The sequence below is a fragment of the Gorilla gorilla genome, chromosome 5, assembly GCF_029281585.2.
Source record: "Gorilla gorilla gorilla isolate KB3781 chromosome 5, NHGRI_mGorGor1-v2.1_pri, whole genome shotgun sequence".
Classification (NCBI taxonomy): domain Eukaryota; kingdom Metazoa; phylum Chordata; class Mammalia; order Primates; family Hominidae; genus Gorilla; species Gorilla gorilla.
In genome coordinates this window covers 95539506-96514680 of record NC_073229.2, presented here as the reverse complement: position 1 = coordinate 96514680, position 975175 = coordinate 95539506, and the positions used below count along the sequence as shown (strand labels likewise).

Sequence of the window (975175 nt, the reverse complement as noted above, 5' to 3'; positions counted from 1 at the left end):
AAATTACTAGACTCGTGATTTTAAAGACCAAGGGCCAAAGAAATGAATGGGAGTTGGGGAAAAGGTGACCTGTTACTACTCCACCTAAATTACCTAGAAAAATCTGTGTTTTGTTGAATCGTGATACAGAGCACACTGTTTTTCATACCAAATACAGAAATTGAGGCCAGAGATAAAATGATTAGAGGGGAAGATGCCAGTGCATAGCACTTAACAATGTCCAAACAGAAAATGCAGAACCAGGGAAAGGCCTGGGCTTGCTTAGTGACAAGAGATGAAACTGAGAAATGGACCCACTTGATGTCATTCTTATTTTAAAAGGCTTTTACATCAGTTTACATATAGCTCCTATCTTGTATTGATTAAGACAAATAGCATTTTATAAAATGGTTGTTTAGAAATTTCATTTTATAGGGGTGTGTGTGTGTGTGTGTGTGTGTGTATATATATATATATGTATATTCCTTCTTAAATTCTACCTTTCAGCCATGAGTCTAAAACCACTTGGCTGTAGGGTTGGCAGAGGTTCTTTTCAGTGCCATCTGGATGGGGATGTTCAGTTGACTCTGGAGATCACAGGATGAGGTGAAGCGTGTGCATTCCCTTCACCCTCCTGGTGATGTGTTAGAAGGTACTTGGCACAAAGGATGGATTTACATGGAAGCGAAAATATAAGGTGAGAAATGAGAGACCATTAAAGACCAGCTCTTTGCTTTCAGACTCTGCTCAACAGAGCGTGCAGGGGCTGCTCCAGGGACCCAGGCAGGGGAGCGCCTGCAGTGGGAGTGTTTTCACCCACTCAATCGCCGAAGTCAGTCCATGTATTTAAAAAAATCTCTTTTTCATGTTCATCTTCTTATTTGCAAATAATAATAATAATAATGATAGTAGTAATGTTATTAATCATGATGTTTAATACCCCAATATGGTTCATCTCTCCCACGTCCTAGGTGAGGAGAGCTGTTCTGGGTGGGTAAATGACTCGGCCAAGCTTGTGGCGGGGCCCAGATAGAGATCCAGGCCTCCTGACCACCCTCAGACCATGGGCAGTTCTGCGGACTCGGCTCCTCCCCAGGGATCCTGCTGCCCTGAACACCCGCCTTCCATTCCTCTTGCAATGCAGAGACCCACAAGAGCTGCACCCTCTGAGGCGAGCAGGCGGCTGTGTTAGTCATTCTTCCTTCATGCTGTCTTAATCCCTCTGAATGTCAGCAAAAGCCAGGAATAAGCAACAGAGTCACTTCCAAACTAATCTCTCCCATGTGCTCTCTTTTTTGCCTTGCTTCCTTTGTGGATCTGTCACTGAATAATTCTCCTGAGCCTGCTCAGATTACACTGAATCCCTGTGCCTGTATCAAGGAAAAACAAGAGAGCAAAGCTACCTCTGTGCACACGGATATGTGGCTTTGGCGTTTTGACATTACACAAATGGATTCAAATTGAGATCTTTCCAGTTGAGGAGTGAACTCCAGAGGTGGAGAAGAGGGAATTGTAAAACAGTTCAGGATTCTTCTATTTCACTTACTAGGTCCTTATATAGAAATCAATACAACATGTGTGCCAATCAAATGAGATAATGTCTGTGAACAGTTTGAACCATTTATTAACTCTAATGGGCAAACAAAAACGAGTCTCTAAGACACTAGTGGGGGTGGTACTGGGCTTCATGATAAATGGGTTCTAGTGCTGGCTCTGTCACCAGTGAGGAGCTTAAAAGGTTATTTTACCTGTCTAGACCTAGTTACTTCCTCTATAAAATGAGTAGTTCCTTCCAGCTTTAACATTTTAGGATTCACTCACATTTCAGGAGTTAAAATGAATTTCTGGCACTACTATTTTGGAAGGTTGATTTTGACCTAAGCATATGCAATGCTAAATATAATGCTTTAACTGCATTTCTGTCTCTGTTTATGGCTTCTTTTTCTAAGCCAAGATAAGCCTGTTTGGTTCAAAGCTAGACAGCCCGAGTGTGCTGAGCACGTTCAGACTGTACTGCTTATAATTGCAGCCTTTCTGGAATTGTCTATGGAAAGCAGCAAGAATCTCAAGCAGGGCTGTCGTCTTAATAACTGGATAACTGCAAAGGTAGAGGTTTCATTAACTGAGTAAAATTAATGAATATTTGAGCTGAAGTATCTCTATTTACACAGATCCCACCAGCTACAGAACATTTGGGAGGAAAGGAAATTCAGCTAGATAAACACCATAGGAGAAAAGTTAACAGGCTCTGGAACTGTGGCTTGCTTTTTTTCTTTTTTTTTAATTAAACTACACACTGTATTTACATTTCACCAGTTATACAACTAATGTATTTTTCTGTCCCCAGGTGCAACTCAGGATCTCACATTGCCTTTAGTTGTCACTTCTCTTTGTTCTCTTTTAATCTGTGACAGGCCTTCAATCTTTCCTTGTCTTTCATGACCTTGAAAGTTTTGGAGAGTGTGCATCAGTTATTATATTATTTTCTATTGCTGCATGAAACTACCAAAAATTTAGAGGCTGAAAACAACACAAATTTAGTATCTCACAGCTTTCATGGAACTGTGGCTTTCAAGAAGCTATTAGGAGGAAGTAGGTCATCCCTAGACTGGATAAATTGTGTTCTGTGGATGTTATCAAGATGTCCAATTAAAATGAACACTGACGCAGCATCCACAAGACCATGGTCTTACGACAGCCGAAAAACACAGTAACTCGAGAACTGTTACTGCCACATATGCCTGTTAAACAATAAGATCCGGGAAAGCTCATCTGAAGAGGACAGAGAGCTTTGGCAGCAAATACTACAAATTGGCAATCAGGAGGCTCCCGCCCCTCAGAGCACCTGCTGATTGGCTCTAACTGTGGTCTCCAGCAACTGGTGGTTGTGAAGTAACTACAACATATGCCTCCTGGGCTGTCAGATGACTTGAGGATAGCTTTTCCAGGCCATAGAGAGTCTTCTACCTATAAAGACATGTCAGCATATTTACAGAATTAGAAAAGCCACCAAGAAATAGAAAGTGCAGACCTCATCCTTGAAATGTTGTTATTTAATCATGAGTTTAATGGAAAGAATACACGTTTCTCTCCTCTCTTTATCCCTGACGAGCTAGTGGCCATGGGCAGCAGAGGGGTGGGGAGAGTGTGGCTAGGTAAGGAGACCCAAAGGCATCCCAACCTGTCTTAAAAAGGGAAGAAAAACTGAAATGTTTTTGTGAATTTTAGTTGACAAGCAGAGAGTAAGAACCTCTGTATGGTTCTTTGTAGTTTTCAAACTATCCTTCACTTTTACTACCTTCTTTAACAGTTGTGGCAATGACGTCAAATGACTTATGCAAACCTCACAATGGATTGTTGGCAGTTTGTGATGAGAATGTCAACCGACCAGACAGAATCCTTTCTTCTCTTGGGTAACATCTTCCCAGCTTCTTTAACCTTTTAAAGGAGGTGGTTTTGCAATGATATTCAAATTATGCTTAAATTTGGGCAGCTCCTTAGGCTTTTAAGCGACACACTTTATATAATGAAAATAACACCTATAATGAGCATGATAGTATTGATAGTAAAGATGATGGTGATAATTCATTAGGCATTATGTGTTGGGAGCTGTACTATGCACATTTGCAAATACTGTTTTAAAATTCTTACAATTTTTCCTTCTAAGAAAATGATATTAACTTGCCTCAACTTGGAGATGAGGGATCTGAAGAACAAAGTATTTTCATTCCTTTCAAAAGACTACAAAGCTAGTAATTTCTGGAGCTTGGATTTGACCCCCAGCATACCTTTTCTCTGTTATTGTGCTGTTATCATTATGCACACATCTTAGGTCCCAGCTGAATCCCATCCAACCTGTTATCTTACCTTATGCCTTTTCACCAAGGACAGTTCTATCATTGCAAGGGGTTTGTGTCCTTCAACTCTGGGGAACACCATATGCAGGGCTCTACATGATTCATTAGAAGGCTCTGAGATAGCCTGACATGATGGCTAAGAACACTGCTTTGCAATCAGATAGACCTGGATGCAAATACTGGCTCAGTAACTGACTAGTTGTGATACCTGCAAAGTCACTTACTTAACCTTTCTGGGGTACACTGTCTTTTCCTGTAAGTGTGGGCAATGCTACGTACCTTATAGCTTTAGCAGGAATACGAAAATTAGATGCAATAACTATGTAAACTACTGGCAATTAGTAAGTCTTTCATGTAATGATTGTGTTGTTTCTGCTTCATTGAGGTTTTCTGAAAAAGTCATTGTTGTGTCTGCTCAACCTTCACTCAGCCTACACTAAGGGCGGGCAATTCACTCAAATAATTATTGACGACCTGCTATGTTAGATACTGTGCCAGGCACTTGTAATAGAGCAATAAACATAATCTTTGACTTTAAGCAAATTACTTGACAGGTAAAAGGAGTAGATCCCTCTCCACCCCCCGACAAATTGTAGTAGAATGTGATAATAAAGACTTGAATATTGTACTATGGGAACACAGAGGAATAGCTGATGCTACCTGGGAGGCAGTCAAGAAAAGTTCACAGATGTGCAGTGAGCAAGATCAACAAATGCCACATACAAATTCTGTCTCCCCTCTAAGAGAAGATGGCAAGACAGCATTTCTCTGCTGTCCTTAATCAGTGGTGTGCCAACATATGGCAAGGATGTGATCTGAGGCTGACCTAGTCATTACATTCCCAGGTTTGCCTAAAAGAGGATGATAAAACTCCTGTGCCCAGCTAAGGCAATGGCTCCCCATAGAGCACATAAGTTTGAGCTGGAGATTTCTAAGTCCTATTTATTGCTCCTGAGAAGGCTACTTCTTCATTGCTAAGAGTTTCTATCCAAATGAACTCTGTTGGAGAAGATGGATGTGATTCCTTCTAGTAGCCATTATTTACTTTTGCTCTGGTCACTGAAAATACGTATTTCTTATATAAAATGCTGCTCTCAGCTCCACCAATCAACCAAGAACCCAGACAGTCTCAATCTCTTCTGCAGCAGTTTCCTTGGCAACCAGGACCCAGCCAGGGAGCTCGCCAACCCACAGTGGGACCAAGTGAAACCCTGCAGCACTGTCAGGCACTCTCTGCTTTTAAATAGTAAGCGACCACACAAATGCCAACCCAGCTGCCATCATTCTCTATTTGTAAAGCACCTTCCATCTGGGCACCTCAAAGCGGAATGCTTTCACAACAGGGGACTTACCTGATTGAGATGAATGTTATCATTATTCACGTTGTTCCTATAAGGAATCAGGGGTGAGAAAAATCAAAGGATTCTCCAATGGGCTCTTTTGTCTTTCTTATCTTTTAAAATTTTCCCTTTCCTTTTTTTTTTTTTAAACCAATGTTTCTGGCATGCCCTTGCAGTTACTTTTTCAGTTGTCTTGGAAAATGCCACATTAAAAGGCCAGAGTCAAGATCACAGTACTTACTCTTCCTCAATCAGGGCAGCCCCATTGATCTTTCATAGTCATAAAAGGTGAACCCAACTGATGTCTAAGTCAGGCATTGCTCCTGAGGTTCATAATCTGGTTTGCTGGGGAAGGAGGGTGGATTGTCAGCAAAGGAGGACCACATACTGGGTAAAAGTGCCTTCTTTCTCTCCCTGTGCCAACCACTGCTCACACCTGATTGTTCCTATGGAGCTAATTATGAGAAAAATATTTAGGACTCCCATTTTAGTGAATAAAACTTACCAAACGAGATCATTTAGAGCAGGGCTTCTCAAACTTTAGTATCTCTATGAATCACTCAGGGATTTTGTTAAACAGCAGAGTCTGATTCAGTCAGTTCGGGGCGGGACCTGAGGGTCTGTATTTCCGACAAGCTCCCAGCTGTTGCTGGTGCTACTGGTCAGAGGACTGGACTTTGAGTCGCACGGGATGAGGTTCAGTGTTTGTTGTTTACACATACACACGCCTGTATGTGCTGCAGAAGTGGACGAGAAAGAAAAGCACATCTTTCATTCTTAGAGGGTTTTATATATTTAAAAACACTCTGATAGACATTTCTCTTAGGCAAGCAGGGTAGGTAGCATTATCAGAATTTTTTCTGCCCAATGGTATATAGTTATATAATCTCATTAACTATGAGGTTATAGATCCAATTGTTCATACCCGTTATCACAAAAGACTAATTGAATTAGAATATGTTTGTATTATAGTATTTTTGTTAATATTATGGTATTTGTACACAAATTAGAGTGTCGTTATTAGATTGTTATTAATCACACACATTTTGAAATGCTGTAAATCCTAGTGGGTTCAAGTTACTAGGGAGTTATTTCACAGATTCCACAGAGGGGTTCAAAGAGACATCTCTGGGGAGAGAGGGTGCCTTTGCCAATGATGCATCTCTAGAAACTCCCACATTTATAGTCAGGTGAACTTTGCTGCTTTGTCCTGATGTTTACTGGCTTTTGTCCACATCGATTGAAATTCCATAATCATGGTGAGAATAATTAGAGTGGTGTCAAGGAATCTCCTACCTCCCACCTGTAGTGGGTTGAATGATGACCCCATCCCAAAATAAAAGTCCACTCAGAACATCTGAATGTGATCTTATTTGGAAGAAAGGTCTTTGCAGATATAATTAAGGTAAGGATATTGAGATGAGAAGGCCTTGACTTAGGGTGGGCCCCAAGTCCAACGACAAACGTCCTTATAAGAGATCAAAAAAGAAGAGAGGGGGCACCTGGAGGCCATGTGAGGATGGAGGTAGAGACTGCAGTTCTACTGCCACAAGTCAAGGAGTGCCAGTAGGCCCCAGGAGCTGGGAGTGGGCAGGAAGCATTCTTCCCTGAGGCCTTTGGAGGGAGTGTGGGTCTGCTGGCACCTTGATTTCAGATTTCTGGCCTCCAGAACGGTAAAATAAGTTCTTGTTTTAAAAAGAAGTTCTTGTCGTTTTAAGCCACAAGCTTTGGGTACTTTGTTGTGGCAGCTCCCAGAAAGAGTGCGCAGCCCCTTACGCACCTTCCAGTGGTGGCTCATGGTCCAGCCCTGAGAAGTTCTCTCCCTGCTGCTCATGCCTCCTCTCTGCCCCTCGTCCCGGGTACTTGGCCTTGGCGTGGCCCGTCCACACATGGCTGTGCTTGAGCATGGTGGCATTGGTCCCAGGGACAGGGCAACTTTATTCCATAAGTGGAAACGACAGAGATTCTCTGGCCACACACTCCTGGGGACTGGAAATGAACCTATAATCTCGAGGGAGGTGAGTCAAAACTCAGAATTCATTCACCAAAACAAAACCTCTTGATTGATTCTTGGTGGAGATAAAGATGAAAAAGATTTGAGTATGCATATAATTATAAAATACTTATACTGTATTCTCAAGCAGATATTTTTACACCATATAAAAGGCAGTTGCCCCACAAGATTTGTCCTTAACCTTAAGGTTTAGTCAGTCCTAGTTAAATTTTCCCTACTGAAGGCTAGCGCATCAGCATTGACTCTCAAAAGATCCCTCTGCGTTCAGCGTCTTCTCGGACCTGCACGAAGCACTGCTGCCATCTTGTGGCTGAGATGCGCCACCACACCCGCTTATTTTATGAGGTTCTAGCTCTCACCAACAGAGGGCAGGGTTGAGGCCCCCGCCTACAGACTGAAACCCTTGTTCATAATTTTGAGCCAAATGCTAGTGTGGCAGAGTGAGATTTCTTTTTAAACTAAATTTTGAGAAGAACCAGGTAATACAACTGCTATTTGCCTGTTAATAAAGCAGGGGAAATTCACAAATATTTCACAGCCTCCTAGGAGGTGAGAACATGCCACTAGATACACTATTTTGAATTTCCTATTTTCCTACTTCCTATCCATCTGATGCCCTAATGGTAGCTAACAGGCAGGAGTCCAGCGTGGGAAAGTGAGGAGGGTTGGGATTGCAGGAGGTCAGGTGATACCCTGACACTGGGCTTCCTGTTACCTTTGGAACTGAGAGGCAATCCAACCCTAAAGTGGTAGAACTTTGTTTAACTCTCCAACAACTAGGGTTCTGATAGCCTAATTTCCTAGGAAAGAGGATTTATGTAGCTCAGAGTTATATTTGGTTTGTGGTTGCTATTAGAGTAAAAGAATCAGGCCTGGTGTGGTGCCTCACACCTGTAATCGCAGCCCTTTGGGAGGGCAAGGCAGGAAGACTGCTTGAGGCCAGGAGTTTGAGACCAGGCAGGCCCACATAGTCCGACCCCCATCTCTAAAAAAAACTTAAAAATTAGCCATGTGTGGTGGTGCATGCCTTTTGTTCCGGCTACCGAGGAGGCTGAGGCTGAGCCTAGAAGTTTGGGGCTTCAGTAAGCCATGATTGCACCACTGCATTCTAGCTTGGGTGACGGAGCGAGATATTGTCTCAAAAAAAAAAAAAAAAGAGAGAGAGAGAGAGAGGGAGAGAATCTATCTTTCTTAGTCTCCATCTATCTTTTCACAAAAGCGAAATTTGCCTGACTGACCCGCATCAACATCCCCCTTCACCTACCCCCAATAAAATCATCAAACAGAGCAAAGCTCAGAGCAAGAGTGAAGGTTCTGGGGCCTTCCCATTTGTCCTGCCTCCTTCCTCTTCCATCATTGTCTAAAGAAAGGCTCAAATAATGTTTCTTAATTCCTTATAATTGGAAAGCTTTCATCAAGAGTGTTTTAAAGAAAAAGAAGTGCATTTCTGGAGCATTACTCTAGGGTCACCAACTTATCAATTTTAATCGATGAATCAGAGATCTAGACTGAAAAATCATGAGTGGTTTTGCTGGTTTTACTTAGTAGATAGGCCAGTGGAAAGTGTGGCCAGTCACAAGGCTCTGCTTTCCAGGCCTGGGCATTCAATCTTTCTGTGCAAACTGAGCTCTTCCAACCCCTGCATCACTTGGAGGTGGGACCGGCTTCATAGGCCTGGGTCCTGGGCAGTCACACCAGGCCTCGCACTCAGGAGGCCTGCTCTTGGCTTCATGCTCTGCTGTTGCTATCTTGAAAATCTTAAGAATTTTTTAGCATGGGGGCTCACATTTTTATTTTGTACTAGACCTCGTAAATGACATAATAGGTCCTGCCTGGGAGTGTGTTAGAGATGCATTATCTGAGGCCTCATCTTGGACTTCTAAAATTGAATGTATATTTTAACAGGATCCCAAGGTAAATGGTTGCAACTTTAAAATTTGAGCACTGATCTTAGCTGCCTATGACGTTGTGGTGGCAGAACACAGATGAGTGAGCAGCGGGTGAGTCCTTGGCAGAGAATGCAGGGGAAGATCTGCCTTCTCCTCTTCAGAATGGAAGAATCAAAAAGCAGAGAGCCTGGGGGTGGGGGGCACTTGGGAGATGATGAAATTCAGGGAGAGAGAGGAGAGTAAGTGGAAATTGTTTTACAGTACAGGAACCAGCTCTCCTAAACCATTTCCTTTGTAACTTGGTGACCTGTCATAAATTTTTGAAAAACTTAGTTCTAACATTGGAGCACAAAAGTGAAATTGAACCATGACTGACCACTGTTTCTCTGGCTTTAGGATATAGCCTGACCATTGTTGAGCTGTTGCTCTACTATGGAATGAGACAGGATTCCCCATTGATCCAAGTTGCCCTTTATCCCTCCACTGTTTCTAGATGTTTTCCCCTCTGTTACCCTTCTAGCTCTCAAATCTCCAACCCTTCCAAACTCAACATGCACACTTTGCTTTATGTCATCAGGGGGTTACACATTTACAAAAGAACATCTTGGAAAATACTTTTACTTCAGCCTGTAGCTGCTTTCAGAAGGATAAGAAAACCCCAAGGAAAAGGGGACTCCAATAGTTTAACTGCCAGAAATAAAGGTGGTGGATTTATAAAGTCAAAATTAATTTGTAATTTTAAAATTTACTGTTGCTATGATTTAGAAAAAAAAACCCTTCAAATAGGAGTTTTTTTTTTTTAATTTGTGTGTCATAGAGCACTTCATATTGGTTACTTGCAATTTTATTGAGCCCAATTATTATACTTCCAGTGTAGAAGTCTCCACCTTAGTGTACATGGTTGAGAAATCAAACAATATATTTGATATAATACCACGTTAGGTCATTCTTGCATTCCTATAAAGAAATACCTGAGACTGGGTAATTTATAAAGAAAAGACATTTAATTGGCTCATGGTTCGGCAGACTGTACAGGCAGCATGGTGCAGGCATCTGCTTGCTTCTTGGGAGGCCTCAGGGAGCTTTTACTCATGGTGGGAGGCAAAGTGGGAGCTGGTACTTCGTATGGGGAAAACAGGAGCAAGGGCAGGGGGAGGTGCCCCACACTTTTAAAGGACCAGATCTCCTGAGAACTCACTCTTTGTGGTGGGGAAGTCACTAAGCCAGGAGGGATCCATCCCCATGACCCAAGCAGCTCCCTGCAGGCCCCACCTCCTACACTGGGGATTACATCTCAACATGAGATTTGGAGGGGACATCCAAACTATGTCAGATGGTGAAATTGGACCAAAGAAAAGCAGAATCCACACAAAACAAAAGTGTTGTTTTTAGAATACAAGCTAGCATGCAAGAAAATCCTGGCTAGGGGCAACAAAAAACATAGACTTTATTTTGATTCTCAACTGAAGAAATAGCTATGGATCCCTTTAGCATTATAACTGTAGCTGTTTTGGGAGTTGGACGTGAAACTTTGGGATTTATGAAAAGGAGATTGAGTTTTTATAGACTGAGAAGCAGTGATCCAGAACAATGTGGAGTCCTCAGTTTCTGTGTTGTGCATTCATTCTACCATCTTGTGTTAGTGTACAGTCTCTGTGCCATACACTGAGCTACTTGTTTATGTCATTATTTTTAACTTGAATTATTTCAAAGGGATTTACAGTTTCAAGAAGCCGTTTCATAATAACATTATTGGAATAAATCATAAAAAGAAAAAATATATACTAGCTGTGAATTCTTTTATGATTGATGTGAGAGTATAATTGTTTTACAAAGTCTTGGAGAGACAGGGTAAATGAAGCTCATATAATGGGTTATTATACTATTCCTGCAATAGTCCCAGGCAGGAGTTCAGGAAGTCTGTGAACTAAAAGAGAAAAAAATGCATCTTTACTTTTTTCTAATCTCTAATTGTAATTTAAAATTTCTTTCATTTATCACTGTAGGTAAGAAACCACAATAGCATAGTAGTACCTGTGACCTTGCTGTCAGTACAGAATCACACATATTCATAATATCAACTAGTATTTATGCTCATCACAGCTTCAAAAACACTGTAGTTATTGGACCTGTCACTAGATTTCTTTTAATACCTCAGTAAAGAAGTCACATGTATTGCTAGATGACAAATTTTTATTTTGTTTTTTGAGACAGGGTCTCACTGTCACTCAGACTGGAATGCAGTGGTGTGACAAAGGCTCACTGCAGCCTCTCCCTTCCAGGCTCAATCTGCAAGCCTCAGCCTCTCAAGTAGCTAGGACTACAGGTGTGTGCCATCGTGCCTGGCTTTTTAAAAATTATTTATTTATTTATTTATTTTGTAGAGATGGGTTTTTGCCATATTGCCCAGGCTGGTCTCTCAAAACTCCTGGGCTCAAGTATCCGCCTGCTTCAGCCTCCCTAAGTGTTGGGATTACAGGTGTGAGCCACCACGCCAGACCACAAATTTGTTGTTAAAATGTTTTTAACTCTTTCAATATAATTGGCTTCATTTTCCTCCTATGTACTTTTTAAAGGAGTTTAACTTCATTATTCTGAGAAGGAGTCTATAGGTATCACCAGGCACCAAAGGGAACCAAAGCATATGAAAAGTTAAGTGCCCTATGGTAGAAGCAATCCCACTCCTCGGTATATACCCAAGGGAAAAGAATTCATTCTATCAAAACAGACACATCCACCCATATGTTCATTGCAGCACTATTCAAAATAGCAAGGACAATGGAATCAACCTAAGTGCCCATCAGCAGTGGATTGGATAAAGAAAATGTGGTACATATACACCATGGAATACTATGCAGCCATAAAACAGAATGAAATCATGCTCTTTGCAGCAATATGGATGGAGCTGGAAGCCATTATCCTAAGTGACCTAAGGCAAGAACAGAAAACCAAATACTGCATGTTCTCGCTTATAAGTGGGAACTAAACACTGAATACACATGAACATAAAGATGGGAACAATAGACACTGAGATCACTAGTGAGGGGAGGGAGGGGCCATGGGCTGAAAAGCCATTTGTTGGGTGCTATGTTTACAGCCTGGGTAATGAGATTGCTGACACCTCAAGCCTCAGTGTCATGCAGTTTATCCATGTAATAAACCTGCACATGTACCCTTTAACTTATAAAAAAAGTTGGAATAAAAAAAGAAACATGAGAAGCCTCTAAAATTACACTTGATCCCATTCCATACTTTTTAATAGACTGAAAATGCCTGTTCTATGATAAAAATAAAGAATAGTATATTTTGTCTTAAAAAAGAACTCTATAGTAGAAGAAAACACAACCACTCAGTAGAAAAAAATTCTTTTTTCAGACACTAAATAATAAAATGTAAAACAAACATACAAAAATATTTGCAAAAAGTATTCAGTGACATACTGGAAAAAATAGTTGACAGAAATGCATAACCAATGCAAGAAGCATCTTTAATAAACACTCAATGAAAACCAAAGGCAAAACATTAGGAAAAAACATGAATTTAGGGTGGAGTGAACATGATGGCAGGAACAAGCTAGAGTGATGTAGGCGTGTGGTTTCTGATGATTTTATGTATTGATAGAACTTGGAAAATGCAGAGGAATGAATAGATAAGATAACACACATAATCAGAAAAGCCGCAGTTGCATGTTGCGGGACATAAATAGGGAAAGGAGTGATAGAATGAAAGTACATGCAAAGGAGGATGAAAGAGATGATCCAGCATCTGAAGAGAGAACCTAGACTGAGTATACAGAAAAGGAGAAAGAAAAAGGTGGTAATTTCAGTGAAACGACTCAGTTCCTCTGCTCCTGGAGAAATTGGGGAGAATTCAGTGATATGGGAGCAGATTTGCAGGTAGAGAATAGGTTGGGAACCTTGCATTGCAGAAGGCAGTTAGAGAACCTTGAGAGGCTGAGAATTTCTGGAACAGAAAGATTGTGAGGCTTGCTAACGAAATCATCCAGGAAATGGCACTGAAAATGGTGGTTAGAAAGCACATTTTCTAAAGCTAGACTCGTTCTGTTGGGCTGGGTCAGAGAGGGTGTTCTCTGTCTGCTTCTAAGAGGTGGTGCTCACTAAATGCAAAGGTTGGTCTAGAAAAGGAAGGAACAACCAGCCCTACTGAAGATGCACAGAATGGCCTGAAGACAGCATTATATGATATGGGCTATTGAAATTAGCACTCGTATCACCTGAACAGAGGACAAATCCTCCTCTGTTTTTATCTGCCAGTACTGGAAAGGGACATTGTATCAGTGGTGGTGGATCAGATAAATGATCAGGAAATGAAGGCCAGATTTGCCCAAGAGTTTTGTGTTCATATGAAGTCTTCACAAGGTTAACTTAGACTTCACAAAGTTAGGTTTATGCATAATGGTTATAGGTGCTAACATTTATTAAGCCACTTACTATGAATTCAGGTTTTGTCCTAAAAATGTAATATTTACTATTTACTTTAATCCTCAAAATAATTGTATGAGGTAGGTGTTATTATTATTCCATTTAACAGATATGTTGTAGTGTATTTTATGTTAGCCGTATGTCTTCCTGCGTGCAATAGATATAATTATAATGCCATATTCCTCAAAATATCAGTCTGGAGTCTTAGAAATATTTAAGGCACCAGATGAGTGGCTCCATAATTTGGAAGAGAGGAGAAGATGAGTGTCATCAGAGTGAGTGTGGTTGGGTGTGGCCAATCTTGAGAATTTTTGTCCCACCTTTCCTAGGTCTTGAGAGAAGAGAAAACATGGATCTAGAGCAGACACAACTTTCCCAACATGTCCTTCTCTAAGGCAGAAGCATTCTCTTTCTTCTAGTAGCATCCATATTGCCTTGGGAGAACTACCCTAACTTTTCTATGTGGTTTGGGTGCAACTGCCTGGATTTCCTAGATCCAGGGCTGGACTCTCGACACAAGCCTGTCTATCAAGGTATTTCATTTTTCTGGTCAGAGATATTTGTTCAGCATTAGGCATGGATCAAGATGATCCGAAGGAGATTCTGCTGGGATGATGGGACAATTGTGGGTTTTTTTAATCCAACTAATACGTTTACATTTACAAAAACCAATTGACCACCAAGTATGTGATAAGATAGGTATATACTTTAATTAAAGGAGTTCTGTGGTAAGAGCTATAGAGCAGCAGTCACCAACCTTTTTGGCACCAGGGGCTGGTTTTGTGGAAGACAGTTTTTTCCACAGACCCGGGGGGAGAATGGCTTCAGGATGATTCAAGTGCGTTACATTTATTGTGCACTTTATTTCTATTATTACATTATAATACGTAATGAAATAATTATATAACTCACCATAATGTAGAATCAGTGAAGCCCTGAGCTTGTTTTCCTGCAACTAGATGGTCCCATCTAGGGGTGATGGGAGACAGTGACAGATCATCAGGCATTAGAATCTCATAAGGAGCACGCGCTACCTAGACCCCTCCCATGTACAGTTCATAACAGGGTTCACACACCTATGAGAATCTATTGCTGCTGCCACCTGACAGGAGGCAGAGCTCACTTGCCTGGCTCACCTCTGGCTGTGTGACCCAGTTCCTAACAGGCCACAGACCAGTACCAGTCCGTGGCCCAAGGATTGGAGACCCCTGTTTTATTGGGTCTGACAACCTAGACTGGGGTTATTAATGAGCAGCAGGTGGGGTAATCGGAGGAGGCAGGGTAGACGAAACTACTTTTGAAAATTTAAAGAATAATTCTTTCTTTGTTCTATCTCCTTTACTCAAACTGTTCCTGAAGTCTGCATATTATGTATTCATGAAGTTTGATAGTGCAAATGGTGAGTGGTCAGGGGAGGGGGGAGAGAGAGCAGGGAGAGGGAGGAAGAGAGAGAGAGAGAGACAGAGAGAGAGAGAGAGAGGCTTAGAAAGAGGTTTCAGGGAATGGAGAAAAGCCCACCTGCCTCCTTTTCCTATCCCCCACCCTCATCGTAAAGCAGAGTCGTTCAGGCAACTTGTGGGAGACCAAGCTGGCCAGGAGCTGCCTCGTCACAGAGAAATAGCTTAGGATTTTTTCTCACCTCATGAACTCTTCATTCTTTAATATCTAGCTTAACTGTCAGCAGTTAGTAGAGGACAAAGAGCACTTAGCATGGCAGGATCCCGAGTTGGTCAGACTTTGGTTCATCTCTCAGCATATGTGACCTTAGCTTGTTGCTTCACTTGTCTAAGCTGCAGAGCCTCCTATGAGAAATAGGGGTCCTATACTTACCTCATAGGACTGCTGTGAGGGAGTAAATATAATCCCATAGCCTTTGTATACAAATCAAATACAGTAAGTCCTAACTTGGACTAACTTAACCACCTGTTCTTGGAAACTGTGATTTTAAGTGAAACAATGTACAGCAGGTCCTCAATAACATTGACAGAGGGAAAAAAAAAGTTTTTAATATGTCATTTTACTTAAAGTCACAGTTTCTCAGAACTTAATGACATTGAGGATTTACTGTATGCTATCATAATTATTTCTTTATATATATATAATGATCTCTTTCAATACACAGGGAGCTACTTTAATACAGGGCTACTTTATATTCTAAGTACTTAATACCTAGTACTTAACAAAATCCTTAATAATGTTGGTTAAGTATAATCAGATAATATATTATCTGGGATACATATGGGGCTGGGATTTCAAGAAATAAGTTGTCAGAGTCAGCAAGAAACCATGAAGACTTAGCAAAATTGCCTTTCCTCAGGTTCATTCCTCCCATGACTGTAGGCTCTGAAATCCCAACACCGGGTAGCTTTATATGGTTTGAAGCGAGATTACTGCTCTTCTCCTTCTGTCTAGACAATAATTCTTAAGCCCACTCTCATCACCTGTTTCAGTGGCAGACTTTTCTCCTGGCCTCACCCAGCTCTGAGCTTTCTTAATGCACATGCATCAAACAGCTTTACTCTGACTGTTTTAAATTGAACTGACCAGTTGTTTTTGCCTCTTACTGACCCAGCCTAACAGATAATCTTGTGTCTTGTAGACCAAACAAATGGATGATTTAATAGGGTAAAATTCAGTCAACTGTTTAAAAACTATAAATAACTGATGCATTCATGTCTCCAATCTCTTTATTGCCTCAAATTTGATGTTGATGTAACTGTGTTTACTTTGCTTTACAAGTTAAAGCCAGCGTGGTCTATAAAAAGTTAAGAGCTCTTAGAAAGACAAGACTAGATCACAAAAGTTATTTTACTACAATGCAAGATGAAAGTAGTGCTTACCAAGTGTTTCATGAGAAGCAATGATTATTAAATATATGAGCACACTTTCAGGTAAGAAAAAATAATAAAATAACCTAAAAAGTTAATAATGTCTCTTTGAATATATTATTTTGGATATCTATCTATATTTGAAGATACTTTTATTACCTAAGATTGTATTAAAGATAATTCAGTGTAAATGTATTGCTTATTTTTTTGTTAAATTGGTCTCCTCTAAACCAAAGTTATACAAATTAGTCATGGGTTCAGAAGAAAAAGATGGAAAGAGGAAATATACTATGACGAGAGACGCAGGAATCAATTTTTTGATATGTCACGTAACTTGAAATAATTTGGCAATTGGACAATAGAGTTGTCTCTTTTATTAGCACATTCAAACAGCAGCAGAAAACAACCTTCCATTTGATTCTTACTGAGATTTATTATTTTTAATAATGCCACTTTTCAGAAGTATAGTCATGTGCTCACTTAGACAGGCTGACGAAGTGAAAACTTGTATGTGATGCAAAGTACCCTTTGGGCCATCGATTAAGACATAATATAGTGCAGTGACAAGTCAAGTCAAATGCCCGCAGCAGACAACAAACCCCAGCCTCCCCTTCCCATGGCCTGGCTCCCATTTTGCACCATAGAACCCACAATGGAAATCTGGCAAGACATAGAACACATATGGCTACTGACTGACATGAAAAGTAAATTTTATTAAACATGTTTACATACATGAATTGGAATTTCATTTAAAAGCACAGGGGAGTGTTAAGACAAGTGGTCAAAATAGAAAGATGCTACCCAATTATAATCAGTTGATTGTTGGCCACTAAGACAGAACGGAATCTAGTAGAAGTGCACCAATGCTTCAGTTCCTCCTGCTCAGCATGGTGAGCAGTGGTCAATCTGTGCCCTGTGGAATGATGGGCAGATAATTCTGGCATGTGTAAATAATAATAAATAATTCACTTGGTGCAGGCAGTATGTCTATGAATTAAAACCTAGTGTGTACACAGTGTCTACATGTGTTACAGCCCCACAGTAGGAATCTACACCAAAATATTTATTAGAAGGAATTTGGTCCGTACTACATCACGTTTTCCGGAGGGTAAAAAATAAAGTCCATCTATAGACATTTCACCACAGACCCAGAGACTGAGTCTGGCTAAAACCTGCAAAATGTCTATAACAAAAATGGATGGCTTAGATTTCTTGGTTATTTCGGTATAGTAATTAACAAGCAAACTGTACAAGTACATGCAACATACAAGCTGGCCTATGTGGAACTAACATACATTATTAAATAACCTTTTGTTTCTTTTCTTTTTAAAATTTTTTTTTTACAAAATGTGCATGCAGCTCTGAACAGTTCCAAGTCATGCTGCTCTATTTGTGTAATCACAAAAGTGGAGTGACTCATAAAAGGAGGGAGAACATATCAATGCACCTGCAGAGACTGCAGTTTGTAGCACATGTACAGAATGTCACAAGGGAAATTCAAGGCCAAGAGAAACTAAATGAAAATGCAAATTGAAAGTTCATTTTGTTTATTTTCCCCCCAAAAAGTAAAATACTTTGCATTAAAAAATCAAGCTTTGTGCTTGCATCAATCTCAAAGAAATGTAAACTAAAATTCAATAAAAACAATAGTTTAGTGCAGAATATTTCAACTGGAATTTCCAGTGGAATATTGAACAGCTCATACCATGCTCTTTCCAGGGCAGATGGGTGTGTCTACACTGAGGCATGGCTGAGAAGCCTGGGCGTAGCTCAAAGTGTCTTAGGCTCAAATCCATTCCTAGTCACCATTTTTGGGAAGTCAAAGTATGGTTTATACACATGAGCATTTTTTTAATATCAGGAAGAAAAAGGCATTACAAGGAGTGTTTTCAGAGTACAATTATGCAGTTAGTTTTAGTCCCCAGCATTAGTTGCAGATTGACTTCTTTAAAAGTCTTCCATGCAAAACAATGGAAACCATAAATTAATTTTCTAGAATGCAAACAGATAGGCTCTTCATTAAAAAAGTACTTCTGTGATTATTTATTTTGGAAGATAACTTTTTGTCTCTTGGGTATCCACACATAAGACTTTAAATAATTATAAAATGAAAGCTAGTGAAACCCTTCCTTGGCTTCACCTTATGTAGCTGTTTAACACTTTGGGGAGATGCTACAGAGACCACTTCAGCACTTTTTTTGGTGCTTTTGGAAAAAAGAAGGGAAGAATCTCTGTTAGCATCAAGAGGCCTGTCATGACACAGCCAAAAAAAAAACTAGTGGAAATAACAGATGTGGTGAAAACAAAACAAAAACTCAAGAAACGAAAACCAACAAACAACACACAAATAAACAAAACACACAAAAGAACAAAACAACTCAAACATCAGGGAAATAACACTGCTTGTGGTCTGTGCAGAAACGTGTAGAATACAACTTTTCACAGAGTGAGAGTTTCCAGTTTGTTCAATTTGGTGTGTGTGTGTGTGCATGTGTGTGTGTATGTGTATGCGTGGATTTAAAGTTTCCTCTTTTTCTATTTGTTAGAAGCATCAGTGACTCTCACCAGCATGTTGATTCTTCCTGTAAATTTGATAGATTGCCTTGTTCTGTCATATGAAGCCATGTTTTAAATAACAATTGGGACATATTATTGAAAAACTACTACAGGCAAAACACAAGTTGATTGTCTGTCTCCAACAATGATTTCGATCATGAAATATCTGGTTCAGATTATTATCCTGAAAAGTAGAGTTTTATTGGAATGACTCTGGTATGAGTTCACTATGATCGAATACAGGGAGGCCCAGTTGAACTTTCCAGAGATGACTGGGAAGCCCGCCGGGTGAGGGGAGTGAGTGTGGGATCCACCAGTGAGGACGGTGGGAACAATTTGTACCATCCGATCACCATGCTGGACAGGTCGAGTTCTTCCAACAAGATCTGAGCCACACCCATAAAGCATTTGTGGTCCATTCTGCCATAGTCTCCCCAGACAATCACCTGCAGAGATAGAGAAATGCAACATTACCTGGACTTCTCTCTGTTTCACATTCGAAGGGCTCAAAGCAACTATGCTGTAAAAGTGGGCCAGTCAGTGAAGCAGAGGAAAAGAATAATGAATACAACTATCACCAAGGAGAAGGCACAGATAAGAAGATACACTAACCTTAAGGTGCTCATAGACACTTCACAATAATTTTAGTCTGATGGAATGAAGGATTGTGTGTTCCTAGTCAATGAGGAGTATTATCTACATAAGCCATGTTAAAGAAATAAATACATAAGATTATTTTTATATGAATGCAACACCTTTCTTGTGTAACTACTATCTAATTAGCGACGTGCAGGACCATAAAAATATAAAAATTAAAATTTGTGCAATTTAGGAGGGCAAGATGAGCAATCCAACTCAGTATACCATGGAATGTATGTACCAGAAAGTATGTACAAAGAATGAGAGTATTCATTTGATTTCTTTCGTATTATGGTCTTTTTAGTGAAGGGGTAGGTCAAAAAATAATTGTGAGCTGGTACCTTTTGAGGACTTGCCTGCCAATTTTGATTTAGATGATTAATATTTCAATTAGATCATTAAAAATTACCACAATCTAGGTCAACTTCTATTGGCTACTAGTGTCAGACAAGCCTTCCATTTCACATACTCCCAGGTTCTGTTTTCTAATACTTCAGTTGTCTGTAAAGGTTCTCAACTGAACTCATTCACCTGTTTTACACAAGCAGAGTTGGTGGTGAATCACGTCTTTAAAATTTACTGAGTAACTTTGTGAAATTACTTTACCTCTTGGATCTCAGACATTATCTTTAAAATGGGGATAATGATACTTATTGCACATGTTAGTTACAAAATTAAAATAATGTATATAAGCACCTAGAAATGCATCTGGCACTCCACCAGGGCTCAATATTTGCTGGTGTCTGCACACTTCTCTTTTCCTCTCCCTCTTCCTCTTTGTACCCCGTGTTTGGTATATAGCAATGCTCAACCAACTATTATTAACATTGTTGTGTTTGCTATATCTGTATCTATCTATCATCTATCTATCTAGTGAGGATATATCTCTATCTATCTATTTATCATCTATCTATCTCGTGAGGAGTGAGGAGGGCTGGGAACAGGGCAAAGCTAGAAGGAGAGGATAGAGAGAGAAAAGACAAGAAGAGAGAAAGAGAGATAAAATAAAATTGTTCTCTATTAGATCCACCAAATATTTTTAATATTATATATTATTTATATTATAAACTAACCATTTGAATTTTGTCTACTCAAGAATATTATCCCACATTTATATTTACCAAATTTTATTCTCTTTGTGTTTGACCATCTCTTCGATGTATGGATAAAACAGACATTTCAATGTAAAAAGCCAAACAAACTATTACTGACCTGAAGAACTTTACCCTGTGGACTTTCATCAAAAACCAGAGACTGCTGATACAAAGGATCAAGGGTTTTTCGTGCAATTCTTGTCTTCTTCTTGGCTATACAGGCCCCATTTTCCAAAAGATATACTTTGACATATGGAGCTAAACAAAGGTATATTAACATACAAGAAATTATTCCTTAAATTCAACTATTTTTTTAATTAGAGAATTCCCTATTAGAGAATTAGAGATGCTTACTGAAAGTTTCCCATTGACTGTTTAAATTACTTAAAATTTCCATTGCTCCATAAATTCTGTTCCTTAAATCTATATGTTACCATTACTGCCATTTTCCTCATTTTGACTCAATGTATACAAAGTTATTTGAAGACTTTGACTTACTTGGGTTACAATGCAGGTTTATATCTTAAAGCTCATTGTTCCCTTTTTTATGATTAGAACTATATTCTTTTTTTCTTTTGCCTTTCTAAGTGTGCAAAAAGAAAATAATTGACACAAGCTAAGAAACGACCATAACTAAACTTTAAAAAAATATTATAACATACTTCCTAACACCTTCTGAAAGAATAACTGTGCAAGGAAAACCCAAATCCATTTTAATAACATCAAAGAACACAGAAACACTGCTTTTTTAATCAATCAGATGATGCAAAACAGAGCATATGAAATTCAAATGCAGTAAATGTTTTTATTTGTTTGCCTATTAAATAGTCCCTTCACCAAATTCAGGAATACTTCTCCTTACCAGGTGTAGATTTGGAACCAGGCTTTTGTGTGAGGCTTCGTGCTCTAATGACTTCCACTTCTAATTGGCCCTTTTTGTCCTCCATTCCAATTTGTATATCACCTGCAAATGGAAAGGAGCAAGATGTGTTTCAGCTTCTTTGCAGTTATGTGCAGTTAAAACAAAAAGGAGAGCCCGTAACAGACTACAGATTTTATCTTCATGATTTTGATAAGAAACTAATATTTAGACCCCTCACTGCACAATCCACTTTTCTTTCTCAGTTTCCAAATCAAATTTGGAAACCATTCTCTTATTTTTTCTGGTATTAATACCTCTTATGAGATTTGCAAATTAGTTAATAAATGACTATAACAACACTAAAGTATTTCTATAATTCTTGTACTTAATAAGATTTCTTACTCTTATTTCATCCAGTATATAATAAAAAATTGTAACCATATGTATTTTCATTATCCAGAGAAAGCCACCATTAATATTTGGTGAATATCCTAGCATTCTTATACTTCTATCAATCTCTCTGCCTATCTATCTATCTATCTACTTATCTATCTATCAGCAATCATGATCATACACCATCATTTTATTGACTGTATGGACTACTGCATGGACATGTCATTACCTATTAAATCAGACTCCTATTGATGGAAATAAAGGTTATTTACATAAACTACTTTATAGTGCAGTGTATGTAAATAGTGTATGTAAAACTGTAAATAATGAACAGTTTTATAAGAATTCTTGTATGCATTCTTGCATCAGTTATTTTTTGAACATAAAATTCCAAGATTTTAAATTTTCATATCTAACAGTATGGACATCCAAAAATTCCATGCATACTGCCAACTCCTCCAGAAAGGTTGCACCAGTTTGCACTATCACCAGAAATATCGCTCTTCCTGCTTCCCACACTCTAACATTGGTATTAGCAATATGTCTAATATCAGTATCAAAAATATGCTTAATTTTTGCCAATCTGGTTAAAACGATATTTTAATTTGCATTTCTTTGATTATTAAGGAGCATTATGTAGCCCATGTATAGTTTGATACAAAATTAGATTAGCAACTAGAATGAGTCTCTTCCTTTTTATTTCATGAAAATATTTGTTTCATAATTTTCATGTCTCTTGAGTTCATATTTATTAGAACTCATCTGTGAAAATATCTGGGTGTATTCTCCCCATTTTTTGGTAAGTAGAATGTTAAATACTGGTAGTTATAGTTCTACTCAGGTTTTTTCAGCTTTCTATTTACTCTTAAATTCTTCGTGGTAGGTTGTATTTTTTAACAACTGTCCATCTTAAATAAATTTCCAAGTTTTAAGCTTTGTTTATTTATTTATTTATTTATTTATTTGAGACAGAGGCTTGCTCTGTCGTCCAGGTTGGAGTGCAGTGGTTTGATCTTGGCTCACTGTAACCTCCATCTCCTGGGCTCAAGCGATTCTCCTGCCTCAGTCTCCTGAGTAGCTGGGACTACAGGCATGTGCCACCATGCCTGGCTATATTTTGTATTTTTAGTGGAGACAGGGTTTTGCCATGTTGGTCAGGCTGGTCTCAAACTCCTGACCTCCGGTGATCTGCCTGCCTTGGCCTCCCAAAGTGCTGGGATTACAGGTGTGAGCCACCGTGTCCAGCCTAAGCATTTGTGTAAGTGGTATCATTCAGCAATTTTCCTTCTTCACTTAGTAATATTTTCTTAGATATCCATCCAAGTTGATGTGTTGAGATCTGGGACATTCCCTTTAATTTCTCTATAATATTCCATTACATGAATGTCATATTTATTTATCTACTCTCCAATTAGGGGTCTTGGTTTTCCTATTTGGTCCTGCTACAAAAAAATGCTGCAAAGAGTTTCTTGAGGATATGTAAATTAGAAGTTGTATTGCTGGGTCACAGCACATCTACATTTTTATTTTTACTAGATGCTGCCATATTATTCCAATTGGTGACTGCACCAAATTATGCTTCTAATAGTAGTGTATCAGAATGCATATTTCTGAATGTCTTTGCTACTTATATTGAAAGATTTAAACAATTTGGACGATCTGATGTGCAAATACACAAATACACACACACATACACACGTGTGTTTTGTAGAAACGTTAACAGATAAGTAAACTCCACTCTATTTTCAGTTTGATAATTTTCTATCATAAATTAAAACTGAATTTTATCAAACTTTTTTTGCATACTTAAGATGGTCATTTTTTCTTTTTTATTACAGCAATGTGATCAATTATATTAGTTTTCAAATATTAAACCAACCATGTGTTCATGAAAAAAAATCCCATTTGTGATAATATTATTTTTAGCATTGCTGAATTTGCTTTTCTTGGGGTTCATGAGGGTCTCTGGAAAGTATGACTATATTTATTTTCAGTTCTGAAAATTTTTCAATTATATATATAATTTTTATTGTTACATTTTATTGTCTTTATTTTCCATTTTACTTTTTATTTATTGATACATAATATGTACATAATATATGTACATATTTTTGAGGTATGTGTGATAATTTAATACATTCATATACTTTGTTATGATCAAACCAGTGTAATTGGGATATCATTACCTTAAATATTTGTTTTTTCTTTTATGCTAGAAACATGTGAATAATTCTCACTCAACCATTATATTTTCAATGGCTTCTGGCTTATACTGCTTCTTTCCCTATTCTGGGACTAATTAGACATATATTAGACCTCACTTTTCTGCTCGGTCTTATAACTTCTTATTCATATTTTCCATTATTTTATGTGTCCAATTAATTCTGGATACCTTCTTATGGCTCTGTCCTCCAATTAACCATTAACCAATTCTCTCCTCAACTCTGTCTAAACTGCTGGTAACTCATCCATTGAATTCTTAAGTTTAGTTTATTTTTCAATTCTATAATTTCTATTGGGCTCTTAAAGGTTTGAGTTTTCTGATGAAATTCTCCATCATGTTTTTTATTTTAGGTAATCTTCTTTTTCTTCTTCATGACTTGAGATGATGTCCTGAAATTGCATGAAGAAGATTTTCCTTGTTTGTTTGTTTTGTACAGATTGTTCAGTCCACCACTCAGTGTGCTCTTTCAATCTCTCAGGTTTTTGTTTTTCTTAAAACAGTTCAGGCATCATTATTTTTCTCCAAAAACTGTCTCTCTATTCTCTTTTTAGGCTCCTATTAGAGTAAGTTTGAGCTTTTTGGTTTATTCTTCCTACATCCTGAATTCTCCTCTCTTACAAAAGATTTTTTTTTAATTTAAATAAGCCATGTTATTGGTGGTATTCTATAGTTCTTGTAGTTAATTATATCTTAAGCTTTGTTCAGTATACTATTTAGCTCATCCAGAGTTTTAAATTTTAAGTCACTATATTTCCCATTCTCTAACTTTCTTTCTTAAAAATATATACTTCTTTTTTGTTTAATAATCTCTTGGTGTTTTTCTCTGTGGATTATATGATACTTTATCTCTGAAAATTTCTAAGTTATTTTTACTTAGTTGAATCATTTCCATTTTCTCAGGCATGGATTCTCTTTATTTGTCTGGTCAGTTGATCAACTTTGTTGTTCTAGACATTCATTAGTTTTATAATTCTGTTTTAGACCTCAGTTCCTAGAAGTCTTTTGTTCTCTTTTTGTCCTTTTAATGTTTCTTAAAGATTTCCTTTTAAATCACACACATATCCCCAACTGTTCTATAAAACCTGTTATGTTGATGCATAACTAACTTCTACCTGTCTCTCAACTTCTTGTCTTCCAAAAATTATTGCTTCCAAAATTTTCAATATTTTTATCTGATTTACTTTCTGGAATTTGCCTCCTTATTTCTAAGCACTATACTTATATTTTCCTTTTTGCAGTTTTAGGTATTATTATTGACTTCAATTTTGATCTCTTTCACTGCCTTCCTACCCCTACTACATACTTGACAATTTCTGTCATCCCATTCTCCCAATATTAATATTTATATTATTTTGACTATGTAACCTTATGCATAACTTTGTGAACTAGAATAACTACTTCTTATTTCTTAGACAGACCTTCTTTTTCCCTACACTTAATTAGTATCTTTTAAAAAAGCATTTGCTTACATTTTTATGAAGACCTCACTAGTTGAAATCTTAGTTTCTCCTGGTTGTTTATCTCTTCCATAAAAATCAAACCCATCAGGTATTCTACAGATTTTATCTCATGAAGTCTGACACGACGCAATTTGAACGCTGCTTTGAAACCTAGCTGCAGCTATCTTTAGTTCTTCCTTTGCTATCATCCTGGGTATCCCAATCATATTTACCTTGTGAGGAAGCATTTATTTTTTGGTTCCATCTTTTTTTTTTTTTTTTAGTTCATAATTTTGAAAAGTCGTTTAGTTCATTTGGTCAAAATAAATCTTCAAGTAGCTTTCTGAGAAATGTTAGAAATGAGGAAAATGATTTGAGGCCTTGCTTGGGGCCGAGTATGTACCTACTCTAGCCTCAAAATTACTTGATAGTTTGGCTGGCTTTTGTATTCTAGGTTGGAAATCTCTTGTTACTCCGAATTCTGAAGGTAATGCTAACAGTCTTCTGGCTTCCAGTATATTGAAGAATCCAATGAAAATACGAAGAGCTCAATGAGAATCTGATTTTTTTTTTTTTTTTCTTGGAGACGGAGTCTCACTCTGTCGCCCAGGCTGGAGTGCAGTGCCCTGATCTGGGCTCACTGCAAGCTCCACCTCCCGGGTTCACGCCATTCTCCGGCCTCAGCCTCCCGAGTAGCTGGGACTACAGGCGCCCACCACTATGCCCGGCTAATTTTTTTTGTATTTTTAGTAGAGACGGGGGTTTCACCGTGTTAGCCAGGATGGTCTCGGTCTCCTGACCTCGTGATCCGCCTGTCTTGGCCTCCCAAAGTGCTGGGATTACAGGCGTGAGCCACAGCGCCCGGCGAGAATCTGATTTTTGATAGTTTTTTTGTAAAATTATTTTTCCTCTTAGGAAGCTTGCATGATTTTCTATCAAGCCTCAGTATTGTGAAATTCCACTATGTTGTGTCTTCAAGCTGATCTATTTTCATGCATTTTGCTGAAGTTCTTTCCCACTGCAAGATTAGAGACAGATTAACTTAAGTGTTCTCCAGTACTTTTTAGTGTTTTTCTCCACCTTCCCTTTTCTTTTTTATAGTTGAATCTAAAATATTAACTTTTTTGGTAAGTTGTGTAGGCGTGAGGGAATTCCATTAATTTTTTCACACAGGTAAATAGTTATGTTACTATACTTTACTGAACAGTCGTTTTTTTTTTTTTTCCATGCTGTGAAATGCCACCCTTGTCCTACATTTACATCTATTATATCAGGGTTTCTGGTAATTCAAATATTTATGGCTAATTTTACTTCCTTTTTCATAATATCTCAAATTAGAAAAATGCACTTGAAATTAGAATAGTTGTTTGCAAACAGTAACTCTGTAGCTAAAATGTTGCTTCTCACTTGTATTGCTATTACACAATTTTAAATATTTTAAATGACTTTGTCAAACACAAAACATCAATTTTCCTGTAGAAAAAAAAAATGATTCTTACCCATTGCAGGGGTGGCAAGGGTTTGGCGGCCAACAAGCTGGGCTGGTCCCAATCCATCAAGAAAATCACTGAATTGACTGTCAGCTCCCAGTCGCACTCCAGGAAATATTAAACTATCAGCAAAAGGATAAAAACCAAAGGAAAAAACCCATGAAATCTTCTAGAATTCTTTTCACTAGTTTCCACTTGACTAATTATGATCATGAAACATAAATATTACTTAGACAATCTGTTTTTTTAATTGATTCTTTGCATTGCCTTTGAGCCAAGCATATGAGGCTTAACATTGACTGAGGAAAGGTGTAAACTCTCAGTTTAACACCTAATGCTCTATTCAAGAGGGCTCAGTTATAGTTTTTAATATACCAAGTTCCAAATCCTTATATAAATGTGTTGCTGACAAAAAAACATAAGATGCAAATTTTTATATCATAAACTTCACACAGATACTTGCTCATGAACATTAGGTAACATTCATGCTAAATTTTTAAAGTGGCCAATAATTTCTTGAATAAATGTTATAACATAGTTCAAGTTCTTATTTATAAACATTTAATTGATTCAAAGATGAATTATTTGAGACTTTTATTTGGTTGCAATGGAAATTAATTGGTTAAAAAATCTGTATTTCTTCCTATAATACAACTTCCTGATAGCCCCAGGATGTAAGCTGCCCAAGGGCAGTGCCTGTTCTCTTCTTGTTGACTGATGTAGTTATCACTGGGTAATGACAACTATGCTCATTATGTGGTAGGCATTCAATAAGCATTTTTTGAATGAGCATATTTCTATAGAGACTTACTCTTTCCATTGTGCTTTCACATCTATTATTTCTTTTAACCAAGGGAATTAAATGGGACACAGATTATAATCCCATCCAGAGACCATGAAAATAAATCCAAGAGATTAAGTGGTTTATGATGGAGGCAAATTTTATTTGTTACTTTTTTATATCAGAAAATGATGTGTTCAAGTCTCATTTGTATATTACTTTATGCTACTTCATCAAATATGGGTATTTTGTCAGTAAGTTTATCTCCGTAACTTTCATACCTGCTGATTTTTGTTCTTATATTCCTTACTGGAAACATGCATAACAAGCCAATCATTTGACCAACTAAACAGAGACCAACTAGTTTCAGGAATGGGAAAGAATATCACAAACAGTAACTTGGCATAATTCTGTTAAATTTCCTAAACAATATAGAAAAATTCCAGTAAAGACAAGAAATTAGAAATATCAAATTGGTATATGAGTAATGTGAATGGTAATGAACAAATAATTATGGAAAATTTATATGTGGTGATCCATGTAATCCAAAACAACACATTAATTACTTATTTGTAAGATCCACTACCTCAATAAAAATTCAGTTTTACCAGAAATATTCTCAAGCATAGGAAGAAGCAGGTTTTGTGCAGGATCCATATGAAATGGTAAAAAAAAAAAAAAAAAAAGAAAAAAAATCGAACAGAGTAAATTTTTAAAAATCATATTCTATTTTTTCAGAATTAACTAAAACATTTTAGTCAAAAAAATAATGAAGCTGATAGACCCTGGATTATTTCCTAAGGTAAAAATGAGTCAGCAATGTTTTAAAAACAAGAAAATGTAACTTACATATATGACAGTGTTAGACTTAGAAAAGCTTAGGGTCCAAAATAGCTTGGAGAAAATTAAGAAAATGGGAAATCAGTTCCTTACTTATAAATTTTAATTTGGACTTTGGTGACAGGGACAGACTATGAGTTTCCCATATGAAAGAGTCCATTACCTGTGGCATTTGTACACTAAACATCCAGTAAGGAACTAGTCTGGGCTTTCCTAGATGCAGGAAATCAATTTGTTCATGTGGACTCAGAATTTCTTCACCCTTTGAAAGGTATGAACGACCAGGTGTAGAGGTGTGTCCATGTGTACTTACTTATAAGCCATCAGGGTGGTTTAAAATGGATGGCTGAACTTCTGATTAAATAGAGAAGCTGCACAGTAACACTCAGTGGCTTTGTTATCTTACTGATTAGTACACAATTCATGGTTCCACAGCCATGCAGACGTGCTGACAGCACTTACTTGCCCTCAGAGCTGTAACTGTTGATGCTGCCATCAGTAGACTCTCGGCTCGGCTGCCTTACCATCTTTCTCATTTCAGCTGCCATGCCTGTTTCTGTGCTTCTCTGGATGGTACTTTTTAACTTTTTGTGGCCCGACTCTGACAGGAGAGAGTAAAAGAAACTCTAAGTTTTATTTAGACAGTTTACTCCTGAATATCAATTGATCCTGCAAATACAATAGTTAATTTTACACATAATTACAAATTTAATCAGAAAAATAGTAACCTAAGGGAGCACTTTGCTTGATTCAGGCTCCTTGCCAAAGTATGCTTGGCTAAGGGGAGTACTACTGGATGCTATGCCATGGCCACAGTTTCAGTGACTGCCTAAATCTCAATCAGCCAAAATGAAATCATTGTGTTATTGATGGTGACAACTTCAATGAAAATCTGAATTTGGCACCCAACTGTTATGTGGAAAGATAATGGTGAACAATCTAATAGGTTTCTCCTAATACGGAATTCACTAAATGTGTATGAACAGTCCCAAAGGACAGGTCGTGTTCTTTTAAGGAGAAGGTGCATTTGGAACCCAGTATGAAAAATACCACAGTTTTACTGTCACGTATCAGCAATCCTCATAAAGAGAAACTAGTATTTTAATTGATGATTTTTGCAGCACTTTAACGTACACTATATAATATTTATACTTATTTATACTCCATATAGATTATGGAGTTAGGTGTAACAGGTTTTATCTTAATTCAAAGACTACACAGCTATCTCATGGCCTTTTGACTCAGCTGCATGAGTTCTGACTGGCAGTTTGGGGTGTACACCTCCATTTGTACTGGGAATTACATACATTTGCATTTCAGTTCTTGATAAGCTCAGAGGAATTTTCTTGAGCCACTCTGAAATGCACTAACCAGCATTCTATTCATAGCATGGAAATAAATTCTAAAATATTTACTTGCTTACATGTATAAGCAGTATCAATAGGTTAGGAAAACTGTTAGACTTTATTCCATCTATACGTCCTATATAAATTTCTGGTTTTCGCTTTAGTTTCTTTATAGTATCATATAATACCCATTAATAATACATGAAAAATGCTCTATATACATAATTACATACATAACTACTATATAAACACATTAACTTTTCAATCCACATAAAACCTTTACAAAGCAGGTACCTAAATACACTCTTAGATAAGCCATTTGAAACACTGCATTTTTTCCCTCTCATTTTTGGTCACTGGATTCCTTTTGTAAATTGTCTAATCAAAGATATAATAGGTTATGCTATACAAACTTAATGCTGATCCTTCCTACACATTTAGTATGTTCATTAAAATTTTTATTTTTTATTGTTCTTAACCTTTTTATTGCTATTTTTGCTTACAAAGACAATATATGTATATTACAAAATACTTAAATGTTACAGAAATTGCCAACATTGAATGCCCCCTATAATTTCACCACTCAAGGAAGACAATGGTTAGTAATTTGGGAACTATTTTTTCTTTATACCTATACAAGCTTCTTCACTTGGCTACTGTGATCCACATTCTCTGTTTTTCCTTCTTTGACATTGGTTGTTACTTCTCAGTCTCTTCTGCTGGATTTTTCCTCTTTGAGATTTTTAGAAATAGACAATCCCTAGACCTCAGGCCTCAGACCTTTTGCTTTCTTCTACACTTACTTCCTAGGTGATCTCTAACATAGCTTTAACATAGCTAACAAAGCCACCTATGCCCTTGTGCCTCCCAAATATACATCAAGGTCTTAACCTTTCCCATAAATGCTGAAGTCATTAATCCAACTGCCTAGTAGCTCCATTTACAGATCTGATAGGCACTTCAACATTAACATATCCAAGACAGAACTCTTCCCCACCTCCACCACACTACCACCTCCCACTACTAAATCCTCCTCCCACAGTAAATGGTACTACAATTCACTTGGGTGATAAGGCCTAAATCCTTGTAATCATCTTTGATTCCTCTAACACACCCCACACCCAATCCATCAGCGAATCCTCTTGGATTTGCCTTCAAAATGCATCACAAATCTGGTCATTCTTCTTCCTCTCCACAGCTCCAACCCTATGTCCAGACACTATCATCACTCAAAAGAGCAGTGCCATACCCGTACAGCTAGTGTCACTGCTTCTATTCCTTTCCTCCTCAGAATATTCTTGACATAACAGCCATGGTGAGTCTTTAAAAATGTAAATCTGAATATATCATTCCCATGCTCAAGATCTTATAATGATTAATCACCAAAGTAAAATGAAAATCCAAAATTGTTATCGTGGCCCAGGAAATGCCATATCATCTGGTCCTTGGACACCTCACATCTCATCTTCTGCCCCTCATTCCATATGATCAATGCTCTCCAGTCACACTGTCTTCCCTGCATTTCCTCAAGCCTGCAAGCATGCTGCTTCTGGGCCTTTTTTACTTCTGTTTGTCTCTTCTGACTTTCTTGCCTTGCTCCTTATTCAGATTTCTGCTTCAAGACAGGCTGTCTCCTCAGGGAGGCTTTGTATAGTATCCCTTTGCTGTGCTTTATTTTTCTTCACAGCACTGCTTCATCTGCCATTAAACCTTTATCTGTTTGTGGTCTGTTTTCCAATTAGAATTTAATTTCTATGCGAGCAGGGTCATTGTGAGTATTGTTCACTGTTATTCCTCGTATCTAGAACAGGGGTATAAACTGTTGATAGTGAAATCACACCACATATACTAATGTGCAATTTTCACATTCCATTTAATATAATGTAACACAAACAGGTATATATTTATTCTTTTTAAAGATTGCACTATTCCATTTTATGACTATGTGGTTCATCATTAAACCATCTCTTTATTGATGGGCTATTGGATATTTCCAGTTGTTATAGGAGAGCTTCTACAGAATGAATTACTAGAAGTTGAAATGCTACTGAAAGGGTAGGAATCTGTTTAATTTAAATAGCTATTTATAAATTCCCCTTTAGAAACATTGTAGTGATTTATACTCCTACCAAGAGTCACATGGATGTTCCCACTTACCTACCTATGGCTCAAGAATTCTCTACCTATCCCCTTTTTGGACTCTGTCTTGTCCACTTGACTTGTCATTGTGGAACGTGCACACTTACCGAAGGCAGGGACTTCATCTATGGCCATTGTAAATGCTGTTTAGTTTAGTTTTGGCATTTATTCGTTTATATGTTGATTCCTTTCTAGAGGTAATTCATTTGTGAAGTCACTATGGTAGAGCAGTGGCCACTCATGGCCACATACTGACCAGATCTCACTTAAAGGACAGGGGTAAGCCCCAGGGGTATATTACCAAAGTATTGAGCCAAGATGAATTACAAGTGTTTATCCAAGACAGCATGAGATAATAAAATCTGGGTAGAACACCAGTTATTGAAAATCACGAGGATCATGGCTAGAGAAATTGCAGGAACTTTAAATCTAAACGGTGAGGTGCTGCTGAAAACTGGAGGAGAAACAGTTAAGAGGATCAACAATATGGTGGGTTCAGGTTAGAGTGTTAGTTCATTCTGTTTTTTGTTCATTCATCTATCCTACAAATATTTATGGAGCATGTATTATGTATCATACACTGCTCGAGGTGCTGGAGATATATGGATGGATGAGAAATTTCCTGCTTTAAAGGAGCGTAGATTCTAGTTTGCGTGTGTATACAAGAAAGACAGCGAATAGGCCGAGCGTGGTGGCTCACGCCTGTAATCCCAGCACTTTGGGAGGCCGAGGAGGGTGGATCACGAGGTCAGGAGATCGAGACCATCCTGGCTAACATGGTGAAACCCTGTCTCTACTAAAAATACAAAAAAATTAGCCGGGTTTGGTGGCGGGCGCCTGTAGTCCCAGCTACTCGGGAGGCTGAGGCAGGAGAATGGCGTGAACCTGGAAGGCGGAGCTTGCAGTGAGCGGAGATTGCGCCACTGCACTCCAGCCTGGGCGACTGATCAAGACTCCATCTCAAAAAAAAAAAAAAAAAAAAAAAGACAGTGAAACGAAGATACAATATCGCTGATAGGGAAAAAATTAGGCAGGATGAGAGGGGTAGAGAGTGATGAGGTAGCGCGGGAATTATTTTGTTTGAAAAGGAGCCAGGGTCTGATTAAGCAGGGCAGGGGGAAGTGACGACACAAGCTATGAGGAAAGAGGGAAGCAGTACACTGCGGGGATCAGTCCTGCTGACGGGAGGCTGTGAGTAATGGTGGCTGTGGCAGAGGGGAAGGGGAGGTCTTGCAAGTAGTGCACAGGTCCCCAGGCTTCCTCTCCAGTCTTTGTAATGTCGATGTTGACTCCAACCCAGAGGCTCTGTCACCAGTGATCTCGGGCTCTGTGTGTTGCTGGCAGTCCAGATGACGGTGAAGTGCAGACTGTCAATAACTGATTTATCTTGCATTATCTAACACAGGTTTCACATGATTGTTGTTCATTACATATTTGGTGACATATGAAAACCGAAAAGAAAAACTTTAAAAGTGAATAATCTTTATTCATTTGTATATTTTAGTTGGGATATCAAGTTTTCTTAAAGAAGGGTATATCTACAGGGTGTCTCAAAATTCTTACAGCAGTTTTAAACTTTAATAGCTTCCACGGTGTAAAGGACACAAATGCTTGAAAAACATCATTTGAGGGGTTAGTTATTGAATTTTCTTTTATATTTACTTGATTTTGTGAATTTGAATATTTTTAATATTAAAGTTTTTGTTTTAGTCCTGCTGAATGAAGATGGCAGATGAACTGACATCTAACTGTTGTCTTATTCATATTAATAAATATTCATGAAAAGAGCTTCAATTGATTAAGCAATATAAAGGTCCAGGCAGAAGCTCAATAAACAGTTCTAGTTTCAAATTTGCCTTATTTAAATTCATAAGGGCCCCAATATTAATTTGGAATGTGAGGATTAGAAGAAACATTGTTTTATAGATGTGGAAACAGTAAATCTGGAGAAACAGAATTCATGCAACAAATTCGTTTGGCCCTTACTCTGGGTCCAATCTTTTCCAGATGCTGGTAATACAGCAATGAGCACAACAGACAAAATCCCTGCCCCAATGGAGGTTACATTCTAGTGGATATAATGACTTGCTTAACATCACATTAGTTAGCAGCAAAAGCTGAATTAGAAACCTGTCTTTCTAAATCTTAGTCTTGCAATCATTCCGTTATACAACATTTTAGGAAAATGTGAAGTCTGGTCTTATTTATTTTGCAAATAGAACAATGGTTATCTACACAGGTATTTTTATGTATACATTCACATATGGCTTTACAAGTTAGTTTGTAAAAGTTTGTTAAAAAGCACATATATTCTATACAAGCACAAATGTATAATTATCTGCATCTATGTACATATACTGTAATTATAACAAATATGTGTTACATCTATGTAATATGTTTAATGTCAATATAGTCCATTAAAATATATACAATATTAGAAAATGCTTTTATGCTTTTAGGAATGCCATCGTTATTAATTATTTGTATCCATTGAAGAATCATTAACCTTATAAAGACATAAAGTCTACTACAAATTATGACATGAAACCTTTGATTTGTGAACACCATCTGAAGTATTCTATTAAGAATAAAAAAGATTAGAAAAGTAGTGCATTTTAATATTCTCTAGTCACATGAAAAATTACTAAAATCCAAAATGTCTGGGGGCAATATTTCACCCGTGTTCTGGAAGGGCAAACTTTCTCTCAAAGAGTATTCCAAAAGGTGTCATATTTACAGGTGAACTCTTTCTCTCTTTGCTTATTTAGAGATATGTGTTATATTTAGAAACATCCACTGACTTATTAATTCATTCTATAAATACTCATTAAACACCAAGAACCTATGATATAGGCATTGTTCTAGGTGCTTCAGATACAACAGTAATAAGATAGAATAGGGAATACAATAAACATGTATTTTTAAGTTAGGACCATGAGAAACAGGTCAAGGCTAGAAAGATAGAGAGATAGAATATATTGACATGCAGATACAATTAAAATCTATGCTGCTAAATATAAGAACTTGGGGAGGAAATACACATAAAGAGTAAAGAGAATGGAGCTTGGAATATTCCCACAGTTAGAGGTACAGAAGAAAATCAGGACTGTCAAGGAGGCTGAATAGGAGGACCTTTTAAGGTGGGGGAAAAGCAGTAAGTGCAATGGTACAGAAATCAGAAGAAGTAAGTGTGTCAAGAACTAAAAAAAAATGTTGATTACTACTTAAGAGGTTTTGTAAGAAAAAAATATAGACGTGACCACAGTGCTTGGCTTCATGGAGATAACTGACTGAGAGGAGTAGATTCAGTGAAGCAGTAAGGTTAGGTGCCTGAAAGGAGTGGCCAGTTAGAAGAGGGAATGAGAGGTGAGTAAATAGAGACAGCTCCTATGACTATTTTGTAAAGGTTTGTTGTGATTGAGAGGTAGTATTTGGAAAGTTACACAGTATTAGGGGAGGTTGTCCTTTTCTTTAAGATGTGTGGTAGTAGAGCTTGTTTCTATGTAGATTGGAATAATTAGATGAACAGGGAAAAACACATTGTTAGACTTAACATTATCGGCTGGAGAGATGTATAAAGATAGATAACATCAGATAAATCATTTTCCAATCAAAGCAGTCTCTGAGGCCAAAGCAGTCTCTGATAGAACTGGATACACTATCCAACTCCATCAATTAATTGGAAAAATCAATAAAAGAGTATCACCTGATTAAGCAATTTAGGTCCAAAATAAATGCAATAATGGTTTGTTAACTCACAAAAACAAAGTATCAAGTAAGTATAACCTTTTTGGTTATTCTGAAATAATATATTTTTTTTATTTTTGAGGTGACAAATTCAGTTATTTTGTAAAAATTAATTTTTTTTAAGAGACAGGGTCTTGCTAGGTCTCAGTAACAAGATCACAGTAAGCTATGATTATGCCATCACTAGGCTGGAGTGCAGTGGTGTGATCACAGCTTACTGTTACCTTAAACTCCTGGGCTCAAGCGATCCTCTCCTCTCAGCCTTCTGAACAGCCAGGACTACAGGCACATGCCACCACACCTGACTAATTGTTTTACTTTTTTTTTTTTTTTTAGAGATGGGGTCTTGCTATGTTGCCCAGGCTGGTCTTCAACCCCTGGCCTCAAGTGATCCTCCCATCTCAGCTTCCCAAAGTGCTGGGATTACAGGCATGAGCCACTGTGCCTGGCCAAAATTCAGTTGTTTTTTTCTTTCTTTTTGTGGAACCGCAGTGAGAACTTGAAAATTCAGTTTAAAAAAAATTGTTGTGGTTAGTATATTATACTTGTTCATTTTGTCCTTTAGTCATTCAACAAACTATTTCCTTAGTGCTTTGTGCCCCAATACTGTATATGTAAGTGTGAAAAGGAAAGAAACCCATCAACCATTTCATAGTCTAGAAGGAGACATAGACAAGTAAAAGTCTCATTGTGATGTGGTATAAGTGCTGTGCAGTGGATTTTATATGTATTTAACTTTATGTATTTATGTTATGTAAATTCAATGATATGAAGAGAAGAAGAGAAGGGGAGAGAATAATTCAAGCAGTGAGTGTGAATCGCAGCTTGCAATGCCACTTAATGAGCATGTAAACTGGAGAGATCATGAGCTGAGAAATGCAAATCTTCTTCTTTGTTTCAGTTCCTCAAGATAATTCTTGTGTTTATGAAGATTTCTAAAAAAAGGCTGCCTAAAAGCAAGCCAATGGCTTTATCTGGATTCAAACAAAACAGCACCAATGTAGTCAAACTGTGTAAAAGCAGACAGTATTGGACTTATTGAGAGACTGCAGATTGCTATTCAAGAGATTTTCACAGGAAATTTTAACTCTGTGTAGAGGTAGAGGATGGATGGAGGCAGGGTGGAAGGGAATTGTATAGTTGTATTTCAAGCCAGGAGAGCAGCATAGGTAAAGGTCCTGAAGAGAAAGAGTATGGTCCCTCGAGATAACTACATTTCCTGAATCACCAGAGTTAATTTAATGGTGAGTGAAGATAGTGAGGTGTGAAGCCAGAGAAGTAAACACTGGAGGGTCTTTTATCTAAGGCCCTCAGGGTGCACAGTGACATATCATTTGAACTGATGTTGTACTGTTATTAATGCTATCCTTAATAATCTCAAGGTCCTGGTCTTCCTTATACAATTTTACCCATATACAATTGTGTGTAGTTTGTATTACATGCAATATAATATAGTAATATTGTCATCTATCTCCAACAATTATTATTTAAAAGAAAATATGCAGCAGCTCTCCTTTGTTGATGTCAGATGCTTCCAATGCGTGGTAACCATATAGTTGGAATTTTTTATTAGTCTTCCCTAATAGTGCCATCATTTTCTTTAGTATTTAAGCAAACAAACACCAAATGTTCCTTTTGTGTTGTGCCAAGGTTTTTGAATATATTTTATCCTAAGCCAGATAAGTACAACTTGTAAAAATTTCATAGGTTGGAGGATTATTCTTAGAAAATGGCACAAGAGTTCTTTGGCTTTCATTGTTTTCCTCATTTTCTCTCACTTATTCTCCAGGTTAATCCTATCAGTCATAAACTCCACTATTTTCCTTCCATTTTCCCATTTTCCAAAGATATTTCTAATGAAAGAATACAGTGGTCAAGAAACTAAAAACTGTATCATTCTGAGTATTTTTGTGAGATAGATGGAATCATTCTTTTGATGATATTTTCCTTCAAGAGAATATTTCAAATCTTTCCTAGTGACGTACTTACCCACTTTTATTGCATTTCCCTAACCCAAAAGATATAAAATGTTTTATTTTGTTACAATGTACTTTAAGTTATTTACAGATACTACTTCAGAAAAGGATTCATCTGTTTGAACATTGACCTTTATTTTTATTTTCAGCTCTTCCGTGGCTAATAGCTATTCTTTCATTAAAAACCTGGTATTGCTATGATTGACTATAAAGCCTTGCCTGTCAGATCTACTTAAATCACTCAGTTACACTTACATTTTCAGCAAAACGTTAGCTAACATAACTTTGATTTTTCCATTCGCTGAGCTATTGAAAGTATAAACAATAGCAAGTTCAACATGGCTTTTCATATGTTTTAAATAATCTTCATATTAAACTTAATAAGGCTGCCCAAAAATATTTAAGTAAAGAGATTTGTATACACTGAAACATACCATCTGTACTACCTCTTATTTTGGCTAAAGCCAGATAAGAGAGCGGGAAACATCCAAATGCTGAACTTCTCACTCGTGTAAATTGTTTGATTTCACAGCTTCAATGTTTCCAAAGTATTCCTAGTGTTAGGAGCTAAATTATGTCCCTCTAAAACACATGTTGAAGCCCTAACCACTGTACCTCAGAATGTGACTGTAGTTGTAGAAAAGGCCTTTTAAAGCAGTGATTAAGTTAGAACAAGATCATTAAAGTTGACCCTAATCCAATTTGACTGGTGTTCTTATAAGAGATGGAGATCAGGCCTCACAGAGACACAAGGGGCCACCGGCACAAGAGGGACCACCCTAGGAAGACGCAACAAAATGGTGGCCAACAGCAAGCCAAGGAGAGAGCCTCAGAAGAAACCAAACCTGCTGACACGTCGATCATGAACTTTTGACCTCTCGAATGTTAAGAAAATAAATATCTGCTCTTTAAGCCATCCAGTCTATGGCATTTTGTTACAGCAGCCCCAGTAAATAAACACATTTAGGGAGTGGATTTTATTATTTTATCATGTTATTTAATAATTGTGATGATTTAGATACTTTAAGCATGTGGGGATAAATAATCACCTAAACTGTCTGAGGATGAGATTAAGCCCCAAATACTGGAATGGACTTGTTTTTCAGGTTGCCTTAAATAAGAAGTGGTCTGAAGGCCAGGCATGGTGGCTTATGCCTGTAATCCCAGCACTCTGGAAGGCTGACGTGGGAGGATTGCTTGAGTCTAGGAGTTCAAGACCAGTCTGGGCAACACAGCGAGACCCTATCTCAATTAAAAAAAAAGTAATCTGAAGTATTACATGAGTATACTGAAATCATTTATTAACAACTCTTGACAACAGGAAGATAAAGGCTCAGATTTTATTTGCTCAGTAGTAGTAAAAATAGCACATTTACTTCACATTCGTTTTCTTTACTCTTCTTTGGTCTAAGTTAATACCTCAGATGAAGCTGGATTTCATTTACTAAGCATAAACCTAGAATATCTCCTTACTCTCTACCACCCTGACTATAATAATAAAGTAATACTTCAGGTTGAAGCCTAGAAAGAAGCAAATGCTTTATTGCATTGTTTCATATATATATATTATACTTTAAGTTCTAGGGTACATGTACACAACATGCAGGTTTGTTACATATGTATACATGTGCCATGTTGGTGTGCTGCACCCATTAACTCATCATTTACATTAGGTATTCCTCCTAATGCTATCCCTCCCCCATCCTCCCACCCCACGACAAACCCCGGTGTGTGATGTTCCCCACCCTGTGTCCAAGTGTTCCCATTGTTCAATTCCCACCTATGAGTGAGAACATGCGGTGTTTGGTTTTCTATCCTTGCGATAGTTTGCTTAGAATGATGGTTTCCAGCTTCATCCATGTCCCTACAAAGGACATGAACTCATCCTTTTATATGGCTGCAAGTATTCCATGGTGTATATGTGCCATATTTTCTTAATCCAGTCTATCACTGATGGGCATTTGGGTTGGTTCCAAGTCTTTGCTATTGTGAATATATATTTTTAAAAACTTTTATTTAAACTCAAGGTTTTGGGGAATCTTTCCTCCTATCCAATCTCAACAGGCAGACTAATATTCCAAGTGGAGCCTGGACGAGAAGTGGTTTGAGGGGCAACTCTGGACTCAGAATGCCTGGATTCAAGTACCAGCTCTACCACTTACTAGTTCTGTGCCTGCAGGCAGCCTACTGAGCCTTTTACACCTTAGTTTCCTCATCTGTGAAATGGGGGAATCAAAATACCTAGCTCATAGAGTTGAGTATTAAATGAGATAATTCATGTAAAGCACTCAGGAAAGTGCCTGGAACCTATTTAAAGTTATCTATTGTTACAGAATAAGATCTCAAAGTATTCTGCACAGATTACGTCTTCAAGTAGAATAATGCCAATTCTCCTTGCTCCATTCAAAGCACATGTTCTTTCCAGGCCTCACATTTAATTCCAAATGCTATTTAGAATGCTGTAAAATTAAGCTGCAACATGTCACAGATAATTACATGTGCCCCCAATATCTATTCATTCTCACCATTTGTTTTACTGGTAAACTTCCTATCCTCTAAGTTAAGGACTGACCACATTTCCCTTCCCTCCTCTGCTCTTGAAGGCATGGGGACATGATGGTGGGAGCTAGAGCAGCTACTTTGGGTCTAGGATAGGAGAATTTGATGAAGCTGGCGAAGCCTAGTCCTCTGACATAAAGGAGTCGCCATAACAGCCCAGACTGGGATGACCACTGGGACTATTATGTAAGAGTCTTGATTAAACACTATCTGTGGGTGCCTTGTTACAGCACCCTATCGTGTACCACAGAAGATAATATTCTAAATCAAACCCAGTGTAGATTTTTGAAATAATAAAATTAGTTTTAGGAATAATAAAGAATACTCTCAGTTCTGTAGCTTCAGATAGAACATTTTAGTCCTCTACAGTTTCATGTTTGGAAGAATAAGGCTCCTCTTCTAATAAGAGAGTTAATGGAAATTTTTCTTCCCCACAAAGTCTCAGAGAATGTTGGGTTAGAGGGGAAGATTCTAGCAATAAACACCATTTATTAAATACTCTCATGGCACCCCACAGGGTACAATAAACAGAGGTGTCCTTTTCTTTTTCTTTTCTTGTCTTTTGAGATGGCATCTCACTCTGTCGCCCAGGCTGGAGTGAAGTGGCATGATCTCGGCTCACTGCAACCTCCATCCCCCAGGTTTAAGCGATTCTCCTGCCTCAGCCTCCTGAATAGCTGGGATTATAGGCACCTGCCACCACGCCTGGCTAATTACTATTATTATTATTATTTTAGTAGAGACAGAATTTTGCCATGTTGGCCAGGCTGGTCGTGAACTCCTGACCTCAGGTGATCCACCCGCCTTGGCCTCCCAAAGTGCTGGGATTACAGGCATAAGCCACCACACCTGCCCTGAGGTGTCCTTTTCTAATAGTTTAATATCCTGAAACAAACACACATGTATGAAGTTCTTAATTATTGTGTGGCAATGACTGTACTGCACAAGTTATAGATAGAAGAGAGGGTTTTAGGTCACAAAGAAAATTAAGAAAAAGTGTTTTCTATATTCTGTAAAATGGAATAGATTCTCTGTACTTCTTACCACATTCCATAAAATGAATTAGATGGATTTTCATCAAAATTGGGGTGGTTTGATTTAGAATAGAAGCTATGCAGTATTGTGAAATTCCTGTTGGGAGACCCAGCAGGGCAACTTAAAGAGATAGGCAGCAATTCTTGAGAAAACCTGAAACAGAAGTACAATTGATCTAGGAGAGATGTGGCATATGTAATTAGTTACCACTAAAGAAGCCCCCACACTGAAACTCAAAATCACAGCATCAGGTACTCTAAATGGTAGGGTGATAAAGGATAATTGGGCAGTTTCCTGTTGGGGGACTCAATGTACCTCGAAACAACAGCAGAGCAGGTATTTATTTATTCTTGAGTGCTTATGATTTTCCCAATTCACAATGGAGAGGCAGACAGCATGTGTAAGTATACTTTTGTAAGAATGGGTGAGGTAAACACTTAGAACAACTTACACGACCATTACTGAGAAGTCAACATTAATATTGTTCATATGATGTAGTTAAATGTTACAAGGAAAGAATAAAATATGTTTGATGATCTCCTAAAGGCAAAGTTTGTGTAAAGAGGAATTTTGATTCCTTTACATCTTTTAGTTGTATACATTGATCATATCAGGATTGGCCATGATTTCCTAAGAAACAAGATGAATATATGTCTGTATATAAAATAAAAATTCACAAAGATGAAATCAGTGAGTTAGTTAATCAATACGGGCAGTTTATAAGAATATATTATGTTCAAGACACTATGAAAAGATAGTATCAGTTTGGCCTTCAAACCTCTGCTTGGGGCCCTACTCTGTTCGTGCTTTAAAGGGTCTTGCTCTGCCCTCTTCTTATCTTACCTCTTCACATAGCATATAGCCTTCCCTGTCCCATAGACCAAGAGGGGGCCAAGAGGATGTGCCCACCCAGAGTCCATGCCCACTCAGAGCCCATGTTCCCTTCTGAACTAACCTTCAGATCCATGGGATCCTAGAATTTCCTGCCTCAATGGCCCTGCATCCAATCCCAGAGCTAGCCCAGATGTCTTTCGAGGGTTTACTCTCCTGAGGATGGATAGTATCAGCAGTGTGCACACCCTAAATTCCAAGTGGCAGTGGACACAGCTTGAACACGTGCGCAAGGACACTCAAGGTACAGGACGGAGCCAAGGTTTGGGAACAGAAGAAGGTGGGTGACAGGTTTCAGCAGGAGGTGGGGTAAGCCAAGCCCAAGCACAGAACTCTGGAGAGCCTGAGAATTCTAAATTGAAATGTGACCTCCTTGGTCATTAAAAAAGATATTTTTGTCAAGGAAGGAGACTAAAAGACCTTTTATTTAGCATTTTGTTAGTTTGGTTTATAACTTTTAAATGGCATATATGTATGTGTACTTCCATTTATTGCTCAGGGCCTCCAGTAAGCCTAGAATCTCTCAAGCGTAAAACTGTCCCATGCTTCATAAACAATGAATCCTTTATTTTGATCCATTTGAAGGAACTATCATTAGAACAAGTCTGTTGCATAATTTTGTTTGGAGTTTTGGTCAGACTCTGAAAAACCTGTGATAAATTTCTGTGATTAAAAACCCAGGGAAATCTTATATGAGTAGCAAAATCTGATTGTCTCTTTTTTTTTTTTTTTTTTTTGAGACAGAGTCTCTCTCTGTCACCCAGGCTGGAGTGCAATGGTGCGATTTTGGCTCACTGCAACCTCTGCCTCCTGGGCTCTAGTCATCCTTCCACCTTAGTCTCCCAAGTAGCTGGGACTACAGGCATGCACCACTACGCCCAGCTAATTTTTGTATGATTTTGTAGAGACAGGGTTTCATCATGTTGCCCAGGCTGGTCTTGAGCTCCCAATATCTGCCTGCCTCGGCCTCCCCCAGTGCTGGGATTACAGGAATGAGCCACGGAGCCCAGCCCTTCTTCTTTTTTATAGAGTTTTTTTCTCTCCTTAGTTCAGAAGACTTGGGGGCCTATAAGGAAAGGAGCAGATGTGGAAGAGTAACAGCTCTTACTGGAGACTCAATTCTCACATTAACACACCGGGGACTGGGAAATCTATAGACCCAGACAAAATATTCCTCATGGAAGTGAGGCAGGATGACAGCAGGGTAGTCAGAGGTTTAGGGTAGCAAAACTTACACTTCACAGACTAAAACAAGGATATGCTAGCACATATTGTAATGACTGGTTTACGATCCTCACATAATTGGGTGAATATTTCTCTATACATTTTTAATAGAATGTGAAAGCATTATTTACAAAGATTTGATTTAAGAAAAGATTAAAAGAAAATTGGTGTGCTAGGGTCAGTCCCTCCAAAACTTATTGGAAATCATATAGTCTTTTTTTCTAACTTCAGAATTTTCATGAAAAAGTAAATTCAGATGTACCAGAAACCATCTCTTTTCTCTTGCATTTATAAAACCAAGAGGCAAGAATGTGGTCAGAGATATTTACCATTGCTAACTTAAAAATATTCCATTTCCATTTTATTAAAAGGGAAATTTGGAATTTTATTGGCAGATAATTCAGTAGGCAAAGATTACAAACATTTTCACCAGTAAGCTCCCAAGGAGCAAGCCAGCAAAAACTGCAGAGATCCCCTACAGGCCATATCTTAGTTACAAAGCAATCCAAATCCAATCCAGGTTTGGGTCACTTGTGTACCCAAACCTTGCCCCACTCCCTCCAGCAGTACCTGCATACAACTCTAGGAGATTTTAGTCATCATAGAAAAAGCAAATTCAACTGTGAAAAGCAATAACTACTCAAGGTAGCTGCACTCTCCCAAAATATTATCATCTAGAAATGTTTCACTCTGTTTAGTTATATCATAATTGGAGGCTTATTTGGATTTACGATAACTAACTACATGTGGCTGGTACAAGTTAGTTCATCAGTGTAATTTCTAACATCCAGCTGACATACCTCTTCTACAGGAAATGTAATGAAAACTTAAAAAAAAGTTATATATTTACTGAGTGATCAGAAAGGTAATTTATGCTTTTAGAGGAGAAAAAAAGCATCAAGATTATTTAGTAGGTATAGAACGAGTTATTAGTAAATACAGGAGAAATTCTGTAAAATGTAAGAAGAGAGATAAAAATCAATTAATTAGAGAGAGAGGCCAAGAGAAAATCAGAAACGCTAAACTTGATGAGGCAAAGAGCTCATGAGAGTGAGGGTGGCCATCAGCACAATGTGATTCTGACTGGCTAGTCCTTTTAAAGCAGGGGTCCCCAACCTCTGGGTCATGGACTGGTACCAGTCTGTGGCCTGTTGGGAACCAGGCTGCACAGCAGGAGGTGAGTAGTGGGCGAAGCTTCATCTGTATTTACAGCTGCTCCCCATTGTTTGCATTACTGCCTGAGCTCCGCCTCCTGACAGCTCAGAGGCAGCATTAGATTCTCATAAGAGAATGAACCCTATTGTGAACTGTGCATCTGAGGCATCTAGGTTGTGCATTCTTTTTGAGAATCTAATACCTGATCTGTCACTCTCTCCCATCACCCCCAGATGGGACTGTTTAGTTGTAGGAAAACAAGCTCAGGACTCCCACTGATTCTACATTATGGTGAGTTGTATAATTATTTCATTATATATTGCAATGTAATAATAATAGAAATAAAGGGCATAATAAAAGTAATGCACTTTAATCATCCTGAAATCATCCTCCCCCTTTACCCCCTGGTCCATGGAAAAATTGTCTTCCACAAAACCGGTCCCTGGTTTTGTGCCAAAAAGGTTGCTGACTGCTGTTTTAATGCAAAATACTCTGACCACTTCATTTCAGACTGGCACTGAGATCTACTCTAGCTCAAAGTATGGATATGACAAGAGAGAAAATAGGCAAATAATGTAAATTGTGCTAATTTGAGGCCTGGCCACACAGGACTTGGTAGTAATTTGAGGGCAGGTTGTGTGACACCAATGAAGAATCATTCCATGACTGGGAAGAATATAACTTATGCATAAAAACTTAATTAAAGCCTGTGTGCCCTAAGGGTTTTGGGAAACTGCTGACTGGTTGCTTTTCCACTGACTGTGGTTAGAATAGGTACTAAATAACAAAACATAGTTGCGTATCTGAAGACCAAAAGAAAACTCTTAGGACATAAAAAGAAATGGTTTGGTGGTGAGAACTGGTACAATGAAGTATTAAAAACATTAGGTCTTTAGGGCCGGGCGCAGTGGCTCACGCCTGTAATCCCAGCACTATGGGAGGCCGAGGCAGGCGGATCACGAGGTCAAGAGATTGAGACCATCCTGGCCAACACGCTGAAACCCCATGTCTACTAAAAATACAAAAATTAGCTGGGTGTGGTGGTGCGTACTTGTAGTCACAGCTACTTGGGAGGCTGAGGCAGAAGAATCGCTTGAACCTGGGAGGCAGAGGTTGCAGTGAGCCGAGATCCCGCCACTGCACTCCAGCCTGGTGACAGAGTGAGACTTCAACTCAAAAAAAATAAATAAATAAATAATAAAATTAGGTCTTTAGTTTTCATCTCACTACTCATCTTTTAAAAATTAGATGAACATGAACTTGAAATATGCAATAGAATAAAAAGTATACTGGTGAAGAAAAAATCTGGTGGATTAAGGTTTACCAATCTTCAGAACTGCATTACTGTATCTTAAGGAATTGACTAAATTACTTCAAGTACAGTATTTAATGATTCTGTGGGAGAAAAAAAATGTGCCTAAGCAGATGTCTAAGCTTTAATGAATGAAAATGTTAACAAAATGTGAGATAAGAATGATAACATATTACTGACTCTAATTTAATTTGACATCCTTAGCAGAATCAATTACTTTCTGCCTCTCTTCTTTCCAGTTTGCTTATTACTCTCAAGGCATTGTCCTAAATTGACTATAAACAATGACAATCCTGATAATTTGAGGAGTAGGAGGTGTGTTCAGTGTTAATCACACACAAAAATGTTTGATTCTGGTTCAGCCACACTTCAATAAGTGGGAATGAATGAACATGGCCATGAATGTGGAATTGATAACTCTTCCTGAGAAGGAAAACACTGTAATTCACAAGGTAAAAACAAACCTGATACTTTTTCATTAGAGCAGGAGTATATTTATAAGAATATTAAATACTGGCTTATGCAATACTAAAGCAGTATTAAAAATAAGCACTGAGCTGAAAACCCTGAAATTCAAATTATAGGTGGGTTAAATTGATCCATTTTAGAATAGAACAGATCAGAAACTTAGCATTGAAACCTTAAAAATAAATGACGGAATCCAAAGTGTGATCAAAGAATCCAAGGTGCAGTAAGGTTAAACCCTTAGCCTGTGGTTACTTAGCTCCTTACCAACACAATGAAAATTAGAGCCTTAATTATTCCACTTCTAAGTCTTTGACCTTTACTGTAGATAAAACTTTAATTTTAATTTTCTTTAAAAAAGAATTGTCTTATTATGAAAGCAGTAGACTGTGTCCTTTATTCCCAGGATTGTTTCAGAAATAACACACATTGTTACACTCCATTTGTTCACACTCTTAACAGGCCAAGTCCAACCTCCAGTGATTTTAGCATCTCCCTGCTTCAATAAATTGTTATGTAACAGGTCATGCAACCTGGCGGCAGCCATATATAGTTTCCCAACAATGAATAGCAAACCAATCGCTGAAGATTAGACACAGTACAGAGAAACCACTTTTAGTTCTTTCCGATGTTCTTAGAAACAGGGAGATTTTGTTTGCAAACCTAATTCTTAAGTATGCTCCTTCAAATTGCCCCTACAAAGGTACAAAAGGGAGAAAAGTACTGTATGTCCCTGTTTACTCTAAATTCTTGGTAAATTGATTTTGGCTGTATTTCTCTGTACAATAAGTTCACATTTTTTGGAAAGAAAATAAGCAGTCAAGTTCTAAATCAATCTCAGGAAAAAAGAGCATTTTTGTAGATTTTAATGTTTCACCTACCATTTGCTAAGTTAAACACATAAAAAAATCTTTAAAACATTAAAAAGACGGAACCCTAGAAAGCATGGCAAAAATAATTATCTCAGGAGTACATTAACAATTTTGATGAGAAATGATGGGTAATTTTGTAAAGGTTAAATGCCATGGAAATATATATCATCAATCTCAATTGTTGAATGAGATACTTTTACCTTTTATTTTCCTTTCAAGAAACCACACAAAATATAATATTGACATGAAAATTCATGATTCTCACCAACACACGTTTATGGCCTGTCCAACACAGATTATGAGGTCTGATTCTGATCCAGAAATTTCAAATAGGCTTCTAGAACCACAGGCCCAGAATCCTTGGCCCAGGTATTTTAGATTCTTGTTTTGAAACAGCCGTTAAGATTGTTGCCTTTATTCTAATACTCCACATTCTGACTTGCTGTGAGCCCAAGATGATCTAGACTGTCTCCTGGTTAGACTGCAACCCAGAGTAGAATAATTATATTCAAAAAGAATTCCACTATTTGATAAATATTTTCAGTTTTTTGGATGAGGAAACCAAGGATGAGAGAGGTTAAATTATTTTGCCGAATCATCGCCAGTAAATGGCAGAATTAGAACTCCCATTCAGGGCTTCTAGCTCCAAGTTACCAAAAGCTTTGCCCCTTAAAAGGCACCAGGTGAACTATGGCTAAGGAGCTCGTCTATCTACACAGGGACTGGTTGGGTCCTGCCCATTGCCTCGTAACTTCCTCTTGAATGCTGGCCAGCACTTCAGGACATGACTTAACAAACTACATTTCTGTCTTTCTAACTCTGGCCTTCAACTGATTCCTGATTCCTTCTACCTTTCTGGTGTCCTTGGGAGAGAAGTTAGTCAACTTTTCAGGGTATACTTCACACTTCAACTACATATGCAAATAAACATAAAACTGTAAAATTCAAATATGGACAAAGTTTCAAGTCTTAATTAAAGTTGTCTCTTTTAAGTAGAGCACTTTAAAGTAGTGCTCTACTAGAAAGAAAAACAGGATGACAGTTTGCTTACACATCTTAGCATTTGCAGAAATCATGTTTCTCCAGGAGAGTACTGTTATTTTACCAGAGTAATAATCCAAGAATTTTTTTCAAAGACACATATTTTGACTTACTAGCGCTTGTAATTAATCCTATGATAGCATATGGCTGGGGGGATGTCACACATAAGTGAAATATCAATTAAATAAATTTGCATAAGAACCACCCATAATAGACCCTCCAGACCACACATGTGCACACACAGCACACACACACATACATACACATACAGACACAGACACACAGAGGTATGAGATAAAAGGAATAGCTTTCATTGTTATAAATACTTTAAATGCTTTTGATCAGAGTTGACAAATATAATTTTAAAATTTCAAGTTTTTCATATAAAAAATTCATATTTTTAGGAGACGGCAGATTTTCTCATATCCGTTTGTCTTTAACTTTCATGGGAAGACAAATTTCTCCCATACTTCCTCCCAACTACATTCTTCTCTACATCAAACCTCTCCTCCTTTTCTGTACTGGGAGAAGGTATCCCTCCTCTTCCTCTGCAGCATTGCTATCATATAGTTCCTTTCCTCCTTTTTCTTCTCTACTTTATTCTCTTTATTTGCACTCTTTAAGCCCCAGTACTCCCCAAATTTCTTTTTTCACAAGCTGCTTATAAATATTTATGTCTGCTTTCTAAATGCTATCCATACATGTACAAATATTCATACCTTCACTCCCCAAATATATATGCAGCACTTAAATGGTATTGTTATAAGCACTGTAGATTAAAAATTAAAAGACACTTACAACCTGGTGGGGGAGGAAGGAAACCACATAAGCAATTCTATTTCAGTAGAATCAGAAGTAAAAAATATTCGTAAGTGAGAGATGAGACAGGGGATCAAGTTAGCATCTCTCCTGGGGTAAGTTAAAGAACTTCCTGCTGAGGAGGAGATACTTGAACTATAATTTGAAAGTTAAATATAACTTGCTAGACAGATGAGAAAGGCAAAGGGCATTCATGACTGTGGGGGCAAAGGTCCCGAATGGTCTTTTCACTAAGTAATCATAACAGTTGTACCTCTAATTCATTATTATCTACTGTATCTTGAAATACCTGAGATTTGGAAACCCTTTTAACAATCTTACTTAAATTGTACTTTCAAAGTTCACAATAAAACCACTAGCCTCTTCTCAGGGCAAATTCCGTCTGAAACTTTGGTAGCAAGGACCCCAAATACAGGTGGAAAACAGGGGAACCAATGCTGTGTTCCCTGCCCCACTGGAAATCTTGGAAAACCAGGGAGAAAGTGTAGCAAACAGAGGAACAACTATGACTATGTGCTATTTTAGTTCTTTTCTTAGCTCTTTAATCTTTTTCCCTTTAACTCTTCTTTCTTCTGCCCCTTAAAAATGGTTTCTTGCAAGAATTAATCTTTGATGCAGAAGTTCTACAGCCTTCTCTGAGGATCTCCTTAACTCTCTGAAGATCTTCTTAACTCTTCATGTGGATAACTCCCAGGGTGGTATCTCTAATCTCCATAGCTTTCATGAGTTGCAAATCTTAATTTCCAATAGACTTCTGGCTGCTTTCACCTAGCAATCCTACCAGCATCTTAGTGTTTACAATACTTTGGGGTTTTCTGATGTGTCAACTTGGCCAGGCTACTGTTGCCAGTTAATCTGGGGTTTCAATCAAACGCAAATTTGGGTGTTGCTGTGAAGGTATTTTGTAGCTGTGAATACAGTCTACAATCACTTGACTTTAAGTAAGGGAGATTATTTCAGATAATTTGAGTGTGCCTAATTCAGTCAGTGGAAAGCCCTTAAGAGCAGAGTCGAGGCTTCCCTGACAGAAGAAAATCTACCTGCAGACTGCAGCTTTAGCCGGTGCCTGAGAGCTCTAGTGTACCCTTCTCTCATGACCTGCCCTAGAGACTTGCCTAGCCACTTCTCACAGTCATATAAGGCAGTTTCTTGTAACAGATCTTTTAATATACATGTCCTACAGATTCTGCTTCACTGGGTAGAATCTGACTGAGATATACAGACCCAACCGGCCTCCTATGAACTTCCCATTTCTGGTAAAGGCACTGCTCTCTATCACTCACTATCCTCTCACTATCAAAACATGACTGTTAATCTTAACTGCCTTATCTCCTCTACCTGTTCCTCCCTTCTTATTTCAATTGGTCTTCCCATATTGAGATTCTTATCATTTCAATTGGCTTGGTACAACCATAACAGCTTAATTTTCATAGAGATGGCATATTGATCTCTTGTTCAAATTTTACTGGTTCCCCCCTAGTCTACCATAACATTTACTGTGCTCCCATACTAGATTCACACCACCTTTGCCATATTTACCTCTTCCTACTCCTTGACAGCAACCCTCTGCTCCAACCAAGCTGGTTACATCCTGTTTCCTCTGTATGAGCTGACATGTTCTGCCTCCAAGCTTTTCCTTATCCCATTTACTTGGGATGTCCCTTCCTGTGTTTCCCCTACCAATCCTTTAAGATTGCCTCAAAACATCTTCCCAACAACCAAGTGTGACCACCCTAAGCTGTAGTGATACTGCTCTCTGAACTCCTATATTATTTTCCCTGTAAATAAATAATTGACCATGAACTACTCTATGAAAACAGATTAATGCAATAAACTTTAAATAAAATCTTTCCCTTTTATCTAACTTGTCATCTGAATGTATATGCTTCTAAATCTCTCCCCTCAACACACTCCTGCCAGAGTGCTTTGTGAAGACTCGCGCTTACCGCATCTTCATTGAGTGAGCTGGTGACTGAATTTTAGTAACTAAAACTTATAACATTAACTGTGTATGTATCTTCAAAGAAGCCCAAAGTGGAGGCCGAGGCGGGTGGATCACGAGGTCAGGAGATCGAGACCATCCTGGCTAACATGGTGAAACCCCTTCTCTACTAAAAATAGAAAAAAAAAAAGTTATCTGGGCGTGGTAGTCCCAGCTACTCGGGAGGCTGAGGCAGGAGAATGGCATGAACCTGTGAAGCGGAGCTTGCAGTGAGCCGAGATCACGCCACTGCACTCCAGCCTGGGTGACAGAGCGAGACTCTGTCTCAAAAAAAAAAAAATCAGACAACACTGATTCTGTACTGTTGGTCTTACACCAAGTTTATAACATAAGGGGGAAAAAAGAAACTTTTTTACTTAGGTAGAAAAATAATTTCTTGCTGCCTATAAATATTATAACAAGCACAGATAAGAAATAAGAGGACATTTTATGCAGTTGGTTAAGCACAATGATGGCATAAAACCAAATAGATGTTAAGATTCCTTTTAAGACAAATGAATGAAACTAAATCGGAATTATGGGAGGCAAAAATATAAATTACAAATGTACTAAAGCCATCCTAAGTATATTTATACCTTTATTCCACGCATAAGCCCTGCTTCTGAAGGTAATTATTAAATAAAATTGAAATTAGGAATTAATTTAATACAAGTATTACTCAGAATATAAAAAAATATAAATAAAACACAAGCAACATGTAGATGACTCTTCTTGGATAATCTATGAAACCCTTCATTTGTAAAAGTATTCTCCATCATACTTTGATTGACAGTTCTTTTAGAAAGCAGTAAGAAAGGAAGTTACTGATAAATATGGATAGTACTACACAGATTATATGTTTAGTCTTTGGAGAACAGCACTGTTTTTGAATATATATATGTATGTAAGACTGTCCTTTTCAAACTCTAGTGGTGACAACTGTACACTTTCAATTTCAGCCAGGCTGTTTGTGACATCAGAGTACCAGTGAATAAGAAAATGATTCTAGAAATAAATTATGAGGTTATACTTCTACCCACACTTTTTCTGAAAGCACAAAATAAATCTATTTTTGAAATTTCATCAAATTATTAACACATATGTTTCCTTTGGATCTAAAAGCTGACATTTCCCTGGTCCTTGCCTGAAAATAACAAAATAAAAGGCAAAATTTTGGAAGCCTAAATAGAAAATGTGACTGATAATTTCAAAATGCAAAGTAAATATACTTCTGAATTTCCAAAAGAAATGCTCATATATTTGCACTGAATTGTACCTAGAAGGGCTATATTGTATACAGTATAGCTGACAAATTTTAAATAAGAATAAAGTTGCTTTAAAGAAAAATATAACTTTATGATACCATTAAGATTTATGTTTTGGTAGTAATGAGTTTAAGGACTGCTCAACTTCAAATCCAGCTTAAAAATCCTGTATGTCTAGCTTTAAAGTTAATCATATTTGGATATTACAATGCTATAAATAAATCTACTATTGCAACATCATTATTTAATTATTTCATCCACTGCATAATTTTTATGTTTTTTCATTTTCATTTAATTATTTGCAATCTGAAGTATAACACTACCTTTGAAAACTGTTAAACAACACTGAAAGCTTCAGACAAACATAGAAATTTGGCTTTTGGCTAGGTTTTATGAAAAGTTATAAATAAACAAACTCTCCTTATAACTTAGTAAATACATATAAGGAACATAGACTTACCTTGTCTATCTTGAAAAAATTAAGTATCAGCATTAAATTGTTCTCTGGGGAAAACTGAATGCCAAAGAAGCTTTGACCTGGTTTAAATAACTTGTGCGGTGGCTGGCTGGAATATCTGTCTGAGCTGTCTGTGAACTGCCTTCTCTGTCTCTCTCCCATTCTCTCTCCTCCTCCCTTACCCTCCGACTCTCTCTCCTTCTCACGCATATACAGAATATAATTAAATTGCTTCTGTCAAGAGTGCTTCTTTCCTATAACTTATTGTAAGACCATGAAGTGTAACATCACTAAGCAAATTTGCCATGTGTCATAAATTTGAAAACTGCTAAAGGGCCACAATTTGAAAACTGCCACAGTCACAACATTTTAAACAAACTATGTAACAAAGACATTTAAATCAAATGAAACGAAAATATGTTGCTTACTTTATTAAATTTAATATAGCTTCTCCAATTAGGTAAGAAATCTCAGAGAAGTAAAGCTCAGGGCTAATACGTGATTTCCAGGATAAGTTTGTTTAAAAGGTTTTTACACAATTAAGGGGAAGGTTCCATATCAATCTCTTGTGTTGTACTCACTTGGCACTTGTAATACACATTTAATACACTTAAGCTGTCAAAATTATCACTTTCAATATATACTTATTAAACACTGATAGGTTTCAGCTGCTTTCCCTGTGTTGTTTCACGTCCCACCCTACTGCCACGAGAAAAACACTAGAACACTGGAAATGGAAAAACTTAGAAAAAAAAGGTTCTAACTTCTGTTGAGCACTTTTTACATACCATGCCTTATGCTTAGAGCTTTACACACATTTCCATTAACCCTCATCATAATTCTCTGGTATTGGTATTGCTATGTTTTACATGCATGAGAGGTTCAGAGAGTTAAGAAGTAGTAAGTGGCAAAGCTACCACCACAAGTGAAAACAAAACCCTCCAAAACACAACCAAATTCTAAGGCCCGTCTTCTTCAAACGTGTGTAAGCTCTTTAAGCTCTTTTTATAACATCATGTTCATGGGAGGAATATGGAAACAACAGGATCATATTACCATAAGAGCATATTTCTTTGTGGCTCCTCCTCACCTCCATAATGGCACTAAGGAATTAAAAACATTAGAGTCTAGAGTGTTCTGTTTTTCCTCTTTTTCCCTCCAGGGCTGTGTCAACAGCATGAAGGAGTAAAAGTCAGCAAGAGTGATCATTTTTCATGGTTAACCAGGATAATCCTGGTTTATGCCTGTTCTAGCATATTACTAATGGTGGCTCTCTTTTACCTACAAAGATATTCCAGTTTGGATGCTAAATTATATAGTCAATAGACATATAAGTGGTAGAGCAATACAAGTTAAACTAAACCTGCCTCAAAACTGCAAGTGATATTTTGGAATTTTGACAGGACTGTTATTAAAATTGAAATGGCAAGGGATGAAGTCTACGTAATTCAAAAGTTTAGCCTACTGGTACCTTGGTAAACAATGTATCCGCCTCTCAGAACTTGGAGTATTTATCTGGGTTTATAGAAGGCTGCCATATCCATGTGGAATGCCATGGTTGGGTGCCCTGAATAAAGGTGGAATATAAACAGTGTTAAAATCCTGCCAGAGGACCCCAGCAGGGAAGAGAAGGCACAGAGAAAGAACATAAAAGAATGGCTTCCTCAAGCACATACTGCAAATTTGAACAAATCAGAAATGAAATAACCTCATAGAACTTGTGGTTGGGCAAAGAGCACTTTTGTGCCTTAGAGCCCCTCACTGGCTGGGCACCTCTGTGCAAAGACCAAACCACACAATTAGGTGGAGACTCTGGGTAGAAAGCTACGGGAGCAGATGCTATTGGTATCCTGGCTATGCCCCCTTGACATTCACTGTTCCTGTATGCAAGGATGCTGTCTTACTGGAAGCACCTCCAACCCTCTGCTGAGGGTTCCTTCCAATTGTGTAGTCAGCTGTGAGCTGTTGACATTCACTGTTCCTGTATGCAAGGATGCTGTCTTACTGGAAGCACCTCCAACCCTCTGCTGAGGGTTCCTTCCAATTGTGTAGTCAGCTGTGAGCATAAGGAAAGCAGGCCTGAAGAAGTCAGTGACTCTGCAAGCAGTCCCATAGCCAAGGACAAATGAGAGATGTTGGATAAATCCTACAATTTCCTCACGCTCAGAGGAAACACTTCTCATAGTCTCCCATAGAACCCCAATTGCCTACAGCATAAATCTGATAATTAAACACCATATTTTGACTTCCTTTCCCTGTCTCATTTCCCCACAATCAATACTCGTGCTTCCCGGGGATCACCTCTCAAATAAACTACTTGCACTCAAATCTTTGTTTCAGGGTCTGTTTTTAGCGGAGCCTGACCAACACAGTTGCCAAAGAGAAGCTTACTCTACTTTGTAAGGCTGGAGGATTATGTGGTTTAGCCAATATTTGAGAAAGATAAGAGAATTTTTCATGAATTAGTCAATTGATTAGTATTTTATAAAGATTAGAGTGACATAACTTTTATTTGCCACAGACTATAAACAATTCACATTTCACAGGTAGCATGCGGGGACTGCACATAGAGTACAGCCTCCTTCAGATACTCATGCTCTATGGAATAATTTTTATATGGCTATCCATCTTGACTATTTTTAAAGGTGTAATTAGATCTTGATCAACAGAGAAATGTATCCCAGTGATACATTTCCTCGTTATAATGTATCAGAAGGGGCAGTAAGCTTTTACAAAACAGTGTAAAAACCTGGATAAAGATACGCAAAAACCACAGAGAAAACAAGTGATGTCACTGGCAATATTAGGGCAGAAAAACAGGCAAGCCAGAATAGAGTTATTTTAATAGAAGTAAAAGAGAGAGCTTGGCCTATTGCCAGGCTTGAAAAGGCAAAAGGAAAGGCCCAGAGTGGAGGAGGTGATGCCAGGCGACTCATCTCAAGACACCTCATGTTCCATGGAATCTGGTGAGGAAGGCATGGTGCCTCTGGGATCAGCAGTCTTGGAGTGTTTAAGCCCACAGGAACGGGAAGCTGTGTGGGATGAGGTTGCCTTTCCTCCCCCACACTACCACCAAGTACTAAATCAAATAATCTTTAAAATCAGTTAAAGAAAGCTTGGTGTGATTTGAGAAGGAGCTTTTTAATACCCGAATTATCCCTTTAACCAGTTGGTTGATGCCTGAAATGCCTGTATTTAGGGAAACTGTTTTTATTATACAATTTGAAATAAAATGCACACCCCTGGTTAAAGAAACAAGCCAAATGAATCTCAGCACAAAAGCAGTCAATGAGGTATGCTTTCAATCTTTTTTGTATGTTTCCAGTAGTGCTTAATAAATAATATTTTTTAAAAAAGAGTCATTGTCAATGAAAAGGCATGCATATCAGAATCCTTTTTAGAAGCTAATTAACTTGTCTTTATATATTTCAACTCCAAATATTTCTCTTCATCCTAACTCATTTTCTTAAATCCACTCTTGCCATTTCCTCTTGCCCCAGCCCCATTCTCCAAAGCAAACAGGAAAATCTTTAAATCTGCGAATCAAATTATGCACTGTCTTTGCTCAAAACCCTTCAATGGCATTCTACTGCACTTTAGATGAAACCAAAGTTGCAAACATGGTCACAAAGCCTTACTGGAGCTGGCCCTAACTTGCTCTTAAGAATGTTTTTGCGCCACTTTTTCCCTTTCTCCCTATACTCTACTGTTTTGACCTTTTTTTACTTCCTTAAAATTAGTTTCACCTTTTCCATCATAGGTCATTATCTATAATATTCCTTTTGTATGAGGTCCTCTTCTTTCCCTTGCACTACTCCCTTCTGCCTTGCACACCCTTTCTCATCCCTCAGGTCCTGAAGTAGCAGACTTCATTGCCACCAGTCTAGGTTAAGTCCCCATGTAGGACACTCACAGGGCCCTATACCTCTTCATAACATTTAATGCATTTGAGATGACCATCCTGTTTCTGTATTCTTGTTACATTATAAGATACATGAGGGTAAGGACCATGTCTGTCCTGCTTATTACTGTATTCTCTAAGCCCAGCATAGTGCCTGGCATGTACCAGATTTTTAATAAATATATTTTGAATGAACAAATGAGGAGGGACTTGATCCAAGGTCTTCTGGTCCCAAATTCCATATTCTTTGTGCTACAACTCCCAGAACACATGGAATTGAACAACTGAACTATAGGGAAAATGACATAAATAAATGAATAAAGATGAAGAGACGGTTAGAAATCAAATTTTGAAGACAAAATTTTGACAAGAGTTCTACCTATTTATTTTTAATTTAGTCAAAAGATATAGAAGTGCTGAATGAAGCATTTTATCATGCAGTTGTTTTATCTACTATATGGGTATATTAAACAACTGGGGATAAAATTAGTTGGGATTAAGTGAGATGCAGTTTGCTTTTTTTTTAAATTTGTATTTTGTTGTCTTCCCCCCTCATTACACATAAGTATACATTTTAGTGTCTAATTTTGTATTCATAATTTTGTTTCTTCATTTTCTTAAAGAGGGCTTTCCACAAAATCCCGACCCTGTAAAACCTAAATCTGTCTCTGGTAAGTAAAATAATCTCCTCCATACCATGATGTCCAGACTTGGAGCAAGGGAACCATGGAGCCAGTCCAGTAATAAATATGGTAATACTCATTTTAAAATTTCTTTATGCTTTATCCTTAAAGAAAACTTAAGTGGTTGATTAGCAGACTTGTACTACTTCATCCTAAATTAAATTGGTAAGAAAACAATATGTTTAGTTTCTACTATTCAGAAACTGTGACCTAGGGAAAGATTGGTATGAAAAAAAAATCCCTTTCCCTTTCTCAGTGTATATAGAACAACTCTTTGTTACATTTAAGCTATATCCATGGATATCAGTCTGCTTTGGAATCCTCTGCTAGCATTAAAGATGGAAATAAAACCATTAATTTGGGCCAAAAAATACAATACAATACAATACAATACAATACAATACAATACAATACAATACAGTAATGGTCCTCCAAAGATGTTCATGTCCTAATGTTTACAACCTATGAACATGTTATGCTATGTTACATGGCAATGGGGAATTGTGCTGGCAGATGGAATTAAGCTTGCCAAACAGTTAAAGTTATCCTGGATTATCTGAGTGAAGGCAGTATAATCACAAGAGTCTTTATAAGAGGAAGAGGGAGGCAGAAGTGATGTGAGAAAGACTTCATTAGCCATTGTTGGCTTTGATGATAAAAGAAGCCAAGGAATGTGGGCAGCCACTAGAGGCTAGGAAGGCAAGAAAATAAGTTCTCTCTTAGAGCCTCCAGAAGTAATAATTTGGTGCAAAAGCAATTGTGGTATTTATCATTACTCTTAATTAATTAAGGGTGATAATTGCAAAAAACACACTTACTTTTGCGCCAAGCTCATAACACAGCCTTGACTGTGTTGTTGAAATACTTTGAAAATACTTGAAATACTTGAAAATACTTTGACCCATTTTAGACTTCTGACCCCTGGAATAAGATATAAAATTTGTGATTTTTGTTAATTTATTAAGCAGCAATAAGAAAGTAATAGCAGCCGGGTGCAGTGGCTCAAACCTGTAATCCCAGCACTTTGGGAGGCCGAGGCGGGCGGATCACTTGAAGTCAGGAGTTCGAGACCAGCCTGGCCAACATGGTGAAACCCCGTCTCTACTAAAAATACAAAAAATAGCAGGGCATGGCGGCACGTGCCTGTAATCCCAGCTACTTGGGATGCTGAGGCAGGAGTATTGCTTGAACCGGAGACGGTGGTTGCAGTGAGCTGAGTCGTGCCACTGTACTCCAGCCTGGGCAACAGAGTGAGACTCTGTCTCAAAAAAAAAAAAAAAAAAGAAAGACCCGTTCCTACAGAAGATTACTCAAAATGTTATCACTTTACAAAAGGAACCTCCCTAAATTTCTCTTTTATTTATAAGAAGATCTCATGATCCAAATCCTGAGAATAATATGAAGGTTTCCAAATAACTTTTTTTTAAAAAAAACCTACCACTTAAACAGAGGATTTCTAAGGCTAGGAAACATATCCACTATACCCATTATTATGTTCTCACCTATGGAAAATAAAGTTGTTTGTAATTAGAATGCATTTAGTCAAATATTTATTAAGTATTAAAGAACTATGCACAAAAAATAAAACGCTGTCTTTTTTCCTATCTTGTTTAGATAGCTGGACTGTATCCATGGTTTTATATATATAGTAAAAAAATATAGTATACATATATAGTATAGAATATATTAAATATATAAATATAGTATGCATATACACACATATACATGTAGATATCTATTTCCCTTTTATTAAGACTCTTTGCAAATCTAGATTTAAATCCAAATGCTAGCACTGATACGACTTTTGGTAAGTTATTTAAGTTTCTTTTTAAGTGAAGTGGAAATTGCTCAGTTTGCTGGGAGGAATGGAAATGATAGATTTATCCATTGAATAACAGTGTACTGTAGACCCTTTGGCATTTTCTCACAAATACAGATTCCAAGTAATAACATTTCCCTATATGTTTGAAAGCAGATGCTAACAGAAAGACTATTGTACAGAAAGACACAGTGCTCTGGTCAGAAGGTATGTGATAAATAGAACAGATTAATCTTATGAAAATACAAACTTGTAATTAGCATTAACTATGATTATTCAGAGGGTGCTTATAGTCTATTATTTGATACAAATCAAAATACTACAAAAGCTAGATGCTACTTCCTGCTTTTCAAGGTATGGTGAGGAAGGGATGAAATGTAGGAGTCACTCGGGGAGTAAGCAGAAACTAGTCTCTGCTTGGCAGTTTGAGATGGCTATAAGATTTGAATTTGGAGGGTGAACAAAACTCTGACTTGTAAATTTTTCTGTTTTAGCCCAATCACTCCAATTAAGGCAAACAGACTTATCTGATAAATTTTATACAACTTGTGTTAGAAATCTATGAAAACTATTGTATATTAAGTCTCCATGTTAAGGTCTCTGTAGTTAAAAGAGTACACGATGCTGTCAGAAAGTTGGGTAAAACAAGTATTTTATATGGTGGGTTGTTGTCATGATTTTGGACAATAATTCTTTAGATATCTGCTCATGGGAAGAAATCACTTTAAAACATAATAACGTATTTTGAAACTCAAACTTGGGATGCACTTTGTGATTTATGTGTTGTGTTATTTCTCTCACATGACCCTTGAAGGGAAATTTTCAACTGGAAAGGAACCCTTGCTATTTTACACATTTAGTTAAAAGAAATGCACATCAAAATATAGTAGTCAATTAATTTTCTTGTACTAGAGACGTTTTGATGACTCTATGGGTGCTATATGTTAATTTAATGAGCTTTGCTATTTATATTATAGTGTGAAATGGTCAATATTAAGGCAGGTCATTGAAGACGTGCCTAACTGGCTTTGTGATATTTGGAAAGGTCAGTCTCTGGATTAAAGAAAAAAAAAAAGCAAATTGCTTTTAGGGAAACAGCCTGTTGCATGGCAAGAGTGATTCTATCTTGAAGTGAAGCCACCCTAATAACCGATGTTTGACTCCCACATGTAAAGGTGTTCTCAGTAACATCTTTAAACAATGTCTGCAGCATAGATAATCATGAAGATGTTTATCTAATCTCCCCAGTGGTCATTTGGTAAGAAAGTCTGAAGATGTGACCAGCACATTAAAAGCTTGCTATATAAAGAATTCTTTCTGGAGGTTGGTGCAAGGATCCACCATCTTGCAGCCACCTGAGACATCACTTCTGTTTGTAAGTCCCTAGTTAATAATTCTTTCTGATAAACTGTATTTGTTAGCCTCTTTCTTTTGCCTCTCAGCTCTGTTGGCCTTTGGTGGTAGGTTTGCATTTACTTGCTCAACACAGAACATTGCTTTCTAATGATGTAAGTTAAAAGTAAAGATGAAGCCTAGAGAACACAATAAATAGGAGATTAAAGAATGACCCTTAGGTGGCCTCTTTGAGGTTTAAGATGTCTCATCTGATCTGATATTTATGGCTAAGGCTCTGTTATGCCCCCTGAGGGCAGTCAGTGTATTATCTGAAGACCTACCTATGGACTTAGGTAGCACCTAGGTAGTTAGCTGGAGCCTGATGTGTCAGATCACTGTACCACTAAACTTCCCACATCTATTCTTTCCCTCTTTCTCTCCTGTAACAATGCAAAAGGTGTCTTTCCTCTTGCTGGATGTGATCCCTCCTGCCTTCAATCAATAGACAAGGCTCTATTGATTAATTCTCTCATCTTTTTATCTTAAAATCTTCCTTTCAATAGAATATAAGTATTTCAAAACCCATGCTCTTCCTTGACAAACTTAACTGCCTCCCCTTCTTTGTTCATATCTCAGAGAACAATTTTTAAACAAATGTCTTCTTTCTCTGTCCCCATGTAATCTCCGGAAAGTGTAATATTTTGCAAACACAAATTCTGTTGAATTTATCAAAGCAGTCTTTGCTAACCAGTAATTCTGGGATCTCAGCAGCCACTTCAAAATATTTGTTCCAGTTCTCATACAAATGAGAACTTTACTTTGTATTAGAAAAATACTCACTAAAAAAAGAGAAAAGTACTGACTTAAAAAAAGAGAAAAATACTCATTGAAATGTTTCAGAAATAATGATCTTAAAAACAGAATTGTAAAGATTTCTCTATCACTTTCATTATCTACCTTGACTCTTGGCCATAGTCTTTAATTATATTTTGTTGGATTATATTTTACAGTACCTATGCTTCTAATCTATCAGCACCTTTTTTTTCTTTCTGTTCTTTACTCACTTCTATGAGCAGCAAAAGGGAAAAAATAATTTCATATATAAATCCAGTAGTTGTTTTGGGACTCTACTGTGCTGTACAGACAAGGTGGTAATACTGTTTAAAATGAATTGTTTCCTAACAGGCACCAGCTGTGTTTGAAATCAATGTATAATGTGTGAAAGTTATAGTTGCATAAAAGTGAAATGTAAAGACGTTGAGCATCACTCAGAAACTGCTATTTTTTGATGTCTCAATCTCTATGAATAACCAGACCTAATATGTGTTTATCTTTAGAGAAAATTAAAAAGTTAGGTGATACTTTTAGCATTGTCAATTACTAATAATGCAAATTTCAGAAAATTTCAGAGTGGAATTATGACTGAGATACGGTTATAAGCGAGTTTGGTTCCAAGCTTACAGAAGTGCTAAATGTTGAATATCATATATATGTAAAAATCAAGTAAAGAAGGATTTGATTAAAGTCACTGTTGTGAAAAACAAGTTACAGAACCATAGACTGAAGAGCTTGGAAGTATTAGAGACCCTGTAGAATCCAATCCCATGATGCTGCTGCAAAGAAAACTGGCTGAAAAGGTGAAAAGAAAATTGCCAAAGTCATACAGCTAGCCTCTGGCAGAGAGGCACCTGAAATCCAGGTCTGTTGACTCTCAGTACGGTACATATTCTAATACAAGTAAACATTAATACAGAACAATCCCTAAGTCTATTGGTTACACCTTAGAATATTCTACCCATAAAATATTCCTATCCCAGGACGAGAGGCTGGTGCAGTTCATGTATGTGCACCACTCAGCAGCAGAACTGATCCTTCATCTGAGTAAAGAGATGGCGGATTGCAGGATGCCCTTGGGCTGCTATGAGAACATTTCAGCCCAAAGTGCTGGTCCCACTCACCCTCCAACTGAACCTAGTTGAGGATTAAACATCAAAGCAACCCCAAACCTGCAAGGTTAATGGGAAATATTTTCTCTAGAGGCTCCATGGAAAAGAATCTTTATTCTTTGGCCCACAGGCTAAACTGAACTCAATACAAATTACTGAATAGCTTAGACAAATTTTGGTGCCAGGTAAAAAGAAGTTTGATATCTGTGGTATTTAGCTGTGCTTTATCCTGTAGTCACAGATCCTATAGCTGCAATAAAAAATCTTTGCTGTTCACCCACAGATATGTATGTCTGGCTTTAAAATTTTGAATTATATTCATAGGAGGAATTAAGCAGTGTTTCAGAGGATATTTGAAGCTCAAAGATAAAGGTAGAATTTAGAGAAGAATGCTCTTCTATACTAAAATATTTTGGAAAATTTTTTATAGTAAACATTAGTATATGATAAGCAGAAGGCTAAAGTCTCATTTTATTTTATTTTTTATTATTATTATTTTTTGAGACGGCGTTTTGCTCTTGCCACCCAGGCTGGAGTATAGTGGCGCAATCTTGGCTCACTGCAACCTCTGCCTCTGGGGTTCAAGCGATTCTCCTGCCTCAGCCTCCTGAGTAGCTGGGATTACAGGTACCTGCCACCACACCCGGCTAATGTTTTGTATTTTTAGTAGAGATGGGGTTTCATCATGTTAGCCAGACTGGTCTCGAACTCCTGACCTCAGGTGATCCACCTGCCTCGGACTCCCGAAGTGCAGGTATTACAGGCGTAAGCCACCGTGCCTGGACACATCTCACGAATTTTTAGATAAAATTGAAGACTTAAAAGAATATTCCTCTTTTAGCTGCTGTTTGAGGCTATGCCCTGTCTTTCTGGAGATATGCACTACTTCCCTTTGCCATTAGAGGCCTTTCAGTGGAACATCATTTTTTTTTTTTTTTAAACTTACCTTGGCAGTACATTTCCAAATTCCAAAAAGCAAGCCATAGAATTTCAAGTCTTCTTGAAGCTTAGTGATTTGGAGTTAAAGTAGTTTTTAGTTCATACGTTCCAAAGATAGGAAATAATTATGTTCTAAAGATACCATTAAGGTCAGTTGTCAGCATAAAGTGGACATAATTTAGATATTGTTGTGTCAACTGACTGGATATATAATGTTAACCTGTGTTTGGGGTATCACAGGAAAGCTTAATATAGTAGACTGGAATCACCTTCCAGATTATGTGGAAGAATTACGTCAATGATGATATACAATATTCTTTGTACTTTTTGAGATGTCTAAGCCAAATAAGTATCTAGAATGCAACAACAGAATCTTCTGAGAATCAACAGTGGGAGTCGTTATGTGTAATCACAGAAATGTCAAAAGTGTATTTTATCAGCAAATCTGATTATTATGCTCATTATGATATTTTTGTTATTGTTGGGGGAGGAAGGAAAGATGGTTATAAATGACGGGTATCAAATTAGAGATGTCAGAAGACTTCATAGAGAGCTCAATGATTCATTTAACCAAGCAATAAACCACTGGGAAACTAGATGGGAGACATGTATGTTTATTAAAATATCATGCAGAATAGGAGGTGGAAATATCCAACATCTCGAACTGGCAGTCTCTAACCTGATAACATAACTGCTGCACAATTTTTCAGTGTAAAAAAATCAGCTGCTTGTTCTAAAGGTGTTTTCACCCATCTTTATGCATACAAAAGAGGAATAATAACACAATTCGCCTTTTGGATATAAGGAAAAAAGGAAAAATCAAGGAACAATAATTTTAATAATTTAAAAATCTTTACAACCCCAAATATATTGTAATGCTATTATTTTCCAGGTTATTTTTGCTCTAACAACAGTATGTAAATACATATATTTTCTTGTTTTGAGAAGTTAAGATTTAGTTGTAATACAAGTAAATCCTCTAAATAAACTATTTTTTAAAGGGTATGATAAATTCTAATACTTACAGGGATTTTTATGTAAGTACTGAAAGATGAAGTTTAGAGACAATATAAAAGTTTAGAGACAATATAAAATCAACTATGGATTGACTAGAAGATAGTTGTATGTCCTTTTAACCCATATTTTCATTTTGTCAAAAATTATTAAGTGACACAACTGTTTAAAAACAGAAAATAAAACTTTGGTTAAGTATACAAAATGAAAGTATTCACTCTCCTTTCTAACATATTGTCTACCTTATTGGTTGATAGCATTTTCGGTGCACTATTACAACACATAACAGTTCTCCCCACACCAATGTGGCTATATAGGTCTATGAACATTCCTCACGTTTAATATTTAAACATGCCACTAAGCACAAAAAAAAAGAATTAAAAAAGTAAAATCTAACATTGGCAGTTGGGTTTTATGTATAAAGTAGCAACAGGGCAGACCTCAGGTGATGTTTAGACTTACTTCTTGGCCTAGACTTATGTTAACAAAACCCCAAAAGGTCTAAAGCACTAAAGAGGTTTGCCAACTACACTTAGATGTGGGTAGATGTTCTATGGGTTTAAAAATACAAGGTGAATAAAACTGAATATACCCATCAAAATCTTTATATTCTACATAGCAAAACAGTACTAGGAAAAATTAGAAATAAATCAAGTCTCCTACAGTTAATCAACAGCAACTCTCTCACTTAAAAAGTAACACTGGGCATAGCATACAGAGCATCTAAGAAACAAAATGTATGCAATTCCAAATTTTAGATATTACACATTTTACTTCTTTTTGTTAAAGATGTGCTCTGTAATCATTACAATTATTTTAACTACAGCAAATACATGAGTAGGTTAAAAATTGGTATCTCATATATCCCATAAATATATATACCTTTTATGTACATACAAAAATTAAAAAAAATTGGGCTTAGTGTTAGAAGTAAATTTAATAAAATAGAGTTCTAGCTTAAGAGCTAGAATTTTCCATAGTGAGAAAACTGTCCCCATGGAGTAGCTAAGAAGACAGAATATGTAGGCGCAAAGCCTGGGTTTTATTTATTTGTTTGTTTGTTTATTTATTGAGACGGAGTCTCACTCTGTTGCCCAGGCTGGAGTGGAGTGGCATGATGTCAGCTCACTGCAACCTCTGCCTCCCAGGTTCAAGTGATCCTCCTGCCTCAGTCTCCCTAGTAGCTGGGATTGCAGGCACGTGCCACCACGCCCGGCTAATTTTTGTATTTTCAGTAGAGACGGGGTTTTGCCATGTTGGCCAGGATGGTCTCTAACTCCTGACCTCAGGTGATTCACCTTCCTCGGCCTCCCAAATTGCTGGGATTACAGGCGTGAGCCACTGTGCCCGGCCAAAGCCTGGGTTTTAATACTAGCTCTGCCAACCCCCAGTTACTTAATCTTTATACCTTAATTTCCTTACTGTATACAGGAAAAATGTTAGCAGAACCTATTCCATTGGCTTGTTTTAAAGATTAAATAGTGTTGATAAAACAACCTGGAAGAGTAAATGATATATAAATGTATATGCCTGTTATTTGTAGACATAAACAAGCCAGAAGTAGTAACTGAGTATCAGAGGTGAGAGAGAAGAGAGAGAAAAAGAGCAAAATAATGTGTGCTTTGTGACGTGACCACTTCCCAATCACCTTCCCTCCAATCCCCCCATGACTAACAGTTTCTTCATCAAAGTCTATTAAACTCATAAAGCCTGGACATGAACAAAGGTTTTCTGTTCTGTTTTGTTTTATAAAGCAAGGAAATGGCTAAGCTTTATGCAGTCTATGTTGTATTGAACAGGAGAACCTGGACTCTAAGAGTCAAAAGAGGCCAGGAAATTTTAAAACTGACGAATGAATAGAAATTGTGGGGTCAGTTTTGGATTCTGACAGGCTTTGAAACTCGGATAAAGGGGCTCTCAAATTACATTGTCAGTGCACACATTTTACAGTAACATAAGAAAGCACCAGTATTTTCAGACTCTACTTTAGAACAGAATTTAAACTCAGCCGGACGTGGTGGCTCATGCCTGTAATCCCAGCACTTTGGGAGGCTGAGGCTGGTGGATCACCCGAGGTCAGGAGTTCGAGACCAGCCTGACCAACATGGTGAAACCCCGTCTCTACTAAAAATAAAAAAACTAGCTGAGCGTGGTGGTGGATGCCTGTAATCCCAGCTACTCAGGAGGCAGGAGAATCACTTGAACACAGGAGGCGGAAGTTGCAGTGAGCCAAGATCTCGCCATTGCACTCCAGCCTGGGCAACAAGATTGACACTCCATCTCAAAAAAAACAAAAAAAAAAAAAAAAGAAAAAAGAATGTAAACTCTCAAATGACTTATTTATAATGAAAGCCTTTTCAAGTTGTGTGTGTGACAGTCAGTTAGTGGTTTCTCCCCTTTCCAGGTACAGAATTCATAGTAAGTGGTTGCTAAGTCAGGGATTGTATTTCTCGGCTCCCATCCCTAGCATCTAGGCTTGGCCATGTGATTAACCGTCATTAATAGAGCATTAATAGGAATGATGTGTGATGCTTCTAGAACAAGGCTTTTAGTAGTCAGATATATGTTCTCCATTTCCCTTTTATACTTTTGCGATATGGATTCGAATGACAAAAATGCATAACATGTAAAGAACCTGGGCACCTGAACCACTGCACAGAGGAGAGTTGACTGCCTGCCATGAGCATCTGCCTCAAATTATTAAATTAACAATAAATAGAATTTTACTAAATGTGAGCCTTTATACTTTTAGGGTAAATTTTTATAAAAACTAGAATTACGTTAGCTAATATATCAAATTACTTGAGGATGATATAATAGTATGATGGCTAAGAATAAATTCTACCACACAAATACTGTGCCTATCAGTTATTAGCTATGTGATCCTGGGCAAATTAATCTTTCTGAGTTTTAGTTTCCTTATCTAAATAAAATGATGATAATAATGGTACCTGTTTTAAAGTGCTAGAATTGTGCCAGTATGACTCATTGTATGTACCTGATAAACCCAGTCTTCATTAATATCTACAATTAGGCTTATCCCTGTGGATGAGTGAATTAGCTAAATAAGCAGAACAAATGAATCCAGTTTTCTTGTTAAGTATACAGAAGCATTCTGAACAGTTTAAGATAGTCTACCAAGAAGCTGGCATGGTTGTACAGTAAAATGGTTGCAGAGTCAGAAGGTTCACTGACAGTGCCACCTCCTCGGCCAACTTCAATGACATGCCCCATTTAGAGCACAGACTCTGTAGCCCAACTGCTGGATTCAAATTCCAGCTCTGCCCTTACTATGTGAACTCAGGCATGTTACATACCTCTCTGTGTTTCAGTTTCCTCATAAGTAAATGGGACTAATAAACTGAGGCATATCGCTGAAGATGAAAAATAGTGGTGTGCTTCAGCTTAGTCTTAGGGTATAAAATTATACAGATATACATGTTATAATTTTCTCCTTGTAAAAAAATGAAGTCCAAATTAAATATTTTTCTAGTTATAAATGACAAAATGCTCACCATCGACACTGAAGATTCTGGATATTTACAGGCAATTATACATTTAACTAGTATGTAATAGCATTTTAAACATACTGAAGGCATGTGGTATAGTGGTTAAGGACTGAGGCTATAGGCACAAACTAAAATTCTAATTATTTCTTTACCACTTACTAGCTGTGTGACAATGGTTAAGTGACTTAACTTCTCTCAGCTTCTGTGTTTTCCTTGAAGAATCCAGCCAATTGTCAGGGTCTTGTGTCACAGTCTCTTGTATCAATGTCATAGGGTTGCTGACAGGGTTAAATGTGACAATACACATTATAAGCCTTACAAAGGACCAGTTTACATAATATGGGCTGAACAACTCTTAGCCATTCTTATTAGTAACTATTAGGCACTTGATCAATATCTGTGGAATGAATGAAATAAATGTTTGACATCACCTAAACATGACTGTCAGTGATGAGTGAAAATAAAAACAGTAGCCATTTAAGTTCAGTGGAAAATGATTGCTGGTTTCAGGCAGTGCTGACCTAAAAATTTAATGGTGGGAACAAAGGTAAAGCTTAAAACAGAGCTAATGGCATTTTTTTTTTTTACATCTTGGGGAGGTGAGTAGGATACAACTAAGAATAAATAAGATAAATGCAATATGATACGTTACTAAAAACAAATTCTCTAAAAAATTACATTTCATATACCATGTATATAAATATGAAATATTTATGCTCCTTTAAAATTCTATTTAATTCTCACAATTATTTTTTAGATGAGAAGAAAGTGAATTATTAAGAATATATTAAAATTTATGGAAACTTTGAGGAATAAAAAGCAGATATTTATATTTTACTTTAAAAGTCACTTTCTTCCGGACGCCTTCCTTAGTTAATGCATTCCTAATCTTTCCCAATCTGATCAACCTTTTATTTTAAAAGCTTTCAATAATTTTGCACTCTGAGCTGGTGAGCATGAAAGGGCTTTGTAAAAGCTAAAGTTCTATAAAGAAAGAATCTCTCTTTGCCTGTTGATATACTACTTAGTAAATGAGCTTGTAAATAACTCCAGGGCAAGATAAATGCTTTTACTTCTTATGTACCATAAAGAGTGCTCAGTGCCAAGTTCTAAAGGGCATAGGATATTTTCAAACGCTTCAGCCAAAGGGTATGCAATGGGTGACAACTATGAAAATATAAAAGCAGAACAAAAGAATAGACAACTGGCATTACTTTAAATAATGTCACTAAGCCATTTACAGAGTAAAAAGCTGCCTGCTGTATTGTGCTATCTGGGCCAGTGAATCTAGGACATGCTGAATATGAAAAGAAAAGCACAGGCAGAGGCCTCTAGAAGACACGCTGTTGCCTCCAGTGCCATCAGCAGAAAGGAGCCAACAGAGCTCACTTATTACAGAGCCACTTTGATTTAGGCACCAAGGGACTCATCATTGAAGCTACAAACCTCTTAGAAATTAAAGCCAATACTTGCAATTGCACTGAGAGCAAATTCAAGCAGCTCTGGAAAAAATATGCTTTATTATCATCGTCAACACATTTACTGCAACATCGAAATATCTGAATTTAGTCTTTTTTCCTTCCTTTTTTCTGTGTACAAAAATTAGATTTTTAAAATTCTGTGATTTATTAAATATTTTTCCCACAAAAATATACTTTTCAAACTGTGATTTGAAAGAGAATAAAGAATGATCCATGAGAAGACAGAATTATTAAGCACTATAGAAAGCCAAAGAACTGAATTGAGAGTAAATTTTTACTTCAAAGGTAAATTTTTCCTACTATTTTCCTTGCTATTCACAACAATCTTCTCAATAAGTCTCCAATACCTATGACAATTAGTATGTTTTCTTCTTTGATTAGCTGAAGATCACAGAATCCTACACTAGTTATAAATCTCCATAAATTTTATGTAATATTTTCTTAAAGTGATTCTTCTGTTTTTTTTTTCCTTTTTAAAGACAATTGAATAATAGGTTGAGTGTATTTCCCAAGGTAGAAACTATAAACAGGAACTAGCATTTTCAGCAGCAGGTTAAATTACCTAAAGATGATTAACTTTGTTTTGGCTTTATTTTTCCTGTGGGTTTCTAATCAACCCTTTCCGGTAAGTTTCTAATCAATATCCTTTCCTTTAAAGAATCCTTCCTCATTAGAGCATTTACATCCATTTTCAGTTTCCATAATGCAGGTAGACAGGTCAAATATTCATTCTTACAATTTCAAATTCAGAGTGATAAAAATATTAATATATACGTTAATTTTTTATATTTCCCAACTAATATACTTTTACATCATTACATCACTAGATATACCAGTGTTTCAAAGCAACTATATGCCTATTTATAAATGTAACTTTAGTTATTATAAATAAGTTTTAATCTTTTTCAGTTGAAACTTTCCTAACTGTAGTATAATTATTTACTATTTGATTACTTGTCAGAATCTTCATAGTTTCAAATTAAGAGAAAAATAAGTATGGTATTTCCATTTACAAAAACATCCTATGGCACTGACTTTGAATCTGGAATACAGAATGTTTTTTTACCTCCTTGTAGACCTAGAACATAAAGTCTGTTAAGCTTCACTAAAACTATGACTAATCATTGTGTGTACCACATTTTTCGGTTGTAAGAAAATAACCTTTACAGTATAAATGATTTTGTAATGAGTATCACAATGTACTGCTTCAATATCAGAGGTCTGTTTCCCAAGTAAGAATTCACCAGCTTACTTGAAAAGCAGTTACAGTAGATCCTTTGTTCACAAGCCTCCTCTGGCCCTATGCCCAACAAAAGAAAGATTCCCAAAAAATCTGGGCATTTTTGCTTAAATACTTAAGTATTTTCATAAGGTTAATAAACCTTTTATAAATGATATAAAAGGATGTTGTAAATTAATATCTTTATCAATCATTATTATTTCTCATAAATGTACATTTTTATCTTTCAATAATTTTCTAATAAAATATTACTTTATTTGACATTTACTGTAATGGTAAAGTAGTTAAATCAGCACCAATTCTGGAGGTTCCACAAGGGGGAGAGGGCAGTAAAGGGAGTGAGTGCTGAAAAAAAGTACCTATCGGGTACAGTGTTTACTATTTGGGTGATGGGTACACTAGAAGCCCAAACCTCACCATTATGCAATTTATCCATGTAACAAACCTGCAAATGTACCCTCTGAATCTATTAAAAAATCAAAATCTTAAAATGATAATTATTTATTCTTGCTTATAAAAGAGTTAATATTTAAAAGCAATAAGGTAGAATTAACTGGTTAAATCTATCGAGAGCAACGTTCAGGTGCTTTTGAAGTGATATATAAGCAAAGAAGAGAAAGAAAGGAAAAGGGAGGTTGCAAAGTAATAGACAAATCACTTCTACAGTCGTCCGACAGTAAACGTTGGGGATTGACTCCAGGATGACCACCATGTATACCAAAATCAAAGCTATCTCTCCGCATATGCAGGTTTCTATAATATTTCCAATGAATATTTTATTTTGGATTTGCATTTGTTTGACAAAAAAATTTGTGTATAAGCGGGCCTGCGAAGCTCAAACTGCATTGTTTAAGAGTCAACTGTACTTGTTACAACTTAAAAAAACATGTTTTTGTTTCCTAGGAATAACAAACCAAACACAGAAGAAAAATTTACCCACTAAGAAGAGCTTGCTTGTCACAATGTTAAATGAAATATTATACCATGATTTGATCAATTAATTACCATTTGAGCATTATGTTTTGACTAAGCAAACATCACATTCACCTATCTAACAGATGTTTATAAAGATTCTTCTGCATTAAATGCACTGTTGTGAAAGACCAGAAAAAACCTGTTGCATGGTCATTAGCCTTGATTTACTTCGGAGTTCATTTTGTGACATGAATTCTACAGATGTAAACAGCACCACATGAGAACTCCCTAAAAGTCTTATAGGACTTAAAAAAATTACTTTTGGTCCTGGTAGGAAGTTGATATTTGGGTAGGGCTTGAATGAAGAGAAAGATTTTGACAGACAAACTGACAGATTAAGAATTTTCTGGGTAGAGCACCTGTAGAGAGGTACAAAGAAAGAAGCTTTAAGTTGTGTTCTGTGAACCCCAGGAAGATAGGTGTGACGCATAGAAAGAAATGAAGTTACACATTTGAGAGATGGAACATAAATAAGAATCATTTGCTCATGTCAAATAAAAGTGGACATTTTTTACTACTATTTTTCTGTTACATACATCACATTGGTTTCACATGTGCACAATATCTGTGGCCTACACCATAAGTTAAATTATTAAAATAAGTTCATATCTATAAACTTTCTGTGATCTACTAAGAACAGTTTGGGGAAATCGAATAGACAGAATTCAGATTGCAGTGAGGGGGACTGAGTGGCCTCAGAAAGAAAGGGAATACAGAAAACTCTTCCAAAAGTTTCTTTCATTCCAGAAAACTTTTCTGTATGTGGTACAGGCTTTGTGCTACATACTGGGATACAATCACTGAAATCACAGACTTGGTCCTTGAGCCCCCAACTGGGAAAATTAGGGTTGAGTGACGTGCTTTTACTACTTTATGTAAACAGCTAAGCCAGGTATCAATTTTAGGGCAAAGTTGAAGATATAAAGAGTCTTATCTATGGGGGCATAAGTCTTCGTTCTGAGAATCACTGTGTCTAACAAGAGACATCAATAGACATATGGTATAAATGTAAACATGACAGGTATATGGAAAAAAATAAAGTCATGGAAGTAGGGTAAATTAACTCCTGACTCTGAGAAGCAGAGAACAATGATAGAAATGATTATTGTTTACTAATACCTTCTTCTGCACTGCAGGCACTAAGTTGTTGGCCTACAGCAGACCTTAAGGAATGTTCTCCTTAAAGGACTAGACAGTAAATATTTATAATTTTGTGGATTAAGCGGTCTCTGACTTTGTAGCATGCAAGTAGCCATAGACAACATGTAAATGAATGAAGATGGCTGTATTTCAATAAAACTATGTTTATTAACATAAAAATTTGATTTCTCAGAATTTTCACATATCACAAAATATTATTCTCATTTTTATTTTTTTAAACCATTTAAAAAACATAAAAATATTTATTCTCTCATGGGCCCTAAAAACCAGACTCTAAGCCAGACTTTGGTGACCTCTAACCTAATAGAGTGTAGGCTGAGTAACAGAGCAGAAGGGAGGGAACTGGCAAAAAGAAAACTTGGATTTCTGTCTGGCAGATTATGCCTAATTTGGGATGAACATACCTCTGGGAGTTCATAAACATCTTTCATGTTTGTTTACACAGTGGCGTATGTGAACAAGTGCAATTTACTGAGGCTAGGACTAACAGATTTCACCAGATCCTCAAAGGTGGACTTGACTTGAGGAACTTTGAGAAATACTGACTTAGAAGAACTCAAGCGTTAGATCTTAAGATTCTATTCTTGTATTCTATTAACTACATGTAACGAACAGATAAAAATATTAGCTGGATTAATGTGCCTCTGACTGCCATTCATGAACGATGTCACTGATACCTTTTCTTTATCTACTTACCGTTGTATTTGGTTCCCCAGAATTATTAAAACTGCTAATTATTATTACTGATCCCTTGTCAGGTACTTTGCTAAATTGTTTAAAACATTTATTTAATCTCCACAACAGTCTTCTGAGGTAGGTACCATTTATGGTTCCATATTATAGTTGCGAAAATGGAGGCTCAAAAAGGACCTTTAACTTTTTATTTTCTGCAGGAGTCTCTTCTCGATCCTCCTTACTTGTATTTTATACTTCTTTCCTAAGTAACTTCATTGATTTCAATTGCCAGTTCTATGTTGTCGATCCTCAAATTGCCTAAAACACATTTCCTATGATGGTCCCAAGCTCAACATTGCCAGAATTGGCAAATGTGGTCCTTTCCCAACAACCACCCTCTTAGTAAATGGCAACATCACGTACCCTTATCTCTAATATTCCTCTTCTCCCTATTGCCCAAATGCTCAGATACAAGACTGTTTATTCTAAGACATAATTCTAAGCTCCTTCCAGTTCCACCCTAGTACAAGCATCCCGTGATGGTGTACTAAGTGGTCTTAAATACACATTTTTTAAAGTGAAAAAAGGCAAGATTATAAAACAAAATTAAATATTATAAATCTATGCTTGTTTAAAAAATCTATATCAGAAAGGTATCTCTCTGTGTGAACATACAGTTGGAACGGAATTATAGTAAAGTGGTTAAGAACATAAGCTCTACTTCAACTTTTAAGAGTTGTGATACCTCAGACAAGTCATGGAACCTGTAAAATGCAAATAATAAGAGTATTTCATGGCTGTTTTTTGTGAATTGAAGGAATTAACACATGTAAAAAATTAAAACACTGGTTGGCATGTAATAATTGCTCACTAAATCACAACTATTATTGCTAATGGTTTTATCAATATTAATAATACAAATGCATAGAAAGATTATCCAATAATAAACTATCATTTTCACACTGACTTTGCAATTAGTGGTGATACCACAGGAGTTTTATATACCTTCTTTTTGCCTTTCTGTATTTAAAATGTGAAAATCAATCAACAAAAATCTCTATGAAAAAACACTCTGAATTAAATAAGGATGTATTAAAATTGGTCATCTTAAAAATAATCAGACACATTTCTTGTTACGTCTTTAGCTGCCTGAAATGTTTTGTGACACCTATTTTGAAACTGATCTCATGCTTAACAATCATCTTAGTATAGTTAAAAATATCACCATGTGTAATTATTTTAGTGCTAAGTGTTGTGCTTTGAAGGCACTTAATAAATTTAGTTTCCTTTCCTCCTCCAAACCCTGAAATACAAATTAATTATATAAATTAATTCCACTGAAATCAATAATTTTTTCTGCCAAGCCAACCTAAAAGTATATCTATATCTTAGCCAAACGTAAAATTTATATTTCAGAGCAAGGAAAAGAACAAACATAGACCAGCTAGAGTATGTTTGAAAATACTAATCCTTATTAGGGCATCTCTTCAGAAGATGAGTTACTTTAGCTGAATTGAATCTCTATTAACAGTAGTGAATTCCTAAGGCAGACAGCAACAGTAAATAAAAGAACCCATGCTTACATTCATTTGATGGTTTCGCCGACTTGAGAATCATTTCTGGCACCATGATTTTGTGTTCAGGAAACAAAGAACATGAAACATTACGTTCTTCAGAATGTTTTTCTTGTGCCATTAAATGAATCAAGTAAATGAGGCAATAAGGCACAAATAAGGAATTTAGATTTCAGCAATATTTTGATCCACAGTAGCTTTCAGTTTCTGAAACTTTGGAAAGGCCTACATACTTTGTAAGAATTTTTGGCTTATATTGTTAATAATCAACAGAGCCAAGAAAACATTTCTTAGAATGTTCAAAGACACCACCTTAGCCTTCCTTCCCTGCAGCTATAACATTATTTTTCTAAGAGAAAAGGCAGAGAGTCTTCACAAAGCCATACCAGACTTAAAATACAGAGAACATTTTGGTAAACTGTATTGGTTAGAAGGAGAAAAATAAGTCCTAGGGCAAATGTCATCCATTTTCCCAAGGTAAATAAAGTAGGCTCTCCAGGAAGGTGCTCATTTGATTTATTTCATGACTTGCCTTACATGTGTGACTTTTGGGTAATAAAACTGGAAAAAATTAACAGAAGGAGATTTAATATTTTTCACATTTATTGGCATAATTATTGTCTAAGGACAATAAGAATTTTAAAATAATACCTTCAACTCACTGTAAATTAGCTTATTCAAGCACTATCCCTTTAGATGTGAGTTACAGTTATATCAGTGTATATTATTCATTTCTTGACAGTAGAACAAGGAAAATTTTGATAGTTTCTATATATGATTTCATCTTGAGAAGTTAGTGATACACCTTGGAAATTCATAAACACTTATTAACCCATTTTGAAATCTAACATCTATAAATCTACCTAAAACACCTTAGAATACTTATATTATTGCCTGTATAATCTTGTAGAATAGTGAACTCCATATGGTTTTGAATCCACTATGGACCTCCTGAAGTCTTTCATTCCCTTGATTATAATGAAAGAATTATTTAATTTCCTAGAAATAAATTGCCAAAGCAAAAAAAATAAAAAGCCATTTAGAGCCATATTAAGAAAAAGAATGAGCCAGGTGTGGTGACTCATGCCAGTAATCCCAGGACTTTGGGAGGCTGAGGCAGGAAGATCATTTGAGGCCAGGAGTTCAAGACCACACACACACACAAAAAAAAAAAAAAAAAAAAAGAAGAAGAAGAAGAAGAAAGAAAAGAAAAGAGTAAGATTTTCTTATTTCCTTGAGAAGACACAATATTAATAGATAAGAATGAAAGAGCAGAGCTTCAATTTTCTCCAATAAGAATAATAAGATGCATGCTAAAAAGAGTCAAACTAAACAGTAAATAGCAGCCCAAGACAGGTGAATCATTAAATGGGCTTAAGAATCTAGACTTAACCAGATATTTTCTCTAAGTCTTAAAGAATGTGGCAATATATTCTCAAAGAATCTTATGGTCACTTCAGACACCTTGGCAAGGACACTGGAGATGCACAAAGGCAGGGGATGACAATCTTGAAAGACAAAAGAACAGCTAATGTGAACCAGATACCTGCAAGGGAGGCCTTGATCCCTGATAAATGTTTTTTTAAAGTTACTTTCCACATGACTTGCATTATCCCAACTTAGCTGGATAAGTGCTGCTCAGCAGGGTTTTATTCATACCAATTAATTTCTTACAACATTGCCCACCCTATATCCTCACTCTCTCCATTTGTTAATACCTCATTTGCACTGAGAAGATCAAGCAGCCTCTGACTCAAGCTCCTTCAGCTTTCAATATCCCCATTGCAATATTCCTTTGTATTTCAGCCATTTCCTCTTTTCTGTCATACTCAGGGAAAAAAAATCAACCTTCTCTGTCTCCAAGAATAAACTTGTGTTCTTGAATTATCGCCTCTGTTCTCTGGAACTCTGCACAATTAAAATTATTTGTATCATCATTCAGTCTCTCCATCTAGAGGTGTTATATTCACTCTTCACCTGGAAAAATGATCAGATTCCTTTGTTCTGAAACATGCGTGCCCACACACACACACACCCCTCTTACTCCTACTACTCCCTCAATTACAGAGTCTTGTACAAGAAAAGTGCTAATAAATGTTGGTAGAATCAAAGAAAAAAGGACTGCTACATTTGATCTCTTTCCTTCCTAATGCTAAGCTCCCTGAAGAAAAGTTCATAAGAGTTACCTCCATTTATCCATCTTGCCAGCCCCAGCACCATGCATGTGAACAGATTTTAGGGATGGTGAAGGCAGCCTCACTCTAACCCATTGTAGACCTTCTAGCCCTATCCCCTTGGGCTCCCACCCAGAGTATATCCTGTTCTAGCCTTTCCCACCCATGACAAGAACTGCGTGCTAAATCTAATTGTGGAGGGGAATTAAGATAGAGATGAATGAGATGGTTAGAGAGAAGGAGCTGAAATGAATGACAAAATGGAGAGTGGAGTGGGCAGCAAGTTGACAGTGAAGTCAGAGAGCTCTATTTAGGAATTCAGAAAAACAAACTGTTCAAATAATTGGGGACAACATATAGAGTTAGAGGGTCTTAAACAGGGTCTTGAAGGAAAGGATCTGCACAGGGGAGAAATAAACTTTGATAGTGGAAAAATATTGGAAAGGTACAGAATACCTATTACTAAAGAAGCACAGAAGTGATTTTTAACACATTCATAGCACATCATAATTGAAAACTGCTTGAAAATTGTGAAAAAGTCCTGCAATATTTTCCATAATTAGAATATAAACATCAACATCTTGTCAGTATTTGGAGAAAAGATATTATGCTAACAAAGTATTCTCAGCTGTTAATGATATAATAAATAATTTTACTAAATGGTTAGAACAAATCATCTACCAATTCTTTATGTGCCCTCATCCTAGGGACTTAGATCCTTGACCAACTTGCCTCCCCACTACCTTTGATAACATACATAAATAGAACTAGATTTTATTATTTCGGGCATTTTACTTTATGTTTTTTCACTTTGTTCCTTGGTTCATGTGTATTTCAGGTGTGAATGATTTCCTTCCAGTGTAAATGATACTTCCATTTTTGAAACACCCACTGTGCCTGGGATAGTACTGCAGATACAGTTACCCAATAGTACAAGTTAAAGTAAATTGAGTAATTTCTAGTTTACAAAGCTGATATTTTACATTTATAGATGTCTTCTTCATAAAATTTAAAAGTTCTATTAGAAATCATAGTCTCAGTTGTACGGAGCTTATTTGATTTGAGATCTGTCCTGAGATGAGGTATCCACTGGAATTAGAGAAATATTTCATATAGTTTTAGATTCCACACAGATTTCTTTCTCATATTCCAGGAAACTAAGCACCATTTTCAACATTTAATCAATGGCCAGGGCAATCAGGCAGGAGAAGGGAATAAAGGGCATTCAATTAGGAAAAGAGGAAGTCAAATTGTCCCTGTTTGCAGATGACATGATTGTATATCTAGAAAACCCCATCGTCTCAGCACAAAATCTCCTTAAGCTGTAAACAACTTCAGCGAAGTCTCAGGATACAAAATCAATGTGCAAAAATCACAAGAATTCTTATACACCAATAACAGACAAATGGAGAGCCAAATCATGAGTGAACTCCCATTCACAATTGCTTCAAAGAGAATAAAATACCTAGGAATCCAACTTACAAGGGATGTGAAGGACCTCTTCAAGGAGAACTACAAACCACTGCTCAACGAAATAAAAGAGGATACAAACAAATGGAAGAACATTCCATGCTCATGGATAGGAAGAATCAATATCGTGAAAATGGCCATACTGCCCAAGGTAATTTATACACTCAATGCCATCCCCATCAAGCTACCAACAACTTTCTTCACAGAATTGGAAAAAAACTACTTTAAAGTTCATATGGAACCAAAAAAGAGCCCGCATTGCCAAGTCAACCCTAAGCCAAAAGAACAAAGCTGGAGGCATCACGCTACCTGACTTCAAACTATACTACAAGGCTACAAAAACGAAAATAGCATGGTACTGGTACCAAAACAGAGATATAGACCAATGGAACAGAACAGAGCCCTCAGAAATAATGCCGCATATCTACAACTATCTGATCTTTGACAAACCTGAGAAAAACAAGAAATGGGGAAAGGATTCCCTATTTAATAAATGGTGCTGGGAAAACTGGCTAGCCATATGTAGAAAGCTGAAACTGGATCCCTTCCTTATACCTTATATAAAAATTAATTTAAAATGGATTAAAGACTTAAATGTTAGACCTAAAACCATAAAAACTCTAGAAGAAAACCTAGGCATTACCATTCAGGACATAGGCATGGGCAAGGACTTCATGTCTAAAACACCAAAAGCAATGGCAACAAAAGCCAAAATTGACAAATGGGATCTAATTAAACTAAAGAGCTTCTGCACAGCAAAAGAAACCACCATCAGAGTGAACAGGCAACCTACAGAACGGGAGAAAATTTTTTCAACCTATTCATTTGACAAAGGGCTAATATCCAGAATCTACAATGAACTGAAACAAATTTACAAGAAAAAAACAAACAACCCCATCCAAAAGTGGGTGAAGGATATGAACAAACACTTCTCAAAAGAAGACATTTATGCAGCCAAAAAACACAAGAAAAAATGCTCATGATCACTGGCCATCAGAGAAATGCAAATCAAAACCACAATCAGATACCATCTCAAACCAGTTAGAATGGTGATCATTAAAAAGTCAGGAAACAACAGGTGCTGGAGAGGATGTGGAGAAATAGGAACACTTTTATGCTGTTGGTGGGACTGTAAACTACTTCAACCATTGTGGAAGTCACTGTGGTGATTCCTCAGGGATCTAGAACTAGAAATACCATTTGAACCAGCCATCCCATTACTGGGTATATACCCAAAGGACTATAAATCATGCTGCTATAAAGAGTCATGCACACGTATGTTTATTGCAGCACTATTCACAATAGCAAAGACTTGGAACCAACCCAAATGTCCAACAATGATAGACTGGATTAAGAAAATGTGGCACATATACACCATGGAATACTATGCAGCCATAAAAAATGATGAGCTCATGTCCTTTGTAGGGACATGGATGAAGCTGGAAACCATCATTCTCAGAAAACTATTGCAAGGACAAAAAAACCAAACACTGCATGTTCTCACTCATAGCTGGGAATTGAACAATGAGAACACATGGACAAAGGAAGGGGAACATCACACACTGGGGACTGTTGTGGGGTCGGGGGATGGGGGAGGGATAGCATTAGGAGATATACCTAATGCTAAATGACGAGTTAATGGGTGCAGCACACAAACATGGCACATGTATACATATGTAACAAACCTGCACATTGTGCACATGTATCCTAAAACTTAAAGTATAATTTTAAAAAAAGATATAAATAATTCAGAAAATGAAAAAAAACGTACTCTTCCCTCAGTTGTGCAAAGTCCTTCCTTGTGTACTTATCCTGATTTATTTGTGTTTTTATGCTCAGGCTTTACCTCTTCAAGAAAGCCTCTTGGAATGAGTCTCGTCCTTTCCTGTGCTTCCGTTCTACCACTCTGACACTTGTATTTAATATAATTGTCTTTTCTGAGCTGAAATATTTATATGTGATTTGCTCTATGATACTGTGATATCCTTGATAGCAGGAACACTATGCCATTCATCCCTTTATCCCTAGCTCTTATCCCAGTGCCTGGCATGATGCCTAGCATGTACTAACCACACAGATGTTCAATAAATGCTTGAACTTATTTCAAAATCTCAAATGTGCTTGCACTCACTTTCTCTCTCTCTCTCTCTCTCTTTACACAAATTGGTTAAAAGCATGGGTTTGGCACCAGGTAGCCTGGGTTTAAATTCAAGCCCAATCAGTTATGAGACCTTGGGCAAATTACCCAGTCCCTCTAAGTCTCAGTGTCTTCAACTTTAAAATGGGAATAATATGTCTTGTGTGTTTTGGCTGCATAAATGTCTTCTTCTGAGAAGTGTCTGTTCATATCCTTCGCCCACTTTTGGATGGGGTTGTTTTTTTCTTGTAAATTTGTTTGAGTTCATTGTAGATGCTGGATATTAGCCCTTTGTCAGATGAGTAGGTGGCAAAAATTTTCTCCCATTCTGTAGGTTGCCTGTTCACTCTGATGGTAGTTTCTTTTGCTGTGCAGAAGCTCTTTAGTTTAATTAGATCCCATTTGTCAATTTTGGCTTTGGTTGCCATTGCTTTTGGTGTTTTAGACATGAAGTCCTTGCCCATGCCTATGTCCTGAATGGTATTGCCTAGGTTTTCTTAAGACACATGAAAAAATGCTCACCATCACTGGCCATCAGAGAAATGCAAATCAAAACCACAATCAGATACCATCTTACACCAGTTAAAATGGCGATCATTAAAAAGTCAGGAAACAACAGGTGCTGGAGAGGATGTGGAGAAATAGGAACACTTTTACACTGTTGGTGGGACTGTAAACTACTTCAACCATTGTGGAAGTCAATGTGGCAATTCCTCAGGGATCTAGAACTAGAAATACCATTTGAACCAGCCATCCCATTACTGGGTATATACCCAAAGGACTATAAATCATGCTGCTATAAAGACACATGCACACGTATGTTTATTGCGGCACTATTCACAATAGCAAAGACTTGGAACCAACCCAAATGTCCAACAATGATAGATTGGATTAAGAAAATGTGGCACATATACACCATGGAATACTATGCAGCCATAAAAAATGATGAGCTCTTATCCTTTGTATGGACATGGATGAAACTGGAAACCATCATTCTCAGCAAACTATCACAAGGACAAAAAACCAAACACCGCATGTTCTCACTCATAGCTGGGAATTGAACAATGAGAACACATGGACAAAGGAAGGGGAACATCACACACCAGGGCCTGTTGTGGGGTCGGGGGGAGGGGGGACGGATAGCATTAGGAGATATACCTAATGCTAAATGACGAGTTAATGGGTGCAGCACACCAACATGGCACATGTATACATATGTAACAAACCTGCACATTGTGCACATGTACCCTAAAACTTAAAGTATAATTTAAAAAATAAATAAAATGAAATAAAAAAAGAAAAAAATGGGAATAATAACATTTCATAAGTTTCTTGTGACCAATGAAGGAGCGAAATTGTATACACTCACACAAACATAACTTAAGAGAGCATGGAAAAAGCTCTAGAAATGTAGACATATTACTTTTATCCACTTAGATACATGAATACTTATCATTCTTATGATACTGATTAGTATAATTTCAAAAGTGTATTTAGAAATGACTTTGCACAGATTTGTAGAACCTTCCCAATAATGCCTTCATTTTCAAGTGAGGAGAAGATATAGGATATTATATGGAATATCATACAGTTAGTATTGAGTGAGGGGAGACAATTCCTTACATTACACAGGCTGGGCCACTAAAATCAACAGAGATTAAAAACTTTACATTTTAAAACCCAACCTGCAGTTTACCTAGAGGTTCATTCAATTCCAAAATATTTCTGGCTTGGGGACATTTTCTTAAAATTTACCATTCTTTACTACGTCATACCCTTTCTATCTATATTGAAAGTAAGGGCTGAAAATTAAGAGAATCCGAAGTTATTTTAAGAGAGACATCTAAGAGGGGCTTTCTTATGGGAGATTAAAATTAAGTAATATTTCATGGGGGAAGAGGAATCCAGAAATACAGATCTCATGGTCAATGCAGAATCTGAAGCAATAAAAACTAACATTTCTTAGAATAATTCTGAATTTTGTTAAATCTCTGTAGGAGAGATGAAGGATAATTAAATTAATGGGGAAAATCACTAGTGGAAGTCCTAAGAAAGAGAAATATCAGGCTATGCACTAAAACAAAGAGGAGTGATAATTGAGGGTTATCAACATTTGTCACTTGCTTTAGAAAGATCAAGAACATTGAAATCTAAGGATAGGCTATCAAATGAAAGGTAAAATTATTATGTAGAAAGAGAAGCATAAAATTCTACACATAGAAAGTTCACAGGAGGTCATCCCATTCAACCCATCATTATATAAGAAAACTGAGTTGTAGAGAGAAATCAAAGTTCATTCACTGAGTCACTTTGGAACAGAACTACATATTTTGGTATCTTGGCTTCATAATCCCATTTCCTTTTTGCACCTGTACACTGGAATCCAGTCTCTGAAAAGAGGATATTCCATGAAGTTATTAACAATACATCTTCTGGGAAGGAAGATATTATTTGAAGTCAACATCTGACCATAACTGAGACAAAACATAAATGAAAAAAGCAAAGAGGCTAAGTGTTTTGATGACCATAATTTGAACCCATTACTTATTAATACAAAGATGAGCCACAAGTATAGTTTTTATGCAAAATTACTGCTGTGTTTTATAAGAAAACTATGCTCAAGTAATGATTGATAGGGTACTAACTAGCTAGAGGGGAAAAGAGGGTAAAGAGGGAGAAGAGAGAGAAAAAGACAGACTGAAAAGTTGAGGGAAGAAGTAAAACCAACTGGTAAACTTACAATCTCTCACATAGGAAACACTGGTTTCCTTCAAGGACATCAAATAACGTTTCCATTTCATTCAAGTATTTTGAAGTCTGGTGGTCAAAACCTTCTCCACCACCTCATGCTGTAAAGAATTACTTCAATACCAATAAAATCTATCCATCTGACAAAGGGCTAATCACCAGAATCTAGAAAGAACTTAAACAAATTTACAAGAGAAGAACAACCCCATGAAAAAATGGACAAAGAATATGAACAGACACTTCTCAAGAGAAGACATTTAATGTGGCCAACAAACGTATGAAAAAAAGCTCATCATCACTGGTCATTAGAGAAATGCAAATCAAAACCACAATGAGATACCATCTCAAGCAAGTTAGAATGGCAATCATTATAAAGTCAGGAAACAACAGATGCTTGAGAGGATGTGAAGAAATGGGAACACTTTTACACTGTTGGTGGGAATGTAAATTAGTTCAACCATTGTGGAAGACAGTGTGGCGATTCCTCAAGCATCTAGAACCAGAAATACCATTTGACCCAGCAATCCCATTACTGGGTATATATCCAAAGGATTATAAATCATTCTACCAGAAAGACACATGCACATGTATGTTTATTCCAACACCGTTCACAATAGCAAAGACTTGGAACCAACCCAAATGCCCATCAATGAGACTAGGTAAAGAAAATGTGGCACACATACACAATGGAATACTATGCAGCCATAAAAAAGGGTGAGCTCATGTCCTTTGCAGGGACATGGATGAAGCTGGAAACCACCATTCTCAGCAAACTAACACAAGAACAGAAAACCAAACACTAAATGTTCTCACTTATAAGTTGGAGTTAAACAATGAGAACACATGGACACAGGGAAGGGAACATCACACACCGGGGCCTGTCAGCAGGTAGGGGCCTAGGGGAGGGATAGCAGAAATATCTCCCAGGAGGCCTAGGAGAAATATCTAATGTAGATGTGGGTTGATGGGTGCAGCAAACCATCACGGCACGTGTATGCCTATGTAACAAATCTGCACTTTCTGCGCATGTATCCCAGAGCTTAAAGTGTAATTTAAAAAACAAACAAACAAACAAAACACCAAAAACCAGGAAACACCACCATAAAAAAATTAAACAAAAGAAACAACACAAATGAAAAATGCCTCTTATACTTACTGTAAAGGAACTTGACTCTAAAGAAGACAAATAATTCTCCTTCATAACAAATAGAACAGCTCATCTGATTGGAAGGGCAAAGATGCAGATCTGTCACAGGGATGCTAGCTATTCTAAGTTCATTCTAATCCTGTAATTTTAAGACATGACTCAAATTTCCTACTTCTAATTTATTTGCCAATATATCCAGTAGAATGAATAATTTAAAATAGGTACTTTCCAGAATGCTGAGTGAGATATAAAAAGGATTTTGTGAAAGCTTTTTGGTATAAGTAAATTTTGTGATAAGGCTCTTGCTATTAAGGAACAGAAAATGGAACCAATGTTGGTTTTAAGAGAAAAAACAGTTGCTGACTATTTAAATTGCTTCAATATTTCACTTACCTTTGATTTTACATAGTATTGAGCATAGTAATGAATAATCTAATCTGTCTGGCCAATTTTATATAATTTTAAGCAGTGTTTTGTTATATTTTACAATACAAAAATAGCCACTCTCCCTTTTGTATTTGCTTTTTAAATATATACCTTTAGGACGTTAAGCTTTTAAATTTATAAGCAGCAGAAAATACCTGAAACACATATTTGTATTAAAACATTACTCCTTGCATAAAACCACTGACCCATTTTTCTAAAGTAAAAATCACTGCTGGGTTTTTACTTACATTGAAACTATAGCAAGTACAGTTCAATTATTATATTTATACAGTACCTTGAAGAGTATATGTCACGTTGCACAACTGACCTTCTTTTCTATAAAAAGTATAGACATAGCCAAAAATAAGTAATTGAATTATGGAACATTTTGAAAAAGAGAACCCTGTTGCTTTTGTTGCATGTAAATAAATTTGGATGTTAATACTTCTTTGCATTTCCTTGCATATTTGCAAATATGACCTTGATTTTTTTAATTAAAAAATCTGTCCACTTTACAGATTTAAAAGTGATACCTTGTGAAGAGAGCTGTACAGAAAAAATAAATCCATAAATTTAGCAGATTTTCAGAGACAGAAAAATAAATTTTCTTTTCAAAGAAGAACCAAATATGCCACAATTCCATCACAAGCCATAGCATGAAGATCAAGTTTTTCTCTCCATAAAAGAATTGAGTTGTTTAGGTTGAATTCACATCACTCACCTGTTTGACTAAGCTGGGATGTGCTTCTACTCCTTCGAGACACTATGGCAACCACTTTGGCACTAAGGCTGGATCTCCGTTTCTTTCCACCTGCTCCAACTGTACCCACAGCTGTGTCTGACTGGCTGCCGTCATTATGCTCCAGTGTGTACATCTCTCCACTGACACTGGTGCTCTTCATGATGGATCTTCCTGAAGTCCCCATCCGTCTGCCTTGCATTTTGGGGGTAAATGAACTATATTTACAAAGTAAAAACATATATGCGTCCATAAATTACAGGTCAGCATCACTGAAATTCTAAATCTAATTTATTTTGAAATAATCCAGACACATTTTTAGGGAGAAAATGCAGTTGAGTAGTGGTTCTATACCTACAAATACTTTAGTATCACACCACCACCTGCAAAGTATTTATTACTAGACATGGCTTAAAACAATGCCATTTCAACATGGAATAATTTATAAACTTTTTAAAGATTGTAAAAATAAGTGCAACAAATGCCATGCATGGGGAGATGAATGTTACTGACCAATTTTGTAAACAGTATAGTTACTATGTTACCAGAGAAAAACTAAAATATTTCAATTATTAAGAAAAGTTCATATATATTCCAGAGAGAAAAATATTTTTAAAAACTTACACTCTTTAAATGTGCCACATAACAAGGTTTAAGAAATGAAAACAGTATTTGTTCTAATTTCCCTTTGGGATTCTAACTAACACATCTTGCTTAATGAGTCTAAGACTGCAAAGAAAGCAAAAATTAAAACTAAAACAACAACAACAAAATGCTTTTGGATTAAGTTTTCCCTCCTCCTTCCTTGTACCCTCATGCTCCACTTCCTCCACACAAACTTCTTCATCTCATTTCCCTCTTTCAGTGCCTCACACTCGCATGATGTAGGCTGATTTCTTTTTATTTTTTTCTTTCCTATCAAAACTTGTCTATGTTACCAGCTTGTACCAGTTTACCTGAATAGATTCCTTCTCTCCCCAAAGAATATATTATTGTTAATTATTTTATGCAGCATAGAAAGTTAGCTGGGAAAAACTCCTTTCTACTAGCCAAAGTAAACTACGTCTGAGAGTTGAGGAGAGGTAGGGCAAGCAAGCAGGGAGCATGGATGTTAGGATTCTTTTTTTTATTATTATTATACTTTAAGTTTTAGGGTACATGTGCACAATGTGCCGGTTAGTTACATATGTATACATGTGCCATGCTGGTGTGCTGCACCCATTAACTCGTCATTTAGCATTAGGTATATCTCCTAATGCTATCCCTCCCCCCTCCCCTCACCCCACAACAGTCCCCAGAGTGTGATGTTCCCCTTCCTGTGTCCATGTGTTCTCATTGTTCAATTCCCATCTATGAGTGAGAACATGCGGTGTTTGGTTTCTTGTCCTTGCGATACTTTACTGAGAATGTTAGGATTCTTACAACCTTTTAAATTACAATGCATATGCAGCTTTATTATCCATCTAGACCAGTACATTTCTGTCTAATAAAAACCTGGTTTGATACACCTAAAATGACCCTCTTAATTTTATGTTTCCTCGAAATATTTGCAAAAACTAATTATATGATCCTTATTACCATTTTGATCTTCTTCATTTTCTACTTCTTGTTTTGAACTACAAAATACACACTAGCTGATATAGCATCTTTAACAGTGAGGACATTTAATATGTGAGTCAGAATAAATCCTAATATGATTATAAATTATAAAACAGAAAGTCTTGGGATTATGTAACAAGTTTGTTGTCATATATATAATGAGAGAGAAATTGGTATGAGGTGAGTTCATAAAGGTGGGAGAGCAAGATCAGGAAGGAGAGTTTATAAGCTATGGAAAAGAGGTAAGACCGGTCCTTAGGATCCTTCATGGATTGTGAATTGAAAATTGAGACCTCTACTTGATGAGCACAATTTGTAATTTTTAATACTTAGCTGCATTACTTGAACTTGTCCACATCAAAATTCTGATAATAATAAATTATTATTATTCTTTCAACTTATTCCAGTCAGTTTTTCATTAACTCAAAATTTTAAAAGTCATTTGCAAATCTGATAATTTTGCTATGCATTTTATGTACATTTTTCGAGACACAAATGAGAGTATTATTATATATGATCAGTCCCAAACTGTTTCCTGTGGGATTTATATTCCCAACTCCAGGAGACTTTCTTTCCTGATAAGTATTATGGTCAATTTCTTCTGTGTCTTCACCAACATATTTGAATGCATTATCTAATATGCCACCCATCCTTAAGGCTACTCTATCTGATTTTTTCTTTACTATTTTACTTGCAGAATTCTGCTGGAGAATCTACAGAAATGTCAGGATTTGGTTAATTTCATAGTTACAATGTCCATGCTCAATCGAATGCCTACAACAGAGAAAGCAGTGGTTTCTCATCTCTCATCCATTATTTTAGCCCATTCTCCACAATGGTTATTGAAAACTTCTCTTCTGATGATTTTTTAACCTTTAAAGGAAAGTATGAATTAATTAACATGTACCCTTTTTTCTTCCCATTATTTCCATAAAGATGGAATTGTATTACAGCTTGAAATTTCCATCTCTAATATCAGTCACAAAAAATACCATTGTGAAATTCTGGACAATGTTCTTTAGTTTATAAAGAAGTTTAAGAGTATAGGGAAATGTCTACTATCATATTTTATTATTAAAATTTAAGATGAACTGGGAAGATTCAAAAGTTTATTTCACGGATATCCAATTTTAGCAGTGAAATATTCTACAATTTTGACAAATAAAAGTTCTGGAAAAAATAGAAAAATATGTATAACAAGTGTTATCATTGGGAGGGGGTTAAGTTATATGAAAAATGATTGGCTGAATAAAATATGAGTTTTTTTCTCAAAAAATATATGTCTAAATGCTTAAAAGCATTCTTTTATGAGGACCTGTGTAGCTTCCTAAACAGTCTATAATATTACAATATTCAATGAAAAACATTTAAGGTATTTTCATTTCTTCTAACTGAGGAGGCAGTTCATACAATCTAATCAGTCAGATTAATCTAATCAGTCTGAAGATTACAGCACAAATATGCTTTCTACTGCCCCATTTCTTACCTTTCATTTGTTCTGCTTCTGTTTCTTGAAAAATTATTCCTATCACTTATACATATCTGAATCTTTTAAGACACATCTTAAGGTTTTCTGCTTTATAAAGCTATTCAGTCTCTCTAGCTTCATGACTGTTGTCTCCTGGTCCTTTGTTTTACATTTTGTACTGGTTATATTGGGATTCTGATATTTCATAACAGCATGCACTTTACGCACCACTAAAACTGCTACAGCCCCCTTCCCATTGCTGAATGAATAGATTTATGAGTAGGAAGTGAAAAAAGGTGATCAGTATATACATATACTGTGCTATAACCCATCTTTAAAAGTCAAACAAAATCCCTTTCCTTTTGATCCCCCCCTTCTTGTAGACTTTTTGCTGAAAAATCTCAAGTAGTTATTTATATATCCTCTCCTCCTATTTTTTTCTGAAGTAATTTGAATCAGGCTTTGTCCCTAACATTTCACTAAAACTGTCTTTTATCAGTCGCTAATAACTCCACACAGCAAAATCCTGTCACTTACCAGTCTTTATCCTTTTGACCTCTCAATATGTCATGCATTTGTCAAAGAATTTGATTCCCTTGTCTTGAAATACTTTATTCTAATGGATTTTCCAAACTTGTGCCTCACTGGCAGGACCTTGATCCTCTTTTATCACTAAATGTAGGAGCTCCTCAATGCCCAGCCCTTTGGCCTATATTCTTCTACATGAACTGAACTCCATAGATGTCTCGCCTGGTTCCAAGCTTTATGTAGTATCTATATGCTGCAGATCCCAATTGTTTTCCTGCACCTTGTACTCAGCCCTGGACTCCAGATTTATATATCTAGCTGTCAACTGACGTATCTGCTTGGATATATCTAATAAGGCTCTCAAACATAAAGTGTTCAACCCTCAAAAAACCTGCTCCCTCTCCAATCTTCCATATCACATTATAGGCACCCATCTACCCAACTGCTCAGAGTAAGAACACAATATCCAATCTTGGAAGTAAGACAAACCCAACCAACCAAACAAATTGGTTTTCTGGCCACTTTTCTTGAGCATTCCCTAACATGCTTGTGCATTGGCTAACAAGAGCACCTAAGGGTCATTTGACTCTCTACAGAAGTGTAAAATTTTGACTTAGTATTTACTCTCATAATTGTAGTCCAAACATTTTATATTCTTTGTAAAGTTAGATGTTAATTTGAAAAAAAAAACTAATAAAGGGCAAATGATTACTATCTGGCTCTAGAGCGGATAACCGGTAAGTCATAGTTTCATTGACTTAGAATACATTATCCAGTTTTGAATCTAACTTAGTAGTCTAATTTTAGTATTCCATTTTTTCCCCAATAACTATATGTACATGTACAAAATTACAAGGGTTTCTTGGATCATCTTTGGAAACAGCTTGTTATACTGTTGGTTTTCTCACTAATTAATTAAAGCTCCAACATTTGCTATTTTTCTGGTGATTAGTGTTTTAATTTGGAGAATTATGTTCTGATAGGAAGTCCCACCAAAGACACTTAAATGAACTCCCTAGTTAAGCCAATTAGCTGTGTTGTCCAAGCAGGGCATTTCATGGGCTCTATAAGCCCAAGGATGCCTTTTCCTGGCTTCTAGATTTAACCTCAAGAGGCAACAGCACAGTCTTCTTTCTGTTTTCTTTTTTCAGACTCTGGTTTTCTATGCATGTTTTTGTTTTGTTTTGTTTCTTTCTGGTTCCAGTTCTTGGCAAGACTGGCTCTGATTCTGCATTGCTTATGACTAATAATACTTTCCCAACTAGTGGCAGTAACAATAGGGAATCTACCTATGGGTGAAATCTGTCAGATTTCAGTGTCAGGAATACATTGAAAGCTGGGTGGCAGATGACAGAAAATCTAGTTTGGTAGAATTTTTGCAAGTATTTTTTTTGAATGCTACTAAAAACTCACATCACTCAAGAAATATATTGTGCACACTGAAAGAAGAAAAACCATTTAAAATATAGGCTTAGATTACTATGTTAATTTTAACCCTATAGCTGAGTGGTAACACTGAACCTGCTAGTTCTGTTCGCTAAAAAATAATATTTTTAATTGGTGACAAAAACATTCTTACTTTGTGTATACCATAGGGATAGTTGTCCAAGTAGCAAATATTAGATCCCAAGGTATTTTGTTTTTATACTTTTGTTTTAAAAATAAGTTTTAATTTTCGATTTCATGGGTACATGGTAGCTATATATATTTATGGGGTACATAAGATTTTTTGGGGGGAGTTCTTTTTTTATTACACTTTAGGTTCTGAGATACATTTGCAGAACATGAAGGTTTGTTACATAGGTATATACGTGCCATGGTGGTTTGCTGCACCCATCAAACCCATCATCTACATTAGGTATTTCTCCTAATGCTGTCCCTCCCCTAGCCCCCTACCCCCTGACAGGCCTTGGTGTGTGATGTTCCCCTCCCTGTGTTCTCATTGTTCAGCTCCCACTTATGAGTGAGAACATGTGGTGTTTGATTTTCTGTTCCTGTGTTAGTTTGCTGAGAATGATGATTTCCAGCTTCATCCATGTCCCTGCAAAGGACATGAATTCACCCTTTTTATGGCTGCATAGTATTCCATGGTGCATATGTGCCACATGTTCTTTATCCAATCTATCACTGATTGGCATTTGGGTTGGTTCCAAGTCTTTGCTATTGTGAATATTGCTGTAATAAACATACTTGTGCATGTGTCTTTATAGTAGAATGGTATTTTACATTTAATAGAACTTCTGTTCTGATTGATGTGTACAGGTAAGTACTTACCTAATTCTAGCATAGAGAATTAAAGAATCCCAGAGAAGAAAGAAACTGAACTGCTAATACTTTAAAAATGCTACCCTTTTAAGAAAATTGCCTTTTCAAAAAATTGCTAACTCAGCAGAATCAAAGTGAATTCTTGAAGATAGCAAAGTAGTTTGATAATTTTGGCTTAACAGCAGGTTTATGAAAACCACAATGATATTCTACTTTAAATGTACTAGGATGGCTATAATAAAAAACAGACAATAACAAAGGTTGACTAGAATTAGGAGAAACTGGAGCCGTCAACATTGCTGATGGGGATGTAAAGTGATGCAGCTGCTTCAGAAAATATGATGGCACTTTAAATACAGGTAAACTAGAGTTACCATATGATCCAGCAATTCCATTCCTAAGTATATACTCAAGAGAATCGAAAATATATATATCCACACAAACATATATGAACTATTCATATCAAAATTATTCGCAAAAGTCAAAAAGTGGAAACAAAACAAATGCCCATCAACTGATGAATAGAGAAACAAAATGTGTTAAATCCACACAATGAAATATTATCAACCATAAAAAGAAATGAATTTTGGGGACCTCATACTGATAGGTATGGAAAATGAGATCTGGTGGTAATAACACTTTGGTCCACATTATAAATTACACATATGATTTGGTATGAAATAATTGAGCATTAAATGGAAAAGGTGATAAAGTGTCTATACACATTCAGCCAAATCAAAGATGCCATCAGTATTAAGACACATCATTATTTTATGTATTTTTTTTGGTGGCTTAAAACAACACAAATTTATTATCTTTCAGTTCTGGAGGTCAGAAGCCCTAAAATCAAGGTGTCAGCTGGGCTATGTTCCATCTGGAGGCTTTAGGGGAGAATCTGTTTCTTTGCCTTTTCTAGTTTATGTAGGCTGCCCAAATTCCTTAACTGATGGTCCCTTCCTCTGTCGTCAAAGGGAACAATGGCTGGTTGCATACATGTGGAATCACTGTGACCTCTGCTTCTATTGTCATATCTCTGTCTTTGACTCTGCTCCCTCCTTTTTTCACTTATAAGCACTCCTGTTACTACACTGGGCCCACTGGATAACCTTGTACAAGCTCCCTACTTTAAAGTCAGATGATAGCAACCTTAATTCCATCTGACACCCCAATTCCCCATTTCTCTGAGGATTATGATATAGGAACCCTTTGTCGGGGGCACATTGTTCTGCCTATCAGACCAAGTAATTCTGGAATGGGGGTATGGAGTCTCTCTCCTAAGAAAGAAAAATGCTAATTAAACGATGACATGCCATCAATTGTAGAATATGTACTGACTGTATAGATGGTAAAATACAAACAAGTAATGTGGATAAAATCAATTAAATTATGGTAACAGACAAGAAACCAAGTTAAACAAGAATTTTTAAAAATAATAAAATAACATTAAAGCATCAGAAGCTTACTTTCCCAAACATAGACTGTTACTTATAGATACAGAAGTGATGGGTGATGTAAGACAATCAAATCTGCACCTTCATTTGCCAGACTTTGGCTCATTATTACAATGTAAGGAGGCTGACACAACGTTTTGGAAGAGGATAAAAAACAGAAGTCCTAAAATACCTTCTTTCAGAAAGCAAGAATGTTTTCAGAAGACACGAGGGGCTATGTCAGGATAGTTCCCACTCTTCATGACAAACTTAGCTTAAAAACAATTACAATCAATTTACATACATTCAATCCACTAAAAGAACCTAGAAGTCTACCATAATTCTATTGTAAGCCTTAAGAAGGAACAAGTAGTATAAAGAATAATAATGCATATAAGTTCACAATGATGTTTACAAAAATTTTAAAAGTTAAATAACAAAAATTATATGAGCCCTACACTTACATCTGGATTAATACACAAGTTACTAACCACAAACAGTAGATCAATATTGTTGATCAATATTAAGAAGCCATCTCCAGGCATCCATCCTATAATTTTCAGTGGTCATAACACAGGGACTGGTGATTAATAATCAAGGTGGCATTAAATACCTCCTAAAGGTGTCTGGTGGACCTATTTTGATAATAAGAATTAGAACTAAAAAATGAACTCAAGTTAGATCACTATTTATATTCAATCTCTTCAAGTAAGCTGGACCTTAAGAAGTAATGATCTCTGTAATTTTTATTAAATCTCATTCCCACACACATACATGTGTTGAGTTTTATGTGAAGCTATAAGTAGTCTTCAGTGTTGAGGGCTTATGCACATTTTGTTAGTTTATTCCTAGGTCTTAGATTTATTTCTAGGTATTTTATATTTCTGACTATATTACACTGATGGCATTTTGTAAATTTCATTTCCTAAGGTTTGTTTGTTGCTAGTACATAAAAATAAAATTCCTTTTCATACGTTAACCTTATACCCAGTGACTTTGCAAAATTCATTAATTCTAATAGTTATTATATATATATTTATATAGACTTCCAGGTTCTTTTAGTGGATTGAATATATGTAAATGGACTGTAATTGTTTTTAAGCTAAGTTTGTCATGAAGAGAAATATTTTATATATTTCCTATATGCATAATCACATAAACTGTAAATAATGATCTATGAATTCATCCATCATTTATCATCTCCCTCTCTATCTGGATTCAATTTGCTAAAATTTTGTTTGGGGTCTCTCTATTTTAATGAGAGATTTTGTCCTATTTTTTCTGTCTTGTAATGTCCTTACCAAATGCATCAAGGAAAGGCTGCCATCACCGAGTTTCAAAATGTTCCTTAGGAAAAAATTGTGGAAGATAAGAGTATTTATTCTTTAAATATTTGTAATTATCAGGATCTACCTGGGTCAGGATATTTCTTGGTGAAAAGGTTGAAAACAATTACAGAATCATTTAAGAAACTAAATATAGAACTCTTCAGCTTTTTAGTTTATTCTTATGTCATTTTTAATAAGTTGTACTTTTCAGAAAATTTGTACATTTCATGTAAGTCAGGGTTAGGAAAATTTATTTTGTAAAGGGCCAGATAGTAAATATTTCATACTGACTCTGTTGCAATTACTCGACTCTGTTGCAACCACTCGACTCTGTTGCAACCACTCAATTGTTGTGGCGGGAAAACAGCCATAGACAATATATTAGGAAATGGGCATAGATGTGTTCCAGTAAACCTTTATTCACAATAATAGGCAGTGGGCCAGATTTAGCCTGCTGGCCATAGTTTGCTCACTGTGATCTGAATTGAAAAACTTACCATCATAAGTTGTTTACGATATCATTTATATATCTATAATATGTATTATTGTCCCTTTTCATTCTATGACATTGGTAATTTTTACTGAGTACATTTACTTTTGATGCAATTATTGATACAGATGTAGTTCCATCCACCACTTTCTGTTTATTTGTAGTCATCCCATCTGTTTGTTGTTTTACTTCTCCTTTTGCCTAATTAGGTATTTTTATTATTCCACACTTTCTCAACTATTAGCATCTGAGTTGTGCATTCTTCTATTATGCTATTAGTGACTACCCTAAAGATTAAAATATGCACTTTGACTTACTTAAATCCTCCTTAAGTTAGACATTTTAACCAATTTCAAAATAATGCAAGATCTGTACAATAACTTACTTCCATTTATTCCCCTCCCACCTTTCACTCAGGTATTTTATATATTTTTCACTTCTACATATGTTTTAACTACCACAAGATGTTGTTTTTATCATTATTAACTCTTTCCAATGTTCTTCATTCTTCCTCAAGGCTAGTGCTTCCAACTGGAGATACTTTTCTTCAACATGAACTCCCATTAGTATTTTTTGTAGTGCTGGTCACCTCGTGATGAATTCTCTTTGTTCTCTATCTATCTATCTATCTATCTATCTATCTATCTATCTATCTATCTATCTATGCATGCATGCACTCATTTATTTATTTCCTGAAAGACATTTCTGGGTAATATTTACTAAGCATAAAATTGTAAGTTGGACATTTTTGTTTTTTCCTTTCACAATTCTTTCTTTTGGCCATTCCACCAAATTTGGGCTCTCATAATATGTGCTGAAATTTCAGCTAGTCATATCTTTGCTTCTCCAAAGATATTACCTCTTTTTCCCCCTGAGATTCTTTTAATAAATGTTTTTCTTTAGTTTTCTGTACTTTGATTACAATAATGCTGATTTTTTTCTCTCTTACATATATTATTGGGTATGTAAAGATTTCAGATTTGTAATTTGATGTCTTTTATCAGTCCTGGAAAATTGTCGGTCTGTAATTCAGTATTCAAGTGTTGCTTCTGTCATTTCCTCTCTTTCTGGGACTCCATATACATTAGAATTTTTCATCATGTTCAACTTGTTTATGTTCTCCTCCAATTTCTGTCTCTTCTCTCTGTACATCAACTCATATACTTTCTACTGACTAGTTCATTAATCCTTGGTTTTACTGTTTCTCATATGTCATTAAACCCACTATTACTTTTTTTTAATTTTTAAATTATAATTTAATTTTTTAAAATGGATTCCAGGTCTCTGTTAAATAATCCATCCTCCTTTGATTTCTTTAACATATTAATCACAGATATTTTAAAGTCTCTATTTGATAACTCTTGTTAGTGTTTAGCCAGGTAGTCCTTTATTCATTGTTAAACATGACTCATAAATTTTAATCAGATGTAAAACTGTGTGGATGAAACCCTGTGGAGGCTCTGGATGATATTATTTTCCTCCAAAATAGGTAAAATTCTCATTTGATTGACAGAAAGATTTCGTCTTGTTCTTGTACAGAGTTTGGGTTTAAAGATTTGCTATTACTCACAGAGTGTAATGCTTATTTCTAGAGTTTGGCCCTTCTGAGATATTTAAAAGAAACCAAAAGTGTTTGTCATACCCCTCTAACTATGGGAACTTGAAGTCCAATCCGTCTCCCCAGCACTGGCAGCTGCTGGAATTTGTGCTTGGCTCTTTGGCCTTCCAGCTGCTGCTTTTTGTTTGCTTTCCTGGAACCTTCCCTGTGCATAGACAGCTCACTGGTCAATGTATGAGGGAAATCTATAGCAAAATTTGAAGCTTTCCACCCTCACAATTTCCAGTTTCTCTGTCAGTTCCTGAATTGTGAAATTTATTTTCTCAGCCTAGTAAGTAAGAACACTGCTCTCTGCTTAAGGCTCTATTATCCTATGTCACCAAATTGGAAAGTAACTTCAGAGGAAACTAGGATGAACTTACCACTTACCTTGTGTTTTCCCCTCCTTTCAAAAATTGAAACTACTCAAATTTCTGCCTGCTTTGTTGCTCTCAAAGGCCTTCCAATAGTTTTTGCTGTTGTTGTTCATTATTTGTTCTTGTTCAGCTTTTATAGTTTTATATGTGGAGAAGTTAGTCTGATATAAGCTATATTGTCATGCCTGGGGAACTGTGACCATGTAATATTATCGCTTATTTTTGAATAAGGGTAGAATTAGACCAATTATGTTGTTATCAAAATGTTCATAGGGTTTCATAATGAAGACATACGTTAAAATCATGCTATACCAGTTTATTTGTAAATTATACTGAATATCTTTTGCCACATTGATTCCTATATACAGTCCCCCAATACCCTGCTTCTGCCACAGAATGGCAGACCTGAGATGGTCCTCTTCTGAGTCCATGTAGTCTGCTACTATGAGGTATAAACTACTGTTTCAAGGTGCTCCAGGGCTAAAACTTCCCCTAGCTCTTACATATTCTAGGAGGGAATTTTTCGTTGGGCTTTTTAAGGCTGTGACATTTATTTTAGAGAGCTTCACATTCTGTTCAATAGCTGAACAAGTAAGCATCTATTTTTGGCATTTCCTCTCATTTTGGTTCAGATTTCACTGAATTTGAAAATTGCTTTCTATAGCTTATTATTTACAGATGTGGTCAAATCCTAGTTTCACGTTAGATGGAATTTTTAGTCTTTTTTAGTCTTCTTATAAAATTGAGGTGAGTAAACACATCTGTTCTCTGTAACTTTAAATCTGTGATCATGAGATCTCTTTGAGAAGTAAAATGAGTAGGCCTTGATGACTCATTTGAACATGCACTCCCATTGGGAGTGATACTGTCCCCAGAACGGGATAATTGATTCTTGGTGAAGGTAGAGGGAACAAAAAAATCTTAGATAATACAATGGTTAGTGGTCCTCCAAAGGCCTGCAGTATATAAATAGTATGTCTCTAGTATTAAAATTTCATGTAAGGAGGGCAATTAGGAAAGGAACACCTAAAAGATCCCTTAGGGGAGTGATAATAAAAAAGGATTGAGAAATATTGAATTAGGAAGAGGACTGGGGAGAGGTAAAAATCTGGGTGGCTTCCAGTTTTTCGATTTGGGAACTGGGTGGATAATGGTGTAAAAAGCATATAATTATTCTGTTAAAATACCAAACAAGCCGATAATGTTTTCATACTTGTTCTAAGAAATGTTGTTTTACAAGCAACCAGTTAAAAATACATATGCTCATGTATTTCTAATCTATTGTAAATGCAACACATACAAAAACAAACACATACTTAAACAAAAGCTGATATACATACTCAGTGAATACCAAAACATGAGAAAACAATTACTTACATCATGTATGGACCATAAAACTATATAAATGAGTCACAAATAATAAAGTCATAAAATTAAAGATGAATACACACAAATGCTGCCTTGATATATCTGTTGCAGTTTACAAAGTAACAAATAATACAACTAATTTGTTGTATTAGTGATTCAGAAAGCTTTGAAAATATTTCCACTAATTATAAGAAAATAGCATGTATGCCATCTTGAGGATACATCAAGGTCTATGCTTTCTTTATTCAGTATGCTGCCTAAGTAGTACATATACAGTTAGCAAATATCAATCAATCCACACTTGGTTATCATATCTATGCTTTAAGAGAGTCTAGCTGAAATCAAGGTAATCATATGTTAAAATGAGTAAAGAAACAAAGCTTTAAATGATGATTTTCTAAATGAATAAAATGATAAAGTAAAAATATACTTTAAAAATTTTACTATATTGCTTTAAATTGAACATATATCAAGAGTAGTATAAAAAAGCATAGTATAAAGTCTATTAACTGTACAAGCTGAAGTAATGAGCTTGGAAATAATATATATTTCCCTGGACAATCTATATAATGCTATTTAAAGCTAAAATGCTAAAAAACAATAATAAGTATTTATCTCATATACCAAGTGTATAATAAACATAATATATAGTAGAAAAACAGACCAACTAAGACCAATATAGAACATTCTACTAGTTTTCTTTTTCTTTGGAATTTGTTTTTTCTTAGTGTATTATACTGAAGTCTCACTATACATTGCATAATCCTTCAGCCAAATTACGGTACTATCTGAATTTTAAAAACAGGTAATAACTAGAGAAGTAGAATCACATCTCATATTTTAATTTTCTCCTTGGAAGTAACAGCACTAGAATTTACTGTGCCATATATTTTGGTTTACAATATGTTTTTAAAGCAGCAGTGCCTGGCTTCCTTTTTAAAAATAAACTACTTCACAGACTTCTGTTGTACTAAACAAATACTAGTAGAACTGCTTTAGTTGAAGTTGCTGAAGTCCTGCAGTCTAGGAATTCTCTTCCCCGTTTAGTTTTTCTCCTGCTCTTTGGACAATTTTCTCCTGTCTATCAGGCAATTCTTGGAGACAATAAGGTTCATTAGAACACCAACAGTCCATGGGCATAACTTTGAAAATCACTCTAATAAAACTGAACTCTTCAAGTGTCAAATCCAACTGTTAAATTCATCCAACTCACCATGAAGCACTGTGAAGTGGGTAAGTTAAATATTAGTAATCAAAATTCGAATTTTAAATGCTGTTGCACTATATTATGTGTTAGCCGTCTCTCATAAGACATTCAAGGATGACTTAAAAGTATAAAGTAACTTATCTAATACTTCATACCATGTATGCAGTAACTGAGTTATAAAGCACAATGCTATATTTTCAAAGTATTCTGATATACACTATTTCATTTTATTCTCAAACAGTCTGGTAAGGTAGGAGTGGCAGGTATGATTCACATTTTTCAGACGAATATACATTTAATATTATTATTACACTTGTATGAAAATCCACTAAAAACATAGATCTCGGAATCATGTGTTTTGTTTTATACTAGATAGTGTACGGCACCTGCGTATAAGACGTACCCAATAAATGACTGGTGAATAAGTAAATGAATAAATGTATGACTAAGTGAAAAAAAAAAATCAAGGTCTAAAGAAGTTGTACACTTGTTGAATGAAGCTCTCAATATTGGTTAGTAGAAGTACTGAGCCATAGCTGACAGAACCAAAGATTCACATCTGAGTCAAAAGCAGTCTTTAAGGGCAGGCTGGTAGTCTTCACATTGTCCTGGCATAGGAACTCTGATCACAAGATGCTGTTTATTCAGCAATCACTAACCACTCCCTTAACTTCAGGCTCACTTCATTCTTCTCCCTTATATTCAATATCCTCTGAGACTTCAGAATCTCTTTCTCAGTTTGAGCTGTATCAACCTTTACCTCCCACATTAGTTCTTCATTCTGCTGCGTCCATTACACCTCATGACTGAAATGGTCCTGTCTCTGCTGGCGCTCTCTTCTTTCCTGAAAGTTTTCCAGTTCTTGGCTCCCTTCACCATCTCCTTCTATGTTCCTGATTGTTATTTTTCTTAAGCCCCTTAGATATTACTTCCAGTTCAACATCCAACTCTGCTTGCTCTGCCTTGGCATTTGCCCTCTAACTTGGGATAAAGTCTCCAGGGCCATGATCCTTCTTACTTTTCACACCTACATGTTTTTTCTTATTTATTAATTATTTTTAAATATTATCCTTTTCAAGTAAGCAAATTAAAAAAAAATTAAAAAAATGGTAACACATCAAATATGAACTATTTCTGGCAGTATGGTAGACGATATATTCTGATTCTAAAAAATCCTTTCACTTCCAAATGCCTAGTAATTATGATGGGAAAATTACAACAAATGCCTGTTAAAATACCAGCTTGAGGTCACAAGAAAGAAAGGCATATGTCCTTAGCCAAAAACCAAACGAGAACTAAAACAGGTCGGTAAGTGAATGATGAATCTTTGGAAACCTTTCAGGTCTAGTGAGGAGTTAGAACTGAAATCCTCGTGAGTCAAGACCCTTAAAGAACAACAATGAAAAACGTGTGTCTCAGTCTAAGCTCTCACAGACCCTCACTGGTGGCTTTCTAATGTACTTTTCTCAGAGAGGAGAATGATCCAGAATGAAGGTCTAAGATGCATGAAAAATGGTTAGCAAAGAAACTAGAATACATACGGTTTAATATAAGGCATTTAAAAAAATAACATGCAATAAGGGGAAAATGAACCAATCTATAATTAAAACATTGTACAAGAATATGCAAATGGGGGAGGGATAGTAGCACAGCGAAGCATATGACAGTCATTTTTTTTCCTAGGAGAAAGTAGAGGTAATTATTAATTTTAAGTTGACTACTTAACAAAATTTATATACTTGAGAAACTAGTCAGTAAAAATCACAGAAACTGCATAATTTCCAGTGTAATGGAGGGGGGAAATGAAAGAAAAATAATTCAATTAAAAACCAATCAGGAAAGAGAAAAAATAGAATAAGAAAAATTAAAAGCATACACCAATATAGAAGTAATTCCAAGTCTATAAGAATCAAAATAAATGCAAATTCATAAGCTAGCCAATTAAATGATAGAGATTGTGTGGTCAGAAAAAAATTAAACCTAGCTATTTGCTGTTTACGCGAGTATAACACATTGGTCATAGAAAAGTTGACACAAAAAGATGTGAACAGTGAATAGTTAGATTGAACACTAACTGAAAATAGCTTGTGTTATCATGTAAGAAAAACTGACTTTAAAACAAAATAATATTATACAGAATAAAGAGATTTATTACATAATGATAAAAGGTTAAATCGCCAGAAAGACAAAATAATTCTGAACTTGAACCTAATTAAGTAATCTCATATAAGAAAAAATGGACAGAATAATAAAGAAGTTGACAAATCCTCTTCATAGATCTTAACTGAGCATTTTCAGTAAACACCAAATCGAATAGGCAAAAGAGTAGTAAAGCAATTGAAGTTCCGAACAGTGTAGATAATAAGCTTCATGTATTGGATATATAGATAACTCTAACTCAAGATTTTCATATGCATCACAAAAATCCAAGGATTACTTTTGAATTTTATCCTGTATTGCCTTACTGAATTGAAGAACTATTGTGAAATAAGGGGCATTTGAAATTATTTTCTATAACACTTTTCAAACATAACTGTAATATCAAGATTGACATTCCAGAAGATATTAACTTCTATATTTGTTATCACAACTTAAAATATAAAATAATTTAACCTATATTGTTTTAAAATCCTCAAATAAATAGAAGAACATTCCTTTCAGTATATGCTTACTGATTATTATGCCTACTGACATCAAATGCCAAATTTTACTAAATGTATAGTTGTGGACCCTGCAAAGCTCCAGGCCAAGGGCAACTTCTGGGCAGTCGACATAAGCCTGATCCCAGCAGAGTCGCTATGGTGGCAGAACACAGCCCTGTGCAGGTGCCGGCAGAACTGGGGTGCATGTGGAGCCTTCACCAAGGACCTGGGGCCCTATTTGCTGCGAGATGCTCCCAGTCCCCTGCTGCCACCCCGTGAGGGCTTCAGCATCAAGTCCCTGCTAGGGAACTCTGGGGAGGGGGCACCCTGGTCGCGACTGGTGCCACAGAGCAGCCCTGCTCCTTCAGGCATGGGGAGCAGTGGGGAGGAGGTGGTGCCCACCCCACCCCTGCCCTCCTCTGAGAGGCCTCTGTGGCCTCTCTGCCCTCTTCCCAGCCCCATAAGAATGGAGGGGGAGGCTTCCCAGCAGGGAGCCACTGGGCCCTCGACCCTCTCCACACAGCCTAGGGCCTGGTCTCTCCACTCTACTGCAGGACACCTCAGTTCTTGGGTGGCTGTCCAGTGGGGGACACAGGGCCTCCCCCTGGGGGCAGCTGCCCACCTCCTACTTGCCTATCTACACTCCCAATGTGGTAATGCCCTTGGCACCACCACCCACCTACTGTCCCCAGTGTCTACCGTCAACCAGCCCTGCCTACTAGGGAGTGGCCTCTGAAACCTGAGGGCCCCCAGGACTGCTCTGGGATCTAGACACCCTCTTCCAGGACGTGCCACCCAATAAAAGCATCTATGACATTTGGGTCAGCCACGCTTGGGACCTGGTGGCTCCTGCTCCAGGCTGGTTGTTCTCTTGGTGCAGCCTGTGAGGCTCCTAAGGCAGGGGCTCCTCCTCCCTCCACCTCCCATCCCCAGCTTCTTGATAGGGAGCCAAGGCCAGGAGGGTGTCTGCAACCACAGCAGCCTCAAAACACCAGGCAGCAGCCTTGCTGAGCATCCACAGTATTTACTGGACTACCCCACACGTGGTTGTGGCCAGCTGGGCATGACCCTGATCCTGGTCATGCCTCTGTTTTCCCTACACCCAGAGGCAAGGCTGGAGGAGCAGGGCTGAGCCTGGAATAGCCCTTCCTTGTCTCCTCTTCTCTGTCCACCACCCATCCATCTGTCACCAGGTATCACCTCCCCTCCTGTGCTCCAAGCTGGGGGAGGGAGAGCCTAATGGTAGATCCAGCCTGAAGTCCTGCCCTCTCTCATCTGTCTGGGAAGGAGGTAGCACCTTTTTCGGGAAAAAGGTTAGGGAGTAGACTGGACCCTACAGGGTCATGGTGGTGGGGAAGATAACAGGAATTTACAATTTTTTTTTGTTTTGTTTGTTTTAAAAAGAAGATAATAAAGTCCTTACACATGATAGGAACTAAAAACTTTGCTGCTTATTATTACCACTTATATGTAAATATATTCTATCATTATAATTAATTAGCTGAGTAAACAGAACTATAAAAATTATGCAGATGTTAGTTGCTAAAAAATAAAGAAGAAACAGTAATATATTAAGAAAAATTATTCCTCATAGTGTTACCTATAAGGGCAGGGAATATTTACATCTGAAGAGCCTGCAATGCTTGTTCACAGGACTTTGATGTTTTTATGCTGATGTCATTTTATTCTTTATCATTCCAAACTATCACCTCTCAGGTTTTTACCACAGGATTGATGATGGAAGCAAAATAACTCCATGTGTGTGTGTGCCTCTGTGTGTGTGTGTGTGTGTGTACTGCTGCATGTGTGTCTATGAGAATATGTAGACAGAAGAATGCATATGAAGGGATAACTAGTCTACGAATGTCAGAAGAGAAGACGTGTCACATCTTATTGTTTCTCTCTACTCTTCCTAATTATTCTAAGAGCAAATATGTACCGCATATGACAAATCACTGACATACAGTATGAGATTACAAGAAAAGTAGCTCTTTATGTTAGCTTAAGGGGAAACTTGTTTAACTATTAGCTGTAGTGCTTAAATTTACATAATCCACTTACATAAAATAAACTCTCAGTTTATATGGGTTTTAAACTACAAAGAAGGGAAAGGAAGCTGAAAACAAAAAAGTGCTTAGAGAAAATAGATGTATCACTAAGAAGTTTATTTATACTCTTTTTAGGTCCACCCCTCTTCCCACCATCTTCACTAAATATGAAAATTCATATGAAGCAATTAAGCAAAAAAATCCTCTATCTTTTGCTTCTTGTCATTATATGGTTATAGTCCATGCTGATTTGTTGAGTTGCCACGTTCTCCACAAAGTAACACTGGTTCCAATACACTACTAACATGTAGTTTTCCCCATTCTCCTTGTATAAAATCATAGTCTCTTGTCATTGTTTTCCTATTCTTTCTAAAAGAAATCACATAGCCAAATTTTATAGGAAGATAAATTTTTGAAGAATCCTACTTCTGAAATTTTAGGAGAATGAAAATGAACTCACAAGTTATTCTATGCAATTGGTTAGTAATACAAATTCTATTCACTAGTAATACTTTAAAGCATAGGGCTCAAGGTACTTGGCTCTACAGCGAATATAAACAAAAATTACTTCAAATTGTTTTCAGTGAATAAGGTAAAAAAAAGTCCTTGGTTACATCCTATTTATTACATTCTTTGGTAATTCAACAGTTTTAAAAACATTCTATCTTATTAAGAATTCAATAAAAAGGAATCTATAAGAATACTTCTTACCCCTTGATCTTAGCTTAACATGGCTACATTCTTGAGCTCTTATAATTCTTCCTTAAATTTTAAAGAACTTTATATTCTTTTAGAGTCAGATGCTGAGAACACCAAAAGTAAAGATAAAAGATTTTCTACTAATATCTTTATCAGTTGAAACTGCTCATGTTAGATTATCAGAGTATGAAATTGTTAAATAACAGCAGGATGATTACTTTTAATTTGCTTCAATAAACAAGAGAGAATTTTCAAAATTCAATTCATTGTACATCATCAAAATGTGCACTAACATCAGACTTTCAGAGTATTGGAAAAGTGTTTGTTCATATTTTTAACACATATTTATTGGACCTCTCAACACCAAAATTCCTTAAATTGTAATAAATTTTTAGGTTACACAACTATAACTATATGAAACTTTGACTTCTGAAAACTAGTAAAGAACTAATACAAAATATGTTTTGTCCATAATCAATCTGCTTTAGTTTAGACAGCACTTGGATGTCTGGGGTCTTTTCCCTTTCAGCAGGGTATTTGTCTTTTAAGAATACAAAAGCACTACTGGTGACTTAAACAAAATTGACGCAAATGCCTTTCAACTCATAACGTAACTAGGGATGTCTATTTTGTTAACACATCCACTACACCCACATACACACACACACCCATGTTGATTTATTTGTATAGCTGTCACACTATAATGACATTGTTGAGTAGTTGCCACAAAGACTGTTCTGCAAAGCCTGAAATATTTACTGTCTGTCCCTTTAAAGAATACACTTTCTGATGTTGGACTAAAGGAAGGGAATTTAATCATATTAGAGGAAACTACTACAAATGTGACTCAGAGTGATCTCTAAAATTGTGACTAGGGTTATAAGCTGTATCTGATAGTAGTCAATACTAAACATTCTGTTGGCAATACTACATAGTAGTCGATAAATACTTAACCCACTGTGACCTAAACTGTATTATAGAAAAAATATTCAGGAAGCTAGTTGTATTTTTATATCACAGATAAAGATCCAGTTTATATAAACAGTATTGCCAACTCACCTGATTCTACCCCTGGGGCGCTCAGATTGCTCTGACATAAAGCTTGTGCTGCTGAGGCGTGAGGCACTGCTGGTTCGGGAAATGGCGGAAACATCACTGACATCACTATCTGATGATTTGGCAGAGACGTTATCACAGCTTCTGTACTGATCTTTATGTATGTTATACTAAAGATTAAAAACAAGAAAGTGTGAGCTCCATCATTAGACAATGGAAAAAACATAGATGGTGAGATGAATGACTACTTAGCCCACACCAAATAAAGGTGTACCTTCATAAAAGTAGTTGTAGTATCTAAAATAATCCAAATACTACCATATGATTTCCAATATAAAAACATTATCCTTTGAGTGGTAAGAGATGGCTTATGAAGACTGAAATATAAATTAAACACAATCATTAAATGCCTGATTGGAAAAGTCATTAAATTATTTGTACATATTTAGAACCTCAAAAGTGTATAATTCATTTTTTTCTAGTACATACGCTTCTCCTTTTTGTTTTCCTTTTCATTCTTGTCCATTTTATTCACCTTCTACTCTAGTCAAAGTATAGGCTGAGCATTCCTAATCAAAAAATTCAAAATCTGAAGTGCTCCAAAATCCAAAACTTTTTAAGCACTGACATGATGCACAAAAGAAATGCTCAGTGGAACATTTTGGATTTTCAGATTAGGATGCTCAACTGGAAAATATATAATGTATATAGAAAAAATATACCAAAATATGAAAAAATCCAAAATATGAAACACCTCTGGTCCCAAGCATTTTGCCTAAGGGATACTTGACCTGTATAGACTGCTTCCACCTGTATATAGTTTTTGATACTTTCTAAAACTAGTCAATTTAGTTAAATACTTTCTAAGACATTATAGTGTCTCTAACATTTCTTAAAAATATATAACTTTTCAAAAACAAGGGCTGATATAAACTGAGCAAAGAGGCAGTGACTGGTCTTTACCTTTCTACTATGGCTTCATTAGACAGTTTCAGATGTAACCTATTAACTTAGTATCAAAAGTAGAATACTGGATCCTTATTAAAATTTCATTGTACATTATATCTTTTATTCAAAGATGCCTTTAAATTTGTCTCCGATATTCATTTCCTAAAATTTTAGGAATCATCAAATAAAAGATTAAAATATGCAAAGCTGTCAAAGCAGTTAATTTACTCTTATTTCTACTTCACTGTCTTATTGTGATGAACCACACAGTGAATAACTTATATATTACATATTATTTTTATATATGTTATAACTGTAATAAATAGGTTACATAACTATAAATAACTGAAAGATACCTAAAATGTGAGTAGTTTTCTTAGGTACTGGAAGGTAAGATACTATAACTTCTTCTGTAAAACAAAATAACATATGGGTGTTTGTTTCTTAGCAAGCAATTTAATTTTAGATTTATGAGAAATAAAGTATGAAATATCAAATGTTTATTAAACCTGTAGAAAAAGTCATCTATCCTTTGTGATGTTCCATGTCAGAGGAATTTTAATGAATTTGAACTGTCTTGCTAAAACATACTAAATTAACTGATGCTACAACCTGGATTTATATGTACTAAAAAGAAGATCAGACAATAACACTTAAAAATTACCCTAGAGAAAGGTCTCATGTTTATTTAATAATTTCTTACATGAGAGCAGTTTAGGACTGAAACATTTAAATGTGAGTTTTGTTTTTGTTTTTGGAGACAGATTCTCCCTCTGTTGCCCAGGCTGGAGTGCAGTGGCGCGATCCTGGCTCACTCCAACCTTCGCCTCCCAGATTTAAGCAATTCTCCTGCCTCAGCCTCCCAAGTAGCTGGGACTACAGGCGCACGCTGCCACGCCTGGCTAGTTTTTTGTATTTTAGTAGAGACGGGGTTTCACCGTGTTACCCAGGCTGGTCTTAAACTCCTGACCTCAGACAATCCACCCACCTCGGCCTCCCTAAATGTGAGTTTTATTTCTTTACCTCTCATGTGTATGTGTTGATAAAAGAATTTCATATCAGGCATGAAAATAATTCCCAACTTATAGGATATATATACAATTAGTTTTCCCAAGGATTTTTCATAATTGTGTGATTTATCTCTCAAAATCATATGCCAAATTAGAATTCAAAGGAAATTCATGTTATTATATCTAAACTGAGCTATTAATATTTATATGATTTCATGTTTGATCTAAAATTAATGTGATTTAAGACACTGTATTGAAAGCAATGTGACAATATGGTTTACCAGCAAATTCAGTTATATTTAATAACATGATTCTGACTAACACAATTCATTTTAATCAGATCTGTTTTCAATTTACAGAGTATATGTGCTAAAAACTCAATTATGTTCACAGAGTAGAACCTGAATTTAACACTGTTGCTGTGTTACAAACACAACTCCTATATTATTGGTTTTTTGAAACACTGTGCTAAAAGAGAGATGCTATGTAATTATTGTCTCCAAATGTATTGGGATGATACCTTGCCCATGACAGAATATGAAATAATCCCTGTTTTGGGTGTTAGCATTGTGCTGATACCCAGAGCAAATGCTCCCCTTATTTGATGTTTGACAATATTAAGCAGTGTACACTAAAGCATAAGGGTATGTGAATGTATATGAAAATATTTTTCCAACAAAAATATTTTTAGTTGGAAATAAGCCATCTTTTCTTCAACCTTTTTGTATACAGACCTTTGTTATTCCAGAAAGTGGACAAAAAGGGATTTCAAAAATTATGTCATATTACATTTTTTATATTGAGATAAAGAACAATCTATCATTCTGATATGATATCACAGTTTTATTCGCATTGATTATTTGAAGAAAGTGAAATACTTTTATATTCACTTTTAACTAATATGTTAACATTTTAATTACTTTGAATTTCATCAGGCATGATCTGTTAAATTTTGAATGTAACAATTTAATATTTTAATGGAAATACATAAAATATATTTTGAGGAACATAATTCCTCAGAAGGAATGTCTACCGATCCTACAGAGGGGAAATAAGTCATTGATGTGAGAGAAATAATTAAATACTACTATTTTTAGAAGTAAGTAATAATAAACACTCTTCAGCTACCTACAAAACCCATCACATCACTCTTGGTTGCTGTTCCTGGCTTACATAAACATAAACATTCTTTAAATTGTGAGTACCTAAATGTGAATTCACCTCTAATTATGAATTTTACTTCATCATTAAGGCATGCCACTCTGTATACCACCAATAAAAAAAAAAAAAATAGAACGGTGACACATTTCAAGGATACCTAAACAGCATTGTTGTGCTTTTTCAAAAGCAAAGTTAGTCCTAATTCCTTACTCAGGATGGATGTTAGGGTCATTTAGTCTTCTAAAAGACATACTAGGTTTCCAGAAGCATCTCAGGAATTACAGTTGTCTGACAATGTTTTGCCCTGAAAAAAAGTCCAGTTCTACTAGTGGTTGGTTAAAAGTATTTGAGAATAGTTAACTAACTTTGGCTTGGCATAAATTTCAACTAATGTTCATTGCTTCGTTCAAAATGTCAAATGGATTAAGATACTAAAAAAGAGTCAATAACAGAATAAAGTTCAAAATTTAATGAATATAAAATTTGTGCCAATACTGGCTCTTAATTATAGCCATAAAAACAGATCTTTATAAAATAGTTATAAAATACTTGATGTAGAGGAATAAAAATGAGAAAGATAATTTCTCAAGTATATGCAACAGGCTTGAATTAACAAAAATGGCTACTGAAAACAAAAAAATCTATTGTATGTGTTAGTATATAATATAAATATTAGAGATGTGGAGAGTATTTTATCTTCTACTTGACATATAAGAAAAGGCTAATCATTTGTTTTATTTTATATAATTTCCTATCCTATATTCTTACAAGTTTTTAAAGCTACCGTATCTTTGATCTCATATTTAGTTATTACAATTTTATTTAACATAGTAGTATCTATTCAGTCAGAGCCATAGTACTATATCTGAAAGTAATAGGTTTTAAAATAGTCAAATGCAAAGAGAGAGAGGAAAAGAAAAAGGGTGCCTATGCAAAGGAGGGAGGAAAGATAGAATATGCTAATTTAATTTTTACGTAAATTGAAAGCCACATGGAGACCTTTGAATCAATCTAGAGTAATGTGTTCATTTCAATGATGTAAGTAGAACAAAGTCATACCCTAAGTCCCAAATCCATTGTTACAGGCCTCTTCACTATACAGAGAGGCTCTACTAATTTTAATACAAATTTTAATTAATTACCTCTTTCATTCTGAGCCCCAGTTGTCATAAATTTGGTAAATAAGTGAGCTGGAGTAGAAAATTTTGAGGTCTTTTCAAGTTTTTAATGTTATGAGTCAGAGAATTTGGAGTCTGCACACCTACCTGTGGTTTACTATGACTACTAGTGCTGGTTTAGACTTCTGAGTACTTCATTTTGTTGATTTTTTGGATCTACTAATTAATGATCAGAATCCCAGCTCAGGATGATCCAGAAAGGCTTTCAGTATTTTACCCTGATTCTTTACTTGCCTCTTTCTTGTTTCCTACACTGGCTCTGCCTCTCCTTGCTGTTCTATTTGACCTCATCTTTTGAAATAAAGCTAAGAAACTGATAAAAATTTCCAGCTTAAAAGGAGCATTTCCAGTTTAAAGAAACTTTCAAATAACTGCATCCAACTGTAGAGGGAAAACAAAACCCCAAATTACCCTGCCTTCTAATTCTCACTGCATTTGTAGTAAGAAAACAAAAACGATGATGATATCTATGAAGACAGATAAGTAGGCTGATTAGGTGATAATACCATAAATAACAAGTTGCAGACAAGATAAACCTGTACGGAGCTGAAATAGGCAATACTACGGGACATCAGGTTATTTTGCTTACCATTTTTTTGGTAAGACTCTTAGGGAGTTGGGCATCACTGAATCACAGTGACCCTCCACACTGTCTCATTTGGAAGCCCTTCTGCACCTAACCTAACATGTAAAGTGACAGACTGTATCAAACACACATGACTCTATGGTAGTCTTGGTGATAAATCGTATTTTGTAGCCACCTCTTTTTATTTTATTTTTTTATTAGTCACAGAATATCTGGAAAGATAATGAACCACTTACACTGCTTAAAAATAAGTAGGTTTTTCTAGGTCCAAATTTCAAGCTAATAATATTAATTTAGTGTAGTTTTATTTACTTTTGATTTCTAATAGCTTATTACCTCCAAAAGAGTTTGTTGATATTAAATTACAACAAAGGTCAACCTATAATGGCTGCTGCTACTTTTGTAGTATTCTATAAAGAAAAAAAGCTTGTAAATAAACCAGATAATATATTTAAAATTACTTCATGAAGAACAAAAATCTATGCTATTTTATTTAAAATTATCAGATATTAGCAGTTTATAAACTCCTTAGTGTTTCCTTAGAAAATATTATTGAAATAAAAATTAAATGCTTATCAGCACTTGAAATTGTGTAAATTTCAGCTTCTAGAAGTTTGAAATCAGTTACTTTTCTTACTAAAGACAGAGCTGTAAGAAATCTCATATCACATAATTTTTATCATTCACAAATATCAATAGTCAAATAGCAATCCAAAGTTGTATTTAAGACTATAAATATATACCTTAATATCTTAAATGGAATATTTAAATGATGTTAAAGCAACAAAATGGCTTCATATTTCTTGCTTATTTATGTGAATTTGACTAATGCTAATCAATCATTAAGTGATTTTAATATCAAATATTTACATATTTTTAGAAAAAAATCAAATCCAAGTTAATATTTCAATGAAGTTATATCACATGAAAATATCAAGAGGAAAGAGTTTTTTGTTTTTTTGGCTTTGGTAGAAATTATGATGCAGGACTATCATTTAATGATACCTTTTCTTTTTTTGTTTTTTTAGATGGAGTCTTGCTCTGTCACCCAGGCTGGTGTGCAGTGGTGCGATCTCGGCTCACTGCAACTTCCGCCTCCCAGGTTCAAGGGATTCTCCTGCCTCAGCCTCCCAAGTAGCTGGGATTACAGGCACACACCACCACGCCCGGCTAATTTTTGTATTTTTTAGTAGAGATGGGGTTTAACCATGTTGGCTGGTCTTGAACTTCTGACCTTAGGTGATGTGCCTGCCTTGGCCTCCCAAACTGCTGGGATTACAGGTGTGAGCTACCGTGCCCGGCCCAAATGATAACTTCTCTTATATAATTCGGTGCTTTCTAATCCTGCCTGGTACACACACTACACATTTTTAAAAGGGAAACTATTTGTTGGATACTACTAATTTTACCTTGGAATATTGCTCGCGATCAAGTTCTTGACTAGAACCAGACCCTGTTGTCTGCTTAAATCGATGCACTTTCATTTTCATCTGTCTTGTTCGCTCCTCCACTACTAAGCTTGCTGCAAAAACACATAATGGAAGCCTATTAAAACATGTGAAGAACCTTTCAGGAACTGAATGGTTTAAGATTTCAATGCTTTTGAAATGACTCCAATTAAATAAAATTTAGAAATAACACATGATTAATAAATTAAACAAAAATGCAGAATATACAGTACTAGCAACTGTTAATCTAAAGATGAACATGATTCAAATTACACAGAATGGGGAACGTAAATGTTAGTAACAAAATATACTCTATTTCTTGATTTTATATGAAATATTTTCAATTTCCTTCATAAATGATTATGCGAAACCAAATTTAATTGTAAAAATATGTTTTCAATTTAAACAACTGTTTGTTGCATGTACATATATAGAGAAAACAAGTATGCATACTTGGCACATCGCACTATATGCACATGCTTACATGCATGCACACACCCACTTAACACCCTCAGCTAACAGTAGTCACCTAAAAATTGTTTTAATTAGTAAGAATCTACTTTATTGAGGCATTCTTATAAATCTTTAATTTCTGTCCGTGGCTTCTCATGACTATTTCCCAGTCCTTAAAACTGACTTACTAAAAGATTAGCTCACTATTCCTTATGGCTATATCCGGACCACATAAACGAAATTCGTAAGTTTGAAAATGAATACATGACTTTTAGCCCTTTAATTTATAATACGTAAAGAATGCTTTTAAGCTTTTATTAATCTCCTAAGTAGCAGAGGAGGGCAAGAATTGCAGCCTTTGATAAAGTATGAATTATTCTAAGTTAGAATCCACCATCAGCAACATCACTTCAAAACCTTGCCTTTAAATTTTGCGTTTTTACAAATGAAGGAGAAACAGCTAAGGTACAGTCATGTGTAGGGTAAACGACTCAAAAGCTTATACCTACGTTGTATGAGACTTTTGTTTACTTTATACAACATTTGCCAACTTCCCAGACAACTCAACTTCTGCAACAAGTATTCAGATTTTTAAGTTGTAGGGCTGTGTGTGTGTGTGTGTGTGTGTGTGTGAGCATGCGTGTGTGTGTGTGTATGGAAAATTGCTTATTGGTCACTGATGTAGTGGGAACTTCTGCCAAGAGACTAATGGTTTACCAGTTAATGGAAATGTTGATATGTTTGATTGACTTGGCTGCTGATTTTATCTCTTACAAGCAGTTCATAAAGATATTTGCTGACAATCTTTTTTCCATTGCAATGACTAAATGTGGCCTATCATCCTTGATTATAAAACGCCAACACACACTTTAAAAAAAGAAATCAATCTGTAACTTTTATTGTGTTCAAGTGCAGACCAAATAGCCCAAGAGATAATAAAATTTGGAATTTGTGGCTGTTTTAATCATACTTTTATCAGTAAATTATAAAATGTTTCACTTTGTTTAAATTCAGTAAATTAGATAACCAATCTCAAATCCCTAACAACCCTTAGTTATGCAAACTAAGCAATGATACACCCCTGCTTTAATAATGTTGACTTCAGAGATAATAAATGGTGACTATTATTACCATTACAGGATAGTTCAATGGAGAGCTTGAGCAATGTGGTTCAGAAATTCATTACTTGGCAACATATAAGGAGTTAAAAGGAGTATTATACAGTAAAATGCTATGTAAGAGTAATTAGAAACTGAGACAGTTATTGAAAAATGTGAGTTATATTGACAAAAGACATATGCAATATAGAAAATGTGAAAATATCTGTTCTCTGTCTTTTGCCTATGGTGTGAGTACTTCTGAGTACATGCTCAATCATTTGCTTTGAGTTTTGAGTAAGTCAAATGGACTGCAAATTTAGTTCTGCTCTATAATTAAAGCTTAAAGCAACTCAAAACAATCTCAATTTGTAATAAAAACAGACTTAAATGGTGTTAGCTTAACTATTCTCATAAAATGATATTAACTTTATTTAAAAATATGTTGACATTGATTAGCCTACAGCTTTGCAAGCTTCACTTTTAGTGCCACGTAATTTTCAGGGTAGATGGTTACTTAGACACGGATAATTATATCCCAATAGCTACTGGCCAGAAGCAGTCTGACACAGATCTAGGGACTGAACCTTGCTAGGACAACACTTCATTTCTCTAAACACTAATAGGATTACTTAGTTTATGCTATAGCTGCATTTAAATCTTTATTTGCAAAATGTAAAACTAAATCATAAAAAGACTGGTAATACAACTAACATGAATCTAAAAATGGTTCTAAATGATTTCATTTTACCTCCCTCAAATCATTACTATACTATATTTACTCCCAATGAAGTTAAAACTGACCTTATTTAATCTGTGAAAGGAAAAAAAAAATCTTCAAATCAACATTATGATTCAAAATGATGAGTAGACTCCCTTGACTCTCAATCAAAGATGTAGTTGCTATGCTATCCTCACTGCTTGCTCTCGGATTCCAACAACAAAACCAAAATGCTAATAGCTTATCATTATTTACTCGTAGCAAAAAGCCAGATAATTACATAATATCACACACTTTTTTTAGTACTTTTCATTATTTCCCAATGACATGTGCCTTAGTGCATATTCTGAAATAACTGTTTATACAAGTTATTGTGCTTCAGTAAAAGTTTTTTCATAATCACTGAAAAACCTTCAGTGTAAATGTGGAAATTCTTTAACTTTGCTAAAGATTTTGCCATGTTTATTTTTCAACTATATATCTAGAATAAAATGACATTATTTCTGTATTGCAGATGTGTCAAGCCAAATATTAAGACAAATTTATAAAATAAGATAATTACCACAAATTTGAACCAGAAGGCACGATTCCAATAAGTTATATGATTTATATGGAGAATAGTAGTAATGATTAAAAGTTAATTGAATTCTTGAAATGTGACTGTCTCTCTAGTATCTTAGTATAAGTAAAATTAACTGTAACTCAGACAGCTCAAATATCTTCCTTTAAAAAAAGATTACTGTCATTTAAAATTTTTATATTATTTTAACAATTTTAAACCCAAGAGCAAAACTAAAATAGTAAATAAAGTATTTTCCAATTACCCCACAAATCCTAGCATTACATTCACATTTTAGGAACATTCTGAATGTAAGTATTGTAAACTAACTAAATCATTAAAATGCCAGTTGCTATTTCTTTATAGAAAATTTAAAACTGGGAGGCCATGTGGTTTTTATTTTTTAAAATTTCATAAATGCCACATAATCAAGAGCTAAATAATAACTTTCATTTTTTATAAGAAATGTAATTATCATGCAATTTCATTTAGTCTTTTAATGAAAATTTAGCTTATGTATAATAAAGTCGAAAGACAAAGTATTTACTATAGACTATATTTCAGCATTAATTATAGATTTTGTGATTATAGATCAAAAATGTATGTATCCTAGTTCCTCAGATATAATATTACAATTTCATAAAAATGGGGTTGAAGGGTTGAAATATTTCACTATAAGGTACAAACTGAATTATGTGTCTTATGTTTTAAAAAAATGGTACTTTCAAAAAGCACTTATTAGTTTACAAAAATGTATTTATTGAACAAGATCCATTTTATTTATTCCAACTTTATATACATTGTTCTTTCCAAACTATGGCTTTTTAAATATTAATCTATGATGTCACAAATCAATTCAATGTTAAAATTAAGAAAGTATAAAACTGAAACTTATTTTTAAGAGTTAAATGAAAACCATATCTGTGAAATAATTTCTTGTCTTCTAAAGCTCAACAAGAAGGAATCTGACTGGAGTATGCAAGATAAGAAAAATAAATATAATTTACAAAGTACTGTAATTATTACAATTTTCAAATGTAAAGTATTAGTATTAAAAATAAAGATATTAAAATAACTACTCTTTTCACATTCTTTGCTAAGGATTCCTAATTTAGTGTTATCAACGATCTTTAACAAATCTATGAAGAAACTAAAATCATTTTATAATCTTGTTTGTCCTATATGCATTTTTCTAGATCTATCCCTTTTGTATTATTAAAAGGCCTATGACTTTAAAAAACCCTCACAAATCCTTAATAAATCTTCCCTAATCCATCATTTAAAATTTTCTATAATATAACCTCCTTCAAAGAGATAAAGTAATTTTCTAGGAAACCTCTTTGACTTATCACATATTTGTAATTTGCTTTAAAATATTGTAAACATTATAGTTATATATAATTTAGAACGCTTATAATTTAAACTTGCATTAATATATTTAAAATATTATTCATAAATTTAATTTATATAAAAATAAATTTGTTTGGATCTCAAAATTCCTTAAATCTTTCACATTTCTCTCTATGCACCTTGAAATTAAAATGAATTTGAAATTTCAGATGTTTGTGTTTATAGGCAAAAAATACTTTATATTAATATATTGTTAAACCTCCTAATATTTTCAAGCATTAGATGAAATATGACTGTAAAAGGACAGAAATAAGTAGAACTTTTATATTATTAAATATATTAATGTAAAAAGTATTTTTTAACAAGTTCAGCTCATATATGTATCAAAGTTGACACACGATAACACCTGGACAGGATATTTAAGCCTGTCTAGTTAACTATGATGCGCTATCATATTTTGTGAACGAAAAAATTAGCATCTCTGCTTCCTTGCTGTATAGCAACACAATGAGAGCTCCATGATAGTGCAGTCCCATTCTTGTTCCAGTACATCTCTCAGGAAGAGCAGTGATAAATGACCGCTTATTTGGAAGTTGTCAGGTAGACAGAAGAATATAAATGACACACCTCCTATGCTTCAGTTATTGACTGCAGTGAAAAAAAAAGCTGAGATTAACAAGAAAAGATGAAAAAGGTTTAGCTAATTGAATCAGTATAGACTATACCAAGACTGAATAGGAAGATCAGATCTGATACATTAAATATCAGAAATATTTAATGTATAAACTATATCTTAAAATATATCAAGAAAGATGGTTTATTTGAAAATTCAAAAATACAATACTAGTCTCTGCCCACAGTTTTTTAGACTTTAGAGAAATAGGAATTGTTTATATGGATAAGCATTCTGCATATACCTGGAATCAATGTGGCAAAATAGTAAGAACCTAGGAATGGGAATTACTAGGCATAGATTACAGTCCTAGATCCATCACCATTCATCAGTTCCTCAATGTTCCTTTGATCAATTCCTGATATATCCCTCCATTACAGAGTTTTTATCTGTAAAAAGAAGAGACTGCTCAGAGAACCTTCCAGGAGTTGTAGTCTATGATTCTATAGCATTTCAATAGGGTATTGTTAAAATACTTTTCTTATATTTGCAAAAATAGGAATCTCAATGACTTTGTCTCTTGCTTTATTACCTAATTTCCAGATTTTAAAATTTTCCAATTGACTATAGGTATCACGAGGAAAAAAATTCACCAGTTGTATTTTACACCACTATTTTCTATCATGTTGTTTTCCCAATTTAAAAAACATCTGTTCAGGATTGATTCCAGGAACCCACCCACCACATGTACCAAAATTCACGGATGCTCAAGTTTCTTATATAAAATAGCATAGTATTTGTATATAACGTAAGCACCTCATCTCATATACTTTCATCTCTAGGTTACTTATAAGAGCTAATACAAGGAAAATGTCATGTAAATAGTGCCTATATGCATTTTTCTAAATCTATCCCTTTTGTATTATTAAATGGCTTACAACTTAAAAAAATCTCATGAATCTGTTATACTGTATTGTTTATAGAATAATGACAAGAAAAAAAGTCTGTACATATTCAGTACAGATGCTACCAATCATTTTTCCCCCAAACATTTTTGATCCATGGTTGGTTAAAGCCACCATTGTGGAACCCATGGATGCTGTGGGCCAACTGCAATGTTTTATTTTCATGTTGATCCTTATTTTTGGAGTCATGCAAACATAGTGAGAGACTTTGATGTAGTGCATATCCAACTTCTACATCTTCACACACATATATACTATACATAAAGATTAAATTTTAAAATATTTTGACTACATAGAAATGCCCTAGTTCTGGCACATTTTCTTGGAATAAAATGACCCCTTTCAACTTGTAAGTGTAAAAATGTTCCAAGTAGTTTCCCATATTCCCTTATATAATTCTCTTGGATGTTAAGGATTATGCTACAGTAATATAAACAATAAAAGAACATCTATCCAGCATCTACCAATAAAATAAACATTTACCCATCATCTACCAATAAAGCATACATCTACCAGCATGAGAAACAGAAAATGCAATAAGTGAGTAACACATAAGTGAAAATACCACATTGCCTTACGGACTTTTAAAGCAAAGTACCTATGTTTAGATAAGTGAAATTGAACATTGGCATAGGTGAAAGAGGCAATTTGTATATATAATCACTTAAGTCTCACTGCAGCCAAAACCACAAGACCATCTCCTGTTTTAGCACACTTATTCCCATTGAACTATCTAAAACGAAGCTTAGGATGTCCAACTCCAGACATAATTTCTCAATGTAAAACTGCCAATTCTCAGAGTGTCACTGAAAATACTAGTCATTGGCAAGTAAGAAAGTCAGGCTCTTATAAAAGAATTTGTTATATATCTTGTCCTTTAGGGTTATACAAAGTTAAACAGTTTTTAAAAGCATGTTTAGGTTTTGAGAGGGAACACTATCTCCCATAAGATGCACTTCAAATACAATTTTTACAAAAAGCAACCTGTGTAATTAAGCCTTCTTTGGGGGATAACAAAACCAATCACTGAGGAAGCCATGTTATTTATACCAAGCGATCTCTAAAATGTTTAGCCATAATTTCTCATTACTCCAATAATACTAATGGATACAGAATCTATCCTGAAAGACTTGATTGGCACAATTCTGCTAAATTTAAATTTGATTTTTGAAAGTCTTTTCCTGTGTTTTACAATATTTGGGGAACATATACAACTTTAGAGAAAATACATCAAAGAGCCTGTCCATGGTTAGACATCTGTTTTCCTCAATTAGGTCTGTCTTGCAAGTTGTGTCTTGGTTAACATGTGTTAAATCCTTTGAAGCTTTAAAAGCCTATGATACTATAAATAAACACATCTGAATCACCAAATGGGAAAACAGGGTCAAAAGCATTACTTCTGAATTTTTCTAATCAATCTGCTTAACCCTCTGGGATCCTGAAGTTTAAAGAGAAGGCTACAATGACAATATATTTATGAGATTGTGCCAAAAAAAAAAGAGATGGATAAATTACTTTTCCTAATGGAGCTCTAAATATTTAGGAGTAAATATTCATTAAGATTCATAATAAGTGTTCAGGAGAAGCAATGCCCAGGAATATTAAGAAACTTGTATTTTTGAAATCTTAACACACAATAACAGAAAATGATTCACCTGGCCTAATATGCATCTACTACTACTAATAAAAATGTAAATAAAACTGAGACCTTTGCTACTTAATGACAGTTAAAAGAATGCTGATTCTGAAAAACACAAAAATTGGTTTACTTATTTTAAAAAGAGTACATAATTTGTTCTTATAGTGTTTCACAACCACAGTACGCTATTGAAATGTGCTTAATTTTTATTTATACAACTGGACAAAAAATGCTAAAATTAATGTTTTTCACTTCTTTACTTGAATTCCACTAAAGTTAATGCTCATAAGTTTCATGGAAAATATAGTTTGCATAACTTAGCATTCAAACTGTTCTTGCTGACATTTAAAGAAGGAAAACACAGTTAACTTACTTGAGAACTTATTAAAGAAACCTGGTACTTAAAAAAAATATAGTTGACTAGAGACAATCCTAATGATCTAGTTACAATCTCTATGATCTAGTTACAAGAATTATCACATATTTTATTAGTGAAACAGAAAAGCAAAAAGCACCAAAATGCTATTTACTTTGTTCCTATAAATAATAATTTACTTACTTTAATTGCCTTTCATTCTCCATGTGTATAAATTACACGCTATTATGATTAAGGAAATTCATATTTGTAGAAGAGATAATATGATGTGTTTTGTTATGATTCAAAATTGCTTCCAAGAGCCAAAAACTTAATGCACTTAAAAAATACTATCTAAAGGCATATAAATCATAAATTTATTACAACAATAACATTTTTCTCACCTTGAAGTCATTTAATTTCTGGTTCAGTTTTGATCTTCTTATATCATTATTTCGATGCCCCCAAACTACATTCATGGGCTCTTTAAAACTGTCCAAGAAATGTAGCAGAGAGGGAAAAATTGGCTTACTTTTAGAATGAATAATTTAAAATAGGCCTATAAAGCAGTTTGTGAAGACTAAAATGATATGGTCTTTCAGCTTTCAACATAAAAGAGGGAGTTAAAATGTAAACAAAGTACTATGAACATTTACAGTCCCTTGGTTAACTTTTCAAGCCAAAGGATGTGTTATCTTCGTTAGCTTTGTTAACTTTCAAGCCAAAGGATTTGTTATCTGTATGGCAATTGGAGGAGCAGGCCAGATGTAGAAGGTTTAACTGAATGCTGCAAAATTGGGTCAATAGGGAAAGGGAGGAGAAACTAAGTGGGCTTCTCCAAAATCCCAGTGCTGAGTGGTGATTGTTACAGGAACATGGTGTGGAGCACAGAACATGGGCTGTGGATTCAAAATCTGGTTCTGCCTCACAGCAGCTTTTTTTCCTTTGGCATTCAACTTAACCTCTTTCACTCTATTTCAATAAAACAGGGGTGAAAAAAACCTTCCTTGCAGTTGTAAATGTGTTACTATAATTACATGGTGATGCATGCAAAGCAGTTACTCAGTAAATGCTGTCTGAATGTTGAAGAGCCTACAGAGCAAAGTGGATGAGAACAAGTTCCCTGGAGAGGGATCTGTGTCTCGTTTCCTATTCTATCATTTACAAAATCAAATACTGACTGATAAGGGGCCAAGTTTTTAACCTAACTTTTAGCTTTTCGGCGGGAAAACAAAGATATTAATAGTTAGGTCTCAAGTTGTTGTGAAAATATAATGAGATAAATATGTAACACTTTTAGTAGAGTCACTGACGTATAGTAAGTGCTCAATATAGCCTATCTACCATTAGTAATGCTTTGAGTATTTTACACTTCTCTTTATGTGACTTTACAAACATATGCTGTAAAATTAATAGACTGGTTCCCTATAGGGTAACCAACCATCCTCGTTTGCTTAGAACTGTCCCAGTTTTAGCACTGAAAGTCTTGCATCTTGGGAAAACTCTCAGTCCCTGACAAACTGGAACCACTGGTTGTCCTACAAGTTCATCTACAGTTAATCAAAAATAAACCCTAATGAACCCCTTGGCTTGTGTACTGGTCTTCATTTATCCGGGATGTACTCACAATAACCTGAATTCTCTAATAAGATAGATCCCAGCAAAGACAAACTTCAGCTCACAGAAGTAGGATTTCTATGCTGTGAACTTTTCCTTTCTTTTGGGTTATGTGAGCTTAAAATACGATTTTAATGAAATTTCTTGACCTTGCTTCTATTCTTTCAAAGTTTTGAGAGCCATGTTCAGTGGCTGAACTGTGTTATCCTAAATCCCTAAGGAGAGGTGCAGCATTCTTTTTCTGACCTATACCTTCCTGGATGCATTTTGGGATGTGCTTCTTTGGTTATTTCTAAAAACGTGGTCTATTCTGTGAGGCATTTCTACATCCTGTTTCCAAGGAACGCTTGGAGGGTTGATGACACCTCTCAGCCAGGACACACTGACTGTATAAAAACATAAACTGACATGCTCTGCACAGAGGCCCTAAATGTGCATATTTCATGCAGACTTTAGGTTATACTTATGGATTTTGTTTTGTTTTATTTAGCTAGGTACAGCTTTTGCCTAGTAATATATATGGAAAGGGCTCTAAATGAAGAATTATTACATTTTTCTTTCTTTTGGATAAAGGAATTAGACCATGGCCCATTTCTAATATGAATCTAATACTTTTAGCCCACTAAAATTTATCTTGCAAATCCAACTACATTCTTCTGCACCTAAGTAAAAGTACATTGGTCATTCTTGTACTACTGAATCTAATGTTGTGTTTTCAATATCTGACATAAAAATGCAGCAGGATGGCTAGAAATCTATGCAAAAATCTATGGCCAAAACATCTTGATCTCACTGAATTTTTTAATTTTTTAATTAATATATGTATTGCCTAATATATCAGACACTATGCCAGAATAATATATATATGTATAGTGCCTGAATATAAATATTGTTAAATACATTTTTATAAATACAGGTTAAATATGTAATTGAAAATGTTCTCTTTGAAATACCGAGATACATAATGCATAACTAAATATGCTAAGGGCGAGAAATAATATATTTGGGATTTGTACTTACTAAAATAGGATACACCAACATGTAGAGGAAAAGGTCGAAAGTAAAAAGATCTGGGTTTGTAGTCTACTACTGACAAGCAGTTTGGGCAAATGTCATAATCTCTCTGAACTTGTGTCCTTATTCCTAAAATAGGAACGATGTTACTTTCAGAACTAGCTTTGAGTTAATTTGTTGTTACTATGGGCAACAAATTAATTCAATCAGTCCACTTTCAAATATTGAGAAAATGTACTTTTATTAAATTATACAGAATTATATAATTATTAAATATAATTAACCTTATCACATTAAGCTGAAAACTCATGTTCAAATAGTTAATTATCAGGCCAACAGCAACTCTGAACAGAAAATGGTGTGGGCAGCATATGACTGTAGGGGGAAGCCTGCAACCTATTTGAAATTCAAGTGCAAAGACCAAAAATGCTGAATGGTTTTCTTCTCCCATGACTCTCAGAAAGATAAAATTAATGGGTATTTTAACAGTATTGAGGCAAACAGAAGTAACATTTAGGCAGCAGCTTCTCAGATGTATGACTGCAGCCAGGGCCAGAACATTCACTAAGGTTACCACTATCTGGAAAGTAAAATCCAGAGATTTTCTACTTTTACCAGGTATTACCCTGAATAGAATTAAATCTTTTATCTATGAGAGCAGGGGAATGCAAACAAACAGAAACAAAGAAAATGTCATTTTCCTAGGAGAATTGTTTTCTAGTTGTCAGTATAGATAAATAAATTTTTAAAAAAACATTAATTTTAAATAAAATTTTTAAAAAACATTAATTTTAAAGTAATCTTCTCTTCTTTGATGTGAACATAGAATATGAAATAATTAATATCAAATACACTACAAAATCATTTGAGGAAAATAGCTACCTGTTAATTTTGCTCATTATTTCAATAAATACAGTTATATAACTCTTGTATATTATATTTTTAAAAGTAACAATATTAAATGGTTAAAAAGTTATGTTAATATTTACCTTTTGTGGAAGAGTTATATTTTTCTTGTTCTTCAATGAATTAAATGCACATAATGATGGAAACAAAAGAAAGAAATCAGCAAATTTATAGTTAGACATGGAAATGTGAATTAACACAATGGCATGAATAATTAAAATGCATAACATATAATGTGACATGATAAATTGCAATGAAAAACCATGAGTTCCCAAATATGGTACTAAAATTAATCAAAGAAAGAATGAATACAGCAATTTAAAGATTTAAAATGAAACAAAAACATTGGGAAATTAGTATGTTTGGCATTTGAAAAATATATTCTGTATTATTTTTTCTTTCCTTTTAAGAGCTGTATAAAATTTCAGTACCAATTTTATTAAAACATCTTAACTTGAATCCATTGTGATTTTTTTTGGAAAAGCATTTAAAAGCATACTTAATTTTCATAACAAAAATTTTTATCATTTTAAAAATGAAAGTTCATATGATAAAGGCTCATATGATAAAATGAAATTTATTTTTTTATCTGATAAGCAAAAAATAAATTCCATTTTTACACTTTGTTTGCACCATGGAAACTATTCTGTAACATTTTCCACATGAAAGAAAATTCTAATTTAAGTAATCCTTTTTTCTTCTGAAATTAATTAGATTAAAATACCCCAAAGTAAAATTAGCTGTTTTGTAGAGACTATACTTCTTAGACATTTTATAAGGCTTTATATCCACCTCTTTGTTTCGTATTATTTACAGAGGACTAATGGCCTGTTTCTATATTTCTGAAGAGGAATATCATTGGAGTTTTAGATAGGTGATATAATAATGGAAGATATAAAACATAATTAACACATCATTTACTGTTAGTTTGTGAATCATCTCTAAATCCTTCTTTAAAAGATCCAGTTGAGCACAAAAAAGTTACTGGTTGGCTTCAGAAATCCATTTTTATACAACCAATTAAGTTATCTTCAGCCTTACTCTACATAAGGGATATGCTGGGATATTGTGTTGAAATATAACTAGAAAAATTCTGTGGAAGTCTTTGCTTTCAATTATCACGTAACATTAGAGTAACTTAAATTATAAGGCTACTTTTTCAAGTACTCTACCACAAAAATCTGTATTGTGATCACCTCTTTGTTTTTCCCCTAAATCTAATTCAACATAATCTGGCTCTATGTAGCAAATAGGCTAGCATTCTCAATTTTTAAAATGAACTTTAAAACACCTTTTCAAAAATTGATTAAACATGTGTTTCCAAATGATATGTTAGCCTTTAAGAGATACTGCCTTTATGGTATAAGTAGAGAGTGGTATATTTGATTTACAAGAAAAAAAATACTTCCAGTGAAACAGTCAAATTGTCATGGCATACATTCCAAAATCAGTAATGTAGATAACTGTACCTAGAAACGGTATATGAATAAAATTATTTTATAAGTGCCTCAAGAAGGTGTATCAGTATCTAGTAATCTAAACCATTTGAAATATTTGTTCTTACCTATCAGCTGCTTATCAAATTATTTCTAAACAGAAAATCACCCTTTGTTAAAAATTTTTAAAAAATGGGAAGGAAGTCAAGTGCAGTAGGGGCTTAACCAATTGTAATAGACTGTGGTCAGCATTAATCTTCATGGGAGATGGAACTAAAGTTTAACAAGTAATTTCAAAATAATAAAATGGCATAATTCTACAGTCTTAAGAACAACAATGAAATCAATCTTAAATAGAACATGCTAAATCCTATCTAACTCATAAACCAAATTAAAATTTACTTTTTTAAACATATTTTAGGACAAACAAAGCTGTCATGTGGACTGTTCATTTTGAAATAGAACCATAAAAAGATGATGGCAGACAGTATAATCATTTACCAAAAGTCCCAAAGCACATATTTATATCATAAAAAACACCAGGTCTCTTTTATTTATAGAACATTTAGATATATAGATATATAAAATACATGCTTGTTGTCACATTTTTTAAAAGCTGTATGTATATGACTCTAAAGATCATATATTTCAGGAAACTCAAATAACCAAAATGTTTATTAGTGTATTTGTCATATTAAATATCAAAGTAACTCCACCAATGTAGTCATTCCCTTCTTCCCACCTCAATTCAATCCTTACAAATTGATGATTTCTCTGAAAGACAACTGTGAATATGAATATCATAAACAGTAACATTGATATTAACAATAGAACATGAGCTTTTTTAAAAAACCAAAATCCAACATACAATACAACTTATTTTGTGGAAGGAATTCTTATTTCTACAGAAATAATGTAATCAGAATCTCACTATAGGAGAGTTACATGCAGTACCCTTAAATGCTTTTGAACCCATAAAATGTTTTATTTGCAACTGGAGGAAATGCAAAGAATTTCAGGAGCACATGACTTTTAGAATATCAATCTTTAGCAAAATATGATCGGTAAGACCGAGTTTGTAACTGAACACCCACATTTGTAGTTTTTTCAGTTGTGCAACAGGAGCTCATGAATAGATAATTTAAATAAACACCAACTTTTGTTTTAAAAAATAAATTTTAAAACAATTTCATCTGGGTTATTGCCAGATTAATTATGAATAATTTTAAAATGTTCCCAGAGAGGAGAGGAAAAATGTTAAACATGTCAATGAATAATTCCAATGAATTAACTGCAATTTTAAAAAAGAAAGTCAGAGTTTCACAATGCATCATATTTTCATGATTTACTAAATGAATACCCTTTTAGCAACCCTGAAAACTAAAGTATGGAGTATCAATAGAATGTATTTTAAAAAATATAAACTCAGAGTTTATCACACCAGTGTTACTCTATTAATAAGTTGATACCTTTAAAAATCTACACTAAGTTTTCCATAATCAAGTATTCTGCATGGCAATCTATGCCACATCAGTCTTTGAAACAATGCATTTACCTTCTGAGATCTTTGACATATCTGTGATACATTCAGTAAATCACTTGAATTAAGTGAGAAAAACATGTACCCCCGTACCCTCAATATAAAATGAAATGCAAGTTTTCCATCAGCAACAATAACACTGCTGAAAAAAATATTCAAAGTGTTAACCTTTCAGTTGTTTCATAGGGATAAAGGTTTTTAATAAATATCTTAAAAGTAATTCTACTACATTTATATTACAATCCCAAAGTAGAAATTATTTTAGTAAATTGCTTACCAAATCCCTGATTAAAAATGTGTGATAAAAAATAATGATAACAAGTCATGTCACCTACTAAGATATGTGATAGCACTTTGGGTCACATGAAGAATACTATTTTAACGTAGTGTCTAAATCATCTAGCTCAGGTAGTTTAGAGAATTTAGTTTCTACTAAAATCAGACCGTATACATTCTCTCTTTCTCTTTCTTTGTTGCTCAGAAAATAATATATGCATAAAATAAGGAAATCTTTAAGCAATATGAACTGCTGAAGACACTAAAACATGTGTTCTGTCATTTTTTTCATCATCAAACTTAAAATATAGGCTACTGCTAATCAAGTTAAATTAAAAAATTTGTAAAGGATTCAGTATGATTAAGTGTTTAATTTTTAAAAAATCTTTTAAAAGGTAAAATATTCTTTTAACACATAAAATGCCATATTGCAATGAGATTTTTAAATTTTATTTTTTTCCTTTGTCACTTTGGAATAAGATGTTTCTAGGCCTACATCCCTTCTGTTAAATGGCCATCTAAAATTCAATCATCCAGCAAAACTCACTCAGCAAAAACTGAGTGCATGCCATGAACCACTGTCGCTAGGTGTTGGGGATAAAACTGTAAGAAAATGAAATTTTTAGGATGCAGCAAACTACATATAATCAAAATACTATTCATTTAATAAAAGGGGTATAAATAGAGGAGGTTCTCAAATCCAAGATTTTTGGACAATGATCTCTCTTTATCGGATACCTTGTTCTATACTGCCGCTTCTCACTGGCACTTGTGGGAGCTGTCTTCCCCTGCGACTGCTGAATGATGTGTCTGCTGGAGGAGATTGTGTTGGACTTCTCTGTCGGTGCATTCTGCAGGCAAAAAGCAAAGCGGGCATGAAACAATGAAATTCCAATGTGGTCTGACAAAAATCTTTTCCTCCTTTCTGTTACGATTAAAATAGATATAAACCCCCTCACTGGGCCAATGGGAGCAGAAATCAAACACTTTTTATGATATGTGTAAATGGAATATTACAAAAAGGGGTTAAATGAGATAGGGCAATGTGCACCACACACAGTTCTACATAATGAATTCTTAAACTGAGCAGAATCCAATTCACTTCTTTTCATTAACTTTCTATTAAGTTGTTCTACCTGGGCAAGTTATTCAGTTTTGGCAGTACTGAACCAAACACATCTAATTACAGCCTCTGGATCTTAACAATATGGATAAATGAGGCAAGAAAGGCTGTTGCCTAAACTGCTACTCTTAAATTGATATTGACTATAGAATTATTTATAACTGATAAGAATTCTAGCTGCAGACTTTTGTAAATTACCACTCACTTGTACTTTATTTCTAAATAGGAACAAATTTGAAAGATATTTAAAATAATCCTGGACATATGTTATGAAATACACTGGTGCTATCATTAAAATTACAAATAAAAGTTTGAGAAGTGTGCCGATATATTACTACTGCCCAGGATTAAGCGGACTTCCATCTGTTGGCATTTAAACACTTTTCAAACTGAAGAACTTTAAAACACTCTTAACACTTTACTGAACACATATAAAAGATTTTTAAAATTTCCTCTTATGCTTTTTAAAGTAAGCACACATTTAACTCCAGGTAATTTATCATAAAAATTTCACATAATTAAAAAAATTATATATGAATATGCCACAAACAAATGAAAGGACATAACACAGCCAAATTTAATTTTCAATGAGAGCTAATTGGCAGAAACTATAGTATACCACCAGCACAGTGAAGATAGATGCAAGTAATAGAGGATGTGAGAGAGATTTAAGTGTCACAAAGAAAGGATTAAAAGTTATGGTGTCAAAATGAGTGAAAGCTTCAAGTGCTCAGGAAGGTACAACACCACACCAACACCCGGAGGCAGGACATGAATGCTGAGGGGGACACTGAATAGCGACCTTGTCAGAAGCGGAGAAGGTGGCGCCGACCCTCCAGGGACAAGGTGGTGCATAGAACACAGTGTTCTGATACTAGAGTGCTCACTCGACCTTGAGCGAGCAGGATGTTTTCCCCTAATGACTGGCTGATCAGTTGCTCTTGGGGCTGCGTGTCCCCTTCTAGAAAGACATGTTGGGAGAACCCTAAAACATTAGGGCCAAAAAAGATCTTCAGTCAGCAGGTTCACATTAACTTTGATACCAACACATTTGTCCAAGGAAAACCTGGTTACTCGTACATGACAGTAATTTCAAAGAAGAGAACCCATCACGCAATTATTGAAATGGAATTCAAATCAAACTGACAAGTTATTATTGCAAATGTGAACACCATGTGGTTTTTAAAGACTAATTGGTGTTGCTTTAATGTAATAAACCTCTTGTATGTTCCACCAACAGCAGAGACTCCTGTCTCTGTTTTTTTTGTTTTGTTTTGTTTTGTTTTGTTTTATAGAGCTGTATCTCAAGTGCCTACAACACAGCTGCCCAGATAGCAAGAGCTCAATAAAGGTATGTCGCTTGAATGAGTGACTGTAATTAGGATGATGAATACAGGAAAGCTTCAAGTGCCTGCCTTCAAGAAGAAATACTGTAGGCCTCTATATTTTTACAATGTTCATAATTTTACTCTGTAATAAGCAAGACTATGCCAAAAACAACAAAAGAAGCCTGCCTTTTGAGGTTAATCTAAGTAGACAGAAATTAAAAACAATATAAGGTGGAGAATGCTCCATTAATTATACAACTGATTAAATATAATGGCTTAAATATGGATAAAAACATGTTCTCTCAGATATAACAATACCTGAAAATGTATGTGTCCATATTTTGACAACTATATTACTATGGCGTTTAAAATTATTATAAAGCCAATTAATGAATTAAAAATAAACAACTGACGTTTATATAGATGTACTTATTTTTTTAATGCATGCTTTTGCCTTTTTCATTGATTTTGGTATATATTTTAAATAAAATGCATGATTAAAACACCTAGCAGGTATTATTTTGACAGAAAGAATAAAATGATACCTCATCCCCTTTTAAAGCAATACTGTAAAATTCACTTAGTGACTAAAAATGTGTGAGAATAAAGAATACATATTTATCACCAAAAGCACATAAAGGAGTGTCATTCAACTTCTATTCAGATTGGCAATTTTTCTTTTAAGTAAAATGATTTTTATAGCTATAATGATTTTGATTCTGAGTATCTTATTCATTTAAGAACAACAAAACAGGAAAATGTCAGGTTGAAGATAAGAAAAAGATGTTCAGCTTAGGTCTTTAATAAAGGCGTATTTTACTTTCTTGAGCTATAAATTAATGCTTTATCACATCGTAATTCAAACGCTGAAACCTGGGCTGTTACCTCAATTTCCAAATTAAAATAAAAAGTAACTCATAGTGTTCTATATATTAAAACTGTTTATTCCAAATTGGCTTTTCACATTAACTCAACTACACAGAATGAATTTCTATGGGATAGAGTACATGATCAAGTCCTTTCCAGTGATGAAAGTTTTATCTGTTACTCTTTAAAAGTCATTATCATGACAATAAACTTCAATCTTTGTTCAAGATACTCTTTCTAAACGTGGCTCGCAAATGGAATTATACAGTTTTCACCTTAGTACTGAGAAATTTCACGGATATTACAATTTCACTTAAATCTTGCTCCATTCCTTAAAGCAATTCACAAGCACTAAAAGAAAAACTCAAATGTGACTTGAAATGTAAAAAATTTCGGTGAACTTTCTGTGGCATCAAACTAAATGGCAAAAGTATAAAAAGAAATTTCAGGAGCAAATAAATGGCTTCCTGGGTGAATATTCACAGCTCAACCACATATAGTGTTCCATCTCCTGAGCCACGAGGCTTGCAGTGTCTGAAAACAGCCTGTAATGTTTGAGGTTAATCGTTTAGCACAAGATATGTTTTTTTCTTTGACATGAAAAGTCCCTCAATAATGAAAGAGTTCCTGCCCCCAGCCACTCTGTAACAAGCATGAGATCACAGACCAAAGGAAAAGCGCAGAAAGCCACTTTGCCAGAGGAAGAAAGGAATGTGGTAGCAATGCTGAATTATGAAGGGGAAGTTGGGTAGAGGAAAAATGCAGAGCTTAGAAAGAGAAGAGCAAGGTTTTGCAGAGGAGAGATAATAGAACCAAGTATAGTTTGTTTTTAGGCAAGAGGAAAGGACAATTAATCAAGAAATTCTGAGATACACAGTGTAAAGCTGAAAGAATCCAGGCTGTTGTGCCCTGATCTTTTCAATGAAATGGGATGTGCTAAGAATGTAAGGATGTAAAAAGAATGATAGAGATTTAGAACAACCTGTTAGAGAATGAAACAGGGAGTGTAGGATGGATAAATAACATAATAGTAACAGCTATTCCTTACTGAGCATCAATATAGCGTCATCTATTCATGCCAGGAACTGAAAGTGTTTGTGCGCATATGCAGGCATGCATGTATTCATGCATATATGTATCTATATGTTTATACACACAAGTATATACATATGTACCTTTTTGTATTCTCACCCACTAAGAAGCGTTATTACTACTATTTTATTTAATTTTATTTATTTTATTTTATTTTATTTTATTATGACTGAGGGTCATAGAGTGACCTGGAGAAAGATAAACAGCTAAAATGTCGTAGAGGCAGGATCCACACAGGTCTGTCCAGCTCCAATGCTTGCTCTCTTTTCTGTCTAGTGAGATAGGATTGTTTGTGTATCATGAGAAAAAAGTGGTAATTTCACATCTCAGGATGTACCACGAATCTTTTAACCAAACCATATGTCCAAGTATCACATTATTTGGCATGACTTAACAGAACTGTGTTTGAGAGTTTGTGGAATCAAAATATATGGACAATGGTATTTAATAAATACCTACTCTATTATGTATATTTACATCTCCTCATTTTTAAAAAATGAGGTTTGCGGCCGCGCGTGGTGGCTCATGCCACTATGGGAGGCTGAGGCGGGTGGATCACAAGGTCAGGAGTTCAAGAGCAGCCTGACCAACATGGTGAAACCCCGTCTCTACTAAAAATACAAAAATTAACTGGGTGTGTAGCGCGCATCTGTAATCCAGCTACTCAGGAGGCTGAGGCAGGAGAATCACTTGAACCCAGGAGGCAGAGGCTGCAGTGAGCCAACATCGTGTGACCACACTCCAGTCTGGGTGACAGAGCAAGACTCCATCTCCAAAAAGAAAAAAAAAGTTTGCAGAGCAAAAGTTTAATTCAAACTTATGTATGCCTGACCCTAAGTTTACCATCTTCAAGTATGTATCTAAACATTTACCACTAAGTTCAATCCATGCCTACTCTCCTTCATCTAAGACTAGAGTTTTGATTTACACTTATGTAAAACATACTTCTCAATAAAAATTTGCGTCTTTAGTCAGACATTTTTGTTGCTGCAAATGGACTTGCAGTAAATTGCTTCTACCAAAGCCTAAAAACAATGTAGTTCTGTTATTTGTTTTTGTTTTTAAACAACTTGTTAAAGAATGGACATGTATGTGGTATTTAAGGTCAAATTTTCAAAGTTGTTCCTACTGTGCTGGTCCCTTACAGGCCTGCACAGGCTCTTTTGCAAGAACACACCATAAAATGCATATGTAAGCAATTCTAAATAGTAGTCCAAATAAAGAAATAAAGCATCCCCAAGTTAGAATGTAGAGTGTAGTTTCTACAGGAAGAAAAGTCACTAGAATGGAATGCAGAAATGATGGGCAGCAGTTCTCACGGGTGAATTCACATGAAGATGAAAAGCTAGACTTTTATCTTATCAAGAAGCTTCCCAAGAAAATATGATGCATTTCTTTAAGTGGCTTGACACAAAAGATATAAACCAGTTCTATTTGTCTCCTAACGACAACTGGTCATCATCTCTTTCAAAATATATTCTTAAAAGGCTATCTGTCATGAGGTTACATTTGTTGAGGGCAATAAAAGGCCTTTAAAATTATGATCATTAAACGCAAATTTCGCCAGAAACCAGTGCAAAACTGTGTAGTATGACTCTTTTTGGGAAGTTATCAACTCTCAAAGGCCAGGAGTCAGTGTCCAAAGCATTTATACTGTGTCTTCGGTTCACGTGTAGCTAGATGTAAATTCAAGGTATCTTCTTGATATCTCTTATTCAGAGCTAACATAAATTAGAAAACCCAGGCCAGTTCTTCTTTTGTAACCTGCTATTCAACAATTCACAAAGAAACTAGGCATGTAGTTTACACTCTAATAAAAATCAATGAAAAGCTTTAATTATAATCAAACACATCTAAAAGGTTACAGCTTTCTACTTTAAACTATAAGCAAAGGAAAGGCAAGAGTACTATGAATATGATTCATAAGTGTCATACATTTGAAAATGAAAGTCAATCAAATCCTTGCTATTCTGATTGGAGGATTTGTGTTTATCCACAGATTACATTTCAGAGCTGCAAAGGCAGATGCCTCAATATCATTAATCTGGAGTTAAGCACCTCCAGCTGACACTGGCATCATCTATCATTTTCTAAAATAGTATCTTATTGCCAAAAAAACTTGTTCACTGATGTATCCTTAATATATAACTACACACAGTAGTCACTCAACTAGCATTTTTTTTTTTTTTTTTTTTGAGATGGAGTTTTGCTCTTGTTGCCCAGGCTGGAGTGCAATGGCGCAATCTCGGCTCACCGCAACCTCCGCCTCCTAGGTTCAAGCAATTCTCCTGCCTCAGCCTCCCGAGTAGCTGGGATTACAGGCATGTGCCACCAGGCCCAGCTACTTTTGTATTTTTAGTAGAGATGGGGTTTCTCCATGTTGGTCAGGTTAGTCTCAAACTCCCGACCTCAGGTGATCTGCCCGCCTTGGCCTCCCAAAGTGCTGGGATTACAGGTGTGAGCCACCATGACCAGACTCAACTAGTATTTTTAAAAAATGAATGAAAGAATACTGAATAGAATTGAAAGAATACAACTTCAAGGAAAAGGTTTAATCGTGTAAAAATAATTGAAATTGTGTAGAGGGGGCTGAAAATGATGGTTGAAGATTGAAAATTTATCTAAGAAATTATAGTTATTTACAATGATGGTAAAGAAATTGCAGTTAACTGAGCTGGGATTAAAGAATGTGAAAATACAAACATTGTTTCATCAAAGGCTATCTATCAATTGATCAATTTCCTTCCTCAAAGTCCAACTCCTTGTACTACTCAACACTTTTCGTGAGTCCCCTGTATCCTTATTCCATTGTGAATCAAGTTCCCTAAATAGTCAATTTCTCCATGGACCACTGTCCAGAAATAAATTTCATCTCCCTTTTACCTACCACATCCCTTGATATGTCTCACACCTACTCATTTTTCAGATCTCAACTCAGTGTTAACATCCTCTGGAAAGCTTTTCTTTTTTGCTACTTGCTATTTTATTACTTCAACTTAGCACATAGTTGGTATATATCTGTTAACTGAATGAATCACTGAATTGTACAAATTCTATCTCTACTAGGCCTATTGAGATAGCCTGGCTGATGCCTTGCATCTACCCCTAGATCCTTTGATCTACCTTCCAAAAATCAGTCAAAGTGATCTATAATTTTGGAACTCAAAACTGATCCTCTGCCTCCCATGTTTAAAGCACATCTGTGGCTCACAGATCAATAAAGAAGTTGAAATTCTTTAGCATGGTATTAACATGGCATAGTGATGTCATTCACTTAACCTCTCAGAATTTCTCCAATTTTATTTTCAGGCCTCTTTTCTATCCACTGAATCCTGTTCTCCATCCCAAAACTGGTACCATTTCCCCAAACTCAAGATAGTATTTCCAATCTCAGTGTTTTCTCACGTTGTCCCCTCTCAGAATACTCCACTCTTCACACATACTTTTATGTATCTGGATTTAGCTCAAGGGACATCTGTTTATGAAGCATTTCCTAATTTCATCCTTACTGCACAACTTTCCTTGTGTTCATACGGTACCTGTGCATGCCTCTATAATGAAAGCTATGATACTTGAATATACTCATTCATTTACATCTGTGCCCCTTTACATGCTCTCAATCATTGCTGGATAAATGAATGGGTGAATGAATATATGTTAGCTGCAATTCTTAGGTCTTTTAACACTATGTTAAAAAAAAAAGGGTCAATATGTAGTACCTAAAAATACTTAAAACCTTTGTGGAATTGGACAAATTGCAAACAAAAGGTTAGCAATCCCTTATAATTTTACATTAACTCAATGTATATCCTTGGTTATAATATACCAGTAGAATATTAGAATATACATTTGTAGAAAAGTGATTTTTTTAAAAGATGGCATTAATTAGATAAATAAGACAGTCAATAATTTGCATATTCCAGGCACTACATTCATTGGTAACATTTAAAATGATATCAGAAACAAAATATTAATGTCCTAATATGTATATAGGAATGAGTATGGATTTCATCCTTATTAGTAATCAGAATGATCACTAAGAGAAATACATAATTATTTTTTAAACCCTAAGATTTAAGAACCGCCTTGAAATTATCCTTCTCTTACTTCTTCAATGAGATCATTTCCATTTAGGGGTAGGTTTAGTTACATGAATGCCTTTAAACATCACAATTTGTGTTTAAGAACTGATCATGTAAAATGAGAGTGACAGCACCCCTAAATATATTCATAAAATGGAAGATGTAAGCACACCACAACACCAAGCCTACCTTTCTGCATCAGAGGCAGTGCCTTTCCTAGTCTGTTTTTGGATGCTAGATCTTTCAGACTTTCTGGAGTGCCTGTGGAATGAAATGTTAAACACAAAATATATGATGAATAAAGCTACATTAACATCATACAATGATAAACACAATAGACATGAAAAATGGCAACTATATTACCTAAATGATTTTGTCAGTCAGTACTTTTCAAAACTAAATAAACAAATAAATGAATGAATGAATGAATAAAATGAAAACCAGAATTGGTGCCAAGTGGAAGACACAAGTTGCCCAATAGAAGACACGAGAAGCTGACATTTCATTAGTCTAGACAAGTATGTCTACAACAATGATCTAATATGAATCCCTACTGAGCAACTCGGCCTCTGCTGATGAGCAAACAAATGCAATGGTGAAATGTAATAATGATAAATGTGATGATGGTAATAGTTTAGGTGCTGAAAGGCTTCAAAGGGGTGAAATGCCCCCTACTTTTACAAGTTGAAACTTGGTGCTACAAAGTTTTTTTTTGTTTTGTCCCCCACAAATTGTGAAGAAAAGAGAAGAAAAATGCTACAGTTAAAGATGTTTTATATAAATGAAAGTATTTATATAAAGTATTAAAATCATTTTAAAATTTTTCATAAAGATGCTTTTATAAATTACATAGCATTTTTAAAAGCACATAGCATTTTAATCATATTACAAATCATATTCCCCAGTTTATTCTACTTTTTAAAAGTACATATGTGCACTGAACACTTGAAATGCATTTTTCCCACAGAAATAATTTTTCTATAAAAAGTTTGCTTCCCCACAGCAGCTTACATATGTCTAATTAGCCTAAAATGTCTTCAGTACCATATATTTGAAATAAGTAATGTAAAATATTGTGGTCAAGAAGCTCACACTTATTACAAAAAAAAGAGAGAAACCCTAGGAATGTGTATTTAATATTAATTATTATCTACAAATTAAGCTTATTTTTCTTTACTGATATCCCTTTCTCCCAACAATGTTGAGAAAAATATCTGTCTTTACTTATTAATGTGTGACATCCTAATTAAGTATCTAGTATATACCAAGTTCTGCTAGGCACTAGGAACACATATCAAGGTACAAGCCTTCACAGACTGTTACAGAGTTCTGGGACTGCTCATCTCTCCCAATCTCTTCCGCTTTCACCAGAAATTGTGTTCACACTCTCTTGCCCCTTCAATTCAGGGTTTCAGCTGTGTGTTTTCAGACTCATGGTAATCTGACATCCCACTTTTAAGATAAAAAAGGAAGAAATAGAGGAGTGAGACATCATATTCCCTTACCAGTTGGAAAAGAGCGTACTCAATATATTGAGGGATAACTATGTCAGGCACTGAGGGGGATATGAACTTACTTACTCCATGAAAATCCTTTAAGAATGTGTCATTTCCATTTTATAGGTGAAGAAACAGGCTCAGGGAAAGGCTACTCAGTTAGAAAGTGGCAAAGCTAGGATTAAAATCTAAGTTTATCTGGCTCCTAAGCTGTTTCTGTTATATACTATACAGCAAAGAGAGTGGAAGAGAGAGATTCTGGCACATGCCTTATGTGTGTATCTGTTCTGGAAGGAAGAAATGAAACCATGAAATCAGGTGCTGGGATATCACTAACAGATGACTCTCTCTCTCTCTGACATTAAGGTTCTTATTTACTTTATTGCTTCTGTGGTCAGGAGAGGGGATCATGGGTGGTAGGGGGGCAGAGACTTCATGATTGATTTCATCGCTGAAATCAATGAGACATGGTTGTTGGGAATGGAATCTTGTTCCTGAAGCACAGGGAAGAAGGCATAAGCATAGTGGGAGGATGAGAAGTAAGGGGAGAAGAAAGGATTAGTAATTAGATCTGCAGGCTCAGGAGGTACTGGAGCTCAAAATAAAAATAGTTATGGGAAATTTATGCTTGGTCCCCACAGTGCTCAAGGCAACTGACTGGAAGATCAAATGCTCCTTTTCTCACCTTCACCACAAGTAGAGCAGATGAGAGAGGAGAGATTCAGGAAGACCCACAAAACTCACTGTCATTAAAATTTCCACTCATTCATTCATTCATCCAACAAACACTTGTGCATGTATATATACTAGGCACTGTTCTAGGTGGTTGGAATATGTCTGTGGAAAAAAAACACAATTCTCTCTACCTTCAAGAAATGTACACTTTGTTGATACAAGACAAAAAATAAACAACAAAAAGTAGCTCAAACAAGTACATTATATAGTATGGGAAAAGGTGATACATGTCAACAACAAAAGTAAACCAGGGTAAGAAGGTGGGTGTTTAGGGGCAGGGGCATATTGCAATTTTAAGTAGGGTGGTTGGAAAGGACTTATTGAAATGGTGACATTTTAGCAAAGACGTAAAGTGAAGGAGATAGATGTGTATATTGTTAGAGAAAAAGTATCACAGGAAAAGGGAAGAAATAATAAGAAATAATAAGGAGGCAGGGGTCAAGAGAGGTGATTCAGATGAAAAATTTTGCAGGAGAAGGAAGAGAAATTGTGTAGAATCTGGTGGACCCTTGAATAAAACTTCTGCACAATCAAAGGGCTATAGGCATCTTTTTGAAATAGCCTGCTTTTCTTCTGATCCCTGGCAACTTCTATTAATTTCTAGACCCAATTGATATTTCATTTCCTCTGTGAAACTTTCAAACTCTTCCTCCTCTTTTCATCTCCTAAAATGTAATGGATTCATATATTAGATTATCACAGTAATCAATGATTGTTGTAACAGTGATTATGATATTAATAATATATAACATTTACTGAGAGCTTTCTCTGTGATAGCATGTTCACTTTATCTGCACTATCTCGTATAATCTTCTTTCCGATCCAGAGGTAGGTACTACTCTTTTATCCTTTTTAAGAATAAGAAAATTGAGAGTTAGAGAACACTTTGTTCTCGCTTACATGGTCATTCAACATCTAGCCAGGAGGTGAACTGAGAGTCCATAATCTGAACAGCAGTAATCATGTTGTATCTCTGGCATAAATGGCTAAAATAATGAATTCTAGGGTCAAACTGGGTGTAATCTCAGCTCCGTTCTGGCTAGCCAGGCGATTTTGGTGAAATTACTTAATGTCTCTGTGCTTCAGTTTTCTTTTACCTAAAAAGTGGCAATAATACCACTACCACTGCACACACACACACAGGTTTTGCTAATTTTAAATATTTCAGTAGTACTCAGTATTGTAGTATTTGTAGTATTACACAGAACTAGAATTGACTACGTTTTTTGCATTACTTGGAATTAGCAAGTGGTGCTATTAAAATATTGCTTTAAATATTTGTTTCTTGAAGGCAAAGGGTTTTCTTACTCATCTATAAAAATATAAAACTCAGAGCCAGTGCTCTATAACTGGATAAAAAATATTCATGCAAAGGCTCATAATCTAACCTTTTAATTTTTGTTTTCATTTTTAACCCTCTTATTGAGGATGCCCCTTTTTTCTCTTCAAATATCAATGAAATTTACCTCCATTAAAGATTCTTCTAAAGATAACTACAAAGGATATGTCTTTATAATTCTTCTAACCCCTTAAAAGAATATGTAAATTAAGTTAAAATGATATGCACTTAATTGCAATAATTTTCTGTAAAGGAGCAGAGAATGAAATAGAAAATTCTAATGTTATTTTCTATTTTGAATCCAAATTATAGCCAAAATATTGTATATTTTAACACAGCCGTGTCTTAGAATAAATTGGATTGAGATATGTAAAATAGGAAAGGTTAGAACAATCCACCTATATTCATGTACCATACTACTGAAACTATTAATTGTGTAATCACAAAATAGATCATAGTAAAATGAATTACTTTCTACCTTATACCACTTTAAGTTCCCTGTGGTCAGGAATTGTGTCTGTCTGGATTATCAGTGTAATATCAACACCTAGCATATGGTAGTTGCTCAATAATTATTTGTTGAATGGATAGTTTAAAAGGTAATATTTTGAGTATTATCATTAAATTTGAAAGCCCAAAAATTACAATAAAAAAGAACTAACTAGGGCTATAAAATCTAGTTTGCCTCAAATGAAATAAATTTAAAAATAAAACTGCATAATTTTCTGGCCTTCAGCAAAATATAAAATACTTAAATACAACATGACCTTTGGTTTACTGAATGATACATAATGAACTGTCAGTTATTATCGAGGGCCTAATGTATGTTTTAACATGATGCAACAAGGCAGTATAGAGTCAATTTTAGAGTCTATAGGACATTAAAATTCAGCTATCCCATGTATAACCAGTTAAGTTTAGAGATGAGGAAACTTAGTCCACAAAAGTTTAAGTGTCTTATCCAAGCTATGATAGACCTTAATAAGTTGATGAGGATAACACCATCACACCCCTATGTGCTTAAGTTCTCTGCTGACTCTGCCATATGTTCATTTTGAATGATTAGATGTTTATTTGAGAGATCCCTGGGCACGAGTGAACAAGACAAGACTGTTTCAGTGTTTTCATTATGTCTTATTTTTAGTTTAAACATGCTTTTTTGTTCTGGCATAAATTTTTTATCTTTACAATATTAGTCATAAAGAATATTTACTTGGTTTTAAACATGCAAGAATCAGAAATCTTGAGTTTTTCTCCCTTTATTCACAACTTAATAGTTGTGTGATTTTTGGCCTTATGCTTTCTAGTTCACAGTGTACTAAAGAAATTCTTTTAAAGCTATAAAAGTACATTCAACTGTAAGGTATAAAAGCAATTATTTTATTATTAAATCAAAGCTAGAGTAAAAATCAGAAAATGGGATGTTTCTACTTAAACCCCAATTCTTTTGAAGTTCCATTTTCTGTGATTATTTCCTTTCTATTAATTTAGTGTGAAGATTTATAAAATGAACTGATGAAAAACAGAGGTAATTGTTAAAATCTATGTGTTTTCTTTTCCCTTTCAATAACTAATTTCAGTTAGGGTAACTCTCTAAAGACATTGGTAAATAAAGCTTTTCTGAAGGCATTAAAATTTTATTAAAGGATAAAATTAATACTAAAATTTTATTAAAGGACAAAATTAATAAAATCATAATTATTTAAGACTATTTTATAACAATGAAAACATAGTCTGTTCTGCCTTGGAAATACTGTAACAAAAGTCTACCACATAATGTTTTCACTTAATTAGAGCTAACACTGATATCATAAGAATATATCTGTCTATATTTTGGCTTACTACTTACATGGCTTATACTGTCTTAATGTGCAAAGCAAATCTCTATCACCCTATTTACTCATTAAGTTTGGGAAGGAAAAATTAAATTTGAATAGAATCAACCTAAATAAGAGATGTTCCTATGCAGTGAAGATGGATGCATGCAATTAAGATACATTTACCTTCCTGTATATTATTGATATTTATGTATACGACTGTAGCTATTAAACAGACTCACCATATTTTAGTTCATGGATACACTTTGTTCATTCAAAGAAAGAGTATTTTTGAAAAGCACAGATAATAAAGGATATTATAGAGCAAAAAGAAATAATAAGTAATGTACTGTATTTATTTATAAGCGGTTCTACACTAACTTTGAAAATATGTGGCAACTGCCATGAATCCTGGAAGCAAAAAAGTTTGTGATTTGTTTGTCCCAGAATATTTTCAAAGGAGAAATAAGATTAATTCATTTTAAATCAAAAGAAACCACTTGATACTCTTGGTTGAGGATTCTTATAGACAAGTAGCTGCTACCAACTAATAGGTATAGGAAACTACACAAATTTGGTTACCTGCAAAAGAAACTAGAGCCACTTTAGCAGAACAACTCAGGAATTAAACATAGTGGGATGCTTTACTTAATTGAAAAATTTAAAGTTCTGGAAATAAGATTATTTAACCAAATATTTTTGGTATTTGAGTCATGCACTACTAAATTGTACCCTTAAAAATCATATATATATATATATAGATAGATAAAAAACCATTCTCAATCAAAATATTGAAGATAGTAACTGCAGTGATTTGTAAAGCCAGTGACATGTTAAAATATTCCTCAAAATGTACCCAATGAAAATATTGCATTTTCTTGAATAAGACATTTACCAAAATAGTTTAAAGTTTTATTCAGTAATAACTTACACTAGTCTTTCATTCTTAAAGATGACTGATTAAAGTTTAAGCACTAAACTCAGAACTCTGATGCTTCAGGGCCATACTAAAATATATTTTTTCTAAATGGCTACTTACAAATTTTGGTTAATTTCAAGCTACAACTCAATCTACATTTAATTAACACTCATATAATTACGTATATATAGGTTCATTAGCATTTTCATGTATTAAAATAATGTTATTTATAAAGAGATGCTTTGTTATTGGAATGATGATTTTTTTAAGGGTCAACATTTTTAGAAATAAAACTACAAGGAAATTTTCACTACAATTTTAAAATAGAAAACATCCCCTGGGATTCCAAATTTATGTATTTTTTCTTCATCAATGTTTTAAATTTCCTCAATTTCTAGAAAATATTCTTAGATAAAAGTACCTTCATGTTAATTCCAAATAAATCTATGGTATCACTTGAGAAAAACTGAGAATGCTTACTGTTAAATTATGGAGAAATGGTTCACTAAAAATTATGTTTCTGTGTACACATATATGCTGTGGGAAACAAGAGGGCAATTAAATGCTTTTCAATTTATTTGAATGTACTGGATAACTCTCTTAAGGAATAATTTACGTTCTGCATTACAATGTTATTTTCAAAATAATCAACTATGGCCCTGATAGAAGATATCCAAAGTTGAATTGTATAAATTGTCATTAACTTTAGAATATTTTCCTGGCTACCATTGTCCAACGATAAAAGTCACCTAACGCTGAAATTCTTATGAACATTCACTATATCCAAATCTGATGCCATATTTACTTCATTTAGAAATTGGTAGAAACTTCTGAATGAGTAAATAAAGCTGATGAGAAATGAAATGCCAACGTTCATTACGATTTGCCAAGTGGTTGACATAGTAACCTATGAATGTAGCATTAGTTGACATAATTTATCTCTCATTTTATAAGTACATATTTGTCTTATATTTTAATAAAATTGTATTGTAAATAATTCTCTATTCTCTATAGTAATAAATAATAGTATCAAGAGATGTAAAGTGTATTTATTTTGGTCGAACATAGGACTTATCTATAAATATGTTATCATAAAAAAGCAAAATATGTATTCAAAATTATGTATTTAATAATAATTTATTTTAATAATCTTATCTAAAAGGATCATTTCTGGTCCCAAAATCTACTCTTATAGTTATATATACTATCGAGACAATCAAATGGAATAATTCATATACCACTAAATTAAGCTAATAACATCTCGTGTATGTAAGAACTGAAAGTATTATTTGAATTTCCATTTTGCTTAATCAATGCCCAGATAAACTTACATTTATATTCATTACAAAGATCATCATGTTTAATTTTCCTATACTCAATCAATACAGAAGATGAAATCTACTATTTTATTTGTTTTGGAATACATACAAAGGTTTTCTAGAATTATCTTTTCTTTTTTTCTTTTCTTGGGGATCGGAGGGGGCAGGTTCTCACTCTGTTGCCCAGGCTGGAATGCAGTGGTATGACCATGGCTCACTACAACCTTGACCTCCTGGGCTCACAGACTGTGTGTGCACCTCACCCTTCTGAGTAGCTGGGACTACAGGCATGTGCCACCACACCCAGCTAATTTTGAAACTGTTTGCAGAGATGCAGTCTCACTGTGGTGCCCAGGCTGATCTCAAACTCCTGGGCTCAAGTAATCCTCCCCACTTGGCCTTGGCATCTCAAAGTGCTGGGATTGCAAGTGTGAGCTACCATGCCTGGCACAGAAGTATCTTTTCTAAAAGAAAATTCTAAGTTCCCTGATGGCCAGGACTTTGTCTGTCTTAATAACTGTTGTGACCTAGCCATTTGGATAGGGTGCATAGTAGGGGTACAATAAGTTTTTATTGAATAAATGAGTAGCAATATAGATATAAATTTTTATTGAATTTACACAATTATTTTATATTCTTTTTTGAGAAGACTCTACATTTGTAATACTTTTTAGATTGGTTACTAGTTTTTCTAGTCCCAGAATTTCTATCCTAGAAATCAGACAGTAGCAGAAAGAATTACATTTAATTTCCAAATATGTAAATATAAACCATATTGAGGCAAGTATCTTAGAGATTAAAAGATGCTAAAATGTTCCTGAAACCTTCATAAAATATCAGTTTGTAGTCTTTCCCAATATTTGTAAAACAACCTTAATTTTTTTCTTGGTGACAATGTTTCCTTTTTCTTTCAAGCTAAAATCCTGAGGATATCTTGATTGTTTACAAATACAGAAAATAAATTGTGTCACGGTTAACTAGGGCTTAAATTACTCTGCCATACACACACACACTAAAAAAAATCTGTACATTTACATGACTAATTATGCTACTTCTGAGATACGACATCTACTTCTCTGCTGAATAAATATTACCAATGCGTTGGCTGAATTTCTGCTTGAACCAGAAGAGAAGCATCTCAAACACTCAAAAACCGTTGTGACCAGTCAGGAAAACACATTTAAAGATAAAGCCTATATATATACATATATATATATATATATACACATATATATATACACATATATATATACACACATATATATATATATATACCATAAAATAGGAAAACTGGGTCAACTTCACACTGAGAAGAATAACAAAGTAATGGAAAATATATGTTGTGGCACTTCTGACACATCAGCATAAAGTGGATTCAAAGCACTGATGCTATTTTTAAAAACCTACCTTGTGGACTGACCCCTTAGCCCTGGACAATATTGTGTTTAACAATACAATATTTATAAAATATATAAAAACCAGGTATTTTACTTAATAAGACAGACATTATTTAATATAATCAAAGCCTAAACTTCATTGTTAACAAGTGTACACAGCAGCAAAACAAGACAACTGAGATAAAACCATCAACCAATATAACAAATAGGCTCTGTGACAGATTTTAATATACTCTAAAGCACCTGAGAATTATTTATTTACTTGTCAACAAAAACAGTATTTAAATTTGTTTCCAGAAATTCAAAACACAATCAAATGCTCTTCAAAACAGAACATCCTTTCAATGGATCCTGACTTCACTGTGTTTAAACTCTGCCATTTGTATGCTATCCTCATTTCAGTAAATATTCTGAGGTGCTTTACTAGAGTTGGCTACATCCAACATATCTGGCTCTGGCTCCTGGAATAAAGTACATCATATTCAACATTTCTCTTGGTTATCCTTCAGTTGGTGGCCTATAAGCTTCTAGAAGCCACTTGTCTGTGAGGAGGAGTTGACTAGTACCTGTCATTCTCCGGAGACGCATGCTGGATTTGAATCCTGGGACTAGGAGGTCGTCTCCTATCTAGGGAGGGGGACCATCTACCCCTGTTTGCCCAGTGAACAAGACAGGAAAAAACAGGACATTTAGTAACTCCTAAAATAAAAGAATACATGGAACAAGAGGACTGGAAAAGCACCCCATAAAGGCAAAGTGTAGATTCTTTGCTCCATAATTTAAAATCTTCACTGTTATAAGCCTTGGAAAGATAAGTTACAATACTTTAAGAACATAAAACCTATAATTTTATAAGTGAATAAGGAAACAATTTATTCGGGAAGATGTTTGGAATCCGCCTATTAAGTGTAGTTTTTTTCTTCCAAAATGTGCTTCTATGTGCATATTTAATCTATAAATATACAAATATTAATGTAACTTTAAGTTCTTAAAGATGCATCTTTAGGAATATGGCTTATGTTTGAATAAATAGGTTTAATAAGCTACCAATGATTTTGTGATACCAGGCCTTGAAATTACTCGGTAGAGTCGCAAAGGTGGGGATGTGTGAATTTAATACAAAGTAAGGAGCACAGTTAAGTAGAAGAAATAAAAGTGTTTTTTAGTGTTGAAACAGTGACATGAAGAAATAATTCATGGGAAAACTACCAGTGAATTCTTAAGTTTTCTTGTCAAAAACCACAGGGCTAATTACTGAACTTTAAAAGCTGTAAGTAAACGATACTGATAAATAAAAGCAAAGAACATAGATACATGAAATGATAAATTAGCATTAATTTTTTTTTAGTTTCACTGGTTTTTATTTGCAAAAGTATGTCAATTAAATGGATGCTTTTTAGCTCAGCATTTACAATAATACTTTTCTTGCGATTAACCGTAAACACAAGTTAGAAAACTGTTTCATTCCTTTGTTCAGCTACCTTTAGATTCTGTCTGTGCACAGACACAAATTTCAAACATCTAGTTAAAACTGAGGAAATAAGACACTGAATGGGTCAGAATTAAAATTTTTTATTTATTATATATGAAAATTCTAACAGGATATTTTTCTCTAGATATTGGCTTTCTTGTATGAAAGAAGAAATAACTGGATAGTCTTAAAGGACTCATTTAGGTATAAGATTTTATAATTATCCAAAGGAGTCTAGTCCTACCATTTCAAAAAGAAAGTTTTCTTTTTGAAAACTTGCCAGATATAACTTGGGTTACTGAATATTTTAGACCGTCTGGCCAAACACAGCAAAGGGCTTCTGTCACTCAGGATATGCGAGGTCATCAGATACTCAATTCTGAAATTCTCTGGAAGCCTTTGTTTAATCTATCTTAAATAAACAAACTTGGCATGATTCAAGTCAGGCTTTGAAGAAGCCATGAAGCAAGTGAAAATACTGAATAGCAGATTTTGAGCAGAAGATAAAAATGTGTGGAACATACTCTTAAAGGTGATAAATGTTGATGAAATAACATTTTGCATTAATTTTATTTAATTTTTAAAAATTATTTAAAGGATTGGTCAATCCAATCTGAATGTTTTAAGAAGTTTCTTTTCACTGTACTGGCTTTTGTTTATAGATAAAATGAAGAAATAGTTGTAAAATAATTGGAAAAGAATTACGACGAAAGCATTTTCTACATTAAGGTATATACTCAGTTGTGTTAACTTTTGGTGTTATTTGGAAACACAAATATAGACTTAGTATTTTTCTGTGAAGTAACAATATTAACCGGACAGAATTATGAATAACCTTGCTTCCTAGGGCAAAATTCCAGTCCTTGTGCTTATTTAAACATAAAAGTAAAGAAAAAGCAAGTAAAAATGGCATAATTATGAAACATGCAGTGAAAGCTGTGGAGGAGAAAGATGTACATTTAGAAACAAGCAATTATGAATGCAAGCGATTAAAAGGTAATTTTATACGAATATTTGGTTTAATACATGTATATTTGTACACTTAGAGTCCTTCTGAATATGCTGATATGTAGTACCAATATAATAAATCTGTTTGCTTTTTCCCACATACAGTGGATACAACGAGAGCAGGATCAATTTATATCCAAGCTTCTGTCCTAAGAATAGATGTCACTTAAGTTTTAATAACACATCTTTGTAAGTTTTAAATATACTAGCATATTTTATATGCTTTCTATAATAGGTGCTACTTCTGTTTTTTTTTTCCTATTACAAGGAATGACCAAAATTAGAATCTTTATCTCTCTTCCCAACTCTGGTTATTGAGAAATATACATAGCTTCAACTTTCATTTCTATTTTCATTTTACAAGCTAATATGGCAGGCTACGTTGGAGATTTTAATCATAAAGCTGAACTAAACCGGTCCTTTCTTGATTTGTATTTCCAAACCAGCCTACCTAAAAGTTCACTGCTTGGTTACTTAGTAAATTATTCATACTTTAGTATCAGGTATTCTAAATTCATTAATTGAGGAACATCTATTTCTTGGGAGCCCACTCCTTTCACTGTGATCAGAAGAAAAGAAGAAAGATCACTCTGGAGGCTACAGGATTGAATAAACAGGCTGTGAACTCCCTGCAGAAGGAAATACAGTGAGGCTTTTTTTTTTTGATAATTGCATCCATTATGCATAGCACAGAATAAACAAATATTTGTGAATGTTTAAGTAAATAATGACATAAGGCTATTGGCTTTGGGGATAAAGAATAATGAGAACCTTAACCAAGAAATAAACAGTGCTATTGACATAAGAGGATTGAGAATTGATAGGCCTCAGAAAGCAATTAAATGATACTTATGTCGCAGCTCTTCCCTCTCCCCCAGGCATTGATAAACTTTAAAACAAATGTATATGTGTATTATTAATACCTGTACTTGCATATACACATGTCTTTCAATGGTGCATATCTCTTGGCAGAACATGGCTAAGAAGCTTAACTATCCAAAAAAGGCATTAAATAAAAATGTAAATCATTAATTCCATAAATAGCACAAATTAAAAATATGAGGTATTACAACATTAGAAACCAAATGAGATAACTGATTATAGACATATATATTTTTATTGTGTTTTCAATAACTTTAGTCCTTAAAATTTTTTCCCTATTATTTAAACTAAATTTTGCTTATTTTAATTAACATATATATATATATATATATTTTTTTTTTTCTTGAGATGGAGTCTTGCTCTGTCACCCAGGCTGGAGTGCAGTGGCACCATCTTGGCTCACTGCAACCTCTGCTCCCCGGGTTCAAGCGATTCTCCTGCCTCAGCCTCCCTAGTAGCTGGGACTACAGGCACACACCGCCACGCCCGGCTACTTTTTGTATTTTTCATAGAGACGGGGTTTCACCATGTTGGTCAGGCTGGTCTCAAACTCCTGACCTAGTGATCCGCCCGCCTCAGCCTCCCAAAGTGCTGGGATTACAGGCATGAGCCACCACGGCAGTACTTCTACTTTGAAACAAGATCTATGATACATATTTCAATTCGATATATAACTATTGATTTTTAGGTAGGAACCTCCTTTCCCTTAAGTCTCATGTTTTCATTTTGAGGGAAATTCATTCAAGTAAGCCTTTCCTCATTGCACCCCAAGGAAGAAAGAGTGGCTTATATGATAGGTGACCATGATAAAGAATTGGGCACAGGAAACTTAGCCCTTTCTGGATTCCTTTTTCCAAATTATGATGCCTGCAAACAGCACAACAAACAAACTTGTAAAGCAGTGATGAGATCTGAGGCCTGACCCTGTAGCAGAAGTTTGTGTGGCTCAGTGAATCTGGCTGATTCTGGGATTAGTTATTAGCCATCTTGCAGACTCAAAGCCACAGCTTTCAATTCTGTTCAAAGTACTTATATTGAAAATTAAATCTCCCATCTTTCTAGTACCTGGGTCTAACTCACAGCTCAATCCAACTTTGAAGTGAAAAGTAGAAGGTGTTTTTTAAGCCCCTAAACTCCTCAAATGAACGATTTACCAAGTAAAAAATACATCATGTTGTCACTATAGATGGAAAAGAGAAATAAGATATTATCCCTGCCCTCAATTAGAAATTATAACATTAAAAACCAAACAAAATGAGATAACTGATTACACACATATGTATTTTTATTGTCTGTCCTAATTATTCATTTTAGTCCTTAAATATTTTTCCCCCAATATTGTTTTAAACTAAATTTAACTTATTTTAATTAATATACATAGTTATACTCTGAAACAAGACCTATGATATCTATTTCAATTCAATTTATAGCTGTTGATTTTTAGCCAAGAACTTCCTTTCCCTTAAGGCTAGTGTGTGTGTTTCTTCCACTATATGGTGATATCGTGGAAGAATATCACAATATAGTGGAAGACACAAACATACTACAGTACTAAATAAAATACAATGTATTTTAATAGAAGTATATAAAATTAGGTGGGCCCAGAAAAGATAGTAAATAATTCTGACTGGCAAAAGAAAAGGAAGTATGTGCGTGTGTTGGTGGCAGGACTGAGGACAGGGGAGGAGGTTAAGAAGGGTTTTACAAAGATATGGTATTTAACCTATATTTTTGAACAGTGAGCAGAATTTTTAATCAGACAACAAAGGAAGAAGAATATTTTAATTTTAATAGAAAGAAAATGAGATATAAGTTAATAAAGACTATTAGAACTTAAGAAAATTAATGGGAGCAGGAGTGTCACTGGAACTGGAGAAAGGCTATCTATTAATATATTCAAGGTGAGGGACCTGTTCTGAAGGAATTGATTGAATTTATTGTGACTGAATTTGTGACGGAGCAGGAAGAGAAGTAGTTCCAGATTGTGTGGCTGGTTATATGTCAAAACCATAAAATGAGAGAAAAATTTAGAAAGAGGAAGGATTTTGCTGTAAAGGGACTGAAGGGGGATAATGAAGTTGATTTAGACATCATCATTTAGAAATTTAGGCCTGGCAGGGTCTGGTCAATCACAGTGGAGGGTTGTCTTCATATGTATTGGAGTGGGAACCTTTTATAGAAATAAAATTTAAGGAACAGGACAGTATGGGTGGGGCAAAAGAAGAAAACTAGAGGTGGAGCTAGGGAAATACTTATCTTTATAGGACAGGGGAGTAAGAGAAGCCTTCAAAGGAGACATCATAACAGAGGTTTAAGTAAATCTGTAGAGGTACTTAATGGAAGACAGATTCAAGTGACAGGGTGGGTAATGTAAAATGTTGCAAGATGTTGCTCAACAACTAGGGAGCCAATGTAAACCACAGAAGAATTTCAGTACAGCTAGAGATTACAGGAATTACTGGAAGGTAAAAAATGCAGGCGGTAAGTATAAACTACCCTTTCATAAGCCTTCATCAAGGAAATGATTGCTCTGAAAGGCCAAGGAAGAAGGTAAACCATCCAAGAAAAGTAAGTTTTCTCTAGTGGCTCTAAAAATCATTGCTTCTGAACATGTAAGTAACAATTTGTTTGAAAACCTAGAAAAGCAAAGGTTAATAGCAGGCCTGTAACTCACTCCTTGCCAATCAGGGAACCAAGGGAAATGGGAAGATATGAATGATAAATTATTTCTTATTACAAATAAACCTAAAATATATTGATTTAAGAAGCATAACTGAATTGGAATAATTCACTGAATTATGGTAACCCATAAGCATGTTTTCCATCTGTGTAATCAACAGAACATGAAATGGAGGTGCTCCTAAACTAAAACGGTTTCCTTTCCAAACTGCTTTTTACATGCATTATTCAAAACTCATCTGTTAAAGTAGGCCAAACCATGTAACAAGGGAGAAACGATAGGTGTATCTGATGGTTTTCAACTCCTTCAGGAAAAGAATGCTGCTCTTTTATCTTCTGAATCATTAGAAAAGTATTATATTGAGTACTGAGTGTGCTTTGACAATTTCATCCTTTATCTTAACAGAAAACTTGTGTTAAAGGTTAGGAGTTAAGTTGGTATAAAGGCATGTAAATGTTAATCAAAATCGTTTGACCATACATAGTTGACAAATTTGTAGAAATAATGTTCATCTCTTAAGAATATAAAATTAAGTTTTTAAAACATTTGCTCTAACATTTTATCTACTATATATATATATTAGGCATTAATACAATAATCCCTGTGGTAAATTAGAAAAATTAAGTAGCCTCGAAAACCCTCTAAGCCTCCCTTCTCCTACTCTCCGCATAGTGTCTGGGGGCTTTAGATGCACTCTCCAAAGATAACAAAGTCACCACTCTTGATATTGTTATCTTCTGCTTCAAAGCTGCTTCACAGGCATGTTCACAAAGGGTACTTGTAGTCTCTATCCTCCAAACCAATAAGCATCTACAGCTTCTGTAATTACTTGATGAAACCTTATCTAAGTTTTATTTTACATTACATAAAATAATTGTTGTTTATTTTACATTACATAAAATAATTGCTGTTCTTCTTGGCAATAAAGTGATCCCAATAAACTTAGGATCATTGATAATACCAATACTTGTTTCATTGAGTTTTTAAATGAAAAATTCCTTTTTATTCAATATGTAGAGTGAATATATGTTTTCAATATTTTTTCTTCTTTTATTCAAGGTAAATACACTCACTTGGACTTTACAACAATCTGTTCAATAACTGTCCCTAGATTATTTGCCTGCTGGTTGACCTGCTTTAAGGGTATTATCTGACAGATTAAATTTGCCAACATGGAGATTTATAAACTCTGTGGCTTCAGTGTCACAAGGGAACATATGCTAGATAGGCTCACCATAAGAATAGACCTGCACTGTCCAGTACAGGAGCCACAAACCACATGAAGCCAATGAGCACCGTAATGTGGTTAGTCCAAAGTGGGAGTGGTGCAAGTACAAACTATCTTTAGTATCTATGGCTTATTATGCTGTAAAAAAGGGAGTGCAAAATATCTAATAGTTTGTATAATAATGACATGTGAAAATTATATTTTGAATATACAGGGTTAAAAATTAAAATTAACTTAATCCTTTTAGTATGGCTACTACGAAATATTAAAGTATCAGCTTACATTATGTTTCTATCAGATGGCACTGATATGGGTAATATTAAAAATGTCAGGCTGCTATGGTCAGAAGATTCCACTGACTTGAGAATTTCTATCCTTGTTTTACTACTAACCAGAAACATATAAGAAAATAATAACTAAACATATTTTAAAATTTTCTTGCTACTCTTGAAATTATTTGGGGAAGGGGTTATATTTGACTAAAGAGAATGATAAAACAATTCCAATTATGATTTTAGAGACTCTATAGTCCTTTCAACTAAAATATATATTACAAAAGTAAAGGGATACAAGACAGAAATTAAATTTCACTTTTTTCTATTACACATTTTACAAATTTAAAAGAATACACAATTTAAAAGTAAATTCTTAAGGCGCTAAAACAAGGTGTATGCACACGTGTACCTATTGTTCAATTCCAGAAATAAATATCTCATAAATAAATGAATAGACTCAGATTAGAAAGTTACCTAAAGAAAAGCTTTAAGTAGCCTACTAAGAAGGAGGAGCGGGTTACATTAGTACAACTAAATATTTTTCTTCAGGATTTGTAAAGAGGTAGTATGCAAATGTCTTCTGAATGACTTCTAATTAAAAAGAGATAGCCATTATAAACAAGACTATCAATTATAACTAAGTCTATTAAAATTATAACTAAGTCTATTAAAAGAGTTCCATCACAGTGGAAAAATTAGATGCTTACAGCTAGGAGACAGTGTAACATAACATCAATGAATATATTTGAATTGAAATCAGAATTTATTAATTAAAGTTTTAAGCAAAATTGTCTGTGTACATATATATGTATTTCTTTTTGTTAGGCATCAGGAAATTTATGAATAACATCACTTTTTGTTGTCAAAGTATAATTTAAGGTAAAACATTATATCAAAGAGTAGATTGATTAAAAATGAATGTAGATATACAAAGGAAGTATTCTATTTAAAAATACTTCCTGTTATGAGTTTATAGAAGATTGTTGTTAAACCTATAAATACTATTTATCAGTGGTACTAAGAGGAAAGTGATCCTCCCCTTCGGATAATTCACTGGACCTTATAACATTATCAGCATACTGAAGGTTTCCTGAATAGTCAATAAAATGACTGAACGGCAACAAAAGGGGAAAAGCAGCAGCCAGAAGCAGTTACAAATTACACCACACCATTTGCAACAACATTCATAGAAATATGTGTATGTGTACCCTTGGGTTTATCCACATACGCATATCTCTAAATAGACATGTATAATAAGGGAAGGGGAAATGTAGACAGTTAGCAAAGTGTACATGAATGAATAAACCTGTAAGGCTGTCATGAAACAAAGTGACTGAAAAAAATCACTAGTACAAATGATAAGAAATTAAGAAAGTCTTTATTTTATACCTTTCTCGTTCTGGTGAATGCAAACTAGTATCTGGTCTCAAGCAGTTGGTACTAGCACTCCTAGCCCTGTCAAGAAAGGGCTGCAGTTCACTAGTGCCAGTGCATTGCATCCAGTGGTAGAAGAGAAAGACAGAGAAAACAAAGAAAGGAAGACCATGTTAGAGAGTAAAGCATAAAATAATGTCCCCTTTACACAAAATGTAGAATCACTGGGATTCAGTTCATAAGGGTGTGAGAGAGTTGACAGAATGACAGTGTAAAATTTTGTTTAGAAAATGAAGCTAAACAAAGATTATGCTTAAATTGCTTTGCATAATTTTTAAAAGTGTCTCAGACTGAAAAATGAGACTAAATCACACCTACTTATGAAAAAAACTGGATACAGAAAGCACTAAAACAAAATGCCTAAAATTTCATTACCAGGAACAGATGCCACACCAAAACAAAATGAAGGACATCAGAGGAGAAATAATTTTACAACTCAACTTTTTTGGTTCACAACAATAAACAAGGGAAACGGAAGATATCACTTCCAAATGTTCTTACCTAACCAGCATTTCATCAGTAAATCTCAATACTGTTGAGTTAAAGCATTCATGATGAAGGGAAATGTCCTGTCTAGTCACTGATTTGGTCTTAGTATGTGCAGGCAGAATTGAGCTTCACAAATTAAAATTACACAAAAATAAAATAAAATAAATTATAATTAAAATCAACAAGTACAACAATATACAAATGACAAAGCAACTAGAATTCTGACATTTGAGTTAGCAGATTTCATTCAGAGAATTATTCTAGTACTAAGTTTTATAGTTAAAACGATTTTAGATATCATTAATTTAATGTCTCTCACTGTATAATTATTTCAAAAGAATATTTTATTAGAATGTAAATTTCCTATTTAATATTTTATTAGAATGTGAATTTTCTATTTTTAGTAGGCAAGGGATTAGGAATTACTTTATAACTGGGTGGGACTCACTGTTACGGCTCTTACCTGTAAATATTCCAGTGAGAACTGCTCTGTAATAAAGGCATCTTGGGAGGTAATGTTTTATAGTGCCTAACAAGATGTCTGGAACGTAGCAACACAAACACGCAGGAAACAGAAAAATATATATGAAACCAATTTTATTAAGATATTCAGAAAGTAGGAGGCCTATAAAGCTATATAGATAAATCTTTTGTCATTTTTTTCTCAAAAGAACCACAATAACTATTTGAAGGGAAGACTACAATTATTAAAATATGAAATCATAGACACTTGACTTCATAAAATACTCAAAATTATTATTTAATTATCTGAATTAGAAAAATACCTGCTAACCAAACTCTATGAATTATCATTGATCAATATGTAAATGTGCTACTTAATCTCCGATTTAATATTATGCCTACTTCTACGAAAGTAAACAACTCATAGCTAAAAGTAAAAATCAACTAATTTATATAATTTTAGAGTTACAATATGACTAAAAGAATTAATGTTCTAAAACAAAACAAAGTGTTGACTAGCGTTCCAGGGACAAAGCTGGTCATAGTACCAGACTGCAGCAAAAAAAAAGGAAACAGAAAAAGGCCAAGAAGTGATTGCAGAGGAGCAAGCTCTTTCTACTTATCAGCTTCTGTCTGGATCCAGACCCAACCACAGGAAATTTTCCTTTGGAAGTAGGGTAAGATAGGCATTAGATGCAAACCAGAATATGGATTTTGAATTGGCAGAAAATTGGCCCAAAGGCATCTGATTCCTTTAAAATCTGTGAGGGTTTCTGGACTGTCTATGCCATGAAGGACAAACTAGGTCCAGCCATATATTTTTTTGATAATTTAATAATGTTCTATAAATTTAATTACTAATTATGAAAATCCATCATCTACCTCAGCTAGCTAGTAAAGCATAATCAAGAGGGAAGGGAATAAACATTTATCAAAGGCTTCCTAAACATCAAACACCTCACTGGTTTAATCATGTTTATATTAATGATCAAATCAAAGGAAATCCCTTAAAGCTTCAGTTAAAAAATGAACTAAAATGCCATTTTCTTTTCTTTTCTTTTTTGAGACAGAGTCTCACTCTTGTTGTCTAGGCTGGAGTGCAATGGTGTGATCTTGGCTCACTGCAACCTCTGCCTCCTGGGTTCAAGCAAATCTCTCTCAGCCTCCCAAGTAGCTGGGATTACAAGCACCTGCCACCATGCCCACCTAATTTGTGTGTGTGTGTGTTTTTAGTAGAGATGGGGTTTCACCATGTTGGCCACACTGGTCTCAAACTCCTGACCTCAAGTGATCTGCCCGCTTCAGCTTCCTCCTTATTAAGTACAAGTTGAGGACAAATTTTACTGAAACTAAGGATTTAGCCTCCTTTCTAGACAGTCGAGTCTTCTTTTCAACTCCTAACCTCAGGCAAATATCTTTAGTAATAGGTTGCTATAAAACTTTTCTAAGCATTGCTTCAAAAGTGATTTTATTTTTTCAAGAATGGGATCAACATAGAATGGGAAACAGCTAGAAAACAGCACAAAATTTATAGTCTGAATGTTCAAGTTCCTGCCTTGGCTTTGCCACTTATTGGCTGTGACCTGGGTAATTCGATTAAGTCTCCAAGCCTGTTTCTACATCCACAAAATGTGGGAAATAACTTCCACTTAACGGGGTGTGTGGTAACATGTACACAATATTTAGGACACAGTAGGATACAGTAAGGCAACTATAGCATTTTCTCTATACTACCACTTCCTCGAGACACGTTTTACTAAAAAAAGGTTGGGAAATTAAACAATTTGGGAGAAAAGAAACTAAACATACAGATTTCTTTAGAACATGACTTTAATATGCTGTGTGTATTAAATTTCAAGGTAGACACTTTCAGTTGCAAAGTTTCCAAAATGTATTTGACTCACAAAAACTCTTATTGGTGAAACATCTCATAGGACAAGTTTTCATATTTTTGGAAAAACTAGTTAAACAGAAGATATCAAATAGACCTGATTTTGAATCCTTACTCTATTAGTCGTCAAATAAACTTTCTTAGCTTTTTTCCTCATCTCTAAAATCAGGATAATAATATTCATAACATATAATTACTGTCAGGAAATTGACAAAGTACATTAAATATTTAACACTGTGCTTGTTATTAAATAAATGTTATTTTCCTTATGTTTACTAGAGACTAGTAAATCCTCAGATTTTATTTTTATAAGTCCTAAGTGAACATGGTATGATGTATTTTGAAAGCTTTAGATTTTAGCCATGGATAGTTATATAAATAATAAGTGTCCATAGTTTATATGAAACCAAACTATATTATTGATATATCCATATAAAGTTGTGGTTATTTATATGTACACATTTTGACATTCATTTTTATACAGATATAAATTAATGTTTTTATAAATACATGAATATAAACACAGAAGAGATTATATATACATACACGCACATATTTTTGAACTCATGTTGTCTCTATCTCCATACTTTTAGCATTACACATTAGAGAATGAAAGACAGGAAGGAGAAAAGACACTGGTGACATATGTTTCGCACTCACACATTTGGCTAGCTCAGCTTCCACTCCCTGTCTTATTGTCGTAGTACCTGTCCACAGGACGTTATCTGCCTCGCTGAATACTCATTTATTTTTAAATTGTATACATACAAATATGATTATTTGCTTAAATCAGGAAATGCAAAGTCAACATACAGAGACTATTAAATAGGACTTGTGGAGCTCAGAATTATTAGCGAAACACCAATCTTAAGGATAAGATTATATAAAATGATGCAACTCATATAAGTATATAATATTTTACAATTACAAAATAAGGGAAAGAAAAATATTTTTAGTTATTATATTTAGACCACTGGTGTGAGTATCCCAGAAATATTCACACACTGAGGGCCAGGCACACACTAAGTAGCTTAAAATATAAGGGTTTTTTTTTTGTGTTTGTTTTGTGTGCATGTTTTTATTTCTTTTGAAGCTTTAGTCACATCAAGAGGAGTGTGAGAAAACTTTCAGAATTAGTAAATAAACCATTCTTTTAAGAAACTGTTTGTCAAGAACAAGTAATAATAAACCTGGATAGTTCATGCTTTGACTTTCAGTAGGTTTTTACAATATGCATGATTTTACATTTTTTTCTCAGCAAGCAGAACTAATATTTCCTCGATTTTTTCCTGTGGCACTCCAAGCAAACATGGCAGTAGTTATGAGTAGTATAACTTCAGACTGTAAAAAGTTCAAACAATTTTTATTAGCCCAATTTTGTTTGCATTATTGGGCAGAACTACATATTACACACAGACATAATAAATCATGCATTTGTCTTTGCATCCCAAGTACTGCGGTAATACCTCTTTCTTTCTCTTTCCTCTTGCTTTTTATTGGCTAAAATATTTGAGTTTGATTATTATGTGTTAGTTTGTTTCACTGACTTACTACTTCCTTAACTTCTATATTCATTTCAAATATACATTAAGTATTTATAGAATATGTTCCATGAGTAATCTGTAAGAAGTTTTACTTGGATATGAAATTAAAGATGTAATGAGATTAACATAAAGCATCAGGCTCTAAGCTCCAATTTAGAAGCAAAATTATATCTTTTGTCGCTTCTAAAGAGGCATTCATATTGTTATATGCCTTTGTGGGAAAGTTTGTACTGCAGCATTTCTGACAACTGGTGGGCTAGGATAGTTAAGATCAGGTTGAATATCTTCATTTTTCATCAAGAAAGAAGCTGAAGCTCAGCCATTAAAAGTGAACTGTTAAAGATTTTATTAAAAGCAAACAGAATATAAACAACAATAAATTCTAGAAGGAAATAAAAAAGGCTAAAACAGAGCAAACTTACAATTATGAAACAATGACACTGCCATACACAGATTAGACCTCTTGTGACTAGACAGGAATATGTGTGGGAAAGTTGGGGGCACTCACAGTGAGCATTTAGAATTTTAATTGCAGAAACTGGTTCCTCAGTTTTAGGAACGCAAACAGTCCCAGAGAGGCCCACTGGTCTCTGGATTTTTGAATCTACAGATGGCAAAGCAGTCAGCCTGAATCGGAACTGAAATATATTTGGAACCTTTTCCATAACCTCAATATAAAACAAAACAAATTTCGAATACTTGGGAAATTTATTTGACTTGCTTGTAATAATACCACTAAGGGAGAGACGGAAGAATAATAGAATGGAAAGAGAGTCATCACACACAGTCACCATTACCAAATCCCTGTATTTACCTGGTAGTATGTAGGCATTCTGCACTTCGTCCTCGTTTTGCTCTGGGCAGCATAAGAAGCTCACTGCACAGACAGGATGGGTGGTGAGTGAAACAGATAAATTATGAGACATGGGTTATGCCAATGGTATGCCAATGAAAACATGAAAAGGGAAGAAACCAGATTGTCTGCACTAGCATATTTGCTTGAGAGGTTAAACAAAAATAAACATAAAAGCATTTAAAAAATTTAAACAATAAAGTACAAATATTATGGTTGAAGTCCTAGCTGTTGCTGATTTGCCATTGTATTTCAAAATGATTTTATAGAATATTAAAACAAAACAAAATTAAATATTCCTCAAATAAGATATAGGAATCTGTTTCCAATTATAGACAACTGAGTATTTTTTTAATACTATAAATTTGGCCTGATACTAATGGGAATTCTGAACATTTTTATATCTTTATAACAAATTAAAGCGTGATAGTTTTCTTGGCTTTTATAGCCACTGAAAATGCAATACCATATTATGTTTCTTATTAACCAACTAACAATTGATTAGAATTTTTATTTTACAATTAATACTTTATCTATATCCAAATTAATTTCACTATATTGACTGCCCTGGTCAAGTAGCCCTGTGTTTTCCCTCCTCACCTAAATTCATGGTGGCCCAAATGAATGTTGATAAAATAGCCCTCATTCAACTCAAGCTGAGATGTCTGGAATCCTATTCCTCAGAGCAGCTCTTCATCCTAGTACCTATTGTGACTCCATTCTTGAAGGTCACAACGCTACTTTCCACAGTAGGATGGCAATTAGGTAGGTTAAGAAGTTCTACTTTGTGTCCTTGACTCCATGGCGAAAAATTAGTTAGCACCACTATCATGACCCTTCTCCTCACTGAAAGTTTCTCCATTTTAAAAAGCCAGAAGAGAATATTCAACAAGGTGGGTATTATAAAACCTTAAATCAGATCCTGAGCTTATAATCAGGCTAATTGTACAGGTATATGGTTACTTCAAGAAGAAAGTCTGTGGGCATGCAGAGCAACAGATTCGTAATGTAGACTTATAGTAATTATTTCCGTGAAATATTAGTTCACAAATGCAGAATTAAATCTAAGCACATATCCCCATAAGAACCCATCTCAATAATTCGTATTCTGTAGACATTTTCTAGAAAGAGATTTTATGAAAAGAGGTATATAACGGAAACATTATTATTGAAGTTCTCATAGAAACTCTGCAGTTAACTTTCAAATGGCATGTATCCACAATGTTTTAAATTATATAGATAACATAATGTTTATGATTACTTAATACCTCAAATATTGTGATCCACCATAAATAAAATATTTGAAAACTCCTTATGCAGACTCCCTTCTATAATTTAGGTCAATATCTAAGTCAACAAGCTGTACCTTTAAAGTTGTCTAAGCATAAATTCTGATTTTGTAAAAGAAATTGGATAATTATAACAATATAATATTAGCCAAATATTTCCTAGAGTTGCATTTCTATTACAATATCTTAACAGTTGTTGCTTGAGAGAAGCTCATTTTTGAGTGATAAATACTTTTACTCTCTAATGTGCTATGCCACAATATCTGTATATATTAAAACAGAACAAAAAATTCATAACGTTGAGATCATAATTTTGACAAATACCTGTCTTGTTCTGATAAATACTGACTATCCACATCTCTGGTTCTATGATCAACTGGACTTCGAGAGGCATCATGGTGTCTGGTTGGAGAACGTGACCTTCTTGTTGGATGAATTTCATCTAAACTCCTAAAATGATTACAAAATTCTTATGTGTCAAATTGTATCATCTTCCCAAAACAGGCAGACAGACTAAAGTGAAGGAACTGAGAGAGTAATATGCAAATAAACACTGAAAAGTATTTGCATCATAATCAAACCTATTTATCAATGAGTTAAAGGTATTTGTTTTCTATGAGTTTTTGCCTGTGGCTGCATTTCTCCGACCTTCTTTCATACTTCTATCAAAATCAATTTTCACCGGCATAATTAATTACAATTTCAGGAGTGTATATCAGAGTAAAATGAAGTAGAGCACTATATGTTTTATTTATGTTTCCAAGCATTTAAAGTGCTTCAAAGAGACAATCCTAAATCTCTTCAAAGTCCATTCTGTCTCTTAACCTTATCCTCTTCGCCACTTCTCTCCACAATTCTGATTTGTTACGATTTTTTTCTAACAAGAAAGAAAACTAGCAAAGAGAATACAAGACAATTATTCAAAAACTATTCCTGGGACATAAACAACTTCTACTCCCTGGGAAATTTCTTCAGATTAAACAACAGACTGCCACACAGGTTGGATAAAGAATAAAAAAACATTTTGCCTACAATTAATTCTGAAAAAAATAATTTGACTAAACTATTTTTTCATTTCAGTTAGTTTTGCAGCAATTTACACTGCATTATAATAAAAATGTACTGTCAGGGACACTGAGCCCATTTCAAAGCCTACCTCTGTAATGGCACATTTGGTAAACGTGAACGCGGCTTTCCCTGATCATTGCCGCGATGAGGAGATACTGAACGTGAGCGGTGATGAGTTGTTCTTTGCTGTTCTGGCACAGTTAATGTTGTAGATTTACTTTCTCTAGCACTAGACCTATAGCCTACTGGCAAAAGCACACACAGAAAAAATTTAGTCAGTATTCTTCTATAATGCAAACATTAACACAGGAATATAAAATTATTCTAAAGCAGCCATTGATCTATGAAGAATAAATGTCATGCAATCAGTATTAATAGCCTTATCTTCAAAAATATTAAGTATACCTACACAGAGTGTAACATATACATGCATTGAAACAGGTTACAGTTTTGCTCAAAGGAATCATGGAGATAATAATATGAATATGACAGTTGATGCCTCAGACATTACGATGAGTTGGGATACTGTTTCAATTTAAATAATGAATGAGTTCGTGACTTAGCAACACAAATGAAGTGCTTGACATGAAACTATAGTTAATATACAAGTCAATGCTTAGAAGTTTGGTGTCTCTTTAAATTTAAATAAATTCTTCATTTCAATTTTTATTCTAGAGAATAAATTATTTTAGTTGGATTGCAGATGGCCTCTTTAATAAGAAAACAAATATATTGTTCCAGTTTTAATTAACAAAGAAGAGTTTAGCAGATCTTCACCATTATACTCATTGTGAACTTTGCAAACCACAAATAATACTGCAATTTCCAAATGTAGTATATGACTGAAGATGACTGTCACAATAATGTAGAGAAAATGCACCCTTCTAAAGAACCAATCGCCAAATCTGCCTTACACATCTGAAACTACTCCATAATTATTTTAATTAGCATAACTAAGATAATATAGTTAACATATTGCAATTTAAAATAAATTACAACAGTCACTTTTTCCCTGAAGTAAAAAGGTTTATATTGTCTCTGATTTAGTTAAGATAAAACAGTAATCTCAAAACCAAAAGAAGAGTTTAGAGTTTAAAATTTTTTCACAAGGGTAACTGTTTTTTATTATCATAAGGAAAATAAAAAAATTATGTAGCCAAAGTAAAAAAAAAACTATATTTACAAATACATAAAACATACATAAACCATAAATATGTTAAATTTAACTGGGAAGCTAAAACTGTTGTTCATTTTTTACTTGACAACTCTCACATTATCTCAAAAATATGTTATGAAACATCATGATTAAAGGCAGGTTAATAGTCCCTAGCAGTTTATATATTGTGAATCCATGATCTTATGCCGAATTTTAAGGGACTTCAAACATTTCATTAAGTGTACTTTGACAATATTCAGACTAAAGAAATACAAACATTTTGTCACTCTATAAAAACATGTTTAATATTCATAAATGGTATAATTTATAATTTCAAATACTTTAATTTTTTCTTATCAAAATATCAACTAAGCTATTGAGTTTTGTATAAAAAGTCTGTTATTCAGATGTAATATTATATTGTAATTTTAAGACTAGAAATTATAATATTAAGGCTAGAAAGAGACCAACTAAGTTAACATGTAGTGAATACACTATTAATACACAGTTCATTGTAAAAAAAAAAAAGGGTGACTATTTATAAAGACAATCAATCCATAGTCTGAATTACTTAAACATTTTTAATTGCTATCTGGTATCAATTACACAATAATTATGGAAGGCCAATATTGACTTATGAGCCCTATTTCGAGATTTAAGTGAGTATTCAAGGTATATAAATAGATTTTGTATAATTAATTATTACAGAATAAATTTTAGAGAATTTTGGCATCTTGCTGTAAAAGGTATATAATTGTTTCCTGGATTCTTTGTGGTTAAGCAGAAATTAATGCCTCTTTTATCCTTTTAAGAAGGGACTTTAAGGAAACAAGTGAAATCTTGAAACTTTTAACATATTAACAACTTTTAATGTAACTTAGAAAGTTCTGAATTCAAAAAGTATACTGACGGCAATGTGTACTATTTTGGTGACTCAAAGTCATTTTGAATATAACATATGCTATAATATTCAAAGTTTTAACATTTGACTCTATAGTGAATGACCTTAAATAAATATACATGTATAGTTCTTTGCATTTTACAAAGAAAAAGTTCTTTGCTTTTTACATTTATAGTTGCGTTTTACAAAATTTTGATTTTCTTCACATTATGTTTAAGTTATTGTTGACAACATGCACTCTATCTTCAGAACCATGACTGGGATTAAATTTTTTTTTTTTTTTTTTTTTCAGATGGAGTCTCGCTCTGTCACCCAGGCTGGATGACCTTGGCTCACTGCAACCTCTGCCTCTGGTGTTCAAGTGATTCTCCTGCCTCAGCCTCCTGAATAGATAGGATCACAGGCGTGCGCCACCAGGCCCAGCTAATTTTTGTATTTTTAGTAGAGATGAGATTTCACCACATTGGGCAGGCTGGTCTCGAACTCCTGACCTTGTGATCTGCCCACCTTGGCCTCCCAAAGTGCTGGGATTACAGGCGTGAGCCACCGTGCCCGGCTGGGATGAAACTATTTTATGGTAATCCCAGTGTTTTAGTTGACTCAGGGTTAGAGATTAGAGATTTTTTTTCTCATTTTCTGGTTGAAGTTGCTAGATTCCTCACCTCAGATGAGGGCATTCTGTATATGGTGATTTTTATTCTTCTTAACTAGCTAAAATTATTTACTTTAAATAACAATAAGGCTATAACTACAAAGTTAATAAAATGTGGCTCTGGCAGTCTCAACTGTTGAAAACCTGCTATATTTCCCTAACTGGAAAAATATAGTAAACACATCAAATAAAAACAGAGAATTTCGTGTTCTAGAAAAGCCAAGGCATTAGGAAGTTTAAGTTTTGGCTGTAGTAGAACATTTTGTATAGAGCTTTTGAGCTCCTCTAGATAATAAACAACCAGGAACTTCCTTGAGTACATTAAACATATATAGAAGACGACTTCCATATCTAAACAAATTTTTTCTTCATATTGGATGCTAGGAAACGTAGAAGCAAATTTGTAACCAACATCTAAAAGTACATAAGAATGCACTGTGCTAACTTATCACCTCACTTTATTTTAGCTTCTTGCCCTTATTTTACTGACTCATCTTTCCTCTTCATTTAAAATGTATTGCATGTTACTATGTGACTAGTTATATTTGCCATACAAATACTACCACATAATCACAATGGATCAATGAAGAGTATATCTGAAAATATTAATGAATTACACGCTCTCCTTTAATTTATGAGATCTTTGAAACATAAAATATTACTTATCAGTTTTATAAGTTACTAGTCATATTCTATTAAAGTTTGACTCATTACATTTTTAAATGCTAAATAAAAATGAACAATATTATTTGAAAAATACTGCTTTGTATGATAACAGAGATTATGCATGTTTGCAAACACTTTGAGGGACATGGTATATTTCAGTATGGAATATAAGTATATTTAGAATTCAGTGCTCCTTGGTGGTACTCAAGCGCTAATCCCATCTCTAGTGGATTCCATAACTCACTTCGACTTCTCACAAGACGTTATCCATGTTGCTCTCTCAGAGAAAGAGGAAGAAACTCATCATTTGTGCAAGCATTTATTTAATTGGCCATTTATTTATTCATCATTTACTTCCCTGTCTCATAACTAAAAATATGAAAATTCTGGTGAATAAAATTTGGGAGCCACTCACCGAAGCAAATTCTATTTAGATAAATTGGTAATGACAACATTAAGGCTGACTAATAGTTAAGATTCTTGTTAGAGGTGATGATTTTTCTACCAGGTATAATCTAATTCCTATTTGAATATCCCAAATGAATTTAAATTTATAATCACTTTACTCTTTCAATTTCATGACAAATTAATATGATGTTACATTTTGTGTGAACCTTTCTGTTGAGAATGTGTGTAATTACTATGGCCTTCTAAGAAATAAAAACAGAAAGCAAAAATGAATTTCTCTCCAGTATGATCTAAATCTCTCACTGATACACTGACATCAAAGGTTAATATATAAGTATATAGATTTTCACAGCACTAGATTTATAATAATAAATTTAACAATATTTTCTACTTTCACACAGTGATTAAATACTACATTTTTGGCCAGGCATGGTGGCTCACACCTGTAATCCCAGCACTTTGGGAGGCCGAGGCGGGCGGATCATGAGGTCAAGAGAACAAGACCATCCTGGCCAACACGGTGAAATCCAGTCTCTACTAAAAATATAAAAATTAGCTGGATATGGTGGTGCACACCTGTAGTCCCAGCTACTCGGGAGGCTGAGGCAGGAGAATCGCTTGAACCTGGGAGGTGGAGGGTGCAGTGAGCTGAGATTGTGCCACTGTACTCCAGCCTAGTGACAGAGTGAGACTCCGTCTCAAATAAATAAATAAATAAATACCATATATTCTCTGAATTATAGGGAACAAATGAAACCTGATTTTAGAGAACTCTCCATAATTTTCTCCCAGTTTTAATAGTTGTATGCATCTCTCCAAACTGTGAAGTTAGTATCGTAGAATCTACCAATTTGAGCAAAACCATTGCCCTCAAATTAAGTACACTGCCATCTGAGAAATTATGTAAATAAAGGGCATATATATCAAGGGCATACATATATATACTGTCTTTAAAAACTGCCTTTAAAATTCATATTTATACATTTTAAGACTGTCTCTTTCATTTCTTCTTATTTGCATATTTACTTCTCCTCTCATTAGTAAATTTTTAAAAAGTATAGAATTAGTGCCAAGAAAGTAAGTCTTTACCACTTGATTTTACACTTTTCTGACAGAAGTCAGACGAGAAACATTTAAACCCTACAACATCACAAAAGTTTTACTAACTTACACAATGACAAAGAGATGTTCACTTCAAATTAATACTTAATCTTTCTTAAACATATTATTGTATTAAAACATATACACACATTCTAGGTATAATCAGTGGGAACACATCACAAAAGCTTTAAAAGTTACAGCCATGCCACATGCAATTTTAAACCCCGCCATGCACCTTTCTCAGTATATTCCATGGAGGGCTACATTATTTTCAGAAATGGTGGAAGGAAAATCATAGAAATGCAAATATAAAACACAGAAAAATGGAATTTTTATTTAATAACCCCATCGTTTCAAAATAAAATTCGTATTTTCACTTACGCTCAGAGCTTGTGAAATAATGATTTGTTTCACTAGTTAGACATGTTTCTACGGAAGAACCTCACTATGGGAATGCTAATTAGTAGAGACTAGTCCATTTAAAACTTTCTTAATAATTTGAAATGTAAGTCACCATGGAATAATATAATACTGATTTCTCTGTGCTATAAATCTTCAGTTTAGTATCCTAAAGAGGTCTGGAAGCTGACAGAGAAAACAAGCAAAGCAGCACAGTGAAGTAGGGTCATGCTCCTCACCCACGCACCTGGAGGAACTACGCCAATACCATCATCAACCTCATAATCTGAGATGTCACTATCACTGATTCGCTGAGATCCTGCACAACAGTAAGGCAAAGAGATACTTCTGTGTCTAGTTGGTTTATGAAATGTCAAGAGCACTGTCAAACTTTTTTTAAAAAGTTAATTGTATTATTACTGAAAACTTATGAAGACTAATACAGTAAACACTGAGCTAATTTTAAAAGAAATGTTTGTTCTCTAAGGATAACATTTTATCAGTATTTTTTTCCTCATTACACCAAAGACATAGAAACAAGCGGACTTCACAGAACAAGATTTTCAGATTAATTCTTTAATTAAAATATTATACTAAAAGCCTTCAGCACAGTATATACAGTACATTGTTTTCTACACAATTAAGTGCTTTCCTCTGCAGTTCAGAGAGAATAGGGCTGAGTGGAAAGGTTCAGAGACATTTCTTGGCTGGAACTCTATTAAGCCTATATTAATGAAAAAACATCAGGGCCCTTTATAAAATATTTATGTTTAGCTCCCCAAATTAGTCATTATACTTCATTAAACATTAACTTTGAGGAAATTACTGATCAGGGAAGCATCAACATGAAATATTTAATTATGTGAGAAAAATAATTTAGTTCCAGATTACCAAAATGAGGCTTCTTTCAGCTGTTAACTTAGAAATGTAGTTATGACACAAAAATTACTCAATAAGTACAGAAAAAAATAGCTTTTTCCAATCACTGGATGAATAGCAATAAACATACCTTCTAATATTTTAAACAATATGTCTTACGAATAACTATTAAAATATCTATGAACTGGCTGGGCATGGTGGCTCACGCCTGTAATCCCAGCACTTTGGGAGGCCGAGCCCGATGGATCACAAGGTCAGGAGTTCAAGATCAGGCTGGCCAAAATGGTGAAACCCCATCTCTACTAAATATACAAAAATAAATTAGCCAGGCATGGTGGCGCACTTCTGTAATCCTAGCTACTCCAGTGGCTGAGGCAGGAGAATTGCTTAAACCCGGGAGGTGCAGGTTGCAGTGAGCCGAGATCATGCCAACGCACTCCAGCCTGGGCAACAGAGTGAGACTCTCTCTCGGTGGGGGGATAAAAAATCTTTGAACTATAAAGTTATTAAGACCTCACAGGTGGCAACTCACCAGTGATGACAGAAATTATTCCATCAGTCAATAACCAACAGCTCAATTGGCCCTGTGCAAGAATTTTAATTCAGAGGTTTTTGGCTTGCAGCTCTGCAATTACTCTGCTATGCTATCTACATTATTTTCATTGTGAAAATGTAGAAATAGTTTTGCCAAGTTTCTTCATAAAGATGAACAATTTTCCAGTATTTTGATCTCTAATAAAACATTTAAAAAAAATCTTGAATTATTAATCACTAATTAGATCATTACAGCATAATTACTTTGTGGCAACTAAAAGGACCTTAACCTACTTTGTAGCTTTTTGCTAGAGCTTTCTCCATGAATATGTCGCCTTGGCATGAAAGGTGATGGCTGAGGCAGAGGTAGTGAAGACTCATCATGTGTCTGAAGTTTATACCAATGCGGTTCATCATCTAAAAGCGCTGTCTCCAATTCTATGAGGATCTGAGAGGGTAATTCTCAAATTAAATCAAGTACCTTTATCAAAACATAATGTAATAGCAATCATAATAAATATCACAAAACTTTATTAACTATTTGACTTGAGTTTTTAAAATATACATCACCTCTCCAAGAAATTCACTTTCTTCTTCTTGCACTCTTGGTTGGTCCCACACAGTTATTTCTAACATTCGTTCTCTAAAATCTCTACGATGTACATGTGAATAGACAAAAGTTTGATTCCATTTTGGTTCTAGTATTTTCTTTACTGTTTTGGTCCTCCTTTTACTTTTATCACTGAAAAATAAGTATGTTTTGTAAATGAAAAAGCAAGTATATGCTGCCATCTACTGTAGTTACATGTAAAACTGCCACTGATATTTATATTATTTTAACCAACAACTCATTGAAAGTCTATAAAAAGATAATAGAGTTTAATAATATTCTAACTTCAATTACAATATAAGCAGTAGTTGTAATTATAGGGACACATACAAAGGTACATTCTAAATGATGTGTCGCTATCAAAGACTAATATACCTATAAACAAGGTAATAGATTTTTTTAATTGACAGATTATTTTCAAATATTTCCAACACAATTTTCAACACTTGAGGGACTTCTTTTTTCAGAGATAATGTACTTTTATCTCCTCAGAATTATCTATTATATTTTTAAAAAACATCCCAAAAGAGAAAATTCTACCTTTTCTATTAATACAGATTTTAAGAATTTTTTCTAAAATTATTCACTACCTTCTATCTGGAAGAAAATACATTTTTACATAGGGATTTCGAGGACGCCCATCTACTCTAGCAGGTAGATCTGTTGCTTGCAGAACATTTACAATCAGCTGGTGTCCCACTTTATCATACCACAACTTCACCTAGGAGCAATGAGGAAAGGAATTATTTGTAAAAATCATGAGGCATTACAATTTTACATAAAACAAAATTAAAGTTATATTTAAATGAGGAAATTTTGAATTACAATATAATGCAATTACAGATATTTCTAAAAACACACCAGTTCGAAAGCATAAACAGACAGAACTTTACTTTTCTCTTTGAGTACTTTAAACATAACCTACAACTGGCAGGCCTTCAGTGTTACTGTATATTCTCACATATCATTTTACAAAATAAAACTAATAATAATTTTTCCAAAAAACTAAGGGAAGAGGGAGACATAAAATCATTATTGTTCTTAAATGTTAAAAATAAGGGTTTGAAGATTATATGTGTCTAAATTATTATAGCATGACTAAATGCTTTCTCTGGTGTCACAGGTAGTTAAAATTAAAAAAAAACAAGAGTTTGGATATTAGGAATAAGAAATACAAAGAATTAGAAGAGATCATAAAACATATTTACTGTGGGCCTATTTTATACAGGCACCGTTAAGTATTTCCTGGTATTTTTTCTCACTTATTTTTTTATTTTTTAGAGACATGGTCTCACTGTCACAGGCTGGAATGCAGTGGCATGATCATAGCTCAGTGCAGCCTCAAACTGCTGGAACCAACAATTCTCCCAGTTCAGCCTCCCAAGTAGATGGAACCACAGGTGTACATCATCATGTCTGGCCAGTTTTTTAAATTTTTTGTGGAATCGGGGGTCTTGCTATGTTGCCAGGCTGGTCTTGAACTCTTCAGTCTCTCAAAGTGCTGGGATTAAAGGTGTGAGCCACTGCACCAAGCCCTCATTTAATTTTTAGAATTAAACTATTACAGGTTATTTTTCATGAGAGAAGGAGGAAAAAACTAAGGATACAATACACAAATGACATCTTCAAACTACAAGAAGGCCAAATGATATTTCTATTAACCAAGATTTCACGACAGTAGACCAAAGAATAATGGGGAAGTAACGTACTAAAATCCTATTGTCAAACTCACAAGAATTGGAATTTTATCAGTCATTATTACAGTATCTGCCCTGGTGGTGATGACACTTTAACAATGTTAACTTTAATTTTTTTCCTTTAATTTAGAAGTTACTTTTCATTTTATGTTTAAGTAAGCATATGCTGTTAATAGGTATATGTTAGAACATATTTGAGAGTCATTAAAACAAAATAAACTAATTTAACATAGGATTAGCTTTTCATGGTAAGGAACAGATTAACAATTCAAACCTGGATCTGTGTAAATCCATTTCTCTGATTCCCAATTGATACCTAAGATGGGGTTTCACAGAACCAGAATGGGTTTCCATCCTCTTTTAAAATATGTGGAGAATATGAGAGATTTACACATACACTGAAGAAAAAGATGGCCGGCAGATAAACCCAAAGGGTATTACAAAGATATTCAATATACTAAAAATAAAAGTTAAAACCATAAAAGCCCTTGAGCAATAAGCTTACATATATCTTCTTTGTCTCATTAAAATCAAGAGAAAACCACAAAGGCAAACCACAGAAATCCACACATTATGAGAGGAGCAAAAGGTCATTATTTGTGTAACAATTTGAAACAAATAGTTTGAAGTCCTTAAATTATAATATCAACATCACATTTTCCATCATAATCTACAAATATATGGTTCTTCATTATACTGAACCCTAGTTTCTTCACTCCAGGTTTCCCCAGATCACATAATAAGGCAATAGTGAGAAAATGGTAGCTTTTTCAGAGAGCTTTCAGTGGCAACGAAGAGTTTTGCCAAATGCCTTAGGAAATTAAAAAGAATATTCCAAATTTAGGCTCTTCAGGCTCTAGGCTCATAAGGTTATTACATAAATGGGGTATGAACTCCTAATATTATGTGTAAACAATTATTTACCTTAGAAACTTTTACATAGCACACCAAAAATATGAACTCTTTATTTACTTATGTTACCATTCATCAATTAATGTTCAGAGTATCTGGCACACCGCAAGCACTCAGTAAGTATTTCTGAATAAATATGTGAATAAAGGAATAATAAAAAATGCATGAAAAACTAATGAAGTAGATTATGGTATTAAATGACTATGCATTTATTGCAGGCTTCAAGGAAAGGCGAACATATTTAAAGACAGACTCAGACAGTGTATGCAAATACTAACAGCCTCCAACATGTACAAAAAATACATACAGAAAGTTGCCCTGGTAAGACTTGTGGGGCATCTTTTAGAGCTCCAGGACTTGTTGGAGAAATAACAGAAATGGAAGGCCTTTCCATCTTCTGAGATTCAAAGGAACTTGAACCTAAAATGAGAAAAAAAAGTAAGTAATATTTGTAAGTGTAGGAAATATTTTTAATAAAATGTTAAATGCATCCTTTATTTGTATAAAACCATAATTACCACCACTGATAACAGAACCTACTTTTAATGGGATAGATTGTCTTTAGTTGTCTATTTAAAAAATATTAAGAATGATATAACGAAGTATTATGCTTATTTCAACTGGAAAGAATTGATCTACATTTCCGGAGTGCATGGTATTGCACAGGCTCTTGCATGACTTCACATATGGGTAAAGGTCTGCTTCACAGATAAGGAAGATAGTGCCTGTTAACACTAATTATCTTGGCTAATGGATCATCTATTATAAACTGTCCTAACTGAGAAATTAAAATGAATGCATACATAATATAATTTATAAGCCACATCTAAACCAAGACTTCGCCACTGTTTTAAAATCAGATATACCATCTATCTTAGGTTTTTTTTTTTTTTTTTTTGACACAGAGTTTCACTCTTGTTGCCCAGGCTGGAGTGCAATGGCACGATCTTGGCTCACCGCAACCTCCACCTCCCAGGTTCAAGCAATTCTTCTGCCTCAGCCTCCTGAGTAGCTGGGATTACAGGCATGCACCACCACGTCCGGCTAATTTGGTATTTTTAGTAGAGACGGGGTTTCTCCATGTTGAGGCTGGTCTCGAACTCCTGACCTCAGGTGATCCGCCCGCCTCGGCCTCCCCATCTATTTTAGTTTTGATCTTATAAATGAGTATCTTGAACCTCTGAAAATGCTGCTTCAAGTAATTCACCACTAGTGATTTGTTTCAACTTCACATGGAGGAGGCTGGGTCTCCTCTCAGCCACTTGGTGGAGTTCTTCACTGTTCCAAGTATACCCTGACACATAGAGCAATATAGAGTGTTTATAGAAGGCTATTGATCCAGCAAGTATAACCTTGAACTCACCACCATTCAAACTTAGCCAATGCTTCATTGAGAAATACTGTTTATGAAGCATTGCCTGAGTATGTGCAATCCGCACATTTTTTTCCATAAGTACAAATTAATTCTCATGTCATCCTTTTGTGCCCTCCGAAAACATTTAGTGATAAAAAACAGCTATATAAAATTGTTACTATGTGTCTTTTCCCAGGTATATTTAAAATACATTTTCCTTAAGTCTCAGAACAGGAACACTGTTATTTCTAATAATGCTTGTTCATAATATTATGGCAATCCGTGTATTTTTAAATCATATCAATAATATAAATTATGCAATTAGTCCCACTTCCCTCTTTGTATTGGTCACCAGAAAGCTCAAAGCCAAAACTGGGTCCACCTCTAGCAGAACATGATGGTATGCATTTTATATGATAACCTAGTGTCTGTTTCCTTGTTTATCCTACTTTCATATTTTCTTCTCCCTTCTAATGACTATCACTGGTTTTCCCCTAAATCACCTTTTATTTTCTATTTCTTTAACTTGGGTTCTGTAAGAACACCTGGGGAATCAAGCCCAAGTATTAACTAATTCCCATCCATTGCAAAGTAAATATTTGGGTCACTTCTGCATTATCATTGAAAACTTAATTGTCTATATTTTATTGCACACAATATCATCTTCTGTCATACAGAAACGACTTAAATTCCCATATAGATAATTCTTTCAACCCTCTGGTTTCACAATCTCTTGACCTATTATGTTTAATGAAGTTTACTCCACCCATTCACTTCCAAAATCAATCCACACACTTTGTTATTCAGTAATACAATTATTTGTTAAAGTGCCTACCTAGTTTCTTCACTAGGCTGCTCTTGAGACTGAGCTGCTTAGCAATCAAACTGAATAAACCAGTATCACAATAAATGTTAATGTAACTAGAACTATTCCTGATATATTAAGCTCTGTAAGGGTCCTGACTGTTATGATGCTGAAGAGTATTCCCAGTAAAGATTTTTTTTTTTAATCACATAAAAAAGTAGAGGAAGAAAAATCTTGAAGTAGAACTTCTTTGGATTTCCAGTTATTGCCATCATTGCCAACATCTAGTACCAATGGAGACATCTTTAGTATAGTAATCCCAATTCATTATATCAAATAACTAAAGAAAATTAGAAATCTTTACTTTCAGTTAGTTCAATACTTTTGTAATAACAAAGAAACCTTATACTCACTGGACTCCAGCGGAGGGTGGGAGCTCTCAGGAATCCGGGGAATGTCACTAAAAGAAACAGGATATGGTGAAAATCCCATTAGTTAAATGACCCTGCCTGAGGCAATCATAGCCCATTATACGTGATGTGAAAAAATCCTGCTGGGTCTTTACAGGTGTGGAAATGAATAGGAGTTACTATTAAGGCAACTACTAATGTGCATGAATGTCAAACACCACACAAAAAAAAACTGCAATAAAAAAGTTTTTACATATTTAAGAGCAAAACACTTTAACATGACAACAATCAGACTAATATTGCGGTTAAAATCACCACAATATTTTTACTACCAAAACAGCAGGTTTTGGAAATAAAAAATGTTAAAGGTAATACTTTCCTTCAATTATAGGAAATCAAAATGACACATATTTTACAAATCAGTAATATGCTTTACAAACACATCTGAAAGAGTTTACCGAGTGAAAGGGATGGGAACATCTCAATAATAAAATGATGTGGTGAATATCATGGGCAAAGTTAAATGAAAAGGATGAGTTGCTTTGGAAAGTAAAAATGGTTCAAGCTTGCAACAAAAAAGCCAAATTATTTTATATATGTGTATATATATATATAATATATATACACATATATACCCTTTATAGAGATTCATATCTCTATACTGAAGTTAGCTAAATATATGACTATTTACTATATGGTTAGAAAGTGACTTGTGAGACCACCCATTCCTGCCACACTGACAAATTACTCTGAAGAAATATATGTACTATAATCTCAACTTAATCCATTACCCACTATGACCTTAAGAACCCTAGATCACCTTGGTTTAGGTATTACACTGCATAGGACTATTTTACTTCTCATTTTCCAAAGACGTTTTAATATCAATTTAAGATTAACAATATGCAAATATTAACATGACATATTAAAGCAGACTGGAGTTAGCTAGTCCCAACAAAATTATAAGCATATTTTTTAAGAATTTCTAACCACCTACCTTATGAGCTAACTTCACTTTTTCTTTTCACTTTTGGGGGGAATGAAAACAAAAAGAGTTTTCCCTGTTTGTTCTCTGCAGTTGTCATTTTGACTATTTTGTGCAAAGTAATTCTCATAGCCAACTATAATTTATACTTCTTAAAAATGACAATCTGGCCTATGCTGTGTATTTTATAAATTTTATTATATATTTTTGTATGACTATACATTTATATAAAATCATTTGAATGAATTAAGAGACTAATTTACAATACCCAAAACGCAGAAAAAACTATATATTCTGCTACTTTCTTCTAAATTAATGCAAGCAAATAAAAGTAAATTGTAAAAAAATCCAGGAACAATTTTTAGATAGTATGACTTCTTAAAAAATCAGCCTCATAGTCCATTATGAAATCAGAATTTGAAGTTCTAAAGCCAGGTACAAACTTTGGAATTTACATGCCTGTGAAAAAAGAATGGTAGCAAAGTTGTTGAAAATATGTTAAAGTGACTTTTAGTTAAAATTTATTTATGTTAATTGCTTCAGCAATATTTTCAGGCATAAATTTCCACTGGATGTTTACATATCCAGTGGAATTCTTTACTAGTTCTATTTACCAGTTAGGTAGTAGAGTAGTTTTAGTAACAATTAAAAGCATAAAGGTCAAGGATATTGTATTTGGTGGGTTCACAAAAAAAGTCAATACCTCAAGATGGCTAATGCCTCTTAGTGTGTACCGATCAATGTGCTTGTAAGTTATATTTAGAATGATTCCTGAAATCACTATGCCACTACATTATGAATAAATATTTTCTTTTTCCTTTAATTATAGTTGTTAAACAGGACTACATTAAATATTATTATTAAAACATAGCTTTCCAGCCTGGGTAACAGAACAAGACCATGTCTTTAAAAAAAAAAAAAAAAAGTAGCTAAAATTATTTTTCTAGAATTCCAATAATGTATTCACTAGAAAGAAAGTTGATACCACCTTTGATTCTGATTCAATTATAATCTTTGTATTCCATGTCCTTTAAATTCTATAATCTTTAAATTATAATTTTTGTATTCCATGTTCCTTTCAATTCTATAATCTATAATAGTTTAGAATTTGGCTGTGCAGATGATTACTTCTTAATTAATTTTCATAAAAAGTAAAAATAATGTTATTCCAGTCTACTTTAATTGTCTGTTACTTTTTTAAGTCACCATGAATCAATTCTGTTTTTGCTGTTTACTTTTAAACCACTATATATTTGAAAGTATTTGGCAAGTGCACAATGCTTGATTCTAAACTTTAGCTTTCATACTTTTGATTCATTTTCCAATTTACTTACCTCTTTTCCAGCCTTATATTTACCTCAGCACTAGAACATATGTCATGTAAAACTAGCATAAATTGTAGTATTGTTATTTTAAAAATCTACATGGAAATGTACAACACTTTTGCAAATGTCTTCAGTGTTCACTCTTAATAATAACCAGTTAAAATTGGTTAAAAGCTTGCCTTTATTTTAGAGTTTTATATATTAATATTATTTGATAAATGATCATACATTTTCATTCTTTGAGAATTATGATAATTATATCTTCTTGTATGTTTTGCATTGACATATATTCATGAGGCCAATACAAATTGAAGGTTAGCATTTTTTTCAACATAAAAAGCCTTGAAATAACGGCTGTATTAAATTTTGGAGAATAGGGAAAAAAAGAATCATTTCCAAGAACACATTCAAACATTAAGCCAAGTATAATAAAACAGTTCAAAATGCCTTTAAAAATTATAGACTGGCAAAATGAATATTTATTTTGGACCATGTGGGTTTGCCAGAGAAAGGCAACGATATGGGGAAATCTAGATACATACATAGAAAATATCCCACTGGCTATAGATAATTAAATTGTACTGAAAATTGAGGTTTTAAAAATATCATTATGACCAATTAAAATGTTAAAATATGTAACACTTCTTGCTTGATTTTAAATAAAAGTTGAAATTACTCATGGTTAAAGAGACAGAAAAAATATTTTATTCTTTCGTAGAATAATAAAAAGTTCATGTAGACATATGAAATCACTAATATTTTAAATATCACAAGAAGAGGAGTTTGTTAGTGCCTCTCTTAAAGGAAATACTACTTATTAAATTAGAATTACTTAAATATATCTGCCATTAAAAGAAAATATTTTACTTTATATTTCACTTGCAAAAAGTACATACTGATATCTTTTGATATTACAATTGTTAAAGTGTGGAGCTTCTAAAATGTAGCGAAGTAAACTCAGTATTCCAGTTAAAAAATTAAGAAATTTTTAATAATCTAAAAATGTATGCCCATGATTGATGCAAAAACTATCCATGTTAACATGTACTGTATGAATGTATAAAATTCTTTTTAAAACCCTACTAATACATGTAATTTACTAAACTTAAGAAGTAAGTTTTTTTAGCCTTACCCAATAGGCCTTGAAACAATAATTTCAACTTGAGGTTCTGATTTTGATTCTAAAATAATGTTGTAAACTTCTTCATTTGTAGCTCCCGGCAGGGGTTTACCATTCCATTCTAGAACTTCATCCCCTTGAATTTAAAAAAAAGGGTATTTTTTTACCTTATATATTCTGTTTATTTTTCGTATCTTTTCTCTTTTTTAACAAAGAAATGCAAAACATATACAAATAGTTTAATTGTCTAGGCTCTGCTTTCAAAAGCAAATTGATTGCCATATAATGTCAGCTAAATGGTTCTTCTAAACACTTTTTCTTTTCTTTTCTTTGTTTTTCTTTTTTTCCCCCAGAATATTACTGGTGACTGGAAACAGTACAATACAAAACTACCTTTATCTTTTGAGATATACCAGAAATCATATAAAAATAATCTCATGCTATGGGATGGAATTAGCACAGCCTATTTGGAAACATTAAAAAATAATAATTAGCAGCATGCCCTCCATATAATAAATGTAGGCGGCTCTATTTTTGAAAGATTCTTACTAAACTGTGCATAAATCCTGTTTTATTTTTGGAAGAAAGAGCAATTAATATTTGTTAGCATGAATTTCCCAATTACAAGTCATGCTTCAGTGTCTTCACCAGATGCACAACAGAATAAAAATGCATGAAAGGATTTGAATTCACACCCATCAGTTAACGCAGGTAGCTATGGCAAAATTACAAAGCAAGCAGATGTAAAACTGTTGCATGACAGTTAACCCACTTCCAGATGTTCAAAACACATATGTACTATACATAATCTATATTGTGAACATTAAAGTACAAGTAGAACACACTTTAAAATAACAAAACATTAATACAGTACATAGTTGTTAAATATTCTAAGATTAATCAAGGGGAGTTAAAAGATGTTGCATTAAAAAAATACAGGCTAACAACTTACAGTTGTTATTTTAACTAGGGTTTTCACACCATGGGTCACATGAAAAAAAGTATTTATTTTCATAAATATTTAAGAAGTTGTAGGTACCAAATGGTTCTCTGCCTTAGACTCTTCACTTCAAAATGGTAGTCTCAGCTGAAATATTTCAACCTCGATGCACTGAGGTGTCTTAATTTGTTGATGCTCATGCTTATTTTGTTGTCCTCAGTGTCTAGAACATTTTATGAGCAAAGTAAATTTGTGTTGAAATACTGGATCAATATCATCACTATACATTTTATAGCCAAGTATAAGCATAAAATCTTTTCAATGTGTACCTAGAATTTTTTAAATAAAAGTAGGAAAATTGCTTTGCTAGTATTACTTTAAAGTAATTATTTTTTCCAACTGTTTGCTCACTGAAGAGTAAAAAGTAAATATGCAAAAAGTACATGATGCTGCTTTGGTTTGGTAAAATACTATGGTAATCACCAATTCTTTTTTTTGAGATGGAGTTTCACTCTTGTTGCCCAGGCTGGAGTGCAGTGGCACAATCTCGGCTCACTGCAACCTCCGTCTCCCAGGTTCAAGCGATCCTCCTGCCTCAGCCTCCTGAGTAGTTAGGATTACAAGCATGCACCACCACGCCCAACTAATTTTTGTATTTTTAGTAGAGACGGGGTTTCACCATGTTGGTCAGGCTGGCCAGGTCTCCTGAACTCCTGAACTCAGGTGATGCACCCGCCTCAGCCTCCCAAAGTGCTGGGATTACAGGTGTGAGTCACCGTGCCCGGCCACCAATTCTAAAAGACTGCCCTAAGCTGTTACCTAGAAAAGCTTTTCAAATAGGCAATGAATATACTTCAATGTAAAAAAAAAAAAAAAAAGAAAAAAGAACAATAATAATCACAAATTTATAGTATATTAAGAGTGCTTTCAAAATTTTCTGACCAAGAAACAAAGTTGACATCATGATCCTGTACACATATAATATGAACATGTATATATGTATGTGTGTATATATATTCATATTATATGAGTACATACATATATATACACTAAAAAACATTTATAAAACAATACTTACTCTGATTTTTCTATTCTATTATGTTCTACTTCAATTTTTTCAAGTGGTAGATGCAAATGATTAAATTGATTTTACTACCCAATAATGAGTTGCAACCAGCAGTTTGCAAAAGCACTGCATTTTAAAACTCTCCTTTTTATAAGTGGCAACCTGGACGCATAACTTTTAATATCAAATTAAGTTAATACATACATTTATTTACAGATTAATAATTCCTAAACCATAATGCTTTTTACATTATTTATGTATGGATAATCAAGCAGGGATGTAGACAATGAGGGTACAAAGATGAAAATGACATTTTATCTGTCTTTAAATTTGGTCATGAAGAAATGATAAAGAAACAACTCTAATAAAATATTTTATATGCAACAATAGAAGTTCATTTGAGGACCAGAAATAGAGTCAAGTGGTGCCAGGGACACAGTAATTAGTTATTGTTCCAGGTGAGATATTAGGAACCACTTCAAATTAAGGCAACTTCAGATGAATTGTGAAGGATGGAAAGGCCTTCAACAGGAGTAGTAGAAAACTAGGTAGACAAGAGGCATTAACCACATCTTCTAGGTGGGAAACAGCCTGACAGGAACCCACAGGTGGACCAACATCCTGGATAGCTGAAAGTGTTAGTAGAGGACAAGGCTACAGAGCTTTGACTTGAACAAATGATAATTAGGAAACACCGAAGGATCTTCATAATAAACAGAGTGTCAGTGTCATTTTTGTGTTTTAGAAAGTTAAATGAAGTAGCAGTAGAGTGCACATACTTAAAGGGGGGCAGGACTGGATAAAGATACTGCAAGATTAAAGCAAGATTGCAAATGTTAAATAAAAGTCACATTGATTGCACCGTAGTTTTATAGGCTAAGGATGTTTATATGCAAATAATTCTATTTGCATAAATGCAAATATTTAGTCAGTTCCTAAATTATAATGTAAATCAAATAGGATATATGATTGAGTCTGCAAAATCACTTCACTTTCTTCGAATACATTAATTGCTTAGAATGAAAAGTACACTTGTCTGTTTTATAGTTCTTTAAGTTGAGCTTTTAACATTTCAGATTTAAGTTTCTCAGGCTCTTAGCTCATAAGGGTGTTAAATGAAATGAATCATTAACAGATATTTTATATAGAACACCCCTCTTCTTTTACTTCCTAAGTAACTTCCTATTAAAACATAATAATGTGTTTATAATGTGTATATAATGTTTATAATGTGGTCTGCAAACTCAGGTTTCTGTAGTTAAAGTTATTTTACATTAGCCAACAAGGGATTCTCAGACTTTCTGAGGCTTATTTTTGAGTCATTAGACAAACACACACTCAGTTTATTGACAGAGTCAACCCTGATTGAGTTATTTTCCTACTGAATCATAACTGGTCCTTCATAAGAAATAACAGTGTAACATATCTCTATACATATTCAAAGTTGTATAGCAAATGGAGAAAAATCCGATTAGAGTTTTCTTCCTATACACCTGCACAGCAAGTCCTTGTCAAATTAAAAAAAAAAAATGAAAATGATTTTGAACGGATATCCTGGTAAACAAATATACTGAAAAGTCTTTAAGAGTCCTAGAATATTTTGCCAAAGTTTTCAAGAATCACAAACTTAAGGTTTAAAAGTTAAGAATATCACCTGGAAATGTACTCTTTGTGTTATGGATTATTAATCTTTAATTCTACAGCTCAGCCAACTCTGTTTCCTTTATAGTTGTCTGGCAAATACATTAACAGCCATCTAACCAAAAGATTTCTACTAAGCTCTGCAGTCAAGTCAACTGGAAGAAATATTTTAATGTGATTTTAACAAAAATGAAAAGCAAACAATTTACCAAAAATGGATTTTAAAATGTGTTACTATTTAATATATGATACATTTACATATATTAAATAATTTCATTGTGTCATGTTCAGTTATAGGGCAACAAAAATAAATTTCTAAATACCAAGAATTAGCACATCTACATGAGTCACTTTTAAATTTACTAATATTTTATTATACAATCTGTATAAGAAATGTGATTATGATTATGCTTTATAAAAAACACTGCTCCTGAATAAGTGTTTTAGGACCACTCTGAAAAAAATTTGGTAATTACTGTAGCTTAAAATATAAACTAAATAACTAAATAGTGATATAAGATTTTTTTCTCAAAGATAAATTGTTTTAAATTTCAAGTTTTGTAGCAATATTATGATGTCATCTACAAAGATGAGTAATTCTTCTATATTTTACATCTATTTATTTTTATAAAAAGAAGATTCCTACCCTTACTCTCCAGATTGCTGCTGATGTAGAGTTACTTATTATTGCAATTGGTAAATATTTATATCAGGAAATAAGTCTTTATTCATGCATTAAAATTTAGTGACTTAATTGATATATACATACATACATGTATGTATGTATGTATATATAAAACTAACCCCAAATTGAAAACCACCAATTAATGTTCATGCATGGAGAACACACTGTTTAAATATTAAAAAAAGAAACTTTACCTGCTCTTAGGTGTCCAACTACATCTGCTAGGCTACCCTTCTTTACTTTGGTGATGAAAGCACCAAGTCGTCCTAAGTCAGTCATTTTTCCTCCAACAACCTGGATAATTACAAATTTATAAGTTTCCAAGACTCATACTAAAACATAAGCTTATTAGTTTGAGGAATTAATCCTACATTCTTTTATGATATACTTGAAATTGCATGTAGAAACATTAATGAAGTGAAACACTTTTTTTTTTTTTTTTTTTTTTGAGATGGGATCTTGCTCTGTCACCCAGGATGGAATGCAGTGGCATGATCACAGCTCACTGCAGCCTCGACCTCCCAGGCTCAAGTGATCCTTTAACTTTGGCCTACCAAGTAGCCTAGACCACAGGCATACACCACCACGCCCAGCTAATTTTTAAAATTATTTGTAGAGACAAGGTCTTGCTATGTTGCCCAGACTGATCTTGAACTCCCGGGCTCAAGCAGTCCTCCTGCCTGGGCCTCCCAAAGTGTTGAGATTACAGGTGTGAGCCACCAGGGCTTCACCTACATTTTTGATTAAAGTAGCTGGGAGCACAGTTTTGAAAACAAAACATCTCATATTTGAGATGACTATGTGTCCTAAGGAAGTTTGTGTACTGATTTCTTTCTTTCTCTTTTCTTTCTTTCCCTTCCTCCCTCCCTCCCTTCCTTCCTTTTTTTTTTTTCTCTCTCTCTCTCTTTTTTTGAGACAAGGCCTCACTCTGTCACCCACAGAGGAGTGCGTTGATGTGATCATAGATGGCTGCAGCCGTGAACTCCTAGGCTCAAGTGTTGCTCCCACCTCAGGCTCCCAAATAGCTGGGACTACAGGCATGTGCAGACACTACAGTCAGATAATTTTTTAATTTTAATTTTGTAGAGAAGGGGTCTCGCTACGTTGACCAGGCTGGTTCCTAACTCCTGGGCTCAAGTGACCCTCTCACCTTTGCCTTCCAAAGTGTTGAGATTAAAGGCATGAGCCACTGCACCCAGGCTGTAGTGATTTCTTAAAAGCAAGCTTGTCCAACCCACTGTCAGTGGGCCACAAGTGGCCCAGGATGACTTTGAATGCGGCCCAATAGAAATTTGTAAACTTCCTTAAAACAATGCTTTTTTTTTTTTTTTTTTTTTTTTTTTTTTTTTAGCTCATCAGCTATTGTTAGTGTTGATGTACTTTATGTGTGACCCAAGACAATTTTTCTTCTTCCAATGTTGCTCAGGTAAGCTAAAAGATTAAATAGCCCTGTCTTAAAGTGACCTAACAATAAAAGGGCACCATAAATAATGCATATACATAGAAGACAAGTGCCAGGTCTTCCCTACTTAGTATCAAACAGCAAGTGTTTGACACTGTTTACATTAAAATTCATTTTTCTTTATCATCCAAATTCATGTGTACCAGTTGAATTATTATTTCTACATGGAGATAATATCCCATTGTCAAGATCAGTTCTTGATCAGATCTTAATCTCTTTTGTATATGTGTAGTAAAATGTAGGTCTATGACTATAAAGACTGTAGATTCAACGCAAGAAAATGACACCTTTGGGAAGCAATTTACCATTGTGCAAAGCTTAATAGCCTAAATGCATCTCTGCAGCTGACCATCTCATCTGAAACATGTATCTATGCCCATAAGACTATCAAAGTCTGAGTTTTATTATAGAATATTTTAAAATCTATGTTTAAGTTCTTCCAATGCAGGGGCTCAAATATATATAATTTAAAATGAAGAGAATATCACCAAAAGTTGAGATTCATCCACAATTCTTAGTGGCATACCCATTAGTGGAGGTAATCAGAATTATTTCATAGCAGGAGTAATTAACGGTAATAATCAATAAGACAGCACTATTAAGTATATTAATTTTTAAAAAATTCTTACAAAACTATTGTAATTAGAAAGTGATCCCTTTAATGATGTTTATGTTGCTGCTTAAGTTACAACAGAAGTCCACATTATCTATGCTACTTTCCATTTAAATCTTTTTAATGCTAAAAATCATCCTGAACTTTATAGTCAGAAGAAAATACATTAGTTTCCCTAAATTTTATTCAATTTTCCTAACACATCTATATGCTATATCAATAAAATTATATAAAATATTTAAATGACATTTAAAAATCATTGCCAGAAACTCCGATGAATGCAGACCATACTGTAATTCACCCTTTAAGAAACATTTTAAACCAGCATACTTACTTTCAGACCCAGCAATGCACCTGAGTCTTTGGGCATGGTTGTTCTCTTGTTAAGAATAACACGTCCAATTAATCGGTCCCCCTCTTTAGATGGTTGCCACGTTACAGGATGCTGTTAAAACATGAATGAGTTTAAAAAGTAATATATACAGAATGTAATGCATTCAGCTATAAAAAGAATGAAGTCTTGTCATTAGAGGTAACATGGATAGAACTGCAGAACATTATGTTAAGTGAAATAAGCCAGGAACATGTTAGTTCCCGCATGAAAGTTAAACACTGCATGTTCTCACTCACATGTGGAAGCTAAAAAAATGTTGATGTCGTAGTAGTACAAAGTAAAATAGAGGATAATAGAGGCTGGGAAGGTAGGGAGAAGGAAAGGGTAGGGAGAGATTTGTTAAAGAATATACAACTACAGCTATACAGGAGGAATAAGTTCTGGTGTTCTATAGCACTATAGGATGACTATAGTTAATAACATATAGTTTCCAAAAGCTAGAAGGAGGACACTGAATGTTCCCAATACAAAGAAATGATAAATGTTTGAGATGATGGATATGCTAATTACCCTGATCTGATCACTATACATTATAGGTACTGACACATCACTATGCACTGCATAAATATATACAATTATTGTGTCAATTAAAAATAAAATAAAAGAGAATAGGAACAACTGGCAGAGTAACTTAGAAATCATTACTGAAAAATATTTTCATTTATAGTATCAACCTAAAAATATTTTAAAATCCTAAGGAATTGACAAACAAACTGGGCATATCCAGACAAAAATATTATTCAGTGATAAAAACAAACAAAAAAGCATGATCAAACCACAAAAAGACAGGGAAGAACCTTAAATGCATATTGCTAAGTGAAAGAAGCAAATCTGAACAAGCTATAAACTGTATGATTCTAACCATGTGACATTCTGGAAAAGGAAAAACTACAGAAACTAAATGATCAGTGGCTGTCAGGGACTCAGTGGGGAAGAAAGGAGAGAGGGATGAATAAGTGGTGCCAGGGATTTTTAGATTAGTGAAACTATTCTGTGTGATACTGTAATGGTGGATGCATGACATTATAAATGTGTTAAAACCCACAAAATGTATAACACGAAGAATGTACCCTAATGTACACTATGGACTTTAGTCAATAATAATAATACATCAATATTGGCTCATCGGTTGTAACAAATGGACCACACTAATGCAAGATGTTAATAACAAGGTAAACAGGTGGAAAGGGGTGGAGTAAGGAAGTGTATGGGAATTCTGTACTTTCTCCTCAATTTTTCTGTAAACTTAAAACTGCTCGAAAAAGGCCTATTAAATTTTTAAAAAATAAACAACTTGCTTTCTTTCCTATAGACACAAGTTATTGGTTGCAGCATGATGCAATTTCCTCAGTTAAAAGACACTCTAGAGGAAATTATTTCAGTGGACTCCACCCTTGGCTTATAACAATTTTCATTTAGAACTATATTTCATTTGTAGCAGAAATTTATACTAAAAGTTTCTTAAAGTGGTTGGCAAATAAGTATACATTTTTAAATAGTTCTAAAGTGGAATTAATTGAAATTTAAAAATATATCTGCTTACATAAAAAAACTGATTCTGTATGTTGACTTGTTAATGTCAATATCCATAACCAAACATCTCAATCTTACTTATAGTCATTATTTAATAATTGGTTTTTACTTAATTTAAAATTTGTTATAATTATTCAGTAATAACTTTTTTTCTTCAAAATTGTACTATCTTAAATGAAATCAATATTTGCCCTTACCAAATGAATAATAGAGCAGATATCACATATCAGACAAAGGACAATTAATGAGCATACATATTCCCTAAACTCCAAACACACTTTCCAGAAAACTTACCGAACTAATAGGTGATGTCTCCCGGCTGTGCCACGTGGCAGGATCCAACCAGTAATAATCCAAATCACCTGTGCAATACAAAAAGAATGAAAAGTGTAATGGTATTAAAGAGAAGAGTGTATCACTTTAAGCTTTACTTCTTCAATCTATACAGTAAAGGGTTTTAATATCATAAGCTTGAGCGTGTACATCGCAGAATGATGCACACCTGTGTTGCAAAGGTTGTGACTTGAATCACTTGAATGAATGTATGCTACAAATGCACTTCATACAATGAATGACTACCTTTTTCTCTCATAAATCAGTCTGGAAACACATATAAATGTACAGGAAAAAAAAAAACAGGGTTAATCTGCCCCTCCTAGCCTTAAAGGACAGTCCATACCCAGCCACAACCTGCTATCTAGTGATGCTGGCTAAAATTTTATTCATTGACATGAGGTAAGTACTAAAATATAGTGTCTCTCTTTATACTTTCTGAACTAAATAATATCTTTCAAAATTATTATCTGATCTTTATCTTCTCTCATCAACTAAAAAACATAACATACATTTTTTGGGACACAGTGATGAGTAAATAAATATGAAAAATAACTTTTTCCAAAAGACTGGCTACAAATGACAGAGTATTCAAAAGTTCTAACTTTGTAAATATGTGTTTATGAACCTTTATTTTTGATCTTTTGGCTTAACAATATAATGCTAAAGAAGGCATCTGAGAAAAACTGAAAAAACTTCAATGGAAAGTATCAGTGCTTTCAGTATTTGTATAGGATGAAAGGCCGGAGAAAAATTGGGTAACCTACATGAGAAGAGATATTAGGGAAAGCAGGGGAATAATTCCTGCAGATACAGGAACTATAAACAAAATGCTACATGAAATAATTTTTAATAATATTTAAAATATTCAGGCACTTCAATTCCATACACTTCAATCCATACACTTCAATTTTTTAGGAACTGCTTCCCTTTTCCTTAAATGTTATTTATACAGGTACTACAATAAACATTTTTCAAATATTCATGTAGATTACAGTAGTATATTCTATGCAGGGGTTAATATTACAAATTTCATTAGAAAAAACTATATTCTGTTAAAATTTACTTCACACAGATTCCATAACTCTCTCCAAATCACATACTTTAAAAATGTATACATGGTTTGATGCCAAAAAAGATAAATCTCTATACTCCTACTGGGCCACCTCAGTTAATGGAATATTAGGAAGTCAGAAAAGAACTTTTCTTCTCTTTCATATTTACTGTTTGTAAAAGTTCACATGACTATTCTTAAAGTAGCTCTCTCTTTAGTATTATGACAGCTTGTTCTGAAAGAAAAAATATATTAATAAAATTGAAATTACTACTAACACAAATGTTATAATTCAAAAGGTAATTATTGCAATTTGTAAAACTCTATCCTATAATTTCATATACTTGGTAAAAATGCCCAATGACTTCCTGAATGCTGATTCATTTTGAAATTCTGTGAAAATTAATAGAAACACTGAGATATTTGAAGAGAAAGAAAATTATATTTCCCCCCAAAAGAAAAATTGATCATTAACTCAAAAGCTACCTTAAAAAGTCTTTGAAGTTTAAAAAAATGACAAAAATTCTTTCTACTTTAAACACTTCAAGAAAACGAAAGTTTATTGTATCCCTCAATAACCTGACTTAGGTCTTGAAAACTACTCCTCAGGATTCTTCTCTGGTTCATGCCCCAATTTCTCATATGGCGGTTCAACCCCTTGTTTCGCTCATATTATCCTAAGTAAATCTATTAATATTATAAATCAAATATGAGTAAAACATGGAGTTGAACCACCATATGAGATACATATATTCATGAATATTCGATCTGCAAAAAACTGTTCTTATAGGCAAAGGACCAAAAGCTGATGTTTCTGGGTAAGATTCAATGGTGATACTCAACACACTTTATTCTGAAAACAGTGCTATCAAGCAGTGCTATTCTATGATATATAAGCTTTGTAGAATAATGATGCTGAATGAAGAATCTAATTTAATTGCTTTGGTACTGGATAAATATTACACATAGTCTGTCAGATGATTCCAGTGAGGAGCCAGGACTCATACAGTATCCCGTAATAAAATGGATGCTACAGATATTGCAGCTTAAACAAATTTTATTTTTTCCAACTTTGGCCATACACAGTTTTGTAGCTATCTACTAAATATTGCTAACAAATGTAAATGTAAAAAACACATTCATTATTTTAGCATACAATATTTGTATATATTTTAGTATACAATTATACTCCCTTCATATTCTGAATGGCTTCTAATAGTTTTCTTATCACTAATTTCATCATTACCCATTAAAATATAACACTTTTGCTTAAAGACTTACAAAAAATAAAATCTAAAATCTAAATACTTAGTTGTAAACTACCTTTGTTTCTTCTATCCCTCTAATTACTGTTTGAAAGATATTACTGAACTTTTAAGCACTCTTAATTTGTCTTTATAACTAAGATTTCACTATTATTAACGGAATAAGCAACACTCAACAAAACATGCTCCTAAAATATTCAGTCTAATATTTCATTAACACAAAACATTTTCCTTGATTACTTTTGTAATAGTTGATTAAAGATATTGGCTGCCAGGTGGCATAGCTGCAAAATGATAAATTCATGGTATTTGCTTATGGAGTCAATACAAAAGCACCTTGGTCCTCACAGTCAATAAAACGTCCTAGGAACTAATTCACTATTACCATTAATTTAGAATCAGGAAATATGTCAGCTGCTTGTGTCTATGGAAATGTCTCAAGTTCATAACTAGCCAAGTTCAATGAAGTGTTATAATTTTGAGCATTATTTTTTGTGAGCGATTTTAAAATTTTTATACTATCCCTTGTGAAAAAGTAGGTTATTAATAAACACCCAACTATCAATGCAGAAATAAAAGTCAGCTAAATTACACATGAATTTTCTCTAAAGAGAACCAGTGTTTCCTAAACCCAGGTCATTATGATTAGAGTATGTAACAAGGCATAAACATGTATCTCTATCTCTATAATTTAGAATTGTGTATCTTATGATGTCTAGTGTTAAAGCGCAATGGATTTCAATAAGATAAATCAATGCCAATTAAACAAAAATCCCTTCGAAATAATATACAGGCACGATTGAGCATGTGTATGTTAAAAATATAAAAAAAACCATTCCTCTAATTTCAAATATTAAATATCTATTTAGCAATTTACACGACAGCTCTACTTGACCAAGTGGAATGTGTACCTAATGTGCAGGTAGTAAAGGAAAGCTTATCTGTCCCAAAGCCTTGAAGTATTAGAAAATTTGAACTTCTTGACTATCTCTAGAAGTAATATGCAGCATATTTTTAACATTATTATAATGAATAATAATAAAAGATGGAATTCAAACCAATTCTAAGATTGGCTCACAGCAACTCACAGCAATGAATAGCAATTTCAAATACATACATGTGGTCACCTTCAAAAAGAGATTGTTCTTTCTAGGTATTAATAGAATAGATTTTCATTCAAAAAAATGTAAATTTCACAGACCAAAAATCAGAATTATCCTTCCCAGGTATTTCCTGAACCTCTTAAAATATTTTCCTCTTTTACTTTTTTGAGTCCTCTATAGCAGGATGTGAGTTGGAACTAAATGAAGCATTGAACAAAATATGTTTATTGAATGTTTTTATGCACTGCATACACAAAAAGCCAACTGAGTTCTAAGAATAGGTTTTTAAGTTGAGACAAGGTAAGATATTGACATGTGGACACATACCATGGTCAGCATACGTGAGTTAAATACTGTTTTAGTTACACTGTGATATTAAAAATATAAACATTTTAATATTTTACAGGGATATTCATTTGGGAAACAGTCTCATAGACAAGAGTTAAAATCTGAAGTCTAAGAACTAAGATAAACTCTTAACTCTGGATTAATATACTGAAAATACATTTTGAAATGTTTCTTCATATTTTAGAAGTCTATTTAAGATGTTTCCATGCCTGCAATGGAAGAGTGTGCTTCCACTTACCCTAAATTATACATAATAGAGGAGCTAACTTTGGGATAAATAAGCAATAATTTGCTATACAGCAAAGTCCTAGAAAGTCTAATTTCACCTAACTACAGGTCAGGGATAAGAAATAAATATTATTTAATAGGGCTTATTATCTAGGCATTACAATAAAATGTGAAGATACACTTGTTAAATTTAATCATTAATCATACAATCTATAAAATATTAAAGCGTATTTTATAAATAAATCTATGTGTACTGTTGCAAAATTTACATAAATTATCTTTCACAACTGAATTACTGTCATTCATGATTGAATTATTGTCAAAGTTCCTAGTATAGTGAAAATACTGGTCCTCAAATACTTTTCTGTTAATTTTATTCTAAATTCAGGCCAATATTCACTCCCTGAACATATCTGAAGGCAAATACTGCACAAAATTAGGTAATATAGATTTTTGTCCCTTGAGCTCAAGGCCTAAAGCAGGGCTAGAGGCCTCTTCAGACCACTGGGCTTCAGCAAGAACTTCTTTAACAATTTTAAGTAACTTAAAATCAAATTTCTGGTTTTCATTCCAGGACCAAAAAAAAAAAGGTATAAATCCTTGGGAGAGCTGCATATTATCTCTAGCCATTAGGAGTTTGTTAGTGCCACTGTTTTCTAAATGCATGTTAGAAATTTCAGTTTGGATGGCAGCTATGTTTACCACCAAAGATACTCAACATAAATAACAATCAAAGAAATACAAATCAAAACCACAATGAGATAGCACCTCATACCTGTTAGGATGGCCTATTATAAAAATTTAAAAAGAAGTCAGTGTTGATGAGAATGTGGAGAAATTTTGGAACCTTTCTACATGGCTGATGGGAATGTAATCAGTACAGTCACTATGGAAAACAGTATAAACGTTCCTCAAAAAATTAAAAATAGAACTACCATATGGTCTAGCAATACCACTTCTTATCCAAAGGAATTGAGATCAGAATCTCAAAGATATGTCTGCATTCCCATGTTCACTGCAGCACTATTCACTATAGCCAAGAGGTTGAAACAATGTTCACTGACAAATGAATAAAGAAAACGTGGTATAAACATACAACATAGTATTACTAAGCCTTGAAAAAGAAGGAAATCCTGCCATTTTTGACAACATGGATGAAACTTGAGAACATTGTGCTAAGTGAAATAAGCCAGATAAGAAGGAAAATATTATATGAGGAATATAATGAGGAGTATAAGTAGTATTATATGAGGAATCTAAAATAGTCAAATTCATGGAAACAGAGAATAGAGTGGTGGTTGCTAGCAGATGGGGAACAGGGGAAACGGGGAGGTATAAGTCAAAAGGTACAAAGTTTCAGTAATACGAGATGAATAAACCCTAAAGATTTACTGTATAGAATTGTGTCTAGGGTTAACAGTACTGTGTGTCATACTTAAAAATTTGCTAAGAAGGTAAATCTTAAGTGTTCTTATTACAAAAAAGATAATAATAAACAGGGTGGAAGTTTTGGAGGTGACGGATATGTTTATGGCATAGAATGTGGTGCTAGTTTTATGAGTGGATATTTCTCTCCAAACTCATTAAGTTGTATACAATAAATATGCACAGTTTTTTCTATGTCAAATATATCTCGATGAAGTGGTTTTTAAAAAAAGAAAAATATTTCCCTTTTAAAAGTTCCCCTTTGTTCATAATTGCACTCTGCTTCCATCCTAAAACCAAGAACATCCCCTGTGTCTTTCTCTCTGATATGCAACTTTGATAATTCAGGTAAACTGAAGTATTATTAAGTTGATTCATGTAAATGCATCAATTATTATTTATTAAGTTATTGGTGTGACAAAGATATTTGTATTCAGAAAATATTCGTACTCAATGAAACCTCCGGAGTTGAACTACCCCAGAGAGTGATTAAATATTTGTTTGAAGCCCTGTGGTGCCATCCTTATGTTTTATAATTTTAGGACACAGGCAAGGAAACTCAGTAGCTGGTCCAGGAAAGGGAAACTTTATTAACATATTTGGTAGAGGCAGTACTTTTTCTGGTTGTATGTATAGTTTGTTGAATTTGAGAGCAAACTTTTGGGATGCAAACACCACCGTGACACAACTCTACAAACCAGTTATATGGAACTCAGAATCAAAATTTCTGGCTGAATCATGAGCTCAGTCATTCGACTCAGAAGATAACTCTCATAGAACCCCTCTTTCTTCTAAGGGTAGAATGAGATAATGTGCACGAAACTGCATTATAACTATAGAGCACCACAGAAATCCACATTGTCAGAGTATAAAAATGTATACTAAAAACATTTTGCATTTTTATATAATTATAAGCATTTCTGTCAATTCTAATAGCACGTACAAACTAAGAAAAATATATTTTTCTACCCAGCAGTTTACTTATTCGAAATCTTGAGTAATCACAAAACTTCATTATGTTTTAATTTCTCCATCAACATTATATGCTAATATTTATAATCATATTCATATAACACTTATAAAATCAGCGATTATGCAGTAAAAAGAACTTTGTACTCCGAGTTGGAGACTTGTGACTAATCCTAAATCTGCCATATTAGGTGCATTCTCTTGATAATATCTCCTCATCTCTATTAACCTTGTCCTCTTTTACAGAATAAGAATAGTGCCTTTCCTCACAAACACTTCATGAGGATTAACTGAGATATGTCAGTATTGTGAATTGTAAAGGAGTTTAGAAATACAGCTTAATGTCTCATTACACACTTGAGATGAAGAATATGAAATCATGGTGTTAGAGATCAGACTTACAGTTAATTAGTGATTGTAACCAAAATATATGTAATATCTGTAATCTTTGCAAAACATGCTTTGAAATGGGCTTAGAAAAATGCTGAAGTCCTGTTGTTTGTAAAAATTATTAATTGGCCAGACTGTTCAAGATATCCCTAACAATGTTGCCTTGAAGCCAGCTTTTATTATACCTTAAAAATTATTTAGTAGACATTAGATGTAAAATATATTTTAATATTTATTTTCTAATAGGTTGTAAGCTTCCTAACTTCCGGTAATTCATTTTTTTAGTTTATATTCCTTTAAAAATTATCTAAACAATAACAGGATTGATGGTAGTAAGAAAATAACTATTGTAATTTTAAACATGAAATAGGGTCACCGTAGATAATGGGGCTTTGAGAAAACAGAAAACATTGTGGGTTTGCTTTGAAAAGGGTAATCGATATTGAGAAATTAAAACAAATTGGAGACAGTAAACATCAGTCATCGGATTAATTCTTCCTAGTTTTAAAAGTTATGTACATTTATATAAATTTAGATTTTGAGATCACATGAAGCTTTGGGGTCCAGAAACATTCCCAAAACACCATGATGTTCAATGCCATCTTTCTTACCTCTACATTGGCCTGGTGCTACAATGCCTTAGATAAATTTTATAAATTAAAATTCCGGAAAACTTGAACAACAAACACACAAACACATACACACACATGCATGCGCACACAACTTTGTGCCTTAGGATTATAAAATAAGAATGTGGTCATGGTCTTCAAGAAATCTAGACCATACTGTATTATCTGTATTAAATGACAATGAAAATGTATCTGAAGAAAAGTCTTCAAGGTCATTGATAATGGCCAAAATGCTTTCCACACATAACAGTTTGGAGAAGAATAAATTTCATGTGTAAATATGACCTGAGGCCTAATAACTGAGAAATTTCTCTCCCAGAATCTAAATATAGAATATTAAGGTAACCTGGATAACAAATCACAAAATTGACAATCTTAGGGATACTTGTTTTGTTTCAACACAATGACTCTTCATAAATAAGAATTTGGGAAGTGCTGTACAGCAGAAGGAAATATTTTACTGCAACTTTCCAACTGACCAGGCTTCCACATTGACACTGAGTATTCCATTCACGTGGGAGAACAGGTTGTCAAGTGCAAAGTCTCGGAATAACCAGCCAGGAAACCCTGTGGAAAAAATTGGGGTTTATTTGTTTTCATTGTTTGGGGACTGGATGTTAACCATAGGTTTAAGAAATTGTTGTGCTGGGCAAGTTCACAGCAAAGACATTACAAGAACAAACTCTACACATAAATATCTTTGATAAAGGAAAATGTTAGTCCTTATCCAGACCCAGGCAACACTAGCAAAACAGCATTAAGTTGAAATAATATTCTGAATGTCAAATCAATTTTTACCTGCCTCTATATCCCAAAGACAAGGAAATAAAAAATGTAAAGATGGATACATGCTTTTAGTGATATAAATGAAAATAGTAAAATGATAATAAAGATGAATTTTAAGGATATACAGAACAAAACAGAAGTAATTATGTGGGACTGATACTTCTTATTTTAAAATATACTATTAATCTACAAAAAAGTAGAAAAGTTTATAGTGTAGCAAATAGTGGGTAATATAAACAAGTTTTGACACCAGAGATCCCTCAAGTGACTATGAATAGTTTGTTTTTGCCTTTCTTTTCTGTTTTATTCTACTTATTTTTTGGTTTGTTTGTTTTTATTTTGGCTATGCAAACAAATAATTTATAGATACATTAAAGGACTTTATTTTTAAGTTGGAAATTCTTTGACTGGCAGTGGAAAATCACCAGACACAGAAGTTTGGAGAACATTTTATTTTATGCCTTGGCATTGTTTTTGAGAAAACTTCTAGATAGCCATATTAATAAAACTCCAAAACTACAGCTATAGGAAATCAGGTTGCAAAACATTGCAGTCACTGGTCTAAATCTCTGACTCAATGAAAAAGTGGTCAAGCTTTATAAAGTCACGTTCTTTCAACTGTACTCCAACTCCATGTGACAGAAGTAAATAATTTAAATAAGATAAACCACAAAAAATGAGGATAAAGAAGCAATATCAACAAATCCATACAGATTGTATATACATTTTTCATTAAAAAGCAAACTACGTTAATGTTGGGCAAAGACTAACTTATTGACTCAAGAAAGGAATTATCTTCCAGGGGTCCTAAATATTTGACTGAATAAACAGTTTTAAATCTATATTTCCAATATAATTATTTAAAAATATCTTCATGTTGGAACTGTTACTTTAAAAAATACGTAAGCCTCACTGACCTAGACTAAAATTGTTCAACACTGGTTTCTTGGCTTTGTCACAGATGCAAGAGAATCCAATTCCCAGATTTACTGGCTGTTTAAATACATGACTTCACAATAATTAGCTGCATGGAACTACCTGCAAGTACACTATAGAGAGTTTATCCTTGAAGATACTGCCCTACAAATTTTTGAAATATATACAGAAGTCTTTGTGAGGGCTATGTGGTAAATCAATTTATATTTTCTAAAACAAAACTACGAATTAATTCACACCATCAAACAACCATGCACCTGGAACACACTATATTTCTAGACAGTCCCTCTCCCCTCACTGCCCCTACAGTTCCTTTTATTGTACTGTCCTTTATCATTACTATATCAGGTTGTTTACTATATGGATCATGATGATGATGATTCTCATATGGATCATGCTGCTTCTGCTCCTGCTGATAATCTCCTCTATGAAATAACAGAAAAGAAACTTTCTTGTGGTGTTGGTATCAGGAATAATTAGTGTGCACTTATGCAACTGGCTTTTTTTTTTTTTTTTTTTGAGACGGAGTCTCGCTCTGTCGCCCAGGCTGGAGTGCAGTGGCGTGATCTCGGCCCACTGAAAGCTCCGCCTCCCAGGTTCATTCCATTCTCCTGCCTCAGCCTCTTGAGTAACTGGGACTACAGGTGCCCACCACCACGCCTGGCTAATTTTTTTTGTATTTTTAGTATAGACAGAGTTTCACCGTGTTAGCCAGGATGGTCTCGATTTCCTGACCTCGTGATCCACCCGCCTCAGCCTCCCAAAGTGCTGGGATTACAGGTGTGAGCCACCGCGCCTGGCCTGCAACTGGCTTATTTTGTGTTAAAGATGTTGTGCATTTGTAATGAATGACACTCTTTTGTGTTGGGATATTTGTGATTAAATATGCAGCCTAATTTTCTACCCTTATTTCCCCTTACTGATCTTTTCTATGTATTTTAAATTTATTTCACTTGGCTACATTTTTACATTTTCGCAGCTACTGTAAATCACTTTTGATATTAAAATAGGCTTTAAAATGATATTAACACAGCAATTAAAATCTGACTAAATGATATGTACACAATATAATTTAGTATATTTATTGTAACTCTATTTTCATTAAAATGCAGTTTTCCCTCCTTCAAACTCAAAATAACTTTGATTCAACAGAAAACAACAAAATGGAACTGATGTGCAGGTATTACTTTACAGTAAATAGCAAGTTATCTTAATTTATTTGAGAGTCTTGCCAAAGGATGGGAAGTAAGTGAAAAGGTCTTCTCATCTGGCAAAAAGCAATAGAACAAAATCTGAGCTCCTAGACTTTATTCCTAGAAAAACACATTAGCATCTCGCTCATAACTTTATAGCCACAATAATACAAGAGTTTCTTTGGTATTCAACCCCACAAAACCATTAAAGATGCACACTGTAAATGGGAAAATGGTTTGTTCAAACAAGCACATTGACAGCAATAATTATTAACAAGAAAGTGGGCAGGGAAACCTAAACAAACAAATACACAAAAACAAACAAATCAGCTAAGAGTCTATGTGCCCTCAACACTGTGATACTGTGTGTAGCTCTATGAACATAATTGTGTTAAAGAGTGCATGAACAGTTATATATGAAAACAACTGGATTAAAGGGCAAAACACTGATGTTAAAACAATATCCATTAGGCAACAACTAAAAATATTACAGCATGTAAATTTTTATAAAAACAAGGATGAAATCCCTTTATAGCCCTCCTAATTAAAAACAAAGGTTGGTAAATTATAATTCTGATGAGATAAACTTTAATTAAAACAATGTAAACAAATAGCAATAATCATAACAATAAGCTGGTTGGCAAATATCTGGCACATCGAAAAACTCAGCTGTAAATAAGAAGAGATCAGAAGCTAAGTTTTTACAATTAAGTCATTATTTATCAACACAACAAAACGCAGAAACATACAGCAACTGTTTATTAAATATTGCTTTTGATTAATCATGAATTTAATTTAAAGATTAAATGCATTGTAAATAATAACTCTTATCCCTTTGCATGTTCTATTTCCTGATATTTTTTGAATGCAGTACAAAAAAACGGAAAAGATCAAGTGCTCTTTGCATAATACTCCCCACACAGAGTAGCTGAATTGTCTTTTAAAGATTCTTAAATCAATGTCTTTTAAGAAAGAGCAAACCAAGTGAACAAAACTATCTTTTTAGAGAATTATGTAACTGAATTAAATTGTGAAATTAAGAGACATTAGGTCAAAAAAATAAAATTGCGAACCATTAGCATTGATAAACTATTCAATAACACTAAATCTGAAAATTAAAATTACCATTTGAAAGATTACATTTATAAAAATTAAATTGAATATTATTTCAGTAATGTTAAAAAGTCAATTTTTCATATTTTATAATTTTTTATAAATCCATAACAAAACGTTCCCAATTGAGACATAAGGTGACATCACTCACAAAGACAGTAAATATGTTTAACTCAGTTCTGTCGATAAAAATGTGCACATTGAAGATTGACCTAATAATATCACCAATCTTAACAATATAAAATCATTCTATTTCACCTAATTTCTGTACAAACCAACCCAAATGCTAGCTAAAATATCTTATTGATCACAGCAGGATTGAGCTGGAGAAATATAGAATCCATGAGAAATACCAAATTATAGTAATTATAATAATCTCAGTATTAAGAAAAAATATCATAGCTTAATTTTATCTTTTATAAAACAAGGCATCATGTTATACACAGGTATACTATAAATAAAACTAAAGGCTGATCTCCATTTCAAAATAAAAGAGCCAGTCAATAGCACCTCCTAAACTCAACCTCAGTTTCTTTTTAACTGGCAAGACCATAAGTAGCATTTAGCTTATAAATAAAATGTTTATTATTCACGTTTGAAATATATTTGTAAAGAATTTGTGATAATTATTGCAACTGTATTCTAATGGCTTAGCTTTCAAATGAGAAACTCATTACTACCCTAGGCTAGCCATTTTGCATTATTTACAGTTGAAAGGGACTAAAAACACTGAAAAACATCTTATTGGCATTTATAATTTCCATTATTACCAAGAAGTTCTATGGTTCTATTTGTTTCCCAAAGTGATGTACTAATAGTTTTAATGAGAAAAAAAAATCACACACACACACACACACACACACACTCACCCCAGATCTTTGGGCCTACCATAATCTCTGACATAATTATCACTGTATCACATTTTAGATCACACATATGGATGTGTACTTAGTTCACAAGTATGCAAACTGTATCCATTGCAGTTTAGCTTTGTTAAACCATCCAGGAAATCTGTGGAGAATAAAGATATTACGTTTAAAGACTCTATATAGCAAATTCAAAGGGGACAGCTTCAAGCAAAAACTTCAGAAAGACTATTCTTGTTACAAACCACATGTTTCTTACCAATACTCAAAGGGTCTTTCAGATTAAATAGATGTTTTAGAGCCCCTTATTCTGTGCTTAATTTTTCCATCACTTTTATGTCTTAATTGAATAGCTCTGATTACAGTAAAATCTCATAATAACAAACCTTACATAGAGATCTCTATAACTAAATGTCTGCCTAAAACAAAACTAGCCTCTGAAATCAAGAAATCACAATGTATTTGTCAAAGAAGCCTATTGTCAAGAGAAACCTAGTCTCTGTCAAGCCATTCTAAACAGAAACAAGCTCAATGAATTTGCAGTCATTCCTAATGTCTTTGCTTATGCCAATGATCTGTCTAATCATCACATATTTATCTTTTGGAGATTTAAGCTTTGGGTGTATTTGTTTATGATATAAAATGGCAGAGCCAATGAAAACACCAACTAGTAACTAAGGTTTTTTTTGTTTTGTTTTGTTTTTTTAGCAAGAGCAATTTGAAGCTGGTCTTGAGTTTATTCACTAACCATAGATGAGAAGTGGTGTACCTTTGTGTAGGCAGGACTTTTTCTACCACTGAATGTCAAGTACTTCTTTGTTGTGACTTTTAAGGAAAGGATTATAAACCTGAGTTATGCAAGTCCTTTCACATGGTCCATAATTACATTTAGGAGATCCACACACTCTTTTAAATTGCAAGTAAAATTTTGTGTGCAAAAGTATTTTTTCCCTCAAGAGTCCATTGCTTCCTTTATTTCTCAAAGGCCTCTGATCTCTCTCCAAATTAAGAACAAATGGTTAAAGGGACTAAAGGAATGAGTGACCCTGAGTAGGGTATTATGATATGGACTTGTTGCTTTACCTTTAGCTCCCAGAATTATCCTCTCTTGCAGGTCCTCAGCCTCAGCAGTACGCTTTCATTAAGATCACTATTTAAGCCAGGCACTTAGGAAATCAAAAAACCATACTCAGAGAAAATGAGCTTTGTGAGTACATATAGAGAGCAAGGGAACTCACCTCAAAAAGCACTTTCATGACCTATCAACACTCCAATGAATTATATTTTTCAAAAGCCTTTAATATAGAATAGGCAAGAGAAATATCACACAGAAATGTACTAACATCTCTTCTCTGATGAATACCTTAGACAATTTCAGATATATGCTAAATAGGAAAATATAGAAAATATAATAACAAACTTTATATAATCTAAATAAGTGATTACAGAACATAATCCTGAAATAAAAGTAAAAAAAAATTTAAGTGGATAAAAAAGTTGTTGCAATTTGAACCTACTCAGAAGAACAAGTTTCAAGGGCTAAGCATTCTCTAGAGAGAAAAACAACAAACATTGCAGGGCTAACAGCCTCTTGTAACAAAAACAAACAAACAAAAACCCTCAAAGCTATTTATAAGCCTAAAATATAAGACAGATATTATAGTATTGAAATACATTTGTTAAAACTCACCAGTCATTATATCAATATACCCCCTTTTCTGAAGTCAGTTTTGAAATTTGTTCAATGTTTGCAGTTCATCATAAGAATTTATTTCCCAGATATTCAAGACTCATAAAAGTCACGTAAAACCTTCTCTAAAACTTATTTAAATTAACTATGCAATCAAGATTTTTGGTTACACTTCTGCAAGTAATTAACCCACTCATAATATAATTATGATGATTCCCTTCTTAAAGACAAAAGATTGGCCTACGTGAAGCAGGTTATATAATATCTAAAACCATTTCATTAGCCTACAACTTACAGGCATGATGATAAGTATTTAAAAGTTTTCTTGACAATTATCATAGTATCAAATAATTACAAGTTCTTTCACTAATTTATCTTCTTTGATAAATTGACATGCTTCTTCCCAATCTCCCTAGCCTTAGGAAATTGAGAATGGCAAGCATTTGTTTTACTTATTAAAAGTGTTTGCAGATGACCTGGGGAAGGATAGGGGAGAATATATATTTGCTGTTCATTGAGATTAATTTTTGTTTTTGTTTTCCAAATGACTTCTTCATTTCTCTAACAGAACCCTCCTTGCCAGGAACATTCACAGGTAATACTTCAAAATGAAAATATCTATTCTCCTTGAAGATCTTCCTAACTACGCACTAATAAACAGCAGCACCCCATAAAATCAGGAAGTTGGAAGAGACTTGAGCAGACAAACTTCTATGGAATTCATAATCACTTTACTAATAAAGTTATTGCCCTCATAAATATATGTGTAGAGACTATAATTCAGACTGGTTCCTCAGAACTAGACAGAGAAATCAATCACATTGTTTCTCTTTTTCTTTCGTCTCTCATGTACATATATGTGGGAACATGAACCATCATTGCCTCAGCCTTCCTCTCATAATGGTGGGTGTCTATTATTGAGAAGAAACAGCAAGTATAAACATCAACAGAAGATTCATGATCATTATAAACTGGCAATTATTAGCCACTCTGTAAGCACATTGTTCAATTTACAATAAAATCCTTCCATCCTCACTAAAGAATATATTTAATTAGGCTAGACTCACAAACTTTAACTAGTATTTGGTAGGCAGCAATCTGATTCATATTTTTGCCAGTGGAAGGTGGCTACTTTTCCAGTTGCCTCTGACCCTTTGGATTTTGAGCTTGCCTTCAGCACAAAGTAGACCTCTTGAAAAACGTTTGCTGAGAAAAGAAGGCAGGAGCTCTCTTCAGCTGCCCTCAGCAATACACACTGAACCTGAGGGGGAGCAAGGGAGCAGTGAGGACAGCCCTTGTCCCTGGCCGACTTTCAGAGAGCCCCAGTGCCTCTCTGCGTCCAGGTCCTCATCAGGCTGCAGCACAACTGTGATGCCTCTTTCCTCTCCTAAGGAGTGCAGTCTTAATAGTAGGTGCCCTCGGGACACCTCAAACTTACTCAATGCCTATTTGGCAAAATAGTTACAATGAAGCCAATTAAAAAAAAAAAAGCAGAAAAACCGCTGTATTTACCTCTTGTATTAGGAAAACTGCATACCTTTGAACATTTAATAATTGTGTCTTTTTTCTACATGAAAATCATCAATAGATGATCTTGAGCATCTGAAAAAATGTTTTGCCATTCCTACAGAGAATAACAGGAGAGTCTTTTTCCAAACTGGCAGAAGGGAAACAAGGGCCAGAAGGGGTTAGTCACTAGTTACTCTTTTAACCCAAGGTCACACACCTAAATCTCTGATGCAAAAGATTACACTTCTCTTTCCTTCTTTGTGTCTTGGGCTCTCTGTTCCCCTCATCTGAACAGTTTTCCCTTTAGTCCACAGCTTACATCACCGAAAACACAGGCATTTCCACGAATGTGTTCTATAATCAGGACTGTCAATTAGGAGAAACCAAACCTGGTCAGCAATTTTTCTAAACACTTGAAAAGAACAATCTATATATACTTATATCTTTGTATTTTCAAGAAGATTAAGCTCTGACATTTTCTAATTTTAGTGAAAGTCACTAAATAGGGAAAGCAAACTCTTTGATCCATCAGAGAAGAAAAATGTATCTTTCTTTATTAATTGTATATTACCTATATATCTCAAGTTAAGACTTAAATGTAATACTAAAATGTATATAATTTAATGTGTACTTCAGATAAACATTTAAATCATAAAAATAATTTTATGTAATACAAGTAATCATTATTGCATCCTAAAATTACACATTTATATAAAGCAAAACATCCTTATTCTCTACTGATAGAATCTAAATGAAACATTTTAGTATCCTACTCTTTTGGATAATTAAACAATAAATTACATTAACTTTACATTTATCCATAGATTAATATAATTTAGTTTACCTGTTCCTGAGTGCAATGTATGAAGTAGTAGAAACTGCAGAAACCCAGCAAACATAACAGCAGCATCGGAGTGGTTAACTAAATGCCACTGGCATCAAATCATTAAATTTCAGCTAGCAATGGCAGCAAATGCACAACACAATTTAAAAATCCACCAAAATATAACATTTTAAATAAAATTCCCTGTGGTCCTTGCATTCTAAATCAAAGCCAAAAAAGCCTGCAGTGTCCAACATTATACAACAGTTACACTAAACAAGGCCATAAGTGCTGCTGTCATCAAAACAGATCTCTGCAGTGAACAGATTCTCATTGATTACAGCATTAATCTATAGTGCTCTGTGCTGTACTAAAGCGGCTCCCAGTGTAGCATACACTAAAGCTCTTTTAGCTCCTCAATTAACCATTTCCTAAAACAATGCACAGAAGCTGCTACCTTCCTGAAGCCAGAGAGATGAAACGTTGTGGTCCTTAAAGCTAACACAGAAGAGAAGACTCAGGCAAATGTTCAGGAGCTCATCTTGTACCCACTGACACTCACTGGGATACCCATGGGTTAAGATGACAAGGTTGAGCAGATGCCTGTCAGACCACAGAAAACTCACCTGAAATGATTTGGTCCCATTATCAATCACTGGCAATGGTCCTGCCAAGCCCTGTGTAACAGATCATTTCCTCTGCAGTTTCCCTAACTGAGGAATCTTACTCAGCTCAATGACAACTGGCACCACAAAGCATAAACCAAGAGTATACACAATTGATTGTTGGGAACACAGGCAAAAGTGCTTCTTCAGGCTTTTCTGGTATGGCCAGCCTAGTGCTAATGGTGGCTCATCTCCAGAGGGCAAAAGGACAACCCCAAACAGGTTTTGCCAGAGAGCTGGGGACTGGAGAAGGTGTCTCGTATTTCTGATATTTTTAAAGATGCATATTTTTGAGGACTGTAGATGCATAATTCATAATACAATAGATTTCTTTTTCCTCACTGAGACACAGAATAATTATCCTCTCTTTGGGTCACCTACATTTTACTTCATCCACCCATATGGTGGATACAACAGCAACAGTAACAACAAAATTAGTTGATTTGAAATTATGTTACTATCTCAATTACATTTTTATTGTAGTACAACCTTCAGATCCCAGAAACAGCAATGAATAATGATACACTTCTCTAATCATCTAGGGATTATTTGCTGAAAAATCAAGGTGGACTGCTTCTACTTTGTTTTAGAAAATGAAATGGCCAAATGAGGATAGAGAGAAAATTAGGAACATCTTTCATTTATTTAAAACAAATGGTGCTGTGTTTACTTAAATTACATGTACTTGTCAAAAATAATTATCTCATGAGAAAAAAATTAAAACTGAGCCATGGATCATCTCATTACCAAAACAACTGCAAAATATCAGCCTTAAATGAAATGACTAATTTGAACAATTTTTCTCTCTTAAAAGAACATATTTACGGTCTCACTCAGAATCTGTTTGCCTTTTTTTCTTTTCCCAAACTTCCGCCTATGCTTAAAGCTGGCTGTAGTCAAAACCTGACCAAGTTATTGTTGGGAAAAGCAAAAGGGAAATACACATTAATTGAATGCTTATTAAGTGCCAAATATTATACTGTCTATTAATTTTATTTAGTTAATTTATTTCTCATAGGCATATGGAAAAATCAACAACACTTATCCCATATTACAGATGGGGTTTAGAAAAGCTAATTAAATTGCCCGAAGTCCATGATTTATAAGTAGCAGAGTTGGGATTTGAACTTGGTTTTGTCTGTTTTGAAAGCCATGTATGAGCTTTTCACTACACCATAGTAGCTAGGAGTTACTGCAATTATTTTGTTGAGTTACTTCAAAGTTATGTCAGTTTTTGTGAAAGTACTCATGACTTGTTGGAGGTGCAGCGGGGGCCTATAATGATATACTTTTATTTCCCATGTTTTGAGGTGGTGAAGATTTTCTGGAGCAGCTATTGGGGCTGAAGTCTTATACTTGCTGAACTTAAGTTGCTTCCATTATGATATGGTCATTAAGAAGACATACAGATGGCATGGCCTAGAGATAGACCTGCTGGTCCAGCAAGCATACAGAAGAGAACCAATAGAAAGGGAGTCAAAACTTTCAACAACCAATATACTCATTTTGTCTGGTTGAAATCGCTACCATATAATGTTCTTTGACTAGAATTTAAGAATGCATGAATCAGGCTGGGTGCGGTGGCTCAAGCCTATAATACCAACACTTTGGGAGGCCGAGGCGGGTGGATCACTGGAGGTCAGGAGCTTCAAACCAGCCTGGCCAACATGGTGAAACCCCATCTCTACTAAAAATACAAAAAATTAGCTGCGTGTGGTGGTGGGTGCCTGTAATCCCAGCTACTTGGGAGGCTGAGGCAGGAGAATCGCTTGAACCCAGGAGACAGAGGTTGCAACGAGCCAAGATCGCGCCATTGCACGCCAGCCTGGGTGACAGAGCAAGATTCCATCTCCCAAAAAAAAAGAATGCATGAATCATATAAGCCTATGTAGGCTCAAGTCAACTGAAATAAAACATTTTAATACACTGCATGTGTCTATTGTTGTGCTTCAGTTTTGAGATTTAAAAAAATATTTATTTCTCTGTTCCTATTTCTTTTCTCTTGTTTATTATCCAGTATGGGCTTACTTCAAATTATAAAGTCATTTTGAATGTCATTAATCTAATATTTGTCCCTCATTCCATCTCATGAATTTATATTAATTTAGTATAATTAACTTGAGTTCCCCAAAGTGCCTTGATATAAGAAAATTTACCAATAGTAACAAATTGCATTTCTAACAGAAAATACTTAATAAATCCAAACCGGGTTTATCAAGTATTTTCTGTTAGAAAAGCAATTTTTTACCAAACCCTGTTTGGATTTATTAAGTATTTTCTGTTAGAAATGTAATTTGTTACCAAATCCTGTTTGGTTTATTAAGTATTTTCTGTTAGAAATGCAATTTAATAAACCAAACAGGGTTTATTAATCAAAATGGTATTCATGGATTTCAAAATTACAGAATCAAAGCAGAGAATCAATATTAGAAGAGATTAATGTTGACCTTATTCTAAAATATCCTTACTTATTTCTGGGTACCACATACTATGAGCTTTCATGCATAGTAGCAAGTGTTATTCACTGAAGCCACTGTCTAGGTAAAAGTAGAAAAAATCCTTCTATTTTCATTTTTTAAATTCCAAAATTTATGTTAACAATATTTACTCATTTAAAATATTTCTACAACTCTTCCATCTTGAGTTATACATATCCTTCTTCTAGGTTATATATTTCACAGCCTCATACTTAGTTGTGATTCCACAGCCATATCAAAGACCAGAAAACTGATTTCCCTTGGGAGAGAATACATAAAACCTAACATCAAATGCAATTTTGAGCTTGCTTCATATATTCCATTTGACCTTGTGCTATTGTAGTTTAGGTCAAGGCCTGCATTTGTGAAAAGCTTTTGGTACTTTCGCAAGAACCCAGGAACCATTATTTTAAAAAAGTGACACAAACTTCCTATTTTTACATTGACATTCCACTAATGATTACTGCAATTTGTCATGTATTTCTCATTCTTTGTATGAGACAGTAAAGCATGGAACACATTTACAGAAAAGAAAACCCATGCACAATTAAGTAGCCTGCTATTTTTTTTTAATTATTTTCACAGAACATTGATTTTCTAATCTTCAAATCTCCCTTGATGTGGCTATTACACAGGAATCAATCATAAACATAATTAATCATCTTAAAATCTTTAGGGCTATATTATAAACCCTACAATCTCATTTCAGAGTAACAGATTAAAGATAAAGTTGGTAACTGGAAACTTTATTCAATTAAGAACACTGTGCACCTGACACACAGAGAATAGAAATATTTTGACTGGAAAATAGATACAGAGGGAGTGTTAAATATAGATTTGGGTACAACTGGGACAAAATGAAGTGGGATTACCATTATCTATTGCTTACCAGCAACTGCTCGTCGAGCTTCAATTGTTCCCTCTTCGGAATCAACAGACCTCACTTCTTCCCACCCTTCTGAAGAGACATGAATCCCAGGTGCACACATGACAGCAAACTTGCAAATAAATCCAGCTTGAGAGATTTAAGCCTTGCTGTTTAAACCACTCTCTGCTGCTCAAGATCTTATCTAAGAAGAGTGTGAAGCGCCTCCTTCATCACTCTGCTTATATCATTGAACAACAGGACCAGCGGAAAATGGAAACTGAAATAAAACATTGGTGTGAGAACAAGAAAGTCTCCTTGCATGACTGACTCAGGTCACTGCAGGCACTGTGCAGTTACCCAAAGGACTGCTTGGATAAAATACTGTAGACAAGCTTCGGTGGGCCTGGTGGTGTGGGGACTGGTAGCATTTTCTGAGGAGAAGCATATTGGCATCTCTGTTGGGTTTTAACCAGATCCACAGGATTCAGGAAATAAGCTCTCTGCCAGATGACACTATGCTCCTAGCCATTCCTTCTGTTTACTTATCGCCCAAATTACTCTAACTAGTGTCCTTTGTCGTGCTGTGAGCTTATTTGTGGAGAAGGCTAAATAAAGGATTTTTATGACAATGAAATGGCCATTGGCCCATAGAATGATTTCTTAACCTAACTCTTCTGCTTTTGTTCAGTACCATTAAAATTAATTAAATGGGAGCACTTATTATTATATCTTTGATTTATGAAGAAAAACACTTTTGTTTATTCTTGAAATATTTGAACTTAGGCTGTATTTTTAACTGTTACATATTCTTTAAATAGTACTTACCTCTTATTACATAAACTTTTTAAGGTAGCTTCCCTCTTCCTATTATTTTTCTATCAGATGCAAATACATATATATGTGAATATATTATATATTATATATAGATCCCTATTATATGTGACATGCTACAAAACTAATACACATTTCTGAAATATGAAGAGCTGTACCTTCTGATAAATGAGATGCATATTCCTAATTTATGAAAAAAATTATATATTTTTATCTACCTTAACTGTAGTCTTTTCACTAAAACAAACTAAAAATTTCACATGTAATTTTAATTTAAGCATATTTTCCTGCAGGTAATTATTTTTTTTTTGGATTTCAATACAGAAAATGTTGTAAATAGCAAAAATAACACAATCACCTTGCATTTGCCTATATTTCATACTTCCTAAATAATATTCATATGCTTCAAAATGAATCTGAGAGGTAACAAAGATGGATAGCATTAACAAGAGAATCAACCATGTGGAGAAACAGACATGGAGTATTACCAAGACTGGTTTATCCTGGAAATGAAATTCCTAAGTCACTAACCTAAGGCTTCTACTTCACCAAACTTTCATTTTCAAATTAAACTTTGGTACTAATATGACAGCCAGAAAGTACAGATAAAAACCTATTACAATCAAATGCCAATATTTTTAATGTTGAAATATTGATCACATATAATATCTTAGAAATTCCTTTTTATTCCTCCATAGTCCTATTAATTCCATATGCAAAATTAATCTGATTTTCAAATCACAAATCTCCTACAAGTATCCTTTGAAGTAATAATCAATAATGTATTGATTTTCTAAGTTCCATACACCACCAGCGTATTAAGGACAGTACTGAAGTACTATACGAAAAATGTATATATTATTTCCAAACTCTTCCAAAGTACTTTCAAAAGCTGGAAAACATCTCTACTAATCTATAGCTGACTCACTTATGTAATATCCTGTTGCTCACAATTATATCTTGTAAAAAATGTATACTTCCATATAGACAAATATGCTAATCATTTTAAATAATGAGAATGTCTACATAATTTACTTTGATAGGATGTAAATCTAGCATCTCATTCTTTATGGGACTACAGAATGAAGACTGCCCAGGTAGAACTAACACATTACTACTGAGTTTACTGGCTAAATCTGCTGTGTGAGCCCTGCTATATTGTATTAATGTATTGGCACTTAAGAATCAATAGTAGGACAAACTCTGGACAGAAGAGGGCAAATATATTGTCTTTTAATCTGTACATGTGGAAACTCCAGGTCCTTTTAGTAATACCAAGATTCTTAATCTTTACAACCAGTAGTAGAATATAATATTTACGAAAGGTTATGGCATAAAAACATGTTCAGGTTCACGATACCTCCTCTGAGAGGTTTTCATTGACTAAACTCAATGCACATTAATCTTTTTATTGTTTAGCACTTCCCTTTAGGTCTTCAAGGGACAGTCAGCCTTGCATAATATTTCATTCTGTTATTTCTTCCAATTTTCACTGATCCCTGCATGCATGCATGCATTCAGAACTTCTTTCATCAAACAAAAATTCTGAGTATCAACTATACTAAGCACTGGAGTAAAAGAAAAAATACATAGAACAGGTCTGTGCCTCAAAGGTTTATTGCTATTATTATTCCCATGTTACAGATGAGAAAACCGAGGCTTAGGTATGATAAATGACATATCAAGTCAGTGGCAACACCAGAATTTGAATTCAACAAAAGCAATAATAATGAAAGCTAATATCACTTTAGATTACCACTTCCTTAAATTTGGGGACTCTCACTTAATATCTGGTTCAAGGCTGTGTTATTGGCAGTTTGTGATTGAGGCAAATAAATCCGCACTAAGTAAAACATACATTATGCTGTTGGCTAAGATCCTCCATGAGAATATAGTATAGCTCTGCCATGCCTTGATCTCACAACACCAGTTTACAGAGATGTTAAAAGATGGTTTAAAATAAACGGGCCCCAATCACATGTATTCAGGACACACTGCATATTCTATTCTTTTCTAGAAAAATAACAAGGCACGTTACCAGAAAAGGTGGTCAGAAGTCCTGCATTGAGGACATTTTTAGCTAAAGTTAGCACTGGCTAAACTTACTTGAGCATAAACAATATTTTTGGAAACATTTACTAAGCATGCTATTTTGCAGAAATAGTTGGAAAAATGCTTGCATTATCAATACTGTGTATTCTGATTTTTGTTAAGCTATCCTAAGGAACAAGAAAGAGAAGTATTGGATCCCATTTCATAGATTAAGAGTTGATGTTCAGGACCATGTTGTTCCTTTGGGTAGTTTCTGTAATAAAAGGGACTCATGTCTTGTTCTGTCACTGGGATATCTGTGATTCGGCTACCACAAATTATCAGCTCAGCTCTCCTTTCCCTGACCCAGATGGACAGCTTCTGTACCAAAATTCCATTTATTCAACTCTACATAATCAAATGGAGGCAAATGTTTTTTGTTTTATGTTTCTTTCTCTTTTTTTTTTTTTTTTTTTTTTTGAGACAGAGTCTCACTCTGTCACCCAGACTGGAGTGCAGTGGCGTGATCTCAGCTCACCGCAAGCTCCGCCTCCCGGGTTCATGCCATTCTCCTGCCTCAGCCTCCCGAGTAGCTGGGACTACAGGCGCCTGCCACCACATCCAGCTAATTTCTTGTATTTTTAGTAGAGACCGGGTTTCATCGTGTTAGCCAGGATGGTCTCAATCTCCTAACCTCGTGATCCATATGCCTTGGCCTTCCAAAGTGCTGGGATTACAGGCATGAGCCACCGTGCCCGGCCTGTGTTTATTTCTTTTGCTGAAACTTAAAATATTTCAAGACAAAGTCCAACTGACATAGCCCAGTAAATTCCGATTGCATACAGCTAAAAACAGAATAAATCAATATTCAAGACAATTTGTGGAGTAACAATAACAAGATAGAAGGCAAAATTAGTTTCGAAGACACAAGAATTCTCAAAATGTTAGGATTTGGGAAATTAATATATTTAGTTCAATTTCTTCCAGGATTGAGAACCTCTTTCATAATTACAATTTCCTGAGTTATAAGGCTTCAATGCCTCTTATATCACTATTTACAGGCTTCCCACAAGGGTGATTTGGACATTAGAAGCAACTCCGGTTATAAAATGCCTAACTGGAAAAATTTAAAAGGTTAAAAAAGATTCAAAGTATTTGATGCTATCTATCAAGGGGGCTCTGGATCCCAAATTGCTCTGAAATTCAAATTCAAATTAAGTTACAGGTATGTAAATTATTGTTTTCAAAGTGTAGTAATGATGCCATTTATAATATAAATGAATACGAGTATCCAATGAATTCTGTTCTTTGTTTTACAGTGTGTTAAAGGAAAAGCATGTTTAAAAGAGATCTTCAATGAGAACTGGTGCGTATCATTTGCTTTGATTTGTGATGTCTTCTAAGCTAAGGAGCCCTAAACCTTCCAGACCCTGACCCAACCATATGGAGTAATTGAGGCAATTACCGGATATGGAATAAAGGGGATCAGAATAGCAAACATGTCAAAATGTCAGACAGTGCCAGGATGTGATCCAGGGTTGAGTAGGGAATTTTTCAGAGATAATATTTTTAAGATATTTGGAGAGAAGACGTTTGGGTAGGAAAGGAACATCAAGAAAGATATAAAAGGTAAGTTTGTAGTGTGCCTAATTAATAAACCTGATTCACCTACTACCATGGAATGTCTCTCCTCCAATTTTTACCTTCTGACTGATCTTACACATTACCTACAGGAGACCTTTTGAGTGCTTTTCATGGTGATTAGATATTTAAAGGATAATCAGAAGTTGACAATTTCAGCCTCAAGCTTGGCACAAATGTTTTAGTCATTACTGTATTTCTCTGTAAAAGACAAAAAACATGTCAGAAGAAAAAGGATTCCAATTTACAAAGCCAACATTTTAGCTCTCTGAGCTCCATTTCTTAGCATTTGCCTGTTCTTTGTAACTTTAATAATTGATCTTACGGGAACGGAAAAAGTTTTGAGCTTAAAACTGGATGGGAAAGGTATTATAGAATGAGGTATCACTGACCAAGGACCAAATTTAATGTTATATTCTTGATGTGGGACTACATTACAACGTAGGCAATATAAATTCAGTCTATAAAATCCACTTAATGAACAGATGAGCAGAATGAGATTTCAATTTGTTACAACAGACTTGTTGCTTGTTTTTGTTTTCACTCACGGTTCAGATAGAAATAAGATTACTCATTTACCTAAGCTGTGTCAAGTTTTATATTCATCCTTCTTTCATTACGGAGAAAGCACTCTGAGTGTCCTGGTCTTGTATAAAGATGCAAGGTTAAAAAAGAGGTTAAAAAATTGCCATTTCCTGCTTCTTAGGAGGGAAACATTCTCATGGCCCTGTGTGGTTTAAAAATGCAAGCCCCCAACCATTATAAGTCTTGATTTATCCAGGCATATTGCTGAAGTATCACCTCACATACTTACAGATCTAATTTTCTCATTTCATTTCTGGCACTTGGAGATTAGAGATTCCTCTTTCACACAAACTCCACTATGCCTTAAAAAATGTTATCTTTATGCATCTTTTATAGGTTTTTCTCAGTGGAATTTGGGGGGTTTGGGGATAATTTTTTTGTTTGTTTGTTTTGCCTACGTTTAATTTCCTCAGCCTTGGCAGCCATGTTAGTGTAAACTGGAAGTAATTTCAAGTGGTGTCCTAGTTAGTTTTTTCCCTTTGATATGTTGACAGTTTTAAATCTGATTTGTCAGTTCAAATGCCATTAAATAGATATATTTATTTGTCCTCAGAGAACTATAATTCAAGTAATGCTATCTGAAGTAATAGTGCCTTCTTTATCATCCTATTGCCCACACACCTAATTGCTTCCTAGGTATAGTCATGGACATCAGCTATTTCTCCACAAAAAAAATCAACAAATTAAAGAAGCTAAGTAGAAATGTTAGGCAAAATATGATAAGACTTAAAATACCAAGTTATTAAAGAAAGCACATAGTCAAGTAGAGTCAAGATCATTTACATGATGTACAAGCTAAGTAATTAAATGCTACACAGGAGCGTATGTCTCACTCTATTATTTCTACACATCATTCTACTTTTCTATTTATATGTATCCACCTGTTGTCCTCTCTATGTGAGAAGCATTTTGAAAATCTATTAGGAATTAAACAAAACAAATCAAAACCAGTGGTTTTCCAGAATAGAAGGCTCCGTAAATTCTATCTCAGCTGAATTTCTAACCAAATCACATAAAGGCCAGTACTTTCTCTGGGTTATACCTTGCCTATAGGACCAGACTACTTCTTGCTTGTTTATTCCTCTCTCAAATAATTTTCAAAAATTTTTCTTAAAAATATTTATGAACTTTGTATCAAGATATAAATACACATAGTCTTCTACCTCTAAAACAATATTTATTTCAAAAAATACATAGTCATACTACAAAACATAAATAAGATAAATGCAGAGCTGGAATCTTTAAAATGCAAAGTGGTGAAAGTGGCTGAAGCCACCCAGCCCACTGAAAGGTAGTGCAGGTGGGTAGAGGCTACTGTTGCTGCAATGTCCTGTCCTGCCAGTAGAGAAGTCAGTCCAGGCCTAAAGCTCCTCCCATTAATTAGGCTAAAAGTAACCCCAGTCAATCTCTCCCAGGGTTGCCACTTGCAATGTGCTATATACCCTGTGACTTGGGATCAAGGTACTGGAAACTATGGAAGAAAAAAGTCTATGCTATATACGCAACTAGAATATCATTCAAGATATGATAACAAACTAATGGCTTCTTACTACCCCCAGACGCTCACTGAAAAAATTAACAAAGGACATGCCCTGACAAGAAGAAAAATAAAGCAGAAAGGGAAAATGAGAAGTAACCAAGAACAATGAAATCATTTAAACATGTTGGCAATTAAGTATTAACTATAATAATAACACTGATATCTATTTATGTGAATATTGAAACACAAGTTGAACTTAAATTCCAAATCATATCATAGAAGATAGAATAAAGACAGTAAATTTTTGAGAAAAGTGAAAGCATGCTGAAGTCTTCTTTCATAGACATATGATTTAATTTTAGATTTTACTAAAAAGTTCTAAAATTAAGTACTTCATTGAAAAGTGAAGGTTTGCATTAAATGATAGAAATGAAATGCATAATGCCTTAAGCTCTAAAAGAAATGAAGAGACACGGAAAACAACTTGATCGGTCTTTAAGAATGCATGAAAGGTAAAAAAGCAAAGCCAAGGAATGAATGGTAAATAGATAACCTGAGCAAATACAAATACAAGAGAATATAACTATGGTAGGGGTTTAAAAACACACACAAAAAGAAACAACAGAAAAAAATATAAGTATACTCATTTTGGTATATATCCTGTTAGTTCTCTGTGCACCTATGTAATCATTTTTTCAAAAACATACCATATAGTATAGACATAATTAGCAATCCCTTTCCCTCAAGTATCACAAATATATTTTTATGTCATTAAATATAACAATATATAACAAGATTTTCATGGCTACACAATATTCCTATAATCAGTGCTTTTTAACCAGTATCTTATTGTTGGAAACTAAGCTGACTTCCAGTGTTTATATTATAGAGTTTGTTATCATAAAAAATACTTGTCCATATCTATCATAAAGTATTTATTATGCCAAGATACTTTGTGATGCAATCACATTTTATAAACTAAATTTATAAATAAGTCAGTTAGAGGTAATGATTGCAGCTATTAAATAAATTTGACAAGTTGACTCATTATTTGGGTTACAGAAAAGTTCTTACATGATTTCAGTTCCAAACACCAGGCTTGGTTGAGTTTGAACCACTCCAATCACTATTCGAGTTCCCCCATTAATTGTGAAATACACAGTCTCATGCTCAATTCAACTCAGTTTCCCAAAAGTTCCTAATTTCTAAGCTAACTCATGGTTTCCCAAAGAAAGAGCTGTCTTGGCAGCCCCTACACCTAATTTAGAGCTCTTATTCTTTCTGGGGATTATGCCAATTAAAATTTCCCTTCTGATCACTTAGCTGTCAGTCTGAGCTTCCTAACCTGTTTTGTGTTTCACTATTATTATTGATGTTATTGATGTTGCTTTATTTCTTTCTTAAATCTAATGGCAATTCTCTCTTAATAACTCAGGTAGTTTTTTCCATGCATAATTTTTTTCTCTGTCATTAAAATACACACTAAATTAATGTCTAATGGTAGGAATATGACAGTTACCTCTTTGTAGTTCAAAAATTAATGTCCAAATTACTAAAATAATTAAAGAAACAGAATCCTGAGAACACAGAAGTAATTACTTCTCTGTAATTAGGAGAAGTTTCCGTAATTACACAAGAAACAAAGTAAATAATGTCTTGTCATCCAATGAAAAGGTACTTATTGACCTAAGTAATTTTTCCCAAATGCATGGCCATTAAATCAATAAACTTAACAGATATGCCAAGAATTAGAAGACAAGAACAGTTACCCTTTTTCAAACCCAAACATCCTCAGGAGTACTTTTATATACATCTTTTCTCCCTATAAAATTATAAAATTTATTAGTTTCTTACTTTCTAATTACTTCTATAAATTAAAAAAGAAACATTCAACAATGTACAACTTAATCCAACAACTATAATTCCATGTATGTAACTATAAACTATCACTTTAGTAACCATAAAACAATATATAAATGTAGAAAGATGATTTCTCCATTTATGCTTATAATTAATTTCCCTTAGGAAAGCACATGCACACATTAAGAATAAAATTGGGTATTCAAAGAGAACGATTGAGGAGAAGGCAAAATTTGATTTTAGTTTTAAATCACAGCTAGAGATAGAGGACATTTTAAAAAGGCAGAACACTGCCAAATAATGGAGATGGAAAAGTATATGGTAAGTGTGAAATACAGGAAATAAATGCTAATCAGTCAGGAAGAACAGAGTTCTAGAGGTGATTGTGTCAAGACACAAGACACTGTGAAGATTGAAGGGCATGGCTAAAGTTTTTTTAGATTTCATTCGGTATATAACGATAACCTAATCTACAGGAGTTTCACCACCGCACCGACTGGAATGACAAAGTGTTAGGAAAGTTACAATTACTACCTTTGTATGATCCTCAAGACTCTGAGCAATACTTTCCCATTTATTATCTCAAAGTAGACAGGACTTTCAGTTTCTGTTCCAAATATATGCAAAGTCACTCTTCTGTTCCTTAATCCCTCCCTCATTTATGTGCTCCCAAGCACTACAGAGCTATCCCAGGCAGAATTCACACCTGCTAGTCAGTCAGAAAGTGAAGGTTAAGAAGTTCCAAAATATACCTGGATTCATATAACTCTGTATTTTATTCCCCAAACATAAGTTAAATCATTTTGGATACTTTCCCAGTCAAATGTGTCTTCAAATTAATATTCAACTTTTTATTGGAAGCTCATCTTATGATACCAAAAAAAAAATTCTCATGGGAGGACTAGCACTTCATAATTTATGAAGGGTCAGGTTTGAGATTTGCCAATAACAATACTCAGGCCCCAACCCAGAACACTAAAATCAAAATCTCTGGACTTGGGACCTGAATACTAGCAGGTTTTTCAAAAATCTCCTCCCTCAAGTGATTGCACCGTGCACTGAACTTATTCAACTACACATTAAAATAAATTTGGGGCACTGCTCCACATTGACTAAACTAGATTAGTTTTTGGTGCTACTCCAGCACATATTTTTAAATGCTCCTCAGATAATTTTAAAAGTACATAAAAATTTTAGGATCACTGATCTAATCCAACCCTCTCCTTCTGTTGCCCAAGGTAACCCAGTTCTTGACAGAACTAGGATAACCTGTTCCCTCAACCTGTAACCTCTGGGCTCTTTTCTCTCTACAGGTCTACAAGCTTATTCTTCCTAGAACAGTGTGTATGCTTGTTATTCTTTCTTCATGCCAGTCTCCCTCACTAGAATGACACATTGGTTCTTTCTGCCCAAAATGTACCCCAGCTCTAATATTAAACGTTGGCATTCAAGCTTCCTTCCTCACTACTGTAAAATATATTATCTATGCATCCTGTTTGGTGCCATAGAAATAATATTTATGGGGCCAGGCGCGGTGGCTCACGCCTGTAATCCCAGCACTTTGAGAGGCTGAGGTGGGCAGATCACAGGGTCAGGAGATCGAGACCATCCTGGCTAACACGGTGAAACCCCGCCTCTATTAAAAATACAAAAAATTAGCCAAGTGTGGTGGCAGGCACCTGTAATCCCAGCTACTCGGAAGGCTGAGGCAGGAGAATGGTGTGAACCTAGGAGATGGAGCATGCAGTGAGTCGGGATCGCACCACCGCACTCCGGCCTGGCGACAGTGGGAGACTCCGTCTCAAAAAATAAAAAATAAAAAAAGAAAGAAAGAATATTTATGGAGTACTTGCTATGTATCAGGTACAAGGCACACAGAGCCATGAATAATCTCATTTAATCTTTACAACTACTCCATGCAGTATGTGCAATTATTATTTCCAGGTTCTAAAACGATTGAACTTGAGACTTAGAGAGGGGTTAAGTAACATGTCCTGGGTTATCAGTCTCTGGCTATGCCTAAAACTTATTTATGTCCTCATGATCTGGGATATTAAACCCTCTTCATAAAGTAACCACTCAATAAGGTTCTTCATGATCATGTGTTTCATAGACAACCATGGAGACAAATGCCAAAATCAGTATTTATCATGTACGTACACAAACATCTACAGGCCTTGGTCTCTTTCCTCCTATGAATATTATCATTGAGTTGAATTATGTCCCCCTCCAAACTCATCTATTGATGTCCTAACCCCTATTACCTCCGACTGTAACTATATTTGGAGACAGAGTCTTTAAAGATGCAATTAAACCAAAATGAGGCCATTAGGGAGGTTCCTAATCCAATATGACTGGTATCCTTACAAGAAGAGGAAATTTGGACACAACATGCAGAGAGAGAAGATCATGAGAAGATACAGGGAAAAGTCAGTCATCTATAAACCAGGGAGAAGGGCCTGGAACAGATCCTTCCCCAGGTTCCTCCAAAGGAACCAACCCTGCCAACACCCTGATCTCAGACTTCCAGCCTCCAGAACTATGAGAAAATAAATTCCTGTTGTTTAGGACACCCAGTCTGCAGTATCCTGTTATGGTAACCCTTGGAAACTAATACATTTATTATCTCATGTGGTACACAGCAGCCTCAGAAGGGTTTACTGGAATTAAAATTAGATCTGCCCTTTGGGATGAAACATGTGCTTTTAAAAAAGACTCAATTGCACAAGTTTAGCTCAGTAGTTAAAACAAGACATACAAAGAAGATGGCTAAATACAATAAACCTAGAGTAGCAGTAAGAATCAGAAATGCCCCACGAGGTATGAATAAGTATGATATGGAAGGTAGTATCTGGATTTCCAATACAGTAGTTGACATCAGTCAGTATCTAGGGATCCAGCTTCTATCTAACTCCTGGACAGGGATTGGTGAGGGCAAGCAAAAGCTTCAGTTCTGAAGACTTGGGCAACAGAATCAGATTCAGTCACAAGATCTAGGGAAATGGATCTAATAACCAAAATAAGGCACAACTCTGGAACGTGGTCTCAGGAATATGTTAAAAGTTAGATTGTTAGGGTTGAGCCCAGACTGCAGACAGAATAAGTAGAAGGACTGAGTAAATGCTTGTCCTCAGAGGGTACAAGATGAGTTTCAAGCTCTTCCATCTGCATATAATAAAGGGTTTCAAAGGCAAGAAATTCGGCAGATCTCAATACCCATGTTTCCTTCTCTGATCAACAGTGCGTGAAAGGAGAGATTTTTGTTTGCTTCTGAACCCTCTTCCAGGTCTGAGATTTCTGTTATTCTGTTAAACTGAACCAAAAGTAAGGACAACCTTTTCATTCACTGGATAAAATGGGTCAAAAACACCGCAGTATGATTCTGCATTTTAAAAGGATACCAAAGAACAACTTACTGAGATAAAACAGGTGATACTGAAATCTTCAATATCAAATCTTTTTCTAAATGAACTTTGAAGCATAAATGTTTCCCCTTAAAATGACCTTTAGTTACACATCTTTTTAAAAGTTCTATATTAAAGCTGCAAGCATATATTACACGTAAAATTTGTATGATTATTTTTGAAAATGTAGCCCTGATGTTAATTTAGTTTCTCCTGATTCAAGAATAGAAATTTCTTTCAAATGCAACTAAATGACTAATATTTCTAGCCATGGACTAATCTGGAAGAAATATTATTGGGTATAATCATGTTAGATTTACCAACTTAATTTCTTTCCTTTTTATAGAACTTATGTTTAGTCATAACTCCTGTTTTAGAATCAAGGAGACTTTTTTTGGTCATTTATATATTAGGCAGAAATTGAAACTGAAAATCCAGCCTCTCACCATGATTTCCAAATTTTTCTTAATGCATATTCTTAGAAATTAGAAATTAGCATGTTAGCTCAGACCACACACACACACACACACAATTGTGTCCTTTCAATCTCTTCTCAAGATTTAAATTGCACAGATGATTAAAACGGCTAATGTCCACTCCATATCCACAGTAAGAAGAAATTAGTTCTCAGACTTTCTCTAAGGCATTAAACTGAAGCATCTAATGCCCCAAGTCATATGTCTCCTTTTCAGTAGTTAAGAGGGAGAATTGTTTATCCTTCCCTCATCAATGGCAGACAGTAGTCTCTCTTCTGTTTTATGCCTATTCTCATCTCTATCCTTCATAAGACCAGAAAAAGTCAGGCCAGGTAAAACTGTTGAGCATTAGTGCTAAATGTCAACCTGTCCAACTGTCCAAATGTTTCCCTATGGCAATTTCTTTCCTCTTTTGGAGTAATTAAAGAAGAAACTACAGAAAGCAGTTCATTGAAGGTTAAGAAGTGGAGGTAGAGGTCTCTGAAAGTGTGTTCCTCACCTTGTGTGGGAAAGGGTCCAGGGCAGATGTAGATAAAAGGGAAAAGCACAAAAGAAATCAGGTGGACTCTTTTGAGAGGGCCATTGAGGTCAGGGACTATGCTCTAAGCAATATACTCCCCAAACCTGGTAAGTGCCTCTCATATAGTGGAAGCTCAATGAAAAATTAATATATGAAGAGAAAGGAAAGAGAAACTAGTATAAAAAGAGAAGTCAAGGCTTTTACAGTTCCATGTGAACCCACTGCTTTTTGATGTTCTGATTGCTAAAATACCAATTATGGAAGGCCCTAGAAGACACCAAAATTGGTTACTTGCAATTTAATAAAAGAAATATTAGATAGAATTTTTTATTTTCTTATTTGAAAGGATATCAAATTAATGCATGCATATGATAAAAATTAAAATAAATAAGAGCTTCCCATGCATAACTATAGTAATTGATTTCTCCTCATATCCCTTCTTCCCACAGTATCAATTCTACTTCCCAACCTTATTTTTAGATATTTTCTTAGTCGTTCTAATGGAAAACATCCTAATTTTAAAATAATTTGTCTCTATATGTTGACTGCTTTATTTGTAATATTATCTACTGGTTTCTAATTTTAAAATATTACCTATTGTTAAAACTGATTAAAGACAAGATGCTCACTTTATTTACATCATTTTGGTTTCAGAAGCCAATAGTTTTATCTTTCTACAATTCTATATTTAAACATACTTAATCCTCTATTTCTTGTCCTAAAATCTGAACACAATCTTTTAACTCTTCAATATTTTGCATAAGACTATTCATATTCCTGCCTATCCCTCCACCTCTGCCCTCTCCAGAGCACTTCAACTCCCATATCTGTCAGTTTTACCTTTATTTCAATGCAGACACAGTATTCATATTCAATTGTGCTGACATTTTTAAGTATTAAATGAAGAAAAGGGTTTATTCTAAAAATTGAAAACCAATAAGCAACTTTTACAATATCATTACATCTAAATACCCTAGAACCAAGAAAATGGCAATAATGTGCAAGGGTTAAATTTCCTTTTCTATAGATGCACTGTCAGGCACTCAGAGAAAAATGTAGTTAAGTTTATAGCCCAATTGGTTATACCAGTTACTTAAATTACATCGTATTTTTTCTTGCTTCACATTTGGACAAGGATTTTTTTAAGTTTATTTTTTATCAATTTTTAATTGCCCCTTTTTATTGTTGAAAGAAGACACAGCCTTTCTTTAACAAGTCTATGATGTCATGTAACTCATTCATTAGTCATTGGATATTTCTTGGAATCCATGACATTCTTCTTAATACAGACTTTCTTACTGGAGCCTCCTGGAAATGACCTCCAGTTTTAATCTGAACAAACTTCTTTTTGCACATGTCATTCAGGGACTTCCTTGCATTGAATTTCTGGGTTAGTTCTACTATTTCTTGTTTATTATTTGTCTTGACTACATGATTATTATTCAGTTTTCTTGGGTGCATATATCCTTAAATAACATTCTCAGAACGAGAATAAAATGCAGGTTTTCTGAGAACTTTGAAGTTGATAGTTTAGATGAATACAGAATTGCAGTTTCAAAATTACTTTGCTCATAATTGATTCTGTATATTTTTATTAACACATAATATTTATACATAATTACGGGGTACATGTAATATTTTGTTACACGCATAGCATATGTAATGACCAAGTCAGGGTATTTAAGATATCCATTATCTCACGTATTTATTGTTTCTATATGTTGGGAACATTTTAAGTCCTCTCTTCTAGCTATTTTGAAATATGAAATATATTGTTGTTAACTATAGTATACTTACTCTACTATCAAACATTAGATCTTATTCCTTCTATCTAACTGTAAGTTTGTACCCATTGAGCAGTCTCTCTCTTCCATCCCTCTCCCCTCAACACACCCTTCCCCATGTCTGGTAATTATCACTCTACTCTCTACCTCCATGAAATCAATTCTATTAGCTCCCACATATGAGTGAGAGTATATGATGTTTGCTTTCTTTGCCTGACTTATTTCACTTAACCTCCAGTTCCATCCATGTTACTGCAGATGATGATGATTATTATTTCATAATAACCCCCAGTTCCACCCATGTTACTGCAAATAAGAGGATTTCATTCTTTCATATGGGCGAATCATAATTAATTGCGTATATGCACATTTTCTTTACCCATTCATGCACCGACGGACACTTAGTTTGATTCAGTATCTTTGCTATTGTGAATAGTGCTTCAATAAACATGTGAGCGCAGGTATCCCTTCGATATTCTGATTTCCTTTCCTTTGGATAAATACCAGTAGTGGGACTACTGGAATATATGGTTGTTCTATTTTGTTTTTAGAGAAATCTCAAAATTTTGAAGGCATTCATCAACTGTAGTTTATGTTCAGTCTGTAGTTCATCATTGCTGATGAGAACTATAAAGGCAGTTAACTCTTTTTTGTATATGACCTGGTTTATTTTTTAACCTCCAAAAGCTTATACATTTTTCCCCTTTTCCTTGGCATCTTTAATGGTGTTGGAGTTCCTCTTATGTTTCACAATTATAATCTTTGTACTCATCTTTGGGCATCCCCATGGCTGTATGGGCTTCCTCATAGGTAAGTTTAATGGTTGCCTCTTTGTAGTTTCAAAATTCATCATTTTTACTTCAGCTTTTGTTTTAATGCCTAAGATCAGGTTATTTTATTTCCTGGCTTGGAGAACTGTCCAGATACCATACCTGTAGGCAAGTGTGTGATACTGAGTTTGGTCATATAATCTTGTATTTTGTCCAGTCACCTTTGTCCAAGCACTTCAATGCTATAAATTTTGGTACCCAGAGCTTTCTCTTTATCTTGAGTTCTGTTAATAACTTTAATACTTAAAAAAGTATTTTACACAGAATATTTGTGTGTTTGGGTGAACAAATTTCCCTGTGGGTTAGACATTTCAGGAAGTATTATACTAAACTTGAGCAACATGTGTGGCATTTTGTTCTGTTTGTTTTTTAAGCATTCTTCTGCTCTTGAATGATCTCTTATTTCCAGGGTCAATGTGTCTTGGTTTATCGTGGTTCTTCCCATCTTTTGGGTTTTGTTGTTCATTCACACTTAAAATGAGCAACCAATCAGTGGATTTTCCTGTGTGCCTGGTGAGTGTTTCCACGTAGATCATTTTAGATAGGCTGCTCTGGTAGATACTAAGTGTATCTCTGACATTTGTGAATAGAGTATGTGAATGGATAGCTTTCACTTTAGAATGAATGAGGTGTGAAGCTCAACTTTAGGATGGTATGGATGGGGGTTCCACAGTGGGGAGGCACCTACTCCTAGTATCTGATTTTTGCTCAAGCAGTGTGCTGAATTGCTTCTTGATATTTACCTAGGATTTAAATCTTGGGCCTTTAGTGTGTGCAAGGCAATAAAGACGAAGGGGGAATGGTAAGAAGAGTGATGTAAAAGTGTGTGTCAACAAATACTGAATGAACATGCCAACCTGAAGTGCCCCCTCTCACTTCAGCTCCATTGAATCTGATGTCTCTGAGCCTGAAGTCTTCACAAGATGCTTTATGGCAAATAGCTCTCTACTCCACCACCACACCCTCATGCCTACCTGACAAGCTCTTATGTGGAAAAGCAGGCTATATTCGCCTTTCCATCTGCTGTAAACATCTCATCTACTCATAGTTCACCTTTTCTCATCACTTTTATGAGTATTTTATGGGAGTCTCATGGAGTAAGAAAAACAAATGCTGAGATTTGACAGCCATTTGAAGAGAAAGCTCCTTTTAACCTATTTCCTGTATAGGTAAAAAAAAAAAAAAAAAAAAAAAAAAAAAAAAAAAAAAAAGTGCAGCTGGCTGCCAGCACAGTACTTTTAAGGCAAACAGGAAATGGGTTAAGTTGTAATTGTTTTAAGGTTACAATTTTTAAAATATATGTAGCTAAATTCTTACCACAGAGCCTGATTTTGTTTTGAAGCATCCTGTCTCTCTATAAAGTCCCCAGTTAGATAGATAGATAGATAGATAGATAGATAGATAGATAGATAGATAGACAGACAGACAGACAGACAGACAGAGGAAATAGCCATGGTCCTTGCATTCATGGCATTTTCAATTGACTAGCTAGAAGACTGCACTCATAATGCAGTAGGTTCTTTTTAGATATTTATTAAATTAATACATGAATAAATAATAGCCAAATTTTTGAATTGCAAACCCTCTTAATGTTACAAGAAAAAATACCAGGACTATGAGAAGAACACAAAATGAATTCTTTGCTCCCAGGAAATATACATAAACCAATAACTTCTTGATATGGTTAGGCTTTGTGTCCCACCCAAATCTCATCTTGAATTGTAATCCCCATGATCCACATGTATCAATAGAGAGACCCGGTGGGAGGTGATGGATCATGGGGGCGGTGTCCCCCATGCTGTTCTCATGATAGTGAGTTCTCACAAGATCTGATGGTTTTATAAGTATCTGACAGTTCCTCCTTCATACTCTGGCTCTCTCTCACCTGCCGTCATGTAAGACGTGCCTCTTCCCCTTCCATCATGATTCTAAGTTTCTTGAGGCCTCCCCAGCCATGCAGAACTATGAGTCAATTAAACCTCTTTATAAATTACCCAGTCTTAGGCAGTTCTTTATAGCAGTATGAGAATGGACTAATACACTTCTAGTCAAAATTATAAGCACTATGTGAGCAGTATGCATTATACTGCTGAAGCCCAAAGAGGATACTCCCAGTATGTTTAGTTTAAGAACTAAGTGACCATATAAAGCATTGCATAAGTTACATTTAAAGGATGTATCATGTTATAAGAGTTCCCAATTCCCCAATGATTGTCAGGTACCCAAACTTAACAGGCAATTATTCATATTGCCACAATCTACACTTGGTACCCTAACACCATCTCTATATTTAGGGGTAAAAGTCACATCTGTTATTAAGGGTCCTCAGTCTTATTCAGCTACTCATTGTTTGATATTCTTGCATGTATCATTTCTTAGACTAATCCAGAAACCTTATGTTCCTCAAAAGACTGCTAAACACTGCCTAGCAGTATAAACCAACCAACTGCCCCTTGTTATACAGGTTGACATCTGAAGCCATTCACAAAGCACTGTAGAAATTCAAAGGCATAATTAATTTGTGTTGTACTTTCTCAGTTTACTGAAAGTCAGCATGGAGAAGATAAAGAAGGAAGGAAATCCTGTTATCCTATGCCAGGCTCTTCTTCCAACTTCCTGCCTTAGGATTTATATATTAAGTTCCTTAAGTATAAGTGGCTTTCCCTTGGATCAAGACAGCACCTTAATTTCATTGTTTACTCTTAGGCCTCTTTACTCAATTCCTCACAGGCACGAATCTTCAGTATGAATCTCCAGTAGACCTTCTTTCAATGAATTACATTACATATTTCATTTAACTTTAACTGTTAGTTTATAAGCAGGATTTAGTTCACTTTTTCTTCCATTTAGAGAGATTTATATTAGTTAGTATTTATAAGCTAAAAGACAAGAGATGCCCAATTTTTCTCACCTGGCAATAGCAGTATGAATGGCAATCACTTGTAAAACGTGGTTGTTAATCTCAATTTTTAGATAATCCCACCAGATAGAGCCCATTGTTAATTAGTGTGTGTGTGTGCTGTGCATGTGTATTCAAAGGAATTAAACTATATTTGAAAGATTATATTGACTATAAAGGCTGTGATATCTTTCAGATGCCATTTTGACCAGGTTATCTTTTGGTTTTGTGAGACAGCAAAACACATAGGAATATTATATCAATACATCAAGGAGAAATGTCCCTTTGAGGCATTTATCAAGTTGTATTTTATTGTGTAATTATTCCTTATTGTTTATTTTTCTCAATAGAATATAAACTCCATTAGAGAAGGGAGCATATTTATCTTTTTTTTAACCTCAGTAAATACATAGAAAATGTGAAATACCTTTTTTTAACAAACGTAAGAACAAACTCAGCATAAAATACAAATAATAGTATATATCTATGACAATAATAGTACACATATATTAAGTAGTTACCATATGCCAGGTACTGTGTTAAATGTTTAACTTATATGTGTAACTGATAAACTGTCCTTTTAAATTTTATTCCATGAGGATAATCTTCCCCCACCTGAAATTCAAAAATGACATACTATTCTTTTCAACAAATCTAATTCTGTGAAGAATGACATTGGTAATTTCATAGGAATTGCATTGAATTTGTATATTGCTTTGGATGGTTATGGTCATTTTAACCATACTGATTCTTCTGCTACACGAGCATGAAATGTTTCTCCATTTGTTTGTGTCATCTGTTTATTTCATCGGTGTTTTGTAGTTCTCCTTGCAGAGATCTTTCACCTCCTCGGTTAAATGTATTCCTATAGAACACATCTTCCACAAAGTGTTAGATTTTCAATTGTCATTTAAACTAAATATCAAGAAAACTTGAATTACTCTAAAAAAAAAATTTCTTCCCAGATCATCCTTTGCCTTCTCACTCTATTGTGGCTCATAACATACAAAACTGTTTCTTTTCCCTTTTCTTTGTATATTATAGATATTGATAATTATCTTATAATTATGATAATAAACATATATGGTATTAGTACCACAGGCAAAATAAAGATATGAAGAATGTTAATTTAGCATCCTATTATAGATGCATTATCTCATCCAAACCACTCAACAACCTTATGAGGTAGATACTTTTATTTCAATTGTGCTAATAAGAAAATGGAGATTTATGGAAGTTAAGTAACTTGTGCAGTGTCACAAGGTGCTGGAGATTATCATGGCTGGTTCCCAAAATCACCCTTAGTAGGCAATGGTGGGGTTTGCTAATAAAGTTATTAATAGCTATTACAGGTGGCATTTCTAATTAAGTTTGAAATAAGCAAATGTCCATGCTACAGTGATAAAAGGTGTTGCTCTTTGTGTTTCATTTTGCAAAGGTTGAGATTGGTTAAAATATTAGAGTAGGATGACCACTTTAAGGTATAGTCACACAATTTATTTGAGAATGAGATCATTTATGTTAAGAGGAACCAGGTTGTCTTTATCAGATAAATGAGCATCTGGTATCCTTGTGTTCCCAGATGCACAGGTTTAACACTAACTTCAGAGATGTGTACAACCCAAATGGTAACCAAAGTCTCCAGAATGATAAATTCCCAAGGAGGGGAAACAGCATGGTGAGGCAATAAGTTCTTCACATCAGACAAGCTCCAACCCTCCAACTACCCATGCCACCAGTCAGGTTTCTTTCATCATCTGCTGTTATTGTAAATAATTTTGGAATTTAATTATGTCTGATTCCATGCTCACTGTGATTTATAACACATATTCAATTAAAACTGGTGAAGAGCCCTTTAAGGAATGGGAGAATATACATATTGTGATGGTTAATACTGAGTGTTAACTTTATTGGATTGAAGGATGCAAAGCATTATTCTGGGTGTGTCTGTGTGGGTACTGCCAAAGGAGATTAACATTTGAATCAGTGGACTGGGAAAGGCAGACCACCCTCAATCTGAGTGGGCACAATCTCATAAGCTGCCAGCACAGCCAGAATAAAAGCAGGTAGAAGAACATGAAAAGACTAGACTGGCTTAGCCTTTCAGCCCTCCATCTGTGCAACTGGAATAATTAGATACTAAGGTGGCAGGAGCCAAGGGCAGCACTCAACCATCAAAGGCAAGGTGGGCATAGCTACCATAATGGACAGCGGAGGCAAAGCAGCAATCGGAATAGCCTGACTCACGTAGAGCTCTGGCATTGGCTAATTAATCACAGTGTTCCTAGAAGTGAAATTGATAGGACGCCTACTGCATTCTTAATTTATATAAGCAGAAAACTTCCAGGTTGAGTGGACAAAAAACTAATTTGAATTATTAAAACAGAGAATCACAGCCCTTCAATCAATTTCCAGACCTGAGACAGTTTACAGACCCAGCACCCATTGAATGAAGGGAAAGCTGGGTGCTCTTGAGAAAGGACCCCACTACACTATCGACAATTTATGCTGTTACTCTTTCTCCTATCCTTCCCCAAGGAGACCTCCAGCCTTCTACCAGGGTAACTGTGCATTGGAGGAAGGAAAAAATGATCAGACATTTCAGGAACTACTAGACACTGGCTCTGAGCTGACACTGATTCCAGGGAACACAGCACATCACTGTGGTCCTCCAGTTTAAGTAAGGGCTTATGGAGGTCAGGTAATTAATGGAGTTTTAACTCAGATCCAACTTACAGTGGGTCCAGTGGGTCCCCGGACACATCCTGTGGCCATTTCCCCAGTAACAGAATGCATAATTGGCACAGACGTACTTAGCAGCTGGCAGAACCCCCACGTTGGCTCCCTGACTGGTAGGGTGAGGGCTATTATGGTAGGAAAGGCCAAATGGAAGCCTGTAGAGCTGCCTCTACCTAGAAAAATAGTAAATCAAAAACGATATCACATCCCTGGAGTGACTGCAGAGATTAGTGCCATCATCGAGTACTTGAAAGACCCAGGGGTGGTGATGTCCACCACATCCCCGTTCAACTCTCCTATTTGGCCTGTGCAGAAGACAGATGGATCTTGGAGAACGACAGTGAATTATCATAAGCTTAACCAAGTTGTGGTGACTCCAACTGCAGCTGCTATACCAGATGTGGTTTCATTACTTGAGCAAATTAACACATCTCCTGGTACTTGGTATGCGGCCACTGATTTGGCAAATGCCTTTTTCTCCATTCTTGTCCATAAGGCCCATCAAAAGCAATTTGCCTTCAGCTGGCAAGGCCAGCAATATACCTTTACTGTTCTACCTCAGGGGTATATCAACTCTGGCTTTGTGTCATAATCTTGTTCTGAGAGAGCTTGATTGTTTTTCCCCTCTACAAGGTATCACACTGGTCCATTACATTGATGACATTATGCTGATTGGATCCTGTGAGCATGAAGTAGCAAACACACTGGACTTACTGATGAAATATTTGTATGCCAGAGGATGGGAAATAAATTCGACTAAAATTCAGGGACCTTCTACCTCAGTAAAATTTCTAGGGGTCCTGTGGTGTGGGGCTTGTCAAGGTATTCCCTCTAAGGAAGGTAAAGGATAAGTAGCTGCATTTGGCAACCTTCTACAACCAAGAAAGAAGCATAACACCTAGTGGGCCTATTTGTATTTTGGAGGCAACACATTCCTCATTTGGGTGTGTTACTCTGCCCATCTATCAGGTGACCCAAAAGGCTGCTAGTTTTGAGTGGGGTCCAGAATAGAAGAAGACTCTATGACAGGTCCAGGCTGCTGTGCAAGCTGCTCTGTCACTTGGTTCATATGACCCAGCAGATCCAATGGTGTCTGAGGTGTCAGTGGCAGATAGAGATGCTGTTTGGAGCCTTTGGCAGGCACCCATAGGTGAATCACAGCAGAAGCTTCTAGGATTTTGGAGCAAGGCCCTGCTGTCTTCTGCAGATAACTACGCTCCTTCTGAGAGACAGCCTCTTGGACTGTTCCTGGGCTTTACTGGAAACTGAATGATTGACCATGGGTCAAGTCACCACGCAACCTGAACTGCCTATCATGAAATGGGTACTTTCTGACCCATCTGGCCATAAACTGGGGCCCAGCAGCATTCCATCATCAAACGGAATATATGTGATCAGGCTCAAGCAGGTCCTGAGGCACAAGTAAGTTACATAAGGAAGTGGCTCAAATGCCCATCATCTCCACTCCTGCCACCCTGCCTTCTCCCCCACAGCGTGCACCTATGGTCTCATCGGGAGTTTCCTACAATCAGTTGACAGAGGAAGAGGAGACTAGAGCCTGGTTCACAGATGGTTCTGCACCATATGCAGGCACCAAATGAAGGCGGACAGCTCCAGCACTATAGCCCCTACAGCCCCTTTCTTTCTTTTTTTTTTTTTTTTTGAGACAGAGTTTTACTCTTGTTGCCAAGGCTGGAGTGCAATGGCGCGATCTCAGCTCACGGCAACCTCTGCCTCCCGGGTTCAAATGATTCTCCTGCCTCAGCCTCCCGAGTAGCTGGGATTACAGGCATGCACCAATATGCCTGGCTAATTTTGTATTTTTAGTAGAGATGGGGTTTCTCCATGTTGGTCAGGCTGGTCTTGAATTCTTGACCTCAGGTGATCCACCCGCCTCGGCCTCCCAAAGTGCTGGGATTACAGGCATGAGCCAGCTTCCCCAGCCTACTACACCCCCTTTTTAGGACATCCCTGAAGGACAACAGTGAAGGAAAATCTTCCCAGTGGGCAGAACTTCGACCAGTGTACCTGGTTGTACACTTTGCATGAAGGAGAAATGGCCAGATGTGTGATTACATACTGATTCACAGGCTATGGCCAATGGTTTGGCTGGATGGTCAGGGACTTGGAAGAAGCATGACTGGAAAATTGGTGACAAAGAAATTTGGGGAAGAGGTATGTGGATGGAACTCTCTGAGTGGTCAAAAACTGAAGATATTTGTATCCCATATGAGTGTTCACCAACAGGTGACCTCCACAGAGAAGGATTTTAATAATCAAGTGGATAGGATCACTCGTTCTGTGGACAACACTCAGCCTCTTTCCCCAGCCACCTCTGTCATCGCCCAATGGGCCCATGAACACAGTGGCCATGGTGGCAGAAATGGAGGTTACGCATGGGCTCAGCAACATGGACTTCCACTCACCAAGGCTGACCCGGCTATGGCCACTGCTAAGTGCCCAATTTGCCAGCAGCAGAGACCAACACTGAGCCCTTAATATGGCACCATTCCTTGGGGTGATCAGCCAGCTACTTGGTGGCAGGTTGATTACACTCGACCTCTTCCATCATGGAAAGGGCAGTGGTTTGTCCTCACTGGAACAGACACTTACTCCAGATATGGGTTTGCCTATCCTGCATGCAATGCTGCTGCCAAGACTACCATCCATGGACTCATGGAATGCCTTATCTACTGTCATGGTATTCCACACAACATTGCCTCTGATGAAGGTACTCACTTTACGGCTAAAGAAGTGCAGCAGTGGGCTCATGCTCATGAAATTCACTGGTCTTACCATGTTCCCCATCATCCTGAAGCAGCTGGATTGATAGAACAGTGGAATGGCCTTTTGAAGTCACAATGACAACACCAACTAGGTGATAATACTTTGTAGGGCTCAGGCAAAGTTCTCCAGAGGGCTGTGTATGCTCTGAATCAGTGTCCAATACATGGTACTGTTTCTCCCTTAGCCAGGATTCACAGGTCCAGGAATCAAAAGGTAGAAGTGGAAGTGGCACCACTCACCATCATCCCTAGAGACCCACTAGCAAAATTTTTGCTTCCTGTTCCCATAACATTATGTTCTGCTGGTCTAAAGGTCTTAGTTCCAGAGGAAGGAACCTGTCACCAGGAGACACAATGATTCCATTAAACTGTAAGTTAATATTGCCACCTGGCCACTCCTACCTTTAAGTCAACAGGCCAAGAAGGGAATTGCAGTGTTGGCTTGGGTGAATGACCTGGACTATCAAGATGAAATCAGTCTACTACTCCATAATGGAGGTAAGGAAGAGTATGCATGGAATACAGGAGATCCCTTAGGGCGTCTCTTAGTATTACCATGCCCTGTGATTGAGGTAAATGGAAAACTACAACAGCCCAATCCAGGCAGGATTACAAATGGCCCAGACCCTCAGGAATGATGGTTTGGGTGACTCTACCAGGTAAAAAACTACAAACTGCTGAGGTGCTTGCAGAAGGCAAAGGAAATAAAGAATGGGTAGTAGAAGAAGGTAGTCATCAATTCTAGCTATGGCCACGTGACTAAGTGCAGAAATGAGAACTGTAATTGTCATGAGTATTTCTTATTTTGTTAAGAACATACTTGTGCATGTATACACTTGTACTAAGAAAATATCTTCATCTTATTTCCTTTTTCCTTTATCATGTGACATAAGATTTATTGACTTCATATCAGCATTTCAGTGTTGTTAACTCTATGTAACAGCATTTGGGTTGGGGATTGGTACTTTCTGGTTGTACGAAGGATAGTTGTATTATGTTCGGCATAATTATTACCTTATTATTGTCTTTATTTGAAGATTACGTATGATTTCAGATGTGTATGGGTTCAAGTTGACAAGGGTGGACTTGTGATGGTTAATATCGAGTGTCAACTTGACAGGATTGAAGGATGCAAAGTATTGTTCCTGGGTTGTCTGTGAGGGTGTTGCCAAAGGAGATTAACCTTTGAGTCAGTGGACTGGGAAAGGCCGACCCACACTCAATCTGCACAGGAACAATCTCATCAGTTCCCAGCACGGCCAGAATAAAAGCAGGCAGAAGAACATGAAAAGGCTAGACTGGCTTAGTCTTTCAGCCTTCCACCTGTGTGGGATGTTTCCTGCCCTCCAACATCTGACTGCAAGTTCTTCACCTTTGGGACTCAGACTGGCTTCCTTGCTCTTCAGCTTGCAGACAGCCTATGGTGGGACCTCACCTTGTGACCCTGTGAGTCAATACTCCTTAATAAACTCCTCTTTATATATACATCTATCCTGTAGCTCTGTCCCTCTAGAGAACCCTAATACACATATCAATCTCCATCAAGAGATTTCTGGGCTGGGCGCAATGGCTCCCACCTGTAATCCCAGCACTTTGGGAGGCCGAGGTGGGCGGATCACAAGGTCAGGAGATCAAGACCATCCTGACCAACATGGTGAAATCCTGTCTCTACTAAAAATACATAAATTAGCTGGGTATGGTGGTGCGCACCTACAGTCCCAGCTACTCAGGAGGCAGAGGCAGTAGAATCACTTGAACTCAGGAAGCAGAGGTTGCAGGGAGGCAGAGGTTGCAGTGAGCCAAGATCACATCACTGTACTCCAGCCTGGCGACAGACCGAGACTCTGTCTCAAAAAAAAAAAAAAAAAAAAAAGGATATCTGGACACAAATTAAGTATATCTACATTTCTATTTAATACCTACTTTATTACTTCAGGGAAAAATATGTGTTCATACAACAATATTAAGGCACAAAAGGCAGTCAAGAGAGTCTACCCACCATTTGACTTTTTACAAGCCCATAAATAATATGCAACTTATAAAGAGAAGTCATTGGAAGGTGAGCTGACTGATCCCATATACATATATTACATTCCAAAGTTACTATTTTAAGTTGGGTTGCAGCAATAATAACAGAATGAGCCCACCCTTCCTTCCTTCCTTCCTTCATTCCTCTCTTCCTTCCTTCCTTCCTCTCTTCCTCTCCTTCTCTCTTTCCTTCTTGACGGAGTCTCGCTCTATCGCCCAGGCTGGAGTGCAGTGGCACAATCTCGGCTCAACGCAACCTCCACCTCACAGGTTCAAGCAATTCTCCTGTGTCAGCCTCTCAAGTAGCCTACAGGCGCACGCCACCACACCTGGCTAATTTTTTGTATTTTAGTAGAGATGGGGTTTCACCATGTTGCCCAGGCTGGTCTCGAACTCCTGAGCTCAGAAAATCCCCCCACCTCGGCCTCCCAAAGTGCTGGAATTACAGGTGAGAGCCACTGCGCCCAGCCAGAATGAGCTTTCTTAATTGTTCCTATATATAGTATGAGATTGTTCGGACACATATATATGGGAGGGTACATATATACATGCAGTTCAGACAGAGAATGAGGAAGTGAAGTAATTCTTAAATTATAATATTTTGTATATAATTTATTATGCAATTTGGCAATTACAAACAAAGCCAAAAACTGCAAACAGTCCCCCTAAATACAAAAACATTAAGAAACACTGAAGGGCTCCAACACTTCTACAAGGATGATGACCAGCACCATTAAATTTAGGACTGTGGCCACTTTAAATCTGAGTGAGCAGAAGCAAAATGAGGAGAATCTTCAAACTAAGCACATAATTTTAATATTACATTGAAACATTTTCTATATAAGCACTATCTAATGGAACTTTTTGTGATAATCATTCTCGAGCACCAGGCTTTTTGGCTAGTTCTTCAGAAGAAGGGGAGTTTTAAGTTCATTTATTTAATTTAAATAGCTACATGGGGCTACAGCATTATATAGTGAAAATTCAGACCATCACACAATATTCCCACAACTTTTGGAGTATGAACTTTTTACCTCAAAGTTACTACCCAAAACACCATACATAACACCTTGCTTGATACAATACTTGTGAAGTACAGTTGATGCTTGAATAACACAGGGGTTAGGGGTTGACCCCCAAGTAGTCAGAAATCTGAGTATAACTTTTGACTCCAGAAAACCTTAACTACTAATAGCCTACTGTCGACAGGAACCTACTGTTTACTGATAGCATAAACAGTCAATTAACACAAATAATGTATGTTATATGTATGATATACTCTATTCTCACAATAAAGTAAGCAATAGAAAAGAAAAATTAAGGAAACCATAAAGAAGATAACATATATTTACTAGTCATTAAGTAAAAGTGGATCACCAAAAATGTCTTCATCCTCGTCGTCTTCACATTGAGGAGGAGAAGGAAAAAGAGCCTTGCTGTCTCTGAATATCAGAGGCAAAAGAGGTGGAGGAGATGGGAGGGGAAGCAGAAGAGGCAGGCACACCTGGTGTAACTTTATGGCAATGCATAGTAATTTCTGTCTGACATTTTTGCTTTTTTGTTTCTCTAAAAATGTTTCTGTATGGTACCAATCCTTTTTCCACCATTTGCTTTAGTGTCATTGTCTCTATCATAGAAGGATCCACGTGGTAAAAGAAGTCAAAAGGAGTCCTGAACAACAGGGACCCTCTACCAGACTGTCTAATGTCAATCTGTTTTCTGGCACTGCTTCTTTTACATCTTCTTCCTCAGTGTCTGTCATTGCTTAAGAAGCACTCATCCATCAAGTTATCTTCTGTTAATCCCTCTGGTGTGGTGTCTATTAACTCTGGAATCTATATTTAGAAACCTTTCACCCCACAACTTTTTTTTCATCATATCCACAATCTCTTTCATGATTTCCTTGATTTGCCGGTGAAGTCATGCACAACATCTGATACAGTTTTCTCTAGAAGGAATGAATTGTTTTGGGTCTGATGGCTTTCATGTTTTTTTCTATAACAACAATGGCATCTTCAATGGTGTAATCCTTCCAGATTTTCATGATATTCTATTTATCGGGGTTCTCTTCCACAGTGTTACAATCTTGTCCATACAGTACTATGTGAAATGAGCCTTTAAGGTCCAGAAGCCAAACTGGAATCTTTGTGTTTGAAGGCAAGTAGACCACTTCAACACCTTTCGTGTTGAACTCATGGGGTTCTGGGTAGCTAGGGGCATTGTTCAATATAAAAAGAACTTTAAAAGACAGTCCCTTACTAGCAATGTTCTTCCTGACTTCAGGGACAAAACATCCATGTATCTAGTCCAGGAAAATAACTCTTGTCTAGGCCTTTTTGTACAACCAAAAGGCTGGCAGTTATCGTTTATTTTTTCCCTTCAACACTCAGGGGGTTAACAGTTTTATACATAGAGGCAGCCCTTACTGCATTTGCACAAAACAGTAGAGCTAGCCTAACCCTTCCTGCCTTAAATACTAGTGCTTGCTTCTCTTCCTTACTACTAAATGTCCTTTTTGGCACTTTTTTTTTTTTTTCAGAATAAAGCACCTTGCATTAAAAACCTGTTCAGGCACATATCCTTTCTCCTCAATAATTTTCTTAATGGCATCTAGAACTCATCTCTGCTGGTCCACAGAAGCTGCTTCTACTTTTGACATTTCTTAAAAGCCAAACCTCTTCCTTAAATGATCAAGCCATCCTTTTCCGGCATTAAATTCTCTAGCTTTAGGTCCTTGACTATTCTTCTGCTTTGTTACATAATGACTTTGCTTTTTCCTAATATTAGAGTCTATAGATACACATTTTTATAGCAATCCTGCAGCCACATAAAAGCTGCATTTTTAAGGCAAGATAAAAGTTTTTCACAAAAAGTGCACGGGTTTTGCTCCTGCTGACGTAGCTGCAGCAACAGCGTCACAAATTTCTTTTTCAACAATAGTCCTTACACTGGTTGAATTTATCTTGAAATGGTGAGCAACTGCAGCTGCAGACCTCAATCTGCGGTACACATCAAGCAATTCAACTTTTTCTTGTAATGTCATGACGTTGCTTCTTGGGAGCACTTCTAGTGTCACTAATGACACTCTGTATGGGTCTCATGGTATTATTCAAAGTTAATGGTATCCCACTAAACATCACAAAAAATACGTGAGAACCACAAGATACCAAGCAATTTACTGGAGAAAGAAGCTGCTCAAAGGGAGATGATAAGCATCACAGGGCATTTTAAAGTGGTGCTCACAACACTAAATCACTGGAAGAAATTATTACAGTAATACAGTATGCACTACAGTTAATTTCATGCAGCTATGATTTAATACCGCATGTTTACATATTTACATTTCTTCCCACCGCAAATGGCGCCATGTAGTCTATAAGTGTGTGTTTAAGGTTTTATCATTTTTAACTTTTTATAATAGATTCACGTACATTTTATGGTAGCAAATGATAAAACAGACTAGTATCTATATATATTGTATGCATTCATGACATACCTAACTTTTTCTTATTTTCTTAAAATATTGCCAGGCTACCCGGTTCGTCCACAAGTTTTTAAAATTGCTGCAATTCTCAAAAAAAAAAATCCAGTATATTTATTGAAAAAACATCCATATATAAGTGGACCCATGCAGTTCAAATCCGTATTGTCCAAGAATAAACTGTAATCTGTTCACAAATTGTGAGAAAGGTTAATTTGAAGTTTGAAAAAAAAAAACTACCTTTGCAACCGGAATATTACATAACTGATGTGGTTTTTTTTTAATGTCTACTTCCTTTATAAGGCATAATTTTCATTTTCTAGCAAACAAATTGTTTTTCACAGAATAATAAATCCACTCTAAAATAATATCTTAAAAATGTTAGACTGCATACCAAATTTACCAGAATGACAGAATGCAAAATCACCAAGAACTTTTGTAGCCTAAATTTGGAGCTTGTTGTGTTTTAAAATCCCACAAATCAATCAATAAAATTAAATTAATAAAAATAAGACCTTCCACTGGCGGTAACGCTATCTTATCTGTGAGCATTCCCAGCCTCAATGCTGAACCCAGCAACTAGCCTAGCACCTGCACCTCTGCCCGCGCCTCTTCACTTGGCTGAAGTCCCCGCACGGCCGGCGCCGCCCCCTTACCTTTCTCGCTGACGCTCTCGCTCTCCAACTCCACGTCCTCGCAGCTGGTGTACTCGGGCGTCGACACGCCCTCCTCCTCAGAGCTGCTCACCGACATCTGCCGCTTCTTGCCGCCCCTCTTGGACCGGTGCGGCTTGGGCGGGGACGGCCGCACGGACTCGGACTGGTCTGAGCTCAAAGAGTCGTTCCGCAGCATGGTCTCCACCTTCTCGCGCTTGGCCTTCCGCATGAGGACCGCCGAGCTGGGGTCCAGGCGGCTCTGCTTCCTGAGGGGCTCCTGGGCTTTGAGCTCCGGGGCTTCTGCGGGAACCGGCCCATGTCTGGGCGCCGGCGGGCTGTGGTTCGTTAGCTGCTTGGCGCCCGGCGCCCTGGTCTCCGCAGTTCTCTCAGCCGAGTAAGCCCGCGGCGAGTCCGGCGGCGAGGCCCTGGCTGCAGCCGGCGCGCGTTTGCCGGCCTTGCCCTCCGGCAGCGCCGCGCCCGCCTCGGTGCGCGGGAGCGCCACGTCGCTGTGGCGCCGCTCGTGCCTGGCGCGGGACACCCGGGCGTGCATGCGCATCTGCTGCTCCTCAGGCGGCGGTTTCACCGGGTACCGAGCCAGGTTCGGGTCGCTGCGGTACCTGGTCTGATAGTCCTCCTCTTTTCTTTGCTTTTCCTCATCCGCCGCTTTGCCCTCATCCCGTTTTTCCGGCGTGTCTGGGTAATCCTGTGATCGCCCTTTCTCAAGCCTTCGGCTTTCCCGCCTTTCTTTGCGCTCCCGTTCTTCGACGGCCCCCTCCACGGGCTGCGCTGAGGTCTTTGGCACGCGTTTCCGCTCGCTCTTCAGGGCTCCTTTGCCATTCTGCTCGGAAAGCCCTGGGGTCTTCTTTCTATGATATACAAAGGAACGTCAAGGAGAGCAATTTATAAAGACTAGACATAAAAAACATGTTTTCTTCTCATTCCAGTCTTAAATCATTTCAGTTACAATAATTAGTTATAGGGATTTGGATCTGAAGGTGGAACTGTAAGAGTGTTGGAATTTTACAAGGTAAGGGATCTAATGGGAACACATATTAATTATTACCAAATATAGTTTTCATAAGAGTGTGATGCTTGTACTACATTTAGCAGCTCATTGAAGCATAGTTGCTCTTGTTAGAAGTTTACATTGAATCAATTTACTTTTCTTGAAATGCTGAAAAATACTTACCTTGCAAGGTTCATGTGAGGATTAGAGACACCATCTGTGAAGATGTTTTATGAAAGGGTAGAGTGTCATGCAAATGGAAGGAGTTCTCCAGTGTCTCTGATTCTTTGCTCTACTAATTATACTTTTTCTCATCTCTACCTTTAATTTTCTGTTTCTAACTCCTTGACGGTACAAAATACGGTCAAGAATTCTTCAGTAATTTAAAACAAATAAAAAGTGTCTCTTTCAATCTTGCTTCTCCCTGAAGTTGCCCAGCTCTTTACACCGGCCACCTCTCTTCCTGCTCCTGTACTTCCCAATTCCTCATTGCTTTCCTGTGAATTTATATCATTAGTAAAGGTATTTGTCCCTATCAATCTTCTTCAAATTTTAACTAAAAAGTCAGAACAAAAAGTACCTATTCAGCCCTTGTTCTTGAAATTTTTGTAGTTTTTCACTATGTCAAAAATAGAACTCTTTTCTCTTTAGAAACTTTACAGCTCCAAATTCTCTATCTTATTTAAAGATATCATCTTCCAACCAGTTCCAAACTGCAGCTTCAGTATTTTTGTCTCTTCTTCTCCCACAACAATTTGTCACCAAATGCTATTAATTCTACCTTCCCTGAGATATCGCTGGTGTCCTTTCTATCCTTTCTCCAAATAGCTTAGTAACACTCATTCTCTCGTACTGCCCTCTTATACGCTGTGTAGCTCCCCTACAACTGCTGAGTGTCTTACAAAGCTTAATTCAGAAGTCACTTCCTCTTTCCTAGGGCTCTCAAAATACTATACGTATTGCCTAGCTTTGATCAAATTAGCATCCTTGTTAATTGCCTAGGTGTCTGTCTTCCCTAGGATAGTGTGTGGTCTCTTCCCTAGGATTTGTCAGAAAAGGGACCATGTATGTTCTAATCATCTTTATGCCCTCTGGTTCCTGGCACAGTGCTTATCTGTAGTAAATACACAATGACTACTGGCTTGAATAATAGCTACATTCACTGAAAGCCTACCATGTGCCAGCTTGGGAACACATGTTCTCTTTTCATACCTGCCACAACCCTGCAAGTGAGTTTTTACTGCCTATTGTGGCAGAGCCAGGACTAGAATCCAGACCTATTTAACTTTGAAGTCCTTGATCTTTTACTGTATGGGCTTTGCCTGAAAAGGAGTTCAAAAGCTTTCCTTGGAGCCTCCTTTCTCCAAGTAATGGTTACACATACAAAAACAATAAGCCCAGTCTAGGTGTTAACAAAAGTCCTGGCCCCAGAATCATGAGCCTCATGAAGATAAGGGCTCTGTCTTCTTTGTCAACACTTTTTCCCAGTGCATAGATTCATGTTTGCCCATGAATACATTTTTGAATGAATCAATCAAAGTAAATAATCTGATCATATCGTCCCTGTTTAAATATTCAGTGGCTTCCCTTTCACCTACAATAAAAGCTATAAAATGTAACCTGTCCCTTCACTACCTCACCAGCCTTTTCTCCCCCACATTCCCTCTGCTACTTGCACTGTAGCCAGCAGCTATCCTTTAGGAGCCTCTCACGTTGGGCTTGTTCCTTCAGGCCATGTGCCTATGCAGATACCTGGAGCACCCATCCTTCCCTTCTCCTGGTTAATTCCAAAGTCACTCTTTAGAGCTCAGCATAAAAGAAATACCCTTAAAGAAGGCTTCTCCGATGTGTCCACATACTTTCTGATAGGTCAGATTCCCCCATCACATCCTCTCAGAGCACACTTTTAATTAAAGGGCTAGGTTTATAAGTGAAACATGATCTAAGAGCTTTTCTGAGTTCATCATTGGAAGTTGGTAGCTCAGCTGGGTGACTTAGTTCATGTTTACATCTGTGCATGATATGAAAGAAATGCTTTCAACAAAGGTATCCTAAGGAATACATTCTAGAGATAGACAACGCCCCTCAGGCCTTTTGTTTTTCCATGTGGGGCCTGAGAAGTACTACTTCCACATATTCCTCGTAATAGAAGTTAAATTCTTGAAAACGGCTTTGCTCTCCTAGCAAAATCTTGCCTTTTGCTTACAGGGTGAAAGAACTATTACCTCTCTCTAGGAGGTTCACTTCTAGACCTGGATGAAGCCTGCTTCTGTTCAGGCCCCAAGGCTTGCTGCGAGGGCTCAGCCCCTTTGCTCCTGTCTGGTGGTGCGCTGGGAGGAGCAGCATCCTGGGAGGAGGCAGCTGCTGTGCTCAGGGGTGTCTGAGACTGCGATCGCTCTTGGAGTCGTGCTTTCTTTTCTCTTGGTACCTCAGAGCCAGCACCTGTAGCTGTATCACTCAGGGTTCCATCCTGACTTGTCTGCTGAGGGCCACTTCCAAAGAACCATGCCCCAGATTTGGTTAAGATTTCTTGTTGCTTTCGACATAAATTGCATACCCACATAACCTATTTGAAGAAGAAAGAACAATATAAACTTTTATGCCCTCTTGGAAATAATTTTTCAGATCTTAAAATACATTTAAGAAAAAAAGAACAGTATTCATTTTCATATTTATCCTTGCAAATTTCTTGTGAAAATGGTCCTCCCACAAGTCACAGTCAAATATATGAATGCCTAGACAGGGACTTGTCTGAGACTAGAGAGCCTCTCAGCAGCCAGAGTAGAGTTTTTTTCTCAGCATTTCTGATTTGATTATTCTGAATTTCCTTTTACCATATATCTGTCATATTTTTTATAATTGACTCTGGAGTGTTAGCAAAAATGTTCTAAGCAAGGTAGTTAACTGATTAGAAAAATGTTACCAGGAAAAAAAAAAAGAAAAATGTTACCAGGAACTACAGAATCGATATGTAAATACATAAACCTCAGTACTTGCAAGTATTTTTAAAAAGTCTGTCTTTTCAAAAATCATCCACAATTAAAGGCAATATTAAAAATATTCACATAGAAGAAACATACAAAGTAAGCACACAGAAAAGGTCAATGTGTATATTTTCTGTAGTTTCTTAGTAATAAACTAACCTTAAGCTTATTTATGCTATAAAATATAATTTTCCATGCGCATATTTACTAAAGCAATAAATGTGACTCTGAGTTTATTCATATGTGACCACTCCAATGTAATGTTCCCCAAGGAAAGCTATTGGGGAACCATCATTTAGCAACATATCCACTGTTAAGTTATAAGATGTAGCACCACTTAAAATAACCTATATATCTGTTCTCCACTTGACCTTTAAAATGAATGTAATAATGAGGACGATTATCATAATAAAAAATAATAATAGCAGCAATGACTAGCTGTCACAGGGCAAAGATAGGTGCTAACAACTCCATGAGCCGTCTTTTCAAATATCCTCAGTACCTCTGTTTCTTTGTGCTGTGACTTTACATCGCTGCCTCAGTTACATGCCTCCAAAGGCACTTCAGGTGTTTTGTGTTTATTTCTACTTCAGAAACTACCTCCACAGGAAAAGCTAATTACCAAACTCTAGGCTTCCTTTTCACAAATACTGACTCAATCAACACGTACTCAAAAATATTGTATCAGGATGAATAAATCGTAGAAACATTAACTGATAAGTAATAGAAAATAGTAAAAGAAGCATTGTTTAGTAGGTCAAATGAAGAAAATGAACTACTGAAAATATTCAGATAAATGGGGAAAAACTGTAACTGTAGCCATAAAATAAGATGAAGCTAAAATAAGAATAAGAAAAAGACAGGAAAAAAGTAATACACTTTTTTAAAAGGAAAATACTGCAGATGAATTAAGAACTGCTTTCCAGGAAAGAAAACTCAATGAATTATAATATAGGAAAAATTAAGACTGAAGAGAAATACTTGCTATAAAAAATTTAAAATTCATGAAGGTTAATTGATTTATTTAGACTTTCCCAGTCATAAAATGAAGTGTACTAGGTTCAAAAAAGCAGTTAGGTATAATGTCTACACAAAGTATTATAACCAATATTACGGAATTCTCATCTACTAAGATGTCAAACAAGATGAACAATTCATTGCATAAACCTATATCAAAATAAGGATTTTATGGAAAGTAACTTCAATTTAAGTGCTAGCCAAATAAGGGTATATTTTACAAAATCTATTACTGAGTAGGTCTCTCAGAAGTCCTGATTGTTTGAACATGGACATATTAAGGGTAACATTAAAAGGTGCAATACTCCAGGGCCAGGACCTTCATGAACAGTCAATGACACTGAGTCTCTTCTGCCCAGAACCCTGAGTGGGGACAGGACGTGTGTGGTGGGAAGGTTTTGGTTTGTTTGTTTGTTTTTTGTCTCTTTAGCTGACAGACCATAATAAGAAAGTTTGAAATCATGTAATTCAACAAGATTGGTATGAAATTTTGACTATTTTACATCAAATAAGAAGACGTTAAATTTGTATTTCTCAGACTAATAATAAGCAACTTATTACTCATCATTTAAAGTAGGTTCTTTTCAGCCAGGTGTGGTGGCTGATGCCTGTAATCCCAGCACTTTGGGAGGCTGAGGGGAGCAGATCACCTGAGGTCAGGAGTTCGAGACCAGCCAGGCCAACATGGTGAAATCCCGTCTCTACTAAAAATACAAAAATTAGCCGGGCATGGTGGTGCACGCCTATAATCCCAGCTACTTGGGAGGCTGAGGCAGAAGAATCACTTGAACCCGGAAGGCAGAGGTTTCAGTGAGCTGAGATCCCGCCACTGTTCTCCAGCCTGGACGATAGAGCGAGACTCCATCTCAAAGTAAATAATAAGAAATAAAATAAAGTCAAGTAGGTTCTTTTCTACAGAAATATCAAGGTATACTTAGGATAAATATGCAGTTTTTAAAAAACCAGAAAACACAAATTTACAATTACAAAGTTTCTAAAATTGAATAAAGCTAAATAAAGAAGCAGAAAGGAGCACAATAATACTGATAGAAGGGTAAAGGATACTCTTCATTTTACATTTGAATATTCTCCAGAAATTATTATCACAGTCTTATTTTGATTGCTTCACATTTTTAAACGTTACAAAAAATGGGTCAATGAAAACTAACTGCCAGATTTGGGCATGTTCCAAATTTTGAGTATGTGCAGAACTGCTACCAGATCAATTAAAAGAAACACAATTTATTATTATTAAATAAGTTGAATTTTACAATTTAATTTCATTTCCAATTTATTCAAAAGGTTACAATTAGTGACTATGTCAAAACAGCATAGGCATTTTAAATTCTATTCTTAAAATACTTTGTATTAAGTCTGTGATGCTTTGTTAATTTTTTTCTGTTTTTAACATTTAGTAAAATACTGTATAATTCCAAACTTTTCCTATGTCTTATTTCCTTGTACACCACAACATTTTTAAATTTGTATTTTTAAATTAACTATAAGTGTAGTCAATCCATCCTCCAAACTGAAAGTAAAATTAACCATGACAATGTTAAAATATTTATTTTTATCAAAATATCACCTCCCAGTCTCTATTTTCAGTTCTACAAATTAATCATACCACAAATTTTACAAATAAAAAAATAAATTGCTCATATGAGTTATAAAGAAACATATATAAGATTACAATAGAATATTGTCATACATTTCAACATGGTTAATACCAAACATTGCAGACCTCTACAGTACATTTTTTGAAGTCAGTATTAAGTATTATATTTGCCTGAAGCTATAGATAATACAAGAGTGCTGTAGGGAGTCATTTTTAACAGATTTTTTTTTTAGAAAAGAGGATAAGACGTAACTTTGCCTACAAAAAAATGCTATTTATTTAAAGCACACAAACACACCTTTTAGAAATTGCACTATGCAGGATTATACCCTGATTAAATACCCTGGGATGTGTTCCAAACTAATCTAAACTAAAGTAGGCCTGTGCAATAACTTAACAATTTACAGATGTTAAGCAATCACACACAAACTCAATTCAAATACTATCGTGAAGTTACATGACTTTTGAAACACCATGCCACATATCAGAAAATATGCAGGATTGAAAATTGTATTCTGACCTTTTGCTGTAAGTGCATTTTTAATTGTCTTTTCCTCTTAATTCTTAAGAAGTACAATAAACTATTTTATAAAACCCATAGGAATTTTTTACCCAGAGAAATAAAAATTGCAACACTTTCTACTATACATGTACAGAAAATTCCATAGATAAAACCACAAGTTTGGCAGAAAAACTAAAAAGGTATTCGAGTGGAAGAAATATTAAAATATTTACAGAGCCGGACACACAGAACAAAAGAAATGTGCCCTTGATTTATTCTTGATGATATTACTAAGGTGATTCACGACGAGGTCCAGAATAATTTCTTTTTTTTTGGGCGGGGGGATGGAGTTTCGCTCCTGTTGCCCAGGCTGGAGTGCAGTGTCGCGATATCGGCTCACTGCAACCTCCGCCTCTTGGGTTCAAGCGATTCTCCTGCCCCAGCCTCCCGAGTAGCTGAGATTACAGGCACCTGCCACCATGCCCAGATAATTTTTGTATTTTTAGTAGAGACGGTGTTTCACCATGTTGGGCAGGCTGGTCTCAAACTCCTGACCTCAGGTGATCCACCCTCCTCAGCCTCCCAAAGTGCTGGGATAACAGGCGTGAGCCACTGCACCCATCTCAGAATTCTTATGTTAACACAAATGTCTTCCTTATAAGAATCCATCTGAGGTATTTAGTATTATAACATAAAGAATAAATATAAGCATGAAGGTTTAGAAAAAGAGATTGTGATTCAATTTTCATTTGATACTTTTACAGATAAATTTTAAGATCGATTTTCAATGAATATAGGATGTTTTTAAAAATTATTATGGTACCATTTTGAAAAACATGAAAAAGAAGATGAGATAGTCAATTACAGTTGCTCATTTTCCTTTCTCTATTCATTAAGCACTCTAGCAGAAACTGGGGACAAAATTATCAAGGTAATATTTCAACTTTGTTGACAAAAGTAGATGAGAGGGTAGAAAAGAGTAGATGTCAGAATAAATGAGAATGAGTTCTCTTTGGTTCTTGTAGTGTGAATGTGTGTGTGGGTGGGAATGGGTGGGTGTATGTGGGTATGTTTCTCTTAGTCTTTTATTGTTGTTATTGCTATTTCATAAATTTATTTCCCTTTGGAAGTTTATAAAATATGGAGTTTTATGAAAGACAAAAATATGGTATAGAATGTTTCTTTTTAATGGGCAAATCACTTCCAATTCCACTGTCTTACTATTAGCATTTTAATACAATTTTCTATGCAAATTTAAAATAACTGAGATTCCACTGTAACTCTATATCCTATTTATATATTTAATATTATAGCACAAGTATTTCTATGTGATTCTAAACGTTTCTAAAGCATTTTAATATCTACAAAATATTCTATAGAGCTGGAATATCACTTACCTAGTCCTTAAACTGCTTCTAACCTTTCACATTGACACAGAACTCTGCAGTGAAAAGTGTGCTGATCAAACTTTTTTTCATATTTATGGTCTTTTTTTAGGATACATTAGAAAAAATCAGATTGTTTGGTAAAATTTTAGAACATATTTAAAGCTCCTCTCATATAATCACTGTGTGGTAACAGTTGGGGCTCTCTGTATAATTTGCAAAATAGCTTCCCAAAAGGGGTGCTAAATTGTAACCCAAAAGTGACAATATCAATTCTGCACTTTAAAATCTAATGACTTAATAATGCCCCCAAACCCTATACTCTTACAAATGTTTCAAATTTGAAATAATACAGTGAGATTCATTTAGATAATAGAACCATAAACCCCACAGCAAAAGAGGATCCTCAAGGAAGAGAGATAACAATGAATTTCTGCCAAGTGTATGTATGTAAAAGGGTGGTAAGTGAAACAAAATGGAAGAAGCTGTAGCTCAAATCACAGATGGAGGAGGGCCGTAACCAAGAACGGAGCTGATTTTCTCTGCAGAACCCACGAGAAGATCTAGGTTAGATGGCAGATACTATGGCAGGAGAGAAGTGAGAAATAGAATTAAAACAGATGACTATTTGTCTTTTTTTTTAAAGTTTATTTTCCATATGCAGAATGACCACTTTCCCACAAATCTGAAACAGACAGGTGTTGTTGACCTGCAAAGAGCCTTTCATTCTGGCAGGTAGGTTTTCTCCATCCTAATGGCTGGTTCTCCAGTTGTACACTTAAAAACACCTCCCACATATGCACACACAAACACACACCCCAATCATCCATTCTCATGCCTCGCTTTTGTTTATTCCCCTATATATGGCTAATCAAGGAACACTAAACTATTAAAATAAAAACTATAACATTAAAGAGAAAGGCTAAAATCAACATAGAGAAGAATTAGTGTTGGACGAGTAAGAGATAATTCCAGGAAATATCTTAAAGAAACCTTAAAATAACCTTTAATTAGTGTTCAGATGTCAACCTTAAAAGAGCTTTTAAAATTAATGGTAAAACCGTCTCAATAAAAGAAGAATTTAAAAGAAAGGATGTATGAAAAAACAAGAGATAAGAAAACACATGAGATAAAATGTTAGAGAGATAAAACACATGAAATAAAAAACATGAGATAAAAGTTCTAGAAAAAAAGAACAAAATATGGAGGGGAATAAAGTTGCAAAAATAATAGAAGACAAATTCCCAGAATGGAGAAGTCATTGCATATTAATACAATGAATGGAAAAAGAAACCACCAAGATAAAAATCATTACGAAATTTCAATATAACAAAGCTAAAAAAAAGATCCTAGAAGTTTCCAGAAAGAAAATGTTGGGTCCTAGAGAAAGGAATAGGAAATAGAATTCCCATCAGCAATACTGGATGTTTGAAGACAAGGGAGAAATACTATCAATAGTCTTCAGGAAAATGATATGGGTCCTGAAATTTTATATATAGGTAAACCATCAATCAAATATAAGGCAGTTTAAGAAATTTTCAGAATTTGGAAGAACTTGGAAAATTTACCACTCACATATCCTTGTTAGCAAAACAAAATCTACCAGGAAAGAGGGAATCCAGGAAGCAAATGGTTTTCACAGAAGAGCAAATGTTAAGGGAAGTCCCATGATGAACAGCCCTCTTTGAAACCCTAGAGAGAAATTTCGAGCAGGAGGATGGAGACTCTAGAATGAGGATTCTGGGAGCAAAAATTAAATAAACCAGAAGACAACAGCAACAACACAAAAGGCAAATTGATCAAATGCATAGTGCGATTTTGAACACAAAACAAATAAAACAAAAACTTCATAGGATAAAGGAATTTAGCTAAAGGGAGGACCCATTTATATTTGAAGCTAAGAACATTTCCCATCAAGTAGGACAGTGGTCATGGTAACCAATACATAGAATATGAAGCGTAATCTAAATTCATTGCTTGGCTCTGGTTAATGACTGTGTTAAGCTGCAGAAGTGAACCATAGAAGAAACAAAATAGAGATTTTGGGTGGAAGGACAGAGGAGTGTCCAAACGACATCTCTGTGCTTTAGTATCTTCCTTTATTTTTATATGTTGTTGCAATACTATATGAGCTGTGAAGAGTTTACTAGCCCAAATATAAATGCTTAATAGTGCCTTGTCTCTCATGAATAGACAAAGTTGGGGAAGAATAGTCAAAAGACTTTTGCTCTTTTGTATTAGCCTTCTATTTCATCTTTTATCCACATATACACAGTTACATAGTTATATATGGTATTACATATAGCTATACATTTATCTTTTAACATATTCATAAAATGATTAAAAATTTTTTTGATCATTTACCATTTATTGATGATTTTATCTTTTTTTATTCATTTAAGTTGTACCATTAAGGTAAACACTTTGTTTCAAATGTTTTCCATGTTTGTTAGCATGTAAACTAATCAGGTTTTTGTGTATTTATCAATTAAATTCATAGTATTTCTTACCAATTTAATTGATTTATTAACTCCTTGATATAGTTTTTTTTTAATTTTGTTGCTTGCCATATTGGTTTTTTTCTGTTATCATAAAGATGGTTTTCATTTTATATCATCTATTCTATTATTCTCTTCCTTTGCAATCCTTCTGTTGTACTTTAGCTCAGAAAGTGCTTTTATAAATATTCACTTTTATTTTCATTGACTATTTATATGGTTGAACATTTTACGTTGTCTTTCTTGATCTCTCAGAATCTATTTTGAGGTGTAACAAGAGTTAGGGAACTACACTCATTTCTTTTCATAGATAACTGTCTCAACATGTTTACTGAAGGATACTTCATTTCACTATCAACCTGCAAAGAAGAGTGATCTCTAGAGTTAAACTGCCTAGGTTCTCATCTCACATCCATCTGTCAATCCACTTACTTGCAATTCACTCAGGCCAACTTGCAAAGCCTCCCAAAGACTCATTGTCATCATCTATAGACAGGGGGTAATAATAGTTCCTATCTCACTGAGTTGTTTTGAGAATTAAATGAAATAATACATCTAAATTGCTTAGCATAGTGCCTGAAATATAGTAAGTAAGCATTATCAGCATTATAATGGTTATTTTATCATTATCAGAAAGGTTCGGGGGGGCTATCAGATTCATACAATATCAGTAAGAAAATTATTTTTTCCCATGGAGGTGTGTGTGTGTGTGTGTGTGTGTGTATATATATATATATATATATATATATACACACACACACACACACATATGTAGTATATATTTATACATTATATATGTATGTATATGTATTATGTATAAATATATGTATTATATATAAATTCAATATGAATTATATTACATTATTTAAAGTTTCTACATTTTAAAGTTGAGTTTACACACTATCTAATGGTCTGTCACTCACTTTTCTTGTTTCTGTAAATGACTAAAATTTTTATTACCCTGATTCTGTGTAGGCAATGGCAGGTAAGAGGCAGCAATGAATACTGAATCATGGTTAAGGAGCAGCCCTTGGAGGTAGAATATATAGGCCTGAATCCTTATTTGCTGACGTTCTCATTATCTCACCTAGGACAGCTTATATCTTCTCTCTGTGCTTCAGTATCCTCATTTATAAAATAGGGAAAATAATAATAATGATTTCATAGACTCTATGTTAGGATTGAGTTATACAAAACTGTGTTTGACACATAGTAAACATTCAATAATATTTTTATTAGCATCATACAACATTTATTGCTGATGTGTCTTCAAACTAAAGGCAAATAAATATTATTTTATTTTGCAATATAAAGTGATACACTCAGTACATATTTTTGATTTCCACAAATATTTTAGGCGCCTGTTATGTCTTAGGCATTGTTTTAGGTTCTAGGGATGCCGCACTGAAAAAAATAGACAAAAATTCTCCCCACGGAGTTTATGTTCTAGTGAAAAAAGACAGACAGAAAGAAAACATAATGGTAGGCTGGGTGCGGTGGCTCATCCCAGCACTTTGGGAGGCTGAGGCGGGTGGATCACAAGGTCAGGAGTTTGAGACCAGCCTGGCCAACATAGTGAAACCCTATCTCTACTAAAAATACAAAAAATTAGCCAGGCGTGGTGGTGGGCACCTGTAATCCCAGCTACTCAGGAGGCTGAGGCAGGAGCATCGCTTGAAACTGGGAGGCAGAGGTTGCAGTGAGCAGAGATCGCACCCTTGCACGCCAGCCTGGGCAACAGTGCAAGACTCTGACTCAAAAAAAGAAAAAAAATAAAAAAACCCATAATGGTAAACATATGTGGTATTATAGATGGTGATAAGTACTGAGGAATAAATGCAAAAGAAAAGGCATTGGGCACTCCGAGTGGTGGTAGAGTACAATATAAAATTGGCTAGTCAAAGAAAACTTCATTGAGAAAGTGATATTTGAGTAAAAGTAAGCTATGCAGGTATGTGGAGGAAAGCATCTCAGGCTGTAAAAACAGCAAATAAAAAGGACTTTGTGGAGCTTATACCTGGTGGTTTTAAGGCACAGGTGGAGCCGAGTAAGTGATGGTTCAGGTCGTATAAGATATGTTCAGTAAAGTAATGAGTCAGACCCAGTAGGTCTTTGTAGACTATAGCAGTGACTTTGACTTTTATGATGAGTAATGACGAGCCATTGGAAGATTCTGAGGAGAGAAGTCATCTCATATATCTTTTGTTTTTGAGACAGGGACTCACTCTGTCACCTAGGCTGGAGTGCAGTGGCACCATCACAGCTCACTGCAGCCTCAACCTCCTTGGCTTAGGTGATCCATCCGCCTTTTCCTCCCAAGTAGCTGGGACCACAGGCAGGCACCATGCTCAGCTAATTTTTGTTTTTTTGTGTATTTTTTGGTAGAGACAGGCTTTCACCATGTTGCCCAGGCTGGTCTTGAACTCCTGAGCTCAAGCAATCTGCCCGCCTTGGCCTCCGAAAGTGCTGCAATTACAGGCATGTGCCACCGTGCCCAGATATAACTTGGGTTTTAATAGGATCTCTTTGGTTGTTGATTGAGAATAAAATATAGGGAATCAATTATGAAATATTTGTGACTTGAATTCTATTACTGCAATTTTTGCTCTCTTTTAGCTCATCTTTACAAAATGTGCTCTCTCATTCCTTTAGTTTATCTTTTTGTGTTACTTTGTTGGAGATGTTACCTCTGATAGACAGCACAAGACTGAAATGTATTTTGGATCCAACTGATAATTTTTGTGTTATGATAGCACCTGAATATGCAGCAATCCTTATTTCTCTGTCTTATCTCAGGTCCTCCATTCATCAAAAGTAAATGCATAGACTCATGCACTGAATTTCATACTTTCTGCCGATTGAGTACCTCACTTATCATTGACTCCTTTATTTTCCTGAGCCTTCAATCTCATCTTCTCTACTACTCCCTTCCTCTTGGCATATAACCACAAAAGTACACAAAATAATCAAGACTTTTCTTCCAGTAATAACAATTTGAACCTCCTCTTTCTCATCACTTTTTTCATTATCCTCCTTAAAACCAAGCCACTTGTTAAAGTAACCTAAACTCATAGCCTCTCAACTTTCTCACACCTCATTTCTTCCCACCATTTTGAAATCTGACTCATCCCTACAATTACACTTTCCTTCCAAGGACATTGGTGATTCCTTCCATAGTGCCAGTTCTACTTAGTGCAACTTTTTAACTCTCATCTTAATAAGTTCTTTTGAGTATTTGCAATTCCTAACCATCCCTCATTTTTGGTTTCTAAAATTCAGTGACAATTTTCTTTTCTGGTCTTTTTCCTATTTGTGTCACCTCTTCTCATATTCCTGGCTAAAATCTTCCTTCTTTACTCTTTTATTAAATGTTGATGTTACACAGGACTCAATTCTTGCTCTTCTACATTTGTTACTTAAATAGGCTTCATGAAAGATGTAAAGTTTTCCAAACATTTTGATCTCAAGCCCTCTGAAAAAATATTTTTGAGAAGGCTTATATAATAAATATTTGTGTAATGCATTATGCATGCCTATTAGAATAACACAGTATTTGCATTGTAAAACATGCAGAAGTAGAAATTAAAATAAGATAAAAATATAAATAGAATTTCAATTTTATTTTGTACCCAAAAAGAATACCTTGCACTATAAACTGCTGACTCTAAAATCATAATTTCTAGCTCAGACATCTTTACAATTATCCAAATCCATTTATCTTCTTATTTACTGTATGTAGCCACTTAAATGTTAGACAGGAGCCTCAAACTTAAAATATACAATACAGAAATGATCATGCTTCTCAAAAACTTTCTTGTCCAGTACTTCTTGTTTTAGTTAACAGTACCACCATCTGCAGAGTAACCCAATATATTGACCAAAAATTGATCTTAGCCTACCCTTGTTACAGTAGACAGACATGAACAGGGCAGGAGAGGGCTCCCCGCCACCACCAGGAATGTCAGGCGACTATCAGGTGATGGTCAGGCAAAGTTGTTAACTGTCTCTCTAAAATAATAATTAATCTCAGCCAGCGCCAAGAAAAGGCAGTCTCCCACTAGAAAAAAAAAAAAAACAAAAAACCCTGAAACTAGTGATCAGCAGCTTCCCAATAAGATCTCAGGAGTTGGGTGAGTGGGCTCAAGCATGTGCACTGTGAGACAAAATGACAGAGTTTGACTGGTATATGACCTTGGTCTAGGAATGCTAGACTGGTAAAGGAAGAACAACTCAAGTGAGCATTGCGTATAATTCCAGTAAACACACTGTGCATGTTCCCCTCCCAAGTGCTAGCACGCCACTGCACATGCGGACAGCCCACCCCAAATGAATAATCAGGAAAGAAGGGACACAAGACCTTAGAAGTATGCCAACATATAAAACCCCAGTCCAAACTTCAAACCATGCATTTGATCTCACCAGTCACTTGCTTAGTCCTCTTCCAAGTATACTTTATTTCCTTTCATTTCTGCTCCAAAGCTTTTAAATAAACTTTCACTCTTGCTATAAAACTTGCCTTAGTCTCTTCATCTGCCTTATACCCCTCAGTCAAATTCTTTCATCTAAGAAGGCAAGAATTGAGGTTGCTGCACACCCATAAGGATTTGCCACTGCTAACACCCTTTCCCCAATCTTTCATCAAATCTTCTGAATTCTGATTCTGGAACACAATGACTCAAATTTATTCCCCCATGTCTATCCCCATTGTGCTGCCTTATTTGGGCCATCATCTCTAATAGCAATATCCTAATTGATGTTCTTGCCTTTTTTATTGCTCCTGCAATAAATTATCCATACCACTTCCAGATCTTTCAAAATTTTAAATTGCCAAAAATCACATAAAGAAGAAAATAATAAATATTAGAGTGAAAATAAATGAAATATAAACTAAAAAAAATAAAACCTAGAAAAAAATCAATGGACCCAGAAATTTGCTTATTGAAAGGATTAATAAAATTGATAAAATCCCACAGCACTGGTCAAGAAAAATAACAGAAAATATAATTACTGAAAGAAAGGACAGCACTACAGAGCCTAGAATTATTAAAAATACAAATAAGAGAATACTATGAACAACTGTATGTCAATAAATTCAGTAACATGAATAGAGAAATTTCTCAAAAACTCGAACTACCAAAACTGACGCAAAAAAGAAACTGAAAACCCGAATAGTCCTTTAGCTATTAAAAAAGTTGAATTAATAATTGAAAGCCAATTTTTAATGAAAATGCCAGAACCAAATATCTTCATTGGCAAATTCCTTAAAACATATTTAAAGAGTGAATGATATCAATCTTACTTGAAGTTTACTATTTAAAAAGAGGGAGGAGAACCACATTCGCTTCTGAACTCACTTTATCAGATCAGCTTAGCCCTAATACTAAAGTCCTGACACAACAAATTTTTGAAAATGATCAAAAATAAAATTAAAACTAATGTCTCTCAAACAGGGAAGCAAAAACATTTAAGAAAAAAACTACCAAACTTAATACAGTACTATATAACCATATAAAAACATTATTACAAAGTGAGATTTATCCTAGCAATGCAAATATATATACACATATATATGCAAAATAAACATATTTTATATATAAAATATATGTGTATGTGTGTATAAATATACATTTAAGAAAAAGTATTGACAAAATCCAACACTTTTAATGAGAAAAAATGCTCAACAAACTAGACATAAAAAAGATTTCAGAATAATTCCTCAATATGATAAAGTAATCATCAAAGAACCTACCACTAACAGTACATTTAAGGATAGAAGGCAAATGTTCTCTACTTAAGATCAGGAACAAGGCAAATATATATACTTTTTAAACCTCTATATGCCAGTGTAATAGAGATCATAACAAATATAATCAAGCAATAAAAATAAATAAAGATTAAAAGGGAAAAAGTAAATCCATCTTTGCAGAAGTTATGATAGTATACGTAGGAAATCCAAAAAAAATCTACAAAACACTATTGAGACTAATAAATTAGTTTAGCAATTAGCAAGATACTAAGTCAATAAACATAAGCAATTTTATTTCCATACACCAGAAGCAAACAATTAAGAGAGTTAGTTTTTTTTTTTTAAATAGAGAAGGGATCTCATTACGCTGCCTAAACTGGTCTCAAACTCCTGAGCTCAAGTGATCCTCCCGCCTTGGACTCCCAAATCTCTGGGATTACAGGTGTGAGCCACTATGCTCTACCTAGCAAGATAATTTTTAAAAATACAGTTTATTTGTAAATACCCAAAAAACCAAAATTCATACGGATAAATTTAACAAAATATGTCCAAGAGCTTTACACTAACATTTACAAAATATTGCTGGGAAAATATTGCTGAGAAAAGTATCCCTACAAAATTTGTATGTTGAAGCTTTAATTCTGAATGTGGCTGTATTGTGAGGGACTACAAAGAGGTAATCAAGTTTAAATAAAATCAGGTCATACAGGTGTGGGCCTAGCTCAATAGGATTAGTGTTCTCAAAAAAAAAAAAAAAAAAACAGACACCAAGGAGTTCATCTGTCTCTCTTTCTCTCTGTCTCTGTCTCTGTCTCTCTCTCTCTCTCTCTCTCTCACTGTGTATGTGTGCATGTGTGTGTGTGTATTTGTGTATTTCTCTCTCTAGCTCTCTTTTCACATAAGCCCAGAGGAAGGTCCTCTGAGGACAGGGTGAGAAGGTAGCCAACTACAAGCCAGTAAGAGAGCTTTCAACAGAAACTAACCCTGTTGGCACCTTGTTATTGGACTTCTCAGTCTCCAGAACTGTGAGAAAATAATTTTACATTATTTAAGCTACCCAGCTTATGGTATTTTGTTATGGAAACCCAAACAATACAAAGAGCAAAATAAATGCAGACATATACCATATTTAATGACTGAAAAACTCAGTATTGTTAAGATGCCAATTCCCCCAAATAATAGGTACCAGTAGGATACAAGAGGTCAGGAGAGAAAAGTTTAGATATTTTTCCCTCTGTATTACTGGTAGTTTTGACCATTACTTCATCCCATCATGGTTCCTTTTAGGTGGCCTCCTCATTCATTATTCTCTTATGGCCCTACTAGCAGCATTTTTTCTCCTTACTCATTAGATCTAGGTATATTCATGGGTTCCAGCTTCAAATCTGTTCAACCTCTGATTGAATTAAAATAATCTGCCTCTTCTCTTACTGCATGCAAGGAGCAAAAGTACATTGTCTCAGTGGGTAACAGGACATAAACCTCAAATTATATCTATAATTTTTCAAGAAAAATATAAGGCATCCCTACATAGGCAATACCACATGAAAAGAGAGAGACATACACAGATAGATATAAAGGCAGAAAGGGAGGAAGACAGAGAGAGAGGGAAACATACATAATGAAAATAGACCAACCGACCCACAGGAGATACAGAGATAATGGAGTGGATGTGTAATGCACATATTTCAATATGTTGTTTGACCAGTTCAGTAAGTTACATAAAAACATGGAGAATTTAAACAGAGAACCAGGAATTACATAAAAGAAATGAAAATTCTAGAACTAAAACTAAACATTAAATGAACTTATGTAATTAAGAACTAAGTAGACTTGTGTATTTTCAAATTAGACAAAACAGAATATAAGATCAGTAAGATTAGTGAACTCAAATTAGAATAAAATAGATAGCCTTAAGTAGGGAGAATAAAATGTAAAATACAAAACAAAGATGATTACAATAAACACACAAAATATGGAAAAAATATTTAATATATGTATAATTGGAGTCTTAGAAGGAAATAATATAGAGTATTGAGCAGAAGCAATACTTCTGGCCATGGTTTCCCAAAATCAATTGCTATGAATTTAAAGTTATTGTCACCCCAAATTCATTTATTGAAGCCCTTATCTGAAATATATTTGGAGTTGGGGCCTTTGGAGGGTAATTAGGTTTACTTGAGGTCATGAGTGTGAAACCTCCATGATGGGATCAATTCCTTTATAAGAAGAAAGAGACGACACTGTTCTCTCCCTGCCATTTGTAGATATAGTAAGAAGGTTGTTGTTTGCAAACCAGGATTTGAGACAACAAATCTGCTGTTATATTGATGTTGAACTTCTAGTCTCTAGACCTGTGAGAGAGACATGTTTGTTTTTCAAGCCACATAATCTATGGTATATTGTTACAGCAGCTGGAACTGTCTAATAAACCAATGAGAGACATTATGCCACAGATTTAAGAACTGCTGCAAACCATCAGTAGAATAAATACAAAGAAAACAACATATAGGAACATCATAATAAAACTACAGAAAAATAGAAACTTTTGTGGAGCCAAGATGGCTAAATAGGAACAGCTCCAGTCTACAGCTCCAGGCATGAGCAATGCAGAAGACGGGTGATTTCTGCATTTCCAACTGAGGTACCGGGTTCATCTCACTGGGGAGTGTCAGACAGTGGGTGCAGGACAGTGGGTGCAGTGCACCGAGCATGAGCCAAAGCAGGGTGAGGCATTGCCTCACCCAGGAAGCACAAGGGGTCAGGGAATTCCCTTCCCTAGTCAAAGAAAGGGGTGACAGATGGCACCTGGAAAATCGGGTCACTCCCACCCTAATACTGCACTTTGCCAACAGTCTTAGCAAATGGCACACCAGGAGATTATATCCTGCACTTGGCTCGGAGGGTCCTATGCCCACGGAGTCTCGCTAATTGCTAGCACAGCAGTCTGAGATCAAACCGTAAGGCAGCAGCAAGGCTGGGGGAGGGGTGCCCACCATTGCCAAGGCTTGAGTAGGTAAACAAAGTGGCTGGGAAGCTCGAACTGGGTGAAGCCCACCACAGCTCAAGGAGACCTGCCTGCCTCTGTAAACTCCACCTCTGGGGGCAGGGCATAGCCAAACAAAAGGCAGCAGAAACCTCTGGAGACCTAAATGTCCCTGTCTGACAGCTTGGAAGACAGTATTGTTTCTCCCAGCAAGCAGCTGGAGATCTGAGAATGGACAGACTGCATCCTCAAGTGGGTCCCTGACCACCGAGTAGCCTAACTGGGAGGCTCCCCCAAGTAGGGGCAGATTGACACCTCACATGGCCAGGTACTCCTCTGAGACAAAACTTCCAGAGGAACAATCAGGCAGCAACATTTGCTGTTCACCAATATCCGCTGTTCTGCAGCCTCCACTGATGATACCCAGGCAAACAGGGTCTGGAGTAGACCTCCAGCAAACTCCAACAGACCTGCAGCTGAGGGTCCTGCCTGCTAAAAGGAAAACTAACAAACAGAAAGGACATCCACACCAAAAACCCATCTATACATCACCATCATCAAAGACCAAAGGTATATAAAACCACAAAGGTGGGGAAAAACCAGAGCAGAAAAACTGGAAACTAAAAATCAGAGTGCCTCTCCTCCTCCAAAGAAACACAGCTCCTCACCAGCAATGAAACAAAGCTGGATGGAGAATGATTTTGACGAGTTGAGAGAAGAAGGCTTCAGATGATCAAACTACTCTGAACTAAAGGAGGAAGTTTGAACCCATGGCAAAGAAGTTAAAAACCTTGAAAAAAAATTAGACAAATAGCTAATGAGAATAACCAGTGCAGAGAAGTCCTTAAAGGACCTGATGGAGCTGAAAACCATGGCACGAGAACTACGTGATGAATGCAGAAGCCTCAGTAGCCGATTCGATCAACTGGAAGAAAGGGTATCAGTGATGGAAGATGAAATGAAATGAAGTGAGAAAAGAAGATTAGAGAAAAAAATAATAAAAAGAAATGAACAAAGCCTCCAAGAAATATGGGACTATGTGAAAAGACCAAATCTACGTCTGATAGGTATACCTGAAAGTCACGGGGAGCATGGAACCAAGTTGGAAAACACTCTGCAGGATATTATCCAGGCGAACTTCCCCAATCTGGCAAGGCAGGCCAACGTTCAAATTCAGGAAATACTGACAATCACACAAAGATACTCCTCGAGAAGAGCAACTCCAAGACACATAATTGTCAGATTCACTAAAGTTGAAATGAAGGAAAAAATGTTAAGGGCAGCCAGAGAGAAAGGTCAGGTTACCCACAAAGGGAAGCCCATTAGACTAACAGCTGATCTCTCAGCAGAAACTCTACAAGCCAGAAGAGAGTGGGGGCCAATATTCAACATTCTTAAAGAAAAGAATTTTCAACCCAGAATTTCATAACCAGCCAAACTAAGCTTCAGAAGTGAAGGAGAAATAAAATCCTTTACAGACAAGCAAATGCTCAGAGATTTTGTCACCACCAGGCCTGCCTTACAAGAGCTCCTGAAGGAAGAACTAAACATGGAAAGGAACAATCGGTACCAGCCACTGCGAAAACATACCAAATTGTAAAGACCATCAAGGCTAGGAAGAAACTGCATCAACTAACAAGCAAAATAACCAGCTAACATCATAATGACAGGATCAAATTCATACATAACAATATTAACCTTAAATGTGAATGGGCTAAATGCTCCAATTAAAAGACACAGACTGGCAAATTGGATAAAGGGTCAAGACCCATCAGTGTGCTCTATTCAGGAAACCCATCTCACATACAGAGACACATATAGCCTCAAAATAAAGGGATGAAGGAAGAAATACCAAGCAAATGGAAAACAAAAAAGGCAGGGGTTGCAATCCTGGTCTCTGATAAAACAGACTTTCCACCAACAAAGATCAAAAGAGACAAAGAAGGCCATTACATAATGGTAAAGGGATCAATTCAACAAGAAGAGCTAACTATCCTAAATATATATGCACCCAATACAGGAGCACCCAGATTCATAAGGCAAGTCCTTAGACACCTACAAAGAGACTTAGACTCCCACACAATAATAATGGGAGATTTAACACCCCACTATCAACAATTGACAGGTCAACGAGACAGAAAGTTAACAAGGATATCCAGGAATTGAACTCAGCTCTGCACCAAGGGGACCTAATAGACATCTACAGAACTCTCCACCCCAAATCAACAGAATATACATTCTTTTCAGCACCACATCACACTTATTCCAAAATTGACCACATAGTTGGAAGTAAAGCTCTCCTCAGCAAATGTGAAAGGACAGAAATCACAACAAACTGTCTCTCAGACCACAGTGCAATCAAACTAGAACTCAGGCTTAAGAAACTCACTCAAAACCGCTCAACTACATGGAAACTGAACAACCTCCTCCTGAATGACTACTGGGTACATAACGAAATGAAGGAAGAAATAAAGATGTTCTTTGAAACCAATGAGAACAAAGACACAACATACCAGAATCTCTGGGACACATTCAAAGCAGTGTTTAGAGGGAAATTTATAGCACTAAATGCCCACAAGAGAAAGCAGGAAAGATCTAAAATTGACACCCTAACATCACAATTAAAAGAACTAGAGAAGCAAAAGCAAACACATTCAAAAGCTAGCAGAAGGCAAGAAATAACTAAGATCAGAGCAGAACTGAAGGACACAGAGACACAAAAAACCCTTCAAAACAATCAATGAATCCAGGAGCTCGTTTTTTGAAAAGATCAACAAAATTGATAGACTGCTAGCAAGACTAATAAAGAAGAAAAGAGAGAAGAATCAAACAGATGCAATAAAAACTGAAAAAGGGGATATCACCACCAATCCCACAGAAATACAAACTACCATAAGAGAATACTATAAACACCTCTATGCAAATAAACTAGAAAATCTAGAAGAAATGGATAAATTCCTTGACACATACACCCTCCCAAAACTAAACCAGGAAGAAGTGGAATCTCTTAATAGACCAATAACAGCCTGTGAAATTGAGGCAATAATTAATAGCCTACCAACCAAAAAAAGTCCAGAACCAGATGGATTCACAGCCAAATTCTACCAGAGATACAAGAAGGAGCTGGTACCGTTCCTTCTGAAACTATTCCAATCAATAGAAAAAGAGGGAATCCTCCCTAACTCATTTTATGAGGCCAGCATCATCCTGATACCAAAGCCTGGCAGAGACACAACAAAAAAAGAGAATTTCAGACCAATATCCCTGATGAACATCGATACAAAAATCCTCAATAAAATACTGCCAAACCAAATCCAGCAGCACATCAAAAAACTTACCCACCGTGATCAAGTGGGCTTCATCCCTGGGATGCAAGGCTGGTTCAACATATGAAAATCAATAAATGTAAGCCAGCATATAAACAGAACCAATGACAAAAACCACATGATTATCTCAATAGATGCAGAAAAGGCATTTGACAAAATTCAACAGCCCTTCATGCTAAAAAAACTCTGAATAAATTAGGTATTGATGGGACGCATCTCAAAATAATAAGAGCTATCTATGACAAACCCACAGCCAATATCATACTGAATGGGCAAAAACTGGAAGCATTCCCTTTGAAAACCGGCACAAGACAGGGATGCCCTCTCTCACCACTCCCATTCAGCATAGTGTTGGAAGTTCTGGCCAGGGCAATTAGGCAGGAGAAGGAAATAAAGGGTATTCAATTAGGAAAAGAGGAAGTCAAATTGTCCCTGTTGGCAGATGACATGATTGTATATCTAGAAAACCCCATTGTCTCAGCCCAAAATCTCTTTAAGCTGATAGGCAACTTCAGCAAAGTCTCAGGATACAAAATCAGTTTGCAAAAATCACAAGCATTCTTATACACCAACAAAAGACAAACAGAGAGCCAAATCATGAGTGAACTCTCATTCACAATTGCTTCAAAGAGAATAAGATACCTAGGAATCCAACTTACAAGGGATGTGCAGGACCTCTTCAAGGAGAACTACAAACCACTGCTCAATGAAATAAAAGAGGATACAAACAAATGGAAGAACATTCCATGCTCATGGGTAGGAAGAATCAATATCGTGAAAATGGCCATGCTGCCCAAGGTAATTTATAGATTCAATGCCATCCCCATCAAGCTACCAATGACTTTCTTCACAGAATTGGAAAAAACCACTTTAAAGTTCACATGGAACCAAAAAAGAGCCCACATTGCCAAGTCAATCCTAAGCCAAAAGAACAAAGCTGGAGGCATCACACTACCTGACTTCAGACTATACTTCAAGGCTACAATAACCAAAACAGCATGGTACTGGTACCAAAACAGAGATATAGACCAATGGAACAGAACAGAGCCCTCAGAAATAATGCTGCCTATCTACAACTATCTGATCTTTGACAAACCTGACAAAAACAAGAAATGGGGAAAGGATTCCCTATTTAATAAATGGTGCTGGGAAAACTGGCTAGCCATACGTAGAAAGCTGAAACTGGATCCTTTCCTTACACCTTATACAAAAATTAATTCAAGATGGATTAAAGATTTAAATGTTAGACCGAGAACCATAAAAACCCTACAAGAAAACGTAGGCAATACCATTCAGGACATAGGCATGGGCAAGGACTTCATGTCTAAAACACCAAAAGCAATGGCAACAAAAGCCAAAATTGACAAATGGGATCTAACTAAAGAGCTTCTGCACAGCAAAAGAAACTACCATCAGAGTGAACAGGCAACCTACAGAATGGGAGAAAATTTTTGCAATCTACGTATCTGACAAAGGGCTAATATCCAGAATCTACAGTGAACTCAAATTTACAAGAAAAAACAAACAACCCCATCAACAAGTGGGTGAAAGATATGAACAGACACTTCTCAAAAGAAGACATTTATGCAGCCAAAAGATAAACGAAAAAATGCTCATCATCACTGGCCATCAGAGAAATGCAAATCAAAACCACAGTCAGATACCATCTCACACCAGTTAGAATTGCGATCATTAGAAAGTCAGGAAACAACAGGTGCTGGAGAGGATGTGGAGAAATAGGAACGCTTTTACACTGTTGGTGGGACTGTAAACTACTTCAAGCATTGTGGAAGTCAGTGTGGTGATTCCTCAGGGATCTAGAACTAGAAATACCATTTGACCCAGCCATCCCATTACTGGGTATATACCCAAAGGACTATAAATCATGCTGCTATAAAGATACATGAACACGTATGTTTATTGTGGCACCATTCACCATAGCAAAGACTTGGAACCAACCCAATGTCCAACAATGATAGACTGGATTAAGAAAATGTGGCACATATACACCATGGAATACTATGCAGCCATAAAAAATGATGAGTTCATGTCCTTTGTAGGGACATGGGTGAAGCTGGAAACCATCATTCTCAGCATTCTATTGCAAGGACAAAAAACCAAACACCGCATGTTCTCACTCATAGGTGGGAATTGAACAATGAGAACACATGGACACAGGAAGGGGAACATCACACACCAGGGCCTGTTGTGGGGTGGGGGGAGGGGGGAGGGATAGCATTAGGAGATATACCTAATGTTAAATGATGAGTTAATGGGTGCAGCACACCAACATGGCACATGTATGCATATGTAACAAACCTGCACGTTGTGCACATGTACCCTAAAACTTAAAGTATAATAAAAAAAAATACAATCTTTTTAAAACAACCAGAGATAAAAGACACATCATTTTCAAAGGAGTAACCATAATATTGATAACTAACTTCTCAACATAACAGAAGAAAAGACAATGCAATTATACTTTGGTGATGAAGGAAAATAAATGTCAAATGGAATTCTGTAACAGGAAAACATGTTTTTAAAAATAAAGGCATGTTGATTCAAACAAAAAGTGAATGTGTTACCAGAAGAATCACAGGAAAAGAAACACTAAAGAGTGTTTTTAGCTGAAGGAAAATGAAGCTAAATGGAATTAAAAATACAGGAAAGAATAAACAGCAACAGTTGGTAAATATAAATGAATATTGATGACAAACAAGCATAATTTAACATATTTGTCATTATAATAAATCACACAATAAAAACATAAAATGTTTGTGGGGATAAGCTATGTTAATGGTGAATGAGGTTCTTATACTGTGGTAAATATGTTAGTATATACTAAGCATTAATAACATAAGATTTTATGAATAACAAAATAATAGCAATAGAGTGTATTACTGGCAAGAAAATGAAAAGATAGAATGCTAATATAACTAATCCAAAAGAAGGTAATAAAATGGGAAATAGAAAATATAAAGATGACAAATTTCAATACAAATATAGTGCCACCTACAGTATGTAAGAAAATTAAATCTTCCCATTTAAACAATCATCACAATGGACTGTGTAAACAACCTAAGCCAATGATTTGCTAATTAGAAGAAAGACTACTAGAACATAAGGATACAGAAAGATAGAGTAAAAGAAATATTATACAAACACTAAACAGAAGAAAACTAGTATGGTTATAATAACGATAGTACAGCCATCACACAAAGTAGACTTGATGCAGTAAACCTTACTAGAGATGAAAAGGAGCATTTAATTATGATGAAAAATTAATTCACCCAAAAGACACACAACTCTGATTTCATATGCAGTAACAACATAGTCTCAACCTATATAAACTTGAATAAAAAAATGGGCAAATCACAAATACAGTGGGAGACAGAAACACATCTGTAACTGACAGAACATACAGAATAAAAACAGCAAGGATATAGAAGAGTTGGACAAAATTTGATCTCACTGACACATATAAAAAGAGCTGTGCTTGTTAACTACAGAATAACAAGTATAAATATGTTGTTCTACAAATGCTCTATATATTTGATGCAGTCTGTTCCCCACATGCCTGACACATAAATCCCGAAAAGGTTTTCCAGAATTGTATAAAGAGAGTCTAAAATTATCATGGACATTCTGAAGACAAAGAAGAACCAAAACAATCTTGAAAGAGAAAAATTTCAGACACTTATACTGTTTTTTATTCCAGCATTCCTAAGTACAGACAGATTGCTTTTTTAAGCATCAGTGCTACTAGACCAATTGCACAGTTATTTCTATATTATTTAGGCAGATGATTATTATCTGCTCTAAAAGAAATTAGTATAAGATACCTATACATGATTACATCTTGGATTATCTGGTAGTCTTGCATTCATGTAATTTAATTATTTCCGTAAATGTCAATTAATAAAATGTTTAATTACATGTGGATAAATGCTTTTGCACTTGTAAGCATTTTCACATTAATCCATTTGCATTTTTTCTCAGCTTTAATTGTAATTGACAAATAAAATTATATATATCTGAGATATACCAAGTGATGTTTTTAATACATAAACATTGTAAAATGATTACCACAATCAAGGTATCAACATATCCATTACCTTAAGTAGTAGTAGTTATCTTTTCTCCACCTGTGTGGGGAGGTAGAACACTTAAGATCTCTTCTCTTACCAGATTTCAAGTATACAATACACTATTATTCAGTACAGTCAACATGCTGTATTTTAGGCATCCGGACCTATTGATCATAACTCAAAGATAGTACCCTTTTACCTACTTCGCCCCATTTCCTTCATCCCCCAGGCCCTGCCTAGTAATCATTCTTCCGGTCTCTATGAGTTCAACTTTTTCAGATTCCATATACAAGTGATAAGTGGTATATTTCTTTCTAAATAAGTGGTATTTTTCTAGCTTATTTCACTTAACATGATATCCTCCAGGTTCATCCAGGTTGTCACAAATAATAGGAATTCCTTCTTTTTTAAGGCCGAATAATATTACATTGTATGTTTTTATCACATTTTCTTCATTCATCTGTGAGTGGACATTTAGGTTGTTGCCACTTCTTGGTTATTGTGAATAACACCACAATGAACATGGAAGTGCAGATATCTCTTCAAAATATTGATTTCATTTGCTCTTGATGTATATCCAGAAGTGAGATTGCTGGATCATATAGTACTTCTATTTATAATTTTCTGAGGGAACTCCATACTGTTTTCCGTAGTGGCTATGTCAATTTACATTCCCACCAACAGGGTATAAGTGTTATTTTTTTCTCCATATCCTCACCAACACTTGTTATCTTCTAACATTTTGATAATAGGTGTGAGGTGATATCTCATGGTGGTTTTGGTTTCCATTTCTCTGATGATTAGTGATGTTGAGCCCCTACTGATATACCTACGGGCCACTGATATGGTTTGGCTCTGTGTCCCCACCCAAATCTCATCTTGAGTTGTGACTCCCATAATTCCCATGTGTCATGGGAGGAACCTGGTGGGAGGTGATTGAATTATGGGGTCAGGTCTTTCCTGAACTGTTCTCGTGATAGTGAATGAGTCTCACTAGATCTGATGGTTTTAAAAAATAGGAATTTGCCTGCACAAGTGCTCTCTTTGCCTGCTGCCATCCAAATAAGAAATGATTTGCTGCTCCTTGCCTTCCACCATGATTGTGGGGCTTCCCCAGCCATGTGGAACTGTAAGTCCAATTAAACCTCCTTCTTTTGTAAATTGCCCAGTCTTGGGTATGTTTTTATCAGAAGCGTGAAAATGGACTAATACAGTATATTGGTACCGAGAATGGGGTGTTGCTGAAAAGATACCTGAAAATGTGGAAGCAACTTTGGAACTGGGTAACAGGCAGAGGTTGGAACAGTTTGGAGGGCTCAGAGAGATGATTTAGGGTATCTGGAGGAAGAAATTTCTAAGCAGCAAAGCATTCAAGAGGTAACTTGGGTGCTGTTAAAGACGTTCAATTTTATAAGGGAAGCAGAGCATAAAAGTGTGAAAAATTTGCAGCCTGACAATGTGATAGAAAAGGATTAATCCCCAAGACAATGAGAAAAATGTCTCCAGGGCATGTTAGAGGACTTCACGGCAGCTCCTCTCATGACAGGCCTGGAGGCCTAGAAGAAAATGGTTTCCTGGCCAGCCAGCTCTCTATGCAAGATGCTTATTTTTAGTGTCAGCAGCAAGATTCTTGGGGACACATTTGGGGTGCCCATGAGAGGGTTAAGGGGTGTCAACATGAGAGAAGTTCATTGTCAGGCTTCCTGATAGAATCCATGGAGTGGTAAGTAGAGCCCACAGCCTCTCTTCCTGCTCCCAGCCTCTCTCAACCATTTGGTTATAATGATTATCTCAGTAATCTGGGTGAAGCAAGAAAGAAGTGGGCCTCTAGGGCAGCATCTTGCACACCAGAAGGAGCCAGGAGTTCAAACACTATGTTCTCATTTTTCCCCATGGGATAAATAGTGGGCCAAAAGTCTCTCTTAGCACTGAGCTGTACCACCTTGAGGAAAGTGGGATACAAGAAGTGAAACTGTTCTTTTTATCCTCTTTGATGTTTCTATTCTTAAATTTCTTGCTTTTATGATGTGCTGGAACTTCAGTGAACTCCTAGATTCTCACAAATGTTCTCTTATCTGTGAGTAGTTTTCAAAGTTGATACTGGCGCAAGGGCATGATAATAGAAAGAGTCTAGTCTCTCATCTTGCTGATGTTACTCATTCAACTCACCAGGTTGTTCTCATTTGTTAACTTCTCATATTATGTTTTGACATATTTTTGCCTTTACATTAGTCTTTACATTTTTTGCTATTTTGGTCATTGTTTTCATCTCTAATAAACTGCAATTCCTTGACAGGTGAATCTTTTTCTTTTTCTTTTATCAAATATCATATGTCCTAGGCATAACTAATGCCATGTGTTTTATAATTATACAATCAATACATCCATCTATCCGTCAGTTGTCTGCAAGCATAGCAACATAGTCCTTCATAGAAGGAGACAAAAACCTCAAGCAAAAGATAAAATAGAAAGATTTTGCTGTCTGTAAAACACATAACTTTTTCCACATGTAATTATTCTCCTAGCATGCAAATTTGTAGCTATTTCATATACAGCTATTCGTTATATCTTGTCTGTGTGAGTGCGTGCGTGTGTGTATTTTTTTTTTCTTTCCAGGAATCAAGCACTCTGCTAAGCAGAGATATTATGAAGTAGTATAATTACTTGCATATTCAAGATAATAATTATGGACCTTCATTAGGTAAGAGTTATGTTCTCAATAGCATCTCCTCCTGCATTTTTATACCTAGCTGGCATGCAAAGAAGTTCTATTTTTTCATGCCTTATACATTTCAATATTTTGTACGTTTTTAAAATTTTAAACTGTAAAAAAGTTTATATAGGATTACAACCACCTGTACAAACAAATGAATGCAGCTGTTTGTTATACTCATCAGATTTCTCAAAATATTTAAGAAGATACCAGTATAAATGGGCAGACCCAATCAAATTAGGTCTTCTTCCATAGCCCCTCCTCTGAATGTTTTCTAAAGTTCCTCTGGAATATTATCCCTTGGTGCAGTAAGTACATAAGCTTTGTTTGACTGCAAGTATATTGGGGGTAGTTTTATCTGATTATTATATAATGCAGTAATGTCCATTTTGATTTCATTGCATAATTTATTGTAAAAAATCTATAGATTATTTACTTCAGTATTTTTAGAGCTAATAGAGATTAGAACATGGCCATGTAAACATTTAATTTATTTTATACTAGAAAATGATATGTTATTGTGGTTCTTACAAACTTAGAGATTTTTAAAAGTCTTAGGATTGTTTAAGGTTTAAAATATTTGACCAAAATAGGATGTAGTTCTTTCAAATGTCAAGGGTTTGTTCTACACTGAAAAAAAATCTCCTTACTGGTTGCTTTAGAAGTTCCTGATTCAGTTCCAGAATTTGAAGATGAAAAAAAATCAACTAGTCCAACTCTCTTATTTTGAATATAAGTAAATTGATTCAGAAGTGTCATAAATTGTCCATGGTCTCACATGCAATTCGTTATGAGGTTTATTGGAGGACATAAGGGGAATATATACATATATTCCATATATATACATGGGGAATATATACATATATTCCATATATATACATAGGGAATATATACATATATTCCATATATATACATAGGGAATATATACATATATTCCATATATATACATAGGGAATATATACATATATTCCATATATATACATAGGGAATATATACATATATTCCATATATATACATAGGGAATATATACATGTATATACACACACATATATACACACACATATATATACATATATATACGTATATTCCATATGTACATATATATACATATATTCCATATATATACACATATATACATATATCCCATATATACACACACATATATATACATATATTCCATATGTATCTCTATGGAATATATATGTCTTTCCTCCTAATGTAAGGTTCCACTTGTGCCAGAATCTCCATGAGTGCTGTGATAATATCAAACACATGCAAGCACATATTTACAAGCACATGCACATACATTGTAGATATACACTGCACAAGAACACTGGGAAAATCTGTAGTATAAATCCAAGGTTGGTGATACAGTTGGAGAACAGAACCATAAAAAATGCCTTAAAGATGTCAGAAAAGCATGCAGATGATTTCACAAAGAGCTGCATAGCATAGTGGCTAAGAGTCACCTCTGTCACTTAACCAATTGTGATCTTAGACAAGCTACCCAACTGTTCTCTGCTTCAGTTTTCTTGTCTGTACAATAGGCATAGTGATAGTACCTCTCCCATAGGTATGTTGTAAGAGTTAAATTAGCATTTGCGAAGTGCTTGGAATAATGCCTAGCACATAGTAAGTGCTATAAAAATGTTGGTTAAGAAAATGAAATATGGCATTTAAAAATGAGCATTTCGCATCCAACCCATGTGATATAGTTTGGATGTTTGTTCCCTCCAAATCTCATGGTGAAATGTAATCCCTAATATTTGAGGTGGAGCCTGATAGGGTTTGGATCGTGGGGGAGAATCTCTCAGTAATGCTTGGTGCCATTCTCATGGTAATCAGCGAGTCCTTCTTATGAGTTCATGGGAGAGGTCTCTTAAAAGAGTGTGGCACCTCCCCCATCTCTCTTTGTTCTCAATATGGCCATGTGCTACACTGGCTCCTCCTTTGCCTCCCACCATGTTTGGAACTTCCTGAGGCCCTCACCAGAAGTGGATACTGACACCACACTTCTGTACATCCTGCAGAACTGTGAGCCAGTTAAACTTCTTTTCCTTACAAATGACCTAGCCTCAAGTATTTCATTATAGCAACACAAAAACTAACGCATCATGCTATCCTTTCTTAAAGTAAAATGTCCTGCCCTATATGCAATGACATATTTCAGGAAAAGAGAGAGACAGTTAGACAGACAGATAGAGAGATATATGATAGTCCTTTTCTTGGTTACAGAAAAACAAAGAATTAGTGACAAGAGCCCATATTGTATTGGCAAGGATTTGCATCTGATATAAGGAAGAACTTATTGACAACACAAGATGCCAAATACAGCTCAGAAAATAAGGACTGCAAGTTTTTCTTCCCTATCAGAGTATTGTTACTTCACTAATATGAGTAGGTTGTAATGAGGAAGCTATAGAAAAATCAGAAACCCTCTCAAGATTTCTTCTCTATGATTTTAAGACTCAGATATCACATCTTTAGACTTTCATCCTGATTCCGCTGGTTACGTTTTCCATTAAAATAGAATATATGGGCTGGGTGCAGTGGCTCACGCCTGTAATCCCAGCACTTTGGGAGGCAGAGGCGGGCGGATCATGAGGTCAGGAGATCGAGACCATCCTGGCTAACACGGTGAAACCCCGTCTCTACTAAAAATACAAAAAATTAGTCGGGCGTGGTGGTGGGAGCCTGTAGTCCCAGCTACTTGGGAGGCTGAGGCAGGAGAATGGTGTGAACCTGGGAGGCGGAGCTTGCAGTGAGCCGAGATTGCGCCACTGCACTCCAGCCTGGGTGACAGAGCGAGACTCCGTCTCAAAAAAAAGAAAAAAAAATAGAATATATGTCTTTCCAACTTTATGTTAATTGCTTTCAGAAACCCTAAACAAAAATGATTTCAAATGCATTTATGACTGCCACCATGGTCCATCTAAACCAAATATAACAATAATTCTGTCTGCAATTATTACATTCCTCAAGGTTAAAAAGCAGAAAAAGACATCAAATGGCACAATATAATCTGGAACCTGTGGCCCTTCACCTTAGAGCAGATGTCCTCAATTTGAGGAAAAGAGCATGAGGGGAAGCCTGAAAAGTAGAATGGAAAGGAAAACAAAAAGTCAGACTTAGGGGAATGAGACATGGGAATAGTAATGAACAAACAAAATGAACAGGCAATTACTATTGCATATTCATTTACTTCAATTCCTACAAAACTAGTTCGTGACATTAGATCACATGTAAGGTGACACATTTCTGGCTATACTAGCTTGAGAGATTTCTGCACAATAACCTGTATCTATGATTAATGAGGACAATAGGGTCAAATATTCTTGAATATTTTTCCTCACAAATACGAGAAAAAGTCTTCACAACCCATATTTCAATGTCTTCAATATCTCATGTCCTGATAATAGTGGCAGGAGGCAGACAAATCCTAAACAGATAGGGGTGGGTCCCTGGTGAAACCCCACCTTCAAGCCAAAAGACAGTTTAAAGTCTAAAAGCCAAAATACAAGTCAAATCCACAGACCAAATTGAGAACCTCTCTTCCCATTTGGTGCTTTCTTCTAATTGATCCTCACCCTTCACATATTTTACATATACCTACCTTTCCATAATTGTTTTTTTACACTGTCATGCCCACCTTTGACTGGTCTTTTTTTTAGCCTGTTTTTTTTTTTGCATACTCACAAACCAATCAGCATGCCCTCCCCATTCTGAGCCCATAAAAGCCCCAGGCCCAGACACACTGAGAGAAACCACTTGACTTCAGATGGGGGACCACCCTCACATCCCCTCTCTGCTGAGAGCTGTTCTGTCATGAAATAAAATTCCTCTCCACCCCCCTCACTTTTCGATTGTCAGTGTAACCTCATTCTTCTTGGATGCAGAAAAAGAACTTGGGAGCCACTGAACATGAGTATGAGCTGTAAAACAGGCAGGCTAGGGCATGCCCAACCACAGGCTGAGCACGGATCCCCTGGTGAGCACAGAATCCAGGCTGGTCTGCAAGCCAGGTGTGGCCCAGTGGGCCGAGTGAATGAGACACATCCTGCAGCAGGCCTAGGGCCAAGAAAGGCTCAAGCAAGGATGTTGCTGGCTGTGGAAGCCCCCAGCTAGCAAACTTAACAAGAAAAATCCTGCATCATTTCTAGGGGCTCATCCAGGATTGTCAGAGGGTGAGTAAATGTGGGCATATAATTCTTCACTTTTTTCCCAAGACTTTTTGTCTTCAGACTTTTTTCTGAAGGCAGATAAGCACTGTACCTCCAATTAGCCAGTTAAGAGTGAATGGCATGGCTACAGAGGACAGGATGTGGGGAGGGCTCTGCCACCACCCCTCATCCCCATCACTCTCAGGTGTAAGGAATCTTCACTTTGTTTCCCTTCATGGACGTCTAGCTGTCACGTGGGATCAGAATAAGGTCCTGAGGAAACCGAAGGCATCTGGCCAAAGCAACACCTCATTGTTGTCCTAAGGCCCCTAGACCGGCTGGCTCCAGTCTGCAACTGGAGGTGGTGTTAGGGTGTTAGCCAAGATGCCCAGACTTTTCAATGGTACTTTTTTTCTTTCTTTCATGGATTGTGATGGCTGCTATCTCTTTTATAATGTTAAAGGTGCTGTTGCAAACTACACAGATATTACTGGGTAGAATGGGCACTTGGCCCAGTCATAAGAAATGCAGTTTCTGTCTATTCTTAGAAACAGGGAGGATGCAGCAATTAAAGTTTTTTTTCCCCCTGTTGAAGGAATCCATTTGCATAGAACAAGAGGCTTTTTCCCACAGGCACTTAAGCTGTTTTTTTTCTTTCCTCCACCATGTCAGGAGTTCACAAAGTCCTGTGAATAAAGGGAGCTTTTCTACGTGGCAGACTTTTTTTTTCCTTTGGGGAGGCATCTTACTAGGGCAGGTTCCCAATTCCTGGGACTCCTTTTCTCTCCCTTATTTGAGGAGGCCCTGGTTCCACAACTTCACCTTAGCACTCTGCTTATGATAGGGAAGCAACAGAGAAGTGGCCCCCACTACCCCCACCAGTCACTGACTGCAAACATGAGGGTCACCTTGGACTTAATTTAATGAGTCTGTGTACCCTACTGAGGCACCTTTTTGTCCCAAACTCAATCCCAAGCTTTGGATTGAAGCCCTAGAAAAAAAAAAAAAAAAAACCCAAGTCTCCAAAAACCCAAAGGTTAGTGACAGCAAAAGTCTAGGGGCACAACATAGTTAAGCATAACTAATTCCTGCTGACTGGGCTCCCCACTTCATGGAAGGAGGTCATGCTCGTATCCATGGCATAGATGAGGTATAAGGAACTCAAGGTTACTGACAGCAGGGAGTATAGGCCAGTGCATTAGGTGAGTGCAAATAATCCTACCCTCTAGGCCTTCCTGCTACATGGTGAAGGTCACACTGGCACCCATGGGTGGCACTGCCAAGGTCACCAGGACTCGAAGATATAAGGATAGAAGAGAAAATGGGGACATCTTTTTTTTTCTCCCCCTCTTGTACATCAGGTTTTTCTAGAAAGAGAAAGGAACAAAGGGATGCCTTTTCCTCCTTTTTCCAGATGGTTAACCAAACATCTTCAGTCTGTACTTCTCTTAAGTGCATCTTGAATCATTGGGACTCTTTGGAAAAAAAATGCTTTCTTTTTCCTTTTTCTCCTTTATCCTCTCTTCCCAGATGGTTAACTGTGTCCCTGTACCACAGGACACACCCCTCAGATGCATCCCCCAAACTGGAAAAAGCTTAATTTCCTGAAGCCTTAAACTGTTTGGCTTAAAAATGAGCTGGTAAGAAATTACAAACTTTGCTGAGCAATCTCTTGAGGAGGGGCTAACTTTTACAACATGAAGGTAACCTCTTTGTCTGTTTCCCCATCACAGGACTCCAGGGTCAATAGGGCTCCACAGTGTAGGGGAATGGAACCCAGAAGCCTGAGATGCTGGCAAAAACATAAAATTTCTTGCCAGTTGGACTTCTGGCCACTCTCTGTGCAAAATAGTTGCAGGAATGGTAAAAAATCTCTGTATTTTCTGTCCTTCTATGAGTTCAAAAGCCAGAAGTATTGGCCATATACCATGGCTAAGGTCAGGTAATAAAAGATTCAAAAGGACTTTTTTAAAAACAGAGCACTATAGTTAAAAGTCAGCTTAATTAAAAGTGGATATTCAAGCTATAGGTATATTTAAAAGGCCTTTATGTCTTTTCTCTTTGTGGATCTTGTTTTGCCAGAAAAAGATTCTTTTCTTCTCAGTCAATGGAATTATTTTTCTTCACTGTTAATGCACACACACATAAGAGGCCCTAGAATGGCTTTGGATAGCCTGGGACTCCTTGGGAAACAGAGGACGTGCCACTGACCCTGTGTTGGAAAAAATTTCTGTTTTCCTCATGGAACCCCCAGGATAGAGCCCTCTCAAAATTTGTTTCTGTCTTTCAGATATGCCTGCTTATTAGGCCCTAGAAACCACATGCTTTCCTAGCCCTGTTTCTTCAAGGGCTCCACCCTGAGGCCAGTAATCCAATTAAGAAACTGCCCAATGAAAAATCTTACAACTACTCAATTTTCTGTCTCTCTGTGTAGTTATATATGTGTTATGTATGTGATGTTTATGTAGAAGAGCTCTAATTAATTGACTAAAGAAAAATAAATGCATAGATCAAATATTTTTGAAGGAAAAATTAAAGCTGTAATGCCTTTTAATTCACATGACTTTAATCTTTGAGAAATAAAAACAGCTTTAAAGATTATTGGTAAAGTAAAAATGTCTTCAAAATGTAGACATGCGGTCTAAATTATACAGGTCAGATATTAGGTTTGCTAAACGCTTTAAGGTCATAAACTGCTTCTTCGGCTTTTGAAAATTGTTTGACTTGCCTGCTTTACAGTTGGTAAGGTCTGGGGACATATGGAGTTAACCATGCCCCTGATTATGCTGGAAAGAGTCAGACCATATCTACACCTAGTACATAATTAAAATAACTTACTAGGATTTACATCAAAATTTAAAATTGCTAAGAATTACCATTATAACATGTAATTGAGACTACTTAAAATAGATTTACATGATAGGTATGTAAGGAAAGAAAAATGTGTTTTTAGTAAAAGATTATAAGAAGGCATGGGAATATAAATTTTTGTCTAGGTTAGAGGGTTAAAGGATTGTTTTAAATTAAATAAATCTAAAGGTTTGAACAAGGTGTGGAAGGTTTGTAAAAATTAATCTTGTAAAAGAAATTCTCTGTATGAACATATTGACTAAATTCAAAAGGTTATTATTTGGTTTTTCAATTTGGTAAATTGAACACTGAAATAAAAGCACAACAGGGTTTTCTTAAGGCACTAACCTTCTCTTTAACAAAAATTTGTAAAGGTTTATAAAAGATTTATAAGAATTTCACCTCATGGTCAAACTGGTTAAGATTTATCCTTAAGGTTTTATTTAAAAAATGGGCTTGACCTTAATGGTAGAGTAATGCAAGGATGAAATTAAGCTTTCTACCTCTTGAACAAGATTTTCATGTAACATAAAAGGATAATGAAAGATTTTTGTTTGCCTTGCAAATAAACTACTGAAGAAAGAAGGGAAAGACACGTGACAGATTTTTTGGAAAGCTAAGTCTTCCCTCCTGACAAGTAAAGATTTTGCCTTTTTAAAAATATTTGAGACAATGCCAGTTTCCGATAGCTGTAGAGATTGTGACATTAGAATAGAGGAAAAATGTTCAGGACTCATGAATGTCATGCAGAACAAGAATTAACTGAATGAACTAAACTAATAAAGGACTGAAGTAATCATTTTTTACTTTTTGCTTAAAATATTGCTGATCCTTTGTTTCTCAGAGTCAAGAAAATTTTTATTTTGAACTATTTACAGCTTTTAACAATTGAGTAAGGTATACTTCTGTGAACAAAATTTCCAGCGTATTTGTTTCTCTCTGCCTGGTTTCTCCACAATTTGGAAACGATTTGTGAGTATTCTTAACTTATGACAATATAGCTATTTGCATAAGTGCAATAAGAATCCGTTTTCTCTTGCAACAGGATGCAATTGGAGAAACCGTTTTTTGTTTGTTTTTGTTTGTTTGTTTTTGCCAAAGCTTTGACTGGAAGGGTGTGCTTCCCTTTAAGGAATCAAGCTTGACTTGCAGAGCCAATAAAAGCCCCTTGGGAACACTGGCCTCATAACTTGTCTACACAGTCTTTATATGGGGTTCCTAACCTGTGGTCAGTAAAGAATGTAACTTTCTTTTTTGATTTTTTTTTGAGATGGAGTCTCACTCTGTCACCAGGCTGGGGTGCAGTGGCGTGATCTGGGCTCACTGCAACCTCTGCCTCCCAGGTTCAAGTGATTCTCCTGCCTCAGCCTCCCGAGTAGCTGGGACTACAGGCACGTGCCACCAGGCCCAACTAATTTTTGTATTTTTAGTAAAGACAGGCTTTCACCGTGTTGACCAGGTGGACTTGATCTGTTGGCCTTGTGGACCGCCTGCCTCAGCCTCTCAAAGTGCTGAGATTATAGGCGTAAGCCGACACACCTGGCCAAAAATGTCACTTTCTAATAGGCCCAGGAGCCCAAGTTATCTTGGGGACATCAAGAAGAGAGGAATTTACCCAATTCATAGGTATTTGAAGGTGCAAACCCATGGCTGGGCTTGGCTTTAAAAGGTCTTATCTGAGATTCCTTATGAAACAGAATTCCATCAAAGCCAATTTTAAAAAGCCTATGGGAAACATAATTATTTTTGCTGCACTTTATGCAAATAATCAGGCCAAGTATAAGACTAAAGTTTATTTTACAAACAACCCAGTTCTATTATGATTTGTTTTTAACAAAAGAACTGGAGAGAGAAAAATTATGCTACTCAGGAGGCTGAGGCAGGAGAATCACTTGAACACAGGAGGCAGAGGTTGTGGTGAGCCAAGATCACGCCACTGCACTCCAGCTTGTGTGACAAGAGCGAAACTCCATCTCGAAAAAAAAAAAGAAAAAAGAAAGAAAAAAAAAACGTTATCATACACTTGTCATTACATTCTAGTCTCATTAGTTGTTTTTAAGTTTTTGTCTGCATTTTAGACTAACCCTCATTCCTGTGAACCAACCAGTGATCTCCAGCTGTAGCTCAAAAGAAATAAAAGGGATGGGTAATGTAAAACACTAGATCAATATTCTAATTCTAGGCAATTATCCTGCAAATCCTGCCAGGTGCTGGGGGTAAATGGGTTGTCTTTAACCTGGAGGCTTCTTTTTTTTTTGGAAAAGAAGACCATGGGAGCTAACCAAAGCGAAGCCCCATGCACCCAAATCTTAGCAGGCACAACTGTAGCCACCAATTATCTGGTCATGTCAGCAGCCTTAGGACTTTTGAGCTGTCTTTATCCTCCACTTTCATTTTGATAAATGTCTACATCTTGATACATGTCTCTTCACGGAGGACCCCAGTGGGCAAAGTGACCAAGAAAAATACTGCATCACTGATATTTCATGAAGACGGGAGACACATTCTTTAGAGCTTCCATTTCAAACTCCTGCTCTACTCAAGAAGTTAAGTAGATGCTACTCCTTATTTATTCTCTAACAGAGTGCATATTAGCTGCTTTTCTGAAATTCAGAACCATTGATGCATTGGCAAGAAGTAATCTTGAGTAAAAATGAATATGGCCTTAAAGTACACTACTTTGTTAATGGCCAACTGCTTGAATAACACTTAATAGATGCATAATTAATAGTTGTCATTTTTGTTGTGACTGTATCTTAAATTGGTTAAATAATGATATGCTGCTTTAGTAATACTGGCCTGCGTTCACTGCTATAGTGGAAGAACTGGAAGCCATGAATTTCGTGCAATAATTTTATCCACCCAAAATACTGTGGTCCAGGACATGTTTACTTGCTATTATTGCCATCCTCACCTTTCTTTACTTTTCCCTGTCCTTTCACTCACCAATTCCAGGATACATATGCTATCCTTTAATTTCTAAAAACTATAGATGGCTCAGAGTTTTCATTCAAGAAATGAGGCTTTATGCAGTAATGTGTCATTTGTTGAAGTGCAATGCTTCTAGCAGAAAAGATGTAAAAATACGATAATGTAGAAAGTATTAAGTATGTTTAGAAATTAATTGTATCCTCTTTGGCATTGTCTGGAGCCAACCTCTGCTCAAACTGGAGTTTGATCTTCACAGGCAGTGCTAAACATCAACTAAACACCAACACAGCGTGATAGAAGGCTGGTTCATCACCAAGGTTTCAACGTAGAACATTCCTTTCTCTGCCTTCAGTGCCATAGCCCATAATCACAGAAGCTGTGAAATGCTGCGCACATTTCCATATTCCATTGCTGACAGCCTCTTGACTTCATCCTGACTTCCACCAAGATCTACCTTCTGGAATTGACCATTTTTTTCCAAATACCAAGGCCATAGGTTGAGACATTGTGAACCCAGTATTTTGCTTTGGACTCTCTTTATGATGCCCAGCTCTCATTAAGTAATTTAAGCTGACTGTCTTTTCTCCAAAACTATGGCACTTAAACAATATCCTATTTTGATATGGCTTAAATTGAAATAGAAACAAGGCTAAATCCATATCCCAGTCATCTAAAATGTATTTCTTTCTCTCAGAAACCACAACTACGTATATATTTAAAAAGAAATAATATATCTTTCTGCTCATAGTCTTGAGATAAATATCACATTTAAGAGAATTTTATCACTAGCCTATATGTTAGAAACAAATGGAAACAGCTTTCAATTAAAAATAAAGGAAAACAGGCACATCAACCACCATGAACACTATATTCTGGACACATAATTTTATCCACTACATACCAATACATCACAACATCACAATTCTTTGATCACGATTATCACGGTGATCAAAGAATTTGCAAAAATAACCTGCTTAATAAAACTGTCCTATGGAGAAAGCTGTTTGCATAAATTTCTCTACTTCTAATAAATTAGTATTAGAAGAGTTTTAACCATGTACTTCATATACTAGGTTAAATTGTTATTCCCTTCCTAAGTCCATATGTATTATTGTTGGTTGCAATGTTTATTAAAAATGTCATCTATCTTCAAGTTTTTATAAAGTTTTTGTAAGTGTCCTCCTGCTGTTTATTTCACACCTGCTAGCATAATCCTTCCTTTATGGTGCTCTGTTTAGTTACCATGGAAATGATATTATAATAAAGCAGAAACAACTGTCATTGCAAGATGATTCGTGCTTAATTTTAAGCTGGCGATAACCTCATTTCTATATACATAATGGAAAATGTTATTTGACAGTGATTTCACACTGAGATCAGTCTGTGACCACTCATAAAAGAGCTATCTTTTATTGATGATCTGGGGTAGCTCTGATAGATTTTAAAAACAATATATGAATAATTGTCTCCTTTTTTCAGGAAGTAGAAAGAGGTCATATCATAGACAAGGAATTTACCATCTAACCTGTTAAAATACATAAAACGATGTTCTACTACTTTCTGTCAGAATATCACTTTAAAATAATAACAAAATACCACATATTTTGTTCCAAGGAATAAATAATGTGTTTTCATTTAAAATGGCACTGTAGGGGGGGAATCACCATCTTTGGAGTTAGGCATACCTGCTTTGTAAATATAGCAGGTCAATTTACTTTTCTCCTATAAAGGGAGGACAATAATGTTTAACCCAATGATTTTTTTTTCTGCCAGAAGAGATAAAATATTAAATGGCTTGATATTTAGAGGGGCCAGATTAAATTAATTTCCAGTCACATACTTAGTGTACAAATTTAAAAACAGTGATCTCTTATAGGACATCATACAAAATTTAAAAGACCCACTAGCAACTAAGACAAATGCAGTATGTCACTTTTAATAGATGTTTTAAAAGCATAATATAAAATATTTTATCAAAGAACACAAAGTAAAAATATTTTTATTACAAAAATGTTAGAACTTGAAGGAAGCTAATAGGCCACCTAATTCAATACCTGTTACTTTCTAGGAAAGGAAACTACATTTAGATAACTTGTCCACAGTGATACATTTTACTAATAGCTCAGCTGAGGTGAGAACCAACCACTTTAATTCAAGTCTAGTGACTTATCATGAAATTCTGAAAAACACATTTTAAAAATATAACACCAAAGATTTTTTTCACTCTGCTTAAACACTTATTTAAAACTTTAAAACTTTAGTACTTACTCTTTCACGGGTTATTTAAATTGTGTGGTAAAATTTAAATAAATTTATAAAATGTCAAAATGTAAGGAAAATTAATAAGGACCCTCCTTATTTTCTTTCATTTGAAGGCAAGTTTTATTCTTCTGAGTACTAAGCATGCTGGACACCATTCAACACTATTATTCTTAGGGAAAATGTAACTTATTAATGAGAACTTTGCCTCAAATTGCAGCCTCTAATTTACCAAGTGTCACAATAATGGATTATCAGATTTACTAGTCATTTGACTTAAATACCCAAAACCTGGAAGTACATTTAAACTTTTTTTGAGGGGGAGGAGGGAATTTGGAAATGTAATAGCATTAAAAGTTCCACTGGAGTTATTTTCTAGTAACAGCATGCTGATGGCCTTCATGCTCAACTGTCTGGCACTATGTCACTGATGCTTTTATTATCCCTCCCATATATTCATAGACCATACAGTTTCTCAATGAATCTTTATCTAAACTCCACAACTGTGTTATTAGATGGCTAGCTTTATAGATTTGTTTCAAATAGTTTGTTAAACTATTAGTGAAAACATCTACTCCTAGAAGATATGCAGAAATGTCTATCAAAATATTGTTGGAAATATTGGAAGTCATACCCACCTTAAAATACAGATATGTATAACCTACTACTCATCAATTGGGTAAATTACCAAGTTTTTCCTGCCATCCTGTGGAAGGATAGAGAACATCACCATCTTAAGAAATAAATTCCTCCCTCCTTGAAGACTTGTTCGCAACTTACTTTTCTCAACCCCAAACCCTTAGGAAAACTATGTACTTTTGCTAAAAAGTATCTTTACATCTATATGACAATAGGAAAACAGTTATATTTGAGTATACATCATATAAATGTTGATGTCTCTTAAGGACAGAAATACGAAATTGAACTAAAATGGTCTGTAATCCTTGATAATCTGAAGATGGGAAATGCAATCCAAATGTCTTATTTTCTGATCTCAAAAACTCTGGGAAGTTAGAGGTCTTACAGCACTAACACACATAACAGGGCTCTGCTTTCTTGTTGGAGAAATCAAAGTGCTTTTTCTCACACACTCAGACAAAATACAAATAACTATCATAAAGGGTGCAAGGTGTTAAGTTTTAAATATAGTAATCATGCCAAGTGGAAATATTTAACCATTATCTGTCATACTGTATGACAGGGACATTTTCTCTTCCTGATGCTTTGTGAATTCTACCAGAGAAAATATTAAAGAATTTTTAAAATTCTAAATGTACTGAAATACCTTGGAATTATTTGATATCTAGATAACCTCCTTACAGACTGTAGCCTCTGTTTAACTATGTTACTAATATAATTTCTGATTTTTAATTCTGTTACTACTTGGCAGATAGGATTATACAGAAACTAAAATAATAGTGTTCCTTGCTGACAATTATACATTTAAAAGCATTAAAGTGAAGACTATATTCTTTAGAAAGGTAGGCAGTTCAAGTGATTTTTTTTAAATAAAAAAGGTCACAATAAAATAAATCAGTCTTTTATAGATTACTGATCAGAACAGTTTTCTAAACCAAGATAGCTCCACTTAGTCAGAGCTCAGACGTCCACAAGAATGAGGAACATTTTTCTTTCATAGTAGTAGAAATAAGGTAAGCTGTTCCCTGTCTGGACCAATGCTACATTTATCCCACAAAGTTAAATACAAAGAAATTAACTTGCTGTTTCCTTCATGACTGTTCATGTAATATCTTAAATCAATCTTCAAGCCTCTTATGTAAAATTAAGGCCTTTAATTAATTTTAAGCTAGAATTTGTTTAGGTGATTTGGAAGAATGTAACTAAAAACATGCTTCCTGAATTAATTTGGAAAGATGAGAGATTGATTTGCATTTGGTCTGTGATTTTTAAATAACTTAATAAAACAACAATGTACACATTAGGGAAATGTATTCTTTTGAAAAAATATTAAAAATAAAGAACTATATATATTAAGGACTGAAATCTGAAACTTTCCCTTCATACCAAATCTATTATAATTTAGTCCATCCACATAACATTTAATATCTATTATTTAGTGTCTATTATGTGCCAGGTACTAACCAGACCCTAGGGAAACAAGTCTCCATGATCACAAAGCTTATAATCTAGTGGGAAGAAGCAGATACACTGACAATATATACTATGTTAGGTAGTGCTATATGAAATGTAAATTAGCACAAAGGGCCAGTGCAGAGTAGGAGCAGTGGGTGGGTGGTGCTTTTTAAGAAGTTTTTAGAAAGGGCCTCTTTGATGAGATGCCAAATGAGCAGAGGCACAAACCTTGGGCCAGACTTATAAAGGAAGTCATTCTAGGTATAGGAAACTGAAAATGTCAAGGCCTTACTTGGTGTGCTCATGAACAGCAAAGTAACCAGTGTGTGAAGGGGATTATATAAGAGGATGAGATCAAGTTGGGAGAGGTATGGAGAAGACGAGGAGCCCTACAGCTCTAATAGGACTTTTTAGGTCCTAGAAAAGGCCAGACTCTTTTCATATGTATCCTTCCAACACTATATGCACACATACACACACACACAGACACACAGAAACAGGCATGTATCTTTATGTATACTTACATGTGTTTATCTACATATATATACATATAAACATTTATATGCATTTATGTTTGTGTTTATAGGAATTTTAATTTAGTTATTATAAAATACAGCACTGCTCATCTGTAATTTTCCTAGAATTTAAAAATATAAAAGTAGAATTGTTCATGGTAAACTCCTTTTAAATATTCATGGAGGCTAACAAATTGCCCTTCACAACAAGCAGTAGTAGTAACTTACACTTCCACCAGCAACATACGATAGTGACCACTTCTCAAAACCCCCAACAACACTGGATGTTATTAGTCTTCTGAATTTTTGTCAATCTGATAGTGAAAATGATTTTTCATTGCTCATTATAGTTGATTTTTTAAAATATATTTCTTCATTTTTTATAATGTGCCTTATGCAAATTTACTTTTTATATTTTTTTGTTGAATTATTTTTTATTTAAGAGTGTCTATTTAGTTGTTTTTGTTTTGCCTCCCTTGTTCTCATCCCACTTCTCTGACTTTAACCAATGTCAACAGCCAGATGTGTATGCCTTCTCAGCTTTCTCCTGTTCATACAAACGTATACAAACATTTTTACACATACATAAAATTATTTGATTTTCATTTATTTGAAAAATCCAGAAAAAGCAGATCTATAGAGATAAACAGTAGATTAGTTTTTGGCTGAAGCTGGGGACAGGAATGAGGATTAATTGTAAATGGGCTTAAGGGATTTTATTGGGGAGATTAAAATGTTCTAAAACTGATTTGTACTAATGATTGCATTACTCTGTAACGTTACCAAGAAACACTGAAAGTTACTAAGAAACATTAAATTGTACATTTGAAAATAATAAGTTTCATTTGTATATATCAATTAACTTGTTTAAAGAAAATGATGTATACACATTTCTAGCAACTTGCTTTTTTAGATAAAAATGTATCATAGATATCCCTACAAGTTAAAAGGAGGAAAGTCTACCTACCTTTTTGAACCGTCTATACACATATACATACACACACACACACAGACTCACATACGATCTTTGCATTAAGATTGTATAGACTTTGCCAGGCGCGGTGGCTCACGCCTGTAATCCCAGCACTTGGGGAGGCCAAGGCGGGTGGATCACGAGGTCAGGAGATCGAGACAATCCTGGCTAACATGGTGAAACCCATTCTCTACTAAAAATACAAAAAATTAGCCGGGCATGGTGGTGGGCACCTGTAGTCCCAGTTACTCGGGAGGGTGAGGCAGGAGAATGGTGTAAACCCAGGAGGCGGAGCTTGCAGTGAGCCGAGATCGCGCCACTGCACTCCAGCCTGGGCGACAGAGCAAGACTCTGTCTCAAAAAAAAAAAAAAAAAAGATTGTATAGACTTAATTTTTGCAGACAACTTTGCATCTTAATTTTAGGACAGAAGAACAAAACAAGAAAGCTATAAAGTAAACACACAATATCAGATTGGAATATATATATATTTAAAAAGCATTTAATATATAAAATGCTAATGTACTTAATATACAAAGAATGCTTACAAATGGACAAGAAAAATAAAACTCAATAGAAAAATAAGCAAAGGTTATGAGCAAATAATTCTCAGAAAAATAAAAATTAAACGTCTCAAAACACATGAAATAATGCATAAGCTTAACAAATCAAAGAAATACAAATAATTAAATTAATAATAAAATGTTAATTTATATGTATCATGTTCACAAGATTCCAAGAAAAGTATTAACATTTATTATTGGTGCTATGTGAGAAATGTATACTTTCAAACACTGCTGAACTGCTAAAACATTTTTGGAAAGCAGTTTGAAAATAACTTTTTTCTGGAATTTATTCTTATAAAATGCTACTAAGAATATATGCACAATGAAAACTGTGGTGTTGTTCTTAAAAACCCTTGAAACAACAAGAATGATGAATAAATTGTGGGATATACATATGGGATTTTTCAAATTTATATTTAGCCACATCACTAAATTTCTCAATAATTTTCATTATGGTATACAACTTTATAGTCAACAAAAAGATACATCTTTATTTCTTTCTCTCCACTTTTATTCTAGTTATTTTATTTTATTGCCTTATTATATTAACTAAAACCTCCAAGACTATGTTAAATGATAATCGGTTAGTGTCCCATGTCTTGATTTTTATTAATATAGTTTTAGTGTTTCACCTGTAAAAATAATAAGTGTTAATTTTTGGTAAATGTTCCTATTTACATTTAGGAGGCTGTATTATATTTAAAGCTAGTGTTTCATTAGAAATGGCTGTCAATTTTACCAAACATTTTTCAAGCATTTATTGATTTAATCATATAATTTTATACTTTACTTGTTTGATACACTGAGTTATGTTGTTAGATTTTTTTGGTGTTAAGTCATCCTTATCTTCCTAAAGTAAATATTATTTGATCATTTTTTGCACTAAATTTTGGAGTGATTATTTTAGAAAGAGAATGTAAAAGGTAAACTTTCTGAATGTTTTCACGTCCAAAAATTTGTTAACTTTGCCCTCACAACCAGTTAGATACAGAACTCTCGATTTCAAAAATTTATGTTTGTTTCAGAACAGTGAATATATTGCTTAATTAACTTCTAACATTTTGTTAAAGATAAATCAGAATGCAATGTTTCTCCTTTCTTTGTAAGTAAACCTTTTCATTTTTTTTCTTGAAATATTTTAGGATTCTTCTGTTTGTACTAAGAGTAATAAAATTCCACCAAGATGTATATTTGTGTAAGTATTTTTTCAACAATCATGCTTAACAATTTGGGAATATTTTCCTCCATTTTTGTATTTATGTTCTCGATTATTTTCTTTTTTCATCTTCTGGAACTCCTATTACTTGAAGTTAGACTTCCTTGATTAAGCATCTATGACTAACTCTTCTAACATTCTATTTGCTTTTCTTAAACCAGTGAAAATATCATATATTTATCTTATAGATTACTGATTCTGTCCTCAGTTCTGTCTGTTATTTACCAGTTCTATTGACTTTTAAAGATAATTTTTGCAAATCTATTTTAATTCCTAACTCATTCTTATCCTCTCATTGCCCCTTTCCTCAGCAGACTGTTTTTATTTGGTGTATGCAAATCTTTGTTATTTCAAATGTCATGGAATCATCTTTGTTCATTCTGGAATGAATTTCTTCTGCCATTGTGCAGGTAATAGGGTTATTTTCTAAAGGTCCCCATCTTCTAAACAGATGGGGTCACCGTGGGTTTGGTGTAAATGGGTAGGTACCTTGACTGACTGGCTTTGTTTTATCACTTAGGCATCTTACACATGTGCAGAATGGCAGTGACCACTCACTGCTACCCAAACCCGCAAAAACATTTCTCAATTTTTCACTTATTGAAACAAAGTTGGCTGTTCTCTGATTGTAGAATATCCTAGTGAATTTCCCTGTGATGTAGCTGCTTTAACTTCTTTTCTTCTCCTTTCCACGTCAGTTTTGGATATCAAGTTACTTCAGGCTCTCCTATTCCCTCATACCCTGACACCCACACTAAACATTCATTCTCAGACACCGATGCCCATTCTAAGCATCTTCCTCAAATAAGTAGCTAAATTTCCTTAGAGTACTGTCTACAAGTTCTCAAGTGTTAGAGAGTTAGCTGCTGCATTTTTTCTTTAAGTGGACATGTAAGGAGTAGTGTTGGGAGGTGAGGTGAATTCAAATGTTCTTGACAGTATGCATGATATTTTTGACAGTGAGGTGACATTATGCATGATAATTGCACTGACAGTTTCCTCTTCTTTTAATATTTATATTGAGTGACATTAAACATAATAAACTCTCCAGCTTTTATCTTTGTAATAATTTTCTATTGCTTGTGTTTTGAGCTGGCATGTGGTTTGCTTTTATTAATGAACTCTTTTGGGCTTTCTGTCTTTGAGGAGTATCTAAAAAGTTATGGTCTGCTAATAACACCTTTTCTTACATTTAACTTTGTTCTGAATTCTCCTTGTTATTTAAAGGAATTTCGGGTGGGTGGTGAGGTGTTTATATATGTGTTCTATGCAGCATTTTGATCCAGTCTTCTGCATTATATATTTATTATTATCATTTAATGAAAATTTTGTGCTTGAACTAAATGTACTCAAACTGAATGTCACATTCTGGAAAGCCTTTATCTCTCCAGGTTGAATAATCACTCCCTTTCTTTCTCCCATTTAACTTACTCAAAACATCTAAAACATCGGTGACCCTTACTGGTATTTGTTTATGTTTGTCTATCCATTAAGTGTGTTGTCCTTGAGATTAGGGAGAATGTATTTTTACTTCTTTTTTAGAACTTAATTATTGAAAACTAAGTGATCAAATTTTATTACTATCACTATCAAATGTGATAGTCAAATGAAAAATAGACTAGCCTACCTCATCTTAGGAATTTATAATGTGTATCATGTTAAGCACATTATAAATGCTAGTAATCATCCCCAAATACTAAGTAGAGAATATTATTGCCTCTATGAATAAGAAACTGAGACTCAGTGTAGTTACATAGACCATCCTAAGTTACCAAACTCATGAGTAGAGAAGCCAGGTTTTAATTCTTTTACACTTCTAAGTTCAGAATCCTAACTATGTTTTTCTGTTATTTTCCTGAACAGTAATAATATCAATATTAAAGTGTATTAAAATCTGAAATTCTCATCTCAAAATAAATCTACACAAGCTAATGTTGTACGAATAAAGATATAAAGCTGTGTGTAATGCTGAGAATGAAGGAAAAATGAAAATCTACATATATACATATTTTTATAAGTATAAATATATATCACAATAAAAATTCACAATAATAAAGTATGTATTTTTTCTGTATGAAGGTAAGGCTTAAACATTACCCTATAAACAACCAGGAACCTGATGAATAAATTATATTGAAATACTAATGGTTTATGATTTAGGATACAAATCTTTCCAAAATGTATAGCACATCTGCAGTATTGTCTTTAAAAGAAGACATTGAAAATTAGAAATATAATCATTACTATCATCATTTATTGAAGGCCTAATATATTAAAGGTGCTGTATGTATATTATTGATCACTCTTATATTAACCTAGAAAAATAGGCATTACTAACTCCACTTTGCAAATGAAAAAACTGAGGCATTGAGAGTTGAAATCATTTTCCTAAAGTTATCCAACTAATAAGTATGCAGCCAGGATCTGAGTCCTCAGCTGCCTAACACCATAGCCCACCCTCTGTAACTATCTTTCATGCTTTTGGAAGATGACAAAGGAAAGATTTTGGATTTCCATTATGTGCTAGGTATCCTGATAGGGAATTTTCCCACCTGCATCATTTACTCTATCTAGGGAGGTTGTTGCTATGACTGCCTCATAGACCAAAAACAAACAAACAAAAAACCTAGTTGCAGAAAACTTGGTGTCATCCACAGTCAGTGAGTAGATGAGCTGAGATTTGAAACTACTCCAAATGGAATATATTTGACTCTAAATTACATACTCTTTTCTCTCTCTATAGCCATCACTGGAAGAAGTGGATTTATTTGCTCATGCTGCAGCAAGGGAGAACTGTAAATAGTCAAGTCCAACTGATATGTGCAAGCCAGCTGCACTGTGCATGTCAGATCCAGACTGCAAGTTTTTGAATTCTTGTGTCTGTTTTTCTAGTTTTGAGTATCCTCTGAAGTTGTAAGATTCTTGTCACCCAGCATATCTGCTAAATTGGAGCAGCCTTTCTTTTTTTCTTACGCATTCTACAAACTTGAAGGCTAGCAACAAAACCTAGATTTTAAGAGCTATGAATGACTGAGCCACTGCATTCTAGCCTGGGGAACAGAGTGAGACTCTGTATCAGGGGGAAAAAAAAAAAAAAAGAGAGAGAAAAGAAAAAAAGAGAGAGAGCTATGAATAAACTATGAGTACACTAAGTTCTCTTATGAATTAATGGCATGGATTTGACATGATCAAATTATTTGTGAAATTCCACATTATCTTTTTGCTTATTTCCTGTTGCCTGTCTGTTTTTCAGACAGCATTCTCAAAGTGATGCATGAAGCAGGTCAAGCATGGCCTGGAGCAATTGTGCTGTGACTCAATTTTCTCATTTGTCATGAGGAGATAGTAATAGGGTTGTCTTGGCAATTAATAGAAAACATATGGATATTTTACACACATATACAACAAATAACACTGTATTAATATTATGTGCTCAATAAATATTAGTCCAAAAATATCTGTTTTTCAGACAAGAAAGGTGAAGTTGATAGAGAGCTGAGTTTTGGATAAATGAGATATTACTTCATTACTAAATCACATTCTATGTTTAGAACATAATAGGATAGTATAAGATGTTTGGGGCGGGCCCAGGAAATTTACATTTAAATGAGTCTCTTAAGAGATTTGTCTGCACTGGCCTAGAGTTTAAAGTGACCATATTTGAGTAATACCATTCTCCAACTGAAGCATGTAGCAAGTCAAGCATGACCTGGAGCAATTGTGCTATGACTCAATTTTCTCATGTGTCACATGGAGATAGTAATAAGGTTACCTTAACAACTAAATAAAAATATATGGATATATGACATACACATATGTAACTAAGAACACTACAATAATATTATGTACTCAATAAATATTAGTCCAAAAATGTCTGCCTCAACAACTGGTGATATTTTCAAGTAATACATGTTTTATGAATTAACTTGTTGTGGGAAGTCAGGGACCCCAAACAGAGGGACCGACTGAAGCCATGGCAGAAGAACATGGATTGTGAAGATATCATGACATTTATTAGTTCCCCAAATTAATACTTTTATAATTTCTTATGCCTGTCTTTACTGCAATCTCTAAACTTAAATTGTGAAGATTTCATGGACACTTATCACTTCCCCAATCAATACCCTTGTGATTTCCTATGCCTGTCTTTACTTTAATCTCTTAATCCTGTCATCTCCTAAGCAGAGGAGGATGTATGTCGCCTCAGGACCCTGTGATAATTACGTTAACTGCACAAATTGTAGAGCATGTGTATTTAAACAATATGAAATCTGGGCACCTTGAAAAAAGAACAGGATAACAACAATGTTTAGGGAACAAGAGAGATAACCTTAAACTCTGACCGCCGGTGAGCTGGGCGGAACAGAGCCATATTTCTCTTCTTTCAAAAGCAAATGGGAGAAATATCACTGAATTTTTTTTCTCAGCAAGGAACATCCCTGGGAAAGAGAATATGCACCTGGGGGTGGGTCTACACACGGCCCCCTTGGGTGTGGTCGTCTTCTATGGTCGAGACTGTAGGGATGAAATAAACCCCAGTCTCCCATAGTGCTCCCAGGCTTATTAGGAAGAGGAAATTCCCACCTAATAAATTTTGGTGAGACCAGTTGCTCTCAAAGCCCTGTCTCCTGATAAGATGTTATCAATGACAATGGTGCCCAAAACTTCATTAGCAATTTTAATTTTGCCCCAGTCCTGTGGTCCTGTGATCTCACCCTGCCTCCATTTGCCTTGTAATATTCTATTACCTTGTGAAGTACGTGATCTTTGTGACCCACACCCTATTCGTACACTTCCTCCCCTTTTGAAAGTCCCTAATAAAAACATGCTGGTTTTGTGGCTTGTGGGACATCACGGAACATACCGACATGTGATGTCTCCCTCGGATGCCCAGCTTTAAAATTTCTCTCTTTTGTACTCTGTCCCTTTATTTCTCAAACCGGCTGACACTTAAGGAAAATAGAAAAGAACCTACGTGACTATGGGGGCAGGTTTCCCTGATATTAACTCTATGATATTATTGACACTAATTGTCAATAATGCTAATTTAGTCACAGTTGTTAGGTCATCATACTCCTACTTTATGTTTAGAGAGAAACAGGTCCGCTTTCCACTATGCTCAGTATAGGAGAATTCTAACTCTCTTAAAGTTGAAGAATGAAGGTTAATGAATCTCTCCTTTCAAATCACAGTTTGAAATATCAACAGATGTAGGAGATGGTACTTTCTCCATTAGAAAGGAAGGAACCAAGTCAAAAAGATATATTAAGAACACCATAGGAAATTAATCAATGCCTGGGAAACCAAATTGATTAATTTCTATTTCCTTCTTTCCCTCTCATTTTTAACTTTGCACTTTCTGAACTGTTGAATTTCTTTGAAATAACAAGATAGAATATTTCCTGTTTTGGGGAGTCTCTCAAGGCTTTTTGATAAATATTTTGCCAATTTCTTTATTTTTGCAAAGAAATGCCTGGCCTTTGTATCTCTTACTATGGGCTTATAAATATTATTTTTCAGTGCCTTAGTGTATTTTCCTCAAGGCATATCAAAATGTCAATATTTTTACCTTTTATGAACTCCCCAAATATTTGTGGGACATATTTTCCTGCAACACAAATGTCTATCATATATGTATTCCAAAATATATTTAAAAGCAATATGGTGTTGGTGGAAGAAAAGATAATAACTAAAACAATAAAAGGACTAAACTAAAAATTTCCAATAACACTATCATCTTGCTGCTACCATAATAGAATTTAGTGGATCAAGCAGCATAATATCCCCAAAACACATGTCTCTAAGGAGATTATCCATCATTATGACCTACTTTCATAATCGGTTCCTATCTTGATATTATACTTTAAAAACAAAAGCAGAATATACACAATTTATGCTTAATGGCACAGCAGTAGCACTGTTAAATTTTGACCTAAAAATATTCAAACCTCACAGAAAAGAAATGAATATATGAATAAGGTAAAAAATGATTTTCTCTGAAAAGTAAGGTGAGTATACAAAATAATACATTCAGAAAAAAAGTAGCTGGGAATGGCTTATACCACATAAAAGGAAATGTCATTCAACATATTAAATAATAAGGTTTCTGGAATAATCATCTAGTCAGAGAGTTTGGGCTCACACAAATAATTGGTGCATTCAGAGAAAACAATAATTTCAACTTCAAAATAGCCAGCAAGATAAAGTAAATAAATAAATAAATATATTTTTCCAGAGTAAGCGAAACAGAATCGGTTGAGATTTCTAACTAAAATCAACTTATTAAACTGGTTTTAATTCTACTTATTTTACAAGACTGAAAATGATATTATCCTGAAATAATCTAGGTAGAAAAGAAAACTTGTAAAGAAGGAATCATAGAAAAGTCATACATCACAATAATTGAACAGAAATCATAAGTAACAAATGATGTAGTTTTGCACTGTGACCTACCAGGCCATGTTTTGTTTATTAAAATTCATATATGTTTCTCAAGACCATTCAGTCAGGCAGCCCTAAAGTAATGGTTGAATGCAGCTACCATTTTACCACAAAGATTACAAGCCAACAAAGCTGAACTGTCCATTTTTTTTAGCAGTTTTCTCTGGTTTAATACATTTTAAGAGAAGTAAATCACATAGGGTCCCATCTGCATTAAATGAGCAGTACTGATTAAGGCTTATCTAGATCTTTCTGTTCTACTTAGAATCCAAATCATATGCAAGAAAACATAAACTAGAAAACTCTTATACTTATAAAATATAATCTGATATTAGAAATTTCTTACTATTTTTATCTGCTCAGTAGCTCTGAGAAGTATGTATTGGGTACTAATGTTGTTCTTATTTTTACAAGTAAGCAAAAAAATCTAGGGAAGCTGTGATTTTTCTTTTTTCAGGTGACAGGACTGCAACTCAGACCAAAATGATCCAAATCCTAGTGTGTCACTAATCTCATCATCCTAAACATGGCTACCTCTTATACCCAGTGAAAATTATTAATTCTCTATATAGTGAAATGTATATGCCATTTGACACACAGATTCACATGCTGCTGAGGTAATTATGGAATATTATGATGCTTCACAGATAATATTTCATAAGGATAGATCAATATAAATCGTTCTTTAACCATATGTAAACTTGCCACCAGTTTAACTTTTCAAAGATAATTTTAGGGCAAGACAGATAAAAAGACACAGGCTTCCTGGAGTCCAGAAGAGCTAACAGAGAATATTAAAAACAATTTTGAAGGAAACAATTTAAAATGTGGAGGAAACAGCCGTAAAATTTGTTAAAGGCAGTAATGAAATGGGAATAATAATTATGCTATGTTACAGATTCTGAGTTGATTTAATGTCATAAAATGATCTGGAATTACTGTATGCAATGTGGGAATATTAAAGATGAATATTATTCTCACAAAGGAAATTAACACCTCAATGATGTATATGGTAGTAAAGCTACAGAAGGAAGAAATATTTCCACAAAAAAATTGCTGTGTCTGGTCTGTTTGGTTTATTTCAAACATATTTAAGGAGTAAAAGTAATGATAGTGGTGTGGTGGAAAGTAATTTAAGATATTAATCTGTGTTGGTTGTTCCTGTATTTTTAAAGTCACATTCAAATCAGACAAAATATTAAATATTCTTGATTTATTTGTCTCAGGGACTTCTTATTTTTTCTGTACAATAGAAAACACATTCTGAATTTTAAGAGAGGAATCCTGGAAGATTCCCCATTCTTGAAGAAACTGGAGGCTGGCAGCCTGGGGACCAGCAGAGACTCACTCATGGTTAGCTAGTCATGTCCTGGGAAATGTGGTAACACTTTTAAGAGGATGGCTGTGTTCTGGGTATAGGGAAGCTCTATAAGGGCAAATACATTTTTTTTTAAAGGTGGCAAATACAACTTTTTTTAAAAAAGGACAAGAAGCAGGGAGGGGAGGGGAAGGAAGTGGAGAGGAAAGGAAGAGACAGTTTTCCTTCTTTTTTTTATTATACTTTAAGTTTTGGGGTGCATGTGCACATTGTGCAGGTTAGTTACATATGTATACATGTGCCATGCTGGTGCACTGTACCCACTAACTCGTCATCTAGCATTAGGTATATCTCCCAATGGTATCTCTCCCCCCTCCCCCCACCCCACCAGTCCCCAGAGTGTGATATTCCCCTTCCTGTGTCCATGTGATCTCATTGTTCAATTCCCACCTATAAGTGAGAATATGCGGCGTTTGGTTTTTTGTTCTTGCGATAGTTTACTGAGAATAATGATTTCCAATTTCATCCATGTCCCTACAAAGGACAAGAACTCATCCTTTTTTATGGCTACATAGTATTCCATGGTATATATGTGCCACATTTTCTTAATCCAGTCTATCATTGTTGGACATTTAGGTTGGTTCCAAGTCTTTGCTATTGTGAATAATGCCGCAATAAACATACGTGTGCATGTGTCTTTATAGCAGCATGATTTATAGTCATTTGGGTATATACCCAGTAATGGGATGGCTGGGTCAAATGGTATTTCTAGTTGTAGATCCCTGAGGAATCGCCACACTGACTTCCACAATGGTTGAAGTAGTTTACAGTCCCACCAACAGTGTAAAAGTGTTCCTATTTCTCCACATCCTCTCCAGCACCTGTTGTTTCCTGACTTTTGAATGATTGCCATTCTAACTCGTGTGAGATGGTATCTGACTGTGGTTTTGATTTGCATTTCTCTGATGGCCAGTGATGATGAGCATTTTTTCATGTGTTTTTTGGCTGCATAAATGCTGAGAGATTTTGTCACCACCAGGCCTTCCCTAAAACAGCTCCTGAAGGAAGCGCTAAACATGGAAAGGAACAACCAGTACCAGCCGCTGCAAAATCATACCAAAATGTAAAGACCATCGAGACTAGGAAGAAACTGCATCAACTAACGAGCAAAATCACCAGCTAACATCATAATGACAGGATCAAATTCACACATAATGATATTAACTTTAAATGTAAATGGACTAAATTCTCCAATTAAAAGACACAGGCTGGCAAATTGGATAAAGAGTCAAGACCCATCAGTGTGCTGTATTCAGGAAACCCATCTCACATGCAGAGACTCACATAGGCTCAAAATAAAAGGATGGAGGAAGATCTACTAAGCAAATGGAAAACAAAAAAAGGCAGGAGTTGCAATCCTAGTCTCTGATAAAACAGACTTTAAACCAACAAAGATCAAAAGAGACAAAGAAGGCCATTACATAATGGTAAAGGGATCAATTCAACAAGAAGAGCTAACTATCCTAAATATATATGCACCCAATACAGGAGCACCCAGATTCATAAAGCAAGTCCTGAGTGACTTACAAAGAGACTTCGACTCCCACACATTAATAGTGGGAGACTTTAACACCCCACTGTCAACATTACAGAGATCAACGAGACAGAAAGTCAACAAGGATACCCAGGAATTGAACTCAGCTCTGCACCAAGCGGACCTAATAGACATCTACAGAACTCTCCACCCCAAATCAATAGAATATACATTTTTTTCAGCATCACACCACACCTATTCCAAAATTGACCACATAGTTGGAAGTAAAGCTCTCCTCAGCAAATGTAAAAGAACAGAAATCACAACAAACTGTCTCTCAGACCACAGTGCAATCAAACTAGAACTCAGGCTTAAGAAACTCACTCAAAACCGCTCAACTACATGGAAACTGAACAACCTCCTCCTGAATGACTACTGGGTACATAACGAAATGAAGGCAGAAATAAAGATGTTCTTTGAAACCAATGAGAACGAAGACACAACATACCAGAATCTCTGGGACGCATTCAAAGCAGTGTGTAGAGGGAAATTTATAGCACTAAATGCCCACAAGAGAAAGCAGGAAAGATCCAAAATTGACACCCTAACATCACAATTAAAAGAACTAGAAAAGCAAGAGCAGACACATTCAAAAGCTAGCAGAAGGCAAGAAATAACTAAAATCAGAGCAGAACTGAAGGAAATAGAGACACAAAAAACCCTTCAAAAAATCAATGAATCCAGGAGCTGGTTTTTTGAAAGGATCAACAAAATTGATAGACCGCTAGCAAGACTAATAAAGAAAAAAAGAGAGAAGAATCAAATAGACACAATAAAAAATGATAAAGGGGATATCACCACCGATCCCACAGAAATACAAACTACCATCAGAGAATACTATAAACACCTCTACGCAAATAAACTAGAAAATCTAGAAGAAATGGATAAATTCCTCGACACATACACTCTCCAAAGGCTAAACCAGGAAGAAGTTGAATCTCTGAATAGACCATTAACAGGAGCTGAAATTGTGGCAATAATCAATAGTTTACCAACCAAAAAGAGTCCAGGACCAGATGGATTCACAGCCGAATTCTACCAGAGGTACAAGGAGGAACTGGTACCATTCCTTCTGAAACTATTCCAATCAATAGAAAAAGAGGGAATCCTCCCTAACTCATTTTATGAGGCCAGCATCATTCTGATACCAAAGCCGGGCAGAGACACAACCAAAAAAGAGAATTTTAGACCAATATCCTTGATGAACATTGATGCAAAAATCCTCAATAAAATACTGGCAAACTGAATCCAGCAGCACATCAAAAAGCTTATCCACCATGATCAAGTGGGCTTCATCCCTGGGATGCAAGGCTGGTTCAATATATGCAAATCAATAAATGTAATCCAGCATATAAACAGAGCCAAAGACAAAAACCACATGATTATCTGAATAGATGCAGAAAAAGCCTTTGACAAAATTCAACAACCCTTCATGCTAAAAACTCTCAATAAATTAGGTATTGATGGGACGTATTTCAAAATAATAAGAGCTATCTATGACAAACCCACAGCCAATATCATACTGAATGGGCAAAAACTGGAAGCATTCCCTTTGAAAACTGGCACAAGACAGGGATGCCCTCTCTCACCACTCCTATTCAACATAGTGTTGGAAGTTCTGGCCAGGGCAATCAGGCAGGAGAAGGAAATAAAGGGTATTCAATTAGGAAAAGAGGAAGTCAAATTGTCCCTGTTTGCAGATGACATGATTGTATATCTAGAAAACCCCATTGTCTCAGCCCAAAATCTCCTTAAGCTCATAAGCAACTTCAGCAAAGTCTCAGGATACAAAATCAATGTACAAAAATCACAAGCATTCTTATACACCAACAACAGACAAACAGAGAGCCAAATCATGAGTGAACTCCCATTCACAATTGCTTCAAAGAGAATAAAATACCTAGGAATCCAACTTACAAGGGATGTGAAGGACCTCTTCAAGGAGAACTACAAACCACTGCTCAAGGAAATAAAAGAGGATACAAACAAATGGAAGAACATTCCATGCTCATGGGTAGGAAGAATCAATATCGTGAAAATGGCCATACTGCCCAAGGTAATTTACAGATTCAATGCCATCCCCATCAAGCTACCAATGACTTTCTTCACAGAATTGGAAAAAACTACTTTAAAGTTCATATGGAACCAAAAAAGAGCCCGCATTGCCAAGTCAATCCTAAGCCAAAAGAACAAAGCTGGAGGCATCACACTACCTGACTTCAAACTATACTACAGTTTTCCTTCTTAAAAGTAAGTGAAAGGACTCCCTCCTTCTCTGGTTTTCTTGGAGCATTTACTTCAAAATTTCTCTGTCCTTTGAAATGTATGTACATCTTTTTTAAGGTTAAATAAGACTTTCGCCAGCTTTAACACCCAGTATTGTCTTTTTTAAGGACCTGGATCCATCTGTTTGAAATGCAATCATCCAGGAAGATAGCGCCCCTCTCTAGGTTTGTGAGGAAGAGTAGTCTAACTTCAGCAGGCACCTTGCTCCACATTGCCAAATAACCTCTTGTCATAAGGATAGGAGAAGCTTATTTTCCCTTTGGACAAAGCCAATTCCCTGACATACATTAGTTATCAATTTACCCAAATTACCAATTTAGGGCAAACTATGTGCGCTAACTGCTGCTGCCAAGTCTTCTTACTAGAGGATTAGTTGTTTTTAATCTTGAGAACATGTATGGAGTGGGTTGTATCTACTTGATTGTATGTAAGCATAAGATTTATTTCTGTCTCTGCAATCTCAGCAGATCGCCTGTGATAGGCATCACATATTGGCTTAATGCTTATTCAACAAAAAAGTGTTTTCTTTGTCTACTAACTTCATGGAGAAGATTTCTGAGTTGGAAGAAGATTTTATTTTTAATTATATTTCCCTCAAAAGCTGGACCAGAGGAACAGGGCCTCAGCTTCATCAAACATAGCCATGCTTCAAGTAAGGCACAGAACCTCTGGAGAGTGTCTGTACTAGCCAGTGTAGACTTGATGACTGGAGGGGCCTTTATAATGCTTTGATAGTGTCTATATAAGGCACGTCTCTGAGGTCCTGGGAGAATTGGAGGACTAAATTTCAGTGATTACTGAGACTGAATTCCTTGCTGGCCTCACAAAATAAATTCTCAAGACATAATTAAGTTAATGAAAATCAATTAAGATAATTTAAATAACTTTATGTACACTGCACAGTTTATATCCCTAAAAGTTGAAAAACAGAATACATTTCAGTGGAATATACACAAGTGACACAAAACACACAAGGAGGAAAAAAAAAAAACATCACAGCATGTACTGGTATTCGCCTATGAGAAAGAAGAATGCAGATACAGTTGGGGAAGTAAATTGAAGCTCACAAATTAAAAACTACTGATATTTTCCTTTTGCTGAAAAGAGACAAATATAAAATATTAACATCAATAATACCATCACTACACACCAAAATACATGGAAAAATACTCTGGTAATGGGGAAATATGCATTGGGGTGGGTGTTTCTTCTCTGATACAAGCAAATTTATAAAACATGAATATAGAGAAGCTTTGAGAAGGAACTTTGGATCTTCATTCTCAAAATTATGCAAACTGGATCTTCATTCTCAAAATTATGCATGTGCATGTACCTTTTTCACATAACGACTTCTTTCCTTTGGTAGATACCCAGTAATGGGATTGCTGAATCATATGGCACTTCAACTTTCAGTTGTTTAAGGAATCTCCAAACTGTTTTCCATAGTTGTACTAGTTTACCTTCCTACCAGCAGTGTAGAAGTGTTCCCTATTCACCACATCCAGGTCACCATCTTTTTTTTTTTTTTTTTTTAACTTTTTAATTACAGCCATTCTTGCTGGTGGTATCTCATTGTGGTTTTAATTTACATTTTCCTGATAATCAGCGATGTTGAGCATTTTTTCATATATTTGTTTGCCACTTGTATATCTTCTTTTGAGAACTGTCTATTCATATTCTTTGCCCACATTTTGATGGAATTATTTTGTTTTGTTTTTCTTGTTGATTTGTTTGAGTTCCTTGTAGATTTAGGATATTAGTCCTTTGTTGAATGCATAGTTTGTGAAGCTCTTCCCCCATTTTGTGGGTTGTCGGCTTACTCTGCTGATTATTTCTTTTGTTGCGCAGAAGCTTTTCAGTTTAATTATGTCCCATTTATTCATTACTGTTTTTGTTGCATTTGCTTTTGGGGTCTTAGTCATGAACTTTTTGCCAAACTAATGTCTAGAAGAGTTTTTCCAATGTTATCTTCCAGAATACTTATGGTTTCAGGTCTTAGATTTAAGTCTTTGATTCATCTTGAGCTGATTTTTGTTTAAGGTAAGAAGTGAGGATCCAGTTTCATTCTTCTACATGTGGCTTGTCAGTTTTCCCAGTACCATTTATTGAACAGGGTGCCCTTTCTCCAATTTTTGTTCTTGTATGCTTTATTAAAGATCAGTTGGCTGAGGAGCTCCAAGATGGCCGAATAGGAACAACTCTGGTCTGCAGCTCCCAGTGAGATCGACACAGAAGATGGGTGATTTCAGATTTCCAACTGAGATACCTGGTTCATCTCACTGGGAATGGTTGGACAGTGGGTGTAGCCCATGGAGGGTGAGCCAAAGCAGGGCGGGGGTCACCTCACCCAGGAAGCGCAAGGGGTCAGGGGATTTCCCTTTCCTAGCCAAGGGAAGCTGTGACAGATGGTACCTGGAAAATCGGGACTCTCCCTCCCTAATACTGCACTTTTCCAACGGTCTTAGCAAACAGCACACCAGGAGATTATATCCCACACATGGCTTGGTGGGTCCCACGTCCACAGAGCCTTGCTCACTGCTAGCACAGCAGTCTGAGATCCAACTGCGAGGTGGCAGCCTGGGCTGGGGGAGGGGCATCCACCATTGCTGAGGCTTGAGTAGTTAAACAAAGCAGCCAGGAAGCTCAAACTGGGTGGACCCCACTGCAGCTCAATGAGGCCTGCCTGCCTCTGTAGACTCCACCTCTGGGGGCAGGGTATAGCTGAACAAAAGGTAGTAGAAACTTCTGCAGACTTAAACGTCCCTGTCTGACAGCTCTGAAAAGAGCAGTGGATCTCCTAGCATGGAGTTTGAGATCTGAGAATGGACAGACTGCCTCCTCAAGTGGGTCCCTGACCCCTGTGTAGCCTAACTGGGAGACACCTGCCAGCAGGGGTCGACTGACACCTCATACAGCCGGGTGCCCCTCTGAGACGAAGCTTCCAGAGGAAGGATCAGGCAGCAATATTTGCTGTTCTGCAGCCTCTGCTGTTGATACCCAGGCAAACAGGGTCTGGAATGGACTGCCAGCAAACTCCAGGAGACCTGTAGCTGAGGGTCCTAACTGTTAGAAGGAAAACTAACAAAAAGAAAGGAATAGCATAAACAGCAACAAAAAGGTCATCTACACCAAAACCCCATCTATATGTCACCATCATCAAAGATCAAAGTTAGATAAAACCAGAAAGATGTGGAGAAACCAGAGCAGAAAAGCTAAAAATTCTAAAATCCAGAGTGCCTCTTCTCCTCCAAAGGACTGCAGCTCCTCACCAGCAATGGAACGAAGCTGGACAGAGAATGACTTTGACGAGTTGACAGAAGTAGGCTTCAGAAGGTCGACAATAACAAACTGCTTCGAGCTAAAGGAGGATGTTTGAACCCATCACAAGGAAGCTAAAAGCCTTGAAAAAAGATTAGATGAATGGCTAACTAGAAAAAACAGCATAGAGAAGACCTTAAATGACCTGATGGAGCTGAAAACCATGGCACAAGAACTATGTGATATACGCACAAGCTTCAGTATCCGATTGGATCAAGTGGAAGAAAGGGTATCACAGACTGGAGATCAAATGAATGAAATGAAGTGAGAAAAGAAGTTTGGAGAAAAAAGAGTAAAAAGAAACAAACAAAGCCTCCAAGAAATATGGGATTATGTGAAAAGATGAAATCTTCGTTTGATTGGTGTACCTGAAAGTGATGGGGAGAATGGAACCAAGTTGGAAAACACTCTGCAGGATACTATCCAGGAGAACTTCCCCAATCTAGCAAGGCTGGCCAACATTCAACTTCAGGAAATACAGAGAACACCACAAAGATACTCTTTGAGAAGAGCAACCCCAAGACACATAATTGTCAGATTCACCAAGGTTGAAATGAAGGAAAAAAATCCTTGAGGGCAGCCTAAGAGAAAGGTCGGGTTACCCACAAAGGGAAGCCCATCAGACTAACAGTGGATCTCTCAGCAGAAACTTTACAAGCCAGAAGAGAGTGGGGGCCAATATTCAACATTCTTAAAGAAAAGAATTTTCAACCCAGAATTTCATATCCAGCCAAACTAAGCTTCATAAATGAAGGAGAAATAAAATCCTTTACAGACAAGCAAATGCTGAGAGATTTTGTCACCACCAGGCCTGCCTTACAAGAGCTCCTGAAGGAAGCACTAAACATGGAAAGGAACAACTGGTACCAGCCACTGCAAAAACATGCCAAATTGTAAACACCATTGATGCTAGGAAGAAACTGCATCAACTAACAAGCAAAATAACCAGCTAACATCATAATGACAGGATCAAATTCACACATAACAATATTAACCTTAAATGTAAGTGGGCTAAATGCTCCAATTAAAAGACACAGACTGGCAAATTGGATAAAGAGTCAAGACCCATCAGTGTGCTGTATTCCGGAGATCCATCTCACATGCAAAGACACACATAGCCTCAAAATAAAAGGATGGAAGAAGATCTACCAAGCAAATGGAAAACAAAAAAAAGCAGGGGTTACAATCCTAGTCTCTGATAAAACAGACTTTAAACCGACAAAGATCAAAAGAGACAAAGAAGGCCATTATATAATGGTAAAGGGATCAATTCAACAAGAAGAGCTAACTATCCTAAATATATATGCACCCAATACAGGAGCACCCAGATTCATAAGGCAAGTCCTTAGAGACCTACAAAGAGACTTAGACTCCCTCACAATAATAATGGGAGACTTTAACACCCCACTGTCAATATTAGACAGATCAACGAGACAGAAAGTTAACAAGGATATCCAGGAATTGAACTCAGCTCTGCACCAAGTGGACCTAATAGACATCTACAGAACTCTCCACCCCAAATCAACAGAATATACATTCTTTTCAGCACCACATCACACTTATTCCAAAACTGACAACATGGTGGGAAGTAGAGCACTCCTCAGCAAATGTAAAAGAACAGAAATCACAACAAACTGTCTCTCAGACCACAGTGCAATCAAACTAGAACTCAGGATTAAGAAACTCACTCAAAACCGCTCAACTACATGGAAACTGAACAACCTGCTCCTGAATGATTACTGGGTAAATAACAAAATGAAGGCAGAAATAAAGATGTTCTTTGAAACCAACGAGAACAAAGACACAACATATCATAATCTCTGGGATACATTTAAAGCAGTGTGTAGAGGGAAATCTATAGCACTGAATGCCCACAAGAGAAAGCAGGAAAGATCTACAATTGACACCCTAACATCACATTAAAAGAACTAGAGAAGCAAGAGCAACCAAATTCAAAAGCTAGCAGAAGACAAGAAACAACTAAGATCTGAGCAGAATTAAAGGAGACAGAGACACAAAAAAACCTTCAAAAAATCAATGAATCCAGGAGCTGGTTTTTCGAAAAGATCAACAAAATAGACTGCTAGCAAGACTAATAAAGAAGAAAAGAGAGAAGAATCAAATAGATGCAATAAAAAATGATAAAGGGGATATCACCACTGATCCCACAGAAATACAAACTACCATCAGAGAATACTATAAACACCTCTGCACAAATAAACTAGAAAATCTAGAAGAAATGAGTAAATTCCTGGACACATACACCTTCCAAAGGCTAAACCAGGAAGAAGTTGAATCCCTGAATACACCAATAACAGGCTCTGAAATTGAGGCAATAAATAGCCTAAAAACCAAAAAAAGTCCAGGACCAGACAAATTCACAGCCAAATTCCATCAGAGGCACAAAGAGGAGCTGGTACCATTCCTTCTGAAACTATTCCAATAAAATCCGGCTGGGTGTGGTGGCTCACACCTGTAATCCCAGCACTTTGGGAGGCCGAGGCGGGTGGATCATGAGGTCAGGAGATCAAGACAATCCTGGCTAACACAGTGAAACCCCGTCTCTACTAAAAATACAAAAAAAAATTAGCCGGGTGCAGTGGCAGGCACCTGTAGTCCCGGCTACTTAAGAGGCTGAGGCAGGAGAATGGCATGAACCTGGGAGGTGGAGCTTGCAGCGAGCCAAGATAGCGCCACTGCAGTGCAGCCTGGGAAAAGGAGTGAGACTCCATCTCAAAAAAAAAAAAAGAAAAAAGAAAAAGAGGGAATCCTCCCTAACTCATTTTATGAGGCCAGCATCATCCTGATACCAAAGCCTGGCAGAGACACAACAAAAAAAAGAGAATTTTAGACAAATATCCCTGATGAACATCTATACAAAAATTCCTCAATAAAATACTGGCAAACCAAATCCAGCAGCACATCAAAAAGCTTATCCACCATGATCAAGTTGGCTTCATCCCTGGGATGCAAGGCTGGTTCAATATATGCAAATCAATAAATGTAATCCAGCATATAAACAGAACCAAATACAAAAACCACATGATTATCTCAATAGGTGCAGAAAAGTCCTTCGACAAAATTCAACAGCCCTTTATCCTAAAAGCTCCCAATAAACTAGGTATTGATGGGATGTATCTCAAAATAATAAGAACCATTTATGACAAACCCACAGCCAATATCATACTGAATGGGCAAAAACTGGAAGCATTCCCTTTGAAAACTAGCACAAGACAGGGATGCCCTCTCTCACCAATCCTATTCAACATAGTGTTGGAAGTTCTGACCAGGGCAATCAGACAACAGAAAGAAATAAAGGGTATTCAATTAGGAAAAGAGGAAGTCAAATTGTCCCTGTTTGCAGATGACATGATTGTGTACTCAGAAAACCCCATTGTCACAGCCCCAAATCTCCTTAAGCTGATAAGCAACTTCAGAAAAGTCTCAGGATGCAAAATCAATGTACAAAAATCACAAGCATTCCTATACACCAACAACAGACAGACAGAGAGCCAAATCATGAGTGAACTCCCATTCACAATTGTTTCAAAGAGAATAAAATACCTAGGAATCCAACTTACAAGGGATGTGAAGGAGGTCTTCAAGGAGAACTGCAAACCACTGCTCCACGAAATAAAAGAGGACACAAACAAATGGAACAACATTCCATGCTCATGGGTAGGAAGAATCAATATCATGAAAATGGCCATACTGCCCAAATTAATTATAGATTCAATGCCATCCCCATCAAGCTACCAATGATTTTCTTCACAGAATTGGAAAAAACTGCTTTGAAGTTCTTATGGAACTGAAAAAGAGACCATGTTGCCAAGACAATCCTAAGTAAAAAGAACAAAGCTGGTGGCATCACACTACCTGACTTCAAACTATACTACAAGGCTACAGTAACCAAAACAGCATGCTACTGGTACAAAAACAGAGATATAGACCAATGGAACAGAACAGAGGCCTCAGAAATAACACCACATATCTACAACCATTTAGTCTTTGACAAACTTAACAAAAACAAGAAATGGGGAAACAATTCCCTATTTAATAAATGGTGTTGGGAAAACTGGCTAGCTATATGTAGAAAGCTGTTAAGTGCATCCCTTCCTTAAACCTTATACAAAAATTAATTCAAGATTGATTAAAGACTTAAATGTTAGACCTAAAACCATAAAAACCCTAGAAGAAAACCTAGGCAATACCATTCAGGACATAGGCATGGGCAAGGACTTCATGACTAAAACACCAAAAGCAATGGCAACAAAAGCCAAAATAGACAAATGGGATCTAATTAAACTAAAGAGCTTCTGCACAGCAAAAGAAACTACCACCAGAGTGAACACGCAAGCTATAAAATGGGAGAAAATTTTTGCAATCTACTCATCTGACAAAGGGCTATATCCAGAATCTGCAAAGAACTTAAACAAATTTACAATAAAAATCAAACAACCCCATCAACAAGTGGGCGAAGGATATGAACAGACACTTCTCAAAAGAAGACGTTTATGCAGCCAACAGACACATGAATAAATGCTCATCACTGGCCATCAGAGAAATGCAAATCAAAACCACAAGGAGATACCATCTCACACCAGTTAGAATGGCAATCATTAAAAAGTCAGGAAAAAACAGGTGCTGGAGAGGATGTGGAGAAATAGGAACACTTTTACACTGTTGGTGGGACTGTAAACTAGTTCAACCATTGTGGAAGACAGTGTGGCAATTCTTCAGGGATCTAGAACTAGAAATACCATTTGACCCAGCCATCCCATTACTGTGTATATACCCAAAGGATTATAAATCATGCTACTATAAAGACACATGCACACATATGTTTATTGTGACACTATTCACAATAGTAAAGACTTGGAACCAACCCAAATGTCCATCAATGATAGACTGGATTAAGAAAATGTGGCACATATACATCATGGAATACTATGTAGCCATAAAAAATGATGAGTTCATGTCCTTTGTAGGGACATGGATGAAGCTGGAAACCATCATTCTGAGGAAACTATCACAAGGACAGAAAGCCAAACACCGCATGTTCTCATTCATAGGTGGGAATTAAACAATGAGAATACTTGGACACAGGAGGGGGAACATCACACACAGGGGCCTGTTGTGGGGTTGGGGGAGGCGGGAGGGATAGCATTAAAGAAATACCTGATGTAAATGACGAGTTAATGGGTGCAGCACACCAACATGGTACATGTATACGTATGTAACAAACCTGCACATTGTGCACATGTACCCTAGAACTTAAAGTATTAAAAAAAAATCAGTTGGCTGTAAGTATTTGGCTTTATGTCTTGATTCTCTATTGTGTTCCACTGGTCTATTTTTATACCAGTACCATGCTGTTTTGGTAACTATAGCCTTGTAGTATAATTTGAAGTTGGGTAATGTGATGCTTCCAGATTTGTTCTCTTTTCTAAGTGTTGCTTTGGCTATTCAGGCTCTTTTTTGGTTCCTTATAAATTTTAGAATTGTGTTTTCTAATTCTGTGAAGAATGATGATGGGAATTGCCCGAAATCTGCAGATTCCTTTGGGTATTATTGTCATTTTCACAATATTGATTCTATTCATCCATGAGCATGGGATGTGTTTTCATTTTTTGTGTGTCATCTATTATTTTTTTAGCAGCATTTTGCACTTTCCTTGTACAGGTCTTTTACCTGCTTGGTTAAGTATTTTATAAATTTTTTGCAGCTGTTGTGAAAGGGATTGAGGTCTTTATTTGATTCTCAGCTCAGTCATTGTTGGTGTGTAGCAGTGTCACTGATTTGTGTACATTGATTTTGTATCCTGAGACTTCACTGAATTCGTTTATAAGCTCTAGGAGCTTTTTGGATGAGTCTTTAAGGTTTTTTAGGTATACAATCATATCATTGGCGAACAGCAAATGTTTGACTTCCTCTTTTCCAATTTGGATGTCCTTTATTTCTTTCTCTTGTCTGATTGGTCTGGCCAGGACTTCCAGTACGATGCTGAATGGAAGTGGTGAAAGTGGGTATCTTTGTCTTGTTTCAGTTCTCAGTGGAAATGCTTTCAACTTTTCCCCACTCAGTATAATGTTCATTGTGGATCTATAATATAGGGCTTTTATTACTTTGAAGTAGGTACCTTTTATGACTATGTTGTTGAGGGTTTTTATCGTAAAGGAATGCTGGATTTTGTGAAATGCTTTTTCTACCTCTATTGAGATAATCATATGATTTTTGTTTTACTTCTGTATATGTGATGTATCACATTTATTGACTTGCTTATGTTAAAACATCCCTGCATACCTGGTATGAAACCCACTTGATCATGATGTATTATCTTTTTGATATGCTGTTGGATTTAGTTAGCTAGTATTTTGTTGAAGATTTTTGCATCTATGTTCATCAGGAATATCAGTCCATAGTTTTCTTTCTTTGTAATGTCCTTTCCTGGTTTTGGTATTAGGATGATACTGGCTTCATAGAATGTTTAGGGAGGATTCCATCTTTCTATATCTTTTGGAATAGTTTCAGTAATATTGGTACCAATTCTTTGAGTGCCTGATAGAATTCAGCTGTGATTCCATCTGGCCCTGGACTTTTACTTACTGGCAATTTTTTTTTAATTACTGAAAAATAAAAAAAAAATAACATTGGGGGAATCAGTGGAAAAAACCTCCTATAATGGCAGATACCACTGCTTGTTATTGATCTGTTCTGGGTTTCTATGTCTTCCTGATTTAATCTAGAAGTATTGTATATTTCCAGGAATGTATCCATCTCTTCTAGATTTTCCAGTTTGTGTGCACAATGGTTTTTATAGTAGCTTTGAATGATCTTTTGTATTTCTGTGGTATCAGTCATAATATCTCCAGTTTTGTTTGTAATTGGGCATATTTGGATCTTATTTCTTCTTTTGTTGGTTAATCTTACCAATGGTCTATTGATTTTGTATATCTTTTTAAATAATTGATTTTTAGTTTCATTTCTCTTTTGTATCATTTTACTTCAATTTCATTTAGTTTTGCTCTGATCTTTGTTATTTCTTTTCTTCTGTTAGGTTTGGGTTGAGTTTATTCTTGTTTCTCTAGTTCCTTGAGATGTGACATTAGGTTGTCTATTTGTGGTATTTCAGACTTTTTGATGTAGGCATTTAACACTATGAACTTTCCTCTTAACATTGCTTTTGCCGTATCCCAGAGGTTTTGATAAGTTGTGTTACTACTACCATTCATTTCAAAGAATTTTTTAATTCCATCTTCATTTCATTGTTAACCTAAAAATAATTTTCAAGAGTATATTATTTAATTTCCATGTATTTCTATAGTTTTGAGGGTTCCTTTTAGAGTTGCTTTCCAGTTTTATTCCACGGTGGTCTGAAAGATACTTGATATGATTTCAATTTTCTTAAATTTATTTAGACTTGTTTTGGTCTATCTTGGAGAATGTTACATGTGCTGATGAGAACCATAATAGTGAGAGGCTTTAATATTCCACTGACAGGACTAGACAGATCATCAAGAGAGAAAGTCAACAAAGAAACAATAGACTTAAACTATACCAGAGAACAAACAGACTTAACAGATACTTACAGAACATTCTCACTGCTTCTTTTGTTCCACTTAGGACTGATTGGCAGTAATGATCAGAAGAGAGAGCTATTGTACTAAAGAGGGGTCAGAAACTTATGACCTACAGGCCAAATCCTGCCTGCCATCCATTTTCTATGGCCCAGGAACTAAGAGAAAGATTATTAGAAATGCAGATTTTTTAGCCCCATTCCAAACCTACTGAATTAAAATTTCTGGGAGTGACACCAACAAATCTACCTTTAAACAAGCCCCTCAGAAGATTTGTATACACTTGCTTAGAGTTTAAAGTGACCAGATATGAGGAACGGAATTCTCCAAGACAAGCATAGAGCAAATCAAACATGACCTGGAGCAATTGGGTTGTGACTCAATATTCTCATCTGTCACATGGAGATATTAATAAGGTTGTCGTGATGATTAAATAAAAACCCACGAATTTATGATATACACACACACTTACAACTGACAGCACTGTAACAATATTATGTGCTCAATAAATATTAGTCCAAAAATGTCTGGCTCCACAATTGGTGATATTTTCAATGGTAATGTTTTGCAAATTAATAGCTATTATATTTTAATGGTGAGAGAAGAAATTTAAAAATTGATATTTCATGACACATAAAATTTCAGTTTCCATATGTAAATTTATTGGATCATGGCCACATCTATTTGTATTATCTATGGCTATATAGAGGCATAAAGACAAATGTGAGTAGTTGTAACTGAGACTGTAAAGCTCACAAAGCCTAAGATATTTACTCTCTCATCCTTTACAGAAAAAGTTTGCAGACCTCTATAAAGTAGGGAAATTAAGAAGATTAAATAGTTGCCTAAATGTAAGTAAGTGGGGATTTGAAAGAGTAAATCATGTGAGTATAAATTTGTGGAACTGCATCCTGTGTTACATTTATATGAAACAGTACAACTGTCTTCAGACTACTTCCAGTTTTCTTGGATTCTGACAATGGTCTTTGGGCTAGTTCTCTTTCATCTCGTTTCTGTACACCTTGACCCCCACTCAGAATTAGTTTCTGATGTGACAACATCCCTTCCCCCAACATCTGTACTTACACATCTTGATGACTCTTGTTACCAACCTAATAAAGATTACCATGGTCTAAGCCAAACAGTAAGAGAACTGGTGTTGGGTACTGCCTATTTTTCTGTATAAAAGTTGAGGCAGAGATACTTCAAGTGAGTTTCCAATCCTTAGAAGACAGTTTAGATTGTGACTAAACTCAGATTCTCTAGCATTCACTGCAGTGCTTCTCACTCTAGTCCAGACTGCCTCAGTAGTCATCTCAGCAATGTCACAAGAAATACATTAAGTAGGAATAGAAAAGATGTATACTATTCCTAAACAAAAATATATAGTAATTACATATTTATATTGTCAGTAAGAATTATTTCTGCTAGCCATAGCCTCTAGTTCTAAAATATGTTTAAACATGTACAATTATATCTGTAACACAATTTAGAATGAAATATTTTAAAGATATTTTTGAAGGTTTCTGTGAATGCAAGCAAAAAAAAGCTGGGTTCAAATGAAAGCATCTTAATATAAGAAATAAAAGATATGAAAAAAGAAATAAAGGATATTAATGAACCTCGAGCTGCGATTTTTGCATATATACCATACCATACATTAAATAATATTAACCCCAAAGTTGAGCGAGATGTAGGAAATTAGTTATTTGCTATATCCAATTCACATAGTACAATTTGTTACAAAGTTTTAGCTTCCTGAAATTAAAAAGCAAAAATAACACCAGCAAAAGCCTTTAAAAATCACAAAAACATAGGGTAACTTATTATGAAATAATATTATTTTAGAAAATTATATTTACTCAAATACTTTCTAATGCATTAACCAAAAGTCTAAGTGGGAAGAAATTCTTACAGAGCATTGACAAATCTAGATAAAGGCAATCTCAAATATAGGTAACAAATTTAATCACTTTGTAAATTCATCAACTTGACACTGTACATTTGATTGACATATGAAGGATAGCAAAAATACTATATACATTATGTATTTAGGTCACAGAATTCTCAATAGATGCTCTTTCTAATAAAAAAGTGAATTAAAATAATGGATGAAATCAGTTTCTAATAATACTATTCTTTGTTAAAAATGTGCTATTTTAGGTATGTCTAAGAAAATTGAATGTCTGTAATCAAACTCATATGCCAATCAAAGGTATGAATTTAAGCAGTACATTCCAATTAATAATAAATCACTGACCAAGAAGTGTAAGATTAAGAAACATTCATGAAACAGAAACTGCATTACTTGAAGGATTTGAGTGAATGGTCCAAAACAATAAAATTTATCTGTTTCCACTTATCATATATGCAGCGTTCAGTAGGTAATTTATATTTGGACATGGATAAACAAAAGAGCTGGTGGGAGCCTCTTTTTATTCTGCTCAACTCAAGTATCTTCTAGAACTTTGTGTGAGGAAGAAGACCAAACATCCCTCTCATACCGTAAAATCTGAATAGAGTAGAGAATGCAAAGCCAGAGATCATAGGTTTGATAAGACAGCTCCACAACAATAGCTAAGTACAGTTCTAATGATTTTATTTTAGGAGGCATATCCTAAAATACAAAATTATGTTTTATAGTTTTAAACACTGGAGTTTCAAAACAACTTAATTAAGGAAAAAAAAGGTACAGAGAAGTGCCGTTCATTCATTCACTCATTCATTCAAAGTTCACTGAGTGCTTACTATACTTTCAGCACAGTAAAGGCTGAGCAAAAGCACCATGAAAATTAAGCACGGCTCATGTCACCCAAGCAAACAGCAAAGTGAAGGAATTAACAAAAAAAATTTGATATTTCCTTTAAAATCTGTTATAAGCAGCATGAAATTTTTATAACAATAATTTATCTTGACATAAATTAATCAAATGATCTTATTTTAAAAGTCAGGAGCTCTGAGGTACGTGCCCTGGATTTTCAACCACATGCTGTCAACTTTATGATGTATAGAAAATCACTAAACTTCTCTGGCCTCACTTTTCTTATATACCTATAAAGAATTTTGCCTGTAATAACTAATACGACTGCAGTGCGAATACAATTCCATGAAATACTGCATATTAGAAACTACTCTGTACACATTTAAAATAATACACAAATTTAAAAACAAATTATAGAAGTATATTTTTGACTTACTTACATTTACTACATTGTGTCAAGTCAAATTCTAATTTCCTCATTTTCTCTAATCATCACAATATCTTACTTCACCAATGACAAAGTAGCTACAGTTCAACAATGAGTTTCTACATTTGAAACTTTTTTCTCTTTAAAATAATTTCGAGATGCATTAAAGAATAATTACTTAATGTTCATTTGATATTTGACATAATTATAGTTCATAAAACAGTCTCATTATTAAAAAATGAATATACTACAGGTTACATTATTGGTGTCTTTTTATGTATTTTAGGGCAAGGAGTGAAATGATTAAAAAGTGTCTTGCATACAGCATTTATTGCATAGACTAACCACTAATTGAGAATCCTATATTTTTCTTTGATATTTCAATATCATTAGCATTTTTGCTGTGTATTTTCCCATTGCAGTCACTAGGATACAAACTCACTGAATTTCACTAATGGGTGATCAGCCCAGTTACAGTTGCAAATATTAAGAATTAAAGAGGAAAAAACACTTGGGGTTTATAAGAAAGAAAATAAAAGTACTAAAGTAATATTTGAATATATTTACCAAAAAAGTAATTTTTAATTCTTTTTTGCTGCTTATTCTAGAATTCAAAAGAAAGTTTAAAAATTAATTGTGTAGAATGTCAACATAAAAGCTAAAAGTTATTCAATTGGCAGAGGGCTGCTATTCTATTCAAGGCCTTTCATTATTTTTCCAAAAGTTCAACTTTATCAAAATTACTCAACAAAGTTTCAGTTCAAAAACGCAATTTCCTAATATTTCAAATGCTATAAAAGCATAAAAATAAGAATAAAATATAGACATATTCCATGCCACAAGGATAGAAATCATTAATAAAGTAGAAACCTTGAGAAAATTTTGGAAGTCATACAGACGAGAATCAAGCCTAGTAAAACAATGGTCAATCCATGATCCAAGACGGATGAAGGGAAGCCTTTGAAATAAACAGATTTTCCCCAGAGAACCCTAAACTAAATGACACATGATCCTAGAGCAAGGATAGATTGGGCGTGAAGTGGGTGAGGGTAGAAAAAGCCTTTAATAACTATACCATGACTCTGCACACTTCCCTGTGGCTGCAAATTTCATTTATTTCATTACCCTTCCATGGCAAATACAGCATACCAGGTACAGCAGGGCTTTGCCTGTTGGGATTCTCAAGGTACAGGGATTGTGCCAATTTAGAAGTGATACTTTGCCCTGGTAACATGAAGCTGACTCCACAAACTCAGAAGTCAAAAACTTACTTCTCAACATTCATCACATATTTAGAGTGGCTACCTGTGCCAGGCAAGTTTGTTGGCACTGAGAATACTGCAAAGTTAAAGTCCCCCTTTTCTACAGAGCTGGCAATGAACAAAGAAAGAGGTAGATATATATTTCACAGGGTGAAGTACTGTGGAGAAAAATCAAACATGGTAAAAAGAAAGGATGTTCTATGGTGGGGCTGTGGCTACAATTTTACATGGAGTAAGTACAGTGGGCCTCTTTGATAAGGTAATGTTTGAGCAGTTTGGGAGGGAGGAGTGGAAATAATGTTAATGTTCCAGGAAAAGAGAGTTATGCTAGCAGCCTGAGGCAGGGCTTTGTTTAGTATGCACTGGGGCCAGGAAGAATACGGTGAGCAGAAGGTAGCAGGCAGATAGGACAGTGACAGGAGAGGATGTGTATATGTGTGAAGTACAGATGATGCAGGGTGTTGGGTACAATTGTAGGGGTCTTTGCTTTCACTTTGGATGAGATGGGAAGCCATTGGAGGGTTCTGAGCAGAGATGTACATGGCATGGTCTGGTTTACACATTCAAACAATTATTCTTGCTCAGATTTGTCTTTGGGAGTGGGGTGGGGGATGAGGGGTTGAGAAGGAAAGGCCAATTAGGGGTTCAGTGCAATAAACCAGACTAGATGGTGTCTTGGACCAGTTTGGCGAAAGTGGAGGTGGTAAGAAGAGGTTGCATTATGGATATATTTTGAAGACAGAGCCAAATTCCTGATGAATTGGATGCAGGGGGAGGAAAGGCCAGGAGGATTCCAAGGTTTTTAGTTTTGTTAACTTTAATAATGTGTTAGTGATTTGCTACAGTGAAGAAGGCTGGAATAAGCTGGTTTGGAGAGCTAAAGCAGGGATTGGGTTTTACACATTAAATTTGAGATGCTTATTAAACATCTGCTAATATATTTGACTACCAGGCTGAAGCCTCTTTGGTGGTCTCCTCACTGTTTACTAGGACAATTAGAACTCTGTTATAGATACTTGGAAGTTCAGAGGCACCTCCAGAGGCTGGAGGCAAGTATGATCCATGGGACAACTGTCGGGAAAGAAATCTGAATCCCCTGAACAGTACTGAGGACGCTACCAAAGGAATGCAGACTAGGAATGCTAGAGTGGGAGTGGCCCAGAGAGAGACCTCTCCCAGAAACCCTGCCCTGAACTCCCTGCTGCCTGGCATCCTACTCATTGCATCTTTCATAGACGTTTCAAGAAATGGACAGATGGGACTCATAGAAAAGTAAAACTCCCCTCTTTATCTAAAACTAAAATTTAGAAGAAGATCAATATAAAAGTCCAAAAACAAACCAATGGATGAAAACTTGAAAAAGTGGAACTTTACTGAGGAATCAGAGCAAATGTTTCTCTAAGAGAGCCATATTATACAGTATTACAAGAATTTGGGGAAATCACATTAAAAAGAAAACTGCAATTCATATTCTTAAGGGGTTATGAGAAGACATTTCTTCCATGAAAACAGGACAACCTGCTATCACAAAATTTTGTTTGCAGATTATTCAAATTTACCTGGATGAATAATTATATAAGAGTAGCTTTGAGATTTCAAAAAATATTACTAACAGAAGGTGGTGAAGATGATGAGAAAAAGTATGAGAAGGTAGGTACAGAAAATTCAACATATATTGGGTAATAGAAAGGAGAGGTCAAAGTAGGTAGGTGAGAAACAATGATCAAGGATAAAGAAAGACATGCCTACAGATCAAAAGAACACACAAAGAACTAAGCAACTTTAATAAGACACTGCCAATTATCCATGTCTTTATACAATTTTTTCTTTTATCTTGAATACAAGGAAACATTAAAGACATCTAAAACAGACTCATCAAAATTACTTTGCTTTTTAAAGAATAGTTTTGAGGTGGAAACACAAGAAGTGCTAATATACAATTTCTTAATTTATTTTAGACACTCCCTATTACCTTTTATACACCATATCCACTAATTCATCTTAGGATCACAACTTTTACTTTTCACTACAAACTGAAACCTAGGTATTGATGGGACGTATCTCAAAATAATAAGAGCTATCTATGACAAACCCACAGCCAATATCATACTGAATGGGCAAAACCTGGAAGCATTCCCTTTGAAAACTGGCACAAGACAGGGATGCCCTCTCTCACCACTCCTATTCAACATAGTATTGGAAGTTCTGGCCAGGGCAGTTAGGCAGGAGAAGGAAATAAAGCATATTCAATTAGGAAAAGAGGAAGTCAAATTGTCCCTGTTTGCAGATGACATGATTGTATATCTAGAAAACCCCATTGTCTCAGCCCAAAATCTCCTTAAGCTGATAAGCAACTTCAGCGAAGTCTCAGGATACAAAATCAATGTACAAAAATCACAAGCATTCTTATACACCAATAACAGACAAATAGAGAGCCAAATCATGAGTGAACTCCCATTCACAATTGCTTCAAAGAGAATAAAATACCTAGGAATCCAACTTACAAGGGATGTGAAGGACCTCTTCAAGGAGAATTACAAACCACTGCTCAAAGAAATAAAAGAGGATATAAACAAATGGAAGAACATTCCATGCTCATGGGTAGGAAGAATCAATATCATGAAAATGGCCATACTGCCCAAGGTAATTTATAGATTCAATGCCATCCCCATCAAGCTACCAATGACTTTCTTCACAGAATTGGAAAAAACTACTTTAAAGTTCATATGGAACCAAAAAAGGGCCGGCATTGCCAAGTCAATCCTAAGCCAAAAGAACAAAGCTGGAGGCGTCACGCTACCTGACTTCAAACTATACTACAAGGCTACAGTAACCAAAACAGCATGCTACTGGTACCAAAACAGAGATATAGATAAATGGAACAGAACAGAGCCCTCAGAAATAATGCCGCATATCTACAACTAGCTGATCTTTGACAAACCTGAGAAAAACAAGCAATGGGGAAAGGATTCCCTATTTAATAAATGGTGCTGGGAAAACTGGCTAGCCATATGTAGAAAGCTGAAACTGGATCCCTTCCTTACACCTTATACAAAAATTAATTCAAGATGGATTAAAGACTTAAATGTTAGACCTAAAACCATAAAAACCCTAGAAGAAAACCTAGGCATTACCATTCAGGACATAGGCACAGGCAAGGACTTCATGTCTAAAACACCAAAGGCAATGGCAACAAAAGCCAAAATAGACAAATGGGATCTAATTAAACTAAAGAGCTTCTGCACAGCAAAAGAAACTACCATCAGAGTGAACAGGCAACCTACAAAATGGGAGAAAATTTTCACAACCTACTCATCTGACAAAGGGCTAATATCAAGAATCTACAATGAACTCAAACAAATCTACAAGAAAAAAAACAAAAAAACCCATCAAAAACTGGGCGAAGGACATGAACAGACACTTCTCAAAAGAAGACATTTATGCAACCAAAAAACACATGAAAAAATGCCCACCATCACTGGCCATCAGAGAAATGCAAATCAAAACCACAATCAGATACCATCTTACACCAGTTAGAATGGCAATCATTAAAAAGTCAGGAAACAACAGGTGCTGGAGAGGATGTGGAGAAATAGGAACACTTTTACACTGTTGGTGGGACTGTAAACTAGTTCAACCATTGTGGAAGTCAGTGTGGCGATTCCTCAGGGATCTACAACTAGAAATACCATTTGACCCAGCCATCCCATTCCTGGGTATATACCCAAAGGACTATAAATCATGCTGCTACAAAGACACATGCACACGTATGTTTATTGTGGCACTATTCACAGTAGCAAAGACTTGGAACCAACCCAAGTGTCCAACAATGATAGACTGGATTAAGAAAATGTGGCACATATACACCATGGAATACTATGCAGCCATTAAAAATGATGAGTTCATGTCCTTTGTAGGGACATGGATGAAATGGGAAATCTTCATTCTCAGTAAACTATCGCAAGAACAAAAAGCCAAACACCACATATTCTCACTCATAGGTGGGAACTGAACAATGAGAACACATGGACACAGGAAGGGGAACATCACACTCTAGGGACTGTGGTGGGGTGGGGGGAGGGGGGGAGGGATAGCTTTAGGAGATATACCTAATGCTAAATGACGAGTTAATAGGTGCAGCACACCAGCATGGCACATGTATACACATGTAACTAACCTGCACATTGTGCACATGTACCCTAAAACTTAAAGTATAATAATAATAAAATAAAATAAACTGAAACTTTAGTTTTAAAGTTTCAAAGTTAGAGGAAAAATAGAATCAAATATAGATTGGGAAAAATGAGATACATGTACTTGTAGTTAACCCACAGTGAGGGCAGGAGGATAGTCTTTTGTTTCCTCAATCTCCATGAAAAGAGGGAACTTTAAATAAAAAATAAGGGAACATATGATCCTGGTAGATAATAGAAATGAAATAGTAAGTTAGGTGATAGTATTGTTTTGTTTCTTAAAATAGTTTAGTGGTGATTATGTAGTCAAAGAGTAACAATTAAAAACAATAGAACTGGGTAGGGCCCAGTGGCTCACAACTGTAATCCTAGCACTTTGGGAGGCAGAGGCAGGAGGATCACTTGAGCCCACAAGTTCCAAACCAGCCTGGGCAACATGGTAAAACCCCAGTCTCCACACACACGCACACAAAATTATCCAAGCATGGTGGCAGGCACCTGTAGTCCCAGCTGCAGGAAGCGAAGATGGCCTCAGCCACCTCAGTCCCAGCTACAGGAGATTTCACTTCAGTCCCAGTTACAGAAGGGTGAGGTAGGATGATGGCCTGAGCCCAGGGAAGTCAAGGCTGCAGTGAGCCCTGATCATGGCACTGCACTAGAGCCTGGGCAACAGAGTGAGACCCTGTCTCAAAAACAAAACACAATAAAACAAAACAAAACAAAACAAAACAAACAAAAAACAGAATGGAATTGGGCTGATACCAGCAAATGCTAAGGCTGTTGTGGAATCTCTGATATAAACATCACAGGAATTAGGCCTTGTGATCAATCTAGTGTTTGAGAAAGACATGCCTAATAAACATTAGTTTCTAAGAATGATTGACTGCAGCTACCACTATTAATATTTAATACACATATAATATGTCAGAATTGAAACGAACCTATTTCTTCTCTCATTTAATTAGCATTTTCCCAACAAATATGAAATTTATTTGGTATATTTTGTGTAAATGTCTTCTCATAACCCCTTAACTGGCCCCTACCCAGTTCCATTGTTTTTAATTGTCCTTTGACCACATCATCACCACTGAACTATTTTAAGAGGCAAAACAGTACTGTCACCTAACTTAGTATTTCATTTCTTTCTTTCTTTCTTTTTTCTTTTGAGGTGGAGTCTTACTCTGTTGCCCAGGCTGGAGTATAGTGATGCGATCTTGGCTCACTGCAACCTCCACCTCTTGGGTTCAAGCAATCCTCCCACCTCAGCCTCCCAAGTAGCTGGTAGTACAGGCACCTGCCACCATGCCTGGTTAATTTTTGTATTTTTAGTAGAAACAGGGTTTTGCCATGTTGGCCAGGCTGGTCTCTAACTCCTGACCTCAGGTGATCCACTCCCCGCGGCCTCCCAAAGTGCTGGGATTACAGGCGTGAGCTACCACGCCTGGCGGGGTTTCATTTCTATTATCCACCAGGATTTTATGTTCTCTTATTTGTTCTTCAAGCCAGGTGCTTATCAGAGTATTCAAGGGTGTATACATTCTTTCCTTACCTGCCAGAATCTCACACATCAAAATGGAATCTGTGATAATGATGAAGTGTAAATGATGCAGAAAGAGCTAATTCTGGCTGGGACACTCAGGGAACACTCTGCATGGAGGATGGCATTTGAGTTGCTCTGACCCTTTGATAGACAGCTCTTCATCAATTGGAAAAAGTTTGACAAAAAGTACTTCAACAAAGAGAAAAACTGAAAATAGGTATGAAAGTATATAAGAGAAAGATATACTAAGAGAAGTTAGTAGTTATTGATAGCTGGTAAGTGAAGTTAATCTGCATATGATGCATAAATCTCATATACAAGAGTCCTCCCAAATGGTCCGTTGACATCTAATAACAATTTAAGCATCTCTAGCAATAGTAAATTTTAAACAGAACTAAAATACATAGATTTCAGAAGATATATTTTTTATGGGGAACAATCAAAAACTAGTCTGACACGTAATTTAACAAAGTAATTGTAAAAAGTAATACAAGTTTTAACCATGTCTAAAAGTAAAATAAAACAAACAAACAAACAATAAAAACAGCAACAAACAAAACAAGAAAAATCCCAACTACCGATCTGAGGCTTGACTTACTGCCCTACCTAGAAACTTCTGTGATACTGTCCATCAAGCGCATCTTCTCCTTGTGATTGTCATTCCTGGTTTAGCTTGTACTGAAAAACATTATAATTGCACATTGGCTCAGTGACTGACATTGTTGGTCTTCTGTGTTTCTATGTAGTTTAAAAGACACAGACATTTTCAAATTCCATAGAAGTAGTTGAAGAGTCACAAGGCATATTATTTTCTCCCTGAAAGATTTAGTTTTCTACTCTTTCCCATGTAATTTGCTGTAACAGCACTTTATTGGTCAATAAAAACAACTTGATTGATTTTTATAAAAATTAAGTCTTTTATAACAAAGATGTTCATAAATTAAATGCACAAAATTATTTTGACACCATTATAAAGTGATTTAAAAGGATTACTTTCTGAAAACAAAATATTTGCTGTTGAAGTTTACATATGAAAAAACTATTGCATATATACATACAAAAACAAAATAAATCGGCCAATGAATAAATGTATTTGTTAAATGCCTTAGTAAGGCCATATATAAAAACAAGGACTTTTTAAGATGTACATATCTAATTTCAAGTTATGGTTACAAGCTTTAGAACATATTTTTAAAGTTTTTAAAGTAACTGCAAAACTAATAAATTTAGAACATATTTTCCAAAATTTAAAAAATATCTTCAAAACTGCTTTACTAAATAGAATATGAGGAATAGTCATGGTCTAGTAGACTTGAGGCTTATAAGAAAATCAGCACAAGATGCTTTTGGCACTAAAAGGTTTGGTGGGGTGCTGGCTGAATTACTAGACAGTTGTCATCTGTACACTAAGGGGAAATCTGAGGGAATTCTATTTATTCTTTAATATAACATTCATAAAATTATTATGCATCAACATAGCATTATAGTTATACTATACGTATACATATGCATATAGATACACATTTTAAGCTGAATTTATTAAATAATAAACTTGCAAAAGAAAGTGTTTATTATCTGCATTGCATATTAACTATTTAACCTAATGTGGTCATAATAAAATTAAATTAAAAATCCCTGAATAAATGAATAAATTAATGAGTTCATGTAACCCAAGGAATAGAATTTACTCTTAATTATAATAATTAATTTTAGTGGCTGCTTGGTTAAACAAAAGTAAGCTTAGTGATGAAATGCAATTGAATTTTCTTCAATACAAATAACGTTTATATTAAGATGAACAGAAAGAGAGCATCTTGGCATGAATTACCATGTAAAATGCATTTATTGAAAAGAACGAGATAGTAACTTTGAAATAAAAATAATTATATATGAGACTACTGATGACAGTAAGCCAACAAATGAATAAATAAATGAATAAAAAATGAATAAAAAGATTGCTGTGGTGGCTCACACTTATAATTCCAGTACTTTGGGAGGCCAAAGCAGGAGGATCGCTTGAGCCCAGGAGTTTGAGACCAGCATTGGCAACATAGGAAGGCCCTATAACTACAAAAATTTTAAAAAAATTTTTTTTTTTAATTAACCAGGCACACCTGTGGTCCTAGCTGCTCAGGAGACTGAGGTGGAAAGATGGTTTGAGCCTGGGAGGTTTAGGTTGCCATGAGCTGTGATTGCACCACTGCACTCCAGTCTGTGTGATAGAGACTCTGTCTCAAAAATAAATAACTCAATAAATAAATAAGTGAATGGATGAATTAACACAAAACTATGAAGAGTCTATTTGAGTAGCTCCAGACTGGTAATGTGAGGACCTCTGCAGATCCTTCTCCCCAGCAAAACAACTACAACTAATAAAAATTATTTTTTTTTTTAAAAACAGCCATTTAAAGTATCTGAAAATTGTCTGAAATGTATACAGCAAATGTAGAAACATCTGTTAGAGAAACTCTACTAAATTTTTATAAGAACAGCAAGAGACTTGAGCCACAACCAACTTCCTTTCTTCTCTGCTCCATGCTCAGCAAGATGCAAATTCTATTCTTGGTAGGTACGGCCAAGTGAATGGGCTCTCTCTCTCCCCAGTTCTGAAAGACTACAGTATCAGTCCCAGAGGGAACGGCTACCAACATTTCTTATCCCAATTTCCAGCTCCATGGTGCAGAAGCTCCATTATAAGTAACTGCTGTTGAGTGGTGAGGAGCTCCCTGTCCATGAAATCTGTTGGGTGGCAGGTATGTGGCATATATTGAAAGTTGGGTGGCAGATGACAGAAAATTTGGTTGTCAATATTTATGTGCATCTGTTTGAATGCTACTGAAAGTTCACTAGAGAAAATATATTATGCACCATTAAAGAATAGCCTTTTAAAGTAGGCACTTAAGTTTCTCTGCTAATCTTGGACCTATGGCTGAGAGGTAAAACTGAAACTGCTAGTTCTCTTTGTGAGCTTAAAAAGCAGTCTTTTCATCTGGTCATAAAAATCTCTTACTTTGCATCCTAGGGATAGTTAGTCCAGACAGACAGATATTAAATTCCAAGTAATCTTAAATTTCAGAGTTCCTGTTTGGATTGACTTATACGGATTAATAAGTACCTATATAATTCTAATTTAGAGAAATAAAGAATCCCCAGGGAAGAAAAAAATTGAACTTCTAAAACTTTGAATATGTCTTAAAAAATTCATTCTCAAGAAATTACTAACCTAGAAGCATTTTTATGTATGAATAAAAGTTCACCCAAACTGAATCATTGGAGATATCAAACAAGTTTGATAATTTTGGCTAAAAAAAGTTTTATGATAACCACAATGAGATACTACTTCATTCCCTTTCAAAATGATGGCTCCTAATCAAAAAGACAATAACAAACATTGATAAAAATGTGGAGAAATTGAAACCCCCATTTACTGCTATGCAGCTGCTTGGGGAAAGTTTGGCAGTTCCTCAAAAGGACAAACATAGAGTTTTCATGTGACCCAGTAATTCCACTCCTAGATACATAAACATAAGATTTGACAACGTATGTTCACAAAAATATCAAGAATTTTGTCCATAGTCCTTAACTTTTTGGAAGCTCTTGCTACCATAGCCCTTTCCTTATACTAGAAAAGGCTAATTTTCTAACCCTTGAGCAGCTCCCATAGTCCTACTATGAATCCTTATTTAATACTGATTTGAAAAATTATAATTTCTTGAAACAGATTTTATAACTGTACTAAAAGATGATGATGGAAGGTACAAAACCAAGACTAACCAGAACTTTGATAATATGCAATAATATGCAATATGCAATAATCATATGAAGTTTAAAGAATAGTAATGCTGAGTGCAAGAGGTTAAAACAGGCTAGCAAATCTCAAAAACAGGCTAGCAAATTTCAAAAATAGATTTGTCATAAAAAATTCACAGCTTTCTGAATTATCTTCCATAAAAGTTTCTGCAATTTGATGTTTTATTCCTCTCTAGGATAAGCTCAGCAAAACCAGACAACTTGTGAAATCTAATCAGCCAAATTGTCAAATGAAAGTTCTCTTGATACATTCTAAACTTTTCTTATTGATGTATTTATCTATATTTATAAACTTTCTATATAGACCTATGTTACTTTTCTGGGAAGAATTTCAAAAGAACTTTTGTCAGAGAAATCTATCAAAACATCCAGATAAAAAGAAGAAAACATAAAAGTGGGTCCAGGCAAATTCTTATAATCACTTTTTCAAAAGATTGAAGGTTGTAAATTAGGATCATATGCTTCATCATGCCATGAGCTAAATATGGATAACTCTGAGAAGACTTTTCATAACAAGAATAAATATTTAATGCAATCATGCAAATCATTTTTAAAATGGTTATTTTTCTTGGTTGCCTTTAATGCTAGCCAGAGAAAGAAACAAATCATCACTTTGGTATTTAAGAGTTGAGTCTTTGAGAGTAATGTTTTTTAAAGCTGTTAAGAATCAACCAACCCACAGACAACACCTTATAATACAGCCAGGTTCAAATTCAGTTGGCACTATACCATTCAAGACAACATCCTGTCCCATCCAAGCCAATTCCCACCTTTTATAAGTCTTTCTATAAAAGCATATTTATTTGCTAACATATCATTTATTATGATGTCTTAAAACAAACTTCAATGGACAGTTACGAAAAACTAGTTGAAAAATTGTAACTTTGTCAATTTAGTGTCTTGTTATTACTTTGATATAAAAAGTATTTTTTATATGTGATACTTAAAAGGTAGGTATGTGCAGCTTTCATATGTTGAAAGAATAAGAAAATAGTAAGGTTCTGTTTTTCAGAGTAATGCTAACATTTACTGTAGAATAATCTTAACTTATAAAACCTGACACTTTCTTTGTGAAAATACAGATGAACGAGAAATGTAGCAAGTTCATTTTAGTTGCTATATTCATCAACCAATCATCCCTACTAAAAAAATAGTGATGAAAATTTATGGGAAATCCCAAAGGAATTAAGTTTGCAGGATTCAATTCAGTTGGCTTAGCAGCAGCAAAGTGTTAAATATTATCAAGAGAGCTATCTAAATTCAATCCTCTGCCACCAAATAGTAAAACAAAGATAAAAGTAATTTAAACTGGCTATGGGAAATTTTAGAGTATTGCTATATATTTAGGCTTCAAGGAGGGCTTTTAATGAAGTAAAAAATATAATCATAATTTTGCCAATGAGAGTGTGCACTTGACAACATAATTTTCTTTTATCAACCATTACATATGCCCATTACAAAGTCATTCTTTATGACAGCAATTTTCTTTATAAGTAAATACAAAATCTTCCAAGTTATTATTAGATATGATTTAGGCTGAGGATGAAGTTTTAAAATAAAATATTGCTGATATGGAAAATATGACAATAATTTTGCTGGGCTTAACAAAGGAAACATTTATAAATTAGCTATTCTTAGGACTTCATACCACATACTCCTTTATTTTAATCACAGTTCTTCACCAATTTAACAGATCAAGTAGAATGTATTATTATTATGTTGATCAAGATGAAGATTACTTTTAGAAAAGTTTTATTCACCCTTATCTCTCTTCCCTTTCCACCCATACCAACACCACACACATGTAAATTATAATTTCTCTACTAAAAATAAAAGAGATTAGAGGAATAGGGAAAGAACTGGCAATAAAGTATTTCATTTAATAGTCAGTTATTCTCTTTAACATGGCTAAGACAAAATGTGGCTTCAGTTTCCCTTGGCTAGAAAGGCCATTCATTGAACTCCTTCAATAGGCTAAAATGGTGTTTAAAGAAATTATGACAGAGTACTTAAAAATAAAGTGATATATACATTCTAACCAAAGTGAAGAAAATAATTGAAAGTGATTATATTTTACAGGTCTTTCCACTCTGTTTTTAGTCTGAGTCCACAAAACCCACCTGTATTCTCATTACATTATAATCATAACAAGCACAAATAACCTACCATTATGGGTAATGCTGTCAAAGGGATAGTGAGTTTGGCCAGCCCTACAGGAGAGCAGTTTAAATTTTATCATCAAATCTGCCTAAACACCAGCATTATTTACTTACACTTTTACTCTTTAAAGGAACTTTACCCACGTTTCGACTGTGAACTCATCCAAAGTAATAATATTGATGAAATTGGCATTATAATAATATCCCCTAAAATTATCCCACATACAATCAATGGTACAGACAAAAATAAATACCAAAAATAGATTATCCTATATAAGTTTTCAACTCTATTTCTTTTTCATAGAAAAAATCGATAAGCATATCCTAGCATAAATTTAGAAACACAGATTAATGTTCAATTTAATGTCACACTTGCTAATTATGCACTGCAGTGTATCATATAAGCTTTAAAATTTTTGAACAAAGGCAGCTCAGTTGACATATTAAACCTGAAATACTCATTGTCTCATTCTCATATTGGTAGATTAATGAGCTGCAAGGAAGTTTACACCAAATGAAGGTGTAATTTATACCAAATGAAGGTGTATAGTATGTATACAATTTACACCAAATGAAGGTGTATAGTAATTTACACCAAATGAAGGTGTATAGTGTGTATACAAAGGAAGGGCTGACTGAACATTCTACTTGGAGCCTATCTTCCCAGGCACAAAGAGCCTCTGTGGTTTCTACAGCTGATAAGAGTTAAAAGTGACCTTTTACTCTCCTAACAAGTTATTCATATTCATAGGAGAGAAGAAAAAGGCAAAATGTGGTTCAATATGACAACTATGCTACTTGTGTTCTATAGAAAAATAATTATACTTTGGCCTCTTTACTTGAATTTGATCCATTCCCTTTACTAAGTGTTTTCCATTCCTTCCGCAATAAAGTTTCTTTTTTTTTTTTTTTTTTTGAGACGGAGTCTTGCTTTGTCGCCCAGGCTGGAGTGCAGTGGCGCGATCTCGGCTCACTGCAAGCTCCACCTCCCGGGTTCACGCCATTCTCCTGCCTCAGCCTCCCGAGTAGCTGGGACTACAGGCGCCCACTACCACGCCCGGCTAATTTTTTGTATTTTTAGTAGAGACGCGGGTTCACCGTGTTAGCCAGGATGGTCTCGATCTCCTGACCTCGTGATCCGCCCGCCTCGGCCTCCCAAAGTGCTGGGATTACAGGCGTGAGCCACCGCGCCCGGCCCCGCAATAAAGTTTCAAATCACCTGCCTTTGCATGCTGAAAAAGGTAGAGCCCATTAGAATTTATTGTTTCTGAAAGTAGTAGGAATAATCATCAAAACTCAGAGTCAAGCAGATAAATGAGCTTGCAATGATATAAATTATATTAAAATTTCACTGTCATCATGAACTCAAACTATCCAGACTTTATCTATTAATATCAAACTCTGTAATGCTCCTAAATGTTCATTTTTTTCATGAGAGCTGGAAATGAGCTCTTCCTAGTATATAATTTCTTGTGAAATATAGTTATTAACAATACTAGGTGCAACATTCACTTAATAAAGTTCACAACAATACAATAACAAATGATAGAAAAGAAAGTATGGATTCTAACCACTTTGTCCTCCTTTGGGAAAGCATCCAAGGAAGCAGAGTAGAGAAAGAAGACAAAGAAAAGAAAAACAAAATTGAGCCATGTATTAATAAATTGGTTTTAAGAAAACAATTATGTGTTTCTTCAAAGTATTAAAGCACAACTATTTTGAAAAGTAAATGTTTACTTTTCCTAAAAAATAGTAATTGTTCAATCCTTCATTGAAAATGCAAACATTATGGGTCCTGCTATATGTTAGATACAAGAGTTAGGCACAATAATTTCCTGATATTTTAGAACTTGGATTAGTAAATCTAGATTTAAAATATTCTTCATAAAGAAGGTTAATTCACTATCACATGTAGTCTACCTATTATTGAAAAATATTTTATTAAAATGCATAAAATTGTATGAATAATTTTGTCAAATTATTGTTAAAATATTGATAGTCACAATTTGGGAAAATGTAAAGAATGAGAAATGTTTATAATAAATAAAAATGGGAAGAGAAATATGTTAACTATTTTGGCAATAAATTATTCCACAGGCAATATTTATTTGTGATACACATTTCAACGTTTGTTATAGAAAAAAACAACTTTATACAATGTTTTTGTCTTGTGCTCCAAATGAAATATCTTAAGATGTGTGCTTTCTTTTATTTTGTTCCTTTAAATATTTTTTCCAAGATTGGATGGGTTTAGTAAAGATGAACTACACTAGGCGTGAGTGTCCTCTCCAAAGCGTAAGTACCTCCTAGCTCAATTTTCTTTAAACACCCTCTCCTTTTTAAGACCTGATGACTTTAATATATCAATCATTAACTGTATTGCTATTGGCATGTCTCAAACCTATAATGGGAAGTTAAAAGCATTTAACAGTTGTGGGTGCTTAGCCAGCACTAGCACTCAGTTGATCTGCGCCTCATTGTTCACTGCCAACATCTTTTCAGACTGAACAGTGTCCTTACCACATGGGTTGTTAAGTATTTTGATGTTGCCTCCAAGTTTTACCTGTAAGAATGTATTCCAAAATAGTGTATTAAAGAGCACTATAGAAGGGGAAGTTAACAAATAGATATTATGTACTTTCTATGTGCCAGATACAACCTTAATATCCAAGTTTATTTTGAAAGCCTATAAGGTGGCATACAATGATTGCCTATAACAAACCACTATTAGGAGAGGAAAAGAAAACTTATGCAGTCATAAGAATGGGACCCTAAAGAAAGATTAAATATACATATCATAAAGACCTAGATTTTAATTATTTTTATTTAATTTTCATAACACCCATACAACGTAAATATTACTATCCAGTCTTCATAGGTAAAGAAACTGTTCAGAGAAGTTATCTTCCTAAAGCCACAGAGGTAGTAACAGTCTCACCTTAAAGTATAAGATATATTGATCGGCCAGGCGCAGTGGCTCACACCTGTAATCCCAGCCCTTTGGGAAGCCGAGACGGGCAGATCACCTGAGGTCAGGAGTTCGAGATCAGCCTGGTCAACATGGTGAAACCCCATCTCTACTAAAAATACAAAAATTAGCCAGGCATGGTGGCAGCCACCTGTAATCTCAGCTACTCGGGAGGCTGAGGTGGGAGAAGCACTTGAATCCAGGAGGTGGAGATGGCGGTGAGCCAAACGCCACTGCAATCCAGCCTGGGTGACAGAGCAAGACTCTGTCTCAAGAAGAAAAAAAAAAAAAGATATATTGATCATACTCAGTGTCTTAAGTCCACTGGAATAAATTTTAGAATATCTGACTTATAACTCAACTAGACTACTAAAGAATATAATGTTGATTGGGAGGTTTGTTTTAAATTTAACTGTAATGTGCAAATTAGAGAAATATCAAGAGGGCTTAAAGATTTCGTGTTATTTTTAAACATGACTTCGTATTATAATATATTAATGATTAAATAATATGACAAATTCTTTACAGGAACACTGGGAATTCTTTAGCTACATGCTTGTAACTGTTCTACATTAAGCTGCAGATCTCTACCAAGGAAAACTCAGATTTCCCTATAAATAATTATACTGCACTATTTCAGAGAATATGATAAAGTATAACATTAAAATGTATTCTAAACTAAATATTTATTAGAATTACTCTAGTATTTCATAAATAATAATATTGGTTCCTATCATATTAGCATCTTAACGCTTCAAAAATTGCATTTATTTAAAGTACTGGCATAACAGGAGTAGCTCTTATTTAAGCCAAATAAGGAAACATCATCAGGTAAGAATATATCTTATAGAGAAGAAAATGAGAAGTGCAAATCTCAATAGACTTTAAATATCTAAATAATTTCCATGAGATAAGCTTGCCACTATATTTCTTTAACATGTCAGTAAATCTGAATTTACTCTCATAGAGGCTAATCATTGCTTAATATATGACATTCAGTTATTTTGCATTTTACGTGCATTCAATCTGAATACTAATGTTACAGAAATCAAAAGTAGTTAACTTTTTTAAAAGAATTGGTCATAACTTTCAAGAGTTTTATAATTGATGATAATATTAAATTTACATTAACAGCATTTTTCAAAAACCAAATGAATTCTCACAGGTAATCTGTTGGTTTTGAATTGGAATCATTTATTAAGAAACAAAGATAAAGTAAGTTCTTTTTGGGAATTACTTTCATCAGTATTCCACTACCTTATTAAGGACATGAACAAAATGAGGGAGGTTCATTTTAATGTGTATGTTTATGCACATGTCTGCTTTCTAAGATGCACGTGTTCTCATGTTTGGAAGGCGTAATAGTTTTTATCCACATTCACAACGCCCCTTATGTTCATGGAATACTCACGTTGTTTGACCGTAGAGACACGCGGCCTCCGCAGCGTGCACAGAACTTAGTGCGACAATAGGAGCAGAGATGACCGCACCCATCAGCAAACTTTGTTTTATGACAGATTCCACAAGTCGGAGCATCGTCTTTGTGCTCGCCCTGGTAACGTCGCGCTTCTTCCCCTATTTTTCTCACTTGTTCCTTATAGCTTTCAAACTGTTGATGCAATCTCCTAGGCAAAAGAGAAAATGGTAGCAAACTAAGTAAATAGTGGAAGACAAAACCAAGAACAAACAAAACAAGGAATATTTCCTAACAAAAAGGAAGCATAGCTATTTGAATTAAACCAAAACATACAAAGCTATTTTCCCCACTAACCTTACCTTCAAAGGTAGGATATGTATTAGCATGATTCCATAATCCCTGTTTTGCTTATTAGCACCGAACTATGTGTATGTAGAAGCTACATAAGCCCTGTTTGTCGCCAGCAATGAAATTTGAGTATCTATTCCATGCCTCTGTTTCTTTTAGATGTTTCAAAATATTTCAACTGAGAGCTCAACACTTTACAACTACAGTCATGTGTGCATATAACTGAAACAAAAATTACACAAAATATTTAGCCTAAATACATATGATGTACTATACTATTTTCTATCCTATTCTAACTTTAATACTGAATATAATTCAAAAATAAGTTTGTCACAATAAATTGATTCCATGACCCAGTATTTGAGCATGATGCATACTTTGACAAATACTGTTTTAGACTATGTTGCTGGGCAATCTGTCTTCTATCCCCCATTCCTGGAGGCTACTTATCTATTTGGGATCAAGTATCTAATTTAATACAGTACACAGAATGTTAGCTTTTACATTATATTTGAACTCCTAGTTCTTGCAGTTCACATCAAAAGTTCTAAATCTTACCTTGTAGATATGCAGATTTTTACATAGTTCAATTTTTCATTATTTTAACCAGGTAATATGTATGAAGCTTGCTAGCAACCACTCCTGATTAACTACTGACTGTGGGGACAACTAAAGTTGTCTAGGGAAACCTCCCATTAGAATGTTCACATTTAATGTGATTAAAGTCTCCTCCCATCGACATCAGTTCAAATCCCAATCTTAAATCGCTATAAATAGAACTGTTTGCTGTTCTGAATAGAACACAAGAACATCCAGTGAATGCCCCAGTGGAAGGATGTCTTGGTTTTGAAAATGAGAACTGAGAGTTGTCCTGAGCCTAGACAATAGTCATTGGCTATTTCGCCAAAAGAGGGACTCCTTCTCAAATTCATCTGGGTATCTGAGCTAGTTTTCTGGATTTGAGTATTCCCTAGGACACAGAGTACACAGATGCTTTTGTTAATTCAGGCAGTTAGTTTGATGTTCTCAATCTAAGATAACTGTGAGGAACTGATACTCCCTGGAAATAGAATCAAGTAAGTTAGGTCCAGGTACTGCAGTGTTTGAGGTATTGAGACTTCATTATATTTTCTTTTTAACCTTAATAGCTCTTAAGCAGAACTTCTGTGATTACTTTAAAAATTCTCAAATCCCTTTGCTGCTTTGCCAGTTGACACCTTTTCTATTTAATTCCAATAATTAAAGCAAACATCCAAGCACCAGCACATAACAGTGTAGTTTAGGATCTGAAATATTTCCCAATTTAAAGGCCAGCTAATATCACTTCATAAAGGAATATATGTGATATTTCATTTAATGAATGCAAGAATATCTGGTCAATTTATTGAAGAGTTATTTGATACACTGAACTTTTTATACTTTAAGTATAATTAATCTAGGGTCAAGCTAGTAGAAAACAACTGTGGGCACTTGTTATTTCAAAAGTTATCATGCAAAATGGCACTGGCAATCTTACTTCTTCCACTAAAGAAAATTATTTTAAGGAAGGGCTGGGCGCGGTGGCTCACGCCTGTAATCCCAGCACTTTAGGAGGCTGAGGTGGGCGGATCACGAGGTCAGGAGATCAGGACAATCCTGGCTAACACGATGAAACCCCGCCTCTACTAAAAATACAAAAAAAAAAAAAAATAGTCGGGCGTGGTGGCGGGGGCTGTAGTCCTAGTTACTTGGGAGGCTGAGGCAGGAGAATGGCATGAACCCGGGAGGCAGAGCTTGCAGTGAGCTGAGATCGCACCACTGCACTCCAGCGTGGGTGACAGAGTGAGGCTCTGTCAAAATAAATAAATAAGTAAAATAATAGTAATAATAATTAAGTAATAAGAGCAACGAAATATATCTAACCAAGGAAACTCTAAGCATAGAGTACATAAATAAATATTTATTGTGAGAACCACCAAATCAAATCTATTTAAGTAAATATAAATGAGAAGGAGAAAACTAGGCTAAGGAAAAAGTTTCCCTATACACTTATTCTAAAATATAGAACATGATGTAGTATGAGTATTGGCAAACTTTTTGGAATAAAGCCAGACTGTAAATATTTTAGACTTTGAGGGTCATGTAGTTTCTTTTGCAACTGTTCATTTCTGCTGTAGTAGGAAAGTAGCCACAGATAGTATGTAAATGAATGAATGTAAATATGCTCCAATGAAACTTTATTTACAAAAATAGATAGTAGTCCAGATTTTGCCCATACAGCAGTTTGTCAATTCCTGATTAGTATGTGCTTTATGCTAAGCTATAATGGCTTGAAAACCAAAGCCTCTGTGTGTTTTTAAATTCAAACATACAGGAATTTTATATGGTGCAATCAAAAGGGAACCTGTTTCAGGAAATCTTTGTACAATATATACAGGCAGGGCACTGACCACTGAGATAAAACCTTACTCTATTGCAATCTCATAGCATTTCATTTGGGTCACTCATAGACCATTTATTATTTTTACTATGTTTTATTACTGTACATAACACCTCTCTTCTACCAAACAGTAAACAATATTAGAAATGTAGTTTAGCAAATAGTTCAGGCATACACTTCCTTCGCAGCAGCCAATACACACACATATTTGCTGAATGGAAAATTTATACATATAGGTATTATTTTTCTTAGTCTGTTTTGAGAAAAAAGTCCATACAACTTACAAACAAGTTCATATTGAGGACAACATATCCTAATACACCCTACTTCACAAAACACTGAAAATTCTGGGTGTAATATTTAAAAAGATAACTTTTAATGTACGTTTGAGCTGGAAAGTATGCAAATTCTCAAAGGACAAAAATGAAAGAGAAGCAGTAATTCAGAAAAGTAACATATCTCTGAAGCAGATGCCAAGAAACATGTACTGAGGTTCTGTGACCAAGAACTTCAGTTTTAACTCCTGTACAAGTGATTGAAAATAAAATTTTAGTTAGGTATTCACCAAAAATAATTGAAATAGAGTGTATGATATCCAAACCAGTAGCAGAAAAAATACAGAATGAGAAAAAAGTCAATCTAAAAGAAGATAAGTGTTAAAATAAATAAATACATAAACATAGACAAAGCAGAACATTTAAATATTACAGTATGACATGGTAAAAAAAATCTAACACATGAGGAATCACAAATGTTATACATTACAAGCATCATCATCAAAAGACAAAGATCATCACATTAGATTTTAAAAATCCAGCTAAATGAAGTTTTGAAGAGATATACCCAAAATATAAAGGCACAGAATGTTTGAAATAAAAGGATAGAAAAAAGAGATCTCAGGGAATTAAGAAAAACAAACAGACAAGCAAACAAACAAAAACCGGTATAGAACTTAAATTTAAAAGCATTACTACAGAGTGTAAACTACTATTAAAAAGTATTCATTTTATTTTGCACATGACAATGATAAACTTAATTGCATATAACATATGTATATCTATCCAGTAGATTAAACTTACTAATCTTGTTGCGTTCTCTGTGTGTGTGTATGTGTGTGTATACATATATGTATATACATATATACACACATGCTTACATATATATATATACACACATACATATGCTTAATACATATCTAAACTTTTCCCAAACTCTCTAGGACCCGAAATTCCTAAAATCGTTTTATTTCTTAAGCTAGTGGTGGAGGGGTTACATGATGTAGTTTATTTTTTCTTTACACCTTACATATATGTTTTATAATACTGTTTTGTATGTATGAATGATTTAATATTAGAAAGAAAAAGATTCAGATTCAGTTCTGTCTCATCAAATAGCATTGAATAGCAAATCAGGGCTACACAGAATTGAAGATCTCCTGGCTGTGACAGGTGGGCAGGCAGCAATTGTTCCTTTTCTAGTTGGTCATGGCAAGTGAGTTGGTTGGATGAGACTTCTCCACTGAGGTATGACGGTGAGATCTCTAGCTTCTCAGTTTCTCCATGGGGGATCTTGGAGTAGGTCCTAAGGAAGACAGCCACCAGGACACCATGTTCTTCTCCCAGAGGGACATACCTAAGTGGCCTGGGGCAGCTTTTCACCAAGTGCTTCATCCCAAAGCTCATGAGGCCATTCACACAGCCATCACTTCAAACTCTACAGGGAATCACATCCTTCTGAATGCTGGCCCTTGGTGACCTGTACCCATCTATGCCCTCCTCTCATATGCTTTAGAAATTCCTTTTTTGTTTCAGCAGCAGGTCTTGTTTAAACTACTGGTATAGACGTCCCAGTAGGGAGTATAATGAGAGAAGAAAGAGCTTGCTTTTTCTCAGCCTATAACTCTCTTAATCTTCAAATATTTTTTCTTTCTGGGTTTCTTCCTTTACTTACAGATAAGATTCTCTTATTCTGCTCTGGAAGAAAAAGTCCAACTCAGGTCCCTGTCAACTTCTCCAACTTATTTCCTGCAACGCTCCTTATTTTACCAGCCAATATTATGGAAGGAAGGAAGGAAGGGAGGGAGGGAGGGAGGGAGGGAAGGAAGGAGGAAAGGGAGAGAGGGCATTCCTCACTCCTACGTCCTTAAAATCTACCTATTCCATAACCTGCACTGTTCTATTAAATTGTTCTCTTAAAATACAACCTTAATGCCCTTTTCTCAATTCATATTCCCCTTACATTACTCTGATATCTCGTGTTGTCAAGATGCTGTCCTCATAATAAAATGTGCCTTTGGAAGCAAGATACTGGTAGTGAAACCATAAACAGCACATTTATTTTTTGTATCTGATGTTTTAATGCTTTAATCTATATCAAATTTGTGACAGTGCTCTATTATGAATAATAAATGGCAATACATATTTTATTAAATGGTCTTACAGTAAATGTGGGACTGCAAATGTAAAACCTTTTTGTGAAATTTATTTGTACACTTCGATTTTAGAATTAACAATATATTCTTATTGACTAGTGAGGTTAACAAAATATATGATCACAAATCACAGATTTAAATTATCCACATGGAAAATGGAGAGTATTGTAAAATACACAATGCTATCAAAAGAAAAGCATTGATATTGAAACTTTCTCCCAGGATATGAGGTTCTGTTTTTTTTTCATTGTTTCACTATATAATAATTGTTGCATTATTTTAATAATTGTACATTCAATTCAAGAAACTCTAAAATTCAATTTGTAAAAAAGTTGTTTGTGTGATTAATAGTATATATTTCGAAAGAAACAAAGATGAATGCCTAAAAAACTAAATATTATTTTATAAATGTCTGAAAATCTAAATATCATGCTATGAATGCAAAATAAATAATTTAAACAAGCAATTATTGATGACATTTGTACAAATTAATATGTATTTGTTGAACAAGTAAATCATAATAGTGGAATGTAGAGAAATCCTTCTAATTAGTGCAGAAATTCACATTTTTCTATTTGGTAATTTTTCTTCTCCCATTCCCAAAGAAATGAGAATCTAGGAGAAAATTCTACCTTTCTTCCTGGATTTCCTTTATGAAGTCTAGGCAAATAGAACTGGATTTTTCCAGAGGAGGAAACGATGGAAGCTATTGTTTTAAAGTTTTAAAACTCCAAGTGGTAGGTTCTAAGAGCAGGTGAGGGCTTTCTCTGAGATAAAAGCAGGGCAGAGGCCAGGATAGTTTGCATGCAGGACTTCCAAAAGGAGGATTGCTTTAGGATGTGTGTACAATGGTGGAAGGGCATAGGTGCTGAAAACAGTAAGCATGGCCTCTGTTTCCCTTGTCGCCTTTGGCACAGAAAACAGATCAATACCATCATACGTTCCCTTCGTCAACCTTAGCACATGGGCACCACCAAGTCCTTATGAAGTTAGTGGCATGGATATTACAGCCAGGAGAGTTGTTCTGAAAATGATGGACTGATTAAGAGCCTCCAAAAAACATGGGGGTTGTCCAAGAGGGAGCCCTAATAATGACTGAAATTCAATGTTTTGCTAGTCTAGTAGGTTGGAGGCTTGTTTATACACATTTTGACATCACACTATACTGTTGAACATAAATTCACAGTTCTTGACTTCAATGAATGTATAATCAATTTAGAAAGTAAGTTATACATAAATGTAAATTAGCAGTTCATGACAGCATGTACCAGTGTCAAAGAAGGAAAGTAAGTCATATAGTTTTACAGTTAAAAAACTCTTTGTTGTCCCCACAACACAATTGTCCCCCTTTTAGTGAAATTGCCTTTTTGATTCCACTCTATAATAGAGGAGCTATAAAATTTTGCAAAATTTCAAGGGTCACTATTTTTTTTTTAAATTATGTTTGTACATCGTGGCTTCTTGTGTCAGAGTTGAGTAGAAAATAACAAACAGCACAGTCTTTTAGACAAAAAGGTTAAATAATGGAGTTTTCTGCTACAAAATAGTTGGAAGAGGGATGGTTGTGGGGTCTTGGATTGATCTCTTGGAATGCCCCTCAAAACAAAATCACAAGCTAACTACTCAAAGTTCCACCATCAGGCCAGGCACAGTGGCGCATGCCTGTAATTTCAGCACTTTGAGAGGCCAAGGTGGGTGAATCAACTTGAGCCTAGGAATTTGAGAAATGCCTGGGCAACAAAGCTAGACCCAATCTCTATAAAAAATTTTAAAAATATATTAGCCAGGCATGGTGGTGCATGTCTGCAGACCCAGCTACTCAGGAGGCTGACATGGTAGGATTGTTTGAGCCTCGGAGGTCAAGGCTACAGTGAGCCATGATCATGCCACTGCACTCCAGCCTGGGTGACAGGGTGAGACCCTGTCTAACACAAAAAACAAAACAAAACAAAAATACCAAATTCCTCAATCAGGAAGCCGCAGAAATCAGAAACCTACTGTCCAAATGGCTAGTGTTAGTGTCCTACCACCTCAGCTAAGGTATTCTGATCTAGAAGCCACCACAAGAGCCACAGCAGGAGATCCTGGGAAAATGATGCCCAGTGTGTTGTCGTGGCTCTGCATCTAATTCAGTTTCAACTCAAATCTCATGCAAGCCCATTTGACTGATGGAACCTAAATTACATCAGGAATTCTAGCTGCAGGAGAGTCTATGAAATTCAGTTTTCAGATTTCTAGCTTTTTCATAAGACTTCCTAAAATGATTTTGAAATGTATATTGTGAGGGTCAGTCTTCCACTTCAGCTACAATCCTCTAATCTATGTCAAATTGCTTAATTCCTTCCACTGTACCATGGGTGAACAATATCTGAGTCTAAGTCTAAGATCTCCCTTTCCCATTCATTTTCCATTTTCTCTCTCTCCCCTCCCTCTCTTCCCCTCCTTTCCTTCCACTCCTTACCTCTCCTTCCCTCTCTTCTCTTCTCTCCTCTCCCTCCCTTTCTTTTTCTTCATCATACACTAAGCACATATTACTATGGAAAGCATTTTGCCACCACCAGGAAATTTAAAAAATAGATTCAGTTCCCCAAGCAAATTACTTATATGAGGGGTCTTCAAAAAGTTCATAGAAAATTAGTATTACTAAAAAACTATGCATTTTCAAAACTTTCTTGCACCAAAATGAACTTGTAATAACTTGTTATAACATGTCTGAAAAGTACCTACTAATAGTTTGAGGCACTAAGAAGGATAAAACATAAGTTTGAAAAGAGCTTCTATGAGAGCAACATGAATTCCTCTAAAACAGAAGCAAGAACAAACATGAAATTTCAAGTGACCGGGCGCGGTGGCTCACGTCTGCAATCCCAGCACTTTGGGAGGCTGAGGCAGGTAGATCACCTAAGGTCAGGAGTTTGAGACCAGCCTGGAGCCGGGCCAACCTGGTGAAACCCCATCTCTACTAAAAATTACAAAAAATTAGCTGGGTGTGGTGGCAGGCGCCTGTAATCCTAGCTACTCAGAAGGCTGAGGCAGGAGAATCGCTTGAACCTGGGAGGCAAAGGTTGCAGTGGGCCGATATCAGGCCATTGCACTTCAGCCTGGGTGACAAGAGTGAGACTCGGTCTCAAAATAAATAAATAAATAAATAAATAAATAAATAAATAAAGTAAATAAATAAAATAAAAATTAATGCAAGTGAAGTTTGGGCAGAAGAATGGTGAAATCACTGACACTTTATGAAAAATGTATGGAACAATATTCCAAATAAATCAGCAGTTTACAAGTGGATGACTCATTTTTGGAAGGAATGAGATGATGTTGAAGATGAAGCCTGTAGTAGCAGACCACATACATCAATTTGTGAGGAAAAAAAATCATTTTGTTCATATCCTAATTGAAGGGTACTGATAATTAACAGCAGAAATAGTAGCCAGCACGATAGACATCTCAATTGGTTCAGCTTACACAATTCTGACTGGAAAATTAAAGTTGACCAAAGTTTCCATTTGATGGGTGCCAAAACCATTGCACCCAGATCAGCTGCAGAGAAGAGCAGAGTTTTCAATGGAAATTTTAAAGTGGGATAAATATGCTAAAGTATTTATTTGAAGATTTGTTAATAGTAGATGAAATATGGCTTTATGAGTATGATCCTGAAAACAAAGCACAATCAAAAGAATGGCCTTCAAGAGGTGGAAGTGGTCCAGTCAAAGTAAAAGCAGACCAGTCAAAAGCAAATGTCATGGCAACAGTTTCTTGGGATGCTCAAGCCATTTTGCTTGCTCACTTTCTGGGGGGCCAAGGAATGATGACATCTGCTTATTATGAGAGCGTTTTGATAAAGTTAGTCAACCTTTAGTAGAAAAAGTCCCAGGGAAATGCCATCTGAGAGTCCTTCTCCACCATGACAATGTTCTTGCTCATTCCTCTCATCAAACAAGGGCAATTCTGCCAGAGTTTTGATAGGCAATCATTAGGCATCTACCTTACAGTCCTAAATTGAATTCTTCTAATTTCCTTTTGTTTCCTAATCTTAAAATGTCTGTGAAGGGCACTAATTTTTCTTCAGTTAAAGTTATAAAAAATACTGCATTGGCATGGTAAAATCCCCAGGACTCTCAGTTCTTTAGGGATAAACTAAATGGCTGGTATCATGGGTTATAAAAGCATCTTGAACTTCATGGATCTTATGTTGAGAAATAAAGTTTGTAATTTTTTATTTTTAATATCTTTTTTTCTGCAAGCTTTGTGGATATATGTACTTGTGTCTGTCTCGCTCATTTTATCTGGTTAAGAAGCTGCAGGGACAGCAAATCAACGTAAAACTTGGGCTGAGATACAAGGTACATATACAATCAAACAAACAGACAAAGAACCTCCTTCTTTCTGTAGTGATTTAATGCACAGCACAAATCTATCACCTGTGAATGAAGGCCCTCAATATTCTTAGCTTGTATTATTTCATTAGCTTTCTAACTAGGCTTCCTGACGATGGTTTCCATCATTCTAGTGCATCTTTCATACCGCCTGAATGATCTTCCTAATAAACTGAACCAATCATGTCAGTCTACTGATTAAATATCATCTCTGAGGTAGTTCAATTTCTCATCCTGTGGTACAAGGTCCCCACTTACTTATCTATTAGCATCTCTCACATACGTTTTCTCATACATCTTACACTACAATCAAATTAAACTTTCCAGCTACTTGTCAAACACAGTAGAATCTTCCAAACATCAATTCAACAAACATCTATTGAGGTCTGTTGCACAACCCACTATCCTTAAGGCTCTGGGAGTACAAAGAAAGTAGCATAAGAAGGTCTTGAGTTTCTATTATTTTATTACCTGATATTATAAATACAAGTTGTTTACAGGTGTCAGGCATATGCATAGTATCCTGCAAAAAGAAGCAATTGCAATTGCAAACGTATGTAACTCAGATGAAATCGCTTTTACAGCAGTGTATTTTTCCTTCAGCCTTGAACTTTCTTTCATAGTTTGAACTCTTACCAAGTGTCATTAAAAATTATCAATACTTTACTAATCTAAATTTACTTAGGTGAATTTTTCACCTAACACCAGCTGTAGGAATATAATATGCTATTCTACATATGAGCATACAGGCTCTCCTTTGGAAGAAGTATGAATTATTCTACCATTTGCCTTTGTTGTCTCCTTCAATGCTTTTTGTGAATCATTTCTGAAATTTAAGAAATCTAGTTGTACAAGCTTAAAACCAAGGTTTTCTTCTTTGCCAGGACTTGGGGTTCATCACTATGGCATTGCTTAAGCACTTTTCTTAAGAGTGAGACAAGATGAAGGAAGGATTCCAAAACCCAGTGTAAAATGAAAACATCTGGGAAAATATAGACACAGGAGAAACTCCAAAAATTAGTGGGTACAATTTCCTCATTTTATAAATGGGAAAATTTAGGGACACGCTTTACGTGCCTTACATAAGGCTGGTAAAATGGTTGGTGATAATTAGGTCCTCTATTTCAAACTTTCCACTACACCATTCTATTTTCAGAATGCTAATTTTAATTATGGCTAAAGGAACGGAAAGTTATTGCTTTGTAAGAGGTGTTTCCTTGGTATCCTCAAACTTAATATGCATCAGAATTATCTAAGGGGCTTGTTAAAATGCAAATTTTTGGACAAACCTACAGAGCTTCTGATTCAGTAGGTTTGGGATAAATTCCAGGAAGGAGCTTTTTTAGTAGTTCTGGTGCAAATTATCCAGAGACCACCATGTGGCAGAGACTGCAAACATTAAGAATAAACTTGAAAATGAAGGCAATTTTTTCACAGATCTGTCATCTCATTTCATAAAAATAATCATCCCAATGAAACTTTAAGCATAAATGCAAAATCTGGGGCACTACCCCTCTGAAAATATGCTGAATAATTTAATATTATGTTATATACACATATTTAACCTGATATCCATCACTGTTTAAAACTTACAATTTTATGAATCACAGAAATGTGCACATTTGTATATGTGAGTTTTAAAAAGCATCACAGTGTTTTGTACACAGGCTTAAACATAGGTTACTTCAGAGGCAATATTCTAAATATCTCAGTAATTCAGAAATTTACCCCAGATGTTATTGAGTAATTTTTGAAAATTACTACAGTTCTACAAATTATCAGTTTGTATCTAAAAACGTATTTGGTCTTTAGTTTAAAATGAGTATACTTTTTTCTTATTGCAAATGTCCAGCAGATGGCACTAAAGCATTTTATTTTTGCATTCAATTCTGTCACAGTTATTTAAATTACTTTTCTTTACAACATCTTATGTGTTAAAAAAAAATTAGTACAATCAGCAGGAGATTTGACTTATTAGGAAAATGTGTTTTCAGAGGTGGCTGAAAAAGAACAAAAGAAAAATTTATAAAATGTTGCAATTTCTGCTCTTTTGCAGATGACTATCATTCTACATACCCTTTTAAAAAATTATATATTAAGGGTTTTTGTATATTTTTCTATTGTTGGTAGTTTTTATGGTCCCCCATTTAGCATTGTTAAAAATGAAGTTCATCCAATCAGCATCCCACAGTGTTCTGAAAGCACTGAGAGATGACACTTACAAAAAATAAGAGCATAACCGATGATTAGCTATTAGTGTTTTATAGTCTATTGCTTCAGTCAAGCATTTATTTTTAATTCCACTTTCAATTTACCATAGGAGGCCACTCCTGAGTAAGCATTAAATGAAGACATCTGAGGACATGGAGGCCCACTAGCATAGATTTGTTTTCTGCTGCACTCCATCTCCCAATAAATACCTTCACTGTGTTCCTGAATGCTGTGAGGTGCTACATGTGTAGAAGGCTCATGTGTTGGGTCCTAGAAATACTGTTTCTAGATTATGGAACAATATTACTGCTTTCTATTATTGGAGATATATCAGAGGTCTGAAACTGAAAACCTCGTTCAAGAAAGGGTCATTTTAATATTTTGACAAACAAGTTATCTCATTCACAGTACAATTCAAGAGAAGAAAATCAAGTAAAATTATGAGAAATCATAAGGTAGGATATGAATTAGGAATATCATTTTTAATAGGAATGAAGTAAGTTTTAAGAAAATAATCTTAATAGGTAATATTGGGATCATCTATATAACAGATATGTAATCAACTGATATTAAATAGGTCTAATCATACTCCATGCAAACTTTTCCAGAATGTGTCACATGATCATGCCAACCTAACTAATGCATAAATAGCAAACTCCATGTGTTGGCAATTTAGAAGACAGTGGTGTCTACACACATGAGCAAGCCAAAGTGTTAAGTAATCAATTCATGCTTGCATCTTCTGGAATGCACAACACACTGTAAACATTGCCTTTGCTCTATTGTTGACTATCTTCACCAAATTGCTTTGTTATGTTACTATAAGGAGGGAAAAAAACCAACCCAACTACATTATACAACTGGACACTTTTTGGAAGGAATTAAATATAATAGTTCAGGCATAAGTGTGAGTCTGGCCTGGTCAGGATCAAATCTAGTTCTATTTCTCAGTGTCATGACCATGAGGAAGTTATTTAAACTCTGTTCCTCAGTCTCCTCATTTATGAACTGGTGATAATAATAGCACTTTGTAAGATTATTGGGAGGGTTAATTGAGATAATCAATGTAAAGTGCTTAGCACCGTGTCTAGCCTATGGTAAAAGCTCAATAAATATTAGCTATTATTATTATACGTAGACATAGATAATACATGAGGGAAACAGAGTACTTCGCTTTTAAGTTTCTGAGTACACTTAGCTGATAACTTTGGGAGGCAGTGATGACTGGCAGGATTTCCTGGCAGATGGGGATCAGTATGAGTGGCTTGGATGATCTATCAATAGACCACTAGCGAGGGGCAAATAGGTCATCTTGTGAGATGGAAGTCAGAGTGAAAAATGAGCCCACAAGTAAAATTTGTTTTGTGGAAACTCCAGAAGATACAACCACTGGTGGAACACGTGTAATGTTGTCTGAAAATTTTTTCGGCATTTTTATGGTCATTGCTGATTCACAACAAACAAAAAAAAAGAAAGGAGATTCTAAAAATCTGATATTTATAAAAAGAGTATTATCATTAGTATTATCACTGCACTGATAAATGTAAATTGGCTGAATCACAAATATTTCCAATGTTCTGAAATACTTGGTGAATGAATGATATACAGAAAAATTTTAACATGAAAGACTTGTTTCCCTTTTCATGTTTAAAATCTGATAAATTTACATACATCAAATGTATCCTTCTTATTAGTGAGTTAACCAAATTTTGTTGCCTTTTCTTCTTTTAGGTGAAAAACTATGTTCAGGGATGTGTTACCTAAGGGAGGGGGGCTTTCAACATTACTTTGACAAAGTATCATTACCTTACATTTTTAATATTTGATCAGAATAATTCCTTTAAAATATCAATGGTCCTATAAAGCTCTTCAGCCTGCTTTGTTTCTCAGAAATCACAGAGCCACAAGGGAATAAATGAGAAGTGCAATGTCCCCTAATTTCCAGAACATCTAATGGCTTCATCTCCCTGGACAAATTCTTCCGTTGGTAAAGTTTGTGCTCACCCATTCTGGTTACCAGGGTCTCTATGTGGCCACCTGTGACATTCCTGTCTTGTCTGTTCAGAGGTTCTGAACACCCACTTATCCCTAGTGAGGGTATAATGAAGATATGCCGCTCCTACTCTGAGTGTAGAAGGAAAGTATATTACTTGCTTCTTGACCCCAAGAAGTGAGTGCACAAGCATATTTCTTAGTTTTAGATTTAATCTCCATGTGTGCCAATACTTGAGAAAAGAGCAGAGCCCAGTGGTTCTAGTGCCAAATTTCCTGGGTTCAAAACTTTCTTGGGCTCTTCCTCTTATTAGCTTCTGATCTGGCAAGTTATTTGACATGCAAAGACTCCACCTCTTCCTCTGTAAAAGGAGGATAATAATGCCTACCTACTGTGGGGTTGTTGTGAGGATTAAAATGGCTAATATGTATATGCAAAGCACTTTGGGAGGTGTGAGACAATAGTAAGTACTCAGTAAAATATTAGCTATTTTATAATGTATAGAGGAAACAGTGAACAAAAATCAGATAAAACGTCTATTATGGTCCTGTGAAGTGTAACATTATTCAATGGATTGAAATACATAAATAGGATCTAGAACTATGAAATAAAATACCTAGATTGAATCCAGATTCTTAAAAGCAGTGCCATCAAATATTCTATTTGTAAAGCTTAAGTTGAATAGCTGAGTAATAAAAAATTTATTCCAAAAAGGCTTCCTCTTTTTCAGTTTTAAAAGCAGAAGAATACAAGCTTCCTGAATTTTACTTGCACAGTATACTGAATTAGTCAGCCATCATTAGGTACAGTATTTTCTAATGCATTCTGGAGTGCATTTCAAGGCAAGTGACAAGATGTAATTTTCTTCCCATTACATTTGCTAATGATGACATCTGTTTTCATCATTTAATTAAAACACATTGTTAATATGCATATAAAACCTAACTATCATCTAAATAATATAACAGGTGTTGTAAATAACTTAAGTTCTTTTATATCCACAAAAGAGAGATCATAAAACCAATAATTCAAATATTACTGCTAATGTAGAATATAAAATTCCAGAGACTATCAGAAGGATTTTTAATTTATACAAATGCAAATGTATTCTATATCTGTCCCATGTAACCCAGAACCCCTACCACTGTTTAATCAACTCCAGACAACCCCTTCTACCCTCACCAGCCACTACTTGGTAATAATCAAGTCTATTTTTAAAACTTACCATTTTATGGTATGGTATATTTAGATACTAAAAAAAAGTGTCATAATGCTTTCACTAATCATAGTGCACACAAAGCTAGGAGCAGTCATTTTACCTTTCATAATATTGCACCATCTATGCAAAACTTTGAATAATATCAAGGTACTTTGAATTTGAACCGCATTTAATTCAATAGACTGTGTCAGAACCCTGGACAGAAAATCTTGCAGTTTTTGTCACTGTCATGATCCAATCAAATTAACCATGATCTAATTCCAACTCAACAGTTCTATTGATTTTGTAGCAATCAGTCAAAATGAAAACACTTTGCTATACTTCACTTATGAGCAACACCCTATTTTATCTATTTTTGGTCATTTCCTTTGAGTATTTGAGTAATCCCCTCTGATAAATCATCCTAACCTTAAAATCTGGGTCTCATCCTTTCTTACCCAGTTCAGTAACCCCTGCATCAAGTCCCTTAGAACAGGCAATTGGTAAATATTTAGAGTTCAATTGAACTGAAAGCTATTCAGTGGAGTAGCCCAGGAAAGAAACCCTGTGTGTGATTCTAAGGAGAAATCTACTTGTCCTCTGACTCTTTAAGTTTTATTGCCCTTTGCCTTTCTTAGGGTTAAACTTAGCATATTGAAAACACTGTAGCTACTCAGAGTGAAATTCATATTATATTATCATCTGAGGACTTTGAATGCTAAGTAATGTTTTGTTACTACTGATTTCCCTGTTTTTTTAAAGTGTAAGTAAGGTAGTTAGAGAAGGCTTCACCAAAAGGTGAAATTTGAGCAAAGACCTGAAGGAGGTGAGGGAGCACATTACAGAGAGAGGGGCTTGGCAGAGGACGCAGCAAGCGTGAAAGGCCTGAGGTGGGAGCCCACCTGGTGAGGCTGAGGCAAAGCGGGTGGGCCCCTGTGGTAGCAAAGGACTGAGCAAGGGCAGAGGAGGAAGAGGGTACACAGGTTATGTGAGCTTTCTTCATCATCGGGATTTGGCTTTTACTCTGGGTGAATGGGAAGCCACTGGAAGAGTCTGAGCAGAGGAATCAGATAACTGGACTTACATTTTCATATGCTCCTTCTGGCTCCTATGTTTGTAATAGAAGACAGCAAGGAGGAAAGCTGAGACTCCAGTCAGGAGGCCTGGCAATAATCCAGCTTACAGACAATGGAAGTCTGGACCATAGCTCTGATAGTGGAGGTGGGGAGTGTTCAGTTACATCTTCCTTCTACCTTGCTTTAACTCTCCCAGAGTCTGTGCAGGTAGGCATATTTTATGTTCATGACTGTTATGTATTTTGTTTTGTATTTTATTTTATTTTTGAGATGGAGTTGCGCTGTGTTGCCCAGGCTGGAGTGCAGTGGCATGATCTCGGCTCACTGCAACCTCTGCCTCCCAGGTTCCAGCGATTCTCCTGCCTCAGCCTCCCAAGTAGCTGGGATTACAGGCATCTGCCACCATGCCTGGCTAATTTCTGTATTTTTTTTTTTTTTTTTTTAGTAGAGACATGGTTTCACCACGTTGGCCAGGCTGGTCTTGAACTCCTGACCTCAAGTGATCCACCTGCCTCAGCCTCCCAAAGTGTTGGCATTACAGGAATAAGCCACCGTGCCCAGCCCCTGTTTTGTTTTTTAAAAAAACGATTGTCAGGTTGCATTTTTCTATTTTATTTTATTGATTGATTGAATTTTGAGACAGAGTCTCTGTCTGTCACCCAGGCTGGAGTGCAGTGACACAATCACAGCTCACTGTAGCCTCAATCGCCTGGCTCAGGCAATCCTCCCATGTCAGCCTCCTAAGTAGCTGGGACTACAAGCACGCCCCACCATGCCTGGCTAATTTTTAAATTTTTTTGTAGAGACAGGGTCTCACTATGTTATCCAGGCTGGTCTCCAACTCCTGGGTTCAACTGATCCTCCTGCCTTGGCTTCCTAAAATGCTGGGATTACAGCATGAGCCACCTCACCCAGCTGTATTTTTCTATTTCATACTGTGCATGTTTTCTCAGCATCAAAGACAATTATTGCCAAATCACACCAAGTGAAGGGTGTTCAACTTTCTGAGCCTGAGTGACATCAAAGAAAACTGTGTCTCATAATTGGAAGAGGGTGCAGAAGTATGATAATATATTATCTCATAGTTAAAAAATCCATATTTATTTGACACTCTATTGGCATCATGAATGAAGTATCCACCTGACACCTACCCAGCATCTGAAACCTGGCAATCACTATAACATGAAGGTAGACCCTGCTTGATACATCAAACAGCTTAAAAGTTCCCAGAAATTTTAATTATTTTATATGTGCTATTAATATTGTGTAAGGAATCTGAATACACAGTAATCCCACATCTGGAAATCTTATGTAAGTAGCGTTCCTTCAACCTCTTTTTGTTTCTTCTTGCTTCAGTGCCAAGCCCCAGTGGTCATACCTTTTTAGTCCATGTACAAATCAAGGTAGAGGTTATATTAAATGGTTATTAGAATGCAGGCTCTATGAAGGAATAAAAACAGCTCCAACTCTTAAGGGCTTTTTAGATCATCTTTTTCTGTTTGTTTTGTAATAGATTCCACCTTTTCTTAGGGAGTTATACAAACGTGAACTGTGATGTGATAAAGTTAACTTCCTCAAATATGTTAAATGCTTAGTATGTATAGTGTTTGGGTGTATCTGTGTGTATGTGTGTATAGATATATATACACATATAAATATATAAAAAAACTTTGTTAGATGATCCAGGATACTGCAGAGCCTCAAGCTCTTCCATTTAATATGAGTTCTCATTGTGCAATGCTATAAATTTAGATATGGAAAGTAGGCATGTATAATTGGTTCAGATGCTGAGAAAATGCTCCTTTAAATAAAGGAGCATTGTTTTTGTTTGTTTGTTTTTTTGTGTTTGTTTTTGCTTCTCCTAAGTCTAGGAGAAAGCTTCTACCTAATGAAGCAAACAGGTAGTGAACTAAAGATAGGTTTGGTATAGCAACCTGTCTCAACTTCCGATATAGGCACTAGTCTCTGCATAGTAAGCTCTGGGCATGGCTGCTGCAGCCACCACCAGTTTTGTAAGGATAAGTATCCTTGCCAATATAACAAGAAAATATTTCACAGAAAAAAGGGAACTTGCAAGGAAGATAATACATGAAGTATTAGGGAATAGAACTGGAAGGAAAGAGAGAAATAGGGAGAGCTCAGATTAACTACAGGCAAAGAGTGAGGTAACATTTCATAGTAATTACTTGCATCTAAAACCTGGTGTGTACAGTATGTCTCCTGCCTAAAAATAATTTAAACAGCCTGGCTAAGAGCACCGCTAATTTGTCACTGTGTGCAACCTGCTGCTCACCTTTCTATAGTATCTGTGTGAAAAGGCATTTTAAATCCTACTATAACCACATAATCCAAACATCACCAAATGATCAGATTGCAAGCTTCATTTAGAAATGCTCTCAAGTCTAAGGATACATGGATTATTATAGTTTTTAACAGATTGCTTTCAAAACCCAAAGATTTCTGGGTTTTGTTTTAGCTTTAAATACCATCATAGTAAACAAAAGCGTAGAGGCATGAGGCAAGGGGGGATTGTGTTATAAATTTTAGAAAATTTCACTATCATCTAAAGTGAAGCTATCACCTTTCTTTTACTCCTAGGTTAAGGAAAGCCCAGAAAAGGGTTTCGTCGAATGTCCATGGTCAGCATTCCCTAAGTAAGGGCATTATTACCAGAAACAAGCCAGGGCTGGAACAAAGGCTCTGCCAGTGATTTGCTGAGTGATCATGAATAAGTGAATTCGTCCATCTAAGCTTTATTTCCCTCATCTGTAAATTGAGGGTAGTAATTGTACCTCTTAGGACTTTAGAGAACGTTGGTGTAATATCTGACACAGCTTTAATGCTTAGTAGATCTCAGTTCTCTTTCACCACTTTCAACTTTCAGAGGAGTGTGTTTTGCTCTTTATTCTGTTTCTACAGAAAAGGGTAGGAGAGAGGAATGGAAAGACCAATAAAGTAAGAAGACCTAAGTGTGAGTTGTGGTTTTGTCTCTTACATCCCGGACAGCTTTGGACATAGCCCCTTAGCACTTCTGAACTGGGATTCTTTCTGTCTCTTAAGAGTGATACATTCATAAATTCAACACATAATAATCGAGCATCTACTGCATACCAGGTGCTTTTGAGGCACTGGTGATATAAACATGAACAAAACTAAGTCCTTGTTCACAGAAAACTTGTAGGTAACTAAGAGAGGCAGGTGTTAAATCAGATTAACAAAAGAACATAGAGAAATAGCAGGTAGCTTTAATAGCTAGGAAGACAAATAAAAGAGAGAAACATACAGACATGCCCCTGGCTAGGGGTAGGACATGGCTACATAGACAGGATTGTCAAGGAAGCCTGAGTGAGGAGTGGGATCCTGAAGGATGAGGAGAAACACCCCTTCCACTCATGTGGGGAAGAGGATTCCAGGCAGATGGAGCAGCCAGTGCAAAGGCTGGACAGGAAAGAGCTTGGGTCAGGGCAGACGAGGCAGAGTGGAGTGGGGATTGGAGATAAGGTCAGTTACATGAAGTCAAGAAGGCCTTGAGAACCATGGAGGGAATTTTTTATTTTCTTCTAAGCGGAATGGGAGGTCACTGAAGGACTTTTATTGACAAATTTATGTGATGGGACAGAGAATTGAAAGAATCCCTTTGTTTTTCCCAGGGAAACCAGACCATAAGCAAGGCAGTCCAGGAGAGAGGCAAGCCACATGGTTCTTTGAAAGAGTGCTTATGCTGGAGGTAGTAAGGAAAAGTCAAGCTGAGGATTTTTTTAAGCCCTCACACCAATGTAAAATATTATTTCAGTGCAGAAAATTATTTCCCAGGATAGCATCATCCCTGGAAGTCTCTGGAGCGCACTTTATTTTTAACCACTTACTAGCTCTGTAACACTAAGTAAATTACTCTACCTCCTTTAACCCTCAGCGTTATCGACTGAATATTCAAATGTTAAATTGAACCCAGAATTCAAATATTAAAACCCTACCCCTCAGTGGAGGAGTCATATTTGGAGGTGGGGCATTTGAAAGGTAATTAGGTGGAGATGAGACCATATGGGTGGGGCTCTCGAGGTGGGATGAGTGTCCGTATAATACTTGGAAGAGAAACCAGAACACTCTCCCTCTCTCCACCATGTGAGAGCACAGTGAGAAGGGGGCCACCTGCAAGCCAGGAAGATGGCCCTTGGCAGGGAACAAAATTGATGGGCACCTTTATCATGGACTTTAAGCCACCCAGCCAATGGTATTTTGTAATGGAAGCCTAAGCTAATACACTGAGTTTCCTCATCGGTAAAATGGGGATAATAATATTGTTTTTTCCATAGTATTGTTGTGAGATCTGAGTGAAATAAGATAAGTAAAGGACTTAGCACAGCGTCTGGATAAATAGCAGCCACAATTAATGTAATTTAAAATCCTCTCAAGTCATAATGATTAATAAGGGTAAATTCCTAGGAATAGTAATTTTAAAAGTCTTAAAGCTTGCCAGTGAATATTTACAATAAATGTAGTTCACATATAATTACACATGAACAAACAGGTCACATACTCGCATATTTACTCATAGAGAATTTTTTTATTTCTTTTTTCCCCTAGCTGGATGAATATGTTAAATGTCTAGTCTAAAAGAACAGCCTTCATGGAAGAATTCTATAAAAACAATTCTTACTATTTAATTTTAAAAAACTTATTCAGAGCTATAAGACAGATAGCTCTGTAACACTAAGCAAATTACTCTACCTCCTTTAACCCTCAGTGTTTTGGACTGAATATCTGTGTTCCCCAGAATTTTTGAACTTTTATGTTATTTAGAGACCCACAGAAGGGATTTCTAGTGAACTGATGAGAATTATAGATGGGCTGGTGAGCATTCTGTTTTTCTGTTTTCATCTTTCTAATCTTAGTTAAATAATTTTTTTAAACTTCATTAAGCATGGATGCCAGGATTAAAGCTCTTTACATGATAGTCCATGTAGAAGTGAAAAATGAAGTTTACCACAACCAGAATATGACATAAAGTAACACCTCTTCCAAATGATTATTACATGTTTCTTAAAATGATTTCTGAATAATGGACTTTATCATTAGAAGGATATCTCCCCCTTTTCCTGTCTGAAAATACTTAAAGAGGCTGAGTACAGTGGCTCATGCTTGTGATCTCAGCAATTTAGGAGGTTGAGGCAGGAGGATCGTTTGAGCCCAGGAGTTCAAAACCAGCCTGGAAAAACTAGTAAGACACTATCTCTACACGTTTTTTTTGCTTGTTTTGTTTTGTTTTGTTTTTTTAATTAGCTAGGTGTGCTGGTATATGCCTGCGGTCCTAGCTACTTGGGAGTCTGAGGTGGGAAGAGTGCTTGAGCCCAGAAGGTCAAGGCTGCAGTGAGCTGTGATTGCACCACTGCACTCCATCCTGGGTGACAGAGCAAGACCCTGTCTCAAAATAAAAGACTGAAGCCAGGCACAGTGGCTCCTATCTGTCTTCCCAGCTACTTCGGGGATGAGCAGGACTATGCCTTGAACTCAAGAATTTGAGATCAGCCTTGGTAATACTGTGAGATTTGATGTCTTAATTTTTTTAATTAAAAAGAAATAAAAAAGAAAATACTTAAAAGGATAACTACAATTGCACAGCTTCCATTAATGAATCCATAGACTTCATGTCTATGAATTCACTGATGGATATTTGCTTATGTTAATTACACCCAGAAATCAGTTTACACCCTTGGAAAGTACTTACTGTTTACAGCAGCAGCTATCTAAACTGCAGAAACAATACACATACTTTAATTACCTTAGCTCAATCATCTTCAAGATACTGCCCTGCTAACGGACACAATGTTTCACTCTAATATGATATATTTTTTCCCCTTTGGAGGCAGGATCTCACTCTCACGCCAAGGCTGGAATGCAGTGGCACAATCATGGCTCACTGCAGCTTCGACTTCCCAGGCTCAGGTAATTCTACCACCTCAGCCTCCTGAGTAGGTGGGACTACAGGTGTGGGCCACCATGTCCGGCTAATTTTTTGTATATTTTGTAGAGATGGGGTTTTGCCATATTGCCCAGGCTGGTCTCAAACTCCTGTACTCAAGTGATCCACCCACCTCAGACTTCCTAAGTGCTGGGATTACAGTCATGAGCCACTGTACTCAGCCTCTAATATGATTTTCAATAAGTCAAATCTACATTTTAGTATTTCTGCTTCTGCCTAGATTTCAAACAAAAGAAAAATATACCAAGAACACAAAAAATAACTATGAATACCAGCTATGTAACACAATCCATTATGAATGTTGCTTTGTGGGTATCTTATTTCATGAATCCCTTTAGCATATCTAGTTAGAATACTACCTCTCTTAAGGTAGTAACGGGCAAATGGAGAGTGGGTCAGAGAATGTGCCCTACTCCCTTACCAGAAATATATGAGACTTAAAGGTTCCAGACCGTTTTTGTGTCATGGACTCCTTCGGCAGTTTATGGATCCCTTCTCAGATTAATATTTTTAAGCATATATCATAAAATACATAGAATAATAAAGGCAACCAATTATGTTTAAAATACTATCAAAATATTAAATAAACAAAATTTTAACATAGGCATACATACAGTCATTTTAAGTTCTTGGACACATTAAGGAGAATACTTTAAAAAATGGAATATAATAAACTGATGTGTACTTAAGTGGGCAAAGCAATGACCTAGGTATAGTGGTATTCATAGCCTCACACCACAGAGTTAACAAATGAGGGAACCATGGACCAGAGAAGTAATTACATAGATAAAGGCAGAACTGAACAAAATCCAGGCCACTCACTCATCAGTGAGTAGAATACTTAGTTGTGTTTGATTGACCATAAAAGCCACTCCTTTTGAGTAGTCATTTGACCTGGACACCAAAGTTAACATGCTTCCCTTTGTGAAATTTAATATGGCATTTTTCAATAGCGAGAAGCAATCAGACGCTCAGTGTTAAGTTTCATGTAAAAGAAAAATGGTGGAGATAGAAGTCTGATATCTATCAAGAGCGAAACCCATCATTTGGCATGAGAAGTATTTTTATCTTTACTCAATTTTTGGCTTGCATTTTGAATTCATCTCAGTGGAAAATTCATGTTGCATTCAGTGTTTTTCTCTTTATTCTGCTAGCAATGAGTCTCAGTTTTAACCTTCAAGTATTTGTTCTGATTTCGTTGAGGTAAGTGTTTAGCTCTGGCAAGGATATGATTTGCATTTTATTTGTATGAAGAGCCAATACGGATTCATACAACAAGAGATGTTTAGAGTGACAAGAGCTAAGACACAAAGGATGAAATTTCCAGTTTAAATTTTGCAGGTGCTAAAACACAAAAACAAAACCCCCTAAAAATGGCATGGATGACAAAAATACAAATGCTGCTCAAGAAAGGAGCACAGGTTTAAAGAGATACTGCTGAGTATCTCACGCCATTTGCTCCACAGTCAGGGTTCGAAATACCCTTCTGAAAGCCCCAAGAAGTATTTCTCTATGGATTTTGCTCTCTCAAAATTTGTAAAACAATAAATATTGTTTTATTTTTCTTGGAGAACCAGGGAATAAAAAAAATATGTTTGGCTTACATTCTGCTCTGCATGAGGGCTCTATTTTGCTCACTGATATATTCCAAGGAGACAGAACAATTCAGAAGTTCAATAAATATTTGTTGAATGAAATGTTGATGAGTTTTTTAAGCTGGAGGAATACAGTCCAAGAAATTTCCAGTAACTTATCTTATGGTTGAATCACCCAGGAGTTAAGTTACTATAGAAGGGTGGTGTTGACACTGGTTTTCATTTTACTGGGCTGGGAGCTGCTTGAGGGCAGGAATCTTTTTTTGCTCATCTTTGTAACCCCCTTCACACCTTGCTTTGCATTGTGGTTTCCCAAGGTGCTCCTTAAGTGTTGAATGAATAACAAATGAATGTTGTTCTAGCAAGCATTTTTCTTCCCTGCCATACATATCTACTTTCCTAACTGATACTTGTTCCTGCTTGTTTCATTACCTAGAACCTCTGTGCCTTACCACCACTTATCCAAATTCAAACCAATCTTCAAAGATCCTTTCAGAGCTCACTTCCTTCTGGAGGTCTTCACTGATCCCACTTTCTTTGAATGACTATAGAATTTCAGTTTATGTACCATTCCTCCTGATGTTTTATGTGGCTCTGTCTTGTTTGCAAAATTCCTTTGTCTCCTGGAAGCCATATCTTGGATTCCCTTTGTATCCTTCACAATTATTTAAAAAATACTCAGCAAATAGTGAATGCTCAATGAATATTAAAATATGTGCATAATACAACAAAATTATTCTCTGAGACACTTCATGTAGAGAGAGATTTTAGGTGTAATTTAATCTAAATTTCCTTCTGATCCTTAAATCCCTTCAACATCATCCTGACCCAGAGTTCTTCCAGACTCTGCCCACACCTTCAAGGGAGATAAGGGAATCACCTTGTGAGGCATATAATTCCATCTTTACAATAATTAGTATATTTTTTATATTGAGCTTAACATGTCTGCACTATCTCCATAACTGGCATTACCCTTTTGGCTTATTCAGAATAAACCTAACCCTTTTTCCACATGACATTAATCCAAATATTTGAAGACTGCTTTCTGTTATGTCCTTCCCTGAGTCTTCTTTTCCTCAGGCTAAGTAATTTACTATTTGGAACGATTTTTTAGCCCTTCACCACCCTAATAGTTCCCCCATGAAAATGCTTCAGATATCTATCCCATTATGAAAGTAGGACATCTCAAACTGGAATCAATTATTTAGGTGTAGTCTTTCTATTCCTTATTTTATATTCTATACTTCTATTTATAGGTCCATATCACATTAGATTTTTCTTGGTCATAATCATACAACTGACACATATTTGAACTTAATGTCAACTAAAACTCCAACATCATTTTTACACTTCCAAAAGCTAAATTGCTCTAATTGTGTGGTTGTTTTATTTAGGCAAACATATAGGACCTTACTGTCTCACCTGTTGAATTTTATCTTGCTAGATCTAACCCATAACTCCATAAGGACAAAATACTTTTAGATTGTGACTATCTTATCTAACTTACTGTTTCTCCAAGTTTTCTTTCTTTCTTTGTTTTTTAAAGATAAGGTCTCACTCTGTCACCCAGGCTGGAGTGTAGTGGTACCTGTAATCAGGGCTCACTGCTGCCTGAATTCCCGGGCTCAAGTTATCCTCCCACCTCAGCCTCCCAAGCAGCTGGGACTACAGGCATGAATGACCACACCTGGTTAATTTGTTAAATTTTTTTGTGGAGATTGGGGAGTCTCACCATGTTGCCCAGGCTGATCTCGAACTTCTGGCCTCACGTGATTCTTCTGCCTCACCTCCCAAAGTGCTGTGATTACAGGCATGAGCCACTGTGCTGAGCCTATTTCTCCTAGATTTATATCTTGTGAAATGTAATGTATATTCTGCTCTCATCACCATAGGCAAACTTTTTCCTGAGGACATCTGTGTTCTAATAAAACTTATTTGTACCCATTGAAATTTAAATTTCATGTAATTTTCATGTTACAAAGTATTATTCTTTCGATTTCCTTCAACCATTTAAAAATGTAGAAGTCATTCATACCTCACAGGCTATACAAAAAACAGGTGAGAGGAAGGATTTGGCCCACAGGCCAAACTATGGTTTGCTGACTCCTAATCTAAAAGTGATGTGAATGTGAGGGTCTTTGTCAAAGCTCCTTGACATGCACAAAAACCTCCCTCCAGGTTATTCCTTCATAACGAGGGCTTAGCAATAAAATTGACCAAAGAAATTTTAAAATGTAAAGTTGAGGCTCTACCCCCCGAAAATCTTGTTCAGTGGTTCAGGAGAGTTGCTTGGGAATGTGTATTTTGAAAACACTCCCTGGATGTCTCTTACGTACAGCACAGGTTTTAAAACTTGATTTTAAAGTTGTTGTTAAGAATAAGAAATTCAAAATTTTGAATTTCTTTTGAAGAATGTCTTTATTGTTTTTATGACTAAGTACTGAGAATATAATGGTGAGCAACACAGGCAACAGTACTTGCCCTAATAGACTTCATCACATAATGATATTTTGTTGAAATCATTTATTATAATGCCTTTCCTCCAGTTGACCATAAGCTCCTTAGGGCTAATACCATTGTATTATTCATAATCAGAAATCAATACGAGTTCATCAATGTAATAATATTTCATATGATTATATGAATAAAAGGAATTATGAAATATGAATAAAAATAATTCATATGATTTTCCATTTTGCATATTTTTAAACGACAGATTTCAAACTACCTCTTTTATTAAATGATCCAAGAATTGTCTATGTGCTAATTTTTACACACAATCTTGCTCATCATTGTATTATTAGTCCCTAGAATCTTGCCTAGCATATAGAATATTTATTATTCAAGTATGTTAATTAAATACATTAATATAAGAGAATAATATGCAAGGTATTAAAGGAAAAATTTGGAAGGTATGATAAGCAAAACAAGTATATCAAATTAAAATGTATGCTGAAACTATTGATAACATAATTTAAGTGTCGTACATGTTTTCCTGGGAGCAATAATTCATATAGTTATTCTGAGCACTGTATCTGCACCTCTACCTCATCCCAACACATACAAACAAATCAAATTAAGTTAAGCATGGACCAGAAAACAAAACCAAGAATGCTTGCATGGATAGGAGTGGTCTTGACTGTTGTAGTGATGATCTAAGATGAACTTTTCAATCTGAAGCCTCAATTCACTAGTAAAAAACGAAAATCATACAATTGGCCTACGCTCAAAGATACTGTAAGAACAAAAGAGAGAGCTTCATCTCTCAGGAGCATCAAGAATGAAGGTTTTGAGCAGCAACATACAGATCATAAGGTGAGTAAAGCAGGTGCTCACCTGCATTAATGCAGGTGTTCAGGAAACAAAGCATTGACTTCATATTCAAAAGAAATAGAAACAAATGCATCATTTTTTAAAATCCTGAGACATATATTTTTCATTTACCTTTGCCACAACACTAACTTGCAGAACTAAAGCTTCCTCAAATAATTTCAATCTGATATTTATCACAAACATTGTTGAATTTGCCCTTACAGGCTCAACAAACCACCAGAGACTTCTATTAGAGAAGCTGGACAGTGAGCTACAGTTTGTTAGCTCCCTGACTGTTCAGGGCCTTCAGCTACCTTTCCCCTTTGCACTGCCAGAACAGAAGCTGCTGCTATTCTAATACTATAGCAGCGTTAACAGCAGCAAAGCACCTAGGTGCCACTGGCATCTCCTACAGCAGTAAAATCAGAAGCAGGGAAAATTAGGTCCAGCTTCCCATTTTTCCCCCAACTCAGTAGAGCATTAAAGTCATGCTTCCACCGTATGACAATATTACATTCACTTCCTTAGCTGTTACAACCATTGTTAGCCTCCACTGTACATCCAGTGTACTTTAATTGTATTACTCCCAAACACCTCACCATCTATTATAGATTACTCCCTCAGTTTGTTATTTCTGGAGGTTTCCTCTTTCTCTGCTTGCTTCAGTTCAATTCCTTTCAGCAGTCCCATCAGCTCATTGCACCTCATAAATTTTTTTTTTTTTTTTTGAGACAGAGTCTTGCTCTGTCGCCCAGGCTGGAGTACAGTGGCGCGATCTCGGCTCACTGCAAGCTCCGCCTCCCGAGTTCACGTCATTCTCCTGCCTCAGCCTCCCGAGTAGCTGGGACTACAGGCGCCCGCCACCACGCCCAGCTAATTTTTTGTATTTTTAGGAGAGACGGGGTTTCACCGTGGTCTCGATCTCCTGACCTCGTGATCCGCCCGCCTCAGTCTCCCAAAGTGCTGGGCTTACAGGCATGAGCCACCACGCCCCGCCAGCACCCCATAAATTCCTATTGGGCATTGCCACTTCTTGTTCATCATTGATGATACTGTTGCAATTCTGGCCATCTCCTTTCAATCTTCTCATAGCTTTGAACTGTTTCTCTCTCATTTACTCCCCCTACTCCTCCACTTCTCCCAGCTTTACTGCTATCTGCTTTCTCTTCCTCACCTCTTTTCTGCCTTTGAGGACAACTGAGCAGACCTGCAATTAGTGTGTAAGAGTAAAGAAAATATTTTATCTATCAGTGCTTAAGCATGATGATTTTTTGTGGACCAAAAAGTGGTTTCAAATTGTTTTGCATAATAATTACCCATACCATGTAAACTGAAAATCAATAAAAAAAGCTACAAAGGTTAACAGAAAAAAGAATTGAGGCTGGTTTCATGGCAGAGGTTTGTGAGGCAGATGGAACATGGTAGAATATTACTGGATATTAGAACATTTTCTAGTATACTTGTTACCATGGACCAAAAAATTGGTCCCCTGCCCTGTGGGATGTTTTTATCTTCTTCCAGGCATGAAAAAGAAGAGTCACTGGCCCACCAGTGACATCAGCCAAATCTTGTGATCAAAAGAGTGACATCCTTTCATTTAAATCACCTTCTATTGTATGATTCCTGAAAAGTTTGGGTCAAGCATAAACTTCTAATGATAATGTGATTCTGGGCAAGTTATCCATCTTTCTAAGCTCTCAGTTATTCCATTTGTAAAATGGAAACATTGCCCTCACATAATTTATGAGGAATATATAAATAGATTTTTTAAAGTACTTGACTCACATTAATGAAGAATATAGCAGGCTCTGATTTTCTAATGTGTATCATTGGAAAAGAGTATAGTACTCAGTATGCTCCAGGCAATATATGTTAAGTGATTTCATTCATTTATTCTTATTTTGAAAAATCTATATTGCAAATCTGCCATGTGCCAGGTACTATTGTAGGCACTGGGGATATCATGTTGAGTAAGACAAAGACCATGAACTCAAGGGGTATATGTTCTAGATGGAGAGAGAGCACATAAACAAATAAAGACATCACACAACAAATAATAGATGCTATGATCACTGAGTAAGAGGTTGGAGAGTAACTAGGCATGTGGGAGGGCAGTTTTAGATAAATTATCCTAAAAAGTCCTGACCAGCCCCTCTATGAGCAAGTGAATTTGAATAGAGATGAAAATAAGGTGAGGCAACAGGTCATGCAGATATCTAAGGGAGAATATTCTAGGTAGAGGGAATAGCAAGTAAAAAGGCACTGAGGGAGGAACAAGCTTGAAGTAACTAAGTAACAGCAGGAAGGTGAGTGGAGCAGCCTCAGCATGAGCAAGGTATTCAGGAGAAACCGAATACATGGCCGGTGGCAGATGCTGTAGGGTCATATTATCAATGACAAATTGCATACATTTTATGCTTAGTGGGGTGAGACCTGACTGTAGTATTTTAATCAGGGGAGAGACATGATCTCATTGAAAGATGTACATGATCACTCTGGCTTTTTCTGGGGTCAGGAGGAATCCATAGTCAAGAGTAGGGGTAGAAAGAGCAGATATGAATTGCTCTGGTGAAGAAGATGGGGCTCACCTAAGCAATTCATATCTGTAGTATGAAGTGGAGGATGGTCTAGGGTGATAGCAAGGAAGGTATTGAAAATGGCCAGATTCAGCTCTTATTTTGAAGGTAGACCTCACAGAATTTAGTAACGTATCAGCTAGAAGGTATGAATGAAAGAGAAGTTTTAAGGGTGACTCCTAAGTTTCTGACTCCAGCAATTAGGTAAATTATGAAAATTAGAAAGTCAGGGGAGGAGTTTATTTGAGGGAGAAAATTCAAGAGTAGCATCTAGATTAAGTTAGGCTTGAGAGGCCTACTAGACATGTGAATGAAGATGTTGAATAAGCAGTTATTTACAAGTATTGGGCCCTCGGGAAAGTGGTTTGGGGTAGAGATACACATGTAAGTCTTGCTTAATGCTCATATTGTTCTAAGATATAAAAACTATTATTATCTCAGTTTTACAGAAGAGAAAACAGGCTTGAAGAAATGAAATAATTTGCTTTTGAGCACAGGGAAGAGTTATAAAGAAAACAAAAGAAGAAAAGGATCCAGTTTCTTTATAAATAGGTGGACTAATATTTGGGTTGGCCGAGGAGATAAATCCATCTGCAGTCAGTAGCAAAAATCTGAAAATGTATGATGACAAAACAAACTTGGATATTGACTGAGATTCAATAATAGCATTTATTATAATACTGAATGACCTCATAAAGAAGATTCCAGTTTTACAGTCAGTGAAATGCAAGGAAATATTTTATCAAGTCACAGGTACATAATAGGTCCAATCTGCCAAGGATGTACCTGGAAAGCAACGAAGAAAACTGAAAACTCTAAACATTTTTTTCTCAGCTAACTACATATTTAAAGGGAATATTGAAATCTGTAGATATGTAAGAAGATAATGAATCATTTACCAACTTGTGTGTATCTCAAACGCACTTAAATATCTCAAGAAAGGAGGTTGTCCACATACTTAGTTTAATCTGAGTTCCTCCGTGGTCTTCACCTGCATATATACAACTACCCCTGAGAAAAAGTTCAATGGAATGGAAAAGGCATGTGTTCCTGTACTTAATCTTGGAGTATTCCCAAAACAATATAAATTCAGTTGGAATATCCACATCCAAAATTCCTTTTTTTTTTTTCGGCTTCTCATTCTATTGTTTCTCTCTCAACATTATTTCTGATTTCTATTCTGCAAGCGATTATTTATCAACTTCTATAAATATAGCATATCTGGTTAAAAGCATGACTTCTTGACTCAGCTAGCCTGAATGTGAATCTCAGCTCCATCATTTACCATTATATGGTCAAAGGCAAGTCATAGAACCTTTCTGTGCCTTACAGAAACTTTCACCTGTAAAATGGACATGATAATTAAATCTTCCTCATATGAGTATCAATTGAGATAAATAAAGGCAAAACCTTTGATAAAGTACATGGCATGGAGTAAGAGATCAGTAAAAGTTTAACATTATTATTGTTGTTATTCTATTATTTCTATTATTTTTACATGTACTTAGAATTCCAAGTGTCCTTGGTCTCTTTTTTCCTAGGAGAGGAATAAACAACTAACAAAAAGATAAAAATTATAAAAAGTAAAATTAACAACATTAATAATTTTAAAAAGTTAACATTTAAAAGGACAAAAGGTTTTTGACAAACCTTTTGCAATTTCTGTTAGTAAAATTAGGCAGTGTTATTATTCTTTCATACATGTCTTCAGCAGATATCGATGGGAATGTTGTGATTCAACTACTCATAAAAATAATTCCTTCTTCTGTCAAGTTACTGGTAATACAAGTGCAGATGAGACAGGAGCCTTGACAAGAATTTGGTATCCATTAGGCACCACAAAATCACTCTCAGGCTTGGGTGTGGCCTAAGACCTGTTTAGCTCCAAATGGCTCTCTTTTTGCTCCACGTTAATCCATGGAAGACTTCCCTGCACCTTTCACCAGGACATGTTCTCTAATCACAGATAATTAATAACTAATCATATCACCATAATTTAGATTAACAACATAAACAGATATTTTAAACAGGACTTCAAATAAATAACCTTCATACTATTGCTCTCTATTATATACTGAAAATGAATAACAATATTTTAAAGAGGTGACTGTAGTATACACCACGCGTATGTTACAGCAAACACATGCCTGCAAAAGGCATACACTAGAAAAAACAGGAACAAAATGCAGGCGTTGAATGTCCGAACTGTAACCCCAAACAAAATTCATCATTTTAACTTTCTTTCAAACAGAACCCCGCACCTGTATTTATACAAGAGACTCCTAGGGTGGTCCTTCAGAGCCCAGCCTGCCCTGAGCACATCTTAAATCCACTCTCAGCTGCTGAAAAACATTTTTTTTAAACTTCATCATCACAGAAATGAAAAACAAAGTCTAGCTCTTTTATTTGCCAGATGAAGTCCAGTGAGGTTAAATCGCTTGATCAAGATGACGCACCCAGCTGTGCTGGAACCACATTGTCACAGCCTTGCATTCACAGCTTCCTGTCGAGTGGGCTGATCTTCCCTTTATGCATTTCTTCCTTCCTTCCCTCCCTCCCTCCCTCCCAGAGGACAGAGTGTTACAGGATAAGTCATATCCCCTCAACAATTCATATGCTGAAGTCCTAACTCCCAGTACCTCAAAATGTAATTCCTTCCTTCCTTCGTTCGTTCCTTCCTTCCTTCCTTCCTTCCTTCCTTCCTTCCTTCCTTCCTTCCTTCCTTCCCTCTCTCTCTCTCTCTTTCTTTCTATGGAGTTTTGCTCTTGTTGCCCAGGCTGGAGTGCAATGGCACGATCTCAGCTCACTGCAACCTCCGCCTCCTGGGTTCAAGCAACTCTCCTGCCTCAGCCTCCCAAGTTGCTGGGATTACAGGCACCTGCCACTATGCCCGGCTAATTTTTGTGTTTTTAGTAGACACGGAGGTTCACCATGTTGGCCAGGCTGGTCTCGAACTCCTGACCTCAGGTGATCCACCCACCTCGACCTCCCAAAGTACTGGAATTACAGGTGTGAGCCACCACATCCAGCCAAGTAATATCATTAGACTAATTTAATATGACTGGACTCCTTATAAAAGGAGATTAGGACAGACAAGTAAAGAGGTAAAGAGGGAAGATGAAGTGAGAACACAGGGAAAAGACAGTGATCTACAAACCAATGAGGCCTCAGAAGGAACCACACAGCCACACTTCAATCCCAGATTTCTTGCTTCCAGAAGCCATCCAGTCTGTGGTACTTTGTTACAGCAGCCCTAGCAAACTGATGGCAACTTTAGTTTTTACAGATAAAACGAATACAAACTAAAACAGAGATGAGATTTAAGAAACATGCAGTGGCCACATCATTAAGAACCACATTTAAAAATGTGAAATTTCACCTAGAAGTAAATGTGAATCACCTGCCTAGAATGAGACACCACTATAGTTGGAGGGTCCCTCCTCTGATCTATTCCACACGGATTGCTTCCTATTTTATCCAGTCCTTGAGTGTTGTGACTTCCTTGGTCAGTCTCCCACTAGTGGACAACATTCACCAGTTCCTTCAGGGTTTGAAGGTATGCCCAAAGTCCTGCTCTGGTTAACATCTGCTACTCCAGATTTTAACTTGCTTTGTATTTCCCTAGTACAGTTTGGGTTGTGTGCTTTTACACTTATTGTTTCAGGTATTGTCGCAGATGCTGTTGGTGTCCCTCCCACGTTCCCTTCCTCTACTTCACTGGGGAGTCACATTCCCCCAGCTCCCATCACTTGCATTTCTGTGCCTGAGGGCTTTCTCTGACCACTGGAGCCTGCTTTGCCTAAAGTGCAGAGCAGAAATAAGGTAAGGGGGAATTAATACTTCCTCTCCCATGACTGATAGGGGTTTGTAAATATATACTCCTGCTCCTTTGTCCCTTTTAGTGTGATAACTCTGAAGCTTGTATTTTCAACGTGTTCCTAAGTGTTGTTTTCCTGGAATTAAGTTCATTCTTCATCTTCCTTGTCGTATCTGTTGTTATGGGTTGAATTATGACCTCCCAAAAAAAGATATGTTGGAGTCCTAGAGTCCTAAACCCAAGTACCTCTGAATGTGACTATTTGGAAAACAGAGTCCTTATAAAGTAATTAAGTTAAAACGAGATTATTAGAGAGAGCCCTAATCCATTAGGGCTTATGAAAAGGGGAAATTTGGCCACAGAGACGGAGAAGTACAGAGGAAAGATGATGTGCCTTGTGAAGATGGCGGTTGTAGTGATGCCTCTACAAACCAAGGGACACCTGACACTACCAGGAGCTACGGAAGTGGCATGGAACCATTCTGTCCCTAGTGCCTCCAAAGGGAGCATGGCCCTGCTAATCCCCAAATCCTGATGTCTGGCTTCCAGCACTGTGCGGCAATACATTTCTGTTGCTATAAGCCCCCCAGTTTTTGGTACTTTGTTAAGGCAGCCCTAGGAAATCATTACAGCTGTCTTCTCACTTTACCATTCTCCTACAGGTAGCTCCTTTACCTCCCAAATAAACTACTTGAACTTGAACTATTATCTCAGAGTCTGCTTAACTAAAATGTATTTTTCCAATTAGGTTTTGAGATTCTTTAGAAAAAACGGGGTTTCTGCTGTTTTTAACCCATCTGATAACTAGCAAACTATTCTCCATATAGTCAGTACTTAACAAAGGTTTGGAAAGGAAGTGAGACAGGGATGGAAAGAAGGAGGGAAGAAGGGAGAAAGTGGTATAAAAAAAAAGCCATAGGATCCAAGTAGTTTGTGCACATAAACATAGATAATTGAAAAAAATAATACAGACCAAATAAGTTGAACTACTATTTGGAAATGGCCAGTTTATGGTTGTGTCACAAGGACAGAATTGTCATACTCAGTTGCCTCATTACTCCTTTTAAATAAAATATAAAATATTAAGAAATAAATAGAAAAAACCCCTAAATCTAATAATGAATTTGAAAACATTTTCAAAGTTCCCTGTTAGATAGATACTACATAAGTTTAAATGCTATTCATGGCAGGCTATATTCCTCTGTCCCAATAGTCCCCTGAGAGATTTAAAGTGCCAACATAAAATGGTTTCTTTTCTACCGTGAGTAAAGGTCAAGCACAAGTTATCCCCGTAGTTCTTGCTGACATAGCTGTGCTGAATAATTATATTTATGAACGCTGCCATGAATATATTTATGAGAATGCAATTGTTTCTGTCTTTAAAAACAATTAAAGATTCCCCCTAGGGGAAAAATAAAAATGTTATTGTGTTATAAATCTTTTCTAGAATTACTGGTAACATATTTCAAATATTAAAAAAATACTTTTACTTGAACTTTATGCATGTAATACATTGACCACCTTTGGTGGCTCTTTTGATTTTACAGTCAGCTATTTTCTCAGAGACGCTGAGACAGGCTTAGCGGAAAACTAGAAGAGGGTCCAGGAACAAAGGGTGAACTCCAGGCCTCTCCGTCTACCACCACCGCCTTATCTATACCCACACTTTGACAAGAAACAGAAGAAAAGCCAGAAGAGGATCAGAAGTCAGAAAGCGGGTAATGCACAGCAGCTGAGTGAGTGCAAAGCGGACCGGTCCATCCGTGGAAACAAACAGACTGTCAACCCATACTTACTATTAAACATAATCTAACTGTAAGCACATGCTTTTGAGTTAGCAACATTGAGCAATGACCAGCCTAACTGTGTAACTAAAAGGATATTAAATTTTTTGGTGTCATGCCTCAATATTTCCAGTTAAGCTTCACATTTAATCCTGTTAACCTAATCTTAAATACCACATTATAATTTTGAATTAAGTTTTTTTATAGTTTGTATATGATAGTATTATAATGTCAACAAAGATATAGTGCAGGTATTTCATAATTCCTTCTGAATTATTTTAGTAGGTCTGAGCTATTAAGAATGAAGCTATATCATGGTAATTATGGAAAAAAAAGATTAAATAAGAAGGTCAAATATTTGATTATATACAAGGCTCTAGAGTTCCAAATAATCACATACCTCACAAAAATCAATATTTTAAATACACACATCTATCATTTACCTAATTGAAATGCAAATATCAATATCAATATCTGCGTCTCAGAAGATGTTACTTACATAAAATATACTGGAAAAAAGAAGAAAATTTTCTCATTCAACAAATAATTATTGAGTGGCAAATAAATATAAGGAAACGTGTTAAGTACATGTGGAATTCAAAGTGAACAAGATTTAGACCCTGTCCAGTAGTTGAAAAAAGCCTTGGTCACACATAATTTCAGTATAAAAGATTATACATTCAGTAATTTGAAAGTCAGAAAAATCAGTGTTATGAGTCTAAAAGAGGGAAGAACTACTACCATCTTCGCTGTTCAGGGAAGATATAACTGAGATGCTGAACCAGGCTTAGAGGACCTAAAAAAATGGCTTTGGTATTTGTACCCAACTACAGATGGGAAGGAATTTGAGGGAGAAGAAAATGCATAAGAAAGAGAAGAGGTATAAATGCACAAGCTGTGATCTGGTAACAAGTAGCCCTTCTTAATCAGAACAATAGTACCCAGTGGTGGAGAGCAGAAAATAAGGCAGAACAAAACAGGTAGAGGCCAGAACAGGAAGGCCTTGGAGGTCAGATCACAGAGTCAATGAGGAGCTGAGGAAGCTTATTAGAAGTGGGAGAGTGGCACACTTACTGTAATGCAGATGGAAGTTTAATCTGGAGGCAGAGTGTAGGATGCACTGAAATACTGTTTAGATCAGGGCTGCAAATTCAAGTGCTTATCAAGGTCAGGAAGATTCTGTAAAAAGCAGCTTCAGGCTGGGCGCAGTGGTTCATGCCTGTAATCCCAGCACTTCGGGAGTCTGAGACGGGTGGATCACCTGAGGTCGGGAGTTTGAGACCAGCCTGACCAACAAGGAGAAACCCCGTCTCTACTTAAAAAAAAAAAAAAATAATAATAATAATAATCAAAATTAGCTGGCCGTGGTGGCGCATCCCTGTAATCCTAGCTACTCGGGAGGCTGAGGCAGGAGAATCGCTTGAACCCAGGAGGCGGAGGTTGTGGTGAGCTGAGATCGTGCCACTGCACTCCAGCCTGGGCAAGAAGAGCAAAACTCCGTCTCAAAAAATAAAAATAAAAATAAAAAGCAGCTTCATTGAGGACTTACTCAGTTCTAGCTCATATGAAATTTGGCATATCCAATTCTGCCAAATATTTCAGTTATTCCAGAAAAACTGCAAATCCAGATTTTGATGTGAAATTTTCTAATTCATAAATTTAAAATAATTCACATTTAATTGATTGATTCATTGACTGATGACTGAAAGACGAATTCAGTTCACAGGCTGTCAGTTTTTAACAGGACCACCACTAATAAGTACATTAGAATGATTTTAGCATAAATTAATAAGGCATCAAATTGTATAGTGGCATTATGTTTAACTATTCCTTCTTACAGCTTAATCAATCAATAAATTGAATTTTAATACATAGTAGTTAACAAGTCTAAACCAACATGATTTAGAAGGTATTTAAAATACCTGCTAGAGGGCCAGATACGGTGGCTCACACCTGTAGTTCCAGCACTTTGGGAGGCCGAGGGGGGTGGATGGCTTGAGCCCAGGAGTTCAAGACCAGCCTAGGCAACATGGCAAAACCCCATCTCAACAAAAAGTTTAAAAAATTAGCAGGGTGTGGTAGTAGAAACCTGTGGTTTCAAGCTACTCAGGAGGCAGAGGAGGGAGGATTGCTTGAGCCCAAGAGGTCAAGGCTGCAGTGAGCTGTGATTGTAGCACTATACTGCAGCGTGGGCAACAGAGCGAGAGCCTGTCTCAAAAAAATTAAAAATAAAACAAAATGCCTAGCAGAAACCTGTCATAGTTATATGAATTCATGAAACATATACCTTTTGTATGAAAAATCTAATAGAACCATGTCATTGTTATATTCTCTGTATATACCATATAGTTGTTCCCAGCGATAATCATGAATTTAAAGTTAGAAATAAGAAGACAGTACAGGTAGTAGATACATAGTTCTGAATGGAGGTTCCTTTTACTATCACTATTAATATGTTTAAATGAGTAAATTAATAGCTCTGTTGTAGTACTTTAAACACCTAGTCAGGAGGCTGTTTTCTTCCACAGCTAGTTTTAATAATGCAAATATTTTCAATACTTATTATACAGATAAAGAGGTCATCTGGTACTACTTTAATAAATATTTTCAGACCAAGTGCACTGCTTCTGTGAATTATGTGAAGCAAAACATTTTTCCTGAAACTTCGTGTTTCTCATGTTCATGTTAAGCTTTTTTATAAGGTGTGCTCATAGAATTTGGGATGTCCTCGGCAAGAAACAAGAGGAAGGAGGACTCCTCTGAATGGGTCCACAGACCTGCTGTCAATAATTCAAGAAAAAGGTCTTTGGGGAGGAACCAGAACCTAGGAGAGAACCCAAAGCAGGAAGAGAGAAAACACCAATTTCTGGGCTACCCTCTCCTCTACATGAACCTCTAGGAGCACAAACACATATGAAAGCTTCCTACAAGGGATGGGAGAAAAAAGACAGACTCAGTCAGGTGGAGATACACTGAGAACCTGGCAGGCAGTGCAACCCCAGAGGGGCTTCCAAAATGAAGATGGGTAGACCATTTTGTAATCAAACCACGTAATCAAGATGTTTATCAGTTTCTGGGTATTTCTATCTATAATCTTGGAGCCTTTGGTAAAATTTTGTTTAAATGATAAAGATGGGTGTCATCTCTGAAAAGAAGAATCACACAGAACATTTGTCTTTACAGAACCTCTCTGAGGCTAGTCTGAGAGTTTCAATGGTGATGAGTGAGAAATCCAAAAAGTAAGGTAAGTTCTGGGAATAAAGGTCAAGGTCAGAAAGTCATGCTGTGAAGTGTTTTCTCTATATACATTTTACAAGATCAGGGTTTGATTATTTTGCTTTAAGAGGACCAGTTGGTTTCCCTAACAACTTTATATCCACCTTCAGGGGAATCAAGTAAGTACTTTATAAATTCATGAGAATGTTGGAAATATTTTGTAAAGCAATACTGATTTCTAAGCAACTATGCAACTGCACCTGTATTAAGTAGGGAAGCCTTTACATGGGTGGATATGTAAATATGTTCTCCAACAGCCTTAACAATTGTTATTCTGGCTGGTGTCTAAACAAATGATCACTTTTACTAGGGTTACCTTCATCCCAGTTTGCCTGGGACAGTTTCTGTTGGGATATTTTTGTCAAAAGTGTACTGGTTTGGGGCTGGGCGTGGTGTCACACGCCTGTAATCCCAGCACTTTGGGAGGCCGAGACGGGCAGATCATGAAGTCAGGAGATCGAGACCATCCTGGTTAACACGGTGAAACCCTGTCTATACTAAAAATACAAAAAATTAGCCGGGCGTGGTGGCGGGCGCCTGTAGTCCCAGCTACTCGGGAGGCTGAAGCAGGAGAATGGCGTAAACCTGGGAGGCGGAGCTTGCAGTGAGCCGAGATTGCACCACGGCACTCCAGCCTGGGCAACAGAGCGAGACTCCATCTCAAAAAAAGAAAAAATAAAAAAAAATAAAAATAAGGTGTACTGGTTTGGACAATAATTACATAACAACAGAACCTTTAACTAGTAGAGAAGGTTATCCCCATACAGCCATGTCAAAGAATCTGAGCCTGAATTTGCTGCATCCAAACACTGCTAATGATTCTCTTTTAGTTAGATAATATATGCCACAGTTTTGTTGGCGTGGTAGTATCCATTCTCCTGTATTTGTCGTATGTATTGGTTATATGGTTGGAGGTCCAGAAAGCAGTGAATTCAGACAATGTTATCTCAGCACCAAACGAAATCCACCAGTTTGGAGAGCCACAACTGAATATGTGAGTTTGAATTTTTTTTTACTTTTACTTTAAGTTTGGGGTACAAATGCAGATTTGTTACATAGGCAAACTTGTGTCATGGGGGTTTGTTGTACAGATTATTTAATCACCCAGTTATTAAGCCAAGTACCCATTAGTTATTTTTCCTTTCCCTCCTCCCACCCTCCACCCTCTGATAGGCTCTTCTCAAGCACAGCTTCAGAAAAATATCTGCAGATTACTTTGTGTTAGAAAAGTAATGTAGAGTATAATATATATTTTCCTTGTTTTAGCTGTCATGAAACTGAGAATTATTTTAGAATCTAGGTGTGCAAATTAGCTTTTCTTAGATATCCTTTAATATCTACTGTATATAGTTTAGGTAATCTATTTATTATTTAACCTTAATTTTCTTATTTTCTATTATGTTTAACTTATAAACAACTTCAACTTCCTTTGTAAAAGTAAAAGTGCTAAATGAATACTGAAATTAAGGATTGAGACAAATATTCTAAGACAACTACCCATTTAAAAGATAATGGTCATATTTGTCATTAGAGGCCAAATGCAGCACTCATAGGGCTGGCATGGTAGAATTAAGCTTTTAGGCAAGAGAGTCATTCATATACTGAAGTCAAAATATGAAAATATGAAAGTAAAAAGTCTACTGTCTTTCCAGTTTGGAGGAGAAAAATCAGAGCAACAACTTCAGTTATGCATAATAATGCATAAGGCATTCTTTTATAGTATGTTTTAAACTTCTATAATTTACATTTTTAAATTTATGTTTTAACTTTTATTTTAGGTTCAGGGGTACATGTACAGGTTTGTTAGACATGTAAACTGCATGTCATGCGTGTTTGGTATACAGATTATTTTGTCACCCAGGTAATAAGCATAGTACCTGATAAGTAGCTTTTTTTGATCCTCACTGCCTCCCACCCTCCATCCTCAAGTAGGCCCTGGTGTCTGTCATTCTCTTCTTCGTGTACATATGTACTCAGTGTTTAACTCCCACTTGTAAGGGAGAAAATATGGTATTTAGTTTTCTGTTCGTGTGTTCGTTTGCTTAGGATAATGGCCTCCAGCTCCATCCATGTTGCTGCAAAGGGAATGATCTCTTCTTTTTTATGGCTGCATAGTATTCCATGGTGCATATGTACCACATTTTCTTTATCCAGTCTACTATTGATGGGCATTTAGGTTGATTTCATATCTTTGCTATCGTGAATACTGCTGCGATGAACATATGCATGCATGTGTCTTTATGGTAGAACAACTTTTATTCCTTTGGGCGTATACTCAATAATGGGATTCCTGGGTCAAATGTTAATTCTGTTTTAAGTTCTTTGGGAAATAACCAAACTGCTTTTCACAATGGATAAACTAATTTACATTTCCACCAGTAGTTCATAAGCATTCCCTTTTGTCCACAACCTTACCAGCATCTGTTATTTTTTCATGTTTAATAATAGCCATTCGACTGAAGTGAGATGATATCTCATTATCATTTTGATTTTGATTTCTCTAATAATTAGTGATGTAAAAATAGTAAGAGCCATCTATGAAAAACCCATGGCCAACATCATACTGAATGGACAAAAACTGGAGGCAATCCCATTGAACACCAGAACAAGACAAGGATGCCCACTCTCACCACTCCTATTCAGCACAGTGCTGGAAATCCTAGCCAGAGCAATAAGGCAAGAGAACAATATAAAAGGCATCTAAATAGGAAGAGAAGAAGTCAAACTATATCTGTTTACAGTATTTTTGAAAATGTCTTTGGGTTACTCGTGGAAATACAAACTGTGTGACTCTTGACAAGGAAATTCACATCTTTGAATCAGTTTCTTCATCTTTAAAGGAAGATTAAGATCTCCCTCATGTACTTGTGAGAAATAAATATAATAATATATAAGGAACACCCAGGAGTGTGCTCTGAATGTAGCAGGTGCTCATGAAATGCCACTATTATTCTATTTTAAAAACAAATAAAAAGCAATTTCTTGACAGTCACAAAGTTTACATCCCAAGGCCTCTGTGAACTCCCCAATTCTCAAATGTCCCTCTATTATTTCATGATGAAAATAATAGAGGGACATTACACCTTATACAAAAATTAACTCAAGATGGATTAAAGACTTAAATGTAAAACTCAAAACCATAAAAATCTTAGAAGAAAACCTAGGCAGTACCATTCAGGACATAGGCATGGGCAAAGACTTCATGATGAAATGCCAAAAGCAATTGCAACAAAAGCCAAAGTTGGCAAATGGGATCTAGTTAAACTAAAGAGCTTCTGCACAGCAAAAGAACTACCATCAGAGTGAATAGGCAACCTAGAGAACGGGAGAACATTTTTGCAATCTACTCATCTGAAAAAGGTCTAATATCCAGAATCTATAAGGAACTTAAACAAATTTACAAGAAAAAATCAAATAACCCATCAAAGAGTGGGCAAAGGATATGAACAGACACTTCTCAAAAGAAGACATTTATGCAGCCAACAGACATGAAAAAAAGCTCATTATCACTGATCTCTAGAGAAATGCAAATCAAAACTATGATGAGATACCATCTCATGCCAGTCAGAATGGCAATTATTAAAAAGTCAAGAAACAATAGATGTTGGTGAGGCTGTGGAGAAATAGGAACGCTTTTACACTGTCGGTGGGAATGTAAATTAGTTCAACCATTGTGGAAGACAGTGTTGTGATTCCTCAAGGATCAAGAACCAGAAATACCATTTAAGCCAGCAATCCCATTACTGAGTATATACCCAAAGGAATATAAATCATTCTACTATAAAGACACATGCACACATATGTTTATTGCAGCACTGTTTACAATAGCAAAGACATGGAATCAACCCAAATGCCCACCAATGATAGACTGGTTAAAGAAAATGTGGCACATATATACCATGGAATATTATGCAGCCATGAAAATGAATGAGATCATGTCATTTGCAGGGACATGGATGAAACAGGAAGCCATCAACCTCAGCAAACTAACACAGGAACAGGAAACCAAACACCACATTTTCTCACTCATAAGTAGGAGACGAACAATGAGAACAAATGGACAAAGGGAGGGGAACAACACATACCAGGGCCAGTTTGGGGGGTGGTGGGCAAGGGGAGGGAGAGCATTAGGACAAATAGCTAATGCATGCAGGGCTTAAAACCTCGATGAAAGGTTGATAGGTCCAGCAAACCACCATGGCACACGTATACTTACGTAACAAACTACACATTCTGCATTTGTATCCTGGAACTTAAAGTAAAATAAAAAAATAAAAATAAAAATAATACAATGAAATTTGGGGACTGGTTTCAATACTCTGTGAAACAGTTTCATGAATTATTACTGCTTGATTGTATTTACAGAGTATTGTAAACTTATTCATGTCGTATATATTAATTACTGCCAAATCTGATATTCTACTCTTAAGTTTTGTAAACCTGAATTTATTTCCTGATTCAAAAGCATTATTTCCTTAGAATTCTTTGTGTTCTTTTCTATTCCAATACCAGCCATTAAAATAGGCTTCATTTCCAGGACCATTCTTCCCAAAGGAATGAAATGCACCTCACTTGGGGAGAATAACTGCATATATCTTTATGTGTATAGTCCATGAATTTTCAAGCAGATGCCAAAAACACTCTAGGTAGATGGCAAGTATTCTGTGTAATCTTTACTCCTGTCTATCTTATCTCATGGCCAAAACAATCCAAATCTGTGTCTACAAAGTAACAAACCACTACAGGAACCGGGCTGATTGGGTCACTCGTAAAGAGTAAGGTATTTCTCCACCAAAGCCAAGGGTCTACTGATTCTCTGTTTTCTTTCCCAGAAATTTGAGAAACACAGAAAGAAATTAAATAGGCAACGTAAATATGCCATCTAAAAAATCAGATTGAAGGAGACTATGGTGCAAACATTTCTACATGAGCTACAGTTACCAGAATGTATGTATGAGCCATGGGGAGGAAAGAAACACAGTTCAAAGAGTCTGGTCATGGTAAGGAACATAGGGACTGGGGACACTTTAGAGAGAGGAGTCAGACCTATGCCAAGGTTGGTTAGACTTCGGGATAGATCCTGAGAGAAATGCTTACAGAAACAGCCTGGGTTCTGGGACGTAATTAAACTTGGAAGGTTCACTTCAGGAAGTATGAGGCTATCGTTCAGCTCTTCCTGTCTCTCCAGCTAGTAAATGGGTTAAATAAGATTAACCCTGTGGTCCAACATAGTAGAACTAGTGTAACTGCAGGGATCCTCTCACTCAGAAGCAAATTCCCCACCAGCTTGTGAATACAACCTTTGTGCTTCCCCTTTTCATACTAAAAGTGTAAACTGACAAACAACAGATCAAATAAAGTGTCTTATATGGTATAATTATGTTTGTGCTATATTACTAGTCAAGCAACAACTAAATCAACAAGGAAGAGAATAACACATATGCAAAAAATAGATGCTTTACCTATAGCATCTCATTTAGCTCTCATTAAACCTCAGTAAATCTCATATTATTTTTACACATAAGGAAATCGAGATTAAATGATTTGCCCAATGTATGCAAGTGACAAAACTGAAATACAACATCTAGGTCGGTCCAATTTCAAAGTCCATGATATTTACAGTCTACCATGCTTACACTCCAAAGAAATGTAGATGATGAATATTTTCTAATTTTAATAGATGAAAAAGAGTGAAAGCAGGTCAATGAGTGGTCAACCAAGGAAGTACACCTGCAGAGATAAAAAAGTGGAAGTGAAAGTTTCCAGAGTTCCTCTAAATACTCTTGTCCCTATTTCTCACTATTACTCTGTTCCTTCTATATCATTCCTCCTGGAATTCCGCAAGATACTACAGTATCCCTTAAGCAACCTAGATGGAGTTCCCTGACTTACGATGGAAAATATCCTACTATATACATGTGCTACAGAGGTAGCAGGTCTTTAACTGGTAACCAAGCAAGCTGGAGGAGTTTCAAATCCCTCTAATATTGTGAGGACTACACTCTCATCTTGATGGAAGACAGAATCAATATTTCATTTGAGAAAGTGCAACTGTATTCCAGAGGACTCAATACAGTTTTAACCACTTGAAACTATGTACACCACTATCTTTACAATAAATAGCTTCAGAATTCTGCGATTTACCATTGATTGTGAAATTTTTGCAAAGCATAATATATCATGAAGGCTGCATAAAATTATTCATTTGTTTCCACCTTGTTTGAATCCACCACTAATCTGTGAGCATCATTTTTTAAAACTTCTTTGGTCATCTAATAAATCTACTACTGATTATGCTTGGGTGTACTAAATTGAAAAAAAAAACAGCTAAGTGGGCACTAAATTATATAATACTTTGCAAGATTGACCACTTTTGTGGTTAATTAGACAACAGAAGGAGAGCACACTAAAATAATTATCATTTGTTTTAATAAGCTTTTTATTTAGACAGAAAGTAAATTTACTAGGATCTTACCATCTCTGGGGTCAGTGATTTACTGTCTTATAGTTGATACCAAGCTTTAATGAGGCTTCACAGCATTATGACTTGGAATTATCACTCGTAAGAGGAATATTCTCAGGTGTGTCCTCTAAGAGCCACACCCTACTGTTTTGGGATTAGGCTTTCACAAGCCATGACTAGGCATTACATCTAACAAGCGTCAAGAGGAAGTAGTTAGAACTCAGCCTCTCTCACTAGATTACCCAGATTTAAATTCTGGCTCTACCACTTACTAGCATGTGACCTTGGACAGACAAGACAAACTTTTCTGGGCCTAAGTTTCAAATGAGTTAGGTAATACCTCTAAACACATAGTAAATGTTCACTATTACTAGAAGGATAATGTAAAGTCCTTCCTTCTCTCCCTACCCTTCACAAAACAGAATGAGATTATTGCAAAGATGGTACCTTGATAAAAGAAAAGTTGAGGAAGAAAACCCTAAAATTTCCAGGGCCAAGTTCAAAGTGGGTCCTATTCTTCATACCCTCAAAGGCAAAAGAAGACAAAGCAGTCTCTGGCCTTTGTCAGAGTGAAATAACGAAAAGGGTAGGAGGAAAAAAGAAACGATCTTTTGGAAGAGGTACTGAATTGACACAGTGGCGACTCTCTCTTCACTCTCCCTTCAATTTCACACTTCCTTTTTTCAAGTGTGAAATTTGATAATTCACACTGGATTCACACTGATAATTCTGTCCACTGACTTGGGAACTGGTGATTGCTTCTTGTCTCAAAGGTATATCTGATGTCATTGGAACTGGAGAAAGGGGCAATATGAAGAGTGCTAGCAGACTGCATTCCCACCGTTTGGCAAAGAAAGATAGAAAGATGATAAAATGGAGTCATTCCTGGACGTCCCACACTGGAGCACTGTGCAGGTTCCCATAGAGCCTTCTAAAAGTCTACCACATAAACCTTACGAAAAGACAGACATTTGGATATACACCCCACAGAGGACTCGTCAGTGTGAGTCAGAGAAGCAGTGATGACTCCCCAAGGGAGGCCAGACACACCCTGGATGCCACAGGAGGACTGTCTTCTCCCCTCCCAGCTCCAAGCCCCAGTACTAGGAGGACAAGGCAGGGAGGAGGGAGTCAAGTGTCTGAGGAGAGAAGACACACTCACACCCCAAAGCCTCCACCCTCCACCACAGGTCTGGGCCACAGTGACATATACTGAGGAGACAGGGGAGAGAGCAAGGTGTGGAAGGAAGAAACTTGGGATTAAATGTGAGTCTGAAATATTAAAGAGGACGGATAACTCACTCTTGATACCAGCTTATTTTTACTAAATGAAAGTGACTGAGAAGTGACAGAATTGGATGGAGAAGGCTTTAAGAGAGATGAATTCATAGTAGGAGAATAACAGCAGGAGAATCCTCAGGAGGCAGTTTTCACTGGAAAAAAACAAATAATTTGATGTCTAGTCCTTGTGAGTTGAGAGTTGTCAATCAAAACATTTTCTTAAAAAAATAGATATTACAATCTCTGCCATGGTCAAGAACACTACACAAATCTGTGCTCAGGATCATCCTCCGCTCAGGCCAGATCCATCCCTCAGCAGAACCAATGGTGGTGGGGTGTGTGTGTACGTGTGAAGGGGTGGGGGTCAGGTGCAAACGCTTTATCACTAATTAACATTTTAGCCTCTTAAAAATCATTTTTCCTTTTCCCTAAGTAATTCTCTAAGTTTTTGGAAGCAGAGTCATCCTATTCTCTTTAATTTTTCTGACCATGCCCTCATCATGGCTTCTTCAATTTTACACTTGAAAAGAGAATTTTCACAAGAGTAATATATACTTACTCACTCAATGTGGAGCTTATGACATAAAATAAGTGCTTTTTCTGAAAAAAACTTTGAAAATATTAGAAAATGCTAAAAATAGATGGCAAGGATCAATAATGGAAGCACTAAGAAATATTACTGTACTTCTCCTTCCTTAATTATTCTTTAATATTTTCTTCAACATTATCCTTAATATTTTTCCCCAAATGAAAGCTGTATGTCTACAAAGCAAAAATTATACCCAAAGTCTTTTTAAGGGTTGGGAGTGAAGTAAGAACTTATTTTATGTTGTTTGCTGACCTTACCTCGTACCTCAGTATTATGCAAACCTAAGCAATTTGGGAAACTGTTCTTTCTCTGTTGCTTAAGTTAAGCAATGACACTTAATCCTCCCACTTTGTCAATTCCTGATACTACACTTGCTGTTATTAGAATGTTCACTATCTTACTGCTATTGAATTTGACCATATCTGAAATAAAGTATAATCAGATGTTGCAATTTGTGATGGATGCTTCTGTAATAAGAAGTTCTCAGTCATCTCTGCCCTCATGCTAAACCATAAGAGGGGATGAGTTCCCAAATAAGGGCTCTGAACTCTGGAAGTTCATTCCAACCCAGTCAGTGAACACATAAGGAAAAAAAAAAACTTGTTTCCCCACAACAGGGCAAGGCAGTATTTTCCCGGTTCTTATGTCCTTTATGGGGCCCAGGCTGCCAGGATTCAGACAGTTTTGTTTCTTCAACCTCTTATTTTGATTCTGGATCCCCTGAACTTGAATTCTGATCTTGGTCTCTGGCCCTGTGCCCTCCTGAATCAGTGTAAGCTTGGTCTGCTCTGAGCTCAGCCCCTGGTGGTCCTGCTTTTTAGCCTCACTCTGAGTCCTCTGCATCAGCAGCACTCCACCTTCTCCCCTATGTCCAGCCTCCCAGCTTTGTGCAATCTTTGCCTGCATCCCTTTTCTTCCCTGTCTCACCTGCCAAAGCCCTGGATCATGCCCACCACGAGGGCAGGATAGGGACAGCAGGTCAGGGGCAAAAAGCCAACACATGGTAGGGCTTATACAGACTGCAGTCCGCCCCTTCCTCAAATATTTTAACTCCAGTGAGAATTCGAGTTTAATCTCAGACATAAGAAATGAATTTACTCTCTGGTCTCAACCTATTTTCATGATCAAAGTTTTAAAGGTAAGAAAATAACTTTGATAGGAGGATACCATTTTTCATTAACATTTTTACATTTAACCTATTTCTTAGCAGGCTCTTGATGGAACACCTCAACCACCAGGTCCAGATCCTTCATTATGGTAGTATCACCCACTGCTGCAGATTCAGGTTTGTCTTTTCTCAAACTTTTTTTTCTATTTTATTTTGTTTTCTACATCCTATAGATGTTATCACACAGCTCTTGAGAAGGCAACTTTTAGTCCACATTTTTCTGAAAGTCACTGATGAATGACAACATATTATTGTCAGCTTTAAAGAATACTGTGCTTTGGGCTCAGGACTCAGGAGAAGGCTACAGTGTTAGCCAAAAAGGACACAGGCCATCTTGGCTAAGCCCCAGCAAAGGAACTTCGTTGGAAGAAAGCAAGCACTCAGACACCCATGAAGCTGATAATTTTTAAATGTTTTAGTGGGAAATCCTTCTGCTTTGGATGCAAGAGCTCTGGTTCAGGGCTAGATTTTTGGACTATGAGTCAAAATAGCTCTTGTTATATTTGCCACATGAAGATTTTTTAAATACTTACTTTGTGCTCCACTGTCCACCATTCGTACTTAAAAACATTGCATTTTGTTTATCTTCTGTCTCTCTCCAGTAAAATGTAGCTTCATGAGAGTGGGATTTTTGTTTGCTTTGTTCAGTTTGTGTTCCAAATACATAGAAAAGTGCCAAGCACTCCACAAATAATTTTTGAATGTATAAGTTGTTTTGCTAGTAGTAGTGACAGGTTTGAATCCATTACTACTTGCTTACTAACTGGAATAATAGAAGTAGAAGCAAATAAAGACAAACTGCCCAATAAACCCAAAGATTTTGGTGAATAGTCCCAAGCAGTATCCAACTGACTTATTCAGTCACAAACCACACAAAGAGAATAGAATTAACAAAGGCTTTCTGATTGGGAAGACGATGTTAAAAGTAACCTAATTCAATCATGCAATTGATACTAACTTCTTGTTTGTTTTAGTGGCCTAGTGTAAATTTTATCAAAGCAGGGAATTTAGATTATTTGTATGTCCTCTAATTTATTCCATTCCAGATTGCCAATGAGGCCAAAACAGCTGCAAACTAGCCCGCACAGTTTATAGATCTAGTAGCTACATGCTTTAAAAGCTGTTTCTCTGTTCCATTAAACTTCTTTCTTTCATATATTATGCTTAAATCTTTAGCTTTGAGATTACAAGGTGTTTAGTTCAGGCAGATTAACAAACTGCTTAAGGCTGGTGAAAATTAAAATAAGGTAGCTCAGCAATGTCTAATGTGATCATCGTTTCTAGAATTACTCTAGCCCAGAATCCCTCCTCTGCAGCATTTATCAGGCCTTCAAAGAAATGGAGAAGCTGAAAATTCCATGATTTGCATTGGGAATTAATTTGGAATTGTTGAGTGTCACAATGGTGCTTCTCAGAAATAAAGCTCTACTAAGTAGTTATGTCTGATGAGCTTATTCAAAGAATCTCAAAACTGCAACAGAAGCACAAATAGAAAATCAATCTGCAAGCTGGAGGGTCACAAAAAAGCAATGAGGAGCTAAAACTAGAAACCTGAAGTTGCTTTAAAAAATATCTATTGTTTCTTTACACAGGACACTGTAAATTAAAAACATTTCATTTTAGGCTATATAACAGTAAAACAGACTTTTTTTGGTCAAACGTATATCATAATCTTCCTACAGTGAAAAAGGTATTTGAGTAATTTATTTAATAAATATTATTTACTTTCCTGAGTCATATGACTTCAAATTTTATTTCCTTAATACAAAACAAAAAGCATTCTTTGGGGTAATTTATTTGTATTATTGTAGTTTTTTATATAACACTATAGCTTATAGTTATAGAACAGAGAAGTATAAATATGGGAGCAGAAGTTGTTAAAATAGTCGCAGACATCTATTTTATATGATCTATTGGCCTGAAACAAATATTTAAGGCAAATATTTCTTACAAAAGTAAGAAATATTCTTCTGGAATTCCTTGTTCTCAAAAATGAATTTTAAAATTCCAATTCTCAGTACGAATTTTCAAATGAATAACTGGCACCTGCCCTGAACCCCCAATTTATAGCAAACAACCTTGCCCTGTTCCATAGAAATGACATGGGTAATTGGGTAAGATTCACCTCAAGTCCTCCCACATCTTGTTTGCAAATATACCTTTCCCTGTTCCCATCCTTCTGTGTGGCCTAGTAGGTAACAGTTTTCTTCTAATCAAGGCTAATCCCTCTTAATGTGTTTGGATGTGGACCCCTGCAATATTCTCAGGAATACTATTTTCAAACTTTTCAGGAATTATTGACTCCAGCATCTAAACATGGTCAAAGTTCTTCCATGTCAACATCTTCCCCCAACAATAAAATCTCTACCCTATCTCACTCCCCTCCCAACCCCTTTTCACACACACACAGTGATGGATATAAGAACAGCACCAGGCAGCACTTTCTGAACCAACCAGAGGGTTACGTAAATAGAAAACCTGATACTAAGGTTAATATCATCATAGGCTGGTCCCAGGAGTTCAACAACTTCCTGAGAGTTCAAAAGAGACACATAAGTGCTGAATCAGTCACTATCAGTCCAATTATTAAACCACTTATCTGTGAAGCAAAATATTATACTTTGCTTTTACATTAGCAGTGATAATTTTTTAAAAGAAAATTATGTCTTTGACATTATTCCAAAGACACACACACTGTAAGGGAAAATTCCTGTTATCAAAACATTAAAAATAAATGTATTTCAAAAATAACAATACTGAAATTTAGCATAACATCTTAAATTAAAGGGTTTCAATTTAAAAAAAAGAACTTAACACCAATAAATAATACAAAGACCCAAATTGAGGGAGGGGAAAGAATAAAGAATATATATAAAAAATTCAAAATGAAAACATTATAAATGGCCAATAAACATCTGGAAAATATTTACATTTACTATTAGTAGTAAAAAAATACAAATGAAAATAATAAAAAAGAACCACTTATTACCTATAAAGCTGGAAAAGATTTTAAAACATACGATGTCCTATGCATCTGTGGAAATAGTCACTGTCATGAAAATTGGCACAGCCTTTAAGGAAGACATTTGTCAATATAACAAAAGCATTAAACTTGTTTAATTTATTCTAATTAATTTTAATAAAATAGCATTGTAGCTTTTTAATAATTACAAATGCTGAAAGCATTTTAAATAACTTAGAATATATTTTATCCATGAGATTAAATACTATGGATTTCCCAGTCTACTAAAGTGAAATAAAAATTGTTTTCTTCAGGTCTTAGAGTTTTTAAGATAATGAATATGTTTGGTGAATCTCTAAGAGGGATCTAGTGTTCCTCTGTCTTTTATTTTTTATGTCAGGTTAATAAAATAAAATATAATGCAATATAATACGACTCATCATATTTTAGTGTACAGTTTGATGCATTTTGACAATAAAGATATAAAACATTATCATCTTTACAAGTACCCTTATATCCCTTTGCAGTCAATTCCCACTCTCTCCCTGAGTCACTGTTTTCTGACCTTATCATTTTTGCTTTTCTTAACATTTTATATGAATAGAATCCTATAGAATGTAGCCTTTTGAGTCTGACTTCTTTCACTCAGCATGATGTTTTTGATATTCATCAGTGTTGTATGTATCAATCGTTTGTTCCTTTTTATTGCTTACTAGTAGTAGTATAGATATACCATAATTTGTTTATTCATTCACCAGCCAAGACATTTGAGTTGTTTACAGATTGTGGCTATTATGAATAAAACTGTTATGAACATTGGCATATATATCTGTGTGCACATGTGAGTTTTTCTTCCTCTTGGCTAAATATCTAAGAGTTTGATTGCTGGGAAATATATTAAACATATATTTAACTTAAGGAATTGCCAAACTGCTTTCCAAAGTAGCTTTCCATTTTATGTTCCCAACATCAACCTATGATAATCTCAACTACACCAAGATTTTGTCCACACTTGTTAATGTTTGTGTTTTTAATTTTAGCCACTCTAGTGGGTATGAAGGGTATGCTGCTGTGGTTTTGATTTGCATTTCTCTGGTGACTAAAGATGTTGCACATCTTTTCATATGCTAATTTGCCATGATCATCTTTGAAGGGTTTGTTCAAATATTTTGCCCATTATCAGGGGGGTCGTTTGCTGTCTTATTACTTATTTTTGGTATATGTCTTTTATTAAAAATGTGCTTTATAAACTTTTTCTTTAAGTCTGGTTTTCAGTCATTTTCTGAACAGTGTCTTTCAAGGAACGGAAATTTTAATTTTGATGAAATACAATTTATCAATTTTTTCCTTTTATGTTTTATGCTTTTGTGGCTATTCCAAGAAATGTTCACCCAATTAAAAGACAAAAATATTTTCTCTGATGTTTTATTTTAATAGTTTTCTAGTTTTAGCTCTGATACTTAGGTTTATAATCCATTTTGAGTTAATTTTTATATACGGTGTGAGGTAAAGGTCTAATTTTTTTTGTTGTTTTCTTTTGTAGATGGATATCCAGTTGTTTCAGCAATGTCTATTGAATTACTTTAGCATATTTGAAAAGTTCTCCACACTTAATTAAAAAACCTATTTATCTTTAAACATTTACTGATTTCTCAGAAAAATACACACCAGTTTTTAATAAATCCTTTAATAAATTTTTAATAATATATTAAAATGTTAATTACATCATTAAAAAGAAAAAGCTGGCAAAGCAAAACAGTGTATACATATCTGGACTATATGTACCAAAATATACACACAGGGGTTGTTGGGTTAATCATGGGTAATTTTACTTTTCTTTTATGTATTTCATTAAATTTTTCTTCATTAATGTATATATAAATTATAATAAACACTTTGAAATTTTATTCATTAAATTTTTGATTCAATGCTTCTTCAGAGTTACCTTTTTATTTAAGCTATGAGTAGAATTAATAATTACATCAGTAAATAAAGTAAGGTTGTACTCAGTCAGGCAGAAAAGGGGAAAAAAGTCTAGTTAATAGTATGTTAGCATTTACTAAAAGCAACATCAGATTATATTTGACAATTTTACTGTGAAATTAATATTCTCAAAGGAACACACTCAGAATTTTAAAGTTAAACCAAATGTTCTCAACAGAACATATCCTTAAGAAGATAAAAAGTCAATGAATGATTTAGCCATAAAATTTCATTGTGCCATAACATCCAATTTTAATGTTGTTCTAGTTTTGACCTCCTTCCTCACACTCACAGGTCATCAGGAACTTTCCACTAGTATCATACAGTCCATACAAAACATAAAGAATAATTGTTTGATTTTCTTTTAAAAGATTTTCTTCCTAGATTTTAAAGTAGAAAGATAAAAATGACAACTATAAACATTTCTCTTTCTTTATCATACCTTTTCTCTTTCCTATTTCATAAGAATGATAGTTTTGGCAGGGAGAAACTTGCCTTTTCAGGAATTTCTTATTTGCATTCACAGTGTCAGTGATGTAAGTGATCTTGCAGGCGTGTGTGTGTGTGTGTGTGTGTGCGTGCAAGTTCTATGACTATAGCATTATACAGCACAGAGTCTAAGATAAATTGAAACATGGCAAAAATTATAATTAGTACCAAGTGGGCGTAGTGTAAGAGCTAAAAAAGCAAAGTAGAAGTTGAAATTCATTTTCATATCCAATTCAAGTGTCTGAAGCTAGCTCTTGGGTGATTTCTGATTGTTAAAATTATATTTCTTTTGAGCATTTTGAGTAGTAAAAGGATATTGCTTTTTCCACTGACTAATTTCATGGAATACTTATTTGGCCAAGTATTGTGGGTGGTCATTTTACATCTTATTCAAACATCATTTGGGGAAAATCTGGGGACCCATTTTTAAGTTTTTATCATGGTCTGCATGTTAAGAGCATTTATAATGTGAAAGGGAAAGGCAACTCCATTAGAAATACTCCTAAAGATAGAACAGATTGTTATTTATTTGTAAATCCTAAGCACAATATGTTAACCTCAAGAGAGGAAAAACTTAGAAAAGAAATGCAGCATGCAGAGAAAGTACAAGTATTATACAGCACTGTTAGTAATTTGGAAAAATTGGAGACACCCTATGTGGTATGTGGGTAAAGAATTTTAAAAATAAATTATGGCACATGTATACAAGGAAACATTCTCCAAATATTAAATATAATGTGGTTCAAGAACACTCATTGATATAAAATGTTATATATAATTTAAGACCTGATTAAACATGGAAATAAAATTGGGACTAATTTTTATAACTGGTTTTTATTTATCCAGTGTCTTAAAAAATCTTTGTAAGTAATAGTAGAAACTTGTGAGATCTTAAGGCACAGCTATTGGAATAATACTTCTGTAAAAGTATGTTGCCATAGCCTTTCTCCATAAGAGGGCAGCTCCTGATCAGCAGGGTTTCTTCTCTCAACTGTAGCGAGTGTGCAGCAGAGACCTCTTTCTACTATTAATACAAGACACTTTAGCTTTCTATAGCGTCTGATCTGGGTTGAAAATTTAGTCAATTTGTGACGAAACTAATAGCAATATTGTGTGTTATCTTAAAATATGCTCATTTAGAAAAAATGTTTCCGTGATACCAAGAAATATTTAACTATAAGAAGACAAAAATATAAAGCAAGACTTGGGCTTCTCAGATACAAATGTTGTAAGTAAAATTTTCCTATCATGGGGAGAAGCAGGCTAACATAATGGTTTAGAGTTGAAGTCTGGCGTTAGGTCAGTCTTGGTGTGAATCCTTGCTCTGCCATTTATCACTTGTGTTTACATACGCAAATTACCTTATTAAGTCTCCGTTTCCTTAACTGTTAAATAAAATAAGAAGAGTATCTATCCTATAGGGTTATTGTGAAGATTCAACGGTGAAATACAAGGAAGATATGTGTTTTGTGTCTGCACAGCATTGAGCATGTGCTCAGTAATAAATATACATCAATGCTAGGGGTCCATACTTCCTGATAACTCATGCATATGCTATAGTTATTTTTTGTTCAGTGAAGGCTTAGTTGTGTGGAAGGAGACCTCACTTGCATGGAAGAGGGAGTGAGGCCACGTCTTATTAGACAAGAGAGAGTAATAGCAGCAATATAATTTAAAATGATTAGTAAAACAAATTTCATACACATATAAAGTTTCATAAACCCCTAAAGTTGAGATACAACCTAAAGAAAGAGTTTGATCTCATTTTTCCGCTTTTTAATAGATAAGCATCCTCCCTTCATCTTAAGTCATCAAGATAAAAACTGTAACTTTTGATACCATATCCAGACAGCTTTTTAGGATTTCACAATGTACAACTTTCTTATAAAGCCTTTTCAAAACCTCTCTTTATTATCTAAAAATGAATAAAAATCTACAAAATTTGTTGGCATTGGCTGACTTTAGCAGGTATAGCCAGGTATTCAGGTTTTTCTTCACGGCCAGAATGCAATACTCTGTCTTCTCCATAAGTGTGATTCCAATCAGATAGACAGATAGACAGAAAGAACTTCAGTTCGTTTATTTTTTTCAAAATTGAATAATTATGTGCATAAAGCCCATCTGGAGCTACGTAATGTGTATTCCTATGTGCATACACACATACACATATAAGCACACAAACATCTGTAAGCATGAAGTCAGTCATTATATTCTAAAAACAAATATTAAAAGTCGATTTGTATTGTCTATAAGGTAAGCAGGACAATTTAAAAAGAAAACATCTGAAACGATCGCCAGATAACAAATAGGCTTTTGGGGGGTTGTAGGGTTGTAGGGACACACCAAATATTTTTTAAACCATATTATTATTAATAAAATAAATTACATCTTTGAACATCTGAAAGGAATTTATAAAATTAAAGTTCAAATTTAAATGAATACTAGAAAAATTAAGAGTAAACAAAAGTAAAATGAAACAATAAAATGGTCTTTTACCTAACAATCTACTATTTTTTAGATTTATTTTAGCTTTTCAAGTTTGTTTAGTCATTAGGTGCTAGTGTATGGTACTAATATTCTTTTAATTGTAGATGCTGTAGCTTGCTGAGACATCTCATCCTAAAACTACTTACATATTTTATATAATAGTAATCAAAATATATGAAAGAGTACGGGTCTAATTTTCAGGTTGTTACCTATGTCCCCCAAATACACTACCCCAAATCGTAAATTTCAGTTCAAGAAATTGTCTAACTTGACTTCAGGCTTAACTCTCAGGGCATAGTGTTTCTCATCTGTAAAATAAAAGTATTGTCCTAAAAGCTAGAATTTAAAATCTAGACAGGCATTTCCAAACATCACATTATCATCATGCTGCCTAGGAAAGTCTGTGACTACTATTCATTAAGTCCTGTTATTGCTTTCACTTTAGCTCCAAACAACAGATGGCTGAAAACTGTAACTGGACACCAGGGTCTATCTTCACTAGTCTTCCAGGGGAATTATCATGCATAAGGGAAAATGGGACATAAGAATACAAATTATAGAAGTGGAGAAAGAATGTAGTTCTACTCTTCATTTTGCAGATGAGAAAGTTAAGGTCCCTAGGTACTAAGTACCTTCTATCCAGTATCATAGAGCCTAACAGTAGCAAAATAATTATTTTAAAAATTTTTTGTGTTAGTAGCTAAACCTATGTGCTGTAAACAAGGCTAATTTGCAGTCTCTGTGAGTTTAAGTTACCAGTTCTGGCTTACAGCCTTTAGTTATGCAAAAAAAATGAAAACAATGTTAAGACAAATATTGTAATAATTTGTACGATCCAGTATTTCTTTCTCCTTCCTTATTAAGCCTGCCCACCAAAGAATGCCATATTAATTATACCTTTTTTTTTAAGTACAGTGAATGCTTTGAATCATTGTACCTGTATTAGATAAGTGTCTCTGATACAATACACATTGGGCTAAAACTTCCTTTGGGGTATTAAAAATAATAATAACCCGTTAATATTTCTGAATATACATTTTAAAATGCAAACTAATAACTCCACCCAAATCACAGAACCAGATAGAATATCCGATACAAAAAATATTTTGTCCCAAAACTCCCCTGGATGTTGGATCACAGAGAGTCTTGGTGCTTGGGAGGCAGAGGTACTTTGGAAGCATTTAATGAAGGGCACCTTTTTCTAAGCAGTAAGGAAGTGTTTCAATATTTTAACAATATGGCTCACCTGCAGATGAAGCCATCAGCCTTGCCTGAATACCAAGAATCATTTAAAACCCACTAAAATGTCAACACACTTTGATCAATCCATTTACAGGTTCTTCATACTGTCAAAATGAATGTCAGGTACAAAGGAAGATCTGCTTCAGAAAAAAATTAACATTTTCTCTCTGTATTTGTGAGATTAAGAGAAATATGCCTCATATTTTTTGCTTTTCATTGCCAAAAATATATAAGAATCATTCAATTGGTTTCTATATTTGACACCAATGATGACAATATGCTATAATGTTTCAATCAACATTATTTGAAACAGGTATGTTGCTAATTCACACCTGTACTTATGAAAAATACTGGTACTTCTTCTTTTGGAAAGCCCTTAATGAATGGTAGTTTCTGGAGAAGAAATGAATACAAACAAAAGAGCATTCAAAAACCACTTGAAAACTGTTAGGAAAAGTCAAATAAGGTCATTTTCAATATTGAATTGTCAGTGAAATCCTATTTTAATTTTTTTCAGATTATCACTGCTAATTAAAAGAAATATTTTTTCAAGTTATAAACCGTAAATATATCAGGAGACACCTAAGAGGGAGATACTTTAAAACAATCATTGTACAAGAAGACTCTTATAGCTCAGCCAGTTCAGGGCAATAGGAAAACACCTCATTATGGTAACTTGAAGAAATCCCAACATAAACCACATAAGAGCCTTGGATACTTCATTCCCAGCAGGTTCTTGCAAAGTGCAGAACAGCGAGACATATCCTTGTTATTTCTGATGTACTTGCAGCCTGAACACTCTTCCTTTGAGGAACAAAATATGCAGTTGGGGCTATCTGTTACTGACGCTACTTTCACCACACAACCATTGATTTGCCGCATAACTGACCTTGATTCTTTCCCCTTCATAACCTCTAATAAATGGTTAAGTAAACACTTGTTTTAAAACTCCCTATTTCCCATTTCAATATGAGCTTATAAATGTTCAGTGGTTAAGGCCTAATACATCAGTTTCTATTTGAATTTCTACATTTAAGGTGTTTAAGCCCTAACACGTCTTTAAAGTGACATGAACATTTGAAGGGTATTCTTATCTTTAAACATTGCACTGAATTATGAAAAACTGTTTTCCCAAAGATTTTGAATACTATCTTTTTTATGGCTCTGATATGACAGTGTTTACAAATTACCACAGATTATCAAAAGCCTACTTAAAAAAGAGACTTGCTATTCATTTCTAGAAATATCTTTGTAACGTCATTGTGGTTAATATATCTGGGTTTTTCATATCTCTGTTGTTTAACCTTTCTTACTGAAGACTTCAATAGTGTCCTTCAAAAATTGGGGGTGGGGAAGTTATACATAGATTTTATATATATATATATATATATATATTTTTTTTTTTGCTTGTTTGTTCAACAGAGAACTGAATCAAAACTGATTCTCCCCATACCTCCAAAGAGGCTGGGATCATAGGTTAGATCAATAACTGAAGAAACGCTTTCATTGTACACGTCAGAGTGCCCAGATTTCTTAAGAGATGAGCAACTCGAGGTGCAGTTCAGGACATATATGCCATGTAATACCAAATGTTAAAGGTCATCAGTTGTTGATGTGGCTCTCATTGATACACAGAAACAGCTTCATTTCATTTGAGGCAATTGATGTCTCTCAAATCAACCAAAAATAGGAACAGTGAGGTGAAAACTGTTTGTTCTCTGATAAAGTAAGAACATAAAAAAGCCTACTATTGACCAGCAAAAGCACTGCCTTAAAACAAACAAACAAACACCAAAAGAAAGAACAAAAAACCCAAAGGGGCACAAGAAAACTTTTGAAGGTGATGGATATGTTTACTACCTTGATTGTAATGATGGTTTCATGGTCTACACATATGTCCAAACTCATCAAATTGTATATATTAAATATATGTCGTTTTTTTTCTGATATCCCTATTACACCTCAATAAAGCTGTTAAAAAAAAAACTGAAACCTCAAGGGATCATCTGTATTTTGTTAATACACTCTTTGTATTGGTTACTGCTCTTATTTAACTTTAACCCTTTGGGCTCTTTTCCTAAAACTGCACAGGGTGACAAACTAAAATGCTGTGCCTTAGAACAGCAAAAGCCCTGGATTACATTTCTCATTATGAGAATACCAAAGTGTTTTTAGAATATCCAACTCTTTTTTTTAATGCCTGCCTATACACGCCCCCAAATGCCACTAAATCCTGACAGTCACTTCCTTCTCCCAGTGCCACCTGCTCCCTGAACACCCACCCACGAGCTGCTAAAATCCTCCCGTCACCTCAGCCACATGCCAAAATAGAATGCTGCCTGCCACCCCCACCCCCAACCTCCAAACCGCCTTTGCTATAAGGAAGTAAATATACATAACTCAGTTCACTAAGGATTTTATAATGGCAAAGGGTGATGGCAAAGGGTTCTGGGCCTGATAGCTGGAAAGAACTTCATCATTTTAATATGTACAAATCACAGCTGTTGTTTCTGGTATGAATGTGATACTTACTCAGAGATTCTGGTTGCTACGAGAAAGTTCAGGCTAAGATTTACTGATTGATCTAAAAGCAAAGTGGAGGTTATACCTCCCACTATAGCATTAAAAATTCCCATGTTGCCCCCTTTCATTTCTAGCTTGAGAACAACTCTACATGCGTGACAACTTTAACAGCTCCGCACTTTAGATGGCTTCAGTTTGAACCTAAAAAGCACAAAGCGTTTTGAAGAATATATCTAGTTATTACTCCATTCTTTAAAAAACTATTTACCTACTATATGTCATGCACAGTGAGGATATAGTGTTAAATATGTGGTTGCTGCTAATATGGAGATTATAATTTGCTTTGAAGCTCAGTTATTAAGTGAAAATATTTTCCAATATTTTATTAGATTTATTTTAGACTCAGACTTACAGAGCTGAGGCTGGAAGTAGATCTGTTTACTTAGTAGGCTTTGGTATAAGTTTCAAACAGCAGCTTTGGGTACAGGAACTATACTTACTTGTCTATATATCTCCTATGCCTTGCATAGTCCTTGGGCATGAATGAATGAATAGGTAAGTGCAGGGATGCATGAATAAACATACAAACAGTTCTGTGAAGAAATGAATGGGTACGATTTTCCAGAGTAGATATTCCCGACATTACTGCAAACCAGGAGAGTCTTGCCTTTCTGTATTACATTTCACTTCTCCTTATCTACAGCTTTTGGAAAATTAAGAAACTCCTTAACTAAATTCCAGCTCTTAAAAGAACAACAAGTAACAGGTCTCCTCCCTAGGTCTCACAGAGGACTAAGAACACACAATGATTCACTCTTTGCCACAGTCATGCTAAGAGACTAACATAAAGGAAATTGATCTGGATCATGTTGCCATAAACTGTTGGCAGAATTTTATGAATTTGAGTATTTCAGGGAAAAATATGCAGCTTTTCTGTGCCTTAGAGTATTATAATGGATTTGAATCCACCAAATAACAATACAACAGCTACCTACTTCTTTAGTTAAATTTAAAGCAGGTAAAGTATTACTTTATTATTATTATTTTTTTAAAGGACCTTTCTATTCAAAAGTATTACTTGGTCTTTTCTGCCCAAAAGTATTACTGAGATAAATACATCAGTTTCCCCTGTGGCTTTTCCAGAATTTAACACACTACAGCCACTAAATTTAGAAACATATCCCAAACTTTGCTGGTATAAACCCCTACCTGGAATTACCAGAACTGAAGTGGAAAGCTACTCTTTCTCTTCTTCCCATGAGTGAATAATTAAGCCCTTGGGAAGTCACTAAGGCAACCTGAGGCTTAACAGGACTGGTTTTCTTGAGTCACTGAAAGGATTGCATAAACACACAAATTCAAATAATAATTTTCTACTGTGGGCACATTTTTCTAATTAATCTTAGAAAGATGAGAGAAGAAATGGGGGCTGAATCTCAGACATGGTATCACTGAAGGAAGTAAGACAGAAACTTGGATATTTGTCTTTGTTGCTAAATTAAAGGAGGGGGGGCTAATGCCCTTTAAAAACATTAAAGCACCAACCTTACAAAGCATTGAATGTTTTGCCTTTGAGTCTTCCATAAAATTACTAAAAATCTATATCTAAATTATAGCTTTTTATCACATTCTTAATCACATATACTCTGATAAAGGTTGGGAAATAATCAGCCCTCACCATTTGTAGGTATCTGATAAATTAACAACACCAAGAAGAATAACAAGGTAGTAATAGGTAATTCTTATTAGACCCTTACCAATTTGAGGCATTGTTAGAAATTCTTTACAGAGATCTTCATAAATTCTTACTACAGCCTTTGATGTAGCTATCATTACCATAATCCCTTTTTACAGATAAAGACATTGAGGAACCAAAAAGTTACTTGCCCAAACTAACATAGCAAGTTGGTGGTGCAGCAAGGATTTAAATCAAGCAGTATGGCTCTCGGCTGTCAGCAACTGGCAATGGATAACTAGTTGAATATAGTAAACAATTAGTACTATTGGAGATTGTTATTATGGTTTATAATGTCCAAACAGAAGCATTTCAAAGTTCTTGTATTCAATTAATTTGCTCATTTAAATAACCAAACAATTATGCGTCTTAATTATGCAATTAATTTACATACCTGTATATTTCATATTTACATACCTGTATAACATCAGACTGAGAGCTGGAAGACTTGGGATCCGTCTCAGTTTATTAACCTAACTTGTTAATAAGTCACTTAACATCAGAAGCTGTGGCTCATTTCTTAGTGATAATAAAAATTACTTAGACAAAGTGACATTTAATATTTCTTGCAACTCCAAATTCCTAGAATTCTGTTGTCTCTTGATATTTGTTCTATCTGCTTGATAATAGCTCAGATAATGAGGAAGCAATTCCATAATTTTACAGTTTACCACTTTAAAAACAGAGTTTAAAAGCCAGCGTATGGAGCACCACACCTGTTCCAGGAAAACATAATTCCTGAGAGCTGCAAAACACATTTCCATAGTTTCCCAGTCTGAGAAATACTGATTAAAAAAACTCAGGTCTTGTACCATGGAAATATCTTGTATTTGTGAATCATCCTTACAAAACAGAAATTTGCTTTTTATTATTAATAAGCGGGATTGACAGATTTAGCAAATAAGTATAGAGGACAGCAGTTAAATTTGAATTTTGGATAAACAAAGAATAACTTTTTAGTATGTCCTACTGAGGGACATCCCTATATAAGGGATAGGTATGTCCCATACTAAAAGTTTTAGGGACATAATAAAAATCATTCATTGTTTATCAGAAATTTAAATTTTACTGGGTACTTGTAATTTTTTCTGGCAATTTTACCAGTAAATGAATCACTCATGTGAGGTGAAAACACAAAACCAAAACCAAAATAATTAGAACTTATGAACCACTGAGCATGCATGTGAGAAATGCTAGTCTAAGGTATCATTTAATTTTCCTCATTTTGTAGACATCTGTGCCTACCCAACACTAAATTATCATTTATATACAAAAAGACTAAATTATAATACTAGTTACTATTCAAACAGGCTATGGGCAGTAAAATATTTTTTTAAAAAATTTCTATAAACCAACCCTCTCAGAGTTGTTCTTTAATTTCCTAATGGTTTTTCTTTAGTCACTGTTACACTAGTAGAAAGGAATGTTCATGCCAAACAACAAAATAAAGAACATGGCCGGGCATGGTAGCTCACATCTGTAATCCCAGCACTTTGGGAGGCTGAGGAGGGTGGATCACCTGAGGTCAGGAGTTCGAAACCAGTCTGGCCAACGTGGTGAAACCCCCTCTCTACTAAAAATAGAAAAATTAGCCGGGCATAGTGGCGCCTGCCTGTAATTCCAGCTACTCGGGAGGCTGAGGCAGGAGAATCGCTTGAACCTGGGAGGTGGAGGTAGCAGTGAGCCGAGATTACACCTTTGCACTACTCCAGCCTGGGCAACAAGAGCAAAACTCAGTCTAAAAGGAAAAAAAAATTGGCAATTTTGGAAGAGATGACCACTGAAATTTGTTTTTGAAAAGAGGCACACGATGTGATAAGTATAGATGTAAATGATTGTTTATTAGGTAATTAACATGAAACAATTACATGCCCAGGGTAGGGCAAGCAATAGGCAGGAGCTTATTTGGTGGAATAAGGGCAAGATGCCCACGCATAACCCCACACTGCCACTGAGGTTAGCATACTGTAACATGCAACTTGTCAAGACGGCTTTAATTTGGATGGTTAGTGAACAGAAGGTAACTAGGCAGCCGTGATTTTGTTTTTTGAACTGTAGATCTAAGGTGAACAAAGAAATACAAAGATGAATTCTGGAAAATGCAACATCCAGTTACAAAGAAACGGGAGGGTCAGGCAAGCCTGGAATGTTCATTTTCTTCTTCACTTCCTGAAAAATGTCTACATATCTTTTAGGACCCAATTCCAGTGTCCCTCCTCTGCAAATCTTTCTCAGTCTTTTGTCATCCCATCTGCATAAATCCCTGCAGGCCTGGCTAGTTATTTCTTCTTTAGAACTCCCTGGTACTTTTTATATACCCTTCAGTGCTCCCACATAGCCAGTGTCTTATTAGATTGAGTTAGGTGTCCACATGTCTGTTTTCCCCTACAAGGCAAATGCTATTTGAGAATAGGAGTTGTGCCACTCATAAGGGCACGTAGATCCTTCTGAATAAATGCATAAGTGGTCATGTGAGATAGAGGATAGAAATAATCAGACATATAGATCATAGAATTTTACATACAAGATCTTTTATTCAGATACCACTCTTTCGTGGTCTGCTTCCCATTGTGAATTTATTTTACACATTTTATTTTTTAAAATTCTACATTTCTTCTTAAGGAGTGGGGGTGAAATCTGATTGAAATGCAATAGAGCATTTTTATTTACAGAGGATTTATACAGACAGAACTCCTCTTAAACAAACCCTCATGAATAAATATAAATCCATGATGTGCCAGGGGTATCCTGTCTTCTCTCCCAGATACCATTCATTTCCAGCTAAAATGAAAGAGCCCAGTACTCTAGGACAAGCCAAACTTAAACCCATATATATCAGTATAATGTGAGTACTGCAGAGAGAGCTCCAGGAAGCTAGTCTATTTGAGGAGTCTGGAAATTCACACATGAAACAACTGAGGAAGACAGTACTTTTAACTGACAACGAATCAGTTCTTGCTGTATTTTTAGTCCTCTCATACATTCCATTCTTTCTGTTTAATTACGGGTGATTCATTGTTTCTAAGGCCACATGGAAATACCCACACACATGCACACATTTCCATGCATACATACCTCCCCACAAACACACACCCCTACACACACACACCCCTCACTCTCTCCTATACAACTTTGCTTATGTTCTTTAGACCCTGCATTCCTTCCTTTCCCCTGATATAAATGCATCATTAGTCTCCAGTATGACCCTCTACAAGAAGACTTCCTTGAATATATTCCTCATTGTTTTCTCTTAAAGACAATACTTTACATTATATTATAAAACTTTGCTTATGCATTCTGATTATTTTATCTATGCTTATTATTTCCATCTCTATTATTATAGCTTCAAAGGCAAAACCTTTCTCTTCTAATCTGCTTTTTCTCACCCTTAATAACACAGAGTATATTGCTGTGCATCTAATAAATGTTCAAGTAATAGATATTTGAATAATAAATAAAGAACTAAATAGAAATAAATAGGTGTTGAAATGTAAGGATTTCAGGATTTCACCACAAATGAATCATACTGACATTCAGAGGAGCTTTTACCTCTGCCTGGCATTAACCACCACATACTTCAGAAGCTGGACCATAATGCCGTAGGTTTGTTTTTATTGCTTTCTGAGTGTTTACTCATATGAAATTTTTTCCTATCCAACTATTTCCCCCGGATTTTAGTTTACATCAATTCAAGAGAATCTGAGTTCTATAATTACTTTCCTATATTGAGAAACATTTTCTATATTTTTAATCCCAGTTGCAAGAATAACACTTCCTTATTTGGAATCACTAGCAAATTATACTCAAGCATAAACTGCTATTCTAAGCTATAAATGAAAATGCTTTCTTGGGTGGATGAGTTGAGATATAAAGAATGGGGTAGGGGCTCTGACAGAAGTATTGTTTAATCATTTATATACTGCTAAATATATACAGGAAGTGGTGGAACTAAAATCCCCACACTTCCCTCAGACAGAAAATCAGAGGTGATATCTCTTCTTTTAGCACTTCTTTTAATGTAGCTTCAAGCTGTCATCTTATAGTTTGTTCTTATTGCTATTTATGACCATCTGTGTAATCTTTGGTCACATGGGAGTGATCACAGGTAAACTAAAGGTTTGCAAAAGAAAGTTTCATAATTACAAGACATAATGTTAAAAACTGTCATGCCATTTGTTGTATTTATTTTACTTACTTGTTTTTATTCTAACAAGAAGACCTCAAAGCCTTCACGAGATTTGTTAGAAAGGGATGGTAAACAAATAATAGAACCAAAGTTAAAAATCCATAGAAAGTATGTTTCAATTGCTTCTGTGCTCTTTACTTTGTGTGCCATCTTTCCTAACAATAGAAGAGTAAGACAAAGAGAGTTTGAACTAAATCTTTCTTTGATCTGTGATCTATTTTGGTGAAAATAGAATGGAAATAAAAGTTAGCAATTGAAAGTAATGTTTCTTAAATTTTGCCTTTCTATTTATATGGCATAATTGTTTTGTTTAAAAACATCACATGGATTTTGAATTCAAAGATTTCTTTACATCATTTAAAATTTTAGAAAAGTGAATATAACATTAAAAATTCCATTTAAAAACTAAATCTCAAGTTTATTATAATAATTAAAATGTAATTGTGTAGTGTATCTTTTAAAATTCATGTTATTTTATAATCATAGAAATAAATGATGGCCTATGACATGGAAAATTAATGCAAAAAACTATGGAAAAATGTCATTGCAATTATAAATTTTAACATAACACATCTAGATTCCATTATGTTTTAATACATTACTTTCAAACATCCATTATGATAGTCCTAACACTACAACATCTTAAGTAAAAATAAAAGGTCAAAAGCATATTCTGCTAAAATTATAAAGTCTCTTTATTAACTAATAGAGGGAAAAGTCTCTCTGAATCAAGTAAAATAATTTTAGCAACCAATAGCCACATCAAAGTGTAGTCCAAAGACCCACAGCATCACATTACCTGAAGCTTGTTAGACCTGCAGAATCTTGGGCACCACCACATCCTAATGAATCAAACTCTGCATTTTAGCTAAAACCCTAAGGTGATTTGCATGTTCATTAAAGATTGAAAAGCACTGGTCCATATCTTGAAATTAAAGAACATTCATATCTGTGACATGGTCTGGCCCTGAATAAACTTTTAACATTGATTTCCTTCAGTCTTCGTTTGGCATCTCGGGTCCTTACTTGCATGTGACTTCTCGAGGCCAAATCGTATCTAGATTGTTCTCTACATGCATCTTGTCCCTTCTTTGAAATATACCATTTCTAGTTCCCATTCGCTCACATGTTCTCTTTTTATGTGACAATGTTAATTGATGTATCTACCTGCTTTGCCTAAGTATGACATCACTCAACAAATATAAGAGCAGTAACTTACATTAGCTACATCTTTGGAATTGCTTAATATCTTAATTTTGGAGATAATAAAATGCCAGGAGCTAGAGTGTTCGAGCATATGGGACAGATGTTTTGGTATTCCTCCATCTCCCACCTTCATCTCACTACTTCAAAGATTTTGGTGCTACCTTGCAGAAAGTCCTAGCCTGTTCAGACTTCCATAACAAAATATTCTATACTGGATAATTTATAAACAACAGAAATTTATTTCTCACAGTTCTAGAGGCTGGGAAGTCCAATATCATGATGCCAACAAACTCAGTGTCCGGTGAGGGCCCTGTTCCTTCTGGATGTCACCTTCTTGCTGTGTCCTTACATGTCAGAGGGGCAAGGCACCTCCCTCCATTCAGCCTCGTTTGTGATGGCCCTAATTCCTCATGACTTAATCACCTCCTAAAGGCCCAACCTCTTACATTGGAAATGAAGTTTCAACATATAAATTTGTGAGGAGACACATACAGACTATAATATGTAGAAACTATTATTTATAACTTAACATGGAAATTATATGGAGAGCTACTTATCTAACTTATAAAAATCACAAAGTATTTTTTCTGCATTTGATCCAAATGTTTGCTGCATTTGACCAAAAACCTCAATAGTTTTATTGAGACTTTGGTACGTAAAATGCAGAAAGAGAGGTGATAGGATCAAGCCACATCATAGAAAATAATAAAGCAAAAATTCCTCTTGGATTTTGTTTACTGAAGCTTAAAGAGTTTCCAAGCAAAACTCTTTTCCATATTCCCTTTTTACATGAACTGTGGTTACCAAGCAAACTCTTTAAACTTCAATAAAAACTTTAATGTCAGATATGAGAAGACAAAAGTCTAACAACTTGATTATCCATTTTCTTCAGTACCACTATGGCACATTTCTGACTATAAGTAAAGCTAGTGTCCAACTGGTTCTGCAGAATATAAAGGAAAGATGAGCACACAGAAGGTGCGCAATACATGTATGTTTATCGAATCCCCATCTTTACACAGACTTTTCTTTCAGCATCCAGATGATTTTAAGAGTCTGTATGTTTGGTAAAATAAATATGTATTCTGAATACTTCTGAGTACTTTTAGTCTCTAAAATATTTTAAGAAGTATCCTATTTTAATCTAAGGAAATTCAACTAAAATAACTGAAAGACATCCATGCTTTCGTTTGTCTTTTTAGCAGGGAGTTTGGTAGAAAGGTGTGTTGACTCATCACCAATGTGATAATGCAGAAGCTGAAAAAGGAAGCATTTCATTTTCCATCATGTTGAAAATGGTATTGATTTAGGACAAGACTGTCAAACATTACTCAGCTTCCATTGCTGGCCTATCTGGCGGATTCTAGATTTCCAAATTATATATGAAATTTCACACTGCAAAATATATTTTCAAATTTTTAGGTTGTTACAGATATTAAAAATTAAATATTTACAAGAAATATCTACATAGTTAAGTTATAGTAACCAAATAATTACATAGACTTCTTAGGTCAATATATTTACTAGTTTAACAAACATAACTAAATATTTATTTCTTATGAGATATTCTTTTAGAAATGTTACATTAGAAATATTATGACAAAAATGTTAAGAATTGCACTGGGCTACATGATTCTTTTTACTAAATTAATATTGCATTACTAGATAAGACCAGTTATTGTTGACTGCTTGGCTAAATCAAATAATCATTGTACTTAACACATCCAGTCAGAATTCAGAATATGTTTCCCTCCATTTAATAACAATTTGATAGCCTATACAACCTGGTACATATCAGTTTGATTAGGCTTTTCTTTAATCTGAATTCTAAAGATAAGTAATTTTGCACACTGTTCTTACTGAGCAAAAACAAATATACATGGAAATGAAAACGGATGTCTCCAATATACTTAATGCCTCAACAGAATAGCAAAAGACAACAATCAAGACTATTATTATCGATGCTACCATGAAAATCTATTAGATAAGTATCCAAAATCTAAATCATGCAAAGTGTATCTGATAATCCTTGAGTTTCTAATTTCTCCTATACTCCCATTAAAAAAACCCATAAAAATTGAAACTGTTGTTATTGGATTAATTAAAGCATGGGATATAGTCTCAGGTGATAACTTTATGACAGTAAGAAGCTATCTATGAAAGAGGCTGAGACCAAGGAAATTTCTTAGGGCTTTTTTTTTTTTAAATGAAGAGAGAGTCAAGTGTACATTTCTAAGTGTAGAGTATTCCTTTAGTTCATTTCCAAGAACTTGATAGGGAGATAGAACTACAGGTCATGTAAAAAGGGAATATTTATATTAGATTGTTATCAGCAAATAATAAACCTGCTTTGATATATATATTATTTACATTCTCTGAGGGCATTCCCAAGAAGTACCTGTTATATGTGTCATATTAATTTTTAAGAGTTTTGGTGGTAGAGATGTGGTCAAATTGATCATTTTGTATAGCTCATTCTAGTGGTTGCCCCTTCAGAGAGGCAAAAATTGTTTGCCCCAGCCACAGGGCCACATGACCTATTTGGCAATTCAAGTCTTCCAGGCTAATGAACCACAAGGCCTCCTGGGCTCAGGTTCCGGGTTCATCTATTTCCGATGTAAGATTGAGTTTGCGTAGCAGCCAATAAACCAGAGGAATGCCAATTTGGTCTTCGAATGCATAGAAAATTAAGGGGTCACATTACACAATAAAAAAAGTCTTGCCTGTCCAAATAATTTTGCCAATATTAATATATTAGTACATTTTAAATCATTCATATTTATATGCACACATGATTAAAATTCATTAATGTATTGTTCTTCATTTTTCTCACTGAATTTAGAGCTTAAACTGCAGATGATGGATGAAAATGATTTTCCCATCTGATTTTCTATACATTCCAAATTTTCTAATATGAACACTTTTTATTTGAATTAGAAGATCAAAAGTCTTGGGAGAATCAGAAGTAATTTAGAAATGACTTTTGCCCTCAAGGGCTTTAAAAGCTTTTTGAAGAGATATGAAATGAACTTATAAAATGGTGATACAAGGCAGTATACAAAAAGTGCCACTACATAGTGAAAACAAAACACTATTTAATTTTTTGAGGGGTTGTGTGAGGTGATGGTGGAAATGATCTTTCTACCTGTTGATTAGATAAGGTTTTCATGTATAAGTTTTCATTTAAGTTGTTCCTAGAAGAAAGGAATGGTAGAAAATCTGGGCAAATTTCTCTAGAAACAAAGGACATATTCCTATATATGTTATTTTACATAATTTGTGAGGTTTGAAGAGTTCCAAAAACCCAAATGGACTCCACATTGGTAGATTCTTCCCTAGTCAAAAAGAATAGTTTGAAAAAAAAAAAGTGGGGGGGGGGGCGGTGTGGGGGGAGAAGAATACATTAGGGACAGAATTTTTGAGTCTACAATGCCAGGCTATGGTGTTTATACATTGTTCAATGGACAATAAAGAATCACCAAAGTTTTGTAAAAGGGAATTTAGATATAATATACTATAGGCGACCAGCTGGTATGTGATAAATCTGGGGTGGAAAGTAGAGCCATCAGATTCAACATCTGTGCTCTTTCAGACCCAATACACTGCCTCTCTATGCTGAATAAATAATAAAATGTTGCTGTTTTTCTTGAAATGTGGTAGCCAACCTCCAAGATAGCCACTGAAAATCCACACCTGTAAAATTCGGGCTCCATGAAGGCCTTCTCTGCATTAACGCAGGGCTGGTCTGTAAGGCTAATAAAATATGAAGTAAGTGACAGCATGCAATTTCTAAGTCTGGGTCATAAAGACATTGCAGCTTCTGCCTTGATTTCTTGGGTTTCTTGCTCTAGAGGAGGTTAGCTGCCATCTTGCCGTCTTGGGAGGATACACAAGTGGCTCCATGGAGAGATCCATCTGTAGAAGGATGACCTTTTCTAGCACCAAGTTGCCAGTCATATCAGTGAATCACTTTGGAAGCGAATCTTCCAGCACTAGTCAAGTCTTTAGTTGAATATAGCATCAGCTGACATCTGACTGTAACCTCATGAAAGAATCCAAGCCTGAACCACTCATAGAAATTTTTCTCAAATTCCTGACCTATAGAAGCCATGAGATATAAGAGACGATTATAGTTGTTGGGAGACACTACATTTAGGGGTAATTTATGCGAGTGAAGCAATAGATAACTAGTACAAAAAGGTCCTAGCCATCAACTCAACTGGGAGTTCTACTAGACAAAATATTATTTTGGAAAATTAGTGCAACTGTGTGCACTATGTGTGCAGTGTGGACACACATTCCATTACAGGTAGAATAATAGTGTGTGGTATATTACTTATGTCACATTATAGTTAAGAGTATTATCTAGCAATATATAAATATTTTGCAAACTACTAGCTTCATTTTAGAGAAGCAGCAGAGGCAGGACATTGAAGTAGATTAACCTGTTTTTAAATTTCAGCTCTTCCACCTATGTGAGTAAATCCCTTCACTTCTTCACACTATGTGTGAGTGTGAAGCTGCCCTACTTACCATCACAAAGAAGGATCCTTGGGGAAAAACCAAACTCAAAGAAGCAAAAGTCTGTAAAAGTCTAAAACGAATATAAGGAGCACATGGCAAAAAAGGAACGCAGACTTTGGCCAGGTGCGGTGGCTCGTGTCTGTAATCCCAGCACTTGGGAGAGCAAGACAGGTAGATAACTTGAGGTCGGGAGTTCGAGACCAGCCTGGCCAACATGGTGAAACCCTGTCTCTACTAAAAATACAAAAATTAGCCTGTAGTCCCAGCTACTCAGGGGGCTGAGGCTGGAGAATTGCTTGAACCCAGGAGGCGGAGGTTGCTGTGAGCCGAGATAGTGCCATTGCACTCCAGGCTGGGCAACAGAGAGACTCTGCCTCAAAAAAAAAAAAAAAAAAAAACCAAAAAACCCCACAGATTTTAAGAATCCTGAGTTCAAATCTCTGCTCTACTATATATTATTTAATATATTATTTATGTGACATTGGACAAGTCAGTTGTTCTAAATTTCAATTTATTACTATTCTATTCAGAAAAAATAGGAAAGTACTATGAGACTTAAATTGATAATATATGGGACAGTGCCCAATATTTGCTTGTTATAGAGTAGGCTTTGTAAGTATTACATTTGACTTTAAGTTATTTTGGTTTTATTAAGTTGAAAGCTGGTGGAGATATTATTTGTAGGCTAGTGATCATCAAGTGGAGATGATCTGCAGACCCCTGAAAACTGAGAAAATGTAAAGGACCCATTGCTGACTAAATATATTGACAATGATATTAGGTGAAATCCTGGGAGCTAAATTTTAATGCAAATAACAAATATTATTTGAGTGCCTTGTACATGTCAAACACTTTACATTCATTATTTCATTTAATCTTCATAATAACTTTATGAGGTCAGGATTGGCATCTCCATTTCACAAATGAAGAGACTAAGACTAAGATGATGTGTAAATTTTGATAAAGTCAAAGTCTATTAGATTCAGAAGTAGGAGTGCATTTTGCTAGAGAAAACTACAATAAGAGTAAAAATGAGAATTTGTAGAGAAATCCTAGGAACAGGAGAAGATGGGCATACATTACAATGAGGAACAAAGAAGCCAAGAAGGAAGAAACAGCTAAGAAAATAAAATAAAAAACCAGTAGGCAGAAAGAGAGACGTAGTAAGAGAAATGCTTGAGAGGCAAGTAAAGGAACTTTGCTTCGTAAGTTCACCTGCAGATTTCCTTTAAAGCTAATTAGTACATTAAAATCATGTTTTATAGGCTGATTTTTGTGATAAATTATTGAGACACTAAAGCTTTGTAGTTTCACCTCATTAAGACACAGTCTTCTCCTCGTAGATGGACATGTCTTTGAAGGAGTCAACCTTTCACATGTTAGCTTACAAAAAATTTTCAGTATAGTGTCTGAAACATATTATGTGCTTAACACTTGATTCTTATTAAATACTATTTAGTACATTTAAAGTGTATTTATTTAAATATCTCTATGAGTTAATAGCTCTATGAAGTAAATATCTCTATGAAGTAAATATCTCTATGAAGTAAATATCTCTATAAATTCAGCATGAAATAAATTTGGTTTCAATATTTTACACAAACAAGATACCTGCATAGTACAACGATACTATGTAACAATTCTGTCTAATCCAAATCAATGAAATTCTTGACTTAGCTACAAATATCATAGGAATGAAAAAAAACTTACAAATTATAAAAGATCACAAAGCTATGTCTCCCATATCTCAAATAACGTCATACTTACTGAAAGTTTTTCTCTTTCTCTATTTTTTAAACATTGACTAGAAAAAAAGTTTTATCAAATAAGGACAATTTTCTTACAGGAAATACATGTAAATCTAGATTTCTTGAGAGTGAATTTTAGATACTTAAATAATAACAAAAAAACCCTACAACTACAAAATATTGTAACAATTTAAGTTATTGGAATTACATATGAATTATTTAAAACTATCAAGTGTGTTAAAAACTTCAATTACATTAGAAAGCTACTGTGCTATTTATTTAAAACACGTAAGTATGACACTGTTCTATATCATAAATCAGACCTAAAATGTATATGTTAGCTATCAAATCAAACGTTTAACAATATTTTTCTTGCTCTTTCAGAGTGTAAATGAGTCTTTTGCATGATTTGGGTAATTTAAATCACATTGAAAAGCTTCCCAGTTAAGATTAAATGACTATTTTTTTCCTTTGTTGAATTTCTCTGTAGAAAGCAAAATAATTCAAAAATCACTCCAAACAGAAACAGCCTGCAATTCTCAACTGTTTCCACAGATGGAGAACTCATGCACGAGTAAGCAGTCAAAGGTAAGGGAATGAAAGGACTAAAATCTGTACATTTATGTGTATCTGGATGTGTGTGTTTAATGTCACTTATAAAAATCATCTTTCAATATTCATATTACATTAAGAATACATTATGAATAAAGCCTCTGCCTTTCTAGTCAGTCTCCTCCCCACTGTGTCCTCCTGCTTTAGGATTCATTCATTAGAGGCATTCCTCTTTATTTGCACCTAATATGTTCCAGAAAATGGGTTTGATAGTAACTTTTCAGATAGAGAGAGTCTTTGTTTCAATATTTTAAATGGGAAAAAAATGATAGAGAATTTAAAGCCTATCCAAAAATCTCAAACCAATTTCATCGAACACGACTAAAATCTTCTTAAACATACTTAACAATTCACCAAGGTTTTCTGCATAATGTAAAGCATTTAGGACACTAATTGCCTAATTGTTTAATGCTTAATGAGCTTACATATTTTGTCTGAAGTTAACAACAATACACTAAGGTATTGAATACTTTTTCTTCTATACTACAACAAATATGTAACATAAATGTACCTAATGTATTAGAATATGTTAGAAAGGTGGATCACCTACTCTCCTTATAAGTTTTTCACTTTCACATAAACATTTACATGTAATAATTTGGGAAAGATAATAATGATAATGCCCAAGTTTGAACAAGGGGAACAGGAGACTCCATCTTGTTGGGAGAACTGCTAAGATACCCCTGCAGCATGCTCCACCTTTATGTGTAAACAACTTAAACGTTTTGCTGCCAATGGCTGAAAGTTTGTTACAGTGAGTTTTCAATTAAACTATAAATTTTCTGTAAATATTTTTTGAAAAACAATATATCTTAAAGTTAAAACATCACACACTAATATTATCATTTTATTATTAACACTTCATAGTTCTTTTCACTTTCACTCCTAGCTGGGTGAGATTTTATTATACTTAGTTGTCCCCTAATATCCATTCTTTCTCTCTTTCATAACAAGATAACCTATCATTCTACTTGAGGATAAAACTGCTTGGAAGAAAAATTGTATTTTCAAACTCTCAGTATATGCAGGTATGGATGGTCATGGGCCACTTTTTAGTCAATGGGATACGTGCCAATGTACTATGTACAACTTCTGGGACTTACTCCTCAAAGGTGAGGGTGAGTTCTGCATTCTCCCCTTCCTGCTTTCTGATGGCTCCATGCAGGCCTAACTGTATACGACCAGCCACTTGGGACCATGAGAGAGCTTGGGAATGAAAGCCACAAACAGGAGAGTAACAGGACAGGAGAGAAGCCTGAGCTCTGGACCTGGTGAGGCACCACACACTTCCTACTATACCTTGTTAGACCTGAGAGAAAAATAAATTTTGATCTTGTTATTTGGGGTATTCTGTTGTTATTACTACTCCCAGACAAATATAACCCCAACTGACACTGTGGTCTTTCTTCGTGCACCAGGTATACTGGGCTTAAGTTTTACACATAACTTACTACATGCTGCTGCTATTATCTGTTCATCTAGATAAAGACCTCAAGGACAGGGATTGCATCATATTTACCCTTGTATACTCCAAGCATATGGAAAATAGTATAGATCTGATAAATGTTTAAAGAGTTGTTGAATACCAAATTGAGTATATCACTGGCAAATACTGTTCATCAACATCTGTCAGCTTCAATACCCAAAGCCCCTATAATCGCATTTTGAAAGCTTCTAGTATATTTGCACTAAACAGCAATTTATTTCCGTATAAACATGTGAATTCTTTAATTTCAACAGAAGGAAACACATTTATTAAGATTATTGTTTAAAAAAATTGTGGTCTCACATAGAATGCCTTCCTAGAGGGAGAAGTAAGAGACAATTTCAATCTAAAGTGAGCCAACTCTTTATGATGAAATATGGGGCAAGATCATTAACTTTTATCTATCTATGGGCATGGTCTTATGAATGTAGCCAAATTAGAGAGTGACTGAATCATCTATTCTATCACATTCACTACAACTTTAGTTAGAAAATGAATCTGGAATATCTTGGAATTAAAATAAAACAGATACAGTAATCAGTACAGTATCACATATAGCAGGTACTCAGTGATAACATATTAAAAGAGTGGCTAGTATTCTAACAGGTTTTAGTTTCAGAAAAGAATGCTCACATTTAAAATGTGGGTAAATTCAGTCAGATTCCTTGTTGGAGTCTGGGCATCTTACTTGCACTCTTTTATCCAGTCTAAGCCATGTTCTCCAACTTGCTTCACCAAAGTACTCTTTGCGAGTTCCCAGCGCTATCCCACTAAAGAGACAGTAGTTCTTTGCCATATATTATTGTTCTTTGAGAATTTCATGGGAAGAATAGTCCAACATTTCTGACTTCTCCAGCCACAAACCATCAAATACCATTGAAATATCAAGTGCACTGCAAATGGAGAAATAAAAGGAGAGCAGGAATTGACCAACAGATGTAGTGAAGGAAGGAGAGTGAGAAGACCCCTAGGAGGCAGTGACCCTGAGGCACAAAGGACTTTGGCACAAGAAAGCAGCAGAAGGCAAGGGCTGCTGGTACATGGTGCAAAGAGGCTGAGTGGGCCAAGGGCTGGGGTTTAGAACATGGCTTTCCAAACAATTGAAGATGTTTTTACAAAGATAACACCAATAGGTTTTAAGCAGGAAAAACTATGTGATTTTAAAGGTTTACTTTGGCTATTGTGCAGACTATTTGAAAAGGATTTTGCAATGCAGACACTTTATTATCTCCAGTACCTCTAAAGAAGGTAGGACAAACTTGCATCATAGAATGTTATCATTATAGTATTAGTAGCAATTATTAATTAATACTAATTGACTGCTATATTAAAAAGAGTAAGAACTGACTATATGTAGAACTAACTTTGATATGTTATTCCAAATAAGTGTAATTACTGTTATTGTCAAATAAGAAAACAGACTCCGAGAAGTTGAGTGACTTGTTGTGGAAGCAACAGAGCAGGATTTGAACCCCAGTTTTCTGCCTCTGAAGCCTAAGCTCTTTGGGATGTTGTTACATCAGTTCTCAGAGTTATAGAATATCTGGTATAGCCTGGCAAAACAAGACATGCCCTCAATCCTCAAGGATCTTACAAGACAATGGTGAATACCACATTAGGACCAAGTATCTGGACAATATATGTAAATTCACATGCCTATGTGGGGAAAAAAACTACAATTAACCAGACTTCAAAAACTAAACTGATAAAATGCCATCACTCTCATCCCCCTCCAAAGACATAGGACCCACATTCCCACGGAGCCAAGATTCAGCACAGAAACCAAGAAGAACAGGAAAGGGAAAATATATTTAAATAATTTCCTAGTTCCTTTAGTCAGATTATCAAAGTGAAATAATTTTCCAGAATGTTAAGTCTACAGCCATTCAAATTACATTACAAAAATCCAAAATATAAATCCACATTTGATTAGTCTATGTTTTGCATTATCTCTATCACAAATTCCCTCAAATAGAAAATGTAAAAGGGTTTTACTATAGTGATCGCTATAACACCTGCAAAGGTTTTTATATATAAGAAAAGATTGTCACATGTTATTCATAACATGACAATGTCACATGATTTTCTCCTTTTAATTTTCTTATCTGATCCTCACTTGAGCACTGGCAAGTGAACACAGTAAATATTAGTGACCTCATTTGCTGACCAAGGTTTGCGTTGACTGCAATCTATAAAGGGATCTCAGATATAACAACAGTTTAATGCCTAAATAAACTTCTAAATTGAAAGCCAATTACACTATACTGACAGCACGTGTATACATGTACAAACACCTACAAATCTGATTTCATTCAAAATTCATATAAATATTTTCATCCTATGGGTTTGGAGTTATCATACCTCAAACATGAAGTAATACCACATAAAGAATTTTTAGTATGAAAATATAGTAAGAGCCATAAGGTTTGCACTTCTCTTACAACAACTCCATGATACATCAACACAGGGCAGGAATCACACTGCCGCCTCTTAGTCAATTTCTTATCTAATCAAGCAGGTCATCTAAAAAGCCAGTGGAGGCCTTCTTCCCTAATGGCTATGATTGTGCATTCCAACTCAGCATCTTTTCTAACATCTATTAAAATGTTGAGCACTATAGTCTAAGACATGGCACATAATTCCTTGAAATTATAAATTTTACATTCTTGGGGAGAATATCTGCTCAATCAAACAATTATTTCTATATTGCTGAACCAAATGGCCAAATCTCAGTCCTAATCTGCTCACTGTCTTCCTTGAGACACTCTTCACTGGCTTCCAGGTTACTACACTCTCTGGGTTTCCTGTTTTTCTCTCCAGCCTCTAAATGGAGAAGTGTCCCACGGCTCACACCTGGGATCATTGCTATTTTCTCCCAATACTCTCATCCTTGGTAATCTTCCCAGCCCATGGCTTTAAATGACATCTGTATCCTGATAACTCTCAGTATATTTATCCAGCTCAGACATCTTCCTAAACTCTAGATTTGTGTATATAAATGCCTATTCTATATCTCCACCTATGATGTCTAATAGGCACCTCAGATTTATCTTGTCTAAAATCAAGCTATTGATATTTCAACCTCCACCCCTACCAACACACACACACAAACACATAAATCCATTTCTTTAAAAGTCTTCCCCATCTCAGTAAATGAAAACTCAATTTTTACGTTTGTTGAGACCAAAAAAACTTAATTATTCTTGACTCTTTTTTCTTACACTCCATATTTTATCTGTCAGGAAATCCTTTCAATTCTACTTCCAAAATATATCTAGAATTCAACTAATACTTAAAACCTAGGCTGCTACTACCCTTAGCAAAGTCATTGCCTCTCATCTATATTACTTCAATAGCCCTCAAGTAATATCCTTGTTTCTAGCCTGCACTCTTATGGGTTGTTTAGCCCAGCAGCTACAGTGATATGGTTCAAATGTACCTCAGATCATATCACTTCTCAGGCCAAACTCTTCAAGTGTCTCCCTACTTCACACAAAGCAGAATCCAAAGTGCCTCCATTGGCGAATAAAGATCTGCCACTTTGAAACCTCTTTGGCCTTGATTCTGCTGTGAGCACACATGCCTCCCCCAGTGATCCAGGCACAGTTCCATTTTGTGGATATTGCACTTGCATGTCCTTCTACCCAGAATGGCTCACACACAATTCTTTCAGGTTGTTACTGAAATGTCACTTTCTTAGTTAAGCCCTTTCTTGGGTACCTACATACTATTGCAATATGTTGCAGCAATACTCCCTGCCCCTATTCTCTTTATTTTGAAAATTTTCTCCTTAAGTATTTTTGAAAATTAAACTGCATCTATTTATCATGACTCTTCCTTAACAGAATTTATCTTTCTTATTTATTACTGTATCTCTAGAATCCAGAACAGTTTCTGATACATAATAAATGCTCTGAAATATTTTAAAATAAATAAACAAATGCCACCATTGTGATGCACTGTGTACATCCACCATGCTAATGTTTTTACCTTACTTTATTTTTAATATCAGTTCTCCATTGTGTGCATTATTTCTTATTTAAAATAAAGAAATTTGTCTCTTTCACATCCAACTGGTAAAATGGAAAGAATCACATCTACAGAGGCACTGTATACCATCTCAAGAAGCAAAGTATAGTTTTTATCAAACTAACATAATGGCATTTGTGTTATTTACAAAAAAGCAAATTATTATTACCACTGTTTTCACTGGCAATATATTTCAGCCTTAATGTGCTCCCATTAAAATGAAATTTAAGTATTAATAACTGAATCAAAATATGTAAATATTAAGATAGAGCAGGGATAAAAATAGGGAATAAACACTAAGAGAAAGAGATGGAAGCATGTTCTCTTACATCAGTTGTAGTGAACACATGTTGTCTCTGCCTATGTCTATACCAGGGGCCATCATGAGTAGACCCTACAGGGTGTGTTGGCATATGCGCTTTTCTCAAGAGGCAGTCTTTTAAAGATTTAATGGACTGAACTCAGCTAATAATATCAAATATTTTAGTTATGTCTATTAACACATTACCATTTCCTCACCAGAGCAAAGATAATCAGGATTCCCACTGTATAAGAATTGCCAGGGTCCCGTGTCAATGGTACATACTCACAAACTGACTACCCAGAATGTTTTATTCTCCCTATTATAGGCATTGAAGGGAATTTTAATTCTCATCTACATCATATCATCATCTACTTTGTGTTCACATAAATGTACAACTGTCTCCTCAAAATATTGCAGATCATTCTCTTTCTGTCAAATACAGTTAAAAGAAGACTACAGAAAAAAAGCACTTCTAGAATAAAAAATAAGGGCCTTCAAAAATTATATCCTCCATAAAAGCAATAAGAACACTGGCAAAATTTGTCAAAATCAATTTTTTGAGAACTTTTGAAATTAACCACAAGCTTTCAACAATCCAAGGAGCAATTATTCAAGAAAAGATACTGAATAAGATGGAAAGAACAGTATGTTTTATGCTATTTTCACTTTCACTTATCCCATTCCTTTCTTCCTATCTACAATAGCCTTCAAAACCAGCTGCCCCAAGAAACAAAGTATCTGTAAATACTAAAAGCCCAGAATGTAGCTTGTAGAAAGAATTCAAAAAAGAAGAGCAAACTAAACCAAAAGCAAATGGAAGGAAGACAATAATAAAGACATGAGCAGAAATAAATGAAATGGAGAGTAAAAAACAATACTACCCTGACATCAAAAGACAAACATATGATCCAAAAAGGAAACTGCAGACCAATACCCCTTATAAAAAAATCATCAACAAATTACCAGTAAACTAAATCCAGCCACACGTAAAAAAGATTATGTACACCATGACCAAATATAACTTATCAAAGGAATGCAAGGTTGGTTTAACATCTGAAAGTTAATTAATATATCACATTCATAGAATAAAAGATAAAAACCACATGGTCATCCAAAAGATGCAGATAAAGCATTTGAAACAACCCCAAATCTTCCATAATAAAATAATCAGCAAACTAAAATAGAACTTTCTCAATTTGATAAATGTCCTCTATGAGAAGCATCTAATATACTTTTTTCTTTTTTGAGACGGAGTCTCGCTCTGTCACCCAGCCTGAAGTACAATGGCGCGATCTCGGCTCACTGCAACCTCTGCCTCCCAGGTTCATGCCATTCTCCTGCCTCAGCCTCCCAAGTAGCTGGGACTACAGGCACCCGCCATCATGCCCGGCTAATTTTTTGTATTTTTAGTAGAGACAGGGTTTCCATGTTAGCCAGGATGGTCTCGATCTCCTGACCTCGTGATCTGCCTGCCTCAGCCTCCCAAAGTGCTGGGATTACAGGCATCAGCCACCGCGCCTGGCCAGCAGAGACATATTATTTCCCCTGTGACATTAACAAGACCAGATTGTCTGCTCTTACCACTTCTGTTAAAAAATTGTACTAAAGAATGTAGCCTGGGAAGTTAGGCAAGATATCCAGAAAAGATGGAAAGCAACAAAGAATACTATTCCTATTTGCAGATAACATGATCTTCTATATAGAAAATTCTAAGCAGGCCACAAATAACTTGTTAGGATTAACAAACAAGTTCAGCAAGGGTGATGAATATAAGATCAATATACAAAAAATCAGTTATATAGTTTGGACATCCTGATCCAAAAATTCAAGATTCAAAATGCTCAAAAATCAAAAACTTTTTGAGCACCAACATAACACCACATTGGAAAATTGCACACCTGACCTCATGTGATGTGTTGCAGTCAAAACGCAGGCAAAACTTTGTTTCATGCAAAAAATTATTTCAAATATTGTATAAAATTACCTTCATGCTATATGCATAATGTGTATATGAAATATAAAGAATTTCATGTTTAGACTTTCATCCCATCCCCAAGGTATCTCCTTGTTTATATGCAAATATTCCAAAATAAAAAAAATGCAAAATGAAAAACCCTTCTGGTCCCAAGCATTTTGGCTAAGGGATATTCAACTTTTATTTCTATACTCTAGCAGTTAACAATATAATACAATAATAAAAAGAGAAATAACCTAATAAAAAATCTGAGCCGGAAAAGAAATAGGCAGGGAATTTGATTAGATATTTCTCCAAAGAGGATATATCATGAAAGGATGCTTGACCTTATTATTCATTAGGGATTTGCAAATACAAACCACAATGAGATATCACTTCATACCCACTAAGATAGCTAAAATCAAGATGACTGATAATGACAAGGCAAGGATGTGGAAAAATTAGAAAACTCATTCATAGCCTGTGGGATTATAAAATGATGCAGCCACTTTGGAAAACGGCTTTTCAGTTCCACAAAATGTTAACCATAGAGTTACCACATGACTATTTATACGTCAAAAAAAATTGAAAACAAATGCCTACACAAAAACCTATACATGAATGTTCATAGCAACATTATTTATGATAGCCAAGAAGTGGAAATAACCCAAATGTCCAACAACTGATGACCAGATAAATAAAAGTGGTATATCCATATAATGGAATATTATCCAGCAATAAAAAAGAATGAAATATTTATATATGCTCCATGCAACATCAAGGATGAACCTTCAAAGATTATGCTAAATGATATGGTTTGGCGGTGTCCCACCCAAATCTCATCTTGAATTGTAGTTTCCATAATCCCCACGTGTCATAGGAGGGACCAGATGGAGATAACTGAATCATGGGGGTGGTTTCTGCCATGCTGTTCTCCTAATAGTGAGTGAGTTCTCACAAGATCTAATGGTTTTATAAGAGGCTTCCCCCTTCACTTGCCACTCACTTCTCTTCCTGTCATGTGAAGGACATGTTTGCTTCCCTTTCCACCATGATTATAAGTTTCCTGAGGCCTCCCCAGCCATGCTGAACTGTAAGTCAATCAAACCTCTTTGCTTTATAAATTACCCAGTCTCGAGTATGTCTTTATTAGCAGTGTGAGAATGGACTAATACACTACGTGAAAACAAGTCAGTCATAAAAGACCATATATTGTGTGATTCCATTTATGTGACTTGTCTAGGTTCAGCAAATCCACAGAGACAGAAAGTAGATTAGTGGTTACCAAGGATTAGGTGTAAAATACCTGGGGAACAATTGCTAATAAGTATGGGTTTTCTTTTTGGGGTGATGAAAATGTACTGCAATTACATAATGGTGAAGGTTGCACAACTTTGTGAATAAACTAAAAACCAGTGAATTGCACACTTTAATACAGCGAATTTTATAGTATGTAGATTATACATCAGTAAAGATGTTATTTTAAAAGAAGACTACTCAGTTTAAGCTTTCCTAAACCTAGCATTTGAAATGAAGGAGAAACTGAGCCAAGAAGTAAAATGACAGACCTAGCCTTATAAACGTCACTGCTGTCTCCTTAGGCAAACTGCTTGCCTCTCTTCTGGATTTTCAGGACACTTAGTCCATATTTTCACACAACAATCACAGTATATTGTCATCATATGTTCCCAGGTCAGTCTTTTTCAGTCTTTTTCATTTCTCTAGTTACTTGTAAGGATCACATATTTTGTCTTATACTATCTACATAGTCATGGCATTTAGCACAGTTAATATATACACTGGACATTCAAAAGATGGTTGGTGAATAAAAGGTCAGAATAATCAGAATTAGAGTAAAACATTCTCAATTATAAATCCTGTACTTATTATGACCTAATATTTATAAATTATATTGCTGTTTTTTTCATGGGCAAAGACCAATGTTCAGAGATTTGTTAGCTGTCTCCAGACAGGCGTAGGCAATATTGGGGTTATTTTCTGGGCATTCTCTAAATAGGTCTAATTGGCACAATATATGTGTGATTGGCACACAAATATGTGAATAGGTTTATATAGTTATAGTGCTTGAAGGGACTTTAAGAGTCATTGGGATAAAATCCACCCTAGCAGTGTTTAAGAAACCAAAAACTAAAGTAGTGGTTTGCACAGCGTCACCTACATAGACATAGAGAGAGGCATAATTTAAACACAGGTGTCTTGATTCCAAATGCAGCGATGCCTTTGCAAAACATGCTCTAAGACCAAATAACCCTGGAATGCATGCTTTCACAAAATGAATGCTCTCAACATACAATTTAACCCAAATACCTCTAATTTATTGCCTGAGCCCATAATACCAGAAATATAACAGAGTGGTCTTTTCTAAGACATAATTTAAGTCATGTGATTCTCTAGCTTAAAGGTCTCAAAGGCTTCACATCACATTCCAAATCCAATCTAGATTCTTTACCAATGCCAAGAAGCTTTATCATAACCTTGCTGTGTACATCTCTCCACCCTTACCTTGTGGCACCATTCCCTTGAGCATTCTCAGGTCCTCTCAGGTCCCAGCATACATCAAGTTCTCTTCTATGCCTCAAAACATATACCCAGGTTGCTTTTTTTTCCCACAAACTCCACTTCTGTTATTTGCTTTTAATGACTAGTTATTAATACTTCAAGTTTCAACTTCATAATTTTTTCAGTTTTTTTTATTATACTTTAAGTTTTAGAGTACATGTGCACAATGTGCAGGTTTGTTACATATGTATACATGTGCCATGTTGGTGTGCTGCACCCATTAACTCATCATTTACATTAGGTATATCTCCTAATGCTATCCCACCCCCTTCCCCCCAACCTACAACAGGGCCCAGTGTGTCATGTTCCCCTTCCTGTGTCCATGTGTTCTCATTGCTCAATTCCCACCTATGAGTGACAACATGCGGTGTTTGGTTTTTTGTCCTTGTGATAGTTTGCTGAGAATGATGGTTTCCAGCTTCCTCCATGTCCCTACAAAGGACACGAACTCAACAGTTTTTATGGCCGGATAGTATTCCATGGTGTATATGTGCCACATTTTCTTTATGCAGTCTATCATTGTTGGACATTTGGGTTGGATTCAAGTCTTTGCTATTGTGAATAATGCCGCAATAAACATATGTGTGCATGTGTCTTTATAGCAGCATGATTTATAATCCTTTGGGTATATACCCAGTAATGGGATGGCTGGGTCAAATGATATTTCTAGTTCTAGATCCCTGAGGAATCACCACACTGACTTCCACAATGGTTGAACTAGTTTACAGTCCCACCAACAGCATAAAACTGTTCCTATTTCTCCACATCTTCTCCAGCACCTGTCGTTTCCTGACTTTTTAATGATTGCCATTCTAACTGGTGTGAGATGGTATTTCATTGTGGTTTTGATTTGCATTTCTCTGAGGGTCAGTGATGGTGAGCATTTTTTCATGTATCTTTTGGCTGCATAAATGTCTTCTTTTGAGAAGTGTCTGTTCATATCCTTAGCCCACTTTTTGATGGGGTTGTTTTTTTCTTGTAAATTTGTTTGAGTTCTTTTTAGATTCTGGATATTAGCCCTTTGTCAGATGAGTAGATTGCAAAAATTTTCTCCCATTCTGTAGGTTGTCTGTTCACTCTGATGGTAGTTTCTTTTGCTGTGCAGAAGCTCTTTAGTTTGATTAGATCCCATTTGTCAATTTTAACTTTTGTTGTCATTGCTTTTGGTGTTTTAGACATGAAGTCCTTGCCCATGCCTATGTCCTGAGTGGTATTGCCTGGGTTTTCTTCTAGGGTTTTTATGGTTTTAGGTCCAACATTTAAGTCTATAATCTATCTTGAATTAATTTTTGTATAAGGTGTAAGGAAGGGATCCAGTTTCAGCTTTCTACATATGGCTAGCCAGTTTTCCCAGCACCATTTATTAAATAGGGAATCCTTTCTCCATTTCTTGTTTTTGTCAGGTTTGTCAAAGATCAGATAGTTGTAGATGTGTGGCATTATTCCTGAGGGCTCTGTTCTATTCCATTGGTCTATATCTCTGTTTTGGTACCAGTAGCATGCTGTTTTGGTTACTGTAGCCTCGAAGTATAGTCTGAAATCAGGAAGTGTGAAGCCTCCAGCTTTATTCTTTTGGCTAAGGATTGACTTGGCAATGCGGGCTCTTTTTTGGTTCCATATGAACTTTAAAGTAGTTTTTTCCAATTCTGTGAAGAAAGTCATTGGTAGCTTCATGGGGATGGCATTGAATCTATAAATTACCTTGGGCAGTATGGCCATTTTCATGATATTGATTCTTCCTACCCATGAATATGGAGGGTTCTTCCATTTGTTTGTATCCTCTTTTATTTCATTGAGCAGTGGTTTGTAGTTCTCCTTGAAGAGGTCCTTCACATCCCTTGTAAGTTGGATTCCTAGGTATTTTATTCTCTTTGAAGCAATTGTGAATGGGAGTTCACTCATGATTTGGCTCTCTGTCTTTTGGTGGTATATAAGAATGCTTGTGATTTTTGCACATTGATTTTGTATCCTGAGACTTTGCTGAAGTTGCTTATCAGCTTAAAGAGATTTTGGGTTGAGACAATGGAGTTTTCTAGATATACAATCATAACATCTGCAAACAGGGACAATTTGACTTCCTCTTTTGCCAATTGAATACCCTTTATTTCCTTCTCCTGCCTGATTGCCCTGGCCAGAACTTCCAACACTATGTTGAATAGGAGTGGTGAGAGATGGCACCCCTGTCTTGTGCCAGTTTTCAAAGGGAATGCTTCCAGTTTTTGCCCATTCAGTATGATATTGGCTGTGGGTTTGTCATAGATAGCTCTTATTATTTTGAGATATGTCCCATCGATACCTAATTTATTAAGAGTTTTTAGCATGAAGGGCTGTTGAATTTTGTCAATGGACTTTTCTGCATCTATTGAGATAATCATGTGGTTTTTTTCTTCGCTTCTGTTTATATGCTGGATGACGTTTATTGATTTGCATATGTTGAACCAGCCTTGCATCCCAAGATGAAGCCCACTTGATCACGGTGGATAAGCTTTTTGATGTGCTGCTGGATTCAGTTTGCCAGTATTTTATTGAGGATTTTTGCATCGATGTTCATCAGGGATATTGGTCTAAAATTCTCTTTTTTGCTGTTGTTGTGTCTCTGCCAGGCTTTGGTATGAGGATGATGCTGCCCTCATAAAATGAGTTAGGGAGGATTCCCTCTTTTTCTATTGATTGGAATAGTTTCAGAAGGAATGGTACCAGCTTCTTCTTGTACCTCTGGTAGAATTCGGCTGTGAATCTGTCTGGTCCTGGACTTTCTTTGGTTGGGAAGCTATTAATTATTGCCTCAATTTCAGAGCCTGTTATTGGTCTATTCAGAGATTCAACTTCTTCCTGGTTTAGTCTTGGGAGGGTGTATGTGTCGAGGAATTTATCCATTTTCTTGTTTATTTGCGTAGTGGTGTTTATAGTATTCTCTGATAGTAGTTTGTATTTCTGTGGGATCAGTGGTGATATCCCCTTTATCATTTTTTATTGTGTCTATTTGATTCTTCTCTCTTTTCTTCTTTATTAGTCTTGCTAGCGGTCTATCAATTTTGTTGATCTTTTCAAAAAACCAGCTCCTGGATTCATTGATTTTTTGAAAGGTTTTTTGTGTCTCTATCTCCTTCAGTTCTGCTCTGATCTTAGTTATTTCTTGCCTTCTGCTAGCTTTTGAATGTGTTTGCTTTTGCTTCTCTAGCTCTTTTAATTGTGATGTTAGGGTGTCAATTTTAGATCTTTCCTGCTTTCTCTTGTGGGCATTTACTGCTATAAATTTCCCTCTACACACTGCTTTAAATGTGTCCCAGAGATTCTGGTATGTTGTGTCTTTGTTCTTGTTGGTTTCAAAGAACATCTTTATTTCTGCCTTCCTTTCGTTATGTATCCAGTAGTCATTCAGGAGCAGGTTGTTCAGTTTCCATGTAGTTGAGCGGTTTTGAGCGAGTTTCTTAAGCCTGAGTTCTAGTTTGATTGCACTGTGGCCTGAGAGACAGTTTGTTATAATTTCTGTTCTTTTACATTTGCTGAGGAGAGCTTTACTTCCAACTACGTGGTCAATTTTGGAATGAATGTGGTGTGGTGCTGAGAAGAATGTATATTCTGTTGATTTGGGGTGGAGAGTTCTGTAGGTGTCTATTAGGTCCGCTTGGTGCAGAGCTGAGTTCAATTCCTGGGTATCCTTGTTAACTTTCTGTCTGGTTGATCTGTCTAATGTTGACAGTGGGGTGTTAAAGTCTCCCATTATTATTGTGTGGGAGTCTAAGTCTCTTTGTAGGTCTCTAAGGACTTGCTTTATCAATCTGGGTGCTCCTGTATTGCATGCATATATATTTAGGATAGTTAGCTCTTCTTGTTGAATTGATCCCTTTACTATTATGTAATGGCCTTCTTTGTCTCTTTCGATGTTTGTTGGTTTACAGTCTGTTTTATCAGAGGCTAGGATTGCAACTCCTGCCTTTTTTTGTTTTCCATTTGCTTGGTAGATCTTCCTCCATACCTTTATTTTGAGCCTATATGTGTCTCTGTATGTGAGATGGGTCTCCTGAATACAGCACACTGATGGGTCTTGACTCTTTATCCAATTTGCCAGTTTGTGTCTTTTAATTGGAGCATTTAGCCCATTTACATTGAAGGTTAATATTGTTATGTGTGAATTTGATCCTGTCATTATGATGTTAGCTGGTGATTTTGCTCGTTAGTTGACGCAGTTTCTTCCTAGCCTCGATGGTCTTTACAATTTGATATGTTTTTGCAGTGGCTGGTACCAGTTGTTCCTTTCCATGTTTAGTGCTTCCTTCAGGAGCTCTTTTAGGGCAGGCCTGGTGGTGACAAAATCTCTCAGCATTTGCTTGTCTGTAAAGTATTTTATTTCTCCTTCACTTATGAAGCTTAGTTTGGCTGGATATGAAATTCTCGGTTAAAAATTCTTTTCTTTAAGAATGTTGAATATTGGTCCCCATTCTCTTCTGGCTTGTAGAGTTTCTGCCGAGAGATCAGCTGCTAGTCTGATGGGCTTCCCTTTGTGGGTAACCCGACCTTTCTCTCTGGCAACCCTTAACATTTTTTCCTTCATTTCAACTCTGGTGAATCTGACAATTATGTGTCTTGGAGTTGCTCTTCTCGAACCGTATCTTTGTGGAGTTCTCTGTATTTTCTGAATTTGAATGTTAGCCTGCCTTGCTAGATTGGGGAAGCTCTCCTGGATAATATCCTGCAGAGTGTTTTCCAACTTGGTTCCATTCTCCCCGTCACTTCAGGCACACCAATCAGACGTAGATTTGGTCTTTTCACATAGTCCCGTATTTCTTGGAGGCTTTGTTTGTTTCTTTTTATTCTTTTTCTCTAAACTTCTCTTCTCGCTTCATTTCGTTCATTTCATCTTCCATCACTGATACCCTTTCTTCCAGTTGATCAAATCAGCTACTGAAGCTTGTGCATTCTTCACGTAGTTCTCGTGCCATGGTTTTCAGCTCCATCAGGTCCTTTAAGGACTTCTTTGCATTGGTTATTCTAGTTATCCATTCGTCTAATCCGTTTTCAAGGTTTTTAACTTCTTTGCCATGGGTTCAAACTTCCTCCTTTAGCTCAGAGAAGTTTGATTGTCTGAAGCCTTCTTCTCTCAACTTGTCAAAGTCATTCTTCGTCCAGCTTTGTTCCATTGCTGGTGAGGAGTTGCATTCCTTTGGAGGAGGAGAGACACTCTGAGTTTTACAATTTTCAGTTTTTCTGCTCTGTTTTTTCCCCATCTTTGTGGTTTTATCTACCTTTGGTCTTTGATGATGGTTATGTACAGATGGGATTTTGGTGTGGATGTCCTTTCTGTTTTTTAGTTTTCCTTCTAACAGTCAGAACCCTCAGGTGCAGGTCTGTTGGAGTTTGCTGGAGGTCCACTCCAGACCCTGTTTGCCTGGGTATCAGCAGCGGAGGCTGCAGAACAGCGAATATCAGTGAACAGCAAATGTTGCTGCGTGATCATTCCTCTGGAAGTTTTGTCTCAGAGGAGTACCCAGCCATGTGAGGTGTCAGTCTGCCCCTACTGGGGGGTGCCTCCCAGTTAGGCTACTCGGGTGTCAGGGACCCACTTGAAAAGGCAGTCTGTCCGTTCTCAGATCTGAAGCTGCGTGCTGGGAGAACGACTACTGTCTTCCAAGCTGTCAGACAGGGACATTTAAGTCTGCAGAGGTTTCTTCTGTCTTTTGTTTGGCTATGCCCTGCACCCAGAGGTGGAGTCTACAAAGGCAGGCAGACCTCCTTCCTCTGTGGTGGGCTCCACCAAGTTCAAGCTTCCTGGCCGCTTTGTTTACCTACTCAAACCTCAGCAATGGCAGGCGCCCCTCCCCCAGCCTCGCTGCTGCCTTGCAGCTTGATCTCAGACTGTTGTGCTAGCAATGAGCAAGGCTCCATGGGCATAGGACCCTCTGAGCTACGCACGGGATATAATCTCCTGGTGTGCCGTTTGCTAAGACCATTGGAAAAGCGCAGTATTAGGGTGGGAGTGACCCGATTTTCCAGGTGCCATCTGTCACCCCTTTCCTTGGCTAGGAAAGGGAATTCCCTTACCCCTTGCCCCGGGTGAGGCAATGCCTTGCCCTGCCTCGGATCATGCTCGGTGCACTGCACCCACTGTCCTGTACCTACTTTCCAACACTCCCCAGTAGATGAACCCAGTACCTCAGCTGGAAATGCAGAAATCCTTCATCTTCTGAGTTGCTCATGCTGGGAGCTGTAGACTGGAGCTGTTCCTATTTGGTCATCTTGGAACCGCCCTCCAAGTCTCAACTTTAATGTTATCTTCCTAAATAGGTGCTTCTTGAAAACCCTAACTAAGTTGCAACAGAATGAATGTTTTGGTCCCCTGAAACATTCATATGTTGAAATATTAATCCCCAATAGGATGGTATTATGAGGTGGTTCCTCTGGGAGGTAATTAGATCATGAGGGCAGAGCCCTTATGAATGGAATTGGTGCTGTGATAAGAATGGACATGAGAGTTTGCTTCCACTCTCTGCTCTCCACCATTTGAGAGCAAAGCAAGAAGGCCATCGGTAAACCAGGAAGCAGGCCCTCACTTCCAGAACCCAACCATGCTGTCACCATTATCTTGGACTTCCAACCTCCAAAACTGTGAAAAATAAATTTCTGTAGTTTAGTAGCCAACCATCCTATCATAATTTGCCATAGCAACCTGAATTGACTAAGACTTCAGTCTTTCCATTTACTATATGTTGTGTTACATTGATAGAACTCCAATTTCGTAAATATCTCATTTACTTGGTTTCTGAACCATATTTTGCCTCCCACTAATCTACATGTCTCATGTCAGGAGAGATCAAACTATCGGATTCCTTACTTTATCTCTAGTATGAAGCTCAGAAGATCCATCCAGCATTTTTTTTAGTTGAATAAGCAAATACTGTTAAAAACAGCCTTCTTTACCAGCACAACAGGCCTTTGAATTCCAGAAGTACTGTAATAGAGGCAAGTCAGTGTCTTTCCTGGTACCTGATTATGGTTTTAGTCTATTTACTTCCCTGAATTTAAGGGAAAGCAAATACAATTTTCTCAAACAGTAAATAATTTTTAAGCTAAAATAAGTAACCTGTTTCCCAGCAATTGATTAATCATCAAATACTTACTGATCAGCTCTGTATTAGTTCCTAAGGGGTAAAGAAAAGAAAAATGACTTTCAAGCTACCAATGACTTTCTTCACAGAATTGGAAAAAACTACTTTAATGTTCATATGGAACCGAAAAAGAGCCCGCATCGCCAAGTCAATCCTAAGCCAAAAGAACAAAGCTGGAGGCATCACGCTACCTGACTTCAAACTATACTACAAGGCTACAGTAACCAAAACAGCATGCTACTGGTACCAAAACAGAGATATAGACCAACGGAACAGAACAGAGCCCTCAGAAATAACACCACATATCTAAAACTATCTGATCTTTGACAAAGCTGAGAAAAACAAGAAATGGAGAAAGGATTCCCTATTTAATAAATGGTGCTGGGAAAACTGGCTAGCCATATGTAGAAAGCTGAAACTGGATCCCTTCCTTACACCTTATACAAAAATTAATTCAAGATGGATTAAAGACTTAAATGTTAGACCTAAAACCATAAAAACCCTAGAAGAAAACCTAGGCATTACCATTCAGGACATAGGCATGGGCAAGGACTTCATGTCTAAAACACCAAAAGCAATGACAACAAAAGCCAAAATTGACAAATGGGATCTAATTAAACTAAAGAGCTTCTGCACAGCAAAAGAAACTACCATCAGAGTGAACAGGAAACCTACAAAATGGGAGAAAATTTTCACAACCTACTCATCTGACAAAGGGCTAATATCCAGAATCTACAAAGATCTCAAACAAATTTACAAGAAAAAACAAACAACCCCATCAAAAAGTGGGCTAAGGATATGAACAGACACTTCTCAAAAGAAGACATTTATGCAGCCAAAAAACACAGGAAAAAATGCTCACCATCACTGACCATCAGAGAAATGCAAATCAAAACCACAATGAGATACCACCTCACACCAGTTAGAATGGCGATCATTAAAAAGTCAGGAAACAACAGGTGCTGGAGAGGATGTGGAGAAATAGGAACAATTTTACACTGTTGGTGGGACCGTAAACTAGTTCAACCATTGTGGAAGTTAGTGTGGCGATTCCTCAGGGATCTAGAACTAGAAATACCATTTGACTCAGCCATCCCATTACTGGGTATATACCCAAAGGACTATAAATCATGCTGCTATAAAGACACATGCACACATATGTTTATTGCGGCATTATTCACAATAGCAAAGACTTGGATCCAACCCAAATGTCCAACAATGATAGACTGGATTAAGAAAATGTGGCACATATACACCATGGAATACTATGCAGCCATAAAAACTGTTGAGTTCATGTCCTTTGTAGGGACATCGATGAAATTGGAAATCATCATTCTCAGTAAACTATCACAAGGACAAAAAACCAGACACCGCATGTTGTCACTCATAGGTGGGAATTGAACAATGAGAACACATGGACACAGGAAGGGTAACGTCACACTCTGGGGACTGTTGTGGGGTGGGGGGAGGGGGGAGGGATAGCATTAGGAGATACACCTAATGCTAAATGACGAGTTAATGGGTGCAGCACACCAGCATGGCACATGTATACATATGTAACTAACCTGCAGATTGTGCACATGTACCCTAAAACTTAAAGTATAATAATAATAAAAAAAAGAAAGGAAAATCGAAAAAAAAAGAAAAATGATCTTTAGCCTCATTCCTCAAATTGCTTAAAATTGAATTGAAGAAAAAGAACGACCATTGTGAACAGTTAATTAAAAGTACATAGCTATATTCAGTAGGTGACTTGACATACATTTTGGACACAGTCATATAGCAGGGATACTTTAGGTAGAGATTCTACGTAAATTCTTATCACACACACAGACACACACACACACACACACACACACACACACACACACACCTGCAAGCAAAATTGTATATCGATAACTTTATTATTTTTTCTTTTCCAGAAACCCATTGCTAGCTAAATCTGTTAACTTTAGTAAGCTGAAAATTAGGTGTCAGAGAAAATAGAAAGGAATAGTGAGGAAGATGGCTCAACTGTCATTCATTCATTCATTCATTCATGTATTCATCCACTCAGGCAAGCAGGAAGGCATTCTGTGAAGTACTGTGGCGAGTAAGACAGCCATGATCACTGCCCTATGGAACTTAAAATCAGATACCAAGAAATATAGAAAAAGAGAGCATTTCAGGAAGGAAAAGTTTAGGTAAGGGTGTCCAGTGCTACAGAAATATTAAGTAGAACTAAGGCAAGAAAAGAGTCATAAGATCTGACAATGAAGAGATCTCTAAGCACATCAAGGTGTCGATGAGATCATTCCCTCTACACCCAACCTATCACAGTCACCCCCATAATCACCCTAAGTGTTATTTTGAGTCCTCCCTCATCTCTCCCCCTACTTCAGCCACGGAGTTCTGGTAATTCTCTTATAATCTGGCCACCCTGTAAGCTGACTGCTCTGGAGAAAAGATAAAAATGGATGTTTCATTAGTGGCTAGAAAGCATACCTGTGACCCCACTGGTGCAGGAGATAGAGATAGAAGTAAGGAGACTAGCAGCTTCAGACCCACAGATTCTGCTATGTAAAAGGACAATTACTCCACTGAGTCTTTATTCCTTTATGGGATTTCTGATATGGGATGTAGCCATTTTCTTTCATTGAATGAAAGGGTAAACAACACTCCAGGTGAGTTCTATTTTTTTCCTGTACTTCTGACTTTCAACTTCATCTACTCATCACTCATCCTACCCAATCCTATTTTTGTTACATCCTGCCTGATCCTGCCCTGAGTTCCCCGTTCACACAGCTCTGCGGGTTCCACAGGCATCACTGGTGATCTTGTTTCTGAATGCACAAGCTTTTTGCCTTTGCTCAGTGAAATCCAACTTTGTCACTGCCACCTCCTCAGGCTGCCACGCATGCTTCCCTGACTGGGATGATGTGCTTATAGGAGCGCTGTGGCAGTGTCTGCGCACTCCTACCCCATGCAACTTTGGTCTTTTGTTCTCTCCAGTCCCACTGAGGTATTTTTAAACATTTTATCTTTAGGATGCTATTTTGAACCTTTTTTTTCCCTTTTCCAGACTTCTGGGGTATTGTTGCCAAGTCTGACAATAATGGTGCCACGGCTGCTACATCACCTTTCATATTCTATACATTTTAGAACTTTGTAATTTTTTTTTTTTTTGCTAATAACATCTTTTCCTCCTGTTGGAGCCTTAGTAACAGCTGCTCCCAGGACAGAGTTCAAGCAACTTTTAAAAACGTTCTGATACTTCCTATTTTTTGACATTTTTTTCCTTTATGTTCCTTAACCTACTGCCATTTGTAACTTTTTTATAAGTAATAACTCAGCATGCATTCAGCAGCAAGACGGACTGATGAGAGCCAGAAAATGGAGTGTGAGATCTCATCTTTGGCTTTCTTACCAACACAGTGGCAAACTTTAACAAACTTCTCCCCTACCATGTCCTTAGTTTTAACTTAATGACTTTTTAAAGTCATTTGAACAGCTTACATTATAGAGATATGAAGATAAAATGAACATTTCAAGCTCTTTTGAGGATTTCCATATCCTCATCCTCATAATTCATTCATTTACTTATTTATTTTGTGGAATGTTCTGTACCACATTTTAAGCAGAATAAGATCCTTCTACTATCCAAAATATCACAGGGATGTCCCTGGTTACTGACAGTCATGAAACCTCAAAGAATACAAATTCATTAAAACTTAGCCCTAGAAAACTATTTATACTGCTGCAGACAACCATAATATGTCGTGTTTGATACAATATACAATCAAAATCAGTATTATATTACTCAAAGTTTTAGTCTATAGTAACCTATAGGAATAAATGCTTGCCTTTCTCCCATCCTTCTTTATGCTTATTATTTAGCAAAACTTTGTTGTTTACATAATACGATCACATTAGATATTATTCCTTCCCTAACAAAGAGCACATTCAGGTGTATATGGGGCAGGGGGTGAGTAGGGAGAAGAGAGAAAAAGGCATCAGTAACAATAAATACTAATATAATTAGTTCTAAAATGGTAACATGTCCAAGAATGGTGGATCATAGAGAACAAAATGCCAATTATGAGGATGAGATTATATGTGAACTGTAATCTAATGTCTGAGTAACGTTTTTTCATATATGGAAGAATGGAAAATTCATGTCAGGACAGGAGAAGAACAAAGTAAAATATATCGATGTGTAAGAATGCATGAGTATGAAGACTGGAAGAGCATGATAAGAATGTGCAGTGAGGCTGGGGTGACAGAAAGCCTGGAAATGTAGTGTGTGGTCAGGCTCTAGAGGGTCATACATAGTATGCTAAGGAGATCAAGTTTCCTCCTTTAGGTAATTCTGATATTTTCAGCTTCAGATAATGAGTGAAATTGATGACCTTAATTGAACTGAGAAACAGTGACTAGAAGCAGAGAATATGAATTTATGAATTTTTTTTACAGGTGTTTTAAATTTAGGATGACCACAGACTACAAAGACAGCAATATTTAGTTGACAGAATGTACAACATAATGTATCTCTGTATGTGCAACATAATAGTAGTTAAAAAAAAATTTGAGAAGTGGGCAGAAGAGGTTTGACAGAAAAAGACTTTGAGGGAAGGATTATTGAGGAGGATGTGGGAAGGTTAATAGCTGTAAAAGTAATGAGAAGAGAGAATTTCATAAAAGATAGGACTATAAACAATGGCAAATGTCTAAAGCTGAAGAAGTCTGATGACAATAAACATAAAACAGAGTTGGTAACTGGAAATGTATTTGTGGCTAGAGGGGGCAGCCTTGAATGCAATGGCAAGAGCAGCAGTCAAACTTTAAGACTTTAGAAGCAGCCCTCCCTTTGATGAGGTGTGGTAGAAAAGAGAAGGAAGATAGAACAGCAGTAGAAGTGGGGTAGATGCATTAGGGAAAGGCTCATCCACTTGTTTATTTGCAAATGGTAAGAGTCTTTAAGTGTGATTATGGGTTGTAGAAAAGATTGTAGAGAAGAGAAACAGAAAATGAAAGAATGTAGCAGCAATCATTACACTAAGTCTCAGAGGTGATAAACTTATTAGTCATCTATTTTCCAAAAACAGTGTTATAAATCTGCTAGATATGCTTGAGGAATATATTTATGTAACTTGAAATTCTGTCATATCTTGAACTCAGTTGATGAAAAATAAATTACCTACAGGAGAAAATTTAGGTTGTTATTTTATACTATATCCCAAGAACTTTTTGCATCACTTGTGAATCAGGATATGTTTTTCCACTTGATTTATAAGATTTATTAATATCATATAAGATTTATGTTATTAATATATCATATCATATACTGATATCCAAGTATTCAAAAATAGATCTGAAAGAAAAAGAGACTCCAAAAACTATCAACATGCAGATAGACATATGACAAATGTGCAATTTCAAATCGATGATATGGATTTACTTATTTAGCCTTTTATTCAGCAAAGATTTATTGAGCAACAACAACTTACTAGGCATTATTCTAAATATTGAACAGGGAGTGGAAAGAGATTAAAGTTCCCTGCTCTCTTGGAGTTTACATTCTAATGGAGGAGACATGCCATAAACAAACAGATTCATAACTCAGCTAAAGTAGTGATGAGCAACATAAGGAATAATAGCACAGCACAGGGAAGAGGCGTGAGAACCAGTGCTGCTCTAGTGCTGCTCTAGATGAAGGCACCAGGAAAGCTCCTTCTGAACAAAGGAAACAGGAAACTGAAGAGTGGAGGGGACAGCCACCCATGCGCATGTCCAGGAGAGCAGTAAATAAGTGAGTCGACCACTGAGGCCGATCACAATAATATTCTAAATTTTAGAAACAAAAATATTGAAAATCCACATAAAGTAGGTAAATGTTCCTAAATAATAAAGTGCTGAGAAACATTCTAAGCATAATACCATATTGAAAGGGAGAAGGCAGTGGCAGGAGACCCACAGATCCCATCCTGAGAGAAGCTTCTCTAATCTTTGCCAGTAATCATTAAACATTTTAGATGCCAATATTTTTTACTGGTAATGCTGGACATGAACAAATGTCCAGCAATTTGTTCATGCTGGACAACTTCCTTCAATTTTTATACATTTTTATATTATTCCACCATTAAAAGTTTTTAAGAAGAGCAAGCTAATTTACTTGTTTTTCTCTAGAATAGAGTGGCACAGTAGTAACCACAGAGATAGGTTTAAAAAAGTCACCTGGATATGTTGTACCTATTTTGTTTTCCTATCAACTTCATTTAGCATTTTAAAAACTCTGAGATTCTAAAATAGGAGCCTGTATTAGCCAGCTTCTCTTATAAGAACATGCATATTTGTAATGGTTCCTGTTGCCTGTAATTGCATTAACATTTCCTTTTTCTCTTTTTACCATTCTATATAGAACACGCATCTAACTTGCTGTGATGAGATAAAATTATTTTCATGTTTGCAGTTCTTATGCAATAACACCTCCTTCAAAACACCTCATTCCCCAAAGTGCTATTTAAATTTTGTGATGATTTCTAACATTTCAGCCTAATTGTTTAGGCTGTAGAGAAGAAATTAACGAAAGGGACAACAATTTAAAGCACATGAGCTTTGTTCACACTTCATTAAATATTTTAAATGGCTATTTTATTTTATGGCTTTTGCATTCCTTTTGAATTTTAGCTGGCTTGCTTTCTATAACCAGGAATTTTGATACTGTATTCAAAGAAACCTTGCTGCATACAGGTATCATCTAGTTTATAAATATATTTATTTCTAGTTCTTATTATTCTAAAATGAAGCTAAATTTGAAAACTTATGTCAAGGTTTAATCATTTTAGGGGCAGGTAATGGAGTTCTTCATTAATATGAAAAAGTTTATTTTATCCCTATTCTAAAATTACATGAAAGTGAACTTTGCCTTTCTTCAAAAGTAATTAATTTACTTCATATTATACATTCTGTGCAGAGTAGTCATTAAGAAATGTTTCAGACAAAATGTTTTTATTGCCTTAGAGATTTATCAAAATAAATTTAAAATTTCAATAAGACCACACTGATGAAAATTGATCTGTCATTCCATATGCACACTTTATGATTACAGAGCAGTTACTACATCTGATTAGTTATTACCTATCAATTATAAAATCTACAAATTAATTTCATTTTTAATTTGAAACTTGTATCATTAATCAAATCCAGTGCAATTTTAATGGGCAGAGTATAAAGTATCTTTGCAGTAAGACTCCTTTTTTTCCCCAAGAAATGCTCCTCCAGCAGCATGATGGATCTCCAAGGTTGTGTTGCCTTGTTTTTGTCACCTCTATCTACGCAAAGGTTGTGCCAGGAAGAACCCCTGGTGTGTATGTTCACAGTCCCTCTGTACAAAGACAATAGACATCAGTGACGTGATCACAGGCACTATGACTGGGAGATAATGTAGGCTCATGGATGAGCTTGTCATTTTCTGCCATCTTTATAAGTAGTGCAGAGAAAATATCCGTTCAAAGAGAAAGGAATAAAGTACAAATTAGGAAAGAGAGCTTTAGGTCTTGATATACCCCCGAATCTCTCCATTAAATTCTCTTTCCTTTAGCAATTGTAAGTTTGATTCTGCTAGTTATAAATTTGAAAAACATAATAGTGAAAGTATAGAGTATAAAGGTATAAAACACAAGCACTTAGCATTAGTAGGCAGGCAAGGTTTTAATAAGGTTTTGAACTTAGATATAGATGCTATTTATAGCCAATTTGATCATATAAAAATGGGATTGACTTAACATCATGGTATATGTTGAATACAAAATTTTAGGTTTGAAGGTGTTATAGACAAAATGTTTGAGGCTCTCCAAATTTTGTATGTTGAAGTCCGAACCTCTTGCGTGGCTATACTTGGGAGACGGTGCCTCTAAGGAAGAGATGGTTAAATTATGGTTAAATGATGCCTTGGTCTGATAGGACTGGTGTCCTTAAAAGAATAGATGTCTGGGAGTGGTGGCTCATGCCTGTAATCTCAACACTTTGGGAGGTGGGTGGATCACTGAGGTCAGGAGTTTGAGACCAGCCTGGCCAACATGATGAAATTCCGTCTCTATTAAAATAACAAAAATTAGCCAGGCATGGTGGCACTCACCTGTACTCCCAGTTAATCTGGAGGCTGAGGAAGGAGAATCGCTTGAACTGGGAAGGCAGAGGGTGCAGGGTGCCAAGATCACGCCACTGCACTCCAGCCTGAGCGACAAAGCAAGACTCTGTCTAAAAAAAAAAATATGTGAATAGATAGATACCAGAGAGCTCAAGCTCTCTTCTTTTGCATGCAGTAAGGCACCAAGGGAAGGCCATGTGAGGACATAAGATGGCAGCCATTTATAAGCCAGTAACAGAGCTCTTACCAGAAAACCCAGAAGAAACTGATGTTGGACTTCCAGCCTCCAGAACTGTGAGAAAGTATATTTATGTTGTCTAAGCCACTGAGTCTATGAGCTTTTGTTATGGCAGCCCAAGAAAACTAATACAAAAAAGATAATCTAGAACACATCCAGTAAACACACACACACGAACAAACACAAACAAGCAGACAGACCCAGACACAAACATACACACACACACACACACACACACGTCATATTACAGATTAAAATAATCAGAAACCAGAGACAGAACAGCTTGCCTCAGTTCATACTGTATCACTGTAAAAGGGGATAGTGATTTACAATTTACTTATCCTCAAGAGAACGAAGAAAATATAGTCTGAGGCAGAAATGATTGAGGAACTAGCTTAACGTTTGGAAATTCAATTTGGAAACAGTCATTTCTAAATTAGTTTCCTTTTAGTTTTGAACAGTGCATTTCAGACATAAGCTCAGCTTTTAAAGTTCTGCTTCAACTTCTCTCTGTTTTTTATAAATAATTCCTGAGGAGTGGCTCAATGGACCTCCCCTACATCACATGTCTTTTCTTCCCAGAGAAACATGGCTCACCCTTCATGATAGAAAGAGTGTTAGATCTACACTATGAAGAATTCTGTGATGCTAGCTTACTTCTTGATATGTTATTAGATCTCACATAATTCAGAACATCTATTTCTTTCTAACAAAGGCAATATTTCAAAATAATTTCTTTGCTGAAGACTAGAACAAAAGAGTTGGCTTTGAGATGCAAAAGCAAAACAAGGCCTTTGTGTTCTGGGCAGTATACCCGCCCTTCCCTTCCCCAGGCACTTAGTATCATGGTTCAGCTTTAGAGAAAGAAGCATGCAAGGCAACAAACATAATTTAAGGGAGAAATTGTAACTCATCTTTTTAATATGTATAAAATACAATCTTCATTCCACTAGCAAAACTGGACTGCCATTTCAGTTTATTTTCCTTTATTCCAAAGAATAGCTGGTGAGATTGACACATTCTTCTGGGTAGCTATGATGACAAGGTGAAGCATTCTGAGGCAGCTAAGTAGAAAAATACCATTTGGATAAGGCTCAGGAATAGATTGAGACTCCTTGGGCAATTAAAAAACTATATTTAAGACATGACAAAATGTCCCCATTATATTATCAAAATGACTTGTCTAAAGAGTGCTCTTAAAATGCCTTATACCAATACCATACTGTGTCTTATGTTTTATGCTTCTTGAGGGCAGCTACTTTCTATTGGCACATTTATCCTTCCAATGACAATTATCTAGTAGTTTCTTGCCATTATTTGAACAACAGCTAGCCTATCAACATACGGTAAGGTAAAGAAGCCAAGAGGGTTTCTACTACATGTATTTGCTGGAAATATTTTCTCTTCTTTTCTAATAAAATGTTTTGCCAAACCCCAAATGATTTTTGCTTTATCTTTCTGAAGATCAATTTTAAAGTAATAACACTAAATACCCCACATAAATCCTCCATATTGAAAATGACAAGGGAGATAAAAATAAACAAAAGTAGCTAGGGGAATTCCCATTACCATCTCCCACGAGCTGTCTTGATAAAACAAACTATAACCACCACTGATCATTCTCCACTCTCACTGACTTAAGAGTACAATGCTCTTGAATTGTAGTCACACAAAGATACATTTTTAGAAAATAAAGCATTTCAAAAAATCACAGTGAGAATATTGACTATCAAAATTGCTTAAACATTGTTCATCTAACCAACAATAGTATAAAAAAATCTTCAATTTGTGACCATTTAATAGAAATAAAAATATATTGTGTGCATATCTGAGCCATAATTTCTGAAAGAACTCCAGTTTTTAAAATCGTAAGGAAATAGCCCCCTACCACTATATGAAATCTAGATAGAATCCCCTACATACCAATCTCTATAAACTTTGCAATTTGAAAATAATTGTAAACCTAGAAAAGAATAAAAATGGTTGATGTAGGTTCAACTTGAAACTCACACAGAGCTGTCACTCTCTGTATGCTGTGAGTGGACATGTTCACCTGGATTGTTGTTGCTTTGTCCTCAGGTTTCTGGTTGTTTTGTCCTTATGTACCGAAGACAGAAAGAAGAAACAGTGACCTTTCACTCCATGGTTAATTTCTACCAAGGAAGTCTTCCCATTTAAAAATTAGGCCAATTTAAGATGCCAATCACACCAAAAATATGCCAAGTCAAAATGCCAATCACACCAAAATAGCAATGTTCCTGTTTATGTTTCTGCTTTGCATGTCATGAACTTTGGGCATGAGAACAAACAGAAATGAGCATAGATTCCACCTGAAGCTTTCTCTCTCTACATAGTGTTGAAAACAAAACAAAAGAAAATTAATTTAAATAAAGTCACAGAACAGAGGGGCCTTGAGAGACTTTGTGGCCAGTTACTGTCTGGGACCTGTAGGCAAAACAGTCTCCTTTTCTCTCTTTTAAAATGATGGGGACTGAGTCTTAAAAACCTCTCTTAACAGATCATTCTGGTGTTATAACTACCTGAACATCAAGAAGCAGCTTTACCTATAACTAATCAACATCTCAACTGATTTTATTAAATCCAATTTCTCCTTAACAATCTTGTGTGTGTTTAGATAAAAAGAATCTGATTGAAATGCACTTGCTTATTTAAATTCCAATTAGCAGTCCTCTGAAAGTGAAATGTGATTATTTGAAAATTAAAAAAGACAAAGGCCAGACATGGTGGCTCACACCTGTAATCCCTGCACTTTGGAAGGCCAAGACCAGTGGACCTCTGGAGCCTAGGAGTTCCAGATAAATCTAGGAAACATGGTGAAACCCCATCTCTACAAAAGATACAAAAACTTAGCCAGGTGTGGTGTGCACCTGTAGTCCCAGCTACCTGGGACACTGAGATGGGAGGATCACCTGAGCCCAGGAGGTTGAGGCTGCAGTGAGCCATGAGCTGTGATCACGCTACTGCACTCCCTACTGGGCAACAGAGTAAAACTGAGCCTCAAAAAAATAAAAGGAAAAAAGAAGAGGAAGACGAAGAAGAGGAAGAAGAAGAAGAAGGAGAAGGAGAAGGAGGAGGAGAAGGAGAATAGGAAGAAGAAGAAGAAGAGGAAGAAGGAGAAGAAGAAGAGGAGGAGGGGAGGAGGAAGAGGAGGAGGAGGAGAAGAAAAAGAAAGGAAGGAAGAAAGGAAGAAAGGAGAAAGAAAGAGAAAGAAAGAAAGAAATAAAGAAAGAAATAAAGAAAGAAAGAAAGAAAGCAAAGAAAGAAAAAGGAAAAAAGATTAAACTATATTCTCCAGATAAGCCTTGGCTGTCAAGCATAACATTCCTGGTGCAAATTGGCACCAATGATGCCACTGCAGTGGAGGCAAGTACCTCTGACAGTCAGGAAAACCCCACCTAAACTCCCCGTGTACCACTGGGCAGGATATTCTAATCTGATGTCTCTGAACCTCAGTGGCATTACAGGTCACGCAAGGGAGCTGAATTAGATGATCCTTTCAACCTCTTTTAGCTCTAAAATCCTGACTTCTCTATTTCATATAATTTCTTTTTTTTTCTTTTTCTTTTTTGAGACGGAGTTTCACTCTTGTTGCCGAGGCTGGAGTGCAGTGGCGTGATCTCAGCTCACTGCAACCTTTGCCTCCCCGTTAAAGCGATTCTCCTGCCTCAGCCTCCCAAGTAGCTGGGATTACAGGCACCTGCCACCACGCCTGGCTAACTTTTTGTATTTTTATTAGAGACAGGGTTTCACCATGTTAGCCAGGCTGGTCTCAAACTGCTGATCTCAGGTGATCCACCCGCCTCGGCCTCCCAAAGTGTTGGGATTGCAGGCATGAGCCACTGGGCCCGGCCTATTTTATATAATTTTAAGGGTTAACATACAAGTAATTTTTTAAATAAGTAAGTTCCCATAACAATACATTTGTACCTCCCACTAGATATATGAAGTCTCTAAACTACAGTACTTTATTTCTCCCTTGTTAATGTAACATATAAAGGACTCTGCATTTCATTTGAGCACTAGACTGAAACTCCGTTATGAAATAGAATATCCTTAGAGCAGGAATCCAGTCTGATATCTTTCATAATATTTAACCTAGTGATTTGTACACAGCATGTGCTTGGGTTCAATGACTAAATGAATACTAAATAAACTACACTCAGTTTGGGGAATATTTGTTGATCACAGTCATTTGTATGACCTAAAAATACGGAAAGAATCTGGGTTTCAGGATGTGCTACTAAAAAAGAATATGGCCAAGTAAATGATAAAGTAAACAGGATAGAATTAGGCATTTTTAAAAGACATGTTCAGATGTTCTGGGGAAATCGACATAAAATGCTGTTAAAAAACTAAAGTTTTTTTTTTAATTAAAAAGACAAGTGATTCATATAGTCCAGAGGCAATTTCAAAAATAAAGTCTGCAATTTAAAGGAAGGCATTTATAAAAATAAAGTGGTTACTATATTCCTTTCAGTATGGCTTAGTGAAGCAAGTCCTAGATAAAATAAATAGAATATAGCTGAGGCTGGTAATTTTGACCTTATAAAAAAACCATTGATCTTTCTGTATTCATTTTGTTTCCTCAAATATAGTTTGAGACCAAAATCTAATGTATATAAACATATTTTAGAGCATTGTTAGATACTCCTTCTTAGATGTGACAGCATTCTGTTATCTTAATTGTTTTAGAATATATTTTATGAAGCCTTATAAGACTGGTCTGCTATTATCAATAGATGATATTATTTGAGAATACCACTATCAAACTCGAAATGAAACCCACAGTCTCTACCATGTCCTGCATGACCTGGCCTAAGCCTGCTCCTCCAGCCTCACCCCAGGCCACACTAACTGTCGCTCAGAGTGTTCCAGGGACACGTTCCTTCTGATCTCAGAGCTTACTGCCCATCCTGTCAGGGACACCCACATCCCAGCTTTTCCCAGACTGCTTCTCCTCACTTTTCAGCCCCCAGGTCTCTCATGGAAGCCATCTCTGATTTCTTTATTAAATTAGGCCCCTCTGGGCCTCTGCAGGCTGGAGGAGCAGGCTTAGGCCAGGTCATGCAGAGCACACAGAGACTGCAGGTTTTATTTCAAGTTTGATAGTGGCATTCTCAAATAATATCACCTGCTAATAATAGCTGACCACAGTCTTAGAAGGCTTCATTAAATGTATTTTTTTAATTATCTTTAATTCAATTTGTTTAATGAAACAAATTAAGTATAAAATGTGACTTTATCTTAAATAAAATTATGCCCTTGGAGCAAAACAAAACTTCAATGCCTGTAACCCTGTAGTGAGTGAAGCCTCACCGTGCAATTAAGTGCATTGTAAATAAGCTGCACGTATCAGTGTTTCATTCCAAAGGAGAGGGGAGATGTTGTTAGTGAAGATTTCTGGAGCTTATGGAACATTTCTGGAGTTTGTGGACTTTATGTCATTCTGGGTGACATTCAAATAAAACTGTGTAAATCTATATTTGTAAATATATAAATACATAAAATAAATAGAGGCTGTGATAGGAGGTAGGAATTAAATGAATAGGGGCAATGGTAGAGAATAGCAGAGGGGCCTACTTTAATACAGAAATCAGAGATGGCTTCCATGAGAGACCTGGGGGCTGAAAAGTGAGGAGACACAGTCTGGGAAAAGCTGGGACGTGGGTGTGCCTGACACGATGGACAGCATGCTCTGAGATCAGAAGCAATGTGTCCCTGGAACACTTCGAGTGAGAGTTAGTGTGGCCTGAGGTGGGGTTGGAGGAGCAGGCTTAGGCCAGGTCATGCAGGACACAGCAAAGACTGTGCGTCTTATTTCGAGTTTGACAGTGGAATAGCTCCTATTCCATGATAGGAAGGGCCTTATCTTTCTAACTTACTGTTCTATTCCTGGTTGCTAGCATGGTATCTGGTATATAGCAGATGCTCAACATATATCTACTGAATTAATGAATCGATCAATGATTACCACCAAATGTAATCAAGAAACTGTAGCACCTACATTCTTATCCATTTGGAATAAATTGATTGCAACTGTTTGCCAATATTTTGTTTGTAACTAATTGTAATTGTAATTTTTCTCATGCTTTGAGATGAGACAAATTAAGTATAAAATGTGAATTCATCTTAAATAAAATTATGCCCTTAGAGCAAAACAAAACTTCAATGCAGGCTACCCCCTGGTGAGTGAAGCTTCACCCATGAAATTAAGTGCTTTGTAAATAAGCTGCACATATCAGTGTTTCATTCCAAAGGATAGGGGAGATGTTGTTAGTGAAGATTTCTGGAGTTTATGGAACTTGAGGCAGTAATAATGACTGCCTATAATGAAAATAACAGCAAATATTGAGCACCTGTTATGTGCTAGTCACTGTACTAAAGAAGCATTATTTTTAATTTGAGTCAGTTTAATTAGAAAGTAATATATGCTTATTGTAGCAATTCAGGCAAGAGCAGTGTTCTAGTAGAATGATCTCCTCCTCTCCCTTCCCATGTGTATAATGCACCACTATTGACAATGGTATGCATATACTTCCATACTTCTTCCATTGTTTATACATTAGTCTTTGGTGTCAGATTTTTAAAGAGCTAGCTACAAACTGGTGTTGGCAATCCAGCTGCTCAGAGCTGGCGTAACTTTTATTAAGCTGTGCCTTTTCCTTACAAGTTGTTTAAAAATTGTTTAATAATCTGAATCAGTCCCACTTAGGCATGTCTATATGATGCTGTTGTATTAACAAATGGCCCCCCCATGTAGATGGTAACATACAAATTACTTTATTCACATAAAAATATCCTGTTCCTATGTTTTCTAATAAAAAAATAAAAAAATAATGTTACCAATAGTTGTAATAACGGTTACTCTGTATTACAGTTTGCTATGGGCCAGTCACAATTGTATAGTTTAATTAATTATTCCAACAACTCTCTAGGTTCACCCATTGTTTAGTTGAAGATGCTCAATTCTTTTCAGGAGCTCCTAAGAATAACAAGAATTTCACAGCAGGGCAATACCATAATTTATTCAGCCATTTTCCTATGGGTAGACATTCATGTTTTTCCAATTTATCACAGTAAACACTTTTTGTATATATATTATTACATACTGACATCTGATTTCTGCCTGAAATATTCCCAGAAATGGGATTACTAGCTCAATGAGTATACACAGGTTTTTTTTTTAAATTCCTAAGTAAAGAATTTCGGATTTTGAATTTAGTTCTCATGGACCCCAAAGAACTTGGATAGGCAAAGCAGAAACTGGATGGAATTTTGAATGAAAAGAATAAGATAGACAAGGAAATGGCAATAGGAAACAACAAGATGAGCCCATGTGGCAATCAGGATTCAGACTCAGTAAAGCTGGTGGTATAATTTTGGGGCAATTAGATATGAAAAATTGGTTACTGAAAGCAGGCTAGCATGAATCTTGATGTCAACTGAAAGAATTTAGATTTGCTGCTATAGGAAGCAAAGAACCATTTATAATTATTATTGTGACATTTGCAATAATGGGACAAATGATTAAGCATCCTTTCAGAATTGGAAGAAAAAAAAAAAACTCCAGCAGTCTGCTGACCCACACATATTTGAGCATGGTGTTCTTTTCCAGACCATATGGACTTTGGCAGTCTTACTTTCCTTAGAAACTCCTTGAGTAACAGAACTAGAACAACACTCACTGTTCAAATGCAAATGCCTTCTCATCAACTCAAAATTGCTCCTATTATCAAGTTTGAGAAATATGACAACAGCAAAAGCCCTCTAAGGACACAATCAGTGACACACCACAGGCAACTCTCTATTCCCAGCCCTTTCTTCTCTTCACAAAATGAAACCAGAAAGGCTACTCAGCCAATCAACCTCAAACCCTTGACTAATAAGTCCACCTTCCTCCCAGTCTACATATCTTTGTTTTCTATTGTAGCCGACCCTTCTGGATTGATAATAATATTGTGTATCTCTCATCCACCACTAGATCCAGCCAAGTGTAGTCTTATTATAGCACAAAAGGTCAAGCCCCTAGGTATCTGTGGTGTTTGGTATTTGTTGTGAACTGAATGTTTGTACCGTCCCAAAATTCATATGTTGTAGTCTAATATCCAATGGGATGGTATTGGGAAGTGGGACCTTTGAGAGTTAAGTCATGAGGCAGAGCCCTCATAAATGGGATTAGTGCCCTGTATAAGAGGAGACACAAGAGAGTTTGCTTCTTCTATCTCTGCTCTCCGCCTGTGAGGACACCATATGAAGATAGCCATCTGTAAACCAAGAAGAGGGTCCTCAACAGAACTTGATCAATTCTGGCACGCTGATCTCAGACTTTCAGCCTCCAGAACTATGAGAAATAAATGTCTGCTTTTAAAGCTATCTAGTCAAAAGCATTTTTTAATAGCAGCCTGGAACTAAGATGACATTTTCCAGAAGCCCCTAGGTTTATACAGTATCATTTATAACATAACAATTGCTCTACCAAAAAAATGTGGAGGAGCTTGACATGAAAGCAAGATAATCCATCACCTCTACCATATACAAAATCTAACCACTCTGCATATTTCTCCTTGACTATTTTTACTTCTTCTGTATGTCATGTAAATATAAATATTCTCTATGGCTCCATCATTTATTCTCTTCAAATACTTTGTAAACGCTACCATCTACACCCTGAGCATCAGTGTCACCTTAAGTCAGGAGCCCCAAAATTTTCAGACACAAATTCTGCCCAGAGTTTCAGACCCTTAGTTACGATTCCTTACTGGACTTTTTTACTGAGTCAAAAGCACTCTCACACAGCAGCACCCTTGGGCTATTGCCCATTCCAACTGATTGATATTCATTCTAATGGCAATGCCCACACTGGACTGGTGGAAAAATATTTTCCATACCATGCCTGGTCACGACACATCCAATTTAGAATATCCCAAATGGAATCCCTCAATTATTTCTACTGCTTCTTATCAACTACACACCTTTTGTTTCTCTCTCAGTTAATGGTGCCATCAACTCCATTGCCCAAATAAGAAACTTCAGAGTCATTTCTATTTTCTCCTCATTCAACATCTATATCCAGTCATGATGTCTAGTTGTTTCTGCACTAGATTCTTATTTATAATCCATGCTCTCCTCCCCACGACAAGGCATCATCAGTTTCTTGATCACACATTGCCATCACTCATCTGGCCTATTGCCTTAGCCTTCTATCTGGTTGTCCTAATTCCACCATCTCCATTTTCCTGATTTTGTCCACCAGAAATATTTAGAAATGATTCAGTCAGACGAGGAATAAGAAAAATCATGGTATGCATATCATTAAAACAAACAAACAAGCTTCCTATTATGAGCCATTCTTTGTGCTAGACATTATGGACACCATAAGAAAAGACCTAGTATCTCTCTACTAAGAGGGTGAAACATTAAAAAAACAAAACAAAACAAAACCCAAAGTTGTTATGGTTTCTCGACATCAAGTTAAGTTTGAATTTCTGATGTACAACAAATAATTTTTCAGTATACGTATGCCCAAGTATTGAATAAGACATACTTTTATGAAAAAAATATTAACTGTATCTGAAACTTAAATTTCATGAGGGTTGGTATTTTTATTTGCTAAATCTAGCAATTCTAAGTGTAATAAAGGATGACATATGTTAAAGTAAAGATATTCAAAGTATAGAACTACTACAAAGTAGAGAGACTAACCCTGCCTAGGAGGCATAAGCAGCTTTTGGAAAGAAATGACACTAGTTAAAGTGATTAAAAGAAGTTTACTGGTGTGTGTGTGTGTGTCCATACATATACATGTATGTCTCAGACATAGCGAGGGGCACTCCAGGCAGAGGAAAGAACATTTATAAAGGCAAGAAGGAGAGACTCAACAGAGTGTGTTTGCAGTGGTGTGCTGATAAATGTTTAATGACTGTTTCTCAAAAACTAAATAAATAAAAACAGAAAAGAAAAAAGAAAGTACCAATTACTGAATTATAGGGTTTGTCAATTTCCATGGTGTAAATACTCCCACCCAAGACATATTTCAAACCTTAAATAGGATGTCACTTTAACATGGAATTGGTAAAATATGTGTAGTGCAGTATTTCCACCATGAAGATATAATATATAATGGACGTACATAACTCAAGAGCATAGACCATGACATGTATCAAAATAATTAGGAAGTTGGTGAGTTGAGCATTTACCTTTATTTTAATATAATTTATCTATTTTATTTTATTTTATTTTAGACAGGGTGTCACTCTGTTACCCAGACTGCAGTGCAGTGGTGTATCACAGCCCACTATAACCTTGAACTCCTGGGCTCAAGTGACCCTCCCACCGCAGCCTCCCGAGTAGGTGGGACTACAGGCACACGCCACCATGCCTGGCTAATGTTTTATTTTTTATTTTTTTTGGAGACAGAAGTCTCACTATGTTGCCCAGGCTAGTCTCAAATTTCTGGGCTCAAGCAATTCTCTTGCCATGGCCTCCCAAAGAGTTGGGATTACAAGCATGAGCCATCATGCCCAGTCATAATTCAGTTTTAATAATAGCCCTATTTAAACTAGATTGCAAACTTTTTGAATATCTAACAGTTGACTCTCCCAAGCTAGTATGGGCTGTCTCATGTACATTGCTGTCTGCTGGTGAACTACAATCTGTACTGGTGGAGTACAAAGTGCTTGTGTGAAGGAGGAAGAGTGTAGGAGTGCTAAGGAGTAGGGAAGGGGAGGATGTTGGACCTTCCTTTTATACCACCCTCATCAGCTTATAGATAGATGGATAGGCAATAATGATGATAGATACAAACATAATAGATAGATAGATAGATAGATAGATAGATAGATAGATAGATATGTACATACATACATACATACATACACAGATGGATACATAGATATGAAGGTTTACAATCTCAACTTACAGGACTCAACTTACAATGTTCTGCTTGTTTCTATGCAATGAAATAAAAAGAGCACCTGGAAACAGACGTCTGAGTAATAGCTCCATCAAGTACTGGTAACCAGTTTGAGCATTAATTTTCTCAAAGCACAAAGTATAATATAGTAATGCCTTCTTCTCTGGGAAAAACATTAACTAAGGTTTAATGTGTTGAGGGCTTGTAAATTATAAATTGCCAGATAAAAATTTTTAGTATCACTGTGGTTTCTACATTTTTTTCATAAGATTGTGCATTTGCTGCTTCTGTAAAAGGTAGAGACACAGCCCTATTTGTCACAGTGTAGCTCCAGCAGTACAGTTTTGTTTTTTTTCTTTTCCTTCAAAGATCATCCTCTTAACACTAGCTTTGAGTCCCTCTAGGCATGTCCACAACCTTTACTTCCCATTTCCCTTTCTGTGCCTCCTTCTATTTCATCTAAGAATTATTTAGCATTTCAGAATAGAGAGATGTTTTTTAAGCCTTTTTGCATTCTTCTCAGGCTGATAGAAACATATTAGAGAAATCCAATGTTCAATTAAAAATACAGTTTCCTTGTCTCTAATACATTCTGGTTATAGCTATTGAAATAACCAACTATACTTCAATTGATTATACATAAATCAATCAATAAGTAAAAATTAACATATTTCATAAGTTACAGAATGTTACTGAAAGCATGTGGAAACCTATGATAAACACATAATGGAAATTAGCAAAGATAAGATAAATGCCATGAAATCCAGACATTGGAATTTAGGCTTCACATAATAGGCAACAGCAAACCAAAATACGTTTTTTAATCAGACAGTAATATGATAAAAGTGGAATTTAAGAAAGAACATCTTTTAAATATACAAGATGGTTTGCTATGTAAGTAGCTTCTTCATATTTGTACTTAAAATTTATCCATGATTTATTTCCCCCAAGTTTTGTGTAGTTAGTAGACATAAAATCTGTGCAGAAAAAACATAAATCAGTCCCTGTGCTCCACATCTGAGCATTCAGGACAGTCTGGAAAGAAAACACAAAGAAGATGGCAAGTAGTCATTTCTCTTGTTGTGTATTCTGCAACATCCCTCTTCTGGTAACCACATCTGATGACTTATTTACTTTTAACTGAGAATTTACTTAGGCTGGCTGTACAATCTCAAATTTTCTCAAAAGAAAAAAGTCATAGTCCCTATGCCAATGTTGAAAGAAAAGAAAAAAAAATCAAGTTTATGTCAATAATAAAAAAACCCTTTTGTTCTGATTATACAATACTGACTGGGCCTTTCCCTGTATAACTTAATCTCTAAATTTAATATTTAAATGAGAAATAGAAAGAGAGACCAAGTGTGAGAGTGAGAGCATAAGCACGCTCTTGGTGGTTTCATTCTGGTATCCAATCCCACTTAAGAACCTACTGACCCTTTTATACAACAATTAGGAAAATAATAGAGAACTAAAATAGAGCTCATAAACTTACAGCAGATCCAAGAAACACACAAATAAGAGGTAGAACATAATGTGTGCTCTAGGTAAGACAGGTATAACCAAAGCTCAGGGAAGAAAAAATTTTGGTGAAGGGGGTGGTCAAGTACGTTTTGGAGGAAATTGTTTTGGAGCAGAGACTTGAGTCACAGGCAGGATTATCATTGGTGGAAAAAGAGGAGTGGGTGAGATACTAAAACAAGCAGTGGCAAAAGCTCAGGGTGGAAATAGAAGGGAAGGACATCTTCAATGAGTAGGGAATATTGTGGTTTTGTAAAACATTTAGACCAGAGAAGTTAGTGTTGAAGAGAAGACAATCAGGCACTGTGCAGGCAGGACTTAATTTATACATGGGCTATTGGACCTAAAGGCCTTCAGAGAGGGCAGGTGCTCTGAGCAAAGCTGGGTGGGATGAATTAGACTAGCAAAGGAATAGAAGACAAAAGGCCAAGGGGTATCCAACCCCATGCAAAAAGGAGAGCCTGAAATATGAGGATGGGAGTGAGAACTGACAGAAGGAACAGATGTGAGACGATTCAGAGATTCAGAATTAGACCTGACAGGACATAGTGACTGATTACACTTAGGGAGCACACAAGGAAGTGGGGAGCTGAAGATGACTCAGGGGTTTCCCATCTGCGTGACTGTGAGAATGGAAATGTCATAAATAGATGAGAGAAGGTGAAGAAGGATGCATGAGTGTGATTGTGCTTGGGTTTGTTGGGGTGTGATGTGGAAGGAAATACTGAGCTCAGTTCCATTTTAACTTGGAACAAACAACATAATATTTGAGCACCCTTATGTGTAAAGTAGCATGCACTGTAGAAGGCAAGAACTTTAAATTTTGTGTTAATACCTACAGTCACACACACCCTGAAATAGAACTCAAAGTCACACGTTTTCCAAGCCTGAACATTTCTCATAAATGTGGCCCAAGATTATCAGCTGAGGTATCATACTAAGTAACAAGGTCTCATAGTAAAATAAGACTGCAAAGAACCAGTCCAAGTATTTTAACACTTTTAATGCTTCAAAGGATAATAGAAGGTGGAAATGGCTCCCTGGAATTGCATGGAAATGCGGAGTTAGAAAAATCAAAGTGATAAAATGAAAGATGCCTTTATTCTCCTCCCTGATCCTCCATATCCTCTACTCCATAATGTTTAGCGGCTTGGTTTGCCATTATCAATAAGGGAGATAATATAATCCATCTTGAAATCATTTGTCAATTGGCATTCAGTATTCAAATCAAATCAAATCATAGTTCAAACCAAAAAAAAAAGCAATTTATATCAAGTTCCAATGGCATAGCTTAGTAGTATGCATTATAGTACACCAATGACTTCCCCGCAACACAGTCTCTTTCTTCAAGAGGTGAACACTGCAGGTGGGGAGACAAGGCAAAAGAAATGAAAAAGTGAATGATTTTAAAAAAAATAAACTAAGGCAACCAGAGAAAACATATCCCAAGATAGCACACGACTTACTGCCAAATGACTAGCGCTCTTTAAAAGTATTGCCGGATTAGAGATTAAACCCCCTTTCTGCAAGCAAAATAAAGAAGAGCCTTCATGGTTTATAAATAAGGAAACTTAGATGAAAACATTACCAATGGCAATTTTGTACATTCTCTGTCAACATTCATCTTTTCTATGAATTTTTTCTAAGGTGGGGTTAATACCACAAGGAGTGTGACCTACTCACTGATTATATATTATGTCTACCATATTAGAATGAATTATTTGTATTAAGAATCCTATGGTATTCTTGTCTTCTAATCCCACTAGATCCTAGCCCAAGATTGAGCAAGAAGAATGCTGCCAATGAATCCTGACCTGAATAGTTAAAATGAATAACCAGAAGTTAGTGGGTAAATGAACGTGATTATTAGTGGGTAAATGAACATGAGCAAATAATTTTCTTTTGTGTGCCTCAGTTTCCTCATATGTAAAATGGAGACAGTAACAATACTTTATAAAGTTTCATGAGGGTTAAATGCACATAAAGTGCCTAAAACACAACAGCATATAATTGCAGTTATTGTTACCAGAGTTGATAGAAAATCAGCTAAAAGCTAAAATTAGACACTCTTCTGCTTTAATCTTATGCAGAACTTAGACTGGTGAGAAGTTTTGAAAATTTAGATGTGTGCTCTTTTTCTTTTTGATGTTCCCATATGGAATGATTCTCTCCATTGTGCCACAGAATCTTCTTTTCTGTGGATTTCTCTCAGGAATCAGAAAAGAAATGCATACTTTAGGAATGTAATTCCCTAGAAGTACTTGCCTTTTCTATCCTTATTTTTTATTAACTCTCCTTTGGTAATTCCCAGTCCCCAAATCTCAGAAAATTTTTGTCTTATCTCTTACTTGTCCCTTTCATAACTACATCCACTTGTCATTAAGACGTACCAGTTTCTTCTTTCAAATGTCTCTCTCATCCATTTTTTCTGGAGTCATTGCCATTATTCTTACTATTATTAGCCATGTCTCACCTATTTTAATCATCTACTAATTGGTCCCTTTTTCTCCAGGAATGCCGTACGCTCATCCATCGTGCATATTCCTGAAAAATTCATTATCCTGAAACTTTCCTTTCAACTAGATCGCTCCATGTTCAGATACTTTGGTGTCTCCCTTCAGAGTAAAATCCATTTATCAAAGCTGGACTTCAAGGACATTCATAAACTGGCCTCAACCCCCTTTCACAGGTTTGTATTCCTCCAACTCATTGGCCAAATATGCTTTTCAAATCAGACTATATATTCAATGTCCCCCTTGCCTGACGGCTTAATTCTGACTCCTGAACTTTTACCCACATTAATAATGTTTAAGATTTGTTATACATATAATACATGAGTGCATTGATTTATTCACCATTATCATTTTTCACTAAATACACATTAATTCACTGCATGCTTTGCCCAAGGTCCTAGGCATTATCTTTCTCTTTTATTTAATATCTTCCTTCTCACACTAGTGCAGTAGCCAGTGGGTACCGATCTCAGTTGCCACCAGTAGAGTCCACACCACCATTATATTTTGCCTCCTTTGGCTATAAGCTTCCTGTTTTTTTCACAACAACCAACTATTTTCTCGGCACAGGCAGACTGTTCTCATCCTGGACAAATGACTCTGTAGAAGAGCAGAGGAAATAGCAGTGATTCACAGAGTAATGAGGCTGAGCCCTGAGGCACAGCAACTTTCTAATAATAATATTGCCAATATTTATTTATCCTTGCAATATCTGTACATGAGTTTTGAAAGAGAGGTCCAATTCAGTGATATTCACATTAATTTTGACTTATAAAATTATCACCCATCCCATCTAATCTTCATTTTTACTGAGCATATTAGTGGTACATATCAGTGATTCTAAATCAAAAGAGTATGCCAAAATCACTTACGAAAATTTTCCAAATACACGTTTCCTGGCTACCCTACTCATGCATAGTAAGGAGCATTTGATACATAATGGGGTAGTATGTCATGGAATATAAACTTCTAAAAAGTGATTTTATGCATTTTTACATCATTCCCCTGAATAAGAAACATACAGAGATAAAGATACAGTCTAGTTTTGAGAGGATTGACCAAAAAAATTATTCTCAAATTGTGTCAAGTACACTGTAAGATCATGGTAAATATTTGTTAAATTAACGAAATAAATGAATAATGTAGAGATTTTTCACTGCTACTTGAGTAGAATATATGAACAATATTTATATAGTACTTTATGGAATACACAATGCTGTCATGTATATGTCTAAAATTTCACGGATTTTCAGGTCTAGAGTCCAGTTATCTTCCCCTGTCCTGCTGGGTGACCCTGGGGCAAGCCACTAACATAGGTCATGTTTTGTCTTCCATATGCCAGCCAAGTACAAGCATCATCAAATCTCAGTTGTTGCCACATCATGTGGCTTAATGTAAAGCTGCCATTAAATACACTCAATCAAAAGTCTGCTTGGGCTTGCATGACCTTAGTTACATACACACACACACACACACATACATAGTAGAACTACTTAAGTTCTACTCTTCCAGAACTAAATGCTTTTAATAGTCAATAAATTGAAGAGGGCACCATCTTCTCTGAGCATTCAGAAAGAGAAAAACACAATATTATCATTAAAATAGCTATGGCAGAACAAGGGGCTTTGTAAGACTTTGTGAATTGGCATAGAACGATTTGCATAAGCCAGCAAATCATATAAAAAGAATGAAGACTATAAAAGCCACACAATTTTTTAAAATTCTGTCACTTCCTAATTATAACTATGAATTGGAAATGTCAGTGTTCCTAGAATTCTCTATTTTCAAATTACTGGCTCTACTGACTTTATTCTAAAATGCGAAAACATTTTTTTTCCTAGTTGGACATTTTTTCTAATATCAATAGAAAATTGATATTGATCCCTACTGCAGGTGGTAATACAACTATAGCCTGTGACATTAAACATCTCTTATTTTATGTGAAAACAACTTTTAACGAAGCAAGAAATTAAAACTCAATGCAATTTTGTTATAAACATGGCTAAAAATAGTACAGAGAAGGCCTGTCTCAGAAAAATAACTTCATTCATGATAACATATATGACTAAAAGGTCCTTTGCATATGACATATTCTTTTTCTTCTTGACTGGATTTTACTCAGTAAATGAGATATATTTTTAAAAGGTGCAATATTTGTATCTAGCATATATTTTAAAAATCAGTTTCTTCACGGGTATCCAAACACCTAGAAAATTACTAAACCTTCTGTCCCAACAGAGTATCAGAGTAAAAAAAATCACAATAAAAAATTTTAAATAAGTTTAAATAAGTGGAAAAATCTAGCAGTCTTTCAATTTTTATTCAATTTTACTTTCATAATTTTTGTCTTCAATACTTGAAGTGCTATATAAGTATACCTACAGTAATACAAGTGAGATTTCTAAAGTATTCAACAATAGATACCATTTAAGATACAACTGCATCCATAGTAGGATGCTTAGGATTTCATGAGAAAATATGTACATATGCATTCCGCATTCAAAGAACAGTGACCCTCTTAAGCATATTAGAGATTAGACATACGATTAGAGCCTCCTCCCCTTAGTGCACAGAAGTTCCTCTTCTCTATTCTCCCTCATTGCTTTCAAAACTTCATGACTTGTGGCATGTGGCCAAATTCCACATGCTTCATCTCAGCTGCCACCAGTAGAGTCCAGACCACCATTATATTTTGCCCTAACTGCCACAACCGTCTCCTAAAAGTTCTCTTATTTCCTTACAACCCGTTTGCTACGCAACACTGGATCATGATTCCCCCTTCTTTAAAGTGCTTTAAGGGTTTCTCAACATAAGTCTTAGATAAAATCCAAAGACCCGCAAGAGCTCTAGGATGGAACCCTTGCTTGTCTCAGCCATTGCCCTCTTTCTCCTCACTTGCTTTCTCTGGCCTTCTTTACTTCCCTAAACATGATACTCTGTTTTCCACATAAGGACCATTTCACATACCATCATCCTTTCTGCCTGGAATTCCCTTTTCCTGGCTCTTTACAGGGCTGATTTCTATCTTTCAAGTCTCTTTTTAAATGTCACCTCCTCTTAGAGCCTTCCTTGAGCAGTCTTTCTAAATAGTCTTTCTAAATAGTAGCTCTCTTTCATTGCATTCAGGTTAGGCCTTTGTTAAAAGAGAAGGGTTTTATCATGTATTTTTGTTTGTTGTTTAGATTGTCCCCTCCCATACCCCAAGCTTTACAAGGACAAAGACTCTGCTTTGTTCATGATAATATCCAGTGCCTGGCAATATGTTATGCACACAGTACAAACTAAATATTTGTTGAAGAGAGAATAAATAGGCCAATTCATTGCATAAAAGCAGTGAATTGTTTCCTCTACTGCGTACTCTTCCACCAGTTGAAGAAATTCATTTCTCTTCCTTTTAACGCTATCTTCTCAGCCAAAGCTGTTTTAACAGTGAAGGAAAGACCACATGGCTCAGCAGCAGCAAGGGTGCAAGAGCTCCCAAAACAGAGAAAGGTGGGCCAGTTTCCAATGTTTATAGGGTCTTTCCCAGACATTGAGAGAAATTATATTCATGATGGGTATGTGTCTGAGGTGGTAACAGTCTACAAGTGGATTATCCATTCTTTTGTGTTGTCCCTGACATTTCTGCCATCCGCTATTGTAGGACACAGAGTTGTGAACATTAGACCACGCAGTCTGAAGATCATGTCTAGTATGCAGAGCTTAAAGTCATAGAGAAATAATGACAAGAGCTTTTATCCAACTATTCACAGTATCAAAGACCCATTCACACTTTTTTCAATCTTTTAATTGATGTAAGACATAAATCTAATATGAGATATGTGATTATAAATAAGAAATCATATTTTCAAGCATAAAAATATATATTTCCTAATCTGCTATGGGAAAAGTATACACACAAACACATGTATAAAAACACATACATCATATATAAAAACTATCTCAAAATGAATCAAAGACCTAAATGTAAGATCTAAAAGTATAAAACTCTCAGAAGAAAACACAGGGGTAAATCTTAATGGCATTTGATATGAGAATGATTTCCTGGATGCAAGACCAAAACCACAAATAACCAAAGAAAAAATAGATCAATTAGACTTCATCAAAATTAAAAACTTATGCTTCAAAAGTACTATCAAGAAAATGAAAAGACTATTCACTAAATGGGAGACAATATTGCCAATCATTTATGTGACAAAGATCTTCTATCCATTACATGTGAAGAACACTTATAACTCAAAAATAAAAAAGACAAATAACTCATATTTTGAAAGATAGATCATCTTTAGAGAAAACCCAATTTTATTCTTAAAACGGAAGAAAATATTTTGATAGATATTTCTCTGAAGAAGATATAGAAATAGCCAATAAGCCCATGAAAAGTTCATCAGTATCATTATTCACTAGAGAAACACAAATGAAAACCACAGTAAGACACTACTTTATACCCACTGGGATGTCCATAATATAAAAGACAGACAATAACAAGTGTTAACAAGAATTTAGGGAAATTGGAATTCTCTTATTGATAGGAATGTAAAATAATGCAGCTACTTTGAAATACAGCTTGGCAGGTCCTCAAAAAGTTAAACATACAATTACCATATGACCCAGCAATTGTATTCCTAGGTATATACTCGAGAGACTTGAGAACATCCATATCCCCAAAAACTTGTACCTAAATGCTAATAGCAATATTATTAATAATATAGTCAAAAAGTAGAAACAATCCAAATGTCCATTAACTGATGGATGAATAAACAAAACCTGATATGTCGATACAATCACTGGGCAATAAAAGGGATAAAGTACAGATACAAGCTCTGAGTCTAGAAAACATTATGCTAAATGAAAAAAGCCAGATATAAACAGACACATATAATATGATTCCATTTATAGGAAATGTTCAGAATAGGCACACTCATAAATATACAAAGTAATGGTTTCAGATGCTGTATTTTGAGGAGAATGGGGTAATGAAAGCTAAAAGGTATGAAATTTCTTTTTCAGGGTGATGAAAACATTCCTGAATTACATAATGATGATGGCTGCACAGCTTTTTGAAAACCACTAAATTGTACTCTTTAAAAAGGTGAATTGTATGGTATGTGCATTGTATCTCAATTTTTTAAAAACAGGTAATCACCAGCAAAAACTAAAAACAAAACAAAAAATCAGAATTTACTGATTCATGTACCATGATTCAATTTACTCCTGATAATGTCACCTTCCACAGAAAAGCAAACATAATTTGGCTAAGCATAGTTTTTCCTTGGCTATCATATTCTCTTTCTGGATTTTCACCTTCAAATTCTAACTTTATTAGTTCTAGGGTGGCCAACCATTCAGTCTGCCCAGGTCTAACAGAAGTTCTCAGGACATGGGAGTTTAGTGCTAAATACGGAAAGTTCCAGAAAAACCGGGACAAGTTTGTTTTTGCATGACATTGCATAATTTTCTTAAGTCCTCCAATCCTCGTTTAAGTACTGGTTATACCCACTATAGACTGTTTATTTTTTGTATATATGAAATGTTTATATATTGACAGAATTTTTAATAACATATGATGTTTATCACCTCGTCTATGCAAAACAATGACATAACACTTATGTCTCGATATCACTGGTGTCTGGCTTTTTAAAAAATTTTATTTTTCCATAAGTTATTGGGGTACAGGTGGTATTTGGGTTACATGAGTAAGTTCTTTAGGTGGAGATTTGTGAGAACCTGGTGCACCCATCACCCGTTTATATTCCTTCCTTTTATCTCTACACCTCCTCCCAATGCTATTTCACTTGTTTTAATGGTTTATGTTATAAGGTAATTGCTTACAAATTAATGTGTCTTTTCTAAGTCTCTCCTGAGTTTGAAATAGAATAGCCAACTGCTTTCTGAGTGTTGCAATTGGAGATTTCCTTGGCTACTAATACTCGAATCTAATGCTGTGTGTAAATCTGCCTTAGCGCCTAAATTAGCTCTCTTCTTGATTTTATCATATCCATTTAATCTCTTGAGCTAAAATGAGTTATCTTGCCTCCTTTGTTTTCTTATCACGTCTAATGAATCACTATACTCTAATTATACCACACATGAAATTTTCTCAAATCTTCTCTACCTCCTGCCTCTCCTACCTGGTCCCCCTAACATATGTGCCTGAGACTGAAGAGTAGCCAAGTCTTTCTCGGACTTTTTAAATCCATGATAACTCTGAAAAACACACAAAAAACATTATTTTAAATCAAATTTAAAAATAAAACGCAGTATTAAAAGTAAAACCAAAGCCAAGGTATGAGTTGCTTATTTTCTCCAAATTAGATAACTGTCCTATTCTTCTGATGCAGCACTTCCTGCCTCTGATCTTTCTCTCTCTTTAACACACTTACACCTATACGCACCCCCCACACACAAATTCCCACCCACCCACGAAACCACATACACACATACACACATACACACACACTGCAGTGAATTCCTATTTTATGTTACCTTGGCATCCATTTTAAATATAAATTGAACGTTCTCATACCAGAAGCAGAGTTTAGCCACCATTGGCACAGCTGCCAGTTCTCTGCCTCCTCCCTGTTCCTTAAGGTGATCAATCCAGATCTACCTCATACAACTGCCTCCTGGTGAAACAACTTCCCATGGGACAGCTAGTTATAAGATATGTGATTTGCCCACTGACCCCCAACACCTCCCCAGATATGCCACAGGGACCACCTCTCAGTACAGCATGACTCCACTGAGCTAGTGCCCCCTTGCTCTATCTACACTGACCAATTAGAACTCCATGAGGAAAACCTGCGTGGGTAAAAGCCTGGACACCAGTAAAGGCTCTGGCCTATGAGTCCCTCACTCTCTCTCTCTTGCTCTCCACTAGCTAGTTGCACGTGTATTTCTAAGACAGCTCCCAGTTTCCTATTGGCCCTTGGAGGTATGCCGGCCCCTTCTCGCTAGGATCTATCAGTGACACACTGCTTCTGTTATTTCATGTGTTTTATTGTGTTGCCTCCTCTGTGTCTCACTTGACTGACACACCTGAACCTAACTCTCCTCCTAGTCAGGGCTCTCCTGGACAACTCTCCTGACATCTTGGTAGGAATAAACTGGACACAGGTCAGTTAAGAGCCACAGGGGTATCTGCCATTATGAACAAGTTTCCTTTGAGAGGGGCATTTAGGTCACAGGTCAGTCACTTTAGCATTAGGCCGTTCACAAAGATGAAGAACTATTCCATGAAAGGCACACTGTAAACATCCATGACCACCCACCTGGAGCCCCATTGACACAGGGCTAGAGTTTATAGCCACTGTTGAGAGAGACCTTAAGACCAAATAAGAAAAATACAATGCATACAGATTCCAGTAGTCAGTATATGGTTTAAATTACCCCAGCACAACCTGATGTTCTGGGTCTCAGGGTAATTGTTTTCTGCTTCTGGAAGACGGTACCTAAATTTGCATACCTACTAAACTATTCAATCTTTAAAATCCATATTACTGGCCGGGCGCAGTGGCTCACACCTGTAATCCCAGCACTTTGGGAGGCCAAGGTGGGCAGATCACGAAGTCAGGAGTTCAAGACCAGCCTGACAAACATGGTGAAACCCTGTCTCTAATAAAAATACAAAAAGTAGCTGGGTGTGGTGGCGCATGCCTGTAATCCCAGCTACTTGGGAGACAGAAGAATCACTTGAACCCGGGAGGCAGAGGTTGCAGTGAGCTGAGATTATGCCACTGCACTCCAGCCTGGGTGGCAGAGTGAGACTCCGTCTCAAAAAACAAACAAACAAAAAATCCGTATTACTGTTGCAGCTCTGTAAATCCTTCCCTGACCACATCAAGCCCAAACAGAATAAATCATTTTCTCTTTTTAAACACATTTTAGTATTGTATTTATTATTCAGTATTATAATTTATTTGATTATCTAACTATCCTCTCCTCCCCCAACTTGAGAAGAAACTCTTAAGAAAAAGATTCTATCTCATTTATATATCTCATTTTTCTATCTTATACCCAAGGAATAGCAGGCATATGACTCAATTCATTGAACTCCAGTAATATCTTGACATATTTATTACTTTGATTAAGTGATGACAACTCAGGCAGCATGCTTAAAATATGACTGAGTGACATTTTAACAATAACTTAAAAGGAACACTTGGATAGTTTATGTACATAGTTATCAAAAATATAAAGTATATTGACATGTGTATCCATCAGCCTAGACTTGCATAATATTAAGAATATACCAAGTGATATGAGTACTATCACCCTGCTTCCTGTCTCTCTACCAACCACTCTTTTTCTTTTTCCCTACTCGGTTGAGCTTTTAGAGAAAGTCATGTACATTTACCCTCTCCTTTTCCTGACTTCTCATTTCCTCCTCAAGCCTACAGAAATACAGCATTTCCACCCACTTATATATTGAAAATGCTATGGTAAATGCCACCAATGGCCTCTATATGACCAAAACCAAAGCACACTTTTCATCCCTTATTTCTTGATTTTCTGCTGCATTTAACACTGTTGGGCATTCCCCTTGAATCCCTCTACTACCTTGGCTTCTGGTTCTTTAACTACTACTTCTTGGCTGAGTTGGGGGACCCTCATACTTTACCCATTCCTTAAACATTGCTTTTACCTAGGGCTCGCTCTTATTTTTTTTTCTATGTATCCTGTGGTGATGTCATCTATTTCCCCAGTTAACTGAGTGCTAAAGGTTAACAGAGCCAACCTCTTGTTAGATATATATGCTTGGATAACTTACAGGTATTAAAAAATCACTATATGAAAATCTGAACTCACCACTGTCCATCTGATATGGTTTGGGTGTGTTCCCAACCCAAATCTCATCTTGAATTCCCATGTATTGGCGGAGGGACCCAGTGGGAGGTAATTGAATCATGAGGGCAGGTCTTTCCCATGCTGTTCTCATGATAGTGAATAAGTTTCATGAGATCTGATGATAATATGAGGGGGAGTTTCCCTGCACAAGCTCTTCTCTTGTCTGCTGCCATGTGAGATGTGCCTTTCACCTTCCAGCATGATTGTGAGACCTCCCCAGCCATGTGGAACCATAAGTCCAATAAACCTCTTTATTTTGTAAAATGCCCAGTCTCAGGTATGTCTTTATCAGTAGCATGAAAACAGGCTAATACACCATCTATGCCTAGATTTGGTTTACAGCTTTAATTCAACTTCTTGGTAGTGGCTCTTAGTCACCCAAGCCATTAATATGGTAACCCCCTAAACTCTTTCCTTAAAACCCATATTCAATTGGCAATCAAGCATTGCCCATTTTACTTCTCACTTAGCTCCTGAAATGTCTCCTTCTCATAACCTCTATTACTCCTTCCTCTAAATTAAGACCTTATTATCTTTCCCTGACCTATTGCAATAGTTTGTTAATTGATTTACTTGTCTCTAGTTTTGCCCACTTCACATTCATAGTCCATTTTCCCTACTTCTCTCAAAGCAAATAATATATATTATCTATACCCACACATCCACTGATAAAGCAAATCTGATTATGCCATTCCTCTAATTAAAACCCATTAATGCAATCCTCATAACTGCAATGTTTATTAAATTTTATATTTTGACACAGTTACCATATAGAGAAATCTAAGTTCTGTCCTAAAATACTAACCTGGGAGGCACTCATATTTTCTACTATCTTTTATTTTTTTAAAAAATATTAAAAGAGGTCTGGTCACTAGCCTCTATTGATTTTCAGACCCACTGAAAATCATAAATTACAAATTTAAAAATACTGATCTATAAGCTAAAGCCTGTCCTCAATTACCCCCTCCCAATTTATTTTTGTCCTTTCCATGTTAACCTAAAAAGGGATTTATGTGGCTATGGAGAGTTCCATTCACAAACATTACTCTCTACAGAGAATCAGCTATCATAAGGAATGAAAGCAAACTTTAAATTCTTCAAGTCACTGGCAGAGAAGTTCATTATTTTAAACAGAAAAGAATTGAGTGAGCAAAGAGACTGTCAAAAAGCAGGATCCAAAGAATCTATAGTTGCTTCTTCTCGGCCACTAAACTCAAAGAGCCACAGGGAAGTTTCCACTAGGTGCAATTAAAGTGACGACAGATTTCTACAACTGTGAAAGTGAAAACAAAGTAAGAGAAAAATTATCTAATGTCTTGTTTTGGAGGATGGCAAATGCTAGTTCATATCTAATAATGTCTAATTTAAAATGAACTTCGGAATAGGTGAGACCAATTAAAATGAAACCTCGATACGTGGAATATAAAGAGATTTTAAAATCAATGTTAATTCCTCAAAGAATCTGAATTCTAAAATAAATAAAATGTTTTCTAATTCCTAGAATATAAGATGAAAACTGGGGATGTAAGTTTTCCATGAATTATCCAAAAAGTTCCATCATACAAAAATGGCTTTACATACAGTCAGAATATCTATAGGAAAAAGAAAAATGACAACATCATTTAAAGTACTTCTTCCAAGTTTGTACTTTTTAAAATCTAATTATCCATCATTTTTACTATCGCTAATTCAAAACTATTTTTATTTCTTGGAAAATACTGATTAAATGTGGAAGATGATATTCAAGTATACTTATTGGGGTAAAACCTATAACACCTATTAAGCCTCCTGAAATTTACCACATTTCATATCCTAAAACATAAATAATTTTAAATGATATGTTACTGTATGTAATATACAAAATATAAGCATTTCAATGACCAAATAAAGGGTAAAGCAGGGAGTAGAGAAGAAATCAAATCAGTCAACTCTGAGTTTCAAATGTGAATGAAACTCTTTCTGTTGGTCATTTAATTAATCATTAGGATCTACACTTAAGAATTCAATAATAAAAATGAAACTAGATGGACAATCCACTTTTGTTTTTGTTTTGAGACACGGTCTCACTCTGTCACCCAGGCTGGAGTACAGTGGCACGATCTTGGCTTACTGCAACCTCCACCTCACAGGTTCAGGTGATTTTCCTGCCTCAGCCTCCCAAGTAGCTGGGATTACAGATGCCCACTACCACGCCCAGCTAATTTTTGTATTTTTAGTAGAGACGGGGTTTCACCATATTGGCCAGGCTGGTCCCAAACTCCATACCTCAGGTGATCCACCCGCCTCAGCCTTCAAAAGCGCTGGGATTACAGGCATGAGCCACCGTGCCCAGCTGACAATCAACTTTTAAAAATTGTCAGTTACCTTTAAATAATATATGTTGAGAGTTAGATAATGGACTACCTATGCATTTCCCTTAAACACACTGGCCCCCACTCAGCACCCTGTCTGTATCTTGCCTCCGTACTTCTCTGAGGTGTTATATTCCAGCTCATACACATTCCAAATCTAAAACAATCAAACAAACAAAAAAGAATTGCTGTCATTTTAGAGCCCTAAGAAGACTGTCCCTTTTCTTCAACTAGTTTAATCCTTTCAATATGGTATTAGAAACATCACTTAACAAAAATATTAAATCCAGAGCTCAGCTAATTTTATCTAATTCAACAGTAGCCTTTTTGTTACATATACAAGAGCAGCCAGAGTATCTACTCTCACATGCAATGTGAATAAATCTGTAACCATGATCTGTGTAAGAGACATTTTCAGTCAATAAAACCAATGCCATACTCACGGTGAAGGTTGGTGGGGCTGGTTTTCAGCATTTCTTGGTGTTTTGCAGGCAGCAGGCTTCGCCATGTCCCTGACAACACACCTGGGGCGCATGATAGACAGCACAACGCACTATTAATTATAAACAGGGTAGAACACATCTAGAAATTAAACACGGTACTGAAAAACAATCTAAGGGAAAGTCTTTGCAAGCCCCTTCAACATTAACCTTGGGGCCCCAGCAAAGCCCTTGGAGTTGGAAACCTTTGACTCAGGCTTCCAAAAGCTCAATTATACCCGAATAAAATCTGTGCTAGCCTCTGTATTTGACTTTCCTTTTAGCATCAATAACATGATTGTCAGCAGCTTTTCCCATAGCAGAAAAGCTACTGAAAGCTTTGGCATGACCATATGAAGATGTCTGAAAGCTTAAAAATAGGAACAGCTGTTGCGTTGATATGTTAAATTTTGAGCAGGATATTCTGTGACTTTTGCTATTTTACTAAAAAGTACAGACTTTTCTTTCACACCATCAATCACCACACAGGTCTTTCTGTTTATGCAAAAAGATCTGAGAGGCCTCAAGGCATCCCCCTTGTTCAAAATTTCCTCATGCTAGGAGGGGAGGAAAAGATCAAAGAAATGTTCATATATAGAGTGTGTTTGTGTGTGTGTGTGTGTGTGTGTGCGTGTGTGTAAAAGAAGAAAAGATACCTCCAAAATGTGAAAAAAAGTAATTAAATGTCTTTGTGCCTTAAGTCATGCTTCACAAAATAAATGCAGATGGTAGACAATATAATAAAGCCCCAAAGGGCAGCAGGAGGAGATATTCCTACTTTCATGAAAACAGGGCTTACAGAGCACTGGTGACATTTATTGGCAGAAATCAGAAAACACCTCCATCTGAGGATGAACATGGATGGCCCAGATATTCCTTCTTCTCAAAAGCTTTAAAATAAACATGGCTTTGAATAGAGAAGGCTTGGTTATAAAACTTAGACCTCACATCTTAGTCTTTGCTAAACAGAATGCCCCTTAGGATCCAGAAGGCTTCAAATATGAATCTGGTTCTTAAGAGCTTTCATGGAGGCTTCTTGGAGATTTGACTACCCTGCTCATATTTAAGGCCAGTCATATTATTCCAGAAGTGGATCACTGGTGAGGCAGTGGTAGATAAACTGTTTTCCCAGAGCTTAAGGCTGCATGGCAAATTTCTCCACTTCTGAAAGAAATAATACAGGAAAACATGGACACAACGCACAGAAACGTGCACACACACACTGCTCATTCCAAACAAGGTCAGTAAGACTCCGAAATCAATATGTTACATGACAAGAAAAGAAAACGGTGCTATTTCAAAACCTCAACACACCTTCCCTTTGGCATAAAAGTTTTAAAAAGTGGTGTTCATCAAGAGTTGATGCTAAACTTTCAATGAATTGGTCAAGAGATGTGAGTCAACAACATCCACAGAAACCACAAAACCTTGTGTTCTTTCCCCGGTGTGGTGGAAGAAGGCCAATCATGCATCAACCTTCAAAACATTCAGGAATGCAGTTGCTAGGGAAGTGTAATGTCCTAGGATTTCTGAGCTCTGAAATTTTAATATAACTTACACAAGCTAAAATGTCCAGCAAGTTAAACTTCAAAGCATTTGAAAATCTTTAGCAATTCTCACTTAACTAAAAATAGCATATGCAGCATTTTTTTTTTCTTTTTTTGAGATGGAGTCTCGCTCTGTTGCCCAGGATGGAGTGCAGTGGTGCAATCTCCACTCACTGCAAGCTCCATCTCCCAGGTTCACGTCATTCTCCTGCCTCAGCCTCCTGAGTAGCTGGGACTACAGGCGCCCACCACCACGCCTGGTTAATTTTTTGTATTTTTAGTAGAGACGGGGTTTCACCGTGTTAGCCAGGATGGTCTCGATCTCCTGACCTCGTGATCCACCCGCCTTGGCCTCCCAAAGTGCTGGGACTACAGGCGTGAGCCACTGTGCCTGGCCGCAGCATTTTTAATCTGCATGCACTGATTTGTGAAAATATCTGAAATATCACCAACTTGGAAAAATTCTAAAGAATTAAATCTATGAGAAATCTTAATTCATCTCTTTTTTCCCCCTCAAGTCTTAGGTATTCATACAAAGCTTTCAAATAAAACAAATCTACTACTTAAGAGTTTTTAAAAATATGTGCTGAAGTAACTATTTTCTAACAAATATAAGGTATTAAGCAACACTAAAGATAGGTTTGTAAGCAAACATTTTTTTTTCTGACTAAAAGGCACTATCTGCTGGGCATGGTGGCTCACGCCTGTAATCCAGCACTTTGGAAGGCTGAGGCCAGTGGATCAGTTGAGGTCAAAAGTTTGAGACCAGACTGGCCAACATGGTGAAACCCCATCTCTACTAAAAAAATACAAAATTTAGCTGGGTGTGTGGGGTATGCCTGTAGTCCCAGCTATTCAGAAGGCTGAGGCAGGAGAACTGCTTAAACCGGGAGGCAGAGGTTGCAATGAGCTGAGATCGTGCCACTGCACTCCAGCCTGGGCAACAGAGCGAGACTCCAACTCAAATAAAAAAATAAAAAAAAATAACAATTTAAAAAGGGCCCTATCTTTGTAAGAAAATTCTTGTCTAATCTCAAGTCCCAGTGGTTTTGGCTTAAAATTACAAGTTAATATACTGTTTCTGTCTATGTATGTTATAGAATCTTTCTGATAAAAACTTCATTCAATTTTTTGAATTTTAAAGTTTTATTGAATAATAAAAATAAACACATTAATATTCAAAAGCAATATATTTAGAATTAATCTGAATATAACAGGAAAACAACACATTTTCCATAATAAGATATATCCTGGCCACAGGACAAATATTCAAGAATAGAGCAATGTAGCTAGCTATTGAATCTGCGTTTTGAAGGGAGGAAACTAATTGTTTCAGGTTGCTAATTATTTACCCAATTTCGGGGGCTTCTAATCACAAGATTTTTGTTTGCTTGTGTGGATTACCATTTCTTTAAAATTATAATTGAATTGAATCATAGTTTGGAAGGATAAAACCTTAATAGTTTTGACCGTTTTAACAAATGGAAACTGTGTAACCTCAGCAATTTCCACTATCTCCTATGCATTAGACTTGGTATAATAATATAAACTCCTCATACTTTAAGAGACACAACAATGATATTTCAGTATGTTGCAGCTTTTAAGGGGTCTGTCTCTGTGTGTAATTCACTCCTTCAGCCCGACATAAGGAGACCACAAAAGCTGCCACAATGCTGACTTCCCAGAATTACCACGGATTGAAGGACTAGGAATTCAAAGAGTTTGACCTCTTATTTTTTGCAAAGTCTTTAATCACTCAGATTTATCAGATTGGGGCTCTTCGACAGTCTTCTAACTGCATGTGAGCATTCCCTCATCACTGAAGCATCACTGAAGATTTATGCAAATAAGACATTCTGCAACCGCCTCAGGGGAATGCTCCTCCTGACTCCGCCCTCAGCGCTGCTGGGTTTTATGAATGACTGCAATCAATGCGATGAATGGTTGCCAACTGCCCACTCAGCCACTTCCACTCTTCAGTGCACGTACACACGGGAGAAACTAACATTGCCACAAGCCTGCAGATGAAGCTATGGCAAGGCTTTCATCTTTCCAAACAGGAACTAAATGTGCTTTCAGATACTTAAGAGTATGTGAATTAAAAATTCTAAATGCCTTCAAGAAACACAATTTACATAATTACTTTCTCTCTTTTGACTTTCCATTTTGGTGCCTGCAATCACTACCCTCTACCCTCCCTCCCAAAAAAAACCACCACTATTTTATGTGAAACTTTATCTGAATTTGAACTTTAAATGGTTTTATCTTTCATGACTAATGTCAGGAAACTAGTTACTGTGCAGGAAGCGGCCAAATAGTAGACTACAGGACATTTACATTTCTGTTCTTAATGTTACGGTTTTTGAATTTTCCTATCATAAATGGAGACAATTATCTCCAAACAGTGTTGGGGAAATACATGTGTTTGTGTCTACTTCCCAAGTGTTATTGTAGGGTCCACATTGGTCCTAAGAGACCTTAGGAGCAGTTAAGATAATATAAGGTTGACAAAATGAAATGTTTTTCAAATATACAATTTTCTGATTTGCTGATCACTGATTAAAAGTAACCAGAAACAGACAAGAAGAGACTTCAGGGGCTCTGTAGCTGGCCACCTTTCCTTCTACACCCCCCATTCAGTGCTTCATGCCATTCTTCAACATGACATTAACCATAAAGTACCCCAAATACATGCATCATTCCTATTTCCTGCCTGATTCTTTCTTCTTAACTCCAGTCAGACATCTAACTGCCTCCTCAACATTTTTACTTGGGTATTGAACAGACCTCTCAAAATCAGCATTTCCAAAATAGAACTTTTCATTTCTTTTTCCCCTAAACCTGATCCTCCAGCAACCATCTCCACCTTGGCTGATCATAACTATATTTCTCCAGCAGTTCAAGTGAAAATCTTTAGACTTGACTCCTTGTTTTCTCTCACATCCTGTGTCCTAATACCAGACTGGACGTATTTTCTAAATTTATGTAGAATTTGACCACTTATCAACCCCTCCACTATTGCCACCCTGTCCTGAGCCAATATTGTCTTTCATTTGAATTCTCACCATAGATTTTTAACTGGTCACCCAGCATTTACTATTGTTCTCCTCCTGGAGTCTATTCTCAACACAACAGCCAGAGTGACTCTTTTGAAAGATAAATCAGGTCCTGCCACCTCTACCCAATAGTTCCCTACTTTACTCACAAGGAAGTGCCAGAGTCCTTAGGATAGCATCAGGACTCCCATCACTAATCCCTCCATCTACCTTCCTGCCTTGAAATCTCTGCACCAACCTTTCCTGCTGTCTGGAATGCTCTTCCCAATACTGGTATGACTAAACCCCTTACTTCTTTAAAGTCTTTGCTCAATTGTCGAGTTTTTGATGGTTCCTACCCTAATTATCCTACTTACTACTACAATCTGCTCCCCTCACCACATCCAGATATTTCCATGCACCCTTCACGTTGCTCTACTGTTTTCTGAGATGTACTGTCTCCTACTGCTGAAATACGAACTACTCAAGATCAGAGATCTTTGTCTGTTTGGATCACTGACATATGCTAAGAGCCTAGAACAGTGTCTTACATGTAATAGCAACTCACCACATATTTGTTAAATGAATAAAGAAGATAAAAAGAATGAAAATCTATAGATTTCAAGCTTCAGTAACTAATTTAACATGGTAAAACACAGTGATTTAAAACAGATTCTAGGTAATAGTTTTTGTCATATTATAGCAAGTTTCTATAAAATATTTATAAAATAAAAATAAATAACCAAAAAGTTTTATGATTTGATTAACTTCACTAAATTTGTGTTCATATGGTTTGAGTAAGGTTCACTCTCTTTCTGAACAAGAAAAAGAGTATTTCACAGAATATGACCTATTTAGTGGAAAGGACTCTTTAATATCCAATTACTGCTTTGAACCAGTGAAATACTATTTAACATCTGATGTATCAATATTTTATCAAATAAGACATTAAAGTAATTACATATGGGGAAATTTCTTAATAGTAAAGAGAAAATTAATCCTCTTTTTCTGATTTTTTCTAAAGAGAGTAGGAAAATAAGAAGAACTTCTACATATTTAATACCTATCACGTACCAAAATACTCACTGCATATCTCACGTATTCTTCTTACCACCCTGCCAAGGCATATGATTCTCCTACTTGGCCGATGAAGAAACTATGGATCTAAGAGGTTAAATTATTTTTCCAATGATAAATGGCAAATGTTCATACCTTAAGAAGTCAGGATTTTAATCAAGGTTGGTTTGGTATTAAAACTAATGTCCTTTCCACCATTCCAGGCAGCCCTCTGTCTTTAATACTTAAAAGATGAATGGAAACTGATAAACATCAACTGTGAAGTTACAGAGTCCAGCAACCTCAGACGTGTTTCAATATCATTGATTTCCTGATATAGGAAAGTATTGATGAAAGTATATAGGAAAGTATTGATGAAAGTACGTAGAGAAAGGGTTTCCTGAAGAGGCCAGGAAATTATTCACAAAACAATATGAAAAGTCTAGGATTCTAAAATAAAGGTGATAATAAACTAAAGATTCACTACAAAGATTAATAAGAGATTTTAAGTTTTGGAAATCCATTTTTTTCAAAGACTGATAAGAAAAGAAAATAATAGGTAAAAAGTCAAGTCTCTGGTCTTCTTAATCATTGAAATCTACCCCATTTATCATCCTTTAGATCTCCAGAATACAAACAGGCTTGATTCTATAAGTTTCTCATATTGTCTCCAAGATTTTGGCAACATGTCCAATTAACCTCTTTTTACTCAAGCTATTATTTTCTGTTAACACAATCAGTTTATTTCTCCATTCAGCAATTCTTAAAATGTAATACTTACTTTACTTACTTATGGATTTATATCTGCCATCATTCCCTACATATTCATTCTCCTATTTGCTTTTATTTTCTACTTACTAACCTGCATTCATTCTCCAAAAACCATGTGCTGCCTGCAAATCCAACACAACTTTTGAAAAACTTAGAATGCCAGAAATTTTCTGCCACTAAACCTGCAAAGGAAAACCTGTTCATTCCATATGATAACAAAACAAAACAAAACAAAACCTATCCACTGAGAAGTAAGGAATTTCCAGAAGAGGAAGCAATAGTCAGTGTATCAGAGGGAGGTATCAAATAAGATGAGGTCTGAAATCATGCTTTGAACTCTCCAGAAGGAGAAAGAGGTGAAGCTCAAGTGGAACTGCAGTGGGCTGAAGAGAAATATGGTGATGTGAAAATAAAGAGAAAATGAAGATAATTGCTACAAACATAGATGAAAGCCGTACTGAGAAAAGAGGGTAGAATGAAGGGAAGATGGTCTTTTTTACTTATGGGTACAAATCTAGGTGAGTAATTACCCATGGGAAAGGGAGAAGTTAAAGATACAGAAAGAGAGGAGAGAAGGGGAAGTGGAAGCAAGCGGTAGGGTGAGGAAGGGGAAGAGGGAGAGAAGAGGAGAAGAGTTTAGTGACGAAACAAAGTTGCTGAGGAGGTAAAGACGGATTACATGAAATAAACACATAAGGGATTATTTCTCAAAATGTCACCTTTCATTTGACCATAATGGCCATCTCCATTTTCTTCCAGAAAGATCCATGCAGGACAATGCTGCATTAGATTCATTCTGGAAAGGTTTAGAGAATGAAAATTATTTCTCTACCTCTTCACGTATTTCTAACTCAGTTCCTAGAGGCAGAAACTTTGCCTCGATACTTCTTTCCCACCTGTACCTGTGCCAGAGGTGGGGAAGAAGGGAGACATCTGAGACGGCTCTCTCTTTCCACCTATCATTCACTAATAGTTATGTTTTCACTATTTAGTGGGGTCACTATGTCTTCTGCAGGAAGAAATTGGCAGTTTCCTCTTTGGCTTGTTGGGTGCAAAAAAAAAATTTTTTTTTTCACTTCTTCATGAGTACCCAGCTTCTCTACAGGAAGCGCTCTTGGGCAGGCCTGGGTAGGGCAGACTCTGCCAGGCTTCTAACTCTAGCTAACTCTCTTTCTTTCTCACTAACCCATGTCTACTTGAATATTTAGGTAAACACATCTGAAGCCTGCTTAGAAGGGTTAGTCTTTTAGATTTAGAGTGAGTTTTTTCAAAAAAAGAAAACTAATTTGGGAATGACAATCTACAGTAATTAGAGAGGACATGAGAAAAACTACAAGGACATCTAATATTTCCAGCAAGGTAGGAAACATAGTCTGGATCCACAGATTCAGCCTGTTTTGTTCCACGACCCATGACAGAAGGTGCTTCTGTGTGAAACATCATCATGGGCTTTAGTTGTATAAACAAAAGTCCCAGTCATTTTATTTTCCACTAAAGAAAGCATATTGATCAAAAAGTGAAAATGACAGTATTACAGGAATAATCTTGGAACTAACATAGGTTATCTTAAAGATAAAATTGTTTATAGCTTTTAGTATTTCCATTTCTACTAGCAAAGAATTCCAGCACCCCTCACAGCTAACTTATGTGCCTTACAGCCCCATTGAAAACCACTAGTCTCACCTGCTGGCTTTGTCCCAAGCCAGGCTGTGTGTAGTCTCTCCATCATAAGAAACAATCACCGACTTCATTGAGAGAGAGGTGAGAGATTGTTTAGTAGGCAATAACATCAACTTAAACAGGTATATTAACTCTCTCAAAGAGAAGCAAATAACTAAAAATGGTCTTGATTAACTTAAAAATCAATTCAGCAAAACAAGATGAATGTCAAGAAATGTAAACCTACTTAGATATGAAAAGCAATCAACAACAAAACAGGAAAACAACAGTTAATAATACCAGCTAAGATTTCTGGCACCTACAGTGGGCCTGGAACCATGCTCCGAATCCCACATGCTTTTGGTCATGTCACATAGTCACATATCATATATTATGATTGGTGCTTTGTGAGTTTAAAAAGGATAATGTCACCCAAATTACAAAATTTATTTGTGAAATACCATAGTTTCTTCTTAGAAGCACAGTTCATCATTTCAAAATTACCTGATATCTGTGAAGTATTTTGTGTTGAGCAAATAAATTATTTCATTATCATTCAAGATGTAGCAGGAGCCACAAAATTACAATAGAATATTTCAAGTTGTAAGCATTAGTCTTTAATTCACATCCCCTCCCCATATTGCAATGTTGTAAAAGTGTAAGAGATAGTTATCAGATAATGGTTGTCCACACTTTAAATGTTCAGGATAAAAAAAATGAAATTTGGTAGCAGAGGGGGAAATTGATGCCATTTGTAAGGATAATTGCCAGAGCTATTTTACAACTACGAGTTTTCTGTCTTCTATTTTTTCACAAAACCACAGCTCTTTGAATAACGTTTTTAGGTACTTCTATGTATGTAAGTATGTCTTTTCCCCACAACGCATTCATTTTCCTCCCTCATCTGGGAGCCCAATAGCTGAATAAATATCTACTGAGAGGTCCCACAATGGTTCCTTGGTGGGATTTAAGTGGATTTTAAATAGCTAAAATAAAATGGGAAAATGGAACTTGGAAAAGCATTAATGAACTATTTCAGGCACTACTTTCAATTAATTGTAACTATTTTTTCAACTGATTCACCTGCTTAGAAAGTTAGAGAAAAACTGGAGCCAATGAGATATGAAAATGTGTTATTACCTGGGATTTTACTTTTGTAAAAATATTAAAGTGCCACATGAGAAATATACACCTTTCACTTTCTATTGTGAATGAATATTTCTTTATTTTGTCAAGAGGTCACAGGCCTCTTTTTCCTAAAATATGACCAAAAAAAAGGAAATCAAATCAATTTGACACTTACATGGCAACTTTAATACTGGAATATGATTGCTTCTTTGTCTATCTTTTGCATGTAGAATGAGAAAAGCAAATAAATCTTGTAAATAACTTTTTCATCCCCTTCATCCAAATTGATAGAAATACGAACAAACATTTAGGGAAATATGGATGAATAGTATGGCATTTGAAAAGATAATCTAGCAAACAGGATTTCTTACTCCTCACTGACAAAGGTGAACATGCTCTAAGACATCTGCTTCCCCCTTGACCTGATAGGGCTGTCATTTTTGTGGCCTCACCTGAGCTAATTATTCCTGAACTGTCATTTCCAGACTTCACCTCCCATTACCTGTCATGTATTAAATCTGTATCTACCAAAAATTCACAATTCCTATTATACCTTATTTCCTAAGTCAGGTAAATCTACGTCACATTTTTAGAACATCATTTTGTCACTTTGATCTCCATTCCACATCCTACTTTTCTTACCTCAAATTACCTGACCACTTCTCCCATTCCTTTAATTTTTAGTCCTTTCAAAACTCAAATGTAATGAACTCCAGAAATAATTTCAGACTAAGTACTCTCATTTATCCACCACCAACTTCTTCAGGAAGCACACGTTCTTATATAGGCATAAGAGAATTTGTTTAATAGCAACAATCCAACTACTGGGAAAAAGTTCAAGAAATGTCTACATTGGAAATATATGAAATGGTAGTGTGTTCCACAGTTTCACTGGGAAACCCTGATGATTATGACATCGAATCTTTACATAGTGATTGGATGCAATCAATGAACAAATACAGGAAACCTGCTCTGTGCCACGTACCATGACAAATGTTATGATCACCAACCAAAAACAAGTCACTCTATTCATCAATAATAGTAGCAATAATAATAACTTAGATTTATTAAGCACTTATGATAGGGGCTTGTTTAAGCTCTTTATATGCATTAACTCATTTGATCCTCAAAGCAACTCTATGTGGTAAGAAGGTTAAATAACAACATCTTGATAAAGCCTTTACACAGCTCTGCCCTGTATAAGTTGCCACAGCATTAGATTCACAAGCTCAACTCTTATTTTATTACTAAACCATTTTATTTCCTTGAAGTTGCTTAAATTAATTTTTAATTAAAATTTAATTATATCCAAATACAGATAAAAACAACAAGATCAAGCATAGGAATCTTGAATTAATACTATAATAAAGGCTGACTCTTTTTCCCCTAAAATGTTAATTAAAATATATTTATTTTATAGGCTAAAAATTTAGTTTATTATACTTTTAATATGTCTATACACTATCATGTCATTTAGTGTTCTTGAGGGTTGTAAAATAATTTTAATTATATTATCATGTATAACTAATATTCACCTTGCTCTTCAGTGTCACTTCCAGAGTTCTAATTAACCCTGGTATTTACTTTGCATGTACTTATTTATAGAGTTATGTATATAGAAAAACATCAGAGGGTTTCAAACTCTAAGACTGAAATTTGTCACCACTTTTGTCAAAGCCATTAACTTGTTCATTAGCATTCATGCTTCTACTGCAGGCAAACCTAAGACTACAGAGAATTCATCAGCCTTGGGATAGCTAACTCTATCGTTAAAAATTCCTTACTATTGGAATATTATTTTAAAAATGTTTACTGAAATCTGCCTTTATGTAACTTTCATACATCACTCCTATAACTTTGCTCTTGAAAAGCTGCATAGAGTAAGTTTGCTGCTTTTCTAAAAGACCATCTCTGCATAAATTTAAATTCAGTGGTCCTGTTTCCCCTTTATCCTCTCTTCACTTCTGTTTTTCACCAGTCCATCAACTATCTCTCACTAGGCATATATTCCAGAGACCTAACTACTCTAGAGAAGTTTTTGGTTAATGACTTTCTTAAAATTTGACTCCCTTTGTTGTGCAATATTTTTACTCTAGGTCCAATACAAATGCAGATTTTACAAACTTCTCTAATAACCAGGCCATATACAAAGGCCAACTGACAGAAATGAAATTCAGGGCAAATTATCTATGAATGGCTTCCAAACCTGGCTATATATCAGAAATATCTAAAGAAGCTTTTAAAGCAAAGACTTCTTTGGGCCCCAGCTCAGACCTACAGAGCTGGGATTTGGGCTCAGAAATTTTCACATTATTAGCTCTCCTGGGTGACTCTAATGTGTTCAAGCAGGTGTTTGGGAACTGCTGTTGAAGAATGAGCCATTCATTCACGCAACTAGATGAAATGAGTCCTTTCCTTAGAGGAAGCTAAACCACAAGAGGACTCCATAACTTGGACCACGTTATCATAGTCCGTCATAAAAGAGCTTTCCCTGAACTCCATTTTAATGTTATACCCTCAGCTTTTATGAGAAGTCGATACAAGAAATAGCTGTATGAAGTCGGTTTCTGTCTTTACCGTAAAATAGTGGTGAAGTCACTGACTACTGCATCAGTTTGATTCCATTCTAATAAACTCCACATTAATTTTTTTAAAATCTAACACCAAGAAAAGTGATATTCCTCTTATATTACAAATGTTTATCATGATTTGTTTTGGTCAGGGATCAAAGGAAGCTCAGAGCAAAACTTAAAGTTTACTATAATAACTCTGTTTACATAGTAAACATGTTAATAATATCAATTTTTTCTTGGTGATAAGTTTCAACTTATACTATGTTAAGGCTTTATGTGAAATCCTGTTGAGAGAAGCAAAATAGAATTGTGGAAAGAAAGAAAGAAAGAGAAAGATTAAAACCTAACAATACAACAATCTTAAAATCCTAAAGTACTTTTCCATTTCCTAAATTAGATATGTGGGAAAATTTAATCCTTGCAGTAAGAAGACTACATATGTCATGCTAACAGTAGAGTGGAAATATTACAGATTAAACATTTCTACTGTTCATACATACATTTCACATATATATATATTTTTAGGCAAATAACTATATCTTCTTTTACCCATAGAGAAATTTTGTGAGACATTGTCTCTAAAACTACATAATTACCTCATTGAAAAACTTTTCTACCTTTTCCTCTTATATATAACATTAAGTAGTAAATTAGCCAATTAAAATATTGGCAAGAAACAGTAAACGTGACACTGTCTTTATCAATTCAAATCACCCATAGTTTGTTGCTATGTAACTCAAAATAACCCCCTTACTTTAGAAGTAATCTTTTAGTTTTGACACTAAGTAGTTAAGAATTACTGATCTTTCCCTAACAATAAAAATTTAAATACTAAACTTTATCAAAATCTTAACAATTTTCCCCAAAGACACTATTAAAATTAAAAATATGCACTCCTAGACTCAGAGGAAATATTTGCATTACATATCTTAAATATACATTACATATAATTAGGTGCCTATGTACATATACATATACATTACATATATGTACACAGATAGGACTTGAATCCAGAATACATAAAGAATTACTATAAATCAATAACAAAGCAACCTATCCTATGACTTAGGAATTGATTTCTCAATATTTACCCAAGAGAAATAAAAATATAGGTCTACAAAATGATTTGTACCAGAATGTTCATAAGTCGGGCACGGTGGCTCATGCCTGTAATCCCAGCACTTTGGGAGGCTGAGATGGGAGGATCACCTGAGGTCAGGAGTTCGAGACCACCCTGGCCAACATGGTGAAACCCCGTTTCTATTAAAAATACAAAAGTTAGCCAGGCATGATGGCTGGCACCTGTAATCCCAGCTACCCAGGAGGCTGAGGCAGGAGAATCGCTTGAACCTGGGAGGCAGAGGTTGCAGTGAGCTGAGATCACGCCACTGCACTCCAGCCTGGATGACAGAGCGAGACTCTGTCTCACAAAAATAAAAAATGTTCATAGAATATTCATAGTAGTCTTATTCATAATAGCTTAAAATTAGTGATAATCTAGGTGTCCATCAATAGAATAACTAACTAAAAAAATTATGGCATATTCATAGAATAAAATATATTTTTAACACATGCAATGATATGGATGTATTTCAAATATTTTTAGAGCAAAGAAGCCAGACACAAGAGTTCTTACTATATAATTCAATTTTTATAAAGCCTAAGAATAGGTAAAAAGTAATCAATGATGACAAGAATCAGAAAGTAGTCACCTCTAGGTGTGTGTGGGGGGGGGGGAGTGTGTGTGTGTGCTGAGGAGTGGTATTGTGATGTTTTATAGCTTGGTTTGAGTTGTGGTAACACAGCTGATGCAACTGTGAACACTCATCAGACTAAGAACTTCAGATCTGTGGATTTTACTTTATGTAAGTTATATCTCAATAAACAAGTAAAAAAAAAAAGAAAATTACTAATAGACTAAAAAAAGTCAAAATTCTACTAATTTAAGGATATGTCATCCTTCATGCCAGTAGAATATAATTTAATGTGCTTTGGAAAGCAATCACTCCAATAAACAACTACGGAAGTCAAATAACTAACACACTTTTTCAAAGAAAATAATTTACTTCTTTTTACCATGTTGGAATCAGAAGGATAAATGTAAATACAGTTAAAGCTAAGAAACAGGTTTATGTAGGAAAATTTTGCATCAAGATGAATTGTTTCATATACAGGAAAATCTTAAAGGAGCTTTAAAGCAGAGTTCAGGAAAAGTCCAAACCATGCTACTGTATGTTAAAAAAGCATTACCTGTTATGTAGATTATTTGAAAGGTAAATTTGCATTCAGTATTTCTCAGAAAATATTACTTAAGATTATACTAAGATTTATTGCTGGGAAAATCCTAAAATTGATATTTTGAAAGGCTTTATCTACATTCTCTGTAGAACCAAAATATGTCTTATATCATATATCTTATGATAAGGAAAAGGACATTTATTTTCTAACAAATCATGGGCATTAGCTGCAGTTTCTAACAGCAACATCTCATACCAAAGGCTTTAAAAATTATTTTAATCAGAAACATACCTAAAAAGGCAAAAAAAATCATGAAAGTCTCATCTACTCCTATTACTTTAAAAATTAGATAAATAAGTGGAAGTTGTCCATCACTATGTTCTAACCCTGTTTAACTCTTCGAAAGGCATAGATAGTTTAAGACCCTAAAGGTAAAAAGCAACAGTCCTTTAATTCAGTCTGTTTGGCTGGGGAGAAGCATGAAAATAGTCTCAGAGCTGTAATTCTCGCATCCTTATTAGAGCTGCTGCAACTCAGTGGTCTCAACAGAAGAGCAGGTGCATTTGCTTTGGCTTTCTTCCTCATTGAAAACTCAGCCCTAAGTGGTTTGAGAATCCTGGAGAGTCAGCTGGAAGTCACTAAATTAAGCTATTTCAATGTACTGTTATTGTAATAGGTAAGTATGTTTTTATATTTAGGAAAGAAACTAATTCTGAAAGGGAAAGTACAGTGGTAATGGGAGGATAAGCAATAATGGAAAAATAATGAGAAATAAGTCAGAATGTTAACATGCTTTCAAAAACAATTTACATCAATGGATCTACTTCTCTACACTTAATGCTTTTTCCCCCCTGCTTAAAGTATTGTTCAAAAATATTGACTCATTTTTACCTCCACCCCACCGTCCCACTTCTTTGTTACCAAGTTTAGCTATGCCATTTGCTTTAAATTCACAGTAGCCAAGGTGTATTTATTTCCCACCATGTGAACTGGGCCTTGCCACGTGACTTGCCTTGGACAATGGGATGTTAGCAAATAACACAAGAAAGGGCTTAAGATGTGCTCCTTGACCGGGCGAGGTGGCTCACACCTGTAATTCCAGAACTTTGGGAAGTTAACGCGGGTGGATGGCTTGAGGTAAGGAGTTCAAGACCAGCCCGGCTAACATAGGGAAAACCAGTCTCTACTAAAAATACAAAACATTAGCTGGGTGTGGTGGTGTGCACCTGTTAATTCCAGCTCCTTGGGAGGCTGAGGAAGGATAATCGCTTGAACCCAGGAGGCAGAGGTTGAAGTGAGCCGAGATCGCACCAATGCAGTCCAGCCTGGGCGACAAAGTGAGACTCTGTCTCAAAAAATAAAATGAAAAAAAAAAAAAGATGCGCTTCTGCACTGGAGCTTGCCTTCTTGACTGCCATTACTGTGAGACAAACCTGAAACACATGGAACAAATCTGAGCCCAATCTGCAGCTTGAAGGCCAGGACTTGCCAAGCCTAGCATAGGTGACTTCCACCCAGCCAACCTGAGGAAGCATGAGTAAGCCCAGCTGAGATCAGCAGGGACCCTCCAGCTGTCCCACAGACCACCTGAGAAATAAATGTTGTGCCCTGAGATTCATATTTCTCCTCTCTGCTCCAGAATCATTACTTAGCCCTGTGGGGATATCCAGCTATGTGATTTCAAAAAAGAAGTTTCGTCCTATTGCAGCAGATCCAAACTTCCTAGCATATTCTCATGATGCCCAAGTTCCAGTTTTCCTGGTGTTTCTCAGTAGGAACCTGCCCTAGGGCTGCTCTCTGAGGGGACACCACCTTCCTCCATCAGCTACTTACCTCATTCAATATAGATTCCCAAGGGCCTCACAAATTTCCCGATTTCAGAAGTGAATTTGTAGTAGTATCAATGAGAATGATTAGAGTCTCTGTGATAGACAGGACTTTGTTTTATTCATTACTATATCTCTAGTTCCTAGAAAATTGTCTGGCACATAATAGGTGCTCAATATATATTTGCTAAACAACTGAATAAACATACTGGAACTTTTTTTTCAATATAGATAATGACTATATTTAGCAGGTCACTTTGATACATTCACCCAAATGACAGAGTTACTAGAGAATTTTGGCATAGAGTGATGGTGGGAAGTGGGAGCAGTGGGAGGTAAGCTGGAGATTCACAAGGCTTTTCCTAGGGTTCCATAAATAATCCCACGTAGGTTTCCCAACGACTCCACCTAAGAGTACATAACACTGTACATTAGACATTGTAAGTCAGGGTCAGACCTGCCCATGATGGAACTGTCATAGGGCCACCAATCTGGACTGTCTTTTAACACTCCATCTGACTTCATTCCATGAGACCTGGGTGGAGAAAGCATGACAACCTCACATCCACATTCAATTGTCCAATTTTCACCTTACTAGGGAGCAGGGATATTGTCTTATAAGGAAAGGCAAGTGTGGTAGGGCAACAGGGCAAGGAGTCAAAAGACTTGAGTTCGAGGCTTGGTTTACCACATGACTGAGTAGAAAATTTTAGGTAAACAGGCCAAGCATGGTGGCTCACGCCTATAATCCCAGCACTTTGGGAGAGTGCTGGGATTTGAGGCAGGGGATGGCTTGAGCCCAACAGTTCGAGACCAGCTTGGGCAACACAGAAAGACCCTGTCACTATTAAAAAAAAACAAAAAACAATTAGCTAAGTGTGGTGGTGCACAACTGTGGTCCTAGCTACTTAGGAGGCTGAGGCAGGAGGATCCTTTGAGCCCAGAAGGTCAAGGTTGCAGTGAGCCATGACTGCATCACTGCACTCCTGCCTGGGTGACAGAGTGGAGACTCTGTCACACACACACACACACACACAAAAAAAAAAGAACGAAAAAGAAAAAGAAAAGTGGAAAAAATGGTCTTTTACTCTACTTGAAATGTTACATTAGAAAGGCACTCCAAAATTTTTGGTTGAATGTAAGAATGTAGTTGAGTGAATGTCGTCATTATTAATACAGTGATGGCAATGTTGTCAGCATCAGGTGATTCTGAAAACAAGAAAAAACAAAACAAAACCTCCCGCAATAAAGAGCTAACCAAATTGAAGTTGATACAAGCTTTAGGTAGAAAAATAATTAAAGAAAACAAGTCTTCATTTACCATGTTATCCATCCACTAAAGGAAACATAATCTGAACAGTCCATCATAGATAAGAAAAGGGAAAAAAGTATAAAAACAGCATCTTAACCTTCGTATGTGCTTATTTTGATTTATCACGTCTTCCAATCTTACAACTGTGGACTGACCATTAGTGTATTTGATTTTTGCATGCTGATTTTAAGAAAGAATTTAAATGCCAAGATTTACAGTTATTTAACAGTATATGTCTTCTCATTTAAAATGTTATAACATCTTAAAATGCTGGCTTTCTTTGTCAAGGCAGCCCAATAAAATATGTAAATAAGAAAAACCAGCATGCACAAAAGCCATGCTTCAGGCATTCTTCCTTTTGAGTTTTCCTTTTTTTTTAATTTAAAAAGAAAGTCATGTTATTTCTTCACTTTGGAAAAAAATGCATCAGACCATAATACTTAAAAACTAGCTGTAAAGGTAGAAGCTGCCTCAGTAGGAAAAAAATGTTTCTGGAGGGAAACAAGCTATTTGAAAAATAAATCTTGAAATGTTTGGACAAATCTTAGTTCTCAGACACACATACAGAAATTAGAGAAGAAACTTCCAAAATTATTCTAATAACTTTGCAACTGAAGGTTTCCTAAAGGTTGTTCTTTTAATTCACATCTTGACTTAGTTTGCTATCACCAAATCCTAATGATAGGCTCAAATGTCCAGTGTCTACTACTGTGAACAGGGAGGCTAAACACTCAATATCCAAGTTCTGGTTTTCTCCTTTCTGGAATTATTTTCTGGGTTGCAATTCTTGACTAGTTTCTGCTGTTCTTACTACCTAGAGGTTTCCATTATAACGGCTTTTTTTTTCAGATTAAGGTATAATCTACATACAATAAAATTCACCTGTTTTAAGTGTAGGGTTAGAGATGCTTTAGCAAATATACACAGTCCTGTAGCCATCACCATAGTAAAAATAAGAACACTTGTATCACCCAAAAGACTTCTCTACTATCTCTTGTAGTCAACCTCCTTCCCCTTTCCTCATTAGACCCCATGATAATCAATGATGTCTGTTTCATCTCTATAATGTTGCCCTTTCTAGAATGTCAAGTAAATGAAATAATCTAATATGTAGTTTTTTGTCTGACTTCTTTCACTTAGCATAATTTTTTGAGATTTATTTGCGTTTGCATGTATCAGTAGTTGGTTCCTTTTTCTTTGTGAGTAGTGCTCTACCTTATGGATTTACCATGACTTGTTTATTCATTTACCAGGTGATGGCCATTTTATTGTGTCTAGCTTTTGTCTATTATGAATAAACCTGTTATGAATATTGAAGCCATGTCTTTGTGAAGGCATATATTTTCATTTCTCCCTAGTAAATACCTAGGAGTGGAACTGTTGGATCATATGGCAAGTGTATGTTAATTTACAAGAAACTGTCAAACTGTTCTCCAAAATGGCTATACCATTTTAGATTTTTGCCAGCAGTGTAAAAGAATTCCAGTTACTCTGTCCTTGACTGTTAAATGGAAATCTTATAATTAAACACTGTATGTAATACCACATGATGACTTGACAACTCATAGCCCTTTGAGTTAAGTAAGTTTAACATTTACGGAGATTATCAGCATGGCTAGCTCATTTCATTTTTCCTATACGTCTGTGAAGAGGGTATACTTATTATTCTTCATTTTCAGATGAGAAAACTGAAGTTTAGAGGGGCGACTTTGCCCACAAAACAAGTGACAAATTTGAAACATTATCTGAGGTGGTCTATAGCCTCAGTCATAGCCTACTTCAGTGTGTAAAAGAAAATTGGTGGTTGCTTGCAAAAAATGTATTTAATGATGCATGGCGAATAGAGCAGTTGTTCTCTCTCACTCTTTTTTCTCCCCATCCTTGGAGAAAGAAGAGAAAAAGATAATCATATAATTTAGAGGACCTTTCTTGTTAACTTGCTATGCCCAGAACCAGGAATTTAGGAGGTGATGTCCCCAAAAATTATACATCCTAATATAGGGTACTGAGATCAGAGTTGCAAGTCATGTTCATTCTTTCATTCCTATTTCAATATACCCTGAATCTGCACTAGCATATTGCATTGAAAGGCATAAAAATACACCCATAAGCACTTAGATGGACAAATTCTCATACTACAAAAAGGTATTCAGCAGAGTTTGAAATGTACTTTAATCACCAGGGACAAGGCAGCCTTTACATATGATGGTTGTACTTGAAGCCCTGCTAATTGTCCCTTGCCTCTGCTTTGCAGGCCTGAATTAGCTTATGCCCTCACTCTATTTATAGGTTTGATGAGTAAACTTAGATTCTCCTTAATCTTTAAAGACTGAAAACATAAGGGGACATGAATTGGAAAGGTCAGCGTTACAGAATCTTTACACTTCCCCAGGGCATCCCTGTTCTGACAGCCCAGAGGAGTTCGCAGGTCACTTCAGCCTACAGTGTTCTTTCCTGCCTTCTCCTCTAGGTTAGCTGTGACCATCCCCACTGCCCAACCTATTATCCTCTCCATCAATGAAATTATTATGGCCTATGTAGTATTACTAGTAATAATTATAAAAATCATGTTTTTCACACTCATTATGTGCCAATCACTTTGTTAAGAGCATTAAATCTTCACAACATCTTTATGAGGTTGGTCTTATTGCCTCTAATTTACAGAGGAGAAATTGTGTATCATCAGAAAGCCATGTAGCATGTGCCATGTCAGGTAGGCAGGGGCTCTGTTCTATACTGTTCACATTCAAGAAGGCTTTACGATTAGTGTCATCATAAATTGCCAGGGCAAAAGGGAGAGAAAGGTGGCAAACTGAACACTGCCTCCTAAGTGCTTCTATTAAGAAATATTCAATGTTACTTATTTTTATATTTTGTTGGTCAAAGTAAGTTGCATGATCATGCCTAATTTAAGAGATTGGAGAAGCATAATCCTAGCAAGTGCACGGAAGAAAGAAAACCAAAAATATCTGATGAACAACACTAAAGATCAGAACAACTCATCTGATATCCTCAGCATTTAGTAATATGTATGAGGCCTGTTTGATGGATGCTGGAGAAACGAACTAAATGAATATTTTCACTGTATGGTGTATAAGATACACAACCTGTGACTCTTTGCTAATAATATTGATTTCAATTGATGTCTCATGAAATTAATCCCATTACTTCAGTATCTTGAACACATTCATTTATCCACCTTGAATATATTCACCTATAATTATTTAGTAAGAATTTAATGAGAGATTAGTGTGCTAGGTACTTGTTAAGCTAAAACTAGTTATGAAATATAATGCCTGTCTGCTAAGAAATTTAGAGTGCCTGTACAAACATATCTACTATGATATATAGTACATTCATATATAATATATATGTGTATGTATATGTTTGTATTTTGTTAATTTTATTTTTAATTGACAAGTATAAATTGTACATGTTTATGGTTTGTAACATATTTGATATATGTATACACTATGCAGTGGCTAAACTATATGCCTTTCCTAAAATACTTATTGTTTTCTTGTGGCAAGAACATTTAAAATCTACTTTTAGCAATATTAAATTGTACAATATATTGTTATTAACGGCAGCCATCATGATGTAATATAAATCTCTTAAACTTATTGCTCCTATCAAAATGAAATGTTATGTCATTTGACCAACATCTCCCCAATCCTCTCACTCACCCCAACTTCTGATAACCACCATTTTATTCTTTGTTTCTGAGTTTGACTTTTACACTCCACGTATAAGTGAAATCATGTGGTATTTGTCTTTTTGTACCTGGCTTATTTCAATTAGCATAATGTTCTTTAGGTTGAACTATGTTGTCAAAAATGACAGGATTTTCTTTTATAAGGGTGAACAGTATTCCATTATGTATATATACCACCTTTTCTTTATCCATTGATCTGTTCATGGACAGAGGTTGATTCTATATCTTGGCTATTGTGAATAATGTTTCAATGAACATGGGAGTACAGATATATATTCAACAAACTGATTTCATATTTTTTGGATATATATATCCAATGGTGGCATTGCTGGAGAGAAAAGGGTTCCCTTTTCTCTATATCCTTGCCAACACTTGTTACCATTCATCTTTTTTATATTAGCCATTTTAACGGTGTAAAGTGATATCTCACTGTGGTTTTAATTTGCATTTTTCTGAGAATTAGTGATGTTGAGCACTTTTTCACATATCCGATGGCCAGTGGTGTGTCTTCTTTTGAGAAATGTTTGTTTAGGTCTTTTGTCCATTTTTTAATCAGGTTATTTATCTTTTTGCTACTGAGTTGTTTGATTTCCTTTTGTATTTTGGATACTAACCTCTTATCAGATGTACATTTTGCAAATATATTCTCTAAAACCCTAGGTTGTCTCCTCATTCTGTTTATTGTTCTCTTGGCTGTGCAGAGGCTTTTTAGCTTGATATCATCCCACTTGTCTATTTTTTTGCTTTCGTTGCCTATACTTTTGGGGTCATACCCCAAAATTATTTTCCCAGGCCAATGTCACAGAGCTTTTCCTCTAAGTTTTTCTTGTAATAGTTTTAGAATTTCAGGTCTTACATTTACGTGTTTAATTCATTTTGAGTTGATTTTTGTATACGGTGTGAAATGAGGGTTTAATTTCTTTCTTCTTCAAGTGGATATCTAGGTTTCCCAGCACCATTTATTGAAGAAACTGCCTTTTCCCCATTGTGTGTTCTTAGCATCTTTGTCAAAGACAAATTGACCATAAATGCATGAATTTATTTCCATGCTCTTTATTCTGTTCCATTGATCCACATGTTTGTTTTTATGCCAGCACTATGCTGTTTTGATTACTACAGTTTTGTGGTAAATTTTCAAATTAGGTAGTGTGATGGCCCTAGCTTTGTTCTTCTTGTTCAAGATTGCTTTGGCTAGTCAGGGTCTTTTGTGGTTTCATATGGATTTTAGAATTGTATTTTTCTGTTTACTTAAAAAATGTCATTGGAATTTTGACAGGGATCGCATTGAATCTGTAAATCATTCCAACCCATGAACACAGGTATCTTTCCATTTATTTGTGTCTTCTTCAATTTCATAGATTAATGCTTTATAATTTTAAGTGTATAGATCTTTCACTTTCTTGGTTAAATTTATTCCACAGTATTTTATTTTTTGAAGCAAGTGTAGATCGGATTATTTTCTTGATTTCTCTTTTGGATTTTGCTTTTGTATCAGGTAACTTTACTCAGTTCATTCATCAGTTCAAACAGTTTTTTGGTGGAATATTTAAGGTTTTCTGAAACCCCATCTCTACTAAAAAATACAAAAATTAGCTGAGCGTAGTGGCAGGTACCTGTAATCTCAGCTACTTGGGAGGCTGAGGCAGGAGAATCACTTGAACCCAGGAAGCGGAGGTTGCAGTGAGCTGAGATCATGCCACTGCACTCCAGCCTGGGCGACAAGAGTGAAACTCCATCTCCAAAAAAAAAAAAAAAAAAAAATTACATCATCTGCAAACAAAGACAATTTAACTTCTTCCTTTCCAATCTGGATACCTTTTCTTTCTTTCTTTTGCTTAATTGCTCTGGCTAGGGCATCCAGTATTATGTTAAATAGAAGTGGTGTGAGTGGGCATCCTTGTCTTGTTTCTGATCTTAGGAAAAAAGGTTTCAACTTTTCACTGGTGAGTATGATGTTAGCTATGGGCTTGTCATACATGGTTTTTATTGTGTTCATGTATTCAATACTCTGAGGCCTGGGAGGCTTATTTATTTGTACTGTCAATAGAATTCCTTCCCTCTAGCTCTGGATTGGTCTTGCCAATGAAAGGGACACACAGGCAAACTAGAAGGTGAAGAGTGAGCTGGATGAGGTATTTATCCCCACAGCACCCTGCCTTTTAGATCATATCCATGTGTATGTCCCTCCAGTGCTGTGTCCCTTTACTGAGAGCTGCAACCCTCAATATCTCTTTTTTTCCCCATAGCTGTCTTTCTGTCTTTCAGTATTCTTTCTCCTTATTCTTTCAGGACTGGGGAGGCACACTCCTCTGCTGTTACTGGCTCTGAATTACTTCACCATCTTTTGCTGCTTGTCGTAAGTGCTGCCCACATTTTTGTAGTTAGTCTTTTTATTAAACTCTGTCCAAATTACCACTTTTTCCATGCCATCTCTTTCCTACTAGAACCCTACTAGTACAGGAGATAATTTAGATAGAGGTCTTGAAAGTTTGCACATAGTAACTCAGGAAAACATAGATGTTATACTTTTCTGTATGGGGCCAAATCTGCAGGACCCTTCCCTTTACCACCTCTGTTACTACCTAGACCCCTGTTACTACCTTTAAGATAACAACGCAATGTCTAAATAATTCATTGAAAGTCAGTGGCACATTGTCAAAAAAGAGCTTTTTCTATAATCTAGATAAAGATCAATGTATGATCTGAATGCCAGTGCATACATTGTAATATTTTAGTTGACTACTCTTAGGCCGACATCTCACATGATTTCTATGTAGATCACGAGATAAAGTCCACACAGCAATGTTACAAACGGATTTTATTGATAATGTTATGAAATCTTTAGCCTGTTTTTCATAAAAATTCTCCAGCCTTATTTCCCATTATTTTCTCTCACTTCTCAATGGTCTCACTACTTTTCTGCCTCACACCAGGATGGTAACTTCCCTTTCTCTTCTCTCTAACACCCACTTCACACCAACTGTACATTTTCTAATATTACTCCATCTTCCTCAACATAGCCTTCAATCCCTCTCTCACATCAGAGTTAAGCAAAGCTTCCCAGAATGGTTGCACGTTATGCCCTGACAAGTGCCGGCTTGTCCTCCACTCCCAAAACTGTGCCCCAGGTAGGAGGCTACAACCTCAAGAGAAAGGGGTGCCTCTTCTTCTCTACACAATTCTATGCTTATACATCTATTTTCTAACAATCTTCTCAAAACTATGCACACAGCATTCACTTACAAGTCTTAAGCAATACAGAATCACACACATATGTAGCCTATTTTTAAATACTAAACATATCATTAGTTAATTTTTGTAATAAGACGCATTATGAAGATGAAAATAATACCTAATTCATCTTAGATTTTACATTAACCATAATAGTATTTTACCAAGTAATAGATGTAATGTTTAAAGAGTTTGACAGGCATCATCTATTTTAGGCATTATATTTTATGTAGGCATGATATGTTTCAAGAAAATTAAGTAAAAATGATTAATTAAAAGTTTTAAAGGAATTTGATTTCCTACATTACACGTTAAAATTTCTAACTAAACAATTTGTATCTGTTGAATAATATTAGAATAACTTAAGTTTATCAGTTTGTAAGTTCCTATCACTTAATAGACTGAAGCCATTAAAGACTTTGGATTGGCAACTTTACATGTGAGGGCTTCCACTCAAAGAATGGATCATAACTTTAGTGTTCAAATACGCCATCGGAAAGCTGATACGCTGAAATGATTTGGAAGCAAAATAACTATGACAGCTACAATTTTGACATTTATAATAATTAACTGCTGCTTTTGAAAGAAAAAAATGCTTATTGCCTATGTTATTATATATTAACTGCCCTTTAGTAACCAGCTTGCATTATGCTGCATTCACACTAACAGCCGGTTCTTTGATGTGTACAGAATCACTGCATCATTAGAATTACTGATTATTAAAGCAGTGCTAAATTTAAGCACAGGTAAAAATTCAACAAATTAAAGAGGAAAGTTTGTCCTTCTCAAAGAGTGACTGGTTCCTCATCCATGTTGAACATTTTTTCACAGAAATCGCAAATTCTAACCCCTCTCAGAATGATGAGTCTTTGGGCAAAAAGTGTTTGGGATAATCCAGTGGGAAATTATATATAAAGTCATCCCTCCTAGACAACCTTAAAATTAACAGAAATCAACAAATTGTTCCCAAAGGAATCTTGTTCTGATTGATCACCAGTATAATGGGTTTCAAATGGCTAAGCATAGTCAGAAATTATGGTAACCAAATTAGAAAATTATAGTTAAAATTTGAGGGTACAATGTCACCTAAAAATAGTTCAAGCTACAAATGAAAATTAATTATTTACAACTCAGTGGTTGGTAAAAATATTTTTTCTTTCTTTTCATAAAGACATGCCAGTACTATTTTAGTAGTAACCATGGTATGTGAGAACATATTCAAATAAACTGGATGGTATCTTTACTCTTTAAAATACAAGTTATAATATATTTTGACTTACATCTTATCTTAATACATGTCTTTCCCTTTTAGTACTCATTTTCCCTTTTTAAAGCACAAGTCGTTAAATACTTATGGTTAGTTTTAATATTTATATAAATTTACATTTAATATTTGTACACATTTTTCACTTAAAAGTAGTGCTCAAAATTAGTGCATGTTTAGATAAATTGTCCATGGATAAACATATATATTCAGAGATTCAGAAAAAATTATAATTTATAAGCATCTAATTTTTATATGTGATATTCTTTTTTTATTCTTGATTCAAAGCTGATTTTTTTGTCACTTTTGATATCTCTTTACAAAATACCAGGTAACTTCTGATAATATAGTAACAGGTTATACATTTTTAAAAAACAAACAAAAAACCCTCCAGGAATCTAAAAGAGCTACCTGTATCTCTGTGTTGCTTAACAAATGTTACAATTAAACGTGGCATAAAACTATAACCATAATATATAACATACATAAAATATGCTGTGGAAAAATAACAAAGTATTTTACTATACATGTTTGAATATTTTGACATCCAAATAAAAAATTCCAATTGCCAGAATATATGTATAATATCTATATAAACCACGGAAAATGACCTCTACTAAAAATATTTAACTAAATTTAGAGTGATCAATTTTAGGTGTCATTTACAACCTAAATGATTCCTCTCTATGGAGTCTAGTCAAGGGAGGATTTAAGCAGTTCATTTTTAATTCTTATATTAATGGCACAGCAATGAACATAGAATTAGTTGCCTGACTCAGTTTTAGCAGTTATGGAGTTACCTATACTGGCCTTACACACAGAGTCAATGATTGCCATATGCTATGTTTAAGGCCATGACAAGGAATTCCATGAAGATCTGCAGAATAAAAGAAAGTGCTCTCAGTCTCCACTCTGGCACCATGGTGGTGCATACTGTCACTCCTCAACATTCTAAAGCATAGTACTAGAAAACCCAGAAAGAAAGGGAAAGAAGATAACTTGACCAATCAGTGCCCACACCTACATCTACCAAGGATTTGTTCTTTCAAAGGCAAGCTGTCAACTGGCAGAAAAGACAGTCTTGTAAAACTGGCATCAAATTAGAAAAGTACTGATGGGAAGTGACTGTTAATTTCCTGTGTGGTCCTGGACCCCCTATTCCAGATCACGAAGCCTAGGCTTGCCCTGGATTGGTGTAGCACCTGGTCAAAAGCTGTAATGTACGAGTTCTGAAAGATAATGTCCCACAAAAACCAAGCAGACAATTCAAGCCAAGTTTTACTCAGAAGAATCTGGGCAGAGAAGCAGTAAGTAGGAATGTGACAAGTAGATTCAAAGCAGACATAATATGGAGCAAAAGGCTAGCTCCACCAGCTGGAGATATTGTGGAGGAAAGGGCTGACTTCTGTGCAGCAAGAAACAGAAGAAAGGATGAGGGAACTCAGAAGATGGCATAAGAAGGGGAAGAAAACCCTGCATATTAGACCACAGCAAAAAATAAAATCAAATTGCTACATCAATCATCAAAAATGAGGGACAAGTAAAGAAATGTAAATAAAACATGGAATATGAAACAATAACAGAACAATATTTATAACACACTTCTATGTAAAAAAGCAGGTGATAATGGATATTACAATTATGATTGCCACTTTTGTAAAACAAATGTGTATAACTAGCAAAAGATGGGATAGATAAATTCAACAGAATGCAAACAGTAATTATCTTTAAGTAGTGGGTAAATTTTATTTTCTTTCTCTTAGTTTAGGTACAATACTTTTATACAATAAAAATTATTTTTATAGTTAGAAAAACATATTTATTCATAAAAAGGATAAATGGAGAATTACATAGGTTTATTCGGTGAGTACTGAACTAAATATGCCCCGGTGAGAAAAAACTACATTGATACATCATGATATAAGGAAAAAGGAATTATATTTGTCAAAATCATAGACCTGAACAAGCCAGCCTTAAGGTTCTCCTCAACTTGACTAAATTTTCGACAAGTTTCTTCCTGACTATGAGACCCTGACTTCCCATTTCTCAAAGCATTTACTTAAAAAAAAACCTTGCAATTATAAACTTTTTCTCAGCCCTTTTGAGACATAAATCTTCTGAGCCTCTTGCCAGTTTCACAGCCCTAAAATGTCTGTTTTCAAGGACCTGGGAGCCATCCCTTTGAAATGTAATCTTAACAGAAGATAGTGCCCCTAACTCCCTTCTCTGTGGAACGGGGAAACCTAACTTCCATTAAGTGCCAATTATCAAACACAGATGGCCTAATCCCATTGGCCAACTTACCTCACCAAATCTTCCATTACTTTTCCATGAGCTCACCCTAGCACTTGAAAATCCTTCTGCATTTTGTTTTAGCAGAATTCAGTTCAATCTCTCTCCCCTATTTCAATAGTTTTAACCCTTATTGCAATAGTCTTGAATAAAGTCTTCCTTGCCCATTTAACTCTGCACAGTACATTTTTCTTTGACAGACCACACTTGTGGGCAAGTTTACTGTGCTTTTAAAAGCACTCTCTTTGACCCATTCCATGAGATTGGTAGTTCAGCATTCTTCTTCACTCTTCCATCCATGCAACCATATTGATATAGTAATATCCTAAGGTTTAAATTTTTGCAGAGAGTTTAGATTTTTGCTGGACTCCATGTGTGAACCCTGTGTTTAGCAGAATTTCCAGTGTGATTTTGAAAAATTCTGCCAGCTGATAGTACAGTAATATTTTATTTCATCTTTGGATATATGCTACTATAGTAATGCTTGTGAAAGGAGCAAGAACAGAAATATGGATGTGATTGGAAGAAAGAATTCCAGAATCTCAGTTATAATGCCACCCCATAGCCCCAAACACCACTGTAATTCCTAGTAAGAATGATCATTATAACTTGAGTAGTTATTAAGGAACAGACACCATCCTTCATGACAATGGTCTCATTTAATGTTCATAGCAACACAGTGAGGTGAATATGGTGATTACCATCATTCAGATAAGGAAATTAAAAATCAGAGAACTTTATTAATTTGTCTAAGTTCACACAGATACTTAGTAACAGAGCAGGTATTTAACTCCAGGCCCAGTAGCTCCATTTACCACTATTTGGTGATTTCAAGTTGAGTTATTTATCTCAGGAGGCCAAATTAGAGTTAGTAATATTAACCACTGTCTGAATGTCTCCTCCAAAACTCATATTGTAACTTAACTGCCATTGTAACAGTATTAAGAGGTGGAAACTTTAAGCGGTTATTAGGTCATGAAAGCTCTGCCCTCATGAATAAATTAGATCAATTATAATGGAGTTTGGTCCCCTTTATCCCTCTTTGTCTCTTGCACTCTCACTTTCTCTACCATTTGTTGCCTTCCACAGTGTTATGATGCAGCAGGAAGGCCCTTAACCAGATGCAGCCCCTCCATCTTGAAATTCCCAGCCTCCAGAATTGTGAGGCAAATATACCTCTATTTTTAATAAATTATCTAGTCTGTGATATTCTGTAATAGCTGCAGAAAACAGAGTAAAAGAGAAAATTGGTACTGGAAGTGGGCTTGTTGCTATAACAAATATCTGAAAATGTGGAAGCAACTTTGGAACAGGGTCATGTGTACAGATTGGAAGAAACTGGAGAAGTGGGCTACCAAAAGCCTGTATTGCCAGGAGTACAGCATAAAGATTGATCCTGGTTAGAGCTCAGGAGAGGAGAGCTGTAGGAAAAGTCTAGAACTTCTTAAAGATTACTTGAGTGATCAGAATGTTGATAGAAATATGGAAAGCAAAGGCCATTCTTATGACATCGCAGATGGTACTAAGGAACAAGATATTGGAAACTGGAGTAAAGGCCATCTTTGTTATATAGTTGCAAAGAATTTGGCATAACTGTGTCCACATCCTAGGAATTTATGGAGTGCATAATTTAAGAGAGATAAATTAGGATATCTGGTAGAAGAAATACCTAAACAGCAAAACATTCAGCATTCAGGCTGCTGGGTGGCTTCTTTTAACTCCATACGGTGAGATGTGAGAGGAAAGAAATGACTTAAAGACAGAATTTATAACTTAAAAGGAAGTAGAATGAAAAGATTTGGAAAATTCACAGCCTGACCATGTAAAGAGTGAAAACATGTTTTTTAGGAGAGCAAACCGAGGGTGTGATCAAAGGACTGTTTGATATAAAGATAAATATAGATAAAAGGAAGCCAGGTACTATGCCTTCAAAAGACAATAGGAGAAAGACCCTAAAAGCATTTCAGAGACATTCAAGGTTGCCCCTCCCATCACAGGTCCAGAGCTGTAGGAAGGCAGGAATGTTTTAGCGGGTGGGCCCAGTGTACCCACCATGTTCACTCCCCAGAGCCACCTCAGGTTTCTGCTCCCTGAATTCTGGCACAGTGCTCTGTGGCCACTCCAGCCACAGCTCATGCATGTCCAGGTGTGGCTTGACCTGCCGCTCTGGAAGATACAAGCCATAAACATGAACGGAATCCATGTGGTGCTAATTTTTCAGGCATGCAGAATGCAACAGTTGTGTAGGCATGGTGTTCTCTACATAGACGTCAAAGAATGTCATGGACAGAAACTATTGTGGGGTGAGGCCATGACAGAGAGCCCCTACTAGGGCAATGCCAAGTGCACATGTGAAGTCAGAGCTGCCACAGAGTCCCCACAAGGGCAATGTTTAGTGGAGGCATGAAAGCAAGGCCACCTCAGAGACCCTAGAACAGTACATCCACCACCAGCATGCAACTCTAGCATGGGAAGGCTGCAGGCACAACTCCAACCTACCCCCTCAGTGTGACCTGGATGTGGGACATGGAGTCAAAGGAGATTATTCTCCAGCTTTAAGACTAAATTTTGTTTACACTCTTGGGTTTTGGACTTACTTGGGACCAGTTACTCCTTTATTCTTGCCTGTATCTCCCTTTTGTAATGAGAATGTTTATCCTGTGGCTGTCTCACCATTGTATTTTGGAAGTAGACAATATGTCTGATTTCACAGCTAGAGGGAATTTGCCTCAGGACGAATCATGCCTTGAGTCTCACCTCTATTTTATTCAGATGAGACTCTGGATTTTGGACTTTAGAGTTGAAGCTGGAATGAGTTAAGATTCTAGAGGCTAATGGAATGGAATGAATATATTTTGTATGTGAGAAGTACATGAGTTTAGGGGACCCAGGGTAGAATTCTATGGTTTAAATGTCCTCTTCATAATTTATGTTGAAATATAACTGACATTGAAACAATATTAAGAGGTGGGACCTTTAAGAGGTGATTAGGTCATTAGGCTCTGTCCTCGTGAATGGACTGATGCCATTATCACAGGAGTTCAGCCCCCATTTTCCCTCTCTGTCTCATGTACTCTCACCCTCTCTCACCATGTGATGCCTTCTGTCATGTTATGATGCAGCAAAAATGCCCTCACCAGCTGTGGCCCTTAATCTTAAAATTCCCACCTCTGGCCAGGTGTGGTTCATCACTGTAATCCCAGCACTTTGGGAGGCCAAGGAAGGCAGACTGCTTGAGCCCAGGAGTTTGAAACCAGCCTGGGAAACGTTGCAAAACCCTGTCTCTATAAAAAATACAAAAATTAGCTGGGCGTGCACCTGTGGTTTCAGTTACTCAGGATTCTAAGGTGGGAGAATCGCTTGAGCCTGGGAGGTTGAGGCCACAGTGAGCTGTGATTGCACCAGTGCACTCTAGCCTGGGTGACACAGTAAGACTCTACCTCAAAAAATCAATTAATTAAATTTAAAAAAATTTCCATCTACAGAACTATAAGCCAAATACATTTCTATTCTTTATAAATTACCTATTCTGTGGCAATCTGGCATAACAGCAGAAAATGGACTAAGACACTGGTCCCCATTAGTTTGACTCTGAAAAGTGATTGCCTCTGTTAAGCCTACACAGGTAGGTTGAGGCAGAAAAGCCAATAGTTACACTGGCTAACAGGAAAGCACCGACCATCAGCTGGTGAGACCAAAGAGGTAAGCCAGAGAATGATGCTTCTTCTCAAGCTCCTCCAGATTCCCAGAGTTTTACAGCAGAACTGGACAGTGATAGAAAGCTAATACTTTAGTCTTCCCTGACTGTGAGCCATTTGACTACACCACTGTTCAGCTGATGGTTAAGAGAACTGTAAAAGGACTTGGGGAGTGACTTCTAATTCTACTGTACACACAACCCTCTTTAGCAAAAGTGGGCTTTACAGAGATTCCTTATTCAGAATCAGTTTTACAAAATGGATGTGGCACTGGATAAAGAGTAGTCACCAGAAGGCATTTTACTCCCCAAAGCCAAAAACAATCTTCTAAGACTTCTCTCATCTACCAGATCATTCTCTAAACTCAGCTATCTGTGTGCTTAATTCCAACATAAAAACACAAAAATCTAGGGCATGTTCCATAGAGGAAGCTCTATTTTCTTTCTCAAGATAATACTGTTCATTGTTCTAAATTACTATTTCCAAAAGGAAGAACTGAACTAAACATTCTGCTTTGTGTGGGCATTTTATTGGCTTTTTGTTGATCAGTTTTGCTTTAGGTGGTGTAGGGAGGCAGCTGGTTAACTAATCCACAGGTGCAGAACCCTTTCACTCGTACTTTACAGTCATCAGTCCCTTATAACCATCCCTCACAACTTCCTTTTCTTCAAGCTTAAAACTGTGTTCTATCAGCGCCCAAAGGACAGTCACTGGGATTTCTCAGTATTTTCTTTCTGAGATATGAACTGGAGAAGTTACCTGGTCAGCTTCCAGCATAAACAGCCATGATTAATTTTTCAATAGTTCATACTTTCAGTTGTGATTCTTCGGTGCTCCCGGTGAAAGATTACTTCAGGAAAATTTCTATGTCCATAATATTTTAGAGAGAACAGCAGAAATCATGAGAGGGAGATTTTGAAATTGTGTTCGCAGAATCTACTTTAAACTTTTAGTCATGGCTTTGACAGGACAGGAGAAAGTCCAGCCAGTTCCTGCAGCCCTCAGTTACAACTTGTATTTGTACATATTTTTAAGAGCATATCAGGATGGGTCTGAGTCCAGACAGGACAGACAGAGCAATAAATAGGAAGAGAGGCAAACAGCAAACGGGCCAGAGGGAAAATATTTATAAAAGCAAGAACAAGCTATTTTGTTCCTTTTATTTGCCCAGCTACCACATCTACACCAAACCATATTTGCTTAAGAAAACCCTATGCTTTTAAAACATTTTTTAACAGATATTAAATATGATTATAAATTTTTCATTTTTTTCTTATCAAAATGAAAACAACACATATGTGAAAATATATGGCATCAGAAAAATTCTTCATAACACTTAAATCAGGTAAGATTGTGTCTGACATACTATTAATTGATACATAAATTATCTTGTCTTGCTTACAGAATAAGATATGGGGTGGAAAGGAAATCCTTTTGCCTCATCAATCCATATGACTTGATAAAATATTGACTCTTCATCTCTGTTTGAATTCAAGAGTTTTCAATATAACACCTAACTTAGTATCTGAGAAGTGAGAGGAAAGGGTAAATTCTTTAGGTTAATTTTTGTCTCACTCAGAACTGCAAGAAAAGCTCCAAGGAAACCAATCCATCTGGCTACCTTAGGATGATGCTTTCTCTTTGTATATTTTTTCCCCACTCAAACTGCACTTACTTAATTTGTCTTTTTATTCAACTTGCTTACTTTATCACTGGTCTCAATGTTAAAAATAGTTCAATTTTAGGGTTTTAATTCTGAATTTTATCTCACCTCTATTGTTACAGGCGAACATACATGCACACATGAACACAAATACACATTAATTCTAGAAGAAAAGGTGGTTTTTCTACAAATACAATTCAGGGGCATTTATAAATAAACATAATAATGGCAGAGCGCTCCAATAATCGCACAGGTGTGCTAATAAAATGCACAGGTGTGCTTCAGATATTTAATATTAAACAGCAGGAATTTGGTGTCATTTGAGAGTTATTCTTAGGAGACTGAGTCCAAGATCAAAGTCTGCATTAACCTTTTTTCCTCTTCAATTAGCCAGCACTAATATAATCCCGCTAATATTGATTCCCCTTCCTTCCCACAATGACTAATCTATAAATCTCAGTAATGCTAGCAATGCCCACCTACAATTAGTGTGATTAGTGAACTACTGTATTTATCTCAAAAGATAAACATATGGTAATTAAAAGATAACTGTTAAGTATAAAATATTGAGGGCTGCTAACATTACAACCTAAAAACAAACGTGTAACAGCATTAGAAGTTACAGTGACGAGCAGGGTAAACAGCTAGGGAGGGTGACTGAGTACAGTAAGGTATTTTTAGGTAGATAATTGTAATACTTGAAAGCTGACAAACTGTGATTCATCGCAACCTATATTCAGTGTTAATATGTTCCATATTTATTTCTGGCTTTTATGTTAGGCGCCAAGAGTTTTCAAACCACTCTGACTATAAACTTGAAAACAAAGACAACAGTTATGTGTTTTAAATGATTTGCTGAAGCAAATACCAGAGGTAATGTTGGGTCAAGCTGATATAAAAGTGCTCTAGGGAACTCTTGGAATTTAATTTTAACTGAACTAAGCACACACTGATGCTCACCCTTTTACTCCCACATCCCGGATCTTCTGCACGGGGTTGAGAGAGAACTTAAAACTGTACTGCCATGGAAACTTGAGGAGGTGGGAGAGTTCTCCAGACACTAATTGAAGTATACCTTTACCTGCAATCATCAAAGTTATGGATTTCCCCTAGTCCAGTAAAGCCCACAAAGTAAGACGTTCAGGTTGGACTTTTGTTTTGCATATTGTGTTTTTATAAAATTATTAAATAATTAAAAGATATATTAAGGTGTTCCTAAGATTTGAAATTATTTCAAATGGATAGTAATTGGATGGTATCAGCTCTGGAATGACTGTGTTAGAATGGAAATCTGATTGGAAGAAAGTCCTATGAAACTCTTTTGAAGCTAATTTCATATTGTATTTTAATACAATTTGTGTGTGTGTGTGTGTGTGTGTGTGTGTGTGTGTGTGTGTGTGTGTGATTGAGGAAGAGCTGATAGACATGTATATGAGGGAAGTAGGGCAGCTAAAATCCTCTCCCTCACAGCATCTCTTCTCTCTGCCACTGGTATTTTGGTCTTCAAAAATTCAAAGGGAAATTATGTATCAATAAAAAAGTCCATTTCCGTTTCCAGTGTAATGCAGATGGTCAAATACATAGATGCATATTTCTCCATAATAACTGAATACTTTGTCAGATAATTGCAATTACTATTTGTTGAACAAATAATATAGATTAGAGCATCTACTGTGTGCCAGGCACCATGATTGACTCTGTGATACAAAGATCAACGACTCAGTAGATCAGAGTCAACTGGGGAGAAAGACAAGAAAACACACGGGGAAAAGAGTGGGATGATGAATGCCGAGGTGAAAACAGACAAACCTACTAGGGTACATGAGAGGATACCTCAGGGAGAAGTGGAGTCAGAGGAGGTTTCACAACAGACATAGCCCCAGAAATTAATCTACTTCTGTTTCACAATTTTTCCACCCTTCACTGCTTCCTGTTCTATCCTCTTTCTCTTTATCTTCCACCTTACTCCCCACTCTCCCATTCTTTATACATATCTGAAGCACTGATGATATGCCTTTGATAATAAGAAGTACAAATCACTAGGATGCAAATTCCTTGAGGGGATGGATTATTGTCAGTTTGGGTCGCTATTATATCCTTTAATGCCTAGAACAGCACCTTGCACATAAAAGTATGTGCTCAGTAAAACGTATTTCAAAAAGGAATATTAGGAGCCCAATGAAGAATTTTAAATTTATGTTCCTTTTGCTCCTCTTTTTTTATAATTTTTTTCCAAACATGTCACTTTTATGAAGTTTCTTTTCTCAAATTAACTTACTTCCCAATCTCACTCCACAAAATTTTACCATGGGATCATGATAATACCTGCCTATAGTTCCAGCTGCTCCAGAGGCTAAAGGAGAAGGATTGCTTAAGCCCAGGAGTTAGAGACTAGCCTGAGTGAGCAACATAGTGCACAGTAAAACCCCATCTCTTTTTATTATTATTATTTTTTATTTGAAGTTCAGGGGTACAAGTGTAGGTTTGTTACACAGGTAAACTTGTGTCACAGGGGTTTGTTTTACAGATTATTTCATCACCCGGATTTTAAGTCTAGCATCCATTAGTTATTTTTCCTGATCTTCTCCCTCCTCCCACCCTCAACCCTCTGAAAAGCCCCATTGTGTGTTGTTCCCCTCTATGTGTTCATGTAGTCTCATCATTTAGCTCCTACTTATAAGTGAGAACATGCAGTATTTAGTTTTCTGTTCATGCCTTAGTATGCTAAGAATAGTGGCCTCCAGCTCCATCCATCTCCCTGCAGATAACACAATCTCATTCTTTTTTATGGCTGCATGGTATTCCTTGGTTATATGCATCACATTTTCTTTAGCCAGTCTATCATTGATGGGCATTTAAGTTGATTGTATGTCTTTGCTATTGTGAATAGTGCTGCAATGAACATACGTGTGCATGTGTCTTTATAATAGCATGATTTATATTCCTTTGGGTATATACACAGTAATGGGGTTGCTGAGTCAAATGGTATTTCTGTCTTTAGGTCTTTGAGGAATTGCCACTCTGTCTTCCACAATGGTTGAACTAATTTACACTTCCACCAACAGTGTATAAGCATTCCTTTTTATCCACAACCTTGCCTGCATCTGCTATTTTTTGGACTTCTTAATAATAGCCATTCTGACTGGTGTAAGATGGTATGTCATTGTGGTTTTGATTTTTGCATTTCTCTAATGATCAGTGATGTTAAAGCTTTTTTTTTATACAATTGCTGGCTGCATGTATACCATTCCAGGACACAGGCACAGGCAAATATTTCATGACAAAGATGCCAAAAGCATTTACAACAAAAGCAAAAATTGACAAATGGGATCTAATAAAACTAAAGAGCTTCTTCACAGCAAAAGAAACTATCAATAGAGTAAACAGACAAACTACAGAATGGGAGAAAATTTCTGCAAACTATGCATCCAACAAGGGTCTAATATCCAGGGTCTATAAGGAACTTAAACAAATTTATAAGAAAAAAAAAGAACCCTATTAAAAAGTGGGCAAAAGACACGAACAGACACTTTTCAAAAGACCTTGTCTCTTAAAAGAAAAAATCCGTGGCATGTTGTAGAACATTTGAATGTCAAGCTATGTTTCCTTGAATGACACTCACTAGTCATCACTAATGATGAATTTGTTGTTATTATTATTGTTAGATGACAGATAATTCAATATATCTGCAAATGGCAATTTTTAAATTCCTCTATACATGGTAGAGCTTACTCACTGAAAATAAGATTGTGTTTCTTTGGGTCAAATCTTATATTACTGTCAGATTTTCTTGCTGTTCTCTTTTATATTTCATAAGCATATGTAAATTAGAGTTTGGATGTAAATGCCCTGTATTTAAATATATGACATTAAGCAAGTATTTCTCCTGAGGTCTTACATGACCGCTTTAAATGCAAAATAATTTGATGAAATTATTTAGGGCTTACTATTTTTGAACTGGAAAGCATTAAGTTCCTTAAGGGTCAATGTATTTGAATTTGGTGTTTTAAATAGCAGTTATACAGGAATACATGAAACTATGAACACAAAAATCTATTCCAAGTGTCAAAAACACTAGTGTCAATAATATGCGTTTAGTTATATCAGGATTTATTTCTATTTTTAGTGGCTTCATAATATAAAAGGGTCAATATGAGGCCAATCTGTGCTTTGCATATTGAGTAGGTGCTGGTCTTTGTGCTTACACTGGTTCTGCTTTTAATCCATTCTGACTTTTCCAGTCCTGACCTTTACCTTAAAGAATCTAAACACTTATACCAGATATCTTCAGATTTGGGTTGTGCTAACATTATTTCCATTTGTAAATCTTCAGGCAAGCTTCAGAGCTTAGAGAAAAGATAGTTTTGATTTTCGTTATGAAAAGGAACTTTGAGTTTGTCAAAGACAAGGGAAATCATAGGGGACACATACTTGGACCTGATTCACTCAAAAACCAGTAAAATATTATACAGAAGAGCAGCAGAAAAGAAATTAAAGGAGCCTGGATTCTGATCATGGCTCATAGCCTTCAAAGTAACTACCTCCTGGGCTTCAGTTTTCATCTATAAAACAAGGTAATAGACTGACTAATCTCTAGGGTCTTTCCTTCAGCAATAGAATTCTGATTCTACAAAATGTTCAGACCTTCTAAAATCTGAAAGACTAGCATAACAAAAATGATACCAAGTTTTATTGAATTTCAGGTTTTATTATAATAACCTTATTGTTTATCATGTCTGTTATGTCAATTTTAAAAATATTCTAAAATAAATTAAGATGGAAGATATCATATTTAAATAGTCTTGAAATATGTCTCTAAATGTTAATTAGAGCTTTTCTTAATGCCACCATTTAGCGTTATTACAATACTCTTCTGTCCTTTTCTCAGTAGGCAAAGAGTGAGAAATAGTATTGGTAGAAATGAGAATACAACAACATAATGAACTATAAATATTTCAATAGGCCACCTAGTTTATTTTCTTTTTTACACATACATATTTTCATGTATTCACACCCTCATTCCCATTCACTTGGGACTTTCAGGATTTACACAATAAAACCAAGTCTATCTTAATCTGACAATACTTGTCATCATCTGCATAATGTCATTTACCATTAAAATATTACTCATTATTTCCTCAAATATACAAATAAAAGTTCTCAAAACTAGACTGAAATATTCTGGGTTTTTTTTCTTGGCAATTGGAATAGACATTTCACACCAAGTTTTACAGAGTCCTGGAGCACATTAGAATCATTCTTATTCTTTCTCACGTGATGCCAGTCCCATTAATTTTAATATTAGATGTTAAACATGATAACTTTCATATCTTTTGCGGCCTCAACTGAACTTTTAGAAAATTTTTTTTTTATAATTTAGGGTTTTCAAAACCTCCCTCTAGTGCTGAACTGACCCAGATCTTTTATACTGTATCTTCATTCCATTCTAAATCTTCTCCCTTCTGATTAAAATGGACTTTATGGGAACCAAGTCCTCTTTGAATAATTTCCTGCCTAAATACAAGACAGGCTTTTCAGAATAGTATATACTGGTTTTCTCCCTTACTAAAATATGTGCTCACCAACTTGTTAAATAGTCTTTTTTCTCTCCAATAATTTTCTTTATTATCATTTTCTCACACTTTCCCCCATTTGACTTTTCCAAATAAAATGTACTTTGTTCTAAATGTGGCACATAAGAATTTTTAAAAATACAAAATAAAAGCTATCTGCTCCCATGCTGTCACCTCTATTCTCTGATTACCTTCTACCTTCTTTTGAATTACCAAAGTGTTAGTCATTAACTCATGGAGCCAATACTGACCACCAACTGTGTCGGCTCTATACCTGACCCTAGGAACACAGCATGAATTGAAACAGCCTGAAGCTCTGCTCTCATGGAGAGTACCCTCTACGAGGGAAGAGAAACATGAATTAAATAATGATGTAAAAAAAACAGAAAATAGACAGTGCAACCCAGACAAGTGCTAAGGAGAGGTGCAAGATGTTGCAATTTCTCTCTTTACTTTCACTAACCAAATTCAGCCTGAAAATGAAGCCTTTCAGTCTCTTACCAAAAAATAGCACGATGTGAGCATGTTTTTGACATATAGTAAATTCTTGATGACACATTAACTTGGCAAAATTTTTCTTTTGAGATTTATTAAACTTTTTCTTGCTTCCTCTCTATTTTTCCCCAGGAAACATCTCATTCAAAATAAGCTATTCTGTGTCAATGATTTTCAACACTGGCTGCATGTTAAAATCATCTGGATGACTTTACTAAGCCCAGGTTCCACCCCTGTAGATTCAAATTCAATTGATGCGGCCTGGGAATCTAGACTTTTAAAATCTAATGTGCAGTCAAGATTGAGAAACACAGCTGTATGCAGTGCTTTCTAGAAATTCAAGGACTTGATGAAGAAAAAAAGTATTAGCTAATTTTTAGTCAAAATGATAGATTAGTAAAGAATATATAGATATAAATGTTATTTGGGTGAAATTTTGGTTTGTACATGTTCTTTTCTATAAGAATAGGTATAAACTAAAATTTTCTATAACTCAGTAATTAATATTGATTTTAATATACCCTCCATAGGATAATCAGATAAAAGATGGAAAAAATAAATTCAAATTTAATCAGTTTAGAGGACATATGTAGAAAGATGGACTTTGAGCATTATTTCAAATAATGACAAGGAAAAACTATCAATAAAGAATTGGTTAAATAAACATTGTTACATGAATACAGTAACATTTAAAATAGTAATGTCATTCTACACATTCTGAATAAAAGGATGATCGGGGTATACTGTTAAATCTTTTAAAAATCAGATTTCAAGAGTTTAATGAAATTATTTATCTGTTGTACCTATATGTGTATACAAAGATGTACGTATAAATACTTATAAATTTGTTTATATATGCAAAGAATGAATGTCTGGAATCATCACATACTTTTCTGCAGAATGTGATTGGGGCAGGGAAAAGAGTTTGTCTTTTCATTCGTACACTAACATATTGCTCAGCTGTTAAAAAAATGCGCATGCATTCTATTATTTGAAAAATGTAAGATTCCGATTTCTGCAATTTCTGCAGACCATACTAACTTTCTAGCTTATGAAAAATATGAAGACTCTTCCATGATTTCAACCATAAAATAACTGTAGAATTCTGTAAAAGATTGTGTAGTTTCAAAAATAAAATTGGCAAGTGGCAATTTATAAATGCTTTCTGCCAACCTGGCAATTGAATTCTATTTTTCAAATATTATAAATTTGTCTTTAATTTTTTATTTTAACATATGTGGTTTTAGGATACTGATGCTAATACATTCCTCCTTTTTCAAAGTAATGATAAACTTCAAAAAAGAAGAGCTAACCATTAGTTGGTATGTGGCCAGAATATTAAGGAGTACAGATTTCCCTAGAAATTAAACAATAATCTTCAGTATCATTCAATAATATATTTCCCTACTATGTAATCAAAAATAATCCTAACATATTTTCACACAGTCAAGTTCACAGTCATGTATTTCATCCTGTATGCCCTTGAGAATTTCAATGAATTTTGTCTAATCAGTCAATTAATAACATCTGCCTTTATTCACCCAAGACTAGCCTTTTAATTCTAACTCACTGTGACTTTTTATCACAGGATACACTTATACATATTCAACATTGTTTGAGTTTATTATGTTATGCAGTTAACTGTAATAATTTTACAAACCACTGCACAAAATTGTGCAGTAACAAGCAAGAAAATTGTGAATCAGTCCGAATGTCTTTATCCTTCAGAGTAACTCTGTTAAGTTTATATTTAAGTAGCCATGTTCTGTTAATTTAAAATAGAAGGTTGCTGAAGAGAGTAGAGTGGTACACAGGTATTGAGAAAGATTCTTCTATTCTCTCCATTTTCCTGTCTTAGAGTGAATACATATGTGGATAAATTATTAATTGCCATTCATTTCTTCTAAATTTTTTTCTGCCTTCTTTCTGTACCTCTAATCAGTTCAGATAGAGTTCACTTTGGAATGGCAGTACTTTGGAATGGCAATATGGCAAAGTGAAAAGAACACTGACTTTGGATTCAGACTCAGGATATAGCTTGGTTTGCCATTTATTGGGTGTATAAGCTTCACTCTGTTTTCTAATATTTGAAAGGAATTTAATAACACCTATTCATCCTTCTATTCTACACCCAGCACAATGCCTATTATCTCTGCTGGTCTAGGTGGTATTTAACAAATATTATATCCTGATTTTGTAAAATGATATCATGAAACGTACCTATGTAGTTAAAATTCACATCATGACTAATACAAAAGTTACTAGGCTGGTGTTAACTTAGAAGTTAAACACTTAGAAGTGTTTGGGCTGCTGTTATATCTTGAATTCTATAATAGGTTTATTCATTAACTTAATTGACGGGTATCAACCATATCCCCAAAGTAAGTAATAGCAATATTTGGTCTTCCATTATAGTGAAGAAATGAGAGACAAGTTTGGGTTTGTTTGTACAATGCTGAGCAGAGATCTATGTGGACACTTAAAAATTAAATCAGCTTTATATAGACGACTTTATAGCAGTATTTTAATGTGTGTTATATTCTTTCATACTTGAAAATATTGGGTCTTTAAATCTGTATCATTATTAATGTGACCTGAGATGGAAGACTTTTGTACAGCTAAACATGGGAAAGTTTTCTAGAGGAGAAAAATATTTTTAGTTTAGCAATTCAAAGTTCATATCTAAAGTTACTGAATTAATTGGGCACTTCACCAATTCTCTATCTAATAGATTAAACATACAATAGAATCTTTGGTGATATTTTAAAAAGCACCAGAAGGGCTGGGCGCAGTGGCTCAAACTTGTAATCCCAGCACTTTGGGAGGCCAAGGCAGGTGGATCACAAGGTCAAGAGATGAAGACCATCCTGGCCGACATGGTGAAACCCCTGCACTCCAGCCTGGTGACAGAGTGAGACTCGGTCTCAACAACAACAACAATAAAAAGAGTGTATTGACTTTTGAGAGTAACGGTTGAAATGGGGAGAGAGCAGAAATGTTCTGTTTTTTGATATGCTGGGTGGTTACAAGGATGTATTCACTTTATGAAAATGTATCAAGTTGTCTATTTATGATATGTTAACTTTTCTTCATGTATATTTCAGTAAAAACATTTCTTGTAAAAAAATCCACAGGGATAATACCTGTAAAATAATGTAATTGGTAAGACAACAACATGGTTGTCCAAAGACATAATCACTTGGACTAAAGCCAATCCTTAGTTTTGAAAGTTTTTACAAAGTCCTATTTTAATGTCTAAATTTTTCTCTTTATTCAAATTAGATTCTGCAGTAATCCAGTCACTAACTTAAACAGCTGGACCATTTTGCACCTTTGCCTTTCCCACAAATTCTGCTCTATGACATTATAATTTGTAATATCAACCAACATGGTGGTTAGAAATTTCATCTAACTAGTCAAATTTTATAAACCACATCAAATAGATATTCCAACTTAGTAGAACACCAATTGTCTATTAAATCATTGTTCTCAATTGCATTTATACCTAATTACCTGCTCTTTAGCAATTATTTTTCCCATCAGCCTTACCTCCATAATTCCTGTTTCAAACAAAAAAGGAAAATAACATTTAACTTAACGTATGCCTGACCATTTCCTGATTTCTTTTCTCATGAGATCTCTATGAAGTCTCATCAACTCCACCATTTTACAAATAATAAATGGAGCTCTGTCATAGCCTTTATCACACTGATTTCACTATATTGCAGCTAGGGAGGGAGGGCAGGCAACGGATGGATAAGGTCAGACAGAGTCACATTTAATCGTCCAAACTGACAAATCCAATTGTTCGACAGGTGTAATAGTACCAAAACAAAAGAGGGCAGAAAACCTCAAAAGTGAAATTAGTATTCTTTCCAAATTATTCCTCATTAACCCATTATCATTGAAAGGAAAATATTATATATACCAATTTCCAATAAGTAGTTATTTAAACATTGATGTATGCACTTGAGTGCTCATTCACCACCTACTAGGTACTAGGCAATTCACATGCCAAGACAGCACTGCACAGTCCCTATCACTGAGGAACCCAGACTCTGTTACAGAACATTCTTGTAAAGGAAGAAATGTAACATCTTAATATTCGAAGTAGCATGCTATTGGTGAAGGCAACACCCTCAAAGAGATTTTTTAGCAATATTTTCTTACACTTAAATCTTTTTTTTTTTTTTTTTTTTTGTTGGAGACAGGGTCTTGCTCTGTTGCTCAGGCTGCAGTGTGGTGGCACGATCTCGGCTCACTGCAACCTCCTCCTGGGCTAAAACCATCCTCCAACCTGAGCCTCCTGAGGAGCTGGGACTATAGGCACACACCACCATACTCGGCTAATTTTCTGCATTTTTTTTTTTTTTCAGAGATGGGGTTTTGCTGTGTTGGCCAGTCCGGTCTCAAACTCCTGGACTTAAGCAATCAGCCGGTCTTTGCCTCTCAAAATGCTGGGATTACAAGCGTGAGCCACCACGCCCAGTCTATTTTCTTATGTTTAAAACAAATAAAGAAAGATAAAAATGCAGAGACAGGAACAAATCTTTATTGACTTGTGATAAATTATTAGTTCACAATCTTTACGTCCTCTTTACGTCCCTAAATTCCTTTATTGGAACTAACCTGAGGATAAGTCCCTGCAGATGATATTACCAAGCTGGTTACTGGGTGGGCAAAGCTCATTTCCCTTAGAGGCAAAAATAGAAACTTGTTCTTTTTTAAATAGTGAATCTTCTTTCAGCCTGTCTACCAAACGTTTTGTAGAGAGCTGAGGACATTATATGTGTTTTGTATTCTTCCTCATATTATAAACTCTAACCTAGGTCCCAATTACCAGATATTTTGATGGTAGAATTTATCCAATAGCAAAATAAAACTACTTCAAGTGTGAAACATGCAAGTGCCTAATAAGACAAAACTACAATCAGACAAACAATTTAGCAGAAAGTGAGGGCAAAAAGAATACAATGGCAAGGAAAGATAGTTTAGTAAGATCTTTCAGGGAAAATGTATAACATGATTAGCTAATTACCAAAACAAGAGTAGAATCAGTCCCTCTTTTCTAAGCAGAAAAAGCATCAAAATATATCTAGGTAGTGTGATTCCTCAAATGCCATTTTAAGAAGTCACAAAGGCCAGGCACAGTGGCTCACACCTGTAATCCCAGCACTTTGGGAGGCTGAGGTGGGTGGATCGCCTGAGGTCAGCAGTTCAAGACCAGCCTGATCAACATGAAGACACCCCGTCTCTACTAAAAATACAAAATTAGCAGGGCATGGTGGCACATGAGTAATCCCAGCTACTCGGGAGGCTGAGGCAGGAGAATCGCTTGAACCTGGGAGGCTGTGATTGCGGTGAGCCAAGATCATGCCACTGCACTTCAGCTGGGCAACAAGAGCGAAACTCTGTCTCAAAAAAAAAAAGAAAAGTCACAAAAAGAGGTATAGTATTAGGCAGCATGCTGAGGTGTGGAACTTGCCCTGTAACCATTATCAACAGGCATGTCTTTACCACAGGGTGGAGATGACAGTGACGCATGCCCCTTTCCATTTAATATGGCTTAAGGACACTGAGAAAGACAGTGCCCCCATCTAACCACCTTGTATCCTGAAGAAAATCCTCACCACATAAGACAGGTGTAGGATCAGAATTCTAAATGAGAATTCTAACGCCTTTCAATCAAACAAAGAGCACTGCATGATTTTTTGTTGTTATTAAATATTAATGCCCCTCATGAATCTATCACATGCTAGCCTATTAAGGTTAATTAGGAGTTGAACTCTAAAGAAGTTGTGAACTGTTTAGAAACTGTTTTAAATGTAGAAACCTATCTGCGGAAACTGTAGAACATTACAAATGGAAAATGAGTGCCTTGAGATCTGGAAGAGTAGGATGGAAGTTGAGGGAGGAGAGAGAGGCCCTGACAGTGGACAGGAGAAAAGTCCTAAATATCAATTTCACTTATCTCACAAGTTAGCCCACAGGCAGATCTTGGGTGCCAGCCAATTAAACACTAATTTTTTTTAAGCTATCATTTTTATGGAGCATGTACACCTTAGGCATATTCCCATATTTTATTTTATTTATTCCTCCATGGAGTCTGGTCACTGCTCCTATTGAGCACAAGAAATTACTGCTGAGAAAATAAGATGACTTTTCCAAGGTCATAATTAGCAGGCAGCAATATCCATTTCTGCTAACATCTACTAACATCCTACTCCATTTCTGCTAACACATAACCTAAATACTCCTCTCATAGGAATAAACTATACGAGCTTTCCTTCTCCTCCTTTTTCTTCTCTTCCTCTTCTTCCTCCTCCTTTTTTATACCTTACTTCATTCAAAAAGGATTTTGGGAGAATATTATTCAGCCATAAAAAGGAATGAAACTTTGACATATGCTAGAAAATAGATGGACCTTGAAAACATTCTGGTTTTTGTTTTGTTTTGTCTTTGAGACAGGATCTCACTCTATCGTCCAGGCTGCAGTGCAGTGATGGGGTCATGTCTCACTGCAGCCTAAACCTCCAAGGCTCAATCGATCCACCTGCCTCAAAAATAAGCCACACACAGAAAGACAAATATTGCATGAGTATATTTATATGAGGTACCTAAAATAGGCAAATTCATAGAGACAGAAAGTATAATAGAGTTACCAGGAGATGAGAGGAGAGGGGAAGAGCAAGTTATTGTTTATTGGGTACTGGGTTTTTCTTGAGGACCAAGATATAGTTGAGTATAGATACTGATGATGATCACATAACATTGTGAGTGTATTAATGCCATTGAATTGTACACTTTACAAATGCTTAAAATGATAAGTATTATGTTATATATATATATTAGCACAATGAAAAATGACTTGAGGAAGAACTAAGAAATGTATAAACAGCATTATGTATATGTGAGAAGTGGAACTACGTGGAAATAAGAACAGGAAAATAGACCGAAGTTGGGTGAGTATACATATGTATGCCACTGGATTCTATATAGTGATTAAAGGTAAGATGCAAATTTAGTTCTGGTTTTCTTGGCAACCAAAACAAAAATTTACAATATCCACAAAATGACAACCAGAACAATCGCTTGAGATAAGTGCTGGTAAAGAAACCAGAGAGAAATGTCATCAGAAATTCCCATAAAGGAAATACCTCAAGATGTGGTGGCCAGTTTCCTCAACTGCATTTGCGTAATAAAGACAAAAATAGGTTTCTTTATGGTTGCTATCTGTATTAAATGACTACTTTTTTTTACACTTATGGTTCCCACTAGAGGAAGTATGCTATATATACAAAGTTTAGATTTTGAATGATTCACTACTTATGAAAAAAGCCTTCAAAAACTTGTCATCTCTTTTTCATAAGCAAATTTGTTTTAATGCTTGCTAATTCAGTAGGCAAACTTCCTGTAAGGCCAAAATGCAATTCAGTAAGTATGATTGTGCAAGAGGCCAAATCAAGTCTGTGTTTGTGAATCACTATGCTCAGAACAATTGTCTATAAAGTTTAATACTTGCATTGGAAAATGGGAGTTTGGAACTTTAGCTTCCCTTTGACAAGAAAGTAGCTAAATAATGGCTTGTGGGTGCTGTGGCTTATGCCTGTAATCCCAGCACTTTGGGAGGCCAAGGCGGGTGGATCACGAGGTCAGGGGTTCGAGAGCAGCCTGACCAACATGGTGAAATGCCGTCTCTACTAAAAATACAAAAATTAGCTGGGCATGGTGGCGGGCGCCTCTATCCCAGCTACTCAGGAGGCTGAGGCAGGAGAATTGCTTGAACCTGGGAGGCAGAGGTTGCAGTGAGCTGAGACTGCACTCCAGCCTGGGTGACAGAGCAAGACTCTGTCTCAAAAAATAAAATAAAATAAAATAAAATAATGGCTTGTATTGAAGACCAGAGTTTTAGTTAACAACCTCACTGACTTCAATGAGACCAGGGAGAGGCATGTCTGCCTCCGCTGCACAGATGTCCTCCTATCCAGGACTTCTAGAAGAATGGCTTTGGTTATTGTTAATATGAATTACATGTGCAAATAATCACCCATTAGAAGTATCTGATATATGTCTCAGGAAGGGCAAATAAGTAATAAGTACTTTTTAAAAATATTACAATACCTTATTTGTCGGTTTGTTTAATTAACAGTGGGTACCTTTCTCTTTCTTGTTCTTAGCAAGGAATATGATTGACTATTTTTTGTAAGGAAAGACCAAATACAAAAGCAGAACTGCAGTTCATTTTGTTGTGTAAATAGGCTCATTTAATGCTGGCTAGTTAAGCTATAGATCTAAAAGTCAACTGGAGAAAGCAGGTGACTTATAGGAAAATTTATTGATAGTGTTATTTAGTCTCAGGACATAATACCTCATTTGTATAAAAACATTGATGGAATGAGTTAATTCTCATAAACAGAGTACCCACTAATTAAATTTTACCTACATAAGCACCAAGAGTTTGTTCATTTAATTATTTGGGTAGAAAATCTTTCTAAATTACATTTGTCACTGGATTTTTTTTGGTCATTTTTAAAAATTAAACTTTTTATTTTGTAATAATTTTAGGTTTACGAAAAAGTTATAAAGATAGTAAAGAGAGTTCACATAACTCTTCATTCTGTGTCCCTTAATGTTATATATTACCAGACATATTGTACTATGAAATCAACCATGCTATATGACTATTAACTAAACTACAGACTTTATTTGGATTTCACCAGTTTTTCTACTAATGTCCTTTCACAGTTCCAGAATCCAATTCAGGATAATACATTGCATTTTAGTGCAACTGATTTTTAAACCAAGAATTTCTAATGTGAATTAATCTTCTCTGAAAGACTCATGTTTCAACATTATAAGCATCAATTATACTAAACCATAATTTACTGATTCCTTTAGGGTTTGTTGAAATGAGTTGCACTCTTTGAATCTTATATTAACTGGACCCAGACAGCTGTACATTTGAGTATATTCTCATGTTTATGGTGTTTTTACTGTCTGTTTCTTCCCCTGGTGGCAAAATATTGTTGTTTTGTTGGTCATCATAGTCAGAGTTGAACCTTGGAGTTGAAGTCAGAGTTGTGGTGCTTGTTGTTACTTATGTTGTTTGGCTATCATCCATCAATTGCAAAGGATCAAAATCCAGCAACATATTTTGAGTTCTTGTTCTTAACCTCTTTGGATTTTCTGATACCATTGAACAGCCCTTTCATTCTTTAAAACATTCTCATTTTTCTCTTGGATTCAGTAACATTACAATCTTCGGGGCTTACTCTTTAGCTGGCTTTCACCGCCCCGTATCTACCTCAATCTCTGGCTACTCCACGTCATTCTCCTTCCATAACGTAAATAGGCTATGAAGTTGCATCACTGACATTATTTACTTCTCTCTTCTACTCACCCTTTCCATGGCTTGCTTATCCATTCTCATGACTTTCACCATAAGCAGTATCCTGATGACTCCCAAGTGCCAGTCTTAAATTTTAAATTGCCTACTAGACAACTTTACCTAGATGTTAGCTGGCATTTCAAACTGCCAGCTGGCATTTCAATATGCCAAAACCGAACTGATAATCTTCCCACCCATAATTGTTTTTTTTCCCTTCCTGTGTCCTCTGTTTATATTTATGATACCATGCTCTCCCAGGTTAGCCACGGTCAAAATTTTGCCATTTTCCTGACCCCCATTTATCTTTTCCTCAATACCACATCTAATCAGTTGTCCACATTTATTGGCTGAATCTCTATTAGTTTCATTAATTTTTCCCACCTATCTCCCCGCAATGACACTATCACTAGTAGCACCAACCGTAGTGGGCACTTATAAGTTATAAAACAAATATAAAGTGCCCTTTGCCTGTGCTATTTTAATACCTCCTAACTTGACTCTTTTCCCCAAACTCTTCCTCCAATAATGGACACTGGGATGCATAATTTATATTCCTGAAACCCACATCTAACTACGTTGTTCTTTTGTTAAAAAACTTAAGGTATGCCTTTAAGACTTGCTTTAATCTTTGCTGCCTAAGAGTGAAAGGCGTTTGCTTGGCATTAGTATCCTTCCATCTGACTACAGCCTTCTCTCTTTCTTACCCAGCCTTCTCTCTGGCCCTAGTCAGATAGAAGGATGCTAATGCCAAGCAAACGCCTTTCACTCTAACATCTACTAACCTCCTGGTCTGTACCCATTTAATTTACCTCTTATCAGTTTCAATGCATGAACTGTCCTGGCTCTATAGTCTTTTCTTCCTCTTTTCTGCTCAAGCTCATCCACAGTGGCTTATGCAAAGACTTTGATCCCATTATTATACCCTTTCTTCTGTACACCACCAATATTTTTCTTTTAAACTCTTAATTGGCCTGTTCTCAACAGCACATGCACTGTGATATTTCTCCTTTAAAAGAAAAACTTAAACCTCATGACCCTGTCAAATTATCCCCATACTTCTGTCCCCTCTACATCAAAACTCTTTAAAAGAATTGTCCATCTTTGCAATTTCACATTCTTTCTTGAATCCACTCCAATTATGTTTTTGTCTTCACCATTGCAAGGGTCTTGCTCTTGACAAGGGTACTAGTGACCTCCACAGTGTCTAATTCAGCACGCAACTGTCAACCTTCATCTTTACTCCCTTCCTCAGAAGCATCTGGCAGGATTAGTTAATTCTACCCTTCTTAAAAATGATTCTCCATTTGGCTACCAGAGCTCTACACTTTCCTGGTCATCTTCTGTCTCATTGATCACCTCTCTCTATCTCCTCTACTGGCTCTGCATCCTCTTCTCTCCATTTAATAATTAGCACTCCCACAGCTAATCTTCACCTCTCCTCTCTTCTTCATCTCCTTTAGTCTTGGTGATCTAATTCAAGTTCCGTGGCTTCCTAAAACATCTACAATCTGACCACTCCAAATTTATATCCCCAGCCCCAAATACTTCCCTAAACTCCCCAACTTGAATATTCGACTATGTACTTAGTATGTCCAACTGCATATCTAATCATCATCTCAAAGCTTTCATGTCCCAAAATGCCACCCATCAATTGGACCTCCTCTCCAAGTGAACACCATCACAGCAAATGGTGCCTTAGTCATCCAGATGCCCAGACCCCAAAGTGGAAACATCATAGACTCCTTTGTTCTACTAACACTCAATCAAACCTATAAGAAAATCTTTTCGCTTCACTTTTGAAATATGTTTTGTAGTCAATCGCTCAAACACCAACCCATCCTCATTACTGCTTTGGTTGGTTCAAGCTATAACCGTCTCTCACCTGAATATCTGCAATAAACTACTGAATGGTCTCTTAAGGTCCACACTTGTCTCCTCACAGTATATTCTTCAGACAGAATCCTGTCACTCCCCTGATTCAGCCTCTGCTGGCTTTTCATTATTTAGAATTTATAATTCCTTGCTGAAAATTTTGTCCAACCAAGCCCTAGGTGACCTTCTTCCCTCTTCTTTAGTCTCTTAGCTTAATCCTTTCTCCCTGGCTCATGGAACTTCCATCACACAGACTTACCAGCTACTCTCAACATGTAAGCACTCTGCTACCTCATGCCATTTTCACTACTTGTTCCCTATGCCTGGAATTCTTCTCCACTAGATGTTAGCACTGTTCATTTCTCTGTTTCATTCAGGTTTTGGCTCAAATTATCCTGTTCTCAGGGAAGGCTTTCCTGACAATCCTACCTGAAACAGCAGCTCCTATTTTTCTCTATCCCTTTATTCTGCCTCCCTTTATACACTTACCTCATATAATGATACATAACTAATTAATGGTAATAGCCAGTGTTTACATAGCCCTTATGTGATAGGCACTGTTTTAAGCCCCTTATGTGTATTTAACTCGTTTAATCTTAAAACAACCCTACGAAGTAAGTAATTTTATTATTACCAATTTACATATAGAGAAACAAGCACAGAGAGGTTAAAAATCTGTCATGGTCACACAGTAGGCAGCAGAATGGTAATGTAAGTCTTTTTTCAAACCCTGGAATATAAACACCTCCAATTCCACAATACTATGTTTACTTCCTAGAATGCAAGCTCTGTGAGGGTAGGAACATTGGCTGTCATTACTGTAATATCTTCTGAACCACAGGCACTCAATTAATAAATATTAAATGAAGAAATAAAGCCTCTGGTTGTCCCACTTCCCATCCTAACTGGCAATAACTAACTAATTAACTGACTTACTTAATTACATCACAACCTAGACAAGTTAGAATAAACGAGCTCAGTGTAAGCCTGCAAGTCTGCCTATGAATCAAGTCTTTAAGATAAAATTTACTAACTGAGCAATATCTCTTTTGAATTCTCAAGGCATCTTTCAAAAAAGTATTCCGGTTCGCTATAATTCAAGAAAGGAATGATCTCCACATTACAAAATTAATTATATACTCAGAAATCCAGAGCAATAATAATTTTATAAGGGTAATTTTAAAATCAGCTTAGAATTACTCAAAGCTAGAGTGAATTCTTAGAATACAAATACCAGTTGGTTCAGGTGACTCATTAACCACTGGAAGGAGAGCAGGCAGTACATTTTTAGAAGAGATAGAGAAAAGTAAAATTTTATTACCGCTTCGTAGGACAATGGTTTCAGCTATGGAGTCTGTGAGAAAATACTCTGTAACATTGGAAACAGCCTACAAACACTCTAATCAATGAAATGATCCTTTTGAATGCTAGTTACTCTAGTCGGCTTTTGCTAGAAACAACTTGACTATTGAGTGAAAACCTATCCTGGGAGCTCATTCCAGCTTTTTCAAGCATTAACCCACAAAACTCTTAAACTCTTCACATTGGAAGTGAGAAATTCCTATTCTGCTTTCTAAATATTGCCATTTTTCTCACCACTAATTTTCCTCCATACCCATTTTATTTATCAAAGAATTTTAGAGTGCTGATATGGTTTGGCTGTGTCCCCACCCAAATCTCATCTTGAATTGTAGCTCCCACAATTCCTATGTGTTGTGGGACGGACCTGGTGGGAGGTAACTGAATCATGGGGGAGGGTCTTTCCCTGGCTGGTCTCATGATAATGAATAAGTCTCATGAGATCTGATGGTTTTATAAAGGAGAGTTCCCCTGCACACACTCTCTTGACTGCTGCCATATAAGACGTGACTTTGCCCCTCCTTTGCCTTCTGCCATGATTGTGAGGCCTTCCCAGCCATGTGGAATTGTGAGTCCATCAAACCTCTTTCCTTTATAAATTACCCAGTCTCGGGTATGTCTTTATTGGCAGTGTGAGAACAGACTAATACAAGTACTCAGTATGTGTCTGTCACTGTTTTAAATGCTTTATAAATACTAACTCATGTAATCCTCCAAACAATCCTGTGAGAAGAGGAAACTGAGTCAGAGAGAAGCTAAGTGACTTGCCTAAGCTCTGCTATCTCCCTGACATTCTTAGTAGCCATATTTGTTATATGTGAGGGAGAAGAAACAGAGTTTGTGGAGCAAGGGATACTAGGTGTTCTCAAGTGAAAAAGATTCACAGGTGTGTGGAAAGAAGGCATGTGAACAATCGGAAAATAGCTTGGACCACCTACACAGAGCAAACACATTCCATGATGCTGGCCTTTTACATTCAGAACTATTATTTAAAGAAAGGCAGGTTATCTCATATGTCACTAGACTGATTTCTTCTGGATCAGCCTGACCATAGTTGGAAAGTGGAGATAAAAGTGAAAAGTATGTGTGACAGAATTGGGGAAGGATAAAAAGTAATATATGGAAAAGAAAGAAAACATGTACATACATATCATTAGTCAGTATAACTGTAAATAGAAAAGTTGTCAATATATAAGGGTACAGGATTTAGACAGATAGGAAAACATTGAATAATACCCACAAATAAGAATAGAAGGCCTTGGGTCTGTATGCAAAATTTAGGGATACTTTCGCCATGTGGAAATTGATGTCATCGTTATAAAAAAACAAGCTCCTCAAATAGAATTAAATCAAAATAGTACATTTCCTTTTATACTTAAACTCATTCAAATATTTGCTGAGTGTCCACTGTATTTAAGGTACTCTGATAGTGATGTAGGCAGCACAAAGCTTGTTAACTTAGGATGACTATGACCCTCATGCAACCTAAAGCCAGCAAAAGAGGCCCTAAATTTGTAGCATGTTTTGTTTCTTAACATTTGATTTGTTTGGATTTGAGAAGCTTGTAATCAGAGGCCATTTATCCCTAAAGAGTTAACTTTGCCCTGTAAAGAACAAATAAAATTATGGTGCCTCAGATAGATCTCAAAGCCTTTGGCAAAGTGCAATGGAGACTACAATGATTTCTCGATTCAGTGGTTTTATAGAATAAGAAGTCTGTGTTTTGTAATCAGTAAGTATTAGCTAACATAGGTTTATAAACATATCTGAATTACTCTAAATATAAATTCTAAAATATCTAAATTACTCTTAACATAAACATCTAAGAATAACTTGAGGCATTTATCATTAAAATTAGATATTTAATCACACCCTAATTCTACTTTTAGTTTTGAGGACTAATTCAACCTAACCTTTTTGTTAGTTAGAATTAGAAATTTCTGACTGTGTTATTTGTTCTAAACTCTATGGCCAAGTTTTAATTTTTAAACAAGTCCTTGTATCCACTCTTAAATTTTTTGTGGAAAAAAGAAATCTCTAACTTCCTGTTTGTCAGAAGGAATATCTGGTTTGGCATTCTAAGTTTTCTCTTATAAGCTTATGAATATTTGCAACTGGCCAAAAAAAAAGAGAGAAAACATTGTTTATAGTAGAAGCATAATCTGCCTGGTACATGGCAAACCCTGGGATCATATTTTCCTATTCACAAAGAAATATACAAGTCACTCTCATAGATGAAGGGAAAACTATATATTGCACATTCATCCTGAAACAGGAAAAGCAGAAGTCATACATTCAGAGCCCAATGAAATAGGACTCTGCCTTTCCTAAAATGGGCAGTAAAGAGTGGGGTACAGCTGGTCAGCTATCCTTATTCCCCACCACCCCCCAATGACTACTTTGGCTCTTCTTCTGAAGGAGTTGGTTAGTAGTGCTATAGATACTCTTTTAGCTATCATAAGGTCACTTTCTACCATACCTGAGTTGTAGAGAAAGGAAGTGTCCCTCTTACCCTAACCCTAGCTGTGTAGCCCCATTTGCCCAGGGGTGTCCTCAGGAGTTGAGGAGAGAGAAGTGTGCTGGCATTAGGTTCAGGGCTCAATGGAAGGCCTGGAACTCACAGATTGGGAAATGATTCCTACATCCTACATACCAGAAACCACATGACACAAACCCATATGTTAAAATTCTTCCTAGAAGTGTTCTTTTCTTTTTACTTTTCCTCCTTTACTCCTTAAAGGGAGATCTTGAGTCATTTCTAAGCTCCTATGAATAGTCCCTTAGCAACCATTTTAAATAGGATTAGCTGTAACTGTTTTCTATTTAAGGGTGTTACATTATGGAATTCCCAGTATAGACAAAGAGATGGGGCGGGGGCAGGAGAAATATAAAATATATTCTTTAAGCACATTCAAGTAGATTGCAAAACTTATAAAAAGATAAACTGATTTTCCCAAAACAACATTATTGTCTATAAAAAGCATTTAGTGTCTGTCAAAATACATTTGGTGCTCTACCAAGCAACAGTCCCTTCAAGCCCCTCCTTTTCGCATCATGTCAATTCATCTATTTGTCTATGGATTGAGGTGCCAAGCCTAATTATCTCCCTGGAACTTTTTTTAATAAGACCCACATTTAAATATTTTACAACATACAATTATATTACTAATTTTTAATGATAAAATATTTCACATATTTCAAGTAAATAGACATCTTTTAATAAAAACAGACAATATAGAAACGTTGGGCTATATTAAGGCATTAGCACATACATAGATTTAGTAATTCAATCAAAAGAGCTTTTGGTTGAATAAAGAAGAAGAGAGTCTCAGTCCATTTGCCTTAAAAAGTTCAAACCACACCTGATTAGACGCAATTGTTTTCAGAACAAAGGATGGTGCGTGAAATTTAAGAAGCTTCCATGAAGCTCATTTTTCACATTTGTTTTTACTTAGAATTTTGAAATAAAGGTATTTGTCTTTTGTTTGCAAAATAATACTGAAACATCAAATCCTTCTTTCCCATGCCACTGGGTTCACAGTAGACAGCAAATACTTTTCTCCTTTAAATTCTATTTATTTTGCTAATAGATTTTTCTACTGGGCAATATGATTCAGTACCTGACACATAATACTTAATAAATATTTGTTCAATTAAATTAAATGTTTAAGCTTGTGTTCATTTCTAAGGTCTAATATTTGCCAAATGTTTCATCGAGACCTCTTGAACACCTTCTTTACCATTTAAGATGTTCTTGGTCATTGCAACGAGTCACTGCTCTGAGAAGCTTATGGAACTATCCTTAAGAATAACGCTATGACATTTTAAATAAATATGTAATCATATGAAAAAAGTCATTAAAGACACTCAGGCTTTATAAACTATTACAATTTAATAGCAGTTATAATAACAGCAATAACAAGGTAGATTACGTAAATTCTACTGTAGCATTTTACATCTGTATTTTATGTTTGCTTTATTGGAGACACAACAAAGCAAGAAATAAATAGCCCAGGGAAGGGAGGAATGGTGAGAAATAATTAATTTGGGTATCAGAGATTTGTATTCAAATGTTTCAGTACAAAACAAATTATGACTAACTGAAAAATGTGTTATCTTAAACAAGAGAATTGTCTTTGCCTCTTTGAAACGTGTATTTCCTTCTGATGTAGGTTTATAGACCACAGAAGAGGCAGGGTTAAGTTCCATATTTTAAGCTAACTTCTTCATCTTCAGTTTTCTTCTATACCTAATTCCAAATTCTTCTCTTGACTCAACTGACTAGGTTCAAGATATGAACCTGAAGACTTAATAAAAATCTTATATCCACAGAAATGCAGTAAAAATTTCAGAACATTGTTTTTGATACTGAATACAAAAGTTTTGACATTGGTGAGGGGAAAGCATTTTCTCCTTTCAGTAGAAGTACCATTGATACGAGTTCACTCCCAGGAGTCTTAAACCAAGGTAAAGGGAGGTCAAATTTAAGAAATATCAAATGTAAAAAATAGCAAGGCCAAAAATGGAAATCCCTTCAAGACCTGAAATATGTGTTTCTTGCTATATACTGACTCATCAGGACCAATGTCTTATAATTTGAAAGTACCAACAGATGTTTAACAAATAAACACCCTTCAGTACTTCACCTTTAGACTGATATGTGTTAAGCAAAGATCTCAAAACTTTTGCATGTTCAAAGCTTTGGTGAATGAGATTTTGTGAGAACAACAGTAGCCTATTTCCATAGAGTTGATCCATGGAGAAAAGAGAAATACTTCATTCAAATGAATGTTTATATTTCCAGTGCTAAATCCACCAAGGGCCAGAGTATGGGGATCTAAGAGAAGCTTCTTTCCTTTACTATTGCCAAGTGACCACAAGGACAATCCATCTGCATCATACAAGCATCTAACTTATAAGAATTTAACCATATGCATGAGACAGAGAGATAGATAAGAAAATTGTTTTAAATAGTGGGCAGAAGTCCATTTACCATTCTAATTCTCTCCATAAGTATTTACCCTAAATCAGCCTAAAGATCTTCTACCTAAGGGGCAAACTCAGTTCCTGTGTGGCTCTCATCCACAGATGAACTCTCCAAGTTGAGTAAGACTGTGGTATTCAATGAGTTCAATGACACACGGACACATTTTTTAATGCAACATGGCCCTTAAAACATAAGCCAACAATGGAATCTGGAGCTCAACAGAACTGCATAATTCAATGTCGAAGGGCAAACTGCCTGTGTGGGACATACTATGATGTTTGTCTTCAATATGGCTTCTTCCAAAGAGGTTTTCAACAATACTCAAGTGGCACCTTCTATACTGTTCTACCTTTAGAACCTAATGCCTAAATTAGATTTGACTCCTCTATAACCTTCACCCTGGCACAGCTTTAATCACCCTGATATCCCTTTATCTTCCTTCAATCTAATCTTCCTATTGGAGCCAGATTGATCATCTCATCCTCCAGAGCTGCCAACTCTCCCCAAGTTCTTCTCCACTGTTTACTAGGCCAAAAGATAGTGAAAAATTAATTAAACTTTGGCTCAGGGTAAATGCTCAAATTATCAGAGGGCACCTTTTACATGCTTTCCTTGGAATATTCAAACTCACTTAGAAATTACCCCAACCAGCTTCCTTTGTTCCCTGTGTGTGCACTCTGCAAGAGGCACACAGTACGTATGCAAAGGTTTTCCACAAACAACATTATGTGTGCTACACATCACCAAAAAACATATATGAAGTATCTCTAAAATCAATCCTGGATAATGAGGGATACAGAACAGAGTGAAGGGAGTAGGTGCTTTGATAAGACCTAGAAAGTGAGTAGGAATGAGTATGTTCAAGTCATAAAATTTGGACAGTATTCATAATGTGGCCTAGTGTGTACGCATGGACTGGACATTGTATACCAACTGGCTACCACTGCCTGGGCCAGATCCTCTTTTCAGCCCAGGGATCCCATAGTCAGCATATTGACTAAAATATGTCCAGTCCAAGAATGCACAATATTTTACTGTGTTCCAAAGCTTCCAGAGTCAAATACATTGAAACCTTTGTTTTACTTTGTGTTCTTTCCTCCTAAAATAATATATTTTTAAAATGCAGAGTTTTTGTATTTCTACTTAAACCTAAGGTTGTCAGCTTATCTAATAGACATTACGTTAAATGGGTAGTCATTTTTAATTTTCTCCTGACCAGGAGAAAAGTGTGTGCAGATAAGTACCTCTCTCTCTCTTTCTGATTTTCACAGCCTTCCAGAGGTTCTTACTACTGAAAAGTTATTTGCCACACCTAAGTTACTTTTCCCTGCTACCTTTTAGATCTTTGAACAAAGACCTAGACAGTCACACTGACATCCTCTGACCATTTAACTTACAGCAAATAATTAGTGTTTAGAAAGAGGTGAGTTGACTCCTCATCCGGGCTGCTTTTTTGTGTTCTATGAGAGGAGGGCAGACAGGATCACACCAACAATACGCAGATTGTTGTGCCAGCAAGCACATTTTAGAATCCAAACTGTATTTAATAAAAGGCAGAGTCTACTTTAAATTTTTTTTCTGATCCAAACAATATAAATTTTATTATCAGCATTATCAATAATTACAAACCACTTCAGATAAATTAAAAACTAGCTCTGACATATACATAAAAAATAGAGCTTCCTGAGAGTTTAATAGGCTTGGCAGTAAGTTACAGAATCACATAATTATTGTTAATTTTAGTACACCTCTGTATTTTCTAATGCAAGCCAGCGCCTAAACATTATTTTAATTAAGTAATTAATTAATTAAAATGAATAAAACATTCTTGAAAACTCAGAGACCCTAGAGGGTTAGATTAGAGACAGCAGAATCAAGATTAGAATCAAGGAATTCCTCAGCTAACTTGTGATTTGGATGTCAATTTGCCCCACAGAATTCAGAGTCAACTCTTCATATATGTCAAAATGCATGTCATGAAAGGTATGCCACTAAACACACTCCGTGGTATCTATCACTTAATGTTAGAAAAAGACTATTTCATCAATATATTTAAAACTTTAAGTATGAAATAAACAGCAGGCTGGGCACTTCGGAAGGGCTGAGCACTTCCCGGCACTTTGGAAGGCCGAGGCAGGTGGATTACTTGAGGTCAAGAGTTTGAGACCAGCCTGGCCAACCTGGTGAAACCCCGTCTCTACTAAAAATACAAAAAAAGAAAATTAACTGGGTATGGTGGTGGGTGCCTGTAGTCCCAGCTGCTCCAGAGGCTGAGGCAGAAGGATCCCTTCAACCTGGAAGGCAGAGTTTGCAGTGAGTCAAGATTGTGCCACTGCACTCCAGCCTGAGCAACAAAGCGAGACTCTGCCGCAAAATAAAATAAAATAAAAAGAAATACAGTAGAATCTAAATATTGATATATGAGGAAATCAAGAAAGTTTAGATTAAATTATTGTTGATTTTCTCTAATCATCTCTTACAGGTTTAAATACATACTCTTTGCAAAACAAACACTTTTACTCATTGACTTTGGCTCTAGGTCTTAATTTTCTAAACAAAAATATATGGTGGTAGGAGAAACACTGTAAAAATGTTAATTACCAGATGAAAAGGTTCACTTAGGCTTGAACAAAACATATTGTAACATCATGCTGAAGGGAAAGTAACAGGGGGTGTTCAAAATTTACCAATGACTGTGCTGCCAACGCAGCATCCTCTTCCTTTCTAAATGTGCTTTCTGCCTCACCCAGGGTTACCGTTTTGTCTGTAACACCTCAGAGCCTATGAGTAAATTAGATACTTATATGCAGCCACCCATTTAAAGTTAGAGAAGTTGACTGCACCCTGACAGGAAGGCTCTCTAAGAAGGAGCAGTCATGTAGAGAAGGCTCATATGAAGCAGTGTCCACCTCCTATCTGTACCAATCCTCTCCAGGTCTCCCTCCCAGTATCCCTGAGGCAGATGGTACAAAGGGCTGGGTTCATCCAGCAGGAGAGAGCCCTAAGGGCCAGACAAGAAAAATCACTCCTCTCTGGAAATGACTGGCATTATAGACCAACGGATGCCTCATTTCTCTCTTCTGGGAAAATTCCCCACTGGGGCTCTCATATTTCTGTCTCCTGTAATGAGAAGAAGGAGAGAGCAAAGAAAGGAAAAAAGAAGATAAAGTGACTAAATTTCTCCCAAGTTAGCCATCAATTCTTCCCTAAAGGAATAAAAACAGAAACTAAAAGCCAAGGAGTTACCTCTTTGGGGTCAGGGTAGAGGCAGGGGCCCAGGACCAGTCTTGGTCTTGAACCAAGAGTCCAAAAAGGTAAATAGAAACACATTGCCCACTTTTCATGCCATGTGGTGTGAAAGGTTTAGCAATGCCTGCTATAATAAAGGCAAAAGTCTCTTACTTTCAAATTTGAAGGAAAAACAATTAAGGACTAATTCTCAGGGTTACACAAATCCTTTTTAAGTCATTTCCAGCTTAAGTATAAATAAAATTCTGGAAGGATTTTATCTTTTAGAAAATTTTCATAAATGCTATGGAAAATACATCCAACTTACTAGAGTTTCACCAACAAAACACAGGTCTTTGTTCCATGCACTTGATTTTCTCATGAGTTAAATGTAGATAATTTGACATGTAAGTGGTATTATGGAAGTATGTATACACGCTGTGAGCTAAAACTTGGTATTGATAGTTAGAATTTTTTATTACACATTGGATTATTTTTTGAGTATTTTTATTACACCTTTGATCTCAGCAAAGGTGTAGAGCTGTGATGTCTGTATTTTTAAAATATTAGAAAAATTTTTAACTTTCTATCACTTCCAATTTTGTGTGAAAATGTCAGCATTATGTCAGCTGTTCTGTGCTGTAAGTCCACATTAGATCTACATTCAAGCAACATTTTAAAGAGCATTTTTAATATTTTTACAGCATTTATTTTAAATATTTACTCAGGAATGCCATTGATTAAGGGTGAAAAATCTGTTAATTGTTTAAGTAAGGTATTCTTATACAGTGAGTTTTCCTAGTTGGAGGTATTCCTCCATGCTAAAAACTCAAGATAGGGTATTTTTTTCCATTGAAGACAGACCATATGAATAATGTATATAAATCCCCATGCATTCATATGAGATTATAAACTGAAGGGGTAAGCCAAAATGCTTCCTTAGTAAAACAACAAATGTGAAGAATTAAATCTGTAAGCATAATGCAGGGTAAATCTATTCCAAAGTGCTGCTAAAAGAAGGTCTACTACCCTAGCTCAAAAGAAAGCACCCAACTTCTGTGTATTCCCAAAGCTCAGGTAACTGCATTGTGCTAAAATCACTACAATGAATAAGAGTCTTCTGGCTTAGCACAATGTAAGAACCAAAGCTCCAATTGTGATTCAAAATTCCTTTAAACAGTGCTCACACGGTGTAGATGCACCTGTCTTTATACTCAAAGAGATGTGAGTACTGAGTGTGTAGTACTATTTGAATTTACATTGTTATAAAATAATCATTATTATAGCCAAAAGTTGTTAATGTTGCCCATATGTGAGAAGCTGTGCTAAGTGTATTCTTAATATATTACCATTGTTATCCTATTTGCTCCTCCCACCCATCCCCATTTCACAAATAAGACAATTGGGAGGGGTTTAAATGACCTATCAGGATCATATAGTAAAAGTGGTGGATCTCAGGATTCGAACCCAAGCCTCATTGATTTAGAAATCCACACACTCAGGCACTCCGCTCCATGCATCCCATAATAATTATTACTACTACTAGTGGTAAGAGTTTCCATTAGAGAAATTCTCATTTATTACCTGCATTTTAGTATCCAGTTGTAATAATAGTTAACTTTGTTTCCCAGTTCTGTGGAACATTTACTACTTGTGCTGTGTAACCTTTATTTAAATTATTTTTTCTCTGTTTTCTTTTCTGTAAAGTAGGGATGGCATCCATAACTGTCACACCAACTGCACGGAGTCAGAGTAAGAATAACAAGGAGTGCACATATGAGCACTTTTTGCTGTTGGTGTAATGTTATTTGTTGATTATGACACTGTGCTATAAAACAAACATACTGTACTCTGAGAGGAGAATTTGCTCAACACTAAAGGTTATAAGTGAGAAAGAAGTGAAGTCCAAACAAGGCCCACATATTAGACTTAAAATAACTGCTAGGAGGTTTGTGTTCCTTCTCCAAGATAGAAGCCATTGTTTAAGACACTCCCTAGATAGTCATTTCCATGCCAAAATTTTCAGAATATTCTCAGTTGACCATCTCACTGTCACTTCAGGCCAGACTGAAAGTTAGAAAAATGGGTTCTAGATCTTATTCTGATGTTAGGAAATCACTGGAGCTTTCTGGGACACACTGGAGTACAGGCATAAGGAGGACAGGGACTTTGTCCCTATAGCCCCAAAATATTGGTTAGATGGTTGTGTAAAACTCCATAGCTTTAAAAGGAGGGTGATAGAGTAGATGAGTAGTTATCAGATATTTCTTTTTGCAGCAGAACTCATTTTCCCTACAAAATACAAAACAGATAAAGATAGAGAGCTGGGAATCAAGCAGTAGGGTGTAGAGCCAAGACACCTGGAGCCTGCCCTGTTGCCTTCTTGTCCAGTCAACATTATTCCCCAACACTCTGGGATAACTGCACCAGACACAGTGTGGAAACCACTGATCTGGCTGCTAACGCTCTTCTCACTCAAATCCCAGGCATCCCAGTTTTCTTCTGTCTTCAACAAGTTAATTTTTTTTAAATCAAGGAAAGTAAACTAGGTACATTTTTGGAAACAGGTAGCTTAATTGATAAAATATTAATTTATTAAATTATTCTAACTTAAACTTCTGAAATTAGTGCTCAGCAAATATCCCATGTGCTCTCCTACATTTCCTATCATCTCCTGCAGTTGCCAGGTCCTGGCCAATGGCAATAATAATGTATGTTAATTATACCTGCTCTTTCCCTCTCTTCCCCAGCTGTGGCCATGTTTCAGGGGTCACTGCTTCAAGATAGAAGAGGGCCACCTGATTCACACTGAACTATGCTAGTGAGAAAGTTGTATCATGCTAGGTTACTGAGAAGTGAAAGTTGTTTGTCTTAATTTTTCTAACAAAAACACACTGCTAATTTAGTGGAGATATTTGGACTAAATTATGGAATAGATCTTCTAAAATGTACCGCTCTATTTTCCCATATTAAAAAAAAAAAGTCCTCAGAGTTTAGTGCTAACAGAAGGCACCCACACCAAAGGAAGAGGTAAGGACTGTTTTTGGAACAATGGCTTAAATGGGAGGAGGGAATTTTCCAAAGACCATATGCCATAGTTGCCCTATAACTTAGGTCACTGAAGTAAAATCCCATTATTGCATATCTTCAATACTGTATAAGATTCCTGCTATATTGTCTTATTTACAAAAAATTAGTGAAATGAAATCTTATAGAGCTAAAGATTTCATGAAACCAAACCTTTCAAATTAAATGTCCTCAGTGAAGTCACTACCCTCCACAACTCTTATTCATTGCCTCACAGGCATTTGCAAGTGTTCTATAGATAGACTTGTAATTTAAGATTTGGATGATGTTGTAAATCCCCAAAAGAGGTCCACAATCTGGACAGTCTTACCAGTTGACTTATATATTCCATTTTGTCAATAAATCTTAGGTTTCTCATCATCCTATAGTTGACTTGATATTTAACCTGTGAATTCCTTTAATGTTTAGGTAGTTAAGAAATATTAGCTTTCCCAAACTTGTTATTTTAATTTTCAGCTAAAATCAGTGAGTGGATGCTGCACTAAGCCCAGATGTCCATTGCGAGGCTGGGGTCTTACTCCTCCAGATGTCAGGATGCTATTAGCTATCAGACTTCCCTTTGACATTGCCCTCTGCTGAAGCCAGCCACCTCTCCTAAGGCTAGATCCTCTTCCCCAGGCAGCCTAAATCCAGTGACTGGTCAAAGCAAGATATTCCAGCTAGTCTCAGAACTCCCAAGGGACTCATTGAGGCCTTACTGCATTTGTATTATAGCCCACTTTCTCCTACTTTCCAATCTGTTGACTTCCCTTCCCACACAGGTGTTGATCCTGAAAGTACTCCCTAATAAGCGTCTTGCACAATAATCTCCATCTCAGAGTCTGCTTCTGAGGGGCCTGGCCTAAAACAAATCCAAATTACTCTGCAACCATGAAATGGGAAACAAGTCAAACTAGTGTGGTCAGAGTTTTCCCTATCACACTGTGGGTATCAGACTGTCCCTCATGATAAAAGATCTGAAGGAAATAATGCCATTCTTTATTCTGTATCCTCCAAACCTTTCAAGTTATAATAAACAAGGTCATCCTAGGTGAAAGGACAAAAATATAAACTGACTAGATGAAAGATACATGTGAAAAAGAGGAAGGATAATTTATCTTGTTGGAATAATGCCAATTTATGGAGACTGCACATGCATTTGTGTATATGTACATGCATATATACATACATGTATAAAAACAGATGTATTAATTTTTGAAATGGAAATATCTTTTTTTTTGTCTCCACATGGAAACTCAAAAGTTAGTCTATTTCTAGCGCAGACTTAATATGCATGCAGACTTAGTCAAATCCCGTGTAGGGAAAAAAAACACACACACACACACTACTAATCCTTATCAGGGCTCTTTTGGTTGGGAGAAACAGAAACCTACTCAAACGAAGTCAGTTTAAGATTACACAGTGATTGTTTTTTTCCCGTAAATTTGTTTACATTCTTTGTAGACTCTGGATATTAGACCTTTGTCAGACTGATAGATTGCAAAAAATTCCTCCCATTCTGTAGGCTGTCTGTTCACTCTGATCATAGTTTCTCTTGCTAAGCAGAAGCTCTTTAGTTTAATTAGATCCCACTTGTCAATTTTTGCTTTTGTTGCAATTGCTTTTGACGTTTGGGTCATGAAATCTTTGCCTATGCCTGTATCCTGAATGGTATTGCCTAGGTTTTCTTCTAGGGTTTTTATAGTTTTGAGTTTTACACAACTCCATTAAAAAGTGGGCAAAGGACATGAACAGACTTAAAGAAGACATTCATGCAGCCAATCAACATATGATAAAAAAGCTCAACATCGCCAATCATTAGAGAAACACAAATCAAAACCACAATGAGATACCACCTCACGCCAGTCAGAATGGCGATTATTGAAAAGTCAAGAAACAACAGATGCTGGTGGGGTTGCAGAGAAAAAGGAATGCTTCTACACTGTTGATGGGAATGTAAATTAGTTCAACCATTGTGGAAGACAGTGTGGCAATTCCTCAAAGATATAGACTCAGAAATAGCATTTGACCCAGCAATCCCATAACTGGGTATATGCACAAAGGAATATAAATCATCATATTATAAAGACACATGCACATGTATGTTCACTGCTTCACTATTCACAATAGCAAAGACATGGAATTAACCCAAATGGCCACCAGTGATAGACTGGATAAAGAAAGTGTGAAACACATACGCCACAGAATACTATGCAGTCATAAAAATGAATGAAATCCTGTCCTTTGCAGGTACATGGATGGAGCTGGAAGCCATTATCCTCAGCAAACTAACACAGGAACAGAAAACCGAATATCACGTTTTCACTTATAAGTGGGAGCTGAACAATGAGAACACATGGACACATGGAGAGAAACAATATACGCTGGGGCCTGTCAGGGGGGCAGGGGAGGGAGAGCATCAGGAAGAATAGCTAAAGTATGCTGAGCTTAATATCTAGGAGGTGGGTTGATCTGAGTGCAGCAAACCAGCAACTACCTACAACAAATCTGCACATCCTGCACATGTACTCCAGAACTTAAAATAACAGTTGAAGGAAAAAAGAAAGATCACATACATAGGAAATTGTTGACCCAGGCTTCACAATGATTCAGCTTGAGAGGTCAAATCAAAGACTCTTCTCTTTGTGTCTCATGGGCCAAAAAGCCTCTCTTATCTGCATGCTTTTGTCAGTCTCTCCCTTTCTGTTGACTCATCTTATACATGACCCAGCACGGCTTCATCTGTAGATCAGTAATCAATTGTCTTGCTGATAAACCCACTCTTGCTCCCCAACTCAACTATTTCAGACTTTTTTCTTTATCCTCAAATCTCAAACTCCCCTCACTCTCAAAAGATGAGCCAACTCCTACTTACAGAAAAAATAGAAACAGACAGAAGGTCCCTCATCTTTTCTTTCCCGTCACAAAATACACTCTCTCTTTTATTCAAACCACCTCCTCCACTGTATTCTCTCCTTCTTTGATTTCTAAACATTCTTAACTTTATCCATTTAAATTCTATCTTAAAGAAACCCAAATTGAACTCCTCATTCTCCTCTAGCTATCTTCTCATGCTTCTTTCCCCTTCTTAGCCAAGCTCCTTGAAAGATTTACATGCAACAACTATATGTTTTTATTCATCTTTCTCCCATTCTACCCATTCCAATCTAGCGCTGACCCCATAAATTTGTAGAAAAAGCCTTTCCTGAAGTTACCAGTGATCTCCTTGTTACCGAATACAATAGCTGTTTCGTAGTTCTCATCCTATTTGATGTCTCTGCAGAATTCATTTTAAAAAAATTGATTCAGGTAAAATTTAAATACAGTGAAATGCACACGTAGTAAGTAAACAGTTTGGTCAGTTTTGACAAATGCATACATATGTATAATACATACCTCTATCAATATTTAAGATATTTACATCCCTCCAGAAAGTCACCTCCTGCCCCTTTCCAGCCAGTCCTTCACCCTTGCCACCACAGAGGAGCCTACCAATCTCATATCCACCACCATAGATTAGCTTTCCCTATTTTGGAGCTTCATATGAATGGAATCAATCATGCAGTCTGCCTGATTTGTGTCTGGCTTTTCCTATCTACCATAATGTTTTTGAGATTCATCCATGTTGTTTATGTATCAATGTTTTATTCCTGTTTATTGTGGAATAGTAAATTTTTCATTGTGTGAGTATTTCACAGCTTTTAAATTCATTCTACTGATGGACATCTGAGCTATTTCAATTTTAGGGTCATTAACAATAAGGTTGCTATGAAGATTCTTAAATAAGTCTTTTTGTCAGTGTATGTTCTCATTTTTCTTATATAAATATCTACGAATGGAATTCCTATGTCATAGTGTAGATGCACGCTAAACTCTTTAAGAAACTGCCAGAGTTTTCTCAAGTGGCTCTATCATGCCCACAATCAATATATAAGACTTTTAGTTTCTCATTATCTTTATCAACATTAGGTGATTCCAGTCTTCCTTGTTTGTTCATCTAATTTTAGCTATCATAGTCAGTGTGCCTTAGCCTCCTCAAAATACTCTCTTCCCTTTGATTTAGTGAGACAAGGCTCTCCTGGTTTTTATCCTATATCTCTGGCCATTTCTTCTTTAATGCTTTTGCAGGGCTATTGTCCTCTATCAATTTTTAAAAGTGAAACTTCATTAAAGCTTACTCCTAGGCTTTCTTATTGTCTGAATTTAATCACTCAGCCTCACCCATAGCTTCATGGCCATCTGTGTACACATGACTCATAAATTTACGTTTCTAACCCATACTCTCTTCTGAGTTCCTGACCTTTAACCTGCTTAATATCTCTCTCGCATTTCTCAAAGTTACCACAAAGCCAAATAACCAGGACTAAATTTGGGATCTCTCCCCCATCACTCCAGATACTCCCAAAACTTGGTGGCACAAGTCTGACATCAACCCATATTCAATCAATTAAAACAACAATAACAGTTGTGGTTTTTGCTTCTCAAATCTCTCTCAAATTTTAACATTTTTCCATCACCACCAAAGTTTCTGCTTCTAACATCTGCCACCTGGACTTCTACAGTAGCCTCCCAGCTGGTCTCTACACATACATGCCCCAGGACTTCATCTAATCTGCTCTTGATACTTCAGCCAGAATGATCTTTTAAAAATGCTAATAAGATTATATCATATCTCTCTTCAAAACCCTTTGGCTCTTAAAATAAAGAAAAAACTCTATAACATGACCTGGTGGGCCCTACCATGTCTAGTTTCTGCCTACCTCTCCAAATTCTTCTCAAACCACACTCCTGCCTTTTGCAGACTTTTTCCTCTTCCACAAGACTGGCTTCCTTCCAGTACTTCAGGCTCACCACTCCCCCTTCCATCACTGGCTCTCATTCTTTACTTCTAGAGGGTACTTCACCCCTATTTGCCTGCTTAACTTCTGTTCATTCTCAGATCTTAGCTCAGTCCTTACTGTCATTTCCATGGGAAGCACAACTGGATAACCTGATCTTAGTCAAAATTCCTGATAAGTATTATTTTATCAAAATATTATACAATGTTCTGTGCTGCCTTTATCATAGATTTTAATTTTACGTGGGTGATTATTCAAGAAAATTTACTTCCTTCTACAAAAGGCTATTAATTCTAGTACCACACCTAGCATATCATGAGTAGTGCTCAATCTATTTTTGCTTCAGGAACAAATGAATGTGGATCATTCATTTTCTTTGGCCCTCTGATGATTTTCTATTTAAAAATTTGAAAGACACTCTCATTAGTATTTGGCCAGTCGATAAATCACCTGGCCTTGGGCCAACTGTCCACCATTAGTCCAGTTAGCTACAGCCATGTTGGGATCATATGGATGTAGGGCTGCTTCTTCCAGAATAGCCACTGGCATAAAATCCACAGAAAGGGCTGTGGGTGCAAAAGGTAATGCAAGTCATGTCTAGATCACACAAATACACAAATTCTGGTAAATTAGATAGAATTAACTTCCTTAAGACTTTATAGAAGAATGTTTCAAGTCCCCAGGGATGTGGGTATGTGAGATTATATGTATGGAGGCACAGGTGAGATGAGAGTATATATATATATGTGTGTGTGTGTGTGTGTGTATACAAATACAAGTTCTTATATATGTGAGTAGCCATTCACACCTCATCCCACTAACTTTCCTTGAATTACTGACCCACAGTAATTGAAGTCAAACCTCCAAGTGAAGAGGAACGAAAGAAAGCTCTTCTTTGTAAGCAAAAATCAACTGGCTTTTAAGAGTAAAAAAAAACCAAAACATTATTTTGATATATACATAATTCAAAAGCATAATAGGAAAAGTTATTTGGAATCATAAATAAATTACTGCTAGTAAAAATGTACCTTTCAGGGAAAATTTTAAAATTAAAAATAAAATTATCACAATTAAGAAACGTTGATACAGCTTAAATAAAATTTCAACAAATGTGATTCCAAAGGGAATCTTTAAATAAAATATTTCTTAGTCCCTGGCAATAATGTACTTATATAATCTGGCAATAATTTACTTATATATTATTTACTTAATAAAACCAAATTCAAAATGAACAAAGTAATTATAAGTTCTCATGGAGTTTTCTATAACAAATAGTATCTCAAAGAGAAAGCAAATAAAAACAGAAATGAAAAAAATTAAATGTTTGAATGTGTTGGTAGTTAAAATGGAACCAAGTGTTAAAAGGGTGACAGTGGAAAAAAACCACTGTACTAGGACACAGAAGACCTGGAGTCTTATCCCTAGCTCTCTCAGTAATGAAAAATGAAATCCTGAGTCTCTGGCCTCAGTTTTCTCTTCTTAGAGTAAAAATAAATCCTCAGTGGCTAGAATGTTTATTGCCATCTTTCCTGCCAACTCTTATCAGTTGATGGCCTGGAGCACTATGTTCAGAAAGGTTCTGAGGCATCTGACGTGTATTAGTGATGCTGCTTTAGGTACAGGTATTTGCAGGTGAGCTGAGAATTTACCAGTGTCGGATGACATAGTCACTGAGTTCCCACTCACACCTCAACTCAGCCTAATTCCGAAATGCAAAAGTCAGTGCTGTTGTGTCCTGGGCACACAGGCTATACAATTTAGTTCAACAGCACTTGCTGGAGGCCTATTATGTATGGGTTACAGAGTTGGGCAATGAAAATGAAAAGATGATTAATATAAGATACCTTCCTTCAAGGATTTTAAGTCTAGAAGATGGCTTAACTGAGGTATCCTTTTTTATTAAAAAATATAATCAGAAGAATGCTTTCTGGCAATACACTACTGATCTAATTCTAAATATCAAATCAGAAAACTAACAGTACTATGCTATAAACTGTCATGGAAGTTAGTGATGTTTTATTTCAAAGAAAATGTTTCCATTAAGCATGTCTGTCCAGAGGATTACTTTTTAAAATATATTATTTACATCCTCACTTATATTCAAATACTTTAAGAATGCTGTCTTTAAAAAACCTAAGAATGATAAATCAAGATACAACAGGCCATCAAAAATTACATGTTAATTTTACCTTATAATGTCTAGTATCCAATATATTTTCCTCATAAGTTCTGGTCAACCTGGTTCTCTCGATAACTAAAAGCACTCAACTCACTGCTTGTTTTCAAAATTTGCTGACTGAATTCCCGTGGTTAGAATAATCATCCCACTCTATCCTCCTACTTATACCCTTAACAGCCCTGGGTGACTCCTCCAGTCCACATTCCTTGAATCTAATTCATTCATTCATTCATTCATTCATCCATCCATATACAATTTTAAAAAATGGGCACCTATTCTATGCCAGGCAACATGCTTATATGAGGGATTCAAATAAGAATGGTCCTCCTTTCCAGAATTTATGCTGTACTGAGAGGACACTGTTAAGAGAAAGAGGTTATAGAAAAATCAAATAAAACAATCAAAAGAGGTTAAGACGAATACCAAAATCTATTTGAGAAGTCTGGGAAGATATACCAGATAAGGTGTCACTTGAGCTAGTTCAAAAGGCTAGGTAAAACTTAGTCAGATTTAAAAGGATATTTCTGATGGAGAGAAAAGTATGAGTTGGGTTACCATGTTGTGAAATAGCAATTACCCTTGAAAACTAGTTCAGCAAGACTATGGCAGGAATGTATTCACGGACCAGAGAACAGAAATAGCAAGTAGGATCCAGATTACAAAGTTTAAACTTTACTCTGAAAGCAAGCGGGTTTTATGGGAGAGACATGATCAGACGAATTTTAGAAAGATTCCTCTGGCAGCAATGTGGAGATCAGATCAGATGGGAGGAATTTTGGTTAGTGGCAGAAAAATGAATCAAGAGGTTCCTTCAGGCATCCAGATAAGTACTGAAGAGAGCCTACATTAAGGTAATGACAATGGGATTGGAAAATAAGACAGACATTTAAAAGATTCCAAAAGATTAAATCTGTAGGATTTGATGATGGGTGAAATGAGGAGTTGCAGTGGTGATGCTACCCACACAGACAAGAAATACAGAGACACTGCGTTTAGGCAGAAAGTCAAGAAATTTATAACAGGACACAATAAAGTTGAAGTGCCTATAGGACACTCAGGTAGAGAAATTTAACAGGTGGTTAAGGACATGAATCCAGAATTTAGTAGTAAATTCTAATGCAGTAATATAGATCTAGGGATCATTGACATATACATGGTTGGAGCCATTGACAGAGATACACAAGGAACTGCATATAAAATGGGAGAATATGGAGAGTAGGACCCCATGAGAATGCCAACATTTGAGATTCAAGGAAAGATAAAATAGAAGCATTTAGAAACATTGAAGGCAAATCAAAAGGATATGGAATTATAGAAGCAAGGGCAAGAGGGAGCTTCAAAAGATTCTTCACCTCTTATCATAACCACCACTCAATTTGCACTATTTTGTGTTCTTGAGTATTTAGTCTTTTCCCAAAGTGCGTATGTCATATTTTTTTAAATTTGCACAACCTTACTAGCAAAAGTATCTGCTTCTTGTGGCCTGGTACCATGTTTATTTCTCTTCTATTGCATGTGGACCTCCTATAGCTTTTAACTATGCTACATTTATGGAAGTCAGGGACTAGATAGCCCCTGGACTGATTATCCATCATAGTTGTACCCAATAGTGACTGTTAAAGCTTAGGCTTTTGGAGCTCTAAATACCATAAAATCCCTTTCTAATGCTTGTGTCTGGCATGATACTTAGACCATAATATCTTTTTCAGACTAGCATCAAGTTTTTACTTCAGGTTACTATATATTAGGTGGCTAGATTTGACCTAGGGTATGTAGACAGCTGTAAATTGAAATATCCATTCTCAATATAAGAAGACTTTACTGTATTTTATTTTTCAAAATTACACTTTCATGAAAACTGTCACAATCATGAATAATATAAAATTAGAATCTCTTTAGGATTTTGGATCTTACTAAAATTTCAATATCTAAAATAAATGAGACTGTTCATTTCAATATCCCTTTATTTCAGATACTAGGATGTAAAATGTCTTCGTTTTTTCCCAGAAACAAAGGGGTTAGGAAAGAAGGCTTAAGCTCCAATATATTGCAATACAGAGATAGCCAAGGAAGATAAATCTGCTAAGCTGTGTGAAATATAAAAGGAAAAGCCATTTGGTTACTTTACTTTTGTTTTCATCTCTTTCTACCAATATGCTAAGTAATCTTTCTGACCTGGATAGAACCTCTAAATGTGGATATATACTACCATATAGTTACAGAAACCCAATACATTGATTTTTACATACCCTAGGTACTTCATATACAATCTGCCTGTTTTTTCCAGAATAAAAACCACATAAATTGAAAACAAAACAGCTAGACATCCTATCAAAGAGTTTCTTTCTTTCTTTCTTTCTTTCTTTTATTTTCTTTTTTTTTCTTTTTTTTTTTTTTTTTTTTTGAGAGAGAGTCTTGCTCTATCACCCAGGCTGGAGTGCAGAGGCACAATCTCAGCTTACTGCAACCTCCGCTTCCTGGGTTCAAGAAATTCTCCTGCCTCAGCCTCCCAAGTAGCTGGGATTACAGGCATGCATCACCACGTCGGCTAATTTTTTTATTTTTAGTAGAGATGGGGTTTCGCCATATTGGCCAGTCTGGTCTCAAACTCCTGACCTCAGGTGATATGCCCTTCTCAGCCTCCCAAAGTGCTGGGATTGCAGGCGTGAGCCACTGCACCCGGCCTCAAAGAGTTTCTTGTTACATTGGTTAAAAGCTGTGTTTAAACAACAAAAACAATAATATGGCACACAACGCTTGTGCACCAATAACTTACAACTTTAAAATATATTCTTGAGATTAAGAATAGTCTTCAAATATTAAGCAGTACTGCTTTAAGTACAGAAAGCCATATGTAGGTATGTAAGTTGTGAACTAATCAAATAGACAATGTAAAGTCCAGCAAATACAGCAAGAAAACTCCATCAAGATTACTACATTAGTTTCCACTTGTGAGTGTGTATATTACGCATGAGAGTCCATTAAAAGAAGCTAAGTAGTGTAAGACTTTCATATGACAGTACAGATATCTTAACTGGTTTTCAATTTACATACCTTCTCTATGTAAATATACTAGCATCTTCCAGATGATAATTAAATTACCTGGCATAATGATGGGTAATACAAACAAATACTAAATAATGTATAAATCATTAGCATGGTATTATTTTCTATATTACGCAAAATATCCTTCATTCATTATGCTTTAAAATAGCTAATATTATAATTAAGTGCATTGATTACTTACATATTGCATGAAATTACTTTCTATAACATTACCTTATTTTACTATCTAAACATCAGAGAAATTATCAAAATATTACAAATAACATGCAATTACTTTCTGTAACATTACCTCATTTTGCCATCTAAACTCAGAGGAATATCAAAATATTACATCCCAAAATCTATTTAAATAAATTCTCACACATTAAAGATGTCTTTGGTAAACTGCAGGCTGCTCTTTGCAAGCCTCAAAGGAGAATTCTCATAAAGACAGTCCTGTATGAAGTCGCAATTCATAACTACTATTATTTGAAAAATGTTTTGAAATTTTAAATTCAGCTTTGCCATAAAAAGTATCATTCTGTTGAGATTCCATAAAAGAGAATACCTTATTTCCTTTTTTTTTTTCAGACAGAGTCTCACTCTGTTGCCCAGGCTGGACTGCAGTGGCAGGATCTCAGCTCATTGCAGCCTCTGCCTCCTGGTTTCAAGCGATTCTTCTGCTTCAGCCTCCTGAGTACCTGGGATTACAGGTGCACTCCACCATACCAGGTTAATTTTTTGTATTTTTAGTAGAGACGGGGTTTTACCATGTTGGCCAGGCTGGTCTCAAACTCCTGAGCTCAAGTGATCCACCCGCTTTGGCCTCCCAAAGTGTTGGGATTACGGGAGTGAGCCACCACGCCCGGCTGATAATACCTCATTCTCAGAAAAAGTGTTCTCCATTTACCAAACAATGATCAAGATTTTATATCTACCACTTGCTTGCATTACTTATTGTTGAGATATATTTTAACACTGTTAATTGCTTGATTTTCTGAAGTTATAAATGAAGAATTTGGGGAAGAGAAAGCAAGATTTAAAAAGAGGAAGACAATATAATTTGTCATCCGGGTTGAAACTCAAAATTGAGAGAAGGGGTTACCATACATAATAATAGCAGGAAATTGGTATAAACAGATAAAGGAAAATCAACATGTACAGTCACCTTCCTTTTAAACAGCTCTATTTTGCCTTTAAGTAAGCATTCGTATGAACAGGAAGTTTTCACAATATTGCAACAGAAGCAGAAACATCTAAAATCAATTCTGCAGAATAACACCCTCTTGCTGTCCACAGAAAAGTAATCTAGTCGAAATAAGTGTATATAAACTCGGTGTAAGAATGTGAGAATATAAATACAGAAAACCTAAGGCATCCAATAAAGAATCTTAAAAAGTTCTTAAACACATGCAATTTATTACATCACTCAATAGTAAACTGACATGAAAGAAAACTACCTGACAAATATACATGACCCCTTATTCAGCTAATTCTGAAAATGAAGAATTTATTAAACCCAGTGACACTAAAATTATTACTGTATTTCTCCAAATTTTTTTCTGTAAAAGATGAGGAAATTACCCCAAGCTAATTTCTCTTCTCATTTTTGAATTAGGATTGCCTTTTAGATCTTTCAAACTTTATCACTTTGCCCACATTGCTTTTTGTGCTAAAAACATGTACGAGCTATTTAATGAGAGGGGGAAAAAAAAGAAAAGAAAGAAGGTAAATATAGTCTCAGACCAAGCCCTGAACTCATTTTACCTTTTAACTCCTTGTCAAATTCTCACACTGGGAGCTGCAACTCTGGCAACACTGCATTGCTAGCATGAAAGGATAGGTGGGCTCTTCTCCAAGAGCTCATCTTCCAGCCCCCTAGTACCTTCAAAGACTACTGGGAAATATAATCTTGGTGTTCTACAGTTTTAACAAATAAGCATAATAATGGCACCTTTGTTGGAAACAGCAATTTGGAGGATATGATGCCTCCACTATCATTTTAAAGCTTCACAGATTAGAAGGACTGCCATTATAAATTCCACTTTACATATAAAATCTGACGCTTGGATGGATTATCTTCACAATGTTCACACCTATAAAAAGTCATAATGTTAAGACCAGAATCTAGTCCAGTGTTCTATCCAACTATCCAACACTCACCTCTTTTTCTGACTACGGCAGTTTTAAAATGATAGGAACTCAGCCAACATTGGGCTGTAAGCAGAGGATTCGCCTTTATTCTACCCCAGCAGCCTAATGCCTGACCTAATTCTAATACCTGAAACAATGGTCTTGTTGAATTAAATATCATACGACACTTTGTTAGAAATAGCCTATTTAATAAGTAAAATTCAGAACAATAGTGGCAAACAAAGATAACTCATGGTTAGGTGGAATGGTGGGAAAATGCTATGATATTAGGGAACCCTGTGGGCAAAACAGCAAGCAGATAAGGAAAACTCCAGGTACAAATGGGGTTAGAGAGTCACCTGGGGCCAGAACTGCGGAAGCCAGACAGTTCTGGAGAGTCCACCCTCAGAAAAGGGTGGAACATGTTACTAGCCACATGAAGCTCCTCTCTCACTCCTTTAAGTTTTGTTCTCTGGACTCCAGAATCAAATGTCATGAGCAAAGGGTCAGGAAGGTGCCAAGCTAGTTCTGGGAATTTCACTAACATTGGAAAACTAATAAATACTCACAGGCTAGAATTCTCTTCAAGAGGTGAGCCTGGGTGAGTAAAATTTGTAAAGCATCCAGTCAAATGCATAATACATAGAAGGTACACGATAAATGTTAGTTTCCTTTCCAACAGATGAGGGAAACAAATCATAATAGCCAGCACTCAATGCACTTTTTTAAAGACTTAAAAGAACAATAATGGTTTGAGGTCAGCGTACATGGATTCTGGATTCATTATGCTAGCTGCCACGTGCCTCGGGCAAATTTACTTTGACTCTCAGGACCAACTCTAAAATACCCAACTCACAGGACCAAATGTATAAAAGTAGAAAACAGCCCATGAGGACAAATTAAATGCAATACAATTGACTTTATAAGCCATGGTACTGCAACCTCATCCATCTGCTTATTACAGGTATGGGAGGATAATAATACGATTTTAGGAATTCATATTTGATATCTTTCCAGGAAGCTCACTGCACAAGTTTACAAAAATTGTTCTCCTCGTTTAAAAAGTTGAGCAAATAACATTCCCAAGACATTATGCTTCTATTAGTCAAGTCAGCAGTAGCACATCCAGCCCACACTGGTTTCCATATTCTCCTTCTAATTTGGTAATGTATTTACTTAAATAATGCCTTTTTCATATTTTGGGGTATAAGATATTAAAATCTTTTCAAACCCTAATGAAAATATGATACCTGCATACATAGGAACTCTATCCTCATCCCCCTCAAGGTTCCCCAGATTTTCCTTCCACTTTTCTTCTTTTCCCAGTTGGTAACTGGGATCTCTCATAATGAACCTTATGGATATATTTCAGGCCACAGTATTATATTTGTGTAAAGTAAGTAAAAGGAGGAGGAAAGCTGAAGTTACAGGAATTCTTCTCATTCTATTTTCTGTCTCCTTTCCAGGAAAAAAAGTAGTAATTATGGATGATTAGAAAGCAAATGCTAGGTGACCTGTTAAGAAGAGAAGGAGAAGCCCAAAGTCAATACTCTTTATAAATCAATTCATACCACGGACTGAAGGATTTGTAGGAAAAAAATGAAACTTCATACAATCTCAATTTAATTTTCTTGCCCATGTTTGCACAGTAAGTGGCAGAACTAGAACTAGAACCTAAAAACACTTGGATACAAACTTAATGGTCTTTCCACTACACTGTGATGCTTTTTATTACCTTCTAACACTCTATGAAAGAGTATAGGTGAAGCCCCAGGCTCTGCTGTGATCAGCAGCTGATCTGAATCAGCCTAATTTTTTGCCAAGCCACTTCTCTGCAACTGAGAAAAGACTATAAATTCATTTAAAGAAAATATAAATGAAATATAAGCTGCTTCTTGGTAGGAAGACAGTGTAGTGTACGGGAAAATACTTGGATTTAGACTAAAAGGTCTGATTTTGAATCATGATTGTACCATGCTATGTGAGTCAGTTTAGGATATTACTGAAATTCTCTGAGTGTAGTGTGAGGATGTGAGAATTATATTATTTGGTTTACCTTCTGCACAGGCTATTGTGAGAATCCAAATATTTATACTTATAATAAACTTGAGCACAGTTTAACTATTTGGAATTAGATTAAATAACTTGGAATAAGAGCTAGTGTGAGGTTAATGTTCAATAAATATTAGGTATTTACATTATATTCCAATATGGTACTCAATTCTCATCCTCAAACCATCGCCTTAACTCTCTACATTTTTTCTCTTCTCTTACTATTCGGTAGCTGCTTTCTCTATGAAGTGTCTTTTTGTTTTTTTGTTTTTTTGTTTTTACAAAAAGGAGTAAGATCCTAGATCGAATGAGATCTTCTTTGATTTAGGTCCCAGATAATGCAGTTTTCAGCCTATGTAATATATTGGCTCATGATGTCTAGTAACAGTTACTTGAAGGAGTATTCATCGAGAAAGTTAGGTTTCAGAAAGCCTTCCAAACACACGTGTGTGCATGCATGCGTGCACACACACACACTCACATCCAAAACACTATTAAGATTAAGAAAAGACCTCTAATTTGCAGATAATTAAGTCAATCATTAAACATAATTTGTGGGAGCCAACTATTTCCAGTTATATGGCCATGGAACTTAAAATTAGTGTACTTTGCCAACAAAACAAATTCTTTTTATGATAAAGTACTTTCAATTTCAAATAAAATTCTTCTAAAATCTTGATTTTAAAGTAGCTTGATTTTTTTCCATTTATACATATTTAAAGACATTCTCAAAACCAAATTCAACTAGTAATTTACAATCAAGGCCGATGAAACTTACAAATACATTTTAATTGATATTTTATAATGTTGGTTTCACATATTCATCCATCATTTTCTATTTTCTCTCTGTGCCTATTTTTATACATTGTGAAAAGAGACAGCATGCACAGTAGGTAGCTTAAGGAGATAGTTCTGCACCAATAACACAAGTGAATTTTAAGTCTAATTGCCGTATTGCCAGAACTTAAGCTTTGTAGGGCGTTTTGTGAAAGTAATTTCTCAGATGTGTGATTATGATCACCCATAATTACCACAAAAACTTTTCTCTGATGTAACAATATTTTAAAGCCCTGTTAAAAGAATCCTGTTTTCCAATCTATTTTAACACGAAGTTTTAAAAAGGCCACCATCTATGACTATGTGTCATTTTGTCCTCATATATATGTGTCATCTAAATAGTTCCCATTATCCCCAGTTTTTAAGACATAAAGTGTCCCCTATAAAAAAAAAAGTACAGCACTTTTCCACTAATTGCAGACAATATGACATGCTTACATGGCAGCAAACTGGGATTCCAAAACACTCACCAATCTGTCACTGAACAAAAGGCCAAGACATTAGCAGAGGAGGCTGATGGATAAAGTTAATACAGAGGTCCAGGATTATAGAGAGCTGCTGTATAACAGCATCATATACCGTGATATTTTGTGAATCCGTGCAACAAAGGAACAATATATGCAAGCCAGTAGAAAGCAGTCACAGGAAAAGCAGTGGAAAAGATGTGTTAGACATGAGCAGTTGGACAGTGCTCCTAATTTTTATTTGCCCACATAAGTCCATACAATCTTATAATTGCTGTCCTTTGGCAGTTAGCAGGTTTGGAATTCTGTCCTAAAACTCACCCACTCCCACTTAAAATCCCTCACTCTCCACCACGCTTGAGACAGCCAATGAAGAGGCGTGATGGCCACTACTTGCACTGTGCCTTCCCCTTCCTATCCGGACTCTGGCAAGCAGCAGCCTATATTTTCCACTAGCTACTGGAGGCCTCCATCCACCTGCTGTCTGCAGCAAACAGCAAAACGAACAGCAGCAAACCTGTAAATCCTGACAAGCAGAAAAGGTGTTCAGGACAGGTGGCAGGGGCTGCAACCAGTGAGGACAGACGGACTGACAACCAGACAGACAGACAGCAGCACTATCAGACACCATCGATTACTTCCAGTCTCAGAAGAGGGGAAGCCTGCAGCACCAGGGACGTCATTCTTCCACTAGGGACAGGCAGCAGATTAACGAGGGTTCTGCCTCCCTCAAGCCGGCAGGCTTAAAGTATTTGATTTTTGGATGAGATGGAGCAGGGAATTCAGAAACCTGCTGCTCTTTATAGAACCAGGCCAGCTCTGGCCTTCGGAGTTAATGGCCCTTTTCTGAATCTACAATGAAAGGACAGGAATGACTGGATTTCTACTATTTTGCTGTGACCTAACAGCCACATCTCTCCCTCAGTATCCCCCTCCCCTATCTGAGTGTCAGTTGTCCTGGTTGGGGAACCATCGGTCTGTGAATGCAGCCTCCCTCCATTCCTCTCCTATGAGGCACTGCTGCACTGAGGGGAAGCAGAAGAAATCTTCTTCGGCAGCATCTTCTCTCGAGGAGGCACTTCTAGGGGGTGGGGGAGAGGCCATGCAGAATGTGCTCTGTGTCTGGGTTTCACCCCTGCTCCCTCCCCACCCCTCTTTTGCTATCAGCTAACTCCAGATGCAACAGGTTCCTTTTGGCTCTTCATGCCAATCCCCTGGCCCCAGATACACCTTCCAGCCTAAGCAGGGGACACCAAGGAGTCAGTCACAGTCAGGGCCCCTAAATTCCCCTGCTTCAGAGTGAAAACTTTCCTGAATACATGAAGACTTCCCAAGAAAAGGCAGGGTTGAAGCCTCCTTCAGCTCTACTCTATGGGTGATGCTAAGCAAGGAAAGCCCCGTCTCTCTGCCAGTCCCTTGTAAGCAGTTTTGTCTGAGGCAAGCAGCAGCACAGTGTCACACACTCCTGCACCACCAGCAAGTAGCCCCATCTTCTCCCTATCCCCAGGAAAATGGGGCATCAGACAGAAATCCCTTGAAGGGTTGATGCGCTCTAAAGAAGTGAGGAGGAGTGCAAATTCCCAGTCTCTTATTGGACTGTTTCCTCCAGGAACTGAACAGGCCCCAGAGGTCTCTTGGAAACCACTAAAGAGGAACCTCTATGTTATTCAGGCCAGAGTCCCTGTCAGCTTCTCCCATGATTAAAAACTTTGTATTGCCAGTGGCATTACATATGGAGAAGAGAATCTGTCTTCACACAGGTATGCTGTGTAGAAGACTCTGAATAAAAGGTTAAAGAGAAGCTGGGGAGGCAGGTTACCAAAGATGGCAACTGCCCAAAAAAGACCCAACCTTGATCTGTGGGATGAATGATTACTAAAATGAACACTAAAAATAAGCATTTTTATTATATAAATATAGGCACCCTTCACTGGGGTAACCCCGACCAGCTAAACAACTCCAAGAAGAGAAGAGGAGCTGTCCTCAGCACCTCTTCATCCTGCCTCCCCTTGTTTCTACTCATCCCCTGCCCCCTAACCTGCTCCCAGCCCAGGGACCTTCCACTTGGGTGGGATCAGCACCTCTCAGCTTCTGCACTTCCCACCACGAGCGTGGCCCCCGTCCACCCATCCCTCCTCTGCACCCCAGTCTCAAGTCATCCTCCCCCGGCCTTTGGGTTCCTGGATCGGTGGCATACCCCCTCCCTCCTCCGGTCCCCTGACCTCTTCCCTGCTCAAGCCCCGCGCCCCTGGCCCAAGGCGGGCGCCTCCGTCCGCACCCAGCACCCTGGCCGCCCCTTCCCCACACTCAGCCGCGAGGACTAGGGGAGTGAGTGGTGAATGGACGGATGGAGGCACGGAGGCACGGATGGCGCGGCTGGGGCTGGCTTACTTGAGCATGGCTTCTTCTTTTTCCTCCTCTTCCTTCTGCCGGTCCATCACTGCCATGATAATGTTCCTCTCCTCTTCGGTCAGGTGGCTCAGGTCGGGCAGCTCTTGCATGGGGGGAGGCACCGTGGGTGGGCGAGGACCGCGGGGCCCCACGGCTGAGGACATTTTTGTGGCCTGCCCGCCCCCTCTGCTCGCTCTCTGGCTCTCACCTTTCGGATGCACGCCCAGCAGCTGCGCCCCTGCTTCCCCCTCACAGCGGAGCCCTAGCGGCGGCGGCAGGAGGAGGAGCAGCGGCGGCGGCGGCAGCAGCAGCAGCAGCAGAGCCGGGGAGAGCGAGAACCCAGTCTTTCATGGTTGTTTGCATCCACCCAGCCCCGGATGCTGCCTTTGTTTTGGTCGCCCTAGCGAAGCTCGGGGCCGCCCGGCCGCCTCCCGCAGCCCAGCCTCGGCCGGCGGGGGCGGGCAGGAGGAGGCGCGGCGGGCGAGGCGAGGGGGCGAGGGCTCGCGCCAGGCTCCGCCGATCCGGGCGTCTCCGGCGGGGCGCGGGGCGGGGGCGGGGCTGGAGCTGGGGCTGGGGCTGGGGCTGGGGCGGCCGCTGCCGCCGTGGAGGCTGCTCCCAGGCTCTGCTGCCTCCAATTTGGGGCTGCGGGAGGGAGAGGGAGAGTTTGGGTGTCAGTTAGGCGGAGTCTCAGAGGCTTCCATCCAGGGTGATGCCGCTGCTCTCGCAGACATAGCTGCCAGCCACTCAGTCCCGGCGCCGCTCCGCCCACGGGCACCCACCCGCCCACTCCCCGGGTCCGAGCCACGCGTGCCCCGGCCGCTCCCCCCACACTCGCCAACGTGCACAGCACCTCGCTCTATCCCCAGGTACCCCTCACCCATGAGTCATCCTCCCTCTTCTGGTCCCTCGCCTATGTCATCCTCCCCAGCCCTATTTTGCATGGGTCGCATTAATCATCATCATCCTCGCTACCATCTTCATCATAGAGCATTAATATTATTTGAGCAACCACAATGTTCTGAACAGCAGAATGGAACACCCTGTGGATACATTTTCTTTTTCCTCCCTGCCACCGTGTCTTTCTTATTTACTAGTTAAGTGTTCACAGCCACAACAATGTGATTTTTTGGATGCTTTTGATACACACACACACACGCACACACACACCCTCCAACAGCCTGGATTTTCTGGGTATATTGTACTCATCAATGCAGTGTCTTTCTTGACCCGTCCTCGCTAGGGCTGTTCTGCAGTGTATCAAGATGCCCTACAACACGGTAAATCTTTAATTTGTGTTTTTTGGCTCTAGGTAGCCCCATCACATCACATAACTGCTCTCTGGTGCTTACACATGAGTTATCTACTCTAATTCCTCTAATGATGTTCGCTATCATCATACTCACTCACATGTAGTTCAGAGTATCTCTGTAGGTACTTCCCAAGAAACACTGATCCCAGATAAGAAAAACACTCAACCATATCCTATTGTATTTAAGAAGCTTCCGCTAATGCCTAGCCCAATGATAGGCGTTAAGGATGAGCTTCTCTTGCTGATAAAGGCAGAAATAAATAGGCAGTCTTTTCAAAATAGGTAATGTTATCAGCTTTGAAACCTGGAGACTGAATTTTCTTGATATAATTATAAAAGAATCAATATAGAAAAGGGTTTAAATTGAACAACAATTTCCTAGTCCAGACTCCTTAGCAATGATGATGAGAGAATTGATATGTTTCTCTCCTAGGCTATTTTTTTAACTTAATTTAACTTAAAGTTCTGGAGTACATGTGCTGGATGTGGAGGTTTGTTACATAGGTAAACATGTCTCATGGTGGTTTGCTGCACCTATCAACCCATCACCTAGGTATTAAGCCCCATATACATTAGCTATTTGTCCTGATTCTCTCCCTGTGCCCCACCACAGGCCCCAGTGTGTGGTGTTCCTCTCTCTGTGTCCGGGTGTTCTCATTGTTGAACTCCCATTTATAAGTGGGAACATGGTGTTTGATTTTCTGTTCCTGTGTTAGTTTGCTGAGAATAATGGCTTCCAGCTCAAACCACGTCCCTGCAAAGGACATGATCTCATTCTTTTTTATGGCTGAATAGTGTTCCATGGTGTGAATATGTACTACATTCTTTATGCAGTCTATCGTTGACAGGCATTTGGGTTGATTCCATGTCTTTGCTATTGTGAATAGTGCTGCAATGAACATACATGTGCATGTATCTTTATAATGATTTATATTCCTTTGGGCATATACCCAGTGATGGGATTGCTGGGTTAAATGGTATTTCTGGTTCTAGGTCTTTGAGGACTCGCCACACTGTCTTCCACAATGACTGAACTAATTTACATTCCCACCAACAGTGTAAAAGTGTTCCTATTTCTCCACAGCCTCACCAGCATTTGTTGTATCTTGACTTTTAATGATAGCCATTCTGATTGGCATGAGATGGTATCTCATTGTGATTTTGAGTTGCATTTCTTTAAGGATGTGATGTTGAACTTTTTTTCATATGTTTGTTGCCTGCATAAATGTCTTCTTTTGAGAAGTGTCTATTCATGTCCTTTGCCCACTTTTTAGTGGGGTTGTTTGTTATTTTTCTTGTAAATTTATTTAAGTTCCTTGTAGATTCTGGATATTAGACCTTTGTCAGGAGGATGGATTGCAAAAATTTTCTCTCATTCTGTAGGTTGTCTGTTCACCTTGATGATAGATTATTTTGCTGTTTAGAATAGCTCCAGAAGGAAGTCAGCACTCATTTTTTTTCCTCCAAGCCTAACTTTGTTAATGGAGAAGAAAATGACTAGGATGATGATATTTATTAATCTTAAAATCTTCAAGTTTAAGGAACTTAAGACTTTAGTTGATTTCCCATAAGATGCAGGAGTTGCTTCTACATGGACACATCTATTTGAATACTTTCAGTAGTGGAAGGTTCACTTCCTCTGAATTCCATTGCTACATCTAACTCCCTCTTCTTACTGAAAACCTTTCAAATATTTGACACAGTTATCATGTCCTCTTCAATCTTCTCCAGAGTAAATCTTCACAGTTTATCCAACCAGTATAGCCTCATTTTAAAGACTGATCATTTGGTCATCTGCCTTTGAACACACTTAAATTTTTTTCACTAGCCTTCCAGAATATGTATCAAGAATATGTGTAACCAAGAACAGTGCCTGACACTTAGTGAATGCCCAATAACACAGTATAGTCATTATTTTTATTTGTGTAACTTAATATTGCTCTTTTTGATGGCCGTATCACTTATAAGAATGTCACTGAAATAAACATGTAGTCCACTAAAAGTTTCAGTTATTTTTCATAAGTTCTGCTGTACAGCCAGATTTCCCCTTTCCTATAATTAAGCAATCGTTGACATTTTATGATTTTATGATCTTGGGCAAATCACTTAACCTCTCTGAATTCTGTTTCTTCATCTGCAAAATGGGGATAAAGATATTTATCTCACAATAGAAGAAAAGTATTAAATGAGAAGACATGTGAAGCATCTAACTATGGGCTTAACACTTTGTAGTTCTCTTTTTCTTATTTCTTTCTCTTTCCAGGAGATGTATTAGGTCATCCCTCAATTATTAATATACAGAAGGAAATAGAAATGTAGATGATATATTTGTTCTACCAGATGCTTTTCTCTCTGTCAGTCAGTCAGGAAATGCAGCGATACAATGGACAAATTCCTTGTTCTCAAGAGGTTTACAATCTAGTTGGTTCTAATAAAATTCTTATAAAATACAAATAAAGGAATTATAAAGCTTCAGTAGACATTAGAACTAGCTGAGGAAAGCTCTTGAAGTCAAGGACCTAATGAACAAGTAACAGCAGTGCTTTAATTTGCTCCAATTGTCATTACAAAATACCACAGACCGGGTAGCTTAAACAACAGAAATTATTATTCTCTCCCAGTTCTGGAGGCTAGAAATCCAAGATCTAGGTGTCAACAGGTTTGATTTCTCCCAAGGCCTCTCTCTTACTTAGGCTTGTTTTGGCCACCTTCTTGCTGTGTCCTCACATGGCCTTTTATCTGTGCACATGCATCCCTGGTGTCTCTGCCTCTACTTAGAAGGGCACTAGTTTTATTGGATTAGGGACCCTCCTTTATTTAACCTTAATTATCTCTTTAATGTGGACCCTATCTCCAAATGCAGTCACATGCTAAGGTACTGGAGGATAGGACTCAGACATATGAATTTGAGAGGGATACAATTCAGTCCATAATATGTGGTTTCCATTCACTAAAATTACTGTAAGAAATGATGATTGATGTGTATTATCTGGATAACTTAATGAAGAGAAATCTATTTCTCAATCATCTTTATAGTTATTTCCCTGGGCTCCATGTGTCTTTGTGAAATGAGTGCATAAATGAATGAGTAAATGAGTAAATTAGTAGAGCCTTGATTCAGCCCATCAGTGTCTCCTCTTCTATCAGGAATCTCATCCATTACAGAGGGGTTCAGAACCAATTTCTAAAACCCAAGAGAAGTGTCTTCACAGATTTACCTCCAGAAAAAGAGAACTTATCTGCACTTAGATAAGTGAGCAAATACCCAAAGTAGGTGTGCCAAAGTGTGTAGCACAGATTAGTTTCTGAAAATGCTCAATCAGTGTGGAAAAATGTTCATAATACCTCTCTCTTACACCTTAATAAATAAAAACAATGCTAACAAGCAAGTATTCACTGCAGTAAAGAAATCTGTCTTACCTGGTTTGGTTTGGCATTTCCCAAATGGATTAGACCATAGAATTATGTTCTTCCCTGATGAAGGAAACACGCTTTAGACAAGCTTTGGGAAAAACCTTGAGTTACAGGCCTGGTATGCAAAGATATTAATCAAAGAAACAGGAAACTTTGGATGTGATTATCCTTGTTCAACCAATGATATCTGTAGAAACACATCTTAAATCTCTAGTCATAAAATATGTATCAAATGTTCTTAAATTCAACAGTAACATTATTTTTAGGATATTAGTCAGAAACTATGACACACACAAAGCTCCTGAAAGGTAGGTATTTCGCTCTCCTTTCCACTGATGCTCTCACATCATCTTTTCTCAAAATAATTCTAAAGTTTGACACTACTGTTAATTGTTAATTTAACTTAATAGCTGAGGTTATAACTTCAGAATAAATAATTATTGACATGGTGTTAGGTTCAAACCCTCACACTACCACTTTATAGCTGTAGCAGAGTGAATACTATCCCTCCTACAAAACCATGTTCATCCAGAAACACAGAAAGTGACCATACAGATTGAAAATAGTTAAAATGCACTCATATTGGATTAGGATGGGTGCTGAACCCAATGACTGGCATTTTATAAATGGAAAGAACACACAGACACACAGGGAAGGCCACATATGAAGACACAGAGAGACACTGAGGAAAGAAGGCCATGTGGAGACACAGGCAGAAAATGGAGTTATGTTGTCACAAGCCTAGGAATGGCGGGAGCCACCAGAAGCTAGAAGGCGCAAGGAATCATTCTCCCTGGGAGACTTTGGAGAGAGCATGATCCTGCTGACATCTTGATTTTGGACTCCTATCCTCAACAACTGTGAGAGGATACATTTCTGTTGTTTTAAGCCACACAGTGTGGGGTACTTTGTTATGGCAGCCCTAGGAAACTAATGCAATAGCTATGTAAGTTTTGATGAATTCATAAACTTTTCTGAGCCTTATTTTACTCTTCTGTGACACGGAAATAAAAATGATTAGCTTCCAGGGATTTAGTAGGGATGAAAGGTTGTGAATATGTATATAGAGCTTGGAAAATAGAAGAAACTCCATTCATTCATTCTTTCGGTATTTCCCAAACACCTCCTTTGTGTGAGGTGCTGAGGATATGGTAGGGAAAAAAGCATATAAGGGCCCTACAGAGGATTGACAAAACTATGGCCCACTAGCCAAATTTAGCCAAATGATTGTGTTTTTTTTTTTTTTTGTAAATAATGTGTCATTGGAGCACAGCCACACCAATTGTTTTATGTATTGTCGACAGCTGCTTTCATGCTATAGGGGTAGAGTTGAGCAGATGCAACAGAAGCCATATGTCTCATAAAGCCTAAAATATTTACAATCTGCCTCTTTATAGAAAAAAGTTTGTTGACCCTTGCTCTAGATGCTGACAAGGAAATTGGAGAAAATAGGCATAAATAAATAAACACACAAGAGCAATTAGTGTGTAATAATTACTCCAGAAAAAACTTGCCAGATATAATAAAGCCTAACTGTTGGGAAAATAGGTAGCCATGGAAATCTTAAGAAGGGGTCCTGTAGGGCAGAGTTTTGAAGGATAAAAAGGAACTAGCTTAAGAAGAGCTCAACACGGAGTGTTACAAGCAGAGGAAAGCTAAAGCAAAGCCCTGAGTCAGGAAAGAGTAGTGTTCTGGAGGAACAGAAACTAGGCCAATGAGGCAGGACCATTGCGAAGGGAGGAGAAAATGGCAGGAGATGAGCTCGCAGAGGGCCTGGTCAGCCAGGTCAAGGAGTGAAATTTTATTCTTGTACGATGGGAAGCCACTGAAGAGCTTAAGTAAGAAGTTAAACGATACACTTTGCATTTTGGAAAAGATTATTCCTTCTGTGGGTGGCAAGAAAACTGTGGCAGCAAAGGAGTGCAGAAACAGGAACTCTGGTTAGGAGAAATTAAAGTGGCTTGGGCTGGTGTAGTGTGATATGAATGGAGAAAAGTGGACACATGCAAGATGTGCTTTGCAAATAGAGCCTGGAGATCTGTTGAGTGATGAGGCATGGAGTGTATGAAGAGAAGATCAATTACAATTCCTTGTTTGGTTCGAGCAGTAAGTCAGTTGGTCGTGGTTCCATATGGTGAGATGGGGAATTTGGGTGTGTGCTGAGAAGGAACAGGTGGTGAGTTAGGGATATCAAGAGCCTTTCATCATCATTTTGTCATCATCATCATTACTATCATCATCAGCAGCAAAACTTTCAAAAGGAGAAATATGTTTGAATTTAATTTGTTAATTGATTTCTCTGGCCAATTTTTTTCCCTAAAATTTAAAAAAGCAATGTTTCTTTTTCTTTTGAAAATTCTATCAAAGACTGGCTTGAAGACTGAAAGGGGCTATGCAGCTCTCTTGATGATGGGAAAAGTGAAGATTCCATTAATGTCTAATCAGTAGAAATTTGAGCACACATGCACATTCACATAAGAACTAAGAACAAGGTACTAATTAATTTCTACTCCAAAAAATAAGCCAGTAACAGATTTGTGGTTTCAAGATTTTGTACATACAAGCTATAATTGTTTTTAATTTCTAGAAAGTTTTGAAATAAATTATTTCGGAATGTCTGCAATACCTAATGAGATGGAATCTTGGCTAACCAATGAATTCAAATCCTAGAGTTTTGACTTAAGTTATCATCACGTCCACCTATGATTTTTCAGCACTCTTTTGTGAGCACCACCATAATATATTAAACAATAAAATGCTTCACATATAAGGTAATCATATGCCTTGATTTTTCCAGGACCATCTGAGTTAGACCCTGTTGTACTGGCATTAATTATCAGCAGCACCTCCTTTCACTTAAAAGTGTCCTAGTTTGTATGATAGATTATATTGCCACCCTATTTATACACAGTTATAGTAATTTGCAAAAATACAGGCTTTTGGCTTCAAAGAACATTTGGCTCTCAAGAGATTTCACTGAATGTATTTGGCTGAAACTAGATATCATATTTTGGCTCAAATTCAGCCAAATACCTATTTTAATCTGATTTTTGGTAAGTTTCCACTATTGTCATTTATTTCATGAGGAATTCAATCAGTGGGAATGTTTTTGTCCTTGGACCTAGAATAAGGGACATAATTCTGTTCTTTTCTGGTTGGTCATACCAGCCATGGATATACTTCCTCCAAGGATTAACATTCTTAGCTATTTTTAGTTTGAGGTATTTTTCTTCAATACTTGTCTCCTGATTCAAAATCAGAGTTCACAGCCTCTGTGCATTCTTTTCAGGCTGATCACCTTCCATATTAGTCAAACTTACCATGTTTAACTGGCAATGTTTTAGAATAATTTCTCCACATTCTGTTCTCTTCCAATTTCCTTTTTTTGCATTCATTAATTTCTTGTGAGTTATTTAATTTTGATTTTATCTGATATGAAGAGTCTTCATTTTAGATATGTTAACAATTTATTGGCTTTAGTCTTCTGAGAGTGTCTTCTGCAAGTTAATGCTGGATGAACTGAAGTGCCAAAGACTTTTTATGCATGTATGTATGTATGTATGTATGTAAGTATGTATGTATGTATGTATGTATTGAGATGGGGTCTTGCTATGTTGCAGAGGCTAGTCTCGAACTCCTGGCCTCAGGGGATCCTTCCACCTTGGCCTTTCAAAGTACCAGGATTACAGGGTGAGCCACTGAGCCCAGCTGAAGTGCCAAAGTCTTGAGCTCATTCTCCCCAGTCCAGCTTTTGAGTAAGATTCTTCTCCAGTTATGATGGATCTCTGCTTGAGAATATGACATATTAAATTGACTTTAAAAGAAATGTTACCTTTACCATCTAAAAACCTAAAAACATTCACTTTCCTAAGTGGAAATGGATTTGGGTAATAATTTCTAAGGCTAGATTATTTCATAAGCACTAGTTTTTTAGTAAGTTGGAAAACACAATTACTAGATTTAATCTTTATTAATTATATTTTTATTAAAATAATATTTGATTTAAACAGAGATACTTAAAAGTCAGATTTAAATAAACACTCCGTCCTAGAATGCTCTAATTTGAAACCCTGAGACTGTTTCCTGGGAAGATTTTTTGACTATTTTCCTCTTTTCCACTGTCTACTTTGAGATGGGCAATCCAATCCCACACAAAGAAGCCCTAGACAAAACTCCTTTCTATCCATAGTGGCACAGCCCTTGCAGGCAAAGAGGAAATCTGATAGAGGAATACAGGGATTTGGCTCCTTATTCAGGCACTAATCAGGCCTAGGGACTTGAGCAAGTCACTTAATCTCCCTGAGTTTGAATTTTCTTAGCTGTAAGATGGAAAGTTATATTTCCTTTAAATACACCCAGCTTTTGCATAAAAGTAATAACATGTACTGAGCCTATTAAATGTTCCTGGCCTTTGTTAAATGTTCTAGATGCATTATCATATTTTTTCTTCTAACAATGGGTATGCATTATTAATATCCTTTGGGGTTCTATTATATTAGCATGACTGATGTAGATCATTGTTCTTCATCTTCTGTTTCACAGCACCAGGAGATAGACCAAGTATTTTCCTTGGTCCCTCAAGTAGTGCAGCTTTCAGATTATTATTCTCCTTCCAATTTGTACAATGTGTTCTACTCTGTTGCGTACACCCCTTTCTCCTTTTCAGAATTGTTCTACCATGCCCTGATCTCATTTACCAAAGACTTTAGTTCACAGTCTTCCTTTTCACCCCAAGATCTGCTCTCATGGGAAATATATTCAACATCCCCATAGATGATCCATCTAATACCTTGATCACTGCATATCTCAATTTTCTCAAATCTACTCCATTCAGCATCCATTTTCATGGCCATTCCCTAGACTCTGGTATAAACTGTATCATTTCCAAAAGTCCCCAATTCAAATCTCCCTTTATTGACTACAAGTACCATTACTCTCTACAGTTCTTTGATAAATTGGATACCTAAAATCCACTGATACCTTATTTTTTATGTTTTAGTCTGATTTGAGTTTTACTTACCTTCATATTCAGCTGATATTACATAATTCCTTCTTTAGTGATATAAAATCTGATTTCTCCTCATGTGGTTATCTTCCTCTAGTATTTCTGAAGACGGAAGCAAGCAGAGTGTGCTGTCTCATGTATTCTCTTAGTTGGACTGCCTGCTTCCTGCTACTTCTCTGGCCATCTTTATCTTCTCTCTGCCAGGGCCAACTGCACAATTTCCTCAAGATCAACTGGAACTTGGAGATTACAGACCCTCAGCATCCTGGTTGATGGTGCTTCAGAACCATTATAGTGAAGGGGTAAGAAAGATAAGGCCATTTTCACCTGGTCTTGACTCTTATTTCCATCTACCATCTCCACAGAGAGTTAGGAGGGTATCTCAGACTTTATCAAGGTGAGTGTCTTAGTTCATTTGGGCTGCAACAACAAAATATTATAGACTGGGTAGCTTATAAACAACATAAATTCATTTCTGAGAGTTCCGAAGACTGAGAAGTCCAAGATCAAGGTGACAGGAGAATTGTTGTCTGGTGAGAATCATCTTCTGGTTCATTGAAGGTCTCATCTTGTTGCATTCCCACAAGACAGAAGAAGCAAACAAGCTCCCTCATGCTTCTTTTTAAGGGCACCAAGCCTATTCATGAGGGCTCTCTCCATGGCATACCTCCTGAAGACTTCACCTCTTCACATGATCACATCGGGGACTGGGTTTCAACATATACATTTTGGGGGCACACAAACATCTGGACCATAGCAGTGAATATATCAGACTTTATCAAAAATATAGTAGGAACCAAAGCAAACTGCAAAATATAAGGGAAGGAATTTAAATTGAATGCTATATGTGACCTTATTTTAGTTCAAGGAAAAGCTATCAAGCAGTTAAGTTTTTCCCAGTTTATTACCTCATGGGAGTATCCATTTCTAAAGGTATTCTCTTTTCCCTAGATTTACTCCTCTCTATTTCTCTCCATCTTCAAAACTGAGCAGTTCAAAGGCTCCACTCACCTTTCTACTGACTGAATTTTACATCTACCCTTGTTTATCCCTGGTCACCCTATCCCCACTCCCTTAGCTTTATATGTCCCCAGGGATCCAGCTACATAGAACTTGCAATGCTGTGTAAGTTTAAATAATGATATGTGATGTTTTATTATTCTTTCAATTAATGGTACTGGAAGGCTAAGGTGCTAAAGAAGTATTAAACCTAAAACCATTCATCAACCACACATACATGTGTGGTTACATGCATACAGTTTCACAAGACACAGTGGTATGAAAAAGTGTACTGAACCAAGAGACTGGTTGTCTGGATTCTGGTTCCACACTGATGGTGTGATCTTGGACAAATTACTTAATATTCCTAGGCCTCAGTTTCCTACTTTGTAAAATTACATATTTCACCAGTAGCGTTTAAGGATCTAGACATCTCCAACATTCTAAAGTACAAAAAGGTAGTGAACAATATATGGCAGGCAGTATTTAACAGAGTTTAAGAATTCTTTTATGAAGTAAGAGTATCATATAATGAAAAGGTATGTTAAGGAAAACCAGAAATATTAACCTAGCAAATTTATTTGAATCAAAGCTGATCATTTATCTCCTGGTTGACCATAAGCTTGAGAAAAGAAAAAAAGAAAAAGAAGAAAAAAACCTAATTATTTTTTGAAATCGTTAGTCATTAGAGAAATGAAAATTAAATCCACAATGAGATATCACTACATACCTATTAGAACTAAAATTTAAATAGTGACAGTGGCAAATACTGGCAAGGATGCAGAGAAAATAAGTCTCACATATATTGCTGGTGGAAACGTAAAATGTTATAGCCACTTTGGAAAATTGTCTAGTTGTTTCTTATAGAATTAAACTTGCACTTACTATATGACCCAGCAGTCACATTAGTGAGCACTACTCCCAGAGAAATGAAAACATATGTTCACACAAAAAGCTATAAATATACCTGTTGTAGCAGATGTATTAGTAATAGCAAATAAATTTTAACAAACCAAATGTTCTTCTGTGGGTAAATGGTTAAAGAAATCCTGGAATTGGCATACCTGTGGAATGTTACTAAGCAATAAAAAAGTAATGAACTGTTAATACATGCAGCAACTCAGATGGATCTTAAGAGAATTATATGGAGTGAAAAAAGATGAGAGCAAACAGTCACATGCTGTATATTTTCACTTATATAACATTCTCTAATTGATACAATTATACAGGTGGAGAATAGATTAGTGGTTGCTAGGGGATAGGGATGAGATAATATAATGGATGTGAATATAAATGTATAGCATGAACATGAGGTGGTTTCTTTATGCTGATAAAAGAGCAGGTAGTGATTACCTGAATCTATACATGAGATATAATTGCTAGAACTACACCCTTTCACCTCACCCTCATACATATATGAATCAATGTTTAAAAAATAACGCAAATGGGGCTGAGCACCATGGCTCACACCTGTAATCCCAGCACTTTGGGAGGCCGAGGCGAGTGGATCACCTGAGGTCAGGAGTTCGAGACCAGCCGGGACAACATGGCAAAACCCTGTCTCTACTACAATACAAAAAACAGCTGAGTGTGGTGGCAGGCACCTGTATTCCCAGCTACTCAGGAGGCTGAGGTAGGAGAATTGCTTGAACCTGGGAGGAGGAGGTTGCAGTGAGCCAAGATCATACCACTGCACTCCAGCCTGGGAGACAGAGTGAGACTCTATCTCTAAATAGATAAATAAATAAATAAATAAATAAATAAATAAATAAATAAAATGGAATGGGTCTGGTTAACAGAATTGTACCAAAGTTAATTCCCTCCAGGTTTTAATATTCTACTACAGTTATATAAAATGTCACCATTGAGGGAAACTGAGTGATGGTACATTGGACTCTACTATTTTTGCAGTCTTCTGTGGGTCTATAAATATCTCAAAATAAAAGCTTAAAAAGTTGCCATTTATCTTAGTTCATATTTACATTGAATAGTGCTCGCATCTACATCTATTTTACCCCTATAAATGTGTGGCTTTGGGGGTTGACCCCAGTTTCAGAATTGGGACTTAGTTGCCTAAGCCATGCTGTGAACTGTCTTTTTCTCACCATAGTGTATAGTATTACCTTGGCCACAGGTACTGATTCAAAAGTTGGCCTGTGGCTGTTGATAGGTAGGCACATTCTATGCAGTTGATGTTGAAAATAACACATCATTTCATTCTACACCAAAATACATTTCATCCATGTAATGTTTAAGTTATATATTTTATCCCTTCTCTGTTATAGTACAAACTATGCAGTGAGTATAGTATAACAATAATGATCCTACCGCAAGATATAGATGAGCATAATAGAATTAACAAAATCATAGTCATGAAATCACTAGTCTCATGAAGTCTTTGGGAATTCTGATATCCATGGCAACATATTATCTCCATTTCCTTCTAGACTTAACTTTCTGCATGTTTTCCTCAATCCATAAACTTAACCTTATATTTTTCAGTCAACTGTACTTCAGAAATCTTACATGCAGTACCTTCTGATTTTTCCAGTGGCGTCTATACTGTAGTGGATGTTGTCATATTTCACTGAGATCCCCCTTCAGAACTGAAGTACATATCACCGCTGAGGCCACTAGTTTGGCTGATCACAAATCACAGCTGTGTCCTGAGACTAAGAAAGCACTCTTGCCTTATATACCCTTCTGAGAAGTGTTCTTGTTCAATGACTGGCTAATATCGCAAAATTACAAATAATCAGCCTTTTCATTTGGTATAAGGAGGAGGGCATCTTAACCTTAGAGGTCCCTGCACAATTGGTGGAGTTTACAGTTGCAGCTGTGTGGCAGCTAAATTTTCTTCCTGCCCAATTCATATTTTCTTTCTCCATCACAGGTGTTCTCTAAAGTATACCATAGTAAACCTCCTGCATGCTAATCATAGAGTTTCAGAATATGTTTCCCTGGGAACCTGAACTTCAACAGTTTCTACCATAAACGGTTCAATAAAATAGACTCAGAAATGTAACTGTGGAGCTGAATCACCTGCTGGCCAGCTGACAATGAAGAACCTATCACTAATTGTAGGCAGAATATGTATAGCCCCTGCCATTTAGCAATAATGCAATTGTTAGAATTTGTATTGGTAGTGAGCTGGGATGGGACACCAACAGACAGGACTTCACTTATGAGTGCAATATCCCAGGCATTTGAGAGGCACGGGAGAAGTATAACTATGAAGACTATGGAATCGGATGGTTTCTGTTAGGTTTCACTGATGCATTGGAGAAAGACATTGAGTGCCTTAGGGTGATTAATCACCAATAATGTCTAGGTGTAAAAGTCAAAGGACCTCCTTGGTGGCTGATATAGTTTGAATGTGTTCTTTCCAAAATTCAGGTGTTGCCAGTGTGATAGTATTAAGAGGTGGGCCTTTATGAGGTGATTAGCCATGAGGATTTTGTCTTCGTTAATGGGATCAAAGTTCATAGAAAAGAAGCTACACCTAACATTCAGTTAGCTTGTCCTTCCCCTTCCACCTTTTGCCCTGTAAAGACACAACATTCCTCTCCTCTGTAGGATGCAGCAATAATGCACCATCTTAAAAGCAGAAACCAGCCCTCACCAGACAACCAAACCTATAAGCACCTTGATCTTGGACTTCCAACCCTCCAGAACTATGAGAAAATATGTTTCTGTTCTTTATAAGTTATCCAGTCTCAGTTATTTTGTTATAGCAGCACAAAACAGATGAAGATAGCAGCATGTAAAAAAGAGCCTCATCTCCTGCAGCTGGAAAACAGAAAAAAAGATGAAATTCAGACCCAGGTCTGAATTCTAATAGTAATAAAACATTTTAGTTGATTTAATTCTCAACTTCAGTAACCCTGCTCCACCAAGATCAGAGCTTGAGTTGAGAAGGCTCAGAACCTTGAGACATGGGTTAAGAATATGTAAGTCTATGCATTCAGAAAGGTTAAATACCCAGATTACCTTGAACTCTCTGAGCCAAAATAGCTCATTCATTTGTGTTAAAGGCTAGGGGTCCTCATCTGAAGACAGATCCAGTATTCTCATAAGATATTACCTCATCTTTCTTTCTGACCACCTGACCAATGGTAACTATGGTTAAGTCATAATATAACCCAGCCAGAGTAATGCTGAGCCTGTTTACAGAGAACAGGGACTATACTCTGAAGGAATGCTAGGACCTTGCCAACAGGTATCAGTAGGAGTTGAGAAGTACTTACAGTCCTGGATCCTGAATGTACTAGATCAAGAGAGACTGGAAATAAGGTTACATAGTGGAATGTTTATCAATGTGGATATAGAAGCACTTCCTCATGATACAGGATGCACATCCTCACAAGGATTCTGGGAGACAGTGCTGACACATTCCTGGGATTACTCTTGGAAACGTGGAGAAAAGTGTCAGACCACAATAAGTGAATTAGAAATGCCAGAACTTCTGGGGCAGACAGCGGGAGACGGGATCAAAAAAATCAGAGAAAGGAGCATGCTAGAGTGGATTTACGATAGAAGGCCAAAAAAACCAACAGCCAAATATCTTCTGAACAAGAGCCTGGAGTACACTCCATTTACCAAAACAATAAGAAATAAGCTTGTGGAACAGGCACCAGCACCTTTAAAACCTCAATTGTGGCTGCCCTCTCTATGCCAGAAGTGATATTAAGAGATGCTGTTATAGACTAGGCTCCCTGACAGAAGTGAGGATGACAGGATGCCAAAATTATAGAGGTCAGACGGATACAGTTATAATAAGCAAGAAGGTTGAAGGGGTGGCAGTTGTGGAAATGGCTAATTGCTTTATCTCTACAAATCTAAAAATAAGGATTTGCCCCATCTATATAATTTAAAGAAAGGATAGTGACATTTCTAGGGCCATCTCAGTTTCAGAGCTCCTTATAGGATTGGCTGAAGTCACTGTTATACTTCCCTTCATCACAGTCCAGCCTTTTGCTTTGGTCAGTCCTACTTCCCTTGTTTCCTCCCCGGTGTTGATCCTAAGAACACTTTATAATAAATACTTCCTATGCACAAATATCAGAGTCTTACAGTCTGTTTCTTGGAGAACCTGACCTGTAAAACATACATGGCACTTCTCAATGCCTTATGCACATTTATTCAAATCACCATCTGTGATCACTAAATCCTCCATCCCAGGAAGCCCATCTACTCCTGCCTGTGTGAACAGAATGACAGCTAACCAACCTGGGCTCCAGGATCTCCCGCTTAGATGAAGCCTTCATTCATAGGCTACTTTGCTCCCTGTCTTAGTCTGTTTGAGCTGCTATAACAAAATACCACAGACTGGGTAATTTATAAACATTGTAAATTTATTTCTCACAGTTCTGGAGGCTGGGAAGTGAAAGGTCAAGGTGCCTGGTAAAGGCCTTCTTGCTGCATCCTCACATGGGAGAAGGTGGAAGAGAAAGATGGGGTGAACTCTGTTCTCACATAGCAGAAGAATGGAAGAGAGTGAACCCATTCCTGCAAGCCCTTTTTATAAGGCCTTAATCAATTCATGAGGGAGGTTCCCTCATGACTCAACCATCTTCTAATACCATCACCTTTGTGATTAGGTTTCAACATGAATTTTGGAGAAGAAACCACATTCAAACCATAGCACTCTTTTTTTTTTTTTCTCCTACAATGTTGACTGCACCTATGTCCAACCCTGGTTAACCTTTTTTTTCTCTAGCAAGATATTAAATGACAAATTTTTCTGATTGGACTGGGCCTATCACATGACCCTGTTGGTGACATTCTCCTTCCTTGGCTTCCATGATGTTAGATAGTTTGGGAGCACTTTAGTCTCCCTGAGTGACCCCTCCTTGGTTTATTTAATGATTTCTCTCTTCTCTCTCCCCATCTGGTGGGTGGCACACATTTTGTCACCTGGTCTCTGACTATACTATTGCATAGATCTCACTCAGTCCCAGGCCTTCAACTCTTGTATTTAGGCAAGTGACTTTTACATTTCCAGCCCAATTTTCTCTGCCAGCATTCAGTTCCACATTTCCAATGGCTAAATAGGCAGGCCCACCATCACCTCAAAGATAAAATGTCTAATAATAAACTAATATTAAGCTTCTTACCAAAACTAATTTTTTCTCGACCCTCTTATTTAAACATTTTCTTAAGAAAAATATCCTCAATCCCATATGGTCATCTATTTTCTACCCATTTATTTATTCTTTTACTAAATAAACCCTTAATGACCACTCACTAATTGTCAGATGTGCTATAAATGGGTGTACAGACATAGTCTCTGCCATAATAAAGATTACAATGCAGTGAGAAAGAATCAATCAATAATTAATTAAAATTACTAAAAGTACTGTGAAGGGGAAGTAATCCACAGGAATATAAAACATTTGGGTTCTAAAACCTCTGCCCAAATGAATAGGAAATAGCTAGGCAAAGAGGTAGGGAGAGAGAGGGCATCTGGAAAAGCTTTTATGTGAGAAGAATTTTAGGGTATTTGAATAACTGAAGCAAGGTTAGTCTATCTAAAGGATCACTGTCAAATAGAACATTCTGCATTGATGCAAGCTCTATGCAATGTCTAACACAATAGCCACTAGTACATATGGTTATGGTTATTGAGTGCTTGAAATCTGGTTATTGCAACTGAGAAACTAAATTTTAAATTTTAACTAACATAGTCACATGTGACAATTGGTTACTGTATTGGATATTAAAGGTATTGAACATTACCATCATTGCAGAGAGTTCTATGGAATATTGCTTCCATAAAGAATCATGAGTGTGTGATCAGACTATAGGGTAGTTAATGCCAGGTCATGTAAAAGCTTGTAGGTAACAACGAATTCTGGCCCTAATAAGAAGGGGGAGGGAAGTCACAGAAGAGTTAAAGGCAGGGCTGACATTTTCCGACTGCATTGAACAGATTGCTCTATCCCTGACAACCAGTAGTTTGAGCAGCAGAAGTGTGTGGACCAATATATATATTTATAAATCGTGTCATATGTTTAGTGAAGTAGATTGAGACAACAAGCAGCAACATGGGCTCATACATTTATCAAAGAATGGACTATATTTGGATAATGTATCAGTTTTTCATTCATAGTTGCTGCTCTCTTTGGCTGAATTGACAATTTCTGAAGTCAGAGATTACTATACTTCTCTTTGATTCACAATTCCTGTGATTGAGACTCATCAGATTTTACTATGACCCTTACTTTATTTTCATAGCCATTCATTTCCCTTTTTTTGTTTGTGAGGCTTGGCACCAATCTCTTGAGTTTTCGCAATGGCAGATGAGGTTGGCTAGCCTTCCCAAGCTGGCTGGCCACACTCAGGAAAATGAAGGAAAACAATATTTCAGAGGCAAACTTGAGTTTAGTTATGGCTTCTTCTGTTCCAGGGCTTCCTGTACTTCCCCCTTCCCCTTCTTGGGATGGGGTCTTGCTGTATTGCCCAGTCTGGAGTGCAGTGGCATGGGTGTGTCTCACTGCAGCCTTGAACTCCTGGGCTCAAGGCATCCTCCTGCCTCAGCCTTCTGAGTAGCTGGAACTATAGGCATGTGTGGGGGGCTAATTCTTTATGTTTTTATAGATATGAGGTCTCACTATATTGTTCAGGTTGGTCTTGAATTCCTGGCCTCAAGTGATCCTTCTGCTTTGGCTTCCCAAAGTGCTGGGATTACAGGCATGAGCCACCATCCCCAGCCCTGGCCTCCTATACTTGCCTCAGCAGTCCCATTTGTCAGGCTTAGCTTAGAGCCCCTTCTAAGCCTTTGACTTCTACTTACTCCCTGAGTCATGAGAAATAATCTGGTATTGGCCTCCAGTCTCCAAGTGAATCCTGTGTCCAGGTCCAGGTGACCTTAGCATACTCATATGTTCCAGACTAAAGCTCCTATTTTTGAAAACTTACATTTTTGAACCTTTACTTTATGATCCACAATTTTCCAAAACCCATCCAAACTATTAGAGCTTCTCTTCTTTTTACTTCCATATGTGATCTCTCTCTCTCTCCCTGTTTTATTCCCTTCCTCCCTCTTCCTTTAATTCTTGCTCTATGCCTTAAATTTGAGTATTATTCTACTTATTAACTTTAATTACAAGTAATACTACTATTTTCTAAGACTTAACTACTGGAATATTAGAATCTATCATTGATATTTTTAGGATAAATGTATCCCCTCAACCTGTATCATACTTAATTTATAAAAATATATTTTGTGGAATATTTACTTGTATCAAGAAAATTCTCTAACTATGTGCCCAAACTACAAAAGCCTAAATATCATTTTTCTGATAATGTTTTTGGATTCAGCAAGTGAAAAGTATAGTATAATTTACTCAAATATCAATGCTTCCCAGAAAGGAACTGCCTTACAGTTCTTTTTTTCTTTCTTATATTTGTAATAATAGAATAGTCTTGTTTTTCCCAGACAAGGAAGTAAATCTTCCCTGTTGTGATCCAAACATTTTCTAGGAACTTTAAGGAAATTCATATTTTAATACCAAGTAGAGATCATTTTTCCCTTTTCTCCTTGATCATTCTCACATAGAACTCAATCAAGCAGAATCATATGTTGAATATCAAATGTTAATAAGTGTGATAATTTTGACAAAGGCCAAGTTGACCTGATCCAATGAAAATAAAAACAATGCCCTGTCCTGACCCCACTTGTTCAGGAGGAGAAACTGAGGTATTACATCATGGTGCTGCTTACACTTTACATGCTACAGTAATCAATACTGCCTGGCTAGATTTGATCAATATATATTGAGAGCCTATGATGTCACTGGGCAGATAATGCATGGTGGCAATCAATGGAAAGATGAAAAACTATATGGGGGTTTGTAGATTCAGTTTGACATGAAAAGAGCTTGGAAGCTGTCACTGCCATCCTCACAATAAGAACCAAAGAGAACAAACAGAAAATTAATGACTTTTCTTAGATCCATTAGAGAACTGAGTTTGCAGGGCAAACTACTACCCTGAAATCTCAAAACACAAGTGAACACAGAAAATCACAGCTGAGATGAGCCTATTGGGAGCAGAACCACTGGGGCCAGTAACTGGCAGGAAAACTTTAATGGTAATTTTGACTAATTGCTGGGGGCTGAGTGTGGACTAGTGTGAGAATGGGGAACTCCGGGAGGCTGCTGTCTTAGGAGGAGCCCCACATTTCATCTATTTTACCTTGAGGAACCCCACCAGGTTCTCAGAGCCAAAAAACAAAACAAAACAAAAACACTCTTGTGGCTCTAATGAGATGGAAATTAATTTTTTTGCAATACACCCAGAGTTTTCTTCATTGAAAAGAGCTACTTTCTAGGGAAAAGACTTTACCATAGCTTTATTACACCTAAGGAGAAGGGTATTTATTCAATTTTAGAAAACTTTAGTCTTGCAATCTCTTTCCTATGGGGAGGAGAAAAGTTAGGAAACACTGTGAAGGTCACATTCTAGGGATAAAGGCCTAATGAAAAACTGAGATTTAATCAAAAGATCATGAAGTACTCTCCTTCCTCCATAATTTATCACCAAAGCAACAGAGTTCCAACAAATAAGACTGGATTATAGCTGCAAATGCTGCAAAGCACAAAAACTATTTAAGGAGGTGTTCGAGGGAAACCCACAGGAAAATAAAAATGAAAATCCTAGAGGAACTTAAAGCCTCTGGCAACTACAGCCACAGCAAACAGTAAACACAGCCAACTCCTAGCCATATCAACCAAAACCTCACACTACAGGCCTTTCTCTTCAATTCGTATTGAAGAGAATAAGAAGCTATTCTTTTAATAAGAAGTTACAAAGTGTGCCAAAAGGCAAGAAAGAGCATATTCAGAAGAGACAAAGCCAGCAGTAGAACCAGACCTAGATATAAACACAGACTTTGGAATTATCAGTAGGAAACTGAAAATACCTGTGATTTATATGTTAAGGGGTCTAATGGAAAAAGTAGACAACATGCAGGAACAAGTGGGTAGCATAAGCACAGAGATGAAACCTCTAATAAAAAATAAAAAATGATAGATATCAAAGACACTAACAGTAATGATAATCAGAATATCTAAGCACTGTGGAACAATTTCAAAACCTGTAATATGTGCATAAATATTAGAAGCAGAAGAAAGAGTAGAGCAGAAGACATATTTAAGGAAAAATGGCTGAGAACTTTACAAAAATTGATGACAAACATCAAACCACAGATCCAGGAGGTTCAGAGAACGCCAAGAAGAGTAAATAATGATTAAAAAAACTATTCTTTGGTTTATCATATTCAAACTATAGACAACCAAAAACACATAAGGATGAGAATTACAGCGAACTTCTCCTCAGAAAACATGTAAGCAAGAAGAGAGTGTAATGAAATTCTTAAAGTGTTAAAAGAAAAAATGCTACCAACATAGGATTCTATATCTAGCAAAACTATCCTTCAAAAGTGAAGGAGAAATTAAGACTCTCTCAAACAAACATTGAGGGAATTCATTTCCATAGGCATGTTCTGTAAGATATGTTAAAAAAAAAATTCTTCAAGAAGAAGGAAATTCATCTAAGTCAGAAACTTGGATCTGCATTTAAAAAGAAGATAGGACAAGGAATAAACAAAGGTAAAATAAAATATTTTATTTTTATTATTTTTAGTTGACCTAAATCATAACAGTTTAAAAAAATAATAGCCATGGTTTGTGTTATTATAGCTTATAGATATTATAGCTTATAGATATTATAAATATTATAGCTTATAGATATTATAGCTTATAGATAAGTGCAATAAATGATAAAAATGGGAAAAAGAAATTGGGAATACTCTATTAAGAGGTACCTGCAATGCACATGAAGTGGTAGAATGTTATTTAAACATGCTTGGATTAATGGTGAATGTATACTGTGAGCTCTGGGGCAACAACTTAAAACTGAAAAAAGGAAAAAAACTCTAATTAATATTCTAAGAAAGAACCAAAATGGAATCATATAAAATGCTTAATTATTATGCAACCAGAGAAGTCAGACAGAGAGTAGAAGGAAGCAACAAAAACAAGAGAAAGAAATAGTGAACAGTTACAAGCATGGTAGATATGAATCTAACTGTATCAATAATCATTTTAAGTATGAATGGTCTAAAAACACCAATTAAAGGACAGAGATTGTCAGAGTAGATTTTTTTCAAAAACACCCAACTATATGCTGTCTATAAAATCTCACTTTAAATAAACAGTCATGCGGAGTAAAAAAAAATAAATTGATCCATTTGCAATAAGATACAAAAAATAGGAATACACGGAATACATTTAACCAAGGAGGTGAAAAATCTCTGCCCTGAAAACTATAAAACATTTATCAAAAAAAGAAGTAAACACAAATGAAAAGCTTTCCCATATTTATGGATTGAAAGAATAAATATTGTAAAAATGCTCATATTATCCAAAACAACATACAGATTCAGTGCAATTCCTATCAAAATACCAATGACATTCTTCACAGAAATGGAAAAAATAATTCTAACATTTGTATGGCTCCACAACAGACTATGAATAGCCAAAGTAATCTTGCACAAAAAAAGCACAGTTGGAAGCATGACACTACCTGATTTTAAAATATACTACAAAATTATATTAAACAAAATATCATTGTACTAGCATTAAAACAGACATATCACCCAATAGAACAGAATAAAGAGGCCCAGAAATAAATCCAGGCATTAACAACCAACCGATTTTTGACAAAGATGCTAAAAATACATAACAATCAAAGGAAAATCTCAATGGTTTTGAGAAAACTGGGTATCCTTTTGCAAAAAAAAAAAAAAAACAAAAAACAAAATCAGATCCTTATATCTTACCACATATAAAAATTGACTCAAGTGGATTAAAAATTTAAATGTAAAACCCAAAACTATGAAACTACTGGAAGAAATTGTAGGTGAGAAGTTATATGACATTAGTCTGGACAGTGGTTTTTTAGATATGACCTCACAAGCAGAGACAACAAAAGTAAAAATAGACAAATGGGACTACATCAAACTAAAAAGCTTCTGCACAACAAAGGAAACAATCAACAGAGTGAAGAGACAACCTATAGAATAGAAGAAAATATTTGCAAACTATACATCTGATGAGGAATTAATATACAAAATATCAGTCATGTACTACATAACAATGTTTCTGTCAGCAACAAACCATTGTCCCATAAGATTATAATACCATATTTTTACTGTTCTTTTTTAGTTTAGATACACAAATACTTACCATTGTACTACAATTGCCCATAGTATTCAGTACAATAACACGCTGTACAGGTTTGTGACCTAGGAGCAATAGGCTATACCATCTATATTTGTGTAAGTACACTCTATGATGTTCACATAACAAAATCACATAACGTATTCCTCAAAACACATAATCATATTTTAGCTATGTATTGCTGTATAAGGAACTCAACTCAATAGCAAGAAAATAAATAATCCAATGTAAAAATGAGTAAAAACCTGAATAAACATTTTTCAAAAGAAGATATACAAATGGCCAACAGGTATATGAAAACCTGTTTATCAGTAATCATCAGGGAAATGCAAATCAAAATTACAATGAAATATCACCTCACTTCTGTTATAATGGCTGTTATCAAAAATACAAAAGATAATGAGTGTTGGCAAGGATATGGAGAAATGGGAACCATTGCACACTGTTGGCAAGAATGCATATGATTATTACCATTATAGAAAAAAGTATGGAGTTTTCTCAAAATATTAAAAATAATACTCCACATGATCCAGCAATTCCATTACTGAGTAAATATCCACAGGATATGAAATCAGTTTGTCAAAAAGATATGGCACTCTCATGATTATTCCAATGCTATTCACAAAAGACAGGAGATAAACTCAAGTGTCCATCATTGAATGAACAGATGGATAAAAATTGTGTGGTATATTTGCACAATGGAATATAATTCAGCCATAAAACAGAACAAAATCTTGTCATTTGTGATAACATGGATAAACCCAGAGGATATTATGTTAAGTGAAATAGGCCAGGCACAAAAAGACAAATAATGCATGGTCTCACTCATGTGGAGTCTAAAATAGTTCATCTCAAAAAAGTAAAGAGTAGGATGGTGGTGAATTCGTCCATTTTCACATGGCTATAAAGATACTATCTGATACTGAATAATTTATAAAGACATGAAGTTTAATTGACTCACAGTTCCACATGGCTGGAGAGGCCTCAGGAAATTAACAATCATGGTGGAAGGTGAAGAGGACGCAAGGTACTTCTTATATGGTGTCAGGAGAGAGACAGAGCAAGGGAAACTGCCACTTTTTAAACTATCACATCTCACAAGAACTCCCTCCTTATCACAAGAACAGCATTGGGAAACCACTCCCATGATCCAATCAGCTCCTACTGTTTATCTCCCTCCACGCATGAAGATTACAATTCGAGATCTCATTCAAGATGAGATTGGGGTAGGGATATTAGAAGCTGGGATAGTTAGAAAGGAGGGGAAGATGGGAAGATGTTGTTCAAAGAGTATATAATTATATTTGGGTATGAGGAATAAGTTCAAGAGTTCTATTATATAGCATGGTGACTTTAGGAAATGATGATATATTGTATTCTTGAAAAATGCAAAGAGAGTAGATATTATGTGCTCTCACCAAAAAAAAAAAAGATAACTGTGTAAGGTAATGCATTTGTTAATTAGCTAGATTTAACTATTTCACAATATAAATATACTTCAAAATCTCATGTTGTATGCAATAAATACATGCAATTTTATCTACCAAATAAAAAACTACCAATGATATTCTTTACTCAGAAAGATATACCATGCTATTACTAATCAAAAGAAAGTGGGAGTAGCTATATCAATTTCAAAGCATACTTCAGAACAAAAATTATCAGGGAAAAAGATAGCGTAACATAATGATAAAGAGATCAAGTGTCCAAGAAGACATAACATTTTTTAGCCTGTATGAACCTAACATCAGAATATCAAAATACATGAGAAAAAAACTGATAGAATTTCAAGGAGAAATAGACCTATGCACTACTATAGTTGCAGGCTTCAATGCCCTTCCTTCAGTAATTGATAGATCAAGGAGTCAGAATGCCAGTAAGGATATAGTTGACCTTAAGAGTACTTATCAATCTACTTGATCAAATTGGCATTTATAGATGACTCCTTCCAACAACAGCAGAATACAAATTCTCCTCAAGCTCATGTAGAAGACAGACTAAGATGAATCATATTCTGGAGCATAAAACACACCTTAAAATTTTTAAGTGAATAGAAATAATATGAAAAATGTTCTCAGAAGATGATAGAAGTAAATAAGAAATCAATAACAGACAGCTGGAAAATACTCAGATATTTGGAGATTGAATAACACATTTCTAAATAACACATGAGTCTAAGAACTCTCAAGATAAATTAAGAAATATTTTAAACCAAATGAAAATACAGCATATTAGAAATTGAGCGATACAGCAAAGACGTGTTTAGAGGAAAATTTTTATCATTAAGTGCATATATTAGTAAAAAATAAAGAGCTAAAATAATAATCTAAGCTTCCATTTTATTAAACCAGAGAAGGAAGCATAATTTAAGCTTAAAGCAAGCAGAACAAAAGAAATAAAAAATAAAGCAAAAATCAGTGATATGGAAAACAGTAGAGAAAATCAATGAGCTCAAAAACTGGTGTTTTTGAAAAGAGTGATAAGATGGATAAACTGCTATCCAGGCTATTCAAAAATTAGTGAGAGAGAGAAATTGCTAATATCAGAAATGAAAAAGCAGTCATCACTACTGAACCCATGAACATTAAAAGGACAATGAATAAACATAAACAACCCTATGCTCACACATTTGATGATTTAAAGGAAATGGACCAATTATTTGAAAGTCATAAAGTGCCAAAACTTACATAAGGAAAAGTAGATCATATAAATGGGCCTATATCTATTACATAAATTTAATATGTAATTAATAGTCTAAAAAAGAAAGCACTAGACCTAAATAGTTTCACTGTTGAATTCTACTTCACTTAAAGAAGATATATCAATTCTTCATCATGTATCTAGAAAATAGAAGCCAAGGGAATAGTTCTAAACTTACTTAACTAAGCTATCATTACCCTAATACCAAAACCAGATAAAGACATTATTAAAAAAAAAAAGAAAAGAAACTACACACCACTCTCTCTTTTGTACACAGATGCAAATATCCTCAGGAAAATCGTAGTAAATCAAGTCCAACAATATACAAAATAATTAGACCAAGTGGTATGTAAGCTGAATTGATATTCAAAAATCAGATAATAGAATCTGCCATATCCAACAGAGTAAAGAAGAAAAATAACATAAACATATCAATAGATGTAGAAAAAAATATTTTACATGTTTGATAATATCAAAGCATGATTCATGAAAATAACATTGGTAAGTCAGGCTTTTAAAATTGTCATGATTAAAAACTCTCAGGAAACTAGGAACATAGGAAAACTTCATCAACTTGATTAAAAGACATCTATAAAAAATCTACAGCTAACATGATACTTAATTGTGGGAAGCAGGGCATTTTCATTCTCCCTATGATCAGGAATAAGGCACGGATATCCCCTCTTACTATTTCTATTCCAGATCATACTGGAAGTCCTAGCCAGTGAAATGGGTTATAAAATGTAAATACAGTTGAGAGTAGGAAATAAAACTTTCCTTGTTTACAGATGATTATATAAGTAAAGAACCTCAAAGAAGAAGACAAAAAAACTCCTAGAATTAACTAGAGATTACAGTAAGTTTGCAGAATTGAATTACTTTCTTCTACATTAGCAAAAAAGATTGAAATTTGAGATTTTAAAAATTAAAATAGCACCCCCAAAAAGAGAAGTGCTTAGGTATAAATGTAGTAAAATATGTATAGGATCTGTATACAGAAAACTACAAAACACCAATGAGATAAAGCAAATTTGATCTAAATATTAATAAACAGAGACATAGTTCATATTCTTTGGTAGGAAGGCTCAGGACTGTTAAGATGTTGATTCTTCCTAAATTTACCGGTAGGTTTACCTCAGTTTTAATCAATATTCCACAAGCTATTATGTAAATACCTACAAACTGATTCTAAAGTTCATATGGAAAGGCAAAAGCCAAGAATAGTTAAAAAAAAAAAAAAACAAGTCAAGAATGATGGTTTCCAGCTTCATTCTTGTCCCTGAAAAGGACATGAACTCATCCTTTTTATGGCTGCATTGTATTCCATGGTGTATATGTGCCACATTTTCTTTATGCAGTCTATTACTGATGGACATTTGGGTTGGTACGAAGTCTTTGCTATTGTGAATAGTGTCACAATAAACATACATGTTCATGTGTCTTTATAGTAACATGATTTATAATCCTTTAGGTATATACCCAGTAATGGGATTGCTGGGTCAAATGGTATTTCTAGTTCTGGATCCTTGAGAAATTGCCACACTGTCTTCCACAATGGTTGAACTAATTTACACTCCCACCAACAGTGTAAAAGCATTCCTATTTCTCCACATCCTCTCCAGCATCTGTTGTTTCCTGACTTTTTAATGATCACCATTCTAATTGGCGTGAGATAGTATCTCACTGCGGTTTTGATTTGCATTTCTTTGATGACCAGTGATGATGAGCATTTTTTCATATGTCTGTTGGCTGCATAAATGTCTTCTTTTGAGAAGTGTCTGTTCATATCCTTCGCCCACTTTTTGATGGGGTTGTTTTCTTCTTGTAAATTTGTTTAAGTTCTTTGTAGATTCTGGATATTAGCCCTTTGTCAGATGGATAGATTGCAAAAATTTTCTCCCATTCTGTATGTTGCCTGTTCACTCTGAACATGCACATTGTGCACATGTACCCTAGAACTTAAAGTATAATTAAAAATAAGAATAATAATAGTAAAAGCCAAGAAGAACACAGTTGTAGGACCCCACAGCCAGACTTCAAGACTTACAACAAAGTTCCAGCAATCGAGACAGTGTGTTATTAGCGAAATTATAGAAACATAGTTCAAAGGAACAGAATACAGAGCCCAGAAACAGATCCACACAATTACAGTCAACTAATCTTTGACAAAGGAGCAAAGAGAATTCAATGGAGACAAAGTAGTTATTTAAACAGATAGTGCAGAACAATTGGGCATTCATATGCAAAAATGATGAATCTAGACATCAATTTTACACTTTTTACAGATATTAACTAAAGGTAAATCATAGATCTACATGTACAGTGCAAAACTATGCAACTTATAGAATAACACATTCGAAAAATCTTAGTGACTTTGGGCTTAATGATGAGTTTTTGGATAACATCAAAAGCATGATGATTAAAGAAAGAATGATGTTACGCATTTTTGAATAAAAAACTTCTTTGTGAAAAAATACTGCTAAGAGAATGAAAAGACAAGCCACAGTCTGGAAGAAAATATTTACAAATACACATGTCGAATATTAGATTTATATACACATATTTGCAAAATACATATCTAATCATATTGGACTTGTATCCAAAGCATGCAAGAAAACTTCTTAAAACTCAAATAACAAGAACAAAATCAACCCAAATGAAAATGGGCAAAATATTTGATTTGAACAGACATCTCACTAAAAAAGATCTACTGATGATAAAAAAAAAAGTATGACAAACAACTTACTATTACGGAATTGTGTATTAAAACAATGGGATACGCTACACAGCTATTAGGAAGGCTAAAATGAGAAAAAAACAAACAAACAAACTGAAAATGCAGTCAAGAATGCTGAGCAACAGGAATTCTCCTTCATTGCTAGTGGAAATACAAAATGGTGCAACCACTTTAGAAGACAGTTTTGACAGTTTCCTACAAAGCCAAACATACAATCCAGCAATTGCTTTTCTAGGTATTTAACCAATTCAGTTGAAAACATAACCACATAAAAATCTGCATGCAAATACACAGCTTTACACATAATCACCAAAAACTAGAAACCATCAAAATATCCTTTAATAGGTGAATGGATAATCAAACATCAGTACATTCGTGCAATGAAATACTATTCAGCAATAAAATGGAGTGAGCTATCAAGCCACAAACACATGGATGAACTTTAAACACATATTACTAAGGAAAAAAGCAGGTCTAAAAAGGCTACATATTATATGATTATAATTATGACATTCTGTAAAAGGCAAAGCTATAGAGAGAGTACAAGACCAGTGATTGCCAGTGGGAAGGGGGATTGAATAGATGAAATATAGGAATATTTTTAATGTAGTGAAACTATTCTGAATGTTCTGTAATGGTGAAGACATGGCATAATACATTTGCCATAACCCATAGAGCTGTGCAATACAGAGTGAATCTTAATACATGCTAATTAAAAATATATTTAGAAGGTTGACAGAAGGTCACAGGAAAGAATAAAGATTGTGATAAGAAAATCGAAGCATATTACTCATGTGTGAAACAACTTCACTGAAGACAGTAGTGTAAAAGGTACTGGTGTAAGTAACTTTCAAAATGTAAGAAGAAACATTATTCTCACTTGATAAAGTTACTACCTGTGGGAGTACAGGTTAACAGTTCTGATAATGGAATTGAATAATTATGTCATGAGATGGCAGTACATGGGAACCATGTTTCTCCCTGCCAGAGCAAGAGCTTATAGATAAACAAGGAAAGGAGGCTTGAATAATCCCTGTGGGAAGAGCCGTTTTACCAGATTGCCCTGGCTTCTCACTGTGTCCTCAGTTGGTGGAGACAGAGGGAGCTCTGCTGTCTCTTCCTCTTCTTATAAGGACGCTAACCCCATCCTGGAACCCCACCTCATAACCTCATCCAAATCCAGTTACTCCCAAAGGCCCCACCTCCAAACACCACCACATTGGGGTTAGGACTTCAACAAAAGAATTCTGGGGAAACAAAAACATTCAGTGCATTACAGAATTAAAACCCAAAGTATAAAATAAAATAGCCATGTTTTTATATTGATAAAATAAATGATTGAATAAATAAATAAATGGGGGAGTAAAACAAACATCCTATGCAGAAGAATTCCAAATAATTTATGTGGGTACTTCACCCTCAAGAAGGGAGCATAGGCCGGGCGTGGTGGCTCATGCCTGTAATCCCAGCACTTTGGGAGGCCGAGGCAGATGGATCACGAGGTCAAGAGATCGAGACCATTCTGGCTAACACGGTGAAACGCCGTCTCTACTAAAAAATACAAAAAAAAAAAAAAAAAAAAAATAGCAGGGTGTGGTGACGGGGGCCTGTAGTCCCAGCTACTCCAGAGGCTGAGGCAGGGGAATGGCGTGAGCCCGGGAGGCGGAGCTTACAGTGAGCCGAGATTGCGCCACTGCACTCCAGCCCAGGCTAGACAGCGAGACTCCATCTCAAAAAAAAAAAAAAAAAAAAAAAAGAAGGGAGCATAATTTCCCACTCAGTAAGTGTGGAAAACCCAGTGAGTTGTTTTTGTTTGTTTGTTTTTGAGACTGAGTTTCGCTCTCGTTGCCCAAGCTGAAGTGCAATGGTGCGATCTCGGCTCACCGCAACCTCCGCCTCCCGGGTTCACGCCATTCTCCTGCCTCAGCCTCCCAAGTAGCTGGGACTACAGGCGCCCACCACCACGCCCGGCTAATTTTTTGTATTTTTAGTAGAGAGGGAGTTTCACCCTGTTAGCCAGGATGGTCTCCATCTACTGACCTCGTGATCCGCCCGCCTTGGCTTCCCAAAGTGTTGGGATTACAGGCATGAGCCACCGCACCCGGCCAGAGCTAAGTTTCATAAATGAAAGCTTCTGAGTGAGGGAAGGATGCAGAGTGTTCCTTTAGGAAGAGGAATCTGGTGATGGCAGTGTGAAAGCAGAGCAGGGATCACCACGTGGCGAGTGCCTTCTGTTCTATATATGCAGGACATGGCAAGGATGTGAACAGGGATGGCACAGTGGGATGGAAACTGGAGGAAGGTGGCTGAGAGGAAGAAAAAGCAAGCAGGTGTGGAGGCAAGAAAGCGGTAATAGCTTATGGCACGATCTGCTTAACTAACATTAACTTAACGAATATTGCTTAACTAATATTAAATGCTTAACTAATATTGATTCTCTTTCTTTTTCCATGCTAACTGAACATTCCGATTCTGTTGAGGGTCACAGTGATTTCGGTCAAAAATACTTTTCATATTCCCTTGCCTGTAGGAGTGCCGTGTGGTCCAGTTTATCCAATGAGATGTAAGCAGAAATCTAATGGGAAATGGTTATTTTCCTGATTAAAAGACGACAGTCTCTGCTAGCATCTCCCTTTTGTCTTTTGCCCCCACCCACTTCCTTTAACATCGGAAACGGACATAGACATGATGTCTAGAGTTGTAGCAATCATCTTGTAAACAAGGGGATGAATGCCACATACAGGGAAAGGTAGAAACAGACAGAATCTTCATAACATTGTACAGCTATCTCTGAACTTCATTTTACATGACAGGAAAATAAAATATTTAGTTAAGCCAGTGTGGTTGGATTTCTTCTACAATCCTAATTGAAACAGAGTAAAAGGTCACTCTAAGAGTTTAAGCCCTAACAAATTAGGAAATAATGCCTTGTTAATTCTCAATCCAGGGTAATCGGATAAGAACCAGAAGAGGGCTCTACTCCAGCAAGGGAAATCTTCCTAAAATAGGGGCATTGCCGCTTGGAATTGGAGCCAGGGCACCGTGAGTCATTAGACATGTTCTCATTCAGGTTGTATAAGCGCCTAAATGTGCTTTGCATTCTGACAGGTCAGGTCTATCACTCTCCCTACTATAGTAGCCACCATTGCTCAAGCCACTTCAAAATTAAGTAAGTTGTCACTAGTCCTTTTCCATGCAGTGGTGGTAGGAAAGAAAGCAACTCCTCATTAGGTAGCCAAATCCTCCGTGTACCCATGAGGAAGGCACTGGTCTCCATGCCTGGCTGCTTTATCACCTGGGCTCCTCCTCTGCCTGCCACATAGATCTGACAGAATGGTCTATGGGGATAATGGTCTAATTAATAATCTATGAGGCCTAATGGTCTAAGGAGATACATGATGGTTTATACAGATCTAATTCATTTCAAATTCTCTTACACCTGAGTTTCCGAGCCCGGAAATAATCATCATCCCTTAATTCCCTAATTGAAGCCTAGCAATCTGTCAGCATTTCTGTGAGGACAAGGGGTATGTCCTGACAACAGCCACCAAGCTATCTCATATACCCTCCCACAAATTGCAGTAAATACATTAAATGAGATTTTGACTATTTTGCAGTTTTACTTCAACCTGTTGGGACTACAGAACTGGAGAAGCAAGACACAAAGCACAGCTAATTAATTAACTCGATAAATATTTGTTGAATGCCTGCAATTTGCCTAGCACTGTTGTAAGAGCTGGTGACACAGAAGTAAACAAAATATGCAAAAATCATGCCCTCATGAAATATATAGAGATGAGACAGAAAATAAATAAAATATATATTGTGTCGGAGATTGTGTTTCTGAGAAAGATACAATATGATGAAGAGTAAAGAGAACGAATGCTGAAAAAGGAACAGTCAATAGTTAAATAAAGTGGTTGTTGGATAATAAGGCCTCCTGAGAAGATAATATTTGAAAGCAATCTGAAGAAGGAATGAGAGGGAGCCACACAGATAATCAAACATGAGGGATGCATTATGAACTTTCCTGAGGAAGCAGACACTGGCTCTTTTCATCAAGTCAAGTGATTAGAGCAATATATTTACTCTGGAAAATGTACTGACACTGTCCATGTTTTTTGTACATAGTCATTGTGAAAAAAATATTTTTAATTGCACACTTGACACTGAAGATACATCCCATTCTGGCAAATGAGTTAAATAAAGTCTTAATACATGATATGTTATAAGACTACATGTAGTAAAAAATAAAACATAATAAGTAACATGGGAAAATGCAGGGATATTTTAGTGGGAAAACAAGGCTATTCACAGATATAATTTTTGTTAATGGAACAAATCAAGGGTTTTTCTTAAAATTTTCCTGTAATCACAACTATATGATCATACAGAAAAGGAAAAATAGCAAATTATTGTTAATTCCATTAAGTAAGCTCTAGAAGTATATTTGAAGTAATCCCACTTTATTTAACGCTGGTAAAGTAAGAGGCTGCCCTGCTGAGCAGGATGAAATACCTCTGTGTGTAGCTTTATTTTCACAGCAAATCTGCAAATAAGTGGAGCCAACCATCAGCAGTTCTGTGACATCCACAGAGTTTGTTTTCAGGGTCATCAATTTCCAGGCCCTACCTGACCCCTAATTTGTTTTTATTTATATTGGCAACACGTACAGCATTTACTATGTGTCAGGTACTAAGGGATTTTAAACGATAATAATGGGGGTGATGGTGATAAAAATAATGGCTACTGTTTTCAATGTCTGTCTAAACACCAACATTTTGCTTCATTTGATCTCCTTAGCAACTCCATGAGGTAGATACGAATATTTCCTCATTTTTCAGATGAGGGCATTAAATTGTAAATATATTATGTCACTTGCTTACCACGGCATGGCTAGAAGGTAGGAAAAGCAATGTGCAAAACTAGATCTGCCTAATAATATCAATTTCAATCTCATATACAAAGCAAAGTAAAAACATAAGACAAAGGGGCACTTAAGTTATATTTTAGTTAAGCCCCATCTTGAAGGTAAACTGGAATTAGTCATTTTGGAGTCATTTGTGTGCTGCGGGAAGGGAGAGCAGAAAGATATGTGATGCTCGAATTTCAGAGCTTTTTGAGGACAACCCAGGCCCCAGCCCGGATACCGCTGCTGGAGGCCTGCTCCCAGCATGTCTTCCAGAAGCTGGGTTTGCTCAGGATTTCCTGGCATTCCTCTCCCTCACATTTCCCCCTGAATGCTGGTCAGAGTCCTCTCCCTCTCTCTTTATCATAGGCCTCTATATATTAGTTTCCTATTGCTTTTATAACAAATTACCGAAAATTTAGTGGCTTAAAATACAATAAATATATGCTTTTATAGTTCTGAAGGTCAGAAATCCAAAGCGGTTGAACTTGGCTAGAATTAGGGAGTAATCAAGCCTGTGTTTCTTCTAGAGGCTCCAGGGAATAATCCATTCATTGCCTTTTCCAGCTACAGGAGTCCAAGTGTCCTCCTGCACTCTTTGGCCCATGGTTCTGAATGACTTTGATGTCTGCCTCCATTGTCACATCTCCTTTTCTTACTCTCATATCTTGTTCTTTCCCTTGTAAGGACATTTGTGATTATATGAGTTTACCTAGACAGCCCAGGATAATCTCTCCATCTTGAGATCCTTAATCACATCTGCCAAGTTCATTTTGGATCAGTATGTGCACACATTTGGGGGTCATCATGCTGCTTACCACACTCTACCTTAGCTATCTATATTCTTAACTTTTATTTTTGGAACAATTTGACATTTAATAATATTTCCAAAAACATCCCTTCCCCTCAGATATTTTAGAATGTATCCTGGGCCATTCTACTGTTTCCCTACTCTTGTTTATGAGGTTTTAGTAAACTGTCCTCTACTAAGTTTAAGTACTCTGGATTGACGGATTTTTAAAACATGACTTCCTTTTTAAAAAAATATTTGTGTCTCTCGATATCTTACCATGATAAATCAAAGCCATGGCTAATCACCAGCAAAGTATCTTTAGTTAGGTTAAAATTTAAAGTCAAACATATATATTTTGTCTTTTGATCAATCATTATCAGAGCTAATGTGATAATCTTATGACTGAAATACTCGTCTAGAAAAAAAGGAATGCAAGAAAAAATCATGTGTTTTCCAACTGAGAAGAACAGGGAAATTCTTAGGCCCTAAACTGCATCCAAACATTAAAATAAAGGTCATTAACTTCACATCCTGGTGTGTAAGAGGCATGTGGATACTCAGCCAAGATCTGCCATCAACCCTACTCACCAGATAGTGAGACACATCAGAAGTTATACGTGGAAACTAAACATTGAGAACACAAGGACACAACGAAGGGAGCAATAGACACCAGGGCCTACTTGAGTCTGAAGGTGGGAAGAGGGTGAAGATTGAAAAGCTACCTAATGGTACCATTGGCAAATGGTATTATGCCAATTACCTGGGTGACAAAATTATCTGCACATCAAACTCCTGCGACACACAATTTACCCATGTAACAAACCTGCACACGTCCCCACTGAACCTAAAAGTTGGAAGAAAAAAAAGAAATTTCTAAGTCAAATTACCTAAAGCATGCATGCTCATGATAGGTGATTGATAGCTTTAAAAGCCCAATGTGGAATGAAGTACTGATGCACGTCACAACATGGATAAACCTCAGATGCATTATTCTTGGTGAAAGAAGCCAGACACTGAAGAACATATACTCCACAATTCCATTTATATGAAAAGTCCAAAAAAAGGCAAATCTATAGAGACAGAAAGTAAATCAGTGTTTGCTTAGGGAAAGGGAGTGATTGTAAATGGGCAGAAGACTTTTTTATTGGAGTGATGAAAATATTCTAAAATTAGATTGTAGTGATGGTTGCACAATTCAATGATTCTGTAGTCATTGAATTAGTGGTGGTTGCACAATTCAATGATTCCGTAATCTTTGAATTATATGTATAAAATGGGTAAATTGTATGATATGTAAATTATACTTCAATAAAGCTCTTAATAGCAAAAAGTCCAGTGAATTGATTATACACCCAACATTTATTTCTAAATATATTTCATTTTAAAAACTATTGTATAATGATGCTTGATGTGAGGTATTTTATAACAGGGAAGAGTTATAAGCAGTTTATATGTTCAACAATAGGATTAGTTTAGTAAATTATGGTAGAGCCATGTGATGAATTCTCTGTGTGTAGAAGATAAAATTATGTCTAGAATACTAATAAAATGAGAAGATGCTCATGTCATATGCCAAATGAAAAAACAGACTACTAAATCTCTATGCTTTACGACCTCAAGTTTTTACATAACACACGTGTGTTCACATAGTGCATGTTGTTAACCCCTTGTACTATTCCTGTTGTTCCTCTCATTGATTTAGTCAACAGGAGGGATCTGTTGGAGTGACTAACAATTGTTCTAATTCTAAACCCATTGACATAGGCCGTCAAGAAAAAATGTTTTGTCATTGCCTAATACAAAGTTTTCTGTGCAACAATGTCAGTAAATAGAGAACAGATGAAGATGTATGCATTTTTAATTGCTACAGTGATTGGCACTGGTTGAGACAAACCACTGGAAGAAAAAAATGCACATCATATACAAAAGTTCTTTCATGCAAGTCTAGTTAAACCAATTTATACATAATGCAAAATTTTCCCAAAAGATATCATATTCTGACTGTAGTACACATACTCGTCCCTGCCAATCAAGGTGTCTGCTTCTACTATTTATTTCATGCAAGTGTTTTGTTTTTATTTTCTAATTCAACATTATTAGAAGATACTAGCCCCATCGCTAGAATCATAGGAAGTGGGGTGTGTGTGTCACTGCAAACACTTAACTCTACTCAATTCATTCAAAATAGATTCCTGGGATTCTCTCTCCTTGTTTGTCTCTTCACAAGTTCTCATTAACCTGTACATTTCTTCTTTAATTTTACTAATTTCTCTCATGTTATTTTTACCAATTTACCTTGATAGCATACCCTTTTCCAATGCAGCAGTTTTACCATCTGATTAATAGTGTCCTAACCTATTTGCACAATAACTTCTAGAAATTAGTTTAAAAATGTAATAATGGTTTCCTCTGGATGATGAGATGACAAGACATTTTTTTATTTTTTCTTTATATTGTTTTGTATATGCCAAATAATTTTTTCATTTTGCATACCATATAAAACTATATTTTTCATGTATAACCTAAAAGTGAATGCTATTAATTTCTTATCCATATTTCTTTTGTTTCTTCACATAAAAACAACTGCAGCCAGTAATGGTGCAGTATCTTAACTTTGGCACTACTTTGAGAATTTGGGCTAGATAATTCTTTGTTGTGAAGATGATCCTGTGCATTATAAGATGTTTAGTAGTATCCCTGGCCACTGCCCACTAAATGCCAGTAGCAACCTCTGCTTGTGACAGTTAAAATGTCTCCACACATTGCCAAATATCCCCTCCTGGGGGTAGGAGAAGGACACAATCAGTACAGGTTAAGAATCACTCTTCTAGAGCTTCCTTCACTGTCCCTTCTGCACTATTTCCATTTTATATCATTTATCTTTAGTTTCTCCAGGGATGTAGAATGTGTAATCCTCTGTGGACAGGGCCTGGTTTCCCTAGTATGTAAATGTCCTTGTGGACCGCATCCTTTTTTCCTCTGGAGATCTAGGAACCCACAAACAATTGTCTGGGTAAATACTCAAAGCACAGGAAACTTTCATAATCTGTATGTATCTGCTATACCTTCTCCCAGCCCATTCATTCTCCAAACTTGGTCTGTAATGAGTATTAAATCACAATGAGAATACCAACAACCAGTGATAAATGAAGTTCTTCTTGCAAATTACAATTCACTACATGTAATTTTTAAAGATTTTGATATGTTTATCAGCTGTTGTACATTGCACTAACCTTTAAAACCAGCTTATGTGTCATTGGTTTATTTTACAAAACTATATTTCCTATCCATTTTCACAATGAAAATAGTACCTTAAGGTTTCAATATTGCCTTAAAGTTCATCTTGAATGTTAGGGCAAATGATGGAGAACTTCCACTTGTTATTTGAACATTCAATTAATAACAATAATTGTTTAATTAACAAATATAAATAATTGGCTTGTGTACTCAGATGCATGAATCATAAAAAAAGAAATGCTTATTAGTTTAGTTTTAGCAGTTTTAAAACTCATTTGCTTTCTAAATCAATAATTCACAGTACATCTTTAATACTCATTGTACAATGAGCCACCGAAAAGTTTGTCTTCAAGTTATGCACTAATTTTAAAAATATTTCCATCATCCAATAATACAAATGTTAGGCTAAATTCACTTCCTTTGTAAATATTGAAATACTAGATGCCTTCTATAACAAAACAAAAGCATAACACTTGAATAATTTATCACATGAGGTACCTAATTTTCATCGTTATATTTGAGTTTTGCAGAATGATAATCATGACTTCAGGTGCAGCATTCTCTCTACCCCACAAATCCTTCCTTCTTGTCTCTGCCTGGAAAAAAATCTATTCTCTCTTCAAAATGCAGCTTTATTTTTTCTCTGCCTTTATGAAATTCCCCTTGACTACCCGGGACAGAGTTAGTGGTCCCCCTGATCTTCTTATAGTTTTTTCATCTATTAAAGCCCTTGTTACACTGTATTTATATCACTTCTCCCCATGTGACTTTTCCCATTCTAACCTATAATGTACCAGAGGGCAGAGATCCTTAATATTTTTTATTCTTTAACAAGCATTTATTAAACACCTAATTTGGTGCAGGCACCAGGCTAATAGCTAGAGATACAGAAAAAAATAATTCTACTTACAAGTTGCTTACCATCCAGGGAGGAGATAGAAAAACAAATACAATATAGCGAGGAGAGTAACATGATGCATGGGGTGTCTGCAATCATATGGGTTGAGCATCTCTGCACAGACAGGGATTCAGAGAAGGATTACTGAAAGCAGCAGCATCCAAATTGAGTTGCAACAAATGAAGAGGCATCATCTGCACTGGCGGAGAGTGGTTAGTAAGAAAAGTTGGGGTGGGATCAGGAACAAGGGCTAGGACGGGTGTTTCAGGAATGAAATACTGGGTGTGGAGGCTGCACTGGAGGTCTTGGACCTCTCTCTGCTTCATCACTTCCTCTTGATTGCTTGTATCTTTGAAATTATTAGCAAGATTTCTAGGGATAAGAGCCCTGATTCACATGAGTTTGATTTTATAGTGCGATCCTCTGTGTTATCTTGAAACGAAAGAAAAGCAGATAATAAGTCTGAATATAGAGATTTAATGCATGTTGGAGGAAAAGAGATGGACATAGAGGAAGTTGCTGTTTGATCAAATAAGAGGTAAAGATAATCTTTTGAGAGTAATTCATGAGGAAAGAATCATGATGAAGTTATATAACAAATATATGGGAATGGGAAATGGAGATGACCATATAAACAAGAATTTTAGGAAAGCTTGACTGAGGTTAGATCATGGGTATCTGGTGTCTCCAATGTGCAGTTGTGTGCACATTTTCTCCAACAGTACTAAGCAACCTGGGTACAACTGCAGAAAAGATAGAGGATTGCACTACGTGAGTGTAGTGTATTTTTTTCTGTAGCTAAGCAGCAAAAAAAGTTGCAGATATTGACAAAGAAGTATTAAAAACCATAAGGCCAATTTAGTCTTTGTTCCCATTCCCCACCATATCCCACCCATTGGTACAAAATATGAACATGGTTGGCCACTTAATATAAACACAGGTTGCTGCTAATAGACAACCAATTCTGTCCTTAATATAAAAAGGATAGAATTATGCATCACCTCTCTTCCTTTAATAGAACATTAACCAATGACTTTCGGCATTAAAAGGAAATTATGGGGTTTTTCAAAGTCATTATAAGTATGGGTGGATCTCCTACAAATAGCAGATGCACTCACAAAAAGTCATGAGTAAGCTAAAGTTTTATTAAGAAAACCCCCAAATTCATCAAAGATGCCCACCATTGAAAACACTCGTTTGAAAATCTAAGCCAGGTATTGGCAAACTTCTTTTGGTAAGTTCCACATAGTAAATATATTAGGCTTTGCATGCCATATGATCTTTGTTGTAACTACTCAACTCTGCCTTTGTATCAGAAAAGTAGCCATAGGAAAAATGTAAATGAGTGGACATGACTGTGTTCCAATATAGTTTTATTTGCAGAAACAAGTGGTCTGCAGATGATAGTTTACCAGCCCTGGATATAAACTAAGGTTTTGTTTCTTTTCTGTAAAATAAGTAGTCATGCTCTAATCTATTGTTGCATAAATATTTATTTTTATGTTGCTTACTTAAATTAAGAACTATATTTTAAGTAATGTATTTTTCTCTAAGTAATTGTAAGAGTGAAAGATAAAGATGGCATGATTCTGTACATATATTGAACCAAAATGTTCATAGTTAATTTATCATTAGTAAAATGCTTTTTGGAATCCCTAAAATTATACCTGGAAGCCCTATACCATAATAATTAGCAAAAAGACTGAATTTGAAATTGCTAGTTTTCCAGATGGAATACTACTTCTTGGATCTTCTGAGAAATGTTTTGTGAAAGCAGCATAATTACCGACAGACAGCACAACATTCCTCCAATTTTTAGGGAAATGGTCCTTAGCCTGTGATGACAGCATGGATATGCTCCTTTTCCGAAGAAAGTAGAAATTATTATGCCTTAGAGTTAGCTGTAGTAGCTTTTGTATTTGGTGTGGGAATAACTTAGACAGCAGTTCAGTAATAGTTACAGTTTTTTTAAAAAAAATTTGTTTATTAGCATGATTTATCTTGATTTGTTCTATGATATTTTATAGTTACAGCATAAGTAACCAAATTTCAAGGCAAGACAGGAGCTTATTCTTTAATGAAGATGGCACAGCTTCAGTTCTGGAGAGCCTGGTGTTGGAGGTAGCTGTGAGCTCCTTGGGGAGTCTCCTACTAGAGGCAGTGATAGTCACAGAGCCCCGGAAGCAAAACAGAAGCCCACTGGGACTATAGCCATCACCAGCTTAGGAAAAGATGAAGGTGGAAAGAAATTCCTTGGGGAAGGCTTCCAGAGACAATATTCTCAGAAGAACCAGTACCAACAGTCAAATGTCTAAACACATGACCAAAGGCTAGCTGAGAGGTTAGTTGTTCTAAGACATCTGCTCATAATTGCCCTGATGCCTAATTATTTACCATAAATTGTGTTATCATAGAATTTAATGTGCTAACATAATTCTCATATTTCTTTCACTTACTAAACTTTTAATCTCAATTATAATTTTTTCCTCACAAATTACATCTGTGAAACCATTGTGATTATTTAAAAGAGAAAAGAGATAAAGAGAAACTAAAACCATTTTTTATATGACAGTTATGTTTCCTCTCTTTTGTATGTTAGCCATTTATCTATTGTATATAGTGATATACACAATATAGTCATTCTGGTTGGGAAAAAACACTTATATCACGAGATCATCGTACAGGAACATGACCAAGTATTACAAAGCACCTCTTGAAATTCTGAGCTCGGCCTATTGATCTGACGTCTACATTCTGCTTATTTTCCTATTACTGTATCACTGCTAATATTGGTAAAACATTGCTGTATACATAGAGTGATATTTGTAAAGGATAATTGTTTTAGCATATTGGAAGCTTATCACCTTTAAGAAGTGGAATACTGTTAAAAAATGTATTAGTGTGACCATTCTCAGGTAGTTGAGGGGTGAGTCAGTTATAAGCACCTACACAGTTAGAATAGACTTATTGCAAGAGAAACCTTGATATGCTTCCATTGAACAGTGAGGAAAAAGGAGACAGATGGGGTAGGATGGTAGAAATTTGGTTCTTAAACAGCTAACCACACATCACAGCCCTCTGTAACACTACTGATGAGGCAAAATTAGTCATAGTATATAGATGATTGTGTAAGAGGCTTATTGAATTTATTTTAAAGATTGAAATGAATAATTTCAGATAACTAATGAGAAAGTTAAACATTTCAGTTTTAAGAAGGGCTATAGGATGATTTTCAGGTACAGGTTGAAAGTTTATGAGCTGAAATAAAGTGACGTAAACTTCAGCTCTTTGCCTTACGCAAGAAACACAAATCCTTTTAAAAAGGTATTGTTACTCCTAGAAACAAACAAATTACCTAAACTGACCCTAGGTGAAACAGAAAATCTTGTAGAAATCTGAATTTAAAGATAAACAAAGGAGAGACTTTGGTTTCTCATTCAGCATGAAAGAAGCTTGGAAGTCTTCCTTTCATCTTAACAAAAAGTAAAGCTAAACAAAATGAAATATCAACAACTCTTCATAGATCTGTCAGAGAAGTGAAGTCACAGGGCAAACTGCTGCCCCACAAATTGGATGAATTGACAGGTGAATACAAAGAATCACCAAGTTACCAGAGCACAATTAGAAACCTCTGAGGCGCCCACTACCACAGTAGTAGGAAAACCTAAACTGCAATTAACAAATTGCTTCGAGGTAAACGTGGACAAGTCAGAGAGTTAAAAACTCCAGGAAGACCCAATTATAAGGGGGGGGGGGGGCACACACATTTGTGACTTTTACCTCTAGGAGATCAACCAGGTTCTCAAAGGAAAGATTGAAGAAAAATTCCCTCATACTACTGGCCTAGGGAGGGAAATCAACCATTTTGAAATACACGAGAGCCTTATGTTATTTTTAAGGCCTGCCCTCAAGAGAAACTATTTACCAAAGCATAAACTATGAGGTTTTTCTCAGTACCTAACCAACCTGGGGCAAGAAAAATACCCAACTAGAGCCCTCTCCAGCCTCTCATGTAGGAGAATGGAAATATCCAACTCCAGCCAATTCTACTCATCCCAGCCCACCTTAAGGAGGGAAAAACTGAGAAGCACTTGTGAAGTTTATAGTCTAGAGGCAAAGGCTCAGAGCAAGAGCATTTATCAGAGATAAAGAAGGGCATTACATAATGATAAAGGGATCAATTGTTTAAGAAGACATAAAAATTCTTAATGTGTATGCACCTAACTACAGAGCATTAAAATATCGGAGGCAAAAACTAATAGGGTTTCAAGGAGAGGTAGATGAATCCACAATTATTGTTGAAGACTTCAACACTCTTCTATTAGAAATGGACAGATCCAGCAGGCAAAAAATCCATAATGACATAGTTGAACTAAATAGCAACACCGATAAAGTGACTATTCAACAACAGCTGATTACACATTCTTCTAAAACTCACTCAGAGTATTTACCAAGAGAGAGCACATTCTGATGTATAAACGCACCTTAACAAATTAAAAAGAATAGAGATAATACAATGTCTGCTCTCAAAGAACAATGGAATTAAACTACAAGTCAACAATACAAAGATATTTGAGAAATTCCCAAATGCTTGGAGATCAAATAGCACACTTTCAAATAACACTTGGGACAAAGAAGAAATATCAAGAAAAATGTAAAAGTATTTTGAATTAAATGAAAATGAAAATCAAACTTATCAAAATGTGTGGGTTGCAGTGAAAGCAGTGCTTAGAGGGAAATTTATAGCATCCAAAACATATATTAGAATAGAATAAATATCGAAAATTAATCATTTAAGTTCTACTTTAGGAAACCAGAAAAAGAGGAGAAAATAAAATCTAAATTAAGCAGAAGAAAATAAATAATAAAGGTTACAGCAGAAATCAATGAAATTGAAAATAGGAAATCAATAGAGAAGATCAACAAAATTGAAAACTAGTTTTGTGGAAAGATCAATAAAATGTATAAACCTCTAGCCAGGGTAACTAAGAAAAAAAGAAAGAACATACAAATTATTAATATCAAAAGTGAAAGAGGATATCACTGCAGATCTTATGAACATTAAATGGATAATAAATATTATGAACAACTCTATGTCCACAAATTGGATAACCTAGATGAAATGTACCAATTCCTTGAAAAACATGATTGGACAAAACTCACACAAGAAGAAATAGACAATTTGAATAGCTCCATATCTATTTTTTAAATTGAATCTATAGTTAATAACCCTCCAAAGCAGAAAGAACCAAGCCCCAATGGGCTTACTGGCAAATTCTACCAAACTGTTAAGGAAAAAATTATATAAATTCTCTGTAATCTTTTCTCTTCAAAATGCAGAGGAAATTCTTTCCAATTCATTCTGTGAGACTGATCAGACTAAGGCATTTAAATCAGACCAAAATCAGACAATGGCATTAAAAGACAAAAACGAAACCAACCAACCAAACAAACAAACAACAAAACCCACTACAGACTAATATCTCTCATAAATACCAGGATCAAAATCTTCAACAAAGTCTCAGTAAATCAAATCTAATAATGTATGAAAAGAACTAAACACCATGACCAAGTGTGATCTATCTCAGGTATGCAAGGCTGGTTCTAAATTCAAAAATGTAATTCATCATATCAGCAAGCTAAAGAAGAAAATCACATTATCATATCAATGGATGTAGAAAAAGCATTTGACAAAATCTACCATCTATTCACAATTAAAAAAAAAATTACCAGCAAGCTGGGAATAGAGGGGAATTTCCTAAACTTCATAAAGAACATTGCAAAAAACCTACAGCTAATGTTATACTTAATGCTGAGAAACTAGAGGCTTTCCCTCTAAGACCAGGAACAAGATAAAGAATGTCTTCTCTCACAACCTTCTTACAACATCACACTGAAAATCTGAATTGATGCAATAAAACAAGAAGGGAAATAAAAGATATACTGATTGGAAAGGAAGAAACAAAACTGTCTTTGTTCACAGAAAACACGATTGTGTACAAAGTTGAAAAGAATTGACACACACACACACAAACAATGTTTGGAACTTATAAGCAATTACACTGAGGTTGCAAGATACAAAGTGAATGTATAAAAGTTAATCACTTTCCTATATACCAGCAATGAAAAAGTGGAATTTGAAATTGAAAACAAAATACTATTTACATTAGTACCCTACAAAGTGAAATACTTCGGTATAAGTCTAATATCCAAAAGATCTATATGAGGAAAACTACAAAACTCTATTAAAACAGATCAAAGAAGTAATAAATAAATGAAGAGATAGCCCATGTTTATAGATAAGAAGACTCAGTATCATCAAAATGTCAGTTCTTCTCGACTTGATCTATAGGTACAATGGAATCCCAGTCAAAATTCCAGCAAGTTATTTTGTGTTTATTGATAACCTGTTTCGAAAGTATACGGAGAGGCAAAAGATCTAGAGCAGCCACCATTTGAAGGAGAAGTTGAAGGACTAACACTATATGACTTCAATACTTACTATAAAGCTGCAGTAATCACAATAATGCAGGACTGGTGGAAGAACAAATACATCAATAGAACAGAATGGAGAGCCAAGAAATAGACCTACATAAATGTCTGATGTTCAGTAAAGGAGCAAAGGCAATATAATGGAGCAAAGATAGTCTTTTCAAAACGTGAACCTAGAACAACTGAATATCCACATGCAAGAACAATTAATCTAGACACCTTACACCTTTCCCAAAAATTAACTCAACATGGATCACAGACCTAAACGTAAAATGCAAAACTGTAAAACTCCTAGAAGATGACATAGGAGAAAACCTCAATGACCTTGGGTGTGGCAATAACATCAAAGGCACAAACCATCAAATAAATAATTGATTAGCTGGACTTTATTAAAATTAACAAACTTCTGTTCTGTGAAAGACACTGTCAAGAGGATGAAAATACAAGCTGCAGACTGGAAGAAAACATTTGCAAACCGCATATGTGAAACCGTATCCAAAATATACAAATAATTCTTTAAACTCAACAATAAGAAAACAAACAACACTTCTTAAAAGGGGGCAAAAGACCTGAACAAGCACTTCATCAAAGAAGTTATATTGATGGCAAATAAGCATAAGAAAAGATACTTAGCAACATATGTTACTAGGGAATTGCAAACTATGAAATACCACTACACATCTATCAGAATGGCCAAAATCCAAAACAATAACACCCCCAATACTGGCAAGAATGTGGAGCCACAGGGACTCTATTTCATTGCTAGTGGGAATGCAAAATAGTACAGCCATGTTGGAAGACAGTTTGGCAATTTAGTTTTAAAGAAACTAAACACACTTTTTCCATATGATCCATAAATTGCCTTGCTTGGTATTTATCCAGATTAATTGAAAACTTATGTCTGCATAAAAACTATCACATGAATGTTTATAGGAGGCTTATTTATAATTGCCAAACCTTGGAAGCAACCAAGATGTTCCGTAGCAGGTGAATGAATAAATAAACTTTGTGACATTTAGACATTGGAATATTCAGCATTAAAAAAGAAGTGATTTATCAAGTAATGAAACAAAATGCAGGAAACTTAGATGCATATTACTAAGTCAAAAAGGCCAATCTAGAAAGGCTACATATTGCATGATTTTAACTATATGACATTTTGGAAAAGGCAAATCAATGGAGAGAGTAAAAGTATCAGTGGTTGTTGGGTGGAGGGACAGATCTATTTTTAGTGCTTAAGTTATTCTGCATGATACTATATTGGTGAGTATATGTCATTACACATTTGTTAAAGTCCATAGAATGTACGATACCAAGAGAAAATCCTAATGTAAACTATGGAATTTGGGTGATAATTTTGTGTCAACATAGGTTCATAAATTATAAGAAATGCTCCATTCTGGTACAGAATTTTGATACTGGGAGATGCTATGTTTATGTGGGGGAAGGGGTATGTGTGAAATGTCTGTACCATCCTTCAATTTTGCTGTGAACCTAAAACTGCTCTAAATAATAAAGTCTTTTTTTTCAAAAAAAAAATGGGCAATGTACTTGAATAGACAATTCTCCAAAGAAGATATGCAAATAGCCAATAAGCACATGGAAAGATACTTAACATCATTAGTCACTGGGGAAATGCAAATCAAAACCACAATGAGATCTTACTTTACACCTACTAGGATGGCTGTAATAAAATAATAAAAAAGAAAATAACAAGTTTTGGCAGGAACATGAAGAAATTGGTACTCTCATACATTACTGGTGAAAATGTAAAATAGTGCAGCCACTGTGGAAAACAGTTTGGAAATTTACCAAAAAGTTAAACAGAATTACATATGATCAGACAATTCCACTTCTAGGTATATACCTCAAACAATTGAAAGCAGGGTCTCAAACAGATATTTGTACGTCAGTGTTCATTGCAGCACTATTCGAATTAGCCAAAAGACGTAAATAACACAAGGGTCCATTAACACATGAGTAACTAAACAAAATGTGTTATATATGTACAGTGGAATATTATTCAGCTATGAAAAGGATAGAAGTTCTGATACATGCTCCAACATAGATGAACTTTGGAAACATTATGCTAAGTGAAATGGGTGAGTCCCAATAGGACAAAATATTGTATGATTCAATTTACATGAAATATCTAAAATAGGCAAATTCATAGAGACAGAAAACAAATAAGAAGTTACCAGGGGCTGGCAGGAGTTGTTTTTTAATAGTCACAGTGTTTCTGTTTGGGATGATAGAAGAAGTTTTGGAAACAGATAATGATGATGGTTGTACAACATTGTGAATGTACTTAGAACCACTGAATTGTATACTTAAAATGGTTAAAATCACAAATTTTATGTAATATATATATTTTTACCACAATAAAAATGTTTTAAAAAAGGAATTGCTAGATATGAGCATTAGAGAAGGGGGGAAGTTGCTTTTTTCCCTTTCCTGAAAAGGTTATGTAACTTTATTTGAAGGAAGTGAATCCTTAGCAAGAAATGGCTCAAAGGAAAGTTTTCTGAGAAATACATATATACATGTGTATGTATTTTAAACATATGTATGTATTTTAAGCATGCATATATATATATACACACACATATGTGTATATATACATATACACACACACACACACACACACACACACACACATATATATATATGCTTAAAAGATGTTTTCAATAACAATTAGGCAAAGGAATAATTTCCAGCACAGAAAAATTTCCTAAAGCCTAAGTAGTTTTCACTTTAAATAGCCTTGCCGTCTTCATAAAACACCTAAGACTAAAGCTACTCTTGAATTATATAAAGCTTTGTTTCTTCTTAATATGGCTCGGATTGTTTATATCAATAAGACTCTATAATCAATACTATGCAAGAAGCTATTTTTAAAAATTATTTGATTGAAAAAATAGTGAAATGTTCAAAATTATTTTTTAATGCCTACCCAATTTATCTGAGAGTTTACCTGTTCGACACAAAAATCACTTAGCAAAGCCTGGAAGAGAAGAGTTTAATAACCTCACTGAGGCATTGATTTTCACCTGAGTAAAGGTAGTTTTAAAAATAAGTTTTGTATAATTTGAGATATCATTGTTTTTATTTTCCCCCATTTTTCTCCCTTTTCCTGTAAAGAAGCCACTAGCTGTTCATGCCCATGAGAAACTGTATGACAGAGTCAAAATCAAAATAACATGGAAGTCTCTCTGGTTTTTGCCTTCTGAAAGCCTAGGCTCTTAGGAGAACTTAAAACATTTAAAGATGATTTAAAAGGGAGAAACGAATTTGAAGACGTAGACAGAATGTCTAGAAAAACCAAAGACCCAAGATTAAAAAGAGATTTTCACAGCTGGTTAGGTAGAACCAAGAGACAGGACTATGGTTCTGAAGATAAAAGAGAAGCTATATCTTCCTTCCTAAGCAGTACTTTTGGTCACAGACATTCTTGCAATAGAGCCGTAGGTCCCAGTGCACAACCACTGAACCTGAAAAGGAAAGGCGGATATGGGTGATGTTGGTCTCTATAGCATCTGCTAGATCTATGACGGAGAACTAATGTCCCTCAGCTCACTCTCTACCAATGTCTTGGTTCTGTCTCTAAACGGACAGACGTTCAGTTTTCTACTAGATCAGTAAAATAGTAGCTTGAGGTTAGATACTAATTTGAGTTATAAAAAATGAAAAGAGACTTGCACAGCTAAGTTGGTAGACTGTGATTTATGCTCGCCACAAAAGCAAGCATATACATGCCCCACTTAATTACAACGCTGCATAATTTCTTTGGTGGCGACTCCGACAAATTAAAACCGGGAATGCACACAATAATCTTTTCTAAGGAAATATGGAGCATGTGGCAGGAATAATCAGAAATTTTCTGCCTGGTTTTAAGGTGGAAATAGATTTCATAATCATGATGTCACAATTACATTTTACTTCAGGAAAACGGAGGATTTCTAGCAATAAACTATTTTGCTCTCTTTATTCACTCAGCAGATAATTATTCAATACTGCTGTGTAACAAGCATTGTTTCAGGTTTTATGATACCTGATAAATAAAGCAGACAAATATCTCGCCAAAGTGGAAGGGGAAACATAATAAACAATAAGTGTAATAAATAACAAAAAAATAGAATACATTAGAATGTAATAAGTGCTATAGAATTCAAGAATGGATGTTTGGGTAGATTGTAATTTTAATAGGTTGGCAAAGGAAGACCTCTTAAGAAGAAGGTGAAGGAGTTAGCCAAGTATAAACATGGAAATTAGTCTAATTAATACCCAATAAAGCTTTAAAGTTTGTAAGAAATAAAGCTCAGGAAGTTTCTCTCTGTACTTGGTTACTTTGATGAACATGCGAAGTTTGTTGCAAGTGACACTGGTTATAAAAGCATTTCCAAAAATATTTTCAAAAAGCATAAAGGTACTCTAAGAGATTCGTCATATATTTTTGGCACCAAAAAAGGATGCTCTAGGGTCATTAAGAATGAAGTAGAAGACCTAATGTATTAATGGCAAAATATGGTGGTTGTATTCCAATAAAACTTTATTTATAGTCACTTAAATTTTAATTTCAAATATTTTCAAGTGTCATAAAATATTATTATTCTTTTGATCTTCTTTTTCAGTCATTTAAACACATAAAAGCCATTCTTGGCTTACCAGCCATATAAAAATAGGTGGACTGGATTTGGTCTGAGGCCCTGATTATGCCTACCGTTACTCAAAATATTGAACCTCAGGACTTGGAAAAATGTCCTTATTTTGTAAATCCTTTACCAAAAGACCAACCACAGTCTGGGTCACTGAATTGACCTAAACCAGGCTCGCTGATTCCTGCCAAGCCAGCACCAATGTGCGTTGTCACAAGCATTGTTCCCTTCCAAAGAGCAATGCCTTAATATAGGCAGACTTACTAGAGGAATAAGCAAAATGAAAAAAAAGCAATGCTCCCAGCCTATGTGTCAGTATAAGCTTATGCTAAACAAAAAGAAGTAAATAAATAGTTTTTAGGCTCAAAGTTAATTGTCTATGGCTATATGATTTACTTTTTAAAATTTTAATGAAGGATTTTATGTTACTTTGTTTAGATACCATCTCAATTTGTTATTTCTAGCTATTGTGTTCTTCTAGATTTCCGATTTTGCCACTTAGCATGTTAACCACTCTCCTAATTCTGCTGCCTCCAGATGTGCTAAGCATGACATGTTTATCTTCAATTAAGTTGTTGATGAAATATTAAACAGGGCAGAGCTGAAGACAGAGCTACCTGAACCCTGTAATCAAGACCATAAATCAACTTCACCATTTATTTCCACATGTCTACAATATATTCATGAGAGACTTTGTCTAATGCCTCAGAATACACTGTATTTTCATTATGTTTAAAAGGAAATAAAATTAAATTGGCTGATAAGACATGTTCTTAGAAAATTCATAATGTTTTTGGTGAACTCCTTTTATCAGTTGTCACTAACCATATGCCTAATAAATAGTTGTGAAATTTTACTGAGAATTTATGTTAAACCCATGTTATTTCCAGTCAGAATTTACTGCTTTCTTGAACTTTGAAAATTAAAAGCTCATTCATCTCTCATATTCTTAATCCTCTTTTTTGATCCACAACTCCATATAATGACTAGCATTGATTATATAATCATATCTGCAAGTATTTTCTGTACTTTGACATGAAATTCATCAGTGCCTGGAAACTTGAACTCATTTAAAGCAGCTAGGTATGTTTTTGCTTTCAATAAAAAGCAGCTGATACAGCCCCAAATTCTTCCAAATCTGCCTGTAATTCTCAACGTTTTGTCTGGGTCTCTCATTGGCTTGCCTTTTCCTTTTCCAATCTCTGGAAAACTGCCTCCTCCATTTATCAGAGTAATCTCAAAATTTAAAAGGTTAGAGTCTTTGAAGTTTTTAAAGTTTAACATATTTCCTTCTACATGCCATATCAAGTATGTTATAGAACCCATAGAGAAAAACTCATTTTAGTAGAATTGGAATCTAATTTTATTAAAAACTGGACTTTGTCATGGGGAACATAGGGTAGAAGAATCTCTGCTTCATCTCTAGAGACTCTGTGGTAATCTCTTAGACTCTCACAATGCGAAAACTCCTGGTAAGTTTTAAGCTCAAAATGTTGACATGCATTACCTCCCTAAACATCAGTCTCTGTGCTTCTGAGCTACCATGAGCATCTGAAGTTCCTGATCTGTCTCCTGACAGACTGTGGTTCAAGCAAGTGTTCAATATAGAAACATGAAAACTTCAAACATTTAGACTAACCTTAATCGGCATAGTCTCAAGGATTTATAGTATTAAGACCAAGATATGAGGTTTTAAATCTATACTCTTTGAGATGGGATCTCACATTTTCTTTCCTTTTTTTTTTACATTTACTATAGGTATTATAAATATGTCACTCTATACATTCACACTAGGTATTGTAAATATACCATATCAGATCAGCTTCTCAAATGTTTGTTCACACTAAAGACTCCAAATGATATAAGGCAGAATTTGGTTGCCATGGGAAATGTGAAAGCAGGAAACCAAATGCACCTAAACCCTGCGTTAAGAAAGGGGGGCAAGGTGCTGTGGCTCACACCTGTAGTCCCAGCACTTTGGCAGACCATTTGAGCCCAGGAGTTCAAGACCAGCCTGGGCAACATGGGAAGACCTCATCTCTACAAAAAACAAAAAAAAGAAAGAAGAGCAAATAAAAAGAAATTAGCTGCCCATGGTGGCACATGTCTGTAGTCCCAACTACTCATCAGGTTGAGGTGGGAAGATCTCTTGAGTTTGGGAAGTCGAAGCTGCAGTGAGCTGTGGTCACACCAGCCTGGGTGACAGAAGACAGAGAGAGTCCCAGTTGGAAAAAAAAAAAAAAAAAAAAAAAAAGGACGGCCTGGCACACTGAGACTGCCCTGCCCATGAAATTTAGATGCACAGTTTCTGCCAAATGCTGACACTGGAGCAGAAGAATCAAGAACTCTACTCTCTGCTCACAGACAAAGTATTGTCCTGAATAACAAGAAATAGCAATCTATTGCAGAAGGATGGAGACAGCTTGGGAGAGACCTGCTTCAGTGGCACAGAAGATGGAGGAGGAACAATGAAAACCATTCTCTGGTCATCCTGATCTCAGTCAAGTCATAAGATATCAGCAATTTACCATTGGGGGAATTTGAAGCCTATGAAACACTGAATGTAATTATGGCAACAAGAAAACTCAACCCTGGTTTAAAACTACTGACCGGATCTACTCAACCCCCACATTAAAGGCCTAAAAGTTGAAGAGGCATACCCATTTGGGACATATATACAATTTTCTCATTTTGACTGTTTTGTTACACATAATATCTGTCACTCAATCAAATACCATAAGATAGATAAAAAATAAGAAGGAAGGGCCCATTTTTCAATACATGAAACAGTCAACAGAATCAGACCCAGAGATAGGCCAGACATTGGAACTATCTAAAATGGACTTCAAAGTAATTATGATGAATATGCTAAAGAATCTAGTGGAAAAGGTAAAATACATAAATGAACAGAAAAGGAGTTTTAAGAATCAAATGAAACCTCTAGAAAGGAAAACCATGATAACAGAGGAGTTTTTTGATGGGCTTATTTACAACCTGATTACAATAGAGAAAACAATCAGTGAGCTTGATTATAATCAATAAAATTTACTCAAACAGAAAAAAATTTAAAATTAGAATGGGACAAAAAGAACAAAGCATGTTGGAGCTATGGGTCAATATCAAACTAGCACACTTTTAAATGGAGTCCCAAAAGGAGAGAGAATGAGAAAAAATGATGGAAGAAATATCTAATGAATAATAGATGAGAATTTTGCAAAAGTAATAAAATACAACAAACCACAAATTGAAAAAGCTCAGAAAATTCTAAATGAAGTAAATATAAATAGAAACTCATGCAGACATATCATAGCCAAACTGCTGAAATCCAAAGATAAAAATAAAATATTGAAGGCATCCAGAAAAAAATAGGTATTTTGTATAGTAGAACAGAGAATGACAGAAGACTTGTATTCAGAAACTTATATAAGGCCCAACACACAATGGTGCAACATTGTAAATTACTGACAGAAGAAAATAAAATTTGTCAACCTAAAATTCTAGATCCAACAAAAATTTCAAATGCTTAAGTGAAATAAAGAATTATTTAGAAAAGCAAAAACAGAATTTATTGCCAACAGACAAGGACTGTTTTTAAGAGAAATGCTTCAAAACTAAAGAAAATGATTATATATGGAAATCTGAATCTACACAAAGGAATAAAAAAACTGAAAATTATAAAATTGATAATAAATTTTACAATGCATTTTGGATCTTTTTAATCCCTTTGAAAGATAATTGACATATTAAAACAAAAATATTAACAATGTATTATGGATTTACAAAATTTTTACAAGCAAAATATATGATAAAGATTGTACAAAGAAAGAGAGGAAACTTAATGTAATTAAAAGGTCTTTATGCTATATGTAAACTGACACAGTATTAATTGCAAGTAGACCATAATATGTAAAAGAAAATAAAAGTATATTTTAATTCTGAAGCAACCATTAAAAATATAAAACAAAGAAGTATAACTAGTCTATAAATGAAATAAAAGGGAATCATAAACATAATCCAAAAAGGAAGCAGAAAAAGAGAAAAGGACAAAGAAAATTAGATCAAATTCACAAATGATAGCCTAACAATAGGTTTAAACCCAATTCTATAAAATTTACATTAAATGTAAATGATCTCATCATGTCTATTAAAAGGCAGAGATTGCCAGACTTGATAAATATGTAAGTCCCGCTTACTAATGTTCTACAATAAACCTACCCTAATATAAACATATACATAGGGTGAAAGTAAAAGAATTCAAAAAAGATATACCATCCAAGCCTGATCAGAAAAAATCTGGAGTGGCTTTATTAATATCAGATGAAGAAGACTTTAGAACAAAGAGTAGAAGCAGGGTTAAACCGGGATGTTACATGATGAAAAGAGGGCCAAGCCAAGAATGAAAAAAAATTCTAAATGTGCACACATTTAATAACAATACTTCAAAATAGATAAAACAAAAACTTCTACAAATGAAAGGAGATATGGACACATCCACAATTATACCTGGGGATTTAAACATAACTCATTTGGTAACTGATATAAGTAAAAAAAGAATATAGAAAATTTGAATAATACTATTAACCAACATGAATGAATTTACATTTAATTTACATTTATAAGACTTTTTTTGGAGGGGAAGAGCCAAGATGGCCGAGTAAGAACAGCTCCATCTACAGCTCCCAGCGTGAGCGACGCAGAGTGGGTGATTTCTGCATTTCCATCTGAGGTACTGGGTTCATCTCACTAGGGAGTGCCAGACAGTGGGCGCAGGTCAGTGGGTGCGCACACCGTGCGCCAGCTGAAGCAGGGTGAGGCATTGCCTCACTTGGGAAGCACAAGGGGTCAGGGAGTTCCCTTTCCTAGTCAAAGAAAGGGGAGACGGACGGCACCTGGAAAATCGGGTCACTCCCACCCGAATACTGCGCTTTTCCGACGGGCTTAAAAAATGGCGCACCACGAGATTATATCCTGCACCTGGCTCAGAGACGCTACGCCCATGGAGTCTCGCTGATTCCTAGCACAGCAGTCTGAGATCAAACTGCAAGGCGGCAGCGAGGCTGGAGGAGGGGCGCCCGCCATTGCCCAGGCTTGCTTAGGTAAACAAAGCATCTGGGAAGCTCGAACTGGGTGGAGCCCACCACAGCTCAAGGAGGCCTGCCTGCCTCTGTAGGCTCCACCTCTGGGGGCAGGGCACAGACAAACAAAAAGCAGTAACCTCTGCAGACTTAAATGTCCCTGTCTGACGGCTTTGAAGAGAGCAGTGGTCCTCCCAGTACACAGCTGGAGATCTGAGAACATGCAGACTGCCTCCTCAAGTGGGTCTCTGACCCCTGACCCCCGAGCAGCCTAACTGGGAGGCACGCCCCAGCAGGGGCACACTGACACCTCACATGGCAGGGTACTCCAACAGACCTGCAGCTGAGGGTCCTGTCTGTTAGAAGGAAAACTAACAAACAGAAAGGACACCCACGCCAAAAACCCATCTGTACATCACCATCATCAAAGACCAAAAGTAGATAAAACCACAAAGATGGGGAAAAAACAGAACAGAAAAACTGGAAACTCTAAAAAGCAGAGCGCCTCTCCACCTCCAAAGGAACGCAGTTCCTCACCAGGAATGGAACAAAGCTGGATGGAGAGTGACTTTGACAAGCTGAGAGAAGAAGGCTTCAGATGATCAAATTATGCTGAGCTACAGGAGGACATTCAAACCAAAGGCAAAGAAGTTTAGAACTTTGAAAAAAAATTAGAAGAATGTATAACTAGAATAACCAATACAGAGAAGTGCTTAAAGGAGCTGATGGAGCTGAAAACCAAGGCTCGAGAACTACGTGAAGAATGCAGAAGCCTCAGGAGCCGATGCAATAAACTGGAAGAAAGGGTATCAGCTATGGAAGATGAAATGAAGGAAATGAAGCAAGAAGGGAAGTTTAGAGAAAAAAGAATAAAAAGAAATGAGCAAAGTCTCCGAGAAATATGGGGCTATGTGAAAAGACCAAATGTACGTCTGATTTGTGTACCTGAAAGTGATGGGGAGAATGGAACCAAGTTGGAAAACATTCTACAGGATATTATCCAGGAGAACTTCCCTAATCTAGCAAGGCAGTCCAACGTTCAGATTCAGGAAATACAGAGAACGCCACAAAGATACTCCTTGAGAAGAGCAACTCCAAGACACATAATTGTCAGATTCACCAAAGTTGAAATGAAGGAAAAAATGTTAAGGGCAGCCAGAGAGAAAGGTCGGGTTACCCTCAAAGGGAAGCCCATCAGACTAACAGTGGATCTCTCGGCAGAAACTCTACAAGCCAGAAGAGAGTGGGGGCCAATATTCAACATTCTTAAAAAAAAAGGATTTTCAACCCAGAATTTCATATCCAGCCAAACTAAGCTTCACAAGTGAAGGAGAAATAAAATACTTTACAGACAAGCAAATGCTGAGAGATTTTGTCACCACCAGGCCTGCCCTAAAAGAGCTCCTGAAGGAAACGCTAAACATGGAAAGGAACAACTGGTACCAGCCACTGCAAAATCATGCCAAAATGTAAAGACCATCGAGACTAGGAACAAACTGCATCAACTAACGAGCAAAATCACCAGCTAACATCATAATGACAGGATTAAATTCACACATAACAGTATTAACTTTAAATGTAAATGGACTAAATGCTCCAATTAAAAGACACAGACTGGCAAATTGGATAAAGAGTCAAGACCCAACAGTGTGCTGTATTCAGGAAACCCATCTCACATGCAGAGACACACATAGGCTCAAAATAAAAGGATGGAGGAAGATCTACCAAGCAAATGGAAAACAAAAAAAGGCAGGGGTTGCAATTCTAGTCTCTGATAAAACAGACTTTAAACCGACAAAGATCAAAAGAGACAAAGAAGGCCATTACATAATGGTAAAGGGATCAATTCAACAAGAAGAGCTAACTATCCTAAATATATATGCACCCAATACAGGAGCACCCAGATTCGTAAGGAAGTCCTGAGTGACCTACAAAAAGACTTAGACTCCTACACATTGACAATGGGAGACTTTAACACCCCACTGTCAACATTAGACAGATCAACAATACAGAAAGTCAACAAGGATACCCAGGAATTGAACTCAGCTCTGCACCAAGCGGACCTAATAGACACCTACAGAACTCTCCACCCCATAACAACAGAATATACATTTTTTTCAGCACCACACCACACCTATTCCAAAATTGACCACATAGTTGGAAGTAAAGCTCTCGTCAGCAAATGTAAAAGAACAGAAATTATAACAAACTACCTCTCAGACCACAGTGCAATCAAACTAGAACTCAGGATTAAGAATCTCACTCAAAACTGCTCAACTAATGGAAACTGAACAACCTGCTCCTGAATGACTACTGGGTACATAACAAAATGAAGGCAGAAATAAAGATGTTCTTTGAAACCAACGAGAACAAAGACACAACATACCAGAATCTCTGGGACGCATTCAAAGCAGTGTGTAGAGGGAAATTTATAGCACAAAATGCCCACAAGAGAAAGCAGGAAACATCCAAAATTGACACCCTAACGTCACAATTAAAAGAACTAGAAAAGCAAGAGGAAACACATTCAAAAGCTAGCAGAAGGCAAGAAATAACTAAAATTGGAGCAGAACTGAAGGAAATAGAGACACAAAAAACCCTTCAAAAAATTAGTGAATCCAGGAGCTGGTTTTTTGAAAGGATCAACAAAATTGATAGACCGCTAGCAAGACTAACAAAGAAAAAAAGAGAGAAGAATCAAATAGATGCAATAAAAAATGATAAAGGGGATATCACCACTGATCCCACAGAAATACAAACTACCATCAGAGAATATTACAAACACCTCTACGCAAATAAACTAGAAAATCTAGAAGAAATGGATAAATTCCTCGACACATACACTCTCCCAAGACTAAACCAGGAAGAAGTTGAATCTCTGAATAGACCAATAACAGGAGCTGAAATTGTGGCAGTAATCAATAGCTTACCAACAAAAAAGAGTCCAGGACCACATGGATTCACAGCCGAATTCTACCAGAGGTACAAGGAGGAACTGGTACCATTCCTTCTGAAACTATTCCAATCAATAGAAAAAGAGGGAATCCTCCCTAACTCATTTTATGAGGCCAGCATCATTCTGATACCAAAGACGGGCAGAGACACAACCAAAAAAGAGAATTTTAGACCAATATCCTTGATGAACATTGATGCAAAAATCCTCAATAAAATACTGGCAAACCGAATCCAGCAGCACATCAAAAAGCTTATCCACCATGATCAAGTGGGCTTCATCCCTGGGATGCAAGGCTGGTTCAATATACACATATCAATAAATGTAATCCAGCATATAAACAGAACCAAAGACAAAAACCACATGATCATCTAAATAGATGCAGAAAAGGCCTTTGACAAAATTCAACAACGCTTCATGCTAAAAACTCTCAATAAATTAGGTATTGATGGGACGTATTTCAAAATAATAAGAGCTATCTATGACAAACCCACAGCCAATATCATACTGAATGGGCAAAAACTGGAAGCATTCCCTTTGAAAACTGGCACAAGACAGGGATGCCCTCTCTCACCACTCCTATTCAACATAGTGTTGGAAGTTCTGGCCAGGGCAATTAGGCAGGAGAAGGAAATAAAGGGAATTCAATTAGGAAAAGAGGAAGTCAAACTGTCCCTGTTTGCAGATAACATGATTGTATATCTAGAAAACCTCATGGTCTCAGCCCAAAATCTCCTTAAGCTGATAAGCAACTTCAGCGAAGTCTCAGGATACAAAATCAATGTACAAAAATCACAAGCATTCTTATACACCAACAAAAGACAAACAGAGAGCCAAATCATGAGTGAACTCCCATTCACAATTGCTTCAAAGAGAATAAAATACCTAGGAATCCAACTTACAAGGGATGTGAAGGACCTCTTCAAGGAGAACTACAAACCACTGCTCAACGAAATAAAAGAGGATACAAATAAATGGAAGAACCCTCCATGCTCATGGGTAGGAAGAATCAATATCGTGAAAATGGCCATACTGCCCAAGGTAATTTACAGATCAATGCCATCCCCATCAAGCTACCAATGCCTTTCTTCACAGAATTGGAAAAAACTACTTTAAGGTTCATTTGGAACCAAAAAAGAGCCTGCATTGCCAAGTCAATCCTAAGTCAAAAGAACAAAGCTGGAGGCATCACACTACCTGGCTTCAAATTATACTACAAGGCTACAGTAACCAAAACAGCATGGTACTGGTACCAAAATAGAGATATAGATCAATGAAACAGAACAGAGCCCTCAGAAATAACGCCGCATATCTACAACTATCTGATCTTTGACAAACCTCAGAAAAACAAGCAAAGGGGAAAGGATTCCCTATTTAATAAATGGTGCGGGGAAAACTGGCTAGCCATATGTAGAAAGCTGAAACTGGATCCCTTCCTTACACCTTATACAAAAATCAATTCCAGATGGATTAAAGACTTAAACGTTAGACCTAAAACCATAAAAACCCTAGAAGAAAACCTAGGCATTCCCATTCAGGACATAGGCATGGGCAAGGACTTCATGTCTAAAACACCAAAAGCAATGGCAACAAAAGCCAAAATCAACAAATGGGACCTAATTAAACTAAAGAGCTTTTGCACAGCAAAAGAAACTACCATCAGAGTGAACAGGCAACCTACAAAATGGGAGAAAATTTTCACAACCTACTCATCTGACAACGGGCTAATATCCAGAATCTACAATGAACTCAAACAAATTTACAAGAAAAAAACAAACAACCCCATCAAAAAGTCGGCGAAGGATATGAACAGACACTTCTCAAAAGAAGACATTTATGCAGCCAAAAAACACAGGAAAAAATGCTCATCATCACTGGCCATCAGAGAAATGCAAATCAAAACCACAATGAGATACCATCTCACACCAGTTAGAATGGCAATCATTAAAAAGCCAGGAAACAACAGGTGCTGGAGAGGATGTGGAGAAATAGGAACACTTTTACACTGTTGGTGGGACTGTAAACTAGTTCAACCATTGTGGAAGTCAGTGTGGCGATTCCTTAGGGATCTAGAACTAGAAATACCATTTGACCCAGCCATCCCATTACTGGGTATATACCCAAAGGACTATAAATCATGCTGCTATAAAGACACATGTACACGTATGTTTATTGCGGCATTATTCACAATAGCAAAGACTTGGAACCAACCCAAATGTCCAACAATGATAGACTGGATTAGGAAAATGTGGCACATATACACCATGGAATACTATGCAGCCATAAAAAATGAGGAGTTCATGTCCTTTGTAGAGACGTGGATGAAATTGGAAATCATCATTGTCAGTAAAATATCACAAGAACAAAAAACCAAACACCGCATATTCTCACTCATAGGTGGGAATTTAATAATGAGATCACATGGACACAGGAAGGGGAACATCACACTCTGGGGACTGTTGTGGGGTGGGGGGAGGGGGGAGGGATAGCATTGGGAGATATACCTAATGCTAGATGATGAGTTAGTGGGTGCAGCGCACCAGCATGGCACATGTATACATATGTAACTAACCTGCACATTGTGCACATGTACCCTAAAACTTAAAGTATAATAAAAAAAAGAAGTTATGGAAAAAATAATAATAATAATAATAATTTAAATGAAAAAAAGGTTCAAATTCTGGAAAATCAACTAGATCAATCTATGTAAATAACTTGCTCTTAAAAGTTTAGTATGATTTAAATTTATGTACTAAAATTGTGTTATAAAATTATAATAAAAAATCTGAATTTTTGATGTATCTATATTTAAAAAATAAATAAATAAATAAAATTAAATTAAATTAAAAAAAAAAGACTTTTTTTTTTTTGAGACAGAGTCTCCCTCTGTCACCCAGTCTGGAGTGCATGGTGCGATCTCTGCTTACTGCAAGCTCTGCCTCCCAGGTTCACACCCTTCTCTTGCCTCAGCCTCCTGAGTAGCTGGAAGTACAGGTGCCCACCACCACGTCTGGTTAATTTTTTTTGTATTTTTAGTAGAGACAGGGTTTCACCGTGTTAGCCAGGATGGTCTCGATCTCCTGACCTCGTGATCTACCTGCCTTGGCCTCCCAAAGTGCTGGGATTACAGGCGTTAGCCACCGTGCCTGGCTCATTTATAAGACTTTCTATCCAACAACAGTGGAACGCACATTCTTTTGAAGTATTCATGATAATAGTCACTGAGATAGACTATTTTCTGGGCCATCAAAGAAATCTCTATAACTAATTAAGAAATAAAATTATGCAACACATATTCTCTGAGCACACTGGAATTAAACTAGAAATATACCTAGAAAATATACAAATACATACTTAGAAAATGGACCCAAAATTCAAATTAGTCAGAGAATAAAAATATTCTCTAATGAATGAACATGAACACACAACATATCAAAATTTATGTGGTGTAGCTAAATGCTAATGAGAAATTTAAAGCATTAAATGCATATATTAGAAAAGGAAATATGTCTCAGATAAATACTATGATCTTCTATCTTGAATTAGAAAGACAAAAAATGAGGATACTAAACTGGAAGTAAACATAAGGAAGGAAATGGTGAAGACAACAGCAGAGATCAATGAAACAGAAAATAGAAAATAATGGACAAAATCAGTGTAACAACAAGTAGTTTTTAATATCAACAAAATGATAAGCCTCAAGCTAGAATTATCAAGAACCAAAGAAAGCACCAATTAACAAACAATATCATAAATCATAAAGAACATCAGAGCACATCCAGCAGACAATAGAAAGATGGTAAGAGAATATTATGCAACTGTATGCCAATAAATTCAATAAATTAAATGAAACAAACTAATTCTTTACAGTACATATATTCCCAAAGCTCACACAGGAAGAAATCGATTACTTGAAAGCTCTGTGTTTATTAAGAAAATGGAATTCATGGTTAACAACCTTCCTCCAAGGAAAATCCAGGTCCAGATGGCTTCACCAGAGAACTTTACAAACACATAGAGAGGAAATAATACCAGCCCCACACAAACTCTTCCAGAAAGTAGAAGAGATGGAATGTATCCCAACACATTTTTTGATGCCCGTATTACTCTGATACAAAAACAAGAGAGATGCCTTATACAAAAAACAGTGACAAAGGGTCATTCTCATGAATGCAGATGTAAGCATCTTTAACAAAATATTAACAAAGTGATTCCAATAATATATTTAAAAAATAATATATAATTGCTAACTTATATTTATCCCAGAAACACAAGATAGGTTCAACATCTAAAATCAATCAAAATAATTCACCACATTAACAGACCAAAAAGAATAAAACAAAACATATCTCAACAGTCCAGAGAAAGCATTTGGCAAAGTTCAATATTAATTCATGATGAAAACTATTAGCAAATTAGTAATGAAGATAATTTGCTAAACGTAATTAAAGAATTAGACTAGGAAACCTACAACCGACAGCTTACGGGGGATAGGTTACTAAGTACTTTCACTTTTTAAATTCAACATTTCACTAGAGGTCCTAGTTAGTGTAACACGAAAAATGAAGGAAAGGAATACAGATGGGAAAAGAAGAAATGTATATAAGATACTAAAGAACCTGTAAAAAGTTATCATAACTAAATAACTTCACCAAGGTTACAGATTTCAAGGTCACAATGCCAGAATCAATTTTTTTTTTGAGGCAGAGTCTCGCTCTGTCCCCCAGGCTGGAGGTGCAATGGTGCAATCTTGGCTCACTGCAAGCTCCGCCTCCCGGGTTCACACCATTCTCCTGCCTCAGCCTCCCAAGTACCTGGGACTACAGTTGCCCGCCACCATGCCCGGCTAATTTTTTTGTATTTTTAGTAGAGACGGGGTTTCACCATGTTAACCAGGATGGTCTCAATCTCCTGACCTTGTGATCCACCTGCCTTGGCCTCCCAAAGTGCTGGGATTACAGGTGTGAGCCACCACACCGGGCCCAATCAATATTATTTCCATATGTAAATATGTGTGTGTGTGTGTATATATATATATATGGTGTTTGCTTCTCTCTCTCTCTCTCTATATATATACACACACATATATAGAAACCTATATATATATATATATATATATATATATATATATATGGTGTTTCCTTCTGTCTTTCCCTACTACCCTATTTTTGTTTTTTTAATCTTAAGATTTTAAGATCAAATTTAAAATTTTATCTTGAATAATTCCTTTCTTCTATTTTTTAAAGTTATTTACTACTTTTCCAGTTTCTTAATTTTAACATTTCATATATTGATTTCAAAACTTGCTGTTGTACATTTTAAGAATACAATTTATTCTGAGTTTAGTTTATGTAGATGCCATAGATTTTTATGTTGTCCCCTCCTTTCTCGAACTTTTTAATGAACTTGTAATTTTAGTTTTGATTATTAGTTTATTAAAATCTTTGTTTTTTGCAGGAGAGGTTTTATTGTTTGCTTGTCTCATTGATTACTATCTATAGAGTTTATTACATTTCTTTAAATTTTTTTATAATTATTAGATCAAATCGTATGAAATTATCAATATTTTACTGCTTTGATCTATAAAAATGGCTATTCTGTGTGATTCAGTCTAACATATGATTAGTTTGGTGTTTTATGGACATAATAGAAAAATGTCTTGAGTATAGATACAAACACATATATACCTATATGTATATTTATATGAATAAAAACTGAGCTCATTTAGTCAATCTTCAAATACCATTTTGATTTCTTTTATCTACTGATGTTTAAGTTCTGAAAAAATGTATTAAAATCTAACACCATAATTTTGTGCACAAATTTTTAGCTCTTCATGATTTTCTAGAAGAATTTATTTTGTTTATTAAACCACCATGATGTTTGGTACATAAATATTAACATGTATTTTATAATTTTGAGAGGCTATTAATAATTAGGTGGATTAAATGAACCATCTTGCGAATGTCAGTCATTCTCTTTACTCAGCCACCTGCTACTTGCCAAATGGACCCATGTACAAAGTGACCATGAAGGCGGTGATAGAGGCTTATGCAGGGACTTAAGAGCAGGGCATCTACCCCATCAAGTGTGAGACAGCTACCATCACTGCTAAATGCCCAACCTACCAACATTAGGAGCCAATGTTTAATTGTCAATAATCATCATGCCCTGGGGGTACCAGCTGTTCCTTGGTCCCCCTACTTTAACCCATAAATTACATTAGATCTGCTTCATCATAGTAGAGGTGAAGATATATCCTCAGAGCAAAAGCCACATGTTCCAGATATAGATTTGTCTTCCATGGCTGTCACACGCTTTTGCTAGCACCATCATCTATGAACTTTCAAATTGCCATAGTGACTGTTTTCAGTCCACATAACATTGTTTCCACTTAAGTGACTCATTTCACCACAAAAGAAACATAACAACTGTGACAATGTTTCTGAATTGCAGTAATCTTGCAACTTACTCCATTTCTCAGAAATTGCTGGCTCAGCAGAATGATAAAATGGCTCATGGAAGATTCAGTTATACTGCCATCTGCAAAATTACACCTTGCAGAATTGGTGTGTTCTGCCATAGAACAGGGTATAGTCAAAATAAACACATCTGGGAATCATGAGTAGATATATCATCACTCCTAATTATAATACACCTGCTAAGATTGCCTCCTATTTTTGTATTCTTGGTCTTTGTTGGTTTAGAGGACTTTGTTTCTAAAGAAACACTTCCATCAACAGATACAATAAAAATGTCCCTGCTAATTGGAAACAAAAAGAAATATAGGACAGCATAATAATATTACTCATTGATGTAACATTTTGGGCAATGGAACAATTTCACATAACACATTAGCCTGCTAAATCTATTTACTGCCTTACAAGCTAATAATTTGGTTACTGGATTGCAAAGTGTGACCTACAGGCCAAATCTAGACCTACAGCACAACAGACAGGGGTACCACTGTGAACTGCAGAGAACAAGAGGCAGAGTTTCTCCTCTGCCCTGTTTTCTCCTGGTGCCCAATGCTTTCCTCCCCAGTCAGCAGCCTGCCTTTCTACTGCTGGCAACTTCCCAGGTGGACACCAGTCAGTGACTTAGTTCAGGGCCTTGCAACTCAGCTAGTAAACTTGCCTCCAGTCACAGAGAAAGAGAGAGAGAAAAAAAATTTATATAAATTGATATCTTAAATGTGTAATTTGAAAATTTATGTAAGTAAATAAGTTAGTCAACAAATACAGTTAAAAAGTTAAATGTTAATAGCTTTGCGATTTTTAATTTAGCTTTTAGTTTAAAATTTGTACTTAGTCTTATACTGAATTAAAATAATTATACTTATTCTTTTTGCAAATAAAACACAGATATACATATCTATTATATACATAGAGTATATAAACAGATATAGACTACGCCTGTGATATTAAAATTTGATGGGTGAGTGATCAGGAAAAATATTTTTAAAGGCTCCTTAAAGGGGCAGTAATAATAATAATTAATAGTAATAAATGGATTGAGAAATACAGCCTTGAGGCAACTACTCAACAAAAAGCTCAGAAGTAAACAGCAGATGGGGCTTGCCTTTTGACTTATCAGATGTTTCCTATTCCACTAGGGCCTGGGACAATTTTTCCAAAACTCACTAAATAAGTCCCTAGTCCTCTTGAACTATGAAGGTTTGGGCAACTAAGTTAGAAAAATAAAACTTTATCTAACAGCAGGGTATAAGCTGTAAAGTTTGAACATTAGTGTCATGAAGTTCTGCTAATGTTAATTCTGTAATATTGCATAGATACTCCATTTCCTTTAAGATTCAGTGTTCTTCCAACTCCACTTATTTTCTAGGCAGATTTAAATAATGCCTTGAATATGAGTGGAATTCCATTCAAAATTACCCAAGTAAAAATTATCCTAAATATAGTTAACATAGCCTCTCATCTAAGTCTCCCTCTCAAAAATAACATTGGTATTGTAGATCTTATTACTAATTGCTTCCTGATATTACAGCCTTTTCATAGGAGTTGATTCAAAGTTGATTTTCAGTGGTTGATAGTTTGGCTCTATGTCCCCAACCAGATCTCATTTCTAATTGTAATCCCTATAATCCCCACATGTTGAGGGAGGAACCTGGTGGGAGGTGATTGGATCATGGGGGCAGTCTCCCCCTAGGCTGTTCTCCTGATAATGAATGAGTTATCAGGAGATCTGATGGTTTTAAAAAGTGTTTGGCAGTTCCCCCCTGTGCTCTTCTCTCTCTTACCTGCTGCTATGTAAGACATGCCTGCTTTCGCTTCCACCATGATTGCACATTTCCTGAGGCCTCCCCCGCCATGTGGAACTGTGAGTCAATTAAACTTCTTTTCTTTATAAATTACCCAGTCTCAGGCAGTCCTTTATAGCAGTGTGAAAACAGACCAATACAGTGGGCTAGGTAGTTAGGCTGTCAGACAGTGAAAACAAAACAGAATTTTGATTGTCCTTGTAAAGGGAATTGAGAGAGTAGGGTAGAGTTCGTGAACCATATGTGTGTTCTGGGGAAACCAGAAGGCTCCTCGGTACATTTAGACTCAAGTGACACTGACTCATGTGTACATGGATTAAAAGAGTGCTATTTTTTTTCTATAAGTCATCTGTTTTTTTTTTTTAATTGCTTCCAATTCCTTGTTTTACTCTGGATGGTTGAAATTGAAGATGTCTGACTCCCAGGTAATTGGGTACATCACCTCAAGTAATTAAGTACTAAATGGAATCTTAAGTACTAGAACGTATACAGTACTTTAGAGTAGGAAATGATTAGTGAGGGCTTCTTATGAGAGGTGAAACTTCAGCTCTGTCTTGAATAAAATACATGATATGAATGAAGGAGAGAATAGCATAGCATTCTGGGAGAAAGTTGCAGCAGGAACAAAGGCAAAAGAGAGAAACCGGCAAATCCCAATTGGTGCACACTAAATAATCTGGATGTAGAGAAGGGCTTATTTCAGAAAACAGAGATGCCAGGATGGGCACAGAATATGACAGGCCTAGATTCCTGTTAATTTCTTTACTGGTCCTCTTCTATTAATACTTGACTCTTGAAGTTCATCATAACACAAGATTTAACTCTATTTTTGTTTTCCACTGTTAACTCAAGAATTATTCTCTTTTTCTTTGTCATACCACTTCACATCATGTCCCCTGATGGTATAAGATTTATAGTAGTTAGTCTTTCCTCTTTAACCCTCTAGTTTAAATTAATTCTTCCTATTCTCACCTTGTTTTTTTTTTGTCTTTTTTTCCAACCTTCACTCTCCTCCCAGCCTTCTCCCTTCAGTAGGCCTCAGTGTCTATTGTTGTCCTGCTGTACTCAATATTTAGCTCCAACTCATAAGTTAGAACATGTGGTATTCTGATTTCTGTTCTTGCATTAGTTCACTTAGGATAATGACGTCCAGCTTCATCCATGTTGCTGCAAAGGACATGAGTTCATTCTTTCTTTTGGCTGCATAGTATTCCACGATGTATATGTACCACAGTTTCTTTAGCCAATCCACTGTTGATGGGCATCTATGTTGTTTCCATGTCTTTGCTATTGTGAATGGTGCTGCAATGAATATAGTACATGTGTCTTTGGTAGAATAATTTATTTTCATTTGGGTATACACCCATCAAAGATTGCTGGGTTGAATGGTAATTCTGTTTTAAGTTCTTTGAGAAATATCCTAACTGCTTTCCACAGTAGCTGAACTAATTTACATTCCCACCAGCAGAGTATAAGCATTCCCTTTTCTCTGGAGCTTCACCTGCATGTGTTGTTTTATAACTTTTTAATAATAGCTATTCTGACTGATGTGAGAAGGTATCTCATTGTGGTTTCAATTTGCATTTCTCTGATGATTAGTGATGTTGAACACTTTTTCATGTTTGTGGCTGCTTGTATGTTTTCTTTTAAGAAGTGTCTGTTCATGTATTTTGCCCACTTTTTAATGGGGTTATTTGTTTTTTGCTTGTTAAACTTGAATTCCTTATAAATTCTGGATACTAGATGTTTGTTGAATGCAAAATTTGTGAATATTTCCCCCCCTTCTGTAGGTTGTCTTTTTACTCTGTTGATAGTTCCTTTTGCTGGACAGAAGTACTTTAGTTTAACTCAGTCTTACTTACCAATTTTTGCTCTTGGTGCAGTTGATTTTGAAGATTTCATCATAAATTTTCTATTTAATTTTTCTAATGATTAGTGACGTTGAGCCTTCTTTCACATGCTTGTTTATTCTCTCCTTTTACATCTCTACTTTTGATTGGGTAGTAAAGATGAAAACAGAAATCATTGAGAAATGTAAAGCAGCAGAAATTGGGGAGTATAAAGAATATTTCTTAGAGGAAACTGTATTTGCACGGGCCCTAAAGTGAGAATAAGCACAGATACTTGTCAGGAACAAAGAAGCTAGTATGGATACATTTTAGAGAGCAAGCAGAGGGAAGTGCAAAAGAAAGAGGCAGAAGCTCGGGCCAGACCATGCCAAGCCTTGCAGATGCAGCTAAGGCATTTGTGTTTGTGATGAAAGCAATGACAAGTCATTGAAAGCACAATTTGAGTAGGAGTTTAGGGAAGAGTTGAGGGTAATATGATTTTTTTTTTTTTGGAGGAAAAAAATTCTCTGACTACACAGTACAAATGGATCTTAGGAAGCTTGGGCAAATGTGGGGCAGCTCGTTCAGAGATGACTGCAATGGTCCAAAGAAGAAAGAATGGCAACTTGGACTAATTGCAGTGCAGACATGGAGAGAACTGAGTAGATGAAAGGAATGGCTGGTTGAAGCAATGCTCAGAGGCATGTAAAGGTTTTATGAGCTTGATTCTTACAGAGGACATTTTTATTTCAAAAAGCACATTTTAAAAATTTTCTGAATTTCTTATTTGTGAACAGGTTTTGTAGGTCAGGTTGTCTAGCCTACCCACAGCTTGCCCACGTACCAAGTCCAAGTTACCCTAGTGAGGGGATCTTTCTCCTTAGGTCTCATCTTATAACTGTAGGGCTCATTTTAAAAAATATTTTTTATTAAGTATTAAGTAGAAACAAACCAATATTTATAAATTATCTGGAAACTACATGATTATCTCAATAGATGCAGAAAAGGCCTTTGACAAAATTCAACTGCTCTTCATGCTAAAAACTCTCAATAAATTAGGTATTGATGGGACGTATCTCAAAATAATAAGAGCTATTTATGATAAACCCACAGCCAATGTCATACTGAATGGGCAAAAACTGGAAGCATTGCCTTTGAAAACTGGCACAAGACAGGGATGCCCTCTCTCACCACTCCTATTCAACATAGTGTTGGAAGTTCTGGCCAGGGCAATCAGGCAGAAGAAAGAAATAAAGGGAATTCAATTAGGAAAAGAGGAAGTCAAATTGTCCCTGTTTGCAGATGACATGATGGTATATTTAGAAAAACCTATCGTCTCAGCCCAAAATCTCTTTAAGCTGATAAGCAACATCAGCAAAGTCTCAGGATACAAAATCAATGTGCAAAAATCACAAGCATTCTTATACACCCATAACAGACAAACAGAGAGCCAAATCATGAGTGAACTCCCATTCACAATTGCTTCAAAGAGAATAAAATACTTAGGAATCCAACTTACAAGGGATGAGAAGGAGGTCTTCAAGGAGAACTACAAACCACTGCTCAATGAAACAAAAGAGGACACAAACAAATGGAAGAACCTTCCATGCTCATGGATAGGAAGAATCAATATCATGAAAATGGCCATACTGCCCAAGGTAATTTATAGATTCAATGCCATCCCCATCAAGCTACCAATGACTTTCTTCACAGAATTGGAAAAAACTACTTTAAAGTTCATATGGAACCAAAAAAGAGCCCAGATTGCCAAGACAATCCTAAGCCAAAAGAACAAAGCTGGAGGCATCACGCTACCTGACTTCGAACTATACTATCAGGCTATAGTAACCAAAACAGCATGGTACTGGTACCAAAATAGAGATATAGATCAGTGGAACAGAACAGAGCCCTCAGAAATAATACCACTCATCTACAACCATCTGATCTTTGACAAACCTGAGAAAAAGAAGCAATGGGGAAAGGATTCCCTATTTAATAAATGGTGCTGGGAAAACTGGCTAGCCATATGTAGAAAGCTGAAACTGGATCCCTTCCTTACATCTTACACAAAAATCAATTCAAGATGGATTAAAGACTTAAATGTTAGACCTAAAACCATAAAATCCCTGGAAGAAAACCTAGGCAATACCATTCAGGACATAGCCATGGGCAAGGACCTCATGTCTAAAACACCAAAAGCAATGGCAACAAAAGACAAAATTGACAAATGGGATCTAATTAAAGAGCTTCTGCACAGCAAAAGAAACTACCATCAGAGTGAACAGGCAACCTATGGAATGGGAGAAAATTTTTGCAATCTACTTATCTGAAAAAGGGCTAATATCTGGAATCTATAATGAACTCAAACAAATTTACAAGAAAAAAACAAACAACCCCATCAAAAAGTGGGTGAAGGATATGAACAGACACTTCTCAAAAGAAGACATTTATGTAGCCAACAGACACATGAAAAAATGCTCATCATCACTGGCCATCAGAGAAATGCAAATCAAAATCACAATGAAATACCATCTCACACCAGTTAGAATGGCAATCATTAAAAAGTCAGGAAACAACAGGTGCTGGAGAGGATGTGGAGAAATAGGAACACTTTTACACTGTTGGTGGGACCGTAAACTAGTTCAACCATTGTGGCAGACAATGTAGCGATTCCTCAGGGATCTAGAACTAGAAATACCATTTGACCCAGCCATCGCATTACTGGGATATACACAAAGGATTATAAATCATGTTGCTATAAAGACATATGCACACGTATGTTTATTGTGGCACTATTCACAATAGCAAAGACTTGGAGCCAACTCAAATATCCATCAATGATAGACTGGATTAAGAAAATGTGGCACATATACACCATGGGATACTATGCAGCCATAAAAAAGGATGAGTTCCTGTCCTTTGTAGGGACATGAATGAAGCTGGAAACCATCATTCTCAGGAAACTATCGCAAGGAAAAAAACAAACAAACACCGCATGTTCTCACTAATAGGTGAGAATTGAACAATGAGAATGCTTGGATACAGGAAGGGGAACATCACATATCTGGGCCTGTCATGGGGTGGGGGGCGGAGGGAGGGAGAGCATTAGGAGATATAACTGACGTAAATGACGAGTTAATGGGTGCAGCACACCAACATGGCGCATGTATACATATGTAACAAACCTGCACATCGTGCACATGTACCCTGAACTTAAAGTATAATAATAAATAAATAAATAAATAAATAAATAAATAAATAATCTCTAAGATACAAATGTACTAATACTATGGACATTCCTATATGCACAACCCAATATCAGAAGAGAAAATTATTTTCTTTGATGCATGCATACCCCTTTCTGATTCCATCAGAAAAAAAATTTATTTTTTCTCTTTCTCTCTGAAAAATAAAAACTATCCTGATGTTGTATTTTATTTATTTGCTTTGCTTTATACTTTTACCATATACCTATTTATCTATAATAGTATATTATTTATTTCTGCATGTTTTTTAAATTTTAAAAAATATAGCACTGATTATTTTCTGAGTTTCTCTTTTATTTCAATATTATTTTCCAAAGATTTGTCAGTATTACTGCATATAGCTATAATTTAATTTTTATTACTTTTTAGGACTTCATTGTATGAATATACCATAATTTGGCCATTTTACTTTTAATGTCATTTGTGTTATGCATACCTTTTTAAAAAAATAATACATTTTTATTTCAGAGAGTGCATCTATGAAGATTTCTGCATCTATTTCCAGATGCGCAGTCTCCATAGTTTCTGTACTATACAAAAAAATAGTACTAGAACTCTTGGGTTGTACAGTATGTTCATCTTCAACTATAGTATATATGCCTAATTGTATTCCAAAGTGGTTGTACCAAGTTACACTTGCACCTGCAGTACATGAGTACTCTAATCATAGCACTATATTCACTTCAATACTTAATATTTTCAGGTAACTTTTTTCACTTTTTACTTTATAGATTCTATTTTATGTTTATTTCCTATTACATTAGCTTCTTCTCTGATCTGTATTATCTTCTTCCTTCCATTTCCTTTGGGTATATTATGTTGTTCTTTATTAACTTTCTATGTTAGATGTTTAGTAAATTCATCTACACAATTTCTATATTTCTAATGTATGCACTATAAATGTCTCTTTAAATACTATTTAGCCAGATACCACAAATTTGACTATTGTATGGTTTTATCATTTAATCTAATTTTTTAAATTTTAATTAATATTTAATTTTGATTTATGAGTTATTTAAAAGCATGTTTCTTAATATCATACAGATGAAGTTTAAAAAGTTATATTATTTACTACAATCATAATGATTAGTTATGGTCAGAGAACATGGTCTGTAAGAGGTCAATTCTGAAATTTTTTGTCACTTGCTATGGAACTCACTAAGTAGAAAATTTTTCTAAATATTCTATGTATGTTCAAATGAGATATGTATTATGCACTTGATAGAATCTAAGACACTCTTAATCTATCTCTCTATTTGCAAAAACTTTAAATTATGTTATTCTGATATTCAAATCCATGCTTAATTTTTATTTACTTTATCAATTTCTGAGAAAGTCACATCAAAATTTCCATTGTGATTTGTGGATTTGACTGTTCTTGGTTTTCAGTGGTTTGCCTTATACATTTTGATGATATGTTATTAGGTGCACGGAAATTTGTTATATCGTCCTAGAAAAATGGAAGTTTTTATTATTATAAATAATCCTCTTTAGCAGTGGAAATTATTATTTTTGCTTTAAAGCTTTTTTCTGATCTTAATATAGATAAATTGTATTTATTTTGGTAAGTATTTTTTTATCTTTTTCATTTTCAACCTTTCTGTATACATATATACAGACATGAGTATTCCAAATAATATATAGATGATTTTGTTTTTAATTTACTCAATTTTTTTAAACAAAGCATTTATACCTTGTCATTTTGTAATTTTTCTGTGACCCATCATTTCTGCATTCTGTCTTTTAATAGTTGGTCATTTTAAAATACATTACTTTTTCTCATTCTGTTTCTTTGCCACTACTATTGCACAATTTATTTTACTTTTTCACATGGTAATTCAAGAAGTTTTTAAGATTTGTATTTCTTAAATTCTAATATTTGGTAATATATTTATTATTCTCCAAGCAATCCACTTAGCTTCCATATACTTAAAATACAATGACCATTTTCTAATCTATTCGATACTGTCAAATATTTTGTTCTATTTTTAATCATGCAATGCATTATTTTAATTGTGGTTTATACAATCAATGTTTAGTTAGATTAATCACATATTACCGTAGTATTTGCTCATCGTTCCTTCTTGCATCTCAGACTTACGCTCTGGAATCTTTTTCTCACACAAGTACCTTCTTTATAATATATTTTGGCTATTGTGAATAATGTTGCAATGAACATGAGAGTGCGGACATCTCCTTGAAATCCTTATTTCAGTTTTTAAAATATATACTTAGAGGTGGTATTGTTGCATCATATGGTAGTTCTGTTTTTTAATTTTTTGAGGAAGTGAAATAAACTAGTTACAGAGGAACAAATACTGAAATAAACTAGTTACAGAAGAACAAATACTGCATGCTTCCACTTACATGAAGTATCTAAAATTGTAAAACTCAGAGAAACAGAGAGTAGAATGATGGCTGTAAGGAGAAGGGGGAAGGAAAAACAGGGAGTTGCTGCTCAATGGGTATAAAGTTATAGTTATGCAAACGGAGTAAGTTCTAGACAGCTGCTGTACAACTTTGTATCTTTAATTAAAAATACTGTATGGTACACTTAAAAAATTGTTAAGAGGATAAACCTCATGTTAAGTATTCTTACCACAATGAAAAATAATAATTGACTTTAAAGAGTATCTCGGTGGCAAATTTCTGTTTTATTTTGTCTGGAAATATTTATGTATAACTCTTATTCCTTAAAATATTCTTGCTGAATATATAAATCTGGTTGAGTTATCATGTTCTTTCAACACATTATGGCATTGCCTTCCAACTCTCAGTGCTGCTGTTGAGAAGTCAGATGACACTCTAAATGTCTTTAAGGAATGATAAGCAGACTTTTCCTATTGACTAGAAAGTATTTTGGGTTTGGTATTTTTAGTTTTCAATGTCACTTGGTTAAAAAATAATTTTGGATTTTGATTTTTGTTTATTGGGTTTGTTTGTTTATTTGTTTTTCAGTTAGCTTGCTTCTGGGCTTCATGAATCTGTAGCTTGGTATTTTTTTTTTGTCAATTTTCACAATTCCTTATGTATTGTTCCTAAACCATGTAACCTCTCTTCATTTCTGGTTTAGGTAAGATATAAATTAGATCTTCATGTATCCATTATACCTTTAACACTTTTCCATATTTCCCATCACTTTTTCTCTTTGCACAACATTTAGACAAGGCTTGTGATTTCTATTTAAGTTTGTTAATTCTCTCTTTAGCCCAGTAAAACATATCTATTGAATTTTTATCTCAATGTTCATACTTTCCACAGCTAGAGGCTTCATTCAAGTCTTCATTGAAATGTGTTCAGACACTTTTAATAGTCTGTCCTTGCAAATATTTTCAGTTGTTTCTTTTATTTACCTAAACATATCATACATACTTCCTATATTTTGGTCTAGCAACTTCAAAATATTAAAAATGTGCAGGTTTTGTACTGCTGCCGGTTTTCCTGTTTGCACTTCCTCATATTTTCTTTTTTTATTTTTATTGCAAGCTCATCCTTTTTAGGTCTTTATCTGAGAGAATACTTAACAGTCTTCTTGTAAGTGACTTGCTCCAGAGAGATTCAGCATTCACTTCTGCCAATTGCTTAAATCTACTATAAAAAAATAATGGTTTTAAACTAAATTATTGGCTTCAGTTTTTTGAAGTAAATTTTATTGTGTATATTTGAGGTTTACAACATGACATTATAAGATACATACAGACAGTAAAATAGTTACTATAGTGAAGTATGTTAACATACCTATCATCTCACATAGTTACTTTTTGTGACAAGAACAGCTAGAATCTGCTTATTTAACAAATATATTTAATGCAACATAATTTTATTGACTTTAGTCCTTATGTTGTATATTGGATCTCTAGACTGGTTCATCCTAAATTTTTGCATTTTTGTATCTTTTGACCTACATTTCCCCATTTCCTCCCCTCCCCAAACCTGTGGTAACCACTGCTTCATTCTCTATCTCTGTGAGTTTGACTTTTTTTAAAAAAAAATTTCATATATAAGTGAGATTATGCAAGATTTTTCTTCTTTCTCTGTCTGGCTTATTTCATTTAGCATAATGTCCTCTAGATCCATCTATGTTGTGGTAAATGCAGAATTTCCCTCTTTTTAGAGGTTAAATAATATTCCATTGTGTGTATATATACCACATTTTCTTTATCCATTCATCTGTCAATGTGCATTTAGGTTGTTTCCATATCTTGGCTATTATGAATAATGCTGCAATAAACATAAATGTGCAGATATCTTTATGAAGTAGTGATGTCACCTTCTTTGGATATATACACAGAAGTGGGATTGCTGGGTCATATGCTAGTTCTATTTTTAATTTCTTTAGGAACCTCCATAATCTGTCCCATACTAGCTGTACCAATCTACATTTTTAACAATAGTGAACAAGTGTTCCTTTTTCTCCACACCCACACCAAAATTTGTTATCTCTTGTCTTTTTGATAATAGTCATACTTATGGGTAATAGGTAATACCTTACAGTGGTTTTAATTTACATTTACCTTATGATTAGTGATATTCAGCACTTTTCATATACCTATTGGCCATTTTTATGTCTTCTTTGGATTAATGTCTATTCAGATCCTTTGCTCTTTTTTAATTGGGTTATTGGGTTTTCTGCTATTGAGTTGTAAGTGTTCTATAATAAATTTTATATATTAAACCCTTATTAGATATGAGGCTTGCATTTTTCCCAGTCCAAAAGTTGCCATTTTATATTGTTGATTGCTTCTTTTTCTGTACAGAGGCTTTTTGATTTATGTAGTCAATTTATTTATTTTTGTTTTTGAAGCTTGAGCTTTAGTTGTCAGACTCAAAAAAATTATTCCTAAGGCCAAAGTAGAGATTATATTCTATGTTATTTTCTTAGAGTTTTGTGGTTTTAGGTTTTTTTACCTATTTTGAATTGATTTTTGTGTATGGTGTAAGATAAGTTTTCAGTTTCATGTTTTTGCAGGTGGAAAACTAGTTTTCCCAGAAAAATTTATTGAATAGGTTATCCATTCCCCATTGTTTCCTCCTGGTGCCCTTGTCAAAAATTATTTGGCCATACGTGTTTGGATTTCTTTCTGGGAACTGTCTTCTGTTTCGTTAGCCTATGTGTCTGTTTTCATGCCAGCACCACATTGTATTGATTACCATAGCTTTGTAATATAATTTTAAATTATAAAATGTAATGCCTCCAACTTTGTTTTACTTTCTCAAGATTGCTCTAGCTATTCAGGGTATTTTTGTGGTTCCATACAAATTTTAGGATTGTTTTTTCTATTTCTGTGAAGAATACCATTGGAGTTCTTATAGAGATTGCATTAAATCTATATATTGTTTTGGATAGTATGGACATTTTAAGCGTATTTTTTTCCATCCATGAACATAGGATACCTTTTCATTTATTTGTATCTGCTTCAAATTCTTTCATTAATATTTTACTGTCTTCAGTGTATAAATATTTCACCTCCTTGGTTAAATTTATTCCTAGGTACTTTTAAAAAATGCTATTGTAAGTGGGATTGTTTCCTTGATTTTTTTTCAGCTAGGTTGTTATTTGTTTGGAATTGCTACTAATTTTTGTACGTAGATTTCTGTGTTCTTCAACTTTATTTTCTAGTTCTAACAGTGTGTGTGTGTGTGTGAAGTTTTTGGGGTTTTCTATATATAAAACTATACCATTGGTAAATAGTGAAAATTGCATTTCTTCATTTCTGATTTAAATGCCTTCTATTTCATTTTTCTTTTCTGATTGTTCTTGCTAGTACTTCCATTACTATGTTGAATAGAAGTGAAAGGAGTGGGCATCCTTGCCTTGTTCTGAATCTTAGTGGAAAAGCTTTCAGTTTTTTTCTGTTGATTATGAAATTAGCTGTGGGGTTTTCATAAACAGCTTTTATTGTGTTGAGGAGCTTTCCTTCTCTACTCTAAGTGTTAAAAGCTTTTATCATGAAAGAATGATGAAGTTTGTTGAATGCTTTAAATGATCATGTGGTTTTTATCTTTTATTTTGTTAATTTGATGTATCATATTGTTTGATCTGTGACTATTAAACCAGCCTTGCATGCCCAAAATGAATCTTACTTGTTTAGGATGTACAGTCTTTTTGATGTGTTGTTGAATTTGGTTTGCTAATATTTATTGAGTATTTTTGTATTGATATTTAGAAGAGATATTGGCTTGTGGGTTTTTTTTTTTTAGAAAAAATATTGGCTTGTGGAGTGTATTTGCCTTGCTTAGGTATCAATATGATGCTGGCCTCATGAACTGTCCTTGGAAGCATTTCCTCTGCTCCATTTTTTTGGAAGAATTGAAGAAGTCTTAGTCATAATTATTCTTTGAATGTTTGGTAGAGTTCAGCCATGAAGCCATCTGGTCCTGGGTTTTTCTTTATTGGAAGGTTTTTAATTACTTATTCAATCTCTTTATTTGTTATTGGTCTTCTCAAGCTTTCTATTTCTTCCAGATTCAATCTTGGTAGGTCACATTTTTCAACAAATTTATCCTTTTTCTCTAGGTTATTCAATTTGTTGGGACATAACTATTCATAATAGTCTCTTATAATTCTTATTTCTGAGGCATCTGTTTTAAGATCTCTACTTCTTTTTCTGATTTTGTTTATTTGAGCCTTCTTTCTTTTTCTTTCTTAGTATAGCTAGAAGTTTGACAATTTTGTTTATTTTTTCTAAGAATCAACTATTGGTTATACTAATTTTTATACCATTTTTCTGCTCTCTATTTGATTTATTTCTGTTCTATTCTTTTTTATTTCTTCCTCTCTGCTAACTTTGGGCTTGGTATTTTATTATTTCTCTTGCTTCTTGAATTATAATTCAAGGCTATTTATTTGAAATGTATCTTCTTTTTTAACGTAGGCATTTATATCTCAAGGTATTCTAAATTTTCCTTTTGGTATTTTTTTGGCTCATTGGAACATGTTGCTTAATTCCCACATATTTGGAAAATTTCTAAGAATCTTTTGGTTATTGATTTCTAGTCACATACAGTTGTCAAAAACAATATAGATATAATTTGAATCTTCTTGAATTTGTTAAAACTTGTTTTGTGGCCTAACATATGTTCTATTCTGGAGACCGTTCCACGTACACTAGATAAGGGTGTACAGTCTGTTGCTGTTGGATAAAAAGTTCTACGTATGTCTGTCAGGCCCATTTGGTCTAAAGTACAGTTCAAGCCCAGCATTTCCTTGTTAATGTTGTCTGATTGATCTGTTCCTTGTTGAAAGAGGGATATTTAAGTCTCATACTATTATTGTATTGCTATCTGTTTCTTCCTTTATGTCCATTAATATTTGCTTTATATACTTAGATGTCCCAATGTTGGGAGCATATATATTTATATTTGCTATATTCCCTTGATAAATTGAGTCATTATCATTAAATAATGACTATCTTTGACTCTTATAATAGTTTTTGACTTGGAGTCTTTTTTATCTCATATAAGTACAACCACCCCTGCTTTATATTTGTAACTGCTTGCATGAAATATTTTCTTTAATCCCTTTATTTTCAGCCTATGTGTGTCCTTAAAGCTAAAAATGACTCTTTTAGGCAGCATATAGTTATATCTCATTTTTTTAAATTCATTTAGTCACTGTGTCTTTTGGTTGGAAAATTTAATTTACTTACATTCAAGGTTATTTTTGATAGGTAAAAACTTAATCTTACCAATTTGTTAATTGTTTTCTGGTTGTTTTGTAGATCCTGTGTTCCTTTTTTCCCCTCTTCATGCATATATTTGCAATTTAGTAATTTTTCTATAGTGCTGTTTTGATTCCTTTCTCTTTCTCATTTGTGTATGCAATGTCATTTCTTACTTTGTGTTTTCTGAGACTTACATTGAATGTCTCATCATTAAAATAGATTATCTTATGTGGATAGCAATTTAATTTAGGTAACATACATGTATCTAGCCTTTTACCCCCTAGACACACAAAATTTATATTTTTCTTGCAAAAATTTACATTTTTTTATATTGTGTATTTATTTATTTATTTATTTATTCATTTATTTATTTATTTGTTTATTTATTTGAGATGGAGTCTCACTTTGTGGCCCAGGCTGGAGTGCAGTGGCATTATCTCGGCTCACTGCAACGTCCGCCTCCTGGGTTCAAACGATTCTCCTGTCTCAGCCTCCCAAGTAGCTGGGACTACAGATGTGTGCCACCATGCCCAGCTAAGTTTTTGTATTTTTTAGTAGAGTCAGGGTTTCACCGTGTTAGCCAGGATGGTCTCGATCTCCTGACCTTGTGATCCGTCCACCTTGGCCTCTTAAAGTGCTGGGATTACAGGTGTGAGCCACCATGCCTGGCCTGTGTATTCCTTTATTACTTATTGTAGCTATTATAGTTATTTTGGGCCATTTGTTTTTTTTACCTGTATACTAGATATTTGAAATATTTATACATCACCATCACAATAATGGAGTGTCATGAATTGGATTATGAATTTACCTCAATGAGTGAGTTTTATGCTTTTATATGTTTTTGCGTTTGTAATTATTGTTCCTTCTCTTCCAGTAGAAGCATTCTTTTAAGAATTTCTGAATGTCAGTCTAGTAGTTATAAATTCCCTCAGCTTTTGCTTGTTTAAGAAAGACTTTATATCTCTTTCATAACTGAAAGGTAGCATTTCTGGGTATAGTATTCTTGTCTAGAAGATGTCTTTTTCTTTCAGCAGTATAAATATATCATCTCATTCTCTGCTAGCCTGCTAATTTTCTGCTGAGAAACTCACTGAGAGTCTAATGCAGTTCCCCTGTATGAGATTTGATGTTTTTCTATTGCTGCTTTTAGAATTCTTTCCTTGTCTTTGAGTTTTGACAGTTTGAAATAATGTTCCTAGAAGAGAACCCTTTCGGGGTGTATCTATTTGAGTACTTTTGAGCTTCAGCAGATCTGGATGTCTATATCTCTTCCGAGACTTGGGAAGTTTTCAGCAATTCTTTCCTTAAATAAGACTTTTGTGCCATTCTTCATTTCTCTTTCCTCTGTGACTCCCATGATGCCAAAATTTATTCACTTAATTTTGTCCCATAAGTCCAATAGACTTACTTTGCTCTTTTTCATTCTTTTTCTTTTTTATTCTCCTGGGTTATTTTAAAAGACATGTATTCATTCTAACTGGTGTGAGATGGTATCTCATTGTGGTTTTGATTTGCATTTCTCTGATGGCCAGTGATGATGAGCATTTTTTCATGTGTTTTTTGGCTGCATAAATGTCTTCTTTTGAGAACTGTTTGTTCATATCCTCTGCCCACTTTTTGATGGGGTTGTTTTCATTGTAGATTCTGGATATTAGCCCTTTGTCAGATGAGTAGGTTGCAAAAATTTTCTCCCATTCTGTAGGTTGCCTGTTCACTCTGATGGTAGTTTCTTTTGCTGTGCAGAAGCTCTTTAGTTTAATTAGATCCCATTTGTCAATTTTGGCTTTTGTTGCCATTGCTTTAGAATGGCGATCATTAAAAAGTCAGGAAACAACAGGTGCTGGAGAGGATTTGGAGAAATAGGAACACTTTTATACTGTTGGTGGGACTGTAAACTAGTTCAACCATTGTGGAAGTTGGTGTGGCGATTCCTCAGGGATCTAGAACTAGAAATACCATTTGACCCAGCCATCCCATTACTGGGTATATACCCAAAGGATTACAAATCATGCTACTATAAAGACACATGCACACGTATGTTTATAGTGGCACTATTCACAATAGCAAAGACTTGGAACCAACCCAAATGTCCAACGATAGACTGGATTAAGAAAATGTGGCACATATACACCATGGAATACTATGCGCCATAAAAAATGATGAGTTCATGTCCTTTGTAGGCACATGGATGAATCTGGAAACCATCATTCTCAGCAAACTATCACAAGGACAAAAAACCAAACACCGCATGTTCTCACTCATAGGTGGGAATTGAACAATGAGAACACATGGACAAAGGAAGGGGAACATCACACACCGGGGACTGTTGTGGGGTGGGGGGAGGGGGGAGGGATAGCATTAGGAGATATACCTAATGCTAAATGACGAGTTATTGGGTGCAGCACACCAACATGGCACATGTATACATATGTAACAAACCTGCACATTGTGCACATGTACCCTAAAACTTAAAGTATAATAATAAAATAAAATAAAGACATGTATTCAAATTCAGAGAGTCTTCTGCTTGATCTAGTCTGATGTTGAAGTTCTTAGCTGCATTTTTTATTTCATTCATTGAATTCTTCAGTTCCAAAATTTCTGCTTCATTCTTTTTCATTGCATTTATTTTTGTGTTGAATTTCTCATTTAGACCATGAATTGCTTTTCTAATTTCCTTGAATTGTCTATCTGTATTTTCCTGTATCTTGTTGTAGTTTCTTAAGACCATTATTTTGGATTCATTTTCAGACAATGTATAAATTTCCATTTCTTTTGGGTCAGTTACTGGAAAAACATTATGTTCCTTTGTGGTGACAAGTTTTCTTGCTTTTTCATGTTTCTTGTGTCCTAGCATTGATATCCATGCAGATGGGGTAAAAGAGCCCTCTTCCAATTTCATAAAGTGTGTTTTGTAAGGAAACACTAACATCTGCAGATGTGTCTTAGGATATTATTTGAGTAGGGTAGGTTGGCTCTGGTTCTGGGTGGGTGTAGTAGTGTACCATGTGTGCAGCTTCTTCAGCTGTAATCTGTGTCAACAGTGGCTGCAGGTGCCTCAGCAGCCTAGGCTGCAGGGCTTTGTGGCATTTGTGGTGCAAGGTAGATTGTTCCATGTCAGTTCAGGCACTGAGGGGGCACAGCTGCTTTGCTGACTCAAGTGTGGCTTCCCTGGGGGTGGGGTCCCAGGATGATCAGTGTGCTGAGCGGCTGCAACCACTATGTCAACTTGAACATGGCTTCCCACTTCACTTTATTTTTAACCTATGAAAGAGATGTGTTTCCTCAAACTTAAATAAAGAACAGTTCATGGTTATAAACCAAGGGAGAGTTTTTCACTCAATTCAATGCCAAGATTTGAGACATGTAATTTTTTCTTCTTGTAGTTTATAACAGGTGTTATTTTTACTATACTCTTACACAGGAGCCCTTTGGAGTCCCAGACTTTTGTGAAGATGTTTCCAATGATATTTTCCCCACTGTTCTACCTCTGAGTTTTGTCTCCTGACCCTGTGCCCCATTGGCCATAACAATCAAATCTTAAGTTTAATCTCTTTTATTTCCCCATTTATGAATATGCCTGATATGGTTTGGCCATGTTGCCACCCAAATCTCATCTTGAATTGTAAGTCCCACAATTCCCACATGTCTAGGGAGGTGACTGAATTATGGGGGTGGGTCTTTCCCATGCTGTTCTTATGATAGTGAATGAGTCATATGAGATCTGATGATTTTTAAAAAGGAGACTTTCTCTGCACAAGCTCTATTCTCTTGTCTGCCACCATGTAAGATGTGCCTTTCACCATCTGCCATGATTTTGAGGCCTCCCCAGCCATGTGGAACTGTGAGTCCAATAAACCTCTCTCTTTCTTTTATAAATTGCCCAGTCTCAGGTATGTCTTTATCAGCAGTGTGAAAATGGACTAATACAATGCCTCTTGATAAATATGAGCTTCCTTTCTTTTCTCTCTTACAACATGTTTTAAGTTTCACTGTTTTTTTCTAAAATTTTCCTTTTTAAAGTAAGGCTTCAGGAAGTGAATGATTCTTTGTAACTGTGTATTTAATCTGTCAGTATTCAATACTTGTTTTAATTAAAATGAGTAAGCTCAATAAATACAGATTCTATTGCTAGTATATCTGAAAAGTCTTGGTATAGAAGGTTTAGCAATACAAATTCATGTTTTCAGGAATATATTCAGTACTGTAAACCTAGCATTGGAAATTCATCAACCACTGTCATTTTATACTACTTCAGTAGTATTCAGAAATTTTTTTTCAAATATATGTTTTTGTCAAATAATCCTACCTAGTTACTTTGTATAAAATTATGGTGCTATGCTATTACAAATAAATTTACACATATTTTAAAAATATCTACTGTTGAAAGGTATAAGCAAAATAAATTAGATACAAAAACAATGTTATTAGTAAAAGTGACCAAGGTCAGTGAGTAAAAGCAAGACAGAAATAGAATGGTAAAATAATAAGAAAATTAATCATTCAAGAAAAGTATGTCTCAAAAGATAACATCTTGCAGCTTTAGGGCCCTTCCAGTATTATGCTCACCTAAGGTGACAAGTCTTTGGACTAGACTGTCCAGCACCCTATCCACTTTTTATGATTTAAATGTATGTTGAAGCCTTTGTCCAGAGCAATAGGTTTGAATGCATTTTTTACAAAGCTGACTATCCTGTCACCACAGTCACCTACATGTTGAAAATGACAAGTGAATCAGGGTTATATAAAATGCTACAAGGTACACAAAAAAATAGAAATAATAGTCACATGATATTTTTCTCTGCTGTTTTCCCCATTGTAAATAATGCATTAACTAGTCCTTGTTTTGCCTGAGACATTAAGAAACACTAAAATTTAACATTTAAGTTGACACACCAAAGATTCTATTTCTAATAAAGTACATTACATGTAGAGTTATATACATATCCATCTGTGAATCAGTAGCATCATGATAATATACTTTAACTTGTATATTACTTTATAATTAAAAAGCATTTCATGTATAACATCACAGTCTTGTTTCATCCATAGAAAACCTTTTGAATAGGCAAATCAAGTATTATTATCCTCTTTTGTACAAATTGGAAAAGTGAGTCACAGTAGTAATATGTAAATACCTCAAGGTCTCACAGCTAATAAGTGGCAGCAAAAGAATACTATTTTTGCTTGGATATATTCAGACTTGAGCACTCTGGAAGCCCAAAAAGCATGGGAGAATATTATAATAGAGGCATACTCCAGGCCTGGGGCAAAGGGAGGAACTGGAGAACTAACCAATAAGAATACTCTACTGCCACCTAACAAATTCTGCAAGTGATTATTATTAGAACATCCAGTTAAGCGGGAAGTAATGAATGTGGTTAATAGGTAATATTTAAGAGTCGGATCTACAGCAACAATGATTCTGAGCTCTCTTTCCGTATAGCTAAGATCCAGGCAAGGAAGTATGGATAGGGTAAAATAGCTTCTAGAATGAGACTGAAAAGTATAAGAAAAACATGTGGGCCTCTGCTAAATGAACTGCAAGTTTAAAGTTGATCCAAGCCCATAAAGATTTTGTACTAATTGGAAAGATGGTCAATTAAGGAATCAGAGCAGAATCTGAGTCTTACAGCCTGACAATAATCAGGGAATGTTGCAATACTGTTACTACACACAGGTAAGAGTTTCACCTTGGTGCATTAGTCCCTGCTTTTAATTGATTAAAAGGATGACTTGGTTGGGATTAAGAAGAATCAATGGCGTTAGATTATCTGTTCTCAAATGAAGGGGAGTGGCTTAGTTTCAGCTGTTACTTGGGCATCTCTCATCCCTTCTCTTAAATAAGGTCAAGATTTAAAAAGTGTGATGTTGGTAGAAGATATTTTCTGGTCATTGGTTCAGCTATAGTTAATCTGATGCTCCATTATTCCAAATGCATCCTGGGGGCATAAAGTGAATGTACAGGATTGAGATTCGACAAGGGTTTCACATGTTTTGGCACAGAGAAAATTTTTTTTTTTAAGAGAAACAGACTTTCTGAATTAGATGGGTGATTTTTTTTTCAATGATGAAATCTGCTATTTTGTATCTTGATGCTTTTAACTCATTAAAGAGGTCATGGGTTGAACTTAAAGCAAGAATCCTTAATCTTTAAAGCCATTAAATTAAAAACATGGAGAAGAAATGGAAATCCAGCTACTGAAAGGATTTAGCAAAATATAGGAGTGGGACATAGTTATTTTCTAAATGTTGTATAGGTGATATTCAATATAAATGCATATGAACATAATAATCACGGGACTATTGCAGAAGTGTTAGAATCTTTGTGAACCTGGTCAAATCCACGAGCAAGCATTCCCTTGGAAGTCCTGGACTACAGTGAGAAGCTGTGTGAGAGCTTGCCAGCTCCTAGTGCTTGCGACCCTCATGGGAAGGTACAGTGGATATGGGCATGATTCTTCCAATTACAGAAGCCTGAGAATAAGAATTTTAGAAATAAGAGTATGCACTGTAGTTTAAAGTAATGCTGAGAAGGTACAAAAATGGGCCTACTGGCTTTTTCAATTACAAGTCAGTGTTAGGATGAGCATGTAATTTATTTCCAAACTGAGAGAGTTTTGAGATTAAAACAGAATGCTACCAATCATTATGCTGAGACAACAAGTGTACACTGGGACTGTCCCTGGAATTCTTGAAATATAGTCACTTGAGACATTCATGATCTGTGCCAGTAAAAGATTTAGATGATGGGTTTAGAAGTATGGGCTAATAACAATGACAATTTCCAGCACACACTAAGTACTGTGTATTATCATTTTTAAGTAGTTAAAAGTATCTCATTTAATTTTCACAGCAATCCTAAGACGTAGGTACAATCATAACTTTCATTTTACAAACGAAGTTATTGTAGCATATAAAAACTAAAAATATTTAACCAATGTCACAAAGTCAGGAGGTGTAAGATAAAGAGTAGAACCTGTGTTGTATGGCTTCAGAGCCCACATTCCAAACTACTATGCTATGTGCTGCCTAATCATGAGTGTATTAGTCTGTTTTCATGCTGCCAATAAAGACATACACAAGACTGGGTAATTTATAAAGAAAAAGAGGTTTAATGGACACATGGCTGGAGAGACCTCACAATCATGGTGAAAGGTGAAGGAGGAGCAAAGACACGTCTTACATGGTGGCATGGAAGAGAGTGTGGGCAGGGGAATGGCCTTTTATAAAACAATGAGAACTCATGAGATTTATTCACTATCATGACAACAGCATGGGAAAGACCCGGCCCCATGATTCAATTACCTCTCACCAGGTCCCTGTCATGACATGTGGGAATTATAGGACCTACAATTCAAAATGAGATTTGGGTGAGGACACAGCCAAACCATATCAATGAGTTAGAGAAGGATGGGGTGAAGTAGATGGCAATGGAAAAGGCAGATGTTATCCTATTGTTTTTCTTTCTTAGTTACCTTTTTAGTGGCTTTTTAGAGAATGAAAGGAAAAAAATAGTGGTACCTAGGGGATCCTTAAGTTTATGAAAGGAATATGGGGAGACAAACATTTACATACTGAGATTGAGGATCCAAAGAAGAGATAAAGCTATAAAGTATAAGAGAGAAAAGGAGCAAGGCCTCCTTCCTAATGATCTCAATGGCTTTGCCCAAGCACTCAGATAAGATACTTCTTCAATGTACAGAGGATTTTGCACACATCCCTCAGCTATGTATGCCCAATGAAGAAACACTATCAGTAAAGTTCATTACTTAAGATCATGATTATATCTGTATGATAAAGTGTCTTGTCTATAAAATAGTTTGTTAAATGAATAAGGTAAAATTAATTTTATAAATTGTTAATAAGCTTTTAGGTTTTAGTGATTTTTTTCTTTTAATTTGACTGTTCTTAGTTCAAAGAAATTCTCTTTTAAATAGAGATTGTGGATCATCATTGCAGATGGGAGGCAGGACTAGATTAAAGTTCCAACTCAGATGTACAGAGCAGGGTGCAGAGGCTTGCATTGTGAATTTTTCCTCCAGAACAACTGCAGGAATAAATCAGGAATCCTGAGAGGACCCACAGACCCTCTAAAGGAAGAGGACTGCTCCCCCAGGACTCAGGAGACACCCCAAATACTGTGAGTCCCCAAACTGCGGAAGTGGCAAAGGGAGATCCTCCAGCCCCAAACACAGATCCGCATGGGGGAAACTGAAGGTCTAGTTTGTGGGAGAAGACTCTGACCTTACCTGGAACTGAGTCAATTTAGAGAGCTGAGTGAAATATAGGGCTAGATGAAGGAGGCAGAAAGGGCCTGGGAGCTTGCTGGGTCTCTGAGGAGGCCATTCCTGCCTGGCATCACACAGATCGTTTGGGTGGGTGGCCAGAGGTGTGGGCAAAATGTCACAGGGAGAAGGAAGTCTCCAGCTAAACTTTGTAACAATTTGAACCAGTTGAGAAGCTTCCTGGCCAGAATTTTGGGGGAGGGTATGAATCTGGTATGCAGACTCAATAGGCAGGGGAAGAAATAAAGCCCTTTTCTTTTGCAGCTGGGAGCTAGGTAGCCTGGGTCAAGTTGTCAGCCCTACTTTCCCACTGCCTGGAATCAGACTTGGTGCTGTTAGTCGGGGGGCATGGTGGGAGTGAGACGAGCCCTTCAGATTGTGTGGGAGCTAGGTGAGGCCTACGACTGCCAGCTTTTCCCCACTTCCCTTACAACCTGCATTACTAAGCAGAGGCAGCCATAATCCTCCTAGGTACAGAATTCCATTGACCTGGGAACATTATCCCCATCCCCCACAGTAGCTGCAGCAAGACCCACCCAAGGAGAGTCTGAGCTCACACATGTATAGCCCTGCCGCCACCTGATGGTCCTTCCCTAACCACCCTTGTAGCTGAAGACAAAGGACATATATTATTGGGAGTTCTAGGGCCCCACCCACCGTTGATTCTCTCCATACTACCACAGCTAATGCTCTCTGGAAAGCCCCACCTCCTGGCAGGAGGCCAACCAGCACAAAAATAGAGCATTAAACCACCACAAGTAAGAACCCTCACAGAGTCCATTTCACCCTCCTACCGCCACCACCAGAACAGGTGATGGTATCCACAGCTGAGAGAACCACAGACGGTTCACATCATGGAACTCTATGCAGACAACCCCCAGTACCAGCCCGGACCTTGGTAGACTTGCTGGGTGGCTAGATCCAGAAGAGAGATAACAATCTCTATAGTTTGGCTCTCAGGAAGCCACATCCATAGGAAAAGGGGGAGAGTACTACATCAAGGAAACACCACAAGGGATAAAAGAATCTGAACAACAGCCTTCAGCCCTAGACCTTCCTTCTGACACAGCCCACCCAAATGAGAAGCAACCAGAAAACCAACCCTGGTAATATGACAAAACAAGGCTCTTTAACACCCCAAAAATATCACACTAGCTCACCAGCAATGGATCCAAACCAAGAAGAAATCCCTGATTTACCTGGAAAAGAATTCAGGAGGTTCGTTATTAAGCTAATCAGGGAGGCAACAGAGAAACGTGAAGCCCAGTGCAAGGAAATCCAAAAAATGATACAAGAAGTGAAAGGAGAAATATTCAAGGAAATAGATAGCAAAAAGAAACAACAATCAAAACTTCAGGAAACATTGGACACATTTATAGATATGCAAAATGCTCTGGAAAGTCTCAGCAATAGAATTGAACAAGTAGAAGAAAGAAATTCGGAGCTTGAAGACAAGGTCTTTGAATTGACCCAATCCAACAAAGACAAAGAAAAAAGAATAAGAATATATGAACAAAGCTTCAGTGAAGTCTGGGATTATGTAAAATGACCAAACCTAAGAATAATTGGTGTGCCAGAGGAAAAAGAGGAACCTAAAAGTTTGGAAAACATATTTGAAGGAATAATTGAGGAAAACTTCCCCAGTCTTGCTAGAGACCTAGACATCCAAATACAAGAAGCACAAAGAACACCTGGGAAATTCATTGCAAAAATATCATCGCCTAGGTGTATTATCATCAGGTTACCTAAAGTTAAGATGAAGGAAAAAATCTTAAGAGCTGTGAGACGAAAACACCAGGTAACCTATAAAGGAAAATCTGTCAGATTAACAACAGAAACCTTACAAGCTAGAAGGCATTAAGGCCCTATCTTTAGGCTCCTAAACAAAACAATGATCAGCCAAGAATTTTGTGTGCAGTGAAACTAAGCATCATATATAAGGGAAAGAGTCAGTCTTCTTCAGACAAACAAATGCTGAGAGAATTTGCCACTACCAGGCCACCACTATGAGAACTTCTAAAAGGAGCTCTAAATCTTAAACAAATCCTGGAAACACATCAAAACAGAACCTCTTTAAAGCATAAATTTCACAGGACCTATAAAACAAAAATCCAATTTAAAAAGCAAAAACAAAAACCAAAAAACCAAGGTACACAGGCAACAAATAGCACAAGTGTAGTGGTACCTCACATCTCAATACTAACATTGAATGTAAATGGCCTAAATGCTCCAAAAAAGATACAGTAAAAGATAACTACTTAAAATGCCACTTAAAAGATAACTACTGAATAAATAAGAATTCTCCAACCAACAATCTGCTGCCTTCAAGAGACTCACCTAACACATACAGACTCACATAATCTTAAAGTAAAGGGGTGGGAAAAGGAATTTCATGCAAATGGACACAAAAGCATGTGGAGGTAGCTATTCTTACATCAGACAAACTTTAAAGCAACAGCAGAGAAAAATAACAAAGAGTAACATTATATAATGGTAAAAGGCCTTGTCCATCAGGAAAATATCACAATCCTAAAAATATATGCACCTAACACTGGTGCTCCCAAATTTATGAAACAATTACTAATAGACTTAAGAAATGAAATAGACGGCAACACCATAATAGTGGGGGCCTTCAATACTCCAGTGACAGCACTAGAGAGGTCATCAAGACAGAAAATCAAGAAAGATACAATGGATTTAAATTATACCTTGGAACAAATGCACTTAACAGATATATACAGAACATTCTATCCGATAACCACAGAATACACATTCTATTCAATAGCACATGGAATTTTCTCCAAGATAGACCATATGATGTCTATAAAATTCTCAATAATTTTAAGAAAATTGAAATTATATCAACACTCTCTCAGATCACAGTGCAATAAAACTGGAAATCAACTCCAAAAGGAACCTTCAAAACCATGCAAATACATGAAAATTAAATAACCTGCTCCTGAATAATCACTGGGTCAAAAATGAAATCAAGTTGGAAATTAAAAAATTCTTCAAACTGAATGATAATCATGACACAATCAATCAAAATCTCTGGAATACAGCAAAGGTAGTGCCAAGAGTAAAGTTCATAGCCCTAAATTCCTACTTCAAAAAAATGGAAAAAGCACAAACTGACACGCTTAGTTCACAACTCAAGGAACTAGAGAAACCAAACCCAAACCCAGCAGAAGAAAGGAAATAACCAAGATCAGAGCAGAACTAAATGAAATTGAAACAAAAAAATACAAATATAAATGAAACAAAAAGCTGGTTTTTGAAAAGATAAATAAAATTTATAGATCATTAACAAGATTAACCAAGACAAGAAGAAAGAAAATCCAAATAATCTCAGTAAGAAATGAAATGGGAGATATTACAACTGACACCACTGAGATATAAAAGGTCATTCAAGGCTACTATAAACATCTTTATGAACATAAACTAGAAAATCTAGAAGCGATGGATAAACTCCTGAAAAAATACAACCCCCTTAGCTTAAATAAGGGAGAATTAGATACCCTGAACAGACCAATAACAAGCAGTGAGATTGAAATGATAATTTGAAAATTACCAACAAAAAAAAAGTCCAGGACTAGATCAATTCACAGCAGAATTCTACCAAACATTCAAAGAAGAATTGGTACCAATCCTATTGACACTATTCCACAAGATAGAGAAAGAGGGAAGCCTCCCTAATTCATTCTGTGAAGCCAGCATCACCCTAGTACCAAAACCATGAAAGGACATAACCAAAAAAGAAAACCACAGATGGATATCCCTGATGAACATAGATGCTAAAATCCTTAACAAAATACTAGCTAACCGAATCCAGCAACATAAGAAAAGGATAATCCACCATGATCAAATGGGCTTCATACCAGGGATGCAGGGATGGTTTAACATCTGCAAGTCAATAAATGTGATACACCACATAAACAGAATTAAACAAAAATAGCATGATCATCTCAATAGATTCAGAAAAATCATTTGACAAAATCCAGCATTGCTTTGTGATTAAAATTCTCAGCAAACTTGGCATACAAGTGACATACTTCATTGTAATAAAATCCATCTATGACAAACCCACAGCCATCATACTGAAACGAGAAAGTTGAAAGCATTCCCTCTGAGAACTGTAAAAAGACAAGGATGCCTACTCTCACCATTCCTCTTCAACGTAGTACTGGAAGTCCTAGGCAGAGCAATCAGACAAGAGAAAGAAATAAGGGCTTCAAAATTGGTAAAGAGGAAATCAAACTGTCACTGTTTGCTGATGATATGATCATTTACCTCAAAAACCCTAACAACTCCTCCAGAAAGCTCCTAGAACTGATAAAAGAATTCAGCAAAGTTTCTGTATACAAGATTAATGTACACAAATGAGTAGCTCTTCAATACACCAACAGCCATCAAGTGGAGAATCAAATCAAGAACTCAACCCGTTTTACAACAGGACCAAATATATGTGTATATATATATATATGTTTGTGTATATATATATGTGTGTGTGTATATGTATGTGTGTGTGTATATATATATATACATATATATATACATGTATACATATATATATATGTGTATTATATACACACACACACACACACACACACACACACACACTCTTAGGAATACACCTAACCAAGGGAGTGAAAGACCTCTATGAGGAAAACTACAAAACACTGTTGAAAGAAATCATAGATGACACAAACAAGTGGAAACACATCCCATGCTCATGGATGGGTAGAATCAATATTGTGAAAATGACCATACTGTAAAAGCAATCTACAAATTGAATACAATCCCCATCAAAATACCACCATCATTCATCACAGAATTAGAAAAAACAACTCTGAAAAATTCATAGGAACCCAAAAAGAGCCCACATAGTGAAAGCAAGACTGAGCAAAAAGAACAAATCTGGAGGCATCACCTGATTTCAAACTATACTATAAGGCCCTAGTCTCCAAAACAGCATGGTACTGGTACAAAAATAGGCATGTAGACAAATGAAACAGAATAGAGAACCCAGAAATAAACCAAATACTTACAGCCAACTGATCTTCAGCAAAGCAAACAAAAACATAAAATGGGGAAAGGACACCCTTTTCAACAAATGGTGCTAGCCAACATGTAGAAGAATAAAACTGGATCCTCATCTCTCACCTTATGCAAAAATCAACTCAGGATGGATTAAGGTCTTAAATCTAAGAGTTGAAACTCTTAAAATTCTAGAAGATAACATTGGAAAACCCCTTCTAGACCTTGGCTTAGGCAAGGATTTCATGACCAAGAACCCACAAGCAAATGCAATGAAAACAATGATAAATTGTTGGGACTTAATTAAACTAAAGAGATTTTGCATGGCAAAAGGAACAGTCAACAGAGTAAACAGACAATCTACAGTGGAAAAAACTTCACAATCTATACATCTCACAAAGGACTAATATCCAGAATCTACAACGAACTCAAACAAATCAGCAAGAAAAAATACAAACAATTCCACCAAAAAGTGGGCTAAGGACATGAATAGACATTTCTTAGAAGAAGATATATAAATGGCCACGAACGTGAAAAAATTCTCAACATCACTAATGATCAGGGAAATGCAAATCAAAACTACAATGCAATACCACCTTAGTCCTGCAAGAACAGCCATAATCAAAAAATCAAAAAACAGTAGATGTTAGCATGGATGCAGTGATCAGGGAGCACTTCTACAGTGCTGGTGAGAATGTAAACTAGTACAACCACTATGGAAAACCATGTGGAGGTTCCTTAAAGAACTAAAAGTAGAAGTACCATTTGATCCAGCAACCCCACTACTGGGTATCTACTGAGATGAAAAGAAGTCATTATACGAAAAAGATATTTGCACAGGCATATTTATAACAGTGCAATTCACAGTTGCAAAATCGTGGAACCAACCCAAATGCCCATCAATCAATAAGCGGGTAAAGAAACCCACTCAGCTGGGTTTGATGGACTGCTACTCAGCTATAAAAAGGAATGAATTAACGGCATTCACAGTGACCTGGATGAGATTAGAGACTATTATTCTAAGTGAAGTAACTCAGGAATGGAAAACCAAATATCATATGTTCGCACTGAAATGCGGGAGTTAAGCTATGAGGACGCAAAGGCATAAGAATGATACAATGGACTTCGAGGATTTGGGGAGAAGGGTGAGAGAGGGGTGAGGCATGAAAGACTACAAATGGGGAGTAGTGTATATTGCTCGGATGATGAGTACACCAAAATCTCATAAATCACCACAAAAGAACTTACTCATACAACCAAACAATACCTGTACCCCAATAACCTATGGAAAAATAAAATAAAATAATAAAATAAAATAAAATAGTGTCACGCACAATACATCATTAAATATTATGTATCATAATTTATAAATATTATTATATATAAATATCTTTCTAATAGACACCCAATTTATAAAATGTAGTGGAATATGTTGAAAACGTATGTATATACCAATGCACAAAGCTAAAATTTTTAATACTGAAGGTATTTCACATCTCAAAATATCAGAGAACTCAATAAAAAGTTTTCCCCATTGCATTTAAGATATTGTTTATTTAAAAATTCATTTACATGGAAACTTTTAAACAATTTGATAGAAACTTAGTTAAAAATAATAGACAAAGTGTATCTAGTAGACAAATTTATCCATTTGTAAATTCTTTAAACAAATATTTATTTAATGACTACTGAGTTCTGTCCTTTAGGGATATAGTAATGAATCAAATAGGCCAAGCCCCTACTCTCCTGGAGCTAAGATTCTAGCAAGCAATTAGCAAAGATAAGAACATTGGTAGATTTGAAAATATGGCTGTGCCATCTAGTGTTTTTTCAGTCATGTCTAGTCCATGAGGTGAAGATTTCTCCATTGGATCACACACATATGTAACACAGGGCCAGATTCCCACTCTGTGCCACATCTTACTATCACATGAAAAGTTCTCTGGCTCTCCTCTTTCCTGCACAGACATATGTCATATTTTAATAATTGAACGCATTAGCATCTAATGTAACTTGACTTAAAAGTAGTACACAAAGATAGGATAAATTCTGGTGTTCTGTTTGTGCAGGAGGGTGAACGTAGTTAACAATAATGTATTGTATATTACAAAATAGCTAGAAGAGAAGATATTAATTGTTCTCACCACAAAAAAAGATACATTTTTGAGATGGATATGCTAATTATCCTGACTTGATCATTACACAAGGTATACACGTATTGCCCTAAATATGTGTAATTATTATTATTGTCAATTAAAAATAAAATAAAACTTTAAAAATTATGATGTATTTTAGACTACATCTAATTTTATTTCTTGGTTCACAAAATTATGGAGCTGATTTAGTTGGATTCAATTAGATCTTAGGGCTATAAAATAAGTATTTTGCAAGGAAACAAACAATAAAATCACCAAACGTATGTAACTCTCCCTATAGAGTGATGTGAGTAGAGGTCAAAAAACTTCCTATCTTCCCTGATAACCAGTGACTCCACTTTATTCCTGGACTTACACTCCTATAGCTTCTAACATCCCAAATCTACTTTTCAAAGTTTGAGGATTCTGCCTCTTTTGACAATTTCTCTGTAGTTACCACTTAGATTTATTAACTTTCTGTAAATTCTTTCATTTGCCAAGACTACCACTACTGTTTTGAAATGTGTATTTTCAAATGTTAGAAACTAATTTTCTATATATCTGGTTCTCAGTCCTCACTTTATCTTTAAGTGTTCCTTTTAATATTTTCAGTTATCCATTTAGCATATTTATTCCAGAGACTACATTCAGATACCCTAAAACTGGGAATCATTGCAATCCAAACCTACATTGTTTTGATTTAGGGGTTCTAAATAAGTCTAGTCTTAATGTCTAGGGTAGTGATAAATTAGTATCAGGACTTTAAGTTGGGTAATGCAGACACAGATAAGATAATCTTTAAGACAAGTTGAGTTGGATCCATGTTTAAATTTGTGGAATAAGTTCACTTGGCAACCTGGTGCAGTTACCATCCTTTTTGGCAGCTGACCACAGAGAGCTCATCTATAGAATGGATTGCCATTCTTTCAATTCCTACACATTTTCTTGTTTTGCTTCTGGAAAACCCCTACATTATAAATTGTGAACATAGATGGTCAGTGGAACTGAAGATGATGATGTTGATGGTCACCCCACAGGCAGCCTGCAACATACTAATTTACCTCTAGAAAACATGAAATGCCAGGTGTGTCATGCTGGTGGTATGGAGGAGCCATCGTGATTTCCTCAGGATACTCAGTGAACCTTATTATTTTGTGATCTGTTTGAGCTGGTGTTGAATGAATGACAAGAATAGTGATTTCTTTCTAAGATGGAGATTCCCTTTTGTGATGAACTTTTCTTATTGAATTTTAAGAGCTTCGCTTTAGATCAGTTTTGCTTAGTATTATAATATTAGAAGCCATGAGGCAAATGATTTCTAGTTTGTCCAAAGATATAAAAATGTTATAAGTGTCTGACATATATTTTATCAACAAGTCAATTACTAGAGTTGCAGAGGTAATTCTTGTTTTTTTCTATTGTAAACTTTTTTGGGTTAGTCCCCTGCCTTATACTTTTCTGTAATTGTTTCTTTTCCTGTTTGATGATTATCACCATGTTTTACACATCTCAGGTTTTCAATATGCATCTGTTAAATAAATCACGGCTTCAGAAAACATTCTGAAGCCTTTCAGTACTGATATTTTCGGATATTTAGCTTGCAGTTTGAATTTAAAAAATTGTTCAGTTTCTTAACGATTAGGTTTTCAGCTTTCTGAAGTCAAAAGGAAAAAAGACTGCCTTATAATCAATTCCAATTTTCCAACTTTTAACACAATTTAACATATGAATTTCAGTTGACAGTTGGTGTGTGTCTTATATCCTCTTCATTGCAAGCTTGCTAAAAGGTGATATCCAAAAATATGAAATTCAATAAAAGATGTGTGAAAATAAATGCCACTTGATTTCAGTATTTACTTTGTGATGAAATTCTCACTTCACATTTCTTGAAGTAGCTTCCAGTTTTCTAAATGTTGCATTCCCAAAATAAACATGTAAACAATGAAATGATGATGACAAATGTACAGTCTGAGAGTTAGAGAAACCTTAAAAAATGGATGCTATAGTTTAGACATGAAGGATTCAGTTGTGAGCTCATAGAAGTATGCGTTACTTTAAGGCATTTATTTCTAATGCAAGTGTCTTCTTAAATTATAGTTTTGCATATCTGGACTTCCTTTAAAGTGCAGACTTATCATAAGTATGATAAAATAAATGGGATATTTGAATGTCTGCAGGTAAAAAACACAAAGGAAAAACCTTTCGCCATTTAAAACATATATTCTATGTGGGGGAAAACACAAATGTGTGTGCATGCACACACACACATACATGCACACATATTCAGGCTGCACCTTTACAAAAAAAAATCTATTTCTGTGATGCATGAAGACAAGCCTATGGTACATTGCTGGTAAAAAAAAAATACATATATATATATATATATATATATATATATATATATATGCACTTTTACTCTTAGACTCCTCCATCTCATCTGGCTATGTTTTCCTCCATCCTTTGGATAAATGGAGTGCCCACCTCAGTATTTTACACAAATAATGCCTTCTATAATTTCTGCCTCATACATCAAAATTATCTCCTCCCTTTCATCCAAAATATTTGGGAAGAAACTTTAAAGGACTGGCCAGGATGTAGATGGGTGTTGGGGTTCAATAAGGCTGGTGGGAAAAATATTAGAGATATTTACACAGATAGACACAAATCTCCTTGGAAGGCTGAGAAGTTTGCATAACTTCAGTAATAGATCTGGCTGAAGTCAGCCTGGTCCCTTTACCATTAGTTAAACAAGTTAAAGTAGTAATAAAGGAAGACAGAGTAGTTTACCTAGCTAGCTTCTTTACTCATATGATCTTAAGACTAACCTTTCAGGTATGGTAGGTGCTTAAGTGCTTTTTACTTGGGAAGTCCACAATGTCAATTACCTTCTAACGGTGTTGACTCAAGCCTTTGTTAATTAATCTTACTGAATAAATGCGAATCTCACTAGCTGATCAGCGCCATATTCACAGCTGTTTACAGAACTCAGCAGGGAGTCTGTAAGAGGCTTGGACACCCTCAGCTGGACTGGCAAAGCGGAATATCTGTGTGTCAGTGTACTTCATTCATCCGTCCTCGGGTCAGGGGTCTGCAAGGGATAGACCCCTCGCAGCTGCTGCCCCTGTGAGAGGACCGTTGCCGCAAGTGGGCATAGGAACAGGGAGAGAGGCAGCTGGTGTACAGATCATCCTCTTACATGCATTTCAGTGTCATAATTTTATAGAGTACTTGCTTCAGACGCTACAATTTTCTACATTTTATATTAGCGTGTAGAAAAAAATTCTGAAATTAGAAGTATTTGCAACAGCACCTAGAACTACATAAAATACACTCAGTAAATATTTATCAGGTTAGTATTCATGAAGTACATACGTGAATAAAAAGCATATCCAAACGGAAAGAGAAAGTGTGTTTGTGTGGCTCAGAATGATGGTGTTAGCAGAAATAATGAAGCTCTAATTCCAAAGTTGTCAACACTTGGCACATCCATTTTAAGTGTATCTCTCTTTTAGATGCATTTTATTTGTGACAAATGTTACCAGCATTTTACGTGGAAATATTAAGTCCTTTCCCTCTTGACGGAAAGCTTAAATAGTTCAGAATTTGGTAACTTTAAATAACTTTAGTGATTATGCCTGTAAAGTTCCACATTTTGCAGATGAGGAAACTGCTACTTAGTGGAAGAAACAAGGTTAGCATCCATATCTCCCAAGCAACAGTCTTGGAATTTTTTTTAATGCTGACACAGGTCAACATGAAAACACAGAAATCACTATATTGGAGAATATAGTTTAAGGGGGAAAAAGTTCAAAACTAGGATTCTGAAACTCACCAAGAACATCTTATCATTTATGAAATTTTGTTCAGGATTTGCACTCAATTCTAGGTCAGAGAGCTCACACATTGCCATCTCATTAGGGTCAGTCAATGGATGTTAGATTCATCCTTTTGGGGAGTATATATTTATGTCTTTCATTGAAGGATTAGTTATTTACTCCAGTTTTCTATGTATGGCCTGTTTCATTTTTATTGAATATGTTTGCTTAATCTTTACCACTAGATCGCTGCCTCCTTTCCTGCTCTAGTTGGCATCTTAAGCCCAAGGTTGCTTTAGTTCAGGCAAATGATTGGAGTGCAGCCTGTCCTGAAATGGGGAGGTTCCAAAGGATTTATCCCAGGAATGTGTCAAGGCTTTCTAGGGGTTTATGCCCAGGGATCTAGGGATTTATGAACCACGGAATTTATGCATATTGAACCAGGGAATCTCCTACCCCATGATGATGCTGAAGAGCCACTCTGACTTAGCATCTCCCTTAGCTGAGTAGCAGAGCAGAGTTTCCAGGGCTGGGGATGGTAGTGTGTCCAGATTTGGTGGGTTCTTGATCTCGCTGACTTCAAGAATGAAGCCATGGACCCTCATGGTGAGTCTTACAGTTCTTAAAGATAGTGTGCCCAGCGTTTGTTCCTTCAGATGTTCACAGGTGTCCAGAGTTTCTTCCTTCTGGTGGGTTCGTGGTCTCACTGACTTCAGGAGTGAAGCTGCAGACCTTCACAGTGAGTGTTACAGCTCTTAAAGGTGGCACGTCCAGAGTTGTTCATTTCTCCCAGTGGGTTTGTGGTCTTGCTGGCTTCAGGAGAGAAGCTGCAGACCTTTGCAGTGAGTGTCAGAGCTCATAAAGGTAGTGAAGACCCAAAGAGTGAGCATCAGCAAGATTTATTGCAAAGAGCGAAAGAACAAAGCTTCCACAGTGCGGAAGGGGACCCCAGTGGGTTGCTGCTGCTGGCTCAGGTGGCCAGCTTTTATTCCCTCATTTGGCCCCACCCACATCCTGCTGATTCGTCCATTTTACAGAGTGCTTATTGGTCTATTTTTACAGAGTGCTTATTGGTGCGTTTACAAACCGTTAGCTAGACACAGAGCACTGATTGGTGTGTTTACAATCCTTTAGCTAGACAGAAAAGTTCTCTAAGTCCCCACCTGACCCAGAAGCCCAGCCAGCTTCACCTCTCAATACCCCCTCTAAACAGGACACCCCAAATGCTGTTGGGAATTGGCCGATGACCGCTCTAGCTACTTCCTGCTGGATAGGTGCGAAGAAGGGGCCCTGCAGTTGTAGTGTCCTCCAGAGGGGAATTCTTTAGGCCAGTGAAAGGGACAGTGGTTTGGTCCAGGTGTCCTCGGTAGAAGTTGTTAGTTGAGCTCATTTAGGGTACCATTTGTAAGACCGTCTGTAGCTTGATGGCCTCAACTCTACAGGAAACGAATTTGACAAGGAGGTTAAAAATATAGGGCCCAAAGGCAAGTAATAGCAAGATAACTGCCATGGGACCTAGAAAGGGGAGAAGCCACGTTGCCCAACTCCAGAGGTTGGTATAAGATTTTGAAAGGCATTGTCTGATTTCAGAAGCCTTTTCCTGTAAATGCCGGGCAGCATCTCTTACTATCCCTGACTGGTTAGTGTAAAAACAACACTCTTTCCCTAAGCAAGTGTAGCGTCCTCCTGTCTCAGCAGTGAGGAAGTCTAGGCCTCAGTGGTTTTGGAGAGTCACCACCAAAGAGTCTATTTGGGACTGTAGAGTAAGGATAGATTTTGTTATTTCTTGCAAACTGTCTGAGAAATCCTTTGAGAGTGTGTGGTAGTAGGATAACGAAGTAGATAAACTGGGTATTCCAGTTCCTGTAGCAGTAGCCACTTCTAACTCTATAAGTAGGGGTATTAGTTGTATGGCTCTGTGCTGACAGACTTGAGCTTTGAGAGGTACTGATAGGGTCTCATTTCCACAAGATTAGACATTAGGATAATGTATGTTTACACTGTTAACTTTTAGCAAACTTTACTTTTGTTGAAAACCTTGTAAGTTTGGGATTCCAATTATTCTTTGCTGTTAATAAGACCTCGTTTGGTCCATGTTAACTTAAAATTGGTATAGATGGCTCCTTCCTGATTCTGTAAGTACTTTAAGGTTTGGCTGAGTGCAAACAGCTTGCACATTTGAGCAGACCAGTTATTAGGCAATTTTCCTAACTGCTTCTACAAGAGTTTCCTCATCATTTACTGAATACCCATTGTGTCTTTTTTCCTTAATCGCCGGGGAGGAACCATGTATCATCCTGTCCTGAAGGGAGTTCCTCCTAAATCTGGTCGGACCTTTGTATGGCAATTAATTAAAATTTAGATCCCCTGTTAGGAAACCTGCTGGGTTAAGGAGTTTTGATAGGAAGGCTACAGGTTGTCAGTGGCCTCAGTGCTTTCAGGCTATGCCCTTGTTTACACTGACAACAAGGGGAGTGTTATAGGGTTACAGAGAAGACATCCATTATCGATTATAGGTTTTAAATTTACCCTGGCTTTTAAAGGAATAGGGTACACTGTTTTTTCTTGACTACTTATATCTCTCTTTCTCTTTGACTTCTTCTGTCTCTTCTTCTATGTCTCTCTCTTTGACTTTCTGTCTCTCTGTCTCTTCCTCTCTGTCTCCTTCTCTTTGACTTCCTTTCTCTTTCTCTCTCTCCCTCTTTGTCTCTCTGTCTCTTCCTCTCTCTTTCTCTCTGACTCTTTCTGTCTCTTCCTCTCTCTTTCTCTCTGGTTCTTTCTGTCTCTTTCTTTCTCTCTCTTTCTCTCTGGCTGTTTCTGTCTCTTTCTCTCTTTCCTTCTGTTTTTGACTTTGTCTCTCTCTTTCTCTCTGCTGGTCTTTCCTTGCCTCTGCCAGCCGCTTATGGTGCTGTTCTCCCCTCTCCTTCCCCTTTCTGTTGGCTTCAGCAGTGTAAGACTGCCACCTCCTTGGGTTTTTGCATGAGTGCAATAACTCCATGATTTCCTTGTGGCAGTTAATGGGGGTTCCCCCAGAGGTTAGGAACTCCCTTTCTTTCCATATTGCAGCATGGGCATGTAGGCTTAGATAAGCATACTATCTGTATACACATTTATTCTTCTTCCCTTTCCCAGTTCTAAGGCTTGGGTAAGTGCCACTAGTTCTCCTAACTGGGTGCTGGTCCCTGGGAGAAGAGGCTTACTTTCAAGTATGGTTATATCACTAACTATGGCATAAGCTGCCCTTTGTATCCCATTCTCCACAAACGAACTTTCATCAGTATATAGGTTAAGGTCAGGATTAGCTAAGGGGACTTCTAAGAGATCATCTTGGGCAGCATAAGTCTAGACTATAAGTTGTTGGTAGTCATGCTCTATTGGTTCCCCATCCTCTGGGAGAAAAGTGGAAGGGTTGAGGGCCGCACATGTGTGTATTTGAAGCACCGGTCCCTCAAGGAGTAGTGCGTGGTATCTAAGTAGGCGGTTGTCTGATAGCCATAAACTTCCTTTGGCACCTAGTGTGTCATTTACATCATGAGAAGTCCAGACAGTGACATCCTTTCCTTGTGTGATTTTGATAGCCTCTGACACTAAGACAGCCACTGCTGCAACTACTCTTAAACAGTGAGGCCAGCCTTTTGCTACTACATCAATTTCCTTACTTAGGTGTGCCACTGATGTGGGGTTGTCCCACGAGTCTGAGTAAGGACTCCAAGAGTTATTCCTGCTCTCCCTGTGACATATAAAGAGAAGTTTTCTCCTGTGGGAAGGCTTAAGGCTGGGGATTGAGTTTGTTCCTTCCAATGCCCAGACTTCAGTGTTGATTCCCTCCTCAAGCAGGGGACAACAAATGGGTAACTAGTTCCCCATATTCATGTAGATAATAGCTCCAGGTTTGGCTAATATATCCCCCCTTAATAAGGGTGTGGGACTTTCAAGCATAACAAGAAAGGCATGTGAAAGTCTCCCAATTACAACTGAGGAGGTGGGAGAAATACCTGGTTACAGCCTGTCCCACGATTCCTTGAATGGTAACGGACCTTGAGGACAGTTGTCCCGGTCATGAGATTAACACTGAGAAGGCCGCACCAGTGTCCAGGAGGAAGTCAATTTCCTGGCCTTCAATGCTTAAACATATCCAGGACTCAGTGAGGGTGATGACATGAGCTGGCGCTTGCCCTGGGCACCCTCAGTCCTGTTGTTGGATCATCTGGTTGGGGGCTTCTTACCCAGAGAACCTTTGTCCTCTAGGGCAGTGCACCTTCCAGTGATTGCCTCAGCATAGCGGACATGGACTGGGAGAGGCTTGTTTCTCATTGGACAATCTTTTTTAAAGTGTCCTTGTAAACCACACTGACAACAAGCCCTACCAGGTGATTGGCCTTCTCCATTTTCTGTCCTCTTTGAACCACCAAGGTTTGTTTGTCTGAGGGCCATGACTAAGGATGTGGCCTTTCTCTGATCTCGCTTTTACTTTTGGGCCTGTTCCTCTTGGTCCCTATTACAGAACACCAAGGTTGCCAGGTTTAATAATGCCTCTAGATTTTGTCCAGGGCCCAGGGCTCACTTTTGGAGCTTTCTCCTGATATCTGTGGCTGACTGGGTAATAAACTTACCTTTTAGGATCAATTGGCCCTCTAGTGAGTTGGGTGACAGGGGAGTATATTTTCTTAAGGCCTCCCATAGCCACTCGAGGAAGGCAGAAGGATTTTCTTCCTTTCCCTGAGTTATGGTGGACATCATTGAATAATTCATGGGCTTTTTCATAATTCTCCTTAGTCCTTCTAGAACACAGGTCAGCAGATGTTTACGACTCCAGTCCCCATGATCTGAGTCTAGATCCCAGTGGGGATCCATACTGGGGACAGCTTGCTGACCAGTAGGGAATTTGTCCCTTTCTTCAGCTGTCATTCTATCATTTACTTGACTAAGATACCAGGTATCTCCAAATGCTCGGGCTGCAGCTAAAGCCGCATTCTTTTCATTGAAGGCCAGGGTTTGATCTAACAATAGCATGACATTTCTCCAAGTGAGATAGAAGGTTTGCCCTAGACCCTGTAGGACATCTATATACCTACCAGGATCATCTGAAAACTTCCCCAGGTCTGCCTTGATCTGCTTTAAATCAAAGAGGGAGAAGGAGACATGTACCCGGGTTGGGCCAAATTCCCCTCCCCCTACAGCTTCAAGGGGACATAACCGATAGCCCAGGGGGTTTTCTGGTCCTTTGGAGATTTCTTTGCTTATTTCCTTCTGGGAAGGGGAGATTACAGGAGGCTTATCATTAACAGGAAGGGGAGCTATAGGGAGGCTAGGATATGGAGGTAAGCTGAGAGGTCCTCTTGTGGGATATAAATTGCAAGCTTTGCATGTATTCTCCTTCAGTGAAAAGAAAGCTTGGACATAAGGTATTTCACTCAATTTGCTTTCCCTCTTACAGGAAAGGTCAAGCTGCAGTATAGTATTGTAATTTATACTTCCCTCAGGTGGCCATTTTTCCCTATCAGAGAGAGAATATTGGGGCCAAGCTGTAGTGCAGAAAAAATGAGCCACCTCGTTTTCAGGGTTTGTGAGTCAAATTGGTCCCAATGGCTTAGGATGCATTTCAAGGGTGAGCCTGTTGATGCCTGAGTGTTTCCCATCTGAAGGACAAAACTGCCTGCACTTTTGGTTTGTTTTTTTGTTTGTTTCTCCCCCGCCCAAGAACCTGCAATGGTCCCTGGACCCTGCTGATCGGAATAGTTGTGCTCACTAATGCAGCAGCAGAAACACCTCTTGCCCAAGAATCTGCAATGGTCCCTGGACCCTGCTGAACAGAATAGTTGCATTCACTGACGCAGCAGCAGAAACACTAGTTTTCCTCCTAGACCACAAGGAGGAGACTGGGGAAGGTCGGATTTAGTGGCCCTTACTGATGCATTCTCGAAAACCTGTTAGAGTACTAAGCATTCTGCTTTTAGGACTGGGATTTTACTCATGCCCTATAAAGATGTTATGCCCCAAAAATGAAGTGGAGGGCTATATCCTGAGGGAGGGAAGGGATTTCCAGTGTTGGAAGGGTGATGCCTTGTGTCCTCACTTATATGAATAGGAAAGATAGAATTTCTGAGGCTCCCCATATCCTAGCTTCAGGAATAGCTTTTGTTAGGCCTGCCTGTCTGAGGAGGGATCCTAAAATTCCAGATAGTCCCCCTACAATGGAGCTTTGGGCAAAAATTATGTCTTTCTGATTGGTGAGCCCAAGTGCCTACAGAAGGTAACAGAGTCCTGAAGTTTATACTAGAAATCATTCTTATAAGATAAACTAGAAAAGCACCAGAGACAGGGAGTGGTTTCTAGAAGCAGGACTATCCTCAGAGAAGAGAGGTGAGAGAAAGTTTGTCTGACAAGCATTAGGACCCAGGAGGCAAGGATTAGGATAGATAGGATAGAGGGGAGAGTCTCACTTGGGTGACGTGACTTTGAGAGTTCTGCTCATGGCCACAGTGTCAACCAACTTATTGTCAGGACCCTGGAGCTGAATGGCTTTCCTCTCTGTCAACCCTCAGCTCAGCCCAGAAGTACAGGAAAAGCGGAAGCTGGTTCTAGGCAAACAAACACTCCCAACTCCAAAGAGTCAGGGGTTGTTAGAGAGCCCTTTCCCAGAAAGGCTGACACCAGTGTTTTTAGTCTGGTCACTGCACTAGTCACTTTTAACTGGCTGGCAGGTGCCCGGTATTTAGCCCCCGAATTCTAAGGAAAGATAGGACAGAATAGCAAGTGAAAGGGGTCTGATGGTACTCACTACTTGGTGATTGTCCCTTCGTGGTCACCAAAATGTGTCCTGAATTGGTGAGTCCTTGATCTCACTGACTTCAAGAATGAAGCCCCGGACCTTGCAGTAAGTGTTACAGTTCTTAAAGATGGCATGTCCTGAGTTTGTTCCTTCAAATGTTCAGATGTGCCTGGAGTTTCTTCCTTCCGGTGGGTTCATGGTCTCGCTGACTTCAGGACTGAAGCTGCAGACCTTCGCCGTGAGTGTTACAGCTCTTAAAGGTGGTGCGTCTGGAGTTGTTCATTCCTCCTGGTGGGTTCGTGGTCTCGCTGGCCTCAGGAGTGAAGCTGCAGACCTTCGCAGTGAGTGTTACAGTTCTCAAAGGTGGCACATTCAGAGTTGTTTGTTCCTCCCAGTCGGTTCATGGTCTCGCTGACTTCAGGATTGAAGACGCAGACCTTCGCGGTGAGTGTTACAGCTCTTAAAGGTAGTGCGGACCCAAAGAGTGAGCAGCAGCAAGATTTATTGTGAAGAGCGAAAGAACAAAGCTTCCACAGCATGGAAGGGGACCCCAGCGGGTTGCCACTGCTGGCTTGGGTGGCCAGCTTTTATTCCCTTATTTGGCCCCACCCACATCCTGCTGATTGGTCCATTTTACAGAGCGCTGATTGGTCCATTTTACAGAGTGCTTATTGGTCTATTTTTACAGAGTGCTGATTGGTGTGTTTACAAACCTTTAGCTAGACACAGAGCACTGATTGGTGTGTTTACAATTCTCTAGCTAGACAGAAAAGTTCTCCAAGTCCCCACCCCACCCGGAAGCCCAGCCAACTTCACCTCTCAGTAGTTCTATCCTTTGTCTCTGGCTGTCCTCAGGGATTTTTCTCTCTTCACATACTTATAATGCTCCCAGAACTCTTGGCTTAAAGCAAAGATGAGTCTGCTGAAAAGGCACCCAAGATGGGGTAAAATGGCTAACAGCCTCAATCTGACATTTTCCAGTTTAGAAACTATGAGTTGGAGGAGACTTTCCAAGTGTTTGGTACCAAGCAGAATGGGAGGTCGGGCATTGTGGATGTAGAAGTCTGATTCTCTTACCCTCTGCTTGAAATTTTTTCACTTCTCTGTGGCTGTGGGAACTATTTCATCCTTATACTTGAGTTATGGTACATTGCTGGTAAAAATCTCAGTGTTGGCTGGGCGTGGTGACTCACGCCCATAATCCCAGCACTTTGGGAGGTTAAGGCAGGCAGATCATGAGGTCAGGAGATTGAGACCATCCTGGCTAACACAGTGAAACCCCGTCTCTACTAAAAATACAAAAAATTTGCTAGGCATGGTGGCATGTGCCTGTAATCCCAGCTACTCGAGAGGCTGAGGCAGGAGAATTGTTTGAACCTGGGAGGCGGAGATTGCAGTGAGCTGAGATTGCACCACTGCACTCCAGCCTGGGTAACAGAGTGAGACTCCATCTCAAAAAAAAAAAAATAATAATCTCAGTATTATATGTTTGTTTTTGGTTTTCTGTGTTGAGGGGATGTGGGGGAGCAAAGCCAGTTTGCTTCTATGCTGCCATTTTGGAAATAGCAATTTGTGAGGCTTGCCATGATTAAAAGTTTCCCAAGGCCTTCCAAGCCATGTTTCTTGTACAGCCTATGGAAATTCGAGCCAACTAAACCTTTCTTCTTTATAAATTACACAGTCTCAGGTAGTTCTTTATAGCAGTGCAAGAACAAACTAATACAGAAAATTGGTACCAGGAGTGGGGCATTGCTATAAAGATACTTGAAAATGTGGAAATAGCTTTGGAACTGAGTAATGCACAGAGGCTGGAACAGTTTGGATGGCTCAGAAGAAGACAGGAAAATGAAGAAAAGTTTGGAACTTCCTAGTGTCTTCTTGAATGACCAAAATGCTGATAGTGATCTGTACAGAGATGGCCAGGTTGACGAGGTTTCAGATGGAGATGAGCAAATTATTGGGAACTGCAGCCAAGGTCACTTTTGTTATGCACTAGCAAATAACCCAGTGGCATTGCGCCCCTGCTGTAGGGATCTGTGGAACTTTGAACTTGAGAGTGATGATTTAGGGTATCTAGTGGAAGAAATTTCTAAGCAGTATAGTGTTCAAGATGTGGCCTGGTTGCTTCTAAAAGCCTGTTCACACATATGGAAACAAAGACATTACCTGAAACTGAAACTTATATTTAAAAGGGAAGCAGAGTGTAAAAGTTTGGAAAATTCATAGCTAGGATATACATTAGAAAAGAAAACCCCACTTTCAGGGAAAGAATTGAAGCAGGCTGCAGAAATTGGCATAACTAAAAGGAAGGCAAGGAGCAATAGCCAAGACAATGGGAAAAAGGCCCTGAAGATACTTCAGAGACCTCTGCAGCAGCCCCTCCAATCACAGGCCTGGAGGTCTAGGAGGGAAGAATAATTTCATACGCCAGGCCCAGGGACATGGTGCAGTGTGCAGCCTCCTGACAGTTTGCACCATACACCTAGAAAAGCCACAGACACTCAACAGAAGCCTGTGAAAGCCGCCATGGGTGCTTTTCCTGCAAAGTCTCAGGGGCAGAGCTGCCCAAGGTCTTGGAAGCCCACCCCTTGCACAGTGTGCCCTGGATGTAAAGCACATGGTCAAAGGAGATTGTTTTGGAGTTTTAAGATTTAATGACTGTCCTCCTAGGTTTTGGACTTGCCTGAGGCCTGTAGCCCCTTTCTTTTGGCTGATTTCTGCCTTTCAGAATTGGAGTATTTACCCAATGCCTGTATCCCCATTGTACCTTGAAAGTAACTAACTTGTTTTTTATTTAACAGGCTCATAGGCAGAAGGGAGTTGTCTTGTCTCAGATGAGACTTTGGACTGTGGACTTTTGAGTTAAGAACTTGGGGGACTGTTAAGAAAGGATGATTGTATTTTGCAATGTGAGAAGAACATGAGGTTTGGGAGGGGTCAGGGTGGAAAAACATGGTTTGGATTTGTGTCCCCACTGAAATCATATGTCAGATTATAATCTCCAGTGTTGGAAGAGGTGCCTGATAGGAGGTAATTGAACCATGGGGGTAGAATTTCCTCATGCTGGTCTTGTGATAATGAGCAAATTATCATGAGATGTGATTGTTTAAAAGTGTACAGCACCTCCCTCTTCTCGCTCTTCCTCCTTCTCTTGCCTTGTAAGACATGCCTGCTTCCCCTTCACCTTCTGCCATGAATCTAAGTTTCCTGAGGCCTCCCCAGAAGCAGAAGCCTACAGGACTTGCAGAAACATGAGCCAATTAAGCCTCTTTTCTTTGTAAATTTTCCAGTCTCAGGTATTTCTTTATAGCAGTGTGAGAACAGACAAATACAGAAAATAAACAATAGATAATAGGGACTACTAGAGAGGATTGGAAAGGGTGGTAAGGGATGAACTACCTATTGGACATAGTGCTCACTACCTGGGTGTTGGGATCATTCTTACCCCAAACCTCAGTGTCACACAACATACCCATGTAACTAAACTGCACATGTACTCTATGAATCTAACATAAAAGTTGAAATTATTAAGAAAAAGAAATAATCCAGTAAAAATGGGCAAAAGATCTGAAAAAATACTTCTCAAAAGAAGACATATGAATGGCCAACTGGTATGTGAAAAACTGCCCAACAGCTCTAACCATCAGAGAAATGCAAATCAGTGTCAGAATGAGATATTATTTTACCTCAGTTAAAATGGCTTGTATCAAAAAGACAGGCAATAATAGACACTGTGAGGATATGGAGAAGGGGAAACCCTAGTATACTGTTGGTGGGAATGTAAATTAGTACAGCCACTATGGATAATGGTCTAGAAGTTTCTCAAGAAAACTAAAACTATAACTACCATATGATCCAGCAATTATACTACTGGGTATATATCCAAAGGAAATGAAATTCCAGGCTCAAAGTATTATCTGCCCTCCCATGTTTATTGCAGCAATATTTAAACCAACCAAAATATGAAATCAATGTAAGAGCCCATCAACATGTGAATGGATGAAGAAAATGTGATACATATACACAAGGGAATATTAGTCATAAGAAGAAGGAAATCATATCATTTGCAGCAACATACATGGAACTGGAGGCCATTATAATAAGTAAAATAACCCAAACCCAGAGAAACAAATATCACATGTTCTCACTCACATGTGGGAGGTTAAAAAGTGAATCTCATGAAGACAGACATTAGGATGGCGGTTAGCCGAGGTCAGAAAGGGTAGGAAAGAGAGAGGGATAAAGAGGGAAAAAAATAAATATACTTATTACCACTGAACTGTACACTTAAAAATGGTAAAGATGATAAATTATATATGTATATTTTACCCAAATTATAAACAAACAAATGAATGAATAAATAAATAAAAGATTTGCCCTGAAAATAGTAGTCCAGTTTTTTATTGACAGTGGATCCAATTTAGAAAAGTTGGAATTAATTTTATGCAATAGTGATTTAAAATCTCCGTATGATCAGCAGGGAGAAAACACATTTTATACCAGGGGAATTATGGTATCTTTGGCTCACAAATTATACCATATAAGCATCACTAGATGATCTACCTATTTGGGCAGTTTTATGCCCTAAGCAGTTATAAACATTGAAACTCACCTTTTCAAATCTGCTCCAATGCTCCTGTCATACTGAATGCTGACATGCAGTTTCATACTCTCATTTCATAAAGAATGAGGACATTAGAGCTTAAGATGAACTCAAAGTTATAGCCAGGAGCCATAAATTCGATTTCTCTTAGTCCCCCATAATACTATTTTGTTTGTTTGTTTTAAGACAGCATCTTACTTTGTCACCAAGGCTAGAGTACAGTGACATGATCTTGGCTCACTGCAGCCTTGACCTCCTGGGCTCAAGTGATCCTCCTACTTCAGCCTCCTGAGTAGCTGGAACCACAGGCATGTGCTACCCTGCCTGCCTAATTTTTGTATTTTTGTAGAAATGGGGTTTTGCCATGTTGCCTAGGCTGGTCTCAAACTCCTAGCTCAAGCAATCCATTTGCCTCAGCCTCCCAAAGTGTTAGAATTACAGGTGTGAACCACTTGCCTGCCTCCCTTCCCATAATATTCTCTATAATATTCAACTTATAATACTCAAAAATAGTTGATTGAATGAACACACATAGCAATGTAAAAGCCATAAATATGGTTGTTTAAGCTACCTCCATCCATCAGAACTTTCATATTTTAAATTTCATTTATTATTTTTGAGACAGGGTCTGGCTCTGTTGCCCTGGCTGGAGTGCAGTGGCACAATCTTGGCTCACTGCAATTTCCACCTCCCAGGCTCAAACCATCCTCCCACATCAGCCTCCCAATTAGCTGGTACCACAGGTGCATGCCATTATGCCCAGCTAATTTTTTGTATTTTTGGTAGAGATTGGGTTTCACCTTGTTGCCCAGGCTGGTCTCGAATTCCTGAGCTCCAGCAATCCTCCTGCCTTGGCCTCCCAAAGTGCTAGAATTACAGGTATGAGCAACCTGGGCCAGAGCTTCCATATTCTATCACACAATTTGGAAGAGACAGGAAACAACTTTTTAATCTTTATAGTTCTAACTGCTCATCCACACCAACTCTGGATTGGGATCAGATGTTGACTACTGGCTGTCTAAGAAAATATGGGGTGCGCTGCCTACACTTTGGTAACATCAAAAGACACCAGTGAAATAGTACAAAAGGGATAAATACCTCCTGGTTCAGTGCTTCCATGATGTCAGTAATCCAACAGTGCACAACCTGCTTTCATGTTTTTCATACTGAGTGTTCAAGTAAGAGTTTGGGTCTTAAACAATGGGTCTGTGGCAAAAAAAAAAAAAGTAGAATAAAGGTTAAAAAAGTATTACTAAGTCTTCTCAACATTAAACTTCAATGAAAAGAGAAGATATACATGTGATAAAAATTGAACTGACCTATCACATGCCCCCTTATAAATATGACCTTGACTTTTGCCAAGAAGTATATTAATAGTCAGATTGCTTCAGGGAAGATCTTTCCTGAGTCATACTTGCCCCAGGAAAGCAAAACACTTCATTTAAATAATGATTTTCATAAATATATAATATAGGGCAAAATGTACCTTGGATTGGAGTATATAAATACTAAGTTACATTTTAAAAATCTGTGCTCCTGCTCTAAAATGAGTGTATTCGTGAGAAAATTGACTTTGTTACAACTTACTAAAAAATCGTAACCTAAAAAACTTACATCACATGTGGAAATAATGGCCACTGCTGTTTTTGACTAGTGTTCAGCATCTTTTTAATTGTAGTTATATAGGTCTTAAGAAAGGTGAAAATTAATAATAGGATGCTATAAAATTGAGAAAATATGTAAAAGAATTAGAAAAATAGAGACTTTTAAGGAGATTTTAATGCAAAAATTATGATCTAAACAAACATTTTTCTGTGAATCAAAAGCTATCTGACGGGAATCCCTAAATACAAGGATAAGGAAAATAACCAGACAGAAAAATTACATCAATGATTTACGAGGCATAAATTGAAGCTACTATTATCTACCATAAAAATATACTGTGAGCTAAAATGATATACTAGAGACCAATCTTCCTATCATTTAAAAGCAAACTTTAAAAATAAATGAGTCGGGATTTTCACTTCCAGTCAAGGTAGACTAAAAAGGACTGGATTTGCTCTGCCATCTGAAATTGTCACAAGACCAGACAAGATATCTGCAGAACAGTTTTCAGGATACCACCCATCAGGTAATAAAAACCAATAATCTCTGAGAAACGGCATGCAAGTGAGGGGATCCCTACAATTCTCTCAGGTCATTTCCTTGAGTGAATATCTAGGATGCAGTGAAGGGAGGATTTAACCCAAGTGGACCCTAGCAGAATTTCAGAGTTGATTAGATGGAACTGAGCATCCAGAGAGACACAGCTAGAGTGGGTACAAGTAATGGAAAGGAGAAAACTGCACATGGGGACAACTCTGAAGATCTGCAGAGGGTCCTTTCAAATACTTAGCTGAGTACTGACTAACACATGTGTGTAAGAACACTATCTAATGTTTGAAAAAGAATTGGAACAGTACCTGGTGGTCATACAGGGCTTAAAATAGTACCATACTCCCCAGCAGACTGAAAAAAAACTCATAATCCTCAGGCCATTGAGTACAGTACTAAGACTGGTCTTGAATAGTAGTGAAGAACAATTAGCCCTAGACTAACCACTGAAATGATCACATCTAAAAATATTACACACACAACATGAAAGAATCCAGCTGCTTCCAATAACTTAGCTGTATCTCAGAACACAACTTAGGAGTATTTATATGTATACAAAAATTTCCAGCACTCAACAAGGCAAAATTCACAATATCTGATACCCAGTCAAAGGGCATACACAGAAACAGGAAAATATAACCCATAATGGGGAATCTCACCTAATTGAAACTGACTCAGATGTGATATTGATATTAGAATTAGCAGACAAGATCATTAAAAAAACATTAAAACATCTTCCATATATTTGAGAAGTTAGAGACATGAATAATGTAAAAATACAAATCAAGCTCCTAGTGATGAAAATGGTAATGTCTGAGATGAAAAATACACAGAATTGAATCAATGTCAGATTAATGCCAGCCATTGAAGAATAAATAATTAGTAAACTTAAAGATATAACAATAGAAACTACTTGAAAAAAACCTTGAAAGAGAAAACAGAATCAAAATAAAAGAAGCATCATTGAGCTAGGACAATATCAAATGTATTCATATATGTGTAAATGGTGTCTCCAAAGGATAGAAAGGAGAAAGAACAGAAAAAAAAAATTGAAAAAATAATGACCAAATATGTTTCCAAAGTTTATGAAATTATAGACACACAAATACAAGAGGCTGAACAAATCCTAAGCACAAGAAAGATAAAGATTATACTAATACACATCTAATCAAATTGTTCAAAATCATTGATAACAAGAAAAATCTTAAAGGTAGTGAGATAAAAAAGACACACCATGTAAAAAGAAATAAAGATGAGGATGACAGCAGATTTCTTATTGTAAAAAATTCAAGCTGGTAAGTTAGTGGAAAAACACAAAAAACACTGAAAGAAAACTCAGTATAAAATTCATTAGACATCAGAAATATATTTAAAATCAAAGGCGAGGATATATAAAAACTGAAAGAATTCATCACCAGAAAACTATCACTAAAAGAACTGTTACAGGAAGTACTTCAGGCAGAAGGAAAATGATGCTGCATGAAAATCTGGATCTATACAAAGAACAAGCACCACTAGAAACGATAACTATGTGAGTAAATAGATACAATATTTTTCTTATTATTTAAACCTCTGTTAAAATATCTGACACTTTAGCAAAAATAACAACAATGTATTGTAGTGTTTATAACATATGTATACTTGAAATATATGACAACAATATCATAAAGGCTATTTATGGAAGGGAAGACATGAAAGTATTGTCCTTATACTACATATTAAGTGCTAAAATATTGTTTGAAGGTAGGCTGTGATAAGTTAAAGATGTATATTATGAACCCTTAAGCAACAACTGAAATGACAAAACTAGTTATTAACTAATATGCCAATAAAAGAAATACAATAAAATAATTTTTTAAAATACAAAGGAAGACAGAAAAAGAAGAAAAATAAATAACCAAGGGGAAAAGTAGAAAACAAATAGCAGGATAATAGATGAACAATTAATCAAATCAATAATCACTTTAAATACAAATGGCCTAAACACCCTAAGTAAAAGATAAAGATTGTTGTATTGATTTTTTAAAAAAACACAAGACCCAACAATATATTGCATAGAATAAATGTATTTTAAATACAAAGACAAATATAAGTCAAAAATACAAGACTGAAAAATATATACCATGGTAATAATACAAAAATAAAGCTTCAGTGTCTGTATTAGTATCAGACAAGGCAGGTTTCTGAGCAAAGGATATTGCCAGGGCTACAAAATATAATTTCATAATGATAAAAGCATCAATGTGTCAAAAGGACATAACAATCCTAAACGTTTATGCAGCAAATAACACAAAGTACCAAAGCCCATTCAAAAAGAAATGGTCAACATAAATTGAATTTATAATTTAAAACTTTTCACAAAGAAAACTCTAGGCTCAGATGATTTCATTAGAAAATTCTACCAAGCATTTAAAAATGAAGTCATATGAATTATACCCCAATTTATTCAGAAAAATGTAAACAAGGTATCTCTCATTCCCTGAGACCAGCATTTCCCTGATCATGAAAATACACAAAGACATTACAAGAAAATAAAACTACAAACCAATACACATCACGAACAGAGATGTGCAATTTTTTAACAAAATGATATCAATTCAAAACCAATGCAGTCTTGGTTTAACATTCAAAACAAATCAGTATAATTCATCATATTAAAACATGTTTAAAAAGCAAACAGCTGATCATATTAATAAAGAAAAACATTTGACAAAGCCAAACGTCCACTCCAGATGAAAACTCTCAGAGAACTTTGAATGAAAGAAAACTTTCTTAACCTGACAAACATTATTGTTGAGAAAATTATGGTTAACATCATATTCATTCATGGAAGACCAGATGCTGTACCCGTAAGTTCAGAATCAAAAGAAGAATGTCTATTTTTAACTCTATTTAACATTGCACTAGTGGTTCTAGAGAGTGGAATAAAGCAAGAAAGAAAATAATGCCATACAGCCTGATAAACGAAGAAGTAAAACTGTCTTTGTGTACAGTTAATACGTTTGTTCATGTAGAAAAATCAATAGAATCTACAAATAAGCTACCAGAACTAATGAATTTTATAATGTTTCAGGATACAAGATAAATACAAAAAAGCAATCATAGTTCTATATACTAGCAACAAACACTTAGAAATTGAGATTCAAAAACAATATAGTTTGCAACAGCATCAAAAATAGGAACACATCTGTATATGACAAAACATAGATTAGACTTGTACAGTGAAATCTCTGTAACATTGCAGAGAGAAATTAAAGAAGATCTAAATAAACGGAAAGATATGCTTTCTCCTAGGTTGGAAGGCTCAATATTGTGAAGAAGACAGTTTTCACCAAAAAGATCTATAGACTAACCATGATCTCAATCAAAATCTCAGGGTTGTGTTTGTTTTTAGAAAATGAGATGGAGATCTAAAATTCATATGGATCTTCAAAGACCTAGAATAGCCTAAATAATTTTGAAAAAATAAAGTAGAAAGAAAAACATTATTTGATTTAAAAAAACTATTACAAAGCTATAGTAACAACGACAGGGTGGTATTAAACTTAGACAAAAATATTAATGGAACAGAATAGAGAGCTCAGAGGTAGACATATATATTTGATTTTTTCCAAAGAAGCAAAATTGACTCAGTAGATCAATGATAGGCTTTTCAATGAATGGAACTGAAACAACCAGATATCCCTATGCCAAAAAATCTTAACTTAGTCCATACTCATTCCAAATACCAAAACTACTCAACTTGGCCATAGAACAAAAGTAAATTCTAAAACTTTTAACATTTCTGTGAGAAAACATAAAAGAAATCACTATGACTTTAAGTTTGGCAAAATTACCTTGGATAAAGCACTTAACTTTTGATCTATTAAAGAAAATATTGATAAGTTAAACTTCATCAAAATTTTAAAATATTGCCCTTTGAAAACATTTTTAAAAGAATATAAAAAGACAAGCCACAGGCTGAGAGAAAATAATTGCAAAGAATATATGTATAATACTGAACTTTTATCCAAAATCTATAATGAACTTTCAAAACTCACTAATAAGAAACCCATATAACATGGGCAAAAAACTTGAACACTGCCCCAGAGAAGATATACATATGGTAAATGAGCACATGAAAAAAATATTCAACATCATAATGATTAGGAAAATACAAACTAAATGCACAATGAGATACCACTACATACCTATTAGAATGTCTAAAATTTTAAAAAATAATGGACCATACTATGGGTTGATGACCATGTGGGGCAACTGGCTACACCACAGGTGGAATTATAAAAATGGCAAACTACTTTAGAAAATAGTTTGGCAGTTTCTTAAAAATTAAATATACCCATACATGTTTATCAGTCCATTCCAATTCTAGGTATTTATTCAAGAGAAATAGAAGCATATGTTTATTTAAGAACTTGGAGTTGTACGCCAATGTTTATAGCAGATTTATTTGTAATAGCCAGCAATTGAAAACAACTTAATTATCCATCAACAGGTGAATGGATAAATAAAATTTTGGTTTCTGTACAGTGAACTACTATTCATCAAGGGAAAACAATAAACTACTGATACATGCAATAACATGAATAAATCTCATTATAATTCTGTTCAGGGCAAGAAGCCAGGCCAAAAAGTACATATTACATAATTTCCTTTATATAAAACTCTAAGAAATATAAACTAACCTGACGCAAAGCAAATCAATAGTTGTCTGGGGACAGGTGGAGCACATTAATAATGACTAGACATGTACTTTCTCATTGCCAATATATAAAGTTAACTCAGATTTCAGATTTACAATTGGTTGTACACAAGGTACAGGCAGAAAGAGGCAAGCAAGGCAGACCTGACCAGGAACTCCAATAGGAGGAAAATAATTATATGAATTGAAAATGAATACTGTTACTTGAGGCTGTGAACACAGCCTTTCCACCCTGCCCACAAGCCTAGTTTAGCAATGGCCACATTCTTCAAAGTGATAATGAAATAGGAAGGAACTCACCCTAAGACCAAAAGATCATCACATAAAATATTAGATTGTCTTTCCATATGGCCTCTATCTGGTCACAACAGAGACCAACATTTGCACCTTGACATCTCAGCTGTGGTTTTGTTATTTTCATTCTTTCTGAGCACTAACAGAACAACTTATTATTGTGATACAATGTCTTTCATGTTCTGTTCCTTACCTACCTCTTCAGTCTTATACCAAGCCATATTTTATCAACCTCCAAACTACTTCAGTTCTCCTAAAGAACCATGCTTGTTCATAATTCTATGCATTTTCATACAGCACTTTAGGGATGCCAAATAATTTGGATTCAATCTGAAGGCAATAGGAAGTTTTGAAGCAAGTCAAGGTGGGCACTGACGTAGTTACATTTGCATTTTAAAAAGATGGATCCAGGCTTGAGCTGGGTTGTTTGGACAAGTGGAACTATGTCTTCTAGGCCTATCTATACGGGTACTTTATAGATTGCCTGTGGTCTCCTCCATGGTGGGAAGTAGGTGATAATTATGCTAAACCATCCTTTACAAGAAGAAGGAAAGAATATTTAGGTTTCAGATGCATATTCTTACAGGTACAAATGTGAAGGACTTCCTCCTGCTCACTGGGTTCAGAACTTTTCCAGTGGGAGCAAGTTGTTAGCATTCAGTTTCAATAACAATTTTGGAGGTTTGAAATAATTCTGAAGAATTATGAGAAAGCAAATAGTTATTTAAGATTTCCATGCTGCAATAGGGTTTGTGAACATACTTATTTTTTTGAAACAAACCATACAGTTGTGTGCATTTAATCAAATTATTTAACAGCTTGAGTACAGAGCAGAAAAGCCAGAGATTGTATCAATTTAGTCTTAAGGATTGGCAGGGTAAGTATAGTAGAATTGCCAATTTTTTACAAATATGGGGATGACACCAGAAAGTTATGGAAAGTTTGGAGAAGCAGAAGGGGAAAGGGAGTGAGATAGAGAGTGGATATGACTATTGAATTAAGTTGTAGGGAAAAGTTTTATGCAGTTGGTGGTGGACCCATACACTGGCTGAGTCTACTTCATCCCCTCTCATTTTCTCCCAGAGTCACTGTAATATGACTTCTCTCTTGCACCAAGCATCTGCTTCACCAAGGTAAACAATGCCCTCATTATTGAATGAACTCGTCTTCTTAGTCCTTACCTTCCCTGACATCAGGAAAACCAGATCCCTATCCCAAGCCTGAGACCCACATATAAAATTTCATTAAGTATATTTTGTCTTGGGCCAGGCATGGTGGCTCACACCTGTAATCCCAGCACTTTGGGAGGCCGAGGTGGGCGATCACCTGAGGTCAGGAGTTCGAGACCAGCCTGGCCAACATGGCAAAACCCCATCTCTACTAAAAATACAAAAATTAGCCAGACGTGGTGGCACACGCCTGTAATCCCAGCTACTCAGGAGGCTGAGGCAGGAGAATCACTTGAATCCGGGAAGTGGAGGTTGCAGTGCACAGAGATTGCGCCACTGCATTTCAGCCTGGGCAACAAAGCAAGACTCCGCCTCAAAAGAAAACAAAACAAACAACAACAACAAAAAATACACCCACACAGAACATTTTGACTTGGATGTTTGAGAGGTACTTCAAACTCTCAGAACTTTGCTTGTCGAAGCCTGAAACTTTACCATTCTCCTGGAGTTTTAATCTCAGGATATAGTACCATTGTTCATCTGGGGACTCAACCCTGAAACATGGGAGATTTTTTTCCTCACACTGCAGTCAACCAATCTAGAATTCCTGTCAGTTATACCTCCTAAATATCCTTCAATCACATCCTGTTCCGTTTTCAAATTGATTGGTATCTTTTCAGCTGTGGATGCTATGGATCATTCTCTTCAAAGGCAATTTTTCCTTGGTCTCTATAGCGTAGTATTTTAGTGGTTTTAGTGTTTTTCCACCTGATCACTCCTCAGACTCTTTTTGATAATAATTTTCCTATCCATTTCTCAAATGTTGATTCCTAAGCCAGCTGTTCTTCTCAGTTTTACACATACTCTGGCTATTCACTAACCCCCATGTACTCTACTACAATTTATGTTCCCAAATATACATTTAAAAGTTATACTGACTTTCTGCGTTTCAGATTCCCACTGTCTACTGATCATATTGGATTATCACTGACAAACTCAGTATCCCTAAATATCACATCATGTTCTCCATACCCACTTCTTTGTTAACATCCATCATTTTATTACCATTTCTGATAACTTTTTAATTGGTCTTCTTGCCTCTAGTCTTTCTATACTCCAGCCAGAATTATTTTTCCATAATGCAAATTTGATCTGTCAATTTTTTTCTTCCTAAAAAGGCAATGGTGGCTCTTTGTTGCCCTTCAATTAAAATTCCAAATTCTTAACATGGCTATTCAGGACTCCTCCTACAATTCTCTCCAACATTATCTTTCTCCGTGCTGTGTTCCAACTAGCTGACCTTCTTTCAATTACTGACTCTTTCATCTTGTGTCTTTGCACACCTCATTCTCACTTTACCTTGTTTCCAACTTATTCTTTATGGCCTCTCATGTAGGACTTGGCACATCATAGGGCATAAAGGCACACATTACATTTCATAGAATGAATCAGTGTCTTAATAATGTTGACCATCTTAACTCATAATATGAGTTTTTTTCAGAGACAATTCTAGATAAACCAGGCAGATTTCATATATCTCTTTATCTTTGTTCAAAAATAAATCTCTTCCAAAATGTCAGTAGAAGAATAAATGAGGTATAAAACTGAAAGGAACAGAAAATGAGAGCATAGCAGATGAGAGACTTCAACCCATTGTTAGAATATAAACAGCAGGCAGAGGAGAGATGAGTGACATGGAAGAGCAGAGAAACTTGAACTTAAATGCAGACAGAAGGGATACAATAAGAAGAAAGCAGAACTGCTCATAGAACTGCAGCTTGTCTCAGAATTTCTGTAGGTGTGATTACTGTGAAAGACAAGGATGACAATGAAGCCAGAAAAAAAAGGATTGGTTATAGTCCTGCCCAAGGAACAATTAGGTCTTCAGGTCCTCAGCACTGCCCCTAAACAGTCCAATTTCTGCCCCAGCCCTGCATGAGCATGGAGATTTATTATTTTTTTGTCTGGAAAATTGGAACCAGAGAAGGGGACTCAGGGAGAGTAGAAGAGCACATAAGTGGGTATGGATTAAGAAATAGAAAAGTTAATTTAAAATAGTCATACTGGGAGGTGAAATCTTCTCCTACTTCCCTTCATCTACTTATCTCCCCCAACACTTGCAACTAGGCTTATATCATGAAGTGCAAAATAGTGGCAGGAGAGAGGAGCATTTCTCAGGCTTCCATTTCACTATGCTGACTATGCTACAGTGAAGTCCAACAACCAATAAGCCATGTCATGCAAATAGTGCTTCCAATCAGCTTCTTAGTGCCTCACTCTAAAAGGAACTGAGAGCTGAGAATCCCCTGAAAGTTGAGGAAAGCCAGAAGTCAAGAAATGCAGACTAGGAAATCACAATGTACCCAGATTATACAGAAGCAAAGGAAGGTAACATGTTATTCTTATCACTTTTAGGTTATGAAACACTATTACATCCATGAAACAAGTAAGAGTTGCCACAAAAAAAGACCAATAAAATCCAAGAAATTATCTTGGAAATGTAATCATTTAGGATCTACAAAATTTTGCTGTGGCAACAACAAAAAAACTCAAGAATTTAACACAATGAAAATTTATTTCTTGTTTATACCATCTGTTGTTAACCTGGGTGATTCTCCAACATCGTTATTCTCTCTATGGAGTCTTAGCTTCTCCACTAGGCTGCTCCAAACTTGTGAAGTTTCTACTTAAATATGATGCTTCTGGGTTCACCATGGAAGGGAAAGAGAACATGGACAATCACATAGCAGCTCTGAAATGGTTTTACCCTAAGTCCCTGTATTTCATTCACTAAACCAAGTCACATAGCTTCTTTGAAGTATAAGGACACAAGGAATTGTAATCATTTCACATGTTCAGGAAAGAGAGGAGAGCCATATATGTTGATGAGCACCAGTAATATCTACCCAAGATATCTAACTGAGACAACTCCCAGAAAGTAGAACAAAAGGGCAAAGGGATGAAGAGTAGAAGAGAAAATATAAGAAAATATCAGGATAATTCTAAAGGTTTCAGTGTCCAACTAAAACACCCAAGTAACAGAAACAGATATGTTCAAAAATAATAGCAATAATACAAAACATTTACTAAAACCAAAAGCCATACATCAATGAATTAAAATGGTCTACTGAAGTTAAGCAGAATACATGAAAAAAGAAAAGGACACACTAAGACACAACATTATGAATTTCACAATACCTAGAATAAAGAGACAATCTTTAAAATTTTCCAGAGTGGAACAACATAGATTACATAAAAATGGAATACAAATTAGAATGACATCAGTTTTTCAACATCACTTTGAGAAGAAAAATTGCAAAATTCTGAGTGAAATAATTTTTACACTAGATTTTTAGACTGTTGGTTAAATAATGAGGAAGTAGAATTAAAAATATGCAGATTTAAAAGATCTCAAAATTTTACCTCCTAGGCATCCTTTCTTAGAAAGTAAAACAAGGGTATGAGCTACAAAACCAAGAAGTTAACCAAGAAAGGGGAAGACATGGGGGTCCTGCTATCAGGAGACTCCACACAGAAAAGAGGCAAAAGGAAGTCTCTGGATGCTGGTGCAGGGAAGTTCCAAGATGGCGTCTGCAAGCAGGCCTTGAGAGCCACCAATCTGGACTGAACTGGAGGAATCAGAGTTCTGGGAGGAAAGTCTCTAGAAAAAATTTAAAAATGAAACATAAGACTATGTGGCAAATTGCACTAAGAAGTTGTAAGAAAGTTGTGGAAAGAATTAGTAATCTTTACAAATAAAACTCATCAAATGACAAAACAAGCTAATTATTAACTTCAGGATTATCAAAAATTTGTACAAGAAAAGAAATTATTGTGCAGTATTTGGCAGAGTAAGAACAACATTCACATAATCATAGTAATTTAAACATAGAATATTTGATTTACCCTTTATGGGAAAGAAGCAGTGCAAGGAAGAGACTGGATTTCAAGTTAAATTGTCTGTCCTCAAATAAAAAGGTAATGGCCAAACCTCACTAATAAATAAAAGCAGAATAAGAATACTAGCTAGAAATATGAAAGCAGATGCCAGAGAAACACAGGTAAAAGAGTTAAATATGATTGTTTATAAGGATCAAAACTAGGGGATAGGGCAAGGGCACAGTAAAAGCCTACCATTTAGAACACACTGACTTTTTAAGCTGTGTGCAAGTATTAGCTTGGCAAACAACTTTTGAATCATTTAAAAATATTTTGGAAGTTATTTTAAAAAAATAAAGGGGGAAATGTGGTACTCAGAAGTAACAGTAGAAATAATAATGAATTCTTTGTTACAGCAGCACTTATATCCACAACTGAATTACTCAAACCCTTTGTAAGGGGGAATTTCTGCTGGGATTTTTGATTTGCTTTGACGATCTTAATGTTTTGTTTTGAATGGAGTCATTGCTGAGCTCTGTGACATGTTGAACACCTCACCAAGTTCAGAGGCACATGTGGCAAGGGCAGTCCAGATTCTAAAAGGAAAAAGGGAATTAGGGACCTCTGAGAACAAATCAGGGACACAGGAAGGCTGGTAGCTCAAAGAAATGAAGAATTGAATTAAAAAGTTTTCATTGAATAGGTTAGACCTCCCAGCCATCACGCTTCATTGTCACCTGCTGGAAAAAGATCACACTAGGTGAGATCAGCCCTTTGAGTGGGAGTTGTGTGTATGAGAGAGGAAGGGGAAAGAAAGGAAAGGAAGGAAGAGCCAATTTATCTAGGTCAGATTTCTATTCTCAGATAAGCCACCTCTTTTAACTGTACTTAATTACTTCTTTTTTCATTTCAAACATTTACTACAGGGCCTTCAGGGATACTGAGAGTTTCCTTCATAGGTATGCAGTGATATTTGATACAGATTTTTAATGTATTACAATTGATAAGGCAAAGAGCCCACTAAGTTATACCCTCCACAAAGACATTCCAAACAAGTTCTGGAGATTTTTGCCTAAGTAAATAAGAACAGAGCTGTGCGTAGTGTTTTTCTGCTGCACATAATGGAATCTCACAAGCAACCTGAGCAATAAGGTCGGGGCAAGGGCTTCCAGAGACTGGGATTCATTGGCACCTCACTGAAACCCATGTCCTACTTCTAAATGTGTGTAAATGGAGAGATTGAGTTTGCTACAAACGATTTTGCTTTATAAGCAACCTTAATGGAGATAGAGGAATACCAGAAAGACCTTTTTATCATTACAAGAAGTAACAGCAAAACAGGTCATGAGAGCAAGGGCACAGTCAGGAGCTTCTGCTTCAGGAAAACTCATGTTGTAACAGTATGCCTTTAGAGATGGGAATGAACTATTTTGAGCTCTTTGATTTTCTACGAAAAAGAGAATACTTTTGAAAGTGCAATATACGTCTCTCTTTTTTAAAGTTGGCTGTCTGAAGAGAAGGCCTTAGAGAGAAGACTAACAGAGACAGCTCCTAGTAATTCCTAGAAGGTCACTGGAAAGCTGATTTGCATGGCTCAAGATGCATGTGGAAGCTGTGGGCTTGATTCAGATGGCCACCACTGCCCTACAGTTATAGCACATTCTCTTCCTTATAAGAGTTCTCTAGACCCTTAATATTGAGGGGTAAACCTATCACATCTAAGTGCTAATGACAAATTTTGTTGTCACTTCACTCATGGCTTGAGTGTTTAATTTAGAACCAGAGAGAAGGCCAAGGCATATTGGATTTCCTGCCCTGATTTATGGGAGGTTGTCTTGGGTCAGAAGGTCCTACCCAGTTCTCTTCACATCTGAGATTTTATATTTGCAAATTCTGACAATGCACACAAAGGTGGTTACAAAATTAACTGTTATGGTGCTTGTCTTATAGTAGGTATTTAGAATACTTTTAAAATTTAAACTTCATAGAAATAATTATCTTAGAAAGTTAAAAAGAATGCTTAGCGGGGTAGGATGGTATGCTTTTTTTGTATCAACTCAGACAAGATTTGTTGAAGAATCAGGTTTAGAGTTTAGATTTAAGTTTAGGTACAAGAGTCACACTTAATGGGGAGCAGGGAGGGACAAGTCTAGACATAGGGAATATTTTGAGCAAAAATTCAGAAGCAGGATAGGTGACCCTTGTAATATAACTGCCATATAATACCCAGGGCCAGCGTTTTACAACCTGAAAGAAGATGTCATAAATACTGATGATTTGGCAGCAAAAGCAGCCCCAAGTGGCCTCTTCAAGGTCTATGTAACTTCAGATCTTCTCTCGTCACTCTCTGCCTCACTCATTCAATTTACAGGCAGCAATAAGTCATTCCTCATCCCCTTCTATCCCTTAACTAAGTGGCCCTATGACCTTCTTAGGGGTGGAAATCAAAATGAGAGAGATGAATTTAAAAAACAACAAAATTAAGTACATTTTTAGTTAAGTGTCAGGTTGATAGCTTTATGCTATTTAAATAGATTTATAATCTTGCAAATAGATTATGGTAATTGCCCCAAAGCAAAAGAACACATGACAGACTCCAGAAATTCTATTTTTCAGCATGAGATAAAAACAAAATAGATCTTGTCATTGTACATGGACGAAAATGCAATAAAAATAAGTGATTTGATCATCCTACTGAGTGGCACTGAGACAAAATCTTCTTTATTATGTGTGATATGGGATTTGATGACGAGGATCATAAAATGAAGACCAGAAATCAGTATAGAGTGTAATGTGTAATGTATAACCTTGTCTTGGGGAATTTCTCTAATCGTCTCTTGAACTGAAGTTAAGAATTCGGTAAAAATGAACTAAAAGAAACTATAATTCCTATTATCCTTTCTCAAGTTAATACAACAAGCTCTTAGTACCTGTAGGTATTAGGAAACTTGCTGCAGTCAGCTCTGCCTCTTAGAAAAAGCCAGTGAATCAACCAGCTTTTTGCCCTCTGCTAGTTGCAGTGTCATGGAAACAAAGACTTGATCCACAAAGCCAGCCAGGTCATTTAAAATATCCACCCTTTCAAAGAAAAGACATACAAAGACTGTTTTATAGTTTCGGATATTTTTATAAGCAGCAGAGTATTTAAACCTGACCCATTTTTTTTCTGATATAACAAATTGTCAGCAATAACCATAATAGTAGAGGCAAAATTACTTTTATTCTTTGTTGCATCAGAAAAAAATCAAATTATTTGGCCTTTTGCTCTCCTTTTACATATCAACAATTTTAGCAGTTCATAGGTTGGCAGTATATTATTTCTGATATGCAAAATTGAATCTATGAAATACATACATAGGGACTTTTTTGAAGTCAGATTTATATTGGCTCCTAAGTATGTAAGTCCTATTCCCTCAAAGGTGAGAATGGAGAAATTGTGATTGTAGAGAAAAAAGCATTTGATTCAGCTTCCTAAGACTTGAATTCAGAGGCTTAGAATTAGGGAAGATCTCAGAGACCATCTGGTGCTAGCCAAATCCCACATTTTACAAAAAAGGAAACAAAATTCTGAGAGATTGAAGTGGGGAAGATGGAGCTAGCACCCTCCCACTCAATTGGGTGGTTCTGTCCATGAAGAACTCTGTTGCCCTGGATCAGTCAGTTACCTTTCTTAGATACCTAACTGTAAACCAAGGGATGGAGGAGACTAAATTCACATGCTGTAAGGGTTAAGGTACAGCAACTTCCACATTGTGTATTTACTATAAGGGGCGTATATGAAAATTAGGAGAAGTGCTCAATCTAGGAAACTTAATTCAAATTAAAGCAACACCCATATCAACAATATACCTATGTGCTGGCTGCTCTTCAACCAGTCCCCACCACCCAGGGAACAAATAATATATCCACTGGCCATACTTATTCCTGGAGCTGTGGAACCTCCCCTTGATTTTCCAAGGTGCCTTCAGTATCTACACGTATGGCTTTTTCCAGTTATGAAAAATTCCACAAAGCTATACTACAACACACACCTCTCTCCAGTTTACATTATCCCATATCATTCTTTAGTGTCTCCCATCTTTTTCTTTTGAAAGTAACAGATAAAAAAAAGAGCAGACTATGTGTCAGTATGTTGTTAAAAGTGAAAACCAAATAAGCAAGGTGTACTGACCTTCTACATAGTGGTAATGACATATGCAACTTATTGAAATCATAAATTAAAAATATGATTATCTATTGTATAAAATATGATTTGCAGACATGATCACAATAAATTTTCACAACAGTTGTGTGAAGTAGGTTCATTATGTTTTTTTATAGACAAGTAAACTAAATCTCAGAATGGTAGAGAGACTTCCTCAAATGCGCCCACCCCAAAAATGGAGAAGTCCATTTTCAAAACCAGATTTTTTCAAGCCAATGCTTTCTCACTAAACCATAATTAATTATTTTTTCTAATAAGAGGTGAATAGCACACCTACAGAAAACTATCTAATACAATGAAGAGCATTCTTTAGTCTTGCTTGTTTCTGCAATGGTGGATATAAGCGTAAGATTTAAATTGGGGGATCAAAATTACCGGCATTTGTAGGTTTTCTATGTCATACATACAATTTTATGCAACATTTTAGTTTCTGAAGTTCTATATAATTGATTTTCTCTTATATTAGGGAATATTCTTCTAAAAATGATTTTAGTGATTCAGTTTCCTTCCTGATTTTTCACATGAGGGATTCTGACTAGGAAACTTGGGAAGGCTTCACTCAGGAAGTAAAATTTCAGTTGGCATTTGAAGAATGTTTAATTGCTTGTATTTCCGACCTGTTAGGTTAAATTTTTTGTCCCTTTCCCCAGGTCAAGCTCTGTAAACCACAATTGTATAAAAACAAACAAACAAAAAAACTGGACAAAAACCTACCTTTAGTGGAATCAAAAAATATGTTATTTGCAATATCAATATTTTAAACACATCTTTGATAAATGAAATAAGGGTATTCTATCATAACAATATGAATCCTTGCATGCTGATTCCTCTTAAGAAAGTGGGGTCACATCTGTATTATTTGAGACTTTGAATATAAAGAGAACATTTAGATGAGGAATAAGACACTGAAGCAGATTTTTTTTCTGTGTCAAAACTACACACCAACTTGTAAGTGGCTTCCATGTAATTAGTTGAGGATTTATTTATCTATTTACATGCTTATTTTGTATTAAAATCATAAATTAATCAGGATCCTTAATGGAAACTAGTCCAGGCACATGGAATACAGCCTGCCAAAGAGAAATAAAAGGGAGCAAAAAGTAAAAAGAAGACATTTATAGATTCTACTAACTTTAAAGCTCCTAAAAGTTTCTTTCCTGATGATGATCTGACTCTCTGGCCCATTTCGTTTCAGTAAGGGCTGAACCAAATTACCTCCACCTACCACCTCACTCTGATGTCAGGCTTATGCTAGTTTATGGTTTTTGTTTGTTTCTTCACTCTCAGATCTCCCTCTCTTGATGTCGCTAAACTTGGGCAGGTAACTTTATTCTAACTCCTAGTTGCATCCTTTGTATGACAATCTGATTTCAGGAGTCTTGACCTTGGCTTGTGCCTAGACTCATTAAATCAATCCCAGTGAGATTGATAACAGAAATCTCATAGCAAAGAAAGGTACCTCTCTGCTATGATGTGTGTCCCCAACAATGTATTTGTTGGAAACTTGATCCCCAATGCAATGTTGTTGGGAGGTGGGGTCAAGTGGAATGTGCTTGAGTCAAGGGGGGACCATACGCTTGAATGGATTCATGCCATTACTGCTGCCGTAGGTTCATATTCTTGGAAGTAGGTGTTCCCTTTCTCCCATGTGATACATTTGCCATGATATAATACAACAAGAAGGTCCTCACCAGATGCCTGCACCTTGATTTTGGACTACTGAGCCTCTAGAACTATGAGAAAAATAATTTCTGTTCTTTGTAAGTTACCTAGTCTCAGGTATCCTGTTACAGCAGCCCAAAATGAACTAAGACACTCTCTTTCCCTAATTGTTCCAATTCATCTGACAATTATATTTTGAATCCTCAAAGTATTTGGGCAAACCTTTTCACATTTTCTTCATTAGTTGAAATATTTACTGTGTTACTAATATGATATAGAGTATAACAGGTATTCAATAAAAACTGGAAACTGGTTAGATTTTTTAGAAACTGGTTTTTGATTACTACGCAGCAACCACTCTGATCAACATGGTCATTATTTTAGCATTTAACTAAATGTGTTAGTTTCATGTGTTTCATTAAACCCTGAAGAGAAATGTAGATACAGGTTTGAAAGTACACAGAATATGAACTCTAATTTCAAAGCATTTAAATACTGTCAAGGGTAACAGCTGTGAAAACAAATCAAGTACAATTGAAAATTAAATAAAAAATGATAAAAGAAGTGAAATCAGAATATCATGAGTACACAGATGAAAACATAGTTAATTTAGGGTTTTATGGTGTATTTAAGCAAGGAAGTGGCATTCGAGTTCAGACTTAGAGAATGAAAATCATTTAACAACAAAGTGTGAAGATGTTGAAATACATCATGCATCATGCATTCAGTGAGGGGCTAATTGGAACTGGGCAGAGGGCTTTGGGGGCTGTAGTAAGAAATATGTCAGAATTGAATGTCACCTCTGTGCTGACTCTTGCGGTCACAAATCAATGAGAATGAATGGCCTGCTTTGTGGGGTATATAGTACACAAGGGAGTATCTATTACATTGAACCCAGTCCTGTCCTTTTCTGGCACACCATAAATTGCAAACACTTGTAGAATAGAATTGTAACCCAGGAGCTCCCTTGGGATTGCTTGCTCCCTTTTCAAATGTGCAGGCTTTCCTAACTGACAAGGAAATCAGAAGTTTGGTCTCAGTCTTCAGCCTAGAAACTTTCTGGTACATCTTTGTACCAGGTAGGTCTTCCTGCTGTGCTGACTCCTCTGCAGGTGCTCTCTAGCATGGCCTATGAACTCTTATGTAAAGCCATAGTGCCCTTGCTAATCCACTACCCCAACTTCCCCTCTATGAACACAAGCTCAGAAAGGAATGGGTCAGAAAGAACTCCCTTCTTGCCAGCATATTCCTTTGATTTCCATTAGATTAATACTCCAGCCTGCACAAGCACATACAAATATATTACTGAAGGAGTAGAGGAATTTTAGAAAGGAATTTAATACAAATAAATATGAGGTAAAAGTTCTAGTTACTGTGAACTTTCTCTTAAATCTCAAATTCTAAACAATTTGGAATAATGGTGAGCCAAGGGAAAAGCCTGAAGAGAACTTTTTAGAGAGACCGGGAAAGGTGTTTACTAAGTGGGGAGATTGGTATCTTAGCCCCAGTTCAATGGTAACCTGTACAGTTGATTATGGGTAGTTTTTAAACATCTCATCAGTAATAGCCCTAAAATGAAACAAATAATAATATTAGCCAGAAAATAAATGCAGACTGTGAAAAATCTTAATTGAGCTTCATATACATAAACATGTCAGTAAAAAGTAAAGTAACAATAAAATTTTTATTTATTATTGCATTTTGAGATGGAGTCTCGGTCTGTTGTTCAGGCTAGAGTGCAGTGGCGCGATCTCAGCTCACTGCAACTTCTGCTTCCCAGGTTCAAGCAATTATCCCACCTCAGCCTCCTGAGTAGCTGGGACTACAGGTGCACACCACTACACCTGGCTAAATTTTTGCATTTTGAGTAGAGACGGGGTTTCCCCATGTTGGCCAGGCTGGTCTCAAACTCCTGACCTCAGGTGATCTGTCCACCTGGGCCTCCCAAAGTGCTGGGATTACAGGCATGAGCCACCACGCACGGCCAAAATTAATATTATAGTACAAAAAAGAAATATACAACAAATGAACATTTTAATTACATTAATATATACATCGTAAAATTCTATCTATATATTGATTTGTCACAGTAATGAATAACATTACAATTTAGCACAATTAAATAAAAAGTAAGAGCACAAGCCATTTTTTAAAGGAATGTTTCCATTTAAAAAATATTATTCAAAGTTAATAAAGTGTTTTTTTGTCTTGTTTTGTTTTGTTTTTGAGACAGAGTCACTCTCTGTTGCTCAGGCCGGAGTGCAGTGGTGCAATCACAACTCACTGCAACCTCTGCCTCCTGGGTTGAAACGATTCTTGTGCCTCAGCCTCCTGAGTAGCTGGGACTGCGGGCATGCGCCACCACACCCGGCTAATTTTTGTGTTTTTAGTAGAGATGGGGTTTCAGCATGTTGGCCAGGTTGGTCTTGAGCTCCTGACCTCAAGTGATCTGCCCACCGTGGCCTCCCAAAGTGCTGGGATTACAGGCGAGAGCCACTGTGTCCGGCCTTAAAGCTAATAAAGTGTTTTATGAGTAAACCGATATTTATATTTACCAAACAAAAATATCGCCCCTTGCAGTTTGCACCTATTTCACTGTTTTAAATTTTAAACACAAATACAAACTCCAAGAGGTCACAATGAATGACAGGAATGAAGTAACTTGTGTTCTGTTCCTTTGCCGCTGTGATCACTGTGCGGTCACTGTTTATTTGTAATCTACCATTTAAATGCAGGAATATGTAGTACCACAGGGGATGGAGACACAAACCACACTTGAAGTGAGCGTCAACCATTACATACTATTAGGAAGTTACTCTCAAATATGAATCCCTGAAGCCAAGACTTTGTCTATCAGGGGGCAACTGTATAAGTAAGGATTCTCCAAATTAATGTCCTTATGGAGTCCTCTGCTGAAGGATAAGTAATAACAATATGCTAATTTGAAGCCTATTATGTATTATTAATACTCAAAAAGAACTTAGACTAACAAACTATTTTTTCACAAGGAATATGTTATCACTGATACTGTTTAGAGTTGTCAAGTGCCTAGTAATAATTTTAAAAACTGACTTCTGGTGAGTTTTATTACTGTTTTAAAATTTTTACACCAAATGCTTCTCCTTATTATCTGCACCCAGGGAGACATCCCCTATTGCCACTGCCCTAGCTAAATGGCTACTGAGCTGTAGGAATTTTGATATTCTCCTCAACTATTCAGAATAGAGCACAAGGGATATTGAGAGAACTTGAGACATGCACCCAGGAATATTAAGACTACATGTGCATTTCAAAACTTTCAGCTGCTTTTCACCTGGGGAGTCAAGTGGATGCCACAGCACTTAGCTTGACTCAAGTCATTTGGAATGACTCCACCTAGAAAGCATTTTGTGGGGGAGAGGGGACTCCAGGAGAAAAGGTAAAGATGTGTTACAGGAAGCAAGAGATCAGGAAATCAGCCAGAGAGAATAACACCATATTGGGGAAGAGTGCAGTATGCAGGTTCTCAGAAGGGGATCTCTAGAGAGATGCTCTATGGAAGACCAGGTATTTGTGTACCTACCATGACATGCCAGTCCCCAAGAAGGAATCACAAGCCACATTGGCTAAATAAAAAGACATTACTCTTTTCCTTCTTCTTTCTCTTCTTTTCTGCCTCTCCTCTCTGAAACTTGGAGAAGCCAGAGGAATAGCATAGTACATGGGAGAGAAAGAAGAGAAAGATGAAAGTCAAAATTACAACCCATCCTTATTTTTTCTGCTGTTCTCCATTCTCTGGATCAAACCTGGGCTCTAAAAAGGGAATAATCTTAGAATGTATTTAAAGTAGCCTAAGATTTTACTGATAATGAATATGTTTTTTACACCTAAAAGTAATCTAAAATTATGACATTAGCCAAGTGCTGACAGATCTTATGGAACCTATTTCAAAGCAATGAAAGAGAAAAATAAAGTGTGCACTGCTGAGCTCAGCCCATCAACAAAACTGGTTACAGTATAATCCCATCCATAAACTAAACTAGTCTATCAAAGAATGATGTGGGAGACTGATAAGCCTTGTCTGATCCCTTAAGACCATTACACATCTTTGACTTCATTCATAATGCTTGCAGACATGCAAGATCTTCCTGCTTCAAGTTTCTTGATCTCTGCTCCACCAACAAAACCTCTTTTTTTTTTTTTATTTGAATGAAGAACTTACAGAGCTCTTACAATCAGATTTGGAAAATATACAACTCTACAGTCTTCTAGCTCTATTCTCACCTCCTTAATTATTCTGAAAGCTCCAGATCCCATGCAAAATGGCCTTTGGGGAGGGAAAAGAACACTGCATTCCTTTCTCTTCCCTTCCTCTTTCTGCAGTGTCCTCCTTTCCCAAACCACCCCACGTTTAGCCCCATGTAGGGAAGAGAGTCACTGCAGGTTCCCTTTGCGATCTGTTTTCTTCAGTACAAACTTCTTTAGGGGCTTAGGTTCATTGCCAGGCTCACTCCATCAGACAGCTGCTGCTAAGCACTCAGCCCACTTTCTCTTCCCTGCTTATTAGCACTTTGCCTAAGCTCCTGTTAGTAATTCCCTTTCCTATTTTGTGACACCTGGAGTATTTTCAATTATCTCAAGGAGTATCATGTAATTCTCAAAAATTCTCTAAGCCAAATCAAACTTTAAATCACTTTAAATAACAAAACTATGCTTTACAGCATTATAATGAGGGTAATACACTATTCATACAGTTTGGGGGGCATAATGACCCGAGGGTGGATACTGACTTGTTCATATTGTTGTTTCTTCCACTTTAACAGAAAAGCTCACAATGTGTGATGAGCACATTCAAATGTTGCAGGAAGGGGTCTGGAAGATGTTTTTAGTGCTGTGAAGATGAGTGACAACAGAGTGAGTACAGATAGAGCCAGAAAGGATCAATAAGACCTTTGTCAAATCATGTGAACTCTTTCAAGATTAGATATAAACTTGCTGCCCCATAACTTTTTAACTTAGCACTTTATACTTAGGAGGTGCTGTTATAGGGACTTTGTGACATTATTTTATTTAATATGTACAACAGCCTTATGATGCATACATAATACTTATCCTTACTTACTGATGAAGAAGCAGGCTTAGAACAGTAAACCTTAGTAATAGTAAATACTGAATCCTGACCCTAGAGATCTTTCCACAATATGATGCCTTTTTTAAAACAACAAAGTAAAAATATTTCTAGTGAGCCTATCTTCCTTAGTAGGGGGTGGGGGGATTGTGTAGCTTATAGCTACATATTTAGCAGGTTCTATATATCAGGAACGTTAGCTATGCAATTTCTGAGCATCTCAACTGTCCTGTAGTGAAGAAAGAGTGTGATGGAGCCAGCTCACACCAGCTAGTGAGAGTTGATTGTTATATTTTCAGAACTTTTTGAGATAGTTAGTAAACATTATCCTCATTAAAAATTAAATTATATAAACACATTAAAAATAAATTGCATTAAGAACACAGGTATTAAATTTTTAAAAAATACTTCCTAATTATTTTAGGACATTTTATATAAATTATGCTCTTGAGTCTCCTTGTACTTTTTGTATACATGTAGTGGAAACATACAATGGTGTGCTACTGCACTTCTCTTCCCAACTCCATGTTTAGTGACATCACATAGGGAGGTTCAAATTGGCCATGGCAAGAGTCTTTATATCATAGAAATCAACCACACTAAAAAGAGCTTGATATACCTTAGCCTACTTTTCATTAAAACAGGAAACAGCTGACCATTTCTTGCTTCTATGTGTCAGTAGCTATTACACCATGAATAGGACAAAAAATTTAGAAAACATTCTTTCAGTATTTGATAACTATTATTAGATTCAACAAAGAATTCATTCACATCATTGATGAATGAGTGAAATTCTAGCATGTCTTCACTGTTTCATTTTTGTCTTACTCATTAACATAAATAAAATTATCAACCAATATTCACATCAGAACTACATTCACTTGTCAATGACATGAAGAGTTTCTTTGCTGAATTGGATAGTAATCAAGCATTTATTCATAGTCTGATATTGTGATGCTGTTGTTGGATTAGAAAAATGATAGTGGATTTATAAAGAAATGGCAAATCACATGGAAATTACTATGGTTAGGTGCACTTTGCAAAAAATAATATTGAGTATCTTATTATTTGTACTGTCTATATCAAAAATTTATAATAAAGTTAAATAGGTATAAATATGGAAACACTTTCCAGAAAGAGTCAATTGTTAATTATTTACCAGCACACCACTGGTATGAGTATTATTACCTGCATCTTACAGAGTAGGAGACTGGGGCTCAGAAATTGTACTTACCTGCCCAAGGTTGAACCACTAGTAAGTGCAAGAGATATGACTGACTAGAACTCAGGATTGCCTGAATAAAACACATACTCCTTTCTTCAATGTTTTGACTTAGGGTTGATACCTAAATTTATTATAATGACTTTGCTTTCACTTTTAGGTTTGAGTCTGCAAGACCAGTTACAATTGCTTTGCCTCTCTCCTCTTCCAGATTGCAGGTGTTCAACCAGGTGAAAGGCAGTTGTCACCTCATACAGGTGGGTTCGGATGGTTGACTCTCCTTTTGTGTCCTGTCCTCACCATCACCATCAGGACAGGAGAGAATCAAATGATGGTGTGAAAAGGGATTAGATGCTAGAATAAGGAGAGATTGATGTTCAAATCTTCATTTGAACGTATAATGTATAATTTTAAACTTCAGTTTCCTGCCTTTTAGGATTGTTGTCTTAAACATCACATGTGAAAGCACTTTACATACAGCAGGGTACAAGTAAGAGGAGCCACAAATTCAGATGCTTCAAGAGACTGAGTAAGAGAATGAAACTGACCCAATGTCAAGTAACAGTAAGTGGTGGGGATAGGGTGGACTGGAGAATTTATAATTGTGGCTTCCAAATTAACTTCCCTGCAGAACAGATTGAAGCTGGAGTCTTCTGTGACTGATGTAAGCCCAAGAAGATAGCAAAGTAGATGTGTTTTGAAAAACACATAATTTAGGGAAGGATCCTAAAAGAGTACAAAAACTTAAGTGGGAATTAGTGCCATTGAAATGTCCAAATGGTCATCAAGTTTCGCTTCATTAAATTAGCGAGGCTTTTTCCCTTAGACTTGGAAAGAATGGTCTTGTTCTGTTGTATATTTTTAAATTGACCAGGGCTCTTTTAGGCCTTACATTTCTAACTCTACAACTCTGTCACCTTTCTGCTTCTACAGGCTTCCTGTATAACCTAATCATCATTGAAGCAGCAAATAGCGGTCCATTTACTACCTCTATTTACCAGTGACAGAAACCCCAGTTGTTATTCCACAGTCTCTATATGGCTCCCCTATTGCTTCCTCTGCTAATGTTTCAAAAGAGAGCATTGAAAAACATCTTATAATATGCTAACCTATTTTCAAACTGTGTTAACTTTTCAAAATAGGGACTCCATAGCTCCTAAGAATTTCATTAAAAATTGTATGTATGTAAAACTTGACATGCATATAAAAAGTACTAAAATATATCCATATTGTTTTAAAATGATAATAAAATAAACGCTTATGGACTTTATTTCTTCTGGGGTTTTTTTGGCCAGGATGGAGGAAAAAGAACAAGATTTGTACTCCTGCCTGAAACAATCTGTACACTCTGCCCTCCCAACACACACGATAAAATATATGAAAAAAAATGGTTTTCAAGAAACTGGATGTCAGGAAATGAAGGGCTATGATCTGTGAGGAACAGGAATTGAATGAGGCAAGACATAAACTTGTCCCAGCGTAGTTTTTGAGAGAGTGTCTAGGCCATAACCCAAGAAGGAAGAAGCAGGATAAGCAGGGAGAACTCCCTGGGTTGGGAAGACAGAGATGAAAGTCTGGGGATAGCAAGGCAGCTAGAATTCTTAGGATAGAGCACCACAGAGCACTTTAAACAGACAAAATAATACATGCCATCTACAGTGGTGTCAAATAACATCAAATGATTAGGAATACATCTAAAGAAAAATTTAGTGTACTTCTGTAAACGAATATGTACTCACTCTAAACTAATCCGTATTATTGAGAATAATTTAAAGAAGATATGAATAAATTGAGAAATATTCCATATTAATTGAGTGGAAGACTTAATATTGTTAAGATGTCAATCACCACCACCAGAAGGACTAAAAAAAAAGAAAAAAAAAGATACTTCTAAGTGTTAGTGAGCATGTAGAGCAGTTAAAACTCATGCACTGCTGATGAGAATATAAACGATTAAACGACTTTGGAAAAATGTTTGGCAATATCTACTAAAGCTGATCATATACATGCCCTATTATCTAGCACTAATATCTAGATACACGTTTAATTAAATTGCATACATATGTTCACTAGGAGACATGTATAGTAATGTTATAGGCTCTATTCATAACAGCTAAAAATCAGAAGTATTCACATGCCTATCAAGAGTAGAATATACAAATAAATTGGAATGTACTTCCACAATGGAATCCCACACAGCAACGAGAATGGATAATCTAAAAATATATGTTAGCCAGGCGCAGTGGCTCACGCTTGTAATCCCAGCACTTTGGGAGGCTGAGGTGGGCGGATCACAAGGTCAAGAGATGGAGACCATCCTGGCCAACATGGTGAAACCCTGTCTCTACTAAAAATACAAAAAAATTAGCTGGGCGGGGTGGCACATGCCTGTAGTCCCACCTACTCGGGAGGCTGGGCAGGAGGATCGCTTGAACCAGGGAGGCAGAGGTTGCAGTGACCTGAGATTGCACCACTGCACTCCAGCCTGGCGACAGAAAGACACTCCATTTCAAAAAACAAAACAAAACAAAATATATATATATGCTACAAAATGGATAAATTGCATACCTGTAAGGTTGAGTGATGGAAGCAAAACACAATAGAAAACATACTATGTGATTTCATTCCCTTCAAAATATATACAAAATTAGTCTAGGCAGTTACCTTGGGTGTAAGTGATTAGAAGGGAACGTTAAGTATTCTGGGTGCTGATGATGTTTCTAGGTATGGGTTACATGAGTCCTCTCAATTGTGAAAACTCATAAAATTATACATTTTAAATATGTGCATTTTTCTGTATGTATATGTTAATAAAAAGCTTTTTTAAGTATTTGATATCTGAAGTGTCAGCTTCATACTACTCCGTAGAAAATTCTACATCTTGGAAACTCTAAAACTATAAAATGTTTTATAAACAGAGAACAAAACTAAATAAAGCTAACATAGTCCTCTAAAAAGCAGCTGTTTTAAATCAATTGCTATAATGATTGCTATATTGACAAATACAATTTCACAAATCTACTTTAGTTTTTTGACAGCCCATTTTCTCTTTTCAAAATTGCTTCTTTTCTAACTATAATCTAATACACACTTATTGTGGAGAATTCAAGAAAGAATTATGGAAAGGTAAAGGGAAGATTATAGAAATCACTTGTTTTAAACACAATATTTTGTCATATATCCTGTCAAATATATAAGAGTGTGTGTAATTAAATTGTCTATATTTATAAATATATACAGTTCTGGTGTTCCCTCTATATATTAGGTAACTACATTTCATTTTATGTGCTGCTTTTTTATACTAACCATTACGATATGAGTATTTAAATGTAATTTAAAAATTTTCCTGACTGACTTTCTTTTCGGACTCAGCCCGCCTGCACCCAGGTGAAATAAACAGCCTTGTTGTTCACACAAAGCCTGTTTGGTGGTCTTTTCACAAGGACGCGAGTGAAATTTTGGTGCTGTTACTCGGATTGGGGGCCTCCCATGGGAGATCAATCCCCTGTCCTCCTGCTCTTTGCTCCGTGAGAAAGATCCACCTATGACCTCAGGTCCTCAGACTGACCAGCCCAAGGAACATCACACCAATTTTATATCAGGTAAGAGGCCTCTTTTTACTCTCTTCTCCAACCTCCGTCACTATCCCTCAACTTCTTTCTCCTTTCAATCTTGGCACCACACTTCAATCTCTCCCTTCTCTTAATTTCAGTTCCTTTCCTTTTCTTGTAGAGATAGGAGACGCATTTTATCCGTGGACCCAAAACTCCAGCGTGGGTCACAGACTCGGGAAGACAGTCTTCCCTTGGTGTTTAATCACACGGGGACACCTGCCTGATTATTCACCCACATTTCAGAGATGTCTGACCATGCAGGGACGCCTGCCTTGGTCCTTCACCCTTAGTGGCAAGTACCACTTTTCTGGGTGGCAAGAACCCCCAGGGCCCTTCTCTCTGTGTCCCTATCCCTTCTCCACTTTCCTGGGGCTGGGTCGGGGGGGCAAGCACCCCCCACACCTTCTCTCCGTGTCTCTACTCTCTTTTTTCTCTGGGCTTGCCTCCTTCACTATGGGCAGCCTTCCACCCTCCATTCCTCCATCTTCTCCTGTAGCCTGTGTTCTCAGTAACTTAAAAACCTCTTCAACTCACACCTGACCTAAACCTAAATGCCTTATTTTCTTCTACAATGCCGCTTGACCCCAATACAAACACAACAGTGGTTCCAAATAGCCAGAAAACAGCACTTTTGATTTTTCCATCTTACAAGATCTAGATAATTCTTATCGTAAAATAGGCAAACGGTCTGAGGTGCCTGATGTCCAGGCATTCTTTTACACATTGTTCCCTCCCTAGTCTCTGTTCCCAATGTGACTCATCCCAAATCCTCCTTCTTTCCCTCCCACCTGTCCTCTGAGTCCCAACCCCAAGCGTCACTGAGTCTTTCTAATCTTCCTTTTCTACAGACCCATCTGACTTCTCCCCTCCTCCCCAGGCTGCTCCTCGCCAGGCCGAGCCAGGTCCCAACTCTTCCTCAGCCTCTGCTCCCCCACCCTATAATCCTTTTATTACCTCCCCTCCTCACACCCTGTCCGGCTTACAGTTTTGTTCTGCAACTAGCGCTCCTGCACCTGCCCAGCAATTTCCTCTTAAAAAGATGGCTGGAGCTAAAGGCATAGTCAAGGTTAATGCTCTTTCTTTATCCGACCTCTCCCAAAATCAGTTAGCATTTAGGCTCTTTTTCATCAAATATGAAAAACCCAGCCCAGTTCATGGCTCGTTCGGCAGCAACCCTGAGACAGTCCTAGACCCTAAAAGGTCAAAAGGCAGTCTTATTCTCAATATACATTTTATTACCCAATCTGCTCCTGACATTAAATAAAACTCCAAAAATTAAATTCCAGCCCTCAAACCCCACAACAGGACTTAATTAACCTCGCCTTCAAGGTGTACAATAATAAAGGCAGCCAAGTAGCAATGTATTTCTGAGTTGCAATTCCTTGTCTCCACTGTGAGAGAAACCCCAGCCACATCTCTAGCACACAACAACTTCAAAACAGCTGAACTGCTGCTGCCAGGGGTTCCTCCAGAACCTCCTCCCCCAGGAACTTGCTACAAGTTCCAGAAATCTGACCACTGGGCCAAGGAATGCCCACAGACCGGGATTCTTCCTAAACCGTGTCCCATCTGTGCGGGACCCCACTGGAAGTCGGACTGTTCAACTCACCTGGCAGCCACTTCCAGAGCCCCTGGAACTCTGGCCCAAGGCTCTCTGACAGACTCCTTCCAAGATCTTCTCGGCTTAGCAGCTGAAGACTGACACTGCCCGATCACCTCGGAAGCCTACAGGACCATCACAGATGCTCTGGGTAACTCTCACAGTGGAAGGTAAGTCCGTCCCCTTCTTAATCAATACAGAGGCTACCCACTCCACATCACCTTCTTTTCAAGGGCCTGTTTCCCTTGCCTCCATAACTGTTGTGGGTATTGACGGCCAGGCTTCTAAACCTCTTAAAACTCCCCAACTCTGGTGCCAACTTAGACAACATTCTTTTATGCACTCTTTTTTATTTATCCCCACCTGCCCAGTTCCCTTATTAGGCCAAGACATTTTAACTAAATTTTCTGCTTCCCTGACTGTTCCTGGACTACAGCCACACCTCACTGCCACCCCTTTCCCCAGTTCAAAGCCTCCATCGCATCCTCCTCTCCTATCCCCCCACCTTAACCCACAAGTATAGGACACCTCTACTCCCTCCTTGGCGACTGATCACGCACTCCTTACCATCCCATTAAAACCTAATCACCCTTACCCCACTCAATGCCAATATCCCATCCCACAGCATGCTTTAAAAGGATTAAAGCCTGTTATCACTCACCTGTTACAGCATGGCCTTTTAAAGCCTATAAACTCTCCTTACAATTCCCCCATTTTACCTGTCCTAAAACCAGACAAGGCTTACAGGTTAGTTCAGGATCTGTGCCTTATCAACCAAATTGTTTCGCCTATCCACCCCATGGTGCCAAACCCATATACTCTCCTATCCTCAATACCTCCCTCCACAACCCAATATTCTGTTCTGGATTTCTAACATGCTTTCTTTACTATTCCTTTGCACCCTTCATCCCAGCCTCTCTTCACTTTCACTTGGACTGACCCTGACACCCATCAGGCTCAGCAAATTACCTGGGCTGTACTGCCGCAAGCCTTCACAGACAGCCCCCATTACTTCAGTTAAGCCCAAATTTCTTCCTCATCTTTTACCTATCTCGGCGTAATTGTCATAAACACACACATGCTTTCCCTGCCAATAGTGTCCGACTGATCTCTCAAACCCCAACACCTTCTACAAAACAACTCCTTTCCTTCCTAGGCATGGTTGGATACTTTCGATTTTAGATACCTGGTTTTGCCATCCTAAAAAACCATTATATAAACCCACAAAAGGAAACCTAGCTGATCCCATAGATTCTAAATCCTTTTCCCACTCCTCTTTCCTTTCCTTGAAGACAGCTTTAGAGATTGCCCCCACCCTAGCTCTCCCTGACTCATCCCAGCCCTTTTCATTACCCAGAGCTGAAGTGCAGGGCTGTGCAGTCAGAATTCTTACACAAGAACCAGGACCTCGCCCTGTAGCCTTTTTATCCAAACAACTTGACCTTACTGTTTTGCCTAGCCCTGAAGTCTGCGTGCAGCAGCCGCTGCCACCCTGATACTTTTAGAGGCCCTTAAAATCACAAACTATGCTCAACTCACTGTCTACAGTTCTCATAACTTCCAAAATCTATTTTCTTCCTCACACCTGACACATATACTTTCTGCTCCCCAGCTCCTTCAGCTGTACTCACTCTTTGTTGAGTCTCCCACAGTTAGCTTTGTTCCTGGCCTGGACTTCAATCCTGCCTCCCACATTATTCCTGATGCCACACCTGACCCCTATGACTGTATCTCTCTGATCCACCTGACATTCACCCCATTTCCCCATATTTCCTTCTTTCCTGTTTCTCACCCTGATCACACTTGGTTTATTGATGGCAGTTCCACCAGGCCTAATCGCCACACACCAGCAAAGGCAGGCTATGCTACAGTACAAGCCACTAGCCCGCCTCTTAGAACCTCTCATTTCCTTTCCATTGTGGAAATCTATCCTCAAGGAAATAACTTCTCAGTGTTCCATCTGCTATTCTACTACTCCTCAGGGATTATTCAGGCCCCCTCCCTTCCCTACACATCAACCTGGCGGGGATTTGCCCCCGCCCAGGACTGGCAAATTGGCTTTACTCACATGCCTCAAGTCAGGAAACTAAAATACCTCTTGGTCTGGGTAAACACTTTCACTAGATAGGTAGAGGACTTTCCCACAGGGTCTAAGAAGGCCACCACGGTCATTTCTTCCCTTCTGTCAGACATAATTCCTCGGTTTGGCCCCCCCCACCTCTATACAGTCCTATAACGGACTGGCCTTTATTAGTCAAATCACCCAAGCAGTTTCTCAGGCTCTTAGTATTCAGTGAACTAATAGTCTTTTAAAAGCACACCTCACCAAGCTCAGCCACCAACTTAAAAAGGACTGGACAATACTTTTACGACTTGCCCTTCTCAGAATTCGGGCCTGTCCTCAGAATGCTACAGGGTACAGCCCATTTGAGCTCCTGTATAGACGCTCCTTTTTATTAGGCCCCAGTCTCATTCCAGACACCAGACCAACTTGGACTGCGCCCCCCCCACCAAAAAAAAAACAAAAAAAACAAAAAAACAAAACTTGTCATCCCTACTATCTTCTGTCTGTCATACTCCTATTCACCGTTCTCAACTACTCATAAATGCCCTGCTCTTGTTTACACTGCTGGTTTACACTGTTTCTCCAAGCCATCACAGCTGATATCTCCTGGTGCTATCCCCAAACTGCCACTCTTAACTCCCTCTTAAAGTAAATAAATAATCTTTGCTGGCAGGGCTATGCTGAACCTCCTTAGGCACTCTCTAGTTAGATGTCCTGGGTCCTTCCAATTCTTAGTCCTTTAATACCTGTTTTTCTCCTTGTCTTATTCCGTTCTTTTTTCAATTCATACAAAACTGTATCCAGGCCATCACCAATAATTCTATACAACAAATGTTTCTTCTAATAACCCCACAATATCACCCCTTACCACAAAGTCTTCCTTCAGCTTAATCTCTCCCACTCTAGGTTCCCACACCGCCCCTAATCCCACTGGAAGCAGCCCTGAGAAACATCGCCCATTATCTCTCCATACCACCCCCAAAAATTTTCACTGCCCCAACACTTCAACACTATTATGTTTCATTTTTCTTATTAATGTAAGAAGACAGGAATGTCAGGCCTCTGAGCCCAAGCTAAGCCATCATATCCCCTGTGACCTGCACGTATACATCCAGATGGCCTGAAGTAACTGAAGAATCACAAAAGAAGTGATATTTAAATGGCCTGTTCCTGCCTTAACGGATGACATTCCACCACAAAAGAAGTGAAAATGGCTGGTCCTTGCCTTAACTGATGACATTACCTTGTGAAATTCCTTCTCCTGGCTCATCCTGGCTCAAAAAGCTCCCCCACTGAGCACCTTGTGACCCCCGACTCCTGCCCGCCAGACAACAATCCCCCTTTTTCCTTTACTTACCCAAATCTTATAAAACGGCCCCACCCCCATCTCCCTTCGCTGACTCTCTCCTCAGACTCAGCCCACTTGCACCCAGGTGAAATAAACAGCCTTGTTGCTCACACACAGAAAAAAAATAAAATAAAATTTCCTAAACACAATTTGAATGGGTCTAAATAATCCATATCAATACACTAAATTAAATTACTATTATTCATCTTATTATTTGTATTAACTTGCTTCCAAATGTGTCATTATAAGGAACATTGCAGTGAACATCTTTGCACATATATCTTCATGAGTACTGTTTACTTAGAATAAATTTATCAAAGACAAGTTGTTAATTTAAAATATGTGATTTGTTCAAGACACTTTATATACATACATATATATATATATATATATAAAATTTTGGAAAAATTGGGACCAGCATGCATTCTCAATAATTATATGAGAATTGTAGTTTCCCTGAACCTTTACTAAAAATAAACTTTTTTTGCATTTGTTGTTTCCATATTTGCAATAATTATTTGGTAGACAAAAAGTGTGTATTTTAAATTTTCTTGGTTTTTAATGAAAATAAATGTATTTTAGTCATTTGCATTTTTTTAAGCATTGTGTATTAAGGTGAGCTAATATCAAATAAAGTCTGAAATAAACAGAGGTTTATTTATCACCCTGTCCAGTAGGTGTTAAGTTGGCAGGTGGACACAAGCTGTTTGAGACCCAGGCTCTGCCACCCCCTAAATCTTTATTATTGAGATTGGGTCATACCACACAGGCAGAATAGGAAAGATGGAGAAAGGGGAAGGTGCAGTATGCAGACCCTCTGAAAAGCCCTGGCCTTGAAGTGGCACATCATTTCTGTTTCTCTTCTACTGGAGATGACTTAGAAATGTGGCCATGAGGTAGACTGGGAATGAGTCTAGCCATGTGCCAGACTACATTTCTGTCACTACTGAAAAGAGGGAAATTTTGTTGGCCAACTGGCACTCTCTGCCATGATGCCCCTTGTTCACCTTAATGGGTAGATTTAGTGAGTTTTCTCCATGAAATCTTTATATATAAATGACAAAAAATTGCTGTATATGTTACAAATATGTTTTCTGATTTACCCTGATTTTTCTTTGAATTGGAATAACAACACAGAATTATTTACTTCTTGTAATAAAAATATAAATTATTTCCTTTGAGTGTTCTTGCATTCCTTTTATATGTAGAATTTAATTTTCCATCTCAAGATCAGTAAAAGAACCTTTCATATTGTCTTTCTTTTTCCTAATAGATTTATTAAGTCTTCCATTTAACTTTTTAATATCTCTATAATCCATTTTGATAAAGCAGCATCACTGATGAAAGAACATTTAACTATATACATATTTAGCATAGTTTATTAATTCTTCTCCCAAAAATTTTATGATACCATGTTTATCACACACTAATTTTCTATATATGCCTTATCTATTTCTGAGCTATCTAGTCTGATCTCTTTGAGCTTGTACATCTTCTCTCAGAACCACGTTTCTAATTAATGAGGTTTTTTATTTTTCTATCTGTTAGTACATTTCCCACTCCTGACAATTTTTTCCCCGAAATGGCTATTTTTATCAGAATAAACTTGAAATCACCTATAAGTTTCCAAAACGTGTTGATATCTCTATCATGTATCTATCTATCTATCCATCTATTTTCTCATTGACATTCTTATTGAATTGCATTCAACATTAAAATTGGTTTGAATATTAAGATATTCAATCTCTTCAATTCAGGAACATAATGTCTTTCATTTATTCAAGTTTTTAGTTTTTTCTTTTCTTTTTAAATGTCGTTTGGTAAAGATTTCATGTTTTTTCTTTAACTTTGCATGAGAGCAGGGTCTCTTTTTGCTCACAGCAAGAATTAATAGCCACAAGTAATTAGATAAAACAATAAACACTTGTTGAGCATCTGTCATGTTTCTAGCACTATGCTGGCTTGAGGGATTACCAAAAATGAAAAAAAAGTATAGTTGCTGTCCTGAAAAGATTTCCAGGTCCAGTAGTTAAAGAAAACATATAAGTACATTATTATTATATAACATGTATAAGATCACCTAAAAAAAAAAGATGCATTTAGAAACCTTTTTGTAGAATTCTTCATAAACTTCCCTTCCCATTTCTTCACACGCAAATGAGTGTCAAAAATGAGACACTTTTGAGTGTCTACGGGAGACTCTGTTGCATTCCCTCTTTGATGGTCACTAGAAGTAGAACATAGCCTCTGTCCTTCGTTAGCACATAACCAGCAAATGAACATGATCAAGGTATCTACAGCAATGTTAACTCCTTTGGAAATGGCTCAAATAGCTCCACATTTGATAATTACAAATCTATCCATCATAAATATCAACTGGTAAAAGTTGAGTACTTCGAATAAAGAGAGAAGTTAGGGGTGGTAAATATTCCTCACATATTCTCTTTAAAATTTGTTTTATTTTTAGCCTCCATAATTTTTTCAATAATTTTTTATCTGATGATTTTAAAAATTGAATTAATTTTTAGATTTTCATCGTATCCAATCATTTTTCCTTTTCCCATAATAACAAAGTGCTGATCTTTCCCTTTTTGATAAACTTGATAAACTGTGGTGGAGAAAATGCAAACAAATATCTGAAAATAGTGTAAGGTGGTTGGAAGAAAGGTTGGGGGTGGGGGTGGGGTGGAGATAAAAGCAGGAGGATACAGAGCCTCTCACTGCATGGGCCCAGCCTGAGCCTCCTGAGAAGCATTTGGCCTCGCTCACTTGTGCTGACGCTTGCTCACAAAGGAGGGAAGTTTCATTTCACTCCCACTCACATGCTCTAGTTTCATATCTGAAACCGTGACTGATAGGATGTGATTAGGCGCAGTCTCAAGACATCGAGTTACCTCTTTAATGAGATTCCTCATCCTGAGCTTTTTTCAGAGCGTGTACTGATAAACATTGGTCATTTCTGTAAGTTGCCTCTAAAATGTTGCTTATTGCACAAAATAACTAAAGCGAATTGTTTTATTCAAGAGGCTTGCCGGGTTAAAACCAACATTTCTGTCGCCAATAATGAACAAAAATACATCCATATTTTAAAATGAGATAGCATTACTCACATTTTTTATTTAGAATTAATATTTAAAGTTTTTTTCCTTCCTAAAATGTTGGAAATATTCTTCAAGAAATTCATACTCATGCTCAGTTTCTTAAATTAATATTATAGTTTTTAAAGAGCAGGTCCTGCTGCTTAATAGGTCTCTGATCCATAGCACTGACTCCCAACCTGGAACCTAGTAGGTGCTCAATAAACATGGAATTGCATGCCCAGATAGTCTTAGTCTCTCAATCTAGAGCTTTCCCTTACAGCTTTAAGTTAACTCTGAAAACCAGGGAATAAGGAATCATTTTCAACTGGTCTCATGTAAATTTTTACATCTTTAATAGTTAGAGTAGAATTCTAGTCTAAAATACAATTTTTTAACTTTAATGTAATATACTATCTATATGACTGTAAAAGTCTGCAGATAATATGTTCCCTACAGTCTGTGACATTAATATGGTCTCTTTAGCCCCTATCATGGTCCATTTAGAGTTTCCTCCAGGGAAAAGATGTAGATATTTTCTGTTTCCTACTCTGTCTCCCTGAGAACATGCCAGTGCATAATAATGATGATATTAGTACTTGTGAAATAGCCATCAGTTCTAAAGGGATTAGTAACCAGGGAAAAGGAGTCTCTAAATGAGTTGTAATGGAGATCATGAACAGTAAATTAAAATAAAGGAAAGCAAACAAACGAAACCCTTCCACAACAACCTCCAAAGGTGGGAAAGTGCAATGAACTGATTTTAATTGATTTTCCTCTTTAAATGTTCAAATTTGAAAGGGAGTAATCCAACATGAAAAAAAAAATACATAAAGAAAGGAAACAGAAAGCAAGTCAGATATATACTATGCCTACAGATTTCAGATCTGAGATGGCAGGTTAAGATGTGGAGTTGCCCATGTGTATTTTTAGCAGGGTTAAAAGACTGGGGACCTGACGAAGGTCATGAGGTTGCACTAGCACTGCCTCCTCTAAGCCAGCCTTCAGCTACTTTACCTTCTTTTGGCATCATTTGTTTTTGATTTTTGTCGTTTACCTCTCACTCAGCTCCCTTATGGCATTTCCTGTTTAACCATTCACATTAAACCATAGCTGCAACCCTTCCAGTAAACCACTACCTTCTGTGGAACATATCTAACACTTGCTCACTCTTTGTTTCTTGCATGACTCTGGAATGTCTCTGGTTTTTGTCCTGTGTCAACACACGGATGACCCAATCATCATGCAGGTAACATTTAAAGACCAAAGCATTTTATATATAATCCATCTAAGAAATCAAGAAAGCCTCTTATTCATTTTTTAAAGGTCATCTACATTCCTTTGCACTTTTAACAGGTTAATTTGTCTTCAAAATATTTATAATAGAATCATGTCATACGCGAAGTGAGATTTTACCCTATTTGCAAGGTAGCAAGTTAGCCTGGTACAGTTTCATGGATGCCGGTAAAAGACATGAGACTCCTGGGTCAGAAATAAAGAACTTTATTACTCTTAGCAATAGCAGTAGCACAAATTGTCAGCATCTATGTCAGTTTCCTGAGCCCAGTTTCCACAGGGTCATGTGAAGAAGACTGGGTGATGCTTGTCCATGCAGAGGGTTATGTTACAGAAGAGAACCCCAAAGTTAGGGAACTTCAATTTTTTTTTCAGTTGACATTATGCTTGTCCTTTGCTGTGGAGGAAGAGACTATATTTAATACACTGGACAGTAAGCACATGTGCCCTTTAATCTGGAGGAAGACACTATCTCTATCTTTCAAGACTGTTCTCAGTACAAACATTTGTGGAAAGACAGTCTAGGACAAAGGCAGTTAGTGCCACACTTATAAGCAATCAGAAATATGAAAGACCCATAAAATATTGTTTGCTAACAGTAGGGCTAAGAATAGAACACATGGAAGAGGGCTGCCCTAGGTGCAAGCAAGATAGATATTCAGCATCTTCAATAATATCAGTGATCAATGCTCTTTCCTGAAAACAAAATACAACAAAACAAATTTTTTTGCTCTAATTTTACATTTGTTTCAAATTACAGGTGAGTTGAATAATATATGAGTAATATTCAAATTAGAATATTTGATTATTTATCCTTAAATAAAAATAACATGTACATCAGAGTTAATTTGGGGAAACTTTCAGTTATACAGTAAGTGTTCCAACACACAAGACTGTCACATATGTTCCTTTATAGAGTAAGTTTTCAAAAGGATGCAAATAATTCAGCATAATTCAAGCTCACTTTGGGTGTAGTTTGTAAGTCCAACCCATGAAGGGCAACGCATTTCAGAGTTAAAACATTTAAAAGCACAAGGATCATAAAGACAAAGAGATACAACTTGAGTTAATTCAATTCTGCCATGCTGTGTGACTGTTTGGAGGATTTTAACTGTGTCTAATTGTTTTTCCATTGCAAAGACATTTGAAAGCTAATACAGTTAATCCTGGGGGGAAATACATGTTGAAATTTCAAGAATTTTTTATGAATGAAATTTTTACAAATCTTTGTCAGATGTATCCTTATGTTTAAAACTTTTCTTAATAATTGGAATAGCTGTTGCTTAATGAAAATGAAACTTTTTAAAAATTAAAATTAATAAGTGTTAATGAAGTATAAGTAAAGATGGATTGAATCTATATATACTGTCTATTGAACACGTATGTGCACAAAAAAGACAGCAATTATGACAAAATCATTGACAAATTTATAAAACTGTCTTGAAACAGAAACTGTAATTTTATTATTCTTTGCTGTGACAACCCAACATTTAGGTACAAGTTTTTTCTCCTTTTTCAAAAGATTTATTAGTATAATCGAACAGTATCAAACCATTAGTTTTTTCCTTTTTGTACTTTTATAGGTTTTTGTAGTTAAAAATTTTACTGGCATGATTATATATATGAAGTTAAATAGAAAATCTTATTTTCTGGCCATTAATATTATTTATTTTATTTTATGATTATTACTGAACATAGTTTTGCTCTATGGGAGAGAGAGCTGATAAAGCAAACAAACAAATAAAACTATCTTCCCCGGGTGTCAAATGTACTACTGTAGGGCTATCAACAATGAGCCAGCACAAAGATTATGACTAACCACCAGTCTGAATAAACGTAACTGAGTCTTCAGTATTAACAAAATCTAAAGTGACTGAAAATCATAGGATTGATTGGGGTTATTGTTAAGAGAGCCATCCTCCAGAGTAAAACAGGAATTCTGCAGAACACAGATAGTATAGTTACTGGGATGATCAAACTGTTTTTTTCATACCTCAGTAAGTCAAAGATCCTCATTATACCAGTTATGTTCTACTTCCTTGTTCCAGCTATCATGCAAGAGTCCTTGAAACAATCTTGGTTGCAATCTACAACCTTGGTTACATCAGTTGCCAAGCCCTTAGTGTGTTGTGCCTATGTATTTTATTAATATATTAATACAATTACTTGTTACCACAATTTCAATATGCAATTATTACACCCATTTTATAGCTTGAATTATTTCATTAAGCACACTCACCTTAAGAAGTTGATCCAGAAGTAAAACTTTTCTAAAGAGCCCACCCTAACCCCCCCAAAATATGCACTGTAGCTTCTAATCACACATTAAAACAGCTAAGGTAGCTGAGGTAGAGTAGAATTCACTAAACTAGTGTAAATAGATAAATGTATAGATAAATGATATAACTGGGACATTGTATGTCTTCATAGTACCTACATTCATTATTAGAAAAATATTACTACAGAATTGAAATTATCCTTACTATAGAGACATGTTAATTGCAATTATAAGCATTAGATTTAGCGAGAAAAGCAAGATCACACATAGATGTCTTCTCCAATTTCCCTAAGTATGATGTTTTATGCAATCTTTAGCTTATAGATATTTTTGTTTCTTTTGTCATATAAAAATTCATGAAATATATAGGCAACTAAATTTTCATAAGTATGACAGTTTTAAGTTTCTTGTAAATAAATTCAGTAATTATGCTATATCAAATTTAATGAAGTATTGCAATTGTTATCTCTTTATTGTAGTATGAAATTTAGCCCCGCATGATGGGGTTGAGGGCTCTGGATTGATTTGCTGCCTTTTCTGTTCCTCTTTAATGAAAATGAAAATATAAGTATTTTCTTCAAGTGACTGAGAATTGCAAAGAAAGATACAAAATACCTGAAAATATCGACAGGTCCTAAATCTCTTAATCCAAATAAGAAGAAAACATTAGCAATTCAATGTCTTCCCAATGGACAGAAAACTCAATAAGAAAAAGAGTTGTTCCACATATTATTCTATCAGACTTCTCTTGTATTTTGTTTTTAATTACATCATTTAAACAGAGGTAAAAATAACCCAGTAATACAAGGGAAATGGAAATGATTAGAAACCCCAAGATGGGAGAAAACACTGCTGGAATTCTTCAGTGAGCAAAGAATAGCTCTAGATATAAGTGGACTCTTAAAGATAATCTCTACTTTGTAAGAAATTTATCACAGTATTTTAAAGCCCTTCTTGACTTAAATTCTACCTCTTTACAATGGCATAAAGGAAGCAATATTAAGAACGAATTATATCTGTAGTCAGTCTTGAGGCTAGACAATCATCAATGCTACATTTGCCAGGCATCTCCCAGAATCTTTTCAGAGGTTCTAAACTGTCAGGCAAAGATGTAATTCTCCATGGGAATTAGACAGGAGAGGAGAAATATGACCAGTCTCTCACCCTTATTAATGCCTGTGCAGACCAGGGTCCTGTTAGCATATTCCAATAATCTAACTTATTTAGAGGACCCCTTTCTAACAGTTTCTCTTTCTGTGGGACACAAACACACACACACACACACACACACACACACACACACATATGACTGATAGGGAGGAAGAAAAAAGTTTTCTAGATCCACAAAAGTTCAGGCTAGATACATGACTCACGGTAAGTTGTATACAACGCCAAAGCCACCTCTTTAGACCACTTGGAAATATGATTGCCGGCAGAGTGTCTGTCACAGCCTGAATTGTGTTTCATACAAAATTCCTAAGTAGAATGTGGAAGCCCTAACCCCCAGCATCTCTGCAGGTGACTGTATTTGGGATCTTTAAAGAGTATTTAAAGAGGTAATTAAACTAAAAGGAGGTCAGTGGGGTGGGCCCATTCAATATGACTGTTATTCTTTTAAGTAGAAGAAATGAGGACACAGATACACTCAGAGAAAAGAACATGGGAAGACACAGGAAGAAGATGGCCATCTATAAGCCAAAAGGAAAAGTCTCAGAAAAAAACAATCTAGCAACAGCTTGATCTTGAGCTTTTGGACTCCAAAATGGTGAGAAAATGAATTTCTGTTGTTTAAGCCACCCAGGCAGTGGTACTGTGTTATGGCAGCCCTGGAAAACTAATGCAGTTCCACGAACCCCTACTGAGGTCCAGGAATGCCATGGCAGTAGACTGCATTCACAAGTTCATTCACCAATGTTTTTGGAGAACCCGACATGCACTGTGCTAATATTTCTGGCTACACAGATGAATGTGAGACCAAGTTCTTTAACGTCACCGCCTTTCTAAATTTTCATGGACAAAGCACGCTGCCACACTGACACCAGTGAAAAACCCAGGGCTTTGAGTCCAAATGACTGATTTCCCCAGATCACCGGCTTCCCTCTCCTCTATGTTCTGAACCTTCTTCCTCTAAACCCTTGTTTGAATTATCCATAACCACAAGCAGCAACACTGAAAGCTTTCTGACCTTTAAAGAAGCATTTGAACAGATGTTCACCTCACTAATAAACAAGCAAATACAAATGGAATAAAACAATGAGATGCGATGTTTAACCCTTCAGATATACATACTTGGAAGGTGCAGGTTATATTTAATTATTTGAAGAAGTATTCTCAGAATATATCAATGCGATACGAGGATTACTTGAGATATTATAAATGATACACAAAGAATGAACAACTTTATTTTGCAAACTGGGTTCAACAAAGAAGACAGATATTTTACTGCACTACGCCTCAGGCTCTTTAATCACAAATGTGCCTCAAGAATCTCTCATGCAGCAGTTATCAGTGTTTGCTACACATTAAAATCACCTGGGGATTTTTTTTTTAATTTTTAAAAATTCTGATGCCTTGGTCTGACCCCCAGAAGTTCTGACTTAATTGGTATGATGTATAGCATGAACATCCAGATTTTTTAAGCTTTTCTACATGACTTTAATGTGCAGCCAAATCTGGGAACCTCTGTATTCTATAAATAAAAGAGAAAGAGAATGTTGAGTTTTCCCAAATTAGTGAACCATACAGGTTTTGGAGTTTTTGTTGTTGGCTTCTTTACCAATCACCTACCAGCATCTCTAGAGACCATCACTCTATCAGGCCAGCAGCTTCTACATGGTGCAGTATGTGATAGAAACAGTGGATGCCATGGTCCTGCAGTGGTCCTATAGGTCCTGTGGTTGTATGCAATGTTAGGCAGTTTCCTATATTTTTGAATTGAACACTCTGTAAGCTTGAATAGTAGTGGTGTTTGAGTCCTAAAGGCAGGAAAGCCAAACAGATTGCTGATATATTCATTAATTTTAGTCAAGATGAATTGCTGTCTGTAGGAGAGTAGAAGGGGTTCAATAACATCAACTTTCTACTAAGTGGCTGGCTGGTGTTCTCAAAGGATGGTGCCATATCAGGAGCTTGGGATGGTCAGTGTTGCTTGGCAAACTGAACACTTGACAGCAGCAGCAACTGTTGTCAGCTTAAGTGTATGAGAGTTTGTCTTAGTCTATTTTTTCTGCTATAACAAAATACCTTAGACTGGATAATTTATAAAAAAACAAAATTTATTTCTTACAGTTCTGGAGGCTGAGAAGTCCAAGGTCAAAATACCAGCAAATTCGGTGCCTGGTTAGGGCTGCTCACTGATTGCAAGATGGCATCTTGTTGCTGTGTCCTCACATGGCAGACAGCAGAAGGGCAAGAAACTACTCCCTTTAACATTGAGCCCTTTTATAAGGATGCTAATCCCATTAATGATAATAGGTTCCATTCAGGATGGAGGTGACTTAAGCACCTTCCAAAGGCCATAACTCTTAATACTTTTGCATTGAGAATTAAGTTTCAACATGAATTTTGGAGGACACACTATCATTTATACAATAACAGAGTAGTACAATTGGATAGCCTTTATCCCTGCACCACAATACTGTCTTTATGCTCCCATGGGGCTAACACTGGGGTAGCTGTAACAGAGATTGTATGACAACTAGCTGACTCATTACACACTTTTGGAGATAATGTGTCTCTGGCGTTTGTTAATATATAATGCAAAGATCTTCACACTCTGCCTCTTGCCTTGTTTGTGCCCAATAGTAGATATAATACTTCTGTGCTATAAAAGATTGCTACAAGACCCATGCAACCCTGTAGAATATAGCTCATAATGAACAGTTAAGGACATATGGTTACTTATTCCATGGCCAGGGACTCTGTTTCTATCAGGATGCAATAGCATGCTGGGAGCTGATTTTTGAATAGTTTTAAATTTTCTGCTGCAGATGACATGGTTTTGCTCCAAAACTCTTGAGTTCTATCTTGTGATTCTAATATCTGAGCTTGCCATGAACTCCATTGTGGCATCTTTTCCCATCATGGTTACCTCTAATGGATGAGATCTGCTAGGTCACAAGGTCACAAGGAACATCTGGACTACAACCATTAACTCCTAGATCCCTTTTCTCTTATGAGCCTTCCTCAAAGCTAACCCTCTATGTCACTCTAAGTAGTGCTTAGTAAATGGGTCTAAGCACTACTCCTATGTGAGTAATATGCCCCCTCCAGAACTTGAGAATCCAAGGAAGCTTCTAGGGCATTATGCTACCTTCTTAGCTGTGAGAAGTGAGAGATGTAGTATGATCCTATATTTGTATTAATCTGTTCTAGCAAATTTGTATTTGGTATATCTAATTTGTGTTAATCTGTTCTAGCAAAGCTATCATATCTAGCACAGCAGATATAAATGATACTGTTTGTTTGGCTAAGTTTGTAGTATTCCACTGCTACCCTCTAGTATCCATGTCATTTACACAGGGAACAGGTGGTGAATTACTGAAGATATGATGGCAAATCCCTTCCTTGTATATTAAGGTCCTTATGGGAGGCACTAATCCCTGATGTCTCCTCAGGATGCAATGTTGTTTTTGATTTACCATCTTGATTTGGGGAGTGGGGATGGAGCAGCACTTTGGGAGGCTGAGGCGGGAAGATCACCTGAGGACAGGAGTTTGAGACTAGTCTGGCCAACATGGTGAAACCCTGTCTCTACTTAAAATACAAAAATTAGCTTGGCATGGTGGTGGGTGCCTGTAATCACAGCTACTCGGGAGGCTGAGACAGGAGAATTGTTTGAACCCAGGAAGCGGAAGTTGCAGTGAGCTGAGATCGTGCCATTGCACTCCAGCCTGAGTGACAAGAGTGGAACTCTGTCTCAAAAAAAAAAAAAAAAAAAAAAAAGTTTCTACCTGGCTCCTGTGATAGTTCTTACTCCACAGGTCAAAGAACCAGTGTGAGTTTCTGTAACTACAAAATATGTCCACTGTAAAATACATTGACAAACCAGGAAAATGATCCCTTCGTGGGTGGGTGGATATAGACAGCCCACTGTGAGCTGTATGGACCTGAGCCAAAACTCCATTCACTACCTGTTGCCCATGCACCTTCTACTCTAAGGAACAAGATGACAAAATTTTGGTGGGTTTCCAGGAATAAGTGTCAACGCAAATATAGTGTTGAATAGCTCTCAAAGCTGTTAACACTGTCTTTTAATCAATGTATGATAACCTGAGTAAATGGTGGAAGGTCCTTTTGGGGGAGGAAAGCAGGGATAACTACTCTACATGCAATTGTTGTGGTGTTGCAGAGTTCTTCCTCCTAGAAACTAAGCCTCTCCTTCAGTTGTGGCTTCTGGGTCTGAAAACTAGCCCAGGTATATAAACTGATCAAGGGAACTGTAGTAGTTTATTGGGTACTGCCTCAGCCCCTTAAATATCCACCTTGATTTCTTTGGGTTGTACAGATTAAACAAAACCCTCATTTGGTTCCCATCTATCTTGCCTCTGGGATTATCATGCTGTTTTATTAAACATCATCATAGCTTTCTGTAAGTCAGGGTCTCTCGAGTGCCACTTTGTCCTTGATGCTCATTACAATAATTGTGACATTAACTAGGTATCTAGTTAATAACTGGATACCTAATTAATCATTTTTTATATAAAATTCTCTCTGTTTACATAACTGATGTGGTTTTTGTCTCTTGAATTGTCTTTGGTCGATAAATAAAATAAATATTTGCTAATGGATCAGTAAATCTATTCCTATTGGGATCCTTCCACAATATTTTCAGGGAGAATACCCACAGGACTTTTGTTATAGAAATTCCTATCATCTGGAATATTAATTTCATTTGTATATGTAGCTGAATGACCATGATTTCATGGTTCTACTTGCTCGTTGTTCTTTTTTATTGTCTCTATATTGAATGAAAGTATTATTTTGTCCTCTTAACTATAGTGGCTCATCTAAACTATATAGGAGTTTCTGTTCCGTGTGAAATTCAGCCTTCAAGGTTTAAAACCAGTAACAGAAATATATTTCTCATCTTTATGACACCATTGCTACATGGAGAAGCAATTTGTGGTCTTAATATCATTCTCTATATTAGTTTCCACAAATATAGAAAAAAATTTGTTACTTGGTGATAATCAAATAGCCTGCTGATAAATTAACAGAGAATTTAGTGCTTGACATGTTCAGAACCCTCTAAACACTTAAGCATTAGTTCTCCCATTTTGTAATCTTGCATCAAGTGTGATGTTGAGGGTAACCCAAGCCAATTTTGAACATTAAAGTTAATATTACTCAAGTGATCTCACTTCTGTTCAAGAAAATAAAAATTGCTTCCTAACAATCTGACAACACAGTGCTGAATTAAATGTGGCATCTCCTTGGCATATTTACCAGTTTAAAAATCATAATCTGGAACAAACAGAAATTTAAAGCAACACAATACCAACTAAAAGAGAGCCCCACGCCCGTTTGATTTCTAACCTGTAAAAATAAATTAAATAGATATTGACATTTACATAAGCTTAATTGGAATGTCAATTTGCTTCTAAACATCAGATGTAGTCTTTGACATGTGAAACCTAAGAAGGAGGATCAGAATTAATGCCTCTTAATCGAGTGCAAATTGTTCACAAGGATACTGAGCTAGAAAAGTAGTTCTGTTGATGGAAAACACCCATCTCTCTTGTTGGAGGTGTAGAATTTCTTCAAAATAAGTGCATCCGTTGTCTTAAAGTATTTCCTTGCTTATCTTTTGTGTAAAGGAATTTTCCTCCATTTTATAATGTATCTTCATTAATCTTGAGTTGAAAGTAAGCTTCTTAATATTATTGGTACTTCGTTGATGTGTATTAATCAATATAAAATTGGAGGTTAAGCAAAAAATTAATTGGTGAGTTTAAACAGAGAACACAGCTCAGAATATCACACCCCCTAAATTCTATCTTACTTGTCCCTGTCTCCCTTACTCTATTTCCTGGTGATAAATTTTGCTGTATTTGTAAGTGGTGCTAAAATGACATAAAGAAGGTGAAGTATTCAAATGAAATTGACTCTCACAAAACAGGATGCTCATCTAAGGATAGACAACAGAGTGAAGATTTAGGGAGAATGCTATATCTCATGATTTTGATGATCATCTCATCAGATCTTTATTTTCCATCTATTTTGACATTCTTCTTGCCCATTCCTGAGTTTAAGCACTCCCCAGGGACTTCTAGAATCCTAGCAACTACACATTCATGGTTTTTGTTTTCTTTTCTTTAATGTCAGCTCTAAGATTAGAGGATAGTCTTGGTTTAGACAGGTACCCTGGATCATTTACAGATGCAATTATAATGCCAACCCACTGGTGGGCTCCAGTCTTAGTTCTCAGCACAAGGAGAATTGCAACAACATTATTTCTTTTGACTTTTAAAATATTTCTGTAGAATGAAAGGCATTTCATTCCAAAATAGGTCATTTGAAGCATGTCTATAGTGGAAAGGGCTATATTTTTGCAGCCTCATTTCAAAGTTATTGATAAACAAAGCAAGCAATGTGCAAAAATACCAATGAGGTTTGGGTTCTGCTCAATAAAAACAAGTTAAATCTAAATTTAGGTTTTTGCCACGTCATTAGCCAAGCCCCAGTTGTTCCTAGGTATTGCAGCACATATGGTCTGCAAGATCACCCACAGTCTTCAGGCTTCCTATTAGATGACCATACGGACTGGCTGAAGTCCCAGGGAGCAAGAGAGCCATCCAGACATCCCATTGTCCAGCATTTCAGAGTGTTTTTGCTGTGTGCATTTATCAGAGTATATTTTCTCCAATTATAGGTTTTTTCAAACTCATAATTTGGTAGGTTTTAAAACATTTTGTTTTTTTAATCTTACTTTAAGTTATGGGATACATGTGCAGAACACGAAGGTTTGTTACATGTGCCTTGGTGGTTTGCTGCACCCATCAACCCGTTATCTAGGTTTTAAGCCCCGCAAGCATTAGGTATTTGTCCTAAGGCTCTCCCTCCCCTTGGCAGGGGACCCCCTCACAGGCCCCAGTGAGTGATGTTCCCCTGCCTGTGTCCATGTGTTCTCATTGTTCAACTCCCACTTATGAGTGAGAACAAACATTTTGATTTTCAAATAACATTAAGCTCTTTTTCCTGACTATAGCCAATACCATTTATTTGACATCAACAGTAATAACGTATAGTCAACTAACACTAAAATAAAGCTTTGTAATTTTAATAATTTAATTGAATGATTTTAGGCTTGATCAAACTGTGATATTTCTTTTTATTTAAGTGGTCATTAAGTATTCTTTGTAAGAATTTCATTTTAAATTATTTTTCACTTATATACAAAGTATTTTGCATTACATTAAAAAATGAAAATGCAAGTAGTTCAAATATTTTATTTTTAGCCTTTATAGTTTTATAATACTATTTCATGGTTTTTAAATTATATGTATTATACACTATATAAAGGTATATATGATATGGAGATATATAGAGGCGCATGTGTTTATGTGTGCATACCTGTCTGTCCATTTATCTCTCTATATTCTAAGTTTATAGAGGAAGAGAAAAGTGAAATGATTTAAACATGTACTATGTGTCAGGCCTATTTTTTCACTTTTAATATATTAGCTCATTTCATTCCTACAAGATAGGAGAATTAAACATAGAATAATAAGAACTCAGTAAGTTTAGACTGTGTTGCAATTTGTTGTTTTAATTTGCTGTTTCATCCTTCCAATAATATATGAGGCTTTCTAATACATTATACATTAAACAGTGGTAAAATTGATCTTCCACAGACACAATTATAAGGCAAAATAGAAAGTGGAAAGAACAGCAGCTTTTAAATCAAATCAGACCTGGGTTCTAATCTTGCTATGCATTCTTAAAGCAAATTACTCAATTTTTCTTCTCTATAAAATAGACATATGAATATTCACTTGATAGGGTTGTCTTGAAGATTAATTCAAATCACTTATGGAAAGTTCTTGACTTATGATTAGGATTTATTTAATCAATACCCGCCCCTTACTTTTTTTTTTTTTTTTTTTTTGGAGTCGGAGTCTTGCTCTTGTCGCCCAGGCTGGAGTGCAGTGGTGCAATCTTGACTCACTGCAACCTCCGCCTCCCAGGTTCAAGTGATTCTCCTGCCTCATCTTCCCTAGTAGCTGGGATTACAGGCACCCGCCACCACACCTGGATACTTTTTATATTTTTAGTAGAGACGAGGTTTTGTCATGTTGGCCAGGCTGGTCTTGAACTCCTGACCTCAAGTGATCCGCCCACCTCGGCCTCCCAAAGTGCTGGGATTACAGGCGTGAGCCACCACTCCTGGCCAATAAATACTTGCTCCTTACTTTTACTAGTTGTAATATTTGGCAATTTACCTGAAATCTTGGAAAGTCAGTTTGTTGCAAACATTGGGATAATAATTTCTATCCTCAGAGTGATTGGGAGATTGTAAAGGATTATATGTGTAAATTAAATTTAATATACAGTAAATTGTTATTTCTGTTGCTGCATAGGAAATAATGGAACAAGAATTTCTAATTAGGAATTTACATCTTTGATTAAAAGTCATTATTATTATGGATATCAAAAATGAAAGCAGTCATTATATCCATCAATATAACCATCAATATAAATATCCTCAAGTTTGTTTATAATTGATCTGGAATGACAAATTTCAGAGGACTTTAGCAGGATGAGGCTTTCCTATCAGTAACAGTTTTTGATTAAAGAATTGCAAGTGCATTGCTCCAAATAGCTATTAAGAGAGACCTTGCCCTGTGCTAATACTGCCTGATCATTGACAGGTTGAAACCAGACCATTCTATTCCCAGATTTTGACAAACAACTACTATCTCATAATTAGGTTTGCAGAATTTAATTACAATTTGGATGTGCAGAAACAAGGTAAGGTTTTCATCCATATATGATTACATAGTCTTTAGAAGTTCTCACTTACCAGTTGTCAAGTTCAGCCATGTAGTCTCTGGGGATTATTCATCTGCTTTCTGCTTGCCCTCATTCATGGCTGGTGGAATTCATGACTGGTGAAATGTGCAGTGTGATCTTGGCTTGGTCAGAACTAGGTGAAGCTCCCTGGCTGATTGGGTCCCTTCTCAACTTCTGTGCCCTAAAGACCTCTAAATCTGCACACTTTCTCCATTCAGTGCCTTGGCCTGGTCATTTACCCTCAGCCTCCGTTGCCGTAAAGGACCTGATGGCTGGCCCTCTACACCTCAATTTAGCATTCATGCCCCGTGGTAACTCTGGGTAATATGGGAGAACAAAAATGCCTCCGGCCTTTAATTTCTCCCTGAGCCTTCCAGTTGATGTTGCCATGCCCTAGTTGTTTAGGGGAAGCTAAAGAAAGTGTCTCTTTCCCAAGTTAAAAATTAGGAGTGCAGGCAAGAGTACCCCAAGTCCATGCCTATCAGCAGATGCCCTTGCTTGGCACCCAGGGCACTGTATGCTAGCATGAGACCCTTCCTTATCAGCCCTTAGTGAGCTAAGCTCATGGAAAGTAAAATCTGGACATATATATCTGATTAGTTCTGATAGCTCTTTCTTCTTGTGCCTGTTACTTGTTCCATAATCCACAGGCATTGGAAAGAGCCTGAGTTTCCTTTTACTTTCCCTACATCAAATCCTTCTATCTGACTATAAAGCCAATTTAAACCCTTGGTATGCTACATGAGAGCTAAAGGAATCGGAAAATCCTTTTCCAGAAAAATAACATGACTTGAAAGGATATGTTTCTAACTTTGAGCATCCAAAGCTGCATCCTACCTGTATTTTTTTGTTTACATTTATCTTGTTACAGTCTTAATTTCCGTACCCTAAGTTTTTCTTCCAAAAGATGGCTCTGGGCAATTAGGGTGACATTCATAGTCATGAGAGCACAGTAAAAGAGAAATATTAATAATTGCTTTTAGATATTACCCCCTAGTAAACATAGCATATCTTGGTTTAATGAAGGGAGAGCTGGAATTCTTTTTCTTTATTATTATTTCAATCTAGCAGGCCTAGCAAGGTTGGTTAATAGAAGAAACTACACTTAAATATATTAACATAAGATAACAGTTATTTTCCTATTACAAAATAAAATTTAGCATTTACTCTACAAACACTCGAGTGTCTATTATGAGTCTGCCACTGTACTACCTGTTGGTGACACAGATATGCAAGATCCTGCTTTCCTGTGCAAAGCGCCTGCAGTTTACTAGGAAGGAAAAAGCAGTCCAAAAATAATAAATATAAGTGCTTTTATTGAATTCTTAAGTCAGTGTCATTCAAAGCACACTATGGGAGAATACAGTAAGTACATTGTCTTAACTTTTGTGTCCTCCACTATACTTACTAAAGTGCTTTAAATTCAATTCTGTTGAATTCATTTGAGTGTTCCCAAGTGTGACTGTGCCAAGAAAGACATTTCTCAGAATTGAATAGCAGATTAGTAGGAGCATCTCTTACCGTTCCCAAGATTTTGAGGTTCTAGCCACTGAAATATGAAGAATAGTTTCTTATCTTTCCTCTTTATTGTATCATATTAATGGAACATCCCTTATTCTAAAACATCCAAATAAATTATTTTCCAAAAGTATATGGTTCCTGAATATGATCACATCTACCTGTCTGAAATTTTTAGACTATAATACTATGTTGTTGTTTGCCTGCTGCTGACCACACTCAAAGAGAAGGAGAATTTCAAGAAATATTTACCTAGCATAAACCATTAAATGAATCAAGAGAGTCTCGGGAATCAGATTCACAGCAAGAAGACTCTGCTTTCCAGCAAGCAATTGATGAGCCTACCATGTGGTATTAAAAACACACATACAATATTGAAATGAATAGAAATGTATCACTCCCCAATTCTTTTCTCTTAGAAAAAGTTTTACAAAACTAAGGCACGTTCTTGTGAACTTTCATCCTCAACATCACAACAATATTCCAAAATAAGAAATTTGCTTAAGATTCTATTTGTTTTCACACTTTCCTAATTAAAAACCTGTCCATGTACTGCAGTTAAGTTTAGACGACAAACACTAGTCAAGGGTATTTTAAAGTTTTAATTTTCCAGTTTGTGGCTTTTGAATTTGGGTTTTGATACAGGCAAAAGTTCTTTGGAGGCTTTATGGTATACAATTTCAGAACATTTTTCTTTCTTGAATTAGGGAAGAAAAAAGCAGTAAGGCAGCAGCAGTTTCTGCTTCTTGTGCAGTAACAAGTTATTGTTGCAAGTCTTTTTATTCCTAAATCTTCTGGTACAGAGATTTCATAAGGAATAAAAATGAATCAAAATTGGCAGAACACAAAGTACATAGTCATGGAACCTAGGCAGCTCCAGAGGCACGTGGCACTTCACAGAAAAAATTAAGTTTTGACATTCCACATTGTTGCTGCTCTGAAGAGAAAAGCTCAAAGCTCAAACGAATCGCTTCAAGCTGAAACCAGGTGACAAACCTTTGCATCTGAAGATACATAAGTATAAACAAATGTGGTTTTCCCTAAAGCTATTACATAAATTTGGAATCTAATAACTGGCAGTTTAAAGCAAAAAAGAATAATTGACTTGTTACTGGCAGGGATTCACTTTCCTGAGGTTTTTTATCTCTTTGCCTAAGACTTTGTGGCACTTTAATAATTCCACTTCTCAGGCCAAATATTACAGCTAATAAGAGTAAGGAGCAGGTATTTATTGGCCAGGAGTGGTGGCCCACGCCTGTAATCTCAGCACTTTGGGAGGCGAGGCAGGTGAATCACCTGAGCTTAGGAGTTTGAGACCAGCCTGGCCAACATGATGAAACCCCGTCTCTTCTAAAAATACAAAAGTTAGCTGGGTATGGTGGCATGTGTCTGTAGTCCCAGCTACTAGGGAGGCTGAGGCAAGAGAATAGCTTGAACCCAGGAGAGGAGCCAGAGGTGTGGTGAGCTGAGATCGTGTTATTGCACTCCAGCCTGGGCCACAAGAGTGAAATTCTGCCTCAAAAGTAATAATAAAAATAATAATTCCACTTCTCAAACCCCTACTCTACTTTTTATATATCACTACAAAAGTTAATGTAAAATTCCCCTAAAACATGTTACTGAATTGTTTTGATAATTAAGTATTGTCTTAAATATGATGAATTTATCCACAATCCTTCTATTATAGAATTTTCTTTGAAGATTTATTTTTCAGAATTTCTTAATATAGCATATTTGAAAATAATATGTGATATTTAAAATTTGGAAAGAAAGCTAAGTCCCAAAAAGAGTCTCATGTATGTCACCCTCCCAAAGGAATTGGATCAATTAACTATTAAGAAACAAAGAAAGCAGAAAATGTTTTTCTAGGGCTTACAATGATTACTATATCTGGTTAATTAAATGTGGCGAGTATATGAAATGAATGATTGGCCAAATCTCAAAATAATCTGATAAATCCAATTCCTTCCAGCACATTTACTTGCTAGCTCAGGATTTTTAAAAGTAAAGCATCTAACATTCCTTTTAGCACTTTTGCATTCTCATTCTAGAATTACAAACAATACCAAGGCAGACAGATGCAGCAATTTGTCCAAACCTAAAAATCCAGAAAGACAAAATAAGCTTAAGATTCAAAATATCTGCCTCCCCAGGCCACTCTGGCATTCACCTCTGTGAGTGTCACTTCCTCTTACAGGCCACGTGGAAGAATCTTCCCTCTTCTAAGCATGTCTCTAGAGATGCCACAGTTTCTCTTCCCCTCATCTCTGATGCCATCCCCAATGACTCCAGGGTGCAAGAGAGAAATGTGAATCACCCAACAGGCTCCTGAATAGAAACCAAAGTCCTAGAAACCACAAGGAGACAGGGCAGCAAAAGTGGAAGGAGTATAGGTTGAGAGAAGTGTCAGAGGGAAGCCATCACATTTTTTCTCTCTGGGGCTCATTCTTTCACCTCTTGATCTTTCTGTTATCAATTCTCTTAGGTTATTAGTATCATGGAAAGAGTAGGTAGGCTTGCTTTTCAGTTTCAACTCTGGCACAGATTAACTGACTAACTTCAAGAAACCAATCTGCCTTCTTGCTTTCCTTTTCCATAGAATGCATTGATAAAAATCACTGTTCACTCAGCCTCACTGGATTTGCAACCATGTACAATAAGCTTATGCAAAAGTTCAAATATTTTGTAAGTGGAAAGTCTTGGTAGAGGTTTTTAACTTGAGAGCTGAAGCCTATTACTATTCAGGGCATTTCCCTCTACTAGGCAAGGCTGTTGAAAGAAACAAATTCAAGGTCAGAGGATCACTAAATAAAATAGCATCAAAACAAATTGGGGAAAGATGGTCACAAAGTGCTTGAAATAACCCATCTTACTTAGGAGGAGTGTTTCTAATTAACTCAAGACTAGGTAACAAGTTTCTAGAATTAAAGTATTCTGTTTCTGAACACTAGTGAATATGAACTACCAAATACTTGTCCTTTGGCTTTCTTTTCTGTGCACTTCATATAGATCACTAACCTCCTGGTAGCAAATTGCCAGTCAGATCCTCTGATTTTTATTACCTAAGATCCACTTACTACCAGTTACTACTAGTACTACTTATCACATACTTAATTCTAGTCGTGTAGCCCAACACAGTATCTTGTAGAAAACAGTTTTGATGTATTTGTTGAAGTGAAACTCTTCTACCTGGACATATATTCTGATCTATTAAATAGAGACTTGAAATATGTTACCACCTACACTAGAGTAGGATAAATTCCATCTGCAAAAGGATAACTTCATTCATTATTATCTCCAGTTTCAAAGTCTTTCCTGACATTGTCCCCACTTTGCTGTGTCTACATGTATTGATTATGAAGGATGAAAGAAAGTCTTCTTTCTTCAGAACAATTGAAATATCAGAATGGTTGAGACCCCTATGGCTTTTGCTACTAAACAGGACAAAGAAATACATGACAGATGCTGTTAATAAACCCATGTGAGTGAGGCAGAGCCCCATATCCTCAACTATAGGAAATGGAAAAGGCCTGAACAAATTGAGATGCACATTAATTAGTAAACTACCAAATTGCTGTAGACTGAATATTTATGTCCTACCCAAATTCACACATTGACACCTAATCCCCAATGTGATAGTGTTTGGATGTGTGGCCTTTAAGAGATGATTAGACCATGAGGGTGGAGACTTCATGAATGGGATTAGTGCCCCTGATTTAAAAAAAAAAAAAAAGTACCCAGAGATCTCCCTTACCTCTACTACCATGTGAAGATACAGGAAGAAGATGCTATTTATGAACCTGGAAGCAGGCCTTCACCAGACACCAAATCTGCCATTGCCTTCATCTTGAACTTCCCAGCCTCCAGAACCGCGCAAAATAAATGTTCATTGTTTACAAGCCACACAGTTTATGATGTTCTGTTATAGTAGCCTGTACTGACTAAAGCACAAATGTACTGGCAGTTAAGTCTTCTTGAAGATCAAAAAGCCTGCATGGCTGTTGGCATGGTCACCTTACTGGCAGCACTCTTGGCACCATCATGCTATTGGCAAGTTATTCCACAATCCCCACCCAGTACCTGCTCTCTGCCTTATCTCTCCATTAGGTGTACTTCCTGGGATATGGAAGGGACAGAAAAGGGAAGTGAGGTGCTCAATCACAGGAAAATTCCTGGAGGCTCCCTAATACTCTGTGTATTCACATGGAACTGGAAAAATGGTATCATTATGCTGCACTTTTGACCACTTCTCTCTGGGGGTGATATGCTGTTTCTTCTTGGCTCCTTGCTGCTTATGTATTACAATTGTTTAAGTCCAGCTGAAATCTTACCTCCTCCCTGAAAGCTTCTCTACACATTCTATAAAATCCTGGTTGGACTTTTCTATCAAATCCTGCAGCATATGCCCCATATTCTAATTTATGTCATAATTTCGCTATCTTGAAATTTTCTCAATTTATATGTATCCCCAACTAGATCAAAATAATTTGAATGCAACATAATCTACTCTAGGTTCTCTCTACTGGAACACTATCAGCATTTCAGGTCAGATAATTCTTTGTTGTGGGAGCCTGTCCTGTGCATTGTAGGATATTTAGGAGCATTCTTGGCCTATACCGACTGGAAGCCAGTAGCACCCTGAGTAGTGACAATGAAAAATGTCTCCAGACATTGCTGAATATCCCCTGTAAATCAAAAACCAAGTAATTGAAAGGACAAAATTTCCCTTGGTTGAAGACTACTGATCTACCCCGATGTTGAAATATTTTTTTATGTTTGTTATTAAAACATAAATTTAGGTGTAACACTTGATTTTTATCAACCGTAATTTCCATACTACAATAGTACAGGCTGACCGTCTGCACATATCTGAAGATGACTATGCCTTTAGGGGCCTGGAGCCTCTGGGAGGAATACCAGAAGGCTGAGCCCAAATCCCTAAGAAATGTTCAGGCTCTTCCTCCTCTCAGTAAGAGAATCCTAATGGTAAGGAAGGCCAGCCAGAGATGATAAATGCCCTCAACATTCAAAGTGGATGCCTCATCAACTTGGCTAAAGCTGCTTTGGCTTAAAAAGTCATATAGATAAAGCCTTTGGAACTGTTGGTGACAAAAGCCTCTCCAGGGTAGTATTTAATATACTGCTGGCTCCAGGGTGTTCTACTCCGTAAGTGCTCTGACCTCAGCTCAGGCTGCTATCTTGTAGACATCTCTCTTCTACCCCCTACACACTCTACTTCAGAGTACAAGTTGGCTTCTGTCATCAGTGATAAAAGAATCTATTGTGACCTGGAGCTTAAGATAGAGTAGTCCTCAGTCAGTGGTTTTGGCTGCCTGGCTCAGGTGGCTGAGCCCTCCAGTTATACATTCCAGAATTAAATCCCCATAAAACCCAATACCAACTTAAATGGTATATTAGTCACTGATGACTTGGCTAATGAATGAGTCCCAGGAAATTTGTTAGATCTTCTGTGATGACCATATGTGCCTGGTTGATCATTAAGGTCAGAGTCAGCAGGCTATTTGCTTTATCCCACTCATGAGCTCCAGGCTCTTGGAGTCCTAGAATTTCTTTGCAGATTCTATTCATAGTACTCTTCTGTCTGGACTTAAAACTAAAGACATATCTGTTCATCCCTATTCCTGAACACCCTTAAGAAAGTAGGTCAGTTTGCTGTGTTTTAATTGTAAAGCATCTTGTGAGTCTCTGTAAAAGAAGCCGAGTAAGTGCTTGTTGTTTTCAGGGTAATTATTTCCTAAGGAATGCACACACTCTGACTTTGCCAATGAAATCACTCCACAAGACACAGAATTTAAACCACCCTTTTATCTTATTTGTTGAATTAAGTAACAGGAGGAAAGCTAGCCTTTAAAGCAGGCTAGAAAAGAAAGGCCAGAGTTTCTACATATAATTCCCATCAATGAAAATTTGCTTTACGATACATTATTTTTCCTTTCAAATTATTGTTGTTAGGTTAAAATAGATGCACACATGGATGTAGAGTGCTGAGTGACAATATAAAGCACACATTCTTTCTTAAATTTTTATTTTAGGTTTGGGGGTACACATGAAGGTTTGTTACGGAGGTAAACGTGTGTCATGGGGGTTTGTTGTACATATTATTTCATCACCCAGGTATTAAGCTCTGTACCCAATAGATATCTTTTCTGCTCCTCTCCTCATGTTTTTTGCATTTACTTTTTGATAATGTCATTGTCTTTTCATAAAAGGGGAAAAAAGATATTAAAAACTATAGTTAGGAAAAAAAAACAGTGCTTCCCCAACTCTAACTTAACCATATATTTTTGCTGGTCATTTCCACATGGTCATATGTGTCCAGGCCAGGAACTACATAAAGCATTGCTTTAGAACGGCAGATTTTTGCTCCATGTGGCGCATTTTAAGTAGATTCCATCTAGCAGAGAGTGGACCCATTGGTGTATTTCATGACATTAGAGGTTTCCTTAAAGAACAATGCAAAAGAAGGAAAAACAAATGGAAGAATGTATTGATTAGCTTGACACAAATTATCTAGAGAAAGTTGCTGCCTGGATAGCTTAATAAACCAAGTAATTGAAAAGATCAGTTAACAGCTTTTAATCTTACGAAAATTTCTGGTGTAGCAGACAAATGTGGAAAAAAGGAATATTGAATTACGCATCAAGATTTTCTTATTTTATTTTAGAAGTCTCTTAGGGCTTTGGATAGCCTAGATTATAGCTGCTTCTTTGCGCCAAGCCTTACTCACTCTTCCAATGATGAGGTCCAGGGCATGCTACCCTAAAATAGCTGAAGCTGAGGAATTTGAGAAAACCACAAGGTAGGAAGTTCATTCTCATCTTCCTCTACCCTCTTCTTGTAAAACAGGTCATAACACCTAGGAAGGTTTTTCTGACCTTCCCCTAAAGCAAGTCATAAGACCCTCTTGTGAGAAATGCTCTCCCTATATCCAGAGGAAAGGACCATCCTTATCTTTGAAGATGAAAGGACACAGAGAGGAATCTGAACAAACAGGCTTTTCTAAATTTCCCCTAGTTTCCATTAGATTATATCCCCTTTATTCCATCGTATTTCTCCACGGTGGTCCACTCTTCAAACCTTCAATAAAATACAGTCATGTTTAACTGTTGCTTTGAGTCTTTATTTCCTTATGAAGGCTCCTGTATCACATACAAATTTGTATATTATATACAAATTAAATAAATCGGTATGCTATTCTTTTGCCAATCTGTCTTTTGTTATAGGGGCCTCAGCTATGAACCTAGGATAGATGAAGGAAAGATGTTTATCCTCTCCTACACTGACATTCATTTACCTTGAAGGAAAATTGCCTACACAAGTTTTAGAGCAGTTCATGTCAGTTACATGTTCATGCCACGCCCCCTGTGCTAATAGAAAGTGATTAGAAGTAGTATGGCTCGGTTGAAAAGAAGCACTTTTTAAACCCTGGGACACTTAGGTTAAGGTGCACCATAAGTCCGTCCCAGCCAGCAGGAAGGAATGTTGAAGGGAAGAGTTTAGACTATTTTATAATCACTCAGGTTTAGAGGGGAAGCAAAAGTTTTTGGCCATTTCATAAATATTTTATTATTTGGAAACTTCATGGGCAAAATACAAGCAACATAATCTTGCTTAAACAGAAGAGTCAATAACCGACCTTTGAGGTCTCCGTTGTGAAGAGTGAAAGGGCACAAGATTATGGGCCTTCCATTTAGTTAATAGGTGTCAACAAAGGTGATTACTTTTCATATACTATAACTTTGTTTACATAAGACACAAAATGTGTTACCATTTATAGTGTTTATGTATGAGTCTGTGCTAAGGGCTTTAAGTATATTAATACTAGCAGCTGTATTAAAAGAGGTCTCTCTAGAGTTGTCAGGTAAAGTACAGAATGGCCAGTTAGATTTGAATTTCAAATGAACATTCAACACTTTTTACATAAGCATATCCCAAATTTTGTCTGAAACATACTTATACTGAAAAAAATCCATTGTTTATCTGAAACTCAAATTTAACTGGTTTTTCTATATCCTTATTTGCTAAATCTAATAACCCTAAATCTTAGCCCTTATAGGTTAAAGTCAAAATATGGAAGAATTGGGTTCATAGTCATTCAGAGACAGAAACCAGACTTTCTAAGTACACAAATAATGGATCTATTGCTCAGTCACATTAACCAAATACATAAAGTTCTATTTAATTACAGTAAAAAAACAACAGGTTGCTAAATACCCAGGTTAGCATGATAGACCCACACAATCTCTGTAAGCACATCTATATCATACTGAGATCAGGTAAAATTGGTTTTCAAGTACAAGAAGCTCATTGGAATGTGTGAATGTTTTATGGTTTAAGACTAAAACAGGCTAAAGTATTAATCACACAGTTGGAAACTTGGCAATGGGAACTTAATATTTAAAAAAATCCACTGGCTCAAATTTCCTGTTTCCCAAAAGTACCCAGATGGGTTCTGCTAATATTTGTCTCTGTGACTCCTTTTCCTAAGCTCGCATGGGCTGTCCAACCCCCTACCTTGGTGTGACACATCCTTCCGTTAGCTGTATTAATAGCTCCAGTCATATTACGTCAACTCCTGCTGCTAGAAGAGACTGTTTTTATCCATTATGTGATGATTTTTAAGTTTAACTCTCAAAAGGCAATCATATTTCTTTCACTTCCAAATTCTTAAAGAACATTTCACATACATTTCATGTATTTACTGTACTGACTTGAGAGGTAGATTTTCTATAATACTATTTTCTCTTAATAAGGGAAATGCTGATCATCTTTTGTTTCAAGCCAAGTGTTTATCTGTATCTCATTTAATGCCCACTAAAAATCTTGGGAGAAACAGAGCACAGTATAGAGTAGCAGAACAGTGTCTAAATATAGGTCTGTCTTGGAATCTACTATATCACTATAGCACTAGTTCCCACTTTTAAGTAAAATGTTTACTATGGAATATCATGTAAAAGAAAAAAAAAGATAAAACAAAGCTGGACAAATTTAGCTTCTCCTGTGGCTGAAGTATTCTAGGAGGTATAAATAAACCATGGCTGGTGACCACTATGATGCTATAAAGAAATGAGCACCAGCTTTGGAGTACTAAAGATCTCGATTAGAATCATACCTCCATCACTGGGGTGAGGGTAGTAGTCAAAGAGATCAATGTGGACATTGTTATGGGCTAAATTGTGTCCCCCAACAAAATGCATAATTTGACATCCTAACTCATAGTACTTCAGAATGTGACTGTGGAGATACAGTCTTCAAAAAGGTAATTAAGTTAAAATGAAATTATTCATCTGGGCCCTAATCTAATATGACTAGTGTCCTTTCAAGAAGAGGAAATTAGGACAGCCAACTGAAAACCCGAGGAAGGCCCCAGAAGAAATAAACCCTGCCAACACCTTGATCTCAGACTTCTGAACTTTAGAACTGTGAGAAAATAACCCACCCAGTCTGCGGTACTTTTTTATGGCAGCCCTAGCAAACATTTCTTAACAGCTTAGATCCTAGTTTTTTTATTTTTTTAAAGGTGTAATCCCCATGGGCTTGATGTGATCATTAAATAATTAAGTGCCTAGCATGATGCTTTGAAAAATGAATTTGCTCAAGGAATATAAGAACTATATTTTTCACTTAAGCTCACAACATGAACTAGCATATTTATTAATTATCCTTGGCAAATTCATTAAGGATCCTTTAGGTGCAAATACACAAATCAATATCACATTCCCAGTGTTTTTCTTCTGATGGAAGATGGGAGGGCAGTATTTGTTATCCCCAATGAGTGCTTTATACACTGTATTTTCTTGATTCTGCAATGCATATTTTAAAGCACTCTTTTTATTTTAGAACAGTTTTAGATTTGCAGAAAAATTGCAAAGATAGTGCAGAGTCCCCATCTCCCCCAAACCCCATTTTACCTATTATTAACAGCTTACATTAGTGTGGTACATTTGTTACAATTAATTATTAACAATGATACATTATTAACTAAAATTCATACTTTATTCAGATTTCCTCACCATTTACCTAATGTGATTTTTCTCCTCCAGAATCCCATACAGCATACCATATTACATTTAGTGATCCTGTATCCTTAGGCTCTTCTTGACTGTTAATTTCTCAGGCTTTCCTTGTCTTTGAGAGTTTTGAGGAGTACGGGTCAGGTATATCATAAGACGCCCTTCTATTGGGGTTTGCTGCTGTTTTCTTAATGAAACTGAAGTTATGGCTTTGGGGAAGGAAGACTACAGAGGTAAAGTGTCATTTTCATCACATCATATTAAGGGTATGTACTATCAACATGACATATCACTGTTGATTCTGACTTCGATTACCTGGCTGAGGTAGTGTTTGTCAAGTTTCTCTACTACAAAGTTTTTTACTCCTTTCTATGCAGTACTTCTTTGAAGGAAGTCCCTATGCACAGTCCACACTTAAGAAGTAGAGAGAGGCTGAAGCAGGTGGGTCACTTGTGGCCAGGAGTTCAAGACCAGCCTGGCCAAAGCAGTGAAACCCTGTCTTTACTAAAAATACACAAATTAGCCAGGCGTGCTGCTGCACACCTGTAATTCCAGCTACTTCGGAGTCTCACTTTGTCATCCAGGCTCCTTGAGTGCAGTGGCACGATCTCAGCTCACTGCAGCCTCTGCTTCCTGGGTTCAAATGATTCTCCTGCCTCGGCCTCCCAAGTAGCTAGGAGAATCATTTGAACCCAGGAGGCAGAGGCTGCAGTGAGCTGAGATCGTGCCACTGCACTCAAGCAGCCTGGATGACAAAGTGAGACTTGGTCTAAAAGAAACAAACAAACCAAAAACAGTAGAGAGTTATGTGCTACCTCCTTGATGGCAGAGTACCTACATAAATTACTTGGAATTTTCCTGCAAGGCAGATTTCTCTATTCTCCCCAATTTATTTATTCAATTATTTATATAAGTGTGGACTTATGGATATTTATTTTATACTTTGGGCCATGATACAGTATTATTAGTTTGGTGCAAATGTTACCGTTTTTGCCATTGAAAGTAATGGCAAAAACCGCAATAGCTTTTGCACCAACATAATAGGTTATTTTGTTGCTCGAATTGTTCTGGCTTTGACCATTGTTGTTATTTCTTTTTTTCCTGATCAGTATTTCTTTATCTCCAATTAGTGCTTTGCATACTGTATTTTGTTCATTCTATGATACACACTTTTTATGTCTGAAATTTATATAACTAATAACATCTGACAATCACAATTGGTGGTGACTTTTTTGTTCCTTAGTCACATCTAAAATAATAGTGTTCCTTTCAATAAATGGCATCTTAGATTCAATGAAACTCAGAAATTGCTAAATAATAAGAAATACTTTTCTAGGATAGTGTATTCAATTCTTAGCACCCTTGCCCTGTCAAGCTCTGACATTTTATAGAGAACATTTTCTTCAGAGATTGTTTTTGTTTGATCTTTTTGATTTACTGTAGACATGTTGCTTTTTCTCTTGATCATTTGAACACATGTACATTGATCTACTGAAACAAATAATTTATGTTCAGGCATGAGAATATCAGCAATGGTCATTGCCTTACCCTGTTGGCTAATTCTGAGATTTAGGTGCTCTTATCTTCCTACTGGCATCCATTTAAGGCCATCCATTGACAGGCAAACTGTATATGATTGGAACAATAATAAGTAGGACATATTTTATAATTCTAGTCTCTTCCATTTTAGAAATAATTTTAGTGTGGATAGAGGGGTTTCAATTTGCTTATTACAGGATTTTATTTCATATCACTTACAAATGTGAAGATGTATCATTATACCTGGCTTGATAGCTGAACTCAATTATTTTAAATCCCTTTTTTCATTTATTAATACAGTTATTCAGCACCATTTATATGTCCAGTTCTATGCTCCTAGGTTTCTGTGTTTGCCCTTTAAGCAGCAAATGTAAACTTCACTAGTATTTAGAGATTGTCTGAGGAACATTTATTTAATGACACTTCATAACAAGCACAAAATATTTTAAATATATTCTCTCTGAAAATTGTAGAAAATATCAAATGAGTAAATTTTTGAATAGCTAATTTTAGTCTTTCTTAAATAGCTTCTAAGCAGAAAGTTTTCCAAGATCGAGTAAACTGAATTCTGCAATAAGAGTTAGCCTTGTCAGTAACTCCATGAAGTAAAATCTCAATCCTCACATCATATATAGGAAATTGAGGCTCGGAGATATTAAGTATGACTTAGTGACAAACCAGTAATCAATATGTCCAGCACTGATACACTAATAAAACCCTCATTTTGGGAGGCCGAGGTGGGCGGATCACCTGAGGTCAGGAGTTCAAGACTAGCCTGGCCAACATAGTGAAACCCTGTCTCTACTAAACTAAAAAAATTAGCCAGGTGTGATGGCATGTGCATGTAGTCCCAGATACTCAGGAGGCTGAGGGAGGAGAATCCCTTGAACCCAGGAGGTGGAGGTTGCAGTGAGCCAAGATTGTGCCACTGCACTCCAGCCTGGGGGACAGAGTGAGACTCTGTCTCAAAAAAAAAATTCATAAACCAGGCCATAGGCCATATGTTGATATGCTATTTATTCACCAAAAACATTAAGGTAACTTAGCGTATAAGCAAATAAATCATACAGTAGTTGTGATGCTTTTATAGTGTCAAAGAGGGTATATTTTTTTCCATAGTGTTAATGCTTGTCATCAAACACATTTAGAAACTCTTCTGATGAAATCTAGTAGCTACTGAAGGGCTGTTCTTCAAGCATTCATGACAAAAGTGTATAAAAATTGAAATCTTTATGAAAAAAGACACCACCAACATTTAATTATATGGTGCTTTTGCAAAAATATAATCTGATAAATGAAAACAAAATTTAATTTTCTGTAATGATTAGATCTTTTCATTGAGCAACAAAAGACATTTTTAGTACTTAAATAGTATATTAAATTTACAAAGCACTTTATATTCATTAATAATTCCCCCAAAAACCCAACAAGAGAGATGGTTTGGGCAATTTTCAATAATGTTAGTTGGTTCCAAATATAGGGGAAAAAGCATAGATGAAGGTAATTTGGCTAATGCAAGGACTAATGAGAGCCGCAAAATACACACCTGAAAGGAGAAGAGTCTCTTATTATTATCGATTTTTCTTTCATGTTAGAGTTTCCCATATGGCACATTGCCAAATATATTTCTACCAAAAGTTATTTTGCATGTTACATTTCTCAGTTACAACAAAATACATGAAAATTTCAGTCAACTTCATGCCCTCAAAAAATTAACTAAGTATTCTACAGAATATGTATGATACCAAATTGATTACAATAATAGAGGTAGAAGTCAATGTTACCCAAAGAGTGTACCCAGGAGTCTAGGTTATTTTCTTTAAACAATCTTAGCTAGCCCTTAATGATTTTTGCTGGCCCAGCTGCATTTTGTAGTGATACTGATTTAGATCAATGTTACTCTACTACTAGGTATAAGGTCCAAAGATGTTTATTATGTTTATACCTGGCAAATTCTATCGTGTGCATGCAGTAGTGACTGACAGTATCCCACAGAATAAAGAGACAAATTTCAGTCTGTAGGAGATTTTAAAAACCAAGAATTAGTAAGAGTTTACATCTTTATTTTTGTAGGTCTCAAATCAGTTTTTATTCAATTTATTTAAGGAAACCCTAAAAATTAAAAACATACCTGAGACAGTTTTTATAAATAATATATACTTCTAGAGAAAATTCTGGGTTAATTATTCAGCACAATATTTATACGTAACCTCCACTCTCTGTGTATTTTAAGATAGTTCATTTTGAAACTGCTCTAATAAGCATTTTCGTAATAAAGAACAAGTTATTATTAGATGTGAAGGCATATTGTCTGTGAATATTTGTATTCTTGTCTTTGGAGATTAGTGAAAATTAGTGAAGTGGAGATTAGTGAAAATTAGTGAAAAGTATAGAATTCTGTACATAGATTATAATTTTCTTGATACAGGAAGTTAACAGTCCTTTAGGAAAAAACAAATCCTATTTTACCATAATCTTATTAACTAATAGATTTCCTCTCTGGATGAGCCACTAGAGGCATTTGTGAGGAATTTTTAAACTGCCCTATTCCTAGGAATCACCTAAAATGCTAGTTTAAAAAATCTGATTCAAGAGCAAAATGGTATAGCCACCTTGGAAAACAATTTGGCAGCTTCTCATAAAGTTAGACATAAACTTTTTGTATGACCCAGCAAACCCACTCGTGGGTATTTACCCTGGAGAAATGAAAATGTATAGTCTCAAAAAAACCTGTACATAAATGTATATAGCAGCTTTATTTGTAATTGTCCAAACCTAGGAACAAAGCAAATGTGCTGTAATGGATGAATGGATCAACCAACCCTGCTCCATCGCCACAGTGGAGTGCTCCTCAGCAACCAAGGGGAAGGCACCACGGATACATGCAATGGCTTGGATAAATCTCAAAGGCATCACGAGGAGATGGAGGCAGTTCCGAAATGTAAGATGTTATATGTTTCCATTTATTTATATTCTTGACAAAAACCATAGTAATGGAGAACAGAGCAGTACTGTAGGGGTTAGTTATAGGGATGTAATCACAAAGGGATAACATAGGGACCTTTTGGGGAATGAGGAAACAGTTTTGCATCCTGATTATGGTGGTGGTTCCATGAATCTGTACATGTATTAAGCCTCTTAGAACTTCATACCCCCCAAAATCAATGTTACTGCATATTAACAAATAAAGTTCAAGGCTCTCACACTCAAAGTATTTGACTTAGTAGGCCTGAAGCAGAGCTTAGGAATCTGAATTTTAACACCATAAACACAGATGCATGTTCAAGTAGTTCCAGCAAAGGTGATTCATACTTTAAAAAACATCATTTTAGAAGAAAATGCATTGGACTTAAAGTAAGAAGATTATAGTATCCTGCCAATTAATAGCTGTGTGACTTTGGATACTATTATCACTTGAATTGTGACCCCCTCCCAAATACGTCCTAAACCCCAGTAACTCAGAACGTGACCTTATTTGGAGGCTGGGTCTTTACAGAGGTAATCAAGTTAAAATAATGTCATTAGTTTGGGCCTTCCTCCAGTATAACCAGTGTTCTTAAAAAAAAAATGAAAATTTGGACACAGAGACATGCACACAGGTAGAACACATGAATATTACAGCTGAGACTGGGTTGAAGCATCTACAAGCCAAAGAATGCCAAAGATTGCTAGCAAACTGCCAGAAGCTGGGGAATAGGCATAGAACAGATTCTGTCTCACAGCTCACAGAAAGAACCAGCCCTGCACAGACCTCAATTTCAGACTTCTAGACTCCAGAACTGTGAGACAATAAGTTTTTCTGTTGTTTAAACCAACCAATTTGCAATACTTTAATATGGCAGCCCTAGAACAACTTTCTTATTGATCTCCTCAGGAATTATTGAAACTAAGTGAGATAATACCTGTGCATTAGTTAAGAACTCAGTTGAGAAATCACAAATACCAATGACTTAAGCAATACAAGAATTTGTTTCTTTCTTTGAGAACAAAAATACACTGAGTAGGCAGGTCCAGATTTGTGTGGTGGTTTGATATTATCAGGGGCTAAAGCTGCTTTTGCTTTTTTATTCTTTCATCCTTAACGTTATGAACCTCCTCCTCATACTGGTAATATGGATGCTGAGTTCTGGCAAACACATCATAGTCCCTTGCGAAAGGAGAAGGGCAAATAGCAAAAGGAACAAGAGTAAAAAAAGAAAACAAGTAAAATCCCTGTCCTTTAAAAACTTCCAAAGTCCCACTCAGTAACTTTCAATTACATCAATTCTGTTTTATTGGTTGGTACTTACTGACTTATCTTCAAGGGAGTCTGGGTAGTTCATTATAGCTGATAAGATTGAACCCACCTCCCATTTTCAGGTTTTAGCTTTCTTAGTAAAGAAAGACAGAATGCATATCAGAGGAGAAAAGTATATAAAAGCATCCTGTAAATTATTTCACATTCCTCAATTGGAATACAGGATTATTATTTCTTTATGTGCCTTTAAAAACACATCTGTAGGCTAGGCATACTGGTACATGCCTATAGCCACATACTCAAGTGGCTGAGGTGAGAAAATCGCTTGAGCCCAGAAGTGGCTGAGTGAGAGATCACTCAGTGGGTCCAGAGGCTGCCATGAGCCGTGATCATACCTCTGCACTTCAGCCTGGGTGACAGAGCAATGCTCTGTCTCAAAAACAAACAAATGAAAACCCTCTAATTATAATGGAAAAAAATTCACATTTGAGGACATGTTGTTTTCAATGTCAAATGCTATACTTACCCTCTAAACAAGTCATTCTCCAATTTTTTCTCTTCAGGACCCTCTTACACTTTTAACACTGTTAAAGCACCCAAAGAGTTTTTGTTTAAATACATTATATTTCTTGATATATGTACCATTTTAGAGATTAGATTATTAGATTAAACATGAATATGTACCATAGTAGAGATTAAAAGTGAGTGGTTTCACATACAGATTTCTTAATTCATTTAAAAATAATAAACCCATTACATATTAACATAAATTTCGTATTTTTATGAAAATTAACTATATTTTCAAAAAAAGCAAGTGAGAAGGGTGGTGTTGTTTTACATTTTTCTAATCTCTTTCATGCCTGGCTTAATAGAAGACAGCTGGATTCTCATAACTGATCCTAAATTAAATCTAATATGGTATATTGTTTTGGTTAAAGTACATGAAGAAAATCTGACTTCACAGAAATACGTAGTCAAAAAAAGGAAAAGAATTTAAGAGCCTTTTCAAATAATCATGGATATCCTTCATTAATACTACATCAACACTTAATAGGTAGTAATTTCTTAAAGATTACTTGCAATGTGGAATCTAAAATCATTACGATCAACTTTCACACTCTATTACATTAAAATTGAGCAGTCTACCTTTCACTTTGAATGGATCTCTTACTCATGTGTGATTTTAATTTCATAGAATCCTGAAAATGTCTCAGAAACCCGCAGGGGTCCACAGACTTTGAAAATGATTGCTTTAAATAAATCATTAGGATTATTCACTTTGAAGTTTGGGTTGTTCTAATTCTGCAATTAATAGAGTTTTAGACATGGGAAAAGTTTATATTGGCCAACCAGAATCCTCATTTTATAGATAAAAATACAAGAATCAAGACGCGTTATCCTGATTACAATGGCAGTTTATTAATTCATTCAAGTATTTACCAAGCATCATTATGTGCAGAGCTAGAAACAGAAGCCAACTCCTCACCAATGCTCTTTCTATTAATACATATTGCATATGCTCTGCTTTCATTTATAACTGAGGGGCCTCAGATCTAACTTTTGTATTTATTAGTTTTTTTTTCACTTTCCTTCCTTGTGCTTGAGTTTTTACAATAAAGACAGACAAAATGGTGCCTTATGACAACATGCAACTTACAACATTTCTTGTTCTTAAATTCCCAATAGTAATTTTACATGTAATAGGGACATTTTTGTGAAACTGAATATTAGGACTTGAAAGACTGTGGCAGGTGTATATTACTCATTGAATCCCATATAATCCTCTTAATTTCCCAGCTACTATGAAGTTAGGGTTGCTATTAATATACGAGGCAGACATGACACATGCCACTTCAAGAGCAATGCATTTAAAAGCTGGTGCACTAGAATAATCTCACTCTCTTTTCTCTTGCCTAGACAGACATGGAGGTCTTGAAATGAGATGTTAAGCCACAGTTTGGAAAACAAAATCTGGATTTTTTTAACTCACTACATGCAGGAACCTGATTTAGAAATACTATAGACTTTGAATGATAAATAACTTTTGTTGTATTTAGCCACTGATAATTTATTTATTACTATAACATAGCCCAGCCTTCCCTGACTAATATAAAGGCAGAACTAAGAAGATTAATTCAACGTGATTAGAAATAATAAAATGCATTGTTTAATTAAATGTTTTGAGCCTGATAACAGTTCTAATTCTCAGTACAGCTGTTTTCTGTTTTCTTCTGGGGGAAGGAGGAAAAGAAGATGAATTAAAAATCAGGAGATTGTACTTTCTACAATGAGGTGAAGCAATAATAACCCTCACATAGCCTTAAAAATAAACAGGAAATTAACCAAAAGCAGGTAGGTTCATAAAAACACAGATTGAATTTAAACTCTCACTTGATCTTTTAATAGTATAAAAATTCTAAATTCTCATTAACTGACTCAAATTCATGATAAGGATGAGATATTAAGTAACCATATTACAAGCAAAACAAAACAAACAATAAGCAAAGCCTGTTGGCTAGAATCAGAGCCATAGCTTCCCTCATGAAATTTTGTCTCTCATCATCTGACAAAGGAAGAAATATGTTTGTGTTCTTTTGTGAAAGAGGAATTTGTATTATTTAGGCTTTGAACTCTAGCTGAATGAGCCCCTTCAACAAGCAAGAAGGTAACCCATGTTCATTGAATGAATGTTTTTACTCGAGAGCATCCTGAGGGTAATAAAGTCATGCAGGCCTTCAACCTGAGTTACTGAAATGTGCTGTCTTTTGAGTCCTTCTATGTAAAATGTTAGTAATAGTTTACAATTCTGATTTTCTATATATTAGTTTTCTATTGCTCCCATAACAATTACCACAATCTTCATAGCTTAAAAACACACATTTATGGCCAGGTGTGGTGGCTCACACCTGTAATCCCAGAACTTTGGGAGGCCAAGGCAGGTGGATCACGAGGTCAGGAGATCGAGACCATCCAGGCCAACATGGTGAAAGCCTGTCTCTACTAAAAATAAAAAAATGAAAAAAATAGCTGGGTGTGGTGGCACGTGCCTGTAATCCCAGCAACTCAGGAGGGTGAGGTGAGAATCGCTTGAACCCAGGAGGCAGAGGTTGCAGTGAGCCGAGATCGTGCCAGTGCACTCCAGCCTGTCTAGAGATCGAGACTCTGTCTCAAAAAAAAAAAAAAAAAAAAAAAAAATCGTGTGGTTCTATAGGTTAAAAGTCTAAATTCTGGCCGGGTGCAGTGGCTTATGCCTGTAATCCCAGTACTTTGGGAGGCCGAGGCAGGCAGATCATGCAGGAGATCGAGACCATCCTGGCTAACACGGTGAAACTCCGTCTCTACTAAAAATACAAAAAAAATTAGCCAGGCGTGGTGGCGGGCGCCTGTAGTCCCAGCTACTCGGGAGGCTGAGGCAGGAGAATGGCGTGAACCCAGGAGGCAGAGCTTGCAGTGAGTCGAGATCCCGCCACTGAACTCCAGCCTGGGCGACAGAGCAAGACTCCATCTTAAAAAAAAAAGTCCAAATTCAAGGGCTAAATTCTAGGTATCAGCAGGCCTCATTCCTTTTTGGAGGCTCTAGTGGAGAAGTCTTTGCCTTTTCTAGTTTCTAGAAGCTACTCATATTCCTCAGACCATGGTCCTCTCTCCATCTTCAGAGCCAACAAGTTTGTATCTCTCCAACTCTTCTTACGTAGTCATGGCTCCCTCTGACTACACAGGGAAGAGGTCCCCTGCTTTTAAGAATTCGTGGGTTAGGCGGGGCGCAGTGGCTCATGCCCGTAATCCCAGCACTTTGGGAGGCCGAGGTGGGTGGATCACGAGGTCAGGAGATCGAGACCATCGTGGCTAACACAGTGAAACCCCGTCTCTACTAAAAATACAAAACAACTAGCCGGGTGTGGTGGTGGGCGCCTGTAGCCCCAGCTACTCGAGAGGCTGAGGCAGGAGAATGATGTGAACCCAGGAGGCAGAACTTGCAGTGAGCCGAGATCGCGCCACTGCACTCCAGCCTAGGCGACGAGTGAGACTCCGCCTCAAAAAAAAAAAAAAAAAAAATTCATGGGTTAAAATGAGTCCACCTGCATACTTCAGAATAACGTTCCCATTTCAAAGTCTTTAATTTTAATCACATCTGCAAAGTTCTTTTTGTCACGTAGGGTAACATATTGACGTGTTCCAGGGATTAGGACTTGGACATCCAAGGGGTAAGAAGAGGACATTCTGCCATCTATATTTTATAAAGAACCTGATCTCTAGAAGAAGCGCTTCACCTAGAACTCAGAGACCTCTCTATGGATATACCCCTTACTTCAGGCCAAATGTGGGCAAATATTTAACTTTCCTGGGCTTTGCCAGGCAAACTATAGTTAATAATACCTTAGCTGGCTGAAGGTACAAAAGTGGACAGCATGATTTCATGTGGGTTCCTTCTTGCTACAAAATCTGTAATTATATTATTTTAATATGGAAACTCAAGTCTATATTTGGGAGAATACAGAAGCTTAATCAAGTAGAAGAATAATTTAACAAAAATGAATAAATGGTAACATTTATTCATTTATCTATTTTCCTGTTAAGTTTCCCAGTCTCTCCTTCTTCTACTTGATTAAGCTTCTAAATTTCCCCCTACCAGCAATCTTCCTTATCAAATTCAATCTTACCACGTTCATTTCACTTGGGGCAATATTCTGTATCAGATGAAAGGAGAAAGTGATAAATCAGACAAACGAATTAATTTAGCTAATAGTTTAACAAGCTTGTTTATTGTGCCTTAATTATACAAATAGAGTACCTCCAGGAGGAACCTGGATGGCAGGAATTCCAACAGAATGGTCATCACATAACTGATGGATTCCTCAAATCTCTCCCACCAGTTGCTCTGTGGAAACTTGGATGCAAGAGCGATCAGGAGTACAAATGTTAAAGTCAGACTTACGTTTCAATCCCTTCTCTTCTACTTACAAGTTATATTTCAGACAAATTTCTTAACCTCTCTGAGCCTCAACTGCATTATCTATAATAATATCTAATTCACAGTGTTGTTATAAAGGTTAAGTCAGATAACGTGTTTAAAGTGGCTACAATCATAACTTGCATGAAAGTACATTCAATAAATAACGAGTATTGTAGATATTTTTGTTGCTCCTGCTTTACTATATTGACCAGCCTTCCCAATGGACTGATGCAGTCAGGTCTCTCAATTCTTCCACATTCAATCACCAAGAATTCATTGAGCATCCATTTGTGCAAGGTGATGGGGATGTAGAAGACAGCCACATCGATAAATTGCCTTACACAGTGGAGCTTGCATTCTAATCAAGGGGAAATAGACAAAAACAAAACAATACAAATGAAAAAACAGGAACATACAAACAATATTATTTCAGATTGTGACAAGTGCAGTGAAGGAGAGAAAGAGGGTAATGTGACCATGACTAGTTGGGTAGGGTGGAGAGGAGATATGGGATGGTCAGGGAGAATGTAGCTTAGGATATGACATTTCAGCTGCCACCCAAAAGATAGATCTGAGCCAGGAAAGTGAACAGCAAATGTAAACAAACCGAGACAGGACAGAGGATCATGTGTTGGAGAAACAGGAGTCTTGTAGGCAATGGTGAAAGTGGTAGGAAATGATGCTGAAGAATGGGGCAGGGGCCAGATTATTCAAGGTGTTAGGGCCTTGAGTAAACACTGAGGGTTTTACTCTAAAAGTAATGACGAAACATCAAACTATGATATTTAAGGATAACATGCCTTCATATTCAATTTTACCAAATGATAGAGGGAATAGATTTGAATGTAGAAGGAAGAGATGGGTTGACAAGAGTGGAGTCAGAGAGACTAGGAGGTTATTTCTGTATTCCTGAGAAAAGATTACAGAGGTTAAACATAGGATGACCTGTGTTTAATCTGTTAGGAATGGCTGACATATTAAAGATACATATTCATCACAGAACAGTAAGATTTGCATTATATTGGGACAGTGAAGTAAAATTTATCCTAGAAAGAGAACCTTCAAGGACGTTTCATTGGGTTTTGGCTCCAATTTATGGGTGGAGGGCAGTGGCATTTACTTCATTAGATAAAGAATAGAAAAGGAACAGGGTTAGAAGGTGGTTGGAAAATAGGGACCAGAGTTCCGTTTTGGACATATTTATGAGCTATTAGACCTAATGACAACATGACAGGGGGTCAAAGAAGATCTCTAAGCCGGTCAGAATGACAATCAGTTCCCCTCTAGTCTGTGTGCCTTCCTTCTTGTATGCCAGTAGCTTCCTTGACATACCTGTCATGGATGCATCTTCCTGTCCTGATGATTGTGCTGGTTCCTCAGGCCCTATGGTCTGTGAGTGAGCTCCTTGGGTACATCTTTGCATCTCTAGGTAAGACTCAATGCCTAGCCTAATGTAATAGCCCAAATTCATGCCCTCCAAATAAATGAATGTATTGGTGCTTTGTACTTTAGCTTATCATTTCTAAGTCCAAGGATTCCATTCTCTATTAGAAAAGTGTCTTCTCTGAAGATAACAAGGGTCTGCTCCAATGTCCCCAATAAGCTATCTATTATTAATGGTTTCTATCCTTTCATATGTGCCCAAACAATGTTACCAGTAATTTTCTCAACAAATCCAAAATTCTAATCTTTAATGGAATGGAAAATTGTTTTCTTGTGGCCCAGGAAGGAGATGATTAGGAATCCAGTGTAACGCAGGGAGAAGTTCCCAGAAACACAAATTTTCCACTTGGTTTATGCAACTGGACAGGATGTTGTGTGTCTTCAGGAAGGGAAATATGGTATTTACAGTGAAGGGAAAGGAATGATCCATATAATGAATAGTCTTACAGTTTTCATAATATATTTCTCTGAACATGAATCAGAAGAAAGTCTGCTTGATATATGGAATTAATGGTAAAATCAGGGTAGAAAATTTTGACTACATGCAATTCCTTTTATGGAGATTCACAATAACTATTAAAGGTTCTAGGAAGTCTCAATGACTCCTGTTTAATGCTGACTGGCACAGAATTTTCCAATTTTATTTGATCTCACAATACTTTTCATTTTTAATAACACTTTCAAAGTGCCTTAGAACTAGTGTTTTTGGAACATGCAGAGCTGACACAATCATGTCAGTGATTGATGAAAAGGCAGACCCAAGCCAAGAATGCATACACTTTAATGCAATTAAAGTATATAATAGATATATCTGCAGAACAGGGACACAACAATGCTACCTTCACAGCTATACAAAAGGGCAAGAATTCCACCTGATGGGACTGAGCATTCCATGAAGCTCCTGAGAGCGCCTCAACTGTTCTGCATAGTGGCTCCACACCTGCCTGCTCACCAGGTGAAGTACATTGCAGCTTATTCCTGAAAGTTCAGCACTCAGGTGTATATCTCTTCTGCCATGCCTAAAGCCTGCACTTGCAATCCAGCCTCCGGTCTCAGATCAATATCTTACAGTATTAACTCAGCAGGCTTATCTTTCTTTGTCATTGTAAGACACATCTTATACCTCAGCCAGAGTAGAGCAAATGCTCCTTACTAATACTTCAATAACTACTTGAACTAGTCAATGAGAGGATAGTATTGTTCTAATTAAACAAATAAAAGTAGTCCACTTTTACTCCACTTTCCCTTTAATCATTTGACTTAACCCATTTTTTCACCTATGAGAAACTGGGTTCCTACTAAATTGACTCCTATTGACCTACATGATCTTCTCCAGCAGCTTATAGCATTTTACTCTTTTCAAGCATTATTATGGACTCATGACCTTTTCCAAACTCGATTGGTTCAAAATAATGGTATTGTTTTCCTTTAGACATTCAAATTATCAGTATTAGGAAACCAGCAGCATTCACTTCCTGTTTTGTCTTTTCTGACACTGCTGAAGGCTCTTCCTCTGTCTCTCTGAAAGTTTCTTGCTTTCTGTTGAGATGTCACAGCTCATCTGGGCTTTGCTTGTCCCAAGACATAAAATTGGATTCTGAGTCTGGATTTTTTTTTCAGTGGAGAACAATATTCTAGGTCAACATAATCAGCCAGTGGTGAATAAGTGTATGTGCCAATAAGTGGAGGAGGAACAGAGAAGCTGTCAGCCCTCTCATAAAAAAAAAAAAAAATAACCATTTTCTCAAAGAATAATGAGTCATGTTGATGCTTCCAATTAATATCTATATTTTTCCAGGTTTTATATATTCACAAAAGTATGCGTGGCATATATGTAAGGTGTGATGAGTATGTCCGTTTTAAGCAATAAAACACTCTAGAACCTTAAAATTTTGTGTGACCTTTCCTGATATCACCCTACTCTCTCCTCCAACATCTGAATGTAGTCACTATCAAGAAGTTTCTGTTTATCATATCCTTACTTTTTAAAAATAGTTTTACCACATATCCCTAGCAATGTATCCTTAAATATATTATCTTTATCTATTTATGAACTCTATAGAATATATATTCTTCTGCTGCTTGATTTTTGCTCAGTATTGTTCTTGAGATTTATCCACACTGACACTTACAGCTGAAGGTCATTTATCTTCACCACTATATAAATTTGCTATTGTCTTATGATACAATAGTTTATTCCTTGGCAGAAGAAAATTTGGGTTGTTAACCAATGTTTTATTCTTAAAAATGTTGCTATTAGGAGCATTACTGTACTTATCTCTGAGTATATATATCAAATAATTTATTTTAGGTATGTGTCTCAAAATGGAATTTCTCCATTGAAAATACATGCCCATTTTTACCTTCTTTCAATACAATCAAATGCTTGAGACTATCTTTTTAAATTTTACATTGTCACCAGCCAGGTATAAAGTATCCACTTGCTTTCTATTTATGCTTGTTCATCTTTATCATTTGTGCTAACTAGATAAATGTGGTATGATATGTTAAAATTTTTGATATACACTTTCCTGAATATGGGTGAAATTGGGCATCTTTTCCTATGCTTCTTAACCACTTGGGTTTCCTCTTCTGTGAAGTCGTGGTGTCTCATAGGACCAGTGCTCCATCTGGTTCTTAATTCTTCAGGAATGTCTTTGCTTTTCCATGTAAATGTAAGGCTCAGCTAGACAAGTTGCACTGCAATGGCTTGGGATTTTGAACAGAATCTAGTACTTCTCAACCTGAGAAGAATAGTTATATTTTATACAATGTGTCTTTTATCCATAAACATGTCTCCATTCATCAGATCTTCCTTAATGACTTTCAATAAAAGATGAAATTTATAATCTTCTTAATAAATGCCTTGAAAGTTTAAGTTGAATTATGTCTAGGCATTTAACATTTTATTCAGTTTTAATTGTATGTTTTTATAAATTACATTTTTTATATTTATAAATGCAATTGTCTTAGATTCTATAACTAGAAACATTGTTAAGTCATCTCAATAGTTCTAATATATTACTGGTGAATGTTTTCTGTTTGTCTATACAGACAACTGTGTTACCTATGAATAATGATGGTTTTATTTTCTTCCTTCCTAATCCTTTTACTTTTATTTTTTTTCATGCTTTACTTCGCTAGCCAGGACAATTAATTCAATTTTGAATAAAAGTGATAATATCGTTCTTTTATTGTTTCTAATCTAAAATGAAATACTTTAAGCAATTCTTTATTGATTTGATGTGCCTCCAGATTTATTTAGAGGCACAATTCACCTGGCCACAGAAGTTCCCTTATGCCTGAAAAGACAGTTAAAAATAAAAAGATATTAAAATTGCCCTTAAATACATGGAAAGACATTCAACCTCACTCATGACTAACGAGATGAAAATTAAAACATTTCTTATCAGGCTTGTGACTATTAAAAAGTATGACAATATAATCTGCGGGGAAGCTACTGGGGAAACAGGAACTGACATATATTGGTGGTAAGAATGCAAACCTGTGTGATGCTTATCGAGGGGAATTTGGAAATACCAGCAATATTATACATACCCTTATCTTTTGACCCAGCTATTCTACTTGTAGGAATTCACCCTGAAGATACATCTCCAGCAACACAAAAATACATATGCAGCACTATTTGAAATTGTAAATTATTAGTAACAACCTAAATATCCTTATATAGGAGAATGGATTAAAAAACCATAGTAGATCCACAAAGTGGAGTTATATGAAGTTGTAAAAAATGAAATATCTCTATGAATAGATACAAACTTATTTCTCAGATATATTTTTGAATGAAAAAAGTAAAATGTAAAAGGTTATCTATCGTATGCTACCTTTACTATTAAAAGAAAGAGGAATAAGAAAATTTATATACCTTTTCATGTCTGGAAAAACTAAAAAAATGTCAGAAAAGATAAACCAGAAATTAGTGAGACTGGTTACTGTGACAAGCTAATAATGGCTCCCACAGATTTGTTCATGCCCTAATCCCCAGAATCTGTGATTATTACCTTATTGGGAAAAGGGTTTATAAATATTATTTAGAATGTTTAGGTGGGAAGATTATTCTGGATTATCTGATTAGGCCTTAAATGTAATCACAAAGGTCCTTCTATGAAAGAGGCAGCCTGGAGTTTCACTCAGACACACAGAGAACAAGGTGATGGGAAGGCATAAAAAGAGACTGGAGTGATGTGGCTACAGCCAAGGAACTCTAGCAATGCTGAGCAGCCACCTGAAATGGAAAGAAACTAGGATTTAATTCTCACCCAGATCCTCAGGAGACAGGGCAGAGGCTAGAATACATTCAGAGATGGGATTGGAATAATCAGCATGAACTCATGATTTTAATATACATTTAAATATATATTTATAAGCAGACATGTGTGTAAATATTAATATATATTCATAGTTATACTTTCTAGCTCAGTTTTGCTGATGGAGGCCTAAAAACAGTAATACCAGTAACATCAAGTACATCTTTCACCCAGATCTTCATTTCTAATTATCATTCTCCAATAAAAAGAACTAGAGTTCCTTGAAGAAATGGCTGATTCTCAGGCTGGACACATAAAGTACATGATGAGCCTGGAACATCTTTTCAGCCTAGAAAAGAAGAAAGTGCTCCAAAAAATGATGGGGATATTTTAAAAGGTCATAGGAGTGAAATTGAAGTGGCACCCAATTATCAAAACTAGGACAATTTGAAGAATAAAAGATATAATGGGAGCAATGAATTATAACCAGAGAGTATACAAATATTCACAAGTCTGTATTGAATATAAATACATGAATTAATAAATAAAAGGGGAGGAATAGAAGCTCTTCCTCACAGTTGAATTTCAGTTATTAGACAAAAATATAATCTTGGAAATCAAAGATGACCATTTTAGCAAATCCCACAGTAATAATTTTTTGCAGTCAAGCATCATCAATGGATATTGAAAATTGCAGGCAAAAGTGTGGTGGGAAACAGAATATTTACACAATCAAAAAGTATTTCCACAAGACACCTATTTAGAAAGAGGAAAATAGTATCTTTACAGTGAATAAAACCCCAGCAAACCCTACCTTAATGAGTTGAATAAAGATAACATTCTCATTAATGAGACATATCAATATTGTAAGTTTCCTAGTAGGATGTACACAGATGGTACCTCGCCTCTGTGATGTTCTTGCTAAAAATGTGAAACCTGAGTTTAACAATTGGGAGTCATAACACAAACCTAAATTAAGGAACATGCTACAAAATACAGACACACCTCAGGATATTGTGGGTTCGGTTCCAGATCATTGCAATAAAGTAAATATGATGATAAAGGGAGTCACAAGAATATTTTGGCTTCCTAGTGCATACAAAAGTTATGTTTACACTATATCGTAGTCTATTAAGTATACAATAGCATTATGTCTACAAGAACAATATACATGCTTTAATTAAAACTTACTTCATTGCTAAACAAAAATAAAAAACAGTAACAATCATTCGAGCCTGCAGTGAGTCATAATCTTTTTGCTGGTAGAGGGTCCTGCTTCCACGATGCTGGCTGCTGACTTATCAGGGTGGTAGCTGTTGAAGGCTGACTGATTGTGGCAATTTCTTAAAATAAAACAACAATGAAGAAGTTTACTGCATAGATTGATTCTCCTTTTACAAAAGATTTCTGTGCAGCATCCCATACTGTTTGATACAATTTTACTCAGAGTAGAACTTCTTTCAAAATTGGAGTTAATCCTCTCAAACCTTGCCACTGCTTTATCAACTACATTTATGTAATATTTTAAACCTTTGTTGTCATTTCAACAATGCTCACAGAATCTTCACTGGGAGTTGATTTTATCTCAAGAAACCACTTTCTTTGCTCATCCATAAGAAGCAACTCCTCATCTGTTACATTGAGTCATGAAATTGCAGCAATTCAGTCATATGTTCAGGCTTCAGTTTTAATTCTATTTCTTTTTTATTATGTTTAATTATTATCAATACATAATAGTTGTATATATTTATGGGCTATATGTGATGTTTTGATACAGGTATACAATGTGTTATGAAGAAATCAGGATAATTGAAGTATTCATCACTTCAAGCATTTATTATTTCTTTGTGTTAGAAATATTTTGATTCTACACTTATTTTAAAATATATGATATTATTATTAACTATAGTCACTCTATTGTGCTATCAAATACTAGATCTTATTTATTCTCTCTAACTGCATTTTTCTACCCATTAACTATCTCCAATTTATCCCCACCTCCCTGTCACCCTTCTAAGTCTCTGGTAACAATCATTTACATTTGCAGTGACTTCCTCCACCAAAGTCTTGAAGTCCTCAAAGTCATCCATGAGAGTTGGAAGCAACTTATTCCAAGTTCCTGTTAAGGTTGATACTTGACCTCCTCCCATGAACCATGAACGTTCTTACTGGTGTCTAGAAGGGTGAGACATTTTTAGAGGTTTTCAATTTCCTTTGCCCAGATCCATCAGAGGAATCATTATCTATGGCAGCTATAGCCTTACAAAAATATTTCTTAAATAATAAGACTTGACAGTCAAAATTACTCTTCGGCCCATGGGTTACAGAATGGATGTTGCATTAAAGCAACATTAATTTCCTTCTACATCACAGCTTTTGGATGACCAGGTGCATTCCTTCTACATCTCCATCGCAGCTTTTGGATGACCAGGTGCATTGTCAATGAGCATTAATATTTTGAAAGGAATCTTTTTTCCCTAGTAGCAGGTCTCAACAGTGGGCTTAAAATATTCGGTAACTATGCTGTAAACATATGCTGGGTCAAGTTGTTTCATTTATAGAACACAGGCAGAGTAGATTTAGAGTAATTCTTAAAGAAGCCCTAGGATTCTCAGAATGGTAAATGAGAATTGGTTTCAACTTAAAGTTGCCAGCTGTATTAGCCCCTACCAAGAAAGTTAACCTGTCATTTGAAGCTAGGCATTGACTTCTCCTTTCTAGCTATGAAAGTCCTGGATGGCAGTTCCTTCCAATAAAAGATAATTTTATCTAAATTAAAAATCTGTTTAGTGTAGCCACCTTTATCAATTGTCTTAGCTAGATCTTCAGATAACTTGCTGCAGCTTCTCTACCAGCACTTGCTGTTTCACCTTGCACTTTTATGTTCTGTAGAGAGCTTCTTTCTTTAAACCTCCTGCACCAACCTCTGCTAGCTTCAAACTTTTCTTCTGCAGCTTCCTCATCTTTCTCAGCCTTCACAGAATTGAAGAGATTTAAGGTCTTTCTCTGGGTTAGCCTTTGGCTTAAGGGAATGTTATGGCTGGTTTGGTCTTCTATCCAAACCACTTAAACTTTCTCCATATCAGCAATAAGGCTACTTACTTTCTTATCATTCATGTTCACTGAAGTAGCACTTTGAATTTTTTTCATGAACTTTTCCTTTACATTCACAACTTGGCTACCTGGTGCAAGAGGTCTAGCCTTCAGCCCATTTCAACTTTCTACATGCCCTCCTCACTAACTTTAATTATTTTTAGCTTTTGGTTTAAAGTGAGAGACCTGAAACTCTTCCTTTCACTTGAAAACTTAGAGGACATTGTAGGGTTGATAACTGGCCTAATTTCCATACTGTTGTGTCTCAGGGAATAGGAAGTCCAAGAAAAGGGAGAGGGACAGAGAAAACCAGTCAGTGGAGCAGTCAGAACACATACAATATTTAGTAAGCTTGCAGTTTTATATGGGCATTGCTCACAGAACCTCTAAATAATTAACAGTGACATCAAAGATCATTGATCATAGATCACTGTAGCATATGAAACGAAAAAATATAAAATATTGCAAAAATTACCAAAATGTGACACAGAAACATGAAGTGAGCATATGCTATTATAAACATTATACCAATAGACTTTCTCAATGCAGGGTTGTCACAAAACTTCAATTTGTAAAAAACACAGTTACCTGTGAAGCACAATAAAGCAATATGCAGTAAAACAATGTGTGCCTGTAACTGGCCATTATTCTTCAAAAGTATCAAGTTTATAAATGCAAAGAAAAAACTGAGAAACGAATAGTGACAAAGGAGATATGAAAAATAAATCAGTGTCTGGTTCTGGATTAAATTCTGTCTCAGAGAAAGCAAATTAGTGGGATAATTGATGACATTTGAATAAGGACTGTAGATTACTCAATAAGTATTGTATTGATGTTAACTTCTGTGTTTTGATAGTTGCACTTTGGTTATGTAAGATCTTAACATTTGGATAATCTAAGAAAGTATATACAGAAATCCTTTTGCAAGTTTTTGGTAAGTTTAAACTTGTTTCATAAGGAAAAATTTCTTAATTAAAAATTTAGAAGTTCTCATTTATTCTTCATTTGCTAATATTTTTAATTGAAATATTCAATTTTGAATTTTATTCACAAGAACAAGATCATGTCCTTTGCAGGAACATGGATGGGGCTGGAGGCCATTATCAAACTAACGCAGGAACAGAAAACCAAATACCGCATATTCTCACTTATAAGTGGGAGCTAAATGATGAGAACACTTGGACACACAGAGTGGAACGACACTCTCTAGGCCTCTCTATAGGAGGGTGGAGGATGGGAGAAGGGAGAGAATCAGGAAAAATAACTAATGGGTACTACACTTAACACTTGGTTTATGAAATAATCTGTACAACAAACCCCCATGACACAAGTTTACCTATGTAACAAACCTGCACATGTACCCCTAAATGTAAAAGTTAAAAAACAAATTTTTTTTAAAAAAGAGAATTGTATCAAATGATTTCCCTGCATCTATCACGATGGTAGTATTTTTTTCTTTCATCAGTTATTATGGTAAACTACATTATTTTACTTTTCTAGCGTTAATCAAAACTCACACTCTTGGCATAAAACAACTTTGTCATCAAATATTATCTTTTCAAATATTGCTGTATTGGTTTTGGTCTTGTTTGGAATTTTTGTATCTGTATTAATGAGTAAGATTGGCTGTCATATTTCTCTCTTGTACTGCTCCTGCTTGTTTTGTTTCAATTTTGTAATATCTTCTCAAAGCAAGTTGGAGGGTTTTTACTTTTGTTTGTACACTGAGTTCATCTAAATATTAGGTTTTACTATATTATAGTCCATTGTTCTATTTTCAGAAATATCTCTCTTCCCTAGCCCTGTACTTTCTGAAAACAGCATGCTTTCTGACCCTGCTGCTGTGGACTTGGTCATGTGACTTGCTCAGTCTAATGAAATGTGAATGGATGTAATATGTGCCACATCCAAGAAGGAGCCATAATACAACTGGATACATATGCAGTCTTTCTTCTTCCTGTGTCTCCTGTGGTGAGAAAGCCATATCCAGGATAGAGAAAGTTTCCTCAGTTTGAGTCCCAGACTTAGAAGACACATGTAGAAGACATGATTCTAAAGCACAGCTAGAGAAGAGCTACAGCAAAGCTGCAGCAAAATAATATTATCATGTGAGCAAGAAATATGACATGCTGCATAAGACACTGCTACTTTAAGATTTCTTGTATGTAGTATAACTTGGCAAAAATTGACTAATATTCTATGCCTTAAGTATTCTGTAGAACTTACATATAAAATAGTTTTGGTGGTTTATTTATGGGGAAGTTTTAAAATACTGATTAAATTTCCTTAATGGTTATAAGACTATTCAAGATTTCTATCTTTTCTTAAGTCAATTTGATAATAACATCTTAGAATTTCATCTATATTTTCAAGCTTACTGATACAACTTTTTCTATATCTTCTTTTTATCTTCCTAATGACAGTAGAACTTAGGTACCAGTTTGTATTCCCTCATATTGCAAATTTGAGACTTCTTTCTTTCTCTTATTTTTTGCTTTCCTTTTTTTGTGGAAACGGGGGTGAATGTACCTAGAGATTTGCAAATATATCACTTTTCAAAGAGCCATTCTTTAGCTTTGTTGATTTTATGAGGCAGAATTAGCTTAGATGACAGTGACAAGGAAATTCCAATTAACAGTTGCTTTTTAAATGTAGAATTTTATCCCTGTCTCCCAGAAAGTTCAGAGAGGGATCTTTAAGTCAGACTAGCGCCTTTATTCATGGAGACCTTAAGTATTAGGCTTATTCCAGTACATCATTTTACCTTTGTTCTCATGGCCCAAAAGAGAGGAAAAGCGAGTAAGAAAGGAGCAAAGACATTCAGTAGCTCTCTTTGAAGGAAGATTCTCCAAAGCTTCTACAGAACATGTCCACTTACTCATGATTGGCCAGAATCTATTTCCATAACTATACCTAGTTGCAATTGCATTTATTACCAAAGTGTATTCCCATAACTATACCTAGTGGCAATTGCATTTATTATTCTAGGCCACCTTATGCCTATCTAAATACTGGATGCTGTATTAATAAGAATAAAAATAGAATAGATATTACGAAAAATTATTACTCCTTGTAATTACTCCTTGTAATTGATCTTTACTATTATATATAAATTTTCTAATTCTGCTCTTATTTTTACTAACTTTCCTTCTTCAAAACTTGAAGTTAATCTTGTTGCTCATATTTTTACCAGTAAAAATAGCTAATTGATATTCAGAATAGAAGAGGTTGGTACAAATTTTTTTGCATCTTATAGTTTAAAAACATATGATTACCCTTGTAACTTATGTCTATTAAATATGAAAGTGAAATAAATATTAGCTCTCTAACACCCAAATTCATCTTATTTTCTTCCAACTATTATAATAATTTATTAGGTTCCAGAACAAAGACTGGCCATCTTTGTAACTTCAAGAATTTTTATTTTCATTTCCTACTTCTCTGCATTTTCTAACTTTTCTTCAATAAAAATCTGTTGCATTTTAATCAAGAAAAAAATATCTAACCAAAGATAATGAAAATCAAATATAATTATCTATAAAATTTTAACAAAAGTTATAACTACTACCCCATATGCAAGAAAACAAAATAAAATTGAGATATATATTAGAAAAAGAGAATTAAATTGAATCAATTAAATTAATTAATACTAGAAAATTGTCATGATTAGCCTCAAATAAAAATATATTAAATTCAAAATATCTTGACACATTAATTAGTAAAGAAAATATAAGTAATGATGATATTGCTGATTGCAAAAGACATCAGATCATGTTGAATTGTCTAACGTGTCTCTATTGCTTCCTGATTCCCCTGATTTATGCCAAATATACCCTGTGGCAACAAACCAGTCATGGGACCACACAACATTTATTGGACGTCTACAATCACAGCCAAATCAATATTTCTCAGTCGTATTGCTAACAGAAATGCTGATTAACAGCCACCTAAGTGAGTCTTATTAGTGTATTTACTCAGACAGAAAATTAGCAAATTCCATTTACCCAAATCATTACCATACGCTCATCCAGTACCTAATCAATGACCATCTCCTTCTCTCTTCCTCTGTGAGGTACTGCGTCTCTTAAGTTAGAATTCCATTTCCTAAAGTACTCAACATCCTTTGTCATTATTGACCAATTTAAACATTTGGCATTATAACCTGCAGAACACCCTGGGAACTGCACACATAAAGTTCTGAGAATTTATAAACAGATGAAATGTTTTCTCAGGAATATAAATCAAATAGGAACTAACTGTTAGAAAGGTAAAGACAGCCAAATCTGGAAATTGTAAAAAATATAAATTTTAATTTTATATTTTGGAAATTGCTGGAGGAAATTATTGAAAGTAATTCGTGGTTAAAGATACTGTAAAAAAAAGTCCTGGTTTATGTAAAACACGTCTTAGCACATTAACAGAGAATATTACTTCTCAGGACATTAGACCAATTAGACATATATGCCTTGACTTTTTTATTTTTTTGTACAGACAAACAAATTTAAAAAATATATTCTTGCTAAGCCCATTGCCTCATGACTTCTGCCTACTGTTGTGTCTCTCTGTGTCTTTTCAGCATCTGCTTCTACTGCTAACACCCTCAACTTTCTCAGTATCTCTCATTTAAAGTTTCTGAGATAATCCCCAGGTTACTTGACCTCAAAGCCATTTTCCCAGCCTATTACTGTACTTTCCTTACATCAATATCCACATCCAATTCCATCACTTGTGATCAAGGCTGAGGTCATGCAGTACCAGTCAGGTAGCTTATTAAGGGACCACCTAGGGATACTTCCCTCATCGGGAAATATGCAAGTTTCCTCAGAAGGGAACTGTGAGCATGCAACCATTTTGAGGCTGGTTTTGCCTACTATGGGTGTGTGACAAAATCAATGGGCAGTCTTCCTGAAAGGACAAATCGTTATGTGAAGCAAAGACCAATCGAGACAACAGTTTCCCTGTACAGACATCTTTGTGAAAAAACATAACTTACTTGAGATAAAGGAGCACCTATTATTCTGGCCCATATCATTTCAGGCCTATGTGTTGAGAGAAGGGATTTCTGCAGGATTCTGTCAGAACGGTAACGTGTTTTCTTTCTCTCACCCTCCACATATGTATAGATAGGTAAATAGATAAATAGATATTTTTCACTCTCAGAATTTGTTAATAAATGTGATGATATAATACAATTAATTGTTCCTAATATTAGTGTTCTGACTGCACCCCCACCCCCCCGCCCCCACAGTATTGGAATAGCTTGTGGAAGAAATAGCTACTATAAATTTAATTGGACAAACTTTTATTTCAGTTATCCTCTAGATTTATATCTTAGTCAACAACAATTGAGAGGTAGTGATTGTCTAAAGTCCTGAGTGGAGAAGAATTCTGAATACAAATCTAGGCTCAGTGGGAAATGGGGCAATGATTGTTCAGCAATGTATGTCATGGGAACAAAAGGAGAGAGTGGCAGGGTATATGCTTGACTTGACGCCTTGAACTTAGATGGCACCCCTGTTGTAGTAACTAAGATGATTTCTTAGATACGTTGAAAGGAAGGACCGGGCCCGGTGGCTCACGCTTGTAATCCCAGCACTTTGGGAGGCCGAGGCAGGCTGATCACCTGAGGTTGGGAGTTCAAGACCAACCTGACCAACATGGAGAAACGCCATCTCTACTAAAAATACAAAAACAAAAAATTAGCTGGGCATGGTGGTGCATGCCTGTAATCCCAACTACTCAGGAAGCTGAAGCAGGAGAACTGCTTGAACTCAGGAGGCGGAGGTTGCGGTGAGCCAAGATCACGCCATTGCACTCCAGCCTGGGCAACAGGAGCAAAACTCCGTCTCAAAAAATAAATAAATAAATACATACATACATACATACATACATACATACATAAAATAAAATAAAATAAAATAAAGATACTTTGAAAGGAAGAGTGGTAAGCTAGCCAGAGAAGACTGGGTTTGGAGTCAGATTTTGTCTGAATATAGGCTCTGCAACTTTTATTTATGTTATATTTTACTTTTAACAAAGTATAAACATATTTTACTTTAATACAATAATATAATTTTACAATTTAATTTTTTTCAATATCTCATGAGCAGCTACTATGCATCAGTCATTGTTTTTGGTTATGGTAATAAAATGCTAAGCAAAAAAAGACATAAGCTCTGCCTTATAGATCAGTAAAACAATAATCAAACAATCATAAAAATAAGTACACATTACAATTGAGGATAACCATTAGGAAGATGTACCAGATGTCATAAAAGTTTATGGTGAGATGATATAGCTATTTAGTAACAGTGTGATCTTGGACAAGTTACTTAACCTCTCTGAGCCTCTATATAATGAGGGCTAAAAATATGTCATAGGGATTTGTAAAAATTAGCTGACAATATACCCAGTATGTATAATGTGTATAGGTAGCTAATTTATATTATTATACCTTAAAACACATAATTTATAGAATGTACACATGTCCATTGAAATATCCTATTTAGTGGTTGTACATGATGTATATTAGTTGCTATGGATATATGCAGACATTCTATTTTTTGGCTGCCCATATATATTCTATGTATTCCTTACAATCTATGTTAGCAGTGCTGCTTGACAGAGAAAATTGATATAATAACAGGAAACATACTACTGTCACCAAGAAAATGGAAGAATAATCAGCACTGATAATCACACAAAATTGCTAAGTGGAAAGAAGGTCCAAGAATGTGTTGCAAGATTGTGGACTAGCCCAAAGTATCAAGAAGAGAGGATACTTGCATTCAAGCCCCTTCTTCCTGGAAAACAAAGAATTTGTTCCACTCTACAATAAGAATAAGATGATTAACATACTTAATAAGAAAAAGAAAAAATTTAGGTAGGGTAACTGGCAATTAGAACTTGTTGAATATAGGAACACAATGGGAAAGCAAGGGGAAAAAGTTGAAGACAGGGGCAAGCAGAGATCCTCTTCATAACCCTTGGGAGTCTTGGCCATGTGAGTACACACTTCAGGGGCAGACATCACAGGTTCTAATCTCAACTTTGCTAATAACTAGTTGTATAACCTTGGGAAGGTTAGTTGTTAATTTTTCTGTGCCTCTCTCATCTGTAAAATGGAAAACATATGATTTGCCTTATTGGGTTAAATGAAATGATATAACTAAGGTACTTAGCACAGTGCTTGGAACATATAAGTAGGTACTATATAAGCTGTAGCTACCATTACTGTTGATATTATTATTATTATTATTAATAAAGCATTTATAGACTCCTTTAGATGAAAGCACCACAATGGAAATAAAGGATGTTTTTCAGTAAGAAATCTAAGCTACTTCCACCTTTGATTTTTAGCCACCAATTAAAGTCAAAATTGTATCAGTTACATATGTTCTCAGCTACAAGTGACAGCTTTTACTTCCCTAGGAAGTATGATTTAATCAATAAAGACATTTAATTATCTTATATACGTAAGACTAGTGGTGAGGGTTTACTGATTTGGTACAGAACTGCAACAGTATCACACAAAACCAAGTCTCTTACTATCCTTCTCCTCTGCCATCCTCAGCTGATTGGCTTTTCCCCTCACGATAACAAGATGGCTACTGAAGCTATTAATGCAAACATATGATATCTGGCAAAGGGGAATGGAATTTTCATTACTTGGTTCTAAACAGCTTGCCATTCTATACAAAACTGGAATTCTATTAAAAAAGAAGGAGATATGGCTGCTGGCAGGCAGCTAACAATGTCTAACACAATCTTCATGATTTAAAAATGTTCTGGGTTGTACTTTCAAAGACAAATGAAATTACCTGTAGCAAGTTAAAGTATATGTAATATTTAGATACAAAGATCATAAGTGATTGGATGATAAAAGACAGAAGCATTGTCAGTGCTTTGGGCAACTTTTCACAGTGAATTTTAAGCATAATGTGTGCATAAAAACATAAATTTATTTTCAGAAATGCAAATGAAGCACCTGGAATACCTGAAAATAACATAACTAGGTTTCTTATATTATCACTCCCGATCATATGTATTATCTGAGTTATAAAAAATGTTTTGAAATGATACTTAAACTCAACTTATCCTAATCCTTCTCTAAAAAACTATTCTCCTTTCTCTGCCTCCTTATAAAGCAAAACTCTGCAAAGTGGTGACTCCTCTGTCTGTACTTCCATTAATGCCGTTCTTTCTTGAATACTCTCCAGTAAGACTCATGACCATTGTTCCACCAATCTCCTCTTGTCAAGATCATCATTCACATCCATGCTGCTAAATGGAATGGTCGCTCAATATCTGACACAGGTCATCACGCCCACCTTCAAACAGTTTCTTCAACTCCTAACACGCTGGTGTTTTCTGCTAGTCCTCCTTTACTGAATCCTCCTTACTTTCTCAACTTTCAGATGCTGGAGAGCCTCCTTAGGATCCTGAAAGAATCAGACCTTTGAGCTTCTTCTCTTCTTCAGCCACACACACGCTCTAGATGGTGCATCCAGTCCAATTGCTTTAAATATCATCTGTAATGCCAAACACGTCTAAAATTAAATTTCCACTCAATACTTTTCACTTGAGCTCTGGAGTCCTGTATGTCAAATAGGCGTCTCCAACTTAGCACACCCAAACCTATTCTCCTGATCATTCCCAAACCCACCATCAAAACTTGACCCTTACATGGGGTGTTCCCTAGATTAGTATTTGATTCTACACTTCACCCAGTTGCTCAGGCCCTGAACTTTGAAATCATCCTTGACTCATTCTTCTCTTCCTCCTTGCTGTAGTATTTACTTGGAAAAAGATCAGAAGCTATTGGAGAATTTCGAACAGACGACTGAAATAATCTGATTTCCTTCTGAACCTTCTTCTTGATCATAACTGGATGAATTCAAATAGCTCTACAAAATGACTATGTTTCTATTTATGGAACATATCCTCCATATATTGTGCATCTTTCTCTCTCTCCCTCTTACTCTGCTTCATTCCTCTTCTTTTATTCCTTTAATCCAACAGCATCCACATTCTTGCTATTTTCCTGGATTTTGCTCCTTAGTCAGTCAACTGACAAATCCTGTAGGCTCTATGCTCAAAACCTATCTTGATTATGACCACTTATCACATTTATCCTATCATTGGGCTCCAAATCACTCTTGTCTAGCATTTGTTTATCACTATAACTGGTCTTCCTAATTCTGCCTTTCCTCCTACAATCTGTTCTCCACACAAGAGCTAAAACAATCTTTTAAAAATATAAATCAGATCATTTCACGCCTCTGTTCAAAACTCTCCAATAGCTTTCGATCTTCTTCCAAGTAAGTCCTACAGTAACCTCTAAAGCCCTCTACATATTCTCCTATCTCCTCTTTCTCTACCTTCACAATTCTAAATATTCCAAGCATGCTCTTGTTCCTTCTAGCTAGCATGTTCTTCTCCTAGATAACCACGTGGCTATTTCTCTTCTCCTACATGTTTCTCTTCAAATACCTTCCATTAGAGTGGTCTTCCCTAACCACCTGTCTAAACATTGAATTTAACTCAAGATGGATTAAAGATGTAGATGTAAGACCCCATCCCTCTTTATTCTGCTTAACTTTTCTCCACAGCCCTTATAACTAACCGACATACATATTTGTTTGCTTACTGTTTGTGTGTTCCCACCAAAATGCTTGCAACACAAGATCAGGACCTTGTGTCTGTGTTATTCACTGCCGTACTCAGGATGCAGAGTGGTGTCTGGCTACTAGTAGGTGTTTATTTCATATGTATTGAGAGTATTGAGAGTGAGTTAATCAAAGAATGGCTATTTGCTGAGTAACTACTTTTTATTTTTATTTTTTTTTTGAGACGGAGTCTCGCTCTGTCCCCCAGGCTGGAGTGCAGTGGTGCGATCTCAGCTCACTGCAACCTCTGCCTCCTGGGTTCACGCCATTCTCCTGCCTCAGCCTCCCGAGTAGCTGAGACTACAGGTGCCCACCACCGCACTCAGCTAATTTTTTGTATTTTTAGTAGAGACGGGATTTCACCGTGTTAGCCAGGATGGTCTTGATCTCCTGACATCGTGATCCACCTGTCTCGGCCTCCCAAAGTGCTGCGATTACAGGTGTGAGCTACTGCACCTGGCCTCATTCCCCTTCTTTCATTCCTTTAAGCTTCCACATTCTTGCTATTGCCCTGGATTTAGCGATTATATCCTCTGCTGGTTGTCTTTTCACATCTTTCATTACTGCTTAGAAATAATATAATAATGATGTTTCCTTTCTCAGTCTCTGGCCTTTGTTATTTTCCTTACTTTGTTCTAAGGTGATTTCATCTCATAACTGTTAAATTGCCATCTACATAATCACAGCATTTTAGGTCCCAATATCTAACTGATTTCATCACAATGACTAATGACAAAGTCAAATTCAACATCACTGAAAAGACTAAGGACACCATTTGTCCCCTTAAATCTTTTCCACTCTCCTTTTTCTGATCTGCACTACTTATTCTCTTCTTCTATACTTCTCAAACTTGCAAGTTTGATTATCTTTTTTCCTCTTTGTCTTCAAAATTATCTGCTTATACAACAAACAAACAAACAAACAAACAAACAAAAGTGGAAACCTCACATTACCTGACTTCAAACTATGCAATTACAAAAGGTATTATAAAAGGCTGTAGTCACCAAAATAGCATAGTACTGATACAAAGACACACAGACCAGTGGAACAGATAGAGAACCTAAGAAATAAAGCCACACAGCTACACAGTCATCACATCTTCAACAATGTTGACAAAAATAAACAATGGAGGAAGGACTCTCTATTCAATAAATAGTGCTGGGATAGCGGCTAGCCATATGCAGAAGAATGAAGCTGGATTCCTACCTTTCATTATATGCAGAATTTAACTCAAGATGGATTAAAGATGTAGACGTAAGATCTCAAAGTATAAGAATCCTAGAAGAAAACCTATGAAAGGCCAACTTGGACATCAGCTTTGGCAAGGAATTTATTACTAAATCCTAAATGCTTTTTGAGGAAAAGCAATTAAACAAAAACAAAAATTGACAAGTGGGATCTAATTAAACTAAAGAGCTTAAGCACAGCAAAAGAAACTACCAACAGAGTAAACAGGCAACCTAGAAAATGGGAGAAAATACTCACAAACTGCATCCAAAAAGGTCTGATATCCAGAATCCATAAGGAACTTAATTCAACAATTAAAAAAAAAACCCATTAAAAAGTGAGCAAAAAAAATGAATGGACACATCTCAAAAGAAGACATGCACACGTATTTAAAAAATGCTCAGCATAACTAATCATTAAAAAAATGCAAATCAAAACCACAATGAGATAGCATCTCACACCCATCAGAACAGCTATTACCAAAATGCCCAGAACTTATACGTCTTTTTCCAGAGTTCTGTTGATAAGCATTTGGAGTGCATTTATTCCTCCAGATAATAAATGTATGTTCAAGAACTTTTGTGTTTTTAAGGCATTAATAAAGCCTTCAGTAACATTAAATACAAAAAAAAATCCCCAAAACAACAGACTTTTGTGACGCTATGTGAAAAGGGAACACTGCTTGTGGGAATATATTTTAGTTCAACCATTGTGGCAAGCAGTTTTGAGATTTCTCAAAGAACTTAGCACTACCACTTGACCCAGCAATCCCATTACTGGATATATATCCAAAAGAAAATAAATATTTCCACCAGAAAGACATATTCACTTATTATTGCAGCACTATTAACAACAGCAAAGGCATGGAATCAACCTAGGTGCCCATCAATGGTGGATTCGATAAAGAAATTGTGGAATACAGATACCGTGGAATACAGCCACAAAAAAAAAAAAAGAACTAAACCATGTCCTTTGCAGAAAACCAAATACTGGCTATTCTTGCTTATAAGTGGGAGCTAAACACTGGGTACATATGGACACGAAGATGACAACCAGAGACACTGGGGACTACTAGAGGGAGGAGGATGAGAAGGGGGGAGGAATTGAAAAACTTACTAGTGGGTGCTATGCTCACTGCCTGGGTAACAGGATCATTTTCACCCCAAGCCTCAGCATCATGCAATATATTCATGTAACAAATCTGCACATGCACCCTCTGAATCAAAATAAAATTTTAATTTTCCTAAAATTATCAGCTTACACATAAGAGTTATGAACAACTGCTTGTAAGTAAGTTTATTTCAAATGGCTTGGTTTTTAGCTATAAATTATACATTGGGTTGAAATCAAAACATAAAATTATTTGGAAGGCTGTACTGCAAATAAAACAACATAGAATTATAGGGAAAAAATCAGTCTTAAATTACAACACTATCAAGGCAGATCAGGCTAAAATAAAATTTTCAAATCTATTGATACATTTTCCCCTTAGCTCAAAAATCTATGCTTTCCTTTCATCTTGTTAACTGAAACATGTTTTTATATAAATTTTCGTAATTACCTGCTACTCACTGGGGTTTAAAGCTTGTTCACTAATCCTTTTCTGTTGTATAGTGTTTAGAGTTTGAAATCCATATTTATACCCTTAAAAGCACTGAACTTTATAATAGCACTGGGAGGTAAACATAATCATTCCCCCCATATAGATGAGAACATAAGGACTAAGGAAGGTTAATTTTCTCGTTTATGTCACATAGCTTAGAAAGGGTGCCAAAGCTAGAATACAGGTGTCCCGAGACTTGGACAATTGCTAGATTTGGCTATCTCACAGATGTCTCTAGAATAGAACATTCATAAAAATATATACAAAACATTCTGTCCATCATCAGGGAGTAATTGTTCTATAATGACATAGCAAATGTACATAACGCATTTTTTTCTCAATATGTGTGTGTGAGTATGTATTTGTATAGCTCTACTTTGCTTTGTGGAAGTGTGATTTGAGTTTGCCCTCCTCAAGTGTTTAATAGCCTTATATTTATATTTGTGGAGAGACAGAGAGAGATATATTAGGGAATGTTTGGAGACCCCAGTGTTCAGATTGTAATTCTTATTTCAATTAGCTAACCAGGTTAGATTCTGTAAATCTAACATAGAATGAAAAAGATAAGCTGAAATACCTTGAGCTTTTATTTATCTTCCTGGACCTCAACTTCCTCATCTAATAAAATGAAGAAAGTCTCATTCATGATAATAATAAAACCTACAATGAATTGAGTACTTACTTTAGGCCAAGCACAATTACATTTATTATCACATTTGATATTTGCAAAAATCCCTCAAGAAGGAGACTTGTTAGTATCTCTATTTTACAGGTGGTGAAACTGAGTCTCACCTAAGGTGACACAGCTGATGAGTGGCAGATTAGGATATGGCCCTTTGTCTGTTCTATCCAAAAGTTTATACTCATAAGTCTCAAGTTGTGATGTCCCTCACTGCTCCAACTCTCTGTTATTTCTAAAGTCCCTTGCAGCAAGGATACCGTGTCTGGAATTGGTGGGTTCTTGGTCTCACTGACTTCAAGAATGAAGCCACGGACCGTCGCGGTGAGTGTTACAGTTCTTAAAGGCTGCATGTCCGGAGTTTGTTCCTTCTCATGTTCGGATGTGTTCAGAGTTTCTTCCTTCTGGTGGGGTTCGCGGTCTCGCTAGCTCAGGAATGAAGCCACAGACCCTCGCAGTGAGTGTTACAGCTCTTAAGGTGGCGCGTCTGGAGTTGTTCGTTCCTCCCGGTGGGTTCATGGTCTTGCTGGCTTCAGGAGTGAAGCTGTAGACCTTCGCGGTGAGTGTTACAGTTCATAAAGGCAGCGTGGACCCAAAGAGTGAGCAGCAGCAAGATTTACTGCAAAGAGTGAAAGAACAAAGCTTCCACAGTGTGGAAGGGGACCCCAGCGGGTTGCCATTGCTGGCTTGGGCAGCCTGCTTTTCTTCTCTTATCTGGCCCCACCCACATCCTGCTGATTGGTAGAGCCCAGTGGTCTGTTTTGACAGGGTGCTGATTTGTGCCTTTACAATCCCTGAGCTAGACACAAAGGTTCTCCACAGTCCCCACCAGATTAGCTAGATACAGAGTGTGGACACAAAGGTTCTCCAAGTCCCCACCAGAGTAGCTAGATACAGAGTGCCGATTGGTGCATTCACAAACCCTGAGCTAGACACAGGGCGCTGATTGGTGTGTTTACAAACCTTGAGCTAGATACAGAGTGCCGATTGGTGTATTTATAATCCCTTAGCTAGACATAAAGGTTCTCCAAGTCCCCACCAGACTCAGGAGCCCAGCTGGCTTCACCCAGTGGATGGTGCACCAGGGCTGCAGGTGGAGCTGCCTGCCAGTCCTGTGCTGTGTGCCCGCACTCCTCAGTCCTTGGGTGCTCGATGGGACTGGGCGCTGCGGAGCAGGGGGCAGCGCTAGTTGGGAAGGCTCTGGCGGCACAGGAGCCCACGGAGAAGGGGGGCCTCAGGCATGGCGGGCTGCAGGTCCCGAGGCCTGCTCTGGGGGAAGGCAGCTAAGGCCCCGTGAGAAATTGAGCACAGCAGCTGCTGGCCCAGGTGCTAAGCCCCTCACTGCCTGGGCCAGCCGCCAGTTCAGCTCTGAGTGGGGGGTCCGCCAAGCCCATGCCCACCCAGAACTCCCACTGGCCTGCAAGCACCGTGTGCAGCCCTGGTTCCTGCCTGCACCTCTCCCTCCACACCTCCCTGCAAGCTCAGGGAGCCGGCTCCAGCCTTGGCCAGCCCGGAAAGGGGTTCCCACAGTGCAGCGGCAGGCTGAAGGGCTCCTCAAGTGCCGCCAAAGTGGGAGCCCAGGCAGAGGAGGCACGGAGAGTGAGCGAGGGCTGTGAGGGCTGCCAGCACACTGTCACCTGTCAATACCTCATTATTTTATTCTCTTAAACAGACATGAAATTATTTTCTGTTTTCTCATTAACCATTGAAACGTTCAGGACTTTTTTCCTTTATTATGAAATCAATATTTGTTGATTAAATTAAATAACTAGTCAAGGAACCAATAAGTGGGAAGTCATTGGAAGTTCTTAAATTGATATTGGATGTTACCAAATTAAGAAAGCTCATCATTTCAGGAGAATTTGGTTAATAAAATTTCAATTAAAGCAAAATCACATAGTTTTATTAACTACAATGACAAACCTATACTCCCAACATACTCTCCTTTAGAACATTTACATTGGAATAACTTTTCAACTATAGATGTTTGTAATACATGCAGTTGAAAGTTCTAGATTTATCTCCACAAATGTTTAAAATTTACATATTTATTATTTTTAGTTAAATACATTAATATTAGGTTAAACATTTTAATCTTAGGATGTCAAATCATATGCTATAGAAAACATTTTTTCAATATGATGTTTAAATTAAAAGAAAACTTTTTAAAAGTTTTTGGGATTGGTACTTTTCCTGATGGAACTGACACAAGAATAATAGTAACCAGAATTAATATCTCATTAGTTGTTTCTAAATAACTAAAATGAGGTTCAGAAGACCAACACTTAACTTTAACTCTGAAGTCTTAATTCTCCAGTTATTTCATATTCTAATGTAATCTTTATTTTCATACACTTTGATTTATGCACTATTAAAATTCTGCTATTAAGGAAAGAGAAATATATTTAGGAAATAATTTGATCTTTCTAGATAGATCATCTAAAATTTTTGCTTTAAAATAAAATTTACCTATGTGCATGGTAAATTTACCAACTTTCCTATGTGAGACAAGAAAAATAGTTAAGAGACAAATTAAAAAATCCAAATTGAAGCATACCAGAATTTGGAGTCTAATATTTTAAAGCATAAAAGAGTCAGGCAATTCAAACAAGAACTTTTGAGTTTCCTGAAAATCAAGAAAGCATTAAATAATGAAAATGTTGACCACAGGTACCAGTTAACAATTTGTTTAAATTAATTTTTATTCACAATTGGTTTTGAAGAACTTCCATTGCTTTGGTACTTAAGGATAATCTTCAATAGTAAATAGAAAATAATTTGTCCCACAAAATATGAATTGGTCTTAACATATGTACCCATGCCATACCCTTAAACCCACTTCAAAATGTTCCTAACACCAGTGGGCCAACAAAGTAACACAGTTGCTTATGGCAAATGTTTTTTACCTTTAAAAGATACTTGAAAGATACCTTTCCAAGTCTCTGGATCTTCAACAGCTTCCTGTTACAGCCAGAGCACCATCCATTAGGTTCTCAAGTCATTGCTTTTCACCAACTTAAGCATGACCCCAACTTTCCATCTGGTTTCAAACTTTTGAAAAAGGCTTAGCCCTCATATGAGTCTCTGAGATCTCTGGCTGTTTCACACAGGCTCAAACTAGACATGGACCTGGGAAAAGTCCTTGACCTTCCTCCTGGATGCTACTTTTTCCCCTTGCCAGAACCAAAAGTCCTGCACACCCAAGTCATTTCTACAGAGAAGTTCCACTCATGCACCCCTGAGCCTTCATACCTGAACTGAAAGGAGAGGTCTCATGAAAAGATTCACAGCAGATGATGATAATGGAAAGGAAATGTGCACCACAATAGAAGAGGGAAAGGTGCCCAGGAAATTCAGAGGCTCGGGGCAGTAGGAATTTTCAGCAGCAGCATCTGCTAGAAGCGAATGTTTTTCTGGGATCCCAAGTGCGCAGGCTTGGAAAGCACCCATAGCAGCTGCCCCAGTCCAGAAATCTTTTGAGAAGAATTCCCCAGGGGAGAAAATGTGAAAAAATGGATTACTATGTGAGATCATGGATATGTTAATTTGCTTCACTATGGTAACTATTTTTACTATCTATATGTATCCACAAACAGCATATTGTATACCTTAAATATACACACACAAAAAAACTTTAATTTAAAAAAACAAGGGAAATTAAAAGTTGGAAGCAGGAGTTACAGACTGGAGGGACATCAGAGGATGAGGCAGAAGGAGAAACAAGAGTCTCGGGACAAGAACTTCAAACAGCTCTTTACAGTTGAGAAGGGAGAGGACTCAACAGAAAGGATCAATTTGAGTGAAGACTTCTTTCAGCTTTTGCTGAAGGACTTTCTTAGTCTTTTCTTCTATGTTTTTTGACATAACCCCAATTCTACTTTCCCACAAATTTAATTTTTAATGGGAAATAAGTATGGATTCCAAATGAAAAAAAATGATTCTACATCTGGAGAACGGTGAATTTTGTCCTTGAAATATTATGTTCTCTTTAGTCTAATCAAAGACTGAATAAAATCTTCTTTTGAAAGGAAATCACAGTAACAGTCTTTTTTTCTTTCACAAAAGGGAATTCATTCCATCAGTCTTGATTCATTAAAACAGATTGAAATTGTATCTACTTTGTCTCTGTTGACCTTCATCTTTGAATGAGGCTTTGTATGCTCTTATAATAAATTTCTCCTGAGATTTTTGGTGTCAGTTGCAATCTCCAGGAATTAATAATAATAAAAAAGAATGCTTTTTGAGTATCAGAAACAGAAAATTGAGAAAGCCCTATTTCTTCTTCTTTCAGGATATTATTGAACAATGAAATGAGCACTGAATAAGAACCAGAATTTAGGCTGGCATCCCAGGACTACAACTTTCTGTGTTTGACCCCAGGCAAGTCACTTAAGCTTTCTCAGCCTTAGCTTCCTCACCTGGAGAACAAAGCTAATGATGCTTGCCAATTCAAAAAGTAAATAACATACACATAGTCAAAAACACATAAAGTATTCAACTTAATTAGTAAACAAATAAATAAAATTAAAATATCTATTGATTTAGCAATAACCTCTCCAAATATCCAGTGTTGGTGAAGGCTAAATGAGACAGGCACTTTCACACTCTGTCAGAAACAAGATGGTATTGCATACCAGGAATCTTAAAAAGATTCATGTAATTTAACTCAGCAGATCTCTTTCTAGGAATGTATCTCAAGGACTTCATTTTAAAAACAGACTACACTGTATTCACAATGATAGTTATAAAGTTTATAACAGTGAAAAGTTTGAATCCTGAATATTTGGAGAAAATTCCCATATAAAACAGACCCCAGGTGTACACAACAAACCAAACTCATAATACAATATATGTATATTGATAAATATACCCATGGGCTTTAGAAAGCAGTTTTAACCTATTTCAGTGCCCTCATCAGCTGCTGAACATGAAATGAGCTTATAGTTCTTTTTATATTCCAACTGTAACTCAAGTCCCCACTGGTGTGTTTGTCAAAACTTTGCTCTGCTCCTAGTTTCTAGCAGCTGTTCTGGAAGTTTCCAGGAGCCCATACATGCTCCAGGAGAGCCTTTCAGCTGCTTTCCATCTCCCCTGACTCCCACGGCCACTCGCTCACTTGGCTACAGATGGTTGTCCATCAGAACAACTAGTGACCATGACTGAAGTGCCCCTCTGGCCTACGGAGGAGGCACTTTCTCCTCTGTTGCCTCAGCACAACCGAGAACAACTATGACATTTATTATGTCTCTCTGAGAACTCAGGGATAAGGGAAGGGCAGCCCAGAAAGGATCCCAAACCCCACCTTAAGGACCTACCAGGACCCAAGAAGATCACACACAGTGAGGGGCCCTCAACCCTTCCCAAAAGGACTCTCCATATATCAGAAATGAGGTGTAACCCAAGCCCACTGCCCACATGCTCATACCTCAAGAGAGAAGATGCTGTCCATGCCTTAGGCTGATTGGGGAGATGGGGTCTCACTCTGTCACCTGGGATAGAGTGCAGTAGCACAATCATAGCTCACTGCAGTCTCAAACTCTTGGTCTCAAACAATCCTCCCACCTTAGCCTCCCAAGGAGCTGTGACTACAGATGTGCGCTACCACCCCAGGCTCTTATCCCCATTAATGTGGACTGTCTGACTCCTATAGTTAGGATCAGAGCTCAACTCACTTCTCAAAGTTTGTGTTAGTCAACCTTAAATAACACCAATAGTCTAGTCAGTGTGGTGCTGTGCAGGCTCATTCCAGTACCTTGTTTGGAAAGGTGAACAGATTACATTTGAATATTCCCCCTACCATAGTTCAAGTCCTGATTTCCAACAAGCAGCTTCTTAGATAAAAAAAATGGAGGGAGTTACTAAGACAGGAGTTGGCAAACTAAGCTCACTGGCCAAATCTGGCCAGCTGCTTGCTTTGTAAATAGAGTTTTATTGGGACAAAACCATGCCTATCATTTACCTACTGTTCATGACTGTTTCTGTGCTGCAATAGCAGAGATGAAGAGTGGCAAAAGAGACCGTGTAACCTGTAAAGCCTAAAATATTTGCTATCTGGGCCTTTGAAGAACATGTTTGCCAATCTCTGATCTTAAATCAGGAAATACAGCCTTAGATTAGGAGACAGAAGCTGGCCTCCTGGTGAATAAGCCCAGGCAACTAACCTGCACCAGAGAATTACAAACTGAACCTGCACCAGAGAATTATAGACCCAATAAAAGAGAGTCAAGAAAGAGAACAAGATAAAAGAAGATGATGTAGGAGATTCAGTGGCTCACTCTGTAAATACCCAACTGATTTCACAAGGTCAAACCTGGGGCTAACAGAGCAGACAAAGCTTTGCTGCAAATGTGATAATAACCTGTTTTGAAAACCTCACTCTGCCGTCTCCCAGTCTCCCACAGTGGTAACCAGGATAAAGATGGGACTTTCATAATGCAACTAACACAAAGCTGTTTGAAGACAGGGGTGATCTGGAAAGGAATCGAGCGTTCCAGATTCTGGAGTGCTTCTTAACATGCCTCCTGTCTGCATCTGCATCTCTGCATCTGCACCTGGCTTCCATTACAGTTCTTTTTTTTTTTTTTTTTTTTTTTTCCTTTTGAGGCAGAGTCTCTCTCTGTTGCCCAGGCTGGAGTACAGTGGCATGATCTCGGCTCACTGCAACCTCTGCCCCCTGGGTTCAAGCAATTCTTGTGCCTCAGCCTCCTGAGTAGCTGGGATTACAGGCTTGTGCCACCATGTCTGGCTAATTTTTATTTTATTTTGTATTTTTAGTAGAGATGGGGTTTTGCCATGTTGGCCAGGCTGGTGTGGAACTTCTGGCCTCAAGTGATCCACCCTCCTTGGCTTCTCAAAGTGCTGGGATTATAGGCGTGAGCCACCGCGCCTGGCCTTCCATTACAATTTTAAGATGACATCTTACCAGGCTAAGCACTGTACACAGAATGGGTGTGCACAGATTACACCTTTGTCTAGTTTTCAGAAATTGATTTAATTTATATTTTGATCCTCTCTCTGCATTCTTCCTGAAGTTGGCTCTGCATCCAACAGATGATCAAGTTTGCACATTGATAAGGTATGGGATGAAGGGAGCCCAAGAGGTCGAGATCCTCAACTGTTGTTTCACATAATTAGCTCTCAGGTCATCTTTTATTCCTATCTACAAGTTCTTCACAGATCCAGTTTCAACCCTTGCTACTTTTTCTCAGCTCTCAAGAATAAAGAACTCATTCTGTCCTCCCACCATATATGGAGAACTAGAAAGTTTATGAGGTTAGCTGGGGTCTTGTATTCCTAGGGACATCACCGAAATTGTTTCTTGGGACTCGTCTCATCCCCAGGGATCAACTAACAAATCAACCAAGAAAAGGAGACACAAGTTCTCTCTTCTCTCAGGCCTGTCAGGGGTTCTGTTCCTGCACTCACTCCTGGGGAGGGAAGGAACAAGGCCCATTCCTCACAGGCTGCCTCCTGGTCCCCAAGAACCCTTAGTTTCCTTTCCAAGTCAGAAGGAAACTAAGAGTTCCTTCTCTCCCCTTAGTTTTTTTTTCCCCTAAAATTCGAATGCAGAAAGACTGCATCATGTTTTTGTCTCAAATTTATTGTTTGCTACCCTTAGTCCTTTCTATTACTGGCAGGGCCTGAACCCTTGAAATTTAAAAGCCAGAAATAGCTCCTCCTCTGCTGCTTTTTGCCAACACATTCTTTAGCAATCTAAAGCCATGAATCCAGAATAACCTCTCACCTTGAATTGACAATAGAGGAAAAAAGGGGAACAGAGAATGCCAGGGGAAACTTAGATAAAATTTTGCTAATATTTCAAAGACATAATCCCACTGAAACCAATTGCTCTAGTTCTCTCTAAATAATGGAATATGCCATAGATCAATATCAAGATATAGATATATATCAAGATGATACATGTTTTGTAAGATTTTTCATAAATTAGTAAAAAGAAAGTAAAAACTTGGCAAAGGACACAAAATAGTAATCTACAGAAAGAAGCAGGCCGGGTGCAGTGGCTCATGCCTGTAATCTCAACACTTTTTGGGAGGCCTAGGTGGTTGGATCACCTGAGGTCAGGAGTTCGAGACCAGCCTGACCAACATGGTGAAACCCCATCTCTACTAAAAATACAAAAAATTAGCCAGGCATGATGGTGGATGCCTATAATCCAAGCTACTCAGAAGGCTCAAGCAGAATTGCATGAACCCGGAGGCGGAAGTTGTAGTGAGCCGGGATCATGCCACTGCACTCCAGCCTGGGCAACAAGAGCAAAACTCCATCTCAAAAAAAACAAACAAAAAAAGAAGCAATACAGATGCCATATATAAATGTATACCAAATATATTAACAGTAAATAAAAGTAAAATCTCCTAGGGATATTCATAGGGATGCAGCTTCAGAGGCCCCACTGTTGATATGTTGATGCAGAATTTCAAAGAAGAAATTTGGAAATCTGCATTTTCAGTTAAGTACCCACAAATATTTCTAGAGCCTACTAAAGTGTGGGTCCCACTGGTACTGAGGAAATTATACTTGTTCAGGGATATTAGAGTATGACTAAATCAGGATGACAAACGATCCTAATCAGGAAGTTAAACTTTAAATTATCTAAAGTAGGAATCAAAATACTGACAGAAAGAAAACACTACCATTACCACCAACAGCAGCAACAACCAACCAACCACATCTGTAGATGGTATTCTACTGAGAGGACATTTCCTTCTCTCTCCTATGATCTTGTATCCAAGATTCCAATGTATTATCCTGTGCTTTGTATCCTCTAACCTCCTTATACCACAATTTTTCCTTAGTTTTTTTAATTAAAATTTTTATTGCTACTATTTAATTTTTAATCTTTACATACCTGCATATTATCCTTATCTAAAAATATTTCTTTTGCCTCAACTTGGAGAGCAGAGATAATCAGTTATTGGTTTTCAGGTTTTTGAACTTGTACACAATGCCTTGATTAATTTACAGAATTCAACAGCTAACACAGAAATTATAATACCTGCCTAAATGAACATACATCTCACATGAAAACCAAATATGTTTTCAGTAGTCCTGTTACTAGGTGACACCTAGATGCATGAAATGTGGATAACACAGTGATGGCATTCCATAGGTAAATGTGGGTCAACGGAGCATAAATGAAATTCTCTGGAAATAGACTTGTTTAAAGCAGCCCGCTCTGTGGTGGTAATTACATTTGCATTTATTAACCAAATGTAAACAAGATATGCTATAAAGGAAAGGAAAGTGAGAAATAGTTCTACCATCACAAGAAGATTCCATTTAGAGCACTGCCATCATCTCTTGGCAGAAATATCTTGTTGGCATCATTTTGGAGCAGATTGCTTTGATCTCCTCTCCATTCCAAAATTTGGGTGCCAAGCTCTATAACTAGTATGTGAATGCCAATGTTTGTTAACTGACCAGAAAACAAAAAACAGTCACATTCTAACAAACGATATCTGTGTTATTAGAACAGTTCTTGTCCCTAAATATTAATTGGAAAGCCTTTATGAAAGTTGAAGGGAAGTTCTGGTTTAGAATGTAATAGAATATGCAGATACAATATTTAGTATTTTTCTTAACCTGCTCTACATCCAACTACTACTCTCTTTTCCCATGCTTATGTAACACTTTAAAAAATTCATCTATGATTTCACAGGTTGTGTTGTACCATAATCACCTGTTTAGATGTCTATCCCAGCTCCTCAATCATGAACAACCTGAGGAAACCATCTCTGGCACTATTACATCTAGCATAGTATATGCTTAATAAATGTTAGCTGAGCAAATGGGTAATTCCATAATCAAAGAATAAGAAAGCCATGCTTATATATTTATGTCTAGCCAGAGTGTATACAAATGATGGAACAAACCATCTTATTCAGTGTGTAAGATAAATAGTGTCAACAGCATATGTTAGTTCTTATCAGATACAAAATTCAATTAAAAATTTCATGCAGTGTAGGTACTCATTAAATATGACCAATTGATTTGCTCTTCCATTTGTACATGGTGAAGGAGTTCTGCACAAAGTCTTTTTAGAGGTAACTCTCATGCAGCTGGCTCAGGTGTAACTTCTGTTGTAGACAGCTTTAGCTTATCTTTATTCACCATAAAAAAAATCCTTTCTCATCAAAAGCAGCAGCAAGAAACATAGATTTTATTTCCTATATATTTTTTCAGTAGATTCTCCTGAAGATTTTAAGGGGGATGGTTTAAATGCACACCCCACAGAAATCAGCTTAGTTAATATTACATTCCATATGTGTTCTTCTCCAAATCCCTCTTCTGCCACGCTACTATCCAGGATTCCTATCATTCTCTCTAACCTTCCATGCTCAATGGCTTCACCCTCATCTTCTACAGGCTTTGCCATGCATCTTCCATCGTAAGTTTCTCTTGGACCAGATTCAGCAGACAGGCCACCTTTTAAGTAATTAAAAATACTATCATCTCGTTATGTTTAAAACCTCTCATTAAGTAGCAATTAGTCAAAATAAACTTGAAGGCAAATAGAAAATATTTCAATCCAGGTATTTGGATAATCTAAATTAAAAATACTTCTTAAAATTTAGAATAAACCTTTGAAAAATTCCAAAGATTCAAAAAGTGATGAATACCTATTATATAGAAACTTTTTTCTAATTCTAATACTCCATTATGGTCCAAATTTATATGATTCTTTAATTCTTTTTTTAATACACTTTAGAATAGGTAGTATCAGAGGAATAGAGGTGAAATGTTTATCAGTTAACTCAATAGATTCAACTGTGTTCTTGAATGCAGTGATAGGTGCAAACAAATGAGATCCTATGTTCATAGATAATAATCTTGAGTGGTGAGAATGTGTGTCTTATTATCTTTTGTGTTTTTCCTTACTGTAAAATTTTCTTTTAAAAATGTCTTGTTTTCTCAAGCATTCTGTAGTCAAAGATCCCTTCCAGCTCCCCTAGTTTTCTTCCATGTCATGTGGTAATTTTCTTCTCATTTAGCCTCCAACCCTTCTTTCCTTGACACTCCTTTGCAAATCCTCTTCCTCCTTCTACTGCCTCTCATCTGTGAGCAGTTCTCCAATCCAGCCCTCAGACAGTCTTTCTGATGGGAAATCCCAGGAAAAGGGGGCCACCCATAAAAGCCAGGTACTTGAGTAGGTAAAAAAAAGTTGGAAGGTGAGAGTCCTGCCAGCAGCTTAGTTATTTGCTTACAGCAGGTTCCCTAACAAATCTGTGCTCACCTGAAAAGGTGCTCTTATCAAAGCAGGGGAAAATACTTGACACAGATGGGAATGTCCATTATCAAAACTTATTAAAGCCTGCAGCATTTAGAAGGTGAGCATTACAATCAGTAAAAATCAGAAAGTATGCAATGGTAGATTTCAATAGGACAATCCTTGCTTATTAACAAAGTGATCTCGTTGAGTGTACCCTGAGTCTTGGAAGCAAATGACTCCAGAAACTCCAGACACCTCAGCACTACCAGGGAATCTGAGCCATTCCCCCAAACCAACTGGGCAGAAGTAAAATCTGGGAAGGGTGTTCTCTGACAGCAAAAGATGTACAGCCTATTAGCATATCCTTATTTAAGGGGAATCTATTACTACCTCACAAATAAATTGTACAGGGCAATTAAATATCTCAAAATTGAAAATGTTCAATAATGATAATTTCCCAAAAGCATTTTATAAACACTGCTGAGGGAAATTACCGTTTTCTTTTCTCCAAACTGTCCAAGCAAAAATTTCACTGGACTAAGTTAAACAGACAAGGAAGACTACCAGAATCCATTCTGAATTCAACTCTGCCAAATAAAAAGGGGCACTGGAGAGTTTTTAAGAGCTATGGGGAGAGGAAAGGCATTGTAGGATATCTGTGTTTGCTAACTGGCCTTACCTAAAAGAGATGTAAACTTTCTCTTATCTTCAAGATAAAATTCCCAAGGAAGCTAGGCTCCTACCCTCGCATCAATACTGGGCAATATCTGATATCCCAGCCATAGCCACTTGCACTATCTTCCTTAATTACACTTTAAAGGGATAGCTTACAGGTTCTTCAGAAAGACATTCCTGACTTGCAAAACTGGCAAGAGGCTGGGACATTTATAAACCTTTCAGAGGGGCAGAGAAAGAATTTGCAATGACAAGTTTTCTACAGTAAACACTCTAAGCAAACGAAGATCAGAGGCCTAGAGTTGGGAAGAAGATTATCCAATGTTTAATCAAGGTAAGGGGAACTCTAAGCCCATCTTGCTCACAGTATTTGCAGGGTTGACTCTCACTATTCAAAGAGAATAATTCATACACGGCTTAAAAGAAGGGTAATTAGAGCAATACTACCCCTACAGCAATGCCTCCTCTTAGTAAAATGTTCTAAGATCATTGTCAATAAAATCTCATTTGGAATTTATTGTTTTCAAGTTAATTAAAAAGGAACATGTTTGCTTTAAAAAGAACTATTTAATCTCCAACAATATGCAAAAACCTTACAATGGCTTCTGTTATGATTTTGAAATATTCCTTGGGTAACAGTTTTGATTAATCCTGAAAAAAGGATTTAATTGTATTACCTAACTTTGGATAAGCAAATAATTTCTATTAAGATGTGTCTTTATTCAGCAGTTGAGCTATTCATAAAATACCTGAAATAACCACTAAATTTGGATCAGTGAAAATATTTTCTCTTTCTTTAGGCTATCGTTACCTTTCAACAAATATTTTAAATTCTTATTATAGGCAAAGAATAATACCTCCAGATTTAATGAGTAAAAACATGAATAAGGCAAATCTTTGCTCTTAAACTCACACACTATCAAAATAGTTTACAAACATCACCTTGTAGCTCTAATACCAGGTAGTTTGAAATTAGTGCCATAAATGAATGTGAATTGCTGAGGCATTATCGAAACACGAAAAATTAAATCCTGTTATGTCTCTTTCAGCTCACAAGTATTTTGGTCAAGTATTAAAAGGTTGCAAGTAACATAAGCCTCTGATTTTTCAACAAAAATAGTGAAACATTAGCAAGCATAAATTTATCTCATGGAACCCAAGGCTAGCCTTCAGAAGCAAATCAATCCAGAAACTGGATAATAAAGAACCCAAAATTACTCTTTGTCTTTTTGAAGTGTCATGGTCTCTTATTTCTGCTTTTCTCCCTTTAGTTTTCTCTTTTTCTAAAAAAATTGCTTTCTCTACTTTGACATGCACAAGGCCAAGCATGATTGACCCAGACCTTAATTTGCATCACTTCTCAGTTCAAGAGCTAATAAAAACTGACCCATGCCTCGAAGACCCAAATCCAAATGCCCTGAAGAGAATGCTTGGAAGTATTTGGGCCTAAGTGGCCTAGCTTGGGCCAGGCATGCATCTCAGTCCAAACTTGTAATATTGTGATATAATAAGAAATATATATTTGGTCTTTGCCCTTTGTTGCAGATAGGGGTGTTACGAGAATCTTTTGTTCTAATATTTGGTCTCTGACCTAGTTCCTGACACAGAGCTCCTAACTCCTCGGCAATTTTCTGAGTGATAGGAGTATCTGGCATAGAGCTCTTAAGTCCCTTGGAATTTCCTCAATTATATGAGTGTCTTTTATTCTAATGAGGTAACACTTGGTGGGCTCCCGGATAGGATGGGAGGAGGTGGTTGCCAGAAGAATGAACTATGTGATTAAGGGCTGGAACTCTCAGCCCTACTCTCAGACCTCTGGGAAGGGGAGAGGTACTGAAGGTTGAGTTGATCATCAATTGTCAGTGATATAATCAATCATGCTTTTATAATGAAGCCTCCATAAAAATGTAAAAAGAGAGGTTCCCTATAGCTAAACGCATGAAGGTGCCTGAAGGGTGTCTTACGCAGAGGGCTTCCATGCCCCTTCCCACATAACTAGTCCTATGCAGCTCTTTATCTGTTATTCTGTATCTTGTGTAATATTCCTTACATTAAACTGACAAACATAAGTAAATGTTTCCCTGAGTTCTGTGAGTTGTCCTAGCAAATTAATTGAAGTTAAGAAGGGAGTAATGGTTACTCCAGTTTATAGCTGGTCAGTCAAAAGTATGAGGGATGACTTACTACTACTTGGAATTGGCATGTGAAGTGGGGGCAGTCTTGTGGGAATGAACCCTTGTACGATCTTATTCTAACTCCAAGTGAATAGTGTCAGAATTAAGTTAAATTGTAAAACATCCAGTAAGTATACACTGGAGAATTGTTTGGTGTGTGGTGAAAAACACCCGTATATCCCGTGTCAAAAGTGTTAAGTGGTGAATTTGAGAGTAGGAAAAACACTTTTTTCCTTTCTATCTCAAAGAAAACTATAACTAGAGGTTAAGGTTACTGAGATACAATGAGGCCCACCACTATAATCGGGAGAAAAATTTCCCAAAGGAAACATATGTTAGGACATTAACCCAAAATATGCCTAAGACAACAAGATAGATACTACCAAGAAGAACTCTCTTCAATAAACCTATTCTGTGGCATTTCCTCTTAGCAGAGATGAGGTTCTAAAGTCTGCACATATTGCAAAACTAAGTAGAGACAACATTACCTTTGAACTATCTTAAATAGCTCTAAATCCCTTCGTGTGTGGTTTACATGAATACAACCCTAGAATCTTATACCATGCTTTTGCTACAAATGGAATAACTGGCTATTGACCCAACTGGCTAAAACAACAAGAAGGAAAACGTGTCATCTCACAAATGGCTCCAGGATTTGTCAGTTTGGTCATCTGGTGACATTATAAGCAGCAAAGTTCTTTTCATCTTTCTGTTCTTCCATCTTCAGCATGTCTGACTGCCCCCAAGCGAGTGCCCTTTGTGCTCATAAATGGCCACAGCAGACCAGGCACCAATTCATAAAGGATGATATCCAAAATCTCTTCCTTATTCATCTAATTTAAGGCTTTCCCAAAGCCTTCTCAGCCTTCTCCCTCTAAGTCTCAGTCAGAAATGTGGCAGAATCTACCCTAAACAAACTCTGGGCTGGTGGGGCTGGATCACTGTAGTCGGTTTGTAACAGTCAAAATTTACTCAGCAGCCATTATGGGCCAACCTGGACACCATACAGAACTAAGCTTCTTTCAGTGTGGCAAAAGAAAAAAAGGAATAATTTGGAATTCAATTAGTATACTTTTGGTTCTAGCTGTGTTTATTTTAGGTCTAATTAAGAAAAAGAAAAGAGTGAAAATAAATCTTAAGTTCACTAAGCCTAATGAAACTTCAAGATTATATACTTACAGAAATCATTTTTTTTTTTTTTTTGTATACTGTATATTGACATCCTGTGACCTGGTGATCTGAAATACTCTTTGGGAACTTCTTGTCAAGGATATATAATTGAGGCTCTAAAGCCTAAAGAAATGAAGCAAAATTACTATTTTAGGCCAAATGGAATATAAAAATAAACTTACGCAGCTTGTGAAAAAGTCATTTGGGTAAGATGGAAGAATACTTTTTCACTGGCCCAGTCATTCTGTGGCTTATATCACAGGGGCCTCAAGGGATCATGCTGCCCTCAGGCCCTTTGAGAACCCACCAGCAAAAGCTAAGGGTTATATACCATGCCTCTCCTCTAGGACATCAACAGGGTCACATCTGGCTAATTGGAAGACACACCTTCGCATATCTATTTACACTAAATTCCTAGTAGACTGAGAGACATTGAAATACCCTATGGGAATTTGACTCCAGGCAGCAAAAAAAAAAAAAAAAATTATTTATGTCTTAAAGTTCTTGTCTATACCTTCGTACAGATTTTCTATCTAAAAAACTGTGCTAGTTTATTGTACTTAACTATAACCTTCTTGAGAGCAGATCTTTGATACCCACAGCATTATGTCTGTGGCCAGGGTCATACTGCCCACAAAGTGTCCAGTAAATGAAAAGAACATTTTCTTTCTTTACCCAGTTCTGCACCTTTACCCAAGTCACAATAGTATGCCAGTTGTCTTGTAAGTGCATAAATGTCATCAATAACTTAGCACAACCCTTGTAAAATGTTGCATAAAAACAAACATATATAAAGCCTGATGGTAAAATTGAACAGAATATACTCAGTCCTCAAGGAGGTCGTGCCACTCCCTAAATGTAGATTGTACATAATGACTTCCCTAGAAACAGAGGCCTACCTTGGAGATATTGCGGGTTCAGTTCCAGATCACTGCAATGGAAGAATGTCACAATAAAGAGAGTCATAGGAATTTTTTGGTTTGCACTGCATATAAAAGTTATGTTTATATTATACTATGGTCTCTTAAATGTGCAACAACATTATGTCTAAAAAAATGTATATACATTAATTTAAAAATACTTTATTCCCCAAAATTGCTAATGATCATCTGACTCTTCAGTGAGTCACAATGTTTTTGCTGTTTGAGGGTCTTGCCTTGACATTGATCACTGCTGACTGATCACAGTAGTAGATGATGAAGGTTGAGTGGCTGTGGCAATTTCTTGAAATAAAACAACAATACAGTCTACCACAGCAAGTGACTCTTCCTTTCTCTATAGCATACAATGCTGTTTGATAGCATTTTACTCCTGAAAGAACTGTCAACATTTTAGTCAAACCTCTCAAATCCTGGCACTGCTTTACCAGCTAAGTTTCTGTAATATTGTAAATCCTTTGTTGTCATTTCAACAATGTTCACAGAATCTTCAGTATGGGTAGGTTCCGTCTCAAGAAACCATTTTCTTTGCTCCTCCATAAGAAGCAACTCTTTATCCATTCAAGTTTGATGGTGAGATTGCAGCAATTCAGTCACATCTTCAGGCCCAACTTCTAATTCTAATTCCCTTGCTATTTCTCCCACATCTGTAGTGACTTCCTCCACTGAAGTTTTGAGCCCCTCTCCCCCAGTCATCAAATTCTTCCAAACAATTAATGTGGTTTAAAATATTTAGGAAACCATGGCATAAACAGATGTGCTGTCATCCAAGCTTCTTTTTTTCCCTTTATAGAGCACAGGTAAAGTACTGTAATTCTTAATGGCCCTAGGATTTTCATAATGATAAAGGAGCACTGACTTCAACTTAAAAGTCACCAGCTGCATTAGCTCCAAACAAGGGAGTCAGACCGCCCTGTGAAGATTTGAAACCAGGCATTGACTTCTCCTAGCTATGAAAGTACTAGATGATATCTTTATCCAATAGAAAGCTGTTTCGTTTAGATTAAAAATATGCTGTTTACTGTAGCCACTTTTATCAATTATCTAAGCTAGATATTCTGGATAACTTATTGCAGTTTCTCCATCAGCACTTGCTCTTTCACCTTACACCTTTATGGAAACTGCTTCTTTCCTTAAATCTCATGAACCAACCTCTGCTAGCCTCAAACATTTCTTCTGCAGTTTCCTTAACTTTCTCAACCTTCATAGACTTGAAATGTCTTATGCTGGTTTAGGCTTTGGCTTAAGGGAGTATTGTGGCTGATTTGATCTTCTATCCAGACCACCTGAACTTTCTCCATATCAGTAATAAGGCTGTTTTGCTTTCTTATCATTTGTGTGTTTACTAGAGTAGCACTTTTAATTTCCTTCAAAAAACATTTTCTTTGCATTCACCACTTGGCTAACTTTTGGCCCATGAGGTCTAGCTTTCAGCCTGTCTTGGCTTTCTACATGGCCTTCTCACTAACCTTAATCATTTCTAGCTTTTAATAAAGTGAAAGATGTGTGACTCTTCCTTTCACTCTGAGGCCACTGGAATTGTGTTAATAGGACTAATTTCAATACTATTGCGTCTCAGGGAATAGGGAGGCCTGAAGAGAGAGAGAGAGATGGAGAAATGGCCAGTCACTGAAGCAGTCAGAACACTCCCAACATTTAGCAATTAAGTTCATCATCTTATATGTGCATGGGTCATGGTACCCTAAAACAATTATGATAATAATATCAAAGATGGGTGAATTAACAATCACTGATCACAGATCACCACAACAGATAAAATAACAATGAAAATTTGAAATATTGTGAGAAGGACCAAAATGTAACCCAGAGACATGAAGTGAGCACATACTGTCAGGAAAGTGGAGCTGATAGACTTGTTTGGTGCAGGGTTTACACAAGCCATTACTTTATAATAAATGCAACATCTACAGACTGCAATGAAGTGAAGCACAATCAATGAGGCTGCCTGTGATACCTTATAAAAAGGGGGGAAAAGAGTAACATTTCAGTGGAAAAACTTGACAAACATTACTTCAGCCAGGTGATCAAGATCAGCATCAACAGTGAAAAGTCATTTTGACAGTAAGTACTTTGAATATGATGTGATAAGAATGGTATTTTTATAGTTTTTCTGTCCAAAACACATTGCCCCAGTCTAGTCATGAGAAAAACCTCAGCTCATCCCAATAGGAGGGCATCTTACAATTTATCTAACTGGTACTCCTCAGAGCTCTCAAGGTCATCAAGAACAAGGATCACCTGAGAAATTGTCACAGCCAAGAGGAGCCTAAGGAGACACGATGACTTAAGGTGATGTGATATCCTGGATAGGATCCTGGAACAGAAAAAGGATCTTAGGTAAAAAGTAAGGAAATCTGAATCCAGTATGGGCATTACTTTAAAATAATATATCAATATTGGTTCATTAATTGGAATAAATGTACCATACTGATGATAAGAAGTTAGTAATAGGGAAACTGGATGTGGGGTACGTGGTAACTATCTGAACTATTGGAATTTTTCTGTACCTCTAAACCTGTTCAAAAAATAGTTTATTTGGTTTTTTAAATTGGGAAGAATAACATATCTACCAGTTATCACTAGGAATTTGGTACTTTCTATAAAGATGTTGGAATGGATCACTGGAGGAAACATATGGGTCTCCAGAGCAGATACAATTGCCTAGATCTTTACCTCATGCTAGTCTGGAAGAAGAGAAATGCAGTCCCCAAACTGTGGTATTTCGATAGATTATCAGCCCTTTGTGAGTCTCCAAAGAGACACCACATACCTTCTTAATGGGGAAGAGTGTATAAAGGGTGAGGTTGGAGACTAAGCAAGTCAGTCTGGTGAAGGTTGCCCACATAGTATGTACAAAAGGAGCACTCCCTGGCATCAGGTCTCTTCTCTACATTGTCTATTGTCACGCAACTAGGGAGAAAGCAGGAAGACCACTAACACTTGGTTGACAGGCCTGGAAGAATCAATCCAAAGTCCCCTGAACTTTAAAACTCTCCTCCCAGAGTTTTGTCTCCTCAGAACCAATAAAGATGCACAATATTTTCTTGAATTAAAAAAAGTTTACATTACAGTACTAATCTTCTCCAACAAATTTTTAAAAGTTTTAAACCAGTTCTACCTAAGACAGATAAATAACAAATGAAATAAAGGATGAGGTTGCCTGGAGCTGGCTCAACTACTTTGTGTGCTGGTTATAGAATGAGAACATTCTACTTTTTAAATTACAAATGTTATAAACACTGGAAAAAGAGACTGAAAGATAACACATGGTATTCAGTCAGAAACAGCTGCATAGAGCCAATCTAGATGCCTGTTTCTTTCTGATTCACAAGGTATATTTTAAGGATCCTGAGAATTCTTGTCATGGAAACCTGCTTAACTTTGCTTAACCCAGCCTTTTCTAACATTATTTGAAGAAAAATTCTTTTTTTTTGTGGTTATCTCATAGTGATTAGTGTCTGTAAAACACTCTGTGAAAATCACCCGGGATTAAAAGTTATAAAAAAATTAGACTTAGGTCATGGCTGTAAATCAATGATTCATGCATATTTTACTCTACAGATAATTCTTAGTAAATTAAGAAGTATTGCATCTCACTACCCACTCTGTAAGTCCCTATTAAAATGTTCAGACTGGATGTGCAACAATGAGCAGAGAAAGAAGGTGCTCTCTCTCTATGAATAATTCTTTTTTCAGAGAGGAAGATTTGCACCAATTGTGTATGTGTGTGCATATGATTATCTTTGTACAACAACTCTGAAGATTCTAGGACTGCTCGCTCTTTCAGGTTATCTGTGTCACTGCTTCTTCCAACTATTCACTGATCGTTCATTTTAAACTGTCTGCCATTGCTGGTTCATTCTGTTTCTTTTCCAGAAGTGTGGGATGCTAGAGATCAGCAGACAAATATGGCTCTACTCCTGTCTTCAACAAGCTCTCACAACTAACCAGGAGCATTTCTTCCTTTATGAATGTTATTTTAAGGGAGTTCTAAAACAATAGGTTGTATATATTACTACTTATCATTCATTTATTTGACAAATATTTATTGAGGATCTACTATATGCCAAGTGCTGTTTCATGTACTGGAGACAGTGATGAATCAAAGTTCATGCCCTCATGGAGCTTATATTACATGTGGGAGATAAATATATGCATGAGCAAATAATGTGTCAGGGGCGTTGAATGCCATGAAAAAAATGAAACAAGGTAAAGGGGGTAGAAATGGAAAGGAGAGTGTTATTTTATTTAGTGATGTCAGGAAAGATGCATCAATAAAGTGGCATTGGAGCAGAGATCTGAAGGCAATAAAGGAGCTGGCCATGCCAAAATTATGGAGAAAAGTGTTCCAGTGGGAAAGCATAGCCAGGCCCTGAGGTGGGAATGTGCTTGACATGTCCTAGGAATAGCAGAGATGGCCAGTACAGCTGAAGTAAGGGATGGGTGTAGGAGATCGGGGCAAAAAACTTGGTAAAGAAGCAAAGCCAGATCATGGTGGGGTTTTCATTCACGGTTAATACTTTGAATTTTACTTTCATTCAAATTGGGAAGCCATTTTAGAAATTATTTTTTAAACATTTTATTGGGATTAATGTTCTAATTTCTCTGATTTTCCTATTTTTTTGCATAAAAATATCAAACCACAATAATCGGCAAAATTACAATGACAGAAACATACTCATCAAAATTAAATTCTGAAATTTTTTTCTCTAGTTCAATGTTCTCCTCTTAGCAGCACCAAAATGATACATTATTTCCCAAGTTCTATGATATTTTGCCATAGATTTTAACTTAAAAAATTATACATTCTTACTTTCAATAATGACTTTGAACTTTACTACTTCTGGCTAAGTTTTACATTTTTTGATTAATCATTCATAGAGGTCTATCCTTTCCTTTCAATTTTCATTTCAGCCCTCAAATCCTCAAATACATAGGTTTATAGTTTCTTATTTCTCAAAGTCGTTATGCTGCAAGATTCTCCTTCCTTTGCAATGGTCCATCTCTTCACTGATTTATCCTCTATCCTCAATTCTTCATTGTCTTCGACTAATTTAATTTATGAAAAAAATCCACAGTATTTCAAAGGAATCTTTTCCCATTAGCCAAGGTTGTTCACCAGCCAAGAAACCCTTAGGGCCAACCAAATTACCCATCAAATCTTGATGAAGATTGGAGAGAGATAGAATTTGCTTCCTTCTGTTGGCTAACATATAAATGTAGCAATAATATTTTGTAACCTAAATTCATTACCAATTATGGACATATCAGATATTCTATTTTGGAAGGCGTTGCATATCAACTTACAAGAAAAGAATTCCAAAGCCTGCCATCAAATTCTTCTTTGTGTCACTTGACAATGAGGCACTAAAAACAATTACAACACATGGATATATCCCAAGATCATGAGCCATAGTTTTATATAGAAACTGAGGGTTTTAAAAGCTTAAAGCAGTTGAATTAACAAATCATTGAACAAGTCAAAATAAATAGTTCACAAATTGTCAACCAAAATGTACACATAATTTTGATTAGGGAAAGAGCACATTAATAAATTTGACCCATGACCTTAACTTAAAGGAACTCATCTGTTATCAATATAAATTTAAAGCAGCACAAACAGACACATTCTTCTTGTCACAACAGACAAACCCAAATTGTTTGCTTGAAATATATGAATTTCCAGTCTTTCTCTGAAAATTTTCTTTTAGTTCACTTTTGATAATTAGTAACTAAATTGTATAAAACATATCTGTAGTAGTCCCTAATAATATTTAAGTACATATGTATTCTTAAGGATATATATAAATTCAAATATATATTATATATAAATACATACTATATATAAATATATATATGGTATGTTTATACAGAGGATATATATATGTCTACTCCTCATCCTGTTAAGATATTGTTTTTTTCCAAAATAGCATTTTATAATTCACATTAAAATATGGGGGATAGTAACAACTTCTAAAGGACTCTCAATGCTTGGCTGATGGGAGCTTAAAACAGGATCATGAGGAAAATGTAGTGATACTGTTTTGTCATTCATGTTTAAAGACACTTCAGTGCCTACTTTTTCCTGGTGCTCTGATACGCACAATGGAGAATGGAAAAACAATGTGGTTCTGGACCTCAAGCAGCATGTCAGTAGTGGAAGAGATAAGGTGCACAATAACTAGATACAAAGTAGGATGTGAAAGATATAATGTGTGACAACAGAAACATCTGGGACTTAAGGGGAGATAGCGATCATTTCCACTTGAGAATGTTCTAGAGACTGCTTGTAAATAGAAAAATGATCATTAGCATAGCTAAATTAATAATTACCTAAATAGGTTGAAAGAAAATAGAGTGGCAGTGAACAAAACTGATTCTTTGGATCCTGACAGAATCTTATTAAAACGGTGTCAGATAAAACATTACAGGGAGCCCATAACTAAAAGACACCTTGTTGATGTGGCTATGATATGCAAATTAACCAATCTGACCATCTGATCAATAGGATTCCTAAGAGTTTTATAGTAGTTTTGCTTAGCAATTTTACTTTATAGTTTGTCATTATTTTTTAATTTTTAAAGAAGCTATTTATCTCTAATTTATGCAACCTGTGTGCCAAAACTTTTGAAGCTTTTAGGTTGCTCAGTCATGGCTACAAAATAACTAGTATGAAACTTAAGGTTCTGGGATAAAATATTTAGCTAGAAATTTAAAAGCCTAGTTAATACATTTAACACAAAAACTTATATAATAATAACGATGATAATGAATGTGACTCATGATAACCATTAGAGTTGAATAAAAATTAAATTAATGATGGTTTTAAAACATAAAATGATCATTTCAAGGGAAGATTAGTTTTGTGTGACCATATGGTGCAAACACAGAATAGAATTTGATGCCATGAAGAGGCACTGTGATAACACACAGGCAAACATTTCTCCTGTATTTGACTCAGTTATCAGATACTCAGGAATTCTCCACTGTCTAAGGTTAACCACCTCCCTACTCCTCTCAGCATGAGATACCAGACCTCTCACACTTGCGGCTGTGCCTCTTTTTCTAGTATCCATCTCATCTACACTTTGCTTTAACAAGGTTCTTGGTTTTTTTTGTTTGTTTCTTTTTTTTATTTTTTTTAATACAGCACGCCTCTCCTTATCGTGACTTTTGCTGCCTGGAGTATAGACCCTTCTCCATATCTATGGGCAAAGTAACCCCATCAAGGCCCAACTAAAACATGACTTCTATCATGAAGTAAAATAGTTACTACAGCCTTAAACTTGACTAGACATTGTGCTACATCTTAGATAATTCACAGGGGCAGTGAGAAGAGTGCAGACATTGCAAAGAAATACACAGAGGACACAACCACTGGAGGTACTGCGGTCCTAGGAGCAGTGAACCTGAACGAAAGGAAGGAAACTGGAACCAAGCAAAATAAGGAAAAGCAGAGAAACCAATGCAGGCAGCTAGCTCAAGGGGTGTGTGTTTGTGTGTAAGGGTATGGAGAAGGGAAAACAGTGGTTCAGGGGGTAACTAGGAATCCCATGCAGTAATGTGGCAAATTCAGACTTCGTTCCTACAGAGATCAATCTTTTTTTCATGTTTCCTTGTTCTCATTTATTTTAATTGTAAATGTCTTTATTGAGATATAACTCACATACCACACAATTCACCCATTTAAAATATGCAATTTTATGTTTTTAATATATTCACAGATGCAACTATCATCACAACTTTAAATCATTTTTGTCACTTCACCAAGAAATCCCTTATCTTTTAGCCATCACCCTTTCCTCTGTCCCCATTGTCACAGCCCTAAGCAAGCACCAATCTACTTTCCGTTTCTATAGATGTGACTATTAAGTGTCAAAATCATATACTATGTAGTATGTGTGACAAGATTCTTTCACTTATGTGATGGTTAGCTTTAGGTGAATTAAGGGATACCCAAATGGCTGGTAAACATCATTTCTGTGTATGTCTGTGAGAGTGTTTCCAGAAGAATAAATAAATGGATTGAGTAAAATGATTCACCCTCACTGAATAGGCTGAGGGTTGAGTCATGCATCTTCTCCTGACCATAGTTTGTTAGTCCGTTTTCACACTGCTGATAAAGACATACCCAAGACTGATGGTTTTAAAACACAAAATTTACAAAAGAAAAAGGTATAATGGACTTGCAGTTCCACATGGCTTGGTAGGGCTCACAATCATGGCAGAAGGCAAGGAGGAGCAAGCCACATCTTACATGGATGGAGGCAGGCAGAGAGAGAGCCTATACACAGAAACTCCCATTTTTAAAACCATCAGATCTCGTGCGACTTATTCACTATCAGGAGAACAGCACGGGAAACACCTGCCTTCATGATTCAATTACCTCCCACTGGGTTCCTCTCATGACATGTGGGAATTATGGGAGTTATAATTCAAGATGAGATTTGGGTGGGGACATGGCCAAACTATATCACATGGACATTAGAACTTCAGGTTCTCTGGCCTTTTGACTCTGGGACTCGCACTAGCCACTACCCTTCCCCACCAGCTTTTGGTCTCAAACTGAGAATCACACCATCAGCTCCCCTGGTTGACTTGAAAAGTGGACTCAGCCACCCTACCATCTTCTTTGGTTCTTCAGCTTGCAAATGGCACATCATGGGACTTCTCTGCCTCCAAAATCATGTGAGCCACTTCACCTAATAAATCCTCTCTCAATTATCTGTTCGTATATATTCTATTTTTTGTCGTTTTTCTGGAGAACCCTAGTTAATACAACATAGGATATGTTTATGAGGTTCATCCATGTTGTATCAGAAGTCAGTATCTTAACAGGTAGACTAACCCATTAGAAGGTAGAATCTGCCATTGCAAGTGGTGGAACAAAAAAGCATGTCTCAAAAAGATCCGCCCTCTCACAACAACTTTGTAAGAGTTAAACAAAGTATGAGAATTCCCTATCAAATTGGCTTCAATTTAGAGCAGGTCTTCATGTCCAAGGAGGACTTCAACACTAAGATGAAGAAACAAAATACCAGACTAGTTACTGACTAGGCCAATAAAGATGGAGGCAGTAAAGACTAGGCAACAAAGAATGGTGTCTCCTGACATCCCAAATATGAAGTCTGGCAACAAAGCAAACTATAGACTAAACCCAATTATTGCAGTCTCATAGTTCCTCCTTATTTTTATATCATAGATAATGAAACAAATTAACAATAGCAAAAAATAAAAACCTATAGGTCTTCTGTAATAAACATAAAAAGAACAACACAATAGGCTTGTTTTGGTTATTATAAACTATCAATGTCATTATGATCATGAGAAATAGAATCACTTCAGAACAAGACTTTTTCATGAGGCAAGAATTGTTTACTTACTAATTTGGGAATGATGTACTATTTTCTATAACATCTGTTCATTGTTCATATATTGGTAAATTTACAATACTCTGTCCGTGACAAAGACGGACAGTTAAAGTTCTTAAGTAAAAATTTGAAATAATGAAAGTGCATATTGACCTACCAGATTCCTACTGGTTTTAAAAACAGATAAAATATTTATATTGTTCAGGATGTTTATAACTAGTTTACTGTTAATTTGAAAATCTGAAGATCTTATATAAACAAGAAGTATTTCAAATTCATAATGCTTTCACTTTACTATAAAATATTAGAAATTAAAATCAGTAGCAATTGCTTCATAAATATAAACAGATTTTTGTATTATTTAATTTTTTTTGCATAATTTAAGGTTTTCAATAGCCCATGCCTTTTCTCTAATGTGTAGAGATTAGATGTGGAAAAGGGATGACACTCCAGGGAGTTCACATTAGGTATATTCAGGTAGAGCTAGCCTTCAAATTAATATATAATTTCAGGTAAATATTTTAATGTTAAAGTTTTTAAAAGCACTACATGATTAAGCTCATTGTTATTATTTTAATGAAACCTTTATTGAGACATAATTCACATATAATAAAGTTCATCTCTTTAAATTATAAAGTGTAATGGTTATTCCATGTTTTTAAATGCAAAATCACCATCTTTACTTTAGAGTCAACACCTCTCATTCTCTAATGGGCACTAATAACCAAAGCTAGAAATCTTTGTTTGATCTTTTTTGCCCTTCTTTTTTACCCTCTTTATGAAATATGTCAAAATCACTTTCCAATCAACTTTTGAAATGTTCACTGGTCTCCTCCCTGTGGTTAGAAACATTATTTAATTCCTTCCACTATTCCTTTAATTTTTTTCTCTATCAGGAATGCCTTCTCCTCCCTTCTGTCTGCTATCCAAATCTCATCCGTCTAAAATCCTATAAGACTCTTCTCTATCATACAAATATGTATGTGTTATATAAATATATACATACATTTTATGCAAATATTAGAAATACAAATTTGCCACCTTAAGATATCATACATTTTCAAAGATAATTCGCACACTTATCCTTATTGTGTTGCTGAAACACCAGGCAGTCTAGGTTCTGCTGCTCACAGCACAGAAAGCCAGTGACTGAGAAGATGGGTACTCTCAAGGAAGAAGGCTTTAATCTGGTGCTGCAGTCAAAGAGAAAGGAGCCCAGTCTCAAATCCATCTCCCTAACCAACTAAAACTAGGGGTTTATATAGCAGGGAAGAAATGTAACAATGTGTAAGAAAACAGGCACTAGGGAAGGGCAAGGAAGCAATCATGATGAATAAGGGGTTGAGCATCTCATTGTCTGTATGTGGCATACTGGTGAGTTTCAGTTTTTTGATACTTTTTTGAGAGGCCTGAAGGTCATTTCCTGAGGAAGGAACTCAGATAAAACAAATATAAGGTTCAAGCTTTAAGACCATAAAGGTTAACTTAATCCTCAGGATGAGGATATTAAAAATGTGATTTTTGAATCAGTTGAAAAACCAGTAAAAGTCAAGTCAATAAAGCTGGGCAATAGTATCTTCAGGTTTTAAAAAAGTATGTCAGTAAGAGACAGGTAGTCTCGTGTGGTTTTGTAACTTACTCTGAAAGCAAATCCACATGACAGCATTCCAAATTTGTTATGCTGTGGCAGTTCCAACGGACTTAGTTTGCCAAAGTGACCCTTTGAATGACAATATCTTTTTGAGTACACAAATTATGTTTTGTATTTTAATCACACCAATCAGCCACATATTATTCAAAAATTATTGTTTTATATGTTGTCTTCTAAAAATCAAAGATTGTAAGCTCCGTGAGGTCAGAATTTTTGCCTAATATGTTCATATTCTTCACAACGCATAATAGTTTTATTTCTAAGGAAGTGGCTATTGTGGATTCACTGACAGAAGTCCACACGATGTGTACAGTGCTTCGTGATATAATTCAAGAATCAGAGAGATGGCCCACATATTTTAAACAACTTTTGATTTTGCTATGAGATTTACATAATGAGTTTTCATTATAAGATCTAAAAGTCCCTGAGGAACAAAGACAAAAGCAATTTTTTTAAAAAAAAGAATAAAATGGTAAACTGCATTTGCAGAATTGCTTTTGGGTACTGGAATATACACGAAATGAATTAATTAAAAATACTGGAGTGATAAGTTTTATATTATGATCCCAAGAGATGTTATGATACAAGCAAAACTAATCAATGTAGATTATTCAGTTTAGTTATTATTTCTACTTCAAGGGGATTCCTGAATCATTAAACTTAGTAATTTCTATAGCTACTATGGGTCTCTGATTATATTGCTCACCTAATGAAACAGTTAACAGATTACCACATTGAAAGTTCTCAAGCGGGAAAATGGCTAAAATATTCATCTTTTAAATTTCAAGTCTTTAATCAGGATTGTTAGCTAGGGTGGACTTAATGAAGTTTCATCATGTACCTAAATTCAACTTTTAGGACATGAAGATTTTTTGTATTTTATTTTTAAAAACATAGCAATAGATATTTTTGTGATATTTAAAAGTGAAAGTTTGTATGGCCACAAGATTTGAAGTAAGCATTTATAGAAACAAAGCATCAGTTCTTGAAGTTTAAGGGAAAAGCTGACAATATAATTGTATAACTGGGCGCTTTCCTAATCTTTCTACGTCTGCACCCTGTTCTCTTTAAGGAAGTGAACACCATGAATACCTTTTTGAGGTGTCAGTCACTTCATGGAACCCCTCCTACAGGATAGGGTTCACCTCCTACAGGATTGAATACCCCTCCCTTAATAAATCTTTTGGACCAGAAAGGAAATATCCTTAGAACTACATACTAACTTTGGATAGGAAACTGACGCCATGAAATTCTTTCTCATCTAAATCTTATCTTTTGATGTCTAGTGGTTGGTTGAGTGGTGGGTTAGCTTCTGTGCATGTAAAAGTTGACGTGTGATTTTCAAGGTAGTAGGGTGATGGTACTATGCAGTTTGCAAAAACAGGACCAGTAATATGTTGTTAAGAGTGAGAAACAAATAATATGAAGCTCATAGTGCTGTACTAGTTATATGTTGTTACAGGTGGGAAACAAATAATATGAAGCTCATAGTGCAAGCAGAAAAAGTTAAACTCTGTACAATCATTTTAGTCCAGTGGGACAATCATTCAAAAAGGTTGAGAAATGCAGGGTAAGCCACCTAGAAACAAGTTATTTAACCCTAGTAAAGGTTGCTTACTTTTTGACCACACTGACCAACTCTACTCTTTTTGTTTGTTTTTGACTCTCGAATGTGAAATGCTTGTACAAATAATCCATACATACATTTAGTTTAATGTAACAATTGAAAATTATTTTGAAAACAAAACTCATATATAATACTCTTCACTCCTTTCTGCAATGAGGAATTATGCTGTTTTATTCTAGAAGAGGGATCCTTAAAGCACTCTTCTAAGAAAAGTACATTGTGGATGATGTGAATGAATAGAATCCCCATGAATGTGGAAGAAACTCATATGCTCTACCATTATCCTTTCTCTGGGGGTCTACACTAAAATCCATTTGCAGACCACATTGCCTGTGATAGGGTGTGAACTGAAAACCTGGACTTTCTCTCTAAGTCCAATCCCGTGGTTCAATCACTTGTAATTGATATTTATGTATAAAATAATACAATGCAGCGCCACATTTTAAATTACTTAGGCTAAACAGAATACACAAGTATTGCCCATGAATAAGGCATTTGAATTATTTACATGTTAATTTCAAGCTTAACCAAACCTTTTTATTAAACTAATCTTATTCTTTACTCCTTCTCTCACTCACATAGACCAAAAATATAAAGAAAGAATATATCTGAAGCCAAATCAACTCATATTGTTTTCAAATGTTTGCCTTACATGAAGATATATTTTAAGCAGATATTTGACATCCATTATTTGACTCCTCCAGAGGATCTTATCATCCACTCATTGCACTTGATATCAAAGCAAATATCAGTGTACAGACTGACTCAGGTCTTTATGTTATATACTGCTGCATGTAATCAATTTGGCATACAATATATGGTTTACATTATTTGGAACAAATTTTTGTTTCAAAAACTGTTGCTTGTAACCTATTCTATAAGCCCTATATTTTAGATAAACAGTATTTCTATTTACCATGGAGAAATAGGACTCCAAGAGAAGCTTGCTGTAGAAATTCAGTAAATATTTGAAATTGAACTGATTCTACATTAGTTACATCTTTCAGGAAAAGTGGTAAATCAGAAATCTTTTACCTCTCTGAACCAAGGAAGGTAAGAATTTAGGAACTGCCAGAGAGACCCTAACATAGCCTTATTCTTAAATTTAGTATTTATTATTACTGCTTAATATGTGCTACTGAGCAAAACATATTTCCAAGTCCACAGTCTAGTCAGAGAGAAGTCAAGTAGCCCAATGCCATCTTATAAGGTGCACTGATGACGGTCAGTATGGAAAGCTAGAGCAACAGAAAAGGAGTGCATAGCCAGGCCTCATGAGAGGAACTGAGGATAAGTAGTCAGGGAATGCTTCTGAGAGTAGTAGACTCTGACATGACTGAGTTTTGGAGGAGAGAAGTGAGATGAGGGGTGAATTGAGTGAGTGCAGACACTACTGCCAGAAACAACAGCATATACAATGACTCAGAGACACAGACAAAGAGTTTGCTCAAGGAACTTCAGGTAATTCAGTATGGGTAGAATAAGAGGAGTTGGAGAAGAAAATGGGGGAATAGTAAAAGTTAAGAACTTAATTTGCTATTTTATGGAGTTTGGAATTAATCTTTAAGGCAATAGGAAATCACTGAAGGCTTGTAAGTGAAGGAGTGACATGATCTGACTTACACAACCTGAGGAGCACCCTCGATCCTTGCTAGTGTGGACTGGGAGAACAAGAGAGAAGTTAAAGCCACTGGGCCAATGGAAAAGTGAAGCAGTTTAGATTTTTACTGTGAAGTTTTAACAGTCAGCTTTAAGTATAATGAACTTCCTTTATGTTAAAATCTCTAGCTAAATGTAAATACCATATCTCTTTCCCAACACTAATGTATTTAGCTGCCATTCTTAGCCTGAACCACTACTCTCTGTGCTTCCTTCTATCATGCTGGTCACTAATACTGGACAAGATACACCCACTGCTCTCATGGAAGCTGCGAATGGAGACTGTGGGAAGTGTTTTCAGGGAGGACAAGCCCAACTCATGTCATCAGGCAGACAGGAATCAAATATTGGCTTTAGCAGCTTTAGCTTTGTGGCCTTGGGAAATTCCTTAAACTCTCAGAGACTTGGTTTTCTCACCTTCAAAATGGAAACCAAAATATCTAGCAGGGTTGTAAGAATTGAAGATCATGTACACAGGGCTTCTAGCACAGAGTAAGCCCTCGAGCAGTATACACATTTTATTATTAAAGACAAAATGTACATAAAAGACAACATTAAGACAAATTTCCTATTTTCTAGTTGCTCTTTTGAAGAAAAAAAGACATTGGCAGGAGCTCACAGTAGAGGAATGGGGCCTGAAACTCTCCTGTCACTCTGATTCCAGGTCATTAGTGCTTGTGAGTAGCTAAGCAGCTGAGCTGCTCCAGAAAACCTATGCAAAACAATCTTGGTTTTAACTATGTAATCAACATGACAGGGCCATGGCTGAAATAAATATGAATGCTATGGCCAGGTGGCCTTGGGGATTGTGGAGTGCAATTAACCTGCCCACTCCCATTCCCAGAACTCTTCTCGGAGAGGTAATTTCCTTGTCACTGGTTGAGTTTGGTTCTGGCTATTAATTCCAAGCAGCATTTGTGCTTCCTCAGTGTGGTCCTGATCAGTACCACTTCCAGAGATCAGAGGAAACTAAATGAAGACTGTCTGAAGCATCAATTCCCCTTCCAAACCTTTCAGAAATTTCAAAAGATGTTAGTGAGCAGGGTAGTGTAGGAGAAGAGTTGGCACTTTTCTCCTATTTTCATAGGAATATAATGATCAGACCCACCCATTTCTGAATGTAATGAGGATGCAATCCTCAGTCTAAGCAGAAAAACCTAGGTAGAGGGCAAATGGGGAATTTTATCCCTAGCAGTGCCGTGTGACATCTTTGGGTAGAAGGTATGGAACCAGAGAAGGAAAGACTTCTACCTAACTGGGTTCCAATTCACGTTCATTTGGTACTGTTTCTTCTTTCTATTCCTAAAGTCAGGAAAATCAGAAAAATACTTCCCTCCATAGCTGCAGCTGGCATTTTTGCAGTGATCATTAGTAGAACATGTTGGCAGTGGAAAACAGCTTTAGCATTTGCAGAACTGGCTGTCATTTGTGCCAAAAGCAAGTAGGAATAGAAATAGTAACACCAATATTGTTATTACCATACCAGAAGTCAGCTAGCTATCCTGTGCCTATAGCTTTCGTAAGTCATGCCTAATACCCTTATCTCACCTGACCTTCATCTCACATTGTGTATGTGAAATGGGAGAGCAGCAGAAAGTGGGTTGAGAGGAAAAAAAAAAAAACTTGTCATTGAGTTTGAATAGCCAGCTTGACTTTGCAGCCCATGACTATCTATTTGCAAAGGGTTTACCTCTTTTAATTGCAATAAAAACTTTAAAATAAACCCATTTTAGTGGAAGATTAATTAGTAGAAAATTTCCAGAAAGCAGTTTAGATAATTTGACCATATTTACCAATAGCCTTTTCAAAAATTTGTATTTCATCCAGAACGCCATTTTTAAGACTATACACTAAAGAAATAGTTTTAAATGCACACAAGGATTTTTAAGTACAAAAATGTATATGACAGATATTTATAATAAAAAAGAAATAATTGAATAAACATCCATAAAGTGTAAAATAGTCATTAATTTGTATTGAATATATTCAGTTCTTAAAGGGGTTTTATAGAACTTTAAATGACATGAGAAAAACACTTATTGTTTTCTCTTTTTCTCAATACAAGGAAGAGTTCCACTCAAGTTATCTCAAGTAAGGGGAATTTTTTCATAAGGATACACATGAAGTGAAACTAGCAAGGATTTAAAAAGCCATCAGGAATTGGGAGAGAAGCTGCTAACCTGTCCACTCTGCATCTCTTTTTCTTCCAAAGGCATCCCATTAATTCTCTTTCTGCCAATAGGAAGGCTAACACACATGCACACATGTTTCCAGATATGGCTGTTTATCATTGCCTTTCAGCTTGGGTTAAGTAAAGAGTAGTTTCCCTCCGAAAGGCCTGTGGGGAGCTAGGAACATTGACAGTGATGTTAAATAAAGCAGGAATCAAAACTACATTTATGGTATCACCATTCACTGACTCACTCAACACGTATGCATTGAACACTCACCATAAGGTGGCAACGTTGGCATGCATAGTCCTTGCTCTCACAGCTCTTCTAGCTTAGAGAATAAAGGAAATTCAAATCCATGTTCGTGGTGCTACAGTACACATGTGTGCATGATAGGAGAGCATCCTGAAAGAGATCCCAACTCAAACTTGGAGAAATATCAGAAAAGCATGTCCAGTTAATTTTTCTCCAGAAAGTAGTTTAGTGTGGCTATTTGAAGTTGTGTGTTTTTAAGGGGTTATAACTTAATGTGTTGGGGGTATGAAGAATTTTGTAAGCCAGAGTAAAAACTGTTAATCTTCTGAGTGGCAATGGAACTATGATAAGTTTGGGCAGGGGAGAGAGGTGATTAAATTTGCAAGTTACAAAAATCCATAAATTCACTGTAGATAATGTACTGGCTGATGGGCAGCCTGGAGTCAGAGGGCCCAGTGGGAGACTTTATTAATAATAGCACCAAAGTTGAAGGAGCCCATACTAGAGCTAGTACAAGTGGAGGGGGAGCAAACTACATGAGCTTGAAAGATGTATAGCATCAACTGAACTTGGAGAATGATAATTTGTGTGGGATGAGTGAGGGAAAGGAGTCAAGGATAAAGCCCAGTTTTATAGCTTAGTGTAATTAACTGAGATTGAAAACAAAGAAGTAAGTGAGGGAAAGATAATGAGTTCAATATTAAATACATTGAGTTTGTAGTGAGAATGAGACATCTAGGGGTGATGCCCAGGAGGAAATTCGATCTATGCATCTGAAATGCAGAAAGGGGTCAGAGCTGCTGGAAACAGTTTGATATGTCATATGCATATGGGCCATACTTCAAATAATGAATATGCATAAGAGAGTCTGAGAATTAAATTATAATTTTTAATTATAATCTTTATAATTAAAAAATAAGAAAAAAAAGGAGCCGAGCTCAAGGCACAAACATACCTGAAGGACACAAAAAGAAAGAAAGAGAAACTCATGCAGGAAGGAGATGGAAATAGCCTTCAAAGAGGGAGGGAAATAATCCAGTGTACAGCATTGTCACCGAATTCAAGAAGAGAGAGCATCAGGAAACAAGAATGACTCGGTGATAAGAAATCAATTTATAAAATATATATTAAGTCAAAGGAGAAAAATGATATAATCATATCAACAGATGAGAAAAAGTCACTGGTAGAATCTAATGAATATTTTAATGGCAAGTGCTCCTTTAATATAATCATACATATGTATATATGCATGTGTATTTATATATGTGTATATATGCAGGTGTTGTGTGTTTTGGGAGTCTCCAAGACCACTCTAGTTTTGATAGTTTACTAGGAGAACTCGGCATATAGTTGTATATTCAGGACTCGGCATATAGTTGTATATTCTCACAGCTATGATTTATTACGGTGAAAGGATATAAAATGAAACTAGCAAAGGAAAAAAGGGCACGGGGTGAAATCCAGGGTCCTCTCCCAGTGGAGTCAGACAGGATGAGCTTAATTCCTCCAGCAATGAGTTATAACAACACAAGTGAAATGTCTACCAGGGATGTTCATTAGAAGCTCAGGGCCCCAGTTTTTTACTGGGAGCTGGTCACACGGACACTGTCTGCCTAGCATTTTCTAAAACCTCAGAAGGAAAGATGTTCAGCATAAACCATATTGTTTGCACAGTTTAGGCATATAAGGTATTCTTAACAGGAAACGGTAGGAATCCTACCATGATCCAGATGCCACCCAAGGGCCAACCTTGCAAGCAAGTCTTTCTACAGAGGGCAGTCTCAGGTTTGCCATGTTAACCCTTCTCTCTCTCTCTCTCTGTGTGTGTGTATGTATGTGTCTCTGTGTGTGTGTGTTTGTGTGTGTGAGAGAGAGTATGATGGTTGCATACACATTAGAAAATTAGGAGAGATGCCTGCTCTTTCCATTATTACTGAATATTGTTCTGAAAGTATTAATATAATTAAATAAGAAGGAAGAAATCAGACAGAATAAATATTGTAAAGTAGGTAATGTTACTTAAGAATAATACAATTTTATATTTGAAAATTATAGAAAATCAGTTCTAGCTTTGCACAGTGCTAGTATCACAGCCACTGAGGTCTGAGATGCAATTATTGCTCATTGAAAACTTTTCCCAAAACCCCTGTCATGATGACTTGCAATATAGTTGACATTGGTAATTTTTGACAGTCTCTAAGGAGACCGATTTTTAAAAAAAGAAGAAAATCAGTTCTAGAAAGTATCAAGATAATAAAATGATTTGGAAATTTTAAAAATATACCAGAAAAATTAGAATATGTAATAAAAATCAGAAAAGATAAATGATCTAAGAATGTACTTTGAGGAAAGTGCAGGAAGTCAATTCAGTGTGTGTGAATAGGTCCAGACCATACCAGGAAGAAGTGAGAAACCAGTATGACTATAGCTGAGAGTAAGGTAATAGAGAATGAATAATGAGGCTGGAGAGTGAAAATCGGGGCATAACATGCAGGGCTTTGTGAGCCATGATTGGGATTTTTAAAATTCCATTATTAAAGCAATAGAAAATTTCTGAAGAGTTTAAAAAGTTTTAAAATACAATAACATTTGCACTCCAAAAGCATCATTCTAGCTGCAAATATGGAAATAGTTTTGAGGTGAGCCAGATACATACACTTTGGATGGAGATTTACAAGAATAATATCTACTATAGAATGAAATCCCGACAATAGATTCTAATAGTTTAGGGTGACGGCAGTAAAGATGAAAGAAAACTAGAATAATTTAGTGATATTTAGGAAATACAACTGGTAGCACTCTATAATTAATGGGATGTGAGGATGAGAGTGAGTGAGGAGCTTCAATGACTTCCAGATTTCTGGATTACACACTGTACAGATGAGAGCATCGTTTTGTGAGATTAAAAAACACTGAGGACATAACTCAAATAGACTAAATTCATAACTTGAATCCTTTTTTCTTAAAACTATTATTTTAACATGTGTTTCAATAGCTATTTTGAAACTCAGAAAACTGAGGAATGATTTTTTAAATTCTTTTATTCTCTGAAGACATGGGCTCACATCATCTGAAGGGGGATGGCCAAAGGGCAATAAAAAAAATTACCATGAGTTAGAAGAACATTTTTAAGTGTACCAAAATAGTATCATGTCAAATATAAAGTTTTTATCTAATGAAATTATAAGCAGAAACCTAATTGTGCCCTTCTCTGGAGTGGTACACTGGGAAAGCAGATTTGAGTTTCTCTTAAGTATCATGTGAATGTTTTACATGAATTTGTATTTCTGATTAAAAAAATTAAAAAGTCATCTTGGAAAAAATAAAGTTGATTGTTTGTTTTACTTAAAGTAAAAAACTGAAAGGAGTAGGAAATGTCAAACAGTAATCAAATGCAGAGTTCAAGCAAGGTACAGGCTAGCAAGTGTCCACCACATTTAGGAGAAGGGAGGTAATCGGTGACCCTGTGGAGCTAAGATTCAGGGGTTTGCAGAGCATCCAGACAGCAACAGCTTGTGAAGTGACACAAGATGAAGTGGAAACTTAAATATTTTGAGAAACTAGCTAGCAAGTGAAATAGGAGCTAGATGGTAGCTAAAGAAAAAAACAATGTCTGGAAATACGCTGCTATTGTTTAATTTTCATAAAAGATGTATACATGTTTAATTGCTAATGAAGAAGTTTCAAGAGATTAGAAATTAAAATTTAAAAAATATTAAGTAATTTGAAAATAATGTAATGAAATATACCAAGATAAAATATATTTTTTATGCCTGGATTTGGGAATCTGGAACAATTTTAAAACTTTTATTAGAATTATAGGAATTTTAAAAATTTACTCTAGTAAAAAAAAAGATTTTATATTGAGAAAAATAAGGACAGTCAGCCTCATTTTACAAAGAAAAAAAAAAGAATGCAGGTCTCCAGGATTTTAGCCTCTGCATATGAGCTGAGGGGCCAGAAGCTAAGTGATTTGTATAATGCTCTGTCCTGACTGCTCCTTTCCACCCAGGAGCAAGATCATTGTAAAAATTTCATTCTACATGATGCTAGAGGGCTAAAAGTTTATAAAACAATGTTTAAATGGAAAATAAATGTTAAAAAATTATAATGAAGATTTCCATGTCATCCTATCTAAAGGTAGTAGACACATTTCACCCTATACCTCTCACCTAATAACACCTAAAAACCCGGGACAAAATACGTAAAACAAACATAAGAAGATTCTGAAATGTGAAGAAAAGAAGGCATCCTTCTTAAAGATGTTATACTCAAGGAATAAACTGGCAGGATGTTTTCTGCCTCCTAAATATCCTAGCCTGGACACTGGAAAATTTCACAAGCTAGAAAGAATGGTAAGTGCACAACCCCAAAAAGCAAAACAAAACAAACAAAAACCAACCAACAAAACAAAACAAAATAAGCCCATTTTCTTTAGCCAAAGGACCTGGAAGGGAGTGCCTATGCAGGGCATAACCTTTTGGGTGACACCAGAAACGCTCCAGAGAAAAAAAAGTGCCCTCCCCCACCCTGTCATTTGCAGCAGCTGAAACCAGGACTATGTCAGCAGACGTTACCACCACAACCCAGTAGCAACTACATGGTGCTCCCTCTTGGATGATAGGTGTCTGTGGAGGCTTTGTGTGTGAGAGGGGCCTGACTGCCATGCCAGCCTGGTATTAATGAGTAACATGATCTAAATACAATAAAAAGTAACTTATCTTGCCAAGAACCAGAACAATGTCAAGTTTAATGAGAAAAACCAATCAACAGATACAACATCAACACAGCACAGATATTGGAATGATCTGACCAGATTTTAAAGCATCTATAATTTTTTAAAACATATCTCAAAAAGCAACTATGAACCCTCTTGAAATGAAAAAAAAAAACATTCTCAGAAAAAAAAACCATATAAAAAAGAACCAAATGGAAATTTAAGAACGGAAAATACAAGAACAAAAACAACAAAAATTCCTGCTTTCAGTATTGGTGGAATAGCTGATATTGACCAACACTCCCATAATGAACCATTAGAAAATTTAGACTAAAGCACAAAAACATCTATTTGAAGGAATGAATGACAGACCAGAGGAGACAGGACATGAGACACAGAATTTCAGAGCGAAAATAAACTCATTTAGGTGAACATTATACTCTGTAGCACTTTTTCACTTGAGACATTTGCTATTTTTTAAGCAGGAGGAAAAAATAGAAAAGAAAAGCTGAAAGAGTTTGCTAACAGAAACCTGAGATGAGATTTTGAGGAGGCTGGGAAGGCAGAACTTGGAGTTCAGCGATACCCATGCAGGTTGGATTTGAAGAAAAATTAATCCAGAGAGAAACAAAACACAGCTGGGGAGTCCAATACCTTGATTCATGTTTCCCTTGAAGGAATGTGCTATCTGTTGAGCAGCACAGAAGCTGCCTGTGCTTCTGTGGAAGCAGATGCCAAGCACAAAGCAGTGTCCAGTTCTCTGGAAAGATGAGCAGAGATCTTGGAAAAATAATAAAGATAGGAAAAAAAAAAATGGAGTCCAGAGCTCTCTACGGAGAAGGGGCCCTGATCAACATCTAAGATTTCTGGCAAACGTCAGAAAGAACAGTATCATAGGAGTGCAAATAAGTTGGAAACAGAGTGGATCTCACAAAACTGAATTAATTCCAGTCCAGCTTCCTGTACTTTAACTGCCTGTGAGAAAGCAAAATAAATTCTCTCTGGAAGAGTAAAACAGCAGCCAATGCCTCCAAATATCTCTAATATTTTTTATTATTCAATCTTCTATAACACATAGGAATGTCAAGAAATAAGACAGGATTAGCAAACCCAAGAGAAAAAAAGTCAGTAAAAATATGTGGTGATCTATTTTTCATCAATATTAGGTGATTAAGATACTGAAGTTGTCAGAGGAGACTTTAAAATAACGAATTCAGTGCTCGGGAAAATAAATGAAAAGATAGAAAATGTCACCACAACATTGGACTCTACTAAAAAGTCAAATCAAATCTACAAAAAATTATTAAAATGTAAATTATTAAAATGTAAAATTATTAAAGTGTAATCAAATGCAAAGGGCAACAACTAATTTTTAGAAACAAAATTATAGATTTATTGCAGCAGAAGAAAAGGATAGCAAACTACAAGACTAGTCAATAGAAAATGTCCAGATTAAACCAAACTAAAAAATAGTTAAAAAATTTTAAAAACCAACTTGAGAAAAATGTGAGACATAGTGAAAAGTCCTAGTATATGTGCAATTGTAGTCCCAGCACAGGCTATAGAGAATTATGACAGAAGTAATATATAAAATGACCAAACATTTTCCAAAATGATGAAAATTTTGAATGATTTTCATCATTTTCCAAAATGATGAAAGACATTATGCTACAGATTCAGAAATCTACAAATCTGTAGAAGAATAAATTTAAACTAAAAGAAAATCACACAGAGGTGCCTCATAGTTGAACTTCTGAAAGTCAAAAACAAAACAAAACAACAGCATTTAAAGCAGTCAAAGGAAAATGGCATATTACCTTCAAATGAACAACGACGCTGCTAAAAATCAACTTCTCAGAAGAAATTATATAAAACAGAAGAAAATGATATTATTAAAGAGATTAAAGAAAATAACTTTGAAATTCTATATCATTAAAAAGGTTTTTTTTTCAGTTTGTATAATTTTATGGGCTACAAGTGTCATTTTGTTACATGGATAGATTGTGTAGTTAGTGGTGAATTCAAAGCTTTTAGGGTATCCATCGCTTGAATAATGTACATTGTACCCACTAAGTAGTTTCTCATCATACAATCTCCTCCCACAGCTTGCAACCTTTGAAGTATCCATTGTCTAACATTCCACACTCTTGCATCCATGTGTACACATTGTTTAGCTCCCACTTATAAATGAAAATATGCAGTGTTTGTCTTTCTGTGTCTGAGTTGTTTCATTTAAGATAAATGACCTGCAGTTCCATCTACATTGCTGCAAAAGAAATGATTTCATTTTTTATGGTTGCATTGTATCCCATTGCATATATATGCCACGTTTTTCTTATCTAGTCATCCACTGATGGACACTTAGGTTGATTCCATATCTTTGCTATGGTGAATAACGCCATTATAAACATATGAGTGCAGGTGTCCTTGTGATATAATGATTTATTTCCCTTAGGGATAGATACCCAATAGTGGGATTGCTGGATCAAATGGTAGTTCTATGTTTAGTTCTTTGAGAAATCGCCATATTATTTTCCATTGAGGTTGTACTAATTCACATTCCCATCCACAGTGTATTAGCCTTTCTTTTCTCCACATCCTCTCCAGCGTCTGTTATTTTTTGACTTTTTAGTAATAGCCAATCCGACTGATGTAAAATAGTATCTTGTGGTTTTAATTTGTATTTCTCTGGTTAGTAGTGATGTTGAGCATTCTTCATATGCTTATTGGTCATTTGTATGTCTTCTTTTGAAAAATGTTTATTCATGTCCTTTCCCTATTTTTAATGGATTTTTTTAGTTATTTGAAACCTTTGTAAATTCTGGATATTAGCCCCCGTTGGGTACATAGTTTGCTATTTCTCCGTATGTGTGTCTCTCTCAAGATACTGGCACTTTGATCTTGGACTTCCCAGCCTCCAGAACTATGAGAAATAAATTTCTATTTATTATAAATTACCTAACCTGTGATATTCTGTTATAGTAACACAAAATGGACTAAGAAAAAAATTGGTATAGAAAAGAGAGGCTGTTGTTATTCATCAAGACAATGGGAGAATAAGCCAGGAAGCATTTCAGAGATCTTTGAGGCTGCACCTCTGATCACAGGCCCAGAGCAAGGCCTTGGGGCAAGGTTTTCAGAGAGGCACCCTTGAGACCTCAGCGTTTGTTGCCCTGTGCCACCTCATGTCTCATCTCTGCTCCCCACATTCTGGCACAGCACCCCTCAGTCACCCCAGCCATGGCTTAAGTGGGACTAGGTGCAGCTTGGACTGCTACTCTGGAGAGTGCAAGCAATAAACCTTGGCAGCATCCACATAGTGCTAATTCTACAGGCCCACAGAGTGTGTGGGCTATTGGGCCATGGCAGCCACCTGGATTTTAAAGGATGTATCAGGCAGCCTGGGGGCTTAGGCAAAATCCTGCTGCAGGAGGGGTGCCAACACAGAGTTCCCACTAGGGCAATTCCCAGCAGAGCTGTAAGGTTGAAGCCACTTCAGAGTCCCTACTAGGCTTAGTAAAGTGGTGGGGATGGGACCACCCCTGAAACCACAGAGCTGTAAAGCTACCAGCTTGAAATTCCAGTCTGGGAGAGCTGCAGGGATGAGCCTCCCCATAAGAGCTGCTTCATGGGCTGAGCCCAGCAAAGCCATGGGGGGCAGGGCTATCCAAGTCTTTAGGGGCCAAACCCTTGCTCCAGTGTGCCCAGAGGTAATACAAAGAGTTAAAGATTATTCTGGAGTCTTAAGATTTCATGCTGTTTGTCTTGTTGGCTTTAGGACTTACTTGGAACCAGTTTCTCCTTTCTTTTCACTTATTTATCCCTTTTGAAATGGAAATGTCTAGCCTGTCCCACCATTGTATTTTAGAAGTGGATACATTTTTATTTCAGTCTCACAGATGGAGGAGAACTTGTCTCAGAATGAATCATGTTTTGAGTCTCATTTATATCTGATTTTAAAGGAGACTTTGGATTTTAGAGTTCCTGCTAGAATGAGTTAAGACTTTGGGGGCTATTGGAATAGAATGAACGTAGTTTGCACATGAGAAGGACATGAATTTGAGGGACCAGAAGCAGATGATATGATGCGAATGTGTTCCCCCAAAGTTTTTCTGTTGAAAATTTGATCCTTAATGTGACGATGTTAGAAGATAGAACCTTGATGCATAGCCTAATGCTGCTTTTTTTTTTTTTTTCAGGAATGGGTTTGTCACCTTGGGAGTGAGAATAATAAGTTCAGTTCTCTTCTCTCTCTCTCTCTGTCCCTCTCTTTCCTACTACCTCTCTCCCCCTCTCCCTTTCCTGATCCCTCTCTCCCCCTCTCCCTTTCTCACTCCCTCTCCCTTTCTTGCTCCCTCTCTCCCTTTCTTGCTCCCTCTCTCCCGCTCTCCCTTTCCTGCTCCCTCTCTCCCCACTCCCTTTCTCACTCCCTCTCTCCCCTTCTCCCTTTCTCACTCCCTCTCTCCCCTTCTCCCTTTCTCACTCCCTCTCTCCCCATCACCCTTTCCCACTCCCTCTTTCCTCCTCTCCCTTTCCCACTCCCTCTCTCCTTTTTTTGCTTTTCCACATGGGATAATGCAGCAAGAAGGCCCTCATCAGATGCTGGCACTTTGGTCTTAGACTTTCCAGCCTCCAGAACTGTAAGAAATAAATTTCTATTCGTTATAAATTACTCAGTCTGTGGTATTCTGTTATAGCAGCACTAAAAAGACTAAGACAGTACCTAAAGGAATTGAAATCAGTATATTAAACAGATATCAGCACACCCATGCTCATTGCAGCATTATTCACAATAGGAAAAATAGAGATACAACCTATGTGTCCATCAACAGATTAATGAATAAAGAAAAAATGTGGCATACATACATAACATACAAAAAATGTGGCATATATACATAATTAATAAGGATTATTAATTAGCCTTAGAAAAGAAGGAAATACTGCCATTTATGACAACATGGATGAAACTAGAAAATATTATGTTACGTGAAATGAACCAGGCACAGAAAGACAAATAACATATGATCTCACTTATACTTGGAACCTAAACAAGCTGAATTCATAGAAGTAGAGAATAGAGGCCCAGCGCGGTGGCTCACGCCTGTAATCCCAGCACTTTGGGAGGCCAAGGCGGGTGGATCACGAGGTCAGGAGATAGAGACCATCCTGGCTAACACGGTGAAACCCCGTCTCTACTAAAAATACAAAAAAAAAAATTAGCCGGGTGTGGTGGCGGGCACCTGTAGTCCCAGCTACTCGGGAGGCTGAGGCAGGAGAATGGCGTGAACCCAGGGGGCGGAGCTTACAGTGAGCCAAGATCGCACCACTGCACTCCAGCCTGGGTGACTGAGCAAGACTCCATCTCAGAAAAAAAAAAAAAAAAAAAAAAGTAGAGAATAGAATAGTGGCTACCAGGTGCTGGGGAGAAAGTTTGATGGAGAGAAGAGAGATGTTGGTCAAAGGTTACAAAGTTTCAGATAGACAGGAAGAATAAATTTTAGTGATCCTTTGTACAGAATGATAACTATAGTTGATAATAATGTATTGTATGTTTCAAAACTGCTAAAAGAGTAGATTATAAATGTTCTCACCACACCAAAAAACATAAGTGAGGTAATAAATATTTTAATTAGCTTATGTAATCATTCTACAATGTGAATATATCAAAACATCACATTGCATATGATGCATGAATATATACATATTTATGTGTATATATAATTTATCCCATAAATATATACAATTATTTGTCAATTAAAAATAGAATAAAAATTTAAAAACATGAATTTAAAAATCAGAAATAAAAAAAGAAAAAATAGGGAAATCCAAAATTACAGTTGGAAGATTTAACACATCACTCTTGGTAACTGATAGAAGAGGTAAATACAAAAGCAATAAAGATACAAATGACTTAACATCCCTAAATTTGATAAACTTGCCTTAATTGAGATATTTAGAATACTGCTGTTGATATTGGCATTTTTCTCAAGCATGTTTGGTATATTTACCAAAACTGATCGTTTGAACCATAGAACAAGTTTCCAAAAATATCGAAGAATTGACATCATATAGACTATGCCTTCTATTGCCATTTTTATTCAACATTATACTTGAGGTCCTAATCAGTGTAATAAGGTTAGAACAAAAATGTTTAAATCCTAAACATTTGGAAAAAGTTCTTTATTATTCCTAATTTTGTATATACAGAAAGAGTCAAAAGAATCTACAAACCATTATAATTAATAAGTGCATTTAGCAACATGGCTGGATACAAAATCATTTGTGTCTCTATGTATGGCAAAATTTAGACAATAAAATTAAACAAACAAAATAATGTGAACATACAAAGTTAATTCATAAAAGAGAAAAGAGATAAAACTAAAATCTTACAATTAGATATTGAGTAAAATTGGTAAATGTGATCTGACAACAAAAGCTGTATACAAAGGAAAAAATGAAAGTACAGAATTGTACCTTTAATAGAATTAATATACCAGTGAAACAAAGAAAAATAAGATAGAAAAACAGTTTAATTCTGCTAAGGACTAATGCCATTTACTTGCTTTTAATATATTTTTATATTCTTTTATCCTCTATTGTTTTCTAATTTTCTTCTACTTTGTTGTGCTTTATAAGGTGTTATTCTGATTCTGCTTCCAACTATTTCTTTAATTTTTATCTTTTAAACTCTCAGTTTAAACTTTATTTAAAGTTTTCTATTTCATCTTAAAATGTATACGTACATTTTATCCCATATCAGTATATTAGTGTTTAGTATAAACTTACATATTTATTCTATAAACAAGTACATTAGTAATTTAATCAATGTTTGACCGCCCCCCACCCCACCTCAGAGTTAAGTTGATGCTGTACTATATTTCCCTCGAAACCTCAAAAGCTCAGAAGGTATGTTACCTCAATTTGCAGAACCTAACCTTCTATTTCCCTTGAAAATGAAAGCTGGTTGCGAAATGCGTAAGGCAAAAAATGATGGCGTTTGCTGAAAGTCTGATGCTAATAGTTAAGTTGAGGAATCCTTTACCTGAATACTTCCTCTAGAAAAGAGATGTGCCTGCAGATAATTTCTGGACACAATAAAGAATACCAAGTACCAAAAGTGAGGATGCTGCTGAGCACAGGTTAACACTATATATCATATATTGTCTGGGACTCCTGGGGATAAAAGACAGGGACGACTCCAAGCTTTCACCTTTTTCAGCATTTGTCATTCCATGTGGGTTTTTACCCCTTCATTTGCTGTCCCTTTGATAAAATCTTCTGAACTCACCTACTCTTTCATTCTAGATGCTTCTTCCCTTTCTCTGACTCTCCACATCTTCCATAATATCTTGCCATGCTGTTATCACTGTTATCCTGGTGTTTGTGTTTTCAGAAGGCTTGAACTACTACAAATGTTGTGCCCCTCAGAATACATACCAAGAGACACGTGCATAATCATCACTGATCATACAGTTAGGCCAGTCAAGTGGGTGACAAACAAAGGGGAGGCAGTTGGGCAAACCAGTGTATTTTAGAATGCACAAAGGTTAAATAGGTTCCTTACTTAAGGAATGAAGAAAGCGAAATCACTCAGTGAGACTGTGAGTCATACCACACTCTTTTGTGTAGGTTGGTGTTACCTACTTCTATAATCAACCTATTTCTTTATTTATCCTCTGTGTAGCCTACATGGAGAAACACAAAACTATTACTGTTAAACTCCTGCAGATTGGAGTAATTTATTGGTAAAAAATATGGAAATAAAAAATGCATGTGTGATTATGAAAAGTTTTATTTCTTATTTTATAATATATTTTCTTCCAAGATCACTAAAAATCACTTAGGAAGGCACTTCTTTTTTTAAGCTTTTCTCTGGAATCATTGTACTATGGTCTATTTTTTAATACAGGAAATGAAAGTTTCCATTGTGAAAACAAGCTTGATGTTCTGCAACTCACAGGCCATCACAGAGTGTTCTAGAAAGTGTGTCATTTCCTTTTTTAATCTTTTTTTGATAGTTAATCAATTTCCTCTATCTTATAAATATCACACAAATATAATATTGGCCAAAGAACATACACAGAGAAAGAACAGATATTTGTATAAAATTCATTTCCATGTTCCAATGTGTGCACCTCCTAAAAGCAAGTAAAGGCAGTCCAGAACACCTAATTTTGTGAATTTTTGAAGTTTTTATTTTTAAGTTCTATTTAGTCATTATTTGAGGGAGGTGCTCAAACACCCAAAGACAATTAATCCTAACAAAGAATACGTAATCAACAATCTTTAATTTAACTTCCTTTCAGTGCTAAGTAGAAATAAATATATTTTTTAAAACAGGAAACCAGTACTCAAGTCAATTTGTATGTAACAATTGTAGAATACAAAATACAAAGAACTAAATCAACTTTATAACAATCCCCAAGACAAATAAATTTCCATCAAATACAGAAATTTGACTGTATTAGGCAACTGCGATAATTTCTAGACCCCTGAAGTTTGCTGTATTCAGGAGACACAGGTAGGCTCCCTTCTCCAGAGGGCAGTGATAACCAAAAGCCTTAGTAATCTTTGACATTTCCCTCTCCTAGCTCTCAAATGTCTGTGTCAATGATTTCAAATTGTAAGTATTGTTTAAATTTATCCTCTTCTTAGTTGTGGTTCCTATCCAAAGCTGCATACTTAAGACCACTTCTCCTGCTTCAGACCTATATTTCTACAAAGAGCAAGTCTCAGATAACAACGATTGCAAAAATTCAAATGTTATCATAACTATTATTTTCTCTTTGGACAACTTAATCCTAAAATTTAACTAACTTTAACTGCCACGATTAATAATCTTTGACTACACTAACTAGTACTAACCTTTCCTTTAAATTCCCTTTTCAACAAAATTAAAAAAGTATATATGTGTTACTGGACCAAAGGCAAGGGACAGTAGCCATCAGTTTTTAAAACTTACTTTATTGCACATGCCATAACTCACCAATGTAAAAAAAAATGCTCTTTTTATGTTTCACAAAGCATATATTATCTCTGAGACATCCCCTGAAATCCAACTCAGTAGTTTTCGGGTGGAGCTCGGAGATATTTATTCAACAAGTTCAAGTGATTCTGATGTCCAACAAAGTTTAAGAACAATTAAAGTTGTCAAGACAACTAGATATAGAATTTTTAAAAGATCAATTTTAGATAAATATGGTATTTTTCCTTAAAAGGAATCTTCTACCTGCTTTTTCCTTTTAGCGGTAAATTTAAATGCAAGTTACTCCTTGAGACTCCTCACTTGATCCATAGAAAGAGCCAAGGGGAACTCCCTCAAAACTCTCTTATGTCCTAAAATTTTATTTTTGCTTGTAACAGCATGTCAAGCAATACAGAGCTACCATTATCTTTGGGGCAAAATTTGGATAAAATATTCACCATTTTTTTGTCTTTTGAGTATTTTCAACAATATCATTTTTTATACTAGAGCAACTACTATCATTCAGAAAGACACTTAATACCATCTGCAGAAACTCAATCTGAGCTTTTAAAGCTTGAGATTGATCTTTCTTCTTGCCTACTTCTCTGGTCCTAGAAACACTGATCAATAGAAAACAATTTGTCACCCCAAATATAGTATACAATTTCTTTGTGGGATTTTAAATCCAAGGTATATCTGTATTCATCATTTTATGTGTGAAAAATATAAGAGAAATAAAACTTTGTCCATTGTATTAACTCCTTCTAGTCCTCTCATTTTGAAGCATTGGTTGGATTCTTAATCCTCTATTGTCTCAAGATACTAGAGCTCTTTCACGAGCAGAAATCCATTTAGATAAAAACCTTCAATCATGTGATCCAAATGTCCAGGTGCTACACCAACTTGGTATGCCCTCATCTGTCAACCTTAATCACTCACCATCTCATATCACAGGCTCCCAGCATCCTTCTTTTAAATTCTTCCTTACAGATTATTTTCAGAAACACCTACTTACTAAAAATTACCTTTTGTGTATTGAGCAGTTAATGTCTCTTTTTAATGATATTATTGTTGAATACCTGTTTTTCATCATTTAACCACTTATTTACTCTCACCCAATGAACTTGAAATTCACAGAATCTAAAGTCTCAAAATCCTCAGACACTGTTTATGTAAACAAAACTATAAAATACGAGAAAATTGACTTATGTTCTACTCTTGTAAGGTTTGTTGTTATTCATTTGTTTTGCCATTGTTTCATTCACATGAATATATGAATTAGATTAGTATTTGCTTCAGAGGATAACCTGTCCTAAAGATAATTAAAATACTTCCAGTCCAGCTATTTAAGTCCATTTTTTTCACCCAATAGCTAGGGACACCTATCTGAATGCAAATATATTAATGACATGTTCTTTAATGATTCCTCCATTGTGAATCTCTACCATAAAGTTCGAACTCCTTGGCAGGATGACATACAAGACCTTTCATATTTTGGTCATGTTTTCTGCACCCCTTATTTTGTAATTATGCTTCTGTAAGACACACGCTTCATTATAGTTGAAATACACACACACATACTCACAAACACACGTGTCTTTCCTCTCTATCTATACTCTACACTTATGTTGGTCTTACTGTCTTACTTCTTCAACCTATAAATGAGCTCAGGTCAACCTCTAAGAAAATCTTTCATGATCCCAGTTCCAGAATGAATTATATGACTCATATTGGTGCTCCTATAGCACTGTGTCTATTTTCTATCAATGCATTTGATGTTACTGTGTTTCACTGTCTATTAATACATCTTCTTGCCTGCTATTAGTGAACTTCTTGAGACAGGTACTCCATCTTATTTATCTTTTATTCTTCTGGTTGGTATCAACGGGTGCTCATAAATATTGGTTGAATAGATGAAATAATTAATGTATAAATACGTAAGCTCAGTTAATGTGGTAGCCTAGAGAAAGAAACATGCTTAAATAGAAATAGGTTCCTCTGTTAGCAAATAGGCCATGAGTTTGGTATTCCAAGTATTTAAAGGCAAGATTTGTTTCATAAAGTTCTATGTACCTTTTTAAATATTCTTTTCCTAAGTAATATTTTTTTCATTCTGACCATTTTCATTTTTAAAAGCTTAATCATAAAATAATACAATATTATGTCTTCTTTTTTTCAGTGGTAGCATAGAGGGTACTAGAGAACATGTGGTGTGTGGGATTAGTGTGGGAAGACCTGGCTGACTTCCCATTTTTCATGTACTATCTGTGAATTTGATTAGGCCACCCAACTCCTCAATGCCTTAATTTATGTGCGTACAATGGTATAATAATATTAATCCACACTACTCATTAGATTTCAGTGCAGATCAAATGAGACAGCTATGTGAGAATATCAGTAACAAGTGTTTTTTTTGTTTTTTTTTTTTTTTGATGATACTGTCCTTTCCCCAGTGTGTGCCCTTGGGGCCTTTGTCAGAACAGTTGACTACAAATGCATAGATTTATTTCTAGGTTCACTATGCTGTTCCTTTGGTCTCTATGTCTGTTTTTATGCCAGTACCATGCTGTTTTGGCTACTATTCCTTTGCAGCATATTTTGAGGTCAGGTAGTGTGATGCCTCCAGCTTTGTTCTTTTTGTTCGAGATTGCTTTAGCTATTCTGAGTCTTTTGTGGTTCCATATAAATTTTAGGATTGTTGTTCTATATCTGTGAAGAAAATCATTGTTGTTTTCATAGGGATTACACTGAAGCTGCAGATTACTTTGGGTAATATGGACATTTAAAAAATATTAGTTCTTCCAATCCATGAATGCAAGATATCTTTTCATTTATTTGTGTCCTCTTTAATTTATTTTATCAATATTTTATAGTTTTTAATGTAGAGATCTTCCACCCCCTTGATTAAATTTATTCCTAGGTATTGTATTTTTTATAGCTATTATCAGTGGGATTGTTTTCTTGATTTCCTTTTCAAATAGTTTGCAATTGGCATTTAGAAAAGGTACTAATTTGGGGGATGTTCATTTTGTGTCCCACAAATTTACTGATCTTTCTTATTATTTCTAAGAGTTTTTTGTGGAGTCCATCAGATTTTCTATATATAAGGTCATATAATCTGCAAAGAGGACAATTTGACTTCTTCCTTTCCAATTTAGATGCCCTTTATTTCTTAATCTTGCCTAATTGCTCTTGCTAAGTCTTCCAGTACTATATTGAATAAGAGTGATGAGAATGGGCATTCTTGTCTTATTTCAGATTTTAGAGGAAAAGCTTTCAACTTTTCCCATTCAATATGTTAGCTGTGGGTTTGTCATGTATGACCTTTACTGTGTTGAGGCATGTTCCTTCTATTTTTAATTTGTGCAGAGTTTTTATCATAAAGGAATGTTGAATTATATCAAATGCTTTATCTGCATCTGTTGAGATAATCATATGGCTTTTGTTCTTTATTCTGTTAATATGATGTATGATGCTTATTGATTTGTGTATGTTGAATCATCCTTCAATCTCTGGAATAATCCCACTTGATCACGGTGAAAAATATTTTTGAGGTACTGTTGGATTCAGTTTGTTAATATTTTGTTAACAATTTGTGAAAAATTGAACATTCATATGCAGAAGAATGAAACTAGGCCTCTATTTCTTATCACTTACAAAAATAAACTCAATATGGAATAAGATTTAAATGTAAGATCTAACACTATGAAACTACTAGAAGAAAACCCAGAAGAAATGCTTTATGATATTGGTCTGAGCAAGGATTTTTAAGATTAGACTAGACTTCAAAAGCACAAGAAACAAAAGCAAAAATAGACAAATGAGATTACATCAAATTACAAAGCTTCTGCACAGAAAAGGAAATAATCAACAGAATGAAGAGACAAGCTACAGAATGGGAGAAAATGTGTGTAAACTATGCATCTGACAAGGATTACTTTTAAGAATATACAAGGAAATCAAACAACTCAACATCAAAAGAGGAAAACCCCACAAATAAACCAATTAAAAATGGGCAAAGGATCTGAACAGACATTTCTCAAAAGATGACATACAAATGGTCAACAACTATGTGAAAAAAAAGTTCACTGTCATTAATCATCAGGGAAATGCAAATTAAAAGCATAAATAGATTCATCTCAACCCAATCGAGAGGACTATTATCAAAACAACAAAAAAGGCTGGGAAGCAGAGCAAGATGACTGAATAGAAGCCTCCAGCAAATGCTGCCCCTCTCCATGCAGGAACACCAAATTGAACAACCATCTACAAAAGAAAGCACTTTTATAAGAACCAAAAATCAGGTGAATGACCACAGTACCTGGTTTTAACATTACATCAATAAAAGAAGTACTGAAAAGGGAAGAAAAGACAGACTTGAATTGCCAACACCACTCTTCCTGCAACCCCCTGGAGCAGCAGCAGCTGTGTGGTGCAGACAGAGAATCTGTGCACTTGAGCGAGGGAGAGCACAGTGATTGTGGGACTTTGCATTGGAACTCAGTGCTGCCTGTCAGAGTGGAAAGCAACACAGGGCAGAAATCGCCAGTGACTGCAGAGGCCACAGGGCTGGTGACCATTTAGACCAGCCCTAGCCAGAGGGAAATCATCTATCCCAGTGGTTGGAATGTGAGTTCCCAAAAGCCCTGACACTATGGGCTAAAGTGCTCTGAGATCCTAAATAAACTTGAAAGGCGGTGTAGAAAAGAGCTGAAATTCCTAAACATGTCCTGGTGCTGCGCTAGGCTCAAAGCCAGTGAATTTGGGATGCATGCAAGCTAGTGAGCCATTGGCGAGCATAACCAAGCGAGTGCTTGTGTTGCCCCTCTCCCAGCCTCAGGCAGCACAGCTCACAGCTCCAGGAGAGATTCCTTCCTTCTGCTTGAGGAGTGGAGGGGAATAGTAAAAAGGATTTTGTCTTGCAAGTTGGATACCAGCTCAGCCATCATAGAATAGGGCACCTGGCAGGTTCCTGAGGCCCCCATTCTAAGCCCTAGCTCCTGGACATTTCTAGACACACCCTAGGCTAGAAGGGTATCCACTGTCTTAAAGGGAAGGACTGAGTCCTGGCAGGATTCATAACCTGCTGACTAAAAAGCCTTAGGCCTTGAATAAACATCAGTGTTACTCAGGCAGTACTCACTGCAGGCCTTGAATAAAACCCTGCACTATGCTGACTTTTTGTGTTACCCAGCACATTCACAGATGTGGTGGCCATGAGAAGAGACTCATTTGGCTTGAGAAAAGGAGAGAGAAGAATAAGGGGAACTTAGCCTTGCAGCCTTGCAGCTTGGTTATCAGTTCAGCCACAGTGAGGAAGAGCAACAAGCAGGCTCCTGGAGTACTCAATTCCAGGCCTTGACTCCTGATTGACTCTGGGCCAGAGAGTAGTCCACTGCCCTGAAGTAAGAAACTCAGGCCTCGCAGCATTCACCACAAGCTGGCTGAATGGCCCTTTGTCCTTGAGTGAAAACTGGCAGTAGCCAGGTAGTACTTGCTATGGCCCTGGGGCAGTGGTGGCCACAGAAAGAGGCTCCTTCTGCTTATGGAAAGGAGAGGGAAGAGTAAGAAGTACTTTGTCATGTGGTTTGGGTGCCAGCTCAGTTGTAGTAGAATAGAGCACCAAGTAGATTCCTAAGGTTACTGACTCCAGGCCATGGATCCAGGACAACATTTCTGGACCTTCCTTAGACAAAGGGGGAGCTTGCTGCCCTGAAGGGAGGGCCACAAGCCTGGCTGGATTCATCACTTGCTGATTGTAGAGTCCTAGAGCCTTGAAGTAACATTGGTGGTAACCAGGAAGTGATCCTGGCAGGCCTTGGGTGACACCCAGTGATATGTAGGCTTCAGGTCTGACCCAGTGCAGCCCCAGTGGTGGTGGCAACAGGGGTCATGTGTCATTCCTCCCCCACCAGGCTGCAGGCAGCTTAGCATGGAGAGCAAAACTTCATTTTTTGGGGAGAAAGTCAGGGATGAGAACAAGAGTCTCTACCTAGTAATCCAGGGGAAGCTTTTGATTCTACTCAAGACCTCCAAGGTGGTAGCTCTATAAGTCTGCAAGAGCCACAGAATTATGGGCTTGAGGTGCCCCCTAAGGCAGATATAGCTGCAGTGACAAAAGATGTAGATCACAGCACCCAAGTCCCTTCAAATACCTGGAAAGCCTTCCCAAAAAGGATGAGCATACAGAGGCCCAGACCACAAAAATGATAATAAATACCCAAGCCACTGAAGCCCAGACACCAACCAACGTCCACAAGCATGAAGACCACACAGAAAAAACATGATCTCACCAAACCAACTAAATAAGGCACCAGCAACCAATCACAAAGTGAAAGAGATATGTGATCTTTCATAGAGAGAATTCAAAATAGTTGTGTTAAGGAAGCTCAATGAAATTCAAGACAACACAGAGAAGGAATGCAGAATCCTATCAAATAAATTTAACAAAGATTAAAATAATTTAAAAGAGTCAAGCAGGAATTCTGGAGCTGAAAAATTCAATTAACATATTAGAGAATGTATTGGAGTCTCTGAACAGCAGGACTGATCAAACAGAAGAAAGAATTAGTGAGCTTGAATACAGGCTATTTGAAAATACAGTCAGAGGAGACAAAAGAAAAAAAGAATAAAAAAGAATAAAGCATGCCTACGAAACTCAGAAAGTAGCCTCAAGAGGGCAAATCTAAGAGTTATTGGCCCTAAAGGGAGGGTAGAGAGCTAGACAGGGGTAGAAAGTTTATTCAAAGGGATAGTGACGAGAACTTCTGAAACCTAGAGATATATACCAATGTTCAAACACAAGAAAGTTATAGAATACCTAGCAGATTTAACCCAAGGAAGGCTGCCTGAAGACATTTAATAATCACACTCCCAAAGATCAAGGATAAAGAAAGGATCCTAAAAGCAGTAAGGGAAAAGAAACAAATAATATACGTAGGAGTTCCAACATGTCTGGAAGCAAACTTCAGTGGAAACCTAACAGGACAGGGGAGAGTGGCATAACATATTTGAAGTGCTAAACGAAAAACACACACACACACACACACACTCACTTTTATCCTGGGATAGTATATCTAGTGAAAGTATTCTGCAAACATGAAGGAGAAATAAAGACTTTCTCAGACAAACAAAATCTGAGGAACTCCATTAACACCGCATCTGTCTGATAAGAAATGCTAAAGGGATTTCTTCAATCTGAAAGAAAAGGATGCTAATTAGCAAAAAAAAGCATCTGAAGATACAAAACTCATTGGTTATTAGAAGTAAGCAGACAAACACAGAATATTATAACACCATAATTGTGGTGTGTAAATTACTAATATCTTGAGTAGAAAGATTAAAGAGGAATCTATCAAATTAATAACCACAAATTTTCAAGCCATAGAAAGTATAATAAAGTATAAATAGAAACAACAAAAAGTAAGAAAGCAGGGGTGCTGAAGTTAAAGGGTAGAATTTTAATTGGTTTACTCTTTGCTTGCTTGTTTGTTAGTTTATTTTTGAAATCACATTAAGTTGTTATCAGTTTAAAATAATGGGTTATAAGATGTTATTTGCAAGCCATATGGTAACCTCAACTCAAAAAACATAAAACACACACACAAAAAAGCAGGAAATTAAAACACACTACCAGAGAAAATCGCCTTCACAAAAAAAAAGACAGGAAGGAAAGATGGAATGAAGAGAAGACTACAAAACAACCAGGAAACAAATAACAAAATGGCAGTAGTAAGACCTTATCAATAATAACATTGAATGCAAATAGATTAACCTCTCCAATTAAATGACATAGAATGGCTGAATGGACTAAAAAATAAGCCCCATTGATCTGTTGCCTGTAAGATACACACTTCACCTATAAACACACAAACAGACTGAAACTAAAGGGATGGAAAAAGATATTCCATGCCAATAGAAATCAAAAAAGAGCAAGAGCAGCTATACTTTAATCAGAAAAAAATAGATGTTAAGACAAAAACTATAAAAAGAGAAAAAGAAGGTCATTATGTAACAATAAAAAGGTCAATTTGGCAAGGGGGTATAAAAATTATAAATATATATGCACCCAACAGTGGAGCATCCAGATATATAAAGCAAATATTGTTACAGCTTGAAAGATATTGACCCCAATATGATAATAGCTGGAGACTTCAACACCACATTTTCAGAAATTGACAGGTCATCCAGACAAAAAATTAGCAAAGAAATACCAGACTTAATGAGCACTATACATCAAATGTACATAAGAGATATTTACAGAACATTTTATCCAATGCCTGCAGAATACACATTCTTCTCCTCAGCACATGGATCATTCTCAAGGGTAGACCATATGTTAAGCCACAAAAAAGTCTTAAAAATTCAAAAAATTGAAATCATATCAAGTATTTTTCCTGATCACAATGGAAATACACCAGTAATCAATAATAAGAGGAACTTTGGAAACTATACCAATACATGAAAATGAAACAATATTCTCCCAAATGACCAGTGGGTCAATGAAGACATTGAGAAGGAAATTGAAAAATTCCTTGAAACAAATGATAATGGAAATACAATATACCAACACCTGTGGGATACAGTGAAAGCAGTATTAAGAGAAAAGTTTATAGCTATAAATTCCTACATCAAAACAGTAGAAAAACTTAAAATAAACAATCTAACAATACATCTTAAAGAATCAGAAAAGCAAGAGAAAGCCAACCCCAAAACTAGTAGAAGAAAAGAAATAATAGAAATCAGAGCAGAAATAAATGAAATTGAAACAAAAGATATAAAAGATCAACAAAGTGAAAAGTTGATTTTTTAAAAGATAAGCAAAACCACAAAACTTTAGCAAGATTCAGAAAAAGAGAGAGAATACCCAAATAAATAAATTCAGAGATGAAGGAGACTTTACAGTGGATACTGCAGAAATTCAAAGGATCATTAGTGGCTACTATGAATAACAATCTGCCAATAAATTGGAAAACCAAGAAGAAATGGATAAATTCCTAGACACATACAACCTACCAAGACTGAACCATGGAGAAACCTAACACCTGAATAGACCATTAACAATTACTGAGATCAAAGCCATAATAAAAAGTCTCCCAGCAGAGAAAAGTCTGGGACATGATGGTTTCACTGCTGAATTTTACCAAACATTTAAAGAAGAACTAATACCAATTCTACTCAAACTGTTATAAAAAATAGAGGCAGAGGGAATGCTTCCAAACTCATTCTATGAGACCAGTATCACCCTGATACCAAAACCAGACTAAAACACATCAAAAAAAGAAAATTACAGGCCAATATCTCTGATAAATATTGGTGCAAAAACCTCAATAAAACACCAGGAAACTAAATTTAACAACACATTTAAAAGATCATTCATCATTACCAAGTGAGGTTTATCACAGGGATGCAAAGATGGTTCAACATATACAAATCAATCAATGTGATACATCATATCAACAGAATGAAAGACAAGAACCATATAATCATTTCAATTGATGCTGAAAAAGCATTTGATAAAATTCAACATCCTTCATGATAAAAAAAAAGCCTCAAAAAACTGGGCGTAGAAGGAACATACCTCAACACAATAAAAGCCATATATGACAGACCCACAGCTAGTATCATACTAAATGGGAACTAATGGAAAGCTTTTGCAGTTATACAAGAGAAAGACATAAAAGGCATCTAAATTGAAAAGGAAGAAGTCAAATCATCCTTGTTTGAAGATGATATGATCTTATATTTGGGAAAACCTGAAGACTTTACCAAAAAACTATTAGAGCTGGTAAATTCAGTAAAGTTGCAGGATACAAAATAAGCATACAAAAATCAGTGGCATTTCTATATGCCAACACCAAACTATCTGAAACTGAAATCAAAAAAGCTATTCCATGTTCATGGACTTAAAGAATCAATATGGTTAAAATATCCATACTACCCAAAGCAATCTACATATTCAATGCAATTTCTGTCAAAATACCAATGACATTCTCCACAGAAATAGAAAAAATAATTCTAATATTTATATAGAACCATAAAAGACTAAGAATAGCCAAAGCCATCCTGAGCAAAAAGAACACAACTGGAGGAAGCATAATACCTGACTTTCAGTTATACTACAGGGCTATAGTAACTAAAACAGCATGGGACTGGGTTAAAAAAAAAAAAGACATATAGACCAATGCAACAGAATAGAGAACCCAGAAATAAACCCATACATCTACAGTAAACTCATTCTTTGACAAAAGTGCCAAAAGCATACACTGAGGAAGGGACAGACACCTCAATAAATTGTCCTGGGAAAACTGAATATCCATTTGAAGAAGAATGAGACTATAACCCTATCTCTCATCATATACAAAAATTAAATCAAAGTGTATTAAAGACTTAAATCCAAGACCTCAAGCTATGAAGAAAGAGATATATACAACCCCTGTTTATTGCATCACTATTCACAATAGCAAAGATTTGGAAGCAACCTAAGTGTCCATCAACAGATGAATGGGTAAAGAGAATGTAGTATGTATATACACAATGGAATACTATTTGGCCATAAAAAAGAATAAAATTCTGTCACTCATGGCAACATGGATGAGCCTGGAGGACATTATGGTAAATGAAATAAGTCAGGCACAGAAAGATAAATACCATACTTTCTCAGTCATATGTGGGAGCTAAAAAAGTTGAGCTCATAAAAGTGGAGAGTACAACTGTGCTTATTAGAGGCTGGGATGCAGGCAGGGTAGGGAGAGTTTGGTTAATAATACAAAATTGCAGCTAGAGAAGGGGAATAAGTTCTAGTGTTTTATAATACTGTAGGGTGACTATAGCTGAGGATAATTTATTATATACTTTCAAATAGCAAAAAGAGGATTTTGAATATTCCTAACACAAAGAAATAATAAATGTTTAAGGTGAACATTTACACCTTATACATTACACACTATATAAAGTATGACAATATCACTCTGTATCCCATAAATATGTAGAATTATGTGTTAATTTTAAAAACTCCAAAATCAAAGCAAGAGTGTATTAATAGCTCATTTTCAAAAAGTGGGAGATGCCTGTTCTTCCTGGCAGTCTGTAGCTTCCTGTGCACCAATTTAGAACCAGGTAGGGAGGAGGAAGGAGTTGACTAGCCTAGCTACTCCAAATCTCTTTCGTCAATTACTTTCCCTGACCAATTCCTCAGTTTCTTCGCCCCACTTCTTTATCTCTTAACTGTCAGCTTGTACACCCTCTCCCCAACTGCTCCAATGTTTGCCTTAGATGCCTCCTCCATATGAATTAAGCTGAATTTTCTTTTCATTTTATTTTTCTGTGATGTAATTTTTCTCCATTCTATCTTTTCTTAACATTTCTGGTTTGTTGATGGCAATTTTTCTTGTTTTCCAAGGATATTTTTGACTTTTTAAAAGTATCTCCTCTATCATTTTGTAAGATTTTTGGTGGTTGGTAGGGTGTAGGTGTGTGTGCTTGGTTGGTTATTTTCATCCAATCTTTATTAAATAGTGTGTGTGGGGAGAATCTCTTTGTTTTTGCATAATTTTCTGTCCTATTTCTCAGGTTATTCTGTTCTCCTCTAAACGATTTTTTAAAGGAAAAAGAAAAACTAAGAGTTGAGCTGAATACTGAATACCTTCTTCACTTATACATTTTTGTCTCTACTCTCTTTGTTCTGGAAATAAAAGGCCAAATAAACTAAATATATTCACAGTGTGGGAAAAAAAGACAAAAAAGAACAAATGCTGGTGAGGATGTGGAGCAAAGGGAACTCAGACACTGTGGGTGGGAATGTAAACTAGTACAGCCATTATGGAAAACAGTATCAAGGTTCCTCAAAAAATTAAATACCGTATCATCCAGCAATCCCACTTAGCATACATTCAAAGGAAATGAAATCAGTATGTTGAGGAGACATCTGAACTATTATGTTTATTGCAGCACTATTCACAATAGCCAAGATTTGTAATCAACCTAAGTGTCCATCAACAGATGAATGGATACTAATATATTTGCACAATGGAATACTATTCAGCCATTAAAAAAGAATGGAATTCTGTAGTTTAGAGCAACATGGATGAGCCTGGGGGACGTTAAGTTAGGTAGGATAAGCCAGACACAGAAAGACAAATACTGCATGATCTTATTCATATGTAGAATCTAAAAAAGTGGATCTAGTAGAAGTAGAGATTAGAATGGTGGTTTCCAGAGTCTGGCAAGGATAAGGAGGAGGGCTAATGGGGGGAGGTTGGTCAATGGGTACAATGTTATAGTTAGAAAGAAGAAGTAAGTTCTAGTGTTCCATTGCACATAGAGTGGCCGTAATTAAAAATAATATATTGTACATTTCAAAATAGCTTGGAGAGAAGATTTTGAATGTTCTCACCACAAAGAAATGACAAATGTTTGACCTGATAAATATGCTAATTACCCTAATTTGATCATTATATATTGTAGACATGTAAAAACATCACACTGCACCCCATAATATGTACAATTGTTATTTTTCAATTAAAAAAATAAAATTTCAATTAAGACTGCTTTTTGACTGGGCGCAGTGGCTCACACCTGTAATCCCAGCACTTTGGGAGGCCAAAGCGGGTGGATCACGAGGTCAAGAGATCAAGACCACCCTGGCCAACATAGGGAAACCCCATCTCTACTAAAAACACAAAAATAAGTTGGACATGGTGGCACATGTCTGTAGTCCCAGCTACTCAGGAGGCTGAGGCAGGAGAATCACTTGAACCCGGGAGGAGGAGGTTGCAGTGAGCTGAGATCGTGCCACTGCACTCTAGCCTTTTCTAAACCCCTTGGTTTTATGTGATTCCCCACTCAGTATGGAGTTATATTAATTCAAACAGCCCAATATCTGAAGCACTTAAATATTCATTAAAATCATTATTTATGTTCCTCATTGAACATAAATTTGTAAACCACAAGCTCTTAAAATTCCCTTGTACAGCCCCATTCTTCTTGCACTTCACTTGTCTTTTCTCTCATACCTGGCCTGAAGCTTCATTCTTCACACCTCATTTTCAACTCTGCACTAAAAGCTTTTACCCAACCAGTGAAGGCTTTTCCCTCACTCCTCATTTGCTCCATCAATATCTTCTATGAAGGGGTCAGAAAAAAACCTGCCCACAAATACTCATACATTTGTAGTTCATATTCCAGTTTTATATACATGATGGGTAGAGCTCTAAAGAGCATGTACATTTCCTCCTGAGCCTGCCCCTGACAGAGAGATTATAGTCTCTCGGCACTCTATACCTCCACAGTCATAACCCTGATCACACTTAACTGCCACAGCCAACCTCTTAGTACAGGGGACAAACACAAGCATCCTTTTTTCTAATTCAATCATTCATTCATTCAATGCTTTTAAATATCATCTCTGTGCCAGATACTACACTAACAATGAAAATTCTGGCCTCTGACTTCAGAGATTTCAAAAATACAGTGGAAGGAATATACATGAAAATACCATTTATGTTACCATCTCATAAGTAAAATAATTAAATTAGTTAACCTTAATTTTTCTCCTTTGGTCTAGTCACTGCACAAAGATACTACGATAGAGTGGTGAAAAGTGCAAGTGCTAAAGATATATATGTAATACAAGGAACATTCTGGGAAGAGATGTAGTCTAGGAGACCCAGCAGGCATCCCTGAAGAAAGTATCTTTAAGCTTTGACCTGAAGAATGACTAGGATTTTACCAAACCTGAGGCAAAAGAATTGACATGTCTGGAGGTCTAGAGGCCAGATAGAATTGAACGTAGTAACAGCTGAGAAAAGTTTATTATCTTAGAAACATATACAGAGAGTGGAAAGGAATATACTGGAAAGGTATGCAGGCACAGGACATGGAAGGGCTGGAAAAAACAAGGGCTTTACCATAAAGTCAAGGGGAAATTACTGATGAGTTTTAAATAGACAGATTTGAATTTTTGGAATTTCATCATCCTGATTCAGGGCAGACTACAGACTACTTTAAACTCTGGGGGACCAATGCTTAGGTGACTTCACTGGTCTAAATAGATAAGCTGGTATTGTAGATTAGGGTGATGGTCATCAAATGGGAGAAAACTGATGTATGTAGAGATGCTTAGAAGATGGTATTAAAGTATTTGAAATTCATCGGATAGACAATATAGAGAGAAAGTGGGGTTTCTGGATTGATTAGACGGAAACAGTGATTGAGATAAGGACACTGGAGGAGAAGCAAATTTGGAAAGGAAGATGGTGAATTCAATTCAAGCTATTTTAGAGACATTTAGGAAAAGATTTCAAATAAGTACTATGTTAGCCTGTTCTCACACTGCTAATAAAGACATACCCAAGACTGGGTAATTTATAAAGGAAAGAGGTTTAATTGACTCACAGTTCGCAGTGATGAGGAGCCTCAGGAAACATACAATCATGGCAGAAGGGGAAGCAAACATGTCCTTCTTCACATGGCAGCAGGAAAAAGTGCCAAGCAAAGAGGAAAAAGGCGGTTATAAAACCATCAGATCTCGTAGTAATTCACTCACTATCATGAGAGAAGTATGGGGGAACCACCCCATGATTCAATTACCTACCACCAGGTCCATACTACAACACATGGGAATTATGGGATTACAATTCAAAATGAAATTTCGGTGGGGACACAAAGCCAAACTATATCATTCTGTCCCTGGTCCCTTCCAAATCTCATGTCCTCACATTTCAAAACACAACCATGCCTTCCCAACAGTTCCGCCAAGTCTTAACTCATTCCAGCATTAACCCAAAAGTCCAAGTCTAAAATGTCATCTGAGACCAGGGCAAGTCCCTTCCACCTATGAGCCTGTAAAACCAAATCAAGCTAGTTACTTCTTAGATGCAATGGGGGTACAGGCATTGGGTAAATACACCCATTTCAAGTGGGAGAAATTGGCCAAAACAAAGAGGCTACAGGCGACATGCAACTCACAATCCAATAGGGCAGTCATTAAACCTTAAAGCTTCAAAATGATTTCCTTTGACTCCGTGTCTCACATCCACATATCACTCTGGTGCAAGAAGTGGGCTCCCATGTCCTTGGGAAGCTCTGCTCCTGTGGTTTTGCAGGGTACAGCACCCCTCCCAGCTGCTTTCACAGGCTGGCATTGAGTGCCTGTGGCATTTCCAGATACACAGTGCAAGCTGTTTGTGGACATATCATTCTGGGGTCTGTAGGATGGTGGCCATCTTCTCACAGCTACACTAGGGAGTACCACAGAGGGGACTGCTGTGTGGGGGATTTGACCCCACATTTAGCTTCTGCACTGCCATAGCAGAGGTTCTGCATGAGGGCTCCACCCCTGCAGCAAACTTATGCCTGGACATCCAGGAGTTTCCATACCTCCTCTGAAATCTAGGCAGAAGTTCCCAAACCTCAATTCTTTACCTCTGTGCACCCATAGGCTCAACACCACATGTAAGCTGCCAAGGTTTGGGGCTTGCACCCTCTGAAGCAATGGCCCGAGTTGTACCTTGACTCTTTTCAGTCACAGCTAGAGCTGAAGCAGCTGGGACACAGGCCACCATGACCTGAGGCTGCACAAAGCAGAGAGGCCCTGGGCCTGGCCCAGGAAACCACTTTTCCCTCATAGGCCTCCAGGCCCGTGATGGGAGGAGCTGCTGGGAAGGTCTCTGACATACTCTGGAGACATTATCCCCATTGTCTTGGTGATTAACATGCATCTCCTCATTACTTATGCAAATTTCTGCAGCCAGCTTGAATTTCTCCCCAAAGACAGGTTTTTATTTTCTATTGCATCATCAGGCTGCAAATTTTCCAAACTTTTATGCTCTGCTTCCTCTTGAATGCTTTGCTGTTTAGGAATTTCTTCTGCCAGGTACCCTAAATCATCTCTCTCAAGTTCAAAGTTCTACAGATCTCTAGGATGGGGCAAACTGCCACTAGTCTCTTTGCAAAAGCATAACAGAATCACCTTTGCTCCAGTTCCCAAGAAGTTCCTCTCCATCTGAGACCATCTCAGCCTGGAATTCATTGTCTATATCACTATCAGCATTTTGGTCAAAACCATTCAACAATCTCTAGGAAGTTCCAAACTTTCCCACACCTTGCTGTCTTCTCAGCCTTCCAAGCCTCTGGGAAGTTCCAAATATTCCCACATTTTTATGTCTTCTTCTGAACCCTCTAAACTGTTCCAAACTCTGCCTGTTACCCAGTTCCAAAGTCACTTCCACAATTTTGGGTATCCTTGTAGCAGTACCCCACTCTCTGTGATACCAGTTTACTGTGTTAGTCCTTTCTCATGCTGCTAATGAAGACATACTTGAGAGTGGGTAATTTATAGAGGAAAGAGGTTTAATTGACTCAAAGTTCAGTATGGCTGGGGAAGCCTCAGAAAACTTACAATCATGGTGGGAGGGGAAACAAACACATCCTTCTTCACATGGCAGCAGGAAGAAGGAGAGTCGAGCAAAGAGGGAAAAGCCCCTTAAAAAACCATCAGATCTCATGAGAACTCACTCACTATCATGAGAACAGCATGGGGGAAACTGCCCCCATGATTCAATTACCTCCCACCAAGTTCTTCCCACAACATGTGGGAATTATGGGATTACAATTCAAGATGAGATTTGGGTGGAGACACAAAGCCAAACCATATCAAGTACTTAATGCACCATGTGAAGCTCAGGAGTAAGGGTTAGATGTTGCTTTAGGAGTAATCCAAAAATGAAAAGTCCAACAACTGAAAGTGATCATGGATTTAGCAATAAATAGGCCATTGAAGATCTTAGTGAAAGTAGTTTGAGAGGAGGGGAGAACTGGGAACAAGGAATGGAGTAAGGACAAAGAGCCTCAGTCATACTAGCTTGTATAATAGATCATCCCCAGAATATTGTGTGGCTTGATACATTGAACTTTCATTCTCTCTTCATAGTGGACTAAATCCAAGCAGTAACACAGGGACACAGGTTCTTCCCATTTTGTGGTGCAATCATTTTCAATAAATAGTCTTCAAGGTCAGAAGGGCAAGAGAGTGAAGTCTTGCATGTGAGAGCCTTTTATGAAATATTAGAGCAGCATTTATCCCTTCCATCCATATTCAATTGGCTACAATCAAAGTGGTACCCCTCAGCTGCAAGAACTAGGAAATCATTTAATGGGCACCTAAGAAGAAGAAGAGAAGCCCAAAAGTTAAAAAGCATTAGCATTCACCTGCACAACAAGCAACTATCTTTGGCAGGATGGAAGCAGACTGGAAGAACAGAGAGGAAAATTCTAGCACATTTTAAAAGAAAGTGATGTTCAACTTGAGCCTTGAAGAACAGTTCACTAGGAAATCAGGGATGGCATTCTGGGACTCAAGAACAGACTATGTCAAGGGCATAGCTTGTTCATACATAGATCATGGATCATAAGGGAGATACAGGGATAAGTGCAATCGGAAGTGAAGGAGTCTGCCATGTAATCCTACATGTGAAAGAAAGCTACCTTTCAAAATAGTTATCAGTATTTCACCCCAAGGAAATTTTCAGACAAGTTTGCAATCAATCTCTAAGATCTGCTTTAGGTGCAAACAATAAGAAAATCGAAAAACAACAAACTTTGTATGTTTTCTTTTGTTTCTTCTCCTTTCACAATGCTTATTATATTCTACTACATGTAAAATGAACTCTCCATAATCATGTATCTAATACATAGAAATACTACACAAAGACTTTCTCTTTAAGGTTTGATTTTTAAAATTTGTTTTCTTTATTTATCCTCTCCTAGCTTTATTATTTAATCCTCAATGAGAATGTTGGCAAGTTTAACTGGGAATCTTAGAAAACATTGTTGCCACTTTCTTATCAGAATTCCATTAAAAAATTACCTTGCTATAATGTGAATTTCTATTGCAACTACTTTTAATAATTTTTCTAAAAAGTTAAAAAAAATTTAAGAAGATGAACCTGAAAAGGGCACATCAGGACAATATTTTTTGTTTCATTAAGAAGCAACAACAACAAAATGTGATCGGCAGCACTATTAAGGATAATTGGAAGTGTAATTATTCCAGAGAATTTTAGATTTAATTGTCACTTCACTGCACATGTTATTTAAATACCTGCCAGTCTCTCTCCAAAGATGTCAAAATCAATGGCAAAAATAATATCTAATTAATTGATTTGTGAAGCTGTACATTTCAAAATTAACATGTGACCCAGTATGAATTTTATTTATGAATTTTTTATATTTCAACTATTTCCAGAAGACATTGAGTTCATTGTAATTAAAAATTATTAGCTATATATTAATAAAATCCTTTTCCATGAAATCTTCTATTTATGACTGAGATTACTGAAACTTAGATTAGATTTATTAGGTTTTAATATTCTTGTTTGCAAAATGAAAAGTGAAATAAGTTTCGATTCTAATAGAGTCAGTAGATGATATATGAAAAAATATTTTTACAAACATTCTCCAGGAGTAGAAAACTTTAAATGAAGACTGAAATAGAAGAATTGCAAATACAGACAAAAACCTACCAAGGCAAAAAGAATTCCAGATTATCACACATGCAAGCATCTTAATCAATGATTCTGTTTGTGTTTTTCATGTCACTTGAGAATCCTCATTCTTAGCATTCCCTGAAGCATCTACAGAGACAGAAAGTCTATACTGTCTCAGGTTGTATCTATTTACACCACACACCTGGAGGAAACTCAAAAATTCACCAATAATTCCAAATATTCTGCCGCTTATTATGAAGACACTGCGAAAGAAGAAAGAGTGCCACCTAGTGAATTCCTTCAGGAATCTTTCCTAACAGTCATTCATTTGATACCCTTCTGAGGGTATCTACTCAGAGCTATGTACTGGGTACATACTTCTCTTGAGCCACTCATGCTCCTAGCAGCCTTCCCACTGCCCTGTTCCCTTACACTTGGTGTCCTGTGTCTGGAATGACTATGCTCTTCTTCTTCACACCTGCTAAAATTTTACAAGACACAGTTTAAATGGTGCCTCCTTGTTAAGACTTTTCCAACTGCCCCTCTTCCCAAGTAGAGTTACTTTCTTGGGGGCTTTGTGCTTCTACCAGATTATCTATTATCCTCCTCTCTCAGATGTGTGTGTATGTGGCACATACTCTGTTACTATTTTTTTAGATGTCTGTACATCACATTCTGTATATTTTAAGGGCAGAAGCAATATCTGTCATATAATAAATGCTCAATTAATGTTTGTTGCATGAATCAAAAGACTAATTTTAAAAGGGTCACTTTCATTTTGTAGTACTAGTACCCATTACCCTGCTCAAGCAATCTAGATTTTAGAATATGTTTTGATAGTATCAGAGATATTGATGACTTCTTCTATTGTATCTTTAAATTGGTAGTCATCAGCAAATTGACTCTCTAAGATAATGTTTATCTGCTATGGACATCTTTACTGCTAGATGAAAATACAATAATAACTAACAGACTCTATGTGTCAGCCCTTGATTACTTTATAAAACTAAAAACAGACTCACAAGATACTCAATGAATGTTTGTGAATAAGTTAATAAATTCACGTTGTTAAGAACTTCAGGCTGGGCTCAGTGGCTCATGCCTATAACCCCAGCATGCTGGGAGGCCGAGGCAGGTGGATCACGAGGTCTGGAGTTCAAGACCAGCCTGGCCAAGATGGTGAAACCGTGTCTCCACTAAAAATACAAAAAAAATTAGCCAGGTGTGGTGGTGAGCGCCTGTAATACCAACTACTTGGGAGGCTGAGGCGGAGAATTGCTTGAACCCGGGAGGCAGAGGTTGTAGTGAGCCGAGATCATGCCATTGCACTCCAGCCTGGGTGACAGTGTAAGACTCTGTCTCAAAACAAAACAAAACAAAATAAACAAACAAAAAAAGAACTTAATCCATGTTAGGGGCTATGTCAGAAAAAACAGATGATGAGAACATGATCACTAATAGACCTGGAGAAACCCCAGTGAGAAGTTCTGCACTCGCCATCCTGCAATGCACTGTACACACTCCCCAGCTTTGCACCTCAAAGTTATGCCACAACATAAAGAAAGTTTAGTGTCAGAGGCAAACAACAAGAAGTGAAATGAACCAAACAGAGCTTAACAATACAAGGTATAGGGGAGATCCAGGAAGGCCGCTGGGTCCAAGGGTTCACAGAGGAACCACAGGGAGAAGATCAGGGCTTGGTCTACAGGGAGAGCAGGGAATGGGTGCCCCTGGAATCCCACTTCATGTAGATTTCTATTTTTCTATTTTAGAAATGTAAAATGAAGTGGGATTCTAAATTAGAAATCAGGCAGTTGGAGGAAAGTCCAAATAGGTAAAAGGATTAAGAACTCAGATGAGAATACGAGTGTATTCTTAATCACAGTTGGGCCAAAAAATTAGATAGCAGGAGGAAGGTGCCAGCAAAAAGAAAACAGCTAAATACTGCCCCCAAAGTCTTGTCAAAACAGAAATCTGTCTCATATTTAAAGTACCCTATACTTCAGAGAAAAGAGGAACACAAATGCTTCTCAAACTTGGCTGCATACATTTTTAAAATCTCAATATCCAGGTCACACCCCATAACAATTCAGAATCTCTGGGGTTGGGATCTGGGTTTCAGAACTTTCTTAAAGCACCCTACTTAATTATAATCGCTAGCCAGAGTTATGACCACTGCTCTAGTGTGACAGGCAAGCAGAATAATTTTCTCAGGCCATCTCTGAAGAAAACCAAACTCCCAGGCTGATAACCAATCAGCTGCTTTCAGGCCATGGACCGGAAGAGGACTGACATAGCCAGGAGGTTCAACGTTATGTTGAAAGCACCAGGATCCAGCAGAGAAGGCTGTGGAGATGGCAGGAGATCTAACCCAGAAGAATTAAAGCAAGACTAGAAGCAGAGTAGAAGCAAGTCTGGCCTGGGGCCTTTCTGGAAACTGGCAACCAAACCACACTTTGGATCAGAACCAGGAGAGTGATTCAAAGTAGGAGATTGCACCAGAGATTAAAACAAGGCAATCAGTGGAGATGTTACTGTAAAATAATAATTACTGTATGCCATGTATTTTCTGGGCCTTTGCTAGGTCTCGCTGAAAAAACAAGTCTATAACTGGAAGATCCATCTGTTTTTGTTGTTTTTGTTATTTTTGTTTAACATATACTTCTGGGTGGAGGAGTAGAGGGCTATAGAGATAGGATGAAAAGCCCAAAGGAGAGAACATCTTAATGAAAGGAAAATTTTATTGATGATGAAATATAAATCTTTAGTTTCCTCCAGGTGTATGTATGAGTAGTTGAAGGACTGTTTGAAGAAACTTTTGAATTAAAAATAGACTGATTAAAGGCAAAATAATTTAAATGATTATACAATTCAAAGAATGTAAGTGAAAACATATTATTCCCTTTTATGTTTATCATCCCTATTTTTTATGGAATCTATTTAAAAACATAGATGTGAGATTTACTTTACTATGTAAATATTTATGATTAATTTTGCTTATGGTATTTTCCATCTTATTTTATATGACTCATTTCAAATATGAAGACTCTTTCAAAAAAAGTGAATAAAAATTCCCATTAAACAAAATAAGTATGCATAGGAGGTTATAAAAACTAAGTGATAATATATAATCTTCCAAAATAGACTGTGACAGTCTCCATCAAAACTACTATAAATTTACAAAAACATGCAGATAATATCCTGGCATAAGCTGCTCTCACCTTTTCATACTTTTTGCATCTGCTTAAATAATAGTATTTTGAGAATCTCTGGTTAAACATCAATTTTCTTCTGCATCAAGAGAGAAAACAATCAGTGGTATCTTTATATAATACAAAAGTAAAACATAATAATAAAAACTCAATCAACTTCACCACATTAAAAGAACTGATCTACAAATACATGCAACAATATGGATAAACTTCACAAACAATACATGAGAAAAACAAAAGCCAAAAGAGGACGTACTGTGTGAGTCTGTTTATCAGAGAAATAGGTAAAACTGTTTCTGCTATTAAATATCAGGACAGTGTTTAGCCTTGAGAGTGGGAACAACTGGGGGCTTCAGCTTAAGTGGGAATAATTGGGGGTAATGTTCTATTTCCTCATCTTGTCCTCATTGTCTAAGTATAGACAGTTTGTAAAAAGTTAATGCAGAATACATTCTGATAGGTGTACCTTTCTGTAGATATATTATGCTTTGATAAAATGTTACTTTTCAAAATCCCACCAGAAGTGCCCTTATATGCCCATTTTTTACCATAATGGATCAAATCAGAAGCAGCATGAAAGACTGTTTATCATCTTGGATTTGGAGTCTGGTAGCTTGTGTCTGAGTCTTGCCTCTATTACCAGCTGTGTGGTCTTGGGAAATGACCTAAACTCTCCAGAATCCAGGCACCTCATTGATAAAAGGTGATTTTAAAAGCCTCACCTCAGAGAATTATTGGGAAGGGAAGTATAAATTATGATTATAAAATAGCACTGTTTCTAGTACACAGCTGGATAAATGTGAGCTTCAGTTCCATATGTATTCCCTTCACCTATGGGGAACCTTAAAATATTTCATAACATCTACTAGATCTGTTATATTGATATCATTTCTTCATTTCTATCCTTCTCCCCTCAGTTCTAATACCAACTCAGTAAAGGCAGAGAGAATGCCTCATCGTGGAGGTGGAGAGTTCACATGACTAAAGGTTTTAGGCGGATGTAGAAATCAGCCAGGTGATCTTCATGAAGGAATTCTAGGCCTGGGGCACACCCAACATAAAACATTCAAATTAAATGGAAATATATGTAAACACTCCAATAGCCAAACAGAACCCCTCTGCAGGGAAGGACTAGCCCATGGTTTCTTATCCTTACTTAGAAATCATACTCTTTAACATCATGGGCATTGTAGTCACATACCACCTCATTCTTTTCTAGCTTTGCCTCTTAGCTGTTTTACCTTGAGCAAATTATTTTACCTTCATAAGCTTCATTTTATTCGTTTGTAAAATGGAGATTATAACATTTTATATGCTGCATTGTGAGGATTAGATGGAGTTATTCCGCTCATACCTGGCACATATTTATGGTAGCTAGGGAAAATAGTGTTATTTTATATCTCCCAGCTCCTTGATTGACGGGCAGAACTAAAACACAGTCAAGAGGCAAACATAATACTAAAGAAAAACAAAACAAAGCAAAAAAATAAAAACTCTGTGATTTCCTTGACTGGTTGATTGATCAAACAATAGATGGATTCTATTTTGTGTATTAGAAAAATAATAAGCATTTTTTCAACTCAATTCCTAATGAAACTTGACTGCTGACTACAGACTATACATAATTTTGATTTATTTTGCCAAGATCTGTGATTAAATTTTATTTATTAGTCCATATTTGTTAATTATTACACGCTTTGATGCAGAAAATGCAAACCTAGGAAGCCCCTGACTTAAGCTATGGTCTTGGAATAGGATGATGCTATCTAGTGCATGACCTTGGCTTGCCCATACTGCATTAATTTCATTCAAACAATACTAAGCATGTAGAATATACATGCACATTGATGGGCATATAAGAAGCTATGAATGTTATTAAAGCTCAGTTCCCTCTATAAAGAGTCCTGGAATGAACTAAAGGAATGTATTAGTCCATTTTCACGCTGCGGATAAAAACATACCCAAGACTGGGCAATTTACAAAAGAAAGAGTTTTAATGGACTTACAGTTCCACATGGCTGGGGAGGCCTCGCAATCATGACGGAAGGCAAGGAGGAGTAAATCACATCTTACATGGATGGCAGCAGACAGAGAGAGAGCTTGTGCAGAAAAACTCCCATTTTTAAAACCATTAGATCTTGTGAGATTTATTCACTATCATGAGAGCAGCATGGGAAAGACCCATCCCCATGATCCAGTTATCTCCCACCAGGTCCCCCCCAGAACACATGGGAATTATGGAAGCTACAAGATGAGATTTGAGTGGGGACACGGAGCTAAACCATATCAGGGGGATATATTATGCATTTCTAGAACTATCTATATGTAGAACTAGCACCAGGCAGATTTGATTTGACTAAGTAAAATCTTTCAAATGCGAAGGTATCTGGGAACACAAGGAAGGCAATAAAGTCATCATCCAGTCAGGTGTGTAGAGAGGGAAAAACATAGAAAAGATAACTTTGGAAGAGTAACTATTTGTAGGAGGTGGAGAAAGAAAGATGACCCAGAAAGAACACATTAAGAAAAGTGAACTCAGAGACAGAAGGAAAATAATGAAAAAATAATTTATTCTTCGAAAGTCAGTAGAAAAGAAGGCATTTAAGAAGAAATGTTGGCAGCATCTTCGAACATTTGAATGGATAACGAGGATAGAGAGCAGGCTACTAGTTTTGCCGTGACTTGTTATTTGGATCACTAGTGACCTTTTCAAGAGCAGTCTCAGTAGAATGCTGAAAAAAAGCATTAAGGGGGAATTGGGAAGTGAGTTTGAATATGTAGCTTATTCTTTTGGGAAGTTAGACTATCACAAATAAGAGAAAAGTGTGTAGACCGGTCAAAGGAAGAGAGCTGGTGATATAGTTTGGATGTGTGTCCCTGCCCTAATCTCACGTTGAATCGTAATCCCCAATATTGGAGGTGGGGCCTGGTGGGAGGTTGTTGGATCATGGAGGTGGATTTCTCATGAACGGTTTAGCACCATTCCACATGGTACTGTTCTCACAATAGTGAGTGAGTTCTTGTGAGAGCTTGTTGTTTAAAAGTGTAGCACCTCCCCGCTCTCTTTCTTGCTCCTGCTTCACCATGTGTCATGCCTGCTCCCCCTTTGTCTTTTGCCATGATTGTAAATTTGCTGAGATGTCCCCAGGAGCCAAAGTGATGCCAGCATCATGCTTCCTGTAGAGCTTGCAGAACTGTGATCCAATTAAACCTCTTTTCTTTATAAATTACCCAGTTCCAGGTATTTAGTTATAGCAAAGTGTGAACAGCTTAAAACAGTTGAGGAAAGAGTAACTATACAGATTATGTGAGGGAATTTCAAATGTATCCTAAGCCTTCAAATGTGCTGAGGTGAGGGGCAGGAAAGGAGGTAGACACATGGTCAGATTGTGTCTGGGAAAATCCCCCTGCCCGTAACGGAGAGAATTATTGGAATTTTGTTCTGATTTTGGTTTGAGGCTTGGGGGTTATTTATTTTTTACAATGTCCCTTCAGAGGTTGCAAAAGGGAATCGTTGTAATAAGAGAGTGAGTGAGGCTGGAATAAAACAAACAGGAGATGATCAAAGGATATTGTACCAAATCACAAGGCAGGGAACTACTTCCACCAAGGTAAGAGTCAACAAAGAGAAGAACAAATACAGAGGATCATTTTTAAAAATTTGTGTGCATGTGCGTGTTATCTTTTGTGTAGAAGGTATAAATCAGGGAATTGGTAGTCTTTATCCAGTGGTGAGGTAAAAGCAAAATTGGCCTTTTCAGAGACAGAGCAGAAGTGAATCTTCAAGGGGATTGCAAAGGTTGGGAGAGTCACTGCAAGAAAAGTGACTTATGGAGATGAATCAACTAGCCCTGAGCAGTGTCTTAACACCCACCTTAGGGTAAGCACTGATGTGCAGTGGAAAAGCTGGCAGACACGGTTCCTGGGCCTTTCTACAGCAACATGTACCAGCATGGAACTGTGGAAACCAATGGAGTGGATGGGGTGCATGTAAGAGCAGTGTTAAATAAGGAAGCCAGCCAAGCAGCAATGTCCAGTCAGGAGGGAAGATGCAGTGTGGGGATAGGAGACGACTCCAAGAGGAACTACTAAAAACAATGTTTAGTTGACAGATGGCAGAGTGTGGGCAGAAAGGGGTGTTTCCAAATCCCAGGATTGACATAAAGTAGTTTTAAAGGATAAGAAGATATTAATCAATTAGCAAATAAAAGTGAATCTTTTTATTTTAGAAAAGCAAGTCTTAGGAGAAGAGCTTAGGACAAATACTATATTGTGGCCACAAAATAAAGCAGTATAAGGAAGATCAGGAACCTGAAGTAGAAATGGAGGATGGGGGCTTGGGGAAGGGCTGGTTAATATATGTTGGTCATAGAAAGCCTCACTGATGAAGTGACACTGGAAAAGACACCAGAATAAAGGTAGAGGCCACGAAGTTATCTGGAGGAAGGTGTTACAGGGAAAGGGAGAATGGCCCTCTATTGAGAATGTACTCCGGTGTTCAAGGAATAGCAAAGATGTCGGTGTTGCCAGAACAGAATGAAAGAGAAAGTGTTATCCATCACTGGTATAGATACTGTTAGTCAAATTCAAACATTCAGTTTGTTAGGATAAGGTGCATCTATTTTTCTTACATTTTGCAGAGAGGTTTCTGGTTTTATTTATGATATATCTATAGATTATGTTTTGTTTGTAACATTTTTGATTATAAGGACAAATGTTGGATGGTTAGAGCCAGTAGAAAGGAAGTTGGAAATACAGAAGAAAGACTGGTGAATTGGTCTAGTGAGTCTCTAAAGGGAACAAGAAAACGTGGGATTTAGAACATGCGAGCATGGATTAGTCTTGGATGGGAGGGAAGGGGATAAAGACAGGCACAGTTGCAGATGTGTGTATAGGAAGCGATTTGAGTCTTGATAGATTCACTAGTCTCAGGTGAGATCTCTCCAGTTAAGAGTGATGAAGACTGTGGAGGCAGAGTAGGCAACTTAAAGAGAACAATTTGGATTTGAAAGAACAGTTGGAATGAATGGAAGAGTGTGCTGAACAAGTATGTGCCAAGGATTGCTAAGTGTCATGGAGCATCCATGTTAAGCTTGGACAGTACATATCTTGGGGGTCAACAGCCCACATAGTTGCATGATTTTCTCCAGCGTTTCCTTGAAAGCTAAAAGATAAATTCCGATTTTTATGGAAACCAGCCCCCTTCCTAAACAAGATGCAGCAGGAAAATGTATAGGCTGCCTCTCTGACATAAATGTAACACTTGCAGAATATTAAATACACATTCACTGATTTAATCATTGGTTACTGAGTGTCCTCTAAATGCTATGAGTAAAAACTAGAAACAGTGGTCTAATGGGAATAAGACATTAATCAAATTAGCTCATAAATAAATGGAAAATCACAGTAGTGGAAAAGAAAAGGAAAGGAAACTACAAAGGAGTCATAACAGCATCTAAGAGTGATTTTTTTCCCATTGCAGGATGGACTAAGAAGCCTTCCCAGAGGGAGGAAGAAGAGATTGAGCAAATATCTGAAGACTGAGTAGGAGTTCTTTAGAGGAAAAGAGTGAGAGAATTGTAGCCTAGGTAGAGAAAACAACATATGCACAAACCTTGGGGTGGGAAGGAGGGGAGAGCACAGTAAGTACCAAGGGCTGAAAGCCAGCAAGAGGAAGAGCAGAGTTAGATTCTAAAGATAACAGAGCAGGTCTTGAGGGTCATGCTGAGTATTTCCCTTTATCATTAGAGCAAAGGAAGACATTGAACTTGTCAGCAGGAGAATCTAGTGAGCAGATTTGCATTTCTCAAAGACCACCGTGAGTGAAAGGTGGACATCAGGGGGTTCTGCAGGAGCCTCTCCAAGAGATAACAAGTCTGAGATTGGTGAGAAAGGGGCAGGGGTGAGGGAGGCAACAAAGTGAATGGTTGCAAGAGACAATTTGAAGTTAAAACTAATATAGATTAAGTATAGTGGATTGAATAAAAAGCATCAGAGAGGAAGAGAGGAAAGTAAAATCACCTGGGTTTCATCTCATTCAACAGGCTAGATGGTACAGCTTTGGGGATTGTAGAGGAAGCTCATGAGTTCAGTTTCTGTCATATTCAAATTTGCACAATCAGAGTAGGAACTCTTACACAATGCACTTGGCATTAAAATAATTTGAAGTAATAAATTTGTTGACAGCATTAAATATAACCTACATTCTAGTATTTGCTTCTGATATTACATATGTCTCTTCAGATTTTGCCTTTCGTATCTACATGGAATGACAATATTGAATGACAACACTCTCATCTGCAGAGAGACGTTCATGGTACAATAACCTGCTTTCTATTAGGGAGCCAAAACTTAACGCCATTTTACAGGTTAGGAAATTGCAGAAGAAAGAAGTCAGGAGCAGCATATAAAGAAAGAATACCGGGTTAGCTATCTGGAGTCCTAGACAGCTCAGCAGTTAACTAACTCTCTGACTTTCAGCCATTGCTGAAACCCTCGAAACCTTAGTTTATTCACTTTTTAATGCAAGATACAAAGAAAGAATAAGTGGGTTGAACTATGATCTCTCCAGAGGATCTTCCAGCCATAAACCTTAAAGGAATTACTTGAGAACATAAAAAACTACACAGTAAGTAACTGAGGTTTATATTCTGTATTTCTAGATTTCCGAGTTACTATGTGAGGGCAGAGTTCTTTTCCCCAAATAGAAAAAAAATTAAAAAGAAGAAAGAAACAGGTTCTAAAGTAAATAACAGGTTTGAAAGTGAAAGGCTTAAAGTAAAGGCAACAGAGGTCAAGATATGTAGGTAAGAAGAGAAAAAAATTGATACTTTATGTATTATCAAAGAAATGCCAAGAACAAGGCCACTAAATCAATAAATAGTAGAAAGATGTTACAAGAAATAAAAAACAATGGAAGAATGACAATTAGCTATTAACAACAGCAAAAAAAATCCCTATAGTTTATTAGCATGGGATATGCTATATTAGGGCAAAACAAGATTTTCTTCAGTGTTGCTATTATAAATCTGAACAGTCATCGCAACTTTTATTATTTCTTTTTTCTTGTTATTAAAATAATCTGCATCATTTTTAAATGTAAAAATTTAACAAAATGTAAAGAAAACACTCTTAATTTCATCTACTCTAGAGATTAACGTTTTATTTCCTTTTACTTTTCTTTTACTGTTTTGAATAGCAATAATATTTATAAATAGAAGATTGGGAATGACACACAGCCTATATAATTGTGTGTACTGCTGTAAATATTGTTCATCATTTATGTTAACATTCATCTTTCCTAAATATTTTTCAAACATTTCGTGCATACTAAGTAATTATTTGGATGTTTCATAATTCAATAAATTGTAACTCCCAACCCTAGGGAGGCCCTTCAAAGTTTTATATACCCTGCCTATGTAAAAGTTTTACATACCCTGCCCAGATTGCTTCTGGGATGGACATGTAGCACAGCTGGGCTAATCGAAAGTTTTAGTAGAAATTTTGCAGGAATTATTGGAAAAAAGGTTTATTTCTTCAGGATGAAACTCAGCTGACAATTAAATAAGCACCAGCTAAGAACACTAGGTAGGGGAAAGAGAAAAAGTAGAGTGAGAGAAGGAGAGGGAGAGAGGAAGAGAGAGCGGGAGAGGGAGAGAGGGAGAGAGGGAGAGAGAGGGAGAGAGGGAGAGAGAGCGAGAGAGAGCGAGAGAGAGAGAGAGAGAGAGAGAGAGAGAAAGAGTCAGAGTGAGAGTCAATGAGCGAGAGTGCTGATAAGATGACGGTCTATAGGCCAGAATGACTCCCTTTCCTCCTCTCAGCACTGTAGTGCTGGTTGTTACCTAGAAACAAACAAATGCAAATCCCATTCTGGAAACCCTGCAGAACATATATATATAACTTTTTTTTTTTTTTTTTTTTTTTTTTTTTTTTTTTGAGATGGAGTCTCGCTCTGTCACCCAGGCTGGAGTGCAGTGGCACAATCTCGGCTCACTACAACCTCCACCTCCTGGGTTCAAGCAATTTTCCTCCCTCAGCCTCCCGAGGTTGGGAGTTACAGGCATGTGCCACCATACTCGGCTAATTTTTGTATTTTTAGTAGAGATGGAGTTTCACCATATTGGCCAGGCTGGTCTCAAACTCCTGACCTTGTGATTCGCCCACCTCTGCCTCCCAAAGTGCTGGGATTACAGGCATGAGCCACCACACCCAGCCAGAATATATTTTTTAAAAATCTTTATTTGTATTACCTTAAAAGCCCAGGGATTTTACATAGTGCTTCATGCAGAGAGCTTTCCAAAAAAAGCAGTTTAGATGTTTGTCTGTCTTCTTAAAACTTCTCAATCTAGGTGGCTACAAAAAGTCTCTTCACTTTCTTCCAGAGCCTTTATTGCCCATCTTCCATTCTGCCCTCCACTTGGCCACTGGGCTTGGGAACCTCTGTCCTATTCTCAGCCCTGCCTATAGAATCTGGTCTACCTTGCTGAAGCTCTTCCCTCACAGGGAACAGCTCTCTGGAACTCTCGTGAAGAACTCTTCCACTATGTGCCACACAGAACTGCTAGTTCAGGATCTAACTTCCCTGCTAGACTAAAAGCTCCATGTGAGCCACCATCTTGTTTATTCGTTACTCTATAGCCACCATCTAACATAGTGCAGAACACATGATTAAACCCAACAAATATTTGCTGACTGAATGAATATGTAGACTTTCCCAGCATGCAGTGGAAGAGGAGCTGTGAAAGATTGCGACCAGGATGGAAGAGGAGAGGAGAGTGGGCAAGGGAAAGGAGAAGACACAGAGCAGACAGTAGAGTATTAGAAAGCATAAACAGTATTTTTCAGTCAAACCAGAGAATCTCTATTTTCAGACCCATTTCTTTCTTTTCTTCCATTGTCATTTCATCAATTTATCATTCCGCTAATCCATTCATCAATTGCACTGTGAAAAGTGACAGGACAAAGCTTTCCAGGTTCCCAAACACAAGTGGCTACTCTCTGATATGCTGCGAGGTTCACCCTGCAATCTCTGACCATGCCACTGCTATTGTCTTCCTGCAGAAAAGGATATTTGCAAATGTTAAAGAGAACATCCTGATTGAGATTTTCTACCTGAAGTCAGAAGAATTATAAGAACTTTGAAATAGAGAGCACTTTAAAGAGAAAGCAAGCAGATTCTAAAGCATTTGTGTATCAAGAATACTCATGGCTTTGTCCTTTATGAAGAAAATTCTGAGTTTTTCTTGATAGAAAACATGTGTAAGAAGAATCAGTGATACTCAATGTCATCTAAATGTCAGAAAGAAAAACATGTAGGGAATCTTCTCTGTAGGGAATTCCACTTTTTAGAAGGCAGAATTTAGCTTTTGTTTTTGTTTTTAGCTGCTGCAAGAAAAGAAGAAACAACTTGTGTTTTGACATTAAGTTTGGCAAATATAATCATCTGAATTTAGCTTTCAGCCAATCTAACTTAATTTGTATCTTAAGATCCTAAACTTGGTTTAGAAAAAGTTATCACTCCTAGCATATCCCAAAATAATAAAGACAAACATATGTGAGAGAAAAGATAGTCACCAATACATTTTTTAGAAATCATATCTCTCTTTTTTTTTTTTTTTTACCACCAGTACCAGTATGAAATGGAACTAAATGACCTATCACAAAGCATAATTTTATGAAGACTTATCCAGTTTGGGTAATAGGAGGGTGAGTGAGCCTGTATTCCCTGCTGTCTACATTCTAGAATTAATTACTAGCAATTATCCTGAATCTAATACATATTTTTTAACCAACATTCCTATGTGAGAACATGTCTTCTTCCCTCTTCCACAACCACAGCACCTATTCCTTCCACTCAAGCAGAGTCTATTATTATGCTCAAAATTAACCTCATTTAATTTAATGAATATTAAAAAAAAAACACTTCCACCTAAATGGGAGTAAACGTAAAGTGATGTAAGAGAAAGAAAAAGGGGCAAAGTTGTAGGATATAAGAGGAACTCTTCCACAGCATGTCAGCTTAACATAGAGAGAAATAATGGGTTATATTTGAACCCCTGAAGGAAACTTTTGTAGTTAAACCTCTATAAAATGTAGGCAACAGACTGGTCCATGTGATCACTGGCCCAAAATTTTCCTTGGATTTTCTAATGCTTTATGTAAGTTCTTAGAGATTTAGGTATGTTCTCTAAAGTTTAACCTCAGATATTAGTAAAAACCCTTGCCTGATGGTGTGGGGAAGATATTACACAAGGGTGTGTCACGGCCAGCTTCTCCTCATACATAAGTTTGCATTAGGATCAGCCTGTCAGCTATGTGAAACACCTAGTTATGATACATAATAGAAAAATGACGAAGTATTTCCCACTCTAAGTTCACATAGCATGACTACTATTACAAAACCTAAGCAAATCACTTTGGTAAATAATATGCCCGGGGAATAAATAACTATTGGAAAAACATTTCTGTATTTTATTAACTGAGTTAATGAAGCACTGTATCCTGGACCTTAGATATCTAAATCTATTTTAAAAACACAAAACAGGATGGGCACGGTGGCTCACGCCTGTAATCCCAGCACTTTGGGAGGCCGAGGCGGGTGGATCACAAGGTCAGGAGTTCAAGACCAGCCTGACCAACATGGTGCAACCCCGTCTCCGCTAAAAATACAAAAAAATTAGCCAGGCATGGTGGCTACTCAGGAGGCTGAGGCAGGAGAATCGCTTGAACCCAGGAGGTGGAAGTTGCAGTAAGCTGAGATCACGCCACTGCACTCCAGCCTGGGCAACAGAGTGAGACGCCGTCTCAATTAAAAAAAAAAAAAAAAAAGAAAAGAAAAGAAAAGAAAAAGAAAGAAAAATAAAAAAAAACACACAGAACATTGTACAGGGCTGAATGGTGGCCTTAACAAAGGTATGTGTGCATCTTAGTCCCCAGAACTTGTGCATGCTGCCTTATTTGGAGAAAGGGTCTTTGCAGATGTAATTAAGTTAAGGATCTTGAGATAAGGAGATCACTTTGGGTTATTCAGATAAAACCTAAATCCAATGACAAGCATCCTTATAAATGATACAAAGCAGAGAAGACAGGTATATAAAGGAGAAGGTAATGTGAAGATGGAGGCAGTGATATAGCCATAAGCCCAGGAATAGGGGCAGCCACCAGAAGCTGGGAGAGGCAAAGAGCCCCTGAGGGAGTACAGCCCTGCCAATTGTTGAACTTCTGGCCTCCAAAACTGTGAGACAATAAATTTCCATTTTTTTAAACCACCCAGTTTGTAGTGATTTGTTATGGCAGCCCTAGGAAACTAATACAGCCATCTAGATTATTCTGTCTTTAAAACTCATATAGAGAATAAATTCCAGCTATAGAGAAAACCCTGGACTGGTTGTCAAGATAGATGGCTTCTTTTACAGGTACACCCAGAATTCACTGTGACATTGAGCAAGATTCTTGGCTTTACTGTTAATCAATTTCTTTCTATGGAGTTGAACTAGATGATCTTAAAGCTTCCTTTAAAATCTACATTTTAAAGCCCTCAAATCTACATTTCTGGTAATAAGTGACAGTGTAGCACACTGAAGGACAAGCACAACTAGCATTGAATGAACTTAGTCACACCCACAGACAAGTCCTTAAACACACCCACACATATTTTTACAAGCGAATTTTAGGTTTTTGTTGGAGAGAAGGAAGACATAACAAGATTAGCTATAATTGTTATCATTTATTATGCCAAATGTTACTTCATGTACTCCTCATGATAAATCCTGCTGCAGTCCAGGTCCAGTCAGGAGATAGAAACCATATAATGGTTAAACAGGGAAAGTTGAATATAAAGAATAATTAAACTATAATAAAGTAGAAACTAAAAGATAAGAAGAAATTTTATATAGTACTCCAGGACTGATAGTATACAATAAAGGAAATTTGGAAGAGGGTAAGACTTTGTTGGAGAAGGGGTGGTTCAACCACTAGACAGTGGAGACGTTTGATAATTTAGCCAGGCTAGAATTGGTCTAGAGTTGCTGGGCAAATGACAGGCCACCTTCCAGAGTGTAAGTAGTGGGCACGTGAGCAGGAACTGGTGGCATGAATATGCAGTGGGAATCTGGGCACCGGCTAGGCCTTCAGAATGAAGGGAATGTGGCAGAGAATGCAGAAAGAATGACTACCTGTTTTGTGAGTCTCTGGGCCCTGGCAGCTGCATACAAGCTGCACAGTGCTCCAGGTTCCATGTAAAGTGAGCTGCAGAATGGGCATTGTCAGGCCTAGGCTGCAAGATCACAGAGAGACTGCATCCTGAGCCTGTGGCTGGGACAGTCTCTACCAGATGGCCTCACACCCACACTGCTCATCTCCCCATCCCACACCAGAAATTGCAGGAAACCTCTTCCTTCCCATTGTCCTTCCAGCATCCTCTATTAAGAAAACCTAGCATTGTGCTCAATTTAAGTTAGAAATGCTTTAAAAACTCCTGTTATCACAGAACATATGCTGAAGAGTGCATGTGGAAATGAGGCAATAAATTAATAACTGACACACTTGCAAGGTAACTATTATGTATACTCGCACAGGACACACCAAGGCTTGGAGACATGAATGCAGCCGGGAATGATAGAGCTGGAAATTATGTTCAGCACCCCCAAATGATTGGTAATTTCTAAAACTAGGCTCTAACCACACCCCAAGAGCACTATGATGAAAACTGTCCACTCGAAGTATTTTGTAGATGGTTCTGTATTTTGAATCCATTATTAGACTTCTTATGATCATCTGGTAAAACTATTTGATTAGAATTTTCCCATGCTCTTTTTGTTGACACAAAGAGGCAAATGGGAAAACCATTCCTATTTTCTAACCACCTCTTCCTCTCCATACTGGATTAAATGTCTCTCTCCTCCTGATTAAATGGCCCCCTCTTCTTAGCAAATGCATCTGTGGATTTCTTCAAAGCACTCATCACACCCTAATGTAATTATCTGCTACCTGTGTGTTCTCCACCCTAAATTGCAACCTCCTCAGCTGTGGAGGCTGATCTTTGCAGTTCCAGGACCTAGGTCACTGCCCTAACTCACAATAGATATTTAATATAAGGGTGTTGAACCAAACCAAAGAGAACAAATTTACCTCAGGTATTTATTCAAATAAGTCATTTCTGGGATATAACTCAGGGTTGAGACTGTCCACTGATCAAGGGGTTAAAGGATACACACCAATCAGTGCCACAGGGTCTTTGATGGCATACAAGGTCTATAGCAAAGGATCAGAGAGTGAATTTCCAAAGCAATGTCCTGGAGGGAGGCCCAACATGCTCAGAAAGACCAGGCCAAGCAAAAACCTTAATCAAGGGCAAGGTGCCAAGTGTCAAAAGAAAAATTGAGAGTATGTAGTTGGAGGATTTGAAGTCCTGAAACACATGGAGAGCTGCTATGAGGGAATATTGCAAGCAGGTGAAAGAGAGGAGGTTTGGACTGATTCCCCGTGTGATAAGCCCCGACAGCTTTTAACACCCTCTCAGCACATGTTTATGGAGTTTTGTGGAGTTGATTTAAAGGGTTAGGAATGGTACACACAGCACATTCTCCAACATTATAACAAACTGGCTGGCTCATTCTTTTTAAGGTCTCTCACATGGGTGTCTACAGTCATTTACATGTTTAGGTGTGACCCCACTTTAACAGATCAGATCCATAGCCATAGGCAAGGTGCCGGGGAAACCACATTCTCATCCCTGTAGCAAATACGACTTTAATCAAGTCACTTTATAATACCATTGGGTACTTCTACTCTTGTGTCTATCTAAGTCCCCTCTTCTCATTCTCCCAGTTCCTTGGAGAATACTGCCTTGCCTGTCCCTCCCTACTCCATCTTCTTCTGAGACTAATGTTCTAATTTCCATGTGTTTTCCCAGGTTACCTACATCCAGGTCTTCCAAAAGTTACAGTCTTCCTGGATCTGGAGTGTTCTATTTACTGCCAGACCTTTCTTCCCACTTGTAAGCCATCTATTACTTCCTGTTGGATTCTTAGTTGTCACCTCCCCACTAGCCAAGACCTTTCCTGCTTGCTCTCCTGGAACCTCCTCTGGACTATATGCCAGCCCCGATGTGGGAATATATCTGTGTCTGGTTTTCTGGATGCTGAATATCTTTTATCTAATCAATATACTGACAACTGAGCCCCAGTGAAACCACATTAGCCACATCTACAGTGCTACAAAGTGATTACTGATGTTCAACACTTTGACCTAGATACACTACTTGAATCATAGATATATGAAAAATATAAACTTAATTAAGTTCACAAAAGCTTAATTACATCAAATTTTCTCTAGTTACCAGGAATATAATCAATATTAGAAAATTTTTCAATGCATGGAATAAAACAAGAGGTATCAAACTAATATTAGTTTAACCAAAAACCCAATTAATCATAACACCCATTGCACTCAAACATTTTATTGTCAGTAATCAGTTATAACACCACTCCAAACAAAGTATGTAGGTTTTCGTATATATATAAATATACATATCACCACTGTTTCGATCCCAAATGTGGTTAACAGACTTCCACAATCGCTGTTCTGGAAATTCTTTTTTTTTTTCTTTTTTTGGCTCATTTCTCCTCACAAAAATTTGATATGTAGGACAATATAATTTTAACATCAATTTTCGCTGTGAAGAGACATAACGAGAATCTGGAAGAGATCCTCTGCTTACAGGGCTTGCAGGATATCTTCTAAGTGAGTCCAGATTGAATTTTGAGCACAAGTAAGTCTCTAACAATTTATTGTAAGCACCAAAAGTTTTCAAATTTTTACTTTATTTTTTGACATATTTAAAAATTTGAATAACTGTACTTTCACTCTCAATCAAGACAGGTAACCGGGACCAGATATACTCACTATCATTAGACAACTAAGAAACTAGTCTAAATATATTTTAGACATCAAAAAACAGACAGTGTGAGAAAGATCTCTGAGAGATGGGAAACAAACTAAGTGAGCCCCAGGAGGTCCCCACTTACTGCTTGCAGAGTGTTTCCTGGCCACCGTGCTGGGAGTCTGAAGGTCTTCCTGCGCTGAGGAGATGGAGTTGAGAATTCAGAGGCAAAGGTGGATGGAATTTGCAGAGCAAAATACTGGATAGGAAAGAGTTGCACAGAGAGAGGAGAATGACCAAGAGAGTTGCACAGAGAGGGTGAGAGAGAAAGAGAAAAACAGAGGGAGGGAGGGAGGGAGGGAGGGAGAGAGAGAGAGAGAGAGAGAGAGAGATCCAGAGATTGGTAGAGGGCTTCAGCTGGGTACGGATGAGCACCTGTGTGTGAGGAAGCCACCTGAGCAGGGAGAGAACTAGTAGCAAGGAGCAAGCAGGAGAACCTCCAGAGCTCACACAAGGTGGGAAATAGTTCATATTCCCACCAGCCAAAATAGGGGGGAAAATCATAATAAAATAGGCATTAGGTAGAGTATTTGGAAGAGTATTGCCCCAGTGTGAGGAGTATTTTGTCCTAAATTGAATACTCTGGTCTCACCTAACAAAGCTTAAAAGGAGCAACTTTAGGGATCAAACTGTTTCCAAGTAACTTAACTGCAACCCAGAAGAAAGCTTAAGAATATTTAAAAGAAAACAAATATAATATCAGCACTGAACAACATGAAATTCACATCTGTCATCCAGTCAAAAATTACAGATATACAAAGAAGTAAGAAATACAACCCATATAATGAAGGAAAAAATAATCAATAGAAACAGCCTCCAAAGTACAAAGTAGCATAGATGATAGAATTAGTAAAAAGGGACATTAAAACAGTTATTGTAGCTATATGCCACATGGTCAAAATCCGAATAACTTAATTACTCTTGGCAATAATACTGCTCATTGAGTTTTAAAATATGGCTATCTACAACATGGAAGCATTCTTATTTTGTTGTTTTTGTTACAGAAAATTTCAGGGACTATAGTGCCTATATACTTCAGTTATTTTTTCCTTTTTTAAACACGAACATTTTTCTATATTGCATAGGCTAGGAAGTTAAAATATTTCTGTCTGCTGAATTCAAAAGAAAAAATTTGTTGCTGCTTGGACTTAATTCTCTACTTACATCATTGTTTTACAGAACTACCAGTGTCAAAGCACATTGGAATTTTCGAAAACATTAAAAGCACGAATCAGTCAAAATGACTATTGTATAGTAGAATTTAGTTAAAAGCCAAGGAGTAAGTAGAAGAAGAAAAGAGAAAGTCAGAAATCATATCATACTGCCATGCTTAGCAGACCGGAAACACATTCATGGCCATGGTGTCTGTCAATAAAAATGAGGGCATATCCTGAATTACAGCCAGGTCTAATGAGCCTTAAGGTGAGTATCATGCATGCTTAAGCAATGAATTACACCCAATCCAGATATCTAGAGTATTATTCATTTTATTTCCTGGCTCACAAAATAATATCTCCACAGCTGGCCAAATTACTCCAGCCTTAAAGTACTTCACACGTGGGGCCCAGTCTGGCTCCTTCAGCTACCTCAGAAAGAGCTCAATGGGGGAATGAGTAGTGCTGGGAGGAGTCCAGGCTATGCTGCCCAACTTTTTACTATACACCAACATCTGTCAGTACTACAAACAATGCAGAGACATAAGGAAGTGGTGATAATTTTTATTATTGAGTTGTCCTCACTTTTACCCCTTTCTCCCTATTGATTTCATGAGCTCATCCCAAATCACTCTATGTACCTCTGATAGACAACTCATCTTTAGATGTCAGTTTCATTATGTCACTCAGAACTATAATGGTCTTCTGTTACTTTAAAATATCAGGTCGGAATTCATGTTTCTTATAATTAAGGTCATTAAATATGTGGCCTGACTCTCCTTTAAAAGTATCCTAGACTCAGAAGTCAAGCTTTCTAAGTACCGATCTTGGCTCCACTATTCTTTGGCTGTGTGACCTTAGGCACTAAGCCCCAGCCTCCTCATCAGTAAAATGGAGATGAAAATGGTGCTATCTACTTCACAGATTTTTGGTTAAAGATGAAGAGAGATAATTTATGTAGGACATTTAGCATTGTAAGCACTTTATAAATGACAGCTATTTTTACATGTTCAAATATATTTACCTGTCTTTCAGAACAGGAACATTCTTTCTCCCAATAGGGATATTTATTATAGACTGCTCGTCAACACAGACACACACACACACAAACACACACTCATTTCTATCTCTGCTTGTTCTCATGCTCGTCTTTTTCTAAAATCTGTGCCACTTGTTGGTTAATCTATCCATGCTTTAAGAGTCACCACCAGTCCCACCTGAATTATTAAAGCTTCCGAACTACTCTAAACCCGTTATAACTCTTTTTTTTAATTTTGAAATGCGAGTGATTATATTCTCTACTAAAGCAATTTTTACATACTGATGTTTAATTAAAAAAATATTTGATATATTTTCATATATGTATTTTGTATCCCCAGTAATAATCTGAGATCCATAATGACAAAGAACTATGACTATGTTTTTCACAGATGATTCTTTCCCTTTTGGTAGATATTACAATGTTCAACTTGGGAAATCATTACTTATTGATTTATTAAATGCAAGACAAAATTTCAAAAAACATGAACAACTTTTAATGAGTTTATATGGTAAGAAATTGACTTAAAGGTGTCAAAGAGGACAGGGCATGAATTTGGCCTGGGTGACATACCAAAGAAGAAAGATGCAAGAAATGAAAATATAGTACATTTGGGGTTTCTCTTCTATGTCTGAAGTTTGAAAATGAAGTATAATAACTTTCTCTCTCATAGTGTTTTGGTTTTCATTTCTCAGCTTTAATTCTAATACTCTCTGCATACCAGAGATGCGTATTTAAGCAGTTCTTTCATTGCCTGGCCCTAGAAGTAAAAATGCATTAGTCAGTAAGCAGTCAGCTACAAAAGTAAAAGTAAATTAAAAATTTAAAAAGCCTCTGAATTGAGAGATAAGATAAAGAAAAATTTTCTGAATTTTGAAATCTAACAAAAATCAACAGTTGATGAATATCAACATGGCAGAATTAACTTACAATGGGAAAGGTTTTTTTTTTTATTTTTTTGTCTAGAAATGAACCCACCATATCCAATCGAGAATACATAGCATTTCTTTAAAACAACATACATAATTATTGATTTGGTATTAGAGAAAGCTGTTGCCAAGTCAATCATATTGTAATATAATAGCCTGAAATATGGTATCTTAAATCCATAATCCTGCACAAATTCTAAAACTAGAGAGCCATAAAGCAGTAAGTTAACAGATTTTATTCAGTTGTCTCCAGAAAAGGATGCTTCTTCTAACCCTCAAGGAGCAATAGGTGTCATTGAGGTTGAGATATTTGCAAATTGAAAAAGTGAAGGGCATCCACTAACCTGGGTTGTTGGAAATGTGTCCCAAGAATGTCTATGACCTTTGTTCCATTTTGATGCTGAGTGATCAACATTCTGATCTCTAATTTGATTTCCTAAATGAGTTCAACAAACAGGCTAAAAATTGGGGGCTCTGTGAACATATGGTCAGTTGGCTATTGTGCAAGATTTCAAATTCTGTGTATAGTCATATGTGATATATGGTTGAAAATCAGCTTCTTATGAATCTAGTGATTATGGGTCACCACTGAGACTGAGCTCACATGTGGGAGAAATAATAAAATTGTATCTTAAAGTTCAGAGCTTGAGTCTAGTCCCAAAACCTAGTGACCCATCAGGAGCTGCAGCAGTGCTGAAAATATGACTGACTTTGTTATTTGGATCACAATGATGATTCTTTCCCTCTGCCCGGAATACCCTTTCCTGCCTCATGGCCTGATTTACACTCAACAACTCCAGTTAGCTTTCTTTGGCCTATTTTCCCAGTCCCCCCACCCCCATACTCCTGCGATTGGTTGCTCTTACCTGGTACTCTTTGGAAACATTGTTGGTACTGCACCTGTATATTATTTTTAAGTGATCCAATTATTTGTCTGTTTAACTGCAGTGTTCTTTAAATGAAGGTTGGGCCTTATGCATCTTTAAATTCTTAGTGCCTAGCATTGTGCTTAATACCTGGAGAGACACTTTTGAGTTTAAAAATGTTCTGTTATAAGCTCCTATATGTAGGAAACAATAGTCTTTTCTATGTAAATACTTTTACAGATATTTGAATTAAATTTCCTACTAGAGCTCAACTTTCATAACATTTGCATAAATGACAGTTCCAAATATGGGGTGATTCTTGGGTCAACAAATGGTTATATTTCCCAGTAAATATATTTTAAAATGCATATTTTATATGACACTTATACAGTATGTTTTGTGTACAAAGAATTATTCTAAGTGCTTTATAAATATTAACTTGAATTACCCTCATATCAAATCTATGAAAGAGGTGATTTTACTACCCCCACCTACTACTGGGGAAATGGAAATACACAGAAATTATTTAATATGTAATTTGGCCAAGATTGCTCAGCTAATAAGGGCAAGAACCAGGACTTGAATCCAGGCAACCTGGCTCAGAGCCCTGGCTGCCCCTGCAGCTCTAATGGATTTGCCAGTAAGTCTCCATCCACAAAATGAGTGGGCATATTTGTATGCAGAAGCCTTAATATATATATAGGTCATTTCCTCCCTTTTCCCCTTGTCTAGTCCTCTTAAACAGATGTCTTTTAAACTTCACATGTTAGACAACTATTTTATTGAATTACTTGCCTCTGAGGAGGCTGACCTATTTTACAAAAGGAAAAATAAAAAACAAAAATAAAAACAAGAGCTCAGTAATCCTCGCTAAATCCAATGAGGACTATAATGCTAAGAAAAGGAAATATTTTTAAATGGGTATTAGCTAAAGTCTTACTCCTTTAGGACAAGACTGAATAATGATTTCATTCTGCCCTGAGAATGAAAAAAAAAAAATGTTCCTGTAAGTCTTGGAAAGGAAGCAAAAGATCTAAGGGCTTTCAATAAAAACCTTCCATTTCCATTTTTTTGAAATTCAAATCCTGCGATGATTAGCTGCAGCTGACCTTAACTCTTTACAGTGCTTAGGGAGACTTATACTATCATAGAAATCAGAAATCAAATAAATTAGGCTCTCCTTTCAGATCAACACTTTAAATTGCAGCTGGAAGAAACCATCTATAGGCTAGTTAGCCCCCAAAAGCTTTTTTTCAGAAGCATATTTGACAAAAGGAGTGGGGCTTCTCTGCTGGGACTGCAATCCAGTCATAAAGGAGAAAAGCAATAAAAAGAAAGCTGCCAAGGCTAATTGAAAACTGTATAATAAAAGGAATGTTATCAATTAAATTGTTGTGTTCTTAAAAGGATCAATAGGGGTCAAAGAAAAGATATCTTGCCACTGTTTAGAAAATTGATCAGGAAAACTCCTCAGGAGACTAACTTGGAAAACTGTATCTCTAGCAAGCAAATGTGTAAGGAACACATTATGTGCTCAAATAAGCCCTTATCTTGTCTATGGGAAAATGAGAAAATTCATGTTACCAAAGAAGATTGGGAGGGACCTCTGATTTGCAACACTGGAGTAGTAGGGACAAAATTTACCCTCTAACCTGGAGCAACAACAACAACAAAAAGGCAAAATGTATAAAACAATGCTTTTCAAGATACTAGACTTTTCGGCAACAAAATACAGTGACCACTGAGAGACAGGAAATGAATGGGGTGAGGCTTGTGACTGCCCTAGTGTATTGCCTTGATAGAAATTCCAGATCATGGAGCAGAGAGGGAGAAACCAAGTGGAGTTCTCTCTAAATTGGGGAGAAGAAGGCAGTTAGAATTCTTGGAAGAGAGTACTGGAGAGCAGAAAGATACACAGAGAAAAAAATTCTGCATATTTGCTAAGAGTCCCCTCCAGTATTCAGCTGTCTCCTACTGTTCACTGCATGAATGCAGGGAAACTACACTTGACCAGAAAAATAACTATCCAAAAGGATTCGTGGTAACAGTTCATGTACATAAATACAGTTACTGTGGCTGGTGCTCCTCTTCTCTTTAGATCACACACTCATATTTCTACCTGGTACCATCTTCCTTATTCCTGAAGGAGTTTATGTAACATTTCTTGTAGTGAGGGTCTGCAGGTGATGAATTATTTTAGCTTTCATAGGTCTGAAGAGGACTTTATTTTGTCTCCATTGTGAATTCTGGGTATAGACTTCCAGAGTTTTATTGTTGTTGATGTTGTTTTGTTTTCCGTCTTCCAGTATTTTTAAAATGTTGTGTTACTGTCTTCTTGCTTCCATTGCTTCTGATGACATATTGATGTCAAACTTATATTTGTTACTCTATATCATGTGTTTGTGTGTGTCTTTATTCTCTGGTTGCTTTTAAGATTTTTCTCTTTATCTCTGGCTTTGAACAACTTGATTGTGATGTGCCTTGATGTAGTCTTTGTTTCTTGTGTTTCAAGTTGATTGAACTTCTTGGATATGTCAGTTCATGGTTTTCAACAAATTTCGAAAAATTTTGGCCATTTTTCTTCAAATACTTTTGATCTCTCTGTTTTCCTCACATTCAAGAATTTTGTTTGAAGTTATCCCACAACTCACTGATGCTCAGATTTTTTTTAATTATTATTTTTGTCTGTGTTTTATTTTGGTTGGTTAATATTGCTATATCTTTCAGATCATCGATCTTTTCTTCTACAATGTTTAATCTGCCATAATGCTATCCCACTGTATATTTTTTATCTCCCATTTTGTAGTTTTCTTCTCTAGACATTTGATTTGGGTCTTTTTCTTTATATTGTCTATGTTTTTGCTTAACTTATAAATGTATGAAATAAAGTTATAATAGCTGTTTTTTTTAATGTTCTCATATGAAAATTTTAACATCAGTTCTGGGTCAATTTTGATAGATTAATTTTTTTCTCATCATAGGTCCTATTTTCTTCCTTCTTGGCATGATCAGTATTTATTAGGTCTCAAGAATTATGAATTTTACCTTGTTTGTTGCTGGATATTTTTGTCTTCCTATAAATAGTACTTAAGGTTTTTTTTTTTTTTTTCCTGTGATGCAGTTAAGTTACTTGGAAACAGTTTGATCCCCTTGGGCCTTGCTTTTTATATTTGTTAGGTGGGACCAGGTCATATTTAGTTTAGAGCTAATTATTCTCTAATGCTATGTGGATTATGAGACTGTCTAGTCTGTCCAGTGTGAACAAACACAATTTAGGGTCTGATATGAGCCACATGAACTGTTATAACTAAACCTTTTGGATAGTTCTTTTTCTGGCCTAGCATAGTTTTCTCACATTCATGCACTAAACAGTACTCAGCTGAAAACTGTAGGAGACTGTTTGCAAATACCTAGAGTTCTCTCCCTATGTATCTTTCCGTTTTCCAGGAGTGTCTTCTAAGAATTCTAACTGCTTTGCTCTTCCTAGTTGAGAAAATCTGCTGGGCTCCACTTGGTTTCTCCCTCCTTGCCCAAGATCTGGAATTTCTGTCAAGGCAGTAAACTGGGGAAATCATAGGGTTCACCTCATTTTCCTGTCTCTCAATGGTCACTATATTTTGTTGCCTGAAGTCCAGTATCTTAAAAAACATTGTTTTGTATATTTTTGACTTTTGTTGTTGTTGTTTCAGGTTAGAGGGTAAATCTGGTCCTTACTACTCCAATGTTGCAAATCAGAAGTTCCTTCCAATCTTCTTTTGTAATAAGAATGTCCTCATTTTATAATAGAAAAGATAAGAGCTCATTTAGGCAGTTTGTTTCTTACACATTTACTTGCTAAAGGCACTATTTTCCAATCTCCTAAAGTGTCTTCCTGACCAATTTTCTAAATACCTTACATTATTTTCAAATATTAATTCAAAATGAATCATAGACATAAATGTTAAACCTACAAATATAAAACTTCAAAGAGAAAACATGCAAAATCTTTGATACCTGGGATTAGGCAAAGAGTGACTACATTGAACTCCAAAAGCCAAATCTCTAAAACCAAAATTAATAAATTGGACTTCATCATAATTAAAGTATCCTCTTCCAAAAGCTCTGTTAAGAAAATTAAAAGACACGTCACAGATCAGGAAAAAATATTTTCAAATTATATATCTGATAAAGAGCTTGTATTCAGAGTACATAAAGAAGTTCTACGACTCAATAATAATAAGATAAGCAACCAAATTAAAATAAAGGCAAAAAATTTGAATCAACATTTTGCCAAATAATATATACAAATGGATAATTAGCATGTAAAAAGATGTTCAAAATCATTAGTCATTAGAAAAATGAAAATTAAAACCACATAAGGTACCACTATGTATCGACTAGAATGGTTATAATCAAAAAGACTGACAATGCTGAGTGTTGGCAAAGATGCAAAAAAACTGGCAACCTCATGAGTTGCTGGTGGAAATGTAAAATGATACAGCTACTTGAACAAATAATATGGCAATTTCTTAAAATATTAAACATGAACTTACTGTAAATTCCAGTAATTCTACTCCAAAGTGTCAATCTACCCAAGAGAAATGAAAACTTACGTCCACATGGTTGTATGTGAATGTTCACAACATCATTATTCATAGTAGCTAAAAACTGAAAACAATTCAATGCCCATAAAGTAGTGAATGTATCAACAAAATGTATATATTGATACCACACAATACGTTCATGAATTAAAATGAAAGAAACACTTATAAATGCTATAACATGGATGATTCTCAAAAACGTTATGCTAAGTAGAGGGAGTCATACTATAAAGACTACAGAATGCATAATTTCACTTATCTGAAATTTCCAGTAACAGCAAGTCTATAAAAGTGGTAAGCAAATCAGTGGTTTCCTGGGGCTGAGGAACAAGGAATGGTTACAAATGTGTTTGAAGGATATTTTGGGGATGGTAGGAGGTTCTAAAACTAGATGGGTGCACAATTCTATAAATGTACTAAACATCATTTGTCACTTACAAAGCATGAATTTGATTGCATGTAAATTATAACTTAATAAGACTTATTTCCCTCCAATTATTGTCAATAAACCAACAACAAAGGTAAATTCAATGAGTCTATATTTAATATTTTTTTCCAAAATAATGAGATTTCATCAAGAAATTAAAAATCTGGGCTCTTTTTTTAGTTTGGGGAGGAATATAAATTATTTTTTCTAGAAAACAAAACTATAAGCAAAAAATGGGCAAGGCAAATTGCTAATCTTCAGCAATTGTACATTAATATATATTTGTTAAATTATTCAGAGAGCTATCACAATCCTATAATGTAGATAGACAAAATAGATTTAATTCATTTCATAAGTTGAAGAAACCTAAGGCTGCATTAAGTTCAAAGGGTTTGTCAGAAGTCGTGAGATCTCTAATTGGAGGAAAATTGTAATTTTCCTTATAATGACTGCTCACTTATGTTTGAATTTTCCTCCACAACTCTCCAAGAGCTTGTCAAATCCCTGCTGAAAGATCCTTCATACCAGAGAACTTGTTATCCTCAATAGGAAAAGTTTTCTTCTTTACAAAGGACAGGCATCTAGAAAGACCAAACATGAACTCTGTAACTTCCATCTACAACATGAAACTAATTGGCAGAAAGAGGTCTCTACCAATATCCTGATATCCTGACTTATACAAATTCATACATATTCACTATACAAATATTGTATATAAAAAAAAATCAGTGGACACAATCCGGATCTTAGAGTCCCAATTCTCCATCAAATACAAGTTCCTTGAGAACTTGTATCAAGGTTCATCATATTCACCATTGTATGCCTAGAGCCTGTCACAGTGCCTGATAATTTAAGCACTCAGTCAATAATTTTGAACCAAACTTAGAATTTTATAATACAAAACATGCCTATGTAAATCACCTGAAAATTTTTCTAATGTCCCTATTCCATAAACATTTATTTTATGCTGCTTTTTGCAGAGATGAATATCTTTTCTTGTTATATGTTACATATAAACAAAATGTGGATATGTGTTAGAGTGGGTAAGGCAGGAACTATATGATAAAAGTAATGATTTTACTGATATGACTATGAATGAGTCCGAAACTTGCCACTTTCAAAGTGAGCTTTGTTAACAATTACTTTTATTAGAAAACAATCCTGAGATAGTGTTTATCACCATGCTTAGACTCCAAATTATCAGAAGCCTTAAATCATGAGAAGTTTTATTTTGAACTATATAGTGATAGCAACAGTCATAGTAACAATCAACATGTGATCCTGAGAGTGCCCTCTACTCTAAGTTACTAAAGAATAATAGCTTCTATTGTTACACATAGAGAAAGAATAAGTTGCCATTTTAAAAATCCACAATTTTAGAAGTCAGGAGACCTACATTGAAATCTGGCTCATATTAGCTGTGGTGAACTCATGCAACAACCTCTCTTTGCTTATCAAAAAACAAGAGGATTCCCACAATCTATGCATGATGAGGTAGTTGTGAAGCTCAAACAAGATAGCGGATATGAAAGTGATTGGGAAACTCTGAAGTACTTATCAAAAGTGAGAGATATGTGCTAAATTGCTAAAAAAAATTATCCATGTTTATCACATTATGTAATTCTTCAATAATCCAAATATTCAGTTCCCTGAGATAGCAAGTTTGTTCTATTTTTTCATGCTATCAATTTTACCAATGAATGTCACTACTCAGTGTGACAAAGTCCATGCCTTAAATGTTGGAACCAGTACCTTACACCAAGAAAGCATAATGCATTCTTTGCTTGTAATAATCACTTAAGAAAAATATTTATTTGAAGAGATGCTCTCAGATATCCTTCAATTATCATTTAAAAGATTAATTCTATGGCAACTTTTACAAATTATCTACATATATTTTTTTACTTAAAATTTGGCATGCATGGCTCATTTAAATTGGTGGTTTTTAAATGGGTTTCCTAAAATTCTTGAACACCATTGGCAATCTCATGTAAGTGAGAAAATCTATACCCAATAAAGAGCACATATGAACACACATTTGAAATTCTGCTTATAATATCAGTAATTCACAGACCTTGTGTGGCCTAACAATTGGTCTATAGTTCACAGGCCCAGGTTAAGAAATTCTGTTTTAAATTTGTGTGAACATTCTTAAATAGCATAATTAAATGCTATATAATAAATTATGTCTCTTATTTTCTTTTTTAGATTGTTTAAATAAGTTTTCTACATTTGCAAATTTAAAGCCCTTATTCTGACTTTATTCTGACTCAATTTGTCTACTCAGCAAATAAACACAAAGTCATTATTCAATATGAGATAGCATTTTTAAGAGTAATGAGGTGGAAAATTAATTAAATGTGGCTGAAAGTTATGAATTATTTAACTAAACACTGTAGGGTAGGGATGGGTGGTCTTTCTGAAGCCCTTTACCTTTTGCAAAATTATTCCTATAACTCAAAACTGCGATCACACAAATGTTCCAGGAACTTAGGCCAAAGCCTTTCTCTCATTTCTTTGGATATTAGCAATGCTGGTGTTTCCAAATAGACTGTGCAATTTCCACATATATTGTGTGTTATGCATTAAATCTGATAAGTATATTTATGGATGTATCCATGGATCTCAGACCCTCTTTTCCAGGCCCTGCCAAGAATTTGACTCTCTCCTACAATAGTGCTGATTAAAATCTTCCCTACCAAACAACCCAATTAAGTGTGCACTGGGTTAGTTTCCATGAAAGTAAAAGCATAGTTTTAAGAAAAAAGTGTCTTAATACTCAATCATTTCTATACAGATATAATCACCAGCATAACTGAGACCTTTCCCAGGATTATTCAGAAAATTAATGCACATATAGCTGTTTGGTTTTGGTTTAGAAAGATATACTGTATGGAAAACAGACTCTTTAATCTTTTTCATAGTTCTAGTCTGCTAAAATTCTCATAGTTAACTACAATCAGATTTTTTTTTATTTGGAGAGAGCTGTTACACATGACCCACTAGCAAAATCCATTTTTAGTTTAAAATTGATATCTATTTATGTTGTAACAGATTGTGTAATCACTGGATCTAAAACACTCAGCAGTCTGCCTACATTGAGGAGGCAAGTATCTGTATCTCACAGGCCGTCTTGCAGATTTTTCTAGGGAGTTGGTTCTCATTTCCATCCTTCATCATCCTTAAAAAGGGATAAAAAAATTTTCTTTCCACAAACTAAACAGACCAAAAGTTTTTCTCAGATAACCACATGGCCAATTCTGTTTTAACCCTAAAGCATTAGCCAATAAGGCAAAAATCTAGTACTAGATGTCAGGAAGTACTCTGCCTTCTGTCTTTAGAAAAGCCTTCAGTTTTAGTGAAAATAAAGAGAAAGTTGAACTAAGAATTTGGCAGCCAAGGAGATCTGACATCCAAATATTTTTTAAATATTTTAACTTATAGTAGAAACACGTTCTTTCTCATCAACCCTATCACCACCCCATTCCTGATGCCAAGTGAGCAATTGTGATGCTATTTTCAAAACAACTATAGAGAGCGACATTGAACCCTAAGAGCGAGAAACAGCGTTTTCCAGATCAAGGGGTATCTGTTTCCTCAGGCCGTTGGACTAAAATGCTGAGCTTTGCCTCTCGAAAGTGTATATTATGTATGCTTTGGTGCAATTAGGAAACTTTAGATAAGTGGCAGAATAGACACCTGTCTCTCATGCCCTACCTGGTGTTTAAGCAGCCAGCTGTGAAAACCCAGTTAGAAAAAAATGTCAAGAAGGACCTTTTGGGTACCATTCTTTCACTCCTCTTATCTGGTTGGCCTGCCTTCTCTCCTTCATGAAAACCCAGCACCTTTAGGTTCACTGTACCTGCACCACTACATAATCTGCAAAGCAAATGCCAATAAAGGGCTATAAGGATGCCTTTGATGTGTGTAAAGGGGGCTTACCAGATAGGCTCTCTTCAGCGTATATCTGGCCTCTAATACCCAACCTTCCGTACCAGATGCTCAGTCAATCCTGGCTGCAGGAATTGAGGAATGTTGACTGAAGACAACTTAACAGCATACATCCTCCCAAGGGCTTGTGTGATTTAGCAAGTGCTAGAGCCTCAAACTGAAGTAATCAAGACTAGAAAATAGATATCCACGACCAGTCAGCCTGAAGGGGGAAGCATAAGTGTCCCTTAAGAACACCAAATCACTCCATATCTCATACATTTAGGATGGTTCTGTGTCTTCGGAATAGGTATCCCCTGCATGTCTTCCAGTCCTCAAGTAAGGGCCAAAACAAACACTAACTCTACCTCCATTTAGTCCCTCCCTCAGGTCAGAGCAAGACCTAGTGGTGCAGCCTGGAAAGCAGGTTGGAAGTAGATAGTGGACACTGAGGAGAACAGCAGTCTGGGACTTCTTGAAGGAAGACTATGTGCTCCATTCTTCACCACTGAACACCTACAGAACAGAAAAGAGAACTGACTCTGTGTTCCTTCTGTGTCCACCATTAATTAAGGGTCTAGATCTAAACATCAATGAATGGAATAAAGTTAGTTAACATTCTTTAGCATTTAGTATAAGCCCAGTGTTGTTCTAAATGCTTTTCACTCATTAATGTAATCTTCACAACAACACCAACAATAGATTTTACTATTACCTGCCCCTCTTCCGTTTGATGAATGAACTGTGCCCAAAATAACACAGCTTTTAGGAAGTGAAGCCAACAACAAAATAAAAGAAATAATATTTATTGATAGCTCATCATGTGATGAGCATGGGCTTTACATGTAATATCTCATTTAGTTCTCACCACAACCTTACGAAATAGGCACTATTACTATTGCCATTTTACAAATGTAGAAAATAGGCTTGAAATGATTTCATAACTTGTCCAAACTTTCACAGCTGTAAGTGACAGGGCCAGAATTCAAACCCAAGGATGTAGTTGGATGTAGAATTGTTCCAATTTCTATATTTATATGATGGAGTTGGAAATCTTCAAAATATTTAAAAGATCAGGACAGTTGTTTGGAGACAGGACAGGAGAAGCTGGAACATTCTTGCCTTTTCTGCTCCGGGAAGCCTAAGAAGATGGGCCAAGCCCTATGGTCAGCAAGAGAAGTAACAAGGGGCATTGAACAGTGAAAAGACTGTTAGGTGGAAGCAACCCTGGCAGGAGGTGCCTTGGAATCTCACAGCCCCTGGAAGGGGGCTTCCCCAAATGTCACCTGCTAAGATGGGCAGACAACTGGACACCTTCAGCTGAACTTCTCTTCTGGGAGAGGGAGGGGAACTGGAAACTCCAGGTCCTTTCTTTCAATGTCTTATCCTGACCCACAATCTTCTATTGTCTGTATTTTCATCTCTAACCACACCCCACTTGGATTTTGCTCCCTGGCAGCAAAAGGCATTACTTACATTTCAGCATTATGTTTAACATTATTTTTCAAATTAGTTGAATTGATAAAGCGCCGAACCAAATCAAATTAGCAACTTTTTTCACGAGTTGCTCCCATCGCTAATAGTTACAAGGTTTTAAACTCTTACCCATTAATCCCCAGATAAATTGTAATGGGTGGGGAGGAGGACGTTGGGATCTGCATTTAGAAAAGGTGTGTTGCATTGTACCTTATTTCTAACTCTCAGCAGTTTTCATATGATCGTGACTCACAGAAGTGATGAGGAAATTATGTTAATTAACAAGGTTAAAATTCCAGATTATGCTCCTAGTGTGATTCATGCTGTACATTACTAGGGGGAAAAAAGGCTAAAAACCAATATTTTTAAACTGCATTGTAATTGTATTTTTGACAGAAGTCTAACACACCAATACCAGAAAGCGGCTGCCCCAAATGCATTCAAAGAGCCAGTCATGTTTTTGAGGATTTTAAAACACCTTGTATTTTAGGACGCTATAAATAAGGGGCTGAGAGGTAGGTCGGTCATGGAGGTTCCATAACGGTCCAGGGGGGGATAAATTATTTAGAAGTGCCGACATTGGGAAAATGCTGCAGGTTTTAAACAGAAAATTAGTGAATCATCATAATCAACCAGAGGGGCCAATGGTGGGTTCTTGGAAGTGGGGTTAGAATTCTGCCGAACTGAACTCTGGTGGCGAGTGGGAAATGGGCCCGCGGTACCTTCTGCAACTGGTTCTGCCTGTCCTCTGCGTTTTGGGGAGGAGAGCGCCCCGCAGTTCCACCCTGGGAGACCCCAGCTTCCCACGGTCTACAGGCACAAAATGGAATTCCTTCAATGGGGAACTCTCGCAGGCCTTGCACCTTTCTTCCCTTCTGCCTCTTAGGTTGCCGCCGCCGCCACCACCACTTGCTCCCTTCCCCAAGCGCATTTCACTGTGCGGGGACCAGAGGCTAAAAAGCTCAGCTGGAAAGCTACAGTGGGGCGGCGCCAGCGCGGAGACTGGCTCCGCGAGCGCAACTGCGGTCCTGGATGAACTGGTAGGGAAGGAGCGCCCGGCCGGCCTGGGTTCCTGAAACGCCGCCGCTGCGCGCACAGTGCAATGGGGAAGCCGGAGACCCACCAGCGCGCCTGGCTAGCGAGTTGGCGGCTGCTTCAGTTGATGTTGCATGGTCAATGTCGTGTTGCAACTGGTGCCTGCTGCTAAAAGAGACACCGCCACATTCTTCCCAATGACCAAAGATTAATTTCGATCATTGCTAGGATTGAGAGGAAGTAATTTGAAGGGCATAATGTGTTTGAAGATATGTGGCCTTTAATATATATCTCCTTACTTTATTAAAATTTCCTGACACTTGAATACAGTACTAACGATCTGCACGTATTATAAGGAAGTGCACCATATTGAAAAATAATAACACACAAATTGCACAAAAATTCTTAAAAACATAATTTTTTTTCCTAGTAGCTTTACAGTTTCGGATCTTACATTTAAGTCTTTATTTTTGAGTTGATTTTTGTATATAGTGTGAGATAAGGGCCTAGTACTATTCAGTTTTCCAACATCATTTATTGAAGAGGCTGCTATTGTACAACATGGGGACTATACTTAATAACAATGTATTGTGTACTTGAAAATTGCTGAGAGTGGATTTTAAGTATTCTCACCACAAATTAATAAGTATGTGTGGTAATGCATATACTAATTAGCTTGATTTAGCCATTTCACAATATATACATATTTCAAAACATTATGTTGTGCACCATAAATGTATACAGTTTTAATTTGTAAATTAAAATAGAAACAAAAAAATGTATAACAAAGAAACAAAAATGGAAGATTATGTGATTGAAGCCCTTTGCGAAGCAGAAATGTTTCTAAGACTCTCCCGGAATTACTGTGTGGTTTGTTTAGCATCCAAAGTGTGTGTTTTAATGCGCTCAGCCGCTCTTGGGCCTTGAGAATCAAGCCTGTAATCAAGATCACTGAGCGACTGGCATCTTCATAGGAAGCAATTGACAGAAGACTCAGGATGAATGGAAGATGGACTCTCCCTGCCTTTCCACACCAAAAATATACTTCAGAGGATTATTTCTTATGACGTGAAAATTTCTTATAATTAATTGTAAGGGAGACGTTTTTTGTAGAGCTGAGCACCAAAACAACACAGATTTATGCCTAAACTATATCAATTCCATTAAAATGAACACAATTATTTCAGGCGCTAACATGAATTACTACATACCATGGCTGCTGACTGGGATTCTTCAGATCTTTCCTGGTTATTCCTGTGTTAAAGACTATGCTCACAAAAATGTTTACAGATGACAGAACATGTAATACCAAAAACAGAAAAATAAGACTGAAATAATGCAAATGAAGCAGCTCAGGGTATTCTGAGAGGAAAACTTAAGGTCAACAGAGGTCAATGTGACAGCTATAAGGATGACCCCTAAGGATTCTTTTTTGTAGTGTTAGTGGGGAGAAAATCCTAAAAAATCTAAATCAGACCTTGTATCAGCAAAGAAATGCTTCATAAGTTGGAGTAGAGATATAAATTAAACTCTAGTTGACTTCTCTACACAAGGACAGGAATAACTCAAGATCGACTATATCATCAGGTTCTAGATGTTCTGTTCTGGGGTTGGGGGCTATAGGAGTTTCAAGGTGAGTCCAGGCTCCACAGAGAATCTTCTCTATAACTTTGATCCAGTTCCCTCTGGATGCCTTGGATTTCCCTCTTGGAAACTAAAGAAGAGAGCAGAAGATTCCCTGGGCCTGTCTACATCCACCACTCTATCATTCTACAAGTATGCACCAGGGCAGGGGAAGTCTGTCCTAGAAGCCTCACAAGATAACTGGGAGACTAAATGGTAAACAGGAGCCAGGCCCTGAAAAAAATCAAGAGGTACCAAGTTTTGATAAAGGCCTATATTTAAGGCATGGAATAAATTCAGCCTGAGTCACAAATAAGAGTTTTGAAAAAGATAATAAGGAAATGGCCAGGTGCAACCATTCACGCCTGTAATCTCAGCACTTGGGGAGGCTGAGGTGGGCGGATCACCTGAGGTCAGGAGTTCAAGACCAGCCTAGCCAGCATGGTGAAACCTCGTCTCTACTAAAAATACAAAAACTAGCCAGGCGTGGTGATGTGCCTGTAATCCCAGCTACTCGGGAGACTGAGGCGGGAGAATTGCCTGAACCCAGGAGGCGGAGGTTGCAGTGAGCCGAGATCATGCCACTGCACTGCCTGGAGCAAGACTCCATCTCAAAAAAAAAAAAAAAAGAGAGGGCGAGAGAGAATAAGAAAACCATGCTTATTTCCTATCCACTCAACAGAACGTTAAGTGCCTCCTTGCCTGACCAGGATCATTGAGTCGGATAAAGGCAGATGGATTCCCTGCTTTCACCTTTCTTAGCCTGGAGAAATGCAGAAACAGAAGTACAAATGGGAAGCAGATTCAACAAAGTGCAAGCAACGTGGATCTCCCTGGGTGGTAAAGTCATGGGTGATATTTATGAATTTCTGATTAGTTCGCCATGTTTTCCACATTTTTACAACGAGCATGTATTGTTTTTCATATATATATATATACACACACGTATATATATATAAACACACACACACACACACACACACACACACACATATATATATATTCCCCCTTGGACCATAAAATTTTATTGGCAGATCAGGGGAAGAGCAGGGGGTAAGGGTCCCTTCCTTCCCATCCCCCTACCCAGGAGACACCCTCCGAAGGACAGCAGAAGCCCCTTAGCCTGCTGCCTCAGAGGACCTTGGAGGCGGACAGGTTGTTGTAGTGATCTTTCTGGCCCTCGAGCAGGCTGCGGTAGGTGGAGATCTCCTGCTCCAGCCACGACTTGATGTCCACGAACTGCTGGTAATCCTGATTCTGCCGCTCACTATCAGCTCGCACATCGCCCAGCTGGGCTTCAATGCAGTTGATCAGCGGATGGATCTGCGCCAGCTGGACTCCAAAGCGCGCCTCCGTTTCTGCCAGTGTGCCTTCCAAGGCGGCTTTCATGCTCAGCCGTGACTGCAGCTCAAGACCCTGGAGGGTACGCTGCAGGTCAGTGACCTTGGACCGGCTCATCTGGAGCTGATCTGTGTGGCCAGCGACCTCCTGGTTCAATTCTTCAGTCCGGCTGGTGAACCAGGCTTCAGCATCCTTCCAGTTCTGCTCCGCCATGACCTCGTATTGGCTTCGCATGTCACTCAGGATCTTGGCGAGATCGGTGCCCTGAGCCGAATCCACCTCCCCACTGACCTGGCCTCCCACTTGGCCCCTCAGCCCACTGATTTCCTTCTCATGGTTCTTCTTCGGGTAGGCCAGCTCTTCCTTCAGGCCTTCGATCTGCATCTCCAGGTCGGTAATGGCCAGGGTCAGCTCGTCCAGCACCCTGCGCAGGCCGTTGATGTCGGCCTCCGCGCTCATGCGCAGAGCCTGCTCCGTCTCAATCTTGGTTCGGAAGTCATCTGCAGCCAGACGGGCGTTGTCGATCTCCAGGACAATCCTGGAGTTCTCAATGGTGGCACCAAGAATCTTGTCCCGCAGGTCCTGGATAGTCTTGTAGTAGTGGCTGTAGTCACGGGAGGGCCCAGCCCCTGCTTCTGGTACCAGTGGCGGATCTTCACCTCCAGTTCGCCGTTGGCTGCCTCCAGGGCGCGCACCTTGTCCAGGTAGGAGGCCGGAGGGTCGCTGAGGTTCTGCATATTGAGCTTCTCGTTGCCCGCCAGCAGCCCGTGGGACGCGGCCAAGACGCCGCCGTAGCCCCCTAAGGAGGACGAGGACAGACACGAAGCGGGCGGAGGACACGGACACGCCGCAGCCACCGGAGCCCCAGTGCATGCTGAGCGCGCGAAAGGCAACCTCCGCCGCAAAACTCACGGAGCCACCACCCAGGCCCCGGAAGAACTACATGGCCTACGACTGTAGGAAGGCCTACGACTGTAGGACTGTAGCTACAACTGTAGCTACATGTAGCTGTAGGAAGTCATGGCGAGGCGGAGCACGGACGGAGCGACCCTGGTCCCAGAGGCTGCGATTCGAGGGAGGAGCCATACATTTTTTTTTAAAATAGCTACTTTACATAAATATCAGATTATATGTTTATCAATGTTGTACAAGCACTTGACGAGGGAAATGACTGCTCAACAGATAAGCTACCTAAGGCGGAGGTTAAATGGCTTATTAAGATCACAGAACTGGCCAGCAGCGGTGTCTCACGCCTGTAATACCAGCACTTTGGGAGGCCGAGGCGGGCAGATCACGAGGTCAGGAGATCGACAGCATCCTGGCCAACATGGTGAAACCCCATCTCTACTAAAAACACAAAAATTAGCTAGGCGTGGTGGCGCGCGCCTGTAGTCCCAGCTACCCAGCTAATCAGGAGGCTGAGGCAGGAGAATGGCTTGAACCCGGGAGGCAGAGGTTGCAGTGAGCCAACATCAGTTGCCACTGCACTCTAGCCTGGCGACAAAGTGAGACTCCGTCTAAAACAAAAACAAAAACAAAAAACAACAAAAAACACAGAACTATAGCGAAGAAGAAAGGTGGCGGACGCACATAACTGCATATTACCAAAAGATTTTTTTTGTTTCTTTTCTTTTTCCTTTTTGCAAGAGAACCGGGATTAAAATCTAAGCTTTCTAAGTCTCCGGATCTGTACCCTTTCCACCAGCTGACAGTCTGCTAATAACAATATGCACTCTCAAGGATCAAGATAAGCACTGCAATACATTCATTCACAAAATAATGAAATGTAAGAAACCTATATATGAAAAACATTTTCATGTCTCACTCTCTTGCTTTTACTCTGTCACTATTCCTTTTTAATTTTTTATTTCTTTTTATTTATTTTATATCTCTATTAAAGGCTTACCCTTAAATTGTATTTGGAAAATAAATAAAAGGAAAAATCACATATTCTCATTATACTAAAATGACTACTGTTGATAAGCAAGTTAGGTATGGTCAGACTTAAAATATAGATTGAAGCATGCATAAAATTCACTTTATGTGCCTACAAGTCAAAAGTCATCAGGCACACTCTCCAATTATAGGAAGTGCTCTAAAATCTACATGCTTCTCACACAGGCAACTCTGTGGTTTTCTCTGGGGTGAATAACAGCATCAACCCCTTCTATCTGTAACCATAAGACAACAAATTCCCTGCATTTTCCAATTTTTTCTTCATCTTCTACGTCCTCATTTGGGTTATTGTAAAAATCAAAAGAAATTAAAGAAATAGGTAAAGTAACTTGTTATGTTTGCTATTAGCAATAGCCTTGACACGTTCTCACTTTTTCAAGAAACCTTCATCTACAGCCCTATGGGGAGTAACCTCCCCCTCTGCTGTTCTGCTAGCATTTTCTTTGTACCTCTAATAATGCAGAAATGGGGTATGTCTTGAGTTAGAATTATTTATGTATGTGTGTCTACTTTCTACCCTGGATTATAGGCCACTTCTGAGTGGGGATCATATTTTATTCATTGTGTTTTGGCCACATTGGGCAGGGGGACTTGTAGTGTGAGAGCACTTTGCCAAGTGTAAAGCACTATCAACTTGATGATGATTTGCATCAAGCATATTCTGAATTGTATTGCATTCTTTGTCAGTGAGGGTCATTACTACTTCTCTCCTAGAGCAACGTTTATGAAGTTAGAAGTTAGGAAATTCTCTTTTCAATGAGAGAGCAGGCCCAGATGGCAGAAATGTGGAGTCCAGATACATCTTCTCATTGTTCTCCCTGGAACAGATCCACTTTCCTAAAGATGGAATTGTCTTTTTGCCTTAGTCGCAATGTAAGTAAATAGAAGTCACCTTTTCTAATAATACACTTCCTCTTTCATGATTTCTTAGACAAAGGCATGAACACACAAAACTTCCCATTATCTAAGTAACTGAGGCAGTGAAGAGTAAGGAAGTATTGAAGAAAATGCATGGTTTATGACTTCTTTTTCAGTGGTTTGGAAATTCAAAGCTATGGAGAAGAGCAAACCATGGAAGGCTATTCCTGTAAATGCCCTCAGCACTCACTTAGTTCAAGTCTTTTGTTCACACCTAAGGAAAATGAAATAGAGAAAAGTGAAGAAACATGCTCAAAAATTATGTGGTGAGAGGAAGAATCTCTGTTCTGAAATGAAATTTAGGTCAACCTATATGAAAAGTGAGGGGTCAATTTGAAATGATTTCGGAGTCTTCTAATTTTAGGCATCATACCTTTCTAATACCAAGCGTTATCTCGCCTTTGCTGCCACAAAGCTGACAGAAGGAGAAGAAGCCAGGACAGACAGGGGAGCGAAACAGTATCTTTAAATGAAGCTTCAGGAAATGCTGTTCTGAGGCCTCCCCAGAAGGCCTAAAGCTGAAAAGATTCCTGTAGAGAAGGTCACACTGAAACTCAAGTTTCGAGAACATTATGCGTTTCTTTAGGCTGCAGGATCATTGTTGTCCCAGGGTACCTGCAGCTAGTAGGACCAACTGCAAGATGCAGGCAACCTTGATTGCACCTGACATGGGGCCAGATCTGTCAGTGATATGAAAATACTTACTTTATCTCCTTCCTCTTTATCACACACTTGTTATTTGCTTTCTATATCAGCTGCGCAGAAATTGGCTGTCTTTAATCACATTCCTGTCTCCATTTCATTACCTCCCCATCCCTATCTTCTGCACATCATCGCTTGTGCCTCCCTGTTTCTGGTTCCATTGTCAGCCTCACCATCCTTCCCTGCATGAATCTGACACATCCAGATTGATTTCAACATCATGATCTCTTCACTGATAGAAAATGCAGAAAGGCAAAAAAAAAAAAAAGAAAAAACCAACAACAACAAAAACACCAAAAAGAAAACACTTCTCATCCTCCCATCCCTAAGTCACAAATGGCAGAAAATCACATGTTAAAATTAATTAAACACAAATATACATAGTATCTCATCAGAAAAAGTAAAAAAGTAGAGGGCTGTGGTTAAGAGGGAAGACTCTGAAGCCAGATTTTCTGGTTCAAACCCTGGCTCTGCCACTCCATCACTTAAGTTCTGTGTGTCTCAGTTTATCCAACTTTAAAATGAGAATGATGATGGTATCGACTTCAGTAGTTACGGTAGTGGTTTGGCTGCATTATAATAAGAACAAAAGTAATAGCCACTTACATGAAATAGAAGTTTGCTTCTCTTCAATACAGGAGTCAAGGGCTGATAAGGTGGCACCATGATTCTGTGGAGTTTGACTCCTTGTGTCTTTTTATTCTGCTCTCTCAAAAGGTGGCTTCCATCTCATGGACCGTGATGGCTATTCCAGCTGCCACCAGGATATCTGCATTCTAGCTAGCAGAAGAGGATAAGAAAAAAGGGAATATGTCCTCATTTCCTTTAGGAGTATGATCCAGAAGTTCCCACATCACTCCCACTCACAATCCCATTGGCCAGAACCTAGTCAATGGCCACATCTAGTTTCAAGGGATGCCACATTCCTTGCTAAAACTTTATCACTATAGCAAGAGGGGAGAACAGATACTGGGGGGAAAACTACTAATCTCTGTCACCCCAGTGATTTAAAGCTGTGCAGATTAAAATAATTACATACAAAAACATTTAAAAAGTGCCTAAAACATAGTAAACCTGTGATGATTGTTAACTATTAAAACAATAACACTACTAGTGAATTACTATTCACTAGTGTTTTCTTACTACTTTTGTACTATATGTTCATGGACAGTGAGAATCATGCAAAGTATTTAGACCCCTTAACTTAAAAATAACTATGCATTAACATGAAATATATGTTAATTTTTTAAAACAAAAACAAATGAAAATTAAGAGAACAAAACTGTCTATCTAACCTTTCAATTATAAAAAGCTGCATAATTGTTATGGAACCAGTTTTGAGCAGTAGAATTTTTCTGTGTTATTTTCAGAAAATCTATATGTATACACCAAGATATTAACTAGGGAAATTAGAAACTGTGGAATTCAAAAAAATCAATGTTTATACGGGCCTAAGATTGCTTATGGTTGAAGGGCACTGAGTTTCTTAACAGAAAGAGTTTACAATTATAGAGCTCTTTTCTTTACAAAAGATCAAAAGATTTAATTTGCTGGCCTAGCACTTCTTTAATCCAGAAACACACCCAACAGTGTTCACTAACACCTATGAGTATTTCTGACAGAATAAGGAAAGCCTCCTAATCTAAATGTGAAAACAAAAAAAAAAATGGAAGTAATCTTTTTAAATCAGCAAGTGACACAACTTTGGCCTGATTCGCTGTGTATAAATTAGACTCTCTTCTCATATAAGAATCTTAGTTTCTTAAGGTTATCTGTAGCTCCTTAGGACAGTACAGAAGTTGATTTTTCTACCTTATGGATTAATTTATATTTTTGTACTGTTTGTTACCATGAAACTTCATTAGAGTCTTAGAGATCTAGGTAGAACAGAGTGCTGGTTTTGGAGCCAGACTATCTGGGTTTAAATCCTAACTTTACTTACTGGCCGTGTGACCTTGGGCAAGTTACTTAACCTCTGTGTACATTAGATTTGTCATCTGAAAATAGAAACAATAATAGTATGTACCCCATACAGTAATTATGATGACTAATTAAAATAATATGCACAAAGTTTTTGGAGCAGAAGCATTCAGGAAGTGTTGGCTATTTAATTATTAATATTAACCAAGTCTTCTGAAAGTTTTACAGCATTGCAAATGTTAACCCTTTACTTTCACAAGTCTTTACCAACCACACAATTCTTTTATATCCACTGTCTCATTTTGTCTTCACTACTGTTCTCAACTGGGGTCAGTATCTCCATCTTAAACACAAGAAAATGGAGCCTCACCAACAGGAAATAACTTGTCTAAAGTCACCAGCCCTTCAAACCATAGAGCTGGGGTTCAAGTCTATGACTTGGCGCTCTTACAAATAAGCTTCCCTCTGCTTTAATCAGAGGAACACCAGTGGCGATGATACAGGAAACTGGGGTAATACGGTCCAGGCAGCTCCTATGGAAATAATGCTGAGCTATGCCATGTGACCATGCCTTTCTGGACACTCCTGATTAGGCCAGGGAGCGAGCACACGACTTGAGGGCAGTGCAAAAGCTCTACCCAGAGATGACAGCCACTTTCTATTCCAATCAGATTTTCTCTTTCAGAAATGCGTACATTTTTAGACCTGACATTGGCTTGGGAAAGAGACTCACTCCTGCTCCATAATCTTTATCACGCCCCACTTCAATTCCTTAACGTAGGCAATTTTATTAATAATGAAAACATCATTTTAAGGACCTTTTCAAACCTCATGCCTGCCCTTGAGTCTCAGCCATATAGAAATCCTAAAGATGCCACTAAAAGGAGACTTGAGCAGTTCTTACCAGAAGCTGGAAACATACAAAGGGAGGCCAGGGTGCTTAGGTGGCAACATTCAGAAAGATGGCCCCGTGGTAATGTGGCTGGTAGCACCAGTACAGAGTGTGTTTCTGAATTATGTTAAACGCAAAAGATGAACAATATCTAAGTTCCTAGGGGCTAAAAGTTAACCCAGTTCCAGTTTCTGACTCAGTGTTAGATTCTGCCTATCTGGAAACCCATGAGTCTTGCTTCTTTAAGCTCCACAGGGCCTCCCTTGTTATTACACGAATGGCCCAAAGTAATTTGATTGAATCATTTTTTCTTGCCACAAAGCCTAAGACAGAGAGATATGTAAAATATGCATTAAAAGCTATGTTAGGACTTTTTGAAACAAAAATATTCTTTATTTTACATATTAAGCCATATAGACAGAGACACAAAGGGAGCTGATCTGCAATGAGACAGAAGAATGAGGCAGAAGCATCAGGAAAAAAATGCAGAGCAGCAGAATCCTTCCTTTCAGCTCGTCTTTCCCTTAGGTTTTCTGACACCCAATGGCCTTATAACAAATTCTATTTCGGGGGCTTAAGCTAGCTCAAATCAGATTTCTGTAGTTTACTACCAAAAATAGACCTAATGCCTATGTTTCTCATCTCAGAAATCTGTGGGGAATTCAACTGGATTCACTCTGGATGTGCAATTCAGATATAAATACATAAATTAGCTCCAAATAGGCTGAGAAACCTAGCGAAGCATTAGGTTTCACTGAAAATTATGAAATTAACTGTAACTGTCTTTGGTTTTGAGAAGATAGTCATGCACCCAGTGATATTCAACTAGGGTGACAATTGGCAGACAATGTTTCATAAATACTGTAATGTTTCTGACCAAAGAGCACTGGCACCTGGGTTAACAGATAATTGAGGCCAGACACAGTGGCTCACGCCTGTAAACCTAGCACTTTTGGAGGCCGAGGCGGCCGGATCACTTGAGGTCAGGAGTTCGAGACCAGCCTGGCCAACATGGCAAAACGCCATCTCTACTAAAAATACAAAAATTAGCCAGGCATGGTGGCACATGCCTGTAATCCCAGCTACCGAGGAGGCTGAGGCAGGAGACTCGCTGGAACCCGGGAGGTGGAGGCTGCAGTGAGCCAAGATTGCACCACTGCACTCCAGCCTGGGTGACAAGCAAAACTCCATCTCAACAAAAAAAACAAAACCAACAACAACAAAAAAAAAACAGATAACTGAATAGCAATCTTAAAGATAGATACCTCCAGAGACCCATAGATATTTAGCTCCTGGGAGTCACTCACTTACATTCCAGAGTGGTGAAGGTGATGAAGTAGACACCTTCCCCTTCTGTCCCCAGATAGGATTGGTTCACATTCCAGAGCAAAGTTATCTCTATCTCTATCTCTCTTAACTCTTTCTTTCTCTCCCCAGCAAAAAGGATGTGCAGGCATGCCAGCTGCCCTATGTAAGTTCTGAGTTTCACAATGTGGTGTTCTCTCTTGTGCCACCTGTGCAGGTATATCTGACTCTCACAAAATTGCCACATGGGGAATTGGGGTGTGGGAACTGACCAAAGATGCTCTATTAAGAGAGATAAGAGATCTATTTTCAGATCTGACTAGAGGTCTTGTATTTCTGTTAGAGTGTAAAAGCATGCACACACACATAAATATGTACATACACACATACATGTATGCACATATGCAGACATATGGTGGCAGGCTAATTTGTTAGCTTGCAAGTATGTTAATGTCTCTAACTGTGTTCAGTTTCAAACTTAACACTACATCCCAGATTGCCCAAGACAGTCCTAGTTTGTACCTGTTATCCAGAGTAATTAATATATCTTCTTTCAATCTCAAAAGTGTCCCTGTTTTGAAAGATAAAGTACATGGCCATCCAACATGTGACCCATATAATCTCAAGAAGGATCTTCAGGAAAGTACAATATTACCTAATTTTTTTGCAGTATTTGATATTTGGTAATTTACTCCTTTAATTTGCCAGTTCAGGTTATTCTGGTTACATTGCCAGCGAAATAGTAAAATTGTTCCTTGAGGCGTCTACCTTTCAATTTCTGTAGAACTTGATGCTAGTGTTGAAGCACAGATCATCTTCTGCTTTGTTGTATAGTATATTTACTATACTTTTGTCCCCTGTACTTGTCCACAATATAATTCTTCAAACATGTGTCTACTGACATTCATAGTGTGGAGTTCTACAAATAAATGATATATCTTTTGGATAAGGTAAATGATTATCCCCAAGTTTAACTGCTTCAAGATTCAGACTGTTTTCAGGTTTACTAACAATATGATTTACCAATGCCAAGGTTGTGCAGCACCAACTCTCATCTTGCAGTTTAAACAGGTTTGCTATTGGTTTTCCTCTACAAATGGAAGATCAAGACACAACATTAAATCATTTATCCCAGGTTAGTTGCAAAAGGGAAAACAAAATCACAAAATATAGCTACTAGAATTCCTGTTCAGCATTCTATCCTCAGTATGAATACATGTTTCTATGTTATGTGCTTGCTTTGTGGACATCTCTGTGTGGCTGTATTTCATTCATTATAAGACATGTGTATGAAATATTGAGCTGCCTTCAGTCTAATAACACGGCATTAATAATATTTCGTTCTTAAGGATCATGTTTTATTTATAAAAGATAGGGGAAAGAAAACTGAAAGAGATACAGCTAAACAATAGAAGTAGGTATGACAGCTAGAGATTTTGGCAAAACAATCATAAGCTGGAAAAAAAACCAAGAGTAAAAATATCACTATTGATATTAATAATATATACATACATATATAAAGATAGTTCCAGAATTAGAAATTTTGTTCAGACCTAGGATGGGAATGTGAATGCATTTAATTAAGTTACAATTTTTTTTAACCACCGGAAGGAGCATACTCCTTAAATGTAAAAACTAATGCATATTAAATTTAATTTGATTTAAATTACAAAATTTTCTACAACTGGAAGAGCCGGGTTCGCCCACAAATTACCAAAATAATGTGTTTTCTTTGCCATTCATTCCCAGACAAAAATGTGAGGATTCTGTGGGGATGCAGGTGAGTAATATTTCCAGAGCCTGTTTAAGTAGGTAGCTGAGTGGGTAGCACAGGTTCCGAATGAACAAAGAAAAACCATGTTAAATTTATTCCCATGTAGTCTGAAAGAAAACAAATATTTAGTGGCCTAGCCCAACCCCCTTATTGTATTGAAGCAGAATTATGCAATGGATCGGGATGCAGAGCTGTAATTAGAAGTTGGGTGGCCTTATGTTTACTGGAATGCCGCACCAACTCCACTGTGATGCATGGTAGAGTGTTTCTTCATAGTGTTCCTTATAAAGAAACAGGGAGAAGTGGGAATAATGAAGGGAAAATGAGGGGAGAGAGAGAGACATGATCTCATCTATATTCACTGTAATTAATCTACCAAAACTATTTGTTCTGGTCCCTGAATTCAAATTCAGATAGTCTGAAAAGAGAACCCAAGCTTTTAAACACTCATGCAAAACTACCTTTCCTGAAACGTTTAATAATATTAATAAATATATCTTACTTTTCAGTCTATCAGGTTCATGTAATTATATAGTACTGTAATATGTTTGATTTAAAGCATAACCATTGGCCTATGGGGTTTGAAATGCAGATCTTCCATTATATTACTTAGGTCATTGAGACTATGGAATAGAACTAGGGTGAGAGCAGTTTCTGTTAAGCTTCCTCCCCTTTTCCCAGAGGCAGGGAGAGAATTATTCTATGCAAAGTGCCTTAGGCTCTTTGGAGGACAGCTGCCATAATAATATGTATTTATAATCATTTTGGAACTGAATAAAGTAAGGGAATGTTAGTAGCACTAGTAACTAATCCAATTCTGAATTTTGAGAGTGAATGTCTGAACTCTAATTCTTCCTATGTCAGTTCTGGGTATTATAAAATACAACCCAATTATAAAATGTTTCATTATAGCAGTCTTTTTGCTGTGTACCTAGCGGTGTGCGGAGTTTTTCTCTCACTGTAAAACAGATACCCCATAACCAATAAACACTAATTGTTAACAGGACCCTGCTGTGATGTTTAATATACAGGGAAAAAAAAAAAAAGAAGGAAGAAAATCTAAACTGCAGCCTTAGGCTGGAAGTCTGCAGCTCAGCCATTTTTCATTGTAACCAGCCTAATATATTAAATATTTAGGCTTAGGGGATCTGTGAGAGTTTAGACCCAGCTATAATATTGGATTAACAATCAGGAAAAATAACTTACCATCTCAGAAGCGAAATTAAAGTAACAATAAACTATGTGATTGACTGAATGTTATAACTTTGAGCTATGTTTCAAAGATGTTCATCTTCCCATTGTCTCAAATAGTGAGAGTAAATTCATCATTTAATGTAATTTATCCAGTAACAAACAACCCAAGAATAAGAAAGCCTAATAAATTGTACAAATGTATTTTATTGATGCATAGCATTTTACATAACTCTATATACATAGAAATATACCTCATTAATCCAGACACCGCAATTTAGAGAATGAGTTAATATAGTTACTGAATAGTTTAGAAGTTGCTCAGACATAAGATCTCTGTTAGGATTAATGATGCAGCACTTAAACAAGTCAAGTCTGAAAGGGAGAGGAAGAAGCTCAATGTCTTAAGATCCTTTTAGTTTGATTTTTGTAACTGGATTACTATTTTGGAATTAAAGTGTTGATAGTAAATTGTGTTAAAACTCACTGGATAAGAAAGTATTGGGAAGCCAAATATTAATAGCATAGCTATTTGAACCTGATGAAGGTTTGAATCTCAGCTCTGCTCTCCCACTTATCTAGCCAAGCAAGTTATATTTAATGAAATTCTGCCTTTAGTGAACAAATGGGGAGAAACAGTTGCAATTCATTATCTCACTTATATATGGAATCTCAAAATGTCATACTTACAGAAGCAGAGACTAGAATGGTGGTTGCCAAGGGTTGTGGGCATGGAAAGAGGGGAGATGCTGGTTAAAGAGTACAAAGTCTCATTTAAGATGAATACATTCTGAAGATCTATTGTACAGTATAGTCACTATAATTCATAATAATGTATTGTATACTTGAAATTACTAAGAAATTAGATTTTAATAGTTCTCATCACAAAAAATAGATATGTGAGATAAAAGTTGCTAATAAGGTTGATTTAATAATTTCAAAATGTATACAGATATCAAAGCATCATATTTTACATTGTAAATACATACATTTTTTATTTCTCAATTATATTTTAATAAAGCAGGTGGAAAACACTTGGAATGGAGTCTGTTCAAGAAAATCTTGACCGTATGGTCATCATGTATATGTTCTTACTAAAACTGATTCTATACACTGATTAATTAAATTACAGAAACCCAAAGTATCCTTGACACTCAGGTATTTATTCCACAAATAAATTCCACCGCTGGTCCAAAATGATCCTAAAAGAAGACTGCCTGTGGGGTAGAAAGGAGAGACTCATCGCTCATAAAGGCCTGGAGAACAATTAATTTTGGCAAGTCTTTGAATATCTCAGAGCTTCATTGTCCTTTATTAATAAAATGGAGATAATAGAAACTCACAGGGTTCTGGGAAGAATTCAGTTAAATGAAATAATACTTCAATAAATAGTAACTTTTATTGATAGGCAAGGTATTAATATTAGCATAATTTTAAAAACAAATACTTGGTATAGATGTTCTAATTACAGTCATTTGAACATATCTAAGAAATTGAAATTCAAATTATTTTTTTAAGCCCAAACTAGCATCACTTGTTAATCCATTCTAGTGTCCTTTAATAGTGTTAAAGAAGCTATGTTGCTCTTAATCTTTGCAGGTCAAAATTCAAAATGTAAATTATGTGCCTAAAATCACATGGTTAGATTATATCCCACGTCTTGATTCCTAGTCAATGATCTTTCTGTTATAATGATGGCTTTTATTCCTCTTCTTTTTGTTCTCTTTATTTTTCAACAGCAGAATTATGTTTTCAAATGAAATCTTGCCTTGAGTCACAATACTTAAAACAGAAAAAGTGTAAAGGGATCATTCTCCTTTCACCAATGCTTTCTTTTAACAATTTCACACCTTTCATACCTTTTTTGGGAAACCCTAAGGCTCTGTGAAATACAGGCTGCAAACTGCTGGGTTCTAGACTGCTGCACTGTTTCTAAATGGCTCATTTGGGAGGAGAGGTTAAAAAAGTGAATATTCTTATTCACATTTTAAAGTAATTAAAGTAATAAATCTGGGCATGATATCATATTTTTCAAGGCTTTTCTATTATGAATTATTGAAGAAATTTAGGTTCAAGTATTAAACCTTATTACAAGCCTTTTTCTTCATGAAGCTTATGTGATAAAATATGTTCATCTAATTTAGAAGTGAGTACACTTTTTCCTGTTATTTTCTAGCCATTTTATTTCTTCTAAAAATGTCAATTAGAATATTATGAGTGTATATATATCTATATGTATATGTGTGTGGGTATATATATGTGTATATATATGTGTGTATATATGTATGTATATACATACACATACATATATATGTATGTATATATGCATACATGTATATGTATACACATATATGTATGTGTATGTATATACGTACATATACATACATATATGTATATACATATACATACATATATGTGTATACATATACATATGTATGTGTATACATACACATACACATGCATGTATATACATACACACACATACGTATGTACGTGTATACATATACATACATATATGTATGTATACGTATTATACGCATACATATATGTATGTATGCGTATATATACATACATATATGTATGTATGCCTATATATAGATACATATATATGTATACGTATATATACATACATATATATGTATGTATACGTATATATACATACATATATATGTATGTATGTATATATACATACATATATACATATACATACATATATATGTATGTATATACATATATACGTATGTATATACATATATACATGCATATATGTACATATGTATGTATGTATATACATATATACATGCATATATGTACATATGTATGTATGTATATACATATATACATGCATATATGTACATATGTATGTATGTATATATATACACATACATATGTATATATGTACATATGTATGTATGTATATATGTATATACCCACACACATATATATATAACTTGCTCTTATATATGTAAGATATAAGAGAGCAAGTAATAAAGAAAATAAGTTCCTAGTATAGTTAGGCTAGTACTAAGCCTTTTATAGTTATTTTCTCACTTGATTCTTACGTAACATGAATGTACCTAGGTCTCAAATGCCCTTGGATAAGGATGAGGCTGTATTAATGTTAATATCCAGTCTTGTTTCTCTGTGTCCCAGCTGCTCAGTACAGAATTCCTAATCTCTTGAAAACCTCCATTCATGTATTGCTGAATATATAGTATGTACAATATGTGTTCATGAACCCACCGAGTGATCACCTATCATTGGCTTCTTCCCTTCATCTTTCACCAGTGTTGCCTGCCCTCTGCACTGCCCTGGATGCCTCTGCCTCCCCAACCTCTGGATCCACGAAGAGCAGAATTTTCCCAGAATAAAAATGCAAACTAGGCAAGGCGCAGTGGCCCATGTCTGTAATCTCAGCACTTTGGGAGGCCAAGGCGGGTGAATTGCTTGAGGCCAGGAGTTCCAGACTAGCCTGGGCAACATAGCAAAACCCTGTCTCTACTGAAAATACAAAAATTAGCCAAGTGTGGTGGTGCACACCTGTAAACACAGCTTCTTGGAAGGCTGAGGCACGACAATTGCTTGAACCCAGGAAGCAGAGGTTACAGTGAGCCGAGTGTACCACTGCACCCCAGCCTGAATGATACAAGACTCTGTCTCAAAAAAAAAAAAAAAAAAAAGCAACCTATGGAGTCGGAGGAAATATTTGCAGACTATATATCTAATAGGCATTAAACTCCAAAATATACATAAGGAACTAATAACTTGATTTAAAATTGGGCTAAAAACTTAAATAGACATTTCTCCAAAGATATATAAATGGACGACAGATATATAAAAAGATGCTCAATGTCACTATTCATCAGGGAGATGCAAATCAAAACCACAATGACATATCCTTTCACCTCTGTAAGGATGGCTATTATCATAAAAACAAAAGACAACAAGTATTGGTAAGAATGTGGAGAAATTGGAACCCTTGCACCCTGTTGGGAGGAATGTAAAATGGTGCAGCCATTATGGAAAACAGTATGGAGGTTCCTCAAAATATTAAAAAATAGAACTACCATCCAATACAGCAATCCCGTGACTGGGTATATATCTGAAAGAACTGAAATCAGGATCCGAATGAGATACCTGCACTCCCATATTCACTGCAGCACTATTTATAATAACCAAGTTGTAGAAACAACCTAAGTGTTTATTGAAATATGAATCAATAAAGAAAATGTGACATATACATATAATGGGATACTATTCAACCTTAAAAAAAAATGAAATTCTGGCTGGGTGCGGTGGCTCATGCCTGTAATCCCAGCGCTTTGAGAGGCCAAGGTGGGTGGATCACTTGAGGTCGTGAGTTCGAGACCAGCCTGACCAACATGGAGAAACCTCGTCTCTACTGAAAATACAAAATTAACCAGGCGTGGTGTTGCATGCCTGTAATCTCAGCTACTTGGGAGGCTGAGGCAGGAGAATAGCTTGAACCCAGGAGGCGGAGGTTGTGGTGAGCCGAGATTGCGCCATTGCACTACAGCCTGGACAACAAGAGTGAAACTCCGTCTCAAAAAAAAAAAAAAAATCCACAAAATGGACAACATGGATGAGCCTTGCGGACATTATGCTAAGTGAAATAAGCCAGTCACAGAAAGATAAATACCGTAAGATTCCATTTATATAGGGTATCTAGAGTGGTCAGACTCATAGAATCAAAGCGTGGAATGTTGGTTACCAGGGGCCGAAGGGAGGATGAAATAGGAAGTTATTAATCAATAGGGTTAAAGTTTCCATGAAACAAGATGAATAAGCTCTAAAGATTCCCTGTACAACATATACCTCTGATAAATTACAATGTATTGCACACTTAAACATTTGTTAAGAGGGCAGGTCTTATGCTAAGTATTCTTACCACAGTTAAAAAGAAAAGAATCCTCTCAATTCACCTCTGCTCCTGAGATGGCTCTTGTCATCTGGTAGCATGAAAGGACTGAGATGGAAACCACCACAGCTCCACTGAGGAATGCTCTGGGGAATGGAACAGCATAGTTAGTTGGAACCTAAAGTATTACAAAGTGCGAGAGCATCTTCAACTCTCAGGAAACTCTTGAGTCAGAACTTTTTGTAATCATTTCCTGAGCTCTGTCCAGAATGACTGGTCCCCTCATAGCACTTCCCATTGCTGAATAAAGTGGATTCATTGTATTACACTTCTTCTCCCCCTTACGAATTCTCAGGGCTTCCAAAATCACATCACCAAAATTGTCTTGTTTGTCACACTTTGCCCAAGCCAGCTAAAAATTATTTGTTTCTGAATCTTGGTTGTGAACAAAGTTCAGGGATTTTTGGTTTTGTTTGTTTAGTTTATTGTTTTTGTTTGTTTGTTTTTGCATTTCATATTTGTATTTCCTAGAAGTTTTCTCATTTCAAAGATAAAGCAGGATATTTAAATAGATACTTAGGGAAGAGGGAATATTGCTTAACTCATGCCAGACCTAAGTCTCAGTTATAACACAGAACATACTTCTATCAACCTTGGGTGTTATTGTCCCCATTTTACAGAATAAAAAGAGGTACAAAGTAATGATGTAACCTATGAAGCAACATAGCTAGCAAATGACATGGCTGAGATTTGAGCCCAAGTAGGTTCTGATTAGAAAGCTCATGATTTTTTCCTATTTGACAATATTTCTCTTTACTATTACACTGTATTTAGGCTAAGCTAACTTGCACTAGGTAGCAAGTGGAGGATGTTTGCTATTTAATGAAGGCCCTGTGTGTCAGTAGCTTTAGACCTTATATCATGGTTCTAGCAACAAATTTGCAAGGTACATTTTGCCATCCCCATTTACTTATGAGGACTATCCTGAATCTGGCTGCCCAAAATCAGATTCTGAAATGAAGATTCTTGTGCGAGCGATTTTTGAAAGAACTCCCAACAAAATAGGGAAGAGGGCGAGGGAATCAAGGAAAAGGACAGAAAGAAGCCAGATATGCGTAGGATTTCAGTCAAAGTCCTGCTTCATGAAACCTCGTATGGCAAGAGACCTCTGCAATGGCAGGCAAGACTTTCTAACTCCCACAACTGTCAGTCATCAGCTAAGGACCACGGAGGTGTAAGGATGGGGGCTGGGTGTGAAAATGAACTAGCAGGCCAACAGAAGTCAGGGTAAGGGCCCACCAAGATAGTAAAAGGGACACCAGAAGATCTAGGTGGAGCACCACTTTGCATATTGGAAAGTAAAGTAACTTGCTAAAGTTCACAGAGACAGCGGGAATCTGAGCCAAGATTCCACGGCAGATACTTTCTGCAATACCCTACTAATGCTATCTAATAACAAAATTTATCTCCTAAAAAAGATTATTTGGTTTTAGAAAGTTTGAACTGTCAGATAACTATCAATGTCTGTAGAAGTTAGATGGGGATATGCACATCGTGACTATACATTTTTGATATCCTTGAATTATATAGTTTCAGATAGTTTTTAAAATGATTCTTGAATGAATTATTAAATGTATGTTCTAAGGTATTTAACCTTATAAATTCAACAATCAGGAAAAAATATTTTAAGGTTGTATGTCTCCATTTGTTTCCTGGCTTTCTCCTGTATTTTTTTTTAAAAAACAGCTTTCTTAAGGTAAAATTGACATAAATAAAGTGCCCAATTATATATATATGGGTGTATTATGAAATCACACCACAATCAAAATAAAGATCATATCTATCACCCGCAAAACGTTCCTCATGTCCCTCCTTCCCATTCTTCCTCATACCACTCACCCATCTCCCATTATCAGGCAACAATGCTCTGAATTTGGTCACTGTAGATTCATTCGCATTGTCTAGAATGTTATATATTAATAAATAAAATCACAAGGTTTATACTCCATTTCTCTGGCTTCTTTCACTCAGCATAATTATTTTGAGATTCATTCATGGGTGTCCAAACTTTTGCCTTCCCTGGGCCACACTGGAAGGAGAATTGTCTTGGGCCACACATAAAATACACTAACACTGACTATAGCTGATGAGTTTAAAAAAAAAAAAAAGGTTTGTGGATAATTTTCGTGATATGTGCCACCACAGATAAGCAAAAAAGTTTTCACATTCCAAGGGTTGGACACAGCTGAAAGTTATACTATGTATCTATAGGTTACTCATTATTATGAATTAGTAGTATCCCACTGGACAATCGGGACATGAGCATATTTATTTAATCACATCTGGATGGACATTTCTGTTCTTCCCAGCTTGGGAATATTACAAATAAAGCTGCTATGAACATTTGTACAAAACTCTTTGTGTGAATATATGTTTACATTTCTTTGGGGTAAACACCTAGGAATAGAATGACTGGATTGTATAGTAGTGAATATATTATAATAGATCCCCTTATTCATGGAAGATGTGTTTCAAGATCCCCAGTGGATGCCTGAAACCATGTATAATATCAGACCCTATATATACAGTACTATGTTTTATTCTATACATGCATGTTTATGATAAAGATTAATTTATAAATTAGGCACAGTAAGAGATTAACCATAATAATTAATAATATAATAAAATAATACTAAGACAGTAGATCTCATAACCAAGATGGCTACTAAGTGACTGATGGGCATGTAGTGTATGCAGCACACAAATACTGGACAAAGGGGTGATTCATGTCTTAGGCAGAACAGAGCAGAGTGGTAAAGATTTCATCATGCTACTCAGAATGGTGTGTAATTCTTGACTTAAAACTTATGAATTGTTTATTTCTAAAGTTTTCCATTTAATATTTTTGGACCACAGTTAACTGCAGACACCTGGAACGGTGGGAAACAAAACTGAAGATAAGAGAGAAGTACTGTATCTATTTAACTTTTAAACAAAGTACCAAACTGTTTTCCAAAGTGTTTGCAACTTTTTACATTCCCACCAGCAATGCATGAGTTCTAGTTCTTTCACATACATGCCAACACTTGGTAAATTTAGTTTGTCTTTTTTATTTTAACGACTGTAAAAGGTTTATAATGGTATAGTGTCATTTTTATTTGCATTTCTCTCATGACCACTGATGGTCAACATCTTTTTTGTGTGTGCTTACTTGCCATCCTTATATCTTGATTACTGAAATGTCTCTCCAAGCATTTTTCCAATTTTTACCTTAGGTTGTCTTCTGTCTTAACACATTTGGAATACTATAACAAAATGTTATAGACTGGGTGGCAAAAAACAACAAAAATTTATTTCTCATAGTTCTGGAGGCTGGGAAGTCCAAGGCACCAGCAGATTTAGTGGCTGGTGAGGGCCTGCTGCCTATTTGACAGACAATCATCTTCTCCCTATATCCTCACATGGCAGAAAGGGTGAGGGAGCCCTCCTAACTGTCTTTTATGAGAGCATTTATCACCTATTGATAAACCATCACAATAGGGGTTAAGATTTCAAGATATGAGTTGGGAGTGGGTGCACAAATATTCACCCTATAGCATTTTCTTAACTTTGAGTTTGAGAGTTCTTTGTGTAATCTGGATACAAGATTTTTATTAGATTTGAAAATACTTTCTCAAAATCTGTGGCTTTTTTTTTCATTCTCTTAACAGTATCTTTGAAAAAGCAGTTTTAAATTTACATGAAGTCAAATTAATTATAGTTTTGGTATACTATCTCAGCAACTTCTGCCTAACCCAAAGTAACAAATATTTTCTCATATGCTTACTTCTATAAGTTGCCTGGTTTGAGTTTTACATTTAGTTTTATAATCCGTTTTGAGTAAACTTTTATATATGTTATGAGACATAAATAGAAGTTATTTTTTGGGCATATGGATATGGTCTTTTTTCAGTATCATTCAGTGCAAACAATATTCTTTCTCAACTGAATTTACACTTCACCTTTGTTGAATAGCCTTTGTTCATACATGTGTGAATCTATTTTTGAGTTCTCGATACTTTTCCATTATTCTATTTCCCTCTCTTAATGCAAATACCACACTGTCTTAATTACTGTAGCTTTATAAGATTCTTGAAGTCGGGTAATTTTGATTCTACAACTTCCTTCTTTTTCAAGGTTGTTTGGTCTATTCTCAACCCTCTGCGTTTTCACATGAATTTTAATGCCAGTTTCTGAACTTCTGCAAAACAAAAACAAAAACCCCTCTGGCATTTTTATTGAATTGATTCTGTAAACCAATTTGGGAGATTTAACGTCTTAACAGTATTGAGCCTCTGAACTCATAGACATATTATGTTTCCCTATTTACTTAGGGCTTCTTGAATTTCTTTCAGCTATGTTTTGCAATTTTCAGTATGTGGATCTAGGGCATCTTTTGTCAGATTTATTTCCAGGTATTAAATATTTTGATGCTATTTTAAATGATATTTTAAATTGTAATATCAGATTTTTTTATTGCTAGTATACACAATTGATTTCTTTAAAAGTGATCCTGTATCCTGTAACCTTGCCATTAGCATTTATTAGTCCTGGTATTTTTTTAATAGATTCCATCTATGAGTTTTGCTTCATGTATTTTGAAGCTGTTATTAGATGCATGAAAACATTTTGTATTTCTAAGTCTTCCTAAAGAATTGATCCTTTATCATTATGAAATAACTTTCTTTATCCATGAATATATTTATACATAGATTTCTGAGCAAGAGTTTTTCTGATACTCATATATCCGTTCCAGGTTTTCTTAGTTAATGTTCATATGCTATATGTTTTCTATGCTTTCATTTATTTATTTTTTACCTATTTGTATCTTTATTTTTAAAGGGTGTTTTTTGTAGGCAGCATAGAGCTGGGTCTTGGTTTGTTATCCAGTCTGATAACTGCTGATTTAATTGAAGTATTTAGATAATCTACATTAAATAGTATTATTGATATGGTCAGATTTAAACCTATAATTTTGATATTTGTTTTATATTTATTCCATCTGTTTTTTTTCTTCCCTTTCTGAATTAATTTAACATTTTAAGTGATTCAATTACATCTTCAATTGGCTTATTAGATCTAGCTCTTTATTTTTTATTTTAGTCGTGGCTGTAGGATTTATAGTATACATCTTTAACTTATCACAGTATATTTTCAAGTTATATTATACTACTTTGTTATAGCATAAGAATGTTACAGTGTTACGTTACTCTAACTCTCATCCTTGCTTTTGTGTTGTTATTACAATATGTTTTACATTTTCAAATGCTATAAACTCCACACTACTTTGTTATTGTTTTTGTTTTAACAGCCAATTATTTTTTGAACAGATTTTTTACAATAGGAAAAAAATCTCATACACTTATTCATGCAGTTATAATTTTCAGTGCTTGCTGTTTCTTTGTGTAAATCTGTATTTCCATTTGATATATTTCTCCCTCTCACTAAAGGACTTTTTTTGATGCTTCCTGTATTGCAGACCTGCTAATGATGAAGTTTTTTCAGCTTTTTAAAATATTCTATGAAATTTTTATTTCATTTAAGTTTTCAAATATATTTTTACTATGGAATTTGGGGTTAATGTTTTTTCTTATATAACACATAAAAATGTTGCTTCACTGTCTTCTCACTTGCATTGTTGATGAAAATAAAATTCTGTCATTCTTTGTTTCTCTTATGTGTCTTTTTTGTTCTGGCTGATCTTAAGATTTTCTCTTCCCAGTAGTTTTAGCAATCTGATAAAAATGTGCTTTCTTGCAATTTTCTTCATAATTTTTGTGCTTGGGATTTATTGAATTTCTTGAATATGTGCATTTATGGCTTTTATCAATTTAGAAAAATCTTGACCATTATTTCTTTGAATTTTTTTTATTTTCTCTCTCTTCAGGGATTCTAATTGCATACACAGATCACTTAATATTTCTCTACAGCTTATCAATGTCCTGTACTTTGTTATTTGATTCTTTTTCCTGTGTTTTACTTTGAATTATTTCTATTGCTTTAACTTCAAGTTCACTATATTTTCTTCTGCAATGCTAATTTGTCATCAGTCCTATCCATCATACTTTTCAACTCACACATTTCAGTTTTCATCTCTAGAAATTTGATTTGGGCATTTTTTATATCTTACATGTATTCACTTAACTTTTGGAACATATTATATACAACCATAATAATTGTTTAATGTCCTCTTCTGCTATTCTATTTTCGATGTCAATTCTTGGTCAGTTTCAATTGCTTATTCTTTTCATTATGGATCTTGATTTTCTGCTTCTTGCATGCATAATAATTTTTATTGGATGCCAGACATTGTGTTACCTTATTGAGTACTGAATTTTTTGTATTGCTATAAATATTCTCAGCTTTTGTTCTGGGATACAATTATCTGCAAACAGTTTGAGTAAGTCAGATCCTGCTTTTAAGATTTGTTATGCAGAACTGGAGCCATGCTCAGTCTATGGCTATTTCCTACAACTGAAGAAAGGCCCTGTGTACTTTACTCAATGCCCTATTAAGTAATGTTTTTTTATTCCAGCAGGTAGAAACTGGCACTATTCTTAGCCCTGTGTAATTGCTGGATGCTATTCCCTCTAATCCTTTCAAGGAGTTATTTTCTGGACCTTGAGTAGTTTGCTCACTTGAATACACTGATCAGGACTCTTTTTTTTGAGACGGAGTCTCGCTCTGTCACCCAGGCTGGAGTGCAGTGGCACGATCTCTGCTCACTGCAAGCTCCGCCTCCTGGGTTCACCCCATTCTCCTACCTCAGCCTCCCGAGTAGCTGGGACTACAGGCGCCCGCCACCACGCTCGGCTAATTTTTTGTATTTTTAGTAGAGACGGGGTTTCACCGTGTTAGCCAGGATGGCCTCAATCTCCTGACCTCGTGATCCACCCACCTCAGCCTCCCAAACTGCTGGGATTACAGGCGTGAGCCACCGCGCCCTGCCAGGACTCTTTAACTTCAAGTTCATTATATTTCCTTCTGCAATGCTAATATCCAAAGATACCAAAGAATACCTTATTCAGATCTTCAGAGTTATTTCTCTGTACAGATCTGTCTTATCCAGCACTCTCGTCCAGCAAACTCTAGTAACTATATTCTCTTGGACTGTTAGCTCTGTCTCCTCAACCCAGGGAGATCACTGGGTTCCCCTCCCTACACCACAACCTGGAAACACACTCAAGGTTCTAATGTTGTACACCTTGTTCATTTCCTCTCTCCCAGTAATCACTGTGATGCATTGCCTGATGTCCAATACATTGAAAACCATTGTTTCTGCACAGCAAAAGAAACTACCATCAGAGTGAACAGGCAACCTACAGAATGGGAGAAAATTTTCGCAACCTGCTCCTCTGACAAAGGGCTAATATCCAGAATCTACAATGAACACAAACAAATTTACAAGAAAAAAACAAACAACCCCATCCAAAAGTGGGCAAAGGATATGAACAGACACTTCTCAAAAGAAGACATTTATGCAGCCAAAAGACACAAGAAAAAATGCTCACCATCACTGACCATCAGAGAAATGCAAATCAAAACCACAATGAGATACCACCTCACACCAGTTCAAATGGCAATCATTAAAAATCAGGAAACAACAGGTGCTGGAGAGGATGTGGAGAAATAGAAACACTTTTACACTGTTGGTGGGACTGTAAACTAGTCCAACCATTGTGGAAGTCAGTGTGGCGATTCCTCAGGGATCTAGAACTAGAAATACCATTTGACCCAGCCATCCCATTACTGGGTATATACCCAAAGGACTATAAATCATGCTGCTATAAAGACACATGCACACGTATGTTTATTGCGGCACTATTCACAATAGCAAAGACTTGGAGCCAACTCAAATGTCCAACAACGATAGACTGGATTAAGAAAATGTGGCACATATACACCATGGAATACTATTCAGCCATAAAAAATGATGAGTTCATGTCCTTTGTAGGGACATGGATGAAATTGGAAATCATCATTCTCAGTAAACTATCGCAAGGACAAAAAACCAAACACTGCATGTTCTCACTCATAGGTGGGAATTGAACAATGAGAACTCATGGACACAGGAAGGGGAACATCACACTCTGGGGGCTGTTGTGGGGTGGGGGGAGGGGGAAAGGATAGCATTAGGAGATATACCTAATGCTAAATGACGAGTTAATGGGTGCAGCACACCAGCATGGCACATGCATACATATGTAACTAACCTGCACATTGTGCACATGTACCCTAAAACTTAAAGTATAATAATAATAAAATAAAAAAAGAAAACCGTTGTTTCATATTTGTACTTTTTTTTGTTTTGGCCAGACTGTAAATCCAGTTCCTGTTATTACATCTCGATTGAAAGCATAACTTCCTCATGATTTTTTAAAATTAGAAATATGGTTACTTTAGACATGTAGGAGTAAGAAGAAAATTGCCAAATACAAAGATAAACCTCAATAAGGTGTCACCTTTGAGAATTCAAGGACAATACAAAGACACAAGTAATAGGGGATAACAGGAAAAGATAGCACATCATAAATAGTTCTGAATCAACAAAGCACAAAGATTTTTCCTTTTTAAACATTTCATACCACAACAGTAGCAGCATCGTCTGGTCACAGTACATTTATATAAGGCTGACCTGCCTTAAAATGCATGAACCAACCTTTATTTAGAATTAATTTTTGATCCTTTAACCTTTTATAAATTCTTAGCTTCAAAATGTCAAAAAGCTTCAAAAGTTTACTCAAAGTGATGTAATTACTTTTCATGGTCAAATTCTGCATTGTGCTTTTGAATAGTGACTATGATTATGACACCTGTTTTAACTTACACTTCTTTTTTTTTTTTTTTTTTTTTTTTGAGACGGAGTCTCGCTCTGTCCCCAGGCTGGAGTGCAGTGGCATGATCTTGACTCACTGCAAGCTCCACTTCCCGGATTCACGCCATTCTCCTGCCTCAGCCTCCTGAGTAGCTGGGACTACGGGTGCCAGCCACCACGCCCAGCTAATTTTTCGTATTTTTAGTAGAGATGGGGTTTCACCGTGTTAGCCAGGATGGTCTCCATCTCCTGACCTCGTGATCCACCTGCCTTGGCCTCCCAAAGTGCTGGGATTACAGGCGTGAGCCACCATGCCCAGCCCAACTTATGCTACCTTTCTTATATTTTGTATACATTGTAAATAGAAGTGACTTAAGAGTGATTTTGTATTGATTCAATTTACTACAATGTTATGTCTAAACAAATATTGTCCTGCAATACCTAAACCATTAAGCAAATAATTTTGGAATTGATCCCAAAAAAAAAAATTTGAGCCAACCAGAAAATCTGTCCAATTTTTTTACCTCTTATTTCCTGCCTGCACTCTTAGCTTCTGCTCCATTTTGCTCTATACTTTGCCCTATGAAGCTTGAGCAAGCAGAAACAAACAAACAAACAAACAAACAAAACCCATGTAAGGATCTGCAGGTAGGTATTCATTACTAAGAGCTGTGCCCAACAGATGGCAGAGGTGATAAGGTCTTAGTGAACCGGGCACTAAACCTAGTCAAAAATGAAGATGATGAGTAATGTCAGCAAGATGGCTGACTAAAGGTGCCTAATGCTTGTCACCTCATAAAAAGGACCAAAACAATAAATAAGCAACTACATTTCAGCTAGAGTCTAAAGGAGAGCACTGGAGTATGGGCAGGGGTGGAGGTGGTAGAGAAAATGATATGGAGAACAGAAACTCAGATTGGTAGCATAGAGAAGGGAAGAAAATGACACAGCTCTTCCATCTTATCTCCCTAGTTGAGATCAGCTCCAAACTAAGAAAGACTCCTCCATGCAGGGAAAAGGTAAACAGGAGGCCCCCTCCGTTTGCCACTCCATTACCACTGTAGGTACCTGAAGTCTCTACTACTGGACAATTCCGCAGTAATACAAGGCCCTGAGCCAAGTTTAGGGAACTGCCTGGAGTTCACATGGCTGCATTATTCCAGAGGAGGAACCCACCCCAAACCCCCAGGACCCATCAACCCCACTGTGATGCAAGCTGCTCTGGCACACTGCCAAATTGAAACTGAAGTCACTGCTAGAGTACATTCTGCTCAGGGGGACAGTAGCCACTGTGCTCCTCCATTTCTGAGGCTGCACTGCCATTCCACCTTGCTCACACACCTGGCTACAGTGCCACAATATCAATAATTGGAAGCTAGGCAGTATAACAGCTGTAATCCCAACACCCAAGCCAATGTAGTGTCCTATTCTCCAGTGTACAGGTGGTTCTGCACAACAGGGATGCTGAGGCAAAACCAATGAACCCCCTTCGTTTGAGAAGCAGCCCACCGTCCTGGCCCCAGCAAAGCCATACCACTGCTACCACAAACTTCTATAGCCAAGGCCACTGAGAAACTCACAGGCATCACTGGCATTGATTATAGCTGAAGAAACCCCATAAGCATACTCTGCACCTACCTAGAACCAAAGCCAATGCACATTACTCAACTGACATCCTAGGACACATCTGCAAGAAAAAAAAAATAACTTTCTCTAAAAAAGCTACCCCATAAAAATGCAAGAAACAACTCTCCCACCAGATGTGCAGATATCAAGATAGGGACACAAGAAACAAAAAAGCAAGAAAACATAACACCCTCAAAGAAGCACAATAATTCTCTGATAACTGACCTCAAAAAGCAAAAGAAAATTTAGGAAATGCCTGAAAGGGAGTTTAAAATAATAATTTTAAGGAAATTCAATGAGACACAAGAGAATACGGGAAATGAAATGAGGAAAACAATTCATAATCTGAATGAGACAGTCAACAAAGAGACAGATATTATTATAAGGAACTAAACAGAATTCTTAGAGCTGAAGAATTCAATAAATGAAAGGAACAATACAACTCAATACAACTACCACCTACAACAGCAGACTGGATCAAGGAAAAAAAAAGGAATTTTTGAATTTAAAGACAGATATTTTGAGATAACCCATTCAGAGAAAACAAAAATTAAAAAGAATAAAGAATGCCTACAGATCTTATGAGACACCATTAAGTAAATATTCACTATGCAATTTTCAGAAGGAGGAGATAGGGAAAGGCACAGGAAGCTTATTTAACAAAATAATAGCTTAAAATTTCCCAAATCTTCTGAAAGATATAGACATCAGACCTAGGAAGCTTAATGGTCAAATTCAATGCAAACAGGTCATCCCCAAGGGACATTATGATCAAACTTGAAAAGTCAAAGACAAAGACAGAATTCTAACATTAGCAAGAGAAAAGTGTCAAGTCAGATATAAGGGAATCCCCATTAGACTATGAGCACATTTCTTAGCAGAACCTTGTAGGCCAGCAGACAATAGGACAATATAATCAAAGTGCTGAAAGAAAAAAGAAATAGTTATATCTTGTCATCACTGCTCTGAGTTCTCTGCTCCTAGACACCCAACATCTGTGGTGCTGTGACTGGCAGGTATTGGGATATCCATAGCTAAGATGCCAGGATCCTGAGAAGCCTATAAATGGACAAATAAAATTGGGTGATGTGGCCACATAAAAATCATCATGTGCCCTCAGCTTCCTGACCAACCTGGTGCTTCTGCATGTGGTCCTGCATGGCTTGGTGTGCCCCCTTATCTTGGATCTACTTACAGAAACATTATAATAACAAAGAAGTCCTGGCTGCAGCTGGTGCTCTCTTGAAAGTGCCAAATCCTGACTGGAGACTAACCAACTTACGTTATTATAGCAACTCATGACAGAATAACCCTGATCCTAGGAAGGAGACAACAGCTAATTCCACTGCCTGCAACATCCTGGATAACCAGAGGTTGTTTTTTTTTTTTTCTTCTGAGACAGATTCTTGGTCTGTTGCCCAGGATGGAGTGCAGTGGCATGATCTCCACTTACTGCAACCTCCACCTACTGGGTTCAAGTGATTCTCCTGCCTCAGCTTCCCCAGTAGGTAGGACTACAGGCACACACCACCACACCTGGCTATTTTTTGTATTTTTAGTAGAGACGAGGTTTTGCCATGTTGGCCAGGGTTCTCAAACTCCTGACCTCAGGTGATCCACCTGCCTCGGCCTCCCAAAGTGCTGGGATTACAGGCGTGAGCCACCATGACTGGCCAACCAGAAGTGTTGAGTGTGTCCACACAACAAATTCACTGCTAGCATAACCAGCATTAGAGAAAGCCAGAACACTAAACATATCTACAATCAAGGACTCTCACAGAGTCTACGTCACCTCCACTAGAGCAGGTGCTGGTATCCATGGCTGGGAGACCTGAAGACAGATCACATCACAGTACTCTTTGCAGACATTCCCCAGCACCAGCCCAGAGCCCAGTATCCCCACTGGGTGGCTAGAGCCAGAAGAGCAATAACAATCATTGCAGTCTGGCTCTTAGGAAGCCGCATCCCCAGGGGAAGGGGGAGAGCACCATATCAAGGAATCACCCTGTGGGACAAGAGAATCTGAACAGCAGGCCTTGAGTTCCAGACTTCCTAATAAAATAGTTCACCCAAATGAGAAGGAACCAGAAAAGTAATTCCGGTAAGATGACAAAACAGGGCTCTGTAACACCCACAAAAAAATAATACCAGCTCCCCAGCAATGGATCCAAACCAAGAAGAAATCTCTGAATTGCCAGATAAATAATTCAGAAGGTTGTTTATTAAGCTACTCAAGGGGATACCAGAGAAGGGTGAAAAACAACTTAAAGAAATTTAAAAAACAATACAAGATATGGATGAAAAATTCTCCAGAAAAATAGATCTTATAAGAAAAAACAATCACGACTTCTGGAAATGAGAGACAAACTTAGAGAAATACAAACTGCGCTGGAAAGTTTCAACACTAAACTAGAACAAGTGGAAGAATAAACTTCAGAGCTTGAAGGCAGGCTTTAGAATTAACCCAATCAGACAAAGACAAAGAAAAAAGATTTTAATAAATGAACAAAACTTCATAAATGAAGGAGCGATAAAGTCTTTTTCAGACAAAGGCTGAGAGAATTCACCACTACTAAGCCAGAATTACAAAAAAATGCTAAAAGGAGTTCTAAATCTTGGAACAAAACCTTGAAATATACCAAAATAGAACTTCCTGTATTAGTCCATTCTCATGCTTCTCTGAAGTAATACCCGGGAATGGATAATTTATAAAGAACACAGATTTAATTGACTCACACTTCTTCATGGCTGGGGAGGCCTCAGGAAACTTACAATCATGGTGGAAGACACCTCTTCACAGGGGAGCAGGAGAATGAGGGCCGAGAGAAGGGGGAAGCCCCTTATAAAACCATCAGATCTCGTGAGAACTCACTCGCTATCACAAGTACATCATGGGGAAAACTGTCCATGATTCAATTATCTCCACCTGGTCCCACCCTTGACGCATGGGGATTATTAGAATTCAAGGTGAAATTTGGGTGAGGACACAGAGCCAAACCATATTATTCCACCCCGTCCCCTCCCAAATCTCATGTCTTCACATTTCAAAACACAATCATGCCCTTTCAACAGTCCCCCAAATTCTTAACTCATTAACTCAAAAGTGCACAATCCAAAGTCTCACCTGAGACAAGGCAAGTTTTCAAAACTAATCATGTTTTTCCCCAAATCGCCCTAAAGTCTTAACTCATTCCAGATTTAATTCAAAAGTCCAATTCCAAAGTCTCATCTGAGACAAGGTAAGTGCCTTCTGTCTATTAGCCTGTAAAATCAAAAGCAAGTTAGTTACTTCTTTGATAAAACGGGGGTACAGACATTGGGTGAATATACCCATTCTAAAAAGGAGAAATAAGCCAAAACAAGGGGGCTACAGGCCCATACAAGTCTGAAATCCAGTAGGGCAGTCTTCTAACCTTAAAGTTCCAAAATGATCTCCTTTGACTCCATGTCTCACATCCAGGTAATGCTGATGCAAGAGGTTGGCTCCCATGGCCTTGGGAAGCTCCTCCCCTGTGGCTTTGCAGGGAACAGCCCCTCTCCCAGCTGCTTTCATGGGCTGGCACTAAGTGTGACTTTTCCAGCACACAGTGCAAGCTGTTGGTGGATCTACCATTCTGGGGTCTGGAGGATGGTGGCCCTCATCTCACAGCTCCACTAGGCAGTGCTTCAGTGTGGGAGCTTCAACCCTACATTTCCTCTGCACTGCCCTAGCAAAGGTTCTCCATGAGGGCTCCTTCCCTGCAGCAAACTTCTGTCTGGACATCCTGGAATTTCCATACATCCTCTGACATCTAGGTGGAGATTCCCAAACCTCAATTCTTGACTTCTGTGCGCCCACAGGCTCAATACCACATGGAAGCTGCCAAGGTTTGGGGCTTGCACTCTCTGAAACCATGGCAGAACTGTATCTTGGCCCCTTTTAGCCATGGCTGGAGCACCTAGGACACAGGGCACGAAGTCCCTAGGCTGCACACAGCAGGGGACCATGGGACCATCCCATGAAACCATTTTTATCTCCTAGGCCTCCTGGCCTCTGATGGGAGGGGCTGCTGTGAAAGTCCCTGATATGCCATGGAAACATTTTCCCCATTGTCTTGGTGATTAACATTTGGCTCCTCATTACTTATGCAAATTTCTGCAGCATACTTGAATTTTGCCCAAGAAAAAGGGTTTTTCTCTTCTATTGCATCATCAAGGTGCAAATTTTCCAAACTTTTATGCTCTGCTTCTTCTTGAATGCTTTGCTGCTTGGAAATTTCTTCTGCCAGATACACTAAATCATCTCTCTCAAGGTCAAAGTTCCAAAGAACTCTAGGGCAGGGGCAAAATGCCATCAGTCTCTTTGCTAAAGAGTAGCAAGAATCACCATTATTCCAGTTCCCAACAAGTTCCTCATCTCCATCTGAGACTACCTCAGCCTGGACTTCATTGTCCACATCACTATCAGCGTTTTGGTCAAACCCACTTAGCAAGTCTCTAGGAAGTTCAAAACTTTCCTACATCTTTCTATCTTCTGAGCCCTCCAAGTGTCTAGGAAGTTCCAAGCTTTCCCACATTTTCCTGTCTTCTTTCGAGCCTTCCAAACTGTTTCAACCTCTGCCTGTTTTCCAGTTCCAAAGTCACTTCCACATTTTTGGGTATTCTTATAGCAGCACCCTACTCTCTGCAGTATCAATTTAATGCATTAATGCATTCTCTAGCTGCTATGAAGAAATACCCAAGACTGGGTTATTTATAATGAAAAGAGGTTTAATTGACTCACAGTTAGGCATGGCTTGGGAGGTCTCAGGAAACTTACAATAATGTTGGAAGCACCTCTTCATGGGGTGGCAGGAGAGAAAATGACTGCCAAGTGAAGGGGGAAGCCCTTTATAAAACCATCAAATCTCATGAAAACTCACTCACTATCATGAGACCAGCATGGGGGAAACTGTACCCATGATTCAATTATCTCTACCTGCTCCCACCCTTGAAACACAAGGATTAATACAATTCAAGGTGAGATTTGGGTGGGTACACAGAACCAAACCATATTATCTCCTTAAAGCATAAATTTTACAAGGCCTGTAGAACAATAACTCACACACAAAACAAAAGATACTAAGACAACAACTAACATGATGAAAATAACAGTACCCTACATCTCAATACTAATGTTGAGTGATGTAAATGGCCTAAATACTCCACTTAAAAGATACAAATGGCAGAAAGGATAAAAATCCACCAAGCAAGTATCTTCTGTCTCTAAGAAACTATCTAACACATACGAGCTCACATAAACTTAAGGTAAAGGGGTGGAAAAAGATACTCCACCAAATGAAACCTAAAGCAAGCAGGAGTAGCTATTCTTATATCAGACAAAACAAACTTGAAGCAAAAAGAATAAAAAAAAAACAGAGAGACATTATATAATGATAAAGGATTAGTCCAACAGGATAAATATATATATATATATTTATCCTAAATAAATATATATATATATATTTATCCTAAATAAATATATATATATATATTTATCCTAAATAAATATATATATATATATTTATCCTAAATAAATATATATTTATTTATTTAGGATTGTGATATTTTATATATATATATATAAAACACTTGAGCTCCCAAATTCATAAAACAATTACTGCTATACCTAAGAAATGAGATAGACAGCAACACAATAATAGTGGGGAACTTCAATACTCCACTGACAGTACTAGACAGGTCATCAAGACAAAAAGTAAACAAAGAAACAATGAATTTAAACTACCCTAGAACAAATGGACTTAACAGATATTTACAGAACATTCTAGCCTACAACTGCATAATATACATTCTTTTCATCAGCATATGAAACATCCTTCAAGATACACCATGTGATGGGTGACAAAACAAGTCTCAATAAATTTAAGAAAATAAAAATTGGCTGGGCATGGTGGCTCACACCTGTAATCCCAGCAGTTTGGGAGGCCAAGGCGGGTGGATCCCCTGAGGTCAGGAGTTCGAGACCAGCCTGGCCAACATGGCAAAACCTCATCTCTACTAAAAATACAAAAAAAAAAAATTAGGCTGCTGTGGTGGCACACGCCTGTAGTCACAGCTACTCAGGGAGGCTGAGATAGGAGAATCACTTGAACCCGGGAGACAGAGGTTGCAGTGAGCTGAGATCGCACCACTGCACTCCAGCCTGGATGACAGAGAGAAACTCTGTCTCAAAAAAAAAAGAAAATCAAAATTACATTATGTCCTCTCACACCACAGTGGAATAAAAGTGGAAATTAACTCCAAAAGGAATCTTCAAAACTATACAAATATTTGGAAATTAAATAATCTGCTCTTGAATGATCTTTGAGTCAACAATAAAATCAAGACAGAAATTTAAAAACTCTTTGAGCTGAACGGTAATAGTGAGTGACACAACTTATCGAAACTTCTGGGATACAGCAAAAGTGGTGCTAAGAGGAAAGTTCACAGCATTAACTGCCTATATCAAAGTCTGAAAGAGCACAAATAGACCATTTAAGGTCACACCTCAAGGAACTAGAGAAATAAGAACAAGCCAAACTGAAGCCCAGCAGGAGAAAAGATATAACAAATACCACAGCAGAACTAAGTGAAATTGAAATAAAAAAAATAAAAAAAAATGAAAGAAAATGCTGGTTCTCTGAAAAGATAAACAAAATTGATAGACCAGTAGCAAGACTAAACAAGAAAAGAAGACAGAAGATCCAAATAAGTTCAATTAGAAACAAAATGAGATATATTACAACTGATACCACAGAAATATAAAAAATTATTCAAGGCTACTACGAACACCTTTACATGCACAAAGTAGAAAATCTAGAGAAGATGGATAAATCCTGGAAATATATACAACCCTTCTAATTAAATCAGAAAGAAATAGAAGCCCTGACCAGACCAATAACAAATGGTGAGATTAAATCAGTAATGAAAAAAAATTGCCAACAATAACAAAAAGTCCAGGACCAGATGGGTTCACAACTGAATTCTACCAGATATTCAAAGCATTGGTACCAATCTTTCTGAAACTATTCCAAAAGATAGTGAAATAGAGAGCCCTCCCTAAATCATTCTATGAAGCCAGTCCCGCCCTAATACAAAAATCCGAAAAGGACAATAAAAAAGGAAAACTGCAGACCAATATCCCTCATGAATATAGATGCAAAAATCCTCAGCAAAATACTAAATGCTAGGTAACTGCATCCAACAGCGTATCAAAAAGATAATACACCATGATCAAGTGGGTTTTATACCAGTGATACAAGGATGTTTTACATACTGAAGTCCATAAATGTGAGAAAGAGGAAAAAAATCAAAGCTTAGCACTGCAGAAAACCAGCAAGCCAGAAAGATAAATGAATGAACAAATGAATGAATGAATGAACGAATGAAAGAAAGAGAAAGACAGAAAGACTAAACAACCACAAAACACTTAACAAAATGGCTAGAGTAAGTCCTTATCAATCAATAATAACCTTGAATATAAATGAATTAAATTATTCAATTAAAAGATATATAGTGGTTAAATATTTCTTCAAAAAATCAAGACTTAACTATATGCTGCTTACAAGAACTCACTTCACCTGTAAGACCACACATGGACTGAAAGTGAAGGGATGAATATAAGCTACACTTATATCAAATAAAATTAACTTTAAATCCAAAACTGTAGAAACAAAATATTTATCATTATATAATGATAAAGGAATTGATTCAGCAAGAGGGTATAACAATCATAAATATTTATGCACCCAACATCAGTGCACCCAAATATATAAAGCAAATATTAGTAGATCTAAAGAGACTACAATACAATAATAAGAGGAGATGTCAGGCTGCTGCCATGTTGTAGGATGCTGAAGGCTAGTACGCATTGACATGGTGGTTACTCTGAGTCTCTAGCTGGACTTGAATGTCTGTGTTGCCATTCCTCACTGTGGGTTCATGGTCTAGGGGGTGGCAGGCCCAGGCCCTATCATCTGGGAGCTGGAACGCAATTCTGACTAGGAGCCAGAGGAATGGAAGCTAAAGGAGGTGGAGAGGTACTGGCTCCTCCCTAGGCCCTCAGCTTGAAGCAGGGCCTCATGCCCTGGCACCCCAGGCCACACCCCCTTGGTTCCAGGTGTCCTGCTGCTACCTGCACAGGGGCCCTTGTTTCTTCTTACCCAATGTCCAGAGCACAGTGTCAGGTGTCCAGCTCCCCTGGGACCACTAGTCCCTTCACTAGTGACATATTTCATCACCAGTTTAGAGAGCTCGGCATGCTTACAGGCAGTTATTATTCTAGGTGTTAGGTTTCTGGGTTTACAGAGCAGCTCCAAGCTGGCAGATACTGACCGATTGCCCTTGCTGTCAAAGAGAAGAGGGCTAGGTGCTCCATGATTTAGCCTGAGGCTCTTCAAACATCCATCCTGCTTCCACACATGGCTTCTGCCATTGGCTCTCTCCCCTAGCACCCTGCGATGACAGAAAAAAGCAATCCGATTCCAGAAAATTTGGAGGCAAATGGAGACACCTGGTGCTCTGCCCAGAACCCTGACATGGGAACCCATGGAGTACATCCAGTATTTACACAAGGAATTTGCAGAGTCCTGGTCAGTTCCTAGGTTGGCTGAAGGCTTTGATGTCAGCACTGATGTGATCTCAAGAGTTTTAAAAAGCAAGTTTGTACCCACATTGGAGCTGAAACTGAAGCAGGATCAAAAAGTCCTTAAGAAAACTGGGGTTGCCCACTTGCTCCAGCAGCTCCAGGGCTCTGGAAATACCTCAAAGCTACTCCCTGCAGGCCACTCTGTCTCAGGCTCTTTGCTTATGCCAGGTCATGAAGCCTCATCCAAAGATCCGAATCACACCATAGCTTTGAAAGTGATAGAGTCAAACACTCACAGGACAACTGTACGAAGGAGATGGAAGGGAGGGAATAAAGGAAGCCAGAATCTGAAGAAAGAGAGCTATGTGCCTCTTGCTGCAGCCCTAGGTCATCAGAGAGATCTGCAGAAGTACTCCAGTGCTTCTGAGAGCACCAGAAGAACTGACGATGGTAGGCTGCCAAGTGATCAGAAGCTGGAGAAGTTGAAGGCAGGGGAGCCGGGTCGCTTCAGCAGCAAAGTAGTGCAGAGGAGGCGAGAGTTCTTTGACAGCAACAGGAACTTCCTGTACAGAATTTGAGCTGGGGCTTGGCTTGTGGAGATCCCTCGTGAAACACAGCTGAGCAATTATTAACATATATGGAGCAGTCTATATTTCTGTGTGTGGATAAGCCACCTTAGATTAGCAAGAAGTGATGAGCCTGGACTGTGGGAGAAAAAAGCTGTTTTGGGATATTCAAACTTCCTGTGTCAGGGCTCCCAGCCTGACCTCTGTAGATCTTCAGTACTCACCCTTCATGCTTGGGCTCACTATGTGTTGAAAACCAGCCTGTGTCGCATGTGTTGTTACAATTTTCTGTGATACTTGCAATATGTGTTTGGGGGGAAGTGGGAAAAAAAACAGCGGATGTCAACACCCCATTTTCAATAATGGACAGATCATCCAGGCAGAAAATCAACATAGAAACATTGGATTTTGACTGCTCTTCAGACCAAATGAATCTAACAGACATTTACAGAACATTCCATGAAATAACTGTGGAATACACATTCTTCTCAACTGCAAATGGAATATTCTCCAGGATAAATATGTTAGGCTACAAAACAAGTCTAATAAATTTAAGGAAATAGAGATCATATCAAGTATATTTTCTGACGAAAATGATATAAAAATAGAAACAATAACAGGAGAAACTTCACAAACTTTGCAAATACATGGAAATTTAAAAACAAGCTCCTAAATAAACAATGGATCAAAGAAGAAATTAGAAGGCGAATTTAATATTTTCTTGAGAAAAAAGAAAATGGAAAAAATAACATACTAAAACCTATGGGATATAGCAGAAACTTATAAAAGGGAGTTTACACCAATGAACAGCTTCATTAAAAAAAATCTAATAAACGACTTAATGTTGTAACTCAAGAAACTGGACAAAAATAAGAACAAACTAAACCAAAAAAAATAGGAGAAGAAAGAAAATAATAAAGACCAGAGCAGAAATAAATGAAATAGACACTAGAAAAACAATACAAAATATTAACAAAGACTCCGTTTTTTAGAAAAGATAAACAAAATGAACAATTCTTGACCAGTTACGGTGGCTCATGCCTATAATCCCAGCACTTTGGGAGGCTGAGGCAGGCGGATCAATTGAGGTCAGGAGCTCGAGACCAGCCTGGCCAACGTGGTGAAACCCCATCTTTACTAAAAATACAAAAATTAGTGAGGCGTGGTGGTGCATGCCTGCAGTCCCAGCTACTCAGGAGTCTGAGGCACAAGCATCACTTGAACCCGGCAAGCAGAGGTTGCAGTGAGCAGACATCATGCCACTGCACTCCAGCCTGGGTGACAGAGTGAGACTCTATCTAAAATGACAAAAAAACAAAAAAGAACAATTAATTAGCTAAACCAAAAAATAAAAAAGAGGAAAGACACAAATAAATAAAATCAGACTTGAATAATTATATGTCAACAAACTGAATAACCAGACGAAATATATAAATTCCTAGACACATACAATTTACCTAGATTGGATTATGAAGAGAAAGAAACCTAAACAGACCAATAATGATGAGGAAATAGAAGCAGTAATAAAAAGTCTCTCATCAACAAAAAGCCTGGGACCTGACAGCTTCACTGCTGAATTCTACCAAATATTTAAAGAAAACCTAATACAAATTGTCCTCAAACTATGCTAGAAAATTGAAGAGAATACTTTCAAACTTATTCTGTGAGGTCAGTATTACCCTCATACCAAAACCAGACAAGGATACAATAAAAAAAAAACCTATAGAGTTTCCTGATGAACATACAAGCAAAAATCCTCAACAAAATACTAGCAAATTGAATTCAATAGAATATCAAAAAGATCATTCACTATGATCAAGTGGGATTCATGCAAGGGATGCAAGACTTGTTCAACATATGCAAATCAATAATGTGACACATCACATTAACAGAAGGAAGGACAAAAACCCTATGATCATTTCCATAGATGGTGAAAAAAATTGACAAAATTCAACATCTGTTCATGATAAAAAAAAAAAACTCTCAACAAATGAGGTATAGAAAGTATGTATCCCAATGCAATAAAGGCCATATATGACAGACTCACAGATAACATCATACTGAATGAGAAAAAGCTGAGAGCTTTTCCTTTGAGATCTGGAATAAAACAAGGACAACCACTTTCACCACTTCTATTCAGCATAGTACTGGAAGTCTTAGCCAGAGCAACTAGGCAGGATAAATAAATAAATGGGAAAAGAAGAAGTCAAATTGTGTCTGTTTGCAGATTACACGATTTTATATATAGAAAACTCTAACAACTCCACCAAAAGCTGTTAGAACCCATACATGAATTCAGTAAAACTGCATAATACAAAATCAACCTATAAAAATCAGTAGCATTTGTATATACCAATAGCAAAGTATCTGAAAATGAAATCAAGAAACAATCTCATTTACAATAACTACAAAAAAAACCTAGGAATATATTTAACCAAGAAGGTAGAAGATCTTTATAATGAAAACCAGAAAACACTGATGAAAGAAATTTAGGAGGACACATAAATAGAAAAATATCCCATGTTCATGGATTGGAAAAATTAATGTTTTTAAAATGTCATACTACTTAAAGCAATCTATAGGTTCTGTGCAATGCCTATCAAAATATCAATGACATTCTTCACAGAAATAGAAAAACAATTCTAAAATTCATATGGAATCACAAAAGACCCCAAATAGCCAAAGGCATCTTGAGTAAAATAACAAAACTGGAGGCGTCATACTACCTGACTTCAAAATATATTACAAAGCTGTTGTAACCAAAGATGCATAGTACTGGCATAAAAACAGAAACATAAACCAATGAAACAGAATAGAGAGGATTTTCAATGTTCTCACCACAAAAGAATGGTAAATGTTTGAGATGATGGATATGTTAATTACCCTAATTTGATCATTTACACAATGTATACATGTATTGAAACATCACATTGTGCCCCATAAATATGTGTAATTATTATGTGTCAATTAAAATGACACAATTAAGATGACACAAATAATACGTGCTCTGGTGTCTAATGCACTGATGTCAGTTGGTGACATGAGAATAAATTCCTGAGTTCTGTGCATATGAATCATCCAACTTGAGTGTCAGAAGGTTACAGAATTAACATACACAATACAATTTAGAGAACCTAGGGCACTAAAAAATAATTAGCAGAGACCTTTGCTGCTCAACCACAGTTAAATTTTATGTGAATCATACCTAAGATAAAAGTAGTAGTTATCAAGAGCTTATCAAGGGTCTGGCACTGTCATCCACATTGGACATACATATCTACCTCAATCATCACAACAATTTTGGAAGAGTGATACTCTAGTTCATATTCCACAGATAAGAAAACTGAGGCACTAATTATGTGGCAGAATTCTTATTTGAATTCAAGTCTCATTCCAAAGACTTTTTCCTTCTTTTTTATGTATTCATTTTTAATACAAGTAGATGTAAAGGATACAGAAGTGAAAAGGTTAAAAAATGACATAAAATAAAAAGTAAGTCACTCTCCTGTCTTTATCCCCAGATTAACAGTTCCTCTCTCAACTGAAAATCACTTTGTTAGTTTATGTGTACCTCTAGAGATCTACTACCAACTATCATGGTGGAATATTTTCTTTCTCATTTCAGTTTTATTAGTTTTTGCCTCATGTATTTTGTCAGTCTGTTCTCAGGTTCATGAAAGTTTAGCATTGTTATATCTTCTTAGAGAGTGGACTCCTGTATCATTATGTAATGCTCCTCTATATCCCTAATAATCTTTCTTGTTCTGAAATTCACTTTGTGTGGTATTAATGTGGCTCTTCCAGCTTTCTTTTGATGAGTGTCAGGATCTTATTTATTCCTCCATTCCTTTACTTTTAACTTATCTGAGTTTTATATTTAACATAGATTCATTCCTTGCAGCCAACATTTACTTGGGTCTTTTTTTATTTTGTAATCCATTCTGACAATCTTTGTCTTCTAGGTGATATATTTAGTAGATTTATTTAAAGTGATTATTGATATAAAGGATTAATATCTATCGTCTTTATAACTATTTTCTATGTGTTGCATTGATTCTTTGTTTTTTGTTCTTCCCCCACTGCTGTGGACTGAGTGCTGTTTCCCTCAAATTCATGTGTTGAAGTCCCTAATGGATGGTATTTAGAGACAGAGCCTTTGGGAGATAGTTGGGGTCAGATGAGGCCATGACAGCAGTGCCCTCATGATGGGATCGGTATCCTAACAAGAAGAGATGCCAGAGAGCTTGCTCTCTCTTTTTATCTCTCTACCATGTGAGGACAGAGAGAGTAAGTAGGTATCTGCAAGCCAGGAAGCAAGCCTCCACCAGAACCATGCTATATCATCCTGGTCTCAGATTTCCAGCCTCCAGAACTGTAAGAAAATAAATGTACGTTGTTTAAGGCATCTACATTAAAATATATTGTTATGGTAGCCCTAGCTAACTAAGATACCTATTTTTTATGCCACCTGGATACTGGGAGGCTTGATTCACTGGGGGCATTATTGTAAAAATCTACCCTAGTCTTTCTGTTGGCCCCATGGATTCACATCTCTTCCACACACCAGATTTACTCACCACCTCTGAAGACCCCCAAAATCTCATCCACTCACTGCATTGGGCTTGAAGTCCAGGCTATAGTCATCTGCATGAGGTCCTGATGCAAATGAGGCTTCTTAGGTGAAATTTCTCAAGGGCAGCATTTTGAGAGAAGCTCTTCTTAAGCCATGGATCTGTGAACTAAGTAGTTATTTTCATGCCACACATCCAAAATACATTGGTGAGATGGGGAGATGATAACTTCAGTCAGAGTCTCACATTCCAAAGAGAGAGCAACAGAGGCATCATAGCAGTCACCGATTTATAACAATTACACAATCCTGCCAGGCACTTGTTGTCAAGGCCCACAACTCTGGGAATGGGGAATTTTCTGTGATAGAGGTCAGTTCTGTTTCTTACCAGTGGTTCCTTAATGCCTTATTTTCCTTAGCGTTGTCTTTGATTTTTAGCCATTTTAATACAACATGAATTTGCTTAAATTTGGTAGCACTTGCACTTCCTAAATCTTTACTTTGGAGAATTTAACATAGTTATGTCCATAGATATTCCTTCTGCCTCATCCTCTCTTCCCCATTTCTGAAATTTCAATTATGCAAAAGTTTAATCATCTCACTGAGTCTCATGCTGCTCTTGCATTTTCATTTGTTTTTTGATACTTATGACTTCCACATGAACCCTGTTAACAATAACGGAGCCAGAGCAAGAAAACTCAGCTGAGCTGAGATGTACTGGAATATCCAGCACTTGTTCCAGATGAGTTTGTTGACTCCTTGGACCATTAGGTCTGAAAGAATAGAAGGCTGAATTTATTCTTGAGTAAAACTAATGATATGCTGTTGCTAGAGAGAGAAGGAGAGAGAGAGAGAGAGACCATTTAGATATCAAACAAAGAAAAGAAGGTCCATTATTGAAAAAAAGAGTGGGGGAATAAGGAGGGGAACCAGGTGCATAGAGGGGAGTATTGCGCAAAACCTGGATTATAAGAAGTACTAGCACTTCTCTTATTTCCAGTTCAGCATCCTTAGTCCAGACAAATCTTTCCAGACATTCTATTTCAGCATAGTATATCATCATCCAGTTTTTATCACTACCCAACTAAGGAAGAAAAAAAGAAAACATGGATAAAGAGGTAATGCATACATGGAAGTTCTCTCTCTCTCTCTCTCTCTCTCTCTCTCTCTCTCTCTCTCTCTCTCTCACTTTATCAATCTTCAATAATTTAGGACAAGAAAACTTTCATGAGATTTCACCATTTATTCACAGCTACTCTAAAACACATGTCCCAAGAATGTGCAGAATTTGCTGCATAGTCTTGTGCCCCCACTAGGTACAACTAAATGAAGATTTTAGTAGGTAAGGAAATGGAGTAAGTGTGCTGTAAGCTAGCTATTGATACTTCCAAAATAACCACTTTCAGCTTACTAAAAGATGATGAGGCAAATCAGTATCTTACAGGAGCTTGATTTGGTAGGAAAGTAAATGGACTCCTTCTTTCAAATGAAAACAAAGGAGTTCTGAATTCATCTGAAAAACAAGACTTTACTAGCACAAAGAAGATACTCAGTTTAGTGTGTTAAAATAAATAAAATAAGTAAATGAGAAAAACAAACAAACAAACAAAAAACCCTTGAAATATGCTATAGCAAAAAATGGTGCTGCACTTAGGCCCAGAAATCGATACCAAATGTGTCATTTACACACTTTGTGACCTTTGGCCAAATATTTACACACATTAAACCTCAAATTTTACAACTTTAAAACGGAGAGACAGATGCAGGCAAACCCTGCCTCCATTATTATTTTATTAGAAGGATAAAATGAGATAAAGTGTATGAAGGCATTTTGTAAATCTCTGAGCACTGTGCAAATGTAAGACGTTATTTTTGTACTGATACCTATTATGAGAAAAGTAAAAGATTAATTCAAGACATATTGCATGGTTATGAAAAACTCCGTACTTTAAGATATTCAGTTAATTTTAAGGGTCTTCATTGCTATAGACATGAACATTTAATCAGTCACTGGAAGAAGAAATAAAACATCCAAAAGAGACTGCCTAAGAAAAACCGATAAAACAAAGTCATGCCATGTTTGCTTCACAATCTTCTTTCAGCATTCTTTCACCCTTCCTGGCTGCATGCTTTGCATACTTGGAGTTTTAGGCCATTGAAAATATGTATATTTGTTGAATGGAAATGATGCAAGAGAAATAGATGCCATTATTGTGGTTGGTAAAAATCTAGCTTAAGGGACAGTATCTGCAGTCAAATGTGGAGCTAACCCAGTAAAGCTCGGTTTGCTCTGTTATAGAAAAGGGATGCTGAATCTGCATGGGAGTAAAGAACATTCTTTCCCTTAGGACTTTGTCACTTCTGCCGATACACCTCACTGGTTTTATCTTTCAGATCAAATCTTTAAAATAAGAGAAACATAGGAAATCTTTGGTACAGGGATAGAAAATTGGGAGGTTACCATAAAATAAACTTAATTTTTAGCTTTTTTACATTGTTGGAAGTGTAAGCACGAAATAGGAACAGAAGTTTTCTTGCTTACTTAGCAATGTCCTATTTTCCTTAGCTATTCTTAAAGACTGAGTAAGAACACCTTTATGTCATTCTCCTTCCTGATTCTAAAAATAGTGGGCAAAAGTAATGTCATAGAGATAATGTAAAAATAACTGCCATTTATTGAGCATCTACTTCAGACCAGTATCTACTGTCTTATTACATTATTATACTTTGGGAGCATTCCAGGCAGATTTCATAATTCTCATTTAGGGATAAGAAAACCAAGTTTCAGAAGATTAAATAATTTAAACAGGTAACACACCTAGTAAGTGGCAAAGTGCAAAAAAAAAAAACAAAAAACAAAACAACAAAACCTTATGGAATGATGGAATGACTCTTTACTTGCTAGGAAAATTTGTAGCCAGGTAACAGGGCATTTGGGGAATGAGAATACTGGTTTATTTAATTTCTTGATAGCTGAAGAATAATCAGAAAATGTGTTGTTATAACCATTGACACAAATATCTGCTTGTAATATCCACTTTTCTTCCTTTTTATGTAGGGGATACAGCCAGTTTAAAACCTTTTGGAATAAAGAGAGGGGCTAACAGAGTAGGAAAAATGGGAAGCAAAGAGAAGAGGGAAGAAGATAAGGGGCAAAAGAAGAAACTAAAACATAATTGATTAATATTGATTTTTGATTATTATTTCAGGGCATCACGTCATTATTTTATACACGAATTCTATGTGTAATTGAATGAGATGCAGGACATTGAGGTGATTCTACTGTGGAACCTTGTTTTATTAGTCAGGACTTTTCAGTTGCAAGAGAAAGAAATCCCAAATTAAACCAGTTTTGTTAAACAGTGGGATGGTGGGGGAGTTTGCTGGGGAGGGATTTATTTGGCTCATGTAATTAATTGGAAAGTCCACGAAAAGAGGCTAATTTGTTGTTGTTGTTGTTTTTGTTGTTGTTTTGTTTGCCACAGCCACAGCTGGGAATTCAAATATCATTTTCTTTCTCACTGCCCTCTTAGTTTTACTTTTCTTAATGGTACCTTAATTTTCTCATCTGTTCAAAATATGCAAAGAAAACTGTCACCAATGTGCATTATAACCAAATGCAGCAACCCAAAAACCTGGACAAAAGTTTTGATCAAAAAAAAAATTAATGCTCTTCCTAGGTGTTGGTAAACTTTACTTTGAATACAACGTTGTAAATTTGGTACATTTCAATGGCTTATGGGTACTAGGATATCAGCAATTTAATTGGTGGTTTCAGTGTGTTGTGCAACATGCCCCTGCTCAAAAACTAGGACCTGAGATGATTCTCAACAGGAAACATAGATACACAAAATCACCTTAAAGATACTAGCTTCAGGTATGCCAGGATTGGCTGTTATATATTAAAAGATTTTTCTTTATATAAATGAAAATTTTGTCAGAAAAGTACTGATCTGCTATGGAAGCAAAATTAGAAATAAAAACTTTGGTATTATTCATCTAAGAAGTCTCTGGGTAAGAGGATCTTTGAACAGAATATCTGACTGGTTGGTTCTCTTTCATTGAGATGATGGCCATACAGCAGAAGGATCATGGGCTTTGCAATCAGGTAAGTCTTTCATCCACCATACAAATATTTCCTTAGCACCTACTACGTGCCAAATACCTTTTCTAGACACTCAAGGTATGTCAGTGAGCAAAAAAGAGAGCCCCCTACTCTATGTAACAGATGACAATAAGCATTAAGCATAACAGGTAAATCATATAGTATTTCAGAAACCAAAGAAGTACTACAAAAATGAAAACAAGAAACAAGATATAATTAATTTGAATGATCAAGGAGTTTTTGTTGAAAAGCGATATTTGAGAAATGATCTGAAGGTGGCAAGGAAGTCTGCAAGTGGCTATCTGAGGGATAACACTCTATGCAGGGAATAGCTATAGCAACTGCCTCAAAGATAGGAACATTGCTGGTACTTTTGAGGAATTTCAAGAAGGCCAGGGTGACAGGAGTTGAGTGAAGACATGGAAAAGTAGCAAGAGATACAATCAAAAGAAGAGGTTACTGTATGCCATTGTAAGGATGCCTGCAGTAATTCAAGTGTGAGACGACAGTGGCAGGGTCTGGGGTGGTGGTAAGGAAAGTGGTAGGAAGTCATTCTGGATATATTTTGAAAGGAGAGAAAAATAAGATTTCTTGAAAGATTGGATGTGGAGTGTTAGAGAGACAGCTGTCAAGAACAACACCAAGGCTTTTGGCCTGAAAAGTTTCAGGCCTTACTAGCCATGTCTTCATTGGTAGTTTACTTTATCTCTCAGTTTTCTCCACGGTAAAATGGGGCTCAAATGGTACCAAACGCAGAGAATGTTTGTGAAGCTATTAAATGAGATACTGTTTGCAGAGCATCTGGCACATAGTAGACACCAAACAAGTTGTCATTGTAAGCCACTTCCCTTCTGTGACTCACTTATCAAGCCAACTTCAGAATACGATTTAGCCTTCTCTCATGTTGACTTCAGAGAAAGGCTACACCAGCCAGAAAACACAAGAATCTAGGAACCTAGTCCACTCAGCAGTTATTGTTTTTATTGTAAATGCACTGTTAGTCCGGTTTTGTACTTAAGTCTTTCTGAGCTCCCATATTCTCAGTACAACCCTGAGAGATCAATCAATCCCTAGTAGTTGGAAGAGTCTGAGCCAGTGGAGCCTATGCCTGTGCTGCAGAGTTTTCCCTGAAATTTGAACCCTTTAGTGGACAGTCTCTCTTAAACATATCCTGGCTCTGCTAGCAGTTTTTCTTTAATCAAATTAAAGCACGCATCTAAAACTGAGACTTACCTAGACATTTTGGGAAATTTATCAACAGTATTACTTTAATTTCAGTAAACTAGATTTAGAGACACTGGTTGTACTCATAGTGTAAATATTTGAAGAAATTTTATTTTTTCAAAGGCATTTATTATATCAAAAAAGAACATTTTAATGTAATGTGATTATATTAAAATTACAAGAACAGCTACCATCTCTTGAACATCATCTACCATGTAACAGGCACTATATTCGACATTTCACATTGTATAATCTCATTTAGCCCTCAACACAATCCTTTAAGGCACTATTAGTTTAGCTGGGCAGGCAGGGTCTAGAACCCAGTGTCTGCATATGTTTCATAAGCAACAAAGACCCTTGTGAAGCTAGATGTCTCTACTACCTTAGATCATGTTTTTGTTGTTTCCATTTGTTTGCTTGTCTAGCGGAGAGGAGAGGAGGTTGTTTTGTTTTGTTTTGCTTTGTCTGTTATTCACTATCATGCAAATAATAGATCATGTTTATCTTTGGCTCTTTTTTGCTTGTTTGTTACTCTTTGTTTACTGATCCACTCTTTGCCCCCAATCAGACTTCAGAGCACTGGGAATGGGAAGGAAACCGGAAGTAGCTGCAATTTCCAAAATATGTTCTGCGGAGCCCCGGGCTTACAAGTGGCTACCTTAAAAATGAGTCCTCACCCAAAGAAAGTCTTACAGTAAAGAAAATAGTTTTAATCGTGTTTCATCTAGTAGTTTCCAAAATTTTTTGACCACACAGCCCTCTTATATTGAAAAATAACTATTGACATTCCTGAGACTAGTTCTGAGCAGCAAATAGTAAGAATCTTCTTGTTACTCAGTTCAAACTGCTGAAAATCTTTGCAATCCAAGGCGGAAAAGTGAGTAATGATGCTGTTTGTCGGGATGACAGATCAAGCATTAAATTTAGAATCTGAATCAGAAAGCTGCTCTTGCAGAATACAGGGCAGCTTCAAGAATATGCCTTAAAATCCTGTCACTCAGATTTGTCCTTGTATAATGCCCGGGAGTGGCTGGACCTGGCATTTGCCTCTTCGCCTCTCACCCCTGTCTGACCTACATATATTCTAGCCCCACAAGAACCATATTTCACATTCAGATAAATGAGAACCAACACATGAAAAGGGAACAAGCCCCACCTTATTATTACCCATCTTCAGGAGGAGCTTGAAATGATTTTTTCATTTCAATAGTTTTTGGGGAACAGGTATGTTTTGGTTAAATAGATGGGTCTTTAGTGGTGATTTCTGAGATTTTAGTGCACTCTCGTCACTCAAGCAGTGTACACTGTACCCAATATGTAGTATTTTATCCCCCATCCCCTTTCAACTTTCCACACTGAGTCCCCGAAGTCCATCATATCATTCTTATAGTTTGGCGTCCTCAAGCTTAGCTCCCACTTTTAAGTGAGAACATACAATATTTGATTTTCCATTCCTGAGTTACTTCACTTAGAATAATGGCCTCCGACTGCATGCAAGTTGCTGCAGAAAACATTTTGTTCCTTGTTATGGCTGAGTAGCATTTCATGGTGTATATATACCATATTTTCTTTATCCATTCATTGGTCGATTGGCACTTAGGTTGCTTCCATATATTTGTAATTGTGAATTGTGCTGTTATAAACGTGTGTGCATGTATCTTTTTTATATTAATACAATGACTTCCTTTCTTTTTGATAGATACCCAGTAATGGGGTAGCTGGATCAAATGGTAGTTCTACTTTTAGTTATTACTATTTTTTTTTTTTTGGGGGGGGATGGAATTTCACTCTTGTTGCCCAGGCTAGAGTGCAATGGCGCCATCACAGCTCATTGCAACCTCTGCCTCCGGGGTTCAAATGATTCTCCTGCCTCAGCCTTCCGAGTAGCTGGGATTACAGGCGCGGCCACCACACCTGGCTAATTTGGTATTTTTAGTCAGGACACGGTTTCTTCTTATTGGTCAGGCTTGTCTACTTTTATTTCTTTAAGAAATGTCCATACTGTTTTTCACAGTGGTTGTACTAATTTACATTCCTACTAGCAGTGTAAAAGTGTTCACTTTTCACCACATCCATGCCAACATCTATTGTTTTTTGACTTTTTAATTGTGGACATTCTTGCAGAAGTAAGGTGGTATTAGATTGGTGCAAAAGTAATTGCGGTTTTGCCTTAAAAGTGATGGCAAAAACCACAATTACTTTTGCAGCAGCCTAATATCTCATTGTGGTTTTAATTTGAATTTCCCTAATGATTAGTGACTTTGAGCATGTTTTTCATGTTTGTTGACTGTTTGTATATCTTTATTTTTCAAAATCCTACTGAAACTATTCCAAAAGATAGAGAAAGAAGAAATCCTCCCTAAATCATTCTTGAAATATTTTTTTCTTTTTATGAAAAGGAAGCCACCCTCCCAAACCACTTCTCACCAATTCCTACCAATAATGGCAGAAAGTATAACACTGGGCGAAGCTTCTCTACCTGTGGTCCCACTCTTTGTTCCACCCCCAATCTGACCCACTCTACCACCCCACTGTGAACACCAGGCCAGTTACTAATGACAGTGCCCACTACTTGGTTTCTGGTAGTCCTATTTCTGCAGTGTTGGAATCAAATTATTGGTTTAAATTAAAGATTTTATTAATTTAACTTAATGACTAGCTTAGTTAATATCTGGAAGAGCTTTTTGTTATTTGAAAAGAGCACTTACCATCACTTTTATTTTATTTAATGTCCAATTTATTAAACTTATACTTCATTTCCAAAACTATGAAAATTAAATTTCCTTAAACAGTTAAACATTGATTAAAGCTTTACTTAATTAAAGTCACTTCCATTATTTAAACAATAATTATAATTCTACTATGACTAATTCTTTTGAATATTTTTAAACTCCAAAAACAAGAGATAAAATGTGTACAAATCCAGTGAGTATAAAATGTATTGCTACACTTACACCTATTTTGTAAAAAGCTGGACTCTGAGTTTATTTTTTCTCAGTATTTCTTCATTATTTTATATTTTTCTCATTTTTGTTTTTATGCCTTCTTGTATTATAGCATGTTTTTGAAACTGAACCTGCTTCCTCCTCGTCCAATTAACATCTCAGATTTGTTGAGGTTCTAGGATTTGGGTAACCAACCAATTGCTTTTTGGCTGGGCAAAGAATCTGCCTACTTCTGCCAAAATGAGTCACATGTGAGCTCTAGTCATCTCTCTGAATTGTTTGTTTTGCTTTTTATAGTTAAATCTTATATTTTAGCTCACTAAGGCTTTTTAACTTCATTTTTTTCACCTAGGATTTTTGCAACCTAGCATCTCACGTTCTCTTCTGCATTTCCTTTTCAATCTTGCATGGCCAGTGTTTTATAACTCATCTCATCATTTTGTGTAGACCTGAACTGCTAACATTATCAGAAACTCACGTATGTTTTGTTATGGCATATTATTAGAGGCACCATTGAGGTTTCATCTCATAGAAAATAAGTCACAGGGCTTGCTCAGTTGTTTATTCCTATATCTCTTGTTAGTTAATTCGCAATCTTAGTACCCCTAGTGTTGATTTCTTCCTACTTGATTATTGCGTGAACCAACACTTCTGAATGTGGGACCCTGTTGTATTTGGTTGTTCAATGTACTCAGTAGTACCAAAAATTCTTGGTCCAGTTACTACATTTCTCATATCTATTTGACTCACTCACTTCCTAATTACACAGAATAAAAGAAATGCATATCTATACTTTATAAATATAAATTTAATAATAAATAAAGATATTCATATATAAAGATTATCTACTAATTAAAGACAATACAACAAATACCATTAAATTTTTATTTCTTCTCACTTATAGGTGGGAGCTGGACAATGAGATCACATGGACACAGGGAGGGGAGCAACACACACTGGGACCTGTCAGGCGGTGGCATGGGGGATAGGAGAGCATTAGGAAAAATAGCTAATCCATGCTGGGCTTAATACCTAGGTGATGGCTTGATAGGTGCAGCGAACCACCATGGCACATGTTTACCTATGTAACAAATCTGCACATCTTGCACATGTACCCCAGAACTTAAAACAAAAATAAACATTAAAACAGATTTTCTTTTCTCTTCGAATTATTGTGCCCCTTATAATAGACATCTCTTAAATTTTCAAGAATTAAAAAATACTTATTTCCATTAACTCAAATCGGATTGTCACAACTTCATCAAAAGGAGCTTCATTAAGCTGCGCTTTTGTTTTTTTAGCACTACCCCCAACATCCTTGAAAAGATTTCTTGCTTTCCAGCAATAGTAAGATGGTCTTTGCTTATTTTGAATTTTCCATTGCCTAAGATATGGAATTGGCTACTTCCCTAGGAACGCTGGCATTTCTCTGTGAAGACAATATAAGAGACCAAATCTGTGCACATAGCTATGTGGATTCCCATGTCAGTGGTGGGCAAATACACCACTGCTCCTCTTGGCCACTTTTCATATAGACCTGGAGAGAATATTCCTTTCAAAGTTCATAAGTTTACTTTGGTTTTTCCAATATGACATGATAAATTGTTGCTCCTTAGGTTTTTTTAAAGACCAAGACTCCAAACCAATGGACATACCCCATATTTATAAACCCCTGATAAGTCATTTTCCATTAGCTTGTATCCCACTGTAGTTATGGGGCTTCTGTATGAATCAGGCTCACATTTTCTCCTTCATGACTGGAATAATTGGGGTCCCACGAGTGCCAAAACTCTTCCCTGACCCATTCTTTGCCATCGACTTGTTTGCTATCCATAGCACATTACCTGTTCAAACTCTGAAGTTTCTCATCTTTTCATTGCTCCTTCTACCTTCTGAGCAATCAAAGGTCCTCATGACAAATCAAGAATTTTCAGAAATTCTACTTTTAGCAGAACTGTATTTCTGGTAGATAATTATATTTGCATCTTTCTTTTTCCTTTGTAAGTAAAATTTCCTTATCAGTGAAATGCTCTGTTGAGAATTAGACACTTTCCCAAGCTATAAAGATTTAGAGAGATGCAGTAGGTGGGACATTTGTCCAATCTTCCTAGTCCTTGAGCAACATTTCTGAAGGATCCCCGCTACTAAACAGGAAAGTGGGCCCACAGGCAAGCCACTTAGAAAATGTATATCCTGGATGGTAGCAGCTCTTCTCCTCTTAGTATTTCCCTAGGGGACTTCATTACCTGAACGGAATACTTTTTCCTGCCATAGTAAGGGGCACTTAGTCCTTTGGCAAATCTTAGCCATTTGCTATTTCCTCCAGTAAATAAATAGGATAAACTGCCTCCTCTGAGGTGTTCTTTGCTGCTCAGTGCCATCCAAGTATCTCCTGGAAAAAAATAGTCTGGAGATGTTAATACTATTCACTACCATTATCATTACATTACCAAGCATATATCACAAATTGAGGACTATTTTTACATATAATCTCAATTAATCTTAACAACTGCTTGCAATAATATCACTTTTATTCCATTTTTCCAGATAAGAAAACATAGATGTAGAAAGCTGAATTCACCCAGCTTGAAAGTGGCAGCACAGGAATTAGAACTCACAATATCACCTCTGAGTCTATATTCTTAGCCATTAGCTTGACTTCCTTGTTCCTTTTCATCCTTTCTCACACCCCCTAATTTCACGTTTAGAGAATGAGTCCCCAAAACAGATTTTATATTTCATTAGCCTAATCATAGCACAATTCTATTTAGGTACAGTCCTAGCAACAGCAACCATTCCTTATTTTTAGATTGTAATTGACAGTAACCTAGAGACCACATGCCATTTCTGAACTATGCCCATTAAGTTTATATAACATCAAAAGCTCAACTTCTCTTATTGTTCACCTACAACTTCCCTTCTGCCCTCTTATAGGTGAAATCAATTACAGCATCCTGTTCTTGCCTTTCACATATTGTCAAATCATTTCTCACACTACATGCTTAGACTAATTGTGTGAATTCCACTCCCCTGAGTTACTGGCTTTGAAAGGTTGCTGAGCTCTGTCACGACATGGCCACCAACGTGTACACAATCTTCCTAAAATGCTGCCATGGCCTCATTTTGTATTAACTCTTTTCTGTTACTGTGAGGTTATTTCTTCTCTCAGCTCAAATTTTCCCTTTCACCAGCAACTTCATGTTCAAATATGGTATCAGCGATGATTTCATTAGAGTATGCTACAAAAGGAGTGAGGTTGAAATATTAAGAATATACATATATGAATCAACTTCTTGGAAGATAGGTATTTATTATGCACCAAATGTGGGAAAAGAAAACAAAGGAACAGCAGAAACCAATATTAGAGAGAGAGATACATACATGCATTTATGCATATATGAACATGTGTTTTCTTCAATATATCATAAGTTCTCATGAGTATCAAATTTTTAAAAATCCAATTTGAACAGAGGATAATGTTTAAACATTCCAACTTTTGCAAATAACTTTAACATTTCGGTGTTACCTCCCTAGATCTTTCTGATGAGAATTGACATTGGGTTATTCAGAACTTGCTGAGGCCTCAGACTGGGAAAATAGACACACAAATTTACATTCTCTTGGACCAGGTGGCTCTAAATTTTGAACTTTGTTTAGATATTCAGTGGACTTTCATAATAAATACCAGTAAGAATCTTTTCTATTCCACCTCTGTTTCTCCCCATCTTATTACCTAATGCATGCTTTAAGTTCTCATTTATAATATCGGTAATGACTTCCATGATTGTGAATAATAAAATATCAAAGAATGCCATCAAGGTAGCATAATGGAATTTAAATGGTACTACAAAAATATTCTCAGCATGTATTAGAGAATTCTAAATTAGGAAGAGATCTAATAGGTACCTAAAACAGTTCCTTCATTTTACACTTAGGAAATTTAGGTGTTTGTTTATAGAAAATAATGATAATAGCTTTTAATAATAATAATATATTTTATTAATAATAGTAGCTCTGTAATTCCTGACAAAATTTAGAAGCAAATTTAAAACTTTTAGTTTGGGTTAGAGTGGGAAAATGTGAAAAATATCAGGATTCACTGAATTTCTGAAACAATACTGGCTCCATCTGGTGGCCAAAGTAATAATTCCCAGTCAATAATGTGTTTATGATTAATACACTATGCTTTCTTGAATTGAAAATGTCTGATTGGGTCCAAATATTGAAGAATTTAGAATATAGTGCTAAATTCTTATATATTTAATCTATAGATGGTTACAGTTGCTACCTGTGATTAATTTCTTCCAAAGTGTATATGATTAATAAACTGTAAGTTGAAACTGAAAAAGAGCCAAAAATCTAGTTTAGAAAAATGAAGATAATTTCTCAACTATCTTCTGAGAAAAATTTATATTCATCTAAAAATATATTAATATATTTTTTATGAAAAACGGCAACAAAATCCATTACTTTTTAATCAAGGCAATATAATTAGTACCAATTTATTATTTAATATGTATTACCAATTAAAATGTAAAACTCAACATAAATTATTTAGTGATTTCAAAAATCAATGAGGTTAGTACTGTATTAGCATTTGTTCCTGTTCTTTGAACTAAGAAACTAAAACCAAATGAGTTAGGCTGTTGTATTCTCGTAGGGAAAATCTACTTTGTTTTTATTATTAAATAAACACAGGCATTCTTTCCTGCTATTCTGTGGAAATTTTGAAATTTCAAGCTTATTGTTTTGTGTTAGTGTCTATTTTAGAACAAGAGGCTTCAACTTTCTTTGGATTCTGAAAAGCGCTTCTAGCACCTTAATCATTTATGAAACCGTGTACTAGTCACACAAGTGGGTTCAGTTTTTGAAAATTCATCAAGTTGTGCATTTAAAATATGCTTGTATATTATACTTGAAAATGAAAATAACATTTTTGGAAGTTTAAGAACCATTGTTTTTATGTCCCCAAATTTAATATATACTAATAATTAGCCCTACCATAAGCTGAGTTGAATATATGGTAAAGGTTATTAAAACCTTCTGAAAATCAGTTTCTCTAAATTTAAAGTATAAATAACTTCCCATGGGTTGTTAAGAAAACTACTATATAAAATTAAAATTGTCTGGAACTTCATTCTTGCTTCTGAAAGCTACTAAGACGGCTTCTCACGAATTCGTCCTCCACAGCTGGCCAAGTGATGTTTAGAATCATCGATGCACTCACTGCCTGAGGAATGGAATTATATGTTTATTCTCACTATCTTCGAAAGAAAGGAAACTTAAGAAAATAAGGAAAATAAAAGATATGCACAGTTTAGATAGTATTACAGCACCAGTGTCAAAATATGGCTTTTCAATACCTCTGATTGATTCAATACCTCTGATTCAATACCTCTGTGCTGATTATTTATTTATTGCCTCTCAGGTCCAAATTCACCTGGTTTTTCGACTATAAAAACGGACCTGGGCCCTTTAAATATATGTATCAGCTGGCCCTGAAGCTTTGTAAGTGGAAGGTGCTAGAGAGACACTGCAGGAGAAAAAGAATTTTGCTTTCTGGTTCCAGGGTACTCACTCAGCAGGTTCCAGCACTGGGTGCTTATGGTACTCACAGCATAACCAATGTCCAGTTTCTGCAGTCTACAGTAGTCAGTAGCACTTAGCAGCCAGTAGCTCTTTCCAGCAACCCTCCCCTCCCACGCAGTGAATTTGTAGCAGAGCCCTTCCAACTCCTGTGGCATGTGCGGCATCTCCCGCGTTCAGTTCCTGCAGGGTATGGTAGTCAGCGCACTCAGCTTCCTCGCCCACTGTCCCTTTATATGGTTTGTTACGGAGCTCCTCCTGTGAACTAGCTCCCCATGAACAGCTTTCCTAGCTCTCTCGAGGGAGGATTGCCAACAAGTTCTGCCCACAGGACACCACAGCAACTCCTCTGTCAGCCAGTGAGCCAGGGAAGTGATCCTTCCCAACAAAGTTTGGATCTAGCACCTGAGCTCTCTCAGCCTGAGGGCTCGCTCCAACCTGAGCTCTCTCAGACCGAGAGCAGTGTCTCTCCTTACACTGTTATTCATATATTCTTTCCGATTCTTTCCAGTTCTTATTGCCCAACCCCTTGTATTCTAATCCCCGTTCTAGTTAATAATTCTTTATGTGAAACTTTCCGTGTTCAACTTACTGCATGGTTACTCTCTCCTGATTGGGTCCGGACTAACACAGCCTCTTATTTTTCACTCAGCTAAGATGAGTAATCTATTACGTATATGAAAGGAACAATAACTAGATCGCATTCATTCAATAGAATACTTGATCTGGTTACACACAGCTGTGTGGCTTGCTAAGTTTTCTTCTCAAGGATGTAAAATATATGAAGAGTAGAAACTAATCCTTAATTGATGGGATTCATGCGAACAGTACTGATTTGTGCATGTGTAAAATACAGAAATTGTAAATCAGTTATTTGTACAATGAAGCTCTGGAACATTTTGAGAGTTATTTAACTAATCAAATATGGTTCTTTTAAGGAAAGATGTCCAAAGACATCTAGAAAATAAAAAGGATGAGTCACACTAGGGATAATAAGGTTAGATTATTGTGGTAGTCATTTTCCATTGGCAAACCAGGCTCTCCCACTCTCAACCTGTTGTTTGTGTGGGTTTGACCTAGTCCAAACATTCATCCCTCCCCAGGCCCCTCCAGCTCCTCCAAGATATTGAGATGGTGGGAATGTGACACAGGCGCAGCTAATCCGCTCTTCATCCTCTGACCATGATGATTAGTTCAAGATGGACAAATAAAACAAATCTGTCTAATGAATGTGATCTGATATATTTTGCTGGAATTTTGGGGAAAAAAAAGGTCTCTTTTGGTTGGGGTTGCCGAGTTGCTAGGAAGTGAGCCTGAATCTGCTAGTCACTATTTTTGCCAGTGCATGGGAGGAACAAGTGTGATAAAGAGGGAAACACAGGAAAACAGAATCAAAAGATTTAAAAACGGATTCTAGATGACATCATTTGGTGACTTGGATCTGGCCTCTGGCTGCAGATATCTAAAGTTTTCAGAAACATAAGACAATAAATGCCCTAAGTCAGTTTGAGTTTTATTCTGTCAGTTGTGAATAGAGTCCTGACAGCTGCAATTATGGTGATTTGAATAACTGAGGCCTTTAGATCAAAGACCTAAGTAATTCATTGTTTCCCAGGTTAAAGTCCAAGAGTGAATTTTGGTCAGGTATGTGTCACATGCTTACTTTGTATACAGTACTCTATGCTAGAGAATGAGCATTCGAATTGCCAAATCTAAGAAATGTTTCAGGGATGATTGATGTCATTACCAGAGTGGATGCTTCTACACTTTGGTGTTCAGTAACAAAGCTACATTATTCTGGGTCAGGCAATCATTCCTAAAATATTAGGAATAAACACTGGGCGAAATGGCCAAACATAGTGTTTTATGCTGCAATTTTTTTTTTTGCAATCTGTGACCTATTGTTTCTTATTACTTTCACCAACTGATGTTGGTAGAGATATTGAGATAGAAATAAACTACGAAAATATAGCTTGATTTCAGATGATCAAAAACGTAAAAGTGTAGTCATTAAAGTCTTCCGCTCCTCTCCTTGTCTCCCTAACAGCAGCATTAGCATGCTGCCCACGCTGACATGTCTTGTGTCACCTAACATGATTGATTAAGGGATATATTTTTAAATTTCACCACTGCCTTTGTTTTTATTTTTTTATTTTCTAGGCTGCTTGTCACATGCCCCAAATCTGTGAAAGGTTTGTATAAAATAAGAAGGCATATTTTAAAAGAAATACAATGTGTGACATAATGACAAAAGCCAGAAAATTGTGCATCCCGACGGACATGCCACTCTCCACTCAGGTCCCTGCTTTGTTTTCTTCAGCTAGGAGAGTGACAGGCTGAAGGCCCTGGTGTTTGTCAGTTTATGTCACAACTGTGATATTTAAACATAGGCTTCTTTGTAGCTATTTTCTTCCATCCAAAATCTTTTTGGAAATGTGCCAAATATACATTTACTCAAACAAACACAAAAGGTCAATTTTTCTCCCCGCCTTCCCTTTAAAGCAAAATATTGCTTAGTTATAATCCATTAGCTAATGTTAGTTTTTATGATCTAATCTGTTTTTAGGTGTTGAAATTATCTTCTCTATGCCTATTTCTATTTATTATAACTAGTATTCTTTTGTACTTAAAATTCAAAGTTCAGTGCCAGTCTTTTTTAAAACTCTATAATTCTTTTATCTCTATGAATGCTTTTCAAGAGGGATATGTGTTTACAGTAGTGTTTACATGGCAATCTTGGATTAATGTTATTTGTTACATAATGTCAACTTTTAAATGAATCATTTTAAATACATCTATCAAGAGATAGATTCTTATAAAACTATTGTAGGATACTACTAATCTGTGTTACAATGTACTATATGTTCACAGTGAGTTGTCAGTTATAAGAACTATAGTTTTTTAATGATGTAATAATAAAACAACATATTTTTCATGTTGTTTATTGGCACTTTGTCCAAAAAGCTGACACTGTTTTTCTTGACACTAACATTAAACATTACAAAACTAAAACCTGTTTTACAAGTATTCTAAAATAAAGTAACTTCTTATCACTCAGAGCTGAACAGAATAGAATTGTTTTTTTTTTTTCTGTGATCAGAAGATAGCTTTAATGACTGACTAGGTATAGCCACTTTCACTAAGGACATTAATATTTCTGGAATTCCTAAGGACATACTATTGAATAAATGAAGGTTTTCTCCCAAAAAAATTGTAGAAGGAAAATGTTTGCAGTGTTTTCAACTGCTGAAACTTTAAATGTATTGTAAATAGTTAAAAATATGAATTACTAACAAAATTGAGGTATGGTTGTTCTACAGTTAGTTACACATTATTATTTAGATCATGTTAATTTTAATCTACATATTTTCTACTGCTAAAATGTTTGAAATTTTCATAATAAAATATATGTCACCAAAATCATCAGGATAAAGCAACATTAGCCAATTAAAAAGGTATTAAGATAATTGTACCTGAAAAAAAGATAAGCTAAGAACAGCTTATATAAATTTTTCCAGGCAAGGCAAAAAATAAACTATAATACATTATATAATGATCAACCAACATAAGGAAGTGTAGTAATTTAACATAAGAGATAAACAAGTTCAAGCTCCAATCCCCAAAATTTGATTGTTTCAAAGTTTAAAGAAGAAAAAGTTAACTCTATTATTTTTCATATATAAAAGTTTTTCAAAAATACCAAAAAGTTTATCATAGGACCGGCTTTCATTTATTAACTACCCATAATAGCCAAGATTAGTAGTTCAATCTTTCTTTTGTGAAAAAGTGTTTATGAAGCAATAAAGTGTATTTTTAGGTAAATGACTCTAATTGATATGTAGGTCATACACAGAAAAGATCAAGAATTAAACAGCTTGTAGTTCAGTGGTTTCCGACCTGTTCTGGGCCAAGCTCTAGAAATTCTGTTCTAGGGCCTCCATACTTAGCTGGCCATTCTCCACAGAACTCTTCATTCTCATCACCCTCCCTCATTTCAACAAAAGCAGCTCTGCTTTTATATACTTTAGCCCTCTGCATGAAATTTTATCTAAGGCACAGTTTCCAAGCTAAAAATGGTAAGTCATTCAGATTCAACTTCAGGCAACCTTTTGTAGCTAGTTTTTTCAACATTTCTTAATACTTCTTATCATTCTAAGAGGAAGTCATTATTATATCTATTTTACTGAAAAGAGGAAACTGAGAATTTAAAAGGAAGTTTATGAGTGGAGAAGAGGTCAGTTTCCTGAAAGGCCAGAAAGTTGGGGTTTTGAAATCATTGAGGAATGTGATGGGAATGTGTTCTGGAGACCAGCAGTAATCTGGGAGTCTTTAAGAAAGAAGGAGAGTGATGCAGAGGCTGGTCAATGACTGCTGCAAAGAGTAGATACTAGAATCTAATAGGAAATTCAGTCCCAGAGATTTTTAGGACAGAGAAAGAGTCAAAGGTCTAGAAGCAGCAATGAAGAGCAAGAAAGATATCTATGCCACCTCCCAAGACCAAGGTATGAAAGAAAACGTGACCTCAGGGAAGAACCAGATATCAGCTAGAACAACATCAAGGGAATATTATCAGCAAAGAAGTTGGGGACAAAGATTTATGCTGATGACTAAGCAAAAGTTCCAGAGGGCACAGTGAGAGGATTTTAGGTATTGAGGGGAGGTTGAAGGTGGAGTTAGAAAAGGAAAGTGTAGCACCATGGCAGCTTCCAGTGGTAGTTGACATAAACAGGAATGGTAAGAGTTTTCCTGTTGGTCCCACCGAAGCTACGAGTATTAGGAAAGAAAGAGAAGGATCTTGAAGGAGAGCCCAGATAATTAGGTCTCCCCCTTGACCCCTGCTGATTAAATAATGGACTCTATACAGGGATAGGTTTGCACTGAGTACCTGGGTTTACCGCTAAGTTCTGCAAATGGGGCAAAAAGCCTTCGAGGGGCAGACTCGCCCCTCGTGGGAAGGCTGTCATTTCAACCTTTCTAACAGATGTATGGAGGCCAGAAGAGGGGTAGCCCCACTCTGAAAGTCATGAGTGTTTCCTCTTGACTTCTGCCAGTTCTTGAGCTTACAAGTTACATATCCAGCTTGCAAGATAAATTATCCCTTGGTCCTATTTTGAAAACTCCCTGGAAGCATATTCTGATTGGTCCACTTTGAGTCTGGGTCTAATTATCTGTAACCAGGCCCAAATGATAATGTTGTAGAAAGTGACTACGAAGAGCCCCTTAGTATGATGGAGGGAGGCAGATAAGGGAGTGCTTGCATGCTGGGCCGACACTCCAACAGGTGTTGATTAGGGGTTTGATCAAACATAGCTTTAAAAGACTTTTTGATGGCTGGTGTCTGTCAACAATTGGTGATAGAAATAGGTAATGTTAATGGCAAACTTGGCATACACATGTTCCCAACTTTGTGCCAAACAGCAATTTAGACTTTCACGATGCAGAATTAAGAGAGGAGAGAAAGAGAAATGACCTAGAATGGCTGAAGGAATTTTATGGAAAAGAAATACTTGGGAATAGCTGCATGGTATGCAGGCAAAGTAGATAGGAAAGGAAAATAGGATTTTAAGAAGCATTTATGTGGACACATATTATGTCGTGATGTTTAACAACCATAAAAAATAATTTTAACCCCTTTGAAAATGCTTTTGCCGCTGGATGTGTTCCAGTGCTGTGACTCCAAGCTCAGGCCAGTCCACATGGATTGTGGCTTCAGCGAATTTCAATAAGTAGGAAGAAAGAGCTGGGTTTCTGGAAACAGGGGGACTTGTGCAATGAAAACTGGACACCTAAGTAGAGACATCTTAAATAATTGGAGATACGAACTTGAAGTTCAAATGAGAGGTCAGGGAATTTATAAACATAGAGCTGAATGTGAACCTTGAGACTGAATTAGTTATGCATATACAGAGAGAAAAACAGCTATGAGGGACTGAGCCTCATAAAAGACTCGCAATTGAGATGCACAGAAAGAAAGAGAAGACATAAAAGATAGAAACATCGAGAGCTATGTGGTTTATCATGGCAGAAATCAGAGGACAATATGCCAGGAACAAGGAAGAAGTCAAATACTATAAGAATTTTAAAGAACTCAAGAAGCTTCAATGGGAAGCATGCCCTTAGTATCTTTGACAGATGTCCTTCCGGATGAGCAATCCCTGTTATGGGAAGCTCTTCTCAAGGATAGTGCATTCCACTACTGAACCAGTTTAGTTGTTATAGGTAATCTTGCATTCTTGTGATTATATTGCCCTCAACAGGGGGAGAATTGGTTCTTAGGGTTAATCCAAAATAATTTTACTTTTTGTGTAAATATATGTGCATAAACATATACATATGCAGTATATCTGTACTATTAAAACTTAACTGCAAGCCAGGAACACTGGCTTACATCTGTAATCCCAACACTTTAGAAGGTCATAAATAGGAAGATCTATTGAAGCCAGGAGTTCAAGACGAGGCTGGGCAACAAATCAAAACTCCGTCTCTAAAAAAAAAAGAAAAACAAAAACAAAAATTAGCCAGGGGTGGTGGTGCATGCTTGTAGTTCTAGCTACTCCAGAGGCTGAGGCAGGAGGATTGCTTGAGCCCAGGAGTTTGAGGTTACAGTGAGCTATGATCACGCCGCTGCACTCCAGCTGGGTAACAGGCTGATTATTATTATTATTATTATTATTATTATTATTATTATTATAAAAACTTCATTGTGAAGTAAGGGTGAGCAGCAATTAGGAAAAAAAAAGTCTTTAAAGTCTTCTTAATAAAAGGTAGTTGAGATTCACTGTCTTCTATTAATCTGCAGGTAGTAAATTCCAGTGGCTTAAAAGAACCACGCCTATGTTGCTGTTAGTGTTTTGTGAGGTGTAAGGGATGTGATGGTAGCAGTTTGGGCGGAGTCTGCTCAAACAGCTACTCTTAGATTCTAGCTGACAAGGCTACAGGATTTTGTGGCTGGTGTCATTATGGAACACTTTCTTGATGGGAGAGCGACTGGAAAATCACTCATGGCATTTACTGTTTAAGCTAGAGGTCACACTCATCTCTTCTGCTCACATTTCATTATCCAGAACAAGACACACACACACTGTGTAAATTCAGGAGGACTCGGAAATATAGGGGAGCAACTATTTAGTGAGCATCATGATGTCTATAGTCTTGTCATACCTAGCTGAAAACTGCCTCTTTAGAACAACTCACAGTGGTCCTTGTATGGCACCTTAGAGCAACACATTGCCACCTTATTCCCTCTTCTGCAAAAGAGAAAATTAATTCTCTTTAAATACCTTTCGCCATCTCTAACATGAGAAAATTACCAACACGTTTATCAAACCACTGCCCTGGGGCACATATCCCCACCTACCTGGATGTTGTATTTCAAGAAACAAATTCAACTGCATGCTTATGTTTCTAAGTAATGTTAAAGTTTTTATGCTTCTAGAAATTTCTACATGGAGTATAGTGTATAGTAAGATCATGTTTCCAGATCTAAGCATGAATTGTTCAATTCTGTCCAGTTATTTTTTCTTTTGCCACACTATTTTATGTGTTGATACTGAGCTGTGGTCAGCCAAAACCTGAGCTATTTTTTACACATTCTGCCACAAAGCAAAAAAGACATTGTTTTTATCAAGGATTAGATACTGATGGATAAAATGTATCTGTGTGATGCACTTTCTAGTAGGCTATCTTGTTTGTTTGCTTCTCTTTTGTTTAAAAAAAGTTAAAAATGAGAATAGCAAAAGCAATGACTATTTAAAACAACTTACAATTTTATGTTTTTCTTAAAAAGTAAGTCCCACTAGAATTGAGCCGTGTGTTTGGTGCTTGCGTCTTTGTGGTTTTTTTGTTTGTTTGGTTTTTGGTTTTTTCGAAGTAACTATGCCTTCATGCAGCTTCTGAGGCTTGCCCCAAGCACAATGGCTAATCAAGTAGGTGAAAATCAAGTGCCTACGATTTTCAGCCACTTGTATTCTTAAGACATTGTCTCACGTCTCTTCCAGATTTCAGTGACAATTATTATTGTACTTCTTGTTCCTTTTTGCACCCTTTATTCTCATATCAAAGTTCACCTTCTCACTTTCTAGATCAAAAAATACTTACGTGGAAGACACTTTGTAACTATGAAAAATAAATGTTACAAGTCAAATTTTCCTCATACAGTAAAGTTTCTTACCTCCCTTCCAGCTGTCAAGGAGCTTCCAAAGAGAGAGAGAGAGAAAAAACATTGAAAAAGACTTGTGAGGCAACTAGTAGAATTTACATGGACCCGGGGGAGACTCTCAGAAAAGAACCCTTAGAAGGAGAGAGACTTCAACTTTGTCAATATTATTTGGAAAAGTACGCTAATTGGGGGAAGGAATTTTACATTTTTCCACATTTGGGATATAATAAGAACAGAAGTAAAGTAGTAGTGAGGAAGTTGCATGACCAAACAGACTAAATGGACTAAATGAATAGAGAAACTCCACCTGAAACCCAGAGTTTGTGCTGAGGGTAATGAAAGATATGGTTAGAAAGAGAGGTTTCAGTCATGTTACGCTGGAAACAGAGTTTGGACTTGGCACTGAAGGGCCATTAAAGACTTGTGTAGAGAGAAGTGACATGATCAGTCAATTTTTATGACAAGTGTTATAAATTTCAGTAGAGATACAATGGCAATAGGAAAAGGAATTAGAAAATGAATGCACTAGTCCAGTGTGATATGAGAAGAGCCTGGACTGGGGCTAGAGAACCAGAGTGAAAATAAAAGGAAACATAAAATATGGGAAAGGTTATGAGAGGAATAAAAGTCAGGCTTCATTAATTGACTACAAGTGAGAGAAGAATAATAGAAAAGAGGCTTCTAGTCAATATAATAGAGTAAGATGCCAAGTGAAATACTCCTCTTCCATTTTTACCACTGAGAAATATACCACAACCACAAAAGTAAATCCATAGCTGAGCTGAACTAAAAGTCAGAGTGGTAATAGGGAGTTAAATCTGAAGGTTTAACACGAGAATCAGGATGGATAGTAACACTTGCCCTAGGAAGCTCACTGAGAGCTGGAGCTGAAATCCTAGAATCAAGAAGGGTCACCCTATAGGCAAAACAGATATGAGAAAACCAGCACCTACCAGACTCTGGAAAGCAATTGGAAAGCTTGTCAAAATACCAGGTCCATGGGTAAAAAATATTTAACTGTGAGAAATAGGAAAATCAGGCCTGTGCCACATGTATGTGTAGTTAGTATTAAAGCAACCCATATGGTACAGAAACCCCTTTCTGAGAAATTAACTTAAAAACGATCTGGAACAAGTGAAAATCCACTAGTCCCCTGCAGAAGCAAACACCAATTACTCTCTAAGGTTTCTCATACAATCTATGACAGAAATTACAATTCACAGAGTAAAATGGATCACTATCATTGAGAGTCAGCTGAAGGAGAAAAGAAACAACAATTTGTACTTGTGAAACAAGTGATAATAGATTTTAAAAGAGACGGAGTCAACAATGACTAGACAATCAAACTTGAATGATTAGAAAAAAATGGCTAAAACTCTTATAGAAACATTCCTCATCTTTTTTATGCCCAGAGAAGAGACCCCAAAACAACCAAACCTGCTGGAGAGTGAAAAGGAAACCTGAGAAAGGGGAGAGCCAGAAAAGCAAAAACCGAACTTGACACTTAAATTTAGCTCAAGTCTCTGGATAATCTCTGAACTAAACACTTATGAAACAAACAGAAAGTAACTTGCAGCTAAGAAGTAACTTATATTTGAGCTGTCAACAACTGCAGACATGAAAGTATACAATTTGAGTCCAACCAAGTCAACTATGGACTAAAACAAAAACTTCAACACTCTTTAAAACAATATGATGGATTCTAGAGTCTATACAACATAATATTTATAAAGTCCAGGGTATAATCCAAAATTATTCAACAAAAGTCCAGAAAATATGACCCATTGCTAAGGAAAAAGACAATCAACAAATGCCAACTCTGAGATGACCCAGATGTTGGAATTATCAGGTAAGGACTACAAAACAGCTATTATAATTCTCTTCAGTTAAGTAAAGAAAAATATGTTCATAAGTGAGAAGAATTTACTTCAAAATCTTAATAGCAGAATGGAAATTACAGAAGAAAGAGTAAGTGAACTTAAAGACAGATCAATAAAAATTATTCAGTGAGAAAAACAGGAAGCAAGAGGAGGAAAAGGAGGAGGAAGAAGAGAGAGAGAGAAATTATACTAAGCAAGAACAGCTTCAGGAATCTGCGCCACAATTTCTGAAGGTCTTTATATGGGTAGCTAGAGTCCCAAAAAGGAGATAGAGATTGGGGATGGACATTCTCAAATGCAAAATACAAAATATTTATAGATATAATGCCTGAAAGCATTAAAAAATGGCAAAACCCATAAATTTACATATTCAAGAAGTTCAGTAAACTCCAAACAGGATTAGTTAGAAGAAAACCATGGCTAAGAACATGATGGTCCAACTTTTGGAAACCAGAGATAACAAGTATATCTTAAAAATGGCTACAGAAAAATGTCACTTTAAATATGGGAAAATAATGATTTAAATGGTCACTTGCCTCTCAGAAATGATAAAGACCAGAAACCAATAAAACAATGTTCTTAATGTACTGAAAGAAAATAAACTGTTGATCCAAAATTCTAAATCCATTAAGAATGAAGGTGAAATAAAGATATTTTCAGATTGTAAAACAAATAAAAACTGTGAGGGAACTTATTGCCTCCAGATCTGTATTGAAGGGAATTCATCAAGCTAAAGAGAAATAATACCAGAAAAAAATTCAAAAATAGACTTCATGCCAAGAGTACTACTAAATATAAAGAGAAACATTTTGTAATAAAAAAGATTCAGTTCATCAGTAGGACATAAAAATAATACATGGATATGTGCCAAATGACAGAGCCTCAAAACACATGAAGCAAAAATTAATAGAATTAGTGGAATAAATATTTCCACAATTTTGAGAGGAGAATGTTACACTCTTGTCTAAACAATTGATAGAAAATTGAGACTAAAAATTCATTGGAAACGTAGAAGAACTAGAAAGCATTACCACATGGATCTAATTGACATTTATGCAACATTATATTCAGAAAACTTCTCCATGAAAGACAAAGAACAGTACAGTCTCTATAATTCCATTTACATAAAATGTAAATGAATCTATAGTGACAAAAAAATCACATCAGTTGTTGCCTAGGACAGAGAGCAGAGAGACATGGAATGGGGAGTGAGGAATCTTTTGGGATTGATGCAAGTTTGCTGTGTCTTTATTGTGAGGGTAGTTTCATGGGTGTGTATAACTGTCAAAACTTATCGAGCTGTGCACCTACATGGATGGAGTTTATTGTATATGAAATATTTCACTTATTGAGTTGATAAGAAAAATAAATATTGAATATCTTGAATTTGAAAAGAACATAAATAATATAATCCTATTTTTCTAATATTTTAAAATTTATGTCCCTATTGATTTATGCATAGAGAGATTTCCTAAGTAACACTTCTTAAATGTTTATGATTGTGATTTTGAGGAGGTAGAAAATTAGAGGTAAGATTATTTTTCTAAGTTTTCAATATTGCTTATATTTCCTTCTATAATAACCATTTGTCATCTTTACAAAATCAATAATTAATTTTTGAAAGTGAATTGTTAATGAGGATATGAAAACAGCATAATAGAACACTTCTTTCATAAGGTTGACAGCAAATAGAAGCAAAAAAATTATAACATGACTATGGGATACATTAAAAGAGGAGAAGGGTTTTCCCAAAAGAGAAAAATCCTTAAATATGTGAAATAGAATTGTGGAGGAATGCTTCACTTTCCCCTCACAGATCCTTGAACTTTGTTTTCCTCTGTAGTAGCTAATTAATCTGTGAAGCAAATTTATGCCAACAGTCAAATAATTATTACAAAGATTTTCTGCTAGTCAATGTCAAATTTCCATTTCATTGAAATGAAGGAGATTCAATCCCTTTTTCCTAAGGGGCATTAATGTTGCGAAATAAATAATTTGCAATACAAAATAGGGTATGAAATAGGTGCTCAATTTAATTTTAGTAAACAAATGAATACATGAATGAAGAAACAATAGCTTTCTATTATCACTGAAATTATGCTCCATCAGTAATTGCATATTCCACCCCAGCGTTATGTCTGACCCACCTTTCAAGACCTTTAAGTTGGTGGTGATTTAGTTACAAGATCAGTTTCTCAAATGATAAGAGAGGCTGTATATAAAGTACATCATTACACCATAAATGAGATTTTATACTTCAGTGCATATCATGACACCTGTGTACATACTGAGGGACATACAACTTTATAACCATATGTCAGAAATCCAGAATAAGATTCTGTCTCTCAGCAGTTCTTGAAACTGAATTACAATGTTCAACAGTAGTAACTAAGCTTCCATGAAATACATTATGAACCAGGAATAGTTTGCCTTTTGAAGTATCTTAACCATCACCCATTTCTGGTTTTATTGTTTTATACATGAAACAAAAACACAAATCAATGGTAAACATAAGCCTAACTGCCAGGAAATGATGAAAAGTGAAAATTTTAATCACTATGTTTATAAAAAATGTTATAAATATCATCCAGATATTTAAATAAATGAGGTTTCTTAACTGCAGATTTTCAGTTTTAACTAAGAACTAATCATTCTTAAAAGTCCCTCTAGGTAAGTATTTGTAACTTTTTTCAAAATAACCTATTTTTGTGATATTATTTTTGGCCAAAACTTGAAATATTAGATGCTGTTGCCATTAGCAACAAAAAACATACATAAGTAAAGCAGTATTCATAAGATAAATCTAACAAGATAAGGGGTCATGCTCCTGACCCATTATGAATTCAAAGAGTTATAGAGTTCATAAGGTTCAAAGCTGTGAAGACCATACCAATTTTAGGCATTATCATGGCTGCTATAGGAATCTAATTGTAAAATCTCATATGACATATCTTTCTTCAAGAGAGAAGAAGAAAAGTTACGGTTCTGAATTACACATTATCAAAAGACTTTTGGTCGCATACCTAGGAAGTTTAAAAAATACTGATGCCAGATCCTACTCTGAGATTGATGTGCTGGTATGAGATGTCCCTAGGCATTAGGATTTTTTTGGGGGGGGGGAGGGGGATGGAGTCTCACCCTGTCACCTAGGCTGGAGTGCAATGGCACAATCTCGGCTCACTGCAACTTCCGCCTCCCGGGTTCAAACGATTCTCCCGCCACAGCCTCCCGAGTAGCTGGGATTACAGGTGCCCACCACCATGCCCAGCTAAGTTTTGTATTTTTAGTAGAGATGGGGTTTCACTATGTTGGCCAGGCTGGTCTCGAACACCTGACCTCATGATCCACCTGCCTCGGCCTCCCAAAGTTCTGGGATTACAGGCGTGAGCCACTGCACCCAGCCAGAATTTTTAAAAACTGCAGCTATAGAACTATTGAGCTGGAATATCCTGAAACCTTTCTGTTCAAGAGCTAAGTAAATTTTCTGTTATCAATAATAAAGAGATTGATTTGTTTCTAGCAATCATATGTAATTTTGTCATTATCTTGAGGTTCCTATTCAGCTGGCAACAAGAAACAGTGACTGAAGTTTGGGAATAAACTATAGAATCCTATGAGAGCTGTAGAGTGAGAAAGTCAACTAAAAGCATTGAGGAAATGACATGTTTTTCCTTACAGAGATGATAAACCAAATCCTTGATACATACACCACTCATATTTGACCTAAAAATCTTAAACATTAATATTTTAAGTTGCAAAACTGAAAAGTATGTTACTGAAATGCAAAATATGTTTGTATGTGTATGTATTTACGTGTGTGTGTGTGTGTGTGTGTGTGTGTGTGTGTGTGTATAGCCACGTACCTCATGACAATGTTTGGTCATCAAGGGGCCACATCTACAACGGCAGTCCCATGAGATTATAATGAAGCTGAAAAATTCCTACCTAGGTATGTCATAACATCATAGCATAACCCATTACCCATATGTGTTTGGTGATAAAGGAGTAAACAAACCTACTGCACCACCAGTTATATAAAATTATAGCACATACAATTATGTGCAGTACATAATACTTGATAACAAAGATTATGTGACTGGTTTATGTATTTACTATGCTATGCTTTTAGTCATTATTTTAGAGAATACTCCTTCTATTTACTTTTTTTAAAAGGTTAACTGTAAAGCAACCTCAGGCAAGTCCTTCAGGGAGGATCCCAGAAGTCATTGTCATCATAGAAGATGAGAGCTCCATGTGTGCTATTATCCCTCAAGACCTTCCAGTAGGACAAGATGTGGAGGTGAAAGCCAGTGATATTCATGATCCTGACTCTGTGTAGGACTACACTAATGTGTGTTTGTGCCTTAGTTTTTAACAAAAAAGTTTAAGTAGTTTTTAAAAAGTAATAATAAAATTTGAAAACCAAAAACTTACTGAAAATGGATATAAAGAAAGGAAACATTTTTGTATAGAAGTACAATGTGTTTGTGTTTTAAGCTAAATATTTATAAGACAGTTTAATAGTTAAAAAAATTAAGTTTACAAAGTAAAAAAGCTACAGTAAGCTAAAGTTAATTTATTATTGAAGAAGGAAAACTGTTTTTATAAATATAGTGTGGTCTAAATGTATAGTGTTTATATCATCTACAGTAACATCCTAGGCCTTCACATTCACTCTCCACTCACTCACCAGCTCACCCAGAGCAATTTCCAGTCCTGAGAGCTTCATTCCTATTAAGTGCCCTAAATAGATGTACCCTTATTTATCTTTACTCTGTAATTTTACTGTATCTGTTCTATTTTTAAATATGTTTAGATGCATGAATACTTACCATTGTGTTACAATTGCCTACGATATTCAGTACAGTAACATGTTATCCAGGTTTGGAGCTTAGGCTATTCTATAGAGCCTCAGTGTGTAGTAGGCTATACCATCTAAGTTTGTGTAAATACCGTTCTGTGATGTTTGCACAAAGACAAAATCTTCTAATGATGCATTTCTCAGAACTGCCCCTGTCATTAAGTGACATATGACTGTATATACATACACATACGTATACACATATATATTTACATATATCTAATAAGTACATGTATATCATCTAAAATGACCTCCCCTTAAGAAATATCAATCTTAGCTTTTTGAGAAGTAAATTTTCAAGTTTATTTATATTTATATTTAACATAGCAGTAATGCATGCACCTGAAATAAAATTTTGAAGTGACCTAAAAGTAATATTGTTATTAAATTTTTCAAATATTTGTCTATGTCCAAATAATAATTTTTAAAGTGTAAACATCACCTAACATTATTTTCAATTAGTAAACTACTTTTAGAGCAGTTTTAGGTTCACAGCAAAATTGAACAGAAAGTAGAGAGTTCACATATACCTTCTGCCCCTGCATATGCCTCCCTTACTATTAACATTTGGCACCAAAGTGGTACATATTTAAACATCCATGAACTTAGAATGATGCATCGTTATCACCTAGAGCCCGAAGCTTACCTTAGGGTTCACTCTTGGTGTTGTACATTCTTAACATATTACTTTGCCGTATTTGCTTAACTTGTTTTTGTTTAAAAAAATAAAACATTACATATTCAGTTAAAGCCCTTTTGTACCTCCTCACTCCCTTCTTTTTACACAGTATGAGTGCCCACATGCACACAGCCACCCATTGCCCTCACCATCTTTGTAAAGATAAACAATATTTTAATGTTGGTGGATGTTTTGCTCTCCTTTAAAAAATAATCTTACTACATATGCATGTATAGTATAGTGTAACATAGTATGCTATAATATAGTGGTATAATTTCTTAAACTTTTACTCGACTTTCTCAACTAAATGTGTTTAAAGTTGTGATAAGGGAAAGCATATGATATATATAATTTTGTAACTTGCTTTTTTCACATGACATGTTTTCATGATAAACCCATGCTGATATATATAAATCTAGTTTATTTAAATTGCCATACAATATTTTATTTGCTAACTATATCAAGCTATATGTATTTTTCTGCTGATGGATACATAAATTATGTGCTCTTTTCTGAATTTATAAATAATACTACAAATAATACATATTCTTTCTGCATATCTATGTTCATGTGCCAACATTTCCCTACATTACATAGACCTAGGAGGAGAATTTTAAGGTTTTAAGGTATACATATCTTCAGTTTTCCCAGGTATTGGTAAACTATTCTCCAATGTGGTTATGACCATTTATATTCTTACCAACAGCTGGCATTGTTAAACTTTTAATTTTGGTCTTTCTGATAGTTTGAAAATTGACTGTTGTCTTAATTTGCATTTCTCTAATTACAATTTAGGCTGTATATTCTTTCAAATGATCACTAGTCATTCAGGTGTCCTCTTTCAAGAATTGCCCTTTAACCTTTGCTCGTTTTCCATTGGATTTTAAATCTTTTTCTCATTGACTGTAGGAGTGTAAGAGCTCTCTATGTACTCTGGTTACTAATCTTTTGTCTGCTGTATGTGTCCCACATACCTTTCTTGTTTGATTACTTACTTTCCTTTTTTTTTTTTTTTTTGAGATGGCATCTCTGTCTGTTGCCCAGGCTGGAGTGCAGTGGCGTAATCTTGGTTCACTAGAACCTCTGCCTCCCAGGTTCAAGCAATTCTCCTGTCTCAGCCTTCTGAGCAACTGGGACTACAGGCGCATGCCACCACGCCTGGCTAATTTTTGTATTTTTAGTAGAGACAGGGTTCCACCATATTGGTCAGGCTGGCCTCGAACTCCTGAACTGACTTGATCCTCCAGCCTCAGCCTCCTGAAGTGCTGGGATTACAGGTGTGAGCCACCACACCCGGCCTTATTACTTACTTTCAACCTGTGTATGATGTCTAATGTCACACAAATTTTTAATTTTAATATATTGCACTTATTAATCTTTTCCTTTATGATTTATGCTCTTTGTGTATGCACTTAGGTTTACTTCCATAGAATAGAAACGTAACTGTTTGGTTTTAAAAAACTGTAAATATGTTGAAACTTGATAAAACATTCAAATTGTTTGAATTATTGAAGAGTTAGTACATTCACCATCAATGTGTGAGAGAACTGATTTACCATATTATTGTAATGGTTAATCTTATGTGTCAACTTGGCTAGGCCACAGTTTCCAGATGTCTGGTCAAACACATCTGGATTTTGCCGTGAAGGTATTTTCTACATGAGATTAACATTTAAATCAGTAAGTAAGCTTTGAGTAAAGCAGATTACCCTCCATAATGTGAGTGAGCCTCATTCAATCATTAAAACTCTTAAGAAAAAAAAACTGACCTCTCCTAAGGAAGAGGAAATTCTACAAAAGGCTGCCTTCAGCCTCAAACTGCAATATCAACTTTTTCCTGGGTGTCTAGACTGCTGGCTTATCCTGTAGATTTTGGATTCGTCAGGCTACACAATCACACTGAGCCAATTCCTTAAAATAAATCACTCTCTCTCTCTCTCTCTCTCTATATATATATATATACACACACACATCCTATTCGTTCCATTTCCCTGGGGAACTCTGACTAATATAGTTATATTACACAATGTTTTATTTCCTTGTAAGTTAGATATATATGTAGCCCAGTGTCATTCATGGTTAATATGAGATGTCAGCCTTTCTGATTCCAGTTTTTCTATTAGAATCATGTTTTAATTTCAAGCATAATATTCACTTCCTTTGTCTCCTTTGATCATCATGTTGGTCTTTCCCATGAGTTGGTTGACATTTCATTTGGATGGACTCCTTATAAAATGATGCCCCTATTAATAAAAATTTTGTACTTAGAAAGTTCATTTCCACCCACCAGATTTCTTCATATTACCCTGCATTTTTAAAATCACTGGTATACATAATTGATTAGCTGGAGTACATTTATGTTTTCTAATTTTCCAGTAAACTAATAGTAGTATTTAAATAACATGTACCTTACAAGTACAAACCAATTTCTAATTATTTAATTTGTCTGTTTGAATGTGGTTCAAGGGGATATTTTTGTACTAATAAAGATAGCAATAATTTTTATTGCTGTAGTTATTTTTAGGTTTAGGAATATTTCAAGAAATGTATTCTAAAAATCAGCTTTTGTAGCATTTCGTATATGACCATATCTATGTGAATGTGTAGAACAAAATCCTTTTCTTATCTATACAAAATATTTTTTATTTTAATTTGATGCTTTATTTAAAATATAGCTTGAAAAGCATAATGAACTTTCAATAAACAATCTCATGGACTGAAAATGGGAAACTTGCTGTTGTTCCAACTCCCACAGTAACCAAACCAGCTTTATTCACATTCCACACCAATAGCCAATGCCATTCATGGAACAAAATAATTGCTGATAGCAACAGAAATATTTCTAAACTACCCTCTTCTTTTTATTCACATCTGTTCGGCATTTGAATGAATTTTAATTTTGTTTTAGAGAATGTGCTTAACTGTATATTAAGTAGCTAGGATCTGTGTGTGTGAATGAGTGAGAGAACAGCTGATTTACGGGGCTGTAACGTAATATGGCCACAGTGACCCATGCTGGTCTTTCCCTTGTAGGATAAAGTATAAGAGAACTTGCTATTAGTTTTCAACCATAAACAGTACCCATAGTTGTGTGCCTTATCATTTTCAAATCATGAGGCGTTATTGTTAAAAATACATGCTGACATTAAAAATAGGTACTGAATGCCTAAGATTTTTCACGAGGCTTGATTGTATTCCAGTGAAAACTGCCTTCTGATTTTCATATTTATCAGGACCATATTTTCTATGCAGAAAGAACGTAGCAATAGAGAAATAAGCTGCTTTTTAGTGTTATCTTCATGAAGAAGTAACTGTAACTGGAACTCAGAAAGCCTTATATAAAAGTCTCCATAAGACACAATAATTTAAGAGAAAAGAGTTCATTTCACACAGCCAGGTATCTGCCAGTATTTGCTGCCTTCCCAAGCAAAACAACTCTAATAAACTTGAGTGAGGTCATGAGCAGTAAGAATCTCTTGAAGCTGCTGAATGCTGAATGCTTTTTAAAGAAATGTCCAATAAAGTATGTCATATCACAAAGATAGGTCCAGTTATTACCCTTTTTTTTTCACATGAAAAACCTGAAGTCAACAGTGGTTTCTCAACCACATGGCTCACAGCTGAGTTGTCCTTAATTTCCCTTTCCCACATACCCCACACCAATTCCATTAGCAAGTCCTGTCAGCCCTATCTTCAAAATATATCCCAAGTCCAACCAGTTCTTACCACTTCACTGCTGCCACCCTAGTTCAATTGGCAACTATCACTTTTCAGAACAGCTGCAACAGCCTCTAATTTCCCTTTCTGTATGCGCTCCCACCCTCCGACTATCCAGTGCCTACACACAGCCAGAAAGATCTTTCCAACGTTTAAATCAGATCATGTGCCTCCTCTAGCCACAAATCCTCCAATGACTTCCCATTACCTTCAGGGCTTTTTGTGATTAGCCCCTTCCTATATCTCTGATTTTACCTTGCTCAACTTTCTCCCCAATTCACCATCCTCCAGCCAAATTGGGTAGCTTTCTGTGCTTCAAACATGCCAATCTTCCTGACTCAGGGTCTTTGTCCCTACTCCTGCTTCTTTCTGGGTTTCTTTTCCTTCAGATCTTTTCATGACTGATTTTTTTTAAGAGACAGGGTCTCGCTATGTTGGCCAAGTTGTTCTTGAGGTCTTGAACTCCTGGCCTCAAGCAATTCTCCCACCTCGGTCTCCCAAAGTGCTAGGATTACAGGCATGAGCCACCGCACCCAGCCATGATTGCTTCTTTATGCTCAGTCTTGTCTCAACTCAAGTGTTACTTCCTCAGAGAGGTTCCCAGTCTTAGCAAAGCAGCTTTTCCCCCATTCCTCTATCATATTGTTCTCCTTTATCTTCTTCATAACACTTATTGACATCTGAAATTATTTTATTATGTGTTTATCACTTCCTCAATATTAGTTATCAATCACTGCATAATTATGTAAAACTTCGCAGCTTGAAACAACAACGATCATTTATTATCTCACATACTTTTTTGTGAGTTAAGAATTTGGGAGTGGCTTAGTTGGGTTGTTCTGCCTCAGAGTCTCATACGAGGTTGCAGTTAGATGTCAGCCAGGGCTGCAGTCATCTGAAGACTTGACTGGGGCTAGAAAATCTGATTTTAAGAGGGCTGACACACATGGTAGGCAGGTTTATGCTGGTGACCAGACAGAGGTCTCAATTCCTTGCCACATGGATTTCTCCACAGGGCTGCTGGAGTGTCCTCACAATATGACAGCTGGATTCCCCAAGAGCAAGTGATCCAAGAGAAAGCAAGGCAGAAATCACAATGTGCTTTTTTATCTAGACTTGAAAGTAACACATGGTTGTTCCAGCACTGTCCTATAGTTTATACAGGTCATCCCTATTCAATGTGAGAAAGGACTAGACTAGGGCATGAATATATATATATAAAATATATATATCACATGAATATATATATTGAATATATATGAATATATATTCATATGATATATATATAAAGAGGCAAAAATCATTTGGGGGGCACTTTGGATGCTGGCTGACACACCCTGGAAATCCTGACTCTGTCCTGTTTAAAAATATCCCTACTGACCAGGAAAATATCTGATGCTCAGTAAATGATTAATAGTTGACCAGCTGGTTAATGGAAGATTTGTATCTCAGTTTCTGAGTTTGTGTTCATGCATATGTGTGTTTGTAAAAAACACTAACTGGGAATCGAAGGAAGTGAGTTCCTTCTTAGCTTTGTCCTGACTTGGTCATGTGCCCATGTATAAGTCACTTAACCTTCATGATCTTCAATAGCTTCATCTATAAAATGGGAATAATATGTATCCTGTCTCATTCCCACATTTGCTGTAAACATTGTGTAATGGAAACTTCACTCAATTTGGATTCAGAATAACAAATTCTGGATTCAAATCTCGTGGTAGTAAAGTTGTGTCACATTAGTCCTCACCCTCCATTTCCTTTTTAACAGAACAAATAGGTTAAATTAGATCATCTGTAATGTTCTTCAGATTCTATAGTCTCTATGGCTAATGCAACAAATGATGTAATTTGAGGGCACTTTAAGAAACAGTATTGTGTGGTTTTGCAAAGAACATTATTATTATTGCCAAAAGAGTCACAACACAAGTCAACCTGTCATTAAAGTAGCAGTTTGGCATTCTGATTGAGGGATGGGCAGGCCAGCACGGCAATGCCACACATTGTTAGAAGGGCCTAGAGGACAATTAGAGGTGGAATTGGCAATTACTGGCAATCCCAACTTCAGTTGATCGTGCTGTTGCTACCACTTCGCAGGCTCCACTTCAGCTGGCTAAAACCTTGCCAATGGCCTCTGAGGTTTCTGATTTGATGGCCCGGATAATTCAAGAAAGTGTGAGGAAAAACTTTCTCACCAGGGCCCCAGAGGGCACCCTTGCACCTTTCTAGAAATGAAGGGTAACAGCCTCAACCACAAGTCAGCTGTGATTTGTGAGTACTATAAACACAGACTTATTTTAGAATTCTGGTCAGCCTCTCTCAGTCCCCACATGTACTCATGGACCTCAGCCAAGAACAATTCCCCTCCCTAAATTGTAAGAAATCTTCAAAGGCCACCAAATCACTAAATGCAAAAGACTCTTGGTAAAACTCCTGCATCATAAGATGTCATTTAATATTCTCTCTGCTTTTGTTTTAAAACTTGTTTATCAGAAGTCAGTAAGAATTGAGGCAACAACACCTATCACATTTGTACTTCAGGCATGTTTGTTTTTTCAATATCATTTGAAAACTAAGATTTGTAGGTTTTGCAAAACACATTTTTTTTATTTGGCATAGAGACAGTTTAACTTTGAGATCTCTCACTAATTGTTTTTCTTACTAAAACGGCTTCAACTTTGGCAATCATAACCCACTTGGTCCTCATAGTGGACAATACACTTAGCAGCCTGTATTTTATATATATATATATATATATAGATATATAGATATATAGATATATATATCTATATATATATATAGATATATATATAGATATATATATATATGTACACATTATACATAGTAACAGAAAAGTAAATGTCTACAGAAATGTTATTGTTTATATCTTGTATGAATAATATTTCCCATACTTCTAAGAACTCAGAAACATATCTTTCATCTGTCTTTAGAATAAACTCTGGGGTGTAAAATTCTGAACAATGATGTAACTGATATATTTGAACAAACATCTGTAAAGCAAGACAAAGTGTCATTGATTTGTTTGTGGAACTAGACCATTTGAAGTCAAGTATGTGGATCTTAGTGGCTTACTTGTCAGCATTCTTACCAGTGATGGCTAGTTAAAATAAGCTTAAAACATTCAAGCATATTAACACAGCTCCGGGCATAGGACCCAAAAGAAAACATTAGGATTCAAAGCAATACAAAATAGTGCTACCAATTACACTGCATTACACTTCTTAGATTTTTGATGCTTAATCCCTCAAAGCCACCTTGAACCATGTGCTGAAGCCACCAAGAGTGTTGAATAAAAAAATCCAAGGGGATTAAGGAGTCATTTCCGCTAGAGAGAAACACGTTTTCTCAGCTGTTCTGGTTTCTATGAGGAGGGATTTTCCCTAAACACTTCTGCCCTATTTCTGTTCCTTTACTCCCTTTCTCCTGGGGAGCAGAGTAATCTATCGTACTGGGAATTTAAGGGTAAATTTGGCATGCTGAGCTCAGTTTCACCCGCCGTCATTTTTGGAAGAAAGAGACCCTCTGCTCCTTCATTCTTAAATCCTATCTGGCAAGATAACGCCCCCCCTACCCCGCAAGCTGGGGAGGCTCACTAGGCTCCAGCATTATAAATAGAGTAGATAAGTCTCTGAGGGTCAGTTAGCGGAATAGTTCTTTCTCACAAAGAACAAACTTCAACTTTCCCAATATTTTGGGATTCCATCTGCCAATCTTTATCTTATACTGTGTAACAGTATCTTACAGTATCCAACGATGTCCAACAAACCAATTAACAGAAAAGTTTCTCCACATTTTTTATATCCCCCAAATCTAGCCCACACTTGCAGCTATATACTGGGTTTGAAGAAATACACATGGTAAGAAGATATATAGTTAAGGTTCAGACTTAAGAAAATGCTCTTGATACCATGTTAAGTGAAAAGACAGGTAAAAATTTTGTCCATATTTTGAACACTGCATTAAGCATTCAAGAAAGTCCACTTTTTTTTGCAAAAACACGAGTATTTTATTGAGTTTTATAAAATATTTTTTTCATGTTTTAGTTGGTTCTCTCCCTACTGAAATACATCTTATTATATTTTCAAATAGGTTTCCTAAGCAGAGACCTCTTGCTTAGCATACAACTCCGAAGAAAAAAAGCTATTTTGTGTAGAAAGCAAAATAGTTGTTTTATAATCAGCAAATGCAGTATCTACAAATACTGTTATTTATTTTATCCAGTCAATATAGAGGAAATGAACTTTCTAGTGTTTCTTCCTTATCTGTGTTTTTTCTTCTTTACTCCATACTTTTTCCTATGCTTTGAAATCATATTCAAAGTCCCATTTCTTTATTTTTATTGTTATTTTTGAGACAGCCTCATTCTGTTGCCAAGACTGGAGTGCAGTGGCATGATATCGGATCACTGCAACCTTCACATCCTGGGTTCAAGCAATTCTCATGCCTCAGTCTCCCAAGTAGCTGGGATTACAGTCACCCACAACCACACTTGTCTAATTTTTGTATTTTTAGTAGACACAGGTTTTATACATGCCGCCCAGGCTGTTCTCAAACTCCTGGCCTCAAGTGATCCACCCACCTCAGCCTCCCAAAGTTCTGGGATTACAAGCGTGAGCCACCACGCCAGCCAGAGGTCCCATTTCTTTCTTGACAGCCACTGTCAGGAACTCTGACCTGAGTCAAATAGAAGTTGGACGGGATTATGAAAAATTTTGAGGGCTGCCTCAATTCAAGCACCTAAGTGAGTCCATGAGAATATTATTATTTGTCTTTAATATTTGTAATATTCCTGCAATCATATTGATATCTATATAATGAAGCTAGGAGAATCACATATACAGCATTGAGGTGGACTGCTCATCGCTATTATATTGAAATGAAGAGAAAACTCTAATTTTCAGGAGGAAAATTTTATATCACTCACCACCTAAATGTTTCAGTTAATATTAAGGTCTAAATTTATTAATAGTTCTACCTTTTTAGCCTATATTCAGTCTACAGGCTAGTAGAAAATGTTCCATGTAACGTGTGTGTGTGTGTGTGTGTGTGTGTGTGTGTGTGAGAGCCCGCATGGGTTTAAAAAACAGGTGTGAATTGAGGATGCTCTGATTTGAATGCCTGTGTCAGTGTTTGAATGCCTGTGTCAGTGTTTTTTCAGCCTCTTCTATAGTACACCTGGGCATTTAAATCTACTTTCTCAGGCTTTACTTGAGAATCACGAGAGACTCATCATTTGCTTTCAAAGCACTCCTGCCTGTTGAGTTCCTCAGCTAACTTGATTTACTCCTTAAAAGCCACAGCAGCCATCTTTTTCTTAATTTTTCAGGATATAAAAAGAAAAGGTGACAGATCCACAACTTTGTTTAATATTCTTTCTTTGAAACTACTTAGGATTTTGAAATTACAGAATAGGGCCAAGAAGAAATATTTAAGGTCATTTGTTTCAAGGGGGAAATGAACAGGATATGGCAGGACCCAACATGAAATGGAATAAAAGAAAGGGGAAATGAACAAATGAAAGATGCTTTGGATTAAGAAGTAAAAGTAGAAATTAGGTGACGAAGACCTTTCATCAGAGGGTTAAATAATTTTTGATTTACTTAGACTATAAGGAGAAATGTGAGGTTCTTTTAAAGCAGTTTTCATTTCGTTCACTATGTCAAGATTTTTGTTTCTTTTATTTTATGATTATTATTTATGATGAAAGAGCATTAAAACATTAAAGGAATTTCTAAACGTAAAAACACTGTTTCCCATTACCCTAACACACTGAACATTTGTGTCACTTCCTTGAGCCATCCTCTTCACCCTCAGGCCAGATCAGGTAACCTATTTAAAGCTCTCTATACTTGTTTTCACAAATTTAGCCCAGTTGAACATGAAATTTTTACCCTTGATTGTATGCCCAACATCTAACGTTGTGTGTGACACATAGTAGGTATTCAACATTTTGATAAAAATGAATGATGAATAAATATTCCTCTTAATTATTCATCCTTGAACTCCATATGTCCTAACGCCTCACCAGTTTATAGATATAAATGAAAACATTTAAATCATCAAACTGAATTTCATTAGCTTTAAGGCCTCACTTGCTTGTGAAGGAGTTCCTGGATCCTAAAATATCCCTTTTAAATATTTAAATTCCCAAGGTTCTCTGTGGTCTCTTCTCCTCCAAAGAACAGGTCTCTGTCAATCCTACCAGCACCAAGGCTCTCAATGCCATATGGAAAAAGAAAAATAGTTTCTTCCTCCCTCTGTCTGCACTTTGATGTACTCAGTTACAAATGCCCCACAATAATACCACTTGGTCTCTGATATGTTACAAAGTTTAACAGGCATACAGTCCCTTCCTCTCTATGGTAAACCCAAGCTGGCAAATAAGAGTCAATGGACTCCATATGAGTCGATCGGTTCAGACAGTAGAGAGAAAATGGTGTCTTCTAGTCCACATGCCGGCTTTTATACCTATGCATTTAGGAAACCTGTTTACCCAGAAGTTTTGTCTTGATATGGACATACTTGATATGTTGGTGGGGGCTCTGATTTTTGTTTTGTTCCCATCACTGTACTTAACCATAATCTGAAGATTTTTTTTAATCCCCTAATTGTATCTCTGGAAGATGTTGTAGCTTTCTGGTCCCTTTTAGATACCAGAACAGCCTCATTCAACTCTTCACATTTCAAATTCTACTGTTGTATTTCTTCTTCCCCATAGCTAAGGCTTAGTCTTTAACCTGGGGGTGTCTGTAGTTCTTAAGAGACATGGTCTGTTCTTTTACTCATCCCATCCCTTTTCCAGTGAGCTGTCACATGGGAAGAAGAAATAGAAGAAATGGCAGGGGTCATACATAGCTGGCTGCCCGATGCTGAGGGAAGGTGACCCTAGAATCTATTTCTCGAAGTCTCCACCAATGTGAGACTCTCTACATAATTGTTATGCACAATTTTTTAGGGGCACTCTTCAGCTTGGCTGTGATCTCTCCTTTACTTAATAACCCTTCAGAGAGGATCAACCACATCTCTCTTTTGGCTACAACAGGGACCTATGCCTCCAAACCCCTCCATAAGGGAGGGCATCATCTGAACAGCTCCATATCATCTATATCTTCTGCTGCCTCTTTCTTAAGTGTTATGCACCTTCTTTTGTTGTTGTTGTTGTTGTTGTTGTTTCTTTGAGACAGGATCTTGAGCCATGGCAGCTCCTGAGGTCCTTGTGTGGGACCCCTGATGGACGAGGAGTTAGTCCATCAGGTGGCCATGTTCCCTTCATGTTCCTCCCATGTAACCTACAACCCTGGTGACTCCACTGATGCAGCTACTCCAGTGAGGCTTCTGCCTTATGAAATGACGGGGTGAGAAATAAGCACCAGTCTTCATGTTCACATTTGGACCCCTAACTCCAGGGAACAAACATCAAGATCTCCTGAGATCTCCCTCACCTTCTGTCCAGGGGATGTGTCAGGTGGCTTTACGAGTTCTGCAGCTCAATAAACATTTAGTCAAGAATGAGGTGCCTGTTGTCCCCTTCTTGCAATTCACGATTTCTCTTCAAATCTCTCTCCCTCTTTGCTTTTGTTGAAGGGACAGCCAGCTGCCTATGAAAATGCATGCTCCCCTTTCATGATGTATATATGTCTCTAAGAGACCATGACCCATTCAGAGACTGTGTTTCCCAGCCCCCCTGTCATGTAGGTAGGACCATGCGACTTGGTCTTACCAATGAAATACAAATGAAGGTGATGTATCTGCACCAGGCCCAAGCCTTTAAGAAGCTGGTAACTTCTCTCTGCTCTCTTCTGCAGTTGGATGAAGAGGACTTTAATGCCCTGGGGGATGGTCAAGATACAGAATGCAAGAAGCTTTGATTCCTAATTGACTCCATAGAGAAAAGCCACTGCTGACCAATAATACACACATGGATTTTATGTGAGCAAAATGTAAATCACTATTGTGTTACGACTGTTCTGCATTCTGTTAACAGTACCCAGAAGTACCCCCAAATAATATACGTAGGCCAGGCACAGTGGCTCATGCCTGTAATCCCAGCATTTTGGGAGGCCAAGGTGGGCAGATCACAAGGTCAGGAGTTCAGGACCAGCCTGGCCAGCATGGCGAAACCCTGTCTCTACTAAAAATACAAAAATTAGCCAGGCATGGTGGCAGACACCTGTAATCACAACTACCTGGAAGGCTGAGGCAGGAGAATTGCTTGAACCTCAGGAGGCAGAGGTTGCAGTGAGCCAAGATCATGCCACTGCGCTTCAGCCTGGGCAACAGAGCAAGACTCTGTCTCAAATATATATATATATATGTGTGTGTGTGTGTGTGTTTGTGTGTGTGTGTGTGTGTGTGTGTGTGTGTGTGTATGTAATATGTCTGTGAGAGAAGGCAAAGAGTTTTTATGTAGTCACTGAAGCTCACAAGGCCAGACTTCTAAATGTGTTATAGAGATGCCTAGATCCAATTGTTGGATATTTTCTTTGAAATACAGGTCATTAACTGGCCTTTATTTCATCAGCTTTGAGCCCTAGTCATTGTCATGATCACAATCATTATTACCACCTCACAGCTAAACTTTGCATGCCAGAAACCATTCTTATCGTGTTATATGTATTAGCTTATTTAATTCTCACAAAACCACATTTTAAAGATGAAGAAACTGAAGCACAAAGAAGCTTACAGAATCTGCTGAAGGTTACATCAGGAAGTGGTGCAACCAGGACTCAAACCCAGGTAGTCTTGTTCTAAAGCCCAAGTTTTTAACAACTAATGTATACAGTCTACAACTTCAAAGTACTCTCACATGTTCCAGGACTTTAAGAATAGTCCTAGTCAGTGTTTTCTGTTATGTGTATCTTTATGTAGTTATATAACTCATGTTTCCCTAGACCATATGTAGTAAATATACACATTAAAAATGCAGTGGCAAAATAGGTATTCTCCCATTTAATTCAGGAACCATGTGTTTCCAAATGGCCATGCCATTCCTCTCTTGTGTCTAATTGCATCTGTTCTGACCACAGCTTGAGTCTGTGTAACAGAAATGAGTCTGGCCTCACTTCTATACCAGCCTTTACTACTCTGAACAGAAAAATGGTTCTACTCTTAACATTATCAAAACTTCTTTTTAGAATACAAGACAGAAAGTTCTTACCTTCTTTGTAGCACGCACACATCCACACACAGACACACAAACACACAAACACACACACACACATTGTTCAGTTCATTTATGTGACTTCTTTTCCATTTTTAGCTTCTCTTCAAACTTGGCACAAGTGCTTGAGAATGGGGGAAAAAGGCTATGGAGAGAGGTTGAGTTTGAAGAAAATCCAAGTGATATTTGCTAAATATTGCAATCAAAATGGCCTCTACCCTTGCCTCCTGTCTTCACCTCTCACCCAAACCTCTACCAGTGTCGCTGCACCAAGCTTATGAATCATGGTGCTCTCTCTGGCTTATTTGGCGAACTTCCCAATAGCAACATGTACAGCCCTTGTACCCTCTCCATCCTCCCTAGCCCATATTTCTTTTGAGTCTCAGTGACAGTACCAGTCACAAACTCCAATATGTTCAACTATTGCCTCTCTGGAGGTGCTATTTAAGTTGTCACAGAAATAGAATCCCCAACAGCACTCATTCCCCAGTTAGTCCATCTAAAAAAATAGAGAATGTTTAGATTAAGTTGAATTCAAAGCAACCCCCACAGCTAAAGTCCTTACTCTGGAACTGTGGCTGTGATTTTGACCTTAAAGTAGAGAAAACTCTCGCTCTGCTTTCTTTTACATTATTTCATGGTAATCTTTCATGTATCAACATTGGCTTTCTAGTTTTTATTTTAATAGTTTCATTCGATCACAAAGTTTGAAAATAACATACGTAATTATTCTTTCGTTAATAAACATTTAGGATTTTTTTGGGTCCCACTTCAGTTTATTTTCACTAAGGAAAAAAATTACTACTGTGGTATTTTCAAAAAACTTATTGAAATATTAATCCTGGTTCTCTAGGGGAAAAAGTACCTTTATGAAGTAGTAATTTCCTACAGGATCTCAGAGTATCAGCTAGTGGCTTCAAGGCTGAGTCTATAAAACTATGTGTGGTAAGTTTAAAAGTGCCTATTTGTTAAATGATAAACTTATGAACAAGATTTTTCAGACTGTATTTACCTGGGGATTCTGGGTCCTCTGAAGAGGCCAATAACTGTGAGAATTGCTTGATAATTCAAGTATTCCTGGAATTTCCAGAGTGTTATGAAGTTTGATTATTAAACCTAACTTTGGCAAAGAAGGTAATGATGTTTTTTGCAATCTATTGCTGTTACTACCTTCTCCCCAACTGCACTGAGGTTTTTATGTTGAAGAACCACGGGGCTTGAATAAACACAGCAGAAGACTCAGCAATAAGAGGCCTCACTGAGCGCAAAGGAGCATGGCCCCTGGGTCCAAGGCCCAAGGTGAGCAAGAAGAGGAGGAAACTGAATCTTCTATGAGACCACATTTTAAAAAGAATGTGGTTAAGATACAAAAGTTGTAGCTGGAAAAGCAATGCAGAGGGCAAAGTCTCATGTGAAAAGCAAGAGTAAAAATGGAAGAAACACGTGATAGGATCGGAACTCCAAAAAATGGAGAGTTAGTCAGGATGGAACACTCAGAACAGGTATAAGAAACAGCTTTACGGTGGCTGTTGCAACTTAAAAAGATCATGGTGTGACACTCTATTAACAAGTATTATTACAGGTTAATGATAATCTAGTTACATAATAATAAACTGAAGGTTATAGAGGATCTAAATGTGCTTCCAAGTGCTAAAAAATAAAATCTTTCATCAAATCTAAGATGCTATTGTGTGTAAGATGTATCTGAATGTTAGAGGGTTAAGATGTGGAATCAGGTGTGACTTAGAACCTAAGATATATGGTAAAGTGAATTCTCTTCCATATAATTTAAAATGCTGGATATTTTATTATACCATGATTCTTTGAAAGTGGCGCAATGTATAGTATATTTTGTAGTTACGTACCCATTCCACAGATTATTTAATAAATCCTTGAAGTGAAACACACTACACAACAATCTCTAAAGGCAGAGAATTAAAGGGGACATGGATCATGTTTTCCCAGATCATATTGTTTTGTAATAATTCGATCAAATACCCTATCTACAAATACCATATCTTTTGTTATCTTAGGATGGGCTGGGCCTTAATGGTCTCAAATTGACCCTCAAATCTCAGTAGAGAAATCCAACAAAGGTTTTATACTAGATCAGCTCACATCACGGTCTGATGCTGTCAGGAAGCCTTTCCTCATCTTGGAGCGACAAAGTCTGGAGCATAGAGTCTCCTGGGCTACTACAGCAGGGAAGAGACATGGAGGGAACCTATTGAGACCGTTAGCAGCCTTGGTCTGAAGCTCGCTTTGTTCCTCTGCTTGTGGTCATTGGTGGAGCATTCATCTAGGCCAACTGAACTGCAAGAGAAGCTGGGGACTATTGAAAATCAGAATGGAGATTTCTGAACACTATTTCTGGGATAGGAGTTATTTATTAAATGGCTTTACTTGGACAGAAATCCTCTAAACACTATGTGTTTTCATGAAGCAATCAATGAAGAAGTTGCCTGACTCCATGATTGACATCTGTGCTCCACGTTTGCTCTCGATATATCTTTTTGAAAATAAGTGGCATCTTTTTCTAGCTTAATATTTTATAAATAACGTACTCTTCTGTAAAAATAAAATATAATTTATTTACAATAATCTCATTAGGCATGAACATCACTTTTGAAGTATCGTGGACAAAGTATTTAGAACCATATAAAAATTATAATTATGGCTATGCAAGCTCCCCTTTGGATCTCAGGCTTTAAAGATTTAAACATATAGCACAACAAATAACATTAGGTATGACAAAGCTACTGCATCCCCAGGCCCAGGGAGTACCATTTGTGTGTACTGGGAGTAAGTGGTGTGTGCAGGGTCATCTGAAAAGAGCAAGGCAAGCCTACCCCTGGAGTTGTAGGACACACAGCAGCCCAGGGTGGAAACCTGAAAAAAATACTCATTTTAATCTTTATTGAAAAACATTATCTGCCCTGAAACTATAATTATGGACTCTCAAGAAGAGAGCAACTTTATGGAATAAAATTAGAGAGGAGTTTTGCCTAAAACACTGTATTTGAAATGACGTAAAAATGAACAAATAAAGGAATTTAACTGCTGGCCTGAAAATGTAAGCATAGAAATAAATAAAAATAGAAACATAGTCCGTAGTATTTTAGAACAAGGCCAGGAAAATGGAGATTTTAACAGCAGAAACCATTAAAATTTTTGATGCCTCACCACAGGAAGGTGGAAGCTTCCCCACTCCTGAATTGTTTCAACTGCCTTCTTTCTTTCTTTTGTTTGTTGTTTGTTTGTTTTAGAGACAGTGTGTCATTCTCTCACCCTGGCAGGAGTGCAGAGTGCCATCATAGCTCCCTGCAACCTTGAACTCCTAGGCTCAAGTGGTCTTCCCACCTCAGCCTCCCAAAATGCTAGTATTACCGGTATGAGCCACAATGCCCAGCCACTTTCAATTATTTTCTTTTGCTCTCTCTTGAGTCTGATTATATATTGTTATTAATTTTTAACAAACATGCCAGAGTTTTGCATTTAAATGAATGTTGTTTCAGTCTAAGTAGTCATCTTGGGAGGCTGTGGGTTAATTTGATTGATGTTATCATTGTCCAAATATTTTTGGAAACTCCTCTTTTGGAATTGCCTTCAAAGTCAACATCACATACTTTGGAACAGTGACAAATCAATGTCCTAAAAGGAAGACTCTTATTTGAAGCCACCAAATGTTCTTTGAAGTTAAATTTATTACCTAAAGGAAATTATCCAGCTTATTAATATCACTTTAAATTCTAAGATATATATGAGAAGATATGACCTTAATAGTAATTATGATTTTATAAGACCTACACACAGGTATGAAAGATACTTTGATAAAATGTTTTGAGCAAAAATAGCTAGTGTTAATGTTGTTGGTAGCTATCAGTCCATGGAAATCTCTATAAAGTCTACTATATTTACTTAAAATTGTTTTTTGGCTTTTTTTTAATTACACTTTATGTTTTCAGGTACAAATTCTCTGTTTGAGCATTCTAACCAAATAAGGCCAGATGACTTATTGACCCTTCCACCAGTTTTTAAAATTATGGTGTCATTTTGTATTTCCACTACCTTAAAATAACTATATAACCAAATTAAACTCATTAGGATTTTATATTCAATTAACATTAACAGTTTTTTAAAATATATACATAGTTTTGTAATAGTTTAAAAAGCATGAGATGAAAGGAAAAAGCAATAGATTTGGGGTACCTAATTAATGCCAGGCACTCAGCCTGACTGAAACCAGAAGATAATTGGAGTGGGGAGAACCCAAGCCAAGTGTGTACTTGGATCTTCCTTTTGGATGAGGGCACAGTGGGGCTTCTCAAACCAGGATGGGACAGACCTTCCTGGGTGCCCTGTTGATTTGTCCCTCAAACCACACAGCGAAACTTACCTCCCACTGGGAAGATGCCATAGGAAGGCCTGATTTCCCACCACTAATGCTGCTGAAGCTCAGGCTTGTTGGTTGTTTTGTTTTAGAGACAGGGTCTGGCTCTGTTGCACAGGCTGGAGTGAGTGGTGTGATCATAGCTCACTTCAGCCTCCAACTCCTGGGCTCAAGTGATCCTCCTGCCTCAGCTTTCCACATTCCACCTGCTGGGATTACAAGTGTGAGTCACCACACTGGGCCTGAAACAGAGACTTAATGTCCCAATCATGGCCACTGGATACTGAGAGAAAAATTTCTGTGTATGGATGGGAAGGGTGAGGCTTGGTAGGCATAGCTTTTGAGACAGGAAGAGGAAGCCCCTCTTTTCTTCTCCAGATTGTGATTTGGGGAAAGCCAGGAGAATCTCAGAGTCCTGCCACTCAAAACTAACCATCCTATATAATGCATCAAAATCTCATTATTTTTATTTTTATTTATTTTATTTATTTATTTGAGATGGAGTCTTGCTCTGTTGCCCAGGCTGGAGTGCAGTGGTACAATCTTGGCTCACTGCAACCTCCACCTCCTGGGTTCAAGCGATTCTCCTGCCGCAGCCTCCTGAATAGCTGGGATTACAGGCACGTGCCACCACACCCAGCTAATTTTTGTATTTTTAGTAAAGATGGGATTTCACCATGTTGACCAGTCTGATCTCGAACTCCTGACCTCGTGATCCGCCTGCCTTGGCCTCCCAAAGTGCTGAGATTACAGGCATGAACCACCGTGCCCAGCCATCATTATTTTTAATAGATCTATAATGTCCCATATTATTACCATATCATAATTTATTCAACTATTCCCCCTGTAATGAACATTCAACTTGTTTTCAGGTTTTTGCCACCTGAAAAATCACCTGTTTATTACAGAGCTTTTACTTTATAAGTAATAAACCCTTTAATAGACATGTTTATGTACTGGTAATTCCTCAATTGGGATTGCTAAATAAAAGTGTATGATGTTTTAAATTGTAATAGCCATTTCCAGTTTAATTTCTAAAAACGTTTGAGCAAGTCACACTCCCAGCAGCTAAGTAGAGGGCCTACTTCACTAATGTTGGATAGTGTTACCTTTTCTTCTATAAATTTTTGCTTATCTGGTGTGTGAAATATTCCATCTAATTTTCTTATATTTTTCATTTCCTTGATTCACTAGTGAAAATACAATGTTTGTGGCCCATTTTCTTTTCTTTATTTACAACTTCTTTTAGTAGTCATTTGTACATTAGGAATATCACTTACATGTCTTCTGATGGCATTCTGATTGCATATATTTTTCCCAATCCATTGTTTTGTGTAAGATATGTCTTTAAATACACACAAATACACACACACACAGTCATGCACTGCATAATGACATTTCAGTTAATGATGGGCCTCTTTTACGATGGTGTTCCTGTAAGATTATTGGTCCTATAAGATTATAATACTGTATTTTTGCACTACCTTTTCTATATTCAGATATGTTTACATATTAAAAACTTACCACTGTGTTACAATTGCATACAGTATTCAGTAAAGACACAAGCTGCAAAGGTTTATAGCCTAGGAGCAATAGGCTATGCCATATAGGCATGTAGTAGGCTATACCATCTAAGTTTGTGTAAGCACTCTATGATGTTTGCACAGTGGTGGAATCACCGCATGATTTATTTCTCAAAATGTATCCCCATTGTTAAGTAATGCATGACTATATATGTATGTATGTACACACACATATATATATATTCCTTCATTCTAATCCAGTTAAATATAACCATGTTTTCTTGCTAAGTTTCCTACCTACCTTAACATCTCTCTTGACCAAAATTGTACACGTATTTTTAAATATTTTGTTTTATTTTTAATTTTTACATTTTGTTTATATTAAAATTTCATTTAAAGATAGGGTCAAGGAGGAACCCCCTAGAAGCTGATGAACCTTGTAAGTTCCAGTAGTTTCCAACTCATCTTTAGGTCATTTCTTCCTCACAAATCATTCCTTTCTCATCCAAATATTTCTCCTGTTTCCATCAATATACTTGGAAATAACAAACCACTTTTCTTTTAAAATAGTGAATCCAAAATTTGTCTTGAATTTCCCCCAATTAATTAAAATAAATTTACTTCAACAAGCACTCTCTATTGCTGTCTGCTGTGCATCAGGTGTTGGGGAAACACTGGCAGAGATACAGATAGGGGAAAATGTGACATGGCAGTTTTCCATAGGGCACTTCCAAACTTGATAAGATATTCTTTTTCAGACCAAAGCTCTACAAAGTTTACAGTTCAACTTTATATCAAGGCACCAATTTTTCACACACTAATTATCATTTAAAATTTGGTGGTGAAAAGGGAAATGGCAGAAAAATTTTGTGGAGTGGGGTTTGTCTCTTTTGTTCTCTTGTGGGAAAAGCAAAAAACAAAATAAAATGTGACTGTTGCTTCCTTCCCCTACATCCCAAACTCTATGTGGTTTAGAGGAAGGAAGTGTTCAGGACAGAAATCAGTTTCCTAAAGTTTTTACAACCAAAAGACTTAGGGGATTGAATTTTTTTCTAAAATAACAACTGCAAACGGATATTTATATAAAGAGTTAGGTCAAACCTAAGAACTAAGAGTTTATTTTTAGATTTCTGCTTGGCCAAGGGGGAAATATGGTAAATGAGCCTCATGTTCTTAAATGGGCATGCAATGGAACTCAAAAGATTTCAGAAATCTGAGAAAATGCACTTAAGAGCATCAGTTTCCGCAGGCATTATTAGAAATTCCTAGACAATAACGATATTACTACGGGTTTTCTTCCTTCCCCCCCGGGCCCCCAAAGTTACTTTCAGTTTTAGTGCTCTGGTCTCTACATTCTTGAAGATACCAAAACAAAAAGAATAAAGATTATGTAAACATAGAAGATATAAATAGAACGTCAAGTGACTTTTACTGCACAGGTGGTGAAGCTGTGCTTTCTGTGGGGCAGCCACCAGCCCTGTGTGGCTATGAAGCATTTAAATGTGGCAAGTCCAAACTGAGATCTGCAGAAGCATTTAGTACACATTGGATTTAAAAGTGAAGTATGAAAAAATACAAAATATCTCATTAAAATGTTTATATTGATTACATATTGAAATGGTCATACTTTAGACATAGTTGGTTCTATAAAAATATATTATTAAAATTAATTGCACCCATTTCTTTTTTCCTTTTTTAAATGTGACTACAAGAATATTTAAAATTGCATCTGTAACTCAGAAAATCTTTCTATTATATAACAGTGGTACAGTATTGGAATTAAGAGCTAGGCTCTGAAGTAAACCTACCTGGATTCATAGTTGGGCTACTGACACACAGGCCAGATGACCTTGGGTAAGTTCCATAGGCAATCTGTGCATCAAATTTCATATTTATAAAACTATGAAGGATAAAAGCTTTCCTATTTCAGAGGGCTGTTTGAGCATAAAGCGTTCAGAGCCTGGCACAGTATAAGAATTCACTAAGGCTTCGTTCTGTTATTTTTACTTCAGAATCCAAAAAAGCAAGCACTTTTTTTCTGTAAGAGAGAAGCTCTAAAAATAAGCAACAAAAAAAATTAAAATCAGAAATTTGATGCTTCCCCCACCTTCCTTCCCCATTCTTTGCAGCCAACTTATTACATTAAGGAAAAAAATCAAACTATCCTTCTAAAACAAAATATTTTCAAGATGTGAGATTGTCTGTTAGGCCTTTTTTACCCCCCATAGCTGTGCCCAGTTCTCTGAGAAGACCAATGCAATTAGAGAAAACTATAGATGTTTCCTTTCTATTAATACATCTCATACAGAATTATTGGCTGTAGTATTGGATCTGACTTTAGAAAAAATAAGAGCATGTATCTGATGCCCCTGACATCATGGAAGTGAGCCTGAAAACAATAATAGTTACAAGGCATAACTTGAAGTTATTGTGGGTTCAGTTCTAGACCACTGCAATAAAGTAGACATCACAATAAAAGGAGCCATATTATTTTTTTTGTTTCCCAGTGCATTTAAAAGTTATGTTTATACTATACTGCAATCTATTAAGTGTGCAATAGCATTATGTCTAAAAAATGTACTTACCTTAATTTTAGAATACTTTATTGCTAAAAAATTCTAATGATCATCTGAGCTTTGAATGGGTCCTAATCTTTTGCTGGTGGAGGGTCATGCCTCGACGACCACTGCTGATCAGGGTGGTGGTTGCTAAAAGTTGGGGTGGCTACAACACTTTTTAAAAATAAGGCAACAATGAAGTTTGTCACATTGATTGAATTTCCCTTTCACAAAAGATTTCTCTGTAGTGTATGATGCTGTTTGATAACATTTTGCCCACAAGAGAACTTCTTTCAAAATTGGAGTCACTCCTCTTAAAACCTGCCACTCCTTTATCAACTAAGTTTATGTAATATTCCAGACTCCTTGTTGTCATTTCAACACTGTTCACAGTATCTTCACCAAGAGTAGATTCTATCTCAAGAAACCACTTTCTTTGCTCAGCCCTAAGAAGCAACTTCTTATCCATTCAAGTTTTAACATGAGATTGAAGGAATCCAGCCCTATCTTCAAGCTGAACTTATAATATCAGTTCTCTTGCTATTTCCACCACATCTACAGTTCCTTCCTACACTGAAGTCTTGAACCCTCAAAAGCATCCACGGAGGTTGAAATCAACCTCTTCCAAACTCCTGTTAATGTTGATATTTTGACCTCCTCCCATAAATTACGAATGGTCTTTCTGACATCTAGAATGGCAAATCCTTTCCAGAAGGTTTTCAGTTTGCCCAGATTCATCAAGAAATCACTATCTATGGCAGCTATAGTCTTATAAAATGCATTTCTTAAAAAATAAGACTTGAAAGCCAAAATTACTACTTGACCCATGGGCTGCAGAAAGGACACTGTGTTAGCAGCATGAAAATAACATTAATCTCCTTATACATCTCCATCAGAGGTCTTAGGTGACCAGGTGCATTGTCAATGAGCAGTAATGTTTTGAAAGGCATCTTTTTTTCTGAGCAATGTGTCTCAACAGTGAGATGAAGATATTCAGTAAACTATGCTGTTAACAGATTTCCTTTACCTAGGCTTTGTTGTTCCACTTATAAAGCACAGGCAGAATAGATTTAGCATAATTCTTAAGGGCCTTCAGATTTTTGGAATGGCAAATGAGCACTGGCATCAACTTAAAGTCACCAAGTTGCATTAGCCCCTCACAAGAGAGTCAGCCTATCCTGTGGAGCTTTGAAACCAGGCATTGACTTATTTTCCCTACCTATAAGAGTCCTAGATGGCATCTTCTTCCAAGAGAGGGTTTTTTTGTCTTCTTTGGAAATCTGTTGTTTAGTGTAGCCATGTTCATAAATTATCTTAGCTAGATCTTCTGAATAACTTGCTATAGTTTCTACATCAGCACTTGTTGCTCAGCTCTACCCTTTTATGTTATAAAGATGGTTTCTTTTCTTAGATCTCATGAACCAACCTCTGTTAGCTTCAAACTTTTCTTCTGCAGCTTCCTCATCTCTCTCAGCCTTCATAGAACTGAAGAGTTGGGACCTTGATCTGGATTAAGCTTTGGCTTAACAGAATGTTGTGGCTGGTTCAGTCTTCTATCCAGACCATCAAACTTTTTCCATATCAGCAGTAAGACTGTTTTTCTTTCTTGGCATTCATGTGTTCACTGGAGTAACATGTTTAATTTCCTTCAAAAAGTTTTTCTTTATGTTCACAACCTGACTAACTGGTGCAAGGGACCTAGCTTTTGGCCTATCTTAGCTTTCGATATGTCTTCCTTGTTGAGCTTAATCATTCCTAGCTTTTTATTTAAAGTAAGAGACACGCAACTCTTCCTTTCCCTTAAACACTTAGAAGCCATTGTGTGGTTATTAATTGGCCAATATCAATATTGTTGTGTCTCAGGGAGGCCTGAGGAGAGGCAGAGAGATGGGGAAATGGCCATTTAGTGGAGCAGTCAGAACACACACAACATTGATCAATTATGTTAATCAATTATGGCAGTTCACGGTGCCCCAAAACTATTACAATAGTAATATCAAAGATCACTGATCACAGATCACCACAATAATAATGAAAAAAATTTTTCATTATGAAATAATTTTTATTTATATAATAATTTAATCAAAATTATTTGAAGATTTTTGTTAATTTATTCAAAATTATTTCATATAAATAATTTCAAAATTTTCAATATTATTAAAATAGTGCAGTAGTTACTAATATGTGACAGAAAGACATGCAGTGAGCACATGCTGTTGGAAAAATAGCACCAATAGACTTGAACAATGAAAAGTTACCACAAATCTTCAATTTGTAAAAATCACAGTATCTGTGAAGCCCAAGAAAGGAAAGCACAAGAAAACAAAGTATGCCTGTACTTCTGCAGAGCTTTTTCTACTTGTGAAGCATTATGCCCAAGTGCTTTACATGTTTTGTCTCATTTAAATTCATACAACAATCCACTGAAATAAGTATTATTATTTTCCCCATTTGATGGTGAGATGGTATCTTGGAGAGGTTAAGTAATTGCTAGAAGTCACAAAGTTAGTGACAGGGTAAAGATTAGGTCTAATCTGGGTCTACTAAAGACATATATTGCTAGGGGGTCTTATTATTTCTCAGACAACTATCAATAGGTCTGCACAGATCACAGCCTCGTGGAGAAAAAAAACGCTCTTATCCTGTAGCAAGGACATTACATAAGTGAAAGAGAAATAGTTATTAGGCTCATCACATTGTTTCTGCTAGAGCATGACTTCAGAAATTATTTTCAAAATTTCTTGCAGTTCACTCTGTATGATGGTGATGTTTTTGAGATAATTTCACAGCACATAATGTAACACTTAGCATATAGTTACTTATTTAATGATTGTTGAATAAATAATCGTATGTGTGCCACTAGCTTTTCCTAACCAGAGCTTGTCATCTGAACCACAAAGCACAAAAATATTCTGAGTGATTATTTACTCAATCTTTTCAAGTATTTATATAGCAAACACCATTCAAGATCCACAGGTGATAAGTTAATTTATTACATGCAATAGATGACTTAGGACAATGGGGCTTAATTCACTCTTGGAATCCTATAAAGAACTATACTTAAATTAATCCATGGTCTTTGAGGGTTACCTTAACTTTAGTCAGGGGTGGCAAACTACAGCCTGTGCCAAATGTGACCTATAGACTGTTTTTATAAGACCTCTGAGCTGAGAAAGCTTTTAAAAATTTAAAGGCTTATTTTAAAAATTGAATAATATGCAACACAGGCCATATGTAGCTTGCCATGCCTAAAATATGTACTATCTGACTCCTTTCAGAAAAAAAAATTCATCTCTGCTTTTGGTCATAGTACCTATATATCCAAGCAGAGCAACAGCTAACTTAACCGTTATTATTTGAGAAGCCTCCTAAGACACACGGCCTATAAAGTATTTGCTACCAATCTATCTTCAGATATAACATTCATACTTGTTTTCACTTGTGCATTGAGCATTAAAACAGCAGCCTTGCCACCCTCATCCTCCACTAAAGGCCCTTGCACAGCAGCATGGCATAGTAAGTAATGCCATAGACTCAGAGTGACATGAGTACCAATTTCAGCTATTATTAGGTATTGCTTATTAGGTGAGAAAATCGGACATGTCAGAGATAATTTCTTCGTTCATCAGTAATTTGCACAGCAGAGTCTCATAAATAATGCTTCTTGGTACATACCATGTCTTGGATATCTATTGCTGTGTATCAAATGACCCTGAAATGCAGTAGCTGGATAAAACAACATTTACTATCTCACAATTTTGTCGTTCAGGAATCCAGGCATGGCTTAGCTGGGTCCTCTATCTAGCTCATGGTCTCTTACAGGATAAAATCGAGGTGTCAGCTGTATCTCCAGTCATCTCAAGATTCAGCTGGGATAAGATCTGATTCCAAGATCATTCACCAGTTGTTAGCAGGATTCAGGTCCTTGGCAGCTGTTGTCAGAGGCTGCCACCAGTTCTCAGCCGTATGAGCTTTTCCACAGGGTAATTCAGAATACTGCAGTTAGTTTCCTTAAACTGAGGAAGCAAGCGAATGCCAGCAAGACAGAAGTCACGGTCTCTTGTAAACTAATTTCAGAAGTGATATCCCATCACCTTTGTTGTATTCTATTCACTAAAAGCAAGTTACTAAGTCCAACCCACACTCAAGGGGAGTAGACTACAGAATCTTATTACCAGGAGGTGGGGATTGTTGGTTAGCATGCTAAAAGGCTGCCCAATACATCATGATTGTCATGAGCAGGGAGTACATAGGATGGAAACATATTCATGATATTACCAGAAAAAAATGCAAATCTATTTGGAATACATCAGCATCTCAAGGAAGGCATATGTTGAACATCACAGCTCTGCAATAAAACAGAAGTGAACACACTCCTTTGTTCTGTGACTTACAAACTATATATTTTTGGACAAGATACTTTATGTCTCTGAGTCTCTGTAAAACCTACCTTGCAGAATAGATGTAAAGATTAAATTTAGATAAGACCAAAAACACCTAGCACAGTACTTGGCAAATGGTATATGGTCAATAAAAATAGTTACCATTATTTTCCTTCTTACATATATCCTAGTCTATCCAACTAGAAATCAATATTTTTAAAACCATATAGCTCTGTATAAAGACAATGGCATTTAGGAATGATGTTTCAATGAAAACAGTGTTGCAATAAAAATAATATCTTACGTTAGTTTAGCACTTTTCACTCAACAAAGTGTTTTCACAAACTTTATCTTACTTGATCCTCACAAGGTGTGTGAAGGCAGTTTGGGGCTTATCAAGGCTCATCTTTGTAAAACAGGAAAACTAAGAAACAGGTTAAATAAATTAACCAGGATTGCATGATATATCAGTATATCAGGACAAGGATCTCTGAAAAGATGTGGAAGGGATTAGGAGTGTCTGGTGGTGGTAGGACCAAAAACATACTGAAACCAGAAGTACCAGTAGGGCAGGGGGCCACTTAAATCCAAAGAGTTCTATGGATGGAGTAAAGCTGTGACTCAGCAGTCAGGAAGGCGAGGGCAGTCAGAGCTTCCCCTGATCAGAGCTCAGGGCAAATATGTGAAAGAAAAAAAAAAAAAAGCCAGAGCTCACGGCAAATATGTGAAAGAAAAAAAAAGCCAGAGCTCAGGGCAAATATGTGAAAGAAAAAAAAAGCACTCAGAGAATGACCATGTTGCCAATGCAGAAGAACAAGGCAAGGGAAGGTCAGGCAAGGCTGATTTTCAAAATTTTTGTCAGATAAATTTCTTTCATTAAATTGATTGAGAACTATAAAAAGACATCAGAAAAGCAGTCAGGAACCTGTAAATCAGGGGAGGATGTAGGCAGTAGGCGGAGCGAATCAGGAAAGGGATTTGGAATGGCACTGACAATCAAAGTCATGCTCCACTAAGAACTGTGAATTAACTTAAAGTAAATACAGTGAGTATATCCAGATATACAGATATCTAGATATACAATATCCAGATATACAGACAACACGGGGATATTGTCAACTACAGTCTGTATACAACTCCATTTAGGTTATAGTTCATGACGTAAAAAGAAACCTTTAGGCCCAACTTAAAATACATGTAGTTTCATGGTACACCTCCCCAACTTCATCTCCCCACGTTGTGCATATGAGAGAGAATCATACAATGGCCCCAACCAAGGACCTCGTGGGCATTCCATATAATACTTAAGACACATTTTGACAGAATATAATATAACTCTACAAGTTATGTTTTTAGAAAGAGTATTTTCATGGGATGGTTAACACCAATATTCATTTGGAAAATAAGATACTGCCAACCTACATGCTGAGACACAAACATTTCTTTCTCCAAGGGCTTGACCTCAACAACATGCCACCTTAGTAGAATACCTTTGCGAACCTTTATAAACTATATATATATATATATATATATAAAATTCTCCCTGTGAGAAATTTGTTTCACTGTAATCTAACTTAACACCATAGCCTAAGTTACATGAGAAAAAAAATGAGTATTTCTCTTAGGATGTAAAAAAACAAGAGATATAAATAAGTAAGACTGTTCTCCTTAAAGCCTTTGTAAAAATGGGATGGGCTATAAACACACATGCATTTATTTTATAAGACAAAATTGCTGTACCCAAGTTGCCCCAAATCTAGAAAACTGAAGAAACATGTAAATTACCCACCTCAATAATGAATAATAAATGCTTAGAGGTGATGATAGGGCCTAGAGGAATTAAAAACAAAGGGGACTTTTGAGCAGAGGGAACACTTAAGTAGAGCTTCAAGAGACTAGCAAATGTTAAGGATGCAGCTGTTAAAAGAAAAACTATAGCCAAATTAAATTTAAAAGAGTTTAACTGAGCAAAGAACGATTCGCAAGTCAGGCAGCCTGTCGAGCCAGAGTTGGCTCAGAGACTCCAGCACAGCCAACATGGTGGAAGAAGAGTTATGGACAGAAAAAGGAAAATGACATACAGAAAAGGAAAGTAAGATACAGAGACAGCTGGATTGGTTACAGCTCGACGTTTGCCTTATCTGAACACAATTTGAACAGCTGGCCACCTTTGAGGAACTTGGTGATTGGCACAGGCATAGACTACAGTCTGTATACAACTCCTTGTAGGTTATAGTTCACGATGTTCAGAGAAAGCTTTAGACCCAACTTAAAATACGTAAGGAGGCAGCTTAAGGCTAAACTTCACTTAACAGTGCTGAAACATAGCAATTAGCTCAATAGCTGGGACACCAGTGTACGAAGAGGAACATTGTCTTAGTCTGTTGAGACTGCTTTGTTACAAAGTACCAAAACAAAGGAACAGAAATATATTTCTCACAGTTCTGGAGGCTGGGAAGCCCAAGACCAAGAAGCTGACAGAGTTAGTGTCTGGTGAAGGCCCTCTTTCTGATTCATAGATGGCACCTTCTCACTGTGTCCTCAAATGGTAGAGGAGCAAACAAGCTCTCTGAGCCCTCTTTTATAAGAGCACTAATCCCATTAATGAGGCCCTGCCCTCATGACCTTATCACCTCCCAAAAGCCTAACCTCCTACTATCTCATCATCTTGGGAGTTAGGATATAAATTTGTTGGGGGACACAAACATTCAATCCAGAGCAGACATTAATAGGTTGGTCTACAGAGGTTAAGGCATTAAACCTTGAGGAATTAAGGAGTCAGGACTCTTTCCTGATAGCAACCTAGTTCTGTATGGACTAATTTTAAGTAGAGAAATGACAAGATCAGATTTGTATTTTAGAAAAATCACTTGGAGTCAGAGACAGGGATGGAATAATAGGGAAAAGACTTTTAGCAAAGTAATTTATTCCTGGAGAAGCTTCTGAGAAAAGGATGTACCTAATCAAAACAATCTAATTTTATGCATACTCTTCCACTGTAGGTTTTGTACCTGGTTCTATTTTTAACCCATTGTTAGTGATTCCTGTTACAGACACATCTATTTTAGACTGGAAACTACTTTAATTGGTACCCTGGGTGATGAGGTCTTTTCAGAATATGAGGTATTGTGATTAACTTCACTTATTCACTAGCTCCCTAAAGACACACTGTAATTGGGTTTGATGGCCACTGTATTTTTTTGTCATTTATAGTTGGGTTTATGTTCTTTTTCAGAAATAATAACCAAAAAATAGAGTCTTTATAGAAATAATGAGCCATAGAAGAATTTTTTACCATTTGTTAGTGGCATCTGCCAGTCTGCTTGGCCATGCATGACAATAAATGCTATCTTTCTTGCTTTGTGAAAATGACAAATTGAAATATGACTTCACTTTAAAATGCATTTGGAAAGGAATAAGACACATATCATATGTATCATAAGAACAATAAAGCATAAGAGAGTTTCACCTGACTTTTCACACCTCTTTTTGGACTTCTTTAGTTGTAAAAAAGAAAAGGTATGGAAATTACTAAATGACACACAATAGGCAGCTGACACCTATAGAGCTGAATATGTAATTCTGTGGCCTTAGGGAACTAGATATTGTTTTTGTGTGTGTGAGGGGAGAAATAGTGGCCCAGAATCTATAAAACAAAAATACTGTCATGGACCTATGATTTATGCCACAGATGATCTTAAATGTTTACTTTTTCTAAATTTACAGAAGTAAATACCAAGTATTGAGCATCGGTGCTGTGCAGAAATCATTAGTGCTGTTCACCCAAAATTTGGGGTTTTCTCCTCAAGCATATGGTAAGGCTGTAGTTTCCTGCCCCTTTTAAATGAAAAGCACCCAAGTGACTCACTTTGGTCAAAAAACTGTTGTTAAAAAGTGACGTGTGCTATATCTGAGGAGAGGTTTTTAAGATGCAGTGGCTCTCTTATCCCTCTGCCATGGCACATGGGCATGTTCAGGAATGTGGTTCTCCATCAGTCTAGGTCCCTGGGTGACTACCAGAGACCCATTTTAGACCTGACAGACAAGTCACAAAGCAAGAAAGGAATGTGTATTTTTATGGCAGCAAAACATCTATCTTGAATGATACAGAAATAAGTACCTAGACATGAGTGCTACCATAGCAAATAAGCCTAAAATATATGGTAGAGGCTAACAACCAGGCAGTAGACAGCAAGCAAACTGCCACTGGAGACGAGAATGATAGTGATCGTTGTAATGCAGCAGCAAAACAGTTGGTAAAACTGTTGCCTGGGATAACATGGAAGATAGAAAATGTAGCTCTAGAGAATAAGATAGGAAAACAGTGTTAGTGATATGTATTGATTATAATTGGCTGTACAGTCATGCACTGCATAATGATGTTTCAGTCAACAATAGACCACATATATAACAGTGGTCCTATATGATTATAATGTATTTTACTGTGTCTTTTCTATATTTAGATATGTTTAAATATACAAATACCTACCACTGCATTATAATTGCCTACAGCATTCAGTACAGTAACATGCTGTCCAGGTTTATAGCCTAGGAGCAATAGCCTATACCATATAGCCTAGGTGTGTAGTAGGCTCTACCATCTAGGTTTGTGTAGGTACATCCTGTAATGTTCACACAACAACAAAATCATCAAACAATGCTTTTCTCAGAACATATCCCTGTCATTAAACGATGCATGACTGTGTTTGACAGGGCACCACAAAAAGAGATGACTTCGGAAACAATCAGGGAGGTTTTAAACATCAATAAAAGAAAATAGGGGCTGGGCGCAGTGGCTCACGCCTGTAATCCTAGCACTTTGGGAGGTCGAGGCAGGCGGATCACTTGAGCTCAGGAGTTTGAGGTCACCCTGGGCAACATAGTGAAACCACCCTCCCATCTCTACTAAAATACAAAAATTAGCCGGGCATGGTGATGCGCACCTGCAGTCCCAGATACTCGGGAGGCTAAGGCACTAGAATTGCTTGAACCCGGGAGGCGGAGGTTGGAGTGAGCCAAGGTCATATCACTGCACTACAACCTGGGCGACAGAGCAAGACTGTCTCAAAAAAAAAAAGGAAGTGTCCAGGAATTTGGGAACCTGCAGGATTGCAGAAGGTGATTTTCTCTCTTCAACAGTTAGAAGATGAAACTAGAGGCTTTGAAGCAAAGGTCACCTGGAATTCTGCCTTGGGTCAAGGATCATATCAAGGATGTTACGGGATGAATTTTATACCCTTCAAGATTCACATGTTGAAGTTCCAACCTCTAGCATCTCAGAATGTAACCCTATTTGGAAATATGGCCTTTAAAAGGGTGATTAAGTTAAAAGAAGCTGTTTGGGTGGGGCCCTAATCCGATCTAGTTCTTATAAGGAGAGAGAAACGCTGGGTGTGAGAGTTGTTCTATGAACCAATTTGAGTGGCCCACTGGGTGACCCATATTAAACATTTTTCTGAGTGTGTCTGGGAGAGTGTTTCTCAATGAGATTAGCACTGGAATCAGTGGACTCAGCAAAGTTGATTGCCCTCCCAATGTGGCTGGATGTCATTCTATGTGTTGTGGGCCTGAATAGAACAGAAGGCAAAGGAAGGGGGAATTCAACCCATTTTTCCTGACTCTCTGCTTAAGCTGAGACATCTCATCTTATCTTCTGCCCTAGGACTGGGATTTGCATCATTGGCTCTCCAGGTTCTCAGGCCTTTGAACTCAGATTGAATTGTATCACCCACTTTCCTGAGTCTTCAGCTTGTAGGTGGCAGACTGTGGACTTCTCAGTCTCCATAATCATGTGAGCCAGTTTTGTATGATAGATAGATAGATAGATAGATAGATAGATAGATAGATAGATAGATAGATAAGATAGATAGATGATAGATAGATAGATAGATAGATAGATAGATAGATAGATAGATAGATAGATAGATAGATAGACAGATTCCCTATGGGTTCAGTTTCTCTGGAGAACCCTAATATGCTAGAAATATATACACAGAGAAAAGACCATGTAAGTATACAGCAAGAAGGCAAGCATCTGCAAGCCCAGGAGAGAGGCCACAGGAGAAAGCAAACTGCCAACACCTTGATCTTAGACTTTCAGCTTCCAGAACTGTGAGAATATACATTTCTGTGTTTTACACCACTCAGTCTAGAATGTTGTGATAGCAGCCCTAACCAACTAATAAAAGGAAATGGCCGCCAGGTGCGGTGGCTCACACCTGTAATCCCAGCACTTTGGGAGGCCGAGGCGGGTGGCTCACTTGAGGCTAGGAGTTCAAGACCAGCCTGGCCAACATGGTGAAACCCCATCTCTACTAAAAACGCAAAAATTAGCCGGGCCTGGTGACACACGCCTGTAATCCCAGCTACTCAGGAAGCTGAAGCAGGAGAATCTCTTGCACCCGGCAGGCAGAGGTTTCATGAGTGGAGATACCTCCACTGCATTCCAGCCTGGGTGACAGAGCAAGACCCTGTCTCAAAAAATAAAAAAGGAAATGTCCATCACATCACTGAATGAAATAAGATGTTTCCACAAAAACCAGTAAATGGGTTCAGTTCAGTTGGACCAGGTATCACAGACATCAAAGATTTCAAAATTAAGTCAAGAGGAAGAGAGAGGCATGGGAGCAAGGAAGAATATAAATATGGTACATCTAAGAAATATGTCAAGAGAAGACCTTTGGGTGGCCATTGACACATCTAGTTGTTTGAATCAAATAGAAATGAAGCTTTGTCAGTTTGGCAGGAAGTAGATGGCATACCCAAATTATGTAACTGAAGGAAATGTAATAAAGAAGTAGTCTACAGAAACATATCAGAGATAAGGTACCAATTAGGAATGATGAGGTACTCAGGAATTAGCAACCACAGGAAACCTTTGCCACCCCTAGGCCTCAAAGACAAAGGGACAGCACTGTGCGGAAGGATCCTGGTGAGGTCTGGAGCCAGGGAAGAAAAACCTTTAGACAGGAGCTAAGACCAGCTGAGTAAGACAGCCACTGCCAGGATTGTGACAAGGTTGAGGAAGGGAATGTCAGGATAGGGATAAATACTGCAACCTCTCTCCCTCTCAAATCCTGCCCTCCAATTTCCTACCTGTGTCTCCCACTTGCCCAATCAACAAAAATCCAGAGTATAAGGAATTCTGGATAATGCAGTCCACAGAGGTCAGCTCCTGGGACACAGAATAAGGCAGAGAAGGGAATATATTTAAGGGGCAGAGAATAACCAACACAGAAACTTATTCAATATTTTAAAAAGACATACTGATGAAAAAGAAACAAGCCTGGACTGACAAAGTGACTGTGTGAGACTTTAAATGGTCCTGGAGCCCCCAGTCTTCTGTAGGCCAAATGTAGGAAAGCTGCTCATCTCTCTTGAGTTGAAGACTTGGAGCCTAATCAAGCAATATGTCCCATCACCTGGGGACCATCCCTTCTGCCCAGCACGTTCATTTCGTTTCTATGGATCAGTGATTCCTGTGTATCTCCCTTTCCTTCCCTTTCTGAATGGGAGTATTTATGAAGTTATCGTGCTCTTGCTTTTGCCATTGCATATCAGATGTATAGGGGACAGGTAACTTGTCTTATAGTTCATAGATCTCTGGGTCATAAGGAACCACACTGGACCTGCATGGTGCTGTGACTGAATGGCACTTTAGCGTGTTCTGCCTCTGGGAGGCAGTAAATGTACATATCGTGAAGGAAGAAAAGAAAACTTTATGTTTGTTAGCTAGACAGATGTCCAGTGGTAGTCATTAGTTCTATTCTGCATTTCCCCACCCAGCCAAATTTTCCTGGTAACATGACTTGCTCTGGCAAATAAAATGTGAGCAGAGGTGAGACGGGTGTAATTCACTGCACACTCTCTTTCCCTTTCCTTTTGGCACAGCCACACACAAGTTCAGGATGGTAGCTCCTCCATCTGATTGGGTCACTGAGAGCCCACAATATGTGGAGGTAATGAATATACGTCATTAGCAAGAAATAAACTTCAACTGTTTAAGTCACTGAGAGGTTTGGGGGTTACATGTTGCCACCATGCTATCCTAGCCAATCCTAAGTGGTACATGTAGACAGTGAATTAATTAGCACCTGTAGTTTAGACTATGTAGTAGTCACTGCTGGGGTGGAAACAGTAACTTTAGAATCCTGAATATCAATATCTTTATTGCCATTCTTTAGGGCTACTATGTTAATTGTGAAACAAATGCAATTTGATTATCATCTCCACCCTCCTCATGCCCAGTAAAAAACTTCCCTGTCCTATTCCTTCTTGGGTATAATATGAATTGATCTGAATCATAATGGCTAATAATAAGTGTGTGTTTCTCCTTTCACCGGTACTCAGAGAAATCTTCCAATGTGGCAGCACATTTCTCAGCCTCAAGTATACTACAGTGAACGAGACAGACGTAGCCCCCACTCTCATAAAGCCCCTTCTAGCAGGAGGAACAGACAATGATGTGAGTGACTCAGCCACATTAGTGGGGAGGCTGAAGGAGTCTTCTCTGAAGAGCTAACAGTAAAAGTAAAATCTGAACAACAAGGGACCAGCCATGTGAAGACAGGGAGAAAGAAAATCTAGGGAGAGAAAAAAACTTGTACAGAGTGCCCTACCACAGGAATGAGCTTGGCACATTTGAAGAACAGCTCATAGTCCACAGTAGAGTATGGTGGTTGAAGGGGCAAGTAATAGAAGCCTTTTGAAGAATAGGCAGGTCCAGATCATAGAAGGCTTTATAAGCCAGGGTAAGGAGTTTGGGATTTATTCTAAACGGGAAAACACTAGAGGATTTTGAGCACCAGAGGGATGTGATTTCATTAAGTTGTAAAAAGTTCACCCTAACTGAAGTGTAGAGAATGAATTAAGAGGGGGCAAGTGTGGAAGGAAACGGACCCAGGAGAAATGCACTGCAGCAGCCCAGGTAAGAGGTTGCAATGATGGAGAGAAGAGGACAGGTTTGGGATGTTTTAAGGTGGGTTTGACACATCTTAATGATACATTGCATGAAAAGATGAGGGAATCAAGAATAACTCTAAGACGTTGGCTTCAGGTACTGGGTGGAAATTGGTGCCATTTAACTAAGCTGGGCTAAATGTCAACTAAGGTGTTTTGATAACATTTGCATTTAATTGTGGCCTTTAATGTCTTTAGCAGGAACATGAATATTTAGGAGATTGCAGAAATAGTAGGGGAAATACTTTTGAAATGCTGAGAGGAGAATGTTTCCTTCCTTTAAAAAAAAAAAAAAGAAAGAAAGCAAAACTGGTTTTCTGAATTTGGCAATGAAAGCTGGACCTCCTCAATGGCATGAGGTGATATGACCTTTTCCTTCTAGATTCACCCCTCCACTTGGCAAAATCTTCTCTTTGGCCCAAAGAGCAAGAAGGAAGGGGAAATCCTGATTTTCCTTTAATGCTTGATCCAAATATGACTCTTCCTTTGGTATCTTTGAGCATGTCTTTGACACAGCATGAACATTTAAATATGAAACAGATGTAAGACATACCATGAAACTCAATTTTTTAGTTTACCGAGACATAACTTTTCCCCAACTTTCTGTCCACTACAGATCTCTTTTAAATTCCTTATCCTTCCTCAGGAGGTGGAGATAGTGGGGTGTTGGGAGTCCCTGTTATCTTAGCACATCCTCCGTCCAAACACAGTCCAAGACCTCTCCTTTCATCTAGCCTGGTGTTCAAATTCTCCCTCTTTCTCTTACACAAGGCCTCCCCTTTCTTGAATGAATGATGCTGGGGATAACCCCTTCCCTATCCAGAGGACTGTGGTATCTGCCTCTTTAAGTTCAAAACAATCACATACAAGCAATACACATGCACTTGCTGGGGCAGGAAGGGGTGGGATCCTTTCCTTCCTTTAGCCTTTTGGCATCTCAAATTAGTCTATGTGAAAGGTCTTCTCTTTACAGACACCTAATGATTAAGAAGTCAGACTCTGGGGAGAGACCACCAGTTTTCAAATCTTATCCCTGTTGCTTACTAGATGAGTGAACTTAAGCATTTATTTAACCTCTCTGAGCCTCAGTTCTTCTTATGAAGATCAGGGATAATAGTACCAATCTCACAGGGTTGTTGTAAGGATTAAATGAGATGGTATATGTAAAATGCTTACCCCAATGACTAGTTCTTAGTAAATTCTCAATATACATTAGCTATTATTATTATTACAGAAATATCATCATCATCATTATCATCATCATGATTATCATCATCCCAGTTCATATTGAAATCAAGATGTACAATCGTGGTTACAAATTTTTCATAGACTCAACCCAGAAATAGAGTGCTTTGGTGCAATATCTGGGGCATATGCATAGAGGATCATAAATAAATTAATAACTAAGTTTCTTTCTGTATTTCCTCTATGAATCTATAAATATATTCCTTTCTTGTATACTAAAAATAAAAATTAAATTCATGATTTCTAAGGCCATGCATTTTAAATGTTTTAGGTGTCCACTTGATATTAACTCTGTTAGTATAAAATTTCCCAAATATTCACCTAATCCTATCCCTTCCAGCTTTGTTATAACTAACAGTTGCCTCTTTCATAGTTGCCACTATGTAATATCAAATGAGCACTCTTCTGTTATAAGTTCACTATAGAGTAGTTGTTTGCAGATTGCTCTTAATAACAGTACAGTTTTGTTCTGAACCTATGATTCATGAACAAGTTTGAAAACAAAACGGCAGAAGATGAACTATAAATCCTAATGCTGGGAGAGAGAACCAGGCTATTCAGGCAGATAAATCTCAGATATCTCAGAATTGTGATCTTCTGGGTCCTCATTATTATTCTTAGCAGCAGGGAGAATTGAAAATAGTTGCATTTCTACAATGGATAAACAGGTAGCTTATACAAGATCTTTCTGTTTGGGTCAAAAATAGAAATATAAATAAAAACAATGAAACCGTCAAATAGTAAAGATATTCTTGAACCAAAAGAGCCAGGGTTCAGCTGTACTTGCAATAAGGCCCATTGAGGGAGCCAGTCATTGTAAAATATCCCTTCATTTTATTCATTTTTCTCTTTAAAAGACAAAAAACAAAACAAGACAAAACCACAAAAGAGAGGAGACACGTTATATAATCTACACACTGGAAGCCTAACCATTTTTATTTCTTATTGCAGTTTGAATTGGAAAGGAACACAAAGTCCTAGAACATGGTAATTCATCTCCTGTTTCTTTGTCTGCAACTACAAGTAGGAGATAGTTCAGAACCATGCCAATCAGAAAACACAACAAAGCTGTATTAGCTTCTTATTTGTTTACTGACAGATCACAGGCCACTTCCCTGGAATCTCAGACATCCTGTTAGGTCTTAGAGGCTCCATCCAGGCATACCTAGAGAACTTCAGAAAAGAAAGGGCGTTTGAAAGGGCTCCTCTTTTTGTTCTGTGAACATATCATAGTTGAGTTGAGTTTTTAAAATATTCTCCACCCTTGTTTGTTTCTTAATGCAATACCAAGATGTAATTTGTATGGAAGCCAAAACTAGAGACATGCTGAATATGTGAATACTGAGGAAGTGGTTTCCTTAGCAATAACAGGCATGTGAAAGTCAAAACTTCCTTTCCTTCTCATGTGACCTTTTTCATAGCAATTCAGATAGAGGACAATGGAATTGAATTCCAAGCACCCACAGTATTCATGAATTGCTAAGCAATGATTCACCAAGTACCCAAATTACTCTAGACTGCTTGAGCATTTTATTAGTGAAATTGCTTTGTATTTAAAATTTCCTTCCTCACTTTGTACATCAGTTTTCCTCATTCCTACAGGCCACTTTTCCACCACTTTGAGACAACAGGCATAAATAGAGCAGTACCAAGTAGTGATTAGTATAAGGACTTCAGAATATCAGAGTGTCAGAGCAAAACATTTCATACAATATTCATAACTATTTCCTTCCTTTGGAAACATTAGCTACTAGATGCATATAGAAAAAGTTTGCTCGATAGCTAGCTAAAGTTTGTTATTTCCTCAAAATAAATAATATAACTTAATTTGGGGGAATTCACTCAGTTGTATTTTAGAAACACTGAAGTTTTCTTTTTTTCTAATTACCGACGTATTTTGACCTACTCATCCTCGAAAAAAAAAAGTGCTACATTTGGCTTACAAATTGCACATTTGGCTTAGTCCTCAAAGGTGGTAATTTATTTAACAATACATTAGCAAGCTGGGACCTTCAAGTGGCATTTTTTTTGCCTTTGATTAAATTGTAGTGTTTTGAGGAACATAGACAAGGCAGTCTTATGAACTCTTATTTCTCTTTATAGTCTGTGAATTGTGAATTTCAAAAGGACTAACATTACTTAACTTCTTTCAAAATTCTATTAAGTGACTCTGCAGTGAGTGTTGCCAGACAGACCTAATACCCAGGTAGCTATAGGTCTGTGATCCTGATCCTCTGTGCTCCTGATATTTGTGTTTCACAGGGCTGTAATAGTGGCTCTCCTACTGGGTTATTATAAGTATTCATAAAGTGTGTAAAGCAAATGGACTAAGTAGAAAGGCACCATAGCAACCCAGGTGAGAGGTCATCATGATGGAGGCAAGAAGGCAGATTTGGGATGTTTTAAGGTGGATTTGATGCATCTTAATAATAAATTATATGAATGGATGGAGAGAATCAAGGATAACTCTAAGATTTTGGCTTCAGCAACTGGGTGGATATTGGTGCCATTTAACTAAGCTGGGCTGGATGCAATAAGGTGCTTTGATAACATTTGCATTTAATTGTGAGTTTTAATGCCTTAACTCAGGACCACAAGTACTTGGGGAATTGCAGAACTAGTAGGGGAAATATATTAGAAGAGTGAATGTTGCATAGTAGCTGCTCAGTAAACATTAGTTCTCCTTTCCCCTATCTGTCTGTTTGTTGTGACATTGACTTTGTTGTGACAGTCAATTTAGCCTAAACTGCTCCTAGTTTAATGGCTCTTCTGGACTCAGAAGTAGTGCAACATACAGCCTTCATATTCAAGTGGCCCCAATCGTTATGTTCCTTGATAGTAAATAAGAGGTGAGTCTTAATAAACGTATAAGGATCTTCAGTGAATTCACTATCTAACCACTCTCTACAGGGCTTGTGAAATTGTTTAACGAAGACAGTCTGAGTGGCCCAGGCAAGCAGGGTAATTTTCCGCACCTTCAGACAAATACAGTGGAGATACAAAGTTTGCAATGTTCTTATTTCGCCCCCACACACTGCACTCTGGCAGTGAGAGAGGTCAGGCTTTCAGGAGGTTATTTCTGAACCTAGACAAGCATCCCACAGTGTGTGTGCACTGCTTACCCTCAGTGAAAAGTGGTTCTCATTTTTAGTGCCTTAAATCCTATGATCATCCCCTCCCTTTTCTAACCAAAGCTGGTTCTGGAAGGTGGGCACTACCCCACAGTGTTGATTTGGCTAGTCCTGCTGCCACTGTAGCCAAAGTCACTGAGAAAGTACTTGATTATCTTTAGGAGTAGAACAGCCAGGGTAAACCAGTGGAAAAATGTTACAGAATGACAAGTAAGTGATTGCTAAAATATTTTTGGTGCTCACTTCAGGTTGACTCAGCAGGTCAGAGAAATGTGAATCCAGAAGTTAGGAGTGACCTTGGCTAAGTCACTTTATCTCTCCAGCCATTGAAAGCTTGGATTAAATCATAGGCTTTAGAGCTAGGTTCCATGGAGCTTTGGAGTTCTGTTATACCTGTCATGGGATAGGGACCCTTGATAAAAGAGACTCTTAGCAGGCGAGAATCTGGACATCTGGGCTCAGAGAAGCTTTGATTTTACCTGTTTTTATACACTGATTTAATTTGTTTAAAAATATCCATGAGCGAAAAGGAAAAAATAATTAAAAGTATACGCTAGATGGTTTCTAATTTCTTTTGAACCTGGACATTCTAAAATTGTTACAAGAACAGGTATATAGATTGTAATTCATATAAGAACCAGTTAACAGATATAAAACAACAATAACATGAATCACAAGCACTGTTTCATAACCAAAGATTATTCTCCTAATCTTAGCCAGAGTCTTATAAATGTCTATTTTTGTCCAAAGAGTATTGAGAAAGATATAATAGATAATTCAGAGTAAATATGTGGCAACTAGGAGAAGAAATTTAAAAAAAGAGAGAGAGAGCAAGCATGAGGTTAAGAAGCTTGTAATCAGTGGGGTTCTCCCTCTTAGGGAGAAAAAGTTCCTAATACCAGCAATGCATATTGGCTGAACTCATTCTTATCTATTTTGCTAATTTTTTTTTTTTTGACGTTTAAAAATGTCATAGGCACTGTTGGGTGTTCAAAGTGAAGGTCTTAAAGGAAATAATACTTTGTCCACATCACTGGGCAACATTAGGAAGAGTCAGAGCCACAAAGGGATGAAGACAACCCTCTTTGTAGCCACGTAGTGGTTCTATCAGTAACAGCTGGAGTCAATCTCTCTGTGCAGCATATTTTTAAGAGGTGAGTTTTTTGATACCTGCTCCCCATTATCCAGCATCTTCAGAAAAGGCTGAAGCAGCCTTGCAGTTTTTCTGGCACGGTTTTACCCCTATTAAAAAGGCTATTGTTGAACTGTTCAAATTGGGATGCTTTGATTGTTAGCACGTTCAGTACTCTGTGATTACCGTAATTACAGACCTGTGAAGGTCAAACTGACAAAACTGAATATAAACTGGAACTGAATATAAACTGGGACAACTCACTGCATTAGTTCTTTTTGCACTCTTTGGTGGTTGTTGTTGTTGTTGTTGTTGTTCCCTGTTGCTGTTGTTGTTGTTGTAAGAGTTGCCAAGTGTTAAATCTATAATAGAAAATAAAAATGAAAGTCATCAATTTTACAGTTTGGCTTTGGCTACATAGAATCAGTATTCAAGGAACTAAAAGGAATGCTCCATTGTACTTTCAGGTCCAGTTATACTTTCAGGTCATTACCTTCCTCCATAGTCATGGTCTTGAGTTCATGTGATGTATCCGGGTATGTTTTTAAAGTGGGTCATGAGTCTTCAATGTTTTGCAGATTTTTTCCTTATTTTTCTCTTTGCAGGAACACGACGCTAAATACAAAATACATTTTTTGTTTGTATATGTATAGAGGAATATGTAGCAGAAATAGTTCTCATGTAAGGGGAACCCACACAATTATACAAAAATAAATGAAATGGTCTCCCTATAATTGCATGGCCAAAGACCAGAATAAAATTACTTCTCAGGTACACTAAATACAAACTAGTCTTTATTTTCCTTTGTCCTCATTGATGGCTTCAAACAATAGTTTTAAGTAATAATTAAGTAAAAATAGAGGCTATTATCTTGTATGCCATGTGGAGGCATGAAAAAAGGTAGAAAACAAAATAAATATAAATTCTTTCTATACAACAGAGAATGCTGTTTGCATAGTGCCAGGAAAAAGTTTGGGGTCAGGACAAAAGCTATGTCTAAATGAAGCCAAAATAGAAAAGCCGGATGGAAATTAATCAATTCACAAAATCCAGATGTTTCATCTACTGAGATCCAGCCATCTGAATTTTGGCTGCCTGAAATGTTCATGTTTCCTCCAGATGTTTGCTTTCAGGTAGACATAATCATAATGTCCCATGCTTAATTTCATTATAATTTACCATATTGTTCAAAATGTTAAGTGTTCTCTGGCTAAGGACAAGAATAAGGATAAAAAACACTATTTTTCATGTTTTAGTAGAAATGGCATGGTTAAAGGATGATTGTTTAAAGGATAAAATAATGACTCTTATAAAGTATAAAGTGAACATGTGTCACAAACTTTATTTCACTCATCAATTAATAAGGAAAATGTTACAACTGGTTCAAAGAAGAATCCCAAGGAGATATATATATATATATATATATCCATTCATACAAATATATATACAGTAAGGAACTTTGAAGTGAAATAACAAACAGATGCAAAGTGGGTCTGTTCATAGGGCAATAGACTACTGCATTTTAGCAGATATAATTAATTTTTATTTCTATGGACAAGAGTCATATGCATTTTTACCAGTTTTCTACAACTTTCTGAGTTGTAAAGTAGTCCAAAGACAGTGGAAGGCAGAGATAACCCAGAATAATGCACTAAATAGAACACTTGCTAATCTTTTTATTCCTATTTCAAAGTCTTTAAACTTTTTTAGTTAAATATTTTGTTTACTAAACTAAAATTATTTGTGTATGCAAACATTTCTGAATTTCGGTGGTACTTTCAGTTAGCATCACATAATTTGCCACTTGCTTGGACACTCCTAATTCTATTCTTGATTACTGCATGTACCTTGCCTCACACACTATGTTGCAATTCCTCATTTTAAAATTGCCTCCTATTCACTCCATTGGTGAGGAAAGGATTTCTCTGTAGTGTTATGGGAATGGCCAAATACATAATACTTCACACTGGACAAGTGAGATCAACAGCAGTGTATTAGTTGTATGTACTCACAGACCACGGGAGAGGGACACCATGCCAACAGGGTCACATGGAGCCTGTGCTCAGGAACAGAGTGGATGACAAGGATTGTGGGAGGCAGGCTTTGTACTGTCAAGAGGATGAGGTGCCCCCTGACTCCCATGAGAGTATATGAGTGATTTGTTTGAACAATTCCACAACTGGAATCCACTAGTCAGAAATAAGCAGGAAATGCATCCAGACTGTTTGATAAGGAGGGTTGTTTGACTAGGGGGACGATATCCACAGGAACAAGAGTGGGAACAATGCTTAGACCCTTCGAGATCCTACCAATTTTACCAGAGGTCAAGGCAGCACATAATATTGAGCCTCAATTTTAAGCCTTGCACCATAATTCTTGAGAGCAGCAACTAAACTTATCCAATGAATTAACAATTCGTTGAGCTCCTATGATGTGCCAGATACTGTTCCAGGCTCTGGGCATGCAGCAGTGGGAACAAATGTTAAAAGATCTTTGTCCTACATTCTAGGGAGAGTCAATAAACGAAACAGAAAAAATACTTAGTATGATAGATAGTGACAAGGGCAATGAAGAAATTTGAAGCAGAGGATGAGAAAGAAGTGCAGAATAATGGGGGTGGGGTGCTATGTTGAAATTTTAAATACCGTGTGGGGGAGTCTTTACTAAGATGACATTTGAGGTAGGACCCAAAGAGGTAAGCCATGAGGATATCAGGGAAAAGAGCTTGGAGATGGAAAGACCAGCATCATAGCCCTCCACAGCAGAAGAATGTTCTCATGTTCGAGGAAAGTAAGGGGTTCAGTATGGCCAAAATGCCCTAAGCTAGAGGAAAAGCAGAAAGAAATGGGGTCACATTGAGATACAGGGGTTAGAGCACAAATTGTGCAGTGCCCCCTAGCATTTAATTTTTACTGAAAGACGGGAACCCAGAAAAGGGATGTGGGTAAAAGAATGGCCTGCTATTTGACCAACTTTTCTTTTCATCTCTCGAAGAGCCTAGCAAAGTACTGAGCACATAAAGGCCGCTGAATATATTGTGACTGGTTAATTGTAAAGGGAGCAACACCTTTCTTCACTGCTTTCCACAACTTTTTACCTTAATCACAATTAGACGCAGGTTTATTTCTACCTAAAAATATACTTACTGCAGAGATATGGACACTAAGAAAGTTCAGTTTATACATAGTCAAGGTGTGAGCCAAAACCCATTTCTTTACTGATGAGACCTGGATCTCTCATTAAAATATCACAGGTATAATAGAAACTAGCACACTTATATACAGTGAAGGATACAGCCCATGCAAATTCTAGAATTTTCTACAGACCTCTACCATAGGACAAGGGACATATGAAATTTAATATATTAGACACATTTCACCTAGCTTTTATTCTTCATAATTTTTTAATTTTTAATTTTAATTTTTATAAGTTCATAGTAGGCGTATACATTTATGGGGTACATGAGATGTTTTGATACAGACTTGCAATGCATAATAATTATCACATCCTTCATAAATTTTATTTACATAGTGGAAATATGTTTCAAGCTGTGGAGCATTTATAAATTTATACTGGGATAGCATCTTAAAAATTTTCCCTTCTATGAATAAGTTCACATGGAAAAACAGTATATGTTATAAATTCTGAAATCAGCAACTTGACTCTATATTGTGCAGTTTGACAGACAGGACTCATAATTTAGTTCAGTCATGGCTTTCCTGAGTAAATATAGATCTATCACTGACATAATTAGCCAATCTTCATTTTCTTCCACCTTGGTTTTAGATTTGATTTTTTATCATTAGCATTTAGAGAGAGTAGCATGTATAATACAATAAAGAGTTGGATATGGGATGGAAAAATAGGAGGAATCCCTTCACCTGCTGCATGAATGTGTCATTCTGAACCCTAAAGCTGATTCTATTTGGTTTTAACAAGGTATCACCTCCAAATCCTATCATGTTATATTATGTTAGAAACATTAAGTTACAATGGAAGAGTCCCAGTAAGTGGAGAAAGTTGAAGGTTGTCCGATAAAATTAGGCAAGGGTTCACATGCGTGTTTTGTCACACACTTCACTGCAGACACATCTGAAAATGCACCCCCAACACCCCTAACATTGTCTTCCTGGAAAGCACCGTTTATTAACAGGACTCAAACATGAACTACTCAATAAAGATCTTTCTTCCTCTGTTCCTCCCTCCCAGAACTGACAATGCATTCATTGTACCCTATAAACAATTTCATTACTAATAATATGTACCTCTAAGTCTGTTTCTCCTATTGGACTGGAAGCAATTTAAAGATAGTGACCTCACTTTTATTATCTTTTTATCCTGAACTCCCAGCACAATGCCTGGCACACGTAGGACTGAAGAAATATTGTTAATTATTTAATTTTATCACACTCACTAGATCCAACATGATAACATGAGAGAAGGAAATTCTACTTCAGCTCCATAATTTGAGAAAGGTCATTCTTCTTTCTTAAAGGCAGCACCATTACATAACAGAGTCATCACTAGTGGCAGTAGAGTTTGGTGTATAAGAAGAAATGGGCTGGGCACAGTGGTTCATGCCTCTAATCCCAGCACTTTGGGAGGCTGAGGCGGGCAGATCACTTGAGGTCAGGAGTTCAAGACCAGCCTGGCCTACATGGCAAAACCCTGTCACAACTAAAAATACAAAACTTAGCCAGGCGTGGTGGTACACGCCTGTAATCACGGCTATTCAGGGGACTGAGGCAGGAGAATCATTTGAACCTGAGAGGCAGAGGGTGCAGTGAACTGAGATCATGCCACTGCACTCCAGCCTAGGAGACAGAGTGAGACTCCATCTCAAAAAATAAAAATGAAGAAGAAGAAAGGGATCACTAGCCTTTAAATAATTCTGTCTCAGCATTATGATACAAGTTTTTTATTTAATGAAGGTATTTTCATCTTCTCTTCAGCAGTAGCATCACTTAAAAATCCATTACGTATAAGAGGTGGTGTCCTTGAAACTGGATCTAAAGATTTCCCAACTTTCTGAGACTCTAAGGGTTGAGCTGAAATTTGTCTTTCATGCAGAGTCTTGCTTTGTGTGAGAGAGACCATTCTGTAGGGCCTTTTTAAGTCATGCAAGTGTAATGAATTTACTTAGTCCTTGAGAAAGTTCTGACTGGTGAAACATTCAAATGCCATACTTTTGAATGGAATTTATACATTCTGTGTTCTGGTTTTGTTTTGTTTTGTTTTTCAAGCAATGGTTGCCTTCTTGGAGGATAGAATAACACCATTATAACATCCAATAATGTTTCCTCTTATAGGCCCAGATAGAGGGAGTTGGGGCTCTATATTTTAGGAGGAGAGGACCTAAGAAAGAAACTATGGACCATGGTTGGACGCCACACTATGGCAACTGTCAGGGACAAGAAGGAGAGACCAAAGGGGTCCTTTGAAAAATAATATAGACTCTGACAGTGATAGGTTAAACTCTTTTTCCCAACTCAGAAACAGAAAGCCAAATACTGCATGTTCTAACTTCTAAGTGGGAGCTAAATACTGTGTACACATGGACATAGAGTGTGGAATGATAGGCATAGGAGACTAGGAAGGGTGGGGAGGGTGAAAGGGGGGTGGGTGATGAGAAATTATTTGATGGATACAAGGCACACTATTCTGGTGGTGGATACACTAAAAGCACTGAGTTCACCACTACACAATATAGTAAGGTAACAAAATCGCACTTGCACCCCTTAAATTTATACAAACTTTTTAAAAGTGGTGTTCCCTTCTGTATTATAAATCCCCTATCATATCTTGCAAGTCTTCATTTACTTTGTCAAACACGATATCTTTGTGTTTGGGAAATAAAGGAATAGTGGCTGCAGCTTAGAAAAACGTAATGAGATAATTGGTGGGGTGTGGCCTTACAGTGGTGGTCCCTGGTAGCAAGTGACAAGTGGAAGCCAGAGAAGCTTTATGCAGCATTTAGACACTCACTAGGGATTCCCAGAAATGTTGGGGAACAGCCCTAGAATTCCTACAGTCAGGCAGGTTGGGAACTCAGCTGGCTGTTACTATCAAAAGAAAGGAGAGCCTTGGAAACCAGAGAAATGAGAAGCACTTGGGTGACAACAGATGGCTTTTTTCAAAAGAAAGTTAAGGTAAGACTAAAATAAGTATACATGACACTATGTCTCTCCTAAGGAGCAACAAAGTTGAAGTGCATGTTCTTGGGTTACCTTTCTGTCTTTACTCCTGAGGACTAAGAGGCCCCAGAGACTGGCAGATGCCTCCAGAAAGATGAACATCTAGTCAGAAGAGAAGGCAAATGAGGAGGGAGGAAGACATGGCAGCACAGAAGGAGGAACACAGGGAGAAACTGGAGAGGTACCCTGAGTGGTGAGAGAATGCTTCAGGGCTCTCTTAGCGGCTTGGACTAAGAACAGAGGTGATAATTGTTCTAAGGAACAGGTAGCAGGGCACAGGCTCCGACCAATCAGGAGAGCTGAACCAGCCAATCAGAATGGACAGGGCACAGGCACTGACCAATCAGGACAGCCAAACCAGTCAATCATAATGGACAGGGCCGCGAGCAGCCAGTAAGGCTGAAGGTTCACAGGGAGTCCCACAGACACGAGGGGTCTCCAGTCCTCCCTACATGTATATGTCAATCACTCTAATCAGATGGACCACTCACTAGTGAAAAGCACCCTGCCTTCTGAGGGTGGATTTGTGCATCATCACTGGTAAGGAATTTTACCATTTTGGTCAGTCTCTTTCCCCCCGTGCCTCTTTTTCCTCCCCCCTTCTCTACTGGGCTCATTTATGAGCTATTTTTTCTCTCTTCCTACTTTTCCAGTGTGTTCTGCAGCATGCACTCAGCTCTTTGGAATTCTGTGGGTGGCAAGGGTTTTCTCCTCCATTTCATGTGCTCAGTGATGTGGAAAGAGAAGTATGAACTCTGACACTTTCCTTTTGCGAACATTTTGATGAAAGGACAAGTGATAGTCACAAATTTCAAAACATGTGGCAGGGGAGATGGAGAAGACACCTCATTTGTTACCAGCAGCAGCTTCTTTCTCAGATCATCCCAAAATGCTGGCATGTGCCCAACAGCTTAATTTGGAGAGAATCCTATTTTATTCAAGCCTCAGATAGAATAGGCTATGAATGGTTCATTGGATAAATACTCATTCTCTCCCTCCTCTAAGCCCTAGGTCTGTCCCTCTTGCACCCTCGTCATCTTTGCTATTTCTCTTTCATTAAATTCCTTTGAAGTTGTGGATTATTTTTTCTGTCTTTGAACATTCCTTCTGGCTAGTGGATTTCAGAAGTGCAAGTGCTTTAAACTTTTCTCTCCCCTTTTGAATTAATACTGTACTCCACATTTTTTTCTTTCCATTTTTGGGGGACCAACTACTGTGTTGTTTTATATTGCATTTTCATTTCAGAACTATTTGAAAATGGAACTCATGCCATGCACGTGAATATTTTGCTTCCTCTTAGCTGATTTAATCAGCATGGATACCATTATTCATGCAATTGCATGAATAATTTATCTCACTGTTGTAAAAGTTTAATAAAAGTTTTCTTGTCTTTATCAAATTCCATGTTACTCTTTGTTCATTTTATAGCAGCAACATAATCAGAATATAAAGCAGCTCATATCAAAAAGCAATGAATGGCATAGACTTTATTAGAGCTCTTGTGTTATTTTGAATTGCCATTTTACCTATGATTGAATAAGATTTTATATATGAAGAAAATAAAATAGATCTATTGATCTCAGCACGACCAGCACTAACCAATCCATTCCACTTTTGATTAGAAAAATTTGGAGTCACGTTATTACAACTAAGATGCCCAGCCTTATTTGTACTATCCAACAGAACATGTGTTTCTTGTTCATGCACATGTGTGTATATATATGGGACTCTTCTACCCACTGTGTAATACTATTTTATGACTAACTCTTAATCCAGAATAATTGGTATTTCTTGCATAAAGAAAGGCACCAGAACAAATATTATTTGTTCACAGTTGATTTTTCTGTTACAGCCACAAATTAGCCACTTTCAATCAGTGAAATTACTCTACAGATTAAAAGTATTTTGATAACATTTACATGTTTTCCTTTAATGTGAGAGCAGCAAACCTTATAAACAACAACCATCAACACAATAGAGGATTAAGTATCTATACACAAGAGCAATACATGGTAGCTTAAAGTAATGGCACCTCTTCTGTGGAATATTCATTGATCTTTGGAAGAAATAGTAGCAATTTTACAAAAGAAAATAAAATTACTAAATATATTGTGCCTGCTCTCTCTTGCATGCACTCTCTCTCTTAAACATCATGCCTTATTTTGGTCTTTCTATAGTCATACAGATTTAGGAAATGGTAGAAGTTCTAGAAGAGAGACAGAAAAAGGACTGAAGGCATAAATATTTGTGTGTATATAAAATATTATATATAATACATACTAATATATAATAAATTAAAAGGTTACTAAGTATGAAGCTATATAAAAAGATTATTTGCATGTATTTAAGAAGAAGGGTGTTTCAGTTGTGATTTTTTAAAAATTTGCTTCAGAACAAATCAAAAGTAATGGATTTTACTTGAATTAAAAGATTTAAGATCTGGAAGAGGCATCAGTCATATTCATATTGCTTAGTTATGGTAACGCCTAAAATAATTATTTGAATGTTTCCTGAAATTAAATTTTTTTTTTTTTAAACGGAGTCTCGCTCCTTCACCCAGGCTGGAGTGCAGTGGCACGATCTCGGCTCACTGCACGCTCCACTGCCCAGGTTCACGCCATTCTCCTGCCTCAGCCTCCCAAGTAGCTGGGACTACAGGCACCCTCCACCACGCCCGGCTAATTTTGTTTTTGTATTTTTAGTAGAGACAGGGTTTCACCATGTTAGCCAGGATGGTCTCAATCTCCTGACCTCGTGATCCGCCTGCCTCAGACTCCCAAAGTGCTGGAATTACAGGCATGAGCCACCGTGCCTGGCCAAAAATTTTTATAATTCAATTGATGTGATTGTGATTAAGTTCCACATCTTTATTAACACATGATGAATAACATCAATATTTGGCATTGTTTACAAACATCAAAAATAATCCTGAAAAATTAAAGGAGGAAAGAAATGCATTATAAAGATATGAGAGCTTCTGGTTAGGATGCATAAAGTCAAGAGACCACTGCTCTCACCCTAACAAAGGAAACAAGCCAGAGAAGTTATAAAGGTATGATTTTTTTTTCCATTAGATTGCTAAAGACAAAAACAAAATCTAAATAAATTAAATTCCAGAAAGAGAAAAGCCCTTTCTATGAGAGAAGAACCCAAAATCTGTGGGTATGTAAGGAGAAAGAGCAAACCCGCTATAGATAGAGGTAAGGAGAAGCTAGCCAAAATTTTAATAAAGGTTTAATAGCTATGTGTGGCTAGCCTGATGTATGAGATTCCGAGGAGGTCTGTGAGAGTGCACTTACACACCCAGTTGCTGGTCTTATTTCACAATACCTTCACTGAACACATGCAGTAGCTTGCAGAAGAATAGGAGCACAGCAAGAGGGCAGAGAGAGCTTCCTGCACTTCAGGCCCTTAATGAGTGCACAACAGTGCTTCTCCAATGCCTGGGAACAGGGAAAGAAGGTAGAAAGATATTTCCTCTAAAGTGGATCAATTACACAGAAACCAAAAGCTGGAGGCACAATAGTTGAACTGAGAAATTTCAGCTGCAAGTCATTCAGAGCCTTACTTGAGTGCAAGATAGTAGCATGCCAAAACCTAAGGGCAAAGCAGCAAAGTATGAATAGATTTTGTGAGGCTTAGAAAGTCAGAAGCAGAGCTAAAGAGACAAAAGACCACCACAGGAATCCCCAAATCTGGGTAGTATAGTCACTGGGATGTAAAACATAAAGACATTTCCAGAATTATACAGTGCCCAGATAAACTAGTTCCAATGCTGCCTGTAAAACATTTGAAACATATGGTGAATTAACAGATCTAACAAAAGCTACAACAAACCTCAGACCCAGCTCAATTATACATCAGATTGCTTTAGCTTCATCACTTGCAGCCAGTCACAAGAATAGACATTTCTTTTCCCTGAGTAAATAATAGATATGTACTTTTGCACACAATTTCTGGCATAAAAAATTGTGTGGTATAAAAACAAGCAGAGTAATATGACCCATAATCAATTCAATAAGTAATCAATAGAAGTAGACCCAAATGTGACCACAGTATTAGAATTAGCAAATAAAAAATCTCATATAAAAATGTTAAATTTTTTTAAGAAAAACTAATGGAAAACATGGTTCACATGTGGGAACAGACGCCAGATTTCATTTTAGTAGAGTACTGGGAACATAAAAACAAAGAAAAATCCTAGGATTTGGAAACCCAATAGCATAAATGAAGAATTTATTTGATTTGTTTTACAGCAGCCTAGAAAAAGCAAAAGAAAGGATAAGTGAATTGGAATTACCTAAACTAAAATGAAAAAAGAAAAAAAAATTAAAAACTGAGAAAAGCAACCAATCCCCAGTCTGTGGCACTGTATCAAATGGTCAACATATGTGTATTGTATTCCTAAAAGTAGAACAGAAATAAAATGGTGCCAAATAAATAGTTTGAAGAGACATTGGCTAAGAAACATTGAAAACTGATGGAAGTTATCAACCCACAGATCCAAAACCAAATATGTAGTGAACCTCAAACCATATAAATACAAAGTCAAGCCTCAAGAAAACGAAGATAAAAAGAAAATCTTAAAAGCAGCCAACACATACATGCATATGCACACATAACACACACACACACACACACACACACACACTACATTTAGAAGAAAAAGAAGAATATGACAGACTTCTCAACAGAAGCAATGGAAGTTAACTGACAATGGCATGACACCTTTAAAAAGCTGAAAGAAAGAATTACACTATCAATTTAGAATTCTGTACCCCATAAAAACATTCTTCCAAAATTAAGGTGAAATAGAGATATTTTAAGATAGACACAACTTGAGAGAATTTGGCTTTAGAAGACATTCACTTAAGGAAATGTTGAAAGAAGTTTTTTGGGTATATCAGACAATATCTAGTGAAACATACGTTACACATCTCAGGTCATATGGTTGTCTGGTGTTTCATATTCAGATGCTCAATTTCTACAAAGTGTCTCTAGCAAACCATGAACTATTTTCAAAAGAAGAATAGTATACTGATGAAGAGGTCATTACTTTTCTCCAGCCTTTCTGTTGTGATTTTTTTTTCTATTAGACCTTACCACAAGCTTCATGTCTCATCCTGCTCCTCCATAAAAATTTTTAAGAATTATTCAATCCATTGTAAGAGTTAAATGAGGGAGGTGCTCATAGGAAGCCTGAACTAGCTGAAGCCTCTTTTTCTCCCTCTGGAGCATATTTGTTGTGAAGACACCTCAAACTATATCATAAAAATTATAGTCGAAGCAAATAAAATATGTATGATGAGTTATAGTACTCTCTGAAATAACATAGTAATTCATTTACTAAATATCATGTTCTAGTAATTCATTGCTGACTGTCAAACAACCCCAAAACTTAATGGTTTAAAACAGCAACAGTCATTTGTTTTACTGACAAATCTGCAATTTACACAGGGCATGACAGGAGAAGTGCATTTGTTTTCCACAGAATGTCAGCCAAAGTAGCTTGAGTAGGACTAAATAATTCACTGTTCAGTCACGTAAGTGGCAAGTTGGTGATAGCTGTTGGCTGGGACTTAGCTGAGATGGTTGGTTTGGGACTCCTCAGTTTCTCTCACATGGGCTTCTTGGGCTTCCTGACAGCATGGTTGCTCAGTTTTAAGAGCAAAAATTCCTGTAATACAGCACATAGAACCTGCTAATCTCTTAAAGCATGACCCAAGAAGCTGCCACAGCATCACTTCCACTGTGTTCCATTACTCCAAACAGTCACCAGCCCCTCTTTCTCAAGTCAAGGGACAGGGTAAAGACTCTACCTTTTAATGAGATAAGTGTCACAGAAATCTGTGTTTCTCTGTAATCCACCACACATCCGTTACCCCTTTTACATTTTCATAGCCTTTGACAGTCTAAAAAACACTTTCCTACACATTTCTCATTTGGTCTTCATAACTACTATTCACATAAAAAGGGTAGAAATATTTATCCCCAGTTTACATAAAAAACTGAGGTTTAGAGACATTAAGTGACTATCTCAGCTTATCCTATGAAGTAAAAACCCGACCGTAAGTTTTCCAATTCTAAATCTAGATTTATTATTATCTTCATTATAATGTACAGAATAATTTTATTTCAGGCTCAATATGTAGTAGGAAACCTACCTGTCTACTTTTTATGAACAATAGATTTGTCATCCAATGACAGAATCATGTCTCTGCAAAATTTGGTAAGAATGCCTCAACCTCGTGATTGGAATCAAGGGGTCTAAAGACACCCTTGCCACAAACCATCTCACCCTGTTTCATAGAGTTTGGGTATGCTGTTCAACCTGTTACAAATATACCAAATCATCCCCTTTTTCAAGCTAAACCTCTAATTACCTCAGCTGGAGTTTCCGTATCCCTTTCCTGGATTATTTTTCTGCATTACTTATTGCTCTAGCACTCTTGACATTTATCATACACTATCTCATGTAACATATTTGAGTATCTCTTGTCTCCACAATTTAAGATCCTGGAGGCTGTGAGAGAGTGAATCGTATTTCTTTTTCTTTGCCTACAGGGCCCAGCATGGTAGTTTATACATGGAAATTGCTCAATAAATATCTGTTTGAAGAAACAGATAAGCAGTTTCAAGAGAGTGTGGTACACATTGTTCAGATTTGTTGAAACTCCTTTATTTTATTAGTTCTAAAATAATCTTTCTCAAGCTTCACCAGGCAAAGCCTGTTCTTGGTCGACTACACAGCATATTCATCCCAATGACAACTTTCAAATTTGGATAGACTTTATTCAAATACCATTTCAGTTTTGAAACTAAGATTAAGTAATAAGCAACCATTGAATAGAAACAGATGACCAAAGAGCCATCTAAAATGCATCTTTGTTTTGCTTTAATGGAAAGCAAATTAAAATTAGCCTTTCATGACCAAAATAAAGCTCATTTTCAGTTTAAAAAAACTTATTGGTTGATTATGTGGAAATAACTTTTATAAATATAAGAGAAATTTTCTGATTTCCTCTGACATACAAAAATTAGAGCTATTGAAAACCATGTATTTAAGCTGAAAACATTTAAAAAAATTTTTTTATTATTATTATACTTTAAGTTTTAGGGTACATGTGCACAACATGCAGGTTTGTTACATATGTATACATGTGCCATGTTGGTGTGCTGCACCCATTAACTCCTCATTTAGCATTAGGTATATCTCCTAATGCTATCCCTCCCCCCTCCCCCCACCCCACAACAGGCCCCGGTGTGTGATGTTCCCCTTCCTGCGTCCATGTGTTGTCATTGTTCACTTCCCACCTATGAGAACGTGCAGTGTTTGGTTTTTTGTCCTTGCCATAGTTTGCTGAGAATGATGGTTTCCAGTTTCATCCATGTCCCTACAAAGGACATGAACTCATCATTTTTATGGCTGCATAGTATTCCATGGTGCATATGTGCCACATTTTCTTAATCCAGTCTATCATTGTTGGACATTTGGGTTGGTTCCAAGTCTTTTAAAAATCTGCTAGGAGAACAGGTGCAGGACGGAAATGTATCATCTAGCATTGCATTAATTAAGGCAACACTAGTTACAGTAGCAATACACCACCAGATCTTAGGCAAAACATCAGTTTATTTCTCACTTATCTAACAGTCCAATCTGGATGTTTCTAGTCAGGCACTGATGGAAGGACTCAGTCTCCTTCCACCAGTGGTTCAACAGTGACTCTCCAGGTTAATCCAGAAATCAAAAACAGAAACAAAGGAGATTGCATAAGAAGATAAAATTCAGTCTCAAAAAAATGAGTTATTACTCCTTTTGTCCTTTTAAACAATTAAGTAATAAACTAACAGCTGAACATTAACCACTAGAGCTCTAAAATGAAAGATTTCAGATGAAATGAAAAACAATTCATGAATATTGCTGGTAGCTTAGATCACACCTTACTCTCTGTCCATATAATTGTTTTTGCCTCTTTGCCTTGACAAAACGTAAAACTCTACTAACTGATTTTGTTTTTCTTTTGTTTTCTCAGATGCAGAACTATGATTTTCTTTTGAAATCAATTTTATATTACTTTCTATATAGTTCTATTCTGCTGAATTAAAGATTTTATTTACTTTAATACTTCTACTTAAATCCTGCAGTTTGCAAAACGTGATGTATCCCCTGTGAAAAGTAACTCTGAATTTACTTCGTCATCAGTCACTCAAGTAACTTCATTTAAACTCAATGCTTATGATTTTAATTACCCAGTAAATAGATACTATAAACAGATACCATTATATCATCACATCGACTATGTTATGGAGATTTTCAGTCAAGGTAGTGCCATCAGTTCATGCTTTGATGCATCCCTCTGCTCCAAATGTGTGCCAATAACATGTTGAAATTTTTTTAAAAGAAAGCCAAACACTAAGTCCAAGATTAAAAAATATGATAAACAATTCTGTGGCTCAGAAACAGCAGAAATAAAAATAGATGAACCAGAATAAGTTACAGATCTGGTAGGGTCCTAGTTTAGAAGCAGGCAACACTGAGCAGGTGCTTGCTCTCCTGGTTCAAAGCAGAGATTTGAACCAGGTATCAATTGAAGTTAGTGGCTATGGTGAGTCTGCCCTCTTCTCTGATCAAAAGTGGCTCAGAACATACTACTGATTACTAACAATGGCTAAGCATTACAGCAAGCTGTGAATATAGGGATGCTGAAGGAGGAAAGAATCTTGTGACTACACAAACAACTCTCCTGGTTTGATGACTGGATTCACAAGAATCCTATAGTCATCAAGAAGGAAAACCTCATCAATCGAAACTGCCACTGTAAGACCAGTTTCTATACTGCAGTGCTGAGACCCAGTGGTGATAACTACAAAACAGCTAGACAGGAGAGGGGAAAGACACTGGAAGAGAGAAAAAGGGAAGAATAACATTTAACAAACAAAACACTCCTCAAAATGAGCCCATATTTCAAAGTTCTAAAACCCACGAGGAAATGCAATTCTAGGGAAGACTGCCCTCCAGATGAAATTAATGTTGTACAACAGTCTGAAAAAGAGTTGTTTTAAAGTATGTTTAAAGTGATCAAAACTTTAAAATGAAAGTCCATAGCTCATTTAAAGCAGGGGTGTGCAAATTTTTTTTTTTGTAAGGTGCTAGGTGGTAAATACTTTTTGTCTTTGCTGGCCACACAGTCTTTTTTTTACTACTCAACTGTACTATTATAGCAAGAAAGCAGCCATAGACATAAAGATGCTCCTCAATCTATGATGTGGTTATGTCTTGATAAACCCATCATAGGCTGAAAATAGCTTCAGTCAAAAATGGATTTAATACACCTAGCCCACCAAACATGATAGCTTAGCTTATTCTATCATAAACATACTCAGAACACTTAAACATTAGCCTACATTTGGAAATTATCTAACACAAAGCCTATTTTATAATAAAGTGTTAAATATCTCATGTGGTTTATTGAATACTGTACTGAAAGTGAAAAACAGAAGAGTTATATGGGTACTACCATTAATATATTATACATAGCTGGAAGCACTATTGGAAAGTCAAAAAACTGTAAATTGAACCATAGTAAGTTGGGGACACTCTGTACATAAATGAATAAGCATGTGTGTGTTTCAATAAACCTTTACTTATAGAAACTAGCAGTGACCCAGATATAGACCATGGGCCACGGTTTGTAGACGCCTAATGTAAAGAATCATTAAATTATGAAACAAAATTAGGCAGAAATGTAATAGGAACTGGAGATATGAAAAAAGATTAGAATCTTGAAATTTAAAATGTGCCCGTGAATATAAAAACACAATCAAGAAGAAAACTGATAAATTATTTATTTTAAGCAAAGAAAAAAGGAGAGATAGTTAAAGCCCATTAATGTTTTCTTGAATTTGGGTACAAGATTAAAATATTACATACATTTAGACTTTGTTTAAAAAAGTGAAATACAATAATCCTGCAGTATTTGTGAGGGATTAGTGCCAGGATTTCCTGTGGATACCAAAACCCATTGATGTTCAGGTCTCTGACATAAAACAGTGTAATATTTACATATAACCTATGAACATCCTCCTGTATACTTTAAATCAACTCTAGATAACTTGAAATGTCTCATACAATATAAATGCTATGTAAATACTTGTTTTACTCTATTGTTTTGGAGAATAACGACAAGAAAAACTCTGCACATGTTCAGTACAGATGTCTTTTTTTCAAATATTTTCAATTCATGCTTGGTTGAATCCACAGATGCGGAACCCACAGATATGGAGGCCAACTGTGTAGTTAAGTAGATAGGTTTAAAGCATATTTAAGAACAACCATTAAAAGCATAAGAATATATTGTATGGTTTTCAACCCAACAGAGGGGAATAAAGGTATTCAATAGGACTATACACAAATATCCTTTTCTACCTGGGCACATGATAGCATTGCATTTCCTTGCCCATTTGAATTTAGGTATTCAGGTAACTATAATACTAGAATTTAGTGGCCAAGTAACTACTTGTAGTCAATGGAGGTGGAAGTGCCCTGTGTCACTTCTAGATGGAAGCTTGAAGAGCCAGTGAGTGTTTGGCATATTCTCTTTTATTTGCCTTTCTTAGGGAAATGTGTGTTGAGATGGAGCCTTCATCGGTTTGGGTTTCTGAGAGACTAAATAAGCCAATGTACAATGATCATACAAAATGGGTGAGAAATAACTTTGAATTGAAGCCACTGATAGTTTAAGCTTTGTTATTGTAGTAGCCCATGCTTTTCCTGTTAGGATTTAAGCAGTCAAATTGAAAACATGGAAGGGGAAAACTAAAGGTAAAGAAGTAGGCTGGCAAAGAGAAAACAATATAATAGTGAAACTAAACATACCATAAACCACAAGTAGATAACATGAGATTAAACTCATCCATTAAAAGAAAAATTTGTCAGATTAAAATAAAATTAAACATAGACCTCTTAAAACATGCTTTACAAGTGACACATACACAGTGCATTAGTTCAGGTTCTCCAAGAAGCAGACACCAAGAAGAGACAAAATTAGATGTGTAAGAAATTTATTGGAGAAATGTTTGTAAAGTAAAAGGGAGAAGAGGAGAAGGAACTCTTCAGCCTGTCATGCAGGTCTGACCCCCGTGAAAGGGAGAGGGAATGTAGGATTGAATAGGAAGACTCTTAAACCACGATCCAGTTCCAAGGCGTTTTTGACACTCTAATTGGGAGTCCTTAGGACAAAGTCACCTGGTTGTGGAGTTCCACGTGTTCCAGAAATGGACCTGCATTAGTTGTCCTGTTATGCTCAGTTGCTGCTTGAGTAGCCTGTGGGAAATGTGGCCTTAACATGAACACAGTGGCGGACCCAGAAGAACAGCAGCTGGGACACCTGGTTGATTATGTTCCCTGAGCAGGAGATATGAGCCATGGATTTTCATGTCTAATACAAATAGAAAGTTAAATAAAGGGATGAGAAACTTCTATGAAGCAAAACCTAAACAAAAGAAAGTAGTGTAAGAACATTAATATCAAACAGAATAGTTAAAGGCTAAAAGCATTTAAAAGAATAAAGAAAGAAACTAAATAGTGAGGGAAACTGTGTTGGCTTTGTGCAGTCATTTTAGCTAATCTGAAACTAGACTTTCCAGAATCCCCATCCCTGTATGCTTCCAGATTAGGGTGGGCCTCAATAGAAATTTGCATGAAATTTGGAAGGCAGGAGTTAAGTAACAACCATATTTGTGCTCTGCAGCTCAGCTGTTGCAGCACCTGGGGCAGCAGCTGGTCCCAGAGCTCCTCTGACTCTTGCTGGACCTCTTCCCACAGCTTCTGTGACTTCTGCACCAACATGTGCAGCTCTGTGGCAAAGGGCTTCAGCTTCCCCTACAGGTGATTAATATCATCAAATGTGGAGGCCTGAAGGCAGTGAGACAGACACAGTTTCCAGTGTGTCCTCTGAGTTTTCATTGTCTTCTCACAGCTTCTGGCTTATTCCTGCTCTCCCCATTTCATGTCCACTTTCCTTCCTGTTCAGGGCCCTGCTGCCTTTAGGTGCAGCCCCAGACAAGCAGCAGCACAGACAGTTTAGCCAGAGCCCACAGTTTTTTACGGTCCAACCCTTATAATAAATCCCTTCCTCAACATTACTCAAAGTCTTCCTGATTTTCTGATCACACCCTAACTGATAGGAAGAATTATCAAAGACAATTAGACCACGAAGAATAACAAGGAGAAACTCTGCAAATCGCAATCATAGTATAGGGGTTTAACATACTTTTACTAGAAACTGAGGGATTAAGTACATAACAAATTAGTAAATATCTAAAAAATAAAAACAGCAAATATATAAAACATACAATATAAACAACATTGATGATATATGTATATTATCTACATATAACCCAGAAAATAGAAAAAGAAAATTTCAGTATACAGGAACAATATTGTTCACAAAGTAGGTTTCAATACACTGTAAAGAAATTATATTATACAAAACACGTTCTTTGATAACAATTATAAATTATGAATAAAAATATAGTAAAATATATATTAGAAACTAAAACTCCTAAATAATCCTTGAATCAAAGAGGAAATAGAAATGGAAATTACAACATTTTTAGAATGAAATTTTTATGTACTATATAGAAAATGTGTGTGATAAAGCCAATGTACATTCATAGACATAAGCGCATGTATTAAAACAAAACAATATGAAAAAGAATTTCAAAATATCCAGTGTATTCAATTCAAAAAACTAAAAAAGAACAGCAAAGTAAACATAAAGAAAGTAAAAAAATAATAATAAAAATGAAAGCAAAAAATGTATATATAAAACTTAGCTGGGCGTGGTGGCCCATGCCTGTAATCCCAGCACTTTGGGAGGCCGAGGCAGTTGGATCACAAGATCAGGAGTTTGAGACCAGCCTGGCCAACATGGTAAACCCCGTCTCTACTAAAAATACAAAAATTAGCTGGATGTGGTGGCACACGCCTGTAATCCCAGCTACTCAGGAGGCTGAGGCAGGAGAATTGCTTGAACCTGGGAGGCAGAGGTTGCAGTGAGCCAAGATCACACCACTGCACTCCAGCCTGGGTGACAGAGCGAGACTCCATCTCGGGGAAAAAAAAAAAATATATATATATATATATATATATATATATAAAATACATAATATATATAATGTATACATATTATATATGTATATGTATACATATAAATATACATGTATACATATATACATATACACAGAGCAAAACCATATCAGTTATATATGTACATATGTGTATATATATATAAAATACATAATATATATAATATATACATATATACATATATAACTGACATGGTTTTGCTCTTCGTACCCACTTAAATCTCATCAAGAATTGTAATCCCCACGTGTTGAGGGAGGGATCTGGTGGGAGATGATTGGATTATGGGGGCGGTTTCCCCCATGCTGGGCTTATAATAGTGAATTAGTTCTCATGAGGTCTGATGGTTTAAAAGGTGCAGTTTCCCCTGGCTCACTCTCTCTCCTGCTGCCTTGTGAAGAAGATGCCTTCCTTTCCCTTTGTCTTCCACCATGATTGTAAGTTTTCTGAGGCCTCCCCAGCCATGCAGAACTGTGAGTCAATTAAACCTCTTTTGTTTATAAATTACCCTGTCTTTATAGCAGGTAGTATCTTTATAGCAGTGTGAAAATGGACTAAACAAAAGCTAAGAAACAATAGAATGAATCAGGAAAACTACCTAGAACCTCTGGAAATACTATTTAAGAAACAGAGAGGTGATATGATAAACTATCTTAAAAATTAAAAGAGGACTAATTGCAGATATTAGAAAGATTTTAAACAGTCATTTGATATACTAGGAAAAATTTTTGGCAAATAAGTTGTACAACTTTGATGGAGTGAATACTATTTAGGAAAATATAAATCACTAACAGAAACTCAAGACGAAAAGGAGAACCACAATAAAGCAACAAACCTTAATGGAATTATATTGTTAATAGTTAGATTATTATTATATTCCCACAAAAGGGCTGAGGTCCAAATTGCATTAGTAGTAATCTTGACTCCAAGGAAAAAATTATTATTGTTTTATATAAACTGTTGTAGAAAACCACAGGAACAATAGCAACAAAACAATAATCAATACTTGGCAAGGAATATACAAGAAAGCATTTCACTTATAAATTGGACATAAGTGTTTCACTTATAAATATAGATTCCAAAATATTAAATAAAATGCAAGCAAATGTCACTAAGCTATCTATTAAAAAAAATATATCATGAATATATCATGAGATTTTATGATGCCGAACCATCTTGGCACCCCTAGGTGCCAAGAGTAATAAGTAAAGGACAGAAACTACAGAAGCATCTAGGTAAATGCTGGAAACATATATAAATTTTTTATAATTGCACTTATAATAAAAAAATTTAATAAATTCAGAAGAGAAGGCTATTTCCTTATCCTAACTTTAAAAATCTATTAAAAACCTAAAACAAACATTGTCCTTAATTGTAAAACTTAGGGGCATTATTTTAAATCAGAAACAAGATAAAAGAGACTACTATCACCATTTTATTCAACGTTTTATTGGAAGTCCTATCCACTGCAATAAGATAAGCAAAAGAAATAAAAGATACAAGTATTAGAAAGAAGGATATGACTCTCTTTATTTGCAGATGATATGATTGCATGGAAAAGCCATAGAAATATAAAAAATATTTTAAATATTGAGAAATCAGGAAAGTTTTCTGCTTATCTAATCAGCATACAAAATAAATAGCAACTCAATACACTAGCAATAACCACTAAGATAGATGCTATAGATGCTAGGGTTCTAACAAAATATGTATGGAGAGACTCAATAATATGAAGTTAAAAAAGAATTTCCTCAAAATTTATCTATAAATGCAATATGATTATAGTAAAACTCTCACACATTTTTAAGAAATTTGACATTGTTATCATAAAATTCATTTGGAAAACTAAAGGGCCAGGAATAGCCAAGACAACTCTGAAGATGAGCATTAAATGGGGATTTGCCCTATAAGATAGCAATTTCTATATTTATAATGATTAAAAAAGTAATGTATTAAGCCAAGGACAGACAAATTGACAAAGAGTACAGAATACAGAGATCAGAAATAGACTCAGACATATCTCAAATAATGTTGTGTAACAGAATTGTCATTAAAAATTAGTTGGGAATTATGAATTATCCAATAAATGATGCAGCAACAATTGGTTTTTCTCATGGCAGTGAGGGGGAATCAGATATAAATCCCTACTATACAGGAAAATAAATTTCAGGCTTATTAAATACCTACAAGTGAAAACTAAAACTTTTAGAAGAAAAAAAATTTTTAAACATGTTTATGAGTTTAAAGTAGGGGAGAATTTCTTAAATGGGGCTTAATAAGCCAAAACTCTTAAAGAAAAATATTGATAAACATGACATTAAAATAAAAAATGAAAACCTTATTTGTGTCTGTATTAGTCTGTTCTCAGACTGCTATAAAGAACTACCTGAGACTAGGTCATCCATGAAGAAAAGAAGTTTAATTGACTCACAGTTCCTCAGGCTTAACAGGAAGCATGACTGGAGGCCTTAGAAAATTTGTAATCATGGCAGAAAGCAAAGGGGAACAAGCACCTTCTCACCAAATGGCAGGAGAGAGAGAGAGAGAGAAGGGGGAAGTGCTACACACATTTAAACAGCCAGATCTCTTGTAAGAACTCTATCATGTGACAGCACTAGCGGGGTGTTGCTAAACCATTAGAAACCACCCCCATGATCCAATCACCTCCCACCAGGCCTCACATTGAACACATGGGGATTACAATTCCACATGAGATTTGGATGGGGACATAGAGCCAAGCAATCTCAGTGTCCCAATACACCCTGAACAAAATTAAAAGCAAAGAACAGACACGAATATGAAATTTGCAAAGGCTCTGAGTTATACTTTTTAGTTTACATGAAATTAATTTATATTATCTTTTATCTTTTTAAAATTTAAATCAACAGTTATATTTGAAGAGTGGACATTGCATCTCTGTGTGACTAATTTCTTCAGTTTTTTCTAATTTCTAAGATGAACAAACTTTTATTTTATAATTTTTTTAAAAAACTTAGTATCCTACTGAATTTATGTTGAAGATATGTTGTCATTCTTCCAGTGTTGAAAACATGTTTATGCTTTTTAATAAAACTATAAATAAAAACATTTTTATAGTTACCTCAAATAACTTCTGTAGCTTTTGAAGTACTCAATATGTGTAATTCAAATGAAGGATAATGCTCCAGACTCAGCCCTTTTGTTAAAAACAGTGAGTAAGATATCAGTGACAACCTGTGAGCTCTGTTCCAAGCCAGAATTAAGTGCAAACACAGAACTCTTGCAATAGTTCAGTATGTGTTCTGTGAACTCTGGGTTTAGAGTGGTGTTCTTAGGCTCAGGCCCACTTGAGTGCACCTTTCAGTTACATGTTCTCTCCTCATGTTGCTTCTTAATTATTTGGCAAAGACAGTTTTTCCAGGCCAGTAGTAAAGATTTCTTTAAATTAACTGGGGAACAGTAGTGCTGGAAACACGGGGAGTTTAAATTAATAGCACTGTAACATTCCCATTTCTAGTACCATATGGTTAAAATAAGCTGAAGGGAAAAGCAGCATATGGTTTATTTCTTTCACTAGAAATTTCTGTTTAGTAGTGACATACTTGGAAGCAGTTTGAAATGGAGAGTTCATGTCTGAAGAGCCTCAAAGAAGTTGTTCTATTAAATTCCGTTGACAATAAAAGTGCAAAAGGGATCTTGTCAAGTCCCCCTTACCACCATGGTCATCATAAGAATAAACACGGTGTCAGAGAAACTGGGCCATGAAGACAAGGGAATCCTTCAGAGTGGAGTGATTCCTAGCACCCTATGACATTGAGAAAGGAAAAGGTAAGTGAAAAAAAAAACCACTAACACAGTTTCTAAACTTCTACTGTGCTTCAATTAGAATCTGAGTCACAATGGAATGCCTGCATTCAGTTAAGTGATTACAAGAATAAACCATGTTCTCTCCTACTCAGAATATGCTTTCTCTAGGTTTTATTTTCTTGCCTACATAATTACAGCACCTGTATGCTTTTGCTGCCAGTACAAGTTTTGGATTAGGATAGAAGTAAGGAAATTTGCTATTTATGTGTGTGTGTATGTGTATATATGTGTGCCTTCATTCATCTAACATTCATCTGACTGTAGAGACAGCATTGTGCAATAGAAACTAAACAGGTTTTGGAAGCAGGTGGACCTAGGTCGAATCCTGTTTCTTCCACTTAGGTATTGTATCCTTGACAAGTTACTTAGTGAATTTGATTTCTTATCTGTAAAATAGAAATTATAATACTTAACAGAGAGTAATTATAAAAAGTAAGGATTACTTAAATGTGTCAAGTATATGGTACATAGTAAATAATCATCTTCTCTACTGGGTAGGGTAAGCTAATAATAAGCTGTCAGTTTTTCAATAGTCTTATAGGTCATTTAAGTCTTTTTGGAAATGCTAGTATCTGAAAGAACTGAAATGTGTCTACAATTGGATATCTAACCTCTTTAAATAAAATTCCCTTAAAATAATTAACTATTTTGTTCACATTATACTTAAAGTTTATGCTCATCAAAATTATACTTTATCAAAGCAATAAAATTGGTTTAAATGTTGTTCATATGAATTTTTACTTGGACATATTTTTTTTTATCAACAAAATATATATGTACTTCACAAAGATCTTCTGAGTCTCTTGAAATATTGAGCATATTCTTGATTGAAAATCTAGGCTGGGTGCGGTGGCTTAAGCTTGTAATCCCAGAACTTTGGGAGGCCGAGGCGGGCAGATCACCTGAGGTCAGGAGTTCGAGACCAGTCTGGCCAACATGGTGAAATCCAGTCTCTACTGAAAATACAAAAACTATCTGAGTGCGGTGGCAGGCTCCTATAATCCCAGCTACTCAGGATGCTGAGGCAGGAGAATCACTTGAACCTGGGAGGCGGAGGTTGCAGTGAGCCAAGATCGTGCCATTGCACTTCAGCCTGGGTGACAGGAGTGAAACTCTGTCTCAAAAAACAAAAACAAAACAAAACAAAGAAGGAAATCTAGAATACAGCAAATAATAGGTTCTGAGCTTAACTTTCTGAAGATTTAATCTAAGATCCACACATAATAGATAAGAAAATAAGTTCTTCATCAACAGATCAAAGCCTTTGTTTGAGATAAATCCACTTCTTTTATTTATTCAATTATTTTTCCATCCAGTCAATCAAGAAATAATTATCAAGAGCCAACCAGATTTTGGCCTGGCACAGTGGCTCCTGCCTGTAATCCCAGCATTTTGGGGAGGCCAAGGGGGGATCACCTGAGTTCTGGAGTTCAAGACCAGCCTGGGCAACAGTGAAACACTGTCTCTACAAAAAAAAAAAAAAAAATACAAAAATTAGCTGGATGTGGTGGCAGATGCCTGCAGTCCTAGCTACTTAGGTGGCTGAGGCATGAGAATGACTTGAGCTGAGGAGGCAGAGGTTGCAGTGAGTGGAGACCACACCACTGCACTCTAGCCTGGGTGAGAGAGCAAGACTCTGTTTCAAAAAAAAAAAAAAAAGCCAACCAGATTTTAATTACTAACTACTATATTTGATCACTGGACAACTAGCTTAAAAGCCAGGGCTCTTCCATCTCCATAGGCTTGCATCACCCACCTGCCTTCCTCCACTGAATTCTCTTCTGAATTACCAATTCCTCCACGAGGAATGGTATGCTTCTTCTATACAAAACCAGCAAACTGTCCTTTTCACCCTTTTATCTAATCACATAACACTTTGGAATTCTTAAAGTCACTCTTCAGGGGAAACAACATATTAATAAGTTGTACAATTGCAGACATAACTCACAACCTACTCAATATTTTCTGAACATCTGTGTTATTTGTATCAACAGCAATGGCATTTTTAGAAAAGAAAGAAACTATATTAACTTACTTATTTTAAGACAAATAATGCTCTCACATGAAACTTGTTTAGTTGCTTTTGTGACAATAAATAATAACTCCTTAGGTGTATTTATCTGTGAAAGATAATAGTAAGTGTGAGAAGATAGAATGGCTATTGACTGGACATAGGGATTGCTGTGCTAAAAGGCCCTTAAGGCTGCAAGAACAGTCAGAGAAGGCAGTTGCAGAAAGAAGAGATTTAACTATGAGCACTGGGAGATGGGTGTGAAGAGGTTAAATAGGGATAATGGAATTAAGTGGAGGAAAGTTGTATTAGTATAACACCTTCTCCAATGCCACCATCAAACCCCCTGAACTTAAGTAAAATTAAAATATTCAAAAGTAGTAAAAGTGATATAAATTTTAGGTGGCCACAAAAGAATGAAATAAAACTCATCTATAAGTTTTAATACAATTTAGCAGCCAAAAGCCTTGCTTCTATCAATTCCCTATTAACCAGTGGTTGCCACTATACAGACAGGATTGAAGTATTGAAGTCTTAGTTGGTAGGCTTTCTTATCACATAAATTCCTTTTATTCTTTAAAGTTATAAAGATTAAAGATTAAAACAATGGGGCTAAAACATTCTGATGAATATTTGGAATACTAACATAGAAATAACATGACACCAACTCTCTCCAAATGGCTAAACTAGCATCTTGCCAATGTCTTTATTGGTAGTAAAAGCAGTTCCAAAATATGTGTTGGTATTTCATCATTTCTAACTTAGAATTTATAGTGCATTAGTTCCACTGATACAATGGTGTAGAATAATAAGTTCATATTTCAGTTTGATAAATGTGTATATGTTTGAATGATGGAAAGATATAGAGGTGCTTTAGGCTCCCAGACCAATCTACTGAACCTTGTTAACCTATCATGTCCCTGACTATAGAATTGACCTATACTCATACTATATAAAGCCTACCTCAAATACTGTCTTTTGTAACGACATCTCTTAAGATGTTTCAGGGCAATGTTTTATCTATTTATGTGTGTTCATTCGTATGCTATGCACACCACACACATATATATGCACATATAGTTCACAGTCTAAGTTGGTGAATAGGACCAGCTTTTATGGAGCAGGAGCATTTTTGGTCATAATTCCATAAAGTAGTTCTAGGGAGTTCCCATTTTTGTTTTCTGATACAAAACCCGGTGGTACAACACAATTTTCCTTGTGAGTAGATTGTATTGCTTTGATGCTTTCTGACATAGTTTGGATATTTGTCCCCACCCAAATCTCATGTTGAAATGTAATCCCCAGTGTTGGAAGTGAACCCTGTGGGAGATATTTGGATCTTGGGGGCGGACCTGTCATGAGTGCTCGGGCCATCCCTTTGGTGATAACTGAGCTCTCACTCTGAGTTCACATGTGATCCGGTCATTTAAAAGTGTCTGGCACCTCCCCACCCAACCTCCTGCTTTCACCATGTGTTGTGTAAGCTCCTGCTTTGTCTCCCACTATAACTGTAAGTTTCCTGAGGCCTCCCCAAAAGCAGATGCTGGTGTCATGCTTCCTGTATAGCCAGCAGAACTGTGAGCCAATTAAACCTCTTTTCTTATAAATTACCCAGTCTCAGGTATTTCTTTATATCAATGTAAGAATGGCCTAATACACTTTCTTTGTTGGACAGTTTTATTTACTTTTTATTATTTTTATTTTTTTGAGACGAAGTTTTGCTCTTGTTGCCCAGGCTGGAGTGCAGTGGCGTGATCTCAGCTCACTGCAACCTGTGCCTCCTAGGTTCAAGCAATTCTCCTGCCTCAGCCTCCCGAGTATCTGGGACTCCAGGCGTGCACCACCATGCTTAGCTAATTCTTGTATTTTTAGTAGAGACAGGGTTTCACCATGTTGGCCAGGCTGGTCTCAAACTCCTGACCTCAGGTGATCCACCTGCCTTGGCCTCCCAATGTGTTGGGATTACAGGCGTGAGCCACTGTGCCTGGCCTGTTGGACAGTTTTAATGATCTATTCAAACTGATGTTCTGTCACATCTAGCAGGTCTCAAGGGAATGTCCTCTCTGTTTATCAGGGATAACTTTTTGGTCCCTAGGGATGCGTTCTCAGTTGATGTCTTGCTCTTGTGAGGCAGCTCAATGTGGGAGCACCTCTAAAATAGCCTCTCTGGAAGAATGTTCATTGCTAAGCTGTTCAGTGCAAATCCTTCTTTGGTTGGTTCTCAGCTTTAACAGGTCTCCATCTTCACGCCCCAAAGATTTGTTGATTATCTTTCTGATCACCTTCCTCGTTGATATATTGATCTATGATTATT

General features: G+C 36.3%; 2 protein-coding genes, 1 long non-coding RNA gene, 1 other non-coding gene and 2 pseudogenes across 53 annotated transcripts; 4 read left to right on the top strand and 2 right to left on the bottom strand.

Annotated features, from left to right (window-relative positions):
* Window positions 1-16708: 16708 nt before the first annotated feature.
* On the bottom strand, window positions 16709-534273 carry RIMS1 (regulating synaptic membrane exocytosis 1). 50 transcript variants are annotated; one of them, XM_055390586.1, is made up of 32 exons: window positions 533530-534271; window positions 452579-452659; window positions 326550-326763; window positions 323742-323753; window positions 239287-239627; window positions 236056-236921; window positions 185649-185716; window positions 183762-183872; window positions 181547-181646; window positions 177033-177156; window positions 173594-173640; window positions 171329-171441; window positions 169003-169133; window positions 168373-168544; window positions 168097-168250; window positions 166637-166708; window positions 161195-161351; window positions 160363-160488; window positions 158711-158773; window positions 153466-153555; window positions 135700-135771; window positions 128944-129126; window positions 127757-127869; window positions 123850-123879; window positions 112439-112551; window positions 106150-106316; window positions 86027-86262; window positions 29130-29268; window positions 27056-27168; window positions 21501-21602; window positions 20757-20896; window positions 16709-19351 (listed from the first exon to the last, which is right to left on the bottom strand). In XM_055390586.1, exons 1-32 carry the CDS (start codon window positions 533691-533693, stop codon window positions 19133-19135), a joined length of 4833 nt encoding a protein of 1610 aa, XP_055246561.1. In that variant the 5' UTR covers window positions 533694-534271; the 3' UTR covers window positions 16709-19132. The 50 variants fall into 50 exon arrangements, with proteins under 50 accessions (XP_055246561.1, XP_055246562.1, XP_055246564.1 ...); XM_055390587.2 differs by lacking the exon at window positions 123850-123879 and having other exon boundaries at window positions 533530-534270; XM_055390589.2 differs by lacking the exon at window positions 128944-129126 and having other exon boundaries at window positions 533530-534269.
* LOC129534226 (uncharacterized) lies at window positions 31749-38787 on the top strand. The gene is made up of 2 exons (XR_008680726.2): window positions 31749-32641; window positions 38598-38787. It is a non-coding gene; the product is annotated as an uncharacterized lncRNA (long non-coding RNA).
* On the top strand, window positions 101688-103380 carry LOC109027149 (forkhead box protein H1-like). The gene has a single exon (XM_055390618.1). The coding sequence runs from the start codon at window positions 102399-102401 to the stop codon at window positions 103077-103079; it is 681 nt and encodes a 226-aa protein (XP_055246593.1). The 5' UTR covers window positions 101688-102398; the 3' UTR covers window positions 103080-103380.
* Window positions 534274-771600: 237327 nt separating the features above from the next.
* Window positions 771601-771738, top strand: LOC115935056 (U4 spliceosomal RNA). Its single transcript, XR_004070773.1, has one exon. It is a non-coding gene; the product is annotated as a U4 spliceosomal RNA (small nuclear RNA).
* A 66172-nt stretch (window positions 771739-837910) lies between these two features.
* On the bottom strand, window positions 837911-839113 carry LOC101135898 (keratin, type I cytoskeletal 19-like; annotated as a pseudogene).
* A 33050-nt stretch (window positions 839114-872163) lies between these two features.
* LOC101134820 (neugrin-like) lies at window positions 872164-873453 on the top strand (annotated as a pseudogene).
* The last annotated feature ends 101722 nt before the right edge of the window (window positions 873454-975175 follow it).

Excerpts from the sequence above, each read along its gene's own strand:
- LOC109027149 (XM_055390618.1), top strand. The coding sequence starts at position 102,399 with ATGCCAAATTTTACTAAATGTATAGTTGTGGACCCTGCAAAGCTCCAG.
- RIMS1 (XM_055390586.1), bottom strand. The coding sequence starts at position 533,693 with ATGTCCTCAGCCGTGGGGCCCCGCGGTCCTCGCCCACCCACGGTGCCT. Across the intron at positions 236,922-239,286 it reads AGTGAACCTCCTAGAGAGAG|AAAGAAGACCCCAGGGCTTT; the intron begins GTAATAGTTCTT and ends TGTATATCATAG. Across the intron at positions 112,552-123,849 it reads ATATAACTCTTCCACAAAAG|CAAGCTTAGTAGTGGAGGAG; the intron begins GTAAATATTAAC and ends GTGTTTTTGCAG.